We start from the raw sequence: 1,153,433 nt of genomic DNA on the forward strand, positions 1-1,153,433 counted from the left end.
AGAAGAGCGGTGGTGGTCCCGCTTCACAAGAGTGGGAACAGGGAGGAGGCTGGCAACTACAGGCCGGTTAGCCTCACTTCGGTGGTGGGAAAAGTAATGGAGTCTCTGCTGAAAGAGAGAATAGTGAACTATCTACAGTCCGGAGAATTGATGGACCAGAGGCAACATGGATTCACCAGGGGAAGATCCTGTCAGACAAATCTGATTGACTTTTTTGACTGGGTAACCAAGGAATTGGACCAAGGAAGAGCGCTCGATGTCATATACTTGGATTTCAGCAAAGCTTTTGATACGGTTCCGCACAGGAGACTGGTGAATAAAACGAGAAGCTTGGGAGTGAGTGACAAGGTGGTGACCTGGATTGCAAATTGGTTGACGGACAGAAGACAATGTGTGATGGTAAACGGAACCTTCTCTGAAGAGAGAGCGGTTTTAAGTGGTGTACCGCAAGGATCGGTGTTGGGACCGGTCCTGTTCAATATCTTTGTGAGCGACATTGCGGACGGGATAGAAGGTAAGGTTTGTCTTTTTGCGGATGACACTAAGATCTGCAACAGAGTGGACACGCCGGAAGGAGTGGAGAGAATGAGACGGGATCTAAGGAAACTGGAAGAGTGGTCGAAGATATGGCAGCTGAGATTCAATGCCAAGAAGTGCAAAGTCATGCATATGGGGAGCGGAAATCCGAATGAACTGTATTCGATGGGGGGGGAAAGGCTGACGTGCACGGAGCAGGAGAGGGACCTTGGGGTGATAGTGTCTAATGATATGAAGTCTGCGAAACAATGCGACAAGGCGATAGCAAAAGCCAGAAGAATGCTGGGCTGCATAGAGAGAGGAATATCGAGTAAGAAAGGGAAGTGATTATTCCCTTGTACAGGTCCTTGGTGAGGCCTCACCTGGAGTACTGTGTTCAGTTCTGGAGACCGTATCTACAAAAAGACAAAGACAAGATGGAAGCGGTACAGAGAAGGGCGACCAGGAAGGTGGAGGATCTTCATCGCATGACGTACGAGGAGAGATTGAAGAATCTAAATATGTACACCCTGGAGGAAAGGAGGAGCAGAGGTGATATGATACAGACTTTCAGATACTTGAAGGTTTTAATGATCCAAAGGCAACAACAAACCTTTACCATAAGAAAAAAATCAGCAGAACCAGGGGTCACGATTTGAAGCTCCAGGGAGGAAGATTCAGAACCAATGTCAGGAAGTATTTCTTCACGGAGAGGGTGGTGGATGCCTGGAATGCCCTTCCGGAGGAAGTGGTGAAGACCAGAACTGTGAAGGACTTCAAAGGGGCGTGGGATAAACACTGTGGATCCATAAAGTCAAGAGGCCGCCAATGAAGAGTGGGTGACTCGCCAGAATGATGGCTACTGCCTGGAGACAATACCCTTAGTCAATAAACATACACATGGTTACTGTGACTCCAACATCACTCTAAGCTTCAACAGCAAGAGGAAATGTGGAAAAAAGGATTTGCACTCACAAAGACGGGAGTAGCTGGCTTGTTACGGCGGTTACTACCCCAAATCAAATATCCAAATTACTACCTCCACCTTCCTCTATTCCTGATGCCTTTCAACTAGCTTGATCACTCCATTCTTATACTTCACTTTCAATGCATATCCAGCATAGTTCTCTGCTTCAACAGCAGGGGAAAAGAAAAACTGTTACTTCACACATCCAGCAGAGCTCTCTGCTTAAACGGCAGGGGAGAAGAAAAAAGGGTTCGCACTCACAAAGCGGGGAGTAGCTGGCTTGTTACGGCGGTTACTACCCCAAACCAAATGTACCTGATACTTCACTCTCGACGCATATCCAGCATGGCTCTCTACTTCAACGGCATGGAGAAAGACTGATACATCACGAATTTCCAGCATAGCTCTCTGCTTCAACGGCAGGGGAAAAGAAAACTGATACTTCACGCATATCCAGCATAACTTCAACGGCAGGGGAGAAGAAAAAAGGATTCACACTCACAAAGCGGGGAGTAGCTGGCTTGTCACGGCGGTTACTACCCCAAACCAAATGTGCCTGATACTTCACTTTCGATGCATATCCAGCATAGCTCTCTGCTTCAACGGCAGGGGAGAAGAAAAAAACTGATACCTCACGCATATCCAGCATAGCTCCCTGCTTCAACGGCAGGGGAGAAGATAAACAACCAATAAGGGCTGTATAACATAATCTGGGTAAAAACAAATAAGCATGGGTGTAGCTTGCTTATTGCGGCGGTTACTACTCCTACTACCTCTAACTAATCAAGCTAGATATTTCACTTGGATGCAGCTCCTCCACCGCTCTCTACATTAATGGCGGGGGTGGAAGGGAATTAGAACCAAGAGCTAAGAGAAACAGATAAGTATGGGAGAAGAAATGAGGGAAGCTTGCTGGGCAGACTGGATGGGCCATTTGGTCTTCTTCTGCCGTCATTTCTATGTTTCTATAAGTTAGGTTCCAGATTAGGAGTTACCACCCAGGAAAAATATCTGGGCATCATAGTTGATATTACATTGAAATCCCTGGCTCGGTGTGCTGTGGCAGTCAAAAGGCAAACAGAATGTTAGGAATTATTAGGAAGAGAATAGCAAATAAAATGATGGATGTCATAATGCCTATGTATTGCTCCATGGTGAGCCCACACCTTGAATATTGTGTGCAATTCTGGTCGCCACATCTCAAAAAAGATATAATTGCACTGGAGAAAGTACAGAGAAGGGTGACCAAAATGATAAAGGGCATGGAACAGTTCTCCTATGAGGAAAGGCTAAAGAGGTTAGGGCTGTTCAGCTTGGAGAAGAGACAACTGAGGGAGGATATAATAGAGGTCTTTAAAATTATGAAAGAACTTAAACAGATAAATGTGAATTGGTTATTTACTCTTTGATAATATAAGGACTAAGGGGCACACCATGAAGTTAGCAAGTAGCACATTTAAAACAAATCGTAGAAAAATTATTTTTCACTCAATTAAGCTCTGGAATTCATTGTCAAAGGATGTGGTTAAGGCAGTTAATGTAACTGTTACAACTATGGCTGCTATGCAGTCTCCTCACCACCAGAGGTCCCTCACGAGCACACTCTCTTGGCTGGCCCAGTTTGGCCTACCTATCTGCTCCATGACCTGGACTTCCTATATAACCCTGCCTAGCCAATGCCTTAATGCTTTGGCATTGAGTTCCTTTGGGCTCCTTGCTCTAGTCTCCCAGTTCCCTCAGTGTGCCTTCAGGCTTCCTGTCCTGCCTCTTTGCCTTGCTGCCTTTAGGCATTTGTATTTTCTGTTCAGTGTAAGTCTTGTCTTGGTTTTGTCTAGTCCAGTCATTGTCTGTCCTGCTGTCTTGGTTCCCTCAGTCCAGTTCACACATACCTACAGTCAGTCTCACACTTACCTGCACGCTGTCCGGATTCCATCCATACCTGCACCCAGTTCCAGTGTTCAGACTATGCTTACCGGCAATCACATCCACGCGTACTCCCATGCTGCTCCAGTGTTTCCCAAAGCTCACCCTTACCCCCACGCACCTTGTTCCAGAAACTCATTCCAGACAGCATCTGGTACCAGAGACTTCTTCAAGACAGCATCTGACTCCTTCAAACCAGCTCCCAGCACTAGACTCCTTTCCAGCCAGCACCCAGCTCTACAGAATCCACACAGCCAGCACTAGAGATTCCTCTCCAGGCATTATCAAGAGACTTTACTGAGATATGTCTCCCTATCCTGAATCACCCCTGCAGGTGGTGTTCACCACACTGGGCTATCGCCCAACCGTAACAGTAGCTAGGTTTTAAAAAGGTTTGGGTAAGTTCCTGGAGAAGTCCATAAACTGCTATTAATCAATAAGAAATAGCCCCTGCTTGTTGCTGACATTAGTAACATGGAATCTATTTAATGTTTAGGTACTTGTGATTTTAATTGGCCACTATTGGAAATAAGATACTGGGCTTCATGAACCCTTGGTCTGACCTGTATTGCAGTGGAATGGGGTAGTAGGCCACTAATGCTATAGTCCAACCAGCTTTTATCCTTTAGGAAAAAGCTAGGGATCTTGGAGGGAAGGGAGCAGAGGCAAAGATTTTGTTTGCGCACACAACACCTCCAACCAAAAAGGTGTTCTGCTGCCCCGGTGTATTACATTATAAACAGCTACATTTCAGTGAAGTAAAATAAACAACTTCCATACTATTCGGTTCAATTTTTTTTGTAAAATGTGACGTCGGGTGGTTTATCATACTCCTCAAATATCGGGCATTTCGGTGGGACTGCCAGCATTTTAATCCTCTGGGTTCGGGGAGCTGGGGGGGGGGGGGGCGCCTGAAAATCCTTGCTACGTAATCGAGTTTCCAGGAAAAACTCCTGTACAAAATTCCATCATTGCGCTGAAAGCCCTTAGAGGGCAATGCTGCGCCACCTCAGAGCGTTGGGAAAAAAAAAGGAAAGAAAGAGTGAAAAAAAGAAAAAAAAACACCAACAACCATTCTCCTTGGGTCTAACGCGAAACACATCGTTCTCACAGCCCAAAAAGCAGAAAACGAGGACGAGACGGCAGAACGCAAGCAGCTCGCCCCGCCTCCCACGCACTCTGGGGTGGGAGGGGCCAACTTTGCGCAATCGCAGTGTTGTTCCGGCTGCACGCTGTGTGGGTCTGTCCCGGGAAGGCGGAGGGGAGCTGGTGCGGCCCCAGCCTTTGCTTATATAGCGCCGCAGAGGGGGGCAAATATGCATTCCAGCCCTGGGCAACGCATTAGCAGTTTCTTCCTCCGTCGGCAAACTGCATTCCCACACGGGCAGCAACAAGCGCCTGGCACCTTCGGCGCAGGGCAGTAGCTAGGCACGGATTGCTGCTATAGCCCCCGGCTCCAGCTGCCCCCTTCTCAGCGCTGATCTAGCCCAAGTTTATCTCACACACCCCCCTCCCCCCCAGCTTCTCGTGAGCCGGAAGAAGCGCGTGCCATGGGGGCAGAGCGCGGCCGGTAGAGCCACGGGCGTGCAGAGTCAGGGCAGAGAGAGAGAGTGGAAGGGGTGGCAGGAGCGCCGGCCGCACCGACTCGGCGAGGAGGTTAGCAGGGAGCGCGCCTTCTGACTCCTGTGCTCGGCTCTTTGCAGGCGAGGGAAAGGGGGGCGGCTTCGGCGGTGTGCCGGGCGGCGGGCAGCATGAACATAGTGCTGGAGTTCTTCGTGGTCACCTTCCGGGTGCTGTGGGCTTTCGTGTTGGCGGGGGCCCGGTGGCTGGTGCCGCCGCGGGAGAAGAGCGTGGCCGGGCAGGTGTGTCTGGTGACGGGCGCCGGCAGCGGCCTGGGCCGCCTCTTCTCGCTGGAGCTGGCCCGCCGCCGGGCGCGGCTGGTGCTCTGGGACATCAACAGCCGGAGCAACGAGGAGACGGCCGACATGGTGCGGCTCATTTACCGGGAGCTGGAGGCCCCCGATGCCCGCCGAGGTGAGACACCCCCTTGCCCGCCTTCCGGGACTCCACTTTATTGTTCGTATTTGGCTGTCACGTGAGTTTGGGCTTTATAGATGCGCCCCACTTAGAACGAATCTGAAGCTCATTGTTAAAAAAAAAAAGTTGTGCCCCCCCCCCCTTTTTTATTTTTTATGTTAATAGCGTGCGAAAGGTGTGAGGGATAGTTTATTTTTTTATTTACTGATATCTTCATTAATTGTCGACAGTTCTGTTGCATATGTTGATTCTAACCAAAAGTGAAAAAAAAAAAAGGGGGGGATTTATGAAACATTTGCGTGCTCGTTTTAGCGGCAATTAGAATGAATATCCTTAAGCCATGCTCTTTCCCACGAATCTGGAAGAGTTAACTTACAAGGGGAGAGCTTGTGCCAAGGCAGGGAGGTACTCATTCATAACACGCATTTTGTTCTTAAGATTTTCTTTTATTTTTTTCTCTGACGCTTTTCCTGTCAAGAAGATAGTACTTTTAAAACGAAGCTTTTGAAAGCACGGAGTCTCTATGATTTAAATAAGCTGCTTTATTTGCTGGCCCAAAAACTATGGAATGCCATGCCAGTAGAACTTCCAACATTAATGTATGAAAGAAATTCAAGAGTGACTTAAAAATTTAGCTATTCAAAAATGCCTTCTACTTGACTGAAAAATCTAGCTCCCCAATGACTCAGATAACCAAAATAAATAATAAGCAATAACTTCCTCCTTGTAAACCCCTATAATCTAGCTTTGTCTTCATGTTATGTCTACCACTGTTTTACTTCCATTTATAATGAATTTGGCCACTCATTATAATGTATGGAAGTTTTACCTGTAAACAGTTGTGACCAAGTGATTCTCACATTGAATGACAGCATATAAAACATTTAAATAAATATACCTTTTGGCATCTAACCCAGTACAGGGAAAGGGACACCTGTTTGATGCCTTGTACCTTTTCTTCTGATCTGTTTGCTTGTAATCCTGGTACATCTGACTCTCTCCGTTTTTTGTTTTCTTGGATCAGTAGGTGATGGTGTGGAAGAGGATGTGCTGCCTGGCTGCAGTCTGCAGGTTCACACTTATACCTGCGATGTGAGCAAACGGGACAGTGTGTACCTGACAGCTGACAGGGTCCGCAGGGAGGTGGGAGATGTCTTCCTGCTGCTCAACAATGCCGGGGTGGTTTCTGGCCACCACTTGCTGGAGTGTCCCGATGAGCTCATAGAGAGGACAATGATGGTCAACTGCCATGCACACTTCTGGGTAAGTGCGAGCTGCAACACTCCAGCTCAGAATGCCTGTTCTCCCTCTCTACACGCTGCCGCCTGCTTCCTATCTGCAGTTTTACCCTGCCTTTTTTGTTTCTTTTGTTCTAATGTTATCGCTTGCCTTGTGTTGTGGGGTTTTGAGAGGGTTGTAGGGGCAGTTCTTTATTTTGCGTTTTGTGTTTTTTTTCTTGTTCCCATGAAGAATGAATGATGGGAGGGTAATGGCTAAGGGTGACTGGCTACATTATTCCCAGGAAAAAAAAACCCACCTTAAGGGAATGTCTGCTCTTTAGGAGAAGGGTTTAAAAACAGGCTTGCAAAATTATTTTCAGGCCTCTGCTGTTGATCAGAAAATCTCTAGCAATACTGACTTGTACATTCTAATATAGAGAACTCACAAGATGAAATATTGTGCTGAGCTCTTTAACTCATTTCCCAAATATTTTGTTTTGCCTTCTGGCCCAGCAGTTTTTCTGCTGCTTTGGATTTCCAGCTCAAAAAAAAAAAGAGACAGAGAAAAAGATTCCCAAGGTAGTTCTCAGAGAGCCAGGGCCTAAGCGGACAGCAGCTCCAATTGAGGAGCTGCTGTCCGCTTAGGCCCTGGCTCTCTGAGAACTACCTTGGGAATCTTTTTCTCTGTCTCTGTTTTTTTTTTTTTTTTGTTTTTTTTTTGAGGTTGCAAGGGGGTGGTGGCAGCTATATATTAAACCTTCATCCTATCTAGCTTAACTATCAGTGATTGTCTACCAGTCTAACACTAGATGTCACCCTTGGGTGATGACTGGAATTCCCTCCTTCTGGTGCCTATGAACACTGTCTCTCTGAAGGATGGGAGCTGGGCTTCAGGATCCAACCCAGATCTTGTGCGTGAGCCTGCAGCACTGTCCCTGAACTGTTGGGCTGACCCAAGTATGCTTGAGCTTTAAGGGTTTTACCATTTTAATAAAAATTAAAAAAAAAAATTTGAGAAAATCCTTAATTACATATTCAGAATAATCAAAATGGAATCTAAGGTCACGTGATGCAGTAAGGGAATCAGACGTGGGGTTTCCCTTCTCGGCCTTTTCGCCTCCATCCCACCCCTCCAAGACCCCCCAATCACGGAAATACTTGGAAATACTAATCTATCACTACTAGCAGCCCTCATTTGTGCTTGAATCCAGCGGAATGACTTCCCGGGCAGCAAAAAAGGAGAATGAAAAGGCCCGGCCACCTGAGCAGGCCCTGGAAGATGAGGGAGCTGTCTCTGATGTCAGCCCGACTCTAGCATTGTCGGTGATCCGGGATGCGGTCCGTGAAGCCCTTGGACCTGAACTATTGACAATCTCTAATAAGCTGACGGAGCTGACAGCTTCTAAAACTGGCTTTGAAGCGCGTTTTACCAACATCGAGCAACGTGTATCCGATGTGCAGGATGAGCAGGAAAACACAAGGAAGGAGCTGGATTCTATTAAAGCTACTCTGGCAAAAGTCTGACCATCTGGAGGACCTTGAAAATAGATCCAGATGCTCGAATTTGCGCTTCGTTGGACTCCCAGAATCAATGGCTGAGCGAGATCTGGCTACCTTTTTTGGAAGATTGGCTGCTGCGAGTTCTGGAGCTTCCTCTGCTGCATGGCCGTTTGAGGATCGAGAGGGCCCATCATCTAGGCCCTAAAAGGGATGCAGCTACAAAACAGAGGGTAGCGATTGCGAAAATGCTAAATTTCCAGCATAAGACCGCAATACTCCGGGCTACCCGTGCTGGAAATGGGCTAGTATATGAGAGAACTGCAAGATACTAGTTTTTCAAGACGTCTCTGCTGACGCCATTTTGTAGTCGCCTCTATGCCCTGAACCTACGAGCCACCCTCGTCTATCCAGCGCGATTAAGAGTACCCACCTGGAATGGTGTTCGCTGGCTGAATAATCCCGCAGAAGCCCAAGAATTCCTGGCTGACCTGGAATCAGCGGCGGCGGTAGCTGGAGCTTTGGGCCCTTGAACTTCATGAGTGCCTCTGGCCTGCCTGCAGGCTAAAAGGAGCAATGGCGCCGGAACTTTGAGGTCCTCTGAATGAGGAGCATCGTGTAAGTGCTCCTTTCTATAGTTACATTTTTTGTTTTTTTTATATGGCATGGCACATGGAGGCCTTTGGAGTTACTCCACTGTTTGTGAGCGGGGAATTGATCCTGCGGATGCAGGGGAGCCTTGGGGGAACACAGCCGGTAGGGTGTATTTGCATATCCTTCTTGCATAATTGCTGTTGCTGCAGTGAATTCGCTCCCAGTCCCGGACTGTTTTTTTTTTTCTCTTTTGGTCTACCAATGTTTCTTCTTTTTTTTTGTTTTTTTTGTTTAAGCTGGAGAAAATGTCTTCACAGACCGACCATACCTCCTGCTAGGTTTCATGTCTTCAGGACCTATCGAGCACTGTTTACACTCTGCAACAGGGGTATTGTCACTGTATTCGGTGGCCTTGATGTTAATCTCATTTATATGTTTGTCACTTGGGGGTTAAATGTACTGCTGAGTGGTATTATTTTGGCTAGAGGGAGGTGGGCTGGGAAGGTCGCTTGCATTGAAGTGATCTCCCTTAGTTACAGAGATGTTTCTCAGTTTATAGTGGGGATGGGGAGAGGGGGGGAAAGGGTCCTGTGGTTGATGTTTATCAGGGGAGGGTATGCTGTGATGTGGGTTTGGTTGCAAATTGATTACACTGAGTCCTAGACTGCAGAGAGGGGAAGAATGAGGATCCCTGTCTCAAGTTTCACTTCTAAACTATTTCAGTAATTCTTTTGATGGGGAGGTAACTGGCTAGTCCACACTTGCACCTAATCTCATGGAATATCTGTGGTATTAATTCTCCAATTAAGAGAATGAAAATTTCCACCCATCTTAAAAAGAAATCGGCTGATTTGGTATTTCTTCAGGAAACGCATCTCACGTATGCGGAACACCAGAAATTATGCCGTAACTGGGCGGTACACCTTGCCTCAGCCACTAGCAAGTCCGCTGGTGTCGCTATTTTGATTCACAAGCGTTTGCCTATCTCTATTAAGCAGGAAATTAGAGACCCTAAGGGTAGATATATTATACTGATTGTCGAGATTTTTCAAAGCACGATGGTGCTGTGTAATTTATTCACGCCTAACAATCCGAGCATGGCCTTTTTCCAAGCTATTCATGATCACTTAGTGCCTCACCTGAATCTTCATCTTATAGTGGGGGGTGATTTCAATACTATTAGAGATCACCAATTTGACAGGGGAGGGACCCCGAGCCAGAGTAGAGGTTATTGGGGTAAGCCATTCTCACTTTTAGAGCAGGAATTTAAATTTAGTGGATGCATGGTGCATTTTAAACCCCATGGCGAAAGACTTTACACATCATTCCCGGCTTGACTATATACTGTTGAACACAGGTTTGTTCTCTATGCTCACCGAGGTGGGAATAGACGACATTGTTCTTTCAGATCACGCTCCAGTTTGGATGGAGTTGAATTGGCCCGGTGGGAATCCCATGCAGTTGAATTGGAGATATCCTAACTTCCTGGCTGAGGACATGGGTTTCCGTGAACATATCCAGGCTAAATGGACAGAGTATGCATCCCATAATGCACAATACATGGGTGATTCAGTACTTTACTGGTACACCTCCAAGGCAGTTGATTGGGGGGGGGGGGGAAATCATTTCATATGTGGCGCACCGGAGGAAAATGTTGGATAAACGAATTCTCACGCTTAGTTCCCAGCTCCAGAGTGCAAAGCAGAAACTCCTGCAAGATCATTCTCCTACACACAGGGATTTGTACCTTTCAGTGTAAAACGCTCTCAATTCCTTATTACATCAGAGGGCGAAGAAAAGTGTTATATTATCAGCACAAGCTGTTTCAAATGGGGAATAAATTGGGTAGACTAATGGCCAATTTGATTAGAGCATGGTGAACACCTCACTATGTGGCTGCACTTAAATCCCCGACCTGGACACTTGACAGTTACTCCCGAAAAATCTTTAAAATGTTGGGGGTATTATGCTACCCTTTATACTGCTGAATCCCAAGAGATGGAGGGGTGCCATTGCTTTTGCTACACAATAGACATGCCTCAAGTCACACCAGAACAACAAGCCCAGCTAAATCAGCCAATTTCGGAGACAAGGCGAGTCATCTGGCAGGCAAAACGTTATAAAGCACCGGGCCCCAATGGCTTTACGGCTGACTATTACAAAACCCTGACTGATGCAGTGATAGGCCCTCTCACTAATAACTTTAATGCCTTGATTGAACAGGGCTCATATCCAGGACAATGCAATGAGGCGCACATAACACTGATCCCCAAACTGGGGAAAGATTCACAGTCTCCTGCTGCCTACCGTCCTATATCCTTATTAAATGTGGACCAGAAATTTTTGGCTGAGAGATTGGCCCGGATTTTTGCCCTCCCTGATTAGACAAGACCAGGTTGAGTTTGTGCAAAAAAGATACGCACTCACTAATATCAGAAAGGTATTGGTTGCTATGGCATTATGTACGCAGTTTCAAGAGCCGTATATGGCCATAAGCTTGGATGCGGAAAAGACCTTTGATAGTGGCGCTATCTATTTCATATTTTAGATGAGTTGAACATCACTGGCCGGTTCCAGGAGGCGATCCGTCTCCTCTATCAAGGCCCTGTGGCACGCATAGTGGCTAATCACTATCATTCTGAGAAGTTCCCAATCCTTCGGGGGACTAGGCAGGGGTGCCCATTATCTCCCTTGTTCTTACTACAACTTGAACCTCTTCTTTTGGCCATTCAGGGCAGGTTAAGGGGGTTCGTTTCCAAACACAGACTTTTATATATGTGGCTTTCGCCGACGATTTATTAGTCTTCTTAACTAACCCCAAATCCTCTCCGCCGCATCTGTTGTCTTTTATCAATGGGTTCAGCGCTTTTTCAGGTTATCGTTTAAACCTGGAAAAGTCTGAAGTGCTAGCCTACCCAACTACGCTGCGTGATAGATGGGAGGGTCCCTTTCCACTGCTTCGGGCTCAAGGACATATACGGGATCTAGGTGTTTCTTTGTCCACTGAGCTCTCCCAGCTCTATGTACTGAATGTGCCTCCACTCTCGACCGGATGTGCAAATGGCAATCTCTCCCGTTATCTCTGGGAGGTCGCATACATCTATTTAAGATGATTATCTTACCCCAATGGCTGTATACCTTTCAGAACCTGGTGATTCGTCTTAAGGCCACAGATATTCAACAGTTAGAGGGATGAGGTGCTTTTTCTGGAAGGAGAAAAAATCTAGGATAGCGCGCTCTCAGATGCAATGTAAGTGGGGAGATGGAGGTCTGAGTGTCCCTGACTTTGTTGTATAATCTGGCAAGCAGTTTAAGAGTGGTGCGGGACTGGTTGGTTGGAGAAGGGTTCTATATTAATCTGGAGGCTGAGCACACACTGCTTGGCTCCTGGGATCTGCGTTTTGCTTTACAGACCTCAGGGGACAAGTTGAGCCTGACAGAACTTTTGGCTGGTTTAGTAGCCCAGATACACCAGGCCTGGTTGCCGTTTCTGAAACTGTTGCGGTTGCCCCAGGGTTGCGTGTATTTTTTTACCCCTGCAAGGTAATTTGGACTTTTCCCCTGGTTCTTCCCAGGTTTTTAAAGACTGCGCATTACCCAATTGGGTCATGTTTTAGACGACTGGGCAAATTCTCACAACCCAAAGGATGTCTGAGCTTTACGGCCTACAGCATTTATTTGTGTTTTCCTGTTTGCAGCTTTCCCATTATGTCAAATCACTGCCGGAGGCCAGCCTTAGGCCCAGTGGCTTCCAAGTGGTAGCTGATTTTTTTTCTTACTGGAGCAAGTGAAAATACCTCCGCTCTCACATTATTATAAAAAGTTACGGACTGCTACCTATCAGAATCCGTGCTTGGCCTTAGAACATTGGAATGGGGAAGGGGTATTTTGGGTAATGGATACTCAACTGTGTGCCTGTTTTAGGCGCATAACGAGGGTTTCCCTAAATTCTTATTACCGGGAAATGCAATATAAATTTCTTTGGAGGGCGTACGTTTCCACACAGGTGGCCTTTCATTCTACCTTAGTGCCGATGGCCAATTGTGGGAAGTGTAATCAAGCCACTGGTACCCTCTCCCATCTGTTTTGGGGTTGCTCGTTTATTCAGCAGTTCTGGAGGCGTATTATTTCTTACTTGGCTAGCCTCTTTGGCATTTCTGTACCGGTATCTCCTCTTTTGGTACTCTTTGAAATTATTCCCTTTTTACGAATTAGAGAACTAGGGCCGCATATGCTGTTTATGAAAGCTTGCTTTGTAGGGAAGAAATTGATACTTCTTCATTGGAAGGAAGCGACTAGACCATCCTTCTGGCCCTGGTGGAATCACCTACATCGTCTGATGCAAATGGGACAGTTGCCAGCTCGAGCTTCTCCCAGACTTCTTCGTACATTCCTACAGACCCGGGATCCCTATTTGCAGGCTTTGCCACATAGGGCACGCAGTTGGATTTTGAAGGATTTGATCCTGGGACTACTATTCGCGGCGATCTATTTCTCACATCACAGCAGGACCTGATTTGATTGACTGATTTGGCTTGATTGGGGGGGGGGGGGGGAGTGAAGTGTGGGTGACAAGTTGGGGCGTTGGCTACCTGAGTTGTTAACAGATATTGCTTCATGAAGTTGAATGCTGCAGAGTCACTGTATTCAACGCGCTGTATTGTTTTTTGCTGTTATTTTGGAAAAAGCAATAAAAATTGTTATAAACATCTCGGGAATCAAACGTTGCTTGTCTATTAAGTGAAAAAATGCTGGCCAATAAAAGATAGTGATAATACTGTCAGTAGCTCTGAGAGCTTTCCCTCACATCACCTCCCTGGTGCAGGCATAACTTATCCAGGTGGCTTTGGCTGGCAGGAAACTCTAAGCTTGCTTTAGAAGCACAAACATGCACTACCAGCTAGAGACGTGTGCTGCTGTGACTAGCCAGCTAGCCTAGTGGCAATCTAGTGTTTACCAGCCCAGTATAAAAGAACGGTTGTCTTGGGACCATTTCATGTGGAGGTTATAAGTTTTTTTTAAAGATTTTTTTAAAGATTTTTTAAGATTATAAAATTCAGATAGTCTCATGTAAACAAGGAGTGTAGAGCTGCTTATTTCTGTGAGAATGCTAGTTTCAAAGTTAAGAATGTCCCTTAAACCATGAATTATTGCCTTGGGGTTCTTTTTTTTTTTTTTTTTTTAAATATAGCTTTATTTCCCTCCCATAACATAGGTGAAAACTCTTAATGAAAGAGCTCTTTACAGGAAATAACACGATGGGATTCTAAATGTTTAGTCTTTTTTTTTTTTTGGTAGTAGTTTTAAGGTGACATGAGTTGTGTACCCATTTCTTCATAATTCTTAGATATATTTTGTAGGTTAGAGCTGCGTTCCTTGTCCTGATTTTTGTTTGACTTTCTGATGTATTTCTGTTAACATCTGAAATTGGTTATAGCTGTGAGATGGTGACAGATACAGGATTCTTTGGAAGATGCTCATGTAGATAGAGGATCAAATCCACTACGTTGGCCATAGATCAAATTACAGCTTGTGGGGAAAGGAAGAATGTGAGCTTGAAGAAAACAGCCAGAGTGGTTTTTAGAATAATCTGGCATATTTGTAATTGCACTGTAAATCATTCCCCAGAGTACCCTAAAGGATTGCTTTGAGTAAAACTGTTTCATTTGCGTTACCATAAGGAATGGGAAGACGGAGGCTTACATTTGATTGGCATCCATTTCTACATTGGTTTTTGTCTGATTCAAAGGTCAACCAACACTTGGTACTGTTGCTAGATACTATAGTTTAGTCTAGACCCAGGGTGGCCAACTCCAGTCCTCGAGAGCAGCAAACAGGCCTGGTTTTCAGGATATCTACAGTGAATATGCATGAGAGTTTTCCATGCCCTGTCTCCGTTGTATGCAGATCTGTCTTATGCATATCCTGAAAACCTGGCCTGATTGTGGTTCTCGGATAGGAGATGGCCACCCATACTGTAGTGTTTTGGCTTTTTTTTTTTCCTCACATGTATTGGATTATGCACAGGGATATTAAACCAGTACACTTAAACTTTGGTTTTACAATAACGTTCAATTGCAGAATTGGGAAGTATGTTATGCTTTTATATATATATTTTTTTTAACTTATATTTAGCTCATGCCTCTTCACTGATATCTCATAGCTAGTTACATTGCAAGTAGTGAGGGATTTTTACTTGTCCTTAGAGAACTTACACAAAGGGATCTTATTGAAGATGTTTTCCAATTCTCTCCCGCTCTCCTAATGTGCGCCGATCGACCTCTGCGGGGTGCCCGATGCAACATTCAAATGGGCTCCTGCAGTACAAAGGAAGGCACTAAGGGGAAATTGTGCAACCCTAGCACCGCCTCGGCAGCGAGCACCCAGGAGAGGTGGCTGTCAGTGGGTTAGGAAAAGGGACTCTCTCTTTAATTGAGCGTCTCTTCCTAACCCGTTCTGGCTTTTAAATTTAGGTTCTCCAATTCTCTAACACGTAGTTGGTTTCAAATTATAGCATGTGATATTACACAGCCCCTTTTTCAGTTCATATTTATGAAAGATGGGTGAATAGTGCTGCTATTGACCTGCTGTTCAATAAGTTGTTACTATGCAGCATTGTTGCCCAGCAGCTGAACAAAAGGAATGCTTGGAAACCTTTTTTTTAGTTAAGATCTCATTTCAGTAAGGTAAAACGGTGTCAGCTTGTTCTAGGTCCCATACCCAGGAAAGGTACGGGTTTGAATAAGTCACACAAATGTCCCTGCTGCTTGACTATAAAGGTATCTCTTGTAACTGGAAAGGATTTAGTATTTGCAGGGTTGTAGTGCAAATCAGGAAAGTTAAAGATGCTTCTGATGTGCTCTCTTCCTACCAAAAGAGACTGTGATAAGGTGAGGAGAGGACAGGGAAGACCATGTATTTTTGTAGTCTGGAAAATACTGTTTAGTACTGCAGTCTGACTTCAGCATGCTGAACGAGAAGCAGAAAGCTTCTAGTAGTGACTCGTTCCTTCTTTAAAAATTGTTTGACACATCTACTACAATCAGCAGAATAGCTTGGTTTTTAACCCTAACTTTTCATTTTTCCTTCTGTTGTGTTTTTTGTTTCGTTTGTTTGTGTATTTTGATAGTACTGAAAATCTGTACATTGCTTCAAGCTTGTTTTGGGAAGGCAATAAATTAGGATTTAAACAAGATTTGATTTTTCTCAAACTTTTATTTATCAGAACTTAAATAGTTTAAATGTGTGGTGTGTGGGTGGTTTTTTTTGTTTTTTTTTTTTAAAGGACTGAGGCAGGTGGGGAGCAGGGGAAGATTTGTGTGAAAACAAGGTGAATTGCCTTGAGAGAGCAGAGTTTGAATTGATGTTTCCCAGCAGACAATAAGAATGAGAGAGACTTAGTGGTGAAGGCTGAATGAAAGCAAGGAACAGTTAAAGCTCAGGAGCAATGGCCAAGGAATTGTAGAGTATAGAGATGGGGGCAGTGATTTTGATTTATTTTAAAATATTTTTTTAATACTGGTATTTGGAGACCGTCATATCGGTTTACATTAGTTGACAATTATTTAAAATAAAAATACATCAAATAAAACAGACAATATACAACATCACTATTACATTATTAAAATTGGTTACAATTTGCATTATAGTCCCTAAACATAGCGCATATACGGACAATCATGACATTAACTGAAAGGCATGCAATTGTCAAAGTATGATCCATTTCTCATGCTTTCGTTACTTGCCAGAGAGCTGCTGCTGTTCCACATTATACCTGTTATACCGTTTTCGCCTTCATCAAAAGCTTGTTGGTATAGCCATGTTTTGATTTTTTTTCTTAAACTTTACCACATTTGTTTCTAGTCTTAACTCAGTTGGAAGATTATTCCAAATTTTGGGCCCTGCTAGTGATAGCGCTTTCTCTTATGGATGTTAGTGTTGCCGATACCAAAGATGGAATGGATAACAGGCCTTTGTTGGCAGATCTTACTTTTTTTTTTTTTTTTTGCAGCGTATGTAGCTGTATCGCTGCATTTCAGCCATTCTACTTTCTCACCGTGAATTGCCTTATGCAGAATACTTAATGCTTTAAATTGTACTCTCTGCTCAATCAGCAACCAATGTAATTCCATTAAAACTAGGGTGATATGTTCTTTTCTACTTGTGCCAGTTAGTATCCTTGGAGCTGAATTTTGCAATAGAGGACGTACAGTGGAATAAGGTAACCTGAGCAGTAATGCGTTACAATAATCCGTGGAAGAGAATATCAATGCCTGTAGCACAGTTCTGAAGTCTTTTATATCTAATAGTGGCTTTAGTCTCCTAAGTAGTTTGTAGTAACCCTCTTTCGTTTTATTGGCTATATGATTTTTGAAGCTTAGTTCTGGGTCTATGTAGACACCAAGATCTCTAATTGTAGGTCCTAAGTTAATTTGAAAGTTTTCATAATTAAACTGTAAGTTGGTATCATTTGGGGAAATTTTTCTCTCTAACAGGATTATTTCTGGTTTTGCTATAAATACAGAGTTTCATTTGGGTTAAAAGTTGTTTTATATCATTTAAGTATATTGATATCATTTGAAATGATTTCTCTAATGTATCATTGATGGGTATTAAGATTTGAATATCATCAGCATATAGGTAGTATGTTAATCCAAGTCCTGATAACAAATGATAGAGTGGAGTTATATAGATATTGAACAATGTTGCTGATAGCGTGGACCCTTGTGGGACTCCTGTATCTAGATTGATGATCTCAGAAGATACATTATTAATTCTGACTTGATAAGTCCTGTTTTAAAAATGAGGTTAGCCATTGTAACGGCTTGGAATGGTTTATTGTGAGATTGGGGTAGTGACATCAAGAGATCCCAGTAGAAAGAGGAGAAAAGCTGCTGATCTGAGGCAGCTGAAATATCTTGTTGGCAAGTTGAATTAATGTGATGCTGTGGCCAAAGGAACATGGAGTGACAGAAGCCAAACCTTGGGTCTCAGTGTCTTCTGGTGCCTATAGCCAAGGCTTTTTTACCCCAGCAGGTTCAATTCTCTTTTGGAGCAGGTGGCAGAGCATTAATGCACTATATTGTACAGGTTCTCAATTTCAGCTAAAAGACTGTCCTCAGACCCTGTACTTTAATTCCACCAAAAGGATTAACTGCTGGGGGTGCAGAAGTCCAATCCTAGGTGTATTGTGGTATCCGTAGCTGAAAAACTGTGAGTTGAAGCCGTCTCAGGACCTGGTAAAGTCACCGTGTCTACTCCCCCCCCCCCCCCCCCACCCCTTTCAGGAACTTACAGCCACATCTGCCAAAGCCAGAGTTGACTTGAAATATTTTAAGTTGCTTACTCTGTGCATTTGAGAGTAATTTGTTCATCTTGAGCTGTTGAAACTGTACAGAGTAATTTGTGTAGGCACACCACTGACTAGCTCTATGCACATCTGGATAGAACAGAGAAGTTAACACTGCTTTTCAGAAAAGCAGGAAATATTTGTGGTTTTATCCTCTTCCAGTTCCCACTTCTTTGACCTACAAAGCAGTAAAACTTGCAGGGGTACAGATTCTCCTGCTAGAATAGCCGCAAAGATGGCTTGAGAGTGTTCTAGTTGCATGTCTTAATATATTGTGGTTATACTTCCAAAAAGGAAAACCTCAGTTTTTTCGGTCTCTCTCAAACACTCACAGTAACTTCCATGATGAACACTGTAATAGTTATTTATCAATATTTTATGACGCATAATCATGCCTGACAACGTACCTAACAGATATCCAAAAGGAGGCCGTCCGGTCTTTTAATCATTTGCGGTCAAAATCTTTGGACATTCACATATTATAATGCACGTATTGTAATGGTGTTTCAAATTTGTTTGTTTGATTTTTATATACAGACATTCGTCGGAACATCATACCGGTTTACATTGTAACAAGAGAGTGAGATACAATAAACAGGGAAGGGGGCGCAGCAATGAAAGAGGAGAGGACAGCAGTAGGAAGGATAGAGAGAGATTTTATAGGAACATTCGAAATATAAATTAACAATAGACAATATGTACAGTGACATATGTCACTGTACATATATATGGTACCAGACCATTGATGTCAGTAGAAGGGGCGGGGGGGAGAGACAGGGAAGAATAAACTAAGGGTGGAGGAGGGGAACTAATAACACAGTATTTAGGGGTCTTTGCTAGGGGGGGGGGAAGAAAAGGGGAGAAAGAGGAGAGGCAGATAGGAGGAGGAGGGGAAGGTGAGAGGGCTGAGGGGTTAGAGTGCAAGCTAAGTTTGGTCAACATCTGGATACGCTAATGTGAAGAGCCAGGTTTTGAGCCCTTTTTTAAATTTAGAAAGGTTAGGTTTAGGCGGAGGGCCGTGGGCAGGGTGTTCCAGAGGGAAGGGCCGGCAATGGAGAAAGCTATTTCAAGTACAAACTCAATCACGGTGATGTCGGTAATATGTTTAAATACATTTCAATTATTTCAACCCAAGTGTTTCTTCAATAACTATTAAAATCAGCTTCATCAGGAGCTACTGATATTAATCCATTCCCTCCATTTTTAAATGGATCACCGCTTCATTCACATTCAATTTTCTCAGTGGAAGGGAGTGGGCAGTGGAGTGCCTCGGGGATCTGTATTGGGACCTTTAATTTTCAATATATTTATAAATGATCTGGAAAGAAATATGAGGAGTGAAAATCAAATTTGCAGATACAAAATTGTTCAGAGTAGTTAAATCACAAGCAGATTGTGATAAATTGCAGGAAGACCTTGTGAGACTGGAAAATTGGGCATCAAAATGGCAAATGAAATTTTAATGTGGATAAGTGCAAGGTGCATAAAGGGAAAAATAACCCATGCTATAGTTATACAATGTTAGGTTCCATATTAGGTGTTACCACCCAAGAAAGAGATCTAGGTGTCATAGTGGATAACACATTGAAATTGTCGGTGCAGTGTGCTGCGGCAGTCAAAAAAGCAAACAGAATGTTAGGAATTATTGGGAAGGGAATGGTGAATAAAACGGAAAATGTCATAATGCCTCTGTATCGCTCCATGGTGAGACCACACTTTGAATACTGTATACAATTCTGGTCGCCGAATCTCAAAAAAGATATAATTGCGATGGAGAAGGTACAGAGAAGGGCTACCAAAATGATAAGGGGAATGGAACAGCTCCCCTATGAGGAAAGACTAAAGAGGTTAGGACTTTTCAGCTTGGAGAAGAGACGGCTGAGGGGGGACATGATAGAGGTGTTTAAAATCATCAGAGGTCTAGAACGGGTAGTTGTGAATCTGTTATTTAGTCTTTCAGATAATAGACTAGAGGGCACTCCATGATGTTAGCGTGTGGCACATTTAAAACTAATCAGAGAAAGTTCATCTTCACTCAACGCACAATTAAACTCTGGAATTTGTTGTCAGAGGATGTGGTTAGTGCAGTTAGTATAGCTGTGTTTAAAAAAGGATTGGATAAGTTCTTGGAGGAGAAGTCCATTACCTGCTATTAATTGAGTTGACTTAGAAAATAGCCACTGCTATTACTAGCAATGGTAACATGGAATAGACTTTTTTTTGGGTACTTGCCAGGTTCTTATGGCCTGGATTGGCCACTGTTGGAAACAGGATTTTGGGCTTGATGGACCCTTGGTCTGACCCAGTATGGCATGTTCTTAATTCAAGTTCCTTTATCTGTTCAAAATCCTGTACAAATGAAAAGTTGTTTTTTTTTTGTAAGAGTATGTGTCATACAGCAAATTTTGCTACATTGGTGGGGAGGAGATACAAATAATAAACTGCAAGCTGAACAGAAGTGGATACGTTTATTGGATACTTTGCATCCTAAAGGTCTAAATGCAGAACTTGAATTAAATGTTTTCTTGCAAAAACCAGTTCAGGACGCTGTAGACAGGCTTGACATCATGCCGTCGATGTAACCTCTGATGTTCAACTTTTAAGTTGAGATGATGGTCGTCCTGATAGGTTGGAGTGCTCTCTGAGTAACATCTTACAAAAAAACTTTTCATTTGTACAGGATTTTGAACAGATAAAAGGAACTCAAATTGAATGTGAATGAAGCTGTGATCCATTTAAAAATGGCGGGAATGGATTAATGTCAGCAGCTCCTGACGAAGCTGTTTTGCGAAACATCGGCCGGGTGTTGAGCTAATGCAAAACTACATGAGTTTAATACATTGTTTTTAATAAGAGTTATTGAAAAAACACTTGGGTTGAAATGTATTTAAACAACATATATTACCGACATCACCGTGATTGAGTTTATACTTTTGAAATACTATCATTTGAAACATCATTATAATATGTGAACGTCCAAAGATTTTGACCGCAAATGATTAAAAGACCGGATGGCCTCCTTTTTGAATATCGGGTAGGTACGTTGTCAGGCTTGATGCGGCATATAAAATATTGATAAATAACTATTACAGTGTTCATCATAGAAGTTACTGTGAGTGTTTGTGAGAGACCGAAAAAACTCTTTGAGGTTTTCCTTTTTGTAAGTATAGTTGTCGAGTGGAAAACATACTAAGCTCTTTCTTGTTTCTGTGTTTAATATATTGTGGGCCATAGCTAGAAAGGGGTACAGATGGTGCCGCGCTACTGGGTGCATCGTTAATTTGGGACAGGTGGAAGAAGTGTTGACTATCGGGGATGGTATTTGGTAACAGGATTTATCAGCACAATGATTATTAGAGTGAGATTGGGATATGGAAAATTTGTGGATATCCTGAAAACCAGTCTGGGTGGGTCCTTGGGGCTAGGTTGAGACCCACTGATCTTAAAATGAAAGATGCACAGGTGGGGTTAACAGATCTTGAAAAGCAAACTAGTATTGGAGAATTTTGTTACATGAAGTGTCTAGTAGAAAGTTGATGGTTTCTAAAATAGTACTTCAAAGGAAATTTTCTTCTGATTTAGATGCGTGTCTTTTTTGAAGGATGCTATGAATGTGTTAAACAAATTGTGGCCAGACATTACATCTGTTTCATTCATCACATATCTGTGACTGACCTATATGTATTAGCTTAGGATTTGTGGAACATATTTGTACACTCAGGAAGCCATGTGGTGGTAAGTAAGCTAAATGTGAGCAGAACATTTTTTTTAATTCTGACCAATTGCACAAGGTAGTCTTCCATGAATAGAACCTGAACACCAAAAAGGGTTGATTTGAACTGCATTCGCAAAAGTCCTACATCTTGAGTACTGTGTACAGTTCTGGTCGCTGCATCTCAAAAGATATAGTTGCACTGGAAAAGGTACAGAGGGCGACCCAAATGATGACTGGGGGACAGCTCCCCTATGAGGAAAGGCTAAAGAGGTTAGGGCTGTTCAGCTCTGAGAAGACGGCTGAGGGGGTCATGATAAAGGTCTTGTACGATCATGAGAGGACTAGAATGTGTAAATGTGAATCGGTTATTTACTCTTTCAGATAATAGGATTAAGGGGCACGACATAAAGTTAGCGAATAACACATTTAAAACAAGTCTGAAAAAAATTATTTTTCAGTTAATGCATCATTAAGCTCTAGAGTTTGTTACCAGAGGATATGGTTAGCTGAGTTTAAAAAAGGTTTGGATTAGTTCCTGGAGGAGAAGTCCATTAACTGCTATTAAGTTGACTTGAGGGATAGCCACTGCTATTACTGGCCTTGATAGTATTTAATGTGTGGGTTCTTGCCAGGTATTTGTAACCTGGATTGGCCGCTGATGGAAACAGGATGCTGAGCTTGATGGACCCAGTATGGTGACAACTTATGATAGCTGCTTTGGATGCAAAGGAGGGGATGGAGAGAGGACTCCCACAGCTCCCCTCAGGCACATTTTAGTAGCCGCTGTTTGTTGCAACAGGACTAGGTATAGCATTTGGCACCACCACCTCTGTGGCAAAGATTCTTTTGGTGGCTTGGTCCTAAAGAGGAACTAATTCTGCCCCCATGCAGATTGAGGACCAGATTCCTGTCTGAATATCTGTTCCCATCCTTCTGGTTTTTCTCTGTAATCTGTTCTCAGACTTGTTTTAGGTTGGATGGCAAGAGCATGGAATTCCTGAAACCTCCACCTCCCAAAACTAATTGTGGTGCACGTATTTCATGAGTATGAACTGGTCCCTTTTCATGCTGTGCACGCACAGTTTGATTTCCTAGGTTTCAGCTTGTCATGGCTGTGGATTCAGGAAGATCTATTTGCAAAAGATGATCCATGTGTGCAGAAGGGAAATCTCTGAAAGAACAGCCAAAGATTCTAGCCCTTCTCTTCAGAGTTCTTTCTATCAGCCTGTACGTAACCTATGTCACAGTTTTCAGTCTTTGCAGTTTTATGGGGGTGAGAATTTTATAAAGGTTAAGGTCCTGCCTGACTACATGGATGAAAAATGTTTTGTGGAAGCCAGCACCTGCTCTATATATGAGACTACCTTTCCAGAGATAGGGATGTTAACCAGCACTCCGGCTGATTAAAATCCTGTTTTATTGGATATCCCAGCGCCTGCTCGGTGGCTGCTTCCAAGGGTGTGAATTTCTGAGCACAAAGGCTAAATTGTCCACTTCGTGCTTCCTCATTGAAAAATACCATCAACAGTCCAGTTAACAGGCAAAGAAACACCCTTCATGCTTTTTCCCCATACTTTCTCTAGATGAGACAATTTCCTGATATATCCACAAACCAATATAATCTGTTCATCTATCCAGGATTTGCAAGGAGTGCACAAGATGGGCGAGCGCCTTTGGCACCAAGCCTTGGAAGGCTCCTGTTACCCATTCGAGTCTTGAGGACATGAGTTTGAAAGAGATGGGTGGGTGTTGAAAGCAACCCTTGCGAGAGGCACTTTTTCTTTTGAACAGCGACTGCTCTGTTTATAATCCATTCCGAAAAGCCTAACCACCTATAGAGAAAGTGCTTTGCAGCAGCCAAGTGCTCGTCTGACTTATGGCCTGGACGTGTTCCTCTGTGCAGGGTCAGAGCGCGTGTGTGGTACGGTCTTTATGGTTTTACTTTGATATATTATGTAGTAAATTGTTTCCTTATCTATTAGAATTGGAAGATAACTTGTGCTCAGACCATGAATTCCTTATTTTTGTTTCTTTAGCTCAGGGCGATGTCAGAATTTAAGAATGCCTCGTGCGCTTCTTCCTTTGGCCATCTCTTTAGCCTTTTTTCTTTGGAAAAGTGTATTGAATGTTGTGTCCCTATTATGGCTTTGCTAGATGTTAAATTGATTTTGCAGGCTCAGGAGTATCAGCTGTGAGTATTTTTAAGGAATGGACACCTCATCGTCTGTTAATGGAGACTGCTTTGTGTATAGACGTTAAAAGCACGTGTCTTGTCAGGTTGGTGATCAAAACGGAGTGCTTATAACAATTATTAAATTAGCAAAGCAACACACATTGAACGGGAGTGTGCCTGAGCTAAACACACACACATTATTTACATAAGACATTAAGAGGGGTATCCAGCAGCAGATACGCTTTTGACCCTGGAATGCATCATCCGGCACCTCTTGGTTTGTCTGTGGTCCTAGAGATTCAAACACTTCATTGATGCGAGTTGGGCTGGCTGTCTTTCAGCTTGATTGCCATGTGGTGCTTATCAATCTTATCCATCCTCTTTTGGTTCAGAGCTACCTGTCGCTTGTTCCCACTTCTTACAAGTGTGTATTTCACCCTGCTCTAGTGTTTAAAAACCCCATTGCCTGTCACCCCCTAGAGTAATCCTGAAGCCGTATTTATTGTTGGGATGTGCTAGGACCTCCCGCAGCACAGCGCTTTAATTCATGGTCTGTGAGTGTGATAAATCTACAGAGGATTTTACTCTGTTTAAGATTTACAACATCTGTTCAGCAGAGCTGCAGTGCTCCTGTCAACATTTAAAATTTGCTGCCACAGTTGCGCAGCTCTGCCAGACGGTGCAGTACATCCCAGGCGCAGAGCTTTATTGAATGAGTTCTGTCCTGTTGGGTTTTTATTTTTTTGTAACTTGTGCTGCAGAATCTGAGCTGCACCTCAGAGGGAGGGGAGTAGAAATGGGGTAAAGCAAAAGTTATGACATGCTGTCATTAGGGTTTTGTCTCTCTTAAATGTTTTCACATTAATGATGTGCAGAGTTACTAAGAAGTGATGTCGCCATGGAAGCAAACTGTTTAGTCTGCTGTGATGCCCAGATTAGGGTTTTTTGGGTTATATTTTTATTTTATTCTTTTTTTAGCCTAGAAAGATGGATTTCCTTAACTGACTCCTACTGCTGCTGAGAGCAGCCATTTTGTGATGGCAGATTCAGAGCTAGTCTGCGGCTTGTCCTTTTCGCTTCCCACCATGGGTGAGCCGAGCTGACATGACTCTGCTTCTCCCAGCAGCAGCAGTGTTTTGCATTCAGTGTAGGCTTGTTTTAATACTTATTGTCCAGCCAGATGGGAAATAGTCCCCATCTACACAGAAACATTTCCTTTTGATAGCTCTTTAATGCAGTTCACCTGGGACAGCCTTCCAGCAGAGGTGGAGAACCCAAACAGTGGTAGATTTCATGGGATAAATCCAAAGGGAAGGAGAGTGCCCCAGATCGATGAGCAGGCTCCATTGACCGGGGGAACTACAAGGGTCTTGTTTTCAAGAAATCCCAAATATGCAAGAGAGAAATTTGCATCGGGTGTATGGAAATCTCATACAGATTCATTAGGGGTATTCTGAAAACCAGACTAGTTTGCAGCTCTCTCTTTATTTCAGTTCAACATCCCTGGACTAAAACTTGTAGGAGGCACAAATGGGCAGACTGGCTGGACTGAGTAATCCCTTTTTTTGTGCTGACATCTGTTTCAATATTTTTTTTTTGTCTAGTTCTTAGTCTTGTATTCTTTAATATAAACTTATTTGCAAAGTCTTCACCTTGCTTTACTGCTTCTATTGATCAGATGATGTACTTCAGTGGTTCCCAACCCTGTCTTGAAAGTACACCCTTTAGCCTGGTTTTAAAAGGTATACAATGAATATGTATGAAGCTTCAAATGTATGCAAACTGCTCTGGAATATTTTTTTTAATGGATATCCTGTGGGAGGAGCAGTGGGCTACGACCCAGGGAATCCAGGGTTCAGATCCCCCCCCCCCCCCCTCCCCCGTCGCTCCTCGTGCCTTGGGCAAGTCACTCTTACTCTCCATTGCCTCAGGTACAAAATTAGATCGTAAGTCCTGTGGGGACAGCGAAATACCTATGGTACCTGATTTGATGTGCCGATAAGCAGAATAGATTAAAAAAAAAAAAAAAATATCAGACTGGTGTGCATCCAGGGCAGTGGTTCTCAATCTGATCCCAAGTGTACCTTTCAGGGTAGCCTCAATGAATATGCACAAAGCTAAATGTGCATGGCCTGCCTCACATTATGTGCCAGTATTTCAACTGCTGTAAGACAAAGGGTGGTTTCAAGCTAATGCAAACTTTTTTTTTTTTGTCCACACTCTTGTTTTTATGGCTTTAATGCAAATATCCACACTTGGGAACTATCCTGAAAACTAGACTACAGGGTTCTCCCGGACCAGGTTGAGAGCCACGGCTTTTAGTACAGTCTGTTTTGGAAATAACTTCCACCCCCAATGTATGCTCCCTTGGTATGTATCAAATTGTAAAAATTGGAGTTCCGTTGAAGCAATAAAATGTGAGGAGGTGTTTATAGCAATCATTTTTCTTTATTAGTGTAGATTATTCAAACCAGTGCATTTTATTTAAAAATGCCAAAGAAAGTTACACAGGCACTGCAGAAATAAACCAGATACTTGCAGAAATGCCATTCTCATTACACAAAGCATGCCCAATAACACCTCAAATGTCAAGATGTGGGTTGTAGATCAGAGTTGGCTTTGCAGTTGCTGATTGCTTATGCACAAGTTCAAAAGGATTATTTTTTTTTTGTCTCAAGGCTTCATAGGTTACAGCAGTAATGGTGCTGACTTTTTCTGATTTAAATGCAGCAACATTGCGAAAGCAATGATACATAGGTTTATGAACTGCAGTTCCACTGGCAGGACCAGTCACCATTTCTTTTGCATTGGATAAGGGATAAAGAAATTCAACTTTCTCTTATTCCTGGTGTTCCCTTCTTCCCTCCTGGTTGCCTTAGATTGTAACAGTGAATCGTAAAGTAGTATATATGTTTGTGTCCTTTACTGTTTAGAACATTTTGTAATGGTCTTAACTTGATTCTTAAAGTTACTGCTTCAGAGAATTTAATTTGTTTAGTTTTGGATGAGAAATGGCATCTAAACCAGAGTAGCTGTTTAACATCAAACACTTTCTTTCTTAGACAGGGAAAAGGGAAGATTGGGTTAGTTTTGCCAGAATAAAATGTTAAGAGAAATCAAAGTAGAAGGGTAAAGATGTATATATATATATTTTAAATATGCTAATAACTGGTATAAGGTGGGAACTCGCAGAAGTGCCAGGACTCTTCTTTGAGCAGATTGACTTATTAGTAACTCTGAAACTTGTCGAACACTGGCTAAACCTGAGCTTTACCTATTCTCAGCCATCTTTTTTCTTTTGTAATAGGTTTGTCCCAAGAACATTGCTAGGTACTTAAATTTGTGGCTAGAGCCTACAGTTAGCCCCCCCACCCTAATCTCTGTCTTTAATAATTTTATCACTTGGCAGATGCAGAAATTTATTTTTTTTCCCTTTTTTTGGGGGGGAGTTGTAAGGATTGTCCCCATCCCTCCCTCACACACTGCAGGGCTCTAGTTGAGGCACAGTTTTTGGTAATGTGGTCCCTCTGTGGGGTGCAGGGCTCCATGCATTCTTGAGCTTCTGGCACAGAGGTGTAGGAGCAGAGGATATCTGATACCCGGCTGTTCTCCTTTAGGACTAGTGGTGAATAAGTACTTGATCTGCAGGGGCTGGTGTCTGGACTGCCCCCATGGAAAAACTCCCTCTCAGAATAAACTTTTTTTTTTTTTTAAAGCACACTAAGGCTGGCAGATATGTCCTGCATAGAAGAAAATTCATTATGCACTGGAAAACAAGTTGGCCCATACAAAATCCCGTCGTTCCAACATTTAAATTGTTTGATATGTTCAAGTGTGTCTTTGAACCTAGGTCCCAGGATTTCTACACTAAACTGTTTAATCTCAGGTGGGCTATAAAATTTGCCCTTCTCTCGCTCTCTGCCACCCAACTGGGAAGAGGAGCAACAATTTAATATTTAGCTTCCTCTGCCATACAGAGCTAGTCTTGCTGTACAAACTGAGAGATCAATGGGATTTTCAAGATCAAGAAGGAAGGAATAGGATAGATTGTACCAGGGAGGGAGTGAAATCTTGCACTTCAGGCCCAGCTGGAATTGAGAGAGAGATTGCTGCAGCCTGAATTTGGGGCACTATCAGGTGCTGGTGGGGTATGGTCCTTGGGTGCCAGTACCTAGCAATACCCTTGTTGGAAGTGTCTGCATGCAAGTTATTAATTGAACTGTAAGATGGGTAATCTGACCTTATATTTTTCAAAGAAATTGCAGAATAAGTTATTAGAATCATTTTTTTTTTAAACTGACTAAATACACTTCTGACCAGCTTTCAATGGCTCCTTTCATCTGATTATTACTATTTTTTTTTTTTGACCCAGCCATTGCAATGAAAGTCAAGGTCCATACACAGCTCCTCCCTCCTATATATAACAGGGCTTCCCAAATCTGCCCATGGACCTCATAGCCAGTCAGATTTTAGGCTATCCACGATGACATGCAAATCTACTTCATGCATGGGTATCCTGAAAACCTGGGTGGCTGTGGGATCCCCAGGACAGTTTTGGGAAGCCCTGCTCTGTGATCTTGTGCATGAGCACGTGGACTCTGGCTAGTAAATGTCGTGCAATGGATGGCAGTCCCTTCCCCTGCATCCCCCCCCCCCCCCCCCCCAGCCCCAGTCAGCTTGAGGACTGGAGGCATCGAGACCAGAGAATTGTGAATTAAACCAGTTCTCATGTCTCTGGTTTCCACTTCTGCTGCTCTCTAGAGTAACACTAGCAGTAATGTGACATTGAGCACCTACCTCTGCAGATAGAGGCTGAAAATTGCAAAATGAACTTCAGAGGAAAGCTGTCTTTGGTTGAAAGGAAAGGGGTGCAGGTCATGTTTCTCCTTCTTGGCTTGACCTCCTTGCTGGAAAGGTTCAGTGGGGGGGGGGGGAGCTGGCTGGCTCGTCAAGAGCTCCCCCCCCCGTTTCATTGCTTTAGATGTCTCCTTTCTCCTAACCTTTTTTTTTTTTTTTCCCCCAACATGTCCATATCGCCCAAGGTGGAATCTTTTTATTATTTAAAGCAGGGCTTCCCAGCTAGCACGCCATGAGACCTGATCGGACGTGCCACGGAAAAGTCCCCGCTGTCTGCTTGGGTCCAATTCAACAGCAGTGCTCTGCTTTCAGCACCTTGCAGCAACCGGTGGCTCTTGTACACTCAAAGGGGCACTCCTGCACGTTTATCTTTTTCTTAGTTACGGCTTGAGCCCCAGAATGAATTAATGGGCAGCATGCAGGGGACGGAGAAGTTAGGCGCAGAGGGATTTCTACCTTACCCAGCTTATAGAGGGAGTCTGTTCGCGAGCCCTGGCTTCCCTGGTTCGTAGCCCTCTGCTTTAACCACCAGGCTACTCCCCACTCATGTGGCGGGAGCTGGGGCAGGTGAGTGATATGACCATTTTTAAAAGACGACAACTGAGAATAGAGTGAAGTGTGGTGGGAGGAGGGATGGGGTTGGGGCCTTAAGACAAGACTCCTCCGTGGACAACAAAAGGGGTCAAACTGGCTGAAGTCCAGGGAGGGGGGGGGGGGGGGTGTCACTGAAAAAATGTGCTGAAAGCATGAATGACCCACAAATGCAGCATAAACTTCATCCTCCAGTACCAGAGGAGCCATGGAGATGGGAGAAATTCATAACTGAGGAGCAAAACCAGCAGCAGTTATCTGCTTGTCTGACTGTATATGTAATTATAGTTACATAGTTAATTACATCTGCTTAAAGCTGGTGACTGGGGAGGAGCCACCAGAGCCTCCTGCTGTGACACAGGCATATCCAGTTAATTTCAGAAGTTTCTGCAAAGCTGGGTCCATGTATGTCCCCATTTTTTGTTTCAAAATTTGGAAGAGACCAATGAGGTTTTCAGTGCTTCCTGAGCTGCTTTTTTTGGCCTTATGAGAACTGTTCCTGTCCATACTGCCTGCTCTGCAGGGGCCGGCGTGCCTCGACTTGGGTTTGAAAAGGTTGGGGAAACCCTGATTTAGCATCACAGCCAGTGTGTGGCCATGAACCATAAGCATGATGTCCAGGACCAGTTTTGGTCCTGAAACCGATCTTATCTTCAACCCTTTTTGAGAATGCAAATGCTCTTTTCTGTCTGGTTCTCTGTGAGCCACAAGTGTGTGTTTAAAAATGAGTACTATGAGCAAAAAGAACAAGTGAGCGCGTACAAAAGACCAGTAGGGTTCTCTGGGCCCCAATCCAAAAACACTTGTCGTGGGGGGAGGGGAGAAGGGCTTTGCATCTATGCTTTCTCCTGATCCCCCCCGCCCCCGCCCTGGTAGGACTTCTAACTAATGGCCCTAATAATTTATTTCAGCTCTGTCTGGTATGGCACCCTGCCTCCCGGATTATTCCCGTCCAAGTAATGAAGAGAGAAAATATTTAGCTTAGCAAACATTTCCTCACTACTGCTGGTGGCATCATTATAGACACCCATTTATTTAAGTCTGTTTTGCTCTTTCATGAGTTTCCTGGTCGCGAGGCAACTGTAATAGTGTTACTGTGCATGTGTTGTACTGGCTGCTGGTGTATTACAGTACTTCTTCTTCTCTAATAAATCTCCTGGCCTCAAAGCAGATTTGTGTAATGGTAAAACTATCTTAAGGAAAAAAAAAACCTGCTCCTTAGCAGTGCTTGGGTTATTTTGATTTTTATATAGAAAGTATTATACATTTTGGGTTACTTACAGACATTACAGGAAAAGGCTGCATTCTAGCATTTGGTAAAATGGGTTCATTAAATTTTTAGACATGTCATTTGTCACCATTGCGCCTTTCATTTTAAGATTATAAATGTCACCAAGAACCAGCCTCTAGTGTGATACTAGTCCTTGGCTGTGTAATGTGTGCAGACACATTTTGTGAAAGTAGAAATCTAAGATATCTGGATCCATAAATGCCCATGTTTTTCTGGTTTTAAAAATGCTTGCCCCAGTATTGCAGGGAAGGGAGGAGGTCTATACATTGAATAAAATGGTGTTGGCGCTGCATGGCTAAAATTATTGAAAGATTTTTGAAGCACATTCTGTTATTTAAATTGTATAACAATGCAGCATGTTACTTCTGTTATATATTGATGCCCAAGAGTGTCTGATATCAAAAGTCCCTTTTTTTTTCTTTTGAGTGATATCTTAGATGTGATGCCCTCAATAGTTGCTGTATTTGGATTTTTTAAAACACAAACTGGTCTAGAAATAGCTTACATATTAAGGAAAAGAATACATAAGAAATGTTTCAATTTTGGTTTCTTTAAGATTATACTCCAGAAAGACTGCCATCTTGAAGGGAGACCCAAGCAGGTTCTGAGAACTTCCCCCTGTTCAAAAAAAAAAAAAATCAAAACTCAGGATTACAGCAGCATTGCTAAATTAGAACAGACCAAATATACCTGGATTCCAAAAACCGAACTGATTTTTCTATCAACCATCCCAGACTCAATACACCACTCTCCAAATAACTTTACCTTTGAAGAATGCTCAATTCCCATAACAAATTGCACCAAGAATCTAGGAATATTTATAGATTCTAAACTATCCATGTCTGAAAATATGACTGCAATAGGAAAAAAAAAATAGTAAAAAAAAAATCCTTTTTTAAAACTGCAAATAGTAAAGAAGCTTACACCTCTTTTTATTTACATCAGAATTTCGGTCGATGGTTCAAGCACTGATTTTATCCAGCCTAGACTACTGTAACTCGCTCTATTTAGGTTTACCAACGTCAATTCGTCCATTTCAGCTCACTGAAAACTCTACTGCACGCCTATTATATAACCTATCCCGCAAGGATCACATCACCCCAACACTCCAGCATCTCCATTGGTTGCCAGTTCCATATCGTATCAAATACAAAATTCTTACCATAATCCACAACTTAATTTACAATCCCTCATCAATTTGGCTCTGCACAATGTTAAGGCTTTATAAACCAAAACATCAACTACGCTCAATTGACAAATGTGTTCTTGAGATCCCAACAATAAAAACAGCAAGGCTTGACCTAACTCGCAAACAAGCTTTTTCAGTTGCCGGCCCGACTCTCTGGAACTCTTTGCCTGAAGACATTCGCCTAATATCTAACACCAAAGAACTCAATAGGCCTTAAACTCACCTCAGAACAATTGCCTATAACACCAGATAACTAATTCCCAAATGCCTACCCTCTCTTCTAATCCTTATTTTAATGAATTTTAATTTTAATCATGGCTTTATTTAGCTGTCTATTTTATATGGCCCTGCTTTATTTACTTTTTAATTTACATTTTTAAACCTGTCCTGATGTCTTTTATATAAAAGAACATAAATTGCCATGCTGGGTCAGACTAAGGGTCCATCAAGCCCAGCATCCTGTTTCCAACAGAGGCCAAAACCAGGCCACAAGAACCTGGAAATTACCCAAATACTAAGAAGTAGGGATGTGAATCGGGCTTCGGACGATTGAAAACATCGTCGATATTTTCAAAATCGTCAGAAATCGGGGGCTCCCCTGAAACGATAGGAAAACCCCACGATATTGATCGTGGGGGTTCTCTTATCGTTTCGGGGGAGGGCGGGAAAAATGGCACACAAAAATAACCCCTAAACCCAACCCCCCCTTTTTATCAACACGCATCTTCGTTTCTAGATGTATCTGTAAGAAGTTACGATGATTCTGGGAGCACCTGTGAGAGGTCTAATCCACCAAGGAGCTAGGTTATACATGGTTAGGTTTAAGGGGTGGTCAATTATTATGTATGTGACACTGTAAACCGCCTAGATGGATTATTTTAATCTTATTAGCGGTATATAAAAACTTTTAAAAATAAAATACCCGACACCATCTAATTGCAATAACACTACACCAAGCTGTGTAACCTGATGCAGTGTAAAACATTTTTCTAAAAGTTTGAGTGCTCTTAAACATCTAGCATAAACTAAAGCAGCCCTATTGCAAAAAATTTTATAACAAAATCCTTCTCCTAAGAGCATTCCCCTTTGCTTGATCTCTTAAGGAGCTGGTACTTTCTAAAATATCATCAGGTTTAAAGTATTAGCTACAGGAGATCTTCCATCTTGCAGACTTCTTGTATCAGTTGATCTTGTATCCAGTAGGAAAAAAACCTTACTCATAGGTGGAATAACCTCAACTGAAATGCCCAAAGGTAAGTAAGAGATTCTTAAAGTCTCAATAGGATCAACCAAGAGAACTTTCAGAAAATTAATCACATGAATATTCAAACGCTGTGAATAGTTTTCCAATTTCTCAACCTTGCGCAAAATCAAGTTAGATAAAATTTGATTGCATTTCAGAGGCTTGATTATCACATTGTTCAAGATGTTCCAATTTAGCCAGCTACATATTAAGGGAAGACCCATTGGACTGGATTTTGTCATGCTGGTCCACTATAAGATGCCAAAGAAGAAATTACTTTTTCCAAAGATGTTGGGGCAATCCATAAAGAGTCCATATTGATGACATTGGGCTTACCAAGAAAAGCTATTGCTGGAAGACTGGCCAAAGCAGATGAGGACAGCAGGGCTTTCACGTTGCTGCTGTTCTCCACAGCCTGTATCAGTCCCTCTGATGGAGAACTACCTCACATCTGGGCCACATCTCTCCCAGTGCTTGCTCCGCAGCCGTCAGTGACTCCCCCAGGCTTAACTGCTGTAGTTTGCTTCCAACGACATCTGAGGCAGCAGAGCTCTTCCAGCATACTCTGTGAAGCAGGGAGGGCTTGGGAGTGTCGTTGGGTCGGGACTAAGATCTCATGATCTGACTGCAGGCTTCCTCGTGTCCCCAAACCAAGGAAGGACCTGCTGATTGTGCCAGGTAACTGTTCATGGTAATCTGAGACAAAGAAGGAATTCCTCAAAGTTTGCCATTGTCTTTGACCTCTCCTATATTTGAATTTCAGATGCAACATGGAAACTTGCCTGGTTGATCAAACTACAGTTTGTGGGGTTCCAAGCAGTTTAAAATGTGGTCTCATGAGTTTCTCTAGTTTTGTACAACCTTCCCCCCCCCCCCCCACCCCTTATTTGATCAATTTCTAGAATGTTTATGGCTGGAAGAACTTATCAGATATAGGTAAGGATCAGATTTTTGTCATGATGGCCATGAGCTTTGAGATTGAGAATTTGTTTAAAACATTCTTTGAAGATTCTGCCTTCACCTAAATGGAAAGGTGATGAACTTTCTAAATTTGGCTTTACATACCAGAGGAAACAAAAATCAAAACACCTACATAATGTTAACAAGGTAACATGCATTTTTAGAACTTAAGGCCTGTTATAACTTGCCTTACTGTAGAAGCAGCAAGGTATCGGAAAACTTCATAATTTGGGGGAGAAATTTAATTTATAGTCTCTTCATCCTCTTCACTGAAAGCACTTATGTGGTTAAAATTCTCCAGTGTGTAGAACTAAAATATAGCTCTGTACACCCCTCAAAAGGAAAAGCATTAATAAGCAATAGTAGCTTGTGATCCATCTAATGTTTGGGTACTTGTGACTTGGATTGGCCACTGTTGGAGACAGGATACTGGGCTTGATGGACCCTTGGTCTGACCTAGTATGGCATATCTTATGTTCTTATGGTTGGGGGATGGAATAGAAATTGTTCCCTTCTCCATTGTGTCTTAGGTTCTGCAGTTGTAGGCTGCCCCATGTTCCTTCAGTAGGTCCACAATAGGATCCATAGAAGGAAGGAAGGAACTTTAGGATATATAGGAACAATAGGATCCATAGAAGGCAGAAAGGAACTTTGAAAAGTTGGCTATTTTTTTCCCTCCAAATGCTTACTTGTCCCTGTTGTAAAGAGGGCCAAAAAATGCCTTGCATGGTCGGATTTAAACTTTTCTTTGCAATAGTCTTGGTCCAGCTGGTGGTCTAGTCATAAGTTGTGGAGAACCCTGGGACATACAAGACCAGTTGACTCTTTAGTATTTAGAGGTCGTAGCATGAGCAAACAGAATTGCCTCTGGACTAAGGTGTCCACCTACCTGTGTAGAGAAACAAAAGAAATAAATATTTCTTTTGTTTTTCCTCACGGCTTTTTTTAGATTGCCTACCTGTGTATCCAGCAGTCTGTGAACAGAATGCCAGTTGGATGCAACGTTTTAAAAGATGCAGTGCCATACACCCAATGGCTGCATTTTTGCCTCCATTGCTTTTGCTGATGAGGTTGAAATGTGTCCTGTCTTCTTTTCTCATGGATGTATAAAATACTTACTCCTTTTTCTGCGTATAAGGTTTAAAAAGTGTAGAGTTATGTTAAACAATTTTATTTTGGGTAGGTGAATTATTGGCTAGTGGGATAGATTAATTTCTTCTTTCTTTCTCTCTTTCCCAAAACTACGAAGGTTCCTTTTCCATTCTTTCCTTCAGCTGTAGAGCCTTGCTTCAGGATAAATATAGACAAAACTGAAATGTCGGATCTTTCTGTGCTTAACCATGATAACGTGGAAAAAGCCAGCACTTTAGGGCTTTTTTTTGCTTCTAATTTTCAAAAAAGCTGCTTTAGCATGCAATGAGAGCTTCGGTGAATTTAGGGCATTTTCTAGATTAACTGCCAAGTACTTGTTAGAGTACTTGAAACTTTACCTACATTATTAATGTAAGGGAGATTTAAGCTTCAGGAAATATGGTTTAATGAAACTTTATTCAGAGCCCCTGATCAGGGATGGTCACTTTTTTTTTTTTTTTTTTATGCCTACAACAAAAAATAAAGCCCTTTCTGTGTAGGGGCCCTCATTGTGCACAGCTGTACAAACCAAACTTTATTTTTATAATTTTGTACTTTGCGCACCTGCCCGAAGTGTCCTTGAGCTTGGATTTATGGACAGCTAAAGCATTCTGACAGTTTCATGGAAGCTTGTTAACGTGGCTGTAAAAAGCTCATTCTACCAAAATTAATTACAAAATCAGACTTTTCTTGAGTGCTGTTTTTCTTGTTTTCCCCTTTGATGTGCTGTAGACTAATTTGTCCTGACACTGCAGCTGCAGCACTCTTTTTGTGCTGCAAAAAAAAACACCTTTTAGAGTTGAGTTTCATTAAGAGCCTGAAGAATTTATGGACAGGGTGGGGAGGGGGGGAAGTGGCAGACTGGAAGCTAATTTTGTTGTAAACAAACCCCCAACCCACAGCTATGGGATAACACGAAAAACCCCTTGTTGAATGACAAAGATGTGTGAAATTAAGGTGTACATAGAAGTGGTTGCAATTCAAAAAGTGTAAAATGTTAATGGGTGCTCAAAAAGATGGACTACGAAGGTTTGCACTGTTCTACTTATCTGCAGCATCCAAAATCCTGGGAGGGAAGTATCTTTGGTTGCCTTCAGGCCACTCTAAATCCCACTTTTTAAATAGGGCTATGAAGAGAGCTGCAGTTCATGTTTCTTGGCCAAGGATCTCCACTAGGGGGAAGAAACAAAATCCTGGTAGTTGTGCACGGGGGCGGATTGGCCTATCGGGGGATCAGGCATCCCCTGGTGGGCCGGTCGCTCTAGTCACGTGGTCTGCCGAGCGAGGCTGTGACAGAGCCGTGCTCAGCAGACCACGTGGTATCTATGGAATCCCCGGGCCGGTCATCAGCAGGAATCCGCCCCGGTTGTGAATTCTGGCTCGACTAGCAGAATGACTATGGTTTCAAAGCTCAGTAACTGACTGACGGACAGTAATGAGAGCTGCTGGAGCAGAGCAAAGTACAGAATTCTTTCATTTGGACTTTTCAGAAGTGTAAAGGTCGGTAACTCCCCCCATAGATAAGCAGACTGAATTAGCCATGACGTGGGTGACGTCAGGCAGCACGGAGTGGACTCCTCTCCTATCTAGTAGAATTTTTGGATCCACCAAGCATGCATTGGTGTTGCATCTTGAGCCTCCTCATTTGATATCTGAGCTTAATTCTAGCTAGGTAGTTTACTTTTCAGGAGGGTGGGCAGGTTCCTAGCATGGCTAATTCATCCTGCTGTCTATGGACAACACTATTTTACAATAAGCAAACTTTGCTTTTCCATTAGTAAGCGGGCTGAATTAGCCATAACCCTTAGGGAGTCCTAAGCTGAGGGCTGCAGTGGAGCATTTACTGAGAAAGCAACCTGCTCCACTGTGAGAACAGGCTACACAAAATCACTTGTCTGAATTTATTGTAGACCTTGAAAGGTTGTCCAGACAGTAACGGGATGTAAAGGTGTGAACTGATGACCAGGTTGCAGCTTCATAGGTATCTTCATGAGGCACATCTCATAGATGAGCCCCGGAAGAGGCCATAGCTCTCACTGGATAATTTGACAGTCTGATTTGTAAGCTTGCTAACATGTAGAAGGGACAAATGCATTCTGCAATCCAGTTAGACAATTCACACTTATAGTAAGCAAACTTTCACCCTGGACTAAACAGGTGCTACTCTCATTCTCTGGAAGAATGGGGGTTGAATGGTGGATGCATAAAGGGATGGTGTCAGACTGAGCACTGGAAATATTTTGGTGCGACGGTGGATGCTTTGTTCCATGGTTATTCTGGTTGGTGACAAGGGTGAAGGTAATATTAGCTCTACCTGCTAAACTATTAAAATGCAGTGACAGGAATTCTGGATGGTGCTTTTATTTGTGGAGCAGGAAGAGTTAAGATAGATGAAGCCTGTAGCCAATGAAACCACTTTCCAATGGTACATGTTATATAGGCTCTTCAAATCAAATGAGGCAGGGTGAGTAATGCAGAGTTCAACATCCACTGTAAGGATTGGGCCTCTGCATAAAACTGAGAGAGGGTCTAGCCTTATGTGATAAGCTATGGGACCAGAAACTAATTGCTGACCTAATTTATGGTGGTCAATTTGTGCATAATGAAGCCTTCCCTGCAAGACAGGAGGGGCTGTGATTCAGCAACACACAAAAAAGGGGCTGCATTAGCACAAGTTTGAAAGCTGTGATCTGTAATGCCAATTGTCAAGACTTCAACACTGGCTACTGCAGTGCTGCTCATAAGTTTCAACTTGTGTTAATGCAACTCCTTTTTGTGTCTGTTACGCAGGGCTTAATTTCCAGTAGAAAGGACCTAGGGAAGTAGAGTAGAGCCTATGGCGCGTAAATCTGTTCTTTTTGGATGAAGGATGGCAAGGTATGAACACTAGGGGCTGGGGATGGAAGAACCCAGGGGTAAGGAGGAAGAAAAAGTGTGAAATGTGTGTGTGGTGCAGCAGAGACAGATCACACCTGGTCCTGTCCCGGCTTCCTCACACAGGTTACGCCTAGTCTTGGCCCTGCTCTCAGCCACCCCTTCTTCCTGCTGCTTCACACTTCCATTTCCTGGTAATGATTCATTCTTCTGAGCAAGGTTGCTAATTCTAATATGAACTACTAACTTGTTTCACCTCTCCTGTTGGGATAGCCATGTTTTTACAGCTTCTCAATGTCCTTGAGGGACATGGTTGTCTTGAAACTTAAACTTTTAGGTTCCTTGTTTACTAAGCTCGAAATGGGAATGTCCACATGACTATTGAAGGCTTTTGTGTGTGACGTTTTACATTACATGCCTGTTAGAGCAGAGCTAGAACTTTCTAATGACACATTGGAGGAGTGGTTTAGAGCACAGGGGGTTCAAATCTTGCCCCTTGTAAGTCAGTGAAAGGATCAATCCCCTTTCAGGACTTCCTTCCTTCTGAAAGGAGATTGGACCTTTCACTGACATGTGACAGTGAATGGACCAATTGGCAGTAAGTGAAGCAGTGAATATATGTGCTCAATTTATGAGTGTCCATTTTATTCCGCAGCAGCTAATTTATTGGCACAATATACATTGCCCTGAATGTGTATATTGTGCATCCTGAAATTTTTTTTTTGTTTGTTTTTAAGTTGAGCCCTTGATACATGGGAAGACTTTACACCAGCTCCAGGCAGTTGTAAAATTTGACGAGTAAAATGCGTGCCTTGGGCACATGGGGATTTTTTTGCAGCACATGGTAATAGCTAATAGCCTCAGCTACATGGAATTTGCATGTTAATGAACACCAGTTACGCAGGAGTTTGGACACGCTTATTGCATTGGGGGTTGTGGATGCAGGTCCAAGCGCTCTTGGACCCATGTGCTAGGCTCAGCGCACGATATTGCATAGGCCTGTTAAATTTGTACGCCCTCTAAGGAGAGGAAAATACTTTAGTGCCTGAATATGTAATGTGCCTTAAGCTAAATTCAAAAAAATATAAATAGTGACTCCCTGAGCGCTACCTTGCTGCTGAAATCGCACTGTGAATGACAAAGGTTGAGTATTGCATTTCTGTATAAAAGTTTCATTTATTGGTGTTTCTTGTCTAGTGAACCTTTGTAGATCCTAAATTCTGAAAAGCCAGAAGATTAGTAGACTCTTTAGACTAATACAATGCTAGCCATTGAAACGTTGCTTAAACCCCAGTAATCCCCCTAGGCCTGATACAAGAGTGAACAGCGCTGTATGTGCCCTATCTTTATCCTAGTACACACCACATGCTTCACTTAGAGTTTTGAAAGATTAGCTCAGTAAGGCAGAAGTGCCTCTGTTTTTTGTTTAATTGTAGGTTGTCTTTTCCCGGTTGGGGCAAAGAAAGGGAGTTTGCAGGGTTTGGAGAGCTGCACTTGCAGGGCTGGTGCAAGAGTATTTGGCACACTAGGCAAATCTTCATTAATGCACCCCCCTTTCCTATTTACTTATTGGTAGCAGTTCTAGCAGAGCACTTTTTTTTTTTTTTTTTGGCAATATTGGCTCTGGAATGCTGATAGGATTTTGCTGCCCCCCAAATTTTGATGCTCTAGGCCAGTGGTTCTCAACCTTTTTTCTGTCGGGACACACCTGACAGATGGTTCTCACATGCGTGACACACTGACCCATGATCGTCACAGGGCTAGATGTAAATGTACAGTTTGCATCCACGGGATCCCCCCTGATCCACAATAATGGATGTAAAGCAGAATTATGACATTCCCCGATCAACTCACTCTACAAAAAAGATATTCTGGTTCTGGTGTCATCTCAGTAACAGCAACTCAAACTCCTTCTACTTTCAGGCTCAATAGCCCTACTTATGAAAAGACAGCAGTTTACCACCAATGCATGTCCTCTTGAGAAAACGCAACAAATAAGACTGATAAAACACTTACATGCTAGTAAAATATCTCTGTAACAGACACAGAACCGACCTAACACACTCCCAGGATCTGTAGTAATGCACATAAACTAATCCACACACAGTTACACCTGTATTATGGAATACACTCAAACAGGAGCAACCCTATCTATGAAAAGGCAACACTACAAATATTAAATCAGGCCCTAAAAACCAATACACCTCTTATTAGGAAAACAGAACTAGCAAGCAGCTATAGATCCCCACACAGAAATAATTGTAAAACTATACTAATAAGCAGAATAAATGTTTCACAACAACTATAAACAGAATAACATCCAACAATTAAAAACTCATAAAAACTATTAAAAATTCTCCAAACACCAATAAAATATTTCAAAAAAAGCAGACACATCACATAATATTAAATAATTAAAATAGCAGTCAATCAAGAAAAATAAACTTAAAAAGCCACCTTTACTTACCCCCTCCAGCAGCTTTCCTACTCCTCTTCCATGCAGGCTGTAGCACACACCAGAAGCAGCAGTAGTGGCTAAGCTCTATACTCATGGTCCTCTTCCTTAGGGCCCATGTCTCTCACACACACACACACCATACCAGTCATGCGCCCATGACCAGTTTCTGTCTCTCACACACCAATCATCTCCCAGTCTTTGACAAACACACCAGTCACCTTCCTGAACAGTTTCTCTCATGCCATACACACACACAGGCTTCCCACTCCCGTGTTCCACTTACATATATGGGCTTCTCACTCTCATAATCACTTTCTCTTTCTCACATACACTCACCAGTCTCTCACTCCCATGCTTGTTCTCTCCACATGCACAGGCTTCTCATTCCCATAATCACTTTCTTTCTCTCCCACATACACACACACCAGTCACCTGATCTCTCTCATGCATATACACACACACATAGGCTTCCCACTCTCATGTTCTCTTTCAGATATACAGGCTTCTCACTCCCATGCTGTGTCTCACACACACACACAGGTTTCTCACTCCCATGCCCACTCTTCACCTGCACAGGCTTCTCATTCCCATAATCACTTTCTCTCTCTCTCACACACACCCGTCACCTGATCTCTCTCATGCATACACACACACACAGGCTTCCCACTTCCATGTTCTGTCTTACATACACAGGCTTCTCCCTCCCATGCTGTGTCTCACACACACCCAGGTTCTCACTCCCATGCTCACTCTCTTCACATGCACAGGCTTCTCATTCCCATAATCACTTTCTCTGTTACACACACACACACACCCAGTCTCTCTCTCATTTCCATGCTCGCTCTCCACGTGCACAGGCTTCTCATTCCCTGAATCACATTCTCTCTCTCACATTCACATACACACCATTCACACCGTCACCTTACCAACCAGTCTCTCTCATATACATGCACACACAGGCTTCCCACTCCCATGCTCTTTCTCACTCCCATGCTTTCTTTCACATACACCCCCACAACACCAGGCTTCTTACTCCCATGCTTTCTCACATACCCAGATTTCTCACTTCCATGCTTTTTCTCTCTCTCTCTCTCTCACACACACACATCCCTGACTGTCTCACACTCTGACACACACATCAGTCATCTCCTTGAGCAGTCACTTTCATTGTCTCTCACATATACACATACATCAGCTCTCTGACCAGTTTCTCTCAATCACACACATACTCTCGATCACACACATTCTCTCACTTACACACAGGCTAGCTGGCTGGCTGCTTCTCTCTCTTTCTGTCACTCACTTCCTCTCCCCCCCCCCCCCCCCCAGCACAAACGGTAGCTGCTCCTCCAGCCCCCGCAGGCCAAGAAGGAAGAATTCCATCGATCGCGGGAGGCTCATGCTGCTCTCTCCTTTCCCTTCCGCTTTCTCCCCCAGAGCAGGAAGATCAGCTGCCTCTCCTGCTGCCACCGGACTCCTGCTATCTTCGGGCGTCCGAACTTCCTGTCGGGGGGGGTGGGGGGGGTAGCGGAAGCGCAGCGCACAACGTCCGCTTCCTCCCCCCCCCCCCCCCCCCAAGCAGGAAGATCGGCGGACCTTACGGCCCGATGCCCGAAGATAGCAAGAGGCCGGTGGCAGCAGGAGAGGCAGCTGATCTTCCTGCTTTGGGGGAGAAAGCGGAAGCTGTGCGCGACGCTTCCGCTCCCCCACCCCAAGCAGGAAGATCGATGGACCATACGGCCCGACACCCGAAGATAGCAGGAGAACGGGTGGCAGCAGGAGAGGCAGCTGATCTTCCTGCATTGGGGGGAGGAAGCGGAAGCTGCACGCGGCGCTTCCGCTCCCCCCCCCCCCCCGAACTGGAAGACCGGTTGGCCATACGGCCGCAGCAGCGCTTCCCCATGTGTGCCGTGATGGCGCGGGTTCTCTTGCGGCACGGCCTTTCTTCTTCCCGCGCACCACTTCCTGTTCCGGGTCCGGGGGGGGGGGGAATGCAGGCGCGGGAAGAAGAAAAGGCCAGCCGCGGATGCCACAGCTTTTTTTTTTTTTTTTGCACCGCTGCCGTTCCCGCTGGGCTTGAACATGCTGATAGCCCGGCGGCAACAGCAGCAGGGAAGAACGAGCAGCGGGAGGGACCGGGAGCCACGCGACACACCTGCCGGTGCTTGGCGACACACTAGTGTGTCGCGACGCACCGGTTGAGAACCGCTGCTCTAGGCAACCACCTAGTTTTCCTAATGGAAGCATTAGCCCTGCGCTTACAAGCAAACCATGAGAATTGTGTTGTTTTTTTGGGGGGTGGAGGGAGAGTGTGCATAAACTTCCTAGCAAATCCCACCCGTGCCTTGAGATGCACAGATGTCTGTGTGAAGCGAATGCAGTTGGACTGGCTTTAGACTGCATTTGAGGACGGTAGTGTGGCATGGATTTTGTTATGTAAAAATAAAATAAAATGAAGTGGCAGCTTGAGGTTCTGGATTAATCCTCTGCCAGCTGTCCATTGAAAGGGGAGGGGGTCTTGTCTAGATTAGAAATTTAACACCTACAAGCAAGTGAAGCACATGAACAGGTGAAAATTTAGAACAAAGCCAGGATGGCCTCTGACTGGAATAGGAAACATGGCGCACCCGGCAGCCCCTCATAGGCCTCCTAATGAACACATTTATTTATTTATTTATTTATTGTTTTTGTTATACCGAGTTTCATGATAGGCATCACATCAACCCGGTTTACAAATAACAAGGAGTGTAAAGCATAACGTAACGTAAAAAACAATATTTTCAATAAGAACCTTGAACTTTAAATACAGTGAATCAGAAAAAGGGAGAGGGAAAGTTACAAAAAACAAGGAAAATAAACTTGGGATGGAAGGGGAGAAATTGAACAGCACAATATTTACATTTCAGCCTATTGATACATTAGAATAGCAAGTGAAAAATGAAACAGTACATAGGTAATCAAATGAATAAATATGACAGTTGTGAATGGTAATAGTATGATAAATATTCAGCAGGAATTAGTGAGAGAGGGTTTGAGGTTGGTTGATTCGTGTTTACATTCCATTATTGCATACGAGTTAGTGCTAGTGAGAGGAGGTTTTATTCAAGGCTTGGAAATGCTTTTTTGAAAAGCCAAGTTTTTAGTCTTTTCCTAAATGTTAAAGAGCATGGCTCTTGTCTCAAATCAGGTGGGATCGAGTTCCAGAGAGCTGGACCTGCTGATGAGAAGGCTCTGAGACTCAAGGATTTATGTTGGTAGGTTTTGGCCTTTGGAATTTGGAGTGACTCTTTGTAGTGTTCCCTGATAGGCCTGGCGGAGGTGAATTTTTTAAGTGGTATTTCTAGGTCAAGTTGCGTGTGTTGGTTGATAGTTTTGTATATGATGTTAATGGTTTTGTACATGATTCTATAGTGGATCGGAAGCCAATGGAGGTTTTTGAGAATAGGTGAAATGTGGTCAATTTTCCTGGAATTTGTAAGGACTCTGGCTGCAGAGTTCTGAACCATTTGTAAAGGTTTGGTGTAAGAAGCTGGGAGGCCTAATAGTAATGAGTTGCAATAATCTAGTTTGGAAAAGATTATTGCTTGCAAGATTGTTCTGAAGTCCTGAGTGTGAAACAGCGGTTTTATTCTTTTCAGGATATGTAATTTGTAGAAGCAATCTTTGGTGGTTTGGTTAATGAATGTTTTGAGGTTGAGACGATTGTCTAGGATGGCTCCTAAGTCTCTTACGTGGGTTGTTTGAAGGAGTGTGGGTGGTTTAGGAAGTGTGTTATTGTTTTCCGGTGATATGAGCAGGAATTCTGTTTTCGAAGCATTGAGTACAAGGTTTAGACTGTTGAGGAGAAGTTTAATTTCTAATAGGCAACTGTCCCAGTATTCCATTGTTTTTGAGATTGATTCTTTTATAGGGATCTGACCATGTTTGGAGTTAGAGCCCACAGCATTGGGTTAGATTTGAATGAGAGGGCTTGTAATACAGTTGAACTTCACAGTTCTTTAATGAGTAGCACAATATAACAGCAGTGATGGGTATGTAAGGATGTCCCAAGCAATTTGTGAATGGTCCGCTCTTAGTCCGGCTGTCTCCAGTGAGACCTAGCTAACTGAAGGCCGCTCTCCCCATCGCTATCCGCCGGTTTTTTTATTATGCAAGGCCAAGCAATGTGGGCCATAACAAGCCCAAAGATGCTGGCAAACGTTTTTTTTAAATTTTGTTTTATACAAGAAAATTCTTGCCATGCTAAAAATGCTGAATTTCAACAACGGAGCGCCCTCTTCCCAAGCCTACTAGAGCTGATACCCCTGAAGGGAGGGATGATTTGCCTTGTGCAGCAGGCAGACAAGTCCTGGTGTTCAGCCTTCTTCCGTTTTTTATCCTTCCTTACAGTCCGCTTTATTCCTTCCCTGTGATGGTGTCTGGTTTTGTGGCTCCTCTGCCTCAAACCTGGTTTGGGGACCCTCTCTGATACGACCTTTCCAGTGATACTAGCAGCTCTTCTCTTGCAGTCTGGAAGAGGGGCGGGACCCTGCAGTCACGAGATGGCAGCATCCTTGCTAAGGCGGTGGGAATCCATCCCTCCTGAGGGGGAGTCGTTGGCGGGACCCTGTTAGGATTTTATTGTACAGGAAACTCCTGATGTATTCGGGTGGGCAAGAACATATTATGAAAGCACGTTTTTGTGTGTGGTATTGTTTCTTGTGCTTTTGTTCCTGAAACTGGTGTCCAGTGCCCAAATCATGCCTGTGCCGAAAAGTAAAAGCTGCCCATGGAACTTGATTTTCTCTAAAAGAGCAGGAAAGCTCTCTGCAGCATGAGGAGGGCTAACGGGGGTAGCTGTGCCCCTAAGAAATTGGTATGGGAGTTGAAAAAGCTGCGGATTTAGTTTCATAGGTAGCTCTAGATAATCTGGTTAATCCTTTCAAAAAGAAAAGCAGTGTGTGGGGGTTGTGGTTTTGGAAACTGTTTAACTTGGCTCACCTAAAGGGGTTTGGTTTTTTTTGTTTTTCCCTCTCCACCTTCCATTTTGTATTCACCATATATTGGGAGTGGGGGTGAATGCTGAGTTGGAAGTGCCTGCGCTTGTGAAACTCTGTTTCAAAGACTAGAGCTGTTTCTTCAAGAGGCCAAGACTTCTGTCTGCCCTAAAGCGATAGGTAACCTGGCTTTTTTTTTTTTTTTTTAATGAAAGGTAATATAAACGCGATATGCAAGAAACACTCTGCGTTTTTCACATAATGCCTGAGAAAAGGCTACAAACCATAACTAATGATTTGTAAAGCGAGCAATTTAACATGGCCGTTCACCATGAATGCAGTAGCAAAATGTTTACAATTGGGTTAATATAGTGGTTAAAATAAGACTCACAACGTTAAAATATAGGTTCTCATGTGTCATGAATATGGTTTCTGGTGACCGGCTGTTTTTCCTTTTTAATAATTTCTTCCAAACACATAATTGGTATTTTCTTAACCTGCTCCAGGCAAAGTAAGAAGCTGCCGCGGTCTTCCCTTAGACTGGGGGGTCTTGCTTTTGTAAAGGCTTTGTTGCTTACAGTAATACTTTCAGTATGTGCAGCATGTGCAGTGCACACGTGCCTTTGCTTGCTGAGACTACTTCCTTCTGGTGGGTCCTTTAGGAGGTTATTTTGAAAACATCTAATCCTCTCTTTGGTTTTGTAGACCACCAAAGCATTTCTTCCCAAGATGCTGGAAATGAATCATGGTCATATTGTCACAGTCGCCAGCTCCCTAGGATTGTTCAGTACTGCTGGAGTGGAGGTTTGTGGTTTTTATTTATTTTATTTTTTTTGCTGGTTTTTTTTTTTTTTACACTTGTGAGATGCAATTATAACCTTTTTGCTTTGTCAAAATACTTTTTTCACAGCATTATTGTGGAGATGGTGAATGTTCATTGTAACTGATTCTTTTGCTTTCTTTTTTTTTTATATCAGTAGTACAGTACTTGCAGCAGTTTAAACATAACACAATAGGCAATACAACTGAAAACTGCATCATGGGTTTGCATATGGTATTAACTATATAGTAGCAGTGCAACCCCATGTGTGGTTTACAACTTTACAGCTGCCAAACTAAATTTCCTTTTGCTTCATTTAAAATAAATAGTGCAGTAGGGTTTTAAGGAACACCAATTTGAAAGTGAGTGTAAGGACACTCATCGCTCGGCAGATTGCAATCTCGTTCCCAGTACTTAATGCTGGCAAGAATAGACTGGAGAAGCTGAGTCTTCTGTGCACAGAGGCTGCTGTTTTGTACTGATCAGAAACATAACACTGACCAATCACTTAACTGAGCAAAGATGGCCTGGATTGGTTTGTGGATATTATATGCATGCCTCATCACCCTTATTGCTTTTAAAGCAGCAGTGATGCACAAAAGATTTCTGGAAGCTGGAATATTGCACTCAAGACCATTTTGTAAAAGTTTGGTTACTATAGACTTCATAATGTTCCTGTATATAGCATATGTGCAATACAGTGATTCCCAAGGCACATTAACAGCCCAACTCTCGGTCCGGTCCCAGTATATACGTACGTATTTAACCTCTAGTTTTTGCTGTCCTTCTACTTCCTGGCTACTCTAGCCCCCAAGTTTTATCCCCTTGTTATATGTAACTGTGCTTTGGCCGCCTTGTTATATGGTTATTTAGTTAGTCCCTAAGTTCCATGTAAACCGGTTTGATATGAATCTATTCATGAAGGCCGGCATAGAAAAATGTTAAATGTGTGGCATATCCGTGTCCATAGAGCATATTGTGCAGATACAGAGAGGACTTGCATGACCAAAAATAGCTGGGGGAACTCTGAATGCCTCATCTTTTCCAAATCTTAAAACAAAGGGAAGAGGGGACAGACACACATGAACCCAACCCAATGGACCGGTTTCTTCTATATTTATTTAAGCAGGAGAAGGGATAAATCAATATGGTACAGGCAGCAGGCTGTTGCCTTGTCTGCTATAGAGAGCTACCAGAACACCTTCACTGCTGTTGCTCCCAACACTTGGGAGCGCATCACATCTGATGCTCGGTGAATGCTATCCATGTTTCACTTAGCGTGGGGACAAGACAGAAACTGGAAGGAGTCTGAGGTGGCTTCAGGAACGGGAAGACAAGGTGCTCTGTATAGTGTGTATGCTGGACCAAGTGGAGCCCAACTATCTATGACCTGCATGCGGCCCACTAATTATCACACCCTTGGGCTTATGCTGTAACTAGGAAGAGGAGGCATGCGTGACTGCACATGGTCTCAGAAAGGAGCTCCTACACAGTGAAGAGCCAGTGCTGAGAGCAGAGCTCAAGATGCTGTCCTGGCTCTGCATCAGGCAGTGAAGACTTTTAGTTTGAGGGTACACTGGTCTAGTACATAGTTCCTTTGTAGCACTATATATTCTTTGGTGGGGAGTGCTAAGTTACTGGCTCTGAAGTACTGTGTAATCACTGCTCCTGAGAGATCAGGTGAGAAGAGAAAACAAAGATCACAATGTGGTGAGGTAGTAGCCAGAGGAATGCCATGGTGAAATGGGAGAGGCATAACCATCAGAAGAAAAGATGTTAGTGCCTGTGTTATAAATCCCTGATTAGATCTCACATAAAATGTTGTTCAATTATGGAGGCTGTGCCAGTAAGAGGATACTGACTTGGAAGTATTCAGGAGCTACTAAAACAGTTCACTGTGTGCACATCAAAAGTCATGAGATGAGAAGTTATTTAAATACCTCCAAAGGTATAAATGCAACACGAAAAGCAACCTCTTTTCACAGGAAAGGATCCTCTAGAACAGGGTGACTAACTCTGGTCCTCAAGAGCCACAAACTGGCCTGGTTTTTCAGGATATCCACAGTGAGTGCATGCAAATCTCTCTCATGCATATTCATGATGGATATCCTGAAAAGCAGGCCCTTTGTGGCTCTCGAGGACAAGAGTTGGCTATCCCAGCTCTAGGAAAAACAAGTCGTGGCAGGTAGTGAAGGCGCAACATCAGAAAATTTCATCACAGAAAAGTTGGTGGATGTATGGAATGGGCTTCCCCTGGAGATAGTAAAGACAAAACAACGCCCCCCCACAAGTAATGAAATAAGAATGCATGGTTAAAGCACAGAGTGAAGGGGGAGGCAGGGGGGTCTGTGGAATTCCTCCAGAAGTGAGGTGTATAAGGTGTGTGGGGTTGTGTTTCTATTACAAAATTTAAAAAAAAATGTATTGGATGGGTGCTAGTGGTTCTTGTGAGTTGTCCTGTTTTATGACAGAGATAGGAGCAGGGTTGGGAGTTACAGAATTGCAGACAACCCACCCTTCACTCACTCGTAGGGTGGAGAGGTGAAAAAGGACAAAATAAAGGGTGAATAATGGAAGCACAGCCTAATTCTGCAAACCATGAGTTGGTTGGTACCAGCAGGCTACAATTCCCTGGAAACCACCTATGGTGGTGGGAAAGTATTTCCAGAAAACAATCAGGACCTCAGAGGCTGGACGTTAAGACAACAGCTTTGCTAATTTTGGCAGCTGTTTAGATTCACAACTGTTGGTGGTAAGAGATTGGGTAGCTGGGTGTTAGATGAGCCTACAAGATCACATAATACATCTAGAATGTAGAGCACCAATAGGGAAGAAAGCAAAGATTGACTTGGGTAAGGCATAAGGTCCTACAGGTACTTAAAGGGTTTTTTTGTTTGTTTTAAAACCACTTGCAGACTAGATGGTTCAATTGGTCTCTCTCATCTGCTATATTAGTATAAACATTTTCTGGCTTCTCAATGGCTGGAATTCAAGTTCTGGTGGGTTTTGAAGATTTCCTTGTCTGGCTAGTACTGGTGTTTGGAATAACTTAAAAAAACCAAAACTCAAACCAGGATTTTCTTTAATGAAATCTCAATTAGAAGTCCAAATTTGTGGTTCCCCTGCCCTCCCCCCGGGGCGAAAACAAATAATTCTCAGTAAAACCAGCTGATTTGGAAAGTCTATTGCAAAGCACTGTTTTCTCAGGTAGTGTGGTGGAAGTCATTGCCTATTAGATACGTTTCAACCCTTGCTGAAAAGGTTTTAGGTGGATATTGGATGAGTAGGAGATGGGTTATATAAGTAATAGAGTACTTGATGTGGCTAGATGTATTCAGTATGCATCTGTGCTTAGTTGCTGCTTTGAAGATATTGTTCTGTGCTGGACTACATCAAATACACCTTCTCTTCTAACCCTGTATTGTTTCCTTTTTTTTACTTGGATGCTCAGTCACCTGTAACCTTGTATTAGATGTGTTTTTTTGCAAAAGGCACAAAACGAAGCATTCTGTTCTTCCTCTTATTTTGCATGGTTTTTTTCCCTGAGTGTATCATGTTCTTGTATTTCTTCTTGCGGCAGGATTACTGTGCCAGTAAATTTGGTGCCGTGGGCTTCCATGAGTCCCTAAGCCATGAACTGAAAGCTGCTGAAAAGGATGGTGTGAAAGCCACACTGGTGTGCCCTTACCTTGTGGACACAGGCATGTTCCGTGGCTGCAGAATCAGGTCAGTGAGCAACCCTGGGAAGGAAGGGGGATTGAGACTCTCGTGGCCTCACTGATTCAGAAGAGAATGGGGATACTTTTTACACCCAGGAGAATGTTATGCAAATTATGAAAAAGTTTTTTTTATTTTACACAGATTAAATGGAACAGTATACTGCTATATTAGAACATTCTTACAAAGAGATACAGGTACCTTGGCACATTAAAACAATTATAAGAGGCATAATGGGCACCTCAGCTCTTCACCTCTTATGTGCACATGTGCAAATAAAAACCTGTCATTCAGCTGCAGTGCAAGTTCCAAAGTAAAAACAGTTAAATTCCCCACATAGAAACTAACAAAGTGTAACTACAGAAAACCCATTTATCACAAACATAAGACAGAAAATCAGCAAAACCCTCATTCCCCCAATTTGGTGATCATATGCCCAGTTTTTATTTTTGGGTTTTTTAAAAAATCTAAATGCATGACTGCCAGTAATCCACAGAATCAATATCTCCCACCACAGCTGGGAAATGTCATTTTAACATTATACATACATCAAAACAATTTTACTGCTAGCCAGAACTTAGACCCCAAAAATACATATCCCCTTTTCTCCAGCAGGTCTCCTTTTCCTCCTTGAATGGGGGAGTGGAGGGTGCTCAGAAGTGGGATTGATTAAGGTCTGAGAGGGAGGGCCTCATGGTACTTTCCTCTCCTATTGGACACCCACCTGTTCCCCATTGGCCCCTCTACTCCTCACCAGTGAGGCCTGCAACCACCAGGGTCCACCATAGAAATGTTCCTGAGTGGCAGCGGAGATGACTACTTGATGGTTCACTGGCTGGCAGCTGCTTTCCCCCTTGCCTGAGGTATCCTCCATACCTGGTCATCATGGTCCTTTTCTTCCTCTGAGTTTCAAATATGCAGCAGCCAGGTATGTGAAGGATGACACAGTCTTTGCGCAGTTAGGTGGGAGGAATCATCAGTCTGTGGCCACTGATGGCCTGCATTCTCAGGCAGGAGCACAAGGCACAGTCTCTTGCTTGGGCTGATAACTGGAGGGCGTGATCTATGGATCAGGCTGCTGAGCCAATTAAAACTTGGCTGGGCCTGCAGGGGACAGAGAGCCCAGAAGTGGCATTAGGGTGTACAACACAGTCCTGCTGCAATGAGGAAGGCTCACCAGGACCAGTGCCTGTAACCCGTAATTGAAGACAAGGCAAAAGGTATGATTACAGGAAAGAAGTTTCGTGGCTTTGCAGGTGCTGCTTAATTAGGTGCAAAATTGTGCACATACGTAATCGCGCAATTCCCCAGGGTGTACCTTCTGCAGATGGTGATCTTTGATTTTGGGTTAGCCAAAGATGAGGGTATACAAGAAGCTTTTCTTATGGTAGGATAATTCACTCCAGATACACACTAGGTTATAGTAAGGTAAAAGCGTTAATACTTTTGACTGTGCCTCAAGGTTTCTAATCCTTTCTGTATTATATAAAAAACATCTTTGAACTGGGATCCTTAACTTTTTTATTAATCCAATCTGATTTTCTTCCAAATATTTGAAATTTTTTTGTTTGCATTTTTGTACATAAGCATTGTATATAAAACATCATTACACAGCAGGAAATCAGTATATAACAATACAATACAAAATATATAATAGGTAACCGCAATCAGTAGTTACACCCCCCCCCCCCCCCCTTCTGAAATCATGGGTAATGTTAAAACATCTCTGTATAGCACCTATAGTAGGCTAAGAAGTACACCAGAAAAAGAAAGACCTGAGCAAGTTTTAATTGAAAATGAAATCGATATATTTGCACATCCTCCATCGCCTCTCCCAACTCCCTTTATCGCTGGGATAACCAATTGTCTAAAAGTCACCATTTCTTCAGATGTTGAATACTGTATCTGTGGGAAATAGCTGTCCCCTTTTGATATGACCAAATCTTGAATAACCTTGATCGAAGACTCTCCTCTGAGGGGAGTTTCACTGATCTTCAGAGCAGAGCAAGTTCGCATCTAGCTGTCATAAGATGAGCAATTTTCCACTGCTCAGGTGCTCCATCAAAAGTTAAATTTAGGAGAATGTTCTCCAGGGACAACAAGATCCGCTCACCCAGCACATCCTGTACAGTTTGACTAATGGACTCCCAATACTTTATTTTAGGACAGTTCCACAACATATGGTAAAATGTTCCAGTTAAGTCACATCCCTTCCAACATCTTATGTAGGCACTCCGGAGAACAGTAACTTGTAGCAATTCTTTGCTAAAGGGGTATAAGGAGAACCTTTCTTTGTGGCCAGGAATATAAAATCGCATGTTTCTTCAGATAATGTTGTGCCCAAGTCAACCTCCCATGCCTTATTGAAGGCTGGTTTATTCGAAGGATCCTTATTGATGTAATTGTAGATCTGGGATATCGCTCTCGTGTATCGTCTTGATCACACTAATTCTTCATTTGAGTCTTGCCCTTTTCAAGTCCTCTACTAATATGTTCAGTCTGAAAAAAGTGTCTAATCTGGATATAAGGGAATATATCCCCTGGAGATAACTGGTAGAGTTCCTGTAGAGTGGGGAAGGGTATAATTGCCCTCTGCGCCCAAAGATGCCCTAAGTATTTTATGCCTTTCTCATTCCAAGATTGGACATTCCGCGTCTGCCCCATTGTAAGAAGGGCCATATTAGTAAAAATACCCAAATTGAAAAAGTATTTTCTGTCTCCTACCAATGATCTCTTCCATTCATCCCAGATTGAGAGAGTAGTTCTGACCAGCAACGGTATAAATTTTAGTGGGATCTATGAACACTTTGGTTGTCGAGAGAGCTTGAATAGGCATACTGCCCGCCATTGTCTGTTCAGTATCCCCCACTGTTTGTGCTCCCCCCCCCTTCTGATGTCAATCAAAAACTGCCCTTATTTGTGCTGCCATAAAATACCAACATAAACTTGGGACTCCCAGCCCCCCTCTCAACTTGGGTCGAAACATAACATTTTGTGATACGCTCTGAGGTCTCCGTCTCCAGATGTAGGAGAATATTCTCTGTTGCCAACTCCTTAGAATTGCAGCAGGAATATGTATGGGCAATGATTGGAATAAATACCCCAACCGTGGTAGTAAATTCATTTTTACAGAGGAGATCTGTCCAAACCAGTAGACCACCTGTCAAGATCCCTAAAGATCTTATGTATCAATGGAGGATAATTCAATTTTATATAGCTCATTGGGATCCTTACTGATATACACCCCCAAATATTTAATTTTCTTGGGGGCCCATTTAAATTGAAAAGAGGTCTGTAAATCAACTGGCTCTCTAGTTGGGACAGAGATATTCAGAAGTTCAGACTTTTCTATGTTGAGCATGAAACCCGAGACTCTACTAAACTGCAATGCAGGCACCGTTTCTTGCAGAGTAGATGATGGGCTCGTTAATGTGAATAAAATGTCGTCAGTGAACATTGACATTTTATAATCTCTATCCCCAATTGTGATGTCCCTAATTCTTTTACTCGACATAATTGGCCAATGGCTCTAGGAATAATGCAAACAATGGGATAGAGGACAGCCCTGTCTTGTCCCTTGTTTTATCGGGAAAGGCTCAGAGTATATCCCATTTACTTTTACATGGGCTGAAGGTTCAGTATATAATTGTTTCAAACAGTTTAGAAACTGTGGGCCAAAATTCATCTTTCAGTGTGCAAAATAAAAATGGCCAGTGCACCGTATCTAATGCTTTTTCTGCATTCACTGAAAGTAAGACCATGGGAATCTTCTGGTCTCGCACCCAACATATTAGATCTACTATCTTACATATATTATCAGCGGCCATTCTTCCCGGGATGAAATACATTTGATTTGCATGCACTAGTCTTAGCAATGATTTTATTAAGGCAGGTTGCCATAATTTTTGCCAGTAATTTAAGGTCTGTATTAATGAGGTAAATTGGCCAATATGACCCACAATGCATGGTATCACGCCCGGGTTTACCTAAAATAGTAATACTGGCCACATTTGCCCCTTTGTTTAATGAATTCCCTTCCCACAAGTGGTTATAAAACCTAAGTAGGGGGTCCACTATCACAGATGAAAATTGTTTATAAAATTGTGGAGTATATCCATCCAGTCCCAGTGCTTTGTTGACCTTGAGACTCTTAATTGCCTCAATTATCCCAGGGGTAATCTGCCGTTCCATGTACTGTCACTCATCTGTAAGACGGGGGAGATCTATCTCGCTTAAATAATCTTGAATATGGTCTGGCTGTATAGAAGAATTTGCATCATAGAGGGCCCCATAAAATAGTTGGAATCTTTGTCTGATATCAGGGGGAGAAGTGATTAGGCATCCGTCCAAACCTCTAATCCCTATAATCTGGTTTTGAATTTGTTTTTGTTTTCAGATACCTGGCCAGCATTTTCCCGGATCTATTCCCCCATTCATATTTTTCCTGTTATTAGAGACAGTTTAACTTTAATTTCTATATCTGCCATTGCCTGCAATTCATCTCCAGCTTTTTGCAGTTGCTTGGGGATTTCTCTGGCGCCAGATATCCAATAAGTTCCATTTGGCAATGAAGGACCACAGTCTCTTTCTATGGGGACCTGACCCCGGGCTGCTTCCCCCCCCCCGAGTTATCCATTTGAAGGCAAATAGATTGTAATCCCCAATAATAATTAGGATGCCCTCTCTCTCTTTGTTTAATAATTTGTCAATTTGGTCATAAAAATGCTTCTGGTCTGAGTTGGGGGCATAGACACTTATTAGAGTATAAACCTCTCCCTGATATTCAAACTTAACCAACAAATATCTCCCATTAGGATCTTCCACGTGCTTTTGTGAATTTTATAATCGTAGCCCTGCTTGAAGCATATACAAACTCCCATATATTTATTCTGCTTTCTCGCAGCTTAGAAGTAAAGATAGGCAAACAACGGCCAGGCTAACAGGTGTTCATACCGTCGTTTCAGGTGGGTTTCTTGTAAACAAATTATCCAAAATCAAGGGGCAGGGATGTCTTGTTTCAATAAATGTCACTTCCGGGGTGTATTAAGACCATTAACATTAAGGGAAACAATCTTAAGTGACATTATCAAAAATATGTGAAAAAAAGAATGTTAAAGCAACTATTATCAACCCCACTTTTGAATCTCCCTCAATGATCCTCCCCCCACCACTTTGTCTGCTGCAGTCATGTACATAAGAATAACTTCCTTGCCCATTATCAAAATACCCGTTGCTATAGCCCCCCACTCTTCCCGTTCCCCTCCCTCAATTGAAATCGCCATGCAAGCATGGCCTTTCTGCTGATGCAGATGGAGTCAGCTAACATGCTTGGCACGAGTGTACAGCCCTCCTCCCCCCGTTTTCAATCATATTCCATACAACCATAAACATAATAATAACCTCCTACAAAGAGAAACTGACACATTCGCTGTGATATAAATCCTTTTACTAGGTTGGGAAATTATCCCCAGTAATAAGACAGCTAACTGAAGTCCTCGGGTGTGCTCTCAACCTGCATCTTCTTGAGTCAACTGATCAAGGGGCCCGGTATTCCTCCTCAGCCGTCTTCCCCTCCCCCCCACCCCCCCCCCCCCCCCCCCCCCCCCTTTTTCGATTCTCTGCCATCTCGGGGACTCCAGCCCTGTTCTGGGCTCCACGGACGTTATTTTGGTTTGAATGCCTGCCTTCGACAAAATGGCCGCCACTTCTTCAGGAGTTGTCGCCTGGGACGTGCTTCCCTGGATGGTTACCAATATTCCCACAGGAAACAGCCATTGGTACCTGATATTTTCTTTTCATAGAATCGTGGTGATCAGATGGTATGCTTGTCGTCTCTTGAGGGTCCCGGGTGATAGGTCCGCGAACACTGACACTGACTGCTCTTTCCACAACCAGGATTGCTGTTTTCTGGCTTTAGTCAAAATCTGCTCTTTCATCGGATATCTGAGAAAACAGGCTATGATATCCCTGGGTTGATTGCCTTGCCGCTGGCCCAGAGTACGATGAGCCCTCTCCAATTCAATCTGCTGTTGGGTAATTTCACTATCCGTGTCTGTTCCCTGCGCTATTAAAGCACAGAACGAGTGAACCACCTCATGGCAGTCCCTGAAGGCCTCCGGCTCGGGTATACCACGAAATCGCAGGTTGCTCCTGCGATTCCTATTTTCTAAGTCCTCGACTTTAAATAGGAGCTCTTCTTCTACTTTAGCCCTCTCTTCACATTGATATTTAAGTTTTTCCAGTTTTGCCTCGTGAGCATCTAGGCGAATGTCACACTCTATGCCCTATCTCTGCCATATCGTCTCTCAGCTCCGCAATTTTTTCCAGCAGTTCCTTCTTATTTGCTTTCATATCTTTGTGGAGGGTACCAAACCATTGGCGAAATTTGCTTCGGGTAGGGATCTCTGAGATCTGCGCTCCCTCCTCTCCGATGTGAGAGTCAGCATCCTCCTCTCACTGGTCCTCCATCTCTGGATCGTCTCCCGCGCTCAGGCCTTCTAGTACCTCTCTACTCTTTAAATAAGAGTATTTGCTAAGATCCGTCCCTTTTCTTTTCTGAGACATGACATATGGTTATATGGATTATATTAAGTGTTTAATCTCAGCGATGGGGGCTGGATGGATGGCGATTTTTCTATATTATTTGCTCGGGAGCTCTCAAATCAAGCTGCCATCTCGTGCTGTGACGTCACCGCCCCCCTTTTTGAAATCTTTCTACTTATTTAAACTATATTGGAACCCACTGATCCGAAAGTACTGATTACCCGAGAAGAACAAAAGTACATTGATAGCACATAAAATGCATAACATTATGTTGCTTGTGCCCTTTCTTATTGCCAACCCAAGAAAAACGAACTCTAATACCAGCCTTACCTGCTTTCTACAAAATTCAAGTTTGTATTGAGTTGATTAGTGTTTGAATGCAGATAACATTCCCATGTTCAGAAAACTCTGGCATTATTCAGGCAACGTCTTGGGTGTGTATCTTGATGTTGGCTGTTCAGACATATCCCCTGCGTACATACCAAGAATATTGGGGCAGAATCAGTCCTGAGAAGGGCTTCTAAAATGATCTGCACCATAAGTATGGTGCCCTAGAAGAGGGGGGAAGGAAATGTGATCGGGGACCTGTCTGTGTGGGGGAGGCAGAGGTGCTGTTAAATGGACCCCTGCCAGTAATTGTCATTGGTATTGTATATTTTTCATCTGATTTACAGAACTGTTGTGGTGGTTTTCTTTTACCATATTCTGCAGAGAGGAGGGGGGTGGGTGGTGTCCTTTAAAGCTAATCACTTAGAAGCATGAGAGATGGGTGTGTCGGTGCAGCCTTATTCAAGGTAGATTACAGTATGCTGGAGATGGACTTTGATGTTTCTTGCATGTTCTTTTTGAAGTATAATTCTGAAAGAGAACTCTCTCTCTCTTCTAGGAAAGAAATCGAGCCTTTCCTGCCGCCTTTAAAACCTGATTATTGTGTAAAGCAGGCCATTAGAGCCATCCTTACAGACCAGCCCATGATTTGCACTCCCCGTCTGATGTATATGGTGACCTGCATGAAAAGGTAATACTTTGTCAGACTCTGCCTTCCATGCCTGGTTGACCCAGCAAATGTATGCATGCATTATGCATTGTAAAATAAGCTAGCTCTATATTAACCCTTTCATTCCTTCTCTCTCCTTTCTCCAGTATTCTGCCTTTTGAGGCAGTCGTGTGCATGTATCGATTCTTGGGTGCCGACAAGTGCATGTACCCCTTCATTGCCCAGAGGAAGCAAGCTATGAACAACAATGAAGCAAAGAATGGCATTTAACATCTGGCTTTTATAGACTGGCCTCCATGAGCTGACAGGATCAAAAACCTCTGTGACTAAAGTGCAATATGCACTTTTTGCAACAGCTCAGTCGAATCATCTGTTCCCTGTGGCAATGTCTTGGATCCTAAAACCTGTGTATGGGACTTTTTTGTTTTTTTATTTTACAAACTGTAAATTTGACTAGAGTACTTTAAAAATGTGATAAGGTAAATGAAGTTAAAATGTAGCTGCCTCCATTTCCTCTTAGTTATTGTATATACAATAAGCTTAGCCCTACAGTTTATTGTAGAGATGCACTGTTATGTTTTTCTGCAGACTGCCATTGCTGATAAAGTTCTCTACATGTAGTAGAGGAAATCTCTCCCCTTGCTTCCTCCCTCCAACAAGTTGTCATGCAGTTGACAGTAAATTTTGTGTAGATGACATTTGAGTGAATTCAAGGACTAGTTTAATTATGAATGCTGTTTGTTCTACTTGCTCACCCCAAATTGCAAAGGACACTCAGTAGAGCTGCTGTAACTGATGGCTACATACTTTTAATTAGGATGTTTACTGGGGTGGGGGGAATCACTGGTTATGAATTTGAAAGCCCCACTCGTATTGAATCAAAGGTAAAGTAGATATTTTGGAATCTGCTGAAAGCCAGGCCTTCTTTGGATTGTCTGGATTTTCAGATCGCTAGGGTTGAGAAGTGTATGAAAATCATGTTTGCCTTAAACGACACAGCGTTCCACCTAATCTTGTAAGGAGAGTGGCGTAACTGCCTCTTTCCCAGAGGAAGCAGATATATTGAATTTCCGTAGTTGGTCTCTTGTCTCTTTGCTGCCCTACTTTTGGTTTTGACAAAAGGCACAATTTGCACATCTTATGCCCAATTCCAACCTAAAAGGAATTTATATTCCAGAAATGGCCAAATTCGCCTCTTCCAGAACATAAAAACTCTCCACACATGAGAGTAACTGGGCAGAAATGTTTGAATATATGGCCCATACTGCTTCTAAATGTTTGCACCCACCCTGCTTAGTGAAGAGACCACATCTGAATACTCATCTCCTTTTCATAAATGGAATGGTAAGTGTAAAAGTGTTGCAGTTTTTTTTTCCAAGTATTTGGAAGAACAGTAAACATGGCATTTTTTACAGTATTTTTGTAAAGCAAAACATTGTGCCTTGAAGCTGGTAAAACTGTGTATTTTAGTAAACATTGTTAAAGTGAATTTCTACCTCCTGTATCTAAATATATAGCATCCACTTTGTAAATTTCTATAAAACTATGCGATTCCTTTATTTGACGTGTTAAATAGTAACCGGTTTTGGTTATTAAAGTGAGCCACCTTAAAGTGAGACGTGCTTTATTTTGTGTAAACATTTCTTGCTTTTTAACTTGTAATATTTATGAACATTTGATATTCTGCTTTTTGCCAAAGCGGGCTATAGAAATTAATCTAAAACTGGTACAACATGTTTAAATGACATAAGGACAAAATGTGGGGGAAAAACTTCAATATTTCTAATAAGCTGGCTGTGTAAAGGCCTGGTTGAATAGCCTTGCCTTGGCTTTTTTCCTGAAAGCAGGGTATTTTGGTGCCTGTTGGATGGGGTAATAGAACCTCATTCCAGATCTTGGGAGCATAGCAGCTGAAGGTTTAGTCAATTTGGCAGAAATCTGGAGGGGTGGGGGGGAGGGAAGAGGCCTCTAGTGAAGCTTGGAGCTCTCCAGCCAAGGTGTAGAAGTCAGACGGGTGAGATACTCCAGGGCCTTGTTCACACATTTGAAGCTCGGGAGGTATGTTTTTTTTTATTTTTTGGGTTGAGGGAGGCAGGGACGAGACCATCATCTTTATATGGCAATGCTGCCTGCAATTTAGTAGATTAGGATATCAATTTGGAAAGGAACATTTTTTTTCCTGCCTTAATTCTGCTACAATAGTGAAGAGTGCTAGTAGAAGAGGTTTACATGTTGACAAATGTTCTCTGATCTCTATGAACAAACTTTTTTTTGTTTTTGCTAAAACCAAGCATAATATAGTTCCTAGAATCCAATGCTTACAGGATCCAAGCCAGTATGGCTTTACCAGAGGTCAGTCTTGTCGGGCAAATCTAATCAATTTCTTTGACTAGGTGACCAGAGTTATGTAAGGGATTTCTGCAAGGCCTTTAACATGTTTCTGCATACATAAAATCCTAGAGAGACTGTGTTAGAAACTGAATGGGGAGGTGAGAGAGGATAATGTTAAATGGAATTCAGAGGAAAGAAGTGTTGCCAGTGGTGTGCTGCAGGGATCGGTCCTTTGACAAGTAATGCTCAACACGTTTGTGGGAGAGTTATCAGGAATGGTTTGCCTGTTTGCAGATTATGCCAAAATATGCAACAGAAGAGACACCTGGAAGGTGTGGAAAATGAAGTATCTAGTATAGCTTCAGGCATGGTCTAGAGCAGGGGTCGGGAACCTTTTTGGCTGAGAGCCACGAACGCCACATTTTAAAATGTAATTCTGTGAGAGCCATACTAACTACTCTTCATTTTGTTCTCTCTGATTTTGTTCTTGTAAGTCTACCTTCTCAATTTTGAGTGATATAATATACCCTAGATATTGTTGGAATTGATACATCCGTATATTTCAAAATATTTTTAAGGTAGCTTTTACATAATTCTTTAGGTGAGAGTAAATGAGTCCTTGGGAAATTTAAAATTCTCAAATTTACTCTCCGGATCTGATTCTCAAGTTGCTCTAATTTGTTTGAATTTTTTCAGATTTAATCAAATTCAGTTGCACTTTTTCTACTCACCAGTTTTAATTCCCAGATTATCTACTACTACATCTAATTTTTCTATTTTTACCTGTAACATTTTATTATTGCTCAAACCCTCTTGAACTAAGGTAGTCAAATCATTAATTGATTTCTGCATGGTAAAAATCATACTACCTATTCCCTCCAATGTAAACTTAGTAGGGGTTATTACAGGTATATTAATCATCATTCCCCCCCTGATTCCCTTCCATCCCTTTCTCCTTAGCAATCGTTTCGGTACTAAGTTCCTTCACTTGGTCTTTTACTACCAGAAATCCTGGTTTTGACGGGGGGAGTGTATACTTCTTACCCCCCCCCCCCCTTTGATCACATGAAAAAGAGTCCAAGTTCAGGTTGGGTTCCTCAAACAAATTCTCCTCCTCCTCCTTTTCCCGTTGGTGGTTCCGGTGTTAGTGGAGCACCAGGGCTCAGATGTTTCATATGCCAGGGAGTTTATTCCCTGCGCCTGGGCTAAAACTCCAGCGGCATCACTTCCTGGTGTTAATTCTATGGCTCTCACAAAAAGATCCTAAATACGTGGTTGGTTTTCATTCACAACAGGAGTAGAAGTCGCTGTTTTCCCCTTCCTCTTGGTATGTGGCATTACCAAGAGGAAATAAGACCAACATATAAAAGAAAGAAACAAAGTACCTGTATAATAATATGATCCTTTTGAGATACAATCCCACTTTAGCCAAGTTCCGTTGGTCGCTGAAGACTGGTGAATGGAAAGTCCTGCAAAGCCGCGTGCCTCTTAGGTGCGCGTGCTGTTCAGACGCCGCTGTTATTGGCGTCTGAAAAGGCTCCGCCCTCCAACGTCAGAGCCCGGAAGGGAAGCAAGATTTTGGCTGGGCAGCGTCCTTCCACTGAAAGAAATAACAGCAAGTAATCCAAAAGGTAAGCCGCCTCCGAAGCAGCGGACAGCTGCTACCCTGGCCGGCAATTGAAATTATCAGCGGCCATGCAGGCTTTTTATGTACTTCTGTACCTTGTTGCCTGAGCCTTAAATCTGGTCCTAGAGAGAGACAACTAAGAGGATGGGAAAATATTTCCAAAACTAAGTATTTAAGAGAGCTGTACTTCTGTTACCATTGGCATGAGCCCTTAGTTTAACTAATGAACAAAAGAACATGCCATACTGGGTCAGACCAAGGGTCCATTAAGCCCAGCATCCTGTTTCCAACAGGGGCCAATCCAGGCCATAAGAACCTGGCAAGTACCCAAAAACTAAGTCTATTCCATGTTACCATTGCTAGTAATAGCAGTGGCTATTTTCTAAGTCAACTTAATAGCAGGTAAAGAACTTATCCAATCCTTTTTTAAACACAGCTACACTAACTGCACTAACCACATCCTCTGGCAACAAATTCCAGAGTTTAATTGTGCGTTGAGTAAAAAAGAACTTTCTCCGATTAGTTTTAAATGTGCCCCATGTAACTTCATGGAGTGCCCCCTAGTCTTTCTAATATCGGAAAGAGTAAATAACTGATTTCATATCTACCCGTTCTAGACCTCTTATGATTCTAAACACCTCTATCATATCCCCCCTCAGTCGTCTCTTCTCCAAGCTGAAAAGTCCTAACCTCTTTAGTCTTTCCTCATAGGGGAGCTGTTCCATTCCCCTTATCATTTTGGTAGTGAATCAGGGAGGTTACCATTCAAATGACACCCCTCCCTTTTGAGGGGTCTGCAATGGTCATCCCCTTAAGTTTGTTTTTTTGTTTTGTTTTTTTTAGCAGCTCGCTCCAAGAGGTTCTGGAGGCAGAGTCTGTTATCATTTGCGTAGAGTTAGGAAAACACGCCCCTCTACCTTCTGAGTTAAATTTTCAGGCCTAGTCTGAGAAGCAAGATAAAACCCTTGTGTGTGTTGGGGGTCCTTATCCAGGGCATTTCTAGGCTGGTTAGGATTTTTCCTCTGTGTATATTTTTGTGATTTTTGCATTTTATGTGGAAAGGAGCCTTGCAAGAGCCTGTGCACCGCCTGAGCTCAGGGTAGGGGGAACCCTGTGTCTGGGGCTGTTCAGGTTAGGGAAGATCTGGCCTTCCAAACCCTCACTGAGTGAGGACGGGGGGGGAGGTGGTGACCTGCTGCCAGGAGCACGTGGGGTGGTAAGATTTGTTAAAAGGGAAAGGACTTTGAGTTCAAGCTCCAGGAGGTTGTTTTGCTTGACCCTTCCTGAATTGGAGTAGGGTGAGCAACCTGTTCCCAAGGCAATCCCTCCCATCAGGGACCCAGAAAAAAAAGACTGTATTTAGAAGAAATGCCAACCATGAGTGAAATCAATGTTGAGACCATTTAGGACACCCCTGTGGCATCTTCACTGCTGGTGGGGGGAGAGAACATCGCTTCTCTGTGCCAAGGACAGTTTTAACACTTTTACTAGTGCTGGAGGGGGTTTCCTGCCCACTTCTTAAGGATATCCCTGGCCACCTGGCTCCTTCACTTTTCAATGTCCTGGTACAATTTACTTGTGCACAGAATGAAAAAGACTGTATTGAAAAGGAATTCTGTGGTGCTGAAGATTTTGTTTGCTGTATCCCATCCGTGTTTAGTATCTTAAAAATGACACCATGTTTGGGTTACACCTAACCTTCTCCCTGGAGTCACAGAGACTGAAAAGTGAAACCCCTCTCTTGGCAGTCCAGGGCCCTGAAAGTTAACTCTTTCCACACTCTGGGGGAAAGAGATTGCATGACAAGCGAGCTGGGGTTCCAGTCCTGAAGAGACAAATAAGGTTACGGCCCTATTGGGAGTGTAGCCTGGCTCACAGGATGGGGTTATACATACTTATAGGAAGGATTCTTCAATAAAGATGGAACTGGTAGACCTAGCACACTGGCTTACAGTTGGGCAAGTATAAATTAACTTTCAAATTAAGAGCAAAATTTTACCATTGGATCCAGTACAGGTGTCTTCCATACAGTTATTTCAATACATTCAATTATTCTTAGCTTAAAAATTCCTAACGTAAGCACTTTTTTTTTTTTTTTTGGACAACCAATAAAATAAAAACCTGGACTAGGTTTATTTCTTATGCACCCAGGCAACTGCCTAGATTACATCAGAAATCTCCTCATCCCCCCCTCCCCCAAATTCCATGTATGGTAACAACTGGAGAGGAAGGAAAACAAAACAAAACAAAATCCATCAAAGCTGGGGCTTCACTGAGTCCCTTGAAGAACCTGGGCCGTATGCCACTGCTGTGGTTTTACAATTATTCCTTCACTTCAATATTAAATTATAATTTTTGACTAACTTGTTCTGCTATAATTTTCTGTAATTTAAAAACACTCAGTTTTTCTGCCTCTTCAGTCCTAAAGAAGTCTTCAATCTGGGAAGAAAATGTCTTAATATGGTCTTTCTTAGAACCTGTATCTGAACATAAGAATTTGCCATACTAGGTCAGACCAAGATTGTCCAATCCAGGCTACAAGTACAAGGCAAGTACCCAAATATTAAGTAGATCCCATGCTACTGATGCCATTAATAGCAATGGCTATTCCCCAAGTTAAATTAATACCAATTAATGGACTTCTCCCCTAAGAACTTATCCAAACCTTTTTTAAACCCAGCTACACTGACTGCACTAGCCACATCCTCTGGCAGCAAATTCCAGAAATTAATTGTATGTTGAGTGAAAAAGAATTTTCTCTGATTAGTTTTAAATGTGCTACTTGCTACCTTCATGGAATGCCCCCTAGTCCTTCTATTATATGACAGTAAATAACTGCTTCACATTTTATTCATTCTAGACCTCTCATAATGTTTTAAACACCTCTATCATATCCCCCCTCAGCCGTCTCTTCTCCAAGCTGAACAGCCCTAACCTCTTTAGCCTTTCCCCATAGAAGAGCTGTTCCATCCCCTTTATCATTTTGGTCACCCATCTGTGTACCTTTTCCACTGTAATTATATCTTTTTTGAGATGTGACCAGAAGTGTTCACAGTACTCAAGGTGCAGTCTCACCATGGAGCGATACAGAGGCATTATGACATTTTTCTGTTTATTTGCCATTCCCTTCCTAATAATTCCTAACATTCTGTTTGCTTTTTTGACTTCTGCAGCACACTGAGCTGACTATTTCAATGTGTTATCCACTATGATGCCTAAATCTTTTTCCTCCTAATATGGAACCTAACATCGTGTAACTATGGCATGGGTTATTTTTCCCTTTATGCATCATCTTGCACTTGTCCACATTAAATTTCATCTGCCATTTGGATGCCCAATCTTCCAGTCTCGAAAGGTCTTTCTGTAATTTATCACAATCTGCTTGTGATTTAACTACTCTGAATAATTTTGTATCTGCAAATGTTATTACCTCACTCATCTTATTTGTTTCCAAATCATTTATATATATATATATATATATATATATAAGCCGTTAAGCCCGTTAAAACGGGCTACATCCCTCTGTCTCTCACCTCCCCCTCTTTCTCTCTCCCCTCACTCTTCACCACCCCCTCCCTCACCCACTCCTCCCCACCCTCCCTCTCCTATCACTCAGTCCCTCCCTCCCTCCCACTCAGTCTCACTCACTCCCTCCCCCCTCTCTCCCTCCCTCTCACTCAGTCCCACTCACTCTCACTCAGTCCCCACTCCCTCCGTCCTCTCCCTCAGTCCCACTCCCTCCCTCCCTCTCTCTCCCTCAGTCCCACTCCCTCCCTCAGTCCCTCCCCCTCACTCAATCCCTCCCTCCCACTCAGTCATTCCCTCCCCCCTCCCTCTCACTCACTCAGTCCCACTCACTCTCCCTCAGTCCCACTCCCTCCCTCTCTCTCCCAGTCCCACTCCCTCCCTCAGTCCCCCCTCTCCCTCTCACTCAGTCCCAGTCCCTCCCCCTCACTCAATCCCTCCCTCCCACTCAGTCCCTCCCTCTCACTCAGTCACTCCCTCCCACTCTCTCTCTCCGTCCCTCCCTCCCACTCAGTCCGTCCCTCCCTCTCTCTCTCCCTCCCCTACCGGCTACCGCCGGCCCGCTGCCAGTACCGCCGCCGCTCGCTACCGCCGTCGCCGCCCGCTGCCGGTACCGCCGCCGCCACTGGACGCCGCCATTTTTTTTTCTTTCTGAAGCTGCCTCAGAGCGACGTGCTCGCCCGCACATGCGCGGTAGAGCTGGTCTCTACTGCGCATTTGCGGGCCATCGGTCACAGGCCATTTATAAGGTAGATATATATATTGAAAAGCACCGGTCCAAGTACAGATCCCTGAGGCACTCCACTGTTTACCCTTTTCCACTGAGAAAATTGACCATTTAATCCTACTCTCTGTTTCCTGGCTTTCAACCAGTTTGTAATCCACGAAAGGATATCTCCTCCTAGCCCATGACTTTTTAGTTTTCATTGAAGCCTCTCAGGAGGGACTTTGACAAATGCCTTCTGACAATCTAAATACACTACATCTACCAGTTCACTTTTATCCACATGTTTATTAACCCTTTCAAAAAAGTGAAGCAGATTTGTGAGGCAAGACTTCCCTTGGGTAAATCCATGCTGGCTGTTTTCCATTAAACCATGTCTATTGAAGTTATAATTAATAATAGAAACAAAATGTCAGTTAAATCAGAATGAATCTGCAGATCCCTGAAAGATAATGCTGTCAGCAATTGCCCTACTTGATTTAAGCCCCCTGCAATCCCAAATAGAAGAGATTTCATGTTGCATCCTGGGAGCAGAATCTAAATTTCCTAGTATAGGGAGGAAAGGGGTTAATGCAAACTTGTACCCAAAGTTTTTCTTTAAAAACTTCCAAGCCCACCAAAGGGAGCAAACAAAATAATAGCTGGTATATCATATTGTAACTTACTGCTCTGTACAACATATCTTGGGTGGGCCAGCTGAGAGAGGCTGTTTCAAGTGCTATATCTACATAAGAAAAGTTATGCAACAATCTTTCAAGATCTGAAATAAGCTTGCCTGGCTAAAATGCTCCAAATCTGGTAAACCATAACCCCCCCTTGTTGCCAATCTGTCTTTAACCAAGAGAGTGAGATCCTTGGTTTAGACCCCCTTCCGTAAGAGACAGAAAAGAAGACGATCCAGGCACTGTGCATTTTTCTTTAATAAACCTACCGTAAGATGTTTCAATACCTCTAGTCACTTTGAAAATGAGCATCTTAAAAAGATTTACCCTTACAGCCATAAAGAGTAGAAGAGTCTGCCATTGCTGCACTCATTACTTCATTTGCCTCAATAAAAAAGAAATGTAAATCTCTCTAGGATCCTCCCAAGGGGGTACATATTCAAAATCCATTTACATGGGTAACAGGAATGTTATCCTTCTAAATATCTTAGCCGCATTTTTAAAATGCTTACCCAGATAAATTCGAGCTGGTTTATGCGGCTAGAATTTAGCCAGATAAGTTGGGGCATTCCAGGGAGGAGCTGAGTTAGTTGGGCAGGCCTAAACTTAGTGGGATACCACATATCTGGCTAACTGTAACTTATCTGCTGAATATCCTGGTAAAGTTAGCTGGATATCGGTATCCGGCTAACTTAACTAGCTGCTTAGCAGCTAAATATTTACCCCCAAGCAAATAATGGCTCCTTCCTTCCATTTTAAGGGAAACTCTCCTCCCCGATAATCCTTAGCATCACGTGAAAGAGGCATGGCCTCCAATTTCTCATAATTCAATTGAAAGCCAGACAGTGAACCATAATCTCTTAAAAAAAAAAAAAAAATTTTTCAAGCAAATGAGAGAGAATTTGTGGGATTAGTACGAAAAAATAAGCTATCATCCTTAAAAGCTGCTGTTTTGAATTGCTGACCTCCCTTCCGCACCTCTTCTCTCTCCTGCTCAGCCAATACCTTGTGCAACAAAGGCCCCATATCTAGCAAAAATAATAGAGGTAAGGGGCACCGCTGACGAGTGCCCCTTTTCAGACCAAATTTCTCAGAAAGCTCTCTGTTAAGTAGCACCATAGCCTTTAGATCAGAATAAAGTAACATAACTACATCCAGAAAAGTCTCTCCAATCCCAAGCCTACCTCAACAGAAAGGCCCATGCCATCCCATCAAATACCTTGTCTGCATTGAAACTTAACAAAGAAGGCATCCATGACACCTGGGAATATTCCATGGCCATAAATCAGCTTCCCCAGATTAGTGATAGGATAGCAATTCCTGAGAAACCCCCACCAGGCACATCAAAACCAAGTCAGGCAATACCACTCCCAGCCTTTCAGCCATTATCTTATGGGCCAATACAGTAAAAACGCGGGAGAGCAGGTGCGTGATTCTCCTGTGCACGCAATTCTGTATTTAAATGAGGCCTGGTGGTAAAAACAGGCCAAAGGAGGCGCTAGGGACACTAGCGCGTCCCTAGCACCTCCTTTTGGACTGGAGCGGCGGCTGTCAGCGGGTTTGACAGCCAACGCTCAATTTTGCTAACGTCGGTTCTCGAGCCCGCTGACAGCCACGGGCTCAGAAACCGGACGCCGGGATAATTGAGCGTCCGGTTTTCGACCCAACAGCTGCGGGCCTACTTCAAAATTTTTTTATTTTTTTTTACTTTTTTTACCCTTCGGGACCTCCAACTTAATATCGCCATGATATTAAGTCGGAGGGTGCACGGTAAAGCAGTTTTTACTGCTTTTCTGTGCACTTTCCCGGTGCCCGAAGAAATTAGCGCCTACTTTTGGGTAGGCGCTAATTTCTGAAAGCAAAATGTGCGGCTTGGCTGCACATTTTGTTTTCTGAATCGCGTGGGAATACCTAATAGGGCCATCAACATGCATTTGCATGTTGTGGGCGCTGTTAGGTTCGGGGATTGGTCGCGTGTTTTCGGCCTCTTACTGAATAAGGGGTAACGCTAGCGCATCGAAAACGCGCATCCAATTGCAGGTTAACAGTGCGCTCCATCGGAGCGCACTGTACTGTATCGGCCCATTAGAGAGCAACTTTATATCGAATTTCAACAAGGAAATAGGGCAGTAGGAACCAGAGCAAATAGGGTCCTTACCTTTTATGGGCAGTATTGTAATCATTGTTTTATTCATTTGATACGGAAATGAACCTCTCTGTATCAAAGTCTCATACAGCGATTATAAAGGAGTGCGCAGTCCCTTAACTAATATTTTATAATTCTCCATGCTAAAACACATCTGATCGGGAGACTTGTAAAGGCTGCCTGTGTGCCAGAAATAGTCTCTTGCCTGGTCAGAGGGTTATTCAATCTCTGCAATTGTTCGCAAGATAATTGAAGGAAACGTAAACCCTCCAAAAATCTGTCCAATTGCGTAACAGGTTTATCTGAAGTATAAAGTTTTTTATAATAAATAAAAAAAATCTCTACTATTCACCAAACCCCCATGCTAGAGCACTCGGTGGCAACATAGTTAGACCTCACCCATTTTTTAGCCAAAAAAGCCATCATTTTCCTTGTTTTATTGTCAAACCAAATGTATGTTTCTAATACAACTTATTCTTTTGTGTTCACTAATGAATTAAGCTATTCAAAGCAAGTTGGGTAGCCAGATACCTTTATTTACAAGCAGAGATATCTGACCATGCCCTTCTATAATGGTGAAGTTGTTTTTCCAAACAAAGTAACCTATCAATATCTTCTTGCCATCTGATGGCATAGGTGATAATTCTCCTCCCCCCCCCCCCCCTCTCATTACAGTTTAAGTATATTCCCCATTATGGTACACAAACTCTTGCCATTTGCCCCACAAAAAATTATGAAATTTAAGATCCTTGGCCAAATAAGTCGGGAAGCACTAAGGTCTATTTGAGGCTAAGCTACTTCTCTGCACCAGTTTCAACCATCGTGGGACATGGGCAGCAAACTTAATAGCTCATGCCCATGTCTGCAATCCAATAAAAGAAGGCCTTTCCCGCTAACAGGCAGTCTATATAGGATAAGGATGAGTGGGACAGGGACACATGCATGTAATCTCTCTCAAGAGGATTTAAGGTTCTCCATGTAATGATAGTAAACCCTTGTGCTGTGGCGTGGTTGGTGCAGCCTTGTAGGCGAACCTACTAGGCCCATGCCAACATCTGACATTTGCGCCCTAGGCTGGGACAAGACTGGACCTTCCTTTATACCAGCCCCGTTTCCCCGTGGGTTGAGCCTTTGGGTTCCAGGGTTTGGCAGGACTTAGATGAGAGTTCCACAGGGCAGACAGGAAGAAAGAGTCCAGGGACAGGCCAAGGAGTGGTCAGGCAGTTACTAGAGACCAGCTAAGGGTCAAGGCAGGCCGTGAGCAGAGTGTAGTTGAGGTCCGTGCAGAGGTCAGTGGCTGGCCACCCGTTATTATGCCGAAGGTGGTGTCTGGCTCAGTGGTATGCTCAGACACCAGGGACTTAAGGAATACGATAATGGCAAAAAACCACTACACATCTACTACTGCCTGTGCAGCTAGATAGTGCTAGTGCTCGACTGCCAGCTGGAAAAGCTCTTCCTGAGGCCATGGGATTGAGCATGAGTCATCGATGTAGCAAAACCCATGCACAAATTCTGCAGCACAGAGGAGGAAGAAATGGTATTTCTGTGAAGAGTTGAAGGCATTGAATGGTAGTACAGGAAGAAGTGTGGTAAGTGCAGATTACAGCTGTTTTACCAGCATAATTATGCCCTGGTCACCTTCATTGCCAATGGAGCTGTGGGCAAGTTTGCTCATGGGTTTGGGAAAACCAATATCTATACCCAGAAGCCAGACCCCCCCAAGAAGGTAATGATAAATAAGTGAACCAAGGATATGGGCAAGTTCAGCTCTGTCACCGTGTCTACCACCAATGAAGAGGAGGAAGAGACTGAAGCAAGGGAGGTGGCAGACTCGTATGCTCAGAATGCAAAAGTCATCGAGAAGTAGCTGGAGTGTGAAGGAATGAGCAAACGGAGACTGCAGAAGCGGACTGCGCTAGAAACCAAGCAGGCCAAGATAAAAGGCACCGTGATTGAAAACCAGTTTAAGTAAGCAGCTGGCCTGGAGGAAACAACAGGAGCAGCAGCTGTGTGTATAAACATTGTTGTGACTGCTGCACGACTGAGACCATTGGAACGGTGTGGAAATGCAGCTTGGACTGATGGCAATCTATAGTATACCCCCTCCTCATACTCTGGAAGACTTTACAATTGTATTTTTTTTTTCATTTCCTATACAAATCATGGGCTTGGAAGTCTTCATAAACATATTGAACCAATGGCCCTGAATTTAATATATATCCGAAGCAGAATGCCTGTGAGGGAGTCAGTTGGACCGTTAGATGATTGAGGGGTTAAAGGGGCACTTAGAGAAGATAAAGCCATTGCGGAAAGATTAAATGATTTCTTTGCTTTGGTGTTTACTGAAGAGGATGTTGGGGAGGTACCCATAATGGAGAAGGTTTTCATGGGTAATGATTTAGATGGACTGAATCAAATCACGGTGAACCTAGAAGATGTGGTAGGCCTGATTGACAAACTGAAGAGTAGTAAATCACCTGGACCGGATGGTATACACCCCAGAGTTTTGAAGGAACTAAAAAATGAAATTTCAGACCTATTAGTAAAAATTTGTAACTTAACCTTAAAATCATCCATTGTACCTGAAGACTGGAGGATAGCAAATGTAACCCCAATATTTAAAAAGGGCTCCAGGGGCGATGCGGGAAACTACAGACTGGTTAGCCTGACTTCAGTGCCAGGAAAAATAGTGGAAACAAAGTGTTCTAAACATCAAAATCACAGAACATATAGAAAGACATGGTTTAATGGAACAAAGTCAGCATGGCTTTACCCAGGGCAAGTCTTGCCTCACAAATCTGCTTCACTTTTTTGAAGGAGTTAATAAACATGTGGATAAAGGTGAACCAGTAGATATAGTGTACTTGGATTTTCAGAAGGCGTTTGACAAAGTTTCTCATGAGAGGCTTCTAGGAAAAGTAAAAAGTCATGGGATAGGTGGCGATGTCCTTTCGTGGATTGCAAACTGGCTAAAAGACAGGAAACAGAGAGTAGGATTAAATGGACAATTTTCTCAGTGGAAGGGAGTGGAGTACCTCAGGGATCTGTATTGGGACCCTTACTTTTCAATATATTTATAAATGATCTGGAAAGAAATACGACGAGTGAGATAATCAAATTTGCAGATGACACAAAATTGTTCAGAGTAGTTAAATCACAAGCAGATTGTGATAAATTGCAGGAAGACCTTGTGAGACTGGAAAATTGGGCATCCAAATGGCAGATGAAATTTAATGTGGATAAGTGCAAGGTGATGCATATAGGGAAAATTAACCCATGCTATAATTACACAATGTTGGGTTCCATATTAGGTGCTACAACCCAAGAAAGAGATCTAGGTGTCATAGTGGATAACACATTGAAATCGTCGGTTCAGTGTGCTGCGGCAATCAAAAAAGCAAACAGAATGTTGGGAATTATTAGAAAGGGAATGGTGAATAAAACGGAAATTGTCATAATGCCTCTGTATCGCTCCATGGTGAGACCGCACCTTGAATATTGTGTACAATTCTGGTTGCCGCATCTCAAAAAAGATATAATTGTGATGGAGAAGGTATAGAGAAGAGCTACCAAAATGATAAGGGGAATGGAACAACTCCCCTATGAGGAAAGACGAAAGAGGCTAGGACTTTTCAGCTTGGAGAAGAGACGACTGAGGGGGGATATGATAGAGATGTTTAAAATCATGAGAGGTCTAGAACGGGTAGATGTGAATCGGTTATTTACTCTTTCGGATAGTAGAAAGACTAGGGGGCAATCCATGAAGTTAGCATGGGGCACATTTAAAACTAATCAGAGAAAGTTCTTTTTTACTCAACGCACAATTAAACTCTGGAATTTGTTGCCAGAGGATATGGTTAGTGCAGTTAGTATAGCTGTGTTTAAAAAAGGATTGGATAAGTTCTTGGAGGAGAAGTCCATTAGCTCCTATTAAGTTCACTTAGAGAATAGCCACTGCCATTAGCAATGGTAACAGGGAATAGACTTAGTTTTTGGGTACTTGCCAGGTTCTTATGGCCTGGATTGGCCACTGTTGGAAACAGGATGCTGGGCTTAATGGACCCTTGGTCTGACCCAGTATGGCATTTTCTTATGTTCTTATCATCTCTGTCTTAAGTTCGAGTGTCCCTTCAGTGACAAAATGCTAAAGACATTAGCTGAGAGCTGGGGTTAGCTGTATATGACTCAGGGGCGGATTGTGGGAAAATAGTGGCCCATGGGGTTTTTCTCCATACTGGCCCATGGGTACCCAATTACATATACAATATATTTTACATATATATGTACACACCCCTATATTTTGGCATGGTCCTCCCATATCAACACAGTACTATTTGCCAAAACTCAAAGAATAACAACCCCACCTATGAAAAAGAATACCACAAATATTACACCAGAATCTAAAATATCAATACACCTCCTATCAGGAAAACAGAACAGGCCAAGCTACTACAGAGCCCTACAGAGAAACCACATGCTAAAAGAATGCTTCATCTCAGTCTTTGCATGCAGAACACAAACTCTCACCAAATATAGAATAAAGCCACATAAAGTATAAATAGAAATGTGCAGACAAAAACTAAACTATAAAACGTATCACGCCAGACTCTATACAGTGCAACAATGGAAAAACAAAAATGTCACCATTCCTCATGAAACAATCAATAAAATCAAGATATATAAATCATGAATCATAATTATAAAATCATACTAATAAAATAATTTCAAAACAGCTGATGAATAGAATATCCAATAATTAAAGACTCAAGCAAATTTTGAAACCTTTACTAAACACCAATAAAATATTTCAAACAGCAGACACATCACATACTACCCAATAATTAAAATGGTAGTCAATCAAGAAAAATGAACTTAAAAAGCCACCCTCTCCAGTTCTCCTACTCCTTTTCTCTTGCAGGCCACACCAGAAGCAGCAGTAGCTGCTGAAGCTGTCCTCACTGTCCTCTTCCTTAGGGACCACAACCAGTCTCTTCTCTCTCTCTCTCACACACACACACCAGTCATACCCTCAAGATCAGTTTCTGTCTCTCACATACCAGTCATCTCCCCAACCAGTCTCTCTCTCTCTCTCTCTCACACACACACACACACCAGTCATCTCCTTGATCAGTCTCACACATACACACGTCACCTCTCTGGCCAGTCTCTCTCAATCACACAATGCTCTCGCTCCCTTTTACACACAGGATTTCAATCACACACATGCTCTCTCTATTTCACTTACATACAAGCTCTCAATCACATACATGTTCTATCTCACTTACAAACAGGCTCAATCACACACATGCCCTCTCTCACAGCCACAAGCCAGCCAAAAACATGCTCCATCTCTCTTGCACACATACATTGATACACACAAGCACCCTCCCTGTCTCACATACATATTACACTCTCACAGAAGCACCTTGCTTTCAGACTTGCAGCATTTTTCACTTTTACTAAAAGTGAACGTGATGATCCCAACCATTAAATAAGAAAACCACATTCCTATCAGAAGGCGAAATGACACCCTTCCTTCAGGTTCTGTCCTCCCAAGGGACAGCCACCCACACCGTACAGCTTCTCTTGTTTTATGCTTTTAGTCAATAAAGCAAGTGTCTTTCTTCAAACTATCAGTCATATGATTATTCATATGGGAGATATGGAACCGAAAGACATCCTTAGTCAACTTCCTTTTTAAATGGGAAGATTCCAGTCTTTTAAAAATATAAATTTTCTAAAGGCTTAAAAAAAAATAGCAAAACTGTTTCAGATTGGAACTATTCTAGTCTTCATGCTTAAAATTATGCTTAAAAAAAAACCAAACCCAAACCCCACCTGGCATCAGTATCTTAAATTTGTGATTTTGCTGAGATGAACATTTTAAATATTTTAATTTTTTTTTTTTGCTTTAGTATTTGTTTCTACCCACTTTGCTAAATTTTATTTTCCAGAAGAGGGATGCTTAAAATTGAGTAGTTTCACCTTTCATCCAACTTTTCAAAAGTTGCGCTACCAGCACAAAAGTTGAGGTATATGTATTATCACATTTCTTTTTTTTTTTTTAACTGGCAGATTCCAATCCTTTCTCACATACATATCGCATACACACACACAGAAGCACCCTTCCTTTCTCATACATCACATATACACACACAAGCACCGTTCCTTTCCTTTCTCACGCACACACACACACAAGCACCGTTCCTTTCCTTTCTCACACACACACACACACAAGCACCGTTCCTTTCCTTTCTCACACACACACAAGCACCCCCGTTCCATTCCTTTCTCACACACACACACAAGCACCGTTCCATTCCTTTCTCACACACACACACAAGCACCGTTCCATTCCTTTCTCTCTCACACACACACACACACAAGCACCGTTCCATTCCTTTCTCACACACACACACAAGCACCGTTCCATTCCTTTCTCTCTCACACACACACACACACACAAGCACCGTTCCATTCCTTTCTCACACACACACACAAGCACCATTCCATTCCTTTCTCTCTCTCACACACACACACACACAAGCACCGTTCCTTTCTCACATACACACAGAAGCACCCTTTTGATCTAAGGCCGCCAGCTGAACAGCTGGTCTCTGGCGGCGGTTAGCAGCACTGCACTGGGGTTCACGTCTTTGGCCCCCGCCGGCCTCGATTTTAATTTCTTTGGCCCCCCCCCCCCCCGGCTTGGTCTCCGGCGGGGGCCGAAGAAATTAAAATCAAGGCTGGCGGGGGCCGAAGAAAAGAAGATGGGCTCTGCCCAGCCAGCCCCCGCTTGAAGCTAGCTGGGAGGCGCCCATCTTTTCTTTGGCCTCCGGCGGGGGCTGGCTGGGAGGCTCCCATCTTCATTTCTTCGGCCCCCGCCGGCCTCTATTTTTATTTCTCCGGCTGGGGCTGGCTGGGAGGCGCTGAGGCTGGGCTGAGGAAGAGCCACGCGGTTGAGACCACGTGACCAGCTAGACTGGCCCACCGGGGGAAGCCCGATCCCCCGATAGGCCAATCCGCCCCTGATATGACTGCTGTGTAATTTACAACCCATATTGGTTTGCTTTACTGATTCAAATGTCAAATTTCCCTTTTTTTTATTTAACAAACTCTATTACTGCTCAGGACCAGTATAAACCAAAGTTTTGCATGTGGCTACTGACACCATTTACCAAAAGCTGTGCTAGTCTCTGAATGAAGTAGACCTTTCCCTCACCTCTTTTATGGTTAGTTGCAGATCTGCAGGATGTGGTCATGTCTGACTTTCGGAGACAGGACTTTGGTGTGTTTTAAAGAGGGAGCACTGGAACAGTGGGCAAACTGGCAGTTGGCAGCAGGGATAGGAAAGTTAGGTGTGTTAGTAACCTTAGTGCAAACTAAAACTGTCCTGTATGTGATTCCTAGCAATAGGAGGGAGGAAGACACCTCACTCACGTAAGAAATAGTTGGGTTCAGGTCTTGTATTCCTCCAGGCTGGGTCAGGCCTGCACTTAGGAAGAGTAGTGCGGGTCTGAGGCAGAGGTCAGTCCCAGGCAGACAAACGAAGGACTGGGCTGAGGCGCAACTGGAAGCCGCATGGGGCAGGTTGGAACAGAAACAAGGCTAGATTATGAATTCTGGACAAGGCATCCCGCACGGCTGAAAAGCAAGAGAACCTGTTGCTAAGGTGCCAGCTGGAAGCACGGTTGGCATTTAAATACCCAGACATCATCTCCCAGGGCCTGGGCGCTTTCCCGCCACGGGGGCCTTTATCTGTTGGTGTGTGGCCCGTGCACGCACCCAGGGAAGCCAACAGGGGAGGTGCAATGTGAGCATCCTAGCCACGAAACGGGGATTGGCATTGTCTGTGGCAGTCGGTGGTGAATTGGACTGGTCACGGGGCCATCCCGCGACTGGCTAATCATTGCACTCCAAACATCTAAAAGTCCCAAATGCTCATACAAATGGGAGATACCTTTTCCCCTCATATTCCTGTCTCCCAGGTTGCCACCATGTGACCTATTCAATGCTGGATCAAGGACCAAATTAAAATCTCCACAAAGCAATAATGACTGTGCAGAATAATTCAGTAACCTTGACACCAAAGTAGCAAAAAGGTTCTGATTATAATTGTTTGGGATGTAGATATTGCACTGCAAGATGAAATGCCCATACAGTGGTGCTTCCATTATTAGAAGCCTCTCCCCTGGATCTTTAAACTCATGATGCATTTCAATGGAAAGAGACTTATGAAATAAAATAACTACTCCTGCTTCCTTTGTGTTACTGGAAGCAAAATGGACTTCACCCACTCACTAATTCTTCAGTTTCTGATGTTCCACATCTGTTAAGTTTGTTTCCCCATAACATCACAACTTTGGATTTTTGCCAGTTTAAAGCATTCAATATCTTTTGCCTTTAAAACACTCAATATCTTTTGCTGTTTGGCAACTGAATTAATGCCTCTATATTCCATTTTACCATCTTAAGCCATAGAAGCTCATTCAACCAGGAGATATTAAACATGATAAATCAACAAACAATATAACTCAATCTCTAGAAAGGGCAGGCCTAGGCCTTCCCCTCATGTCATCCATTCCTTTCTTAGCACGTTAATCAGTTATCCACAAAGTATACCCTGAATCCCCTAACCCCTCCTCCTTGAAGCCCCCCTCTTTCCTCCCCTTTCTCTATCACTTCCCACCAACCTTATGCCACAGACCTGAAAATCCCAAACTCCACTCATTGTGTTAAGATTACTTTTAGTGCCTAGGGTGCCAAGCCCTCCCTCCCTGCAACCCACCACCTGACGTTCTTAATGCTTTAACAGTAAGCAATATCTAACAAATAACAGAGCAATGAACGAAGCTTCCCTATGATGGCATTAATAAAAATTAGCAGGCAGTAAATACCAGGAACTGCACTTTTAGCATCTAATGCAGAAACATTGCTAATGAAATAAAAAAGAAATCTCTCGGAGCAAAATGTCATTGAAAGATAATGCATTGAAATATACACTGGCTACAAGATCCAGTGCCAATTGTGACAACTCCATTGCATCAAACCGAGACTACAGAGGGCAGAACCAATGTTGGACTCTACATGGCCCATTCTGTGACCATCACAAATGAAATCAATTTATTAACCAAAATAATACAATCCAAATAACAAATACTGTACGAATGCCACACTCTATATATGCCACACCACATTCATACCTTAAAAAATCCATCACCACACAAAATAAAACTTTAGTCTTATACGTTATACCATCAATGATTGGAAACAGGTGGAACATAGAACATAAAGGTCTCATACTATCACAAAACACTACAGCTTTGCAAAGGTTAGTGCACAATTTACAGTGTTACAACTTTTACATCAATGATGGAGAACTAACCACATTTTTTCATATCTATTATAATATGGCCCAGGAAAAATGTCTATACACTATATAAGGTATATAGATGAATATACCACTTTTTTTCTGATCAAAACCATCACATAGAATTATCCAACTCTTCATATTATCTCCTACATCACATATAATGTGTAGATTCATGCCATATCACCTTATGTCAATGGTAATAGATAATAGATATGAAAAAATGTGGTTAGTGGGATAGCACCAAGAGCAGCAGTATTACATGATCTCCTAGCAGAGAATAACTTTAATGAGGATATCACTGTAAAACATCTGCAATGAGTGCCCAAGCCACTCACTCTGAAAACCATGGCCTCATTTCTGCAAAATTCACAGGTTATGCAAATGGACAAATATATGGAGATATTTGGAAGCCTCTGTGTCTATGTGAAAAATCCGTAGAGGCTGATATTCAAAGTGTGTTGCTGTTGTTCAGTGGCCGCTAGATGGATAAATCATTTATCCAGCTATCTAAATAGCTAGATAACTTGTGGTGGGCAGTGGGCGGTTAACTTAACTGGATAAGAAGCGATATTCATTCTTATCTGATTAAGTTAGACCTGCCATACAGCAGGTCTAACTTAGTCGGATATAACTAAGTAGCGATTTCTACATAGCCATGCTGCTGAATATCCTTCGTAACTTAGCTGGATAAGTTATATCCAGCTAAGTTACTTACCGGGATAACTTTAAATATTGACCCCTTAGTATATAGGGTCCTTGGTCTGTTACATTATTTCTCATGCCACAAAAACTATATTTGGGCTGGCAAAGGGGATATTCAGCTCTATGATGCGAACATGTACCCTTGTACAGTATATCTTTTTTTTTTTTTTCAGCCCCTCCAAAATTTACAGGAATAGAGGTTTTTGTAATCATGTTATTTCAGCTCTGATGGTAGTGGGGAAGCTCCACGGGACCTGAGGAAATAGAAGAGGACAAAACAAATTGGGCAGATCCATGACAGGGAATGGTAGTGGATCAGTGGTGTCCTGTAAGTAGCATAAGAACATGCCATACTGGGTCAGACCAAGGGTCCATCAAGCCCAGCATCCTGTTTCCAACAGTGGCCAATCCAGGCCATAAGAACCTGGCAAGTACCCAAAAACTAAGTCTATTCCATGTTACCGTTGCTGGTAATAGCAATAGGTCAATTTTATTTTGTTTTGTTACATTACATTTAATAACTTGTTTCTTAAAGTTTGAGGGAGAAGCATAGAGGTGGAAACCACTTAAAAACACGAAGGACTGCAAATGCAGGTGAAGAAAAGGGTGAAGCATGTTCGCTTCAATACTGACCTTTCACTTAGCGGTGCAGTTCTGTACAGTTCCATATGTGGATGTTCATGCTTGCACAAGTGTTTAAAATTGTGACTTTCTAATTCCAAGCTGCTATACATTCAACTTCATCCACCATCTCCTCCCCCCCAATATCTCAGATCATTTAGTCAAACGACCGCTTATTTCGCTAATGAAACGCAACACAATCAAATCTGAATGAAGGCTCTGAAGACACAAGCTGTCAAATGAAATAGGGTGAAAATAATAACCTCCCTCCCAGGCAGGCCGGCCCGACAAGCCCACCTAAAGATTTGCACGTGTACAGAAAGCACTTCTAGAGCTGCTGTTCTCTGTTTTAGGAGGTTGGTTTTCTAAAGCTTCCGGCTTCCTCATTGTCTATATTCTTGCTCAAACTATAAGTGTTTTCAGCTATTCTATATGTTACAACGCTGCAAGGCCAGGGAACAGCAGTTCAGTGGATGTTGCCGCAGCTCCATCTTTTAAAGTAATTACTAGGAAGTTGGTTTACATGGACTGTCTGGAAACATTTTGAAGGAATTTTAAGAAACTAAGTATTTCTTTTTGTGTTAAAGGAAACAGAAATGGATAGTCTGTTTCTTTCTGCTGATTTTCTCAGCTTCCTCTGAGTGTGCTGTCCTCAGTCCTAAGAACCTCTGCTTAGGTTTTCTACGAACTGGGCAGAGGCAGGTTTTTTTTTTGTTTTTTTTTTACTTTTTTCTGGGCCATAGTATTCCTATGAAACAGCATGCATACATTAACCATTACGTGCATACTAATGCTGAGTCTCAAAGTTCACTGTTTGCTTTTCTTATTTATTCCTACACGTCAGTGTTTCTGTTGATCTACGCAGCAAGATGTGAACAAATTTCCGAATTATTCATTTAATGCCAATCATCCAGATTTCAACCTTGGCCACGGAGTAACAACAACAACCAAACTTACTTGCATGAAAGATGGTGAAACCACTCTTCATTTCCTAAGCAAGTAGATGATTACATGAAAATAAGGCAGAAAACCTTTTACAGTAGTAGCAGTTTTACAGTAATCACTGCCACTTTCATTTCAGGAGAAAAATAAAGCAGAGTGCTGCGAGGCAGTGATTAGTGCCAGAAGAGAAAGGACTGCCGCTGCAGATCCCTTGTATATACAGATGGGTTTCTGGGGCACACGTGCTAGGTTTCTAAGGGCGCCATGGCCTTTATCGTCCCACTGCAGATAATCCCTGTCGTGGCTGGGATTACTGGAGAAGAATGGGAACTCATCAAGAGAAGCCTCCTGCTGCCAGCCATGAAAGAAGGCTTGAGGCACTTCAAACTTTGGATCCTCTCTCTCCCTGTCACAAATGGCAGTAAGCAAGGTTATGTTAAGTTCTGAGTGGGTCGGAAGGGTTTAAAGGCAGTGAGCCAAGACCCAAAAAAGGAAGAAATAAAATAAAAGTATAACTAAAAGTGCTTAAAAAGTGAGAAAAGCTGCCAAAAAACCCCAGAGAAACGGGTTCTTAGAAAATAGAAGCATCCTAATGGTTAGAGCAGCAAGCTGAAAACCAAAGAAGCCTGGGCTCAAACCCCACTGATGCTACTTTATGAGCTTGGGCAAGTTACTTCACCCACAGGTACCAACTGAGGCCTAGAGTCATCATTTTCCTAATCATTTCACTATAATAGTTAAGGAGAGAGACAGACTCTTTATAAGTAAACTATACCACTGTAAGAGGGGCAATTAGTAACTTGGGGTGAGGTTATGGTGGTAGCCTAGGTTTTGGGGGGCAGTTTTTCATGCACAGTCAGAGGTACGAACAGCACAGTAGACATCAGTGAAGATTTTATGTGATTTGGAGAGATGAAAGGCACACAAAGATGAGATTTCTACAATGTACTCTCGACCTAGCTGGATGCACTAGTTGATAGCAGCTAGGTAGAGAGTGCATCCAGCTAGGGCAAGAGTACATTGTACAAATCTCATCTGTGTGTACCTTTCATCTCTCCAAATCACATAAAATCTTCACTGATATCTACTGTGCTGTTCGTACCTCTGACTGTGCATGTAAAACTGCCCCCCCAAACCTAGGCCACCACCAAAACCTCACCCTGAGTTCAGAACAGCCCCTCTTACAGTGGTATAAAACATTGCCTAATATACGTGTCTTCCTAGAGTCTCTCTCTCTTTCTTTCTTTCTCCCGCCCCTTGAAATGGGATTTGTGATTTTTAGCGCAAATCCTATTTCAGGCATAATGCACAGCATAACACCAGGAAAAAAGGTGTAGTTATTTCCGGCATTAAATTGTGCGATAGCGTGCATTACGCTGTCGCACACAAAATTAAATAGCTCTCATTTTCATAAACTCTGCCCAAAGTCCTCCCTTTTGACTACAATTTTAGAATTTGCATACACATCTCAAGATGCATTATTTATTGCATGCGTTATGGCATTCACGTGGGTGTTGGGGCCCTAACGCCTGTAATAAGGCCCTAATGCAGTTCGATGAATGACCCCTTCGATTGTAAACTTTTTAAGGCAGGGACCTACCAACTGTGCCAGAAGTTTGTACCTCACTTTCAGTTTAGATTTGAAAAAACCAAAATCTAAATAGTGTCTTACTATTCATTAAAGTTTGCAGTAACAAATAACTAAGATGAAAAAAAACATTTATCTGCAGTACCTTGTTGCTTCAAACAAGGTCATAAAAGTTAAAAGGGGTCGATGCAAAACACTGTGCTCAGCTGAGTGCACTGTTTAACCCACAGTTGGACGTGCGTTGTGTAGGCGCGTCCACAGCCCCTTATGCTATAAGGGGATTAGCACCTCCACAACACTCATCTAACGCACAGCAAAACTAATAGCGCTCATCACATGCAAATGCATGTCAATGAGGCTATTAGTTATTCACCCCACATGCAAAAAAAAAAAAAATGTGCATCCAATCTGCACATTTTTATGCACCCCAAAAAGTAGTACAGAAAAGTAGAAAATACTGCTGTTCTGTACATCCTCTGACTTAATATTATGGCAAAATTAAGTCAGAGGACCAAAAAGTTTAAAAGATTAATAAAAAAAAAAAAGAGAGAGTGCCGGTGGTCAGGTTAGGGAAACGAACTCTCAGTTATCCAGCGTCCATTTTCTGAACCTGTGGCTGTGCACCGGTTAGGAAAACGTACGCCGATAAATTCAGCGTCTGTTTTCTTAACCCGCAGACAGCTGACCTCTCCTGGGCACAATAACGTGGTTCTAGCTACTTTTTACCCAATCTGGTGACTTTTCACAGTGGGTCCAGTGTCTTTCTTCAAGTAGGAGTTAGCAGCACTGCTTCCAGTTAGAACAGAAATCTGTGCAGAGGGCAAAGGTCTCTGAGAACCTGTGCTAAATCACAGGCCCCATGCTGACCACTGCTGCTATCACTACTTCCCCCCTTTGAGTGAGTAGAGGGGAGTAAATAAATAAGGGAATGGAGGGTGGCAATCTGCTAGGGGAGGGTTGAGGAGATCTGTTCTATTTTGGTCAGTGTCTGGGGTGGTGTGAATTTTCAGGTGTTAAAATGGAGTCATAGTGGATAAACGTCTGAGAAGTGCTGCCTTTTATAGTTTTTCCTGCTTTCATTTTTACCCATCATTGTGGGTACAATGAAATAACATTATTAAGGGGAGAGGCCAGCACTGTTCTGCTATCACAAAGAATGCATTTGATACTTGCGTAATCCAAAACGGAGTACACCTTTCCAAACTTGTTCAGTACAGAAAACTTCAAAGTAATGCATGTCTAAAATATTTAATTCAGGAGCTGTTAGAAAATATGGCAAAAGAGAAAAAACACATATGACTATATTTGCAAGTCCCCGATACACTGCTTTTACATTGAATTTACACAGAGAAACCTTGCTTAGGTCCTGAATCTACAATTTCCAGTTTCTTCCCATCTTCTCTCTTTCTCCACCCCCTTCCCTCCCCCATGCTGTCAGTTGAAGAGCTGTTCGCAGTGCTGCTGGGATCTGTCTTGGGAAGCTGCATATTCACTGCTCAGTGTATCAAACAGTTTTGAATTGCACCCAAAATGACGTTTTTTCCCATGGGACCTGCAGTATAACCCTGTACCCAGGAAAATTCTTAAGAGGTAAGCAGTTTGCAGGATCTTCAGAGCTGGAAAGTAGAGGAACCGGTACAGCTGTCAGTGTCTGAAGGATTCCCTGTTACAACTTAATGCCTCCTACAGTATTCATTAACCTGGGCTAAAACAGGGAGTCCACTTCTCAGTTTCTTACATAGATATGGGGCAGATATTGTATGCCTATTTACTCTAATAAAATCAGAGTCCTCCTGTAAATATTTACAGACCCCAGTTAATATCCTTAATTTAGTCTTACCTATAACCACCTGCTTTCATTCTTCTCTGTCATGGCCTTGCTCTTTTAGCTCATATTTGGTTTTTGTTGTGTGTCTTCTCTGTTGGTTTTGACTAGATTGCAAGCTCCCAGGAGTAGGGCCTATCCATTACAATATGTGTGTGCCTGTGCAGTGCTTGCATACATTTAGTATGTCCTATGCAAATTCTGATAATAATAATAATAATAATAAAAAGACACAAGGAAGTAGCTCCAGCGGGATTGTTATTAATAGCACATCCCCTGCAGCTCTTGTAACTGCCTCACTGGTTATTTCCTGAGAAACGTTCCCCTTCCTTTTATTCCCAGAGGGCTAACAGAGCAGGTGAAAGAAGATAACTGTTTCCCCACCACCAAATCTATTAATCAGAGATGCAGGGACCTTTATTTCAAGTGCATTATTTAAAACTGAATTCCATGTTAGAAGGCAGTAAACATTAACAGAAAGCAACAATTACAATGAGTATTGCCAAAGCAATTAACATGCATACTAATTATTTTCAGCACCTATACAATTTATCAGAATTTTTACCATGTGGGTAGAGGGAAGAAACCCAAGAATATTTATGGCAAATATGTAGTAACCAAATAAAGACAGGTGTGCTTCCAGTTTCTAGACTACAAATTATACCACAAAGCTTTTATTTCAAAATACATTGTGGCATGGTATAAAGGAAAGGAATGAATTACCAGGAATAGGAGGTGCCCTGTTTTATCTGTCTGTAAGTTTATGATTGACGCAGTGTACAAATTGTCAGCTTTGGGACAATGGTGGTTTTGCATTCCCTCTTGCGGGCCTAGCCACAAGCGTTCCTGCAAGCGGGCCTAGCCGCAAAATCAATCAACTCAAAAAAGCAGAAAATGTGACTAGCCGCAAGCAGGCGCCTAGCCGCAAGCAGGCGCTTACCTTTGCGACTGGAGCCGCCGACGTCACCGCCGTTCCATGGCACAGAGGCCGCAGTCTCCGGATTTTCCTGCGGCATGGAAGCCGCCATCTTTGCCGCCTCTTCACCGCGGCAGGGATCCACGGATTTTGAAGCTCCTCTTCAGCGGCAGGACGCCGCCACTCCAACATCGGGGTCTGCCTGCGGCCCAGCTTCCTCCTGTGCGGCAGCATGGCCGCTCTCCAAGGTCCTGCCCCCTTCTCCTAAGGGGCGAGGCCACGCCTCTCTCCCCTTCTTAAAGGGACAGCATAGGTGTGGCCCTCCTTGGATTCCTCCCTGGGTGTTCCTGGTCCAGCCCTACGAAAGGGCTCCTCGCCTTGGCAAGGAGCTAGTCCTCCTGGGAGCTTCTCCTCCATTGGACTTCATGGCTTCTTGCTTCTGCCTGGCATCTTCATTCCTGTGAGTCCTGATGTCCATGTCCTGATGTCCACGTCCTGATGTTCCAGGTCCTGAGTACCCGTACCTCCAGAGGTTCCTTGTTTTTAAGTGATCTGAGTTTCCGGTTTCCATGTTCCGTGTTTTAAAGACTGTATCCTGTTCTGACTCCAGATGATCCAAGGGGTAACTTGTTCCTGACTTGTGTCTGTGTGCAGAGCTTGCCTGCTCATCTTGTGGTCCGCGACCAGCCACCCGGCTGTGTAGGGCACGTAGAGGACAGTGTGGTCCGCGACCAGCCTATGGGTTGTGTAGGGTGCCTGAGGGACCTTGCTCGCCACGTCTTGTCTTCAGAGTTCCAAACTCCATTCCCAGTCAAGGCTTCGTCTCACCGCAAAGGCGCACATCACTTGCCCCGCTATGGGGAGCACCCCCTAGCGCTCCCTTCCATCGCAGCACAATAGGTGGACCTTACTGATAAAATGTTACATCCTAGCATTTCATGTGTAATACATGCAGTTGCCCAATGCAGTAAATGTAACCATATAGGGGTCAATTTACCCAAACAAACTGGAAAGGAAGACATACTGAACAATTATTTGGGATTCAAAAACCCAAGAGCAATTGGATAACAGTGGCTCTGGCAAAATCAGGCTTGTGATGAAGAGACACCCACTCTCCCCTCTGTTACCCCTACATAATGCCTTTTCTGCATTGGAGAATGAAGAAACCTCAGCAATAGATTTTGAAGTGATTTCTAAAAGTGAATTCACCCAATGCACCCAGAAGCCCTTCAACAAAGGAAATGTCATAAAAGAATGCTGCTTCTGCTGGGAGACTCAGTCCTCAGGAGAACCAATTTAGGAGAACATTTTGATGGTGACACAACAGTTAAATGCCTTCCAGGATCCTCAGCTGGTAGAAATACAAACCAGATTCAGATAGTCCAAGTCATGGAATAAGGAAATAAGAACTCTGATATCAGTGTTCTCATCCATCTGGGGACCAATGATCTGAATAGAAATGGCTTCCATGAAGTACAAAAAAATTTCCAAAATCTAGGAAAGATGATAAGATACACTGCAAAGACTATTGCCTTTTCGGAAATATTACCTGTTTATGGAAAGGGAAATGAGGAGCTATGTTGTATAGATAATTTCAATTCCTGGCTCAAAACCTGGTTTACAGCAAGTGGTTTTGGATACATTGGAGGCTGGGGCCATTTACAGACCAGTAAAAGTCTTTTTGGAAAGGATGGCCTACATTTATCTGTAGCAGGGAGGAGAATGCTAACTGAGAAATTCAGATCATATATTTTCAGACACTGAAACTAAAGAATGGGGATGGCAGGAAATGGCCAATGAAATTGACATGTCATCTCCAAGCAATACAGGAAGTGGGAGGAGAAAATAACAAAATCAATCAACTCAAAAAAGCAGAAAGTGTGACTAGGAACTGCAACAAATCAAGAGAGAAAAATTGGAAAGTGATGACTACAAATGCTCGCAGTTTGTGCAATAAAATCCCAGACCTGCAGGCTCTAATGGTGGAGGTGGACTTGGACATTGTTGTGGTCAAGGAGACATGGTTCACGGATTCTCATGATTGGGATATGGACCCCTGAGTCGAGACAAAGTTGGCACCACCTATAGGGGGAGCCCCCTATAGGCCCTCATCGTCGGGAGGTGGATGCAGGTGGAGACCCAACTGGACCTTCACCTATAGCAGCCCACGTTCCCTGAAGGTTGAGCCCTTGTGTACCAGGGCCGGCAGGACCTAGGCGTGGGTCTCCAGACGAAGACAATCCAACGAAGACAGAAGGCAGAAGCGAAGTCAGACGTACCAGTGGTCGGGGCCGGCAGCAGGCAAGGGAATCCACAAACAGGGCAGGTAGCTAAGGTGAAGAGATGGTAGGCAGGCAGGAGATCAGGACGGGCAGCAGACGAAGCAAAATCCAGGGACAAGCCAAGTTAGGAACCATAAAACCAAGTTGAGGGGACGAGGAGTGGGAACGGAAGCAGGGGCAGAAGCAGAATATGGAAAGGAGCAGGAACTGGACAAGGAACACAGGACAAGCAACTGGAAAGGACTGGAGCAGGAACGCAACACAACTCACACTCACAAGGGAGCAGGACCTGTTGCTGAAGCAAGGGAGAGATGGCAAGGCAGGATATTGTGCTTGACGTCATTGCTCTGGGCCGCGGGGAATTTCCCTGCTGCTGGCCCTTTAAACAGAAGTGTTACGTCTGTCGGTCGCAGACAGCTGCAACCATTTCTGCTCACCTCTCTCTTCTCTTCTGTGACTCAATTGGGGAAAGTGGCAGCCTCCGCCAGCTACCGCCACCCACCTGGCATTCCCGGGACGGCATGGGTGCTGCCGACCGCCATTTTGACTCTGGGATCACATAGGCGCACGCACACAGGTCAGGTTAAGCACTGCTTGGCGGGAACCTCAGGGGTGTCCCCCGCTGATGACGTCTCCACTCCCGGATACTTAAGCCAACCGAACCTGACCACTGATGACTTGGCAACGAGTTCCCTCATTGCTGATTCCGCACCTCATGCTACAGACTTCTGTTCCAGCTCCAACTCTGGTGAGACACCCTCTGGGTACCCGCTCCTAGGGGGCCCTTCCTTGTCTCTGGCTATCCGCTCCTCAAAGGGCCTTCTGCCTTGGGCTATCGCTCTACCCTGCATCCCAGGACTACTGCTGGAACGCACCTTGCTGTGAGTACTCTGAATCCTTGGGTTACTTCCTATCTCTGGTGTACCCCGCACTGCGGGCCACTACCATTCCTGACCTACTTGAGGAACCCCGCTGGTGAACCCTGCGCTGCAGGCTACTACCAAGCCATCTCTACGAGAGGACCTTATTGGTGTACCCCGCTCTGTGGACCATTACCGGATTACTACTAGGAGGTATTCCCTCTGGGTCTACCCCATCTCACAAACATTGTGCTTGTCTCTGCACTGCCCGCTTCTCGAGCAGTCCCTCTCTCTCTCTCTCTAATAAAGACTCTATTCCACAGCTGTGTCTGAATCCTGCCGAGACCTCGCCTCCCGACCGGTGAGACTTACAGGTCTCCTCCCTGTGGGTGGTACCATCACTCCCGTCGGCCCAGGGGCCCACAAACATACAAAACCCTAACAAGAAGAGAATGGCGTGCGCCGTGCGCCCGGAGGGACCTCAGACAGCAGCAATTACAAAGGCGACAAATCTATATGTTAGATGAATAAACAAAAGTAAAAGAAATAAGAAACTGATCTGGTTCTTAAAGGAGGTGGCTGATAAAATAAAAGCAAAAAGGACAGCGTTCAAGAAATATAAAGGATCCCAAAATGAGGAACAAAGGAAAGAATATCTGGTGAAACTGGGGGAGACAAAGAAGGAAATCAAGAAAGCTAAAAGTCAGGCAGAAGAAAGGCTTGCCAAAGAGGTAAAGAGAGGTGACAAAACATTTTTCAGATATATCAGAGAAAATTGAAATATCTGAATTGGTATAATGAAATTGAAAGGTGACAATGATCAATATGTGGAGAGAGATGAAGAACTGGCAGAAATATTAAACAAATACTTCAGTTTGGTGTTCACTAAAGAAGACCCTGGAGAAGGACCTTTGCTATTTGACAAGACCGTAGGTGGTGATGGGGTAGATGAAACTCTGTTTATAGAAGAGAATGTGTGGGAAGAGGTAGGAAAACTGAAAGTGGACAAGGCCATGGGGCCAGATGAAGCTCATCCCAGGATACTGAGGGAGCTCAGAGATGTGCTGGTGAGTCCGCTGCATGACCTGTTCAATACATCCCTGGAAATGGGAGTGGTGCCAAGTGATTGGAGAAGAGCAGTGGTGGTCCCGCTCCATTAGAGTGGGAGCAGAGAGGAGGCTGAAAACTACAGGCCGGTTAGCCTCACCTCGGTGGTGGGAAAATTAATGGAGAGCCTGCTGAAGGAAAGGATAGTGAACTATCTACAGTCAGGAGGATTGCTGGACCTGAGGCAACATGGATTCACTAGGGGAAGGTCCTGTCAGACAAATCTGATTTTTTTTTTTTGATTGGGTGACCTGAAGAATTGGATCGAGGAAGAGCGCTCAATAAGATCTACTTGGATTTCAGCAAAACCTTTGATATGGTCCCACATTTTTTCAACTCCCAATGTAGTAAGTTAATCAGGCCTGGATTTGCCAATAGGCACACTAGACTTATGCTTAGGGAGGCAAAAATCTTGGTGACAGCAGGCCAGATGAAGATGTGCAGACTCCCAGCTCTGCTGAATCTCACTCAGCAGATAACAGCTGAGGCTGGAAAGGACAGAGCAAAGAAAAACTGCTCTACTCCCTATTCCACCCCATCCACAAAGTAAAAAAAAAAAAAAAAAAAGTCCACTCTGCTCTTTAATCCAACTCCTCCCTCCCTGTCATTCAGAGTCATAAGGGGAGGAGGTGAGCATGGAACAGGGAGAGAAGAGCAAAGAAGACTGTGCCTTAGACCTTCTGCTCTGTTCCTTGTCCGGAGGAAGGGAGGGGACACCACCACTTGTGCCTAAGGGCAGCAAAATCCTAAATCTGTCACTAAAGCTAATGCTATGCTAATGCATCAGGAGTTTAAACAAGTGTGTTGAGTGTAAAATGTGCATTTGACACAGGCTGAATGCACACTTTAACTTGGGAAGGGAGGTGGGGTTGTCCCAAACAGGCTGCCACGTTTTTTTTTTACTTTTTAAAACGTTTTGGAGGGTTTTAAGTGCAGCACAGTAGCACTGGAAACTTAACTCCATCTCTGTCCAGCAGTTAAGTTTCCAGCGTTAGGGAAACCTGGCCAGTGCACCTCTCAGCATCGGGGAGTACAGCTTAATGCCTCTGTCACAGATTACAGTCTGGACTCCAGTTTTCTCTTGCATACTTTTATTATGTGCAATCACAATGGTACAAAGAAGCAGCTTACCTCAGCAGTACTTCCTACCAAACAGATTAATCAAGAAGTATTCAACAGAGCTGCCATCTCTTCATCTTCCCCAGGGCCTCCCTTGCTCTTCTCTAAGCCTACACTTTATTCTTGCTCAGAGGAGACACCCTGGACCCAGAATGCCCTGTTTTAAGATGGACCGGGCCCAGACTGCTGGGGCTGATCTAGTAAGGTGTTCTGAAAGTATCTATAGGGCACTCTGCCGCAGCCTCATTTGCATGGCATTTCCATGTGGTGCACTAAGCAGTGTTCCCATTTTGCAACTCAGATTTTCTGCACGCAAAACTCCTTGCTGCATTGGCAGTAAGTCTTGCACACAGAAAATGTGTGTTAAAGTGCAAGCAGAAAGATGTATTCGACTGAACACATCTTTCTGCATCGGCCCGTCTGAAGGCAGCTTGCTTAATTGTGAGTGTGGAGTAGGGATTCTTAGTTCTAGGTTAATAAGCATGGAGTGTATCAGGGTTTGGTTATAGTGGTGATTTGGAAACCAAAACAATTGCTTTTGGTTCTCTTAGCTTTGACGTAGGATTCTGAAGAGCTGAGGGCAGCACCAGACCTTTATAGGGGGCGTGAAGTCAGCTTTGAGTTTTTTTTCTCGTCTTCATCTGCTGATAGGGTTGACTCCCTTTCCTTGGCACCTGGTAAATCTAAATACTTCAGGGGGGAGAGGGAGGTTACATATGCAAACAGCAAAATATGGGAGATTCACCCTTCTCCTCTGCTCCCTTGGAAAAGTTATGTGCACAACAGTGGTGCTAGGCTGGGCAGAGAGTGGGGAAAATGCAACAGAGCCATTGTTGGTATAGGAGGCAGTGCTGTGATAGAGCCGCTGCTGGTAGGTAAGTTGGGGCAAAGGGAGGGCAAGGCTGAAGAGTCTCCTCGGGTATCTAATACCCTGGCCACTGGCCATGTCTTTGACTCCCCTATGTTATGTTGTTTGGTTGCTTTCCTCATAAGGTCTAGATCTGCTCCCTGAATATAGGAGCCATTGCCACCCAGGATAACCTGGAATGAAGTGTATTTCCCAGCTGCTGGTATGGTCTCATGCTCTGTGCCATTTGTAAGAAATATACACAGTGTTCATTGGTGCATGGCCGGGGAGCCTTGTATCAGCCAATGCTATTTTGAATGACTGCATTGGTGGAGCAGGAACAATTGGGGATTGCTTATGCCCTGGGGGGGACCCACAAGCCTGAAAATAGAGTAAGAAGGATCGGGGGGGGGGGGGGGGGAGTTCACAGGGGGGAAAGACATTGTTACTATATTGGAGAGGGTGAGGGTTTCAGTAAGGGGGATAACCTTTGCAAGGGGACTCTTGAGTGCAAGGTATGCAGGGGCGGTCCGGAGAGCATTAGCAGGAGTGTTAGCCTACAATGATCTCAGGGGGAGGACAAGGGGGAGGTAATTGCACCTTTTGAGGCGTAGTTAACTTTCTAAGGATAGACATGGATCGCAAGGGTTGTCATGATCCATGTTAATTTGTTTTAATATTAATGAGCTGCTCTGCATTCATGCGCCCTGCAATAGAGCTCATTAACATTTTCCTCACATTAAGCCTACTTCATTTTGCAATATTATTGTGCAATAATGTCAGATGTCTTAGAACTGCATTTGACTATGTAGCTGAATGGAGAAATACATAATTTTTTTTTTATATTATGTTCTTTTATTGACATTTCAATTATTTAAAAAATACCATCATCCTGTAATTAGTGTACTTCATAAAGAAATGCATATCTTTGGTGTTTTGTTTATTGTTTTCATGACGGGTAGTGTAGTCTCTTGAGATCAGCAATCAGTGGCACTTGTAAACTGGAAGGGGATGATGATGCGAGTAAGATGTTCCTGAGGCCTGCCTGTTCCCTGTTGCATGCAGGGTCAGCTCTGCTCTAATCATTGGTGCTAGTGACTGAGGGGCCTCTTACATTTTAATGCTTAGTTAGGCTTTATAAATGCTAATCTAACAGGGCTGTGGCTGGCATTTTGAAAAATCTACTTTAGATCAAAAGAGAGCAAGTGATAAACTGAAAAGAAACATTTGCATTTGTCATGGTGCAAAATCTGTGCCATTTGCACTGAAGGCAGAAACCACTGTCACTATTAGCGGAGCATGAATCCAAACAGCCAGCTCTTCCCATAGAATTCAATTAATTTATTCCATGTTAATGACAAAAATGACAAATGTTATTTATTTAAACTCGGACTCCCTCTGTTATTTGTGATTGAGCTTTGCACAACAGCCTAACCAAACACTATGCTGAGAGCCTTGATTTATCATAGGCTGCCTCCCATGAGTTCAACTAAATTAGCCCATTAAATTAACCTCATGTGGTAAAACTATAAGGATTGGGGGAGGGGGGAGACAGAGTAGAAGGATTTAAAAGCTTTGCAATTTATGTTTGTATTAATTGAACAAAGTTTAAATGAAATATATCCATTGAGGGGAAACGAATGGCAATTAGCAACGCTAGCAAAGGGTGCTTGAAACTGATCTAAACATTTCAAACACTGACCACCTTTTTTTTTTTAAAACAAAAAAAATCTGGACTCATGTTCACCGAGGCCCATTTGAAAACAGATGGGGGGTGGGATATGAAGAAACTGAGCCTGCAATAAAATAGACTTCCCTCCTTTGTGGTGGCCTCAGTACCAGTGGTACTGGATTAAGAAATTTCTGACTTTGCACGCTAGGTCAGTTTTCCTTGTGTGATTAGCTTAATTTTGTACTTCTTTACATTCCAGGCTAGGAGTCATATTGTTATTATCCTTGAACATAAGAATATGTATGTTTGTATTGGTTGCTAACGATTATTAGTATTTCCTTAATTTCATTTGTATAATACATGTCTTATTTTTCCTGGCGAAGTATGTTAATAATGCTTTGTGAAAAAAGCAATAAAATATGAATTTAAAAAAGAAATTTCTGAGCTGCTACTTCAACCCTTGCTAGCTCATCCTTAAATCTGGCAATTTCCAGACGGTTTTTAAAATTTTTTAAAATTTTCTCTTCTAAAACAAGTTAACCTTGTTAAAAGAAACATAGGTTGTCGGTTAAAACAACGCCTCCAAGCTCTACTGTAACACGCCTTAAGCTCTTTTGCTGCAAAGCTTGAGATGAATAAATGATGATGATGATGAGCACAACTCAAAAGTCAATATAGATATAATGAAAAAATGAATAACGTTACCATAATATAGCAACCCTTACTAGCCTCCCAAAAAATGTTTATTTAATAAACCTACACATGGTTAATGCGACTCCAACATTGCTCTATGCTTCAATGGCAAGAGGAAATGTGGGACAAAGGATTTGCATTCGCAAACAAGCGTGGGAGTAGCTTGCTTGTTGCGGCGGTTACTGCCCAAACCAATTAAGCCTGATACTTCACTTTGAATACATATACAGCGCAGCTCACTGCTTCAACTGCAGGGGGGAATGAAGATAAGAAGATTTACATTCAGACAACTACCAACAAGGACTGAATTGCATAGTCTGGGTAAACAAATAAGCGTGGAAGTAGCTTGCTTGTTCCGGCGGTTACTACTCCGAACCAATTAGGCTTGATATTTCACTTTTATGCAGCTCCACCACTGCTCTCTACATCAATAGCAGGGGTGGAAGGAAATTAGAACCAAAAAGCTACCAATAAGGGCCCTGACCTCAGCGGCCAGAGTAACAGATAAGTATGAGAAAAATAACTGTGAAAGCTTGTTGGGCAGACTGGATGGGCCGCTTGGTCTTCTTCTGCTGTCATTTCTATGTTTCTATGTAAAAGAGGGCGGAGCAACAAGGATTAGCAGAAAATCTGGGTATCAACCAAGCTCTATGAGACTGCTCCACGGTTAGAACCCGGGATCCTTTATGCATCAAAACAAAAAACATCCAAGCTGATCTGGAGCAAAGAAAACATAATTAATATGACGATATTTTACAATATATTGGCAGGGGGAGGGGGCACCTTAGAAGAAAATATGGCCCCCAAGAACCTGTGTCTCCTGATGCACAGCAAGAAAAACGCTTTCTCCATTCTTGCATTGCTCTAGCCAAACTGGGAAAAATGCAGATTCTTTGCCCCATAAACAAAGTCTGTGAATTGTGAAAGAGGAGAATGCAAAACCATATCTGGGTTCTGTTCAAATACAAATGAGGCCAACAGTGTTGCTCGTGTTCTTCTTGCACTGACCTTTCTAGCTTCAGTGTTATGTCTAAATTGTCCAAAGTTATTTGGTATACTCCTTGCTCTAAGATGTTTTTTTTCACCTTTATTTATTTAAAATGTTTGTATACCACTGTTTAAATACCTCATTTTACAAAATGTGTTCAAAGCAAATTAAGTAAAAATAGAAACATCAATAAATACACTTAACAGAACAACAGAAACAAACACATAAAACAAAGACACCACAAAATATTACAGGGCAAATTAGACTAATACATAGCGCAGAACAGATAACCATGGTTATTGACCCGTACTTCACAATAATCCTAACAAGAAGGAGGATCAGCTAGAGGAAATAAGTACATTTTTAATTTCACCCTAAATTGCAGGACCTCAGTCTTCACTTTAAGTGCAAGCGGTAGGTAGTTCTAAAGACTAGGAGCAATCATAGAAAACTCTCTCTTCCTAACTGATTGTAACCAGGCAGCTCTAAATGTGAGTAATTCTGGTAGGTGTTTTTCAGCTGATCACAATGTACAAGTAGAAACACATACCTTTATTAGACTTTAATAAAGGATGGGATCCACATCTCTAAGAGGTTTAAACAACAACAATAACAGATTGTATTTGCATATGCACCGGCTGCCAGTGTAAGTCAGTCAGCTGAGGAGTGACATGATCAATTCTAGAAAGATCTGCAATTAATCATGCAGTGGAATTTTGAATGAGTTACAGAACGTGCATCTAAAACGTTGCTAGCCCTGAATAAAGTGAGCTACAGTAGTCTAGTGGAGCAAAAACCAGAGACAGCCTCACGGAGTTGTAAAAAATGCAGGAGGCAAAAGATATTTTAAATATTTTACTAACCTTAACTTGAAAAATGCAAATTTTAAAATGGCACAAATTGGAGCCTTAAAACTCAACAAAAAAATCAAGATTTATTCCCAAGTCACATATCTCTGACTTAAAAGGAAAAAAGCGGTTACCAAATTGTAATCCTTGCACCTCAGGGAGAGTTGGATCATAATTCATCCATAAGACTCCCATCTTATCTAAGTTCAGTGTCAGCTTATTTTGGTGCATCCAAGCCTGGATCCTCATGTAGACAATCTGTTAATGTTTTCAGAGTAGTTTGAAGACACTGAACAGCAGGCAGAAACAACTGAATATAATCATCATACATTTTATATTGTGCCCCAAATTAGGAAGTCATCTTTTCGAGGGCGCCCAAGCATATGTTAAATAAAGCAGTGGAGAGTGCAGACCCTTGTGGAACACCAACATCAATAGAACAAGGTTTAGATAAGCTAAACCATTAGTACATACCTGCTGTGAGTGGCTGGTCAAAAATGATTTAAACATAGGGTATTTCCGTAAGGGGAAGGGATTGGGGAGGAGGAGAGGACACATTGTGATAATGGGAACAGATTGTATTGAGATAGTTCTACACTGCGTTGGCTGTGAGGAGTAGAAGAGTTAACACTTCCTACCGCCGAAATATTATATTTTGTTTCTAGTTGAACATTCTAACAGATTTTCATTGGATAGTGGTGAATTGATTATGAGATTGGTCCACTGATAAGAATCAGGATGTAACTGAGCAGTAAAGTGGGTGAGTGAGTGAGTGAAGGAGGTTTTTGGAATTCTTGTTCTATGACTTTTATAATTATTTGGGGAGGGGAGGGTGTTAAAATTGAAATGTATATACTATGTACTGTTGCTTGGTATGCATGAGAACCGAATGTACACTCGCTATTTGTGACTTTATTCAATAAAAAGGTTTAAACATAAAAATGATTTAAACTTTGATAAAATGGCTTCACCAATCTCCATTAATTTGAGCCTTTTCAGTAACATCAAAGGAGGAATAGTGTCAAAAGCAGAAGATACCTCTATCAATATCATAAGATGTCCCTTATCAAGTTCTTTCAATAAAAGATTTTATTCATCAACAGGGTATTCTGAACTGGAATATGCAAAACCTCCCTCAGATATTTATTAAATGTGTCTTATGGTGACGGACCCATACCTAAGATGTAGGTTCAAATACCTTGTAGAGTTTTCTATCTGCTCAGTCTTATGGAAAAACTATACTTTACCTTGTATCAAAGCTGTGGGCCCCCATCACAGCTGCATTAACAGATTTCAGTTTCTTTACATCACCTTCCATCACCTTTAATCTTCCATCATGCTCCTTAGAGCAGTATTCTTGGTTATGAGCAAATGCCTTCACATTCTGTGCAAAAGAATTAATGTCTGAGGAACAAATGGACAAAGATGTATATAATCTCACCAAAATTAGTCCATATAGCATCCAGAGTTACCACTGCAGGCTTAATCAAGGGACATTTGTCAATACTAGCTAACAGTGAAGATGTTATACTCAGTGGCCCTAGCCTCCCACAATTGTGCAGCCGTGGGAGAAAATGTTTAATTAGCTTGTTGCTAATCTGCCACAGCATCAACATTGTTGAAAGCTTTCACACCTCTTATTTCAATCTTTTGAAGAAAGCTGCAGAGTGCCTGCCTGCCTTTAGTCTAAGCTCTCTCTGCTCCTGCTCCAACCTCTCACCTCACAAACAGCCTGAAGGGAACCTTCTTCTGTTGTTCCCCCTACCCTCTTCCTCCTGTCCTGAAGTGAAAGGGGGAGATGAAATGAAGTTGGAGTGGACAGAGGAAGCAGTCACAATGTTTGATCCCTCAAAGATCACTTAAATCCTTATAAAACCAAAGATGATTTTTATTTAATTCGTGAATGGAGTGGTGTCCCTTTAGAAGAATTTCATCTTTATACAAAAGTTCTTGCACCTACATGAGGCCAGTCAAACACCATGTACTAAAGATCTGAATGTGTTTAGGAAGTCTGTAATTGCTTGTGTCCCATAGCTGGCAGAGAAGGACATTAATTGCAATTCATAGAAGCCTTGATGACTGACACTATTGCTGACAAGTTTCAACTTGTGCTAGTTCAGTCCCTTTTTGTATCTGTTACCATGGGTCCAATATATGTGCACACATCTTTCTGTGTAATTAACAGCATGACAGACTGCTGATGGTGAGGGCATTTGTAGCATACTGAGGCTTATATACTTATATACTTGGTTCACATACTTTGAAAAGATAAGTACTTTCTTAAGAAAATATAAGAAGGATGGTCACCCTATTTCAATTCAAAACAAAAGTGACATTTCACAGTTAAAAGTTTGCAACATATTTCTTAACTTAATAAATAGTTGATTTTTCTACTTGGTACATTTATTGAGGTCCATATTCATAAGCCATTTAGATGGATAGCATAATAGTTATCTAATCACACAACCGGCGAAATCCGCTCTGAGGAAACGTGCACTATCCACAGCGGGCCCTTCACTTTGGAACTCTCTCCCTCCAGACCTGCGTCTAGAACCATGCCACACTACATTTAAAAAGAAACTTAAGACTTGGTTGTTCAAACAAGCTTTCCCCTTGAGCCAATGATCAGTAAGAAAAGTATTTTCACTCCCACATGCCATGTTATTTATTGATTTATTTATTTTCACTCCCACATGCCATGTTATTTATTGATTTATTTAACTGCATGTTTATTAACGGTCTAATATTATACACTATTTGCTTACTTTGATTAGTTTTTGTTATATGTTAAAACTTGTTCACTTCGTTTGTTCAATGGAAAAACTTGCTTACTTCATTTGTTCAATTGTAAAAACGTTTTTCCTAATTCTGTTCTATGTAAACCGCTAAATGTAGCGATAGTTACTGTTCCTTGTAAACCGGGGTGATATGTATATTATACAGGAACCTCCGGTATATAAATTATATAAATAAATAAATAAATCTAAATGGCTTACCCGGCTATATTCAGTCCTTATCCGGTTAAATTCTAGTCAATTTAGCCCAATAAGACAAGGCAGGAAGGAGGGGTCCTGGGAGGAGCAGAATTAGCTGCATAAATGAACCGACTATCTCTGATATTTGGAATTAGTTGGTTACCTCCTGCAGCTAACTCTAGTCGGACCATAGGAATGTCCTTAAGTTAGCTGGCTATAGATAACCAGCTAACCTTAAGATAACCGGGTATATTCAGCAGCACGACTGCACACTGAATATACCCTGCTGGTTATGCATAACTAGACACAGCTGCACAGCAGCCGGATATAGACCTCACTATTTATATATAGATTACATATTATTTAAAAGCAAACAAATTGAATGGTTTTCAATTAAAAAAATCGACCTTTTTTTGCATAGTCAGAGTTGTGAATCTTTATGCAAAATTATGCAAATTTGCCATATAATTATCACAGAATCTTGAAAAATCTGCCGTAGGAACCAGGGGCTATGTTATACTCACTAGTGTCTCACGCAATCTCCCCCCAGAATCTGGCTCCCTGGCACCTTCTCCTCTAAACTGACAGTCTTGAGACCCAGTTCTCTCAACAGACAATCATCTCCATTAAGAAAAATAGCAGCAAAGTCCTGGACCCCTCACTGGGGGAGGGGGAAGGGGGGGGGGAGGCCTCCAGAGTCTGCATTGTCATCCAGCACCAGACTCCCTATTAAGATTTTGTCACATTTTCTCCGCAGCGGTGAGGGTTGATTAGAAGAGGTTAGAGGAATATCCTTTCTCAGCTGGTTCCGTGCTCTTCTGCATGCTCCAGCAATGAGGCTATCACCCTCCGCAGATCTGGTAACACGAGTGAGGAAGCCATCGATTTCCAGCTGTGTCATGGAGGATTGCGAAAACTCAGAGGGAAATGCTCACTTCCTACCCCTTTTTTTTTTTTTTGGCTGGCATGGCCTACACAGGAATCAGTGGTAAACGCTTTCCAGGACAGACAGAAAGAGCCCACACAGCTGCTCATGCCACCATCTTGGCTCCTCCCTCTAAACCAAACAGTTGAACACAGATGGGGCAGCATCAAAGCTTTCACAATGGTGCGTTCAGTACTTCAGTGGACTCTTCTGGCTCCCTCATCCTTCCATTTACTCTGTCATTTACCCAAGGGTACCAGAAGTGATTGCGGGGACTGTTTGGTACCCCAGAAGCTCCCACCTCCAATTAGAGATCAACCTTTACGTAACAATAGGAAATAGATTGGATGGATGGAGGAAAGCTCTGTCAGGCCTCAGGTTGCTGACTCTGAAGCTATCTCTGGAAGTTTCCTCACATGACAGCATGATTTACTGAGATTAATGTAACTCATTTATTATGGTGAGAGTAGTTAGTCCCAGCATAGGCACCAATGGGGCCGGTGCAATATAAAGCGCGGAAAGTGGGCGCCCGCTTTCCTAATGTGTGCATGGCGCCCGCAAGGGGGTCGGTCTTCATAACTAGGCGGTCTGCCGAGTTATTTTTTTTTTCTTTTTTACTTAAAAAAAGAAGTACAGAAAAGCAGTTTTTTTTCTGCTTTTCTGTACTTCTTTTACCTGCGGCTCAGCTATTAACGCCTGCTCCAGGCAGGCAGGCGTTAATAGCTGAGAGATAAATGTGCGTCTGAGACGCATCACTATCTTTTTGCATGCGGAGTGATTGAGTAAGAGGCTCATTCACATGTATTTGCATGTGATGAGCGCTATTACATTCACTCCGCGTCCGATGTGGGTTAAATAGGCGCTAATCCCCTTATTGCATTAGGGGGTAGATTAGCGCCTATTTAACCCGCGTTGGAGTACAGGTTATACAGTGCCCATTGGTCCCAATGTGTGTGTGTGTCAGGGTTTTCTTGTGCATGTGAAGTTCATGTATGTTACATAAACAAAACAATATTGAAAAAAGAAATCACCAATACTGTACATTTTTTTTTACAGGATGATGGGGGTTTACTTTAGTTTTTAATGTATATTTAAATGGTGTATGTGTGTCAGTGTTAATTCCATTCAGCTCTTTAAAACAAATCTAAAAGAAAACAGTAAACTATCACAAAATGACTAATGCATCTAATATGCAGTCATCAGATTAAAAATAAATAAATAAATGTTATGTTTGCCTTCCCAAAGATGATTTTCCTGTAATTGAACATTAAAAATTATGCCCCTGTTTTCTTTCTCCTTGAACCTTGACTTTGCAAACACTGGTTGGACTTTAGTCTCCAGTATCTGAATTCAAGAAAACATGGGATAAATACAGGGGATCTCTAAGGATGTGACGAGAATTATAATGCTAAATTAATTGGTCAGATGGGCAGACTGGATGGGCCATATGGTCTTTTTCTGCTGTCATATTTCTATGAAATTAATGAGAAGCTGGTAGGAAGATAGATCTGATTCGCTATTTCTTTTTAGAATTCCCTGCTTGGCTCAGGACTGGAGTACTCCAGAGGTTAACTTTAATTCCAGAAGACTCCCAGATAACCCCTAACCACATCCCCAGTTCAGCTGCTCCCTCCAAAATGTCTACAACCCTATCCCCTTCTATTCCACTTTGAAACAATTCATTTTTAAAGCCAGGAAATTGGAGTTTACTTACTAAAAGCAACTGAGCAAAAGTACATGCTCAGTTGTAAACAAGTAGAAATTCTTTTTAAAAATCCCCAAAACAGCGAGAATCTGGACTTCAAGTTCCCCAACAGACAGCAGGAATCTAGGGCACACATCTCCTCGGAATCGGGAGCACTCCCTAGCGCTCCCTCCAGCAGGTTGCGAAGACCATGTGTCCGGTAAGCGAGTTCCAGTGTTAGGCCCACGCCTTGTTCCAGAGTTCCTGATTCAAGTATTTTTTCTGAACTTTCATGTCCTGAACTTTATGAATCCTTAGTCCTGCTGGAGGTGTCAGTTTTCTTGAAAGTTTATTTTAACCATCTGTAGGAGGCACTAGCATCTGTTTATCACTAGAACATTTTCTTAAGAATTTTTGGCTCCTATTTTCCAAAAAAAAAATAAAATTTTGTGCTTTGGTTACCAGCTTGTTTTGTTCCCAGTTTCCTGGACATTCGATATCTTACTGCTAATCAACATTTTTTCTCATTCCTCTGTTTTTTCCTCAGCTGACTGGATTCCATGACCCGCAGGAGGCGCCTGCGTCCAGACCTTCTCCATCTGGATCTCACGATCTACAGGAAGTCCCTGCATTCTGATCTTCAAGTTTAGTTCAGTCCTGGAACCTTTCTCGACCTGCAGGAGGCGCCTGCTACCATTCCAGGGACCATTTCCATTCTTTCCACTGTGATGTTGGCTCTCTGTCCTGGGTTCCAAACGACCTGCAGGAGGCGCCTGCGCCCAGGTTTCCACATCCAGTGCTACTTCCGGATTCATCGTCAAGCATCTTCAAGCTTCTGGGAGTATATCATCAATCCGGGTGTACTCCACAGCAACTCCAGGTATTTTGGTTCGTATGACCTGCAGGAGGCACCTGCACCCTAAACCTGCCTCTGTCTCAACATTTCCAACTCATTTCCTGCTTGCCCTGTTCCGGCTCCTGACTGGGACCATCTTCAGTCAAGACCTTGTTGTCACCTGTGCAAGTGGTGATTCCAGCTCTGGATTCCATCACAGGTCTTCTGAGACATCATCTAGCTGTCCTTCCTGTTCCATGACTTCAACATCGCGAGTCACCTCGTAATCTACAGCTACATTCCAGATCTTGCTGTGCATACAGAATTTCAACTTTACCCTCATTCCAAGTTCCTAAGATGTCGTCTTGTTGATCTTTCACCTTAACGAGTTATCCTACATCCTGAACTCGCAATGTCCGTCACTCAACGTTCCGAACTGCCAAGCTAAGGACTGTAGTTATCACCCTCCATCTAAGTTGGTGAGCTTGTATAGCCTTGCAGTTTATCCACCTGGAAGGACCTTGTCTTCCTTGAAGGCCACCAGCGAGATTCCACTTTGCTGTCCTTCAGTTCCTGAGAGCACCTACAATCATTTTCTTATGAGTTTTTTCCATCCTTTGCACTGCTGGAACTATCTCCTGTCCATCATCCCAACGAGATAATCAAAAGTAATTGCTAGCTTCTCTGTGTCTTCCACCAATGAGTAGCCTTTATTAGGAGGTACGCCTTGGTTATAATCTTAACCATCCATCTCCATGGAGAAGTTCTCTTGATTATCCTCCAGAATCCTCTGCTATCCTTGAGCCTTGTCTCCAGAGCTTAAACAGCTCATTTGATTCTAACCTGAGGAATCCTCATCCTTGCTGTCATCTGGGAGATATCTTACAACTAATCAATACCTCGAATAAAGTATCACCGTAACATCTTTTGATTACCAAGTTCCTCTTGAGAGCAGCCTTGCCACCATTGGAAGTCTATGCGAAAATACAGATTCTTTTGACAGATAATCTAGACCGAGTTTAAGGCCTTGCCTTGCCAACACCTGGAATCAGTAACCTTGAAGTTCCTTCCACTTGTGTATCTCCGCTATTTACCACCAGATGAAAGGAATATCCATGCCTCCACGATTAGCTCTCCATTCTTGGTAATATTCATGGGATTCCTTGTTCCACTGGATACTTCTTGCACCCATGCCTACCCAAGGGCATGTGGGAACTTGCTAGTTTATCTTTCCATTCTCCAGTGGTATCACTTTCGTATTCAAGATTCCAGTTTGACGTTCGATTGGTCTTCTTCATTATTATCACCAAAGAATGATGCGTGTGTGCTTTCTACTTCCGTCTTGATCAACTAAGAAACAAGTGCCAAACTACATTCCAAGACACAAGTTCATCTGTGTTTCTTATTTAACCTGGACTCCTTGTTTCCAAATTTTTTCACCCTGAACTGCTAGAATCTGAGATGTTGCCTTGCGGTCCTGCAATTCCCGTATCCTGCTAGATGTGTGCCTTAAGTGTTTGTCTACGTCCTCTCGAATCATGATCTTCCATGTCTTCATGAGTTCCAAGACACCTCATGTCCTTGTCTCGTCTGAGTTCCAGTACCATTGCCTGTCCTCAACCTCTGTCCATCCTGCCACATCCGTCGCTCCCCAGTGGCAGGTCCGAAAGGGCTATCGAGTGGCCGGAGGGCTACCCCAGAGACCAGCATTGCGTTGTTGGGTCTCTACTGGTGCATGCAGGTTTGGCAGATGTTTGGGCTCGGTGGCCAGCCTGCTCCTCCCATGCTTGGACACGTCTTGCCTGCCGCGGCACTTTCACGGAGCTCCTCTCTGCAGTTGCTTCGTGATCCAAGGGCAAACATCTCCCCAGAATCGGGAACACTCCCTAGCGCTCCCTCCAACATGTATCGCTCTATGGTGAGACTGCACCTTGAATACTGTGTATAATTCTGGTTGCCACATCTCAAAAAAGATATAGTTGCAATGGAGAAGGTACAGAGAAGGGCAACCAAAATGATAAAGGGGATGGAACAGCTCCCCTATGAGGATAGGCTGAAGAGGTTAGGGCTGTTCAGCCTGGAGACGAGACAGCTGAGGAGGGATATGAAAGAGGTCTTTAAGATCATGAGAGGTCTTGAATGAGTAGATATGAAGCGGTTATTTACACTTTCGGATAATAGAAGGTTTAGGGGACATTCCATGAAGTTAGCAAGTAGCACATTTAAGACTAATCTGAGAAAATTCTTTTTCACTCAACGCACAATTAAGCTCTGGAATTTGTTGCCAGAGGATGTGGTTAGTGCAGTTAGTGTAGCTGGGTTCAAAAAAGGTTTGGATAAGTTCTTGGAGGAGAAGTCTATTAACTGCTATTAATCAAGTTGACTTAAGGAATGGCCTCTGCTATTACTGGCATCAGTAGCATGGGATCTTCTTGGTATTTGGGTACTTGTCAGGTTCTTGTGGCCTGGTTTGGCCTCTGTTGGAAACAGGATGTTGAGCTTGATGGATCCTTGGTCTGACCCAGCATGGCAATTTCTTCTGTCATTTATTCCATCCAGGAACTTTATCTCTCTAGCATGTCCTGATCTTACATTTACCTCGCCTATTGAGGTAATTGCAATCTACCATTATTACTGCACTACCAATTTGGTTAGCTTACCTAATTTTTCTTAGCTTTTTACTGTCTTTCTCATCATTTTGGCTAGGTGGCGGTAGTATACTCCTATCACTATACTCTTCCCCAACACAAAAGGGATTTCTACCCATAAAGGTTCAATTGTGCATTTAGTCTCTTGCAGGATCTTTATCCTATTGGACTCTATGCCATCTCAGACATAAAGAACCACCCCGCCACCAGGTTGCTCCTCTCTATCATTGCAATATAATTTGTACCCAGATATAGCACCTTCTCATTGGTTATCCGCTTTCACCATGTTTCTGAGATGCCAGTTAAGTCTAAGTCATCATTCACTGTTCTACACTCTAACTCTCCCATTTTACGTCTTAGGCTTTGGCATTAGCATACAAACATTTCAAAGTGTGTTTTTTGTTTGTATTAACATTCTGCTTTTCAGTCGTCATTTATAATTTGGAATATTTTACCTCAGGTGATTCTTTACTTATAGGCACATGGACAATTGGAACCTCTCTGTTGGGATGCCCTAACTCTAATGCTTTATTAGTATCCTTCAAAGATAACTTCGTCCGAATCATGCATTGCTGAGCGATTGTCGGCTTTCCCCTTTGTTTTAGTTTAAAAGCTGCTCTATCTCCTTTTTAAAGGTTAGCACTAGCAGCTTGGTTCCACCCTGGTTAAGGTGGAGACCATCCCTTCAGAAAAGACTCCCCCTTCCCCAAAAGGTTCTCCAATTCCTTACAAAACTGAATCCCTCTTCTTTGCACCATCATCTCATTCACGCATTGAGACTCTGGAGCTCTGCCTGCCTCTGGGGACCAGCGTGTGGAACAGGGAGCATTTCAGAAAATGCTATCCTGAAGGTTCTGGATTTAAGCTTTCTATCTAAGAGCCTAAATTTGTCTTCCAGAACATCCCTCCCACATTTTTCTATGTCATTGGTGCCCACATGTACCACGACAGCTGGCTCCTCCCCAGCACTGTCTAAAATCCTATCTAGGTGACGTGTGAGGTCCACCACTTTCACACCAGGTAGGTATGTTACCGGGTGATCCTCCTGCCCACCAGCCACCAGTTATCTACATTCCTAATAATTGAATCACCAGCTATGACGCCCAATCTATTCCTTCTGTCCTGGGCAGTAGCTCTGGGAGACACATCCTCAGTGCAAGGGGACAATGTTTTTATGGTTCTACCCGCGGTGGGCCGCGGGCAGTCCCTCCACTCACCTGCTTCAGTTTTGTGGCAGTCCGCCGCTGCTGCCGTCCCCTGTGGCCTGGAGGCTGCAGCAGTTCCTGCCCTGCTTGGCAGGGCCGGTCCCGCTGCTGAGCCTCTGCTTCCAACTCCATCTTCGTGGCTGAAGCTGCCGCTGCTGACTCCGCCCTTGCGGCATGGAAGCCCCGCCAGGATGTCCTTCTGTGCGGCCTAGTGCCGCTTCTGCCGCCGCCGCCGATGCCTCCTCCATGCGGTCTGGAGGCCGGGCAGCCGCGGCCCAGACCACTGCACCCAGAACCACCTCTCACAGCAGGGTGCCATCAGTTAGTCCTTCCTAGAGCGGCAGGGGAAAGCCACTACCGTCCTGACGTCATTCCACGGCCTCAAAGCCGCCCCGAAGCCTGCCTGCTCCTCGTCTGTCCTGCGTGGCTGGGTGCCGCAGTCCATGGTCTTGCTTCCTTCAGGGCCCTCTAGGCGCCGGCACGTGACTCTTCAATGCATTTAAAGGGCCAGTAGCAGGACGTGCTCCTGGCCCCACCGGAATCCGGCTGGTCTTCATTTCCTGGTTCAGTCCTATATAAGGGCCTCTCTTCAGTCACTCCGAGCCTTCGGATCGAGTGTCACAGTCGTCTGTGCTTCATGACTGGTCCAGGTCCTCCATGGTCTTCTCCTGCTTTGACGGCTTTGTCTTCTTGCTCCTAATGTCCTTCATTCGTGCCTCCTGTTGTCTTTATGTTCCTGATGCCCTTCATTGTGCTTTCAGATGTCTTCAGGTTCCTGATGTCCTTCGTCCGTGCTTCCAGATGTCTTTGTGTTCCTGATGTCCTTCGTTTGTACCTCCTGATGTCCGATGTCCTTCCTGACGTCTTTGCCTTCGTCTCTGCCTCCATGCCTTGGTTCCTTGATGTCCACTTTCCCGGCATGCCATTGTCGTGGTCCGCAACCAGCCCACGGGTGGGCTGTGTAGGGCGCCTCACGGTACAAGGCCATCTTCTCCTGTGCAGTGCAAGCCTCCGGAAGACTTCTGCTTGAATCCTAAGTCTTGAATCCTGAGTTGTCTTTGAATCCTTGAGAATCTTGAATCCTGTGCTTGAATCTTGCCCCGGTCTTTGGAGTTCCTTGCATTTGCGTCCGTCCATGCCAAAGACTCTGTTCAAACCTGCTCCGCATCAGCGTGGTCCTCGACCAATCCCGTGGGTGGACTGTGTAGGGTGCACTGCATCACAGTCTCGACTCAGTCTCTTGATCCTATGCCTTGAGCCTACATCTACAGTGTCCTCGCCTGAGTCTTCGTCTACAGTGTCTTCACCTGAGTCTTCGTCTACAGTGTCTTCACCTGAGTCTTCGCTACAGTCTCCTCGCCTGAGTCTTCGTCCAAAGTCTTCTATGTTCCAAGGACTCCATCTGCCCTCTTCCTCTGTCCGGGCTGCCACCTATTGCCGTTACCCAGCAGCAGGTCCGAAAGAGCTTGGAACGGTCGGAGGACTGTTCATTGATCATCATTGCATTGATGGTCATCCTGGGGCGTACAGGTCCGATAGAGGGTCAGACCTTCCATCTCCTTGTCTTCGCTCCAGCCTTGTCCTGCTCCTTGTTACCCATGCTTGCACCAGCTCACCTCCCGCGGTGTGTGTTGGGGCTCCTCCCTGAGTCATGCCATGGCCCAAGGGCTCACATCACCAGTTCCGGAAATAACCGCGTCACCGTGCTCGTAGCAAATGTATTACCTGGAGAGCAGGTTCTTGCTACCGGATCATTTCTTGCTGCACCAGGTTGAAGCTCTTTGACTAGGAGACCTTCCTTTTCCAAGGCAGCACCAGGGCTACAACACTACTGGGACTTGGCTACTATGTCCCTGAAGGTCTCATCTATATACCTCTCTGTCTGCCTCAGCTCCTCCAGGTCTGCCACTCTAGCCTCCAGAGATTGAACTCGTTCTCTGAAAGACAGGAGCTCTTTACACTGGGTGCACAGATACAACCTCTCACCAGCTAGGTAAAAAATCATACATGTGACACTCGTTGCCATGCTGGGTCAGACCAAGGGTCCATCAAGCCCAGCATCCTGTTTCCAACAGAGGCTAAACCAGGCCACAAGAACCTGGTAATTACCCAAACAAGAAGATCCCATGCACACAGTGAGGCCCTCCCTAGAGGTACTCTCTCTCTCTCCCTCCCCAGAAATGGCCAAAATGCAATTGCAAATTGTGTTATGGCCATATTGCACAACTTAAAGCTACAGAAAAAGGTGTAGTTATTTCCAGCATTAAAACTGTGCAATATGGCCCCTAATTCCCGCCCAACCCAAAAATTTGCATGCGATAATGCATTATCACATGCAAAACACCATAATGCATGACCCCCTTAGATTTAAGCTCTTTTTTTAAATTTTGAATTAGCTCACACCTTTTCATTTATTCAGGTGCAGTAGGTATTTCTTTGTCCCTAAAGGGCTTACAATCTAAAAGGCCTATCTACTAAAGTTTTTCTCCTATTCGGTGTCTATGGGAAAAATGCTTACTAAATAGGGCTCTAAGTATGTACCTGAGGCAAAAAAGGGCAAACTGACTTGTACAAAAAGTCACAGGGATCATCAATGGGAGAAACAAGATTTGAACCCTGGCTTCCCTGGTTCTCAGCTTGTTCTTCTAACATGTGAATTACTTAGTTCAGTATTGTGTGCACAGAAAGTGTACATAGTATTAAACAATTATTAACTGGAGACGGAATCGTACTATGTTTAGACGAAAGCAAACCAGACTTCTTTGGTAAGAACATAAGAACATAAACATAAGATATGCCATACTGGGTCAGTCCAAGGGTACATCAAGCCCAGCATCCTGTTACCAATGGCCAATCCAAGTCACAAGTACCTGGCAAGTACCCAAACATTAAATAGATCCCATGCTACTATTCCTTAATGATTAATAGCAGTTTATGGACTTCTCTTCTAGGAACTTATCCAAACCTTTTTTAAACCCAGATGCACTAACTGCCGTAACCACATCCTCTGGCAATGAATTCCAGAGCTTAACTATGCGTTGAGTGAAAAATAATTTTCTCCAATTTGTTTTAAATGAGCTACTTGCTAACTTCATGGAGTGCTCCCTACTCCTTAAGAACATAAGAACATAAGAAATTGCCATGCTGGGTCAGACCAAGGGTCCATCAAGCCCAGCATCCTGTTTCCAACAGAGGCCAAACCAGGCCACAAGAACCTGGCAATTACCCAAATACTAAAAAGATCCCATTCTACTGATGCAATTAATAGCAGTGGCTATTCCCTAAGTAAACTTGATTAATAGCCGTTAATGGACTTCTCCTCCAAGAACTTATCCAAACCTTTTTTGAACCCAGCTACACTAACTGCACTAACCACATCCTCTGGCAACAAATTCCAGAGCTTTATTGTGCGTTGAGTGAAAAAGAATTTTCTCCGATTAGTCTTAAATGTGCCACTTGCTAACTTCATGGAATGCCTCCTAGTCCTTCTATTATTCGAAAGTGTAAATAACCTAGTCACATCTACTCGTTCAAGACCTCTCATGATCTTAAAGACCTCTATCATATCCCCTCTCAGCCATCTCTTCTCCAAGCTGAACAGCCCTAACCTCTTCAGCCTTTCCTCATAGGGGAGCTGTTCCATCTCCTTTATCATTTTGGTTGCCCTTCTCTGTACCTTCTCCATTGCAACTATATCTTTTTTGAGATGCGGCGACCAGAATTGTACACAGTATTCAAGGTGCGGTCTCACCATGGAGTGATATTGAGGCATTATGACATTTTCCGTTTTATTAACCATTCCCTTCCTAATAATTCCTAACATTCTGTTTGCTTTTTTGACTACTGCAACACACTGAGCCGACGACTTTAAAGTATTATCCACTATGATGCCTAGATCTTTTTCCTGGGTGGTAGCTCCTAATATGGAACCTAACATTGTGTAACTATAGCATGGGTTATTTTTCCCTATATGCATCACCTTGCACTTGTCCACATTAAATTTCACCTGCCATTTCGATGCCCAATCTTCTAGTCTTGCAAGGTCCTCCTGAAATGTATCACAGTCTGCTTGTGATTTAACTACTCTGAATAATTTTGTATCATCCGCAAATTTGATAACCTCATTCCTTTCCAGATCATTCATATATACACCAAAAAGCACCGGTCCAAGAACAGATCCCTGAGGCACTCCACCGTCCACCACCCTCCAGTGAGAAAATTGACCACTCACTCCCACTCTCTGTTTCTTGTCTTTTAACCAGTTTGTAATCCACGAAAGGACATCACCTCCTATCCTCCTTCTATTATCTGAGAGAGTAAATAACCGATTTACATTAAACTGTTCAAGTCCATTTATGATTTTGAGGACCTCTGTCATATCCCCTTTCAGCCGTCTCTTTTCCAAGCTGAACAGCCCTAACATGTTTAGCCTTTCCTCATAGGGGAGCCTTTTCTTGCCCCTTATCATTTTGGTCGCACATTTGTTGCACAGACTAAAATGGAAAGGCTTGGAAATCAAGTCATTTATCTGTGGCTGGCAGATATTTCTGATAAGAAGGGGATTTTTGGAGCAGGAAATAAAAACCCAAGTCAATCGGATTGACCAAGTGAGTTTCTTTCTAGCGTGCAAATCACCCAAGCTGTAAAAGGTGGAATCAGGGGCCCTTGTTGGCACGAGTTGTCCTGTGTGAGCAAAGAAAAAAAAAAAATCCCTGGATTTAGGCTGCCTGTGATAAGATTTGTTCACTGCTTGAAACCGAAGACATCTAATTACGGCACAGCATACCTGAAATAGTGATAGAATAACTCATGTCAAATTAGCTGCTTTTTAAATTAAGTTTCTAAATAACTACTCCCTCCTATGACATGCAAAGACGTTTTTACACTTCAGCAGACATGACGCAGTGAAACTATCCCTAAGCCCAGTGTGTGACTGGATAAAGCATTTCTTCACAGTATGTGCTTAAGCCAAGTGATCAGCTGAGAATTCAAAGCCCTGTTTGTGCAAGAGGATACGATCTAACATTCTTTTGGTACACGTTAAGATGATTTCCTGACAAATATGTAGTTAGCACCGAAACTACAATTTCTGTAATTTATCCAGCGAGGGGGAAAACCCAGCAGGGCCCCTTAGGATTACTGTAAAGTGAAGATAACCTTTCACATGAATCTTGGAAGTCAGTTGATTAGGGCAGATGGTTTTTGGCATGAAAAAATAAAAGTTCAGGCAGACCTTGAGCTGTGAGTAAGCAGTTCCTCTTCTATTTGCACTGTTGGTGCTTTGCAGGGAGGGAAGAAAAATCATCAGCTATGTATGAGAGGAGTAGGCGGGGGGAGAGAAGAAGTGCTTTCACTTTATGGAAAATGATGTCAAGCTCTGAATGTGCTAAATGGAATGGAACAAAATGACAATCTTGGGAGATTTCCTGGTAGGCCTAAGAGCATGGTGAGAGCTAACAGGGTCTGTGATTCCTATTTTCCTTGGCTTAGGTGACCCTGTTTTTATGTGTCATGTCTGTAAGGCTTGCTTTCCTGCTAGCTCCTGGGGTCGTCCTCCCTCGCTCTATGCATATGTCAGAATGATGAGCATTAGGAGAGAAGAGGGGAACGGTAGCTAAGAAGGGGAAACAGGACGTGAATTTCAATTGCTCCTGCCTCGCTTCCCCCAAACAGTACTAAGGGAATCATTCACCTAGAAAGGTAGCAGGAGAATGGAACGGTGTCTAAGAGGTGCAGGAAATGTGTTTGGGGAAAAAGGTTTCACAGTAGCATAAATGACTGAGCAAAGTTCAGATGTATGAAAAAAAAAAGGGCAGAATGGCCCGAAGTGCCGCTATCTGCAAAAGAGGTTTGCCACAGGGTGCAGAAATCATTTTGAAAATAGGGCCCAGAGTCCCTCGGATGAAAGCAGCACGGTGTGAGCAGCATGCGCTGCTCCTCCTGATCTCTTCCTTTGGTCATTCTTAAACTTTTTGTTTCCAGTGTAAAAAAAGAAATGGAAAGACAAAATGAGCACAAACCCCTCACCTGGCTCAGGCAGAGGGCTCTCCAGCATATCCTGTAAAGATAAGAGAAAATTGCCCCACCATCAGCTTGCTCCATTTTTTTCTATTACATTCTTTTTGTCTTGTAGAGAAGACGACTGGTGTGGACCTGCATCATGATACAATGTGACTTCAGCCAAGATATTTTAATTTGAAAACAAACCAAACTTTAGAACACAGTTATAAATCTTGTGTTTGATATTATACTGATTGTCATAGTGAACCAGTGCTCTCAGATCAATATGTATGAATTCTGATTTAAAAAAACAAAGAACATAAGAACATTAGGCTTGCCATACTGGACTAAGGGTCCATCAAGCCCAGTATCCTTTTTCCAAGCCAGGTCACAAGTACCTGGCAGGATCCCAAGGAATAGATTGATTCCAAGCTGCTTACCCAAGAATAAGCAGTGGATTTCTGCAACTCTACCTTAATAATTGTTAATGGTCTTTTCCTCCAGGAACTTGTCTAAACCTTTTTTAAAAACAGCTATACTAATAGCTTTCCCCACATCCTCTGGCATTGAATTCCACAGCTTAATTATGCATTGAGTAAAAAAATATTTATCATATTATTTTTAAATGTATTACCTAGTAACTTCATTATGTGGCTCTTGGTCTTTGTATTTTTTGAAAGAGTAAACTACTTTTATTTAGATTTTCATATTCTGCTTTTTGCACTTTAAAGCAGATTCTGTAGGTATTTCTCTATCCCCCCGATGGCTTACAATCTAAGGGGGTCATTTATCAGTGCTATATGGCATTTTCACATGCGAAAAGCACCTTTAATGCATGCGAAAACACCATAACGCACGGTGCAATGCAAATTAGGAAAAGAGGAGGAGTTCTGGCTTTGCAATGCCATATCACACAGCTTTAACACCACCTTTTTCATTTGCGTTAATGCCGTGCAATATGGCTTTATCGCACTCTGCAAACAGTGTTTTCAGTATTTTAAGCTGCTGGAGAGAGAGAGAGAGAGACTAGCTATAAGGCCCTCATAATAGGTAGGCATTTATACCTCTATAGGAGGCCCACCTAGATTTGTGCTTTTCTCTCAACCCAGCTTGATATTACCCAGGTAGAGAGTCCATCAAGCTAGGTTGAGAGAACATTGCACAAATCTCATCTTTGGGTGAGTTTCCTCACTCCGAAGGTCATCAAATCTTCACAAGAATGTATTGTTCTGTTCGTACGACACACTCTGCATGTGAAAGTGGCGCCTAACCCCTACACTAATACCTAAACCTCACCTCAAGTAGCTAGGTGGGCCTCCTATAGAGGAATAAATACCTACCTAGTATGAGGGCCTTATAGCTTCTCTCTCTCTCTCTCTCACTCACTCACTCACTCACTCACTCACTCACTCACTCACTCTCACTCTCTCTCACCATACTGGACTAAGGGTCCATCAAGCCCAGTATCTCTCTCCAAGCCTTAATTTGTACCTGAGGCAATGGAGGGTAAAGTGATTTGCCCAAGGTCACAAGGAGCAACAGTGGGACTTGAAGGCTGGTTTCCTGGTTCAGTCCACTGCTCTAACCATTAGGCTACTCCTCCACTCCAACTAAGTAATGTTTACTTGTTCCATTCAACTCATTATTTTATAGACCTCTATCATATCTCCCCTCAGCCGACTCTTATCCAAGCTGAAGAGTCCTAACCTCTTTAGCTTTTCTTCACAGGGGAATTGTTCCATTCCCTTTATCAACTTGGTAGCCCTTCTCGCTACCTTTTCTAATTCTGCTATATCTTTCTTGAGATGTGGTGAACAGAACTGAACATAATATTCAAGATGAGGTCACACCAGGGAGCGATACAGAGGCATTATGATATTCTCTGTTTTATTCTCCATTCCTTTCCTGATAAGCCCTAGCATTCTGTTTGCTTTCTTGGTTGCCGCTGCATACTGAGCAGGAGATTTCAATGTATTTTCAACAATGACATCTAAATCCTTTTTCTGAGTGGTGACTCCTAATGAGGAACCTTGCATCCTGTAGCTATAATTTGGGTTACTCTTCCCTAAGGGCATCACTTTGCACTTGTCTACATTAAGGCTTATTATTACCTGTATTAAATGATGAATACAGCATTAGCTAAGAAGAGTAATCATAAGGGAGAAAATATATAAAAATAGAAAAAGTTTAGCTGACCCCTGCTTCCACTGTCCTTACTGAAATGGTGTTTTTGGGGGAGGGGTCTTTCCGAAAAGGGGAAGATACACTTCAGGGCCCTATTGGATTTGGATTTTAAATTTAATCGCGTGCCTTGCCAAATTGAAGCTCAAAATGAGTTACATTCAGGTACAGTAGGTATTTCCTTGTCCCGGAGGACTTATGGACTAAGGACTTGATTTACTAAGGCTTTTCTTCCATTCTGGGTCAATGAGAAAAATGCTTAGTAATTAAGGCCCTAAATTTGTACCTGAAGCAATGGAGGGTGAAGGGACTTGTTCAAGGTCACAAAGAGCAACAGGGGGAGCAGGAGGATTTAAATTCTGGTTTCTAGTGTTTTTAGCCCGCTGCTCTGACCACTGGGCTACTCCACTAGTCCTACTGGTGTCTGCTATCAGGAAGCAAATGCTCAGGCATGAATAGGATACGATGTATTGTACCCGATACATTTTCTTTCTTCAGAACAACCAAATTATAAATACGTTTCTATTATGATCATTTCACATACGGTATGTTTGGCCGCTGATGAGTTGGTACACTCCATTAATTAGATTCAAAAATAGCCATTGTGGCTCCACAACTTAACTTCTCCTAATAACAGCTTCTCTAACTGATTATTTTACTTTCAATGTCCTGTGGAAATTGCTATGACTAGCAGTGCCTCCTGCTATTTTCTACACTGCTTTTTCTGTGTGAATATGTCTCTTAATGATTAATCTCTTAACCAGGGGTGGTTTTATAATGAGATGGAGTGAGGCAGCTGCCTCAGGCAGCAACATTTTGGACTGGCAAAAAGTTTCCCACAAAATGCTCCTCTGGTGTCTGCCTCACTTTGCCACCAGACACTTGTTTAAGGACATGCCTGCGGGGTTCCCACCCTACCCCCACTGGCCAGAAGAGGAGCCTCGTGGTGGCACAGAAAAATGATCTACCTACAAGGCTGAAGGAGAGGAGAGGGCCAGTAGCCACTGGGGGAATCCATGTTGCCGGTGGCAGAGAAAGAGAAGAGTCCCCATCAGTGCCAGAAGAACAGGAAGGAGCCCAGCCTGCCGGTACCCAAGGAAGAAGGGAGAGATGCTGTCTACTGCTGGCGGCACCCAATTCTCTGGCGCTTGAACAACAGAGAAGGCCCACGAGCTGAGAAAGAGAGTAGACAGAGTGGCCGCCAGCGGAGCCCAACCTGCCGGCATGTGAGGATGACTGGAGGCCTTGTGTGCCACTGGCAGAACTCAACCCGCTGGTGGCTGAGAACAACAGGACGCCCAGCGGCTGCCGGCAGCAGAAGAAAATGAGGCCCCAGGCTGCCTGCTGACCTCATCTGCCCACAGCCAAACAAAATCCACAGAGACAGCCCAATTGACAGCATGTCTAAGTTAGAGGGAAAGTGTGTGTGTGTGTGTGTGTGTGTGTGTGAGAGCATATGTATATGTGTGTATGTATGAGAGTGCATGTGCATGGGTGTGTATAAGAGAACACAATCCAACAGGTGTATAGCAAAATCAATTGCAATGATCCATGTAAAACAAACCAGAAAAAACAATTTAAACAGGAAAAGTTCAATAATTCCAAAATGCAAAATCTTTATTGAACAAAAAACAATTTAGTTTACCCCACTCATATGAAAAAATTTATGAAGTAGGATGAGGAAGGTTTCATACGTTTTCTGTAACATGCCTCCATGGCCTTGTACACAGAATCTTACAATTTGTAATCATAAACCCCCCTCCATCCTACCTTAGAATATTTTTGAAAATTTTTATGTGAAAAAATCGTGAAAAACAAATCGTGTATATGTGCTTAAAATCGGCTAAAAAAGCTCAATCTTGTTCAAGGTTTTATCTTATTCAAATTTGTGTAATGAGTGCTAACATCTTCAACGCTTACCATGTCTGAATAACAATTAATCACAGTTTTTTTACATGCCACTGCTTACATCAGTGGCTATTTTCTAAGTCAACTTAATTAATAGCAGATAATGGACTTCTCCTCCAAGAACTTATCCAATCCTTTTTAAAACACAGCTATACTAACTGCACTAACCAAATCCTCTGGCAACAAATTCCAGAGTTTAATTGTGCATTGAGTAAAAAAGAACTTTCTCCGATTAGTTTTAAATGTGCCACATGCTAACTTCATGGAGTGCCCCCTAGTCTTTCTATTATCCGAAAGAGTAAATAACCGATTCACATCTACCCATTCTAGACTTCTCATGATTTTAAACACCTCTATCATATCCCCCCTTGGCCGTCTCTTCTCCAAGTTGAAAAGTCCTAACCTCTTTAGTCTTTCCACATAGGGGAATTGTTCCATTCCCCTTATCATTTTGGTTGCCCTTCTCTGTACCTTCTCCATCGCAATTATATCTTTTTTGAGATGCGGTGACCAGAATTGTACACAGTATTCAAGGTGCGGTCTCTCCATGGAGCAATACAGAGGCATTATGACATTTTCCGTTTTATTCACCATTCTCTTTCTAATAATTCCCAACATTCTGTTTGCTTTTTTGACTGCCGCAGCACACTGAACCGACGATTTCAATGTGTTATCCACTATAACGCCTAGATCTCTTTTTTGGGTTGTAGCACCTAATATGGAACTTAACATTGTGTAACTATAGCATGGGTTATTTTTCTCTATATGCATCACCTTGCACTTATCCACATTACATTTCATCTGCCATTTCAATGCCCAATTTTCCAGTCTCACAAGGTCTTCCTGCAATTTTTCACAATCTGCTTGTGATTTAACTACTCTGAACAATTTTGTATCATCTGCAAATCTGATTATCTTACTCATATTTCTTTCCAGATCATTTATACATATATTGAAAAGTAAGGGTCCCAATACAGATCCCTGAGGCACTCCACTGCCCACTCCCTTCCACTGAGAAAATTGTCCATTTAATCCTACTCTCTGTTTCCTGTCTTTTAGCCAGTTTGCAATCCACAAAAGGACATCGCCACCTATCCCATGACTTTTTACTTTTCTTAGAAGCCTCTCATGAGGAACTTTGTCAAACGCCTTCTGAAAATCCAAGTATACTACATATACCAGTTCACCTTTATCCTCATGTTTATTAACTCCTTCAAAAAAGTGAAGCAGATTTGTGAGGCAAGACTTGTCTTGGGTAAAGCCATGCTGACTTTGTTCCATTAAACCATGTCTTTCTATATGTTCTGTGATTTTGATGTTTAGAACACTTTCCACTATTTTTCCTGGCACTGAAGTCAGGCTAACCGGTCTGTAGTTTCCCGGATTGCCTTTGGAGCCCTTTTTAAATATTGGGGTTACATTAGCTATCCTCCAGTCTTCAGGTACAATGGATGATTTTAATGATAGGTTACAAATTTTTACTAATAGGTCTGAAATTTCATTTTTTAGTTCCTTTAGAACTCTGGGGTGTATACCATCCGGTCCAGGTGATTTACTACTCTTCAGTTTGTCAATCAGGTCTACCACATCTTCTAGGTTCACAGTGATTTGATTCAGTCCATCTGAATCATTACCCATGAAAACCTTCTCCAGTACGGGTACCTCCCCAACATCCTCTTCAGTAAACACCGAAGCAAAGAAATCATTTAATCTTTCCACGATGGCCTTATCTTCTCTAAGTGCCCCTTTAACCCCTCAATCATCTAACAGTCCAACTGACTCCCTCACAGGCTTTCTGCTTTGGATATATTTTTTAAAGTTTTTACTGTGAGTTTTTGCCTCTACAGCCAACTTCTTTTCAAATTCTCTCTTAGCCTGTCTTATCAATGTCTTGCCAACGTTTATCCTATTTTCTTCTGTTGGATTCTTCTTACAATTTTTGAATGAAGATCTTTTGGCTAAAATAGCTTCTTTTACCTCCCCCTTTAACCATGCTGGTAATCGTTTTGCCTTCTTTCCACCTTTCTTAATGTGTGGAATACATAAGAACATAAGAAATTGCCATGCTGGGTCAGACCAAGGGTCCATCAAGCCCAGCATCCTGTTTCCAACAGAGGCCAAAACCAGCCCACAAGAACCTGGCAATTACCCAAACACTAAGAAGATCCCATGCTACTGATGCAATTAATAGCAGTGGCTATTCCCTAAGTAAAATTGATTAATAGCCGTTAATGGACTTCTCCTCCAAGAACTTATCCAAACCTTTTTTGAACCCAGCTATACTAACTGCATTAACCACATCCTCTGGCAACAAATTTCAGAGCTTTATTGTGTGTTGAGTGAAAAAAGAATTTTCTCCGATTAGTCTTAAATGTGCTACTTGCTAACTTCATGGAATGCCCCCTAGTCCTTCTATTATTCGAAAGTGTAAATCTACTCGTTCAAGACCTCTCATGATCTTAAAGACCTCTATCATATCCCCCCTCAGCCATCTCTTCTCCAAGCTGAACAGCCCTAACCTCTTCAGCCTTTCCTCATAGGGGAGCTGTTCCATCCCCTTTATCATTTTGTTTGCCCTTCTCTGTACCTTCTCCATCGCAACTATATCTTTTTTGAGATGCGGCAACCAGAATTGTACACAGTATTCAAGGTGCGGTCTCACCATGGAGTGATACAGAGGCATTATGACATTTTCCGTTCTATTAACCATTCCCTTCCTAATAATTCTTAACATTCTATTTGTTTTTTTGACTGCTGCAGCACACTGAGCTGACGATTTTAAAGTATTATCCACTATGATGCCTAGATCTTTTTCCTGGGTGGTAGCTCCTAATATGGAACCTAACATCGTGTAACTACAGCAAGGGTTATTTTTCCCTATATGTAACACCTTTCACTTGTCCACATTAAATTTCATCTGCCATTTGGATGCCCAATCTTCCAGTCTTGCAAGGTCCTCCTGTAATGTATCTGGACTGTGCTTCTAGAATGGTATTTTTTTAACAATGACCACGCCTCTTGCACATTTTTTACTTTTGTAGCTGCTCCTTTCAGTTTTTTTCTAACAATTTTTTTCATTTATCAAAGTTTCCCTTTTGAAAGTTTAGCACGAGAGCAGTGGATTTGCATACTGTTCCTCTTCCAGTCATTAATTCAAATTTGATCATATTATGATCACTATTGCCAAGCGGCCCCACCACCGTTACCTCTCTCACCAAGTCCTGTTCTCCACTGAGAATTAGATCTAAAATTGGTCCCTCTCTCGTCGGTTCCTGAACCAATTGCTCCATAAAGCTATCATTTATTCCATCCAGGAACGTTATCTCTCTAGCGTGTCCCAATGATACATTTACCCAGTCAATATTGGGGTAATTAAAGTCTCATCAGCAACAAAAGTGGAACAAAATTATATTTAGAGATAATGGCTAAAGAAGGCGTCAGCAAGCCTGACGTTGTGAGTATTCTTACAGAGACACCAACCGGTCTTTTCAATCATTCGCCTTCTTTTAAATTTATTTACTTTCAAAATAATTTTTGTTCAAGAATTTTTCTTTTTTCTTAAAATGTCCTCCGTCCCCTTCCTCCTTCCATTTTCCCGGTTTGAGACGTGATGTCCGGATGAATTGGATGCAGACTCTTGTCTATATGTTGTTCATACGCCCCTGAGGAAGCTTTCGGGTGAAACACGGGCCGTGTAGGGCCGTATTGAAGTTAAGCATTTATGTTTTAAGAGTCTATGACTGACGGAGGACATTTTAAGAAAAAAGAAAAATTCTTGAACAAAAATTATTTTGAAAGTAAATAAATTTAAAAGAAGGCGAATGATTGAAAAGACCGGTTGGTGTCTCTGTAAGAATACACACAACGTCAGGCTTGCTGACGCCTTCTTTAGCCATTATCTCTAAATATAATTTTGTTCCACTTTTGTTGCTGATAATATGGATCACAGTGGATAATTATTGACTCTTTATGTTATCGGTAATTAAAGTCTCCCATTATTACCGCACTACCAATTTGGTTAGCTTCCCTAATTTCTCTTAGCATTTCACTGTCTGTCTCACCATCTTGACCAGGTGGACGGTAGTATACTCCTATCACTATAGTCTTCCAAGACACATAAGGGATTTCTACCCATAAATATTCAATTTTGCATTTAGTCTCATGCAGGATGTTTATCCTGTTGGACTCTATGCCATCCCGGACATTAAGCGCCACACCACCTCCCGTGTGCTCCTCTCTGTCATTGCGATATAATTTGTACCCCGGTATAGCATTGCCCCATTGGTTATCCTCCTTCCACCATGTCTCTGAGATGCCAATTAAGTCTATGTCATCATTCACTGCTATACATTCTAATTCTCCCATCTTACTTCTTAGACTTCTGGCATTAGCATACAAACATTTCAAAGTTTGTTTTTTGTTTGTGTTTCCATTCTGCTTTTTAATTGATAGGGATAAGTTAGAATTTTTTAGCTCAGGTGAGTTTTTAGTTACAGGCACTTGGACTACTTTTCTTATTATTGGAACCTCACTGTCGGGATGCCCTAATTCTAATGCATCATTAGTATCCTTTGAAGATACCTCTCTCCGAACCATGTGCTGCTGAGCGACTGTAGGCTTTCCCCTTTGTTCTAGTTTAAAAGCTGCTCTATCTCCTTTTTAAAGGTTAGCGCCAGCAACCTGGTTCCACCCTGGTTAAGGTGGAGCCCATCCCTTTGGAAGAGACTCCCCCTTCCCCAAAAGGTTCCCCAGTTCCTAACAAAACTGAATCCCTCTTTCTTGCACCATCATCTCATCCACTCATTGAGACTCCGGAGCTCTGCCTGCCTCTGGTGACCTGCGCGTGGAACAGGGAGCATTTTAGAGAATACTATCCTGGAGTTTCTGGATTTAAGCTTTCTACCTAAGAGCCTAAATTTGGCTTCCAGAACCTCCCTCCCACATTTTCCTATGTCGTTGGTGCCCACATATACCATGACAGCTGGCTCCTCCCCAGCACTGTCTAAAATCCTATTTAGGTGATGCGTGAGATCACGGGCCCACTTATGCATCCATTTGGCAACTTAAGTAGACTTGAAAATTGGGCTCAATACCTATAAAAATATAACAAATATAAAACAACCTCAGGAAAAAATGGAAAGCAGATATTGATATAAACCCATGGAAGGAGGGAGAACATAGAAAGTGAGGATTTGTTGCTTTCTTCCTTGGGTCATTAATTAACTTGTAATTTCATTTTATTGAAGGAAGCTTGGACCTTCTGATGGGAATTGATTAGAAGGTGTGAAAAGTACATCAATATAGAATCTCCCCTTTCCTCCACTAACTCGTTCAGCCTTGGAAGCTTCCTGTAAATGAGTGTAACACAATATGTGTTCCAGACCAAAGTTACTGACAGCACAGTCAGACAAAGAAAAGAACTCATTATTCCACAGAACAATGATTCAGGCTTGAAAAGGAGAAATAGAATTACAGTTTTATTAAAAGGCAATGTTGAAATTGAGGGCCATGCAATAGAACAGACAATTAAAAAAAAATAAAAAACCTAGCTGTATATGCTATGTATAACACAAATAGACCAAGAAACTTAAAGCAATATGAGAATTTCAATTAAAAATAGAACTTGAGCATGACTCTTGTCTCTCCCTCTCTCTTTAAGAAATGGCTTTCTGTACAATCACCAGCATTACAAGAGACTACTTCTGCTATAACGCGTTATAAAGAAGGCAAGAAAACATAAGGAAGAATTATAATAGAAATAGATTAAGTTTTCTGGCAAAAGACTTTTCTAAATAGTGACTACTACTCAGCAAAACCCACTGTTTATAAATGCTCTGGAAAAGCAAAGAGATATGTGGACTTTAAGAGATTTCAGCTCAACTTAATATGATGAACTTGATTCTACCAAATTCAAGAAGTGACTATCAGAAATTATTTGGGGCCTGTAGTTTGTTTTTTTGTCACACAGAGAAAAAATATGGAGGAGCAATGGTGTAATGGACCAGGCTCAGAAGGTGATCTTTACTGGCCAGGGAAACCTTTCCCCTCTGTGCATGTACAGGCTCCCCTCCCCCACCCTATGTAAATGGTGTCTTCGACATATCAGTGACAGTCCATAGGCACTTCCATCTCAAGTCAACCCAAACTCTGGCAAAAAGAGCTCAGTCCACATTGTGAATTGGTAGATCCAATAATGACAAATTTCAGCCGAATTTTTTAAATCGGCCACGCGCTCAAATATCGTCATTTAAACGCATAATTTCCAGGCCCTGAAAAGGGGGCAGGCTGGAGGGGCATGGTCTGGGCAGGGAGGGGTGAGGCAGAATGGAGCAGTAAGCAATAAAACAAAAAAAAGAAAGGTAGGCGAAAGGGTTTAGAGGTGGGGAGGAGAGGGGAAGAGGAAGGGAGTATGGGTGGGGGGTAGGGAACTTGGGGAGGCCCGATTGTGTCGATGCGCATAATCTTACAAAATTGGGCCCCCTGTGCGTGCTGCCCACAAATGGGTGCACGGATTATAAAATCCAGCGCGCATGTGTGTGCGGCCATGGGATTTTATAACATGCGTGCGCTGGCATGCACATGTTATAAAATTGGCGCACCTATGTGTATGCACCGGGAAGTGCACGCACCTTTTAAAATCTACCTCTTTATTTAAGAACAACAGTGGCTTCCACAATAAAAATACATACAGTGGCAATAATAAGTTTTAGCAGCCCAACAAATTCCTTAATACAAAGAGATAGATTTGAGCAAAATTTAACATAGTTCAACAACAGCCAGTCACTTGCTTAATTCAGAGGCTGAGATAAGTGATGATAGTTCCATAGTCAGGCTGTTCTCTCTGCTTTAAATGCCATGATTTTTCTTCCAAAAAATCATGCAAACATTAAAATAATTACATAAAAACAGTTTAAAACAAAACAAAATAATTACATTAATTATATGTTACCAAATATAATCAACACAGTGTTTTGCATCATAACATTTACTACTGACATCATCAAGGCTTAAAGATACAAACCCAATAAATTGACTTTACTGTTGAAACAAAATGCAGTCCATTATATTCTGCGAATAGAGGTTAAGCATTACCTATGTTATCTGCTTTGAAGTGGCTGAAAGGTGGAATATAAATAAATAATAGGTAGAAGTTAAGCATGGACTATTGGGACCAACATTACATATAATAGGGGTTTTATGCCAGTGCTGCTAGTAGATTCCATCCCATAAGCCACTGAAAATAGAGGAGGAGTCCTAGTGTGACTGGTGGATGCAGGAAGAGCATCACTGTGGCTAGTGTGATTAATACTACCAAAGACTGGGCTACTGCTGCATGAATGTGGGTACAGCAATGTAATGCTTGCTATTACAGTGGGGAGAGGGGAAGGGAAATGAATGGGAACTGAAACATCTCAGATGTAATAGGGCAAATTGACAAACTAAAGAATAGCAGATCACCTGGGCCAGATGGTATACATCTCAGAGTGCTGAAAAAAGTGAAAAATGAAATTGCAGACCTGCTATTAGTAATTTGAAAACTATCATTAAAATCATCTATGCTACCTAAAGACTGGAGAGTTGCCAATGTAATACCAATTTTTAAAAAGGATTCAAAGGATGATTCAGGAAACTCCAGACTAGTGTGTCTGACATCTGTGCCATGGAAAATGGTCGAGACTATCATAAAGGATAAAATTGCTGAACATATATATAAGCATAGTTTAATGGGACAAGCCAACATGGATTTTGTTTGAAATATGTTTATTAGATTTACAAGAAAAGGATTAGGTATTCCATCATATATCCATCAACAAAAGGTACAGAGAAGGGCAACCAAAATGATAAAGGGGATGGAACAGCTCCCTTTTGAGGAAAGGCTGAAGATGTTAGGACTGTTCAGCTTGGAGAAGAGATTACTGAGGGGGGATATGAAAGAAATCTTTAAAATCATGAGAAGTCTTGAATGAGTAGATGTGAATTGATTATTTACATTTTCGGATAATAGAAGGACTAGGGGGCACTCCATGAAGTTAGCAAGTAGCACATTTAAGACTAATCAAAGAGAATTCTTTTTCACTCAATGTACAATTAAGCTCTGGAATTTGTTGCCAGAGGATGTGGTTAGTGCAGTTAGTGTAGCTGGGTTTAAAAAAAGGTTTGGATAATTTCTTGGAGAAGTCCATTAACTGCTATTAATCAAGTTGACTCAGGGAATGACCTCTACTGTTACTGGCATCAGTAGCATGGGATCTTCTTAGTGTTTGGGTACTTGCCAGGTTCTTGTGGCCTGGTTTGGCCTCTGTTGGAGACAGGATGCTGGGCTTGATGGACCCTTGGTTTGACCCAGCATGGCAGTTTCTTATGTTCTTAAAAGCCTGAAACGTTAACTACCACATACATGGTGTTGTACAGTTCATGAGTAACCTATCCCTCCCTCCCTACCCCGTGTCCCTCCCCGCCCCCTCCCCGATCTCTGTTTCCATCCAAGCACAAAGAAATCACATACAGATTGCTACTAGTGAATTGCATTAAAGATCTGTGAGCTTGAATTAAGCTACCACAATGGGTGAGATGACAAAATAAAGGAACAGAAGCAAAGTATATATAACACAGTTACCACTCACAATCTAGAAAGTCACATAGTCGTACACTCCTTATGGAGAGATAGATAATTAGTGAATGGATGCCCAAAATTGATGTACAACAGTACACTCCCATAAACAGTGAAAAAGAGATGCTGACAAGCATCCACATTTCAAACAACTGGATTGAGATATGTGTGCTGCATAAACCTTGCTAGGCCAAAAAAGCATCTTATGCAATATTTTGGAAGTGAATTTCCCAAAGAGCCACATCTTTCATGGCTTGGCAAATTAAAATATCACTGTCCACCAGATCCTCCACCGTTAGAGGAATGTCTAAATCTTTCGCCCACTTTGCTACTAATGAACTATAGATAGTGTACATGCTAGTATTGTGCAGAAATTTATAGAGCTTTGAGACAGATACCAGAGGCTTAGATAATAAACAAAAAAACCCCCACTGAAATGGACCATTTATAATATGTGCTAAAGCCCTTCAAAATCCTCCCTACATAGTTGTGAATTAGCAAGTATGTTAGGAAATCTTTCTGTGTGAAATGCAGGTGTTCTATACAATAAGCAAAAGATTGAAAAGATCTCGACCTCAAATCAATGAAAGGAGAAATCATGGTCACCCTATGGTTATATAGAGAAAGAAATAATTGACTTCCTGAACCTGGTGAAAAGTTCAGGTTCCCATCCAAAGGCAGATAAAGCTGCCAGTTTAAAACTAGCTGTGTTCTGAGTTTCTTCCATGCCCATCTCATAGCTTGTATCAGCACCGGTTGTATCATATAAGTTGGAAGTTCTTCCGACCTCACATGAAGAACATATTTCAAACTAAAAGGATAGACAAATACGCTAAGTCTGCAGTTGATCCAGGCATTAGAGTACTCAACCAGTTGCCAAGTACTAGCAGCAGACAAGCAAGATTATATTTGTGTATGTCTGCAAAACTTAACCCACTATCACTCTTAGGGGTAATTAATATTGAAAATTTCATGCATGCTCGACGGCTCTGCCAAAAAAAATGGGTGAAAATTCGCTGCAGTAAATTAATATTTTTATTTGCAAGTATGAAGAGAACTATTTGCAAGTTATATAAAAGTTTTGGTAGTAACACCATTTTTACAAGAGCCAAACGGCCCACTAATAACAAAGGAAATTGCAACCAACTAGTCAATTTTTGTTTAAAGTCCTGAATTAGTGGGTGAAAGTCAGCGGAATATCATTGCTTAAGGAACTATGAACCTTATTATCCAGATATTCAATAGTGTGAGTGTCAGAAGCCCAATGGAAAATTTGGCCAGTTTAATGCTAAATTCCCTCAAATGTCCAGAGCTTCAGATTTCTGAAGATTTAACTTTAAGCCAGAAAAACTACCGAAAATCCTTATACAGTCTAGTACTTTGGAAAGTGCGGACTTTGCGTTCATTAATACTATTAGCATATCATCTGCAAAAAGCATCAGTTTCAATTCGGTGGACCCAACCTCCATGCCAGTAATAGTACTATCGTTTTTCAGTGTATGAATTAAGGGCTCTAATGGTAAAATTTAAAGCAGAGGAGAAAGAGGGCATCCTTGCCTTGTGCCTCTTTGCAGCGAAAACAGAGAAGATGAGGAGTTGTTAACACAAATGAATGCTTTTAGATGTTTATATAAGAGTTGAATAGCCTGCAAAATAGATCCTGCAAAATCAAACATTTCCAACACTGTCAAGAGATAGTACCACTCCACCCCATCGAAAGCTTTCTCTGATTCAAAGCTAATTAATAGTGGGTCAATTGGATGGTTTTAATGACAAGACTCCAGAGCCAAAAGCAATAATCTAATATTTGTATTGGGCTTGTGGTCCATTACAAACCCAGTTTTTTCAGGAGATATAAGAAAGGGTAACAACCTCTTAAGTTTATTAGAAATAACTTTAGCATAAATTTTTATATCTTGATTTAGGAGTGAGATAGGTCTGTAAGACCCCAGATCGGTTGTATCTCTCCCTGGCTTAGGTAATACAATAATAGCTACTTAAGACATGGAGTTAGGAATATGTTCCTCAGCCACCATGTAATTAAATAAAGCCACAAGTGATGGTGTAATATGTGGTTGTAGAGTTTTATAAAACAAAGAATTAAGGCCATCAGGACCTGGTGATTTATTTAACTTTGGCCTAGATTTTCTAACCTACCGTGGCGGCATGAATCGTGCGGTGCAGGGGGTGAAGCGGGGGGCGGGCCTGCGATAGCCGGCAGCAATCGCATCTCTGTGGTGTGATCGCTGCCAGCTTTCACACCCAATAGCGCCTTTATAAAAGTTGGTGCTACTGGGCGCGAAATAGGCAGTGAAAAGGCTCCTTACCTTTTCGCCGTCCACGCTGCCTTCGCAGCGTCCGCACCGGTGCCACCCCGACTCCTCCTGTTCCGGTCTTGACGCCGCCCTTTTTTTATGTGCGATCGCTTTGAAAACTGACCCCCTTTAACTCCTTAATGTCACAGGCAATTTCCAGTTCGGGAAAAGGTCTATTCAAACCATTCAATGGAGCCATAATTGAAAATTCTGAAGACAAAAATTGCTGATTATGCACATTAGCATTTTCAGAAGTATATAAAGTTTGATAATATTCTTTAAAAACTTCCCCTATATGTAAAGTCAATGTGGCTAAAGTTCCATCACTTCTGCGTATGTTACCTATAAATTTGGAAGATCATTGAGTCTTGGTAAAATTTGCTAATAGGCGACCCAGTTTGTTCCCATAAAGATAAAGCTTCTGCCTAAACATAAAAATGGCATCCTTAGCTTTCTGATGCAGTAAATCATTCAGAAAATGCTGGGTGGCCAAAAATGTATCCCTCCAGAGAGTCGATTTGAATTTATTCCATTGATCCTTATAATAAGTCAATTGTTGTCCAAGTGCCAATATTTTTTTATTCTTGGATTTCCTTTTGAAGGTTACAAAGCTGATAATTTCCCCTCAAAGAACAGATTTGGCTGCTTCCCAGAAAAGGCTAGGATCTGCTTCGTGTAAACTACTATTATCCCTTTCATAAAGCTGCCATTTCTCAATCAAAAAATCCTAGACGTCACGGTCCAAGCTCAGCCATTCTGGCATGCGCCATTCAAATAAACCAGGAGGCCCACCCAAGATTGCCTTTTGGCAGAATACCCGGCAATGGTCTGAAATAAGCAAGTTCCCTATCTCAGCTGAGATGACATTATTAAAGAGGGATTCAGAGAGGATAAAATCTATTCTGGATTTGGTCGGGTGCGCTTTAGCATAATGAGTAAAATCTCGCTCCTCAGGATGTTAAGCCCTCCAAACATCTACTAGAGAGAGACTATCACATAGAAATTGAACTCCTTTATTTTTCCCTATCTTATCAATTTTAGTGGAAGAAGACCTATCCAAATCTGGTTCTAGGACACAATTAAGATCACCTCCCAACATGGGATATCCCTTCACAATATTTGTAAAAAAGGAGTGATCATATTGATTGGGTGCATATGCAGAAATCAAAAACACCTCCCTTCCAAATAGCGTACCCTTTACCATAATAATTCTCCCCTCTGTATCACTCCAAGAATCTAGGAATAAAAAAAGAGTCCTGAGTGTGTATTAAGATCGCCACCCACTTTTTCTTGGTAGTTCCAGAGGAATAAAAAACTTGGGAATTTACCATGTTCCCTGTCTGACATGTGAGTTTCCTGAAGGAAAATAATCTCTCCTTTGGACCTCCGTACATGGCAAAGAAGCTTTTCACGTTTAATTGGGGACCCTAAACCAGTTATGTTCCAACTCATATAGCGGATTTGCTTAGCCATGAGTTCTCAAAAATGCTAAATTGCAAATAGAGGCACTCACATAATAAAGGGGAGAACTTTACCATGGAAGCCCCAGCCAGTAATAATGAAACAGTAGAAAAATTGTGAAGGCGATCATCATTTAGCATACCACACAGAAACAAATGATGTTGGAAACTAAACATGAATGAGAACGTCCCCAGCCCTCCCTCATACACCCTCCCTACTTCCTGACCCTTCCTTCCCCACCATCTCCCAATTATCATACAGCTAGTGCTGCCACTCCTCAGTAGAAGAGCCAGGGTGACTAACATGTGACTAGGTGTCCTGCCCCAGAAGGAAGGTTGAACTCAATAACTGTCCCAGTGGTTAAACACAGTCTTCCACCATTGTAAAATGAAAGGGTCACACACTCAGGAGTCTGTGTCAGCCATGTCAAAATCTACCTTGCTGCATTAAAACTGCAAAAAAAAAAATAAAATGCAAGCAGTTTGTTCCGGTGTCTGCCGCTCGGGAATTAAAAAATGGCGGCCTGAGCATGGCCACACTGAGTGTGCACCACTCCACTCAGGGCGATGTGGGGACAAAAAGAAAGAGACCAAGGGGACAGCCACCCCAAAAAATAAAATACAACTAGTCCATGCAGTCAAACTGAAATATCAAATTGTAATCCACGTGCTTTGTCTTGTTTTCTTGCTGTTAAGTGGCAAACGGATAGCTCATCAGAAAAAAGAAAGTCTCATGCATCAGCTCCAACCATGCAAAAGTGATTCTCAGGAAGACACCAGTTGTTCCACAAACTGCTTCGCTTTGATGGGGGAGTCAAACACGTGTTTTGCTAGTATGCCAGACCCAGAGTTTGGCTGGGTATTGTAGTGCAAATCGCACTTGTTTGGCCACCAGCTGGGAGTACGCAGGAGTGAATTCTTTTCTTTTGGAAGCCACTTTGTCAGAAAAATCTTGAAAGATTTTAATAGAAGAATTATGATATTGCAGGTGAGATAGCCGCCGAAAAGCAGACCAAATTCTCAGTTTATGATAGTAGTTTAAGAATCGAGCAATTACAATTCTCGGGCAAGAATCGCCATTTTTTCTAGCTCCCATCCTCTGTGCATGCTCCACCACTAAAGCAGGAAGGAGTGACGGTAGGTTCAGTGCCTCTGGAGGCCATGATGTTAAAAACAAACCTATCTGCTATCTTCCACATCCTCAGGAAACCCCACAAAGCTTAAGTTATTGCGGTGCAATTTGTTTTCCAGATCGTCGATTTTCTTGTGTTATTACTAATTTCTTTAAATTTTCTAGCTGCCTCGCATTTGCCAGGGTATTGCCCTCCACTGAGGACACACGGCCTTCTAGCAGCTCCATCCTAGGACCTAGTTCCGATAGGGAATTGTTCAGTTCAGATAATTGTACCGGGATAGTGTCCAGCTTTACATTAAGCGTTGCAGTAATTGTTTATGTGATCACACTCACTACTGATTCATCGAGGGCACCCTGCTGGGCCTTGACCGCCGTGGCAGCCATTTTGGAGTCCCCAGGGTTTGCCTTTTCTTTGTCCCATTTTGTGGGTTTCACTGGCATACCCATCGGAGATTTTGACATATACGTGTCGATGCTCATGTGTTCTACAAGATAATATGTTTGCCAAAACTTAAAAATAGAGGTAGGCTAAGATGCTGTAGATTGATCTAGGGACACCTGGAGCCTGCTAGGAACATGTCCTCACTGGAGCATCACATCATGTGACCCCCTACATGGATTCATCCATGGGAAGTCTTGCCTCACCAATCTTTTACATTTTTTTGAGGGCATAAATAAACATGTGGATAAAGGTGAGCCAGTTGGATTTCCAGAAAGCATTTGACAAAGTCCCTTATAAGTGACTTCTTAGGAAATCAAAAAGTCATGTGATGGGGCAGTATCCTATTGTGGATTGAGAACTGGTTAAAAGAAATAAAACAGAGTAGGTCTAATTGGTAAATTTTTCCAATGGAAAAAGGTGAATAGTGAAGTGCCCCAGGGATCCATTCTGGGACCACTGATTTTTAATATATTTGTAAATGACCTGAAATGGGCACAAGGGGTAGATTTTTAAAGATACGCGCGCATCCATGTACGTGCAGGACCCGGCGCGCAAACATGGATATGAGTATTTTATAACATGCGTGTGTGGCTGCATACACGTTATAAAATATGTGGGCCGCATGCAGATATGCAATGGATTTTATAAGCCGTGCACATATGTGTGGGCGGTGCGTGCAAGGGGGGTAGATAATTGTAATTTCTGTGCATCGACACATCAAGGTCTTTCCCAGTTCCCTCCCAGTTTGCTCCAATTAAGGAGGAGGGGGAAGGGAGGTTAGGGTAGGTTAATTGGACTGGGAGGGAACTTCCTTACCCCTTACCCTAACCTCCCTTCCCCTCTCCTCCCCAACCCCTAAATCTAAATATTTTTTTTTTATCATTGTTGCTCAACTTACTTCAGCTCCTGAGCTGAAGTAAGTTGTAGGGATGTGCAGACAAAAAGTTTATGTTCATAAGTCCATAAGTCGAAAGGGGGGGGGTCAATTTCGGTCAATATGGACATATGGAGAATTCCATAAGTTGAGTCTATGTCCATATGTGCACCGAGTCCCTAAATAAAAATTTAAACCCCTCACCCTCCTTAATCCCCCCCCAAGACTTACCAAAACTCCCTGATGGTCCAGCGGGGAGTCAGGACGCCATTTCTATATTCCTTTGCGAGGAGCACGTGACGTCGGCGTCACGTCGGAGTGACGCGAACGTCACGTGATTCCACGCGCGTTCGCTCCGGGACCCTCATTGGACACAACCGGAACTTTTGGCCAGCTTGGGGGGGGGTCAGGAGGCCCCCCCAAGCTGGCCAAAAGTTCCGGTTGTGTCCGGTTGTGTCCCGGAGCGAACGCGCGTGGAATCACGTGACGTTTGCGTCACTCCGACGTGACGCCGACGTCACGTGCTCCTCGCAAAGGAATATAGAAATGGCGTCCTGACTCCCCGCTGGACCATCAGGGAGTTTTGGTAAGTCTTGGGGGGGGATTAAGGAGGGTGAGGGGTTTAAATTTTTATTTAGGATCAACAATCGCGATTTCCAACGTATTCAACATAGCTATGTTGAATACGTTGGAAATCCGATCGTTTTCGCCTCATCACTTTTTTAAGTTAAAAAAAAAAATTACGTTGCGTTTTACCTATAAGTTCAAAACGAATGCCCACCCCTAGTAAGTTGTGCACGCCGGGATAATGAACAATGGCGCTGTCCTGCTCCCTGCCCTGCCCCTTTCCGCCCTTCGGCCCGCCCCTTCCAAGAGGCCCAGCACTTGAGCGCATACCGGCCTTTACGCGCGTGGCTGGGCCTCTAGGAAGATTCCCCTGGCGCGCATAAGGCCCAGCCACGCGCGTAAAGGCTGGAATTTACGTGCGCTGGGCATTTAAAATCTGCCCGCAAGTGAGGCGATCAAATTTGTCGATGACACAAAATTATTCAAAGTTGTTAAATCACAAGAGGATTGTGAGAAACTGCAAGTGGACCTTGCAAAACTGGGAGACTGGGCATATAAATTGAAAATGAAATTTAATGTTGACAAGTGATGCATTTAGGGAAGAGTAATCCAAATTATAGCTACATAATGTAAGGTTCCACATTAGGAGTCACCATTCAGGAAAAGGATGTAGGCATCATCGTTGATAATATGTTGAAATCTTCTGCTCAGTGCGGAGCAGAAGCCCTGAAAGCACATAGAATGCTAGGAAGTATTAGGAAAGGAATGGAGAATAAAACAGAGAATATCATAATGCCTCTGTATTGCTCCTTGGTGTGACCTTATCTTAAGTATTGTGTTTAGTACTGGTCACCACATCTCAAAAAAGATATAGCAGAATTAGAAAAGGTCAGAGAAGGCCAACCAAAATGTTAAAGGGGATGGAATGATTCCCCTATGAGGAAACACTAAAGAGGTTAGGGCTCTTCAATCTGGAGAAGAGATGGCTAAAGGGACATATGATCGAGGTCCATAAAATAATGAGTGGAGTGGAATGAGTAAACATTAATCAGTTGTTTACTCTTTCAGAGAGGTTATTAGGTGATACATTTAAAACTAATGAGAAAATATTTTTTTACTGAACACATAAATAACCTCTGAAATTCATTGACAGATGATGTGGTGAAATCTATTAGTTTAGTTGCTTTTAAAAAAGGTTTGGACAAGTTCCTGGAGGAAAAGTCCATAAACTATTATTAAGGTAGAGTTGCAGAAATCCCCTTATCCCTGGTATAAACAGATTTGCCAAGAAAGTAAGATGGGAAATATATTCAAAAGAAAGCAAACCTAAAATTGCATAGTAGCTTAAAAAGCTCAGGGGGAGCTTAGGGAACACCACCCTCGGACTGGTGCAGGATAGCATGACATAGCTGAATCAAGGCTTGGACAGGCTGGTAAGTCAGGAGCAAGGCTTGGACAGGAACAGCATGCAGGTAAGAATGGAACTGAGGCACAGATTGGAACAGCATGCAGGTAAGACTGGAACTGAGGCTTGGGCAGAAACAGCATGTAGGTAAGAATGGAATTGAGGCTTAGACAGGAACAGCATGCAGGTAAGGCTGGAACCGAGGCCTAGACAGGAACAGCATGCAGGTAAGGCTGGAACTGAGGCTTAGACAGGACAGGACAGGATGAGACAAGGACAAGACAGAACATAAAAGCCCAAAGGCAGTGTTAGACTGGAAGGCCCTGAGGGGTAAGACAAAGAGAGGCCTAGATATGCCATAGAGCAATGTAAGGCTTGGACTGGCCAGAGGTCAGGGGAAGGCCTAGCTAGGCCACAAGGCAAGGGAAGCAGATGGTCTGAGAGGCCACAAAACAAGGCTAGAACAGAAATCCTGAAAAGGCCACAAGGTAAGACAAAGAGTAAGAAGGCCGGATGGCTACAAGGCAAGACAAGGAGTGAGAAGGCCTGGAGGTCACAAGGCAAAATAAGGATAGGTATGAGTAGGCCGTAAGGCAACAATGGCTAGGGCAAGGAGCCAAGGGAGACTCAATGCAGAAGCATCTTGGGCTTGGTAAGACAGGGTTATGTAGGACTGGAGTCTGGGTGTGGTGCAGGCAGGAGGGAGGAGCTTGGCAAAGTAGATGGCCAAGCTTACTGAAGGCTCCTGGAGGCTAGGAGGCTGTATCACAGACTGAGCTTGATGAGTTATGAGGAGTTGACAGGGATAGCATGGGATTGAGCTTCAAGGAGACCTCTGCTGGTGGGGAGGCATCACTGTCAGGGTACGAATGAGGCTGAGTAGTAAGTGAAATCGTATAGCACATTTTATGTCTGTCATAACAAGAAGAAACTGCATGCCAGGGCAAAATGATTCTAGACTTATTTTTTTTCTTTTGTAGTCTTTATTGTTGAACCTAATTTTTTTTTAACCTTTGTTCTCCATCTTTACTCTTCTCCCACCCCTGGTCTCTTGCAGCCTCTCTACTCTGCCCACCCCCAGTCAATCCTCCTCTCATTGCCTAGGCCTTCCTCACCCCACAACTGATTCCCCTTTCATCCCCCTCCCTCAACCAAGTCCTCTCTTATCCCTTCCTTATTCACCCTTCCCATTTGCCTCTCATCCCTCAGCTCCTTCTCACTCCCCTAGCTCCTTCCCCCTCTGCTGCTGCTGCTGATTGCCTGGAAGAAGATGGAGGAGAGTAGGGATGCATTGGGTCACATACTCCTTTGCTGCTTGGAGCCCATCTCGTACCTTGAACCCTATAAGATTCTGTATAGCCATGCAATTTAAGTGACCAGTTGGGTCTAGGGAGGCACAGGAGGAAGAAATAATGGCCCCAGTGCCCCACCATTCTTCTTCTGCTGACCTGATTAGCGATGGTGAGAGTTATTGAAAGGTTACTTCATTTGAAGTCTTTAATCTAGAAGGATGGGCTTTGCCTGGCTACTCTAGGGATGGTCTTTGCAACAGTGGGAAGGGCTCCACCAGACTGTTTTGGTGGTGGTCTTTCACACCACCACTCTTGGTTTTGCTTTGTGCAATTGCACTGCTAATCTCCATCTCTGACCTCAGATGTCACAGATGGAAAAAACGAAAACATAAGCAGATTTTCATGTTCATTTATTTATTTATTTTAAAAGATTTATAACCTACTTGCTCCAAGCTTCATGGCAGGGTACAATATAAAGTGTGCTAACATTTTTCAATCTATTCATTGAAGTATATTATTTTCAAAGTTATTACATGGTATCATTCAGTGCATGTGTAATAAATGACAAATGGCACTTTGTTCTGTTTCCTGCACTTAGTATTTACTACTAAAACACATGAAAGGCTATTTTCAGCATAATTATTTGCGAGTGTGAGGGCCTTACATGCTGTAAAATTTTGCATCCTGCCCTGTCTTTCTGAAGAGGAGGGGAAGGGGAAGAGAAAATGAGGTGAAGCACAAAGATGGAAAGATCAGGCAATGGAGGGGGAGACCATGAAGGAAGAGAAAGAAGGAGAAATGAAGAGGTAAGAATGCTTTTTAATATATTTACAAATGACCTGGAAATTGGAACAAGTGAAGTGATCAAATTTTTCGATGATACAAAATGATTCAAAGTTGTCAAATCACAAGAGGATTATGAGAACTTGCAAGAGGACATTGCAAAACTGGGAGATTAGGCTTGCAAATGGCAAGTGAAATTTAATGTAGACAAGTGTAAAGTTATGCCCCTAGGGAAGAGCAACCCAAATTATACCTACAAAATGCAAGGTCCCACATTAGGAGTCACCACTCAGGAAAATGATCTAGGTGTCATTGTTGAAAATTTGTTGAAATCATCTGCTCAGTGTGCAGCAGTAGCCAAGAAAGCAAATAGAATATCATAATGCCTCTGTATCGCCACATGGTGCGACCTCATCTCGAGTATTGTGTTCAGTTTTGGGCACCACATCTCAAGAAAGATATAGCAGAAAAGGTATAGAGAGGGGCTACCAAGATGATAAAGGGGATGGAAGAATTCGGCTATGAAGAAAAGCTAAAGAGGTTAGGACTCTTCAGCTTGGATAAGAGTCGGCTGAGGGGAGATATGATAGAGGCCTACAAAATAATAAGTGGAATGGAAGGAGTAAAGTTTAATCAGTTGTATATTCTTTCGAAAAGTACAAAGACCAGGGGACACACAAAGAAGTTACTGGGTAATATATTTAAAACTAATAAGAGAAAATATATTTTACTCAACACATAACACTGGGGATCAATTTTTAACATAATTCCTGTTGAGTTTCGATTTTTCAGCTATTTTAGACTTAAATAGGCATGCTGATTTCAAAACTGCAGTTAATTTTCTTCTATCACGTCAAGGTTTTTTCTCTACAGCCTATCTAAGATTGGATTTATCAAAATGCACTAAATATCGCATGCGATAAGAAAAGGGGAATGTTTTATGGTAATAGGCTGTTTATCACAAAATGCGTTATCTTAGCGCTTCGCATAGGTATTACCGCAAATTGCGATAACTTTTTCACACTTTGCAGTAAGTGCCAGAATTGTTGTATGCTTGGTTGTCATTCAAAAACCTTGTCAAGGACTTTATTGGAAATACACAAGCACAGAATTACACCGAAATTGTCCAGAAACTCTTGGAGAGCTTCAAAATTCTTTGTTGCAACATGAGCATCAAGGTGCATTTTCTGCATAGCCATCTTGCTGACTTCCTGAAAAACGGTGCAGTCAGTGATGAGCAAGGTGAACAATTCCACCAAGATTTGAAGGTCATGGAGGCACGGTATCAGGGTAGATGGGATGTACATATGATGGCTGACTATTGTTGGAGCATCAGGAAAGATTGTCCACAGATTGAACACTGCCGGAAAAGCTATAAGCGTAAATTTTTACCTTAATATGTATGTTTGGTAGCAGAACTTTACTACTTGTACACAATTTGACTTACAGTAACAATATATAGCCTTTGTATGAATAAAATAACTTTAAATAAACAGTATATTCAGGTAATTTTTTCTTTTATTTCCTTTGTATGTACATCTGTATGATTTTTGGGACAAAGGGAGGGTATCCTGTACGTTAAAAAGTTGACATGATAGAGAAAAATTGGGGTCATTTTTGGATTCAGATGTCAAAAGTTAGTCAAAAACAAGTGTCAGATCTAACACATCGAAAATTGTGTTCCCCAGTGATTAAGCTTTGAAATTCATTGCCAGAGGATATGGTGAAAGCTATTAGAATAGCTGCATTTAAAAAAATTTTGGACAAGTTCCTGGAGGAAAAGTCCATTAACAATTATTAAGGGAGAGCTGTGGAAATCCACTGCTTATTCTTGGGATAAGCAGCTTGGAATCTGTGTACTCCTTGGGATCCTGCAAGGTACTTGTGACCTGGCTTGGCCACTATTGGAAACAGGATACTGGGCTTGATGGACCCTTGATCTGACCCAGTATGGCAAGCCTTATGTTCTCAAGAAAGGGAAAGAAGAAGACAGACAAAGGGATAGGGACATAGCTACAGTACCTGAAAGTAATCCACTTTCAAGTGCCTGAAAGATGGAATTTAAGGAGGGTGAGAGAGAGGAGAGCAGGGACTGAAAGCGATGCCGTTTTGAGCACTTTACCACCTTTGCTGGGCTTGATTGAGCTTTCTCAAGCCAGCTGATTGCTCCGAGACGTCGCCTGTGGAGGGGGCGGACCCGACAGACCCGGAAGCGGCTATAAAATCCGACGTGCTGCGGCGCGTAGCAGAGCCGGCGCGTCGCTTGAGCCGCGCGTGCTCGAGGGGCGCGTTTTAACTACGGACTTTGCCGGACTTCGCCGGAATCGCCCAAAAAGTAAGATCATTTATTCTCTCCTCTCTCTCGGGATCAACTATTCCCAAAGTAAATTAAATTGCATTAGTGAAGCTGGGTGGTATCTTGTGCAGATTGTTGTACTTTCTTCAAAATGCCTCCTAAACGAAAAGGCAGCGTGAGAGTTTTTCCCTCTCTCCCAATGCCATCTTTGCTGCAACAAGAAATTACCAGCTTCATGGCTTCTCCTATTTCAATAGAAGGAGAGAGTGTGCCAGGGGGTCAGGGAGGGCCCCCTGTGCCTACAGAAGAGGCCTCTCTTAGCCCTAACATCGGGCTACCGCCAGTGCAAAGGGAAAAGGAAATAGTGTCTGGAATGACTGCGGAGAACCTAGAACATCTTGGTCTAAGTGTGGGGAATGATTGCTCCCACATTAATAGTCCTAATGGGAAAAAAAGACAACTTATTTTCCCCCTTAAAGGTAGTAGGGGGAAACGGAAGTTTGTCTTTGGCAACCCCAGAGAGGGTGGGGAAAACCAACGTGCCAAACGACCAGTCTCCAGCCACATTATCCCGCCCTGCACTAGTGACACTAGAAATGCTGTGGGACTTGATGGCAGGCATGTCAAGCAATATCAAGGATCTGGAAAGAAAAATGGATTTGTTAAATGGAAAAAATGAACAAGAACATTTTGAGACTCAAAAGCAAATAAAGGATACAAGTGAAAGAGTTTAGCTGCTGGAAGATCAGGGGAAAAAGATATTGGATTTTAATGCTGCTGTGGTGAAAGATAGGGCTGCTATTGACAGAAGATTAGAAATGTTGGAAAACAATACAAAAAGATTTAATTTAAGATTCTTAAACTTCCCCAGAATTGTAGGGGAAGATCCAATAATTATCTCTAAAGAAATTCTTTATTGACCAATTAGGATTTGCCTCTGACAGATCTCCTACTGTTAATAGCTGTTACTTTCTCCCTATAAGAAATGGTTTGCCTAGAGATGAGAATTTTCAGGGAGACCTAACCAACTTTTTGGAAGACTCCACAGCCAATGTAATAAATAGGGGAACTTTGTTAGTTACTTTTTATGCCACCACAGATATAAATACTATAATGAAAAAATACTTTAGTAAGTTTCCAATTATCTATTATGAAAAATCAATAAAAATTTTCCTGGATCTAGCTCCATCTACCCAACTGAGGCGCAAAGCCTTTTGGGGCTCCGGCAGGAAGTAATTTCGTTAGGATACTCTTACATATTACGTTATCCATGTAAATGCATAATACAGAAACAAGATAATACATATATATTCTTTGCTCCAGATCAATTAAAGACATTTCTGGAACAAGTTAGACTGCCGACATCTACCCCAATTTCTAGTTAACAAAGGCAATAAAGAAAGGAAAAAGACATAGGGAATGCAATAGTTTGAATGTTTTGTTTTTCTTGATATGCTCCCACCTCTCAGGAATAATGACCCTCCAATATGATTGATAATTAAATGTAGTGGGTTAATATTTTTATTTCCTTTTTGTTAAATATTTGTTTTTCTTTTTCCCTATTGTAGGGAATAAGTACAAATGTAATTTACTAACCACTCATTGTTATTACTACAACTATGTAATGTATTAATATATGAATTATATAGTGAAAATTGATAAATAAAGAATTAAAAAAAAAGATGGAATTTAAATATATATATATGTGAGCTGATGTAGTAAGAAACTAAGAGATGAAGGCTGAGACAAAAGATGACAAGGTCAGAAAGTGAAGGTAAAGGAGTAGCAGGAAAGATGGTGAATTGAAAATGGTTCAGTGGAGGCAGAAAATGAATGATGTAGCATGGGGTGAAGGGGGGGTGACGTGAAAGAGAGACCGATAAAAGGAGAGGGAAGGGTGTGAGAGAAAGTAACAGTCCATGAGGAAATGGTGGAGGCGACAAAAGAAATTCAAAGAAACAAATGAAGGTTGCAAATGTAAGTTTGTCACCAAAGTCTTCCTCTACTATGAGGCAGATGTAATAAACCTTGCTGAGCATACTGTGGGTTTTAACTCATGTTATAGCATATGTTTTTCAGTGTCAACTTTACCCAGGTATGCAATGGGTATTAGCACCCAAAAAAACCCCTTAGTATGATTTTCATGGGTGCATGCAAATCCCATGTAAACAAAGGTATTAGCTATTACAAGGCAATGCAGGGAACCACATTAGCAGGGAGACATTTTAGTGCATGCTCTCTAATATGGGAAATTTAACTCCAGGGTCAGGGCAGGAGTAAACGTCAAATCACATTTCTAGTGGCCATTTTAGTCTATTGTCTGCCCCTGTGGTGGTGGGTATAGGTGCTTCTCTGTGGCAATATGTATTTCATACATATTTTTTTTTTTTATGGTTTGATATGGTTGCGGGTAAGCTGAAGAATTAGAGTGGCAGATGCTGACGAACAGAGAGGGAAGAGAGAGAAAGAAGATGCTTCAGTGCTGTAGAAGAAAGGAGGGTCCGAGAGGAGCAGGCTGTCTTAGCTCAAGTAGTTCGCGGAAGGGCACACAGGCAATGAATATTTTACCTGAGGACTATACTCCCTGCCTCCCAAGAACCCTTGTTCTACCTGATTGTTCCAATGCTTGAATCTCTTCTGTACCTCCTCTTCTCTTCCTGGATGCTGTTGGACTCCTGGATCTCTGGAAATAGAACACTGGAGGGGTGGCTCACTTCTCGCCTTCTGCCACATCTCCGGTCTCCTCTGGACAGGCATCTGATGTTCACTTCTTGCTGGTCCTGTGAAGATCTTTGTTCATCTTGAACTCAAACCACTGTCTTCTTCCCCCCCCATAGGAAAATAGGCTAGGGTGAGAGGCTATTCCCGCCACTTCACTTGTGAAAACAACAGGAACAGTTACTTTTGCAAAGATATCAGAAGCACCCCCACAGGGAACTGCATGGCATTCTTTTCCTACCAAAAACTACTGAGCAAATTTCCCAAACTCCACACTATTTCACAGAAGTGAGATACTGAACTATCTTCCTCTGCTCCTACCCTTCTCAGAAACAAAGGCTTGCTTCCTCTCAGCATCCTGACTCCATTCCCTTCTAAATCAAAAATCCTCGGGCTACTGTAACCCAGCCCAGGACTGCACCACTGTGGCCACTCCTAGAGGTGTGTGCCATAGCACATGGTGTAGTCCAAAATACATAGACTTTGTCAAAACACCATTGGCTCCTTAACCATCACATACTAGGCCTACAGATCTTTTCAAAGTTGTGAATGATCTGCTTGTTCAGCTCACAATTATGGTAGTGTTTATGCACTCTCAGTTGAAAACTGAGAAATTGGCTCAGTTTTTCTCAAAGAAAATTGTCATTATCTGGGAAGATCTAGGAAGATCCCATCATCATGAACTTATTTTGAAATAGACAGTTGGTGCAGGGATTTGTTGGCAGGCCTGGCACAACCGGATGTGCAGGCTGTACAATTACATGAGGTAGCAATTACAGGGTGGCAGTGATAGCGATGCAAGAAAAATCCCCACAGCCCACTAACAAAGAAGATAGGCTTTCCCTCTAGTTAGGGTCAGTGTTTCTTTCAAGTAGATCGCTGCACATGCCACACATCAAATCCCACATGACCCAACCCTGGAAGAGAAAAAGAAGAGGAAACCCAGGCCATTCTGCAACTCTTCCTTCCTCTTGTGTAGGGCCCTACAATATTCAAAATTGGCAGTGCTTTGGAGTCACGTGACATGATGAAGGTGTAGGACGTGCATCTATTTAGCTCCGGATCTCCACCTCCCATTTTTGTTTTAAAAGTGGGTTAAACAAAGTGCTGCACACTAAATATTTGGTCATCCCGATTAGTCAAACTTCCCACAATGGTTCTGACAGCGTTTCCATGGCATACCAGCAGGTTTATGGCCTCATAATTGCAATGCTGGGAGAAAGAGTAAAACAAAACGGTGAGTCAGAAAATGGCGGCTCCATCCCAGGAAGTGGTAGAGTCCAGAGGTACAGAGTAGCGGCAGTGGTAGTGGCTGGCTTAGAGACTAAATTTGACAAAGTTTATGCTAAGTTTGACAAGGTATTTTCACTCCTTGCTGAGTTGAACAAACAAATGCAAGAAATGAAGATGCACGTGTCAGATCTAGACGATTGTGTGCACACCTTGGAAACAGTTGCACTAAAAGCAATTAAACTTGAGGACTTGAAAAATAGATCGTGTAAGAGGAATCTGCATTTCATGGGGTTTCCTGAACACATGATCATGAGCTAGCCGAGGTCTTGAAAGAGTGGCTGCCATGTGCGCTACAATTTGATAAAAAAAAACACGGCAAACTCAGAATTGAAAAGGCCCACCATTTAGGGTTGAAATTCACACAGAGAGCTGAGCCACATCCAGTTATAGCTACATTACCGAATTCAGCACATAAACTGGACATATTGCAAGCATACTATAAAAACCGGAAGCTTGATTTTTCAGGATTATTCAGCGCTCATTACCACTAATCACAAGGCTTTTGTGCCAATCTGTGTTCAGCTAGTTGAGAGGAAAATACAGTTTATGCTACAGTTCCCAGCAAAACTTCGGATCATTTATGGAACAAATTGACTGAGTAAGAACAAGAATGAAAAGAAGAATTGTTAGCCAGATATCCAGCAGAAATCAAGCTTGAAACAATGTCATGATAACAGTGCTATTCAATCAAATTTTGGGCATTTTTTATTTCTCTGCATGTTAGACCCATTTGAAATTTGCTGAAGAATTATCGATTCTTTGCACTAGTTATGAGGTTATCACATAGTTCTCGTTCAACCAATTGGATTGGTCAAGAATGTGGTCTCAGCTATAACTAATTGGAATAAGTCTAATTGGATAAAGAGTGATTGCAATCTGGTCTTCCTTTGTAGACTAGACACACGCAATCTGGACCACTGACAGCTTTCTTCCAGATGTATCAGTGGACAGTTTCAAATTTTTTCTTAAATCTTAAATTGATTTACAATAATTACTATGGGAGGTGGGGATCTGCATGTTAATAAAGGGCCTCTACCCCTTTTGTGTTGGAAGATTGGGTTAAGGGGGGACAAGGGATATGGAAATGGGACTGTGGGAGGAGGGGGTAGAGAGCTTAAGGGGGGATGGGGGTTTGAAGGTGGGTGGGGCTAGAAACTACAGAGTTGGGGTGGATGATAGGAAAGTGTAGATAACCAACTTGGAGATGTCTACACTTGGAGGTGGGGAGAATCACTGGTCCGAGTCTAGGCTAGGAGGCTCAGATCTGGGTTTGGAGAGATTCATTGAAGATGGGGATCACAAGGAATTTGATTAGTTAGTGGAATGCCTCACTCACTACTTAGATATGCTATTTGGAATGTATCTGCGATAGGATGTGTTTATAAACATTAAAAAATATTGCAATCCTTGCGACATCAAAAGGTGCAAATAGCCCTGTTGCAAGAAACATGTTTAGACGAAAAAGAACATAAGCAGCTTCAACAGGGATTGGTTGGGAAAGTATGTTCTTCCCAATCTCCAAGCAAAAAAGGAGGAGTAGCTGTCTTGATAGGAAAACAAATCTCTTTTCAAGCTACTATCACTGACCTGGGAGGTAGGTTTCTATTAATCACAGGAATCCTATTTGGTCAGATTGTAACAATCTGTAATGTTTACGGCCCTAATACATAGGACATTCCTTTTCAATGAAGCTGGTGAAATTGTTAGCAAATGACACTTATGGTCTCCTCCTGGTGGAAGGAGATTTTAATTGTGTTCATGACCCAACGTTAGACTGAAAATAATATGATGGGTGATCATCCATTGAAAGGAGTTTCTTATGTTTGTGATAGCTTAGATCTGGTGGATGCCTGGTGAATGTTATACCTTTTGGATAAAGAATAAACACACATTTCTAGAGTGCATAGATCTCGTTCACACATAGACTATTTGCTTGAGGGAGGTCAAACCTTTTCTTGAGTAACACAAATTGAGATAGAGCCTTTGGAGATATCTGATCATTCTCTGATGTGGTTAGACCTAGAGGGGTTTCATCCCACAGAATCGAGAACACTATGGCAGTTCCCAAGATACTTAGATAAAGATTTAAGATTTAGGGAATATGTGACCAAGGAATGGGATGATTACATATCTTTTAATGCAGCCCATAGAGACACACTATCACTCTTTTGGGAAACAGTGAAGACAGTTCTGAGAGGAGAGATCATCTCTTATGTAGCAGCTCAGAAAAAGGCAATGTCTACAGCTTGAAAACAACTAAAAGCTGCAAAAAAAGCTTATGAATCTAATGTAAGGATGGGTAATAGGAATAGTTTTTTGGAAACCCAAACATCTCTTAATTCCTAATTACATAAAAGAGCCCAGAAGTCTCTTCTCTATTAGAAAATGAGATTCTACCAATATGGTAATAAATCAGGGAGAATGTTGGCAAATTTGACAAAGAACTGGGGGGAATGCGATATATAAAGGCCTTGAGAGATAGTTCTGGGAGGATTGAAAATTCTACTAAAGACATCTGCAAAAATTTTTGTTCATTTTATGAGGACCTGTATAGTGCCATCCCACTTGATATAAATAAAATTGCTGAATATCTGATGAAAGCTCACTTACCGCAATTAAAGGTCTCCCAAAGGGAGGCATTGAAAGGCTATTCAACAAGCGCAACTTCTTAAAGCACCAGGACCTCTGGGGAATTTTTTAAATTAATGGGAGACAGAATATTGCCACTCCTAGGAGCAATGTATGAGTTCATTGAAAAAGGTCATTTTCCTTGGTCACCTAACATGGCCTACATATTAGTGTTGAACACATAGGGACAGGATCCTGTATTGTCAGGGTCATATAGACCTATCTCACTTTTAAATTTTGAAGTAAAATTATTAATGAAGATAATGGTGGATAGGTTGGCAAGATATTTACCATCTTTGATTAGAGAGGAACAAGTAGATTTTGTAAAGGGGAGGAGTCCGGTTTATAATGTCTGAAAAGTAGTGGCTTCAATGGAGATTAGAATTGGATAAAAATTATCATCTGTTATCCTAAAAGTTTAATATCTCTCTGACCTTTCATATTTTCAATTACAACATTATTTGCAGTCTTTAGATCTTGTGGTCCTGCAAGGAGAGCAATGAGAGATGATGTTAGAATTATTTGATATGGAAGATCCTGACCACCACTCTATTTCTTTTTGGTATAAAAGATTACGAAATTTACAAAGGGAACCTGAATATGAGAAAATCACAAGGAGATGGAATAAGGAATTAGGCATAGAAATTTCAGGGCAGTTTCTCTCCAGATGTCTCTCGAGGATTCATGCACACCAAATGCATCATTGAGGGAAGCTCAATTTAAGTTTCTCATTTGAGCATTTTACTCCCAAAATCAAGCACATAGATGTATTTTAGTTGCATCTAGCCTTTGCATGAAATGTGAACAGTAGTTAGGTCATAGTTTTTGGAGCTGTTCCACTATACAATGTTTTTGGAAGAAAGTACAAAGGTACATATTGGAAGTAACAGATGTGTCGCTTGTTTTAGATGCAAAAACTTTATTATTTGTTTTATTATTTGCTGATTTGAGAAGTTATACATCTCAGTCAGGCTACACAAGGTTGTGGTGAAGGAAAGTATTACTGTTGGCAAAAAATATATATTTTACAAAAATGGACGACGTTGGAGGTGCCTAACTTAGAGCAACTTAAAAATATGGTTTTTCAAATGTATAATCTGGAAAAATATGTTGAACTGATGGACATGATTAGGAAGCATCAAATTTTCTTAAAGGTTTGGGACTTATATTTACATTTACCACCTCATGCCAGAAGTTTGATTCTAAATTATATTATTCTGTAAAAGTATGGGGTAGTCTTTCTAGTGTCTGTTGAGAATCTTAATAAGTTGAACAATCTCCAAATTACACCTGGAGGGGGAAAAGGGGAGTGGGGCTGAGGCTAAAGATTGAACATCTGTAACATAAGAACATAAGAAAATGCCATACTGGGTCAGACCAAGGGTCCATCAAGCCCAGCATCCTGTTTCCATGAAGTTAGCAAGTAGCGCATTTAAGACTAATCAGAGAAAATTCTTTTTCACTCAATGCACAATTCAGCTCTGGAATTTGTTGCCAGAGGACATGGTTAGTGCAGTTATTGTAGCTGGGTTCAAAAAAAGGTTTGTGTAGGTTTTTGGAGGAGAAGTCCATTAACTGCTATTAATAAAGTTGACTTAGGGAATGGCTTCTGCTATTACTGGCATCAATAGCATGGGATCTTCTTGGTGTTTGGGTACTTGCCAGGTTCTTGTTGCCTGGTTTGGCCTCTGTTGGAAACAGGATGCTGGGCTTGATCTGACCCAGCATGGCAATTTCTTATGTTCTTAGGCCTATTGTAAGGTGCGTTGCATCTGCATTTGGCCTTTAGAAAGCCTTTAGTAAACTGAAATACAATGATATAGTAAATCTCCCTTAACAAGCAGTACTAACTACCAGCACTCAAACAGTAAAAGCCCTACCTATAAAACCAACTCTACAAATATTACACTAGATCCTAAAATACCAATACAACTCTTATTAAGAACATAAGAACATGCCATACTGGGTCAGACCAAGGGTCCATCAAGCCCAGCATCCTGTTTCCAACAGTGGGCAATGTAGGCCATAAGATCCTGGCAAGTACCCAAAAACTAAGACTATTCCATGTTACCGTTGCTAGTAATAGCGGTGGTTATCATCTAAGTCAACTTAATTAATAGCAGGTAATGGACTTCTCCTCCAAGAACTTATCCTATCCTTTTTTAAACACAGCTATACTAACTGCACTAACCATATCTTCTGGCAACAAATTCCAGAGTTTAATTGTGCGTTGAGTGAAAAAGAACTTTCTCCGATTAGTTTGAAATGTGCCACATGCTAACTTCATGGATTGCCCCCTAGTCTTTCTATTATCCGAAAGAGTACAAAACCGATTCACATCTACCCATTCTAGACCTCTCATGATTTTAAACACCTCTATCATATCCCCCCCTCAGCCATTTTTTCTCCAAGCTGAAAAGTCCTAACCTCTTTAGTCTTTCCTCATAGGGGAGCTGTTCCATTCCCTTTATCATTTTGGTCACCCTTCTCTGTACCTTCTCCATCGCAATTATATCTTTTTTGAGATGCGGCGACCAGAATTGTACACAGTATTCAAGGTGCGGTCTCACCATGGAGCGATACAGAGGCATTATGATATTTTCCATTTTATTCACCATTCCCTTTCTAATAATTCCCAACATTCTGTTTGCTTTTTTGACTGCCGCAGCACACTGAACTGATGATTTCAATGTGTTATCCACTATGACGCCTAGATCTCTTTTTTGGGTAGTAGCACCTAATATGGAACCTAACATTGTGTAACTATAGCATGGGTTATTTTTCCCTATATGCATCACCTTGCACTTGTCCACATTTAATTTCATCTGCCATTTTGATGCCCAATTTTCCAGCCTCACAAGGTCTTCTTGCAATTTATCACAATCTGCTTGTGATTTAACTACTCTGAACAATTTTGTATCATCTGCAAATTTGATTACCTCACTTGTCGTATTTCTTTCCAGATCATTTATAAATATATTGAAAAGTAAGGGTCCCAATACAGATCCCTGAGGCACTCCACTGCCCACACCCTTCCACTGAGAAAATTGTCCATTTAATCCTACTCTCTTTTTCCTGTCTTTTAGCCAGTTTGTAATCCACGAAAGGACATCGCCACCTATCCCATGACTTTTTATTTTTCCTTGAAGCTTCTCATGAGGAACTTTGTCAAATACCTTCTGAAAATCCAAGTACACTACATCTACAGGCTCACCTTTATCCACATGTTTATTAACTCCTTCAAAAAAGTGAAGCAGATTTGTTAGGCAAGACTTGCCTTGGGTAAAGCCATGCTGACTTTGTTCCACTAAACCATGTCTTTCTATATGTTCTGTGAGATTTTGATGTTTAGAATACTTTCCACTATTTTTCCTGGCACTGAAGTCAAGCTAACCGGTATGTAGTTTCCCGGATCGCCCCTGGAGCCCTTTTTAAATATGGGGGTTACATTAGCTATCCTCCAGTCTTCAGGTACAATGGATGATTTTAATGACAGGTCACAAATTTTTACTAACAGGTCTGAAATTTCATTTTTTAGTTCCTTCAGAACTCTGGGGTGTATACCATCTGGGCCAGGTGATTTACTACTCTGAAGTTTGTCAATCAGGTCTACCACATCTTCTACGTTCACCGTGATTTGGTTCAGTCCATCTGAATCATTACCCATGAAAACCTTCTCCAGTACGGGTACCTCCCCAACATCCTCTTCAGTAAACACCGAAGAAAAGAAATCATTTAATCTTTCCGCGATGGCCTTATCTTCTCTAAGTGCCCCTTTAACCCGTCGATCATCTAACGGTCCAACTGACTCCCTCACAGGCTTTCTGCTTCGTATATATTTAAAAAAGTTTTTACTGTGAGTTTTTGCCTCTACAGTCAACTTCTTTTCAAATTCTCTCTTAGCCTGTCTTATCAATGTCTTACATTTAACTTGTCAACGTTTATGCATTATCCTATTTTCTTCTATTGGATCCTTCTTCCAATTTTTGAATGAAGATTTTTTGGTTAAAATAGCTTCTTTCACCTCCCCTTTTAACCATGCCGGTAATCGTTTTGCCTTCTTTCTACCTTTCTTAATGTGTGGAATACATCTGGATTGTGCTTCTAGGATGGTATTTTTTAACAATGACCACACCTCTTGCACACTTTCTACTTTTATAGCTGCTCCTTTCAGTTTTTTTCTATTTTTCTCATTTTATCAAAGTTTCCCTTTTGAAAGTTTAGCACGAGAGCTGTGGATTTGCTTACTGTCCACCTTCCAGTCATTAAATCGAATTTGATCATATTCTGATCATTATTGCCAAGCGGCCCCACCACCGTTACCACTCTCACCAAATCCTGTTCTCCACTGAGAATTAGATTTAAAATTGCTCCTCTCTTGTCTATTCCTGAACCAATTGCTCCATAAAGCTATCATTTATTCCATCCAGGAACCTATCTCTCTAGCGTGTCCCAATGATACAGTTACCCAGTCAATATTGGGGTAATTGAAGTCTCCCATTATTACCGCACTACCAATTTGGTTAGCTTCCCTAATTTCTCTTAGCATTTCACTGTAAGTCTTACCATCTTGACCAGGTGGACAGTAGTATACTCCTATCACTATAGTCTTCCCCGACACACAAGGGATTTCTAACCATAAAGATTCAATTGTGCATTTAGTCTCATGCAGGGTGTTTATCCTGTTGGACTCTATGCCATCCCGGACATAAAACACCACACCGCCTCCCGGGTGCTCCTCTCTGTCATTGTGATATAATTTGTACCCCAGTATAGCACTGTCCCATTGGTTGTCCTCCTTCCACATGTCTCTGAGATGCCAATTAAGTCTATGTCATCATTCACTGCTATACATTCTAATTCTCCCATCTTACTTCTTAGACTTCTGGCATTAGCATACAAACATTTCAAAGTTTGATTTTTGTTTGTATTTTCATTCTGCTTTTTAATTGATAGGGATAAGTTGGAATTTTTTAGCTCAGGTGAGTTTTTAGTTACAGGTACTTGGACTACTTTTCTTATTATTGGAACCTCACTGTCGGGATGCCCTAATTCTAATGCAACATTAATATCCTTTGAAGATACCTCTCTCCGAACCATGCACTACTGAGTGACTATCGGCTTTCCCCTTTGTTCTAGTTTAAACAAACAGTCTAACTTCAGTTAGTCAGCCAGAGTGACTCACTGCTCTCTTGATTAACAAATGTTGGTACCTATTCAAACCAAATCACACTACCTCAACACCTTTCCAAGGTGAGTAACTGAACTGAACTTTTCAACCTTTTTACTTAGGTATACACTGCTCCTAGCTTATTTCTAGCTTCTGGCTACTTTTTTTTTTTTTGGGGGGGGGGGGGTTTTGTGTTTTTGTTTTGTTTTTTTTTTTTAAATACAATCACTCAGTTCTGCTTACTAGCTTCCTTACAGACTTTTAAAAATAAACATTCTACCTACTGCTTACTAGCTGCCTTATTGACTGACTATTTAAAAATACAGTCTGTTTATTCACTGCCTTACTATTAAATGCACAAACACACAAACACACTAAATAATATTCCCAAATAGTTAACTTTGCCCCAATACTTAAAAAAAAAAGACAATGTCCCAAGTAAAACTTACTGATTCCTTTCAGTCACCAGCAAGGTGATCCTCTCCGCTCAGTGCCCCCACAGAACAAGAGGGGCTGATATAGATCTCTACACAGAAACTACATGCTAGCAGAATACTTCACCTCAGTCATACATGCAGAACTCAGACACACCATCACCAAATACAGAATATAGAGACCATAAAATTTAAATAGAAATGCACAGACAAAAACTGAACTGGAAACCTCAACAAGTCAGATTCTGCAAATAGTGCAACAATGGAAAAAACAGAAAAATAACCATTCCTCATAAAACATTAAATACTAAAATCATGAAATTTAAAACATCATACTAGTAAAACCATACTAATACAAATATTTCCAAACAGGTGATGAATATAATATTCAATAATTAAGAATGTATAAAAATGTAACACTTTTTCAAACAATATTAAAATATTTCAAAATAGTAAAATCAAATACCTAATAATTAAAATTAATAAGGATGGGAAAATTCCCCATGCTCCATACCTGTGAACTTTTGATTTCCAGTCACCCTGAACTTGTTGTAGATTGGTTGGTAGGGCAACTGTGCAAATTTTCTCTATTCCTTCTCATATACACACACACACACACACACACATGCAGGCAAGCAGGCTCACTCTCTCACACACACACACAGGTAGGCAGGTTCAGGCTCCCTCTCTCTCACACACACATGTGGGCAGGCTCCCTCTCTCTCACACAAATGCAAGCTTCCTTTCTCTCACACACACACACATGTAGGCAGGTAGACTTACTTTCTCACACACATGCAGGCTCTCTCTCTCACACAAATACATAGGCAGGCATTTTCTCTCATACATATACATGCACAGGCAAGCTTCCTTTCTCACACATACACTAGCAGACTCACTTTCTCGCACATACACAGGCAGACTCCCTCTCTTTCAGACACACACAGGCCGGCTCCATTTCTCTCTCTCACACATAAGCAAGTAAGCTCCATCTCTAACAGGTGCCAGCAGGCATCTCACCCACACACACACATACACACATTCACACACACATACACACACACACACACACACACACACACACTCACACACTGTTTTTCTCTCACACACACATGCTTTCTGACACAGCTGGGGCCTCTTAGTCTCATTCTTACCTTTCTCTGACTTTTCTCTGGTTTTCAATGGTAGAAGCCCGTTCTGCTGCTCCTCCCCGTGTTCTGACGCTGTATCATGTTCGAAACTGGTGGGACTTGCACTTCATAAATGCTGATCTTGTGCATCGCAAGATCAGCATAGAGGAAGTGAAAGCCCCACCAGTTTTGTTTAATTCTTTTGAATTAAACATTTACAAAACAATACAACTAAAGAGTACTCTTCCCTAACCCAGACTTGCAAAAAGATTCTTGTACAGAGAAGGGCTACCAAAATGATAAGGGGAACGGAACAGCTCCCCTATGAGGAAAGACTAAAGAGGTTAGGACTTTTCAGCTTGGAGAAGAGACGGCTGAGGGGGGATATGTTAGAGGTGTTTGAAATCATGAGAGGTCTAAAATGGGTAGATGTGAATTGGTTATTTACTCTTTCGGATAATAGAAAGACTAGGGGGCACTCCATGAAGTTAGCATGGGGCACATTTAAAACTAATCGGAGAAAGTTCTTTTTTACTCAACGCACAATTAAACTCTGGAATTTGTTGCCAGAGAATGTGGTTAGTGCAGTTAGTATAGCTGTGTTTAAAAAAGGATTGGATAAGTTCTTGGAGGAGAAGTCCATTACCTGCTATTAAGTTCATTTAGAGAATAGCCACTGCCACTAGCAATGGTAACATGGAATAGACTTAGTTTTTGGGTACTTGCCAGGTTCTTATGGCCTGGATTGGCCACTGTTGGAAACAGGATGCTGGGCTTGATGGACCCTTGGTCTGACCCAGTACGGCAATTTCTTATGTTCTTAACCTTTATTGGTTACTTTGATTTCTTAATGGATAGAAACGTTTTGAGGCTTTTTTCCCAGAATAGACAGTCTATTTTATGAACAAAAGCTTTGGCTTTACCTGGATGTTACAAAATCAACCTAGATTCGGAAAAATAATTTTCTGGCCACGCGTATGGAAGCGATTCAATTGGGATCAAGATTTTTACTGCATTACCCATGCAAGTGTTCTATTAAATTTCAAAATGTGAATTATGCTTTCTTTGAACCCAGAACATTCCTGGATACACACACCCGAGGATTACCCCCAACTAGCTCAGCTTAATATGATGGCCAATTCATCTTCTTACCGTCCAAGTTTCTTTTCAGTAAATTTACGTGGTAAAAGATTTATACGCTCTTTTTCATAGAATCTTTTCCTCTATTTCTTTTATTTAGGTACATAAATGTTAGATTTTTTCTTCTAATTTTCTTCTTCTTTAAAATTGAGGAATGTCCTGTATTTCTTGAATGATGTACTGAAATTACTACCAAGGTAATTCTTGTGAAATATTTGAAATTTATGAAAATAAAAAATTATTAAAAAAAAAATGGTGCTGACTACAGGGTAAGCCAGCATTATTTTTATTCCAATAGCTAAGGCAAGTGTTTTAGACCCATGGCTTATTTATTTCCAAGCTACTTTTATACGCATCAAAAACTGATCACAGTGGTTCACAACATCATAAACACAGCCATAAAATCATAAAAACAATATAAAAAAGCACAGTACATTAAAATAAAAACAAAAACAACCTAAAAAGACTGCCAGCCGTATTAGGTTCTTGGATAGAGCCATGCCTTTACTTTCTTTCTGAATGAAAAATAGTTGGACTCCAACCTAATGTCTAATAGTGCTGAATTCCACAATGTATTAGTGGAAGAGAACAGGTAAATGTAAACTATAAGCCCATAATGTAGGCCCAAACACTGAGAATATCCTGTTTTGGAAGGCTACCCTTTTAATTTCTTTCACCCTCGGGACAAAAAACAAGGCATCATTTGCAGATCATAGATTATGAATTGGAAAATGCTTACTTTCTAGCCTCCATAAATAATTAGCTCCCTCATTTTGAGCCAACTTGTACATCAGGGTTATAATCTTAAATTTTATTTATTTATTTATTTAACGAGTTTTATATACCATCATTCAGAAACATCAAAATAACGCCATCATAACGGTTTACAAAATAAGGTTATTTATTTATTTATTTATTTTTAATTTTTATATACCGATGTTCCTGTAAAGAATACATATCGCACCGGTTTACAAGGAACTGAAAATAGGTTATAGGGATAAAGGGGTTGACAAGGGTGTAAAAACATAACATGTTATTAGGCTTAGTAGTAAACAAATTCATGCTTAAGATAAAAAAATGTTACCCTTTCTCCAATGGGAAGCCAATGTAATTTGTTTAGTAGTGGTCTAGCACTTTGTCTCTTTGGGCACTCAAAGACTAATTTGGTTGCCAAATTCTGCATTACTTGGAGCCGTTGAATATCACTTTCATCAACACCCCATTCCAGTAGTCAAATACCAGCATCACCAATGTCTGTAATATTATCCAAAACACTTGAGAGTTCACCAAACCCCTGATTTTCTTCAATCGATGCAACTTCAAGAATTCCCTTCACACCACCAGTGAGATCTGTGGTTCAAAAAACAACTTATCATCATACTGTACCCCCAAATTTCTAATTACTGGCGCACCCAAGCAAGAGATCTTACCCACTTCTAACTTTAAAGGTCTAGATATGTCTATAGTTGTAAAAAAACATCCATTCTCTCTTTCCCGCATTTAAAGCTAATTTATTTACTGCCATCCATTCCATCAGTGTTTTTAAACCCTCTTGTACATTGCCTAAGGTCACTAAATCTCGCCCCAGTGGAAATACCAATTGCATATCATCTGCATAGATATATCCTAAGGGTGTGCGTGTTAGTTTTTAAAATTTGGATCATCAGAGGACTTTTTTTGGCAGGGGAAAAGGGGCTTGGGAAGTTGGGACAGACCGTAACTGACAGTTTATACTATGTGTTGGTTATTGGGAAGAACAACACAATTTAAGTGTTAAAAAAATAGAACCAAGGGGATGGCAACACAAGTTTTCACACAGGGCAGCAAAAATGCTAGCACTGGCCCCATTTGTTGGGGAGCATTTGAGGCTTTAGCTGAAGAATTAGGGGGTTTTTTTTGGCACGGATTAAGCTAAGCTTTTGTCTAACAGACCCTTCCCCTTCATGGCTTTTGAAATCAGTCTGAAATGGCTTAATTGTGCACCTTACAATCTTGGTTAATGCATTTTTGTGTGAAGACTGTTTTCCAAGAATTTTGAAAGAACCCACTGTTAAATCTTTAGTAAATATACCTGCCTTGAAGCCTATAGTATTGGCTAATTTTCTTCTAGTACCTAATTTACAGGCCGATGGAGCACACTGTTAGCCGGCATTTGGACACGCGTTTTCGACGCGCTAGCTTTACCCCTTATTCAGTAAGGGGTATTAGCGCGTCCAAAACGCACGTCCAACCCCCGCCGAACCTAATAGTGTTCGCAACATGCAAATGCATGTTGATGGCCCTATTAGGTATTCCCGCATGATTCAGTAAGCAAAATGTGCAGCCAAGCCGCACATTTTACTTTCAGAAATTAGCGCTTTCCCAAAGGTAGGCGCTAATTTTTCCGGGCACCGGGAAAGTGCACAGAAAAGCAGTAAAAAATGCTTTTCTGTGCACCCTTCGACTTAATATCATGGCGATATTGAGTTAGAGGTCCCGAAAGTTTATAAAAGTTAAAAAAAAAAAAACTTGAAATAGGCCCGCGGCTCACGGGTTGAAAACCGGATGCTCAATTTTGCTGGCGTCCAGTTTCCAAACCCGTGGCTGTCAGCGGGCTCGAGACCCGACGCCGGCAGATTGAGCGTCGGCTGTCAAACCCACTGACAGCCTCCGCTCCTGTCCGAAAAGAGGCACCAGGGACGCGCTAGTGTCCGTAGCGCCTCTTTTTACCGCCGGGACTAATTTAAATAAATTTTTTTACTGGATCGCTCACAGGAGAGAGTCCTGTGTGCGTGCTGGGAGAGCGGGTGCTCGCTCTCCCGCGTTTTTTACTGTATCAGCCCGTTAGTATTTTAGTATAAAATCATAGAAAAGTAATTGCTGGCCAACATAATAATTTTTTGGATGATAATTCGATTCTAGACAAATGTCAGTTTGTAATCAGAAAAAAACACAGAGCCAAGGAGCACTTTAGTAATTTTGCTCGATACACTCCAGATCAAAGTTCTTAATTTAGTTTTTAGAAAAATCCATGAGGTAAATCTTTAAAAAGTACGCCAGATTTTATAAGATACGTGCATAGCTGCACGTATCTTATAAAATCCGGAGTCGGCGCATGCAAGGCTGCACAAAATCAGCAGCCTGCGCACGCTAAGCCGCTCCGTTTCCTCTGAGGCCGCTCCAAAATCAGAGCTGCCTCAGAGGGAACTTTCCTTCCGTGTCCCCCCACCTTCCCCTCCCTTCCCCTATCTAACCCACCCCCCCCCAGCCCTACCTAAATCCCCTCCTATCTTTGCTGTACAAGTTACGCCTGCTTGAGGTAGGTGTAACTTGTGCGCGCCGCCTCGGCATCCCCCGGCACAGGCCGCAGTGCCAGGGGACTCGGGACTGCCCTCCCGGCCCACCCCCGAACCGTCACCACGCCCCCGAACCCACCTCAGACCGCCCCCTGACCCCGGACCCACCCCTGGACATACCCCCATCTGGCCAACACGCCCCCTTCCGCCCCTTTTATGAAGCTCTGGGACTTACGCGCATCCCGGGGCTTTGCGCGCACCGGCGGCCTATGCAAAATAGGTGCGCCCTGCGCACTTAAATCCAGGGCTTTTAAAATCTACCACCATATGATCTCTTCCTGGGTTCCAGTTAGATCTTTTATTTGAAGCCCTCCTTCAATTAACATCCGGGAAGGACATTCGCTTAGAGGAGACCAGGACGAGAATTCTTTCCTGTGTGGGCCTAGAGTTTTGGAATAATTTCCCTGTTAGTCTGCAGAGATAAGACAATTATCTAGCCTTCAGGAGAATGATTAGGCTCTCTGTTTTAAATTAGCTTTTACAGTTGGGCTGTTATTTGACTGGAACTATGAGAGAGAGAGAGAGAGAGAGAGAGAGAGAGAGAGAGAGAGAGAGAGAGAGAGAGATAGAGAGAGAGCGAGAGAGAGAGAGAGAGAGAGAGAGATAGAGAGAGAGAGAGAGAGATCACCTTACTATAGTGCCTATGCCCTAGACAGGTATTTGTATCCCTATGGGAGGGCCACCTAGTAACTCGAGGTGGGGATTAGGTATGAGCGTAGGGGGTTGTGGGCCACTTTCACATTCAACATGAGACCTACGGAAAGAACAGTGGTCTCTAGTGAAGATTTGCTGGCCGTCGGAGTGAGGAAACTCGTTCCAAGAAGAGATTTGGGCAACATTCTCTCAACCTAGCTTGTTGTTGCCTCTCTCTCTCTCTCTCTCTCTGATACTGAAACGGGCTGTCTGGGAATATCGTGAACCGCAATACTCCTTTACCGGCCTGTAGCGCACAACGTATCGCGAATGAAAGGGTTGTAGCTATTGGCCGCGTTGGGAGCCGCGCTACCACTGTGGCCGTTTCGCCGCACACGATAATTTTACATAAACTCCGCCCCAACTCCACCCCCTGAATACTAAATTAAGAATTTGCATTCGCAAATTGCGTTAACGGCTGTTAGCGCGATTTGCGAATTTATCTCCTGCGGTAACTCCTTGGAAAATGAGGCCCTAAGTCTGGTCTATGGCATTTTAACAGGAAGGAATTTGGGCAGACTAGATGGCTCTTGCAGCCTTCATCTATTGTCATATTTCTGTTTCCATGCAAGTCAACACTGCATATGACTTCCTTGTCAACAAGACTTCTTTCCCAGGTTTCAAGAAAATGAACAAGAAAAGCCAGGCCTTTAATCTAAACAGGGATAGGCTTGCTCGATGAACTTTTAAAATATTATGTGCAGAATACATAGAGTGCTCCCTTACTCTTTTTGAAAACAGAGTGTCTGCAGATCAGAGCTATTTCTTGTATGTTGCTTCATGTCCTCATCAACGTTTGCTTTCTACTCACTTTTTTTTTTTAAGAGAAAATTGTTTTGTCAATCATTGGAACGTTTTTCTGTTCTGGCCAAGGTTCCTCTTGTAAAGTGCCTTTGTTTTGTAAGTATTAATTGGCATGAAGTCATGCTTTTCTGTGATGCCCGTTTACACTAAACAATGTGTAATGCAATTAGTAATACAACTGCGAAAACATTTTAATCTTTTGGCAAATACCGCCACCAGAACCACGAAGCAGATTCATCCTGCAGTGATTCATTCAGTTCTTTGTAACTGGAGCGTGAATTGTTTTTTGTTGAATGCTTCCAAGTGCAGGCATGAAAGGAATGTTTCTTATTTGAGTTTGCAATCATTTGTTTCCCCCTCAAGAGTCACAATTATTCTTGTTGTTGTGCTATTTGTGTACTAGGGATTTTCCACAATAAAATGAACAGAAACTGGTTTGGGAGAAGAAAAGGAAAGGAAATGCCATAGCAGCGGCAGAATACCAGGGTGCTTCACGGCAATGAGTGACAATCTCGTACAGAGCCGCATTATTACCACATGTAACAGGAAACCGTCTCGGCAACAGTAAAATGTAGTCTCGGATTCCTACAGGTGCTGCACGGTCTTGTGAGATAAACCTCATATTTTATTACATTTTATGGTTTAATAGATTGGATGCTTGCACTGAAAAGACATTCTGTACCTTTCAAACATCCATATGACTGGAAGCAATAAGCACCCTGTACTATTTAAAAAATGTTTCTTTTTTTTTTGAACAGTTGCCTTGTTATTCTGCTAAACCTTTAGCAGTGGCCATCTTTATTTATTTAGCGTTATTTATATGCTGTGTTCTGCGAACAGTCAAGGCAGCTTACAATATTATATATTAATGATAAACATCAGCACAATCAGTCTTCACAGCGATGTCACAGATTATGTCATACGCTGGATCTAAATGGCCTATATTGGCTATGATAAAACAGATATCACGTGAGCTATTCAATGTAAGTTAGGTTGTGATATTTTTTTGAACATCGCTGTTTCCAGGAGCTCAAAGTGAATTGCAGGGGAACGCTTTGCAGAATTTACAAGATAATAATGCAATAAAATTGCCAACTGTAAAATGAATACCAATGCTATAGAAGCATTTGCTGATTGAATGAAACAGAAGGAAATGAAAGAATATACAGTATTTCTAGGTAGTTGGATCACAAAAGATAGAAAATATTTAGAAAAAGTTAAACAAAATATTGAGAATATAAAAAATGATAGCACCGTGAGGCATTTCTTAAGAGAAACTTAGATTTAAAGCTAAAGAAAAGGCTACTGAGAGTATACATATTCTCATAGGTAGGACATAGAAGTGGAACATGGACTTATAGTAAAAAGATCATAAAGAAAATGGTACAATCATTTGAAATGTGAAGTTATAGACAGAATACTAGTTAGAAGGACATGATCTCAAATGAGCAATCATGAAATGATGTGAAGCAAAAGAACCCTGGTAGACTTGGCCAAAAATGTTTTTCTTTTACTGGTCATATTCTTAGAGGGTGTGATAGAAAATCAGCCAATGTAGTACTGGAGGTAATTTTACAGGGCAAAAGAGATAAAATGACATAAAAAATGTTCAAGATGGGTGAAAGAAAAAGGAAAACTGGGCACAGAGAGAACTGGTGCACAATGGTTGCTAACCTTTATATCAAAGCAGTATTTGATGATGACAGACTGGGTGTTGTAACTAATATTTCCAAAATTTACTCAATTATATAATTATATAAGTACATAAGATTTGCCATATTGGATCAGAGCAAAGGTCCATCAAGCCAGTATCCTATTTCCAACAATGGCCAATCCAGGTCACAAGTACCTGGCAGGATCCCAAGGAGTAGATAGATTCCATGCTGCTAATCCCAGGGATAAGCAATGGATTTCGGCAACTCCACCTTAATTATGGTTTATGGGCTTTTCCTCCAGGAACTTATCCAAACATTTTTAAATGCAGCTACACTTATAGCTTTCATCATATCCTCTAGCAATGAATTCCAAAGCTTAATTATGCATTGAGTAAAAAATGTTTTCTTTTATTAGTTTTAAATGTATCACCTAATAAATTCATTGTATGTTCCCTTGCCTTTGTACTTTTTGAAAGAGTGAACAACTGATTCACGTTTACCCATTCCACTTCACTCACTAATTTATAGACCTCTGTCATATCTTCCTACAGCCATTTCTTCTCCAAGCTGAAGAGTCTTAACCTCTTTAGCCTTTCCTTATAGAGGAATCATTCCATCCCCTTTATTATTTTATTTATTTCAAATCATTTATATTCCACTAATGTAGGGTAGTTTCCTTAGCATGGTACAATAAAAACACATAAAAATAATAATTACGACAACATGAAAAACAATCTATAACATAACCACACAGTCAAAATCTTAGTTACAGAAGTAACACAATGCAAAATCACTTAACTAAAAATGACTATCTTAATCTTAAACTACTGATTACAATGAAAGGCCATTAACTGTAAAGAACAGTTGAACAAAGACCCTGACTTTAATGGTCTGGGAAACTGATAAGCACAGGGGAAACCTATACAATGCAGCAGATATCACCATAAGCTTGCTGGGCAGACTGGATGGATCATTTGGTCCTTCTCAGCCAACATTTCTATACTTCTATGTTTCAAATGCTTATGTAAAAAAAAGGATTTTAAACTTCTATCTGAAAGGCAGAGCACCCTTCTCTTATAATTCTAAGGGCAGGGCATTACTCCTGGATTACCACCCAGGAGTATTAACAGAGCAGGCTAAAGTACTAACATCTCCAATCATTTAAGAACATAATGCTGTTAGAAATTCAAAAGGCGGGAAAGATGCTCCCTGGGGCAAATATCTATCAAATAGATTTATACAAAAAATTTCTGCCAGAGTTGGATTTCTTCCTGGTTGAACTTTCAGCTTTTCCTCTGGTAGCTTAGTGAAGGCTACTGTTTTGCCTTACCAAAAAAATAAATAAATAAAAGAAAGTGTCGCCGGGACAGTGGTGCTACCCACTCCTAACCACCCCATCTCAAATCTATGTTTATAAATTATTGCACAGTTAGAAGACAAGGAGAAAATGTACATAATAGGCATCAACTAATTCTTTGGATAAATAAGTGCAAAACAAACCCTCACTCAGACTTGATATATAAACTACTGCCCATTTAAGGGATTGGGAAAAGTAATATTGTAAAGTAGGAGTTAATTAGTAGTCTCACACAAATAAGTGCAAAAAAAGCTCTAACTGAAATAGATAGAAGGTTTATTATACATGATTGATTTTTGTTTTTAAAAAGAGCTTCTACAGTTTTGCCTAACACTGACATTAGGCTCACCGGTCTATATTTTCCCAGATCACCCCAAGCCCTTTTTAAAAATTGGCATCACACAGGCCACCCTCCAGTCTTCAGGTATTATGACTATTTTAAATGATAGGTTACAGATTACTAATAACAGGTTTGTAATTTTATGTTTGTATTCTTTTAGGATTCCGGGGTGCATACCATCTGATCCTAGTGATTTGTTACTCTTTAATTTGTCAGTCTGATTTATTACATCCTCCATTATCACAGACATTTGTTTTAGTTGCTCAAAATTATCACAATTAAGAACATAAGAACATAAGAAATTGCCATGCTGGGTCAGATCAAGCCCAGTATCCTGTTTCCAACAGAGGTCAAACCAGGTTACAAGAACCAAACACTAAGAAGATCCCATGCTACTGATGCCAGTAATAGCAGAGGCCATTCTCTAAGGGGTAGATTTTCAAAAACCGCGAATAGGCGTACTTTTGTTGGTGCTCCAGGCGCAAACAAAAGTAAGCTGGATTTCAGTAGATACGCGCGTAGCCGCTGAAATCCGGGATCGGCGCGCGCAAGGCTATCGATTTCGTATAGCCGGCGCGCGCCGAGCCGCGCAGCCTACCCCCGTTCCCTCCGAGGCAGCTCCGAAATTGGAGCGGCCTCGGAGGGAACTTTCTTTTGCCCTCCCCTCACCTTCCCCTCCCTTCCCCTACCTAACCCACCCGCCCGGCCCTGTCTAAACCCCCCCCTTACATTTGTTGGGGGATTTACGCCTCCCGGAGGGAGACGTAAATCCCCGCACGCCAGCGGGCTGCTAGCGCGCCGGGACGTGATCTGGGGGCGGGTCCGGAGGGCGCGGCCACGCCCCCGGGCCACCCTGGGCCATAGCCACGCCTCCGGGCCCGCCCCCGGAACGCTCCCGACACGCCCCAAAAACGCCGCACGGTTCGGGCCCGCCCCCGACACGCCCCCTCCGAAAACCCCGGGACTTACGCGAGTCCCGGGGCTCTGCGCGCGCCGGTAGGCCTATGTAAAATAGGCTTACCGGCGCGCAGGGCCCTGCTCGCCTAAATCCGCTCGGATTTGGGCGGATTTAGGCGAGCAGGGCTCTTAAAATCCGCCCCTAAGTCAACTTGATTAGTAACAGTTAATGGACTTCTCCTCCAAGAACCTATCCAAACCTTTTTTAAACCCAGCTACACTAACTGCACTAACCACATCCTCTGGCATCAAATTCCAGAGCATAATTGTGCGTTGAGTGAAACGGAACTTTCTCTGATTAATCTTAAATGTGCTACTTGCTAACTTCATAGAGTGCCCCCTAGTCCTTCTATTATCTGAAAGTATGAATAACCGATTCACATCTATTCATTCAAGAACTCTCATGATTTTAAAGACCTCTATCATATCCCCCCTCAGCCATCTCTTCTCCAAGCTGAACAGCCCTAACCTCTTTAGCCTTTCCTCATAGGGGAGATGGCTTTATGGAGCAATTGGTTCAGGAACCGACGAGAGAGGGAGCAATTTTAGATCTAATTCTCAGTGGAGCACAGGACTTGGTGAGAGAGGTAACGGTGGTGGGGCCGCTTGGCAATAGTGATCATAATATGATCAAATTTGATTTAATGACTGGAAAAGGAACAGTGTGCAAATCCAAGGCTCTCGTGCTAAACTTTCAAAAGGGAAACTTTGATAAAATGAGAAAAATTGTTAGAAAAAAACTGAAAGGAGCAGCTACAAAAGTAAAAAATGTCCAAAAGGCGTGGTCATTGTTAAAAAATACCATTCTAGAAGCACAGTCCAGATGTATTCCACACATTAAAAAAGGTGGAAAGAAGGCAAAACGATTACCGGCATGGTTAAAAGGGGAGGTGAAAGAAGCTATTTTAGCCAAAAGATCTTCATTCAAAAATTGGAAGAAGGATCCAACAGAAGAAAATAGGATAACGCATAAACATTGGCAAGTTAAATGTAAGACATTGATAAGACAGGCTAAGAGAGAATTTGAAAAGAAGTAGGCTGTAGAGGCAAAAACTCACAGTAAAAACATTTTTAAATATATCCAAAGCAGAAAGCCTGTGAGGGAGTCAGTTGGGCCGTTAGATGATCGAGGGGTTAATGGGGCACTTAGAGAAGATAAGGCCATTGCGGAAAGATTAAATGATTTCTTTGCTTCGGTGTTTACTGAAGAGGATATTGGGGAGGTACCCGTAATGGAGAAGGTTTTCATGGGTAATGATTCAGATGGACTGAATCAAATCACGGTGAACGTAGAAGATGTGGTAGGCCTGATTGACAAACTGAAGAGTAGTAAATCACCTGGACCAGATGGTATACACCCCAGAGTTCTGAAGGAACTAAAAAATGAAATTTCAGACCTATTAGTAAAAATTTGTAACTTATCATTAAAATCATCCATTGTACCTGAAGACTGGAGGATAGCAAATGTAACCCCAATATTTAAAACGGGCTCCAGGGGCGATCCGGGAAACTACAGACCGGTTAGCCTGACTTCAGTGCCAGGAAAAATAGTGGAAAGTGTTCTAAACATCAAAATCACAGAACATATAGAAAGACATGGTTTAATGGAACAAAGTCAGCATGGCTTTACCCAGGGCAAGTCTTGCCTCACAAATCTGCTTCACTTTTTTGAAGGAGTTAATAAACATGTGGATAAAGGTGAACCGGTAGATGTAGTATACTTGGATTTTCAGAAGGCGTTTGACAAAGTTCCTCATGAGAGGCTTCTAGGAAAAGTAAAAAGTCATGGGATAGGTGGCGATGTCCTTTCGAGGATTGCAAACTGGCTAAAAGACAGGAAACAAAGAGTAGGATTAAATGGGCAATTTTCTCAGTGGAAGGGAGTGGACAGTGGAGTGCCTCAGGGATCTGTATTGGGACCCTTAATGTTCAATATATTTATAAATGATCTGGAAAGATATACGACGAGTGAGATAATCAAATTTGCAGATGACACAAAATTGTTCAGAGTAGTTAAATCACAAGCAGATTGTGATAAATTGCAGGAAGACCTTGTGAGACTGGAAAATTGGGCATCCAAATGGCAGATGAAATTTAATGTGGATAAGTGCAAGGTGATGCATATAGGGAAAAATAACCCATGCTATAATTACACAATGTTGGGTTCCATATTAGGTGCTACAACCCAAGAAAGAGATCTAGGTGTCATAGTGGATAACACATTGAAATCGTCGGTGCAGTGTGCTGTGGCAGTCAAAAAAGCATACAGAATGTTGGGAATTATTAGAAAAGGAATGATGAATAAAACGGAAATTGTCATAATGCCTCTGTATCGCTCCATGGTGAGACCGCACCTTGAATACTGTGTACAATTCTGGTCGCCGCATCTCAAAAAAGATATAATTGCGATGGAGAAGGTACAGAGAAGGGCTACCAAAATGATAAGGGGAATGGAACAACTCCCCTATGAGGAAAGACTAAAGAGGTTAGGACTTTTCAGCTTGGAGAAGAGACGGCTGAGGGGGGATATGATAGAGGTGTTTAAAATCATGAGAGGTCTAGAACGGGTAGATGTGAATCGGTTATTTACTCTTTCGGATAGTAGAAAGACTAGGAGGCACTCCATGAAGTTAGCATGGGGCACATTTAAAACTAATGGGAGAAAGTTCTTTTTTACTCAACGCACAATTAAACTCTGGAATTTGTTGCCAGAGAATGTGGTTCGTGCAGTTAGTATAGCTGTGTTTAAAAAAGGATTGGATAAGTTCTTGGAGGAGAAGTCCATTACCTGCTATTAAGTTCACTTAGAGAATAGCCACTGCTATTAGCAATGGTTACATGGAATAGACTTAGTTTTTGGGTACTTGCCAGGTTCTTATGGCCTGGATTGGCCACTGTTGGAAACAGGATGCTGGGCTTGATGGACCCTTGGTCTGACCCAGTATGGCATTTTCTTATGTTCTTATGTTCAAATGTAGATATGTTTCCAACATCTTCCTCAATAAAGGAGCAATGGATGGCGCCGGCCATCCATTGCTCCTACCATGTGACAGGGGCTGACCAATGGCACCCGTAGCCCCTGTGACATAGAAGGTCAAAGGCTATCGGCGCCATTTTGAATACCGGCAGCCGAGGGTGTGAGTGCAGGAGATGGCTCCCGAACCCCCTGCTGGACCACCAGAGAGTTTTGGTAAGGCTTGGGGGGGGGGGGGGGGGAGGGTAGGGAGTTGTACTTAATTCAATTTTAGCCAGGAAACGAATACGAATTAACACATGTACGTATCGGGGACCCCCTTGCCGAATGCAACGTATCTGCCCCCCGACGAATACGAATCCTGAATGCAATGTATGGTGTCCCTCTGCACATCCCTACTGGATGGATCATTTTATTTTTTATTTGCCATCATTAACTATGTAACTATGCATTTAAAATACCACATGTTATTGCTGTGTTAAGGCATTTACTGCATGGTAAATGTCTTAATGCAGTTTACTAAATGTCCCCTTTAGATTGTAAATCCTCTGGGATTGGTATTTCCATCAGGTACTGTTGGAAATACCAACAGTACCTGAATGTAATCTGTTTTGAAGTGTCAGGGAAGATGGAATATACTGTAAATTAAAATTGAAATAAAATAAAATTAATAAAATTATGTTTACAGGCAGACAAAGATGTTGATTCCCTTATTATTCTGTTGGAGATATCTGATCACCATCTTTGCAAGATCTACTGGGTGGTCTGGAGTGGTGGGGAACTGGATTTCTTCCTTTCTTGCAAATTGTTGATACAGGATCCATTGGCATGCACATCGTTCAATAGTTAAATTGATGAACTGTGGAGTCCCATAAGGTTCTGTATTGCCGCTACTTTTAAAAATAACTTTTTATTTATTACACAAATCAAATAGAAGACATCTTTGAAAAAAAATAGGAAACATACAAAATCATAATCATAATAAGGAAATAAATTATAACAGAAATACATATAATTTGTAGACCCCAAATCTCTAAGAGGGAACAGAAAAAGCCACAGAAAAGGCCAACCTAAGTAGGAAAAAAAAGGGAAAAGGAATATGTCTGAGCAGAACCCTACCCACAATACCTAAATTCACAGACATACACACACACACAAGGCCAAATCAAGTAGCAGCGCTATGTCTAGCATCTATAAACTCTCTTAACTGCAAGGGAACATAAAAAGAAATCTAATAGCATCAAGAATTATAGCATATTTACAGGACTGTCAAATAACACAAGAAGCCCCCAAGGCCAGCACCTCTGGTCTCATAGCCAGGAACTTCCTCCTACGTTCCTGCTAGCTTTAGCAAGATCAGGAAACATCCACATTTCTTGTCCTTTAAACAGAACATCCTTGCTCTGTTTAAAGGATGAAAAATATTGTTACAACTTTACAAAAAAATCAAACATCACACATAATGTAGCTCTAGCCAAATTTTCTTCTCCAGAATTCTCCAAGAAATTTGATAAATCAATGGAAACATCCAACAAGTCACCTCCAATGACTTTCTGGGAAATAGGCAAAATACATTTTTCCAAAAGAAGGTAATGCAGCTTCTGGAATTTGCAGTACCTCCTTTGAGTTAGACTTAAAAGGTTTAGAGGGAAAAATAAGAGGCACATAAGGCAAATTAAGTACATGCAGATTCAAAGACATGAGAGAGTTTTCCATGTTTTCAATCCTCCTTGAAGACAAAGATACAGTAGATCCTTATGTTACTCTGAACTTCTTTGAGCAACAGAAATTTTCCACATCAGAAAGCCTCTTTCACAACTGAGATAGGCTGTTCTTGAGAGTGAAATTTAGAATGTGAATCAACAGTCAATAACACAAGAGAGGAGACTGATTTCTCAATGGCCACCATTGAGAAATAACAGTATCAAGGCTTAATGCAACTCCATCATTGCTCTCTGCTTCAGCGGCAGTGGGAAAAGGAGAATTGGATTCAGACAGCAAGCAACGAGGGCCCCGAATTTTACAGTGGCAAACAAATAAGCATGGGGGTACCTTGCTGATCCGGCTTTTACTATACTTAGGAGTAGATTTTAAAAGGCCCACGCATGCATCCATATGCACACAATTGTATAACATGTGCGCGTCAGTATGTTATAAAATGCGATTCCCGTGCGCACATGGCACCAGATTTTAATGTCCACATGTGTGGGCGGGTGGCCTCCTCCATGCATGGGGGGGGGGGGAGGGGGGGATTTTAAAAGAATCGTGCGACGATGCGATTGGACCTTTGCTCAGTTCCCTAACCCTAACCCTAGTCTTGCTCCCTCTTCCCCTCTCCTCCACAACCCCTAAACCTACCCTAGCTATCCCCAATTTTTTTGTTTATATACTTACTGCTCCTCCGGAGCAGAAGTAAACTCCGTGTGCCAGCCGGCTGTTGATGCGCGCCTCCCCGGGGCAGCATCTAATGGCGCTGTCCTGGCCTGCCCCCTGCCCCTCCCAAACCCCGCCTCCCCCAGCCTGCCCCTTTCTTCAGGCCTGGCACTTGTGCATGTATCAGGAGTTACGCACGGACCCTTTCTAAAATGTGCTCGGCATGCGCAGGGCCTGGCCACGCGCATATCCCCTGCTATTTGTGTACACGGGCCTTTTAAAATCAACTTGTTAATCATTAAGCCTGATACTTTTGATGCGGCTCCATCATTGCTTTCTGCTTCCACAGCAGGGGCTAGGAAAAATTGGATTTGGACAGCATCCGAGGGCCCTGACCTTTACGGTCTGGGAAAGTGGTAAACACTGGGGCAACCTGCACAGTGCAGCAGATACTGGCCTAAGCTTGCTGGGCAGACTGGGTGGATCATTTGGTCCTTTTCTGCAGACATTTATATGTTTCTATGTTTCTATATTACAGTCCACAAACTTTCAAGAATAATTTGAGCAGGCTTCTCAAAAGATAATTCTAGCTTTAAGACTAGAGATAGCATCAATAATATCCTGTGAATATGTCCCAGAACTTAATTCGGGACTTCGGATGAAGTTAACTGCACCCAAACTGCCTCAGTACTCTCCTGCAGCTCCGTGGAGCGATTCCCCTCTCCCAGCTCACTCAGCCACATATTCCTCGCCAGCTGAAGAAGGATGATGCTGCCAGGATGATGTTGCAGAAGCATCAGACTTCTCTGTATTGTCCGGCATATCCTCCACAAGAAAGAGAGCGCACTACCAGGAGGCCGCAGTATAGATCGACAGTTGGGGCTGTTGAGCGACACTTCAGCCGCTGAAGGGCTGACTACACTAATTTCAGCCAAATTGGACACTGCTGTCAATGTGGAGGTAAGCACAAGTCCCAGCATAGTGGTCTGAAAAAGGATAGTATATGACACAGTAGGCATCCTCTTCCTAACAACCCTTTTCCTCTTCCCCATATCAGCAAGGACACATTTAGAAAGTCGGGAGGAAAATGAGAAAATCAGGGGAGCTCAGACTCATACATTTGATCAGGCGACACCATCTTGGATCCCCTATTATCGCTACCTTTTTATTTCTATCTGTTCCCTTTACTTTTTGGTAGAAGGTTAGATAGATTGCTGCCCATTCATTAATGTTATTCAGTTGTTAGCACAATCAAACTGGAGGTTTCTAAGCTTAATATCTGTCATGATACCATTGCATATTGGCTTGTGTCTGCTAGACAAGTTGAACCCCAACTTACGTACATTTTGTAGTCTCCTGTTTCAAAAAGAACTGTTGGTGGCATGCAACAAAGTTAAACATAAATTATTCATTGCAAGACAGTAAAACACAAAAAAGAAACTAATGTAAAATAACAATCAAAAACCTGTTTATTTCAAAACACAAATATTTCTAAAAAAAATATCAAGAGAGAATCACCCCAGTTCTATTACATTAGACATTATATTAATGTAAAAAAAATACATAGCTCTAAAATTACTGCCTAAGAATCATTTTCATAGCATTACAAAATGATAATAGTCCTTAGTAAGATTAGCCAGAAAAAGCAGCTGCACATTTATCTGTTTGGATTGTGGATTAGTCGGAGAGGGAGACCATTTACAGTATTTCTTAAACTAAGTGGGATTCTGCTAACTGCTAATGATAGTGCCCCTAGTTTGGGGATAAAATTAGATACAAACTTGAAAATGAAGTGGCAAAGTTCTACTGTGGTCAAGAATTTTTTCTGTTATCTTCATCAGTTTTGTCAGCTTCATCTGTTTCTTGAAAAGAAGGATCTGGCCATGCTTATTCATTTGCTGGTAATGAGTCGAGTGTATTACTGTAACTCCCTTTACCAGGGAATTGTAGGAATTTCTTTAATATGACCAGCTTGTTCAAACCCCCTCAGCAAGATTGTTAACAGGGACTAAGAACATGTAAAACTAATACTAAAAGAATTACGCTGTCTCCCACTAGTGTTTAGACTGACATCTAAATGTCTTTCAATACTATTTAAATGTCTTCATGGAACAGATACTAAGTACTTGATTGATGCTTTTACTTGGTACAAGATGTTTGTTTGCAGTCATTGCTTGCAACCCCTTCGTTTGCTATGGCTTGACTGTCAGTCGCCCATTGAGCAGCCTCTAGCTGCAGTGCTCCTATTTTATGGGACAGCCTTCCCGTGGAACTTGGCCTTTGATGCAGATCTGCATGAGTGCCCTTGGGATGAGCCCTTAAATGAATGACTAAATTAGAAACTGGTTGAATGGAGGGCAAGAAATGAAAGTGGTAAATGTAGTTCACGCTGTAGAAAAAGGTATTATCAGCCATGTGCCTCAGGGATTGGCCCTTGAACCAATTCTTTTCAACATTTTCATAAGCAATAATGAGGAAAGATTGTCAGAAAAATGTTTTTCTTTTTGTGAGTGGTATTTTATTTAACTAATTAATTAATTTATTTAAAGCTTTTATATACCGAAGTTCGTATGACATTACAATGGTTTACAATGAACTGATAGAGAGGAAGAAGGAGGAAGAGGAGAAGTAGAAGTTACATTGAACGAAATAGCTGGTTGTATATTATGGTAACAATTCGATGGTTATAATAATAGTATTTATAAAAGAGAGTGGAAGAAGAAAGGCAGGAAGGGGGGAAACAGTAGTAACAATAGAACAAGATCAATAAGAAAATAAATATGTAAGGAAATATATACAGATGATTCTGATTGAATGTTAGCAGTAAGGGGATGGAGAGGAGTTAATTGAAGGCTTGCTTGAAGAGCCAAGTCTTTAATTTTTTTTTTAATTTCTGGGTGGAGGGCTCAAGTTGTAGGTCAGGAGGCATTGAGTTCCAGTGAGAGGGGCCAGCAATGGAAAATGCTCTATCTCTGGTGGAGATAAAGTGTGTGAGTTTAGGCGGGGGGACATGTAGAGTGCCAGTGTATGCTGATCTGGTGTGTCTGGTGGGGGTATGGAAGAATAGAGAGTTGTTTAGCCAATGCATATTTAGATTGTGAAGAGTTTTGTGAATTATTGTGAGGGTCTTGTAAAGGATTCTGAAGGAGATGGGGAGCCAGTGGAGGTTTTTAAGGATCGGGAAGATGTGGTCGATTTTGCGTGTGTTAGTGAGGAGTCTGGTCGTAGCATTTTGAAGCATTTGGAGGGGTTTGAGGGAGGAGGCAGGGAGGCCTAATAGGAGGGAGTTGCAGTAATTGATTTTGGAAAAAATTACTGCTTGGAGGACGGTGCGGTAGTTGTAAAGGTGGAGGAGGGGGTTGGAAATTTTTGAGAACGTGCAGTGGCATTAATGAATTTTTTGAGGTTCAGATTGCAGTCAAGGATGATGCCGAGGTCTCTTATCTGTTGTAATATGAGGGGAGGTGGGGGAATAGGAGTGGGATCAGTGGGAGGTTTAGTTGTTTGGTTATGAGAAATGAGAAGGAGTTCTGTTTTAGAGGTATTGAGGGCAAGGTTTAGATCTGAGAGGAGATGATTAATTGAGGATAGACAGTTTTTCCAGATTTGGAGGGATTTGGAGATAGATTCAGTGATGGGAATAAGAATTTGGACGTCATCCGTGTATACAAAGTAGGTGAGGCCAAGATCAGACAGGAGTCGGCAGAGAGGCAACATGTATATATTGAAGAGGGTGGAGGATAGGGAAGATCCTTGTGGTACGCCATGGGTTAATTTGATGGGAATGGATTCGTTGTTTCCTATTTTGACTTTGTAGAATCTGTTGTCCAGGTAAGACTTGAACCAGTTGAGGGCGGAGCCAGATAAGTCAATTTCTATCAGGCTGTTGAAGAGAAATTTGTGACTAATGGTGTCGAAGGCTGAGGATATGTCGAGTATGGCTAGGATGTAGGATTGGCTGTTGTCAAGACCTTTGAGGATAATGTCAGAAAGGGAGAGGAGCAGGGTTTCGGTGCTAAAGCATTTGTGGAACCCAAACTGTGAGGGGGAGAGAATGTTATGTTTCTCCAGGTATTCAGAGAGTTGGGTGTTGACGACCTTCTCTAGGAGTTTAGCTAGGAAGAGGAGATTAGAAATGGGTCTGTAGTTGGCAGGTTTGGATGGATTTAGGTTGGATTTTTAAAAAATAGGTTTGACTATAGCATATTTCAACGTGTCAGGGACAATCCCGTATGCGAGGGATGAGTTAATGATGTCAGCTAAGGGTTTGGCTAGAATGTTGGAGATCAATTTAAGGGCGTTGAGAGGAATAGGATTGGCAGGGTGGGCTGCAGGTTTTATTTTTTTTATGAGGGATTCAGTTTCAGAAGCAGAGATGGAGTCGAAGGAGTTGATGATTGTATTGGGATTTAAGGGGGTGGTGTTTGTGTTGGGGGGAGATTCATTATGAGGTTGGTGATTTTGTCGTCAAAGTATTTGGCGATAGTGTTGCATTTAATTTTAGAGTCAGAGTCAGAAGTGGGGGGAGGGGAAGATTTAGTGAGATGGGAAACATATGAGAAGAGGACTTTGGCATTATATTGGAAGTTGTGTATTTTAAGGGAGTAGAAATCACGTTTGGTTTTCTGTATAGTATTTCTATAGTTATGAAGGGTGGATTTGTAAGTAGCGAATAAGGAAGGTGAGGGATCTTTCTGCCATTTCTTTTTGATGTTCCTTAGGGCGTGTTTGAGTTTTTTGAGTTCTGGGGAGTACCAGGGTTTTTTGTTTTGGTGGTCAGGATTTATTTGTCTGGATATGAGGGAGCAGATTTTGTTGGCTATGTTAGTGTTGATGTTGGACCATGTGGAGAAGGCATTGTCAGGGTTAGAGCTGTCTAGTTCAGTTAGGGCAGTAGTGAAAGAGGTGATAAGTTCGTCTTTGTTGCATGGTTTTCTGTATTGGATGATATTGTTGTGATTGGGGGGGAGGGGGGGGGGTTTGTTTATGGAAAGAGTTGATTTTATTAAGTAATGGTCAGTCCAGGGGACCATGGTGCAGGATGGGGGTTGAGGTTGGTGGATTAGGGAGTTTACGAAGATTAAGTCACGTGTGTGGCCAGCTTTGTGGGTCAGACTGTCGATAATTTGTTTAAAGCCCATGGCATCCAGAGAAGTTAGAAGGGCTTCGCAATTGGGGGAAGGAGGAACAGTATCAACGAGTAGATTAAAATCGCCAAGTATGATGGCGGGGGTGTCAAAGTCAATGTTATTGGCGATGAGCTCAATGAGAGGGGAGGGGTTGTTTTTGAGAAGACCTGGGGTTGTGTGGACGAGACATACTTGGAGGAGTGGGGATTTGAAAAGGCCAATTTCGAATCTGGGGTTGCTTTTTATGGGTTGTGATAGGAGCTTGAAGGTTTTTTTTGCTGCAAGAGGAGGCCTCCCCCTCTTTTTTGAGTCTAGGTATAGAGATGATATCATAGAGGTGGGAGGGGAGTTGGTTGATGAGGACTAGATCAGTTGGCTTAAACCAGGTTTCTGTGATAGCGCAGATGTCTGGATTGAGGTCAAGGAAAATGTCATTTAAGATGGGGTGGGGGGTTTGACAAGGGATTGTGAGTTGAATAGTATGATGGAGAGGGCTATGAGGCCGAGGAATTGTGCTAGAGGAGAAATCATTATGGGTATGAGGGATCTAGGGTAGATAATAGGGTGAATATTATTATATATTTTGTATTTGAGAGATTGGTGTGAGATTTTGGGAATGGGCAGTGTTTCCATGGTGGAGAAGGGGGCAATAGGGGTAATTCATAAGCTAGCAGGAGGTGGAGAAGTAGGGGGAGAAGTGGAGGTTGTTAAGTTGTGATGGTGTAAAAGGGGAAAGGGAGATGGGTTCAGCTCAAAGGGGGCAGCACAAAGGGGCACACTAAGGGGTAGGCCCCTTTGTTGCGCTCCTTTGGCATGTGATGCCGGCTCGTGGTGCCTATGGCTCACCAGCGCGGCCCTTATGGATCTGTTCCTCGGCGCTTCTTCGACGTAGTAGGTGAGCTGGGTGGAGTCTCGGGCCGGCTCGAAGCAGTGGGGGTCTGGTGGTGGGGTCTGGTCAGCGGGCTCAAACAGCACCTCGAGGTTGCGTGGAGGAGCAGGGCCGATCGAGGGGCTCTGGGGCGCTCAGATGTGCATCAGGCGAGAGGAGCACGAAAAGGAAGAGGCGGCTCACCAGCGCGGCGTTTATAGATCTGTCCCATGGTGCTTCTTCGACGTAGTAGGTGAGCTGGGCGGAGTCTCGGGCCAGCTCGGAGCAGTGGGGGTACCAAAATATGCAACAGAGTAGACATCCAGGAAGATGTGGAAAACATGAGGAGGGATCTAGTGAAGCTTGAGGATTATTCTAGAGTCTGGCAATTAAAATCTGATGCTATAAAATGCAAAGTCATGAAAATCCAAGGGTGTAGTACTGTATAGGGGGTAAAATTTTCCTAAGCATGAAAGAAGAGCGGGAGCTGGGGATGATTGTATCTGATGATCTTAAGGTGGCCAAATAAGTGGATAAGTTGATAACAAAAGCCAGAAAGATGCTTGGCTGCATAGGCAGAGGAATGGTCAGGAGAAAAAGAGACGTGATATTGCTCCTGTATAAATTCAAGATGATATTTCATTTAGAATACTGTCACAGTTCTGGAGACCTCACCTTCAAAATGCTATATACTGATTGGAGTTGGTTCAGAGGATAGCTACTAAAATGATCAGTGGCCATTATTCTAAAGCAAACTGGGGACAGACTTAAAAATCTAAACATGTATATCCTAGAGGAAAGGTGGGATGTGGTGATAAGATAGAGAGACGTTTAAATACCTCCAAAGTTTCCACACAGAGGAGGCAGGCTTCTTTCAATGGAAAGGAGACTCTAGAATGAGAAGTCATGTGATGAAGGTAAAAGGGCATAGGAGTAATCTAAGGAAACATTTCTTTACAGAGAGGGTTGTAGATGCATGTAACAGCCTCCCCATGGAGGTGGTAGAGATATGGACAGTATCTGAATTAAAAAAAAAGCATGGGGTAAACACAGAGGATCTCTAAAGGAGTGGTAGGGTTTATAGAGATGAATAGTTGCTGTGGATGGGCAGACTAGACAGGCTTTATGGTCTTTTTTCTGCCTTCATGTTTTTGTGTTTCTAAGAAAGGAGATGAATTATGTGACATTATGAAAGGATATTGAAACTTGGCTATTTATGCAGGTTTATGAACAGAAGTTAGCATATTTAAGAGCATAAGAACATAAGAAGTTGCCAAGCTGGGTCAGACCGAGGGTCCATCAAGCCCAGCATCCTGTTTCCAACAGAGGCCAAACCACGCCACAAGAACCTGGCAAGTATCCAAACACCAAGAAGATCCCATGCTACTGATGCCAGTAATAGCAGAGGCCATTCCCTAAGTCAACTTGATTAATAGCAGTTAATGGACTTCTCCTCCAAGAAATTATCCAAACCTTTTTTAAACTCAGTTACACTAACTGCACTAACCACATCCTCTGGCAACAAATTCCAGAGCTTAATTGTGCATTGAGTGAAAAAGAATTTTCTCTGATTAGTCTTAAATGTGCTACTTGCTAACTTCATGGAGTGCCCCCTAGTCCTTCTATTATTCAGTCATATTCAGTAGGATATTTTATGAGCTTTTATTGGAACCAGATGAGAGTTTTAAGATAAGTTAGCAGAGTGATTGGGGAGGGGGTGTTGTATACATGCGATCTATTGTATACACATTTTATTTAATATATATCTATATTTAATATTTTATCGTTACCCACATTGAGGTGTTATGAAACTGCAGGCAGTTACTACCCAAGCAACTATGTTACAATGTTACTATATCTGGGACATATTGTACATGCCACATAGGGAAGGTTTACCATTCCTGTATTAGTATAGGTATGATAACCAAGAAAGCTTGCAGTTTACAGTGAGTTCAATAAAAAAAAAATTAAAGGTAACTTGAAAATATAACATTTTCTGCACAGTAGAAAACATTTATTAGAGCTTGTTTTATACAAGCTTTCTTCCCATTATGTGTCTATGGGGAAGAAAGCATAGTAAATCAGGCCCAGAAGTATATTAATTTTCTGAAAATGGCTCCCTTTTATTATTTGACTCTTAAATATTTTTAATCTTTCATTATTTTATCCTTTATTTTCTTCTAATTTAGCCCTCGCACTTCCAATCTCACTCTTTATCTCCTCTCCCTCTTCTGTTCTCCAGTCTATACAATCCCTAATTCCCTGTTCAGCTTTCACTTCTCTCTCCCAACCTATTTCCCTGCCTTTCTTCTCAGTCTATCTTAATTCTTTCTCTCCTGAATGCCTCTCCTTCCCTCTGCAGCCTCTCTTCTCTTAGTACAAAACTATACTGCATTCTGCTTCTTAATCTACATCAAGAAGAATTGTTAAATATCAATTTCTAAAAAAACCTTTGTAAAGGAGGAAAAGACTTCAAATGCCAGACTATCAAATTTTCAGTCAGTCTGGTAAAGGGCAAAAACCTAATTCTGTTGTTTTATACAAATTCTGTTATCTTTAATTCTCAAAACACTTTAATACTTTTTCTGGTTTGTTTTTTTTTTTTTAAAAAGGGAACCACTGATATATCCACTTATCTCAATGTGTTCTTTTCCAATATTTATAAATTCACAGAGTCCAACTAAATCCAGCTAAATCTCTCCGTATGTATGCTTCTCATTACTTTGTATGCTTGTGGTATTGACTTCCCTTTGTAAACTACACACAAATTTATAATGCTTTTTCTTGATCTTTTAATAAATAGAATTGAATTGGCCGTTGTGCCTCTGAAGATATTTTCATTTAGATAAACTTCATCAATGTTCACATTATAATAAACTCCACTACACACAGATTAGTGCATGGTTCTTATCTTGATTTTTGAATGAGCAGAATCGAATAAGCACTTGCATTTTTGAAGATATTTTCATTTAAACAGACTTCATCAATATCCACATTTTGAAACACTCCGACAAGCTGGCCAATGTTTTGTCTCAACGGCTGTGTCACGAAGACTTGTTTAAACATTCAGGGTTCCTAATTCAAGAATAAACATCAATTTTATAATATATTCTTTAAAAATCTTGATGCCCACTGCCCTCTGTGGACTCATCTCATTCAACAATGTGTGCTCTTTCAAAAACAACATATGTAACTTAATGATGACCGACGTTTACCTCCATTTAAAGAAATTTGAAAGGCAGAAACTCAAACAACCTCCTCCTTATTGGTTCAACAAGATTGGTTCAAAAATAGAAACCTATCACATTCAATTCTTCTTTCTATTCTGATTGGTCACAGAAGCTGTCAATCACATGAATTTGACAAATTGCACCCTCAAATTGTTCACCAATGAAAATCGTTCATACCCATTGTTGTAATCAATCTGATTGGTGGCAGACCACCAGTCTTGTAGAAAATGAATCGATTCAATACTCGCATTCATTCCCAATGGGTAGATGCTTTCCAACTCAGAGATCCACCTCTGCTCTTGCTGTAGCAACCATTTATCTCTATTGCCCCCCTGTGGATGTTGTAAAGTCATCTCTGTTATAAAAAATTACAGTTCATCAAATTCATGTTTATTTTCATTACAATGTAAGTCCATTGGTGCCTCCATTCTCTTGTTTTTGAAACAGCTACGATGTTCTAAAATCCATATGCTGAAACTTCTACTTGTTTTCCCAACATATATTTTGCCACATGGGCATAAAGCCACATACACAATATATTTGGATGCACATGTACTCAGATGTTTCAACTTGTAATTCCTTTTCGCATCAAGATGCATGAATTCTCATAATTCTAAAGTCACTGTATAGGCTTGACAATGTCTACATTTACATTGCCCAACTTAGTTATTTAAATTCTTTTGTTTATCTTGCAAAAAGGATGGACACAACATTTCCTTAAAGTTTTTATTCCTTCTGTAAGCAAAACATATATCAACTTCCTTAAACTGTTCATATAAACATTATATTTGAGCATTTTTCTGAAACTTTTTTTTTCACTGTTTATACACAGTTAATCCCGCTTTATGGTTGTATACTATAATACCTATTTGTAGACTAGTGCCTATGCTCTGACTATAATAAGTTGTTAAAACTGCAATAAGTTGCTTAAACTGTAATGAGTTGTTCGTTCTCGTTCACATTATATTTACCTGTAACAAGCTGTTAAAACTGTAAACCGGAGTGAAGGCAACTTGCTATACTTCGGATTATAAAAGAATCCAAATAAATATCTCTCTAACGGCAACCATACCTCATTACATAGGTGAGAACTACATCTTCCTTTTTATACTTATCTTTATTAGTCCCAACCAGTAAATTCTCTCTTGGTGAAAATAAAGCACGTTTATAAAGTTTCCTAACTACACTAACTGGATATCCTCACACTAAAAAGTCATTAGAGATTTCTTTTGACTTTTTCTTAAATTCCGGAAGAGATGTTCAAATTCTTTTCACCCACAAAAACTGTGAAAAAGGTAAATTGTCTCTAAGAGAATGTGGATGAAAACTTTCATAGTGCAGATATGTATTGTGAGCAGTAGTTTTTATTATATAAAGTTGTCACGAATTCACCACTTTCTTCCTTCTCCACTTTAATGTCCAAAAATGTAATTTGTTTAAATTTATAATTCAGGTAAATTGTATATTTTCATTGCACGAGTTGATCCATCGATTAAATTCTTCTAATTCTTCTATCGTGCCTTACCAAAGCATAAAAACATCATCAATATATTTCACCCATATTTTGATTTTTTTCTATAAATGGTGACTTAACAATCCAGTTCAACTCAAAATCAGACATATTCAAATTGGCCAGCAATGGAGCCATGGTACAACCCTTCGCTGTCCCCTTTATCTGGAGATATAACTGTTTCTGGAACACAAAAAATGTTTCACATAAATCTATTTTTGCCAATCACAATATAAAAGATGTATGCACAGTGGGCCGGATTTTAAAAGCCCTGCACGCGTAAATCCAGCCGGATTTACACGCGCCGGCGCGCCTATTTTGCATAGATTGCCGGCGTGCGCAGAGCCCCGGGATGAGCGTAAGTCCCGGGGCTTCGTAAAAGGGGCGGGACCGGAGGCGTGGTGCCAGCCCAGGGGCATGGTCGCGGCCTCTGGACCAGCCCCCGGGTCGGGTGATGGCATGCCAGCAGCCTGCTGGCGCGCACAGATTTACACCTGCTTTCGGCAGGCGTAAATCTGCCAACAAAGGTAGGGGGGATTTAGATAGGGCCGGGGGGTGTGGGTTAGGTAGGGGAAGGGAGGAGAAGGTGCGGGGGGGGGGGGGGGGGGGAAAGAAAGTTCCCTCCAAGGCCGCTCCGATTTCGGAGCGGCCTTGGAGGGAACAGGCAGCGCGCGCCAGTATCGGCACGCGCAAGTTGCACAAATGTGCACCCCCTTGTGCGCGCCGACCCTGGATTTTATAAGATACGCGCGGCTATGCGCGTATCTTATAAAATCCAGCGTACTTTTGTTCGCGCCTGGTGCGTGAACAAAAGTACGCGCTCGCGCAAATTTATAAAATCTACCCTAGTATGTGGACGAATCCTTCTTAAAGTATTGGAAATTACATTCAATGCTTCTTCTTGCGGAATGCTAGTATAAAGCGAGTTAACATCTAGAGTCACTAATACGCCATTGTCTTGAAGCTCAAAAGAATCTATGAGATTTAAAAATTGAGTTGTATCCCTTATATAAGTTGTCATTTGTGCAACAAATGGTTTCAATATTCAAGAATCGAAACTCTTTTTTTGTTAAATAACCTACCTCCAAAGCAGTGCTAGTGACCCTTTTAATAACTGATTGTAATCTTCTTGTTGGATCTAAAGACACAATTTATAACAATGTTCATCTGATAATTGATGCAAAACCTCCAAAATATAGTCCTCTTTATTCATGATAACGATTCTCCCTCCTTTATCGACTGATTTTATAATAATTGTTGAATCTCTCTGTAATTTATCTAAAGCATCTTTTTCTGATTTTGATAAATTATGAGCTGTAAAAGATTTTCTTTGCTCCAATTGCTTAATATCCTACATTACAGATTCCTTGAAAGTGTGCATTATAGGATCCAAAGAACCTGGCTGTGTCCATATTGATTTTGGAGTCACTTACTTGTACTTCATTTTTACCAAAATATGCCTTCAATTGTAAACGTCTAATAAATCTCTCTAAATCAGTTCTCATTTGAAAAGGGTAATATGGTCTACTAGAAACAAAAGACAATCCTTTTTGTAGAACAGATATCTCAGAGGAAGATAACACCCTATGAGATAAATTAAACATTCATTGTTATCAATTTTTAAAGTTTTTAAACCAGTGGTCTTCCCGGAGGCTTGGTCTATTGCTTTTGATCTTGGAATCTCTATGACTGTGTGAATGGTCTTGACCAATTGCTTCTCTTCGTTTGGCTTTGAAAATAGTTAAGTCTCGTTGATGTTATTGATTGCATTGCTTGTTATTGACTTGTGAGAGGGTGGGTGCTGGGAGAAATGTCAGTCCTGGCTACCCATATTATTGCTATGCGGTCTGAGGTTTTGTCCTTAGGAGCACAGTTTATATTGAGATATCCATGTAAATGCTTTGAAAAGTATCTTAACGTTAATTATGTTTACTTTGAACCTTCTCAACTGAGATTATTCTTGGATTTGCATGCCTAATTTAGATGTTTAGTAGTAGGTGTTAGATAAGATGGTGTTTGATCTGTTTTTCCTTTTTTTTCTTTATTACAATGTTAATTCACTCTTTTTTCTTTCTTGGTCTTCCATTTTTTCCAATATGATTTGTGAAAAAGGTGTGAATATTCCTTTTTTTTTCTCGATATAATATTATATCACTGTACAATATGACTTTTTTTCACATATTTCTGGCACAAGAGATTATTGTATTTACATTGTAAAATTCAATTAAAAATAAAATAAAAAAAAAAGAAATAGAATGGAAAAAATAGGGATTTGAGTGACGAATAGCACACACACACACACTCGCATATACACTCATATGCATGTGACAGGTCTCCCATCAGGGAGCCTCCTCTGTCATTAAAGAGACCCTGAAACCATTCTGTGTAGGGAAGACTGCCCAGGATCTATAGAGAATAACAAATCCGCAGAAAAAGCAAACATTGCATTTCCTGCCAACTGAAATTTAAATATGGGGTATGGTAAATGACCACTAGATGGCATGCATTCTGGTAAATTTACACAATTTGACTGTGTAAATTAGGACGTGGTTGCTGTTCTAGATGGGAGTTTTTCCTTTAAGAAGGTTGGGGAACAAAGTCCTATAGAGGGAGTTTGTCCTTCAGTATACAAAGGATAGCTTAGGATTTTGGTGGAGAGTCAGTGGAGAGAACCCATCTGAGGACTGGGTTCAGCCTAAGGCTGCCTCTCATGTGAGAGGCTCCTGCAGGAGTTTTCCCCCCTCAAGGGGAAAGGCCCGAGGCAGTAGGCAGTTCTCCTCACAAGGAAACAGTCAAGGAGAGGTATGTTTCCTCAAAGAGAGACAACCTGAGTCCCAAAGATAGTGGTAGAGGACTGGTAAGAAGTCCTTGGTGTTAGAAGAATTTTGAATTAGGAAACCTCAGAAGGGGAAGTTTCTGACGAATGCCTAGATGAGAGCTGGAAGAAAGAGATTCAGAAGTGAATCTGATCCTTGGAGAAGAGATGCTGTGTAATGAGTAGTAAGTACTTGAATGTTTTGTGATGTATACTTGGATTTTGGGAGCATGATATCCATGGTATCTCAGAGAGACGGGAGAATAGTGGATGGTGAGAAGTGATGGGAATTGTGAAAATTGTATCTTACTGATAGTACTTTGAGCTGTCGAATAGAAGAGTGGGAAGAAAAAGTTTGTAAATTTTTCTCCTAACTAAAGAGACAAGTATATATAGTTGTGTAAGCACAATTTTGTTTTTCATTGTATCTTTTGCAACTACTTCAGCCTAATTCTGTAAACTTATATACCCTGATCTAATCAGCGATTCTTTATTACTCTATTTCATACTTAGACTGCTGGTAATACCAGAAAATAAAAGTTTAGTTTGTTTGGAAAATTAAGTTCCATTTTTCTGGTAATTGTGGGTATAAGGCAAGAAGAGTATCACTGTCAGAGGGTGTCATAGAGGGGTTTCTCAGTGGATGAGAGCCCTATCTAGCTAAAGACACCAGTGCACTCTCCTAGCCTCTGGGCTCAGGTCCACCATCTGCTTGATCCACAATCCCTCTGCATCTTTCCCAAGAGGCTGGCACTTGGCTCACTCAGGTGCCAGACTCTCTCACATTTTATGTGCCCTGTCTGGATGGGAGTTACATGTAAGAAAAGAAAAACTTAGAAATAAATCTATGAATGCAAATATGATTTCAAGATCAATCCATCCTACTGTCAGGTACTAATCAGGCTAGAGACGACTGACAAGTCATGGCCCTTAGTAGATAAGGCATTCCTAAGATCACCGAAGCAGAACTTCAGCAAGTAGTGGAGTCAGGGTCAGGCAGAGGTCAGGATCTGGTGGTCAGGCAGGAGTAGAATCGCATGACATGCAAGAGAGGAGTCATGTCAAGCCTGAAGTCATGAATCAAAAGATCAGTCCAAGGAGTAGTGAGGCAGGAACAAACACAGGACAAGGTGAGGATCCAGGCAGGCAGGAACAAGGCCAGAACAAAATTTCAGGAAACAAGTCCACCAAGTTCATTACACCAACAGTAAGATGGCCCTGCAGAAGGATTTTAATTAAGATTGCCAACTTTCAACTGAGAATTTTCCAAACACTTGGAAGTGCTGAGTAAAGTTTTGCTGGCAAGGCCCTTCCACATTCACAAATGACTATTATTGCCACCCCACTATTAGTAACATAGGCAGATAAAGCTCAAATATTTGAGAGCATCATTCAGGCAATTCTCATATAAGAGTGAGTTATTTAATTAACTTCAAACTATACAGAATGGAAAAGAAATGCCATAGAAATCCTGCACCTCCAGTCCTGCAAACAAATTTTGTGTCTATAGAAACAATAAATAATAAAGGTGCAGAGCAGAGCTAGGATGTCTCCCCTTACTATTCACCATGTAAAAAAATTATTCAGATTTTGGCATCATCTCAATAATAGTGACACAAACTCTCATTCTGTAAAGCACCACAAAACCCTGCAAAAAGCACACTCAGCAAATTTCCCATCCTCAAACAGTACTAACACCCAGAACTCAAACAGCAATAAGCTTACCTAAGAAAAGGTGGCACAGCAAATATTGCAATGGGCCCTTGAACACCAATATGCCTCATGGGGAAACAGAAGAAAGCATATTGCTATCAACTCCTACACAAAAACTATATACTAGAAGAATATTTCACCTCAGTCACACATGCAGAACACAGACCCTCACCAATACAGAATAAGTGACCAGAAATTACTTATGTGCAGACAAAAACTGTATACATTTCAAGAAGCCAAATTCCATATACAGTGCAGCACTGGAGAATTCAAGCAGAAATGCAGAGTAGAATGAAAGCATAAGAGATGCATATTTCCAGAACAGACATATTCCAATTAATAAACTAAAATTAAAATGATTTCTTCTACTTTTGTTGTCTGGACATCTTATTTTGTTTAATTTTGTTGATCCAGTCTCTCTTTTCTGTTTCTCCTATGACCTTATCCAAGGTCTCCTTTCCATTTTTCATTTCCTCTGTCTTCTCCTGTCTTCACATCCTCCAAGATTGAAATTTCACTTTCATCTCTTTTCTTCATTATTTTTTTCTTCCTCTAGCTACTCATAGCTAGATTTCACCCCTCCTTCCTCAAATCTATCCTTCTCCAATTCTCACCACCTTCCCAGTCCATCTCTTGGTCTTTTCTCTCCTTTTTCAGTCTCCTGTTCCCTCCCTCCCCTCCCCCAGACTCCTATTTCCACCCTTTATCCTCACCTCCTCTTCAGTTCTTAACTTCTTTCCTCTGTATCTAATCCTCTCATCAGCACTCTCTTTTCCTCTGTTTTCATTGCCTTTCTCTGCATCTAGTCCCTTTCTTCAGTCCTTTCCTCCTGCATCATTTTCCATTGCTTCTCAATGCATTCACAAACTCCTCGCAATCCATCTCCACCTTTCAGCCCCTTTCTCTGACCCCATCTCACAACCTCACTTTCCCCCACCCATTTACCTTTCCCCATTCATATCCATCTACCTGTCAAGTTCCCATTGTCCTCACTCTCTGTTAGAGCTCTGAGTCCCTACTCTCTCTCTCCCAATACACAAGCCCTCTGGTACTCTGGTATGTCCACCCCTGAAGCCCTAGGTCCCATTCTCACTCTGCTCTTCTCTCTCCAGATCTCAGAGCCCCTCTTCTCCCAGAAGTTTGGTACAAAGGCCATCCCTTCCCCTCCTCCCTCTACTCCATTTCCCCTTCTCTCACTTCCACCCCACCGCACCCCCTCCACTCCAGTTCTCCATCCCATCTCACCTCCCCATCCCCTCCCCATGCCCTTTCCTGCTCATACATTTGGCCAGCAGGGCTTGAGCTCCCAGTCAGATCTGTATTCCAGGGATGCATCTTTTTCAGTCAGCAGGGCTTGGGCTCCCTGCCAGTCTGTTACTACTGAGGCGCATCTTATTCGGCTGGCAGGGCTCGGGCTTCCTGCTGGCCCGCTGCTTTTGGGGTGCTTCTGCTTCACCAGGTGTCTCTGTCTGGGCCTCTGTTCCTCCTGCCCAGCACTGATGCCTTCAATTAAATGAACACTGTGGTTACTGCCAAGGCTGGCACTTCTCCTGTCGATCCTGCAGTGTGCAGTTCAAATGTCAGCTATGTGAACCATGTGGTATATGAAGTCCTCTGTAGTTCAAACAGATGGTGCTTGAACTGCATGCCACAGCAGCAACAGAAGAGGCAATGGTCTTGGCGGTAGGGATAGTCTTCATTTAGTTGAATGCACCGGCACTGGGCGGGAAGACGTTTTTAGGCTGAGTGGACAGCAGCTGGATTGGAGTGCTAAACTCCAGAGATTTTCTGGATAATTGGCTTCCATGTTAAAGCACCTTAAGCTTTAACCCGATACTCAGTTGTATCTCTTTATTAGTATTCAACTGCCTTTATCTTTCTTCCAGCTTGTTTTAAGCCTCCAAGTTTTCCATTCCTTGTTGATTGTAACTTTGACTTATTCCTTTCTTTTGTTATCTTTTGTTTATCAGAATCTGTTACCCCAGTTTTTCCTTTGTTAAATGTAAACCGATCCGATATGGTTATTTACTATGAAGGTCGGTATAAAAAACTGTTAAATAAATAAATAAATAAATAAATAAATAAATAATTTATGCCCTCCTTCTAGCTTTTGGGCATTTCCAAAAATATCCATACTGTCCAGAGAAAATCCGGTCAGTTGGCAACCAAAGTTTAAATAGGATGGCCAAACAGGGCTGGCCCCTGCTGGACCAGTCAGCCAGTGTCTAGGTGGAGGTTCAGCAGGCAGTAGAGAAGATTAATTTATTAGGAGGCTCTGTAGTATGTAGCAGGAGTTTGTGGATTACTTGCAAATCTCCCTGCTATTTGCTTCAGATTCTACTAGCTCAAGACCAGCTGGGCCTGATACCTACTCATTTATCTACTTTCTACAGTATTATGGACTCTACAAAATTCATTAAAAGCCCACATTAAAAAAAAAAATAAGGTGTTTTATAAAATATTAATCAGACAACCCAGATTAAGACAAATGTTCTTATTGCTTTGTTTTTTTTTGGAATTTGCGTGTTATGCTTATGAGTTTTATCAGCCATTTAAAAGTTAGAGCCTTTGTAGCTTGCAAAACTTTCACTGTATCTATGAAATAGTAATCCAGAGATATTATTTGTGCCTGAACATTTCAAACCATATAGATCTCTTCTTCAGATGACCTCTGTGATCTCAAGAGCTCATATACCACAGAAACCTTTGGAAAGTTTTTCACATTGGTCCAATGACAGGTATAACAACCTGCAAGTATTCTAGCTTTTATCCAGGACCAATACAGCTACTCCAACTCCAAATTACTTAAAAGTTAGTAAGATGCCAGAAAATCAAATACCAGGAAGACAGCAGGGAGCATGGGGGACCTCATGGCCCCAGTCTGAGTTTTTAATAGTGTAATTTGTTTTCCTATAATACCATACCAGGGTCAAAATCTGAGAATGACCCTCTGTGCTGCAGACATTAGGAATCATGCGGTTTTACAGTAACACTGATGCTATGATTCAGAGAGCAAGACAGCAGGCCCCTGAAGCAACTGCAAGTACAGTAGGCTGCTTCCTTTTCATGTTAACATGGTTTGAATCAGAACCATGTCAACAACTCACCATCTGTAGGAGGACACACAGTGCCAGATTTAGGAACTCGCTACCTAACTTACATCTGAGGACTTCAGAATTCTCTAAATACAAAAATATTATTAGATGTCACATTTTACTTTTTTTTTTTTTTAGGTAATGCCATAGCTTAGGGCCTCAGTATGTCTAAATCCAGCCCTGAGGACACAGCACAGGCACTGACAGCTCAGTGTGGATTAATTAATGCAATAGGATATTAGGAATGCAGATGTCTGTGTAGCCCTTGGCTTTCTCTTCGCAAGAATATTTAGGGCACTTCAGGAGTTTGAGAGGCCATCATGCACCACATATTAGCCTCTGGGTTCTTCAGCCGGGGAAGGGATTTAGCCTTCAAGACCAAAGATGTTCAAATGGAACCAGTCCAAGGAGACACTGAACAATAAGTTGTGTTTTCCAAAAGTAGTCTTCATTGTAAAACGTTCTTATGGGTGTAAGCAATTTCCAATTGGTAACAGGCTGTGTTTGGCAGATGCAACAGTTAAAATGCTGGTAGCAGATGCAGAAACAGGGTCACAAAAACCAAAATCCTTTCGGGACACACTTCCCAAAAGGCTCCTCTTTTCCCTTCTGGAATTTTAGGATCTCTGGGATTTGGTGCTGGGCTCCCTGACTCCCACAAGGCCCCTTAATGTACTTTTACTACCAATGATTTAATCTCTTCTCTCAAAGACCTTTCTCTTTCCTCCTGTGGAAACTGGTAGTAACGCTGGATGATGTACTGCTCTTGGCACTCAGTGTCTAGCTTGAGCCCCTAGTCAGTCAGTTAAACCTTTTTTTCCCCAGCTTCAGATATCACTAGGGTCCTTCATTTTCAGTTTAAACTGATTTTCACCCATAAATTCCAAGATTTTTCAAAGGTGGCAGTTGGTTTAAACCGATATTCATCTTAATTTAAGGCTGATAAAAAAGTTGCTCCAGAGCTGCAGATGCAGCATTCCAAGGCTTCCAGCAGTGTGAGCCAAAGTGCATGTTGTGTTCCAGGTCTCTTCCACCAGTAAAAGCACTCACCCCCCCTCACGTTTTAATTCCCACCTTCTCACCACTCAAGCCGCCAAAGTGCTTGCTGTTTGGTGCTGGGAATGTGTTTGAAGGAGGCCCTGTCCACCAGAAGCATTTCCCAGCAGCTTCCCTGGCCTTGCACAAAAGCAGAAGGGCGGTGCTGCAGCACGTGGGAGCCTCAAGCATACTGTTAAAGGAAAGAGGAAAAACCTAGAGCCCTTAGTCCCAGTTTCCACTGATCCTGCAGCACCAGTCATCCTGACTCTTTCCATACTTCTCACCCAAAAACTGGTACAAATCCAGCACCACCTGGGAACTTCAACACCTAAGATCTTTACAAGAGGCAATGAAGACAAGTACAAAGTGTCGCTAAAACTTTCTGGAGCCACTGGAAATGTGAATACCTCACAACTCTGCAAAGCCGAACAAATGGCAATCCAGCAAACCAGACATCCAGCAAGGTAGAAACAAGATGTCAAAAAAAGACTTATAGCCCATCCAGTCTATCCATCCATCCAATTAATTTAGCATTATAATTTTCATAACTTCCTTAGAGACCTCCAGTATTTATCCCATGCTTTTTTGAATTCAAGAAAGCATGGGATAAATCCCAAATTTATAGCGATGGAAAGGTCTGCAAGATCGAAATTAAAACAGTGAAACAAGGAACAGTGAAGACATTCATGAGATCTGTCACTGAGACAATGCTCCTTATGTCTCATGATAATACTTGAACATTATGGACCATTACATGTCTTTGACATTTCTTTAATATTATATAATGTATAATAATAATGGTATCTGTGATACCAAGTGGGGAATATTCTGTCTCCACAATGTATATTTTTCTTTATTATGCTTCCACCCAGGATCGTCTTGTGATATTATTGCACACCTTAGATTTTCTGCAGGGTATGATGTTCTTTTTTTTTTTTATTGGTTAGTGTTAGTTGTTATTTCTGTTCCTGTTTGCTCTTTGTCTATATCTGTGTCTCTCTCCTCTTTCTATTGGTCCCCTGACCTAAAGCAACCTAAATCCCTGACTTCCTTAGGGCTTTTCAGTTGAAGAAGGTTCTTGGCAAGCTAAAGTAACTGCTTGTTTTCATCCTTTTACAAGCTCTGAGAAGCATCATCTTTTCACCTCATTCTCTCAACCCACAACTACAGTCAGCTTTCAGAGGAAGCTTGTTACAGCTCTCTTCAATCTGATGCAAAACAAATAAGAAAACCTTTGATAGATTATTGTATTTGTAAATCCTCTAACCATCGATTCCATAGGCGGGAAGGATCCCATCTATCCTCTATCCGAGTTAAAGCTTTATAAAGAAAGGATAAAATGAGCCTTCTAGGATCTTCAATATCAAACAATTCTTGCTTAGTTTCCCACTTGTCCTTGGATAATTCAAATGAATCCAGGGACCCTACATAATGACAAGATTGGATATAACTAAAATAATCTTTCCCAGTAAGAGCAAAAGACTCCTTTAATTCAGCAAATTGCAGTATTTCCCCACTATTTCCCAACATTTGTTTCACTAGTATCAGTCCCCGATATGTCCAGCCAGAAATGATCTTTGATTGCATATCTGCAAAAATTGCCATTACTTTCCAGGGACCAAAATGGCAAGATTTACGAGTCAGCCAACGCCATGTTTTTTGCAAAGGGACAAGCAAACAATTATTTTTTAAATGTGCAGGTAATTGTCCGTTAGTAATATGAAGAACATATGGTAAAGAAAAGGAGCTACCAGTCCCACTTCAAAATTAAGTAATTATATAAAAATATGTCCCCTGGAGCCAGCATATTATGAGATGTAAATTGGCTGTCATGTTGTATGATTTGAAATTTAGCAAACTCAAATTTATTTTGCCCCAAGGTTTCATAAGCTAAGAAAATGGGATGCAAGGTTTTTTTCTCTCTCCAGATATATTTCCTCATCTCTTTTGAAAAAAGTGCCAAGGAGAGTCTGTCCAGAAAAACTGATAATATCCAAAAAATGTAAAGACATCTGGGTAATACAACCATTTTAAGTAAATATACACGACCAAGTAATGAAAGGTTTAATGGTGTCCATGCTCGCAGAGTTATTTTAGTAGTGTCTAGTAATCACTGCACATTTAGTGCTTGTAATAAGTTTACTTCCCTCTATATTAATATTCCCAAGTATTTTATCACAAAACCTAAAAAAGTAAATAAAAATGTTCAATCTACTTTATCAAAAGCCTTTTCGGTTTCAAAGCTGATAAGCAGGGAATGCAGATTCTGTCTTGAAACTTGGTTCATGGTCGCTAATATTTTCTGAACATTCATCACTAACACTCTCCCCTTGACAAATCTCACTTGCTCTGTCAATTTTAAAGAATCAAGAAAAAGTGCTAACTGGTCTTCCAGTATTTTAGCAAATAATTTTACATCATAATTTAACAATGAAATAGGACAGTATGATCTAGGAATTGTGGGATCCCATCCTGATTTCAGGAGGACTATGATGGTTTGCTTTGTTCGACCCAAAAGGCATTTCATCAACTTTTAAAAGAGCCTCAAAGGCTTTATCCAGAGGGGCACTTATTTTTATCAATTAATAATTTTATAAACTGGCAAGCCATCTGGACCTAGGTTTTGAAAAGTTGTGTCTGTTTGATAGTCCCCCAAATTTCTTGGATACCTATAGGAGCATTTAATGCCACCAACTGATTGGGCAGCAATTTTGGTAATGAGGAGGATTCCAAATATGTTCATACCGCTATTTCATCACCCGTCTCAGCTGTATATAAATCCTTATAGTACTGATTGAATATATCACCAATCTCTTTAGATGTATTTACCACTACTCCCGATTTATTATTTAAAGCTGTGATTATATGTGGTACCTGTCTTATGTCTCACTAACAGGGTCATTCATCAAAATGTGTTATGGCATTAACGCACGCGATAACTGTTGCGCCTGGAGGTGGACCCTTGTCCTGAAGCAGTGTGGAACAGCTCCCTGGTCGGGTCCAGGATGCACCTGCCACCAGGAGGCGGAGCACAGGAGGAGACAGAGGCTAGCTGGAGCTTCACCACTGGAAGCCAGAAGTCCCCCCGGGTGGAGCCCTTGGGGACCCGGGCCACTTGGACTTAGGTGGGCCTCGCAGGGTCTCCTGGAAAGGAAGTATAGAGGTGTGCCCACCAGGATCAAGGGTGTGCGATCGATGTCAAAGACTGGAGGCTTGGGGAATCAAGGAAGGCCAGAACAGTGTCTGCGATGACAAGGCTAGGAGCAGGGCCAGGCTCAAGGAGGCATGGTCAATGATAGCAGGGGTCAAGTTCCAAAGGTCAGTCTGAGAGTAGTCAGCCGAAGCAGGGGTCAAGTTCCAAAGGACAATCCGAGAGTAGTCAGCCAAAGCAGGGGTCAAGTTCAAAGGATCAATCCAAGAGTAGTCAGCCAAAGCAGGGGTCAAATTCCAAAGGTCAATCCGAGAGTAGTCAGCAAAAGCAGGGGTCAAGTTCCAAGGATCAATTCAAGAGAAAGCCAAAGCAGGGGTCAAGTTCCAAGGATCAATCCGAGAGTAGTCAGCCAAAGCAGGGGTCAAGTTCCAAGGATCAATCCGAGAGTAGTCAGCCAAAGCAGGGGTCAAATTCCAAGGATCAATCCGAGAGTAGTCAGCCAAAGAAGGGTCAGGTTCCAGAGATCAGACGTGGTCAAGGAGGCAGGCAAAGGTCAGAATCCGGGCAGCGATCAACGTAGTCAGGAGCAGGCAGAGGTCAGTACCAGAGAATCAGTCCGAGGTACTACCTGGGGGAATGCAGGAACAGACAGACACTGGAACAGAAGGACGCTGGAACAGAAGGACGCTGGAACAAGTCTGGAACAGGACTGGAACAAGCGATGAGACACTGAGGCAAACTAGTACACACACGGTGTCGACCCGATTGCCAAGGCAAGGAAGTGCTCAATCAGGGCACACCGCGGAGCTTGGACCCGCCCCTGGCCCTTTATGGGGCTGGGCGGTCCGTGCGCCTAGGGGCGGGTCTGATGCCACAGAGGACACCGAGTCCCGCCTTGAGGCCTGGTGCACTGAGGAAGGCCCAGCGACTGCCGCCGCGGGACGCCGAGGCCTCGAGGAGCTAGCCGCAGCCATGGGAGAGGCCGACCCGGGACCTGTAGTGGAGTTGAGAAGGTGAGCAGGCCCGTGCGTGGGCTGAGCGCGGATGGGGCACACAACAATAACGTGTTAACGCCATAACGCATGTGATAATAATGCTAGCGCACGGTGCAAATGCAAATTTTGGGAAGGGGCAGGATTAGGGAAGAACTTGGATGAGATTTATGAAAATGAGGGGCACTATCGCACGGTTTTAACTACACCTTTTTTTCCTGGTGTCAAGCTGTGTGACATGCCCGAAACGGTACTAATGCAATTTGTGATACATTTTTTGAATTGCATTTTGGCCATTTCTGGGCTAGGGAAGAGGGAGAGACAGAGAGCGCCTCTGGGGAGCCCCTCACAGTGTGCAACTATTTATATGCCTATAGGAGGGGCATCTAATAGCTCGAGGTGAGGTGCTGATGGTGGTTTAGGGACCAGTTTCGCATGTAGAGTGAGATGCACGAACAGCACAGTACACCTCGGTGAAGATTTGACATCATTTGGAGTGAGGAAAGTCTCTCTCTCATGCAAAATAGGAATTATCTGCATTCCCTCAGGCTCCCCTCTCTCCCACTTCATCCCCTATTCTTTCCCCATTCCCATAATCCCTAACCCATCCCTCCTTCCTTCCAACCAACCTATCTTCCCTTCTCCCCATCAAACCACTTTAGTGATAAGGCACTCTCTATATAGAGAGCCAGGATCACTATTGTTTTAAACATAACATAATTTAAACTGCAGTGTACAATATTATAACTACCAACAGCGATCTAGAAGGAAAGACCTTCAACAATAACCACTTTGGAGAAGCACTTTGTAATCCACAGATTGTTAGAGACTGGAACCGCAAGGATTTAAGCCAGCAACAAGAGTCATGCTGCCATTGCCTTCCACCATAACAAACGGCATCTGTTGTTATGGATCTTTCAGCTAATATATAAATATATTGTCCTCTGCAAACAGGCATAAGAGGCCTAGCATTCACAAATATTTCATGGTGCCTCTCCTCTTCAAAGAGATAACTCATGCCAAGCATCTTGCCTCAAGATACACCCACATGTCCAGCAGAAGACAGTTCTCTGACTCACAAGTCAATAAACAGCAGAACATTGAAAACTGTAGCCTCAAGAATGTAAGCCAGCAACATAACAGGGCTTCATTGCCGTCCATCATAATTATCAGCAGCTGTTTTCAAGTGCATTACGATAATTATGCTCTATTTGCTGCTTACGAGCAGGAAACGATTAACTTTTGCAAGCTATTCCTGGACAGTATCCACAGCCTCTCAACGTCTTTACAATAACTTTCTCCATGCAGTGCATCTCAGGCCTCAAATTTTGTGCTTAACAATCTCTCGCCCTGCCAGCAAGAAATCAATTCCCAGGAATGGTAACTTTTAAACAGGCGCGCGGGCGCAGGGTGCATGCATTCATCAGCTTGTGCCCAGGGACACGGCCATTTTATAACATATGCACGTATATGCACGCATGTTATAAAATAGCCTGACTGCATGCACATGTGCACACAATTTTAAGTGGGCACGCACCTATGCACACAAATGCCACTTCTATTGCATAAGGGGGGGATTTTAGTAGACACGCGCACCAACGCCATTTCCAGTTTCCCCAGTTTGCCCAGATAAGGGAAAGGACTTCCAAACCCCCCCAGTTTAATAGTTTCCCATTTTCCCTGTTAGCCCCTACCTTTAAAACCCCCCTCATGTCCTCCATAGCAGAAGTAAAGTTATGCAAATTTGAAGTTGAAATCCAGAAATGCCCATGCTCCACCCAGACCACACCCATGCCTCGCCCCTTTTTTGGAACTTTTCGTTTGTTCATATAGTGGGAGATACGCACATATGCAGGCACCTTTTAAAGTCTGCTCGATGTGCACTGACCCAACATATTCATGTATCTCCTTGTTTTCATGTGTGCTGGGCTTTTAAAATTCACTTTTAAGGATGCATCATATTTCTTAGCTGTCTCAAATTTATCAGACTTGCATTTTGCTCTCATGCCATATGCGTAGTCTTGCAAGGAATTGCAGGGCAAATCAAATTTGTTTTGCAGCTAGTATTCTGCACAGTAGTGTAAATTCCTTTCTCTTTGTAGATACCGTTAGCAAGTAATCTTGAAAGACCATTATTGAGTGATTCTGATATTGCAATATTGATTTCTTCTGGTACGCCTACAGGACAATTTGTTTATGTGTAAACTTTAACAGTTTTGCGATCACCATTCTCGACCATTGATCTACATCTTTTCTTGTCCCCAATCTATGGGCTCTTTCAATAAGAAGGTGGACTGTAAGATCCAGGATATCAAGCGCTTGTTGCAGCCAAGTGACGAAAGTGTCCACTAATTTATGTTCCTCTCTCGCCTCCACAAACCCCACGAAACAAGTTATTCCAGCGGGATTTGTTTTCTAAGTTGTTGATGTTATCTTCATGAGCTTCTTAAGAACATGAGAAATTGCCATACTGGGTCAGACCAAGGGTCCATCAAGCCCAGCATCCTGTTTCCAACAGTGGCCAATCCAGGCTACAAGTACCTGGCAAGTAACAAAACACTAAGAAGATCCCATGCTACTGATGCCAGTAATAGCAGAGGCTATTACCTAAGTCAACTTGATTAATAGCAGTTAATGGACTTCTCCTCCAAGATCTTCTCCAAACCTTTTTTAAACCCAGCTACACTAACTGCACTAACCACATCCTCTGGCAACAAATTCCACAGCTTAATTGTGCGTTGAGTGAAAAAGAATTTTCTCCGATTAGTCTTAAATGTGCTACTTGCTAACTTCATGGAAAGCTCCCTAGTCTATTATCTGAAAGAGTAAATAACTGATTCACATCTACCCATTCTAGACCTCTCAAGATTAAAGACCTCTATCATATCCCCCCTCAGCCGTCTCTTCTCCAAGCTGAACAGCCCTAACCTCTTTAGCCTTTCCTCATAAAGGAACTGTTCCATCCCCTTTATCATTTTGGTCACCCTTCTCTGTACTTTCTCCAGTGGTACTATATCCTTTTTGAGATGTGGTGACAGAACTACACAGTACTCAAGGTTTCTAATTTTTGCAATTTTCCCACTGCCACCAGTGTGTCATCCTCCACTACAGATATAGAACTTTCAACCACATCTAGCCTCGGCTCAAAGTCTTACTCAGAAATCGCATCTAATTTACCTGTAATTGCTACTATGGCCACTGCCATACTTGCCAGAATCTTCTGCGTGCTGCTATCCTTTCTGGTGGCCATTTTATCCTTGGCGGTTTTGTTTTTCTTTCTCCTTTTTGCTTATCCTTTCAGGCATACCTCATGGTGACTGTTGCATGTAGTGATCGATTGACATAAGGTCTATCCTACAAGTTGTTTTTAGGCATCCAAAGTCACTCAAATTGTGGATGTTTTCCGATATTCGAGGGATGGCACTCAGAGCTCTGTCAGACATGTCTGCATGAACTCACCACATCACATGGTCCCCTCTTGTAACAATTATTATAAACAAAATGATATTTTTATACAAAATCATTTCTAGGGGGACATTATAATGGAGGATGATTATTAATGAGCATGGTTTTAAATTTGAATGGAATGTTTCTGAATGATGAATATTTTGTTTATGTTTGTGTATTTTTATAATTTCTATGAATGTTTACTCACCCCACCTAGAATGTAAGATAGCAATGGTAACAAATTATTTTAAATTAATAAACATAAGAACTTGCCATACTGGGTCAGACCGAAGGTCCATCAAGCCCAGTATCTTGTTTCCAACAGTGGCCAATCCAAGTCACAAGTACTTGGCTAGATCCCAAACAGTAAATAGATCCAGGCTGCAATCAAGCAATAAGTAGTGACTATTTCTTAAACCTACTTGGTTAATAACAGTTTATTGACTTCTCCTCCAGAAATTTGTCCAAACCTTTTTAAACCCTGCTACGCTAACTGTCTTAACCATGTCTTCTGGTAATGAATTACAAAGCTTAATTGGGCACTGAGTGAAAAAAACTTTTCTCGGATTTGTTTTGAATGTGCTACTTACTAACATCATGGAGTATCTCCTAGTCTTTGTATTTTTTGAAATAATAAATAACCAATTTACATTTACCCATTCTATAAAATTATGAATGGACTAGAACTACAAAGGTAAATCCCAAACAATTTAGAATGCAGAAAATCTTAAAATAACTTCTGTATACTATAGGTAGTTTACCTATATCAAGTTTATATTTTCATAGGCACCCAAGAATTTGGTTTCTGTTATATACCCTGAATTATGGCCATGATGGGTTCTTAAATTGGAACTTTATGATTATCGGTTTTATTATAAAATTTTCTGCATTCTAACTTGTTTGGGACTTATCTTTGTAGCCTCACATTTAAGTTATTTTATTTAACAATAAATTATTTTCTCATTGATATATGGTCTTGGGTGCTATCTATACCTATTATTTATTTATAATTATTGTATTATCAATTTTATAATTAATTTTTTATATCAGATTTTTATTAATGATATTTTTATATGTATATTTATTTTTTTATGTAATATTTTGAATGCACTTTTCCTTTATCTAATATCCATCTTTTATTGCGGTAGTTTCTGCCATCCTTTACATACCATTGTGTTTTAAGGCTCATTTACAGGCTGATACAGTAAAGTTTGCAGGAGAGCGCACAGGCCAGAGTCCTGTGCACGCGACTCAGTAAACTAAAATATTTAAATTAGGGCCGGCGGTAAAAAAAGAGGTGCTAGGGACACTAGCACATCCCTAGCGCCTCTTTTTGGACAGGAACGGCGGCTATCAGCGAGTTTGACAGCTGGCGCTCAATTTTGCCGGTGTCGGTTTTCGAGCCTGCTGACAGCTAAGGGTTCGGAAACTGGACGCCGGCAAAATTGAGCGTTCGGTTTTGAACCCGCGAGCCGCCGGCTGATTTCAAAACTTTTTTTTTTTAACTTTTTTTTAACTTTCAGGACCTCCGACTTTTTGCCATGATATTAAGTTGGAGGGTGCACAGAAAAGCAGTTTTTACTGCTTTTCTGTGCACTTTCCCGGTGCCGGCAGAAATTAGCGCCTACCTTTGGGTAGGCGCTAATTTCTGAAAGTAAAATGTGTGGCTTGGCTGCACATTTTACTTTCTGTATCACACGGGAATGACTAATAGGGCCATCAACATGCATTTGCATGTTGCGGGCGCTATTAGTCTTGGGGGGTTGGTGTGAAGGCTCACCGCCCGTGCTGCCTTGGGTGCCGCTCCGCTGCCTCCAGCTCAGGCCCCTCGCGAGTCCTGGATATCCCTGGAGTCCCTCAGTCGCACAGGACTCCCTTGGTTCAGGTCTCCGCAGGCCCTGGTTTTGCGGGGCTTCTGGGTTCTCTTTGAATGGAGTGGGGTTGAAGCAGTCCCCCAACCCCCAAAGATAACACAGAGAGAGAGAGAGGTTCCTCAAAGCATTTTTATAAATGAGAGTAGCTGAATCTGTTACATTGGCTCCGTCCCCTCAGGAGCTGAACAAATGACCCTGCCCCCGCTCTCCAGCAGTCTAACCCCTTGACACAGGTGCTGGAGCAAAGGCACTGTTTGAGCCCCCCGGCTCTCCAGTTCACCAGCAAACCCCCTTAACACATGTGCTGGATTAAAGGTACTGTTTGAGCCCCCCTGGCTCTCCAGTCCACCCGCAAACACTCCTGCCCTAACTTCCCTTAGGGTACAGGTTCTCTGTTTCCCTTTTCTGGCTAGGCTGTGCCCCTGAGACAGCTGGAGGATTCCTCTCCCCTGGAACCTACCTCCATTTCCTTCTCCCCCTTTGCTTCCTGGCACTCGCTTTTTCTGGCCACTGCTGCTACCTAGGCACGCCCTCTTCCTCTAGCTCCCCAGGCTCACCTGTGTGACTCATTAGTGTCTAAGTCTGACACCTGCTCACCTCCAGGCTCTCCCTACAGGTCAGGTGGTGGTTCTAGGAACCTGGGATTTGTAGTTCTCGCCTTCACCTGCTCCTCCTGCTGGCTGGCTCTAGTATTAATAGCCGCCATATGGTATCTTATCCATTCCTGCCTCCGGCAGCGCTGCACTACATCACAGTTGGACATGCGTTTTTGACACGCTATTACCCCTTACTGAATAAGGGGTAAAGCTAGCGTGTCCAAAATGCCTGAATGTAATAAGAAACCTAGGTCATGTAGGGAAATAACAGAAGTTTTACCACTGTATACAACTGAATATGAATACTGACTCCATTAGACAGATGCCGACTTCACATGATGGATACTGACATGTATATTTCAGCAAAAATACACAGATGAGGAACTTTGACCATGCTGGGTCAGACCAAGGGTCCATGCTGGGTCAGACCAAGGGTCCATCAAGCCCAGCATCCTGTTTCCAACAGAGGCCAAAACCAGGCCACAAGAACCTGGCAATTACCCAAACACTAAGAACCCCCCATGCTACTGATGTAATTAATAGCAGTGGCTATTCCCTAAGTATAATTGATTAATAGCAATTAATGGACTCCTCCAAGAACTTATTGAAACCTTTTTTGAACCCAGCTACACTAACTGCACTAACCACATCCCCTGGCAACAAATTCCAGAGCTTTATTGTGCGTTGAGTGAAAAAGAATTTTCTCCGATTAGTCTTAAATGTGCTATTTGCTAACTTCATGGAATGCCCCCTACTCCTTCTATTATCTGAAAGTGTAAATAACCGAGTCACATCTACTCGTTCAAGACCTCTCATGATCTTAAAGACCTCTATCATATCCCCCCCCCTCAGTTATGTGATCTTCCTGTCTAATTTAAGAGATATAGCTTCTCTCCATAAACAGTGTCTGAAAAACAGCCCAGGTATGTGTCAGGGACAAGTTCCAGACTGAAAAACAACTCAAATCTGCCTGAAGATGAAAACAGCCTACCCAAAGGACAAGTTTATCAGACAGGTCGGCTCATAAGTGAGCACTGATACAACAGGGCAGCTCACTGGTGAAGAGTTTACAGGACCAAGATTGCGCATCCTGGTTAGAGTTGCCATGCGGCAGAAGCAGTGACCCTCCCCCTTCCAATGTGAAAGGGGGGCCAGCAGTCTGAAATGGAGGGACCTAATTTTTTAGACTCCTGTTTGACTATGCATGAGCTCTTATATATGTTAAAAGCAGCAGGGAAGAGGACTAAAGAAGGCGGTGGCCTGTGAAAGAAGAATCATTTAACACCTGAAGGCAATGCCCAGCCATCACTCCCACCCCTCCCTGTGACGAAGCAGATGAGCTCCGGTTTCCTGGAAGGCTGCAGGTAAAGAAAGTCCTGCTGCTACCTGTTGGTTAGATTTTCAAAGGGGTACGCGCGTAACCCCCGAAAACCTACCCCAAACCCGCCCTGCACACGCCGAGCCTATTTTGCCTAGGCTTGGCGGTGCGCACAAGCCCCGGGATGCACGTAAGTCCCGGGGCTTTCCTGGGGGGGGGGGGGTGTCGGGGGCGTGTCGGGAGGGCGTGTCGGGAGGGCGTGTCGCGTCTTCGCGTCACCCAGGGGCGTTCCAAGGGCATGGCTGCGGGCGTGGTTCCCGTCCAGGGGCGTTCCCAGGGCATGGCCGCGGCCTCCGGATCAGCCCCCGGACCGGAACCTGGCGCGCCGGCAGCCAGCCCGAGCAGGCGTAACTTTGGGAATAAAGGTAGGGGAGTATAGATAGGGCTGGGGGGGGGGGGGGGGGGGGGGGTTAGGTAGGGGAAGGGAACTGGCAGCGCGCACAGGGCTTGGCGTGTGCAAAGTGCACAAATGTGCACCCCCTTGCGCGACCCGACCCTGGATTTTATAAGATACGTGCAACTACGTGTATCTTATAAAATCCGGCGTACTTTTGTTTGCACCTGGTGCGCGAACAAAAGTACGCACTTTTTTATAAAATGTACCCCTGTATGTTTGTGTTGAAAATGTCTTTTCTTCTTCAGGGCTTCTGCAAGTCTCCTTAGCCCAGCAAGCAGCAGGGACCAAGAGCGCATGCTCCTTCTGGCAGAGACCATCTCCTAGACCACCAGCCACAGAGACTGCTCCAGATTGAAACTAATGGTAATCTCCTAAAATTATGGGAGTAGTTAGCTAGCTGCGTTTATTATCATACCCTAAACAAGTCAAAGTATCTGATATGTTGCCCTGGATTCACTAATGATGCAAAGTATTAATAATCAGTACAAGGCTGTTCATTATTAAGGACTGTAGAAGCAGAAGATGTCTGTCTTATTTTAACTGGTAAGCCTGAAATGTCTGATCAATTAAAGTCTGATTCTGAGGAGAATGCTGTCCGTTTCTGAGCCCCTGGGATTGCATACATAAGAGGTGACAAGTGGTAATTGTCTGTAGCACAGCTTGGCGCCCCCCCCCCCCCCCCCCCCCCCCATAGGGATGGATTTAGGTTTTTGTCACCCCTAGGCACTGTTGGTGATGTCACCCCCGCCCCTCTCCCCCCCCCCCCAGGTAGGCCATTACCACTGAAATTACCACTGACCAACTCAAAACAGAAATAAAGTAATGGTGCTTCTCAACCTTTTTTATTTCATGTCACACTTTCAAGTTTGCTCAATACTTGTGGTACACCAAAGCAAATTTTGCATGGTTCTCACCCTCCCTCCCTCCCCTTTCACAGGCAGGAGGGGAGCAAACATTTCATCTGTGTGTGCCTCATTCTGCCAGCTTCCATCTGACACCTGAACATGCGGACCCAGCTGACTGCACAGCCCGACACATTCAAACACCAGATCGAATCTGGCAGAGGCTGCGCACACAGGTAAGAAGGGGGGGGGGGGGGGGGAGGGTAAGATTACTATAGTTTGAGTAGATTAATCTGGGATACTTGTTCCCTCCAGTGCTTGTAGTGAATTAGCAGTTCATTTTGATGGGGGGCGGGGGACGTCCAGTGGACTGTCCCCATGGAAAATTATACTAATCTACTCTCAAGCACATTCTTCAGGTTCTGTCACCACAAAACCCTCTATGGTTGTGGGTATGTCCTACATACAAGAGAATTAATTATGTACTGGAAAAAAGTCAACAAACTCCAACTATTCTTGTGTGAGAGACATGTCCAAGTCAGGGACTTTGACCTGCGTCCCAGGGTATTTCCTACCTGCTGCAAGGCCTGCGCGATCGGCGCCGGCGTCCCATCGGGGTAAGGCCTTTCTTTAACCACCTCTTACCCGGACGGGGCCACCGCCGACAGCGCGACCACACCAGGCACTGCTACAGGCCCGCTACCCTCGCGACCGAAGCCCGCCCCCCCACCGAGAACCGGCCAATCAGCCGACCGCTGCAAGGCAACCAATCACAAGCCATTTAGCGGTTCCTTTAAACTCTCACTCTCTCTAGGCGCCACGCGCCGTGCGTCACGCGCCGAAGGAGCGCGTCAAAGGGGCCTGCCCCTTTGTCTCGCCCCTTCGTTGCAGCCCCGAGGAGCCCCGATCCTCTCCCGAGGAATACCCACAAATAAACAAAGTCTCCATACAGACGACACCACCCACCTGGGGAAAACCACAATTACCGGAAACCCAACTAACCTACTGCCGCCTCACCTAAGCCTAGCCCCAAGGAGGACCTATAGACGGTACAAATAGCAACGAGACTAACAGTGAGTCAATTGCAACCATTCACCTCTCTCGATTGTCTCCCTGGAACCACTTGACACATGTATATGTTCCACTAGAATTGCTACCCTTCTATCTATACTACTAGACTGTTTAAGAATAAGTATATCGACCACAATACCTTTGAATCATAATTTCAACTTGCCTCCTACTTCTCTTTCCTCCTACCCCAAAACATCACTCTATTACTTTCCCTATGCTAATGTCTCCATGCTGATATCTCAATTTTAAAATTGAATCATCTATGTTTATGTTTCACTAACATCCCACCCCCTTGCAGTGAACAATCTTACGACTCACACCTATCATCCAGCTACCATACTGTAACCCTTCCTTTACTCAGCATCATGGGTTATCAACACATCCAACACATTCCTACCATCACACACTTCTACACTTCATACAAAGGACTCCGAGACACCGACCAAACCATACAACACAGATCAATCATACCCATAATGACCTCTCCCCTTACACAAATGATAGGCTTAATGACCTTCTCTATTCTTCTTCTAAATGCTCAATCTATTGTAAAGAAAACCACTCTCCTATTTGATATACTTACTGACGAATCCCCTGACATATGTGCCATCACAGAATCCTGGTTAAAGGATACCGACACTGCTCTAATCAACCAACTCCCCACAGACACATATAGCATCTTCTCCATTCCTAGACCTAAAAAGAAAGGGGGTGGTCTACTCCTTGCCGCCAAAAAGAGACTCAACTTCTCACTCCAATCTACCCTCCCTCCACCCAAATTGGAGATCAGCATCTTTAGATCCAACTCTCTCCAACTCTGCTTAATCTATGCCCCCCCTGGCATCCTAGAAAAGAACCCCTCCCCCCTCATAGAATACATCTCAAAAAACATAAATATTGCCAACCCAGCCATCATTCTTGGAGATCTCAATCTCCATGTCGATTGCAACCCCCTCTCCACTTCATGCGAAACTATATTGTTAGCTATGAATGCCCTGGGATTCAAACAGATCGTGACTAACCCCACGCACAAAGCGGGTCATACCCTTGACCTGATATTTACTAACACCTTAATCCAAGCTGATCACCCCTTTTGTACGCCCATTCCCTGGTCAGATCACTATCGTATTGACACATGCTGCACTATACAAGATTCCCCCCAATCCTCCCAACCTACAAAAACAATTAGTTTTCGCAAACAGGCTAAAACCGAAGATATCATAGAGGCCCTTTCAGAGGAACTACTTAACCTAGACCTTACAGATGCTAACTCCGCTACCTCCTCATGGTTCCAAATCACCACCAACATAGCAGATAGACTCTGCCCCTCTCAAACCAAAAAAATCAACTTAGAAAAGAATAACAAAAAACCATGGTATGTAAATGAGCTTAAAACCATGAAACTGAAACTTCGTAAATTAGAAAAAACCTGGCGAAAGAACCGCCTCCCAACCACCTTATTTCAGTTTCGCACCCATCTACACACCTACAGGAAGGCCACAGAAAAAGCAAAGAAAGATTTCTATGCCACAAGAATCCATCAATTCCAGTTCAACCCACAAGCCCTCTTCCAATACGTAAACAGCCTCATTACATCTCCAGACAGATGCAACCCCTGACAATGATGATGAAACCAAATGCGAGAATCTAGCATCTTACTACCTTTCTAAAGTGGAAACCATTATGGCACGCTTCACAGCTCATTCTGGCTCCCCGAACACATCAGCAACCAAAAACACCCCAATAGACTACACCAATCAAAGCATACAATCACACCCACACACAAAGAACCCAAACCCTTCACTACTGAAATTCGAAAACACATCTGCACTAGAAATTGAAAATACCCTCAAAAAAATCAAACCAGCCTATCACCCCTCAGACAACCTGCCCACCAACATACTACTCACGAGCCCAGCTACCACAGCCAAACACATCGCAAACATCCTGAACAAATCCATTACCCTAGGCCAAGTCCCGAAGCAACTCAAGCATGCCATTATCAAACCTACCCTTAAAAAAACTAATTTGGATCCTAATGAACTAGCTAACTATCGCCCAGTATCAAACCTCCCATTCCTCTCCAAAATACTGGAAAAGATTATCAACAAACAACTCACCGAATACATTGATGAACACAACATACTCTCCACATCCCAATATGGTTTTCGCAAACACCATAGCACTGAAACGCTACTCATCACACTCTCAGAATCCATACTTAAAGCCATGGACAACGGACAATCCTACATCCTTGCACTGTTAGACATATCTGCAGCATTCGACACAGTCAATCACCTCACACTCATCAAACGACTCATGGAAATTGGCATTGCTGGCACAGCCTTACTATGGTTCCAATCATACCTTAGCGACAGAAGCTACAGTGTAAAAATTGGTTGTAACAAATCCAACCCTGTCAAACTATCTCAAGGAGTACCACAGGGATCATCCCTCTCTTCAACACTTTTTAATATATACCTCCTCCCCCTCTGCCATCTCCTCTCTAAACTGGGTATCCAGCACTTTATATATGCTGACGACGTGCAGATACTCATTCCCATTAGTGACTCCATTACAAATGCAATGAAGATCTGGAACGCTGCACTATCTGAGATAAATAAACTACTTTCCGAAAATTTCCTTGCTCTCAACACCAACAAAACAGAACTACTCATTCTTTCTCCTCCTAACAACCCCTCACGCAATCTCTCCCCCACCCCCCCCACCCCCCAGCTGCCCTCCTACCTTACAAGTCCGTAACCTTGGAATTATGATAGATAACCAATTTAACCTCAAAAAATTCATTTCGGCCACCATAAAAAGCGGATTCTTCAAACTCCACACCTTGAAGAGAATCAAACCTCTTCTTCATTCCTCTGACTTCCGCACAGTACTGCAAGCTATGATCCTATCCAAAATTGATTATTGCAACGCTATTCTCCTAGGCTTACCAAAAAGTACTCTACAACCACTACAGTTATTACAAAATGCTGCTGCACGCATCCTTACCAATACTCACCGTCATGAACACATCACTCCCGTCCTCCAATCACTACACTGGCTTCCTGTAACCTCCAGGATAGTATATAAAGTACTCACGCTCATACACAAAGCCATTCATAACCATGACATGCAATGGTTCCCAGAACATCTCCTGCTTCACACTCCGACCAGACCCACAAGAACGCATCACCAGGCCAAACTTCAGACTCCCTCTCCTAAGCTCATGAAACACACCACCTTCAGAGAGCGATCATTCATCATTACAGGCACTACCCACTGGAATAAAATGCCTTCTCAACTACGCCAGGAACCTTGCCACAAAAAATTCAAGCACAATCTTAAAACATGGCTGTTCAAACTAGCATACCCGGACTAAAGAATTGACTCCTTCCAAAGATGCGACATGACCTCCCGACTGACGCCTGCCCTCCCTACTTACTCTCCCCTCCTCCCACCCTCTGTGAATATTCTCCCCCTCCCCTCCCTTATCTCTTCCCCCTGCTAATTACCCTGATTACATTGATGAACGCCCTTGTAAAAACTAACATGTATATATGTATATAATTCTCATATCATCTACTCCTGTCCATGTTTACCCCCTCCCTGTTAAAAAACGTTATTATTGTAAAGCCTGTTGCTCAGTTATGTTACATTGTGAACCGAGGTGATGTTTTGCAAACGTGCCTCGGTATATAAAAAACCCGTAAATAAATAAATAAATAAATAAATAATATTCTCTATAAAGCAACCTTTAGTGTCTCTGACTTGATTTTCTTGCTCACTGTGCCTTTTTTTTCATTCACTGGTCTTCCATATTTTCTTTTTTTTTGCCTTTCCTTCTCTCTCTGGTGACTTCTTTCCTTTTTTTCTGTTTCTTTCCTTCAGAGTGGATATTTTAATACTTTTCAGTCTTTCTGCTCTTTCCTCAATGCTCTCCTTTCCTCATTCCTCTTCTTCTTTCTACTCCTATCTCTCCTCCATTATCTCCCAGGATACCCCCACCCATAATTCCAAGGTCTCCTCTCTCACTCTCTCTTTTTCCAGTCCTCTTTCTCTTCTCTCCATCATTGTTCCTTTCTCCTTCTCTGTCTATCCAATACCTGGTCCTCTCTCCCTATCCCTTCATCCTGGGTCCCCTCTCCCTTTTCCTATCCAGTGTTATTTCTCCTTCTCCCTGCCTCCCCATCCTCAAATCTCTCCCCCTATTCTAGGTCCCCTTTCTCTCCTACCCTTCCCATTCCCTGGTCCTCTCTCTCATTCTCTTTCCCGTGTCCATTCCCTCTCCCTGCCTCTTATCCAGGGTCCTAACATAGTAACAATGACAGAAAAAGACCATCCAAATGGTCTGCCCAGCTAATAAACCCTGCACCTTCAGTTCTGCCACACTTGACATCCACAGAAATGTTGCCTACAATGGACTTTGGATGTTTCCCTTTACAATTCCAAAAAACAAACAATAGGTCTCTCAATAGAAAAAATGTTTTCAATATCTTCCACCGCTACTGTTGTGCTGCGATGGACGAGAGCACCAGGGGGCGCTCTCCAGCAAGGGATGAAATGTGTGCCCTTGCGGTGAAGCGTCCTTACCCTGAGCCTCGACCGGACCTGCACGCTTCCTTGAGACCACCAATGGTGGTCTCTGAATGGTCCTCCGACCATTCCAAGCCCTTTTGGACTGCCACTAGGGAGCAGCGGGAAGCAGCAGGCCGGACAGAGGACAAGGCAGTTGAAGACAAGACACTAGTTGAGGATTCAGATGATGATTCAAGACAGACGAAGACATCAGGATGTTGCAGGACAATGAAGACTTGGAAATTCGAAGCCTCTAAGGACAGTACCGAAGGGCGCCCTCCACAGCCAACCAAGGCCAGGCGTGGACCACACCTTGGACTGACAAGACAGAGGTCATTGGAGGGCAAAGGCAGACTCAGCTTGGAGATAGCCGAAGGCTCACACGTTGAGGGTGCCGAATGCTCACCCGTTGAGGACGCCGAAAGCTCACCCGTTGAGGACGATGAAGCTCACAAGCTGAGGACGCTAATCCAAGACAGGGAATGGGTACACCCTTGGCTCCAAAGATGGAGGAATCCCACCAGCGCCCTACACACCCCAACCGGGGTGGTCGTGGACCACTGGGCCACTATGCGCCCTACCAGCCCAGCAGTACTGGTCGTGGACCACGAGTGATGGGAAGACGGAACTTCAGGACAGGAACAGAACATCAGGATAACATCTGGAACAACTTGAAGACAGGAACATCAGGATACATCTGGAACAATGACGAAGACAAGAGTCCAAGGAACAAAGAACATCAGGAAGTCAGGAACAAGGAATGGGATCCCAGGACAAAGATGCCAGGCAGGAACTGGAAGTGGAGATCCTCAGGAGACCAGCTCCAGGAAGGACGATGCTCCTTGCGAAGGCGAGGAAGGAATGAACTGAGGAGTCTTTTGTAGGCTGAAGCAGGAAACACCCTCGGAGGAGACACAAAGGAACCACACCTGCAGTGGCCCTTTAAGAAAGACAGAGAGGCGTGGCTTCGCCCCTTAGGAGGAAGCAGGAGTAGCAGCAGGACCCTGGACAGCAGCCCTGCTACGACGCTGAAGGCTGAGAAGAGGAACTAGGCCTCAGGACAGGCCCCGACGTTGGAGGTGGCTTCCTGCCGCAGAAGGTGGAGCAGGAACAGCTGCCAGGTGAGTCCGGGGATGCAGGCCTTCTCCCCACGGAGGGTCCAAGGTAGGTTGGTGGCCTCCGGGCCACATGGGAATGATGTAGGCGGCTCCATGCCACAAGAGAAACACAAGGGCGGCCTCCGGGCCACAAGGGAGGTGCAGGAATGGCGTCGGCGGTCACTGGATCGCTTGAGCAGTAGCGCGGCACCATGCCGTGAGGGAGATCCCCGGTGCGTCTCCTGCTGCTGCAGGAAACCTCAGCGCGGCATCAGCCACGGGGGAAGGGAGGTGGAGAGGCAGCCTGTGGCTCCTGCACAGGCTGAATCGTAACAGCTACACCAACTTTTTTTTTTTTATATATGTTGTTTTTATTTTTAACTTTTTTCTTTTTTGTAGGACCTTCAAGTAGTCAGAATGTTCAAATTACATCCTGTTTTAACTCTTGAGTCCGATTTTATTGATAATTTCTTATTTTTATATCTTTTTAAATATGCTAAAAACACCCAACTTTGGAGACAAACACTTCTTGCAAAGAAACTCTCATCTTTGTCTTGAAAGTCCTTCACTTTCCAATCTTTTTCAACAAAACAGTCTATTGATGCAATCGCAAATTTGTATAAAGAATCAGAGAATGTCACTTATCTTAATGTGCACCTTAATGCCCCTAATCGGACTCAAAACAGGATGTAATTTGAACATTCTGACTACTTGAAGGTCCTCCAAAATAGAAAAAAAGCTAAAAATAAAAACATATAAAAAAAAGTTGATGTAGTGGTGGAAGATATTGAAAACATTTTTCTACTGAGAGACCTATTGTTTGTTTTGTGATTATTTAGTCCTCAGAATACAATGGTGTTTGGGCTTTGGATTTGTTGATTTGTCCCTTTACAATTCACCATACAAAATGAAATTTTCAAATTATGGTGTCACCTCAGAAACCGCAACACAAACACTTTCCACTGCAAGATACTTTGTGAAGTAACACAAAACCCAGCAAAAAAAAAAAAAGACACTCATAACCTGTGTGGCAACCCTGCCATACTATAACAGCACTAATTCCCATAATCCAAACAGCAACAACCCTACCTAGGAAAAGACAGCACTGCAATATTACACTAGGGTCTGGAAAGACAATACATCCCAGTAAAAACTTGCTAAGAGATGTGTAATGTCAGAAGAAGACAGAAGAGTTGTTTCAGAGGCAGCACCAGCAGCAAGCCTCCAGAGAAGATAAAGGGGAAACTAACAAATTGACGGGGAAGGGGGAGTAGATAAGGGGTAGGGAAAGGAAGATGGAGACTAATATATGGAAGAGGTGGGTGGGTGCTGAGATTAGCTGGGATGGGCTTGGGGGTAGAGTATGTATGGGGAAGAGTGTGTGTCTGTGTAAGGAGAGCTGCTGTCATCGAGAGATTTAGGGTTGGGGGAGATGGGCTGAGGGAGAAAGAGAGGTAGACAGATTGCTTTAGATACATAAGTTGCTCTGAATATGGCTTTAGCTGCTGGATTAGCATGATTGCCACTGGATCCTCCTGCCCAGGGTGCCAACCACTTTGTCCACTGATAGTTCTGGCTCTCACAGTGTAGGTTTTTGCCAAAATGGTCCCCACTTGAAAAGTAGTAAAGAACACTGCTTTATGGTATTAGGCTCTCAGAATGCTGTGAGTAAACTGAATTACAATATAGCAAACCTCCTATAGCAAAACAGCACTAATTGCCAACACTACACAGCAACAACCTTATCTATGAAAATGCATCACCATAAATATTACACCAGGCCCTAAAATACCTCCAGGCCCTAAAACACCTCCTATTAGGGAATTAAAACAAGCCAAGCTGCTATAGAACCCTATAAAGAAACTACATGCGATGGCCCCTACGGTCACCAGTAAGACCTAGATAACCTTTTAGTTCAGTCAGTAAGAGTGAAGGTTAGTGTGAAGGGGAAGTTACTATTCAAATGCAGCCCCCCTCTCTTTGAGAGGACAGGAATGGCCATCCCCCTGAGGGTCTATATAGCAGTCCCTTTAGGTTAGCAAAGAGTTCAGAGGTGTAGAGGAGTTTTTAACTTTGCTATTTTTTTCAAGAAGCAGGCTAACCCAGCCTGGGGTTACTGATCAGGGGTTAGAGGGTTTTCCTTCCAGCCTACTCACTAGCTGGTTGGGATATCACTCTGGGTTGTTTTTGGGCATTTGAGATTTTTCATGGTAGGAGCCTCACTGTACACCTGGGCCTCTCTTGGGCACAGGGATTGGGGAACCCTGTGTATAGGATGCCCAGGGACAGGAAAGACCTGACCCTGAAGTGGTGGTGACCTGCTGTTTGGAAGAATCCTGGTGTTAATATCTTTTTGGACATGTTCTCGGTATTCCTACCCATTGTTCAGTGTTTCTGCACGTTTCATTTTATCACATGTTTCATTGTATCCGCCCCATGGCGACCATTCAGTTGTGATGTAAACCGGTGCGATATGTATACTTTACAGGAACATCGGTATAGAAAAGTTAAAAATAAATAAGAAAGCATTCTGTTAGAAGATCCAGGAGGAAGTTTTGGCTGCCCTTCCTTCCTGTCTGAAGCAAGAGAGCCTTCCCAACAGGAATCCAGAGAGAAGATGTAAAGAGACCGTGCAAGAACTAAAGAGATCCTGAAGATCTGCTAACCATGAGTAAGGGAAGTCAGACATCACTGGGGACACCCATCTGGTGTTTCACCATCCTGGGGAGAGAAAGAGAAGATTTACTCTCTGTGTCATAGACTTTTACCAGTTTTATCAGTTTGGAATGGGTTTTTGTCCAGTCTAAAGAAACCCTGCCTACCTAGGAGCTCCAACTTACTTAATCCAAGAGACTGGATGTTTTTTTTCTGGCCCTTAAATGCGAGTCCTGCACAGATAGAGGGAAGAGACTTAAGGAAGGAAACAAGAGAATTCTGTGGTGCTACAATTTGAGTTATTGTGCCACTCATCATCAGTGTTCAATTTTGGACACTAAAACAGTGACTCCAGAGTATTTCTTTTACACTCACTACACCCACCTTTAAGGACAAGTATCCAACCCAAAGGATCAAAAGAAATGTATAGAAAGGACATCCCTGTCACATTAGGCCCTGGAATTATATATTTTCCCTACCATCTACAAAGGATCCAGCCCTGGGAGTAAGAGAGAATGTGAAAGAGATAGCCGGTGAGAGGTTCCATCCCCAAAGAGAAACAAATTCTTTTATGGCCCCACTCGTGCACACTAACAGCATACCTCACAGTAGTCACATGTAGAACACAGACAGACCCTCACCAAATACAGAATAAAGACAGCATAAGGTATAAATAGGAATATGCAGACAAAAATTGAACTGTAAACTACAAGAAGCCAGACTCTGTATGCAGTGCGACAATGAAAAAAAACAAACATTACCATTCCTTACACAATAATAAAATCAAGAAATATAAAACATCATAATAGTAAAACTATACTAATAAAAATATTTCAAAACAGCTGACAAATTGAACCAATAATTAAACACTCAAACATTTCACAAACACAATATGTTTCAAAACAGCAAACATATCAAGTAACACCCAATAATTAAAATGAATAGATTAACAAAATCCCCCATTTTAGATTCCAATCATGCTGAGATTATCGTGGATTAATCAGGGGTGGAGAGGGTGCACAGGCTTTATCCTCTGTCTCTCTCATATATACTCATATATACACACACTCTAACATACACATGTTCATTCTCACTCATATGCTCACTGGCTTTCTCATACATACGCTCACTTAGGGCAAGCCAGGCAAATGCTCAAGGTGCCTGACTACCTGTAGGGGCACTCAAACCTCACCATTTCCTGTAGCCTGCATGGGTCACCACCTTTCACCCCCCCCCGCCCACAACTTGTGTGTGTGACAGCTGAATGCCCAAATTCCCACAAGAGTATGGTTCACAGACTTGCACACACACACATTCTCACTGACTCACACAAACACATGCTGATACATACAAGCTTACTCTCACACAAACATATGCTGATTCACTCACGCAGACAATGTGTACATTCACACCTAGATTCACACAGGCAGGCTCACTGATACACACACGCATATGCATGCTTATGTTGAGCTTCATATTCCTTCACTACTACCCTTAAAAAATGTCTAGACAGACTAGATGGACCATTTGGATCTTTTTCTACCAATATTTACTATGCTCCTATGTCACACACAAGCTTATACCTACTGACTCACACACTGTCATGCACTCCTATGCTGACAAAAATGCCCAATCACGCTAACTCTCACACATGCTCACAGACACACACATAATCATACTCATTGAGTCACATATACACACTTTATACATGGTGACATATGCAGACTCACTAACTCACATAACTGAAATTTGTTTTAGCTTACATTGGTAGTTACGGAGGGATCCAGGCAGGGGCCCTGGCCCCAAGAGAACAGGGTCTGGGTGGGAGGCCTGTTGATGCTCAGGAAGAGTTGGCGATTTTCCTTGGCCTGGGGAAGGGGCGGGCTTCAAGGCCCCAATGCTGTTTTTTTAAACTAGTTTTTGTCGCAGTTCATCGATGAAGGGGCCCGACAACAAAGCAGCAGCGGCAGGAAAAGCAGCAGAGCCGATGATTGGAGGTGGGCCATGTGTTTTCTGCTGCCGCTGAAGGCAGGGGCGGGGTCTGAACGCGATCTGCTGCTTGTGCCATATGAGAGGGCTGCTGCAAGAGGAGTGGCTGCTGCTGAAATGGGCTGATTTGAGAGAAGATGTCGCCACCACCCATGCCACAGGAAACAAGCTGCAAGCAAGAGGCCTGACATATCAGAAGGGTGGCAGAATTCTTTTTTCTCTCTGCCTTCCATCCCCCCATATAACTGCCGGGCTTAGTGTGCCTAGTGAAAAATCCAGGCCTGACCCTACAGGTGAGAGAGTAAGAAATCAGGTAGTATCAAATAGGTTACATAACACCCTTACATAGAAACATAGAAATGACGGCAGAAGACGACCAAACGGTCCATCCAGTCTGCCCAGCAAGCTTTCTTTTTTTTTTTCCCCCCCCATACTTATCTGTTTCTCTTGTCCCTTGTAATTGACTTTTTGTTCTATTTCCCTTCCACCCCGCCATCCCTTCCACCCTCGCCATCGATGTAGTTAGCAGTGCTGGAGCTGCATCTAAGTGAAGTATCTAGCTAATTGTTTAGGGGTAGTAACTGCCGTCATAGCAAGCTACTCCTCCGCATGTTTATCCAGCTTGTGCAACTCAGTCCTTGTTGGTTGTTGTCCGAATATAAATAATCTTTACATCATTCCCCCTGCCGTTGAAGCAGAGAACTATGCTGGATAACATTGAAGGTGAAGTATCAGGCTAATTTGGTTTGGGGTAGTAATCGCCGTATCAAGCAAGCTACTCCCCTGCTTTTTTGTGGATGCAAATCCTTTATTTTTTTCCATTTCCTCTTGGCGTGAAAGCATAGAACAATGTTTGAGTTGCATTAACCGGGTGTATGTTTATTTAATTAGGATATTAATCTCCAGGTAGTAGCCATCATTCCCACAAGCCGCCCCCATGCCTCTTCACTTCATTCACATCCTCTATACTTTATGGATCCACAGTGTTTATCCCATGCCTCTTTGAAATCCTTCACAGTTTTGGTCTTCACCACTTCCTCTGGAAGGGTGTTCCAGGCATCCACCACCCTCTGTTGCATCCATCGCTGCTCGACGCCTTCACTCCGCCCTCTTTACCTCTGTGGCGACTCCCTCCGGGTCTGATGGACAGCTGGCTGCCGAGGCGTCTCCATGCTGTCTCCCTCCGGCATCCCCGGACTGGCTCGACGTTACAGATTCGCCATGTTTTCCTGATGACCTAGGGCGTGCACGCGCTCTGACTGAAGTACCAGCAAGGGCACGAACCTCAGGGGCGTCCCCCTGAGATGACGTCATCTGCTTCCAATATTTAAAGGTTTCGATTTTCACTATCAGATTGAGTTAGCAAGGAAGGGACGGAAGGATGAATACGGATACGTTTCCTCCAAGCTACTTTGCCTCCTCGGACTTACCAGAGGTACCCGCTCCTCGGGGGCCTCGCTCTCTCTTTACCTTTCAGATTACAGATAGAAACCGGTACTCGCTCCACGAGGGCCCATGTTCCTGGATACTCTGAAGATTCTCTACTGCCTGGAAGATATCGCTACTACAAACAATTGTGAGTTACCATCGCTCTCTCAGAGCTTTCCCTGGAACCAGGTACTTGCTCCTCGAGGGCCTATACCGTTCCAGCTCCTGAGCTTCCTTGAGACCTTATGTGAGTTTTGTCATCTAGTTCTGTTCATGAACCTTGTCTATTCTGCCTACTCACTTCTACAGTTTCTCAACAGCTCAGCCATCCTGGATCGCTGTTCCAGTAGCTGAGGGACTACAACCCTGCTGGACATATCAGCTCACTACTGCCACCTCTGGTGGCTTCGTCACCTGTTTAATAAAAGAACTAATGTATGTCTGTCTCCATACTCAAGCCTAGCTGGTGGTCCCTCTCGGGATATCCTCCCGAGGGCGTGGTCATCTGCCACGGCCCAGGGATTCACCCACAACTATATCAAGGACTACAGATTGCTACTCCACAGTCTACCAGTACAGATTTCCTTCTGCTTGCTCCTCCCATCAGCATACAGATTCAGAACATTACTACTCCTCCTTCTTTGGAGTCAATCATACAGATTAATTACAGATTGCTATCTCCCAGTTCTAACACAGAGCTTTCCTAACAGATTGCTAACTCCTATCTGATTGCTCCGCCCATCCGGCATCAGATCCTAACAGATTGCTAACTCCGCATGGAGATTCCGAACACTCTCTCCATGAATAAATACTTCCTGTCATTGGTTCTGAGTCTTCCTCCCTGGAGTTTTAAATTGTGACCCCTGGTTCTGCTTATTTGTTTGCAACGGAAAATGTTTGTCGTTGTCTTTGGATCATTAAAACCTTTCAAGCATCTGAAAGTCTGTATCATATCACCTCTGCTCCTCCTTTCCTCCAGGGTGTACATATTTAGATTCTTCAATCTCCCCTCATAAGTCATTTGATGAAGACCCTCCACCTTTTTGGTCGCCCTTCTCTGTACTGCCTCCATCCTGTCTCTGTCCCTTCGGAGATACGGTCTCCAGAACTGAACACACTACTCCAGGTGAGGCCTCACCAAGGACCTGTACAAGGGTATAATCATATGCCTTTTCTTACTCTATATTCCTCTCTCTATGCAGCCCAGCATTCTTCTGGCTTTAGCTATCGCCTTGTCACATTGTTTCGCCGACTTCAGATCATTAGACACTATCACCCCCAGATCTCTCTCCTGTTCTGTGCACATCAGCCCTTCTCCCCCCATCGAATACAGATCTTTCAGATTTCCACACCCCATATGCATGACTCTGCACTTCTTGGCGTTGAATTTCAGCTGCCATAACTTCGACCACTCTTCCAGTTTTCTTAGATCCCGTCTCATTCTCTCCACTCCTTCCCGCGTGTCCACTCTGTTGCAGATCTTAGTGTCATCTACAAAAAGACAAGCCTTACCTTCTATCCCATCTGCAATGTCGCTCACAAAGATATTGAACAGGACTGGTCCCAACACAGATCCCTGCGGCACTCTGCTCAACACAGCTCTCTCTTCAGAGTAAGTTCCATTCACCACTACACATTGTCTTCTGTCCGTCAACCAGTTTGAAATCCAGGCTACCACCTTGGCACTCACTCCTACGTTTTTCATTTTATTCACCAGTCTCCTGTGCGGGACCGTGTCAAAAGCTTTGCTGAAGTCAAGTAGATGACATCAAGCGCTCTTCCTCGATCCAATTCCTTGGTTACCCAGTCGAAAAAGTCAATCAGATTTGTCTGACAGGATCTTCCCCTGGTGAATCCATGCTGTCTTTGGTCCAGCAATTCTCCTGACTGTAGATAGTTCACTATTCTTTCTTTCAACAGCAACTCCATTACTTTTCCCCCCACCGAGGTGAGGCTAACCGATCTGTAGTTACCAGCCTCTTCTCTGTTCCCACTCTTGTGAAGTGGGACCACCACCGCTCTTCACCAATCACTCGGCACCACTCCCATTTCTAGGGATTTATTGAACAGGTCACACAGCGGACCTGCCAGCACATCTCTGAGCTCCCTCAGTATCCTGGGATGAACCTCATCAGGCCCCATGGCTTTGCCCACTTTCAGTTTCCCCAGCTTTTCCCATACATTCTCTACTGTAAATGGAGTTTCATCTACTTCATTTCCCTCCAATTTCTTGTTAACTAGCAACGGTCCTTCTCCAGGGTCCTCTTTAGTGAACACAGATCTAAAGTATTCGTTTAATATTTCTGCCATTTCTTCGTCTCTCTCCACACATTGATCCTTTTCACCTTTCAGTTTCACTGTACCACTGTGAACTTTTCTCCTTTCACTGATGTATCTGAAAAATGTTTTGTCACCTCTCTTTACCTCTGACAATTCTTTCTTCCGCTTGACTTTTTGCCGTCTTGATTATTTTCTTTGTCTCCTTCTGTTCCACCAGATATTCTTCTTTGTGTTCCTCCCTTTGGGATCCTTTATATTTCTTGAACGCTGTTCTTATAGCTTTTATTTTGCAGCCACCTCCTTTGAGAACCAGATAGGTTTCATTCTTTTTTTGCTTTTCTTTACGTTTCTAACATATAGATTAGTTGCCATGGTAAGTGTTCCTTTAAGTTTGGTCCACTGTTGCTCCACTTCTCTCTTGTTCTCCAAGCCTACTAGTTCTTCCTCCAGGTATTTCCCCATTTCATCAAAGTCTGTGTTTTTGAACTGCAAAACTTGGATCCATGTGCTTCTTCTCCATATCCTTTTTGTGATATTAAACCATACTGTTTGATGATCACTGGTGCTGAGGTGGGCGCCCACCTAGACATCAGAGACATTATCTCCATTAGTGAGCACTAAATCGAGTATAGCTCCCTCTCTCGTGGGTTCCATTACCATTTGTTGAACAAAGCACCTTGTAGGGCATCCATTATTTCTCTACTATTATTAGATTCTGCAGATGGGATTCTACAGTCTACATCCGGCAAATTAAAGTCTCCAACGATCACCACTTCTCCCTTCTTCCCCATCTTTTGGATGTCTTCAACCAGATCTCTGTCAAGCTCTTCCTTTTGGTTTGGAGGCCTGTAAACCACTCCAATAAAAATGGATGCGCCATCTTTTTTTAGGTTACATTGCTTACAGTCTCTGTTGAGACCTTTTTTTCAGTTCTAAAGTGTCTGATCATTTTGAATTCAAAAGTATTGCGTTCCTGGAGTGATGCAGATTCTGAAAAGTATTCCCCCATGGAGGCATTGGCCTAGACTTCCCTGTTGTGGTCTAACATGGCAGCCAAACTACTTTTCTTGAAGATTGTCAGGTAGTGTATTTCATATAGTAGGGCCTGCTGCCACAAAAACCACATGCTCTCCCTAATGAGAGCATGTGGTTATTGCCTATTAGATAAAGAACCTGATTCTTGCTTTTCACTTCTGAGTTAGAGAAACACAGGGGTGGATTGACTGATCTGGGCCCCTAGGCAATAGGGGCCATTGGCCCCTCATTAGTCCCTAACCACCCATCTGAAGCTAGGGGAGAGTACTGAAGGCCCTTGGGCACTGCCCTATTGCACGAATGGTCAGCCTGCCCCTGGGAAAACATTTTTCCTTATCTAAGATGAGCAGAAATAAGGGGCAACCGTTATGTATTCTCTATGTATTTCTAAAAAAAAAATTAGATTATACATTTAATGTTTACAGAGTTGATGGAGAAAGTATGCATATGCTGTTTTTTGCTATGAAATATAATTTTGGCAAATAAATATAGCAAAACTGAAATGGAGTAATCGATCAATCCATTCCGTTTCTCCCTTTTAGCAGGGTACCTTTTCTGCACATCTAAAAGATGGTAATTCACAGCACTAGTGGGAAAAATGAAACTAAAAATAGAAATCAAATACATCTCCCGCTACTAAAACAGGATAGTAGTGTCCAATGACTGTTCTCCTAGTCAGTATTCTAGTATTTACATATGTATGGATGAGCATAGAAATGAGTCTGCAAAGCAAGCATGACAAGTGTAATCCGCTTAGCATGATGCTGTTATCATAGGCGGAATATAAAGTATTCCATTTGTATTTTCTTTATTACGTGGGGGGAGGGGATAATGACACCCCATTACCAACCACATTGGGCAATTTATTGGAAAATGGTGGAATACAAAAATGCAAAAATAAATGTTACTATACATGTAATCAAAAAGAAAACATTAAAGCAAAAGACTGTTAACAATTAATGGTAGTGCCATTGGAATGGTAAAACCACTTAAAACATTATCTGAAAAAAAACAAAAAACCCAAACAATATTGAGTCACTTTCTGTGCACTGTAGCTTGGTGCCTTTCTCAAGGCTCAGGAGACCTCACAAGCATATGCTGCTAGTAAATCTTGGCTGGATTATTCCATGCTGGAATGCGCACTGGCTATACGTGTTGTGTAAGCGGAGAGGAAGAACAATGCTGTTACACATGCTGTGAAACATCAGATCAAAAGATAGAAAAGCAGGTAAGCCTTTTTATATTTATAGTCAACAGGATTTCAAGGGAAGCTGGCAAAAGTAGGTCATGGCTTGTCTCATCATAATTTCACTGACGGTGCTGGAATCAAAGGCATAGATTCAAGCATAGGAGCTCACAGTTTTTTCCCTCTGGTGACATTTTCAAAATGATTAGGGGCACTAAAAGCAACTCAAAGTACTCCTCCCAGGACACAGTGCAGGAGTTTTCTAAATACTGGGGGTGCTTAAGCACCCAGAACTCCAACAGAGCTACCACTTATGGATTCAGATGAGTTTCTCTCAGAAAACTTGGCCATCTGGAAATGTACTTCCTTTAAAAATGGGTTGTGATTTTATATAGTGTAGTGGTCTGGTTAAAACAGGAGATGCATAATTTTTGCACACTTAAACTAGGGATCCCTAAATTACAACCCACAGACAGAACTCTGCCTATGGAGCTCCTTTTTCTAGCCACTCAGGTGGCCATATTCGGCCCAAGTTCTTTTTTTCTAGTTTTTTCCATTCATTCTCTTCTGTAAATGGAGTTTTGTGTACCTCACTCCCAGCAACGGCCAAAGCAGAAAAGCATGTGGGATTTCTCAGAACCCACCAGCAGGAGAAGACAAAATAGGACCAAACCTACCAAGTTACCCATTTCCAGGAAGAAGATTTTAGGCCAGTCCTGATGCATTAATGGGACCCGCAGCACTGACTTCAATGGGTAGAACGAGGGACTACAAATACCCCCATACTTTGTGTTATGATATAGAGGTGTTTGGTGGATTCTTAGGGGCAACAGTGATAGTGACTCCCACGGGGAGGAGCCCCGTAGGGAACTGTAGCACCAGGCTAGACTCAGATGCTCAAATACAGAGAATATATCTTTATTATGCAGCTTGTATGGTTCACCAGAGATGGCAGTAGAGAGTGGATTAGATAGCAACAGTCTGTGATCCTCGGCGGAGGAGACCCATCTCACAGTGGTGGTATAAGGCCCTGATGCAGATTAGGGATGTGAATCGTGTCCTCGATCGTCTTAACGATCGATTTCGGCTGGGAGGGGGAGGGAATCGTATTGTTGCCGTTTGGGGGGGTAAAATATCGTGAAAAATCGTTAAAAATCGTTAAAAATCGAAAAATCGAAAAACCGGCACATTAAAACCCCCTAAAACCCACCCCCGACCCTTTAAATTAAATCCCCCACCCTCCCGAACCCCCCCCCAAATAACTTAAATAACCTGCGGGTCCAGCGGCGGTCCGGAACGGCAGCGGTCCGGAACGGGCTCCTGCTCTGAATCTTGTCGTCTTCAGCCGGCGCCATTTTCCAAAATGGCGCCGAAAAATGGCGGCGGCCATAGACGAAAAAGATTGGACGGCAGGAGGTCCTTCCGGACCCCCGCTGGACTTTTGGCAAGTCTCGTGGGGGTCAGGAGGCCCCCCACAAGCTGGCCAAAAGTTCCTGGAGGTCCAGCGGGGGTCAGGGAGCGATTTCCCGCCGCGAATCGTTTTCGTATGGAAAATGGCGCCGGCAGGAGATCGACTGCAGGAGGTCGTTCAGCGAGGCGCCGGAACCCTCGCTGAACGACCTCCTGCAGTCGATCTCCTGCCGGCGCCATTTTCCATACGGAAAATGGCGCCGGCCATACGCGTATGGCCGGCGCCATTTTCCGTACGAAAACGATTCGCGGCGGGAAATCGCTCCCTGACCCCCGCTGGACCTCCAGGAACTTTTGGCCAGCTTGTGGGGGGCCTCCTGACCCCCACGAGACTTGCCAAAAGTCCAGCGGGGGTCCGGAAGGACCTCCTGCCGTCCAATCTTTTTCGTCTATGGCCGCCGCCATTTTTCGGCGCCATTTTGGAAAATGGCGCCGGCTGAAGACGACAAGATTCAGAGCAGGAGCCCGTTCCGGACCGCTGCCGTTCCGGACCGCCGCTGGACCCGCAGGTTATTTAAGTTATTTGGGGGGGGTTCGGGAGGGTGGGGGATTTAATTTAAAGGGTCGGGGGTGGGTTTTAGGGGGTTTTAGTGTGCCGGCTCACGATTCTAATGATTTATAACGATAAATCGTTAGAATCTGTATTGTATTGTGTTCCATAACGGTTTAAGACGATATTAAAATTATCGGACGATAATTTTAATCGTCCTAAAACGATTCACATTCCTAATGCAGATATCCAGTGAGGCGCTGTAGGAGAGACAGACTGGCAGATGTTAGTACACACTCCCTTGTAGCTGAGTAGATAGAATTCCCAGTAAGCAGTAGAGAGAGGATAGGTAGCAACAGTCTGTGATCCTCGGCAGAGGAGTCCCGTTCCACAATGGTGATGTAGGGTCCGATGCAGATAGACAACGAGGAGCTGTAGATGAATAGACTGTACTCTGTAGCTGATAGGTAGTGTTCTAGCAGGTAGAAGAATTGGTAGCAGGCACCAGGATAGACACACAGGCCCTCAAGGAGCGAATACCTGGATTCAGGATAGGCACTTGGAAATAAGCAAAGAGCCCCGAGGAGCAGGTACCCAAGTTAGAAGAACCCCGGAGGGTGAAGATAGCTTCCAACAGCAGCAGAAGCAGCAGAGCAGCTTCAGGCCGGAACGAATCCAATCCGTTGCTCACTCAGCGAGAGTCAGCAAATGGGCAACCTTTTGTAGTCGGAAGCAGTGACGTCACTCGAGGGGGACGCCCCCGAGGTTCGTGCCAACACTGCTATAAGAAATGAGGTGTGCGCGCGCGCGCACCCTAGGAGTCCTCAGATCAACATGGTGGGACGCCGCGCCAAAGCCACTCTGGGGACGCCGGAGGGTGAGGCAAGGAGACGCTACGGACGCCATTCTCCCGAGGCTGGTGGAAAAGACTGAAATAGAGGTGAGGCATGTCGGGCGAAGCCGTCTGAGACCGTTGGATGCAACACTTTGGGATAGAAGCACAGAACGTGATATCAAGATGTTTTTTCCTAAAGGCATATGCATAATATAATGAATGGATGATTTTGTTTTAGTTAATGTTTTAACTGATTGCAATGTTATATATTTTATGTATGTTTCTTTTGCTATGTTGTAATCCGCATTGAACGTCCAATTATGGAAGCTGTGGAATATAAGTTTGGGAAATAAAACCAGAACTGGGAAACTTGGCAGCTCTGTAGGACAGGCGGCAAAAGAGGGAACTGCTGGGGGAGAGGTCAGGCCCTCCTAGTGAGAAACTGAAAGTGGACAAGGCCATGGGGCCGGATAAGTACATCCCAGGATACTGAGGAGCTTAGAGACCTGCTCAATAGATCCATGGAAACAGGAGTGCTATCCCGCTTCACAAGAGTGGTAGCAGAGAGGAGGCTGGAAACTACAGGCCGGTTAGCCTCACCTCGGTGGTGGGAAAACTAATGGAGACTCTGCTGAAGGAAAGGATAGTGAACTATCTATAGTCAGGAGGATTGCTGGACCTGAGGCAACATGGATTCACTAGGGAAGGTCTTTAAAACCTTTCAGGTATTCAGGGGTGGCTCAAGGCAATCTGCTGCCTGAGGCAAAGGATGAAATGGCGCCCATTTATATTTTAAAATTTATGAACTTTCCTAACCTAAAAAGGCAGATTGCATATGGAAAATAGACATTCAAAGTACAAACTTCTGAAGTAAAAATATCACTTACAACAACATATATATTATATAGGTATACACTACAAAAAAACCCCACACTTTCAATAACAATAGTTCAATAGACTATGGGGCCGATTTTAAATTTTAAGCGCGTGGGGTACATTTGTGCGCACTACCCAGATAGCACAAATGTATACCTGATTTAATAACATGTGCGTGCTCCCGCGCGAAGGTTATAAAATCCAGGGTCGGCGCGAGCAAGGGGGTGCACACTTGTGGACACCGAGCCCAAGGGGAGCCCCATGGCTTTCCCTGTTCCCTCCGAGGCCGCTCCGATTTCGGAGCCGCCTCGGAGGGAACTTTCTCTTTGCTTCCCCCCACCTTTCCCTCCCTTCTCCTATCTAACCCACCCCAGCCCTACCTAAATCCCCCCCACCTTATCTCGCTGAGTTACGCCTGCCTCTGACAGGTGTAACTTGCACGCACCGGCTCGCCATCCCCAGCACAGGAGGATTCAGCTCCACCCCCAGACCACCCCCATGCCCCCTGCCCCCGGCCCGCCCATTTTTGAAAGCCCCGGGACATACGCGTGTCTTGGGGCTTGCGCTCGCAAGGGTAGGTTTTCGGGGGTTACGCACATATCTTACGCGTGTAACCCTTTGAAAATCTACCCCTTAATAAACTACCTTTCTCATAGTAATCAAGGTGGTTTACTGGATCCCATATGGTACCTCCGTAACCCTTCATTATTTGTTGATTTTAGCTATGAATGTTACTTTTGTAAACCGTTGTGATCTTTACATGGAACGACAGTATATAAAATGTCTAAATATATATATACACATATTAGGCTATGGTAAAGTACACTGGGTGTGGACTTGGCCCACAGAAAGCCAGGAATAAACTGAACTACAATTCCAATATAGTAAGCCTTCCATATCATAACTGTCAGCACTCAACCTATGAAAAAGCCATACTGCAAATATTACATCAGGCCCTAAACACCAATACACCTCCTATGAGGAAAACAGATTGAAGCCAGGTTGTTGTAAATCCCTACACAGAAACTACATGCTAGCAGAATACCTAAAGCCTAGTCACACAAGCAGAACACAGATAGGCTCTCATCAAATACAGAAAAAAGAGATCATAAAATATAAATTGAAACATGCAGACAAAAACTGAACTGGAAATCACAAGAAGCCAAACTCTGTAAGCAATGCAAACACAATCAAAAAATATATAAAACATTAAACATACCAATAAAAAGAATGTCAAATCTACTGATAAATTCAGCCAATTAAAAACACATAAAAATGTTTAAAATATTACCAAACACTAATATAATATTTCAAAACAGCAGATACTTCACATTCAATAATTAAAACTAACAAGGATAAAAAAAAAATCTCCCACTCTCCATATCTGGGAACTTTAGATTTTCAGTCCTGAAATTGTCATAGATTGGAGGAGGGTGCACAAACTTTAACCTCTCTCACACATATATTGTAATGAGACACAACCCGGTCTGAGGCAGGAAAACCTGAGTTGGAATAAGAAACCGGCGATATCCTTCCTCACGGATGCGACCTCAGACCTAGTGCGCACCTCAGCCAATGGCAGCCAGAAGACAACTATAGCTCCAAAATTGGTCAGCTGACGCGACCTCCAAAGCGAACCTCACAAGAATGCCATTTAAAGGATCCCTCTTGTTCGGAAGCGAATTGGAGAAGTTAGCCAACAAATGGGGCAAATCTCCAATACCTCATCTACCGGAGGACAGGAACAAAAGAAACCAGCGCTCCTCCCCCCGAAGAACCAAGGGCAGAGGAGCCCAGCGCTTTAGACCATGCAAGAATACTTACTACCAAGCACCTCGCCCCACAGGCAGGGCCCAGTCCTTTCGAAACAGACACAACAAGAGGGGAGCAGGCTCAGGTACAGGCTCCGGCTGCACCCCATAATGAGAATCAACAGACCCATCCACAGGAAGAAGCCATAGGGGGCAGACTTACCCTCTTCTACCAAAGATGGGTCGAGATAACGTTGGACAAGTAGGTCCTAACCATCATTTGAGAAGGATACTATCTGGACTTCCACAGCATCCCTCCAGACAAATTTGTGAGATCGCTGTGCCACTCCCTCTCCAAGAGGATGGCAGTAGAAACCACACTGACAAAGCTACTCAGCCTAAAAGCGATAGCCCCGGTGCCCACGCACCAACAAAATACTGGTCACTATTCCATCTATTTTATCATTCCCAAGAAGGAAGGAATGTTCCGGCCCATCCTGGACCTCAAGACAGTAAATCGTTGCCTGAGGGTACCATATTTCCACATGGAAACCCTACGCTCAATCATAAGGGCAGTACAGCTGGAAGAAATCAGGACCAAACTGATTAGAAAACATAAAAGGATCATACCAAAAAAGTAAAAAAATAATTATTTTGAGTTTTTATTAATTGGAATATGTCAGTTTTGGGAAAGTTTATTTCTTATTTCTTTGTATTTTGCTCAATCAATACAAGAGAACATGCATTTCTATTTCTCTTTCTTTAGTGTTGCACTGCTCACAGAGTTTTGCTTCTTGCACTTTTCAAGTTTTTTGGGTTTTTTTGCATGTCTTTTTCTAATTTGTGGTCTCTTATTCTGCATAAGTTCAGGATCAGTCTGTGTTCTGTTTGTATGACTTGAGATGCAGTGTTTCTGCTAGCATATAGTTTCTGAGTAGGGATCTGTAAGGATCTGTCACAGTCCAACTATGAGAAGGATGGTGAGGGGGTGGTACAAATGCAAGTATTGGGCCCTGGGTGCTGGAGACTCATGACACACCTCTGCCCTGAGGCACTCCACTCTTTACCTGTCTTTCTTCAACATGAACTCCATTCACCACCACCATGCTCTGCTATCTAAAAAGTACTGGCTGACCAATTTCTCTTTTAAAATGTATCATGTAGGAAATTGTATTTCATGATATCGTACATGTAGAGGGCAGTAATCAAGTGTTTACCATCAAAACATAGTCTGAATATTGCCCCTCCCCCCTTTAGTGCAGATGTGAATTTTCCAAGGAAAACTCCTTGGGGAGTTTCCCTTAAAAAATTCACTTGCAGGCCCAAGGGTATAAAATATCTGCAAGATATGTGCAGGGTTTCATTATTGCCATCACAGAATTTATCCTTGAAATAGATTTATTCCTTCGTCAACTGTATGCCGGCTTAGCTGTGGTATATGCATTGTAATATTTTAACTTCAGCTATTTGTATAAAGCAGTGTCTCTAGACAAAGGATGCTATTTAAGGCATTCAAAGGGAATGACATATGCATGCATCAATGTCTCCTTTCCTTCTTCTGGGCAATGAACGCATGATACAACAGAAGAAAACGAATATAAAAAATAAATTATTAAAATGTATGCGTGAACACATAGCCCACCTTTGTACCCTAGCTAAATGACTGACCTTGCTTCTCTTGCCCCAACTTAAATGGTGTCTGTAGTAGCTGAGCACTCCACCAGATATAGTTCAATATTTTCCTTTACCTTCATTTTTTTTTTTAGCAGAGTTTTAAATGTCATGTTCTCTGATCCAGCTTCCTATTTTTTTTTTTCAGCACAAACAAATGACATCTGGCCATGGTGGACAAGAATAAACTTGGAAAGATCAGACACATCCTGTTGGCTCTCTGTGTATCCTTCTATTAAACCTTTGAATTCCTTGAAGACTTGCTAGAAAAAATAAATGGACAATTTTAAAAAGAATACTGATTTTTCATGTGACTTCCATGACATTTCATTTGCATGGGATTGTGGTAGGGCGGGTTTCCCATCAGAATGGTATCTCGGCTTAGAAGAACCTTCCGCACAAGTTTGGAGTGCTGCACTTGATAAAAGAAGATGATGTTTGGTTCATGTTCAGAAGGCCCTTCCTTCATCTTAATGCTGGATTTCATCCAACAACATATTGCCCCTTTGCCCTTTCGTGCTAGAGGCAGACACTTTCCAAAACTCATGAGAAGAGAATTAGAAATGATGGGGTTCAGGCCAGCCCTTTCATTTCCTCCCATCAACTCCTTTCTTTTGAATTCAAAGATGTAACTCTGAGAAAATAATGAGCTAAGAAAATCTACTAACTGAACAATAATTATACCGTGCTTCCACGGTCAGCTTGGTTTGTCATGTACTACATGTATAAGAACATAAGAAATTGCCAAGCTGGGTCAGACCAAGGGTCCATCAAGCCCGGCATCCTGTTTCCAACAGAGGCCAAACCAGACCACAAGAACCTGGCAATTACCCAAACTTCTGTCTTTTAACTGCCTTGCACTGTCGCTGTACTGGTCCCTAGTTCAGTAGTATGGAGTGCAAGCATGAAGACTCACTGTGTAACAATTAGAAACGCTGCTTGAAAACCCTTGCACTTCCCCTCAATCTCTGGCAGTAGTTATGTTAGATGCAAATTAGTTCACAACGAATGGGTTCCAACTGGTGCATGTCATATGTGATTTTTACATCATAAAATATATGGACCAATCAGATCCATCTAGTGTAAGTAGATTTGGCCATCAAGGAATTAAATGAACTATTGGGATTTTATCAGTGGCTCTATTATCTGTAACTGCTTGAAGAGGAATGTGATCTGGCAGAGTATAATAACAAAGACATGTGAAGTAATTTGTGGCTCTCTTGATAACATGTCAGCTCCTAGAGGTTCAAAGAAATACAGAAAAGCTGTTTAAAAATTGTAAAAATAGTGATGGCTCTGAGGTACTCGTATAGGCTTTTGTTTTAAGGCTACAATTATAATGTCCTGTGATGACCTGACCAAAATAGCTTTCTGGGACAAGGCACCAGATCAGGCATGTACTCTTGCGCTGCCGCGCTGGACTCCAAAAGCACAGCTTTACATTTGTTTTTTTATCATGTTACTACATAGTGCTGTGTGCCCAGTGCTTTATTTCAGCCTTGCAGTGTAGAAACAGTGGATGTACACTCAGAAGGTAATTTTCAAAAGACTTTGTATGCATAAAATGCAGTTTGGGGTGAATAAAATGGGCCTTTTGAAAATAACCCAGGGGGTGTGTGTGTAAAAGAACATGTGGAAAGAATTTTGTGTATATTTGAAAGAGGTACTCGGGGGGCAGAGTTGGAGAGGGAAATCCATTTCCACGCACAACACTTTTACGCGTTTAAATCTGCTTTCAAAATTAGGGCTGAAGCTCACGTGTATTTTCTACACATATTCAACCCTATGAGGGCTATTCTACAATTACCCTCCCTGAGTACAAAAAAACAAAAGCAATACACCACAGAACAGGATGCTAGAGTACAATACTGTGAACAAGAAAGAAAGGTTTTTATAATCCTTTGGCTAAATAGCTTACAATGTTGTCATATGTAAACAATAAACAAGCAGAGACAGGACTACAGGGTTACAATGGAAAACAGGATTAACAAGTCTGTAATGCCTACAGAACCATAAACAAACAATCTATTCAATATCTCTTTTATTGAAACCTGAACGAATGGGATGCAACGTTATTTAACTGTCTGATGCAGATTCAACAGAGGAAGGGCAGGGATGGGGGGAGGGTCGGTTTGAGGTGTCCATGGCAAAAGGTGCAAAACTAGCACACAGCACCCACAGCTTAGGTGGTTCTAGTCAGAAATAAAGCAACAAACATTTGAAATGAAAATGAATTGTGAAGAATTTTAAAACAGTGATAAGTAGCCATCAACATGAAATAGATGCACTCAAAAGACATTATGTGAATTATTGGATAAATCTGAGGCATTCAATTATCCAGAACAACTTCTACAGAGCAAGTTCTTAGCTCCTTCTATATCACAAGTTTGCTTTACATGAACCCTTTGCAGCTGACAATTATACGCATAATAATTTTTACTAGAGATGTGAATCGTGTCCTCGATCGTCTTAACGATCGATTTCGGCTGGGAGGGGGAGGGAATCGTATTGTTGCCGTTTGGGTGTTTAAAGTATCGTGAAAATCGTGAAAATCGTGAGCCAGCACACTAAAACCCACCCCGACCCTTTAAATTAAATCCCCCACCCTCCCGAACCCCCCAAATGCCTTAAATTACCTGGGGGTCCAGCGGCGGTCCGGAACGGCCTCCTGCAATTGAATCGTGTTGTCTTCAGCCGGCGCCATTTTTCAAAATGGCGGCGCAAAATGGCGGCGGCCATAGACCAACACGATTCGACTGCAGGAGGTCGTTCCGGACCCCTGCTGGACTTTTGACAAGTCTTGTGGGGGTCAGGAGGCCCCCCCAAGCTGGCCAAAAGTCCCTGGGGGTCCAGCGGGGGTCCGGAAAACGATCTCCTGCAGTCGAATCGTGTTGGTCTATGGCCACCGCCATTTTGTGCCGCCATTTTGAAAAATGGCGCCGGCTTAAGACAACACGATTCAATTGCAGGAGGCCGTTCCGGACCGCTGCTGTTCCGGACCGCCGCTGGACCCCCAGGTAATTTAAGGCATTTGGGGGGGTTCGGGAGGGTGGGGGATTTAATTTAAAGGGTCGGGGGTGGGTTTTAGGGGGTTTTAGTGTGCCAGTTTTCCTGCCCTCCCCCTTCCCCCGATTTACGATTTTTTGACGATAAATCGGGGGAATTGGTATTGTATCGTGGCCCTAACGATTTTTGATGATTTAAAATATATCAGACGATATTTTAAATCGTCAAAAAACGATTCACATCCCTAATTTTTACTTTTGATGATGTATCATTAAAAAGCCCAGGTTCATAAATATGTTTGCATCGCTTTGCTGTGTGTTGGATTTACTTCTCAACCAACGCCAGAAGCAAATAATTAAATAAGTCCTCCTCTTTACTTCACCTTCTTGTTACTCTGCTCGTTAAATAAACTTTGGCAGTTGGTTATAGATTCATAAAAATCCCAAAGCTTTAAACTCAAAGTGGGCTGGAGCCCTGAGGAGTAATGACGGCTTACCTTGCCTGGTCAAGGAATTGTAAGAAACTATGCTCAACACACCCAAGAGTTCATGTAAAGCAAACTTGTGAGGTAGCCTCCTAATCTCCCAGATACTTTCACTGGGTTCTTAGTGACTGGCACCATCAGCTGGCCATGAATAATTTTTAATTGCAACAAAAGAAGATTGTCTTGTTAAAATGAACAAAAAAAAAAATCCTATATAGAACGAATTATTATAACATAAATGACGACCAATCAAAACAGGAATTACTCTGTGCTGGTCGCTTTGGATATATAAATGTCTCTGTTCAATACAATAATTCATTTTTGTTGTCCTTAAATGCATTTATTTCATGCTGACGGTTACTCACCACAGTTTTAGAACACTTCACGGTTAATTTTCATTTATCATTAATAGTTGGCGTAATTGGTTTAATACAGGGGTCAGGAACCTTTTTGGCCGAGAGAGCCATTAACGCCACATATTTTAAAATGTAATTCCATGAGAGCCATACAATATGTTTAAAACTAAATACAAGTAAATGTGTGCATTTTATGTAAGATCAACACTTTTAAAGTACAATAAGTCTCTGAAAATATTACACCAGGCCTTAAGACACCAATACATCTCCTATTAGGAAAACGGACCAAGTCAGGCTGCTATAGAGTCCTACACAGAAACTACAGCCAGCAGAAAACCTCACCTGAATTACGTGCTGACCCTCACCTAACATAGAATAAAGAGACCAAAACGCATAACTAGAAGCATGCAGAAAAAACTGAATTGGAAACTGCAACAAGCCAGAGTCTCTGTATGCAGTGTAACAAAGGAAAAAAGAAACATCACCCATCCTTATAAAACAAATCAAGAAATATAAAATCATCAGCAGTAAAACTGTACTAACAAAAAGAACATATTTCGAAACAGCTGATGAGTGGAATATCCAATAATTAAAAACTCATATAAAAAATTTCCAGATACCAACAAAATATTTCAAAATAGCAGACACAAAGACCCAGTAATGAAAAATAATGATACAAAAAATGTTTTGCTCTGCATACCTGGGAACGTTTGATATCCAGGTGTCCTGAGATTGTTCTGAATTAGCAGGAGGAGGGGTGGTTTGCTTGGAACTTTCTCCTCTCTCAGTCACATACCAGCGCTCTCTCTCACACTGGCTCTCAATTACACACCTATACACACAATGCTCTCAGTACTCACATATACACATGCTTTTTCTCTCACTTATATAGGCTCTTAATTACACATTTACACACATGCTGTCTATCTTTTCACGCTTACACACACACACACAGGCTTTCAATCACATAAATACATGCTGTCTTTTTCTCTCACACACAGACTCTCATTCACATGCTTACAAACATGTCCTCTCTTTCTCTCATTTACACACAGGCTCTCAATCACATACTCACATGCTCCATCACCTAAACCAGCTCTCAATCACACACAGACACACATGCTCTCTCTTACTTATACACACAGGCTCTTAACCATACATACACATGATCTCTCTCACACACAAAGGATCTCAATCATACACACATACTCTTTCACACAAACAGGTTTTCAATCACAAACTTACACATACAGGTTCCCAATCGTAAACTTACATTCATGCTCTCTCATAGGCAGGCTCTCAATCACTCTCTTTCACAGATACAGGCTCTCAGTCATTCACATAAATGCTATCTCACTCACACACACAGGATCTCAAACACACATGCTTGCTCGCTCATTCACTCTCTCTCTCCCCCACCCCCTCCCCGGGAACTCGCGGCAGCAGCAGCCTCCTCCCAACGCTAACCTCCTTCATTTTCAGCCCTCGCGGAAGAGGAGTCCCATCGGCCGCGGTTGAAGCTCTTCTTTATTTTCCTCCAAGCCACGCTGCACAGTCTTCTTTTCGTCGGACCGACGCTGACCACACTAGCGTGGTCTCTTCTTCCCGCGCACGCACCCGATGCTCATCACTTCCTCTTCCGGGCCACGGGGTGGTGGGGGGGGGGTGGGAAGAAGAGAGCACGCCGGTGCCGCCGACTCCAGCTATTCTGCCGCGTTCCGCCAGGGCTGACAGCATTTTAAGCCCGGGCGGAGGAGGACCGGGGAGCAGCTGGGTCAGCGGGGGACTGGAAAGTGTGGCGACACACTGATTTAGTAGATTTGTCTGTGAGCCAGATGCAGCCATCAAAAGAGCCATATCTGGCTCGCGAGCCTTTGGTTCCCGTCCCCTGGTTTAATATAATGAGTACAACGAACACTTTAATTCATTCATCAGGAAGGAAAGATATGTGCTGGTCACTTTGGATAGCAGCAGAAAACATTTTTCAAAATGATGATTGCTAGGCTCTCATTTCCTGTTTGTACAAGTTTAGAAAGTAAATTTGAAGAAAGGCTAATGCACACTATTTTCTTTTTAAAACAAAAATTTCTAACTTTTCCTTTTTTGCTTCCACATGTGGACATAGTTACGAAGATCCCCTGCTTCAGAGACTTAGATTATGACTCTCTTTTATAGAGGGTCACCTTCAAAAGCATTTCTGCCAGTAAAACGGTGTTTCACCGATGGAACTGTCTTGTTAGATAATTGCCCGCCTGATATATGGGTACATTTCTGCCAGTAAATCGGTGTTTTACCCATGGGACTGCTTGTTAGATAATTGCCCGCCTGATATATGGGTACATTTCTGCCAGTAAAATGGTGTTTTACTCATGGAACTGACTTGTTAGATAATTGCCCGCCTGATAGATGGGTACATTTCTTCATGTATATCCTATATGCAGGCAAGTTTACCCAGACTGAAAGAAGTTGTACCCAGGGTGGAGTTGGGGAGGGGTTGCACTTGCATGCATACTTTTGGATTTTCAAAAATATGCACATTAATTTTCCCCAAAATGTTATGCATACAAATTAGCAGGTATAATTGTGTGCAGTAATTTTGCTTTGAAAATTGGTGTGACTTATGTGAGTATTTGCCAGGTTTCTTATTTGGGTTGTTACAGACTAATCCCCCTTCAACATCAGATATTTTTAGTAATTATGGTGAAGAGAGAATAAAGCAAGGGTCATCTGAGATAGTGTAACTGGTTCAGTATCAACTTTAGAAGAGAACCAGAGTCTTATGAAGACAGCTGGAGACAGAGATGGGAGTCTTTCTTTGGAGTGGACCTCTGAGTCTCTTGGGTTGCAGAAGTGACAGAAAGTGTCAGTAATGATGATATCTAATTTCAAGAAAAAACTGAGAAGCTAGCAACAGTAGAAAGCCTTAGGCCATCAAGATCAATGCTAATAGCAAGCATAGCCCTAGGGCCTAGACTAGAGTTTATACAAAAGAGGTGTGACATTCTTAGAATCTGGACTGATGGCAGAAAAGAGAGAGAGGCAGTATTAATAGCGATATCAATGGTAGTCAAGGAGAAGAGGATCAGCACCATCAGGGGCAATATTATTAGAAAGGGAATGGTGAACAAAACGGAAAATGTCATAATGCCTCTGTATCGCTCCATGGTGAGACCACACCTTGAATACTGTGTACAATTCTGGTCGCCGCATCTCAAAAAAGATATAATTGCGATGGAGAAGGTACAGAGAAGGGCTGCCAAAATGATAAGGGGAGTGGAACAGCTCCCCTATGAGGAAAGACTAAAGAGGTTAGGACTTTTCAGCTTGGAGAAGAGACGGCTGAGGGGGGATATGATAGAGATGTTTAAAATTATGAGAGGTCTAGAACGGGTAGATGTGAATCAGTTATTTTCTCTTTCAGATAATAGAAAGACTAGGGGGCACTCCATGAAGTTAGCATGGGGCACATTTAAAACTAATCGGAGAAAGTTCTTTTTTACTCAACGCACAATTAAACTCTGGAATTTGTTGCCAGAGGATGTGGTCAGTGCAGTTAGTATAGCTGTGTTTAAAAAAGGATTGGATAAGTTCTTGGAGGAGAAGTCCATTACCTGCTATTAAGTTCACTTAGAGAATAGCCACTGCCATTAGCAACGGTAACAGGGAATAGACTTAGTTTTTGGGTACTTGCTAGGTTCTTATGGCCTGGATTGGCCACTGTTGGAAACAGGATGCTGGGCTTGATGGACCCTTGGTCTGACCCAGTATGGCATGTTCTTATGTTCTTATGTTCTTAATAATCCTGAGGACCGGAGCAGTGCTGATAGAAAAGAAGAGGTGTTTTTCTTGCAGTACAAGCAGGGGTGGATTGCCCTATCGGGGGATCGAGCATCCCCCGGTGGGCTGGTCGCGCTAGTCACGTGGTCTGCCGAGCGTGGCTGTGACAGAGCCGTGCTCGGCAGACCATGTGATATCTCCTGGGCCGGCCTGGGCGGCGAATCCCCGGGCCGGTCGTCAGCGGGAATCCGCCCCTGAGTACAAGGTAACAACACCAAGGGAGAGCAGAGATATCAGCAGATATGAGAGAAGTTGGGTTATCGAATAGGAGAATATTACTATCATCAGTGACTGTGATCCTATGGCCTGGAGAAGGTTTAGTGTCAAAGAGTGGAAGTATGGTAGATTGTGAATTAGATTTGGATTTCATTACTCATCTTTCGATACCCAAGCAAATTTAGGTACAGTAGGTAGGTCCCTGCCCTAGATAGGCTCAAAATCTTAGTGGTTACCTGGTGCAATTAAGGACTTGCCCAAGGTCACAAGGAGCATCAGTGGGATTTGAACCCTGGCTTCCTTGGTTGTCAGCCCACTGCTTTAACCATTAGGTATGTACAGTACTAACAATACTGAAAATAGTGTGAACACAGTGAGCTTTCTGTGGCTGGTGGGGAGAAGACTGTGAACCAGCAATAAAGATTTTTTTTTTTTTAAATATTATGAGAGCTATTCTGTGCAGGATAGATTTTCAACAGATTTCTGTTAGCAAGTTGAAAACTCAGATACCTGAGGAAGATAAAACTTTAAAGAATTTAGGACAGATGGGACTTCAGAGGATGAGGGTATTGATCTGCAGGTGATTTCTGGTTTGTTAGAGATAATGTTTCTTTGTGACATAGGAAGGATAACTGTAAATATTGTATACACATAAAAAATTGAAGAATTCCTAAATTTCCCAAGATAGCAAATCTTTCTGGTATTTATTTGTTCATTTCATTTTCAGGTCATGTCTTAAATTCGATATTCTGCTCCATCAACATTAATAGCTCAAAGCAGATTATATACAAATAAAATCAAACCAACTACAAATAAATCATAAAATCAGAGGCCCCCCCCCCCCCCACACACACACACACACAACATTGCAAGAACAGCACAAACAAAAATTCAACCTCCCATCACCCCCTTAATCGAAATATATTTAATGGAAAATTTGAAATTCCAAAAGAGTCTCTGTCTGCCTTTACAAAGGCTTATTGTTTGTCAGACAGCATTGCTAAATCTACTTCTGTCGTTGAAATGTGAGATATCTCCATCAATTTTTTGGGAAAATGCACAACACTGCAAAAAGGTTAGAAGGATTCAGTGATTTTCTGTAATTGTGAAGTACTGGGCTGGTCTCTTTCATTCCTGAAACGATCAGGCTATGGGCATTAAAAGTGTTCTTTCATCAGAGGGAGAAGAGACTTTTAGATCAGAAAATAAGATTTATCCAGAATTCTCTTGGGTCACCCAAGCATAGAAAAGGCATTTTCTCAATAGTCATGAAGTGATTGATTTGGGAGCCAACTATTTTTGGAAATATTCATACACATGTAAGAGTTTTTCCAACAGAAATAGTATATTTTTTTTAAAAACCCTGACAATGTATTTGCTTTTCTGAATCTCCTTAGCCTAAGGTTACTAGCTGGCATGAGATGAATCAACAAAAACTAGGATGTATGAGGAAAATTTAAGAATGAATCATTTTTCAAAGAAACTTGGCGTATTTATTTCCTCTCTTGCTGGGTTGGGCCTCCTTTTGTCCGTTTTTCTTTCTTGCCTGAAAAGGGCTGCAAGATGACTCTTCAACTCTCCTCTTGTTGACAGGGATAGACGAGATCAACTTGGCTCTAAGCTATGAGCAGAGAAAAGGCACCCAAACTTCACCCAAATTAAAATAAACTTTGTTTCAGGATTTGTGGCTGTGATTTATCCTCTGTGATTTTTGGTCTTCTGTGACTTCTATCACCATTTTCTCTTTCCTTTTTCTTCAAGAACATAAGGAATTGAGACTGGGAGAGACCATCAAGCCCAGCATCCTGTCTTGGACAGTGGCCAAACCAGGTCACAAGTACCTGGCAGATCAAATCCTTCTTACACATAACCAGGGATGGCAGTGGCTTTCACAATTCTACATAGTTAATAACAGTTTATGGACTTTTTCTCCAGAAACTTGTCTAAAGCCTTTTTAAGCCCTCCTATGTTAACTGCTTTATCACCGAAGAGAAAATAAGGATTTGAGAGGAGCAGGCTGTTCAAATTCAAGCCATTTGCAGGCAGCGTATATTTTGCCAGAGGACAACACTGATGGGGTTACCAGAAACAGATATGGTGCAGATGTATACACTGATCTCCACAGCAATTCTTTCTCTCTATGAAGAAATCAGAGATTATATTGGTCCTCTACCCGCTTGTGGACATGCCATTTCGCGCTTGGTCAAGCTTCTTGGTACCTTGCAATTTCTTGTCACTGGTATATTCCTGAATACAGTGGCTATGGTGGCTGGTATCTGTTGCGATCCTGCTTGTGGGATAGGCCCACAAGCAGTCCCTTACCTCTCTGCTGCCTTCCGACGCCATTTCTCATGGCCCGGAGGCCGCTAACATTTCCCCGCTGCCGCTGCCATCTGCAGCGGACAACGTCCGTCTTCGCGGCCTGGAGGCCACCGCTGCTCTCCGCCTCTCGTGGCCTGGAAGCTGCCGCCGAAGTCTCCACCTTACACGGCTTGGAGCTGCCGCTGACTTCAAGGCCTCTTTGTGGCTAGGCCGCCACCGACTCACTTCTCTCATGTGGCCTGGAGGCCGCCGCCAACTCCACTGGTTCTTCACGGCCTGGGGCCACTTTTGATGTCCTTCTTACCGCAGCCTGGAGGCCACCGTCAATGCCATCCTTCTGTGGCCAGGAGGCCGCTCCGGAGCTCCTCTTCATGCGGCCTGGAAGCTGCCATCATCTTCTTACTTTGCGGCAGGGAGTCGCCATCATCAGGGCCTGCTTCTTCCTGTGTGGTAGGACGCTGCTGTCCAAGGTCCTGCCTTCTTCCTTAGGCACGGTGCCGTGTCTCTCACAGGATTGAAAGGGCCAGTCCTTTTGGCTCCTCCTTGTGATGTCATCCTGGGCGATCCTCTTCAGCCCTACAAAAGGGCTCAGCCTTCAGTTCCTCTTCACCTTCGCAAAGAGTTGGTCATGGAGTTGGACCTCTCCTGGATCTTCAGTTCCAACTCTTCATTCCAGGAGTCCTCCATGATCCCTCTTCACTTCTTCAAGGCACTCTGTTCCTCGTTGGTGTTCTTTGTCTTCATCTATTGGTCCTGAACCTTCGTCTTGATCTTCGTTCCATGTCCTGGTCACTCGACGGATCCCATCCTCTTGTCTCCAGATATCCTGATGTCTCCATGTCGCCAGATGTTCTGATGTCTCTGTGTTTCCTGATGTTCAGCTCTCCTTGTCTCCAGATGTCCAGACATCTCCTTGTTTCCAGATGTCCAGACGTCCCCTTGTCTTTGGATGTTCAGACATCTTCGACCTTTGATGTCTTCATTCGTCATGTTCCAGATGTCCCTATAGTCCTCTTCTCTCGAGGTCCCTGATGTCCTTTCGTATCTGATGTCTTAAGTTCCAGTCCTGATGTTCCAAGTCTCCGAGTTCCAAGTCCTGACCTTGATGTCCTGGGTTCCAAGTCCTGATTTTGATGTTCCAAGTTCCACATCTCGATCCTGATGTCCTTCGTCTAATCTTGATCCTGAAGTACCATCAGTCCCTAGCTCTGGGTTCAGCTTTGCTTGCCCCGGACCTCGTCTCCAGCTGACCTTCCCTGGGAGTAAATCCGTATCAATCTGGTGTCCATTTCCGGTGTTGGAGTCCTCTTCCGGAAGGACCTGTCTTCGAGCACTGCCCGGATTCCTCCTTTGTCCTGAGCCTCGGTCTTGTGCTTGTTCTGCTCTCTGTATGGTCCGCAACCAGCCTCTTCAGGTTGTGTAGGGCATGCCATGGGACAGGGTGGTCTGTGACCAGCCCACGTTGGCTGTGTAGGGTACCCTGAGGGGCAGTGCCTGTCTAAGTCTCCGAGTATCCTGAAGTCCTTGTTCTCCTCCCTTCCAAGTTCCAAGTGGTCTCGTCCAAGTTCCAAGAATCCTTGTCTCATCCCATCCGAGTTCCAAGTTCCAAGAATCCTTGTCTTGTTCCATCCGAGTTCCAAGTTCCAAGTCCTTGTCTGAAATCCTTCCAAGTTCCAAGTTTTCGTGTGAGCCTTTCCAAGTTCCAAATCCTGGCCCGGGTTCTTCCAAGACTCCTCGTCTGAGTAACTGGAATCTTCTCCTCAGTCTATGTCTGATTTCCTTCCACATCTGAGTATCTTGTGTCTGAGTTCCAAGTTCCAAGCATCCTTGTCTGAGTTCCAAGTTCCCAGCATTCTCGTCTTGTCTGAGTTCCAAGTTCCAAGTGTCCTCGTCTTGTCTGAGTTCCAATTCTATTTCCCAGTGTCCTCATCTCATCTGAATTCCAAGTTTCAAGTATCCTCACCTTGTTCGTGTCTTCAAGCTTAGTGCAAGTCCAAGGTCCCGTCTTGTTCCTAGTTCCAGTACCATCGCCTGTCCTCGACCTCTGTCCATCCTGCTGCATCTGCCGCTCCCTAGTGGCAGGTCTGAAAGGGCTATCGAGTGGCCAGAGGGCTACCCCAGAGACCAGCATTGCAACACTGGGTCTCTACTGGTCAGTGCAGGCTCGGCAGAGGTTAGGGTGGTGGTCAGTCTGCTCCTCCCATGCTTGGACACGCCTTGCCTGCCGCGGCGCTTCCACAGAGCTCCTCTCTGCGGTCGCATCGTGGTCCCAGAATCGGGAGCGCTCCCTCCCACAGGTCCCAACAGTATCAGGGCCAGTGCTAGCTTTTTTGCTGCCCTGTGTGAAAATTTACTGTGCTGCCCCTCTCCCCTCAAATTCATTCAGTGCCGGTCCTGGGCTCATCAAATAAAGCCAAGTTCCGTCCTGCAATCTATATTTTTAAAAACTGCCATGCCCCCCCACCCCAGAGCCCATGGATAGATAGGGAAGGGTATTAGGTACCCAGGGCAAACCTCACAGCCTTCCACACATGCCACCTATCCCCCCCCCCCCCCCCCCACACACACACACACACACATACCCTTTACAGACACACAAATTATGCATTTAAAACAAATTTTACATGTAAAAGATCCTTCCAAAGTACAATCTTCTGAGGTAATAACACTTACAGCATACATATTATATTTATATGCACTCCTGTGGTGCCAGCCAGAGAACTCTGCAAAAAACACACTTGGAACTCCTATGGAATTAGACTTTTTGTATTGCTTTAGAGCTTGACCCTCAGAAAGCTATGAACAATCAGAATTACCATTACAATATAGTAAACCTCCCATACCAAAACAACCCTAACAAACTTATCTATGAAAAGGCAACACTGCACATATTAAACCAGGCCCTAGAACACCAATAAAATTCTTATTAGGAAACCAGGCTGCTATACATTCCTACACAGAAATTACATGCCAGCAAAATACCTCATCTCGGTCACATATGCAGAACCCAGACAGACCCTCACCAAATACAGAATAAAGAGATCAGAAATAATAAGCAGAAACATGCTAAGAAGAACTGAACTGGAACCTACAACAAGCCAACCTCTATATGCAGAGCAACAATGGAAAAACAGAAACATTATCATTCTTTATAAAAACATTAAATAAAATTAAGAAATATACATCAATCATAATAGTAAAATCAGATTCATAAAAAGAAAAAATATTTCAAACCAGTAAATGAATAGAATATCCAGAATTTTCCAAATACCAATAAAATATTTCAAAACATCTGATAAATAAAAAATCCAATAATTGAAAAATGCTCTATTCCCCCCCCCCCCCCCCAAAAAAAATTAAATATTTCAAAAGGGCAAAATTATCAAATTACACCCAATAATTAAAACTAATAAGGTTTCAAAAATCTCTTGCTCTCCATACCTGTGATCTTCTGATTTCCAGTCACCCTGAGATTGTCGTTGATTGGGGGAGGTAGGGACGCCCAAATTTAATCTTCTCTCTCATACACGCACAATAACACATTCTTTCTCTCACACACTCCCTCTCTCTAACATACACAGGCTTCCTCTCTCTCACAGATACATTATCTGTGTGTGTATGTGTGTGTGCCTGTGAGAGCCTATATGTGACACATGGGCTCTCACAGGCACACAAACATACACACAGGCTGTCACACAAACACATTCACAGGCCCACAGGCTCTCACACAGACACACACACATGCACAAACACACAGGCTCAAAGTCACTCACACACATGGCCTCATGTTGTCTTTGGGCCATGGAAGGATGAGCTCCACCTGATGGGCCTCCTGATGTCGTCAGGCTATGGTGGGATGAGTTCCACCATGGCCCACTAGCCTTCCTGATTGGTGGGGGGAGAGTGGAAGCTGTGCACGGGCGCGGGTGCACGCAATTGCGCAAATGGAATATGGGCCTCTTCAAGGTCGCCGGTGGGTTGAGCACTGGCGTCCTGCAGTCTATCTCCTTCTTCAGCAGCCAGTAGCCCCGTGGCACCTCCTGCTGCCATCGGCTCGCTGCCTTCCCTGGGTATGCCACCTTGTGCATTTGCATGGTATGCACACCTGGTTGCACCAGGCCTGGTTGGTATGCACCAGTTATCATTCTCAAGGCATTTCAGCCAGGTACTAAAGGCTTTGATGAATCGAATCAGGGAGTACATCAAGCACCCACAGTAACTAATATAATAGGAGATGAAGCATGCTTTTTCTTCGATATAGCTGGTATACAAATGTATTGGAGGCACACGATGCTGATTATGGCTGCAAAGCAAGGCTGCTCACCTCTGTCTATGCCACATAGAACAGCAGAAATCCAGAATAACAAGACACACACAAGAACCAGAACAGTCATAGATTGTCCATTTGGCATTTTGAAAAGCCAGTTTCTCTGCCTTGACCACTCTGGAGGAGTGCTAGAGTATTCGCTGAAGAAAGTGGCAGATATCATCATGGTGTGCTTTATGCTTCACAATATCACTCTCTGGCGTTCCATTCCTCACGACATGGATCCAGACCTGGGACCAGAGCCGATGTACCCACCTGCTGCAGATGGAGGCAGAATGTCAAGAGGGAATGAGCTCCATTGCAGGGTCATGACGGACTATTTTGGAGGTATGTTTCAACACATGGGGGGAGGGTTGTGTGGAAGAGATAGTATTCTAACTCCATTTGTTTCTTCTCAGATCAGTGCAAACTCCAAGGTATAGGAATTGCAGGAGAAATACGCACTGTGGCCATCTGCTTGTTTTTTAATTAATATTTTAACATTTTAAATATGGTTTTAATTTGCACTGCCATGTTCCTGGTTTTTAAAATGCTTTTAATATGTTAATTTATTTTAATTTATGTAAAATCTTATATTCCACAACTTTCAGACAGAAAGCGTTCAGTGCAATTTTAAATGTGATTTTAATAAAGTGACATCTTTATTGACAGACTGGTCTCATTCTTCATTGGAGTGACTTCATCTTATCACATCTCTGTGATCCTTGGGCCACCTGTGAGAGATTTCCACACCGGTCTTGATCAACCCAACTTAGCTATCATAATTCATTCATTAATCATCAATTGGACTGGATTAGAACATAAGAACATAAGAAAATGCCATACTGGGTCAGACCAAGGGTCCATCAAGCCCAGCATCCTGTTTCCAACAGTGGCCAATCCAGGCCATAAGAACCTGGCAAGTACCCAAAAACTAAGTCTATTCCATGTTACCATTGCTAATGGCAGTGGCTATTCTCTAAGTGAACTTAATAGCAGGTAATGGACTTCTCCTCCAAGAACTTATCCAATCCTTTTTTAAACACAGCTATACTAACTGCACTAACCACATCCTCTGGCAACAAATTCCAGAGTTTAATTGTGCGTTGAGTAAAAAAGAACTTTCTCCGATTATTTTTTATTTATTTATTTAACAACTTTTCTATACCGACATTAAAATACACATCATATCGGTTTACATTGTAACAAAAGGTAGAAAATACAAATAACAGGGGGTGGGGTGGGGGAGAACTAAGAACGAGGGTCGGAAGGGGAGACCCCAAACTAAGATAGGAAAGGGGAGAAGGCGAGAGGAACAGTAACAAGGTTAATTAAATGCAAAAGAGCACATAATATACTATAAATAATATACATAATATACAAATGGAGCCAGGAATCGGTAGGGTGGAGGCAATTATATGATTAAATGATTATACCGTTATACACATATGCAATTATACAGAGGGGGGGGATGGTTACTGGGGGTCTGTAGGGGTGTGGGGGTCTGAGTGTTAATCTGGGAAGGCTTGATGAAAGAGCCAAGTTTTTAACTGTTTTCTAAATTTGAAGGGGCAGGGTTCCATACGAACGTTGGGCGGTAGGTCATTCCAGAGCTTAGGGCCGGCAATGGAGAAGGTGCGATTCCTGGTGGTCGAGAAGTGGGCTTTTTTGAGAGAGGGAACAAGGAGAGTACATTTATGAATTGTTCTGGTCTGGCGTGAGGGTTGTGTGGGTTGGAGGGGTTCATTAAGGAGTGCCCCCTAGTCTTTCTACTATCCGAAAGAGTAAATAACCGATTCACATTAACCCGTTCTAAACCTCTCATGTTTTTAAACACCTCTATCATATCCCCCCTCAGTCGTCTCTTCTCCAAGCTGAAAAGTCCTAACCTCTTTAGTCTTTCCTCATAGGGGAGTTGTTCCATTCCCCTTATCATTTTGGTAGCCCTTCTCTGTACCTTCTCCATCGCAATTATATCTTTTTTGAAATGCGGCGACCAGAATTGTACACAGTATTCAAGGTGTGGTCTCACCATGGAGCGATACAGAGGCATTATGACATTTTCCGTTTTATTCACCATTCCCTTTCTAATAATTCCCAAATTCTGTTTGCTTTTTTGACTGCTGCAGCACACTGAGCCGACGATTTCAATGTGTTATCCACTATGACACCTGGATCTCTTTCTTGGGTTGTAGCACCTAATATGGAACCCAACATTGTGTAATTATAGCATGGGTTATTTTTCCCTATATGCATCACCTTGCACTTATCCACATTAAATTTCATCTGCCATTTGGATGCCCAATTTTCCAGTCTCACAAGGTCTTCCTACAATTTATCACAATCTGCTTGTGATTTAACTACTCTGAACAATTTTGTGTCATCTGCAAATTTGATTATCTCACTCGTCGTATTTCATTAATCATCAATTGGATTATTGTAATTCCCTTCTGAACGGCATTTCCCAGTACAGTATGAAACTCCTAAAACTCATGCAAAATACTACAATCAGAATCTTGGTAGGGATCAAAGCAACAGACACTGTAATGCCTCTCTTTTATAAACTACACTGGCTACCGGTAGAAATCAGGATTAAATTCAAAACCCTTTGCTTCATCTTTAACTGTGTAAATAAGCAAGATCCAGAATACCTTTCCTTCCTTCTTGCTCCACTACGCCCCCACCATGTAAGAGATTGTGTGTTCTCCATGGTGGGTCCAAAACTTTGGAATTCCCTACCTGAGATGTTACGTTTGATACCAGATAGAAAGAGATTTAAAAGTGAACTAAAAACATGAACTAAAAACACAGCCTGTTGCTGTTAAATGTTTTACTGTTTTTTAAACTGTTACATGTAAAGCCTGTTGCTAATTTATTGTTTCACTGTAAACCGAGGTGATGTATGTCTATACGTACCGCGGTATAAAAGAATCTATAAATAAATAAATAAATAAATGGCTTTTCAAGAATGCATGCAACCTAACTAAAAACATCAGAATGCAGAGATCCCCAACAACAAGAAGGACAAGAGATACTAACTGATGCATGAGGAACAAACTTAACGAGAGATTGTAAAAAGCTCCATGTGCTGACTAAAAAGTGACATTTTATTTTAATTTCTATACTTCAGATCTTTTGTTCTAGATCTTTAGTTAATATGTAGTGGAACGTTCATCTGATAGATGTTATTGCCTGTTTATGAATACCACCTCTGTAACCCATCATTATCTGCTGATTATAGCTTGAATGTTACTTTGTAAACCATTGTGATCTTTACATGGAATGACTCTGTATAAAATGTCTACATAGTAGGGAAGGAGGAATAGCCTAGTGGTTAGAGCAGTGGACTAGGAACCTTGTGACCTTGGGCAAGTCACTTTACCCTCCATTGCCTCAGGTACAAAAACTTAGATTGTAAGCCCTCTGGGGATAGAGAAATACCTACAGTACCTGAATGTAAACCAGTGTGATATCTCAATTGAGATCAAGTGTCAGTATATAAATAAATAGAACTCCAGTCCTCCCAAGAGGCCCTGATTTCCTCAAAACTGGCCTGTACAAGACTTTGGGCTTTCAGCACCTAAAATCTGGAGCAAGATGCTTTTTTTTCCTTCACCTTGAACTATCCTATCTCGCTTTCCAGAAACAGGCAAAGGCATGTTTGTTCAACCAAGCTTTCCTTCAGACTGTTCAGTAAAGAGGTAAAATTAGCTGTGTCTGCAACTGTCTCCATGAAAGCCACACACTACCCTTGAACTTAGCCTATGCTCTCACTTGTGTATCTGTTATCTATATTGATGGTTTGCACCATTTAATCTAATCTTTGATTGTAATCCAAATGTTGGAAGTAAATAAATAAAAAGGAAACAGAACCAGACAGCTCCCTTTTCTGCAGACTTTCCCCCCCAAAGCTGACAGGCCTTTTCCTACCTTAGAATTTTTCTTTTCCTTACTTTTTAGCTGCAGATTGTCAAACTGCTCCTAGCTCCTTTTCTTACTTAGCAGCAAAAAAAATATTGTCGCAACAATTTGGCTAATAGACAAGATGCATGTTAATCCATTTGAACTGCATAGAGTCGTACCAGACCAACCAAATATTCTAATTACACATTAACAGGGTGCTCATAATATTGCCAGGGCTGGTTTAACCATTAGGCAGGCTAGGCAACGGCCTAGATCACCAGGCTTCTGGAGGGCAGCAAAGATCAGCAGCAGGATCGTTCTGGGAAAGGTGGTGATGGGGGTTATCAGGACTGTTAAATTTAATGATCAAAATTTGGAGGAAGGGCGGGGCGGGAGTTTGTTCTATGGGCCTGAAAGTTAATTGGTTGGGAAGAGGGGGCGCAAGGATGAAGTTCACCTAGAGCAGTGTTTCCCAGCCTTTAGAAGCCCAAAGCACATCTACATTAACAAAAATGTTGTGTGGCCCACCAACCTCTACTGAGCAGACAGTGCGGAAATGGAGAGGACTCACAAGTCCCACTGGTCTCTTTTGCAAATTTTAAAACAAACGGAGAGATAGGACAGAGACAGACATGAACCCTTCACAATGGACAGGTTCCCTCTACATACAAGTACAGGAGAAGGGAAATCGATGTGATGCGGGTATTCGGTTCAGTTAGTTACCTTGGCTGCCGCATGTGTTTGCCTGAGCTCTCTCCACTGCTGCGCCTTCCAGCACTCAGAATGAGTCACATCCAGTGCTCAGTGCGGGCTCTCCCTTGTCTCTCTCAGCCTGGGGATGAGAGGTTCGAAGGATTCAAAGAAAGAAGCTCAAAAGTGGGAAGATGAGGAGGCATTGTGTGTGCCAAACACAAAGGAAAGCCTGGCAGCCCATGCCCTGCAGACCGCCCATTAATTACTCTGGGGCTCATGCTGGAGCTGGGAGAGGCTGCCTGCACATTCTCAGAAAGGAGCTGCTATCTGTTTAAGAACCACCACTTGGGTTTCACGTCGATATGAGGTGCTTCGAGCAGGGCCCAGGTGCTGGTCTTAATCTGAGCATCAGATAGCAGTGCCTTTTCTGTGGCACACCTGATCAGGTCTGAAGCCACACTGGTTGGAATGCACTGACCTAGAGTGCCTAAAACTCTTGCACCGGTGCTGCTAAATATTGCTCAAATCTTGCACCTTGAAAGGTTGGGCTGCAGTTTCTCGGTTCCCTAATCACAAATCCAATCCCAAAACTTTATAATCCAGAAAGTTTATTATTTTTTTAAATATGTGTAAAGAAACCCAGTACAATGCTTAATCAAAAAGCTAATTTTCTAAGAAGGAGTTCTAATGAGGAACCACTTAAATCAGTGAGCATACTGGAGTAGGTTTTCCATTTACCTACTGGCATGTTCAAAGATCCTATGGTGTCAGCTGCAGTAGACAAATAGGATCCAAAGGCCTTAAACCTAGCAAGCACACCCTTAGAAGTCCCCATTTCTCCTGGTGAGGAGACTCAAATAGTGCTTGGACTTTTAAATCTTCAACCCCCATCTGAAAAAGAAAATCACTAATGCAAGTAGTATTTGAGCAGTTCCCAATTCAAGGCCGGAGGTTCCAACAGCCCACCTCACTCTGACACCATTTTACCCCAATGCTTATAATTATCGAGGCTGTAGAGTGATTGAGGGCTGGTGGAGTTTGTTCAAACAATAGTCAATGGGTTTCTGCTTGACTATGAAATTAGGTCTAAAGGGTAGAGCATTGTATCTGCTTGACTGGCTCAATCTTCCTGCCTGCTGTTAAGAAGTCTAAATATTTTTGTGGTGTCATCTGGTCTGATACAATCATAACACAATACGTCTCGGCAGATCTGGACCTGCAAGCTCCAGGCAATTTAAAGGAATATTATTTATTCACAGGGAAGACCCCACAATACAAGATAAGAAGAGATCACATACAGCAAGAGAACATCTAAGAAAAATAAACTCTGTGGCCAAAAAGAAAAGTAGGTAGAGACTATAACATGAATGAAACATAAATAAGTAGGTAACAGCAGGTGAATCTAGCCCCTGACTCCTGGTACATAGTGCTGCAGATGAATGATGGTCATTTGACATTTTCTGCAGAACAGCAACTTGGTTTCATGTTTTGCTTGAATTCTTTACCTATTAGTAAAATACAGTAGCAAATGCTCTTAACAAAAAATGCAATGCAAATCATGTTGGGGGTCTGTGTTTCAGTATTTTGTACACCTGTTACCCATCTGGCTTCACGGTTTTCCCCAGGTGGTGAATACAGCTATATAACAGGTACATGGAGTGCTCATGAATAGTTCCTTTGTAATGAGAGAAACTACTGCATGTGGGAAACAGAACCAGCTATATTACACTTTATTCTAAAATCTTATAAACTACATAGTCACATATCCAGATGGCCTTAAAATCTTATTAATAAAAATAACAGTGCACTTACCCCTAAATAATAATTGCAAAAGGTTAACTATTCTTTTTCAGTCTGCTGTAGATAAGAGACTCTATAGGAAAAAAATCTGATGCACATATTGTGTGGTTTCTGTAAGATTAGTTCATCTGAAGTCCCCATTGCAGACGGAAACTCAAGCAAAAATTAAAAGAAGAATGAATACAGCAGTTGGATAAATTTTCATTTTTCAAAAGGCATTCCAAAACTAATGCTGTGTCTCTCCTGAGCAGTGCTGTCTTATCCCTTCCTAAAATATAAACGTACAATTTGCAGTAGAAACTCTAGAAGAGTAGAAGATCCAATAGCTCTCTTCATCAATAAATAAGACCCTTTACCTACAGTGATGTAGAAAAATACTGTAGTAGGGCAAAATAAAAACTTCAGTTGTTTTCCCACTAATAACATAGTCATTTGTTTATATCTTTAGTTTCAATCTGAAAAATGTAAACTATTATCTAGTACATTCAGTGTTCATGACAGGTGCTGGGATTAATGCCGTTAGAAACAAAAATACTCCATTTACAATATGAGAAATAGTGGTACAAGCTTCGCCATATTGCTCTGCCAGTGACCCTTGGATACTCAATCTTCAAAGGATGACTTCTAAAGACGAGAGAGAGTAATCCAATTTCCAGGCTCCTTCACTCCCTGGCCTCTCTGCTGAGATTGGCAACAAGTGTAGCAATAAATGTCAATTATGATGGTAGGACTGTGGGTAGGAGTGTGTGGATGGTGCAGTGGCGAAGGTGCATCTTTGAGAGCGGCATAAATTGAGCTGTTAGAGATGGTATGTGATGGCAGATCTGTTAATGCCACGCACTTGGTGGGGGTAGGGAGACACTTCCTGCTGTTTTGGCAAAGGGTGCTAAATTTCTGGCTCCTGCAATGTATGATGATGATTAGAGTGATATGGACGCCTCTCCACCAAACTAGACTGAGATAAGCCAACCATGTCATATGGCCCGCACAAGGCTTTCAACCATTATGAACCAGAAACAGATTTAAGCAGGCAACCCCGAAGTGAAAGGCTCTCTATCCTAGCATCCCGTTCCCCTATAAATTGCTAATTAAATGACAAGCCTGCCCAAATCCAGTTTTATTACAAAAAAAAAAAAATGCTCACCAGGTATGGGAGTTTTGTTATGTGGTTCCCAAAATAAAATAAAATATTTGTGACGTGGAATAGTGGTCATTCTTTAAGGATCAGCTGTCAGCCTAAATTCTGCTCCCTAGAGTTTTCACGGCACTATAATAATCAGGCTTCTAAACACAAGGGAAGAGAGATGCAGCAAAACAGATGGGTAAGGGAGAAGATAACTCTGCAGACATATCTATCTATTGTTATATTCAGCTATCACTCACCTATTGTGCACCTAGAATTTATCTATCACGTTTAACAATCTTCTTCTTGCTTTGGAAACAGGGCTAACCTCTGCAGGCTTCACAGCTTTATCCCACACACTCCTTGTGCAATGAAGCTTATAGTGTGCAGTGTTATATTGACCACTTACTTTGCAATATTTTACTGGTCGTCCTCTTTTATGCTGCATTCCCCTTTGCAAAGAGAAATTAATCTGACCAAAAAGCACTTTAACTTTTCACACTTTTGGGCAACCCCCCTCACCAAATTGTGTGTAATTTATCTTGACCCATTAATATACTCATGTCCAAAGAATTTGCTAATATTAATGACGATTCAGAAATAAAATTAAATATTGATTTAAACTTTGAACCTTTTAGTAATGCACTCTGTACTAAGAACATTCTTGACAACCTTTGGAGGAATACTGCTAATTGCATTTTACGAGGTCGTTCATCTCAATCAGATGGTGGAGGAACAAAGTGCAACTTAATGTATTTGTAGACGTCTTCAAATTTGAAATTCTATTTTAGTCCCTCCACTTTCCTCCTGTTTCTTTGGATTTCCAGATCAATCAAAACTGCTAAGTTATAAAGGAAACATTCTGTCCTACACAGAACAATGAACAGTAATGATAGTAAAGAAATTCAACACAACCTAGGAAAACTGGGGCAGGGATCCAATGTTATGAGTCTTCATTCTCAGCCACCTGGGAATATTTTCCCAATTCTTGTCTGTTGCCAGTGTCTGATCACTGATGATTTTTTTTTTTTTTTTAGTGTACAGCTGCAATGCTCATCTTCGTAATCCCTCTATAGTGGTACCCTGTGTCGCCATGTGGCTTTCTCTCCTGGAGCACCGATGCGGCACCCCTTCAAACTAGCATGCATGCCCCTATCATTTCATAGAAATGACGGCAGAAGAAGACCAAATGGCCCATCCAGTCTGCCCAGCAAGCTTCCCTCATTTCTTCTCTCATACTTATCTGTTTCTCTTAGCTCTTGGTTCTAATTCCCTTCCACCCCCGCCATTAATGTAGAGAGCGGTGATGGAGCTGCATCCAAGTGAAATATCTAGTTTGATTAGTTAGAGGTAGTAGGGGTAGTAACCGCCGCAATAAGCAAGCTACACCCATGCTTATTTGTTTTTACCCAGATTATGTTATACAGCCCTTATTGGTTGTTTATCTTCTCCCCTGCCGTTGAAGCAGGGCGCTATGCTGGATATGCGTGCGGTATCAGTTTTTTCTTCTCCCCTGCCGTTGAAGCAGAGAGCTATGCTGGATATGCATCGAAAGTGAAGTATCAGGCACATTTGGTTTGGGGTAGTAACCGCCGTAACAAGCCAGCTACTCCCCGCTTTGTGAGTGTGAATCCTTTTTTCTTCTCCCCTGCCGTTGAAGTTATGCTGGATATGCGTGAAGTATCAGTTTTTCTTTTCCCCTGCCGTTGAAGCAGAGAGCTATGCTGGAAATTCGTGATGTATCAGTCTTTCTCCCATGCCGTTGAAGCAGAGAGCCATGCTGGATATGCGTCGAGAGTGAAGTATCAGGTACATTTGGTTTGGGGTAGTAACCGCCGTAACAAGCCAGCTACTCCCCGCTTTGTGAGTGCGAACCCTTTTTTCTTCTCCCCTGCCGTTTTTTTTTTATTTTTTTATTTACTGTTTATTACATTTCAAATTATTAACAAATTCAAGGTGCTTAAGTTACAATTCACATTACATAATTTAAGAAATCTCATTACAACCTTGGATTATCTCAAAATCATTCATAGTGCAAAGTAAAATAAGAGACATACATATTTTGTATGAGCAGAATTTAAGGAAATAATATACAGTAAATCCAAACTATCTTACTCTTCATGCTTAAATTCATTTTCCCCCCTCTATAAGGGTCACTAGGGATGGGCATCCAGATATCCCCTCAACTGCTCTGGTTGGTTAAAGATATACCTAGAATCTTGGTGTATAACTATACAGCAGCAAGGATATCTCAACATAAACTTTGCCCCTTTCCCCAAAACTTCAGATCTTAAATCAATAAATTTCTTTCGACGAATCTGTGTCGAACGAGCGATATCTGGAAACACTCTAATGCTCTGGCCATAAAACATCTGATTTTGATTTCTGAAATATAATTTCAGCACAGAATCTCTTTCGGTCATATATACAAATTGAACCAACAAAGTGGCTCTAGATGATATATGTGTTTCGAAAGATTTCTCCAGAAAATCAGTCAAGTTTAGATCTATACTTTCAGGCACTTCTTTCGAATTTGAACCCAGTTCTCCTTTATTAATCTGAGGAAGATAATATATCCTAGATATTGTTGGAATAGAAGCTTCCGAGTATTTCAAAATATTTTTTAGGTAACTACAGAAAAGGTCATTTGGAGACATTAAATTAGTCTTAGGAAAATTAAGCAACCTCAGATTCTGATTCCTTGTCTGATTTTCTAGGTATTCTATTTTATCCAAGAACATTTTTTCAGATCTTATTAAATTAGATTGTACCTCCTCATTATATTCCACCTTCTTCTCTACAATCTTATAATCTGTTTCCAGTTTTTCCACTCTTTGCTCTATTACTTGATTAACCTGTAGAGCATCTTGAACCTTAGTTGACAAAGCATTTATTGATCTCTGCATCTGAATAATCATTCCTCCAATTTCTTCTAGTGAAAATTTCTTTGAGGTTATAATCTGGATTGTATCCTCTCCCTCCCTTATAGTGGCTTCTGCATTTTGAACTACATCACCCTGACTTATTGAATCCAAGGAACTCCTGACCACCGAATTTTTCGGTATTCCAGGCATATCCCCTGGATTACTCTGAGGATTAGTAGTGTCTACTTTTAAGGGTTGTTCTAATGCCCTTCCGATATCTCTACCGGATGGTGGCTCGGGTCTCTCGGGGGCCCCGGGGCTTAGTGATGTTTCTAAGGGCCAGAGGCTCTGTTCCTGCTCTAAACTAGAGCCTTCAGCGGCCATACCCGGGGTTCCTAATGAAGATTTTCTGAAACTGTCCTCTATTCGCGGTTGATGAAAACCTGCAGTCGGTGTAGAGGAAGTCTCCTTCACTCGGGCCTTCCTCTTAGTATGTGGCATTATAAGTAAACAAACCGTTGTCAAGAGGAGAGGATCAGAAACTGATAGTCAGTTCTTTTCTCTTGTATGTCTCTTATGACCGCTCAGATTAATTTTCAGGATATGTAAGGAAATTCAACACTCACAGTCAGTGTGCCTTAGTTCTCTTCCGTTCTCTTCCGGACGAAGCCGGACAAAGCCGTGCGCGCCCCTTCGGCGCGCGCGGCTTAGGCGACGCGCCGGCGGCAGCTACACGCCGCCAAGCGCGGGTCTTTCAACGCAGTCCAGCTCCTCCCTCTCTCCAACGGGGCCAATAGGTAAGAGGCAATGTGAAGCTCACCAGCTGGAGCAGGAAACTCTGAGCGGCAGCGTCGCGCCGCCAAGCGCGGGTCTTTCAACGCAGTCCAGCTCCTCCCTCTCTCCAACGGGGCCAATAGGTAAGAGGCAATGTGAAGCTCACCAGCTGGAGCAGGAAACTCTGAGCGGCAGCGTCGCGCCGCCAAGCGCGGGTCTTTCAACGCAGTCCAGCTCCTCCCTCTCTCCAACGGGGCCAATAGGTAAGAGGCAATGTGAAGCTCACCAGCTGGAGCAGGAAACTCTGAGCGGCAGCGTCGCGCCGCCAAGCGCGGGTCTTTCAACGCAGTCCAGCTCCTCCCTCTCTCCAACGGGGCCAATAGGTAAGAGGCAATGTGAAGCTCACCAGCTGGAGCAGGAAACTCTGAGCGGCAGCGTTGCGCCGCCAAGCGCGGGTCTTTCAACGCAGTCCAGCTCCTCCCTCTCTCCAACGGGGCCAATAGGTAAGAGGCAATGTGAAGCTCACCAGCTGGAGCAGGAAACTCTGAGCGGCAGCGTCGCGCCGCCAAGCGCGGGTCTTTCAACGCAGTCCAGCTCCTCCCTCTCTCCAACGGGGCCAATAGGTAAGAGGCAATGTGAAGCTCACCAGCTGGAGCAGGAAACTCTGAGCGGCAGCGTCGCGCCGCCAAGCGCGGGTCTTTCAACGCAGTCCAGCTCCTCCCTCTCTCCAACGGGGCCAATAGGTAAGAGGCAATGTGAAGCTCACCAGCTGGAGCAGGAAACTCTGAGCGGCAGCGTCGCGCCGCCAAGCGCGGGTCTTTCAACGCAGTCCAGCTCCTCCCTCTCTCCAACGGGGCCAATAGGTAAGAGGCAATGTGAAGCTCACCAGCTGGAGCAGGAAACTCTGAGCGGCAGCGTCGCGCCGCCAAGCGCGGGTCTTTCAACGCAGTCCAGCTCCTCCCTCCCCCCCTTGGGGCCAATAGGTAAGAGGCAATGTGAAGCTCACCAGCTGGAGCAGGAAACTCTGAGCGGCAGCGTCGCGCCGCCAAGCGCGGGTCTTTCAACGCAGTCCAGCTCCTCCCTCTCTCCAACGGGGCCAATAGATAAGAGGCAATGTGAAGCTCACCAGCTGGAGCAGGAATAGGTAAGAGGCAATGTGAAGCTCACCAGCTGGAGCAGGAAACTCTGAGCGGCAGCGTCGCGCCGCCAAGCGCGGGTCTTTCAACGCAGTCCAGCTCCTCCCTCTCTCCAACGGGGCCAATAGGTAAGAGGCAATGTGAAGCTCACCAGCTGGAGCAGGAATAGGTAAGAGGCAATGTGAAGCTCACCAGCTGGAGCAGGAAACTCTGAGCGGCAGCGTCGCGCCGCCAAGCGCGGGTCTTTCAACGCAGTCCAGCTCCTCCCTCTCTCCAACGGGGCCAATAGGTAAGAGGCAATGTGAAGCTCACCAGCTGGAGCAGGAAACTCTGAGCGGCAGCGTCGCGCCGCCAAGCGCGGGTCTTTCAACGCAGTCCAGCTCCTCCCTCTCTCCAACGGGGCCAATAGGTAAGAGGCAATGTGAAGCTCACCAGCTGGAGCAGGAAACTCTGAGCGGCCTCCCCTGCCGTTTAAGCAGAGAGCTCTGCTGGATGTGTGAAGTAACAGTTTTTCTTCTCCCCTGCTGTTGAAGCAGAGAACTATGCTGGATATGCATTGAAAGTGAAGTATAAGAATGGAGTGATCAAGCTAGTTGAAAGGCATCAGGAATAGAGGAAGGTGGAGGTAGTAATTTGGATATTTGGTTTGGGGTAGTAACCGCCGTAACAAGCCAGCTACTCCCGTCTTTGTGAGTGCAAATCCTTTTTTCCACATTTCCTCTTGCTGTTGAAGCTTAGAGTGATGTTGGAGTCACAGTAACCATGTGTATGTTTATTGAATAAGGGTATTCTCTCCAGGCAGTAGCCATCATTCTGGGGAGTCACCTACTCTTCATTGGCAGCCTCTTGACTTTATGGATCCACAGTGTTTATCCCACGCCCCTTTGAAGTCCTTTCAGGTAGATGTACTCCCAAATATCCCATTTATTTCTGTGATTTTACAGTCCAGTATTGAGAACGCCGCAGCTCAACCCCTAGGAAATGACTGTAATATCGCAGTGAAGTAGGAACATAAAGACAGACTGTTAAGTTATAAAGGACACATTCTGTCCTACACAGAACAATGAACAGTAATGACAGTAAAGAAATTCAACACAACCTAGGAAATGACTTTTTTTTTTATGAACAAAGTTCAACTCCCGGTGTCAGGAAACTTGCTATGGTCTCACCTCTGCCAAATGCTTGAACAAGATACAGTATAGTCTTGTGCATACTGTTATATACAGCTCTGAAGTTTGTAGGATAAAGGCGGATTCATGTCTAAAACAAGAGAAAACTATGGATATATGGCCAAATAGCCCGCTTCTTATATCTCTAATTTTATGGTACCTCCATCAGTGTGGGCCAGCAATGGGGAGTAGTTAGCTCACCCAAACAATGCTGTAAACAAGCATAAAGGACACAATCTAGAGGCCCTTGGGATGTCGATGGGTGGTGAGGGAAGGCTGGTTTGTGTTCAGTGGGAATCTGCAGGAGGATGAGATTGAGTCAGCTCCTGTTTTTGCTGTGCTCCTACGTCATGGACAGTTTGCAACTGTTTTCCAGCTCCTAGCTTCTGGTGTACATATACAACCTTATGATTTTTGATCCTTTGGAGAGATTCACCAATCACTCTACTTAGAGGACTGGATGAGTAAAATACTCTGCTGTCTGTGATGTGTTTGGTGATGAAGAAGGAACTATATACTACTAAATTCCAGGTTATTTTGGTGAAAATAGATCCCTGGTGCTGGAAACTAATCCCCATTTATAATATTGTTCTTTTGGGACCATCAGTTTCAAGTTACAGTGTTTCGACTTAAGACATGGTTTCTGGAATCAATGGTGTATCTTAGGTCTGAGGACTTCCTAAGTCTGGCTCTTAAGAAGTTGGGTAAAGCTTGCTGGAATAATCAGGTCTTGAGAGCTTTTCTTAAAGAGAGAAGATCTTTTGAAAAATGGACAACCCTTGGAGGCTGGTTCCATAATGAAGGGCCAATAAAGGAGAAATCCCTGTTCTTAGTGCTTGTTAGCCTTCTGTCTGATAGAACAGAAACTTTCAAAAGAAAATCCTCTGCTGATCATAGGCGATATTTAGCCTAGAGTGATTTAGTTTATTTTTCAAATAAGACAGAGTTGCTCTATTTACATTTTTAAAAACTAAGGATAAAACCTTAATCAGGCAGCAATATTTTAATGGCAGCCAATGCAAAGATTTAAGAACTGGTGTAATTTTTTAGGACAATCTACATTAATATCTGCATTTTTTTGGAGGGAAGCTAAATTATATACCCATTCTTATTTATACTTTAAAAAAACTGCTGACGCTTGCATTCCAATCTGGAAGGGCAATTATCAGAAGCCAATAACATGGCCAGGGGTCAATACAATGTGCAAATAATCCGAAAGGGCATGTTTAGGTCAGGGAAGGAAATAACATGCTTAGAATGCATTTTCAAATTATGTGTGTTATTTATAAGGGGGAAAAAAAGCACCACAATGAAAATCTATGTGGGTCTTTTTTACAAAGGCAGTTGTCAAAGGGAAAGAATGCTCATACTTTCTTTTTGACAGCTGATGCAACGTGTGGGGATAAAAATACCTGCGGACTTTGAATCTATGCTGGCGTTTTTGAAAATTTCCACAAATATCATCTAAGGAAACAAAACCGGGATAACCGGGAAGGCATTTGACAAAGTTCCTCATGAGAAGCTTCTAGGAAAAGTAAAAAGTCATGGTATAGGTGGCGATGTTCTTTCATGGATTACAAACTGGCTAAAAGACAGGAAACAGAGAGTAGGATTAAATGGACAATTTTCTCAGTGGAAGGGAGTGGACAGTGGAGTGCCTCAGGGATCTGTATTGGGACCCTTACTTTTCAATATATTTATAAATGATCTGGAAAGAAATACGACGAGTGAGATAATCAAATTTGCAGATGACACAAAATAGTCCAGAGTAGTTAAATCACAAGCAGATTGTGATAAATTGCAGGAAGACCTTGTAAAACTGGAAAATTGGGCATCCAAATAGCAGATGAAATTTAATGTGGATAAGTGCAAGGTGATGCATATAGGGAAAAATATCCCATGCTATAGTTACACAATGTTGGGTTCCATATTAGGTGCTACAACCCAAGAAAGAGATCTAGGCGTCATAGTGGATAACACGTTGAAATCGTCGGTTCAGTGTGCTGCGGCAGTCAAAAAAGCAAACAGAATGTTGGGAATTATTAGAAAGGGAATGGTGAATAAAACGGAAAATATCATAATGCCTCTGTATCGCTCCATGGTGAGACCACACCTTGAATACTGTGTACAATTCTGGTCGCCGCATCTCCAAAAAGATATAATTGCGATGGAGAAGGTACAGAGAAGGGCTACCAAAATGATAAGGGGAATGGAACAGCTCCCTTATGAGGAAAGACTAAAGAGGTTAGGACTTTTCAGCTTGGAGAAGAGACGGCTGAGGGGGGATATGATAGAGATGTTTAAAATTATGAGAGGTCTAGAACGGGTAGATGTGAATCGGTTATTTACTCTTTCGGTTAATAGAAAGACTAGGGGGCACTCCATGAAGTTAGCATGGGGCACATTTAAAAGTAATCGGAGAAAGTTCTTTTTTACTCAATGCACAATTAAACTCTGGAATTTGTTGCCAGAGGATGTGGTTAGTGCAGTTAGTATAGCTGTGTTTAAAAAAGGATAGGATAAGTTCTTGGAGGAAAAGTCCATTACCTGCTATTAAGTTCACTTAGAGAATAGCCACTGCCATTAGCAATGGTAACATGGAATAGACTTAGTTTTTGGGTACTTGCCAGGTTCTTATGGCCTGGATTGGCCACTGTTGGAAACAGGATGCTGGGCTTGATGGACCCTTGGTCTGATCCAGTATGGCATTTTCTTATGTTCTTATGTTCTTAAGCCAAGTAAATGAGTGCAAGCCAAGCATGAATGAATTCCCTAAACACATTTGTTTGGATATCCAGAGGTGGCTTTTATTAGCAAAACAGTATCAGAAAACAATAGTTGGTAAAAAGAGGATACTTATCAGACCTTAAAGTTAACTGGAGAAAGTCGATGCTGTTTTCCATGGGTCTTCATTCTTAGCTACCTGGGGTTTTACACCCCCTTTATTTTTTTTTAATCTTTTCCTCCCTCTCTTGTCTAGTCCACACATTGCAGTGACAGCACTCTGGCTGAGAAGCCTGGACAGTGACTCCTTCTGGACACATTGGAGTCAGCCAGTAGGTGTCTTTGTTGTGTGATGATTGGCTTTTCCTTTCTTCCAGGAGACATGAGTGCTGTGCCCAAAGTATCTCAAGTTCCTTCCAGGCCTGAGCAGTAGGAATGTGCTTTCTTTACCCTTCAATGCTTTAACAAATTGCACTTTGGATTCTTAAGTCTCATTTCCTTTGTAGGCTAGCTTCTCTGTTGGGACTGTTTGACCATGAGCATACTGGTAAGCCTCAAGGCGAAATGACTACCCTGGTAGTCCCTGCCAGCCAACAAGTGGTGCTGAGCACGTGGCTTGCAGGAAACAGCCCCTCTAGCCCCTCAGTCCGCAAGGATCCACCACCCCTCCTGAGCATGCCATCTTGAGAGGGGGAAAGTGAAGATGGCAGGATAAAAGGGACGAAAAACAAAGAGAGGGACTTTCTTATAAACCGATCAGAATTATTTTGCATCTTTTCATTTCTCACCTTGTGAGCAGACACAGTGAGTATTCTCTGCTGAACTGAACAAGCCAGGTAGGAAATTTGCCCTGATATGAATTATGAGCTATTAGAATTGCAGTTCATTGTTAATTTAACTTTTTATGTTATTGCTTTTCAGTGGTTTAATGAATAATTCTTTGGGTGTTCAGGTATTTATAAATGATTTTAGTAGTAAGAGAAGAAACATTTGTACTAGGTGTCGTAAATTAAAATGCTGGGTGATTATGGAAGGAATCTCAGCCAATATCAGGTTGAGTTCAGTATAGTCTGTACAATTATTACAGACTTGAAATATAAAATATTTTCTTATAGTAATAATAATATAGGAAAAAACCATTAGAATACTATGACTTCTTGTAAATTGTTGCATTTATGCCTCTTCTCGCCCTCGCTCCACCCTCTCTACCTTGGGAGCGACTCCCTTCAGCTCTGACAGACAGATGCAGCCACGGCTTCTCCCTGCCTCTTGGTCCCGGTGTCCCCGGGCTGGCTTGATGCTACGGATCCATGTTCCCGATGACGTAAGGGTGCGCGCACACGCGCACTCCAGACTTTGTACCAGCAAGGGCGCGAACCTCGGGGGCGTCCCCCCGTAGTGACGTCATCCATTTTCACTTTAAAAGGTCTTTGTTTGCTAACCTCTAACGAGTTAGCAAGGAACTCCAACAGGACTTGCTTCGGCAGTCCACGATACTTGCAACAGCGATCCGAGTCAGCGAGGGGAATCCTTCTCCACTGCTCGGCCTTTTCAAACTTACCAGGAGTACCTGCTCCACGGGGGCTCCGCTCTCTCTTCTTGATTTCAGATTGCCAAGATGGGATCCGGTACTCGCTCCTTGAGGGCCTACATCCCTGAATACTCATTGCCTGGAAGCGATCGCAGACGTGAACACAGTGATTTCTATTGTAGATAGGAATCTGTACTCACTCCACGAGGGCCTACATTCCTATAGCTCTGAAGACTCCCTTCCGTCCAAGACGTTATCGCAGGTATGGAGATCGTGAGTTATATTGGCAAGATTGCAGATAGGAACCGGTACTCGCTCCACGAGAGCCCATGTTCCTAGAATCCTGTACAGACTCTCTTCTACTCTAGAAGCCATTTCATATACAGCTATTGTGAGTTCTTATTACAGACTGTTTATAGGAACCAGTGCTTGCCTACGGCTCCTGTTCCTGAATATACTGAAGACTCTCTGTGGCATAGAGACCATTGCAGACATCTACTATTGTGAGTGTACCATCTTGTATCCTGTTTACCCTGTCTACTCACTACTTCTAGTCTCTCTCTCTACAGCTCAGCAACCCAGAGATTATATTCCAGTATCAGAAGGACACATCGACTCACTACTGCCACCACTGGTGGTTCAGCTTCCAGCCTAATAAAGAACTATTTGTGTTTATTTCATATTCTAGCCTAGCCAGTGGTTCCTCTCAGGATCTCCTCCTGGGGGTGCTGTCATTTGCCATCAGCCTAGGGATTCACCATTTCCTCCAAGAGATCATTCCTTACACTACTGTCACTCTGTGGGAGCCAACCATTACCGACCACTAACACGGAAGTATTATATAGATAGCTAACTTCTCTTTCTATGGGACTTGCCAGCAGCCTATATATAACAGATTGCTACTCCGTAGCAGAGGCATGATAGATTGCTATCTCAGTAGCGAAGTACAATATACCTATTGTTAGCTCCTCTCCTCAGAAGAGTATCATTGAACAGACTGCCAACTCCTCTTCCCTGGGGAGTTGATCCATAACAGATTGCTACCTCCTTCCCTTACAGGAGCATCTAACAGCAGTTCACTAGCAGATTACTAACTCCGCCCTCTTGACGGGGTAAGCACTACAGATAGCTAACTCCTCCCCTCTGAGGAGCAGATCATGTCAGATTGCTAATTCCTCCCCCTTTCAGGAAGAAAGCAGAACAGATTGCTAACTCCACCCTCCTGGCGGAGTGAGCGATAACAGATTGCTAACTCCTCCCCTCTGGAGGAGGAGAGCGTAACATAAATTAAATAGTAATAGTGCTAATAAACCTGCTGAATTGCAGAACAGTCATATAAACAGTTTAAATGAATGAAAAGAAATGTATAGGTAATTTAGCTAATAACATCTGCAGTTGACTCAACATACGATAATTGCTTTTCTTTGTTACTATTTAACTAAAGATTCAAAAGGTACTTTACACAATGAAATGTGTTTTAGGCAACCTAATACTGTGAGATATAGGGAATCTCAAGCATTACCAACTTGTTTTTGAGATAGACTTGGTACTGGCCTTAATTGTCAGAGTCTGATGGTCCATGGGTGATAACTGGAAATAGTTCATTAATCATACAAAGAAACAAAGGCTGAATGGACTTTCAAGGGCCTTTAGGCTGCTACTGGTATAAGTCAAGAGTTTTCTTTCAGTCCAAATGAGATAGAACAGACTCTCATGTGCCCAGGTGAAACATTTTAGAGGAATGGCTGATAGGTTAAAATGGAATCTCAAGGGAAGAAGGGGTCAAGATGGTGGCATAACGAGGTTGAGCAGTGGAGCTGTCTGATTTTCTTGGCTGAAATTTCCTAAAATATGCCTCCAAAACGAAAGGGGAAGATCCGGGTTTACCCCTCGGTAACTCTCCCCTCTCCTATTCAACAACTGGAGATTACCCGCTTTATGTCCTCACCAGCATTTTCTCCAGGGGCTGAGGAGCCTGATGTGCATGGCAGCGTGGGAGCATTGCCCATGCCGGCAGAGAAGACATCCTTGAGTCCAGACCTTAGACAACCACCGGCGCAGAGAATAGTCATTGAGAACCCCTCTGGGGCTCCGGGGGATGATGTCACTTCTGGGTCTGAAACAGAGGGAGTGGCTCTCCGATTCTTGCCGCTGGAACCGGGCACTTTGTCGGCGTTTTCCCAAGCGGGTTAAAATAGGGCACACTTTGACGGCCAGCCCCTGGAAGTTGGGGAGATTGGTCTGGATGGTGCAGTAGGGGGTATTTTTACCCAAGTTAACAACGGTGTTGGTGACAGCGGTGAGTTATTTAAAATCCCTTCACGGCCCACAGTTGTAACATTGGAGGCCCTGTGGGATTTTGTGGTTGATGTTGGGACTAACCTTAACACTCTGAATATTAAAACGGATCATTACACTACTAAATTTCAGAAAAACTTTCAAGATATAGAAAACCAGGTTAATTTGATGTCTTCTAGAGATGTGATTCGGCCGAACCTTTCGGTTCAGCCTTCGTTATCAGCCCGCCACGGGAAATTTCGTTTCATGCGGTTTGGGCCAATTATTTTTCGGCTGTCCCGATCCAAAACCCCCCCAACCCTTAAAATGTAATTAATTACAATCCCCTACCCTCCCGACCCCCCCAAAACTTGACTAAAGTCCCTGGTGGTCCAGCAGGGGTCCCGGGAGCGATCTCCCCCTCTCGGGCCATCGGCTGCCACTAATCAAAATGGCACCGATGGCCCTTTGCCCTTACCATATGACAGGGGCTATCGGTGCCATTGGCCGGCCTCTGTCACATGGTAGGAGCAATGGATGGCAGGAGCCAAATGGTGCAGGCCATCCATTGCTCCTACCATGTGACATTGACTGACTTTGAAGGTTGAAGTGATAACAACCATTCCTCTGATTCTAAATCAGAGGGACTTGCTATGTTCTGTGGATCTCAAGATGGTATGCACCCGCATATAACAGCTGCATGATGCACCTCAGATTTAGTACCAGTATCGTGCCTTTTGAGTTGGTGTCAGCACTGTGTCTTTATCAGATGCTCAGCGCTGTTTGTAGTGTATCTATGCATACTGAGAGTCTGTAAGCTTCCCTATGTAGACAGCTGCCTATTCAAGGACATCTTTCAGATAAGGGGAGGACAAAAATCAGATAACTATTCAGGTGCTGTTGCCAAGTCCCATCTCCGTCCACTACCCTACCTGGTAGCTGTGGTTTTTTTTTTTTAATTTTTTATTTATGAATTTAGATATATTACATCATATATCAAAAGAAAAACAGAGAGCCAAACATTAGTTTCCAAAGGTAAACAATATATAGTCATTTTCCAAAAGGTCTCTTATTCCAGGTAATACGGGACCAAGATGAGGAATTTATAGAGCTCAATCAAATAAGAATAACAACATTAGGTAAAACAAAATTACCGAACAACATAGGACTAACCCTTACATTTATAGTACAGCAATATCAAACCTTCCCATCCAAATAATCCCTTAATTGTTGTGGATCTAAAAAAATATATTTTGCCTCCTGATATTTCAGGAGGCATTTGCAAGGATATTTTAATACCATGCTAGCTCCTCTATTAACCACTTCATCTCTCATAAGTAAAAACTTCTTTCTTCGTTCTTGGGTATTACGGACCACGTCCGGATATATCCATATATTTTGTCCATAAAAATGAACAGATCTGTTTCGAAAGAAAAATTTTAGCACCAAATTTCTATCTTGCTCAAAAGCAAAAGATATCAATAAGGTTCCTCTTGATTTAACTTCAGTATTTATAGACAATTCTAACAATTCAGACAAATTCATAGAGGGCTGTTCAGGTGTTTCCACAGGTTCTGATTGCAGTGGTTTTTTTGAAACAAAAAATGCTCTAGTGATTACAGGGGTAATTTCCTTTGGTATTTTTAAACATTCCCCCATATACTCTTTAAACATTTCCACAGGTAACAATTTCTTAACAACAGGAAAATTAACTATCCGTAAATTTAAATAACGTAATGAATTTTCAATGTTCTCAAATCTCCTTTCGGATGTATTTTCCATCTTTATCAAGTTACCCTGGACTTTTTCAATTGTAACTATTTTTTCCTCCAGTTTTTCTATTTTTCCCTGGTTCTCACTTGCAGTTTTTTCCACCTTTAACCCTCTTTTATTATGGTAGCTGTGGTTAACGTATGCAGATGGGCTGAAGAAAGCCTGCAGAGCTGTAAATGCAAAAAGGACTTCTAGGATAAAGAAAATAAATTTTAATGAACAAAACAAACCACTTTTTCCAGCAGTTCGCTCCTCATCCTCTTGGGCTTCCGGTTCAAGTGGAACCAGGGCTGGGATCTTGGTATAATGATCCTTCATTCGCAACTACTCTGGGACTTTCCCCCCTTCCCCCCATTTTATATTCTCTCCTCTTCCCCCACCACCACTCCTACAATGTGCCTCGCCTACATTACAAACTAAGGCCTAGATTCATCATTCCACTATAAATATAGCAGAATGATAAGTCGCGGCCGGAAAAGGGGCGGGGGGTGGATAGTGTGCACCCGGCTGCATTGCGGCAGTGCATTTTCACCCACCATGGTTGTGGCCACGGCGCTCACTATCACCCCTGTACCGCCAATGGGAAAGATGGCGTGATTTCCGGAGCTACTGCCGGCGATAATGTCTAAAACATTATCGCCCCGCAAGCGGTACCGGAATCAAAATGTTTTTAACTCCGCCCAAACCCCTCCCCTTTCCCCTCACTTAAATCCTAAAGTTGCGATGCGGTAGTTATCACGTGCGTTGGGGGCATAACGCGCGCAATAACGGCCCATGGCAGCTTGATGACGGTGAGCTTGCCCTGTTGCAGTGCTGTCCACGGCCATTCAGAAGTTTTCTGGTTTGATCCCTTAGTTGGGTCTTTTGCACCTGGCTTGGCTGGGGCTGGGGATGCTGTGACGGGATTTCATGGCCCTTATTTAAGGCAACACCTGCTGGCCAGGCCTAGAGTCCATGATACAGGGTTCCAGAAAGGGCTCTGGCACGTGGCTCCCAGCCTCAGGCCGGCTGCTGCCATGATCGGGCCAGGAACAGTGGGAGGGGGAAGATCTAGGACAACAGGGGAAAGCAATTCCAGGTGGTTGTGAATGAAGGCTTGTGGCAACAGTATCCCCTGTACTGGTTCTGACTGAGCTGGAAAGAGAATGGAGAAAGGAGGAGCTATGGGCCAACTCTCCCTCCCTCCAAGAAAAGAAAAAATAAACCTAAGAAAGGCAACAGGGAACGGCAAAATCACTAAAAAAACGAGTTGGCTTTTGCTAAAATGCTACATTTTTTGCAGTCTTTTGCCAAGTATGGTGGTTTCTTCGGCAGTTCCTCAGCATAGCTAAAGACAGTAACAGCTGCAATGGAAATTGTAAGGAAGTAAGTGGCCGCTGTACTGAGCCCTTGCTGAAATGCCATCCGACAAGAAGTCAGTTCTCATTTTTAGTCCTAAGACAGCAGATTTAAACCCAATGACGAATGCGCGCTACAAGGGCTTGGGAAATAAAGGAAGACATTGTTGGGCTCTGACACTGTCAAATAACATGTTGAATTTTCTTCAGCATTCTTGAGCCTCTGAGATTACATCTTTAACACATCAATAACTTAGCCTCTGGTTAGCAAAGCTGACCGAAGCATGACTAATCAGCGGATGAAAGTATCTTTGTGGGGATTAGTTTTAATGAAAAGAAAAGGGATAGTTATTTTGGGAGTTTGAAATCTTTTATAAATCAAAGCAAACACTGACAAAGCAGGTTCATACAGCGAGAATGCAGCTATTGTGAGTAAAATTAAGAGAACAGTTACTTTTATATAAATCACAAGCCAGGCACAGCATTTCCAGAAAAGCCCATGGGAACAAGATTTTTTTTTTTTTTGCTTGTTCAGGTGTGAATAAGTGATATTTTGGGCAAATGTAAGGCATTGTACAGAAAACAGATGGGATATCTTTTTATTAGTCTCTTGTCAAACATTTTGAAAAAAAAACCTCCTTGCTTTAATTAAAGTTATTTGTTTGGGATGTGATCTCAGATCCGGTTTGTATCTGCTATTGTCTACACATTACCTACTTTCTGGGTATAATTAGCAAATAGTGAGAATACAGATCTACTGAAGGATGAGGGAGAAAGGAGAATGGCATATATAATTGCTATTTGTTCTGCAAAATGCAGTCAAAATAAGGAGTTTCTTCACTCCTTATTCAGTTCACACTGAAGAGTGTTCTCCACTCTTCAGTGTGAACAAACCAAACATTTTTTGTAATGTCACACATGAAGGCTAATTCCCCCTTTTGTAGTTGCAGACGTAGTTGCCTCTTATTAATTCGTTATGTTTTGGTTCATATAACTAAAAAATATAAGAATTAAACGATGGAAAATAAAGGACAAGGATGAAAGATGAGGCTACTCCAGATTCATACAGCACATTATATATGGGCTCAATTTAGCCAAATTCTTTCTGACATTTGAACAGTGAATAGTGGAATAAAAAATGAATTAGAACTTGTAAAAGTAGATGTTCATGAGATAGTTGACCATAAAAGAAAATATTTATCATGGTCTTAAAAAAAAGATATTTGGAAACTGGATAAGAAGCCACCATAGCACTACAATACCATACTCCACTATACCCACATACATGATTTTATTCACCTTCACACCTGAATATATTTTATTTATCTATGAGGCAGGAGTAGCTCTGAATTGGACCAGTGTTGAGGCTGCACAACTAATATTATTTCCTATAGCAACCATTATGATATTGTCAAAGCCTTTTTATCTTCAAACTCCAAACCCTGAAAAAACTTAAACCCCTTCTCCAAGCGCACGACTTCCGAACAGTCCTTCAATCAATTATCCTCTCAAAACTCGACTTCTGCAACTCCCTTCTCATCGGCCTACCAGAAATCCACATCAGACCCCTCCAAGTTCTACAAAATGCCGCCGCCAGAATCATCACCAACAACAAAAAATCCTCCCACATCACACCTACCCTCAAAGAACTCCACTGGCTACCCATCACACAAAGAATCCATTACAAAACACTCACCCTCATGCACAAAAAAATACACAACAACAAAATGAACTGGCTAAACAACGCAATACATCCACACCCCACACAAAGAACCCTCAGATCCACCAACACTGGCCTCCTAGCCATCCCCAATCTCAAATCTGCACACCTCAACGCAACCCGCAAACGAGCCATAACAATAGCGGGACCCACCCTATGGAACACCCTCCCCACCTGTCTCAGAAATGAACCATCACTGCAAACCTTCAAAAAACACCTAAAAACATGGCTGTTTTTAAAAGCCTTCCCACCCGACCCTTAACCTGCCCGAACGCAACCCACCTCATCCCATACTCAAGTCTTCTCACCCCCCTGAATCCCTCACTCCGCTACTTCCTCCCACCCCACCTTCCCCCTTCCCTTCCCTCATCCCCCCCACCTCTATTCCTAAATTACCTACCCAACAAGTCCCTTATCCCAATTTTATTTTATCAACAACACATTCATGTACATATGTTATTTTCTATAACCTTTTGTTATATCCTATAACCTTTTGTTCCATGTACCACTGTTATAATATGTTATAATTGTTTTTTGTAAAATAGGGCGGACTACGCCCTATTCCCTTGGTTATCTGGAAACCGATGTGATATCTCGATTGAATGTCGGTATATAAAAGAAATAAATAATAATAATAATAATATTTGTTGGGAAGAAATAGGAAAGCTACTTTAAATAAGTCCTTTTCTTTGACTCTGCCAGATATCATCCAGTGAGAAGACTCAGTCATAGGTGAGATTCTCCTCCAAGTTCCTCCTGGCCCTCATGGGCTACATGCCCCAGATGTGTTCTCCATTGACTTCTTTAAGACTCAAGGGCTCCTCTCAGCCAGTCAGTTTCTCTGGCTTCTGAGGCTATTATAGCCTGTTGAGGCCTGAGGTCTAGGTTCTCATCAGGGTGGGTCCTCAGTTCCCCAAGGGAGCCTGCCAGTGTCAGGACCAATGGGGCTTGATTTGGCGACTGGCCGGTGAGCAGCAGAGGAGTTTTAGAAGACACAGCAGTAGAGAGAAGCCAGAGGATACGTGGCCCTTTGGTTGTCAGGAAGGTAGGTGCACACTGTTGGTCCAGCAAAACGTTTCCCCTGATTGGTCACACTATATAGGTGTATGGTATTTTATGTTTCATATTTTATTTTCTATATTGTTTTATTCAGTGAACTGTTTTGGTTTGGTGTAGAACTGAATAAACTAAACTATATAAGAAGAACAATAGAGACCAATCCTTGCTGATACAACAGACTCTGCTCATCTGGCCCTAATCCTCCTCCAATGTTCCCCACTCATGCCTGTCTCTTGATCCAGAACATGTTCCAGTGTTCATGTTCCATGCTTGGCCACTCGGATCCGGACCCTGCTCCAGCATTCCTGCTCCACACGTGCCTGCCCTATGCACTGACTATCCCTCACAGGTATGCTTCCTTGTGAGAGACTATTGGTCTTCAGCCTGACACCCCTGACATCTTGTACCAGCTCAACTGGTACAAACTTAAAGCCTCATTTCCTAAGGCTTTTCTCCCATTGTGAGTTGATGGTAGAAATGCTTACAGGTGAATGTGTCAGTGTATCATACTGTCATAGCAATTTTCAAAAGCCATTTACAAGCATAAAGTGCACGCATGTGGGTAACTCCTATGGACAATTCAATGGCATATATTGTAGCAATTTTCAAAAGCCCACTTACATGGGTAAAGTGCATTTACCCATGGAAAACCCAGTATTAAGCATGTAAATGCTTTTTAAAATCAGAACTAGAGGACTTAGAATCTAAGGGCCTAATTTACTAAGGGCCTGATTTTCAGCATTTATATGCTTAAAACTACATATTCATGTAGAGCATACTGTTGCTCTATCCAGTGTTTGTTATCAGTGTCTTAAGATCATTTATCAGGTCTGAAGTATTACTGCGTCACACAGCGCTCTCATTTCTGGGGTCGCCGCTGTTTCTCTGTATTGTCTGTGTGTGCACGATCAAATGATAAAATAAGGACGTAAGATAATTAGCTTCTATTTTCTTCGAGATAAAAGATTTTTCTTTAAAGCTTTTAAATTAGTACAAATAGAGGTGCACAAAGCCAGGCCAAGGAGACTCTCAGGTAGATTTCATTTTAAGGGATTTTCCACAATTTTGGTGCATTGGCCTAAGGTGGTGGAGGATAGAGTTCTCCCCCTGAACCTCTCTGGCTTTGTGGCAATTCAATGGCATATATTGTAGCAATTTTCAAAAGCCCACTTTATGGGTAAAGTGCATTTACACATGTAAAACCCATTAAAATTCATTAATTCCCAAGAATCTTATATGTAATTAATACCTATGCATTAGCTTATGGTTTCTTAAGAAATTATCATTACTTTTTGGAGTAAACAACTTTACCTGCCTCCATATATGGTTAGGCTTTTGCTGCTAAAGATTATATTAATAATGCTGTAGCTATGTCATTTTCACTACTTCTGCCTTCAGATAAATGTCTAAAAAGCACAGTCTCAATCCTTATGATAAGATCAAGCCTGAAATCCAGATACTCACCAAAACGTGCATAAATGACTTTTTAAAATTGCTATAATAGTAGGCTACATTTACATGTATAACTCCTTTTAAAATTACCTCCTCTGGGAATAAGGAAATACCTACAGTACCTGAATGCAATATGCTTTGATGTCCCACAAAAGGCAGATTGTAAATCAAAATTAAATTATTATTATTATTATGACAACAGAAGAGGCTAGGCTAAGATGAAACCAGTAGCAAGCATGGTGAAACTCATGAAAGAGTTTGTAAACACCATACAAATGATGTAAACTCAATTTCACAATCTCTACCACTGGGTTGATATCATATAGAGTCCTTTCCTCAATCCACCTGTGGTACCAGCTGCACCCCAGTTGTGGGCTGAATATAGAATACAGATATCAGATAAATTTGATAGGACCAGAAAGGAGTTTCAAATGCTGGCTCCTGTTTTGGATTCAGCAATACACATATAATTGAAAATACCCTTAAAATGGGGTTGATGAACAGTTTAGTTTCAAAGCGAACCCTAGCCTGGCCCATCCCCACTGCTGGAACAAGACAGCTCCCATCCTGGACCACCTGGATCAGTTCAAAGTTGGAATGCAGCAAGCCTTAGGGAATAACACTAGGTTCAATCGATAGAGAAGAATTTGATGCAACTCCACCAAGGCCAGTACATGTGGAATATGAAGCAGAGTTCTGCTGCTGGGTCTCTGACCAAAACTGAAACAAATCCACACTCAAGGAATGCTTTTGAGGGGGTTTTTATGAGTCACATAAAGGATGAGTTTAAGTAACTCAGTCTTCCTAGAAGGTGTTGATGCCTTGATCATCCTCTGCATCCACATCGATAAATGCTTCATGGAACAAAAACAGAAGAGGAAGCAAGAACCCCTTCAGAGAGAGGAAAACAGACCTCCATCAGGCAGCAAGCACAAGATGAATCCATGGGGATTAATGGCACGAGATGGCAGTTGCCAGTTAAGGAAAATGAGAGGCACAGTTGCAAGGGCCTCTGTCTCTACTATGGACTCACAAAGCATTATCAGAACAACCAAAGAGGAACAGAAAATCCCAACCTAAGTAGGGGAAGAGGGAGTAGAATAAATGACAGCAAGTCCTCTCAAATCTAGAATGTTACTAGGAACCAGAGCTCCCCATAAGACCCTGCCAGTTTGGCTTACTTAGAAGAAACAAGAACTACAGGTTCTCACCATATTCATGAAACACACTGAGGAGCCTCAGTGTGTTTCATGAATATTGTGTTGCCTATGCAACTCAAGATTCCTGTCTGAAAGAAGGCAGAAACCATCGATAGCTCTTCCACATCAGTGATCCAGTGGGAGGTACTCCAGGGCTCCAGGGGCAATCTGGGAAACTACAGACCGGTTAGCCTGACTTCAGTGCCAGGAAAAATAGTGGAAAGTGTTCTAAATATTAATATCACAGAACATATAGAAAGTCAAGGTTTAATGGAACAAAGTCAGCATGGCTTTACCCAAGGCAAGTCTTGCTCACAAATCTGCTTCACTTTTTTGAAGGAGTTAATAAACATGTGGATAAAGGTGAACCAGTATATGTAGTGTTCTTGGATTTTCAGAAGGCGTTTGACAAAGTTCCTCACGAGAGGCTTCTAGGAAAAGTAAAAAGTCATGGGATAGGTGGCGATGTCCTTTCATGGATTACAAACTGGCTAAAAGACAGGAAACAGAGAGTAGGATTAAATGGACAATTTTCTCAGTGGAAGGGAGTGGGCAGTGGAGTGCCTCAGGGATCTGTATTGGGACCCTTACTTTTCAATATATTTATAAATGATCTGGAAAGAAATATGATGAGTGAGGTAATCAAATTTGCAGATGATACAAAATTGTTCAGAGTAGTTAAATCACAAGCAGATTGTGATAAATTGCAGGAAGACCTTGAGAGACTGGAAAATTGGGCATCGAAATGGCAGATGAAATGTAATGTGGATAAGTGCAAGGTGATGCATATAGGGAAAAATAACCCATGATATAAGAACATAAGAACATAAGAAATTGCCATGCTGGGACAGACCAAGGGTCCATCAAGCCCAGCATCCTGTTTCCAACAGAGGCCAAAAACCAGGCAACAAGAACCTGGCAATTACCCAAACACTAGGAAGAACCCATGCTACTGATGCAATTAATAGCAGTGGCTATTCCCTGAGTATAATTGATTAATAGCCATTAATGGACTTCTCCTCCAAGAACTTATCCAAACCTTTTTTGAACCCAGCTACACTAACTGCACTAACTACCTTCTCTGGCAACAAATTCCAGAGCTTTATTGTGCGTTGAGTGAAAAAGTTACACAATGTTAGGTTCCATATTAGGTGCTACCAGAGATTTAGGCGTCATAGTGGATAACACATTGAAGTCATCGGTTCAGTGTGCTGCGGCAGTCAAAAAAGCAAACAGAATGTTGGGAATGTTAGAAAGGGAATGGTGAATAAAACGGAAAATGTCATAATGCCTCTGTATCGCTCCATGGTGAGACCGCAACTTGAATACTGTGTACAATTCTGGTCGCCACATTTCAAAAAAGATATAGTTGAGATGGAGAAGGTACAGAGAAGGGCGAGCAAAATGATAAGAGGAATGGAACAGCTCCCCTATGAGGAAATACTAAAGAGGTTAGGACTTTTCAGCTTGGAGAAGAGACGGCTGAGGGGGGATATGATAGAGGTGTTTAAAATCAAGGTCTAGAACAGGTAGATGTGAATCGGTTATTTACTCTTTCAGATAATAGAAAGACTAGGGGGCACTCCATGAAGTTAGCATGTGGCACATTTAAAACTAATCGGAGAAAGTTCTTTTTCACTCAACGCACAATTAAACTCTGGAATTTGTTGCCAGAGGATGTGATTAGTGCAGTTAGTGTAGCTGTGTTTAAAAAAGGATTGGATAAGTTCTTGGAGGAGAAGTCCATTACCTGCCATTAATTAAGTTGACTTAGAAATAGCCACTGCCATTAGCAATGGTAACATGGAATAGACTTAGTTTTCGGGTACTTGCCAGGTTCTTATGGCCTGGATTGGCCACTGTTGAAAACAGGATGCTGGGCTTGATGGACCCTTGGTCTGACCCAGTATGGCATGCTCTTATGTTCTTATGAATGGAGCCGCTGATAATGACCTCAACCCCAGAATCACCAGGAGGTAATCCACTTTGTCCTCATCCATGCCCCTCACTTCTTAATGCAGAGACCCCGTGGTACCCCACTAAGTTTTATGTCCTTAAAAGCCACACCTTTGTTTTGGTCTGGAAGTGTTCCTTTCTTTCTCTACTACAATATATTAAAAATTCAGCTGTATGTTTTATTTTATTTATTTATTTATTTATTTATTTATTTAAGTTTTTTATATACCAACATTCAAGACAATAGTCCCATCATGCTGGTTCACATGAAACAGGAGTGCAAAATAAACTTAAACTTGAACAATAGTGCGGAAAAGCAGTTACATGTAACAAGGAAAAATAGAACTTGGAGTGAGAAGGAAAAAGGAAAGGAAAACCAGCTAATTACATATAATTACATTGTAAGAGGTAGCTAATAGTGATATTGATGGTGATGTGTGTTGATTGTTAGGAGTTAAATAATATTGGAGTTAGGAAAAGCCTGCATGAACAGCCAGGTCTTGAGTCTTTTCTTGAAGGTTGAGAGGATGGGTTCCATTCTAAGATCTGGGGGGATGGAGTTCCATAAGGTAGGACCGGCTGTGGAGAAGGCCCGATTTCTTAGCGTAATGTGTCTGGTAGTTTTGGCTGGGGGTACTTGAAGAGATCCTTTGTAAGCATCTCTTGTCGGTCTTGTTGAAGTGTGTAATCGGAGGGGGAAATGAAGGTCAATTGGGGCTAGTTGATGGATATTTTTGTATATGGTGAGAATGGCCTTGTAGATTATTCTGAAGTGGATGGGTAGCCAGTGGAGGCCCAATAGGATAGGGGTTATATGGTCTCTTCTCCTGGTGTTAGTGAGTATACGGGCAGAGGCATTTTGAACCATTTGCAGTGGTTTGGTGTGTAGTGAGGGGAGACCAAGCAAGATGGTGTTACAATAGTCCAGCTTTGCGAAGATGATTGATTGTAGGATTGTTCTAAAGTCATGAGTGTGGAACAGAGGTCTTATTCTTTTCAGTACTTGGAGTTTATAAAAGCAGTCTTTGGTGGTTTTGTTGATGGTGGCTTTCAGGTTCAGGTGATTGTCAATTAGAACTCCTAGGTCTCTCACTTGTGTAGTTTTTGGTATGGCTGGATGAGTAGGGGTGCAGGGACTGTTCTCTGGTGTGATGAGTAGTAGTTCCGTTTTGGATGAATTTAGTACCAGGTTGAGGCTTGTGAGAAGCTGTTTGATATTTTGGAGGCATGTTTCCCAATGAGATAGTGTTTTCGCGAGTGACTCCTTGATGGGGATCAGGATCTGGATATCATCCGCGTAGAGGAAATGTTTGAGCTTGAGGTCAGTGAGAAGTTGGCATAAGGGTAACAGGTATATGTTAAATAAGGTAGGAGATAGGGATGAGCCCTGAGGGACTCCTACTGACGCGGGGTAGAGTGAGGATTCTTTGTTATGAATCTTAACCTTGTATCCTCTATTGCTGAGGAAGGTTCTGAACCATGAGAGGGCAGTGCCTGAGATACCTATGGCTATTAGTTGGTTGATGAGAAGGGAGTGATTGACGGTGTCAAATGCTGACGAAAGGTCCAGTAGGATCAGAAGGAAGGCTTGTCCTTTGTCAAGGCCTAGGATGATGTGATCTGTCATGGAGATGAGGAGGGCTTCCGTACTTAAGGTTTTGCGGAATCCGTATTGTGATGGGAATAGGAGGTTGTTGTCTTCAATGTAGTTTGAGAGTCGTGAGTTTACCAATTTTTCCATAATCTTGGCTATGAAGGGGAGGTTAGCGATCGGTCGATAGTTGTTGGGATCGTTGGGGTCGAGATTTGGTTTTTTGAGTAGGGGTTTGAGTGAGGCCAGTTTGAGGTTTTCTGGGTAGAGTCCTTGTGTGATGGAGCAATTTATGATGTCTGCCAGGATTTTGGAGATAGAGTCTGGAATTGATAAAAGAAGTTTAGTTGGGATGTGATCCTAAGGGTGAGAGGAAGGTTTCATTTTCCTTAGAATTCCTTGGATCTCAATGGATCAAGTTGGATCAAGTTCTTCTAATCGAGTATTGTTGATTGCGGATTGAGGAGTGGTTGGTGGTGCAGTGGCGTTAGTGGGGAGCTGAGATAGAAGATTGCTGATTTTGTTGCTGAAGAATAGTGCTAATTCTTCAGCTTTCGATTGAGCTTGGTCATGTGCAATCTCTGTCTGGTTTAATTGCGTGAGGTTGGCTACATAGCTGAAGAGTGCTTTGGCATCGAATACAAGGTCGTGTATCTTAGAAGCGTAGAAGTCCCTCTTGGATCTTAAGGTGCTTGCTTTGTATTGATGAAGAATTGATTTGTAGATTGAAAGGGTATTGGTTCCTGGGTTTTGCGCCATTTAGCCTCTTGTTGTCTTAGTTGGAGTTTGAGTTTTCTTAATTCTGAGGAGAACCAGGGCTGTCTTTTGGAGGAATTGGGGTGTGGTTTTTTTGTTATAGGAGGGCATAGCTTGTTAGCTATAGTTTCCATAATTGTATTCCATGTTCGAAGCGCTGAGTTCGGGTCAGTGAGGTCCAGGTGGTGGAGGTGTGGTGATAATTGATTATTGAGATCTTCTGGTGAGCAAGTTTTCCTGTATGTGAAGGAGGGCGAAGGAATGCAAGCCGGGCTAGTATCTTTTATTGAGAAAGAAGTTGTTATGAGGCAGTGATCTGACCGCGGGACCTTTGTGCAGTTGGGGAGAGACGTGGGCTTGATTGCAGAGTTAACGAAGATAAGGTCTAACGTGTGGCCGGCTTTGTGGGTGGGTTTGTTAACTAATTGAGTGAAGCCCAGCGCGGAGAAAGCTGTGAGTAATGCTTCACAGTTGGGTGATAGTGTAGGGTTATCAACGTGCAGGTTAAAATCACCTAGAATGATAGCTGGAGAGTCTAAGTTGATAAGGGAAGTGGTTAATTCGACCAGAGGTGAGGCATCTGATTCCAGGAAACCTGGGGGAGCATATACGAGTAGGATTTGGAGTTTGTCTGAAGTGAAGAAGCCGATTTCAAGTTTTAAATTAGAATTCGTCTGGTGCAGAGAGAATCTGAGGTCCTTTTTGGATGCTAAAAGAATTCCTCCTCCCTTTTTTTTATGACGAGGAAGCGAGAAGAAGTCGTAAGCCTCTGTAGGTAACTGGTTGATTATTGCGGTGTCTGATGGTTTTAACCACGTTTCAGTGTTTGCACATATATCAGGCTTCACATCAATGAGGTAGTCGTTTAGAATTACGGACTTTTTTGTTAGGGATTGAGCATTAAATAGGCTTAAAGAAAATAGGGTGAGGCCTAGAAGTTGAGTGGCGGGAGTGATCATGATAGAAGAGAGGGGTTTGAGGTTGTGGTGTTGAGCATGTCGGGATGATTCTCTTTTGGGTGGTAGATTATGTTGGAGAATTGGAATTGGGAAGGATGGGGCCATTGGTTGGAACAACGTTGCGAGATTAGAGATACTGTAATAAAAGTTGGAGAGGCTGTGTTAATGCTGGAAGCTTGCAGGTGAGGCTGGATGAGTGCTGGAAGCTTGCTGGATGGCTGGATTGCTGAATGGATGGCTGGATTTCTGGATGGCTGGATGAGTGCTGGAAGCTTGCTGGATGGCTGGATGAGTGCTGGAAGCTTGCAGGTGAAGCTGGATGAATGCTGGAAGCTTGCTGGATGGCTGGATGAGTGCTGGAAGCTTGCTGGATGGCTGGATGAGTGCTGGAAGCTTGCAGGTGAAGCTGGATGAATGCTGGAAGCTTGCTGGATGGCTTATCTTCCGCTCATGTTGACACACCTATATAACCCCTCTTTTCAAGATACTTCATTGGCTATCTGTTTCCTTATCAGTTGAAACTTCTCTTATTCACCTACAAGTGCATTAATTCTGCAGTTTCTCATTACCTCTCCTATCTTTCTCTCCCTACACCTCAACTCATGAACTCCATTTATCAGGCAAGTCACATTTTTCTATGCCATTCTGCTCCTTTGCCATCTCCAGACTCAATGCTTTCCGCCTTGCTGCATTAGACTTCATGTGTCAATTTTCCTCTCTGGCCTTATTCAAATCCAGCCTAAAAGCACATTTTTTAGGCTGCTTTTAAATCTTAATTCCTGGTTCTCCTATCATACCCTTGTTAGCTTTAACTGTTACATAATAAGCAGAAATCTTTAATTATCTTATCTGTCCTGTTTATCTTGAATAGTTTGTGAGTTCTATTGAGCAGAACTATCTCTTATGTGTATTTGACAGCACTGCAAATGACCAGTAGTGCTAGAGAAATGATAAATGGTAATAAAGATATATAGAGATCCCTAGAAAGTCTCTAGAGAGTTCCAGCCAGAGTTCATTAGAGATCTTCTAGAGGAAAGCTGCAAATTCAGAGGCAGAAGGAAAGCTGCAAATTCAGAGGCAGGAGCTGCTGCAGAGAAGGTAGAGCAGCAGCTTTTTCCCCCTGAGTTAAGATTTCCTTAGTTAGAAAGAATGAACAAGAATAGGATACTCTTATTAAGGTAGATGGATCCTGAGTTCTATACATTTTCTGAAATCGTTTGTAGCAGTCTGCTATGTACCAAATGGAGTAGGAGAATAGAACGTATGACTACCCTATTTCATGCTTTTCTATAGAACTCATCTGGCACCAAAAGTGAACAGAACAGAGGTAAGCTGCCTGCAGTCTGTAGCGTGAGAATTACACTGGAACCAGGATCACTAGGCAGGTATTTGGACCTGACAGATGGAGAGTGGCAGATTTCTTTATTAAGAAATTGATGCATGCAGAGAACAGTTTAGAGAAATGAAGGGTCACTGAGAGTCCTTGCAATAAGCATCTATAACTGGGTTTAAAGCAATGTAACAGACAGATCATCTGCAGAAGAGTCCAATCCTAATAGGAATCTCTGTAAGAAGTAAAGTGTGGAAGAGTGTGGAACATGATGAATCTCAGAAATGAAATATAGTAATTCATCTCCTACTAATGTTTTGTATGTACCACTGTCACTATTGAAATGTACTTGGAAATGATCAGTAATCCTAGGATTGGAATGTCATGACCCATTGATCCAGTCGGGAGAGGGCTGAATAATCTAAACCTCCACTTTCTGCTAACAGAATTGTCTCCATAATAGAGAACAGAGAGGTAATGAACCAAAAGAACTTACCCAGGTTACAGTGTAGATGGCAGCAGTGAATTCAGAGGTGGGACAACTACCCAAAAAATAAGCAGAGTTCACAAGATGGCTCTGGATATATGGCATCCTTCCATAGCCTACAACTGTTTGATGCACATGCAATTAGGAATGGAGGATCTATTTGGGAGAATTTACTCCCAGTTCAAACCAGAACTGAAGGCCCCACATGAATATTTACAGTATAAGAGGATCAGAAGAAGGGGTTTACCAGATCCTTGGCTTCCACAGAAGTAACCTAAATATTCTTTGTGCCCAGGAAAGACAATTCTCTCTGACCCTGTGTTGATTATTGGGTGCTGAATGCAGTCAGGTTGTGTACCCCTCCCCTTCATTAATGACCTCCTGAAATGGCTCCAGTTTGTCCTGATTTTCACCAAAGTGGATCTCAGAGAAGCCCATAATCTAGTTTGTCTTCAGGACAGTAATGACTGGAAGATAATCTTCCGCACCAGGTATAGGCTCTTCAAGTATTTAGTAATGCCATTTAGTTTAAGAAATTTATTAGCCATTTTCCAAAACTCTATGAATGAACATTTCTGGGAAGTGCTGGATTGATGTGTAATATATGACATTTTAATCTTCTTAGAGAATCTGGCAGACCATGGACTATCTACTGAGCCAGAAGCTATTTGCCAAGTTAGAAAAGTGTGAATTTGACAAGTGATATATAGAATTTCTGGATTGCAGAATATGGACCTGCACAAAATTTCAGCAGTAACAGAGTAGTCAACCCCAAGGAACATAAGAGAGAACACAGAGTTTCTTGGAGTTCATGAAATATTATCAGCAATTCATTCACGTGATTATCATGAGTAGTAAGCCCAATGTCAGAGTTACAGAAAAAAAGGAACTCCATTCAGATTTACCCCAAGCAAAAATGAGCATTTGAACACCTAATAGCAACTTACATCTGCCTTTTTTTTTTTTTTTTTTTGCCAATTCCTTTTATGTTGTCATTTTTTCTGTTTCTTCTCTCCATCTTCTTCCCTCAAACACACAGTCAGGTTCTCATTCTCACATGCGAAGGGGACTTGTTTTTATGGGGGGAAAACTCTCGCTTATGACCCAGACAATGAAAGAAGGTTGCCAGTGCGTGTGCTGTACCACAAGTGCTTTTCATGGGTGAGAGGCTGTAGCAATAATTAGACAGGACCAGGTCTGGGTGTTAAAATAAAGTTTACTGATTATTAAATTAAAGTCCAGTGTCCAAAGTGATGAGTGTACATCTGACGGTAGTTACAGGGTTTCTTTCTGTGTAGGTAGGTGTCCTTATTACAGACCTTTAGGTAGAGCCCATGATGATGTTAAATGCGCCTACACTCCCAGTGGCTGTGCTGTGGGAATCCTAGTGAGGGGTCCTCTTTGCTTTGCAAAACTCCTGCCTTTAGACATCTTCTTTCCCGTGGGCACCCAGCCTGTTCTGATTCCGTAGGTGGAAATCCGGATGGGATCTCCTTCACTTGCTCTTCCTTCCTTTGATTCAGTTGTTCAGTTTCCTTAGCTGGTACTTTAGATGATTTCTCTGGTGGAAAAAATCTGGGGACCAGGCTATTCTCAGCACTGCAATCCCAGTGGGGAAGGGGGACCCAAAAACCTTCCCACTACTCTTAAGTTAACAAAAATTACTTCAAGTCTTAATCTGGAGAGCTTCCCTGCCCTCACCATCTCTCACAGCAGGATCCATCACTGGAGCTTGACCACCTAGGGTTTAGAGTAAGCTCATGGGTCTTTGGTCCCCTGACGAGAGCCCCTTGCCCCCAAAGGGGTATCAGGCTTTACAAGTCTATCTCTCTGTAAATTATAAGAAGGGGCCTCTGGCAGGTGAGGTCTCTCTTCTGAAAGAAAACTCCTTTGGGCAAGGCTGGGAGTCCCTACCAGAGTGTGGAAAAAACACACGTTGTGTCTACAGCTGCTCTCTCTAACTGAACCCCTGAGTCTTAAAATGGCTGGGCTACATAGCACTGAACCGTCCAATCAGAATCTCCAGGTGGGAGGGATCCCGTTCTAAGTGTGTGATAAAGGCAGGGATAGTGGCATCTAGTGGCCAGACCCGGTAGGGGTACCACAAAGGGATTAGACTCGAAATCCCAGAGGAGAAAAAGTGAGGGACCTTGCATTCACTCATGGGAATTAGGACTTCAGCCTGAAACTTCCCTTACAACTGCTGTGAACCTGTTCTCAGCAATTTTCATGTCTTCTCTAGAGACATGGGAGTGAATTTTCATAGTAGTTACCCTTGTAAAAGTAGCACCTTATCGTAGCAATTTTCAAAAGCCCATTATACATGCGTAAAGCTTTTTGAAAATTCAGCCCCTTGGAGTGAATTTTCAATGGCATTACATATATAAAAGAAGCAATTTTCAAAAGTCCACTCATGTCCACAAATCCTTTTCAAAATTACCTCCTCAATGTTGAAGGAGTTTTTTCTGCTGCTGTTTTCAAGCACAAATGGACTTACTAAATTAATTGTGATACACCTGTGGATGTGGACTTTGTAAATCTCTCTTCTGTAAATAAATCTGAACCTGTTGGAACCACCATTAGTGAGTTACTTGTCTGGGAGTGGCTCCATTGGTGAAGAGAAGATAGTGATCTCACTTAAATGTCTGTGTCTGTGTAAGAAAAAGGAGCTGTGACATACAGAAAGAGGTTTGGTGAGCCTTCTCTAATGAAGCATTCATCCTGCTGGTCCATTACATCATCTATTCGACCCTGACTATAAATAGAAACACAGAAATGTGACAACAGAAAAAGGCTGTAAGGCCTAGCCAGTCTGCCCATCTGCTTTACAATTCCCATCACTCCCTCAGAGATCCCCATGTGTTTATCCCATGCTTTCTTGAATTCAGATACTGTTGCTGTCTCAGTCACAACAACTAGGAGGCTGTTCCATGCATCCACCACCCTTTCTGTAAAGAAATATTTCTTAAGATTACTCCTGAGTCTAGCACCTTTCACTTTCATCTCAGTGGAAATAAAAAATAAAGGCCCAGTATTATTTTTATTGTTAAGAATGACGCAAGGGAAAAATACGTATTCTGTCTGAACAGAAATAGCACAATAGTAAACATCCCACACCAAAACAGCACCAATTTCTAGTACTCAAACAGTAAACACCTTACTTAAGAAAATGCAACACTGAAAATGTTACACCAGGCCTTAAGACATCAATATACCTCCTATTAGGAAAACGGACCAAGTCAGGCTGCTATAGAGCCCTACACAGAAACTACACGCCAGCAGAAAACCTCACCTGAATCACATGTGCTGACCCTCACCTAACAAAGAATAAAGAGACCAAAACACATAACTAGAAGCATGCAGACAAAAACTGAATTGGAAACTGCAACAAGCCAGAGTCTCTGTATGCAGTGCAACAAAGAAAAAAGAGAAACATCACCAGTCCTTATAAAACAAATCAAGAAATATAAAATCAATAGCAGCAAAACCATACTAACAAAAAGAACAGATTATTTCGAAACATTCCAATAATTAAAAACTCATCAAAAATTTCTAGATACCAATAAAATATTTCAAAATAGCAGGCACAAAGGCCCAATAATGAAAAATAATAAGGATATAAAAAATGTTTTGCTCTGCATACCTGGGAAGAAGAGAGCATGCCGGTGCCGCTGACTCCAGCTGTCCTGCCGCATTCTGCCCGGGCTATCAGCGTTTTAAGCCCAGGTGGAGGACCTATTTTGCTCGAGTAGGAGGAGCAGCTGGGTCAGCGGGGGACCGGAAAGTGTGGCGACACACTGGTTGAGAACCATTGGTTTACAGTTAAGAAATTATCTTGGTTTTCCTATTAGGCGACATGTGAAACTGAAGGACCAAGATAAATCAGGTTTCTTGATCCTCCTTGTCACTTCTGCTGCATTCAACACAATTGACCACAAAACCATACTGACCAGACTAATTATCGGGAAATAAAATAAAACTGGTTTAAATCCTTTCTCACCAGCTGAACTCAAATAATAACTTGGAACACAAATCCTTCAAAATCTTGGTTCTCCACTGTCATCCATCCTATCCAATATATACTTCATGCCCCTTTTGGCTATAATAAGACTACACAGACTCAAAGATTATATACATCCAATATTATATACCCTGGGAAAAAACAGAAGCTCTGAAGAAATGCCTTGAGGAAATATCTATCTGATGACCAACTGTCAACTTCTCAAAATCAGGGACAAAACAGAAACCACATGGGTCAGCAATTCACCAAGACATGACAATGCCCCCATTTCTCCCCACTCATTCTGGGAGATATCACCTACATTCACAACACAAAGTAAAGAGCCTAGAAATCAAATTAGATTCTGCACTGAAAATGGAAAGCCAGACAGAACAGTAACCAAGAGAGTATTCTGGTGATTCCTGTGGAAAATCCCCAGGAAAAAAACATGTCTGGGATTTCCCGGAGGCCTCTACAACTGGCTTTGTATATTTCTGTTAAGCTCAACTTAAAAGCCAAAAGTAAATATTTGTAATAACTGTACTCAACAAAAGTGGTCAAAGATTTCCTCTTTTATTGTTATCAGATATATACATGCAAACTGATAGCAAAGATCTCTGTCTAAAATCAAAGCCAAAGATCTCTGATGTCACATATGAGATTTACACATTATCGGTCGGATTTTAAAAGGGTTACGCGCAAAAGTTATGCGCGTAACCCTTTTAAAACACCCCTGCGCGCGCCGAGCCTATTTTGCATAGGCTCGGCAGCGCACGCAAGCCCCGGGACGCATGTAAGTCCCGGGGCTTTGCAAGGGGGACGTGTCGGGGGCGTGCCGGGTGGGCGGCGCGATTTTCGGGGCATTCTAGGGGGCGTGTCGGGGGCGTGGCGCTGGCCCGGGGGCGTGGTCGAGGCCACCGGCCGGCGTAACTTTGCCAACAAAGGTAGAGGGAAGGGTTAGATAGGGCTGGGGGGGGGGGGGGGGGTGGGTTAGGTAGGGGAAGGGAGGGGAAGGTGCAGGGGGGGGGGGGGGTAGAAGGAAAGTTCCCTCCGAGGCCGCTCCGATTTCGGAGCGGCCTCGGAGGGATCGGGCAGCGCACGCAGGGCTCGGTGCGCGCAAGTTGCACAAATGAGCACCCCCTTGCGCACGCCGACCCCGGATTTTATAAGATATACGCGGCTACGCGCGTATCTTATAAAATCCGGCGTACTTTTGTTCGCGCCTGGTGCGCGAACAAAAGTACGCGCGCGTGTAGATTTAGAAAATCTACCCCTATGACAATAACTTTCAGAGCAGTGCATGGGTGCACTTCGGCGCGTGTGCATCCGGGAACGCTGCGATTTTATAACTTGCATGCAAATATGTGCACGTTATAAAATATATTCAGCATGCACACATGTGCCATTGCCAGATTCACCAGTTCGTCCATCAGTTTACCTAGTTAATAGCTGGGCCCTCCAAACCACTCTGGTTTGATATTCTGCACTCCTGCCAGTTATACTATATCCTTTAAACCAGAGCTTTCCAAACTGTGTGTCGCGACACATTAGTGTGTCGCCTGCAGTGTGCAGGTATGTCGCGCAAGCCTGGTCAACTCTGACCAAAGTTTAGGCTTTTTTTTTCTAGCGATTCTCTTTTTTTTTTTTTTTTTCCATCTAGTTCGTAAGTTGCTTATTATTGGGCGACTTTTGCTGTCAGTCATGTTTTTTTTGGGCTTAGTGGGTGGGACTTGAGCCCAGTTGTCCTTGTCATTGGCTGCTGCTGCCGACGAGGCCTGGCCACAAGGAGTACTGACTGCAAGCAACAGTGTCTGATGATCATGGAAGGTGTTATGCACCACGGCAGGCTTGAACCCTGAAGAGAGTGAAGCACTTAACTCGCAACAAACAAAAAGAAGTACATGAGTGTGGGGCCAGACATGTGCTTGAGGGGGGAGATATGAGTGTGTGGGGGACAGATGTGCTTGGGCTTGCTTTTTTGGGAAATAACACTTGCTTTTTCATGAAACCCTGGCAACAATCAAAAAGAGGTGGTACATGAGTTTGGGGGCCAGACATGTGCTGGTTGCGGGGGTGGGGGGAGATATGAGTGTTTGGGGGGCAGATATGAGTGTGTGGGGGACAGACAATGGGTTTTATTATTGTTACTCAAATTATAACAATAACATTAATCTTGGAATATTATATATTTTTAATATAAATGAAAGGTTTTCATGAGATAGGTTGTGTCGTGAAACATTTTATTTATGTATATATTTAAGGAAACATACATAAATTGTCGAAATACATTTTGTTCATTTAACCTTTAACCTCTGGTTTGCTAGAAGACTGAATTACTGTGTCGTGAAAATATTTTTGTCTAAAAAGTGTGTCACCAACATGAAAAGTTTGGAAAGCTCTGCCTTATGCTAATAAGCATTTGTATCACAAATTGCGATAACAGCTATGCAACACGCTCTTAACCCAATTTGGGCTACATTGCAAGTATATATCACGGTTCATGATGTTTCCGGACAGCCTGTTTCAGTATCCTGCAGGCTAGGGGGGGGGAGAGAGAGAGAGAGACTTGCTATAGTGTCTCTTCCCTAGACAGGTATTTGTATCCCTATGAGAGGCCCACCTAGTAACTCAAGGTGGGGATTAGGTGATTAGGTATTAGTGTAGGGGGTTGGGGGCCACTTTCACATTCAACATGAGACGTACGAACAGAACAGTGGTCTCTTGTGAAGATTTGATCACCTTCGGAGTGAGGAAACTCACTCCAAGATGAGATTTGGACAATGTTCTCTCCACCTAGCTTGTTGTTGCCCAGATAGAGTGTCCATCAAGCTAGGTGGAGAGAACATTGTCCAAATCTCATCTTGGAGTGAGTTTCCTCACTCCGAAGGCCATCAAATCTTCACAAGAGACCACTGTTCTGTTCGTACGTCTCATGTTGAATGTGAAAGTGGCCCCCAACCCCCTACACTAATACCTAATCCCCACCTCGAGTTACTAGGTGGGCCTCTCATAGGGATACAAATACCTGTCTAGGGAAGAGACACTATAGCAAGTTTCTCTCTCTCTCTCCCCCCCCCCCCCCTCTCCCTACAGTCTGTTCATAAACCGCAATAACCCTTTACTGGCCTCTAACGCACAAATACAAAATTAAGCATTTGCAAATCACGTTAACATCTCCTGTGGTAACTCCTTGGAAAATGACCCCCTTAATTTGTTATACACAATAATCCCTAGCTCCCTTTCCTGTTGTGACATGCATGTCAGTTTTATATTATCTATTCCTCTTTAAGTTCTATTATTTGCTACTTTCTGTTCTGCATAAGTGTATTATGAGTTGTCATCCAATGTCATTTGTAACAGTGAACTATTCGAAATAATGATTCTTTGAAAAACTGCAGGTGTTTGCGATATTTAGCTCTAACTTTAAAAAAGGAGAGAACATTTTCAAAACCTGCAATTTTATTATGGGACAAAGAGGATATATTGGATTATTTTATCTTACATAACTATGTGCTATAGGCCCAAAAATTATGAACCTGGAAAATTATATTGCTTCAATTTGCATATTGATGTACATTTAGCAATTTGCTGCACCAAGGATATGTCCCAGGGCCATGCACCGACATGCGCAACGGCCCGTTGGTGACATCGAGGCGGGCCAGGTTGGGAAAACCTGATCCCCCTCCGACTTCTTAGTGGAGGGTGCGCCTGAGGGGGAGGCCTGGTGATGTCATCAGTTAGGGATGGGCGCCCGGCGATGACGTCGCCAGCACAATTTAAAGGGACAGCGCATGCTTGCTGGCTCCTTTTCCTCTCCCCGGTTGGCGCAATCCTTCAACAATGTGGTAAAGGAGCCCTAATGGCTAAGTCAGACATCGAGTCCGCAATCTTGTCAATCCTAACAGTTTCTTTTTATTGGGATTCATCTTCAAAAATCAGTACTACTTCGACAAGTGATTGCCCATGTGGTACTCCGTATCTTGCGCATACTTCGAGTTGTTCAGCTCATTCCTGCATTGGGTCACCTTCAAGAAAGTAGGGATCCCGAACATAGTACATTACTTAGACGATGTCTTGTTCGTGGGACCATCGGATTCATCTACATGTGCATGCCTGTTATCGGAGTTCAGCAATCTAGCTTTTGAATTCGGTGTACCTTTAGCCCTGGACAAAACAGAAAGGCCCTTCCACAGTGGTTCTTAACAGTTTAACAAGATTCTAGGCGTAGAGTTAGACTCCAACGCAATGATATCTTGACTGCCACCAGATAAGCTGAAAAACACTCAGAACATGCTCAATCACGTACTGGGAGCCAAAAAAATGACATTAGTCAAGGTACAGTCGCTCATAGGAACTCTAAACTTCGTATGCTGGGTCATATCAATGGGGCAGGCCTTCCTGAGGAGGTTGACTGCTAGCACAGCTAGAGTGAGTTGTCCAAATCACTACATCAGGATTACAAGGCTTATAAAAGAGGACTTATCTTTATGGATATCCTTCCTGAACAGCTTCAACGGGATATCCGTATGGCCAGATTCCCCCATCTCCAGTCGCGATCTGGGCATTTATTTGGACTTATCAGGAGGTGTTGGTTTTGACAGATATTTACCTTCAGCTGTCAATGTTTTCCAGCTCCCAAAATTGATGACTCTAGTTGTCTCAGCAAAAGCCAATCATTTGATATGGACCTGTTTATCATCTGGCCCAGGAACCAATGGCAGCACCAGGCTTTCGGCAGACCAATGCTTTCATCGGGGTCAAGGTGTAAAATTATCTTCATGAGACTCATCTCTTTCAGAGCCCCATAAAATATGAATTCATACACTGACTGTAGGGCATGTTTACATGTTGCATGACAGCTTTGTCAGTTTTGTACAAATTGTTGCCAATTCACACAGATTAGTTGTATGTCTGCCCATACAGTGTGCGCACAAAGGCCATGGTTTCCCAGCATTAGCAAGCTGAAGGCACACCTACATTAAAAAAAAATTGTGTGGCACACCAACCTCCACAGAGTAGTCAGTGCGGACATGCAGAAGAATCATATGGCCAAAACAAGAGCTAGCGAGGCACTGAAAGTCCCACCAGTCTCTCTTCCACATTTAAAAAAAAAGAACATAGGTGGTGGAGACACACATGTACCTCTCAAGATGGACAAGCCTTTTCTATACCAAGAATAGTCCAAATAAAACCTCTTTATTTGAGTGGAGACAAGTATTCTTACACGTGCCCGACTCTGGCCGAGTGACCTGCTTTGTATTATCAGGTGTACATAATTAATTGATAATTATCAGTATAGCAATTTTCAATTCATTTTATATAATCAAGGTTTTGTTAGCATCTTAAGTTTAAATATGGCACTTGCACGCAACAATATAGACCAATATCTTCAGTAGATATGGCAGTGCCTGATTTTAGCTTGGAGTGCCATATTTTTATGATTACATAATTTGTATTGTGATTGCATATTGTATATTGACGAGCGGATTTTAAAAGCCCTGCTTGCGTAAATCCGCCCGGATTTATGCGAGCAGGGCCTTGCGCGCCGGCGCACCTATTTTCCATAACCGCTGGTGCGCGCAGAGCCCTGGGACGCGCGTAGGTCCCGGGGTTTTTGGAAGGGGGCGTGTCGGGGGCGGGACCCGATGACGCGGCGTTTCGGGGGCGGGGCGCGGCGTTTCGGGGGCGGGACCGGGGGCGTGGCGCCGGCCCGGGGGCGTGGTCCAGGCATTCGGACCAGCCCCCGGGTCGGAGGATGGCGCGCCAGCGGACTGCTGGCGCGCGAAGATTTAGGTCTGCTTCTGGCAGGCGTAAATCTACGGACAAAGGTAAGGGGGGGTTTAGATAGGGCTGGGGGGGTGGGTTAGGTAGAGGAAGGGAGGGGAAGGTGAGGGGAGGGAACGGAGGCAGGCTGCGTGGCTCGGCGCGCGCCGGCTGCCCAAAATCGGCAGCCTTGCGCGTGCCGATCCAGGATTTTAGAGGATACGCGCGGCTATGCGCATATCTTATAAAATCCAGCGTACTTTTGTTTGCGCCTGCTGCGCAAACAAAAGTACGCGATCGCGCTGTTTTTAAAAATCTACCCGAGTATTTAAGAATGTGTTTAGATACTAGCTAGTGCCTGTTCTTATATGATTATTTTTAAAGAATTTTTTTCAACATTTGATCTGTATCTAATGAATTATAATATGATAGTCTGAATTCATATTAACTGTACTCACAAGTTATTGTCAATTAAGGTAATTAGGTTCTTTATGTATTAAATAATAACTATATTCAGAATTACCATTTATGTATTTTCAGACCGTTAGATAATTGAAGTTTTACCATAAGCGAATTGTTGTAATAGAAAAGAGAACCTCTTCACACAGGTATATTTATTGTTATTAGTTCTTAGTTCTTAGTGGTATTTATTAAGTAATTTTTTAATAATTGATTTATATGAAGTGTGATTTGTATTTTATTCATCGGTACCTTTTAATGTTGGTTTTAATTTGTTTTATGTTGTTATGTATACTAATTTATTTATTTATGTGATATATTTATTGTTTTAGCCCCTGAGGCAGCCCCAAGTGGGGCGAAACTCGGCCAGAGTCGGGCACATGTAAGAATACTTGTCTCCACTCAAATGAGGTTTTATTTGGACTATTCTTGGCGTCTAATCTGTATTGTTGCCCAAACGGCGTTTTTAGACAACCTACCCTCCTGTTTCATCAGTCCAAGCCTTTTCTATATGCAGCGTTGGTTTGGTACAGGCAGCCGGCTAAGGGCCTTATTTACTAGGCACTTTTCCCATAGATACAGAATCAGGCTGATACAAAAAAACGTGCGGGAGAGTGGGCGAGCGCCCACTCTCCCGGTGCATGCACAGGCCACTCTCCTGGGTGCGTGATTCAGGAGGGTGGCCTATGCAAATTAGGGCCCACAGTAAAAGGAGGCGCTAGGGACACTAGCGCATCCCTAGCGCCTCCTTTTTGACAGGAGCAGCGGCTGTCAGCGGGTTTGACAGCTGATGCTCAATTTTTCTGGCGTCGGTTCTCAAACCTGCTGACAGCCACGGGTTCGGAAAACGGTCGCCGGCAAAATTGAGCGTCCGTCTTCCGACCCGCGGGCCAATTTCTACTTTTTTTTTTTTTTAACTTTTGGGGCCTCCGACTTAATATCGCTATGATATTGAGTCGGAGGGTGTACAGAAAAGCAGTTTTTTCTGCTTTTCTGTAAACTTCCCCGGCGCCAGCAGAAATTAACCCCAGCCTTTGGGCAGGCGTTAATTTCTGAAAGTAAAATGTGCGGCTTGGCTGCACATTTTACTTTCTGTATTGCGTGGGAATAACTAATAGGGCCATCAACATGCATGTTGTGGGCACTATTAGTTTCGGGGGGGTTGGATACGTGTTTTCGGCGCGCTATTACCCCTTACTGTATAAGGGGTAAAGCTAGCGCGTCAAAAATGTGTGTCCAAACTTGGGCTAACAGTGCACTCCACCGGAGCGCACTGTACTATATCAGCCTGAATGAGAGAAAAGCCTTAGTAAATCAGTCCCTAAGAGGTTAACTTTAAAATATGTAAACACGTGCCCATATGCATTGTGCATTCATGCTCATGTATTTTATATTGTCCATGCAAATGGGCATGCACGATGTAAAATATTTGTAAATCTACAGCATTTAAGTGCATTTAAGAGATATGCGAAATGTATTTTCAACATAGCCAGATAAGTTTTGACTTATCGGCCAAGTGGCAGACTATGTCACGCTTTTTAAGACTTATCCAGCTAAGTCTGAAGGTAACAGACTTACCTGCATTGCTTTGGCAGGTTCTAAAATAGCAACTTATACATGTAAATGTTGGCCCTGCCCGGGAACGCCCCTTTTTTTTTTACACGTGCAATTGTGCTCGGGTGTATTTTTTGGCATGTATGTCTGGGTTTATAAAATGGGATTTATGCGACCATGCACTATTTTACATGCTGAAGTGCTAATTTCACACACATAATCTTTTGAAAATTCGCCTTGAAGTTAGTTACCTTGACTGCCACTTAGGGCTGCCAGAGCTTCTTCACTACTGCTATGCCCAACACTCAGAACGAGTTACATCCACAGTGCCCAGTGCATGCTCTTCCCATCTCATTCAGCCTATTCGGCACATTCATTGTAAATATTCTGAACAGCTGAACCCCTGATAACAGGTTTGACCAAAGTGGATTTTAAAGTATAAGTATTGCAAGCCCTAGCAAGAAACGTAGCACTGATTCTTTTTTATCTAAAAATCCAGGAAGTCTGGAAAAAAAAAAAAAAGGCTGGGGTTTACTTTAGATAGCTGACCTATCTATTATTATTAATTTAATACATTCATAAGATGCCTACTGACACAGCTCTAGGCATCCCAGTGAATAAAAAGGTTTCAAAAATTGATTTTATTGGAGGTGTAGCTGTGGCAGCTGGACTTACATCTGCCTGAAATCTGAATTCTGTTAGAGGTGAATAAAAAGGCACATGAAGTATTTAGGTGAATGGATATTTGCAGGCAGGTCGGTAAGCAGAATGGAGGGTGGCTCTTCATCCTGCTTGATCCAAATATTTCTCTGTGACACTCTTTCAAATATCTGCTTTTAAGTCAGTTGCTATTTAGTGAAACCAAAATATTTTTTGCCATTCGCCTTACAGAGGCCAAAAAGAATGTGGGTGAATTGAACTCCTGATACTGTTTTTATTTGCTTTTTGTTTGTTTGATTGGACTCAAGTTTTAATGATTATAGTCAATAGATAACAACAAAGTACACGGAATTTCACTATAATTTCAGCAAAAGTGGCTTCAAATCATTGGAATGTTGGGCATGTGGGTTCTTATATTAGAATCAGGGAGGTTTTTTTATTTTTTGTTTTAAAGAGACAGCCTCAAAGTGAAAGAACAAAGCAGTCCTTTGCCAGAGTTGTTAGATAAGCAGCATGTTTTGTGAATTACTTTAGATGAATCTTTTTTTGGCTCAATACTTTTAAGAATAAAGACAATAAAAGAAAACAGCAGCAACAGTTTACACATGAACTGATGTGGTTTTACTGCATTTAGTCAGATACTTAATTCAAACATGCTGATACACACATTACAGTTGCGTCACAGGGTTTTCTGTACAGGAAAGCTTTACATCATTTCCCCCCCCCCCTCTCCTGTACAACACCTTTTCTATTCCAGCTGTTGTTCCAAGTCAAGATGCAGTTATTAAAAACACTCAGTTGATGCAAAAAGGCAAGTCAATACAACACAGAAATGGGTGTAAATGTGCTTCACACAACAGGGAAAAAATGTTTCTTGGAAGCAAGACGCCTCATTTAATTGAGAATGGTAATGGAAATCAAATGCAATCACTACTTTCCCTGGAGTATATTGCAATTGATCATTACTAACATCAGTTCATGTTTTAAGCAAAAATTTTTCATGATTTAAACCAGTTTTCTTTTTTTGCATACAATTCAGAGTACTGTATCATAAAGTCATATATATTTATATAGGATGAAGAATGCATGTCTGCATCAAAAGATAAGCTGTATGACTGTACATGAAGACAACAACTACAACTTTCACAGCACTGTCATTGGTTAATTTGTAAATATTCACGCATTTATTAAAGAAAGAGTAAAACTGATCTTAAACTACACTATGAAAAACTGTAATAGTTGAACCAATGCTGCTTGTTCTTTAGTATTAATTTTATTTAAAAACGTATCTTTTGCTTTAACACTTTTCTACAAATAAATTGTTAACCTGAAGCTCCAGCAGCATGATTAGATTTCTGCTGCCGTGCGGCAACTGAATTATGATCTGATCTCAAGTTTCAAGGGAAATATTGAATGTTTTACTTTTCCCTGGTGAATAAAACAGTACCATGTATTATCTCTTTGTGTTAGAATAGTGTTGTCTTCACATAAGACTCAAATAATGGTATTAAGTCATTCATTTCCTTGTACATATACACCCTATTGCGTGTTGACAGGTTTATAAGGATGCAGTGGCAGCTGGGGGTGCCGATGAGGTCCTACACGACAGCCTTTGAATCCTTGCAGTCCTGAGCACTGGTGCCTGAGTTAGTCTGTTTATTGTCTGCCTTCTCTCCCAGATGCTTGGCTTGTCTGAAAGATTAATACATTAACAAGAGATTTAAGGTCCAGGGTTGCACATCTCAAGACATGTTTATTAGCAGATGGCAAAAGAGATTTAAAGGTCACCAGAAAAGGTGACATTTTAAAGTGAAAAAATATTTATGTTCAGATAGCATGCTGATGAGATCATGTGGAAATGGGCTTGATGAAATGACTGTTTATAAATAGTTACCATACTTATTGATAAATCTCAAATGCCCTCCTAAATTGTTATGCAACAAGTAACTGATTTTCTTGTGATGTTGCATGCACATTTCACTTTTTGAAATATAACGATCAATAAGGATGTTTTTTTCTCTCTACTCCATTATTCAAGTTTAAAAACAAATTTGACATTTGGAAATTTAAAAAAAAAAAATACCCCCAAACCCCAATCCACAAGAACAACTTGAGGCATCCTGATGACATTAACAGTTGTTTTAAGGTGTGACTATTGATATAGACAATGATATCATCAGCTGGGTGACATCTTTTTACACTTTCAGATTAAGACTTTAGAACAAACTGCACTTAATAACAGCAGTGAAAATGTAAGGCTCAGAGGATAACATTATGCCCATGAGAACACAGAGGACTATGTTACTATGTTCTCAGTAAGCAGGGCCATTCACAGTGAATGGTGGATAGCTACATAACTACAGAGCAATACAGTGAGCCAAAATGTATTTAACTTAAAATCAAGTTACAAGCAGAATTCCTTTCAAATGAAACAAGCATTTCAGCTTGTCAATAGTTGACCCTCAGTCCATAATACAATACCTGTCTTGTAAAAAGATATGTTACTAAATCTTCTATATAGTAACATTTTATTTTTTTTCCTCCAGATCAAAAAGTATTCAATGAGAACCATGTTTATAGTTAGGAACAATTTTTTCAATCACTAACGACACATTTTCGGACAAAGAATTAGTTAGTCTGTTGAGGAAGTGTATATCAACTTATCTTTAACAACTTCCCTTTTATCCCCAAACTTTAATACATCAATTTCCCCTAGGGACTGTCTCCAGACTTCTAATGGGGTGACAGAAAATGACACATTTGCAAAAAACTTAAAACTCATTAAAAAGTGATCAGACCACAAAATCTCTTCAAACTGTAAATCAGACACCAAGTTCTGTGAAACTAAATCCACTGGTTCTAATAATAAATCAAGGATACGACCCGTCAAATGTGTAAGAACATAAGAACATGCCATACTGGGTCAGACCAAGGGTCCATCAAGCCCAGCATCCTATTTCCAACAGTGGTCAATCCAGGCCATAAGAACCTGACAAGTACCCAAAAACTAAGTCTATTTCATGTTACCATTTCTAGTAATAGCAGTGGCTATTTTCTAAGTCAACTTAATTAACATTCGCAGTCTGCACTTCTGTGTCCGTCCCCCCGCCCCCCCTTTCACCTACCCCGTGTTCCCTCTCCCAAGCTGCCCTACATATCACACAGAAACTCAATGCTTGGTGAAACAAGGCCGCAGCATTTATTAATATTAATTAGAATGAATTAACATAATTACATTACCGGTACCCGAGCCGTCGGTACGTTCAACCCTAATGCATTCCGGGCGTCAAAGCCGGCGTCCGCCGTTTAAGCCAGTCCGCCACCGTCTTACCGGCCCCCCGCCGTGCCAAAGCCACAGGGCCATTCTTCCAGGCTGCCCAAGCCTGAATACACGCACTTTCTTTTACCGAGGACTTCCGGTCCGTCCTGACCGTGTCCTCGAGGTCCCCATCTACCTACCGACTTGGGTACCCCCGCCACCAGACTGGGACAGTGCCCCACTTGTCCCAGGCCCCCCCCTATTACTGCGGCCCCACCTTGCTAAACACTCGCTCCAGCGATTCTTGTATGGAGTTATTAAATAAATCGTAACCGATGTCAGACAAATGTATTCAATCCGGTCTATACAGGCCTGAACATGGCTCGTCTGCCCATTCATGTCTGATTTGGTGAATGCCCCTCTGTTGTGCCCATAAACCAACCTGCCTATTAATCTTCTTCCTGCCCCTGCCCTATAACTTGCTGCCCTGCCATTTAATCCTAGGTATGATATCCAACCAAATGATGGCTGTTCCCGGTGTCAACTCCCTAATCGCGGCCAAGTCTCTCTTTACCATCTCTATCAACTGTTTGGCCAAATGTGCCCCCAGGTCATTGCCCCCGAGGTGAATAACTATGGCATCTGGTTGTTGAGACGTGCATAGTTTGTGCCGCAGCTCTGCCAGCAGGTGTTCCCATTTCATTCCCGACCTTCCCATCCATTTCAGGCTGACTCCTCTCGGAGCCAGTCCCAAGTGCACGCCATACGGTCTTTCCTGTGCCCTCTTGGCCGCCCATCTCACGAAGGAATGTCCTATTAACCATGCTATCTTCCTTTGGCTCCATGCATCTGCGGGTGAAATTAAACGAGTTAGTTACCCATCTGCACAAACTCAGGCCTCACATACAGCTTGGCCACCGCGGATTGCCAACGACCAATCTTACGGATGGTGTCCATCGGCAAACCCGCTTGCGCTGTGCTAGTCGCTACCCCGATCTGGAACGAATGTGTTCCATAATCTCTTGGGTCCAATCCTATGCTTTCTAAGACTTCGCGTAACACCGCTGCAAACTGATACCTAGTCAGAGGAACGCCATCCCTATGCACCAGCAAGTGATCCCCACCCTTCGGCCTTATCCGCAAATAGTTCTTTATGTTCCTCACCGGGCAAGTTACCTGTGTCCCCGCCGTTGTCAATAGAATTGCCGCCCCTTTTGCCTTCTGGTCTGTCTTCGATTTGTGGACCCGGAGTCTAATGAGCCGGTCCTGGACTTGTACGTTGCCGTACAATAACCCGTTATAACCCTTATCGTTTTTGGATGGGGCCACCAACTCGCTAACCCTTAACGCAGCAAAAAATGCTGTGCAGAAAGCTGCCCTGAACAACACCGCTTCAAATGGTTCAGTGCATACGTACTGTACCGCGTACCACAATCTGACCAATATCTCGTGCGTAATGGGCCGTCTTTTATCGCTTTCCCATGCTACCTCCCTCGCCCACCCTGCTAGCAACTTCTTGACTATGAAGAAGCTGAACGGATCCCCTAGACCTTGCGCCTTGGTAAAGAAAGCAAAACCGGCCAAATGGTTGATCGTGGCTCCTCTGGACAGGCCTGCCTCCTTTGACCATGATATGAACCGAACTATCAGGTTTGCCTATACCATCCCTGTTGCACTACCCTGCCCTCGCAGAAACTCCTCAACCTTAGCATAACCCCGGCAGTATGATTTCCAAGTCGCCGGGGCAACAGACGCCCTCAACAATCCCTGCTCGATCTTGTTCCAATTTGCCATAGACGGTCCGGTATTGGGACTCCCTTCGCCTCTGCCTCTTGCACCTGTTGGCGAAAAAGATCCCACTTAGCCCTTGAGAGCGCATCTGCCACCTGATTCCGGGTACCCGGCACGTGTTTTGCCCCTAAGGTCATGTTCAACCGCAAGCTCTGCAGGACCACTTCCCTCAACAGCCCAGCCACCCGCGGACAGTGGGCAGCCTGCTTGTTCAACACCGTCACTACTGCCATGTTGTCGCACCAAAAGACTATTCGTTTGTTGTGCAACTTGTGGGCCCACACTGTAATCGCTACCAATATGGGAAAGAGTTCCAGGAACATTATATTCTTTACCAAGCCGCCATCCCTCCATGCCTGCGGCCATGGCGCCGCACACCAGGCACCCTGACAATACGCCCCGAATCCCCAACCTCCTGACGCGTCCGTGTAAATATCCAAGTCTCTGTTGGACATTGCCTCCTCCTGCCACATTGCTATGCCGTTGAAATTATCCAAGAATTGCAACCACATTACAATTTCGGCCCTTATTGGTCTCGCTACTCTAATGTGGTGGTGCGGGCGCTTCACCCCTTTCGTCGCATCTGCCAATCGTCTCAAGAAAGCCCTCCCCATGGGTATTACCCGGGTCGCGAAATTCAGACTTCCTATTAAGGATTGCATCGCGGTTAAGGTGACCTTCCTTGATGTCAATGTCTGCCTAAGCAAGTCCCAGAGCTTGCACACTTTCTCTAACGGCAATCTCGATGTCATTGTCTGCGTGTCTATCTCTATGCCTAAAAAGGACAAGGTGGTAGCTGGACCTTCCGTCTTTTCCTGTGCCAAAGGACCCCGAAATCTTGGGCCATTTCCTGAAATCCTGCTAGTAGATGTGCACAGGTGTTCCTATTGGCCGGTCCCACAAACAAGAAGTCATCCAGGTAATGCACCACGTTGCCATTCCCAGCCCTTTTTTGGAGTGCCCAGTGTAGGAATATGCTAAACATCTCGAAACAAGCACAAGATATAGAACACCCCATTGGCATACATTTGTCGAAGTAGTATCTACCGTTGAAGCGGAAACCTAGGAGCGGGAAGCTGTCGGGATGAACGGGCAGCAATCTGAATGCGGACTTTATGTCCACCTTGGCCATTAAAGCCCCTTGCCCGCATTGCCTTACCAAAGCGATAGCCGCATCAATGGATGCGTATTGGACCCTGCAGGCATCCTCCGGCAATCTCTTTTAAATTGGTAGGTTTATTACATTGTTGTTTCTTTTACCTCATTGTTAATTTTCTCTATCGCTTCTTTACATTCCAAGTTGCATTATGTCCCTGTTTTATTGTAACTGCTATTTCCTCTTCTATCACGTTAATGTTCTAAGTATTTCTTCTTTTGTCACACCCTGTTAATTGTAAACCGGCATGATGCGACTCCCATCGCGAATGCCGGTATATAAGAAATGCAAATAAAATAAAATAAATAAATAAATAAGTGATCGTTAACGGAATCACCCGGGGGATATGACAGGTTCTGAATAAGTCTGAACTCCCCTTGCTCTTTCTTAGGCACTACTGCCAAGGGTGAGACCATCATATCCTGGAAAGGCGGGTCCGCGAATGGGCCCGCCATCCTGCCCAATTCAATTTCCTTAAGGACCTTCTGCTGTACTATGCCCACGTGTCTCACTACAGAGACAGCATTTCCAAAGCTTGCGCTCCTAAATTTTCCGTGAAATGGTATTCTAAAACCGTATCTAAAACCCTCCCTAAGCCTGGCAGCGTCCTCTCTTCTAGGGTATTCTGCCAGCCATTCCGACATGGTTGCCAATTGTATTGGCGAAGGTGCCTTGCTGAAAACACTATTGCTTTCCTCCACCGCCGAGATTTCCTGCCGGCCCTTGCCCTTTTTTAATACATTTACTTGCCGGGTCCGGCGCACATGGAACATATATGTTTAAATTTACATTTGTGGAAGGTGCAGCCTGCCTTGTTGAATCTCCAACACACCTTGTTATTCCCGCTCTCCCCCCAGGAACTACTCCCCGGTGTTGGTGGCCCGTTGCCCGCCTTTCCGGGCCCATGTGCTCCGCCTATATCAAGGACCTTGCTAGTCATCTGACGCAGCCATAAACCCACGTCCTGTGTTCCCCATGACATGTTCTTGTTGTCTTCCATTTTATCCCTAAACTGCTCGTCATAATTTAACCAGCACCAGCCTTGATACTCCTTGTAACCCTCGAGTATTGCGTCTGCATAGCTAAGCATGGGTGTATATTGTGATGGGTCCTCCCTTCCCGTGACACTAATCATCCTCAAAAAGGCTCTGGCCCAATTAACTATGTTCTTTGCCACTTTCACTCCCCCCCCCTTCTTCTCCTCCTTTCCCCTCTTCTTTCTCTCCGATGCACCCTTCCTACCCTCCAATATGGAGAATATATCTATATACTCCCTTTTCCTTATTTTGCTTCGCAACGCCCTCGGAACACTTTCCCACAACTCTGCTAAGGGTGGCAGGGCCGTTGCAGCTCTCATGCCCGCTACTATGCGCCCAACCGCCGCAGAGGGCCCTCTGTCCCCTTCACTCCCATCGGAGTCCTCCTCTGACGAGTCAGTGGAAGATTCGCTGTCCTTCCTCCTTCTCTTATTACCCTTTCTTTTTGTCACTCCATCCTTGTCTCGTTCTCCACCGCTTTGCCCGCTGGGTGCCTCCAACCCGACCACCGAGTCCGCTGCTCCTTCTGGTGCTCGTGTCTCGCTGTCTGCCTCCGAGCTCGCCTCGCTTTCTCTGCTCTCCATCCCTTGTGGCTTTGCCTCTGCCAGCGTCGTTCACCGCGGTCCGTTTCCTGGGTTGCTGGCCCGACTTGGTTTTCCTCTCTCGCCCTTGGGTGGACTCCAATGCCTTTCGGGCTCCAGTGACCCTGTCCTGTGGAGCCATCGTTCCCCCGGTCGCCAGGTTGTACCATGGCGGTGGTACCTGCCACCATGGGGGGGGGTACATGTGTTGCTGGTAAGGATTAGCCATTGCAGCCAGCCATGTCTGGGCGCTGTGCTAAGTTCCTCCCAGCCCACCTTGTGTCGGTGACTCTGGTGGTGGGCCGGACGCTCCCGAGGGTGGCATGGCTCCTGCGCCCATCGCTGGCCAGATGGGCCATCCCCACTGCGGTGGGCCACCTTGCCCAGACTCAAACTGCATGCCTGGAGACCCATGGTGGCTGCCTTGTTCCGCCGGGGTTGGCCTTGCCTGCTGCCGCCCGCCTCCATTCTTCTTTGCTTGCACCTTCTTAGCCTTTTCCGCCAGTCCTGCCTCGTTCTGGTTCCTGTCCTGCAGTCTTCGCCTCCTCCCGGCTTCTCGTCTTCCCTCCCCCTTGCTTGGGGCAGGATCCGCCGGTGTATCCCGTGGCTCTGCGCCCCTCCGCTGCCTTGCTCCTCCCCGGGCTTTCGCTGCTCCTCTACCTGGCATGCTCGCGATCAGTACAAAGGACTCTTTTCTTTCTTTCTTTAATTGTTTTATTTATTTATTTATTTTTTACTCACGGTTTGTAGCTTCCAAAAAGGGAGGGGGGGGGGGGGAGAAGCGCTGGCAACTTCCTTGTCCAACTCCTGTATTCGGCTCCAGCTCTCCTGGGCTCCCGCGGCTCAGCTGTCCTGGAATCTTGCCTGCTTCTTTAAATTCCTTTCTGCCTGCTTCTTTAAATTCCCTTCTCCGCACTGCTCAGGCCTTCCTCCGCGCTGCTCAGGCTGCCCACGTGGCCACCAGCCGGGTTGCCGGGGTTGCTGCTTATCCCGGCGCCGGGATGCAGCAAAAAAGGAGCAGTTCACCTTTAAATTTTTTTACGGGTCCTCGGGTCCTCCTAGGCGTCCGCTGCGGTGCCTGCCCCCTCTGTCCGTTCTCCCGGACGTCCGACCGCTCGATCGATCGCGTGTTCGGCCTCCTATGCTGCCCCAGATGCTCCAGGCGAACCGGAACTGGCGAGCGCTGGCCAGGAAAAGGGCCGAGGCCCGCGCTTGCCGGCGTCTTAGAGGCCCCGGGTCTCGCGAGAGACCCGCGGGCCGACATCATCACGCTGGTGACACGCTAGCGCCGCCACGCGCGTCACCCTGTCCCTCCCCGTACCGGGGGAGGATCGTGCGCCGCTGCACGGGTTGCCCGGACAGCAGGTAAGGGGGGGGCCCTCCCCTTCGGCAGACGCCATGTTAAGGGGGGGGCCCTCCCCGCACGAGGCGAGTCGGCCCCGTTTAATAGCAGGTAATGGACTTCTCCTCCAAGAATGTATCCAATCCTTTTTTAAACACAGCTATTCTAACTGAACTAACCAATTCCTCTGGCAACAAATTTCAGAGCTTAATTGTGCGTTGAGTGAAGAAGAACTTTCTCCGATTAGTTTTAAATGTGCCACATGCTCATTTCATGGAGTGCCCCCTAGTCTTTCTATTATCTGAAAGACTAAATAACCGATTCACATCTACCCGTTCTAGAACTCTCATGATTGTAAACACCTCTATCATATCCCCTCTCAGCCGTCTCTTCTCCAAGCTGAAAAGTCCTAACCTCTTTAGTTTTTCCTCATAAGGGAGCTGTTCCATTCCCTTTATCAGTTTGGTCGCCCTTCTCTGTACCTTCTCCATTGCAATTATATCTTTTTTGAGATGCGGCGACCAGAATTGTACACAGTATTCAAGGTGGGGTTTCACCATGGAGCGATACAGAGGCATTATGACATTTTCCGTTTTATTCACCATTCCCATCCTAATAATTCCTAACATTCTGTTTGCTTTTTTGACTGCCGAGGCACACTGAACCGACAATTTCAATGTGTTATCCACTATTTATTTCTTATTTATTTATAACGTTTTTATACCGACATTCATAAACATATCCCATCGGTTTACAGATAAATGGGGATAAACCAAAGGATGAGAAATTGATTTATAAAAGTTACAATTAACAAGGGGTCAAATGGAACAAGTACGAACTATGACGCCTAGATCTCTTTCTTGGGTGGTAGCACCTAATATGGAACCTAACATTGTATAACTATAACATGGGTTATTTTTCCCTATATGCATCACCTTGCACTTATCCACATTACATTTCATCTGCCATTTCGATGCCCAATTTTCCAGCCTCACAAGGTCTTCTTGCAATTTATCACAATCTGCTTGTGATTTAACTACTCTGAACAATTTTGTATCATCTGCAAATTTGATTACCTCACTTGTCGTATTTCTTTCCAGATCATTTATAAATATATTGAAAAGTAAGGGTCCCAATACAGATCCCTGAGACACTCCACTGCCCACTCCCTTCCACTGAGAAAATTGTCCATTTAATCCTACTCTCTGTTTCCTATCTTTTAGCCAGTTTGTAATCCACGAAAGGACATCGCCACCTATCCCATGACTTTTTACTTTTTCTAGAAGCCTCTCATGAGGAACTTTACCAAATGCCTTCTGAAAATCAAAGTATACTGCATCTACCGGTTCACCTTTATCCACATGTTTATTAACTCCTTCAAAAATGTAAAGCAGATTTGTGAGGCAAGACTTGCCTTGGGAAAAGCCATGCTGACTTTGTTCCATTAAACCATGTTTTTCTATATGTTCTGTGATTTTGATGTTTAGAACACTTTCCACTATTTTTCCTGGCACTGAAGTCAGGCTAACCAGTCTGTAGTTTCCCAGATTGCCCCTGGAGCCCTTTTTAAATATTGGGTTTACATTAGCTATCCTCCAGTCTTCAGGTACAATGGATGATTTTAATGATAGGTTACAAATTTTTACTAATAGGTCTAAAATTTCATTTTTGAGTTCCTTTAGATCCCTGGGGTGTATACCATCCGGTCCAGGTGATTTACTACTCTTCAGTTTATCAACCAGGCCTACCACATTTTCTAGGTTCACTGTGATTAGGATGATCCACTAATATGTTTAAAATACTTCTGCCTCTGGACCCTCCCTCCATTCACAATGGCAATGCCCCAGTCCCCCTGGATACCCCTAATCCCCCAGATAATAAAAAACAAAACCTGCCAGGAATGAGTTTGTTCTTTAAAATAGTTTGTATGATTCTTCCCACAGTCTACAGTTTCCTGGATCAACCCTGGAGCCCTTATTAATGATTAGTGTTACATTGGCCAGTCACTAATCTTCAGGTACAATAGACAATTTTAATGATAGGTTATAAATTACTAGTAATAGATCTGCAATTTCATTTTTTAATTCTTTCAGAACTCTGGGGAGTTAACCATCTAGTCCAGGCAATTCTCTATTCTTTAGTTTATCAAACTGCCCTATTATGTTTTCCTGGTAAACTGTGGATTTGTTTCTGTTTTTTCAAATCATCACCATTAAATACCATTTCTGGCATGGATATCTCCCCAATATTCTCGTCAGTGAACATTGAAGCAAAGAATTCATTTAGTCTTTCTGCCATGGCCTTGTCTTCCCTAACTACCATTTTAACTCCTCGGTCATCTAATGGTCTAACCCAACAATTCTGAACTGATGTGTCGCGACACACCAGTGTGCTGCTAAGCACCAGCAGGGGTGTCGCAGCTGCTGGTGTCCCACTGCCCCAGTTGTGTTTCCCTTCTCCCCAGGGTTGGATTGGCTTATCAGGGGATTGATCATTCCCCGGTGGGCTGATGCAGTTGGTAGCGGAGTGATGCTGCATTTTGCCACTGGAGATCAGGCCGGCAACAACTGAAGAGCTCGTGCAAGGGAAGTGTGAGGTGCTCCCGCCCTTAGTTAGTCACGAGCCTTGGGGTCCCACTTGGGCAGATGGGAGCAACCCCACAGCCCCCCTGCCTGGGGTATTGCCCTCATCCCCTCCTCCCAGGCCCTGAAGTCAGCCGCCCCCTCTTCAAAGCGGTCCCAGGAGTGAGATTCCTGAGCAGAGGTAACTTCCTTCCCCCCCTCCCCTCTCCCTATGCTCAGAACTCGAGAGCTAGGAAACCTTTAGACAGCCAGTCATAGTACCATCTGTGACTTGTTTTCAGTCTTTTTATGCATCTTCTGCGGGATGCAGGAGCCGCAATAGAAATTTTTCTCATGTTTTTGTCAAGAGAGGGGCTATCAGCCTCCCTCCTGAAACTCGTTTGCGATGGTCTGAAATATCACCCTCTGCTGTCTGAAGGCTGCAGTTTGATCTCTCTCTCTGAGATGGCTCACTGGGTGCAGGAAGAGGTTGTAGGAGACCCCACGGATAACCCGCTGGCGGCTTCTGATGAGTGCAAGTGGGACATGATTCCACATATGCCTGAGCATCTTTCTTCATGGTTGGCCACCAATAGAATCTCTGGAGAGTGGAAAGAGTTCTAGCTTGTCAGAGGTGGCCTGCCAGCAAGGAATCATGCGCCCAGCGGAGGATCTTCTTTCAAAGTGGTCAGGGAACCACCATCTTCCCAGGTGGTACCGTGAGTGTGGTGGCGAGAAGGACTTTAGTTAGATCAATGATGTGCCGTGGAACATCCGGAATGTCATATGTAGTGAATGAACGAGAGAGTGCATCGGCTCCAGCATTCTTATTGGTAGTCTGGTATTGTAGTAGAAAATTAAACCGAGTAAAAAAAAGAGACCAGCGGGCCTGCCTGTGATTAAGGCATTGAGCATGGTGCAGGTACTCAAGGTTCTTGTGATCAGTATATACCGTGATCTGGTGCTGTGCTCCCTCGAGCCAGGGATGCCACTCCTCGAAGGCCAGTTTAATCCCCAGAAATTCCTTGTCCCCGATTCCATAATTTTGCTCAGTCGAGAAAAAAGAGCACAGGTGAAGGTGTGATTGACTGAATGCTGGCTGAGTAACGTACCAACACAGACGTCTGAAAAGTCTACTTCTATGATGAAGGGTCGTCGGGGATCGGGATGGTGCAAGCATGGTTCTTGTAGGAACGCCTCTTTAAACTCCTGGAAGGCAGCAACGGCCTTGGGTGACCATTGAGAGGGATTTGCTCCCTTACGAGTCATGGCTGTGAGTGGAGCAGTCAGTGTTGAATAGTGATGGATGAACGACCTGTAGTAGTTCATAAAACCAAGAAATCTTCGGAGTGCCTTAAGGTCAATCGCGAATACTCTTGGTCTTCTGTTAATCCATCTGGAAATCCTGACTCGAGACCACATAGCCTAGAAATGGGCAGACTCCTAGAAAGAACATTTCTCCAGCTTGGCATATAACTAGTTGCCCCTTAGGCGTTGCAGGACGTTGGCGACATCCTGGTGATGGTTCTGTGGGTCTTGGGAGAATACCAGGATGTTGTCCAGGTAGACCACGACGCAACTGTAGAGCATGTCTCTGAAGATCTCGTTCATCACATTCTGAAATACCGCTGGAGCGTTGCAGAGGCCAAACAGCATAACTAGGTATTCAAAATGGCCGTCGCGGGTGTTAAATGCGGTTTTCCATTCGTTGCCCTGGTGTATCCTGACCAAATTGTAAGCTCCCCTGACGTCCAATTTGGTAAATATCTTGGCCCCCTGGAGCCTGTCAAAAAGTTCAGAGATTAATGGTAAGGGGTAACGGTCTTTCTGGGTAATCTCATTTAAGCCACGGTAATCTATGCATGGCCGGAGGGAGCCGTCCTTTTTCCCCACAAAAAAGAACCCTGCTCCAGTGGGAGATTTGGAAGGCCAGATGAAATCTTTTGCCAAATTTTCTTGTATATATTCAGACATGGTTTTAGTCTCTATTAGTGAAAATGGGTAAACCCTTCCTTGGGGAGGCTCACTGTTAGGAAATAAGTTTATAGCACAATAGCACAATCAAATGAGCGGTGAGGAGGTAGAGTGTCCGCAGCCTTCTTTGAAAAGACATCCGCAAAAGAGGAGTACTGCGGCGGGAGACCTGGAAGAGACTTTGTAGTAGCTAGGCAAGGTATCGGGGACACGACCTCCAGGCATTTCTTATGGCAGGAGTTGCCCCATTGGGACAATTGTAGAGTGCTCCAATCGAATTGCGGAGTGTGTATTTTTAACCACGGCAGCCCAAGGACCACAGGGTGTATAGCCTTGTCCAGTATCAGAAAGGAAATGTTCTCCATGTGCAGAGATCCGGTGCGGAGTCGGATAGGGACTGTGGAGAAAGTACCTTTGCCTGGTAACAGTTCGCCATGAATAGAGGAGAGCAATAATGGCACTGGCGTGAAGACAGTGGGAATCCGGAGGTGTTCCACGAGTTGTCTTAAAATAAAATTTCCACCGGCCCCGGAGTCCACCAATGCCAGGGTGTCAAACTCCTGAGCGTCCGAACTAATTGAGACAGGCAGAGTTAACGGAGGAAGTGAGGTCAGGCCTAGGAGAAGTCCACTGGCAGAACCTAGGCCTGGGATTTTCACAGACAGAGTGGACAGGAGGGTACCGCATGACCCGGATGACCACAATACATACAAAGGCCAGATCTTTGACGACAATGCCTTTCTTTTGAGGATAGATGACTACATCCCATTTGCATCGGTTCCTCTTCCTCGGTACTTGGGGTGGTAGCGGTCTGAGAGGATGCCATTGGGCGAATGTGTGGAGCACCTGAAGCCATCTTTTTGGACCCTCTGGCCTCGTTTGAACGCTCACAAAGACGGCGGTCAATGCGACTGGCAAGGCCTATGAGAGAATCCAATGCCTCAGGGAGTTCTCGTGCTGCCAATTCTTCCTTGATACACGGGCTCAGACTTTTGAGGAATATAGCCCGCAGGCAGCCCATGTCCCAGTGCAATTCAGATGAAAGAGTCCTAAACTCGATGACATAATTGGTCAGCAATCTGGATCCTTGTTGCAGATGCAGGAGCGTATACCCGGAGATGGCCTTTTGACCTGGGTCGTCGAATACAGAGCAAAATAGGGCAAGAAAGCCCGGCAGATCGTGGAGGATCGGATCCGTTCTCTCCCACAGGGGTGTCGCCCAGGCCAACACCTTTCCATCCAGGAGGGACAGAATATATATTGTCTTGGAAACTACATCAGGGAAATATGCAGGTTGTAAGGAAAAGTGCATGTTGCACTGGTTCAAAAAGCCCCTACACAACAAGGGGGTCACCTGCGAAATGAGGAAGTTCTGGCAAGGGCACTGTAGGCCGGAATGGTGATGCCTGTGCAGCTGGGCTTGGCTTGGCAGGCGTCGAGGCTGCATCTAGCCGATTATTCAATTGATTTATGGCGCTAGCCAAAGTCTCCAGAATCTTTTGCTGCTCTGTAATTCGTTGGGCCAGGCCAGGCATGACCTGGAGCGCCGAGACTTGTGCCGGGTCCATGGACTTGGCAATATGTTAGGATTTGTGGGTATGTGGGCCCTGGGCCGAGCTGAGAGATGGTACCACCCATGGGGAGGAGCCCCGTGAAACTCACCTTTGGTTGGCGAGGTCTCAGCTGCAGGGTGCGTGGAACAGCAGGTACTGGAGAGAGAGCGACAAGGTCTGTGAAATGGGGTATGCCCAAGGAGGAGTCTTCTGTAGAGACAATATGGCAATGGTCTGCAGAGCAGGGTACACCGATGAGGGTTCCTCAGTAGTGATATGGCAATGGTCCGCAGAGCAGGGTATACCGATGAGGGTTCCTCAGTAGTGATGATAAGGCAATGGTCCCCAGAGCGGGGTACACCGAAGAGGGTTCCTCAGTAGAGATGTAAGGTCCGCGAAGTGGAGTACTCACAGTAGTAGTAGCAGCACAGTTCCAGAGGGAGCCCCGGGGAGCGGGGCAAGACGGTCCTAGGCGCAGGGCCCTCCGAGGAGCGGATAGCCAAATACAAGGAAAGGGCCCCTGAGGAGCGGGTACCCGGAATGTCTCACACTGAGGAGGCAGGAGCGGGAACGTGAAGTCTGTAGTGAGTGAAGCGGATTCAGCAATGAGGGAACTCGTTGCCAAGTCATAGGCAGACAGGGCCAGCCGACGTAAGAGTCCACAACGAGTGATGTCATCCGAGGGGGATGCCCCCGAGGTTCCCACCATGACGTGCATAAGACTGGCCCGAGAGTGTGCACGCCTAAGGAACTCCAAGGGCAAGAAGGTGGTCGGCAGCGTCCACGCCATCCAGGGAGGCCCGGGAACAGGGGCAGGCAGGCAGGCGATAGCTGGCGGAGGCTGCCAGACTACCCAATGGAGTCAATAGATAGACATGAAGTGAGCAACAGCGGTCGCAGCCGTCTGCGAGCAACGGGCGTAATGGGAGGTGGTGGAGTTTGAGAGGATCAAGTGGAGTGCTGTGAGGGTAAGCGTGGACTGATTGTTGGAGTGGACCACACCCCTGATAATTTGTTTTGGTCATTTTCTGGGGTCATGTGAATTTTCAAGTGCTAAAATGGGGGTCATATTGGCTAAACATTTGGGAAACGTTGCACTGGAATAATCATGAGATGTCAAAATACTAATGAGGATCCAGAGTATTCTAAGATACTAATACATAGAGGCATCCTCAGGGCATAATCTATATGCTTACGATGTAGTGTTTTATTATTGCATTGTTTTCTACTGTAGCTCTTCTGCTTCCTGTTCTTTTAGTCTTGGCTTCTCAGGATCATGATGCTAAACAACTTATGGAACACCACGTGGTGGCTAAGGTGGTTTATCTTTGTGGTATATCTATGTATCTGTTTGTCTATCTTTATGTGTGTGTGTGTGTGTGTGTGTAAAACAGCATTTCTGTTTCCTGTGATCAAAATTTTCTCCCAAATCATTCCCAATAGTCAAGTATTAGTTACTCTGTTGTGTTTAGAATATATTAATTTGTATGCTGATCTAGCCAATTTCCAGCACTTTTGAAGTAGATAAGATCCGGGTAGAGAAAAATAATATGTTAATTACTTCATTTAATAGAAGTGTCTCTTACTGCTATTAATATTCTTTCATCATCAGGATCTCTTCTTTCTTCCTCCATTTCCATATCTCCATTCTGCATATGTCTATCTTGCACAGTCTTCAAAGATGGTGATTACATAGCCTATGTAGCTGGTTAGCTTACATGCAGGCTGATCAGAAAGAAATGCGGGAGAGCGGGCGAGCGCCCGCTCTCCCGGCGCATGCACAGGCCAGTGTCCTGTGCTCGCGATATAGTAAATAAAAATATGTTAATTAGGGCTCGCGGTAAAAGGAGGCGCTAGGGACGTTCAATTTTGCCGGCGTTGGTTCTCAGACCCGCTGACAGCCACGGGTTCGGAAACCAGACGCTGTCAAAATTGAACGTCCGGTTTTCAACCCGCGAGCCGCTGGTTGATCTTAAATTTTTTTTATTTTTACTGCTTTTCTGTACACTTTCCCGGTGCCGAGAGAAATTAATGCCTACCTTTGGGTAGGCACTAATTTCTGAAATTAAAATGTGCAGCTTGGCTGCACATTTTACTTTCTGAATCATGCGGGAATAACTAATAGGGCCATCAACATGCATTTGCATGTTGCAGGCTCTATTAGTTTCGGGGGGGGGGGGGGGGGGGGGGGTTGGACGCGCGTTTTCGATGCGCTATTACCCCTTACTGAATAAGGGGTAAAGCTAGCGCATCGAAAACGCGCGTCTAACCACGGGTTAACAGTGCGCTCCACCGGAGCGCACTCTACCCTATCCGCCTGATGGCTGTTAATCAAACTTTCCACAATAACAGCAGCCTTCCATTTTACCTTGATCACTGCTTGTGTTTTATACAATTTTGATACAAAATGATTGCTGTCTTATGAGGTAAACTTGCAGCTATAGCAACTGTGTTTATGAAACATACATGAACACACATTTTAAAGTTTCAGGGACTAAGACAAAAATGTCATGATGATCACAGACATCTTAGAGCCAAGGCAAATCAACCTATATTCTTTTGGTCTTGCTGTCAGGTTGGAAACTTCTACAGTAACAAGAAAGCAGTTAGCAGTAGGATCTCAGTATAGGTTTATTAATACATATGCTGTGACACAGGCAGGACCTAATTTATTAACTGCAGGCTCTATAGAAATACAACTTAAACTCTCACAGTGCTACCTACAGTTTTGGGGCGAGGCTTAATCCATTCCAAAGTTCAGGTACACAGTAATTCTTAACTTTTGATGACAGACATATGCTAACACAATACTTAGTAAACACATCAAGTGACAATGCAATAGGAAACTGGCTTCAGAACACACAGATCTTACCAAGTCCATACAATTTGGGCTTCTGAGCCATCGAAACACTTGGAAGACTGATGTTCCCAGCTCCTTTTGAACCTTGAGGGCTAATATGGATTCTCAAGGGCAAGAACATAGGACTGGGCTTGCAAAATCAAGCAAGCCTTTGTTTGCTCTGTTTCCCTTCTATATAGCCAACAGATGGCTCAATATAGCCACCACAATGCACTTGCCTCTCACCCTGGCAGACTGTAGGTTCAAGGCCAGCTTAAGCTGAAAGTCTTACTCTGGCTTGTTCCATTTCTGAATGTCAATTATTTTTTAGTTATAATTCCAGCTAACCCTCTCAGTATGCACTAGGGATGTGCATTCGTTTCATCCGTTTCCTATACAAGCATGTAATATGAAACGTATGAAACATATGAAACGAATGCACATCTAATTGACATGTAATGGGAAATGTATGAAACAAATTAAACGAATGAAACAAATGCACATCCCCAGTATGCACAAGGATTATTATATAATGTACTGGAGCAGCTATGAAGGACCACTGAAGCACTGAAGCAATGATTCAAAATGCCAAAGCATTCTTAAGGCTTTAAAGTGCTCCGTCACCTTTGAGGCATGAGAGAACTTCTCAGGTGCCAAAAAACATATCAGCTAGAGCAGTGGTTCTCAACCTTTTTCCCATCATGACACACCTGACAGACCACGTTCACATGTGTGATACACTGCTCATTACAATTTATGGCAGAAATAAAAAATAAAGGTCCAGTATTATTTTTATTGTTAAGAATGACACAAGGAAAAGATACATATTCTATCTGAACACAAATTGCATAAACATTAAACAACCCACACCAAAACAGCACCAATTTCCAGCACTTAACAGTAATCACCTTACCTAAGAAAAGGCAACACTGAAAATATTACACCAGGCCTTAAGTCACCAATACATCTATTAGGAAAATGGACCAAGTGAGGCTGCTATAGAGCCCTACACAGAAACTACATGGCAGCAGAGAACCTCACTTGAATCACATGTGCTGACCCTCACCTAACAAAGAATAAAGAGACTAAAACGCATAACTAGAAGCATGCAGACAAAAACTGAATTGGAAACCGCAACAAGCCAGAGCCTCTGTATGCAGTGCAACAAAGGAAAAAAAGAAACATCACCCATCCTTATAAAACAAATCAAGAAATATAAAATCAGTAGCAGTAAAACCATACTAACAAAAAGAACAGATTATTTCAAAACAGCGGATGAATGGAATATCCAATAATAAAAACTCATCTAAAAAATTTCTAGATACCAATAAAATATTTTAAAATAGCAGACACAAAGACTTAGTAATGAAAAATAATAATAAAAATGTTTTGCTCTGCATACCTGGGAACGTTTGATATCCAGATGCCCTGAGATTGTTTTGAATTAGCAGGAGGAGGGGTGGTTTGTTTGGAACTTTCTCCTCTCTCTCACACTGGCTCACAATCGCTCACAAATACACATACTTTTTCTCACTATATAGGCTCTTAATTACACATTTACACACATGCTGTCTATCTTTTCAGGCTTACACACACAGGCTTTCAATCACACACATACATGCTGTCCTTTTCTCTCACACACAGACTCTCATTCACATGCTTACAAACATGCTCTCTCTTTCTCTCATTTACACACAGGCTCTCAATCAAATACTCACATGCTCTCTCACCTAAACCAGCTCTCAATCACACACAGACACAGTCTTTCTCTCACTTTCACACATGCTGTCAGTCATATGCTCCCTCACCTAAACCAGCTCTCAATCACACACATACTCTCTTTCACATGTACAGGCTCTCAATCATTCACATACATGCTATCTCACTCACACACACTCAAAGTATCTCAAACACACATGCTTGCTCATTCACTCACTCTCACCCTCCCACGAACTAGCGGCAGCAGCAGCAGCCTCTTCTACTTCTAACCCTAAAGGCAGCAGCAATCTACTTCATTTTCAGCCCTCGCGGAGCAAGGAGTCCCATTGACCGCGGGGGTTGATGATGTTTTTAGTTTTTCTCCGAGTCGCACAGCTCATTCCTCAGGTTGCGCCTCTCTTTTCTTCGGGCCAATGCTGTCTGCACTAGCATGGTCTCCTCTTCCCGCGCACACACCCGCTGTTCACCATTTCCTCTTCAGAGCAGTGGGGGGGGGGGGGGGGGGAGGGGGCGGGAAGAAGAGAGCATGCCGGTGCCGCTGACTCCTGCTCTCCTGCCGCGTTCCGCCTGGGCTTTCAGAGTTTTAAGCCCGGGTAGAGGACCTATCTTGCTTGGGTAGGGGGAGCAGTTGGGTCAACAGGGGACCAGGAAGTGTGGCGATACACCTGTGTGTGCTTGGCGACACACTGAGCTAGTGTGAACAGTTGACAATTAGTGCTGTGTCATGAGCATTACAGAGTGCTACCTTCTAAAACTTTAAGTCTGAAAATTTTCAGAGCAACACATGAGTCATATGACCCACTCTTGATTACAATGAAAACTGTCATGATCACAATAAAAATAGCTAACACTTACATCTCAATTGATCCATTTTCAGCTTTCATAGTCCCTTCTACTGGATCCAGTCCTCGTTCTGAAAATTGTTTCAAGGCACTTAAAGCAGCCTAGAGAACAAAAACAGTTGTCAAAGAATATCCCCCAATACACTAAACAGGAACTTCAGCAGCTCAGAAATTTAATTGTGGTGTTTGAATGTTGAAGAAAACATAACTGAACATAAAATGACTGTGGAATACAGTTCTATGTGAAGAGCTGGGATTAGATTCAGTTTGCCCCATTAAGGATTCACCTTCTATGAAAGTTTGTATGTATGGATTAGGAGCACATATTGTGAATCGTTTTTCTAAAATAATACTTTGTTCTGTAACGTGCTGTTGAGATATGGCCTATAAGAGGTGAAATGATGGACAGTTGTAATTTAACTCCTCTGGTATTTCACCTTTAATTTTCTCATATTAAATCCATTCCCTCCCATACCCACATGAAAATGGTTAGAATCAAGCATGTCCCATACAACCTGTGGCTAGAAATTAATCAGTTCTAGTGACAGTGACAAACCTTGTGTTAGTAGCAGTAAAAGGGTAGGGGTAAATTAGCTTGTCTGAAATTATTCTCTTTAGCGAAGGCTAAAAGTACCCACAGACTTCCATGGGGAACATAATTTTAATTGGATTAAAAAGAGGTGTTCAGGTTAGGAGAGTAACACAGTATGCACACATATTTTTAATTGTACACATGCTAATTTGTCTAAAATAAGTGAGTGCTTTTAGCTGCTAGTTTTCAAAGGGAAATAACCCAAACCTTCCAAACTATGTGGGCTATTCAAAACGTCCCCCTCAGTGCTTAATATCCTTTCAGGAAGTAGGTCTGCTATTATAAGTATTTGAATTTTCTGTAATCAGAAACACAGTGATATCTCTATTTAGACACAGACTGGATAGCAAAGTTAGCCGGTTAAACTTATCTGGCTAACTTTGGAGGCATATTCAACAGTGCAGCCACACTACTGAATATAACTGGTTAACTTTAGGACAGCTCTTTCACTCAATCAGATTTAGCCAGCTAAGTCATCTGGGTAACTCTGATTATCGGATTTAGCTGCTTAACTTAGCTGGCTAACTCAACTCCTCCCAGTTATGCCTCTGGGCTGCCCCTAACTTAGCCAGCTAAATTCTAGCCACCTAACTTATTAGCTGGCTACCATTTAGCCACATAAGGGCAGAATAGAGCCAGGTAAGCCATTTAGATGGATAACTATGTTTTTTTTTTTTACATGATAGTTTCCTTCTGCTCATTTTGGGCTGACAGTATGTTTTTTATTTTTTACATGTTAGTTTCCTTCTGCTCATTTTGGGCTGACAGCTCAATGGGAACCAGGGCTGAGATATGACGACAGCTGCCTTCATTTTATAGGCCCCTCAACTAGTCTAGTAATTGAAGCAACTGTGCTCAGGTGGGGGTGCATTGGGGCATGTACCAGAGTCCCTTTCAGAACTTTGTAACGATAACGTCCTTTGCTCAGGGACTGTAAACGCTGCCTTCACAGCATCCCCATCCCTGGTTGATGAGGGGAGTGGAAGATCTGAGCTGCAAATTGAACCAAGGTCTCCCTGCATGGTAATGCACGGCCACCAAGCATCTGGCCAAGCCCCTTGCCTAAGTATTTAAAAATAATTATAATACAAACAATAATATTTAAATAAAGCTCAGTTCCCACTGAGGGCATGTCTAAGAAGTCTTAAACAGTTAAGATAAAGTATAATACAATATTAATCTTTTTATACTTCCCAGGAAAGGTAGATTAAGAACACAGAACATAAGAAATTCCATACTGGATCAGACCAAGGGTCCATCAAGCCCAGCATCCTGTTTCCAACAGTGGCCAATCCAAGTCACAAGTACCTGGCAAGTACCCAAACATTAGACAGATCACAAGCCACTACTGCTTATTAATTACCATAATAGCAGTATATGGATTTATCCTCTAGGAATTTATCCAAACCTTTTTTCAGGCACAGTTACACTAACATTTGAGGAGTCACTTTTTTCAGAGTAAAATTATTCATACAACCTCAACCTTATTATCAGTCTAGTAGCAAGTCAGCTTAATGTACGGGCACTGCCCAATGGTTTTTTGTTCACTGTGAACCAATACGATGTGCGAACGGTTATCGGTATGAAAGAAATGCTAAATAAATAAATAAATAAATAAATAATGTATCATGCTTGTGCATATGATGTGCAACTGGAAGTCATGATTATCTAAATTCTACATTCTCATTCAGGCACACCTATTTTCCATGTGATCAGTCAGATCTCTGGGCCAGTCAGCCCAGAAATTCAGCCACCATGCAGAGAACTGTAGATGGGGAGCTGTCAGGATAACAAATGGAAGACTGTTTCAAATAATTGAAAACTTGTATCCTTTGGATTCCTGAAATCATAACTTGATCGTATAGATATATATTTTCTACAGAAAACAAATTAGTTAAACAAAAAAAAAAAGCAAGTTTACTTTCCATAAACAGGAGTCTCCGTAGCAAAGGACGAAACAGCCATGACATTTGACTGACAACATCTGTTGGTAGTGAATAGGCCTATCTTTCTGAGCTCATTACAGTTTTTACTCTGAGAATGTGTGGGAGCTCCCACACACATGCTGCTTCATGAATCCTTCAGTCAATTGTAGAGCTTACCTTTAGTTAGGAAGTTAAATTTCCAGGGAGATGAGTGGGTATAAGCATTGCTAATTCATCCTGCTGTCTATGGAGAACCCTGCTTATGGTAAGCAAACTTGCTTTCTTTGTCAACAAGGAGGGCTGAATTAGCTATGCCACAAGGGGAGTCTCAAGCTGAGGGTTGTGGGGTGGAGCTATCCATCTACCCCCTCCTCCAAGTGGAGAGTGGACTACTGGGTGAACAAAACTGCTTCCCCATAGTTATTGCTACTGTTTGATAGAATGTCCAGACAGTAATAGGACATGAAGATGAACTGATGACTAAGTTGCAGCTTTGCAGATGTCTTCGATGGAGACAGATGAGTAACTGAAGTAGCCATGGATCTTACTTGATGAGTATTGACAGAGTCTGGTATCTGGAGGCCAGCCCAGCCTAGCAATGTGCAATACAGTCTGCTAGCCAATTGGACAACATGCATTGGCAACGGCTATTCCCAGTCTGTTAGGATTATAGGAGATGAAAAGTTGAGAAGTCTGGCAATGAGGATGAGTTTCCTTTGGATAATATACCAAGGTTTCTTTAGTCCAGTGAATGGAGGGCCTTCTCCCCTTTATGTGCATGAGGACTTGGAAAGAATGTGTGCAAAACAATGGGTGAATTCAGATGAAAAGTTGAGACTACTGTTGGTAGTAACTTGAGGTGCATGCAGAGCACCATTCTGTTATGGTAAAACAACCAATGCTAGTAATTCGCTGACTCTTCTAGCCGAAGAAATGGCAACTAGAAATACCACTTTCCAGGTAAGGAATTTTAATGAAATGAATGTCAATGGTTTGTAGGGCGGCTTCATCAGTTGTGCCAAGCTGACATTGAGATCCCATGGTAACAGTGACTTGGCAATCCGAGATCTTGATGCCACAAGCTTTTCATGAACTTCAAAACTAGAGGATGTATGGAGAGTGGCTTACTATCCACTGGAGTGTAGTAAGTGCCAATGGCACAGAGATGTATCTTGACCGACAACGTACTTAAGCACAATGGGGAGAGGGAGAATATCTTTTGGAGTGTAGGCAAATGGATTCAGGGACCTGTCTGACCCCAGACTGAAAAATGCTTCCATTTAAATCTGTATGCTCTTCTGGTAGACAGCTTCCTAGCTGAAATCACATTGTCCTCAACTTCCCTTTATAATGACTATATTAAGACAATTGAGCACTCAACATTCATGCTGTCAAGTTGAGAGAGGAGAGGTTCGGATGACCTAGATGACCCTCCTTTTGAGTAGGCAGAGCCATATTGGATCCCAGAGGAATCAGTGGAGAGATTGATGAAACAATGAGGAGAAGGTGTGCTCATTCTTGGCGTACACCTTCTGCACCATTTTTGCTACCAACTGAAGTAGAGGAAAGGCAAACAGCAGAGCTGCATCCCATAAGAGAAGAAAAATATCCAGAATGGATCGGAATTTGAACTGAAGAATAGAGCAAATTTTTTCAAATTTCCTGTTATCCTCTGACATGAAAAAGTTGATTGACGAGTGACACCTTAGGTCGAACAGCCTGTCTGCCATCCTCTGCTCTAGAGATCACTCATGGGAGCAAAATTATCTGCTGAGGTGATCTGCAAGCCCATTCCAAAATTCTTAGAGACTCTTGACAGATGATCCACAACCCTGTATTCCCTTGTTTGTTCATGTAGAACATTGCTACTTCTTGTCAGTTTGGGTCAGAATTTTCTTTCCCCAAAGGAGATGCGAGAAAACTCTCACTGCATGTCTGATGGCTAGTAGATCTAGGAGGTTGATCTGAAACAATCATTCCCTGGCTGACCAGATCCCTTGATTTTGGAAGGAGACCTTGTGTGCACCCTACCTCCTGGTGGATGTGTCCATTGCTAGTATTACCTTTTGAGGTTGAACAGCAGCACTTATCACTAGGACCTTTGAATCTAGCCACCAAAGGTAACTATCACAGGGTGTGACATTGGCTGAAGCAATTGATCCCACTTGGCGCAGACTCTCCAGTGGAGAATTCTCATTTGAGGTAGATCATGGGGACCACATACACTGCTAACACCATATGATCCAGGACATGCAAGACTTTTCAAGCCGGGGACTGATCCTACTTTGGTAAGTTCTAGATCAAGGTTCAAAGGCAGACAACCCGATTCGATGGGAACAATGCTTTCTCCATCAGAGAATCTATCCATGCCCCAATGAACCTGATTCTTTGGGTAGAAACATGGTTCAACTTGGCAAAGTTGATTATGAACACTAGTGACTGAAGGAGTTCAACTGTCTTCTTCATGGAGTTCAACACACCTGCTTAGGACAGTCTGTTACTAGCCAATCATTCAGGTAGGGAAAGACACAAATCCCCTGGAGACGAAGATGTGCCACTGCTACTGCAAAGCATTTTGTAAAGACCCCGATAGCCCAAAGGGAAGAATTTTGTATTGGTAGTGAAAGGAATCCATCATGAATCTGAGGTATTTCCAATGAAATTGATGGATGGGTATGTGAGCATACACATCTTTCAGATCTAGGATGCATCTTCAGTCTCTCACTTTAATGAAAGACATTATAGTCTTTATTATTTATTTTATTTTTTTTATATACCGACATTCGATCTGAGATATCACATCGGTTTACATTCAGGTACCGTAGGTGTAGTGTGGAGGGAGTTCATTTTGAACTTCTCCCATAACAGTCTCATGTTCAGACTTCATAAATCCAAGATAGGTCTAAATCCTCCTGACTTTTAGGAACAAGGAAATAGTGGTAATAGAACTCTGGTGGCCATGAAGACCTGTTCTAAATTTAGTCGGACAAACTTATCTGGATGCATTTAGGATAGCTGGATAAACTGGATATATAGGCTAAGGAGGTAATTTTCAAAGGAGTTATGCATACAAATGTAACATTCTATAGTAGCAATTTTCAAAAGCCATTTACGTGCTTTAAGTGTACTTAAGGCAGGTAAATCCTAATGATAGCTCAATGGCATATATTGATGTGATTTTCAAAAACCCACTTATACACATAAAAATGCATTTACACATGCAAAACACAGTTTTAAGTATGTAAATATTTTGAAAATCAGGTCCTAAGTTAGCCAGATAAGTTATAACTTGCCAAACTGCACAGTGATTTAATATGGACCTCTGTATTTAAAGATGTGCTTGAGTTATACTTATTTTGAACGCTGTTATAAAGTTTTGCAAATAAACTCAGCCAAGCTGGAACACAGTACAGTGTGAACTTGATTTTGTGCTGAATCCGTATCTAAAGGCAACAGTAATCTTTTTCAATAATAACTGTTTAATTTATTGGACTGTTATACCAATTCAACTTTACCCTCACAGTTGCTCTTACCACCACTGGAGAAAAAGGCTGCACATTCTACCATGGACCCTTGCCATTACACAAGCATATTTTACTATTCCAAAATCTTAATTTTAAGCCCCTTTATTCAAGCAAAAAATAAATCTAAAAGCATTCTCCTTGAGATTATTTCTTCCATCAATTGATGCCTGTGACACTGAAAAGCTAAGATATATATCCATTCATTAGTGCAGGGGTGGCTAACTCCAGTCCTCGAGAGTCATAAACAGGTCAGGTTTTCAGGATATCCACAATGAATATGCATGAGATAGATTTACATATAATGGAGGCAGGTCTTGCAAATCTTTCTCATGCATATTAATGCATTTATAATTTTAATTAACTCTCCTCTCCCTCAACTCTACCTGAGATGCAATATCTGCATTTAAAATGTTGGTTCTACTGCATATCTTTACTTAGACAATCCCATAATGTCTGTCAGCAACCATTTTTAACTGTTAATTTTAGCAAGCCAATAAGGCTTCTATATACTGATCTAAAAACACAAGACATTCTTCAGTTTTGAAAAGATCCTCTGAAAGGTATCTCATATTATCTACCTTAAGGATTTTACATCACTGGTAAACTTCATGGGGTGAATTTTCAAAGCAATTTATAATCTTAAGACAGGATACTTTTGCATGTAAATAGCCTGGGGTTCGGTGTGCATTACCTGATAGGCATTCTAGGGGGGGGCAGAGTTGGGACTTATGCGCACATAGGCTAAATTTAAATGAGCAGACATGCACCCATAAATGCACGTATCAGCGTGCGAGTACAGATATGCTTGAATTTTAAATCATGGGCACACTTGTGTGTGTATGATTTAAAATATACCTATTACATGTAAGTATGCTCCTAATTTTAAGAGGTTTCTCGAGCAAACCTACTTTGCATATTTCCCATAGGACTTTGCCAGCTTTAACGCCTGTATGAAAGTGGATTTTAAAACATGCTTGTGCGAGGGACATTCCCAGTTTTTCAAATTCATCTAACAGTTTGCCCAGCAGTCTGGAGGTCATCCAGACCTCCCTGATTCTTAATCCTGCATGCCTCCAGGTTGACCCAGATCCCTCACCCTGTCGTGTAAGGCCAAAAATGTGAGATCTGCAGACTTGCTCCTCATCAGGTGCAGCACTAAAGTTACATGGCAAACAAGCCAACGTGCTGTGGCTTCCAGTTTTAAAATATGAAGTTATGCATGTAACAGTTGGCACCGTCCCAGAATGCCCATGCCACACCCCAAGCCCACCCCTTCTTTGTTATTTGCGCATGCGTATATATGTGCATAACTTCTGGCTTTTAAAATATGTGTTGCTCGCGTGCAGCCCACATACTTGCATATATGAGCTATTTAGCACGAGCAAGGCTTTTAAAATTCAGTCCAAAGTATGTGCTTATGTTAACCCACACACGTTATGCCCTGAAGTTAAAGTGGCACGATTAAACCTAACCAGAAAACGTGTTTTTTTCAGTCGCTGACCCCCTTTTGTGGAACTCTCTTCCAGACTCCTTACGCCAAATTTCAAACATTAAAGACTTCAAAAAAAAACTTTAAAAACACACCTATGCGCCTCAGTTTTCAAAAGAGTCCCCATAAGACAATAACTTCATTTTTCATTCTACTTTCAAACTCTAACAGATTATAAATTATAATATTATAATTATCTCGGCCCATTCCTCTTTCTTGCTATCTCCAACCCCTCTCCCTCCAGCATCCCACCTCTCTCCCCTATCCCCTCTTCTCTTTCAGCCCCTCCTCTCTACCCCTTTCTCCTCCCCTGCTTGTTCTTGTCCCCCTCCTCATCCACTCCCCTCCCCTCAGCAACATTTAAATATTTAAGTCATCTGTGATTATAAAGGGTAATTTTATAACTGTGCAGATAGGGGTAAAGTCTGCGTGTAAATGTTACATTTATGTGCATAAATTTGCTTCTAAAATGATCATGTAATCATCCTTCCTTGCACACGAGGAGAGAGGTAGGATGCTGGAGGGAGAGGGGCTGGGGAAAGGAAGGAAGAAAGAGGAGTGGGCCGAGAAAAGAGGCCTGGTCATCATTTTTTGGGAGGGGGAGCAGGCCTCTCTCTCCCCTGCTCCCAGCCCTCTCCCTATCGCCCTTCCATTACTCTACCCCATCCACCTCGTCTCCCTTCAGCCCCTGTATCTCTCCACTCTTGCTCCCTTTGGCCTGCCCATTACTCCTCTGCCTTCGACCTCCCTTCTTCACCTCCTCCTTTTGCCTTTCCCCTGCTTCCACTCCTCCTCTTGCTCTTTTTCTCCCTCCTGCCACTATCCCTATCCCTACCCCCACAAGAAAAAGAACAAAAGCTTGGTAGGCCCAACAGAGTAACACATTATGTTGGGGCCACAGAGCCTTCGTTGTTTTTCTTGGGGACAGACATCTCTTTCTGTCCCCTAGACCTCTCCTCTTTCTCTCTCATCTCCTCTTCATCCCCCTCCCCTATCTCTTCAGCACTCCACCTACATTTATTTATTTAAAATTATTTTTATACCGCCTATAAAAAAGTGAGGTCTAAGTGGTTTACAAAATTTAAAATAAAAGCATAAATAAAAATATAGAAGAAGCAAAATAAAAAATGACAACATTAAATATTAAAATAGAGTGCAAAATAAGACATATACATTAATAATAATATTAAAAAGACAAAAGGAGAGTAGGCAAGTTGAAGTAATTTATAATCTTAAGTAGAATGAAAAATGAAGTTATTGTCTTATGAGGACTCTTGAAAACTGAGGAGCATAGATGTGTTTTAAAAGATTTTTTGAAGTCTTTAATGTTTGAAATTTAGCGTAAGGAGTCTGGAAGAGAGTTCCACAAAAGGGGGCCAGCGACTGAAAAAGCGCGTTTTCTGGTTAGGTCTAATCGTGCCACTTTAACTTTAGGAACATCTAATAAACATCTGTCTTGTGAACGAAGTTGCCGCGCTGGTTGGCAAAGTCTAAGAGCAGAGCAGAGCCAGATAGTTGAGGGGTCATAGATGAGATTATGTACAACTGATAATACTTTAAACTGTATGCATTATTTGATGGGGAGCCAGTGTAGTGATTGGAGAATTGGGGATAAGACGGGTAGCAGTGTTCTGAATCAGTTGTAGTGGTTGAAGAGCAGTATCAGGAAGACCAATGTACAAAGAGTTACAATAATCCAAACTGGTTAAAATTAAGGCTTGGAGTGCAGTCCGAAAGTCACCATCCCCCTTCTCTCCCTATCCTTGCTCTTTATTGCTGTCTCCCCATCTCCCTCTTGAGCACCCTACATCACTCCCCTATCCCTCTTCAGCACCTAACATCCTTTCCCCATCGCCACTACCTCTTGCTCTTACCCGTCTCATCCCCTCTCCTCTCCCTTTGGCCTCCCTCTTCTCTTCTACCTGTTCCCATCCCCCCACCTCTTGCTCTCTTCTTCCTGATCTCACTCCTCCTCCTGTGGTTCTCTCTCCCTCCTGCCCCACCTCTACCCACTTCCCACAAGAAAAATGAAAAAAAAACCTCAGTGGTCCCAACATAACATCATATTATGTGGGCACCGCTGAGACTTATTTTTCTTGTGGGGGGTGTTATATAACATAAAAGCACTCACTCCTCACAAGAACAATGACCGGGGCCTGGCTTAGTCTAGGAGGAAATACTTGTCTGTTTCTAGTGCTCCAGTGTATAGTCTGGCTTCTTGAGGTTACCATCCTAACTTTTGTTGCATATTTCTGTTTTTAATTCATGATTTCTTCTCTTGTATTTGTTGCGGGTCGTATCAGATGTGTGACTAGGGTGAGGTATTCTGCTAGCATGCAGTTTCTGTGTGGTGATCTGTAACAGTCTTGATCTTTGCGTTTTCCCAAAAGGAGTTGTATTGGTGTTCTAGGACCTGATGTAATACTTGCAGTGCTGCCTAATCATAGGTAGTTAGTGCTTTTGGAGACTTGTGCATTAGTGCTACTGTAGTATGGCAGGTTTGCTACTTATGTGCTGAATGTTGTTTTTCTTCCAGAATTTTGTATTATTTCATAATGTGCCTGGTAGAAGAGGAAATGTATGTTTGTGTTTCTTAGATGTCACCAGAATTTTTTTGTAATGTGAGGTGTAAGGGAAAATATCCTGCATTGTTAGGGGCTGTGTGTATGTTGCGGGGAGGAGGGTCTGCGATCACAAAGTATATATTTACAGAATTTGAGGTACAGGAGTTATATTTGGTTTGACTTGCACATACAATGACAAGAATGAACCTCTCTTAACCCTGGGTATGGTAGGATAAATCTGATCTCAATCTCTGAAATTTACTGTCAGTGCTCTTCTGAATATATGCATTGTGCCTAACAGCTTCTTTCTGATGCTTGTTAAGGTAATTGAGATGAGCTGGAAAGTTCTTTTTAATCAGGTGAGTTGGAGCCCAAACAAATAGGACTGCTTCTGTATCATTAGGCCATATTTCCTTGGTCTTTGATTGCATCTCTTGGTATCTGATGATCTTCTCTCTCTCCACACATAGTCAGAATAGTCACTTAATAATGACATTTCTATTAGTAATGCAGATTTTGTCGTTTTCTCTTTACCATTATGTCTGGTTTTCTAGCATCAAGCATTTAATTCGTCTTGGAATAAATAATTATACTCTATGTTTTATACGAAGAATGAATGTAAGGTAGAATGACTAACTGTACATGTAAAGTAATAAACTGGCAGTGGGAATGTGGGCAGAGCTTGAAGCAGAGCTGGGGATGGAGCTGGGGTGGAGCTTGGTTGGCTCTCTCAACCAAGAAGGCGTTCTGCTGCCTCTGGGATAAAAGAAAGAAAGAAACCAGATGACTTTTTTTTGGCCAACATAAAAATAAAATGAAAAGATATTGCAGCACGTGAGTTTTTGAGACCATAAATATCACTTCTTCAGATATGAGATACATATGAAAAATAGACCTGTGTGACCCTGAGGGTACATATACAACAATATCTTTCATTATTTTTATGTTGGCCCCCCAAAAAAGATGAGCACAACCTACAGAAAATCCAATTTTCTCTGGGACTAATACATCTACTACAGCTCTGCACGGATACAATGAAATATTTATTTCTATGAAAGTTTTCACAACTGCATTGTAAGGAAATCCCCATAGGGCTATGGAACAGATGGTTCCACAAACTGTATGCATCACTTGTTTTCTAAGCAGTTATAGCAATGCCAGAAACCTGATACCAATAAGATGCACTACACTGCTAGTTGTTTGTTTTGGCTCATGTCCCTTTACAAATATGTGTGTGCATCAGTATGAGGTAAATTTTTCCAACCATTTTTGAAATTTCTGTCTTTCCTGATGTCAATTAGCAATTAGTAAATAATATTGAAATCTGAATACTCTTCCTGTTTCTATCTACTGGGATTTAACATTTTGTAAAGACAATTTAGTAACATTAGATCATTCTTTAGCAGGAAAAATATAATGTAGATTGGGCTGGCAATGTAATGAGCAGAACCTATAATAAAAAGAATAAACAAACATAAATAACCACCATTTACTTTTCTTCTTTAATTACAATTTATTCAGGAGATGGATGGACAAACAGGATGGGCTGCGTGGTCTTTATCTGTGGTCATGTTCTTTGTTTAAGAATTGTTTCCACAATATATGCTACTTGATATAAATTGCTTACATATGTTATAAAAACATTAACAAGAGCAATCATATCTACAAAAGTGTCTGTGAACATTTAGAAGACATGCAAGGCCTTAAAGCACTTGTTCTACTGAAGGAGTTCATTCTAGTTCTCTGATTTAGCCCAGTGGAAAAACTATTCTCAGACAACAGCAGTACACTGATCTGCTTTGACTGCCAGCTTACCCTGGATATCTAACAGGCAGATAAAGGTGCATTCAAGCTAACGCACAGCTTTGCCTGCATTTGAATGATCACTTTATGAGCATAAATCTTAAAAAGGTGCGCTGGCTAAATGTGATGTTTCATAGTGCTGATTACTTAACTCCAGGGTCAGAGATGGAGTTAAGTTTGTAGTGTTACTTAAAACCCTCTAAAATGGATAAAAAGTTAAAAAAGAAGTCTGGACATCAGGCTAAGTGGCAGCGCCACTACTCATTCACCTATGTGGTTACGGCTGCCACTTAGCTGGATAAATTAATATTTATCCAGCTAAGTGGCAGCGGTAAGGCTATTAGTCCAGACTTCTTTTTTTAACTTTTTGTCCATTTTAGAGGGTTTTAAGGAGCACTGCAAAGTTAACTCCATCTCTGACACTGGAGTTAAGTAATCAGCACCAAGAAAGACCATATTTAGCCAGTGCATTGAGGAGTACTGCTTAATACCCTCATTTGCATGGGGTTTCCATATGAGGGCACTAAGTAGTACTCCCATAAGGCACATTTTCAGGTCGATTTTAAAAGCAGTGCTCGTGCAAAAATGGCTACTTGTGCGCGTATGCAGGCCTCGCGCGAGCAACACATGTTTTAAGAAGCCAATTAAGTATATGCATACATCCCATGCACACGTCAAGAAGGGGCAGAAGAGGGACTTCCAGGGATGACGTCACCAGGGAGGACGGAAGGGATGTGAGCTCCGGGGTCCCCCGTTAACTCCCTGATAAAGCGGCGATTCGGGCGGCACTCGACCCAGGGGAACGTCGGTTCTTGATGGGACCCAGGGGCTGCTGATTCCGAGTTGGCAGGGGGCGGATGGTGGCAGATTCAGCCGGAGAACGCGGCGCGTCCAAGATGGCGGCTGGCCCGTTGCAGGGCCCTCTCTACCCGCCGCTGTAAGTGGGCGCTCCAGCGGTGTTTTTGCCTTAGAGACCCCCGACTGCCTTTCTGCTGGCTCTGGGCTCCTGGCCTGCGCTTGAATGTGCAGGCAACGAAAATATATGCGAGGACGGCTGGCAGCTCCCACGAGGTACCGTACCTGATGCTACTTGGGGATTGGAGGCAGGGCCCCTGCGAGTGGCAGCCTGGATCTACCCTGGGAGACCCTGAAGCGTGTGTCCTCTCCCTTGCGGCTGATGCGGTAGAGGATGGGGCTGCGCTCTTTACGTGCTCCGCACTAGTCCCCTGCCTAGCCCTGGCCTGAGGTCTGGTTCATCAAGGGCGCTAACACAGGAGGCAGCAGCAGACTCCGCTTGGGACTTTCCTCCTTACTCTCAACCCGCCAGTTTGGACTTCTCATCTCGGATTTCTCATTGACGCCTGCTTGTCTGGGGGGCCTTTTCATCTGCAGGTGGGGGCGATGCAACAGAGAACTGCATGGAAGAGTGTCGTCTGCCGCTCTCGCCCCCCTGCTGTCAAGATGGCGGAGGCACCGGCGGGCAATAAGGTTTTGGACTCTCTGTCTGCAGATGCTTTACTTCAAATCTCTCAAAGTGTTACCGCAGTGCTAGATCTTCGCCTTACTAAGATACAGGCTACTATGGATGACATTAAATTGGCCCTGGAAGGTCAAACTAAAAGACTGGATGAGGCAGAGCATGTCCTGTCGGATCATGGAGATCGGCTGGGCGAGTCGGAGCGCCATGTGGCGGTGCTACAAACTACCCAGCGAGACCTGTTAACAAAAATCGAAGATTTAGAGGACCGAAGCCGGAGGAATAACATCCGTATTATTGGGGTTCCCGAGTCTGTTAAGGACAGTTAGTTGTCTGAGTTTGTGGTGACCTGGCTGCTTGGGCAGTTGGGCCTAGAGTTTTCTATGGCCCCGATGGTTTGTGAGAGAGTCCATCGAGTTGAAGTGTTGCGGGAAGGAGCTGCGAGGCCTAGACCGGTGCTGGCAAGAATCCTGAATTGGGCTTACAAAACTCAGATCATGCGGGCTTCCAAGCATCGGGCTGCCCTAGAATACCAGGGCCACAAGATCCTTCTCTGCAATGACTTTTCAGTGACTACGACAGTGCAACGGAAGAATATGTCTCCAGCCTGCACGGAATTGCACAAGTGAGGCATCAAATTTGGATTGTTCTACCTGGCCAAGTTGCATGTTTTCCACAACAATAAAGTTCTCTTTTTCACCTCCATAGATGATGCGGAAAAGTTCATAACCACTTTGCCTACTGCGGAGGAGAATGAGGGCCTGTGTTGGATAGGCTGTTCTCACTGTTGCCTTCCATGCCGGATGTTCCTGGCAGGCCCAAGTTTATGCTGCCCGGATTGTTCTCCCACGCTTGCTGACTGTGGGCATTTATCTCTAGTGTGTGCTAACAAGTAATGCTATGATTCCACCTGTGTTTGCTGCTCGAGGACCTGGCAGAGGGCCGGGGCGTCGGGGCCTCTGTATTGGGGGCCTCTGTTTTGGGGGCCTTAAAGTCCCCATGGACTTTAAGGTTACAAGGTTTTTGCCTGATTGTCCCGTTAGGTTTTGTTATTGTTTTGGGGGGATGTGGGGGACCCAGAGGGGAGCTTCTCTCCTTACCAAGGAGTTGGGGGGAGGAGAGTGGCTCTTAGCCTTTTGGGGCAGGTGATTGTGGGGTGGGTTGTGTGTGTATGTGCATGGAGGTGGCTGGGGTGCGCGTGGTGTGATTGGTGTGCCTGGGATATATGGACGCATGTGTCGAGAATGGGGTTGGGGTCACTGGGTACCTTGGGAGACAACCCTTTTGCGATGAATGTGAGGTGGCTTCTATTGGACAATGACGTGTGTATCTTGATGTTGATTCCATACGATCCTGGAGGCTCAGGCTGGGGAGCCGAGGGATTTTCATGCTCGTCCCCACTATGTTTTTTATTTCTCTTTTCTGTGGATGACCCCTAAGTAACTCATGGCAAGGCTACGGTAAAGTTCACATCTCTTAATGTGGATGGCATACACTCTCCTATTAAGCGGAAGAAGTTGCTTATGGCCTTTAAGCATATGGGGTCCCAGGTGGTGTTTCTTCAGGAGACTCACTTGTCCGCGGGTGAACACGACAAATTACAAAGAGAATGGGTGGGACAGTGTTTTTTCTCCTCCTACTCATCTCGAAAGAGAGGGGTGGCTATACTGGTGCATAAACAATTGCCCTTCCAGTCAGATAGAGTATGGCATGACCCGGAAGGTCGCTACGTCATTGTCCAGGGAGTATGTAATCAGCAAAGAGTGGTCCTATGTAACATCTATGCTCCTAATATTTATCGACATGAGTTTTTTACACATCTCCTGGGTATTCTGGGGGAACTTTCTGACTGTGCTATGCTAGTAGGAGGGGATTTCAATATGGTAGCCAACAAGCTCGAAGACTGCAAACCCCCTAAACCCATAGAGCCTCATGACAGCCACAAAGGCCCCGATTTTCTATGTCAGCAACTGTGCCTGCTAGACTTGTGGAGGGCTTTGCATCCTGGAGAACAGGACTACACTTTTTTCTCTCATTCTCACGGGTCTTATTCCCGACTGGATTTTTTGATTTCGGATTTCCTGTTACCCAGGGCGACCGCCGCTGCCATAGGCACGATAGCCCTTTCTGACCATGCACCGGTATCTGTCACTGTCTCGCTTGGACGAACACCTAAACCCCCATTTTCTTGGCATATGCCCCCGGGTTTGTTATTAGACAAGGGGTTCTCCCCCTTTCTCACAAAATGCTGGGAGGAATATATGCTTTTCAATTCCACTCCTGATATATCACCTTGGGTTGTGTGGGAGGCAGGAAAAGCAGTTATGAGGGGACACATCATAGCTTATGTTGCTACTCAAAATAGGAAGCGTAACGCTGTGATTCTTAAATTAACAGATGAACTAAAACAAGCCCAACTCCGACATATTAAGACAATGTCAGAGGCTAGTAAACGCGAAGTGGCAGGAATACGGGAGACCTTGCAAACACTCCTATTCCAACGAGCTTCCAAATCTCTGAGATATTACAGATACCAGCTCTACCGTTATGGTATCTGGCCCAGTAAATTGTTAGCCAGTCTGGTTAGGCCCGTGAGCCTAAATCTCTCATTACTAGTATCAAAGATAAAACAGGGACCTGCCAGGCAACTCCTACAGCTATTGCTGACCGCTTTCTTGAATATTATAGTGGGCTTTATGGGGAAAAATCCAGCCACATACCATCAAGAGAGGCTTTTTTCTCAAATTTTTTGTGGCCTAAGCTAACTGAGGCACAGCTCCTTTCATTAAATACGCCCATCACAGATACCAAAATTCACGCTATTATACATGGCTTAAAAATGGGAAAAGCAGCTGGCCTGGATGGACTCGAACCTGAATTTTACAAGGTCTTGAAATTCCCACTTCTGCCTGTGCTGCGGTCCTACTACAATGGCCTAGTTCAGGGGGCCTCTGTTACCCCTATGGAAAACCAATCCACTATAGTCTTGCTCCTTAAACCTGGGAAAGACCCACAGGAAGTGGGCTCGTACAGGCCCATCTCCCTAATCAATGGGGATTTAAAAATCTTAGCGGCAGTGTTGGCGGCCAGATTGAATCTTCTCTTGCCTTTAGTGATTCATGCGGATCAAACAGGTTTTATTAAAGGGCGACAGGGGGTCAGAAACGTGAGGCGTTTGATTGGCCTTCTCAGCTTTCACCCAAAGACTGAGGCTCTGGTCTTGAGCCTGGATCCAGAGAAGGCCTTTGACTCCCTCTCGTGGGACTATTTGTTTTGGGCGTTACAATCATATGGCCTAACGGGCTCTTACCTATCCTGGCTGCAGGCGCTGTATGCTAACCCCAGTGCTAGGTTATTAATTAATGGAGCTCTATCGGAGTCTTTTCTCATTTTGTGTGGGGTCCACCAGGGATGTACTCTGTCGCCTCTCTTATTCGTGATGACGCTGGAGCCCCTGGCTATTAAACTGCGTTTGGACGATGGGTTCCAGAGCCTCCGTATCGGACGTCATCAGATGAAACTAGCGCTATTCGCTGATGACATCCTGTTGTTTGTGGGGCGACCCTGGACTAGCATTCCTGACATCACCCGCCATTTTAGAGCATTTCAATCTATAGTGGGCTTGACCATTAATTTTTCTAAGTCAGAGGCGCTGTCCCTGGACTCTAGCGTACAGCAAAATTGGCCAGGAGGATTTCTCTTCACATGGGCTCAGAATAAAATAAAATACTTGGGGGTCTGGATCCCGCGTGATCCTATAGATCTTTACGATCTAAACATAACCAGTACATTGGCAGAGCTGGGCGTCCAACTTAAAGCGTGGCACTCCTTACCTCTCTCCCTTTTCGGCAGAAGTGCTCTCCTTAAGATGGTGCTTATGCCAAAGCTCCTTTATAAGTTACACATGTTATCTTGCTGACTCACTGGTAGGGACATACAGCGGCTGCAATCTACCTTTCAGAAATTCCTGTGGGCCGGGAAAAAAGCAAGATTACGCTACCAAGTGCTGATATACCGGTGTGGGGAGGGGGGCCTGGGACTGCCGGACATCTGGCTATATATAATGTAGCCTGCCAACTTCGGTTTGTGGGGAAATGGCTCCTTGATGCTTATGCATATTGTGAGGATGGACTGGTTATTAGCATGGTCGCCCCCTGGTCCCCTCTGTATATTGTGCAGGCCGGTACCAGGGCATATCAAGCCTTGAATATCCCTTGTTGCTTGGTGCAGCCTTGTCGCCAGGCCTGGCGCTGGATTCGAGCGTGGGGGGGGGGGGGGTGGTGGTGGTGGTGGATGGCCTTACCTCCCTCATCATGCCCCTGTTGGGTAATCTGGATTTTCCCCCAGGTCGTGATAGCTTTTTCATTTTTGACGCCTGGTTACAGCGAGGGCTGCCGTTTATTTTTCATTTTTATGACAAGGACTCGCCGGTAATGAGAGACTTTGCATCCTTGGCCAGAGACTATGGCCTACCGACTAAACATTTCTATGTCTATTTGCAGACACGCCACTATCTCCAATCTCTCCGCTGGACTGAGGAGTCTTATCGACGGTAATCCACTTTCACTCAGTGGTTTTTTGAGGGGGCCTTACAGAGTAATACCATCAAAGGCTGGTGTGAGTTTGGCAGAGCATATCGCTCCCTACCCCATATGGACTCTTTGGCCCGATATTGGTCTGAGGCGTGGGTGACGGATATCTCTACTACTTACCTGCTTTCTTGTTTTCAGTTTATGCCTACAAACCTGCCAGAGCTATCTCTTCAAGAACTACAATTTAAGAATTTACATCACATTTTCTGTGATGATATCCGTCGATGCCTTATGGGGAAACTGCCCTCACCCAAATGCATTAAATGCCACCAAGAGATGGGCACCTTGGCACACAGGCTGTTTAACTGGCCTGTCCTGTTACCATTTTGGACTAAAGTGCTCGAATTGATTGCTCAGTGTACAGGCTCTACTGTTGGCTGGACGGGCAAATTACTTCTTTCTGGTCTACGGGGTGGTATCTCTCCTTACAAGATATCTTTGGACACATTTGGCCACACTGCAGTGCTACTGGCGTGCCGCATGATCTTGGCTGATTGGATAGCGCTGAACACACCTCCAAACCTGAGGGCCTGGTTTAGTCGGCTTGCATCCTCAATGCAAATGGAGTGGTTAGTTGCATTGAACACCGTGAAAGAGCAGGACTCGCTTTACCAGTCTTGCTGGTCCACCTGCTAAACTCTACTCCTGCCGGAAATGCAATCCACTTTACTTGCCACTGGTTACCATCCATCCTGGCCTTGAACTGGTTCCCGGTGCATGTTGAACTGGTACCACTCTTGGGTTCGGTCTGCAGGCAAGAGGAAGTTATTAGAGGCACTGACTTTCAATGTAGTTCGCTCTTTACCTCTCTGCTTACCTGCTGACGGTTGAAATCATGGGGCTGTCTCCTAGGGGTGGGGGGAGGGAGGTGTGCGTGGTGTGGGAGAATGTCTGTGGGTGTAAGTGGTATGAATGGGTAGTGCGGTGTTGGTTGGGTTCGATTTGTTAAACTTGGTCCGGTGGACCTCGAAAAGAGCTCGCAGGGTGCTGTCCTATTTGGGTTTACAACTCAAGGGTAGCTATTTTGCATTGTGCAACTGGCTTATGCTGTACCGTTACTTTCCTCTTGACACAGTTGGTTGTATTTGCGTTGCTCTTTAATAAAAATGATTTTGACAAAAAAGAAGGGGCAGAAAAGGGGCAGAGCACGGATGTTCTGGCATGGGACTAAGACTTACGTGTGCAAGTCCGCTTTTTAAAAAAGCCGACCATGGCACGAGTCAGCTTGTTATCTGTGTAACTTTACTTCTGCTCCTGATGAGGAGCAAGTCTGGAGATCTCGGGTTTTAGGGCACTTAGCACAGCGTGAGCATTTGGGGTCAAGTGGGGGGCTTGCAGGATGAAGAACCAGAGGGTCTTGAAGACTTCAATATGAACTGGGCAAACTGGTGGACTATTTGGGAAAAATGTTTTTTCCCTCATGCGAGCATGTTTTAAAATCCGCCTGCATACACGCGTAAAAGCCACTAAAGCCTAACTGAAATATGTGCGGGAGGGGTACTTTAAATGATATGCGCGTACTTGCGAGCATGATTTAAAATAGTAATATCTCTCCATTCATGCGCTAATCCACATATTTTTGGGCGCACACAAATTCCTTTTAAAATTACCCTATTTGTGAGTATAAACTTATCCAGATAAGTGGCAGCGGTGGCAGCTACTAACAGGACTGTCAGGCACGCCCTGCGTCACCCTGTCAGTGAGGCCGTTTCCTCTCCCCAGAACACACATTTTACACTCAACAAGCTTATTAATCTCCTGATGCATTTGCAAAGCATTAGCTTACTGCATCGGGAGTTAAAAAAAAAATGTAATCTGGGTATTAACAAATGTGCACTGAAACCTGGTGCACCATTTCTTAATGCCCAGATTACTGCATCGGCCTGTGAGTTAACTTGTTAGCGAAGACTGACACTTTCTATGTTTGCATTACATGGAAACTGTAATTTCTACTGTCAAAGCAAATCTCAGGATAGTGGATTATTTATCTCATCAAATCTAGATTACTGTAAAGTACTCCATACTGAGATTCACTGTAGGACTATTCATAGAATATAGCTTCAACTGAATGCAGCAAATAGTTTTATTGCTGAAACTAATCCTAAGACACATAGTGCTATACCCATTATAACAAAAGAACTATTAAAACGGTCTACCTTGGCCACAGATCTATCCAGACCAGCATTCAGTTTCCAACATTAGCATGCACAGGGTGCGTAAAGAAAGTGTCTGAGAAATACAGCATCTGCGGAGTTGTCCATCTACTGTCAAACCCTTACAGTTTGTAATGATGCACTGAGCTTGGGAGTGACAGTCTTGATCATGATGTTACATGGCCTGTTACTGACTGTTGTGTCCGTCTCAGTCGGCTTCGACCCTTGTGCCTCACCTTTTTCTCTGCTCTCCCCGCTAGCCTTGGGAAGATGGCTACCGCCGCGTCTCGGCGTCCCCGGAACGGCTATGGCAAAGCCTCAAGCCATGTTTCTCCTAAGGGCCTCCTAGGGTGCGCGTACGCATGCCACCCATGTTTTTATCCATGTCATGGCGGGAACCTTGGGGGCGTCCCCCTCGAGTGATGTCGCCATCCGGGTATTTAGCCTACGCTTGTTTGCTAGCTCGTTGAGTTAGCAAGGATTTCTCTCGTCTGGTCTAAGCTACTCTGCCGCTTCCTTGCTGCCGCTGGAAGCTCTCTCTGCCCTTTGGGGTATTCATCTAACCTGGGTACCCGCTCCTCGGGGGCCCTTTGCTTTCTTTCAGGGGCCTTACTGGGATCAGGTACTTGCTCCTCGAGGGCCTGCTCTCCCTGCATCGATGCCTGTTACCATCTACTTCTGCCTGGTGGAATTGTCAACATTTCAGCTACCATCTAGTGAGTAATCTAACTCTCAGTCTGTCTCATCTACAGCTCTGCCGTGCTGGGAAACCTTCACTTGGATATCCCTATACCATCTTGGTGAGATGGGTTCCCTCTGCCAAGGGTCCCTAGACTGCTCCTCTGAATCACCTCACTACTGCCACCTCTGGTGGTACACATCAGCTGTACGTCCTGAGTCTAGCCCAGTATTGTGGCTCCCCACGGGGCTCCTCCCCGTGGGCATGGTCATCTTCCACAGTACCCAGGAATCCACTCAAATACCTCGAAACCATAACACTGACCTATCGTACACAAATTTCAACCCAGTTATGCTATTTGCCTCCTAAATATCCTGTTACAATGAATTCCATGTTACCTGTGTTGCATGATATAGTGCTTCACCTACCAACTGATGGTTTCTCTAGTTCTTGTATTTTTTAACTTTTTTATTGCAAGTTTATTCCCAATGTTTTGACCCGAAGAGCGTGCAACTCCAGAAAGCTAGTCAAGAAATGTATTAAGATAGTCCAATGAAAAAGTATCAGCTTAATTCTGCACTAATACAATAAATCCATAAATTATTGAAATTTTGTTAACTTTCAAGTACTCAATTCAATAAGGGCCTTATTTTCAAAAACATTTACATGCTTAAAACTGGGTTTTCCATGTATAAATGCCCTTTATCCGTGTAAGTTGGCTTTTGAATACCTCGTACCAGCAGCCGTTTGAGTCCGGGGGTGAGTTTGCAGCCTACTCCGACGGAGAACTCCGGCTGCCGGGGAGAGTGACGTCAGAGGGCGGACCCGAGACGGAACCCGGAAGCGGCCTATAACATCTGCAAGGCTGCAGTGCAGCAGACGCCGGCGTGCCGCTCAAGCTGCGTGCGCGTAAGGGGCGCGCAGTTTGAAGGGCTTTGCCGGGAATCGCCGCAGGCCACCTGGACTCTTAAGTAAGACATTTTTTCTTAAAAATAATTCTCTCTCCGTATATAGTTCATTATTACCTTGACATTGATTCTTCTCTCTGGTAACAACATCTGCCTTAGTGACAATCAGTAGCATAGAAAGGTCTAAAGTGAGAATCTCTTGTGAATAGGTATTAAGATTTAATCGATAATATGCCTCCAAAAAGGAAGGGGAAGGTGAGAATCTTCCCACCCCTTTCTTTGCCTTCACCTATTCAACAATAAATTACCCACTTTATGGTCTCTCCAGTATTTAAAGATAGAGGTTCCAATGACTCTGATGTGCCAGCTAGTCAGGGAGAACAGCCTGGCCTAGCAGAAGAGGCTTTTTTAAGTCCAAATCTAGGACTTCCACCTGCACAGAGGGTTAGTGAGGAGCGTTTGGAGGGGTTATCTTCTGAAGTCATCAGTCCTGACCCTGATGCGGGATATTTTTTAACCCACAAAATAGGATCAGGTGAAGAAAACTCTCCCAATTCAAATGGGTTGCCTTTAGAGGGAATAGGAGAAAAGTTGGGAGTAACTTGTTCTAAAGAGGAGGAAAATCTTTCAGCCACAAAAATAACATCGAAACCACTAACCCGTCCAACGGTGGTAACATTAGACACATTATGGGAGATGATGGCTGGTATGCTATCAAATATAAAAGGTCTAGAAGAGAAAGTGGATACTCTAAGTGCTGGAAATCAGTGAGAGTTTTTGCAAACACAAAAACAGATTAAGGAATCGGCTGATAGAATTAAACGTTTGGAAGAAAATCAGAAAAAGATTCAAGAATTCAATATGTCTGTGGTTAAGGATAGAGAGATATTAATAAGGCGAATGGAATCACTTGAAAATAATTCCAAGCGCTTTAAGATTATTAAACTTCCCTAGGATGGTGGGGGAAGTTTCATTAATTACTGTAAAAAAATTTCTTGTGGAAGCACTTGGTTATACTCTTAAGAATTCACCTGTAGTACAAAATTGCTATTTCTTACCTAAACCCAGACATATGGAAAATAGACCTGAAATGTTTCAAGGGAATCTTACAAATTTTCTTGAAGATTCATCTGCACAAATTATAGATTGGTGGAATTTGTTGGTTACATTTTCTTCAACTGAAGAGATAAAATATCTTTTCATGATTAAATGTAACAAATACCCCATTAAGTTTCTAGAAAACACGGTGAAGATTTATCCAGACTTAGCTGTATCAACACAGGTCAGGTGTAAAGCCTTTTTGACTTATCGCCAGGAGGTTATTTCTAGGGGATTTTCATTTACTCTTCGCTTTCCATGCAAATGTATGATTAAAAAACAAGAAGATCTATATATTTTTTTTGTACCTGAACAGTTAAAAAATGTTCTTGAGCAGAGTCAATTACCAGCCTCATCCCCAGTGCCTAATCAATAACAAATAACAAATTGGAAATGGATGCTGTTTCTATGCAGTTTAGTATATAATAGTTTCTTGATTAAACTCCCTGTTGATTACTGTGCTTAGGCAGAGTACTCACCATTTTGATTGATAAGTTGAATGGAATGGTCAATATTGAATTTCTATGATAAACATTATGATATGTAATTGTAATTCTTACCAATTCATGATATTTCTGTATGCAAACATTTAATAGAGTTTGTATGTTTGAAAAATTATAAATAAAGAATTAAAAAAAAGTCAGCTTTTGAAAATTACTACAATATATTCCATTGAATTGTCAATAAATTTTACCCGTGTTAAGTGCATTCAATAGTATGTTACATTTACATGTGTAACTCCTTTGCAAATTCACTTTTTTGTGAAATAAACTACTACAATTGTTGACTGGCAGTGGCTGAAGTTATATAAAAGAGGTCAATTTTCAAAAGGTTTATGAGTCTAACAGAGTTAAAGGCTTCATATTCAGCTGTTGCGCAACTTGGCTAGTTAGCTGGAATAAACTATCTGGCTAACTTGGGTCTAGATTTATCAAAATGCTATAAATAAAGCAGAAATAGCACCCACAATAAAAAAAGGGGCATGGTTAGGTCCCAGCTTAGGCAACTTCCGCAAGGCATGGTAAATTTTGAGAGAGAGAGAGGCTCTGTATAGCGTCAGTCAGACACTCTATATATGTACCACTGTTGAGGGGCACTTTCAATCAGGGTGTGTTTCAGAAGGTGGGGTGGGATTTGGGGGGGGGGGGGTGGTATTACAGAAACATTGAGGTATTCATAGTAAAATTGACATCATTAAAGATTTGTAGTCATTATAATGGATGAAAAGTATAATTAAAGGATTTGATTTGTACAACACAAATGTCTGAGTTAACCGGCTAAATGCTTTTGAATATGGACATCTAAGAGTCTAAACTGCAAAAACTAACTGGGGATGAGTCCTTAAATTTAGGTTCCCAGTTTCAATATGATCCTAAGTTTGGAAACCTAAAATGTGGGTGGCTACAGGTACAGATTTAGGAAAAGAAAATTAAGTTAGGAGCTCAGCAGTGATTTTCATCACTAGGCACCTAATATAGGCTATTTAGTCTGCACAGATGAATTGTAGCCCTAAATTTAGGGTCCCAACTTTTAGAGACCTAAATTTTGTGAATTTTCAGCTGAAAATGTAGGCCTCTATGTTTTGATAAACTTAAGGAGGTAAATTTAGGAACCAGCTTTTTTGAATATTGGTCTCTTATCACATACATCAAAGTAATCAGGCAAAGCTCTGGCAATCTTTTTTTTTTTTTTTTTTTAGAGATCAAGTTCTCAGCTTATCTGTATATCCTTTAGAGTAGGGCATGTTTCCTTTACCAGTCATTTCTCTAAAGGTTTTCCACACCTTCTGTACATTGTACAATGGTCTTTCACCTGATATGTGATCATTTCCATCATGTAAATGTACCAAGCTTGGTATAGTCAGGATTCTATCAACGGTTTGTTTTGGAATTGCCAATGAAAGACCATGCTATGTCTAGCTACAACTAGCAGGTGTACAACCAATTGAATTCATCCTTTCTTCCTAGAGGGTATCCTCTAGAAGGCCAGGCAAAAAAATCCTGCCACTGATTCTTGTGGTAACTGAGCATGTATTTTTATTTGTTATAGATTCATGACAATTTCAGATCATCAGATCTGAATGTTGGGATATATATATGTGGAAAAACAAACCTTTTTCTCTACAATTTCACCAACAAGCATTTAAAAAGGGATAAACCCCACCTTTTATAGCCTATCATGGACACCCGCGCGGGCCTTTTAAAATCTATCTCAAATTGAAAAATGAAAAAAGGTTAGAGATGTGATTCGTCCGAACCTTTTGGTTCGGCCCTTGTTATCGGCTCGCCGTGGGAAATTTCGTTTTCCCGCGGTTTGGGTCCGGCGCCATCTTAAAAAATGGCGCGGACCATCCATTGCTTCTACCATGTGACAGAGGCCGGCCAATGGCACCGGTAGCCCCTGTCACATGGTAAGGGTAAAGGGCCACCGGCGCCATTTTGAATGCTGACAGCCGACGACCCGAGAGGGGGAGATCACTTCCAGGACCCCCGCTGGACCACCAGGGACTTTCAGCAAGTCTTGGGGGGGGGGGGGTCGGGAGGGTGAGGGGGGTTGTAGTTAATTAAATTTGAAGGGTTGGGGTGGGTTTGGGGTTTTTTGTTTTTTTTTAAATGTACCCTTTCTCCCCCCCCCAAAAAAAACAATAGGAAAACCAAACAAACTTTCATGGGTTTTCCTTTCGTTTTGTCAGCCCCCCGAAATAGGAAATATTGTCTTTATTTCCTATTTCGTTGCAAACAAATGCACATCCCTAAAAATGGATTGGCTTGGGGTGTTCTGGAGTGGGGTTTGGAATTATATGTACAAGTTGCTATTTTGAAAGTGGTATATGTGCAAAGATTATCAAATTTGTTTATATTAATTTACCCGATAACTCCCACAATGAAAACAGCACTTGCTTTTGGCTATGGGTTTTGGGTGGGAGGTCAAGTAAATGTGCAAGTATTTTCAGAAGCAGAGTGCACCTATACTTTATAAAATACTTGCCTCCATGTTTAATTCTAGGTTCTGTGTGCATTATTATAATTATTATGAGGTCCATATTCAGTTACTGTGTGGCTTGGCTACTTAGTCGGCTAAACTTATCCGGCTAACAGCCTTTATATTCAGCGGCGCAGTCGCACTGCTGAATATATCTGGCTTTCTTAAAGTAAGCTGAATATGTTCATCCGGCTAACTTTAGGAAAGGTCTACGGGTCATCCAGAGTTAGCCGGATAAGTTATCTGGGTTACTGTTAATAACAAAGTTAATGAATAACTTATCCGGCTAACTCAACTCCGCTCATTTACGCCCCCAAAATGCCCCTAACTTGACTGGATAACTGAGCAAATATTCATTTAGTCATACAACTTCTAAGTTATCGGGCTAAATGCTTCTGAATATGGATCTCCATGTGTGTAAAATATATTACAACTTTCAAAGGGGCACATGGACGCACAGTGATGCATGAACGTCAGCGCGTGCCCAATGATACGGCTATTTTATAACATATGCGCACATACACTCATAAGTTATAAACTAGCCTTGACGAGCATATGTATGTGCCTAATTATGCAAGTAAGTGCACCCAACTGCGCATATTGGGTTTCAGCTTCGTATATCAGGGAATTTTATAACTGGTGCAAATACCTGCTAAGACCAGTTTCACCAGTTCATCCACCAGTTCACCCAGTGTATAGTTAGATCCTCCAAACCCCCTTGATTTAATAGCCTGCATGTCCCCCAGTTATCCCAGACCCTTTAAACCCCTCAGAAATGGCTTTTGGTTTTTACTCTTACACCTCCTCCATAGCAGAAGTAAAGTTCCATGGCACTAGACCTGGGAACGCACCCAGGCATGTAAGTATTTGCACATACATCTCTTGGCCCTGCCCTGTAACAACCATGGCCCGCCCGTTCCATACCCTTTTTGATTCTGAGAATTGCGCACAGCGGGAGATACTCGCACATGTAGGTGGCTTTTAAAATATGGCAGGTGCATATAAATTCTACATGCGAGTGCATCTCCCGATTTTGGTGCATGCCAGGCTTTTAAAATTAATCTTTAAGTGCATAATTTAATAAAATATGTAGAGAAAATATACGTATTCCTGAATTTATCCAGACAAGGTTTGACTAATCTGGCTAAGTAGTAGTTAAGCCACTACTTAGCCCAATAAGTCTTAAAAGCACTACATATCCAGTTTAGTCAGATAGTCTGATAAGTCTAAAAAGCACTACTTTTCCAGCTATCTGATTTAGCAGGACTAATCTATGTAGCAGCTTTGCCACTACTTAGCTGGATAAATCGTAAGTTATCTGGATAAGTGCTACTATTTAAGCAGATTTTAAAAACCCTACAGACGGCCAAGCTGGGAAATAAGTGCGTAACTCGGAAGCATGCGGGTCACGCAAATTTTAAAAGGCCCACGGCCATGCACGTATCTTCTGGTACGCGCATTACAAAGGTTTTGAGGAAAAGGGGCAGGATGGGGTTGGTGTCTGGGCGGGGCATGGGTAGGCCGGGACAGCACCATGAAGTCAGTGTCTTGCACATATGCACGTCAGGATCCCACAACCGTGTAAGTTGCTGCTGCTGCGGACTGCTTGTAAGTACTGGAATCAAAAAAATTAGGGTAGTCAGCAGGGTTTTAGGGGTCGGGGCTAGTAGGGTAAAAGGGAGGCAAATTAGGTAGGGGGTTTAAGAAATCTGCTCCTTTACTAGGGCGAACTGAGAAGGAACAGGGAAATAGGCCTAATGTGTCGCTGCATGCACTGGCTAAAATTCCTCCCGCTTAGCGTGCGAGATGGCATTCGAGCACACATGTGCGTGTCGATATAACTTCGTGCGAGCATGTATGAGTGGATAGCCGATTTCGTAACATGCGTGCATATATGCGCACGTTATAAAATCACGCGCCCAGTGGCGCGCGCCAGCATTTGTGCACAAGTGTGTGCACCCCCACGGGTATTAAAATTCACTTCAATTTGTATTCGCATGTTTGTTTGTTTTTTACAAATGCATGCATGTTACTTATGTAAAAAATGCATATGTATATGTGCGCATATTTTATAGCCTGTGTATACGATATACACAGATGTTATAAAATACGGTAGATTTTCGTGCACCCATATACATGGTAAATGGGGGCGCGCGCAGTAGTTTGAAAGTTATCCTCTTCGTCTGTATGCTCATTTTGCTTCTTCCACTTATCTTTTCTATAATGCTACTAGATGAACACAATGCAGTGCCGAATTACAGATGCTGGTGTTATCAGGAGAGTAACTCTGGATTTTGGGAAATGGATAATGAGATTCATGCATGTTATAATGAAGTTAATGTGTTACACAATTTTGAGCAGGGGAGGGTTTATATGACATTCTGGAGAAAGACCCTGCATGTATTGCCACTGCAGTGTGTTTGACTCTGGACAGGAGGCTTATGCCAAACAAGCAGCCTTGCTGCTTTTTAAAACATAAGATTTCAATATCTTTATTTGTCAGTCAGTAAATTTCTTTAGGCCATATATTTTTCTAAGTCCACATTACATTTCATAATATAGTTTAATGGGAGTGTGTATTTGCATCTATATTTGTACTCCATCTTGATTACAAGTAATCACTTTATTCTACATAATTACAATGATGCTCCATGGTATTGTATATTACCACCTCTATTAGTGCATGCTAAGTATAACACCTAATATGTTCTCAATTATAGTTTTACAGTCTAGAGTACTTACAATATCCTATGCAAGGGGACAAATTATTAATTTATTCTACTTCACTAAAAATACATAGTTTTTTCATTATGTAAAAGCTTTAACCAAAGCATTTAATTGGCAAAAGTTTATTTCAGAATGGTAATTTACTATCTGTTACATTTTGATGAATCATCTTTCTTCTTCTCATTTCAACCGATAACTATCAGTTCCTTTAATGAAACTATCTAAAAAGATCTTCCCTAAAATATGCTTTTTTAGAGCACTTAACGTCTATCCAATTAAATCCAGATGTGAAAGGCTGAAGAAAGAGTTCTCAGGGCTGAAAAAGATGACATAAATCTTGCAGCTGACAGAGATCCCACTGAGCTCAGTTGGGGAAACTCACAGAGGACTTGTTTCAGGCCAGAAAAGCTGCTGGGTATAAAGACAGATGTGCACACTCCTATTCAAAACATGATTAAAATATTAGATAATAAGGCATCTACAAATATGATCAAAACCATACTGAATATTTAAATTGGTCAAGTGATTTTATTTTTTCCACTCATGATCCGTCCTAACCCTAAGGGGGTAATTTTCAAAAGGATTTACATGCTTAAAACTGGGTTTTACATTTATAAAGGCACTTTATCCGTATAAGTGGGCTTTTGAAAATAGCTAGATGATATGCCATTGAATTAATAGGTTTTACACATGTAAGTGCACTTTTGGGGAAATTTTAAATCCCTGGTGTGCGCAAATCTGGAAAATATGCACATGGCCAGGTTGCGTGCATTTTCTAAGCGGTCCGGTCATGCGCAGTATCTGCTGGTACATGCGGAAAACTGGCTGCAGCCAAAAGGGGCAGGCTGGTCATGGGGGGGCTGGCCGGGATAGCGCCATTAGGTGCTGTTCATTTGAAGTGCATACCGGCAGCCAGCTGGCGTGTGGAAGCTACTACTGCTCCAGAGAGCAAGTAGCAAAAAAGTTAAAAAAAGATAGGGGGGGTTTTAGAGGTCGGGGAGGAGAGGGCTCCTTATTGGAGCCGACTGGGAGGGAACTGGGGAAGACCCAATCGTACCGTCATGTGCTTTTAAATAAAATTTTCCCCCCTTGCACGCGGGAGTAGGCACTCGTGCGCACATGCATGTGCCAATACAAAATTGGGCGCACATGTGCGCGTGGGTATCAGATTTTATAACATGCGCGTGGTGACGCGCACATATTATAAAATTGGTGCATCGTAAACAGCAGTATTTATGTCTATTCTTTGGTGGGAACTGAACCAAGATTTGTAGCAGCCAGTGGATCAGTAAGAAAGCAAAATACAGTGGCACAGTGTGCATCAACAGAGGTCTGTGAAAGAGATGGAGAGAAGAGGATTCTGTTTTCATTTACTTATTCCATTTAACTCAACTGTTTTAATTCCAAAGCCTAGGGAATGTCTTTAAACTTAAATTATATGGATCTGTACTCCTGAGAAAATATGAGGAATCTCTGTATAAAGTAGTAGTACCATTCATAAAACATAATTACAAGAGAAGTACCATTAACTACGGTGTACAAAAGTTAAAATCTTTACCTTCTTTATTAGATATTTTGATGACTTTTGGATGCCTATTTTGACAGCAATAAAAAATTAACATTTAAAAAACAATGAAATGGTGACAGGGTAGCTATCTCACAGGGTCATTCATCAAAACACGTTAGGGTGTTATCACGGCCATTAGGGCCCTAACGCCCAAGATAACGCCATAACGCATGTGTTATTTATCTCATCGGGAGATGCGTATGCAAATTTTTAGATTTTAGTCAAAGGGGAGGTGTTTGGGCGGGGTTTATGAAAATGAGGGCCGTTTAACATTGCATGCGATAGCACCTAGGTAGAGAGTTCATCAAGCTAGGGCGAGAGTACATTGTAGAAATCTCTTCTTTGTGTACCTTTCCTCATTCCAAATCATATCAAATGTTCACTGATGTGTACTATGCTGTTTGTACGTCTCACTGTGAATATAAAACTGGCCCTAAAGAGGCTCTCTCTCTCTCTCTCTCAATGCGCGTTGCAATAAAATACCAATGTGAAGCATTAAAATAGCACGCATTGCGGTAACTCAAAAATTACCCTAACCATGCTTTTTTTTTTTTTTAAATTGTGGGTGCCATTCATGCAAAAATTATAGCAAAATGATGAATCTATGCCTCAGTTTGAGGGCATCCCAAACTCCCATGATGTACTGTAGGTGATGTCACTCAGAGCTCGAGAATGCATATACGAATGTCAGGCACTGAGAGAGAGAGCGAGCACTTATTATGCTTGTTATTAGATGAAAAGGTCTAAGTAAAAGGATAATAGAAACAGTCTACTAAGAAAAGAAATAATCAGAAAAGAAATAATCAGAAAAACTGTATAAGAATCATACAGTGCTTCCCATGAAGCTTTATGTCATTATACGATGCTGACCTTGTGTTGTTGTTGTTGTTGTAAGGGGCTTTGAGAAGATTTTCTGCAAAGTCAGTTTGGTGATGGTGAATAAATAAACATAATTACAGAACAATGAGAGATTGCACTTACACTTACAGGAATGGCCAATGTTGCTGAAATGCTAAAAATTATTGTAAATGTTAAAAAGTATATTAAAGGTTAAAACATATGTTAAAAATCAGTATTAGCTTTCATTTGTTGTATAATTCCTTGTTCATTGTATAATTCCTTGTTCATTGTAACTGTATTTTCTGCACCAGTTAGTTGTTCCAGTTCTATGTTTTAATGCACAAACTGTTCAATGTAAACCGGTTTGATGTGACCCCTGGTCATGAAAGCCGGTATAGAAAATAACTAAATAAAATAAATAAATAAATTTCTGCCTTCTAAGCTCAATTTACAAAAATTCATGAGGTCTATATTCAGACACAGCCCAGGCTAGCAAAATTAGCCAGATAAACTTATCTGGCTAACTTTGGAGGGTTATTCAATAGTGAAATTGCACTACTGAATTATAGCTGGCTATCTTAAAGCTAGCTGACTAACTATAGCTGCCTAAATTTAGGACAGCTCTTGGACCCGACCAGACTTAGCTGGCTAAGTCATTAGGCTGAATATCGAAGTTAGCCAGCTGACTCAAATCCTCCCAGTTACGCCCTTGGAACGCCCCTAACTTACAGGATCATTCTACAAATCGCAAAATAGCCCTATTGTGCAATAAAAGGGGTCTAACACGCGATAAACACACGATCTTTATTGATTTGCAAGTTAGTATGCAAATATGCTGAGTATGCAAAAGCCAGAAAATTATGCAAATGAGGAACTCCTACTGCTTTTAGTGATAAAATAACACACAATAACGCGGGATTAAATGTGGCAAATAAAAACACCTTTTTGTGGGTGGTAGAGGGAAGAAAAGGTTTTTATCGTGCGACAGTGGCAGTTATCGCGGTTCGCGGCTATTATCATGGGTGATAAAATGAGCCTCTCTCTCAGACACACCTGCACAGCTCTGCTGGGCCAATAAAAACACCATTTGTTACCTGCCCTTTCTTCCTAAAGCTACTATGTTAGAGGGAAGTTTACTAGTAATGGGATACTGACTGATTTGGGCTGCTCAACAAGAACTACAACCAGCAAGGGAGGTTCAAACGCCTCCTAGGGAAGAACCCGTACCAGAGCCAGAGTTGCTTGCCCTGCCGGTGGAGCGCCCTGACTCATGACCCCCTTGCCAAGCAGGAGGGCACGTCGGCGGTACAGGGAGTGCATCTTTCATTCACGAACCACATTGCTGGGTATGCCAAATGAACATGTGGTTACTCAGAGGGGATCTGGATCCGGTCACAGAAAGGTCCCGCGCTATACAAAGACTTACCAAACTATTGTGCGCCCTGCATTTTATGGCATCTGGCTCCTTCAAAACAACAGTTGGGGTCATCAGGGGAATGTCAAAAACCTCTTTTTCCCGCTGTCTGGGATCATAACAGCTATACTTGCCCACCTTAATCGGTAGATACAATTCCCTTGTGAAAGGCAGAACTTGCTAGACTTGAAAAGAGATTTTTATGCCATTGCCAATTTTCCTAATATTTTGGGAGCACTCACATAACCATCATTCCACCCTATCGCAGGGAGGAGATCTACTGCAACAGAAAGCTCTTCCACTCTATCAACGTGCAAGTGGTCTGTGATGCTCAAATACACATCCTCGATGTGGTTGCCAGGTATCTGACAAATCCTTTATACTTAAGCAATCTTGCCTGTTTGAAATTTGGAAGATGGCCTCTATGGTGATGGTTGGCTCCTAGTCCCTCTCCGGCTATGTGTTTACAGCAAGTGGCACTGAAAAGAGGGGCTCTCTCGAATGTGATTGCATCAGTTACATGACAAGTGACCTGTACAGTTAGGTCTACAGGCCATAGTGCCAAGACCTGGCTTTCTCACTCCATGCCGGAAAGGCCTGCTAATGTTGCATGCCCAAACAATGTACTTGCAGCCAAGTTCTGTGGTGTGAGCAGACACTGCAGACTTTCTAACTGTGAATAAAACGGAAAATGTCATAATGCCTCTGTATCGCTCCATGGTGAGACCGCACCTTGAATACTGTGTACAATTCTGGTCACCGCATCTCAAAAAAGATATAGTTGCGATGGAGAAGGTACAGAGAAGGGCGACCAAAATGATAAAGGGGATGGAACAGCTCCCCTATGAGGAAAGACTAAACAGGTTAGGGCCGTTCAGCTTGGAGAAGAGACGGCTGAGGTGATATGATAGAGGTGTTTAAAATCATGAGAGGTCTAGAACAGGTAAATGTGAATCAGTTATTTACTCTTTCAGATAATAGAAGGACCAGGGGGCACTCCATGAAGTTAGCATGTAGCACATTTAAAACTAATTGGAGAAAATTCTTTTTCACTCAACGCGCAATTAAACTCTGGAATTTGTTGCCAGGATATGTGGTTAGTGCAGTTAGTGTAGCTGGGTTTAAAAAAGGTTTGGATAAGTTCTTGGAGGAGAAGTCCATTACTTGTTATTAATCACATTGACTTAGAAAACAGCCACTGCTATTACTAGCATCAGTAGCATGGGATATAGTTTGTTTTTTGGTACTTGCCAGGTATTTGTAGCCTAGATTGTCCACTGTTGGAAACAGGATGCTGGGCTTGATGGACCTTTGGTCTGAGCTAATATGGCAATTTCTTATGTTCTTTTGTCAGTCTGCCAATCTTCTGTGAGGACTTTTGACTCTGACAACCTTATTAGCAGGTAGGGACAAGCCTGGCACAGACATCATTAATGGTTGATGACGAACAGGCCAAGAACAGCAAAATAGAGCTGGAGGTATTCTGTAAGCCCCACTGTCCTAACAGATTAGTGAGTCTGTGTGTGTCTGGGTGAGTGACGTTTTCCATTAGCCTCTGACTAAATCTGTTTCTGGGGGTAATGTCAGGCTTATACTTATCTTCCTTACCACACCAATGCATACTCAAGAGCACGCACTGTGAGTGCAGCAAATGGTACATACTGGCATTTGACACTAGCAATCCTGTTTCTTCTACTCTTTATGATGTATGCTACAGATATGCTAATGTGTAGGTGGGGTGGAAATGGTCTCAAGCATTGTAAGAAAACATTCCACTTTGGTCTGACACTGTTTATTCTTTCAGTTGAGAGGGGTCTGTGACAATTGGCAGAATTACAGTTCTGATATGCAGTGCCACTTTGCCAGATGAATAGATATCTGCCTGTAGTGTACCCCTCCCCCTCCCAACACCTGAGGCTCTCCCACCCAGTACCTGAGGTGGGCCTATATGGTGTGTGCCTGATAAGCAGTGTGTGCTCCTGGGGAGGCTGTGTGGTTTTTTGGGGGGGATTAAGATGAAGTCAACTTATTTTGGGGTTGTAGGGATGGAGGGAAAATGGAGGGCAAATGACACCATCATTCCAGGTACTTTAATGACCTACAGATATATGTGTTTGGGGAAGGTTCAGGGATGGTGTGTTGATGATATCTGGGGGCAGGGTAGTGGGAGGGAGGCCTGGCAAGACCCCAATTTGAAGTTCATTTTTTCAAGACAGTGGCCTACTTATCTGTAGAAAATATATAATAGTAATTAGACAGTGAGCCTGCTACACAAGGCCGTATCACTTGAGGCTTACTCTGGCAGGTTAGGCCTACAAATAATCTGCCTTACTAGCTGCATAAATTTTGGATGCCTAGCTTAGGTCGCACTTTTACCCTGCTGCTTAGAGGAGACAGGTTTTGCTACTAACTGGAGCCACATCACTTGTCTACTTGTCCATACCTCTTAATTAAGGATGATCTCACAGATCATCCATAGCTAAGAGGTATGTACAGATCAACCATCCAGGGCAGTGGAGGGGTGGGAGCCAGACTAGTTGAAGTTTACCTGGTCCCAAATAACAGCAAGCCTCATCACTGTCTGTTTTTTCCCAGTGGAAAATCTCTATCCTTCACACCTAGCAGTGTCTGAACAAAAAAAGGCATTTTTTGAATGCATTTTAAGTGGAGTAAGGGTACAAGTAAGGAGCCCTAAGTAAATTCTTGTGGGGTGATTAGTGTCAATTCACCTAACACCGCAGACGTTTTACATGTACACTATGTACTCTCTGGGTCTGAACCCTACAGCTGCACATTTCTGCTCCCCAGAGAGTGCTTTATGAACTTTGCAAGTGGGCTTCTGACTAAAGACTTATGTGATGTCAGCGTTCAATGCTCAGCCCAGAGAGAAGGCCCATTGTTGGGTCAAAGGTGATAGATCTTCACCATGGAAGAGGCAAATAGTTTATTGAGACTGTACTATGACATTAGCATAGCTAGACAAGCAACAAAGTGAAGGCATAGTTATAGCACCTTTAGCCAAGCATTTCTATTTCTGTTCCAGCGGATAGTGTATGGAGGTGAGCACGAGCTAGATAGTGCCTATCTCACATATGATGTACCTCAGAGTTAGCTAAGAGTATGCTCTCTGGAGAAGGCAGCATGAGACACTTGTGAAGCTCCATAGTAAGGAGCTTCCTTTTTGGCTCTTGCTGTCTTCTTTGGGAGCATACTATGCGCTTTCTGTAGTTTGGCCTAAGCCATATGGTCTTGCATGTGAGAAATGTGCATTGTCAGAATGGCCAGTGGCACTCTAGCATGCAAGGTCATGTTGGTCCCAAACCTTTTACCTAGTGAACCCTTAAGAAAAAAAACACAATGAAAAAACTCAACCATAAAGTGAAGTTTCAAAGTATATGATCACTTTATCAGACAATTTGTGTAGTCACCAGATTCAAAGCAAGTCAACATTTTGGTAATCACATTGCAACTGAAATGATCAGCACATTTAGTGGAGACATGTACATACATAGTTACAAATGGTAACATGACATATACAGTTTTAGGATCTTATCCTATAGAAAAATCATGACTATGCCAAAGATCATAGAAAGCGGAAGTGGCAACCCAATAGCTCCAGTACAGCTCTAATGTTAGAGCTGATACTAGCATAACTATGTGATGGCAAGAGAAGGTCCAGACAATAAATGTTACAAGAGTGCACGCAAGGGTTGCTATCTCATTCCGCAGGGCTGGGTATGGCTGATCTGAGCCTCCCTCAAGCGCACCAGCTCTGTCCATATGTGGTGGAGCCCATACCTCCTTTCTATGCGGTCCAGCATCTCATGCATTGTGTGCTCTGGCGGTACAGTTGCTGTTGGTGCTGTGATTGGTGGTGTTTGAGCCGCTGTCTGGCTTCCAAAGTCAGCATGTCCAGGCTGGTGTGCAGATCTTGCTGGGTGGCTGCTGCATTCGGCTGGTGATGTGGCAAGCTGGAGGGAAATGGGGATGGCTGAGCTTGCTCCCATAGCAGGGATGACTCCTCCATGAAGCCGGAGAGATTTAGGTTCATGCGGAGTGGTGAATCAAGGGGTGTCAGTATCTGGAGGTACTGTGGTGGCTGCTGCTGCTCTTCATCCTCTTCTTCACTCCACAGGGTTTGTGCATCCAGTTGTAAGTAGCTGGCATCGGTGGGGCTATGCTGCTGGTCCCTGGGGCTTCACGGCTGGAACTAGCGGTTTCCTGGGTGAGAGCTGTGGAAACAAAGAAGACAAGTATGAATGCTAAGAAGTATATATGTACTGTCTGGCATAAGATGCGCACATTGCAGCAATCAATGTGAGAATCTTATTTTAAATTATGTGGACATCTGTAGCAGACTTGACATTTACAGGTGAGATGAATTTACCGGCCTTGGCTTGGGTGGTGTCCAGACCCTTGTCCATCCTCTCAAATATGTCTGGTCCCAGCTGCTGAATGAGTGGATCCTCCACGGGGGTCATCACAATGAGGCAAGGGACTCCTCCTCTGGTCTGATGCAGATATTTATTCCAGTTCACCACCTTGTTCCTGATCTGGGCCTTTATGTTGTGGTAGCAGTGGGCCACCTGTTCTCTAGTCCTTTTTATTCCACTACTCCGGGATATGGCGTGTGAGATAGTGCACCATATCTGGCCCTTGGCTATCCTGGATGTCTTGGCCGCATGGTTCCTGAACAGCATGCTATAGTTTTCAAGGAGCCCAGCAAGGATCATGTCGTTGTCCTCGACCCTGAACTTTAACGCCTGAAGTCGAGTCTGCCCTGCTGCTGGTTGCCAGATGAACAGGGTGCCACCTCCGCTTCTGGAAAGGTGTCACCTTCCTTGCTCTCACTTCCCGCTCCTATCCCTTCCTTCCCCCCTCCTGCAGGTGCTCTGCCAAGTCCCTCCCACCTGCCCTCTCTGTCTATCTCTACCTTGCCGTCCTCCTCCCGTCACACTCATCTGCTTATCCCCTTCCCCCTCCTTCTATCCTTTTCCTCCTATCTCTAATCTTGTCCCTCCTCTAGCTCCTCCTCTTACCATTCCTGCCCTCCTTCTCCCTCTTCCTCCTCCTCCCCTCACTCTCCATCCTGTCCAGATCTTCACTCCGCACCACCACGACTCCTCCACAACCATACAAAGACAGACAAGCTGGACAAACTTGCAAAAACTTCCACAGACAGATAGACAAGAGATGAAGGTAAAGGTAAAGAGATGATAACAGAAAACAAGAGGACAATGCACTCAGAAATCACTAGCTAAATTTCTACTCCAACCACTATTCAACAACTCACCTCCTCTCCGCTCTCTACCACACCTGACACACCCTCAAAGAAGCAACTGCAGGAAGCTGTTATAAAAACCAAAAATAATGCACCACATGTAAACTGACATTAGCCGTGTAAAATGATATATGACATGCTAGTGCGTTGTGCAACGCAATAAAGTATCACAAATTGTGCAACTTACCTACGCGATGCAATATATCAGAAATTAGCCTAACCACGCCCCTTTTAAACACAGATGCTAACACACCATATTTCTGCTATACCTATAGCATTTTGATGAATCTAGGCTTTAGCCAGCTAAATTCTAGCCGGTTATCTGATTAGCCGACTAGAATTTAGCTGGATGAGTGCCCAAATATTCATTTAGCTGGCTAACTTCTGAGTTAACTGGGTAAATGCTTTTGAATATGGACCTCCATATGATTTACAAGAATCCAGTCTTATTGGCATACACTAGATAAAATTATAATTCCAACCAGCTGGAAAATGTTGTGCAAACAAACTAACCCATTGGTATGTAAGTTTAGAGGTGGTGACGTATTTAACTGAGTGGAACAGCTCAGAAAAGCTGAGCTGACGCTTACTCGCATTGTACAGTAAGCTCCACTGCTCCTATATAAATCAACAGAGGTGAACCATACAATTAATATGAGAGAAACAAAGGGAAAACTCTTTTAAATGAAACAGAATTACCCCATACTCTCTAAAGGCAGTACAGAGAAAAAAAGTGGCATATAATTAGGGAAATCTACAGCTGGGGCACTAATAAAAAAAATTGCAGAGTTGAGAGCTGATCAAGGGCAAAGAAATAAAATGTCACAGTACTAAGAGCAGATGTTAACAGTTTTTAAAACAAGGTCGTAATTTACAGAAAACAGAACAAAAATCATCAACATACTATAACAATATAGATTCACAGATCTAACAGAATAGATAGCAAGAAAAACTAAGGACTGGAATCTGGAGTGGTATCACTTTTTGTCTGTTTTTTAAAAGTGTGTCACAATTTTCACTAAAGGAAAATTAACAAGTATACTTAGGGACAATTCTGTTTATAAGATTAACATACCAAATTAAAACCAAATTCTAATAATTCTGTGCAATAAAATTAACACAACAAGCAGGTATATTCTATATATGCACACACTCACACACATACAATTGCAATAATCTGTGTCACTTGAATAAACAAACAATTATTATGCATATTAAGTTAACACAAGTTTATTCACATACATGCATTACTTTAATTAACTAGCAAGAGTATAATGAAAAAGTTAGATTCTCAAATTAACTTTATGCCAAAATATGATTGCCTACCAGAGATGGCTGCATATCTCAAATTTTTCAAAATATTTAGATATCTTCATACAAGTATACTGAAACAATATATTACTGTTTTTCTTCTCATGAGAATTATTGTAAGCATATGGTTTACCAGATTTTTAGTTGTCTGTTCTATTTTAAAGGCCGTTTTAAATAAAATCTGATATTTGTTTCTATGACCAGGTAAAATATTAATTGGCCCTTTAAAAGAGTCTCTCTCTCTCTCTCTCCAGTGTCAAAATCTCCAGATTCACACCGCATCAAGATCAACAGTAAAGTTACCTGTGTAACTTGGCACGCATTGTCATGGTCAGCCTTGGAAAATTCAGGGTTATGCGCTTACGTCTTGGCCCCACCCCGGAATATCCATTCCCTGTCACTTTTCTGCCTCCTTATTCTTGATGTGTGCACAGCTATGTACGTGCATCCTTCCCGGCTTCTTAAAATTCGCATTGCTTGTACATGGCCCACATATGCATGTATAGAGCCATTTTTGCATGAGCAACACTTTAAAAATCTACCTGCAATGTTTTTCCCATTCATTTTTTAAATGTTTCTATTTTTCAGTATCTAAAATTTTGTGTGCTTTAATACAACTATTTTGTATTTTCACAAGATTAGGTTCTTCAATGCAATTATTTTTAATAAAATTAAAAAATTAAAAAATATAAATTAAAAACTGCGCACCAGTGGTATATAAATATATTTTTTAAAAATTTAAATATTTTTATCATATCTCCCCTTTCTTTCCTTTCCTCTAGGGCATATAGATTTTTAGGTCTGTCCCTTTATATTTTATTATGCAGACCATGACCATTTTAGTTGAGGCCCTCTGGACTGTTTGGTTTGTATAGCTTTTGAAGGTGCATTCTCCAGAACTATACACAGTATTCCAAATCAGGTCTCACCAGAAACTTACACAGAGGCATTATCATCTCTTTTTACCTGCTGCTTATTCTTCTCCCAATGTACCCATGTGTCCTTCTATATTTATTTTTTCCTAAATTTGTTAATCGCTTCTCCCATTAGGCTATAAAGCAGTATACAACATAAAGATAACTACAATATAAACAAAAATCACTGAGTACATAAGTCAAGCAACCCAAATTATAACAATCACGTAATATCTAGTTTTTAACACTAGCCGACATACAACATACTCCTCCCAGTTACGCTCCCTTGTTATCGTGCAATTTCAGTCCTGCTGTTCATTTGTGAACCGGTATGATGTCCCTACTAATACCGGTGTATAAAAGCTGTTAAATAAATAAAAAAATAAATACAACATAAACACACATTAATCAACATAAAATAATAGACTCCATACACACTTTGGAGCAGAAGTAATCATTCAAAGCTTTTAACAAGAAGCCAAGCCTGGCACATCTTTTTAAAAGTTAAAATTCTATCAATGAATCTAAGAGATAAAGGAAGTGTGGTCCAAAGTAAAGGGCCAATGCAGGGGAAAGCTTTATATTTGGTTTCTATCAATTTGAAGAAAGGGAGATGTAACAACCTTTGCCACGAGGAGCTCAAGGCTCCTTTTGGTTGATAGCGATGGAAAGAATTTAATAGATACTGTGGAGCACGCTTAAACAGTGGCAGGCAAAAGTATTTGACCTCCTAAAAAGTCAGCAGATTTGTGTGGATTACAAATGACACTTACACAGATTATTCCAGACATGATTTTTATTGCAAACCGGTATGCTCTTAAAGTAAACTTTCAAAGTCACAATTTATGAATTTTCTGCATTTTTTTGTAAAATAAAATTAAAACTGAAAATGCTGCTTGTATAAGTATTCAGTTCCTTCAGACTAGTACTGGGCAGAACCACCTTCTGCTGCAATAACAGCTTTACGTCTGTTGGACTGTTTCTACCAGCTTTGTACACTGTTTGGAAGTAATTTTTGTCCATTTGTCCTGGCAGATTTTCTCACTTTAAACCAATTTTCACCCATAAATTCCTGGATTTGCTCAAACGTGATAACTGGCTTAAGTCGATTTCCCCCCTAATTTCTGAATGATTAAAGAGCAGGTCCAGAGCTGCAGATGCAACATTTCAAGGCCTCTAGCAACTGCTGGAATTTGGTGTGGGCCAAAGCACCTGCAGCATTTCAAGTTCCTCCCCTCACCAGAGAAAGCGCTCACTCTCCAGTGTCGCTGATGCAGCACTGGGGAGTAAGCACCTGCCTCCCCCTTCCCCCAAGCAACCAAAGGGCCTACTGCTTGGTGCCACCAATGCAGCATTTGAAGAGGGCCATGCCTGCCAGAAGCGCTTCCCAGCAGGCTCCCTGGCCCTGCACAAAAACAGAAGTGCAGTGCTGCAGAACACAGAAGCCTCAGCAAGCATGCTGCGGAAGGAGAAAAAGTCTGGAGCCACCAGTAAGGAGGAATGCTGTTCCAATTGGGGGGGGGGGGGGGGGAGTTCTCACGAGTGAGGGAGAGAAAAGGACATGCTAGGGGATAGGAGTAGATAGGGATGCTGCTGAGTGGGTGACTGGGAAAATCTGCTGAATTTAATTCCCTATTTGCCTAGATCTAGGCACCTTTACAGTGCTGGTAGGTCATGTAGCACTATAGAAATGTTAAATAGTACTTGGAGTGAACTCCGTTTACCGCAGTTCCTTGCTGCCTCCCACTCAACTGGCTTCTATCCCAGTCAGTCACTTTAGGACCCATACATACGGTGCTCAGTTTATTTATAAGACACCTGTGCGAAACTGTGTCAAAGGCATTGCTGAAACCAAGTACACTATTTATTTGCTTATTTATTAAGAACATTTGATATTCCTCTTTTTCCAAGCTAGTCTTAAGGATGATTACAGTCTAGCGCTCTCCCGTGATCTAACTCTCTGATCACCAAGTCAAAGAACGTGATTAGATTCATCTGACAAGACTTACTGTACCTCTGATAAAACCATGCTGCCTCAGATCCTGAAGGTCATTGGATTCCAGAAACGGCACGATCCTCTATTTTAACAGCGATTTCATTAATTTACTTACCACAGAGGTCAGAATAACTGGACTGGAGTTCTCAGACTCCTCCATACTTACAGTTTTGTTAAGAGGAATCACATCTGCTTGTTTCTAATCTTTTGGAACTACTCTTGACTCTAAAGAAGCATTAAAAAGATTGGGTAGCAAAGCTGCCAGAGCTTTCTTAAATTCCCTTAATACTGTCGGACGTATCCTCGCTTTATCTACTTTCAATTTTGCTAGCTCTTCATGACCACAGTCTTCTGAAAATTGACTGGAGTCTGTCTACCTGTGGCAGTTATCTGTGATCCTATTATAAGCCCTTCTTCAGTGAACACTGAACAGCAATATTTGTTAAACTATTCTGCTTTCTCCTAATCAGCCCTTCATTTTTTAGTCTTACAATCCCATTTTTATACTTCCACCTAATTATTAACATAGCTTAAAAAAAGTTGTTGCCCTCTTTTACCATATTAGCTATATATTTTTTTAGAAAAGCAAAGGTGCAATTGATGACTACTTTCTCAGCTGATTGACCCTATGATCTCTCCCCCAACCTCATACTCTCCATCTCCTCCCCACTCCCTTCCCACAATACCCCCCAGATTCTTTCAGCCACCTCCTATCCCTCAACTCCCACCTGCTCTCTCTTCCCATCCCACTCCATTCCATTTCTCTCTAAGCTCTCCCACTTGCTCATTCCCCACCTGATCTCCTTCCCCAACTCACTCTTCTCCCTCATGCTTTCTCTCCCCCAACCACTCACCACGCTATGCTCTATCCACTTCGTCTTGCTTCACAATCACTCTCTACCCATTCCTATGCTTTGTCCTTCTCCTACCCTCTTTGCTGACTGTTCTACAGACAGTGCAGTTTGCAGCCGGAGAGAGGCTTCAGGGCAGAAAGCAGCAGCAATTAAGGGCTGCAGAGCATGGAAAGCCATGGCTCCTCTGGGTCTTTGCCAATGGAGCCTGGGGATCCCTGCTGGCACTTTTCTTTCTCTTTCAGGGCTCCTCTTCTTTGGCCAGTGACGCCTAGGCTCCCTGTCAGGATGCCTCTTCTGCAGGAATCTCTGCTGGCTCTTCATTTTCTCTGGCAGCTCAGACCAGTCCAACAGGCAATAACGGTGGTACCCAGAGTGCCATGGTGCCCTGGGCAAACACCCAGCTCACCCTATGTAAAGACAGGCATTGATTCCAGGCATTCAGTACAGCGAGGAAGAAAGTTACAGAGCTGAGATTTTATGATAGAGGAGAAGGATACAGATTAAAGCATCTTGCTTGTTGAATAACATCTGGAAAAAGAAGTGTAAAGAGAGATGACAGGACAGGTAAATGAGAAGCTACAGAGAGAATGAACTTGGTGATCACAAGAAGTTTGAACTTTATCCAGAAGTGAATGGGAAGCCAACGTAATGATTTGAATAGAGGAGTTAAATGGGTAGAACTATGTTGGAAGTAGACACTGTAGGTTGCACAAGTGAATTTTTAATAGACTGCAATGGAGAGCGATAGTTAAGCAGTAGACCTGTGAGTAGTTTTAAGTAGTCTAAGCGTGAGGTTATGAGAATGGATAAGTTTTAGTCATATGCTCATAAAGGAAGGGACAAATCGTTACAATATTTTATAGAAAATGAAGACACATTTTAGCACTGTTTTGGATGTGTGCAGAGAAGGAGCATGAAGAGTTGAAGGGTACCCTAAGGTTGTGGGCTGGGTGCCTGGGAGGACAGTAGTGTTATTCATAGTGATAGAAAAAGAAAGGGGTAGAGAAGTGGCTTTCGAGGGGAACAATAAATTCTGTTTTGATCCTGTTAAGTTTAAGGTGATGGTTAGACATACAAGCTGAAATTTGAGATAGGGATGTTTTGGTATAGAGAGGTAGATCTGGAGTTATCAGCATAAAAGTGGTACTAAAAGCTATGGGAGGAGGCCGGATTACAAATGGAAAAAGAACAGAGGAGCAGAAAAGAGGAACAAGGACAGAGCCCCAAGGTCTACTAACTGGTAACCAGATAGCAGTTAAGAGAGGTAAGAAGAAAACTAAGACAGGTTTGAATCCTGAAGATCAAGTGAGAACAGGGTGCCAAGGTCGTCAACAATATCAAAAGTAACAGTTGAAGGATGATAAGGTCTGAGTAAAGTCCCTAGGCTTTGTATATGAGAGGTTGCTGGAAACTATGCTAAGGGTTATGTCAGTGGAATGCAGGGGATGAAATGTAGATTGGAGTGATCAAGAATATTTTGACATGCAAAATGTTTGAGGCAGCAGAAGTAAAGAGCCCATTCAAGTAATATGGATATGAAGGTTAGAAGAGAGATGGGATGATACTGTAATTAGCAGAGTTGGTAGGCTCCTGTGAAGGGTTTTTGAGGAGTGGCATGATCATGGTACATTTGAAGGCTGTGAGGAAGTTTGCAGTAGAAAGTGTCAGATTGAGGGAATGATGTCAAGGGAAACAAAATTAAGAAATGACTAGTCTAGAACATTGATGGATTTAGATTTTGGCTACCCCAAGGCATTGTTAGTGCCATCACTGCCACTTGCTAAATCCCAAGGAAAGTTAGACATCACTAATGAAGTCTGGGGTCTATAGAAGTTGGGGCAGAACCCCAATATAAATCCTGTACCTCCAGTTCTGTAAATATAGTTTGCATCCATATCCAATCACATTGGGCAAACTGATTCAGGCCAGGATCGTGGTATAGAAAATTGGCTCCATAAATAAACTCCCCCAATAATGGGTGCAAATTACAATTAGGAAGTTTCTATTCACAATTCACTATACAAAAAAACATTAGAATTCTGGTATTACTTCAGTAACAATGACACAAACTCTCTTCACTAACATGCACTTTGTGAAGTAAAACAAAAACCATGCAAAAAGTCATTCAGAAACTATAGAGCAAACCTACCAAATCAAAACAGCACTAATTCATAGGAGTCAAACAGCAACAACCTTACCTATAAAATAAAAAAACACTCTAAATATTACAACAAGCCATAGAGCACTAATGCACCTCCTTTGGGGAAACAGAACAGGATGGATTCCTATAGATCTCTACACAGAAACTAAATGCTAGCAGAATATCTCACCTTGGTCACACATGCAGAACACAGAAAAACCTCACCAAATAAAGAATAAATGATCACAAATTTAAAATGTGCAGACAAAAACTGAAATGGAAACCCAAAGAAGCTCAACTCTGAATGCAGGAGTAAGCAGAATTGCTTACCTATAACAGGTGTTTTCAGAGGACAGCAGGATGACAGTCCTCACACATGGGTGACATCATCGGACAGAGCCCGGCATGGAACTTTGATCTCAAAGAATCTAGAACTTTCAAACATGCCCAACTGAGCCTGTGCAGCTGTAGACATCACTCTGGCCCCTAGGCAGCGTCTCTCAGTCCATAATACAGCTAATACATGGAGAAACCAACTCCCAGGGGAGGCGGGTGGGTTTTTTGAGGACTAACATCCTGCTGTTCTCAAAGAATACCTGTTACAGGTAAGCAACTCTGCTTTCTCCGAGGACAAGCACGATGGTAGTCCTCACGTATGGGTCAATCCCAAGCTATAGTCTGTCCGAGCAAGACAAAGCAGGAAACCGCACCACTTCTCTCCCTTTTGCCTGTGAGGCAGCTGACCCACAAAGGGATCTAGGCAGAAAAGTTCAACATAGAGAAAACTATAGAAAAGACTGAGATGCAAAACCCCAATGTGGTGACAATAAGAATGAGAGGCACTTAGGAAGAGTGGTGAAGGCTGAATGAAAGCAAGAAACAGTTAAAGCTCAGGAGCAATGACAAGGCAGAAAAGAATGGCCAGGGAATTGGAGAGTGTAGAGACGGGGGCAGTGGTTTTGATGTTTGGAATGGTTTATAGTGAGATTGGGGTAGTGGCATCAAGAGATTCTATTAGAGACACAGGAAGCAAAGAGAAGAAAAGCTGCTGATCTGAGGCAGCTGAAATATCTTGTTGGCAAGTTGAATTAATGTGATTCTGTGGCCAAAGGAACATGGAGTGACAGAAGGCAAACCTTGGGTCACAGTGTCTTCTGGTGCCCATAACAAAGGCTTTTTTACCCCAGGAGGTTCAATTCTCTTTTGGAGCAGGTGGCAGAGCATTAACGCACTATATTGTATAGGTTCTCAATTTCAGCCAAAAGGCTAAAAGACTGTCCTCAGACCTGTATTTTAATTCCCCCCCAAAGGATTAACTGCTGGAGTGTGGGGGTGCAGAAGTCCAGTCGTAGGTGTATTGTGGTGTCTGGAGCTGAGAAAATTGTGAGTGAGTTGCAGCCTTCTCAGGACCTGGTAAAGTCACCGTGTCCACTCCCCTCCACACACACCCCCCACCCCTTTCAGGAGCTACAGCCACATCTGCCAAAGCCAGAGCTGACGTGAAATATTTTAAGTTGCTTACCCTGTGCTTATGAAAGTAATTTGTTCATCTTGAGCTGTATACATCTGAGGAAAGCGGTATCAGAAAGACTCTATATGGTGTAAAGGATGTAATCCACTTTCTCCGGCCCGGAGTGGGCCTCAGACAGTATCCAAACTATACACCGTGAATTCAAATCATCTACTGCAAACCTCATTCTTTGTATGTATTCATAAAATTTTTCAAAACACTTTATTCCAAAAAATAAAGATAAACGATGTAATCGACAAACTAAGGCACCAATAGAGTTTCTAAACAAAACTAGCCATCATATACATAGCTTGCGTGCTCAATCTTCAAACAAAGACCAGACATGGTCCATGTTTCAGCATAGCCTTCTTCAGGGGTTTAACATTATCATCTTCAGGAAAACGAATGCAAGTCATCAAAAATACCAACATAGACCATGCATAAAAAGATTGAGGTTTACAGTTGATGATGTGAATTGACGGTGTATAGTTCTGACACTGTCTGAGGCCCATTGCGGGCGAGAGACAGTGGATTACATCCTTTACACCATATAGAGTCTATCTGATACTGCTTTTCTCAGAGGAATACAAGATATTTTAAGATTTTTAGATAATATTTTGCATGTTTTTTATTTTTTGATTGTATGTATATATTGTTTTTCCTCTCTTTTTGTGGTTTATAACAGTTTTGGAGAGGTGTGGCTCTGTGGTTGATTTTTTGGGTCATGTACTTGGCCAGATCTGACCTGTCTGCCACTTCAGTTTTCTGGTGATGAAGTGCTTGCAGAATGCTATTGTGTGACATGTTGCTGGTTTTCTTCCCCACTGTGTCAGTACTAGGCACTGAGATGGAGCAAGATTGATTGTGTGCATTTGGTCCTGTGGAGAACATGTGGCATATGATCTTACTAATGACACACTCTTGGCCATGTCTCGAACCCAATTCATATAGGCTGCTGAGGTGTGGGTTTAAAGTAAAGTGCCTCTTTGCACATGTGTATTTGGATCGTGAGCCAGTTGTAGGTGTATGAGCATGTGGATCACTGTGGTGACAATTAATATCCATAGTGGAGTGTGCATTGAGTTGAACTCTGTAAGGTACAGAGTCTATTTCATGGACAGGCTGCAACACCTCAGCATCTAATATCCCTTCTAGCTGTGGATGTGAGAGTGTGCCACTTTGCTTAGAGTGTAGTGATGGGGATCTCAGCTACTGAGAACTGTATGCTTGAATCTGATGGTGAAAGCACCAGAATTCATCTATGGTGCATTAACTGTTCAGGATTTGGATGTCTTGAAGTAAACTACCTCTTGCTGGCAAAATATTGTAATGTTGTGTGTTTGTGTGAAAATAAACAAGTTGGTCGGTCTCAAAAGAAGAGTCCCTGCATTATTTCAATTACACAAACATGTGAAGTACAGTGCAACTGGTGAGAGGGCGAACATCTGGGTCCTATCCCTTCAGAGATACTGTAAGCTCTATGGAAGAAAGGATGATGCATGTTAATATTTCATAAGAGACATGTCTGCAATATGTGCAGGAAAGAGGACAACAGGAGGACATGAAAACCACAAACAAGTCCTGGAAATGACACATGTAGCACAAGTTCTGCACTGACTTTTACGTGGGCAAATTAATATGGCCAAGCATATAACTCCAACAAATCTCAAGGGCTGTTGTTCAATAATCCTTTATGTGGGCAGGGCTTAATTTGTGAGGGAATGGCCTGGAATGCAGTTCTGCCACTTCTTTTCAGACTTGAGGCAAAACAGCAGGGGTGGCCTGCTCTAGCCCCTTCTCTCCATGCAGCCTACAGGGAGGAAGAGGAGAAGGATGAGCCAGGAGCTGTCAAAGCAAAGAATAGCCATTCTACTACCTTTGTCCCGTACCTCCCCCTTCCTACCCTATAACCTGACATCCCATTTTTTAGCACTTAAAAAAAATTGTCAAATAGACAAATACAAAACGTTATCTAATAACCAAATAATCTACTATAGCGTTTAAATTATCTGCTACAACAGACCATTGTCATTCAAGATGTAAAGTAGAAAATGTTATTAATATGAAACATTATAGTGCTCTTATATTTATCTGTTACCAATGTTCCAAACTATCTGTTATAGTTTACCGTATTACGTTGTTTCCAATGTTTAAGATGCCTATTATAGTTTTCTGTATCACATTGTTTCCAATACTCAATATGCCTGTTATAGTTTACTGTATTATGTTGTTATAACTGTACACCGGAGTGAAGGACCGCTCCAAACTTCATTATATAAAAGCACACAAAGAAATAAATAAATAGATAAAATAATTCTGCCCTTTCCCTCCTCTTTTGCAGGGCAGAGGATGGAAAGCGGTGTTTTCCTGAAGCAGACAGAGAAGAGACGAGCCACTCTTCTCCCAAATCCAGCCTTGACCTCCTAGTCAGTAGGAAAGAGGGGGGTATGTGATCCTGAAGCAGACACTGCAGAGCAATGAACAGACACAAAAAGAAGCTGAATTAGCACACGCATGAAACTTGTGAGCAACAGTGCCAATAATAAGGCTTCAGCCCTGGCCTTGAGGACTGGAACTACGGCTCACAAATTTCAAACTTATGTTAATTGAACCCTTTCTTCTGTCTATTACCTGGAAATTAATTTTTGGCAGAATGAGAACAGGTGTCCTGCCACCTTTTTCCTGGACCTGATGAAGTGGAGCAGAGCTAGTGCTGTAAGTAAGTTGTGACTCCCCTGCAGAAATGTAACGTGAAAAGTCCCACTTTGATCTCATCAAACCAAAAACCTTCTCCCGCGTGAGCACAGTGTTACCTATGTACTTCTCTGCAAATATTATATGGCATATCATATAGCTTTCCTTCAGCAGTGGCTTGCTTCTTGCCACCCTTCCATATAGGCCATGTTTGTGGAGTCTACATTTTCCGCTGTCTCAGTGAGAGACCTGGGTTCACTTTTATGTATGTGTGTGTGTGTTTGTGGGTGGGAAAGAGAGAGAGAGAGAGAGCGTTCACACCCAGCCCTGGCCCCGCCTCCTCGCACAGTTTACACCCGGCCCTGGCCTCGCTCCCTCACCCCACTCCACAGTTCCACTTCCTTTTTGTCTACAAATTAAGCCCTGCATGTGGGATACAAACAGAAGAGAGATTCTGTACAGGAGTCTTATCTTCGCTTATGCTTTGACAAGATTGAGCTAACTGATGAAGTTAACATAATAGACAGGTAACTATTCTCTTAATTGTAATCAGGTAATTGAAAGAAGTAGATCAACCCACCATGCTGCAATCAGTATGTACTTGAATTCTGACAGGCCCTCACAGCAAACATATGTTTCCCTTTAAGGATGACAGCATCCCTTGGTGATGTCAGTTGGTTTCAAGTCTCCAAACCCACATGTGGCTGTAACTGTTCTCTTCGAATCTACTATGCTCAGCCCTTAAAAAGTCATTAGTGTGTGGCATTTTAAATATCACAGTATAATTGGTATATATGCATTAAATTTCTATTGGAGTTTCATAAATGTGCTGGAAGAGTACAAGAAAACAATAAATCATTAAAAAACAGAAGTATGTTAAAAATCAGACATACTAGTTTGAAAATGCTTCTCTTCCTATTGAAGCTAACACTTTCAGTGCCTTGTAAGACTCTTCACACCCTTGTACAGTTTTAACATTCTGCAGTATAGAAAATATAAATCAAAATGCATTACAGTAGGAGGCTGACTGATCTACACAATAATTTCTATACTTTCATTACAAAAGAACAATTATAGAAATATTCCAAAGTAATTAAGAATAAAAAACCAAAACGTCTTGATTGCACATTTCACACCCCTTGACTTAATACTTGGTGGAAGCCCCTTTAGCTGCAATAACAGTCATGAATTGTTTAGGATAAGCAAATACCAACTTTACACAGCAGGATGGTGCAGTTTTTGCTCATTCCTCTTGGCAGAAAAGCTCAGGCTCTTTCATGGTATCTAGGAATCATCTGTGGACTGCAATTTTCAAATCTGCCAGAGACTTTCTATTGAATTCAGGTCTGGGCTCTGACTCGGCCACTCGAGGACATTCACTTTCTTCTTGCTGAGCCACTCTATTGCTGCCTTTGCTTAGGATCACTGTCCTGCTGAAACATGAATGTTCTCCCCCGCCCCAGGTCTATGGCAGACTGCAAAGCATCCCCACAACATAATATTGCCATCACCATGCTTTACTAGAGGGATGGTATTAGCAGGCTGATGTACTGTATTTGTTTTATGCAAAACATCACTTAACATTGAGACCAAAAAGTCCCACTTTGATCTCATCAAACCAAAAACCTTCTCCTGTGTGAGCACAGTGTTACCTATGTACTTCTCTGCAAATATTATATGGCATATCATATAGCTTTCCTTCAGCAGTGGCTTGTTTCTTGCCACCCTTCCATATAGGCCATGTTTGTGGAGTCTACATTTTCCGCTGTCTCAGAGAGAGACCTGTGCAGTTCTTTTAAAGTATATCTTAGGCTTCAAAGTGACCTTCCACAGCAGTTTCCTTAACCCACAACTACTGACTTCGAAGGGACCGACTAATCTCAGCAGTGTCTTAGTGATGCCAAACTGTTTCCATTTTACAATGATCGACCTGACAGTGCCTCAAGGGATTTTCAAAAACATTGACGTTTTCTTATAGCTTCCCCCAATACATACCTTTGAATAATGTTATCCTGGAAGTCTTTAGGAAGCTCCTTGTTCATTATATATTGGCCTTTGCTTCAAATTCACTTACTATAACAAAAACAGCTTTAGTCTTGATCCAGGAATATTTGAATTAGCTCAACTACTGTGAGTGGACACAGGTGGGCTCTACTTAACTTATAATGAGCCTTGTTAAAGCACTTTTTTGGACCGGAGCTAATTTGGGTTTTCTAGGAGAAAGGGTGTAAATATTTATCCAAGCCAGGCATTTTGGGGTCCATTTTCAGCAGCTGTGCGGCTCGGCTAGTTAGCCAGATAAACCTAGCTGGCTAACTAACGGGGTATATTCAGCAGTGCAGTTATCTTATAGTTATCTTAGTTAACAGGCTCAACCAGAGACGGCCGCAAAGGTTAAGCGGCTAAGTCATATTGGACTTATGCCGCTAACTCTGCTCCTCCCAGAAACACCTCCTGACTTATGCGGCTAGAATTTAGCCATTTACGGCTTTCAATATCTCCAGGCAGCCATTTAGACAGATAACTTTTCAGTTATCCATTTAAATTGCTTCTGAATATCAACCTCTGTTTTTAATACTTAATTACTTTTGGAATATTTCTATTCAGTAATTGTTCTTTCATGATGAAAGTGTAGAGAATGTTGTGAGATGAGTGAAACAAACTTCTACCTTCATGCATTTTGGTTTGTACTATTTAGACACAATGTTTAAAATGTAGAAGTGTGAAGATTTTAACAAGGTACTGAAGGTTACACCACCTAACCTGATACTTGTTACTGTTTTTATATAACTTTGTTATATGTTTTCATCAGAAAACGGCATGCTAATGCTGGTCAATCAGGAGTCAGCTTCAACAGGTATTAACCGACAATAAAAAAAACAAAAAACAAACCAATAGAATATTGTTGCTATTGCCCGATATGCAGGGCTACTTAGCTGGATAAACAATGACTTATCGAGCTAAGTGGCGGATGCTGAATATCCGGCTTTTTTCGGTGGTCGTCACTTAACCAGATAAGCCACTTAGCCAGCTACCTAGTGGGTGGATTGGGGCAGCTCTATTTATCTGGCTAGCTTAGACCTAGATGCATTGAGTTGCTATATTTTTCGCAGGAGGGTTCCCACTATTGTGGGGGGGATGGCACTGCGATAGTGAGAAACCTCCCCTGAAAAAATATCACAGCTGTATGGTACATTGTTTTGTCTCATGGCAATACACAGCGGGACAAAACAACGTGCCTCAAGGGGCCGCCATCGCCTTAAAGGGCCACTGCCAAAAAAATAAATAAAGTGCCATACCAAAATGAGCAAGTGAAGCAGGAGTCAAGGCTGACCCCTGGCTTAATCCAGGGTCGCCACTTCAGGAGGCCCCAATACTCAAAAGAAAGTAAATATTGCGGTGACAGTGCCCTCACCCTAGCTTGAATAAAATACTGTCTCCTCCACCCTTCATTTTCATTGAAATTAGGGCATCCAATATTCCCCCCTACTCTAATGTAGCAACCAACTCGTTGAGGGTTGCCCCTCCTTTCCTCCCCCTCCTCTCCATCTCCCAAATGTATTAAAAAAAAGTATTGGGTTGTGGGAGGCCCCCCTCCCACACCCCAAAATTTCAAAAATTAGTAGATACTCTCATGATGAGGTCTGGAATGCCCCCTAGTCTTGGTCAGTGCCATTTTTCAAAATGGCTCCAACCTGACCTTGCCCCATCACATGACCCACTTATCCAGATAAGTAGCACTAAATATAGGGATATTCAACTGCATAGCCATGCTGCGGTATATCATCATAAGAATTTTCATACTGGGTCAGACCAAAGGTCCATCAAGCCTAGTATCCTGTTTTCAACAATGGCCAATCCAGGTTAAAAGTACCTGGCAGGATCCCAAGGGGTACATAGATCCCATGCTACTTATCCCAGGATTAAGAAGTGGATTTCTGCAATTCCACCTTAATAATGGCTTATGGATTTTTCCTCCAGGAACTTGTCTAAACCTTTTGAAAATGTAACTACACTAAGAGATTTCACCACATCCTCTGGCAATGAATTCTAGAGCTTAATTATGCATGGAGTAAAAATATTTTCTCTTATTAGTTTCAAATGTATCACCTAGTAATTTCATTGTGTCACCCTAGTAAACAACCGATTAACATTTAGAACATAAGAACATGCCATACTGGGTCAGACCATCAAGCCCAGCAATCTGTTTCCAACAGTGGCCAATCCAGGCCAATTGATGACATGGATGAAAGTGGGTCCACAGAACTATCTGACCTTACCAGAGCATGTCTTAAATTGGTAGCCCGTGAAATACGTCGCTCAATTTTAAGAAATTGGCATGTGCTACAGCTGCATGATATTTTTCAAACACCTCCTCGTATCACTTTTTCACGGGCTACCAATTTAAGACATGCTCTAGTAAGGTCAGATAGTTCTGTGGACCCACTTTCATCCATGTCATCAATTGGCTCACACCAACCGTGGCAAAATTGTTCTGTTTGTGGTTCCTCTATGAACATTCAAGGCAGTTTTACTATCAAATCAGGTTATAAGATCTTCTTGAAACATATTACTACTTGCAATTCTGTGATGGTGGTTTACCTAATACAATGTCCATGTCATCTTCTTTATATCGGAAAGACCAAAAGGGCTTTAAAAACTAGGATGATAGAACATCGATCAAATATTAAAAATAAAAGAGAAGATGAACCTCTTGTGACACATTGTATGGAATTAAATCATACTTTTTCTGATTTGCTTTTCTGTGGAATCGACCATATCCCACCGCATTGGCGCGGTGGAGATCGAGAACGTCTGCTTTTACAGTCAGAACAACGTTGGATCTTTCGTTTGAATACTGTTGCTCCTATGGGACTCAATGCTGAATTGGATCTGTATTCTTTTCTTGGATAAACATGGGAACTTGATTATTCTCACTACCTACCCTGATGGATGTCGTCAGATGATACGTCATGAATATCTGGTGTAATTAATGACATCACTAAATCTCGTACGTTTAAAGAGACGTGTGGTTTGGCTTCTCCCTTCCTCCCTCCATTTTCCCGGTTGTTGAGACGTGATGTCCGGATGAACTGGTAGCTGGCTTAACTTAAAGATGAGTATAAGTTTTTTCAACCTTCTTTAGGATAAAGAATCTAATTTTTGACTTATTGCCATTATAGGATACAGACTCTTGTCTATATGTTGTTCATACGCCCCTGAAGAAGCTTATGGGTGAAACACGGGCCATGTTGGGCCGCAATAGAGTCAAGCATTTATGTTTAAGAGTCTATGACTGACGGAGGACATTTTAAGAAAAAAGAAAAAAATTCTTGAACAAAAATTATTTTGAAAGTAAATAAATTTAAAAGAAGGCGAATGATTGAAAAGACCGGTTGGTGTCTTTGTAAGAATTCACACAACGTCAGGCTTGCTGACGCCTTCTTTAGCCATTTTCTTTAAATTATATTTGGTTCCACTTTTGTTGTTGGTAATTGAAATCTCCCATTATTATTGCACTGCCAAATTGGTTTGCTTCCCTGATTTCTCTTAGCATTTCATCATCTGTCTGACCATTTTGTCCAGGTGGACGGTAGTATACTCCTATCACTATACTCTTACCCAACACACATGGGGTTTCTACCCATATAGATTCTACTGAGCATTTAGTCTCTTGTATGATCTTTATCCTGTTGGACTCTATACCCTCCCGGACATAAAGTGCCACACCCCCACCAAGTTGATCATCTAAAGGTCCAACTGACTCCCTCACAGGCTTTCTGCTTTGGATATATTTTAAAAAGTTTTTGCTGTGAGTTTTTGCCTCTACGGCCAATGTTTTTTCAAATTCTCTCTTAGCCTGTCTTATCAATGTCTTACATTTAACTTGCCAACGCTTATGCATTATCCTATTTTCTTCTGTTGGATCCTTCTTCACTCATTATTTTATAGATCTCTATCATATCTCCTCTCAGCCATCTCTTTTCCAGGCTGAAGAGTCCTCACCTCTTTAGCCTTTCCTCATAGGGGAATTGTTCCATCCCTTTTATTATTTTGATTTCCCTTCTCAGTACCTTTTCTAATTTCGCTATATCTTTTTTGAGATGTCATGACCAGAAATGCACACAATACTCAAGATGAGGTTGCACCATTGTATAGCTATAATTTGGGTTATGAAATTTAATATGGACAAATGCATCATTTGCCATTTGCATGCCTAGTCTCCCAGTTTTGCAAGGTCTTCTTGTAATTTCTCACAATCCTCTTGTGATTTAACAACTTTGAAAAATTTTGTGTCATTGGCAAATTTGATCACCTTCCTCATTTCCATTTCCAGGTTGTTTATAAACAACCATGACAGATTTTTATACCTTTTTGTTAGGTATGATTTAGGACTTATCGTTGTCTGATTACATTTGTATTATGTGTTCACATAATATTGTTGAGATTGTGGTGTCTATGAAACTTGATGATTTATGTTTTTGATACGTTTGTCATGTTGTTGTTTTAATGATATTGTGTATGTATGTTGTAAATCGCCTAGACCTTTTTGTGTTAGGCGTTTAATAAGTTTTAATAAATGGAAATGGAAATATATTAAAAAGCAATGGTCCCACAACAGATTCTTGGGGCACTTAACTTTTCACCTTTCTCCATTGGGAAAATTTACCATTTAGACCTACTCTCTATTTTCTATCTTTTAACCAGTTCCCAATCTACAATAGGATACTTCCTTCTTGTTATGGTTATTGGTGTTTTGGGTGGATCCTTGGACACTGTGGCAGCTGACTACGCCCATGGGGGCCAATCCTGTGAGGGACCACGGTGTCAGGCTAGACTTTGGACACACAAATACAGATTGAATCTTTATTTAAACAGTTTTGGAAACCACCAGAGATGGCAGTAGTGAGTAGTAGATGTTGAGCCCAGCTGGGCAAGTATCCCACAGGACGCTGGAACAGCAGATCCTCTGTTTGGCTGTGCTGTAGTGGAAAGAGACTGAGAGTTATGAGTACATAGTGAGAAATATACAAAGTCCCAGGTAGAATTGGTGAAGTTCTGAGACAGGGAGAGCAGGCCCTTGAGGAACGAGTACCTGATCCCTTAGAGCAGGGAGACTCAGTGGTACTGTACTCAAACAGCGGTTCCACTAGATGAGAGGTCTGGCACTGGAACAGAGGGCAGGCCCTCGAGGAGTGAGTACCTGGTTCCAGGTAAGCAGTACTGTGGAATAGATGGTAGTTGTACTCACAGATGGATATTGTTAGTGAAGTCTTCCAAGAAGAGAAGATTATAGATGCAGGCAGCGACTCAGGGAACATGGGCCCTCGAGGAGCGAGTACCGGTTTCCTGATAGCACCTGAAAGAAGCAGAAGAGGCCCCCGAGGAGCAGGTACCCCGTTAGCAGTAAGAGTTCCAGAGAACGCTGGAGTGGCAGAATAGCTTCAGTACGGAGAGCGAATCCTATCCGTAGTAATCCGAGTTGTTGCTAACTCGATTAGCTAGCAAAAGAGGTAGGCTTAAATATCCGGGCAGCGTGACGTCATCTCAGGGGGATGCCCCTGTGGTTCGCGCCAATGAGAAAATAAAGATGAGGGCAGCATGCGCGCGCGCCTTTTGGTACCTTGGAGGAGCATGGCAGTCCGGGGACGCCGGAGAGGTCAGCAGACAGATGCCGCAGCAGCCATTAGTCTGAGGTGAGCGGGAGGAGCCGCAAGAAGAGTATGGTAGGTGAGGCAAAGCCATCACAGACCGATGGTCGCAATACTTCTATCCCATGACTTTTTAATTTCCTAAGAAGTTGCTCAGGAGGTATTTTGTCAAATGCTTTCTGGAAATACAAATACACTATATCAACTGGCTCACCTTTATCCACATGTTTATTTATGCCTTCAAAAAAATGTAGCAGATTGGTGAGGCAAAACTTCCCCGTGGCTAAATCCATGTTGGCTTTGTTCCATTAAGCTATGCTTATCTATATGTTCATCAATTTTGTTCTTTATGATAGCCTATACCATTTTACAAGGCACAGATGTCAGACTCACTGGTCTGTAGTTTCCTGGATCGCCCTTATGAAGGAGTGGCTTTACTACCTCTCCTTAGCCTATGCAGGACCAGGCTAGATGTCTGGTTCACCTCAAATCCTATAGAGAGAGGGAAAGTTCTGTGGGCGCATGTAAGCAGTCTACCTGTTGTGTTTACAAGTGTTGAATAAAGTGAAAGTGCATGAAGAAAGGCTGGAGTCCTGAGAGTCTGTGTCTCCAGCCTGAGAAAGTTGCTCGGCTATCCCACACATCCCTTGATCCCTTTTTAAAAATTGGTATTACATTGGCAACTCTCCAGTCTTCAGGTACCATAGATGATTTTAATGACAATTTAAAAATTACAATTAGCAGGTCTGCAATTTCATTTTAATGTTTTCAGAACGCTGAGATGTGGGGCCTCTGAAAAGCTAGGGCTGTGGAGCCTGAAATCTGGTTCACTCACAGTGATCTCTGGAGTTCCCTCTCAAGGCTGCTGAGTAATGTATACAGATGAGCCTCTGGTCCTTTTCTGCTGCAAGGGGCGCAGGGCCTCTGGAAACTGGGGTTGTGGAGCCTGAAGTCTGGATTACTCATGGTGACCTCTCAAGTCCTCCCCCAAGGCTGCTGGGTAATGTATGCAGATGAGCCTTGCGATCATAAGCCTTGTAAGTTAGCTGGATAGGTCATATTTGACAAACTTACATAGACATTCTATTTTGAATATATACCTCTAAATAGTAAAAACTAAGGTGAAGCATGCAGTACGGATGCCGATCTTACAACAGTCCCCTCCGCCGCAGTCGCATCAGCCACATCTTCACTGTATGCCATGGAATCGCTGCAAGCGGCGCCTCTCTGAGCCAGAGGAAATCTCTGGTTGGGGCTCAGGGACACCTCATTCAAATGCAAATGCGGCTCTCCCTTGCTGTGAAGCACACGGGCTTTCGGTTCCATGAAAGTATGCTAGCGGGATTATGTAAGATGTTAGAACCTGCTGGCCTGATGGGAGGGGAGACTGGAGGAAAGACCCTCACCTTTCCCTTCCTCCTTGAAAGCATAAATGAGGCAAAGAAGAGAAAGTAACACAGATAGGACAGCAGGTAAATGTGACCTCTGCTATGCCGCCATCTTGCTCCTCCCTAATTTATTGTTCTGTAAATAAAGCTTTCTGTGTGTGAAACAGCTAGAGTCGGCCTGCTTCCATCCTCCTGGCTGCTTCCCAAGCCAAGGCCGCTCCTAGCTATCACAGAGCCATTTAGAAATACAATCTTCATCAAATCAGCCAGTAAACATAAGTTGGAAAAGCAAAAGGCACTCACTGGGAATAACAGCAGAAGCCACATATGGGCTGAACTGTATCTTTAATACTGATTTATAGAACCGCAAACCAGCTAGTAGAATGTATTTTGTAAAATCTGAAGTAAAAGTTTGTAAAATCTGAAGTAATTAGGAGTGGAGGAGTAGCCTAGTGGTTAGAGCAGTGGGCTATAAACCAGGAGACCAGGGTTTGAGTCCTGCTGTCGCTCCTTGTGACCTTGGGCAAGTCACTTTACCCTCCATTGCCTCAGGTACAAACCTAGATTGCAAGCCCTCTGGGGATAGGGAAATACCTACAGTACCTGAATATAATCCACTTTGAAGCGCTGTGAAAAGTGGAATATAAATCTAAATAAAAAAATAATACTAAAATCTGATGAAATTCAAATGATCTGACAAGTTGAAAGCAGCAACTGTAATACTTTTTCCTCTTTTCTCAAATCTGCATTTACAAGCATTGTTACTTATTTCTACACTTTATATCAAGGAGGAAAAGAGCTTAAAGTCAGGGGATCCATGATGGCACAACTAGAGTGAGAAGTCCTTTTTCTCTCTCTGTCTGCTTACATTTTGTGCCTTGAGAATGTTTTCTGAAATGGTGAAGAAGAAAGGGAAATTGCGGGGGGTTAATCCTGCTATCCCTCCTTCTACAGAGAGAACAATTCTGCAGTTATTGGGCAGTTTGGAGCTTAATTCAAGTGAGCTGCTCGAGTATCGTTTAGCTGCTTTGGCTCCAGATCCGGGTAACATCGGTGCACTGATTGGTGCTGTGGGGGACATTATGAAGATCTCTGCCTCTAATGATGTGAAGGAGTTGAGTGGTGTGGAAGGAAACCTTGCGGTAATAATGGGAGACTTCAATTACCATCAAAGTAGAGAACGTGGTTCTATATATTTTAAACTCACTGTTGCGGTCCCAGTCGCGGCAGTTGTGACTAGGCCCTTACTTCCTTGATCCCGGCCCATCTCCGAGGGTCTGCGGCCTGTTTTGCGGCATCCCCGCGGGGGGGGGGGGACGCCGCCGTGAAGCCCTGCCTGGATGCCTTCTCCCTAGGCGCGCAAGCCGCGCTTATGAAGGCCGTTTCCCGCCACTGAAGGCTCTGCCCTATCCGTTACGTCAGACGCCGTGGCCTATGTAAGGCCGCCGCAGAGCCCAGGACTTTGCCTTCGGCCGCCGAAATCAGGCATGAATTGGATGTCAGGTCGATTCTTGAGCACTTAGTTTAAAATCAGATCCGGTCCGAGCTGTTTCACCGCTAAAATGCCAAGCGGAGAAGTGTCGGGTCCGGTAAGTTCTCTGTAAGCAATGCCATCCCAACTGCGAAAAAATGCATCGTTAAAATATTTTTAGGAAAATGTTTATAAAATGCTGACGAAAGTTAAGATTGTTACAAAGATGATTTAACATAAAGTCTTTGATTTTTTAGAAATTATAGTGGACCCTCAATTTCAACTAAGTCGCCTTCAGCAACATTTGGCGATTTTAAAAGAAGCACCGGTGTGAAAGATTTGCCTGTAATCCCGTCTGTAAGACGCACGGGGAGTGCTGGATCAGGAGAGTCAGTAAAATTTACGTCTCTGAAGCAGCGGTATTGCGAAACGCGCGCGTCGGACTACTGACCCCGACAGTCATTTAAGGGACGTTATACCTCCTGTACTTTTTTAGTATATAAGTTTTTGAAAGAAGTTAAAAATTGACTATTTAAACACTGGATTTTTGGACCGATGATTAAAAGTGACCCAACAAAATGCATAAAATCCAAGTTTTAACTTGCAAGCACAGTAGGTGGTATGATGCTCCCTAATTTCACATAATTGTGATCTCTTTAAATCTATTGGAAATAACATACAGCATTGAGAGTTTAAAATATATAGAACCACGTTCTCTACTTTGATGTTATATTAATCGTGGGTTTATAGATTAAGAGATATTCTTTACATTTAGACTTCAATTACCCCAATATTGTCTGGGTAAATGTATCATCGGGACACGCTAGAGAGATACTGCTCCTGGATGGAATAAATGATAGCTTTATGGAGCAATTGGTTCAGGAACAGACGAGAGAGGAAGCAATTTTAGATCTAATTCTTAGTGGAGCACAGGATTTGGTGAGAGAGGTAACAGTGGTGGGGCCGCTTGGCCATAGTTATCATAATATGATCAAATTTGAATTAAAGACTGAAAGGGGATAGTAAGCAAATCCATGGCTCTCGTGTTAAACTTTCAAAAGAGAAACTTTGATAAAATGAGAAAAATAGTTAGAAAAAAACTGAAAGGAGCAGCTACAAAATTAAAAAGTGTGCAAGAGGCATGGTCACTGTTAAAAAATACCATCCTAGAAGCACAGTCCAGATGTATTCCACACATTAAGAAAGGTGGAAAGAAGGCAAAACGATTACCGGCATGGTTAAAAGGGGAGGTGAAAGAAGCTATTTTAGCCAAAAGATCTTCATTCAAAAATTGGAAGAAGGATCCAACAGAAGAAAATAGGATAATGCATAAACGTTGGCAAGTTAAATGTAAGACACTGATAAGACAGGCTAAGAGAGAATTTGAAAAGAAGTTGGCCGTAGAGGCAAAAACTCACAGTAAAAACTTTTTAAAAGTTTTTACTGTGAGTTTTTACGGTCCAACTGACTCCCTCACAGGCAGAAAGCCTGTGAGGGAGTCAGTTGGACCGTAAGATGATCGAGGGGTTAAAGGGGCACTTAGAGAAGATAAGGCCATCGCGGAAAGATTAAATTATTTCTTTGCTTTGGTGTTTACTAATGATGTTGGGGAGGTACCCGTACTGGAGAAGGTTTTCATGGGTAATGATTCAGATGGACTGAACCAAATCACGGTGAACCTAGAAGATGTGGTAGGCCTGATTGATAAACTGAAGAGTAGTAAATCACCTGGACCGGATGGTATACACCACAGAGTTCTGAAGGAAATAAAAAATGAAATTTCAGACCTATTAATAAAAATTTGTAACCTATCATTAAAATCATCCACTATTTAAAAGTTATTTAATTAATGTCTTGAAATATACTGAAACTGCCATTCCTGTTATATCTAGGATTTATTATACCTCTCAAACTCAAAAATCTGGAAATATCGTAGATCAAGGGCAAGAATTACCTAAAGAGATTACCCTTAACCTTTCTGATTTTTTGGAAAATTCTTCTGAACTTGATATAAAAACACAGGCTGTATTGATAGTTCAGTTTGCATTTATTTCGGAGAGAGATTCTGTTTTGAGATTCTATTTTAAATATCAGAAATCGAAGTTTCACGGACAATGTGTTAGTATATTTCCTGACATAGCTAGGGATACCCAGATGAGGAGAAGGGAATTCCTAACTATGAGGGAGAAAGTTATACAACAGGGGGCGAAATTTACTCTTAGGTTCCCATGTCGTTGCATTATACCTTTTCAGGATTCAAGGTATATATTTAATCAACCTAATCAACTTAAGTCTTATCTGGAATCCTATCCCTAGATTTTCATAATAATAGCTGAGGGAGAAGTAGTTTGGGGGTAAACATGGCACATTTGATATTGTTTATTTCAATTGTAATATTCTGCTCTAGAAATTACTATTATCCTAATTCCTTTTTTCTCTTGTATTTGTAATCTATAGAAGTTACACAAAGTGATGTTATATTGGATATATTTTTCTGTGTCAAAATTGAATGACTTACATGATGTGTAATATCTTCTGAATATTTGAAATTTCAATAAAAATAAAAAAAATCATCCATTGTACCTGAAGTCTGGAGGATAGCTAATGTAACACCAATATTTAAAAAGGGCTCCAGGGGCGAACCAGGAAACAACAGACCGGTTAGCCTGACTTCAGTGCCAGGAAAAATAGTGGAAAGTGTTCTAAACATCAAAATCACAGAACAAATAGAAAGACATGGTGTAATGGAACAAAGTCAGCATGGCTTTACCCAAGGCAAGTCTTGCCTCACAAATCTGCTTCACTTTTTTGAAAGAGTTAATAAACATGTGGATAAAGGCGAACCAGTAGATGTAGTGGATTTTCAGAAGGCGTTTGACAAAGTTCCTCATGAGAGGCTTCTAGGAAAAGTAAAAAGTCATGGGCTAGGTGGTGATGTCCTTTCGTGGATTACAAACTGGCTAAAAGACAGGAAACAGAGAGTAGGATTAAATGGACAATTTTCTCAGTGGAAGGGAGTGGGCAGTGGAGTGCCTCAGGGATCTGTATTGGGACCCTTACTTTTCAATATATATATATATAAATGATCTGGAAAGAAATACGAGTGAGGTAATCAAATTTGCAGATGATACAAAATAGTTCAGAGTAGTTAAATCACAAGCAGATTGTGATAAATTGCAGGAAGACCTTGTGAGACTGGAAAATTGGGCATCAAAATGGCAGATGAAATTTAATGTGGATAAGTGCAAGGTGATGCATATAGGGAAAAATAACCCATGCCATAGTTACACAATGTTAGGTTCCATATTAGGTGCTACTACCCAAGAAAGAGATCTAGGCGTCATAGTGGATAACACATTGAAATCATCGGTTCAGTTTGCTGCGGCAGTCAAAAAAGCAAACAGAATGTTGGGAATTATTAGAAAGGGAATGGTGAATAAAACGGAAAATGTCATAATGCCTCTGTATCGCTCTGTGGTGAGACCGCACCTTGAATACTGTGTACAATTCTGGTCGCCGCATCTCAAAAAAGATATAATTGCGATGGAGAAGGTACAGAGAAGGGCTACCAAAATGATAAGGGGAATGGAACAGCTCCCCTATGAGGAAAGACTAAAGAGGTTAGGACTTTTCAGCTTAGAGAAGAGACGTCTGAGGGGGGATATGATAGAGGTGTTTAAAATCATGAGAGGTCTAGAACGGGTAGATGTGAATCGGTTATTTACGCTTTCGGATAATAGAAAGACTAGGGGGCACTTCATGAAGTTAGCATGTGGCACATTTAAAACTAATCAGAGAAAGTTCTTTTTCACTCAACGCACAATTAAACTCTGGAATTTGTTGCCAGAGGATGTGGTTAGTGCAGTTATTATAGCTGTGTCAAGCAATTGTCAAACCCATAAAAAATTACTGTTAGCAATATTTTTACTGACTGAGCCTTCTTGAAAATTTAGATAATGCTGCTTGCCGTGCCTTGCTTTTAGACTTGGCCATAGAAACAGTCCTGTGCTATTTCTCTTATGTCTCTGCATCAGTAGACAGATAGATAAAAACATACAGGCCGATACAGTACAGTGCGCTCCAGTGTATCGCACTGTTAACCCGTGGTTGGATGTGCATTTTCGATGCGCTAGCTTTATCCCTTATTCAGTAAGGGGTAATAGCACGTCGGGGGGGGGGGGGGGGGGGATTGCACGCGCTAGCTTTACCTCTTATTCAGTAAGGGGTAACAGCCCATCGAAAACGCGCGTACAACCCCCCCCCCCCCCGAAACTAATAGCGCCCGCAACATGCAAATGCATGTTGATGGCCCTATTAGTTATTCCTGTGCGATTCAGAAAGTAAAATGTGCAGCCAAGCCACACATTTTACTTTCAGAAATTAGCGCCTACCCAAAGGTAGGCGTTAATTTCTCTCAGCTCTGGGAAAGTGTACAGAAAAGCAGTAAAAACTGCTTTTCTGTACACCCTCCGACTTAATATCATGGCGATATTAAGTCGGAGGTCCCAAAAGTAAAAAATAATTACAAATAAAAAAATAAAAAAATTTAAAATCAGCCCGCGGCTCACGGGTTGAAAACCAGATGCTCAATTTGCCGGCGTCCGGTTTCCGAACCCATTGTTGTCAGCGGGCTCGAGAACAGACGCCGGCAAAATTGAGCGTTGGCTGTCAAACCCGCTGACCGTCGCTGCTCCTGTCAAAAAGGAGGCGCTAGGGACGCGCTAATGTCCCTAGTGCCTCCTTTTACCTTGGGCCCTAATTAGCATAATTTTATTTACTGTATCGCGCGCACAGGACACTGGTCTGTGCGCTCTCCCGCGTTTCTTTCTGTATTGGCCTGTAAGCAGGGTAATTTTCAAATCCATCTGCATGCATTAAATCCAGTTTTCTGCATAAAAATGGCTGTTTTAAAATTGATCCAAACTGAGTGCCTAAAAATACACCTATATGCTGGTTTCATGCACGGAGGTTTGCAATGGGGGGATATGTTAGTACTCCACCCTGTTCATCTGCTTCATGTTAATCCTTATGGCAAGCCACTGTTATTTGTAATTATTAACTGTTATTAATTTGTATTTTTTATCAATTTGTTATTATTCAGACTCACTGTTTAAATAGTTATTTGTATAGTTTACGGAGAACCACTGTTTACTGTTCCATGTAAAAAGCCTTGGTCGGGTATGTAAGACCCGGGCAATTAGCCGTTCTATGTAAACCGGATTGATTTGTATCTCATACAGGAATTTCAGTATATAATAATTAAAAATAAATAAATAAAATAAATATTTATGCAAATACTATTTTAAAAAGTGTGAAGTGAATTTTAAAAGCTGAGTGTGCGCCAAAATCGTGAGATGTTCGCGTATGTAGGACATGTGCATGTCCACCCAATCTTAAAAGCTGCCTACAAGTGCACACATCTCTTGATACGCGAATATCTCACTTTGAACAAAAAAGGGGTGTGGTGTGGGTGTTCTGGGGTGGGGCCAAGAGATGTGTGCAGAAGTACCTATACACCCAGATCCAGTGCAGCATATGTTTATGTCTACTATGGAAGAGATGTAAGCTAAAAAAAACACCCTACAGGCATCTCTCTGGGGTTTAAGGGATCTGGAGTAACTGGGGGTGCAGACTAAAGAACCAAGGAGATTTGAAAGACTGGGCAAACTGGTGGATAAACTGGTCATGGCATGGACGAATGCATGTTATGAAGTTCCCCCACTTGCGCAGCTCAAACCCGACTTTACTCAGCTGTGCGTACCCACGTGCAAAATTGGGCACACATATATGCACACCTAGGCTATTTTATAACATATAGATCTCTGGGTGTGCGCCAACGCACACGTGTACATGAGCACCCACACAACCATTTGAAAGTTACTGTCCTTGCATTTAAGTGTACATGTGTAAGTTACGCCCTTCCAAGAGGAGGTATGACTTTTCATGAGTGAATGTGTGCACATTCTTAGCCAATTATCTAAGTATTTTCAAGACTTACATACGTTAGACTTTACTGCTATGTGAGCTGTTTGAAATTATCCTCATAATATTTTCTTATTTGTTAAGCTGTTATGATTTTCCTTCTGCTCCTTTATAATTTCCAGCTTAATTGGAAGTAGGTGTTGGAACTGGCACATGATCCTTCATGCACAATGAAACAGACTTTGTTTTGTAAGGTAGGGAAGGTATAGTGGTTGCAGTTTTCTCCTGTTCTTTTATTGGGCTTTCAGCTCAACTGGAACCAGGGCTAAGTTCTGGTACCACAAGCTTTAATTTTAACTACTGGGGATTTTTCCCCTGTTTCATATCCTCTGCTAACTTAGGCCTAGATTTATCAAAAAACAGTAAATATCACATGCAATATAAAAAAAGGGGGGCGGGGGTAATGGGTGGGGGGTGGCTTGAGGGATCAAATGTTTTTGGATACATTGTGGTTTGACTGGGGAGGGTGAAGTGTCCAACCCTCCCTGGATGTTTCTACTGTGTTTATGGAAATGCCAATAAAAATTGTTTACACATAAAAAAGGGCGTGTTTAATGGTAATAGCCCATTTATCGCAATGTGCGTTATCTTAGCGCTTTGATTAGGTAGTACTGCAAATTGCGTTAACTTTTCGCACTTTGCGGTAATATCACAATAATGCTACAAAGTGCTCATTTCACCACTGGGGGGAGAGAGAGAGAAGGAGAGACTATCTACAAGGCCCTTGTAGTAGTTAGCTGTTTATGCTACTATAGGAGGCCCACCTAGTAACTCGAGGTGAAGTTTAGGTAGCAGTGTAGGAATCTCACACAAAGAAGAGATTTGTGCAATGTTCTCTCAACCTAGCTTGATGGACTCTCTACCTGGGTAACATCAAGCTAGGTTGAGAGAACATTGTACAAATCTCATCTTTGTGTGAGTTTCCTCATTACGAATAACATCAAATCTTCACCAGAGTGTACTGTTCTGTTCGTACATCTCACTCTGCATGTAAAAGTGGCTCCGAACCCCTACACTACTTCCTAAACGTCACCTCAAGTGACTAGGTGGGCCTCCTATAGTAGCATAACTAGCTAACTACAAGGGCCTTGTAGATAGTCTCTCTTTCTCTCTCCACCGCCCCATTTCAGGCCTTTCCAAGACCAAAACATGCCAAAAATGGAATTTGCAAAAAAAAATCACAATTTGCGTTATGGGCATATCGCACAGCTTAACGCTAATGAAAAAGGTGTAATTAGTTTTGGCGTTAAAACTGTGCAATATCATGCATTATGTCTTCGTAAAGTGCAAACCCAGCCCACTTTCACAAAATTCCCACCCCCGACTCCACGCCAATCCCTCCCCTTTTAGAAATTAGCATTGCATCATGCGTTATGGTACTTTTCACATGCGTTAAGGCATTTTCATAGGCGAAATTGCATAACGCGAGTTGATAAATGACCCTATTATTTAGCTAATTCATAACAGTGACAGTTGTTGGATAGAGGTCAGGCACCAAGGCTTTTTAGGAAACCCTGCAATCATAGATCTTAAATCCAGCTACTAGTGTTGCCATTGTGTGATGACTGAGAATCTCTCCCCATAGGGACTGTGACAATATCCCCAGCTGCCTCAGAGAGTGAAAGACCTCTGCCATTAGGTCAGCTCCTACCTAGGGGTTTCCCCACATTTTTACAGCCCCCCTCCTGACTCAGTCTAGCCATCACAGTGACAATCCTCAGCTAGGGGCCATAAACTGCAGGTTCCTCTGGAACTCTGCAAACACGGACCCCAAGTCTGGCCACTAAGGACTTGCTGCTAAGTGATAGCTAATACCCCTCCCCCAATAGAGGCTGTGAATGTTGCTTCCTTGGCATCCCCAGACTGAGTGTCCCTGGAAAAGAGAAAGCCTAATCAGGGAAACCCAAGTCCTCTGCATAACAACATTCAGCACTGACCAAAAAGCCAATGGGCCCCCTCCCTCCACATATGATAACCAATTTTAAGAAGTTATTGTACACAATTCTTAAATCATGGTTATGTATACATATAGATGGGATATTCTATCTTCTCTTTTCAGTCAATTTAAAAAAGAAATACAGCATTACAAAATCCTCACAGGTAGGCAAATGAAGGGTACTGCTGTTTAAAAAGATCAATAGAGTGAATGCTGATTAAGTTCAGTGATTCATTAACAGACTACAGCCATTTTCTTACAGCTCTGGTTCCACACTGCATTAAAGGCTGAAGAGCTCTCTTTGTTGTTGCCTTCAACCATTTTGAGACAGACATTCCTTTTCTATTAATACATGAAGATAAATTACATATGACTACTAACTCCAAAAGCAAATCTCATAACTTATGTAAGCTCATTTAAAAACAAATTCAATTTTAGAATGGATAATTGTTCATGCCTTATTGAAACTTTGGCAAGACAAATTCAACTTAATTATTGCTTATGAAGTTTTCAGTTTTCTTGGTATTTCTCCCAGTTAAATGTGAAAGTGTCTATATCTAAACATATCCATGTCGTATAAATAAAGGTAATGCAACTTGATACGGAGGTTGTGCCTATAATCCTTTTGTTTACTGGTAATAATGGCTAGTACCACCAAGATCAGTTATACAGATCTCCCATGGATTAAAATCACATTTTCTTTTATATAAATGGACAAAGTGCACTTTCCCTAGACACCAAGGGGCTTTTATACAAACCCACTCATATACAATTGCTGATTAAAAAAAAAATGTAGTTACCTCTTACACCATGGACATTTTTAAAAGAACAAACAACTTGAAAAAGAGGGAAAGAAAGCAGAATCCCATCAAGCCACAGACACTTTCAACACCCACTATCCTCATTAGCTAAGTCATGACACTTGCACATCAGACAAACACTTACCAGACAGCTCTGAGCTGAATTACTAGCACACCATTCAAGCTCTCTGAGAAGCTGCACCTGAACTGTACCCTTCACCATCCTCAGCTTCCTCTACCGTATCTCTCAGCTACCTCCCTCAGCCATGGAAAATAGTGCTCGGCACAAATATAGAACACAAATGACCAACATATAACAAAGACCTTGCTGCTTTTGGCAGGAACAAAAGGAAAGAAGCTTTTAGTTTGGTTTAGTATGCAAAATAGTCTTTTCAGCACCTAAAAGGTGCACTCTATAATGGCCTGAGGAAAGTCTCCTGTAGGGCATTCAGGATTTTTCCACTCCTAAATGATGTTGCAGCAGGTAGGCTCTGATCCACATCTGGTAGATAAAGGTATCTACAAGAAAGATCTCTCCTTTGCATGCTCTCCTAGGGATGCCTCTGTTCAAATCCATCTTCTTTTCCAGTGATGGAGGTCTGTATAATACCTCAATGTTGCACAAAACTTTTTAAAATAGACTTATGAGGTATTATGATTAAAATATAGATGCCTCACAGTTTTTATAATTCAGTATTAACGGACTTATGAATACTCCTCCATCTCAGGAGCAATTGCCTCCTCTCGCCTATCTATAATTAACCCCACCCTTGTCCCATGCTGTCATATTTGTAAGAAACAACTGACAGTACATTATTTGAAAGATCTTTATTGGATGGATATGATCGCAGCATAGGACATTGCATACAATTAATTTACAAAACAATTACTAACATTCATCCAATTTATAAAACATCAATTACTATTCATTCAATTTATAAAACATCAATTACTAAAATATTCTCCCAGTTAAATGTGGTATCACCATTTACAATGTGCTTCTGCTGACTCTTCTCTCATCTCCCTTCTCCCCTTTGATTTCCTTATATATTTACAGTGCCTTACATGTATTACCTTCACAATGTACGTTTGTTAACTTCTCCTTCATCTGCTCCCAATTTTAGGAACCTTCGTTCCTTGTAAATAGTTACCCAGTTTCTGTTTGCTGATGTTCTTCTATTGTATGCAAAGTTTACTGTTCTATGTAATGGCAGTGCCAAAAGTTCTGTTTAATGACACTGTCAAAAAGTTTTAGTTTTGGGGGAGCGTTGGGAGGTGAGAGAGACGTCCCCAGACTGCCCGTGACACCTGTGGTACCTGTGCCTTGCCTGGAGCCTCGGAGGAACGCCGACGAACCCGAGAGAGAGAGAGGCGGGACTGTGACATCATCACCCGGCGCCTGCTGCATAAAATCGAGCGGCAGGCGTGGGATAATTTGGGGAGCGTTGGGAGGTGAGAGAGACGTCCCCAGACTGCCCGTGACATCTGTGGTACCTGTGCCTTGCCTGGAGCCTCGGAGGAACGCCGACGAACCCGAGAGAGAGAGAGGCGGGACTGTGACATCATCACCCGGCGCCTGCTGCATAAAATCGAGCGGCAGGCGTGGGATAATTTGGGGAGCATTGGGAGGTGAGAGAGACGTCCCCAGACTGCCCGTGACACCTGTGGTACCTGTGCCTTGCCTGGAGCCTCGGAGGAACGCCGACGAACCCGAGAGAGAGAGAGGCGGGACTGTGACATCATCACCCGGCGCCTGCTGCATAAAATCAAACGGCAAGCGGCGCACCACCACCGCCGGCGCACTACCTAAGCCGCGCGCTCCGTAAGGGGCGCGCGGCTTTGTCCGGCTTAGTCCGGAGAAGGACGGGAAGGCAGGACCACAAGTCATTCGAGGTAAGAAATTTGTGAAGCTGTACTATCTATTCATCCCCAGGCTATATGGGGAGGAAAAGAAAAGTAAAGAGCTTCCCAATTTCCCCTATACCATCGAGGGGACCAATGGACAATCACGTTTTCAGACGGATTGAGTCACCAAATGAGGACAATATAGGAGACCATTTTTCGGCCTCCTTTAGTCCTGGTGAAGGACCAGCGCATCCTCCACAACCGCAGACATTATTATCACGGGACTTTTTGACTCTAGAACCAGAAACCTCTCCAAAAGAGGAAGTAGGTGCTGTTTCAGGAGAAACTAAGATAGCTAATGTTTCATTAGATTCGAGTTCAGGGCAAGGTATGGAGGAATCCAATAGGCCACAACAATGGCCTGGTGATCCTCCTGATAACATTTCCCTGAAGGATATTTGGAATTTGATGTCTGCTCTTAATAATAATGTATCTCAAATGAAAGAGTCCTTGACTGCCATAGTGAATGCAAATAAAGTAAAAATAGAGGAACATACAAAGGAGGTGACCAGCTTAAAGGAAGATGTGGGGAAAATAACAAATAAGATCAGATTATTAGAAAACACCGAATCTGCCCATATTAAGGATAGTATATCTATCCATAGAGAGATAGAAAATATGGAGAATATAATTAGATATAAAAACTTACGACTAATTAATTTCCCATTAACGAGGCTTTTGTCACCCCGGGAAATGTTTAAGAAATATTTGAAGGAGGTTTTACTCTATGAAGATAAAGAAATCCCGGAGGTGTCAAAAATTTTCTATTTTTCAAGCAAAATTGGGGAAAAAGTAGAAGAAATTGTAGAAACTTCAAGTATTGGAGTTTCGACCTTTCTTGAAGAATCAATAGACATAATCCATAAGAGGGCTACCTTATTTGTCTCTATGCAGGTAGAGGCAGACAAGGACAAGGTGTTTAAGGACTTCCTAAAACACAAAGATCTTAATTTCTGTGGTCAGAAAATCTTAATGTTCCCTGATGTCTCGCGGGTTACGCAGGCAAAGAGGAAACATTTTCTATCCCTAAAGGTGAAAGTACTTGCTATAGGAGCAAGTTTCTTTTTAAAATATCCTAGCATATGTTTAGTAACCTATCAGGGAAAGAAATACAGCTTTTCTGACCCCTTACATTTGGAGACATTTATATTGGATAAAGATGTAGTAGGGAGAAGTAGCGAAGTTCCATAAAGCCAATTAGTCTCTCTCTCCTTTAATAGACTGTGAAGTCAATTATGTTAACATAATTTTGAAATAGTCTCCCCCATGTTATAGTTTTAGTAATGAAGATGGAAATTAATATAGTAACATTTGGATATATTGTGAAGTGATGTACATCTGTCTTACTTCTTTAATTTTGTTTAAGATTTAAATGAAAATTGAATAAAGTATAAATAAAAAAAAAAAAGTTTTAGTTTTCTGGAAACCGATACGATGTGCAAACGGCTATCGGTATATAAAATCATTTAAATAAATAAATAAATAAATAAATAAATAAATTCTCAATCCCCAAGGGGTGACCATGCTCTCACCTGCTGAATTTCAAGTCACTAAATTGCTCATTAGTATCATGCTACAGCAATGTAGCCCCGTTGGGGGACAAAGGGCTGTTGAAGCCTTGCCCTTCAGGTTATCCTGCATTTGATCCTGATTACAGACGAAGTTTCTCAGCAGTGCGTTGACGTCCTGCTCTGTAAAAGAGCAGATTTTACTCATTAAGCATGCCAACACAATTCTGGGTGATACGCAGGCCAATCCCGGCCATCGAAGCCAAAGACTTGACAGTCAGTACATCTCACTGTCACCCACTGATGCAATGTAGGAACAGGAATGCCATGCTACTTTGTATTCACCCAGCCAGCTTTCAAGAATTACACATGCCATGCCCTCTGGGTCGTGGTCAATCCCCCTGCCCCTTTGCCATATTAGAACCATATAAGCCATCCCCTTGTGGGTGGGCTGGGTGGGAAAACTGCGAAAGAAGAGGATGGGGGTGGGGTGGGCCAGCTCACCTTTAAATTCTGTTTGCTGGCTCAAACCCCCACTATCCACGGTAGCTAATATCCTAATGACAAGCAAATGGCACTCTATGCCTGCTTCATAGCTTAACTGCTTCTTCTCTACAGTGCTCCTGGCTGAATAGTGCTTTTGCCCCCCAGTGCAGAAATGTGATTGAGGTTCTGCTTTTTCCCAATGAGCACATGCGCCGAAACAAAAAGGCCTTCCAACTACATGGGAGTGCCCAAGCCTGACTGCTGTGCACATCCGTCAAATCTTTTCATTTGCATCACGGGGTGGGATGGTAGCGGTGTTCACCTGTGTGGGGAGTGTGGGGGCAAGCTGATATTGTAATGAGCCGAGAACGTGCTGTCAAAGAACCACATTAAAATCATACACTTTAATTATTCAGAGTAGTTAAATCACAAACAGATTGTAAGAAACTGCCAGAGCCTCCTCTGATACTGGAAGACCGTGTATCCAAATAGCAGACAATAATTCAACCTGCACAAGTGCAAAGTGAAGCACACAAGGAAAACAACCCATGCTGTAGTCACCCGACATCAGGCTCCACCCTAAGGGCCACCTCAGGAAAAGATTCAGAAGTCACAGTGGAGAAAACATCCAAATCATTGGCTCATTTTGCTACGTCAGTCAGAAGCAGGTGGAATGCCAGAAACCACCAGGAAGGGCATGGCGAACAAAACAGAGAATGTGACAATGCGTCTGCATCGCTCCATGGTGAGACAGCACCCTGAGTAAAGAGGCTAGTGCTGTTCAGCATGGATACGCTGGAGGGATATGATAGAAGTCCACAAGATCATGAAAGTACTAGAAAGGATAAAATGTGAATTTCCAATAATGCAGGACTAGGGTGCATTTTTTTTTTTATGGCAGTAACTGCCAAGCCCCATGATGAGGGCAGCAGCACTATCAAACAGCTATCCCTTTATGCAAAATGTTTCAGAGATCTAATACAGGGGAAATTAGCACTAGGGAATAAAACGAGGGGAATATTGCTTCCCTTCTTTTTGAGACCATTCCAATTCCCATGCCTAGCAACTGTCAGAAAAGGGGAAAAGGGGGACTGGATTCAGACAGCAACCAATGAGGGTCCCGACTTCTGTGGTCTGGGGAGACAAATAAGCTTGGGGATAACTTGCTGATGCGGTGGTTACTATCCTTAACAAATAAGCCTGATACTTTTGATGCAACTCAACATCGCTCTCTGCTTCAATGGCAAGGGGTGACGGGGAATTGGATTCAAACAACAACCAACAAGGGCCCGACTCATATGGTCTGGGAATCTGTTAAGCATGAAGTTACCATGGGCTTGCTGGGCAGACTGGATGGACCTTTGGTCCTTTTCTGCCGTCATTTCTTTGTTTCAATTTATTTATTTATTTATTTATTTAACAGCTTTTTTTATACCGACATTAAAATACACATCATATCGGTTTACATCATAACGAAAGGTTGAAATTACATTGAACGGGGAAGGGGGAAACATGAGAACAATAAACAACAGAATAGGGGCTATGAGGAGGAGCCAGAAATCAAGCGAGGAAAAAAAGGGGGGGGGGGGGGAGGAGAGGGATATGAACATATTTACAAAAATTGAAAATGATAATACATAACATATTTACAAAAATTCAGGGTGGGTATGAGAATGAACATATTTACATCGAAGAAGGGGGGAGGGGTCGGGGTGAATAGTGATTGCCTAATATGCCAGGGCATATTAGGCAATCACTGCCATATCAGGCAATCACTGCCATGTTCCAAGCCTCTTTGCTTAGAAGAAAATAAATAACATTTTTTTTGTTTTGTTTTTTTAACTCGCCTTCCAGGTCATCGAATGTCCCACTGCAGTAGTAGCAGGAAATAAAATGAAAAATAAAATTGCCACCAGGAAAACTGAAGCAGAAAGGCATTGAGCTGTAGCCACGGCGAGCAGCCGCCATGAGGACTCCCCACGCTGCCGCAGAAAGGCCATCGAAATCCCTCCCCAACCCGTGGCATGATCTTGCCTCCCCCCTTCCAAGTTCGGGCCCCCTACCCGCTAAGTCTCCAGCCCAGCTACACAGTCCACTTTGAGTGTGCTGAATGCTGACTAGGATTATCTCCACACCTCTGGCCAGAGGCTGTTGCCAGAAATAATGACCGCGCTAGGGCCACACACGCTGATGGTCCAAGTATTGCTGAGCGTGAGCCTTATACACTGCCACTCCTGTTTTGTTTTGTTTTTTTTTTACTATATATCTGCGGCTGTTTGACCACAGACACAGCATGGCTCGGAGCCATGTAGAGGGGTGGAGGACCTGACAACATAAGGCCTCAGACCCTCCCCTTGCTTCTTTCAGCAGAGCCTGTCACTAAACGTTCGCTGATCCTGCACTTGCGCTGCTGCAAGCAGAAGGGAAGCAACACGGCATAGGCCACCCGCTTCTCATTTGCAACCCTTTCTTATAAGCTCCTCAGTGATTGCCATTAAAACGTGCGGCTCTGCGTGGTGTTTTTTTTTTTTTATGTAACCTGGACAGGAGCCACGAGGCGGCCTGAAGGCAATAGGCCCCCTGCTTGTCGCCAAAGGGAACCACACCGGCCTCCCCAGGGCAGTGGCAATGCTTGGAACACAGTCGCCAGGGAGAGGAAGGAGGAAAAAACAACATGGCGATGAGAGGAAGAGTGCAGCTACTACTGTGCTTGGTAATGGAAGTGCAAAGGACTGCTGAGCACAATAAAACAACTGCCCGCCAGCCAGAGCTGCACCTCCTTCATCTGGCCAGAACTACCCCTTGAGCCGACTCCGTGCATAAGGTCGCGGCATGCATGTAAACTCCCACTGCTGATCTCCCTACACAAGAAAGCCGTCCAGCTTGAGACTCTCTAGCCTGCATGCATCCAGCTGTGTTGGATGCATGCTATCCAACACAGCTGGAAAAAGAAGGCAGGCAGGCTGAACGCCTGTCCCACATGAGTACCCAAGGCCACATGCACTCTGAACCAGCCCCTGATCCTTTTTGGCCCAGAGGCCGTGGCCGATGTGCTAAAGTGGCAGCAGCCTCCCGGAGCACTGAACGCAACAGAATGGAGCTGACACACCAGAGTGCCGAAGAGACCATAGACAGGTAAGCTTTAAAAGCCAGCTAGAGACTCGAGAAGTTCCCAAAAGGTTGGGGGCTGGAAAGGGAGCCAAGAGCTGAAGACTTTACCCTAAAAAAAAAAAAACCGCCGAAAGAAGAGGCTGGGGGGTGGGTCAGCTCAACTTTAAAATCTGTTTGCTGGCCCAATCCTTCAGCCTCTGCTCCCTCCCTTGCCCCAGAGGTGGAGCACCTCGCCGGTTGTGGGCTCCTCGCCTTAGTTGGGGGCGAGTCGGCTCCTTTATTTAATAAGGGTCCAGTAGAAGTTCATAGTAAACTTTACCTAATTTTTATGTTCTTTGAATGATTTTCCCGTCAGATTTGCATTTTTGCTAGATGATTTTGGACTGCAAATACTCCTACATACATTTTCTTCGTTGTTTTCAGAGCAACCCACAGTAATTTAGCTTCACCAATCCTCTACCCTTCCTTTATTTCAGTGGCTATTATTGAGTTCCTAATATAAAGAGTAACTCCTCCGCTTTCTCTACTCTGTTTCTTCTAAAGATATTATCACCTAGGGTGTCCACATCCCAATCCTGGTTCCCATTGTATCAAGGCACAGCGATTGCAACTATATTCAAAACTACCTCTGCCATGATGGGCCTCATTTTCCAAGTGGCTCATAATTGATAAGGGACGTTTCGCATGCGAAAAGTCCCTTATCGCATGCGATACCAGGATGGGGGCGGAGTCAGCCCCGGAAGAGGAGGAGTCGAGGCATCACTGGGGCCAACTCCGCGAAGACGCCGCGGACGACGAAAAGGTAAGGCCCTTTTCGCGTCCTATTTCGTGCCCAATAGCTATACCTTCTATGGTGGCGCTATTGGGTGCGAAGCCGGCAGTGATCGCACCGCGGCGGTGCGATCGCTGCCGGCTAGCGCAGGCCCGCCCCCCATTTCAGCCCCCCGGCCCCTCATTACCTAAAGTATCGCAGGCCTGCGATACTTTAGAAAATGATTCCCTATGTTTGTGATTTTGTTAATAAGATTTCAAACATTTGCATACTTGACTCTCAAAGAAACGCTCAACAAAAACCCTGCTCATCTCTTTAACTGCCCCTGTGCTACAAGGCTTTGACAACAACAAATCATATAAACTAGCTCTAATTGACTTAAAAGCGGCATTTGACACAGTTGATCACACCCTGCTATGCCACCAGGTGAAAGAAATTGGAATAAGCTGAAATGTCCACAAATGATTCTCTCCCTTCTTAAAAGATAGGACATTCCAGGTCAAACTAGGTAACCAAATCTCAGACACCTTTCCATCTGATACAGGCATCCTACAAGGCTCAGCAATTTCAGCTACTCTGTTCAACATCTGTCTCCTGCCTGTGTGTGCTCTATTAGCAAAATTGGGAATCAAATTCTTCCTATATGCAGACGATATACAATCCTACATCCCTTTCGACAAAACATTCGAAAATATGACTACTCTGAGAAAATACATGAAACTAACTGAAACTAATTCTAAACACCATAAAAACGGAAATTATATGGCTAAGGAGAGACAACACGACACTCAAACCACCAACCCCAAACTTAGGAATTACCAATATTACACCATCAGATGAGGTACGAAATCTGGGAATTCAGATCAACGAGAACTTCACTATGAAAAAACATAAAAGCAAACTAATCAAATCAGGTCACGCCAAGTTGAGAATTCTGCATTGACGAAAACCTCTGTTAACAATTAAAAACTTCTGCACTGTCTTGCAGACACTGATATTTTCAAACTTAGACTATTGCAACTCCCTCTTACTAAGCCTCCCCACAAGTCTACTAAAACTTCTACAGTCACTTCAAAATGCACCAGCAAGACTCCTTCTAGGGACAAGGAAATTTGAACACATCATCCCCTCTCTGATAGCTCTGCACTGGCTTCCTGTACAATCCAGAACTCATTAGTGCTATCCTTAATTTTTTAACATCATCAACAATATCTATCCTTGCCCATTAGGAATAACATTACAACACTATATACCTCAAAGAGACCTAAGATCACAAAACAAAGGTCTCTTAATGGTATCCTCCACTTGGAACACTCATCTAACGCAAATAAGAGACCAAGGGGTAGATTTTATAAATTTGCGCGAGCGTGTACTTTTGTTCGCGCACCAGGCGCAAACAAAAGTACGCTGGATTTTATAAGATACGCGCGTAGCCACGCGTATCTTATAAAATCCAGGGTCGGCACGCGCAAGGGGGTGCACATTTGTGCAACTTGCGCGTGCCGAGCCCGGCAAGTGCTGCCTGTTCCCACCGAGGCCGCTCCGATTTCGGAGCGGCCTCGGAGGGAACTTTCTTTCCACCCCCCCGCACCTTCCCCTACCTAACCCACCCCCCCCGGCCCTATCTAACCGCCCCCCCCCACCTTTGTTGGCAGATTTACGCCTGCTGAAAGCAGGCGTAAATCTGCGTGCGCGAGCCATCACCCGACCCGGGGGCTGATACGGAGGCCTCGACCACGCCCCTGGGCCGCCGCCACGCCCGAACCGCCCCCTGACCCCCGGACACGCCCCTTCCCCGCCCCTTTTAGAAGCCCTGGGACTTGCGAGCACTGGCTGCCTATGCAAAATAGACGCGCGAGTGCCCTGTGTGCGTAAATCCGGCCGGATTTTCGCACGCAGGGCTTTTAAAATCCGGCCCCAAATGTTCACAATAGCAGGCCCCAAGCTGTGGAACTCTCTTCCAGAACCACTACGTCAAATAACAGATAGAAAGAACAAGTGTCAACTAAAAACATGGCTCTTTAGAAAGGTATATGAATGTAACGTATACTGCTATAAACTGGATAATAGCATTGACTGCTCCCAAGATATCTCTGTCTAAACTTTCATTATATAATGAATGACAAAGAAGTTTTACCAGTAGGATTAGAATCTGTTGTCACTGTTATGCAAACCTAGAGGGCCAGATTTTAAAAGCCCTGCGCGCGTAAATCCGGCCGGATTTACGTGCGCCGGCGCACCTAAATCCGGCCGGATTTACGCGCGCCGGCGCACCTATTTTGCATTGGCCGCCGGCGCGTGCACAGCCCCGGGACGCGCATAAGTCCCGGGGCTTCGTAAAAGGGGCGGGGAGGGGGCGTGTCCGGGGACCGGGGGCGTGGCGCCGGCCCGGGGGCATTGTCGAGGCCTCCAGACCAGCCCCCGGGTTGGGTGATGGCGCGCCAGCAGCCCGCTGGCGGGCGTAAATCTGCCAACAAAGGTAGGGGGGGGTTTAGATAGGGCCGGGGGGGGTGGGTTAGGTAGGGGAAGGGAGGGGAAGATGAGGGGAGGCGGAGGGAACAGGCAGCGTGCGCAGGTTGCACAAATGTGCACCCCCTTGCGCGCCCCGACCCCGGATTTTATAAGATACGTGCGGCTACGCATGTATCTTATAAAATCCAGCGTACTTTTGTTCGCGCCTGGTGCACGAACAAAAGTACGCGCGCGTGTAAATTTATAAAATCTACCCCAGAATGAATTAGCAGGAACTAATTTATAGAGGCAATTCTATGGTATCTTGAATACTCTTAACGGTGAACTAACATTCGTATATGCTATGATGTTGTTTTCACTGTTATGTAGACCTCGAATGAATTAATAAGTTAGACTGGAACTATACTATCCTAGTAAATGCTTAACTATGTTCTAAAATCTGTAAACAATGTGATGTTGAATTAGAAATGTAAACGCTAACACAAAGCACGATTGTTGACAATGAATATGAATGATAATTCTATTAACTGTTGTAATCTTCTTCTGCAACGTGGGTATGTAAAATGTCAAAATAAATAAATAAATAAGGGGTTTAGCACGTCCATGATGTGTGTCCAACCCCCCCCCCCTAAAATTAATAACGCTCATCACATGCAAATGCATGTTGATGAGGCTATTAGCTATTCTCCCAGGATACAGAAAAAAAAATGTGCCCTGATCTGCACATTTTACGCTCAGAAATTAGCGCCTGCCCAAGGGTAGGCTTTAATTTCTGAACAGCCTGGAAAAGTGTACAGAAAAGCAGAAAACACTGCTTTTCTGTACATCCCCTGTCTTAATATCGTGGCGATATTAAGTCAGAGGAACCAAAATGTTAAAAATATTTTGAAAAATGTTCCAGCGGGTCAATTTTATGTCAATTTTCCTAACTCGTGGCTGTGGTTAGGAAAACGGATGCTTGTAAAATTGAGTGTCTGTTTTCCAAACCCACTAACAGCCACCTCTCCTAGGCTTCCACTGCTAAGGAGACATTACGGGCACGCTATTTCCCCTAGTGTCTCCTTTTCAGCATGACTCCTAATTTAAATATGGTATCGTGCGCCCAGGAGAGGTGGCTGGGCGCGCATTAGGAAAGTGGGTGCTCAACGCTAAATGCACGTTTTCCCGCACACTTTACAGAATCAGGCCTGTATGAATGTAGATTTGTAAGCTGCTTTTATTGTCACGACTGTTTATGTAGTATATACATTTTATAAAGAAATAAATAACTTAAAAGCATATTCTGGATGCCTCCAAAAGGTGTTTCTGTACTACAAGAAGGGCATTAAAACATGGCTTTTAGCAGAGTTTATCATGATTATAAATAGTAGCTGAGGGAGCTCAGGGCTGGATTTTAAAAGGTATGCGCGAGCGTACATTTGTACGCGCAACCTGGGGCACACAAATGTACACCCAATTTTATAACATGCGCGCATGTTATAAAATATGGGGTGACGCGCACAAGGGGATGCACACTAGTGTACTTTGTGCGCGCCGAGCCCTAGGGGAGCCCAGATGGCTTTCCCCGTTCCCTCCGCCCCCACCTTCCCCTCCCTAACCCGCCCCTCAGCCCTACCTAAACCCCCCCCCCCCCCTCACCTTTGTTTAAAAGTTGCGCCTGACCTACGAAGGCCTCTGGCCATGTCCCGGTCCCACCCCGTTTTTCAAGCCCCGGGACATATGCGTGTCCCGGGCCTATGCAAAATAGGCTTGGCACGCATAACCCCCCGGCTCGTGTAAAACCAGCTGGATTTACGCATGTAGGGCTTTTAAAATCTGCCCCTCAATGTTTAGCCAACAAAACCAGGGGAATATAAGTTCTGTGGATAAGAATAGGGAAGTAGTGGAATTATTGTATTCAGTAATAGTTTGGTAAGTAGATGTACATATGGCATTGTACAGGATTTTCTTTTTTAATCTGAGAGCATATTATTTGATTAAGGAATGTTTTTATTTTGCCTTGCATACATTGTATGTTATGTATATGATTTTAAATGTTGCACATTGCTTTGAGCCAGATGTAGAAGAGGTGATCCATAAGTGTAATAAAGTTTGTGCAGACCATGGCAGGTGTCTTCGATCCACAGACAGAATTCTTCCTGAGTTTACAGTAAAATGAACTCTTTTCTTGTTTGGAAAGAATTTTTCAGAACTATGACCGTAATCAGTGAAAATATTAAAACTTTATATTCAGAAAGGCTAAATAAGACTTAGACTTTTAATTTTCTATATTGTAATGTGGGCAAAATCTTCTCTCTTTCTTTTTAACTCACTCTCTGTCTCTCTCTAAATATACATACACACACACACGTACATATTCACTTTAACCTTTCTTTTGTAAAAACCTGAAAATAAAACTAAATAAAAGCATGCGGGTGAATTTTCAAAGATGTTACATGTGTAAATGTAAAATACTATCGTAGCAATTTTCAAACGTCATTTAAATGCGAAAAATGCACTTATGTGGTTAAATCCTATGGACAATTCAATGGCATATATTGTAGCAATTTTCAAAAGCCCACTTATATGGGTAAAATGTATTTACATGTTTAAAACTCAATTTTGAGCGTGTAAATGCTTTTGAAAATCAGGCCCATAGGGTTTTTTTTATCCTTTGATGAGGTTGTAGTAAAAGTAATGGACGGTAGCAGTGTCCATCAAGGGAGAGTAAAAGATAATTTTAAGCATATAAAGAGTAATTTTCAAATAGCCCACACAGTAATAAAGTCTGTGTGTACATTGTACACGCAGACTTTACCAACAAGTTTCAAAGCAAACTTACACACATAGGTTTGCTTTGAAAATCCTGAGGTAACTGACAGAATATGCACATACATTGTCTCACATAAAGTTACAGCTGAACTTTAGAGGATGCAGCTTATGTGGAGTAACTTATATGCATGCTTTTCAAAACCAAAAGGCATGTGCGTAAGTTCCAACTCCACCGCCAGAACGCCTTGCTGCAGGTTGCATAAAAATATGTGCTAGTAACATTATCTGGAAAATTTTCAGTTAAACTCATCAAACAGATAATATGAAACATTACATTGGACATCTTGACTTTAGCAGCACAGACCAGTTTATTCCAGAGAATAAATGTTGCTAAGGGTTTTAGAATGTCATAACTCTTCTTTTACAACATGTGCTGAATAGTATTTGGAGACAGTATTTAACGGATGCCAGATCCTATCAGTAAACTTCACTTGCATCTAACATACAAGAAATAAACTCTACTTGCTCAGCCACCCCACAGTAAAGCAGTAGACATACATTTGCAAATTTAATTCTTGTAAGTGCTACAGGTTTTGGCTAATTTTCTGCTCTGTTAACTTGAAAGTCATTTCCTTAAGAAAACAGGTGACAGACAAGTTGAGTGACTGATTATATTGTGTCCTGACTTTGTTTTTCTATGAGGCCTTGCTTGAAGAGGATGGATGTTAGTGTAAATGATAGAAAGGAAAGCTTCACATAGGATTTCACTTCTGTTCAAAGACAAGCTAATGCAACTTCATTGAGGTGCAATCAATTTGACAAATGGATGCTGTGCAACCCTGTGCCTCCCACTGAAACTCGAGAGCCTGATTTACACAATATTCTCCCTGTAAACCAAAGGAAGCCTAAATTCCAGACAGACTTAATGCTGCTGTGCTGGGTAATGGGCTGATCAGATAATTCTTCCCATATAATGAAATCTGATAATACTGGGAAAAAAATACCAGACTAGAACAGGATAAGTTAATGAACTTGTAAAAATACACTTAAGTCCTTAAGAAAGAAATGAAACTTGGCTCAAATTGTCAACTCACATGTAACTCGTTCTCATATTTAACAATGCTACTAACAGAGGATATAGATATTTATACAGACTGTTGATATAGCCTTTGCTATATCACCCCCAAAAGTTATTTTAACATAAAAATATGCTTTAGCAGAAATGTCTAAATGCATTAAAAATAGAAACCTTGTGTTTGCCCATCAAAATGGGTTTTTTGCGTGATTGATCTCAAATGGGCAAAACTCACTGATCACATGAATGCCTGGTTCCAGCTCTACAAATTAATCTTGATTCTAATTTCTTTTCTTCTTGTTTTATACTACCATACTTTTAATAGTTGTGAAATTAACAGTTAAAGATTATTTTGTACAGCTGGAACTAATGTGGAAACAGCACTGTATGCTGCCAAGCATGGGTTTTTTTTTTATCTGGCAAAGGTTTTGAGCTTCCAGCCAACACATCATGGAGGAGATGTACTTGGGTTCTGGAGGCGCAGTGGAGGAGTGAAGGAGAATAATTCCTGCTGTACAAGTTACCCTGAAATTAAGATAATTCTTACTACTAACTAGTTTTCTATCTCTCACTGTAAACTTAGAAAGCTATGGAATAAACTGCCAGTTCCTGTAAAAATCTACCGATAATAAAGTGCAAGTTTTCTATTTGTACCTGTATCATAATAATTTTAAATGGATATCAGTATATAAATATATTCCCCAGGATTGACTTGCAAATTGGTATAGCAATTCACACAAACAGACATTTTGTTTCAAGGGTCTTTCAGATATATTTTAAAATGTTGTTCAAAAGCTATGATCAAATGATTATAAACTTGCTTTATGTTTCTATAAGGCTATAAGGTATGATCACAAACTCCTGAAGAACAACTACAATTAACATCCATTCAGTTTCAACAAATATATATGTAGATGCAGGAAAAAAGTCTAATATTTACTTTGCTATTGTCACAAACAACTGAAAAAGGTTCTACAAAAACATTTCATGTTTGAGTGAATGAATTTCAACAGCTGCTGATTTGGCGACATTATGAACACCAGCGGGGATGTCCTGCTGAATTAACGTCTTGAAACCTTTAAGAAGAAACTTCAAACAGGCCTTGTTTAGCAGGCGGTCGAAGTTTTCTCTGTGGGGACCATGTGAAGACCAGCAGAGCAGTCACTCAGTCATGAATCAGACTAGTCAGTAATTGCCTATTTTCTCAACAGGTGTCTCAATCATCCATTTAATCCATTTTCTCTACCACACCGCTGTTTCCATATACTCTCAGCTAATAAGCATCACATTCCTGTTTCATAGCAGAGCATCATAAAATAATGTTAGGATTTTATGTGTTTTATTCTAGAAGTATTCAAAGCATAAACATTGACATTAATGAATAAATTCAAACTGACTACTTCTTGGGACTTGTATGCTTGCTTCAATGTTAAATTAGGTATTCCGGTATAGTAGTTAGACAAATATATTCTTGCCATTGCAAAACTTTATGAGAATTATTTATTATTTATACGAATTAAATAACATTTCCAAAAAAGTTAAGTGAATCACAGATATTAACTGCAGAACATCCAATTATTTATTTTTATTTATTTATTTAGCATATTTTATATACCGAAGTATAGCAGAGATGCCTTCACTGATAAAATTTTTTTTTTTTATCAAAACATAAACCTCATCACGGTAGTTCATTATAAAAAGCAACAATACGCTGTACCATGCATGTGTATATAAATATAGGCATCCCATACAAGTAAGCACAGGTAATATACACAGATAAAAGATTGTGAAATACCAAAAATCACCTGCTTCAAACATATTCACTTTTACATTCAGAGGTACACATTTACACGTAAAATAATACACTATATGAATGTATGGATGTTGAAACACCCATATAAGGAAAGAAATGTTTCTACTGTATACTGTTTTATGTTAATTTCCTACTTATCGCAATGTATTCACAACATTAGCGTTTCACATAGGTATTACTGCAAAGTGTGTTAACGTTTCGCACATTGTGATACTACCTACATAATTGCATTTTCCTAGCTGCAAAGTGCTCATTTTACAGAGAGAGAGAGAGACTGAGACTATCTACATGTTGTGTCCGTCGGGTCTTCAGTCCTCTCTCCGCCCTCCTTACCTCTTTGGCGCCTCCCTCTTCACCCGCAGGAAGATTGGCTGCTGCGGCGTCCTTCTGCCGAAGTCCTTCGGCGTCCCTGGACCGGCTTACCGCTGCAACCCGCCATGTTTCCTGGACGCCTAGGGACGTGCGCGGTGTGGCCCCGACTGAAGTACAGGAGAAGGCACGAACCTCAGGGGCGTTCCCCTGAGATGATGTCACCCGCGACGGATATATAAGGTCTTAAAATTTGCTAATACATCGAGTTAGCAAAGGTTACTCTACCTAAGCTACTCTGCCTCCTCGGACATCAAATAACACCCAACAATTAAAATAAGGATTTAAAAAAAATACCCCATTATCCATACCTTGGAACTTTTGATTTCCAGATGCCCTGAAATTTTCATGGATTAGCAGGTAGAGAGTATTGTGTCCGTCGGTACCCAACGCCCTCTCTCCGCCCTCCTTACCTCTTTGGCGCCTCCCTCTTCGTCCGCAGGAAGATTGGCTGCCGTGGCAGTGTTCTGCCGAAGTCCTCCGGCGTCCCCGGACCGGCTAGACGCTGCAAACCACCATGTTCCTGGAGGCCTAGGGGCGCGCGCACGGCGCAGCCCGACTGAAGTACCGGCGATGGCGCGAACCTCGGGGGCGTTCCCCGAAGATGACGTCACCCGCAACGGATATATAAGGTCTTAGAATTTGCTAACACATCGAGTTAGCAAGGGTTACTCTACCTAATCTACTCTGCCTCCTTGGACTTACTAGGGGTACCTGCTCCTTGGGGGTCTCGCTCTCTCTCCTTTGTTTTTCAGTGACAGTCTGGAACCAGTACTCGCTCCTCGAGGGCCCTCGTTCCCAGACTTACTCGGTACTCTCTTCTGCCTGGAAGTCATCACTGCCAACTACATCAGTGAGTTACCATCGCTCTCTCAGAGCTTCCCCTGGAACCAGGTACTCGCTCCTTGAAGGCCTATACGTTCCAGCTCCTGGGCTTCTATGAGACATTGTGTGAGTGTTACCATCAGGTTCGGTACATGAACTCTGCTTACCCTGCCTACTCACTATATTTCAGTTTCTCTACAGCTCAGCCTCCAGGGATCTCTGTTCCAGTATCTGAGGGACTACAGCCCAGCCGGGCTTTCCAGCTCACTACTGCCACCTCTGGTGGTTCAGTATACTGTAAACAACTAATGTGTGTCTGTCTCCTAACTCTGAGCCTGACCAGTGGTCCCTCTCGGGATCTTCCCCCAGGGGCATGGTCATTCTGCCACTGGTCCAAGGATCCACCCACAACTCTCCTAAATAACTCCTATCAGATTGCTAACTCCTATCAGATTACTAACTCCATGGATCCGGCACAACTTAATGCCTTGCAGGCCATACCGGGCCTGGCCCAGCGCATTGTGGAGCAGCAAGATGCCTTGGAGAAACTTACTGCAGCATTTCATCAGCTACACACACAGAAGGCTCAAGGCACAGCCTCCTAGCTTTGAAGACTGCTGTACCACTGGCGGCTCCAATCCGCTTTTCCAGAGAAATCCAGAAGACCCGGGGCTTTTTGAACCAGTGCTGCATGCACTTTGCCCTACAGCCGTCTCTATTTCTTACAGCTCTCTCCAAGACTACCAAATCCTTTCATGCCTGGATGGTAGGGCCTTGTCTTGGGCATCTACCTTGTGGGAACGCAAGGACTCCATTTTGCAGGACATAGAAGGATTTATGGACTTATTTAAATCCGTTTTCGATGACCCTGCTCAAACTGCTGTAGCCAGTTCTGCTTTGGTGGAATTGAAGCAAGGCAGCAGATCATTGGCTGAATTTGCCATCGAGTTCAAAACTCTTGCGGCAGAACTTCGCAGGGACCCCAAATGGCTCAAGACACTCTTTTGCAGAGACCTGGATACCCGTTTAAAGGACGAGCTGGCTGCTCGCGAAACACTTGACTCGCTGGACGAATTAATAGCCTTGGCCACTTGGATTGATCACCGGCTCCGGGACAAGGTGAAGGAACTCCGGCCTAAGATGTTACCTGGGTTGAAACAGGCTAGTGCTGTCTCTACACCTCGGATGGTTCTAGTAATCCCAGCTGCGGATACAGATGAACCTGTGCAACTTGGTCATGGACGCTTGACTTCTAAGGAGAGAAGATTTCAGAAGAAGCGCGGCCTTTGCATGTACTGTGGTCAACCCGGCCATGATGTATCTACATGCTCCATTCGTCCGGGAAACGGACAGGCCTAAGTCCTGCAGGAGGACTGTTCTTAGGCCATACCGCAACATCTCTTCTACTCTCTCTCCTAATCTCTTTGACCTACGGACCGATCACAGTTCAGGTGGACTCAGGGGCAGGAGGCAACTTCATTCTCAGACGTCTAGAGGAAGACCTGAAGATTCCCCTCATCAAGTTGAAAGATCCACTACTGTGCTACAACTTGAAGTGGGCTTTGACATTCCCCAACTTCGCCACTTCCACTGAAGATCTCAGTGACGTCCCCAGCAGCTCATCCATCGCTGCTGATATCTATAACAACATACTTAGCGAATTTTCTTCTAAGACTCAAGATCTACCTGTCATTAATGCAGAAGACGACTTAGAATACAAAGTCGAAGAAGTCCTGGACGTTTGTAAATGAGGCAAGACTTTTGAATACCTTGTAAAATGGGAAGGTTTCGGCCCCGAAGGAAACTCTTGGGAGCCTCAGACCAATATCCTGGACAAAGAGATGCTTCGTCAGTTCCACCTCACACATCCTTCAAAAACTAAGCATGGTACCCGAAGAGGAAATCACCCTTTGAAGGGGGGTACTGTTGTATCCATCGGTTCTTCAGTCCTCTCTCCACCCGCCTTATCTCTTTGGCGCCTCCCTCTTCGCCTGCGGGAAGATTGGCTGCCACGGCGTCCTTCTGCTGAAGTCCTGCGGCGTCCCCGGACCGGCTAGACGCTGCAACTCGCCATGTTTCCTGGAGGCCTAGGGGCGCGTGTGCGGCACGGCCCCGATTGAAGTACTGGCGAAGGCGCGAACCTCAGGGGCGTTCCCCTGAGATGTCGTCACCCGCTACGGATATATAAGAATTTGCTAACACATCGAGTTAGCAAGGGTTACTCTACCTAAGATATTTGCTTCCTCGGACTAACCAGGGGTACCCGCTCCTCGGGGGCCTCGCTCTCTCCTTTGTTTTTCAGGTGACAGTCTGGAACCGGTACTCGTTCCTCAAGGGCCCTTGTTCCCAGACTTGCTCCGTATTCTCTTCTGCCTGGAAGTCATCACTGCCAACTACATCAGTGAGTTACCATCGCTCTCTCAGAGCTTTCCCTGGAACCAGGTACTTGCTCCTCGAAGGCCTATACATTCCAGCTCCTGGGCTTCTATGAGACACTGTGTGAGTGTTACCGTCAGGTTTGGTACATGAACTCTGCATACCCTGCCTATTCACTATATTTCAGTTTCTCTACAGCTCAGCCTCCAGGGATCTCTGTTCCAGTATCTGAGGGACTACAGCCCAACCGGGCTTTCCAGCTCACTACTGCCACCTCTGGTGGTTCAGTATACTATCTAATAAAAGAATTAGTGTGTGTCCTTCTCCTAACTCTGAGCCTGACCAGTGGTCCCTCTCAGGATCTTCCCCCGGGGGCGTAGTCATCTGCCACTGGTCAGAGGATCCACCCACAACTCTCCTAAATAACAACACTACAAGGGCCTTGTAGTAGTTATTTATTTCTCTATAGCCCACCTAGTAACTCGAGGTGAGGTTTAGGTAGTAAAGTAAGGGTTATGGGCCACTTTTACATGCAGACTGGGACGTATGAACAGTACACTCTTGTGAAGATTTGATGTCATTCGGAGTGAGAAAACTCACACAAAGATGAGATTTGTACAATGTTCTCTCGCCCTACCTTGATGGACACTCTACCTGGGTAACATCAAGCTAGGTTGAGAGAAAACTGTACAAATCTCATCTTTGTGTGAGTTTCCTCCCTCTGAATGACATCAAATCTTCACAAGAGTGTACTGTTCTGTTCGTACGTCTCAGTCTACATGTAAAAGTGGCCCGTAACCCCTACTTTACTACCTAAACCTCACCTCAAGTTACTAGGTGGGCCTCCTATAGTAGCATAAATAGCTGATTACTATGATGGTCCTTTGAAATATCACATTCAATCCTCCTTTGTTGCCATGAAACAATGTTGTTATAAAATATATCAGCTTGGTATGATGCTGGAGTAAGCGTATACAGTACTTACATCCGGTAAAACAGGAAACTCTCTTATGTCCTCTACTGCCCCAGTTCATGTGTCACAAACTGTACTAAACGCCGGGGTGAAAACGTCTCATTTTTCACGCCAAAAAAACAGAAATAATCCTTTGAACCTATTATTTCTGGGGGCAGTAGAGGACATAGGAGTTTCCTGTTTTACCGGGTGTAAATACCATATACGCATACTCCAGCATCATACCAAGCCGATATATTGTATAAGAACATTGTTTCATGGCAACAAAGGAGGATTGAATGTGATATTTCAAAGGACCATTGAGAATATTTTGCAGCCCCTGAGGCAGCTCGTTCAAATGAGCGAAACTCGGCCAGAGTCGGGCTATCACCTTCACTAGACCAAATAATAAACAAATCCTGTTTTTACTAATCGCTTCTGCTTGTAGCCTATGAACCTTCTGCCTTGCTCTTGCATTGCCTTGTGGCCTATGGGCCTTCTGCCTTGTCTTGTGGCCTACAGGCTTTCTGCCTTGCCTCGAAGCCCTCGGGGCCTATCCTGGCTTGTTCTCTGTCTTGAGGCCTCTGGCCTATTCTCTGTTGTATCCTGCCTTGGGGCCTATTCTGCCTGTTCTAAGCCTTTCTGCCGTAGGGCTACTATGTTTTTTTTCTCATGCTTCCCTTTTCTGCCTTGTCTAAGTCCTGCCCTAGTCTGCCTTGCTGGTCTTTTCCTGTCTTTTCCAATATCCTGTCCAGTCCTGCATGTACCAGAGTCTTGTCCTTGCCTTGTTTCATCCTTTTCTTGTCTAGTTCCAGGTCCCGCTTAGTATCCAGCCTTGCCTTGTCCTGCCATACAAGCCTGCCTGCCTTGTCCAGCCTGCTAAGCCTGCCCAGCCTTGCCTGGCTTGTCCAAGTCTTGTCTCCAGCCTTGCTTGTGTGGACTCACCACTATGATGTACTGCCGCCGTAGAAACCTATTGATCCCCAGAACTCAAGGGCTGGCTAGATGGAAGACCAGGGGAGGGGGCTGGCTAGGTGAAAGACCAGCCCTTGTCTTGCTCCGAGTCCTGCTTTGCTGTCCCAAGCCACTCCCCTTGGGGCTTTCCCAGACTCCGGGGGCCATAATATATGAATCATAATAATAGATAAAATGTTACTGTCAGAATCAGCAGCCAGGGCTGGTCTCTGGGGTTAGCTCTCCGGCCACTCTGAAGGCCTTTTCGGACCACAGATACGCCCGAACTGCACAACCATGGGGTTGGCTGTGGTCCATGCCGCAGGCTAACACTGAAGACGTAGACTCCAAGCAAGACAAGACACCAGGCGAAGTCTGAAGACAAGGGCCAAACAGACCAAGGTAGGACCAAGGCTCCAGAAGAGAAGACACCAGAACTCAGAACTCAGGACCTATACTCAGGAACTATGAACAGAACTAGGAACTCAGGAGCAGGAGTCTGAAGACTTGGAACCGGACTGTTCTGAAGGCTGAAAACATCAGAACGCTGAGACAGACTGAAGACACAGGTCGCTGGCTAAACGCTGGCAAGCTGACGACACCAGAATACTGGACCAGGCTGAAAACACAAGGTGCTGGAACAAGTGAAGATCACTGGAACTAGACGCAGACCAGGACGCTGAAGCAGCATAAAGGCACTGGAACAAGACGAAGACCACAGGAGATTTTGTCGGAACAGAAACCTGGAAACAGGAGTGAAGACCTGGCATCAGGAACAAGATCAAAGGGCCAGGTCAAGAATTTGGAGACCTAGTGAAGGCCAGGAGCAAAGTCTGAAGAGCCCTTTTATAGGGCAGCCAGGGATGATGTCAATGGAGGGCGCTGTGGCCTTTCCCACCACCGGCTCTTTAAATCTTGAACAAAGGTGCGTGCGTGCGGTTAGGAGACGCTGGAAAGTGCTGGAGTCGATGACATTCAGGTGGCATTGGGGACAGTGGCGCTTTGGCTGCACAGGTCGGTGTTGGCGGCATCTCCAGCCTTGAAGAATGGCAGCACACAGGCAGGGTCAGGAGCAGAGCTGGCATTCGGCTAGTGGTGGTAAGTAAAGCCGCTCGCGGGACCCTTCAGTGAGCAGTAAATCCAACAGTTATTCCTAACATCAACATCCATTGAAGAATAGTTCTGGAAGATTCCCTGTCACCACTCTTATTTTATTTGCTATTGAATCTGCTCTTAACAAGTCTTTGAGCTATGGATTTAACCTTAATCCTAGAGACACCAATGACTCAGAGATAATATTCGACCTACAATTTGTAGATGATTTTAAGCTTTATTGTTCCTGTGATCATCATTTAGTGAACAACTCCAAGTACTGAAAAGCTTCTCAGATGATATTCAGCCTAGATAAATATGCTACAGTGATCTTCCTTAAGGAAAAACTGGACAAAACTGAAAACATCTTTTTCACTGAACATTGTAACACATATCTAACAGCATCAACAGATCCAAATACTCAAAAAGGCTGAAGTAAGAATGTAAACAACCAAAACTGGTGTTTAAGCTCAGACAGTTATTTCGATGGGTAGAAGGAATGAGGGAAAATTTACCAGCACACTTAGAGAAAGAGGCAACAGAATTTGCAAAGCAAGAAAAAAAAACTCTTTACAGAGCTAGACAGCAAACAAGGAAAAACAATTGGTTATAGCACAAATACAGCAGGAAATGTTAAATTATTCCTGTAACTACAAGTAGATCAAGACCTGACACAGGAATGGTTAAGAAGAGGTGAACTTGTACATATCAATGAGAAATTGATAACTGCTGCACAGGACAATGGACTACAGAGAAGATGATTCATAGCCTGCATAGAAATGAAATGGTAAAGCAGATAAATGCAGATTCTATAAAAGAGAACTCAAAAAGGTTAAACATGTCTCGTCACTGGGTGTGACATGCTGATACTAGAAGGCCTGCATATAGAAAGGCATAATAAGGTGGCATGGGTCATCCACTGGAAACTATGTAAACACTATAACATCATTGATAATATATCCTGAAAGAACTGTAGAGAATGACCCTGAAAGAACTGTAGAGAATGAAGAAGTTGTTATCACTTGAGGCATTTCTATTGCAACCCATAAAAATTTGATAATATAAAACCTGATATTATGGTAAAAGGGAAAGTTTCAGTACCAAGTGACTATTCTGTATAAAGAGAGAAGATCCTCAAGTATCAAAAGATGGAATCAGAGACCAGGAAAATGTGGCAGAAAGATATCGAAATAGTCATCATTTTATTGGGTGCCATCGGCTTCATGTTGCTTAGTTAAAGTAAGGTACATTTTTAGAATATTTACACATGTAAACATGGAAGCTATACACAAAGCTAGCATTTTGAAAAAAACAAAGAATGTGCATACTTGTAGCGTTGTGTGTAACTGTGAAAGGAAAAAGGGTAAGTTTAGGGGTGTTCCCAGACAGGGTTTGAAAGTTGCGCAAAAGTTAGTATTTGTAAGTAGTATACACACATTCATTACCAAACTTATCTGTTCACTTCTATAACTGCTAAATAAGTCGCAGAATTGAAACTGCACTTGTCTTTTGGATGCAGTTTGGGGTGGGAGATTTGAGCTAAGTGATACAGGGTCAGGGTGAACTGCTAGAAAGGTTGGCGAACTGCTGATTGCAAGTATATGCACAAGTAAATATTTTCATAAGTGGCTTATGTCTATTCTTTCTACTCAGTTGACATGTATAGCCCCTGAGGCAGCTCTTAAAAAAAGAGCGAAACCCGGCCAGAGTCGGGCTCAAATCTTGTCAGAATAAAGTTTTACATATACCGACCTTGTTTCTTCTGTTAGTTTTACAGCCATCTTGGATCAGCTTCCGATTTGTTTTTTGGGTCTATTCTTTGTAAAATACATGCCTCTGCGTAGAATTTAGGATTAGTACATGCACAAACTACAATTATTCTGTGTGTAAAATAATATTTGGACTTTTATAAAATGGGTACAAAAAGTATGCATTTTCCTGCGTTACAAATATACGTGTACTGAAATATACATGTGTACTTTTGGGGTAGAAATATGCGGTAATTTATAAACTGTACAGTTCCCACCACACAGTTTGTAAAATACTGCTGTAACTTCATATGCACTGAGTTACGTTCATATGTACTAACTTATGCAGACTATTGAAAACTATCATTATATCTTATGAATAACAGCAGGAAGCTCCTTTTCGCAAAATGCAAGTACTGAGTCAAGCAGTAGCAATAAATTTGCGAGATTGAGATTGTATTCAAGATAGCCTGGTTTATGACTGAGGTTCATTTTTGTCATACTATGAGCAAAATAAACCTATTTGAAGTCATCCTGCCCATGTCTTACCTCCAAACCTCCTAATAATCTAAACATCTACCAAAACTAATGAGGCTGTACCCAAACATATGGCTGCCTATGTCCCTTTGGCCTTGCTGGACAATACTCAGCCATTACTAACCTGATAGCATCAACTTGATTGGACTATAGGGAGTTGTGGCCTTTTGGTTTCTACCTGAAAAAATGTTGTAGATCACCTTGAGTTAAAATTGGAAAGGTTGTCTAGAAATGCAAACTACTACTAGTCAGCTACTGCACCCCTCCCCCCCCCAACCAGCCTACCAGTGTCATTAGCTCAATATGCTTTCTTTATTCACACCTTTCTTCTTGCCTCTACTCTCAAGGAAACAAAGGCTGGGTTGTTTGCAATACTGAAACCTCACAACCTTGCACTTACCACTGCCCTCGATATCTGTCCCAAGCATGCTTGAAATCTGCCACACTACTGGTTTCTATTACCTCTGTTGAGAGTTAATACCAAGTATCTACCACCCTCTCTGTAAAGAAGAATTTCCTCATGTTTCCTCTGAATCTTCCTCCCTCAACTTCAGATCATGACCCCTTCTTCTTGAACTTCCTATTCTATGAAAAATGTCCTTTAATATACTTCTTAAATTTTAACTATGTTCTAACCTGCAAACAAAAAGTAACTCCAAAACATACCAAGCACAAATAATTTGCTTTTTAGTTTGCCCTCCCCTGCAAACACTACTCTATTCAAACTGTTCACAAATGTCAAGTATACAGTAATATCAAACTATTCAAGTTGGTTCTGAGGATTTCCGCACAATCTAGAGCACTCTATTGGATATTTTGCAGTGATCTCTAGAAGGCGGCAAAATATATAAGCAACGTTTTGGGCAGGCTGGATGGACCATTTGGTCCTTTTTTGCTGACATTTATCATATTACTATGTAAAACTAAGACATTCAGTCAAATAAAAATACTTCCCAAATTGAAAAAGTATCTCTCACTACAAGATGCCAACTGGAATAAATCCTTAAATCAGGCACCCATTTTATTATCTTCTTACTAGGAGCCTGATTTACTAAGGCTTTTTCCCATTCTTTGTCCCTGGGGAAAAAAGCTTAGTAAATTGGACCCTATATGTGAATTACCAGCAATACCATTAAACTTTACAAAGTACCCAGGGACCCATTTCAAATGATTAGATTGCTTGAATTTTTGAACAGTTGGTGTTACACATTGACACATCTTAAATGGTAGTTCACACCTGTAAATAGTGTGAATAGTTCAGGTTTCATGATGGATGACTTAGCTTGTGGTCGTACCCTCTTTTCACTTCATTGTGTGGTCTAAATGCACTGATCTAACCATGATTCAGAAAGAACCTAAGCCCTGACAAATGCTGTGAGATTTTTTTTTTCTCATATCCATACCATCTTTGTCAACATCATTTAATCACTTTAAAAGACATTTCTGCAGGTAAAAACAGTACTTCGCCTGTGGAAATGACTTTTAAAAATGTGGCCACTCATTATGAAGGTAAAACTCCGCACATGCAGAGAGGCGTTCCTAGGAGTGGAGTCGAGAAGTTCTGCTTTATGCATATATGTTTTTATTTCAAATAGTGTGCATGCAAATTTAAAGTTTTCCTGAGGTAATTTTCAAAGCAAAAGTATATACACACTTTCACTTTATATAGTCCGTGGGTTAAAACTATCCACTGCTTTTACATTCTTTGAAAATTACCCTCACAGTCCGAAGGCTGCATTGACGTAATTTTGGATATTCATCATAATTTTTTCATTCAAAAATGATTCTTATTATTTAGGACTTTTTTAGTGTTATATTGCTTGTACGAAAACAACAAATCCCTTGATTTACCCAGCCTAATCAATTGAAAGTGTATATTATCCAATATCTTGACAAAAAATAATAAAATGAGGAAAATAGGAAAAAACGAAAAGGAGCAGTTGTGAGAGCTAAAAGTTTAAATGAGATATGGACATATTTAAAAATACCATACTGAAAGCCAGGATAAAATGTATTCCACACATTAAAAAAGTTCAGGAAGGAAGGCCAAATGACTGCCAGCTTTGTTAAATGGTGAGATGAAAGAGACAGTTAAAGCTAAAAGAACATCATTCAAAAAATGGAAAGCTTTTCTAACTGAATAAATAGGAAAGAGCATAAACAATAAGTTAAATATAAAACACTGATAAAACAGGCCAAGAGAGAATTTAAAAGAAGTTAGCCATAGAGGGAAAATCTAATAATAAAAACTTTTTCAAGTACATTTGAAGCAAGAAGCTTGTGAGGGAGTTAGATTGCTAGATGACCAAAGAGTGAAAGAAGCACTCAGGGATGACAAAGGCCATTGCGGAAAAACTAAATTAATTCTTTGCTTCAGTCTTTAATGAGGAGGATGTTGGGTAGATACCACATTCGATGCATTCTTTCATGGTGAAGATTTAGATGAACTGAAGCAAATCACTGTGAAAATGGAAAAAAATAATAGAGCAAATAGACAAACTAAAGAGTAACAAATCAAAGAACTGGATGGCATTCACCTCAGAGTTCTGAAAAATCTCAAATATGAAATTGTAGACCTGCTACTAGTAATCTGTAATCTATCATTAAAAACAGCAACAGTACCTAAACACTGAAGGGTGACCAATGTAATGCAGATTTTTAAAAAGTGTTTTAGAGGTAATCCAGGAAACTATAGATCAAGGAGTCTGATGTTGATGTCGAGCAAAATGGTAGAAGCCATTCTTAAAAATATAATGGCCTTATGGATAGATATGATATAAAGGTAGATTTTTAGACCCATGTGTGGGCGTCCATGTGCGCACGGTTGTCGGCACATGCACTGATTTTATAACATTCACACACCAACGCGTGCATGTTATAAAATCTACTACTCGCATGCACGATGCGTGCGAGTGCCAAATCACACACGTGGGAGGGATTTTACAACCTGTTCCCTGTTCCCTCCCAGTCCACGCCAGTAAAGAAGCAGACTGGGAGGGAACTTCCTAAACCCCCTCTCTAACCTGCCTCCCTTTTACCCTATCTGCCCTGACCCTTAAAAATCCTAATAACTTCCCTATTTTTTTGTTTTGTTTTTGTTCTTACTCCCTCTCCGGAACAGCAGCAATTTGCAAGGCTGGTCGGCTCCCGGTATGCGCTTCAGCGGGACAGTGACTAATGGCACTGTCTTTATTGTCTTTTGATTTTGTTTCTCAATTTTTCCCTCGAAAGTCCTCCAGTCCTAATTCGAATCTCCCATTCCAACCCCACACACTGCCGAGTTCCTATACTATCGCCTGGATTTTAAAAGGCCTGCACATGTAAATCCCGGGGTTTACGCGCGTGACCGGGCCTTGCGCACGCCGAGCAAATTTTCAAAGGGGCCTGGCCACGCGCATAAACCCCGGTATGTGCAAAAGTGCCGAATCTCTTCAAAGGGGCGGGCCGGGGGGGGGGCATGTTCTGGGTGGGGAAGGGTGGGGAGGGAGTCGCTATCCTGGGGAAGTACGTGCCGAGGAGCAGCAAGTAATAAAATAAAAAAATTGAGCCAAGGTAGTTTAGTTTTAAGGGGTGGGGAGGAGAGGGGAAGGGGAAGGAAGATTAGGCAGGGGGTTAAGGAAGTTCCCTCCCAGTCCACTGCTTAATTGAAGCGGACTGGGGAAGACCAGATTGTGACGCTGCGCGGAGTTTGCTAAATTCACCCCCCCTTGCGTGCGCTACCCGCACATGTGTGCGCCAATTACAAAATCCGGCACACATGTTGCACGGCCACCCGATTTTATATGTGCGCATGCATGTTATAAAATCTACCCCTATATACCTATTTATTACTGACTGGCATTGGGTAAACCAAGCAGGTTCCATCTGGGTTGCACTACTTTCCAAAGCTGGTTACTTCTGAGATACAAGGGGATCAAAACTTTACATTTAGGCCTTCTTTAACAGTCCTTTTCTTCTTTTAAGTCTTGTTTTCTTGTACTAACTGCCTGAGACCTTTGTCCCAAAACCTTGCATTGTTACAGATTTATAAGCCTTTTAAAGATATCTCTATTGAACAATGTTTTTGGCTTTCTTTTAAATAATTACATTCTAGGCAAATTACAATGGGCATCTTTCTCCTTTCTAAGATTAGTTAGCCTTTATGGCAAATTCTTGAGATATCTTTTGAATAGAGATAGATTTCTTTGTCAAGTACGGGAAAATGGAAGACTTTTCTCAAGTCATTAAGTTTAAATTGTGCTAGTTTGCAGTTTTATTTAAACAAAATAATACAAAATAAAGGTCAGTGACTTAAAAGACCAGCATTAGTAGAGACATGCTAGTCTTAACCTCAGGACTATTCACAAAGCTTTCCTTATTAACACAGTCCTGGCCTTGTCCTCGTGCAGACTCCATGTTCACAGTCTTTAGATGCAGTATCAGTGACAAGAGCTCTGCAGAACTCTGGTTCTCACTATTCCATGAATTTTCCAACAGAGGCAAATCCAAGTTAAGTGTACCGAAATCCAAAGAGCAAGAACATAAGTGCTATTTATTTATTTATTTGATGAGTTTTATATACCGTTATTCGGTAAAGCCATCATAATGGTTTATGTCGTGTGAGACCAAAGATTCATCAAGCCCAGCATCCTGTCTTCGACATTTGCTTGCTCCATAACTGTTTATAGACTTTTCCTTCTGGAAGTCTTCTAAATCTTTTTAAACCAAGCTATGTTAGTTGCTGTAACCACATCCTCCAGCAACAAATTCCACATCTTGATTGTGCATTGGGTGAAAAAAATACTCTCTCCAATTTGTTCTAAATCTACTACCTCTTAATTTCAAGAAATATCCCCTGTTCCTAGTATTCTTTGAAAGGGTAAATAACTGTTCCCTATTTACCTGTTCCACCCCTCTTATATTTTTAAAAACCTCTTATCATATCCCCGCTCAATCATTTCTTCTCCAAGCTAAAAAGCTCTAACCTGTTTAGCCTTTCTTCATAAGGGAACCATTGCAAACCCTTTACCATTTTTGTTGCCCTTCTCTGAACTTTTTCTAGTTCCGCTATGTCTTTTTTGATATGCGGCAACCAGAACTGCACATAACTCAAGGTGCAGTCGCACCATGCAGCAATAGAGGCAATATGATCTTTTTCGTTTTATTCTCTATGTGGAAAATTTCTGGAAATCCAGCTTAGATTTCCTTTGTAGGTGAGAATAACAGTTGTCATAAGGTTTGACACTGCGCTGTAACTTGAGGCAAGATTGCAGTAACAGCTAAATGTTTATAATGACCCGATAAACAGCTAATAAATGACCATTTTAATTTGCAAAATCTTCTGACAATTACCATGCCTGTATTACTGAATCATGAAATACTTGTTTTCAATAGAACTACTATACATGAAAACATAAATAACACCATTCTAACAGCAACATTAGTAGAAAATTCTCCTATTTGTTGGATAAGATGTTTTTTTCTGTGCCCATCTCCTCCATCACCAACTACTGACTCTGCGCTTTCCATGTTCCTGCCCTGTATTTGCCCAGAATGGCCTTTCTGAGCTGACGCGTCATGTCCCTCTCTGATCATGTTCAAGCCCCACCTAAAAATTCACCTTTTAGAGAATGCTTTTAAATCTTAAGCCTTGGTGCTCCCTGATCACAACCTTGTTGACGTTAGCCAAGTTTTCTATAATAAATACACTTCTTGCTTTCTCTTATTCATCTTGTTTGTGGGTCTTGACCACACAGTCTCTGCTCCAGAAGCTTATAATCTCTTACATGCAACTATATTGCTCTGTGTACATCTAGTAGCATTACAGAAATGAGAACTTAGTAGTATAGTAAGATTGATTTTAACACTTTATGCGAATCACTTAGAATGACTGGTTTGGCTTAGGCAGAATATAAGTATTTAAAATAAATACATAAATATTAAATATGTATTACCAAAAGAAGAAAATCAAGCATCGAGCCCAACCACACACCCTCTATACAATTCTAGCTGGAAATCTAAAATAGCTTACTCATTTGTGTGTATATATATATATATATATATGATGTATCATGCAGCCTAGTATTATACTTCTGTCTGTTATGATAAATAATATAACTCTTTCTGCTATATTCTATTTATATATTCTACTCCCAAATATCTCCTCTACTTATTTCCTGATTATTTTTTATATATGTTCTAATGTGTACTGTATTATATTATTGCTATAGTTTATTTTTGCTTATTGCTGTAAACCACCTTAGGTGAATCTCTTCAAAAAGGAGGTGAAAAACTCATAATAAGTAAATACTGCATGCTGCAGATCTTTATTTTGTGCTCTAAAGCAAATCTAGTTCAGTTTAATCAAGCTAGACCCCTGTCAAAATTCTTCCACCCTGATAAATAACCTGAAAGTGAAGCAGTAATGCCTGTCTCCTTCAATTAGAATCATGTGACATATGAGTTCTGAGAAAGTCTGGATTATATATTATCTCTATCATCAGAAAACTAAGTATGTAACTTGAACTTTAACCTGAATTACAAAGAACGGTCTCTAATTATTTTGCAGAAATGTTATTTATTTATTTAACATATTTATTTAATGTTAACATATTTATTTAATTTATTTATTTAATGTTAACATATTTATTTAATGTTAATTATGTTATTACCCCCTTATATCTTAATCCAAGTTAATTCGACCTGTTCATTGTAAGACATTTACTTGTCATTGTTGTTATTGTTTAAAATGTAAACCGAATTGATCAATAATTTTGTTATTGGAAAGTCGGTATAGAAAAATGCTAAATAAATAAATAAATTTCTATACTGCCTCCCTGGGCACTAAAATCAATCTAGGTGGTGCACTAATGTTTTCCACTAATACAAGGTCATAGCAAGCGTAAAATGTTCTCTTAACATAAGGAGGGTCATTTTCTACAGAGTGCATATTCAAAACATACACATAAGAGTACATGTATACAACAGGGTGAATTTTCTTGGGTTAAGAAGCCCACATTTATTTGTTTATCGCTTACAAAAACGTAAGCAAATTACAATAGGAACATGCATAATAAAATCACAAAGATTAAAATACAATACAAAGCATGAGCAATGTGTAGTCTAAAAGCTGTAAATTACACGCGTATATATGTGGGCGAGAGTAAAAAAATAAATAAGGGGCAGAATTAGGGCATATCGGGGGCATTCTGAGGAGAGCTCAATAGTTTTACACGTAAATCCATGTTTAAATCTAGCAGCCACAGCGTGTGGTGGGCTGTTAGCTGCACAGTTTTAATTCTGCTCTTGATGAGGTGTAAGTCTGCATAAATCTCTGTTAAGGCCTAAAACGATTGGGTGAGAGGTGTGGGTCAACTGGGGAGAGTGAAGACTGAAGAAACAGAGGAGTAAGGATGACTGAGTCAGGTGGAGCAAACTGATGGACTAACTGGTAAAACTGGGAATGTCCTATGTGCGAGCATGTTTTAAAATCCACTTCCTGCACGCGTTAAAGCTGACAAAGTTTCCTAAAGAAGATACATTTGCTTGACTAACGACTTAAAATTAGGAGCACACATATGTGTGGTAGGCATATTTTAAATCATATACACACAACTGCGTGCTGGATTTAAAATTTCAGCATCCGTCTGCTCGCCCGCCCATACGTATATGTATGGGTGACTGCACGCACTTGTTTTAAAGTTATCATCACAGTTATGCTTGCATTTTTTTTTTTACCTACACAGCGGGAGCTGCACAGTTTATATGTGCATATCTGTGCCCGAAAGCTATATGCTTACATCTCAGTATGTGCACTTTTAAAAAATTTTTTTTTGATGCAGGGAGCCCCCATATGCAGATACCCTCCATCCACCCGGTACCTATATCTGGACATCTTTGGTCAATGCTAGGATTGCTCTGCTGTGTGATTCTGGCACTTCCAGCGTTACTTAAGTAATAACACTAGAAGCGCACCGTATAGTTTAAATGTATTCTTCCAGCATTACCTAAGTAACGTTGAAAGAACAGTGATCCTGAAATGAGTAAAGGGGACCTGATGCAGGTATCAGGTGGGTAAGAGGGCTTCTGGGGGAGGGCGTCTGTTTGAAGAAGGGCTGTTTATGGGGGGGGGGGGGGAGAAAGAGAGTGAAATTTATTACATTCCTAGAGGGGAAGAAGGGGGGAGGGAGGTCTGGGCCTGGTGGGGATACTCTTTTTACTTGTAAAATACATTTCTTGCGATTGGCGGGGAGAGGGGTTTCTTGGCCAGCGGGGGTTGTGACTTGTGGTGGGGGTTTGGCATTGGGCCAGGAAGCCCATGACATTTTTTTTAAAGGTGCACTACTTACCCAGATATTGTAGTCCTTATAAGGGATGAAAAGGCTAACATCATTTATAAGGACTACAATTCTTTACTAATGCCAATTTTACTATGAATAGTTCTGAATGTGTCTAAAACAATACACCCTCTAACCCCAACCCAACTCCTGAAAACCCACCCCGATTCAAAGTGCCCCTATAGTGCTACCTATATATAGAGTATCAGACTGACCCTGTACAGAGGTGCTCTCCCTCTCTCTGCAAAATATGCACGTAAAGGCTGTAGAGAAGTACATATGGCAACAGTATTTTAATTGCTACACGCGTACTTTATAAAATAAGGCACATTTTTTCTTGCAAATTTATGGGCGCATGCACGTTCCTTTTAAAATTTACCAATATATGCACAGAGACGGGTAATTTATAAACTATGTTCAGGGAAAACCTACAGGACCTGAACGTAATTCACTTTGAAGTGATTGCCCAATCATGAAAGGTGGAATATAAATAATAATAATAATGATTTTCTTGTGCATGTATTTTTAATCACCAGTTCTCTGATTCCTTCTCCAGTTCACTTAAATCTTTCACTATTTCATCCTGTCCCCCATCACTTAACCCATACTTTCCATCCAAGAACTGCAGTCAAAAGACAAGTATGATTTCATTTCCATGACTCAATTAGCAGATGTAAAAGCATATAATATCAATTTGGTGATGCATGTGCATGTACCACTTACAAAATACTAACTTGTGCGTGAGCTACTGAACGTTTCTATACCACCTTTATTTTTTTATTTAAATGTGACATATATACACATCAGGCTTCTACAAAATGCTGCCTGTGTGCTTACATGCTATTTATATGTATAACTTCCAATTTATGGGCTGAAACCTTTGAAGGTAATTTTCAAAGCAATTTCCTTGGCTAAAACAGTGCTTTATCCATAGACACGACCTTTTACAAAACTGCCTGCTTGATATATGGATAAAATTACACACATATGCCATGCTCACATCTACGTTTACCCAGACTGAGCACAGGCAGAATTGGGAGGGGTTTGGATTTTCATTAGTATGAGCATAAATTGTCCCAAACATTTTCTGCACATGTAATATCAAGTATAAAGTATACAAATACATTTGGTGGGATAATTTTCAAAGCGCATAAATCCACTGTGAATATTGGTATAACTTATAGGAATGTGCATTGGTTTGAAATGAATGGGTAAAATGTGACTGAAGAGGTCGTTTTTGTTTCATTTGTGATACCCTGAAATGGAGGACACCAATGAAAATAACACAGAATTTAGTCCTCATTCATTCTCATTTACCATTATGTTCTAGGGGGAAATTAAAATTGCAGGTGCCAGGCAGTATATATTTTTTTTTTCAGTTAGCATAGCAACCAACTACTGATGTCCCAGTTCCCAGTCTTCCCAGAAGATGCAGGGAAAAAGACAGGAGGAAGGAGGACCAATCAAGGTCAAGCATTTTTTTTTTAACCAGCCTATAGCTGGCACCTTTATCAAGTGACACTGACTTTCTGTCACTGAAAGGTTTGAGTATGTGAAAACACCATTTTAAGATCACTCTGGTGCAGGGTTGCCAACTGTCCAGTTTTAGACCAGAAAGCCAGGTTCAGGCATTCTGTACAGTGTCCAATCAGAAGTACCGACCGGACACTAAATGTCCGGTTTTGCAGGTGGATCCTCCTTTTTCCCCACAGCCTCTTAGAGGAAGAGGAAGGCAGGTCGGATCCTATCTGAGGAGAGCTGTGCTGTATCACTGTCTCCTTTCCCATGCTGTGATTGGACAGCATAAGGAGAGGAGGTGGTGCACAGTAGGGGTGTGCATTTGTTTGCAACGTATTGGCAATCCGCAACGTATATGCCATATTCGTTGTATTCGTGGGGGTCACGAAACGTATGGCGAACCCCCACGAATACAACGTATCACTAACGAATAAACCCCCACCCTCCTGACCCCCCCCCAAAGACTTGCCAAAAGTCCTTGGTGGTCCAGCGGGGATCCTGGAGCGATCTCCTGCACTTGGGCTGTCGGTACTCAAAATGACGCCGATAGCCCCTGTGACATAGTAAGGACAAAGGCTATCGGCACCATTTTGAATACTGGCAGCCGACGGCCCGATTGCAGGAGATCGCTCCAGGACCTCCGCTGGACCACCAGGGACTTTTGGCAAGTCTTGGGGGGACTCCTGACCTCCTCAAGACTTGCCAAAAGTCCCTGGTGGTCCAACAGGGGTCCTGGAGCGATCTCCTTCACTCCTGATGGTGCCAGCCATCCATTGCTCCTACCATGTGACAGGGGCCAACCAATGGCACCGGTAGCCCCTGTGACATAGTAAGGGCAAAGGCTATCGACGCCATTTTAAATACCGGCAGCTGACGGCCCGAGTGCAGATCGCTCCAGAACCCCCGCTAGACCACCAGGGACTTTTGGCAAGTCGGGGTGGGGGGGGGGGGGGCAGGAGGGTGGGGGGTTGTAGTAAATTAAATTTAAAGGGATGGGATAGGGGTTTTCTTGGGAAACAAATACATATGTAACTAATGAACGGATCGGGGTCCCCCGAGAACGGATGCAACGGATTTGGGTCCTGACGAATCCGTCCCTGCTGTACATCCTTAGTGCAAGGCACAGCCCTGAGCTTCCAGTGGTTCTGCAGACACATAGATACATTGTTTAGGCAGTATCTAAAATTTATGCAAATGAGGGGGTACCATTCCCCCACCCCATAGAAAAGTTGGCAACCCTACTCCTGGGTTGGATTTCACAGGGAAAGATTATCTTTTCTGAAGGGGAGGGAGGGAGAGAGAGAAAGAGAGAGACTAGCCATAATGCCCTCACACTAAATAGGTATTTATATCTCTATGGGAGGCCCACCTAGTAACTCGAGGTGAGGTTTATTTATTATTATTATTAGATGTCAAGCTAGGTTGAGAGAACATTGCACAAATCTCAGCTTTGGGTGAGTGTCCTCACTCCGAGGGTCATCAAATCTTCACTAGAGCACTGTTCTCTTGGTAAATCTCACTTTGAATTCTACTCTGCAGCATCTTAGCCTCCAGTGAGGAGGAGACAGATGATCCGGATGGGGTTGAAAGCAGCCCCCAGGAAGAACAGGCAGTGCAGTTAGAGAGTGTGAGTGTTGCTCCTAATCTTTTACCTTCTGGTCCACTCTCAATCCCAGTGTCAGCAACAGCAACCCCCAAGGATACAGAGAGGAAGAGGAGATCCTGGAAGACATCTGTGGTATAGAGGCACTTTAGAGTGAGGAAGGACCTGTGTTTTGCACAGTGCATTCACTGTAGTAAGGTCATCAGTCAAGGAAAGATATTGGGGCATTTGACAAATGCTGGTATGCAGAATCACTTACAAAAACCATCTGTTAGCACTGGCATCAGGGGAGGGCACCAGTATTAGTCTGGGGACCTCTTCTACCACTCAAAGCAGAAACAGGAGCAGCAGTAAATCATTGAAATGGAGACTTTTCCCGACCTGACCCCCATGGCCCTTTCTACCAATTAGGTGACAGTCTAGCAGCTCCCAGCCATTCTACAGCAGTGGCAAGCCACCAAAGAGCAGATAGATGGTTTTTCTGTAGCACTGTCCTAGGGCAAGAGGCAGACAATCTCAAAAGTAGTGACAACTTCTGACAAGAAGTTGTCACTTCTTGTCAGAAGTGACAACTTCTTGTCACGTCTGACAAGAAGTGACAAGATCCTAGCTTCTTTTCTCTGTTCCAAGTTGTGTAACTCCCTTGTTTTATTGTAACTGCAACCTTTTTGTCAGCACTTGTTAATGTTTATTATTATTATTTATTATTATTTTTTTTCTTTTTGTTCCTTCGCCACTTGTTAATTGTAAACCAGCATGATGCGATTTTCATCGCGAATGCCGGTATAGAAATATTTAAAATAAATAAATAAATAAGATGCATCAGGGCAATTATTGCCCTGGATGACCAGACCCTGAACATTAAGGAGAACTTGGGCTTTAAGTGTCTGCCTCAACATTTAATCACCAATTACAAAATGCCCTCCAAGGCAACATTCAGTAGGCAAATTATCCCTACCATGTACAGTCAGATGCCAGCACAGCTAGCCATGTCTCAGAAGAGTAGCTTGCGCTTCACCAGTGAAATATTATGCATGCTTCCCCCTCCATTAAGGCAAACTGCTGGGAGTCAGCCGAAGTGAGGCATACAGCAGCTCGAATGGGGAGTGACTAGCAGGTGGGCTGTGCTGCACACCTCATGCAATAGAGAATAGAGAATAGCCACTGCCATTAGCATTGGTAACATGGAATAGACTTAGTTTTTGGGTACTTGCCAGGTTCTTGTGGCCTGGATTGGCCACTGTTGGAAGCAGGATGCTGGGCTTGATGGACCCTTGGTCTGACCCAGTATGGCATTTTCTTCTTCTTCTTCTTAATATCCTAACAGCAATAAGAAAGAGCTGGAGAGCTGGCAGCTAGACCAAAGGGTCAGGCGTGTTCTTGCAGGGTTTTTTTGAGACAGGCAATGAGGACATTATGACAAGGGAGGTGTATGATGGGGGCTTATCAGGGGATCCATTGCTTTGCACACTTGCACCTAGTAGTAACGGATGCCCTGGGACTGGGGGCCAAGGAATATAACACACCAGCGCTGAGGGACATGATAGAGAAGTGCACGAAAATAGCAGGGCATTTTCACTCTAGCATGAAGGATGGGCAGCTTCTCTATAAGAAGCAGGAAGACTATGAGATGCCTCATAAGCGGCTCACTCAAGATGTGGCATCCACTGAAATTCCACCTATCTGTTGCTGCAGCAGCAGACACCCCTTCATGACCTGTCTCTGGAAGCAGAGATAGGAGTGGATTGCCCCCTGGGGCATCAAGATTGGGTAGTGATGAGGCAAATGATACAAGTCCTGAAAAATTTCAAGGATGCCACAGAGGATCTGAGTTCCAGATGTGCCACCTTGGGCAAGGTCATTCTCATAGTAAATAAATATTCTGGAGGAGAAGTTAGAGTGTTTTTATGAGCAAAAGGGATTGAAAACAGAGGTATAGCAATTAGTAGATTACGTGCAGCAGAAGGTGCAAGGGAGACTGTAAACCCTGGCAGAAAACAATACTTGCATACCTACCACAGGTTGTTACCCAGGGATGAAACAGATACTCACCCTCTGGTCCCAGTATCTCACTTGCATGAAGGAGTTACTAATGGCTAGGGTGCATGAACAGGAGCACCAGAGGCAGAGGTACAATGGGGATGCAGCAAAGAAAAGAGTGGCCATCCCAGAGAGTTGTGTAAGCACAAGCAGCATTCTGACAGTTGCCACTTCCTCCCCCAACTCAATATTCCACAACCACGTTGCCCCCACAGAATTCTCTCTCCTGATTTGGGCCATAGTCAGAGCAGCATGCAGCTGAAACCCTTGTCCCACCACTGAAAGAGATTCCAGCACAAATTTCTGTGACACACTGACAGAGCCCATCAAGGACATGGCCAGAGATCTTTGGCATATTGGAGACACATGTCCGCGGTGTGGTCAGATCTGACCAAGATGGCTTAGCATTATCTTTACTACCCACTGTTGCTTCTGTCGGTCTCAGATGGCTTTGTCATCTGTGCCTCACCTTTTTTCCTTCTCTCTCCAGCCTTGGGAGGCTGGCTGCCTCCGCGTCTTCATGCCACGCTCCCCGGCGTACCCGGATCGGCAACAGTGTTTGCCATGTTTCTCCTAAGGGCCTCCTAGGGTGCACACGCGCACGCCACCCACGTCTTTATTCACGTCATGGCGGGAACCTCGGGGGCGTCCCCTCCAATTGATGTCAGCACATCCTGGTATTTAGCTTGCCCTTCGTTTGCTAACAAACTGAGTTAGCAAGGATTGGAATGCTCTGGTCTAAGCTGCTCTGCCGCTTCCCAGCAGCTGCTGGAAGCTCTCTCTCTGCCCTTCAGGGTAATTCATCGCTAACTTGGGTACCCGCTCCTTGGGGGCCCTTCTTCTCTCTTTCAGGTGCCTATCTGGGAAACCGGGTACTTGCTTCTCGAGGGCCTGCATTCCCTACGCTGGTGCCTGCATCCATTCTGCTTATGCCTGCCAGGATCTTCATCAATACAGCCAACTGCTCAGTGAGTACTAACACTCTCAGTCTGTTTCACCTTCCGCTTCAGCGCTTGGAGTCTACATCCGGGTCCTGCCTCTGCTACCCTGCGCTGCTCTTCTTCAACCCAAGTGTGGGACTGGTCTCCTCTGCCGAGGACACCTGGACTGCTTCTACTGAGTTACCTTCACTGCTGTCCAACCCGGGCAGTACCATCAAGCTGTATAATAAATACAAATTTTCTGTGTCTGCTGTATAGAGTCTAGCCTAGTACTGCAGTTCCTCATGGGGCTCCTCCTCGTGGGAGTGGCCATCACCGCAGTACCCAAGAATCCACTTCAACACCTCAAAACGATAACAGATTGTTAACTCCATGGATTCGGCTCAGCTCACTGCCTTACAGGCCATTCCGGGCCTGGCCCAGCGAATCTCTGAACAACAGAATTCATTGGACAACTTGACTGTTGCCTTTAATCAACTACAAGCACAGATGAATACACCGACTACCGCAGGTAAATAAGCTTCACCGCCAGAAGTGACGGTCAAGTCTACAGTGCCTCTATCTGCTCCGACACGCTTCGCCCTCCCACCCCATCTTATTTTTTGCTTCTTTTACTGCCCAGCCTACTTTTTGCTCTCCCATGGTGCCTAAGAAACTTCTTTACTGTTGGATTCATTTTGGCATTTGCCACTGTTCATTTTGCCATTCGCCTGATGCTACAATTTGGGGGTCTTGCTGCCACTCTATTTTAGTGCCATACTCTAGACCCTACACTTGGGTTCTTGCTGCCATATCCCAGATTCTACATCCTGGGAATCTGGCTACCACACTGACTTGCTGCCATACCCCTGGTGCTACACCCTAGGAGTCTGCTGCCTTGTTGCTATACCCCAGACCTTACACCTTGGGGGTTTGATGCCTTCATGCTGATTGACATATCACAAACTCTGTGCCTTAGTGGTTTTGATCCCTCAGTGCTGTTTGCGACACCCACACTCTATGCCTTGAGGAATTTTATGCATTTGTGTTGTTTGCAACACCCCATACTCTACACTTTGGGGGTTTTGATGCCTTTGTTCTGTTTGCCATACCACAGACCCTAAACTTTGGGGATTTTAATGTTTATGTGCTGTATAGGACACACTGCATTCTACGCGTTGGAGGCTTTGATGACTTTACACCATCTATGATACCTCACACACTACCTTGCTGCCACACCCTGGATGCTACATCTTGTGAGCTTTGCTGCCACTCTGTCTCAGTCTTTACACCGCAGTCTATTTTTCTAATCTGCATTTACTATTAACTCAAGAAACAGATTGCAGTGAATTCCAGCCTGAACCTTGTATGTTTCTTCTCTGACTCAGAATTTGTGTGTGTGCAAAAGGAATCAACACATATATACAGTAAGGTTGATATTCAGTGCAACTTAATCAAATAAGTTTGGACATCCGACTAAATGGAACTGGTTCAATATTTGGCTGCATTCAGTGACTGCCCTTTATCTGGATAACTTTTTAACCAACTAAAGAGTTTTTCGGATAAATGACAGGCAGGATGGGGCATTCTAAAGCAGAGCTACTTATCTTGCTAACATACACCTAGTTTTATCAAAATGCTATATAGCAGAAACAGCACCCCCGATAAAAATGGAGGCGTGGTTAGGGTAATTTCCTTGCTCCTGCATTGCATACGTAATTTATGCAAGATGTGATACATTTATTGCACCTGTGCTATTTTTTGCTTCATGTGCTGAGTTACGTGCATTACTGTTGGCCCCATCCCAGAACATTATGCCACGCCCCAACTCATCCCTCTTTCTTCCCTTGCAGATGCGTATATATCCGCATAATTTCCAGCTTTTAAAATACGCTTCACTCACGCGCACACAGATATTCGCGTATGTGGGCTTTTTAGTGCTAGCAACACTTTCAAAATGTGGTCCTTAGTGCTGCTTTCCCCTCTTGTGCTGTCTTGGGGTGTTCATGCCACTGTTGCTGGTGCTCTTTGCCCCTTTTTTGTAGCCTTTGGGTATTCTTGCCACTCTTGCTGCTGCTTTGCTCCTCTTACGGTGCTTTCAAGAACTACAGCCAATGCTGGAAATATTTTGCCCCTTTATGGTGCCTTGGGCCATTTGTGCCACTTTTGGTGTCACTTTAACACAGTCTTGCTACCTTGGAGTACTCTTTTCCCTTCTGATGATGTCTACCTACAACTTTCATTACAACTGATTAGAAAACCTGATTTTGGAGCCAAAATAGGCTGCATTGCTTCCCCCATTGACTTAATGGAAAACAAATGAACAAATAAAACAATTTATTTTTTGTTTGAAATGAATCAAATGAAGTTTTGTGAGCTATGGGATGAATTAATGAACTAAAACAAACATTTTGCCGCTGCACAACTCTCATAACTTATGTACTATTTTTACTGCCTAATTTAAGAAAACTGTTTGAAAATTATCCCCTGAATATTCAACATCTTGATTTGTTTTATTGGAACACTTATATGCAACTGGAGCAAATGGTGAGAATTAATGAATAAAAGTTTTATTGAAATGAATGACATCTTGCTCAATGATCCTTTTTAAGAATGTCGAACTGTTTTCTCTGGTAAGTTGAATTGCTTGGGCACTCTGACTATTTGAGGCAAAGGAGACAATAAGCATATTTTAGACAAATTTAAGTTTTGTGTTACAAGCAGTATGACTAATTTCAGTAGAATGTATATGTAAAAAAAAGATTAACTTATTATATGCTGCATCAACATATAACAATACTTTACACCAAAAGTATTTTTTTTATATACTTTTCATAGACTTGGATAAGTTCAGCAGTGATGCAGAAAATGAGCAAAAGTCACAATCTTACACACTTGAGAAAGCTTTACTGGAATATAAATCTTTTAAAATAAGAACAAAAGATCCTTCCATGTTAAGATTTATCATATAAACAACTCATTTAATGCATCACTAATGATATACAAAAGATACCATTTTACACACTGAATCTGATGTAATCTGTAAGAAATTTCTAGGTAATTAAGTTAGGAATAATAAAAGAATGTGTGCTATTTAAACTCCTCTGGCCTTTTAAAAATAATTAGAAGCCTTAACAGATGGTTATTTATTAAAGAGTTTCAGCCGTAGTTTAAACTGGTTCCTAAAGAACTGAAAACAAAACAGCACACAATTTAAAAGAGATGTACATGCATAAAATGGTAGATGTACGCGCAAATAGCAATTATTTGCGCTGGGGTTATTTTATAAACCTTGTTCATTTGCACGCAAGATGTGAATATCTTTGATGGAGCAAAAAAGGGGCGGATTTGGGGTGGCTCAGGGGCGTTCTGGTGCAGGGCAAACATATACATGTGAAAGTTGCAATTTTATATCCTGTGAACGCAGCATGCATACGGCTCATACCTGAACATATTTACTTCTGCTGTTTATCAGGTGTAAGTCTGAATAAAACTATAGCCAGCTACAGACTGCGTGAGGGATCTGGGTAAACTAGAGGGAGTGCAGGCTAAAGAACCAGAGGGGACTTGATGACCTAGCGATAGACTGAGCAAACTGGTGGACTAACTGGTAAAACTGGTCATTTCCTTCACATGCGCATGTTATAAAATAAGCTCCCTTGTACATGTAAAAGCCAAGTCCTAAGGAAAATGCAGGAATAGCAGTTGCTTGTGTAAATGCTTTAAAAAAGGAGGACACACATGCACATGTAGAAAGCAAAATTGCTTACCTTGTAATAGGTGTTATCCCAGGACAGCAGGATGTAGTCCTCACATATGGGTGACGTCACCGAACGGAGCCCAGGCGGGAAAGCTTTCTGTCAAAGTTTCTAGAAACTTTTGACTGGCCCTGTGAGGCCACTGAGCATGCTCAGCATGCTATGATATTCTCTGCCACAGGTGTCTCTCTTCAGTCTGTTATATAGCATGAAGCGATAGCAAAAAATAAAATAATAAAAGGTATGAGACCCAACTCCGCGGGGTGGCGGGTGGGTTCTGTGAGGACTACATCCTGCTGTCCTGGGATAACACCTATTACAAGGTAAGCAATTTTGCTTTATCCCAGGACAAGCAGGATGCTAGTCCTCACATATGGGTGAATAGCAAGCTAGAGGCTGAGTCATGTGGTTACAGTGAGTATTGTTGTTGAATGAGTCAGCCGAGGATCCCAGAACATTGGATGTAGGAGGAGTTGGGATTAAACAGGAAACAAGTTCTTTAAGACAGATTGTCCGTAGGCTGAATCTTGTCTTCCTTCTTTGTCTAAGCAGTAGTGAGCTGCAAAGGTGTGAAGAGAACTCCATGTTGCTGCTTTGCATATGTCTAAGATTGGCACTGAACGAAAGTGTGCTACTGAAGTTGACATTGCCCTTACTGAATGTGCCTTTACTCGCCCTTGAAGAGGAAGGCCCACTTGTTCATAGCAGAACTCTATGCAATTTGCTATCCAATTGGATAAGGTATGTTTACCCACTGCTTTACCTGGCTTGTTTGGGTCATAGGAAACAAAAAGTTGAGTGGATTTCCTATGGACTGCAGTACGGCTTAGATAGAAAGCAAGTGTACACTTACAGTCCAGGGTGTGCAATGCTGTTTCCCCTGGATGGGAATGAGGCCTTGGAAAGAATGTGGGTAAATTTATGGATTGGTTCAAGTGAAATTCCGTAACTACTTTGGGAAGGAATTTTGGATGTGTACGAAGAACCACCCTGTCATGTAAGAACTCTGTATAAGGTTCATATGTGACAAGTGCTTGTAACTCACTAACCCTTCTAGCTGAAGTAATGGCTATGAGGAAGATAGTTTTCCATGTGAGGAATTTAAGATTACAAGAGTCGATGGGTTCAAAAGGGGAGCGCATGAGTCTCGTTAGTACCAAATTCAGGTCCCAGCTTGGGACGGGTTTTCGAATTGGTGGTTTGAGGTGAGTTAGACCTCTCATAAATCTACTTATGAGAGGTTGTGTAGATATAGGTGCAACTGCTATCTTGTTATGGTAAGCAGAGATTGCACTTAAATGTACTCTTACAGATGAAGTCTGGAGACCAGATTCTGAAAGATGGTATAAGTAGTCTAGTAGAGAAGTTGCGGGGCAAGCAAAAGGATTTATATCCTTTGTTGAGCACCACAAAGAGAATCTCTTCCATTTAGAAGCATAGTTTTTTCGCGTGGAAGGTTTACGTGAAGCTATAAGCACTTGAGATATATGAGAGGAAAGATTGAGTGGTTGTAAAATCAAGCTTTCAACATCCATGCTGTCAGAGACAGGGACTGGAGGTTGGGATGTCTCAACCGACCCTGATCTTGAGTTATGAGAGTGGGAGCTACTCCTAGACGAATTGGATCTCTGACTGAGAGGTCTAGAAGTGTGGGAAACCATACTTGTCGAGGCCAATGCGGGGCTATGAGAATCATGGCCCCCCTGTCCTGTTGTAGCTTCACCAGAGTTTTGGTTATGAGCGGTATTGGAGGATACGCGTATAGCAGGCCTGAGTTCCAAGGGTGAGCAAAGGCGTCCTTGGCTGGTTGGTTCTTCTGTATGTGTAAAGAACAGAAGTTGTCCACTTTGTGATTCAGAGGTGATGCAAAGAGGTCTATGGTTGGTTGACCCCAGCGTTGAAATATCCTGGTTGCTATTGCAGGATCCAGGGACCATTCGTGTGGTTGGAAGTGACGGCTGAGTCGGTCCGCCACTACATTGTGAATGCCTGCCAGATAAGTGGCTCGTAGGGACATTGAGTGATGCAAGGCCCAGCCCCAAATCTGTGCTGCTTCTTGACAAAGGAGATAGGAGCCCGTACCTCCTTGTTTGTTGATGTACCACATGGCTACTGTGTTGTCTGTCTGAATGAGAACAGTCTTGTGTGAAAAGCAATCCTGCAACGCATGCAGTGCGTAACGTATCGCTCGAAGTTCCAGAAAATTGATTTGATATGTTGCTTCGAGTTTTGTCCAAGTCCCTTGTGTGTGGAGATTGTCTACATGAGCTCCCCATCCCAAGGTGGAGGCATCCGTAGTTAAAGTAGTCTGTGGGACTGGTTGTTGGAAAGGTAGGCCTTTGCACAGGTTGTCCATGTTGGTCCACCAAAGTAGAGATGATCTTAGTTGGTGGGTCACTTGAATTGGATAGTGTAATGGTTGAATTGCTTGGATCCATTGTGACCTTAGAGTCCATTGAGTTACTCTCATAGCTAGCCTTGCCATAGGAGTAACATGAACTGTTGATGCCATGTGTCCTAACAGAATCAGAAACTGATGAGCTGTGGTTTGTGTCCGTAAGGAGATGGACCTTGCTAGCTGAATAAGGGTTTCTGCCCGTTCTATGGGTAGAATGGCCTTTGCTTGGATTGTGTTCAAATCTGCTCCTATGAATTGAAGCAGATGAGTTGGATTGAGATGGGATTTTTGATAATTGATGAGAAATCCCAGGGAGTGAAGGAGAGCAATTGTTCGGTTGAGAGAAGTTATTGCTCCTTGTTGAGATGGACTCTTTATGAGCCAGTCGTCTAGGTATGGGAAGACATGGACACCTTCTTTGTGTAAGTGTCCTGCTATTACTGCTAGACATTTGGTGAAGACTCTGGGAGCAGATGCCAGTCCAAATGGGAGAACTCTGTATTGGAAATGTTGAAGACCCACTGTGAAGCGCAGGTATTTGCGATGAGGAGGGTATATTGGAATGTGAGCATAAGCATCTTGAAGATCCAGAGAACAAAGCCAATCCTTTGCTTGAAGAAGTGGAATCATGGTGCCTAGAGAAACCATCCTGAACTTTTCTTTCTTTAGAAATTTGTTGAGATTTCTGAGGTCTAGGATGGGACGTAGGCCTCCTGTTTTCTTTGGAATGAGGAAATATTTGGAGTAGAATCCCTTGCCCTTCTGCTTCCGAGGCACTGGTTGAATGGCCTTGGATGTCAGAAGGGTGGATAATTCTGTTTGTAATTGATGAAGTTGAGATTTTTGTTGTTGGCATGATGTTGGTGGAAATTCTGGAGGAATTGAAGTGAAATTTAGTTTGTAACCTCGGGCAACTATTGAAAGAACCCATTGATCTGAGGTTATGTTTTGCCAATTTTCGTGAAAAAGGGATATTCTGCCTCCAACTGGTAGGTTTGGTTTGGGATTGCAAGGTTGAATCTGTCCTCTGGTGTAATCCTCAAAAGCCTGTTGCAGGCCCTGTTTGCGCAGGTGGTTGTGGGCGGGCGGGCCTGGATTGTCTGGCTTGAGAACGCTGAGTTGGCCTAGTGGATCTACCTCTATTTGTTGGTTGGTAGTATTTGCGTGGCCTATAGTAAGAGCGTCTTACATCTCTCCGTGGAGGACGACGAGAAGGCTGACTAACAGGTTCTTGTGGAGTCTGAGACAGTTGTTTTAGTGTCTCCGTGTGTTCCTTGAGCTGTTGAACCGCTTCTTGAATTTTATCTCCAAAGAGATTGTCACCAAGACAGGGAAGGTCAACAAGCTTATCTTGAACCTCAAGCCTGAGGTCAGATGCCTTGAGCCAGGCCCACCGGCGAGCAGTGATTCCTGCTGCTGCTGTTCTTGAAGCAGTTTCGAAATTGTCATAAACTGCTCTCACTTCATGTTTTCCTGCTTCAAGACCTTTTGATATAATTTCTTGAGCAGGCTCTTGGAATTGAGTTGGCAAGGAAGTGATGAATTGTTCCATCTCTTTCCAGAGATTTCTTTGATGTTGAGTTATATAGAGTTGATATGCAGAGATTTTAGTACTCAGCATGGAACTCTGGTAAATCTTCTTATCCAATGTGTCCAGGAACCTGTGCTCCCTGCCTGGTGGGATGGAGGAGTGTGGACGCACACGTTTAGATTTCTTCTGTGCTGATTCCACAACGACAGATTGATGGGGCAATTGTTGTTTATGGTACCCAGGAGCTGGTTGAACAATGTAAGTAGTTTTTACCCTTTTGTTCACTGCAGGTATGGAAGCTGGGTGTTCCCAGATTCTTTTTTGAAGTTCCAGTAACACCTCATGTACAGGTATTGCTAGTACCTGTTTGGGTGGATCCACAAACTGTAGTACTTCGAGAGTTTGTGTTCTGGTATCGTCCTCAGCAGCCAATTTAAATGGAATGGAATCAGACATAGTTTGTATGAAGGATGATAAGGAAAGATCTTCCGGAGGTGATTTCTTTCTTCGGTCAGGAGAAGAAGCATCGGACATGAACTCCTCTGAGGAAAATTGAGAGGGTTCATCATCCCAGGAGTCTTCTGATTCCTCCCTATAAGTTGCTGGAACTGGAGGGGCTTGCAGCCCGGAAGGTCCAGGTTGTGGATCATCGAGGAAAAAATCAGCAGATACCTTCCTTTTTGTAATAGGTGGTAATTTGTCGATGACCTTTTGGTATCTTTGTAGGAGGCGATGATAAAAAGCTTCATCGTGGATCTCCTCCGATGGAATAGGCTGCTGCAGGGATGCAGTCGTTTGATTCGTCGATGGAATTTGAAAAATCATCGAAGTAGATTGAGTCAGTAGCCTCGGTGTAGTGGTTATAGTATCCGCCGAGGATCTTGAGGGAAAAGATGCTGTTGTCATCGGTGTTATCACCGGCATCGATGGTGTAGGCAGAAGCATCGGCATCGATACTGACGGTGAAGGTATCGGCATCGATGGCATAGCCATCGGCATCGATGTTGAAGACATCGGCATCGATGCTGGAGGCATCGGCATCGACACTGAGGGTATCGGCATCGATATCGAGGGTATCGGCATCGACTCGGAGGTCGGCATCGACAGGCCTGTCGGAAGTTGTTGCTCTTGAAGAGCCTGGAAATCAGCTTGTTTAATCATTGCAGACAATTCAAGCTGTGGTGTGAACGAGGGAGCCGATGGTGTATGCGATGGAAGCGCAATGACCATCGATGACGGTTTCGGTGTCGGTGACTGCGAAGGCCCAATCACCGGCGTGTCTTGATTCTTTGACCGCTTTGGCATCGACTCGTCCTGGGACGGTGTTTCGGAGGATGATCGATGGCGATGTTTAGCTTTGGATCGTTCTGTTGACGTCGCAGAGAGTACAGAAGATGGCGAGGATGAACGGTCCCCCGATCCATTCGGACGCGGTTTTTTAAGGAGAACTTTCTTTGTTGCTCCAGCCGGAGACGACCTCGGTGCTTTTGAGGGAGAAGGAATTAGTTGAAGAGAAAAAAGGTGTTCCATCTTCTCTTGCCTGGCCTTTCTTCCCTTGACTGTCATTTCTGCACATTTCTCGCAGGAATTGACATCATGTTGTTCCCCGAGGCACATTACACACTCCGAATGGGGATCGGTAATAGACATAGTTCTGTTGCAGACCGGGCATTTTTTAAACCCGGTCGCCATTTTTGATCGACGGCCGTCGATAACGAACGTGTGTGTGTGTGTGAAAAATTTTCAGCCGAAAATTTTTTAAACAGAGAGTACTCACCAGCCGGCGAGGCAGAGATCTTCCCGTGACAGAGAATATTTAGAGAAAATGACTTTTCAGTCAAAAACGAGATTCCCAACGGTAGGGCTATCGGTCCGCGGTGCGAACGGCAGCGTGGAAAAACGAAGACTGAAGAGAGACACCTGTGGCAGAGAATATCATAGCATGCTGAGCATGCTCAGTGGCCTCACAGGGCCAGTCAAAAGTTTCTAGAAACTTTGACAGAAAGCTTTCCCGCCTGGGCTCCGTTCGGTGACGTCACCCATATGTGAGGACTAGCATCCTGCTTGTCCTGGGATAAAATATAAGATTCATGTACATATGGGCGGGTGTGCGCTCGTTTAAAATTTACAGATTTAATTTCTCCAACAATAAGCTACATTTGAAAACTTCATAAATGAAGCAGTTACTTTAATATGCCAGAACCATACTATTCATAATATGGCATAATTCCAGGTTGCTAAACATTAAAAAAATGTTCATTTATACTATTTTGGTTTAATTTTCATATGTTTCTATTGTTATTAAACATTTTTTATTAGTTTGAAAATGTATAAGGAGTGAGCAGAGGGGCAAACTATAAAATGGCAATTATGTGATTCAATCATGCATTCTGCAATTAAGAACTGAGTGCAAAGATTTTTAATTTATTTAAAACATTTCTTAATTGCCTTCCCAGCTCCAAAGTACTGTCTGAAGTGGTGTACAATATATAAAAATAAGAAACATAAAATTAACAAAAACATGACACAAATTTAAGACAATTTAAAAACCATAATGAAAGCAAAAGATAAAAATTATAAAAGTTGTAAAAACTGAGGACCATGATATGAAGTTCCAAGGGGAAATATTTATTCAAAGAAAGGGTGGTGAATGCCTGGAATTCCATCACTAAGGAGATGGTGGAGACAAAAATGGTAATGGATTTTAAAAAGCATAGGATAAATATAGTTTAGCCGGTATATTTGCATGCAGGTAATTTTGGTGTGTTCATTTTCTTAGTGAACATATGCATTTAAGTTCATTTTGAAAACTGATGTAACGTTTGCATGTATTTTCTGACTTTCTTATGTAGGCTGTTACAAAATTATGGTGAATTTTAAAAGAATTACCTGTGTTAAAAAGCCTATTATATACGTGAGTATCTGGTCAAGCATGAGCAGCTCGTATTTTAAAATGGCCCAATAATGCGTATACATGTGCATGCAACACAATGCGCAGAAAGTGGAGCAGAGTTAGGACATGTCACGAGCATTCCAGGGTAGCTCCATCATTTATGCACCTAAATATGGAATTTAAATCCCACTCTTGAAGCACATATTGGGCTGTTATCTGCGCTTATTTACTTCTGCTCTTGATGAGGTGTAAGTCTGAAGAAAACTCATTTTAGGTCAAAAAAGCCTGGGTGAGGAGTCTGGGTAAACTGAGGGGGAGTCTAGACTGAAGATCAGGAAGGGTCTGGATGACCTAGAGATAGGCTGGGCAAACTGGTGGACTAAGTGATCAAACTGGCTGGTCCTTCATGCATGCATGTTTTAAAATTCCTAAGGAAGATATGCGAATAACGTTTGCTCATGTTATATGTTTAAAATTAGGGAGCTCACATACATGCACTAGGTGTATTTTAAATAATATTTATTTATTTATTTAAAATAATTTATATACCGGAGGTTCCTGTATAATATACATATCACCCCGGTTCACAAAGAACAGTAACTATCGCTACAAATAGCGGTTTACATAGAACAGAATAAAAGAAGTTTTACATTGAACAAAAACTAAGTAACAAGTTTTTACATTGAAGTCAGCATGTGTAAATTTCTGATTAACAAAGGAAGAAAAAAATAGATCTGAATAACTCGTTGTGGGCTTGAAAAGACTTTTCTTCGTGTTCTTGGCTCTAGGGGAAAGCTTGTTTGAAAAGCCAAGTCTTAAGTTTCCCTTTAAATGTAGAGTGGCATGGTTCCAAACGAAGGTCTGGAGGGAGCGAGTTCCAAAGTGAAGGGCCCGCTGTGGATAATGCACGTTTCCTCAGAACGGATTTCGCAGGTTGTGTGATTAGTCTGTTCTGATAGGCGCTTCTGGTTGGTTTCACAGATGTGTGTAATTGAATTTGGAATGTTAGGTTGAGAGGTGCGATGTTGTGTAAGGCCTTATGTATCATCATTAGAGACTTGAACTGGATCCTGTAGTTAATTGGAAGCCAGTGGAGATGGTGGAGAATTGGGGTGATATGATCTCTCTTTTTGGCATTTGATAGAATTCTTGCAGAGGCGTTTAGGACCATCTGAAGTGGTTTGATGGTGCATGCTGGAAGGCCTAGGAGGAGAGAGTTACAGTAATCCAGCTTTGGGAGTATGATGGCTTGTAAAACCATGCGGAAGTCTCTGTATAGGAGGAGAGGTTTGAGTTTCTTTAATGTTTGAAGTATAAAGAAACATTCTTTTGTTGTGTTGTTGATGAATTTGTTGAGACTGAGTCTGTTGTCTATGATGACTCCCAGGTCTCTAACTTGTTGCGTGGTGGAGAGCCCTGCGGTGACCGGATGTTGATTAGTGTTAGAATGTGAGGAAGGGGTATAGTTTTCAGGAGTTATAATGAGGATTTCAGTTTTGTTTTTGTTTAGAACCAAGTTGAGGCTGGTGAGTAGATTGTTGATAGCTTACAGACATTTATTCCAGAATGATATGGCTTTGTGTATGGAATCTTCTATATGCGTGCACTTGCATGGATGATTAATTTCTGCATATATTTGTGAATGCGCGCTTGTTTTAAAGTAACTGTCTAAGAGCTTAGAACATGCCTCTAACCAAAGACTGACCACAATCTCAAAGTCAATGGACAAAATGCTCCTACCAAAGCCTCAGCAAATGATGTCAGACACAGAAAAAGAACAAGAGATCTAATTTGTACATACGGAAAAATACAGCTGGCCCAATGTTTGGTAGAAGAGATATTGTAATTTCTGTTTCAGTATAAGATGGATTTGTGCTTGAGCCAGAGTGTGAAACATTAAGAATTACTCAGAAAAAATACAATTAATTACTAGAGCTATAGTTGAGTTGGTAAGGTAGAAAATCAACCCCATACATTTTTTTGTTTCTAGTTTCTATTTCATTCTTGAATAAAATAGAGAACTGATGTTTTAAATTCTCCTACTGTTAGAACAGTTAAATCAAATTTAGGTTTGAAATACCATGCGTTATCTCCCCCCAGCAAACCCGGTGCAATGCCTTCTTGTCAATGGAGAAAGCAAGTTTGCTTACCTGTATACAGGGTTCTCAATAGACAGCAGGATGAATTAGTCATCTTTAAACCCACTTGCCTCTCTGGAGAGTAGACAACCTCACTGAAGCTTAAACTCTTCAGTTTTTACTGAGTTCTGACAGCTGGGTTTATGTCAATGCTGTCAGGTGCTATCCACACTGTTTACTTGCTTTCTCTAAAATTCCTGCGCTGTAAATAGTTGAATATCTGAAGATATTTGGCCATGTAGTTTTTTTCACATAAAAAAAATATTCATGCAGCCCTAGAAGTGGAGAAAACATCCCATGAGGAGGAGTAATCTAAGCTCATATGCCCCAAAGCTGCAGTATCTGAACAACTGCATCTAGGAAGCAATTGGTGACTCTCTTCTGAGGGGCACAGAAAAATCCATCTACTTATCAGACATGACGTCCCAGGAGGAGTGCTGTCTGCTAGATGCCAAAGAGAATCATTAAGCCTACTGGCTATTATCCAATGTTGCTCATCCATGCTGGCACATATAATAAATACTGCTAGACACTACACACATCATATAAAAAAATGACTTCATGTTTCTTGGAGAGAGAGTAAAACAGATAGGTATACTGAAGGGTGTGGTTCAGCATTAGAGCACAGGCAGTGATCCTAGACTTCAGGAAAACTAACTTTGTTAAAATGGGGAAAAGCCTCTTTATCTGTTGGTGAGGCCTTACATAGAGTACTGTGTTCAGTTCTGGAGGCCATATCTCAGGAGGGACATTGAAAAAGTCCAGAAAAGGGCAAGCAAAATGATGTGGGGGTTTGTACCAGAAATCCTAAAAGATGAAGCTGAAGGAACTTAAAATGCATACCCTAGAAGAGAAGCGAGACGAGGGGGGGGGGGGGTATGACAGAGACATTTAAATACCTGAAAAATGACTCAGATAATATATACAACATCTAAGAACTGCAACAATCTGTTGCTACCCTTTGTACTCTTCCTTCAAAAATGCCAGTAGAGAAATAGACTGAGATAGGTGGAACACGGACATAACTTTTGGCAAAAAGGATAAACAGGCCAAATGACACAGAGTCAGAAGAAAAGATCAAGAACGGGTTCTGGCAAGATAAAGTCTGCAACTTTGAAACACAATGGGCTTAGCAAATTGGCACTAGAAAGACTGCCTTCAAGGAAAAATCTTTAAGCAAGGCCAATCTTAGAGGCTCAAATTGCTACACCAAAACCTTAAGAACCAGGTTAAGGTCCCACTGAGGGACCAAAGGTCTAAAGAGAGGGCACCATAATCTGTTCATCCCCAGAAAAAAATGAGATACATCTGGATGGGCTGCTACCAAAATACTGTGGATTCGGCCCCTTTAACTGGAAATAGCTGTGATTTGCACTGTCAGATAATTTAAGGTTAATCCTTTTTCTAGAACTCTCTGGAGAAGGGCCAGAATACATGGAACATCAGAACGCCAAGGAGAAACTGCACATTCCTTGCAAAATGCTTACAAAATATGCCAAATTTGAAAATAGGCCAAGGATGTATTTATTTATTTATTTATTCTTTATTTTTATATACCGATGTTCCTGTAAAGAATACATATCGCACCGGTTTACAAGGAACTGAACAGTCGCCTCCAGGGCGGAAATACATTAAAACAGTCGCCTCAAGGCAGAATACATTAACACAAGTATACAGGAAAACTATTAAAGAGAACTTTCATAAACTCAATTAAATGTAACTGGGAACCATAAATCAGGAACATATGTACAGAGGTAGGATTATCGTCTGTCGCTTCACCAGATTTTAGCTCTCAGGGAAAGCTTGTAGAAAGGATGTAGAAGCTTTATGAGCATTCAACAGAGTAGCAATCATCAAGGAAGAGTAGTCTTTGTTTTGCAAGTGGGACCTTTCAAAAACTAAGTTGTAAGATAAAATGGAGATGGATCTTCCACATTAATTGGGCCCTGAACCAACAGGCCCCAAGCACTCAGGAGACGCAGAGGAACGTCGACTTGTAGCATCACTACACCGCCTCTGTGGCCAATCTGGGGCTACCAAGATGACTTGATTGGATTCCAGCTCGATTCTGCAGATAAGTCTCCCGATCAGCAGCCAAGGAGGAAATCCATAAAGAAGCTCCCCCTTTGGACAAGACCTAACACATCTATGCCCATGGCATCAAACTCCCTGTGCTGGCTGAAAAACCAGCCTATCTTGCCATTCTTGCAAGTTGGCATTAAATCCACGTAAGCAAACACCACTTTCGCACTATGAGCTAAAAAGCTTCCTGACTCAACTCTCACTTGCCTGGGTTCAATCGGTTCCTGCTCAGGAAATGGGTCTGCATGTTCTCCTGCTCCACGATGTAAACTGCCAATGCAGCTCTGCCCAAGAGAAGAAAAGATGAATCTCTTTTGAGATCCCTAAGTCTGTTCATGGCACCGCTGTCACATTGTTGGCAAGCACTCTCAACTGCTTTCCCCTACAGGAAGGGAAGAAAATGAACCAGAGCCAAGCTGAATGCTCTTCTCTCCAGCCTGTTGATCGACCGAGCCGCTTCCTCCTCAGATCAAACTCCCTGAACCATTTGATCATGTCAATGTGATCCCCATCCTGATAGGTTTGCATCATTGTAACCAGGATCCAGGAAGGAGCCGACAGACTGACTCTCCAAAAGAGGTTTCCAGGAACTATTCACCACAAAAGACCGTGTTTCTCAGAAACTGGAACTGGTAAATGAAACTTTTAACTTTGGTCTCAGAACCATGGCCTTTGATGAAGTCAAAGCGGTAGGGGTTGTATCAGTTAGCCTCTTCTAAAAAATCAGTTCATTTGGACACCAACATTTTTTCAGTTTTCCAGGAAAATGGAAGCTTTGCTGCCAGACAGTAATTACTGAAATTTTCTGTGTCCAAGTAGGATTTTTTTTTTTACTTCTTTATCATTTTTCAATACAACAAAAAAAGAATATGTTAGGTGCAATTACTAGCTTCTGAATATCAGGCAAATAAATTCATAATAGGAATCATTTTCTTTACATGTAACAGATTAAATATCCAGTTTCTTCTCTAAAAACATAAAACTTAGAAGATAATTTTAACGTAATTACTACCTTTTAACAATTTTAGTACATATTATATGAAATCCCCAAACACTCTGAGGAGGCAAAGAAAACCAAAGTGAGAGAAATTTAGGAATTAAATTTTACATCATAGCATTAACATAGGGCTAACTGGAACCATATCTTTACATTGTCCTTACTAGTCAGCCGGGGAAGATGTAATTGGTCTACGGGCATCTATGAACTGACGAAGCTGATCTACTTGAAAGAAAATGAAACATTCATCTCCTTTTTTCAAAGTACACCTACAAGGATAACGAAGCATAAAAGTATAGCCTAGGGATACAACATCCTGCCTTAAGGATAGAAATTCTCTTCTTCTGATTTGTGTTATCTGCGCTAGATCTGGATATGTTCTTATTGCTTGACCATAAAATAATAAAGGAAATTTTCTAAACTAATTTCGCATAACTCCGTTTAGGTCTTGCACAGTGTTAAACGCCACAAGTACTTCTTTCTATTATATCCATTTCGGAATTTTCTAAGAAGCTGGTCAAGTTCATCGGAATAGTTGAAACAGGAGCAGTCCCTGTAGTGGAAGGTCTATTATTCAAAAACTTACAAAAGTTTATTGACGGCATATTTTCATCAGTGTATCCCAGACCTTCCCTAAAGAGTCTCTTTAATGTCAAAAAAGGAATTTCTCCAGCTACTTTGGGAAAGTTCAGAAAACGTAAATTAAGGTGCCTTATGTTGTTCTCTAAGACTTCTAAGCGTCGGGAACAGGCCATCTGCTCTCTCACTACTGTGGCATTTACAGCCTGAAGGGACTGAATTTTACTTTCAGCCTCTGAAACTTTTTTAGTAGTCTCAGTGGCCTGTACCTGAATATCAAGTATTCTTTGTTGAAAATTGTAATTCAAAGAATCCATTTTATTCTATCTTTTCATAGCTTGTCCTTGACCTGCCATCAAGTCCCACAGTGATTCGAGCGTTACTGCCTCCGGTCTAAGAGCTGGATTTGGGGACTCACCATTGACCCCAGGTGGTGTTTTCATTAGGGTTCCATCTGGTAAAGCCTCCTCCTCTCCCCTTCCAAGGCAGGCTGCCAGCTCTGGTTTCCTCCGGTCTCCCGCGCCGACCTCACTGCTCCCTTCTCGGGCGGGCTCCCCCACACACAGCACCTGTTCCGAGTCCACTTCCACCCCCCCCAGTTGCGCCGGCCGTGTCATCGACCTGCGACTGGGGAGTAGCTTGGTCGGGGTCACGCTGCGCCAGAGGCGGTCTGACATCAGGACTGAGAGACACCTCATCCACAGGAGCCCCTCGCTCTCTCCCACAGGGACTCACATCGGGTTCCTCGGCTCCCTCCTCCGAATCCAGTTGGCACATAAACCGCAAGATGTCAAGCTGCCCTGGGGAAGGTAAGGATTCTGGTGGGAAAATCCTTACTTTACCTTTTATTTTCGAAGGCATGTCTTTAATAAGAAAGGTGAAACAGAGGAAAAAAATTCGGGCAGCTAGCGATCAGCGTCCTGCCTATGCCGCCATCTTGCCTCCGCGCCTATCCAAGTAGGATTTTTTAAGCAGAAGTAGATGGAGACAGATTTTAAGGTGTTAGAAAAAAAAACAAACCCCTGCTCCAGGGGCAGATTAGTGTAAGCTGCCTAGGGTATCTATTGAAAACTGGGCAAAAAATACACTGAAATAAATAAATAAACCAACAAAAAGAAAGAAAGAACTGCTCAACCCTTGTCTAACTTCACCAGTGAAGATGGACAAGGGTCTTATGGACTGTTAGTAGTTTGCATAAGTGTTAAAATATCTTCCAACTCCTTACTGCTAACCTGGTGGCATCCCAGGTAACAGCATCATTAGTCAGTGCAGAACAGCTATCCATTGCCTCATGACTAAGACTGCTGGATAATCTGAGCTCTAGTGGATTTTCAACACTCTTTAACCGGTGTAACAAAGGGTGAACCTATATAAATGCAAAATGTTTATTAAATGTATTGTTTCAAAGAATAAAAGCCCTCAAAACTCAAAATTATGGATATACTGACACTTGTTTTATCTCAGTTCATAAATGATATAGGATTACCCACCAATTTGAGGGCAATCTCATAATGGGCCATAAAACTCATTTATCAAGTGTTATTACCACCACAAACCTGTCACAAAGACAAAACTGGAAAAAAACCCCCCAAGGTTAGATTTATTGTCCTGCACAATGGCTTTGCAAGCAGATTGGCTGGAGAAAAGAGTGTGCACTTTTTTCTCGGTCATGAACACAAGAGTACTAAGCTATTAAATTGACACCTACTACACCTTAATAAAAGATTAACAAGTAAAAGAATGTATATTAGTACAAAACAATCTATAATTATTTATAACATTTAAAGGCACTACATTGTCCTAGTTAAATAATTACACAGTCCTGTTAACTGCATGCAGATCAGTAGAAATAAAGTTGCCGGTGATATCCTTTTATTGAACTGATTCATTTTGAGACTCTTACTTCCTTCATTCCCAAGTGGAAACACAGTTAGAGAGGACTTTTTAGTCCATTCATAGTCCAGTTGCCCTCCACTGTCCCCAGAGCCTCTCCCAGCTGAACTAAGAGCGATGGAGTCAACAGGAGGCAGGAATGTTTCTCACTTGTTCCTGCCCTGCTGTTGCTGTAATACAAAATGGCACTAAGCTAACCTGTGAGCCAAAAGGGGGGTTGGGGGTAGTGTGGATACTTTTAAATTGCCCCCATGCACCACCAGAGATTTTATTGAGGGGAGTGATGGGGGGTAAGCTAAGAGGCCTTGCGTCTCCTTTAAGCCGGCAGCCCTGAGATGGAGGAAGGGCCTCCATCACATTTTGCCACAGCCAGGAATGCATAAATTCCCCAGCCGTGGTAATATGAGGAAATTTCCCCTGGTATTTATTAGAAGTATTGCAGTTTGGTAAATCCCGCACAAAATGACTTGCAGTAAAATAGCACGAGAACACGCTATTTTACTGCAGGTTAGTAAATAGACCCCTAAATGATTTATTTCTCACGTTTATAAAATCGCCTTCCAGTAATGGATCTAGATGAATACAAAAACAGACATCAAAAATAGCATCATGAACCTTTTCACTCCCAAGAAACACCTACATTAACAAAAACACTGTGTGGCATAACATCTTACACAGAGCAGGAGGTGCAGACATGGAGAGGACTCATATGGCCATAATATAAGCTAGGAAAACATTGATAGCTCCATCAGTCTATCTTCCAAACTTTAAAACAAAGTGAGAGAGGAGGGAACAAGACACATGAACCAGTCACAATGATCAGCTCCCTTTATATATAAGTGCAGGAGAAGACTGAATTGGGCAACCAATTCAGTTAGTTACCTTCACTGCTGTGGCCCCCAACATTCAAAGTGTTCAGTACATGTTCTTTCTATCTCCCTCAGCCTGGGGATAAGATAGGTTGGAAGGACTAATTGACAGGGAAGATGAGTTACTGTGTGCAGTGTGTGTGATGCCCAGAATGAGGCCCAGCTATCCATGCCCTGCATGCTGCCCATTAAGCACCACAATCCAGGACTCATATTGTAGCTAGGAAGAAAAGGCATGCATGATTACACATATTCTCAGAAAGGAGCTCCTTTCTGCTGGTGTCTCTTGACGCTGCAAGATGCTAATAGTAGCATCCAGGTGCTGGTCCGGATCTGGTCATCAGGCAGTGGTGACTTTTCCATGGCCTACCTGAACAGGTTTGAAGGCAGACCAATATGACTGGAAAACACCGAGTTAAATCATTTATGTCAGGTCAGCACTAGGATGTTTGGAAAAAGTGGGCAAATATTGACCGATGTAGCACAGAAGTTCATACAATTGACAAACTATTTATTTATTTAGATTTATATTCCACTTTTCAGCCACTTCAGATTGGATACATTGAGAAACTATAGAAAATGGAGGGTGAAGTGACTTGCCCAAAGTCACGAGGAACAGCAGTAGGATTTGAACCCTGGCTTCCCTGGCTCATAGCCCATGCTCTAACCATTAGGTTATTCCTCTACTCATGGAAAAATGCAGTTTATCAGTCTGGCAATAAATAGTGATAATCAACAATGATTTCATTCATAAAAAGCCTCTGATGAAGGCTTAAAATCTAAGTGAATTATGTTGCCTCTAATTAAGGAAACATTGCAATGTTCACCATTTACTTAAATATGACTTAAATGAAACCTGATTCACATGAGTTTCAACATTTACAAGATCTGTGTCAAGAGAAAAGCAGCTTAGTTTGTATTCACTGTATGAAATTAATTTTCTTCCTTTGCAGGTAAAGTATCTCATCCCAGCATCAAAATATTCTGAAGCTCTTAGTTTCAGTGCAAACTAGAAAACAAAGCACATGTGAATCCACATTTGAACCTCCCACAGACAACTAAATTAATAAGCAGCACATTTTTACCAGAAAATGCTATTTAGATGTTAGGTTCATCAGAGTTACTATTTATTGGCAGACTGATGAACTATGGGCTGTTCTAGGAACATAGGTTTAACTCTATGAACACAGCTGGGCTGCATCAGTCAATTCCCAGGTTTGCACTTTTTCAAGCGCTCTTGTGCTGATGTGACAAATGATTAGGAGATATAAACTATCAAAACTGAAGAAAGAATGAGGTAAATACAGATGATCCTTAACTAGGGGGAAGCAAGGGTAAAGCTGGAGCTCAAGCAGTGACTGTGGTATTGCAACAAGATGGGAAAAAAAGGCAGATTATGTAGGTGGTGACTTGCAGTCTTTGTACCTGATTCACTAAGGCTTTGTCCCATAGACACAAAATGGGAGAATAGCCTTAATGAATCTAGCCCTTTAATATCAATTATAGTTTATATTTTTAGGATTGCTCTGGGCTAACATATTACACAGAGTCGCTGAATGTAAGTTTTCAAGACCAAACAGGTCCCTCCCTTCTTTTGAAGAAGGGCCATGAAAGTTCATATCATCATCATTCTTATATAATTCTTATGTCTGTCCAATAAAAGGTATCACAACCTGTATCTTTGTTCAACAATTCCTTCCTTTGATGGATTAACATCATTTAGATAACATTTGATAAGGCCATTTGCACCATACATTTAAACTTGTATTCCATGCTATAAATGGTGAAATATATTTAATACAGTGTGTAAACAACAAAATACTGTAGCAAAACTTATTTCTGGCATTGCACAAAATTAGATTTTCAGCAATGGGCAAGCTATTTCTCTCCAATTAATTTTTACTATTTATTCCTTTTCAATAGAAACGACTATGTAGAAAATAGCACTCCTCCTAATAATTCTTCATGATAGAGGCTATGGGTAACATCAAGTAGAAAGTGTAATATTCTAGACAGCCTCAGTTCAAACTCCCACTCCCCATGCATTTTTTTTCAAAAGGTGCCAATTTTTCCTCCCTCCAACTTTAAAAAGTGGAAAAGCCGGATGTCCTTCCAAGGACCTACCTCCACTGAATGTTTGGTGCAGAGTTGTTCCAAAATGATAAGAAGAGGGGGACACACACATTAAAACACCATCTGATGAGCCTTTGTTCTCTTGAACTGAGGTTAAAAATCTGCAGACGGGATGCCACAATCTCACTTTGGATAATCTTTGAATTTCCACTTGTGGAGGAGATGTACAGAGCATGCAGCGGAGGCTCTAAAGCAATTTATGGGGCATCAAATCTATCGTGGGGGATTGAAACTGTATAGAACTTTTAAAGGATCCTTAATGGGTTCTCATTAGTAATATCAGTAGAGTTCCACAATGCCCAACAATGTTTAGTGATGGGACCTCTTGCGATTAGTTTTGTACCTGTCTAATTTGGATTACAGGACCTGAGATAGTATCAAGGACTGAGCAGATTTTGATGTAGCAGAAGATCTGGATTCTCTTAAATTGAGTTGTTTTAATATTCTGCTGTCTTGGCAGAGATTGGGAGGCATGATGTCACACCGGATAGGTAACTACTCTCTCTGTCAGGGTGCATTTCAATGTGCTTCTTATTGCCCAAACAACACAATTAGTCTGGATATCTAATTTTTGAGCATGGTTGCTTGCTGACCAAACTGGTGCACAGTAATTGGCACCAGAGTACACCAGAGCAAGTAGAGTTGTTTGAGGGTCAATCAAAGACAGAAATTGATCAGATTTATTTGACACGATTGCTCTCTGTTAAAACCATGCTGCTTTGGATTCTGCAATTCACTAGATTTAAGGTATTTTACTATCTTATCCTTTCCTTTAACAGAGTCTCCATTAATTTACTCACTATAGAGTCAGATTAACCAGCCTGTAGTTTTAAATCTCCTCCTTATCACTACTTTTATGAAGTAGTGCTGTTCGTACATTTCACTCTACATGCAAAACTGGCTCCTAAACCACCAACACCAGCTCACCTCGACCTATTAGATGGCCCTCCTATAGAGATATAAATAGGTGCACACAGTGAGGCCCTCCCCAGAGCTCTCTCTCTCCCCCCCCCCCCCCCCCACTATCCCTTTCCCCTTCACAAGCCCAGAAATGGCCAAAATGCAATTCCAAAAATGTATCACAAACTGCATTATGGCCATTCTCTCAGTTTTCCAAGGTATTCTTCCCTGTCCTCCTTTTCTCACAGTTCCATGTACCTTTTGAATGCTAACCTTTTTGCCTTTACTTTTTTAATTACTTTGAAAAACATACTGGTCTCTTTTCCTCTTACTTTTATTTATTTTTGTAACATAAACATTTGTTGCCCTTACTATAACTCCTTTTAGTTCTGCTCACTGTTGCTGGTTTTTTTCACCCTGCCTCCTTACGATACTTTCCATCTTAAATTTAGGGCACTTGAAGTCATGGAGGTCACAGATAAAAAAGAAATCCACCACCACTAAGGAAACCCTGTCCTTCCTGAGAAATAGCTGTCATCCATCTCAGAAACTATCATTCAATCTGATTTAAAGAAATATAAAATTGTAGTAGGATGCCTTACGGTTCAGGCAATGTGATCACAAAGAAGAATTAGGTTCAGACTTTTCTAGTGGGCAATGAACCACTGTTAGTTGAAGCCCACCCCCATTTTCCCTGTAAGAGACCTGCTACAAGTTTTATTTGCTGAAACTATACAAAATAATTATTTCATGAATAGATGAACATGAAATTGGTTACCAGTAATTGGCATTCTCTAACAGCAGCTCAATGATTCACATAGATGGGATGATGTCATCCAATGGTGATCAAAGCAATTTCACAATCTGATAGTTTAGGGAAATTCTGACGTGAGAGGTGGGTGGGTTACATGAATTATTGAGCTGCTGTTTTTAGAGAATGCCAATTACAGGTAGGTGATTTTCTCTAACAAGCGGCCCCAGTGAATTCACACAGAGTCCCAAAGCACCTAGACATCCGCAGTTAGAAGAGGGAAGGAGTCATGCACTCAATAAAAAGATTAGAAGGTATCAAAAAAGAGCAGCCAGTCATATGTAGATAAGTTTTGATGCAGTAACTGAAATATATACACATCATTTATCTATTAATCTATCTATATGTTTATATATTTATATCCCAAAAGAGAAGACAAAGCTGAATGCACAAGTACTCAACAGGCTGAGCATCAATAAGACATTATTCATTCCTGTTTATCCAGTCATACCTGTACAGAAAGCTGGGTTATGCACACAGGCCAGCAAATGGAGCCAGAGATCCACAGGCTCGCTGATGTCACTCATGTGCATCTATGCTGACACCAGCCTACCAAGTATTCTCTATCTCCAGCAGATGGTAGGCGAGCATCCTGTGCTGTTGACTGTGGCCTGGTAGGCTGAAAAGGCATTACTTTAGAGGCTCCTGAGGTAAAGGACAAGCTCTCCCTCCCTCAACTAAGCGGAGTCCTAGGCTTTAAAATCTATTAAAATAAAAAAAAAAAAAAAAGGAAAGAGGTGGCTGAGGAGAAAGCATTGGTTCCTGTCCCAAGGGCATTTGATCAGGACCAGGGGCTTCCAGGGAAATTGGGGTATGTTTTCCCCTCGCTCCCTCGTTTCCTTCCTTCCCAATTCTTCTACCTCTCTATACGCCTGGTTTTCTCCCACCCTCCCTTCTGCTGGGTACCTATATCTTTAAGATTTGGCTATTTTCTTGCTGTGCTGGCAATAAAGTATCCAAAAAAAAGAAAAAAGAGAAGCTCATTGGAGGCAATACACACTGAGTGGCCGGATTTGGAAGGGAGAAGCTCCGGTGACCCAACAGGTGAGCCGTGAACATTTTTTTGGGTGGATTGAAATAGTGTTTGCTGCTTAAGAAGATATCATCCTCTGAGTGTGGGAAGAAGCCTATGCTGTGTGTAGCCTGCAGTTTAAGGAAGGTGCAGGTAGAGGGAAGATTTCAGTACTGCCAGGAGTGCTCCAAAGCTAAGGGGCAGCTTCGGGGGAAGGAGTTTACCAGGGCTGGAGGGATCCACAGCTAATCAACTGACTAGCTTTCTCTTACCACTGGTTTCCAGTACTTAAAGGAGGCTCCAGAGACCATCTTTTCAGCATGGGACAGTGAGGGGGGACTGTGGCCCTCCCCCTGTCCATTGCATCCTTGAAGCAGAGCTGTAGTGACTTTGGGGCCAGTTGAGCAGGTTTCCTCTGCAGTAAATTAGGGAAGGGCACTTGATGTGATTTACTTGGATTTTAGTAAAGCTTTTGATACAGTCCCACATAGAAGACTCATGAATAAAATGAGAAGCTTGGGAGTAAGTGTCAAGGTGGTGGCGTGGATTACAGACGGATAGAAGACAGCGTGTGATGGTAAATGGAATCTACTCTGGACAGAACGGTGTTAAGTGAAGTGCCACAGGGATTGGTGTTGGGACTGGTTCTGTTCAATATCTTTGCGAGCGACATTGCGGAAGGGATAGAAGGTAAAGTTTGTCTATTTGCAGATGATACGAAGATCTAAGATCTACAAAAGAGTTGACAAGCAGGAAGGAGTAGAGAGAATAAGATGTGAATTAAGGAAGCTTGAATGGTGGTTGAAGATATGGCAGCTGGGATTCATGCATCTGGGGTGTGGTAATCCAAAAGAGCTGTATGTGATGGGGATTGAAGGGCTGTTGTGCATGGAACAAGAGAGAGACCTTGGGATGATAGTGTCTAGCGATCTGAAGACGGCAAAACAATGTGACAAGGCGATAGCTAAAGCCAGAAGAATGCTGGGCTGCATAGAGAGAGGAATAACCAGTAAGAAAAAAGAGGTTATAATCCCCTTGTACAGGTCCTTGGTGATGCCTCACCTGATCTCAAAAGGGACAGAGACAGGAGGGAGGTGGTTCAGAGAAGGGTGACCAAAATGGTGGGTGGTCTCCATCAAATGACTTATGAGGAGAGGTTGAAGGACCTAAATATGTATAGCCTGAAGGAGAAGATGTGCAGGGGAGCTATGATACAGACCTTCAGATACCTGAAAGGTTTTAATGATGTACAATCAACAACAAACCTTTTCCATTGGAAAGAAACCAGGTAGATGCATCTTATAGCAGGAAAGAGGCAGCCTTAAAACTAGAACAAGCTAGAGTGGAGGAGGAGTGAAACACTGATGCTGCTGCTGCATGCCAGAAAGCTGAACTGGAAAAGCAGGAGCAGAATGCTGCCAACGCTGTTGCGTGCAAGAAAACCTATTTAGAATCTAACCTAGAGGGGGAGTGGCCAAGATGGCGTCTGACTAAGACGTGTGTGGAAAGCTCTCCTGTGTGTTTCTGGAGTTTCTTGATCAAAGGGTTTTTTAATCTTCAATATTCATGCCTCACACAAAGAGAAAAGCCAGGCTTCGTGAAAGCCAGGCTTCTGTTGAAACTCCGGATGTTCAACAACCCACCATTGAGAAGTTTTTCACATCGACGCCGACTGAGCCGGGAGCGAGGGCCGCAGAGTCAGGAGGAGCAGAGCGACTTCCTCCGACAATGGCCGAGGAGATCTCGCTTAGTCCCGGCGCGCCAGTCACACCGTCCCCACCCCAACGGAAATGGAGTACAGGGGAAGAACATTTGCTGGGGTCTCCGGATAGTCCCTCTGGGGAAGCCACACAGAGGGGTAACTATCCGGAAGAAAACCGAGGCGGAGAAGAGAGAGGCGAGAAGGGGGAGAGCCGGCCGGCCCCCCCGCAGGGAGCCTACCTTCCCAGGCTTCGAGAGTCAACTAGCCCAGCTGACTCCTCGTTGGGAGAGAACCGGGACAATGCAGCTGAAGTCGCACAAGGAGGTGAACAAATCCAAGTAAGACCGTTTTTGGTTAAACCGGCTAGAATAACGATGGAGACTTTGTGGGAGGCGTTAGCCTCGATTGAAAACGCAATAGTGGGTTTATCTAAATCAGCTTTTGAAATAAATAGAAATACAAGATATAATGAAGAAAGAATTGTTAAGCAAGAGAAACAACTACTGGATTTTGAGGAGAAAGTAAAAAAGCTAGAGAAAAATCAACAGTGTTTAATGCAAACAGAAAATGTGCAAAATAAAAAGCTGGAAAATTTAGAAAACTCCTTGCGAAGCACTAATATTAGAATTGTTAATTTTCCTATTATACCACAAATATCACCGGTGGAATTATTTAAAAGCTATTTGACTGAAAATTGAAAATTCCAAGAGAGGCACTCCCACTAGTCACAAGAGCTTATTATCTGCCACAGAAGAAAGCCCCAAGAGACCAAGGAAGTGAAGAAATAACAGCGAATGTAATGAATGTGACTGATTTACTGGAATTATCCCAAGAAGATGTAATCACAAAAAGAGGAGTGCTATTGGTGACTTTTGCCTTTTTGACTGAAAAAAATAATGTTTTCCGAATGTACTTTAGGAATAGTGCAGAGCTTTACTACGGACAAAAAGTATGGGTATATCCCGACATTACTAAGATTACACAAGACAGACGGAGGAAATTTATAAGTATGAGAGTTGAGGCGCTTGCTATCTGTACAAAATATACTGTGAGATATCCATGTAAATGTCACATAAAATACCAGGGAAATTATTATATTTTCTTTGAACCATCGCAGTTAAAGTTTTTTTTGGATGCTCACCCGAAGGCGACTGGATCAGAGCATTAGGCATAGAAGGCGGTTAACTTAGTCTTTTCTTTTTCAGTATTTCCTATATATCGCTCCTTGTAAATGTGGGCCTAACTCCCCCATGCATTCCTGTTTTATAGATGGTGTATAGATGATTAACATATATAATCCTAATTAGGATTATGGTGAAAGCATTTCCTGTATTTTGATTTATGTACACCACCTTATTACTTCACATTGTTATACTATGTGTAAAATTTTGAAATGCATAATAAAAAATAAATTAAAAAAAAAAGAATCTAACCTAGAAGTACTACAAGAAAAGGAACCAGCTGCAGCTAAGGACCAGGCTGAGATCCTTAAAACAACTGTAGAACAGGATGGTGGGAAGAACTGGATTAGTCAATTTGTCTCAGAAGATCCAGCTCAGCATACCAGAGGCTATGTGATAAGCCATTCTGCTAGGTATTCGAGCCCATTCTCCTAATTCGATGAGGAGGCGTCAGATGTTGAGGCAATACAGTCTTCTCATGAAGTAAATATCACTCCAGATAGAGATTAGTTCAATGCACACCCTACCATAGAGATCATTGGCTCCAGATCCTGGTATGCTTGCATAGAGATATATACTACTTCATGCCCGCACTAAACTACCCCATATGAACTGGGGTCATGATATGGCTGAAACCTTGCCTCCACCAAGGTTACCTAATACATACCCCTTCACATGGCCAGAGTACACCTGATCAAACTCACCTAAGAACATAAGAAATTTCCATGCTGGGTCAGACCAAGGGTCCATCAAGCCTAGCATCCTGTTTCCAACAGAGGCCAAAGAACCTGGCAAGTACTCAAACCCCAAGAAGATCCCATGCTACTGATGCCAGTTATAGCAGAGGCCATTCCTGAAGTCAACTTGATTAATAGCAGTTAATGGACTTCTTCTCCAAGAACATATCCAAACCTTTTTTAAACCCAGCTACACTAACTGCAGTAACCACATCCTCTGGCAACAAATTCCAGACTTAATTAAGCATTGAATGAAAAATAATTTTTTCCAATTAGTCTTAAATGTGCTACTTGCTAACTTCTTGAAGTGCCCCCTAGTCCTTCTATTATCCGAAAGTGTAAATAACTAATTCACATCTACTCGTTCAAGACCTCTCATGATTTTAAAGACCTCTATCATATCCCCCCTCAGCCGTCTCTTCTCCAAGCTGAACAGCCCTAACCTTTTCAGCCTTTCTTCATAGGGGAGCTGTTCCATCCCCTTTATCATTTTGGTTGCCCTTCTATGTACCTTCTCCATCGCAGCTATATCTTTTTTGAGATGCGGCGACCAGAACTGTACACGGTATTCAAGGTGCGGTCTCACCATGGAGCGATACAGAGGCATTATGACATTTTCCGTTTTATTAACCATTCCCTTCCTAATAATTCCTAACATTCTGTTTGCTTTTTTGACTGCTGCTGCACACTGAGTCGATGATTTTAAAGTATTATCCACTATGATGCCTAGATCTTTTTCTTGGATAGTAGCACCTAATATGGAACCTAACATCATGTAACTACAGCAAGGGTTATTTTTACCTAAATGCCACACCTTGCACTTGTCCACATTAAATTTCATCTGCCATATGAATGCCCAATCTTTCAGTCTCGCAAAGTCCTCCTGAAATGTATCACAATCTGCTTGTGATTTAACTACTCTGAAAGTTTTGTATCATCCGCAAATTTGATAACCTCATTCGTCATATTCCTTTCCAGATCATTTATAAATATATTGAAAAGTACCGGTCCAAGTATAGATCCCTGAGGCACTCCACTGTTTACCCTTTTCCACTGTGAAAATTGACCATTTAATCCTACTCTCTGTTTCCTGCCTTTTAACCAGTTTGTAATCCATGAAAGGACATCGCCTACTATCCCATTACGTTTTAGTTTCCTTAAAAGCCTCTCATGAGGGACTTTTGTCAAACGCCTTGTGAAAATCCAAATACACTACATCTACCGGTTCACCCCTCCTCAACATTCAAAACTGATATGCCAGGTGGTGAACAAAGCCATATAACTTCCAAAAGCATCCCACAAATAATTCATCATACACAGACTGAGTTCACAGGCATGTCAGATCTTGCTAACATTCATGATTCATGATGAGCTTGTCAATATAGGGCTCACCAAGTTCGATGACTACCTGGAAAATGACAGAGCACAGAAATCTATATTCAAAGGCGTCATTTCAGAACTGAACATTACCCCAAGCAAGGAGATTAACCCTGTTGGTGAAATGGTTGGAGAATGAATCTTCAAAAAGCATAAAGGGGCTTAGGTCAGTGCACACAAATAATTCCTCAGTAGGCCTGTCAGTAATATGGCAGAGACTTGAACAAGCTATGGTAGTGTAGAAGCAATTAGGAGTGTTCTATTCAAGGGGATCATAAACTTTCTAAAAATCTCAAAGACTACGGGAGCTTGAAGATCTACTACTGGAACTCAAGGCAGCCAAAGCTGACCAATATCTTCTTGGCCTCTACTATCTAGATGCTGCCTACCAAATAAGGCCAAACTCAAAGAAACTACCATACAGTCTGTAAGAAAAATGGGTTTCCCAAGGTTCAAGATATAAAATAGACAATAATGTTGCTGTTCCATCTTTCACAATTTTCTCCACATTCATCTGGGACATAGCAATGATGAGAAATGATCTAAATTTTATGCCTGATGCATCAGATGTGACCAGCTCAAGCCACGCCTGGGATGAATGGCAAGAATGGGTAACTAAAAGGTATTATGTTCGTGCACTGAGAGGACTCTCTTTGCTAATTAACAGCACATACCTTTTTTCAGTTTAACAAAGAAACCAAAGCTCTCAGGCTGTCATGCTACAAGAAAAACATTTGACTAAAACAGAGCACCTGAAGCTGAAGAGAGATTTAGTGGGGCAGGTGTGTTTTGTTTCCCACAATTTCAGAAGTCATGGGATCTGCATATTGTTTACAAGGCTTTACCAATGACAGTAAATAAATCCTATTCTGACTCCAAGGGCAGCTATGTTATCCTAGAAAGTATATTTTCACAACTTCACCCTGGTTGATATTTATGGGCAAATGTTAGCTAGCAGACCTTTTTTAGTGAAAGGTCTGATATGCTATCCAACTAGGACTGATGGGAGGACTGGTATTTGAGTTTGTAGCCTGTTCATGATAGGTCTTCTTCCAGTGTCACTCCAGCATCCCTGCCTGATAGTTTTAAGAGTTTGCTGGAGTATTTTCAAGTTAATTGATATTTGGAGTCCAAAGTACCCTAGTAGCAGGGATTATATGCTTTAATCTCCAAGGCATAATACATATAGCAGAACTGATTATTTGTGGGCATTCTTGATATTATGCCTCATACAGATTTGTGTGATATTTTGGAATGCACCGTGTCAGACCATCTTTCGGTATGGGTTAAATTGTACTTGGGTGCTTCTAGAGCTGATCACAGATTCTGGAAACTTAGTTTTATCTTTGTATTTATTCAGATGTTAAGTAAAACAAAAACAGTACTGCCAAATGTACACTCACTTTCATAAAGAAGGAACAACAATTTAACTACAGCATAACAGACTGATAATACAAACTAGGAGGAAAAACAAAATAAGGTTTCTTACATTTTAGCATATGTAAACAGCTACTGTGCTCAGTGGCTGCCTTTTTATATCTGGAATATACACAAACCAGATTCCATCACATATTCATATCCAATGTGGTCTTATCTTTAAAATAATTCAAAACAGGGCTGGGTGTCCATGTGTGTGCGATTTCCGGCGCGTGCACATGGATGCACCGATTTTATAACATGCATGCATGTTACAAAATCTGCTACCCGTGCACACAATTTTATATTGGCACGGGCTTGTACGCGCGTAAGTGGAGGGGAATTTAGTAGATGGGCGCGGAGATGGAATAGGTCTTTTCCCCAGTTTCCTCCCAGTCTGCTCCAGTAAAGGTCTGATATGCTATCCAACTAGGACTGATGGGAGGACTGGTAAAGGAGCAGACTGGGAGGGAACTTCCTAAACCCCCTACCTAACCTGCCTCCCTTTTACCCAACTAGTTCCAACACCTACAACCCGGCTGACCACCCTAGATTTTTTGGATTTCTTACTTACTTGCTCTCCGGAGCAGCAAGCAGGTTGCGTGGGCCGGTCGGATCCCGGTGTGCGCTTCAGCAGGACAGTGCCTGATGGGGCTGTTCTGGCCTGTCCAGACCTGCCCCCTTTTTGTTTAGCCCTTCCAATGCGCATACCGGGAGATATGTGCGTGGCTGCGGGCCTCCGAAAATCTGCACGGCCCGTGCGTGGCCCAGCCACATGCGTATCTCCCCGATTCTGTGTGCACAGGGCTTTCAAAATTCAGCCTTAAGAAGGTAACTTTCAAACTACTCTACATGGCCCCACACATTAGTATATATGGCTGTGCGGAGAGCCTCAGTATGTTATATAAACTGCGCATATCAGATACGAGCAGATTATAAAATATGTGGATGTTTTTGTATGCGCAAATATCTGCAATGTATTGAAAGTGCATACTTTTCCTACCTATTTTAAAAACCCAACACACACACACATATATTTTATGTGCAAACAATAATTGGGACTTGCTTGCATAAAACCCTGTTTTATGCATGGAAGTTGCTATGTTTTAAAACATGTACATATAATGGAAATCACCAGTTTGCCAAAACCCCCACCAGTTCATCCAGTCCTTCTCCAGGCCCTCGAGACCCTCCTTGCTCTTTATTCTGAACTTCCCCCCCAGTTCACCCAAACCTTCCACTCAACCAATGGTAGACAACAGATGAATCTGATATCAAATGCATAATATAAATAGCAAGTGTAAAATTATGCAAGTTGACAAATGTGCATGTATAAGTCTCTTATAAAATAGCAACTTTTGTGTGTATCTCGTGGCCCCGTCCCGGAATACCTTTAGACCGCCCCTTTCTAGCATGCGTAAATATGCGTGAGAGAACAAAAATGCGTGCATGCTTTTGATCTTTATAAAACAGAGTGTACTTGAGTATAAACTACTTATGCACATATATGCTTATTTTATGCATGAAAATATTCTGAAAATTCACCAACTGTATTGCAATTAAAAGGAAAAAAAAATCAACCAAATTTCTTTTAAAAACTGCCAAAGGTATAGTCAAAGCTAATGATTTCCATGTACTAATTTTAAAAAATAAAACTGGTTGAACATCAAATACTGCACATATCGTTTCCCATACCTTATCCCAAAAGAATCATTTATTAGGACATCAATAAAATATGTGACAGCAAGTGCCTATTTTTCTACAACAAACCAGCACTCATTCTGTTTTTTCATGACTTTTGCAACTTTTACATACAGCACTGTTTGCTGCAAAGACTAACAGAAGCAGACACAGAGATACGTAAGGATTAGCTCCAAAACTTTCACCAATCAGCAGGATCTAATTACATATCAAAATCTATTTCCCAAGGCTTTTCTGTACTCACGCAATTAGAGTTTACAGTAGACTTTAATAAACCATAGAAACCTGAAACTTGCTTTGAAAATGAAGTTATCCTCTTAGCCTCTGATGTGTCAAGGATGTTATTCATATCAAGTACGCTAGCCAACATGCTATGCTGCAACTGGAGACATGGAAAATATTGTAAATTCAGTAGCCCATTAAAGCGTTTAAACTTATTACCATTAAATAACTGTTCAATCAAACAAATACCTTTCCCATAACAAGATTTCCAAGCAATAGTCTCTTTAAACTTTGAGTTGTTCCAAATGAGCATTTATATTTTAACAGTCATACTTTATTCCTTTCTTTATTCATTTGTTCCATGATTATGCTATGTATGTTCTGATGTAAGGCCTAGGCGGGTTCTAAATAAATCAAACCATAAACCACTCAATTAGGGGACAAAAATGTGTTTTAGTCACTGTGATAAGGTTGTAAACTTCATTGACAGATATCTCCTCAAAGGAATTCCACAGAATTGGTTGGCCTGGCCATGTATCATCCACCTGTCTTAATCCAGACAGAAAAGAAGCAGATAACTTCTTAATTCTGTTATCTAAAAACCTGCCCCATTGCCTCAGCATTTAACTCAGCCTCATATGTAGTCTTACCATTGGAGGAAGAGGTCAAAGATTCCACAATGTGAAACAATTCTTTATGGCGATTAGCTGCTGCCTGAATTTGATTGGACAGAAATTTGCATTTCATTCTATCAGCCTTAGTTCTAAAAGTCATCCAAATCCCTTAAATACGCTTCACAATCAATGTCATGGTTGGAATTAAGCCAATGGCATTTAACTTTTCTTAATTGTTGTTTTGATGAGATTACTTCAGGGTCAAACCCTGGGGCTTTGTGATGTCTTTTAATTTCCTTACATATCACTGGGGCAATTTTATCTAAAAAGGTCTGTACTAATTGTTTCCAGAAATCAACAGCCTCATCTGCACAAGTTATATTAGCCTTCTTAACCTCGGGAAGCCATGCATTACCAGAAGCATCGAGCTCATATTGACTACATCTCTCTACTGTAACTTTCTGCAGGTCACCACTGGTAGGAGTGCTGCCTATCCAAGCCTGTGCCTTTATCAGAAAATGATCTGATCAAGGGACTTTAGTACAGGAGGTTAGTCTTCCCTCACCTCTAAACCTTAAAAATAAGTGAACGTGATTTCATAAAAATGAGATCCAACTAGTGGCCACATCTATGGGTCGGCTGTTGTATAATCTGTGACCAGCTCAAAGCTTTCATAGTATCTAATGCTACTGCCAATTACCTGATAATGGAAAAACATCAATATGAAGATTAAGTTCCCTTAATACTATAAAATCCTTCATATTTGAATTGAAAGTTAGGAGCATATCAATTAGTGTGGAAAGATATGTGTTCAAAAAAGTAGGTGTGGCATAAATAAAACATACTTCTCAGTTACCATTCAAAATGGCAAGTGCTTCCAAAAGCATCATGGCTATTGGTTAAGGGTAGAAATCCCATTGCCACCGTGCAGGTTACCTCCATGCACCCTCTTCTTCATTTCCGTCCTCTAGCCTTTAGGGATCCACAGTATTTATCACATGCACCTTTGAATTTGTTGACTGTTTTCTTCTTCACCACCTCCTCTAGAAGGGTATTTCGAGCATCCACCACCCTCTTTGTGAAGAAATATTTCTTGATGCTGGTTCTGAGTCATCCCCCCTGGAGTATCATTTTGTGATCTGTACTTCTATTGTTTCCTTTCTGACAGAAAAGGTTCGAAGTTTGCGCAACATTAAAACCTTTCAGGTATCAGAAGGCCTATACCATATCTCCCCTGTACCTCCTCTCTTCCAGGGTATACATATTTGGATCCTTCAGCTTCTTCTCATAAGTCTTCTAATACAGACCCCAAACCATTTTGGTAGTCCTTCTCTGGACCACCTCCATTCTGTCTCTATTCTTTTTCAGATGGTGTCCAGAACTGAATACACTAATCCGGGTGAGGCCTCACCAATGTTCAGTATTGGCCTGAACTTGGGCCAGAATTGGCTGCCTCGGCCTCGCTGGTTGTACTTGCATTGGCCATGCTAGCCAGGCGCTTTTGCATCAGCTGTGCCAGGATGACTGCCGGTGCTGGAAATACCTCAGCCATGTTGGACTTTAATTTTCATATCTCCATCGAGGCCTGGATTCTATGACAGCTCTGGAGCTGTAGGCTAGGTCTAAAGGTTGTTTTCTTCTTTTCTCTGTAGTAACCGTAGAGGCCCAGCAGCATTTTAGTGGAAAAGGAGGAGCAGCCAGAGAAAGGAGAAACACATTCCTAACAGGAGGCAGCAGATCTTGTTTGTTTGATAGACTTTATTTATATATACTATATTTATTTATATATAGTACATATTTTTAAAGCACTAGAGTCCTGTAAAAAAGTTGTCAAGGCAAGGAAGACAAAAAAAAGGAACGGTCGTGAGACAAGTTCGGCCTTCACCAAGTACAGAAAGACCACAAATTACAAATATGGAGACAGAAACTGGAATGGAAACCCAAAAAAGCCACTCTGCATGCAGTACAAAACTAGAGAAATGAAAACAGAAATATAGCACCTAACATAGTACCAGGATCTGCAATAATGTACACAAACTAATCCGCATAAAGTTACACCGGCAATATGGCATGAACTCAAATGGAACAACCTTACCTATAAAAAGGCAACACTACAAATAGTAAACCAGGCCTTAAACACCAATACACCTTCAATTAGGAAACATAAAAAGCCAAGCTGTTATAGAAATAATTGTAAAACTATATGAATAAATGTTTCAAAACAGCTGATGAACAGAACAACGTCTAACAATTAAAAACTATTAAAAATTCTTCAAACACCAATAAAATATTTCAAAACAGCAGACACAACACATAATACCCAATACTACCCAATGGCAGACAATCAGGAAAAATGAAATCAAAAGCCACCTTTACTTACCCTCTCTAACAGTTTTCCTACTCCTTTCCCTTGGAGGCCACAAAAGAAGCAGCAGTATATGCTGAAGCTGTCCTCATAGTCCTCTTCCTTAGGGACCACAACCAGTCTCTCTTCTCTCTCTCTCTCTCACATACACACATTCACATACGTGTCACACCAGAGGGCCAGTTTCTGTCTTTCACACACCAATCATTTCCTCGACCAGTATCTCTCTCCCTCTCTCTCTCTCACACACACACACACACACACACACATACCAGTCATCTTCCTGATCAGTCTTTCTCACACATACACACGTCACCTCTCTGACCAGTCTCTCAATTACACAATGCTTTCTCTCTCTTACTTACACACAGGCTTTTAATCACACACACGCTCTCTCTATTTTACTTTCACACAAGCTCTCAATCATACACATGCCCCCTCTCTTTCTCACAGCTACAGCCAGCAACATGTTCCATCTCTCTCGCACACACATACAGAAGCACCCTTCCTCACTCACATTGACATACACAAGCATCCTCCCTGTCTCACATATACACCACACACACACAGAAGCACCCTCCCTGTCTCACACACACAACATGCACACAGAAGTACCCTCCCTGTCTCACACACACCACATGCACACAGAAGCACCCTCCGTCTCACATACACACCACACATACACATACACAAAGGACCCCCCTGTCTCACATACACCACACATACACACACACACCGGCCCCCAGCTGAACAGCTTTATCTTCGGCCCCGCTGGCATGGTCTTTCCACAAGCCCACCTCCCCTCTTCTTCCTTTCTCTGTTTCTGTGTATAACACAGTCATCCTCCCAGTCCCCTCAGCCTGTAACCTAGGAGTCATCTTCAAGTCCTCTCTCTCCTTCTCTACCCATATCCAAAACTCAGTTAAAATGTGCCATTTTTTTCTCTATAACATCACCATAATCCGCTCCTTCTTTTCAGAACACACTACCAGAATCCTTACCTACTCTCTTATCTCCTCCTGCTTAGACTATTGCAATTTGCTCCTCACAGGACTCCCAGCGAGCCAGCTCTCTCCACTACAATCTATCCTAAATTCAGCTGTGTGACTTGTCTTTTGCCAAAGTTGCTACACTCATATAACCCTTCTTCTGAAGAAAATGCATTGGTCCCTATTCATTCCTGCATACAGTTCAAGCTCCTTTTACTCACCTACAAGTACCTTCAACTCTGCAGCTCCTCACTACCTCTCTTCTCTTCTCTCTCTCCACACCCCTCCTCAAACAGTTCGCTCATCAGACAAGTCACTCCTTTTTATGTCCTTCTCCTCTACTGCAAATTCCCCACTATGTGCTTTCCAGCTGGTTGTACTATCTGCTTGGAATAGACTTCCTGAGCTGGCGAGTCATGCTTCCACTCTTGCCTTGTTTAAATCCCATCTAGAAACCCACCTTTTTGAGGCTGCTTTTAAACCTTAAACCTGATTGTTCACCTTCAGCTTCTTTAACTCATTTTCATTGTCTTACTATATGAAAATCCCCCAGTGTTTTGACTTGTATGTTTGGCTTGATTAGATTGTAAGTTCTCATGAGCAGGGGCTGTCTCTTATGTGCTGTTTGTACAATGTCGAGTAGTACTATAGAAATGTTAAGAAATGGTAGTAGTAGTAGTAAAAAAAAAAAAAGGTCACTTTTAGAAATCCAAACATATCAATGAATCAGCCAGTAAACAAAAGCTAGGAAATGAAAGTTTCTCAGCAGTGGTGGTTAAAAAGTATGTAGGATATTAGGAATGATCCAAACAGGATTGGAGAATAAAATGGAAAATATCATATTGCCTCTATATTGAGCCATGGTGCGATCACACCTTGAGTACTGTGTGCAGTTCTGGTCGCCCAATTTCAAGAAAGACATAGTGCAACTAAAAAAGATGCAGATAAGTGCAACAAAAATGATAAAGGATGGAACATCGTTCCTATGAGGTCAGAGAGGCTAAGGCTTTTCAGTTTGGAAATGAAACAGATGAGAGGGGACATGATAGATGTTTATAAAATTATGAGTGGGGTGGAATTGGTAAACAAAGGATGGTTATTTACCTTTTCAAATAATACTAAAGAAAAGGAACAGTCCATGAAACTAACAACCAGCAGATTCAAGACAAACCGTAGAAAGTAAATTTTCACTCAGAGCTGTGAAATCTGTTGCCAGAGAAGGTGATCAAGGCGACTAGCATAATAGAGTTTAAAAGAGGTTTGGACAAGTTCCTAGAGGAAAAGTCCATAACAGGTAGACTAAAGAAAACTAATGCTATCCTTGGGAGTGAGGAACAGGTATTTAGATATATTTTGTGGGATCTATCAAGTTCTTGAGACATGGATTGGCCACTATTAGAGACAGGATATTGGGCTCGGAGGACCTTGGTCTGACTCAGCATGGCAATTCTTATGTTCTTAGCAGTAGCTACACACGAGTCTGTACTATATCTTTAATGCTGATTTATAACACAGTAAAACAGCTAATAGAAAGCATTCTGCCAATATAAACCTAAAGTGATGCTAAAATCAGATGAAGTTCAAATGATCTGACAGGTTAAAAATAGTTATGGCTATGCTATTTGAATACTTTTATATAGCTTTCAAATAGCATCTGTACCATTAGTCATTTCTTAGATCCATAATAAAAGGTAATACAACCTACAAACATTCCTACCAGATCATAAGAAGTAATTAAATGGTATTCTCCTGTCAGTGGTTAAACTGAATTGTACTGTGAATAGATTGTTAAACAACACCTACAAAAACAACAAAGCCAGAATGAAGTCAAATTAGTAGTCATGGTAGTAATTTAAGCTACAATGAAGGTAGGGAATAGAATATTACAGACAGAGTAAAGGATAGGACAAAAGACACAAGGGAAAGTAAACTGATAAAGGCCAGCCTTTAGTGGCAGCCCTAAGGTTACTCTTTTCTCTGGCAAAGATCTAAAAGATTTGTATTACACTATAATGTAATACAGAACAGATAAGTTCATTTTTTCCTAACAAGTGTCGTCAAATCAAAGCACCCTAGCAAATTGGTATCCTATTAAAAAAACAAACCAATCTAACCCCCTCCCTATAAAAAGACAACCCTTATGTTAAAAGTCCATTCCACAGAACTCCATTGGAAAAGATCTCAAAGAGCTCAAAGCCTGCCTGATATGGTGCAATGCCTCTTACCCTATATCAACCACCAAAAACTGAGGTCGGCTATTGCATACAAAGAAGCAGTTAGGGTGGATAAAATGAATATTTAATCTAAAACCTCAACAAATATTTCTATCTTTAATCTGAAACATGCATGCGTGTATATATATTGGAGACATGATAACAGATTAGCACAAACCTGGAACTACTGGCGCTTCTGCTGATATGTTTCAAACTTGTGTTAATTCAACCCCTTTTTATTTCTTTAATCTGTAAGCCCTTCCAACTCACTGATTATATTATACATATAAATGAAACTCCTACTCAATCCCTCCAAAATGAGTATAAACTGAAAATCTTCAGGTAGATTTTAAATGGGCCCCGTGTGCGTCCAGAAATGTGCCATGCTATTTTCTAAAGTATACGCGTAGATTTTAAAATACTCTTTACACACATGAAATGGAGAGGGAGAAAGAGAGAGAGAGAGACTCCATACGGCTCAGCCAGACACTCAATACATGCACCACTGTAAGGGGGCATTTTGAGTAGGAGTGAGTTTTCAGGAGGTGGGTTGGAGTATGGGAGGTGGTGTTACAGAAACATTCAGAGGTATTCCTTGTAAAATTGACATCATTAAATAATTTTAGTCCTTATAAGCGATGAAAAGGAGCTGATTTGTACAATGCAGTGAGCAGAGACTGCAGTGTACAAATCAACTCCTCTTGTCAGAATTTTCATCACTTATGAGGTCTAAAAGTCTTTAACGATGTCAATTTTACAATGAATATCTCTAAATGTGTCTATAACACTCCCACCCCCGAAACGCTAACCCAACTCCCGAAAACTCACCCTGAAACAGTGCCCCCTTACAATGGTGCATATATTGAGTGTCAGGCTGAGCCCTATAAAGAAGTGCGCTCTCTCTCTCTCTCTCTCAACGACTACTGAGGAGCTGTAGCAAAGTTACACCAGTACTATACAGGCGCTAGCATCTGTATAGTACATCTGCATCTGTGCTGGTCCCCCCTCTGGAATGCCCATTCCCTGCCTCTTTTCCACCTACTTTTTTCTGGATGTGCGCCCTTCCCGGCGATTTAAAATTCGCGTAGCTCCTGCGTGGCTCACTTTTAAAATCTACCTCTATGCATGGGAGGAGAACATCATAATGAGATGCTGATCAATATTTGTGTTGTCAATACTTCATGAAAGGTTTTTGCATCCCTATATTTAATCATAGGTCTCAGTCCATTCCAGCCTCGATCTCGAAACATTTTTTCAAGTCTATTTTGTATGCACTAAAAATGAAAAACAAAATTCCAATAGACTTATCTTTAAATGATCTCCACCAAATAAGTCCCAATATGACCACCTTATTTCGAATCTCGTCTTCAGCTTCAAGGGCAAGTCTTCCAAACATCAATAGCAATCCATCCTGGCTTCAGTATAAGGGATTCAAAACCTGGTGGCCATGTCGGGACCTATTTGGTGAAAGTCATATAAAACTAAGTCTACTGGAATTTTGTACATTATTGTTTTTAAATTTTTATTGCATACAAAATGGACTTGAAAAAAATGTTCGAGTTTGAGGCTAGAGTGAACAGAGACGTACGATTAAATACAGGGATTGAAAAACTTCAAGAAGTGTTGAAAAAACAAATATTGGCCGGCATTTCATTATGATGGCCTCTTTTACATACTTTTCAGTTTATGGTAATATCTGAATGAGTGACTGGGAGTTACATTTATATATTGAGCTTTCATGTCTATGTTGCTGAGCTTATGAGTGTTAGTTTTTATATTAATAATACAACCTAGCACAATACAAAAACCCCCCCCAACAATTTGCACCCTTCACCCCACTAAATGTATAATGAACTGAACTATTAATTACTCATAATCAGTACAAGAAAACAGATGCAAAATTTCTGCTAAGAGACTGATCACTGCACTTGTTCATAAAGTCAATGACAGAACACGCAGAAGTACTTGAAAAAGGGATTATCTGTTAAATTAATCCCTTCTCCTTGTAGCAGCTTTCTCAACAATCTCAAAAAGAAATCACATATGGAATCAGCATGAAAAGTGCAAAGTATAATCAAAATAGCAATAAGATATGTGAAACATTTGACAAGCTTTATACTCAGAACTAGTGAATATATATATATTAATAAAATCCTTACAAAGGGGATGAGAAGTTAAGATGGGGAAAGGAAAAAGATACCTGGTCATGGCTGGCTTCGATGGAATTCCCGATGCCATGAAAAGTCATCTGCACGGGTGACAGTGTCAAACAAGTCATGCAGTCTTTGCCATTTTGTCTGTCACTGTAGAGTACCTGTAATAGAACAAAACAAGAAATACATTAAGTACCAGTTGCACAAAGATGTCAACCGAATAATACATTCCTTCTTTGCAGCTCTGTAAGATAGTCCAGTATTGTTTCAAACCATTGCCTAAAATGTGATATCTTAGGTGGTTCTCAACATTATTTATTTTATTTACCGACATTTGATCTGAGATATCACATCGGTTTATATTCAGGTACTGTATCCCCAGAGGGCTTACAATCTAAGTTTGTACCTGAGGCAATGGAGGGTAAAGTGACTTGCCCAAGGTCACAAGGAGCGACAGAGGGACTCAAACCCTGGTCTCCTGGTTCGTAGACCACTGCTCTAACAACTAGGCTATTCCTCCTCCCTACATTAACAAAATGATATATAATGTATAAGAAATAATATCCCAAGAAGCGGGCATCATCCATTATAATGTTGTGCGCCCCGCTCGCGGCTGTCCCGCGCACGGTCTTGCTCACCTTCATGGTTCCACAGCGGGTCCCGGGATGACCTCCCTCTCGATAGTTGCCAGTCCAGCTAGGCCCCGGCGTCTTGTGGCAGCGGTCACCGGGCCTTCCATTGCGCGTCGGGCCTCATGCCGAGGTTCGGCGTCCTCGGCCATGTTGGCCTCGCCCATGCGTGTGCGCGGACTACCCGGACTCATGTCGGGCCAAGGGCGGGTCCTAGATCCGCGGCGCGCCCTGATTGATTCCCTGATATAAGGAAGTTCCTGTCTCTGCTTCCTTGCCTTGGCAATCGGGTCGGTTTATTCTAAGATTGCCTCTGCACTTGTATCTGTTCCTGCTTGTTCCTAGTCTCGTTCCAGGATCCTTCTGTTCCAGTTCTGTTCCTGACTCATTCCTGCATCCTAGTTCCTGTAGCCTGCTTGTTCCTGTGTTCATCTGTCTGTCTACCCAGGAAGTATCCTTGGACTGACTTTCTGGTTCTGACCTCAGCCTGTTCCTGACCTGCCTGCCGCCGGCCTCAAAAACACAGCCTGTTCCTGACTTGCCTGCCTGCCTGCCGCCTGCCTCAAGATCTCAGCCTGCCTTTGATCTCGTCTGACCTCCGGTACCTGACCCTTGCTTTGCTGACCTACTCGGACTGACCTCTGGACATTGACCTTGCCTGTCTGACCTCGTCTCCAGATTCTGGCTCTGTTCCTCGCCTTGTCATCACCAACACTGTTCTGGTTCTCCTTGATCCAACCAGCAGCCACCTTTGAACCCGATCGCACTCCCCCTGTCTCCGTGAGCATGCCGGACTTTCACTCTCCTAGGAGACCCTGCGAGGCCCACCTAAGTCCAAGTGGCCCGGGTCCCTATGGGTTCCTCCCGGGGGGGACCTCGAGCTTCCAGCGGTGAAGCTCTTCCTAGCCTGTGTCTCCTCCAGTGCTCCGCCCCCTGGGGGCAGCTACCTCCTGTTCCCTTTCAGGAGGCGTTCCACCTCTGCCCCAGGACAAGGGTCCACCCCCGAGCGCAACATATAATTACATATCAAGTTCTGAGGTCACAACTAGCTAGCCTCCATTTTATCTGCCTTATACAACACTATTTGAGAAAGGCAGAATAGAAATATTTTAAGAACCTAAGAATTGCCATAGTGGGTCAGACCAAGGCTCCATCAAGCCTAGTATCCTGTTTCCAACAGTGGCCAATCCAGTTCAGAAACCTTTTAAAAGCCCAGTTATGCTAACTGACTTAACCACATTCTCCGGGAATGAATTTCAAAGCTTAATTGTCTGCTGACTGAAAAATAATTTTCTCCAATTTGTTTTGAATGTGCTACTTATTAACTTCATGCAGTATCCCCTAGTCTTTGCATTTTTTGAAAGAGTAAATAACCTACTTACATTTACTCATTCTATTCCATTCATGGTTTTATAGACCTCCATCATATCCCACCCCCCCCCCCCCCCCCAGCAGTCTCTTCTACAAGCTGAACAGCCCTAACCTCTTTAGCTTTTCCTCACAGGGGAGCCATTCCATCCCTTTATCATTTTGCTTGTCCTTCTCTCTACCTTTTCCAAGGCAACTATACCTTTTTTGAGATGTGGTGACCAGAACTTTATACGGCATTCCAGCTGCTTATTTTGAAGTAAATGAATCCCATGGTCATCAACTATGATTTTTGACAGTAATAATAATTGTGTAAAATCAAACTAAACAAAATAATGCTTTTTTTTTTTTTTTAAAGCTGAAAGAAATACTTCTGAAGGAGGTGCTTTTATTTCCTGCATGGCTTGTTGTACAAGCTTTCTCAGTGATTACAGCTGAAGCAATCAGAAAGCAGTGATACTTTCCTTCTTCGGCCAGCAAAGAGGAAGGGAGGAGGAATTCTGCTGCTGGGAGACCTTTTTTTTTTTTTTTTTAAAGAAAAGACTGCCAAGGTCAAGCAACTGCTGGGGCATTTAACATGTGGAGAGGAAAGGGAGGGTCAGGCGGCTGTGGGTAAATTATTTTATATTTCAAGATTCGGGGTGGATGGAAAACTTTAGGGCTGCTATTATAGCACCTACATTTGACTGGATAGTACCGCGAATCAGCGCTAGCCGTCTAACTTTCTTCCCCTGACCTAAGCATGTCACTGGGCCCACCCAGAATTTGGCCAGCTAAATTTAACTGCTTAGTGAAATTTAAGAAGCCAGATTTGGCCGGTTAATCTTGCCAATTTTCAAGGGCTTTGAACTAGCAGGCTTAAGGCCCTTTGAAAATTGACCTATTCAATAATAAAATAGGATGTGAAGTAAACAAGGAATGCCTCCATCAAAGAATGCCAGCACCATTAGATGTTCACAAGGCACGGCTGCAGGCGAAATGACAGTATGTCAGCGCACCACAAGGGATTCCTGACATTAGGGGACAGTTTTAGCAGGTGACAGAGATGGTGACGTTTTTTTTGAATTTGAAGGGCAAGGAGGGAAGGCAGAATATGTCACGCCAAGAACTTCAGGAAGAATAAAAATCTTTTCAACAGTGATTCATGGCCTATAAAAAATAACAGGAATGCACATGTATAGTCACTCCCCAATCTCCTGCTCCCAGGAACGTTCCTTTTTTTCAGTAGCAAACGTGTGTGTGTGTGTGTGTGTGTTGTTACACAGCACATATACTACTATCTGCTCAGAGGCCGGACTATGCTCAGAATACCGTTTTACAGGCTTAAAGACATCCGGTATGAATCAGGTAGAAAACTGCCATTCTTATGTGTTCTGTGAGAAAATCATTTTAATTGTATTTCATGTTCAGGTAAGATTGTTAAGGTAGTGTGCATATAGAGAGTTGATAATCAAAGGTTTTATCTGGTTAACTTTCGGAAGTAGCCAGACAAAACCCAAGACTTGAATATTTTCCCCTTCTCCCTGGCTTTATTTTATCTGGTGTAACTTGTTACCCTAGACAAAATACAGCCAGATAAAAGAAGTGGCACTGGGGACAATCCCAGATATTCAGTGCTGCTCTGACAAAGTTAGCCAGGTAAGTCTGGTGATTAAAATACTCATCCTAAAGTTCTCCAGATCAGTGTTCTCAATTTTTTTTCGGTCGGGACACATCTGACAGATGGTTCTCACATGCGTGACACACTGAACATGTGACCGTCACGGGGCTATATGTAAACATACACTCTGCAACCACGGGAACCCCCTCGACCCCCCCCCCCCAAACAGTGGGTGCAGAGCAGAACTAGGTCATTTCCCGTACAACTCACCATACAAAAAAGATGTTCTGGTTCTTATGACATCTCAGTAAAAGCAAAACGAACTCCCTCTACTACCAGGCACAATAGCCTTCCTTATGAAAAGACAGTAATTTACCACTAACGCATATCCTATTGAGAAAGCACAACAAATAAGATTGAAACATATGCCTACATGCTAGTAAAATACCTCACCTCAGTCACACACCCAGAACTGACCTAACATAATAATGCACACAAACTAACCCGCACAAAGTTACACCTGTATTATTGAACACACTCAAACAGTAACAACCCTGTCTATGAAAGGCAACATTATAAATATTAAACCAGGCCCTAAACAGAATAAGCCAAGCTGCTATAGAGCCCCTCACAGAAATAATTGTAAAGCTATACTAATAAATATTACAAACAGCTGATGAATAGAATAATATCCAACAATTAAAAACTCATAAAAATTATTAAAAATTCTTCAAACATCAATAAGATACTTCAAACAGCAGACACATCACATAATACCCAATAATTAAAATGGTAGTCAATCAAGAAAAAATAAACTTAAAAAGCCACCGTTACTTACCCTCTCCAGCAACTCTCCTACTTCTTCCTCTTGCAGGCCAATAGCACTCACCAGAAGCAGCAGTGGCTGCTGAAGCTCTGTCCTCATGGGGCTCATCCTTAGGGCCCATGACCAGTCTCTCTTGCACACACACACACACACCAATTACACTCCATGACCAGTCTCTGTCTCTCACACACTAGTGACCTCTCTGACCAGACACATCCCTGATCAGTCTCTTTCTCTCTCATACACACACCAGTCATCTCTGAACAATCTCTGTCTCCCTCACACACATACCAGTCACCTTCTTGACCAGCCTTTGCCTTCCTCAAACAAATCAGTCACCTCCCTGATCAGTGTCTGTCTCCCTCACACATACATACACCAGTTATCTCCCCCCCCCACTCCCCCCACGGCCTGAGAATGAAAAATCCCATCAACTACGGGGGCTGATTCTGCTCTTTTTCCTGTCGCTGATCGCCAGCTGTGCTTTGGGCCGGGTCCAGGCTTCTGCCACTACTTTATGCAGCATGGTCTTCTCTTCTTCCCACATGCCCCACTATACATCACTTCTTATTCCTGCTATGGGAGCGGGAAGAAGAAAGGGCCATGCCGCTGATGTTGATAGCTACCACTAGTGGTGTACCTAAACTATTTGGCACCTGGGGCAGATACTTCCTTTGGCACCTCCAACCCATATATAAATTTTCAGATTTCCTAAACATCGATAAAATATTTCAAAATAGCAGACACATCAAATAACACTCAATAAATTTAACTAATAAGGATTTTAAAAACACCCTCTCCAAATCTGTCACCCTGAGATTATCGTAGACTGGGGGCACGCTTACACACAGTTCCTCTATCTCTCGCTCTCTCACACACAGACAAAAACTGAACCAGAAGCCGCAACAAGCCAGATTCTGTATGCAGTGCAACAACAGAAAAGCAGAATATCACTATTCCTCAAAACAAGACAATCAGGAAATATAAATCAATCAGAATAGTAAAACCATACTAAAAAATAGACATATCAAAACAATTGATGAATAGATCATCATCCAATAATGAGAACTCTTATACAAATGTTTAAAAATTTCCTAAATATCAATAACATATTTCAAAACAGCAGAATTATCAAATAATACCCTACAATTAAAACTAATAAGGATAACATTTTTCCCTCATACCATACCTGGGAACTTTAGATTTCCAGTAACACTGAGATTGTCATGGATTAGTGGAGGGCATACACAAATTTTCCCTGCTCTCTTATCATTGAACTCTTCTACACTCTTCTTCTCCTTCACTCACCTCTCAGTCACTCATCCCCCTTCCCCCCACTCATCTTCCATCCCTCACCCCATCACTCAAACCCCCTTCCCTCACTCTCACTCCCCTTCTTCCTCCCACTGCCTCCCTCCCCCACTTTTTTCTGTCACCCACCCCCTCCCTTCCCCCACTTCCTTGTCACTCACCCCTCCTCTTCCTTCTCAGTCAGTCACCCCCTCATTTTCACTCCCACTCCTTCCCTCTCAGTCACTCCCCTCTCCCCTTCCCTTACCATCCCTCACTCTCACCTCCTCTTCTCTGTCACAACATCATGTGACTCACCTCTGCCCCAAGGTGGTCCTTCTTTCTGCCGAGGGGGTGCAAGAAGCCTGCTGGCAGGACACCACAATGCTACCGTGCTGGGGGCCTCTAATTCCTGGCTGAGGGGGGGGGGACCTGTGCCTGTGTGTCACAAATTGGTGCCACACGGGGGCTTCTAATTGCTGGCTATGGGGTGGGAACCCCCGCCTGCGTGTCACAAATCTGGGCCGTGCTGGGCGTCTAATCGTTTGCCACAGCAAGGGAGGCACCAAGAGAGGGACAGGACGGGAGCCAGCGAGCACAGCAGAGCTGATATGAGAAACACACGCTCAGGGCAGGCAAAGCATGTTTTCTTTTCTCTTCTGCAGCTGCGCTGCCAGATTATACTTAAAATCAGCTGATTGGTACCACAAAACACTCCCGATGGCACCCCTCCCCCTGTTGTCCACCCCCCACCTTTAGTACGCCACTGGTTTCCACTAACACTGCTGCTGTTCCTGCCTGGACGGCACAGCAGCAGTATTAGTGGAAGAATATATGCGACTCACTGCAATGAAGGAGAGGGAAGGAAGCGTAACCGGGGCACTGGGACACCGGGAAGCCGCAACACACCGGTTGAGAATCGTTGCTCCAGCTAACTTTATCTGGATATATTCAGTGAAACATTATCCGGGTAAGTTCTGTTGAACATCCAGTTAAAGGAATCCAAGTAACTTTCCCTGGATAAATGTCATGCTGACTGGCTTACTCGATATGGGCCACAGTGTGATTTCATAGCCAATTATATATTAAGAGGACTATTTTCAGCACTCCATTCTCTGTAGTTTGAAGGCCCACAGGTAATTTGAAAATCCACCATCAGCGCACACCCGAACCTTTGCCGTGTAAATTTACTTCTGCTATGGAGGAGATGTAAGTTATAAAATAAAAAGAAAGAGCCATTTCTCATGGGTTTAAAGGGTCAGGGGTAACTGAGGGAAGTACAGAATATCAAACCAGGGGGGTTTGGAGAACATAGCTGTTAACTGGACGAACTGGTGAAACTGGTAATGGCATGAACATGCGCCCCTTTTAAAATACCCCGACTTACACGGTAGAAGCGGGATTTACACGCATAGGTGTACGCCCACTTAAAATTGATAGACTTGGTTTTGGGTACTTGCCAGGTTCTTGTGGCCTGGTTTTGGCCTCTGTTGGAAACAGGATGCTGGGCTTGATGGACCCTTGGTCTGACCCAGCATGGCATGTTCTTGTGGGCACCTGTGCGCGTGGTCAGGCTATTTTACATCATGCGCGCAAGTTATAAAATGGCCACTTATCTGGGCGCGCACCGACACACGTGTGCCAAAGTTTGCCTGCGTGCTGGTTTGAAAGTTACCATCCCTGTGAACAGTTCAGATTACACATTCACAAGTAATTAATATAGGTGAGTGGGTGGCAAACGGAAACTGGTTGAATCAGGTTGACACTGCCAACAAACAAATGAGACATGTGAAGAAACACACAAAAGTGTATATCTCATTAAGCTATCTGTAAACAATAGGGAGGATAAGGAAGGCAGCTATGCTGATATACTAGGAAAAACAGAGAAGGAGAAATAATTTGAAGGCTATGTGCACAAATGTTCATAGTCTGTGTAATAAAAATCCACACTTGCAAGTCTTAACAGATGAGTGAGATTGAGATATTGAGCTATCAGAGATGAGATTTAATGAACCCCTTGACTGGAATGTAGCCATACTGGGCTACAATCTGTTCAGGATGAAAAGGGAAGCTAGAGTAAAACCTTGGGGTTATTTTGTAACAGCCCACATAAGAAAGTCAGCAAATACACATATAAGTTACATCAAGTTTCAAAGCAAACTTACTTTGAAAATGACCCTACCAAAACTACCTGCACACAATTACACTTGCTAATTTGTAAGCAGAAATATTTTGATTTTAAGGTACATTTTTGAGAAGTCCATAAGGTAGGCACAAGTCCAACCTCTTCCCAACTCTGCCCTGGGGAATGCCTTTGCTTAGTCTGGGTAATATCCGTGCATACAGGACATATGTACATAAGTTTACCCACATATCGGGCAGGCAATTTTGTAACAAGCCATTTCTGCAGGTAAAACCTGTTTTACCCATGGAAATGCCTTTGAAATTTGTCTTACCCTTGATAAAATAACATTAAGCACATACATTTAGTATGGGGGTCAGTTATATACATGTTTTGGTTGCACACAGGGCATCATTAAAAAATCCTGTGCTCTTTTTTTAAATTTTTTTTTATCAGCCATTGAGGCAAAATGGAGCCTTCTAAATTAAAAGTGTATCTCACACAAATGTGTGTATATCCTACTCTTAATCTCCAATGACAGATATTCCAACACTCTTCTGTTAAGGATGTGGACCCTTCAGCCGAGACGAGGTTGATGCTACCACCAGGAGAGGGCCCCTGTTGGTTCTCATCGTCGGGAGACAGTGCAGGCAGAGAAGACTCAACTGGAGCTTCACCTTTACCAGCCCTCATTCCCCGCAGGTTGAGCCCATGGGTGCCGGGGCCGGCAGGACTTAAGCAGGGGTCTCTCAAAGTGTGGAACCAGAGGAGGAGGCTGAAGTGGAGAAGGGCAGGCAAAAGTCGAGGCAGGCGGCAGATGGAACCAGAAACAGGCCAGAGGTCAGGACAGGCAGTGAACAGGCGAAGACGGAGAAACAGGCTGGAGGTCAGGGCAGGTGGAGGTCAAGCAGAGTTGGGTTACCAGGCGGAATTCAGGCAGAATTGGGTTACCAGGCGGATTCAAAACCAGGAGGTCAGTCCGGAGTGGCGAGGAGCAGGAGGGCACAGAACAGGAGCAAGGATGGAACGCAGGATCAGGAGACAACGCAGAACTTGCACTCTGAAGCAGAGCAGGAGCCGTTGCTGAGGCAAAGTGCTGGAGGCAGGGATGGGTATATATACCCATCTTACCTGACGTCATCATCAACATTTTTCCACATCTCTATCCTACAGTATCCTTCTTATTAGTGGAAGTGGCGGCTGTCAGCGGGTCTGACAACCGACGCTTAATTTTACCGGTGTCGGTTTTCGAACCCGCTGACAGCTATGGGTTTTAAAAACGGATGCCAGCAAAATTGAGCGTCTGTTTTTTAACCCACCGCTCAGCGGGCAGATTTTTTTTTTTTTGTATTTTTTTTTTTGGTGCCTCCGACTTAATATTGCTAAGATTATAAGTCGAAGGGTATACAGAAAAGCAGTTTTTACTGCTTTTCTGTATACTTTTCCCAGTGCTTTCAAGTTAACATCTGCCCTACAGTATAAGGGATAATAATAGCACATCTAAAACGCACGGCCAAATGGGGGCTAATCAGTGTGCTCGGCCGAGTGAACCGTTCTGTATCGGCCTATCACTTGTTTGGGAAGGCTGAAGCATCCCCTTATTCAAATCTAACCTACCTATCAAATTATTTTCCATCTCCCACTCTCAATCCTTTCCTAGCCCATCTCTCCATTCTCTTTCTCCTTCCCAAGCCTCCCATTTCCCCATCGTTCTCACTCTCTCCTCCACCTTCTTTTCCCCTCTCTTTCATCCAACCCCTAGTTTCCCATTCCCACCCTCTGTACTTCAGCAACCCTTATCTATTTTCCTCTGCCTCTCACTCCCTGTGTCAGCACCATTTCCATCTCCTCTCACCCCTTCACAGACTCAGTTTTCTTCTATGCATTTCACTTCCTCTCCAGACATAGAAATACTGGTCCCCATCAGTCTCTCTTTTTCTCTCTCTCAACCTCCCAGATCCCACCTTGTCCTCAAAGTTTCGATTTCAAACTTCCTACCCTAATCTCATGGTCTCTCGCTCTCAACCTCCCATCCTGTCCCCACCAGTCTCTCTTTCTCTCAACCTCCCACTCTGTCCTGAACAGTGTCTCTTTTTCTCTCTCTCAACCTTCCCCAATCAGTCCCTATCTTAATCCCACAGCCTGTTCTCACCCATCTCTTTCTGAACCCCATCCCATCCAACTAGTTTCTCTTTTTCAACTCCCCCACCCTGAGGAGTTTCACTTGATGCACCCCATCTAGTCCTCACCAGTCTCACTCTCTCAACCCCTCCCCCAACACTCCCTGTGCTCACCAGTCTCCCTCTCTTTCAACCCCTTTCCTACCAGTTTCTCTCGGTCTCAAATCCCAACCTTTATCAGTCTTTCTCTTACATAGAATTTACTCAGTTAGCTGGCAGTCAGGTAGGCAGTGGCTCTCCTTCTCCTGGGGGTTGAATGGGCCAACGATGATATCTCCTGCAGGCTTCCCCTGCCTCCTTTGGCCTAAGTGGACTGATGACACTAGCACCTTCTTCTGTCTTCCTCCAGCCTGTACAGGCCAGTGATGCCACTAGACCTTTCCACTGGATTTTGGGAAGGAAAGGCTTAGCCTCCCCAAGCCTCTTATACCAGTCACTTATGCTCACAATACTCAATAACTATACAACAGCCTTTCGGCCCTATTTTTTTTTTTTTTTTTTTTAATCAATGAATACAAATTTGTGTATTTTTGCTCCCTCCACTTCCACAAATATAGCAGAATTAAGCTTTAAGTGATTTAATTTTAAGATAGTAAGTGAGAAAACAGGGGAATAAAAACAATACTAGGTTTCATAGTGCAATACTTGCTTCAGCCATTAAACTAGCCAACATTATTCAAATGTATTATAGCAGGCACATTCTACACATTATATTTCATGTGCTTATTATCCTAAGTCAGATCTAGTTAAACAAGATTTGGAACAGAAATGTTCTTTACTTTAAAATTCTTTTCTATTAGCTCAGTCAGTACAAGTCAGAATACAGACTAGCCCACTGCCACAGGGCTTGCCTCGGAACTTTGCTTTCAAGCCCAACTTTGTCTGAGTAATTTCACTACTTCCAGTATGAGCTCATCATAATTTATAGCAAGACAGCATTTCTGCATTGGAGAGATGGCTAATTTCCCCACTTTGTGTAGTTTACTCAGTACTGATAGGATAGATTTCACTTTTCTTTCAATCTAACCAATGATAAATCTAACTGTAAAGCTCTTAAAATGTAATACGTTTCATAACATAAAGCCCAAAAGTATATAGAAAGGGAACAGGAAAGGACGGTCTGACTTGTCCATATTAGTAGAAATTCTATCCTGTCATACTCTTGATCAACAGTATCGATGGCGCATACTTCAGTAACACTTCACAGGGCAGGTAAGAAATTTGCCACTCACAAAACTGCTGCCAGGAACAAGGTAAAGAAGACACTCGCTCCTGGCGCCTTCCATCAGATCTTCTGACGGAAATTGCGGTGGAAGCCGCAGGGGCAAGTATTGACTGTAGAGTGGGCATGGAAGCGTCAGGAGTGCGTATCTACACCATGGCTAACTTATGCATCCAGCACAACTTCCTTCAGAAACTACGCTGGAAGCGTTGGGATGAGTATCTACTGTACTTCGCTCTTGGCAGCAGTTTTATGAATGGCGGGATGGGGAGGGGGTAGAGGTGGCAGGGGTCCGGGCAGGGAGTTCACCAGCCTATTATTATTCTGCTAAACAGGTGGGTGAGGGCAGAGTTTGGGTGGGAAAATTTTTCTTTTTAAAAAAGAGAATGGGTGACTGGTGGTGGTGGGGGGATGGGGGGGGAAGAGAGGCCCCCAATCTGCAGAAACCTGAAGCAATTTTACGATTTAGGAGGGAATGTGGACTGGGGGATGCACAATGAAATGTGGTGAGGGAAGGAGGGAATCCAGCCACAGGCCCCTTTATTTCGTTTTTTTTTTTTTTTCTTTCAAAGTGCTACTTACCTGGATATCCAGTAAGAAGAAAGTTATCTGGCCACACAAGGCTGGATAAAAAAAATGCTATAACATTGAATGCGGTAAGAGAAAGGAACATGTTTAGGGTAATTTTTAGAATTACCGCACTGCCTGGTGCTTCGCATAGGTAGTATTACAGGGTGCGGTAAAGGTTTTGCACCCCGCGATACTTATATTTCACAGCTCATGAAGTGCTGAGAAAGAGAGAGAATAAAAATATTTATAAGACCCTCAGAGTAGTCAACTATTTATATCTCTATAGGAGGGCCAACTAATAGTTCGAGGTGAGGTGTTTGTGGTGGTTTAGGGGCCAGTTTTACATGCAGAGTGAGACGTACGAACAGCACAGTACACCTCGGTGAAGATTTGACATCATTTGGAGTGAGGAAAGTCTCACAAAGATGATATTTCTACAGTGATCTCTTGCCCTAGCTTGATGGACTCTATAACAGGGTACCATCAAGCTAGGTTGAGATATCAAGGTAGAAATCTCATCTTTGTGAGACTTTACTCACTCCAAATGATGTCAAATCTTCACCGAGGTGTACTGTGCTGTTCGTACGTCTCACTCTGCATGTAAAACTGGCCCCTAAACCACCACCAACACCTCACCTCGCGTTATTAGCTGGCCCTCCTATAATCATATAAATACTTGTGTTGTACTTTGGACATTGAAGTGTGGGCCCCTGGTTGCTGTAAGAGATGACACCTCCCACAGGGCAGAGTCCTGTGGGAGGTGCCTAGAGCAGCGATAGGCTAGCTCTAGGCAGAGATGGACACAGAGATATATCTTTATTGTTCTGCAACATAGATGGTAACCCAAGGATCGGGTGAAGGTTCCAGCTAGGAGAGGAGAACCAGATGATAATGTTCCGTCTGTATGTTGCAAAGTGGAATGGCAGATCCACAGTCTCACCAGGCCCGAGCAAGGCCCCGAGGAGCGGGTACCGTAGGCATCCTTGTAATAGGTAGGCAACCCCGGAGGGTAAACAGAAGCAAGGCAAGGCCCTGAGGAGCGGGTACCTTAGGTTTCCTTGTTGGTAGCAGATACCTCGGAGGGTAAAGAGGAGCGAGGCAAGGCCCCCATGGAGCGTGTACCTAAGTCGTCCTGGAGTGAAAGTACACAGAGCGGGAGCATCTGGTAACATGGAGAGATCAGCATGGAAGATTCCTTGCTATCTCGTCGCTGGAAATGTGAAATGGGTTTAAATATCCTGAGCCTATGACGTCATGCGGTGGGGATGCCCCCGAGGTTCCCGCCAAGACGCACGTAAAGGACAGGGCTGCGCACACATGTGCCCTAGGTGATCCCAGGAGAAAGATGGCGAACGCAATCGCCCATGCCGGTCTGGGGACGCTGGAGGGGTCAGCGTAGAGAAGCTGAGGCAGCCATATTCCCAAGATGAATGGAGTCAGGCAAAATAAAAGTAAGCAACAGAGGGCACAGCCATCTGCGACCAATGGGCACAACAACTTGAATACTGTGAAGGCCTTCCCAGAGACGCTTTCTCTCTCTCTCTGCCCCCTCCTCTCCCCCTCCTTTCAGCCCAGAAATGGCTGAAATGCAATTCTCAAAATTTATCGCAAATTGCATTACGGCCATTTTGGGCATATTGCACAGCTTAACGCCAGGAAAAAAGATGTAATTATTTCTGTCGTTAAAACCATGCGATAGCATGCGTTATCCTTCACATGGTGCAATATTGCCCCTCATTTTCATAAATCCCGCCCAAATCCCTCCCTAATCCCACCCCTTCCAAAAATTTGCATATGTGCCGTGTGATAATTATCTCATGCGTTATGTCATTAACGCGTGTGTTAATGCCATAACTCATTTTGATGAATGACCTTGTTAGTTGGATATAAATGAGATTCGGCTAAGTTAGCTGGATAACTAAACCCCTCTGAGAAATGCCCCTAGAATACCTCTTATTTTCTGGCTAAAATATAGTCAGATAACTTACTTGGCTATAATTTAGCTGGATAAATGGCTGAATATGGAAAAACTAGTCATTTAGACATATAATTTGTGAGTTACCCATCTAAATGGCTTTTGAATATTGATGTCCCTGTGTAGTAGATGGATTAATAATTGGCAAAAGAGTGAAAGGCAATTTTTGGAGTGAGTGAGCAGTGGCACCATTTAAATTTTCTAGGATTCCTTTTTACTGGCCAAGTCAATCCCTTATACACATGGAGGGTAATTTTATAATTTTTCAAAGTGAACTTATGCGCATAAGTCCCTTTTGAAAATTATCTGAAATAATGTGCACATAGTAGTTCACGCAAAGAAATGTCTACTCTTTTACAGAGCATGCATGTTCATTTATGTACATGCTTTTTAAAATCAAAAGAATGTATGTAAATCCAAACCACCCCAACTTCATCCCCTGGAACACTCATCTTCTGTGTGTGAAAACGTATGCCCACAACTGTGTTAGGCACATATTTATGCCCACAAACACTGGGCAATTTTAATAAAAGCCATTTATGTGCATAAACTCATGTTTTATCTGCATAAATAGCTTTGAAGATTACCCCAAGTGGCATATGCTAATAAACAGCACATTGTGTGCTTGGTACAGAATTTGCAAAATGAATTGCGTAAGAACAAAATTTCACCCTAACATCTTTTGTAAGCCAAAACTGCATTTAGCTCAATGCCCTGAGGAAAGGCTTAGATGGATGGATGTCATAACATACCTTAAGCATCTGCTTCAGAGCAATTTGTTATGTCTTTTCAGAAATTCTTTTTTTGTATAAAATGTCAAGTAGTCACTGGTTTGCACACAGGCATTTAGTTTAATGTCTTAGAAAAAGAAATAATTTAAAAGTGTTCAATCTCACCACTTACAGCACTGGAACAAGTGGTTTTAAAATGTGATGAATATCCTAAAATCCATGGGTTCTATAAAATACTTACACTACAGAACAAAAGGCACAACTGTAATGCTGTGATACTTGATCTGAAGACTTGAGTGTGACTATTTCTCCTGTTGTCTTCAATAATATTTGAATAAACATGGATAAGGTCTTTTATTGTATGAGGCAATAAAGGTTGAATCAATGGAGGCATGTAACCCCATATCAGTTGCATAAGGTGAAATAAATTTAAACTCCTCTATGTTGGAGCGGGTGTAGAGAGGTAGGAACTTCACATCATATGCTCTGGACATGTTTCCTGATAAAAAGATTTTTGGATGCAGGTGTTAAAGATTAGTGAATGCATAGGGCAATTCTATGGTTTCTCCACTGCTTGAACTGTTTGGTATGGAGTTTGCAGCCTAACAAGTACTAAAACTAAAAAGATGTGGCTGCACAGGCTTGAGTCAATATTTAAAGAAGCTTCCAAAGGCTAACTTAGCCAGACGAGTTAACCTGGATATTCAGCGGGATAAACGTTCCTTTGAATATCCCCAAATAATGTTATTCAGGAAAGCCTAAACAGCTAGATTTGAATATTGCTGGTTAAGGTGCAAAGTTATCTGGCTAGGTTTACCCAGATAATTGTAACTTACTGACAATATTCAAAGAATATCACTGGTTAAAGAAGGCTTAAAACGAACAAAAATTTTATGCGAGGGCTTCACGGTCCAAGCCAGTGATTCTTCCCCCCCCCACCCCAAAAATCCCCAAGCCCTTCCAAAAATTAAAGTTGTGGGCCTCTAAGCCCCAAAAGCCTTCCACCACCCTCTCCCCAATGAAAAAAAATGATCATGTTTGTGTGGCTGCTTTTTAAACATGCCCTCTCCTCTCCCACTCCCAGTAAAATCTGTATTTCCATTTCCCCACCAAGCCTTTAAAGCTATCCAGGAGTTTGGATCTTGCATCTGGCTCATCCCGCACTGCCATGCTGGTTGTGCAAACTACTGGCAAAGTAGTCAAAGCAATATACTCTGATAACTAAGCCTGGAGCTTACACAACCAATGTGGACATCAGAGCAATACGGAATGTACCAGGAGCAAGATCCCAGCTCTCAGCCAGTTTTCAATGTTTTAGGTGGAGGAGTCCAGAAAAGAGGGGGGTGGAGGGACGTGGAGAATGGAAATATAGCTTTTTGGAAGGATGGGAGAGGAAGGGGGAGTGTTTAAAAAGCAGCAGCATCGGGTTGCAGCGGCGACAGCGCTGTGTTGGCGTTCGGACATCCCATTTCTTGTGGTGAGTCTGGACGCCGAAAAAGCTTTTGATCGGGTAGAGTGGAGCTTTATGTTCCAGCTGCTTGACTCAGTGGGGTTTAATGGGGTTTTTTTTCAAGCTATTCAGCTACTCTATCATGACCCAGTTGCCTCGCTTTCAGTAAATGGGATGTTATCCTCCCCCTTTCAAGTACTACGAGGTACTCGTCAAGGTTGTCCATTATCCCCTCTGTTATTTTTGATTACCATAGAACCTCTGCTCTTGGCGATTCAGGCTTCCCAAAATATTCGGGGTGTGCAGTTTTACTCCCGGACGAAGACGGAGATCTTAAAATATTCTGCTTTTGCAGATGATGTTTTAGTTTTTTTCACCTCCCCACAATGTTCTCTGACAGCCCTCCTGGAATTGTTTCAAGCTTTTGGTACATTCTCCAGTCTGAGAATAAATTGGGACAAATCGGAGGCCTTGGCCTACCCGCCTGCTCTTAGGGAGCGTTGGAGTGGGCAGTTTCCTCTACAATGGGCAGCAGATTCCATTAAATACCTGGGGGTTCATCTTTCTCTTGATTTGAAGGCCATTTATTCTCTAAATATTTCCAGCTTACTCAACCTGACGAGGGACAAATTATCTCAATGGCAATAACTCCCTATATCTATCTGGGGGGGGGCGCATTAATTAATTTAAATTAATCATTTTGCCTAAGTGGCTCTATGTGCTGCAGAACGTCCCGCTTTCTCTTACCCACAGTGACCTGGGGTAAGTGACCAAGGGGACCCTTGATAAACTGATGTGCAGTTTTCTGTGGAAGGGCAAGAAGGCTCAAATCCCATTACAATGGCTCAAATTGAAATGGAGCTTTGGTGGGATGAGTGCGCTGGACTGGCTACGTTATAATATCGCAGCTAATCTGTGTGTGGTCCGGGACTGGGTTTCCGGGGACTCCACTTTTGTGGTTCTCTTGGCGGAACATACTTTGGTAACCCCGCTGGACTTACACTTCGTGCTCATGTGTCCCCTACAGGCTCTCTCTGGCGCAGTGCTCCAAGACCCGTTGATAGCGCCAATTAGACATGCGTGGCGATTCCTGACTAAGCAGCTTGGAATTCCCACATTTTGCACGTTCTTGCCACCCATACTGGGTAATCCTGATTTCTCACCAGGCTCTCAATTCCTAGTATTCCAAGACTGGCAAGTGAAAGGACTTACCCTATTAGGTCATGTGTTAGGTGCCACAGGTAAGATGCTCTCTTTTGAGGAGCATCGGGGTATCTATGGGTTACCAGGTGGTCACTTATTTGGTTATCTACAAATTCATCATTATTTCACCTCTATCCCCTCTTCTGCTAAGCTACCTTCCAACTTTCAGGCCCTTGAAGGTTTCTTTATGCTTGGAAGTTCACGTGTGCCATCCTTGTCTAGCTATTATCGGGGGCTGCTTAAGGGTTTAGTGACTGACTCTTACCAAATTTCAGTGGAGCGCTGGGATCGAGATGGAATGTTTTGGGTGCCTATAGCGGATTTTGCTGTCTGCATGAAAAATTTGACTAAAGTTACTAGCAGCATGTATTATAGGGAAATGCAATTTAAATTCCTCCGGAGAGCATATGTCACACCGCAAATTGCCTTTCATGCTAAATTGGTGACCACCGCGACTTGTTCGTGAAGTCATTTATCCACAGGGACCCTTTTCCATGCCTTTTGGGCTTGTCCGGGCATTCAAATGTTCTGGGGGAAGATTGTGGGATATTTGCGGCGACTACTGGAGGTCAATCTTCCAATCTCCCCATATATGATCTTATTTGATTGCATTCCCCGGCCGCTTGTTCGGGGTCAAGGCCCCTGCTGGTTTTTAAAAAAGGCCTTTGCAGTAGGGAAAAAGGTTATCCTACTTACCTGGAGGGACTCTGACTCCCCTCCTTTTTCGATGTGGCGTATTCACCCACATCGCATGATGCAAATAGACAACTTGGCTTCAAAGACTTGTCCACAGCAGTGCCGTCAATTTATTCAAATCTGGAATGGCTATCTTCAGGCATTACCACACCGTGCATGTAGCCTGATACTCAATGACTGATTAGTGCTTGGTGCCTCATAAACTTTCTACTCATGGACTATTTACTGGACTTTATGTATTACTGTTGCTAGAGGATACGATTGGGGAGGTGGAGGGGGGAGGGAGGTACTTTCTGGATGGGAGAGGTGGTCTGGGACACAGGATTCGATTCTGGCGATCGGGGATGTATAAGAAACAATATGTCTCTGATTTTGTTTATCCAAATGTTTCAGTTCAATAAAAACGTTTTATACTAAAAAGCAGCAGCATGAACATGATTTATTTTTTGAAATGGTGGCGGAGAAGGACAGCAACTTTAGCTTTTTGGGGGCTCTGTTCATTCTCTCTCACACACACATGTTCAATCTCAAGCACAGTCCCTCACACACACATACTCATTCACTGACTCTCTCCCCCTCATACACAGGCACAAGTTCTCACACACTCAGTGGCTCTCTCTCCCACTCACAAACACACAGGCACTTGCTCATACTCAGCAGCTCTTTTTCCAACATACACAGGCACTTTCTTATGCTCAGTGGCTCTCTCTCCTTCACACACACATAAAGAAAGGACTCTCTCACACTCAGTGGCTCTCTTCCCCTCATACACACAAGCATTATCTCCTGCTCAGTGTTTCTCTTTCACACTGACTCTCTCCCTCACACACAGGCACTCTCACACTCAGTGCCTCCATCTTCCTCACATTCAGTGGCTCTCTCCCTCGCATGCCCACACACAGACATACACACACACATACTCTCTCTCATGCTCAGTGGCTCTCTCACATACACACAGAAACTCTGTCACACTTAGTGGCTCTCTCCCCCCATACACATATACACACACAGATACTCTCTCAAACTCAGTGGCTATCTCTCCCACACACACAAACATATATACAGGCACTCTCTCATGCTGAATGGCTCTCTCCCAATCAGTAGCTCTGTCTCCCTCACACATACAGCTCTCTCTCCCACATACACAAATACTCACAGACATCCTCTCATGCTCAGTGGCTCTCTCTCCCTCATACATACAGGCATTCTCTCACATTCAGTGGCCCTCTCTTTCTCTCACAAACAAAGGCTCTCTCTTTCTCTCTCACACATACACGCTCTATCTTCCTCTCTCATACACACATACATTCATGTCTCCCACTCTCTTATGAACCTTTTTTGCAGCTGCCCAATTGAGTTTCTTCTTTTGTCGCTAGAGTAGCCTCACTAAAAATGCACCGCCACGGATGGTTCCATGTCAGTTAAGATGTGCCGTAGGGGAAGAGGAGCCGTGTCAGTAAAATGTGCCACTGGGGATATGCCACATTACTATAGATGTGCCCCCAGGGAAGAGCCATGTTACTAAAGATGCGCCGGGGGCAGGGTTGTGTCACTAAAGATACGCCGGGAAGAAGACTGCATCACTAAAGATGTGCCGCAGAGGGTGGCATCATTGAAACTGTAGTGCCGCAGATTGAAAACGATGTTTCCGGACAGCCTGTTTCAGTATGCTGCAGGCTAAGAGAGAGAGAGAGAGAGCGAGAGAGAGAGCCTTGCTATAGTGTCTCCTCCCTAGACAGGTATTTGTATCCCTATGGGAGGCCCACCTAGTAACTCGAGGTGGGGATTAGGTATGAGTGTAGGGGGTTGGGGGCCACTTTCACATTCAACATGAGACGTACGAACAGAACAGTGGTCTCTTGTGAAGATTTGATGGCCTTCGGAGTGAGGAAACTCACTCCAAGATGAGATTTGGGCAATGTTCTCTCCACCTAGCTTGGGGCTCAGGAAGATTTGGTTCCTGCCTTGATGACATCCAACCCGCCTGATTTGTCCTCTCAGATGGTGGAAGTTCTTTACTACGTGTCCAGTGCTACCATAGCTCCCAGGCCAATGTCAGTGGACGCTGACTTGAGTATTGGCGCAGAGGGAAGTCAGCCAGCAGACAAGATTCCATAGCTGTTGAGTAAGCCAGCAGCCATAACACTTGATTCAATATGGGGATTAATATCAAACTTTGGCCAAGTTTTTGTTGCTTCTTCACTCAAGCTTGACTATCATTTCAAAGTTTGAGTCACAAGTTTCCAAGCATGATTCTCTTCTGCTTGAGCTGGTAAACAAAATTACTCTCTTAAACAAGAAGTTGACACAATTCATGGTGTGCAGTCTATGATGATTCAGGAGCAAGGTGCTTTGTCTCGCAGAATTGAAACTTTGGAAAATGCCTCAAGACATCGGGTGATGAACTTTCCAATAGTTATGAGGGAATTACTTCTAATAACTTTTAAAAGATATTTACTGGACTATTTGCATCTTTTGCAAGAGACTATTCCTCCTGTTAATAAGTTGTATTTTTCACCTTCGACTGTTACTACTAATGAATGCTAGAGATGTTGCTATTTCTTCTCCTATGCTTATAATTTAACTCAATTGTTGGAAGCTACTGAGGTTGAAATTATTGAGCATTCTGTCTTGATTATATCCTTTTTTACAGAGTCAAACTTGAGTAAAGTAATGTCAGCTTATTTTAGAAAATGAATGCCTTATTTCATGGTCAAACATTGAGAATTTATCTGATTTGTGTAGAACAACACAGGAGCAGAGAAGGGCATTTCTGTGTTTTGTTAAACAGTGTTTCTTAAACATGGCAATAATTCTTACGTTTTCCCTCTGAATCAGCTTTAAACCTTTACAGATGCTATGAGTTATTACCTCATCTCCTGATATGTATATTTAGAGCCTAATATTCGTGGATTTCAGGATAATTTGATTTTTTTTCTTTTCTTGTTTCTCCCCCCTTTCCTTTTACTTATTAATAGAGCAGAACTTCAATTAGTATGATGTTGTATTATTTGTGGATTTGTTTCCTTTGCCAATTCAATGGTATTTCATTATAAAGTTTGAGCATTTGTTTAATATGAGGTATTATATAAAAATAAAGTATAAAAAATTATTTTAAAAAAATTAATTTTGGTGTTACAGGAGAACTGAAATCTGGAAAATCTCATTAAAAATGAGGAATTTGAGGGTAATAAACTTTTGTATACCATGTGTCAAGTCTTACAGCTTTACAAGAGTTATCTCTACAAGATTTTACAGACTCATATTGCTTGCCTTTATCTAAATCTAAGGACAATTTGTTTCAGTCTTCAGAAGCTAAGTGAAATGGGAACTGTGACTGACAAAAAGAAAAAAGACAAACTGACAAACACACATGAGATCACAGAAAGCACAAGAATTGCAGAGACAAATCATAACAAATGGGTACAATTATTCAAACAAAACCAACTGCAAACGCTCACAAATAATTCCCACCAATGTCCATTCTCCAGCACTAACACTATTCCAAGCAGCAGATTCCAAAAGACAAGCGTCTTATAATGATGCGCATTAACTAAGGATTTAGGAAACTATAAGAGGAAGATATAGGATCACTCACTAGGAATAACTAGGAAGGGTCAAACTCACTCTAGGACCTTGATCTCTTGCTAAGGAGATAATGGGAAAACATACGGCTTTGTAGCAAGAACTAGGTCCCTAGATACTTGGCATTGATAGGAGGAAAGATAACCTTTAATTTGTGGGACCAAAGGCCAATATTGGTCTGGGATCCCTAGCACGAATATGGCCAGAAGAGAAAACAAATTCATGGTTGCTTGGTATTAACTCCAAATCCTTGCATCATGCTGTATAAGTGTGGATTTATTATACAAGAGTAATGGTGCAGCTGGGTTTTGTGAGGGAGCAGATAGTGTAGTGGCCAACAATTATCCAGTAGTAACAGCTTACAATTCTATGAGGGTTATGTGACGTTAGAGCTGCTTAGGAACACTATGTAGTTGTAAACATGTCACATTCTTAATGACCTGTGCAGATAAATTGCCTCAATTGGAATTCAGTGAGGCAGCCTATTCAAGAAGACTTTTGTTTGTTTCCTTGTGTCTTGCTGTGCTTGCTTTACAGTATTTGAGGCAGATCAGCTGTTAACAGAGGGGTGTGGATAGGCCATACTACCTAACGCTTTATACATGGCTCCCTGGGACAAATGTAATATGTAACTAAAGACTGATTTGGGAAGGAAGATCCACCAAACCCCTTTCCTTTCCTGACACTTCATAGTTAAAGAGTAGACCCTGGTTTCTCTGTGAAAGTCCGTTGTATATGTGTGTACGTGTGGTAGTAGTCCCTAACATCAGGTTAAGTGAGGGGTTACATGATACCATGTAGTCAAAGAAAAGCTAACATAGCCAAATGGTTCAAAAATAGAAAGCTTTTATTTAACAATGAAGACAAATCCTAAAATAACTTGTAAAACTGGGGAGGGAGTAGAAAGAACTAAAGAGTAAAAATAGTATAAAACAATGGGCCCCTAGAACCCAACAAGAAGAGGTATTTATGGCCTTAGGGAGCAGGGTGATGCACTGTGTGATGCAGGGCCATTAGCTTAAGAGTGGCTGCTAACAACTCCTGGCTGTTAGCCAGGCAGTCAACCTTAGCAACTAGCCCCCTAAAGTCAGCCCAGATGCTTGCCACATTTTGGCAGAGCCACTGCATGCTGCTCTCACAAGCCCATGCAAGCTGAGTTCTGCAAGAGGAGCAGCTACTCCTCCAACACAATCCCCCCTCAGAACCTGGGGATGGCTCTGCAGTATGTGAAAATACATCACATATTTGTGTGTGTACATATTTGTCAAATTTTTATTTTAACAACTTTTGTAACAAATCACTTCTAAAATTGTTTATATTATCATAATACAATCCAAATTAAAATATCAACCATCAACATTCACTCTCCACACACATAGTGCAATACATTGAATAATTTTCACAATATTAAACCACTTTTAATACAATTATCAAAAAAAATAAATATTTAAACATTCCCATAAGTATTTTTCAATATTTATTAAGTCTCCTACAGATGACTCTTTATATAAGCTTATTTATCACATAATATAATCCATATATTATTCATTCTATATGATGTAATCCATATACTTCAAATTTCTCCTCCGTGTAGTTCTTCATGAAAAATGTTTGTCTTCCCGCAAGAGACTCCTGTTTCACCCAAGGTTTCATCAGGGGATTCATATACAATTTAATAACCAAATTGCCATTAATTTCAACTGGGAGACAAACTGTTGAAGTATCATCTGTTTGACTCTTTTATGAAAAATCAAAAAATATAATTATTACCAACCATTAATATATTCGCAAAACAACTTTTGCTATCAACAACATTCTTCACCATAAACCAAAAACTTTCTCTAACCACTCAACACATTAATTACCTGATCACACCAATAACATACAAACAGCACATACAAAAATAACCATATTAAACAAGTTTACCTATGATGTCACTTCAAACCATTACAAATAAGCTGCATCCACCATTACTATCCACATCGCAGTTACTAAAAAAAAAAAGTAAAACAAAAAATATAAAGAGAATAAAAAAACTATATCATTACTTAATTTCCCACTCATTAACTCTATTACACAATATTGATGTTACAAAACCCTATCTATAACTTAAGAACATATGAACATAGACTTTCATCTACTATTCGGATCCCTTCCAATCTTACAAACTCCAAGCAGTCATACACATATTACCTGTGCTGCTATCAAAAAGCAAAAGAAAAAAAACAACCAACACAAGGAATTAGCCACATCTGGCTTCAGCCAGATTAACCTCAAATTTACCAATCTTTTATTACTCAAAGGCATTCAGCATCCCGACACCCAAACTCCAAGCGGTATTACACATATTGGGGTAGATTTTTAAAAAGCACGCCCGCGCGTACTTTTGTTCGCACACCAGGCGCAAACAAGAGTACGCCGGATTTTAATAGATACGCGCATAGCCGCGCGTATCCTTTAAAATCCGCTAATTAAACAACCTGTTAAAGTGAGAATTGGTGAACACCTCAGTTGCATTCGTAGGGGGAAGGAAAATGCACCCCTGGTACAACATTGGAGAAAATTGAGACATGGATTATAGGAATTGCGGTTTTGTGTCCTGAATTGGGTACAGCTTGCACACGGTGAGAATGTCTCTTTAAAGTTGTTACAGAAGGAACAATGTTATATTTTCAACTGGGGGACTATAGAACCATGAGGTCTAAATTTGGACATTGAATAGAGTGCCTATATTTGACTATTTAGTGATGGAGGAAATTCAGCTTATAATATTCTATTTGACGGATGTGGTGTAAATGTGTTATATTTTAAAAGATTTTTTCAATGTTGGTTATGAAGATTTATAGTCAATGGATTGGTAGATATAATTGTGTCTCTTTGACAGATGTGTTGGTGATCACGTTGATGTGGTGGTTTAAGTTTGAGTGGGTTTATTCTGCTGTGTGTAGGCAGGTCCCTTTGTGGTAATTGGTTGATGTGATTGACATTTTTCGGATATCCAACGCTGGTCAGACATGGGTATTTAACAGGTAGGGCTGATGTGAGTGCACAGCTGCGGCGTTTTGGTGAATGGTGCCAGGATGTTGAATATCTCTGAGTAATAAAAGTTCGGTAAGTTTGAAGTTAATTCGGCTAAAGCTAGATGTGGCTTGGGATATAGTATAAGGATAATTCATTGTGTTGGTTGGTTTTGTCTTGTTTTTTGACAGCGGCACAAGTAATATGTGCAATACCGCTTGGAGTTTGGGTGTCGGGACGCTGAATGCCTTTGAGTAATAAAAGATTGGTAAGTTTGAAGTTAATCTGGCTGAAGCCAGATGTGGCTTGGGTTATAGTATGAGGTTAATTCATTGTGTTGGTTGTTTTTTGTTTTGTTTTTTTGATAGCAGCACAAGTAATATGTGTATGACTGTTTGGAGTTTGTGAGATTGGAAGGGATCTGAATAGTAGATGAAAGTCTATTTGGTAAGTTATAGATAGGGGTTTGTAACATCAATATTGTGTAATAGAGTTAATGAGTGGGAAATTAAGTAATGATATAGTTTTTTTATTCTCTTTATATTTTTTGTTTTACATTTATTTTTTAGTAACCGCGATGTGGATAGTAATGGTGGATGCGGCTTATTTGTAATGGTTTGAAGTGACATCGTAGGTAAATTTGTTTAATATGGTTATTTTTGTATGTGCTGTTTGTATGTTATTGGTGTGATCAGGTAATTAATGTGTTGAGTGGTTAGAGAGAGTTTTTGGTTTATGGTGAAGAATGTTGTTGATAGCAAAAAACTTTTGCAAATATATTAATGGTTGGTAATAATTATACTTTTTAATTTTTTTTATAAAAGAGTCGAACAGATGATACTTCAACAGTTTGCCTCCCAGTTGAAATTAGTGGCAATTTGGTTATTAAATTGTATATGAATCCCCTGATGAAACCTTGGGTTAAACAGGAGTCTCTTGTCGGGAAGACAAACATTTTTCATGAAGAACTACACAGAGGAGAAATTTGAAGTATATGGATTATATCATACAGAATGAATAATATATGGATTATATTATGTGACAAATAAGCTTATATAAAGAGTCATCTGTAGGAGACATAATAAATACTGAAAAACAATTTGATACTTATGGGAATGTTTAAATATGTATTGTTTTTTTGATAATTGTATTAAAAGTGGTTTAATATTGTGAAAATTATTCAATGTATTGCACTATGTCGGGCGGATTTTAAATGCCCTGCTCGCGTAAATCCACCCGGATTTACGCGAGCAGGGCCCTCGCGCGCTGGCGCACCTATTTTGCATAGGCCGCCGGCGCTCGCAGAGCCCCGGGACGCGCGTAAGTCCCGGGTTTTTTTTAAGGGGGCGTGTTGGGGGGCGGGAGCCAAAATCGGCAGCCTTGCACGCACCGATCCAGGATTTTATAAGATACGCGCGGCTATGCGCGTATCTTATAAAATCCAGCATACTTTTGTTTGCGCCTGCTGCGCAAACAAAAGTACGCGATCGCGCTCTTTTTTAAAATCTACCCCTGTGTGTAGAGAGTGAATGTTGGTGGTTGATATTTTATATAGTATTGTATTGTGATGATATAAACAATTTTAGAAGTGATTTGTTACAAAAATTGTTAAAATAAAATAAAAATGTAACAAATATGTGCACACACAGGTATGCGATGTATTTACTTATGATTGTTACCTGTGGTTGAAAACCTTGAGGTATATTGTATATCTGCAGTATGTATGTCAGTATGTGGCATAGCATTTGGTCTTCCTCCTCCTCTTCCAACTGGAGGTGACCATCAGGAATTTTGTACTCTTGTCCCATGGGAAAAATGGAGGGTAGCCCTGAGGTGGGAGAGGCAACACAGAAGTCAAGAAGAGGCAAAGGCTGCTGAGGGCCAAGTGGTACTGGCAGTGAAAGGGCAGCAGCCACCAGGCTGTTTCCTGGGGGCATGATGGGCCTGGTGCAGCTGATCCTGGGGCTGACTTCTTCTCTGCCTCATCTTCTAAGAAGCTGGTAGTCTCTGTGAAGAGATAAAGAGGGGCAGCAAACAAAGCAGAGGAATGACCTCCAGGCCTGCACATGAGTAGTTCATATGCATAAGGCTGGAAAAAAGTACGGATTGGCTGCATGGTACCAGCATAGGGATAGACCAATGGTGAATGGGCATGTGGAAGGGACACTTTATGAAATTAGGCCTGAATTCTTAGTGGCTGTGGCCATTATTAGTGCACTTGGTAATCAGATCTTGTAGGAGTGGAAAACAAGTGTTTGAAAGCAGAGGATGTTGAGAATACAATAGCAATAGCTTGCACAGTGCCCAGGTGGAGGCATGGATTTTTGGCCACTATAACCATTCACATGGTTTACATCTATGCCTTTATTGTCCTTTATGGTGGCCTGAAGAGTCAGTAATACATCTGTGCCTGCAGTGGGTCCATGAGACATAGAATTCCACAGACATGGGAAGTCTAGATGGACAGAAGTGGCTATATCATCACAGTTGTACATACACAAAAATTGATCACCTGCTCAGAGGAGAGATTGGTTGACTTACCAGTCATGTCAGCTCTCAGCTGCTCCATTCACTCTGCCTCCTTGAGCTGCAGGCAGTGAGCCTTTTTCTTGAGGTCCTCAATTTGAAAACATAAAAAGATAGAAACATATGAAATAAGAACAAATATGGACCATGATGCCCATTCAGTATGTTCAATTTAATTCCTAGAGCATTGCAATAGACCACAGTTGGTATAGTCTTGCTTTGCCTTTTTGGCATGGACATATTCTGAGTGCTTCTACCATGCTTTCTGGAACCAGGTTCCCATTTCTGACAGAAGCACTCCCTGGGAAGAGCATGCCATGTACCCTCTGCCCTTTACGTTACCAGAGCATCATAGTAGTACAATAGATGCTGGCAAAATCAAACCATTTTGGCCCTGCACCTGTCCCAGTTATCCTGGCCCCACTGAGTGTTTTCACCTGGCAGAAATATCCTACTGCAGGACAGTCTTTACTGCCCTCCCCCTTTGTAATGCAGAATCTGGGGCAGATGAGCATACGAGTTAGCCTCTTAGTTCCTAACCTCACCCGCCTTTCCCATGCCTACCTACAGTAGCTCCTTGAAGGCTCTTACCTTTTGGGAGAAGGAGGCCTGTGGTTGAACTGCTACCAGAGGCCCTGGCAGACCTGAGACATCCTCCGGTGGTTTCTCCAGATCCCACGGATGGAGAGCAGCTCTCAATTTCCCCCGATATGGTGGGCCAGCTGCCTTATGTTCCCACTGTGAAATTAGGTTTGCAGGCTCTGGGTGTCATTTTGCAGATGTCCCCATACATTACCAAAAACGGAACTGATACCTGCATAACCAACAAGCGTACTTTCTGTGTGTGTAAAAACGCATGCGTGTACTTTCCACATAGGCATGTATTTTTGGAGGTGGAGATACGTGTATTTTATAAATACACCTGGGCCTGGCACTGTCTAGCTTATAAAATACACATATAACTTTATGCACACTCATGTTATGTGTGTATCTGATGACTTAGAAACACTACTGAAAATTACTCTCCAAAAGATTTAGTACCAGATTGTCATTGTTTCTCGTTGCCGAGTATCTTTACTGTTTATGTACTGGTTACAATGGAAACTTTTACCCACTGCTGTGAAACAGACAGAGCGATTAATAAACCTGAGGTATACCAATCAAGCATATGTTTTCTTGACACAATGATTGCATTATATATCACATATGAATGTGTAGGCCTTTTTCTTTCCTTAATGACCTGGTGAGCAGTCTCTCTTAAATGTGGGTGTTTTTCATGTACTCCTTAGATTTGTTCCACTGGAGGTGACTATTAAAAACATCTGACAGGCAAGCAGTTAGCTGGCTGCCTGTTGAGATTAGTAAAATACTGTGTTTAGTTGTCTCAGTATGTCAAAGAACTCCAACATTGCAGGAAACAGTTTGATTTGACACTTTTCTGATTTGCTTTTGTATTTTATGTTCTTATATTTCACTTTCAAGGCAAAAAAATGTCTAGCTTACACTCTATACAGAATAGGGTCTTTTCCAGCAGCATACATTTTTCTTGTCATAAGGATTTGGGAAACTGCATGGACTATCCTTAAGAGAAACCTGGGGGTGACCTGCATGGCATGGTAGATATTACTGGGGAAGCTTGCTGGGCAGACTGGCTGGACCATTTGGTCCTTTTCTGCCGTCAATACTATGTTACTATGTAAAGTGAGTTCCCAAATTGGTTCCTCTGATGACAGAGTCTCCCAGCAGAAGAAGCTTTCTTTTATGTTATTTGATCATGTTGAAGGGATCAGGGTGCAATAGGTGACTACTTCCTTTTCAGTCATCGCTTCATAATGTATTCTATTGCTGGGGTTTCTTCATTGCCTAATGCATACAATGTGTTATGTAAGGATAACAGCTGGGAGAATGGGTGTCTCTTCATCGCAGGCCTTATTCTGCCAAGGCCCACTGTTATCCAACTATTCCTGGGTTTCTGAATCCTGGATGTCTGATTTCTCTGTGGTAGTGGAGGCAGATACACAGGATGCTTCAAAGTTGGGAAAATTGAGTGACTCAGAGTCACAGGTCTTATTCCACTAGAGTCCACGGTAAACCATTTATGCCTGTGTTTCTGAATCCTCTGTGAGAGTTGGGGGAGGAATTCTGGCTGCTGCAAGGAAGTGGAGGTTAATTGAAACTTGGACAATTTCTCTTTCAGGTGAATTAGCTTATTCATGGCAGACAGCTGAAGGCAACTTGGACAATCCTTAATTCTCCAAATGATAGGCCTTGGGACATAAGCACCACAGTTGTTGCACTGAATAAAAGACATTTTGCTAATAGTGAATAATAAACAAGTTGTGAGATTGGTACTTCGGTTTTATATTATTCACTTAACTTAAGTCCTTGTAAGAACTATTTAAGAAGGAAACACTCTAGCAGGCCAATCCAATATCATTGCATAAAAAATGTGCGTCCAAACTAGGCGATTGTTTTTGGAATGTGCACATATCCATCTCTCCTGGGTGCTCGATGCAATAGCAAATAAGCTGCCGCACTAAAAGGGACATGCAATGGGTAATATGTGCGTTCCTAAGTGTTCTGCATCGAGCGCCCAAGAGACGTGATTGTGTGCCCACAATAGCCTGGCCAGAGCTCCCTCCCCACCTCAGGCAGGGCTGTTCCCAATTGGTCCTTTTCACTGACACTTGTCAGTGAAAGGACCAATCCCCTTTCAGGAAAGCCTTCTGAAAGGGGATTCTGCTTTCTGTAATTCCTCCTAGTTAGTATTGTGACAATACTAATAGGAGGGATCACAGAAAGCAGGATTTTTTGGGTTTTTTGTTTTTTTTTGTGAGCCCTTGAGTGCAGCAGTGGCACAGCAGTGAATCTGAGAGACTGAGGTAAAACCCAAAGTACTGCATCCTGGCTTAAGAGTAAGGTTCATTCTTATCGTATGTGCAAGGCAAATTCACTATCAATCCTGGACCTCCAGTTCTGTAAATTAAATATTCTGTATAAAAAAAACAACCCCACACCTTCAGCAAGGGGGCAGAGCAGGATATTTTCCTGTACACCTCACCATACAAACAATATCCAAATTTTGATGTCTAAGTAACAGTAATGCAGACTCCGTCCACTACCAGGCACATTGTTAAATACAAAATCCTGCAAAAAAAGAAAAAAAAAAACAAATGCAACAATGGAAGCAAATAAGTATGAGGTGTTACCCACATCGAGGTTCAAAGCTAAGGGGAATGGAACAGCTCCCCTATGAGGAAAGACTAAAGAGGTTAGGACTTTTCAGCTTGGAGAAGAGACGGCTGAGGGGGGGATATGATAGAGGTGTTTAAAATCATTAGAGGTGTAGAACGGGTAGATGTGAATTGGTTATTTACTCTTTTAGGTAATAGAAAGACTACGGGGCACTCCATGAAGTTAGCATGTGGTACATTTAAAACTAATCAGAGAAAGTTATTTTTCACTCAACGCACAATTAAACTCTGGAATTTGTTGCCAGAGGATGTGGTTAGTGCAGTTAGTGTAGCTGTGTTTAAAAAAGGATTGGATAAGTTCTTGGAGGAGAAGTCCATTACCTGCTATTAATTAAGTTGACTTAGAAAATAGCCACTGCTATTACTAGCAAAAGTAACAAGGAATACACTTAGTTTTTGGGTACTTGCCAGGTTCTTATGGCCTGGATTTGCCACTGTTGGAAACAGGATGCTGGGCTTGATGGACCCTTGGTCTGACCCAGTATGGCATTTTCTTCTTCTTCTTCTTAATATCCTAACAGCAATAAGAAAGAGCTGGAGAGCTGGCAGTTCCCGGGCAGACTTTAAATTTGCAGCATTAAAATGGGCACCTTGGCCATGCAGCAATTTTTGGCATCATGGTAATAGCTAATATCCTCATCTACATGGAATTTGTAAGTAATGAGTATTATTAGCTATTCGCTCGAATCAACGTGCGTTTTGGATGCTCTAATCCCTGTATTGCATAGGAGGCTATTTAACGTGTCCAAAACGTGCATCCAATAGAGTCTTACCTGGTGCACTAACCTGAGCACACTATATTGCATTGGCCTGTAGGGTGGGAATTATAGCCTCTTTTTTGATTTCTGTCTCTAACTAGATTTAGTAGTGCTATGGATATCCCTTGCGGTACAACTGTTACACACCACACCCAGAAAGTCTGGTAGGTAGAGCCCTGTATTTCTTTCTTAAAGACACACAGGGCATTTAAAATAACAACTAGCAAAAACAATACCACCTAGAAAATAAGATGTGTAAGACTCTAGCAACCCACAAGACAGAATAAAAAAAGAGATAAAAGCACTATCTGTTGGAGAGGAACTCTCCCTGGGGTAGCCAGCCAGCCTATCTCTTAGTACCTGTTGACCCATGTTGAACTGCTGTTCACATGGCACCCTGCTCCACATCGCCACGCTTTGAAGGCTCGTGCTCCACTCTAGGGGCCAACCCATTCCAGGGAGCCCTTTCCTGCTCAAAGGAAAGGGAACTCTCCCCGGGGTAGCTGGCCAGCCTGTCTCTTAGTATCTGTTGACCCATGTTGAACCGCTGTTCACATGGCACCCTCCTGCGCCTCGGCCTTGAAAATTCTTGTTTGTATATCTGCTAACTCCACCAGATTTTAAAAGACCAGCGAGAGCTCACTAGACGCCAATGGAAACACCCCACTCTAGGGGCGAACCCATTCTAGGGAGCCGTTTCCTGCGCAAAGGAAAGGGAACTCTCCCCGGGGCCAGCCTGTCTTACCCCTATCAAAACCACAGGGACCAGACTATCTCCGCTCTGCCAGCCTGTCTTGCCTCTATCAGCTTTCTGCCACTCTGCCTTGCTGCCATAAACCAGATGACTCACTCAGATCCTTGTGGTGTTCTTGCCACTATCATGGTTCCTCAGTGTGTTGGTGCTAGTCTTTCTGCTTGCTATGTTCCCCCTTCATTGTGCTGTAGGATGTTGATGCCACTTGTCTTGCCACTTTGCCTGTCGTGCTGCCTTCGAGGGTTCTTGCATCTGTTATCGGTGCTCTCATTTGAAGCTGTGGTGTGTTTCTGAAACTCTCACTGCTGCTTTGCACCTCTGTTAAAGCACTCTTGCCACTCCTAGTACCCCTTTGCCCCTTTAAAGTGCCTTAGGCTATTTATGCCACTTTGGTGCCACTTTGCCACAGACTAAGTACCTTGGAGCTCTTTTCTCGTTCTGATGATTGCTGCCCAGAAGTTTCATCAGAATTGATAAGAAAACTCCAATTCTGCAGCCAAAAATAGACTGCAAATACTTCCCCCATTGACTTTAATGGGAAATCGGAAAATGAATAAAACTAATCAACTAATTGGTTTTTTCCCTAATGAAACGAATACAATGGATTTGGGTCCCAGCGAAACGAATATCGAATCGAAACTAATTTTTTCCTTCTGCACATCCCTACTAACGATTAATTGCTGTACATAGGGAATCTATCAGAATGATTCTATAATATTTTGGTTTTTGTTATGAACCGTGGTTCAAACCTGATTTTCAGGTATTGGGGGTCATTTGTTTTCAGACCCTTGAGGGAATTTTTTCTTGTTCGCCTTTGTTTCGGGAATTAGATAGTGATTTGTCAATTATACTTTGCTTGGGTATCAATAAATACTGATGAGCTGCAAGTGGCACCCTTGGGATACCAGTGCCTCGAAGATGTGTTCGTCTGCTGGTGGAAGTGCATAACCCACTGCTCTGGACTGATCTGGGTATGTACAGGAATGACTGCTTCATGCAGCAGTTGGTTATGGAACAAATGAGAGGGGGAACTATATTAAATCTAGTTTTCTCTGGAATGCAGTGATCATAATATAATAAAATTTGATATAATCACTGGAGGGTGAATTCTAAGTAAAACTACTGCAGTAGTATTTAACTGTAAAGATGGAGACTTTGATAAAATGAAGAAGTTTGTTAGGAAAAAAAATGAAAAGAGGAATCGATAAAGTGAAAAATTTGCAGGGACATATGGATACTGTTTAAAATTACCATCCTTGAGGCCCAGACAAATTATAGTACATTATTAAAAAAGGTCAAAAGAAAACCAAATGACTGCCAGCATGGTTTAATAGTGAGGTGAAACAGGCAATTAAAGCCAAAGGGGCATCATTCAAAAAATGGAAAGCAGACCCAAATGAAGAAAATAGGGAAGAACATAAGTACTGGCAAGCTAGATGTACAAAAGTAATTAAGTAGGATAAAAGAGAATTTGAAAAACAGCTTGTCATAGAGGTATAAACAAGTAATACAAACTGTTTCAAGTACATTTGAAAGAAAAAGCCTCTGATGGAGTCAGTTGGGCTGCTAGAACAGGGGTGAGCAAAAACTGTGGGGAGTGGGCCCCCCAAGGTGGCTTGAACAATCCTGAAGGGGGCCCACTGGTAACCCAATCAAGGAAGCAAAAAAAATGGCTACACTGTGAAGCCTCAGTCCCATGGAGGCACTGCAAGCTCACGAGGGAGGAAACTGCCAGAACAGAGTACCATTATAAGCATGCCATGGCTTAGACATGTCTCTTTTGGTGGGCTAGGCAGAGGAGCTGCTTCTGCTGTGGTGGGCTCAGGGGGGAGCTGCTTACTCTGTGGCAGAACCAGACCTGGGAGCAGTCACTGTGGTGTTCCACAACCTAGGAATAGCTGCCATCCTCAGGCTCATCTCAGGAGAAGTCCCTGCTGCTGCCAGGTCCCTGCCCAGAGAGGAAGATCACAGCTGTTGCTCGCTGGGGAAGAAGAGGTGGTGTTGTAAGGGAGGGGAATGGGTAAAGAGGCCAGAGAGAATAAGGAATTGGAAGGGGAGGGGAGAGATGGAGGAGGGTGGGGGTAAGGAAAAATAAAGGCAAAAAGTATAAAAAAAAAAAAAAGAAAGAAAGTTAAATAAGCAAATTTAAACATGAGAAAATAAAAAAAGATGAGTAAACGAAGAAAAATGGAAAAATAAAAAGGAAAAACAAGTGAAAACAGTTAAAAAGCAAAGCAAAAAGTAGGGCAGGTTGAGATGGACTTCTCAGCTCCTAAAATGTTTTGGTCGGCACCTACATTTTTGGAAAAATATTCTAGCTCTTAGCATTGTGATGTGCAGCATGGAGTGTGTGTGTCTGGTGTGCTTTGATCTGTGTGCATCGTCTGTCTGTGGTGTGTTTCTGGGTGTGTTGTGTCTGTATTTCTGTCTGGGTGTGGTATATATGTGCCTGCCTGTCTTGCTGTTGGGTTTCTGTCTCTGTGTGGTGTCTTTGTTTCTCTGTGTCTATCTGGGTATGGGGTTTCTGTAGCTATCTATGTTTATCTTGGTGTTTATTTCACTCTCTGTCTGCCAGGGTTTGAGGTTTCTGCCTCTTTGTGCGCCCATGTGCCTTTGTGTCCTGTTTCAGTAACTTGAAAAGATACAAAATGAGGGCTTTCAGACACTGGTTGGCAGAGTGGCTGCCTGGTGAATACTCTTCATGAATATACAGTATGTATTTGTGGATGTGATTATATAGCATATAGTAATCCAGCTTCGGGGGCTCCAATCAACCATATGAATGGAAGGGGACCATAGCTCAAAAGGTTTGCTCACCCCTGTGCTAGATGACCGAGGGGTAAAAGGAATGGTCAAAGAGGATAAGGAAATAGCAGAAAATCTAAATAAACTCTTTGCCTCAGTCTTTCCTGAGGAGCATCTTCGGGTCATACCTACATTAGAAATGTTTCTTGATGGTGATAACTCGGAGGGACTAGATGGAATCACCGTGAAACTGGGCAGCGTAATATCTCAGATTGACAGAACTAATATCAAATCACTGGGACTGTAGACTTGTTTCTGGTGACTTGCAACCGATCATTAAAATTGCCATGGTACCAGAAAACTGGAGGGTGGCTTTGTGATGTCAGTTTTTAAAAAAGGGCTCCAGGGGTGATCCAGTAAACTATAGACTAGTGAGCCTGACATCTGTGCTGGGAAAAATGGTCAAAGCTATTCTTAAAAACAAAATTAATAACCACATAAACAGACATGGTTTAATGAGGGAGAATCAACAAGGTTTTTGCAAAGGGAAGTCTTGCCTTACCAATTTACTAGATTTTTTTTGAGGGTGTAAATAAACGTGTGGACAAAGTTGAACTGGTTGATATAGTGGATTTAGATTTTCAGAAGGCATTTGACAAAGGCCCTCACGAGAGACTCCTCAGGAAATTGAGAGGTCACGGGATCGGAGGCAGTGTCCTATTGCAGAATGGTAACTGCATGAAAGACAGGAAACAGAAGGTAGGATTGAATGGTAAGTTTTCCCAATGGAGAAAGGTAATTAGTGGAGTGTCCTAGGGTGTCTGTATTGGGACTTGTGCTATTTAGCATGTTCATAAATGATCTGGAGAAAGGAACAAAGAGTGAAGTGATCAAGGCCTGGATTTTCTAAGGTCGCAGACCTTAGAGAATCCGGGGGTAACGGGGGGGCGAAGCGGGGGGCGGGCCTGCAAAAGCTGGCAGCGATCGCACCTCCGCGGTGCGATCGCTGCCAGCTTTCATACTCAATAGCGCCACCATGAAAGGTGGTGCTATTGGGTGCGATACTGGCAGCAATAAGGAGTTTTACTTTTTGCCATCAGCGAAGTCGTCACGGAGTCTGCCCTGAGGCTGCTCCAACTCCTCCCCTTCCTGTGCGGACTCTGTCCCGACTCAGATATCGCACACGAAAAGGGACCTGCTAATTATCTGGCATAAATGTATTTATTTTATTTATTTAAAAATGTTTATATACCGCTTTTACAATATAAAAATTAATAAAAATGGTTTACATACAAAACATACATAATAAAATATAAAATCTCAAACAATATAGTATAAAAACTAAAACTACAAAAACATATGAAAAAATAAAATTACTAAAACTCTCCTGCCTCCCGATCCACCTGAGGCTTCCATTAATCACTGTTGCTCTCCCCTCTCTTGTTTGTACTTTTTTTTCTCTCTCACAGGTCTCACTGCGCTCCTGACGCCCCCTTGGTGTTCGGGCCGTGCTACGCCCCCTCGGCGACGCGACTGACATCGCCGAGGGGGCGTAGCATGCCCCTTTATACGCCCCTTTGTTCAGCCCCTCATGCACCCCGAGACAATAGTAATGGACAAAGAACACTACTCGCCAAACGCCAGAACCATGCCAACGAACAAAAATTCAACATTCCCCATCCAAGTAAGCACAGGAAAGGGTAAGTATGGAAATAACACAATGAGAAAACAATGCAAAAAACATTATATTAAAAAAGAAATTAGCGATCCAAATCCAAATAACCTAATTCCAATAAAGCAAACCAACAGTACCAAATTAAACAGCCTACTAATGATCACCTTCCTGCTAGTTAACGCACAATCAGTGACAAAAAAAGTTCTCATCATCACAGACCTCCTATACGACATAAAACCTAACTTTATAGCAATAACAGAATCATGGCTAAAGAAATCAGATGTAGTCTTAAAAAATCAGCTACCTAACAAATATTACTAGGAATTCAGCATTGAACCAGCTGAATTCATATACCACCCACCCTTTAACACAGACACTCTAAAAGACAAATTACAAGATGAACTAACACACATTAACTTCTCAAATAGCCACACCACAATATCCGATTGGATAAACAGAACCACGACTTTGGCAAATGAAATAAACCCACAAAAAAAGGTCCACATTAAAGAACCAAAACAGAAAAATCCATGGTATAACGAGCAAATCAAAGAAGTAAAACGGATCCTTAGAAAAAAAGAAAAAGAATGGAAAAAACCCAAAACAACTGAGAATTTAACAAAATACAGAAAACAACTGGCCTACTACAAAAAAGTAACTCTTGAAACTAAAAAGAAATATTTCAGCTCAAAAACAGAAAAGTTTGCAAATAATGCTAGAACCCTGTTTAACATAGTTAACAACCTCACCAGTGACAATACAAACAATCAACAGGCCCTACAAGAGAATCAATGCAATGAAGTAGCTCAATTCTTTAAAGATAAAATTGAAAACTTAAGAAAAATCCCTAACACAACCAAACATGAGATTAAAATGCCCAAAAGAGACGTCAACATATGGTCAGAATTTGAAGAGATATCACACAACGAAGTCGAGAACATGATAAAAAAAACTGAACCCAGCTCCTCACTCAATTGACATCATACCCATAAATGGAATTAAAAAAACTAGCCAACATAGTAGCTCCAACTTTAACTAAAATCATCAACCTTTCCCTTGATGAAGGATCAATGCCAGATACCCTGAAAGGAGCCATAATCAAACCAATCATTAAGAAAAATAATCTAGACTCCTACATCTGAATAACTATAGACCAGTTTCCAACCTACCACTAATAGCCAACTAATTGAAAAAACAGTCCAAAAGCAATTATCAAACTACTTAGAAAGTAATAACATATTATATCCTGCACAACATAAATTCCGCAAACATTACAGTACTGAGACACTACTACTAGCCCTATCAGACAATATCTTAAGAGGCTTTGATACAGGAACACATTACGCTCTAGTACTATTGGATCTCTCTGCAGCTTTTGACACTGTAAACCACAAAATACTAATCAACTGACTAAAAGAAATAGGATTCAATAACAAAATAAAAAACTGGTTCGAGTCACATTTAAGTAATAGATGTTTCCAAGTACAAATCAAAAACACACTTTCAGACAAAATCAAAATACAAACTGGAGTCCCACAGGGTTCAGCCCTGTCTGCAACACTATTCAACATTTACCTCCTCCCAGTATGTCACCTACTCACAGGACTTGGAATAATACATTACATATATGCAGACGATATACAACTACTGTTACCCATTGTAAACAATATTGAGGAAACAATGAAGCTAGTCAATATGTATCTTGAAATAATCAAACTCCTCCTAAATCAAATGGAACTCGCAATAAACATTGATAAAACTGAATTTTTACACCTAGAACGAAAAAATATACACCCTATACAACCTATAATTGCAATAAAATATAATCTAACCATAGAGTTGGCAACAAAAGTACACAATCTAGGGGTAATAATTGACCCTGAGCTAAACATGAAACAACACATTTCACAGAAATTAAAAGAAGGTTACGCCAAACTAATGGTACTCAGAAGACTAAGACCCCTGCTAACGCAACAATTTTCGCACAGTGCTACAGGCAATGATATTCACGAGCACAGACTATTTTAACTCTCTGCTATTAGGGCTACCTCAAGTTACCATTAGACCACTCCATATACTACAAAATTCTGCAGCTAGAATTTTGACAGGCAAAAAGAAAAGAGACCACATCACAGGAACACTTGCTGAACTACACTGGCTTCCAATCGAACAAAGAATACAATACAAGGCACTGTGTATAATTCATAAAATAATCCATGATGAAAAGGCCGACTGGCTTAACACAGCTCTGCGCGTACATGTTCCACACAGAAACCTGAGATCTGCTAATAAGGCCCTACTAACTGTTCCTTCTGTTAAATCAGCACGCCTCACTCAAGTAAGGGAGAGAGCACTATCACTGGCTGGATCTGTACTATGGAACTCCATGCCACTCGAAATAAGGCTGCAGACAAATCTGAAACTATTTAAAACTAAGCTGAAAACATGGCTTTTTAAAAAAGCTTTCTTGAAAGACAAAGAGGAGGAAAACAGTCGATAAAGGAGGACGCACCAAGCAATCAGCTTTTTTTCTTTTATATCTCCAAATACACATTAACATAGATTTGAACTGCTTTACAGTCTCCTAACCGCCATTTAACCTTCATTCAACACATAGGGCCTCATTTTCCATCCAAATCGCACGCGATACCAAAATGGGGGCGGAGTCGGCCCCAAAAGAGGAGGAGTTGGGGCGTCACCGGGGCCGACTCCGCGAAGACGCCGTGGACGATGAAAAGGTAAGGCCCTTTTCGCGTCCGAGTTCGCGCCCAATAGCTACACCTTCTATGGTGGCGCTATTGGGTGCGAAACCGGCAGCGATCACACCGCAACAGTGCGATCGCTGCCAGCTAGTGCAGGTCCGCCCCCCATTTCGGCCCCGCACCCCTCATTCCCTAAAGCATTGCAGGCCTGCGATACTTTAGAAAATGAGGCCCATAGTCTCTATTGTTAAAATATGTTACCGTTCTATGTTGGCACATGTTTAATTTGTAATCTATACCAATTATATTATTTTTTATTGTGCCTTTCTGTAAACAGTTGTGATGGTGAATTAACTTAACAATGGTAGAAGAGCTTTTAAATAAATAAATAAAATAAATAAAAATAATATCTAATCTAGTATTTAAGCACCAAATCGCATAAGTGTATACAAATGATATTAAATTGGTATATTGTGTATTATTGGCTGGGTAGGAGGTCTGGGGGAACTGGGAAAAGTTCAGGTTGAAGAACCAGGAAGGTCTCGATGACCTGGAGAAGGACTAGATTTATTTTATTTATTTATTTAACATTTTTATATACCGATATTCATGTAAAAAATTACACATCACTTCGGTTTACATTAGAACGCGAACCAGCATGTAAGAATGTATTACATAAAACAAGGGATACAAGAACTGGTGGACTAACTGGTAAACTACTTAATTTAAATTTACACACGCATGTTTTAAAATTGGCCAACTTACGCAAGTTCTACTTTACTTTCGTGAGTAAAATAAACATATGTATATTTTTAAAATACGTAGGAAAATTATGCGCCTTCAATGCATTGCATGTATCCGCATGTAAGTGAAGATAAGTGTATTTTATAAAATGCATGTATATCGTATGTGTGTATTATAAAATACTTGGTTGGATCTGGTCGCAGACATATACAGTTATGATCAAAAGTTTACATACCCCTGGAAGAATTTGTAAGATGTATAGCATTTTAAGAAAACATGAGTGATGAGACAAAACACGCTTGTTATTTTTAATGTGTTTCAATTAAACTATTATGCATCACAGAATAGCACAATCATTAAACAAACCATAGCAATAAAGGAAATAATAAAATGGTCTTGTTCAAAAGTTTGCATACCCTTGAATGTTCGGGCTGATAATATACACTCAAATTGATACACACAGATTGAGAAGGGAATGAAGGGTAGGTATCCACACCTGTGCCTTGTTTGATTGTAATTAGTGTCTGTGTATAAATAGTCAATGAGTTTATTAGCCTTTGAGAAACCCTTGTGCATTTCATGCAGCACTACACTGACCTTGGTGGTTACTGAAGCATGGGGAAAGCAAAAGCACTGTCAAAGGATCTGTGAGCAAAAGTAGTTCAACTGTATAAATCAAGAAAAGAATACAAAAAAAATCCAAAGATTTGAAAATGCCAATCAGAAGTGTTAAAAATCATCAAGAAGTGGAAAAAGCAGAGTTGCTTACCGGTAACAGGTGCTCTCCTAGGACAGCAGGATTTTAGTCCTCACATGTGAGTGACATCATCAGAAGGAGTCCAGCATGGAAAACTTCTGTCAAAGTTTCTAGAACTTTGACCAAGCACGCTAAGCAGGCCCAGCATGCTACTACCCACACATCCACGCGAGGTCCTCTTCAGTCTTGCAACATATAATTATGACAAAAATAAAATAAACCCAGGAGAAACCCAACTCCGCAGGGTGGCGGATGGATTTCATGAGGACTAACATCCTGATGTCCTAGGAGAACACCTGTCGCAGCAGGTAAGCAACTCTGCTTTTTCCTAGGACAAGCAGGATGGTAGTCCTCACATGTGGATGAATACCTAGCTTCAGGCTGTTCCCACACAAACATCTTACAAACAGCACTTAACTAGATGCCATCGGGCACAACAACTAGTGCTGTTGGAAAAAGGGGAGTCAGCCTGAACCCGAAAAAAGGGCCTGAGGTAGGAAGAGTTGGGTCTAGTTACTGAAAAGATTCTGCAAGACCGACTGACTGAAATGGCTGTCACATTGGCTCTCCCTGTCTAAGCAGTAATGTGAAACAAAGGTGTGGAGGGAACCATATCACAGCTTTGCAAATCTCGTCTACGGGGACCACTCACAGGTGGGCCACTGAGGCCGCATTGGCCCGAATGCAGCCCATTTTGTTCAAGTATCTCCTTATTATGCTGAAACACCCACACCACTTTGTTTCAGAGAAGCCTGTATTTCACTGGAAATTGCTTATGGGTTTTCCTTTGTATCCTGACAATTTTCGTGGCAATTGTGTCTGAAATCTTTCTTGGTCTACCTGACCGTGGCTTGTTATTAACAGAACCCTTAATTCTCCTAGGACAAGCAGGATGGTAGTCCTCACATGTGGGTGACATCATCAGATGGAACTGGCACGGAAAACTTCTGTCAAAGTTTCTAGAACTTTGACCAAGCGCACTGAGCATGCCCAGCATGTATCCAAGTGTCCATGCGGGGTCCCTCTTCAGTCTCTCTTTTTCCACGGAACATTCGTCTCGTGGAGGTGAAGCTCATGCTTTTCTACTTTTGAAACTTCCAAATCAAGTCTCACTCATTTTTTTCTCTCTCACTGGGTCCCTTGATCATTCCCCAGCCCTTAGTTACAAGGTGTCACAGTTAAGTTTCTGTTCTTTGCCATCAACTACAGATGGTGTCATTCCCTGGTGGCCGCTGACCAACAACTATTCGTCAGTCTCTTTTATTTTGATAGTGTCATCTGGGTTCCGCTGCTGCCCTCAGTGCCCCTGGACTATGTCCATCACAGACCCCCATAAGGTCTGTATTCTGTGCTTGGGGGCATCGCACGATGTGTGTGGCTGTTCTTTTTGCACCTAGATAACCTCCAAGGGTTGACGTACATGCCTTGATAAGATGGAGAAGTTGTTTGGGCCCAAGAAGTCTGAGCCCTCGATCTCAGCATCGGGGGCATCGGCTCCTAGGGGCAAGGAGGACCCGGTAGGTACCAGTCTTGTCATCTCTTCTGGTTTCCCAAATTAAGTTAGGGGCTGGGGATTGGCCAATGTCTATTTCTTCCCATTCTAAGTCTGGTTCATCACCATAGCTCTCGGCACCGTGAGGAAGCACCATCATCGGTTGTCTTCCTCCCATGACTCCAAGCTCGGGAAGACATTGTCAGAGATGCCCCTGAAGTGGCCCCGCACCAACGAGGCACTGACCTCTGTTGAAACTAAGGGCCCAAGGTGGTCCACACTGGTCTCCCTTGGGGCTTGAGGGAGACCAGGCTCCGCCTCCTCAATCTGTCCTGTCATCAGTAGCATTCGAGGAGGAATTAAAGTGCAGGGTGCGGTTGGCGATCGGACAAGCCTTGCAAGGTATCGAGTCGCCGCCCCCCTCAGAGCGTCTGGATTTGCTCCTTGGTGCACTACTGATGCAACTTGCACTGACGCCCAGAGAGCCTCGGGAGACACCGGTGCGTCTGCGATCAGAAAACATTCCCATTGCTGATTCCTCGGATGAGGGAAGGCCAATGTTTATTTCTCCGCAGGCCCCTCCATGCCTGCTGGGCATTGATTGGCTGGGTCCATTGACATCATCGATGCCCCTGGTTCTGGCGAAGCCCCCAGTGCTCTTGGTGCCGTCTACGCTCTCCAGTCCCTCAATGCCCTCGGTGCCTTAGGGGCATTTTTCAGGAAAGGAATGATGAAAACAGAGGGTATGCTGGAAAGTCATATGATGCGAATGAGTGAACTGTTTCCTATCAAATACATTTTCTCTTTAATTAAACACATCCACATCATTAGCACTACATCCAACTCAATATTCACCAATATTACACGATAAACAAATTAAAGAAATGCTATCAAGGTCCTTTTTTTGGAGGACTAGATAGGTTGTAGACTAGACTAAACAGGCCATAATAGTCTTTTTCTGCCGTTATATTTCTATGTTTTTTTTAATCTACCCTTGAAATTCAAATAATTGTACGACCAACTCTAACTGCACATTTATTCTATATAGCACTCAAAATGCAGAAATGATTTTACCACATAGCTCTGGCAGATCATGTTGATGACCAATAATTTTGTAATGATATGCAACAAGAACTCTAATATACGTAACGCCCTATCAATCACATACAGTACATAAGAACATAAGAAATTGCCATGCTGGGTCAGACCAAGGGTCCATCAAGCCCAGCATCCTGTTTCCAACAGAGGCCAAAACCAGGCCACAAGAACCTGGCAATTACCCAAACACTAAGAAGATCCCATGCTACTGATGCAATTAATAGCAGTGGCTATTCCCTAAGTAAAATTGATTAATAGCCATTAATGGACTTCTCCTCCAAGAACTTATCCAAACCTGTTACGATCCCCCCTGTTGCTGCGCTACAGGTGGTCTCTCACCTTCCTCCGGAGGCCGCTCCGAAGCCAGGGCCTCGCCTGTGTTCCATCCGGGACTTGCTCCAGGGCCTGAGAGGCCTAGCTGTGCCTGTGGCTTGCATGCCAGCGTTTGGACTTCCTGTTTGGCGACGCCCTTCTCCTAGGGGCCGGCCCGCAGCTCTCCACCTTATTTATAGGACCAGTGAGGGGCGGTCCTGGCAAGCTCCTCCTAGGGAGTTGCCTTCTACCTCCAGTATATAAGGACTTCCTTGTCATTTGCAACTGGCCTGCAGATTGTGCATTACAGTTGCCTGTAACCTTGCCGATCCAGGTCCTCCATGTGTTGATGGCTCCTTGTCCTGTCTCTGTCCGGATGTTTGCTTCCTGATGTTCCTGATGTCTGCCTTGATGTGTTCCTGATGTCCTGATCCAGTTCTGCTCGCTTCTGCCCTACGTCCTGTCTGGTTCCTGAGCCTTCTGTCCTGTTGGGCCCTGGTGTGGCCAACAGGAGGGATTCGTCCCACGGGCTCTTGAGCTTCCCTGCCTGCCAGCCGAAAGGGCTTCGGATGTCAGTATCCCAGCATCGGAGTTCCTGTTCGCCTGGATCTTCCGCTTTGTCTTCCCTGCACCCTCCTTTCCTCAGCGTGGTCCGCGACCAGCCTTCCTGGGCTGTGTAGGGCGCGTCTGGGACGGGGTGGTCCGCGACTCAGTCCCACGGGTGGGCTGAGTAGGGCGCCCTGTTGGACAGTGCCATGTTTCCTTCCAGCCCTCCTCTTCAACGTCTTGCTTCAGCCTGTCTTGGATGTCTGCTTCAGCCCCGTCTGACGTCTTCTGTGTAAAGGACTCTGTCTGCTCTCGCCTCTGTCCGGCCTGCTGCCCATTGCCGTTCCCAGCGGCAGGTCCGAAAGGGCCGGGAACAGTCGGAGGACCGTTCATCAGTCAACTTCCCAGTGTTGGCTACCATGGGCGTGCAGGTCCGGCTGAGGGTCGGACTCCCTGCTTTTGTACCCGCCTGGCTCACCATGCCTGCCCAGCTCACCTCCCACGGTGTGGCTGGGGCTCCTCCCTAGCTTTCGCCGTGGCCCAAGGGCTCACCACCAGCTCGAGACGACCGCGCCCGCGCGCGCTCGTAACAAAACCTTTTTTGAACCCAGCTAAACTAACTGCACTAACCACATCCTCTGGCAACAAATTCCAGAGCTTTATTGTGCGTTGAGTGAAAAAGAATTTTCTCCAATTAGCCTTAAATGTGTTACTTGCTAACTTCATGGAATGCCCCCTAGTCCTTCTATTATTCGAAAGTGTAAATAACGGAGTCACATCTACTCATTTAAGACCTCTCATGATCTTAAAGACCTCTATCATATCCCCCCTCAGCCGCCTCTTCTCCAAGCTGAACAGCCCTAACCTCTTCAGCCTTTCCTCATAGGGGAGCTGTTCCATCCCCTTTATCAGTAGCCTAGAAAAAAAGCATAAGAATCCTCTGCTTTACCCTTTTCTATCTAAAGAGTATCACCACAGTAGAAAAGATAATGCTGATTTCTTACAACCACTGAATTCTGAATTTCTTGAGACATGCTTTAGAAAATTAAACCTTATATTAGACTGCATAATGAAAAAAAAAAAAAATAAAAAGCAAGGTCCAAGACTGCTTTTCAGATTTTTGTACAGGCTTCTTGTGTGGAGATCTTGGCTTCATTACAATAGGTAATTTGAACTCTGTTTACCTCTGCATGCGTCAAAGAACAGAACCTTTGTTTATGTGAAAGAGCTTTTGTTTTATTAAGGATTTTATTTGCAAATTCCAGTCTGAAATTATTTCTCATAAAAAGTTAAAAGAATATAATATTAACACTTAATTTACAAAACTATTTCAGCATATGCACACTGGGTTCAAAAAGACCATTAAAAAATGAGTTACCTGTAGGCTTAGCCAATGCAACTACCAGTTACTTTAAATTGTTGATAAAAACAAAGGCAAAAAGTGCATTCTAGAGCAAATCATGTATTGTCTCCATCACCTAAAATTCAATTCAAATGGTAAAAATCAATTCAAGGCGGTCAAAACTTGAGAAATGCCATGTATCAGTAAATTGTTTATATTTTTAAATGTTTACTACTATGTTTAAGAAAGTTGCACTGTAAAGACATGGGCTGTCACAATGTGCCTTCTGCCGTTAAATTGCAAAGTGCCTTGTGATACAGTATCTACCTTATAGGCCACTATGCTATTTCTCACAGAGATTCTGTTTACTGCTCCAGCTTAATTCAGTGATTCTGTTATGGCACAGTGCTTAGCAGTAAAGCCAAAGTTATTCAGAGAAGGTCCTCAGACCCTACCACTCTCCTACACATGCATGCATGCATGCACACATTTTCAACTTATCAATTTACGTACGGGGAGATCACACTGGAAAACCTGCAGACATATTCCAAATTGGTCAACTCTTCCAGCAAGAGTTAAACTATATTATTCAATAGTAGCTAATCAAGTAGTGATGTGCTCTAAAGATTAATCAGGTTATATTCTGACTAAAGATAAATTGCCTAAAGATTTTTGAATTTCATTGGCTATAGCAAACAAGATTGTGCAAGAAGCATTAATGGGAAAAGACTATGTAGTTGGTTTTTTTTGTTTTGTTTTTTTACAGAATTTATATAAGCAGGAAGCAGATCTTAGTTTGGGAAACACAGCATAACAAGAATATAAACTGAGCTTTGGCTTTCTGCACATAAAATGTTACCGTAAAGTACATATATCTGAATGGATCTGAAAGGAAATGTGAAACCTTTGGAGCTTCAATTACTATTTATTAGGATTTTCTCTCCTGTTTTGCAGATAAATGAAATGTAATACCCACTTAACCATTCATTAACTGCTAAATTTTCTACAGCATGATAGTTTTCAGATTTTAGTTATTTTTACAGTGCCAAAATGAGTACAAGAAAACCAACAAGCCGAACAAGACATTTTAAATCAAATAGCTCTCTAGCAGATGAGGTGATAATGGAGTGTAAAACATCAACAGGACTTCAGTTTAGGTAGTTCTACCAAAAAGTCACTAAAATATAAGTGTAATATAGCAGTTGGAACAAAATGAGACAATGAAATGTAATTTGACAGAGTGCACCAATGATGAAGCAGCAAGCTAATATTCTCCCTAATCCCAACTCAATTAAACACAATCTTAGCTATCTGTTTCAACTGCCCCTCCCCATTTTCCCTCAGAAAGGGTACTCAAAATGAATTATTTTTACAACAATGCCATTGAACAGTACATATGAGGGAAAAACAGTAATAAATATAAGTCCAAAATACAAATGCAAACATTTAAAGTCTCCATTGTAAAAGTTCATTGTTACTATGCAATTCTAGATTAAGAATTCTCAAAGGAAAACACCTTCAATACATAAAACTGAAAGATTAAAAGAGAATGAAATCTTAAAAGAAACTGCATCTATTATTATTAGACTATAATATATGTATATATATATATATTTTTTTTTAACCATACCTGAAAGCCTTGAATCCGTGCCAAATACTCCAGTTGTTTCGAAGGTTGCACTGTAGAACAGGGAGAGGGAAGACTTTTTCCTTTCAGTCCTATGGCTTCTGCTGTTGGAGATGTTCCGTTCATGAGGAGCTCTCTGGCAATTGTAGCCGTGCTGTTAAAGTTGGCAGAAGGGCTAAAGAATGAGCTCGAACCCTCAGTTATTTCTTTGGACGACAAATAGCTTAAGGTAGGCCCAGGGGTGGTTTTGTTGCGGCTTGCTTCCATCTCTTGATAAATATCAGGAGAGAGATGAAGAATTCCCTTTGGTGCTGAAAATAAAAGCAAAGACCATTCCCATTATGTCTACCATGATTTTTATATGGACTTTGACAAATAAACCAAGGAGTTTCTCACCTGATATTAATCTACACAGTTAGAAGGCGCTGGAGGAAAAGGACCACTTGGTCGACTCATTTGTGTCTGCCTCATTTGATCTGTGGTCTTCTCTCTTCCTCTGCCATTTAATTCCCTTTGCATTTCTCTCACATATGCTTGAATTATGCTACAGTGTTGCTCCTATAATTTCTACTGAGATTCTACTCCAGGTGTCCATTACCCTTTCAGTGAAATTTTCTCACATTCTTTCTGCGCTTCCCTCCTTTCAGCGTCCTTTGATAATCCCTTGTCCTTGAACTTTACATTCCAAAACAAACAGAAGACTGAGTAAATCAATGAACATCAGTTTTTGGATATAACGAGTTTTATTCTGACTTACACCTCAAAAAGAACAGAAGTAAATATGTGCAGGTAATATCCTGATGTGCGGTGCGTTCACCGGTTTTACAATTGGGATTTACGTGCATAAATGTTGTCCCTGCCCTGGAATGCCCCGATCTGCCCCTTTTTTTGCGTGTTCTGTTGCTCATGCATGCACCTATATGTGCATAATTTTCCAGTTTTAAAATATAAGTTACTCATGCTTGGCTCATATTCTCACATATATGGGCTTTTTAATGCAAGCAACTCTTAAAATTCACCCCAAAATGAGGGAATTGTATCAATCTTCAGTGCAAAATGCAATCATCAGTCTTTTGCTCATAATGGGCTTTAAACTGTGGTCATAAAGCACATTGGATTTTTAATCCTTTATAATCATCTCTTTATATTCTTATTTCTACTTGTATATTAATTTTATGTACCATAATTAATACCAAATAAAACCCTTAATGACTTATCTTCAAAACTACTATATAAAGCCTGAAACCATGCTGAACTACTGCTCTCATGAAGACCCTGACATCGCCAATGTTTCGGCACATTCGTGCCTGCCTCAAGGGATCATTATACACTTTCTCCCAGGCATCAAGCCTCCTATCAAAAACAAGCAACCGGTGTATTGTTAGATGTGCACTGGTAAACATTTTGTGTATGTTTTTTAACTGTTTCATTGCTTCACCTCGATCTTTTTTGTTTTGGGAATATATATCTGAGAGTTGGTGTGCCTTATTGTGATATTCAATCCAAGACAGCATGGTTTCACCAGGGGAAGGTCCTGTCAGATGAATCAGAGTGATATTTTTGATTGGGTGTCTAGGGAATTGGATCAGGGAAGAGAACTTGATGGGATTTACTTGGATTTTAGTAAAGCTTTTGATACAGTACCACATAAAAGACTCGTCAATAAAACGAGAAGCTTGGGAGTGAGTGCCAAAGTGGTGGTATGGATTACAAACTGATTGATGGATAGAAGAAGTATGTGATGATAAATGGAACCTGCTCTGAAGAGGAAACAGTGTTAAGTGGAGTGCCACATGGATTGGTGTTGGGACCAGTTCTGTTCAATATCTTTGAGAGCAACATTGCAGAAGGGATAGAAGGTAAAGTTTGCCTATTTGTGGATGATACTAAGATCTGCAATAGGTTGGACACGCCAGAAGGAGCAGAGAGAATGAGACGTGATTTAAGGAAGCTTGGAACGGTGGGCAAAGATATGGCAGCTGGGATTCAATGCCAAGAATTAAAAAAAAAAAACTCAAAACTTGGCTCTTCTTACAAGCCTTCCCTGATCCTTCAAACTTTCACTAGACAACTACAACTACTCAGCATTGAATTTGGAACTTCGCCCCTTCAATATTCTCATCAGTTACTAGTCTCCTAGTATTTTAATTTAATACATTCTTAAGGTTTCTCTTTTTCCAGCTGAATTCAGCTTCCTAGTTCATGGTCCTTGTTATTATGTAACTTTCTTACTTTTCTGCTTTACCTCCACTAATTATAAAAAGTTGTTCCTTTGTTATGTTATGTTACACTGATCTACCCCTGTTCGATGTAAACCGACCTGATATGGTATTTAACCTTGAAGGTCGGTATAGAAAAATGTTAAATAAAATAAATAAAATAAGAAGTGCAGAGTCATGCATCTGGGGTGTGGTAATCCAAAAGAGCTGTATGTGATGGAGGATGAAGGGCTGTTATGCACAGAACAAGAGAGAGACCTTGGGGTGATAGTGTCTAGTGATCTGAAGACAGTGAAGTAATGTGACAAGGTGACAGCAAAAGCCAGAAGAATGCTGGCTGCATTGAGAGAGGAATAACAAGTAAGAAAAAGTAGGTGATAATCCCCTTATACAGGTCCTTGTTGAGACCTCACCTGGAGACCTGTGTTTAGTTCTGGAGACCATATCTCAAAAGGGACAGAGATAAGATGGAGGCAGTCCAGAGAATGGTGACTAAAATGGTGGTGGGTCTCATTCGAATGACTTATGAGGAGAGGCTGAAGTCCTCTCCTCCAGTGGGAGCACTGAGAGGAGAGGATCACCTTGCTGGTGGCTGAAAGGAGTCAGTAAGGTTTTGCTTGGGACATTATCTTTTTTAAAAGTATTGGGGCAAAGTTAACTATTTGGTAATATTATTTAGTGTGTTTGTGTTTTTAATAGTCAGTAAGACAGCAAATAAATAGAAGTTAGACTGTTTGTATTTTTAAATAGTTAGTCAGTAAGGCAGCTAGTAAGCAGAAGTTAGAGTGTTTGTATACTAAAAAAAGAAAAAAAAAAGTAGCCAGAAGCTGGAAATAAGCTAGGAGCAGTGTATACCTAAGTAAAAAGGTTGAAAAGTTCAGTTCAGTTACTCACCTTGGAAAAGTGTTGAGGTAATGTGATTTGTTTTGATTAGGTACCAACATTTGTTAATAAAGAGAGCAGTGAGTCACTCTGGCTGACTAACTGAAGTTAGACTGTTTGTATTTCCAAACCCTCGCCCACCCACCCCTAGCTCATCCTTTAATTTACAGGCAGGTGCCACTTTAAAAAAACCCACACACCTTATTGAGAGTTTGCTCATTCCCATGTAGGCCACTACCAGACATATAGTGAATTCATAATACATTTAAAGGACATTAACTAGACACATTTCTACTCCCACAGCAACCTAAAACTTAAGTAGGAACTGAACATATTTGAGATGAAGGCAGCAGTCCAGCAGCAAGAGGGGGGCTTCCCAGTCTTTTGCATCGAGTGTCACATGTATTATTTTTTACCTGCCAGTGAGAAATTGTACATGTGCATGCGATGCAAAGAGCTCCTGGCTCTCAGAGTATGAATACGATCTCTGAAGGCTAGAGTGGCAGACCTGGAGGAGCTGAGGCAGACAGAGAAGTATATAGATGAGACCTTCAGGGACATAGTAGCCAACTCCCAACTTCAGACTGGCAGCCCTGGTGCTGCCTTGGAGGAAGAAGGTCTCATGATTGGAGAGCATCAACCTGATGCAGCAGGAAAGGATCCTGTAGCAAGGACCTGCTCTCCAGGTGATGCATTGTCCTTTCGCACCGAGGATATCTCCCCAAGGTCTACTGCCCAGGAGGGAAGGGTTAGGTCGGCCATCATAGTTGGTGATTCGATTATTAGGAATGTAGACAGCTAGGTGGCTAGTGGGCGTGAGGATCACCTGGCAACATGCCTACCTGCTGCGAAGGTGGCAGACCTCATGCATCACCTAGATAGGATTTTAGCAGTGCTGGGGAGGCTGTCGTGGTACATGTGGGCACTAACAACATAAGAAAATGTGGGAGGGAGGTTCTGGAAGCCAAATTTAGACTTAGGTAGAAAGCTTAAATCCAGAACCTCCAGGGTAGCATTCTCTGAAATGCTCCCTGTTCCACGTGCAGGTCACCAGAGGCAGGCAGAGCTCCGGAGTCTCAATGCATGGATGAGACGATGGTGCAAAGAAGAGGGATTCAGTTTTGTTAGGAACTGGGAACCTTTTGTGGAAGGGGGAGTTTCTTCCAAAGGGATGGGCTCCACCTTAACCAGGGTGGAACCAGATTTCTGGCACTAACTTTTAAAAATGAAATAGAGCAGCTTTTAAACTAGAACAAAGGGGAAAGCCGACAGTTGCTCAGCAGCGCATGATCCGGAGAGAGGTATCTTCAAAGGATACTAATGATGCATTAGAATTAGGGCATCCCGATAGTGAGGTTCCAATTATAAGAAAAGTAGTCCAAGTGCCTGTAACTGAAAACTCACCTGAGCTAAAAAATTCTAATTTATCCCTATCAATTAAAAAGCAGAATGAAAATACAAACAAAAAACAAACTTTGAAATGTTTGTATGTTAATGCCAGAAGTCTAAGAAGTAAAATGGGAGAATTAGAATGTACAGCAGTGAATATGACAAATTTAATTAGCATCTCAGAGACATTGTAGAAGGAGGACAACCAATGGGACAGTGCTATACCGGGGTACAAATTATATCACAATGACAGAGAGGAGCACCCGGGAGGTGGTGTGGCGCTTTATGTCCGGGACGTCATAGAGTCCAACAGGATAAACATCCTGCATGAGACAAAATGCACAATTGAATCTTTATGGGTAGAAATCCCTTGTGTGTTGGGGAAGACTATAGTGATAGGAGTATACTACCGTCCACCTGGTCAAGATGGTGAGACTGATAGTGAAATGCTAAGAGAAATTAGGGAAGCTAACCAAATTGGTAGTGTGGTAATAATGGGAGACTTCAATTACCAAATTTCAATTAGTTTATGTATAGGACCATCATAACACCCACGGTTGACAAGCAAGTTAGCCTGTGTTTCTAACCACTATGGGTCATGTTTAATAATCGGTCCCAATTTATCAAAGGTCTTTTTTATTGAAGAATTATTTTTTATATTTTTATAATTTTTCTAAAATAACGTGGAACGGTACTTCCCTTGTTTACTGGTGGCTCTACCGCGCTTCAGAGATATGGTTACTTGAAAGCTGTCCAGTCCTTGTTTACTAGTGGCGCTACTGCGCTTCGGAGATACAGATACGTTTGCTACATCTGGCACCAGGTAACATCATATCATTACCCCGTGCCACTTGCAAAACTTCACATGTGGTCTACGCAATATTTTGTCCATGCCCCCTCACGTACGTGGGCATGACCAAACGCCCTATAAGCACCAGATTAACAGAACACAAATGTTGCTTAAACACAGGCAGGAAGATCCTCTTGTAGCACATTTCAAAGAACGTAATCATAAGTATTCCAAAATTCAATGGACAATTTTAGAAATTGTTTCAGCACTTTGGAGACGAGGAGACAGGATTAAACGTCTCTATCAATGTGAACAAAGGTGGATTCATCAACTACAAACAGTGATTCCATATGGACAATGAGGAAATAGAGTGGATTCACTTTATGTGAATACTATCTCATTAGGTATGCCTGACATCCAGGTGTAGTATGACAATTCACATATAATCAGTACTGATCTCGCGGTTTCTCCATACAGATGCCGACAAGAGGAAAAGGCGGCAGGGTTTGGTGAGTTGCGTTTTCAAATATACCCTTGGGATGTGCGGCATTTTTTGCTAAAGAATATGTGCGATGAAATGTTTGAATTCCTTTTAGAGTAAAACTTACAAAGACAAATACAATGTGGATACGATAAATTAGATTTCTAAGTGGATACTTTAGGAGAAAACACGTCCATACAGTCCCTGAAGCAGCAGCCCTGCGAAACGTATGTCGGACTGGACAGCTTTCAAGTAACTATCTCTGAAGTGCGGTAGCGCCACCAGTAAACAAGGGAAGTACCGTTCCACATTATTTTAGAAAAATTATAAAAATATAAAAAATAATTCTTCAATAAAAAAGACTTTTGATAGATTGGGACCAATGATTAAACATGACCCATAGAGGTTAGGCTAACTTGCTTGCCAACTGTGGGTGTTATGATGATCCTATACACAAACTAATTGAAATTTGGCACATAGAAGGCTAAAATAATTTTTGCTCACAACGTGTTTGTTCTGAGATACAGTGTGGCTCGTTGTACACTGACATTAACAGTAATTGTTTTGTAGTTTGGGGTACTTCAGTTTGTAGTTTGGGGTACTTCAATTACCCCAATATTGACTGGGTAAATGTATCATCGGTACATGCTAGAGATATAAAGTTCCTAGATGGAATAAATGACATTTTTATGGAGCAATTGGTCCAGAAACCAACAAGAGAGGGTGCAATTTTAGATCTAATTCTCAGTGGAGGACAGGATTTGGTGAGAGAGGTAACGGTGGTGGGGCCGCTTGGCAATAGTGATCATAATATGATCAAATTTGAATTAATGACTGGAAGGGGGACTGTAAGCAAATCCAAGGCTCTCTTGCTAAACTTTCCAAAGGGAAACTTTGATAAAATGAGAAAAATTGTAAGAAAAAAACTGAAAGGAGCAGCTACAAAAGGTAAAAAGTGTGCAAGAGGCATGGTCATTGTTAAAAAATACCATCCTAGAAGCACAATCCAGATGTATTCCACGCATTAAAAAAGGTGGAAAGAAGGGAAAACGATTACCGGCATGGTTAAAAGGGGAGGTGAAAGAAGCTATTTTAGCCAAAAGATCTTCATTCAAAAATTGGAAGAAGGATCTTTGCTTCGGTGTTTAGTAAAGAGTATGTTGGGGAGATACCCTTTCCGGAGAAGGTTTTCATGGGTAATGATTCAGATGGACTGAACCAAATCATGATGAACCTAGAAGATGTGGTAGGCTTGATTGATAAACTGAAGAGTAGTAAATCACTTGGACCGGATGGTTTACACCCCAGGGTTCTAAAGGAAGTAAAAAAACGAAATTTCAGACCTATTAGTAAAAATTTGTAACCTATCATTAAAATCATCCATTGTACCTGAAGACTGGAGGATAGCTAATGTAATCCCAATATTTAAAAAGGGCTCCAGGGGCGATCCGAGAAACTACAGACCGGTTAGCCTGACTTCAGTGCCAGGAAAAATAGTGGAAAGTGTTCTAAGCATCAAAATCACAGAACATATAGAAAGACATAGTTTAATGGAACAAAGTCAGCATGGCTTTACATAAGAACATAAGAAAATGCCATACTGGGTCAGACCAAGGGTCCATCAAGCCCAGCATCCTGTTTCCAACAGTGGCCAATCCAGGGCATAAGAACCCGGCAAGTATCCAAAAGCTAAGTCTATTCCATGTTACCATTGCTAATGGCAGTGGCTATTCTCTAACGGGCGGATTTTAAATGCCCTGCCCGCGTAAATCCGGCCGGATTTACGCGACCAGGGCCCTCGCGCGCCAGTACGCCTATTTTGCATAGGCCGCCGGCGCGCGCAGAGCCCCAGGATGCGCGTAAGCCCCGGGGCTTTTTAAAAGGGGCGTGTCGGGGGCATCGCCAAATGACGCAGCGTTTCGGGGGCGTGATGCAGCGTTTGGGGGGCGGGCCCGGGGATGTGGGGCGGGCCCGGGGGCGTTCCAGGGGCATGGCCACGCCCTCCGGAACAGCCCCCGGGTTGGGTCTTGGCGCACCAGCAGCCCGCTGGCGTGCACAGATTTACGTCTGCCTCCGGTAGACATAAATCCATGGATAAAGGTAGGGGGGGGTTTAGATAGGGCCTGGGGGGTGGGTTAGGTAGGGGAAGGGAGGGAAAGGTGAGGGGAGGGCGAAAGAAAGTTCCCTCCGAAATCGGAGCGGCCTCGGAGGGAACAGAGGCAGGCTGCGCGGCTCGGCGCGCGCAGGCTGCCCAAAATTGGCAGCCTTGCGCGTGCCGATCCCGGATTTTATAAGATACGCGCGTATCTTATAAAATCCAGCGTACTTTTGTTTGTGCCTGGTGCGCGAACAAAAGTACACGATCGCGCTATTTTTTTAAAATCTACCCCTAAGTGAACTTAATAGCAGGTAATGGACTTCTCCTCCAAGAAATTGTCCAATCTTTTAAACACAGCTATACTAACTGCACTAACTACATCCTCTGGCAACAAATTACCCAAGGCAAGTCTTGCCTCACAAATCTACTTCACTTTTTTGAAGGAGTTAATAAACATGTGGATAAAGGTGAACCGGTAGATGTAGTGTACTTGGATTTTCAGAAGGCGTTTGATAAAGTTCCTCATGAGAGGCTTCTAGGAAAAGTAAAAAGTCATGGTATAGGTGGTGATGTCCTTTCGTGGATTACAAACTGGCTAAAAGACAGGAAACAGAGAGTAGGATTAAATGGACAATTTTCTCAGTGGAAGGGAGTGGACAGTGGAGTGCCTCAGGGATCTGTATTGGGACCCTTACTTTTCAATATATTTATAAATGATCTGGAAAGAAATACGATGAGTGAGGTAATCAAATTTGCAGATGATATAAAATTGTTCAGAGTAGTTAAATCACAAGCAGATTGTGATAAATTGCAGGAAGACCTTGTGAGACTGGGCATCGAAATGTCAGATGAAATTTAATGTGGATAAGTGCAAGGTGATGCATATAGGGAAAAATAACCCATGCTATAGTTACACAATGTTAGGTTCCATATTAGGTGCTACCACCCAAGAAAGAGATCTATGCATCATAGTGGATAACAGATTGAAATCGTCAGTTCAGTGTTATGTGGCAGTCAAAAAAGCAAACAGAATGTTAGGAATTATTAGGAAGGGAATGGTGAATAAAACGGAAAATGTCATAATGCCTCTGTATCGCTCCATGGTGAGACCCCACCTTGAATACTGTGTACAACTCTGGTCGCCGCATCTCAAAAAAGATATAATTGCGATGGAGAAGGTACAGAGAAGGGCTACCAAAATGGGGGAATGGAACAGCTCCCCTATGAGGAAAGACTAAAGAGGTTAGGACTTTTCAGCTTGGAGAAGAGACGGCTGAGGGGGGATATGATAGAGAGAATCCTGGTGCGCTGATAGAGAATCCTGGTACACTTATGCTGGAAACTGGAACCAGGATTCAAAACAGGAGCTGGCGTTTGAAGCTTGAAGGTGAAGCTGGAACTAGGATTCGGAGCTAGAAATGGAACATGGAGCTGGAATCTGAAACTTGAATGTGAAGCTAAAGCTGGGACTTGGAACTGGAGCTGGAACTGGAACTCAGAGCTGGAATTGGAAGCTTGAATGTGAGAATGGAACTGAGACTCGAAGCCACAAGCAAGGACTGGGAGCGTAGAGTGGTGACTGGAATGGAAGCTCCCAGCAGAGTTTGGAACTGGAGGCTTGAAGCAATGAATGAATCTGAAGCTATAAGCAGAGAGTGGAATTGGAGGCCTGGAATGGGCCTTGGCCACTTGATTCTGGGAACAACAACTGGACTCACTAGTACAGGAAACCAGATCTGGCACTTGGCATGGGAACTAGAGCTGGAACTGCAGCTTGTCACTTGGCAGACTGGAACAAGTTAGGAGCTGGAACTTTAAGCAAGTAGCAGAGCTTCATTGTGGAAGACTGGAGTTCACATTACTAGAAAGCTTGGATAGCCTTCTGGTTACTGTGAACAAATTTCTGTTCCCAGTAATCCCCTTTTAGCTTGGCTTTGACTAATCTTGTTCCCTGGAAGGAGTAGCCTTGTTTTCCCTTCTTGGTCTCTCATGGCTTCTGGCTTTACTTACTTCTATTCCCTGGTTGGCTCTGTTGTTAAGGATCTGGCCCTTCATCTCTTGACTGGTGCTGGTTTGACCACCACCGGTGCCTTCTCCTGACAAGTATGGAGGCCCACCAAACTTCATCACCAATTTTTTTCTGAGCCATGACAACAAGCAAGTAGTGAATCTTGATGCATCATACACCCCTTTAAAATTAATAAGGATGTCAAGAAAGGCTGCATTATTCCCTAACACTCTTTTGGATATTCCTTACTGTGATGCTTCAACTGATCACTGACAAGCTTCTTGTTACAGAGAGGCTACAATATTAAATGGATGAATTTGTTTAACCTCAGCAGACTCCAGTCTAGAGCCATGATCAGTCCAATTTCAGTCATTGAGCTTCAATACAATGACAATGCTATACTGTTTGTTCATTCAGAAATGGATCTTCAGAATCCCGTTGATGTCTTTACAGAGACATATAAAAAATGATACTGATGTCTAACATTCTGAAGGTGAAGGTCTACCATCAATAAGCTTTTTATGAGCTATCCCCAGCCATTCAGATTCAAGGTATGAGCATGTTTTTTTTTTTTTTTACCTCAGAGGCCATTTCTCATAGAAGGTTGACATCATCAAAGAAATCCAAAACTGTCTCAAATCTGCATGTGTAGCCTAAATGTGCCCAATAAAAAGATCTGTTATCAATGATTGTGACAACAGATTTAAAACCAAGCTCATGGATTATTTTGCAGTTGAGATCCCCACCCAACTATGAGGAGGAGCTGAGACATGGAAACACCTCAGGAGAATGTTGCCTGAAAAGATTCTCTAGATTCAGTCAAAACACAATATACCAACATTCGAAGGAGTTACATGCGTAAAAAGAGCATATATCATAGCAATTTTCAAAAGCCTATTTACTCATGTAAAATTCACTTATGTGCGTAAAGCTTTGAGAATTCAGCATTTTCAAAGGAGTGACAGGCATAAAAGCAGCAATTTTCAATCATTCTATGCACATAAAACCTTTTGAAAATTACCTCCTTGGTGTCCTCTGGCAAGCATATGTTTATTTATTTATTTATTCATTTTTATATACCGTCATTCGGTTCAGCCATCATAACGGTTTACAAAGTCAAACAAAAACAGATAAATTATACATAGTTACAAAAAAGTAACAATGGGGGGGGGGGGGGGGGGAATGGAAGGAAGGAGAAGATGGTGGGGTGAAAAAGGGAGGAAAAGGAAAAAAAGGGAAGTAACAGTAATAGTATTAATTTATCATAAAGGAGGGATTCTATCATTACTTCTTATAAGTTCCGAATTGTAATGAATATGGTTGATGCTAGTTGTAGATACTTTTTCTTTCGTGCCTGGGTTTGGTTGGTTGAGTTGATTGTAGATGGATTGTTGATATAGATGATCATTAATGTAGACTGTATGAAAAAGGAAAGTTTTTAGATCTTTCTTGAACTTTTTGATATTGGTTTGAGTTCTCAAATAAAGTGGTAGAGAGTTCCATTTTTTTGGACAAACAATGGAGAAAGCTCTATTTCTAGTGGATGATAGTCGAGCATCTTTGATGGGAGGAATATTTAGACAAGAAGTGTTATTAGATCGAAGATTTTTTTTTGGTAATTTGTGGAGTGACTTTTAAACCAGTATGTTTATGGTGATCAGCATTCACTAATTTGTGAATGATGGTCAGGATCTTATAATCAATTCGAGATTTAATAGGAAGCCAGTGAAGCGACACTAGTATTGGGGTGATGTGATCATATTTTTTTATTCCAGCTAAAATTCTAGCTGCTACATTCTGAAGAATCTGCAGAGGTTTGATGCTAATGAATGGAAGACCAATTAGAAGGGAATTACAATAGTCTATTGTTGAGAAAATTAAGAGTTGTAAGACAGTTCTGAAATCCAATGAATTTAGGAAATGTTTTAAATGTCTGAGAACTAGGAGCTTGTGATATCCTTCTTTGATTTTAGTAGTTATGTGCATATTGTAGGAAATGTTTTTATCCATGATAACTCCAAGGTTTCTGGTGTGATTGATAGGGGATATAAAATTGATTTGATTGTTAGCAATGAATTGAGGTGGTGGAATTAAGTTGGATTTTTTGTTCATGATAATTATTTCTGTTTTATCAATATTGATTATTAGTTTTAAATTTGATAGGAGTTGTTTTATTGAGTCAAGTATCATGGAGGTATCTTTGTATGTTTCATCAATGGAGTTTTTTTATGGGAATAAGAAGTTGTATATCATCTGCATAGAGGTAGTATGTTATTTGTAGATCATCTAGTATTTGGCAGATTGGTAAAAGATAAATATTAAATAGAGTGGCAGACAATGCAGATCCTTGTGGAACTCCAGTTTTGAGGTCAATTTTCTTAGATACGTTATATGTTAAGAGTATTGACATAATAATCATTTGATATGAACTTCACTGGACTGGCTGCATTGTCCAGATGTCTGACTCCAAACTCCTAAATCAAGTTTTATTCCCTCAGTTCAAAGGGTACTGTCAAGAGGAGGACAGAGAAACTACTTACAGGACATCCTCAAGACCAACAGGAAGAAATTCAACATCAACACTAACTAAGGGGTGCCTACTGCCGATGACTACCACAGATGGATCTCTGCACTTTGAAACCCTACAATGTTAATAGGAGGTGGAAGAGCAGAAACAGTGTGCTGTGGCACAAATCAACAACCCAGGGACAACCATCATGCTCAGAAACACTTGCTTAATTTGCCACATAGTCTGGTGATCCCAGAACAATCTCATCACCCATCTTCAGACATACAGATAAGACAATCATCTTCAACTGAGAATATTACCAAAGAGCAAGATACAACAGTAATTTGTATTCAATAACATCAGTGGGCAACATATTACATAAAGAATATTTAGAAAATATTGTAAGGGGACGTCTGATTTGGGCCCGTCTGAACCCAGAACACACACTACAAAACTAACTGCTTTTCCTTAAAACATGTATTTGCAGCAGAGTAAAAAACAACCAATTTTAAGGAATTAGGGAAGGACATATGTGTCTGAAGAGGCCGAGCTCAGTGTGAAAGCATTCCGTGTTACTCTTTGTGCTGTGACTCTTGGAAGCGGGGGAGGGGATGGGGGGGAGAGGAGATGGTGCTCCCCACCACTTAGTCATCACATAATAATATTGAAAAGGCAGACTGTGTCAAGTGATCATGACAGAGAGAGAGAGGTCTTACAATTCTTCATAGAATGAGCTGTACTTCTGCTAATCATAAGGAAAGTATTACACTGCATTATTATTATTATTGCTATTGCTGCATTTGTGTATTATTTTTCCCTGTCTTCTTCCTTAAGCAAAACTGAGCATATATAATAAAATACTTATTCTGGAATCTACAGTTATACTGACTCAGGGTGTGTGTGGCATTGTGTGTCTTGGGGTAACGGATCTACCCAAGGAGAGCTATATGGCAAATTCTGGCATTATGTCTACCACACACAATGGACCTGTTAAAAAAAAAAATCAGTGCTGTGAGCAGGATTTCAGGCTTAAGAGTTTATCTGAGCTTGATTATCACTGGGTGATTTTAGCATGTTATATCTGTTGTTCATTGTTACTATTTACATATGTTGTCAGTGAGTAGTATGTGACACACAAGGAAAGGATTAGGGGAGCAGAATCCCAAGGTCCCAGGGTGGATTACAGCCATAGATGTGGGTGCTTGAGTATCCCTAGTATTGAGCAAGCTGCTTCACTGTATCCAAGGAAGAGTAATTTGTGGGAACTTTTGAGTTCTGCTTACCCTGAGATTTGCGTGCATTGGCGGGGGGAGGGCCTGCACAGGGATGTTAATTGACTGGTGCCTGGACTCAAACAACAACCCAACCTATGAAAAATATTACTACAAATGCTAAAACATCACTTCACTACATCTCTTACTGGAAAACAGAACAAGCTAAATTGCTATGGAAACTACACATGACCCAAGAGAAACCACACATTTGCAGAATCCCTCAATTGGTTAATACATGCAGTGCATGGACCCTCACCAAATACAAAATAAGTAACCACAAATTAGAAAATATACAGACTCAATCCCCAAATTCCTCCTTTCCAAATTTTCCAACGAATCTCAGCGTTCTGCAACTCAATCTCCCAGTCCCTGCTTGCGTCCCCTCCACTCACTCCAAAATGCCACACACTCTCTTCCATTCAAAATCCCAGGCCCTGCATCTCTCCTTTTGAAGTTTCCATTCAATTCCCCATTCGTCCTCATGCCAACCAATCTAATCCCAGAGTCCCCTGCACTCTCTCTTTCCAACCATCTTTTTCTCCCCCCACAAATCCGAGTATCTGCTCTGCTACTCAATCACAGCCCAGTCCCTGCTCACCCCATCCCCCACCCCTGAATCCAACACTCCCTTTCCCAGGCCTCTCCATCTCCCCTTGTCCCAGCTCTCCACTCTCCACCTTAGGCCACTCACTTGTCTCTTTCCCTCCCTCCCTTTTATACAGTGTGTCACATTGTCACATGTCAGTGAACTGATGATGATTTCACATCATTAATCACAATTACTGCACTGAGGTGCGGAGAGCAGGCAAAACCTGCCAAGAAAGCAAATACTAATACTGTACTTGCGTCCTCCATCATCTCAGCGAATCTGTGCAGCATCTGGAGACTTGAGCGTCCTGCCCAAAGACCCAGATATTTGTGTAAATATCCAGAGTCTCCGGGCTAAATCCAGAGAGTTCCCAGGTATTCCAATCAATATGAACAGTTGGCTCCTATGACTAGAGCTCCCTGGGATTAGTGGCATAAGCTCAGGCAGAGACAGGGAAGAGAGACAGGCAGAGAGAGAATCCTGAACCTTCAGCCTCCCTCCTAATAATTGTAAGAAAAGTATTTGTACTACATCATTGAAACTATTGTCTTTGCTATTACTTTTGCGGCAGTGCTATCTGTAATCTAGCATTAGTAAGAAAACACTGCTTATCCTTGCATCTACAGTTGTGCTGCACTCAGGGTGTGAGCGTGTAAGTGTGGCTTGAAGTGCTTTATTTCAGAGCAGCGGATATGTGTTTCACCGCACCCAAAGAGTGAACCTGCAACATACAGTATATGCATTTGGAATATTCTGTGCACACAGCTATAGCAAATTAAAAATCTTTTAAAAGTTGGATCCCTTCCTTGCAAACTTACAAATCTTAAGTGAATGAGTCCCGTAGGGCCCTATTTATTAAACATTTTTCTTATAGACACAAAATAGGAAAAATCCTTTAGTAAATTGGCCCCTTCGAGAGTAAGCTCTCTTGGGATAGGGAAACACTTACAGTACCCAAATGCAATCTGCTTTGAAATGTCACGCAAGGTGAAATATACATTAAAAAACAATAAAATAATTTGTTCCGGAAAACTATGCAGTTGCCATTTCACCACAAGTGCATGCTATAGTCTGTAGAGCTATGTTGTAAAGGTGTTATATTGGCATAATCTTCTCCACCTAAGTAGTCTATTAATTGTTGGATCACATAACCTTAGAGAGAGCATTTTGAATGACAAACATAAAATTATCCAAATTCTATCTGCACTTTTCTTCCTATAAAAATCTTCTATTTCTAAGAAAACATGTTATAAAATCCTTTGCATCTGGTGTATTGATGTAAATGATTCTTAAAGAATCTATTTAAAGAAAATAAGCACTCTGAATAAAGTTTAAAACCAGATCTTTCAAGTAGCAGATGTCTGTTCCGTTGATGTAATAATCTTTAAAACAAACATTTCAAAGGCTTACTCAGCCCTTTTACTGTTTTTACTTGATCCACCCAAATATCAAACTGCTGTCTGGAACAACACTTTGGATTTTTTCCAATTTCTAAGTCTTACAAAAATTGATTACACTGCATGCTTAGAATAGGGAGATTTTTTGTATGACAATGATTCTCAGAAAAGGTACATTTATGTTTATACAAAAATGCAAATTGGCAGATCTATTAAAATTATCTAAATATTTATTTAGAATTGTAAATGGTAATTTGAATGAAAAATGTATAGATCTGTGAAGGGATATACAAGAGAAAAACCCAGAATACCTTAAGGGACTGGATTCAGTCCTTCTTAAGCCCCAGACAACTGGGAATCCTGGTCCAGGAGCATGTCCCTGGGAAGGTATATTTCTAGCCAGGCCCAGGAGGAACTATAGGAAAGGCCCAGACTCAGAGACTGTAAGTTGCTATATTGCTTTCTTTGTTTATATACTGCAAAGATATGCAGTGTTTTTTCTGTTGCGACTTAATAAAGTTCCTGAATATTCAGTAGAGCCTGCATCTATTCTCTAGTCATTTTGACTGCACATGGTGCCACATATGGTGTCAGTTCATGGATTTCTGAGCTACGCTTGCACAGCCAGAAACCCATGACAAACACAAGAAAATCTTTTTCTTTTTCCTGTTTCCTGGAGCCCAGAGACAATGGCTGCCCATGAGAGGAATTTAATCAGGCTAAGGAGAATATCTCCATCTGCAGAGATGGAGCTAAGAGTGAGTCAGTGCCAAACAGACAGGGTATAGTTTTCAAGAAAAAAAGAAAAGAAAGATGAATATTTCTTGCATAGATGCTCGGGAGAAGTGCAGGGTCTTTCAGGGCTTCACTGGGTAACCTGGACCCATAAACTAACATGGAGAAGCTAATACAAGTTCTGGAGGAAAGCCAGCAGAAGTTCCAGAAATTCATTCAAAATTTACAGGAACAGTTCAACCAACAGTTCTCCCAGCAACAGGGGGTACTGGCACAGGCTGGTTAAGCCATGCATACTGCCACAACCTGGGCGAATCTGCCATTGCCTGTCCTATTTAAGATTAAGGTGGGGAGAACCTGGATATTTTCTTGAGAAATTTTGAAAGGGTCACCCACATGACGTGTTGGCCAGAAGCTAACTGGAATACATACCTAGCAAATTTGCTGACAGACAAAAGCCAAGCTGCCTTTCAATCAGCCAATCCAGAGGGAAGGGACACCTATGCAGAAGTCAAGACCACCATCCTAGAAAAGATAGACTATACTTCAGAAACCTTCCAACAAAAGTTCCCAAAACTTATTTCACTGATTGAAACACACCGGATGGAAATGGCTATGGCTTGAGGCAAAGACTAGTTTTCAGGTAGCCAAACAAATGCTTCTGTAACAGTTCTTAAACAGGCTCAATTGGCCCTAGCAGAATTGAGTTTGTCAGCATCCCAGACTCACTTTGGGAAAAGCATTAGAAGTGGCAGATGCCTTCTACCAGATCCAGTTAATGTCTGACATGGTGTGGACGAATAAGCACTAGAAGTGGCAGATGCCTTCTACCAGATCCAGTTAATGCCTGACATGGTGCACACTCTAGACAGGCAACCCACACAGGCATCATGGCACAGTAATGAGAGCAGAGGACATAGCAATGGCCCTCTGAAGTGGACAGTTCGAGGACTGGAGCCAGAACCCAGACCACACCCTCTCCTACCTGCTTCAACTGTGAAAGGAGCAGTCACTTGGCCAGAGACTGCCAGTATGATCAACGTGAAGTGACAGATATCAACATGGTAACACAGCCAACATTAGAGAATAATGTCCATGTAGACAAAGGATAGTCTCCTAAGCATGGTTGGCACTCAAGGCGAAAGAACAAGGGGGACTCAGAGGGACTGATATAACCCAGTAAGAAGGCTGTGCCCTATGTGTGGGGACTGGAGATGAGGAAGAATGCTGCCCATATGAAAAAGAAGAAAATGAAGAGCCCTTTGGAGGAATGGGGAAAGTTAAACAGGAACTCACCCCTCGCAGGTGGAGTTCAGTCAAGAGTGAGAGCAGGCCATGGTCTGGGGCAGGCAGAGGTCAAGCAGCTTCAAGGTCCAAGCAGAGGACAAAGCCAGAAGGTAAATCCGAGATGAAGCCAGGAGCCAGTCTGAGGTCAAAAGACAGACATTCAATCTAAAAGATGAGGACGAAGAAGAGCAGAGAAGACGAGAGACCACAGGAGTAAGACAAACACTGAAATCAGATGGAGGAGGAACTGACCAGGGTGACAGGAACTCAGAAACAATCAGACTGCAAGGAATCAGGAACCAGACATATGGACTCAGGAATACACTCAGCATGATCAGGAACTAAGAACAAGAAACAAGTTGAGACAACCTATTGCTGAGGCATTGGAGGAATGTCCAGGGAAGCCTTAAATACCCTGCTGGCTATGATCTCATTTGGAGGCACTCCAGCAGGATTCCCACTGCTGGCCCTTTAATTAGCAGATCGGAGTGAACGCCCTAAGGGGGGCAGGGTCCCGCGGTATTGGCATCCTGCCACACAAGAGGAGCATAGCACGGCTTCTTGCTGTGTCTTGGAGAGACAGGCCAATGTCAGGTAATCCCCGTGGGAGTCCGGACGACGGCTGCATCTTGCTAGGGAGGCCGGCCCTAGTGTTGGGAGGTGGCAACGACGGGTCCAGGCTGGAGGAAAGCGTGGCGGACCGTGGGATGGACCCGCTGTCCACCGATTGCAACATTTAGGAGGACTTTGAGAGATTGGAAGAGTGGGCATCCAAATGGCAGATGAAATTTAATGTGGACAAATATAAAGGGATGCTCAAGGGGGAAAAATAACCCATGCTGTAGTTACACATTGTTAAGTTTCATTTTAGGAGTTACCACCCAAGAAAAAGATCTAGGTATCATAGTAGACAATATATTGAAATTGTCGACTTAGTGTACTGCTGTGATCAAAAAAGTAAACAGAATGTTAGAAATTATTAGGAAGGGAATAGTGAATAAAACTGAGAATGTCTAATGCCTCTGTCTTGCTTCATGGTGAGATCACACCTTGAGTACTGTGTTCAATTCTGGTCGCCACATCTCAAAAAAGATATAGATGTACTGAAGAAGGTACAGAGAAGGGCGAAGAAAATGATAAAAGTAATTGAATGGTTCCTCTATAAGAAAAGGCTAAAAAAATCAAGGCTGTTCAGCTTGGAGAAGAGATGGTTGAGTGGGGATATGATGGATGTCTACAAAATCATGAGAGGACTAGAACAAATAAATGTGAATCGTTTGTTTACTCTTTTAGATAATCGAAGAACTACAAGGCACTTTATGAAGTTAGCTAGTAGCACATTTCAACAACACCTATCCTGCCTGACGGCAATGATACAATGTTTATATTGCTTCAGTTATATGTTTCATGTTTGGGTTACTAAGCTGATCCTAGTTGTTTCATAATAGATTGTATTTTTATTATAGATTATCCATTCATTATATTCGATATGTTCCTTGTAAATCGCCTCCCCGGCGATAGTTATTTCTGTTAAATGTGAACCGGAGTGATATGTATTGTATACAGGAACTTCCGGTATATAAAAACCATAAATAAATAAATAAACAAATACATTTAAAATAAATTGTTGAAAATTCTCTCTTACAACTCACAATTAAGCTCTGGAATTCATAGACAAAGGATGTGGTTAAGGCACTTAGTTTAGCTGGGTTAAAAAAAAAAGTTTGAATGAGTTCCTGGAAGAGAAGTCTATAAACTGCTATTAGTCAAGTTGACTTAGGGAATAGCCACTGCTTATTAACATCATTAGTAGCATAGGATCTATTTAATGTCTCCAGATACTTGTATTCTGAATTAGCCACTGTTGGAAACAAGATGCTGGGCTTGATGGTCCCTCGGTCTGACCCAATATAGCAACTTCTTATGTTCTTATGAGTTGATGCATCATGCTTCTTCTCTGGCCTTATTCAATCTAGCCTAAAAACTGACCTTTTTGAGGCTACTTTTAACCTTAGCCCCTTGCTCTTCTGATCATAGCCACTGGTTTTTAAAATTTTCTTAAAATTCACAAATTATCTTTTGTTCTGAATGTTTGTCTTGACTAGACTGTAAGCTTAACTTAGCAGGAACTATCATTTATGTGTCTTCATAGAGCCCCACATATATCTAATAGCTGCTAGCATTATAGAAATGATTAGTAGTAGTATCTAGGGTTTTGCTATCACACTCCTCCTCCATTTACAATTATGACCTACTAAATTATTTTCTATAAACCAGAAGTACTTTAAAACACTGAATCAAAAAGATTAAAAGAGCAAATTACTTTGCTCTTATCATCTAGGCCATGAAGTCGAGGAATTGGAGGATGGCGTGAACTAACATTTCTTGATTCTTGAAATGGACATTTTTCCAATTCTGAAAAATGTCCAACATTTCTGAAAGACAATCCCAGAGGATCGGAAACCAAATATATCTTAACCAAGAGGAAATTATTAGAATCACATTTCACTGGTCTCTTCTGCACTTTAGCAATATTTTTTGCCACTATCGGTATCGGTGGTTATGTGTACAGAAGTTTCTTTCCCCAAAGCAGGGAGAGAGCATCTGATGCTAGTCTGCTTTCTGTTCTCCTTTTGGAAGAAAAAGCTGGTATCTTCCTATTCTAAGTCAGTACATGCAGACTTATCATTGGAATTCCCCGCCAAAAGAAGCTTATCCAAAAGAACCTCTCCTTGAACAGGTGATATGGGGAGGCAAGAAGTCCACTTGGACTGATAAGTATCTGCCACCTCATCTTAAGTTAAACAGCAGCAAACAGACAAGCAGGAATAGCATTTGAAAGTAGTCTCTGAGAAATGTTCCCTTTTAGGAAAGAAAAGTGGCCTAGTAGTTATAGCATTGGGTTTAGAACCATGGAAATCAGTTTTCAAATCCCACTTCCCCTACTGATACTCCTTGTGACCTTGGGCAAGTCACTTTCTCCCAATGCCACAGGTACCTACTTCATTTGTAAGCTCTTTGGAGAAGGGAGTTATTGTATCTGAATTCTAAAAATGCTGTTCAGTTGCCTTGAACACTATTGAAAAGGCAAGCTAAAAATCCCAAATTAAAAAATATGCTGTCTGCTACATTCTGATTCCAGGATTTATCATGAAGAATTAATTGGTGAAGCAGCCTTTCTGCAAAATGGCCCTGATCCACAATCTTATCACTCCCTGACTCAGGAGAAGTGATCCCATTCCCTGCTGCTTCTTCAAGTAGAACACTGTCACCTCTCTGCCTATATCAGACCAATTTAATTGATGACCTAATTTCTGAAAACTGCTGCGATGTCTTTTAAAAGTTGTAAAGTTTCTGGCAGCTTAGTGGAACTGCGGAGGGGGGTAGATTCATATGATAGTGTGTGTGTGTTGGGGGGGGGGGTGTTGGGGGGCATTGGGCTGGGAGGCTCATGACTTTTTTTTCCCCAAAGATGCGCTACTTACCCGGATATCTCTGAAGATATCACCTCATCGTGATGAGGTGACTGCAATCCGGCCTTGTGTAGCTGGATAACTTGCTACTTAGCAAGTTATCCAGCTACACAAGGCCAGATACCTTTAGACCTAATCAGCCATATTCAATCAATGGCTGGTTAGGGTTAAAGTTATCTGGCTAAATGTAGCTGGATATCTTTAAATGTATATTCAGCGGGACATTTACCCCACTGAATATACTGGACAAGCTATCTGGCTAACTGTAGCCAGATAACTTGTCCTCTAAATGGCCTATTGAATATTGGCATCTTAAAAGACTAAACCAAAATCAAACTCTTCTCTGCTTCAATAAATGCCACCCTATCCTAGTTAAGGACTATTACCTTATTTTGCAGTACAACAGATGATCATTTGATCTGGTTCACTTAAAATGTTTACTGATACAACATTTGGAGGACTTTTCCAAACTATGCTGCTAGTCTTTAGCTAACACTATGAAAGTAAAGTCATGAAAGCTACTAATATATTATAGATCTCTTCAACATTTATTTTATTTTAATTTTTATTTGTTATATTTTTATTCTGCATTTCAGCCATTTCAGAGTGGATTACATTCAGGATGCTAGGCATCAGAATAAACTTTTTATATTGGTCACCTTATTTTCACTTGTATTTCTTAATTTGTTAAAGGTTACTTAGAAAAAGCAGAGTTGCTTACCTGAAATAGATGTTCTCCTAGGACAGCAGGATTTTAATCCTCACACATGGGTGACAACATCAGATGAAGCCCAGCACGGAAAACACTGAGCATGCCCAGCATGCCACTATCCATGCATCCAGTCTAATGATATAGAGTTTGCGAAAAATAAAATAAAATAACAAACTCAAAAAAGAAACCTACTCCGCGGGGAGGCAGGAGAGTTTTGTGAGGACTAAAATCCTGCTGTCCTAGGGGAACACCTGTTACAGGTAAACAACTCTGTTTTCTCCTGGCTCTTGCCAGGTTCTTTGGGTACTTGCCAGGTTCTTATGGCCTGGATTGGCCACTGTTGGAAACAGGATGCTGGGTTTGATGGACCCTTGGTCTGACCTAGTATGGCATGTTCTTAAGCAGGAAGGCAGTCCTCACATATGGGTGAATACCTAGCTACAGGCTGCTACTGAACAACATCAAGACCGACTGGGATCCAACCAGGTGCCATCGGGCACAACAACCTTGGTGCTGTTGGCTACAGAGGGAGACAGTCTGAACCTGAATAAAGGACCCGAGGCAGGAAGAGTTAGCTTTCACGACTGAAAAAGGTTATGGAGGACCGACAGACCGAAAACTGCTGTTGCGCCGGCCATCTTTGACCAGGTAGTAATGAGAGGCGAAGGTGTGGAGGGAACTCCAAGTCACAGCCTTGCAGATCTCATCCATGGGCACCTCACGCAAGCGGGCCACCAAAGCTGCCAGGGCTTGCACAGAATGAGCTGTGGTGTGACCCTCAAGCTGCAGTCCGGCCTGCGGGTAGCAGAAAGATATACAATCTGCTAGCCAGTTGGACAAGGGTTGCTTGGACACTGTAACACCCAACCTGTTTCTATCAAAGGATAGAAAGAGCTGTGTAGATTGCCTGTGGGCCTCTGTACGGTCTAGGTAGAAGGCCAGGGCCCTTTTACAATCAAGCATGTGCAGGATCCGCTCACCCTTATGAGAATGAGGCTTTGGAAAGAAGGTGGGCAGGATGATAGACTGAGATGGAATTCCATCACCACTTTCGGAAGGAACTTAGAATGCGTACTCAGCACCATCTTGTTATGAAAGAATTTTGTATATGATGGGTATGACACCAAAGCCTGAAGCTCGCTGAGCCTGCGTGATGAGGTGACTGCAATCAGAAAAAGGACCATCCAGGACAGGTATTTCAGGTCAAAAGATTGCAGGGGCTCAAACGGGGTCTCTATAAGGTAGGCAAAAACCACACAGAGGTCCCATAAAACAGCCGGAGGACAGATCGGTGGCTTGAGCTGGAGCAGTCCTAGCATGAAGTGGCCCATGAGAGGCAGCATGGAGATGGGCAAGTCATCCATTTGCTGGTGATAAGCCCCAATAGCACTGATGTGGAACCTCACAGAGGTTGTCTTCAAGCCAGCCTCGGAGAGGTGTACCAGGTAGTCCAGAAGTTTCGAGGTGGGGCAGGAGAACGGATCCAAACCGTGTTCCTCACACCAGAACCTGAGACACATCTTCCGAGAGGCCCAGGTTCTGCAGAGTCATCTGGTCAACATCCAAGCCTTGACAGCCAAGAACCAGAGGTTAGGATGGCGCAGCCTGCCTTGATCCTGTGTGATCAGGTCCGAAGAGGTCTCCAGAGATATCGGGGCCGAGGAGGACATATCCTGCAGAAGTGGGAACCAGATTTGCCGTGGCCAATACGGTGCGATCAGGATCACGGTCCCTTGGTCCTGCTGGAGCTTTAGATACTAATGGAAGCGGTGGGTACGCATATAGGAGGCCGGTGCCCCAGAGGCAAGCGAAGGCATATGAGGCCGGTCTGCCATCCGTCCTGAAAAAGGAGCAGAATTGGTGCACTTTATTGTTGCATGGGGAAGCGAACAGGTCTATGTCCAGGGTTCCCCAAAGGCTGAAGATCAGATCCGCAACCTTCTGTTTTAGGGACCATTCGTGAGGGAACTGCTCAGAGCATCTGCTATCACATTCTCAGTCCCTGGCATGTATATGGCTCGAAGGAGGATGCCCTGCGAAAGCACCCAGGACCAGAACTTCATCGCCTCCAGGAAGAGGAGGAACGTGCCCATGCCTCCCTGTTTGTTCAGATACACTGCCACTTGGTTGTCGGTTTGAACCAGGACTACCTTGTTGACCAGGTGCTCCCAGAACGCCCCCAGAGCAAAGCGAATTGCCCGGAGTGCCAGGAAATTGATCTGGAAATGCTGCTCCAGTGTGGACCATCGACCCAAACATGGGATCTCCAAGCCAGGTGGGAAGCATCCGTAGTGACAGTGACCTGAATGGGAGAAACCTGGAAAGGAATGCCCACTTCTAGATTAGATAGTGTCTCCCACCATGATAGGGACTCTCAAAGTGGTGTGATAACTAGCACACATGCCTGAAGGTCCTGGGTGGCCTGACACCATGAGGAGTGCAAAGTCCACTGTGTTCTGCACATTTGGAGTTGAGCAAATGATGTAACTTGATCCGTTGCCACCATTTGCTCCAAGAGACACAGGAACTTGTGCGCAGAGGCTCGGTGGGTCCGAGAGATCGACGGTGCCAGGGACTCCAGGGCTAGCGCTTGGTCCCGGGGCAAAAAAACCTTGCCCTGGGCCATGTCGAACCTGGCCCTAGTGAAGTCCAGGCGTCGGGATGGATCCAGCTGGGACTTTGGGTAGTTTATCAGAAACCCCAAGGTCTCCAGGATCCGGTTGGTAGATTGGAGAGACTGTAAAGCCCCCTGCCTGGTGTTGCTCTTGATGAGCCAATCATTCAGGTAGGGGCAAACCTGCACTTGTCGCATCCTGAGATACACTCCCACTACTGCCAGGCACTTTGTGAAGACATGTGGTGCGGATGCAAGGCTGAAAGGTAGCACCCAATATTGAAAGTACTCCTCTCCCACAGAAATGGAGATACTTTCGATGATTGCTGAGATCGCAATATGAGCGTAGGTCAAGGGAGAAAGCCAGTCCTTGCTCCTCAGGAGAGAGATTAGTGTGTCCAACGAAACCATTTTGAACCTTTCTCTTATAAGAAACCTGCTCAAAGCCTTCAAATCCAAGATAGGACGAAGGCCCTCTGTTTTCTTTTGAATCAGGAAATACCTCGAGTAAACCCGCTGTTTTGCTGATCTGGCGGGACAGTTTCGACCACTCAGGCCATTAAGAGAGCATAGAGCTCTACTGAAAGTACCTACTGGTTCGTTGAAAATTTCCAAGAGGGGCACGGAGGGGATTCCTGGGGGGGGAGGGCCCGTTGGAAGTTTAATCTGTACCCCGATGAACAATGGATAGGAACCATTGGTATGAGGTGACTGAGAGCCAACATTCTGCAAAGCTTTGCAGACAGCCTCCCACAGGGGGGGGGTCGTTCATTGTGGATATGGATTGTTGGCTCAAGCTCCCTCACAGCTAGTCAAAACCCCATAGCGGGGCTCTGCTGCAGGGCTGGTGGTGGCCGAGGGGTGTGCAGCTGCCTAATTCGTGGTCTAGCTGGCACACGTTGAGGCCTCATCCTACTAGCTGGAAAATAATACTTCCTCAGGCAGTAAAAGGGGTTCCTTGAGCTTTGCCGTGATGGCCTTTTGTCTGAGGAGGTGGCAGACAGATGTTGAAGGGTTTCATGGTAATATAGAAACATAGAATTGCCAGCAGAAAAAGAACAGATGGTCTGCCAATCTTGTTTTGAATTCAAATCACAGACCTTTAGTCTGGGCCCTTTCATTGTCACTAGGGTTTAATTGAAACTGTTATCTTTAGCTACTTAGGGATTTCACAGAGTCTAACCCATTCCTTAATTGATGTCCAATCCTGTTTTCTTCTTTACAATTTCCCATTTACTTCCTCCCTATTGTTACTGCTCATCCCCCTGACTCACGGATTTATTTCCCTGATGATCCACAAAGTCTATCCCATGCCTTTTTAAAGTCCTTTATTGTCTTCTTTCTCAACATTGCCTCTGGAAGGGCATTCCAAGCGTCCACCACCCTCTCCGTGAAGAAATATTTCCTGACACTCAATTTGAGTTTCCCTTCCTGGAGTTTCATATCATGACCCCTTGTTCTCTTTAAATCTTTCAAGCAGAAGAGTTTTGTTTTTAGTTGTGAATCGTTTATATCTTTCATGTATCTGAAGGTCTGTTATCATATCTCCTTTGCGTCTCCTCTCTTCCAGGGTGTACATATTTAGGGCCTTCAACCATTCCTCATAGGTCCTTCCTAGGTCCTCATAGGTCCTTCCTAGGTCCTCATAGGTGAGATGGAGGCCTCTCACCATTTTGGTCGCCATTCTCTGAATCGCCTCCATTCTATCTCTGTCCCCCTTGAGATATGGACTCCAGAATTGAACCCAGTACTCCAGGTTGGTCCTCACCAAGGATCTGTATAAGGGAATTATCACTTCTTTTTTCTTACTAGATATTCCTCTTTCTATGCAGCCCAACATTATCCTTAAGCTATGCTACTGTCTCCTTGATCTTGTCTCCGAAGAGATTTTCCCCTATCCAGGGAAGGTCCACAATACACTCTTGCACTTCTGGTCAGAGGTTGGAAGGCCGAAGTCAGGCAACATGTCAAGCTGCTATGCCTGCCACCGCCACCCTCACCGCTGTTTCAAAGACATCATAAGCTGACCTGACCTCATGCTTCTCACATTCCAATTCTTGTCGAATCACTTTCAGGAAGTCCTCCTGGAATCGTTGAGGGAGGCTCTCCACCAGATCCTGAACTTGTTTCCAGTGGATCCTGGAGTATTGGCTCATATAGAGCTGGTAACACACACTCCGGGCTGCCAGCATGGACCCTTGGAAGACCTACCTTCCTAAAGCATCCAGGACCCTGTGATCATGACCCGGAGGAGCCAAAGCATGGGTCCGCAACCTTTTTGCTTTCCTTAAGGCAAATTTCACTGGTGCAGAAGCAGTCGTTGTTCAAATCTCATGGTGGGTTGCACCAAGTAGACTGCATCTGTTTTTTGGTTTTCTGGAGGGATGGAAATGGGATGCTCCCACAACCAGACAAACAGATCTTTGAAGATGTCTTGTACCGGTACTGCGACAACCTCCTTTGGGGCGTCCACAAATTGGAGGACTTTAGCATCTTATGCCTGGAATCTTGCTCAGTCAAGAGCTGAAAAGGCACCAATTCTGCCATGGCCCTCACGAACCCGGCAAAGGTTAAGTCTTCCGGTGGAGACTTACGCCTCTCCTCCGGAGGGGAGGATTTGGAGGGCAAATCCTCAAAGTCCATAGAGGACGGGGACACCTCATCCTCCCAAGGATCGTAGGGAGCGTCCTCCTCACTCTGTGTGCCCGGGGACACCAAGGGTGAAGCCCCCAATGAACTCTTGTGCCGAGTCCCTGAAGGCCTTGGGAGGCTTGAGGGAAGAGGCATGGGCACCACTGGCACCGTTGGAACCGAAGGGTACTCTGGCCAATAATGGTGCCACGGGTACTGGGATCAACAGGGGAACCAGCACTGAGTCCGACGGACCCGAGAGGGGTACTGACGATCAGGGTGTCAGTCATGAGGGCGGTGCCACCGATCCTGATGGCCCCCCTCATCAGAGGAATCAATCACAGGATAGTCTCAGATGAAGGCTGCCCCAAAGCTCCTTGTGGCAGCGAAGGTGCCTGGGGCATCGGGAGAGGCTGCATTGGCAAAACACTGAGCAGGAAATCCAGCTGCTTCAGTAAAGGTGAAAGCACTGGATGTAGCGGGCTCCAATGGTGGTGGTGGTACCAGCGGGACCAGGGGCTCAATGCCATGCAGGGCCCGGCCAGCCACCAGCCACACAAGGCGCTCCTTCTCAAATGCTCATGAGGATAAGACAGCTTGAGGAGGAGGCGGCCATAAAACCAGATCTCCCCTGGAGCCCGGAGGGGGATTGGGGTATACCACTGGAAACAGTGGGGATCACCTCAGTCCCTCGGGTTCGATGGAAGGAGATGCATCCTCAGCCCAGGGCCGTTTTGGGGGCAGCTTGGTCAGTGTCGATGCCATCCCAATTTTGGAGCCATGCTACGATGGTGATTGATGGCAATGTTTTCTTGATTGCTCCCGATGTTTGGTCCGGTCTTTCCCCAGCACAGAGGTGGATGATGAGGAGCCTGATCTGGAACAAGAAGAAACCGACATCGGACAATCCCCCGCGCCCAGATCTACCCGGGAACCCAACAGCAGGGGAGGGGATGTCAAAGGAGCTGGGGTCGCTAAGACCTCCCGCCCCCTTGGGCGTCGATGCCTCTGATGCCGAAGTCGAGGGCTCAGACGTTTTGGCACCAAACAATTTTTCCATTTGTCCAGGCGTGCATGACGGCCCTAAGGAGTCATTTGGGCACAAAAATCACAACTCCAGACATCATGCGAAGCCCCCAGGCACAAAATGCAGACCACATGGGAGTCCATGATGGACATAGTCCAGGGGCACTGGGGGCAATGACAGAAACCAAACAACACCATGGGAAAAAGAGTGCAACGCGCGGTCGATATCTGGCGGCTACCAGCGAATGGCACCTTAGGTAATTAACAGCAAACAACGAAGCACTTACTGCGATGCCCAAAAAGTATCCCAAAAATGCAGAGGAACCCAACAGGACTCGGGACAGAAACAAAGATTTTCCACAAAAGAAGCGTAAGCTCCACAATCACGAGGCACTAGCTTTGCGGAAAAGACAGACTGAAGAGGGACCCTGCATGGATGCGTGGACAGTGGCATGTTGGGCACGGCACAGAAAAACATAAGTTTTCCGTGCCAGGCTCCATCTGATGATGTCACCCATGTGTGAGGGCTACCATCTTGCTTGTCCTTGGAGAATGAAGATATTTTGAAAACATTATTAGAATGGGTATAATAGTGGATTTGAAATAGCAAAATATTCAATTGCACCTTAGGGTATTCAAACATGTTTATTTTTTTTTGACAGAGTGCACAGTGCTTCCATGGAGACTGATATATATATTAAAAATTGAGGGAAATTTGGAAAACAATCATCAATAAAAACAGAATACTCACTATTATTTGTCTGATCAGGGAATCCTAGTTTTTGACCATTCCAGCCTTGGTTTTCACCTGGCTAACAAAAGGAAAAAAGACTGTATAAGTTCAAATAACTATATCATTTTTCTCTCTCTCTCTCTCTCTCTCTATATATATATATATATATATCTCTTTAAGATAGATATAACTAGAGCTATAGTGCTATGAGCCCTCATTTGCAGATACTCGTAGCTTTCCCCCCATTTTTATTCTCTTGTGCTCCTTCCTCTCAAATCTAACCATTGTAGCCTCAAGAAGAGGGGCACAGACGACAGAACTCAATAAAGTACACTTTGAATCCCACCCTTGTGCCCCCATTGTGTAACTATTGGGGTCCCCTCCCCCAAGGAGCAGTGAATGTAAAGAAGGAACAATAAACAGTAAAATTGCGACAGGCAGCATCTGTGCAATTTATTCCACTAAATTCACCTACACAAACCAAATGTAGAGGGCACATTTTCAAAGGGATTTCCACAGTTAAAAAAAATTCTTACCCATCTAAACTGGCTGTCTGAAAACTGCCTACTCAGTATGGGCCTGATTTTCAAAACGTTATGCGCACCGGTGAAGCGCGTAAAGCCCCGGGACGCGTCTAAGTCCCGGGGCTTTCAAAAAGGGCGGGGAGGGTGCGGGGTGGGGACAAAGGCTCCCAGCACAGCGGCCATTTGCTCGCCGCGCGCAAGGAGCACAATTGTGCACGCCATTACGCGCGTCGACCACCGGTTTTACAGCATGCGCATGCCTGTTATAAAATCATGTGTGCGCCGGGTAGCACACGCACAAGGACGCGTGTGTGCAGGTCTTAAAATCTACCCCTATGTGAGCAGTTCCACAACTCACATACTTTTATTCGCAGAGTAATGGAGGTGTTCCTGGAGCAGGGTTAGGAAACAACACACATGGTTTGGTTTTCTAAAATTCTGCATGTAGTTTTGATCAGAAAAAAATATGTGCTGAAAAAGTAGGTGCAAACCTCTGCAGGTAAATCTCAAAGTGCATTGTGTACATTTCCCTTGAAAACTGGTGCCAGGACTGAGGATTAAAAAGTACCTGTGTACTTTGCAGCAATGTGGACAGTTTGAAAAATTGCCTCCAAAAACTTGAAAGATGTGTGACCACCTACACATTCTTAAGTGCTGCAGAATACTGTAGTTATAAACTCTGCTGATGATCATTATTTTAAAAAGCTGCTGAGGAACTTGTGGAAGGGCTTGTGGGGTTCAGGCAGCAATCAATTACAGTCATGGCCAATCCTAATCTAACACAAACACCCAATGGTGATTTTCTACCAGGTCACCAACTTGGAACCTTTTTGAACTTGCTTCCTTTTTTCCATTGGAAAACATTAAAAGTGGAAACTGCCACTGGACCTGAACCATTACCTTTTTTATTTAGAATATTATTACTGCATACACGCAAGAAACAACCTTTTTATGATGACCACGAGAAGAAAGTAAACAAAAGGATATTAGGCAACTGATGTGGAATGAAAATGAAGATTTCCCGGTACGTTAAAGAAAAAAATGTTAAAAAAATTCTAAGAGGCTAGGAAATAACATTAAGGTAAAATTGCTTTACTTTACTGGCCTGAAGCAAAAGTTTCTTACATCATAAGCACATTCATCATACAGACCACTGATATTCAACCTATGGCATTTAATAAACCACAGAAATAATGAAGCAGGTTTCAAAGAGACACATTCAAATTGTTCAAACCCCTACAAATTGTTCAAAACGCCATGGCTCGTATCCTTACTAACACACGTAAAAGAGAGCATATCACACCCATCTTAGTAGACCTACATTGGCTGCCCATCCAGTTCCGCTCCCAATACAAAACCCTTACTATTCTTCACAACACCCTCTACAATAACAACTCCCCCTGGCTTAAAGAAATGCCCCACTTCCACCTCTCCACCCGCCAGACTAGATCCACCTCCACAGGCACCCTCCACACTCCCCCCCCTCAAAACTGCCCGCCTATCCACCACCAGAGAAAGAGCCTTTACCATCGCAGGCCCCGCCCTCTGGAATTCCCTCCCCACATACCTCCGTCTTGAACCCTCCCTAACCATCTTCAAAAAAGGCATTAAGACCTGGCTCTTCCGACAGGCTTACCACTGCTCCAGCCCCTCGTAGTCCACCCCCCTAAATCTGCCCCGGCCCCCTATAGTCTACCCCCCTGAAACCCCCCCAATCGCTCCCCCCTGTCTCTCCCCTGCCTCACCACCCTGAATCCACCCGAGCCTCACCCGTCAACCCACCCATATCCCCACCCTCCCTCCCCTTACCCTCCCTCCCCTTACCCCGCCACCCTCCCACCGTGCTCCACTGTAACCCAGTTAAAACTTACAACCTATATGTCGAAATCAAGACTCCGTTATTACCTGCTGTAACTGCTGTAAATAAGCTAATACTTTATATATATGTGTTTAATTGTTTAATAAGTTATCTATATAATCCACCATAACTGCTGTAATTAAGCTTTAATATTTATCATTATATAATCTATTTATTCCTCATTAACCGCTGTAAAAAATCAACCTTGTTCTAACCTCATTAAGCAACCTATCCTGTAAATACTGATATGTTCCTTGTACCTTTCTCAGCTGCTGTCTTTCCTCCTTTACCTCTCTCCCCCCTCTTCCCCCCCCCCTCTTTTCGCTCCTGCTCCACTCCCCCACTCCCTGTTTTTTGTAATTTCCTCCTTTCTCAAGTTTATTGTAAACCGGCGTGATGTGCTTGCACGAACACCGGTATATTAAAAGTTGTTAAATAAAAAAAAAAAAATAAAAAAAAAATAAAAATAAATATATTTTTCTATTTACCTTTTTATCCCATCCTTTAAATCTCTAAGGACTGTCTAGAGCAGCTTACAGAAGAAAGAAAATGCAGTGCATAAAGTAAAGTTGCTTACCTGCATCGGAGGCTCTCCGTAGACATCAGGGCAAATCAACCACACAAATGGCATGATGTCATCCATCGGTGCCAGCTCAGACGTGTTTTCTCAGAGCTCCAAAAGAAAAACCTTTCTGAGCATGCAAGGGAGTTCCTACACTAGTCTCCTCACTTCTTTCTCTAGGCACACTTCAACTATATGGGGAGGAGAGTGGGATCATGTGGCTGATTTCTCCTGGTATCTGTGGAGAACCGCTGTGACAGGTAAGCAACTTCACTTTCTCCATGGACAAGCAGGACAAAATGCAGCTACACAAGTGAGATTCCCAAGCTGAGGGCCGCTTTGAAGTTTATGATGGATAATGATGTAGAAAAATGTAAGTAACCCAGAGGATGATGAATGGTGGGAGAGTTGAAGTATTTAGTTGAAAAAATTCCCAAGAATTGCTTAGCCAAAAGCACTAGCTGTTCATGATTCTCCACTGAAACAATTATTTTTGAGAAAAGTGTTAATTGATGACCAAGTTGCAGCTTTACAGATGTCCTGTACTGAGACTGATTGTAAAAACATCACAGAAGCTGATGGAAGCTCGAATCTGATGAGCTCCAATCCTCTTCAGAAGCTCTATTTACTGATCTAAGGTAGAATGATATACAGTTTGATAACCAAAAGTGTGCTTTCCTACTGGTTGATCTTGTTTATTTGGATCATATGAGATGAATAAATGAGAAGTTTACCTGAGCGGTTTGATTCTTTCTAGATAAAACAACAAAGCTCTTCTGCAGTCTAAAATATGAAATAATTGCTCTGTTGTGCCTGAATGAGGCTTTGGAAAGAAAGTAGGTACTGGAGAACCATGGAATGATTTAAGTGGGATTGTGAAACAACTTTTGGCAGAAATTGAGTTCTTATTATTTTGTCCTTGAAAATTTGCAAGAAAGGAGAGTTGGCTAATAATGCTTGCAAGTCGCTAACTCTTCAAGCTGAGTTTATTGTTATGAGAAAAAGTACTTTCAATGAAAGATATCTGAATTCATTAGTCACCGTTGGTTCGTAGGGGGCTTTCAACAAAGCTGTCCAGATCTCATTGCTCCTTTATAGGTGGGCACAAATTGTTGAGGCCTTTTTATTATAGGAAGTCTTGACCCTGGGCCGTCTTCTGCCAGTTGATGATACGCTGCACTAGTATTTAAATGATTTATTACCAAATTAAACTTTAATCCTAAGTCAGAAAAATAAAGAAGGTATGAGGTGGAGGAGAGTGGAAGTGCCTACCTGTGGGAAACGCCGTTGAAATATTTAATTTCCTCATCATTTCTTCGAGGACTGAAGGATTCCCTGCTCTAATAAGGACTTCCGCGATTGGCTGACGTCATCAAACCTCGACCGCTGAGACGTATAAGAGCTGAGCCCCCTAGGCGCGTCGTCGAAGCCGCGCGCGCCAAAGGGGTGAGCGGCTTTGTTTGAATCTGCGAGCAGGAAAAACTTTGAGACTGGATAATTTCCTAAGAAACTCGGCATTTGGAAGTAAGTACCTTAATTGAAATTTACTTGATTTCCCTTCCGAAGCCTCCAACTCACCCATGAAGGTAGAATTGAACTGATTGGGAAAGGGTTTAAGAAGCACCCGGAGGCACTTTTTGATTACCTGTTGATATTATGCCTCACACCAAGCGGAAGGCAAAAGTAAGGGAGATGAATATATCTTCTCCCATACCTGAACCTTCCCAGCCCCGGATTTCTGCTTTTTATACCCCTGCAACAGGGTCTAAACCGGAGGACTTGGCCGCTTTAAGTACTGGTGGAGAGCAAACACCAGGATTAATGGCCGAAATATCTTTGAGCCCCAGGGCTCCGAGCACTCCTCCTCCACCTCTAAATATTTCTTCTGATATTTTGAATGTAACTCCTTTAGTCCAAGAGGAAGGAGAAGGAGTACCAGCTACTTGTGGGAAAATTGAATCAGATGCGCTGGGGAGCTTATATTCTGTCTTGAACAAGCCTGAAGTTATAACATTGGACATACTTTGGGGAGCAATAAAATCTCTGGAAACTGCAGTTGTTAATTTAACAAAAATTACTATGGATTCAAATCAGCGTTTTAAAAATATTGAATCATCTATATCGAACTCCGATGTTAAAGTGATACAAATACAGAAGAGGTTAGATAAGATGGAAAAATATCAGCAAAAATATGTGAAAGCAGAAATTGTTTATGAAAAAAGGTTTGAAACAATAGAAAATACCTTGAAGTATTTAAATTTAAGGGTATTACATTTCCCTAAACACGATATGATTTCTCCATATGATATGTTTAGAGAATATCTGGTGGAAGTTCTGAAGTTGCCCTCTCAGGCTATTCCAACTATTTCAAAAATATATTATGTGTCATCTAGAGGAAATTCTTCCGCCAGAAATGAGGTGGAAGAACCACCCTTAAACTTAACAGGGGTAATTGAATCTGATTCAGATACCATCATAAAGAATAGATCTGTTTTGCATGTCTCCTTCTCTTTTGCAGTAGATAGAGAAGCAGTGTTTAAAGCCTATGGGGCGGATTTTAAGAGCCCTGCTCGCCTAAATCCGCCTAAATCAGGGGGGATTTAGGCGAGCAGGGCCCTGCGCGCCGGTGTGCCTATTTTACATAGGCCTACCGGCGCGCGCAGAGCCCTGGGACTCGCGTAAGTCCCGGGGTTTTCAGAGGGGGGCGTGTCGGGGGCGGGCCCGATCCGCGCGGCGTTTTCGGGGCGGGCCCGGGGGCGTGGCCACGCCCTCCGGACCCGCCCCCAGGTCGTGGCCCGCTGGCGCGCGGGGATTTACGCCTCCCTCTGGGAGGCGTAAATCCCCCGACAAAGGTAAGGGTGGGGTTTAGACAGGGCCGGGCGGGTGGGTTAGGTAGGGGAAGGGAGGGGAAGGTGAGGGGAGGGCAAAAGAAAGTTCCCTCCGAGGCCGCTCCGATTTCGGAGCGGCCTCGGAGGGAAAGGAGGTAGGCTGCGCGGCTCGGCGCGCGCCAGCTATACGGAATCGATAGCCTTGCGCGCGCCGATCCCGGATTTTAGCGGCTATGCGCGTATCTACTAAAATCCAGCATACTTTTGTTTGCGCCTGATGCGCCAACAAAAGTACGCCAAATCGCGCTATTTGAAAATCTACCCCTAAATGCGTAATCGAATGGCTAGTTTCCATGGAGATAGAATTTGGATATATCCTGACTTCTCAAAGTTAACACAAGATAGAAGGAAAACATTTTTAGGTTTGAGAGCAGAAACTGAAGCAAAAGGAGGTAAGATGCTGTTGCGATTTCCTTGCAAATGTGAGGTTCTTTACCAACAGCAGAAATATATCTTCTTTGAAACATCGCAGCTTCGCATGTTTCTTGATTCAATTACCCAAGAGAATGTGGCTGGGGAATCCGTAGCAGTAGTAAATGATACCAGTTGAACTCAAATTTCAGTTGTTGTTCTTTAGGGGAAAAATTTTTATTTTCACCTTATTGATTTACCTCTAAGTATTTGCTCTTTTTTTTTCCTCTGCCTTCATGAGCTATTATATTATCTATAATTATTTCTTTTTTTGAACATTAGATGTATCAGATGGTCGTTAAAATTGTAATTAAATATGCCTGTTACATCTATATTCAATAATAATATGTTGTTATATTGAAAATGCAAAATTAAAAAAAAAAAAAAAAAAAAGAAGGTATTGGAGTAATGTAGGCCTGTCACAAATAAATGGGTCTTGATTTTCAGATTAAACCAGATTGAAAACCATTTCCCTATGATGGATTTTGGACATTGCTATCCCTAGGTACCTTTGATGCTGTTGCCCTCTGCCCCCTGCCAAGGTTGGACAACAGGGATCAGAAGGTCTAATGCCCAGTCTCATAGTTTTTTCCTGGAAGCTCAGTGGTAGATTCTGTGGCAAATTAGAAACATAGAAATGGCAGAAAAAGACTTTGTGATCTATCCAATTTGCCCATCCATCCAATTAATTTAGCATTATAATTCTCATCACTTCCTTACAGATCCCCTGCATTTATCCCATACTTTCTTGAATTCAGATACTGTTTTTGTCCCCACCACTTCCACTGGGAGGCTGTTCCACATATCTACCACCCTCTGTCATGGTTTTTCTGATCAGGGTACACCACCCCAGGAGTGGTACAGGACTACAAGGTAAGTAAGACAAGAGCTGGTCTTCCACATAGCCAGCCCCCTCCCCCCGCAGGTTGAACCCTTGGGTTCTGACGGCCAGTAGTCTCTGCGCCAGCATAGTGAGTCCTGGTTAAACTTGATCAAGGTAAAATTTGGTACAGGTTGAACAAGGCAAGGCTTGGTACAGGAGCTGGACAAGGCAAAGTTGGATATGGGCTGGATGAGGGAAGATTTTGTAAAGGAGCTGAATGAGGCAAAGCTTGTACAGGAACTAGACGAAGCAAAGCTTGGTACAGGCTAGATGAGGCAAAGCTGGAGCAGGATTGGACAGGATACTGGAGCTGGACATGGAAATGAGGATTGGGGCTGCGAAAGACAGAGACAAGGCAAAGTGGTGAGCACAGCCAGGGAGATACAAGCAAGGCAGGATACTGGACAGGACACAAAGCAGGAACTAGGAAGAGGATTCAGAAACCCATGAATATAAGGTTTACAGCAGGCTCTGGTAGAACAAGACATGTGACTATACGACCCCCAATTTCCCTAACTGTGTAGCATCTTGAATATCTATCCCCACTCCCACAGAGAAGATGGACATCCAGGATTCAGAAACTCAGGAATAAATGGATTATAGTGGACTCTGGCAGAATAAGGCCTGTGATGTAAAGACACCCACGCTCCCCACCGTTCCTCTTACATAATACTTTTTCTGCATTGGGTAACGAAGAATACCAGGAATAGAAAAGGAGGTGATATCTGAAAGGGATGTAGTCACCCTGTGTACCCTTAAGCATTATCAAAGGTCAGGAAAAGAAGCTGCTTCTTCTGGGAGACAGTCATCAGAGGAACCAATTTGGGTAATAATTTTGATGGGGACACAACAATTAAATGCCTTCCAGGACCCTCAGCTAGTAGAAATGACAACCATATACTCAATACAATTATAGAAGAAAGTAGATACTCCAGTATCAATGTTATCATCCATCTGGGGACTAATGACCTTGCAAGACATGGTATCTTTGCAGTACAGAAAGATTTCCAAAATCTGGGACAAAGATTAGACACATGGCAAAGACCATTGCCTCTTCAGAAGTATTACATGTTCATGGAAAGGGGAAGGAAAGGCTCTGCCATATAGATAAATTCAATGTCTGGCTCAAAGAATGGTGTAAATCAAGTGGTTTTGTTACATTGGTATCTGGGGCTGTGTATGGAACAGTAAAAGGTTATACTGTAAGGATGGTCTACATTTGTCCTTGGCCGGAAAGAGGATGCTAAGTGAGAATTCAGAGCATACATTATCAGGCATTTAAACTAGAAGGCGGGGGGTGGCAGGAAGTGGCCAATGAAACTGCCATGTCATCCCCAAGCAATATAGGAATTGGGAGAAGAAAACAACAAAGTCAATCAGCTCAAAATAGCAGAAAAGATGACTACGAAGAACAACAATCCTAGGGAGATGAGTTGGAAAGCTATGACCACAAATGCTCATAGTCTGGGCAATAAAATTCCAGACCTGCAGGCCTTAATGGTGGAAGTGGACTTGGATATAGTTGCTGTTACAGAGACCTGATTCACTGAGTCTCATGATTGGGATATGGCCATAGCAGGCTACAACAGGTTAAGGAAGGACAAAGAGGACAGAAAAGGGGGAGGAGTAGTTCTTTATGTCAAAAACAATATCCAAGCAACTTAACTGCAAGGAATGTGGGGTAGAGAAGAAGCATTATGGGCCGTCCTAAAAAATGATGATGGCGCATCCATTTTAGTGGAGTGGTTTACAGGTCTCCAACTCAAATGGAAGAACTAGACAGAGATCTGGTCAAAGACATCCAAAAGTTGGGAAAGAAGGGAGAAGTGTTGATTGTTAGAGATTTTAATCTGCTGGACGTAGACTGGAGAATCCTGTCTGTGGAATCTACCAGAAATAGAGAGATAGTGGATGCGCTTCAAGGGGTTCTGTTCAAACAAATGGTAATGGAACCAACAAGGGAGGGAGTTATACTTGACCTAGTGCTCACTAACAGGGATAATGTCTTTAATGTCAAGGGGGGTGCCCACCTGATTACCAGTGATCTTCAAACGATATGGTTTGATGTCAGAAATAGGAAAGAGAGAGGTCACATGCAGACCTGAATTTTGAATTTCAAAAATACGGACTTTGTCGAAATGGGGATGTACCTGGAGTTAGAACTAGAAGACTGGGAGAAAATTAGAGCAGTGGTGCAACAGCAGGCCAAACTAAAAGGAGCAATTACAAAGGCAACAAATTTATATGTTAGAAAAGTAAATAAAAGTAAGAGAAATAAGAAATCAATCTGGTTCTCAAAGAACATGGCTGATAAAATAAAGGCCAAAAAAAAACAAAAACAGCCTTCAAGAAACATAAAGGATCCCAAAAAGAGGAACACAGGGAAGAATATCTGGTGAAACTGAGGGAGATGATCAAAGAAATCAAGAAGGCAAAAAGTCAGGCAGAAGAAAGGATTGCTAAAGAGGTAAAACGAGGCGACAAAACATTTTTCAGATATATCAGAGTAAAGAGAAAGGTCCAAAGTGGTATAGTGAAATTGAAAGGCGACAAAGATCAATGGGGCAGATTTTAAAACATACGCGTGGGCGTACATTTGTGTGCGCAACCCAGCACGCACAAATGTACGCCCGATTTTATAACATGCGCGCGCAGCCACGAGCATGTTATAAAATCAGGGTTTGGTGCGAGCAAGGGGGTGCACAATTGTGCACCTTGCGCGCACTGAGCCGCACAGCCTTCCCGGTTCCCTACCCCCCACCCCACCTTCCCTTCCCCTACCTCCCCTGCCTTTTCTTCTCTCTTTCATTTCACAATTTACTTCAACACAAAAGAGCACTGCTCTGTTCATACGTCTCACTTTGAATGTCAAAGTGGCCCCTAACCCCTGCACTAATACCTAAACCTCACCTTGAGTTACTAGGTGGGCCTCCCATAGAGATATAAATACCTATCTATTGTGAGGGAATTATGGCTAGTCTCTCTTTCTCTCTCAGCCCTGTTAGTTAGGCTGGCTCTCCAAGAGCTTAAAAATGCACGGCTTTATGCAAATGAAAAAGGTGTAGTTAAAATACGCGGCAAAGCCTTGTGATACGGCTTTGCAAAATTGTGAACCCAGCCACTCGGTCATAAATCACATCCCAAACTCTTCCTTTTTTTCTGATTTGCATTGCACCATGCATTATGGTGCTTTCGCAGGCATTTTCGCATGCGTTAAAGGGGCTTAACGCATGCGAAAATGCCTTATAGAATTTGATAAATGACCCTGTAAGTTACTTAAATGGCCACCTTTCAATTTTGGGTCCTCAATGTTTGAAGAGGTGAGACACAGAAGTAGCAGGTCAGAGACTGTTGTTGAAATTAGACCAATGTGAGACTGCTGAAGCATTCTCACCAATGTGAGACGTAGCTTACAGGAGAGTATGTGATCTGGATTCAGCTACTGCCCAGATTAATATAGTTTTGTTTTGAGAAACCCTGCACACAACTCAGAGTCAGAAGATTATGTGAACTCTGCAGAATTTCAATTGGCGTTAAAAACCAGGAGGAAGAGGCCCTCTAGGAAAAGATCTCAGAGGTCTTACCAAGAAGAGCATTCATCGCATATGGCGATAGCAGTTGGATGACCAAATCTGGAATTTTGATTTTACGAGCAATTCTCTGGCCCAAGTCTCAGGAAGAATAATCTACTCCCAATTAGTTTCAATACCTTGCAGGATAAAAAAAAAGTTCAGAAGGGTCTTACTTCTCATTCCTCTACTAAAGGGTGGGTGAGTTGTACTTTGATTTGCTCTTTCTGTTGTGTGTCCCGGCCGCGTGGGTACCGCGACCGGACCTGCTCACCTGGCATTACCGTCCACTAGAGCAGGCTTACCCGTTGCCGCTAACCCCCGGCATCCCTGTCGCTCACTGCGGCCTCCCTTGGAGTCTCCATCACTACAGACCTCACAGCATAGCTCCCGTCGGGGCTCCTCGTCCTTGGCCGGCTCGGCCCCGCCCCTAGGTGCGTGCGCTGCCGACCTCACCAGTCTTAAAGGGCCAAGCACGGGAAACTCTTGAGAGGTGCGCCCCAATGACATCATCAGCCTTCCATATTTAAGGCAGGGCTCAAACCCCTGATCCCTGCTTTGGCAATCGGGTCGACACAGTATTGTGTACTGAGTTTGCCTTCATGTTCCAAGTGTTTCCTGTTCCTGCGTCTCCTGTTCCAGCGTCTTCCGTTCCAGTGTCTCCTGCTTCAGTGTCGTCCTCAGGTAGTGCCTTTCTGGACCGTCTTCTTGGTACTGACCTCTGCCTGCCTGACCATTCTACTGCTTGCTGCCTGGAACTGACCTCTGCCTGCCTGACCATTCTTCTGCCTGCCGCCTGGAACTGACCACTGCCTGCCTGACCATTCTTCTGCCTGCCACCTGGAACTGACCACTGCCTGCCTGACCATTCTTCTGTCTGCCACCTGGAACCAACCCTCGCTTGCCACGACAACGCACGGACTGACTCTGGTATTGACCCCCACTTTGGCTGACCTCTCTTGGACTGATATTCTGTCATTGACCCCTGCGCTTCACTCGGACACTCTCTTATGGCCCCCTGGTGACCTTCGGGCCTACGCACTTGGATAACCACCGCAGCTTCCACATGGCTGAACCTGCAGGCGCTGCCTGCCTCTTCCAGAGGACCTCTCTGAACTGTTGCCTTCCTGAGGTTTCCGGAGCTTCCAGTTCTGGTCTAGTCCACTCGCTCTGCATCAGTCTCGCACCCTTGCTCATGGTGGGCACACCTCTCCGATACCTCTCCGGGAGACTACCGGAGGCCCACCTAAGTCCAGGCGGTCCGGGTACCCAAGGGCTCAACCTGCGGAAACCCCGGACTGTTATTGGTGAAGCTCCAGCTAGCCTCTGTCTCCTAGTGTACTCTACCTCCTGGTGGCAGGCACCCTCTGGGTCCAAACAGAGGGCCGTACCAATCCTGCACCAGGCCAAGGGTCCACCTCCAGCACAACACTTTCTCTTTTTGTTTCCAGAGCTTATCATCAGGGATGGATCCAGAGAAATTCCCAGCCCAGGTGTCTGAGAGAAACAGAACCAACAACATCAGCAGATTTTGTACCAGATGGGGCAGCATCATCAGCAGCAACTATAACAACAGTTAGATTCCCAAACTCAAGTGATCCATCAACTTTTGAAGCAACCTTCTACCTCCCTAGAGGTTAGTTACTCTGATGACGTACAAACTTCACACATGCAGGAGAGGTATAGAGCTGTGAGATAAAGAAGGAGCTATAAAGACATACCCAGAGGCAATGCCACTTAAAGAAGTAGGATTCTGGGAATTGTAGTCTCAGGAAATGTTAGATTAAAGTGAATTGTGAGAAACGTACTGATCCAGAGAAGCATGATATTACAGGAGAATACAGGTGGAGTTAATTAAGGAGGGTTTTGTTTTTTTTTAGCGAGAACAGTTTCTCTTTTGAAAAATAAATTCCCAGGCAGGCAGAGCTTCCTGACATCAGAAGGCTTCCAGAAGGGGTGATGGTCTGAATAGACAAGGCCCAGATAAGCTGAGGTCTACCACCTATGTCGGGATATCCTTGTAAGCAAGCTGTGTGAATCTGCTGGTGGACAGCAGCCTGAACAGGGTACAGAACTGTGGTCCCCCTATGGGCTTGGCCACTAGATGTCCCTAGCAGCTCACAAACCATCTAGCATGAATACCACATTTCAGCTCCTCCTCCAGAGGTTGCATAAATGGGTGGATCTTGCTATAAGAAGGGACTGAGAAAAGAGTAGGTTCGGTGTTTTAGTTTGTCTCTTGAAGAGGAAAGTGCTGCGTTAGTTTCTGATGCCAAACAGGTCGATCCAGTAAAGTGTGCTCCGTCGGAGCGCACTGTCACCCTGCTCTGGACGCGTGTTTTCCCTTACCCCTTATTCAGTAAGGGGAGGAAAACACGCGGCCCACCCGCGGCACCTAATAGCGCCCTCAACATGCAAATGCATGTTGATGGCCCTATTAGGTATGCCCGAGCGATCCAGTAAGTAAAATGTGCAGCCAAGCCGCACATTTTACTCTAAGAAATTAGCGCCGCCCAAAGGTCGGCGCTAATTTCTTCCGGCGCCAGGGAAGTGCACAGAAAAGCAGTAAAAACTGCTTTTCTGTGCACCCTCCGACTTAATATCATAGCGATATTAAGTCGGAGGTCCCCAAAAGTAAAAAAAAGTAAAAAAAAAAAAAAAAAATTTTTTGAATTCGGCCCGCGGCTGTCGGGCCGAAAACCGGACGCTCAATTTTGCCAGCGTCCGGTTTCCGAGCCCGTGGCTGTCAGCGGGCTCGAGAACCGACGCCGGCAAAATTGAGCGTCGGCTGTCAAACCCGCTGACAGCCGCCGCTCCAGGCCAAAAGGAGGCGCTAGGGACGCGCTAGTGTCCCTAGCACCTCCTTTTCCTCGTTTGCACCGCGTCGCCTAATTTAAATACTGGATCGCGCGCACCGGTGAGGGGCCGGTGCGCGCGCCGGGAGAGCGGGCGTTAGTCCGCTCTCCCACGGACTTTACTGGATCGGGCTGTAAGTGAGGCCTATATCCCTCTTTAGGTGAACTTTTGTGTAAGGCAAATCCCTGCCAGGCACTGCATGCAAGTGCAGGGCTACCCTTAGGTTAAGAGAGACATTGTATGAGAGTTTTGACTAAATTGAGGATTTTCTTTTGACTGCTTCCTTCTCTGCTGCCCGAGGTCCAACTCTCATTGTGAACCGCATTTTTCTCATGGTTCAAGGCACAAATTGGACCCTGGGCAGCAGAGGAGGAAGAAGTAGCCCAAAACACTGCTGCTTTCCTCCTGATGGCCCAGGCTGGTGCTGAGTGAGGTGGAGGGGGGAGGGGGGAGGTAGAGGAGAGCATCAGTGCCTTTTCCTCCTCTGCTGCATGGGGCTCAACTTGTGTTTTGAAAAATGAGGAACATTATAATCCCATGTGGTTCAGAATGCAAGTTATGCAAGACTGGTACTGGGGAAAAAGTAGGGGTAGGGGAAGAGGGTGAGGACTAGCAGGCTGAGCAGGGAGGGTGGCAAGAGAGATTCAGTGGGACGAAAGTGAAAGAGGGCCTAAGGATGTGTAAGGGTGTGAGGGGATTAGTCTGGGGTGAAATGTGTTTATGAATAAAGTTATAAGGGTGTTTTTGTGATAGAAAGAAGATAGGATGTGTATGAGAGAGAAAGGATCAATATCGATAGGGGACAAGAGAATGGACCAGCACTGAAAGTATATGTGTGTGTGTGTGTATGACAGGGCATCAGTGACAGGTACTTGAGTATGAGTGAGAAAGAGTGAGACAGACGGACAGACAGACAGAAGGGATCTGTCACAGAAAAAAAAACCTTATGCCGGCCTTGAACCAGTGGACTGGTGGAGTGAGGGGTTGTAACCTTCCCTGTGAGCCCCAAGCAACTCGAGATTGTTGAAACAAAGCAACCCTGAAATGGTTACACACCCTTCACGTAAGTGCTTTGATGCCAAGCCAGCCCCATCACTGAGTCAAAAGAATTGGTCAAAGACCAGGATAAGGCAGATCTCTAGGAATATTCCAGTGTACTCTGAAATTTGAGAGCCACTGCAAGGATCCTTAGGAGACCCATGAAGTCTCAAACCAGCAACCCTGTCTGTGTTAATCTGTGAAAACCTGAACCTAAATGTTAGAAACTCAACCTGTTTTTGCATTGAAGCCTGCAATAAGTAAGCCAGGTCCTGTTTTGTGATTACTTAAATTAAGATCTGATATGGAATCTTGGATCCAGGTATGGTTATAGTTGGAAGGGTCCTCTAACTGGACAATTTTGCAGCGAACCCTCATACCCCATCCACCAGTTCTCAGAACTGGTTAGGGTTACAACTGAGAAGGGCTCTGAATGCAAGAAGTGTAGAAACAAAAATATCACTTAAGTATTTTTGTTGTTTTGTTTAGGGGCTAAATTGCTTATCCTTGCCTCAGATAGAGGGAAGTTTATGTCAAGTATAACTAGTGCTCAGTTAGAGCTAGGTTTCTCGCAATTCACTGCTGTTTTAACTTTGAATAATTTTGTCATCTGTAACTTTGATCACTAGTTCTTCCCTTTTCCAGATCATTTATGAATATGTTAAACTGCACAGGTCCTAGTACAGATCCCTGGAGCATCCATTAAATGATCTTTCACCATCTGGAAAACTGACCATTTAGTTCTAATCTTTGTTTGTCTTTTTTTTTGTATCCTTTATTTATAGCATTTTAACGTTACAACCACTATCATAAACATAAAACAGACTATCACGCAGTCACAATCCCTCACTGTCCCTCCCTAAACCCAACCCTAACCTCCCCCCCCCGGTCCGCTATGTCCCAGGTAAGACACGTATGCAGGTACAGACAGCAGTTAAACTTTGAACAATACAGAGAAACATTTCTATGAAATATGGGTGATCCTAATTTCAATATCGATCTCATAAAACACCAGATACTAAAAAAGGGGAAAAAGAAAGTAAAAGAAAACAAAAGAAAACAAAAGAAACAACAGAAAACCACCGAAAGCAAAGCAGAGTCTGTGTGAGTAAACCAGATGTTGATGTAGCCGTGCGACATGGTCCAGGTCAAGATGAAAAATCTAAGATCCTACTTCGGGCTCGCTGATGCAATGTAAGGAGATACGGGTTCCAGACTTCCAGAAACTGGTCTTGCTTGTGAAGCGACAGGGTAGCTTTCGCCGTTAGCTGTTCATAGACTACCATCTGATGAAGTTTTAGACGCCAGTGAGTAAAGGTTGGCGGGTCTTTATCCAACCAGTGAGACAGAATGACCTGTTTGGCCAAGAGAAAGCCCTTACGTAAGAAACGTCCCAGTGCACTGGTGTGTGTCCCCAACCTTGGATCTGGTGAGAGATGGAGTAAACACAGCTGTGGATCCCCTGGAATAACACACTCCCACAGCCGTCCCATATAGGCCAAAATCTTCTGCCAGAAGAGATTGATAAAGCTACAGTCCCAAAAGTTATGCCATAGATTGGCCCCTTCTGACCCGCATTTAAAACAAGCGGAAGAGGTGGTCATCTTCCATTGGCAGGCTTTAGCCGGGGTTACATAAATTCTATGTAGCAACTTAAATTGTACTTCCTTCAATTGTACATTGTCAGTGTAGTAACCAATAGTGCGGAAACAAACTTCCAGCTGCCTGGGGGAAAGTTGACTGTGTAGATCCGCGTTCCAGCTGTCCGTTAGATGTGTCAACCCCGTTGTGGGATTCAAGGACGTAAGTTTCTGAAACATAGTGGCACAAGAAGTCCGATGGGGAGTAACAGGGAAAAACATCTCTAGCCGCTCTCCTAAGACTCCCGTTATCGTGGGCGCTTTCCACGTGATAATAAAATGTCGAATTTGTAGGTAAGCATAAAAGTGTGTCTTGGGTATGCCATAGAGCGCCTGTAAATCTGCAAAGGGCAGTAATCCAGGACCAGTGGGGTTCATTAGCTGCTCGATGTGAGTAAGACCAAACTCAGTCCACTGACGAAAAATAGAGGGGTCCCAGCTGGGAGAAAATTGTGGAAGACCCCATATAGTAGCAAAATATAACGACCTCCAAGAAATAGAGAGCTGAGAGCACAGTCTTTTCCAGGCCATCCTACAGGCCCCAATATATGGAAAGTCCCCCACATGCTTAGGCAAGGCTGATCTAGGGGCAATAAGTAAATTACCAATGTCAAGCGGGTGACACCAATCTCGAAGAAGGTCACGTGGAATAAAAAGACTCGTGCCCCGTATCCAGTCTTGTAGATGACATAATAACAGGGCCACATTATACAGATGGATGTTGGGACACGCCAGACCTCCCTCTTGTTGGGTACGCATAAGCATAGACATACCAATCCTGGCTTTCTTCTTTTGCCAAATAAATGTCCGAAGAGCGGCATTCAACTCATGTATGTGACACTGCCGGACCCACATGGGCAGCATTTGCATGATATACAGCCACTTGGGCAACTCAATCATTTTAAACAATTGTATCCGTCCCGAGATGGACAGTGGCAGGTTCATCCAGTCCGAAAGTTTCTTTTTCGTGTTTTTCAATAATGGCAAAATATTCACATCATATAAATGATTAACATTCACCGGTATTCTAATACCCAGATACTTCATCTCAGAGGTTACCCATCGCAATGGGAAAACTCCAGGCCAAAGTCCTTTCACGGAACCAAGAATGTCAATAGCTTCCGATTTATCTCTATTAATTTTTAAGCCAGAAAATACCCCAAATTGTGCTTGAAGTGAAAGGACTCTGGGAAGAGAAGTTACCGGGTTTATCACAAAGATCAGCACATCGTCTGCAAAAGCGGCAATCTTAAATTGAGACCCCCTCAACTGCAGGCCTTCCACCCCAGGATCTCCCTGAATCGTTCTTAATAAGGGGTCAAGAGACAGAATGTAGAGCAATGGGGAGAGAGGGCAACCTTGCCGAACTCCGCGGCATAGCTCAAACGGAGTAGACAGTAGGCCGTTAGCTACTATCATAGACAAAGGATGGTGATAGAGGGCTGAAATGCTATTAATGACATTGCCTTGAAAACCATATTTTTGCAAAACAGAAAATAGATAGTCCCACGCCACATGGTCAAATGCCTTTTCGGCGTCAAACCCCACTGCTAAGGCTGGAATGCGGTGCATCGAGCAATGTGTCATTGCCATCCACAAACTCAAAAGGTGTCTACTGGCCTTCCTCCCTTTCACAAATCCCACCTGATTGATGGAAATCAATTCTGGTAACACTTTACTAAGTCTATTGGCCAAAATTCGGGCAAATAATTTGACATCATAATTCAACAGAGAGATTGGCCGGTAAGAAGCCGGATGAAGTGGATCTTTGCCACCCTTGGGGAGTACAGTAATATATGCCATTGTCGCTTCTTTAGAAAACCCAGCCTTGGGTATACTAAGGAAATATCGTTGTAACGGATCCCCCACTTCCATTTTTAATAATTTGTAAAAGTCCGCATTTAGCCCATCCGGACCTGGAGCTTTGTGCGCCTTACTGTCTCCTATGTTCTCCCATATTTCCTGTTTAGTGATGGGGGCGTTCACCGCCTCCAATTGGGCAGTACTAATTTTAGGTAGTGTTAAATTGCGAAAGAAACTTGCTTCAGCTACAGGTGCTTGTGCAGAGGTGTCATTTGTATACAATCCTTCATAAAAAGCCCGAAAGATGGCACAAATCTTAGCACCCTTGGTATGTCTGTTACCGGCGGTGTCCATTAGCATAGGAATAAATGTCATTCCCCGCTGAGCCCTAACTTGGTTCGCTAATAGTTTCCCCATTTTGTTCCCAAACCTATACAGCTTGTGCGCCTGATGCAATAAATCCCTCTGTGTCCGTTGGTGGATATAACAGTTTAACGTGTAAAGAAGGTCCCTATAATCCCGTTTGGCTTGTGGAGTGGGATGTGTGGTAAGGTACCCCCTAGCCTTAGTGACTGCGTTTCCCAAATCTATGAGTTGTTGATTGGCAATCCTTCTCTGTCGTATGACATAGGCTATGATCTCACCTCTGATTGTGGCTTTCCCCGCCTCCCAAAATAGCGCCGGGGTGTCTAAATGCTGCGTATTATGAAGGGTGTACTCTCGCCACTTTTCCTGAAGGAAAGAGCGGAATCCCACATCCTCCGACAGATAGGCCGGGAAACGCCACCTGGTCCTGTCTGGCTTAGGGCCCCCTAGTTGCACTTCTACCCAAATCATGGTGTGATCTGAGCATTCCTCCGGACCAATCTCAGCCAGCCTAAGCGCATTAAAGCACTGTGGAGACACCAGAATGTAATCAAGTCTAGACATCATGGGATGGGCCCTTGCGATATGGGTATAATTGCGCAATTCCGGGTGTAGAAGTCTCCAGGGATCCACCAAGTGCACCTGGTGGCAAAAATAAGGCAACCCTCTATCTTGCCGCTGCCGCGGACCTGAGCCTCTGGTGGATCTATCTAACTCGCCATCCATCACCTGATTAAAATCTCCTGCTACAAAGAGCAACCCTTGTTGATGGGTGGAAATGAAGTGTATCAGGTCCTGAAAAAAATCATGGCTATAAACATTTGGGCCATATACGCTGCATAGTGTCACAACCGTACCAAACAATTTCCCAGTGACCAAAACATATCTTCCTTCCTTATCAGAAAAACTCTGTGCTTCTTCAAACACCACATTCTTCCCCATAAGAATAGCCACACCTCCCTTCCGGCCCACTGCAGGAGAAAAGAATACCTGCGCCACCCAGTCTCTGGTTAATTTTCTACTTTCACCTTCTGTAAGGTGTGTTTCCTGCAGTAGTGCAATGTTCGCCTTATGACGTCTCAAAGTTTGAAGCACTTTAGCTCTTTTTATAGGAGAACCCAGACCCGCTACGTTCCAAGAAATACAGCGCAAGGTTTCAGCCATACTCTAGAGAGTAGAGGGTATCACCCCACAAAAGTACAGAAGCTTCTCTACTTCCACAGGTCCCTCCCCCCCAGCCTAGGGAGGACCCCTGAACAGACCCCCAAATCTCATATACTTCCTCCAACATGTGCGCAAGACCTGCATTTCCATGTCTCAATGTGTGATACAATATCAGAAGCCCAATGGACCATAGCGAACATCCCTCCCCCCACCCCTTCCCCCCAATTCCCTTCCCCCTCATATAAACCAAATTCGTGTCCTCCATTAATTGGAGAAGAGAGACCACCTGATCCACCTCCCTCCGGCTCCCCCACCAACAATAGCCAGTGCTATAACATCATATAACTGAGCAGTGAGCAGAAAACAAAAACCAAACATTGTGTTGCTTATGGGAGGCAAGAACCTTCCCCCAACCAGAGCCAAGGCCCTGAGCAGAGCCCATCATTCTGCATGAATCCATCATAGCCAATTAGCGGCTCTCAAAGGAGCGGTTCAACTGGAGTCGATTCTGTCAGTCAAAAATTGCTTCACCTCCGCCACTGAGTCAAAACTGTGCCAGACTCCATTATGCTCCATGCGAAGTTTTGCTGGATATTGTAAATTAAATCTCAATTTCCTTTTGAATAAATCAGCACATACGGGTGAGAACTCCCGGCGCTTAGCTGACAAAGCTGCGGAATAGTCCTGAAAAATCAGTATTCTATGAGTCTCATAGAGCAGGGAGTCACATTTGCGAAAGGCTTGCAGAAGATCTGATTTCTGACTGAAATTCAGGAGACGTGCAATTACCACTCTGGGTTTGGGGGCGTCTGCTTTTTTCATCCCCAATCTATGCGCTCTTTCAACAACAATTTTGCCTAAGTTAGGCAGGTTGAGAGCTGCAGGCAGCCATGATTCCAACAAATGTGCCAGTTCCCTATCTGCCACGGACTCTGGAAACCCCACGAATCTCAGATTATTCCTCCTTGATCTGTTTTCCAGATCCTCCACTTTGTTTTCTAATTCAGAGATTTTCTTGAGCATGGTGCCCTGGTTTTGTACTAAATTTTGCGCCTCTGCTTCCACATCAGCCACACGTTGCTGAGTATCTGCTACTTGTTGTTTTATTTCCAGAAGGGTTTCATTACCCAAATTAATTTTCTGCACCAAGTCACTGAACCTCGGTTCTAGCGCCTTAACAACCGCCCCGGTCACTTCACTCACAATATCTGCCGTTCCTGTCGCGGGTCCAGGGCTCGGGGGGCCGGCGGCCATCTTGGCCTCACTCTGCCGGGTAGGAAGCTTATCTTTCCTTTGCGGTTTCGCGGACATAGCAGCCTCTTCGGTGCAAAAAAAATCTGTAATCGGCTTCTGTGTTCCTTGCTCTGTTGGGGACGCCACTTTGCTCAGAAATTCGCTGCCTGTAATTGCTGCGATGTGGTGGGGGAGCCAGGAGCACGGTCTGCACGCAGCTTACCGGCTCATCAGGTCACGTGGTCTCCCCTTTGTTTGTCTTTTAACCAGTTAGCAATCCACAATAAGACACTGCTTCCTATATCATGACTTTTTAATTTGCTGAGGAGTCTTTCTTGTGGGACTTTGTCAATTGCTTTCTGAAAATTCAAAAACACTATATCAGTGGTCCCTAAACTTGCCTGTGCCACCCCAAGCCAGCTGAGATTTTAGAATATCCACAACCAAAAATTCCTACAGTTTCAAATGGAAGAGGTTTTTTGTGACTTGAGAGACTTGCACTCTTCTTCCTCTTGTCCTTGGAACTCAGCCCCTCTTCGGTTAAAGTTCATCTCAGCGCCATTGTTGCATATTATCAGTAGGTGGATAGTGCTCTAACCTCTCTCTGCCCTTCATATCTAAGTTCATAAAAGGTCTGTGGCATTCCAAGTCTCCAATCAGTAAACCTCCAGTGCCTTGGAGCTTTCATATGGTCTTGGCTCAACTCATGAAACCTCCATTCGAACCTCTCAAGGCAGTGGATTTGACGTTTATCACCTGCAAAGTGTTGTTCCTTGTAGCTGTTACTTCAGCTTGAAGAGTAAGCAAATTACAAACTCTAATTTCATATTTATCAAACTTGCAGTTTTTTCCCCAACCAGGTTGTTCTGTGAACTCACCCTAAATTTCTACCAAAAGTAGAGTGCACATTCCACATGAACCAACAATCCAAGACCACATGCACACCAAGAAGAACAAGCTCTTCACTTCTTGGAATGCAAGAAAGCCCTAGTATACTATTTGAAGAAAACTCGACCTCACTGTCAAGTTTCTCAGCTGTGTATATCCTTAGATCGCAACAGACTGAGACAGATGGTTGCCAAATGAACTCTGTCTAATTGGCTAGCGAACTGTATAATGCACTGTTATATGCTAGCTGGTTTGCAGATTACAGACTCTGTCAAGACTCAAGAAAGAGCCATGGCAACTTCAGTTGCTCATCTAAGAGCCACTTCCATTGAAGACACATGCAAAGCTATTATCTGGTCATTTGTTCACACTTTACATCCTATTACTGTCTGGATGGTATGTTTCAGAGAAGTAACTTTAGGCAAGCTGTTCTACACAGTCTGTTCACCTAGCAAGACACTCTCCACCTGTTGGTGCTGGGCTGTCTTTCAATAGTTGCTCCACAATGCAACCCTCAGCTTGGTATTCCCACATGTTATAGCTGATTTATGCCTGCCTGTCAATCAAGAAAGCAAGTTTGCTTATCTGTCAACAAGGTTCTCCATAGACAGCCTGCCTTACTGGAAAGTTAGCCTCCTCGTTATCGTTTAAGCTCTGAAAGAGACTGAGGGGCTCACAAGGCAGTAACCATCTTAAAGAATTCCTGCACAGGCTCAGAATTACTTTGTTTAAGCTCTGAGAGCTGGGTCCATGTCGACACCGTTGGATGACATCATCCACACATTATGACTGATTCATGCCTGTGGAGAAGTTCTATATGTAAGTCCATATGTGTAGATGTACAATCCAGGAATTTTCAAAGTGGACTTATGTGTGCAAAGAAAATTCTGCTTTGAAAATTCTGGCTGTGAAGGGCTGAAGACTGCTGAAAATGACCCTCACAATCTCAACTTGCAATTGAAAATAATTTTCTGCTTTTCTTTCTTGCACTATTCTTTCATCCTCTCTCTCTCCCTGATTCCTTTTCCCTATTTTTCTTTTCTTCTGTATCTTCCACTCTCCACCTTTCTCTCCTCTCATCTAATATTTGTTCTCTTTCGTGGCACTTTTCTCCATCTTTCCTTTTTCAGCTTCTCTCCTCTCCCAAAACTATCTCTTACCAATTCCCTGGCCTCTTGATTTCTCCACATCTTTTGCACCTCGCATCTCCAATTTCCCATATTTGGTCTTATTCCTCCTTCTCCCACTTTCTCTCTAATCTCATTTTCTTCCCAATCCTCATTCACCCCTTTTTTTACGTTTTCAATCTCTCAGCCCCTATGTCCTTCCTTCCACTTTCACCCTTTTTTTTCACCCTCATGTCCATACTCCAAATACCCCTCTCCTAACTCTCTCCTCCTCCGAGTTCTCAATGTACATTATCAATACTTGTACATTATCTATATTTGTATTAACTATAATTTGTATTAACTATATATTTGTATTAACTATAATTATCTTGTACGCTAATTATAATTGTATTTAACTAAGTTGTATGTTAACCTATATGTACAGCATAACCTTCGTTCCCCACACCCTCTAATCCCACCCCCCCCCCCTCTTCTCCCCTCCCCAGTTTATTTTATCAGGTTCTTTGTAAAGCCCTGTTGGCTACTTATTGTTCTATGGAAACCGATGTGATGTTTTCTTAACGAATGTCAGTATACAAAACCTTCAAATAAATAAATAAATAAATAAATAAATAAATTCCCTCACCTCAACTACTTACACCGTCTTCTCTGGTCGCATTCTTCCCTGTCTCTCCACACTTAAGTAGAGGCAGCAGGGAACCAGTTTACTTTAAAACCATAGCAAGAGCAGATTCTGCAGCAGTTGATCCAACTCCAGAATTATAGTAAACTAGGGGCTTTGATTACACCACCTATAAGAAATTCTGTAATGTCTGTCTGGGAGCAAATCCTTTTGAACTATTTTTTGCTTAAAATTTAGTAGTTTTTCTTGTATCAAATAATTCTTTACCTTACCTGCTTAGTGACTTTTTTGTTGCTGAATTTAATCGGCTAAATCTTCAATTAAAACACTCTCTCCTACACATGTTAATATATATGTGGATAAAGGTGAACCGGTAGATGTAGTGTACTTGGATTTTCAGAAGGCATTTGACAAAGTTCCTCATGAGAGGCTTCTAGGAAAAGTAAAAAGTCATGGGATAGGTGGCGATGTCCTTTCGTGGATTACAAACTGGCTAAAAGACAGGAAACAGAGAGTAGGATTAAATGGACAATTTTCTCAGTGGAAAGGAGTGGACAGTGGAGTGCCTCAGGGATCTGTATTGGGACCCTTACTTTTAATATATTTATAAATGATCTGGAAAGAAATACGACGAGTGAGATAATCAAATTTGCAGATGACACAAAATTGTTCAGAGTAGTTAAATCACAAGCAGATTGTGATAAATTGCAGGAAGACCTTGTGAGACTGGAAAATTGGGCATCCAAATGGCAGATGAAATTTAATATGGATAAGTGCAAGGTGATGCATATAGGGAAAAATAACCCATGCTATAATTACACAATGTTGGGTTCCATATTAGGTGCTACAACCCAAGAAAGAGATCTAGGTGTCATAGTGGATAACACATTGAAATCGTCGGTACAGTGTGCTGCGGCAGTCAAAAAAGCAAACAGAATGTTGGGAATTATTAGAAAGGGAATGGTGAATAAAACGGAAAATGTCATAATGCCTCTGTATCGCTCCATGGTGAGATCGCACCTTGAATACTGTGTACAATTCTGGTCGCCGCATCTCAAAAAAGATATAATTCCGATGGAGAAGGTACAGAGAAGGGCTACCAAAATGATAAGGGGAATGGAACAACTCCCCTATGAGGAAAGATTAAAGAGGTTAGGACTTTTCAGCTTGGAGAAGAGACGACTGAGGGGGGATATGATAGAGGTGTTTAAAATCATGAGAGGTCTAGAACGGGTAGATGTGAATCGGTTATTTACTCTTTCGGATAGTAGAAAGACTAGGGGGCACTCCATGAAGTTAGCATGTGGCACATTTAAAACTAATTGGAGAAAGTTCTTTTTTACTCAACGCACAATTAAACTCTGGAATTTGTTGCCAGAGGATGTGGTTAGTGCAGTTAGTATAGCTGTGTTTAAAAAAGAATTGGATAAGTTCTTGGAGGAGAAGTCCATTACCTGCTATTAAGTTCACTTAGAGAATAGCCACTGCCATTAGCAATGGTAACATGGAATAGACTTTTTTTGGGTACTTGCCAGGTTCTTAAGGCCTGGATTGGCCACTGTTGGAAACAGGATGCTGGGCTTGATGGACCCTTGGTCTGACCCAGTATGGCATTTTCTTATGTTCTTAATAAATGGACACCTTATATAGTGATGATACGTCTGATGAATCTACTTTTACAGTGACTACGAGCCTTTTATAGCAATATATTCCAAGGAGTAGCATATGCTTTGTGTGAGAAATATTTATCTGTATAAATTGGTTAGTTTTAAGTAGGAAACACCCAACCCATGAATTCTGATGCAGAAGTTAAAAACTTTCAAAATTTTAATAGCACATAAGATCTGTTACAACATGTATCATAGCTCAGCACAGTACATTAGCAAATACCGACTAGATGAAATGACATTCTAATTGAATAAGGTGAAGTTAGCGAAGAGTGACAAAGCTGATGAAAATGTGAGCCAATATTAATTCAGAGACGAGAATAGCTTTTAAAAGAAAGTGATACCCTCTAGTAACGTGCAGTATTCCAAAATATGAATGTCAGGATATTCAGCCAAGCAAATCATTCAACTGAAAACATGTCTGTTACACCTCTTTCTGATACAGTGTCACGGCATGTACATGGCCCATTCTGGTGTGTTTGTGGGGAGATTAATAATAATAAAACACCTACAAATGTGAAGTAAATTATATACAGGTATCTTTTATTTTGAAGAGTGCCATTGATGCACATTAATACCTAATACCTTTAATTTTTTTTTACTATATTTTTCATTGTTATTATTTTGTAATTTTTTAAAAATGTTTTTGATATGTTGAACCAATTTTACTTGTGCCAAAAATTTTTTAAATCAATAACAATTTTTTGGACGAGATTGTAGATTCCATATATTATCAATTACCTCCTGGTAATGCACTTGATATGTATTTAATCATTAACCTCCAACCTCCTTCCAATTGAGCTATTGTCAGCGTGTTGGAAAAAACAAATTTTACTTATTTATTTGAATTTTGTTTAAAGCACTTAAAAAATGTGCACATATCATTCAATGATTTAAAATTGTATCCATCTGCTTACTATATAAATGTTAATGACTTGAGAAGTCCATATATTCTGAAGCTCACTAACCCTGTGCACCGAAGTGACTGCAACCAGGAACATCACCTTCCAAGTCAGGTACTTCAGGACACAGGTGTGCAGTGGTTTGAAATGATCCTTCATAAGCTGAGTGAACACCACATTAAGGTCCCAGGACATAGCAGGAGGATGCAGAGGAGGCTTCAATTGAAGCAGATCCCACATAAAGCATCCCATTATGGGCTGCACAAAGATAGGCAAACCATCCACCCCTGATGGTAGGCACAGATGGCAGTCAGGTGTACCCTGACAGAGTTGGTTTTTAAATTAGCATCCGACAGGTGCAGCAGTCAAGCAGTTTCGGTGTAGAGCAGGAGAACAGATCTAACCTGTGTCTCTCACATCACACAGCAAACCTCCTCCACTTCAAGCCATAAGACTTCCTGGTGGAAGGCTTTCTGGAGGCTACCAAGACTCGAGAAACATCCTCCAACAGGTCAAGGGGCTGCAAGATCAGCCTCTCAACATCCAGGCCGTTAGGGACAATGCCCTGAGGTTGGGATGGTGCAGCCTGTCCTGATCCTGTGTGACAAGGTCCAGAGAAGTCCCCAGATTGATTGGATCCCTGATAGAGAGATCCCATAGGAGCAGGAAACAAATCTGCCTCGGGCAATGAGGGGCTATCACCAGAGGAAGCGGAGGATACATGTACAGGAGGCTCTGCCCCAATGGTAGGAAAAGGCGTCCGAGGCTGGTTTGCTGTCCCCACTGTACAGAAAGCAGAATTGTTTCACCTTGCTGTTGCAGGGGGAGGTGAAGAGATCCTCAGAGGTGGAAAATCCGGTCCGCCACCGCTGGATTCAGGGACCACTTGTGAGGTTGGAAGGCCCGACAGATGGTCCCTGCAAGGTACATGGCTCGAAGCAGCATGCCCTGAGATGGAGGCCGTGACCAAATCTGAACTGCTTCCTGACACAGGAGTAACAATCCCATACCTCCCTGTTTGTTGATGTACCACATTGCCACCTGTTGTCTGTCTGGAACAAGACCACCTTGTTGAACAAGCGATCCCAGAATGCCCAAAGTGCATAACGAATCACTCGAAGCTCCAGGAAGTTGATCGGACAATGAGCTTCCTGAGCAGACCACAAGCCCTGAGTGCAGAAGCCCTCCATGTGGGCACCCCTTCCCAGAGTCGATGCATCCATGGAGAGTACAATCTGGGAAGGGGGAGATTGGAAACGAACCCCCTGTTCTAAATTGGGCAGGCTCTCCCACCAGGACAAAGAGGCCTGGAGTGGCAGAGTAACACGGATGCACACCTGGAGGTCCTGAGAGAATTGCCGCCACTGGGACCGCAGGGTCCACTGAGCCCTGCGCATATGCAGGCGAGCCAAAGGTGAACATGAACAGTGGCCGCCATTTAACCCAGAAGGCGGAGCATGAGACGGGCGAAGACCTGCCAGCTCTGGTGAACCAGACCGCGAGGGATGCCAGTGCAGGCACCTGATCACAGGGCAGATAAGCTTTGGCCTGAGTCATGTCCAGCTGGACGCTGATGAAGCTCAACTGCAACGATGGGGTCAGATGGGACTTTGGGTATTTGATGACAAACCCGAGGAACTCCAACACCCGATTGATCAAGTGCAGAGACCGAAGCGTCCCTCCTGGGAGTCGCTCTGGACCAGCCAGTCATCCAAGAAGGGGAACACCTGCACCCCTAGACAGCGGAGGTGCGCTCCCACCACTGCCAAGCACTTGGTGAAGACACAGGGGCTGAGGATAGGCTGAACGTCAACACCCTGCATTGGAAATGCCTGTTGCCCACGACAAACTGAAGATACTTCCTGTGGCTGGGGAACATTTTGATGTGGGCATATGCGTCCTTGAGATCGAGGAAGCAAAGCAAGTCCCCCACTTGAAGGAGGGGAATCAGAGTGCCCAGAGAGACCATTTTGAACTTTTCTCTTTTTAGAAACCGTTCAAAGTTCTCAGGTCCAGAATAGGGCAGAGTTCCCCTGTTCTCTTTGGAATCAGGAAATAGCGAAAATAGAACCCCCCTCCCTTGCTTCCGCAGCAGGATGGGTTCAACTGCTCTGGCAGTTATGAAGGTGGAGAGCTCTGTCAAGAGTATTTCCTGATGTGAGGACCGACCCCAAGAGGGTCATGGGGGCTTCCAACCGGAGATCTGAGGCTCGGGACCAGACCATTCTGCGTGCACCAATGCCTGCCACTGCAACCCTAGCAGATGTTTTGAATACGTTGTAGGTGGAACGCAACTCATGCTTGCCACATTCCAAGCTTTGTTGGATGATAGCCATAAAGGTATCCTGTTGCTGCTGGGGCAGACGATCAGATAACTCCTGGACTTGCTTCCAGAGATTCTGAGAATACTATGTCATATATAACTGGTAGGAAGCAATACAGTCAATCAGCATGGCGCCCTGGAATACCTTCCCTGCCCAGTGCATCCAGTGCTTTGTGCTCTCGGCCTGGAGAGGCAGAGGCATGGGTACGGGAATACTTGGCCTTCTTGAGTGCAGTCTCTACCACAACAGACTGATGTGGGAGTTGATGCCTCTCAAACCCCAAAGCCTGCTGCAACAGATAGACCGCATCCGCCTTCCTGTTCACCAGAAGCATGGAGATGGGGGTGTTCCCAAATTCTAAGGAGTAGCTCCTTGAAGATGTCAGGTATGGGAACAGCTACAACTTCCTTAGTGGCATTAACAAAATTGAGAACCTCCAGCATCTTATGCCTGGCATCCTCTTCCGTCAGAAGCTGGAATGGAATGGTTTTTGCCACGGCCTGGACAAAACCTGCAAAGGTTAATTCCTCAGGCCGAGACTGGCGCTGCACCTCTGGAGGAGATGGATCTGAGGGAAGGTCCCCAGAGTCATTGGACGAGGACTCTGAGGTATCATACCCCCACGGGTCATATAGGGCATCTTATTCACTGAGATCACCTGGAGACCCCAGTGGAGAGAGGGTGCCCAGTTTGGGCACTGAGGACACTGCAGGCACAGAGGACATTGAAGGACCCAGAACCAGAATGGGGAATGCTGGTTGTGGAACCAAGGGCCTTGGCATTGCCACAGATTGCACCAGATCCTCTTCCTTGGAGGAACCCACAATGGGAATTGTCCCGGATGGAGGAGGCAATGGTAGCTGCAGGGGCATCGATGAACTCCAGGGCACCAGCAGTGGCTGCGTGGGGAGGACGCCAAGAAGAACATTGAGGTGTTTGAGCAACCGTGCCAGCATCTAGGCTGCAGGCTCCGGCGCCAGTGGAAGCACTAGTGGGGCCGGCGGCTTGATGCCCTGAAGAGCTCGGAACACCGCCAATTGCACCCTATGATCCAACTCCTCTTGGAAGTCCTCTGAGGACAGAACAGATGGAGGAGAGGGAGACATCACCAGATCTCCCTCAGAACCCCGAGGGAGATCGGAGCCCAGCACTGACATCGGTAGGGAACACCTGGGACTCCTGAGTTTGATGGAAATCGATGCCTCCTCTCCGCGAGGTCGCTAAAGGGGCATCACAGCTAGTTCCGGTGCCATGCAAACATGGCGACCAGTGATGATGCTTCCGTGACTTTCCCCCAGTGCTTGGCCCAGTCTTTCCCCGGTGCCGAGGAGGATGGAGACATTCCCAATGTCCTGGCGCGTGAAGACACCGATTATGGCTGATCTCCAGCCCCTTTCTCCAGAGGGGGCCCCAGAGGGGGAGTGGACAGTGAGGGCTCGGTGTCCATCAGTTCCCCTTGGCCTCTTCAAGCAGACGCCCCCAACGCCAGAGTCGAAAGTTCTGATTTTTTTGAACCAAAGAGTTTTTCCCCATCTGCTCAACAGGTTGCAACAGCCTTTGGGGATCATCTGGTCGCAAAACCGACACCCCCAAATGTCATGTGATGCCCCCAGGCAGAGGATACAAACCTCATGTGGGTCCGTGATGGACAAGGTCCACGGACACTGGGGACACTGGCGAAAACCCGGCGACACCATTGCAAAAGGTACCCATCGAGTGATCGGTGCCCAGCAAACACAGAGAGCGAGACACACCGGGAATTGACCACAAAGAAAAGAAATAAAGCTTACCCCGCCACCTACTAACTACCAGGCAGGGAGAAGGGGAACCTTGGCGCAGGCAAAGTTGGAACCGACAGATATTGAAGAAAAAAACTGCAAAGAAAGCAGGAGCTGCACAACCGCATGACGATGGCTCTGCAGAAAAGAAGACTGAAGGGGGACCCCATGTGATCGCATTGATAGTGGCATGCTGGGCATGCTCAGTATGTCAGTCAAAGTTCTAGAAGCTTTGACTTAACGTTTCTGTGCCGGGGTCCATCTGATGTTGTCACTGATGTGTGAGGGCTACCATCCTGCTTGTCCTAGGAGAAGCAGCTTAGAGATCCTTATTCAAAAGAATTTGTTTGGCTATGTCTCAAACTAACTGGGTGATGCATCAAGTCACGGCAGTGCTCTAACGCATCTTAAACAGCATATATCTCGCGATAGAGCCCTATCGTGGCAATATCCAGCAATACACAAGATATTCATAGCTCCACTTAGGCAGCCTCCCCTATTACAATGACCTTCTTTGCATGTGATTTGCATACATGGATAATGCAGAAACATGCAAAGACGGTCATTAATAGGCAATTTGATGCAAATATTTTATTACAGCTGACAGAGAAAGTGGTCAGCAGTGATAAAATAATATCTTTTCAAAAAGCAATAAATGTAATGCGGGAGTCGCAAAATTCTAACACAAGTCCTGAGGTTCCCACATTACATTTAAAGGGCCTGGACGCCATTTTTCAAAATGGGTTCAACCGAGTGGCATGCTAGAAGGTGCCCCAGCCCCAACAAGGGATCTTCAACGATTTTCAAAGGTTTGAGGGGTGTGGGAGGGGGGTTCGGTGGGTGCCTGGGGATGCAGTGGGGGCTCTGAACCACTAATGATTTCACTATCTGGGTAAAACTTAGCTGGATAAAAAGAGGTGTTCCAGGGCACCCCAAAGTTACAGGCTAACCTAATACCCAGCAGTATCTGGCTAAGTTAGCTGAATAAGTCTATCTCAAAACAGACCTAAAGTTATTTGGCTGTTTGTAGTCAGATAACTTGCTACGATATAAAATATAACCAGTTATCTGCTGGGAGCGCAGTCATCTCCAACCTGCTCCCGATCGCTTCCAGCATTGTTCTGCTAGCAATACTGAAAGCATACTATGCTGCTATTATAGTATGCTTCCAGCATTGCTGTTATATTCAAACAAACCGGTTACATCTGAACATTATACAGCTAAAGGCAGCCGGATAACTTTTGGTGTGTATATTCAACAGGACATTTATCCCACTAAATATCCGGACCTCTAAAAATTCGAAAATAACTTGGAAAAATGTTTTACTGATACTGAGCACTACAGTGTGTTTGTTGTGTGTACTTTTAAACATTTGTTTGTACTTTTAAATAATGTGTTTGTACTTTGTAATATTCTATTTTTAAAGCTTCTGTAAAAAAAAATGCCAAGCTAAATGGATGTGAAATGTTATGGTTAGCAAGAAGCATTCTAAATTCCATTTTTCATGTATGACATATCAATAGTTCATTTTAAAAACTATATTTTTCATGTTGCCAGTAAATTTTTAACCTAAAAGTTGAGAATGGAAGACGGAGCTGTAGCCAGGCAATTTGGTGCTTATGGCCAAGTGAAAAACTGTGCCCTCACCCACCCATTACACAACACATACCACCATGAGTTGGGAGACTCTGTTCAATGTTTGCACAGCAATGTCCATGGCCAATGGCAAGGGTATTAGGTGCCTTAGGAAAAATTTACAGCCTTGTACCCCCCAACCCATGACACCCTCCTCACAGACAATTAAAAATTATGCATTTATAATGATAGATTTTACATGAAAAAGAACATTCAAAGCACAGGCTTCTGAGGTAAAATATCACTTACAATATGTATATTATATTTACATGCACTAGCTGAGATGCCAAACAGAAAACCTTGCGAAAAAGCAAGAGAAACTTGGAACCTATATTGTATTAGGTCTACTGTAATACATCTCGGGCATGGGCATGACCCCAGAGACTCAAACAGCAACAACCCTACCTATGAAAGTTAATACTATAAATATTACACCAGGCCTAAAGTAGTAATAAACCCCTATTAGGAAAACAGAACAATCCAAGCTGCTATAGATCCCTGCATAGAAACTACACACTAACAGAATAACTCACTTCAGTCACACATGCAAAACCGGATAGATTCTCAAATACAAAATAAAGAGACCATACAGTATAAATAGAAATGTACAGACACAAACTGAATTGGAAACCACAATACGCCAATTCTGTATGCACTGCAACAATGTAAGAAACATTATCATTCCTCATAAAACAAAATTAGTAAAACCATACAAATAAAAAGAATAATTCAAAACAATTAATGAAAATAATAACATTCAATAATTAAAAACTCATATAAAAATCTTCCAAACCAGATGCCCTGAAATTGTCATGGATTACCAGGCAGAGAGTAACTGGGGTATTTGAGCACACACATGCTTCCTCTCATACACACACATGCTTTCCCTCACTCTCCCACATACATACACACATGCTATCTCTCACTCTCCTACACACATGCTCTCTCTCTCTCCCACACACAAGCACACATACTCTCTCTCACTCACTTCCCTTGACTTAGCAGGCAGCAGCAGTCTCATTCTTCAGCCCCCGTGGCCAAGGGAACTTCTGGCCACGGGGCATTGGATTACTTCTGGCAGGGCGCACACCTTCTTCTCTGAAGCAGAATGGTCCCGTTGAAATCGATGGCGTCACAAGCACTGCCTTGTTAAGTGGAAAAGTAGCATGGCCCTGTCGGAATCAGCAGTGTTGCCAGCAGGCCCCTGCCGATTTTCCACTTACTAAGGCTGCGCTGACCATGCTGTCGATTTCGACGGGACCATGCTGCATTTTCTTCTGCTGAGGACCCGCCGGCTGCACAGCTCTCCTTGGCGCCTTTTGGTAGCGGCGCCTATGGCCGTGGCTATATTGGCCATAGGCATGCTACAGCTCTGCTGGAAGATAGGTCATAGAAAACTTGCAAGAAGGTCCCAAGGTGAAGTCCCCTTAGAAAATCATGTATGAAATGCACCAAAAAAAACTCCAACCTGCAGTTTGTTGTGGTTTTAAAATATATTATATTGCCATCTTTAATCTGTAAATTATTTGGAACCAAGAGTCCTACAACATTTCTTAAGATTTATCCTCAAACTTTAATATAGTTAATATTATTTTGGATATATTTGAATTGTGATGTGTTCTTGGATTCTGTCAGAGCTTTTCAGGACACCTGGAGTAGAAAATGGTAGGAGCATCTGATTCAGACTGTTTATAATGTCAGTCCTGAAACTGGTTCTGTTACTTATGCTGGCACAAACTGGAATAAACTGGATATTACCTGAAGTCTAACATGGCTCTTTGTAAAAACTACATATGACATCATCAAGATAAATATCTAATTTGAGGTGTGTCTTACATGGCCAAACAATTTACTGACCTATACAAATTTGCTCTTGCACATGCTGAAAACAAAACTTGCAAATGCACACATTCAGTAAGCTCCTGCATGAACTCTCACCTTTTCTGGCTGATCCTGAACAGGAGTGGAAGCTTTATAACCAAGCTGTAGCAACATGGCTTCTGCAGCATTTCTTTTAGCAATCTTCTTGTTGGGGCCTGTTCCAGTTGCAATTTCATTGCCTACTTTGACCTTCCAAAAAGAAAAAAAATGAGTTGCTTAAACATTATATTCAAAGTTTACAAATAACTCTTTTGTTACAGTTAAGCATGGCAATGTTTTGCTCGACCTCTGCTACAGTCCAGTAATCCATTCAGTTTATCATGACGACTTAAAAAGGCAACACAGATTTTCTTGTAAACTCTGAGCCTCCATAAAACGTTTTGTGCATGTGGCTCTCCCAAGGTGTATGGGGGCTTGGCCACAAGACCTCTTGTCTACTTACTTTTTAGTTCCACCATCAAATTACTCCTTTGACTTATGTTGATGGTTTTAGTTTCGTCTTCTCCTTCCTATAACGTAATAGATGAAGTCAGAAAAAGACCAATTGGCCCAACCACTCTGCCCAGTTTTATCATACTACAAGGATATATCCTAACTTACAGTCCTAGAAGATTGACCACTTGGAGGATATCACTTCCTATTCAAATCTGTTTTTGTTTTCTTCCTGACTGACCCTATTATCCTAGATAGATAAGCAGCAAGATCCCATACTTCAACACCCAGTAACCTCCCCCCTCCCCCCCCCATGTTTCATCACTAAATTTTGTAATAATCTAAACAGCTATCAAAGCTAGTGAGGCTGTTGCCTGAACATCCAGCTTCCTAAGTCCCCTTGGCTTTGATGGACAAAACCCGGCCCCCACCAACCTACCAGTACTGATCTGATTGGTTTCTGGGGAGTTGTTGCCTGCTGATATCAGCTTGGCTACCCCATGGTCTGCAGTATCATTAGATTTTCCTTCCTTTACCCACCCTTTCTTTTGTCCCATTATCTCCCCCCCCCCTCCGTCTCTGCCCGAGGGAGTGAAGGGTGGACTGTTTGTAATATTGTGAAAATCCAACCCTGTTCCTAGCATATAACATCAGACAAGGCCTTTTATGCCCATCCAACTATCCTACCTCATTCCCAGATGATTGCCACAGACCCTAGTCGCTCCCAGATCTCCCCTCTACTAGGGATCCTTTATGCTTATCCCATGCTTTCTTGAATCCATTACCATGCTAGTTTCCACCATCTGAATACCAGTTGCAATTCACTTTGGAGTCATTATAATGTCAATTTTCTTCCAAGACTATCATGGGTCTCTGTGTACCACACCCTCTTCTCAGCATCACTGCCATAGTAGTCTAACCTTCAGACTTGTTGTTCAAGAAACCTGTTGTGTCTTTAATTTCTTTTTGAACTAGCAGTTTCTTACTGCTCAACTGGAACCAGTCAGTCTCTACTAAGATAATGACACCTTGAGTCTTCATTCACAAGCCTATAAACTCTCCTGTCTTCCCCAGTATTGCAAAAATCATCTTTAGCAAGGGACAACAGGCTGCAACCTCCTCTGGAACTCAATGTGCATGCATGCTCATGCTATGTATGGCCACTAAATGTCACCACTCTTCAATGTCTGCTCTCCCTTCCTAACTTTCTTTCCTGGGGAATTTCCATGCTTCCTTTGAAACATCCCCAGTCCTTGTTGGCCCAAGACGACAAAGCTAACCTTTAGAACTTAATTCAGATCTCCCAAGAAACTTATCTATATAGAAGCTCACAATATTATCTTCTGAGCAATCAGATTGTTTTAAAAAGGATATATCTTTTAACAAAATTGTCTTTAAAAGGATGTATCTTTTAATAAAATTGTCATAAAAAATCAAGTAATATGATTGATCATTTTAAAATCAATAGATACTGAAATTATTTAATAACTGCTAATGCCAAATAAAGGAAAAACCAATGGCAGGGCACCTTTACTAATTCTTAATAATATGGATCAATATTCAATGCCAATCAGAACTAAACCATATTGAACTTCAGACAGCCGAAACAAGGCTTTAAAGAGTACAAGAGAGCTCTGAGAAGCAACAAAAGGAAGCAGAGAAGGCAATAAATATCTTTGTAAAACAAGTCAGCACAGAAAAAAGAAAAAAAAGACAGCAATATGGCTCTCAGAAGAGACAGCTGGAACAATAAAAAGCAAATAGATGAGTATGCTTAAACTGCAGAACAGCACAAGAGGAGGAAGACAGGGCCAAGAAGTAGAAATGGCAATCAGAGTAGCAAGAGAGCCAACAAATCAGAAAACTGCCAGTCAGTAAAAGGACATGATAAAAACTTAATTCCAATTCATAAGAGACAAATAAATCCAATGGAGAATAGTAAAGATAATTAGTGAGGAAGGGGATAAGCAGGAGGCAGAAAGCTTATAGTATTTTGCTCAGGACACACATATACAGTTCAGAGGAGAGCTACCAAAATGGTGCAGGGCTTGAGAACCGGCTCATACACAGATAAGTTTAAGACACTCAAAATATACTCTCAAAGGTAGAGCGGAAAATGATATATTAAACTTTAAAATATCTAGTACATTTGAATAAAGTACAAGAGCATAGCAATTTCAGTATAAAACGAAGTTCAAGAACAAATGATCATGATGAAACTAGAAGAAGATAGATTTAGAGGAAATATAAGCAAATGCATTTTTACTAAGAAGTAATAGAAGACTGAAATAGGACAAAGTGAACAAAGAATTGAAACATGCATGGGATAGATACAACAGGCAATGGTGCGGGCAAAGGAGAAAGATGATCAAAATTCAAGTAAGGCAGAGACAACTGGGCAGAACAAGAAGGCCTTACCTGCTGTTAATTACTATGTTACACATTTACTTGGATGAAACAGCAAAAGGCACCACTCTCAGGTAAATATCTATATGGAGGCTCCGAAAAAAATATAATAATAGATATTAAAAAATATTATGAAAGTAAGATGCCGCATCAGCAAGCTTGTTAACGTATCCAGCTATACAAGTTTGGATCGTCAGGTCTACTCTTCATTCGCGGCTCTTACTGGCCGAAAAAGCCTCTTAATAGTAACATGTAACATGAAACAAAAGCTTATAGCCCAGGTCTTTCACATATCGTCAATAGAGACTTTTTTTTGGAGCCTCCATATAGATATTTACCTGAGAGTGGCGCCTTTTGCTGTTTTGTTTTGATAGATAGGACCCATTAAGTGCTCTTTTGTGTTTTTTTGTCACACATTTACTTGGTACATGCTCACATTCTTCATTCAATAAAATGCAAAACTGTGTTAAAAGAAGCCACTTAAACATAGAAACATAGAAATGACAGCATAAAAGGACCAAATGATCCACCCAGTCTGCCCAGCAAGCTTATGTCAGTACCTGCTGCACTGTGCAGGTTACCCCCGTGCTTATCAGTTTACCAGACCGTAAAAGTCAGGGCCCTCAGATGCTGTTTGAATCCAAATTCCCTTAACCGGTGCTGTGAAAGCAGACAGCAATGTTTGAGTTGCATAAAAAAATGTCAGGCTTATTGATTAATGGTATTAAGTGCTGCATCAGCTAGTTATGCCCATGTTTATTTGTTGCCCAAACTGTAAAAGTCGGGGCTCTCATTGGTTACTGTCTGAATCCAGTTCCCCTTTTCTCATTATCATTTAAGCCTGTGATGAAGAGACACCCACTCTCCCCACTGTCACCCTATATAATGCTTTGTCTGCATTGGAGAATGAAGAAACCTAAGCAATAGATTCTGAGGAGATTTCTAATAGTGAAGTCACCGAATGCACCCAGAAGCCCTTCAACAGAATCAAAAATCATAAAGGAGAGCTGCTTCTACTGGGAGACTCAGTCATCAGAGGAACCAATTTGGGAGCTCATTTTGATGGTTTCATAACAGTTAAATGCCTTCCAGGATCCTCAGCTAGTAGAAATGCAAACCAGATAGTCCAAGTCATTGAAAAAGAAAGTAGGAACTCTGATATCAGTGTTATCATCCATCTGGGGACCAAGGACCTCAACAGAAATGGTATCCATGAAGAACAAAAAGATTTCCAAAATCTAAGAAAGATGATAAGACACACTGCAAAGACTATTGCCTTTTCAGAAGTATTACCTGTTCATGGAAAGGGAAATGAGAAGCTATGCTGTATAGATAATTTCAATTCCTGGCTCAAAACCTGATGCACAGAAAGTGGTTTTGAATACATTGGAAGCTGGGGTCGTGTATGGAGCAAACCAAAATTACCTGCCCACTTTCAGCACGTTAAGAGCAGGCTTGCAATAACACAAAAATGTACTAATCAAGCCAGCCACATTTCCTGTATCACTGCTCGGTCTGGGACAGAGTACGCACCTGTGGAAAATGATGGGTAATGAGCAACTAAGATATGATCCAAATATCTGGGATGGTGACCCAGTTTGAGTGTACAACATGGAACGTGGCTGGTTTTATGCACCCCTGTAAAAACTAGATTAAGCTGCAATATGGCTTTCCTGCAGGAAACTCAAATGCTGGACAAAGAACATAAGTTAAGAAAAAAGAAGGGCTAATCAGGTATTCACAGCGCAAGGGACAACATAAAGCTGTGGAGTAGCTATCTTCATTCACAGAAATAACTTTCTTCAACTGGAAAAGTCCATTGTTGATCCTAACAGAAGGTATAGTTTGGTGCTGAGTAAACTGCATCTGTGTATGCACCAAATAAACACAAGTATTTTCCCACATTGTAGGTCTGGGGCTGGCTCCAATATTAGTGGCTAGAGATATGAATTGTGTTCAAGATCCCACGCTGGACCAGAGCTCGACTAAAGGAGCAAATAAATTGGGGGCAAATAAGGGAATCAATGGATATTTGGAGAATGCTAAATCCTATGGAGAAAGACTTCACTCACTATTCTAGGCCACATGATAGAAAGTCACTGGTAGATTATTTACCCCTGTTGGAAACCCTCTTCCCTCACATCCATTGTTCAATGATGGAACCACTGGTAATCTCCAAACACTGTCCAATGTCCTGTATTTTGGGACAGAGGACTGGGGCTAGTAATGGGAGGAGATTCATCTTTTAAGCTGGCATTTTGTTTGGCAAAATCTCTCCCAATAAAGTCACACTTTACCTATTTATATAGTCTTGAATATGTCAGCCCACCATAGTAGCATGAGTTAAATCCAAAAAGTGACTGCACATATTCTGTGGTCATGTCAAAAATCTAAGACATATTTGCCTGTAATAGAATAATATACAACTTCAGAAGAGAAGGAGGAATGAAATATATATTATATATTTTTTGTATTTCTAAATCACCTTTCCAATTTTAGCACAAAGTGCTTTACAGCTTTTTTCAGATATGTTAAGTCCCTTTCCTAAAGAGCTTACAATCTAAGGGCCTGATTTTCAAAAGCATATGTGCTTTAAAATGGGTTTTACACAGGTAAATGCACTTTACCTGTGTAAGTGGGCTTTTGAAAATTGCTACCTTATTTGCCATTGAACTGTTCATAGGATTTACTCGCATTAAGTGCACTTTACGCACATAAATGGCTTTTGAAAATTGCTACAATAGTATGTTACATTTACACGAGTAACTTCTATGAAAATTCACTTGATAATGGGTACCTGAGGCAACAGGAGTTAAATGATTTGCCCAAGGTTACAAGGAATGTCAGTGAGAGAAACAAGATTTTAACATTGATTTCCATTGTTCATAGCCTATTGCTCTAGCTATTAGAACAATCATCCCCTAAGAATTAAATTGTTGTATGTATCAAGATGTTGTCTTATTTTATGATCAAAGATGTTCACTATTGTTTAAGCAGGCCACAAAGATACTCCTGGACCTCAGACTGAAAAACAGAAATTCAATGTTTCTGCAAGCATTCAACATTGACGGGATGTACCTCTAACTTCTTATGCCTAATATATTTGTTTATTGCTGTTAGCTTATTGTTATTTAATATGCTGTACACCACTTTGGGCGAGTTCCTCTCAAAAGACAGTTAACAAAATTATAATAATAATAATAATTACTTGTCACAAGCAAAGATTGCCGAAACCTGACAATTCCCATACATCATCCCCCTCTAAATCTCTCTCAGAGTGAACTGATATATGGCCATGAAGTTCCAATAATCAGAAACACAGATATTTAGCACTGCAAACTAGTGAAACCACAGACCAATTTTTCCCTCTCTCTCAGACTCCGGGTCAAATGGAGTCAATATACACAGTATACAGAAGCAAACTTTGTGCAGAACAGATTTGTGGAAGAGTTGAGGTGTTTTCAAATCAAAGATATGGTATTTTCTGATGGACTTCCTGCTAACAGCATTACAGTATTTATTTATTTATAAAAATTTGTAACCCGCACTCTCCAAAAGATCGAGGTAGTGCACAATAAAATATCCATAAAAACATAAAATAAACATTCAACAATCAAAATAATAAGAATGAACATTATTGAGGCTATCCTTAAATTTGTTTCAATAAGCCAGCATGGATAGAGTGGCTGGGAACTGCAAAAAAGTTAAAAGAACATAAGATATGCCACACTGGGTCAGACCAAGGGTCCATCAAGCCCAGAATCCTGTCTCCAGTGGCCAATCCAAGCCTCAGGAAATGGCAAGTACATGAACATTAAATAAATCTCAAGCTACTATTGCTTATTAATTAATAGCAATTTATGCATTTTTTCTCTAGGATCTTATTCAAACCTTTTTTAAACCCAGTTACACTAACTACCATAACCACATCCTCTCGCAATGAATTCCAGAGCTTAACTATGCACTGAAGGGTAGATTTTAAAATGTGCGTACACGCTTCCATGTGCGCGCACTACCCAGCACGCACACATGGACACACCGATTTTATAACATGTATACACTGGTGCACGCATGTTATAAAATATGTGGGCCATGCGCACATATGCACCGGATTTTATAATCCGTACGCAAGGGGGGGTAAAATTGTGCAAAATTCACGTGGCGACAAGATCGGGACTCCCTCAGTTCCCTCCCAGTCGTCTCTAATTTAGGAGCAGACTGGAAAGGAACATTCCTACCTCCTACCCTGACCTCCCTTCCCCTTTTCCCCTCTCCTCCCCACCCTATAAATCCCCCCCCCTTTTTTTTTAATATTGTATATTTATTGGTAATAACACATCTGAACATTAACATTCGACTGAAAATACAACACCAATCAATTCTGATTAGCCCCCCCGGTACCACCCACCCTCCCCCCCTTCCCCCCGTCCAACCAGGATATAGTCAGGTATATAACGTCAGACATATGTCTGGGATATTCAAGAGCTGTTTATCTTGGGCTAACACACAACATCATGGATGCGTGGCAGTATAACCCTGACCAGAAGCTCGCCACTTCAGGTATGGATCCCATGTCCGATGAAAAGATTGTAGCCTTTGTCTTTTTATTGCCGTAAGTTTGTACATTGTACACACAGTGTCCAGTCTACGTAGTACATCAGATAATGTTGGGCTGTGCTGTAATTTCCACGCACTGGCAATTTCCATTCGCATAGCCATACACACTTGTAGGCCAAACTGATGTGATGCCTTCTTATCTTTGTCCTCTGTATTATGCAATAAAGTGAAATCCATAGATAGTTCAAACTTGTCCTCCATTATTGTTGAGATCCAATTCTGCACATGCTGCCACAATGTAACAATACATTCTCCAATCCACCACATATGTATAAATGTCCCTGCCACCCCACAACCCCGCCAACACTTATCAGACTTTAGAACTGTCATTTTAAACAGTCGCTCCGGAGTATAGTACCACCGGTATAACATCTTATAACTATTCTCGACTAATGTTGAGGATATCGAGGCTTTGCTAATGTTATGAAAGATAGTGGACCAAGTCTCCGGCTCTGTTGCAAAGGGTAAGTCATGCATCCACTGTGTTATAAAAGAGGCTCGGGTAGGTGGTGGCGCATTGAGTATTTTATATATTTTAGAGATCAGCTGTTTAGTCACATGCGGCGTAGAGCATAACCCCTCGAACAGGGATTTTCCGGGGTTCAGCATAGGGGAAACGTGTAAGCTCCTGTGAAAGTTGGTCACTTGGTTATAAGCCAGAAGCTCACGATTAGTGAAACCGTATCCCCTACATAGGGATGTGAAGGGGATGAATTTGTTGTCTACCCAAATGTGTCCCAGACAGGTCAGTCCACTATCCTTCCACAATGAGAATGAACGCAACGAAATACCAGGTGTAAAGGTCTTATTATGAAAGAGACGAGCGAGATGAAAATATTCCTTATTACCTGCAATTCTCATCTTCCATCTAGCCCAAGTCTGCATTGTGATTCTGGTAGTGGGCATCATGTTGGGGGCAGTCCCTCCATGTTGCCTTTGGTTGCCATGGTAGTGCTGCCAAGGGCATGCCTCCCATATAATGTTGTTCCATCTGGGCCCAGTGTTTAGGCTCTATCGAGTCATGCCACACTACAAGAGGCCGCAGTTGAGAGGCTGCATAGTACCATTGGAGATTAGGTACCCCAAGCCCCCCATCTAATTTAGACATATATAATACTTGACACTTAACCCAAGGTGGCCTTCGCTTCCAAATGAAACTGAATAGTTTCCATTGAGGAGTATGTTGTTGGAGATCATTATAGGGAGAGATTGGAACAAGTAAAGCAATTTTGGCAGAACATTAATTTTGAGGGTGGCTATGCGCCCCAGCCAGGAGAGAGGCATTCCAGCCAATATATCCAGATCCCTGTATAGCTTGTGTATCAAAGGTAAGTAATTCAATTTAAATAGGTCTCTAGGGTGGTTGGAGAACTGAACTCCCAGATATTTGTTTTTTTGAGTAGCCCACCTAAAAGAATGTGCCCCCGCAAAGTATCCATTGTATCCCGGTTCAGGTAATATTGAGAATCTTGGACTTCTCCCAGTTCACTTTAAAGCCTGAGGCTTCACTAAACTTCTTAAGTTCCCTCTCAATTTTGATCAGCAAGGCGTGGGGGGATTTTACAGTAAACATGATATCATCAGCAAAGAGACAAAGTTTATACACGTTGTCTCCTATTTCGAAGCCCTGTATCCCCGTATTCCTGCGGATGTTAACAGCCAATGGCTCTAAAAAAAAGAGCAAATAGGGCTGGAGACAACGGGCATCCCTGACGGGTCCCCCGCCCAACAACAAACGGGTTAGAGTACCCCCCGTTTATTTTTAAACAAGCTCTAGGTTTATCATATAGCTTAGTCAGCCAACTGCAAAATCCCTGTCCAAATCCCATTCTTTGTAAAACTCCAAATAAGAACGGCCAGTGCACCATATCGAATGCCTTTTCGGCATCTATGGATAGGAAGAGGGCTTCCTTTTTGCTGGCGTGAGCCTCCCACATCAAATTTAAGAGTTTACGTATGTTGTCCCCTGCAAGCCGACCTGGTATAAACCCAGCCTGATCCTGATGAATAAGTTGGGTAATATGCTTGTTTATACGCCCTGCCAGTATTTTCGCCAGGATTTTTAGGTCAATGTTTATCAGCGAGATTGGTCTGTACGAGCCGCAAATAGTGGGGTCTCGCCCAGGTTTTGGTAACACTGTGATACCTGCTAAATTAGCATCGCCGGCCAGGCTCCCTTCCTCTCTCAGAGAGTTAAAGACCTTCTGCAGATGGGCAACCACATAAGGGCCAAATTGTTTATAGAATTTAGCAGTGAGGCCATCGGGTCCCTGGGATTTACCTGATTTGAGGGATTTAATGGTAAACAGGATTTCTGGGGTTGTATTGTCCGCTTCAATCTCCGCCCTTGCCTCGGTACTCAGGGTTGGAACAGTAAGGGAGTCCAGATATTCCTTTACATTATGTTGTTGAATAGCATCATTAGAGCTGTACAAGGAAGCATAGAACTCTAGAAATCTATTCCTGATGTCAGTATTATTAGTTAAGATTCTATCCCCAGCCCCTTTAATTTTGGAGATGGTATTTTGGTATTGAATTTTCTTTAATTTCTTAGCTAAAAGCTTCCCAGCTTTATTACCCCTCTCGAAGTAGGTCTGCTTTGTCAATTGCATCCAGTGCGCCATTTTTGTGGTTTCCAGTCGCATGAGATCTTCCCTTGCCCGTGATAGTTGGGACAGTATTTTGGTGCTACCCGTGGCTTGATGTTTGTGCCCCAGCGTAGTGATAGCAGCTCGTAAATTTTGGGCTTCCTGATTGGTCTGCTTTTTAACATAAGAACCCCTGGATATTAGAAGCCCTCTAAGGTAGGCTTTAAATGCTTCCCATACCACAGATGGGGAGGTTTCTCCAGTATCATTTCTATGGAAAAAAACTGTAATGTTGGAGATTAGGGTCTGATTGAATTCTTTATCTTTAACAGGGACTCATTAAGCCGCCAGTATCGTATACCTTTGTCATAGCTGTCAAAGGTAACGTCCATGGTAATAAGAGCATGATCCGTCCAAGCTATAGGGATGATGTCAGCTTTGTTAACCTGATTGAAAAGTCCCTTATCTACCAGGAAATAGTCTATTTGTGAATGGGAGTTATGTGCAGCAGAATAAAAGGTGTAGGATCTTGTGTGTGGATAGCGCAACCTCCAAGCATCCAGCAGGTTCCAGGAATCAATGAGCCTCTGGAGCCTTATTCGATGTGCCTGGGGTGCTGAGACATATCCTTTAGAGGCATCCACCGCTGGCACCTTAACTAGATTAAAATCTCCCCCAACCAGTAGCAAACCATTGCCATGTGTCAGGAGTAAATTAGATATCTGGTCATAAAATGCACCCTGATCTACATTAGGAGCATATAGGTTGAGTATTGTGTACTCTTTACCATCCACCAGAATTCCCATTAGCAAATATCTACCTGCAGGATCCTTGATACATCTTTTGCATTCGAACACAAACGAAGAGGCAAATAATACCCCCACACCTGAGTATTTAGCTCCCTTTGTGCACGGAGCAAAGAATTGGTTGGGAAAAGCCCGTGACACCATAAAGGCTTCATGTTGCGCCTTCAGATGGGTTTCTTGTATGAGAATGATATCTAATTTGAGACAAGATTTGAGACCTGATTTGAGACAAGAGCCATGCTCTTTAACATTTAGGAAAAGACTAAAAACTTGGCTTTTCAAAAAAGCATTTCCAAGCCTTGAATAAAACCTCCTCTCACTAGCACTAACTCGTATGCAATAATGGAATGTAAACACGAATCAACCAACCTCAAACCCTCTCTCACTAATTCCTGCTGAATATTTATCATACTATTACCATTCACAACTGTGTCATATTTATTCATTTGATTACCTATGTACCGTTTCATAGTCTTATTTTTTCACTTGCTATTCTAATGTATCAATAGGCTGAAATGTAAATATTGTGCTGTTCAATTTCTCCCCTTCCATCCCAAGTTTATTTTCCTTGTTTTTTGTAACTTTCCCTCTCCCTTTTTCTGATTCACTGTATTTAAAGTTCAAGGTTCCTATTGAAAATATTGTTTTTTACGTTACATTATGCTTTACACTCCTTGTTATTTGTAAACCAGGTTGATGTGATGCCTATCATGAAACTCGGTATAACAAAAACAATAAATAAAATAAATAAATAAATAATTTATGATGCACTAACTCTTTATAAAGCAACCACCTTTTAAAGGGAGTGTTGAGCCCTTTTACATTAAGAGAGCCTATGCGAATAGATGCCATAGGAAACTAATAAGTCCTGTCCTATCAAGCTCCATGAAATAGAAAAGATATCACTGAGAAATCCAATTATTCCCAGACATATGCCATGCAAAAATAACCCCCCATCCTGATTGGAACCAATACCCCCCCAAACTACGGATCCCCTTCCCCCCTTCCCCCCTACCCCATAGCAATCTGCTAGTACCTCCCTGCAGATCCAATCTCCTAACATTCTGGAGGAAGATTATAGCTATCAGTACACTCCCCCTGACCCATTCGAAACTGCTTTATGTAACGCCCACCTTCACAAGCATTATACATTGTGCACCAGAAAGTTAACTTTGAGCAGATAAGCATTTGAGCAAACATGTGAACTATTGTGAGTAATAATAGCACACCACAAGAGACAACAAGCCTTTACCACATAGTAGTAAACCGCTGTTATTTATATCTTATTGCTGGTGAAAGTCATGATTCCGCCTCAGCTCTTGCTTTGGAGTCTGAGCTCCTCTTGAGTCTACTGTTGCGCAAGCCAACTCTCTGCCACCTAGGATGTTGATCTTTAATATTAAGTTTGCCAGTGCCTTGTCCTGAACTGTTTGAGGGTTTGAACCCTCCTGGCTGGAACCACTCCTGGCTAGCTAGTATATTGTCTCTTACCTGTAGAGTCTGGATCCTTTGTTGGTGGGGGAAAGTATGTTTTTTTAGGGCCCAGAGTGCTAAGGGTGAATCTCTTCTTTTTTCTGGTCCTGGGGAGAGGGGTAATTTCATCACTGTGTGTGCTGTATGTGCCAAAGAAATACACTGGAACCACTGGTTTAGTGTACAAAATTAAATTCTTTACTGATGGGTAATCAGATGAATTATGACACAATTAAACTCAGTCCTCAGCACCACGGATTTCCTCTTTGATTACAGTCTTTATCAGTGCATGGGTCTCAGTTACCAGGGCCAAAGAAACATCCACCCTCTAGGGCTTGGCTAATTGGAATTTCCAGGTGGGTAGGTACCCTCAAAATATTGTCTCTGCACAGAAAGTCAAAATCCTCTCTCTCCCCAGGGGTGAAGATTCCAGATGGGTGTCCTCAATAGTCTCAAAAAGTTCATTACTCACAGTTAGTTGTCTGTTCTTCATCTTTCTCTTACTTTATCGAATCCCAGAAGGGAGGGATCCTCTCAGGAACAAGCAGCTCTAGAAGTTCTTTCCATGGGCGGGAAGAGGGGCAGCCAAATTTCCTCCCGGATCTTCTCAACACAAATTCTTCTTCTGCAAACTGAGGTAAAACACCAGACAGTCCTGGTATCGGGTCACTGCCTGTCCTTTGTCCTCATAGAGGGTGCAGAAGGGCAGATCTTCCCTAACCCAAGACTCCCAAAGAGAGGGTTACCCATGCCTTCTCCCCAATTAGTACCCAGGGGTCCCCCCAGGCTTCTTACAAACTAAAGTCTATGAAAATCCAAAAAACAACTGTGGATACACATCCTACTTTTGTGTCCGTCGGTCTTCGATGGCTTCGCCCCGCCTACCTCTCTCTACTTGCGGCTCCTTCCTCTCACCTTGGACGGTCGCCGCGGGGTCTGTTTGCCGACCTCTCCGGTGTCCCCGGACCTGCTTTGTTGCTGCCTCCCACCATGTTCCTTCAAGGTACCTCTAGGGCGCGTGCGTTCACGCCACCCTCATCTTTATTTCCAGGTTGGCGCGAACCTCAGGGCGTCCCCCTGGTCTGACGTCACGATTCCAGGATATATCTGCCTACTTCATTTGCTAGCTCGTTGAGTTAGCAACCGGAACTTTACGGATGGGATTCGCTCTCCGTTCCTAAGCTACTCTGCCACTCCAGCTCTACTGGAACTCTTACTACCCTTTGGGGCCACTAACAAGGTACCTGCTTCTCGGCGGCCTCTCTGCTTCTTTCAGGTGCTATCAGGAATCCGATACTCGCTCCTCGAGGGCCCATGTTCCCTGTGACGCTGCCTGCAACTTCTACCTTCTACTTGGAAGAACTAACTACAGTCATCATCTGTGAGTACAAGAAACATCTCTCTCTACAGTACCGCTTCGCCGGAATCAGGTACTCACTCCTCGAGGGCCTGCCCTCTGCTCCGGTGCCAGACCTCTCATCTAGTGGAATCTTGGCTACTGCTAGTGAGTACAATGCTAATGAGTCTCTCTGCTCTAGGGATCAGGTACTCGCTCCTCGAGGGCCTGCTCTCCCTGTCTTGGAGCTCTCCTATTCTACTTGGGACTCTGAATGCTAATTCTATTGTGTGCTCATAACTCTCAGTCTCTTTCCACTACAGCACTGCTTACAGAGGAACCGTTCCAGCGTTCTGTGAGAGACGCGCCCAGCCGGGCTCTACAACTATTACTCACTACTGCCACCTCTGGTGGTTCCATATACTGTTTAATAAAAGATTCAAATCTGTGTTTGTCTGTCCGGAGTTTAGCCTGTCACTGTGGTCCCTCACGGGACTGCCCCCATGGGCGTGGTCAGCTGCCACAGTGTCCAAGGATCCACCCAAACACCAATAACCATAACGCCTACCCACCAGGGAGTGGATAAGCAGGGTATATGCCCCATCTATTTTACAGGCTCCAAGAAGGGCTTGCTTGAGTCCTACGAGAAGGCCCAAAAATCCAATACAGAGAATTCCAACATCTCCTATAACGCCACATCAAACTACACTGCCCCCAGAGCTCTCAGGACAGAGCTGCTTATAATACCTCTTGAAGGGGATAGCCATTCCAGCACCCTCAAAAGGAAGGGCTGTACAGAATGGTGCCTTCCTCTATTCACTGACCTATACTGCACTAGCTAAAAACAAGGAGTATCCAGAGCCATACTGGTAATAAGCCCAGAGGGACCATTACATAAAAAAGTAGGAGCTCATGGAGCTGTGTGGTTCCTGGTGCAGAGTCACAAGTTCTGAGATTGAATCTGTGAAGATGTTATATTTGTACTCAAGTAATCTGAAGTCATAGTTATTGTTGTATTGTAGAAGTCTTGTCTAGAAATACTGTATGGGGCGGATTTTCAGAGCCCTGCTCGCGTAAATCCGCCCAAAACCGGGCGGATTTACGCGAGCAGGGCCCTGCGCGCCGGGAAGCCTATTTTACATAGGCCTCCCGGCGCGCGCAGAGCCCCGGGACTCGCGTAAGTCCCGGGGTTCTCGGAGGGGGGCGTGTCGGGGGGCGGGCCCGGTCGTCGCGGCGTTCCGGGGGCGTGTCGGCAGCGTTTTGGGGGCGGGTACGGGGGCGTGGCTACGGCCCGGGGGCGTGGCCGCGCCCTCCGTACCCGCCCCCAGGTCGCGGCCCGGCGCGCAGGAGTCCCGCTCGCGCGCGGGGATTTACGCCTCCCTCCGGGAGGCGTAAATCCCCCGACAAAGGTAGGATGGGGGTTTAGACAGGGCCGGGCGGGTGGGTTAGGTAGGGGAAGGGAGGGGAAGGTGAGGGGAGGGCAAAGGAAAGTTCCCTTCTAGGCCGCTCCAATTTCGGAGCGGCCTAGAAGGGAACGGGGGTAGGCTGCGCGGCTCGGCGCGCGCAGGCTATACGAAATCGATAGCCTTGCGCGCGCCGATCCAGGATTTTAGTGGATACGCGCGGCTCCGCGCGTATCTACTAAAATCCAGCGTACTTTTGCTTGAGTCTGATGCGCAAGCAAAAGTAGGCTGATCGCGCTTCTTTTAAAATCTACCCCTATCTGTTTAGTCAAGAGGAAGATTTACTGATAACTGCCACCCTGGACTGGATCAATAAACTAGATTGTGCCAAGCCCCAAACAGTAAGCATTTGCGTTCTAAACTACACTATATTCTTTTATGCCTGCAGTAGTCGTAAGCTGTTATACTTAGGTTCTGCCTGCATGTGAGTAAACTAGCAATTAAATATTACTCCTGAATGGCTGATTACTGCAGGAGTTTCAAATTTGACACACCAGTTCGTCTTGTTCTTTGAGCTTCTTTGCTTTTACCATTTCACCTTGTATCTATAGTACCTGAATGCAACTGGCTTTGAACTGTCAAAAAAAGTGGAAAATAAATAACACATTTTATCTGCCCCATACATCTGAACTGTGCTACAATGTTGGTTATTAACATCTTTGCTAGTGGACTATTCCAGGTATCCACCACCCTCTCAGTATAAAACTATTTTCTCACATTTCCTTCCAACTTAAGCACTGAAAATATGACTTCAGAAGTAGATGTTTCACATATTGAGTAACTTTTAATGTAGGCTATCTATGAGATAGCCTGGGAAGTGTCAGAATGTATTTAACAGAGAAATGTATACAGAGAGAAAAATGTTAATGCAGTGTAAGATCCTGTAATGTTTTGGACAAAATGCTTAGAGGTAGGAGGGTTAAGAAATCAGTTAACTAGAAACTGCACAAAGAGTTCAACAAATTAATAAAGGGCTAGCTTAACATATGAGGAGAGTTTCAATTGAGACCACTTTTCTTAAAAGGGGACTGAAGCGTAATCTAATCATTCAAGCCTAGTGAAGGAGTTGGCAAGAGACTCTTTTCTCATTTGGAACTGAATAGAAAAGGGGTCATTCATTGAAATCAGAGGAAGACGTTTATTATTAATTTTAGATTTATTTAGCACCTTTCGGCCTAGTGCACTTTACAAGTGAACACTTCAGAAATATGCATATATTACTTCTCAGGTGGAGAGTCTGGGTGCCAATTCTGCTGTGTGATCTCCATGACAGTTTCAAATGAAAATAGAAGCAGAATTTTAACCCATGCATCTCAGAGCTCCTCTTACTGTTAAGTCTATACTTCTGTCTTGAATTCATGGAAAGGATGGGAATCTTCAGTGTGTGGGTGACTATTCTAAACAGCATGGATTCCAAAATTCTCATTCTGTTGCTATCACAAAACTGTTTTGAAAATAGGGTCCAATGCTATGGACACACACCTTAAAAATCTTTTAAAACTTAAGCTAGATGAGTTGTAAAAAATAAATGATAGTACTGGCTATTCAGGTTTAGTGAGATTTTAAACATTAATGGATAGATTTTAAAAGGGCCATGCGTGCATCCATAAATGCGCGAATCTCGCAGCGCACAAAGATATGTGCTATTTTATAAACTATACGTCTTCACATATATATGTCTGCAGCTCTGCGTAATTATTTTACGCATGCTGGGGAGGAGAAAGAGAGAGCGAGAGAGACTGACTCTTTATAAGTCTCAGTCTGATACTCTATATATGGACTATTGTAAGGAGGCATTTTGATTCGGGGTGAGTTTTCGGGAGGTGGGTTGGGGTTGGGGGGGGAGTAGTTATAGACACATTCAGAGGTATTCATTGTAAAACTGACATCATTAAAGAATTTTAGACCTTATAAGTGATGAAAAGGAGTTGATTTGTACAATGCACCTAGCAGAGACCGCAGTGTACAAATCAACTCCTCTTGTTAGAATTTTCATCACTTATAAAAGACTAAAATTCTTTAATGTCGTCAGTTTTACAATGAATACCTCTGAATGTGTCTGTAACACCACCCCCCAACCCCAACCCACCTCCCGAAAACTCACCCCGAATCAAAGTGCCCCCTTACAATGGTGCATATATAGAGTATCAGACTGAGCCTTATAAAGAGTCTCTCTCTCACCTACCATGGACCTGTAAGCAAAGTGGTGCACGTAACATAAGTGTGCCAGCTGAGGAAAATTAGGAGTTACGAGCATCAGTGCTGGCCCCGCCTCTGGAACACCCATGCCCTGCTCCTTTTCTGGGTGCGTGTACATCGATGTACGCACACCCTTCCCGGCTGTTTCAAATTTGCATAGCTACCGTGTGGCCCCTTTTGCGTGCGCAAGGCTTTTAAAATCTACCTCTTAGTGCTTATCCATATTTTTGTGCTAATGTCTTCTTACGGTGGAGAATATAAGCGACAAGCTCTACAGCATTTTAAACTTTCCTCTGCCTCAGCATAACAAATGATGACTCCATCATGATCAGCTGAAAAAATAGCTGAAGGCTAAACTCTGATGTCCTCTGTCAACCAAACTATACAACTACATACAGCTTTTATTTTCTTCACCAAGTCTTTATTTTCAAAATATAAAAAATAAACTCCAATAAATGCATGAAAAATGTGGTTAACTATTTTACTGAACTTATTCTAGATTTTGGCTATGTATTTCATTTCATATACTCCATACTGAGAGACTCCAATTTTCAAACCCATTCACATGAATAAATAGTAATATATGCATGTAAACTAGTTGTCTGAAGACTGCTCTCTCAATGATGTTAAATGCATGTGTGCAGTTCTACTATGCATATGCTTTTAGATGAATTAGGAGGAGGTATTCTCAGGGCATGTTTAGGTCAGGGTAGGAAAACTATGTACGTAGACTGCATTTTCAACTCTATGGCATTATATTCCAAGAAAAAAGTACCGGCATAAGAAGAAGATGCAAATATCTACACACACTTTGCATCCACAGCTAGTTTCAAAGTGAAAGGATGTGCATTTTTTCACTTTGAATATTGGTGCAAGGTCCACAGGTAAAAATATACGGTCTCTCTCATTGTGGACAACTGAAAATTGCCCCTTGCATCTTATTATTGCCTCACATGCTTGCTCTCTGAAACACTGATTCACAACAGTTCCATAAGAATCAGTGGGAAAATCCTCATAGCATACATAAGGAAAATAAACAATTACAGTGAGAAAAACTATCTCTAAGCAAGCTGCAGTACAGGAGGAACTTGTGGCAAGCAAGCCAATGAAGTGTGCAAATATTACATAAAGTTATTTGTTCATATCTGCACAATTTTTATTCTCTATCATTCACTCACAGTTGTCTTCTCATTAAGAAATGGCACTCTCAAGATATTAGTCACACTCTTTCCCCTTACACATACCATGCAATCCTCCACCTGTACATTTCAGCCACAATCTTGAAATCCCTTTCCAAGCAGGCCAGCAAAGCTAGAGGAATACCACTGGAGTCTCATCTGTCAAACACAAGGGTTCCATTATCGCAACCTTTACACTGCATCCCCAGAAGTAATGTATAATAGAAAGGTTTCTGCCGTCATACATTCCTCTCCTACAAGTACCCTTATAGCTTCGACAACACAGCTGTCATACATACTTGCAGATATAATGTCTTCTATATTAAGATGCTCTGGAAACCACCCACTGTAACTGCTCTAAACAAGGAAGCATGCCAGTACTCATGGAGGAACATGTACAAAACAAATGGACAGTTCTGAGGGCCCAGGCAGCACAGACAGATGCTCTTGAAAAGCTAATAATATGCTGTTCCCAGTGATGATGCCAGATACAATATTTATTATCTGTATATATTTGACATTCTGCCTTTTCTTAATGATAAAGCACAAAGCAAATTACATAAAAAGGATATATATACTGAGCACAAAAATGATACACATATACAGATGCAAGGCAGATTCAGGGTAAGGCACATTGATCACATGAAAGCATATACAAAGATAAGAAGATAGTTAAGTATAAGAAAGATACAATAAAAACATGCATTACATGCTTATAGTAACATAGTACATTACAGCAAAGACTAAAATGGTCTATCCAATCTGACCAATTGAGATTCCTATATGCAATCTAACACCAACTCTCTCTTCCCCATATATTTCACCTGATTACATAACTCTTTCCTACCACTGCCCTTCATATCTGTCCCAAGCATGCCAGAAATCTGCCTCAGGGATCGACTCAACTATTTCTCCTAAAAGCCCATTTCAGAACCTTGCCATCTTTAATTTTGCTTCTTACAAAACTCTTAAGTCAACACTCTGGCTCCCTTATGTCTTATTACTGTTTTCTAATAAACCACACAGCCACCAAGATTAGTGGTATATTTGGTTATTTAAAAATATTTCTTTCCTGCCTGTTTGATATTCTAGTGAGTCACAAAACCATACATAATCACACATAAAAATAGAAGATATATCACATAATCAATAAAATCAAAAAAGAATAACTATACTACAGGTTCATATCTTCCAAATAACTGTATTCAACTGACTAGATATTAATCTCTGAAAGCTTGTCATTAGTTACGGGTATTAACCACCGCAATAAGCAAGCTACACCCATGCTTATCTGTTTATCCAGACTATGTAATTCAGTCCTTGTTGGTTATTGCCTGAATATAGATCCACCTTTCTTCATTCCCCCTGCCACTGAAGCAGAGAGCCATGCTGGCTATGCATTGAAAGTGAAGTATCAGTCTTGAGGGTGACAAGGCAGACCTTTATGGAACACTGGTTTTTAAAGGGAACCAAGATGAATGGTTTCCAACTATTGGTCAATGAGAAAGATTTGTTCTCCCCATGCCCCTTGAAATTTCAGTTTTAACCATGCAAGTTACCCCAGCCTTGGAAGCACATGTCCATACCAGCTGGCAATTCTTGACTGGCTACAAGCTATGGTCAAGTTCAATTTTAATATCTGGGTTAGTCCGCCTTCTTGTCATCTGGACAAACTTGGCTACCCGAAACAGTCAACAATGATCCATCCCAGGAAGGGCAGAATATCCCCGATCTCTATAGCCAGAATGACCCAGTTGGCAGCATCCCAAACATATCCATTCCAGCCTGCATTTCTTGACCTGCAGCAATGCAAGTCTCATGCTAGTCTCATGCTAGTTTTAGTCCTGTGGCTGCCCCATAGCCTATCCAAAGCCTTTCCCACAGTGGCAATGCTCATAGGGTCCTCAGGATGCACAATTAAGCTCTGAAATTCATTGCCAGAGGATGTGATTAAGGAAGTTAGTGTAGCTGGGTTTAGGTTTGAATAAGTTCTTGGAGAATTCCATAAACTGTTATTAATCAATAGGAATAGTCATTGCTTGTTGCCAGAATTAGTAGCATAGGATCTATTTAATGCTTGGGTACTTTCCAGGTACTTGTGACTTCGATTGGCCACTGTTGGAAACAGGATACTGGGCTTGACCCAGTATGGCAACTTCTTATGTTCTTACATGTTCTTATGACCTGGGCTATGAGGTTTCTTTCTTAGCATTTCACCCTTCAGCCAGACTCAGGGAAGGAAAGGGAGGCTCCCTCCCATACACGAGGACACAATTGTAACACTGCAGTTTATAGTTGATACTGTCGCTCTATGCATTTATCCCAATGCAAGTCTCATGCTAGTCTCATGCTAGTTTTAGTCCTGTGGCTGCCCCATAGCCTATCCAAAGCCTTTCCCACAGTGGCAATGCTCATAGGGTCCTCAGGATGCACAATTAAGCTCTGAAATTCATTGCCAGAGGATGTGATTAAGGAAGTTAGTGTAGCTGGGTTTAGGTTTGAATAAGTTCTTGGAGAATTCCATAAACTGTTATTAATCAATAGGAATAGTCATTGCTTGTTGCCAGAATTAGTAGCATAGGATCTATTTAATGCTTGGGTACTTTCCAGGTACTTGTGACTTCGATTGGCCACTGTTGGAAACAGGATACTGGGCTTGACCCAGTATGGCAACTTCTTATGTTCTTACATGTTCTTATGACCTGGGCTATGAGGTTTCTTTCTTAGCATTTCACCCTTCAGCCAGACTCAGGGAAGGAAAGGGAGGCTCCCTCCCATACACGAGGACACAATTGTAACACTGCAGTTTATAGTTGATACTGTCGCTCTATGCCTTTTATCCCAATGCTTTCTTGGTGGCCTGATGTGATCAACCACTGCTGTTTAGGGTTGTAACCACAACTCCATGAAGGTTAACTCAGTACCTTCTTGGAAGCACAAAGCAGTCATACTATTGTTGTTTTGTTGTTGTTTTTACTTTTAATTTATGCATTTAATATATTTTAAACAACCATAACTTGTCAAAGAAAAAGTACACATAGAAATAAATAGAGAGAAGAAAAAAGAAAAAAAAGAAATAAGCATTGATGTGCTTACTAGAGTCCAAACAAATGAGAGAGCCAAGTAAAAGGCTGGGAGCAGTTTAAAAGAAAAAAAGAAAATCTATTCCAAAAGAGGATTCACCCTGCTAACATATAATAGATCTAGTTATTCCAAATCTATTCTTCTCCTCAGACAGCAGGAGTCCCAACACTCCTAGATTTCTTGGAATCAATGAAAAATCTCAATTGAAAGGACTCAAAAAAATCCAAACTGCTGTTTTGAGCTGAACTGTCGCTTTATCCAGGTTATCAAAGTGCTTTTTTACCAACCTCTTGTTTCCAAGGATCCTGTTTATCCCACACTTTCTTTTTTTTTTAATTATGTTATTTTTGTCTCTACTATCTCCTCTGAGAAGACATTCCCGGCACTTCCTTTCTGTGAAAAAATATTTCCCGGTGTTCTTCCTGAATCTACCCCCTTTTAGCTTCATATCAAGACCTAATTCTATAACTTCTTTTCCATTGAAAAAAGTTTGCTTTTTGAGCATTATTAATACCTTTCAAGTATCATCTATCATATTTTGCAACCCCACCCCCAATCTTTCTTCTCCTCTAAGGTATACATATTTAGTTTCTTCAGTTTCATCTCATATGTCTTTTGGTGCACATCTTGCACCATTTTGGTTGACTTTCTCTGGCCTCTTTCTAACCTTTTGAGAAATGGCCTCCAGAACTGAACACAGGTGATGTCTCATCAATGACCTGTACGTAGGCATTATCACCTCATTTTTTCTATTGTTTATACCTCTCTCTATGTACCCCCGCATCCCTGTGGTTCTGGCCCCTGTTGTATCACACTGTTTGCTACCATGAGATCAACAGACACTACCACCTCCAGGTCTCTCTCCTGGTCAGTGTATATCAGCTGGTTTTGTAGATTTCCTCACTCCAAATGCATGACTCTGCATTTTTTACAATGAATCTTAACTGTAAAACATTCTACCATACCTCAAGCTTTCTTAGATCACTTCTCTCTGTGTCTATTCCTTCAAGGATATTTACTCTGATGTAAATCTTTGAGTTATCCACAAAAAAGGCAAACTTTTCCTTCTAATCCATCTTCAATATCGCTCACGAAAATATTGAACAGAACCAGCCCCAAGACCAATCCCTGAGACACTCTGTTAATCACCCTTCCCTATTCAAAGTAAGTGAGAATGCTTATTGCCCAACTGAGAAAGGTAGATAGAAACCATCACTTCTGCCATGACCTGCAGTGGCTATCTGCAGTCCTGCTGCTGATTCTCTAAGATCAATACTGGGACGAGGATGACTACCTCTATCTCTATCGTATCTTTCATAATTAATACTTGCCATTATCTTCCTTCCAGCTTGTTTTAAGCTTCCAAGTTCTTGACTCCCGTTGATTGTAACTGTGACTTATTCCTATCTATGGTTATTTATTGTTTACCTGAATTGTTCCTTCAGTTATACCCTATGTTAAATGTAAACCGATCCGATATGGTTATTTACTATGAAGGTCGGTATAAAAAACTGTTAAATAAATAAATAAATACCTCTGGTGATATCTAATTCCAACTAAAAAAAAGTCTAACATGTCTTGTCTCCCACATTTCTATGTAAAAAGGATAGGTTCTGCACATATTATTAAAGATATAGTTGTGATGGAGAAGGTACAGAGAAGGGCAACCAAAATGATAAAGGGGATGGAACAGCTCCCCTATGAGGAAAGGCTGAAGAGGTTAGGGCTGTTCAGCTTGGAGAAGAGACGGCTGAGGTGGGATATGATAGAGGTCTTTAAGATCATGAGAGGTCTTGAACAAGTAGATGTGACTCGGTTATTTACACTTTCGAATAATAGAAGGACTAGGGGGCATTCCATGAAGTTAGCAAGAAGCACATTTAAGACTAATCGGAGAAAATTCTTTTTCACTCAACGCACAATAAAGCTCTGGAATTTGTTGCCAGAGGAGGTGGTTAGTGCAGTTAGTGTAGCTGGGTTCAAAAAAGGTTTGGATAAGTTCTTGGAGGAGAAGTCCATTAATAGCTATTAATCAATTTTACTTAGGGAATAGCCACTTCTATTAATTGCATCAGTAGCATGGGTTCTTCTTAGTGTTTGGGTAATTGCCAGGTTCTTGTGGCCTGGTTTTGGCCTCTATTGGAAACAGGATGCTGGGCTTGATGGACCCTTGGTCTGACCCAGCATGGCAATTTCTTATGTTCTTATGCTCCCAATGTATGCTGGCAAAGTAAGCATGAGCTTTTTTCTAAACGGTTAGCTTTCTACTTTTTGGATTAAGTCCTCTAAAAAGTGTCCTTTTTAAAAATTATTTTTAGACGACACCAGTCCTTGCCTGGCACTTGCTCCTGGTCCAAGGGTCAGAGTTGGGTACCAGAAGATAGTAGGAGAGAGGGCATAGATGCTCCATTGTTTGCAGAAGGCCATCAAGGATATAAGAGCCCAGAAGACCAGGTGTGTCTGGTGGTGGAAATCCACCTGTATATATATCTGTCATTGCTTATCGTAGAGTTTATATGTTTCTGCAAATGTCTTTACAAGAAGTCTCTGTCTAACATGTTGGTGTAGCATTTGCAATGTTCTCCTGTCTTGATTGTGTGTGTGAATTGATCCATCTCTTTCAGAATGAAAACCCCCTCCCTTCAGCCCTTCTCTGTGTATCAGCACATACTGCAACACTGTTTTCTGTTCTGTGCTTTGGCCATGCTCCTGCTGCATATAATCAAATGGCAGGTGCTTTTTCTACCAAGGCTGGTTTTAATCATTAGGCGAACTATGTGCTCGCTTAGAGTGCCAAAACGTGGGGAGAGTAAGATGACTAGCACACATGCTTCCACTTAAAGCGCCTCATTAGATTTCGATTCATCCCTTTCTTCCAATGCACTGCAGCTTCCTCCCCAACACCTACCTGCAGCTCCAGGGGCCAATTAAGTGAGAGTACTGCCATGCCCCCTTCCTCCCTTCACAGCCCGAACAAAACAAATGTGGGTCTGGCACTTTTACCATGCTCCTGCTGCCACCAGTGCCTCTCTTCTCTCCTCCATGGTTCAAACAGTTGATCTGAACCATGCAAGAGTAAGAGGAGAAGCGCTAGTAGCAGTGATAGAAGCAAGTGCAATGTGATGCATATACTGTAGGGAAAAAAAATCCAAACTATATTTATACAATGTTGGGTTCTATATTAGGTGTCACCATCCAGGAAAAGAATCTCGGGAATCACTGTGGACAATAAGTTGGACTCCTCAGCTCAGTATGCAGCAGTGATCAAAAAGGCAAACAGAATTAGATATTATAAGGAAATTATGCTTCTGTATCAATCCATGGTGGGATTGCACCTTGACTATTGTATGTAGTTCTGGTCTCATCTCAAAAAAGGTATAGCAAAACTAGAAAAAGTACAAAGAAGGGTGACCAAAATGATAAAGGGGATGGCTAAACAGGTTAGGGCTCTTCAGCCTGGAGAAGAGACAGCTGAGAGAAGATATGCTAGAGGTTATAAAATCATGAGTGGGATAAACAGGTAAATAGGGGTACTAGAACTAGAAGACATTATAAATTTAATAGGTAGCATTTTTAAAACGTATCAGAGAAAGTATTATTTTGCTCAGTGCACAATTAAACTCTGCAATTTGTTGACAGAAGATGAGGTTAGTGTAGCTGAGTTTAAAAAGGGTCTAGACAAGTTCCTGGAGGAAAGTCCATAAACTATTAGCCATGTAGACTTGGGAAAGTCACTGTTTTTGTTGCGTTCGGTCGCAACCACTCTGCCTCACCTGTATGCTATCCTTTTCCTCCTCCCTTGGAAGGATGGCTGCCTCCACTGCTGTTTGCCGAAACCCTCGGCGTCTCCGAGCCAGCATGGGCATTCCTGTCTGCCATGCTTCTTCCAGAAGCCTCCTAGGGCATGCGTGCGCACGCTGCCTACGTTTTTGAATACGTCATGGCGGGAACCTCGGGGGCGGCCCCACTGCATGACGTCAGTACCTCCGGGTATTTAAACCTCCGCTCCGCTACTATTCAACGAGTTAGCAAGAACTTTGGTTTTGCTACTCTGACCGCTTCTAAGATGTTCGCTTGGATTCTACACTACCCTCCGGGGTATCTCGCTCCTACAGAAGCTCTGGGTATCCGCTCCTCAGGGGCCTCTCGCTTCTACTCACCCTCCAGGGTTTATCTGCCTAAAGGACACCTGCTCCTCGGAGGTCCTGTCTGCTTTCTTTCAGGAACCCTCAGCGCTCCTAGGTACTCGCTCCTCGAGGGCCTATCCTGCTCAGGGTATCCTGCACGTCAGAGACCATGGGTCCCTCTCTTCATTCAACTACCGAAGGAAGTTATCAGCACTGTTACTCTGTGAGTATCTCTATGCTCCAGTTCTCCTCATTCCACCCTTCAGGTTCACGGCCTATCCCGCGCCACGGAACACTACCGGATCTTTGCTACATCTGGGTGAGACCATCATCTACAGAGACTTTCGGGGCTGTACCGTGATATCGCTGAACTACAGCACTGTTCATTCCTTGGGCAAGATTCAAACTCATCAACAGCAGTATAATAAAGCTTTCTTTCCTCAGTGTCTGCTTACTAAGAGTCTAGCCAATCGTTGTGGTTCCCCACGGGGCCCCTCCCCATAGGAGGAGTCATCGCCACTTCGACCAAGAGTCCACAATATGCCACAAACCCAACAGTTTTTCCCTCGTTTATGAACAAGAAGGCTAAGACCTATTCTTTAGGATCCTACTTATTGCTTGTGACCTGTATTGGCCACTGTTGGAGACAAGATGCTGAGCTTCATGGACCTTTGATTTGACTGAGAATGCTATTTCTTATTTTCAATAGACACCAACTCCACTCTTTTACCAGGTTGCAGGAAGGGGAGGGAGAGAAGGGCCTAGAAACTGGCAAGAGGAACAAGGCTGATAGCTGGATTTCTGAATATGCTCATGTTGTTCACCTCTCAGGACCCCCTTTTTCATGAAGCATAGAGCTCACTGCATCAGCAGGCTTATTACTCATCACTTTACTTCTTGCATCTGCTGCCGACTTCTGCAGGAGCTGCATCACTCTCCAGCATCTTTCCTCCCCCACTTTTGTCCCCATTGCCAGAGCAACTGATCATGGCACTGCAGCCCAGCAAGCAGTTCCAGATTTGCAGCTGCTGAGAGGCTGCACTTAAAAAATAATCTTCATGGCCAGCAGGCCCTTGCTGTCCTGTGGCTGCTGGGTGTTATAGGGCACCACCCACAATGAAAAAGGTAAAAAATATATTTAATTTTAGCTCCTGCTACAGTATCTGTGGAGATGTTAGGCCTTAGGAATTAGGCTGGATATAGGAGAGATTGAGAATGCAGGGATTGAATTGGGAGGAAGTGGAGAGGGGACTCAGGGATTAGGAAAAATGGAAACAGGGTGTTACACCTGTCGGTCGCAGATGGCTGCGACCCCTCATGCTCACCACTTTTTTCCCCGCTCCATCAAGTCTGGGAAGAATGGTGGCCTCTGCCAATCCCCGCCAACTTCTCCGGCATTCTCAGGACAGCGTGGGCGCTGCCGACCGCCATCTTGGACCCAAAATCACCTAGGCCTGTGTGCAAGGGCCTCCTTTGAAGACATCATGGCGGGAACCTTAGGGGCGTCCCCTCCCGATGACGTCAACCCGCTTACGTATTTAATCCAACCAGCCCTTGCCTTCCTTGAGTTAGCAAGGAGTTCGGTCTTGCTGAATTCTCCTCTTCAAGGACTTCCTGTTCCTGACTTGATCTTGGCATCTGGATGCTTTCAGTACCCGCTCCTCGGGGGCTCCCCTGCATTCCCGGCTATCTGCTCCTCGGAGGGCCTACCTGCCTGATTGCTACTGACCTGCTTCTTGGGTCTCTATCTCTCTCTCCAGAACCTTCTTTGAGTACCTCTACTGACTTCTACTATACAGACTGTGCTAAGGATTCTATGCGGTACACCCCGTACCCCGGGCCACTACCGCCTTCCTTCAGTAGAAGTCATTCAGCTTTCCTGCACTACAGAATATCTACACACCAACTATGGGAGCCACTTCCAGGTTCTGGCATCTCTACCAGTTCTTCAACATCTGCTATACAGACAGCCTCGTCGTACCCCGCTCCGCGGGCCTCTACCGAATCTGTATTGCTGGGTTGCCTCCACTCGTCAGCGAGGATCCCCAGCGCTCCGCGGGCCACTACCAGATCTTCTCATTTGTGGTCTCACACTGGGCATTCCCCATTGCTCAGCACTGTACTACTACATCTGCTATTCTGTGGACATTATTGTTTTCTCCATTTATAATAAAGTCTCTACTTCTAGCTGTGTCCCACGCCACTGGGACTGCACCTGCTGATGGTGAGGCTCACAGGGCTCCTCCCTGTGGGCGAAGACACCTCTCATCTCAGCCCAGGGTTCACATTCTTCCATAAACATAAGATTGCTAACTCCATGGACCCAGCTCAGCTCTCAGCCCTTCAGACTATCCCTGGACTGGCCCAGCATCTGGCTGAACAGCAAAGAAAATTGGAGACACTGGCTAACGCCTTCAATCAAATAAGTTCTCGACTGAACGCTGCATCTCTGCCTGACAAGGCTACCGCCTCTTCACCTGCTGGACCTGTAAGACTTTCTGTGCCCTTACCTGCACCCACTCGTTTTACAGGTGATCCCATATTATGCAGAGGCTTCCTGAACCAGTGCTGTATGCACTTCTCCTTACAGCCTACCTACTTCCCAGACGTAGTGTCCAAAACTACGTACATCCTGTCTCTTTTAGACGGGAAAGCCCTGGTCTGGGCTTCACCTCTCTAGGAGTGCAATGATCCTGTCCTCAGTGAATTGACAGGTTTTCTTACCCTATTCTGCTCAGTGTTTGACGACCCTGCTCGCAAGATCGTCGCTGGAACTGCACTACTCCACCTTCAACAAGGTACCAAACCTCTGACTATGTTATTGAGTTTAAAACTTTGTCATCTGAGTTACTTTGGGACCTGGGCTGTCTGCAGACTATTTTTCTGGAAGGTCTTAACTATCGCATCAAAGATGAATTAGCAGCCCATGAGCTCCCTGATACCTTGTACTCCCTCATTGATCTTGTGGGATGAATTGATTGTCATCTGCGTGAACGCTCGCAAGAGATAAAGGGACCTAAGATGATGACACCAGGAGTTCCACGCCCTCGTCCAGCTTCAGTTACACAGGCCACTTCCATACTCAATATCGAGGAGGAAGAAACCATGCAATTGGGCCGCAGCCACCTAACATCCAAGGCAAGGCGTTATCGTAAAAGATTAGGCCTCTGCATGTATTGTGGGCAACCTGGCCTTGCAGTTCCCTCCTGTCCTATCTGTCCGGGAAACTTGAAGACCTAGGATCCGCCGGAGGACTCCTCTTAGGTCTAATCTCTCCATCTCCTCCACTGACTCTTCCAGTCTCCATCATTTCACAAACACTCAAGTTCCACACTTTAGCCCTAGTAGACTCCGGAGCCAGGGGAAACTTCATACTCAGACAACTCATACAGCACCTACGAATTCCTACCATCCGGACACCTATGCCACTGCTGCTATCATCTATACACCACGAGCCACTTCCTGGTGAGGTTACTTATACTACTCAACCTATTCGTCTCCGCACGGGGTTGCTCCATTCGGAGACCATCTCCTCCCTGGTTTTGGATAAAGCTATACACCCAGTAGTACTTGGAATACCTTGGTTACAGTCACACTCACCCCAGTTTGATTGGAACCCCTTGGAACTATCCCAATAGGGAAGAGACTGCCATGGGAAATGTCTATGTGGTCACTCCCATGCCATGCCTGACCACTGCCACCTCCCTTCTGGGCCTACATCAGCAATATTCATCCTACCAGAACGTATTTTCTAAGAAGGCGGCAGATACTCTGCCCCCTCACTGATCCTTTGACTGCGCCATCAATTTAGTCCCTAATTCCGAACCTCCCAGGGGAAGGGTATACCCACTTTCTCTGTCAGAGACTCAGGTTATATCAGCCTATATTCAAGAGAACTTGGCAAAAGGCTTCATTAGGCCTTCTAAGTCTCCAGCCAGGGCCGGATTCTTTTTTGTGGGTAAGAAGGATGGATCCCTTCACCCATGTATAGATTACCGCGGACTAAATGAGATCACCATGAAGGACCGCTACCCATTGCCACTGATCTCTGAACTCTTTGATCAGCTCCAAGGGGCCAAAATATTCACAAAGTTGAATCTCAGGGGGGCCTACAACTTGGTCCGCATACGCCAGGGTGATGAATGGAAAACAGCATTTAAAAACCCGTGATGGCCATTTTGAATATTTAGTCGTGCCCTTCGGCCTTTGCAACGCCCCAGCTGTATTTTAAAACATGATGAATGAAATCTTCAGGCATATGTTATACAGTTGTGTAGTAGTATATCTCGACGACATACTGGTCTTCTCTCAAAACCTACAGAGCCAACATGTAGACGTTGCCAACGTCCTTCAAAGACTCTGGGATAACCACATATACGCCAAATTAGAGAAATGTTCTTTTCATCAGGAATCCGTTCCATTTCTTGGCTATGTGGTATCCAGCCAGGGATTGCAAACGGACTCGCAAAAGACCAAAAGCATCCGGGACTGTCCCCAACCTACTGGACTTAAGGCTTTGCGAAGATTTCTCGGATTCACGAACTACTACAGGTCCTTCATTCATCACTATTCCACCTTGACCGCGCCTCTTACAGTCATGATGCGAAAGGGAGCCAATCCCTCTCATTGGTCTACAGAAGCTGTTGACGCCTTTCAGAAACTGAAAGAAGCATTTATTCAGGAACCATGCCTATGCCATCCAAATGCCCGTCGACCATTAATTGTCAAGGTAGATGCTTCAGACGTTGGAGTTGGTACTGTCCTTAGTTAACACAGTGACACCCACACATTACATTCCTGCTCCTTCTTCTCTCGGCGTTTCTCTCCTGCCGAGCGGAATTATGGGATAGGAGACAAGGAGCTACTTGCCATCAAATTGGCATTCGAAGAATGGCGTCCATGGCTCGAAGGTACACAACACCAGATAACGGTTTATACTGACCATAAAAATCTTGAATACTTTCGTCATGCACAACGCTTGAACCATAGACAAGCGTGCTGGTCCCTATTTTTTTTAATCAATTTGATTTCTTATTGAAGTACCGTTCAGCGAATAAGAATACCCGGGCAGAAGCACTCTCCCATTCCTTCGTTCCAGAAGACATCCTGGACACACCACGACATATCATTGACCCTACCAATGTTCAATGTATGGGTCAATGTATTTATTGACTTTTTAAGTTAATGTTCTGATTCATTCTCTTTACACTGTTATGAATTTAAATGTAACTGGTTTGGTTATAATGTAAACCGGAGTGAAGGCTATGTCAGCTGTACCTCGGTATATAAACAAATGCTAAATAAATAAATAAAATAAATAAATACCAGGGTACTTCTCTCAGCCACACACACGGTTCCAGCTGGGAAGACAGTGGTACCTCATTCCCTGAGGAAGAATATCCTCAGATGGGCCCCTGATTCCCTGCTCACAGGTCACCCTGGACAGTCCAGAACATTCACCACCTTACAGAGATATTATTGGTGGCCCTACGTAGAGTCATGTCCTACCTGCGCAAGACAGAAACCTCCAGTCGGCCGTCCCTAGGGACTCCTCAAACCACTGTCCGCTCCTAGTGAACCAGGGACACACATTGCCATGGACTTGATCGTTGATTTGCCTTTGTCCAATGGTAATAATACCATTTGGATCACCATTGACCGTTTTTCCAAAATGGCACATTTTGTGGCACTACCCGGCTTACCGTTTGCCCCAGAATTAGCAAGGTTGTTCATCCATCACATCTTCCGTCTACACATTCCACAAGCATATCCTCTCGGACAGAGGGGTTCAGTTTACGGCTATGTTTTGGAGATCCCTGTGCAAGAAATTTGACATCTCATTGGATCTTACTTCAGCTTACCACCCGCAAGCTAACGGATAGACGGAGAGAATGAACCGCACACTAAAACAATTCCTCAGGGCTTATGTTAATTCCAGATGAAGCAATTGGTCTGAATTGCTCCCCTGGGCTGAATTCGCACTGAATTTGAATCAGTTCGCTTCAACTAGGTCATCACCTTTTCAACTTGTTTACAGACGTCAGGCGTTACCTCCACTAGCACTGCCATTATCCGTAGCTTCTCCTGCAGCCCAGGCATCAGCGCAAGAATTACATCAGTTGTGGGAGCACACAAGAGAACTTCTCCACAAGGCTGGACAACAGGCCAAGATGTTCTATGATGCCCATTACAGAGCCGCTCCACAATTACAACCCGGCAAGGTATGGCTTAGTACCCGCTTCATCCACCTTAAACTGCCATCAGTTCGATTTGCGCCAAGGTACATAGGACCCTTTTCAGTTCTCCACCACCCGGGTCCAATCACATACATTTTGAAGTTACTACCGGCACTCAGAATACATAATGCATTCCATATCTCCCTTCTGAAGCCACTCATCCTGTCAAAATTCTGCAGGAAAACACCGGATCACCAGCCTCTCTCTGCCGAAGAAGATATCACGTATCAAGTGGATGACATCCTTGATGTAAGAAGACACGGCAGATGATGGGAGCATCTTATTTCCTAGGAGGGATTTGGTCCTGAGGAAAATAGTTGGGAGCCTGCTTGTAACATCCTTGACAAGGAGTTAATCCAGCAGTTCCACAGGTCACATCCAGGAAGCCGAAACCCCCTGGGAGGAGCCCTAAGAAGGCGGGTACTGTTACACCTGTCGGTCGCAGATGGCTGAGACTTCTCATGCTCACCTCTTTTTTCCACGATCCATCCAGTCTGGGAAGAATGGTGGCCTCTGCCAATCCCCACCATCTCCGACGTTCCTGAGACAGCATGGGCACTGCTGACCAACATTTTGGACCCGGAATCACCTAGGCACGCGTGCAAGGGCCTCCTTTGAAGATGTCGTGGCAGGAACCTCAAGGGCGTCCCCTCCCGATGATGTCAACCCGCTTATGTATTTAATCCAACCAGCCCTTGCCTTCCTTGAGTTAGCAAGGAGTTCCGTCTTGCTGAATTCTCCTCTTTAAGGACTTCCTGTTCCTGACTTGGTCTTGGCATCTGGACGCTCTGAGTACCCGCTCCTTGGAGGCTCTCTTGCGTTCCCGGCTATCCACTCCTCGGAGGGCCTACCTGTCTGACTGCCCACACTACCCCGGCCAACCGGACACTGGGTCCGGTCGACCTTTCAGTATGGTTATAATGGTTTATATTTAGAGTTGATTTAAAATGCAAAAAACAGTTATTACTCTTTATGAAAAGACCTCCCCATAAATTGTATACATCAGGTGAAATGACACAATCATCATAAATTCATATAATCTTGAAGTAGTCCAAATGCCTGTAACAAAAAAACTCACCTGAGCTAAAAAATTCCAACTTATCCCTATCAATTAAAAAGCAGAATGAAAATACAAACAAAACACAAACTTTGAAATGTTTGCTTGCTAATGCCAGAAGTCCAAGAAAGTAAGATGGGAGAATTAGAATGTATAGCAGTGAATGATGAGATAAGACTTAATTGGCATCTCAGAGACATGGTGGAAGAAGGATAACCAATGGGACAGTGCTATACCGGGGTACAAATTATATCGCAATGACAGAGATGAGCATCCAGGAGGCGGTGTGGCACTTTATGTCTGGGATGGCACAGAGTCCAACAGGATAAACATCCTGCTTGAGACTAAATGCACAATCGAATCTTTATGGGTAGAAATCCCTTGTGTGTTAGGGAAGACTATAGTGATAGGAGTATACTACCGTCCACCTGGTCAAGATGGTGAGACAGACAAAGAAATGCTAAGAGAAATTAGGGAAGCTAACCAAATTGGTAGTGCGGTAATAATGGGTGATTTCAATTACCCCAATACTGAGTGGGTAAATGTATCATCGGGACATGCTAGAGAGATAAAGTTCCTGGATGGAATAAATGACAGCTTTATGGAGCAATTGGTTCAGGAACCGACGAGAGAGGGAGCCATTTTAGATCTAATTCTCAGTGGAGCACAGGATTTGGTGAGAGAGGTAACGGTGGTGGGGCCGCTTGGCAACAGTGATCATAATATAATTAAATTTGAATTAATGACTGGAAGGGGGACAGTAAGCAAATCCACGGTTCTCGTGATAAACTTTTAAAAGGGAAACTTTGATAAAATGAGAAAAATAGAGAAAAACTGAAAGGAGCAGCTACAAAGATAAAAAGTGTGCAAGAGGCATGGTCATTATTAAAATATACTATCCTAGAAGCACAGTCCACATGCATTCCACATTTTGCCTTCTTTCCACCTTTCAATGGTAGGGGGAAGTGAGGAAAACAGGATTTACATTCAGACATCATCCAACAAGACATCGATCTGTGCAATCTGGGTAAATAAGCATCGGGGAACTTGCTTGATGTGGCAGTTACAACCCTTAACCATAAGCCTTATGCTCACCTTTGATGCAACTCCAATATTTCTGCATCAATGACAGAGGATGGCAGGAAATTTGAATCAAACAGTTACAACAAGAGCCCTGAAGTTGGTGGTTGGTGAAACAGATTATGGGTAATGTGGAAAAGAGGATTAGCATTCAGACAACAACCAACAAGGACTAAACTTCATAATCTGGGTAAACAAATAAGCATGGGGGTAGAGAGGTGACTCAGAGATTGGGAATGGGAGTGGAGACCAATAATGGAAGGTAAAGGCAGACTCTGTCCCCTGTACACTCTGAATAATGTCCTGATATCCCCTTTAACAACAGAAGATATTTAGAGAAATTTGATATTTAGGGATGGCACAAACCTCCAGGGTTGTATTAACAAAACGGAACTTGTAGTTAAGACCCATCAGGATAAACCAGCTGAAGAATTATTGCATAGTACATGCATGAACTGAAAAGGATTTCTATTAATATATACATGACAAGGTTTACATATGCCTTTGTATACAAACAAGATGACCAGCATGTCTATGTGACACCTTGAATACTGAGTGTGTAAATGGTGGGTGAGGGCCTAATCTTTCCGGTCGCGGCGGACAACTGGCATGGTGGGTGAGGGGCCTTCCCCCCGGCCGCAGTTGGTCGTGGCTTCCTCCGGTCTTGTGCGTCGGAGAGGGGGGGAGACGGGCTTCGATGGGTGGACCTCGATGGGTCTCGGCAGCTTGGGTGGTGAGGGGCCTTTCCCCCCGGCCGCGGCTTGTCGCGGCTTTCTCTGGTCTTGTGTGTCGGAGAGGGGGGGGGAATTCGGGCCTCGGTCGCTGGACCCCGATGGGTCTTGGCGGAGGGACAGGACGGCGAGCCTGCGGCGATCCTTCCGTGCAAAATCTTTCCACGATGGCCTTATCTTCTCTAGTTGCCCCTTTAAGCACTAGATCATCTAACAGTCCAATTGACTCCCTCATAGGCTTTCTGCTTCTGATATATTTTAAAAAGTTTTTACTGTGAGATTTTGCCTCTACAGCCAACTTCTTTTCAAATTCTCTCTTCGCCTGTCTTATCAATGTCTTACATTTAACTTGCCAACGCTTATGCATTATCCTATTTTCTTCTGTTGGATCCTTCTTCCAATTTTTGAATGAAGATCTTTTGGCTAAAATAGCTTCTTTCACCTCCCCTTTCAACCATGCCGTAGAAGCAAAGAGCAACACTGTGTATGCATTCAAAGTGATGTATCAGGCTTAATTAGTTTAGGGTAGTAACCGCCGTAATAAGCAAGCTATCCCACGTTTATTTATTTACCCAGATTGTGAAGTTCAGTCCTTTTCGATTGTTATCTGAATGCAAATCCTCTTTTCCACATTTCCCTTTGCATTGAAGAAGAGCAATGTTGGGGTTGCATTAACCGTGCAAGGGATTTTTTTGGAGTAAGGGTAGTAATCACCAGGTAGTAGTTAACATTCCAGCAAGCCACCCCCATGGTGTGTCACTGGCTCGGTATCCAACAGTGCACTCCAAAGTTATTCAGTGCCGATGTGCTGATGCTGATGATTCAGACTTCCTCGACTTCAAGAGCTTCTCCATCTTGTTGAGTAGAGTGTGACACCCCTTTGGGGTCATCTGGTCACACAAGCAACACCTCTGGACGTCATTCGATGCCCCCAAGCAGAGGATACACACCTCGTGTAGATCTGTGTTGGACATGGTCCTCGGGCACTGGGGGCATCAAAGGAAACTGGTTGAGGCCATGCCAATATAAACACAGAAGGAAAAACGACAGGCGATGACGGCAGGTGACCAACGCCAGAGGGCACTGAGGCACCGCCACCATGTGGGGAATGGAAGCAAAAATAAGCTTACCGAACTGCGGAAAATCCTGACTGAGAGGCTAAGGGAACCGAAGAGGGCCCTGCATTGAAGAAAATGTGAAAAACTGAAAATTATCGGTGGCAATGTTTTCCAAGGCAATTTCCAAAAGAAAAGCCACAAGCTCACTTCACCACAAGGCACAGCTCTGTGGAAAAAAAGAGACTGAAGAGGGACCCTGCGTGGATGCTTGGTACAGGGTATGCTCAGTGTGCCTAGCCAAAGTTCTATAAACTTTGACATAAGTTTTCTGTGGCAGGCTCCATCCAACGATGTCACCCATGTGTGAGGACTTCCATCCTGCTTTTCCTAGGAGAAAACTACATTGTATATCTGTACTGAGTTAAGAAAAACTGAAATAATGTACCAGGTCTCCAAATGATAGGCTTTGTTTTGGGTGGGGGAAGGTTACAATATCACATAGTTCTCAATGGTCAGCATCAATTCCTTCATCCATTTCTCTCATATCCAGAGCACCTAATATTCCTGCATCAGTAGAATTAACAATTCAGCACAAATTACATCCCTCATTCTACACTATTATCCTCAAATATAGTATGGAGGGAGATCATGAACAGGAGCTGTCCTCCACAACAATGAATTCTCATTGGCCAGCTTGGTTGATGATTATTTCAATATTTATGGAATGCTTAAAATTTTCCACAGCCCTTGTCAACAATATGTTGTATGAAGTTCCAGAAAATCCAACAGAAATGTGCATTTAATTTGGCCTTGGAATTGACAAATATATGAGCAATGTGCATCTGAAACACTCTTTTTTTTTTTTGTTAAAACAGAAGATAATTCACCAAAAATTGCAGCTAATAATACCTGTATTACAAATTCTCGACGACGAGGCATTCCTCTTTCTGATAGCAGAAGATATTCTGGTTCCTTTTCTTTTTTAGCTTGTTGGATCTGAGCCAGGCGACTTATGGGGTTCATCCCTTGACCATATTCTGGTCCAGCCTACAAAACATGAATAAAAAAGCACTGTCAGAGTGAGAAGATAATATAGAGAACTAAATATAAGTACACCGAAGACTGTTCATTTCTCCTGTTGCACCAAATTGGTTAAATTGGTCAAACTGGCCAAATTGGTCTTACATAAATCATCATAGCCTTTAAAACAGTAAAGATCACACAAAATTCAAATTTATCAATGGAGAGAGAAACATTTTGAAATGGAACTGAAAAGAGAATAGCAGCAAGTAACACGGGAAAAAACTGTGATAGGAAGAAATAAATGTTCTGCTCCCAATAGTGATAAGAAGGGGATAGAAGTAAATTAGGAAGAGGGTGACAGAAGATGAGACTATAGAATGCCTTCAAAGATCAACTCAGGAGTATTTTCTTGTGCCGGAGGTGAACCCTTGGCCCAAGGTGGGGTTGACGCTACCTGTAGGGCAAGCCCCACAGGTCCCCACCATCGGGAGGCGGAGCAGACTAGGAGATGGAGGCCAACTGGAGCTTCGCCAATACCAGCCCACGTTCCCCGCAGGTTGAGCCCTTGGATGCCGGGGCTGGCTGGTCTTAGGCGGGCCTCCACCAGACGACTCCCAGTGGATGTTGTAGCAGGTAGACAGGGACCAGCAGAGGTATCGGAGGGACTGAAGCAGGTTCGGACGAGGCAGGGATCCAGAGACCCGGGCACCATGGAAGGGCCAGGAACAAGAATGGGTGACACTCGGATAGTAGAAGGCCGGAGCCTGAGAAGGTCAAGTCCAGGGAGATACCAAAGATGTAGTCGAGAACTGGCTGGAGTCGGGGCAGGTGGCCGATCTAGTCAAGGTGCAGTGTTCCAACAAAACAAGGGTCCTGAGCGTAGCTCCAACGAAGCAAAGGTCAAAGCCAGAAGTCAGTCCTGAGCGTGATCCAAACGTAGCAAGGGTCAAAGCCAGAGGTCAATCCTGAATGTGGTCCAAACGTAGCAAGGGTCAAAGCCAGAGATCAATCCAAGCAGGGCTAGGTAGGAACCAGGAACGGAGTCAGGAACTGGGACCAGGAACGAAGTCAGGAACTGGAACAAGCACACGACAAGCATGGAGACCTGTTGCCAAGGCAAGAAACAAGTGGCGGGCCCTGCCTTAAGTAGCAGGGCCCGATGAAGTAATTATCTGGGGCCACGGGTTAGTTTTCCGCTGCGGCCCGTTTAAATGCTGGCAAGGCACACGCGCTCGGACCTAGGAGAGGCAGAACAGTGGACAGTGGCATCTCCCTGCAGAACATGTGGGGAGACCCGCCGGGAGCCGGGGAGGTCCGGAGAAAAGCCAGGAATGGCCGAGGTGTGGGGTGTGGGAGCGCAAACGGCTGCCTACTGCTACCAGTGAGGACAGGCCAGGTCCAGGAGCCAGGTGCCGGAGGAAAGTGGGCCCGGTGCGGGCCTCCCGCAGGCGGGACATGCAAAAGATTTTTAAAACCTTTATGACAATTTTATTACCCTATCAAAAGGAAAAGCATAAATGCTTCTGAAGATTAGGAAATATGACTGTTTCCTGTCTTTTATTCAGTAAAACAATTCACGATAGGACACTGCCTTCTATTCCATGACATTTCAATTTCTTGAGGAGTCTTTTAATGGGGGAATTTTTCAAATGCCTTCTGAAAATCCAAATGCACTATATCAATTAGGTCATCCACATGTTTATTTACATCAGGGGTAGGCAGCTCCAGTCCAGGAATGGCACAACCAGGTCTGGTTTTCAGGATATTCACAATAAATATGCATGAGATGTATTTGCATGCAAGGAGGCAGTGCATGCAAATATACCTCATGCATATTCATTGTGGATATTCTAAAAATTAGACCTGATTGTGGCACTCTAGGTCTAATATTGCCTATCCCTGATTTACACTTTCAAAAAATTCAATAGATTTTTAAGTAATGACTTTCCTTTGCTAAAACTATGTTGACTCTTCACCATTAAGCCAAGTCTATCTATAATGTTCAGTAATTTTATTTTTAAATATAGCTTCTACCATTTTGCCCAGCAGCACAATCAGGTTCACCAGTCTATATTTTTCTAGATAACTCCTAGAGCCCTGTTAAAGATTGGCATTATATTGGCAACCTCTCCAGTCTTCAGGTATTGTGGTTGTTTCAAATGATAATTTACAGATTACTAGTAACAAGTTTGCAATTTCAGGTCTTGGTGAGTTGTTACTCTTTAGTTTATCAATCTGATCTTTTACATCCGCCATCATCACAGAGATTTGTTTTAGTTGCTCAGAATCACCATATTCAAAGAATGTTTCCAGTGTCAGTATGTTCCAACATCTTCCTCTTTAAAGACTGAGGCAAAGAATTAATTCAGATTTTCTGCTATTTCCTTATTCTCCCTAAGCACCATTTACCTCTCAGTCATCTAGCAGCCCAAGTGACTTCCTCACAGAATGTTTGCTTCAAATATACTTGAAAGAATACAGCATAGTTGTTTACCTGTAACAGGTGTTCTCCAGGGACAGCAGGATGTCAGCCCTCACATATGAATGATATCATCTGATGAAGCCCAGCACAGAAAACTTATGCCAAAGTTTCTAGAACTTTGGTTGAGCCTCACTGAGCATGTCCACAGCATACGTTATATCATGTGTCCACATGTGGTCCCCTTAGACTAAGCTACAGAAAATCCATGAAGTGGAGACCCAACTCCATGGAAAGGTAGATGGGCAGGTCTAATGAGGGCTGACATTCTGCTGTCCTCGAGGATCACCTATTACAGGTAAGCAACTCAGCTTTCACTGATGACAAGCAGGATGGCAATCCTTATACATGGGGGAATCCCTAGCTATGTGTAGCCTCCAACAAAAAAGGGGGACAACAAAAACAGTGTCAAAGGGCACAACCACAACAATTTTTTGTTGGCAACAGCCCTTTTTTTATATGTATAGACCCTAATGAGGGGCAGCCTGAAACAATCCAGTGGGAGCACTGAGAGAAGAGGATCACCTTGCTGGTGGCTGAAAGGCATCAGTAAGATTTTGCTTGGGACATTGTCTTTTTTTAAAGTATTGTCGCAAAGTTAACTATTTGGGAATATTATTTAGTGTGTTTGGTGTTTGTGGTTTTAATAGTCAGTAAGGCAGCAAATAAACAGAAGTTAGACATTGTATTTTTAAATAGTCAGTCAGTAAGGCAGCTAGTAAGCAGTAGCTGGTGTGTTTATTTTTAAAAAGTCTGTAAGGCAGCTAGTAAGCAGAAGTTAGTGTTTGTATATTTAAAAAAAAAAAAAAAAAGTAGCCAGAAGCTAGAAATAAGCTAGGAGCAGTGTATATCTAAGTAAAAAGGTTGAAAAGTTCAGTTCTGTTACTCACCTTGAAAAGGTGCTGAGGTAGTGTGATTTGGTTTGATTAGGTACCAACATTTGTTAATCAAGAGAGCAGAGAGTCATCTCTGGCTGACTAACTGAAGTGTTAAGGTTGTGTGTTTAATTTGATTAGGTACCACTGTTTGTTAATCAGAACAGCAGTGAGTTACTCAGGATAACTAACTGTAGTATAAATCTCCAAAGGGATTGTTTTGCACTAATTTACCTTAGAAGTACATTATAAATTGCAAGGGAAGAGCTCAGTAACCCACAATCCAGTGGGAGCACGGAGAGGAGAGGATCACCTTGCTGGTGGCTGAAAGGAATCCGTAAGTTTTTGCTTGGAACATTGTCTTTTTTAAAAGTATTGGGGAAAAAGTTAACTATTTGGGAATATTATTTAGTGTGTTTGTGCTTTTAATAGTCAGTAAGGCAGTGAATAAACAGAAGTTAGACTGTTTGCATTTTTAAATAGCCAGTCAGTAAGGCAACTAGTAAGCAGTAGTTAGTGTGTTTGTATATATATAAAAAAAAAAAAAAGTAGCCAGAAGCTAGAAATAAGCTAGGAGCAGTGTAAAAAGGTTGAAAAGTTCAGTTCAGTTACTCACCTTGGAAAGGTGTTGAGGTAGTGTGATTTGGTTTGATTAGGTACCAACATTTGTTAATCAAGAGAACAGTGAGTCACTCTGGCTGCAATACACTGAGCTGACGATTTCAAAGTATTATCCACTATGATGCCTAGATCTTTTTCCTGGATGGTAGCTCCCAATATGGAACCTAACATCGTGTATCTACAGCAAGGGTTATTTTTCCCTATATGCAACACCTTGCATTTGTCCACATTAAATTACATCTGCCATTTAGATGCCCAATCTTCCAGTCTCGCAATTCCTCCTGTAATGCATCACAATCTGCTTGTGATTTAACTACTCTGAATAATTTTGTATCATCCGCAAATTTGATAACCTCACTCATCATATTCCTTTCCAGATCATTTATAAATAAACTGAAAAGCACCGGTCCAAGTACAGATCCCTGAGGCACTACACTGTTTACCCTTTTCCACTGAGAAAATTGACATTTAATCCTACTCTCTGTTTCCTGTCTTTTAACCAGTTTGTAATCCATGAAAGGACATCACCTCCTATACCATGACTTTTTAGTTTTCTTAGAAGCCTCTCATGAGGGACTTTGTCAAATGCCTTCTGAACATCCAAATACACTACACTACATCTACCAGTTCACCTTTATCCACATGTTTATTGACCCCTTCAAAAAAATTAAGCAGACTTGTTAGGCAAGTCTTCCCTTAAGTAAATACATGTTGACTGTGTTCCATTAAACCATGTCTTTCTATAAGCTCTATGATTTTGATCTTTAGAATAGTTTCCACTATTTTTCCCAGCACTGAAGTCAGGCTATAGTTTCCTGGATCGCCCCTGGAGCCCTTTTTAAACATTGGGGTTACATTGGTCACCCTCCAGTCTTCAGATCCCAAAGTGGAACTGGAACCAGAAAATGAGAAAGAATGTGCTAAACCAGTGGTCCCCAAGCCTGTCCTGAAGGGCCACCAGCCAGTCGGGTTTTTGGGATATCCTCATTGAATATGCATGAGAGAAAATTTGCATGCACTGCCTCCATAACATGCAAATTTTCTCTCATGCATATTCCTTGTGGATATCCCAAAAACCCGACTGGCTGGTGGCCCTCCAGGACAGGTTTGGGGACCACTGTGCTAAACAGTTCTCAAGAAGTATGATACATCCGGACGAGAAGACAGAGACCTATCCTGAACACAGCTCCTATAGCGAGAGATAGCCCTCATCTATACCTTCCTGTAATATTTACAAAATCAATGGAACTGCAGCAGAATTTGGTATGCACTGACATCCTGAGCACCAGTCCTCAAAAACTCTCCAAATAAGCACATAAGCCAAGAAGGTGGAAACTTTGCTTGTATTCAGGAGAGTAGCTACTACTGCTGGAGAGTAACCTTTCTTAATGAAATGTGCCTTCTCAAAGGTTAAACCGTAAAACAAAATCAATCTAGGTCCTCGTGAAATACAGGACCCTTGCAAAGCAACTTCCTGTTAGGTAACATCAGCATACCACGGCTGCTGGGGCCAATCTTGAGCCACGGCTGCCGGGGCCAATCCTTAACTAGAGTGCTTATCCCGGATGAATGAGGATGCCTCCTGTGCCTGAAAAACCTGTGCCCCTTCACTTTCTGACTGGACAACTAGGTATATTTTTTGTGGCTCCTCACAACTAGACAACTTCCCACAGAATAGAATGGTGCAGGTCCTGAGCCCTTCTGGATGAGCCCTTAAAAATGAAGACTCTTAATTTTCTCTGATTTTCTCTCTTTTTTCTTATTTGTATCTCTCTCCCAAGTAATAGCAACCTGTTTTCAATTTATTTTAATTATTTCCTTGCAACACTTGGCTTGATTGCTATGTTTTCTTTAATCAAGTATTCTTGACTGTATGACATTCTAAAATATTAATAAAAAGAAAAAAGTACATGTCCTATTTCCATATCGAGCTGAGCACCCAGATACTCTGGCATCTGAGACAGATGAAGGTTGCTCTTGTGAAAATTGATAACACTGGTCTACATCAATTTTGCTGACTACAAGATAGCATGTGATCTTTATGTATTTTAGTGTGCTGAATCAAAAAATCACATCCGTTTCCTTCAGTCACGTCTGGTTTTTCCGCAAAACGCTGTCTACTCATAACTTTTATAGCAATAACATAACATTATTATTTAGATATGCTGCATACGCAAAAAGAAATGCTGAATATTCAATCGGTATAACCAATAGGAAGGCTGCTTATTAAACAGTTTAAAACTGCTGATGTCAAAGACAGAGAATTCCTCAATACCATGAAAACCATAGAAAAGGATGCTTGGTCTGCTTTTTCTGCCCGCCTACTTCAGTTCCAGCTTCCGTGATCTCCTAAGTCCCAGCAGCCGGGCTCCTACGGGCTCCTCCCGGGGAGCTCCGGCTTCCAGGGTGAATCCTCTAAGTCCCAAGCGGCTGGGCTCCTACAGACTCCTCCCGGGGGAGTACCAGCTTCCTGGGTGAAGCTCACCGTCCATCGCCTGCCTGGTATCGGCCTCCTGGCCTGCCCTCAAGTAGAGACTATAGTCCATCTCTCCCCAGTCTCCCGCAGGCCGGCCCAAGGGTCCACTAAAGCAGCTAATCCACAACAGATGGGGAGATATCTGCTCCACAAACAGTTTTCAAGGGTGATGATTCAGATGAACTGAACCAAATCATGGTGAACCTAGAAGATGTAGTAGGCCAGATTGACAAACTGAAGAGTAGCAAATCGCTAGGGTTCTGAAAGAACTCAAAAATGAAATTTCAGATCTATTACTACTAATTTGTAATCTATCATTAAAATGTCCATTGTACCTGAAGACTGGAAGGTGTCCAATGTAATCCCAATATTTAAAAAGGGCTGCAAGGGAGATCTAGGAATCTATAGACTGGTGAGCCTGACTTCAATGCCAGGAAAAATCTTGGAAACTCTTCAAAAGAACAAAATCACAGAATTTATAGATATAAATGGTTTGATGGGACTTAGCCAGCATGGATTTACTCAAGGGAAGTCTTTCCTCACAAATCTGTTACATTGATTTTGAAGGGAATAAGTAAGAATGAGGAAAAAGGTGAGCCAGTAGATGTAGTGTATTTCAATTTTAAGAAGGCGTTTGACAAATTTTCCCATGAGAGGCTTTAAGAAAAATAAAGTCATAGGATAGGAGGCAATGTAATTTTATGGACTGCAAAATGATTAAAAGACAGAAAATAGAGATTATGATTAAATCGTCAGTTTTCTCAGTGGAGAGAGGTAAACAGTGGAATGCCTTAGGCATCTATGCTTGGACCGATTCTTTTTAATATACTAATAATAGATCTGGAAAGGGAAACGACAAGTGAAGTGATCAAATATGCAGATGACGCAAAATTATTCAATCATTAAATCACAAGCAGATAGTGATAAACTACTGAAGGTCCTTGTGAGACTGGAAAAATGGGCATCCAAATGGCAGTTGAAATTTAACCTGGATAAGTTAAAGGTGATGTATATAGGGAAAATAACCCATGCTATAGTTACATGACGTTAGGTTTCATGCTAGGAGTTACCGGCCAGGAAAAAGATCTAGCATCATAGTGGACAATACATTGAAATTGTCTGCTCAGTATGCTGCAATGGTCAAAAAAGCAAATAGAATGTTAGAAATTATGAGGAAGGGAATCATGAATAAACGGAGAATATCTTGATGCCTCTGTATCGCTCCATGGTGAGGCCGCACCTTGAGTACTATGTTCAATTCTGGTCACCGCATCACAAAAAAGATATAAACACACTGGAGTATAGGCAGGATGGGGAGGTTCAGGGATCTGTCTGCTACAAAACACTGCCAGCTGCCCTCCCACCTTACTTGCGATCCTAATTCAGGGAATAGACAAGGTGTATGCTCCTCGGAAATAGACCTTTATTTATTAGATTTGGCAGGACATAGCATTTAGAAAATAACAATTCCTATCTTGAACATCCTGGCTACTAAGCTCCAGTTTTCCATAAAGAAAGTTCTGTATCATGGGTGGTAACAAAACATCCAATAGGAAGTGGAGATGATGAGCGGTATACGTTAGTGGTGAATAACCATAAACGGAAATGGTATAGCACTAGGAATTCATGGATCCTTGTGTTGAATTGATCCAAAAAGTGAAGACTTAAAGCAAGCATTTCCACCTTTTAATCATAAATGTTTAGAGAAAGGTTTTGGTCCCCAGACACGGACTATGTGTTGCGTCCATCTGTCTCAGACGGCTTCGACCCTTGTGCCTCACCTTTTTCTCTGCTCTCCCCTCTAGGCTTGGGAAGATGGCTGCTGCCACGTTTGCAAGTCGCGTTCTCCGGCGTCCCCAGAATGGCTATGGCAAAGCCATAAGAACATAAGAAAATGCCATACTGGGTCAGACCAAAGGTTCATCAAGACCAGCATCCTGTTTCCAACAGTGGCCAATCCAGGCCAAAAGAACCTGACAAGTACCCAAAAACTAAGTCTATTCCATGTTTCCATTGCTAATGGCAGTGGCTATTCTCTAGGTGAACTTAATAGCAGGTAATGGACTTCTCCTCCAAGAACTTATCCAATCCTTTTTTAAACACAGCTATACTAACTGCACTGACCACATCCTCTGGCAACAAATTCCAGAGTTTAATTGTGCATTGAGTAAAAAAGAACTTTCTCCGATTAGTTTTAAATGTGCCACATGCTAACTTCATGGAGTGCTCCCTAGTCTTTCTATTATCCGAAAGAGTAAATAACCGATACACATCTACCTGTTCTAGACCTCTCATGATTTTAAACATCTCTATCATATCCCCCCTCAGTCGTCTCTTCTCCAAGCTGAAAAGTCCTAACCTCTTTAGTCTTTCCTCATAGGGAAGTTGTTCCATTCCCCTTATCATTTTGGTAGCCCTTCTCTGTACCTTCTCCATCGCAATTATATCTTTTTTGAGATGCGGCAACCAGAATTGTACACAGTATTCAAGGTGCGGTCTCACCATGGAGCGATACAGAGGCATTATGACATTTTCCGTTTTGCTCACCATTCCCTTTCTAATAATTCCCAACATTCTGTTTGCTTTTTTGACTGCCGCAGCACACTGAACTGACGATTTCAATGTGTTATCCACTATGACACCTAGATCTCTTTCTTGGGTTGTAGCATCTAATATGGAACCCAACATTGTGTAATTATAGCATGGGTTATTTTTCCCTATATACATCACCTTGCACTTATCCACATTAAATTTCATCTGCCATTTGGATGCCCAATTTTCCAGTCTCACAAGGTCTTCCTGCAATTTATCACAATCTGCTTGTGATTTAACTACTCTGAACAATTTTGTGTCATCTGCAAATTTGATTATCTCACTCGTCGTATTTCTTTCCAGATCATTTATAAATATACTAGCCGTTAAGCCCGTAACAACGGGCTACATTTAAAAAAAAATTTTTGGTCCATTTCCTTCCCACTTCCTCCCCCCTCTAGTCTCCCTCCCCCCTCCCCCCACCTCACTCTCACCTCTCCCCTCTATTCTCCCTCCCCCCACTCCCCTCTATTCTCCCTCTCCTCCCTCCCCCCTCTCCTCCCCTCACCTCACTCTCTCCTCCCTCCCTCCCACCTCCCCCCTCTATTCTCCCTCTCCTCCCTCCCCTCTATTCTCCCTCTCCTCCCTCCTCCCCTCACCTCACTCTCTCCTCCCTCCCCCCTCACCTCACTCTCTCCTCCCTCCCTCCCCTCAGCTCACTCTCTCCTCCCTCCCCCCCACTCTCTCCTCCCTCCCTCCCCTCAGCTCACTCTCTCCTCCCTCCCCTCCCCTTTCAGCTCATCCACAACCGGCAGACAGGGGGGTGTCCCATGCGCGCGCATCGCCGCCGCTACTGCTCCTCCCTCGCGCGCGCCACTGCCGCTACTGCTCCTCCCTCCCTCGCGCGCGCCGCCGCCGCCGCCACGGCTACTGCTCCTCCCGCTCCTGCTTGTCGTCGCCGCCGCTGCTCCTGCTCCTAAGGAGCAGGCGCCATTTTTTTGGGGGGGGCACGCTCTGCTCTGGCCGACGTGCTTGCATGCGCGGTAGAGCTGCTCTCTACTGCGCATTTGCGGCACGTCTGTCAGGGCTCCCTTATCTAGTAGATTGAAAAGTAAGGGTCCCAATACAGATCCCTGAGGCACTCCACTGTCCACTCCCTTCCACTGAGAAAATTGTCCATTTAATCCTACTCTCTGTTTCCTGCCTTTTAGTCAGTTTGCAATCCACGAAAGGACATCGCCACCTATCCCATGACTTTTTACTTTTCCTAGAAGCCTCTCATGAGGAACTTTGTCAAACGCCTTCTGAAAATCCAAGAATACTATATCTACCGGTTCACCTTTATCCACATGTTTATTAACTCCTTCAAAAAAGTGAAGCAGATTTGTGAGGCAAGACTTGCCCTGGGTAAAGCCATGCTGACTTTGTTCCATTAAACCATGTCTTTGTTCCATTAAACCATGTCGCGCCATGTTTTTCCTAAGGGCCTCCTAGGGTACACGTGCGCACGTCACCCACATCTTTATCCACGTCATGGCGGTAACCTTGGGGGCGTCACCCTCTATTGACGTCATACCATCCAGGTATTTAGCCTAAGCTTGTTTGCTAGCTCGTTGAGTTAGCAAGGATTGGATTGGACTCGTCCTGTCTAAGCTACTCTGTTGCTTCCTTGCTGCCGTTGGAAGCCCTCTCTGCCCTTCGGGGTATACTCTAACCTGGGTACCCACTCCTCAGGGGCCCTCTGCTTTCTTTCAGGTGCCTTAGTGGGACCAGGTACTTGCTCCTTGAGGGCCTGCTCTCCCTGCATCGGTGCCTGTAACCATCTACATCTACCTGGTGGAATCATCAACTTTAAAGCTACCATCTAGTGAGTAATCTAATTCTCAGTCTGTCTCATCTACAGCTCTGCCGTGCTGAGAAACCTACACCTGGATATCCCAATATCATCTTGGTGAGACGGGTTCCCTCTGCCAAGGGTCCCTGGACTACTACCTCCGGATCAACTCACTACTGCCACCTCTGGTGATATACATCAGCTGTACAATAAAAGACAAAACTCTGTTTGTGCGTCCTGAGTTTAGCCCAGTACTGTGGCTCCCCACGGGGCCCCTCCCCGTGGGCGTGGTCATCTCCCACAGTACCCAAGAATCCACTCAAACACCTCGAAACCATAACAGATTGCTAACTCCATGGATTCGGCTCAGCTCACCGCATTGCAGGCCATTCCAGGCCTGGCCCAGCGAATCTCTGAACAGCAGAACGTGCTGGAAAATTTGACTGCTGCATTTAACAAGCTGCACCCGCAGATGAATTCACCAACCACTGCAGATAAAGAAGTCACACCGCCAGAAGTGACGATCAAGACCATTGTACCTCTATCTGCTCCAACTCGCTTCTCAGGGGAAGTTGGAAATGTAGAGGATTTATCAACCAATGTTGCATGCACTTTTCCCTGGCAACCTAATCATTTTCCTACAGCCTATGCCAAGACCACCTACATTTTGTCTTATCTGGACGGAAGAGCATTGGCTTGGGTCTCTTTGCTGTGGGAGCGCAATGATCCTATTCTATATGATCTTGCTGGGTTCCTTGAGCTGTTCAGATCAGTTTTTGATGACCCTACCCGGCATACTACTGCAGGATCTTCGTAGGTTCACCTGAAGCAAGGTAGTAAAGCTTTATCAGACTTCGCCATAGAATTCAAGACACTGGCGTCTGAATTACATTGGGACCCTAAATGCCTGAGGACTCTCTTCTTTGAGGGATTGAGCTCTCATTTGAAAGGCGAGCTGGCAGCTCGCGAGATGCCTGAGACCTTGGCTGAACTGGTGAAGTTGGCAACAAGGATTGATCGCCGACTTCGTGACAAGGTTCAAGAGACCAAGACTACCAGAAGACCCCTTCAGGGTGAAACTCGAGTTAAGACTATACCCAGGCCTGTTTCCTCGGGTCCAGTTGGGTGGCGAAGAAGAACCTGCGCAGTTGGCCGCAGTCACTTGACGTCAAAAGAGAGAAGAACGTGGAAAAGGTTGGGCCTATGTATGTATTGTGAACAAGCTGGCCATGTTGTACAAACATGCCCTATATGTCTGGGAAACTGGCAGACCTAAGTCCTGCAGGAGGACTCTTCTTAGGTCTAACTGCACCCTCTCCTCCACTCTCTCTTCTTGTATCCTTGATCTGCGGACCATACCAGACTCTTGCCCTAGTGGACTCAGGGGCAGGAGGCAATTTTATTTTAAACGATTAGTGGAGCACTTGCGGATCCCCACCAACGCCATTGTGACTCCACTATTCCTGTCTTCAATTCACGGGGATCTCTTACCGGGCGAAGTAACCCAGCTCACCGAACCCATGAGTTTACGGACCAGTGTTCTCCATTCAGAGACGATCTCCTTCTTTGTCCTAGAGAAGGCCATGCACCCTATAGTATTGGGGTTATCGTGGCTGCAGCAGCATATGCCTCAATTCAATTGAGCCACTCTGGAACTTTCACGTTGGGATCCAGATTGCCATGGTAAATGTCTGATGGAGGTCTCTCCTATACCCTGGCATGCCCTGCCTGGGTTGCCGCCTCAGTATGCATCTTCCCCCACTGGTGCATTTCCTTTGTCAGTGGCAGAGGAGGCACAAGCAGGAAATAATGCTGCTTTAATGCATCCTGACAGAGAGAGGGAGGATAGGATGCAAAGGATTGTGCCATTACTGAGCTTTGTGCTCGTTTCAGAGGGTGAGGCTGCCTCAGGGGTCTGATGCTTTCCAAAGCATGGAGGCATGATAATTCACTCAGATTCCCCCCCATCATCACCACCACAATACAAAAACGATGGCCCTGCATCTGAGTACTGGTACCTTTCTTTCTAGAAAACAACATTGCTGAAAATCCTTAAAACCAACTGGGCTGCAAGCCCTCAAGGACCGAATTTGGGGATCCCAGCATCACATAAATGTAAATGTAAGAAATCAACTGTGCACAAAAACCTAATGGTTAGTAACAGTGAACTAAAGACTCTAATGGTGGATATATATTTTGTGAGTAATCCAATCTGAAATTATTCCAGAGGAAGTTTTTAGTTAATCATCCAGCCACTAATTTGTTCCTGCTCAAGTAGTCATTGCTACAGGCCCTTGCTTAGAAATATAATATAAAAAGAGTCCCTTGCCTTTTATCTTAATTAAAGATCTTTACATAGTTTCATCTTGTTTTGTACTTCAGTAGATACCAAAATACAAAGCCAGACATAATCCAAAAGAAACATGTTTCTCTGTTACAATATATTGCTCATTGTTATTGTTTGGCAGAATGATCACTTTAAGGTCATGAACAAGTCGCTGGATAAAAGAGATACAATCCCCCCCCAAAAAAAAATATCTGCAGCTACCTTCTCATTAGCCTAGTGTTAAATAAGATTTGAAAAGCAGCCTCACAGAGCTCATTACTTATTTTCTGAAACACTAATAAGCAATTAGAACAGTTTAGTATTAAAGTCTAAATGATTGCCATCTACGATTTTCTTTTTAAAATTCCATCCTTAATGCACAGAGCCAGCATTCTAACAGATGTGAATTTATCACTGTTCCAACCTTATTGCACCCACTGTGTTCTTTATTTTCTGACTAAATGGAAGAACACCAAGTTTCTCCTATTAGGATAGGATATTAACTGATTAGCAGCAGGTGCTTAGGGTCAATCTATCCTACTACCTCTGTACAGAAGAGGAAAGAGTAACTTCCTTAGATCATGTCTTTAGCTGTAATTGCTGGGTCTTGTGAATATCATTATAATGTAAAATGACATGCTAGCAAACTTGAGATTTCCTATCATCATCATCAGTTAAGAGGTCCCCCAGCCAGTCAGGTTTTCAGGATATCCACGATGAATAAATATGAGATAAAATATGCATGCTATGGAGGCAGTGCATTCAAATTTATCTCATATTATTCATCATGGATCATTATTATTGATAATGTCACTGTTTGAAACTATACAATTCAGCATTCAACTCACTGCTTTTCCTTCTCAGTGAAAAAACTATACACAAACAGAAGTCTGAGTTGTGGAAGAGTAGCACCAACTTTTCATATTCTGACAAAAAAAAAAAAGACAAATGAAGAAGGGACCTATGTAGTCTCAAAATTTCTGGTACACCTTTTGATAATTTTTATGTTGGTCTAACAACAGGTGTTACAACCTTCTGAATTTTTCCAAAACTGTTGTGATCCTTCCTGTTATTCAGCCTCCCAACCACCAGAGGTCCCAGTGGAGCTGCTCCTACTCTCACTTCAGTCAAAGTCTCTCTGATCCCATGACTCATTAGAGCTCTATTTAACCCTGCTTCTGGCTATGCTTACTGCCTTGTCATTGAGTTACCTCGGCTCTCTGCTTGGCCCTGTCTGCCTTGGACTATTCTCTCACCTCTGGGCCTTCCAGCCTTATTTTACTTTGTCCTGTGGCCTTCTCATGTCTTCTGCCTTGATCTGTGGCCTTCTCAGGCCTTTTACCCTTGCCTTGTTCCGTGGCCTTTCAGGCCTTCTTCTATAGTCCTGTCTGGTGGCCTTTTCAGGCCTGCTTTCTAGTTTGTTGCCTTTAGGCTTTTGTGTTCCTAGTTCTGTTTTGTCCTGTCCTTGTCTTGTCCTGGTCTGTTTGTTTTCTCTGTTCCACTCTATTCCATGCTTACTTGCACTCATTTCCAGACTCCAGTTCCATGCCTGCCTGATTCCAGCCTTGCCTTGTCTCAAGTCTCCAGTCTTGCACTGCCTGCATCTCTACATCAGCCTCAGTCTACATCCTGTTGGCTGCCAGAACCCAAGGGCTCAACCTGCAGAGGAGGAGGCTGGTATAGCCCGTTTCTAAGTCTTATCTGCATCTGTCCTGAAGTCCTGGCCTGCACCTGAGGGGGGATCACCAGCCCTAGCCAGACCCACAGCCATAACATGAACTTAATATTTTAAATTATTAGCGGAGTAAAAATAGTTCAATAAAAATATTTTTCTTTGATAAAGAATAATGGGGTAGATTTTAAAAGAAGCGCGATCAGCCTACTTTTGCTTGCGCATCAGACTCAAGCAAAAGTACGCTGGATTTTAGTAGATACGCGCGGAGCCGCGCGTATCCACTAAAATCCTGGATCGGCGCGCGCAAGGCTATCGATTTTGTATAGCCTGCGCGCGCCGAGCCGCGCTGCCTCCCCCCGTTCCCTCCAAGGCCGCTCCGAAATCGGAGCGGCCTCGGAGGGAACTTTCCTTTGCCCTCCCCTCACCTTACCCTCCCTTCCCCTACCTAACCCACCCACCCGGCCCTGTCTACACCCCCCCCTTACCTTTGTCGGGGGATTTACGCCTCCCGGAGGGAGACGTAAATCCCCGCGCGCCAGCGGGCCTGCTGCGCGCCGGGCCGCGACCTGGGGGCGGGTACGGAGGGCGCGGCCACGCCCCCGGGCCGTAGCCACGCCCCGTACCCGCCCCCAAAACGCTGCCGACACGCCCCCGCAACGCCGCGCGCTCCGGCCCCGCCCCCCCGACACGCCCCCCTCCGAGAACCCCGGGACGTACGCGAGTCCCGGGGCTCTGCGCGCGCCGGGAGGCCTATGTAAAATAGGCTTCCCGGCGCGCAGGGCCCTGCTCGCGTAAATCCGCCCGGTTTTGGGCGGATTTACGCGAGCAGGGCTCTGAAAATCCGCCCCTATGTTTTGTACCAATTATTGTTGACTGCATGGATAAATATTTTTCCAAACTGGCCTGGAACTTTATTACAAGTGGTTTTGTTGCAAATCATGTTAGAAGGCCAAGATCTACCAAAAAAGCAAGGAAATTTCTGGTTTTCAATTGGGACAGGTAATACCTGATTTACACAACTTTTGCTTTCAATGTACACTCAGGAATCGGAATTCTCTTTCCGCCAATGTCTTTTCTTTTTTTTTTTTTTCATTAAATTTTTATTATGTTCATGAGCATCATACAACAATAAGATGTACTTCACAAGTAAGAAAAGATATCACAGTCATTGTTTTACAAAGCTTTTAAATAGAATCCCTGCTTGCCCCCTCCCCAAATATCCATTGAAACATCAACAACAAGAATAGATCAGCATCATACATGAAAAGTCCAGAGGGTAGCCCCTGAGAATAACATCAATATTAGCATGAACGTTAAACTCCATATAGACATTAGAAAATAGTTATGTAATAACCTTGTTGTTGTGGGACCAAAGAGCAAAAGGTTTACAAATCTTTTCAGATTTACTTAGAGATTTCCATCGAATTGTGGTCAACTTATTTAGGCAATACATTTTATGTAGTCTTTGTATGACTTCCAATTGAGAGCAATTTCACAATGAGCCACAAGGCAAAATTGTTGAATTAATTGTTACAAATCTGAAGGAATCTGTAAATCAGGGATACTCAGCAATACCAGTTTAGGTATACAGTTTACAGTAGTACCATTTACTATGCAAATCCAACCAAATATGGTACCCTAGAATTGTATGATATATGAGCATACCCACCAAATAAGATAAAATGAATCCTTGTTTCCACTTCCCCTCCAGCACAAATTTGACACTTGAGAACATTTCATGCAACTTAACTGGAATCGAGTACCAACGCATTAGGATTTTATATGTTTTTCAAAAGGATTGCAGATATTGAACTTTAGCTAACAGGTTGAAAACATAGGTCCCACTTCAATTCTAATACTTCTGCATGCAAATCTGACTCCCAGGCCCTAATATGGGGTAGGTTTCTCTTTAAGGTCCTGATTAAGAAGAGAGTAGATTTTAAATATAGAACCCTTAACTCCTGTCAACCTGCTCACATAGTATTTCCAAGAACATTTTACCCTTTTGTACATCAAGACCTATTCTCTTCTGAATTAAAACGTGACATAATTGTAAATAGGAAAAACAATCCATGGGAGTGAGGCCAAATTTCTCTACTAGTTGGTCAACATAAAAGATATCTCCATCACCCCAAACATGTTCCACTTGTGAGATTCTTCTCATACCCTATAGAGATAGCATATGTCCTGATAAACCAGGTGGGAAGTCCAGGTTATGATAAAAGGCAGATATAAAATTTACCAACTAATTTGGCTTTCCAATGTTTCCTTATTCTCAGGGTATTGATGTTATAAGGGGGATATTTTTTGCATTGGTCTCCACTAACTCTTTGGTTGCCAGATTAATGCCTCAAGGGCATAATACTCTAAAAGCTTTACACTACAATTACCCATTGCTTCTTTTCTCCCAACCTATGCCCCTGTACAGTAGCTCTTAGTTGAGAAACATCAAAATACCAATGCAAATTGGGAACACCCAAACCACCATTGGACTTTGGTACATGACTGCCCTCGCTATTCTCGGGGGTCTATGTCTCCAAACAAAATAAAAAATATCCTTTTGCCATAAGGTAAACATCTTACTTTATATGAATATGGGCGTAATTTGAAAAAGATAACATATACGTGGAAAAATATTAATTTTGATTGCTGAAACCCTGCCAATCCAGGACAGGTCCTATGTATTCAAATCTTTAGCAATCCACTCAAAAACAGAGTCATAGTTAAGCTGAAAAGGATGCTCATTAGCTTTACCAATATTAATACCTAAGGGGGTAATTTTCAAAAGGATTTACACATGTAAATGTAACTACTATTTTAGCAATTTTCAAAAGCCATTTATTCGAGTAGAGTACACTTATGTGAGTAAATCCTATAGACAATTCAATAGCATATATTGTAGCAAATTTCAAAAGTCCACTTACTTGAGTAAAGTGCATTTACATGAGTAAAATCCAATTTTAAGTATGTAAATGCTTTTTCAAGTCAGGCCCTAAATATCTAATTTTTGCCTTGGCCCATTTAAAAAGGAATTTGTCTCTAATGCCTTGAGCTGAAGACATGGAGAGAGATATGTCCAACATTTCAGACTTAGTAGCTTTAATCTTGAACTCTAATACTTTACTCGGTCTTTCTATTTCGTCTGTCAGCCCCTGCAAAGATGTGAAAGGATTCGTTAAAGAAAAAATAAAATCATCTGCAAATAATGCAACTTATAATCGCAATTGCCTATTTTTACTCCTCTTATAGTGGAATTTTATCTAATTTTTATTGTAAAGGGTTCCAGAAAAAAAGCAAATAGCAATGGTGACAACGGGCATCCCTGACATGTGGCTCTGTTTACTGGGAATTTCCCAGAAAAGTTTCCATTAATCTGAAGCAAGCTTCTGGATCTTCATATAGTTTCCAAAGCCAATTAACATATCTCTTTCCAAACTGTATCTGACCTAATACCGGAAATAAAAATGACCAGTGAACTCAGTCAAATACCTTTTCTGCATCTGTTGTTAATAACAAAGATGGAATTTTCTCTTTTTTCACCCACCAAATTAGATTGTATATTTTTCTGACATTATCAGCTGCCCTATGTCCAGGAATGAATCCTGCCTGGTCACTATGGATTAAGGAGTTTGCTATCTTATACAGATGGTCAGCAAGACCCTTTACTAAGATTTTTAAACCTATGTTAAGGAATGAAATAGGGCTATATAATCCACCTTATGCTGGGTCTTTACCTTCTTTAGTAATAACTGATCACCACTAAATTAGAACCTACCCATAAGGTACCATCATCCCGTAAAAAAACTTAAACTTATTTGTTAGCAGAACGACCAATTATGGTCAAATTGTAAAAATGCACCGTGTAACCATCTAATCCTGGTGCCTTTCCAGAATGTAAGCTTTTTATCCATGCAAGACTTCTGCAGTAGATATCTCTTTATCTAACCATTCTTTGTGGGCCTGTAACAAAGCTGGTAGAGAGATATTTGCAAGACAGTCAATGATCTCCCGTTCATCAATATCTTTATTTAAGCATTAAAGGTCACTAAAGAATTGTAAAACATATTTATGAATATCAGCATTGGAAGTGATCATCTCACCTTTTTGTTCTTATTTTCACAATTTGATTTTGAATTTGGATTTTTAAGGCATCTGGCTAGCAACTTACTAGCTTTATTGTCAAATTAATTTATTAATTTATTGTCTGACTACCTTGAGGAACATAAAATACTATACCCTTCACAGTACGGTTTCCGGAAATCCTCCAGTACAGAAACCCTTCTCTTCGCCCTATCAGACCACATCCTCATGGGTCTTCCTAGATATCTCAGACCACATCCTCATGGGTCCTCCTAGATATCTCAGCGGCTTTCGATACGGTAAACCATGCCATCCTGCTAAACCGTCTATCAGACATTGGAATCGCTGGACTAGCCCTCAGATGGTTCAACTCTTTCCTCAACAATAGATGCTACAAGGTTAGAGTCAACAACAAAGAATCACCAAGTTATAAATCAACGCTAGGCGTCCCACAAGGCTCTTCTTTATCTCCGACCCTCTTCAATATCTACTTACTGCCCCTCTGCCATCAGCTCACAAATCTAAAATTAACACACTACCTCTATGCAGATGATGTTCAGATCTTAATCCCCATAAAAGAATCCCTGCCAAAAACGCTTGACTACTGGGAAAATTGCCTGAAGTCCATAAAAAGCCTCCTCTCCAGCCTGAACCTGGTTCTCAACGCATCCAAGACGGAAATCCTTCTTATCTCCCCTGAACACTCGACCAACACCGATCTTACAGCTCTTGACCCTCAGATTTCTCAAACTAGAGATTTAGGAGTTATACTAGACAATCATCTGAATTTAAAGAAATCAATCAACAATATCACCAAGGAATGTTTCTATAAGCTTCAAGTTCTAAAACCGTCCTTCAATCTACGTTATTCTCGAAAACTGACTACTGTAATGCTTTACTCCTGGGGCTCCCCATCTCAGCTACAAAACCTCTACAAATGCTCCAGATCGCAGCAGCCAGAATCTTAACCAACACCAACCGACGTGCTCACATCACCCCCATCCTCCGAAACCTACACTGGCTGCCAATAAAATACAGAATTCTACATAAAGCACTCACTATAATCCACAAAACCATCCACAAACAGCTCACACTAGACCTTCAGACCCCTTTCAAACTCCACTCTTCGGAAAGACCCATCAGAGAAGCATATAAAGGAACCCTACAAGTTCCACCTACTAAATCCACCCGTCTAACATCCACCAAAGAACGTTCCTTCTCCACAGCAGGCCCAGTCCTTTGGAACAAACTGCCGACTGACCTAAGACTGGAACCCTGCCTTCTTACCTTTCGAAGAAAACTTAAGACATGGCTTTTCCTCCAAGCCTTCCCCTAACTCAAAAATGTCACTTCTGACTCAGCCCAAGGAATGGGACGTTTACTAATCCCATAACCCATCATATATTATTTACATGTAATTAAATTTCCTTTCTGTCTACTTCCTGGCTACTATAGCCCCCAAGTTCTATCCCCCTGTTATATGTAACTTTGCTTCGACTTTCTTGTTTGGTTACACTTGTTAATCCCCAAGTTCCATGTAAACCGGCCTGATATGAATCCCTTTCATGAAGCCCGGTATAGAAATATGTTAAATAAAATAAAATAAATAAATAAATAAATTCAAAAACCGTTTGGTGAGCTATATCTGGTGAGCTATCATGTTTGAGTCCAAGCTTAAAAGCTCAAAACGCGTCAAAAGTAGTTTTTTGTAAGTAGCATTAAATAGTGTTCTTTTATGTGTATTTTTGAGCTGTTGTATCTCTTCAATTAACTTACGTCTTTTCTTATTCTTTTCCCTTTTAACAGAACTACCTTGAGACCCTCCCAAATAATTGCCGGAGACAAATCGCCTGTATCACTGAGTTTATATATTTCCCAATTTCTTCAACCAATTGTTTATAATATAACTCATCATTGAATAAATTATCATTAAGTCTCCAAGGGATGCATAATCTGACCAAGTAATGCAACCCACCTCAGCTCTGGAAATCATGGATATAACATCTCTGTCTACTAGATAATAATCAATATGAGAATAAGAAGAATGGGAAATAAATAGATATAATTTCTTGCTGACACATTCAGTAATCTCCACACATCTGTTAAATTCCATTTAGCTATAAAAACACGGAATCTGTCTAGCTCCCCATGAGACATCATATCCAAACTTGAGGAATTATGTAAATTCAGATTCTTGCTACAGTTGAAATTACTAACAATAATTAAATTACCCTCTACCCTTGTTGACAATACCTCAGATAGATTGTCCAAAAATGAACTCTGTCCCTTATTTGGAGTAGACAAATTAACTAGTATGAAATAATTACCTCACAGCTTAATTTACACCAGAATGTATCTACCCTCAGGGACCCCATGAACCAGGAGAACTTTATATTGAAAAGTTTTAGCAAGCAATATAGCCATACATTTACATTGTGTAGAGCAGTCATCCAGGAGTACATGGGAAAAATGAGGTGATGGAAATAAACACTCAAAGTTTTTATGAATGTGTCTGTTGAAGAAAAACATTAGAAGCCTGAAGGCGCAAGACCTCAATGAAAAGTTATTTTCTTTTCTGGGGTGAATTTAAACCCTTGACTTACATCGAGATTATTTTAACTCCCACTCCATATTAACACATGGATCCAATTCATTCCATAAGTTCTCTACCCAATCCAATTCATTCCATAAGTTCTCTACCCCACATAGCATATCACCTCTCCAGTATAGCGGTAAAGAAATCGAAGATCGGTGTATGAAAAGCCCTTTATTAGAATTGACCTGACTCTGGCCGAGTTTCGCTCTTTGGTCAAGAGCTGCCTCAGGGGCAACTAAAAACAAATTATACATAAAATTAAAAAAATTGAACACACATACAAAAAACAAGTGAAAATTAAATGGACAACATTTAACATACATAACTCCTAAAGCTGAACAGGATGCCAAAGTTGGATGCGCAGCACCAAAGTGCACACTGTTCAGCTGAAGGTGACCACCCCAGAGAGCTTTTGATTTGATTTTACTTGCCATAATGGCACTGCATGTGAGATTGGTGCCAAGCATCCCAACTTGTGGACACATTCTCTCAGTCAAGGCCATTTTGACAAGGCATGGCAAGTAAAATAAAAGCATAAGCTCTCTGGGGAACGCACCTACAGCTAGATAAACAAAACATAGGCTGTCTGGGTGGGCACCAACAGCAGAACAATACGCATTTTAGCACTACATGTGGTGTGCTGGCTAGCTGCTCAGGAAAACAAAGAAACCTGTGAATGGTGCCTGTCTCAGAGAGCTTACATTGGAAATTTAACTCCTGGATCTGAAGTGGAGTAAACTCATATTTCTGGTGGCAAAAGTTGTTGTGCTCAATGTGATACTCCACGTCAGACCCAGAAGGATTTACATTTCCAATGTATGCTCTCTTGGATGTGCACCTACAGTTGAACAGTAATTCAAAGTTGGGATGCACAACACCAAGGGGTAGATTTTTTTTAAAAAGCGCGTTCGCGTACTTTTGTTTGCGTACCAGGCGCAAACAAAAGTACGCTGGATTTTATAAGATACGCAAAATCCTGGATTGGCGCGCACAAGGCTGCCGATTTTGGGCAGCCGGCGCGCGCCAAGCCGCGCAGCCTGTCACCGTTCCCTCCGAGGCCGCTCCGAAATCAGAGCGGCCTCGGTGGGAACTTTCTTTCGCCCTCCCCTCACCTTCCCCTCCCTTCCCCTACCTAACCCACCCCCCCGGCCCTATCTAAACCCCTCCCCTACCTTTAACCATGGATTTACGCCTCCCGGAGGGAGACGTAAATCCAAGCGCGCCAGCGGGCTGCTGGCGCGCAGAGACTCGACCTGGGGCGATTCCAGAGGGCGCGGCCACGCCCCCGAAATGCCCGGGCCGAAACCACGCCCCCGAAACGCCGCGTCATCGGGTCCCGCCCCCTCGACACGCCCCTGACACGCCCCCTTCCAAAAACCCCGGGACCTACGCGCGTCCCGGGGCTCTGCGCGCGCCAGCGGCCTATGGAAAATAGGCGCGCCGGTGCACAAGGCCCTGCTCGCGTAAATCCAGGCGGATTTACGCGAGCAGGGCTTTTAAAATCCGCCCGCAAGTGAATGCCAATTAGCTGAAGGTGCCTTCCTAAGAAAGCTTATGTTTTGTTCAGCTGTGGGTGTCTGCTCTAGTGAGCTTATCCTTTGAATTTACAGGGCCTGCCTTACCCAAATGATCTACGAGATTGTGCCCAAGTCAGGATGCCAGTGCCAATCTTGCATGCAAGGTCATTTTAGTCATACTTTTTCCAATTTCAAGCACTTACCTCGTTAATTCTGTTTTAAAGCAATTTTTAAAACTTTTCTGCATTAATGCAGATTTTTCAGTTTAGCTCGAATTTTAATGTGCCTTTTTTATTTAGAGCAATATTTATTTATTTATTTATTTATTTTTAGTTTTTGATATACCGATGTTCTTGTATAATATACAAATCACACCGGTTTACAATGAAATCAAACTGACGCCTCCGTGGGCGTTTACATTGAAACAAGATAACAAGATAAGATAACAGATGTTATGGGGGGGCAGAGGAACTTGGCGAAAGTTACTGCAATTGAGCATGAATAGCTAAATGGAGACTCCTGTTTGATCTGCATCCCATTTTCTTACTGTATCTTACAGGGACCTCTGTTTTTAATGTGCATTTTAAGTAAAATCCATGCTAAAATGTAACTCAGCCCCATAGTTTGTTAAGAAAGACTGAGAGCACAGTCATTCATTGACTATAAGCCCTTTCCTGGAACTTGCTCCTGGAGATTTAATTCACATAAAATGGAAAAAGCACCTGCTTCAGAAGCCTGACACTGCACTCTGTAGATGAGCAGCAGCAACCCTATGAAGATTTGTATTTCATCACTCAAGGACTCATTAAGGCTTCACAGCCTTGAGTAAGGACTATCAGACTGTGGAATAACAATTCTGTTTTCATAGTAAAAACTGCAGTCTTAAGCCATATTTCATTTGTGCTGAAAATTAGTTTCTTTAGTTTCCCACAAAAGCACCATAGTTTTAGCATGCCTTTTTTTGTTGTTGATTTTTTTTTAGAGCATTTATAACTTGAAAAGATTTTAACTTAAAAGACATAACTGACCATGCAGTACCTTTAATATAGTTTTGGGGCGTTTGCTGAAATAAAGTTTTGGTTTTTCAATCATAGGAAGAGGAGGCAGTTTTTTCAGTTCCTGTAGGACAGCTGTTGCAGCACGTTTCTTGGACAGTTTTTTGCTGTTCCCTTCTCCTTCTGCAGTAAACTCTCCTACTGTGACTCGTGTAATGAAACTCTTCATGTGTGGCGGTCCACTTTCTTTAATCACCTATTGAAAAAGGAAAATCTCCATTACAAGTGGACTACGTCCATGTAAATCAAATTTAGGTGCATATTTCAGAATTACCTTTTCAAATATTAGTTTGCAGTTTAAATGATTAAGACACAGAAAGCAAGTTACAAGTAAAACATTTTAACTTAAAATATTTAGGATTCAATTAAGTGCAGAACCCTATGCATGACTATAGCCAGTATTTTATTTTACAAAATGCACATACATATAATGAAGTAATAATTTTTAAATATACAGGAAGTACCGGAAGTAGAATCCCCATACTCTTTGCCCTAGTGGAACAGGCTCGGCCACTCTAGCCATTAAGAGAGCAGAGAGCTCCCGAAGTAGTACCTCCTGTTGCATTATTGGCTCCCAAAAAGGGCACAGGGGGCAATTTGGTGGGACCCCAAATAGGTTTAATTGGTACCTTTGACGGACAATGGACAAGACCCACTAGTTATACTGGGCCACCGATCCGCAAAGAACCATAGCCTGCCTGCGACAGGGGAGGACCAGTGTCTCTGGTACAGGTGGCTGGCTTATACTCCCTATGATCCAGTCAAAACCCCATCCCAGGATTTGGCTGGGGAGCTGGCTGGGGCTTGGGAGCTCTCTGTTGCCTGAGACAGCCCTATGAGCTCACTCTCTGCAAACGGGAACAAGGGGGTGGAGGATAGTATTTCCTTAGGTGGTAGAAAGACTTCCTTTGACCCTGCCTCGCGGACCTCCTGGCTGAGAAGGGCGGGTCTGAAGTGCTGGCAGAGAGTTGTTGGAAGGTCGCTTGGTGATCCCGCATATGGGCCACCGTGTCCCTCACCTTATCTTCAAAGAGATTCTCTTCTGTGTACAACAGGTCAGTGAATCTTTCCTGTACCTCCGGTCGGAAATCTGAGGACCTCAGCCATGTCATTCTGCGGGCGCAGACTTCTGCCGCAGAGACTCTTGCTGCCATCTCAAAAACATCATAGGTTGAACGAACCTCATGTTTTCCACACTCGAGGCCCTAACGCACCAGTGATAAGAGGGGGTCTTGCTGCTGTTAAGGCAGCCACTTGGCCACCTCCTGCACCTGCTTCCATGTAGAAGCAATGCGGACAATAAGCATGGTCCCTTGGAATACTTTCCTCCCAATAGCGTCCATCGCTCTATGATCCTTACCCAGGGGCATGGGTCCAAGAACGCTTGGCCTTCTTGAAAGTGGATTTGACCACTACTGATTCATGTGACAGTTGACGCTTCTCAAATCCAGTAGCCTGTTGGACGAAGTAAACCCCATCCGCCTCCCTGTTAACAGGAGGTACTATGAGGGGGTGTTCCCTGATCTTGTGCATCAGGACCACCACGATCTCTTTAGGGGCCTCCATGAACTAGAGGATCTCCAGCATCTTATGCCTGGAATCCTCCTCCATCATTAACTGAAAAGTTAATGATGGCCTGCGCCATTGCTTGTACATAACTTATGATGGTCAGGTCCTCTGGAGGAGACCTCCTTCACTCATCTGGAGGAGACAGTTGCGAAGGGAGACCCTCCGAGTCCTCGGAGGAGGATTCTGTACTGTCATCCCCCCAGGGGTCATACAGGGCCTCATCCTCACTGTAGTCCATAGGAGATGGGGGGCCCTGGGTGCTCAGCCTTCATCCAAAGGCATAGGCATCAGTAGCACTGGTGCCGGCCCCAGCAAAGCTGGATGGGGAGCTGCAGGCCTTGGTGTCTCTACAAGCATCAATTGAGCTTCCTCCTCCTCGGAACTGGCAACGAGCAGTGTATCAGTCGGGGAAAGTATCGATGCCCTGCTGGGCATCGATGATCTTCTGGGAACAAACGCCAACAGGGTCGCTAACACACCGATAAGCACGTTGAGCCATTCCAGCAGTGGTTCCAGCAGGGCAAGTGCCAGCACCGGCACCATCGGTGCCACCAGTTCAATGCACTGCAACCCCCGCTGGACTGCCAGCTGGACCCTGAGCTCCAGCTCTTTCACAAAAGTTGCCGATGCCAAAACTGACTGGGAAGCAGGAGGGGTGGCCAAATCTTCCTTGGAGCCCCGAGGTGTAACGGTAAATGGCACCAGGACCGGCGGAGCCATTGTGAACCCCCGGCATCAATAGAGGATGGGCACTCCTCGCTGCAGGGTCTCTTCTGGGGCATCACGGCAGGAGCCAGCGCCTTCCCAAGCCTGGAACTGTGCATCAAAGATGACCGGTGCCAATGCATCCTTGGCTTCCCTCGGTGTTCAGTCCAGTCTTTCCCCAGTGCGAGGTCAATGATGAACCAGACGTCCTCGACTTGGAAGAGACCAACAGAGGACGGTCGCCGGTGTCCCTAATCTGCCGACAGAGCTGATGATCCCCCCTGATACCGATAGCTCAGTGTCCATCTGTGCAGCTCCTGGTCCATCGATGCCAATGCTGCCGATGCCAATGTCGATGCCTCAGACTTCTTTGACCCAAAGATCTTCTCTTTCTTATCAAGCAGAGCGCGACATCCTTTGTTGGTCATCTTGTTGCACATGCGGCAGCCCCGGACATTGTGTGATGTCCCCAGGCAGAGGACACACACCTCATTGTGGCCCATGATGGACATGGTCCTCGGACACTGGGGCACCAACGGAAACCAAATGAGGCCATGACAAATGAAAGAAAAGGGAAAACAAAGAATGGTGATGGCGGGCAGTTGACGCCGGTGGGCACTGAGGCACCGCTGCCATGGTGGGGGGAATGAAAGCAAAAAGAGACTTACCGACTACCAAAAAACCTGACTGGGAAAACCAGAGGGAAACGAGAGAGCTTCGTGATCGGTGAAATTACACAAAAACCCCCCGAACAGGATGGTGAACATTTTTCAAGGCAATTTCAAAAGAAAAGCCACAAGCTCACTCTTCCATAAGGCGAAAGCTCCGCAGAAAAAAAAAGAGACCCCCACATGGATGCGTGGATTAGGGCATGCTGGGCATGCTCAGTTTGCTCAAAGTTCCAGAAATGTTGACATAAATTTTCCATGCTGGGCTCCATCCGATGATGTCACCCATGTGTGAGGGGCTCCATCCTGCTTGTGCTAGGAGAAATAGTCTTAATGCAACGTTTCCCAACCAATGTAACATGGCTGAAGGTCAGGTCTGGCACGGATACAATCTTCACATTCTCTTTCCATCCTGGCCTGCAGGACGTTCTCCAGCCAGCAGGATGAGGTTGGAGAGCAGGCTTATGTGCAGATACTCGTACTTTCCCCTCTGCTGGTTCTCTTCTTCAGTAGAAAATGCACAGGGCCCTACATTCTTGTCAGATCTGCTATCCCCATGCTGTTCTGATTCTAGAAGGAAGCTGACAGAGGAGGAAGACGCAGCACTAGATAAGTCTGCTCACAGACCTCTGCTGTTCCAGGACATTGGGGGGAAGGGACAGCTGAATGTGTCATGGGGTACGTGGGGAGAGGGAAAGAAAGGAAAGATGATGATACCAGGAAGACTGGGAACAGGGAAGGTGATGATGCCATGGGGTTGGGGAAAGTTATGGAAGGAGAGGGAAATGTGATGATGTTAATGCAATGGGATGAGGGAAAAGGAAGATGATAATGATACCAGAGAATGAGTGAGAGTGAAGCTGATACCAGAGGATGGAGGGAAAGGGAAGAGAGGGTGATTATGCCAGAGGGTGGAAGGAGAGGGAAAGGAAGAAAAGATGATGATGCTAGGAGGTGGGGGGAAATGGAGGGAGGGAGGGAGATGGAGGGAAAGGGAAGATGTTGATGATGCAGGGAGTGAGGGAGAAGAAAGGTGATGCCAAGGGGTAGAGGGAAAAGGAAAAGAAGTTGATTATGCAAGGGGGTGGGAAGGTGATGATGCCAGGGGGGGTGGAAAGAGAGGGAAGGTGATGACGATGCCAGGGGGTGAGGGAGAGGTGTGGAAGGTGAGCGATGGTGATGACGATGCCAGAAGTGAGGAGGAGGGAAGGTGATACAAGGAGATAGAGGGAAAGGGAAAAGAAGGTGCTTGCCAGGGAGGGTGGAAGAAAAGGGAAAGAAAGAGAAGATGATGATACCAAGGGGCAGAGGAAAGGTGATGATAATGCCAGGGGTTGGGGAGGAGAGTTGGAGGGAGAGGAAGAGGGAAGATGATAATGATGATGATGCCAGGTGGTGGGGAGGCGAGGTAGAGGGAGTGAGAAGGTGATGATGATGCCAGGGGGTGAGGGAGAGGGAAGTTGATGGTGATGACAGGGGGTGAGGGAGAGGGATGGAAGGAGAAGGGGTAGGTCAGAGGGAAGATGATGATGATGATGCTTGGGAGTGAAGAAGAGGGAAGTTGATGATGATGATGCTAGGAAGTGAGGGAGAGGGAAGGTGATTACCAGGGGGATGGAGGGAGAGGGAAAATGATAATGATGCCAGGGGGTGAGGGAGGGAGTGGTGTGCCACAATGAAGTGAATCCTGTGCCAGGTATGCCACTGATCTAACAAATATAGAACTGAGCTACGAATCCAAGTATCATATGTACAGGCCATCCAACCCAGGGGTGGCTGCATGAAAGTTTCTGAAACGGTATACTGTGAAGTGCACATGTATACTTTGAATGAAAAGGATGATGTAAGTCTAAAATATTACTGCTATTATGCAAGCTTCATGGAATTAAATGGTGCAGTGATACCAGAGAAAGAAAAATGTTTATATAGTATAATTAAATAACCAAAATATTTAATAATTTAAGTACATTTGAGGTTGAAGACATTTTCTTTTTTTTTTAACAAACTGTAACTGAATGCTCAGTGTTTGGGTCTATTCTCAGCTGCTGCTAACTCCCATTACTGAAACATAAAGGAGTGTTACATTTCCACAAATTCCCTTTTCTAAAGTACACATCATAAAGCTATGCTTCTCTCTGGGGAGGAAAGCACACATTTGATCTTTAGAGTTGAATAAACTAATGTGTGTACTCATCTGTGACATCACCCACTGCCTCAAGGCCCAACAGTACAATGATTTTCTGAAAGTTACATCAGCGTGTGTGGGTGGATGGTTTCTGTCCTTTCAACTTTCCTTTTCAAATGAAAAATCAAACGGAGTGAGTTTTGTCAAACTTTCTTCCCTCTAAATTCTATCAGAAGACCAAGAAAAGTTAACAGCATAAATAATAAGGCTAGTCTCTTGGACCAAGAGAGACAGGTGCACAAACCTTGAGCGCCTTTCAACCACCAGGTTTGATCAGACAATGGAGGGAAACAAACACAATCACTGTTATTGCCCTTGATGGGAAAGAAAGAGCACCGCACTTTCCAACTCTGCTAACTCCAGGACTCAGTGCTACGCTTTCACGGGGGGAGGGGATAACATCTTAGTAAAAAGCCATTTTCTCCATAATTTGGGGTGCAGAATGTACTCCCTGCTTGTGCCTTTCTGGTAGCATCAGGCGGCTTGGACCAACATGAATTTGCATGAACTTCGCGCAGGAGAACCCTTAAAAATAATGGGGAAAAGACTCTCTCCTAAGCGTACTGTTCTATTGTGTACATTGATATATTTTCGCACTATACAGCTGGCAGAGAATTTCACTAACTAGGCACCTTTGAGAGAGTAAGGGTGAAGTGGACTGACTCAAAAAAAAAAAAAAAAAAGATAAAATAGAAAAAATGGCAGTGGCTGATGTATACAGTGGTTAGGAAATCTCTAGGATCTTGCACATGCCATAGGAATACTACATGCTGTAGTTTATGGAAAATGCAAGCAAAACAAAATATTGATCTATTAACAGTTAACACCGACGTCAGCTTAGGCCACTACTTCATCAACATATTACCTACAGATGAGCTACATATTGTAGAGCTCTCACCCAAACCAAACAAAAATCCAAGTTTTGTTATTTTTCGCACATTGTAGTGCTCAGGCCTGCACTGTAAACCACAATTCATAAGCACAGTTTCAGGAGGACCATCTCTGGATCCTTACACCAGTTCACAGAACCATGACAGCCATTACTCTCTTAAAACATCTCAATGGGCCAGCAGAGCTGCGCTTTGCCATGCAGATGACCCGAGTTCAGTTCCCGAGCCAGGACTCTGCTCCCCTAGCTGGGGATGCTGCAGAGGCAGCATTCACAGCTCCTGGAGGGCGGATGGTGGGAGAGGGAGCCTCAGTCATCACACTATGGCAACAATTAGCGACCCAATTTAGGGGCTCATGATTGCATGGCCCCTGATCGAGGGCTGATGAGAGGGGAAAATAAAATAGGTCGGGAGGAGAGGGGGGAATCCCTGGGGGAGGGTTAGCAGTAAATAGAGGTGCAGCAACAGTTCGAATAAAGCTAGAATCCTAAATGTGCAGAAGGAAACTACTGGGCCAAAACATTAATTAAAGACATCTTAGTTGGCTAGTTCACAGAGCCTCTAAACTTTCTGTTGCAACCAACACAGCTTTCCTGACGAGCAGATAAAATTATACCGTGAACTGGGACACATTGTGTATTTTTTGGGATGTTCGCAGGGTAATGCAGTTTCTTGCTATAAGTCAGGAAGTTATTTCTTCGGAAGCAGATGACTTTAGCTTCCCTATACATCATCACCATTTGTACAACACAGGCCAGATGTATGTGGCGTTGTACAGAGACACATAATGGGCACATATGTATACTTATGCTGCAGGGAAAAGAATAGGTATTCCTTCAGTCTGATCATTTGGTAAATATTTTCAATGCTAAAAATAGGTTGTCCTCTCTCTTAGCTCCTGAAGTTAAATCTTGATTTTTTATTTAATGAGAGTTGCATATAGAGCGCTATGCTATATTACACTGTGGGGTAGATTTTCAAAGGGTTACGCGCGTAACCCTTTAAAACCTATCCCTGCGCGCGCAAGCCCTGCGACACGTGTATGTCCCGGGGCTTTGAAAAAGAGGTGGTCCGGAGGCGGGGACGGGGGCAGGGCGGCAGCTCGGAGGCGGTCCCGAGTCCTCCGGCACAGCGGCTGTGTCGGGGGTTGGCGCACGGGCAGTTGGCCGGCGCACGCAAGTTACGCCTGCCAGAGGCGTAACTCCTGCAATAAAGATAGGGGGGGATTTTGATAGGGCAGGGGGGTGGGTTAGATAGGGGAAGGGAGGGGAAGGTGGGGGGGGGAGCAAAAGGAAAGTTCCCTCCGAGGCCGCTCCGATTTCGGAGAGGCCTCGGAGGGAACGGGGAAAGCCATCGGGCCTCCCCTAGGGCTCGGCGTGCGCAAGGTGCACAAATGTGCACCCCCTTGTGCGTGCCGACCCCGGATTTTATAACATGCGCGCGGCAGCGCACGCATGTTATAAAATCGGGTGTACATTTGTGCTTGCCGGGTAGCGCGCACAAATGTACCCCGCGCGCATAAGATTAAAAATCTGCCCCTATATTTTTAGTTAATCCCTTTTTGTATTTTTACTTTAAATTTCCTTAGATAGTGCAAGTGTCATCACTCCCAACCCTCACTGTGAACTTAAGTTGGAGGTTATATTATGTAGGTTTACCTTATATTTCTCTGTCTTCTTCTTTTGTTTAAATTATTTTCCAATTGTACCAGCCTTTTTCTTCTCTGAGTAAGAGGATTTCTTGCATATTTTAATGGATATGGATAAATAAAAAGTTAAAATAAATTATACAATGAACTCACTGGCTTTTGGGAACTAAAAGCAGCTAATCTCAAGATAATATGGAGTACTGAAAATCATTACTGTATATTGAAAATTTCATAAACTGTTTACTCTCCTATACAAGATTACTGCTTTAATAGTAACATTTTTAGCTGAAGAAAAACTAACTAGATTATAGTAATCATATGATTGCAGATAATGAAAGCTCACAGAAAAATACATACAGTTCTGAAAACAGTCTTATTAGATGCCAAATACTAAATGCCAGGGAAAAGATTAAGTACTCAGTTATTTCACTAAAATGTAAGCCAACGTCTTCTTAAAACAATACAGGCAACTTAGATAAAATTTAAAAAAAATACATACTACACAGATATAATTCTAATAAATGAGCTCAGGAAAAAAATGGTTTTCTTTAATAATCTAGACTTTCCATCTCTTATTTGGGAAGTTTAGCCATGTTTCTTCTTGTGAATCAGCCCTCTGTTAAAGGTCAGGCAAAACTGCCAGTGAAAACTGGTTAAAACAAAACCAGAAATAAAGCAGTTATTTGCCATATAAAAATGGTAAAATCTGCCACAAACACCCATAATGTCTCCCTCACAATTCTACCAAATCAATTATGCCTGTGTTCTCATGGTCTTCCCCAAACCTCACTCCCTATGAAACTCTCCTCACCCCCTCTCCCTATTCCCCCTGCCCAGGGGCAGATTGCAGAAAAGATCAGCCAGGGGATTTTTTCAAAACCAACCCATGGGGTATCTGACACCCTCATGTCCCTACAGCACATCTATCAACAGCTTCCAAAAGCATGCCAGAAGTGAGCCCAAATATCTCTAAAACAAACTTCATCTTTCCTAAATAACTAAGCAGTTGAGTATATTCTAGACCGGGGTGAGATCTGCAGCCCCCGGTTGGGCTCCTTACACACCTGCTTATATCTCTCATAGAGATATATCCTGGATTCCTAGTCTGGCTCTTGAGTCAGTTGCAAGTAAAGACACTGCCAGCCAGTGTCAGATTTTTAAATTGCAGAAATTTTATTGGCACAAAAACATCCATTAAAACAAAATAACCAACAATCCAGATTGGTCGCCTCTGCTCCATTTGAGAAGAAGTATGAGATGTGAAGTCCGAGATGAGGGGTATATTTGCCAGCGGACAGATAAGTACTTTCTGGATTGTTGGTTATTTTGTTTTAATGGATGTTTTTGTATCCACTATTTTTAGAGTACTTGCTTGACATGGAAGAATGATTATAAATGACTATGCCGCTCCTGAGGAAGCGAAACATCGGTCGTTATACAGCCACGGTCATTTTTGTTGCAAAGTTACGATTTTCAACGCGAATACAAAAAAACCCACAGAAAAATAGTAATTGATACCGTAAATGACTGAGTTGAGCGGTCGGCCTTTTGAGATAAAGAAGGCACGTTGTCAGGCTTGCTGATGCGGTTTATTCTTATTCATAAGGATTTAAGAAGGATGGATTGTTTGGCATATTAATTTGAGTCTCGTGGATGGTTCCCGTTTTTATATACTAGCGATTGAGTGTGGGAATTTTTTCAGCTGTTTTCCAAGACTGGGGAGAGCCACTAACCTAAAGTAGCACAGCTCCAGGTGGAATCCTGCTTTCTTTTGTGGAGCCAGTGCAGTCAGAGCTGGTGCAAGGGCATTAGGTATCATAGGTGAAACTTACAGCCTTGCACACACTCCTAGACTTACCCTTCCCACAAATAAATTATGTCTTTATAGTAACAGATTTTACACGAAAAAGAACATTCAGTGTTCTAAGATAAAAATATCACTTATACATGGATATTATTTACATGTACTACTATGGTACCAATTAGAAAACTTTGCAAAAAAAATGCACCTGTAGCCATATTTATTTTATTTATTATCTTATTTAAAGTCTTTTCTATACCGTCGCTAAGTTATATACCATCGCAACGGTTTACATGTAGGCACATAAGTAAGTTTGGAGTAAGTGTACTATAGTACATTCTAACAGGTGCCATTAAGTTTCGGTTACATTAAATCATAAAAATACTTACAAATGTTTAGTGATGTAGGTTCTGGCCAGGTGTACCCAGAAGGTACTTTTATAGGTAAAAAAAATCACATTGACTGTGTTATATTATTACATTCATTGTGTACTCAATTTGTTAAATATTGTAATGCACATTTATGAGAATAGTGCTGTGTGCCGGTGCTCTTCTGTTTATTCCAGTGTATTTTCTATTCTCCGGTCTCTTTATAAAAGGCTTGCTTAAAAAGCCATGTCTTTAGACTTCTCTTGAATGTTTTGGGGTCTCTCTGTAATCTGGTCTCCAAAGGCATTGTGTTCCAGAGTGTGGGTCCTGCTAAAGACAATGCCCTCTCTCTTACCTGGGTTAGTCTCGCTGTCTTGACTGAGGGAATGGTTAAGAGAGCTTTGTTTGCTGAACGAAGGTTCCTGTGTGGTAGTGCAGTGTTTAGCCAGTCTGCTTTTTCATCATGTATTAGTTTATGTATTGTGCATAGTGTTTTGTATTTTATTCTTTGTTCTATGGGTAGCCAGTGAAGTTTGGCCAGAGTTTCAGTTATATGGTCTCTTCTTCTTTTTCCAGTTAGTATTCTCGCTATTGTGTTTTGTAGAATTTGAAGTGGTCTTATTGTTGTATTTGGGAGTCCTAGAAAAAGTGCATTACAGTAATTGAGCACTGTTCTGAAATCTGCAGGAGTTAGTAATGGTTTAAGTTTTCTGAGGATCATGAGTTTAGCATAGCCTTCTTTTATTTTTAGCGATATGTGTTGTTTTAGATGAATTTCGGGGTCCATTATTATTCCAAGGTTCCTTACTTTTTCCGCTAGTTCTATTTTATGGTTGTTTTTTAGTATAATTGGGGTTTGAATGATTTCAATATTTTTTCTAAGTGTAGAAATTCTGTTTTTTCAATATTGATCACTACTTCCATTCAGTTTAATAGTTGTTTTATGATGTCTAGATACATGTTAGCTAGGTTTAATGTTGTTTCTATTGTGTCATCGATTGATAGAATTAATTGAATATCATCTGCATAAATGTAATGTATGATTCCTAATCCTGCTAGTAGATGGCATAATGGGAGCATGTATATGTTAAAAAGGGTTGCGGATAAGGCTGATCTCTGCGGTACACCTGTTCCAAGATTGAATTTGTCTGATAGTGTGTTGTTGATCTGAACTTGAAAGAACCTATTTTTTAGATATAAGCTGAACTAGTTTATTGTTTCATTGTGTAGTCCAATAGTCCAATACTATATGGTATTAGGACTATTGTAAAGCATGTTGACTTTCAGAAAGCTTTGAGTAAACTGAATTACAATATTATAAACCTCCCAGAGAAAACTGCACAAACTGCCAGCATTCAAACAGTAACAACTTTACCTATGAAAAAGCAAAATTGAAAATATTACAATAGGCCCTAAAACACCAATACACTTGATACTAGGAAAACAGAACAAGCCAAGCTGTTATAGATCCCTACACAGAAACTATACATTAGCAGAATACCTCATCTCAGTCACACATGCAGAACACGCAGACCCTCACCAAATACAGAATAAAGAGACAATAAAGTTTAACTAGAAAAATGCAAACAAAAACTGAATTGGAAACCATAACAAGACAGACTCCATATGCAGTGCAACAATGGAAAAACAGAAACATCACCATTCCTCATTAAACATCAAACAATAAAATCAAGATATATAAACCATCAATTATAATATTAAAACCATGCTCATAAAAAGAATAAATATTTCAAAGCGCTGACGAATAGAACATCCAATGATTAAAAATATATACCATTGGGGTTTTTTTTTTAATTATCCAATAAATAAAATATTTCAAAACAGAAGATGCATCAAATAACACTCCACTAATTAAAACTTAAGGATAAAAAATATCCATTGCTCTACATACTTGGTAACTTTAGATTCCAATCACCCTGAGATTGTCACGGATTAGTCAGGGATAGGAGGTATGCACAAACTTGCTCCTCTCTCTCTTATGCGTCACATACTTTCTAACATATATGTAACCCCAACCTAGTGTGCAGGTCTAGCACGGGTGAGGCCATAAAGTTATTTATCGACTCTTTGGGGCAGGGACCCTGGCTAACTCTTCTACTTCCCTTAATTCACAAGGTGTAGGTCCTTCCGACTGGGGGAAGAAATGGGTTCTCTCAGGTCCCTGTGCAGGGTGGCTGACATCTTTCCTTGAATTTCCCTGGGTGATGTACATTTGGTATATTCTGTATGCTATGTGCCCAAAGGAGATGCAGGGCCACTGGGTGAGTGTCCAAAATAATAATTTTACTGAAGACAATGATGAATTTATGGCACAATAAATATGAATTTCCAGCACCACAGTTCACTCTCTTTATCTATCTTTAATTACTCTTCTGGGTCCTCTATCTGTGCAAGATTCCAGCCAGCCTCCTGGCTTAGGCTGAGCAGTGGTCCCCTTTTGTTAGGGCCCCTTTAGTCAGTGGGAAATCCTTCCCAGATGGCAAAAAATCTCTCTCTGCACAGAGTGTGAAATTCTTTCTTTCCAAGGAGTTGTGAAGACTCTGACTGGGTGTCCTTCTTTTATAAAGGAGAAATACCTACTTGCCTGATAAAATATATGCACATTCTTTTAAAAAATGGATAGGAAAAATATAAATCTTCCTGCACTACAAATACATGGGTAATGAAAAATATATGCAAACTTTTGGGGCAGAAATAAGTAATATTTTATAGTGCAGCTCCCACCACACACTTTATAAAATGCAAGCATAAATCTCCACGAGCCCACTTACACATGGATTTGGTGACTCACACAGACTACTGAATATTGATCTCAATATGTTCTACGTACAGTAGGGATATGCACCAGAAGTATATAATCGCCCTCTCATCCCAAGGGTATACAAAGTATTTATTTTATTTTATTTATCTTTAGTTTTTATATACCGAAGTTCTTGTACAATATACAAATCAATCCGGTTTACATGTAACAGAGAAAACGCCAGAGGCATTAGTGGACGCCCAAGGGCTTTACAAGGAACAGTTAAACAGTTAAAACAATTAAAAACGAATTAAAATAATTAAAAACAATTAAAACAGTTTAAAACAAATAAAACAATTAAAACAAAGGAAACAAAAGAACTCCAAAAACAATTAAGTAGTAAATCTTTCATAGTTATACATAAAACTCTCAGGGTTATACACAAATCTCTCCTGGTTGTTTTTCTGTTGAGTTACACCAGGTAACTGACCTAAAACCTTTTTGAACTGGCTTCCTTTTATCTACTGCAGCTGAAGAGAAAGATGGAAGACACCGTTGGCTCCAATCTGGTATCTTTTTATTTTATTTTATTTTTAGAGAAAATTATCACAGAGTGCCCATCATTTAAAATGTATCAAAACCCAGCTGGACCCAATAAAATACACTCATCCTTAGAGCAATGGGCTATGATCTAGGGAAGACAGGATTCAAATCCCACTGCTACTCCTTGTGACCTTTGGACAAGTCACTTTACCCACCATTGCCTCAGGTACAAACGTAGATTGTGAGCCTTCTGAGGACAGGGAATACCTACAGTGCCTGAATGTAATCAGCTCTGAAGTGGCTGAAAGCTGGAATATAAATCAAATCAAATAATTAAGTAAATAAGTAAGTCATAAGGCCAGCCCAAAATCTGCTTCTATTTTATTTTCTGCTCACTTATTTTATTTTTATCTTTTGCTTAATTTTACCGGCATTGGTTTTTGAACCCGTTGACAGCCACAGGTTTGGAAAACAGACGCCGGCAAAACTGAGTGTCCGTTTTCGAACCTACCGACCGGCGGCAGATTTTATTTTTTTTATTTTGGTGCCTCCGACTTAATATCGCTATGATATTAAGTCGGAGGTGTACAGAAAAAGCAGTTTTTTCTGCTTTCCTGTACACTTTCCGGTGCTTTCTATGGTTAACGCCTGCCCTTGCTTGGCCGCACATTTTACTTTCAGTATCCGGGGTAATAACTAATAGGCTCATCAACATGCATTTGCATGTGATGTGCACTATTAGTTTCGGGGTGGTTGGCCATGCGTTTTCCACGTGCTATTATTACCCCTTACAATACAAGGGGTAATAATAGTGCACGTCTAAAACGCACGGCCAAACAGGGGCTAAACGGTGCGCTTGGCGCCTGAAAGTTGTATGCAGGAAGTTATCCAATTCGACCAATGTTTGTTTTGCTACAGCCATTCCCAATTATTGGGATCACAAGAACATAAGACTTGCCATACTGGGACAGACCAAGCTCCATCAAGCCCAATATCCTTTTTCAACAGCGGCCAATCCAAGTCACAAGTACCTAGCAGGATCCCAAGGGTAGATAAATTCCAAGCTGTTTATCCCAGGGATAAGCTGTGGATTTCTGCAATTCTACCTTAATAACAGTTTATGGACTTTTCCTCCAGGAACTTGTCCAAACCTTTTTTTATTTTTAAACACAGCTTCAGTAATAGCTTTCACCACGTTATCTGGCAACAATTATGCATTGAGTAAAAACAAATTTATCTTATTAGTTTTAAATGTGTCACCTAGTAACTTCAATTGGTTCTCCTAGTCTTCATACTTTTAAAAGAATAAACAACCAATTAAGTTTATTCGTTCCATTCCACTCATTTTATAAACCTCTATCATATCTCCTGTCAGCTGTCTCTTTTCCAAGTTAAAGGCTTTTAGCCATTCCTCATAGGGGAATCGTTCCATCCCCTTTATCATTTCGGTTGTCCTTCTCTGTACCTTTTCTAGTTCTGCTATATCTTTTTTGAACTGTGGTGACCAGGACTATACACAGTACTCAAGTAAGGACGCAAAGCGGAGTGATACTGAGGTTTTATGATATTCTCAGTTTTCTTTTTGTGTCTCCTAGTCTTCATACTTTTAAAAGAACAACCAACCAATTAAGTTTATTCGTTCCATTCCACTCATTTTATAAACCTCTATCATATCTCCTGTCAGCCATCTCTTCTCCAAGTTAAAGTCTTTTTAGTCTTTCCTCATAGGGGAATCGTTCCATCCCCTTTATCATTTCGGTTTGTCCTTCTCTGTACCTTTTCTAGTTCTGCTATATCTTTTTTGAACTGGTGGTGACCAGACTAGACACAGTACTCAAGTAAGGATGCAAAGTGGAGTGATATGCAGGCTTTATGATATTCTCTGTTTTCTTCTCCATTCCTATCCTGAAAATTCCTAACATTCTACATGCTTTCTTGGCTGCTGCTGCACACTGAGCAGAAGATTTCAACATATTATTAACGATGATGCCTAGATCCTTTTCCTGGTGACTCCTAATGTGGATTTGCATTGTGTACCCATAATTTGGATTACTCTTCCCTAAGTGCACCACTACACTTGAAAGAGATTCTGAAGGACAGATTGGCCAAAGCTACTGTCATGTTGGCAGTCCTTGTCCAAACAGTAGTGGGCAGTGAACAGGTGTACTCTGAATGAGTTGATTTTCAAACCAGCCTCCGAAAGATGCCGCATGTAGTCTAGCAACTTCGGAGTGGAGCAGGTGAACAGATCCAAGCCGTGATCCACATACCAGACCGGAAAAACTCCTCCACTTCAGGCTGTACAAACTTCTTGTGGAAGGCTTTCCTGGAAGCTATCAGGACCTGAGAAACGTTGACCTAGAGGTCAAGGGGACAACACCTTGAGGTTGGGATGGCGCAGCCTGCCCTGATCCTGCGTGATCAGGTCGGGGGAGGTCCCCTGATGGAGAGATCCTTCAGGAGCGGGAACCAGACTTGCCTCAGCCAATGGGGAGCAATGAGAATCATGATCCCCTTGGCTTGCTGGAGCTTCAGAAGCATCTTCATCACCAGCGGAAGCGAAGGATATGCATACAGAAAGCCCTCACCCCAATAGTGGGCAAAGGAGTCCGAGGCTGACTTTCTGTCTCCACTGAACAGGGAGCAGAATTGACTCACTTTGCAGTTGCAAGGGGAGGCAAAGAGATCCACTTCCAGATGCAATCTGCCACCCCTGGATTCAGGGACCACTCCTGGGGCCAAAACGCTCAACTCAGGCGGTCCACCATCACATTCTCCATCCAAGCGAGGTACATGTCTCATAGAAGGATGCCCTGGGATGGAGCCCAGGATCAGATCTGCACCACCTCCTGACACAGGATGACCCAGTGCCTCCCTGTTTGTTGATGTACCACATCGCGACCTGATTGTCTGAATCGGTTTTGCTGGACAAGCGATCCTGAAACGCCCCAAAGGCATAGTGGATCATGCACAGCTCTAGGAAGTTGATCTAGCACTAAGCTTCCTGAGTTGTACACAGCCCTTGTGTATGCAGATTGTCCATATGTACCCTCTAACCTAGGGTGGACGCATCCCTAGTAAGTACAAACTGTGTCAGGGGAGTCTAGAAGGGAATACCCTGCTCCAGATTGGCAAGACTTTCTTACCAGAACAGGGAGACCTAGAGAGGTGGCATGATGCAAATGCTCACATAGAGGTCCTGGGTGGCTTGATGCCACTGCGACTGTAGTGTCCACTGCATCATGCGCATTTACAAGTGAGTCCATGGGGTCACATATACAAACGCAGCCATATAACCCAACAGATGAAGCAAGAGGCAGGCCAACACCTGCCTGCTTCGATGGATGAGGCACGCAAGAGACGACAGGGTAAGTGCCCGATCGCGGGGCAGAAATGCTCTGGCTTGTGCTGTGTCCAGACGGGCACCTATAAAACTCAATTGAGGCGATGGGCTGAGATAAGACTTCGGGAAGTTGATGACAAACCCGAGAGACTGCAGCATCTGAATGGTTAAGTTCAGACAGCAAAGTGCCCTCTCCTGGGTGGCATTCATGACCAGCCAGTCATCCAAGTAAGGAAACATATGTACCCTCAATGGTGGAGGTGCGCCCGTACTACTGCCAGGTACTTAGTGAAGACCCCTTTGGGCCGAGGCAAGGCTGAATGGCAACACTCTGTATTGGAAATGCCTGCCGCCCGCAATGAATTGTAGAAACGACCTGCGAGCATGGAAGATCTCGATGTGAGCATAGGCATCTTTCAGATCGAGAGAGCAAAGCCAATCTCCTCTTTGCAGGCGTGAGATCAGGGTGCCCAAAAAGACCATCTTGAACTTTTCTCTTTGAAGAAATTTGTTAAAAGCTCTCAGGTCCAGAATAGAGCGGAACCCCCCTGTTCTCTTTGGTATCAGGAAATAACAAGAGTAGAACCCGCTGTCTACTGGTACCAGTCATTAAGAGGGCAGAGAGCTCTGACAAGAGTATTTCCTGATGTGAGGACATGCCCCAAGAAAGGCAAGGGGAGACTCCATGGGGACATCCTTGAAATTCAGCCTGTACCCTTGGCGAATGACTGAAAGAACCCACTGGTCCGAGGTAACGTGTCCATAAAGAGAAGCAGCCTGCCCCCAACCAGAGAGCAGAGCGTCGAGGGTAAGGCAGTTCAGCTTATTGCTCCCCCGCCACAATCAAAACCCGCCATCTCAAACACATCGAAGGTGGATCTCACCTCGTATTACCAGCCAACAAGGCCCTGCTTAATGACTGCTAAAAAAGCGTCCTGCTGCTTTTGGTGCAGGTGCTCTGACAGTTCCGGAACCTGTTTCCACAGGTTTTTAGTTATATTGGGGAATGTACAGCTGGTTAGGAGGCTATACAGTGATTAACATAAAGCCCTGATACACTTCCTCTATAGGGCATCCAACGCTCTATGCTTCCAACCCGGAGGAGTCACACGCTCGAATGCGTGGGAATGCTTGACTTTCCTAAGAGCAGACTCCACCACAACGGATTTGTGTGGGAGCCGATGCCTCTCAAATCCCAAAGCTTGCGTACCAGATAGAAGGCATCTGTTTTTTCGAACTGACCAGCAGATTGGCGATGGGGTGCTCCCAGATCCTAAGGAGTAACTCCTTAAAAATATCATGGACAGGAACAGCCACCACCTCCTTAGAGGCATCCACAAACTGGAGGACTTCCAACATCTTATTCTTGGCACTCCTCTGTCAGTTTTGAAGGAGTTAATAAACATGTGGATAAAGGTGAAACCGGTAGGTGTAGTATACTTAGATTTTCAGAAGGCGTTTGACAAAGTTCCTCATGAGAGGCTTCTAGGAAAAGTAAAAAGTCATGGGATAGGTGGCGATGTCCTTTCGTGGATTGCAAACTGGCTAAAACACAGGAAACAGAGAGTAGGATTAAATGGACAATTTTCTCAGTGGAAGGGAGTGGGCAGTGGAGTGCCTCAGGGATCTGTATTGGGACCCTTACTTTTCAATATATTTATAAATGATCTGGAAAGAAATATGACGAGTGAAATAATCAAATTTGCAGATGATACAAAATTGTTCAGAGTAGTTAAATCACAAGCAGATTGTGACAAATTGCAGGAATACCTTGTGAGACTGGAAAATTGGGCATCAAAATGGCAGATGAAATTTAATGTGGATAAGTGCAAGGTGATGCATATAGGGAAAAATAACCCATGCTATAGTTACACAATGTTACACAGGTTAACATGCTATAGTTACACAAATGATTTTCGAGTCTCCGACCATTTGTTTGTGTTGTGGTCGGGACCGAGGAAGGGTTCCCCGGCCTCGAAGACCACGATTGCCAGGTGGCTCAAGGAAGCTATAGTCTCAGCGTACATAGGTGCGGGTCGGGAGCCTCCTCGGGGGATTAAGGCACATTCCCTTCGCTCTCAGGCTGCTTCCTAGGCCGGTACAGTCCGTCTCCTCACAAGAGATATGTAGAGCGGCGACCTGGAAGTCGCTCCATACCTTTGCGCACCATTACCGATTGCATTTACCCTCATCGTCCATGGGGTATTTCGGCACCAAGGTCATTCGAGCAGGGCTTTCAAGGTCCCACCCAGTGTAGGGAAGCTTTGATACATCCCACCGTCTGGACTGATCCTGGTACGTACAGGGAAAAGAAAATTACTCCTTACCTGCTAATTTTCGTTCCTGTAGTACCAAGGATCAGTCCACACGCCCGCCTCTCGTTACCATACCTGCTCGATATCTCCACTGCACTTCGTTTTCTTATACCTGTTGGGCGTTTGTGCCCGATTTCTCTCTAGTTCCTGTTGACTTGCGAGTCTGTTCTCTAGTTCGTTCTGCAAGTTCTCAATTCTGGCGCCAGTTGCCTCATGTGGGCTATTGTTTTTTATGATTGTTACACTTGATCCAGCCTTGGTAGCTTCTTTTGGCTTTGATATGCTCGATACTGAGCTCCTGCAGAGGGTGCACATGTACTTATGCCAGCACCCTTCGAAACCTTATCTGACTCCATCTGCTTAGTTCCATATTAGGTGCTACAACCCAAGAAAGAGATCTAGGCGTCATAGTGGATAACACATTGAAATCGTCGGTTCAGTGTGCTGCGGCAGTCAAAAAAGCAAACAGAACGTTGGGAATTATTAGAAAGGGAATGGTGAATAAAACGCAAAGTGTCATAATGCCTCAGTAGCGCTCCATGGTGAGACCGCACCTTGAATACTGTGTACAATTCTGGTCGCCGCATCTCAAAAAAGATATAATTATGATGGAGAAGGTACAGAGAAGGGCTACCAAAATGATAAAGGGAATGGGACAGCTCCCCTATGAGGAAAAACTATAGAGGTTAGGACTTTTCAGCTTGGAGAAGAGATGGCTGAGGGGGGATATGATAGAGGTGTTTAAAATCATGAGAGGTCTAAACGGGTAGATGTGAATCGGTTATTTACTCTTTCGGATAATAGAAAGACTAGGGGGCACTCCATGAAGTTAGCATATGGCACATTTAAAACTAATCGGAGAAAGTTCTTTTTTACTCAATGCACAATTAAACTCTGGAATTTGTTGCCAGAGGATGTGGTTAGTGCAGTTAGTATAGCTGTGTTTAAAAAAGGATTGGATAAGGTCTTGGAGGAGAAGTCCATTACCTGCTATTAATTAAGTTGACTTAGAAAATAGCCACTGCTAATACTAGCAACGGTAACATGGAATAGACTTAGTTTTTGGGTACTTGCCAGGCTCTTATGGCCTGATTTGGCCACTGTTGGAAACAGGATGCTGGGCTTGATGGACCCTTGGTCTGACCCAGTATGGCATGTTCTTATGTTCCTAGGAGTTGGAATGGGCATAGCCTCCGCCATTGCCCGGATAAATTCTGCAGATAAATTCTGTAAAGGTGAGGTCCTCCAGCGGGAACCTTCGTCTCTTGTTGGGAGGAGAAGGGTCCAATGGAAGGTCTCCTGAGTAATCTGCAGAAGACTCAGAGATATCGTCCCCCCCAGGTCATATGGAGCATCCTTCTCACTAAAGTCCTCTGGGGCCATCATGGAGGGTCCCTGACCAGGCATTTCGGCCTGGGCATCAAAGGCACTGCAGGCATCGAGGGTACCGACAGCACCGGAGGCATCAAGGCCCCATATGGCCTGGGAACCGGACCGGAAAATTCTGGTCGTGGGACCAAGGGACCGGACGGCACAGTCAGCCGGATCAACTCTTCCTCCTTGGAGGAACCCATGATGGAAATTGCTCTGGAAGAAGGAGGCATTGGTGGCTGCTGGGAAACTAACGAATCCCGGGCACTGGCTGCGTTGGCAGTGAACCCAGAATGATTTCCAGGTGCTCTAGCAGGGGGTGCCAACACGGAAGCCGCTGGCTCTGACACCAGCACAGAGGCCAGGGAAGCTGGCAGCTCAACATACTGCAGGGCTCAGAGCACCACCAGCTGTAGCCTGCAATTCAGCTCCTCCTAAAAAATCCACCAAAGATAGGATGGATTGAGAAGGTTGAAAAGGTGTCGAGAGCTTGGTGCCCAGCACCGGCATTGGTGGGGAACACCTGGGACTCCTGGGTCCAGTGGAGGTCAAGGCCTCCTCCCCATGGGGTCGCTTGGTGGAATCACGGCAGCCATCAATGCCAAACCAAGCCCAGTGCCGTGCATCGGCAACAACCAGTGTCGATGCTTCTGGGATTGACCTTGATGTTCGGCCCAGTCTTTCCCTGGCGCTGAAGTGAATGGAGATGATCCCAATGTTGTGGAGTGCAATAATACCAGAGACAGCCTATCCCCAGACTCGCTCTCTTGAGAGAGAGGGCCCCGACAGAGGGGCAGACATTGACGGCATGTCCAAAGTTTCCCTGCAGCCTCTGGCTGTTGACGCTCTTGATGCCAGAGTCGATGGATCAGATTTTTTGGACCCAAAAACCTTCTCCATCTTATCCAGATGGGTGTGATGGCCTTTGGGGATCATTTAATCGCAAATACGGCATCTCCAGACATTGTGCAACGCCCCCAGGCAAAAGATGCAAACCTCATGCAGATCTGTGAGGGACAATGTCCATGGGCACTGGGGGCATCGGCGAAAACCAGACGACACCATGAAAACCTGCCAACAAGTGATTGAGGACCAGCGTCCACCGAGGAGTGACTCACCGGGAATCGATCGTGAATAAATTAAAACTTATCGCTCCACCTCACTGGGACACCGACCAGGAGAAGAGGGACCCGTGCAGAAAAGGATAGTAACCGACCAAGAAAAATACTTTAAAAAGAGCAGAGCGCCACAACTGCATGACAAACACTTCACAGAAAGAAAAAGAGATTGAATAGGGACCCAGCGTGGACACGTGGATAGTAGCACACTGGGCATGCTCATTGTGCCAGTCAAATTTCTAGAAACTTTGACAAAAGTTTTCTGTGTTAGGCTCCATCTGATGATATGTGAGGACTACCATCCTGCTTGTCCTAGGAGAATTTAATTTTACATCATAAAAGGAGATTCTTTGAAAAAACATCAAAACAGACCAGCAGGACACTATGTCTTACAGATTTAAAAAACAGCTCACTATAAATTCTGTTATTGTCCACACTGTTCAACATATGCCTATATAAGGGCCACTACATAGCTGAGGGGGAGAAACCCTTGTTTATTTATTTAAATTTGCCAACTGCCTTTCCTAGAAAGTTTGAGGAAGGATTAGATAAACATACAACATACAACAAAGCAATGCAAATAAACAAGTAAATGATTATTTTTCAACCCTTGCTTATCATATATCTAATCATTAAAGTACAAATCAAATGACTGACAAAATTCTAACAATCTTATAATATCCCTAGTCACTTAAACACAACCTATCTAGAACTAGTATGTTAATCATGCAGCAAACAAATTACATGAGATACTGTAAATTTATGGATACCTCAAATCAGATCAACAGTAGAACCTATCATAATTAGAATCCAGCACTATCCTCACAAAGCTATGCACAGTATAATAAATAAATGTGTAAAACCTAGACTGGAATAAAATATGTGACTGTTCGCTTATATAAGACTCACAAAGTAGAACCAAAATAACAAGCACTAGAGGGAATGGATTTGGATTCTACTCGTCAAAAAGAATTCTCAGGATAGACTGGTCAAATCTACCATCACATTGGGAATTCCTGTCAAAGCAATGCATATTGCAGTCTTGAAGATCTCCTCCATGGAGGCCAATCTTGATTGGACTACCAACGCTGCCATGTCTCCAACACTAAAGCTACGACATGATCCACCAAAATCAGGATTATCTGGGCATAATAGAAGGAAATACAATCTTCTAGTCAGATAGAAAGAATGTGATTGGCCATGGCAATTCCAAGTTTGTTGATTTCAAAAGAAATTAAAAAATGGGTGAACTTTCTAAGAGCTTCAGTCCACACCAGATAGAAGGCCAAGGCTCTCTTGCAGTATAAACTATATAGTGTTTGTTCATAAATGTCAATAAATAAATAAAGTTTTGAAAGAACGATTGACTGGGTAACATGGAACAGAACTACTCTATTGAGAACAAACTTGGTATAAGGTGATTAAGTCATTAGGGTCTGGAGCTCAATGGCTCTGTAGGCTAAAGTGAATGCCACCACAAATATGACCTTCCAGATTAGGTGCTTCAGCTCAAAAGAGCCTACAAGCTCAAAGGGAACTTTAATCAATTAGGTCAATACCATGTTGAGGTCCCAAGACACTTTGGGAGGTTTAATGGTAGGCTTCAAATGAAGCAGGCCCTACATGAACGAGATAACAAAAAGCTGTATAGAGATGGGTTTTACCTTATACAGCAGATGGTGGTGGTAAGCACTAATTGCACTAAGGTGAATCCTGACTTGGTATTAAATCCTAACTCTGAAAGATGCAGAAGGTAATCAAGCAGTTTTTGTAAGGTGCATGAAAAAGGATCTAGGACCTTTCCCTTAGATCAAACAGGAAATCTCCTCCACTCAACTTATAGGACTCTCTCATGGAGTCTTTCCTAGAAGCCAGAAAAAAACAAAACGCGTACACAGGATTATCATTGGAGCAGTGGTATCTGATATCAACTCCCCTCTGAAAAATCGGCATCAGCACCATTCTGCTGGGTGCCAGCAGGGATTTTAGTAGCAACTGGACATTCGTCTGCAGGGACACCAATGCCATTGATGCCAGTGCACTGATGGCTCTGTATCTTACAATCAGAGCTTCCTGGATTTTCCTATTCAGCTTCTCCTCAAAAGTTGCCAATATCAACACGACTTGGGAGGCAGGAGAAGAGGCCACATTTTCCTGGAATACCAGAGTTACATTGGAGGCTGACATCTTGACCCTTAAGAGACTGACATGATGCCAGGGATTGCATGGAACTTTCTTAATCATAGGAGCGCTTCAGGGGATATAAGGCTTCCCAAGCATCACTCATTAATGGAGACTAATGCTAATGTTTCTTGGCCTTTACTGATGCATATGATCAGAGCTCACCAATGCTTGAACTGAAGAGTCTAAATGTTTCATTCTCTTTGGGTAGGAGGATACAGAAGATGATATGTTCATTTGGTCCTGCCTGGCATGCAATGTTGAGAGGGATCAATGCCCTCTCAATGTTGATGCACTACCACATATCGAAGCATCTCTTTTGGTGAGCTGGGGAGAGAAGATGCTTCTGCTATGGCAGACCTGGGCAGGGAGCCGCGTAATTTGTACTAGAATGGGAGCACAATCAAGAACAGCTGTCACCCTCAGCCTCACAGGGAGAAAGATCATAGCTGGTACTCATCCCATGGGAAAGAATTGGTGAAGTAGGGGAGGGGAATGGGCAAAGAGGCCAGAGAAAACGAGGAGGCGGGGAATGGATAATAAAGGCAAAATGTGTAAGAAAATGGTTAAACAAGTCAAAACATGAGAAAATAGAAAAGATGAGCAAACTAAGAAAAATATAAAAATGCAGAGAAAACTAGGAAAAATTAGTGAAAACAGTAAAAAAAGCAACAAAAAAAGTTTCTCAGCTCCTAGAAAGTTTTGGCTGGCATCAATGTTTTTTCATAAATTTTCCAGTGCTCACCATTCTGGTGTGTGGTCTGTGCCTCACCATTCTGGACAGTGGTCTGTCTGCCTTTGTCTCTCTCTAAGTCTAGGTGTGATGTGCTGCCTCTCTTTGTCCTTCTCATGTGCTCTGTCTGTGCACTATCTGTGTACTATCTGGGTATGGTGTGTCTGTGTTTTTCTGTCTAGGGCCAGGGCCAGTGCAAGGGTATTTGTTGCCCTAGGCAAACCTTTGGTCATGCACCCCTTTCCCAGCTCACCTATTGACAGCAGTTCCAGCACAGCTCCCTTCTTCAGCAGTCATGGCTCCAGCAGTGTGCATTTCCTTAGTGATATTGGTTCTGGCATAGCACCCTTCTGGACCTCATACTGGAGAAATTTTGACAAGCCCAAAATTTTCACACTCTAGGCAACTGCCTAGTTTGCCTAATGAAAGCACCAGCCCTATCTAGGTGTGGTATCTCTACGACTCTGTACCTATCTGGGTGCTGGGTTTGTCTCTCTCTGTGGGGTGTTTGTGTCTAAGTGTGGTCTGTCTTTGTCTTTCTGTGTCTGTGTGTGTATGGGGTAACTTTCTGTTTCACTTTCTGCCAGTGTCTGTGTCTCTGAATATCTGGGTATGAGGTGTCTATTTCTTTTTGTGTCTGACTGGGTGTTGGGTCTGCCTCTCTGTGCTTATTTCTTCCAGGCACTTAACAAGGAAACAAAATGAGGGCTTTGAGCCAATGTTTCGAAGTGAGGCTGCCTGATGAATATCCTTCATGTATGCATGTGTGTACACACACACACACACATTATAATAACCTAACCAACCGAATGCAAGAATTGAAAGGCCATGGCTCAAAATGTTTGCTTACCCCAGCATACTGCATATGCCCAGTAGGGCTTATTCAAAGTTTCTGGAAACTCAGAAATCAAATTTCTGTGCTGAGTTCCATTTGATAATGTCAGCCGTGTAAGAGGGCCTCCATCCTGCTTGTCCTCAGAGAATTACACATATAATTTTCCAGTGGTAAAAGGGAGTGTTACCGGTAGGGATGGGGAAAGATAAAGAGAGGTTTGGGAGAGTTTTGCAAATATGTACTTACTTATGAATTTAAAAAAAATACCAGCATATTTTTAGGCAGAAAAAGTATTAGCAGAAAAAGGAGGTACACATTTGTGTGGGTAATTTTTCTTAGACAATTTTCAAAGAGAAAGCTTTCCCTTCGAAAACTGATACAAAATCCATGGGTAAAAATCCATGCTCCTCTGTTATCTGTTTGAAAAGTTTCCTCGGTATACCTGACTAGAGTCCTACTGGGTCTCTACTAAAAAGATTGTGCCATCTGTGCAGGTAGACATATCCCTAATTGTGTAACAGCTCCCCCATGTGGCAGCTGAACTGGTAATGTCCTGGCTTTATAAAAGCCGGAGACACTATTTCAGAGTTTGAAATTTTTAGTTGACCTTTGAGGAGACAGGATGGAGTTGTTCCTACTCCTGTTTTATTTCCTTTTGTTTTGGAGAGGAATACCCTTGCGCCTTAACAATTAAAGTCTGGGCTAGGAATAAAGTCAAAATAAACATTTTTTTTTTTTTGAAAACCTAATTTTTCTTTCCATTGGACTTTTATGTTGTAGGAAGTTTCATCTACCCTTCCTTCACCTTTTCTGTTTACTGAAGCCTAGGTTTTACTTTTGTCAACCAGCTAAATTCCCCAGTGCCAAGGGAATTTAGGAACCATCATTTGGAAAGGAGTTTTTTGGCATCTCTCACTCGGAGAGATCCATGGACCCTTCAAAGGTCAATGAAAGGAATGGAGTCACAATCATTCCTGAGAGGAAGAGAGAAATGCGAGGACAGGTGAACCATGTCACCCATCTGGTGTTAAATACTGAAATATCATCAGGATATTCTGGAGTAGGTTGGATAAAAAGTAAGAAATATAGTCATGACATCTGCATCAAGGTATGACAAATGGGACTTTATTTTATGCATCTAAAGTTAGCTTAATTGTCCTATTCCACCAATTCTTGGAGAGAGCACCAAAACTACCCCTGAAATTGGGAAGGGATGTAGAAATAGAAGATTAGACCAAATCATCAGTACATAGTCACAGATTTAGTGGAACTGGAGTATGTAATGGATTGTAGTGAACAAGGACTTGTACATTATCATTTAGTTCCATATAACATCAGTTATAAGTAAAGATATGTTGGATCCACATCCATTGTGAGCATGATTATAATTGTACACCTTACAGAATATTTAAACAACACTGGCAATTATTCTCCCACCCCCCTTCCCCCTGACAGGGAATCCTGGAAAAAAGAGGGGTTTAAAGAAAGAATGGGAAATTATAACAGCGTAAGCATTTGGAATTTAAAGATGCCACTTAGAGTTCTATGGGAGGACATTAGCCCAAGGATTATTACCTGAAATAGGAATCAAGGAAATAATTAAATTATTTATCTGTCAAAAAATAACTTTATCATAGATAAAAAAAAGAGAGTCTTTATTATACTGATATGCTAAATGAATTAGTTCTGCGAGAAAAAAAGAAATTAGCATCATAACAGAAAATATTTATTACGTACCTCAAAATTAACAGGAATGTTACGCTTCAAAGCAATTTCAAACACCAGACTGATTTCAGATTTGTTTGCATCCTTGTCTTCAGTGTCTTGTCCTACCTCTCCATTCTGAATCATACAAAGTAATAAAAAATGTATTACATAATAAAATACTTATTTTAAGAACTATTTATTATTATGCATAGTCAGGTAAAGTCTGTGGTTACCTTTTACATACAGACTTTTCCTCAAAGTTTCTAACCAAACTTATGCGACAAGTTCACTTTGAAAATTTGCAGGTAATTGGCCCAGTACATGCACAGAATAAGTTTCCCAAAGTTACAAGCTCCTCTTCAGAGGGCATAACTTGTGTGGGTATAACAGCCATTTAAGTGCATAAGGGGAGGAGGCGTGCAGGAACGAGGAGAGTCCGCTCCAACTGAGATACTGTGCCGGTAAAACAACAGCTGAGACACCAGGCTGCAGTCGCTGACTAGTGACGTCAGTCGGACGTCCCCCACCCCCCCGACTATAAAATCTGCGGAGGGGCTGCACAGAAGCGGGAGGAGGCGTGCAGGAACGAGGAGAGTCCGCTCCAACTGAGATACTGTGCCGGTAAAACAACAGCTGAGACGCCAGGCTGCAGTCGCTGACTAGTGACGTCAGTCGGATGTCCCCCACCCCCCCGACTATAAAATCTGAGGAGGGGCGGCGCCACGCAGCCGCCGGCGCCTCGCCTAAGCCGCGCGTGCCGAAGGGGCGCGCGGCTTTGGCCGGCTTAGGCCGGAGAAGGCTGGGAGCCGGCAATACATATTTTCTTGGAATATAATTGTTTAATGGGGAGAAAGAGGAAGGCCCGGATTGTAACCTCGTCACCCGGTCAACAACGCACCACAGGACCCATGAACCACCTCGTGGTAAGGTTGGTGGATACACCGAAAGAGGACAGTGAAGGAGCAGATTCGTTTGCTTCTCTGAGTCCCGGTGAAGGCCCAAAGTCTCCCCTACAACCCGCTGGAGTGGTGACATCGGACCCAGCGAGAACTCCGGTAGGACAAGTCCAAGTGGACATTAGCCTAAGAAATCAGGCTGAAGCTCCCGGGACTGAAAAAACAATTACTTCCATAGTAGAAGGGATTGTTCCTGCTGTTAGTCAGGGTAGCTTATCCCCTGGAGGAATACAGGGGAATTTTACCCTTGAAGATCTAGGGAGAATGATTATGAAGTTAGATGGTAATATTATTAAAATGAATGAATCATTATTATCAGTAATTAAGGAAAATAAGATGTCTATTGAATTGCATGAAAAGAAAATAGAGAAATGTGAAAAGGATATGTTAACTGTCACAAGTAAATTACAATTGGTACAAGAGTCAGGAAATGCTTTTATTAAGGACAGTCTTATCATTCACAAAGAAATGGAATATATGGAAAATTTAATGAGGGTAAAAAATTTACGTTTAATTAATTTTCCTATAACGAGACTTCTCTCACCCTGGGAACTATTTAAGAAGTATTTAAAGGAAATTCTGCTATATGAGGATGAAGAAATCCCCAAGCTTTCAAAAATTTATTATTTACCTAGGAAAACCTCTAATATTAGAGGTTTTGACCAAGGGGAAGAACCATCCTCACCAGGCCTATCGACCTTTTTAGAAGACTCGGTAGACCTGATAAATAGCAGAGCTACTTTGACAATCTCTTGTTTAGTTGAACAGGATAAAGAAAAGCTATTTAAAAAATATTTCTCAGTAAAAGATATATTATTTGGGGACATCGAGTCCAAATCTACCCTGATGTAGCACGTGCTACTCAGGCTAGGAGGAGGACTTTTTTGACCTTAAAATCAAAAGTTGTGGCACTTGGTGCAACATTTTTTCTAAAATTTTCGTGTTTATGTCTGTTAAATTATAAAGGAAAGAAATATGGATTTTTAGATCCGATCCAATTGGAAGTTTTTCTATCAGACAAGGCTCTAACTTCTGTATCAGAGACAGAGGCCAAGTAAAAAAGAAAATAACTTCTCCTACCTGTATTTAATATACTACTGGTTACTTTTGTTTTCTATTATATAAAATTATTGCCTCCCCCCAATTATAGGTTAATGGGAGTGTAATATTGAAGGTTTCCATGTAAATTAATGCTTTTTCAATATGTATGTATAAGATACATATGATTATTGTTACATTTTTCCATGATTTCCTGATTTCATAAGTGTAAAACTGTTGAAAACGTAATAAAATATAAATTACAAGTGCATAAAACCAACACTAACTGAGTAATTTTCAAATAGCCCACATAAGAAAGTTGGCAAAAATGCACGTAAGCCCCACCAGTATTTAAAATGTACTTGCATGCATAAATCCACTTTAAGGATTATCTCTGCACAAATTAAAGCTGCTGTTTGGAATGCACAAAATGCTCCTGTGCATATCCCTGACGTTTACAAAATGTGCACATAAATCTAAATCCCACCACCTGAAATGCCTCCTCTCAGTCCGGCTAAACTTATTTGTGAACATGATACACATACATAAGTTAACTTGCATTTTGGAAGAACAATTTTGTAATAGACAATTTCTTTTTGTAAAACAGTGTTTTATGTGCAGAATTCACTTTGAATATTAGCACTAAATGTAATTTCCTCCTAAGAAATTATGTTTCTTGTGTTTTTGTAACATTTTGTCATGTAAATGACAATGTGGAGTTCAACTTTACAATATGTGACATTCGTCTTTATAAAATTTAGGATTCTAAACTCCATGGATAGAAGAATAATCCGGAACATTGAGAAAATAATGTGTCAAGTCTTCTGGCATGCAAGATGTTAAGTGGTAACAGATCACAAAACAAAACCAGTACAACTTACAATGGAGAAATTACTTACCTGATAATTTCGTTTTCCTTAGTGTAGACAGATGGACTCAGGACCAATGGGTATAGTGTACTCCTGATAGCAGTTGGAGACAGATCAGATTTCAATCTGACGTCAGCCCTAGTACATATACCCCTGCAGGAAGTGCAGCTCTTCAGTATTCTACTCGAAAAGCAATTGTGGATACATGTATGACTGAACAATTTGAATAACTTGATTAACTTTATAACTTGGATAACTTGATTAACTTTATTACTTGGTTAACTTAATTAATTTGGACCGGTTGACTTGGTTATAGCTGGAGACCGCCAGTGCCCTCAACCGAGAAACGTCGACACCCGGTAGGATGGGTGTCCTAGCTGAAGGAAAGCATGGCTTACCCGTGAACCCCTCGCTCTCAGGGATGTCACCCGAGAATTCCAAGAGTAACGGCAGCCATGGGTGGGATGCTGAGTCCATCTGTCTACACTAAGGAAAATGAAATTATCAGGTAAGTAATTTCTCCATTTCCTAGCATGTAGCAGATGGACTCAGGACCAATGGGATGTATAAAAGCTACTCCCGAACCGGGTGGGAGGCTGCCCATGACCCACTTAGTACTGCCCTTGCAAATGCTGTGTCCTCTCGAGCCTGAACATCCAAGCGGTAAAACCTGGAGAAGGTGTGGATGGAGGGCCATGTCGCCGCTCGATAGATCTCGGCGGGCGACAGCGTCTTGGTTTCCGCCCAGGACACTGCCTGGGCACTAGTGGAATGGGCCTTGACTTGTAAAGGCGGTGGCTTGCCTGCTTCTACGTAGGCCGCCTTGACTTCTTTGATCCAGCGGGCTATGATTGCTCGCGAGGCCACTTCCCCTTTTTCTTCCTGCTGTGAAGAACAAATAAATGGTCCGTCTTTCGTTCGGATTCCGACCTTTCCAGGTATCGGACTAGGAGTCTGCCGACGTTGAGATGGCATAGACTGCAAGACTCTTCCGAATTCTTATGCTCATCTGGCGATGGTAGCGAGATGGTTTGGTTGAGATGGAAGTGGGACACTGGAATACCCTACCCCTCCATTTCCGCCTTGAGCCATGCCCCCTAAAATTCCGAAAAATGCTAAAAACTTGGCTTTTTCACCAAGCCTTCCCAGACTAATTGCTCTCCTACTCCTGCCCTCCTGCTTCACACAGTTGTAACCCTCATTACTCCAACGAAATGTGTTGAATACTGTAATTTTGTACATATGCTACCCCGCTCCTTTTGTAATTACTTTTTGTTCCATTATTTATATCTCTAATGGTTTTGCACTGTTAATCCTGTTTTCTTCCCTACCTTCTCTATTTCTCTTCTTGGTTTGCCCTGTTTTCCCCATCCCCTGTTCATTGTAATTTCCATTTCCATTACTTTTTGTTTTAATGTAAACAGATATGATGTGTATTTTAATGTCGGTATAGAAAAACTGTTAAATAAATAAATAAATAAATAAATAAATAGATAGATAGATAGATAGATAAATACATATAATGTAGGCCACTGTTGTGGCGTTGTCCGACATTACTCTGACTGATTTGTCTCGGAGTCTGTGACCAAACCATAGGCAGGCTAGTCTGACTGCCCGGGCTTCCAGGCGATTGAAGTTCCACCCCAACTCTTCTTTGTTCCATTGCCCTTGGGCGGTTAGCTCCTGGCAGTGTGCTCCCCATCCTCGTAGGCTGGCGTCCGTGGTGAGCAGGATCCAGGTTGGTGAGTATAGTCTCACTCCTTGGCTCAGATGGCCTTCTTGTAGCCACCATCAAAGTTGGGTCCGAACTTTGTCCGAGAGCTGAAGGCGTATGGTGTAGTTCTGGGACAGTGGATTCCATCGTGAGTGTAGTGAGCGCTGTAGGGGTCTCATGTGAGCTCTTGCCCATGGCACTACTTCCAGTTGGATGCCATGAGGTCGAGGACTTGTAGGTAGTCCCATGCCGTGGGGCGAAGCTCGCTCAGAGTTCGCAACTGGGTCATCAGTTTTGATCTCCTTGCTGGCGTCAGGATGACCTTGACTTGTTTTGAGTCGAACCGGACTCCCAAGTATTCTAGAGATTGGGAGAGCTGCAGACAGCTCTTGTTCATGTTGACCACCCACCCAAGGCTCTCCAGTAGAGTTTTGACTCTGTTGGTCGCCTGGTGGCTTTCCTCTGGGGATTTCGCCCTGATCAGCCAATCGTCTAGATAAGGGTGTATGCGGATTCCTTCCTTCCTCAGTGTTGCTGCCACCACCACTATGATGTTGGTGAATGTCCGGGGTGCTGTGGCTAACCGAATGGCAGTGCCCGGAACTTGTAGTGACGGTCCAGGATCATGAAGCGTAGAAAACACTGATGCTCTTGATGGATCAGAATGTGTAGGTAGGCTTCCGACAGATCCAGGGATGTAAGGAACTCTCCCGGTTGTATCGCCCTTATTACCAAGCGTAGGGTTTCCATGCGGAAGAGAGGAATCTTCAGGTGACGGTTGACCGACTTGAGGTCCAGGATGGGCCAGAACGTTCCCTCTTTCTTGGGAACGATAAAATAGATGGAATAATATCCAGTATTTATTTGTTGTGGAGGCACCGGTGTTATAGCCTTTAAGGCTAACAATCTGGTCAGTGTAGCTTCCATTGCCATCCTCTTGGAAGAGTCGTGGCAGGGGGATTCCACAAATTTGTCCGGAGAGAGGTGGTAGAAATCCAGATAATATCCCTCTCAAATGATGGCTAGGACCCACTTGTCCGAAGTTATCTCGACCCATCTTTGGTAGAATAGGGCAAGTCTGCCCCCTATGACTTCTTCCTTTGGACGGGTCAGCTGATTTTCATTGTGGGGTGCGACTGGGGCCTGGGCCCTAGCTGGCTCCCCTTTTGTTGTGCTTGTTCCGAAAAGACTGGCTCCTGCCTGCGGGGTGAGCCGCTTGATATGTGCTTCACCAAGGACAAGCTTCCAGACCTGGTCACACACAGTTTGAAAGAGCTTACTATCCTGGGCACAAGTGCCTCGGGGGAACCTAAGGTGAATCCCCTGCTAGAGGGACTCCGTTGAAGCACTGTGATCCTCTGCCCCTGGAAGTTCGGGGGAAGGGTCGCTGGTTTCTCTTATTCCTGTCTTCCGGTAGCCGCGGCAGTGGGGATTCACCCCATTTGTTGGCTAGTTTCTCTAGTTCACTTCCGAACAGGAGGGTTCCCTTGAAGGGCATCCTCGTGAGTCTCGTTTTGGAAGATGCATCAGCCAACCAGCTTCGGAGCCAGAGTTGTCTTCTGGCTGCCATGGCTGATGACACTCCTCTAACTGTGGTGCGCACCAGATCAGAAGCGGCATCCATGAGGAATGATACTGCTGGTTTCAGGGCTTCCCCAGGAGTGTTGTTCCTGGTCTGTGATAAGCAGGCGCGTGTCACCACGGCACTGCAGGCTGCGATCTGTAAAGACATAGCGGAGACGTCAAAGGACTGTTTGAGGATGGATTCCAGACATCTGTCTTGAGTATCTTTGAGTGCTGCTCCTCCCTCCACTGGGATAGTAGGGCGCTTTGAAACCGCGCAGACCATGGCATCCACTTTCGGACATGCCAGGAGGTCTTTGGCAGCTGGGTCCAGAGGGTACATGGCTGCCAGAGCACCCCCCCCCCCTTTGAACGTAGTCTCCGAGGCATCCCATTCCAGGTCAATTAACTGCTGGACGGCTTGTAACAGTGGGAAATGACGGGAGGTCTGACGGAGTCCCTCTAGCAGGGGATTCACCTTAGGTTCCCCCGAGGCACTTGTGCCCAGGATAGTAAGCTCTTTCAAACTGTGTGTGACCAGGTCTGGAAGCTTGTCCTTGGTGAAGAAGCGTCTCTTGGTTTGGTGGGGCTCTGTCCCCGGAGGGAGTTCCCCTTCCTCCAGGGGTTCTGATTCCTCATCTGAGTTGTCCGTGACCCAGAAGGTGGGGCTTCTGGGTGGTGGAATCACTTCCCTGGGCAACGAGGGTCCTGGGATGTTGAGGTCCTCTGGTGGAGGTTGTGGCCATATTATCGGAGACTCCAGCTGCATGTGGACGAAGGCTTCAAAGGCCTGCATGTGCATGCAGGCCTTTGAAGAATTCCACCCAGGAGATAGATGCTGGTTCTAAATTAAGAGGTGCTGTGTCCCTGGGGAGCCTCGTTTGAGGGAGGGTCCCACTGGGAGATGCTAGGTCCAGCGAATTGTTTGAGAAGCTGGAACCCGGCACCGGCTTTGGGGGGGGGGCCATGGGCTGGATCCCCCAGGGCCTCCTCGCACTGTATAAGCAGGGCGGTGGCCTCCTCATGCTGTGCAGCTCTAATGTGGCATCCTGGGCAGAGGCCCTGAGCCTTGAGCTTCTTTTCCAGTGGTGCCATGGCTTTGTGCGCGTAAAATACAGTTATGCGCTCCGGTGCGTCAAAGTTGTGTGCGTAGATTTGGTGCACACTCAGGAGATGTGCGAATGTTGTGCGCACAGATCGAAGTTATGCACCCGGCACAGTAAGCGCGTAGCTATGCGCGTCGCTTGTGCGCACGGTACTTGGGCGTGCAACGTTGTGCGCACGAGGTATTTGTGCACACGGCTCGCCTCTGTGCGCATGGATCAGGACGGCGGACAAGGCAGCGAACAGATCAAAATGGTGACGGCGACCTCATGGACAATATGGCGACCACCTCGGAGGGTCTCCACGTGGGAGGACCTTCAGATTTAACCGGGGTCTAGCCCTGCTAGGGCAGATCAATCCAGTGGCACTGGTCTCTGCTGGTGACCTGTGAGACTCCTCGAGCTTCGGAGACCGGAGACTTTTAAATAGATTTCTACCTTACCTTGTCTCGGCGCTTCCCGGTCTCATTCTGGGAGGTCTCCGGCTGCGGGAGGAGAGGGAAAAATACCTTCACCGCCGCACTCGAAGTTGCACCCGCTGCCTCTCAGCCTCACCCGATGTTGGGGGCTAGGTCCCCGCCGGGCCGAGGCTTACCTCCGAGGGATCGCGGAAATCACCTTGGAATTCTCAACTGGAGGAGGGACCCAATGGGTGTCACCGCAGGAGAGCAGGGCTCGTCTGTAGAGGTAAGATTTCTTCTTATTTTGGTTTTCTTTGGTAAAATTACTCTAACGCTGTGCGAGCGTGCATAGAGTCCCTAACTGCTATGGAGACGGAAAATAGTGAAGAGCTGCACTTCCTGCAGGGGTATATGTACTAAGGATGACGTCAGATTGAAATCTGATCCATCTCCAACTGCTATCAGGAGTACACTATACCCATTGGTCCTGAGTCCATCTGCTACACGCTAGGAAAACATAGAAACATAGAAATGACGGCAGAAGACGACAAAACGGCCCATCCAGTCGGCCCAGCAAGCCACGCACCTTATCCATTTTTTTTTTTATTTCCCTTTTTCTCTCTCCCACCTGCCAGTATTGGCTTCCAGTACCCTCCATCCCCAATTCCCCTCCACCCCACTACCAATGCAGAGAGCAGCGCCGTATCTGCATCCAAGTGAACATCCAGCTCAATTAGGGGTAGCAACTGCTACAACAAGCAGGCCACACCCCTGCCCCATACTCATACCCACCCCTGGTTTTTTTTTTTGTTTGTTTGTTTTTGTTTTGTTTTTTTGGAGATGGCAGCCCTCCATCCTTCCGCTCCGTGAAGGTGGAACACCAACCACTGGCATCCCGCTCCGTGAATGCCTCTGTGGCTACTGCTGCTCCGTGCAGTGTTTTGCTGCTTCCTCTTTATTCACGCCCTCTAGACTTGATGGATCCACAGTGTTTATCTCACGCCCCTTTGAAGTCCTTCACAGTTTTAGACTTCACCACTTCCTCCGAAAGGGCATTCCAGGCATCCACCACCCTTTCCGTGAAGAAATACTTCCTGACATTGGTTCTTAGTCTTCCTCCCTGGAGCCTCAGCTCGTGACCTCTGGTTCTGCTGACTTTTTTCTGACGGAAAAGGTTTGTCATTGTCTTTGGATCATTAAAGTTTTTCAAGTATCTGAAAGTCTGAATCATATCACCCCTGCTCAGAACTATAGCAGTCTAATAACATTTATTTATTTATTTATTTATTTAAAAATCATTTGTTAATCGCTTCATTGATAAGAATCTTCCCAAACGATGTGCAACGCAAGTAAAACAATAGATCACATTTAAGGGTCAAGGGTATAGTACAATAGATCATATATAACAAAACCAAAATGGAACCTTTAACTGAAAAATTACACAAACAGCTAAAAATGTCCAATAGTTTTCTTTATCCTAAGGTAATATTATGGTTTTTAAAAACTTTCCATGAAAGGAGACATTCTCTTCCCTAACCTCCTTATCTGCTAACAAGAATGAACCCTTCATAATCAGTCTTAATTAAGCACAAAAAGGTCAATATTCAGCGCCACTTAGCTGAATAAATCCCTACTTATCTGACTAAGTGGCAACCTCTGAGTATCTGGCCACATTCATTAGCCATCACTTAGTCGGATAACTACTTATTCTACTGATAAGAAGGTGGTGGCCAGAGCCAGAGGGATGCTGGGATGCATAGGGTGAGGCAAAAGCAATAGAAAAAAAAGAGGCGATAAAGCCTCTTTACAGGTTGTTGGTGAGGCCGCACCTAAAGTACCATTGCTCAATTCTGGTGGCTGCATCTCAGAAAGGATACAGAGAAGCTAGAGATGGTCCATAAAAAGATTACCAAAAGTGTGCAGGATTTGTACCAATAGCCTTATGAAATGAGACTTGAGGACCTTAATATGCATCATGGATGTGCATACGATTCATTCATTTTGAAGTTACGCGTGTAACTCCTGGAATTTATAGTACATGTGTAAAAAAATTGACATGTTTACAAACTCAAACTATTAAAAGTATATGCATACTATTCATTATGCATGTATTATAAAGTCCGGGATTTACGCACTTAACTCTGAAACAAATGAAATTAAAGCACATCCCTAATATGCATACCCTAGACCATAGATTCTCAACCGGTGTGTTGCGACAGGCCAGTGGGTCGCCAACCAAATGCAGATGTATCGCTACTCTTCACAGTCCCCCGCTGCTGCCCCTGCCCCAGCAAAATAGGTCTTCTGTCCAGGCTTAAAATGCTGATAGCCAGGGCGGAACGCAAGAGGAGAGTTGGAGTCAGTGGCATCAGCATGGTTTCTTCTTCCCGCCCCCCCCTCCCCCCCCCACGCAGCCCGGAAGAGGAAGTGGTATGCAACGTCTGTCCGTGCACGAAGAAGAGACCATGGTAGTGTGTGCAGAATTGGCCTGAAGAAGAGCAGCACAGCTTGGAACAAAAAAGGAGTACCATCAGCACCCGCAGCTGATGAGACTCCTTTCTCGAGGCCGCGAGGGCTGAAAGTATAGGAAGCTGCTACTGCCATTAGTTCAGTGGGGGGGAGAGAGAATAAGTGAGTGAGCAAGCATATGTGCTGAGATCCTGTGTTGTGCGGGTGTGAGAGACAGCATGTATGTAAGTAAGTGAATGAGAGCCTGTATGTGTAAGTGTATGATTGAGAACCTGTACGTATAAGTGTGTAATTGAAAACCAGTTTATGTGAAAGAGAGTATGTGTATGTGATTGAGATCCTTTGTGCGTGAGAGAGATCATGTGTATGTATGATTAAGAACCTGTGTACGTAAATAAAAGAGAGAGAGCAAGTGTGTCTGTGTGTGATTGAGAGCTGGTGTAGGTGACAGCGCATTTAAGTATGTGACCGAGAGCCCGTGTGTGAGAGAAAGAGAGAGCGCAAGTGTGTAAGTGCGTGAATGAGAGGCTATGCGTGTAAGAGAAAGAGACAGCATATATGTAAGTGTGTGATTGAAAGCCTGTGTGTGTGTAAGTGTGAAAAGACAGACAGCATGTTTGTAAATGGGTGATTAAGAGCCTATATATATATATATATATATATATATATATATATATATATATATATATATATATATATGTGTGTGTGTGTGTGTGTGTGTGTGTGAGAGAGCATGTGTATACGTGTGTGATTGAGAGCCACTGTGAGAGAGAGAGCTTGTGTGTTACTGAGAGTGAGGAGAAAGTTGCAAGCAAACCATACCTCCTTCTGCTAATTCAAAACAATCTCAGAGGACCTGGATATAAAATGTTCCCAGGTATGCAGAGAAAAGCATTTTTTTTATCCTTATTATTTTTCATTATTGGGTCTTTGTGTCTGCTATTTTGAAATATTTTATTGGTATCTAGAAATTTTTTATATGAATTTTTAATTATTGGATATTCCATTCATCAGCTTTTTGAAAGAATCTATTCTTTTTGTTTGTATGGTTTTATTGCTATTAATTTTATATTTCTTGATTTGTTTTGAGGACTGATGAACTTTCTCTTTTTCCTTTGTTACACTGCATACAGTCTCTCTGGCTTGTTGCAGTTTCCAGTTCAGTTTTTGTCTACATGTTTCTAGTTATGCTTTCTGGTCTCTTTATTCTTTGCTAGTTGAGGGTCTGAACATGTGACTGAGGTGAGGTTTTCTGCTGGCATGTAGTTTCTGTGTAGAGCTCTATAGCAGCCTGGCTTGGTCCTAATAGGAGGAGTATTGGTGTTTTAAGGCCTGGTGTAATATTTTAAGTGTTGCCTTTTCTTAGATAAAGTGGCTACCGTTTGACTGCTGGAAATTTGTGATGTTTTGGTATGGGATTTATTTATTTATGCAATTTCTGTTCAGAAAGAGTACTTATCTTTCCCTTGTGTCATTCTTAACAATAAAAATAATACTGGGCCTTTAGTTTTTATTTCCACCGTGAATTGTAATGAGCAGTGTGTCACACATGTGAGCGTGGTCTGTCAGGTGTGTCACGATGGGAAAAAGGTTGGGAACCACTGCCCTAGAAGAGATGTGAGACAGAGGGGATGGTACAAACATTTAAAATACCTGAAAGTTATTAATGCACAAGAAGCAAAGCTTTATCAATGGAAAGGAAGTTGTAGAACTAGATATGAAGATCCAAGGGAGTAGATTCAGGAACATCAGAAAATATTTTTTTCATATAGTGGGTAGTGGATGCCTGGAATGCTTTCCCAGAGGAAGTAGTAGTAAGAAAAACAGTAATGGAATTAAAAAATGCATGGGATAGACACAGATGATTCCTAGTGGCATGAACAGCAATGTTAAGCAGGTGTGGTCTAACCTGCCACAAGTGGGGCCTCTTCAATCTATACTATAGCTAAAATGAGAATCTGGAGAATCAACTGCAAGGAGAGGTGGCTAGGTTTTGGGAGGAATTACATCCTGCTGTCTTTGGAGAATACCTATTATAGGTAAGCATCTTTGTTTTCTCCAAGGACCAAGTAGGATGCTAAGTCCTCACACATAGAGAATCCCGCGTTACAAACTGCTCCAAAGGAAAAAGGGGGGAAATAACCTCAGAAAATTATGCAGAACCCCCCTGGCCGTCCCATAGTTTCGGGGATAGGCTCAGTATTAGAACCTCTCTTACAATTTGTAGATTTATTCATACAACCCTTTGTAGCTCTAAGTCACTCATATGTGAAGGACTCCAGTCACTTCATTACGCTTCTTCAAGAATCTTCACTACCCCCTGATTCTTGTTTCTTAGTCACACTGGATATTATCTCACTTTTCTCAAATATCCCACAAGATGAAGCTTTGACTTTGATTGAAGAAATCCTTAATCTTCATCCTAACCCTATTCGCACTTCCACTACGTTTTTATTAACACTCACATGTCTGGCTTTGATTAAAAATTATTTCAATTTCAATCTGTAATTTACCAACAAATTAAAGGGATAGCTATGGGGGCCACCATGGCCCCCAGTCTGGCTTGTCTCTACGTCAGTAAGTTTGAAGAATTGTTTATTTATCCATCAGCCCGGGCTCCTTTTATTCACACATGGAGACGATATTGACGTGTTTATGATTTAGACTGGTACCGATATACAATTTTATATGTTCATTGATTGGTTAAGCTCATGTAATAGACACTTACAATTCAATTTTTGCATTAGTTCCCAGCAAATCGCATTTTTGGACATCACAATCACATTTGAATCCAGGTCTTTTTTGAAAACCTACTGATCGAAACACCTTGTTAAAGCATGATAGTCATCATCCCTCTCATTTAAGGAAGAACATACCTGTGGGACAATTATTAAGGCTTCGCCAGCTCTGTTCATCCAAAGTTGATTTTTTGTATCAAGCTAAACAGATGGTGTCCCGTTTCAGAGAGAGAGAGGGTACCCTCGTCGGGTGCTTCAGAAGGCCTTTAAACGTGCATTTTTTGTAAACCGTGATCTTTTGTTCTCCCCTCAAACCCGATCCTCTGAAGGATGTATTAACTGCATCTTGCCCTTTTCCACTCACACCCTTGATCTTACGACCATTATAAGTCGCCATTGGCCCATTTTGGCATTACATAAATGTTTTGATTTTCCTTTAAGATTCACATTCCAATGTGGCCTTAATCTTACAGACTTATTAGTTCATTCCCAGGTAAGTGAAACTACAATTTCAAACCCTCTTCCTTTTTCTGTTTTTTTACCCTATGGTCATTATGGTCATTGAAGATAACAGTAGAAACGAGATAATTTTGGTACCGATACAGAGTTCAAAATTTGGCTCAGCCCTGCTCCAGCACCTGCGGAGCAGTTGCTGATCTCATGCCTGCCAAAGCATTGAGTAAGTAGATACTTCTTCACCTTGTTCCTGCCTACTTCATTTGCAAACATTCTGTAAGCGTTCTGGGTTTGCTGCCCTGAGATTGTGATGCAACCTGCCTGCATGGAGGTTGGGCTGGCGAGCTACCCTCTAATTGAGACAGGATCCCAAACTCTTCAGAGAAAGTGACCTGATGGCAGAGGGTGAAAAAATTACTTGATTTCTGCTTCAGCTGAAAGTAGTTAATTGACATTGTATTTGCTAAGTGTAAAATGGCTCTGGGTCAAATGCAGGAATTCTTATTGTATTTTTAACTACGGTAATTTGCTCTGTTAAACCAGAAACTTAAAACAAAATGATATCTACTGAATGAAAAAACTTTATGCTGCTAGTAAAATTAATTATCTACCCCATCAAAGGTGTTTCTGCTCCCTTAAATCAATGAATTCATATCACAGGTTATCACTATAGCCATTTTCCTATAATATCACCAAGCAGTATGACTAGGTAATCACCTTGTCTTCAGAGAATAGTCCATTTAAATTTTTGATTTACTGCACTTCACATCACCGGTGTCCTCTTCGGAGCAGCTGCAATGCTACTAGAGGTGAGAATGGCCAGCCAGGCCGCAGCGACCGCAGCAACCAGCACCGGGGGGCAGCGCAGAGAGAGGTAGATTTTAAAAGGTGCGTGCGGGAGTAGATTTGTTCGCTCAACTCAGTGCGAACAAATCTACTCCCGATTTTATAACATGTGTGCGCTGCCACGCGCATGTTATAAAATACAGGGTCAGCACGCGCAAGGATGCGCAAAATCTGCAGCCTGCGAGCACCGAGCCGCGCAGCCATCCTCTGTTCCCTCCGAGGCCACTCCGAAAACGGAGCGGCCTCGGAGGGAACTTTCCTTCTGGTCCCCCACCTTCCCCTCCCTTCCCCAATCTAACCCACCCCCCAGCCCTAACTAATTCCCCCCCTACCTTTATTTTACAAGTTACGCCTGCCCGAGGCAGGCGTAACTTGCGCGTGCCAGCCGGCGCGCCATGTTCCGGTCCGGGGGCTGGTCTGGAGGCCACGGCCCCGTCCCCAGAACGCCCCCGATGACGTGCCAGCCACAACTCGCACCCTCGACACGCCCCCCAGGAAAGCCCCGGGACTTACGCGCATCCCGGGGCTTGGCGCGCGCAGGGGGTGGAAGGGGCAGCTTTTTGGGGGTTATGCGCTTATCTTACCCACGTAACCCTTTGAAAATCTGCCACAGAGTGTTCTAAGGCATCCCTCCCCCTCCCCGATGGAACGAGGAAGGGGCATAGGTGGATGCCGGCTCCAGGAAGATGGTCCCTCCCCCGGCCTGCCCACCACCCGACGCCAGCCCACCATCACTGGCGTCCTCTTCAGAGCAGCTGCAACACTGCTAGAGATGACAGCAGCTTTCCAGGCCATGGCAACCGCAGCAACCGGCACTGGGGGCAGCACAGAGAGCGTGTTGAAGGCGTCCCTCCCCCTCGACGGAACAAGGAAGGGGCACAGGTGGACGCCAATGCCAGGAAGATGGTCCCTCTCCCAGCCTGCCCACTGCCCGACACCCACCCACCACCACCATCACCGGCATCCTCTTTGGAGCAGCTGCAATGCTGGAGGTGCTTGCGCTGGAAGGCACGCACCCTTGGCGCATGCACAAAGGAGTGCAACAAAGGGGCTTTCCTCTTTGTGCGCCCCTTCATGCACGCCTGAACTGATGCCTAAAATAAATAAATTTGGAATACAGCCCTTTCCAAACAGATCATAGAATGGAGCCAGCCCATCTCATTAAAACCATCTCAGGATGAGAAAGCCATGGAAATCTTCAGAACTCAAAGCTTCAAAATTCAAAGAAAGAGCGAAAATCTGATCTATCCCAAGATAAGTAACAACTCTCCTGTAATCTCCTCCTGCCTAATGTTCTCTCTCCTTTTACTAAATGTTCAATTGCTGTCAAAGAAAATCCCACTGATAAATGGGAACTAAATCCTACTATCTTCTGTATTTCCGAAACATGGTTGAAAGACAATGATGATGTTCTCTTAATCAAACTGATCATTCCAACTATGATATCTTTCACTTCCCCAGACACGAACGTAAAGAAGGGGGTCTATTAATAATCTGTAAAAAAAGAACTGAAACTCAAACCCTATAAAGTTGAAATTAACCTTCCCTACGAAGTGGCAATACTAAAATCAACACAACTAAATATTGGGTTGGTCTATTGTCCAATTGGAACACTCCAAAATGAATGCTCATCACTAATCGAAATTTTCACTAAAGCATTTCCTGCTCCTGATTCAACCCAAATCATTGGGGACTTTAACCTACATGTAGACAGCATACCTAAAACTACAACATATGAAATCTTTGATACAATTGAAGCAATGGGCTGGTCACAATTTGCAAAACACCCCACTCAGAAAGCAGGACACATCCTTGACCTACGTTTTGCCAATCAGAATAACTGCGTAATCAACTCCTCAAACATACTGCCCTGGTCTGATCACTAACTAATAAATGCAGAAATAACCCTCCTCAACACTCAGCAAACAATCTCACATATTAATCAACCTTTCACCTACAGAAAAAAGATAGAACTGAAATTACTTGAAGAAACAATTAAAAATAAAATAACTGATTTTGATCATGATAATGCCTCCTCATCGTTTAACGTCTGGGATAAAATCATCAATGAAATAGCTGATACCCTAAATCCAATCAAAAAACGTTACTGAATGAAAGCAATACAGCTAAACAAAAGAAACCTTGGTATAGTGAAGAACTAAGACACACAAAACAGACCCTGAGAAAATCTGAAAAGCTATGGCAGAAACGCCAATCTATGGAATCCCTAGAAAAATACAAAACCCTATTAACAAAATACCATAAGCAAATAAATAAAGCAAAAAAAGACTACTACGTAAAACAGATTCATGGTGTCATATTTAATTCCAAATTACTCTTTGAAGCAGTGAAAAACTTAATTAAGGACCCATCATCCTCAAATCAAATAACTAACAAATTTTCAAAGAATTCTTGCAATGAATGTGCCACTTCTCTGTTAAATAAAATCAATGCATTAAAAACACAATTCTCCACCTGCCTGCAAACAAAAGAGTCTGAAGAAAAACCTGGGCACGCAAAATGGATAACATTCGACCTCCATATCTAAACTTGAAATAAACTAAATCATTTAGAAAACTCAAGCCTGCAATCCACCCAATCCCTTCCAAGGGCCCAGGGCACTTGCAGGGACCCAATCCCTGCAAGTGTCCTGAAATCAATACACAGCGTAATCACTCCAGCAATCACAACCAAAATAAACCACTCATGATAGATTTGATCGATAAATGCCAGCCTATGTATACCACCTCAGTAAACAATCCATATTTGTCTGTTCAATGCGTTACAATTATGAACGTCACTTTGCAAACTATTGTGATGTACTAACTGGAACGACAGTATATAAAATGTCTAAATAAATAAAGATGGGTCCCCACCAAGGCTAAACAAGTTGTGATTAAATCAATCCTAAGAAATAAAACAGGCAGAATTGATGATTGGGTCAATTATCAACCAATATCCAACCTGCCTTTTATTGCTAAAATCCTAGAAAAAGCACTGTTAACCCAATTAGAGAGCCACCTAGAAGACAATAATATTCTATACCCAAACCACTTCAGATTCAGAAAAAAATCGCTCTCAACAGAAACCCTCCTCATTTCCTTAACCAACTCTGTACTACAAGAGTTTGGCAACAATGAATCTTATATCTTGGTACTAATTGATTTAACAGCAGCCTTCGACACAGTTGACCATTCCCTGAGAAAATGATGTTAACAAATGGTTCTGTTCCTTCCTAGAAAATAGGACCTTCCAAGTCAAGCTGGACAATCACATTTTTGATACCTTCCCAATTAATACAGGTGTCCCACAGGGCTCAGTACTCTCAGCTACATTATTCAACATTTATCTGCTTCCTCTTTGTACTCTACTAGCAAATCTAGGAATCAAGTTCTTCCTATATGCAGACGACATTCAATTCTACATCCCCTTTGACAAAACACTTGAAAAAACTGCGTCAAATCTGGCAACATACATGAAACCATTACAACAAAAACTTTCTCAATTGAAACTAACACTAAACCCCAAAAAAACTGAAATTGTGTGGTTACGGAGAAATACGACGATAATCAAACCACCATCCCTAGACCTGGGAATCTTTAACATTACTCCCTCAGATCTTAGAAATACAGCTCGATGAGAACTTCACAATGAAAAAGCATATAAACAAATTAAAACAAGATACTCCAAGCTAAGAATACTACATCGGCTGAAACCATTACTAACAACTCAAGATTTTCGCACTGTTTTACAAACACTAATGTTCTCAAACTTTGATTACTGCAGCTCACTATTACTAGGTCTACCCTCAGGACTATTAAAACACTACAGTTTTTCTAAAATGCCTCCGCCAGACTCTTACTATTTTATTTATTTATTTTATTTTGGCGTTTTATACACCGTCAATGTTCACATACTGTGTGTCAACGTTCACATTCTATGTTAACACTATAACAAATACATATTCTAGTTCATATTCATACATATTCTAAGACATCCCAATAGCAAATATATCATCTAGATCATATTCATGTATCTTATTAGGGACAGGGAAATTTGACCATATCACCCCCTCGCTGATAGCACTGCACTGGCTTCCTGTACAATACAGAATTCATTATAAAGTATTAACTCGAATTTTTAATATTATCAACATTAAAATCACTGGAAACAGTGATATTGACATTAACTAAGGTTACTTTAGCTTCCAATCAGGGTTTTGAAAAGGTTGAAAATAAAATATCTTCAGTAAATATTAAAGTGACGCAGTTGGAAACACATGTGGATACTGTGGAGTCTCTCCAGCATAATTTTCTCCATTCGGAAGCCCTGAACTTTAAAAACTTGAAAAATCTTGAAAGCACAGTGAAGTTTCTAAACTTGCAAATTCTTAATTTCCCTTACCTGAAATTAATCTCTGCTTATGAGATGTTCAGAAATTACCTAATTCAAGTTCTGAAAATCTCCAGCAATGCCTACAGTAACCAGGATATATATATGCTATTAAAGGAAGAAAATATAAAGATCAACCTGAAAATTCAGTAAATCTGACAGAACTGTTGGAATCATCAATGAATGCTACAATCACAACCAGAGCAACGCTCTTGGTGTCTTTTGCATTACCATCTGATCGGGACATGGTGCTGTGCTTATTTATGCGCAATCATATGGCACATTATCATGGAGGGAAAATTTGGATATTTCCAAATTTATCAAAAATCTCTCAAGAGAGAAGAAAAATTCTTAACTATGTGTTCGGAAGTGTTGGCAAGGGGAGCCACTTTCCTTCTGAAATATCCCTGTAAATATGTCTTGAATTATTTAAATTCCAAGTATGTTTTTCTAGATCCACAGCAATTATGTTTGTTCTTGGATACACATTCTCACGTTGATCCTGTTTAGAAGCTCAGTACAGAGAAGTAATAGATTCTGATGGCTCAAACTTAGGGGGTCATTTATCAAAGCGCTATATGGCGTTTTCGCATGCGTTAGGGCGTTTTCACATGCGTTAAACACCTTTAACGCATGCGAAAACGTCTTAACGCATGCGAAAGCACCATAACGCATGGTGCGATGCAAATGAGAAAAATAGAAGGAGTTTGGGGCAGGATATGTGGCCAAATGGGCTGGGCTCACAATTTTGCGAAGCCATATTGCTCGGCTTTAACGCGAATTTTAACTACACCTTTTTCATTTGTGTAAAGCCGTGCAATAGGGCTTTATCGTGCATTGCGATGTTTTCGCATATGCCGTTTGTAGTAGTTTTAAGCTCCTGGAGAGCTCAGGGCCCTTCTCCCGGGGGAGGGGGGGTGGGCGAGGGAGAGGGAGAGAGTCCCCCCAGTGGTTGTATGTAGGAAATACAACAATTCTGGCACTTATTGCAAAGTGCGAAAAAGTTATCGCAATTTGCGCTATCTTAGCGCTTCACATAGATATTAGCGCAAATTGCAATAAACTGCCTATTACCGTAAAACACTCCCCTTTTCCTATCACATGTGATATTTAGTGCATTTTGATAAATCCAAGCCTTAGTTTGTGAATTGTTTATATTGCCTTAGTATCTACTCAATTGTAGTTGCTCTCTCCATTTCCTTTAAAAAAAATGAGTAGATAAGTAAGATTCATGCTTAAAAACTTTTTTTTTGTTAATAATGATTTCATTGTTATCTCTAAGTACTGCAACAGAAATTGGTATGTTGTAATCATTTAAAAATTCTAAAATTAAAAAGTTCTGTCAAGTGAGACAGATCTGGATTGAGAATAGAATAGTGAGAAAGGAACAGTAGCCAGGAGAAACACAAGCAGTATCCAGAATACAATTTTGAGAACACAGAGCTCCTTGGTTATTTGGTGCATCGCATCCATGAAGACTTAGATTCTGCTCCCCATCAGAACAGAGGATTACTGACTATTCGGGAAAATCAAAAACTGGGCTCAGGTTTAGCCTGTGCTTGTTGTGTCATCTTAAGCTGACGACGCTCTTGTTGCAATGTCTAGCCTAAGTGGTTGCTACTACTGGGCTGGGAGAGGTGGTAGGTGGTACTGCTGAAAAGGATAAAATGGTTGATTCTGACAATATGATCTTTTGGACATATAGAAGGAGCACCTCAAAGAGTAACGCTGTTTGGGACCTGTCGAGAGGGACTGGACCACCATATTCTGCTCTTTTATCTGAGCAATCGTTTCTAAATTTTTTTTCGAAAAGGTTGTCCCCTTGACAAGGGATGTCCACCAACCTCTTATGAACATCATCTCATATGCTACTGGCTCAAAGCCAAGCCATATGTCGAGCACTAACTGAGACTAAAGAGGTACATGAAACAAAATCAAATGATTCATACACAGAACGGAGAAGATAATGTATGCAGTCTTCAACATCCAAAAGAAGTTGGGAGTAGTAATTTCCTCCTTCCACAGGATGTAGAAAAGGCTTCAGTTTTTTAATGCAGTCACGCAGATATTGCACCATATTAAATTGATGAGTGGAGATTTGAGCGGTAAGCAGGGCGCTCTGAATTACTTTCTTTCCAAAAACTGAATAGCAACCTATGGTGTTTTCCTGGAGGTGAATTCAAATGAATATTGTACTTTTTTTTTCCCTTTTTCAGGGTGGATTCAATGAATACAAATTGTTAAGGCAACTGGATGACTCCACACCCCAGTGATTTTTAACTCCATATTTTAGATCTAGCTTCTTAGCTATAGGAAAGCCAGAAATAGGGGTTTTCCACATTTTCATCTGTAACAGGTTTAGAATGTTCTGGACTACAAGAGCCACTAGCTTTCATAGAGTTTCAAGTATTTGAAAGAGATAGAAGATTTCTGATCTGGGGTATTTATCTTTGCGCACACTGACACTGAGCACCACTCCCATTTTTTCCATAAACTTCAAATAAGTAAGGTCTTCCGGCAGTGATGTATGGTCAGACGGATCTAGAAGTGGGTCAGGAGGTATGCCTGTACAATCTTCTTCTGAACCCAATGGCATGGGGTCACTAATCCAAGACCCCAGTGATGAAAAAGGAGAACTGGGGAGTCCTTCCAGTTACCCTAGAGGGAAAATGCCCTAGTCTACCACCTCTGACCGACTTGGCTGCCGTAATTGAGTGAGTCAATGAAGAGCCTCGTAGTAATTGAGTGAGACGATGAAGAACCTCGTAACAAATATTCTGATGATCTGTTTACCCTCATAATGAAAACTGGGACTCTGATCTGTGAAATCATCATAGCCATGCTGGAGAGAAGAGGATGGATAGTTTCTTCTGTCTCTTTAGTCAAAGAGGTAAAGAAATTTCTCTCCATATCCTGCTGTGTAGTTGAGTGTCTGATGTGTCCTCTGATGTGTAAGAGCTGGAACCTCTTCGGAGTCAAGAATGGGCTCTTGTTCTTCAACAGGAGATCTACTGGAGGCAAGTGGTACTCTGGAACACATTGGGTCCAGCATCTCCAATCGGAAACCCTCTGCCAGCAGTCTTGACGAGGTGAGGGCTCTTGTAATTGGAAGGAGAAGAGGCAAAGCAGCTCCCTCTGCACCTATTCTAGGGCAATTGACATAGAACTGTGTAGACCAGTGGTTCTCAACCTTTTTTCTGTCGGGACACACCTGACAGATGGTTCTCACATGCGTGACACACTGACCCATGATCGTCACGGGGCTAGATGTAAAAGTACAGTTTGCATCCACGCACACCCCCCTGACCCACAATAATGGATGTAAAGCAGAATTATGACATTCCCCATACAACTCACCCTACAAAAAAGATATTCTGGTTCTGGTGTCATCTCAGTAACAGCAACTCAAACTCCTTCTACTTCCAGGCTCAATAGCCCTACTTATGAAAAGACAGCAGTTTACCACCAATGCATGTCCTCTTGAGAAAACACAACAAATAAGACTGATACAAACGCTTACATGCTAGTAAAATATCTCATCTCAGTAACAGACACAGAACCGACCTAACATACTCCCACATAATGCACATAAACTAATCCGTACACAGTTACACCTGTATTATGGAATACACTCAAACAGGAGCAACCCTATCTATGAAAAGGCAACACTATAAATATTAAATCAGGCCCTAAAAACCAATACACCTCTTATTAGGAAAACAGAACTAGCAAGCAGCTATAGATCCCCACACAGAAATAATTGTAAAACTATACTAATAAGCAGAATAAATGTTTCTAAACAGCTATGAACAGAATAACATCCAACAATTAAAAACTCATAAAAACTATTAAAAATTCTCCAAACACCAATAAAATATTTCAAAAAAAGCAGACACATCACATAATATTAAATAATTAAAATGGCAGTCAATCAAGAAAAATAAACTTAAAAAGCCACCTTTACTTACCCCCTCCAGCAGCTCTCCTACTCCTCTTCCATGCAGGCCGTAGCACACAGCAGAAGCAGCAGTAGAGGCTAAGCTCTATACTCATGGTCCTCTTCCTTAATGCCCATGTCTCTCACACACACACACCATACCAGTCATGCCCCCATGGCCAGTTTCTGTCTCTCACACACCAATCATCTCCCAAACAGTCTTTGACACACACACCAGTCACCTTCCTGAACAGTTTCTCTCATGCCATACACACACACAGGCTTCCCACTCCCGTGTTCTACTTACATATATGGGCTTCTCACTCTCATAATCACTTTCTCTGTCTCATACACACTCACCTGTCTCTCACTCCCATGCTTGTTCTCTCCACATGCACAGGCTTCTCATTCCCATAATCACTTTCTTTCTCTCTCTCACACACACACAAACACACACCAGTCACCTGATCTCTCTCATGCATACACCCACACAAGCTTCCCACTCCCATGTTCTTTCAGATATACAGGCTTCTCACTCCCATGCTGTGTCTCACACACACCCAGGTTTCTCACTCCCATGCTCACTCTTCACATGCACAGGCTTCTCATTCCCATAATCACTTTCTCTCTGTTACACACACATACATACACACACACACACCAGTCTCTCTCTCATTTCCATGCTCGCTCTCCACTGCACAGGCTTCTCATTCCCTGAATCACATTCTTTCTCTCATATTCATACACACCAGTCTCTTTCTCTCATACACACCATCACCTTACCAACCAGTCTCTCGCTCTCATGCATGCACATACACAGGCTTCCCACTCCCATGCTCTCTCTCACATAATCAGGCTTCTCACTCCCATGCTTTCTTTCACACACATCCACCCCTCCACCCCCAACAGCAGGCTTCTTACGCCCATGCTTTCTCAGATACCCAGATTTCTCACTTCAATGCTTTTTCTCTCTCTCGCACACACACATCAGTCACCTCCCTGACTGTCTCATACTCTCACATACACATCAGTCATCTCCTTGAGCAGTCACTTTCATTGTTTCTCACATATACACATACATCAGCTCTCTGACCAGTTTCTCTCACTCACACAACATGCTCTCAATCACACACAGGCTGGCTGCTTCTTTCTCTCACTCACTTCCTCTTCCCCGCCCCTCCCCGAGCACAAATGGGAGCTGCAGCAGCCCCCGCAAGCCAAGAAAGTAGAATCCCATCGGCCGCGGGAGGCTCATGCTGCTGTCTCCTTTCTCGATTACCGGCTGCTTCAATTGCTCGGGGGACGATGCTGCAGCAGCCGCCGCTGCTACTTTATCACGCGGCACTGCTCTTTCTCCTTCCCGCGCACCGCGTATCACTTCCTGTTCCGGGTCACGGGGGGGGGGGAGAGGGGGCAGGCGCGGGAAGCAGAAAAGGCCAGCCACAAGTGCCACAGCTTCTTTTAGCACTGCTGTCGTTCCCACTGGGCTTGAACGTGTTGATAGCCCGGCGGCAACGGCAGCAGGGAAGAAAGAGCAGCGGGAGAGACCGGGAGCACGCGACACACCAGCCGGTGTTTGGCGACACACTAGTGTGTCACGACACACCGGTTGAGAAGCGCTGGTGTAGACAATGCCACTTTCTGACTCCAGTCTGGGGTTCATTGTGTCAACTACGATGCTACAGGAGACTTGCACTTCAACAGCATCAAATGCTTCAAAGATATCAAAGACAACTACTTTGAGTGTGCTAAGGGTCCTTCTTTGAAGTGTGTCGAGGAAGTTGGCGCAGAACAGGAATGCTTCAACAGTGCAAGCATCAGCTGCATTGGCGCAGTTTGCCTGAAAGGGGTACCGACACCGTTTGTCCTTGCACCATGCATCAATGTGTCATGCATCAGTGAATCTCGTGCAAAGAGGACTAATGTGTCAAGATGCATCAAATGAGTGTGGGCCCCATGTTCCAAGGTCTTCGATGTGACATATGTTAAGGGCATTAATGCTTTGTGTGTCAAATGAACAATGCACCATGCGTCAAGTGCATCAAGTGCACCGATGCACTATGCATTCATAATGCTGAGACACAATGCATCAATGGTGCCAATGCACCACACTTTGAAGACTTGTGCATCTTTGATGCAGGCTCCAATGTTCCCAGAGAATGATGCTGCTTCTTCCTCAGCACAGGGTACTTTGTGCTGCTCGACCCTGAGGCTTCAGTCTGGGATGACGTGGGAGTCTGAGAGCTCCTACTCAACTCTTTTCTCAATGAGCTATATGATGCTGCACTGCGGGAGGAGGATATACAGTGACTCTGCAGAGATTTACACAGCTCTTCAATTCTACATGCCCTGAACACTGAAAGCTCAAGGACATTCATCCATAGGAACAGCAATTTGCCTAGTTATGGTCCAGACTGAGGCAATGATAGTACCACTTGTGCCCATCTGTGAGGGACATTATCTGCCACAAATGCAGTTCTTGAATCCACTCATGGTAGGTTTCATTTTGCCAGACATATTGAGGAGGCAAAGATGCTTGCTTCTTTTTTTTTTTTTTTTTTTTTTTTTTAATCACTGGAAAGTGCTCTTGTAATTACTGAGGTCAGCAACTGAAGAAAAGAATATAATTTTATGAGTTTTAAAGCTTTTGAGAAAAAATATATGGAGAGACAGAGTATATGTCCATGCTTGTTCTCAGACAAAAAATGACTGAGGAGGCTCATGAGGCAACTCCTGCACATGCTCTTTAAAGCTAAAAGCTCTACTAGTTAGGAGAGACAAGTCCATTTGGTGCCTCCAGATGATGTCACCCACATGTTACGGCTAATTCAGCCTGCTTATCGACAAATAATGTATGTAGGTTCAGAAACAAAAACTTACTGTAAAATGAATTGTTTTGATGTATAGCATATGATATTTTGCAGACTTCATGAATGAACTTACCATGGGTGATTTTTCCGGGATAGGTTCATTCTGAAGGGCCTGAAGGGCTTTCATTGCAGCATTATGTCTAGCAGCTTGACGGGTTTTTCCTTCCCCAAAAAACTCACTGTTGCCCACAGTCAGCTGAACATAAAAGATCTTAGGCACTGGACAATGGTACCTAGCAAGAAATAAAGACATAATTAAAATTATATTTAAAAATATAAATATATAAGAGTTGTGAAAATGTTAAAGTTTATTTCAATCTGAGCTGACAACAAGCACTGGGATTTTTTTTTATCAGCCTGAAGTAAACTCTACCAGCATCACCTACAACCATGTACATATGCTTCTAATCTGTTTGCTTCTGATGCAGTAAAATAAAAACATTCATGATTTAATGCATTAAAAGCATTAAAATATTTATTTTACGCAGAAAATATGACTTGAAAATGCAGCTAGTAATTAGTTTGCTCTGCAATTGCTATCACAGTAAGCAGAGTTGCTTACCTGTAACAGGTGTTTTCCGAGGCCAGGAGGATGTCAGACCTCACATGTGGGTGACATCATCCAATGGAGTCCAGCCTGAAACTTATGTCAAAATTTCTAGAACTTTGTTTGTGCCTCACTGAGCGTGCCTGGCTCGCAGTTATACCACATCTCCACACAGGGGCCCCATCAGTCTTGTTTCTTAGCATTATAAGGAAAAGCCAACTCCAAGGGGTAATGCACAGGTTTTGTGAGGACTGACATCCTGCTATCCTCTGAGAACACCTCTTACAAATAAGCAACTCTGCCTTCTCTGAGGACAAGCAAGATGGCAATCCTTACATGTGGGGAATCCCTAGCTACAGATTGCTCTGAACCAAAAAAATGGGAAAACAAGAACAAAATGCCAATGAGCACAACAAGCTATTTTGTTGGCATCAAGCCTTTTTTCCATGTTATGCTTTATCTATGAGGAGCAGCCTAGAACAAAAACAACAAGCCTTAGAAGGGAATGGAATTGGGTTCAACATTTCAAACAAATTCTGCAGGACAGACTGGCCAAACCTACTGTTGTGTCAGGAGTCCCTGTCCAAACATTAATGCCATGCAAATGCGTGGTGAGAACTCCACATCACAGAATTTCATATCTTCTCCATGGATACTTATTTTAGGTGAGCCACCGACGCTGTCCACTAGATTCAGCCCACCTGGACATATCAGAAGATACAATTTGCCAGCCAATTCGATAAAAGTTTGGCAATGGCAATACCCAGTTTGTTGGTGTCAAAAGAAGAAAAAGCAGGGTGGATTTTCTGTGAGCTTCAGTCTGAAACAGATGTCAGCCAAGGCTCTTTTACAGTCCAAACTGTGCAGTGCTTCTTCACCTTGATGGACACATGGCCTGAGAAAAAATACTGGAAGGGCAATTGACTGACTAAGAAGGAATTCCACCACCACCAAAGGAAGGAACTTAAGATGAGTGTGCCAAACTATCCTACCTTGATGAAACTTGATATAAAGTGGATATGTTACTAGAATATGGAGATTACTATTTCTGTGTGCTAAAGTGACTGCCACCAAAAATACATCCTTCCAGATCAGGTACTTGCGGTCACAGGAGAGCAGTAGCTCAAAGAGAGCTTTCATCAGTTGGGACAGAACCATACTGAGGTCCCAAGACACAGCTGGAGGCCTGGTGGGAGGCTTCAAATGAAGCAGACCCTGCAGAAACTGGACAACCAAAGGTTGTACAGAGATGGGTCTACCTTCTACATGCTGATGATAGGTGCCAATTGCACTCAGGTGAATTCTGAGTTGGTTTTAGGAACATAGTAACTGATGGCAGAAAAAGACCCAAGTGGTCCATCCAGTCCTCCAAACAAGCTTTTTTTTTAAAATAAATTGTATTTCTTTTTTATTCTGTTAAGGGTAGTAACCACTGCTTTGTGCAGGTTACCCCCATGCTTTCTGTTAAGGGTAGTAACTGTCACTCCATGCAGGTTATCCCCAATGCAGGTTACTCCTTACCTTCATTTCCATCCTTTAGCCACTAAGGATGTTCTGTGTTTATCCCAAGTTCTTTTGAATTCCATTACAATTCTTGTCTTCACTACCTCTTCCGGGAGGGCATGCCATGTATCCACCACCCTTTCTGTTAAGAAATATTTTCTGATATTGTTCCTTATCCCTAGTTCTACATTGGAAAAGGTTTGATTCCTGTCCATCATTCATACCCTTCAAGTATTTAAAAGTCTGTATCATATTCCCTTCTCTCTTCCAGGATATACATATTTAGGCCCTTCAGTCTCATCTCTTATGGCTTTGGTTGAAGACCCCACACCATTTTGCTTGCCTTTCTTTGGACCTCTTCAATCCTGTCTCTATCCCTTTTGAGATACGGTCTGCAGAACAAAACACAGTACACAGATGAGGCCTCACCAATGATCTGTATAACAGGAGCATTGTCACCTCTTCTTTCCTGATAGTTATGTCTCTCTCAAAGCAGCCCAGCATCCTTCGTCTTAGCCACCACCTTGTCACATTGCTTTGCTGCTTTCAGATCATCAGATACTATCATCCTGATCTCTTTCCTTGTCTGTGCACATCAGTCTCTGGCCCCCCACCCCCCACACATAGAACTCCTTTGGATTTCTGCACCCCAGATGCATGACCCTGCATTTCTTGACATTGAATCTCAGGTGCCAAACCTCTGACCACTCCTCAAGCTTTCTTAGATCACTTTTCATTCTCTCTATTCCTTCAGGCATGTCCACTCTGTTACAGATCTTAGTGTCACCCACAAAAAGACAAATTTTTCCTTCTAACCCTTCTACTATGTCGCTTCCAAAGATATTGAACAGAACCGGCCCCAGAACTGATCCTTGAGGCACTCCACTTATCACTCTTCTCTCCTCCAAATAGGTTCCATTTATCACCACTAGCTGTCATCTATCAGTCAACCAATTTGTAATCCATTCTACCACCATGAGTTTTCTATGTGGGATAGTATCAAAAGCTTTTCTGAAATCCAGATAAATCACATCAAGCGCTCTTCCTTGATCTAATTTTCTAGTTGCCCAATAAAAAAAATTGCTCCATGACTTCATATTAAATGCAGAAGAAAACATTAGTTGTAAGATCAAGTCAAATTAGACTGGGCCAAATTTTGCTCATGTTTTTTAAAAAAAAAAATTTAAAAAGAATAAATATTTGAAAAACAATAAAAAGAAGAAAATATATGCAAAATAACAGAGGTTTTTTAGACCAATGAATGTACTTACTGGTTAGAGATTCAGCCTTTGGCGTTTTCCTCCAGTGCTGAGATCTTTTCCTCTCAATTAACAATTCTCTTTCTTATATCTATTTTGATAAGACAAGAGATATAAAGCTGTTTGAACAGCTGTGACATAATAACACTGGCTATCTTTTGTTTAAAAATCTAATTTAAACAGCCAGGTCTTTAAATCTTTTTTAAAGATTTTTAAATCTTTAGCCATCTGTAAATGGTCAGGCATGGTATTCCACAGTCTAGGGCCAGCTATTGAAATTGCTCTGTCACAGACTTCACTGAGGTATGCAGACCATAGTGAAGCTACACTTAAAATCCTTAATTTGATGATCTAAGGGATCTTGAAGGTGTGTGTAGATGTAATGCAGCACAGATCCAATTTGTATCTATGCAATTTGTAATTCTGTAGATCAAAGAAAGTATCATGTATTGGATGCAATATTGAATTGGTAATCAATGAAGTGATATTAATATAGATATAATCTATAGGTGTAATATGATCATAATATCTACTACCCATAAGTACATGAGCTGCTGTATTCTGAAATAACTGAAGTGATCATGTCCCATTCATGAGCTCATTGAATCACATCTCAGTGATAACAATAATATCCAAGTCTGCTTCCACTATTAGGGTCGGCAATTCTAGAACTTTGTTGCTCAGTTTATGAGCATTTGTGCACATAGCTTTCCAGCTTTTCTCCCCCAACTTGCTGTTCTTCCTGGGTACTGTTTCTTCTTTTCTGCTTAAGAGTGTACTAATTTCTTTCTTTTCTCCACCCACTTTCTCTATGTGTTGGTTATATTGGGGACGACATTTCCATTTCATTGACTTCCTTCTGCCACCCCCATTTTCTAGTTTAAATGCCTGATGGCATATATTCTGAGTTTCTCACTTAGGATCCTTTTCCTTGCCACAGACAAATGTAGGCTATCTTTACTGTATAGACTTTTATTATTTCATACATGGCCCCAGCCCCCAATATATCGAAATCCTTCCTCTTTGCATGAAGTTTTGAGCCATGTGTTGAAGTTAAGCCTTTCCCTTCCCTTTCCAAGAACAGTTAACACTTCTGAAAAGGCAACTGTCTTTGTTATATTCCAAAGGCTGGAAATCTCTGTGGGGTCGATGCAAAAAGAGTGTGCTGAAAGCAGGTGCTGAGTGTTCAATGCCTGTTTTCCTAACGTGCCCCCAGGCACCTCTCCTGGGGGCGCGATGCAATATTTAAATTAGGGCTTGCACTGACAAGAAGGCTCTAGGGGCGACTGCATGCCCCTAGCGCCTCCTTCACAGTGTGCGCCCGAGACAGGTCCACTGTCGGCGGCTGTCTACCAGTTAAGAAACCGAACGCTGAATTTATCAGTGTCCATTTTCCTAATCCTCGCTCATCCGGGGGTTAGGAAAAAGTATAAACTCTTTCTCCCTTTCTAATACAAAGAAAATAAACATTCTAGTTCTCTTATTTATAACATCGATGGATTCCTCTAAAAAAGTGGATATACCTGGTGTACTCTCCTCCTCCCTCCCAGTTATATTACTCATTTGAATAGGAAAGTAGTAAACTTTTTAAATAGATGGTATCTCTTCACATACAAGAATTTTCCTCAAATATTTCACGAACATCTCATATGGTGAAAGCAATCTGATATAAGGAAAATTTACAAAGCATAAATTTTTTGCTCTGATAAGATTTTCTAAATTTTCCATATCTGTATGTAATATCATATTATCAGATGTGTGTGCATTTTCCAACATTTTTATATTATTTAACTTCTAAGGACAAGCTCTTAACAGATGATTCTATATCATTTAATCTTTTCCCCTGTTCTTTTATAACTACTTTGTTTCCATTAACTAAAGCACCAAAGGAAGAGTTCATTGGGGAAACATTGGAATCCAGCTTGATCAGCATCCTCCACAGGTCCCCAAGGGTTATATTGGATGCGTCAACGGTAGTAATCCATGCGCTACCAATGGTAATCATTGGTGTTCCATCTCCTGCTTCTTGCTGATCTAGCTCCAAGCAGGGGGATGTAGCAATTCTCGGTGACTGCGAAAAAATTTCTAAGTCACTTACATTTGCTCCATCACCGACAATAGCACTTACTCCAGATGTTCCAGCGGGTGTGAAGGTGTTGGGCCTATGCCGGGACATAGTGAGACATCTGATATGTCCCTACCACCGTCCCCTTGTGGCGAAATCCTATTGAAGTGTGCATCCATGGGGCCGATTCTCTATGCAGCAGGAGATGAAGCGACAAACTTTGCTTTTCTTTTACGCCCCAAAAAAATCCTATTCGCAATCAAAACCAATCAAAGGCGATCAAAGCTGATCTAAGCCACGCGCAGGCGGCTGTGGTGCGCCGCAATCCCACGGGCTTTTAACCTCGCGGTCTCTGGCAGATGACGTCAGCAGAAAGTAAGTCCCACAGCTGTTGCTGGTAGTTAAAGGGTATTCACCAAATGCTGAGCCAGGCAGGTCTGTGTCTGCCCCTCTCTCCACACATAACGGGCCCATACTCACCGCAATCCTGCGGGCTTTTAACCTCGCGGTCTCTGGCAGATGACGTCAGCAAAAAGTAAGTCCCACAGCTGTTGCTGGTCGTTAAAGGGTATTCACCAAACGCTGAGCCAGGCAGGTCTGTGTCCGCCCCTCTCTCCACACACAACGGGCCCCAAGAGCAAAAAATATAGTTTCTATCCAAACCTTTACCTAATTTTTCTCTGTTTATTTATTTTAAACCAACCCCAGCAAAAAACATACAAGCTCAAAAATTCAGACCAACGTTATACTACCCCCCAGAAATTAAGAAAAAGCATAGACTGGTCAAGCAGTCAGGGTGTACTTATTATCAGGAGGCTGAAAACAAATGAATTCTTGAGAGCTGGGAATCACTGGTCTTGAAACCTGACTCATACGAATGTAGAAGGTAATCAAGAAGTTTTTGGGTGGAGCAGAAGAAAGGATCTAGGACCTTTTGCTCAAACCACAAGGCAAAACTCCTCCATTTAAGTCTCTAGCACTTTCGAGTGGAATATTTTCTTGAAGCTAAAAGAACTAGACACATTTTCTGACAGGTCAAGTGTTTGCAAAGTCAACTTCTCAACATTCAGGCAGTGAAAGGCAGGGACCTGGTATTAGGATGGTGCAACATGCCTTGATCCTGAGTAATAAGATCCCCAGACTGATTGGTTCTGTGATGGATTTCTCACTTAACAGCAAGAATCAAATTTTTCTCTGTCAAAATGGGGCCAGGGGTATCATGGTCACTCTGTCTTTCAGTTTCAATAGAGTCTTGTGACTAGCAGCATCAGAGGATATGTATACCATAGAATCCAGCTGCAACTGAGGGGGAAGGCATCTGAGGTTACTTTGCCCATGTCCATTTCCTGAAATAAAAGAATGGTGGTCATAGATCATGTGGCAATTGTTCACTTTGTGCGAAAACCATGCCAAGAGATATATGGACTCATCATATTTCAGGGGATTTACCATCTCATATTTCCAGGGATACACCGACAATAATGTCATATATGGTTTACATTATTGTATGTTCTTGCCCCTTAATATATGTGGGCCAAACCAAATGGCCAGTTTGAGTCAAGCTCATTGAACATTGGCACTGCCTTACTGACAAGAAGCTGTAGGCATTCATGGTTCAACTCTGTTTGGATTGTGGTCACAAATTTTAAGATCTTCATTGGATCATTATCAAATGTGTACAGCCAAAGGCAAGGGGTGATGATCTCAAGTGTCAGCTGAATTATTGTGAATGTTACAATCTATATACTCTTATGGTATGAACAGTAGGGTAGAATAGCATACCTTAGATCTGTAACATATTTGGGCCTGCTGTGGCCTCAAGGATAGTCCAGGAACACAATGAGACTTGACTAGTCAAGTTCTGGTGTAAGTATTTATTTGCAGTGGTTCACCCTTACAGAAACAAAATAGAAGCTTATCTTGCATCAGGTACAATTGTCAGGTAAAGATACTCCATACAAAATATACCAGGAGGTGCTACCAGCTCCCTGGGCCTCCTCAAGCTTTCTAGGCCTGGGTTCTTATGGTAGGGTGAAGGGAACCTACCTTCACCCAGAATCCCTTGCGGCATTCTGCTATAAGTAGGACTAGGTTAGAAACCTGAACCAGACTCCTTAAGGTAGAATGAGGGAGTTGTCAGTACACTCCGTTACAAATCCTTTAACCCATTAATGCAAGAAAATAGGTACATTCAAGCACCAATGAGAATAAGATTAGAAGGCCTAATCTTATTGGTTCTTTGCCAATGACATTGATAACAAAGTTCTGTGCTTGGCTTGCAGTTGAATTAACGTAGTTAAGAAATGGAAAAAAGAAGCTTTATTTGCAACATCAAATGTGGTAAAAGTGATGCATGGCCCTGATGCAGAGATTTATCAAAATATGGACCTGTGTTGGGATATTTAGCAATGAGAACTGCCATATTGGGTCAGACAGCGACGGTAACTTTAATATGGAAGCGCAGGTGCACATGTATGCACATATGCCAGCTCTCCAGAGACACAGCCATTTTATAATATACTTGTGCATATATGCGCATGGTTTAAAATACGCTGAACGCGCATACATGTGCACACAATTTTATATGGATGTGCGCATGTGCGTGCAAATGTCGCATCTACCGCATAAGTGAAGGGATTTTAATAGAAATGTGCGCCGACACAATTACCAGTTAAACCACTTTGTTCCCAGTTCGCCCAGGTAAGGGACAGGACTTTCTAATCTCCCTATTTAAATAGCCTTCCTTTTCCCCTCTTAACCCCAACCTTAAAACCCTGCTGACATGCCTATATTTTTTTGTTTTAGGACTTACATGCCATCTATAAGCAATAATAAAGTTACGCGGTAGGTTTTTACACACTGTTTTATTCATAAATCCAGCAATGCCCACTCCCCTGTCCCATCCCTTTTTTTTATTTTTTCATTTGTGCACGAATCTGGCGATATGGGCATACTCGGTCGGCTTTCAAAATCTGCTCGGCACGCACCAGCCCAATATACTCGCATCAGGCTTTAAAACTCTCCTATAAGGGTCCATCAAGCCAGTATTCTATTTATGACAGTGGCCAATCCAAGGCACAAGTATTTGGCAGGATTCCAAATAGTAAACAGATTCCAAGTTGCTTACACCCGGTGATAAGTAGCTGCTTTCTTGAAGTTTAACTGGTTAATAACGATGTATGGACTTTTTCTCTAGTAATTTGTCCAAACCTTTTTTTTTTTTTAATTCTTTATTTATATTTTGCACAACAACTATTTTCATGCAATTAATACATATATTCAAAATAACATTTGAATATCCTTAGGAGCAGGATAACTTTAAATCTAATTGCCAATACATATTCCAACATAACATATATTCACCTGAACTCCTGTTACAAAACAAATGGGGAGCTTAAGTTGAGCAATTAAGTTATTGTCATAATTTTAAATAATATACAGAACACGGAGTATATTTCTATTACTTATCCAATTTACCTGGTGTTCGAGATAAACAAGAATTAAGTGCTACTACTCTCCTTCTGCTTCTTGCACTCATCCAAGAAACTTTCTAAATGTTCTGGATCGTAATAAACAAATCTTTTCCCTTCTCTATGCATAACACATTTGCACGGAAATCTAATTATTATATTTATACCAAATGTCCTTGCCAAATTGGCTAACATTATGAACTTTTTGGCCCTAACCGAAGTAATGAAACACCTGGTGTGAGTGCCTCTCCCCCTATGGAGTCTGCCTCAAACCAGAAACAGGAAAATTCTCAAGCCCTATTATTTACACCAATGCCTGATAAAAAATTTGTGACATTAGAAATGTTATGGCAAGCAATGTCTGTACTTCAGAATAATATAATGAAACTTAATGTAAACATTAAAGACATGCAAGAAGTCCTGCTGAACATAAACCCTATTGTTACAAACTATGGGACAACCTTGAAAAAAGTTGAGGATGAGATAACTACTATTAAAGAAGTTCAATCTACTATTATCCAAGGTGAAAGCCTAGTTCAAAAAAAATGGAAAATTTGGAAAATTCTATTAGATATTTGAATTTGAGAATGGTAAACTTCCCAAAATGTAAAATAATATCTTTGCAAGAACAATTAAAAAATTATTTTATTGAAATCTTACAAATACCCCTGGATAAGTTACCGGTGATGTAAATGTCTATTTCATAAATAAAGATCAGGGTATAAGTCCTCCCTTAGTAGTACAAGAAACATCTCTCAACGTAACTGAATTAATTGAGACCTCATTTAGTTCCCAGGTGGAGAGAAGAGGCACTCTTTTAGTGAAATTTGCTCTATCAACAGATAGAGACAAAGTGTTAAAAAATTTTATGTTAAATAGAGCCACTCTCTACCTGGGACAAAAAATATGGGTTTATCCCGATGTTTCTAAGGAAACACAGCAGAGACGGAAAAAGTCCAAACCTTTTTTAAACTCGGGTATGTTAACAGTCTTTACCAGCAATGAATTCCAGAGCTTAATTGTGCATTGAGTGAAAAAGTACTTTCTCTGATTTGTTTTAAATGTGCTACTTAGTAACTTCATGAAGTGTCCCCTGGTCTTTTTATGTTTTGAAAGCATAAACAAGTGATTCACATTTGTCTGTTTTACTCCACTCATGATTTGATAGAAATTGAAAAAGTGGTGTTGCTTCAGTTAGTTAACTTTTTAATAGAAGAATAATGCTTTTCAACCCAGACAAGCTAGATTTAAACAAAGACTCCGTAGGGAATATTGAGAGGAGAAGAAGATTTTGCTGGTGGCTGAACAGGATCAATAAGTATTACTTGCTGGGCAATGCTGGAACTTAAAAGTTTGGAGAAAGGTTAAACTATGGGGTAAATTAATGTTTCTTTTTGTTTGTATGCTGGACAATCCAGAACAGGGAATAAGAAACTCTTTGCCAATTTATGAAACTTTTGTAAATTCAACTCTGCTCTTATAAAAACGTAATTTCTTCCAGAGTTCTGGCACCATTATGGTAAAGGTTCTTTTTACAATCTGCTGACTTTTGTCCACATTCACAATTTCTAACTGATAACCCTAAGCGGACCTCAATTCTCATTCTGGCATATACCATTTTAACTTCTTACATACATATTTTGGACCCTTACCCCGTAAACATTTAAACACTGTTACCAGTAGTTTAAATTTTACACATTCAACCATCGGTAATTATATCACAATGATACGGTTTATCGATTTGGTGGGGGGTTTGGCGCATTAAGTTAGGGATGACAGAATCCAAAAGGATAAATAACCTGCAAGAGACAAAATATACAGTAGAATCTTTATGGTGAAAATTCCATATGTAATGAGAAAGAGCATAGCGGTGGGGGAATACTACAATCTACCTGGCCAATTAGACAAATGGACAATGAATTGTTAATCAAGATTATGGAAGCTAACAAATTTGGCAGCACAATTCGATTACAATTACCCCAATACTGACTGGGTAAATATAACATCAGGACATGTTAGGGAAGTAAAGTTTCTAGATGAAATAACTGACTGCCTCATGGAGCAGTTGGTCCAGGAACCAACGAGAAGGGGAGCCATTTTAGACCTAATTCTTAGCAGAACACAGGATTTGGTATGGGAGGAAATAGTGGTGGGACTACTCATCAACAGGGATCATAGTGCGAACAAATTTGACTTAATGACTGAAAGGAGGACATTAAGTAAATCTACAGCTCTAGTATTAAAATTTCAAAATGGAGACTTTGATAAAATGAGAAAAATAAAAAAAAACTGAAAGATGCGGCTAAAAAGATTAAGAGTTTACTTGAGGCATGGTCACTGCTTAAAATTCACGCAAAAAAAAGTCCCAATCCAATTCAAATGTATCCAACAGCAATTTAAAAAAAACCAGCAGTAGACTATAAGTATGATTAATGGGAAGTAATGTTTCCCTTGCATTTTTAAAAGCAACAAAAAATCATTTAAAAATATATATGTCACTAACATCGGACAGTTAAGACAGCCTCAACACCAGGCGTCGCATGTGGGAAGCCAGATAACATCAAGGGGCACCCTGCAGCGCTTCTCACCCCACGGTCATGGGAGGGGAAGTGAAGGAAACAGCTTGATCTTCACCTGGAACTGGAAAGAAGCAGCAATGTAAGTGCTGCGATCATTAGACCCGCCCCCCCATGACGTCACTAACATCGGACAGTTAAGACCGCCTCAACACCAGGCGTTGCGCGCCGAAGGGGCGCGACAAAGGGGCGTGACAAAGGGGCTCTCCCCTTTGTGCACCCCTTCGTGCAAACCTTTGTGTATATGTAAAAATTTATTTTTATGTTTCCTTTGTTAACTAAGCTGTTTCATTGTATTCAACTAAAGAATTTTTTCCTGCTTTTTCTGTTTCACTGTAAACCGGCATGATTAGCATTTAATGCAAGAATGTCGGTATATAAAAGTTAAAAATAAATAAATAAATAAATAAATAAATATATAATTTCGGGACTGATGATTACATGTGACCAGATGTGGTGGAAATGTTAAAATAATACAGAATCTGCTGAATGTTATGGAGCTCCCACAAAAAGAAATAGATATGTCAAGTGATTGAAAAAATTTATTAGTTTATAATCAGACACTGTTTAAAAATACCATCTTGGAAGTCAGGTCCAGAGATATTCCACGTGTTTAAAAAAAAGTGGTAGGAAGGTCAAACGACTGCCAGCATGGTTAAAAAGTAAGAGAGGCTATTTTAGTCAAAAGAAACTTTTTCAAAAATTGGTAAAAGAATCTAATTTAGGAAAATAGGAAGAAGCATAAGTTAAATGTAAACATTGATAAAGCAAGCTAAAAGACATTTGAAAAGAAGCTGGTCATAAAAGCAATAACTCAAAATAAAACATTTTAATTTCTGAAGCAAGAAGCCTGTGAGTCAACTGGACCATTAGATGATCAAGAGATTAAAGAGGCACTTAGGGAAAATAAAAGACAAAAACATGCCGACATTGGCCAATGTTGCAATTGTGGATGTTTTAGAGCTGAAAAAAATCTATTTAAAAGTCAGCAAGCTTAGACATGGAGCAGCAAAATTAGTACTTGTATGATCACAAAAAGCTAAGCGGCGTATGCAAATTTGAAATTTTTATTCAAGTGGGAGGAGTCTGCGCAGAGCAAATGAAAATGAGGGCTGGTTAGTGTTGTGTGCGATAACATAATGCACACTATCACAGGATTTAACACCGGAAATAACTACACATTTTTTCTTGGTGTTTTGCCTGTGATAGCTGTGCATTACGGCCAAAACGGTATATATTGCAAATCCTGTTTCGGGAGGGGGGAGAGGGAGAGTGAGAGAGAGAGCCTTTGTGGAGGTCTACCTTTTTTTGAAATTTATACCACTGTAAGAGGACACACTAATAACTTGGGGTGAGGTTTGTGGGGTGGGTAGATTCTAGGGGGCAATTTTACATGCACAGTCATACGTACCAATAGCACAGTTACCATCAGTAAAGATATAGGGGCGAATTTTAAAAGGGTTACGCACGTAACCCTTTAAAACCCCTCCTTCGCACGCCGAGCCTATTTTGCATAGGCTCGGCAACGCGCGCAAGCTCCAGGACACGCATATGGACCGAAGCCTCCGGCACGGCGGCTTTGCCAGGGGATCGCGCGCCGGCAGCTGGCCGGCGCGCGCAAGTTACGCCTGCCTCAGGCGTAACTTGCCTGAGGCAGGCGTAACTGCCTCAGACGTAACTTTACGCCTGCCTCAGGCAGGCGTAAAGAAGAGAAAAAAGGGTGGGGGGGAGCGAAAGGAAAGTTCCCTCCAAGGAAACGGGGAAAGTCATTGGGGCTCCCCTAGGGCTCGGCGCGCGCAAGGTGCACAAGTGTGCACCCCCTTGCGCGCACCGACCCTGGATTTTATAACATGTGCATGCAGCCGCGCACATGTTATAAAATCGGGCATAGATTTGTGTGTGCCGGGTTGCGTGCACAAATCTATGCCCGCGCATGCCTATTAAAATCTGACTCATACTGGGGCAGATTTTCAAAGGGTTACGTGCATAACTCCGAAAACCTGCACCAGCGCGCACCGAGCCTATTTTGCATAGGCTCGGCGGCGTGCGCAAGCCCCTAAATAACTGAAACAAGGTGGGGGGGATTTAGGTAAGGCTGGGGGGTGGGTTAGATAGGGGAAGGGAGGGGAAGGTGGGGGGGGGGGGAGTGGAAGAAAAATTCCCTCAGAGGCCGCTCCGATTTCGGTGCGGCCTCGGAGAGAATGGGGAAAGCCATCGGGGCTCCCCTAGGGCTCGGCGTGCGCAAGGTGCACAAGTGTGCACCCCCTTGCGAGCGCCGACCCCAGATTTTATAACATGCTCACGGCAGTTTGCGCATGTTATAAAATCGGGTGTACATTTGTGTGCGCTGGGTAGCAGGCACAAATGTATCCCGCGCGCACAGATTTTAAAATCTGCCCCACTGTGATTTAGAGTGATGAAAGTTGAAAGGAGAGTAAACTTGTAACAAGTTATCTCTACCTAGCTTGATTGCAGCTCAGAAGATAATGCATCAATCTAGGTATAGAGAACATGGTAGAAATCTACTCTTCTTTCACCTTTCTAATTGATTTGTCACTTTCAACCTTATCGTGCTAAAAAACATCTGGAAATGTTGACTTATCCTCTGATTATGAGCTGCTTGGACTATTGCAATGTATATCATGACTGTTCAAATATCCTTATGAGGCATTTGCATTAAGTTCAAAATACAGTCGCCAATTTGCTTTATACAGCAAAGAAGAGAGACCATATAACACCATTACTTTTGGGATTACATTCCTGCCAATAGACATTAATTTATTTAAGAATTTGACCTTGATTTTTAAAGCTTTTCTTGGTGGGTTTCCTCAGTACTTAGCTATACTCGATTCCTTATCAGCTGCAAAGAACTCTACCATCTCTTCATCAAGAGTTATTAGTAATTCCTGCACCAACTGTGATTAGATTGGAGCTTATATGATCAACTTCATTCAGTTATTTTGCTCCTGTCTTGTGGCACTCACACTCTCTGAACTTATTACAAAAAAGGGATTACATCAAATTTCAAAAATGTTTAAAGACCTGTTTATTAAGGTGTTTTATAATTACTGTTACAGTTTTTCTGAGTTGCTTAGTATTGTTTTTTAGGACAGTAGAGTATGGAAGATTGTATTTTTAAAAATAAATGTATTATTGTGAATTTGGTTGTTTTACTGATTTTTATTGTAAACCACTTTGATATGAATGTGAGATTGCGGTATATAAAGAATTTTAATAAACTAAACTTTAGTTTGTCATTTTGCCCTATTAGATCAGCCAAGTTCACCGTAATTTGTTTCAGTTCCTCTGAAACATAACCATTAAATACCTTTTCCAGCACAGGTATCTTCCCAACATCCCCCTCTATAAACAATGAAGCATAGAATTCATGTACTCTTTTCACTGTGGCCTTGTCTTCCCCAAGTGAATCTTTTACCCCTTGATTCTAACTGTCCAACTGACTCTCTCATTGGCTTCTTGCTTCGGATGTATTGAAAAAGATTTTATGATGAGTTTTTGCCTCTATGGCAAGCTTCTTTTCAAATTCTTTTTGCCTGCCTTTTCAATATTTTACATCTAACATGTCAGTGCTTATGCTTTTTCGAATTTTCCTCATTTGGATCCTTTTTTCATTTTTTGTAAAGACTTTTTTTTTGGCTATAATAGCCTCTTTCACCTCACCTTTTAACCATACTTCTTCCTAAAGTTGGAATGATGATTATAAACTGAGATATTACTGAGACAGTGTTATGCTATTAATGTCATGGTCCCTTGTAGGATGGTCTTACACATTTTTCCTTTTGCTGTTATGTGAAAAAAAGACTGGATATGAACTTCAGTTTTGTTTTACAGATACCATAACAGTAATGAACATCATTCATAAGCCAGGGCATGTTGATAAGATCTCAAGCTCTCATATTTACTGATAGAGTTCTTTTTAATACTTCTATTGCACCAAAGAAAGCTTCCTTCCAGAGATATGGTATAAAATTGATATTAATATATTTTCCTTCCCTGTTCTTGGCAATATGGGATAAACCTGACCTGTGTTTTACTAGATCCACTTTCTCTCTGTGGAGTGACCTGAAGATAGAGAAAAAGGTTTTTATCCTTCTGGAGGATGTTGAGGCAAAATATAATGCTACTAATATTCCTGTTTTCTAATTTATTCAGATAAAGTATTTATCTATTCCATAGTCCTACAAGTCTGGATGCCCAGGGACTAACTTCTTTTGAAAGACTAAATAAGGTATTAGATAAGAAGAGTTTTGTCTCAAAAGTAAATCACATATTGACAGAATCAACAGTTAAGGCTCTGGAGAAATATAAATCCATCTTGGAAAGGGATTCGGAGTCTCATTAATCAGAGGAAGAATAGCATGGTTTGTTTATTGGGTAGCAGAAAGGTGACTCTCTGAGTGCTAACATTCAGATGAATCACTATAAGATTTCCTACTATTGGCACCACACTCTAGATAGATTTTATATAATGGGTTAGAAAACAACTGTTGGCAAAATTGAGAGGAACAGAGTAATGTTTTCATATTTGTTGGTGTTATCCAGTAATCAGAGATCATCTCCTGGATTTATAATATTATTAATATATCCCTGCCTGTTGAACTGGCCACTCTATTATTAAAGTGACAGACCAAAATTATCAATGCCACTTACACAGTGTTATATCATCAAAAGATAATCGAAAGGGGAACCAAATGGTTCATTCACTGTGGAAATTTCATCTTATTGTAATGTTGAATTATTGTAACTTGTAAAATATTTATATTATTATTTATTTTTTTTTTTTTTATTTCTCAATTTTCATGTCATGATACATTACGACAGATATACAGTAAATTTTTTCAGTCCTTATTTCAACATTTGACAATACTGTTTAGATTTCCAAAGAAAAAATTTTTAACTGAAAAATATACACCATAATCGTACAGCAAATGTTGCAAAACCACTCTTTTGTATAACTTCTTTTAGTGATAATTTAAAGGAATTTAAACCTGGGATCAATGGAAATCATTATTTAGGAGATTAAATAGGATAAACTAATTTCTATTACATATGGTACAGTTATTGCAGTTTCATTACAAAATGCCTGATACTTCAGGGTATTATTGGGGAAGAGGCAGTTGGCTCTCTTGCCCCTACAAATTGGGTTAGATGTTCTAATTGGGAGAAGATAAAAGTTTCATTTCCCCGCTTAATTATACATCGACAAGGGTATCTGAGCATATAGGAAAACCCTAGTGCAGTTACCCTTGATCTTAATGCCAGAAATTCTTTTCTTTTAATACGTGTAGAGGGAGCCAGGTCTGGGAAAATTTTTACATCTTGACCACAATAATTAACAGGAAATTTCTGAAAGTAAACTTTCATTAAATTACTCACATCAGCTGTAGTAATTAAAGAAACAATCAATGTACTTCGTTCTATTACCTGTAAGGTAGAGTTTTCTAAAAAACTTGTTAAATTACTAGGTATTGATACAACAGGATCTGAGGTTCTTTTCTTTACAAAAAAGCAAGAATTAATTGATGGAATACTATTTTCTGTAAATCCCAGAACCTCAGTGAAAAATCTTTTCAGGGACGTAAATGGGATTTCTCCCGCTATTTTAGGAAAATTTACAATCCTTACATTTAATTGTCTCATATTATTTTCAAGGATTTCCAAACGCTTTAAACATGCAATCTGGTCCTTTACAACTAAATTATTAACAGACTGCACAGTTCTTATATTATTTTCAACTTCATCTACTCTTGTTGACATTTCAGTAACTTGTCTTTGTGTACCATATAATTGTTGTTGTAAATTAGAGGATACCGAATCTATTTTCCCCCTCCAAACCTATTTACAGTGGCATTCAAACCACTTACCAGGTCCCAAATAGCCCCTAATGTGACCGTCTCTGGCCTAGTTGTTAAAGAAAGTCTATCCACAGGGTTCTCAGTTTGAGGGACGTTCAGATGTAAACCTGTAGACAATATAGCTGTTTCTTCTCCTCCAATGGAGGCAGGCTCAGTGGGATTCATCACTGAGCTTTGTCCCGGAACAACTTCCTCAGATGTTACATTTTGCACCACTTTATCAGTGGGCAAAATTACTGCACCTCCTTCTGGATCGCTTTGAGGTGGAGGCGGTCTGTCATCAGGACTGAGGGAAATCTCATCCTGGGGAGTCTCCTGTTCTCCTTTCGAGGAGCTCCCAAAGGACTCACCGGAACCCTCTTTTCCTAACTGCTGCATAAAACGGTCTATCTCAAGTTGAAGTAATGAAGGTAAAGGTTCTGAGGGGAAAACCCTCACTTTGCCTTTTCGTTTAGCTGGCATAATAATACTTAAAGAAAGTTTATACCAGAATTCTAACTGAGAAAATACACGTTTTCTGTACCTTTATTTTCCTTGATCCCAGTCATTGGAGTCCGTCTGCAGGGCTTCCTCTGTTAGTCCGTCCAATCCGGACTAAGCCGGACCAAGCCGTGCGCACCCCTTAGGTGCGCACGGCTTTGGTGGCGCCGGCGGCTGCGGGGCGCCGCACTCGCGCCGATTTTAAGGCGCGTCTGGCTCCTCCCCCTCGGGTCGGTCCTCACAGCTGGTAGGTGTTTCCTGGCCTGACAGAGGCTCTGCACGGCACGGCAAGCTCCCGGCAACCAGCCTCTCTCGCGCCGGTTTTAAGGCGCGTCTGGCTCCTCCCCCTCGGGTCGGTCCTCACAGCTGGTAGGTGTTTCCTGGCCTGACAGAGGCTCTGCACGGCACGGCAAGCTCCCGGCAACCAGCCTCTCTCGCGCCGGTTTTAAGGCGCGTCTGGCTCCTCCCCCTCGGGTCGGTCCTCACAGCTGGTAGGTGTTTCCTGGCCTGACAGAGGCTCTGCACGGCACGGCAAGCTCCCCTATTTATATTATTTAATACAATTTAATAATATTTTTTTTCAAAAAATAAAGAAAGTAGCACTTGGCATGTAGGCTTATTAAATTCTATTAAAGGACAAGAATTTCTGCTAACATATTTTGGTCTTGCCCACATATCAACTAAAAGCTTCAATAAAATTTGAGCATTGTTGGGAAAAACTAAGGGGCGGATTTTCAGAGCCCTGCTCGCGTAAATCCGCCCAAAACCGGGCGGATTTACGCGAGCAGGGCCCTGCGTGCCGGGAAGCCTATTTTACATAGGCCTACCGGCGCGCGCAGAGCCCCGGGACTCGCGTAAGTCCCGGGGTTTTCGGAGGGGGCGTGTCGGGGGCGTGTCGGGGGGCGGGCCCGAACCGCGCGGCGTTTTCGGGGCGTGTCGGGAGCGTTCCGGGGGCGGGCCCGGGGGCGTGGCTACGGCCCGGGGCGGCCCGGGGGCGTGGCCACGCCCTCCGGACCTGCCCCCAGGTCGCGTCCCGGCGCGCAGGAGGCCCGCTGACATGCGGGGATTTACGCCTCCCTCTGGGAGGCGTAAATCCCCCGACAAAGGTAGGGGGGGGGTTTAGACAGGGCCGGACGGGTGGGTTAGGTAGGGGAAGGGAGGGGAAGGTGAGGGGAGGGCAAAGGAAAGTTCCCTCCGAGGCCGCTCCGATTTCGGAGCGGCCTCGGAGGGAACGGGGGTAGGCTGCGCGGCTCAGCGCGCGCCGGCTATACAAAATCCATAGCCTTGCGCGCGCCGATCCAGGTTTTTAGCAGATACGTGCGGCTCCGCGCGTATCTACTAAAATCCAGCGTACTTTTGTTTGCGCCTGGAGCGCAAACAAAAGTAGGCTATTCGCGCTCGTTTTAAAATCCGCCCCTAAGTATATAATTTGCAGAAAACATTTTGAAAATGTATTTGAATCATTATCTTGTGTATTTGGACCTATGGATTTCTTTTTATGCAACTTGAAAATGTAAATGTTTGATATGTGCTTATATATTTTAAGCTTTATTCTTCAAAGATATTTGAAAAAAAAAGTAGATCAGATTGCAGTGAGATGCAAAAATCTAAATGTCAGACATAAGAAAAAACTGACAGGAGCAGAAAAAGGAGGGTTAATTTGATATTGTTAGGGTGGCATACATAAATTACAACAGCACAATCTAGAAAATGAACTAGGTCAAATATGATGAACTTATCAATAGATGATCAAAAAACAAGGGTGGAATGTCAGTTGCAATGCAATTTCTTTTATTTTATAGTTATGTAAACTGTATGGTGATTACCCACATATTTCATACTGTTTTTGGTGAGTTCATTTGGACTCCTTTTGCCAGTTCATTAAACCATAAAACATTTGTGCTATTATTAGTGACTTATAATAGGGATTTTTTTCAAAATCAAACAGAAGGTAAAGATTAATGACCATACTAAAAATTAAGTATTAAGTAATACATGAGGTACTACATGTATGATTTTGTCACGAATTATATAGTCATAAGTACAGGCAGTTTTCAGATTTAGAAAAAAAAATGCAATGCTCAATTTACAAAACTCTGCACGATAAACTGAGATTTTTAATGTGTTTCCAGAAGTCATAAATTTAGGCAGTGTATAACAGCAAAGTTTCTTTCAGCTTTATGGGCCTCAGACAGCAGACAGCAGTATAGGCCTGAGAGTCATTCATGTAAAATAAAAGTCATAGACAGACAAAGGACAGTTCAATTTAAAACAAAAATCCATACAATAAGGGATGTTTAGAAATTACATATTTTAGAGGGGAATAGTTAGAAGGTAAAAGTTATTATGTGTGTGATAACAGATTGCAGAAATCTTTTTTGCTGTGGAAAGATGTGAGAGAGGTTTCCTGGAGAAATAATCAGCAGAGCTTTATTCTCTCACACCTCTTCACCATCTCCCAACCACCCAAGTCACATAATTTTATATACAGACTGTTATCTATATTAGAAGGTTAGGAGGGAATTTTTACACAATAAGGGTCAATTAGGGATTTACATCAAGTGAGTAATTAAACCTGACCTTAGCAACTGATAAATTGTAGTTTTTTGCAGGTCACTGACAGATTAACATAAAGTCTCTTAATTTATTAGGGCATTTTAAATTCGATTAAGAATCCCCACGCCTTATACTTTAAATAACTTTAAAAAATCAACAACATTAAGATGCAGACAGCAGTGGGATTGGGGCTATCCAGCCTTTTATACCAAGTGCCATATGAATGATTATCTACCTGTTGGTGAGAGGTTGCATGTGTGCATCCAATGTAAAGAGCTCCTGGGTTCTCAGAGAACAAGTCTAATCTCTGGGGTCTAGAGTAGTAAGCCTGGACAAATTGAAGCAGACCTTCATGGACATCATAGAGCGGTCCTACCTCCAGTCTGGCAGCTCTTGTGCTGCTTTGGAAAAACAAAGTCGCCTGGAAAGAAATCATCACCTTGGTGTGGCTATAGCTAGCACCTGCCCTCCAAGTGATGCATTATTCTCTCACAACAAAGTTATCTCCAGGGGCATGTACCCAGGAGGGAAGGATTAAGGCTGCCATTGTAGTTGGCAATTCAATCATTAAGAATGCAGACAGCTGAATTGCTGATAGGCATGAGGATCACTTGATAACTTGCCTGACTGGTGCGAATGTAGCAGAATTCACACACTAGCTAGAAAGATATTGAGAGCTGGTTGAGGAGAAGCCAGCTGTCATGGTACATGTAGGAACTGTGATGAAGAAAACTCCTTGTTCCAGTATTAAGTTACTGCCAAGGCACAGAAACAGAAGGGTCCCAGCAAAAGGCAGATACAGAATAGCTTAGAAAAAACCCCAAACCCCACAAGCCTAAAGACTCCAATTCCCAGTAGGGAGTTGAATTGGAATGACCGATGGATCCTGGGATGGAACCTCTTAGTGAAGGATGGGTGGCAGCTCCCATCTCATCTCCAATCTACATCAGCTAAAAAGGCGGCAGCGGGTCCATAACCGCTCTGGAAGTCACTCCAGAATCATCAACTTCCTGAGAGAGAAGTAGACAAGATTGCGCCACTAGGGCGCAACAAGAAGCTATTTGTAAAGTTATCACCACTGCTTCAAAGGCTTGCTTAAGGATAGCCTCAATCCACCTATCATGCACATCCTTCAGGGCTACTCCTCCCTCCAAGGGGATAGTCGTTCGCTTAGAGACAGCCCAGACCAGTGTATCCACCTTGGGAAAACATAAACGCTCCCTCATCGCTGAATCCAGGGGATACAGGCCTTCCAATGTCTGACTCCTTTTGAAACTTGCCTCTGGGACTCCCCATTCAAGATCAATCTATTCCTGAATGGCATCCATAAGAGGGAAAAAACAAGAGGCTTTATGCAAGGAAACCAAAATGGGATTCTTCTTTGGTTCAGTCATGGAATCTGCACCAGGAACACCCAGCATCTTCAAGGTCTGGGAAACCAGGGCCAGACGTTCATCTCTATGAAAGAACCACAATACAGTCCGATACGGTATCAATCTCGGAGGAATTTCCCCCATCTTCCAGGGGATCAGGATCTGCCTCATCATCAATGCCATCCACTTCCTGTCAGGATTACCCACAGTGAACCAAGACATGCTCCTGCAAAATGCCGCTGCCAAGCTTCTAACCAGCTATAAAAAATATGACCACATCAATCCAGTTTTGAAAGATCTCCACTGGCTTCCAATTCATTATAGAATCCAGTTTAAATGTTTCTCTTTAATACACAAAAACATATATGGAGAAAACATCGAATGGCTGAATGCGGCTCTGCGCATTCACATGCCACAACGAAATCTTAGGTCCGCAGGCAAAGCACTATTATCTATTCCATCACCGAAAACAGCACATCTCAATACGGTCCGAGAGAGGGCATTATCACTGGCAGGCCCAAAGCATGGAATTCACTTCCGTTAGACATCAGATTAGAAGCCAACTCTTATTCATTCAAAAAAAAAATTGAAGACATGGCTTTATGAACAAGAATTCACTCAACTGGGATGATCCCCTAAACAGTCTCTTTATTTTATGTATTTTATTTTTATTTTATTTATTTTATCTTATTTTTATTTTATCTTATGCTTATTTGATTTTAGTTGTGATTTGTTTGAGCTACTGTTTCTTATATAATGTACTTTGGGGTAGATTTTAAAGAAATATGCCCGCGCAAACAAAAGTACGCCGGATTTTAATAGATACGTGCGTAGCCGTGCGTATCTTTTTAAATCCGGGTCGGCACACGCATGGCTGCCCAAAAACGGCAGCCTGCGCACGCTGAGCCGCGCAGCCTGCCTCCGTTCCCTCAGAGACCGCTCTGAAATCGGAGCGGCCTCTGAAGGAACTTCCTTCCACCCCCCCCCCCCCCACACTTTCCCCTCCCTTCTCCTATCTAACCCACCCCCCAGCCCTATCTAAACCCCCCCCCCTACCTTTGTTCGAAAAGTTATGCCTGCCTGAGGCAGGCGTGGCCGGCGCACGATTCCCCGGCCCGGGAACGGTTTCGTAGGCATCGGCCACGCCCCCGGGCCAGAACCATGCTCGTGGCCCCGCCCCCGGATGACACGCCGGCGCGACATGCCCCCGACACGCCCCCCCAGGAAAGCCCTGGAACTGATGTCTATGGGGCGCAGTTGGGAACTGATGTCTATTAATGGATGGCTTGTAGTCTAGATGAGACGGGCGAGGTGAAGTTATCAGTAATTTTGAAGATGGTATGCTGGTAATAAAAAGGATCCGGTTGAAAAGTTATCGAACGAACGTGCAGAAGGCACGCTGTTAGTAAGAAGATGCGTTTTGAATGCATTTGGAGTTAATGCTGAAAAAAATAACGATGTTGGTCTGGTGAGCTAGTGGTACAGATATTCATTTAGTGGTTCCAGTCCCCCTGAGGAAGCAAACGAGTGAGAAACAAGGGCCACTTGTCGGGGTTGACCACATTGATACAAGCCTCTTCAGATTTGGGAATCATTATGAAGGGAGACTACACAGAATATACCAGCTTTTTTGAATAAATGTATAAATATATGTAATTTTGGAAAGATTGTAAGTGGAGGTTTCCACAGGGAATCATGTTTACAGGGCTATAGTAGATATTGTGAATAAGGGTATAGGCTGGTTTTCTTTGTGTATTCTCAATTCGAACATTTTAATGAGTGAATGAGTGTGTATGTGTGTGTTTTTTAATGTATGGACACATTCTTTATAACGAATTTTTGTGAAAATAAATGATTAAATGTGTAAGCTTTCCTCTTTTTGGATTATGTGACATTGTTTTAAAATACCATATTGAAAGCCCAGATAAAAATGTATTTCCATGCAGTAGAAAAAGGTCAAAGGAAAACCAAATGACTGCCAGCATGGTTAAATGGTGAAGTGAAAGAGGCAGGTAAAGCCAAAAGGATATCTTTCAGAAAATGGAAAGCAGATTCAAATGAGGAAAAAAGAAAAAGGATAATCACTGGCAAGTTAGATGTAAAACCTTAGTAAGGCATGACAAAAGAGAATTTTAAATTAAGCTGGTCTCAGAGGTAAAAACTAAGAAAAAATAATTTAAGTACATTTGAAACAAGAAGGCTATGCGAGAATGAGACCACTAGGAGTGTAATTTTATAACAGGTCATATAGGTTGAAAGTCTGCAGATACTCTGTAGGTTTATGCACATTAAGTCTGCTCTTTAGGCTTATATACATAAATCCATTTTGAAAATTCACAGGTTGTTTCAGTATGCATATATATATGTAGAGAAAGTACATCTGTTCCTGAATGGGTGTTAACTTTCTGCATGTACATTTACAAAAAAACAAAAATTGAAAGAATGAACATAAATGCTTTCCCTTCCTGACTCCAGGATACACCCACACCAAAAATGTTCTTTGAGGACTTGTAGCAAATCACTGTGAAACTGCAATATTTAGTAAAGCAAACTGACAAACTAAAGAGTAACAAATCACTTGGACTGCATGGTATTCACTCCAGAATTCTGAAATTACTCAAATATGAAATTGCAAACCTGATACTAGCAATCTGTAACCTATCATAACAAATAGCCACATTACCTGAAGACTGGAGGGTGGCCAATGTAAAGCCAATTTTTAAAAAGGCTCCGGGGTGCTCCTGATGTCGGTAATAGGCAAAATGATAAAAGCTATTCTTAAAAACAAAACTAATGACCATATGGATAGGCACAGCTCAATGGAAAACAGCCAATATTGGTTTAGCAAAGGGAAGGTGTTCATAAATATGTAGATAAGAGTGAGCCAGTCGACATAGTGTATCTGGATTTTTAGAAGGTATTTGACAAAGTCTATCATGAGAGTCTCCTCAGGAAATTAAAAAGTCATGAGATAGGAGATGATATCCTATTATGGATTGGTAAATGGTTAAAAGACATGAAACGGAGCTTAGGACTAAAGGGTTCGTTTTCCCAAAGGAGAAAGGTCAATAGCAGAGTGTCCCAGGGATTGTATTGGGACTGCTACCGGTTAACATACTTAGAAATGTTCTGGAAAAGGGAGCAATGAGTGATAATCATATATTTGAATGTTGTTAAAACCGGAGTGGATTCTAAGGAACTGCAGAAGTGTTGCGGTCCGCTCCGCGACCCTCACGTCCCGGCCCTTACCTCAAAGTTCCAGCTGGGCCACTCGATGCCTGAACCAGCTACGTGAGCGTCTCCGCGGGGGAGACGCCATTACCCTGGGCTCCTTAGGCGCGCGCGCTGTCACGGTGCTGATATAGCCCGTTTCCCGCCAGAGCGCACTCCGCCCCCACTCCTGATGTCAGACGCCCAGTCCTACTTAAACTCCCCGCGGACCCACTACGACGCCTTGCAACTGGGTCCCCTGCGGAGCCCAGTTGCCCAGAGCCCCGGTGTGTGACTCCCTCGCTTACCGTTCCTGCCTGCCTGCCTGCTTGGTCTATTACGTGACTTGCTCGCACTTCTAACCTCTTAGTTCTTGCCTGGTTTCTCTCTGCCTACCTTCAGCTCGCTGCAGTTCCTGCCTGGTTTCACACTGCCTGACTTCGGCCCACCGCAGTTCCTGCCAGGCCTCCTTCATCCGCTTCAGCTCCAGCCTACTCAAGATCCGGATCAGAGATCACCTAAGTCCCAGCGGCTGGGTTCCTACGGGCTCCTCCCGGGGGGACACCGGCTTCCAGGGTGAACCTCCTGAGTTCCAAGCAGCTGGGCTCCCAAGGGCTCCTCCCGGGGGAGTACCAGATTCCTGGTGAAGCCCACTGTATACATCAGCCTGGTCTGCCTACCGGCCTGTTGCCCCAAGACCATAGTCCAGGTCTCCCGCAGGCCGGCCTAAGGGTCCACTGTCTAGCTGGGGCGTCTGCCATGGACTCGGCAGACGCCCCAGCGCCTCAGGACCGTCCTGGGCTGCGCCAACAGCTGCAACAACAGCAACAGTACTTGGACGTACTGGCCGGCTCCCTTGGACAACTGGTCGCCAGACTGGACGCCTTGGATGCCCGACCCCCACCTGGCGCAGAATTCGAACCTTTACTGTCGGCTGCTTCAGTAACTCAATTGCCGGCACCCTCGCGTTATGCAGGGGATACCAGGACTTGCCGAGGATTTTTAAATCAGTGTTTTATCCGCTTCTCGCTGCTGCCCCGCCAGTTTCCCACCGATACAGTCAAGGTCGCTTACGTGCTATCGCTACTCGATGGAAAGGCCTTGGTTTGGGCCTCTCCCTTGTGGGAGAACAACGATCCTGCCTTGAATGACCTGCAACGCTTCATCTTAATTTTCAAGCAGGCCTTCGATGAACCATCCCGTCGGGCCACTGCCACCTCCGACCTCCTGCAGCTACGCCAGGGAACCCGTCCACTAGCAGATTACGCATTGGACTTTAGGACCCTCGCTCAGGAGGTGGGCTGGCAGGATGGAAGTCTCAAGGCCATCTTCCTTGAGGGCCTCTCCGGGCGAATCAAGGATGAGATCGCCACCCGGGAGCTCCCAGAGGACCTCAACGCTGTGGTGGAGATGGCCGCATGAATAGATCGCCATTTGCAGCAAAGGGCGCATGAGGCCCGCCATAGCCGATCCAGCCCGCCTCGGACTTCGCCTCGCCTGCCTCCGCCCCAGAAGGTCGTCCGGCCTGAGCCTCCTGCTTCCGAGCCCATGCAACTGGGCCGAGCACCTCTCTCTAAGGAGGAGAGACAACGTTGACACTCGTTAGGCTTATGTCTCTATTGTGACCAGAAGGGGCACTTCCTGGCCAGCTGTCAAGAGCGGGCGGAAAACGCCAGCACCTAGGGGGCTGAGAGCAGCACCTCCTAGGTTGTGCCACTGCTCCTCATAGTACCTTGCTTGTTACTCCAGAGTACCCGGGGGGTTCTTTAGAGATCTCTGCCTTCATGGACTCCGGCGCTGAAGGCAACTTCATGCAAGAACAACTGGTCCTTCAGCTGGGGATACCCACGATAAGACGGGAGGTCCCCTTGAGGATAACTTCCATCCAAGGGACACGTCTGCCAGCTCGTATTCTGACCTCTACCGTTCCGATGACGGTTCGCACAGGGGCGATCCATGTGGAGGAGGTAGCCTTCTTGGTCTTAGAGAGAGCTATCCACCCCCTGGTGCTTGGTCTTCCGTGGCTCCAAAAACACTCACCCACCATTCAGTGGTCGACTATGCAGATTGTCAAGTGGAGTCCCTATTGTACCGAACACTGCATGAAGCTGCCTAGACCATCGCACATCTGCTGTCGCACGCTGCCCTGGGGCCTTCCGCCCCTTACGAAGATTTCACTGACGTCTTCTCTAAAACCAAAGCGGAGATCCTACCTCAGCATCGCCCATACGACCACGCCATCGAACTGCTGCCTGATACAACCCCTCCTAGGGGCCGAGTATATCCCTTGTCCTTGCCGGAAACCAGAGCTATGTCGGAATACATAGCAGAAAACCTCGCCAAAGGGTTCATCCAACCCTCGAAGTCTCCTGCAGGTGCCGGTTTCTTTTTTGTTACCAAGAAAGATGGATCGCTCAGGCCCTGCATTGATTACCGCGGCTTAAATGCCATTACCAGACGTGACCGCTACCCGCTTCCGCTCATCCCGGAGCTACTAGACCAGTTACAGGGTACACGAATATTCACCAAGCTCGACCTCCGGAGTGCCTATAATTTGGTGAGAATCCGCGCCGGAGACGAATGGAAGACCGCGTTCAACACCAGGGATGAGCATTACGAGTATCTCGTGATGCCCTTCGGCCTTTGTAATGCCCCTGCGGTCTTCCTGAATTTGATGAATGACATCCTCCGAGAACTTTTGAATACTTGTGTGATTGTCTATTTGGACGATGTCCTAATATTCTCCCGGGACTTGCCCACTCATAGAGAGCAGGTCCATCAAGTATTACGGATTCTTCGCCAACACAGCCTGTACGCAAAGCTGGAGAAATGCATTTTCGAACAGCCGTCCTTGCCGTTCCTGGGCTACATTATCTCAGCCGAGGGGTTCCAGATGGACCCAGATAAAGTAGCTGCTATCCGCAATTGGCCTCGCCCGAAAGGATTAAAAGCCCTACAGCGCTTTCTCGGCTTTGCCAATTTTTACAGGCATTTCATCCCGAACTACTCTCGATTAGTAGCTCCATTGAGTGTCTTGACCTGGAAAGGGGCTAATACTACAGATTGGCCTGCCTCGGCCTGCCAGGCTTTCGAAGACTTGAAGAGGGCCTTCCTTACAGACGTCTGCCTTTGGCATCCGGACCCTGAACGTCCCTTCATTGTAGAGGTGGATGCCTCGAATACTGCAGCAGGGGCTGTTCTAAGCCAGTTCTCCGATTCAGGTCAACTCTACCCATGCTCCTACTTTTCGCGAAAGTTCACGCCCGCAGAATGTAATTATAGCATCAGTGACAGGGAACTGCTAGCGATTAAGCTTGCACTGGAGGAGTGGAGACAATGGCTGGAGGGAGCCAACCATCCGATCACCATCTACATGGACCAAAAAAATCTTACCTCCCTCAGCCAAGCTCAACGCTTGAACCCTCGGCAGGCTCGGTGGTGCCTGTTTTTTGACCGATTCGATTTCACCATCCGCTACCGCCCTGGCGCTAAGAACACCTATGGTGATGCTCTTTCTCGAGCTTCTGAACCTGAAGAATCACCCAAGACCTCCCAGCCTGTCCTGGATCCGCGGAAGGTCTGCCTAGCCTCCTCTACGGCACTTCCTGAGGAGAAGATGGTGGTCCCTCGCCGTTCCCGCTGGGCCGTCCTGTCTTGGGCCCACGAATCCCTCACTGGAGGCCACGCTGGCCAAGCCACCACCTTGGACCTTATCAGCCGCTTTTACTGGTGGCCCACAGTGACGCGGGATGTCTGCCTCTTCGTGGATTCGTGCCCGGCTTGTGCTCTGCAGAAACCTTTGACAGGGAAAACCCAAGGCCTACTCCAGCCGTTACCAATCCCTGCAGAACAGTGGACCCACATTTCCACGGATTTCATCATGGACCTTCCGTTGTCAGAAGGAAATTCGGTCATCTGGGTCACAATAGACCATTTTTCTAAAATGGCACATTTTGTGCCTCTACCAGCTCTGCCTTTGGCCCCGGAACTTGCCAAGTTGTTCGCCCTGCACATATTCCGATTACATGGGCTCCCGCATGATATAGTTTCTGACCGCGGCCCTCAGTTTACAGCCCACTACTGGAAGGCACTCTGTAAACGTTTCCACGTCCAGTTGAGCCAGTCTTCGGCCTTTCATCTGCAGTCCAATGAACAAACAGAAGGCACTAATCGAACCCTCAAGACATATCTATGGTCTTTCGTTAACGAAAGGCAGGATGATTGGGCTCCTCTCCTTCCATGGGCAGAGTTTTGTTACAACAACCACACCCACTCTGCCACAGGGAATTCACCGTTTCTGACGGTTTATGAGAAGCAGTTACGCCCCCCCTTTGCCGTCGCCTGATCCCAGTACCTTGCCAGCAGTACAACTTTCCACTCGCCAGTTACATTTGCTGTGGTCGTCCACCCAAAAGAAGCTTCAGAAGGCCGCCCAAGCTACCAAAGATTGGGTAGACAAGCATTGCCAGCCAGCTCCGGTCTTCCTCCTGGGGGACCGCGTCTGGTTGAGTACCAGAAACTTGCAACTACGAATCCCGTCCCGCAGATTGGCCCCACGCTTCTGCGGACCTTTTTGAGTGGCTGAACGCATTGGAGCTGTCTCCTATCGTTTACGCCTGCCCTCCTCAATGCGCATCCACAATGTTTTTCATGTTTCCCTCTTTAAACCACTTGTCCTCTCCAGGTACCATCCTAAGGTCCCAGATGCACCGGATCCTTCCGTTCCCGGAGATACTACATACCAGGTGCGGGAGATCCTGGACGTTAGATACCATCAGCATCGTTGGAAATACCTGATCTCCTGGGAGAATTGTGGTCCTGAGGAAAACACGTGGGAGCCTGCGCGGAACATCTTGGATAAAGACCTGTTGAGGCAGTTCCATCTTCAGCACCCAGGTAAACCAGAGCCTGCTAAGAGGGGGCGTAAGAGGGGGGTACTGTTGCAGTCCGCTCCGCGACCCTCGCGTCCCGGCCCTTACCTCAAAGTTCTAGCTGGGCCACTCGATGCCTGAACCAGCTCCGTGAGCATCTCTGCGGGGGAGACGCCATTACCCTGGGCTCCTTAGGCGCTGATATAGCCCGTTTCCCGCCAGAGCGCGCTCCGCCCCCGCTCCTGACGTCAGACACCCAGTCCTACTTAAACTCCCTGCGGACCCCACTACAACGTCTTGCAACCGGGTTCCCTGCAGTGCCCAGTTGCCCTGAGCCCCGGTGTGTGACTCCCTCGCATACCGTTCCTGCCTGCCTGCCTGCTTGGTCTACTACGTGACTTGCTCGCATTTCTAACCTCTTAGTTCTTGCCTGCTTCAGCACCTGTCCAGGTTCCTGCCAGATTTCTTCTCTGCCTGCCTTCAGCTCGCTGCAGTTCCTGCCTGGTTTCACGCTGCCTGACTTTGGCCCGCCGCAGTTCCTGCCAGGCCTCCTTCATCCGCTTCAGCTCCAGCCTACTCAAGATCCGGACCAGAGATCACCTAAGTCCCAGCAACCAGGTTCCTATGGGCTCCTCCCGGGGGGACACCGGCTTCCAGGGTGAACCTCCTGAGTCCCAAGCGGCTGGGCTCCCAAGGGCTCCTCCCGGGGGAGTACCAGCTTCTGGGTGAAGCCTACTGTATACATCAGCCTGGTCTGCCTACCGGCCTGTTGCCCTGAGACCATAGTCCAACTACCCCAGGTCTCCCGCAGGCCGGCCTAAGGGTCCACTGTCTAGCTAGTCCACAACAAGAAGGACCTTGTAAAATTGGCAGACCGGGCTTCTAAATGAAAATTTAATGTGAATAAGTCCAAAGTGATGCACATAGGGGATAAAAAATCCCAACTACAGGTACATAATACTGGGTTCCATATTAGGAGTCACTATCCTGGGAAAGGATCTTGGGAATCATTGCTGACAATATGTTGAGGTCCTCAGCTGAGTGTAGAGTAGCCATCTAAAAGCAAACAGAATATTAGGAATTATTCAAAAAGGAAAGGACAATAAAACAGAGAAATGCCTCTGTTTTGATCCATGGTGCAACCCTACCTTGAGAATAGTGGGCCATTCTAGCTGCCCTATCTCACAAAAGATAGAGGGCAATTAAATGATAAGGGGCAATTAAAAAGATCAAGCAGTAGAACAGCTCCCTTTATGAAGTAAAGTTAAACAGGTTAAGGCTCTTCAGCTTGCAAGAGAGGCACTCTGAGGTCTATAAAATCATGAGTGGACTGGAATAGTTATCTACCCTTTCAGTTTCATAGAGTGTCCCCTATTCTTAATATTAAGTAGCAGATTTAAAACAAATCAGAGAAAGTATTTTTTGTTCAACCCACAATCAAGCTATGGAATTTGTTGCCAGATGTTAAGGCATAGCTGTGTTTAAAAGGGTTTGGCAAGCTCATGGAAGAAAAGTTTATAAATTATTACTAGCCAGGTAGATTTGGGAAAGTCATCACTTATCCTTGGGAGTGAGCAGCAAGAACTGGATTTACTCTTTGGAATCTGCCAGGGAATTTGTGACCCAGATTGACTGTTGGAGATAAGATGCCAATTTTGACAGATCTTTGGTTTGACTCAGCAAGGCATATCTTGTATTCTCAAGTATAAAACTAGTATGGGTCAAGTTTCTTAAAAATGGACATATATTAGCAGGTAATTACAAAGCTCATTTTAGTTTGTCAGTTTCAGACCAAATTTCTGTTCATTATAATTTTACAGGAATGATGTCATAACCTATAACCATACTGAAACAATCTGTTGTTCTTCTATTTAAAGTATTAATTGTATGCACAAGCTTCCCTTAGGGTCTTTTCCTTGTAACCATTAAATTTAAATCTTCAGTCACAGATTAAAACATCATATTGTTTACATTATATCTCTGTGTAACTGGGATACCTTAAAGACAAATACTTCAATTACTGTATAGTACCCTAATGTTAATCTTTACATGCATTTATGAACATTTTCTTTTACTTAATCCCTTTTAATTATCTTTCCACTGACGTGTTGGAAACATCTGAAGATCTAGTAACACATTTTTTACTTTGGAAAATAAATCGAAAAAGCAGAAAAATACCACACGTCACAAAAAGGTCAAATAGAAAACAAAAAATGTGTTTACATTTGAGGGAAGATTCAAACTCCCATGATCAGCAACTGTCTCCAAATAAAATTATTTTTGTATGTGCAGCATAAGGAGGTAACTGTGATGTTCTACAGCTTGTTGGTGAGATCTCATATGGAGTATTTTATTCAGTTCTTGAGACTACACCTCTACAAATATAAATATATAGAGAGAGTGGAGGTGGTAGAGAAGGGTTACCAAATGTGTAGGATCTGCACTAGAAGCCTATGAGATGAATCTTAAGGACTTTAGAAGATAGAAGAAATGTGGGAATATGATAGAGAAACCCCAAAGGTATAAATAGTGCACATGAAGCAAATATTTTTCAATGGAAAGGAAGTTATAGAAAAAAGTGATGATATGAGGTTGCAAGGGAGTAGATTCAGAAGGAATCTCAAGACAAGATTTTTCACAGAAAGAGTGGTGAATGCATAGAATGTTTTCCTAGACTGGATGGTGAAAGCTAAAATGATAATAGACTTGGCATGAGATAGGCACATAGGATCATTAGTTGCAAAACAGTGAAGAGATAGCCAACTAAATTGCACAGGCTGGGTAAACAAATAGGCGTGGGGGTAGCTTGCTTATTGCGGCGGTTACTACCCCTAACCATTTAGGCTTGATACTTCACTTTGATGCAGCTCCAGCACTGCTCTCTACATCAATGGCGGGGGTGGAAGGAAATTAGAACCAAAACGTTACCAATAAGGGCCCTGACCTCAGCGGTCAGAGTAACAGATAAGTATGAGAAAAATAACTGTAAAAGCTTGCTGGGCAGACTGGATGGGCCGTTTGGTCTTCTTCTGCCATCATTTCTATGCTTCTGTGTTTCTATGATTTTGTTAGCAGATGGGTCTGACCAGTAAATTGCAAGTATAGTAATAGCTAAAACTAGCAGACCTAGAGGAAATGCAGGCGGTCACATAGCTAGATCTGTCTGGCAGGCCACATGCTCATCATGTTGACCAGATTGATGTGACAGTACCAAAAAAAAAACCCAACGTGTAATTTCTCTTTTTATCGCACGTGATAATCGCTGCAATAATACATGCAATCCATGATATCGGCCATGGGAGTGCGATAGTTTTTTCACCCTACCACAAAAAAACAAAAGGTGTAGTAATTTCCGGCGTTAAATCCCACGATAAGGTGCATTACTCTATCGCAGTCCACACTAGCAGATCCTCATTTCCATTTACTCCACCCAAACTCCTCCCACTCGAATACTCAATTTTTAATTTTCATATGCATTTTGCGCTGTGCTAGTTATCATGCGTATTACTGCATTATTACATGCAATATGGCCCTAACGCAAAATGATAAATGACCCAGAAAGAGAGAAAAAAATGCTTTTGTAATAAAATACTTGCCATATGCTGTAGAATATTTAAAACTTTATGCATAGAGGGTGAATCTTATAACTGGTGTTTAGTGGAGAAATTACTTACCTGATAATTTCGTTTTCCTTAGTGTAGACAGATGGACTCAGGTTATGTGTTCCCCTGCTAGCAGATGGGAGATGGAGTCAGGTTTCAAAGCTGACATCACCCTAGATATACCCCCTGCAGTGACCTCAGCTATTCAGTATTCTCTTCGAAAAGCCATTGTGGAAATATATATCAAAGAACTTGATTAGAATTTAGATACAACTTGATTAAACCCTTGGTTAACAAAACTTGATTAAAAACTGGAGACTGCCATTGTACTCAACCAACATAAGTGTCGAAACCAGCCATAGTGTGGATGCCCTGAGCAAGGGGTAGGGCAACGGCTTACCTGTATTCATATGGAATCGAGGTTCGCCTCATGGGCGATTCCTTGGCGCCTCTCCTCGGCAGCCATGGGCGGGATGCAGAGTACATCTGTCTACACTAAGGAAAATGAAAATATCTGGTAAGTAATTTCTCCATTTCCTAGCGTGTAGCCAGATGGCCTCAGGACCTGTGAGGTGTACAAAAGCTACTCCTGAATGGGGCGGGAGGCTGGCTGTGGTCCAGTTAGCACCACCTTTGCAAAGGCTGCGTCCTCTCGAGCCTGGACGTCCAGGCAGTAGAACCTGGAGAAGGTCCATAGGGAAAACCATGTCGCTGCTCGACAGATGTAGCTTAGCTTCTGCCCAGCATACTGCCTGGGCCCTAGTAGAATCAGCTTTGACCTGAAGGGGTAAAGGCTTCCCTGCCTGTAAATAAGCTGTCTTGATTACTTCCTTGATCCAGCGAGCTATAGTAGCTTGTGAAGCTGCTTCGCCCTGTTTCTTCCCGCTGTAAAGAACAAGCAAGCAATCTGTCTTGCGCACCGGTTCAAAGTGTTCGAGGTACCGCACTAAGGGGCGGATTTTAAGAGCCCTGCTCGCGTAAATCTGCCCGGATTTATGCGAGCAGGGCCTTGCGCGCCGGTGCGCCTATGTTCCATAGGCCTACCGGCGCGCGCAGAGCCCCAGGACTCGCATAAGTCCCGGGGTTTTTCCAGGGGGGCGTGTCGGGGGGGTGTCGGATCGGCGAAGGTGAGGGGAGGGCGAAAGCGAGTTCCCTCCGAGGCCGCTCCGATTTCGGAGCGGCCTTGGAGGGAACGGCGGCAGGCTGCGCGGCTCGGGGCGCGCTGGCTACACGAAATCGGCAGCCTTGCGCGCGCCGATCCAGGATTTTAGCGGCTACGCGCGTATCTACTAAAATCCAGCGTACTTTTGTTTGCGCCTGATGCGCCAACAAAAGTACGCGAAGGCGCGCTTTTTGAAAATCTACCCCTAAGAGTCTACCAATGTTTAGATGGCAAAGAAGGCGGGAGTCTTCTGTGTCCTTGTGTCCCTCCAGAGACAGTAAGGAGATGGATTGATTCAAGTGAAACTCCGAGACTACCTTTGGTAAGAAGGAGGGGACAGTGCAAAGCTGTACTGTTCCTGGAGTAAATAGAAGGAATGGTTCCCAACAGCAAAGTGCCTCTAGTTCCGAGATACGATGGGCCGAGCATATTGCTACCAAGAATACAGTCTTTAGTGTAAATAGGCGCAGCGACAGACTGCCATCGGTCTGAAAGAAGGCCCTGCTAGGAAGTCCAATACTAGATTGTGGTTCCACTTTAAGGGTGGTTGGAGTTGTTTAACCTCTTTTAGGAAATGGGCCAAGTCCGGATGTGCTGACAGATTATTTCCATTCACCTCGGCCCTGAAGCAGGAGAGGGCTGCTACCTGGACCTTGAGGGAGTTGAGGGATAAACCTTTCTTCAGGCTGTCCTGTAAAAATTCCAGAATCATGGGGTTCTTGGCCTTTCGCGAGGGCACTCTGCAGCCCTTACACCAGGCCTCAAATATTCTCCAGATCTGTATATATGCCAGGGACATTGAGAACTTCTGCATGTGAAGCAAGGAAACGATCACGGCCGCCGAGTAACCGCACTTCTTCAGGCGAGTCCTCTCAAGGGCCAGACTGTAAAAGAGAATCGTGACGGATCTTCGTGAAGAATCGGGCCCTGTGTAAGGGGAGGCACAGAGGACTCTCCACGAGGAGCCTCCGCATGTCTGTATACCACTGGCATCTGGGCAAATCCAGGGCCACTAGGAGGACTAAACCTTTGTGGTGTTCTATCTTGCGGATGATCTCGCCCAGTAGAGGCCATGGGGGGAAGGCGTACAAGTAAGTCCTCCTCTGACCAGGTCTGGATGAGAGCATCAATCCCTTGGGAGTGCTGATCTCATCTGCAACTGAAGAACCAGGGGACTTTCATTGTGAGATGTGGCCAGTAGGTCGATGGCCTGGAGGCCCCAGCAATTTACCAGGAGCTGGAAGCCTTTGGTCAACAGCGTTCATTCCCCTGGGTCCAGGCTTTCCCTGATGAGAATGTCCACTGTGACGTTGTCTTTTCCCACGATGTGGGAAGCTGAGATCCCCTGTAGGTTTAACTCCGCCCATTCCATAAGGGGGTCTATTTCCAGAGACACCTGATGGCTCTTGGTTCCTCCCTGGTGGTTGATGTAGGCAAACATTGTTGCGTTGTCCGACATCACCTGATCCACTCACCAGGAGAAGCCAGCAAGCCAAACACCAGGTCCAAAAATGTAATTTAAGTTTGAAACTGGCATATTAAACAGCAGGTATAAAAGTGTTCATGTATTCTTGATGTCGTTCACATGTACATTTTTTATAAAATAACAAACTACGCAAGATTATCCAAACTACACCCTGACATTCTCCAAACACACCCACTTCGTTCATGCATATTTTCCTATTTATTTATTTAGATTTTTTTATATTCCACTTTTCACACTTTTTTCAGCATTTCAAAGTGGATTACATTCAGGTACTATAGGTATTTCCCTATCCCCAGAGGACTTACAATCTAAGGGGGTCATTTATCAAAATGCGCTAAGGCATTTTCGCATGCATTAAGGGCTTATCGTATGCAAAAAGCCCCGTTAACACATGCGATAGGCCCTTACCGCATGCGAAAACATGTTTAACGCATGCGATAGCACCATATCGTATGGTGCGATGCAAATTTGGAAAATAGGAGGAGTTAGGGGCGGGGAGTGGACTGGGTTTGCCCTTTCACGATGTCTCCCACAAGGCCTATTTTAAGTGAATTGAAGCTCCTGGAGCAGCAGCCGAGCCCTCTGGACACGAGAGAGTGAGACAGAGAGAGAGACTGGCCATAATGTCATCTCCCTAGATATGGTGTGATGCAAATTTGGTAAATAGGAGGTGTTAGGGGTGGGGAGTGGGCTGGGTTTGCCTGTCTGCGAAGAGCTATCGCACAGACTTAACGCCGATTTTAACTACAACTTTTTGAATTGCATTAGGCTGTGCGATAGCTGCGGTGACCGGGCGGTAAGGATTTATTGCCTTTGGCAATGTCTCCCACAAGGCCTATTTTAGGTGAATTGAAGCTCCCGGAGCAGCAGCCGAGCCATCTGGACGAGAGAGAGAGAGAGAGAGAGAGCGCGAGAGAGAAAGAGCAAGAGGGAGACTAGCCATAATGTCATCTCCCTAGATAGGTATTTGTATCCCTATGGTAGGCCCACCTAGTAACTCGAGGTGAGGGTTAGGTATTAGAGTAGGGGGTTAGGGGCCACTTTGACATTCAAAGTGAGACGTACGAACAGAACAGTGGTCTCTTGTGAAGATTTGATGACCTTCAGAGTGAGGAGACTCACTCCAAGATGAGATTTGGGCAATGTTCTCTCCACCTAGCTTGATGTTACCCAGGTAGAGGGTCCATCAAGCTAGGTTGAGAGAACATTGCCCAAATCTCATCTTGGAGTGAGTTTCCTCACTCTGAAGGTCATCAGATCTTCACAAGAGACCACTGTTCTGTTCGTACGTCTCATTTTGAATGTCAAAGTGGCCCCTAACCCCCTACTCTAATACCTAACCCTCACCTCGAGTTACTAGGTGGGCCCTACCATAGGGATACAAATACCTATCTAGGGAGATGACATTATGGCCAGTCTCTCACTCTCTCCCTCCCCCCCAGTGGTTGTATGCAGGAAATACAACAGGTCTGGCACCTATCACAAAGTCTGATAATGTTATCGTAATTTGCACTAACTTAGCTCTTCACATAGGTAATTAGCACAAATTGCGATAAACCAAATATTTGCATAAACCACACCCCTTTTGCTATCGCATGCAGTACTTACCACAGTTTGATAAATCTAGGCCTAAGTTTGGGCAATGGAGGGTAAAGTGACTTGGTAAGGTCACAAGGAGCAACAGTGGGACTTGTAACCTGTGTGAACATCTGGGTTTGTGCGTATGCCACATGTTTGAAAATCATTTCTATATATGTATGTCTAACGAACACGTGTACAAGATATTTTTATGCATGAAATGCCCTTGAAAATGTACTCAACAGTTTGCTATGTGTGAAATTTTATTGAAAGTCATGATGAATGAGTTGCTGCTATGAAATATCATGCAAAGCAGCTTTTTAATCAAGAATTTCAGAAAAATGTCTTCATAAGCCAGCTTTCATAAAAAAATATCACCATATCCATAGCAGAATTTTGCATGAAAGTTATCTTCCCAGCTCATTTGCATGGGCTGGCAAATTTTCATGCGAAAATGGTCAAAAAGCCATCAGCAAGTACATTGGTCGATATGTTATAGTTAGAAGTAATTCCAATTTACAATTTAACTAGTTACACTCACTCCTGCCCATCCCATCTTCCAATGGCTTTCTACTACAAATGCTGTATAAATTAAAGTTACATGGATTAAAATACAGTTAGTCATAACAAGGTTTCCCTCTAAAGCAGTAGTGCTAAACTAACAAGTTATTTTGAATAGTTTATTGCTTTTATTATATTTTTACATTTGTTTGGAATAAAAGGTAAGGTAGTGTTAAAAAATGTCCTTCCAATTCCATGCCAGTTGCTTGTACATTTATGCATCACATCTGTCAGTACAAGGCCTGCAAGGAGTTCTAAAAGAATTAGCACAGCAAAATCCTGATCCATTCATAATTGTGGAAATGATTAGGAAGGACAATCTTTTTCTAACTTTAAATACCAGTACTCCTTTAAAATTGAAATAAAAATTAGAAAAACTGATTTAATCGTTTTGTTTATTTCAACTTTCAGCAGACTTATCTAAACAATTACAACAGTACTATCCAGAAAGGAATTAACTAGCAACTATTCAGAATGGACACTCATTAAAACCCATCCACATCACAAAAGAGCACAAACAACGTCAGAACAAACTGAAGTATTGCTTGCTTCCTACACAAGCTGAAGAAATAATCTGATTCTCTACATTGCTCATATCTACATCACCAAGCTAGTGGGAAGAAAAAGCAAAACGGCAAACCAAAGTGAAAATAGAAAACAAGTAGCAACAAGACCAAGTGGGAATGAAAAAGCACAGCAATTCAGATGTTCAACTAGAATGGTGAAATCTCAAGCTTACCTTCATAAAATGAAATGAGTCACCTAAAGATTTTAAGCATTCAAAAGATTACTATGTATATCTGCCACTATGAAGAAATATATTTGATTGCATTATCATTTTCTTCCTACATTCACAAAATAATGTACATGGAGAAAAAAAATCATCAGGCCTGCAAGCATCGTGCCCAAACATAACCACCTACTGCCTCAGATTTAATTTAATGCTATGTTATATGGTAGTATCTCCAACTGATGCTGCTCCAAAAGGCAGTCTATGTTTTGAAAATGTCTGTGAAAGAATCATCTGAGATGATTACTCCTAGATCTCTTGCTTGTTTTGAGTTTCCAGTTCTTGCTCTTCTAAGAGATATGTGGCTAATGGATTTTTACATTCCAAACCAGGATTTTTTTTTTTTTTTTTTTTTAGCAAAGAAGTTTATTTTCCAACCCTTGACCATGCTTCCAGTTTTTTCCAGTCCTCTTTTGGTTTTTTTCACCCTTTTTTTAAAATTATTTTTCTTGATATAACACAATTCCATTTCTACCATCAAAGTGGTTCAGAAAATACAAGTTTCCAATGTAAGCAATAAAATAATTGAAAGTGACATAAATATCACAATTATGCTAATAAGCAAATTATAGAAGTCACAATACAAGTTACACGTACTAAAGATAAAAACTGTTAAAAACTTAATAACTATGTAAAATCACAAAATTAACAATAATAAAATACAATAAGTATTCAAAGGCCTAATCATTGCTAAACACCTGGACAAATTACCAGCTTTTCAGATTCTTATGAAATTTAAAATTATTATTTGCTTTTTGATACTTAAAGGAAGGGTGTTCCACGGAGGAAACAGTATAATTGAATACTGTTCTTTGAGAATATGCTATTGTTATTGCTGTCGGTGAGGGTAACAACAAGACTTGTTGAGAAGAATGTAGCTACTGGGATGATCCATCCATCTGCCTTTTCCATTATAACTAGACTACTTTTTCAGTCAAGTTTTCCGAACTCTAAACAAGACTCTACCTCGCAGACAGGTCTTGCTTCTCACTATCACCTCAGCCCATTAGCTCCTAGTTACTTAGTAAAAGATGTCATGAAGGAAACAGATCCTATCTAAGTTAGTTTTTGTCCCCCTGTTATTTATCAGGAAGAACATAGTATTTACTTGTAAATTTGATCCCAGTTCCCGTAACCCTTGTTTGATGTAATGCATTCGTTTATGCTTCTCTCGTTTCGCTGTAAACCAATATGATATGTACTTTTGCACATGAATGTCGGTATATAAAAGTTCCAAATAAATAAATAAAATAAATGATTATGGCAACAAAATGTACCTTTTTAAAATCTGCCCCTTAGGGAATAGCCACTAATCACTGCACGGCAGCAGCATAGATCTATTTACTGTTTGGGATCTTATCATGTATTTGGGACCTGGACTGGTCACTGTTGAGAACAGGATACTGGGATTGGTGGACCTTTGGTCTGACCCAGTATGGCAATTCTTATCTTATGTTCTAATGAAATAGGAAAATTTACTCCCCAAAAAAGCAGGGCTCTTATGCTGCAATTCCTTAGCCTCTAGATTAAACTCTTTATGAGGGAGAAGAAGTGCAAACTCCTCTTGAATTTGTGCTAGTTTATTTTTAAAATAGTCTGCAAACTATTCTGTAGTGAGTTTTCCAATCTTAGTGTAAGGCTGGTTATTATTACTCTCTGATAGCTCTGATATTCTTTTCAAAATTTAGCGAGGGTGACTGCCATCTATCTCAGTCTTTTTACAAACAATTTTCTAGAGTATCTACTTTGTTATTGGTATCTGCATCTTCTGCAAACAAGCATATTTTTTCTCAAGTTTCTCAGTTAACATTGCTAATCAAGTAACAAGTACTCATTGATTACTTTGTTTTGTAGACTCCATTTATACCATTCTCTGAGTCCTGCTGCTCAACCAGTTCCTTACTCAATTTACTAATTTTCTACTTCCATACCAGCTTGCTTATCAGTCTTCTGCATGGAAGTGTCAAAAATGTTATTGACGTCCAGATAGCCAACATCTACTATACCTCCCTGATCCAACACTTCTTTCAATTCATTAAAGAACTCAATCAAGTTTTCCAGATAGGCTTGTCCCTTTGCATAACCATGTTGTCTGGTGTCTTGTAGTCTACTTGTTTCAAAGTACTGTCTTTTTCTTTAGTGTTGTTTCTATAGATTTACACACTACTGAAATTAGACTAACAGGTCTGTAGTTGCTCATTTCTTCCTTGTCCCCAGTGTTGTGCAGTGGGACTACATCTACTCTGTACAAGTCTCTCAGAACCTTCCCCATTTTCGACAAGTTGAACAAAGATATGAGGGATATGGTTAACAATTTCTTGAGCTTGTTTAGTATCCTGGAGTTCACATCATCATGTCCCTATTCACTCTCATTTCCACTTCAAGTTCCTCTGTAATTTGGTTTATAATCATTTCATATTTATCAGTGCCATTTTCCACCTTAGATCCATCACCTTCTTTCTTTTATCAATTGACCAATTTTCTCTTCCATTTGGGCTTTTGTTCATCTAAGCATTCTCAATGCCTCCATTTGTTTTTTTCAGATAACCTTGTCTGTCTTCCTCATCCTTCATTTCATTAAAATGTTTCATGCTAACCTCTTTGCTCTTACCATTTTTTATCCTCCCTAGAGAAATCTATTCTTATTCATTTACTTTTTCTATCTTGCCTCAGTCATAGATTTGTTACCTTTTCAATGCTCCCTTTTATTGCTGACCAAAGTATCTTCATACCTTTCATAAGTTCTTGAATTCCCAAAAGGACCTCCTCACTCCTAATACTCATCTTGAAGTCAAACCTCCTGAAATCCACAACTTTAGTTCAGATCAAAATTCAGTATTAAACTACACAGTATAGTGATAATTAGACCCTAAATATTCCCTTAGCATGAGATCCTTGACACTGTCTGAATTTGTCAGTACCAGATCCAACATAGCCTCTCTTTGTGTGGGTTCTTCTGCTAGTTGCCGGATGAACATCTCTTGTGCAGAGGTAATTAAAAAAAAATGTAAAAAATACCAGATCAGGGCCAGATTCCTTGCCAAAAGCCGATAACTTTTTTCAATTCCCCTTCACAAGTAATATGAGGAAAGTAATGTAATCAGGAAAAGATTACCGTAAACAGTGTTTTCCATAGATAGTAGGATGAATTAGCCTTAATCCTTGGGTTACATCATTAGGGGGCACTGAACAAATCTGTCTCTGCAAATCAGTAGAGCTTTGACCTCTACTGCATATGTATGAAGAAGGATCCAGGGAGTGCGAGCGGCGGCGGCGGCGGGGCGGTCCCGGGGGGGGACGGGGGACTTGGAAAGCCGGGACAGGTGTCCAGCCGAATGCAGAGCGGGGCGCCGGCTCCCCGATGGCAGAAGGTGTCCCAAGCAGCAGCAGCCGCTGATGTCAGTGTTTGAACGGGGACAATGGTCATTCTTCGACAGGGGGATTATGTCTGGCTGGATCTCAAAACCGGTCGGGAGTTTGATGTTCCTGTCGGGGCAGTGGTTAAGCTCTGTGACTCCGGACAGATCCAAGTGGTGGATGACGAAGGCAATGAACACTGGATTTCCCCTCAGAATGCCACTCACATCAAACCCATGCACCCAACTTCCATCCATGGCGTGGAGGACATGATCCGCCTGGGAGACCTGAACGAGGCTGGAATTCTACGCAACCTGCTCATTCGCTACCGTGAACACCTTATCTATACATACACAGGTTCCATCTTGGTAGCGGTGAACCCCTACCAGCTGTTACCCATCTACACGTCAGACCAGATCCGGCTCTACACCAACAAGAAGATAGGGGAGATGCCGCCGCACATCTTTGCCATTGCCGACAACTGCTACTTCAACATGCAACGCAATAACAAGGACCAGTGCTGCATCATTAGCGGGGAGTCCGGGGCTGGGAAGACAGAAAGCACTAAACTGATCCTGCAGTTCCTGGCCGCCATCAGCGGGCAGCACTCCTGGATTGAGCAGCAGGTGCTGGAGGCCAACCCCATCTTAGAAGCTTTTGGGAACGCAAAGACGATTCGCAACGACAACTCCAGCCGATTTGGAAAATACATCGATATCCATTTCAACAAAAGAGGAGCCATCGAGGGGGCAAAGATCGAGCAGTATCTGCTGGAGAAATCCAGAGTCTGCAGGCAGGCTCAGGACGAGAGGAATTACCATGTGTTTTACTGTATGCTGAAAGGAATGACGCCAGAGCAGAAAAAGAAGCTGGGCCTGGGGAAAGCTACTGACTATAACTACCTCACTATGGGCAAGTGCACGACGTGCGACGGCAGAGACGACAGCAAGGAATACGCCAACATCCGCTCAGCGATGAAGGTCCTGATATTCACGGACACTGAGAACTGGGAGATCTCAAGGCTCCTGGCCGCTATACTGCATATGGGGAATCTGCAATATGAAGCTCGCATGTACGATAACCTGGATGCCTGTGAGGTCGTATACTCCACATCTCTAACCATTGCCGCTTCACTGTTTGAGGTCGACCCTCAGGAGCTGATGAACTGCCTCACCAGTCGCACGATCATCACAAGAGGGGAGACGGTCTCCACCCCTCTCAGCATGGAACAAGCCCTGGATGTTCGAGATGCTTTTGTGAAGGGAATATACGGGAGGCTCTTTGTCTGGATTGTGGATAAGATCAATGCTGCCATCTATAGACCTGTCTCTCAAGGCCCCAAACTTGCCCGGAGATCCATTGGCCTGTTGGATATCTTTGGGTTTGAGAACTTCACGGTGAACAGTTTTGAGCAGCTGTGCATAAATTTTGCGAACGAGAACCTGCAGCAGTTCTTCGTGCGCCACGTGTTTAAACTGGAGCAGGAGGAGTACAACCTGGAGAACATTAACTGGCAGCACATCGAGTTCACCGACAACCAGGATGCCTTGGACATGATCGCCATCAAACCCATGAACATCATCTCTCTCATTGACGAGGAAAGCAAGTTTCCAAAGGGTACAGATACTACGATGCTGAATAAGCTCAACTCACAGCACAAGGTAAACACCAACTATATTCCTCCGAAGAACAACCATGAAACTCAGTTCGGAATATACCACTTTACTGGAGTGGTCTACTATGAAACAAAAGGGTTCTTGGAGAAAAACAGGGACACGCTTCACGGAGACATCATCCAGCTCGTCCACTCCTCCAAAAACAAGTTCATTAAGCAGATCTTCCAGGCTGACGTCGCTATGGTAACCCACAACACGCCTGCGCGCGCGCACACACACGGGCACGCACGTGTGCTCACACCCTGGGAGTCGCATTGGTTGTTGAACTTCTCTAAGCATGAGGGGGGGAGAATTCGTGACTGCCTGACACAGGGCAGACCACTGTATTGACCGTTGTAGAAACAAAACCTTTACAAACTGAAGCATCCCATTTCATAGTCTACGTATTTAAAATTCACAGAAACAATGGATAGAAATGGACATGGGTTTCCTGGGACTTGTTATAGCTGGTTTGCCCCCTTTTCTCTGTGTGCACTGTTAACTAGAAGTTGAAAGGAAAACTCCATTCGAGAAATCCTATACTGCTCTTTTCTCCTTCTCCCAGTTCTATCACCTTGTTTCATTGTAACTGCAACTCTGATGCACCAGTTATAGTTTTATTGTTATATGCACCCCTTGTTCTAATGTAAACCGGCATGATGTGATCTGCTCATGAATGCCGGTATATAAAAAACCTAAATAAATAATAAATAAATAAATAAATGTGTGTGGGAATTCCAATGTAGTGTTGCCTCAGAGACTTCTCTACAATTTTTTCATCTCCTCACAATTTTTCTTGCTTACGTGACCCACAACAGCACTTTTCAGCGCTACCTAACTAAAAGGGAATTGCTGATAAAGAAAACAAAAGTCAGCTGTTTTTTCCCATGGCTTCTAAAGAAAAACAGTGGCTTCAAATACTGCTCCTGTGTACAAATTATGTCCATAATGGACAGTCATGACCACTGCTACATCTATCTGGGGCCAAACCACGACCAACCAAATTGCTCAAAGTGTGATAAGATGTTGCCGAGAGCTCAACAGTCAAGAGCAGCTAAGCTGGCAAGCCTTATAACCAAAAGAGAAGGCAGGTCCGCTTCCAGCAGTCTCCATTCTTCCTCCTCCTCTCAAAGCGGTGGAAGCAGATCCTCCAGAGCAAGTCAAAGGTCAGAAGAGCTGGTCTAGGGGCCTACTAAGACCAAGCATCGAAAATCATCAATGCACTAGCTTGGAGAAACAGGTCCATTCAGTGCTGCTTGATGACGCCAACCACAGATCATGGCTAATTCAGTTCTGTTTATTGACAGAAAAACTTTTCATTTCCTCTTCACATGTAATATGAGGAAAGTAATGTCATCAGGAAAAGCAGATATCTCATAGTTCATTGACAGCATATGTAGAAGATCTACAGAGGTAGTCAGTGATTATCAAAAATGTTTTTTGGAAACCTGTGAAAGGTTATTTTCTCAAAACCCAGTAGAAAAAAAAACCTTTTACCCCAGGGCTCAAATAATACCTTCTTAAGAACATAAAAAATTGCCATGCTGGGTCAGACCAAGAGTCCATCAAGCCCAGCATCCTGTTTCCAACAGAGGCCAAACCAGCCCACAAGAACCTGACAATTACCCAAACACTAAGAAAATCCCATGCTACTGATGCAATTAATAGCAGTGGCTATTCCCCCTAAGTAAATGTAAATACTAACCACAAAGAGACATTACTGCACAATGTAAATAATCTACCTCTGTAAAGTTTATATTTATTCCTATCTATTCTTATTCTCCTTCATTCCCCAGTTTCAATGACCTTGTTATATTGTAACTTTTTGCTTCTTCTGCACTGGTTAAATGAACAAAGTTTTCACTCCCCTGTTATCTGTAAACCGGCATGATATGATTGTATCATGAATGCCGGTATAGAAAAGCCTTAAATAAATAAAATAAATAAATAAATAAGTAAACTTGAGTAATAGCTGTTAATGGACTTCTCCTCCAAGAACTTATCCAAACCTTTTTTGAACCCACCTACACTAACTGCACTAACCACATCCTCTTGCAACAAATTCCAGAGCTTTACTGTGCGTTGAGTGAAAAAGAATTTTCTCCGATTAGTCTTAAATGTGCTACTTGATAACTTCATGGAATGCCCCCTAGTCCTTCTATTATTCGAAAGTGTAAATAACCAATTCACATCTACTTGTTCAAGACCTCTCATGATCTTAAAAGACCTCTATCATATCCCTCCCTCAGCCGTCTCTTCTCCAAGCTGAACAGCCCTAACCTCTTCAGCCTTTCTTATTTAAGTTTTTGTAAAATAAAGATAATAATTGCTAGTTATGACAACTTCATATCAAATAATAACTAGAATAAGATATTGATGTTAGTAGTAAAACCATTTTAAACATAGAATAGAATAAAAATGTTTAAAAAAAAAAAAAGATCAGGTTGTTTTGCTTACATCTAATTGAAAAAGAAGGGCCTGTTTGTTCATGATCTCTTTCCAGTCTGGATGAAAAGATAAAAGTGTTGCCCTCATGTCAGATCTGTTCTTGCATCACTTTTTCCTCTCTTTCTTTCTCTTGTTTACAGTGCTATCTTACCTCCACCTTTTCTTGCTGAAACCCTGTTGCTCACTCTCTCTTTCCCCTCCACCACTCTTTGCTCATAATCTCTCTCCCCATTCAATTTAGCACACACCCCCACAATCCACCCTTTGCTCACGCACTCCTCCAGTTCACTTTTTAGTCTCTCTGATGGACCTCTTGCTCTTCTCTCCCACATGGCTGACTTAGAGCCATGTGCTATCCATACTTCTCATAGGACACCACAAAAATAGAGCAGAAAAATGCTTCCCACAATGTAAAAACTTATAGGCTCAATCATCAAATCATGTTACAACATACACAGGCGCTAAATGGGGACTAGTGCACATAAATAGTGTGATATTTATTGTGTCGCATGATGGAATGCAAATTTGATGAGTATGCAAAAGCTAGAAAATTATGCAAATTAGAGGTTCCTCTCGCATTTAGCAGTTAAATAACATGCAATAATGCGGGTTTTAATCTGGGAAATAACACTTTTTTGTGGAAGAGGGCAAAAAAAGATTTTATCGTGACACAGTGGCTATTATCATGGATTGCATCTATTATCGCAGCAATTATCGCAGGTGATAAAATGAGGCCTTCTATCAGACACATCTACCCAGCCCACCTAGGCCAATAAAAATACCTTTTCTTACCTGACCTGTCTTCCTAAAGCTACAATGTTAGGGGGAAATCTACTTGTAGCGGGATACTGGCTACTTCGGGCTGCTCAACAGTGATGACAGCAATAAGAACAACAAGAATCACATCAAGCAAGGGAAGCTCAAATCCTCCTAGGAAAGTGCCAGGTTCGGAGCCAGAGCCATGGGCCCAACGGTCAAGTGTCCTAGCCCTCAACACCGCTGGGCACGCAGAATGGCATGACGGCAATATAAGGAGCACATCTTTCATTCATAAATCACATTGCTGGGCATGCAGGAGGAACACGTGGTTAGCAGGTATCGCTTCAACGCTCAGGCTATAATGGAAATATATGAAGAACTCGGAGTGGATCTGGATGCAATCATGGAAAGGTCCCAAGCTATACCAGGCTTCTCCAAACTTTTTTGCACCCCACATTTCATGGCATCTAGCTCCTTCCAAATGACAGTCGGGGTTGTCGGAGGAATGTCCCAAATCTTTTTCCCTCTGTCTGCGCCAGGTCATAGCAGTTGTATGTGCTTGCAATAATCGGTACATAGCATTCCCTCATGAAAGGCAGGACTTGATGGAATTGAAGAGAAGGTTTTATGCCATTGCCAACTTTCCAAATCACATAGCCATCATCCCATCCCAAGGCAGGGAAGAGATCTAGCACAACAGAAAGCTCTTCCTCTCCCCCTCCCTCCTGAGGCAGATAATACAAAATTCAGGTCCTTGCCATTGGAATGATTCCTGTACAGACATAATCAATTCAGTATTTGATATGGAATCACAGCTTGAAGCATATTGCAATCTCTATTCAGTGAAGAATAGTCAGAAACAGATTTCTAGTTGTTTGTGGTTATTATGGAATTCTGCTAGTAAATTATTTAAAGAAAATGCAACATTAAAGGAGCAGGTGACAGCTTTAGCACATGAGACAACAGATTTAAAAGATAAGCAGGAACACTGGAAATTACTTGCTCATTCTTCTCAAGCAAACGTAGAACATTTAAAAAGAGCATACAGAGATGCACAAGCTCAGATTTTAAATTTAGAGCAAAAGACAGGGGGGATCAGGAAAAACTCCAGAATGAAAATTCCGTATTGCAGGGACTTGTAAAGAAGTTATCTTTAGAACAGGGATGTAATCCTGTAGATCATGAGCACTGTGAGTCTCGTCTTAAGAAATTGACTCAAGCAGTGAATATGCATAGAGCCCAAATAGCTGCTATCTCTTGTGAGGATGGCAAATGTGATGGTGATTTTTCAGACAAATGGAATGGTGATATCTGGAGCTGGGATCTAGATGGTGCATGCCACCCTGTTGCAGTGGTCACCCGCACTTCCATTGCCACTACTCCAGGTGGGGATAATGATCCCCTATCACCACCACTACAACAAGCACTCAGAGTTTGTCACCTGTAGATATGCAAGCCCTAGGGAAAGAACTAGGACCCCTTACAATTTGCACATGGTCAGATTGGTTAATCAAATTTATGGGAACTGTTTTTAGGGAGAATTTGGATAGTAAGGAAGTTCAACGTTTGATGTTAGCATGTGCAGATAATTCTATAAGGGGCATAGTAGAGAGAATTGCTGCAGTCCTTGGGCAACCATTGTTACAATTAATGACACAATTGGGATGTTCAATGGGTCAGAAAGATCTTAAAGTTAAAGCAGATACTCTAGTCAGGGTTCAGAGGAAGACCCAGATAATTTTATCACCAAGTGGGGTCTTTTACAAGTTATGGCATGGAATTGTCGTCCAGTCAGGAATGGTGGAGGAGATGTTCCTGCAGAGAATTTAGACGAAGTAGCTTATGGCTTTTCTGCCTTAAGAGAGTGTGTAGCTAGTTTGCATCCCCACTACAGTAATAGATTTTTCTGTTTGGAAGGATAATCATCCAGCTAAAATGACAGAAGTGAGAGAAAAGGTACATCAGATTCAGATATACTATGGCTTACCAAAAGGGTGTAAGAAACAAGGTGTAGCCTCAGTAGGGACTACAGATATTACATATAGTAATGAGGGTGGATGGAGATCACAGTCAAGAGGCAGAAGTCGAGTTAGAAATAGAGGTGTGGTAGGAAGAGACAGAGGAGGTTTATATCCTTCTCTCAGTCAGTGGCAGGATAACAAAGTGTATGAAAATGCTACACAGGAAAATGATGATAGAGTACAGGCTTGGAAAATTCTGATGCAGCATGGGGAGAATCGTGATTATTGGAATAGGAAACCCACTTCCAGTATCATTGCTCGAGCTCTCCAACTTAATTGTAAACAAGTTCCAAATGCTGCACTGGATTTTTCTAATTCTGTGGAGTATGGAAAAATTTTGAAAGAAGATTGAAATGAGGCACCTGAGGGTCATGATAGCACAAGATGTTGTAAGTGGATTCAGTTGTGTCAGTTACAGTGGGATCCTGGAGGCAGACAAAGAGTGACTCTCAGGCATGGAACTAAAGAAATAAATGCTTTACTAGACAATGGTGCAGCTATTAGGTACATTAATTCGTAGTAAGCCAGAGGAAGGAATTAGAGTTAGATCAGTACATTTACAGAGTTTTCAGGGCCACGATTCAAAGGGTATTTTATGGGGAAAAGTACCAGTGAATATTGCAGGAAAACAATTAGTTGGTCCTATGGTTCAAAACCCTGATATGCAGGATGATATGATACTAGGGATAGATTGGCTTAAGAAACATCAATGCATAGTAGATATTCCCAATCGTGTTCTCTGGCAGGTTATTCAGAGAGATGCATGGTTTCCAATTAAAGATGTAGATGAAGGGATTGATATTACTGAAATATGTGGAATTATGTGTAAGGAAGAGAGGGAATATTAGCAAAATAAATTTCCTAATCTATGGACAACAAAACCCACAGATTGTGGTAAAATTGAAGCTTGTGGTAAAATTGTGGGAGATTTTGTGCCACCACAAAAACAATATAGGTATCCCTTGGAAGCTCATAAAGGTCTAAAAGAAATTGTTGATGACTTATTAGCACAAGGGGTAATTCGGAGAACAAATTCACCATTTAATTCACCTATTTGGCCTGTTAGAAAAGCTGATGGAATTAACTGGAGAATGACAGTTGATTACAGGAGAGTAAATAAAGGTACTCCTCAAATGGCGCCAGTAGTAGCTAATATTACAGAATGGGTACAAAAGATTCAAGATCGATGTAAATGGTTTTCAGTGATAGATTTGGCAAAGTGTATTGAAGATAAACAATACACTTTTTGTAGAGTCCCTCAGGGATTTCACAATGCACCTGCTATAGCTCATGCACATGTAACCCAAATGCTGTCTAACTTAGAAGAGTCAGACAAAGATCATATATATTACATGTTACATGTAAACCGGCATGATATCTCTGATGAAGGTCGGTCAAGAAAAACCACTAATAAATAAATAAATATATTCATATGTGGATGATATTATTATTATGGGTGTTAATAAACAGGAAGAACAAGAGAGGACAGAAAGGGTACTAGAGCTTATTCAAAAAACAGATTTTAAGGTTAACCTGGAGAAGGCTCAGCTAGTTCAAGAACAAGTGCAGTACTTGGGTACTCTTATAGGTAGAGAAGGAAGAAAAGCTGATCAGAGAAAGGTCACAGCATTAGTAGAAGCTCCTGCTCCAACTGATGCTCATTCTCTTAGAGTTCTATTAGGTGGATTTAATTTTTTGAGATTGTACATTTCTCAATATGCACAAATAGCAGCCCCATTGTATAAACTGTTAAAGAAGAAATCTCAGTGGGAATGGGGTCCAGAACATGATCAAGCTTTATCTCAGTTAAAACAAGCTGCGCTAAGTGCTCCAGCCCTTAAATTCCCAGATAGTTCTAAGCCATTTGTTATTAGACTTGCAACATCCGATGTAGCTCTTGCTGCTGTGCTTTTACAAAGAAACGAAGAAGCTAAATTGGTACCAGTTGCATATGATTCACGGAAATTGCAGGGCACAGAATTAAATTTTGATCCTTGTGAAAGGGAATGCTTGGCTGCAGTGTGGGCAGTTCAGACTTTTGAACCACTGACAGGTACAGCTCCTATAACAATTCAGTGTCTGCATACTCCTTTGAAGTATATTTTGTCAGGTCAGTTGATAGGAGGTAGAGTTTCAGGAACTAGATTAGCACAATGGACTCTTATTTTGCTTAACAGAGGAGTTACTAGTGAAACAATAAGCAAACCTGATTTGAAGGCATATGCACTTATTGAAAAAGGGAATAATCATAATTGTGGAGAATTAGAAGATACCCACATGTCACAGTGTAAAGTAGCTCCATTATTATCAGAGATTGATACTGCAGATTTACATCCACATATTTGGTTTACTGATGGTAGTTCATTATGGGAAATAGGGGTAAGACATACTCAGTATGCAGCCATAAATGTGGCTAGAGCTGAGAAAAAAGGAACAATATACACACACATGTATCTGCTCAAAATGCAGAAGTTGAAGCAGGTAAACAGGTTCTATCCTAATCCACCTCCAGCAGTGTATGTATATACAGACAGTGATTATGTGGCTAAGGGCCTACAATATTGGATGTTAGATTGGGCAAAACATGGATGGCATACCATAGATGGGAAAGAATTAGCTCAGTGAAAACAATGGGAATATTTGTATACTTGGACAAGTAAACATCCAGGGATTTTACATATTAGACATATCAAGGCACATCAGAAGAATCAAGATAAGGAATCATATTGGAATAACAAGGTGGATAAACTAGCTAAGGAATTTATAGCAGCAGTTACCACAAGAAGGCAGGCACATCTACTATCGAAAGACAGGCGTTAATTTGTTTTGCACATTCTTATCTTCATGAGGGAATAGAGGCTACTTGGTATCGAGTTAAACACATTGCACAGTGGCCTCAGATGAAAGATCAGATCAAATAATTGGTAGCTAATTGTATATCCTGTGCTCAAGAAAAAGCTAGACAAGCTGTAACTTATGATAAATATCTTTATCATCAGAGACGTGTTGGTCCTTGGCATCGTTTACAAATTGATTTTATTGATGCACTTCCTACTTCTAAAGAGAGATACAAATATCTTTTACTAATTATTGATGTTTTGTCAGGATGGACTGAGGCATTTCCTACCAGAACTCACACAGCAGAAACCACTGCTAAGAAATTGTTTGAGGAGGTAATTTGTAGGTTTGGTATTCCATATATTATTGATTCAGACAGAGGTCCTGCATTTGTAGGTCAGATATTCACATCATTATTAAAAGCTTTAGGTATTACCCAAAAGCTACATATACCGTACCATCCCCAGGCAGCAGGTCAAGTGGAAAGAATGAATTGTACTATTAAAAAGGCTCTTCATAAAGTTGTTTGTGGTACTGGCAAAGATTGGCCTCAAAAGTTACCATTGATTTTGGCCTCTATTCGAAGTACTAATCGATTGCACACAGGTTATCAACCTTACCAAATTATTTTTGGTCATGCTATGCCACTGATACTTACTCAAGACTGGATGTGTGAAGGAGATGAACAAGCCATGGATTATCAGGTAATTCAGCATATTAAAACTCTTTTGCAAGATAAAATAACTATGCAGTTTCAAATGGATCAGGCCTTGCAATCCATTATAAAGGCACGAAACAAGAATAGCCCTGATCAAGACAAATCAGATGGATGGGATGTTGGTGAGCAGGTTATGTACCTTAATTTGAGTAAAAAGAAGCATGTCAAAGCAAAGAGTGATGTTGGAGTTGTGTCAAAAGCATCAAGGTTTATTGGTTAAGGGTAGTAAACTCTTGCCTTCTGTTACAGGTTGTAACTGCTGCTCAGTGCAGGTTACCCCCATGCTTATCAGTTCCTCAGACCATAAAAGTTTGGGCCCTCATTGGTTGTTGTCTGAATCCAACTCCCCTTTTCCCCCTGCCGTTAAAACAGAAACCAATGTTGCAGCTCCACTTCATGCAGCCAAGAAGTAGCCAAATGCCACCACCTCCGAGAGTGAGTGGAAGAAGAGAAAGCTGCTACAGTTAAGGAGAAGCCACCACTGCACAGGAGAAGCCTGGACTGCAGAAGGGAAGAAGGAAGCTTGAGAGACAGAAGGAGGAGTGCTGAGATCTGGCTGGGGAGAGTGCCAGTCTCAGTTTTTAATTTATACAATACAGCCAGGGAAAATAATAATTTTAAAAACCACTGCTAACATTCTGCATTGCAAAGCTTAGTGTTCTTTGATTATGTAGCCTGGCAGAATAAATTGTGCTTTCCCAGGCATGTAAGTATAAGTTATGGTTTTCTGAAGGAGTGAAGAGAATGTCTTTTCTATCCCACCCCCTCCTTTTGCTCTTTGACTGGAGGTCTGAGAAGGACCCCTGGCGCTGGTGAGGTCTATAAATGTGGCCATGCATAAAAAAAAAGTTTGCCCACCCTGTACTAAGATACCCATCACTAGATATATTCTGATCAAATTAGAATGCCAATATTAAGCTTCAAAAGTATGAGCTTTTAAGCAAACTGGTTAAAGTACCAGGTTTATAATTGCATTCCAGGTGCTCTCATTTTACAGACCACTCTAAATGAACGATTGGGCTACCCCATTTGCACTCCAGCTGATTAAGGAATAAAGTCTTCATTTGCCAGGAAATGTCATGTTAAACACAAAAAAAAGTGACATTTTTTTGTCAGCCTAATTCACATGCTCTCTGAAACTCTTAAACTAGTTCCCATGGTCCGGTGCTACCTACTGGCCCTGGCAGATCTCCTCACCTGCAGGATATTTTGAGGCTGAACTGCAGGGAATATTATATGATGACCAACAGATGTTTCATAGGATTTTTTTTTCCTTTTGGGAGGGGTGTTATTTTTTCCACAAACAGGAAACAGATTGACTTTCTATTTCATTCCCTGAAACAAATGTTTGTACAACTGTAATCAACAAGTTTATTCTTAACACACTGTTGTGGTAGCAGGATGTCTGCATCAGAGCTTGAGACATGCTCAAGGAAAGAGAATGTGACACGATCAATTTAAACTGAAAAGGATAAAAACTTAGCAAATTAACCTTTTAACTGATACAATTATCAATCACATCTTTAATTGTATTAAAATTAGGTTGTGCTGAAGTCCCACAAATTAATCTCTACAACTTAAAAATGTACGGATATGTATTAAAAAGCATTCCCTGGTGCTGCAGAGAGTGAATGTCATAATGCTCAACTTCAGTACACTAATGTTTGGTTATTGCTGCATTAGTAAACTTTCAGTTCTATTAAAAAAAAAAAAAAAGCTTTGAGAATTCTATGGTTTTAATTGTCAAAGGCACTTCTCAGATATTTTCAAATGCACACACAGATCCTATTACATCCATGTATGTCTTTCTCTACACATTTGTAATGAATTGGTGCCCAGTAGTACTTTAGATTAGCAACAGTGCCAGAATCTTCCAATATATTATATTTCCAAATGGAAAATATTCTAACCTTAAGCATAATTGTGGGATGATGACTCAGAACAGACTAGTGATGTAATGATCATGCAGAAGGGAAATAAGTTATGGATGCTGGAGTGCCTAAAACTGAATTTTCCAACATTTATTTATGTTAAAATACATTGTTCCTCTACCAGAATGTTTTTGTTCCAAAGTTCCAAATATCAGTTATGTTTAGTGTGCATATTAATCAATATCCACTATCGGCATGACCCTCCGTACTAAGAATTCCATTTGACAACCAACTCATCAGGCGCTATGTCTGTGATTTGACATCTTCATTTGCATGTCTGGGCCAAGGAAACCAGGTGTGTTTCAGAAGCCTCCAGATTCAGGAAGAGAAGGGGAAAAAAAGCATACAGACCGACAGAATCTGGGCAACCACAGCATGGAAAAATTCAAATTTGGCCTCAAAGAAACATTTTGTTCCAGCTCTCCATCAGTTGTAAAGCAGAGTTACTTACCTGTGACAGATGTTCTCCGAAGACAGCAGGATGTTAGTCCTCTCACAAGAGTGATGGAGCCTGATGCAGAAAACTTTTATATCAGAGTTTCTGGAAACTTTGACTAGGCACACTGAGCATGCCCTATACCATGTGTTCTCGCAGGGTCCCTCTTCAGTCTCGTAACATAGAATTATAATAAAATAAAAAACAGGAGGGGAGGAAGTGACGTCAAGCAGGCAGATGGCAGTCTGAACAAGAAGCTCCGGCCCCGATCACCCAAAAAATAGCTCTCTGCAGCGCTATACACGGAATCAAAGCAAACAAATCGTTGCCGCTGATACCACCAGGCCTGAAGATGTCAGTGAGAAAAAAAATGCCAGACTTAAAACAATTTTCCTATGAGCTTACAGCGCCGAAAGACCCTGGAGAACTGGAGGAGGGGACAGAGAGAGAAAATGGCACCGTTGCAGAAACAAAGATAGCAGGAGAAGCAGCCCCACGCTCGAGTAAATTAAGAGTGGAGGACTCTCTCCGAAGGGAGGACTTTCAAAAATGGTTCGGGGACCTGCGTGCAGATATGGGCCAATTAAAGCAGGAACTTAAAAATATAGTCTCAGAACCGAGAGCTGAATATACCGAGCTGGGCAACCGCGTGGAGGCCCTTGAACAATGGCAGACGGTTTCCTTTTACTGGCAGGGGACTTCAATATCACAAATTACCCATATTTGGATAACAGTGGGAGTACGGGAGGGCCCACTAAGACAAGCAGGAGGGCTTTGAAGGTTATTATGGCCTATTGTGACCTGATTGATGCCTGGCAGCTGTTCCGCCCCACAGAGAGAAACTACACCTTTTTCTCAAAAGCACATAACCTTTTATTCCCGACTCAACTTTTTCTTATTAGATAGGTCCTTGGTTAACAAAGTGTCCTCCTCTGGGATAAATGAGATCACTTAGTCCGACAATGCAGCAGTATGGTTATCCTTGGCCGGCTTGGGGGGATCCCTGGGGCAGAGAACCTGGCGATTGAATGAAAGCATTCTAGACGATGACACCTATTGCTCAAATCTGGTCAGCGAAATGGAAGAATATTTGAAGGAGAATGATAATGGGGAAGTATCAAAAGGTGTACTTTGGGATTGTTTCAAAGCAGTCACCAGAGGCAAACTAAGAGCTCGGGCCTCGTACTTGAAAAAAGTTAAGGAAGAACGTAGGGCAAAAATCCTGATGAGTATGGCATGGTTAGAGCTTAGACATAAAAGGAAAGTCGACACCCAAGTGGGGATTCAATTGGATAAACTTAGGGATGAATTAAAGGAGCTGGATATGGAAAATATTGTGCTCCAATTAGATAGAGTAAAACAAGAATTCTTTGAGGGAGGAAATAAGGCCAGTAAAATTCTTGCTAGAAATTTTTAAAAAAGGAGCACTCAAAATCAGATATTTAAAATTAAGGGCAGACAGGGGGAATCCTTATCAGATAGCAAGGAAATTTGGACCAGGTTTTCCCAATTTTACAAGGAATTATACGCCACCAGACAAGATATAAGCAAAACTGACATAGAACACTATCTGATGGATTTAAATATACCCTAGGTACATCAAACTCAACAAGATGCCCTTAATAGGGAGATATCAGAGATAGAAGTTCTCCATGTAATTAAAGAGTTGAAAGTGGGCAAAGCACCCGGACTGGATGGCTTTTCAGCTGTTTTTTTTACAAAAAAATTCTAATCACTGGTAGCAAGGCCCCTCTCTCAGGCCTTTAATGATTTATTAGTCTCAGGTAATATTGCCGCTGACGCTAACTGTGTGGGAATTACAGTATTACCAAAGCCAGGGCGTGATGCAACTTTATGTGGGTCATACAGACCAATTTCCCTTATTAATCTGGACCTCAAGTTATTAGCCAAAATTTTAGCCAATAGATTAAGGGGGGCAGTAAGTGCATTAATACATCCCGATCAAACAGAGTTCATGCTGGGACACTTGGCAGCAGATAATGTCAGAAGGGTAATCAATCTTATATGGAAGACGCAGAATCCCAAAACCTCATTGGCTTTACTCACTGTAGATGCAGAGAAAGCCTTCGATATGGTTCACTGGGACTATTTATTCCTACTATTGGAAAAAATGGGGCTGGGTGGAAACTTTTCCACATGGATAGGTAAACTTTATAGTAATCCTAGGGCTCGCATAAGAGTAAATGGTGGCTATTCAGAAGCTTTCCAAATTGGTTGGAGAATGAGGCAAGGATGTCCACTTTTACCTTTACTTTTTGCTCTACACCTGGAACCCCTGGCCATTAGAATCTGGGAGAATGTAGGAATTCAGGGCATAACACTGGGGGACCAGGAGTATAAATTATCTATGTTTGTGACTATGTACTATTCACAGTGGTTGACCCACTATCCTCACTCCCACATTTAATGGACGAAATACCACAGTTCAGTAGAATATCAGGTTATCAGTTAAATGCAGGGAAATCAGAATTTTTAAATATATCTATGTCTGAAGAAGAGGTATGTGAAGTGAAGGAGAAATTCCCATTTAAAATTGAAAGCTCTGAAGTGAAGTACTTGGGAGTGAAAATAGGCCCCGATTTAAACAAGCTGTTTGGAATGAATTACAACGCTCTGTGGCGTAAAATCACGGAAGATATGACAAAATGGGAAAGATCAGACCTGTCATGATTAGGCAGAATAGCAGCAATAAAGATGAATACTTTGCCGAAGCTTAATTATCTTTTTCAGACCTTACCAATTGAAGTTCCAGATGTATGTTTAGACAAGTGGCAAAGGCAACTTTTCTCCTTTATCTGGAAAAGGCGCCAACCTAGGGTGAACCGCCGACTGTTATTTTTACCTAAAGAAAGAGGAGGACTGGGAGTTCCATGCCTACATTGGTATTACATGGCAGCGCAACTTAAATTCATTCTAGACTGGCATGGAAGAAGCCCAACCAATCGCTGGATTGGGTTCAAATAGTTCAATATTTGCATCCAGATAATCTGATCTGGCTTCCACACAGGTTAAGAATTCTGCCCGGTATAGTTTCCCCCACAGTAGCTTTAAAGTTAAAAATTTGGGACAGGTGGAAACTGGAACTGGTGGGAGATAGATCCTATTTTCACCGATCACCTATAGTTTTGAATAAGGCTTTTCCTCCAGGGTGCTCTAACATCGAAGCAAAAAAATGGGAAGAGAAGGGCTGGAGCAGAATGGAGCATTTTTGGAGGACGTTGGGGTTAAGATTTTCTAGGATATGAAGGAACTTTACTCTCTGAACCCTTCCGATCACTACTTCTATTTGCAGGTAGCTCATTTTCTGACACGAAAGGAAGTGGTGGCAAATCTGCGGCTTGGGAAATCATTGTTTGAAGGATATTGTGGGGGTAACCTGGTTAAGAGAGGTCTGTCAAGAATATATAGGCTTTTGAATAAGGATCTTCAACCAAAACCCTTGCATATTAACCATTTGGAAGAGAATCTGGGATCTAAATTGGATGATGATCAATGGAACTTATACTTTCTGGGGGTTAGAAAATGCTCTATTTCAGCAGCAATCGTAGAACATGGATACAAAATATTATTTAGGTGGTATCTTACACCAGCCCATCTGCACCGTATGTTTGCAAAGGCAGATAAATCTTGCTGGCGACAATGCAGAGAGGTGGGGATGTTTTTTCATATATGGTGGGAATGTCCATTGATTGTAAAATTTTGGGATGAGATTATACGATTGATTGAGGAAATGACTGGGGTGAAAATTGTCAAAAAGCCTAGATATTTTCTCCTAAACATACCCTTGAGCAGTCAGCTATCTGAGATACAGTCGCTCCCACACCAAATCATTCTAGCAACGAGAGGTGAAATAGCTTATGCGTGGAAACAAGCACAAGCTCCACCGATGTCACGAGTAGTTCAGAGATTAACCAGAATTCATTTCTTGAGCAAACTTACAGCGCTTAAGAGGAAACAACTACCTGAGTATGTAAAGATATGGAATAGTTTTGTTAAGTGGCAACAGAAAGATTTGACGGCTTACACAAAGGAGTAGTAGAGGTACAAGTATAGATATGGCTGGGATGGTATGGCTATGAAGATAATGATAAAGGGGGATGCACAGGGAGGGGGGTGGGAAGTAACACAAAAACGAACAACCATAAATGAGCATACAAGTCAAAATTGGTGACTGAAGTTTATTGTTACTATACATTGCACTTTGTAAAACAATGTTATTATGATACCATGGTCATGAACAATGTACAATGTTATCAGTTGTATGTTATCTTGATGCTCAATAAACTTTAAATTACAAAAAAAAACAAAACAGGAGGAGAATGCCAACTCCGCAGGGTGATGGGCAAGTTTCGTGAGGACTAACATCCAGCTGTCCTCGGAGAACACCTGTTACAGGTAAGCAACTCTGCTTTCTCCAAGGACATGCAGGATGGTAGTCCTCACACATGGGTGAATCCCTAGCTACAGGCTGCTCCCCAGCATAAAATGGGGACCGACAGACACCTAACAAGATGCCAATGGACACAACAACAGTGCTGTTGGTAACAGCGGTGAAGAAGCCTGAACCTAGGGTTCTACACCTCAAATAGGTTCCGGAGGACAGATTGGCTGAACCTACTGTCGCATCGGCCATCCCTATCCAGACAGTAATGTGATGTGAATGTGTGGAGAGAACTCCGTCGCAGCCTTTCAGATCTCCTCCATGGGAACTGATTGCAAGTGGCTCACTGATGCTGCCATGGTTCTGACAGAATGAGCCTTGATATGACCCCCAAGATGCAGTCCCGCCTGGGTATAACAGAAAGAGATGCAATCTGCTAGCCAGTTCGATATTGTCTGTTTGGCAACAGCAACACCTAACCTATTCTTATCAAAAGAAACAAAAAGCTGGGTGGACTGTCTATGGGCTTCTGTCCGCTCCAGACAAAAGGCTAAGGCTCGCTTGCAGTGCAAACTGTGCAGTGTTCATGCACCTTGGTGAGAATGGGGCCTGTGAAAGAAAATTGGCAGCACGATTGACTGATTAAGATGGAAATCTGTCACCACCTTAGGCAGGATCTTAGGGTGTGTACGCAAGACCACCCAATCATGATAAAACTTAGTATAAGTTGCATAAGTCAGTAAGACCTGGAGCTCACTGACCCTATGCGCTGAAGTGACCACCACCAAAAATATGACCTTCCAGGCCAGGAACTTCAAGTCACAGGTGTGCAGCGGCTCAAAAGGAGGTTTCATCAACTAAGCTAACACCACCATTGAGGTCCGAAGACACAGTGGGAGGCCTTAGGGGAGGCTTCAGTTGAAGCAGGATCTGCATGAAACGTACAACTATAGGTTGTACAGAGATTGGTGTACCACCGTGGTGGAATGCACCAATTACACTAAGATTAACTCTGATGGAGTTGGTTTTAAGCCAGTCTCTCGAAAGGTGTAGAAGGTAATTAAGCAGTTTTTGTGGGGGGCAGGAGAATGGATCTAGGGCCTTCTGCTCACACCACACGGAGAACCTCCTCCACTTCAGTCCGAAGAACTTTCTAGTGGAAGGCTTTCTAGAAGTCACCAGGACCCGAGACACATCCTCAAGATCATCAAGCAGTTGCAGGATTAACCTTTCAACTTCCAGGCTGTGAGCGACAGGGTCTGGAGATTGGGATGCCTTGATTCTGCATGACAAGATCTGAGAAAATCCCCAGACTGATCGGTTTCTGGATGGACAACTCCCGCAGGAGTGGAAACCAGACCTATCTCGGCCAATGAGGGACTATGAGGATCATAGTCCCTGTGTCCTCATGAAGCTTCAAGAGCGTCTTTGCCACTAAGAGAATAAGAGAATATGTGTACAGAAGACCCTTGCCCCAATGATGGGCCAGGGCATCTAAGGTTGATTTGCTGTCTGATCTGGACAGAGAGCAGAACTGAAGCACCTTCCTGTTGCAGGGGCATGCAAACAGATCTACATCTGGGCTCTCCCAGAGGTGGAATATCCAATTTGCTACATCCTGGTCCAGGGACCACTCATGGGGTCTGAAGGCTCAATAAAGCCTGTTTGCCACCACATTCTTCATCCCGGCCAGGTACATGGTCCTGAGCACTATCCCATGAGACAGGGACTATGACCAGATCTGGACTGCTTCCTGACACAGGAGATACGAACCCGTGTCTCTCTACTTACTGACACATCACATGGCTACTTGGTTGTTGGACTGGATCAGGACAAGTTTGTTGGACAGCCAAGAGGGACCCGTGTGGACACGTGGTATAGGGCATGCTGGGCAAGCTCAGTGTGCCTAGACAAAGTTCTAGAAAATTTGACTTAAGTTTTCCACTTTGGGCTCCATCTAATGATGTCACCCATGTCTGAGGCCTACCATCCTGCTTTTCCTTAGAGAAACAGTTACTTCTCATACCAATATACCAATCACTCATGCATCATGGTACCTTAAGCCTTCAACCTCTATTCAGCCTTCGTATCAGACAGCCTTCTTATCAGATATTGCTGAATCCATTATAGATTTCATTCTCTCTATGATGGGTACTGAGATAGCATATTGAGTTACCCCACCCGTAGTGGCGCTTACCTAAGACACAAGGTTTGGACTCATAATGGGACTTGTGCAGGACAGGGGATCCTGCTGAGTTCACAGGATACATATTATTGAAGATATTTAGAGGCATCATAAGCCTGACACAAGTGCTGTTATGACAGTGATACAGGTACTACACCATTTACTTTCACATCCACCCATACACACACTCATAAAAATAAAAAAAGTTAAAAATGTAGGAAATGTCAGTACTGTACATATCCACAATGTTATTCAGTAAGGCTCTTGGGCCTACATGTATTGTATGATACACAATACACATATAACAAACGATCTAATCAGGCCTGAACAGGCACTGAGCCAATCCTAAGGAACTACCAATATGAATATTCAGGCCGATACAGTAAAGCGCGGCCGTGGTTACCCTGCTTCTAACCCACTTCTAACTCACAATTTGGCTGCGTAAGTCCAACCCACAATTCACTATCCCTTTTAACTCATCCTTACCGCTTCTTTAAATCAACCGGTAACCCTTTCTGCCCGCAGCATGTATATGAGATGTAAACGATCGGATTAGCTATTCCCTCCCATACAGTAATGTGCGCCCCAACTATCGCCTTTTTAACCTGCAGTTTTGCCGCGTGTTTAACCTGCTAACTTACCGCCTACCCTTACCCCTGCGTTAGTGTGGAGCGGCAGGTCAGAGAGACGAAATTTCATGGGCAAACGATCCCCACCCCCCCCGGGACCCTTACCCTGGCGTTAGTGTGGTGTGACAGCAATAGGCAGGCTCCGGTCAAAATCCCCCCCTCCAGAAGCAAGGCGCAGGGTGAAAATCGGCTCGACATGTCATTAAAACAAAAGAAAATAAAGTGTAATAAAAGTAAACTTACTGCATGTGAATTTTCTTTGAACAGTCCTCTCTCCCCTCCTCCCGAGGCACGCACTGCGGCTCCCCTGCCTCCCGGGGGCAGCCGGCGGCGAAAGCGGCTTCCAGCAGCCCCCGCCGGCGAAGGTGGATGAACGGACGCCCGTACGCCTGGATGAATGCACGCCCGCTGGCGAAGATGAGTGAATGAATGCACGCCCGTATGCGCCGGCGGGCGTGCATTCATCCAGGCGGAGGGTGCCGGTGGCGAAAGCAGCTTCCAGCAGCCCCCGCCGGCGGTGAATAAATGCACGCCTGTGTACGCCTGTGCGTGCAATTTGGGCGCTCAAGGCGTGACGTCACGACGTTTGACGTCACGCCGTGTGACGTCGGCGTTCGCTAATGCACTGCCTTGAGCGCCCAAATTGCACGCACAGGCGTGCATTCATTCACCTTCGCCGGCGGGGGCAGGGGAGCCAAAGAGGCTTCCAGCAGCCCCCCCCGGCGAAGGTGAATGAATGCAATTTGGGCGCTCAAGGCAGTGCATTAGCGAACACCGATGTCACACGCCGTGACGCCAAACGTCGTGACGTCACGCCTTGAGCACCCAAATTGCACGCACAGGCGCACATTCATTCACCTTCGCCGGCGGGGGCCACTGGAAGCCGCTTTCGCCGCCAGCTGCCCCCAGGAGGCAGGGGAGCCGCGGTGCGTGCCTCGGGAGGAGGAGAGAGAGAGAGGACTGTTCAAAGAAAATTCACATGCAGTAAGCTTACTTTTATTACACTTTATTCACTTTTGTTTTAATTTTCGCCCTGCGCCTTGCTTCGGGAGGGGAGGAGAGAGGACTCGCAATACCCCCCGTACCTGTCATTTCAAACGTCATTTGAAATGACGTTTGAAATGACAGGTACCAGCGCACCCAGGATACTGTATAGGCGCTGTATAGCGCTCTATACAGTAAAATGGATTGCGCGGGCCTAACGCTTCACGGACGCTTCTTGGACGCGGCTTGCATTTGCATGCTATTTAAATACAGTATCGAGCAGTAGGTGATCCGAACTGTGCGTGCGGCAAACGCGGGTACGCCCGGCACTAACGCACCTCTTCCTACCGCTCCTTACTGTATCGGCCTGATTGGCAGCAAAGACACAAAATTATCTAATTACCGTCTTTGTCTAACAAAGTTTAAAACTATCAAGAACAATCACTTGACAAGAAGGCAGATATTAACTTGAAGGAAACATGCTTTTAACTTTTAGGTAAAGAAATTACCTTTATCATCTCATTCCTTTGTCTTTTGATTACATCACTGAACCTTCCCAGACTGTTAAAAGGGACATTCATATTCACACAGATCCCTCTCTCTCTCTTCCTCACCTCTCACATCCCCTTTCTTCTTACTCTGTCTCCTTGAGTATAGTAGTTGTACACTTTTAAGTAAAATAACTTTGTCATGAACTCATATATCTTATATAAAATATTCTTGTTATATGAATACCTGCCTTTGTGTCTAAATTCTACTATACTCGCTGCCTAGGAAAAGCTGAACCCAGGCCTTGATGCATGCATGCATCATCATTACAAAGACTAATAAGATTACATATGCGAGCTAAGTTTAGTTTAGTTTAACTTGATTAATTGCTATTTCTTACTGTGGTAAATCAAAGCAATTTACAATAAAGATAAAAATATAGCAATAATAAAATAAAATAACATACAAACAAAGCACATTACAAAGTAAAATAAATCTAAAGCAAACATTTAAAATAACAAAATTATTATGATTAACAAGAAATTGTGAAATGAAAATAAAAACAGCTTACTATTTACATGACATTAACTAATAAGATTATTATTTATTTATTTATTTATTTATTTAAAAACAATGCAATAAAAAAGTGATTTTGAATTATAAAGGAACATTATAGGAATATTAAAAATATTAAAATATGTGAGCAGCAAATACAATTATAATGTTAAAAGAAAAATTAGATGTGATCTTGATACAACTGGGTAAAAAGATTTCCCTAAATTTGATATAATCTTTTTTCCAAATGCACACTAAAGGGCAGAGAGTTCCAGATGCTGGGTGCAAGAAAAGCAAAACAGCTATCTCTAGTGGTTTCGAGCCTAATCTCTTTATGCAAAGGGATGGTAAGTAGTTCTTGATGGACTGAACATAAAGTATGATTTGGACAGTAGTGCATGAAAAAGTTGGTAAGATAAATTGGAGAACTAGATCTGAAAGCTTTGTATGTTAAAGAAGCTAATTTGAAAGTTATATGAGCAGGCATCAACAATCAGTGAAGCTTAACAAAATGTGGAATTACATGATCAACTTTATTCCTGCCAAAAATAAGTTTGGCTGTGGGTGAACTACCTGCACTCTTCAAATTGTGGTAACAGATATACCATGAAAAAGAGAATTGAATAGTCTAGTCTACTGAGCATTAGTGCATAAACAAGGATTTTGAGGTCATGCTGTAATAAGAAAGGTTGTGGTTTTCGAATAAATCTAAAGAAGAATTACGAGGTTTGAATTAGTGAGAAACATGAGCTGAGAGTTTCAGATCTTTGTCAAGTTTGACACCTAAGGTAGTAACCACATCTTTGATTGGAATTTGAACATTATCCATAACTGAAATTGGAAGAAGATCAATGGAGGATTTATTAGTGAACCAAAGATGTGCTGATTTACTAGGGTTCACTTTAAGCTTTGAAGTTTTAAGCCAATGTGCTACCATCTGAATACCACTGGCATGAACGTAAAAACAAAAACCAAAGCTCTGAATTAATGTAGCTAGAGGGGCCAAATATAAACTGAAGAGTACAGACAATAGTATTGAGCCTTAAGGGACTCCACATTTGAGATTTAGTACTAGAAGTAACATTATTTCAAATGACCTACGTTCTGTCTTCAAGAAATAATTTGAACCAGCTAATGGCTTGATTCCTGACACCTATATCGGAAAGTTGAGTGAGAAGAAGCTGATGGTCGTGGAAAGCAGAAATCATGTCCAAGAAAATGAGAACAGCCTTCCCTCTATCAAGATTAAGATAAATGTCAGATTGTAAGACCATCAGAGCAATTTTGGTGCTAAACCCCTTGCGATATCCAGACTGTTTAGGGTATAACATTCTGAAAACATTTCTTCCCATAAAAGTCCAATATTTGAGACTTACACCATAGCGGCAGTGAAGAAGGAGCCTTGGACTTTTTAGCCCTTTTCAGGGCAGATTCAACAATCACAGATTGGTGTGGTAATTGGACTTTTTTGCATCTTGGATCCTCCTAGATATGGTATTGGATATTCACCTTTCCTCCAACGTGAAGCGTGGAGAGAGAGGTATCATATTATCTTCTGTACATTTTGAAAGAGATAAACAGGTTACCAACTTCTTAGGATATCCAGGTACCTGGGGAGGCCAAGAAAAGGTAGCATGGGCTCATCTGCCATCTGCAAATTAAAGGGCGTGATCTCAGCCATTCTCTGGACTAAAACTAGGAAGAATAAGTTTTCAGAGGGCTATCTTCTCTAGCCCTTGGAAGGGCTAGGGGAGGTAGCCAATAGATGACCTGGCAAATAATCTTCTTAGAAACAAAAATCCCCAGACCTATAGATAGGACCCCAGTATTCCTCAGACTCCAAAATGAAAAAACAGTAGCTCAGGTCTGGAAAGGCACTAATTCTGGAGCCATAGGTATACAAGATATCTCCTGAGACTTCACCAGTGTTTCCCAATCGCTTCAACCCAAGGCACACCTACATTAACAAAAATGTTGTGTGACATACCATCCATGAACAGGCAGTGCGGACATGGAGAGGATTTGTATAGCCTGACCTGAAAATTCCATTCAGAACCCATGAGATCCCATTAAGATCACAAGTAAAAAGCTTCAGAAAATTACTGGAATTAGAACGGATCATGCTCTCGCAAATCTAGGCAATAGTAAATAGCTGCCACTTTCAACTATGAAATCTGCAAAAACTATACCTGTTCATCAAGAAGACAAACCTACTCCCAGTTGTTCATGTCAAGGTAGCCACACAGCTGGATTACTGCAATACATATACAAGGGTCTAACAGGTAAAGCCCTATGCAAGCTCCAAATAATACAAAAATCAGTTGCACGACTGATAGAAGGATGCAAGAAGCATGACCACATGACACCTACTTTACACAAGCTACACTTGTTGTCTTTATCATATAGAACAAAATTCAACACATTGACACTGATGTTCAAAGCTCTAAGAGGAGAAGGGCCTACCTACTTGAGCAAAAGACTATCTATCTGTACGCATGCTCTAAAGACCACTAAGATCTCGTCACTCATATTCTCACTGGCAATTCTGTCATCAAAAGAAATCAAAAGGACACCCACAACAGATCCTTCTTTGGGAACTGCACCTGCCCTCAGGAACTCCCTCCCAAAAGAGATGACAAATTCTCAACTACTCCCATTTCAGGAAACAAATAAAAGCCTGGCTCAACCTAGAACACAAGATGTTAAATGATTACGGGAACTGCCTGGAATCACTTCAGATGCCTTAAACTTACTGCTTGAACATGCTGCTACAAACGATTTTACTACAGTATTATGTACAGTATATATATATATTTTTTCTACTTGCCATTTGTAGAGCTTTGTCAGTGTTTGCTGATCTAAAGTTTATTCCTTTACACCTTTTTTACTAAATGTAATTGTGAATTCTGATGCTATTCTAATGTGTTATATTCCTTGCTATTTGTAAAGCTACAAATGACCTTGCTCAAATGCTGCTACTTCTAATTTACTTCAACAGCACTGGGTGAGTTTTCATATTCTAAAAGGTGAGTAATAAAGCCAAATAAATAATAAAAGAACTGGTAGGGAAGCACGGAAAGCACCTCCAGTTTCTCTTCCAAATTTTAAAACAAGGGAAGCAAGGGGGCGGATATACACATGAACCCATTTCGATGGACCATCTCTCTCTATATACAAGTGCAGGAGAAGAGAGAAGTCAGTGTGGTAAAGGCAGCAGGCTCGCTTAGTTACTTTGATTGCTGCATGAGACTGTCTGATCTCCTACTCCACTATGCCGCTCTCAACACTCAGAGTGAGTCAAATCCAATGATCAGTGCACACGCTCTTTGTCTCACTCTGCCTTTGGATAAAACATAGGCTGGAAAGACTCAAAGGAGGAGACTCAATGTGAAATGTGTGTGCTGTACAAAGCAAGGCCCAGCTATTCATGTCCTGCTTTCTGCCCATTAATTACCACGCTTCAGAGCTCATGCAATAGCTAGGAAGAAGAGCCATGCATGATTACACATTCTCAGAAAGGAGTTCCCACACATTGAAAGCCACTACTGGCGTCTTTTGTTGCAGTGAGATGCTGAGAACAATGCCCAGGAGCTGGTTTTAAACAGAGCATCAAGGACTGGTGATTTTTCCATGGCACATCTGATCAATGGTTGGAAAACACTGGGCTTCAGGACCAATTGTGCCATGCAGAAAGAGAGGATTCCCTCTCCAGTGCTATATGGCTCAAGCTTGGCATTGATGGCACCAGTCGTAAAGCTTAACACTGAGATAAAGTCAGTGTTGAACCATTTGGTGCCAAAGCGAAAGCCATGAGCATCAGTTTGTTTGGACTTGACCTGGCTAAGGTATTGATAGAGGATCTCAAGAATCTTTGTATCCAATTCCTTCTCTAAAATTATTCACAACAAAACTGGAGAGGCTTCAAAATGAGAGTACATGCACCTCTAGGTAACAAAGAGGAAAGAACAGATCACTCTTGGAGATAATTACTGAGATTCTGTTGCATGGGAGCCTGAGAGCTCATATTCAGACAAAGATGCTTGGGAAGACAAAGAATCAAATCAGAATATTCCTGCTCTCAGATTCATACACAGGAGATTAATACTGATGTTTGGTTGTCAAGTCTCCTCTTGCCTAAACTACACTCTAAGGAATCTTCTTGTAATGCCCCTCACCTCTTCCCTGACCGCAGGCTTCTCAGACATACCTCCCCAGCACCATGCTGCATCCAGTGGCTCTGACTAGAAAGTAGACTACAGCTCCTGACCCTGCATTCAGAACTTCCTGTGGATTCCAGCTAATGACATCACCACTCTTCCTGGATATAAGGAAGTTCAGTACAGTACAGTGAGCTAGTGCCTCAGCCACAGTTCCTTCTGGATACCTTTGCCCAGGTATTGTTTTTGCTCCTGATTCTGATTCCAGTCCCTGCTGGTCTTGCCTGTCTTCCTATTCCTGCCTCCGCTCCAATGCTGCCTTTAACTGCCCTGCTCTGCTCCTGCCTGCTCTACTTGTCCTTGCATTTGGATTTTCCTCTCATTGTTGAACTACCCTGACCTTATATATTGTGCTCTGCCAGCCCTGACCATAGCTGACTTCGCTTCTGCATGAACTCTGCTAGCCCTAATCAGAGCTTGATTTTCTCTCTGCCTGAACTCTGCCATACTAACCATAGCCTGCCTTCCTCTCTGCCTGAACTCTGCCAGCTTGACCACAGACTGCTTCATCTCTGCCAGCCCCAACCTTGGCCTGCTACTCATCTCTGCCTAGTTTCTGACCATCCCAACCATAGCCTGCAATACCTCAGCTACTGCCTGTGAGAGCCTGGACTGTGCCTGCATGAACCAGGCTGCACCAATCTGACAGTGGCCCAAAGGCTCACCATCCTGGAGCATCATTTATTTATTTATTTACTTATTTATTTATAGCTTTTTATATACCGCGGCACGTAATGCACATCACCTCAGTTTACAGCAAACAGTAATGTCGAGTAGGTACAATAGGAAGGCTCCCTATGTCTGGATTTCTTTTTGGATCCCAACTCAGAGGAAGATGCTCAGCTGCTTGGTGCTGAGAAATCATCAGTGGTTGGTTCAGCTCTTTTTTCTCTATTAAAAAGCATTAAGCAATAACAGTAAAAAAAATTCATAAAATATGTAATTAACATAAAAACATTAATAAAACAAATCAGAAACATGAATTTGCAAAAATTGCAGAATAAAACCCAAAGAAGCTGAAAAAAACATCTAAAGTAGGCCTGTCTGAACAGAAGTGCTTTCAACAGGGTTTTAAAAGTATTTAGGTAGTCTGCCAGCCTAAAAGCCTCAGGTAAGGAATTCCAGAAAGCTGGAGCTGCAATACAGAAAGCACAGTCTCTCATGGTGGTTCCTTCAATGCCAATGAGGGGGCATTGGACTTTGAAATCTTACTGAAGATGTCAAAGGGATGTAATCTTTGGAGCTTGATGGCTCTAGGCAACATCTCTGAGTAGATTCCATAGCCAGAGGCATCTTGCTCTAGCCCAAACCATGTATGCAATTCACATTATGGACATTTATAGACACTTTGGGGTTGATATTCAGCCGCAGAGCGGCTAGCTAAGTTAGCCAGATATAGGTACCCGACTAACTTAACAGGGGTAATCAGCGGCGTGGCCATGCCACTGAATATACCCGGCTATCTTAGTTAGCCAGATAAGTATATCCAGCTAACTTTAGGACAGCCCTTATGGCACAACCAGAAATAGCCACATTGGTTAAGCAGCAAACTACGAATATCGGAGTTAGCCGCATAACTTATGCAACTAACTCTAGCCTCCCGCTACCTCCAGACCACTCCCAAATTATGCAGCTATATTGTAGCTGCAAAACTCATTATGCAGCTAGAATTTAGCCAAATACTGTTTCAAATATCGCCGCTTTGTTATTTAGATAGATAACTTTTCAGGTGGCCGCCTACATGCGCACATACCATCAGTTTTGTGTGCCTACCTTACATTCGTGAGCTACATGCGCACCGCTGAAACGAATGGACCATTGAATGCAAATCCCTAATGTCCACAGGCAAAAAAGAATTGATGGGGCTCTCGTGTCAGAGCAACTAGCAGAGGTCCTAAGTATGCCTGTAAAAGCCTTATAGGCTTTTCCACTGTTTTCTAAGAAATGCTATACGTCAGCACAGAGGACATCACCTACATATGTGGCTGATTATTCTGCTTGTACTTGGAGAAAAATGAAAGAATGGAACAGTTTAAAGCATTTATATCTTTAGCTAGAAAAAGAACCTAATTCATTATGGTGATGAACTTATGGAATTGTGTGCTTGGATTTTATTTTTGTTATTATTTAACAGATATTAAAAAATTGTAGGCTTTGTACGCAACATTCACTAGTCACAGCTTTCTTTCTGAATGCTCATACATTTAGAGGCAAATTTTCTTTCTGAACATGATTTAAAGATTTAGACAGCTGTTGTGGGTCCTGTGCTGGGGGAACATGGTGGATACCACCTCCAGTGTGGCGCAGGATGGCATGATGAGGCTAGGGCTAGACTTGGGCAGTCTGGAGAGGCTGGAGCAAGGCAGGCCATGCTGGAACTAAGGAACAATGTACAGGCAAGGCTGGATCTCAGAAACAATATGCAGGCAAGGCTGGAACTCAGGAACAGAGTGCTGGTAAGGCTGGAACTCAGGAACAGAGTATAGGGAAGAGTAAACTGGAACTCAGGAAAAGACTGAAGCTGTGTGCGGGTAACAGTGAACTGAAACTCAGGAAAAGACTGGAACTGGGACTGACTGAGACAGGACAAGTCAGGCAAGACAAGGGCAATACAGAACAAGGAACAATAAAGCCCAAAGGCAGCAGAAACAAGGAAGACCCTAAGGGGCAAGACAGGAGAGGCCTAGAGACAAGGTGAGGCCAAGAGAGGCCACAAGGCTAGGCCAGAAGACAGGGATGGCCTAGATAGGCCACAGAGCAAGGAAAGGGCCTGGAGCCCTAAGGCTACAAAGCAAAGCTAGACTGGACGAGAGGCCACAAGGTAAAACAAGGCAAGGCTATCGTCAGAAGGCCCAAAGGTCACAAAGCAAAACAAAGAAAGGCCTGAGAAGGCTGCAAGGCAGAAGTGGCTAGAGCAAGGAGTCAAATGGAACTTGATGCCAAAGTATTGAGGCAAGGGACAGACTGGGTTAAGTAGTGCTGGAGACTGGGTGTGGTGCAAGTAGAAAAGAGGAGCTTAGCTAGATGTGGGAGTGAGCTCGCAGAGGTCCCCTGGTGGAACGGAGGCTGTAGAAATGTCTGAGGCATGAAACCAGAGGGTACAGTTCAGAGAGGAGCTTGCTGGGGCTCACTGGTAGAGGGAAGGCTGCGTAGCAGCCTGAACTGTAATAGCTAAAACTTAAGGGCTAGGCAAATCCCAGGTGCGGACAAAAGGAAGTGTCCAAGAGGGAGGCTGCTGGAGAGCTATGGAGACACCATAGCATGAGGCGGCATCCTGCCACTGGACCATGTAAAAGTACAGAGCGGCTGGAGGTAGAAGGAGCTACTGGATGGAGGGGAGAAGCTGAAGAGAGGGAAAAAAGCTAAAGGAAGAGGAGCACTGGGAGCAAAAAGAGGCTAAAGGGAAAAAAGCTAGGGGAGAGAAAATAATTAGAAGGAAGAGATAGTGGTTGGAGTTAATTAAAGGAAAAAGCAGCCAGAAGAAGGGGAAAGGGTAGAACAAAATGTCGCACAAGAACTGAAAAACAGAAAAAAGCAAAAAATAAAAGTTAAGGAAACAAACATTTTCCTGCTCCTACAAAGTTTTGGCTAGCACTCAAGTTTTTCTATTCCTGTTTATCATAGCTAATTTTTATTATATTTATAATAGCAAGAATTAATTTTTATAATATTTATAATGGATCATTTAAAAAGCAAACTTAAGGTCTGTTCAAACAATACTGTTAAATAGCGTCAACAGATATCTTTTCACTTACAATGGAAGATGAGTTTCTGCTGCCCTCTAATGGTTCAAGATACAAGGCTATACACACAAAGCCATCTCAATTGTTATTTCCCTATTAAAAAATAAAAATGAAATCCAAGATCGACAAGTTGTAGCACACATTCTGAATCTATCTGCCAAACTGGCTAATAACTCTGTTGAACCTGATATTTATTTATTTATTTTTATATACAGATATTCACCTGTGGGTATCATGTCGGTTTACAAGATAACTTTTTTGATAATGTGACAGCGGTCATTATCTTTACATTGTAACAAACATGGTAACATTGTAAAAAGCTGGTAACACTGATATGAAGCTGGAGAAAGCAGAGATGCTTACCTGTAACAGGTGTTCTCCAAGGACAGCAGGATGTCAGTCCTCACTCATGGGTGACATCATCCGATGGTATCCAACACAGAAAACATCCCGTTTTGAGCTAAGTATTTCAATCAACTGAGTGAGATTTTACCGATGGATTAGAGCTTTCTGTGGCTTTTTGAATTTATAGTTTGCAGAGAATTCATTTTCCCGTGGCAATATTTTTTGAAACATTATAAGTCATATAATTAATAAAGTAATGCGACCTTTCCCACGTTGGGTCTGATTGATATACAGACTCGGTTGGCAGTGGTCCTACATAATTTTACTTAATAGAAATTTATATGCATGTGGCGTGCTAAAATTGAAAAAATTGACCTAGAAACCATATTATCTTGTACCTGTATATATATTATACAGTAAAATATAGCCTTTCATTATTTTACAAAAGACATAGTCAGTGCTGTTATTTTTAGTCTGTCTTGAATGATCCAGTCCACAGTACAAATACCCCACCCCGAAGGTACCTACAGCACACACTCAATCATCCATTTAACAAATATATCGCTATGCATATACCCAAGATCAGTTTCAGCAAAAGATCTGTTTCCCCCAGAGATAGATGTTCTTTCTTGTACCGCTATATTTAAAAATTCCACAATTTTCAATCTAAAATACATGACACAATTTAGTCATAATAAAAACATAACATTGCCCACATACATAATTCAAGATAAATAGTTATCTCATCCTGTCACATTACATAACTACCCTATAGATTTTGGTGCTTTATGAATTTTCCAGTGTTGCTACCTATAACTCAATTGCTAAAAGGTAGGGTTGGATTGTTTACTGAGCCAGATTCCCTGTTGGGTCCATGAAGCTAAACTGCTATTCAGTTTTATTGTTTTGTTATATGTTTGTTTTTACATAAATGTATGAGTGCTTACTTGCCCAGCATGGTAGATTGGCAGGTAACTTACTTGCCCAGAATGGTAGATTGGCAGGTAACAAATATATAAAATACAGAAAATAAATAAAAATTACTCTAGCATACAATACTAATCACACAAATAGCTCAATCGACATCTCATTTCTTAGCTAAATGCTTCCCTAAACAATCAGTTTAACACCTTTGTGAAAGTTACTACAATGTTTTTTCACCAAAGCACCTGTGGCAACAAGTTCCATAGAACTGGAAAAGTTGAGAAACTACACACATTCTCATAAGCTAGAGTCAGGCATCCTTCACAGTTGAAGATACAAAAATTATTTTTGCGAACAGCATAAGCTCCTAGTTGGTATATACACTTGCAGAATAACAGATACTCAGGACATCAGTCCTGAAATGTTTTGAATGTCTACACCAGCATTTTGAATTTACATCGGTTTAAACACAGAAGTGACATAGTCTCTAAAATTATCTCCACCAGTAACTTATGCTGACATACTGTAAACTAGCTGCACTCTTCTAATAGCTAACTGTGGAAGATCAATGTAAAAGGCATTACAATAAATCAAGCTTCAATAAGATCAATATCTGGATCACTGTAGCTAAGTTCTTTTTGATCAGGAATGCTTTCATCTGATGGATCAGATGTAAATAATAAAAGGAAGTCTTCACTACTGCTTAAATCTGGGTGCCAAACGACAAATCCATATCAATCCATATACCCATATCACGAACAGACTAACAAGAATTACTGCATCCCCTCACTTTCAACTGAAAATTACTAGACTAACTTCCTCGGCCTTTCCAAAATGCTTCCAATTTCCCAGCATTCAAACTTGATCATATAACAACTTGGCTTAACATTTTGATCCTTATGAGTTCTTATCTAATTCATCCATAGAATTTTCTTATTCAGTCAAAAGACTTAAATGTTATCTGCAAATATATAATGTACCATGTATACTTGTGTATAAGTCAAGAAATTTATGTCAAAAATCGGCAAAAATTAGCTGGCTCGAACTGTACACACGTACTTATATGCGTGTTGTGCACAAGCCCCCACCATCCCAACCCCTCAAAACTCCAGGGGCCGGGGAGTAATCTCCCACTCCTGGGCCATCGGCTGCCAGTAAATCCCTCCCCCCCATGGCTAATGAGAAGTATGCCTGAACAGAAAACCAACATGGAGAAGGAAATCCCCAGAAGCCTCTGCTTTTCTTTAGCCTGCCTAGGCTGAATGGACTCTGAGTGACTTTCTGAGCATGACTTACAGAATGTCCCTGGATATCTATAGAGGCAGGCAAGCTGGCACCAGACATGTGATGCCTATTTTTAGGGTCACAAAGAAGAAACCACAGGGGAGCTTCAGGCACTATTCTCAGGAGTTTGTAATCAACATAGCTACAGACGTGTTGATTGTCTTGACCAGAAAGAGTTTAACAGAACAAAGAAAGCCATGGTAAATGGACTACAAGTCCTGGGGGAAACTAATCAGGGGTAGTCAGGGATGATCTAATCATGCAGTTGACATCACAACTTATGTAAATGATTCTTTGGGCAGTCACGCAAGTCTAGAAGCTTTCACAATATTGTATCTTATCTATAAAAGAAGGATCACTTCCTGTATACGATGACATGCTGGTCAGTTTGTAAGACTAAGGGCACCCAGTACCCAGCATCTCCCGAGAACACTTATATTGTCTAATAAAAATACATTAAACATTTTACTGAGTCTAAGTGTTCTTGTGTCTCTGGCCATAAGCATAGAGTGAACTTTACACTGCCCTCCCTGTTCAATCACTCCCTCCCTCCGCCCATGGCTGCCCTCCCTGTTCAATCCCCCCCTCCCTCCCAAACTCCCCCAGACTCACCAAAGTCCCTGGTGGTCCAACAGGGGTCCCAGGCACGATCTCCTGTTCCCAGGCCATTGGCTGCCAGTAATCAAAAAGGCCCTGTCACATGGCAGGAGCAATGGACAGCCCCTACCATGTGCATGGGCCGGCCAATGGCACCAGTAGTCCCTGTCACATAGTAAGGGCAAAGGGTCACGGCACCATTTTGAATACTGGCAGCCGCCGGCACAGGAGCAAGAGATCACATCCAGGCCCCCCGCTGGACCACCAGGGATTTCAGTGAATACACGGGAGTTCGGGAGGGAGGGGGGATTGAACAAGAAGGGCAGCCATGGGGGGAGGGAGGGTGGGGGGCTTTGATGGGTTAGGGATGGGTTTTTTTGACATGGGGGGAGGGAAGGAGGGAGGGTGGAGGGCTTTGATGGGTTGGAGCTGGTTTTGTTTTTTGACATGGGGGAGGGAGGGAAGGAGGGAGGTGGGGGGGCTTTGATTTAAAAATAATTTTGACACTTAAAAATAATAATATTGGTTCTGTGCCTAGGAAGAATATTTAAGGAAAGCAGTCTCTCAGGTAGATGGGAGGGATTTTAATTGGCAAGATTTTTAGTCCCAGACTAAATTGGTTGAGCACCATCCCAAAACTCTATTTCAAAGTTAGAACAGGGAAAGCAGCCAGATATTTCCAAATCTATAAATTATTTAGCAGAAGATTAGTACAAGGAACTAATACAGTTTGACATTTGTTCCTTAGAGCTATTTCACCATTTCATAAGCTCCCTAGGTTTTACCCTCAATTTATCCAAGGGTGACAGATAAATCTTGATTTTGAGGCCCAAAAAATACCCTCAACTTATACATGAGATCAACTTATACACAAGTATATACTGTATTTGTAATTACAATCAACTCTTTAACTTGTTACAGTTTTATGTGTTTATGCAAAATAAAATATTTTTTGAAAAACTAACTAATCATGACTTTAGACATGATTTGGTGGGTAAAGAAATGGAAAATCCCTGCATTGGCTCTCTCGGTTGATGCCGAGAAAGCCTTTGATATGGTGCATTGGCCCTATCTTTCTGCACTGTTGAGGAAATTGAAATTTGGTGATCATTTTTTGCAGTGGCTACATCAGCTATGTAGTGAGCCCTTAGCCTGTATTAAAATCAATGGCGGTTATTCCCCTACCTTTCCAGTAAAACATGGTACCAAGCAGAAATGCTCGTTTTTGCCATTTTTTTAGAACCCTTCACCATCAATGTGCGAGCTGACCCAGTTATCCGGGGGGGGGGGGGGGGGGGGGTAGAGATAGGACAGTTTTCATCGAAGTTGTCATTATTCGCAGATGACATTATGATAGTCATTACAGAGCCAAAAACATCATTGCCTAAACTGACTCACGCTCTGGAAGATTTTAGTCAGGTATCAGGTTTCTGGATTAACTGGGATAAGTCTGAAATTCTTAACATTAGCACTGACCCTCAGGAGGAGTCCTTTCTTAAGTCCCAGTTTCGATTTAAATGGGCATCCCAGAAAGTTAAATATTTAGGGGTTTACTTGAGCGCTACTCAGGATCCACTCCCATTAAATTATGTACCTTTGTGGATCAAAATATCCCAAGATCTTGAGGAATGGAATAGGTATAGCATTTCAAGGCTGGGCTGGATAGCTGCAGTCAAAATGACTGTGCTACCCAAACTGCTTTATCTCTTCCAAACTTTGCCCATCCCAATACCTCAACAATGGCTGGCTAAATGGCAGAAGAGAATCATGTCTTATATATGGGGGGGTAAAAGACCCCGAATGGCTAGACGAATAATGTACCAATCCAGTCATCAGGGAGGTCTAAGTGTCCCCAGCCTGGAAAGGTATCTCAGACTGCTCAATTTAAAACCTTCATCGATTGGCACAGGCAATCTAACTCTAAATTGTGGGTACATTTCAGTCAACAACTGATGGGAGACATACCACTTACTAGTCTACTATGGCAACCTAAGAAAACGTGGTGTATTCAAACTAAAGATATTCTGCCTCCCTCTATAGTTTATTTACTAGACATTTGGCATACCAAGGGTTCCTCTATTGTGGGAACACGAGAATACCACCTTAATACTTACTTGTATGCGAATTATGGCTTTACCCCAGGCTATGAAAATAAGGCCTTTCAGGCATGGAAATTAAAATGCATACCAACTTGGGCACATGTTTGGGGATGACAGGACTTGGTTCCTTTTCAGGAGTTGAAATTGAAGTATGGTTTATCTGACCTTGATATATATCCATACCTTCAACTAAGGCATTATGCAAAAGCAGCTATTATTGCGGGTCACTTACAGCAAGGGTGGTCTGATTTTGAAACCTTATGCCTTAAAGCCGACCAAGCTACTAAATTATTATCGCTGGTGTATTCCATGTTGGGGCAGAAACTGCCCACAAAGCCTAATCATATGTTAGCATGGGAACGGGATCTAGGTACCACCTTCTCACAACACGATTGGGAGGCAATTTTTCAAGCAATTGGCAAGGGACTAATTGCAGCCTCTATGATAGAAAATTTGCTAAAATTATTATATCGCTGGCATTATTGCCCAGCTAGGCTCCATCGGATGAACTCCGCTATATCCGATCAATGTTGGAGAGGCTGTCAGATGACCGGGACCTATTTCCATATGTGGTGGACCTGCCCTAAGATTCGTCAGCTTTGGGTGGATATTGAAACATGGCTTGGTCAATTATATTCGAGTGTCAGGCCATACAACCACAACATGTTCTATTAGGGGTTCCCATGTTTCCACACGAAACCTGTAACAATACGTTGGTTAATTATATTTTTACAGCCACTAGAATTGCCATAGTAGGGAACTGGAAGTTATTCTGCACTCCCACTATAGCGGAAATTCAGCATAAAGTGGGGAAAATTTACTTACTCGCGGAAATTACCACACATAATCGGTAAGACTCTTTGGGAAGTTCCATAGCATATGGAAGAATTATTGTTTATGGAAAGACACACACAGTGAGGGCGGGTATAACCAGCCATAGCGGAAGAACTCCAACAACTACACCCACCTTGTCCATGGGACTTTATAACAACTATCCACCTTCTTAGATACAATTTGTGCAAGGGATTACGACAGGGGGAGGGGGAGGATCGGGAGGGGTGGGGTGGAAGGGGATAAAGGGGAATAAACTCAAGACACGACAACAAACTCAGGACACTACATCTGATGTAATACACTGTCTTTATTATAGATAGATGATGTTCGTAGATGTCTGACTTATAATTATGTTCATACTAGATGTTCCTGTTAAATGATTGTTTGATATTGTTATATGATCTATGTGTTCAACCGTGTTTTACAATAAAACAGTGAATAAAAACAAAGGAAAGGAGTAAAATGTAATTAAAAATAATTTATCATTTATTGAAAGGGCTATTTCAAGGTCCTCTTTCCTATATGCACTTGATCTTTTAAACAAACAAAATGAAGTTACAGAGGGCTTTCTAAATGGAAACTCAAGACCAATCTATCGTACTATAGGCACTAGGGATGAGTCTCCCCTCTAAATTACTACGCTGTTAATGAAAATATATATCTGTTTTCAGAAAGACCATTTAAGAAATGCAGTGCTTTTCTATTATAAATCCCATTGTTGAAGATTTGATCATGAAGAAATGTTCAGCTGCTGGAACTGGTATATAAATGAAAGAGGGAGGAACTGTTTTAAAAAGACCACCGGAGATGAGCCTGATGGCACAGTGGCAACATTGCATGAGGCCATGAATCAGACCCAGATTCAATTCCCAGACCCATCTCTTGAAGTGGCAGCATTCATAGCTCCTGGGGGAGTCGGAGGGAGTTCCCAGTTATTGTACAACAGTGACATCTACTGGTTGCTCAATAGCCTGGCTCTGAAGAGAATCACAGACCATACTTCTCAGTCAGTAGACTGTTGTTGTGCCAAATAGGAGAGGGGAAAATGAGGAAAATCCTAAGTATCTTTGCAGGAAGGCTCATGGAGTTTTAGCTCATGTGCAGCAGATTCCAAATGAGCTGAAAACCCAAAAGAGAAGGAAGCTGCCAAGTCAAAAAATTGAAAAAAAACCATCCCATTTTCTGGTTACCACAAGAGAACTCCTGCCAGCAACAATAGGAATAACACATTGCAGAAACAGACCACAGAGGAAGTTTTTTAAATGAATTCAGTAATAAACTGATATATTACATTAAATAGTATTAATTCTCTTTTTACACGCAGAGATGAGTCCCCGATTCCAGAGGAACACAAGAAACCATAAAATGATTACCTCCAGAAGCACAGATGGTGGTTATACACAGAAAATTCAACACACTTCATTTTTTTAAAAACAGAAATTTGATGAAGCACAAAAGGTGCAAATATTGAGAGTTCAGTTTTAACACTGTCTCTAACGTAATAAAATACATTAACTTTTAAACACACCAGCTCTACAAAGCCAAGCTCCCATATACTTCAAAAGACTGTTGTCATCGACTATCCTTCCATAAAGCAAATTTAAAGATATTTACTATAATTAATGTGAAACAGTAGACCATTAAATATGCCATGTGTGTATGGTAAGAGAAACAGAAAAGAAAAAGTGCAAACCTTTGATTGTACATGCCCCGGAAATTATAATTTGCTCGTTGGTTCAGCAGTGGTTTGGGATCTAATGGCCTATAGATGGCAGGCTCTCCCCTTTTCATGGCAAGACCATTCAGCTCTACTGTTGGGGTTATGCTGCCTGTAGGGGAAAAAAGTGTACATGTAAACCATTTTACAGAAACTCTTTTACAACATTTATAGTGGCAGCTCTGTAACAATAAAAAATCTTTCAGAAAATGCTCGCTTGCTTTTTATATGTTTACACCAAAGCCCTGCCCTGCCAACTCCCCTCCTCCCAACCCTGTCTAGCCCTATCCTGCTATCCTCTTCTTGCCACATTTGCCTGCCTGTCCCCTTCCTCCTCCTATCCTGTCCCTCCTCCCTATCTCTACTCCTGATCCTGTCCCTACTCCTACTCCTGCTCCTCCTCGTACCACACCTGTCCTCATCCTCCCTCTATTCTCCTCTCCTGCCTCCTTTCCTCTCACCATGCCTTCCACTTTCCATCCTCTCCGGCTCCTCACTCCGCCTCACCACCACCACTCCTCACCACATACACATTATCATATCTGTAGCAACCATTGTATAGAGCTGACACACAGGATAGCTTGTGTCAAAATCCAGTGTGTGCTAAATGGGTATACACACAGTGCATGCTCTGGTGTATGCATTGGTGTGGTAAGGAAGATAACTACAAACCCTACATCACCCCCAGACACAGATATACACAGAGGTTAACACATTCAGCACATCACTCACCCAAACACACACAGGCATGCATTATCTGTTAGGACATTGTTGTTTACAGACTATCTCCAGCACTTTGATAACCTAATGAGGCCCAATTTTGCTGTTCCTGGCCTGTTTGTTATCAACCATCAATGATGTCTATGCCAAGCTTGTCCCTACCTGCTAATGAGGTAGTCAGAGTCCTAACTGCACACAGAAGATTATTTACACCTGGCTTTCTGACAGACATCTGTCGGAAGCATATATGCTCAAGGATTTGTCCTTGTTACAGACATTAGCCCCTACAGGCCTAAGAACATAAGAAAATGCCATACTGGGTCAGACCAAGGGTCCATCAAGCCCAGCATCCTGTTTCCAATAGCGGCCAATCCAGGCCATAAGAACCTGGCAAGTACCCAAAAACTAAGTCTATTCCATGTTACCATTGCTAATGGCAGTGGCTATGCTCTAAGTGAACTTAATAGCAGGTAATGGACTTCTCCTCCAAGAACTTATCCAATCTTTTTTTAAACACAGCTATACTAACTGCACTAACCACATCCTCTGGCAACAAATTCCAGAGTTTAATTGTGCGTTGAGTAAAAAAGAACTCTCTCAGATTAGTTTTAAATGTGCCCCATTCTAACTTCATGGAGTGCCCCCTAGTCTTTCTACTGTCTGAAAGAGTAAATAACCGATTCACATCTACCCGTTCTAGACCTCTCATGATTTTAAACATCTCTATCATATCCCCCCTCAGCCGTCTCTTCTCCAAGCTGAAAAGTCCTAACCTCTTTAGACTTTCCTCATAGGGGAGCTGTTCCATTCCCCTTATCATTTTGGTAGCCCTTCTCTGTACCTTCTCCATCGCAATATCCCCAAATGCTTGTCTTTCTATACAAAAACACTGAAAGTACAGAAGATATATACTTCTGTACTTTCATTGTTTTATATATATATACTGTACTATTGTATATAATTAACCTCCTTTTTCTCTTTCTATTTTCCCCCTCCCAGTTATCAGCCCCTGTTAATTGTAACTGATTCTCTTCTTCACGTTTATTTATGTTCTTGGTTGTTTCTTCACACCCCTGTTTCATGTAAACCGGCATGATGTGAATGCTTTCATGAATGCCGGTATAGAAAAACCTTAAATAAATAAATAAATAAATAAATAAATAAATAAATAAAGACATCATGCCTACTATATGATACTTCTGGGAACAGTTGGCCTATACATTGTGCACAGCCCAGGCTTCAGAAAAAGGTTTGATGTTGGCTCATGAGGTCTTCAGCTGACAACACCTTCTCTAGCCTTTCTGCCATGCACATAGCTGATGAGTCAGAGTCTATCTGCATACCTGCCTTGGTATTGGTATCCACTAAGTCTAAAATGAATAAACACCATAAGACATCATCCTATAGGACAGCAACTCTGCAATATTGGCCAAAAGTCATGGCAGGTATGCAGACAAACAAGGGCCTGAAACCTGAAGAGACCTGAAAGGCTTGCGACTTTACTAGAAAACGACTATTCTGCTAGCTTGTCTCCCCTGGAATCCTTGGCCTATGTGCTTTAAAGGTAACCACAGATAGGATAAGGACTATAACTGCTACTAGCGATTGGAACAAACAACTCAGCAGATTATCTATGTTCCTACATAAAGCTGGCCAACATGACTAGCCCTGAGCTGAACAGGCAAAGAGCCTTGCTACGCCCTGACATCTCAATATTTCCAATGGCTACTTGTGACATATCAGGCTAGATTATTAGCTTCTAACACAGATTTGCCTTGGGTTCAATGAGGTGAACCTTTTTTTGTTAGGTGTCATATGAGTGCTGTTATAATCACCCAACAAACTCTAACCTATTCATTTCAGAGGTAACTCATCATCCTATTCCCAATCCAGCCTTCAGATAGTCAGACCAGCATCCTTGTATAGCCTCCCCGAACAACTAACATAACCAACATGACAGCCCAGGGACCAAGGTCATCACCATCTATACATGAGAGTTGACTGCTTATCTAGATGTAGTAGGGCCTGGCTATACATAGCCATGTATAACTGCTATGAGATATGCTAGCTTGCAATGACCTGTGAGTAGTTTGGGATTGCCACGATCTTTGACATGTGCTTTCCAAAAGACTGTAAGTGAAGACCTGCTAGGTGAGCACTCCAATGTCAGCACTGCTTCAGAAACAGCTGACACAGTGCTGACACCTGTGTCTTTGCAGACCCATGTGACACTATACAACCGATGTACATGTGGATATCTTCAGATGGACACGGATGACAGCTTGGGAATCTAGCTGTCACATATTGAGTCTGTGATGGAAGATTGTAACTGTCAACTTGTAGCTGTGCCTTTAAGCAGTTGAGCAACTTGTGATTTCCATGACTTCTATAGCTCTTGGGCTCCATGACCTAGGCCCCGCTGGAGTTCCATCACACTTAGTCCACTATCTCGCCCACATGTGAAGACTAGGACAGGGTCCAAGGCATAGCCGAGGCAAGCAAGAAGAAGCAAGCTATGGCACACTGTGTACACTGTATTGGCAGTCCTACACAAAGGCTATAGAGAGATGCGACTCTTTTGGACTAACAATCACTCTGAATATATTAGGCCAGTCATGTCTCTTTGGTGTTAGGTTTATTTAGTGTTTACTTTATCTACTATTGTCTATTGCACCTATTACTCCATGATCACAGTGTGGCTTAACTAGGCCTAAGTGGTTTCTGTTGCACACTGACCCAGACAGAGGACCTGTGAGTAAAAAAAGACAGAGATGAGACCAGCTAGAACCACTCTGCTGGGCTCTCTTCGATGGAAGGGGAAAGACTAGATGAGGACTAACAGGCAAAATAGCATGGTACAACACTTTGCCAAAGCTGGCTGCCAATCCGTGTGGTCTCCCCGGCTTCTGCAGTGGGACATGGGGAATCCTCGGGTAGATCTAGAACTATGTCTACTGGGATTCCACACCATACAGCCAGATTATGGAATACACAGCAGAACAGCACTCTCTCAGCAACTGTGGGTGGGGCATATATTAAAGCTCCCCCCCCCCCCCCCCCCGTTTTATTCAAACAGTAAAATCTACTTTTGAAAACTCCAAAAGGTACATTCTATGATACAGCAGGTAGAACATAAGGCCTCTTGTACTTCGTCTCTGCCAGCATGTTAGGAATAGTGACGGGCGTGAGAAGTTAGGTCCTGCAACCATATTCCAAATCTCCTGCAGCAAAGACAGAAAGCAGAGTTGCTTATCTGTAACAAGTGTTCTCACAGGACAGCAGGATGTTAGTCCTCACATATGGGTGACATAATCAGGATGGAGCCTAATCACGGAACACTTTTGTCAAAGTTTCTAGAACTTTGACTGGCACCTACTGGGCATGCCCAGCAATGCACTGACCCTGCAGCCAGCAGGGGTCCCCCTTCAGTCTAGTCTTATAGTAAAAAGTACGTGCGAAAAATAAAATAAGAAAACGTAAACAAACCCAACTCCGCGGGGTGGCGAGTGGGTTTCGTGAGGACTAACATCCTGCTGTCCTGTGAGAACACCTGTTACAGGGTAAGCAACTCTGCTTTCTCACAAGCAGGATGGTAGACCTCACATATGGGTGAGTACCGAGCTGAGGATGCCCGAGCAAAGCACCAAATGCACCCAAAGACATGCAACAGGCACAACAACAGGGGTGGAAATTTGGTTAGGAGTTGCGTAGAACAGACTGGCCAAAGATGGAATCTTGCCTGCCAGCCTTATCTAAGCAATAATGTGCTGCGAATGTATGGGGAGAACTCCAGGTAGCAGCCTTACAAATATCAGCGACTGGCACTGAACGGAGCTGCGCTACTGATGTTGCCATGGCCCTGAACGAATGTGCTTTTACACGGTCTTATTAGAAAGGAAATGGTGAATAAAACGGAAAATGTCATAATGCCTTTGTATCGCTCCATGGTGAGACCGCACCTTGAATACTGTGTACAATTCTGGTCGCCGCATCTCAAAAAAGATATAATTGCGATGGAGAAGGTACAGAGAAGGGCTACCAAAATGATAAGGGGAATGGAACAACTCCCCTATGAGGAATGACAAAAGAGGTTAGGACTTTTCAGCTTGGAGACGAGACGACTGAGCGAGGATATGATAGAGGTGTTTAAAATCATGAGAGGTCTAGAACGGGTAGATGTGAATCGGTTATTTACTCTTTCGGATAGTAGAAAGACTAGGGGGCACTCCATGAAGTTAGCATGGGGCACATTTAAAACTAATCTGAGAAAGTTCTTTTTTACTCAACGCACAATTAAACTCTGGAATTTGTTGCCAGAGGATGTGGTTAGTGCAGTTAGTACAGCTGTGTTTAAAAAAGGATTGGATAAGTTCTTGGAGGAGAAGTCCATTACCTGCTATTAAGTTCACTTAGAGAATAGCCGCTGCCATTAGCAATGGTAACATGGAATAGACTTAGTTTTTGGGTACTTGCCAGGTTCTTATGGCCTGGATTGGCCACTGTTGGAAACAGGATGCTGGGCTTGATGGATACTTGGTCTGACCCGGTATGGCATGTTCTTATGTTCTTATGCATGTCCAGCAGGTACCAGAGTTGATTTTCTGCCAAATCACCAGGTTGCCAAACCAGAACCTTTTTTAACTGAAGCATTTTGCTTCTTTTTCCCCATTGCAGCTGGAGTGGAAGGTGAAGGTCACTGCTGGCCCTGACCTGCAGTTATGAGAGCAAGTTTGAAAAGACTTTGGAAATTGTTCTCCCTATTTATTCAGTTTAGATAAATAAGCAATTTTATACATTATGAATAATTCTGGAGTGCACAGCATTATTTCTTTTGTTATGGCATATAAACATAACTACATGAATAGCTACATACAAAAAATGTATTTATTTTATTTAGTTGTTTTATATACCGTCATTCCAAAAGAAGATCACAACAGTTTTCAAACTCAGCATTCATATTCTTATTTTATGAAGAAGTGAGTGGGGGTCCTTTGTGCTCCCACAAAAGTTGAGAACCCCTCTTCTACATTACATTCAACCATACAAAGCCATTAAGCAGGTCAGATAAAAAGGGTTTGGGCTCCTAGCATCCAACTTCCCTCCAACATTAAACAATGCATCCTCTAAAAAGAATAATGAAATCAGTAAACTGTCCAAAAAGGTTGGGAACTACTCTACGGAAACATCCAAATTCATCTTGCTGCTATTCTGTCCCGTGCTGCACAGTGCACACTGAAGATCTGCAACATCAAGCAATAGTAAGGTTCATTTGGGGCTGAGATTAAGAGCAGTCTTCAATGAAACAAAAAGACACCAGGACCTACTATGCCAATGCCATGTTATTCTTTTAAGGCAGAAATACTCAAGACAGAAGATATGAAATGCAAACCAGAAAAAAAAAAAAAAAACTTTGGGAAGGCCACAAGAATGCCAAGTTCATAACTCAAACTACTTCAGGAGTGCTACCTGGTTCTGATATTGCATACTGTGCATATCTCTATCGGCTAAAAAGAAAAAGTCCAGAATTCCAGGAAGCAAGCACATTAAAATCACAGGTGTACAATGTATGAAGGTTCTGAGTTTGTTCTGTTCCTCCTTGATATTATCACAAATATACACTGCTGAAAACAAAGGGGCCAATGCAATACAGTGCGCATAGCCCAGCGTACTATATAACCCGCAGTTGGACACGGGTTGTATAAGCGCTATCTAATCCCCTTATGCAATAAGTAGATTAGCGCCTCTACAACACACGTCCAACACGAAGTGAAACTAATAGCGCTCATCACATGCAAATGCATGTGAATGAGGCTATTAGCTATTCACTCTCTATGCAAAAAAAAAAAAAAAGCGCATCTAGGTCACACATTTTAACGATCAGAAATTAACGCCTGCCTGAAGCAGGCATTAATTGCTGAGCACTACTAAACCTAGCACAGAAAAGCAGAAAAAACTGCTTATCTGTACTGCCTCCTACTTAATATCGTTGGGATATTAAGTAGGAGGAACAACTCTTTAAAGAAAAATAATAAAAAAAAAAAAGTTTAAAAAAAGCGCTGGCAGGGGTTAGGAAAATGGACGCTGATAAATTCAAAAACACCAGGTCAGCCTTCTGAAAGGTGATTGGTCCTTTCACTGACATGTGACAGTAAAGGGACCAATCGGCAATAAGTGAAGGAGTGAATAAATTAATATTAAGTGCCCGACACATTAATATTGATTTATTAACTCCTTCTGGTGCCCAGAGTCAGGTTTGGAGAATGGAACCTGAATTTATCAGCATCCATTTTCCTAACCCATGCATGTGCGCTGGTTAGGAAAACAGGATGCTGATAAATTCAGCGTCCGTTTTCTTAACCGGTGGACAACCACTGACAGCGGACCTCTCTCCGGCTCGCACTGTCAAAGAGGCGCTAGGGGCATGCAATCGCCCCTAGCGCCTCCTCGACAGCGCAAGCCCTAATTTAAATATTGCATCACGCCCCCAGGAGAGATGCCTGGGGGCGCATTATGAAAGCGGGCGCTAAATACACAGGGCCCGCTTTCAGTTCAACATTTTTGCATTGGCCCCAAAGTGCTTCCTCCAGGAAATGGAAGATTACATGGACTCTATGCATTTACGTAATTTCTTTAACTGCATAAGGTAAAAAGTAAGGGACCGATTTTAAATTTTAAGCGCACGGGGTACATTTGTGCGCGCTACCCGGCGCGCACAAATGTACACCCGATTTTATAACTTGCGCGCATGTTATAAAATCCGGGATCGGCGCACACAAGAGGCTGCACACTTGTGCACCTTGCACGTGCCGAGCCCAAAGGCATCTCTCCTGGGGGCGCGATGCAATATTTAAATTAGGGCTTGCGCTGTCGAGGAGGCGCTAGGGGCGATTGCATGCCCCTAGCGCCTCCGAAATCAAAGCAGCCTAGGAGGGAACTTATTTTTTTGCTCCCCCCACCTTTCCCTCCCTTCCCCTATCTAACCCACCCCCCAGCCCTACCTAAATCCCCCTCCTACCTTCTCATTGAGTTATGTAACTTGCGAGCGCCGGCTCGCCATCCCCCGGCACAGGCCGCTATGTCGGAGGATTCAGCCCCGCCCCCGGACCACCCCCGAACCGCCGCCACGCCCCCGGACTGCCCATTTTTTAAAGCCCCGGGACATATGCACGTCCTGGGGCGCGCGCAGGGGTAGGTTTTCGGGGATTACGCGCGTAACCCTTTGAAAATCTACCCCTAATTGCTTTCTTTTAAGATGGCAGATTTCAAAGGGATTTCTGTGGGAAATCTACGCACATTGAGGGCAAGACACGCACTTTTCCCTTTTGGGAAAAGGGCAGCCCCAGTGGCAAGGTTAAGGCAGGGCTGTTGAATGAGATGCAGGGATTTCACTTTGAAATCCTTGTGTGTGCCAACCATAGGATTTTCAAAGGGTAACATCACAAGGAGTCATATTTTCTGAACATTTTAATGGAAACCAGATTTCAATTCCCTTGCTGTTAAGGGAGCAGACATATTTTTTCTTCTCTGATCAAATATGCAAAACTGTCAGATCAGGCATAACCAAGAAGCCAGAAAAGTCCATAAAAGTGTCAAAAACGCAGGAGGGCAATTATTTCTACTATGTGTTACAGAGGTGAGCACAGCATGTATTGTATACATGGTACTGCGGAAGAATGCCTGTAGGAGCCCAAGTTTGATATCTCTGAGCCCGAACACCAAACAAACATCAAGGCTTCAAACCCCATTGCCATCCATTCACTCCGCTAATCAGTCCTTACATCCAGCTCACAAACAAGCATTAAGGCAGAGAGAGCTACTAGGTGAAATGAGGACTGTTTTAAAGGTGAGGCTGTTTGTTCTAAAATGGAGAGTTAATTCAATACTGCATCCTTGGTCAAGGAAAAATGAGCACAGAGGGTTTTTTGTAGCTACAAGCCCTGGTTCTCTACTCCTGCCAATATTATATTTACAAACCCCTGCACCATCTTCCCACCTGTGGCATTTCAAGGTTATTTTATAACTCTACAGAAATCCTTAGAAGGAATGAGAAGCCAGTACCAGGGAGCATAGAACAGCCCCCATCTGTGCTCCACGAGTTCATCAGCACGATGTTTTTTGTAAAGGCAAAGTGGAGCCCACATAAAGAAAGGAGCGCTTTAAAGCAAAGTATTTTTTCCTTCAACACATATAGAATTTTAAAATATTATTTTAATTTTGAAAAAATAAGCCTGCATTACTAAACTATAGATTTCCAAAAAGTGTTACAGTGATGGAATCCTTCTTTTCAGTCTAGGCTGATTTTCAGATTTTTTTTAATGCCCCAAATTCAGGCATAAAAACTGCTGCCAGAAAATTGTAGATATTAATACATCGCCTTTAAAAATCTAGAACATGCAAATATTAACAGGCATATTCATGAAGGTGCATGAAGCATCAACACACCAAAATACTCAATGAAAATAACATGGCCTGCAGTAAATGATGCACGTTTTGGCATGTTAACGTTTAATACACCTTCGTGAATATGCCTGCAAGTGTCAAATTTTGTGCTGAGAGGCTGGACGAGTCATACTTCTGATGGGAAGAATAAAAAACAATTTTACAGAGTATATTTCTGTCAGGTTAAGGATATTTTAGGACTTTCAGATCTGTCCTACAGAAACCATAATCAGACATTTTTAGTATTTTAAATGACATTGTATTACCCAAATGAAATGGCATCTCTGTGCCCAACAGTAATTTATCTCTAGAAGAATGAAACATTTTATATTAACCAGGATAACCATGTTGGATGTTTGCTGCAAATTTACAAATGAATAAAAGCAATTTACATACTTAAAATAGTAAAAATGAATTGAGACATATAATTCTACACATTATATCTATTACAAAATCCCAGACAGAAAATCATTTGCATTTGATTGCATAATGTTACTAATGTTTTCATAATAAGATTATATATAAAGCAGAAAGGTTAAGTTTCCTGTCTAACCAAAATGCTAACCCCCTCCCCCCCCCAAAAAAAAAAAAAAAAAACAATCTGAGGAGTGGAGCAGAAGAAAATACATTGTTAATAAGGTTAGAGGAAGAAAGGGCAAATTCTAGTCCTGGGGGAATTCTGCGCTACTGCAGAGCGCAGAATTCCCCTCCTGTGCAGAATTGCTAAATTCTGCGCAAAAAATGGCAGAGGAGACCCCGGCATGCCACAAACGGAGCACATGCCATTCCCGGCGAAGAGGAAGGTCCTGCCGCACCGTGAACAGAGCACGCATCATTCGCAGCGAAGAGGAAGGCCGTCACGGGATGCGCTCCGCTCGTGGCGAAGAGGAAGGCCCTGGCATGCCACGCTCTGCTCGCAGTGAAGAGGAAGGCCCCGGTGAGAGTGAATGTGTGTAGAGAGGTGTGTGTGTGTGAAGGGAGGGGGTGAGAGAGAGCAGGGAGAATGAAAGAGCAGGGGGATGAGTAGGAGCCTGTGAGAGAGGTGAGGGGGAGAGGAGAGCAGGGGTATGGGGGGATGAGAGAGACCAGGGAGAGTAAGCAGGGGTGTGTGAGAGAGAGCGGGGGTGGGGGGGGTACTTGAGTGTGGGTGCCAGAGAGAGGGAGCCTATATGAGGAGATTGTGAAGGAGTGAATATGTGTGTGAGAGATTGGGAGCTTGTGTGTATGAAAAAGGGATCATGTGTATGATAGGGTGCTAGCCTGTGTGAACAGATTGTGTATGTGTGAGAGAGAGCCTGTGTGAAGGGGTGCGTGAGAGAGAGACATAGGTAGCCTATGTGAGGGTGTATGCGTGGGAGAGAAAGGGAGCTTGTGTGGGTGTGTATGCAAGAGAGAGGGCCCCTGTGTGTGCGAGAGCGTGAGGGAGCCTGTATGAGGGTGTGTGTATGTGTATTAGAGAGAGAGAGAGAGTATGTATGTGAGAGAGGGAGGGACAGAAGGAGCCTGTGTGAGGGGCAGTACTGAGAACGGGGTCAAACTCTGGGAGTGGCAATAGAGTGGAAGGAGTTGAGCCTAGAGGTTGAGAGTAGAGATACTGACAGGTGGAGGAGTTGGAGTTTGAGAGGACAAAGTTGCCAGGGAAGTAGGGAGAGTGAGTGGAAGGGACACTCTTTACAGTGAATTTCTAGGGAAATTCTTCTCAAAACATTTAAAATGCTGCATCTTTAAGTAATAATTGGCCTCGGAGGGAACTTTCCTTCGCCCTCTCCCCACCTTCCCCTCCCTTCCCCTACCTAACCCACCCCCCCCCCCCCCGGCCCTATCTAAACCCCCCCTTACCTTTGTCGGCAAAGTTACGCCTGCTTTTAGCAGGCGTAACTTTGCGCGCACCGGCCGGCAGCCCGCTCCGTCCTCCGGTCCCGGGGGCTGGTCCGGAGGCCTCGACCACACCCCCGGGCCGGCGCCATGCCCCCGGGCCCGCCCCGAAATGCCGCGTCGTTTCGGGAACGCCCCGGACACGCCCCCTCCCGCCCCTTTTCGAAAGCCCCGGGACTTACGTGCGTCCCGGGGCTTTACACGCGCCAGCGGCCTATGCAAAATAGGCGCGCCGGCGCGCGGGCCTTTTAAAATCCGCCCCATACTGTTTTGTCTCCACTACCTCCACTGGGAATCTGTTCTATGTATCCACGACCCTCTTTGAAAGAAATATTTCCTAAGATTACTCCTAATTTAACCCCTTTCACCCTCATCTCATGACCCCTCGTTATAGAACCTCCTTTCTATTCAAAAAGGCTCACCTCCGGTGTATGGCTTTGAGATATTTGAATGTCTCTATCATATCTCCTCTATCTCGCCTTTCCTTTAGGGTATACATGTTTAGATCTTTAATTCTGTCCCCATATGCTTTAGAACGAAGACCACTGACCATTTTAGTAGCCACCTTCTGGATCGACTCCATCCTGTTTATATCCTTTTGAAGCTGTGGTCTCCAGAATTGTACACATTATTCCAAGTGAGGTCCCACCAGGGACCTATACAGGGGCAATATCTTCCTATGCGGCCAAGCATCTTTCTGGCTTTTACTGTTGCTTTATCCACCTGTTTGGAAACCTTAAAATCATCAGATACAATTACCCCCAGATCCCACTCTTCTTTTGTGCTTAGTAGAATTTCACCTCTAATATTGTATCTTTCCCTTAAGTTTATGCAACCTAAATGCATTACTCTGCATTTTTTTAGCATTAAATCTTAGCTGCCAGACCTTAGACCATTCTTCAATCTTTGCTAGATCATCTTGTTTTCCCACTCCTCCCTGGCTGTCCACCCTGTTACACTTTTGGTATCTTCAGCAAAAAGACAAATCTTTCTCGACAACCCTCCCATTATATCACTCACAAACATGTTGAAAAGAACTGGTCCAAGGACCGATCCTTGAGGGACACCACTAGCAACAACCCCCACCTCATAGACAACTCCATTTACCACTACTCTTTGTCGCTTCCCACTCAGCCAGCTTCTAACTTAGGCCTGGATTTATCAAAATGCACTAAATATCGCATGCGATAGGAAAAGGGGCATGTTTTATGATAATAGGCAGTTTATCACAATTTGCGCTAATACCTATGCGAAGCGCTAAGATAGCAGAGAGAGAGAGAGAGAGAGAGAGAGAGAGAGAGAGAGAGAGCGCGCCTAGCCATAATGCCCTCATCCTAAGTAGGTATTTATATCTGTATAGGAGGCCCACCTAGTAACTCGAGGTGAGGTTTAGGTATTAGTGTAGGGGTTAGGGGCCACTTTGACATTCAAAGTGAGATGTACGAACAGAACAGTGCTCTCTTGTGAAGATTTGATGACCTTCGGAGTGAAGAAACTCACCCAAAGATGAGATTTGTGCAATGTTCTCTCAACCTAGCTTGATGTTACCCAGGTAGAGAGTCCATCAAACTAGGTTGAGAGAACATTGCACAAATCTCATCTTTGGGTGAGTTTCCTCACTCTGAAGTTCATCAAATCTTCACAAGAGAGCACTGTTCTGTTCGTACATCTCACTTTGAATGTCAAAGTGGCCCCTAACCCCCTACACTAATACCTAAACCTCACCTCACTTGAACAGTTCCTGCACACAAATTAGCAAGTATAATTGTGAATTTGGTGGGATAATTTTCAAAGTGAGCATATGCGCGCAAGTTCCCTTTGAAAACTAGTATAACTTCTGCAAGTATTTGTAGACCTTCTTATATGGACAGCTACAAGATTAATTTCATCATATACGGTGAAATATAAAAGCAATAAATAGATTGCCAAACCCAAACTCTTTTCCGTCTTTCAAGAGTCTATGATAGACTGTAATAGCCACTTTGAAACAGAATGCCATTTAATTTACCAGTAATGACATACTAAGGCTTAAATTCAGACAAAACTGTCCAGAGTTCTTCAAAGATAAAGATTTTATCAAACGCAAGAACCATGAGCAAGCATGTTCAAACTTTGCAGGTCAGCCGTGCTGATCACATTGCCTCCAGCATTATACAGCCAGGAGTGAAATCCTCATCCCTCTCGACTGTATGGTGTAAACCTTCTCACCACCTCCCTGAGGTATGATTTTGTGGGAGCTGGGGTTCCTGGAAATAAGTTGTGAGAATTTAAACCCTGTGACTTGTATTATCTTTTCTTCCATGGAAGTACATTATGTAAAAAGTGATTTTAGAGTTAATTGTTGTATGACTCCCATACATATTCATATTTCAAAGGATGCGACATGAGCAGGAAAGAAGGGTAAACCCATTGATTAGCAAAGTTTTCCTTTCAAGTGACACTGCACATCACGGATGATTTAATCCACACCACAGAAGGCGGCGCATCTCTTTTAAAGAAAGGGACTAGGCACTTTGGGGTTGATTTTAAAAAGATCATGCGCGCACAGATGGATGCGCTGATTTTATAACATCTGATGGCTGCGCGCGCATGTACGGGTGGCTCGTGACTTATGCGCACAGGGGGGGTGAGATTTTATAGTTATGCACGGCGATGCAATCGGGCCTCCCTCAGTTACCTCCCAATCCACTCCAAATAAGAAGCAGACTGGGAGGGAACTTTCCTATCCCTAACTCTACCATTCCTCCATGCCCCCTAAACCTAAATTAACTAGCTCCAATTTTATTTTACTACTTACTGCTCCTTTGGAGCAGAAGTCATTTCCGCACGCCGGCCAGCTGCAGGCGCGCAGTTTCCCAGGACAGCTGCTAATGGCCGCTGTTCCCAGTCGGCCTCCGGCCCACCTCTTTTTCAGGGCCTGGCACTTGTGTGTGTATTGGTGGTTACATGCGTGGCCGAGCCCGGCCACGCGCGTAACCACTGGTATTTGCGAGTGCAGGCCTAAACAAGTGAAGGCCAATTAGAAGCAAGTGATGACAACTACTTTTTATTAGTACAAATGTGGCCAGGCAATCCATATAATAGCTAAATCTAAATTTATTTAATCATGCTACAAAACTAACATTTCAATTTCTATCCAGGAATTCTGGATAGGAATCAATATGTTTGTTTTCATTTTTTAGATTTAATAAATTTAGACTTAGTTAGCATATGAAGTGCCTGGCTATATTTGTACTGTTGTGATGGACTTTGGCACATGACCACTAAGCTGGCCACACCCTGATTACTTCCCAGTGCTTCTTACTCTTTTTATTTCAGGGCACACTTTCAAACTTGTTTGATCCCCGTGACATACTGAACCAGATTTTGCAATTTTTCATTACCAGCTAACTGCTTGGCTGTGAGAATGGCAGGAAATGTACCTTTAACTAAACTGAATTGTCTAAAAGTCTAAAAAAGAATTAAATTTAAAAATGTATATAGTAAGAGTATGAGATTTTATTTAGTTTATTTAAAATTACTTGTTAACCACTTTCCCACTCTACTGAGCATGCACAAAGTTCTCATGCATGCTGCCTTTGTCAACTGAAGAGCTTAGCTCTAGCTAGGTAGTTAATACCCACCCTCCTTCCTGGAGAATCAAATGGCTAATTCATCCTGCTGTCTACAGAGAATCACGTTTACGGTAAGCAAACTTGATTTCTTTGTTGACAAGCAGGGCTGAATTAGCCATGAACATAGGGAATCCCAAGCTAAGGGTTGCGTGGCGGAGAATTTATTGAAAAAGCAATCTGGACCTCCCATGGAGAGTGGATTACTGGGTGAACAGGCTGTGCAAAACTGCTTACCCAAAGTTACTGTTTTTTCTGGAGAGACTATCTAGACAATAATGGAATGTGAAGGAGTGACCTGACAACCAACTAACAGCTTTGCAAATGTCTTCAATGGACACATGTCTAAGGTGAGCTACCTAGGAAGCCATGGCTTTTACTTGGTGAACCTTGATAGAGTCTGGTATCTAGAGGCTAGCCAGAGCATAGCAAAGTGCGATAAGGTCTGCTAGCCAGTTGGACAACATGCGCTTGGCAATAGCTAATCTCAGTCTGTTAGGATCACAAGAGACAAAAAGTTGAGAAGCCTGACAATATGGTTGAGTTTTCTTTGGATAATATGCCAAGGCCCTTTTGAAGCCCAATGAAAGAAGGGCCTTTTCCCCTTTATGTGCCTAAGGTCTTGAAAAGAACATGAGCAAACAACCGCTTGATTCAGAAGAAAAGACTAACCTAATTTTGAAAGAAGCTTGAGGAAAGTGTGAACCAATACTTGCAGTTCATGCCCTCTTCTACCCAACTAGGTCATGACTAGAAAGACCACTTTCCACATAAGGAACTTTAAAGAACCTGATTCTAACAGTTCATATGGCGGCTCCATCAGTTGTGCCAAGATGACAGTGAGAGCCCACGGCACCAGTGGCTTAGCAAGTGGAAGTCTCATATGCCATAAGGTTCTCATGAACTTCGACACCAGAGGATGTATGGAGATCAGTTTACCATCCACTTGAACATGGTAAGTGGCAATGGCATAAAAACTAAGATATGCCTTACTGGGTCAGACCAATGGTCCAACAAGCCCAGTATCCTGTTTACAACAGTGGCCAATCCAGGTCACAAGTACATGGCAAGTACCCAAACATTAAATAGATCCCATGCTACTAATGCCGGTAACAAGTAGTAGCTATTCACGAGTGAATGATAGCAGTTAATGGACTTCTCCTTCAGGAACTTATCCACAACCTTTTTAAACCCAGCTATACTAATTGTCTTAACCATATCCTCTGGCAATGAATTCCAGAGCTTAATTGTGCATTGAATGAAAAATAATTTTTGCAGATTTCTTTTAAATGTGTTACTTGCTAACTTCATGGCATGCCCCCTAGTCCTTTTATTATCCAAAAGAGTAAATAACAGATTCACATTTACTTGTTCAAGTCCTTTGGCTTGGAGAAGAAAAGGCTGATATGATAGAAGTCTACAAAATCATCAAACAGCCCTAACCTCTTCAGCCTTTCTTCATAGGGGAGTTGTTCAATCCCCTTTATCATTTTGGTCACCCTTCTCTGTACCTTCTCCATCACAACTATATCTTTTTTGAGATGTGGCGACCAAAATTACACAGAATATTCAAGGTGCGGTCTCATCATGGAGCGATGCAGAGGCATTATGACGTTTTCCGTTTTGTTAACCATTTCCTTCCTAATAATGCCTAACATTGTTTGCTTTTTTGACTGCTGCAGCACACTGAGCCAACGATTTCAAAGTATTATTCACTATGAAGCATAGATCTTTTTCCTAGGTGGTAGCTCCTTATATGGAACCTAACATTGTGTAATTAAAGCAAGGGTTATTTTTCCCTATATGAACATCTTGCACTTGTCCACATTAAATTTCATCTGCTATTTGGATGCCTAATCTTCCAGCCTTGCAAGGTCCTCCTGCAATGTATCACAATCTGCTTGTGATTTAACTACTCTGAATAATTTTGTATAATCTGCAAATTTGATAACCTCACTTGTCGTATTCCTTTCCAGATCATTTATAAATATATTGAAAAGCACTGGTCCAAGTACAGATCCCTGAGGCACTCCACTGTTTACGCTTTTCCACTGAGAAAATTGACCATTTAATCCTACTCTCTGTTTCCTGTCTACTAACCAGTTTGTAATCCATGAAAGGACATCACCTTCTATCCCATGACTTTTTAGTTTTCTTAGAAACCTCTCATGAGGGACTTTCTCAAATGCCTTCTGAAAATCCAAATATACTACATCTACCGGTTCACCTTTATCCACATGTTTATTAACCCTTTCAAAAAAATGAAGCAGATTTGTGAGGCAAGACTTCCCTTGGGAAAATCCATGTTGACTGTGTTTCATTAAACCATGTCTTTCTATATGATCTGTGATTTTAATCTTTAGAATAGTTTCTACTATTTTTCCGGGCACTGAAGTCAGGCTCACTGGTCATAAGAACATGCCATACTGGGTCAGACCAAGAGTCCATCAAACCCAGCACTTGGCAAGTACCCAAAAACTAAGTCTATTCCATGTTACTGTTGCTAGTAATAGCAATGGCTATTTTCTAAGTCAACTTAATTAATAGCAGGTAATGAACTTCTCCTCCAAGAACTTATCCAATCCTTTTTTAAACACAGCTATACTAACTGCACTAACCACATCTTCTGGCAACAAATTCCAGAGGTTAATTATGTGTTGAGTGAAAAAGAACTTTCTCCGATTAGTTTTAAATGTGCCACATGCTAACTTCATGGAGTGCCCCCTAGTCTTTCTATTATCTGAAAGACTAAGTAACCGATTCACATCTACCCGTTCTAGACCTCTCATGATTTTAAAGAACTCTATCATATCCCCCCTCAGCCGTCTCTTTTCTCCAAGCTGAAAAGTCCTAACCTCTTTCGTCTTTCCTCATAGGGGAGCTGTTCTATTCCCTTTATCATTTTGGTCGCTCTTTTCTGTATCTTCTCCATCTCAATTATATTTTTTTTGAGATGCGGCGACCAGAATTGTACACAGTATTCAAGGTGCGGTCTCACCATGGAGCGATACAGAGGCATTATGACATTTTCCGTTTTATTCACTATTCCCTTTCTAATAATTCCCAACATTCTGTTTGCTTTTTTGACTGCTTTACACTGGTGCAATACTAAACATTTTTTTAAAATGTATTATTTATACATTTCAACAATATGTAAAACAATGGTGAAAGAGAAACAGAGAAAGAGAAAATTGGGTATTGTTATGGTTAAGCAGTGTTTGGGTGGAGTCTCGGGTACTGTGGCAGATGACCACAGCCACGGGGAGGAACCCCGTGGGGAGCCATAGTACTGGGCTAGACTCAGGACGCACAAACACAGAATCAGAGCTTTTATTGTACAGCTTGTAGGATACCACCAGAGGTGGCAGTAGTGAGGTAGTCTGGATGTAGCAGTCTTGGGACCCTCAGCAGAGGGGACCCTTCTCACCCAGTTGGTATAGGGGAATTCCAGAGTAGGTTTCCTAGCAAGGCAGTACTGTGGATGAGAGAGATTGAGAGTTAGATTACTCACTAGATGGTAGCTGTAGGTATGCGATTCCATCAGGTAGAAGTAGATGGTACTGGCACCGAGGCAGGGAGAACAGGCCCTCGAGGAGCAAGTACCTGATTCCTGTAAGGCACCTGAAATAAAGCAGAGGGCCCCTGAGGAGCGAGTACCCAGGTTAATCAGTACCCTGAAGGGCATAGAGAAACCTTCCAGCAGCAGCACGGAAGCGGCACAGTAGCATTGACCGGCCGAGACAATCGTTGCTAACTCAACGAGCTAGCAAGTAAGGGCAGGCTAAATACCCCAGATGGCGTGACATCACTTGAGGGGGACACCCCCTAGGTTCGCGCCATAGCTGGAATAAAGATGAGGGTAGTGCGTGCGCGCACCCTAGAAGGACCTTGGGAGGAGCATGGCGGGAGGCAGTACCATAACCGTTCCGGGGACGCCGGAGAGGGTGGCTTGTAGACGCGGCGGTAGTCATTTTCCCAAGGTAATTGGGAGGAGCCGTGAACAAGGTGAGGCAAACGGGGCGAAGCCATCTAGGACCGACGGACGCAACAGGTATAAAACAACAAAAATAACAAACTATCTCTTCACCGTATTAATTAGACCTCAAATGGAGGGCACCTCTTTTTATTCTGCTAAATTTTAGCTGGTTAATGACTTATTGGGTAAACTTTTGATAGTGAGAAGGGCATGAAATTCAAATCAAAGTTAGCCAGACAAATCCTTTTGAATATTGACCTCTAGGTTTTTCCTTGGTTTTAACATTGTCATTTCTTTTTTCATACCTCTATCAGCAGGCCCAATTTTCTGTGATACTTCTGAAAAGTATTCTGGTTGCAGCCCCTCTTTTCATCTTTCTTCCAAAATTTCTTTGCTGCTTGTTTTCGCATAACTTTTCTGATGACAGTGAAGAAGGCCAGTGACTTAAGGTTTTACCTGGGCTGCAGGGAGAAGATAGATCATCACAAGACTTGCTGCAAATGTCCAGGTGAGAATCATGATTTGGCCATTGCAGTATAAGAACATAAGAAATTGCCATGCTGGGTTAGAGTATCTGCTCTAGGATGCTGCTAAAGAGGCCATAAGGATCTGCAAGATGAGACTATTCTTTTATTTGGATCCATTGATTTTGTGCTGAAAGGACTAAGGCTCAAGTACCATGGAGCCATTTTGACTGCTAGAGGCAAGGAGTTGCTGAAGGGAGCATCAACCCCTTTGGTACTGAAGCCTAAAGATAGGCCTATTGATCAAGAGAGATCTTGATCTCTCAGCTCACGCTACATATCGAGCTCTTAAAGTACTTGTGCACAGAGAAAAGGAGAAACCGTGCCAAGGATTTATTGAAAGAGAAGGCCTGTTAACACAGATTGTCTTCCATACATAGCTCTGAGAGCAGGAGGACTCTGTAGTGTGCTGTCAAATGTTTGAATTGGAAGCATGTGGAAGAAATACCTACTTCCCGTTTGACATTCTTCCGAAGCCAGTTGATGCATTCCTGTGCTGATCTCTAGAAATCCTATGTAAAGCTTTTAGCTCCCCTTGAGATATCCTAAAGAAGATCAGTCCTCTGCTGAGATCCATCAACTCTTCCACAAAGAAATCTTTGAGGAAGAATTCAGGAGTTGAATAGCAGTAGCAGTCACTGAGCACATGAAAAGTGTTGGGCAAACAGTGTCAACTGGTTCAATTCCATGCAGATCATCTAGTGATCTGCCTACTGCTGCCACTTCTGTTATACTGAGCATCTCAGCATCAAAGTAGATCTTCAGATATCAAGTGTCAAGCTTGGTGTTGAACACATTGAGTAAAAGCCAGATGGCTTCGAAGAGGGAGGCCTCTCCAGTCCATTGGCAATGCTAGGCTTTGAGGCCTCACAGGTCAGCCTTCAGTGCTGAAAGATGTCGACTTACGGTGCACCCTCAGAAGTCATCTCCAGTATACATTGAGACTGTGACTCTGAACATTCATGGGGATCTCATTGTGGATCAGATGAAATACGTTCTGAAAAGGAATTAATCTGATCTTTCCTTTGACCCTTCTCCACAGTTAAGGAGCAGTCTCCACATGTACAAGAAATGGTCAAGTCAATTCCAGTTGATTTGCTTGTTGATGAAGATTGCTGGATACCCTTTTTTGACCTCCTCAAATTGCTGGATGTCCAGAATGAGTTGGTGATGGTGCTTGTCCACCTTCTCTGCTAGGACATATGGAAATAATATGGGATCCCCCCCATACTCTGTATTCTCAGTGAACAAGAAGGCAGACAGCAAATACCCTGTCCAGGCAACTGAAGGATTTAATTGATCTTAACTGCTGTATCAGTCTGTCAAAACCTTTCTGAAACATTCCAAGAAGCCAGGGACATGTACCTTGATTCCCCCCAAGCCACATGCCTTGGTCCAGACTTTAGATTGTTTTTAGATAAAGCCCTTTAAGAATGCTGTGCCACAGTCCTGCATAGCATCTCATCAGACCTACATGGTCCAGCACTTGTATTATGATCTTGGAAAAGACACAGGAATTCACGGACTGCCTCCTATATTAAGAAGAATTTTGTTTGCTGATGACTCAAGTCAGGGAGTATAAGGAGAATGCTATACACATGACATATGCTTTTGAAATGGCATCTAAGTCCTCTGCAATGGCTACAAGTGAACACAGACTCTCATGGTTATGTGTTTCCATGAAGACATAAAGGAAAGTCTCACTGTAAAATCAAAAAAGTTGTGAATCTCCTAAAGTATCATTGCACAGTGCTTCTAATCCTTTTCACTACTGCCATCAAGCAAACTTCTTTTTTCAGGAAGTACCAGAGTAAATAATCCAGGAAACACTTTTTTTTTAATCAAAGAAGGTTTTTTCAAGGTTCAGCTCTCCAGAAACATCAGTGCTGTAAATCTTTCAAATCTAAAGGTAAAACTCTTTAAGACCCAAACAGTAAACCAATCAAAACTAGGTATGGGTTGTTGACTAAATACAAAAGTAATAACCAGCATTTCAGCCTTTATTTTGATAGCTGGTGTTTTATACAAACCATTGGCCCATTATAAATATTAATAGCTGATCCTTTTGATAATTTCAGAAAGTATATAGATAAACATAATGGGGTTCAACCACAGGTATATTCACAAGTGAATAACATAGAAAAATCTACCCGTGTATTTCAACATTTATAAGATATATTTATCACAAAACCTCTTTATCCAAACATTTTTTTAAAAACGTACATTCATCACAATACAATAAATATTAAACAATCCACTCATTCATTTCATTCATACTATATACCAACATATTAAACAATTATCACAGTTTTTTCTCAAATATATTTTATATAAATTAACAAACAATATCTGTAAACTCTCTTACATGTACCATATTGTTTTTTTACTTCTCAATGTATCTTTAGTATAGGCAATATATGTACACAATATATATAACCTGACACAAGTACCACACTATTTTCTATTTTTCATTTTTTACAACCCATTCCAACACATCCTAGTGGTTATCTTTATATTTCTTCACTTCTCTTCTTAGTGTTTCCTCCAAAAATTCTTCTTTTCCTGACAAAAGACTCCTGTTTCACCCATGGTTTCATCAGGGGATTTGGAAAACTTTTCTAAATGGACACCAATCTTTTAACTGGGAGTTACTCTATTGAGATGTTTCACCATCCTAACAAATCTTCTATAGGAGTAAACAAAGTACTAGTTACTAACTGCTCATGTCATATTACATTTAAAACACAAATTACCTGGCCACATAAAACAAACAATACAAACACATACTCAAAAAATCCCAACACTTACCAAAAAATATATTCCCTGCAATTACTCACCTAAGACTGCAGGTATGACCCTTCACATCACCATAAGTCACAATATACAACCCAAGACCAATTTATATTATCCACATTTTCATTTTCGTTACTACAAACAAAACAAAATACACCAAAACATTAATACCATATCAAAATTCAAATAGTTCTAAGCACTTGTTCAGTCAGTCTCATCCCAATAGATTTAATCACTAACTTACCCGACATATCTTTTGTCCCTTGCTGCCGGATTTCCATATCATTGTTCAGAGTAGTTAAATCACAAGCAGATTGTGATAAATAATAATAAACATTGAAAAAACAGAATTTATACATCTTGAACGAAAAAACATCAAAAGAATTCAAAATCCCATTCGACTTAAAAATAACAGCGGCTGAGCGAGAGGTGAGGACTTGCCTGGTAGCTGGAGAAACTATCTGTTCCTGAATCGGTACATCGGTGCTTGACCCTCGGAGCCATTGCTCGCGACCAGAGAAGGGATCAGAACCCCGCCCCCCGACGCTCTTGACGTCAGCGGAAGGAACCCAGGCGCCCATAAAATCGGCGCAGGAGAGACTCTGTTGCGGCTGAGCAAGAGGTGAGGACTTGCCTGGTAGCTGGAGAAACTATCTGTTCCTGAATCGGTACATCGGTGCTTGATCCTCGGAGCCATTGCTCGCGACCAGAGAAGGGATCAGAACCCCGCCCCCCGACGCTCTTGACGTCAGCGGAAGGAACCCAGGCGCCCATAAAATCGGCGCAGGAGAGACTCTGTTGCGGCTGAGCGAGAGGTGAGGACTTGCCTGGTAGCTGGAGAAACTATCTGTTCCTGAATCGGTACATCGGTGCTTGACCCTCGGAGCCATTGCCCGCGACCAGAGAAGGGATCAGAACCCCGCCCCCCGACGCTCTTGACGTCAGTGCAAGGAACCCAGGCGCCCATAAAATCGGCGAAGGAGCGGCGCACCGCCAAGCCGCGCGCCCTAAGGGGCGCGCCGGCTTCCGGCTTGTTCCAGCTTAGTCCGGAGAAGGATGGGAGGACGGGGTTCCCTCATAGATCGTATCAGTCCGCCATAAAGGGAGAGAGAGATTTAAAAAATGGTGCTTTGCGAGGGTGTTTCGTCGTAAGTTTCCGGCTCCAGTTTCTACTAGTTTCTATTTGAAGTGTCCTCATTACAAATGCCTCACAAAAGGAAAGGCAAAGTCCGGGTCTACCCACCAGACCCGAACTCTGCTGCCGGACAACGACTGATTTCAGATTTCGCCCGCCAACCACAACAATTAAGGGCGTCAGTCCCCGTTGGTGAACAGGCGAGAGGAGAGCCTTATTCACCTGGGGAACTTTCACTGAGCCCCCCCGACTGTAGAACACCACTGAGAACTTTGCCTCTAATAACCGACCGAGGAGACGAGTTGCTCTCCGAGGATAATATCAGACAGAGCTCGTTAGGTGGCCCAGACATCGGTCAAACGAGTGTATTGGAGGGAGTCATTCCGGATCCCCAAGAATTGGAAACATCGGAAGTGGGAGGAAGAATGAGAGTAGTAGTACCCCCTGGAACATCGAGCGAAGCTGATGAAAGCCTCGGTCCTGGGGTAAGGAACCCTCCCCGGCAATTGAACAAAACAGCAGTGATAACCCTAGAGAATATCTGGGAACTTGTAGCAGGAATGTCTCTAAAACTAGATATTCAGACCCAAAAGCTGGATGAGATTGGGGCTAAGGTCAGGGTCCTTGAAACAGACACAAAAACCAAATTTATTGAGCAAGATAACTCTATTAAGAAAATACATGAGGATATAGAAAGTCTACAGAATGCAAATGCTGTAATAGCCTCAGAAAAAGTATCATCTTTGAGAAGGCTTGAATCTATTGAAAATTATATGAGGCACTTGAATCTTAGATTGTTAAATTTTCCCGTTATAGTTGGGGAAATACCTCTTTTGTCATTTAAGAAATATGCAACTGAGGCATTAAAAATTCCAAATGAAATGATACCACCTATAAAAAAAACTTTTCTTTTTACCTAAGAGAACCAGCACACCGTTAATATTACCCCCACAATCAGATTTTCAGAATTTGACAGATTATTTGGAAAATTCTAACGTTGAAATAATGGATAGGGCGGTTCTTTTTGTTACCTTTTTTGACGAAATGGCGGTATCATTGATAATGAAGAGTTATTTTAAGAATATAAACGTTTCCTACTTAGGTGGTCTGGTTCGAGTGTACCCTGATCTAGCAAAACCTACGCAGCAGCGTAGGAAAGAGTTCCTATCTTTAAGAGCTGAGACCTTAGCACTAGGGGGTAGTTTTAAGTTACGGTACCCCTGTAAGTGCATAATCCAACTGGCCAGGAATACTTATGTTTTCTTTGTACCAGAACAGTTGAGGGTCTTTATTTCTGGGAGGAGGACTCCTGATGCAACATAAAGGGTATAGATAGATTATTATTTGTGGTTAAAGTACCTAATTTGAAAATGCTTATATTATATGCTCCTTGTGAATTACTTTCTGCTCTCTCCCTGATTTCCTATGTAATAAGAGACTATGATATTGTTGTTTAAATTGTAGGCTTTTCTTTTAGCCTTAGATTATTTGTTTGAGTATCTCTGTATTTCCTATACAAATGTTCTATTTGTATATTATGCAAAATGATAAATAAATTAAAAAAATGACAAATCAGTAGACTTAACTGATAAAGCTAGAAACCTAGGTGTAATTATAGATACGGAACTGAGCCTTAAGCAACACATATCAATAAAAACAAGAGAAGGCTATGCCAAACTAATGGTCCTTAGAAGTCTAAAACCCTTATTAAATCAGGAACACTTTCGTACAGTACTACAAGCGTTAATATTTGCCAGCACGGACTACTGCAACACACTTTTCCTAGGATTACCATACACCACTATCAGGCCACTGCAAATACTACAGGAACTCGGCTGCCAGAATACTTACTGGTAAAGGCAGAAGAGATCATATCACCCAAACACTTGCAGATTTACACTGGCTCCCAATAGAGCAGAGAATTCAGTTTAAAGCACTATGCACAGTTCATAAGCTAATAAACTACGAAAACTCGGACTGGCTAAACACCGCATTACGACTACATGTCCCCCAAAGAAATCTCAGATCAGCCAATAAAGCTCTACTAACCATACCCTCAATCAAAACAGCAAAGTTGACACAAGTTAGAGATAGAGCACTATCTTTGGCAGGACCTTTATTATAGAACACATTACCACTAGAATTAAGACTAATGAAAGAAATAAAACTCTTCAAAAAAGGCTTAAAAACATGGCTCTTCAAAAAAGCATTTCACAGTGAGGCAACGGAATAACACATACACAAAGCAGGAAATCACCAAGAAAAAGCAGTATTGCTTACTTTTATTTTTATTATTTTCTCACAATTTAAGTATTAAATTATAAAGACAGTTAATAATAAATGGTAACCACACCCTTTCCCATTTAGAGTATATTATCGAACTATGTAACCGTATAATAATGGCACCCTTTGGATAAATTAGAAACCACATATTTGTGCCTAACTGTAAACCGTTGTGATGGTGCTCTACTATACGACGGTATAGAAAAGTTTTTAAATAAATAAATAAATACATACATACATACATTGCAGGAAGACCTTGTGAGACGGGAAAATTGGGCATCCAAATGGCAGATGAAATTTAATGTGGATAAGTGCAAGGTGATGCATATAGGGAAAAATAACCCATGCTATAGTTACACAATGTTTGGTTCCATATTAGGAGCTACCACCGAAGAAAGAGATCTAGGCGTCATAAGAAATTATTTATTTATTTATTTATTATTTTTATATACCGACATTCGATCTCAATCAAGATATCACACCGGTTTACATTCAGGTACTGTAGGTATTTCTCTATCTCCAGAGGGTTTACAATCTAAGTTTTTGTACCTGAGGCAGCAGTTCAGTACACACATTTCTTTTCACAAGCATTATAAACTGACAGAACTTACTGGCTACTGCTCAATTACCAACAGTGGTTCAGTACCCACATTTTCCCTTTATAAGCATTACAAACCAACAGAACTCATTTGGTTACTGCTTAATTACAAACAACGGTTCAGCTCCTCATGGTTTTCCTGTAACATTCACCACTTCTAGTTATTAATTAGACAGTAGCAAGGGTTCTAACTTCCTAGCCCCTAGAAATTATAATCTGACTCAACACAGTTTAAACCTACACCTGTTATTCTATTCTTTACCCTAATCCCAACCAGGTCTATATTAACTCCATTTCTCTACCTTGCTCTCAGTGTGCAAGAGCCCTGACTCAGCATTAAAGTCTGTTAATGGCAAACAAAAGGAACTTAGCTTAGTTGCTACTAACATCTAAATCAGACGGCTCTGGATCTTCCTCATCAGCAGAGAGTTCCTCCATAGTATGGCGGAAGCTGTTTCTGTTCTGGTGCTTCAGTCTCAGCACCCTCCATGGCTAGTTGTTTCAAACCTGATCCTCCCCCTCTACTCCACCCCCACTCAGCTGCTCCACAAGCCTCTTATAGCCCCTCCCCCAAGTCTGAGAGGTGTTAACCAACTCAATTAGTCCTGAGCCAGGTGTGATGGCCTCTAGCACAAGAAACTAGGCAGGGGCACTATGGGAAATGTAGTTCCCTGCATCCCTACTTTTGCCTTCTTTTCTCTTTTTCTTAAACTAAACTTGCACTGCTCCTAGAGGTTTAACCAGGGATTAAGCCACAAACTTGTGCATCACCACACTCCCACACTAGATGTTCTCATCGCCCTGGTCATTTGAGTGGACATCCAGTTCCAAGAGCGGACCAGAGAGAGGGAGGCTTCTCGTCGACACTTCAGGCTTGCACCTAAGTTCCAAAGGCCTCTGGTCCCTACCACAGATGCCCCGCTTGCTCCTTCCTCCAAAGAACCCATGCAACTCAGCAGGGCCCAACTCATCGAAGAAGAAAAACAGAGGCTCTAGCAGCTCAATCTTTGTCTCTATTGCACTGCTCAGGGACACTTTTCTGGCCATTGTCCCAAAAAGGCAAAAAACTTTCAAGCCTGGGATTGGTTGGAGAAGCAATCCTAGGCCGGCCCTCATCCTCTCCTTAGTTGCTCGTACCAGTTAGTCTCGAGGCCTTGCAAAGATTTCTTACCTTAACCAATTATTACCAGCAACTCATGCATGGGATATTCCTCACTGCCCACTCCTCTCATTGCTTTTACAAAAAAGGGCACAGATACCAGAAATTGGTCCGAAGACATCATCCAAGCCTTCTGTCGCCTCAAGCATTCCTCACAGACCCAGTTTCCAAAACATGGATCCATCTAGGCCCTTTATCATGGAGGTAGATTCCTCTGCTACTGGGGTAGGAGCTGTTCTTGCACAGCACAACAATAAAGGAACTCCTATGCCTTGATTCGTCTTTTCTAAAAAAGTCACACCCATGGAACGGAATTATATCAGAGAGAGAGAGAACGCCTAGTAGTGAAACTGGCTCTGGAGAAGTGGCACCATCTACTGGAGGGAGCTAGACATTCAGCTACGATCTTCACCAATCAAAAATTTGAAATACCTCCAGCAAGCTCAATGGTTAAACCCACACTAGGCTCGATGGTCTCTATTCTTTAATTGTTTCGACTCTGAGCTCCAGTATCGATTGGCAAAGAAGAGCCAGTGGGATGATGCCCTTTTGTGGTCCTTTGAAACAGAGGACTTGACAGGATCACTTCGACACATCGTCAATCTTGCGAGGATCGTGTTAGCAGCAGCAGATCCTGTAACATCAGGGAAGACAGTGGTCCCCAAATGTCTCCTGGAGAAGGTACTTAAGTGGGCTCACGATTCCCGCCTGGCAGCCATCCCATGGTAGCTAAAACCATGGAATTGCTCCTCCACCATTATTGGTGGGATGATGTGCAACACTACATGGAATCCTGACTAAACCGTGCAGTTAACAAGAACTTCCATGCTCACCCTTGGGGACTCTTACAACCATTGCCAATCCCCAAGAAACCATGGACTCATATGGCCATGGACTTCATCATTGACCTATCTCTTTCCAATAGCTATACTTCTATTTGGGTTGTGCTGAATCGGTTCTCAAAAATGGTTTATTTTATACCACTCCCTGAACTTCCTTCAGCCCCAGAGCTGGCTCATTTCTTTTTCCAACATTATCTTCTACCTCCTTGGCTTGCCTAAACACATTCTTTCAGATCAAGGAGTACAATTCACGGCATGGTTCTGGAGAAGTCTGTGCACTTCTCCTCTGCATACCATCCTCAAAGTAATGAGTAGACACAGAAAGAACCAATCAAATCCTTAAAGGATTCCTGAGGGCCTATGTAAACAAATGACAGGATGATTAGGCATCTCTCCTTCCCTGGGCAGAATTCTTCCATAACAATTATGTTGGAGACTCTACAGAGTCTCCTTGCATGAAATACTGCCAAGACGCTAAGATTTAAAGCTTTGAATACCGCTAAAAAATTACTGTTCCCCCCAACGCAGCCGCGTTTGGCGAAACACGGGTCCGTGTCGGGGGACGCAATGTTGATAAACTTTTGTGTCTTCTAAGCAATGGAGTTGCCAATATAATGAATTAAAGAATTGTTCGCACAAATCTTGAAGTTTGGGACTGACTTTATGTTTCTGCATTTCCCTGGTGATTTGGATATTATAATTGGAGTGCAGCATTTGCTCCTCTACTGTGTTTGTGAAGACTCTACAGGGCCATTTCCATTCCAGATCTTGTATGGCAGACATCCACGGATGCCACTTCCTATTCCAGTATCAGTCTCATACCCTGCAGCCAACATCATTAGCCAGGATCTCAAGGAGTTGTGGCAAAAGACCCACCAACTCCTTACCTCGGCTGCTGAAAAATACAAGAAGCAAGCACTCAGTGCTGACTGGCACAACATCTCAAACCTGAGGATTTGGTATGGCTTTGCACCCTCAATCTACAGCTAAAACACCCATCTACCAAGTTCTCACCTCATTTTGTTGGGCCCTTGCCAATCTTTCAGCAAATTGGACAAATAGCATAGTAGTTAAAACTGTCACCTAGCCTCAAGGACCATAATGTTTCCACATCTTACTTCTCAAAACCCTATTCATTTCGTGGCCCTCACGATCTCCTCCCAAACCAATAGAGGTAACTTCAGAGGAGGACACAGAATATGAAGTCCAAGAGATTCTCGACTGCAAGCGAATCCGGAATAATGGAAAGGGTTTGGCCCAGAGGAAGCTCCTCGTCTTACCCAAGAATTCCATTGTCTCTTTCCCCTCAAGCCTAAACCCAGAGGCTTTGGGTGGAAGCTTAGGAGGGGGGTACTGTAACATCTGGCCAACTGAGGGACAGTCCCGCAACTGGCCACACTTACCCCCGATGTCGATACAGCATGGATGTCACCATCTTGCCTCCTTGGGTCCCCCCTAGGTACGCGCAGTGCACGCTAAACAGTAATGACCCCGCAGCAGATGATGTCAGCACGGGCTGGGGATTTAAATCCCAGCCATGCTTCCAGCCAGTACCTCAGCAACAGGTCCTCCTGCTTCATTGTCTCGGTACCTTCTCCTTACCTTGCGCCTCATCCTGCCTTTGTTGTTGCCCTGTCTTGCCTTGCTTGTCTTGGTCCCTATTCCCATGTTTTTGTCTTGGCCATCCATCACTGCCTGATTCCTGATTCTGATCTCTGCTATGGATATTGACTACCTTCTGGACTGCTGTCTGCCCTGACCCCAGCTTGGACCTTGACACCACTTTCTTGCTGCCTGCTCCAACCTTGGCCTGAACCTTGACACTGCTTGCTCACTGCCTGCCTTTACACTGCTTGCTGCCAGCCCTGACCTCTGCCAACTGTTTGACTTCATTTGACTGCTCCATACAGGATTCTCGCCTAAGCCATGCCAGCTCCTGGAGCCCAAGGGCTCATCCTGAGGGGAATGGGGCTGGTATAAGTGAAGCCCTCCAACCATTCCTAGTAGAGTGAATCCACCTGCTGTCAGAGTGGGCCCAGTAGATTTCTATGCTAGGCTGCGTCAACCACGCCACAGCCCAAGAGCTCACATTAGTGACACCGATGGTCAGCGTTAACTAAATAAACTTAGCCAGATAAGTCTGATTGGAAAAGCTGCTGTCCTAAAACTATCAAATATATTCTGTGTTAGACTTATCCAGCTAAATGCTGCTGAATATCCGGTAAAGTTACTACAGTAACTTTCCCATTCACTGGCCCACTATATATCAGCCTCCTAATGAACAGAGTAAAGGAAAGGAAAGGAAAAGTTACTAAGGCACATTCAGAAAGTAAAGGGCCAGAAACACCCAAGTCTGGTAATCCAAAGCAATGAAAAGTGCAGCAAATGACAACCGTCAGCAAAATCACATCCATTGGTCTTAGTGAAAAATGAGGAACTGATGCACACTGCATGGAGAAACTGCCATAAATAGGGCTCTTCGGATTTTTCCAGAAAACACTAAAACTCTGTTATATAGTCAACACTATCAGATTACGGCACTTATATGTATTTGAAACTACAGAGAACTGCTGGTCTTCAGAGAAAGCTGGAGCTAAGTGTAAGTGCCTGTATATTAGGAGACTGTGAGGAAGAGGAATGAATGGGAGGGAAGAGGAAGAAACATGTGCAGATGTAACACAGGACATGATGGCAGATAAAGATCCAAATGGTCCATCTAGTCTGCCCAGCAAGTTGTTTAGGGTTGTAACTGCCACTATGTGCAGATTATCCCCATGCAGGAATGTTACACCAAACGTTACCCACAGGTTGCCCCGTTTATTCATTTCCATCCTCCAGCCACTAGTGATCTCTGTGTTTATCTTATACCCTTTTGAATTCCATTACTGTACCTTTCTTCCTCACCTCTTCAGAGAAGGCATTCTATGCATCTTCCACCCTTTCCATAAAGAAATATTTCCTGACATTATTCCTGAGTCTGATCCTTGGAGTTTCATATCATGATTTCTGGTTCCACTGGAAAAGATGTGCATCATTAATACCTTTCAGGTATTTAAAAAAAGTCAGTACCATACCTCTCCTCTTCTCCAGAGTACATATTTAGATCCTTCAGTCTCATCCAATATGGCTTTTTGTACAGTCTCGATACCATTTTGGATGACTTTCTCTGGATCGCTTCCATCCTATTTCTATCCTTTTTGAGGTATGGTTTCCAGAACTGAACACAGTACTCTAGAGAGGCCTCACCAATGACTTGTACAGGGACATTTTCACCTCCTTTTTCCTGCTGGTTATGCCTCTCTCTTTATAGACCAGCATCCCTCTGACCTCAGTCATCACCTTGTCACATTGATTCGCAGTCTTCAGATCATAAGACACGATCACCAAAAGGTCTCTCTCCTGGTCCATGCACATCAATCTTTCGCTCCCATAACATACAGTTCCTTTGAATTTCCAAACTCCAAATGCATGACTCTGCACTTCTTGGCACTGAATCCTAGCTGCCAAACCTTTGACCGCTCCTTGAGCTTTCTTAGATCACTTCTCATTCTCTCTATTCCTTCAGGTGTGTCCACATTTTTACAGATCTTAGAATCATCTGCAAAAAGACAAACTTTACCTTCCAACCCCACCACAATATCACTTACAAAGATACTGAACAGAATCAGCCCCAGAACCAATATAGTGTGTGGAGATGCTTATGCAGGAGGTAGGGACTATCAACACCACTTTTCCAGAGGCAAGTGCTAAAGTGTGTTGTGCTGCAGTGATCACAGAATTGTCTCTTTAAAAGTGGAGCGAAAAGGCACTGAAAGATGACTTTATAAAACTTTTTTCCCCAAGCCTTTTTTGGCTTCCATTTAGGTAGATTTAGTAAAAGAAACTAGCGTTGGAGGCCAGTTGCCATGTTTTTCCATGAAAGGGAAAACAAACCCTTAATTTTTCCTCCAGTCAGATAGGGTGGGAAAAGTGAAATCTGCTCTGAACAAGTGAATTGATTTAGAGTAGTGGCCTTGGGGAGGCAAATAAAAGTGCCCATCATGGAGAGAAGAGAAGCAAAGGTAGATTGCTTGTTATGGAAGGGGCCAAGCAGAGCCCAAAAACTGTGATTACAAACAGGATCTCTCTCATATGTGCTGCAAAATGTTTTTTTAGTCCCTTGTAAACCTCCTTGGGGAACTTTAAAAGATACCAAATAGTAGCCGAATACCCCCTTTTACAACAGCTGATACTCATCAAAAGGTTACTATTTGTCAGTGAATTAATCTATGTGTGATTCTCATAGAGAATAAGATATAAAGATTAACAAATAAAAACAAAAATAAATAAATATATATATATATATATATATATATATATATATATATATATATATATATAAGGTGAAATATTATATTGAACTAACAATACATTTAACATTTGAGAGCTAATACGCTCTTCTTCAACTCAGAATTCAAATGAGCAAATAAAGACATTACCAAAACAATAATGTAATAAATGTTTTTTCTTTGTTTCTGAATATGAGCAGCATATCAGTATCCATGTCAAATTATAATGTACATCACACATAAAACTGCAGAAAGGGAATCTTTAAGAACCTAAAAAGGATTTTAACGAACAGACACCAATATAATTTGCATGGTGTATATGTTGTACTTAAAGTTTGAAGGAAAATGAATGGGCAGGAAATTGTCTATTAAAGCTGCTGACTGATGAGCCAGTTGCAGTTTATTTACAAAATTAGCAGAAATTATTGTGCAGCTTCATATCTCTACATATGAAGCAAGGGGCAGTAAGCAGCTTGCTATACATACACCTAGTCTGTGACCACACACCATAAACTGACTTTTATCTTTACCTTCAAAGGTGCGTCTTGAAGTAAATGTATTCACATGCAGCTCACCAGCTTCAGCTACGGCAGATAAAAAGAATTACCATGCATACTCGCGTTAATATCGCTTCATTAAAAATCCTGCCTTTAAAGTCTGCTGCTCCCTTTCATCTGACTGCTTAAGCCTACTATTATAGCTCAATTGTTACAACAGATCTAGTCCAGCTAATGTGAAAATGCAGTAAACTACAGAAATTGTAGGCATCTTACCAGGATTATTATTCATGATGGGCTTTGATGGTCTAGGAGATGGTTTGGGAAGGATGCTTTCAATCAAGGCTTTGCTAGCAGTGGCATGTTGAGCTTTTTTAATACTGGTCCCTTCAGCTTCCCAGATCTGTTCTCCAAGGGTCAGCTGCACCAAAAACATCTTCAAAAATACAAAGGGAAATAAATATTTAGGGAGGGGGAAAATTTCATGCTAACACCCTATAGCCACAAAGATCGCAGGTTCTTTTTACCTGCGGTCTTTGCACCTTGAAAACTGCCTAAGGAAAAAAATACCCGCAGAGACCTGCATCTACTTTTTCTGTGGGTGCTTATTCCAATTAAAATAATGTACATTCTGTAGTTTTGAAAATCCAAAACTATGAACGTTGTTTTCTGCCCGACCTAACCCTCCCCCAGAACACTTCCACTACAATGCAGGTAAAAGTACGCCTGTTAAAGAACTACACCCATACTTTTACCGGGGTACAGGCTGAACAGTTTTCAAGCAGCCATTTCCACCGCTGACACTGTTTCATCCCAGAAAATGGCTTCGAAAATTGCCCTTTTAAAGACCAGAAAAGGTAATTTTACAAAAAGAAAGGATGCATTGTATCAGGGTTGCTCAAATAAAGCTTCAATATGTGGCTCTGCTGTTTTTGCAATCTGACTCCAGACCACATATTAATAAAAAGTGCAAAGTACAGGTTAATGATAAGAAAGCAGTAGGAATGTGCTTCTGAGATTCAGTTTACTAAAGTAGCTCTCTAAATGACAAGGGTTAAACAGCACTGCATCGCAGCTCACATCAGGCATGGTTCTTATCTTTAAGCTACTGCAGACAAACCTGCCCTCTACTGGATTCATCCAAAATTCAGGACTTTAAACTTTTTCCAAACAAGTGCTGCTTACAATGTATTGGGGATAAAGGGGGTCATTTTCCAAGGAGTTACCGCGGGAGATAATTCCGCAAATCGCGCTAACAGCCGTTAACGCGATTTGCGAATGCAAATTTTTAATTTTGTATTCAGGGGCGGAGTTGGGGTGGAGCATATGTAAAGTAGGAAAGAGTTATCGTGTGCCGCGAAACAGCCGCAGTGTTAGTGCGGCTCCTAATGCAGCCAATAGCTACACCTCTCATTTGCGGTACGTTGTGCGCTAGAGATTGGTAAAGGTTTATCGCAATGTTCTCTCAACCTAGCTTGATGGACACTCTACCTGGGCAACAACAAGCTAGGTGGAGAGAACACTGTCCAAATCTCATCTTGGAGTGAGTTTCCTCACTCCGAAGGCCATCAAATCTTCACAAGAGACCACTGTTCTGTTCGTACGTCTCATGTTGAATGTGAAAGTGGTCCCCAACCCCCTACACTCATTCCTAATCCCCACCTCGAGTTACCAGGCGGGCCTCCCATAGGGATACAAATACCTGTCTAGGGAGGAGGCACTATAGCAAGTCTCTCTCTCTCTCTCTCTCTCTCTCTGCTCATACTGGGTTAATAGCGCGATTTGCGCTAAGAGCATGTTGCATAGCTCTTAGCGCATAAGGTAACACCCCTTTTTGGTATCCCATCCCAAGTTGACTAAAACCCCTTTAGGTGAGTCTTCAGTCCAGCATCATGTGATCCCAGAAGCTTGACAGTTCAAAAAAGCCAGAAATGTAAAGTTTTCAAAGACTGCAGATTTCAAAACATTGTTCTTACTAGGCAAGGAGGATAACTTTCAAAACTGCTCGCAACTCCTATTTACTAGAGATGTGCAAAGCCCAAACCTATCGGTTCGGGCTTCATTTTCGGTCCACTGTGGGAAATTTTGTATTTCCCACGGTTCGGGCCTTTGTAATTTGGGGGTACTTGAATTTCAGATTAGTGCGCACTAACGGGAGTCGAAATTCCCTAATTCGTCCTAAACAATTGCATACCCCTACTATTTACACATGTATATGGGCACATGTAAAGTTGCTACTGTATTTGATAACTTACACAGAAAGAATGTGTGCAGGCTAAGTAGCAGCACTTAGCCCGATAAGTTCAAAAAGCGCTACTTAGACGAAAAGCTATTTAGCTGGATAAATCAAAATAAGGGCTGCTACTTATCCAGATGTTCAAATTTGTTCATTTATATAGCAGCAAAGGCACTACTTAGCTGTATAAGTTGAAATTTAGCTGTATATGTGTGTGCAAATGATATACCCTATCATTTTTTCACTTTTAAGATGTTTACAATCACTTATACCAGATATTAAGCAGAAATAAATACACTAAGTAAAAGACTTCCACATGTCACTTTGTAAAATAGCAACTTACTCGTGTAAATGTTGGTCCCTCCCCTTTATAACATATGCAAATTTGCTCAAAGACCCTATTCTCCTTACCCAACTGCCTCCCACAGCACAGGCAAAAGTATAGCCAGTGACCTGAAAGAGGGCAACGCCATCAGCTGATGCCACAGATCAAGGAATGGTGGTGGTGCAGCATGGCCTCTCCTTCTTCCTGCCTGCGTGGCCCAGAAAAGGAAGCAATGTGAGGTGGGCCTGTGCAAGAAGGAGAGGTCATACTGCTGACAGAAGTAAAAGGAAAAGGAACCACATGGGCTCCAGATCTGTGTGGGGTCCAATTGAGTGGCAGCATGGCTGAAGAAGCATGAGACAAAGCCGATGGTCAGGAGCAGGAGGTAGAGCAGCGTCAGCCCCTGCGGCCCCAAGAAAGAGGAACAGACCTGTCAGCTTCAGGGACTGGAGGAGGAAGAGGCTGCTGCCACTTGTGTTTCTAGCGGGAGAGGGTAAGAGAGAGAGAGAGAGAGAGAGAGAAAGAAAGAGTGTGTGTGTGTGTATGTGATTGAGCATGTGAAAGTTAAAGTGTATGAGCATATAACATAGTACATGATGGCAGATAAAGACCAAATGGTCCATCCAGTCTGCCCAGCAAGTTGCTTTTGGTAGTAACCGCCGCTCTGTGTAGGTTACCCTCATGCCTTCTGTCAAGGGTAGTAAATGCTGCTCTGTGCAGCTTACTTCCAAGCTGTAAGATAAAATGGAGCAGAATGCTCCATAATGATTGGGCCTTGATCCAGGAGCCCCTGGGCCTCCGACAGACTCAGAGGAAGGTCAACCCACAGTCTCTGAGGCCAATCTGAAGCTATCAGAGCCACTCAGATCAAGGATTTTTGCCTTGATCCTTAATAAGACCCAGTCGATCAGTGGCCAAGCAGGAAAGACATAAAGAAGCTCCTCTTGTGGCCAAGGCCTGCAATAAATGAAAAACCAAGGAACGCTTGCATTTTTGTGAGTAGACATCAAGTCCATGCAGAGCAATAACCACCTCAGGACTACTTGTTGAAAGGCGTCCTGGCTCAGCTCTCTCTCACCCAGAGCCAAAAGATTCCTACTTAGAAAATATACTTGAAAATTCTCCTGGCCCGCAATATGAGCTGCCGACAAGAGCTCCAGATTCTGATCTACCCACGTGAATAGAAACTTTGTTTCCTCCGAAATTTCCCTACGTTTGCCCCCACCTCCCCCTTTGTCCATTCACATATTCCACCACAGTCACATCATCGGACAACATTCTGACCACTTTTCCCTTGAATAAAAGGAGAAAATGACAGAGAACCAACTGTATGGCCTTGATCTCCAGCCTATTGATGGACCAAGACACCTCCTGAGGAGACCAAAGCCCTGAACCATCTGGTCCAAACAATGAGCCCCCCCCCCCCCCCCCCCCCCCCAATGTCAACCACAAAGGCTTGCATCCGTCATGACCAGTATCCAAGAAGGGGTTCAATAAACTGACTCCTTGTATCAGATTCTGAGGAATCATCACTACCACAGAGTGTGCATCACAGACTCCAGCAGAGGAAGACAGTTCTTAATCCTGGGAGTAGGATGACCAATGAGATACGAGAGCAACCTGCAAAGGCCTCATATGAGCCTGGTCCAAGGAATGAGATCTATAGCAGTTGCCATGGATCCCAGCTATTGCAGTTAATCCCAGGTCCTCGGACTCTGCAACAATAAATCTCTGAATTTGCCCATTCTCTTTCAGGTCAGAAGTGCATGGCCTAACGATGTTGAAGAGTGCCTCCAAAAACCAGAGACTATAGACAAACCAGCCCAGTTTTTCTAAAACTTGAATTACTCTTCTGAACCCGCTCTTGAAGAGACTTTGCCCTGATCAATCATCTAGATATGGATGAACCAATATGCACTCTCACTTCAAAGAGGCTGTCACCATCACCAATACCTTCGTGAAGGTTTGTGGAGCCGCTTCCAGACTAAAGGGAAGTGCCCTGAACTGAAAATGTTTCTGAAGAATATAAAACTGGAGATACCTCTGACTGGCTTGCCTGATCCGGATAAAATAAACTTCTGTCAGATCCAAAGAAGAAAGGAATTTGTCCTGTCTCACTGCCATCAGCACAGACTACAAGGTTTCCATTCAGAAATGACAGATCTTGAGATTGCTGTTGACTCTCTTGAAATCGAGAATGAGCCTATAAGACCCATCTTTCTTGGAACCACAAAATAAATGGAGTACCTTCCTAAACCCAAGGGAACTGGATCAACTGTCTCTAATAGCCGAAGAAGGGTCTCGTGCACCGCCCTTTAATTGATGGCTGAGGTTCAGAAGGAAATCATAAAGGCTCTGGGAATGTGTGCATGCAATTCTAAAGCTAAGAATTCTCTCTAACCCCCATTGATCTGAGGTTATTTTGGCCCACTCCTGGTAAAAAGGCTACAAGCAATCCCCTACTTGTTGCGACCATCGGTCTTCGACAGCTTTGCCCCACCTACCTCTCACTACTTGCAGCTCCTCCCGCTCACCTCGGACTACTGGCTGCCACAGCGTCTGTTTGCCATCCTCTCCAGCATCCCTGGACCGGCTTTGGTGCTGCCTCCCGCCATGCTCCTCCAAGGTACCTTGCGGCACGCCGCCCTCATCTTTTATTTCCACGTTGGCGCGAACCTCAGGGGCGTCCCCCTGATATGACATCACGCTGACCAGATATTTAAGCCTACAGTATTTGCTAGCTCATCGAGTTAGCAACGGAACTCTACGGATGGGATTCGCTCTCTGTACCGAAGCTGCTCTGCCACTCCAGCACTATCTGGAACTCTTATACCCTTCGGGGTTGCTAACGGGGTACCTGCTCCTCGGGGGCCTCTTCTGCTTCTTTCAGGTGCTATCAGGAAATCGGTACTCGCTCCTCGAGAGCCCATGTTCCCTGAGTCGCTGCCTGCATCTTCAAACCTTTCTACTTGGAGGACTTCACTAACAGTTTCCATCTGTGAGAACAACTACCATCTATTCCACAGTACTGCTTCACTGGAACCAGGTACTCGCTCCTTGAGGGCCTGCCCTCTGTTCCAGTGCCAGACCTCTCATCTAGTGGAATCTCTGTTACTGCTACATGAGTACAATACCACTGAGTCTCTCTGCTCTAAGGGATCAAGTACTCGCTCCTCGAGGGCCTGCTCTCCCTGTCTTGGAGCTTCTCCTAATTGTACCTGGGACTTTGAATGCTTCTTATTGTGTACTCATAACTCTCAGTCTCTTTCCACTACAGCACAGCCTAGCAGAGGATTCACTGTTCCAGCATTCTGTGGGAGACCTGCCCAGTCGGGCTCAACATCTACTACTCACTACTGTCACCTCTGGTGGTTTCCAAAACTGTTTAATAAAAGATTCAAATCTGTGTTTGTGTGTCCAGAGTCTAGCCTAACACTATGGACCCTCACGGGACTGCCCCCCATGGGCATGGTCAGCTGTCACAGTGTCCAAGGATCCACCCAAACATCAATAACCATAACACTACTGGAGTGACAAGAGAGTGAACCTGCCGTGCCTTAATGGAAAGAACGATGGCTCCTCAGGCAGGGGTGAAATCGGACCTAGGTTTCAAGAAGTTATGAAAGAACTGATTTTTTTTTCCATTAGAGACCTGTGAGCCCTGAAAGGAATAGGAAGAGGACTGCCTTCCTGGCCTACAGCACCTTGAATCCTGAAACTGTACACAACTCCTGTTAGACCAAAAGGACTGTGGCTTATCTTCGGGAAGCCTCTAAGGCTTAGGATCCCCCAGATTCTTAATAAGCTGTTCCAGTTGCTCCCCGAAAAGAAGCTTACCTTTAAAGGGAAGTTTCCCCAGTCGAGATTTTGACCAGGAAATCGCCAACCAGTTGCAAAACCAAAGCAATCTCCTGGCTGCAACAAAGAAAGCTACAGTTCTGATGAGATGCGGAGGAGATCACAGAGGGTGTCAAGCTGCCACAGACTCCCATTCTGGCCACCTCTACACTCTTAGGGAGCCAATGAATCCAGCGTAAAAGTGCACAGACCACCATGCCACTGCAGATGGAAACTTGAACAGCTAGAAACAAAGCAGAAAAGAGTTGCTTTAAAAGGAGCGCTATCCTTCCATCCAGGGGATCCTTGAGTGTAGTGCTGTTCTAAACGAGGATTGTAGATTGTCTGACAAATGAAACAGCCATTGTACCATGTCCTGAGAAAGAGGATACAATTTAAGAACGTTCTTGACCCCCCTGAGACCACTCTCAGAGACTTCCCACTCCACCAAACCAACTCTTCAATCTCAGAATGGAGGAAAAAGGCCCTGGAGGACTTTTGGACCCCTTTAATAATAGGGTCCCAAGCCTGAGGTGCTTCAACCTTACGATCTGCAAGTCAAAGACATGAGACTGCCTGGTCAATCATGGATGCCTTTCCTCCCTGTTGAAAAGATGAATCACTGCACCCTCCTCCACTGAATCTCCACTACCGGAGCCTGCAAGATCATCAGGGTGCTCTATAGGGGTATCTGACCCAGGGGAAGTTGGATCTGCTGCATCCCTGGACCTCTTGTGGGTAACCTGACCAGAAGAACCCCTCATCCAGATGACTTATGCTTTGCATCAGGCACTTTTATAGCGCAGAAAATCTGATGCAAAATATCTCTGGAGAAAAATCTTCCCGAGCAGAAGGCTGACCTAAATTAGGCTCACTGAGAGGCTTAACTGCCAAAGCATGGGAGGGGCCCCAAACTTGCCCTCAATCAAAATGCAGCTGCTGCAGGGCTGGTAAAACTACAGAAAGCTGCATTAAAATGGCTGCCATTCCTGTCAAAACTGATGTGCTGGCAATTTCCATTGCCACTAGATCAGACTGTGAATCACTAGCAGAGGCCTTTCCTGCCTGAGAAGGTGGTGTGCTAGCAGCGATGGAGGCCTGGGAGCACTCCGCTGGGATCTCCCTGGCACGCACACAGGACATACACAGCAGCCCTGAAGAAAAAGCCAAACGCCTACTCCCACACATGCCATAATGGTGATTCCTGTCCTTTTCCATGCCCGGCCTCCTCCCAGCTCATGCACCAAAATTGTCTCAAAGGCCCCTGGAGGACACAAGCTTACCCCACTGAGAGAGGCAAAGCATCTCAGTATTCCATTAAGGCACCTTACCACTGCCCAAAAATGGCTCCACTGCCGCAGCTCTTGCTTTTACTTTTAACTTCTTAATGAGGCAGGCAGAGTTTGAAGCAGGCGGGAGAAGATAAGTCAGAGAGGGGAGGGACAGGCTGGAGAAGCCTTTCCACAGCACCCAGCAATCCAAAAAAACTCTTAATTTTTTTTTTTTTTTTTTTTTTTTTAAATCAAGGAGAAGCCTCCTCCCCCAAGATCTACCTAGTCCAGGGGTCGGGAACCTTTTTGGCTGAGAGAGCCATGAACGCCACATATTTTAAAATGTAATTCCTTGAGAGCCATACTAACTACAACCCCCTACTCTCCCTGATGCCCCCCAAGACCTGCCAAATTAATTTACTACAACCCCCCACCCTCCTGACCCCCCCAAGACCTGCCAAAAGTCCCTGGTGGTCCAGCGGGGGTCCAGGGCTCGCAGACAAATCTTTAATAAAAAAGTAAAAATCTAACAAAACCCCCCCACCCTCCTGACACCCCCCCAAGAACTCCAAAATTAATTTACTACAACCCCCACCCTCCTGACGCCCCCCAAGAACTCCAAAATTAATTTACTACAACCCCCCCATCCTCCTGACCCCCCCAAGACCTGCCAAAGGTCCCTGGTGGTCCAGCGGGGGTCCGGGAGCGATCTCCTGGACTTAGGCTGTCGGCTGCCAGTAGTCAAAATGGCGCCGACGGCCCTTTGCCCTCACTATGTCACTGGGGTCGACCAATGGCGGTGGTAGCCCGTGACATAGTAAGGGCAAAGGGCCGTCGACGCCATTTTGATTACTGGCAGCTGACGGCCCTTTGCCCTTACTATGTCACAGGGGCTACCGCCGCCATTGGTCGACCCCAGTGACATAGTGAGGGCAAAGGGCCGTCGGCGCCATTTTGACTTCTGGCAGCCGACAGCCCAAGTCCAGGAGATCGCTCCCGGACCGCTCCTGGACCCCCGCTGGACCACCAGGGACTTTTGGCAGGTCTTGGGGGGTCAGGAGGGTGGGGGTTTGTAGTAAATTAATTTTGGAGGTCTTGGGGGGCGTCAGGAGGGTGGGGGTTTTTGTTAGATTTTTACTTTTTTATTAAAGATTTGTCTGCGAGCCAGATGCAGCCATCAAAAGAGCCATATCTGGCTCGCGAGCCATAGGCTCCTGACCCCTGACCTAGTCCATTCTGGGACTGGGATCTTCCAAAACAGACTTGCTCTATATCCTCTAAGCCAGAGATTTCCTGGAAACTCACCAGTAAGTCCTACCATCTGCTGGAGTTTCTCTGTGCTGCACCACCTGTATAGAATGGCAATGATGTCACAGAGAAAGTGTGTGTGATCTGCCTCCATCTGCTGGTAGGGGGACATAACCCCACCTGTTTGGACTAGACTTGACTGGTGTAGCAGGATGAAATGGAAGTGTTTTTATTTTCATCTTGTCTTTATTACTATTGATTTTATATTGCTTAACTTTATTGTTTGATGTTTTATGAGTACTGGTAATGTTTCTATTTTTGCATTGTTGCACTGCATACGGATTCTGGCTTGTTGAGGTTTCCAGTTCAGCTTTTGTCTACATGTTTCTATTTACACTTTATAGTCTCTTTATTCGGTATTTGGTGACAGTCTGTGTTCTACATGTGACTGAGGTGAGGTATTCTGCTAGCATGTAGGATTCGTATATGGATCTGTACCAGATTGGCTTTTTCTGTTTTCCTAATACAATGTGTATTGGTGTTTTAGGGCTTGGTATAATATTTGCAATGTGGCCTTTTCATAGTTAGGGATGTTGCTGTTTGAGATTTGGCAGTTAGTGCTGTTTTGGTATAAGAGGTTTACTATATTGAAATTGTAATTCGTTTACTCATTGCTTTCTGAGGACCAAGGCAACATTCAATATGTGTTACAATAGGCCTAATACCATATGGGTTCCAAGAGTCTTTTGTTTCTTTTTTGATGGTTTTCTCCACAGCAGCATATGTAAATAGGCATACTGTGATATTTTTACCTCATAAGACTGTATTTTAAATATCTTTTTTCATGGGGACTTCGGCTGATGCAATAAGCTGAGAGGCCACGGCTTGTTGGGGCACCTGCTCAGATCCGCTTATCAAACTAAGCCTTTCGGTTTTTGCTGCCTTCCTTCTGGATATGTCACACTCTAAAGGAGACAGTACCATCGAAGTAGGCCAGCTGTTCAATGCTGCTCCCCCAAGGGGAGAAGCTAGCGATTTGTAATACTCCGTAGGCGGAGTTAATGATCTGTTGTGAGTTGGCTCCCACAGAGTGGCAGTCTGTATGATACTGCTCTAGCAGTGTAAGGAATAAACACTTATGTAAATTGGTGAATCCTTGGGCTGATGGCAGATAACAGCCCCCCCCAGGAGGATATCCTGAGAGGGACCACCGGCTAGGCTGGTGTATGGAGACAAACACAGATAGTTCTTTATTAGACCGGAAGTAGAACCACCAGAGGTGGCAGTAGTGAGCTGATGTGCCCGGCAGGGCTGAAGTCCCTCAGATACTGGAATTACAATCTCTGGGTTGCTGAGCTGTAGAAAGAGACTATAGGTAGTGAGTAGACAGGGTATGCTGGATACATAACCAGTAGTGGACGGTGCACTCACAATTTGTAGATATCTGTAATGGCTTCTATGCAGCTGAGAGTCTTCAGTATATTCAGGAACAGGAGCCGTAGCAGAGTACTGGTTCCTATATGCAGTCTGAAATAAGAACTCACAATCTCCGTACCTGTGATAACGTCTTAGACAGAAGAGAGTCTTCAGAGATTAGGAACATAGGCCCTCGTGGAGCAAGTACCGATTCCTATCTGTAATAACTCACAGTGTTCACGTCTGTGATCACTTCCAGGCAGTAAGGAGTCTTCTGAGCAATCAGGGACGTAGGCCCTCGAGGAGCGAGTACCGGATCCCGTCTTAGCAATCTGAAATCAATAATAGAGAGCAGAGCCCCTGAGGAGCAGGTACTCCTGGTAAGTACAAGAAGGAAGAGTAGCTTGGGCGAATCATAACCAGAAGAGTATGATTCGCGTCCTTGCTAACTTGATTCGTAGTTGCAAGCAAAGACCTTTTAAGTTGGAAGTGGATGACGTCTCTACAGGGGGACGCCCCCGAGGTTTGCGCCCTTGCCGATACAAACTCTGGAGCGTGCGCATGCCCTTACATCATCAGGAACATGGCGGATCCGCAGCGTCAGGCCAGCCCGGGGATTCCAGGGAGAAGAAGCCGCGGCAGCATCTGTCCATCAGACCCAAAGGGAGTCGCCACAAAGGTAGAGAGGGTGGAGCGAGGGCAAGAACAGGCACGAACGCAACACCAGCAGAGAGGTGAAAAATAAAAAAATTACTTGAACGCATCCGTGAGGAAAAAATAGTATGCTTTGAGGAGTCAGCCTCAGAAGAAGCAGCCTAAGTGGAAATCAAGGTGGGTGAACCGCCAGAAAACAAGGATTATATGCACTCACTATTTGAAAAATTTGCAGAAAAAATTTTACAAAGGCAAGTTAAGCATATGGGAGTCATAGTGGAAAATGTAGTAGCATTAGTTCAATCTGTACAGGAAAACACTACCAGAATCAAAGAGGCTGAAACGAGAATAGTGGATCTGGAGATATCTGCCATGTCTTCTGGCGCCAAATTAGAGTGCAACGTTACCTTTATTCAGGAGAAATTAGATGATCTGGAAAAAAGAATGCAGCAATGTAACATCCAAATCTTGGGGATCCCTGAAAGAGCAGAGGGCAATGATGCATGTTCCTTTTTCTCAAAATGGCTCCCAAATCTGTTCTAGATTAATGATTGTAAAGGCTCTTTCAAAATTGATAGGGCACACTGGGCACTGGCACCTGTACCTTCCCAGGGGGAATGGCCGAGATCTGTGATAATTAAAATGCACTATTTTCAGCACAAGCAGAAAATTTTAAATGAGGCACAAGAGCTGAAAGATGTCATGAACCAAGGGAATCAAATAATGTTCTTTTCTGATTTGTTTTGTCAGAGCTGCAAAAAAAAAAAGAGCAGGCATTCGCAATCATGAAAAAAGAACTGCAAAAATGCAATCTTAAAAATGCTCTACAGTATCCTGCAAAACTGTGGGTATTAAATCAGGGAAAATCTACCGTCTTCAATACTGTAAAAGGAGCTGAAGAGTGGCTGCAGCAATGGCGGTCAAATAACAGTGCTTCTGACGGCGCGGCAATGCCATAACTTTCTGTATGCAAAAATCGTCTGCATAAAGCTGGAACTTCAACATGGTGGTCACGAGCTGGTGATTTACTGTGGAAGTTCAGAGTGTATGTTGGCAGAGTGGTTTTATTTTTGTTGTTGTTTTTGTTATATGAATTTTGAATATAAATTTCACTCCAATGGCGGGATTGCTACTGTTTGGAGGTCATTGTTACTGTTGGAGGATACGCAGGACAGATTCTCTAATCTTTTGAGAGCTTGGCATTTTTTGGGGGGAACCTTCTTCCCTCCGAGGTTGATTCGAAGCCCAGTTGTTGGTTTATTTCAAAACTAAGGTGTACTGTCTGCCAGCAGTTTGGTGCGCAATAACTGGAGCGTTTAGTAAAAGGCCATGGCTAGTCTGTCCTAAGCTACTCTATGCTAAAGAAGTCCACAAAGGTATTTGGGGGATGGCAAGTTATTTTTGATAAACTGTGCACCGTCTCTCTGGAGGAGAAACTTCAGGTCCAGAAGTCTGTGAGAGGGGCCTTGTTTTTTTTATTCTGGAACACACGAAAGAGTTGCTGAAATTTGGAAAGTTGAATCTGAACTTACTGGCTATCTCAATTATTTATTTTTGTGCTCTGCCTGCTTATATGGGATGTGTTGTAATCATTCAAAGGGGAATTTCTTAACACGTTTGCTATGAAGACTGAAAATAAATAATGTGCTTGAGAGGGTTTGGAGGGAGGGACACAAAGTGATTTGGGTTGGGTGTGGAGAGTGTGTGGGAAATAGGGAATTTCTTTACGGTTCTTGAAGTGTGAGGGGTTTGAGTGTATGGGGTGCAGGAGGTATTTGGTAAATGGGTTCATTCTTTAGATCCCAAAGGTGTTCCCATCTGAGGGGCAAGGGACCTTTATTGGCTCAGGGGAGGTTTTGTAGACTGTGGGCTGGATGTTTTGAGAACCTACAGTTTTGGATTTGTTGGCAGTTGTGGGTTGAAGGGGGCAGGGTTGGTAGGGACGGAGTTGGGTGGTGGGAAAAATAAGGCAAGCTACTTGGTTTTGTATGTGGATCTAGTTATATCTAGGGTTTAGCCCTTTCTTGAAAGTTTTATCTTTTCCGGACTACTGGTCTGTTGCTTTGTTTCTGCAAATTTCTCATGATGTTATTTTCGATAGCTATTCTGTTTCTGTATTTATTAATAATAATGTCATGAGTAATGTTATAAACTATTTCTTTAAATGTGAGGGGCATTTCATTACCTATCAAAAGAAAATGCATAACTGAAATTTGCTATAATATCTAAAGCCCAGATATTGATGCTTCAAGAAACGTTTCTTAATAAAAAGGAAAATTGAAAGTGGGATGGATACTCATCATACAACTCCAGAACTAGAGGAGAATGCATTTTAATTGCTAAATCTTCTCCTTTGCAGGTACACAAGTCATACTGAGATCCTAAAGGGAGATTCATACTTCTTGATTGTTCCCTGCACAACATGGCACTGACACTGATTAATGTATATGGTCCAAACTCTGAGCAAATGGAGCTCTATCGTAAACTAATGGATCAAATAGTGTTATTTGGATTTCTAAATTTATGAGTAGGGGAGGACTGGAACACGAGTCCAGACCCTGGAATGGATAAGACCTTGCACGTAAAATCATGGAGAGGAGTTCTAAATGTAATGGCAGACACGTGGGAGGCACTGCATATCTTGTAGATATATAGACACATCAGGGAGAGAAAGATGGCACGTTTTATTCGCCAAAACATGCTAAGTATAGCAGAATAGATTATTTCATGTGTACTCCCAATTTTTTACCTAAAATGAAGGACAGAGTAATCATGGCATGTGCTATTTGAGATCATCATCCAGTCCAGAGTTTAATTGCTGTAGAGCCTCACAAAACTTGCTCCTTTTCCTGGAAGCTAAACATCTATTTGTTGGGGGATAAGTGGTTTCCAGACTTGCTGAAGAATGCTATCTCCGACTTTAATGAGTTCAATCCAGAGGCTGATTATGCACCTGCTCTCTGGTGGGAGGCTTTTAAGGCCTTCCTAAGGGGTAAAATTATCAGCTTTGCAAGTCACCTTCAAAAAGAGCGAAGGGTTGTGGCAGATCTACTGTTGGGTAGTATTAGAGATCTAGAGCTGCAGCATAAGAAGGATTGCTCCAAACGTACATATAAGTTGTTGGAAGCAGTTCAAAAATAACTTAGATCTTTGGAGGTTGGTAAAGTAAGCCGTGAGTTGAAATACACTAAGCTTAACTTTTATAAACATGGCGATACATCTAGTACTTTGTTGGCCAGATTAGTAAAACGTAGGGTGAGTAGATCCCATATTATGGAATTAAAAAGATCTTCAGGTTGGAAAACTACAGATTCTAAGCATACTGAAAATATATTTATGCAATCTTTTCTAATTTATATTCTAGCGGATTTGCGTTTACCACAGAAGAAGGCCAAGTAGCGGTGCTTGCTGCTCCTATATCAGCGCTAGAGATTCAGGATGCTATTAAGTAATTCCATAATGGGAAATGTCCAGGCCCCAATGGGTTTCAAATGGAGTTCTATAAAACATTCTATCCTGATGTTGCACCTTTTCTCCTCCCTCTTTTTTTTGGGAGGTAGGAGAGAGGGGTTCAGGGCTGGCACATAGATTTTGTAATTACATTAATACACAAACAGGGTAAAGCTGCACAAGTGTGTGGTTCTTACCGATCCAGATCACTGCTTAATTCAGATACCAAAATAATTGCCAAAATTTTATAGTTGCGATTAGAACCTATTCTGCCAGGTCTTGTGCATAATGATAAAACTGGGTTTGTGAAAGGTAGGGTGTCAACAGCTAACAAAAGAAGACTTTTTAATATATTGCATCTAGCTAAGAAGGGAGGTAAACCAGGCCTGGAAATCCTTAGATGCTGAGAAAGCCTTTGATAGGCTGAGTTGAGTTTTCCTCTTTAAAATGCTGGGTTTTGTTGGAAAGCTGGGAGACTTCTGAGATGGATTAAGGCTGTGTATGAGCGACCTTTAGCCCAGGTACTGATTAATGATTTGCTATCTCCTTTTGTTAATATTGCTCAGGGTACGTGACAGGGCTGCCCTCCTTCTCCCCTGTTATTTGACCTCGCTATAGAATTTCTTGTTAAGGCAGTCTGACAACATGTTGGTATCAGTGGGCTCCGGCTCAGGGGGAGGGAACAAAAAATATTGTTATATGCTGATGATGTTTTAATTTACCTGTTCGCACCCATGGTATCAGGGCCATATCTTTTGGCTCTGCTTGAAAAATACAGTGCACTCTAAGATATAAAGTTAATGTTGATAAATCTGATATATATCCACTTGACTCGAGTGCCTCCCTGATTGATTCTCAGCCTATAAAAAGTGAGTGAAGGATTCACTTTCCTGGGTATTTATTTCCCTAGAGATTCTAGTTGTTTATACGCTAGAAACTGGAGAATTTTGGGGGAAGATTAAGCAAAATTTGTTGAAATGGAGAGAGTTTCCAATTACTTGAGCAGGCAGAATTAGTTTGCTAAAAATGAATATTTTACCCAAGTTAATGTACCTTTTCCAGCATGTTTCTTGTATAGTTCCAGCACAGGTTTTCTTAGACTTGCATACAGGCTCCGGTGGAGCGCACTGTTAGCCCGAGTTTGGACGCGCGTTTCCGACGCGCTAGCTTGACCCCTTATACAGTAAGGGGTAAAAGTGCGTCGAAAACGCGCGGCCAACCCCCCCAAAACTAATAGCACCCGCAACATGCAATTGCATGTTGATGGCCCTATTAGTTATTCCCGCGCGATACAGAAAGTAAAATGTGCAGCCAAGCCGTACCATTTTACTTTCAGAAATTATTGCCTGCCCAAAGGCTGGTGTTAATTTCGGCCGGCACCAGGGAAGTGTACAGAAAAGCAGAAAAAACTGCTTTTCTGTACACCCTCTGACTTAATATCATAGCGATATTAAGTCTGAGGCCCCAAAAGTAAAAAAAAAAAAGTAAAAATTTAAAAAAAAATTTAAAATTAAAATTAAAAATTGGCCCACGGCCCGTAAGACAGACGCTCAATTATGCCAGCGTCCATTTTCCGAACCCGTGGCTGTCAGCGGGTTTGAGAACCAACGCCAGAAAAATTGAGTGTCGGCTGTCAAACCCGCTTACAGCCACTGCTCCTGTCAAAAAGGAGGCACTAGGAACGCGCTAGTGTCCCTAGCTCCTCCTTTTACCGCGGGCCCTAATTTGCACAGGTCACCCTCCTGAATCGCGCGCCCAGGAGAGTGGCCTGTGCGCTCGCTGGCTCTCCCGCGCGTTTTTCTGTATCGGCCTGACAGATAGGCACATTTATTTGAACTGTAGGCTGGCCTGCATTAAACTTACCCTTAGATTTATCAAAATGCTATATTTATAGCAGAAATAGCACCCACGATAAAAAAGGGGCGTTAGACTAATTTCTCTGCCCTCACATCGCATAGAATGAATGTCCTTTCAGGAATTAATTGAAGATTTTGATATGTCTCCAGAAAGTCATGCCCAATACTTGCAGGTAAAGAGGGCATTGGAGGGAAAATTTTCCTTGACACGCCCACTGCATCCTTTAAATGGTTTTGAAGAATTTGTTTGTGATCCTGATGCTCGTAGGCAAGGCAAAGCGAAAATGTATAAAGGTCTCCTTAAAGGTAAATTTGAGTGAACTTATAGAGGCCTGGAATGTTGATTTAGGTACTGAACTGGACGCCAAAGATTGGAAGTATAAATGGCAATCTATGCACCATTTTTCAATGTGTGATAAGAGGGTTGCACTGATAATCTCTCTTTTACATAGAACCTATCATACCCTTGGTATCTTACACTAAAATATTTCCGAGTACAACTAATATCTATTGGAGGGGGAGTGGAAAAGTGGGAACCTTTCTGCACAAGCGGTGGCAGTGCCAAAGCGTTTGTCATTTCTGGACGGGGATTGCTCAGAAGATTGCCAATTTCTTGGGATATCCTATGTTTCTTGGTCCAGAGGTGGGTAGATTGGCAGGCTCTGGGATTCCAGTGAAACATCGGAAATTGGTGGAGCATTTATTATTGGCAACAAGATTTACAATTGCCCCCTTTGGACTATTGGCACTATCAAGTGTGAAATTGCTGATATAGAGCAGTTGCATTATGATCTGCAGAATACTAGTTTTAAGTATGCAGTAGTCTGGGATCCATATATTACATACTGTTTGCAGAATTTGGGATAACTTCTCTGAAATTGTGTGTTGTTCTTAATTGTCCATATGGTGAACTGGATTGAATATATTGTTTCTTATCTTTTATTTTTCAGAATGTTTTTCTGAATGTTTATATGCCATAAAATTTGTTTAAAAGAGTTATATACATAAACATCCTTTTTCATGTAAAGTCTAATACTTGGGATTTTTTTTTTTTAGTTCAGCTGTGGATTATAGCGAGTACATGTTGGCACTATCAGCCAGGTGTGTCACAACAGGAAAAAGGTTGAGAATCACTGATTAACACAACACATCTAAAAATAAAAATTAAATTTCAATAATTTTTTGATAAATGTCACAAAATAACTTAAAATCTACCAAACATTAAGCAATCACACTGGTCAAATCTCTCTCAGCACACTTCTGTTGAAATCTTGTTATTTGAAAACTGCAGCACTTCACCCTGCTTCAATAAAGTAACTATTTGTGCAATCGTATATCAAACATACACACACAAAACAGAAATACACAATTACTATTTTCAACATAACTTTGGCTTGTAAAGTTCAAAAATTGTCTAAACTGAAATGCCCCTTATAACTTTCTGTGGGTGCATAAGACTGAAATGCAGCAGCACAGACACCAAAAAGGAAAAAATAATCACTTTATTAAGTTTGGCATTTTTTTTTTCCAGATAAACCAAATTCAAGCTTTCGCCTAAACCCAACCGAAATGATCCATGGTCAACAACAAACCTTTTACGCTGGAAAAAAAAATCAGAAGAACTAGGGGCCATGATTTGAAGCTCCAAGGAGGAAGACTCAGAACCAATGTCAGGAAGTATTTCTTCACGGAAAGGGTGGTGGAATGCCCTTCCAGAGGAAGTGGTGAAGACTAAAACTATGAAGGATTTCAAAGGGGCATGGGATAAACACTGTGGATTCATAAAGGCTAGAGGATGAGAATGAAGAGTAGAGCCATGGGGTGGCTTGCTGGAATGGTGGCTACTACCTGGTGATTACTACCCTTACTCAATAAGCCTTCGCACGGTTAATGCAACCCCAACATTGCTCTCCGCTTCAATGGCAAGGGGAAATGTGGAAAAGAGGATTTGCATTCAGATAACAACCAACAAGGACTGAACTTCACAATTTGGGTAAACAAATAAGCGTGGGGGTAGCTTGCTTGTTACGGTGGTTACTACCCTAAACCAATTAAGCCTGATACATCACTTTGAATGCATTTACAGCGTTGCTCTCTGCTTCAATGACAGGGGGAAATGTGGAAAACAGGATTTACATTCAGACAACATCCAACAAGGCATGGATCTGTGCAGTCTGGGTAAACAAGCATTGGAGTAACTTGCTTGATGCAGCGGTTACTACCCTTAACCATTAAGCCTTATGCTTACCTTTGATGCAACTGCAACATTACTCTCTGATCAATGACAGGAAATTTGAATCAAACAGTTACCAACAAGGGCCCTGAACTTGGTGGTTGATGAAACAGATAAGTATGGGAAAATAAGTGTGGAAGCTTGGGCCGATTGTCTGGGAAGTATGGGAAAATAAGTGTGGAAGATGGGCTGATTGGTCTTTTTCTGCCGTCATTTCTATGTTTCTATGAAAGTGCATTACGAGCACATAGCTTCCCCAAAATTTGAGCAGGTTGTTGAAGCAGCCCTTGAGAGGGGCAGAGTTCCCTTGGCACATAAAACACAAGAACTACAGATGATCAAACTCTTCATTCAAAATTTCTCTTTTTAGGGGTGCATGATATACTTCCTTAATGCCCTCATTTATAAAGTATTAAAAAGCAGACATTCAAAAAAAGCAAGTTTGCTTACCGTAAACGGTGTTTTCTATAGATAGCAGAGTGAATGGGTGCGACATCCTCTGGCAGCACAGGTCGGAATTTTCTCCAATAGCAGAGCTTTGCTCTGCCAACGCACGTGTTCCTCATTCGTCATTAACGGTTTTAGTCAGTTGATATGCAAAGAATGGATTATGGATGATACTTACTCAAGTCTACAAAGTCTGCCAGGGAAGTGGGCGGGTTCGCATGACTCATTTACTCTATCTACGGAAAACACCATTTACAGTAAACAAACTTGCTTTTTTCCGTCAATAAGCAAGTGAATGAGCCATGCTGAATGAGGAGCCCCAAGCTGAGAGTTGATACTTAGAGAAGCACGATGATGCTTAAGCTATAAATCGCAACCAGATCACCTAGGTGGCAGGATCTGCGCACTTGAAATTCCAGCTAAGAAAGCTCTCCCCACTGAAGAGTCGGACTCAGAAAGTCTATTCAGACAGTAATGTGCTGATGACCATGTTGCAGTTCTGCAGATGTCTGCAATGGGAACGTACCTCAAGTGTGCCAATAAGGTTGCCATGGCCCTTATTTGGTGTGCCTTCACTCTTCCAGTAAGAGGAGTAGCAGATGTGGCATGGCAGTAAAGGATGCAGTCTGTCAACCAGTTGGCTAAGGTTCTTTTGAAAACAGCCACTCCTAGATTGTTAGGATTGTAGGAGATGAATAGTTGCTGAGATCTCCGGTGAGCCTGCATTCTCGCTATGTAATAGGCCAGAGCTCGTTTACAATCCAATGTATGCAGAGTCTTTTCCCTTTGTGAAGCATGGGGCTTTGAAAAGAACTTCAAGACAGCAATAGATTAATTTAAATGGAAGGCCGACACCACTTTTGGCATGAACTTAGGTTGAGGCCATAATAGCACTTTCTCACGGTAAGGTGGAAAATATACCAATGCTTGCAGTTCACTGATTCATCGGGCGGATGTAATTGCCACTAGGAATAGTGCCTTCCAATTAAGGAACTTCAGATCAGCCGTAGCCAAGGGCTCGAACGGATTGGACAGAAGGGCAGTTAACACTACGTTCACATCCCATGGGATCAAAGGTTTTTGAATCGGTAGGTGAATGTGTAAAAGTCCTTTCATGAAGCGAGACACTATTGGATGCATAGCAATGGATTTCCCTTGTACCAGATGATTGTATGCTTAGATAGCACTCAGAAGGACTCTAATCGAGGAAGTTTGGAGATCTATCTGAGATAAGTGATATAGGTAGTGGAATATGAGTTTAGGATAACAATTAAATGGGTTAAGAGATTGTTCCTGGCACCAAAGTACATAATGGGACCATTTGAAGGAATAATTTTGACTAGTGGAGGCTTTCCAAGACGAAAGAAGAACATCCTGAACCATTGTTGAGAGGTCCAAGAGTTCTAAGGCTTGGCGCTCAATCTCTAAGCAGTGAGGTGGAGAGATGAGAGAAGGGGGTGTAGAAGGGTTTCCCTTTCTTGTGTCAGAAGTGTCGGTTGACAACCTAGAGGTCTGGGTGGTCATGCTGATAATTGTATTTGATATGCATACCATGGTTGTCTTGGCCAAGCTGGTGCCACGAGAATCAAGTCCACCCTGTCGAGGATGCACTTCTGAACTGTGCAGGCTATGAGTGGGATTGGCTGGAAAGCATAGAGAAGACCCTCGGACCATGAGAGGAGAAAAGCATTCTAGCTTTTCCTGTTCAGAGAGGGAAGGACAGAGCAGAAGGCTTACACTTTCATGTTGTACTGGGTGGTGAACAGGTCTATGGAAGGCCCACTCGTCGAAGGGCTTGGCTGCCACATTTTGATCTAGGGACCATTCGTGTGGATGGAACAGTCTGCTGAGCTTGTCTGCCTGTGTATTCACTAATCCTGGGAGATACATTGCCTGAAGGAATATGGCTCACTTGGTCACTCATTCCCAAGTCAGAGTCGCTTCCTTGCACAGTATCAGCAAACCTGATCCGCCCTACTTGTTTATGTAAAACATTGCGACTTGATTGTCCGTATGATCATCACAGTTTTTCCCGCTAGGAACTCTTCGAACACCGTTTGCGCTTTGCGAATAGCTCTCAGTTCTAGAAGGTTGATCTGATAGGAGGATTCTTCATGGGACCATAGTCCCTATGTCTGATAGTGAAGCAGATGCACACCCCAACCCATGATGGAAGCATCTGTAGTAAGAATTACTTGATGGGTCAGGGACTGCAGACGGGCTTCCTGTGTTAGCGATTTGGGATGTAGCCACCAGCAAATGTCTTTTTTTATGGAAGATGTGATCGTTAACTTTGGCGGACAGGGATTTCGATCCCCGAGTCCATTGATTTTTTAGTCCCCACTGCAACTGTCTCATACATAGCCAGGTGAGAGGCACTCCATGAATTGCAGCCATCATGTGGCCTAGGAGCTTCAGTAGTAAACGAACAGTGGATCTGGATTTGCTCTGTAAGTGTATTGCCAGGAGACTGAGGCGTTCTACTCTGCCTTGGGTAAGAAGGCCCTCACTTGATGAGGTTTATGTTTACTCCTATAAATTGCAGTATCTGGGATAGTTGAGGAATGGATTTCTTGTAGTTCACGAAGAAACCCAACTCTTTGAGGCAGCTTATTGCAGTCTGTTTGAAGATCTTGAGGATTGAGAGACACTACTAGCCAATTGTCCAGGACAGTGGCGTAGCCAGAATTGATTTTTTGGGTGGGCACAAGGTTAACATGGGTGGACTGTAGGCATGCAGGTCTACAAGTTGTTTTTTTACTGATAAATAATGCCATATACTGCACCCTAGAATGGCTTTCTAAGTAATTTGCAACAGCCATTATGCATCATGTATGAAACTTTAAAATAATTTTTCAATTATTTCTAGCACTTACCAGCATTAAAAATTCCTTATTAATCAGAATTTATTTTATATTTATTGCAGTTTATAAATGCACAAGTATAGAAAACAATCAAATCCAATCATGTAATAAAACAAAAATTAATGTATTCTTTCATGAACCATCTTTGCAGAAAACCAGAAATCTTCATAAATACAATAAAATATAATTAATCATCAGAACAGGTGCAGCACAGAGCTAGGGCAATTCACATTACAACTAACATGAAAAAAAAATTCAAATTCTAGTGTCACCTCAGCAAAAAATAACTCTCCACTGCTATTTTGTGAAGTAACACAAACTCTTGCAAAGAAAGAGGCATCTAGAACCTTGCCATACAATAACAGCACTGACTCTCAGGATCAAATAACAGCAGCCATATGAAAAAGCAGCAATGCAAATACTACACCAGGCCCAAGAACATTAATACATCACCTATGGGAATAACAGAACAAGCTGGACTACTACTACAGAGAAACTACACACTAGCAGAAATACTGCATTTCTGTCACACACAGGCAAAACTGAGACCGACCCTTACCTAATATAGAAATAAGAGACTATAAATTAGAAACAGAAACATGCAGATAAAACCAAAATAGAAAGCCTGAGAAACTAAAATTTCTGAACAGTGGAATACTTAAGAAAGAGCAAAATATAAAAATATAAGAAATACACATTCCCAAAGATGACATATTTAAATTGCTCGATAATAATAAGGCTAAAGTACAACAGATTGGGGTAGATTTTAAAACCCCTGTGTGCGTAAATCCTCCTGGATTTACGCGCGCAGGGCACTTGTGCACCGGCGCGCCTATTTTGCATAGGCCACCGGCGCGCGCAAAGCCCCAGGATGCGCGAAAGTCCCGGGGCTTCGTAAAAGGGGCAGGAGGGGGCGTGCCCGAGGGGCGTGTCTGGGGGCAGGGGGCGGGCCGGGTCCAGGGGCGTGGCGATGGTTCGGGGGCAGGCCGGGAGAGCGGTCTCGAGTCCCCCGGCACTGCGGCCTGTGCCAGGGATGCCGGGGCGGCACGCGCAAGTTACGCCTGCTTCAAGCAGGCGTAACTTGCCCAACAAAGGTGGTGGGGGGGTAGATAGGGGAAGGGAGGGGAAGGTGGAGGGACGCAGGAGGGAAGGGAGGCAGGCTGCGCGGCTCAGCGCACGCAGGCCGCCGATTTTGCGCAGCCTTGTGCGCGCCGACCCCGGATTTTATAAGATGCGCGTATCTTATAAAATCTGGTGTACTTTTTGAAAATCTACCTCATTATCAACAAAACAAATCACAATGAATTACTTTTTTTGTATTATTAAGAAGACCTCATACATAGGCATAGATGTGAATGCTATTCAGCATAACGTTTTACACCAGTAATATAATAATGGGTCAGAAATGAATTTTATATGCTTAGTGAGTCCAAAGTGAAAAGAATTCAAAGTTGATGTAGCATGACATTTCTCCTGTCAAAAAGGAGGCGCTAGGGACGCACTAGTGTCCCTAGCACCTCCTTTTACCCGGATCTACTGCCGGACCTAATTTAAATACTGAATCTCGCACACCGGCGAGTGGCCGGTACGTGTGCCGGGAGAGCGGGCATTCACCCGCTCTCCCGCAGACATTACTATATCGGCCCGATAGTTGGTTGTGATGACTTCCAGGCAGAAGAGTATATGAAGCAAGTCTGGAAACAAGGGCCCTCGAGGAGCGAGTACCAGTTCCAGACTGTCACCTGAAAAACAAAGGAGTGAGCGAGGCCCCCGAGGAGCGGGTACCTCTGGTAAGTCCAATGAGGCAGAGTTGCTTAGAAAGACAAAGCGAGTCCGTTGTCAATCCTTGCTAACTCGATGTGTTAGCAAATACTGAGACCTTAAATATCTGTCGCGGGTGATGTCATCTTCGGGGGACGCCCCCGAGATTCGCGCCAATGCTGGTACTTCAGTCGGGGCCACGCCACGCACACGCCCCTAGGCCTCCAGGAACATGGTGGATAGCAGCATCGAGCCGGGCTGGGAACGCCCAAAGACTTGCGGCAGAAGGACGCCGCGGCAGCCAATCTTCCCATGGACGGAGAGGGAGGTGCCAGAGAGGTAAGGAGGGCGGAGAGAGGGCGTCGGGCACCGACGGACACAACACATCCTCCCTAATGGAACTCGCTCGAAGCCAAGATGTTCTGCGAGCCGCTATTGCTGATGTGGAGACTCTGGAGGTAGTTTCGAAAGCTTTATATACTGAGCAGAGGAGATGACTGATTCCTTCCTCTATTTCAGTTAAAGGTTGAGGAGTGATTGTTCCCCACTGTCCAAGTGCAAGAAAGGCTTCGGTAGCTGCAAGCATTCATATATGTACTGGACCATATAGAATTGGTGTTGAATGAGAGGCAAGCATTGTGCTTTGAAAGATCTTTTTTGCAAAGTCATCCAGTATTTGTTATCTTTTCCTGGGAGGGAGATGGCATGGAGTTTAGACTTCCTTGCTTTCCTCATAGCTGACTCAACCACTACTGAAGTATGTGGGAGGTGAACCGGGCCATAACATTGAGACTTTTTAAGGCGGTACTTCAAGTCTAACTTTCTGACCACCGGTAAGTTGGAGTGAGGAGATTCCCAGGATTTAAGGAGGACTGATTCTAGGACTGAATGAGGCGGTAGAGCCGTCTGTTCCGAGGGGACATCTAGTATGTTTAAGAGCCCAAAAACTTCTTTCCGGGGTCTGGGATCTTTCGAATTTCTACATAAAGCAAGGCCCCCATTTTTTCCACAAACTTTGGATATGTGAGATCCTCAAACAGGGAGGTGTGTTCCGGAAGGTCCTCTGGTTTACCTGAGGGAAGCCAGTAGAAGAAGTAGGGGATAAAGAAGTAGACTGATGTGGAGGAGGAGACTCTGGCCTCTCCAGCTCTTCCTCTGGATCTGGGGATGTGTCATACAGCTCCCGATTCCTTGGACTTTGTGTTACGAGAGTGTGAACTGATTAGAGGAGAGACCACTCCATGATGAGGCTTGGAACACTTTGAGTCTGAGATGTGAAACCTCGGAGAACTGACCTCTGGATAGTGGGAGGCAAAAAATCTGGATAGAATGGTTGAAATTTGGTGCATGATCTCTGTAGAGCTATGTCCTGGAGATCTTGGAAGTGGATGCTGTGAGGTGGTACATGGGGATACCAAATGCGACCCATACATGGCTGCATAGCCTCTCTGTAAATATATGAGGTTGGAGAGTGAAGGGATCTGACAGTTAGATGCTCCCTGACCATTTTTATAGGTTTGGGATATAGTAGTTCCTGGAGATGAGAAGTTCCCTGTCTTCTTCAGCAGTTCCGTGATAGACCTGAATATACCTGCTGACTGTGGCGTGAAGATCCTGATGAGATAATGGAGGGGGATCTGGCTCATGGGGACAAGACCTGGGTTGGAAGGTCTTCAGAATGGGTTCCATGTCCACTGCCACTTCTAGGTCACGGGATTTTTGTTCTTTAGAGACGTTACACGTATCTCTAGATGTAGGTCTCTCTTGGTATTGAAATCTTGGGTTTAGATCTTCTAGAAGGTCAAGATCTTCCTGTAGAGGTTTTAAGAATCTGGACTGCATCATTGGATGCAATTCTGTATCGTGGAATGAGCTTGCGAGGCACAGTTGGCTTTTCTGCGTCATGTTGGTGTTTCATCTGACACTTTGCGCCGTGGACTGGTGCCGATGTATGGTTATCCAACACAGGTTTAACTTAGGATGACGCTGGCTTGTCACGAGATGACGCAGATGTTTCGTGCTTCGATGGCTTGATTCGATGCAAATGCTCGGGGCGCATCATGCACCCTGAGCATAGGACAATGCAGAGACATGAGTCGATGGTGTCATATCAATGTGCTTGGGCTTGCCACGACCTGCAGCGTATGGTCTTGCCAGCATTAAACGAGCTTCCAAAACACTGGCTCTTTTCATTTTTGGCCTAGTTTCAGGTGATTTGTAGTGCTTCTTTTTCTTTTGCTGAGTTGTCGTGTCCTCCGAAGAAGCTCTCTTTCGGGACTATGTAAGAGTGTAAGGCTTCGGGCCCGGTGACAATTGAATCACGTGGCAAAGGGAGGGCGCTAACTACCGGAGTGGGAAGAGGTTGCTTCTACCCGAAGCCTTGCGATTTTGTCAGCTCTCTACCTCCGGGCTCGAGGGGACATATGACCATAGTCCCAATAGGAAGCCTGGTCATGGTCCGGACCGAGGCAGAGATAACAATAATTGTGTCCGCCCACGGTGGACATGTGTCCACAGGAGCAGTATTTGAAGCCCAGGGCCTTCTCTGTTGTAGATATCAATGATAAAAGAGTGTGACTGAGGAGGAGAAAAAATTCACGTCCACGTGCAATGCGGAAAAAAATGCAACTGACTAAAACCATTAATGACAACTGAGGGACGTGCATGGGAACTCCCACGCATGAGCAGAGCAAAGCTCTGCTACTGGAGAAAATTCTGACCTGCACAGCCAGAGGATGTTGCACCCATTCAGCATGGCTCGCTTATCGATGGAAAACTAAAGTACTTGTACGAGTAATATTAACAGCCTCCTTCACTTTCACATGTAATCAGAAGAAAATGGTCCTTCATGCCTCATTATCCAGCGTGCAGTAATTATCCTATACAGTAAAACTTTCCAGATTGAGAACTACTGCTCAATTAAAAAGGGAGCTCAAAAGATAATAAGGAATTCTTACTTACAAAGACACTAAATGCCACTACATTTCTTTCCTAGAGGAGAAATTCCACCTGTAAGACTGTCTTCTGAACAAAGACAATTTTTTGGATCCAAGCATTTTTTGTACATGGAATCCAAAGTACCTTTTGGTAAGTAAATTTGACAATAGAAAAGAACAATCCTTTCTTACCATGAGGCAGCTTTATTTGTCTTTTTAATAGTCTGTTGCCTGGTATCTTACCTCCCACATCCCTCCCCAAGTCTGGCTGTCACAATGATAGCTTCTGACCAAGAGGCACAGTCTAAGGCTCCTTTAGAGTCCTATGCAAGTGCGCTCTGAATCAGCCAGCAAGTGTAACTGTGGTGCCAAAGCCAAATGCCCTCCTTCTTGGGAGGCTGTTGATGCTGACTCCCAACATTGCTAGGGCAGCTCATTGTGGACTGTACACTTACCTTGGCATGAGCAGGCCCTTTTTCATTCAGAAGCTTATACTGGGGTTGAATTCGATTAAAACGGGCTAACTCATTTACCAGACACATTGGAGTTTTCTCTTTGGGGTTTGCCATGTTATCTTGGAGAAGAGCTGTAAACGAACAAACAAAACCTGTAAATGTTTGTAAGAAGTCAGCTCCACAATTTACATGATTAAAAGAAGGTTTGCTTTCACTAGGTCCATATGTGTGGCCAGGCCTACGAAAAGCTCAAACTTCTTATATAAAAGGAGTTCAGAATTATCAATTTTAAAGATCAATTTAGAAAAAAATAAGTTTACTTTCCTGTAAACAGTGTTCTCTGTAGACAGCAGGATGAATTAGCTATTACACGTGGGTGACATCATCTGATGGCAACAACACAAACCTAGTTTTCAGAGTTCAGTATGCTGCCTCATGGTCCCTCAGTCCCTTCCAGAGCTTAAGCTTTAGCGAGCAGTCAACTCTCCAGAATTTGAACAGGTATTAAGAATGGCTAATTCATCTTATCTATAGAAAATCCTGTTTCAGATAAGCAAACTTGCCATCTCCATCAACAAGCAGACATGAATTAGCCATTATGTGTGGGGGAATCCCAACCTGAGGGATGTATAGCAGAAGCACTTACTTAAGACAACTCAGCTCCATCAGGTGGAAAGTGGACTGCTGGGTGAACAGGAGATGCGGAATTGCTTGGCCAACGTTACTATCTCCTTGGGTCATGCTGACCAGACAATAATGAGATGTGAAGGTGTGAACAGACAACTAAGCAGCAGCTCTGCAAATGTCCTCAACAGAATGGCACTGAGATGAACCACTCAAGTCACCATGGCTCTCACCTGATGAGCCTTGACAGAGTTTGTAATCTGTAAGCCTGCCAGCACATAACAGTACACTATACAGTCAGCTGGCCAATTGGATATAGTTTGTTTGGCAACTGCCCTTCCTCATCTATTGGGATCAAAGGATATGAACATTTGAGAAGCTTGATGAAGTGGTTGAGTCCTCTTTAGGTCATACCCTAAGGCTCTCTTACATTCCAAGGAGTGAAGAGTCCACGCTCCTTTTTTGAGCTGTGAAAAAACAGCTTGATTAATGTGGAACACAGACTCCACTTTCAGAAGAAACTTAGAGTAAGTTTGTAGAACCAGCCTATTGTGAAAAACTGAAAGTATGGTGAAAATGAAACTAGAACCTGTAGTTCCACTTACTCTTCATGCTGAAGTGACATCCACAAGAAACAATACTTTCCAGATGGGAAACGTCCACCAACTTGAGAGGTCGCAAGGAAGTTTTAGGAGTTGAGCTAGGACTCCATTGAGATCCCAAGGTACTTACTGACCAGAATTTTAGAACACCATGGTCCTTTCATGAATGTTGATACCAAAGAAGGGAGAAAAACTGGAGTCCCTTGAACCTACTGGGGAAATACTGGAATTAACTTTGACTGAAGAGGTGCTAAGGCCTGAGGACGAGAGGCAGAACAGATACAGAAGCAAGTCCCTTGGTCCGTAGAAGAAAAGATCCAGTTGGCTAAACCTACACCAGTTCAAGAACCTATTCCATTTGAAACCATAGAAACTTCTGATTGAAGGTTTTCTGGCAGAAATCAGAACATCCTCCACCTATTTGGGTAGGAGTACAGAGGAAACTAGTGCATACTCAACATTCACATTATGAAAGCCAGCAAAGGCAGAGCCTGCCTTTCTCCAGTGAGATGAGATTCAAAAACATTCCCAATAGAACCGGAGACTGAATTGATAAACTAGATACAGATACCACACTTGTCACGATTGGTGTTACAAATATTACCCAAACTTGCCCTGAAGAACCTTCTGGATGGTCTTGGCCATCTGATGAATCAGTGAATATGCATAAGGTAGACAGATGCTCCAGTCTAGCACAAAAACGTTGGGAAATGATCTATAGCTGCTCAGATGCATGCAGCAGAACTTCTCAATCTTTCTGTTGTCTTCTGAAATGAAGACATTTATTACTAGCTTTCCCCAAAAGTCTGCAAACCATTGATCCAGGAACCATTCATGCAGTTGTTACACTCTGTTGAGACAATGTGGTAATGTGCTCTGAAGGTAGATTGCCTGGAAATGGGTTTTGAGATGTCCTACCCATAAGCAGATTCAAATAACCTCCAGGCAGTGGGCATAAAAACCTGTACCTCACTGTTTGTTTATCTAGAACATTGCTACACTAACTGCACTAACCACATCCTCTGGCAACAAATTGTGTGTTAAGTGAAAAAGAACTTTCTCCGTTTTAAATGTGCCACATGCTAACTTCATGGAGTGCCCCCTAGTCTTTCTATTATCTGAAAGAGTAAATAACCGATTCACATCTACCCGTTCTAGACCTCTCATGATTTTAAACACCTCTATCATATCCCCCCCCCTCAGCCGTCTCTTCTCCAAGCTGAAAAGTCCTAACCTCTCTAGTCTTTCCTCATAGGGATCTACTTAAGTGTTTGGGTACTTGCCAGATTCTTGTAGCCTGGATTGGCCACTGTTGGAAACAGGATGCTGGGCTTGATGGACCCTTGGTCTAACCCAGTATGGCAACTTCTTATGTAACTCTATTACAATTAACAGTTCATTGGCATGCCACACCAAGTGGGACAATTGTGTCTTTGCATGCAAGCTCTGTGAAGAGGACATGATAGCACTCTGGTCAGCACTGGGTCAAACAAATTAAAATTAGCGCCATGGGAACATAAGAAATGCCAACTTACCTGCTAAGAAAGATGAGGGGGCCTACGACAAGGCTAACTCCCACCTTGGTATCAAGAAAGAGCCCGCTCCAAAGGAGCCCTGACTGACAGTCCCGACTTTTTCTTCGGCTCTGAAGTGGCCAGCCCCAAAGAGTGTACCCTCACATCACTTGGGTATTTTTCTCTGTGCCTCATCTGGCACAGCAAGCTTCAGTTCCATGGACTGAGGCAAATCCAGGAATTGGCACCACTGTAGGGAAAACCTTCCCGTATATGCGGGATTGAGATGGAGAGAATTCCCACCTCGACTTCCTGTATAGGGCCCAATATTATCTTCCTCTACTGTTCAGCCTTGGATTTACATCTTTCAGGCACAGCAGACGTCCAACCATAACTATAGTGGTTGGAGGAGTCATAGTCCAAGCCAGGCAGTAACAGTAGTCAATATGCATATCCATAATGGACATCTGGCACCCACAAATACAGGCCTTGAAGCCAGTGAGCATGGACTTCTTTGCTTTGAAGTTTTCCATGCTCATCTTAATTTCTTCTTTTTTTTCAGAACTGAAAAATTCTATTTGAGGGGCTGCCGAGGCAGCAGCAAAAAATAGAAACAAGGTAGCTCAGATGAAGAAAGATGGGGATACTCATGAGGTAGTGTGCGTGCGGGAGCTCCCGCATATCCTCAACAAAGACTTTACTAATCTCTTGAGAGATGGGTCCATGTTATAGCACTATAGCGTTAATAACTAACTGGTGTTATTGTGTATTAATGTTGTTATATTTTTGTTGGAGAGGAAAAGACCTCAGCACTGGTACAGACTAAATATTTTGTCAAGTCTTAGGCCAGTCATTGCAATCATGGGTCTAAAAAAAAACTCTCTCTTTTTTATTCAAATTTTAATTCTGTTTATTAAATTTTTAATATATTAAAATTCTCTGTTTGTTTATGTTTTTCATTTATATGTAGCTGTATGTATCTTCTTGTATTCCCAACAGCTATAGAGATAAATCAAGCTTAATAGATATTGAAATCTTTGCATGTAATTCTCTTCCAAGAATTCCGTTGGGAAGAGAAGTTTATAAGATATACAATGATTGCATCGCCCTGACGCAGTTGTCAACGTCGGTGTCTTCAAGGCAGCCGCTTCAGCGCCATTTGAATAATTTTGACAGTCGTCGACATTTTGTACTCAAAAGATTCTTATGAAAGTCTTCATGAAAGATAAGTACAAAATTTGTGTTTCCTATCGGGAGAACATGTTGCTATGAAAAAAGATGGACTTTTGAATTACATGCAAAGATTTCAATATCTATTAAACTTGGTTTATCTCTATAGCTGTTATGAATATATGAAGAATATAATGTTGTCTGGATTTATCATTAAATGTTAAATGTTCAAATCTTTATTATTGCATCAACAAACTCAATTGTTTAAACTTTTATAAATTTTTGATTTTGAGTTTTTTGTAAATGAGAGAAAAGACCTCAGAACTGGCAAAGTGTCTGTTCAAACCAGATGCTTGTGGGCCAGTAAATTCAGTCACTGGTCTCATTCATCTCTCTTTTTTCATTTTTTTAAAACACTGTTATTTTTCTTCATGTTGAAAAAGGTATTGTACTCTTGTCTTTATGACATAGTTTAGTCCAATTTTCAACAATATTTGTAAACGGCTTGATAGTGATTTAAACAACTTATATTCAGCAACAAGCCCGACTTTTTCTTGAAATAAAGTATATTGCATGTGTTCAAGTTTCAGAACTGAATTATCACATCAAGACATAAGGTCGAGAGAGCAGTACTTCGCCCTGATGCAGCGTTTTTTCGCGAAACGTTAACACTGGCGGCGATTGACAGAGACCGATAGAGTCCATGTCGGCACACGCTTGTTTTGCAAAGGACAAACTTGAAACAAGTAGTCAGATAAGTGCCATTTTCCCTTCCTTTGAGATGTCGGGAATGTTTCAGAATTTTTTCAAATAGATGTGATAATTCAGTTCTGAAACTTGAACACATGCAATATACTTTATTTAAAGAATAAGTCGGACTTGTTGCTGAATATAAGTTGTTTGAATCACTATCAAGCCATTTACAAATATTGTTGAAAATTGGACTAAACTATGTCATAAAGACAAGAGTACAATACCTTTTTCCAACACGAAGAAAAATAACAGTGTTTTAAAAAAATGAAAAAAAAAGAGAGACGAATGAGACCAGTGACTGAATTTACTGGCCCACAAGCATCTGGTTTGAACAGACACTTTGCCAGTTCTGAGGTCTTTTCTCTCATTTACAAAAAGCTCAAAATCAAAAATTTATAAAAGTTTAAACAATTGAGTTTGTTGATGCAATAATAAAGATTTGAACTTTTAACATTTAAATGATAAATCCAGACAACATTATATTCTAGATTTACAGCTAGTTAATTGTCAATGTTATAACTGAAACTAGCTGTCCCTCACTTGCAGGCGAATATATGAAGATACATACAGCGACATATAAATGAAAAACATAAACCATCAGAGAATTTTAATATATTAAAAATTTAATAAATAGAATTAAAATTTGAATAAAAAAGTGAGAGGTTTTTTCAGACCCATGATTACAATGACTGGCCTAAGACTTGACGAAATATTCAGTTGGTACCAGTGCTGAGGTCTTTTCCTCTCCAACAAAAATATAACAGCAACATTAATACACAATAACACCAGCTAGTTATTATGGTTATTAATTGATACCGGTGTTTCCCTGATTTTTGTGTCATAGCACTATAGCGTAACATCACCCATGCATAAGGGCTAAATCATGTCTGCTTGTCAATGGAGAATTACAGATTTCAGAAAAATATTTTCTAAACTAAAATGCAAAGTATGTAAGGCCACAAACATTTGGAACCTTACTTACTGCAATGCTGAAACTGGTTTCCAAGTTAAGCAAATGGTAATCATTGCGAATTTTTCTGGCAATAAAAACAACACCCATAAAAAAAATAAATACCCTATGTTTCATGGACAAAACACAATGCCTCAGAAATGAGTTGATCCTCCAGTCAGGTTTTGACTTTTACTCTTCACTTCTGCCCTCAATATTTTCCAAATTTACTAAAATAACTAGTTCACAATTGTTTTTCCCCTGCTTCATGTCCAACAGGAATGTCCACCCTGCATTTTATATTTTTTCAGCCTTATAGCCCATGTAATCTACTTGATTTTTTTTTCCTTGATCCTTGTCATCTTACCCATTCCCATCACTAACTGTTGGCAAGGCATGAAATAATTTTGAAATATGATCAGCAAGCTCTAATAATCCTTTTGAAAGCTTACTTGACTTTGTTATTGATCCCTTATAGTAGCTTTCTATTCCTTGAGGATATGAACAGCACCATTTCTTGACTACAAGTAGAACACTACTTGCCAAGTGATGCACTCATAACCTTCCCTAATTCTCTAATAATCAAATATTGATTATGGAGCCCCATCTGCCTGCCATGAAGCTGGAGCTGGAAGCCATGTCTGGAAGGTTAAAAGCTCCATGTCACGGATCAGAGCAGGAGCAGGGAGTCGAGAAAAATCCAGGCATGTGAGGTAGGAGAGTAGGGGAGAGCTCAGTGCAATTTTTGGAGTATAGACAATAGGAGCAGAAGTCAGTCATGTATCAGTGTTCCTTTCTTGTAGTTAAAGTCCAATAAGACAAGCTGAAAGAATCAGGAAGAGACCTCCAAGGTTACAAGCAGGGCAGGTTTGTAGATGGCACCTTCATGTAAATAAGTGTAACTACAACTTACGATTTTTAGTAGAATCATGTGTAGGGGAGAAAAAAATCACCTGAGCCAGGGCAACTAAAATTTGGAAGATGGCAGCCACCTACTACTGAGCCACATAGAAAAGGCAGGGGGTGGAAGGAGAAGAAAGGGAAAGGCTGAAGGGAGGTGGGGAAGAGAAGGGGCTGGAGGAAGGAGAGCGCAAAAAAAAAAAAAAATGGCATAAAAGCAACCGATAAATTACAAAAGAAAACAAACTTATTTTCCTGACTCCTAGAAATTGTATAATGCCAAGTTTTTTAAAATATTTTTCTACCTCTATTCATATATACCCTCCCTCCACCCCTGTTAATCTTAGGGTGAGCAAAACTCGAAATTTGTAAGATTTGGAGATGCTGCTACTGCCATCATCCGTGAGTGACTGATGGGCCAGGATAAAACAAGAAGGCCAGGAAATGAGTTAGATTTCAAAGGGCCCCTTGGCAGAAAAAGTTTTGATATTGCTGCTTCAGAAGAATGACAACTCCTCCCTACCTGGTGAGTGATGAGCAGCAGACTCCACCAGACCAGCTGTAGGACTGGCACAGCTAGCAGCAGGTTCTGGAATGGATCCATTCATAGACGTATGCAGACCCAGAGGACTGGCACTTGTTACTGATGGGGATAGCACCGAAGGAGATAGGGGAGATCCAGAGAGGTTAGCTGAGGTCTGCATTTTAACTTGTGCCATTCTATGTCACTGCAATAAACAAAGATTTAAAGAGAGATAACTGAATAGCTGTTTGCCAACCCTTTGAGGTAAAGTAAAATCACAACTCTTATTTCTCTATTGAGGCAGTTAGATGGGTGATAAGAAGGTGAAACCTTTAGTATATGCCAGGGCTTCCCAAACCTGTCCTGGGGATCCCACAGTCAGTTGGGTTTTCAGGATATCCACAATGAATATGCATGAGATACATTTGCATACCACGGAGACAGTATATGCAAATTTATTCATGCATATTCATTGTGGATATCCTGAAAACCCGACTGGCTGTGGGGTCCCCAGGACAGGCTTGGGAAGCCCTGACATATGCAGAGAACCAGTCCTCAATAATTAGGATTGCAGATGTTATAGATATTAGTGTTCATGATGAGGAAAAAAGGCAGCCAGAATAAGAGGCTATAAGAAACCACTGCAAACCTGTTTTTAACTAAAAGCTGCAACTATCATACACTAGGAACAGTACTTCAAGAGTTCAATTGGTGAACAGTAGTACCAATCTTATATGAATCCAAAATTACATTCTTTTAGGGCTGGTCCTATTACATGCTACACATGAAGGAACTGGATTCAATTCCCAGCTCAAGTATTCAGCTCCCTGGACCAGCCAGAGCAGTTCACAGCACCTGGGAGGGGAAGGCACTAGTCCCAGTCATCATGCAATAGTGATACCTAGTAGCCAGATTTAGGGCCCATGATTCCAGGGTTCCAGAAGGAGCCCTGGTACATGGCCCTTAGCTGTGATGACTGCAAGAACTGAAGGGGATATAAAATGAGGACGAAAAATCCCCAGCTAGTTGCAAATGAAGGCTCATGGTGCCAGATTCCAGCCCCAATTCCAACTGAGCTGAGAGCCCAAAAGAGCAGGAGAAACTGTGAAGCCGCCCCCCAAAAAAAAGAAAAAAGAATTTACATTCTTTTAAATTCTTCAATTACAAGCTTCCTAGGAAAACCTCCCCAAATCAAGCTTTTAGTATATGTCACAAAGTTTGGATCTCTACAAACTGAAATCCATTTAACCAGTGCAGTGCATATTATATGACCCCTGATATTGTTAACAATTGATTTGTTCAATTCAGTGAGATGTCATTAACAGCAATATCTCCTGATTTCACCAAGGAATGAAGGGCAGTTGTATGAATCATTTGAATAAAAAAAAATACTACTAGGAGACGCTCCATGAAGTTGATAGGTAACACATTTTAACAAACTGGAAAAAGAATATTTTTACTCAGCTTACAATTAAACTGTAGAATTTGCTGCCATAGGATGTGGTGTGAGCAGTTAGCATGGCTGCATTTAAAAAGGATTTAGACAAGTTCCTGGAGGAAAAATCCATAAACCACTATTAGCCATGTAGACTTGGGAAAGCCACTGCTTATCCCTGGTTCAGGTACTTGTGACCTGAATTAACTGTTGGAGACAGAATGCTGTGCTTGAAAGACCTTTGGTCTAACCCAATATGGCATTTCTTATGCTCTTATCTGCAAGAGGACTTTTACTATGCCTAATATAAACAGAGTATTAAACAGTACTATTTTTTTTGTAAGAAAACCACACCCAACATGTACTGTAATATTCTTTACGTTTATTATAAATCACAAAACATTTTACTTGGCAAGAATTACTGCCATTTTTCAAGCACTTCCCCCTGAATCCATGGGAAGAATCATGTCTGGTAGTGTCACAAAGGAGGAATATTTTATACAGTGCTAGAGTGGGTGTGACATCATGGCCAACATGAACCAATGAGACTGTGTTCCAAATATAGCTGTAGAGTCCAAGCTCTGTGTTCAGGACCTTTGAGCATGTCTGGTTTTCAGAATAACCAACACCTGTAGGTTAACATGGTACAGAAACCAAATGTATGAAAATAGAGCTCATGAATCATCTATGAATATTCTGTAAACTAAACTGGAACACGGGTACCAAGAACTGTGTGGGAGAAAGTATGACGTAGTCTTAAAGCACAAAATATAATCTAAGAGTAAGATTTCATGGATGTGGATGAACTTCCATTCATGTTACTGCATAGCTCATGATGGGTAGGGTACAGTTTCCCGTTAATCTTACAACACCAAACTCATATTTCAAAGCAAAACTCCTCTGATCAAGCAGCTAACCACATGGAAAGCCGGAGTGATGCGAATTCAAACAGAAGCAACTGTGCATCATGGAAGACAGTACAAGAAGGGTTTCTGACAAAAACAGTGGATCTAGATCCTCATGGATACAGGAAGGACCCAGAGATGTAAACAAGAGAGATTCTAGGACGAAAACAGCAGTTTCCTTCGGAGTGAAAAAAACAACCGAAAAATAAACTGTGGTCCAAGAGTCCACCAGGAGAGACTGACAACCACTGACAGCCAAACGTCTGGAGAAGAGTGCCCAGGTATGGCTGGTAGGCCAAATGGGCAAAAGAAACCCATTCCACACCTGAAAGAACAAGCAGCAAACCACGGAAGGGCCTGGGACAGACAGAGCGTACCGAATCAGACGTAGTTGACTGCGCAGGACAGTGTCAAGGGTTTCAGGGGATGTACAAACTGACCTGTAGCCCAAAAAGGCCTGAAGCTCACTCATTAGCACTTGTCAGAATAGGTTCATCTATCCTGTCACAGGATCGTGAGGGGAGCAGAAAGGCCCTTTGGGCAACATAGAGAATGAGAAAAAACTAAGGCAGTATTGGCCACAGAATGGCAAAATAAGTGGAAAAATGTGGTGTATCCTTCCCTGCAGGTATACAGAGATAAGAACATAAGATATGCTATACTGGGTCATATCTTATGTTCTTATGTTATTATCTCTGTATACCTGGGTCAGATCAAGGGTCCATCAAGCCCAGTATCCTGTTTCCAACAGTGGTCAATCTAAGTCACAAGTACCTGGCAAGTACTGAAACATTAGATAGATAACAAGCTACTATTGATTATTAATTACCATCAGAACAGTTTATGGATTTATTCTCTAGGAACTTATTCAAACCTTTTTTAAACCCAGTTACACTAACTGCTGTAACCACATCCTCTGGCAATGAATTCCAGAGCTTAACTATGTGCTGAGTGAAAAATAATTTTCTTCGATTTGTTTTAAATGAGCTACTTGCTACTGGTCCTTCTATTATCTGAGAGAGTAAATAATCTGAGAGAGTAATCTGAGAGAGTAAATAATCTGAGAGAGTAAATAATCGATTTACATTAACTTGTTCAAGACCTTTCATGATTTTGTAGACTTCTATCACATTTCCCCCTCAGTCGTCTCTTCTCCAAACAGAACAGCCCTAACTTCTTTAGCCTTTAGTCATAGGGCAGCCGCTCCAAGCCCCTTTATCATTTTGGTCACCCTTCTCTGCACTTTCTCCAGTGCAACTCTATCCTTTTTGAGATTCAGTGGCCAGAACTGCACACAGTATTCAAGGTGCAGTCTCACCATGGAGCAGATACAGAGGCATTTTGACATCCTCTGTTTTCCATTCCCTTCTTAATAATTCCTAACATCCTGTTTGCTTTTTTGATCACCATAGCACACTGGGCCGACGATTTCAATGTATTATCCACTTGATGCCTAGATCTCTTTCTTGGGTGGTAACTCCTAAGATAGAACCTAACATTGTGTGACTACAGCAAAGGTTATTTTTCCCTATATGCAACACAATGGGGTACATTTTAAAACACAGCGCGCGTGTACATTTTAAAACACAGCGTAGCCGCGCATATCTTATAAAATCCAGGGTTGGCGTGTGCAAGGGGGTGCACATTTGTGCAACTTGCGTGCGCCGAGCCCTGTGCGCGCTGCCCGTTCCCTCCCACCCCCCAACCCCCCCGCACCTTCCCCTCCCTTCCCCTACCTAATCCACCCCCCTCCCCCGGCCCTATCTAGAACCCCCCCTACCTTTATCTGAAAAGTTACTGCCTCTGGGCAGTAGTAACTTACGCGCGCCGGCGCAGCAGGCCCCAACACAGGCCGCTGTGTCGGGGCACTCGGCCATGCCCCCGGACCGCCCACACGCCCCGAACACACCCCCGATCCAAAACCACACCCCCTGGCCATGCCCCCGACCGCCCCTTTTTGCAAGCCCCGGGACTTACGCGCGTCCTGGGGCTTGCGCGCACCGCCGAGCCTATGCAAAATAGGCTCGGCGCGCGCAGGGGGGTTTTAAAAGGGTTATGCGCGTACCTTATGCGCGTAACCTTTTTAAAATCCGGCCCTGTGATCTTGTCCACATTAAATTTCATCTGCCATCTGGAAGCCCAATCTTCCAGTCTTGCAAGATCTTCCTGCAATTCATCACAATCCTCTTGAGATTTAACTACTCTACATAATTTTGTGTCATCTGCAAATTTGATCATCTCATTCGTTTTACCCCTTTCCAGATCATTTATAAATATATTAAAAATCACCGGTCCAAGTACAGATCCCTGAGGCACTCCACTGTTAAAACTGACCATTTAATACTGCTTTCTGTTTTCCTATCTTTTAACCAACTTGCAATCCACAAAAGGACATCATCTCTTATCCCATGACTTTAGTTTTCTTAGAAACCTCTCATGCATGACTTTGTTGAACGCCTTCTGAAAATCCAAATACACCACATCTACTGGTTCACCTTTGTCCACATGTTTATTCACCCCTTCAAAAAAAATGTAGATCTGTAAAGCAAGACTTCCTTTGGGTAAATCCATGCTGGCTGTGTCTCATCAAACCATGCCTACCTAAATATTTTGTGATTTTATTCTTTATAACAGTTTCCACGATTTTTCCCGGCACTGAAGTCAGGCTCACCCCTGGAGCCCTTTTTAAATATTGGGGTTATATTAGCCACCCTCCCATCTTCAGGTACAATGGATAATTTTATTGATAGGTTACAAATTTTTACTAATAGGTCTGAAATTTCATTTTTTAGTTCTTTCAGAACTCTGGGGTGTATACCATCTGGTTCAGGTGATTTACTACTCTTCAGTTTGTCAGTCAGGCCTACCACATCTTCCAGGTTCACTGTGATTTGGTTTAGTTGATCTGAATCATCAACCCATGAAAACCTTCTCCAGAACGGGTATCTCTCCAATATCCTCTTCAGTAAACACTGAAGCATCATTTAATCTTTCCGCAATGGCCTTATCTTCTCTAAGTGCCTCTTTAACCCCTTGATCGTCAATAGTCAACTGAGTCCCTTGCAGGCTTTCTGCTTCGGACATATTTTTTTATTGTGAGTTTTCGCCTCTACGGCCAACTTCTTTTCAAATTTTCTCTTAGCCTGTCCTATCAGTGTCTTTAAGCTATTTTCTTCTGATGGATCCTTCTTCCAATTTTTGAATGAAGATCTTTTGGCTAAAATAGCCTCTTTTACCTCACCTTTTAACCATGCTGATAATTGCTTTGCCTTCCTTCCACCTTTCTTAATGCATGGAATACATCTGGTCTGTGCTTCTAGGATGGTATTTTTTTATCAATGTCCACACCTGTTGCACACATTTTACCTTTGTAGCTGCAACTTTCTAATTATTTTTCTCATTTTGTCAAAGTTTCCCTTTTGAAAGTTTAGCGCTAGAGCCATGGATTTACATACTGTCCCCCTTCCAGTCATTAATTCAAATTTGATCATATTATGATCACTATTGCCAAGCGGCCCAACCACCCTTACCTCTTTCACCAAACCCTGCACTCCACTGAAAATTAGATCTAAAATTGCTCGCTCTCTTGACAGCTCATCAACCAATTGCTCCATAAACCATCTTTTATTCCATCCAGGAACGTTCTCTCTCTAGCATGCCCTGATGTTTCACTTACCCAGTCAATATTGGGGTAATTGAACTCTCACTAGAAAGACGTCATGCAACTGTAATTTTTCTTAGTCAATGTGCTATTATTTATAGGACCATCATAACACCTGCGGGCATACCAGCATATTTTAGCTTAAGGTCTTGCCACTTCAGGTCGTGTTTAATCATTGGCCCAAGTCCTTTATTCTTTTTTGCATATTTTTAGTATTTTTAGTATTTTTGTAAAAATCTGTATCGGGGTGATACCTTCCTTGGCTCAAACTTTCAAAGAAACGTGGTTATTTAAAGTCCAGTCCGACGGGCGTTTCGCATCGCTGCTTCAGGGACTGTAACAAAACACTTCGCTTCTGTATTTAATGACTGACAGGAATATTACTGCCCCAAAACTTATTTACTTGCTTGCCGTTTACTTGCTTTCTGCAAAGGACAAATACCTTCGTTATTCAGCAAAACTTGCAGCACATATAATTAAAATGTTTGTCACATACCTGGGCAACGCTGAATGAAAACAACAGTGAACTCACCCGACCTTGCCGCCGTTTCCTCTTACCGGCGTCTGAGCAAGGTTGCCGCGAGAATACCGCTGATTATATGTGATTTGTCATGTTACAGCTGTGTGAAATCAGCGCATTTCAGCTGTGTGTGAGTGATGTTCACATGAAATGGACCCATTCTATTTCTTTGTTAAGTCCATAAGGATTCACTGTTTTTAATGCAAAGATCCAGCGTTGTTCGCTTTGACGAAGACGCTGAATTCTGTCACCTCATCTCCAGGTTGCAGATATTATTTCCAAAACAGTCCATTTTATTTCAGAGAAAGTGTGATTGTGTTCAGTGAAATGTGTGACCAATGGCTCCTCAATTCTTCCTGTCTTTAAGCAGCATTTATGTTCTGTTAGGCGGGTACGAATAGGACGCTTTGTCATGCCCACATAGGTTAGTGGGCATGGGCAGAATATAGCGTAGATTACAAACGAGGTTTTACATGTGGACTGAGGTAACGACAGTGTACGTCCCAATGCAGTACATACAGTGGTCTGTGATGATTTCAAAAGTACAAAATGTGCAATTGACACAATTGTTAACTGTGGTATGAGGAATTGATGCCTCACGTAAGCTTGAATGCACAACTTGGTCCTTGATGTTTCTTCCTCTTGAATAGGCTATTCGTATGGGCTCCTTCAACATAGGATGAAGATCCTGTAAGATTGACCAATGTGTTCTAATAGCTCTACTAATAGAGGGGGATGCCAGCGAATGCCTCTTGACCAATGTCTGCGGGTTCAAATCCGCCAATTTCTTTGGGAGAAATAAATAATCTCGATTAGAATATAGTGCTCGGCGATATGCCTTTTTTACACAAGATGTTGAATACCCTCGTTGTAAAAAACGTTTTGCCAATTGTTCTGCCTGTATTTTAAATTAATCATCTTCAGTGCACAAGCGTCGGATACGCATAAATTGCCCCACTGGAAGATTGAACTTGAAAATTTTTGGATGGAAGCTGTCAAATCTTAGTAGATTGTTACGCTCATTTTGCTTCCGGAAAAGTGTAGTGACAATTGTGTCTTCTCTTCTGGTTATGAAGATGTCTAAGTATGCCACTTGATACTGGTCATAATTCATTGTGAATTTCAAGCATGAATTTAGATTGTTCAGCCAAGAATGAAACTCCAGCAGGGACGTGGAGGACCCTTGCCATACTATTAGTTAGCATGGGGCACATTTAAAACTAATCGGAGAAAGTTCTTTTTTACTCAACGCACAATTAAACTCTGGAATTTGTTGCCAGAGAATGTGGTTCGTGCAGTTAGTATAGCTGTGTTTAAAAAAGGATTGGATAAGTTCTTGGAGGAGAAGTCCATTACCTGCTATTAAGTTCACTTAGAGAATAGCCACTGCCATTAGCAATGGTTACATGGAATAGACTTAGTTTTTGGGTACTTGCCAGGTTCTTATGGCCTGGATTGGCCACTGTTGGAAACAGGATGCTGGGCTTGATCGACCCTTGGTCTGACCCAGTATGGCATTTTCTTATGATCTTATGTTCTTATGAAGACGTCATCTATGTAACGTTTCCAGTGTTTTAATTGAGTGGACCACTGATTTTGATGAATATATTGTGATTCAAATGCTGTGACAAATAAATTAGCCACATCTGGAGCCAAGGCTGCTCCCATGGCGGTGCCACAAATTTGCAAATAAAATTTGTTCTGAAACATGAAATAGTTCTTACTCAGTGCAAGATGTAGAAGTTCTATAAAAAATGATGTAGGAATGCGTTGAGGAGGCACTCGATTCTTTAGTACTGAGGATATTACTGTGAGAAGTTCTGCTTGGGGAATGACTGTATAGAGAGATTCGATGTCCATAGTGACAAGTAAACTATCACTGGATAACGTAACTGTGGATAAAAATTGCAACATTTCGGAGGTGTCCTTAATGTATGAGTCTGCTTGTGAGACATAAGGCTGTAACATTTTGTCCAGGAAGATGGAGACTGGTTCTAGGACAGACTGTTTGGCAGAGACGATCGGTCTACCGGGGGGGTTTTCAAGATTCTTATGGATTTTGGGAACAATGTACATCACTGGGATGGTTGGATGTTTATTGATTAGAAATTCTCTTTCGCTGTTGGTCAAGAACCCCAATTCATGTCCCCTGTCTACTAGTTGTGTGACTTCGGCTAATATTTCATCAGTCGGGTCTGTCTGTAATTCTTGATAAAATGATTTATTTGAAAGTTGTCTCTGGATTTCCTCAATGTATGATGTGAAACTCATAACGAACACCGCGCCCCCTTTATCCGCGGGTTTAATGACAATGTCTTGTCTGTCACGTAGATGCTGAAGTGCCTGATGTTCTTCTTTGGTTAAATTGAAATAACTATGAGATTTTGTTTTTTCAATTTGTTCCACTTCACGCATAACTAGTTGTTGAAACGTGATGATGGCTGCATCCCCCGGAGGTGGCGGACTCCACTTTGATTTATTCTTCACTATGGAGGTGATTGATAATGGAGAAGTTTCAAACGGACTATGTGACAGGTAGACTTTACGTTGTAGTTGCCTGATGAATTTATAGAAGTCACAACGAAATTGAAACGGATCATGAGGTTGGGTGGGAACAAAATGTAATCCTTTGTTCAGGACACTTTCTTCAATTGCTGTGATTTGGCATCCTGATATGTTGATAACAGCTGATTTTACATCCATCCTTTCTTTGCAGCTGAAGGAGGGGGATTGTTTGGCTGATACTGTGACCTTGTTCATGGACGATTCCAGTCCGTGTTGTAATAATTTCGAGACCCCCGTCTCCTTCCTCTGCCTGTTTTTCCGCGCTGTGGTGCTTGTTTTAAACCGTCCCCCGACGGTGTTTCTTCATCGCTGCCTGAAGAATGATCAGATGAGTTGAAAGTAACTTGTTTAGGTTTAGCAGTGCGGTTAAGCCACGGATAGATGGGGCCTTCTTTATAGTCTCCCTCATCTCTTTTGAATTTGTTAATCTTGGCTAATTTTGCATCAGTTTTAAATTTGTCCATGTTGCGTTTAAATTCCTGATGGGCATTGTCGAATGCTTCTAGGGCTACGTCCTGCTTCAATGATTCCAACATAGCCATTGATTGTTCCTGCAATTCCTGTGTGATCTTATGCGTCTAACTATCAACAACATCAGGTCCATGGAACATTTGTTTAAAATGAAGGACCATTGTTCCAGGAACTCGGGGTATTCTGTATAAATTTTAGGTTCCTTGACCATCCTGAGGCCCCTCGGGATGCGATGGTGTTTTAAATATTCTACCATTGTGGCTCTGTGAAGTTCCGTGCGGATTAATCTTTTGTGCAACATGGTGATTTCAGACCAACTGGAGACGGATGGAATAGGTTGGTCGCTTGAAAACAGAGATTCACTCTGTAATGCGTCACTTAGTTGATCCTGAGAAAAACTCAGGATGTTTGCCCAAGGTGTGTGTGCCATATTGTAATACTGTAAATTCGTGAAACCCACACACAATATCAACAGTTATGTTCAAAACACAACGAACACAATTCTCACTAGAAAGACATCATGCAACTGTAATTTTTCTTAGTCAATGTGCTATTATTTATAGGACCATCATAACACCTGCGGGCATACCAGCATATTTTAGCTTAAGGTCTTGCCACTTCAGGTTGTGTTTAATCATTGACCCAAGTCCTTTATTCTTTTTTGCATATTTTTACTATTTTTAGTATTTTTGTAAAAATCTGTATCGGGGTGATACCTTCCTTGGCTCAAACTTTCAAAGAAACGTGGTTATTTAAAGTCCAGTCCGACGCGCGTTTCGCATCGCTGCTTCAGGGACTGTAACAAAACACTTCGCTTCTGTATTTAATGACTGACAGGAATATTACTGCCCAGTTACTTATTTACTTGCTTGCCGTTTACTTGCTTGGTCACACATTTCACTGAACACAATCACACTTTCTCTGAAATAAAATGGACTGTTTTGGAAATAATATCTGCACACTGGAGACGAGGTGACAGAATTCAGCGTCTTCGTCAAAGCGAACAACGCTGGATCTTTGCATTAGAAACAGTGAATCCTTATGGACTTAACAAAGAAATAGAATGGGTCCATTTCATGTGAACATCACTCACACACAGCTGAAACACGCTGATTTCACACAGCTGTAACATGACAAATCACATATAATCAGCTGTATTCTCGCGGCAACCTTGCTCAGATGCCGGTAAGAGGAAACGGCGGCAAGGTCGGGTGAGTTCTCTGTTGTTTTCATTCAGCGTTGCCCAGGTATGTGCCAAACATTTTAATTATATGTGCTGCAAGTTTTGCTGAATAACGAAGGTATTTGTCCTTTGCAGAAAGCAAGTAAACGGCAAGCAAGTAAATAAGTAACGGGGCAGTAATATTCCTGTCAGTCATTAAATACAGAAGCGAAGTGTTTTGTTACAGTCCCTGAAGCAGCGATGCGAAACGCGCGTTGGACTGGACTTTAAATAACCACGTTTCTTTGTGTTCGTTGTGTTTTGAACATAACTATTTTGTGGGTGGGTAATTGAACTCTCCCATTATTACTGCACTATCTGTTTGGTTAGCTTCCCTAATTTCTCTTAGCATTTCACTGTCAGTCTCACCATTTTGGCCAGGTGGACAGTAGTATACTCCTATCACTATTCTCTTCCCCAACATACAAGGGATTTCTACCCAAAAAGATTCAATCGTACATTTAGTCTCATACAGGTGGCTTAGATTTACCTCCCCTCGACAATCCAATCAGAAGTTGGAAAGAGAGAAGAACATAAAGAGGAAGACCAGAGGACTTCTGGGGCAAGCACAAGTCGCCTGCTTGTCTATCAGCCCCAAGCGAACATCTCACTGCCAAAACTAGCAGGGAGCAACCCACTGAGAAGGAGCATTCAGTCTTCTTGAAACAGCGGGAATTGAGAATGATCACCCCAGGAGAGAAACTTACCTTCCTAAGGGAGCACATGGCCCAGCAATGGACAACATTGAATAACCCAGGACTCCCCTGTCCACAGACGAGGTGTTCCTGAAAAAGGGGAAAAACAACTTGCGCGCTACTGCGAGCAAAAGGCAGTGCCTCTGTGGTGGGGTAATCGGCCCCAAATTCCCACAGCCATGGACAAGGCAAAAGGGTGAAAGGCACAAACACCCAGCTGATGGACTGAAATTCTCCTCACAGAGGAGGATTCCACAAGCAAGAATGACAGACAACATCCAACAAGGCATTGATCTTGCAGTCTGGGTAAACAAGCATCAGGTAACTTGCTTGATGCAGCGGTTACTACCCTTAACCATTAATCCTTATGCTCAACTTTGATGCAACTCCAACATTACTCTCTGCATCAATAGCAGGGGATGGCAGGAAATTTTAATCAAACAGTTACCAACAAGGGCCTGAACTTGGTGGTTGGTTAAATAAGTGTGGGAGCTTGCTGGGCAGACTGGATGGGCCGATTGATCTTTTTCTGCCGTCATTTCTAAGTTTCTATGACTGACTATAGCGATCCTTAAGGAAGATGCTCACCAAGTCCAGCTGATTCCAAAGTGACTCCCAAACAGGGTAAAACCTGGAGGGTCACCCGGGAGCAAAACTGGACAGGCTCCCTCATGGATAGACATGCGGCGTCTTTAAGAGTGCCCAAGGTAGAGTGGTATTCTCGACTATTTTCAGGGATGGTGCCAGTCAGACCAGAGCCATCCCTTGTCCGGGAATGGAAAATGAGGGACACCCATCAAAGGGGTGCATAATCAGGCATCGAGAGGGGAACCCGAAAGGGTTGCCCTGGAACCCAGTCGATCTTCCCCTTTAAAAGGAGAGAAGGAAGCAGCGGGATCGAGGCCAGCAACCCCCTAAAGGAAAGTGGAATCACAATAACCGATCGCTGAGGCATTAATGCGACCAACTCATCACAGGCAGCCAGCCTCAGACAGGGGAAGTCACCACTGCAATCTCCAGAGGGGCCCCAGCTGAAGATGGTCCAACGACTGCCGATGCCGCTCCCCATCTGTTATAATTCGCTCCTCTAGAGGGCAGGAGTTAGCAATCTGTTATACACCCCAGAGCTCTGAAGGAACTAAAAAATGAAATTTCAGACCTATTAGTAAAAATGTGTAACTTACATTAAAATCATCCATTGTACCTGAAGACTGGAGGATAGCAAATGTAACCCCAATATTTAAAAAGGGCTCCAGGGGCGATCCGGGAAACTACTGACCGGTTAGCCTGAATTCAGTGCCAGGAAAAATAGTGGAAAGTGTTCTAAACATCAAAATCACAGAACATATAGAAAGACATGGTTTAATGGAACAAAGTCAGCATGGCTTTAACCAGGGCAAGTCTTGCCTCACAAATCTGCTTCACTTTTTTGAAGGAGTTAATAAACATGTGGATAAAGGTGAACCGGTAGATATAATATACTTGGATTTTCAGAAGGCGTTTGACAAAGTTCCTCATGAGAGGCTTCTAGGAAAAGTAAAAAGTCATGGGATAGGTGGCGATGTCCTTTCGTGGATTGCAAACTGGCTAAAAGACAGAAAACAGAGAGTAGGATTAAATGGACAATTTTCTCAGTGGAAGGGAGGGGACAGTGGAGTGCCTCAGGTATCTGTATTGGGACCCTTACTTTTCAATATATTTATAAATGATCTGGAAAGAAATACGACAAGTGAGATAATCAAATTTGCAGATGAGACAAAATTGTTCAGAGTAGTTAAATCACAAGCAGATTGTGATAAATTGCAGGAAGACCTTGTGAGACTGGAAAATTGGGCATCCAAATGGCAGATGAAATTTAATGTGGATAAGTGCAAGGTGAGGCATATATAGGGAAAAATAACCCATGCTATAATTACACAATGTTGGGTTCCATATTAGGTGCTACAACCCAAGAAAGAGATCTAGGTGTCATAGTGGATAACACATTGAAATCGTCGGTTCAGTGTGCTGCGGCAGTCAAAAAAGCAAACAGAATGTTGGGAATTATTAGGAAGGGAATGGTGAATAAAATGGAAAATGTCATAATGCCTCTGTATCGCTCCATGGTGAGACCGCACCTTGAATACTGTGTACAATTCTGGTCACCGCATCTCAAAAAATAAATAGTTCCGATGGAGAAGGTACAGAGGAGGGTGACCAAAATGTTAAAAGGGATGGAACAGCTCCTCTATGAGGAAAGGCTGAAGAGGTTAGGACTGTTCAGCTTGGAGAAGATACGGCTGAGGGGGAATATGATAGAGGTGTTTAAAATCATGAGAGGTCTAGAACAGGTAAATGTGAATCAGTTATTTACTCTTTCGGATAACAGAAGGACTAGGGGGCACGCCATGAAGTTAGCATGTGGCACATTTAAAACTAATCGGAGAAAGTTATTTTTCACTCAAAGCACAATTAAACTCTGGAATTTGTTGCCAGGGGATGTGGTTAGTGCAGCTGGGTTTAAAAAAGTATTGGATAAGTTCTTGGAGGAGAAGTCCAATACCTGCTATTAATTAAGTTGACTTAGAAAATAGCCACTGCTATTACTAGCAACAGTTACAGTTGGTTTTTGGGTACTTGACAGGTTCTTACAGCCTGGATTGGCCACTGTTGGAGACAGGATGGTGGGCTTGATGGACACTTGGTCTGACCCAGTATGGCATGTTCTTAAATAATTGTTCCCCATTTACCTGTTCCATCCCACTCATGATTTTATTAATCTCTTTCATATCCCTTTTTAATCATCTCTTCTCCAAGCCTTTCCTAAGGAAGCTGTTCCATTCCCTTTGCCCTTCTCAGTACCTTTTCTAGTTCTGCCATATCTTTTTTGAGATGGAGAGACCAGAACTGCAGTTGCACCTCAGAAGTTTACAGCAGCATTAAGATGCTCTCCATTTTATTCTCCATTCCTTTCCAAATAATTCCTAGCATTCTGTTTGTTTTATCAATCACTGCCACACACTGAGCTGATGATTTCAATGTACTTTTCATAATGACTCCAAGATCCTTTACCTAGGTGGTTACTTCTAATGTGGAATCCAGCACTATGAATCTACAATTAGGATTATTCTTCCTTATGTGCTTCATTTTGCACTTGTCTACATTAAACTTCATCTGCCATTTAGATGCCCAGCTGTTGATCAGCTCATAAAAAACATAAGAAGTTGCCATACTGGGTCAGCCCAAGGGTCCATCAAGTCCAGCATCCTATTTCTAATAGTGGCCAATCCAGGTTACAAGTACCTGGCAAGTACCCAAACATTAAGTAGATTCCATGCTACTGATGCCAGTAATAGCAGTGGCTATTCCCTAAGTCAACTTCATTAATAGCAGTTAAAGGACTTCTCCTCCAGGAACTTATCCTTTTTTAAACCCAGCTACACTAACTGTCCTAACCACATCCTCTGGCACAAATTGTATAGCTGAATTGTGCACTGAGTGAAATTGTTTTTTTCTCTGATTTGTTTTAAATGTGCTAGTTGCTAACTTCATGGACTGCCCCCTAGTTCTTCTATTATCCAAAAAGTAATTAACCAATTCACATTTACCCATTCTAGTCCTCTCATGATTTTATAGACCTCTATCATATCCCTCCTTAGCCATCTTTTCTCCAAGCTGAACAGCTCATTAGCCTTTCCTCATGGGAGAGCAGTTCCATCCCGTTTATAATTTTGGCTGCCCTTCTCTGTACCTTCCCCAGTGCATCTATATATTTTTTTGAGATGCAGCAACAAGAACTGCACACAATATTCAAGGTGCGGTCTCACCATGAAGCAATATAGAGGCATTATGAAATTTTCCATTTTATTCACCATTCCCCTCCTAATAATTGCTAACGTTGTTTGCTTTTTTGAAAGCCACAGCACAAAAAGCCAATTATTTCAATGTCGCACATATCTTTTTCCTGCGTGATAGCTTCTTATATGGAACCTAACATCGTGTAACTACAGCATAGGTTATTTTTCCCTATATGCATCACCTTCCACTTGTCCACATTAAATTTCATCTGCCATTTGGATGCCCAATCTTCCAGTCTAGCAAAGTCCTCCTGCAATGTATCAAAATCCACAAGTGGTTTCACTACTCTGCATAATTTTGTGTCATCCACAAATTTGATCACCTCACTCGTTGTACCCCTTTCCAGATCATTTATAAATATACATATTAAAAAGCACCGGTTCAAGTATAGGTCCCTGAGGCACTCCACGGTTTACTTTTTTCCACTGAGAAAACTATTTAATCCTACTCTCTGTTTCCTGTCTTTTAACCAGTTTGTAATCCACAAAAGGACATCGCCTCCTATCCCATGACTTTTTAGTTTTCTTAGAAGCCTCTCATGAGGGACTTTGTCAAACGTCTTTTGAAAATCCAAATACCCCACATCTATCGGTTCACCTTTATCCACTTGTTTATTATCCCCTTTAGAAAAATGTAGCATATTTGTGAGGCAAGACTTTCCTCTGGTAAATCCATGCTGGCTGTGTGCCATTAAACCATGTCTACCTATCTGTTCCATGATTTTGATATTTTTATCTTTACCCACATGCTTATTCACACCTTTAAAGAATTCTAATAAGTTAGTAAGGCACGCCGTCACTTTGCTAAATCCATGCTGTGCTTCCCCATTAAACTATGTTAATCCATATGACCAGTAATTCTGTTCTTAAATATAGCTTCCACCATTTTAGTATTTACATGAGTAACTGAATGTGCTAGGAAATTGTATTACATGTTATATGTTTATTATGTTTTGTATTGTCTTATTGTGGTTGACTTTATCAGTATCTGTTAAATACTCAGTTTGTTTTAACCTGTATCTGCTTAGAACAATCGTTATTGAATGAGGCAGAATATATAGGATTTTAAATAAATAAATCGATCAGATTTCAAGGAGTGGAAAAATGGAAAACATAAGTGCTGGCCAAACTTTGTAGAAGTCAGAGGAAAGATGGTTTTGTAACATTTTATTTTTGTTTTCATGTGTTTATCTGTTTTTCCTCTTGTTTTCTTCCCCTCTCCAAGCAGGGGCAATTGAGGCCTCCCTGCACCACCTTTGTGGGCCAGCACAGCTGCTAGCAACTTAAGACAATCAGACTTTTTTTCTGCCCCTACAATTTTCCAATATCAAGCCCGCTAAAAATGTTTTTCAAACCTGTTGCTCCTGAACCCATGCCGAATCTTGCTGGCCATTCCCATCCCCTCCGTGGGTGCAGCCATCCTAGTAACCTGGCTCTGCACTAGGACAGTGACATCCCCCTCCCCTCCCGGAAAATACTGCAGTCCCTACTAAATTCCGAGCCTGCATTACTAAACATGAAAAGGAACACAGTACCCCAACATTATATTTATATATATATATATAGATATAGATATATATAAAGCAGCATGTCAACCTAGTGACTCAAAAGCAGAAAACTCCAGTCAGCAAGTAAGAATAGCTCTTCTTCGCGTGCACAGAGCTACGCACAAATAACAGAAGTTACTTCCTAACTTGGCTCTTGCAATGTGCTGGGGAAACTGCAAGCTCCAGCCTCCAATGATCCTATTTCACAACCTCATATTGGAACATAACTACCGGCCGAAAGTGTTTGGATGATGAACATGGTAAGCCAAATACCTTAATTAAAAATCTATGGAGAACAATGGACAATCCTTATATCAAGTATACTGTTTAGCAATTTTAAAGCTTACAGAAAACTTTGGATTGGACCAACTGAAATGATGTTCTGATACACGAGCTTTTGAGAACTTGCCAGTACTTTCTGTAAGCTGTGGGAACTCTGAAGAGTCCAGTTTTTCTTGCATCACTACAGCTACTGGAAACTCTGCACTACAGGCTTGGAGTCGAAATCCTCGGGATCTATAACATCTTGGGAGTCTGGTAATCACCCTAAGGTTACACTGCACTCAAACCCATTTGACCAAGTACACAAGTCTAGTGACGAAGGTTACACAGTAATAATAAACGTAGTCTACTGTCTTAGCACAGCTGAAAATCTTTGCACTGCACTGAGTGCAGTCAGTCTTCAATCTTTCTTCCCTTCATTTCACTCCACATACTAAACCCCTGGTGAATGTCAGTGTAAGAGCATGGTTCATTTTATTGGCCAGAATGCAAATGTTTAGCTAAGATCACATGCTAAGCAGGGCAAGTAACTAGCCTCAGACTAGATCCAAGATTTTAAACATTCAGAATTATGCAAACCTAAATTCATCTCACTTCCAACAATGGAAAATAAAATATACATATTTTTATAGCCACATAGTGCATGCTTTAACTAACTTCAAACATTTGCACACATTACAGGATAACCACTAAACAAACAGCCCTCACTTTCATAAGCTATGAGGATTCACCTCTGTGCTCTTAACCTCAACTTCCAACTTCCCACCCTACTTACAAAATACAAATATTTATTTTTATTATTTACACTTGACTGTCCGCTTTCTACAGCAGAACCCCAAAAATGATTAAACATTTAAAATAGAAAAATAAAATCAATAACTCAGTGCATTATATACCCTCACCCCCTCCCTGCATCCAAAACTTTAAAGTTTCACTTCTATCTGGTCTGAAAAAAATATTCACTTCTGTCACTAATACTAAAAAATGAATTACTTTTGTTGTAAGCATCTTTGTTACTACTGCCGATTACCTCCTCTCAACAAAGAGTGCCTCAGAGAGCAGGAGGAGTTCATTCCCCAAATTCAAATGGAGCTAAAAGGCAGGTATCACCAGTAAAATAAAAACAAATAAAACAGTTAATGTTTTGATGGCCTATGAGAAAAGGATTGGCAGCTTCAGGCCAATTCCCACATCACAAAACTCAGCATCACAGTTTGGCACTAACTGGCATCACTGCTAGTTTTAACACAAAGATCAAATACTGCACATGCATGGGAGACTGAATTAACCTTTCATAAGAACATAAGATTTGCTATACTGAATCAGACCAAAAGTCCTTCAAATCCAGTATCCTGTTTTCCACAGTGGCCAATCTAGGTCACAAGTACCTAGCAGGATTCCAAAAGGTCCAATAGATTCCTTGTTGCTTATCCCAGGGATAAGAAGTGTCTTTCCCCAAGTCCACCTTAATAATGGTTTATGGACTTTTCGTCCAGGAACTTGTCCAAACATTTTTTAAACCCAGCTACAGTAACAGCTTTTATCACATCCTCTGGCAACAAATTCCAGAGCTGTGCATTAAGTAAAAAAATATTTTCACCTATTTGTCTTTACTTGAATGACTGTATATAAAATGCTTAAATAAATAAATCACCTAGTAACTTCAGTGAATGTTCCCTAGTCTTTGTACTTTTTGAAAGAGTAAACAACAGATTTGCGTTTACCAGATAACTCCACTCATTATTTTATAGACCTCTCATATCTCCCCTCAGCTATCTCCTCTCCATACTGAAGAGCCCTAGTCTCTTTAGCCTTTTTTCATAGAGGATTCTTTTCATCCCCTTTATCATTTTGGTCACTCTTGTAATTCTGCTACATCTTTCTCAGATGCGGTGACAAGAAATGCGCACACTATTCAAGGTGCAGCAGCACCATAGGGATACAGAAGCATCATGATATTCTCTGTTTTATTCTCCATTCCTTTCCTAATGCTTCCTAGCATTCTATTTGCTTTCTTGGCCACCATTGCACTCTGAGCAGAAGATTTCAACATATCCATGATGCTGCCAAGATCCTTTTCCTGGGTGGCAACTCCCAATGTAGAACCTTGCATCGTGTAGCCATAATGTAGGGTGCTCTTCCCTATCTGCATCACTTTGTATTTGTTCACATTACATATCATCTGCCATTTGGATGCCCAGTCTCCCAAGATCCTCTTTCCATTTCTCACAATCACAACTTTGAATAATTTTGTATTAGCAGCAAATTTGATCACCTAATTTGTTCTTCCCATCTCTAGGTCATTTATAAATATGTTAAAAAACAGTGGTCTCATTATAGATCCCTGGGGCTCTCCACTATTCACCTTTCTCCATTGAGAAAATTGACCATTTAGCCCTGCTCTCTGTTTTCTATCTTTGAACCAGGTCTCAATTCACAACAGAAGACTGTCTCCTATCACCGTAACAGGTGGCCCCTTTCAAAGCAGAGCTGATAAACATTGTCAGGGCAGTGTAGGGGAAACTTGCAACTGCTCTGTGGATTTCTAGTGCTGTCAATCTGGCACTTTTCACAAACACTCATTTTGATGGAAAAATTAACTTTAAAACAGAAAAAAAAGCCAAAAACTATAAAACATAGCCCAAACTTTTGAGTATAATAATATCAAATGTTTAACACAGAATGCTTTAGGTCTCTTTGTGAATGGGATGGGAAACAAACTGATAATGGACAGAGATAAAAGCAGAAATTCTAATTGACTTCTTTGCTTTCATATTTATGGTGAAAAGGTTCCTTAAGACAGATAACCTGAAGCAGAAGGTAGTAAAGCTGAACACTGGGCACAACTCAGAAAAAGGGAAAGAAATTAGTGGACTGTGAAAACGATTAATAAACTGCAAGAAATTTATTCATCCAAGAGCACAACAGGAAATGAGTGAACTAGCTCCACAACTGCTGTAGATTATAACATAAAGACCCATCCAGTCTGCCTAGTTGCCTTCCCATACTAAAACCAACACTAGTTCCCCAATGTCTTTTATATAACCATTCAACCCTACTCCTACCGATGTCCTATACATCTGTCTCAACCATGCCTAAATTCTGTTACAGTGTGAGCCTACTCCACTTTCACTGGTAGGCCATTCCAGCCTTGTCCTTAACTCTCTTGTTGTTCTAGAACCCATACTTAATCCACTGCCAAGGCCCTCTTTCCCCTTCCATACTAAGTTCTGTGACAAACCACTGAAAGCAGCGAGGCTGTTGTCTGAAATATCGGTCCAATACATAATTCTCCTGGGATCAATTAAAAAGATAACCTCAAACTTAATCACACACTGTAATATCAGTAAGTTTGAATTCCCTCACTTTCCTGTGGGTTACTACTGTATTCACAAGAGGTGAAAATTTTTTGACTTCCCTGTTGCAGAGCAGTTTTATATCTAGACTAGCAAAGGTGCTTGTGGTCCCTATGTTCAAAAATAAATCAAAATCAGAACCAGGAGACCTCAGAGCAGGTATTATCAATTTTGTGAAAAATATTGGAAGTTAGTACAAAATGTTTTGCACTCATGGAAGACAGCAAGGAATACCACTGCAATGACTGAACTAAAGTAAGCTGGAAGGTGATATAAAAATGGAGAGGGGGGAACCCTGGGAGTTCTGAATGAAAGCTCATGATGCCAGGTTCCAGTCCTGATTCTGAAGGAAGCCCAAAAGAGGAGGAGGAAACTGCAAAGTACTACTGCAGGTGTTTTCTCATATTTATCTTGGCGAAAAAGGGAAGTATGGATTTTCTAACAGCTTCCAACTTTGACTATTGAACATGACCTCACCCTTATCAAACTGTTATTTTCAATAGGGTAGACCTATGCTCCAACTTTCCTTCACAATTTTCCATGTGCCCAGACAGATGAATGAATGAATGAATGAATGAATGAATGAATGAATGAAACACTGCTTTAACACTTTCAGCACCGGTTGAAATACACTAAGTATATACTGCCTCTCCAAACTAGCCTCAATCCTCTGCTTACAAATAGAGAGTTTAAAATAGCAGAAGGGGATAATTTAGTAAAGTACATTAATACAGAAAACTTGCATTCCCCCAAAACACTTTGCAACTTGCAGCTATCTTTGCTTTACGGCTTACTCACAACATCTATTTACTGTCCTCCTATGTGCAAACTCTCTAGAATAAAAGGGGTGCACTTCTCACCCCCACCCCTCACCGCCACCTATGCTCAAGGCCCTGAGCTCCACAACGACGCCAGCAGGGGGCGGGGCCAAAGGGGAGGAGCTGGCAAATGATTTCTCGCTCCAGCATTTAGCTGCGGCTGCAGAGCCCTCTTCCAAGGTGTCTGCATGCTGGCCTTACTTTTATTTATTTTATATTCTTTTTAGTTCATGTGTCCTTCCCCTGCACTATCGCCTATTACCTGCACATGATGCTTTCTCCCCCCAACTGCGCCCAAACTCCTGTTGCCCACTTTCGCTCCCACGCACTCCTTTAACTTCTCGGGCAGCTGCTGCCCTGCCCGCAGGTGGCGCAAGAATAACAGCCGCGGCTGCTTTGGGGTGGTAGCTCATCATGGCTGACAGCAGCTTTCCTCCAGCGACCCTCCCCCAGCGGCAGCAGCCCTCATTCCCCCTGTCCAGTAACCATCCGCCCGCACTCCTTCTTCCCCTATCCCCAATAACCCGGACGCGGTGACGGGGCGAGGGCCGCCGCCGTTACCTTTCGGCGGGGGGTGGGGGGGTCGGCGCGCGCTATACCTCCGACATCGGCAAACACTAAAGAGAAGTGAGCGGGGCCGGCTCCCAGCGCTCGACTTGTCAACCAGAGCAGCTACCGGCGGCGGACGGGGGGGGATTTGGATCTCGGTTGCCAAAGAACAGGATCTGCGAGGCGGACAGGAAAGCAAGCAAGAAAACCACTGGGCCCTGTGGTCATGTAAAATCACGACGGAGCTTTTGACATGCCTTAGAGGGAAAGTCAACGACCTTGCTCTCACAGCTACCTTTCCTCATCCCCCCGTCTCCCAGCGCCTGCAATGGCCGATTCCGCGGTGTCGGTGGCCTGGCAGGAAGAGCCGGGTTGGAAGGTGCCTCTTGCGCCCTCTGCTGGACGGCCCGTGAGCTGGCGGGGAAGGACTAGCGAGACACAGGCTGAGCGCTCTGCTCCTGCCGTCCCGGAGCCCCTTATCTTGCAGGCAGTTCCGCAGTCGGGCTTGGACACTCGAGTACATTTGCTTCGCAGGAGCTGAAATGGTTGGTGATGTCTAACAAAACAAAGCGCTGGTCGAGCCTCAAACTCTTACTCAGGCTTCCAACAATGCACTGGAGATATGGCAACGCCGGCTTATCTCCTCTTTTTTTCATTCCGTTCTAAGTTGTCCTTTAGTCTGATTCCCTCGCCCTCTGTGCCGTAAGATAAGGAGAGATGGCATAACGCAGGGCGCTACAAAACCACGACTCAACCCAAAGCGCGTATTTATTATTTATTTAACATAGCTTGGACTCTGCTTAACCTTTTAGGTACCAATGTTCCACAAGTGGAACATTTTTTCATATACTTTTAATTTCTTGCAAATTTTTTTATACCATATTTATACCATATTTGGGTCTAGTTAACTAAAATATGTAAAAAGGGGCATCAGGAAATAATTCCTTCAATGAACAGGATCTAAAAGGTTAAAGTAGTGTGACGATAGTAAACAGGACAGGAACATAAAAATAAAGCCCATCAGAAATAATAGTTTAAAAAAATTGGTAGGCTAAACTAACACAACAGAAGACCCACTGAAACACGGGTGCCTTCAAATTTTCTAGAAAACTTTCAGGTCAACGTACTCACACTGCGCTAAAACTGTGCGTCCAAGCTGCCTCCCCCACCCCCACCACTCTCTTTATCAGGTCTATCCTGAAAAGTGCGGCCGCGTTTACCCTGCTCCTAAGCCGCGTTTTACTCACTTTCCGGCCGCGTTATCCCTTCCTGCGATCCCGAATCCACTTTAACCTACTCCTACTGTGTCCTAAAATCCCCGGCCAACCCCTTCCGCACACGGCATGGATATTGCATGCAAACGAGCGAATTAGCTATTCCCTAGCATCCCGTAACCCGCGCCCCGACTATCGCTATCTTTCCCTGCCGTTTTGTCGCGCGTTTAACCTGCTAACTTACCGCCTACCCTGACCCCTGCGGTAGAGGCAGGGGTAAGGGTAGGTGGCAAGCTTTCCCCCAGCCCCCGCTCACCTGCCCCGGCCGCGATCATGGATGCCGGTCTCCGGGCCAGCCCCAGTCCTCTCCCTCCTCCCGAAGCAAAAAAAAGCGAAAAAACCAAAAGCAAAAAGTAAGTCGTTTCACCGCTGTCACTTCTCCCCTCTTCCCGGAGCAGGGCACGAAAAGCAGCCTTGCTCCGGGAGGAGGGGAGAACTGACAGCGGCGAAGCACAAAAAAAAAAGCGAAAAAAACCAAAAGCAAAAAGTAAGTCGCTTCACGGCGAAGCAACTTACTTTTGCATCCCCGATCAGACTTCTCCTGCCTAAACTTACTTTTTTTGCAGCCGTCCGGTCCATCTGAAGAAGGTATCTTCCCCTCCTCAGGGAAGATGGATGCCAGCACGGGGGAAAGCGGCCCCTGTGCATTCAATTGGCTGCTGAAGACGTGACGTCACGACGTTTGGCGTCATGGCATGTGACGTCCCGTCTTGAGCAGCCAATTGAATGCACAGGGGCCGCTTTCCCCCGTGCTGGCATCCATCTTCCCCCGGGAGGCAGGGGAGCCACGAAACCTTCTTCAGATGGCCAGACGGCTGCAAAAAAAGTAAGTCCGATCGGGGATGCAAAAGTAAGTTGCTTCGCCGCTTCTCCCCTCCTCCCGGAGCAGGGCGCGAAAAGCAGCCTTGCTCCGGGAGGAGGGAAGAAGCGAAGCGACTTGGTTTTGGTTTTTCGCTTTTTTTTTTTTTTTTTTTTGCTTCGCCGCTGTCAGGTTCTCCCCTCCTCCCGGAGCAAGGCTGCTTTTCGCGCCCTGCTTCGGGAGGAGGGGAGGGGGGATTGGCAGTCCCGACTTCCTGGTATCTGTCATTTCAAATGACATTTGAAATGACAGATACCAGTGTGGTGTGAAGCGTTAGGCCCGCGCACCCAGGATACTGTATAGGCGCTCTATCCAGTAAAATGGGTTGCGCGGGCCTAAGGCTTCACGGGCCCTTCTTAGCCGTGGTTTACATTTACATAAAATTAGTGTTCAGGATCGAGCGGTAGGTGAGCTGCACACTGCGTGCGGCAACCGCGGGTGCCGCAGGCACTAACGCAGCTCTTCCTACCGCTCGGTACTGGATAGACCTGTATGTTTTTTTAACAGGCGCACAATCACTTCGCCTGGGCACTCAATGCAGTAGGTAAAGGACCGAAAAAGGACGAGCTCAGGATAAATTATGCATCCCTAGCCGGGTTGAAAGGTGCCATAGCATTGGGCACCCACGAGAAGTGGCTGTGTACGGGTTGATCGCGTCAGTTTTCCTAAGCTAGGAACATGGATGCTTGTAAATTGAGTATCCCTAACCTGACCTCCACCAAGACTTTTTTTTTTTTGTCAAGGTGCTTTCTGTGGGTCCGCTGACTTAATATCACCGTATTGTTAGAGGAACCACCGAAAAGCAGTAGTTTCTGCTTTTCTGTAAAGGTTTGGGGCTCCTCAAGACTTAACCCCAGCAGGGTGGCTGATATTTTTAAGGGTAAAAAGGTGGGTGCAAGCACACTTATTTTTTACATAAGGGGGGTAACTAGCTACTAGCCTCTTCAACAGGGCATTTACATGTAATTAGTGCTATTAGCCATGTGCTGCTTTGGACACATTAATCCCCTTATTCTATAAGAAGTTATGGATGCAAGTCAACCTGTGCACTAGCCTGAGGCTGAAGTGCATCGGCCTTTTTGTAATCAGCTATTTCTCTCAGTACTTAAGGCAAACCATTCCATGGACCCACCCCAACTGCAAAGGAGGCTTAGCTTCCAGCAGACCAAGAGGTTGATTTTTAAAAGGGGCACATGCACGTCCATCTGCACATGGGTCCCAGCACATGCACAGGGCCACGCCAATATTTCTTTAACACGCGCGCACGGGAACCACCCCTTAAGGAGCGGACTGGGAGGGAACTTTCCTCTACCTAACTATCCTTCCTCCCCACCCCTAAAACCTACCCTAACTCCCTAATTTATTTTAATACTTACTGTTTTTAGTGCAGAGTTAATCTCCCTACCCCGCCCAGACCACATTCCCCAGCCCACCCCTTTGCCCTCAAGCGCCACTGCTGTGTGTACCAGGGTGAGATACATCTTTAAGCCCAGATTTGAAAAGGGCTATGTGCCTCAATTTCAGAGTTTACACGCGTGGCCTGGACCGTTGTAAAATGTACGTGCAAGGCCAGGCCACTCACATAAACTCCGAAATTGAGGCACATAGCCCTTTTCAAGTCTGGGCTTAAAGATGTATCTCACCCTGGTACACACAGCAGTGTGCACAGGCATATGCTCTTAAAAACGTCTTTTTCCATAGAACAAAATGATTTGCAGAGGGTGTCAAGCAAATTTGCAAGATAGAAGGGATTCAGCTGAGGAGTACTAAGGGGGAGGGGGCAGGGGCAGTCTACCCTGAGTGGCAAGGAAGGTCCTTTGGCAGCGTGAAACAGCAATATGGCAGGGGAAACCCTGCCAGCAAAAGCAAGGACCTGCAGTGTCGGAGGCCAGCGGCGCTGGCTGTATTTCCTGGAGCCAGCATAGCGGCAAAGAAGAGGGCCAGCGATACCAGTGCCAGCCGAAGAAGGGAGAGAGAAATAGTGTGTGAGAGATACAGAGGAAGCATGTATGTATGTGAGAGACAGGGAGCATATTTTGTGGGTGTACCCCTAGTTCCTGAACATACCAGATCAGTCCAGACAAGCGGGTTTTATTCATCCCTACCAGCAGATGGAGGTAGAGAACAAAACTTTGGACACTGCCACATACAAGAGTGCCACCTGCAGTCCCTCAGTATTTCTCTACCTCCAGCAGATGATAGAGGTGCTAACCCTGCAGTACTGACTGACTGGATATTTTAAGGAAAATTGCTCCCCGAGATGACAGGATCCTGCAGAAGGGTCATCCCTCAGGTTGAGCTGGGCGAACAGGGGATTGGATGCCCCTGGCCAGCTTCAGCCCACGAGCCTGGGACCCCTGACAGCCAGTGGTCTGGTTCCCTCGGTGGGCCCAAAGCCCCTCCGCCTGCCTAGGACAGGGAAGTACCCTTACTTTTATTTTTGTGCTTTCCTGTGTCTGGGCCTTTAAATCGTTGTTGTAATAAAAAAAAAAAAAGTCACCGGCAGCTGTCTGCTTTTGCAACAGCAGAAGCATGTGACAGGCTGTGCGACCTAGCAGGCTGAAATTCTCAGCGAGATCCTTGGGTGCAGGCCGGGTGATAAGTGGGCAGATTAGGGGATCATTCGGAGGAGGGTGGTCCCAGTCGGGGCAGATTCACTCCAGTGGGGGCTGGCTGTACTCCCGAATGAGGCGCAGCCTGTTCACCGTGCCAGCGGAAAATTCTTGGGGTAGTGCGCCCTCTTCAGTGTTTGACAGCTGCCGTGTGGTGCGTCCCTCCCCCTCGCACTCCGGGCCGCAGGAAAGCGCAGCAAGCATAGGATTGCCTGTTTGGATTTTTATTTTGCCTTGCTTTATTTCTTGGTGCTTGTTATGACAGACAAGCAGCTCAGTGAGAGCTACAGGGCCTGTGGTAACCTGTCGGTCGGCCTGAATGACCTCCTCCTCTGCACAGAGTGTGCTGGAGGGGGGGTCTGAAAGGCAAGCAAAGCCACGGAGGCATTCGCGGACCGCGGCGGTGGCACTGGGATCACAGGAAGGAATGGCTATGGCCGCAGAAGCGGAGCTGGATAGGGGGGCTTCTCCCTGGGGGTCCCCGTCGCTCCTGTGTCCCATGGTTTGACCTGGGGAAAAAGGTTCAGATGTCTCGGGCCCTGGCAGCCCCAAGCACCCAGGTGGGGAGGGGGGGGCTTTTGCTCAAATTCGTACTTTTATTGCACAAGGCCTTCCTGACTAGGCAGGCAGGTAAGTGCGGTGTCACAGAAGGCCCGACAGGTTCGGCAAAGCAGGGGAATGTCCCCCATAAAGGTTCAGCGGGCCCGCAAACTCTGCCTCCCGCGGGACGGCTAGCGCAATTGGACTGAGACTCTGAAGATTCGGACGAGTCTAAGCAGGAGGATGATGTCTCCTCTGAGCCCGATCAGAATGGGGACCCGATTGGGGGTCCTCCTCTGGACCCAGGGGACTCTCAAACTGAACAGGGGACCTTGGAGGGTCCGGAGGCTGAAGCAAATGATCCGCGGGTGATCCGGCTTTTCAAGAGAGGAGCTTAGTTCGCTTATACCTCAGGTGTTGGAGGAGCTGGGGATTAAGCTCATGCTGGAGGATTCAGATGCTGAAGGGGTTAATCTGGTTCTGGATGGCCTACGGCGACCCCCCCCAGCACTTTCCCAATTCCGAAGAAAATCCAGAAATTGATCAACAGAGAGTGGGATTCCCCCGACTCGGGTCTGTGAGTTGGCAGAGCGATGGCCACGCTTTATCCGCTTCTGCAGGACCATCTGGACGTTTTCAAGGTCCCAAAGATGGATGCAGCAGTTTCAGCAGTCACTAAGAAGACCACTATTCCGGTGGCTGGAGCTTCCGCTCTGAAGGATGTTCAGGATTGGAAGTTGGAAGTGCATCTCAAGCAAGCTTTTGAGGTCTTGGGGCTCAGCCTGCAGGCAGCGGTATGTGCAAGTCTGATGCAGCAGGCCTATTTATGTCGCTCCTGGAATCTCTAGGCTGGGATATCAATGTGCAGAAGATCCATCTGGTCCACTCCCGTTCCCTCGAATACTTGGGAGCCCGTTTGACACCCAGCAGAGCAGAGTGTTTCTTACAGACGACAGGGTAAACAAAATTCAGGGGCAGATATCGCATCTGCTTTGTCTACAGGTGCCAAAGGTCTAGGATTACTTACAGGTCCTGGGCTCGATGGCGTCCTCATTGGAACTGGTGCCTTGGGCATTTGCCCATTTGAGGCCTCTGCAGAGAGCCTTGTTGTCCCGTTGGAATCCTCTGTCGCAACAATATTTCCTGCCCCTGGCTCTGATGGAGTCGGCCAGGGCCAGTCTGGCTTGGTGGATGACACAGAACAGTCTGGAGAAGGGGATGCCTCTCAAGGTCCTGGAGTGGGTGGTGGGCACCACAGATGCAAGTCTTCAGGGCTGGGGGACAGTTTGTCTGAGCAGGTCTGCTCGGGGCCTTTGGTCGATGTCGGAACAGACATGGTCCATCAATCGCCTGGCAACAAGAGCGGTGCACTGAGCTCTGGAGCAGTTTCTACCCTTGGTCCATGATCGGATGGTGCAAGTTTTCTTGGACAATTCAACCATAGTGGCTTACGTCGACCGCCAGGGGGGAACCAAGAGTCCCACGGTAGCGCAGGAGGCTCAGCTGCTGTTCGAATGGGCAGAGCTTCATCTTGAAGGAATTGACAACATTCAGGCAGATTACCTCAGCCGGCAGCAGTTGGATCCGGGGGAGTGGGAATTCTCAGAGGGCCTGGGAGCTTCTCTGTGAATGGTGGGGAACCCCGCAGTTCGATCTCATGGCAACAAGTCTCAATACCAAGACGCAAAGATACTTCAGCCGCCAGAGGGAGTCCGGGGCAGTGGGGCTCGATGCTCTCGTATGTCCATGGCTGACCGGAGTCCCTCTGTACATCTTTCCTCCGAGGCCGCTGATAGCAAAGGTACTCAGGTGTGTAGAGGGCCACATGGGGTCAATGATTCTGGTGGCTCCGGAATGGCATTTCCGTACGTGGTTCGCGGATCTGGTGCGGCTGGCAGTGGATGGACCGCTACGCCTGACCCATTTATCGGATAGCCTGCATCAGGGTCCTATACTTTCCGATCAGGAGGATCGCTTTTGTCTCGTGGCTTGGCTTTTGAGAGGAGGCGATTGCGCGAGAGGGGGTATTCGGAAACAGTAATTACCATGCTGCGCCAAACGAGATGCCCTGCTACCTCTTTAGCCTATTCCAGGGTACGGAAGGTGTTTGAAACCTGGTGTGGACAACAGGGATTGGACCCTCTTCAGGTGTCGGTGTCCCATATTTTGTCTTTTTTGCAGGTGGGTTTATCCAAAGGATTAGCCCATAGTGCCCTTCGGGACCAGGTTTCCGTTTTGGGTTGTCTCAGAGGGAGAGTCCAGGGGAAGGCCTTGGCATCCCATCTGGATGTGGTGTGTTTTCTACGAGGAGTCAAACATCTCTGTCCACATTTGCGTCGCATTTGTCCGGAATGGAATCTTAATCTCGTGCTACGGGTCACTTGCGAGGGGCCATTCGAGCCTCTGAATCGGGTATCTTTGAAGATCCTGACTCTGAAGACAGTCTTTTTGGTAGCTATCTATTCGGCTAGAAGGGTTTCGGAATTGCAGGCGCTTTCGTGCCGTGATCCATTTCTCCGGATATCGTCTGATACGCTGTCCTTGCGTATGGTACCTTCATTTCTTCCTAAGGTGGTGTCGGTTTTTCATGTAAACCAAGCAGTGGAGTTGCCCAGGTTTCCGGATTGGGCTCAGGATCCCTCGATGGGAATGAGAACTTCACCTTTTGTATGTGAGATGGATGGTATTATGCTACTTGAAAGTCACTAACGCTTTTCGTCGTTCAGATCATTTGTTCATCCTGTTCGGGAGAGCAAAAAAGGGGGAAAAGGCATCTAAGGCTTCTTTGTCTCATTGGTTGAAAGACTATCTCTGCAGCTTATGTATCAAAAGGAAGAGCAGTTCCAGTGGGTTTAGAGTACATTCGACTAGCTCAGGCACCGTCCTGGGCTGAGTGTCAGCTGGTGTCTCCCCAAGAGATCTGTAGAGCCGTGGTGTGGTCTTCATTGCACACTTTTACCAAGCATTACCGTTTGGATGTGAGGGCCCCAGAGGAGGCCCCCTTTTGGAGAGAGTGTTCTTCGAGCCGGTCTTTCAGGTTCCCGCCCAGTATAAGAGGGCTTTGGTACATCCCGCTTGTCTGGACTGATCTGGGTATGTTCTGGAAAGGAAAATTGGTTCTTACCTGCTAATTGTCGTTCCTGTAATACCACAGATCAGTCCAGAGGCCCACCCTGAGGACCTCTGCCGAAAGATTGCTTAGTCTACTGCTGTATTTATTTGCAAAGCAGATTTGCCATTTTTTGGCTTCAATTTCTAGGATTTAGCGTTTTCTGCTAAGTTGGTCAGGGGTATCCATATTGGGAGCCTCGTTCGCTCTTTATTTTTCTTCTCTTGGCTTGGGTATCGATAAATACTGAGGGACTGCAGGTGGCACTCTCGTATATGTGGCAGTGCCCAAAGTTTTGTTCTCTACCTCCATTTGCTGGTAGGGATGAATAAAAGCCGCTTGTCTGGACTGATCTGTGGTATTACAGGAACGAAAATTAGCAGGTAAGAACCAATTTTCCTTTCATGAAAATCGCAGGTGACAGGTATTGAAATATTTTATCCGTGTTTAGGAAATTTTTAAAAATTTGTACAGGAGCTTCATCTAATTTAATATTATTCTATTCATCAGCTGTTTTGAAGTGTATATTTTTTAGTATGGTTTTACTATTCTGATTTGTAATTCTTGATTGTATTATTTTGAGGAAAGTGATTTTCTGCTTTTCCCTTGTTGCACTTGTGATAATAAAATTTATTGTAGACATCTGTTTAGTGGAAATTTACCAGGAAGACTCCAGGAGGCAATACTCGATCTTGAAACTGTCTCTGAAACTGTCTCACACTTAGATAACAGAAGACACATGTATCTTTGTATTTTTAGGCAACACAATGAAGAGTTATAAAATCAAGGTTAGAGTTCTCAGGATGTTTAGAAATGTCAGCAAATGTTTTTCACCTTGTGATCTTAAATCAAAAGAGGGTTGTACTAATCTCCTGGGAAAAAAGTGTATTTAAGTACAGTCAGTTGGATATCTAATTAAGTCAGTCTCTCAAACATAGGAGCTGACTTCCTTATGCACATAAGATATAAAGGCTTTTGATCATGAGAAATACACTCTCTTTTGTCCTGTCCTTTGGTAAACTTTTTTCATTACACACTCCATAAAGAATCTAGCTTATGATTTCCAGTTCAGTTTTTTTCTGCATGTGTAAGTGTGAGAGAGAGAGGAAGTGTGTGTGTGTGTGTGTTAGCATGTGAGAGAAACACAGAGGAATGGTGAATAAAACAGAAAATGTCATAATGGCTCTATCGCTCCATGGTGAGACCGCACCTTGAATACTGTGTACAATTCTGGTTGCTGCATCTCAAAAAAGATATAATTGCGATGGAGAAGGTACAGAGAAGGGCGACCAAAATGTTAAAGGGAATGGAACAGCTCCGCTATGAGGAAAAACTAGAGCGGTTAGGATTTTTCAGCTTGGAGAAGAGACGGCTGAGGGGGGATATGATAGAGGTGTTTAAAATCATGAGAGGTCTAGAATGGGTAGATGTGAATCGGTTATTTACTCTTTCGGATAGTAGAAAGACTAGGGGGCACTCCATGAAGTTAGCATGTGGCACATTTAAAACTAATCGGAGAAAGTTCTTCTTCACTCAATGTAAAATTAAACTCTGGAATTTGTTGCCAGAAGATGTGGTTAGTGCAGTTAGTATAGCTGTGTTTAAAAAAGGATTGGATAAGTTCTTGGAGGAGAAGTCCATTACCTGCCATTAATTAAGTTGACTTAGAAATAGCACTGCTATTACTAGCAACAGTAACATGGAATAGACTTAGTTTTGGGGTACTTGCCAGGTTCTTATGGCCTGGATTGGCCACTGTTGGAAACAGGATGCTGGGCTTGATGGACCCTTGGTCTGACCCAGTATGGCATGTTCTTAAGTGTGTGAGAGAGAGAGAGGGAAGCACGTGTGTGTTAGCATGTGAGAGAGGTACAGAGAGAGAGAGTGTGTGCGCGTGTGTGTGTGTCTCACATAAACACATGCTCCCTCTGTCTCTCACCAAGCATGTATGTGTGAGTATGAGAGAGAGGGAGCATATTGTGTGTGTGTGTGTGTGTGTGTGTGTGTGTGTGCCCCCAGTCTACAACAATCTTAGGATGACATATGTAGAGTGGGATATTTTTAAAATCCTTATTAGTTTTAATAGGTGGGTGTTATTTGATGGCTGCAGTTTTGAAATATTTTATCAATGTTCTTTAGTATTATCTTAATTTTAAAGACACTGTGCTGCAGGTAGTCAATGGAATTGTTTCAGAACAGACATAATATTCACTTACAGGTCATGAAATAAAAACATGCAGCACTAGTCCCGGTGTGTAACTAAAGCACAGAAAGATCCCAAATTACCCCTGTCAACTAATGAGCAGGTTGCTAATACAATCAAAAATTCTGTATGCAAATGCTAGAAGTCTAAAAAAAATAAGATGGGAGAATTAGTGCATAGCACTGGATGAAGAGGTAGATATAAACAGCATCTCAGACCCATGGTGGAAGGAGGATAACCAATGAGACACTGTGATATCAGGACACATAGTAGATATGATAGGATGGATCAAATTGATGAAGCAGTGGCATTGTATGTTTGACTCAATGCTCTCTAACAGGATAAAAGTTCTACTGGAAACAGAATGCAATGTTAAATCTTTATGGGGAGGAATGCCAGGTGAAAAAGGGAATAAAATAGTAGTGGGGGTGTAGTACCAGCCACCTGGACAGAATGAAAAAACAAATGTTAAAAGAAATTAGGGAAGCTACAAAATCAGCAGCACAGTAATAATGGGCGATTTCAATTACTCCAGTATTGACTGAGTGAATGTTACATCAGGACACTCTAGCGAAGTAAAGTTCCAAAATGAAATAAATGACTGCTTCATGGGGCAACTGGTCCAAGAACCAAAAAGAGGGGAATCTATTTTAGACCTAGTCAGACAGACAGGTTAATCCCAACCAGTGGGTTATGCACCTCTACCAGCAGATGGAAACTGAGCAAAACTGATATCATGATATACATATATATATATATACACCCATGCGCTTGCCATCAGCCCGCTAGTATTGTCTCCAGCAGATGGTGGACGTGCATTTCCCTACAGAGGATTGCTTGTTTAAAAAAAAAAAAAAAAAAGAGAAGGTGGAGGATATTATTTACACACCACTTCTCCTGAGGTGATAACTTATGGTCCTTCCCTCAGTCGAATTCTCCTGAGGTGATATCTCCATCCCGGTGAGATAGGCCCAGCGGCAACGAAGGTGGAGAGCAGACCTGCCGGCCACACCAGCAGCAGGCAGCCCAAGTGTCAACACCAGGGTGTGGCAGAAGTCATGCTGCAGGCGCTCAACACCCCCTTCCCCCGTGCAGCCAGAAGGAAGAAGCGAGGACACCACCACCAGGTAGGTGAGCCCACCCACCATCTTCCACCCCCTCCCCCCCCAATCCCGGCTAGGTAGTCCCAGTGATAATGCCAAAGGCACTTGCGCCAGGAGCACACCCCTTTTTGTGCACACTGAAGTGCAAACCCAAATTGATTATTGCACTACCTCCTAGCTGGCTTTATAACATGGCTGGCCTGATTAGCTAAGTTCACTAATGAGCTGGCAACACTACCTCGCTGGCCATAATTCCTGGCTAGCCTTTCTACCTGACTGGATTCACTACCTAGCCAGCCTTCCTACCTTGCTGGCTTTACTACCTGGCTAGCTTGTGTCTGAAAAATTTTAATCTGAACCCTGACCATACATATCAAAATGGAGCCAGTCCACTTCATTGAAATCATCACAGGATGTGGAAAACAGGGAAAGTGCCAGAGAACTTCAAAACACAAGCAAAGAGAGAGAGAAACCCTGATCTACCCAAAATTAAAATACTACTCTGCAACCTCTCCCTGCTTAATGTTTACTCCCCTATTACTAAATGCACAATCGTTATCAAAAAAATCCCACTAATAAATGATCTACTTGAACTAAATCCCTCTATCCTCTGCATCACTGAAACATGGCTAAAAGATAGTGATAATGTCCTAAACCAAATCAATCACCCCCAACTATGATATCTTCCGCTTCCCAAGAAAAAAACTAAAAGGTAGGGTTCTATTAATAGTATGTAAAAAGGAGCTCAAACAAACTCTACAAAGTTTAGATAAGCCCTTCCTATGAGGTTGCTATATTATCTATTGCCTACTAGGGATGTGCAGAGGGTACAGATTCGTCCGATTCTGTATTCGTCGGCGGGCAAATATGTTACATTTGTTCAATGATGCCCCCGCTCCGTTGATACGTTGCATTAGTTTTCCGGTTCCCATTAAAGTCAATGGGGGAAGTATTTACAGCCTATTTTTGGTTGCAGAATTGGGGTTTTCTTATCAATTTTGATGAAACTTCTGGGGAGCAATCATCAGAACAAGAAAAGAGCTCCAAGGTACTTAGACTGTGGCAAAGTGGCACCAAAGTGACATGAATAGCCTAAGGTACTTTAAAGGGGCAAAGGGGTGCTTTAATAGAGGTGCAAAGCAGCAGCGAGAGTGTCAAAAACACACCACAGCTGGGAGGTGAGAGACTGTGAACAGCTGGGAGGTGAGAGACTGTGAGCTTTTGCGAGTGGAATCCCTACCTGCATTGCCGGGAGCAAATTAGAGCTTGCTTCAATGGAGCCCCAGACGCCATTCCCTGACCCCGCCTCTGATGTTATCAACGGGGACCAGAGGGGCCTTAAAAGCAGCCCTAGAGCGACGGAAAAAGCCTGGGAGGTGAGAAACTATGAGATTTTGCGAGTGGAATCCCTACCTGCATTGCCGGGAGCAAATTAGAGCTTGCTTCAATGGAGCCCCAGACGCCATTCCCTGACCCCGCCTCTAACGTTACCAACGGGGACCAGAGGGGCCTTAAAAGCGGCCCTAGAGCAGTGCTTGCCGCCACATCGCCAAAGGGGTGCGCGCGGCTTTGAGAAAATTACCAGCAGGAGATTAACATAATTTTATTATTATAGGGAGAATTAAGAACGACATTCAATTCTACCAATAGACGACACAATTGAAAAAACATTAAGTCTAACTAACATGTACCTAGACATAATTAAACTACTAAACCAAATGGAACTGGTTATCATCATTGACAAAACTGAATTCCTTCACCTTGAGAGAAAACATACTGAAATCAGTCAAACACCGATAACCCTAAGAAATAACCAAAAAATTGAGCTAGCCGAAAAAGTAAGGAATCTGGGAGTAATAATGGACCCAGAAATCAACCTGAAGCAACACATATCTATAAAAGTAAGAGAAGGCTACGCAAAACTTATGGTCCTCAGAAGATTGAAACCATTACCCACACCCGCCCACTTCAGAACAGTATTGCAAACACTTATCTTTTCCAGCACTGACTACTGCAATGCACTCTTACTAGGACTCCCAAGCACATCGATAAGACCACGCCAGATACTTCAAAATACTGCAGCCAGAATACTGACGGGAGAAAAGAGGAGGGACCATATAGCCGAAACTCTAGCAGACTTACATTGGTTGCCCATCGAATACAGGATAAAATACAAGGCCTTATGCACCATACACAAACTAATATATTTATTTATTTATTTTATTTAAAATTTTTATATACCGGCATTCATGTTGCAAACACATCATGCCGGTTTACATATAACAGGGGTGTACAGTGAACAATTCAATAACCTATTTGTGTAGAAGGAAGCAGTTACAAATAACAAGGTAATAGAACTGGGAGGAGAGAAGAAAAGGGAGAGAACAACATTAGGTATAGGTATTTACATTAGTAATAACATTTTTACATGTGGAAGTGGTAGAATCTGGCTGAATAGAATTAATCGGTGTCCGGGAAAGCTTTTTTAAACAGCCAGGTCTTAAGTCTCTTCCTGAAGGTTGGGAGGCTGGGCTCCTGTCTAAGGTCCGGTGGGATGGAGTTCCATAGAAGGGGGCCGGCTGTTGAAAAGGCCCGATCTCTCAAGGTAATGTGTTTGGTAGTTTTGGCTGGGGGCACTTGAAGAGATCCTCTGAGTGTGTCTCTTGTTGGTCTGGAGGAGTTATAAATTTGGAATGGGACTTGTAAGTCGAGTGCGGTGTGTTGATGGATGGTTTTGTATATTATGGAAAGAGATTTGTAGAGGATTCTAAAGTGAACAGGCAACCAGTGGAGATCTTTTAGGATTGGAGATATATGGTCCCTCCTCCTGGAGTTTGTCAGTAATCTTGCCGCAGCGTTTTGTAACATCTGGAGGGGTCTAGTATAGGAGGAAGGTAGGCCCAGAAGGATAGAGTTACAGTAATCGATCTTAGAAAAAATGATAGCTTGTAGAATGGTTCTGAAGTCCTGAGTGTGGAAGAGTGGTCTAATTCTTTTCAGAACTTGGAGTTTGTGGAAACAGTCCTTGGTAGTTCTGTTGATGTAAGCTTTAAGGTTCATCCGGTTATCAATTAATACTCCTAGATCTCTCACCTGTGTAGTAGTTGGGATAGTTGGAGGATTAGAGATGGCATTGTTATCTGGGGAGATGAGAAGCAGTTCTGTTTTAGAGGAGTTTAAAACTAGGTTTAGGTTAGCCAGGAGATGTTTAATTTCGAAGAGACAGTTTTCCCAGTGAACCAATGTTTTTGTGTAAGATTCTTTAATGGGTATCACGATCTGGATGTCGTCGGCGTAGAAGAAATGTTTGAGGTTAAGGTTGGAGAGGAGTTGGCAGATAGGTAAAAGATAAATGTTAAAGAGTGTAGGTGACAGTGAGGAGCCCTGAGGGACTCCTATGGATGCGTCCATTCGTGAAGATTCTTTGTTCTGTATCTTAACCTTGAAGCCTCTGTTGGAGAGAAAAGATTTAAACCATGAGAGAGCGGTGCCTGAGATACCTATAGAAGCCAGAATGGAAGTGAGAATGGAATGATTGACCGTATCAAAGGCGGCTGATAGGTCCAGTAGAATTAAGAGGAAGGATTGGCCTTTGTCAAGGCCCATTAATATGAAGTCAGACATGGAGATGAGGAGGGATTCTGTGTTCAGTGATTTGCGAAATCCGTATTGTGATTGGAATAGGATTTTGTTTTCTTCTATGTATTCGGAGAGTTGAGTATTGACAACTTTTTCTAGAATCTTGGCTATGAATGGGAGATTGGCGATAGGACGGAAGTTGTTGGGGTCTTTAGGATCCAAGTTGGGTTTCTTGAGTAGAGGTTTGATGGAGGCCAATTTGAGGTCGTCAGGATATAGTCCTTGGGAGAGTGAGCAGTTTATGATGTCCGACAATGTTTTAGCGATGGAGTCAGGGATGGCCAGGAGCAGTTTGGTGGGGATAGTATCCAAAGGATGGGAGGAAGGTTTCATTCTTCTTATAAGAGTTTGTATCTCTAAGATAGAGATGGGTTCAAGTGTTTCCAGACCATTGTTGTTGAGGGATGATTGTTGAAGAGACTGGTAAAGAGCAGGGTCGGTGGGATTAGAAGGCAGATGAGTTAGAAGGCTGTTGACTTTGTTGTGAAAATGAAGAGCAAGTGCTTCAGCTTTGGGTTGTGCTAGGTCGTTGGGAATCTCCTGTGGGATGATTTGGGTGAGATTGGAGACATAGGCGAAGAGGGCTTTTGCGTCGAAGATTAAGTGGTGAATCTTGGATGCATAGTAGTCCCTTTTGGATTTAGAGGTAGTTGACTTGTATTGATGGAGGGTGGCTTTGTAGATGGATCATGTATTGGTGCTTGGGGATTTGCGCCAGTCGCTCTCTTTCTGTCTTAGATTTTGTTTTAGCTTTCTTAGTTCTTCCGTGAACCATGGTTGTCTTTTGGAGGCGTTTGGGAGTGATTTTTTGGATGCTAGCGGACATAGCTTGTCGGCTATGGAATCTGTGATGGCTTTCCAAGAGCGGAGAGCTGTGTTCGGGTTTGAGAGATCAATGGATGGAAGTTGAGAGGCTAGGTGGGAGCTGAGGTCTTCTGTAGAGCAGGATCTTCTGTATGGGAAAGATGGTGAGGGCCCTTTGGAGGTGGAGGGTTTTTTCAATGAGAATGCGGTTGAGATAAGTGAGTGATCAGACCAAGGGACCTTCTTGCTTTTGAGGCGTGAAGAATGTTTGATGCCTGGGTTAATAAAGATAAGATCCAGTGTGTGGCCTGCTTTGTGTGTGGGTTTGGTAACTAATTGTTTGAAACCCAGGGCTGAGAGGGCTGAGAGAAAGGATTCACAGCTGGATGATGGGGTAGGGTTGTCCACATGCAGATTAAAATCTCCTAGGATAATTGCTGGAGCGTCCATTTTGATGAGGGTTGTGATTTCCTCTACTAAGGGGGAGGGGTCTGTCTCAAGGAGGCCCGGAGGGGCGTAGACGAGTAGGATTTGTAGTTGTTCCGAGGTGAAGAGACCCATTTCTAGTTTAGAGTCTGAGTTGTATGGGTGCTGGATGAACCCGAGGTCTTTTTTTGATGCAAATAGGAGTCCTCCTCCTCTTTTTTTCAGTCGGGGGATGGAGAAGATGTCGTAGTTTGATGTGGGAAGTTGGTTTATAATTGCTGTGTCCGTGGGTTTGAGCCATGTTTCTGTTATAGCACATATATCTGGTTTGGTATCAAGGAGATTGTCCAAGAAATCTCTAATCCTCAACGACTGAGATTGTGCATTGAATAGTGAAAGTGAGAATACAGTGAGGCCTAAGAGTTGGGTGATGGGTGTTATCAAAATTGGGGTGAATGATTTAAGGTTTCGGTGTAGCGCCTGTCGTTTGTGTTGTAGTATGAATGATCTGTTAGGTTTTCCTATTGCTGACAGGCTGTGTTGTAAAATAGGTATTGGGAAGGTGGGGAACATTTTAGCGTGTAGCGCTTGTGTTGTAGTGGTGCTGCGTTTGTGCTGTTGATGGACCGGGGGGAGAAGGCAGTCTTTGTGAGTAGAGGCTAGTTGGAGCCGGAGCTGGGAGTGTAGCCCTCCGGGGCTACACGAAGGGGCACACAAAGGGGCAGGCCCCTTTGTCGCGCTCCTTAGGCGCGCGACGCCCGGCGCGCGACGCCGATCTGGGCGTCTGGGATTTAAAACCCCCGCTTACCACTGACGTGGAGGTAGGTGTGGAGCCAATCGGCTGGTGCGGCGTCTTAGAGGGCGGAGCGGAGGGACTGGCCGCGTGGCCGGCGTTGGAGCCCTCGGCGGCGAGTGCTGTGCGTTTGGAGAGGCCAAATATATGCGAATATATGATAAAGAAGCAGACTGGCTAAACACAGCCTTACGAGTACACTTTCCACAAAAAAACCTCCACTCAGCAAACAAAGCACTACTAACAATCCCTTCAGTAAAGTCAGCAAAATTAACCCACGTGAGAGAATGGGCCCAGCCAATAATAAAGCCCTTACTATGGAACACGATGCCCCCTGAACTCAGATTACAGAATAATCTCAAAACTTTTAAGAAAAATTTAAAAACATGGCTCTTTAAAAAAGCCTTCACTAAAGAGTGTGGACGGTAGAGAATGAAAGTACAGGGTAATGCAGATGAGAATGAATTTACTCAATCCTACATTTAAGAAGTAATATCTCAAAGAGATAGTAACTCAATAATATACCTGGACTTGACCAACATTACTCAAATAATGATTTTATTTATGAAATTGTAACTGAACTTTATTGGCACCTGTTAGAATGTACGATATCCTACATTTACTTACCTTAGTCTATGTGCCTATTTGTAAACCGTTGCGATGGTATATAACTTAGCGACGGTATAGAAAAGTTTTTAAATAAATAAATAAAAGCAAAGCCCTTCTCTCGGTAAGATTAAGAGATTTTAAATTTGCAACATGTTAACAGTGTCTGCTTTGTCCATGTTTCCTTTGAAAATTTTCTGATGTAATAAGAAATGCCCCCTGAAAGAAAAGGGAAAGTTAGAGTATATCCCTCTACTCCTACAATCCCTTCAGGACAGCTTACTATACCGCAGTACACTGTTAGTTATCCTCATATGGAAGGGACAAATCTCCCCGTAGTTGAGGCTGAAGAAGGAGCCTCCGCCTCATCTGGGGATGTCACCTTAAGTCCCCCAGTCCTGAGGAAAATTACATTGACATCCTCACAAATTACCCCAGAAATGGTTTTGGTAACTAACAAACCTACAGGTTCAGTTGAGTTTCCAGAGGGTGAAACCGGGGACCTTGTGAGGGTAACTTCAGCGATGAGTCAGGAGAATGATGTTAATGTGACATTAGTTTTTTCCTCTCAAATTGACCCAGAAAATTTGTTTCCTAAGCCTGCTGTTGTGACATTAGACTCCCTATGGAGGCTTGTGGCACAGCTTGGGTCTGTTGTGAAAAAATGTTCTCAACAAATAGCAATATGAGTTCAGAAGGTGGATAATATTTCCCTAGAATATAGTACAAAATAGGAAGAACAGAGTACTCGAATTCAAGGGTTGGAAGATAGTACAAAAAAGGGGCTAGAAGTACAATCTATGATTATAAAAGAACAACAGCTGTTAAACAGAAGAATATAATACATAGACAATCGCCTAAGACGACTTAATCTTACGCTTCTAAATTTCCCCAAGATTGTTGGAGAACAGCCCAGAGTCACATTAAAAAGGTATTTTTCTGAAATCTTGAAAATTCCATTAGAAAAGATGCCATCATTTAATAGAGTCTATTTCTTGCCATTTCGAAATGTGAGGGGAAGCAATGAAGGTCAACATGAATTGGATTTACAAAATCTAACACAATTTTTAGAGTCCTCTACAGTAGAGATAATAGAAAGAGCTACCCTATTGATTTCTTTTGTATATGAACCAGATCTTAGTTATGTTATGTGTTGCTATTTTCAAAATTTAAAGGTAAGTTTTCATGGTCATTTCATACAGATTTTCCCAGACCTAGCTAAATCCACACAGGAGAGGAGGAAAGGCTTCCTGTCATTACGACAAGAAGCCCAATCATTAGGCTTCAATTAAAGTTTCCTTGCAAATGTATTCTGAAATTAAATAATTAAATTTACATATATTTTCTTCCTGAACATTTAAAAATATTTTTAGATTCTCAAAAATGTTTGCTTCCTACCTCCTCTCCTCAAGTAAGCCCCATATCCCAGGAGTAATTAGATAGTAGGATAACATCATGTAAATGCTATTACCATGTGAAATTATTTTCCTTTTAATGCTCCTTAAATTTGGTCTCTTTAAACACTTACTCCCAGAAAGTTGTGGTCTAGGTGATATGTTATCTTCTGATCTTGTATGTTTCTGAACAAAGTAAATGTTACTTTGTAATTTTGTGAAAATTCTAAACAATAAATAAAAAAAAACCCCCCACTACAGCTTCAAAAGAGAGCACAGATAACAGATGCATGAACCCTTGAAGGCAGCATGACAGGCAAAGCAGCAAGACAAGTGGCATCAACATCCTACAGCACAATGAAGGGGGAACATAGCAAGCAGAAAGACTAGCACCAACACACTGAGCAACTATGATAGTGGCCAGAACCCCATAAGGAGTTGAGTGAGTCATCTGGTGTATGGCAGCAAGGCACAGAGGCAGAGGGTAGATACAGGCTGGCTACATCCGGGGAGAGTTCCCTTTCCTTTGTGCAGGAAAGGGCTCCCCAGAATGGGGTGTTTCCGTTGGCATCTAGTGAGCTCTCACTGGTCTTTTAAAATCTGGTGCAGTTAGCAGATATACAAACGAGAGTTTTCAAGGGCGAGGCGGAGGAGATTTCCATGTAAACAGCGGTTCAACATGGGTCAGAAGGTAGATACAGGCTGGCTACACCCGGGGAGTGTTCCCCTTTCCTTTGAGCAGGAAAGGGCTCCCCAGAATGGGTTGGCCACTAGAGTGAAGCACGAGCCTTCAAAGCGTGGCGACGTGGAGCAGGGTGCCATGTGAACAGCGGGTCAACATGGGTCAACATGTGCTAAGAGATAGGCTGGCAGTGGCTACACCGGGGAGAGTTCCCTTTCCTTTGAGCAGGAAAGGGCTTCCTTGGAATGGGTTGGCCCCTAGAGTGGAGCACGAGCCTTCAAAGCATGGCGACGTGGAGCAGGGTCTCCCTGTGAGCATCGTCTCAATGTGTTTGCCATAGTCTAAGTACCTTGGAGCTCTTTTCTCATTCTGAACATGGGTCAACAGGTACTAAGAGATAGGCTGCTACATCCGGGGAGAGTTCACTTTCCTTTCAGCAGGAAAGGGCTCCCTGGAATGGGTTGGCCCCTAGAGTGTATAATGGTACAAATTGTTAGGATTTAAGCATTTGCAAACATATCATGTCTTCATAAGCAAGACGGAGGAAGTTCTCTTCTCTGCCCTGAAACTAAAGAAAATTGTTTTATTTAAGGATCCATGCTGTGAAGGATTACTAGTTTGAATTGCCAGAGACTGAGGTTTCCCTTTGCATCGAGGGTTCAGCTGTTAAGACTAGACATAAGGCCTGGACGGACAGGCACAGCATTTGAGGACAGAGGTCAAGCCCACATAGGGACATAGGGCCTGGACGGACAGGCACAGCATTAGAGGATTTCCTTTGTGCAGGTATGTTGTGGTTTGACCTGTCACTTCTTCCTGAACTGGTTCACTGCCAGAAGAAAATGGCATATTTTTCATTTCTGAAAGATAATTCAACAGAGGATGTTTTTAGAGCAATAGAGACTGCCATTTGTGAAGCAAGAATGGAGCTGGAGATTATTTTTGAATACCCAGAATCTATTAACTGTACTTATGCACTTCAGCTGATGACAAAGGACATGAAGAGCTCTCAGAAATAAGAAAACCGCTACTCAAGACCAAATCTACAATATCAACCTATGTTGACTTTGTGGTTTACACAGTGCCTCTGTAAACAATGGGAACACGGAGGATGAACTAGAGTGCAACTGCCACCAGTTTTCGATAGTACTAGAAACATTACTGTTGGCAAGGTCATGAAAAATATTGAGCATATGAAATATGCAAGCTCCAAACATCTTAAGTCAGCTTTTTATGTTCTTACATTCCAAATGTGGATGGACAGGCACAGCATTAAAGATCAGGCCCTTGTAGGGACGTACGGCCTGGACAGTGGACAGATAGGCACAGCATTTCAGCATACAGTGCTTATATTATCTGGAGCACAGGAGGCAGTTGGAGCTGCTGCAAGGCTTTCAATTGCTTTTATTCATCTTGCCATTCACAGGGAAAATTTGGAAACCCAAGCAAAGGCAGGTTTACTTTCAAATTTGTAAATTGTTTTCTCTGGTTATGACCTTCTTGTTTTCTCTATCCTTCCTACTGCCTTTTGGTTTACCCCCGCCCAGTTACATTCTCCTTGTTGAAATGTATTTTCCAAGCTTTCAGTTATTATGTGAACCGGTATGATGTCCCCACTAATACCGGTATATAAAAGTTTCTAAATAAATAAATAAACATTTCCATCAACTCTTGTGCCAGCCTCGAGCAGTGAGGGCTCATGATATCCCCTGTCATTGAAAAGACATGTTCAGTGGGCACACTGGTTGGTGGACATAACAGATATCACTGAGCCACTTTGGCTAGGTGTGGCCAGACAGTGGACTTGTGTGCCCAATATGCCAGCAGATGTCTGCATGTTCTCTGTGGACTCAGAGATAGTGTGTCACTGACAGCTGTGCTGGTGCCTCCTTTGCTTGGGTGGGCTGAGAGTCACTCATTCCAGCTGCTTTCTCTCTAGCCCATAGCACAAAAGATGAATCTTTATGGGCAACATGCCTTTGGCATTCTGAAGTGGAGGAGAAGAAGGAGGTACGAGCTGTCGCTGACAGAGTGCTGCTCCTGCTTGGGCTAGCACAACTCTCTGAAGTGCCCACTGTTTTCTCCTCTGCTTCACGCCTAATCTGTCTCTGCCTATGGTGCTCCTGTTCACAGACTTTTGCTAACAGCAGCTCCTTCACCAATAGGAGACAATCGTACTGTAGGGCGAGTTTCCCTTTCAAACGGGGATCACAGACTGTGGCGAGCATGTATGTGTTCTGTTCTGTTCAAGGCCTTAATCTGTCTTCCACCTGCTGCTGCAAAATATCCAGACAATGCAGCACCTCAACTGTCATTCCCTCTTCCTTTATTTATTTATTTGTTGAGTTTTATATACCATCATTTGGTGAAGCCATCATAACTGTTTACAAAATTTAAATTGTAAATCTCTTAACAATTGCGAAAAAAAAGTATAACAAGGTGCATGTTAAACATTTCTAGTCCAGAAAGAATCATTATGAGGTAGGAGGGTTTGATTGGTTTTGGTTGGAGACAAGTTTAAAGGCCTCCAAATTTTCATCCAGGAAATTAACTATAGGGATGATGCCAGCCAAGGTGGCACTTCTGGAACTCAGCTCCTCCATGACATCCTTGAAGGGCTGCAGGATTTTTACCAGCTGACTCATGACTAACCAATCATGATGCCCTAGAGGATTCTGCACACCTATGTCCATTGAACCAGAAAGTTCATGAAGGGGTTCTGTAGCTCCACTAACCTCTGAAGCATCTTAAAGGTGGAATTCCACCCGGTGGCAATGTCTTGAATGAGACGCTTGTGAGACATGTCCAAATCAGTCTGCTTTTGTCGGAGAATCTGCCCTGCCTTCACACTTCTGTGGAAGTGCGCTGCTATGTTCCTGCATTTCTGAATTAAGTGCAGGAACTTCATTCTCTTTGTCATTGGACTCCAACCCCAGAGCTGACTTCACTACCAGGTGCAGAGTGTGTGCAAAACATCGGATGTTCTTAAAGCACCTGTCAGTTATTGCCTTAACCATGTTTGCACCATTGTCTGTGACAAACAACCCTGTATGAGGATTCCTGTCTCGCTGGTGTAGTTGCCAGCCCACCAGTATCTGCCTGATGCATGCTAGAATATTGGCTGCGGTATGGGCCTGATCCGTCAGATGGGTGTGCAGTAAAGCCCACCTCCACCCTGATACTTGTTCAGTATTAGAGCTGCTGCCTGCTCCTGCCTCCGCCAGGTCCCACCAGTGTGCTGACAGGGAGAGGTAAGAATGTGCAGCATTCATGGTGGTCTAGATATCGCAGGTGAAATGCACACGCGCCTGTGCCTTAGCTAGCAGCGCTTGGATGCGACTGCGACACTGCTTGTACAGGCTGGGGATGACCTTTCTGCTAAATGTGGTTCTGGAGGGGACTTTGTAATTTGGAACTACGACCTTCAGAAAATGCTTGAAACCCACATTCTCCACTAACTGCAAGGGCTGGTCATCAAGGGCAATCATTTTCCCAATGCTCCTGGGTTACAACTTTTGAGGCTGTCTGCCTCCTACCCCAGGATAACATTACCGCACTCCACCCCATTTCCTCCATGGTGGGTTGTCGCTTCTGGCACATGTCAGGGGGTTGCTGGCCTGCCACCTGACTGCTAGAAGGGGCTAAGGGCGTGGGCTGACTCTGCTCCTTTTCAACCACTGTACACTGCTCGGAAGGGGTCCCCTGGCTGGTACTGCCACCATCCCCAGATGGCAGTTCTGTTGGTGGGTGTTGCCTCTTCATATAATGCGTCATGCCAAAATTAGATAGATGTCCCAGTTGCTTGCCTCTGCTAATAGCCCTGCCACCATAATTACACTGAGCAAAATGCGGGTCCTCCATCACTTTAAAGTGGCTCCAGATCACAGATGTCTTTTGTGATCCTCCCTTCTGTATAGCCTTGGGGGTGGATGCTGGCACTGGAGCTGAAGTAGTGGGTGCACCCTGAGAAGCAATGCCAGGGGCCTCAGTCACACTCTGAGCCTGCGCTGACTGCTCTTCCTCCTCAGCCTCAGTTTCATCTCTCCCCTGCTGCACTGACGTGGAGGCTAAGGCAGGACTAATTGATCCTCCTAAAACTTCATCACTATTACTTCTTCTGTTTCTAATGAGAATCCCACACAAAATTATTCTTCATTGGAATCAGAAGCAAACAGTGCCTGCGCTACATTGTCAATGCTAAGTCGAGACTGCTGTCCCACTGCTGCTTTTGGGTGTGGACATTTTGTCTTGCATGACTCAGCCTCCCCTTCCCTCACCTCCAAAACCACAGGGTCAGAAACAGGTGGTGGCAATGCATCATGTTTAGATTTCATTTTTTTCTGGATGGAACTGCCAGTGCCTGCCCCTCCAAAGAGTTTAGATTGCAACAGGTCCCTTTTTAACTTTAATGGGGGACTGGCCCTAGTGCCTTTTGAAGTGCCTCCTCTGCCAGTCCCCATCACTTGACCACAGCTAGCTTTCCCTGACATTAAATCCATAATGTCACTGCCTAGTGCCTACTGGCTGCCCACGGGCACAGTGCCTTGATATGCACTAATGTAATGTGTGTGCACACACCGAGCTTGTAACTACAAAAGAGGCCCACTGGGGATTTGGCTGCACAGACTGTCCCAATAATATACTTGAGTCTGCTAAACTACCTAGTGGCCACTGGCACAGTGCCTTGATATGCACTAATGGAATGTGTGTGCACACACCGATTTTGTAACTACTAAAGAGGCACACTGGGGATTTGGCTGCACACACAGACCACTGCTGTCCCAGTATACTTGAGTCTGCTAAACTGCCTGTTCAATTAAACAAATACAGTTAACAAAAAAGCTGGAACTGTTGTCACAGCAGGAAAATAGATGAAATATATTTTCAATGGCAATTCTAGCAAGCTAGCTACTAATTGAATATATCTCTCCCACCCACAACACCCTTATGGTGCTTGCAACCTACCCCAGAGGGTGAATTAAACAAAATACCACTGCTAGCAGCTTCTCTCCCTGACACAGGGAGACCGTCTCAGAACAACTAAAAAAAGTGCTTAAAAAAAAAAAATAGGGCCAGCTGGCACTGCAGCCAAATGAAGCACAAATATCTTTTTCTAAGTAACTAGCCCAGCTAGCAATTAAATACAGATTTGAGAACTCAGACTAGCACTGAGTGCATCCACATTCCGCAGAGACAGACCACCTCCCAGCCTCCCCAGATGACCCCTGCAAAGAAAGTGCATGGCACGCCACGTGCTTAAGTATATATTGTGCTGGGTCATCAGGAAAAGCGTCACCGACCACTGAGTGAGAGAGCGATTGGCTGCATTGCAAAACTTGTTATCACCGATAGGTTGCATTCTGGTCTCCTTGCCAACCTGTCCAACCCACTCTGACAGGGCTGTGAGGTCACTGATGACTCACAGGAAAGGGCTGGTTTTTGGCTATGGATACACCCAAATGGCGGCTAAGAAAAGCGTGCAGCGCCAAATGTATGGAATGGATATGTTATATTCGTGGGGAATCGTGATATGTTTCACGACCCTTCGAATACAACGAATATGGACATATACGTTGCGGATTGGCAATAAGTTGCAAATGAATGCACACCCCTATTGCCTACCTGGAACACGCCAAAAAAGACTGCTCGTCCCTAATCGAAATCTTCACTAAAGCGTTTACAGCGCCTGAATCAACTCTAATTGTAGAAGACTTTAATCTATGTGTAGACGGCATATGAAATCTTTCTAGATACTATGGAAGCCATGGGCTGGACCCAATTTATAACCAAACCCAATCATGAAGCAGGACACATTCTTGACTGAATTTTCACCAGTCACAATAAATGCATAATCAATTCTTTTCACAAGCTATTACCTCTGTGGTATCACATGCTAATAAAAGCAGAAGTAACTCTCCTCACCTCACAACAAATAATCAGTCCTTCATATACAGAAAAAAAGATAGAACCAGAAATACTTGAACAATTAAAAATAACAAATGAATTTGATCTCGACAATGCCTCCTCATCCTGGGATAAAATCATCAATGAAATAGCGAATACCTTGTGCCCAATCCAGAAAACAAAATTTCCAAAATGAAAGCAACGCAACCAAACAAAATAAACCTTGGTACAACAAAGCGCTAAGACATACTAAAGAGTATTAACAATGTGAACTGAAAACATGGCTTTTTAGAAAAGCTTACGATTTAACAAAATGCCAATATACTGAAAACTTCATCGTCAGTACAAGAGACAATGGTATTGAATGATGTAAAGTGTATAGGTAGAAGAATTAGAATCAGTATTTGCCGTAATGCCAACTTAGAATATGAAGTCTATAAATATGCTGTCATGTTGACCAAGAAAATGCACAAATATGAATAAGAACATATATCTGCTGTGATGCTGATCTAGATTATGAATGCTGGCACAGAATGTGATTGTTAACCAAGAATATGAATGCTGATTTTGTAAACCATTGTGATCTTATTCTGGAACGATGGTATATAAAACACCTAAATAAATATCTCATGATCCCTCCCTTAGTCGAGGGCCTTGGTCCAGTAGCTAGTTTTCCAGCGTGGACTTAGCTGCCAGGAGAGAACAGCTGAAAGGCTAGAGGATGCAGGAAGCCAAGTGCAGCAGTGAAGGCATTAGCCCTCTTTCTCTGCGGCAGTAGACAGACTCTGTGTTCAGCCGGGTCAGGCTGAGTTCAGGTGAGGAATTAAAAAGAAAATGAGAGAAAGATGTTAGGAATTCCTCTCACCCTTTCTGCTCTGGTCTCTGAGCCTTGGCTGGCCGATCCGACATTGGCCTCCACCTGCCTGAGGGGATGGGTAGTCACGGCAGTTTTGGCGAGTTGAGCAGCCTTTTCGGTTAGGCTCCACAAGCTGAGTAGTCGTGTGGTAGGTCATGGTGGCATTCGCACACTTTTTTCTGCGATCTGCTGCGAAATAGTGCCTGTCGGTTCGCATCTGGGCAGCATGGGCATTTGTCTGGGCGGCGTGATCGGACATACTAGTTTTGAACATCCATAGTATGCGCTTTTATATGTAAACAAATCATACTTAGGCATCCCATACTTCAACTTTGTAAAAATTTGGAAGTCCTAAATTTGGGCATTCTATACAGATTGGCCTTCTATGGATGAACAATTGTCAGTCGTTTGTTGTAAGCGTGCTGCTAGTGGACGTTTTTATCTGTGGTGCCGGTAGTAAAGAAGCCTAAGCACCTTGCGATTTACACTGCTGCCATATATGTGATTATGCCATTTACTGCTGGCATATAAGCGATTTACCCTGCTGCATAATAGCTTGGGGTTCCTTCTAATCTTGTCAGCCCTGTCCAGAGGCTCAGGGAGGTTTCCCCGTTGGTTTTTGCTAGTCCCTGCCTTTCCCAGTAGGATGCGGAAAAGGGTCCAGAAGGGAATATGTCAGCATTTGCTTGGTTTTGAGGCCCCCTAACTGGATTTCAGTAGGGGAGGGCAACTCAGTGGGCACCAGTTTGCCCCCTCATTTTAGAATGGATTCTTCCACCCTTCCTTGGGTGGAATCGTTCCAAGGGTGGCAGTCCTTTCTACAGGTATGTTAAGCAGAGGTGGCCAACCTAAAAAAAAAAAACAACTTTAGGATTGCAGGCTGTGGGATCCCACAAGTCTGGTGCCATGGGTAAGCGTCTGAGTATGTCTCGGCCTGCTGCAGGTCCCTCTGATGGGAACCCAGGTGACCCAGATAGCGAAAACAATCCTTACAAAGCATTCTGTCAGAGATAAGTTGCCAGCTCTTCTCACCCTGATACAGAAGATGTTGGGAGTGCCACATGTCGATTCCATTTTTGAGCCGAAGAAGTTACTTCCGCTTTATGGATGCTATTCAATGCTTGATGTTGAACACTTGAATAGGATACTGCAGAAGCTAATTTTAAAGGGGAACGAGCCTTGGTAGGGCTGTACTCCCTGGATCCGGCAGCAAGAGACAGTAGTTGCGTTTTCTAAAATGGGAATGCGCTGGTGTGTTCTGTCACTAAGCGTACAATCATTCCTGTGGAAGGGGGAGTGGCATTGCAGGATACAGATAGCTTCTTGCTGCTACATGGTGGCTTGCACTTGTATGATCCGTTCTCAGGAAGTTGATGAGTCTGGTTTGAATATCAGGGCAGTGATGGAACTGGCTGCCGCCTTTTTGGCAGATGCAGACTGGATTTGGTTTGTACATCTGCCAGAGGAATGGCTTCGGGGATAGCAGCCAGGTGGCAGCTATGGCTGAGCTGTTGTTCAGCTGATTAAATTTTGAAATTTAATCTTTACAAAATTGCCCCTTAAAAGATCACTTCTATTCGGGAGTGAGTTTATAAAACAAACACACAACAAAAATAGATGGCAAATAAAGGAGTCCAGGTTCCTCTATTGCTAGAAGGGCGGCTTCTCAGAGGATGGCCCCTGAGTAGGGCTCAGACCTTCAGCCCAGATAGCCTAAATGGGGCACAGGCGCTTCCCGGCTGCGACCCGGGCGGTCTCCGGCTGCAGGGGGAGAGGGTAAGTACCGTCACCGCCGCGCTCGAGGAGGTGCACCCGCTGCCTCTAGGCCGCGCCCGAACTTGTCTCGCTCGGGGGCCAAGTCCATGCCGCGCCCGAGCCCTTCTCACTCGGGGCCTAGGTCCCTGCCGTGAACCGGCCACCGGACCGAGGCTCTTACCTCCGAGGGACCACGGAAATCACCTCGGGAAACTCAACTGGGGGAGGGACCGAATGGTATCACCGCAGGAGTGCGGGGCTCGTCTTCAAGTAGGTTTCTTCTAAGAATGTAGTCGTTAGAATTTGGAAAAACGCTCAGCGAGCATGAGGTAGCTCCAAACTGCTTTGGAGACGGAAATTACTGAATTGCTGCAATTCCTGCAGGGCTATATATACCCGTGCTGATGTCAGATCCGTCTCCAACTGCTAGCACGAGCACACTATACCCACTTGTTTTGAGTCCATCTGCTACACGCTAGGAAATCATCCATTGTACCTGAAGACTGGAGGGTGGCCAATGTAACTCCAATATTTTAAACGGGCTCCAGGGGTGATCCAGGTAACTATAGACCAGTGAGCCTGACTTCAGTGCCGGGAAAAATAGTGGAAACTATTCTAAAGATCAAAATCGTAGAGCATATAGAAAGACATGGTTTAATGGACACAGTCAACATGGATTTACCCAAGGGAAGTCTTGCCTAACAAATCTGCTTCATTTTTTTTGAAGGGGTTAAAAGACATGTGGATAAAGGTGAACCGGTAGATGTAGTATATTTGGATTTTCAGAAGGCATTTGACAAAGTCCCTCATGAGAGGCTTCTAAGAAAACTAAAAAGTCATGGGATAGGAGGCGATATCCTTTCGTGGATTACAAACTGGTTAAAAGACAGGAAACAGGTCAATTTTCTCAGTGGAAAAGGATAAACAGTGGAGTGCCTCAGGGATCTGTGCTTGGACCGGTGCTTTTCAATATATATATAAATGATCTGGAAAGGAATAAGTCGAGTGAGGTTATCAAATTTGCGGACGATACAAAATTATTCACAGTAGTTAAATCACAAGCAGATTGTGATAAATTACAGGACCACCTTGCAAGACTGGAAGATTGGGCATCCAAATGGCAGATGAAATTTAATGTGGACAAGTGCAAGGTGTTGCATATAGGGAAAAATAACCCTTCCTGTAGTTACAAGCAAACAGAATGTTAGGAATTATTAGGAAGGGAATGGTTAATAAAACGTAAAGTGTCATAATGCCTCTGTACCGCTCCATGGTGAGACCGCACCTTGAATACAGTGTACAGTTCTGGTCACCGCATCTCAAAAAAGGTATAGTTGCGATGGAGACGTACAGAGAAGGGCAACCAAAATGATAAAGGGGATGGAACAGCTCCCCTATGAGGAAAGGCTGAAGAGGTTAGGGCTGTTCAGCTTGGAAAAGAGATGGCTAAGGGGGGATATGATAGAGGTCTTTAAGATCATGAGAGGTCTTGAATGAGTAGATGTGAATCGGTTATTTACACTTTTGGATAATAGAAGGACTAGGGAGCATTCCATGAAGTTAGCAAGTAGCACATTTAAGACTAATCTGAGAAAATTCTTTCACTGAATGCACAATAAAGCTCTGGAATTCATTGCCAGAGGATGTGGTTAGTGCAGTTAGTGTAGCTGGGTTCAAAAAAGGTTTGGATAAGTTCTTGGAGGAGAAGTCCATTAACTGCTATTAATCAAATTTACTTAGGGAAAAACCACTGCTATTAATTCCATCAATAGCATGGGATCTTCTTAGTGTTTGGGTAATTGCCAAGTTCTTGTGACCTAGTTTGGCCTCTCTTGGAAACAGGATGCTGGGCTTGACGGACCCTTAGTCTGATCCAGCATGGCAAATTCTTATGCTCTTATGGAACAATGTGGTTCTAGAAGCACTTGCTGCCACTATGTAACCTCTCCTCAAGGTTACTGAGTTTGAGGATGGTGTTTATCATGGCAATTTGTTCTGCACATGGAATTTTGGGCTGCAGGCTGTTCGGTGGGGACTGTTCCTCTGGGTGTCTCCAGGAGCGGTCCAGCTTTGGTCTATTCTGTCATTTTTGCCAAAAGTGGTCTCGGACATTTGCTTGGATCATTCAATTTCCCTGCCAATGCTAGACCGGGAAAAAGAGAGCAATATGAACGAACATCCTCTGTTGCGAACCTTGGATGTCAATAGGTATCTGATGAGGTAGTTGGAGGTTTCTAAACCTCTCAAGAGCACTGACAGCCTGCTTGTTCTCCATGATGACAGTAAACAGCATAAGTCAGCATCGCGGACTCCCATAGCCCGCTGGATTAATGAAGTTATCATAGTTGTGTATGTGAATACTGAGCAGCTGTTACCCTAGAGGGTTTAGGGCTCATTCCACTAGGGCTCGAGCAGTGACATTGGCGGAGCTTCGATTGTCTCAAGTCTAATTTTGCCGAGCTGTGACATGATCTTCCACTATATGCTTTTCCAGGTATTGCTGCCTGGATGTGTAGACCTGGGAGGATAGAAACATAGAAATGACTACAGAAGAAGAACAAACGGCCCATCCAGTCTGCCCAGCAAGCTTTCGCACTTCTTTTTCTCTTGGCCCTTAGTAACCTTTTGGTTGTATTTCCCTTCCACCCCCGCCCATTAATGTAGAGAGCATTGTTGGAACTGCATCTAAGTGAAATAACTTAATTAGTTAGGGGTATTAACCACCTCAATAAGCAAGCTACACCCATGCTTGTTTGTTTACCCAGACTATGTAATTTAGTCCTTGGTTGTTGTCTGTATATAGATCCCCTTTTCTTCATTCCCCCCTGCCGTTGAAGCAGAGAGCTATGCTGGATATGCATTGAAAGTGAAGTATCAGGCTTATTTAGTTTGGGGTAGTAACCGCCGTAACAAGCAAGCTACTCCCTGCTTTTTTGTGAATGCAAATCCTTTTTTCCACATTTCCTCATTGCCGTTGAAGCTTAGAGCAATGTTGGAGTCGCATTAACCGTGTGTATGCTTATTGAATAAGGGTATTATCTCCAGGTAGTAGCCATCATTCCCGCCAGCCACCCACTCTTCATTCACATCCTCTAGACTTTATGGATCCACAGTGTTTACACCACGCCCCTTTGAAGTCCTTCACAGTTCTGGTCTTCACCACTTCCTCTGGAAGGGCATTCCAGGCATCTACCACCCTCTCCGTGAAGAAATACTTCCCCACATTGGTTCTGAGTCTTCCTCCCTGGAGTTTTAAATCATGACCCCTGGTTCTGCTCATTTTTTTCCCCAATGAAAAGGTTTGTCTTTATCTTTGGATCATTAAAACCTTTCAAGTATATGAAAGTCTGTATCATATCACCTCTGCTCCTCCTTTCCTCCAGGGTGTACATATTTAGATTCTTCAATCTCTCCTCATATGTCATTCGATGAAGACCTTCTACCGTTTTGGTCACCCTTCTCTGGACTGCCTCCATCCTGTCTCTGTCCCTTCGGCGATACGGTCTCCAGAACTGAGCACAGTATCTCCAGGTGAGGCCTCACCAAGGACCTGTACAAGGGGATAATCACTTCCCTTCTCTAACTCGATATTCCTTTGAACATTTGGTGTGGGTTGGGCTGAGGGCAGCTTCCTATCCTATTTGGAAGTAGCTGTGGTACCACTGGTGTGGATTAACCTGTCAATGCTAAGAAATGAGAAATTACTGCTTACCTGATCATTTCCTTTTCTTTAGTGAAGACAGGTTAATCCATTTCCTGGCCTTGGCTGCCAGTCTGTGGTCCTATTGTCCTCCTGAGTGGCTGAGTTTCCCGGGATGACTGATGTCAGTTTTCAGTCCCTAGATTAGTGATGTTACACTCTTTGTCAGAGCTCAGTATTCCTTGTTATTTGACTGCTTGCTGTTGATAGTTAAAATCAAACATTATTAGTCTGCCCACAGTTAGCTTTTGCAGATAATACTGGCGGGCTGATGTCAGTGCAGGGGTATAGATACCATGACATCAGCTTTGCTCAGTGTCCTTCTGCTGATAGAGGTGCATAACCCACTGGTGTGGATTAACCTGTCTTCACTAAAGAAAAGGAAATTATCAGGTAAGTAGTAATTTATCATTTGGTGTGAGAGGTAACCGTGATGGGGTCACTTGGCAACAGTGATCACAACATTATCAAATTTGACTTAACTGGAGGGAGCACAAAAAAAAAAATCTACTGACAGCATTTAACTTTCAAAAAGGTGACTATGATAAAATAAGGAAAATGGTTAGAAAACAACTGACTGGAGCAACTGCAAATGTTAAGAGTTTAGCTCGGGCATGGACGTTGTTTAAAAATATCATCTTGGAAGTCCAGACCAAATGTATTCCACACATTAGAAAAAATGGAAGGAAGGCTAAATGACTACCGGCATGGTTAAAAGGTGAGGTGAGAGGCTATAATATCTAAAAGAACAACTTTCAAGAAATGGAAAAGTGTTCAGAATAAACAAAGCAGAAAACAGCATAAGCACTGACATGTCAGATGCAAAGCATTGATAAGGAAGGCTAAGAAAGAATTTGAAAAGAAGCTTGCCATGGAAGCAAAAACTCAAAAACATTTTCATGTAAATTTGAGGTAAAAAGCCTGCAAGGGAGTCAGCTGGACCATTAGATGATCAAGGGGTAAAAGGAGTACTTAGGGATGGCAAAGCCTTAGCATAGAGACTAAATTTTTTGCTTCGGTATTCACCGAGGAAGATGTAAGATAATGTACCAGATATGATATGCAAAGGTGATGATTCAGAGGAACTGAAACAAATCTCAGTGAATCTGAAGATGTACTAGGGCAAATTGACAAACTAAAGAACAAAGTTCAACTTTAAAAAAAAATTCTTTGAATCCCCATTGAATACCCCATAGAATAACTCAAGGAACTCCCCAATAAAAAAATTTTCCAACTCCAACTCCTTGGCAGTTCAAAAGTCCAACATGTAATTCCCTACCTATTGTCAGTCCTAAACTCTTTACACAACCCTACACCGATGTTATCTGCCTCAGCCTATATTAGGCTTTGTATATTGTATTTCTTTGTTATTTAACCCCATATATTTATCTCTAAGTTATTTCTACCTGTTTTTTGTAAGACATTTTCTTGTCACTGTTATTGTTCAAAATGTAAACCGAATTGATCAGTAATTCTGTTATTGGAAAGTCGGTATAGAAAAGTTCTAAATAAATAAATAAAAATAAAGTAGCAAATCACTTGGACCAGATGGTATGCATTCCACAGTGCTGAAATAACTGAGAAATGAAATTGTGGACCTGCTATTGGAAATTTGTAAACTATCAGTAACATCTATGGTACCTGAAGACTGGAGGGTTGCCAATGTAACACCAACTTTTAAAAAGGGATCAAGGGGTGATCCAGGAAACTACAGACAGTGAGTCTGACATCTGTGCCAGCAAAATGGTAGAAACTAGCATAAAGAACAAAATTGCTGAACATAGATAAGCATAGTTTAAAGGGACAAAGTCAACATGGATTTAGCCAAGGGAAGTCTTGCCTCACAAATTTGCTACATCTTTTTGAGGGTGTAAATAAACATGTGGATAAAGATGAGCCAGTTGATATAGTGTATTGGATTTCCAGAAAGTATTTGACAAAGTTCCTCATGAGATTTCTTCAGAAATTAAAAAAAGTCATGGGATAGGAAGCAGTGTCCTATTGTAGACTGCCAACTCATTAAATTTTTCCAATTGAAAAAGGTGAATAGTTGAGTGCCCCAGGGATCTCTTCTGGGACCACTGCTTTTTATATATATTTATAAATAACCTGGAAATGGAAACAAGTGAGGTGATCAAATTTGCAGATGACACAAAATTATTCAAAGTTGTTAAATCACAAGAGGATTGTGGAAATTGAAAGATACATTGCAAATCTGGGAGACTGGGCATACAAATGGGAAATGAAATTTAATGTGGAAAAGTCAAAGTGATGCACTTAGGGAAGAGTGACTCAAATTATGGCTACACAATGCAATGTTCCACATTAGGAACCATTCAGGAAAATAATCTAGGTGCCATTGAAAATATGTTAATCTTCTGCTCAGTGTGCATCAGCAGCAGCCAAGAAAGAAAATAGAATGCTAGGGCTTATCAGGAAAGGAATGGAGAATAATACAGAGAATATCATGGGAGCACTGAGAGGAGAGGATCACTTTGCTGGTGGCTGAAAGGAATCAGTAAGTTTTGCTTGGGAAATTCTTTTTTAAAAGTATTGGGGCGAAGTTAACTATTGGGGAATATTATTTTGTGTGTTTGTGCTTTTAATAGTCAGTAAGGCAGCGAACAAACAATTAAAAAGCAAAATGAAAATACAAACAAAAAACAAACTTTGAAATATATGTATCCTAATGCCAGAAGTCTAAAAAGGAAGATGGGAGAATTATAATGTATAGTAGTGAATGATGACAGACTTAATTTGCATCTCAGACATAGTGGGAGGAGGATAACCAATGGGACAGTGCTATACCGGGGTATAAATTATATTGCAGAGACAGCGTAGTGCTTTATGTCCGGGATGGCAGAGTCCAACAGGATACACATCCTGCTTGAGACTAAATGCACAATCGAATCTTTATGGGTAGAAATCCTTTATGTGTTGGGGAAGACTATAGTGATAGGAGTATACTACCGTCCAGCTGGCCAAGATGGTGAGACGGACAGTGAAATGCTAAGAGAAATTAGGGAAGCTAACCAAATTGGTAGTGTGGTAATTGAAATCTCCTATTACCCCAATATTGACTGGGTAAATGTATCATTGGACATTCTAGAGAGATAAAGTTCCTGGATGGAATAAATGACAGTTTTATGGAAGCAATTGGTTCAGGAACCAATGAGAGAGGGAGCAATTTTAGATCTAATTCTCAGTGGAGCACAGGATTTGGTGAGAGAGGTAATGGTGGCAGGGCCGGTTAGCAATAGTGATCATAATATGATCAAATTTGAATTAATGACAGTAAGCAAATCCATGGTTCTTGTGCTAAACTTTCAGAAGGGAAACTTTGATAAAATGAGAAAAATAGAAAAAAACGTAAGGAGCAGCTACAAAGGTAAGAAGTATGCAAGAGGCGTGGTCATTGTTAAAAAAATACCATCCTAGAAGCACAGTCCAAATGTATTCCACACATTAAGAAAGGTGGAAGAAAGGTGGAAGGAAGGCAAAACAATTACCAGCATGGTTAAAAGGGGAGGTGAAAGAAGCTATTTTAGCCAAAAGATCTTCATTCAAAAATTGGAAGAAGGATCCAACAGAAAAAAATAGGATAATGCATAAGCATTGGCAAGTTAAATGTAAGACATTGATAAGACAGGCTAAGAGAGAATTTGAAAAGTTGGCTGTAGAGGCAAAACCTCACAGTAAAAAATTTTAAAAATATATCCTAATCAGAAAGCCTGTGAGGGAGTCAGTTGGACCATTAGATGATCGAGGAGTTAAAGGGGCACTTAGAGAAGATAAGGCCATCGCGGAAAGAATAAATGATTTCTTTGCTTCGGTGTTTACTGAAGAGGATGTTGGGGAGATACCCATACCAGAGAAGGTTTTCATGGGTAATGATTCAGATGGACTGAACCAAATCACGGTGAACTTAGAAGATGTGGTAGGCCTTATTGACAAACTGAAGAGTAGTAAATCACCTGGACCGGATGGTATACACTGCAGGGTTCTGAAGGAACTAAAAAATGAAATTTCAGACTTATTAGTAAAAATTTGTAACCTATAATTAAAATCATCCATTGTACCTGAAGGTACACTGGAGGGTGTCTAATTTAACCCCAATATTTAAAAAGGGCTCCAGGGGCGATCCAGGAAACTGCAGAACAGTTAGCCTGACTTCAGTGCCAGGAAAAATAGTGGAAAGTGTTCTAAATATCAAAATCACAGAACATATAGAAAGACATGGTTTAATGGAACAAAGTCAGCATGGCTTTACCCAAGGTAAGTCTTGCCTAACAAATCTGTTTCACTTTTTTGAAGGAATTAACATGTAGATAAAGGTGAACCAGTAGATGTAGTGTACTTGGATTTTCAGAAAGCATTTGACAAAGCTCCTCACGAGAGGCTTCTAGGAAAAGTAAAAAAGTCATGGGATAGGTGAAAATGTCCTTTCGTGGATTACAAACTGGCTAAAAGACAGGAAACAGAGAGTAGGATTAAATGGACAATTTTCTCAGTGGAAGGGAGTGGGCAGTGGAGTGCCTCAGGGATCTGTATTGGGATCCATACTTTTCAATCTCTCTTATAATTGAACGGTGACCGACGTGCCGCAAATGCGCAGTAGAGAGCGGCTCTCACCGACGTGCCGTGCATGTGCGGGTGAGAAAGCACGGTGGTCAGAGCACATCTGTCACATGCGCAGAAAAGCTAGAGAGCTCTGATCGACATGCCATGGAACAAAACTCTCGCCCGTTCCACATTGGTGTGGCAGCACGATTGGAGGATGGACCAGGCCCTTCCAGCAAAACAAATAATGGTGTCCTGGCTGGATTTCCACCCTCTATCGGCAGAGCAAAAGCTTGCAGGAAAAACAGGGAGTGGCGGAGGGCTGAGGGAGAAGGAAGGGGGTGTGGATGAGGTGAGAGGGGAAGGAAAGGGAAGATGAGAGGGGATGGAAGGAAAAGGGACGAGGATATGAGTGAGTAAGTGGGAAGGGTAAGATGTTGTGGAGAAGAGAGTGGCTCTGACCGACGGAATCTCACCTGTTTGAACAGGCCTAACGGCTTGCATATTTATAAATGATCTGGAAAGAAATATGACGAGTGAGGTAATCAAATTTGCAGATGATACAAAATTATTCAGAGTAGTTAAATCACAAGCAGATTGTGATAAATTGCAGGAAGACCTTGTGAGACTGGAAAATTGGGAAAGGCAGATGAAATTTAATGTGGATAAGTGCAAGGTGATGCATAAAGGGAAAAATAACCTATGCTATAGTTACACAATGTTGGGTTCCATATTAGGTGCTACAACCCAAGAAAGATCTAGGCGTCATAGTGGATAACACATTGAAATAGTCAGTTCAGTGTGCTGCAGCAGTCAAAAAAGATAATGTTGGGAATTATTAGAAAGGGAATGGTGAATAAAATGGAAAACGTCATAATGACTATCACTCCATGGTGAGACCGCACCTTTAATACTGTAAAGAATTCTGGTCCCCGCATCTCAAAAAAAGATAAAGTTGCGATGGAGAAGGTACAGAGAAGGGCGATCAAAATGATAAAGGGGATGGAACAGCTCCCCTTTGAGGAAAGACTAGAGAGGTTAGGACTTTTCAGCTTGGAGAAGAGACAGCTGAAGTGGGATATGATAGAGGTGTTTAAAATCATGAGAGGTCTAGAACGGGTAAATGTGAATCAGTTATTTACTCTTTTGGATAATAGAAGGACTAGGGGGCACTCCATGAAGTTAGCATATTGCACATTTAAAACTAATCTGAGAAAGTTATTTTTCATTCAATGCACAATTAAACTCTGGAATTTGTTTCCAAGGGATGTGGTTAGTGCAGTTATAGTGTAGCTGGGTTTAAAGAAAGATTGGATAAGTTCTTGGAGGAGAAGTCCATTACCTGCTATTAAGTTGACTTAGAAAATAGCTACTGCTATTACTAGCAACAGTAACATGGGATAGACAGTTTTTCGAAACTTGCCAGGTTCTTATAGCCTGGATTGGCCACTGGGCTTGATGGACCCTTGGTCTGACCCAGTATGGCATGTTATGTTCTTATGCCTCTGTATTGCTCCATAGTGCGATATCATCTTGACTATTGTGTACAGTTCTGGTCACCACATCTCAAAAAAGATATAGCAGAATTAGAAAAGGTACAGAGAAGGGCAACCAAAATTATAAAGGGAATGGAATAATTCCCCTGTGAAGAGAGGCTAAAGAGGTTAGGACTCTTCAACTTAGAGAGATGATATCTGAGGGGAGATATGTTAGAGGTCCATAAAATGAGTGGATGTAATGAGTAAACGTTAATCAGATGTTTACTCTTTCGAAAAGTACAAAGACCAGAGGACACACAATGAAGTTACTAGGTAATACATTTACAACTAATAAAATATTTTCTCTTTTTACTCAATGCATAATTAAGCTCTGGAATTCGTTGTCAGGTAATTTGGTAAAAGCTGTTAGTGTAGCTGCATTTAAAAAAGGTTTGGACAAGTTCCTGAAGGAAAAGTCCATTAACCATTATTAAGGGAGAGATGCAGAAATCTATTGCTTATTTTTGGGATAAGCAGCTTGGACTCTCTACTGCTTGGCATCCTGCTAGGTACTTGTGACCTGGCTTAGCCACTGTTGGAAATAGGATACTGGGCTTGATAGACCTTTGGTCTGACCCAATATTGGCTAGTCTTATGTTCTTATGATTATAATTACAAAGCCTTCAAAGACTATTTAGGAAAACCTACAGAATGAGCTACAGTGATCCATAGTTGTTAAAATAAAGGCCTGGACAATTGGATGAAAATCATGTTTGGGTAAAAAGGATTACTTCAGTGATATAACCATTCATAGCTTGAAGAATGTTGATTTTATATGAGTATGCAACTGCAGTTTCAAGGATAATTTTGAATCACATAGAAACTCTAAATCCCTTATACTATCTGAAAACAGAAGTAATACACCATCAATTGCCAACAGCTCTTCAGGGATTGGTGCCACTCCAATCCATAAAGCTTCTGCATTAGTATGTATCAGGGACAAATTTTGTTTTAATCAAAAATTAACTGCTTTCAGACAACTTAAGAGAATCAATTATAGAAGATAATATCACACATAGGAAAAAGCAGTTTTATATCATCAGCATATGTTTTGAAGTTTATTTTGTAAGAAGCAAGGATAGCAAATAAATGTTAAACCAGGCTGAAGACAGCATGGAACCTTGTGGAAACCCCTGAAAAAAACTGGTTTCTAGTGGAGTGAGATTGCCCTATTCTAACCTTCTGCTAATAAAACACATAGGCTCTGAATCTCACCTCAGCCATTCCTACTCCAAATGCACATAACCTATTTAAAAGGACAAAGTGACTAATGGGGGTCAAATACTATGGAAATACATTATGAAAATGTTGCCAGATAATAGGAGAAACCCCTTGAGGTAAATCTAATACATCAAATTAGACTCATCCATAATTTTAGAGCTTTGTAAGTTGACTGCATTCTCAATGAAAAAAAATGTGCAAATTTGTTACAATCAAGGTCTAAAACAGGTCTATAATATTTAGGGGTTTGCATGAGCTTTTTAACAAGTACAAATAACTCTAGAGAGCAATTAAGATGTTTTCAATCTTAACATACAGCCTGATGCCTCAACAAAAATTACTTTATGTGCCATGTGAAACCTTATTCACTATATTCTTTGCCGCATAAGCCTTTTCTTAAAACTTAATTCTTGTGCTAACCAAGAAACCCTAATACACATCCAAGAGTATTTTCATGCTTGCAAAGGAGGCACTATCTGAATATTATTAGTATGACTTCATCGGAGAGTCTGTAGAGCAAGTCCAGCACAGCTTGAGGCAGATTCAAAATAGGCCTATAATTGGCCAACACAGAGGGATCTAAAGTGGTTTTCTTCAAAAGAGGACATACCTATAGCAGTCTTCAGCTGCTGGGGGTAGAAGGCCAGATATAAACAAAGAATTTATAAAGAGAGGGAGTTCAGATAAACCTAAATTAACATTCTTCAAAAAACGTTGACATATCTAGAGAAGATGTGATAAGATGAAAGGATTTTAGGACTTCCGGTGATGATGTAGCTGAAACGGGAGCAGAAGGGAAGAGCTCCCGTGGACTCCCCGCCGAAAACCATTCCGTTTTATACCTGCAAAGCTTTGTTTTGGTGGCAAGTAGCTGACCCAGTGTGGGGGAAAGATCCATGCTGTGCTTCAGGGCCGTTTTGAGCTGTCCGAGCCCCAGGATGCGACACACAAGCTCCCGCACCGCACCAGACAGAAGACCAAGCATTCACAAAATGGCGACGGCATCTGATCCCCCGAAGGTGCTGGAAAGCGTGTCGGTGGAGGCCCTGCAGCAAATCTCTTCCAGCGTGACAGCAGCCCTCGATGAACAACTTATTCAGATCCAGACAGCCATGGAAGAGGTAAAAACCTCTATTGAAGGGCAATCTAAATGCCTGGATCAGGCGGAGCTTCATTTATCTGATCATGGGGACAGGCTGGCTGAGGTGAAGCAACAAGTGAGAGAGTTGCAGGCCCAAAAATTAGCTCTGTTGGAAAGGATGGAGGACCAAGAAAACAGGGGACGGCGTAATAACATCAAGATCATAGGCCTCCCTGAAACACTGAAGGAGGAGGAGCTGTATACTTTTATGGAGCACTGGCTCCCAGAAAAATTGCAGATCACCCTGCCCAACCACCACCTCCGATGTGAGCGGATCCACAGGGTAGGCCCGCCGCGCAAGAACATGGCCAGGCCGTGCCCGGTCATGGCGCATATCTTAAACTAGACCCACAAAACTCAGCTTTTGCGGGCTTACAGACAACAGCCAGCCGTGGAATACCAAGGTCATCGTATACTCCTTTTCAATGATTTTTCAGCTCAAACTGTGGCCCAGAGGAGAGAAATGTCCCCTGCATGCACAGAACTCCATAAGAGGGGAATCATGTTTGCTCTCTTATATCCGGCTAAATTACGGGTCTTTTATGATAACGGTGTTATTCTTCACTGCTAAAGATCAGGCAGACCAGTTCCTAGCCTCGCTACCTGCGGAGCCGGCGTCTTGAGTTAAGGTTCTGATATGCTGAGGATTTACGTTGATCTCTGAAACAGGGATACTGTGGTGAACAAGGCCTGGCCTTGTGTAGCTGACCGGGCCAAGCTCCTTTCGATGTAGCTGGCCCTCAAGTTTTAGGTTTGAATTCTTGGTTGGGAAGGGATACATTTTACATTTCACTTTTCAAACTCTCACATGTATTGTTTTGTACTAATACAGGCTTAATCTGCCACTGCCACCTGGGTCAAATATCTGATGACAATAAGGATTACACTGGAATTACATGGAAAGTAACTATAAGCAATATCTTGGATAGGGGGGTCCAGGTGGTGGTGGTGGTGGTGGTGGTGGGGGGGGATGTTCCTGTTTGTACTTAGAAATGGTTGGTTGGCGAGCAGGGAGACCCCAAGCCTCAGGGTGGCGCCGACACCTGGTGCCTGCATGGATGTGGTGTGTGCGCGTGTGTTTGGCAGCGTGTGTGAGGAAGGAGGGAGTATGAAAGGAGGGGGAGAGGGGGAAACCAGGAAAGGGGGGACTGAAGGGAGTGAATGTACAATACATGGGAGCTGGTATACTGTTGTTCTTGGGGCTTAGGCTGGGAGGCCCCGAGACACTTAGTTTTCACAAATTTTGGGGGCCATCCGGGCTCTCCTTTGTTTTTCCTACATGTTATGGGAACATATGGCTAAGATTAAAGTTACTTCTTTAAATGTTGATGGGATTCATTCTCCCATAAAGCGAGGGAAACTTTTAATTATGTTTCAGCACCTGGGATCTTCTGTAGTTTTCCTACAGGAAAACCACCTGTCTGACAGTGAACATGGTCAGTGTGTGTACTCCTCATTTTTGTCCCGCAAATGTGGTGTGGCCATTCTATTCCACAAGCAGTTGCCCTTCCAAATAGAGCGGGTGTGGCAGGACCCGGAGGGACGGTATGTAATTGTTACTAGGATGCTTTATGGACAGAAATTGGGCTTCTGCAATGTCTACGCGTCAAATGTTTATTCTCATTCCTTTTTTCTTACTTTAGTAGCACACCTCACTGATTATTCCTTAGTGGTGGGGGGTGGTGGGGGGTGGTGGGGGGTAATTTTAATACTGTAATGGATGAAGACAGCCTGCAAGCCCCCCAGGGCTCGAGGTCCTAAAGAGCATCCCATGGGGGTAGGATTTGTTGCACAGGAACTCGGGTTAATGTCTGGAGAGTTCTACACCCCGGGGAACAGGATTTCACTTTCTTCTCCAAACCCCACAAGACATACTCTAGGCTAGATTTCTGATTTCTGCCACATTGTTTCAGAAGGCGGATCCATCTCAGATCACACTCCTGTGTCAGTGGGCCTAGAGATTGGCTGTGCCGCCCCCACCCCACCCCCTTCCCCTAGCGCATGCGTCAGGATTTGTTTCTTGACAAACCATTCCATACATACCTACAGAAATGCTGGGAGGAATATATGCAAACCAATACCACTCCAGATATACCTATAGCCCCTTTTTGGGAGACCAGGAAAGCTGTGCTTCGCGGGCACATTATCGCTTATGTGGCCAAACTTAAAGCCCATAATGGGGAAATTTTACATCTTACCCAGGAGCTGAAGTCCCTTCAACTGCAGCATGTTGGCACTATGTCTGACCCGATTCGGCTCCAAGGTGAACATGCTCAGGACGCTCTTAACCTCTTGTTACACCAAAGGGACACCGAATCCTTACGATACTACCAGTACAAATTATATAAATATGGTACTCGGCCCAGCAAATTAATGGCCAATCTCATATGGGGCCGATATCACAAAACTACTGGTATTAAAGATAAGGACAGCATCCATCGGACAACTCATAAGGACATTTCAGCATGTTTCTTAGACTACTATTGCGCTTTATATAGGCAGAGGACCAGAGACCCTGAAGTATGAGCCTGATTCTTTGCTAACTTTCCTTGGCCGAGGCTGCTCCCAAAGCAACTTGTCCAGTTAAATGCACCAATACAGGAAGGGGAAATTTATTCGGGGATACAAGGTCTAACCCTAGGGAAAGCTGCCGGGCAGGATGGACTGGGGGCCGAATTCTATAGGATATTAAAATTTCCTATTCTCCTGATCCTGGCCTCTTTTTACAACGATATGGCCGATTCATACTAGGGGCAGTCCACAATAGTCGTCCTTTCTAAAATGGACAAGGACCTTCTGGAGGTTTCGTCCTACCGCCCCATAATCACTCAAACGTAGACATTAACATTTTTGCTGCAGTGTTGGCTGCCTGGTTGGAGTCACAGAAACTGAAAGTAATACAGGTTTGGCTGAGGCTGGAACTAAAGCAGGCCTAATCAGGGAAGGGTCAGGTAAAAAGGCTTTAAAAAAGCAGGAGCTGCCTTTCCTACTGCTAGAGCAGGCAGGGGTAGCCAACTCTTGTCCTCAAGAGTTATAAACAGTTTGATTTTCAGGATAGCCAGTTTGAATATGCATAAGGCATATTTGCTTATAATGAGGCAATGCATGTAAATCTCTTATGCAAATGCATTGTGGCTATTCTGAAAACCTAGCCTGTTTGTGGCTCTTGAGGGCCAGAGTTGGCCACCCTTGTTTTAGTGCAAAGTCATGAGCACCAATTCTCAAAGGAAGAATATGAGCACACTTTCCATTTCAATTGTGCTTTTACTTTAGTGTGGGCAATTTTCCAAAACCCTTTATACCTGGATAAATTGTTGTCCTCATATCCAATTGTGTGTTTCTACAGGATTGTTCTTGAGGTGCAATGGCAGGGTTTCCCATATCTGTCCTGGGGACCCCACCGCCAGTCAGGCTTCCAGGATATCCCCAAGGAAAATGCATGAGATAAGTTTGCTTATGATGGAGACTCAGTATTCATGATACTTCCATAGGTTCATGCAATTCAAGGACTTATTTACTTCAGATTGATTATTTCATCTATAAAAAGAAGAGGTAGCTAATGTACAGACAGACAGAGAGTAGTACTTCTCCTGAGCATTTTTGCCAGAGAACTGCTGTGACTCTACCTCCCCCAAGGATACCTGTATAGCAAATTTATCTCTTGCATATTCATTATGGATATTCTAAAAATCTGACTGAAGTCCTGTGTAATGGGTTCACCAGAATTGCTGAGTTTAAATTATCAAAATCTCAGGGGAGGGAGTTAGTCTATGAGCCTACAGTTCACGGAGAGCAGATACATTTCACCTAGAGTGCCTAATACACTGGCATTGGCCCTTAATATATCTCATTCCTTGTAATATTGCATGAACTGATAGCTTAAGAACAGCATTTCTACAGCCTCTGACATTATATCTAGTACCACAAAGGCTAAGAAACCAAAGGGCAACTTCAGAGGTGCCAGATCAGTCTGAAAAGTAATTAAAAATAAAATGTAGACATTCATTGGTAGACTGAATATAATATAAGCAAAGTATGTCTTGGGGAAAAATATTGCACTCGCTTTAGCAGCATACAGGGCAAAACTAAGGCCAACAGATGGCCTAAGCACAGCCTAACAATGGTGCCCCTTCGACCTTTCCATTGCTTATCTGACAAGACATTAAGACTCAATAAGTACCAAAGGTGAAATAAGATTAAATTGTTTTCTTCCAGGCTAGACTCCATAATTATCTTAAATAATTTTTTTTACAAAGTTTATATTTAACATTAAATAGCAGTAAACAATATAAGCAAATTATTTACTTCTAACTAGGGAGCAACAGAAAATTATGCAACCGCCACCCCCCCCCCCCCCCCCTCGGCACCCTATGCACATGCTTATTTTGCTGAATGGTTAAATCCAGGGCTAGCAGCATACATTGGACCCACTGACAAATTGTACAGATCCTTCCCTTTTCTCATAGAATGATTGGAAATAAGTCATGCCAGACTTACCAGAGCTGGGAGGAAGACCCTATGGATTAGTCTTCCTCATCTCAGTAGTGGTCCTAAAGAATAGTCACAAATTTCCTAGCGTATAGCAGATGGACTCAGGACCAATGGGTATAGTGTACGCCTGATAGCAGTTGGAGACGGAGACGGATGAGATTTCAATCTGACGTCAGCCCTAGTACATAAACCCCTGCAGGAAGTGCAGCTCTTCAGTATTTTCCGTCTCCATAGCAGTTAGGGACTATCTGCATGCTCTTACAGCATTAAAACAAAATCAATGGAGAAAACCCAAATTCGGAAGAAAACCTACCTCTGAAGACAAGCCCCGCTCTCCTGCAGTGATACCCTCGGGTCCCTCCCCCAGTTGAGACTTCTCAAGGTGATTGCTGGCCCTGACTGCCCTGCTTTCTCAGTCAAGAAATGCACATGACTGCTTGATACCTGTATGTTTACCGTGGGGCCGATGCAATAAAGGCACGTAGAAAGCAGGCGCTGAACAGTCAGCACCTGCTCTCTTAAAGCGCGCATGACGCCCCAAAGGGAGGCGCCATGCAATATTTAAATTAGGGGGTCGCATTAGTAAGGATGCGCTAGGGTTGACCTTAGCGCATCCTTGCTAACGCGAACCCAAATGGTTTTCGTGACTGCCGTATGCCAGTCATGAAAACAGACGCCGATAAACCCGGCAGTTTTCGTAAACACCGTATGGCAGTCACAAAAACAGACACCGATAAACCTGGCGTTGGATTTTGTTAGTTCGCTGAAAACCAACGCTGAGTTTATTGGCGTCGTTTTTTTCTTAGTGGCGGACATCATCCCCATAATTCTTAGCGGTGACAGAAGAGGTTCTTCCCTAGTTGCTGTGTTAACGTGATTGCCATGCCAAAATCCAAGCGAGACAAGAAGGTAAGACCACAAAGGCTTACAAGTGAAATAGAATTTAATAGAAGAGTTGCAGAAATGTGTATCGAAAACATGAGAAACAAAAAGGTCAGGAATGCGTAGTCATGAAAACCAACGCCAGGTTTATTGGCATCTGTTTTCCTTAGCAGCAGACAGCCACGAAAACAGACGCTAATAAACTCAATGTTGGTTGTCGGTAAACTAGTCACAAAAACCAACACAGGGTTTATCGGCGACTGGTTTCGTGGCTGTCCGTCAATAATGAAAACCAACGACTTTGAACTCAGCGTCTGTTTTTGTGATGGGTCCGACTGTCAATTTTTTTTCTTCTTTTTTTGATATGCGCATCTATTAACGTCTGCTCCTGGCAAGCGATGACAGTTAAATGTGTGTCCGAGATGCACATTTTTCTTTTTGCATCGGGAGTGAATGCCTAAGCCTCATTCACGTGCATTTGCATGTGAAGAGCGCTATTACATTCACTCTGCATTGGACGCGTGTCAAATATGCGCTCATCCCCTTATTGCATTAGGGGATTGATTAGCACCTATTCTACCCGTGTCCAACTACTCGTTAACAGTGCACCCAGTTCAGCGCACCATATTGCATCTGCCCCAGTGTCTATCCAGCACCACACTAAAGTGGCGCATCATCATCAATATTTAAAAGGACCATACCAGTTTCTGCTGCTTAGGCACAGCTAAGATGCATCCTATGCTCTTTAAATTCACTAAAACAGGCTTAAGAAATAGGGAAGGAAGAGTGAGTAACAGTTTCTATACAACATAATTCCCTCCATGAGTACCGAAATGCATCCCTGTTCAGAGTAATGACAGCAGGAGCTGTGCCCTGCATCCTAGGCTAGAAAGTGCTGTACCAGCCAATATATATGAGGAATGGATTATATGGTGCTTGCAGAAGTAGGCTATATGAAAGCAGAACTGTATATATTATGACATGACTGCTGGAGATGCAATGATTGAGTTATGTGTGATAGATCCAACTCCAGTGGCCAGTACCTTTAAACTTCCTAGCCTGTATAGAAAAGGGTTGCAAAATTATGAGGGCATAATAGCAATGTAGAGATCACAGATTGCCTGGTGTATAAGGCAGTATGGAGATGATTTGAGAAGAAGGTTCGAAGAGCAAGAAAGGAGAAAGAAGGTCAAGTGAGCCAGATGATAGTAAGGGAATCAACCCAATGAAGAGATAAAGGGCTGAGAGAAGAGTCAGGGAGAACTGAAAGGGGGAGAAGAAAAGGAGGGATGAAATCTAGCCATCTAAAAAAAAAAAAATTGTAGACAAAATAAAGGTGCCACTGGAATCATCAAAAATTACATACTTAAGCAGGTACAACTTTCACAATTACACTGTGTCCCAAAATGAAACACAAAGTGTTGGAACATGACTTGTCTCAAGATGCATATCAGCAGTGTGTCCCAGTTCATTTTTTTGGTAGCTATTTTCAAACTAATATTAAAACAACTTTTTTCTTTTGTTTGACAATGTTTATTATTTCCAAACCCACAGCATACCTATACAACACCATCAATAGCTAATTTATTAATGAAGGAATTTGAGGAAAGATACTTATACATTGCCTTTTTTCAACCAAGTGCTAATGTGGACCTTGTATATAGACTATCTGTTCATTATCCAAAATGGAAATTTTTCCATTAATGGATGAACCAGTGATCCTTATTTAAAATTAATATTGACATATTTTTGAAGTTTTTTTTTAATATGAAAATTTCAAAGCATGACAGAATGTTGATACAGTGTTTTGAAAATAGAAAAAACCTTTTGAAATACCATTAGTTGTCCAAAAGCATATAAATCAGGGTTCCATGTGAGTCAATTTTTCAGATTCGACATATCTGTTCCATCTTATCTGAATTTAAACATCAGGCTTGTTTAACATCTTTTTTTTTTTGATCGGGGATACCCATTTACAGTAGTGCAACAAGCTTTCAAAAGGGCATTATACTCTGATCAAGCTTCTCGTTTGCAAAACAAGGAAGAATAAGTCAAACTATATGTGTTTTACAACACTGAAATATATCTATTATGATAGCTAAAAGCAAAAGACAACATTGGCACATTCTCTCTCTTCACACAGAGTTCTCTGAATCACCTTTGATAGCATATTCTCAGGGACCCAGTATAAGATTGAATCATCAAGGCAATGTTTTCTCTCCAGCCTATATGTGGAATTGATACGTCAGTTGATCATTACCCATGTGATAAGTGTGATACCATGTTATCAGGATCAATGTGAACCCATCTAATTAGAAATCTGAGATTAAATTAAAATCGTACACCAATTGCAATTCATCTAACAGTGTATGCAATTCAGTGTAATTGCCAGCTTTACATCAGCAGGACTAAAAGGCAGGTGGAAGTTTGTGAGAACACTGAAGTTGCTTGAAAACAAAAAAAAGAACAAGCAGCAATGGCAAAGCAATGCTTATCTCATCAACATTTATTTGAGCAACATCGGTGAAGTATTATAAAATCAGCAATGCCTTTGTTGCGAGGAGGGGGACATACAATCAATATTAAATGAGAAAGTACAAGATTGGATCTTTTTTTTTTTTAAACATGATTCAATGCATCCTCATGGGATGAATGAAACTATTCACTGCTTCACATTGATCTAAAGTTTAAATTTAGTTGCAGTATTGCTAGTATATTGTGTATATAAGTTGGCAATGTGTTTAACATTTGAGAGTGGGTGTTCTTTCCCTGGTTCTTTTGGGGGGAAAAAGTTTAAATATGGCATCTTGCTGTGTGTGGATATGCAAGAGAGCATGTTATGTGATGCAGATATGGAAAGCTGTGAACTTTTTTGATTTATATCCTCTTTCATAAGTTTGAGAAGTGTACTTTTGTTGAAGGAATAGTAAATTTACTGTAGTAATGGAGTGCTGAGTGTAAATGCAATTTATATTGTCTTGCAGAAGCTGCTGTATGCTACAAATAGTCCTGAAGAAGGCTACAAAACATTGTCAGGGTTGGGTTTCTCTTTTCAATTTTCTGCTTATGGCATATGAATGTGAACAATGTTCAGCTTTCCCAGCTTTATATAAGAGATAAGTACTGTCTTTTTTTTTTTTTTTTTAATAGAATAATGGTTATTTAAAGGTGATACCAATGATTAAAAAGTGAGGAGCTGTAAAACAAAACAAGTGACAGGAAAGCTTGTGGCTTTGTTTCAGTGTTCCTAACAAGTTCATTGTACGAAGGTCTTATCTTTATCAACATATAAAGATTGTTCTGCACACATTCTTTTGGCGGGTTTTCCTTGATACATTGTTACTATGGAATGTGAGTTTATGTTGGGGTGTGGTATGTATATTATATATATAGTTGTTACATTCCCTCTTTTCAAATTAAACCACAGTGCCACCTTACCTTGCAAGCCCTGCAATGGGGTTGCTTTAAATATGTTTTTTATTCCTTCCTGAATAGATTGTACCTCAGTATAGCAAATGTTGCTTACCTGTAACAGGTGTTCTCACAGGACAGCAGGATGTTAGTCCTCACATATGGGTGACATCATCAGGATGGAGCCCAATCACGGAAAACTTCTGTCAAAGTTTCCAGAACTTTGACTGGCCCCTACTGGGCATGCCCAGCATGGCACTAACCCTACAGCCAGCAGGGGTCCCCCTTCAGTCTTATTTGATAGCTACAGGCAGTGCCGAAAAAATAAAACAAGAAAACGTTACGAACCCAACACCGTGGGGCGGCAGGTGGGTTTCGTGAGGACTAACATCCTGCTGTCCTGTGAGAACACCTGTTACAGGTAAGCAACATTTGCTTTCTCACAGGACAAGCAGGATGGTAGTCCTCACATATGGGTGAGTACCGAGCTGAGGATGTCCGAACATGCACCAAATGTACCCAATGGCGTGCAACAGGCACAACAACTGGGGTGGAATTTGGTAGAGGGCATCCTGAACCCCACCGGGCAGGCGGAATGGTGTTGGTACATCACGTTGGAAATAGGTTACGCAGGACGGATTGGCCGAAGATGGAATCCTGACTTCCGGCTTTGTCCAAGCAATAGTGGGCTGCGAAAGTGTGGAGAGAGCTCCAGGTGGCAGCCCTCTAAATGTTAGGAAGCGGCACCGATCGTAGGTGTGCTATTGAAATCGCGATGGCCCTCACAGAGTGTGCTTTAACACTGTCTTGGAATGCCTGCTTGCTGATAGCAAAAAGATATGCAGTCCGCCAACCAGGAGGAGAGAGTCTGCTTACCCACAGGTTGCCCTAATTTGTTGGGATGGAAAGAGACAAATAACAGAGTGCTCTTCCTGTGGGCAACTGTATGGTCTAGGTAGAACGCTAGAGCCCGTTTACAGTCAAGGGTATGCAGAGCCTGTTCACCTGGGTTGGAGTGGGGCCTGGGAAAGAAGATAAGTAGTATGATGGATTGATTAATGTGAAACTCTGAAACTACCTTAGGCAAAAACTTAGGGTAAGTGCGGAGTACCGCCCGGTCCTGCAGGAGTTTAGTGTAAGGCGGATAGATAACTAGGGCCTGTAACTCACTAACCCTACGAGCTGACGTGATAGCCAAAAGGAAAATCACTTTCCATGTGAGATATTTTAGGTCACAGGAGTGAAGAGGTTTGAACAGTGGTTTCATGAGCCACCCGAGAACCAGATTAAGGTCCCAAGAAGGGGCCGGAGGACGTAAAAGTGGCTTGATATGGAGTAAGCCTTTAAGAAAACGTGTTACGAGGGGTTGTACCTATATAGGGACATCCCCGATACCTTTATGAAAGGCGGCTACAGCACTGACATGCATTCTGATGGAAGAGGTCTTTAGACCTGATTCCGATAAATGCCAGAGATAGTCCAAAAATCTTGGGATTGGACAGGAAAAGGGATCAAGGGATTGCGAAGGACACCATGATGTATACCTTTTCCATTTATAGGAATAAGACTTTCTTGTGGAAGGCTTCCGTGAAGCAATCAGGACACGAGAAACCGAATCTGAAAAGTTAAGTGGTTGAAGGATTAACCTTTCAACATCCATGCCGTCAGGGACAAGGCCTGAAGATTGGGATGGCGTAGACATCTGTTCTGAGTGATCAGAAGCGGGTGCGTTCCCAAGGGAATGTGCCTGCAGATGGAGAGATCCTGGAATATGGGAAACCACACTTGGCGTGGCCAGTGAGGTGCTATCAGGATCATGGTTCCCTTGTCTTGATGGAGCTTCACAAGAGTCTTCGAGAGAAGAGGAAGTGGAGGGAATGCATAAAGCAGACTGGCTGCCCACGAGAGGGAGAATGCATCTCTGGGCTGAGAGTGCTCGCTCCGAATGAGGGAGCAGTAATTGTCCACTTTGTGGTTCTGAGGGGACGCAAAGAGGTCTATGTTGGGATAACCCCATTGCTGGAAGAGAGAGGTCATTACCGAGGGATTGAGAGACCACTCGAGTGGTTGGAAGACACGACTCAGTTTGTCTGCCAAGATATTGTGCACTCCTGGCAAATAGGTGGCCCTGAGGTATATCGAGTGGGAGAGCGCTTCCGCCCAAATCTGCGCAGCTTCCTGACACAGAAGGAAGGAGCTTGTGCCTCCCTGCTTGTTGATGTACCACATGGCCACCTGGTTGTCCATCTGAATCAGGATGACGTGATTTGATAGGCAATCCTGAAAAGCTCTGAGAGCATATCACATTGCTCGAAGCTCCAGGAAATTTATCTGGTGTTTGGCTTCCTCTGGAGACCAAGATCCTTGTGTCTGTAGATCGTTCACATGAGCTCCCCACCCGAGGTTGGAAGCGGTGGTGAGAATGAGTTGAGGATCTGGTAGGTGAAAAGGCAGTCTCTGGAGGAGATTGTTCTGATCTTTCCACCAGGCGAGAGACAGACGGAGTGCGTCTGTGATGTGGACAATGGTTGACAGAGGCTGAGTCGCTTGAATCCATTGTGACCTCAGAGTCCAATGCATGACTCTCATGGCCAGGCAGGCCATTGGTGTGAGATGGACTGAGGACGCCATGTGTCCGAGAAGGACAAGGAATTGCCGAGCTGTTGCTGTATACCGAGACTGCAACTGGTGAGCGAGGGACACGAGGGTTTGCACTCGTTTAGGTAGAAAGGCTTTTGCCTGTAAGGTGTCCAAGTTTGCCCCAATGAACAAGATTTGAGATGGGACTAAATAGGATTTCTCGTAATTGACGAGAAATCCTAGAGAAATTAGAGTGTGTAGGGTCAAATCCAGGGACGATCGAGCGGCTTGCTGGGTTGGGGCCCTGATTAACCAGTCATCTAGATAGGGGTAGACGTGAACACCTTCTTTCCTGAGAAAGGCTGCGACAACTATGAGACATTTGGTAAAGACTCGTGGTGCCGATGCTAGGCCAAATGGAAGCACCCGGTATTGATAGTGCCTTGGGTCTACTAAAAACCGGAGGTACATGTGATGAGCTGGAGCTATCGCAATGTGGGTGTATGCGTCCTGGAGGTCCAGAGAGCAGAGCCAGTCTCCTCTTTGTAGAAGAGGTAGAAGCAAGCCCAAGGTGACCATCTTGAACTTTTCCCACTGGAGGTACTTGTTGAGGGCACGTAGGTCCAGAATTGGATGCCCCCTGGATTTTTTGGGGATCAAAAAGTACCGGGAATAGAATCCTAGGCCTTGTTGCGAAAGAGGAACGGGTTCGATTGCCCTTAACTGGAGAAGAAGGGAAACCTCATGCTCCAGAAGGACAGAGTGGTCTGTTACTCTCCATGCTTGTAGAGGTGGTGATTCTGGTGGAAGAGCAAGAAAGTTCAGGTGGTAACCCTGAGCAATGATTGCTAGCACCCATTGGTCGGTTGTGATTGATTGCCACATGCCTTGAAAGTGACACAATCGACCTCCCACTGGTATGCCTGGCAGAGGAATCAGGCTGCTGCTTTCCAAGGGAAAGTCAAAAACCTGAAGCAGGCCCCGGCTGGGGAGCTGCTTATGGCTTTTGCTTCCGGGGCTGGCGAGGCTGAGATTTTTGATAAGGCCTCGTAACTCGGGACCTTGTTGGAGGAGGATAGTACTTCCTTGGGCAGAAGAATGACTTCTTAGAGTCCTTCTTGAAGGGCTGTCTAGAAGGGAAGTCAGAAGGTATCGATGAGAGCTGTTTGAGGGTCTCATGATGGTCCTTTAATTCAGCCACTATTTGCTGAATCTGTTCACCGAACAGGTTATCTCCTATACAGGGCATGTCAGAGAGCCTGTCTTGTACTTCTGGGCGAAGGTCAGAAGACTTGAGCCAGGCCCAGCGTCTTCCCAAAATGGCAGTTGCAAACACTCTAGTGGAGGTGTCGAAGGTATCATAAGCTGTTCTTATCTCATGCTTTCCTGCCTCAAACCCCTTGTTGACAAGGATTTGAAGATGTTCTTGGAATTGGTCAGGCAGGGTTTCAGAGAAGACCTGTATTTGCTTGAAAATGACCCTGTTGTATTGGGTCATGTACAGCTGGTAAGAAGCAATTCTGGAGATGAGCATGGCCCCTTGGAACACTAGTTGACCAATATTGTCTAGGAACTTGTGATCCTTGACAGGAGGGGTAGAGGAGTGAGGCTTCGTCCTTTTTGCTTTCTTTTGAGCTGATTCTACCACAACTGAGTGGTCGAGCTGAGCTTTTTGAAAGCCAGGGGCTGACTGTACTAGATAGGTAGTGTCAGCCTTTCTGTGTACTGGGGCAATGGATCCAGGGTTTTCCCAGTTCTTTTTGAGGAGGTCAAGAAGAACTTGATGAATGGGAATAGAAGTGATCACTTTAGAGGCATCCAGGAACTGGAGAAGCTCCATCAGCTGGTGCCTATCATCTTGCTCCATCTGAAGCTGAAAAGGGACCGATTCAGACATTTCCTTCACAAAATTAATGAAAGAGAGGTCCTCTGGAGGAGAACACTTTCTACTTTCAGTAGGAGAGGGAGGTGAAGGTAAGTCATCGGTGTCTGTGGAAGTATCACCCCAGGTGTCATAAGGATCAGCAGGCTGACCTGTAGGACGAGAAGGGGGTTGGATACCCAAAGGGCCCGGCTGAGGCTCTGAGAAAATCGAAGGAATCGCTGGGGGCACTGGTGCCATCATCAAAGGCATCAATGGCGCCGATGTGCGTATCGCCCCCGATGAATGAATCTGTGGCGAGGGACGACATGGCATCGATGGTTGAGGCAATACCCCCGAAGGAGGAATGCGGAACGGTGTTTCTCCTCCCGATGAAGCTGTCATCGGGGAGCACACCGGAGCCATCAGAGACCCGGGAATCACCGGTGGAAGGGCAGTCATGAGCACCTCCATCCAGGATAGCAGCGGTGCCAGCGCTGCTGGAATTGGGTCGGTGACCGGTTCCATTCTCAGTGCCGGAGGAACCTGGAGTCATTGCATCGCCTTGTCGATGGCCTCCTGGACAAGCCATTCCAGTTCTTCCCGGAGACCTGGGGCAATCAGCCCCGGCTCCGTGACGGAAGAGGGAGGCTGAGGCACAGTCGGAGGGACCACCTTTACAGGCAGAATCGCGACTCCCAAACCCCGATCAGGTGAGGGTGGCCTCGATGTCCTGGTCGCAGGAGTGGTTGGTGCCATTCCTGGATGGGGCTCCCTCGACGGTCCAAGACTTACGATGCTGATGTTTCTCCCTACGATCCCCTCAATATTGAGAGGGAGAAACGGGCGTCGATGGCCGTGAAGTTGTCAATGGTGGGCGGTCACCGGACGGTTGTCGATGCTGGTGCAACTTCAATGGTGCCGGTTCAGATGATGTCGATGCGATGGACGGCGTTGGGGTGTGAGCACGGAAAAGGAGTCCCATCTTCTCCATTCTGGCTTTGCGACCTTTTGGTGTCATGAGGGCACATTTGGTGCAAGTCAGGATATCATGCTCACGGCCTAAACACATTACACAGACTCCATGAGGGTCTGTGATAGACATGGTGCGAAACCCCCCGACGGCATGGCCATAGAAAAAAATCGAGCCGCAGTACGGTCGACGGCCAGTAGGCTGCGAGGGCCAAACTCAACGGTAATTGACGAAAAATGGTGAAAAACTTACTGGAGTACCACGGCCTGAGAAAAGTTAGAGGAGGGACCCCTGTGGGGCAATCTAATTTTAATTAACTCCGTGAGGAAAATTCCTGTCAGGAATCTCCATAGAGCTCCTAAACCATGAGGCTACTGCTGCGCGGAAAAAAGACGACTGAAGGGGGACCCCTGCTGGCTGCAGGGTTAGTGCCATGCTGGGCAAGCCCACAGTAGGGGCCAGTCAAAGTTCTGGAAACTTTGACAGAAGTTTTCCGTGATTGGGCTCCATCCTGATGATGTCACCCATATGTGAGGACTACCATCCTGCTTGTCCTGTGAGAAAACCTTATCCCATTAATAGTTTTCTGTATACCAAGTCTCCGTGACAGCCACTCAATCTAAATCAGCTTCAATAACTGCCTCTAGCTCCAGAACTTTATTTTATATACTATGAGCATTAGTGTATGTAGCTTTCCAGATGTTTATCTTTTTTCCCAGTATACCAGTATTTGTTTTACTTACTTTAGGGTTTTGTTCACCCATCAACAATTCTACTTTAAAGCCTTCCTCAGTAAGTTTGCCAGTCTTTGTTGGAAGATGCCATGCCCCTTCTTCGACAGATGGGCCACATCTATGCTCAGCAGTCCTTGAATCATCATACCATGGTCCAGGAAGCCAAAACACTCACCATCATTTGTACCAATATGGATGAGCAGCATCAGATAATTGATAGGATTGAGGATTTTCTTCAATGTCTCCATGATGTCTTGGATTTTGGCAGCCTGCAGCCAGCACACTTCATGGAACAACTTGTCTAGGAAGTATGGATGACTCCATGCCCCTTAGAAGGGAGCCACTGACCACCATAACCCTCCTCTTCCTAGGTGCAGTGGTGGTTGAGCCTGCAGCTTTGGGGTCTGCATGACTTTCTCCTCATCCTGGGATCAAATTTGCAGATGACAATTATTTAGAATTATTAAATCACAAGCAAATTATGAAAAATTGCAGGAGGATCTTGCAAGCCTAGAAGATTGGGCTTTCAAATATCAGATGAAGTTTAAATATAGACAAGTGCAAAGTGATGCACATAGGGAAAAGAAACCTTAACTGTAGTTATACAATATTAGATTCCATATTAGGAGATACCATCCAGGAAAAGGATCTGGACATCAACGTGGACAATATTTTGATGACTTGCCATACTGTGTCAGACCAAAGGTCCATCAAGCCCAGTATCCTGTTTCCAGCAGTTGTCAATCCTGGTCACAAGTACCCTGCAGGATCCCAAGAGGTAGATAGATTTCCAGCTGATTATCCCAGTGATAAGTAGTGGATTTCTGCAATTCTACCTTAATAATGGTTTATTAATTTTTCTTCCAGGAAAATGTCTAAACCTTTTTTAAATGCAGCTACACTAAGAGCATTCACCACATCCTCTGGCAATAAATTCCAGAGTTTAACTGTGTGTTTATTAGAAAAAATATATTTTCTTATTAGTTTTAAATGTCATCTAGTAATTTCATTGTGGGTCCCCTAGTCTATTTTTTGAAAGGATAAACAGCCGATTAACATTTAGTTGTTCCACTCCACTCATTTTATAATCCTCTCAGCCATCTCCTGCAAGCTGAAGAGTCTTAATCTCTTTAGCCTTTTCTCATAGGGGAATTGTTCCATCCCCTTTATTTTTTGTTTCCCTTCTCTGTATCTTTTCAAATTCTGCTATATCTTTTTTGAGATGTGGTGACCAGAACTGCACACAATAGTCAAGGTGAGGTTGCATTGTGGAACGATACAGAAGCATTATGATATTCTGCTTTATTCTCCATTCTTTTCCTAATCCCTAGCATTCTGTTTGCTTTTTTGGCTGCTGCTGCTGCACACTGAACAGAAGATTTCAACCTATAGTCAATGACGCCATCTCAATCATTTTCCTGATTGGCAACTGCTAATGTGGAACCTTGCATCGTGTAGCTATAATTTGGGTTACTCTTCCCTATGTGCATCACTTTGCACTTGTCCACTTTGGCAAATTAAATGTAAGTACATGCCCAGTTTTGCAAGGTCCTCTTGTAATTTCTCACAATTCTTTTGTGATTTAACAGCTTTGAATAATTTGGTGTCATCAGCAAAATTTGATCATGTCACTCATTTCTATTTCCAGGTTGTTTATACATATTTTAAAAAGCAGTGATCCCAGAACAGATCTCTGGTTCACTCCACTATTCACTTTTCTTCATTGGTAAAATTTAACCCTACTCCTGTTTTCTTTTAACCAGTTCACAATCCACCACAGGACACTGCCCCCTAGCCCATGAATTTTTAAATTTCCTAAGTCATCTCTGATGAGAACTTTGGTAGATGCTTTCTGGAAATTCAGACACACTATATCAATTGGCTCACCTTTATCCATGTTTATTTACACCCTCAAAAAATGTAGCACAATAATGAGGCAAGATGTCCCTTCGCTAAATCCATGTTGGCTTTCTCCCATTAAACTATGCCTATCAAAATACTTTGGAAAAAAAAAACTATGCCTCTCTATATGTTAAGCAATTTTGTTCTTTATGATAAGTGTTCTCCCTTTTGCCTGGCACAGACAAGCTCACAGGTCTGCAGTTTCCTGGATAACCCCCTTGATCCCTTTTTATTTTGTTTCTAAAATTTTAAAACCAACACAAGATTAAAAAAAAAATTGACAATTCCACAAGAACAACAATTAACGGTAAAAACTCAGTTTACATCATTTTTATCCAGACACCATTAGTCCACATCAAGGAGGGAAAAATTACTACAACTTAAGGAAATTAAAAGTTAATTTAATAAAGTGCCAATGTACTCCACCTCAATATTTCTAATTAATTTCTCCTACCCAGGGTTTACTCACCCAGATTTATCAAGAAACGTTTTCAAGTGTGCAGGGTCAGAAAAAAAAAATCTGTAACCTTGAAAATCTATAATACATTTAATGGCAACCTTAAATAGAAAGTGGCTCCCAAATTTATAACACACTGTTTTAACTGCAAAAAAGCATTTCCTTCTAGCTTCTCTCTCTCTAGGTACATCAGGAAAAATTTGAATCCTGCTACCACAAAAATTTCTTAGCATTCACACAGGTTAATCCATGACTAGTGGATTATGCACCTCTACCAGCAGATGGAGACAGCAAAACTGACATCACTGTGTATATATACCCCTACACAGACATCATTCCACCAGTATTCTCAGTCTCCAGCAGATGGTGGGCGTGCAACTCCCTACTGGGGATTGCTAAAGGAAAAAAACATTTAGGAGGAAAGAAGGAAATTAGTTCGCCTTGCTCTCCTGTGGTGATACCTTATGATCCCTCCCTCAGTCAAGTTTTCCTGAGGCGATATCTGCGGATTCCTCCTTCAGTAGAGTGCCTTGGTCTGGTAGTTGTTTTTCGGGCGTGGACTTACCTGTAGAGAGAGAAACAACTTAAAAAGGGAAGATGAATCCATAAAATTCATTCCCCCTTCTAGTCTCCGAGCCTCGGTGCACCAGACATCCATTCCCATCTGAGGGAGCTTGGGGAGTCATGGCAGCTTGGCGGGTTAAGCAGCCTTTTGGCTAGACCCTGTTCTCAGGCTTTGATTGGACATCACATGGTAGGCCGCGGCAGCGTTCGCACACTTTCTATGCGCAAGTCTGCCATGAAACAGTGTCTGATATCTGTTCGCACTTCCACGCCAACGTGCATGCTCAGGTGGACACCTGCCTGGACAGCATATTAGGCACCTACATTTTGGGCATCCGTAATGTGCATATTGGACAGAGCTTGCTTTTGGGCGCCCTGTCCAGACTCGCTTATGTAGGTGCACAATTGTCAGTCGCCTTTGGGAGAGTGCTGCTAGTGTGTGTGGATCCATAGTGCTAGTAGCAAAAAAGCCTAAGCGCCTTGCCCTTTGTGCTGCTTGCCATATTCGGGTATCACAGCCTGGCGTCCCATCTAACTTGTGTCAGTGCTGCATGGAGGCTCAGGGAGAACTGACTGCGACTGATTTTGCTGAGCTCAGCCCTTTCCAGCATGATGGAGGTGGACCTGACAGAGGTTTTGCATGATTTTGGGACTCCCCTAACTGGCTCATCAGCAGGGAAAGGCAACTCAATGGGCGCAGGACCGACACCACCTGCTTTTGGTATAGATCCTTCTGCCTTTTCTTGGATGGAATGTTTTCAAGAGCTGCAAGTCCTTTCATCAAGCATAGTCAGCAGACCCAGCCAAACCTAAAAGTTCACGACACAGGCTGCGGAATCCTGCAAGTCTTGTGCTGCGGGTAGGTGTCAATTACGTCTAGATCTGCTGTGGGTCACCCTTATGGGGTCCCAGATAGCATGGATGATGAAGGCGATCCTTACTCTCTGGAGGATGGGGATATGCCTCCATGGTTGGAGCCATATAGAACAATGTTGTGTTTCTTTCATAGAGATGAGTTGCCAGCTCTGATCTCAGTCATGGGTGCTAACCCCATGACTGAGCCAGAGAAAAATCCCATTTTAATTTCTTTACATAAAGTATGATGTTTCTTCTCCATTGTGGATGAATTCAAGAATTGATCTAGAATGAAATGCCCCAGAAACTAATTTTAAAAAGGGACGAGCCTTGGAAAGGGGGACCCCTTGGATACAGCGGCAAGAGCAGTTGCACTTTCCAAAAGTGGATGTGCTGGTATGTGCCATCACCAAGCGCACGAATATCCCTATAGAAAAGGAAGCAGCACTGAAGGATGTGCAGGATAGGAGATTTGAGGCTACCCTTATGCAGGTCTTTGAGGCAGTGGCAGTGAACTTGCAGCCTCTTGTAGCTCCCTGGTGGCTCGCACTTCCTTGCTTCTCTTTCAGGAAGTCGATGACGCTGGTTTGAATTCTAGGGCAGTGATGGAACTGGCAGCTTTCTTTTGTTTATGTTTTTGATGTTATTTTTATATACCTTTATCTAATTTTAGATGTTTTTTTTAGTTTGATTTTATTTCTTATTTTATTTGTTTTTTAATATATTGTAAACTGTTTTGGTCAAATTTTTGTTTGTAAAGACGGTATAGAAATCTTTTAAAATAAATAAATAAATTTCTACCAGAGGAGTGGCTTTGGTGATAGCAGCCAGAGATCAGCTATGGCTAAGGAATAGGTCGGCCGATGCATTTTCAAAGCCTAATCTTATGAAATTGCCCTTTAAAGGATCACTCTCGTTTGGGAGTGAGTTGGAAAAAATGGCCAATAAGTAGGATGAGTCCAAGGTTCCTCTGTTAACCAGAGGAAAAAAGCAGATGCTGCGCTTGTTCAGCACGAGAGGCTGCGTTAGGTTTCAAACGTTTTCAACCCTACAGAAGAGCGGCTTATCAGAGGGCAGGTCTCAGTCCTTTCATCCCATACAGGACACAGGCTCAATGAAAGTATGCTTTCATCCCAGACAGACACTGATCCCTCAATGAAAGTATCCTGTTCCCGGGGGTGGGTCAACCCCCGGGAAACAGGAGATTTGGGGAGGGGGGTGGGGGGGGAGGCGCATATGCATCCTCTTCAGCGCACACTGCTTGCACATTGGAGTCCAGTCTCAAGACTATTCGATATGGCTTCACCTATCAGTGGAGATCAGCATCTGACTGCCATGGTAGTTGGAAATGGATCATCCAAGGAAGGGTGTTCCCCTACAAACACCAGACTGGCTTGGCCCTTCATTCCTTGAAGGTACAGGTAGTGGCTCTTACCTGTTTGAGGTCAGGTGAATGGTGAACCCTTGCCTCATTTGGATGTGGCCTGGTTCTTGAAAGGGGTGAAGAATCTTGTGGAGTCTTAGTCTGATTCTGGATTTTCTGGCAGGTCCCACCCGTTCTACCACTGCATAGCCTCGCTTTTCAATTTCTTATGGCAATTTGTTTTATGAGTAGAGTTTAACTGCAGGCTTTGTCTTGCCAGGTACCATTTCTGTGAGTAACTCCAGCAGCAATACAGCTGCGAACTGTTCTGTCCTTTTTGCAAAAGGGGGTCTCGGATTTTCACTTGAATCAATTTCCCTGCCAATATTGGACAGGGAGAGAGATGTGGATGAATATAGTCTGTTACGGGCCTTGGCTGTCAAGCTGCATATCATGAGGTACTTGGAGGTTTCTAAACCTCTCAGGACAACAGACCGTCTGTTTATACTCCATGGTGGGGTTAAACAGGGTGAGCCTGTGTCCTGAGCTATGATAGCCCGCTCAATTAAGGAGGTTATCATTGCCACGTATGTGGAGGCTGAACAGCCATTGCCTAGACAGGTTAGGCTCATTTCACTAGGGCTCAGGCAGTGTCATGAACAGAGGTTAGATTGTCACCCATTGAGATTTGCCAAGCTGCAACTTGGTCCTCTTTACACACATTTTCCAGGCATTACCGTCTGGATGTGCAGGCCCAGGATGATGCAGCCTTCACACAAGTGGTGTTGATTGGACTGCAGGCAGCTTCTCGCCCTGTTCTGGAGTAGTTTTGGTACATCCCACTGATCGTGGATTAACCTATCTGAATGCTAAGAAAGGAGAAATTACTACTTACCTGATAATTTCCTTTTCTTTAATAAAGACAGGTTAATCCACCTTCCCATCCTTGGCTGCCAGATGGTAGTCTGTTATCCTGCTGAGTGGCTGCATTTCTGGGGATTATTGGTAAGGGTCAGATCCAGTCCCTAGATTAATGATATTACACTCCTTGTTTGAGCTCAGTGTTAACTGAGTGCTTGAATAGTTGTCTTTTTTTTAAATTTATACTTTAAGATTTTAAACAATACAGTCATAAAATCAAAGTACGGATTTTGGTATACATAATACATCTTCCATAATCATTTACCATAATAGAAATTCTCTCTCAAAAATCCTTAGTCCACATTATGGGAGGAATAACTACTATGAAAAATCAAAGGAAATCTGCACTATTCAGTTACTACAGGAGACAATTTATTTTCTGCAAACAAAATATATCAATCTTTTTCTCTTTGTCTTCCAAAAAGGTTTCCAGGTGGGTGGAATCATGGAATATGAATTTATTTCTTTTGTGGACAATTACACATTTGCACGGGAATTTCAGGAAAAAAAAGAGAGGCCCCCCAAGGCTATAACCCGGGGCTTCAAAACCAGGAATTGTTTTCTCTTTAATTGAGTGTTCCTGGACATGTCTGGAAATATCTGAACCTTTTGTCCACAAAATAAAAAATCCTTATTCTTAAAGTATTTTTGCATTATTGTACTTTTATCACTTTCTCTAATTAAGGTAACCAATAAAGTAGCCCTTTGTGGTATATCATCTATCGATGATTCCAAAAAGGAAGTTAAATTCAGTGATTGTTGTTGAACTATATCCATTCCTTCCCCCTCCACCTGGATCTTCAGTCTAGAATTACTAATATAATACATTTTTGATATACACTTTTCATCTATAAAGGAAATTGACAATACCTCTAATAAGTACTTTTTTAGTAACTCACTAGCAGACAAAAGTCTAGTAATAGGAAAATTCAGGAATCTCAAGTTCCTGACTCTTAACTCATTTTCCATATTCTCTAATTGTCTATGGGTCACCAAACTTTCCTTGATATGGGAGTTATTAACAGCCTGCAAAGTCAAAACTTGTGCAGTTGTTGTTTTACCCACTCTTCCAAATTTTTTAATCGATCATCATGTCTTCCTATAACATTCTTAATTTCCATAGAGGTTTTATCATTCTGAATCATAGCAGTCGAGACTACCTTTTGTAGTTCAATTAAAGCCTTCCAAACATCACTCAAAGTTATGTTTTGCGGGTCTATGGGTTCTGAAACAGATATCAATACAGAACTCATCATATTCCCGTCCTCTAGAGTTGCACTTGGAGCTGGATTTACAGTGCCTAAGTTCACAATTTGGGATGTTTGGACTGGCATCTCTACCAAAGATTGATTTTGTTGCATTTGGCCAGGGCTATCAGAAGAGCCTGAGGAAAAGGAAATATCAGGTATAGTGTCCCGAACAGTTTGACTCACACGTCTCATCACATGAGCGTCTATAGGACCCCTGGTTACTTGTACTGCCGGTGATGATGTCCAAGGCTTAGTTTTCCTTTTCCTGCCCATAGAAAATTTTTTTTCTTTATTCTCACCCAGGGGCACGCGGCTTTGGCAGCGCGCCGCTCCTGGCTTGAATTTATCCGGCGTCTCGGTTCCCCTGGATGACGTCACAAAGGGGGCGTGGCCTCGGGTGCAGTCGCGATGGTATAGGCTTTCAGATATTACCCCAGCTCTCAGACTTTAATCCCTCGTGGCCTTTTCCTCTCCTTCACTGGAGAGGGGTCTCCGCTCGAACTCCTCCAGCCAGGAGCTTGAATTTATCCGGCGTCCCGGCTCCCCTGGATGACATCACAAAGGGGGCGTGGCCTCGGGTGCAGTCACGATGATATAGGCTTTCAGATATTACCCCAGCTCTCCGACTTTAATCCCTCGTGGCCTTTTCCTCTCCTTCACTGGAGCGGGGTCTCCGCTCGAACTCCTCCCGCTTGAATGGTTGTCTTAATAGTTAAGTTCATGTATTGTTTAGTTGTCCACAGTTGGCTTTCGCAGAGAATACTGGCAGGCTGATGTCAGCGCAGGGGTATATATACCATGACATCAATTTTGCTGCATCTCCATTTGCTTGTATAGGTGCATAACCTACTGGTTGTGGATTAACCTGTCTTCATTAAAGAAAAGAAAGTTATCAGGTAAGTAGTAATTTCTCCTTCTCATTCTTATATTTTAACACCACATCTTTATCTGAAAAGCAGAATGTAATAATACAAACAAAAACACACTGAAATGTTTGTATGCTAATGCCAGAAGTCGAAGTAGTAAGATGGAAGAATTAGAGTGTATAGCAGTGAATGACAGAATTAATTGACATCTCAGAGACATGGTGGAAAGAGGATAACCAATGGGATAATGCTATACCAGGGTACAAATTATATCACAATGACAGGACTATCTTGGTGGTGGGGTGGTACTTTATGTCCGGGATGGCAGAGAGTGCAACAGGATAAATATCCTGCATGAGATTGAATGCACAATCAAATCTTTATGGGTAGAAATTCCTTGTGTGTTGGGGAAAGAGTATAATGATAGGCGTATACTACCATCCACCTGGCCAAAATGGTAAGATGGACAGTGAACTGCTAAGAGAAATTAGGGAAGTGCAGTAATAGGATATTTCAATTAATTAATATTACCTGGGTAAGTGAAACATCAGGGCATGCTAGAGAGAAAGTTCCTGGATGGAATAAATGACAGTTTTTTGGAGCAATTGGTTCAGGAACAGACAAGAGAGGGAGCAATTTTAGATCTAATTCTCAGTGGAGGGCAGGATTTGGTGAGAGGTAACGGTGGTGGGGTTGCTTGGCAATAGTAATCATAATATGATCAAATCTGAATTCATAACTGGAAGGGATACTTTGATAAAATGAGAAAAATAGTTAGTAAAAAAAACTGAAAGGTGCAGCTACAGAGCTAAAAAGTGTACAACAGGCAAGGACATTGTTAAAAAATACCATCCTAGAAGAACAGTCCAGATATACTCGACACATTCTGATAGAAATTATTTTTGTCTCCACTACATGGATAAATTAATTTTACACACTGGTAAACTCAAAGCTGTGCATGTGAGCCAAGTAAACTTTATGGTATCCCAAGTACATGCACTTAAGGCTCATGTTTTAATGGTAATTTAAACTGTGCGCCACATTTTTTAGCACTTAGATTATACAAAGTTGAAATTCTCTTTTAAAATGGGTCTAATTCAAGGTCTTTTTAATGTCATAATGTAGCTAACTTGCAAATGAAGGGATGAAACAGCTGGAGAAATACTGCACTGAAACGGACAAGAGACAAGATAATTAATGGGGGGGGGGGGGGGGGGTTAGAGGCAGAAATTGGGCAGAAAGATTAAACAAAGGAATGACTAGGGAAATAGAGTATGGGATCAGATGAGAAAATTGTTTACAGTACAGGATAATAAGATATAATAAAGTTCATGGGGAGATACAAAACACCAAGCAACAAGATCACTATGAGAAAAGATATGCAGTCAAGCTGGGGAACTACAAGGACTCAAGAAGCCATAAGGAAAAGAAGAAACAAATAGGGAAAGTGAATAAAAACCATGACCAACTGGATAAGTGGAGTTGGGGGTGATGTTGCAAGACTTTAGAGGAGGAGCCAAGTTTTAGCTGACAATTTGAAAAGGAAAGGTACCTAAGAAAAACTGATGAAAGCTGTTAGGTTTATAATAACTAGAATGATCTATGGTACCTTTTAGCAGTGCTGCCACTTTTTTTTTTTTTTTTTTTTTTTATTTCTTGGGCTCTCTATTCCATAGTATTTAAAACACCATTGAACAGAAGTTCAAATAGTATAAATATGAAATCCTTTTCATGCCAGACTTATTAGCACCACTACTGAGCCTAGATCTTCTACTTAAGGTAAAAGTAACAGAAATTTTCAAGTCAGATATTAACAGTCTTTAATCCTGGATAGCATAAAATTGAAAATCTGAAAGAATGAAACAATACAGAAAGTCACTTTTTATAGGTTATAGTAAAGCTTGTCAAAAGTCAAGAAGAAGTCTTAAGATCAAAATTCAGGTCATGTAGGAAAGGGAGAGAAATGAAAATATTGATACAAATTCCAAAAGCAGGAAGTCCGTATATATTTTGTAATATTTAAAAATCAATCAACACACACCAACTGATGAAGACCATAATGTTTGGTCATGCTAAATGTGATTCTATAATTTAGTGCAAGCACACAGTTTGTATTTCAATAGATAATGCAAACTATTTTGGCCATGAAAGCTGTGCACAGTTTTTCTACCCCCTCATTCATTCCATGGGCTTTTCTCAGGTAAACATCTTTTAACCTATACTGGGAGCATCATACCTTATGGAAGTACATATTTTTTATGCAGTCTGAAGGTTGCCTCCTTAGAGCAGTAATCTCAAATGGTGATAAAGGCCTTAGTCAAGCTCCCAAATTACAACTGTTCTGTATTTTTAAATAATCTTGAGTAGACCAATCTGTAATGTTTGTTTGATCTGTCTGTTGCCTATGACCTACAATGGTTAAATCCATTCAACCCAGGTAAAAACTTTCACTTAGCATAATTGCATGATAAACACTAATAAGCCTCAACTTCAAAAGCAGCAACTGTATTTACCTACCAGACCTGACTTTTGACCCTATTGCATTATCCCATTCCTAAAGATAGACTGATAGCAGAGGCTCAATTATATAATTGAAGGCTATTACCAAAAAAACAAGTTTCTAAAATAAATTAAGAAAAAGAAGTGTCAGATTACAAAACATACCAGTATTAGTACATGAGGCATGACAAACTGAAAAGAGGATGAGACTTTAATCTTAATATTGTTGATCATTAGTTATAAGGACACCAACTACTACATGCAATGTAGAATACCATTTTTGCTAAAGATTCTCCCCTTTATGGAATCATTTTTTCATTTCTCATGAGTAAACCATGTGAATAAATGGAGAAAATAACTTAACCATGCAAATTAGACATTCCAGATTTTGGACATTTTTCCCTGAGTTTTACAGATAAAAATATAGGTATTTCTGTACATACTTTAGTATTTGCAGTATAGCAATAAAATATAAACAAGAATCAATACTTTGTTTTAGTTGGAAGAAATATCTTTTCCTGCAGGGGAAACTGCTTTCCTGTGCCTTTAAAAAAAAATCATCACCATGTATGAGACAAAGTACAGCTGCAAGAAGATACTTGAAAGATAAAACATTTTTCCAACTGTCCAAAAGAAAAGTCAGCAAAACCATCTACAAACATGTTTATATCCTCTAACATGTGATGCAAATACACCATCACTAATAGAGGTTTAGGTTTATGCATGCATAAATATTTTGAATGAGAGCAGATATAAGTGCTGATCAGATGATAGCAATATTGAATCCAGTTGAGTCTTTTAAAAAAAAAAAAAAAAAAAAAAAAAAAAAAGAAGGGTCCAGTTCACGAATCCTTATGATAAAAATGTATTTCCACTCAGATACAAAATATCTAATTCCTTACTGTAAAGAAAAGAAAAACTAATCCTTTCAGTGTTGCACATATACAATTTGTTATATCATTCACTGTTATGCCAAAATCCTTGTCCATTACAATTGATAACAGAAGAGATGGAAAAGAAAAAGTTGTCTAAAGATTTAGAATTTACAGTAATATATATATTCCTGTTCTTGGAAGGTCAAGCAATAAAAGGAAATGAAGATCTGAAAAATATACAGTGAACGGTTCCAAAAAATGAAAAGCTGCTTACCTGTAACAGATGTTCTCTGAAGACAGCTGTTCACCAATCACAAGTGAGGCACAAAACAGACATGATTATTCCAGAGTTTTCCCGACAAGACAAAACTTCTAGGCAGTTCACAGCTACCCTCAGTTCTATTAATATACTTTTGACTAGAAAAGGAATCATCCAAAGGAGAGGAGAGTGGGGCTATGTGACTGGTGAACTGAAGTCTTCAAATAACTTGTTACAGGGTAAGCAACTTTGCTTTCTCTGAAGACAAGCAGATTCACTTAGTCACACTCATGAAACTCCCTACCTAAAGGCCATTTATAAAAAAAAAAAAAAAAAGGGGGGGGGGGGGGGGGGAGTACAATGGGCCAGCCTGGTGACTTAGTGGCAGTGCTGTGTGCTACTATACAGAGGGCCTCAAGTTTGATTCTTGAATTGGTAAGGAGATGGCGGATGGACTGTTCAAACTTTCCATCCCACTTGGAGGCCATGTTCAAACTATCATTAGACTATGAAGACACTGTCTTTTCTTGCCTGGTACCTTATTCCACACCATGACAATATCCCAATAAAGGAGAAGTGACCTCGTTCCTCCCTGTTTGTTCAGGTAAACCATGACCATTCAATTGTCTAGCAGAGTCCCTATGAATTCCCACTGAAGTAGTGGGTTCAGTTTGGACTTGAGAAAATTGATGATGAATCCTAGTGACTACAGCATTAGGTTGCTGATCTGCACAGATTCATCTGCCCTCTCGCTAAGATGTATTCTTTATTGGGAACACTTGCAGTGCTGAGCCTGGACCAAAAGAAGGTATATGGCACTGGAAGTGTACTGTCTACTACAAATCTGAAATACTTCCCAAGTAATCCTCCTTTAGGTCAAAAGAATATAGCCAGTCTCCCTTGTTTAGAAGGAATATGTTGCCAAAGAAACCTTTTTTTCAGAAGTTTGTTTAAAACCTTTGGGTCTAGGATGCATCAGAATCCTACAATAGTTTTGGGAATTATGGGTTACCTGTAGTAAAATCCTTATCCTTTCCTCTGCATTTGACCACGTTAAACTGCTCTGGCTTGAAAAGAGGAGACTTCAGCCAGAGCAAATTCTGGTGTTGAGTAAACTAGAATGCTTTAGTTTGACAACAGTTCAGAAAGATTTCCAATATATACATAACCTGTATCCAGCTTCCATAATCCAAAATACTAAGCTGGATAAGGTTACAATTGGCCAGTAGTTAATAAAAACCTCAAGCTTTGTACTGTATATGGAGAATATACAAATTTTGAACAAAACAAACCTTCCTCCTATAGGGAAATCTTCCAAAATAGAGACTGGGATTCTGGTTATTTCCTCTGGGTCCAGTCAAAATTCCAATCCTGGTTTTCTCCAAGAGATATAATGGGGCTTAGATCTGTGGTAGCACTGGCAAAGCCCTGAGATTTGTCATCTAGGGTGAGCAGATTCTGGGATGTGTTTCTTTTGAGGGAAAAAATATTTCTAAGCTGGCCTACTGTGAAATCTTCATGATGTTGAAGGTGGTTCATAGGTAGCAGTAGATAGGTTTTAAAGCATAGAATGGTGGTCTCTTACAAGATCCACCACTTTAATGTTATTGATGGGGAGGGAAGGGGCAGGGTTTGAGACACTGTGGGATTTAGGATTTGACAGTGAAGTGGATAGGATGGTTAGAAGAGGGGAGGAGTGGGGAGATATATGAATTTATTTATATGGATATTTTTTAATGGGTATGTTTGTAATCTACCTTGAGGGATGATAAAAGGCAGAAATCAAATATAATAGTTATTCTTCCAAAGAGATTATCTGCAGCGCATCATACATCTAAATATCCCACACAACTGCCTGAAGCAAAGAGCCATATCAGGTTACAAGAGAATCAAACCATAGAATTCTGCTATTTTCTTCCAAAAAAGTCCAAAGTCTCGGAACCTTCCCAGAGGGCACTAAAGCATGCAACCTCAACTCTTTTTACAGCATATTTGACCACTGCACTATGGATTGGCAACTCCCGCTTGTGGAATCCTTCAACTGCCTGGATTCTGTATTTCATATTTGCCTTCTTGTTATTAGGAAGCATGGCATGTGGTGTCTTTACATACTGGAAAAAGGGTTCATGGGCATTACCACCAACTCTTTAGAGACATCCAGATAAATGAGGAGGCCAAGCAGATGAGCCTTGTAAAAGACAAACTTGACCATACTTTCTACAAAATCTGGAAAAGAAGCCTTCCAGTAGAGATCTATTCCTTACCTGTAGTGAAGCAGGCTCTGAGGGGGATTCTGTGAAGTCATTTCAGAAACAGACTCTTCAGACTGGAAATATGCAGGGCTCAAGGAACCTTTGAACTGACTCTTCAATGAATAATGGTACGAAGGCAATCCAATATTATGCTGAGTCTGGAGCCAAAGGGTGCAAAGATCTTACACTTAGCGAAGTTGTCCTTAGGCCAAATAAGAACAGGTGGCAGAAGAAGTTTCCTGCTCCAAAAACACTCCACTCTCTGGGTATGCAAGTCACCAAAAGAGATTTGGGGAGCTGGACTGCTGTTAGTGCCTACATGCTCAGTGCCAAAGGAGGAAATATTCAAGGATGAATCACTTGATATATTCTAAAGTAGTCAAAATGCTCAACGGTGGGACTTTAGCTCTACTGATATGGCAATTGAGTACAAGGTGATCATTCGTACCACTTCTGCCTGGAAAATGGTCAATGATGGTACCAGTTGGTCATCTAGGGCAGTGTTTCTGAACCCAGTCTTCGGCGCACGCCTAACCAGTCATGTTTTTAGGATATCCACAATGAATAAATGAGAGATTTGCATACAATGGAGGCAGTGCATATTAATATCATGCATATTAATTGTGTATATCCTGTGGCACTCCAGTATCAGAGTTACTTAGCCATGGTCGAGTAGCAAGCTATCTTCAACTCTACAGAAGTGGGAGGGATTTGTTTGGCTGAGTTATCATGGTATTTTGAATACCTGTTTTAGAGAATTCTGCTCATCAGTCACAACAATGGGGATGCCCAAGTTCAGAGTTGCAAATGATTTTAGTTCATGCCACCAATACATTATTGCAACCCATATGTCATGTCAGCAAATAGAGTAGAGATGAAGAATTAAATAAGCTTCTGAGAACTACCAAAGCTGCTACCTTACAGGCCAATACAGTAAAGTCCGTGGGAAAGCGGGCAAACGCCCACACAGGCAACTCCTGTGCGCGCAATTCAGTATGCAAATTAGGCCCAGCGGTAAAAACAGGTAAAAGGAGGTGCTAGGGACATTAGCGCGTCCCTAGTGCCTCCTTTTGGACCTGAGCGGCGGCTGTCAGTGGGTTTGACAGTCGACACTCAATTTTGCCGGTGTTAATTCTCGAGCCCGCTGACAGCCACTGGTTCAGAAACCAGATGCCGGCAAAATTGAGCATCCAGTTTTTGATCTGCAAGCCGATTTCAAATTTTTTTTTTTTTTTTTTACTTTTGATAACTTTCGGGACCTCCGACTTAATATTGCCATGATATTAAGTCAGAGGGTGCACAGAAAAGCAGTTTTTACTGCTTTTCTGTGCACTTTCCCGGTGCCCGAAGAAATTAGCGCCTACCTTTGGGTAGGCGCTAATTTCTGAAAGTAAAATGTGCGGCTTGGCTGCATTTTCCTTTCTGAATCGCGCGGGAATACCTAATAGGGCCATCAACGTGCATTTGCATGTTGCGGGCACTATTAGGTTTGGGGGATTAGATGCACATTTTCGGCCCCTTACTGAATAAGGGGTAACGCTAGTGCTTCGAAAACGTGCGTTCAGAGCGCACTGTACTGTATCGGCCCATTAGTGGTCAATTTTAAAAGCCTTGCTTGTGCAAAAATGTCCATATATATAAGCATGAGGGCTATAGAAGCAACATGATTTTAAAAGCTGTGATTTATGTGCATATATGCATATGCAAAAAATAAGGGGCAGAAAGAGGCAGGACATAGGCATTCCAAGGTGGGGCCAACAGCTACACGTTTACGTATTTTAAAACCGGAGGATGCAGTGCTCAGTGGCTTGTTAGCCACGTTTATTTATTGCTGCTGCTCCTGATGAGAAGCAATTCTGCAGAAATCATATTTTAGGGATTACATGAGAGGGTGAGGGCTCCGGGTCAACTGGGGGATGTGAAGGATGAAGAACCAGAAGAGTCTGGATGACCAAGACAGACTGGGCAAACTGATGGACTAACTAGAAAAACTAAGAATGTCCCTCACATGAGCATGTTTTAAAATCCACTTACAAACATGTTAAAGCCAGCCAAGTCCTATGGAAGATATGCAAAGTAGGTTTGCTTGAGTAACCTCTTAAAATTAGGAGCACACTTACATGCAAGTAAGCATATTTAAATCAAATGTGCACAAGCAGATGCATGATTTAAAATTCCAATGTATCTCTGCTTATGCATGCTAGTTTTAAAATTAGCCTATTTGTCAAGTTTTATATACCGTCGTTCGGTTTTGCCATCACAACGGTTTACAAATTTTGATGGATAACAAAATGTTAAAACATGATGAATATATGTTAAGAAAGTGTTAGTAGAGTCTTTCTCTGCAGGTTCCAGTAATCGAATTAGAAAGTTAACTATGTGCTCTCAGTGGTTAAAAATGGTTACATAGAACAGGAAGGGTATAAGGTGGTTATGTAGGACATGAAAGGTATACAACGGAGATAAAATGGTTACAAGGAGCAGGTTGCATGGTTAAAATGTTTACATAGAACAGGAAGGGTATAGAATGATTACATAGAGCAGGTGGGATAGGACGTTTAGTAGATCGGGAGGAAATGAATATCACGGTCAGGAGTCTCGTTATGATGCGAGGAGGAATGGAAAGTCAATGGGTGTTTTGATAGGCTTTGGTGAACATCCAGGATTTCTTTCTTGGAGGTTTTTAAGTTAATGTGAAGCACTTTCCAGACAATGAGCAGGGAAGGTATGGATGAAAGATTATATGGTAGTTTTGCAGATAACTTCTAAGGAAATAGAATGAAAATGTACAAAGGAAGCTTTCTTGGCCCTCACTTCATTTTACTTTCAAAATGTAGTCCTGCTTGATTGCAGCAATAATTTATGCAATTAGAGCTCCACTAGAAAGAGTTCTTTTTAACAGAAAAACCTAGTTTAAGTGGATTAAAAGAACATAAGATGTGCCATGCTAGGTCAACCTGGCTAATAGCTGTTTATGGACTTTTCCTTCAGGAATTTGTCCAATCCTCTTTTGAACCCTTTGTTAGTTGCCTTGACCATATCATTTGGTAACAGATTGCATAATTTGATTGTGTGCTGAATGAAAAAATACTTCCTATAATGTGTTTTAAATCTTCTGATTGCTAGTTTCATGGAATGTAGGAAGCCTTAATGATATTTGAAAGGGTAAATAACTGTTCCCAATATTTACCTGTTCCAATCCAGTCATGATTTTATAAATCTTAATCAATCGCCTCTCAATCTCTTTTCCAAGCTAAAAAAAAACCCTACTCTGTTTAGCCTCTCTCCATAAGGGAGCTTTTCCATCCCCTTTATCCATTTTTGTCCGCCTTCTCTGAACCTTTGGCAAAAAAAAATAAAAATAAAATTATATATATATTTAGATGGGTGACCATAGCTACACTGTACTCAAAGTACAGTTGCACAGTGACTCTATACAAAGGCATTTTTGTATTCTCAAATTTGTTCTCTATTCCTTTCTAAATAATTATTAACCTATTTGCCTTTTCAACTGCCACTGCACACTGAGCCGAAGATTCCAAAGGTATTATCTACAAGGACAGATGACTCCTAATATGGAACAGAGTATAATGTAGCTGTAGTTGGGGCTATTTCTCTAAATGCATTACTTTGCACTTGTCCACATTAAAGTGCATCTGCCATTTAGATGTCCACTCTCCTAATCTCAAGGTCCTTTCACAGTTCCTCATAATCTGCTGTTTTATTGATAAAACAATTTTGTGAGATTTGAATATTTGGTTACCTCACTCACTGTTACTTTCTTGAAATCATTTGTGAAGTGACTCCTGGGTCACTTCACAAAATCTCCATTTGGAAAACTAACCATTCAGTACTACCCTCCCATTTCCTCCCTTTTATCCAGTTACCAATCCATAATAGGACATTGCCTCTGATCCCTTGATGGACTTTGTCCAATGCCTTCTGAAAATCCAAATACACTATCAACTGGCTCACCTTTATCTACCTATTTACACCTTCAAAAAACATAGTAAACTGATACAGCCAAACCTTCCTTTGAAAAAAACATGTTGACTTTCCCCCATTAAACCATATCTATCTATATGGTCAGTAATTTTGTTTTCCAGATCACCTGTGAAGCCCTTTTTTAAAACAGACATCACACTGGCCATCCTCCAGTCTTCTGGTACCATGGGTGTTTTAAATGATAGGTTGTAAATCACTAGAAACCAGTCTGCAATATCATGTTTTGAGTTCCTTTAGAAATCCTGGATGAATACTATCCAATCCCAGTGATTTGTTATTCTTTAGTCTGTCAACAGTTTTACAATGATTTTGTTTAGTTATGAAAATTTTCTGTGAAACTTTCCAAATAGAAAAACAGGGCTCTTCTGCAGTCAAATGTGTGCACTGCCTGCTCTTGCCCTTATTGGCATGTGATTTTAAAAAGAATGGTGGCAATACAATGGCCTGATTCAGATGAAATTGGAAAAGGCATCCTAACTAAAAGTGGAGTCTCAAACTACTTTGTTGTAAAAACAAACCAGTGCTTGTATTCTTGCATCCTTCTCTTCAAATTAACAGCTATCAAAAAGAAAAAAAAACTTTCCAGAAAAGGGATTTCAGGTGTTGCCTAATGTTCAAATAGTGGCTTCAGCAGCAGAGCAAGGACTACATTTTGAGCCGATGGAACTAAAGAATCTTATTAAAGGTTTGTTTTTTTTTCTTAATTTTGAAAGACTTTTCATGAATTTAGCAATTGTAGGTTGACAAATGGTAACACTTTCTCACTCCTCGTCATACGCTGCTAAAGCACCAAGGTGAACTCCAACAGAGTTAAATTTTAAACCAGAATTAAACAGGCTTAATAAATATTCTAGAAGAAGGGAACAGGAGACTTTTAAAGGGTCTCAACTATGACATGAGCACTAGATTGTACAACTATTAAATGGAAAAGTTGTGCTATTTCCTAGTGGAGAATCTCTCTGAAGCAAGAACACTCCTAACCTCAGCAAGCAAATGCATGGATGAGAAACTGGTTTACAACATACAGGTCATCAGATCAAAAGATAGAAGGTTCAGATGCAAGAGATTCCCATTCTACTGCATAAGATAGAAATATCTGCAATTTTACTTACTGATGAGCTGCTAGATGTTGGAGCCACGAAAACCATAATTGACAGGACCAAAAAGGGCTATAAATATCATATGACCTCAGTCATTACTTAACCTGGTGAATAATTCTTTAGATAAGAGGGACTTGGGGGAAACTGAGTTGCTCTAGACTGCACAGAATTAAACGAGCATCTGCTACTAGTCTGCTCCTTGCTGGTTTCCTGGAACAGAATGTGAGAAAGCTTTGATAGACTTTGCAAAGAGGTCAATCTGTGAAGTGCCCCAGAGATGGAAAAGTCCATATGCTAGCTGATCATGAAGTGACCATTCATGCTCTAAATTTAAGTTGTCAGTTATCGGATTCTGATTTCCTGGCAGACAGAAGAAAAAGCTATTGGGAAATATCTCATTTTCAAATCTTGGATGCTTCCAGGCAAAGTTTGATGGAACCTGTTCTGTCTTGTTTGTCAATACAAACATTACTCTCTGATTGTCTATCTGTACCAAATCCACCTTATTCTGCAACCATGCACCAAATACTTTTACAGCACGGAAGATCACTTTCAACACTAGTTGGCTTATGTGCAGTGACCAAGTTCCCCGAGAACAGAAATCCCTCACATGAGCAACCCCCAATTTTGAGTGAAAGCATCTGCAATCCAAATTTCCTGAAATTGGGGTTAGTGAAAAAAACTATCCATTTACAGTGCCTTATAAATGTCTTCACAACCTTGTACATTTTTTCAGAGTCTAAAAAAAATGTTAATTCAAATTTCATTAAAAGAAGTTTGATTCATTTACACACATACACCACACCTTCATTCAGAATGAACAATTATAGAAATATTCCAAAAGTAATCAATAAAAAAAAGTCTTGATTACATAAGTCTTTACAGCCCTTGGATGCCCCCGACAGCAATAACAGCCATAAGTTGTTTAGGATAAGTGTTTAACTATGAACAATAGAATGATGCAGGTTTTGCCCATTCTTCATGGCAGAAAAGCTCAAGCACTTTCAGGTTGGCTGGGGCTAGTCTGTGGACTACAATCTTATAAGACTCTATCCAGATTTTCTAACAGATTCAGGCCTGGACTTTGGGCTACCCAAGGGCATTCACTTTATTCTTGCTGAGCCATTGCACTGTTGTTTCTGCATTGTGCTTAGGTTCACTGCCCTGCTGAAAGGTCAATCTTTTGGAATGAGAAAGTACTCAAAACTTCTTGTGTTGCAGTGGGACTGGCTGTTTGAGTATGAGCTAATTGGTATCTAAACAGTGTCAGGTTGGGGCCTATTTAGGGGGGCTGAATTGAAATTTAAATGGTATTCTTTTAGAACCCAGTCTTATTAAAAACCGTAAAGGTGAATTTTAAAAGCCTGATGCACACGCAAATATGTTGGGCCGGTTTGTGCCAAGCAGATTTTAAAAACCACCTTGATACACGTGTACTTGCCGCTTCTTGCACAAATGAAAAGTTCAAAAAAGGGACTGGGCGTGGTTGTTCCTGGATTTGAACTTGAAATTAGTATGTAGATACTTACATGCACTGGCACGCGTCAGGGGGCCCCTGCCACATAACTTTACTTCTGCTATGGATGACGTATAACTTAAAAAAATCTAGACAGATCAACAAGGTTTTAAGAGTCACGTCTAACAGTGAAGGAGGGGTATTAAACTAGGGGGTTTGGAAAATCTATCCTTTAACTGGGCGAACTGGGAGCAAAATGGAAAAACTGGCAATGGTATCCACATACGTCTTAAAATCTCATGCAGTATGCACACATGTGTTATAAAATGGCTGTGTCCCTGGGCAGGGGCAGATGAACACGCCTATATGTGCGCCCACGAGCTGCTATGAAAGTTTCCATCATAGTGGTTTGAAATGCTGCAGTATTCCCCATACTGGAAGGCTATCTACCAGTATAAAGGGAGTGGGAGAAATGTTAAAGTTAGTTAAAAATTAGGATTGGCCTCTGCTTACATTTGTTGCAGAGGTTTGGCTTGGCTTCTCTCTCTGGCACTCAACCTACTTTGATTTTGCTGAAGATATTGGATATAAGGGTTTTGATAGGGGTATTTAGGTACAAGAAGTGTCTTCTATTGGAGCACAGCTTAACTTTTCTGGAGGTAGAAGGTTGTTCTATTATAGCTGATAAAGTGAGGCGGTTGTACTGTGCTCCTTAACATCAACAGTCTTACTTCCTCTCCCTGCATGGAGCATCTGCAGGTGTCTTGTACGTCCTCAAAATCCAGAAGCACACAGCCAGGCTAGACATCTGGCCTTGACAGTCTCTGCAGATGTTTTAAAGAGGTGTGTTATGCTGATTTTATTAAAATGTTTACCACTAATTTTCAACCTCCTGAATTACAAAGGTAAAGTGGTTCATCTTATCAACTGGGAATGCTTCAGCCAGAGATTGTAATTTTTGTAAACAAGAATGCATATATTGAATCATATGCAATTTATGATCTATTCTGAAACTTAACATAACCCTTTGAAAAATATAGCTTGCTATGTTATCCAAAACTCTGGCATCTTTATCAAAAGGGGTGCTAGAATGAGTCTTGACATTTTTTTAGGGCCAATTCTACCACTACAGATTGGTGAGGAAGCTGGACTTTTTCATGTCCTGAAGACTCGAACTCCATATTTGAGCTTCAACTTTGACACAGGAAGGGTAGATCAAGGTGTTTGAAGTTTCTGAACTGGAACTACCAATATCTTTTTTGGTATATTAATATATTTCAGTAAACCAAAGATATCTTCTCTGAGTTCCACCTTTTATTGCAACTTGAATGGAATTTTCTTAGCCATCTTCCATTAAAAAGAAAATGGGGAAGGATATGTCCTCAGGAGGAGATATACTCCTAGGCTGCTTAGGGAAGGGTTCACACACAAGACCTGCAGATTGTTTGTCTTTTGATGAGAAAGAGCACAGCATAAGAAAGTTTTCTTGGGAATCAGACTGATAAGCAAGGTACTCTAGAAGTGGCATCTTAAATGAGACAGAATATTGTGATTCTGAACAAATCTGGAATTTATCTTTGCTATTGAAGCATGATAGGGGACTAGCTATCTAATCTAGAAACCACAGTATCCAAGATGGGGGTAAATTCCTCCAATGGGGGAAGAATGGCAATCTTAGCACTAGGAGAAATTAACTTTCAGCTATATTAAAAACTTTTCCCACATCTTTTGTGTAATTGCATAGTATGGGGAAGAACTGTCAGATTCTAGAACTGGTATTGACTAGAGATGCTAGGTACCAATAAAAGTTATGTGCTGATGTGGCACTGGTACCTTTACTAGTTAATAGAACCAATGTCTGTGCTATGAGACTCAGCAGATGGTGTCTTCTCCTACACCAACATCTCTGCACAATGTGTCATACAGCACCTAAATTATAACTTGCCTTGAGCTTGGATGTGGAAAAGGCAAGCCTTTAAATCTAAAGAAAATAAAAATAGATGTCTTAGTCCCTCTTTGCGCAAACAATATTTGGCTTCAGTGAAGTGAGTTACTTTTCTCTTTATTCATGCCAGAAATCCTTGGCACTGAAGAGCATGACAACTCCCTTTTGTGCCAAGACTATCGAATCTTGATACAAAGTATAAGAGCACTCATTCCTTTTTTTTTTCTTGAGGGTCCCTCCGTAGATACTGACTTTTTCTTTTTAATCAAAGAGAAAAAAAGGTGACTGCAGAAATTCCTTGAGCACAGTCCTCGCTCTTATAGCCCTGGGGGACATGCATACAGAAGCAGTGCAATTAGGCACACCGTGGAAGAGCCAAGGCATTTTACACAGCTTTCATAAAAGTCAGTTACTGACATCTTGTGGGAACACAGAGAGCATCTTTGAAACCTGATTTTATTCCTGGCATGGTGAAAATTGTGCAGGCAAAGTCAAACAATCTTGCTAAGACAAAAAATATGCACTAATATAAACATTTTATTTTTGAGACTTGAAAAGAAAAAAAAACTAAGAAAAACTACTATCAGGAGAGAAAAAGTCTCAGGAGCAGAAAAAAAAGACTGAGAAAATTCTCACGGCTACACATGAAGGTCTGTATATGCTCAGAAAGGCCTGGGTCTTTCTAAACTTAGTTTTCTCCATCTCTGTGCCATCACCCACTAGTGTGGTTGATAAAATCCTACTTGTCTTCAGAGGTAAAAAAGTACACCCCTTTCAGTGCAGTACCACTGAAAAACACAGAACTGGCAAGGCAGCCAAGTGAAAAAGCAAAATAATTACCGGTACTTGCTTATCTGCCAAAGATTTTACCCCAGTCGTATTTTTCAGCAAAAAAAAAAAGATACAAGAAAAACAGATTCCGCAACAATAGACAAATATGAACTGAGGAGAGCTGCAGGAACTGTCATACATAAGCAGAGAAAGGAATTTTACTTTCCAGAAACTTCTAAAGTTTCATGCGTCTTCAGCACAGATGCAGTCAAAAGACTCACTTGTGTGACTCATGAATCTGCTTGTCTTAACAATACATTACATATTGAGTCAATTTTGTGTTTTTTCCCCTTCTGCAGAAAAATTTAGCAATTACTTGATGCAGATGGACACATAGCAGAGGTGCTCAAACCCGTCTTTCGGGCCCTCCCAGCCAGCTGGGTTTTCAGGATATTCCTAATGAATATGCATGCAAGTAAATCTCATGCATATTCATTAGAGAGATAGCCCAGGACCAGTTTGAGTACCCCTGAATTACAGACTTAGAAAATGTTTTATTTAGAGTGCATCAGTAAAAATCAGATTATAACAGATATTATAGAAGAAATGTGATAAGTATATAAATATATTTGCACTATCTACAACTAACACTGAAATATTTTAATACATTACATAGTATTGTAGTTAAATATCACTTCAACATTTGATTTTTAGATGGTAGAAAATTTTCATTAAAAGTTTATTATTAAAAAAAGTCTTTAGGGAAGAAAACCTATTATGGGAATATGGTGTACGCAGATTAAGAAAATATATTCTTACATTTTTTTCTCAAGTGTAAAATAAAAGGTCCACACTTTTCTGTCAAAACATTAAGCATCTGTCAAAAATGTAATTTTTTTTGTCTTTATAACACAAGACTAAGACAAGGTGGTACTGACATGTAGAGAAATAATTTACAAGAAAATATTTTCCGACAAAGCTTTTCAATCAAAATATTTTGTATTTAAACATGACAACATAACAATAAAAACAAAAAATGACTGCAAACACAAAACAATAGTATATGGATTGCTTTCAAATATAAATAAATGAAATTTTGTATAGGCAGAAGGGCTCATGCTGATGGCTAGTAGAAGTTACACTGCACATTAGCTATCTGGCAAAAAGCTCTGAAGTACACAAATTTAGAGGCCCATTTCAGGACATCACCACGGTCCTCTCACTTCAACATAAAGCCTTGATTAAACTATGAATATCCCATATTACTCATACTTTTACTTCAGAGGTACAAATAACTATATACAAAAATGTATTTATATTTCGCCATAGGGATAAGATATTGTACCTGCCTCCCAACATTACTTGAAATCCTTCCATATCCCACAAAAAAAAAAAAAAAAAAATTGACAGAATGGAGACAATTCAATAAATATGCAAAGATAGAGTATTACAGTCCTTCAGCCAAACATGTCAAGTCATGCTGCTGATTTCATGATCACAGTGCATAGAATTCTAATAGAACAAGATTGAAGTGACTTTCAAAGTAATGTTGGATCCCTTGTCCATAATCCCAGTATATTTTTGAAGCTCATATGATAGGCCCTATCATGCATTAATAATTGTTATTGCACAATACATGGAGGTCCTGGAACTTTAAAAAAAACAAAAAACCAAAAAACCCAGCTTAAAAGAAAAATGGAATTATGATAAATTTCCTGAAATCTGCATTAATACAGTATGACTAATAAAAGCATGTCAGTTGCATGGACTGAACCAGCGATCAACATGCGCCCAGTATGCACACTAGTAAAAATGCAGTAAAAAGGAAGTAGTCTTCCATGTCTTTAGGTCACTTCCAGTCAAAGGTTAAAGTTCAAAGACTGAATGATCAAAGTGCTCATTTACTCAGTAGGACTATCTTCTGCTAGGAGATCACAAATTGTTGGTATCAACATGTGTCATCTTGAAGGAAAAAGAAGGAAAGAAGATTAGAACATTAAATATCAGGTTTTAATTTCTACATTTAAATTCACAAAAAAAGTTTCATCTATATGACACCTCCTCCATAGAGTGTAATAGGGACTTCATGAAAGGTCTGGCACTCTAATCACTCTTTTGCATGTACAGAACTGTGTAACATGGAAAGCACCCTGAGACAGCAACACTTCTATAGCAAAGAAAGGATTAAGGATCATGCAAATGAAATCTATATGCTTTGACAGCAGATGAGGAATCTTGCAGAAGAAATGCATAAACATTACTGTATTTACAATATTCTTGTATTTTCTTACATGATACAAGTCCAGAATTTGTATGCAGACACTCCTTGTTGACCTTGGGCAAGTCACTTCCCCTTCACTGCCTCAATTATATGATTGTAAGCCCTCTGGGGACAGGGAAATATCTACAGTACCTGAATGCAATCCAATTTGAAGCATCACAAAAAGGTGGAATATAAAATAATAAAAAGGTTTCAATATTGCCTGAGTAACTGATCGTTAATTTTAGATTTCAACCACATTAATGGCAACAGCTTTACTGTCCACACAGTACAAAAGTTCCACTGACATATTCCATGTCCTACATTAAAAGAATAAAAAAAAAAAAATAGATTGTGTTCTGTATTTCATTTACAGCAAATGACAAAACTGCTCCCTATGCAAGGAGCAGTATTGTTAGCACTCACTTTCCCTAAACATCTCTTACACATTTGCTCACTAGGGAAAGTGAAATGTGACTGCCCAATTAATTCTATTCCAACACAGTTTTAAGTAAGGGCATGCACAAGAAAAATTTTTATTTGGGTTATTTTCTCTTTTTTGTCATTTTGTTTTTTTAATTAACATTGTTATTGTGGTCATACAATAAAGACATACAAAAACAGGTATAAAATATTGTTTTAGTCTGTTTCTTTATGTGTAATAAAATTGATATTTCCAATTTTTAGAGCACCAAGCTCTAACATTTTCTTTTCCTGCTCTAACACAAACATACTGGAAATGCAAACCAGGAGTAGAGTATTCTTCACAGGAGTGAAAATCAGCTAAAACAAATTCTATCAAGAACTTATTCACAAATGCTAAAGCTTTATATGAATAAAGCTTTACTTTGCTCCCCCTCAAGCCTTCCCCCTTCTATGTTTCAAGCTTCTTCACCTGGCTTAACTTTCTTCTCTCCAGCTTCTTCCTCCAAATCATTTTGAATGTCTTTCAAGAGAAATGTGTTCAAAGCCCTTAGGTTTTGAATGGGACAGAATTCTCTAGTTTTGGGGGCCACAAAATATTTGTATTAAAATCTCTACCCTCTTATGGTGGAACAGATTCAACAGCATTGGCCTGAAAGAGAACAAGAGAAGGGAGGAGCAGCAGGGAAAGCCATTGTTCAAAATCCACAGACTCTCCTTGTGACCTGAGTAAGCTACTTCACCCTCCCACTGCCTAATTTCCTAAGCATTTCTCTTATATAGACACAGAATGGGAGAAAAGCCTTAGTAAATCAAGCCCTTAGGGCATGATTTACTTCTTTTTCTATGGTTGTCTATGGTTAAAATGCTTAATAAATGAGCCCCTTAGATTGTACCTGAATGTAATCTGCTTTGAAGTGTTACGAAAAGCGTAATATAAATAAAAAAAATCCTCCTGATGAGAAAGGGAATGTAGAGACCCCTTTTTCATGAAATAAATATACTTACCATGATACCACCATTTTGTTTTCTTTGGATTTTTATTACATGTTCTTACATAAAAAGAATTATCTGGAGGCCGCCTCTGAAACACACAAAGCACGAGTCCTTATCAAATAGCGTAAACAAATTATAAATTTACATCAGAATGAACTAGTTGTATATTATATATAATAGGGCATATTATGTATAGTAAAGTATCACAACAGGAGAGGGGAGCGAATAAAGCTTTGCTCCTTTCAAAATTTCAAGCAATCTCCAGTAGAAAGATGTACATTCACCATTTGCTGGAGATGGAGAATACTGGCAGGCTGATGTCAGTGAAGAGGTATATATACCATGTCAGCTTTGCTCCATCTTCTGGTAGAGGCACATAACCCACTTGTTCTGGATCCACCTGTCTATGTTAAGAAAAAGAGCTTTTTCATCACTAAATACAGTGGTGATTTTCTGCCAGGTTGCCAAGCCGAAACCTTTTTGAACTTGCTTCCCTTTCCCAATCAGGAAAAAGTAGAAAAGTGAAGGCTGCTACTGCACCTGGTACTTTAAGGAAATTACCACTGGCTATGTAGTATACAAATCATAGTACATAGGTTAATTACTCCTGGGGGAATTCTACACAACTGAGTAGTGCAGAATTCCCTTCCTGCACATAATTTTCATATTTTGTGCAGAAGTTAGAAAGCTGTCTGGCGGGCCACAAGCAGAGCTCTTCCTGCTCATGGCTGAGGAGCATGACTCCCAGCAGGCCATTACAGGAGCCCATTCTGCTTGTCGCTGAGAAGCATCCACAATTGGTGGGCCACAAGCAGAGCCCATCTCATTCACAGCTGAGGAGCAGCAAAGATGAGAGGCCCAGGAGAGCCACCAGCGGAGCATATCCCGCCTGTAGCTGAAGACAATGGTGAGGCCTAGAATGACAGCATAAGAGGCAGCGTGTGTGAGTGTGTTAGAGAGAGTGTGAGTGAGTGAGAATGTGTGTGTGAGAGAGAGAGAAAGCCCCCATGTGAAGGGATGTGTGTGAGAGAGCCAGCCCGTGTGGAGGGATGTGTGAAAGAAAGAAAGAGAGGGAGCCCATGTACACGGTGTGTGCACACACAAGAGAGAAGTCTGGATGGAGCCTGTGTGAGGGGCCAAACTCTGAAATTGGAGGGCTGGAGTGTGGAGATAGTGAAAGGGGTTGAGCCTGGGGTGGAAGGAGGGGACAGGAGAGAGAGGGTGGAGAAGAGAGTTAAAGATTGAAAGGGAAGCGTGAAAGATGTGGCCAGGGGAGAAGGGAGAAAGAGTGCATTTCTAGGGGGAGTTATGCTCAAAATATTTAAAACTCCACATCTATGTGTAATAAATTTTCTGTATGACATTTTAAATTAGTTGTTCCAAGACTAAAGGAAAATTAGTTCTTACCTGATAATTTTCGTTCCTGTAGTACATCGGATCAGTCCAGACCATGGGTTAAGCCCCCGTTCCAGCAGGTGGAGACAGACCAAAGTTCTAAGGGTTGCCCATATAAGGACAGAACCCACCCAGGAACCCTCAGTATAACCATTATCAAAGCAGAAAGGTATAAGATCAAGCAAGTAACAGGATAACTAGTAATTTAATTTAAAACAAGATAACAGAAACAATTGAATGAACTGTGTAACTAAACGCTCTTGTATATCTACCCCTGATCATCGTAACGATGCTTCCGGTGCCTATCAATAAATTCCAGGAAAATGATGCAGTGAACAAAAAGAAAAAAAAATCCTATAAGAAGGAAAAAGTGACAGGAAGAAATTCGAGCGGACAGAATAAGAACGGGCGGGTTTCTGGACTGATCCGAGGTACTACAGGAACGAAAATTATCAGGTAAGAACTAATTTTCCTTTCCCTGTACGTACCCGGATCAGTCCAGACCATGGGATGTCCCAAAGCTTCCCTATAGAGGGTGGGACCCAGACAGTCCCGCTCGAAGAACCTGCCGACCAAAGGAACCAAAAACTGGAGCCTGAACGTCGAGGCGGTAAGGACAAGCAAATATATGAAGAGATTTCCATGTAGCCGCTCTACAGATTTCTTGCGGCGATACCGATTGAGACTCTGCCCAAGAAGTCGCTTGAGAACGCAAAGAATGAGCTTTTAGACCATCAGGAACCGGACGGCCCTTGCAAATGTAAGCAGAGGAAATCTCGTCCTTTAACCAGCGAGCAATAGTAGCCTTAGAAGCTTGCTTCCCCCTGTTGGGACCACTCCACAGGACAAACAGATGATCAGATACACGAAAATCATTGGTGACCTCAAGATAACGCAATAAGACTTGCTTGAGACCAAGACGACGAAGATCGCTACCACCAGAGGCAGAGATATCCTCTGGCGAAAAAGCGGGAAGTTCAACGGACTGGTTAATATGAAAAGAGGAAATGACCTTAGGTAAGAAAGAAGGTACGGTCTTTAGTGAGACACTCGAATCCGAAAAACGCAAGAAAGGATATCTACAAGATAGAGCTTGAAGCTCAAATATTCTCCTGGCTGAACAGATAGCAACCAGGAAAACAGTCTTGAGAGTCAAGTCCTTGAGAGTGGCATGACGAAGAGGCTCGAACGGAGCCGTACAAAGAGCTCGAAGTACCAAATTCAAATTCCACGAGGGACAAATAGAATGGACAGGCGGCTTTAAATGCTTGGCGCCTCTGCGAAAACGAATAACATCCGGATGAGAGGCAACCGGCCGACCTTCAATGGGGTCAAAAAGGGAACCAAGAGCTGAGATCTGAACACACAGAGAGCTGACCGAAAGACCCTTGGAAAGACCACGCAGGAGAAAAGAAAGTAAAACCGCAACAGAAGGCGAGCGAGACGAAACACCCAACTCCTCGCAGAAATTTTCAAAAACCTTCCAGACCCTGACATAAGGGATGTTGACTGTTTGCAAGCCCTGAGAAGGGTGGCAATGACTTCTACTTTATATCCTCTACGTCTCAAACATCTCCGTTCAAAAGCCATGCCGCTAGACAGAAGTGATCCGCCTGGTCGGAAAATACGGGACCCTGCCGCAGGAGATGGGGCAGATGACCGCGACGAAGAGGTCCGTCCACTGAAAGATTCACCAGATCCACAAACCACAGCCGACGGGGCTATTCGGGGGCCACGAGAATGACCGGACCGCGATGAAGCTCTATTCTCCGAAGAATCTTCCCCACTAACGGCCACCGGGGGGAACACGTAGAGAAGAATGTCGGAGGGCCAGGGAAGAACCAGCGCGTCCATTCCTTCTGAATAATGCTCCCTTCACCGGCTGAAGAACCGGGGAGCCTTGGCATTGGCTAGGTTCGCCATGAGATCTAGGTGAGGGGGACCCCACCTGCACACGATTAGATCCATCCCCACGTCTGATAACTCCCACTCACCGGGATCGAGATGCTGATGACTGAGAAAGTTGGCTTAAACATTCTCTTTTCCCGCTATGTGTAAAGCTGTCAGGCGATCCAAGTGCCTCTCTGCCCAGAGAAAAAGCTTGCTGGCTTCTAACGCCATTATTTATTTATTTATTTATTTGCTTTTATATACCAACATTCGTTGGGGTACATCACATCGGTTCACATTATAACAGGATAATAGCATGACTGGAGTCGTACCATTTTTACATTGTAACATTAAAACATGCGTAGGAACAGTATAACAGTGGAACACAGGTTAACAAATTAACAGTGAAACATTGGAGCGCAAGGGCTGTATTTGTACATAGTAACAATTGGGGAGAACTTTATACAGGGTGGTTTTTTTTTGTCTTACTTATTAATACAGTGAGGCTTTCTTGTGGGTTTGGGGGGACAAGGGAGGGGGAGGGAGGGGAGGAGGGGTTAGACGACTTCGAGTTCCCCCCTGTCGATTTATGTAAGCTACCGTGGTGGAATTGTCTGATAGCACCCGGACCACTTCGTGGCGAATCAAAGGAAGAAAAAACTTGAGGGCCAGACGAACCGCTCGGGCTTCTAGACGATTGATGTGCCAATGGGACTGGGACAGGGACCAGAAACCTTGAGTCATTTGAGATTGACCGACAGATCCCTATCCGGAGAGGCTGGCATCTGTCGTTACAATGATCCAAGAGGGAATCAAAGAGGCATTCCCTTGAGAAGGTGAGCCGGGGAAAACCACTATTGTATGCTGGCGATGGTAGAGTCGGAGAGAGGATCTCCTAATACTGCTTGGACATCGGCTTCCAACGGGACAACAATGCTTTCTGTAAAGGACGCATATGAGCAAAAGCCCAGGGGACGAGATCGATCGTGGACGCCATGGACCCTAGAACCTGAAGGTAATCCCACGCTGTGGGAAGAGGTAGAGATACAAAGGTGTTCAACTGATCTATGAGGTTGATCGTCCGTGAGTCTGAAAGAAAAACTTTCCCGATCCGAGTGAAGAAAAAAGCGCCTAGGAATTCCAGCTCTTGCGAGGGCCGAAGAGTGCTCTTGGGGTAATTGATTATCCAGCTGAGAGATGTGAGAAGGGCTAAAACTGTCTACCGCGAGCATGCAGAGAGAGGCGGACTTGGCCCTTATCAACCAATCATCCGGGTAAGGATGGACTAAAATTCCTTCCCGATGAAGAGCTGCCGCAATGACTACCATGATCTTGGTAAAGTTGCGGGGAGCAGTGGCTAGACCAAACGGGAGAGCCCGAAACTGGAAGTGCTGGCCTAGGATCTGAAAACGAAGGAACTGCTGATGTTCCTGACGAATGGGGATGTGGAAATAAGCTTCCTTCAGATCTAGGGAAGCGAGAAATTCTCCAGGACGAACTGATGCAATTAACCCTCGCAGGGTTTCCATCTTGAAACGGGGAACTTTGAGGGCCCAATTGACCCTTTTGAGATCCAGGATGGGGCGGAAGGAATCGTCTTTTTTGGGAACAACGAAGTAAATTGAATATCGGCCGGCACCCCTTTCGTGAACAGGAACCGGAAGGATTGCCCCCAACTCCTGAAGACTCAACAGGGTGTGACGAACCGCAGGCCGCTTGAAACGGCCGCAAGGGGACACAATATACAGATTCGGCAGGGGTCTGGCAAACTCTAACACGTAGCCGTGTTCTATCACTTTGAGGACCCAGAGATCGGATGTGATTTAGGCCCACACCTCGAGAAACAGAGAAAGATGCCCACCTAAGTTTCGTGCGGAGGAATGGACAGGCCGCACCTCATCAGGGAGCTGACTTAGAGGTAGTGGGCTGCTGATGGCCAACTCGGAAACCTCGACGGCCACGAAAGGAATGGGACCAATACTGGGACCTGGACACGCCCCCCCCCCCTGGGGAAGGAGCCACGGGCCCTGGTGCCGTAACGGCGATTCCCCCTGAAGCGAGTACGAGTCGGGAAAAAAAAGACTTAGACTGTTTGGGACAGTCCTCTGGCAGCTTATGTACCTTGTTTTCACCCAAGGACTTAATAAGCTGTTCCAGGTCCTCACCAAAAATCAACTTGCAGCACAGAGATACAATCGGTACTGAAGACAATGAAACCCTCATCTCACCCATATGATCAAATCCCTTCCAAAATGCTTCTTCTCATCCCTGATACTATTTCAAAAACCTTAGCCGAAATCATAAACTGTTCCCTGTCACATGGTATCTACCCAGACGACCTAAAAACTGCATCAATTAAACCACTCTTAAAAAAACCAAATCTAAATGCAGGCGATCCCAACAACTTCCGCCCTATTTCCAACCTCCCATTCATAGCCAAAATCATGGAAAAACTGGTAAACACTCAACTATCCAACTACAGGACCACAGTATTCTGTCTCCAAACCAATATGGTTTTCGCAAAGCCGCAAGCACCGAAACTCTACTCCTCTCACTCACGGACTTCCTCATCTCCAGAATCGATAAAGGCCAAGCATTTTTACTAATCCTCCTTGACTTCTCGGCGGCCTTTGACACCGTCAACCATATCCTACTTCTAAAACAACTGGCAAACATTGGATTAACAGGTGCTACTCTAACCTGGTTCAAAACATTCCTGGAAAACAGAGGATATAGAGTCAAAATTCACAATACAGAATCCCAATATCACCCTTCCAACCGAGGGGTGCCGCAAGGCTCATCGCTTTCACCTATACTCTTTAATGTCTACCTGCTTCCCCTCTGCCAACTACTCACAAAATTAAGCCTGAAACACTTCCTCTTCGCAGACGACGTACAGATCGTGATCCCCATAAAAGAATCAATCTCAAAAACAATGGAATACTGGGATAGTTGCTTACTAGAAATCAAACATCTACTCACCAGCCTAAACCTAGTCCTCAATGCTTCGAAAACGGAATACCTGCTCATATCTCCGGAAAACAACACCACACATTCAAAGCCACCAGCCCTCCTTCAAACCGCTCACGTAAGAGACCTAGGGGCCATCTTAGACAACCGTCTTAACCTCAAACCATTCATTAACCAAACCACCAAAGATTGCTTCCACAAGTTACATATCCTGAAAAGAATAAAGCCACTTTTCCACACTCAGGACTTTAGAACAATCCTGCAAGCATTAATCTTTTCCAAACTAGATTATTGCAACTCACTACTACTAGGCCTCCCAGCCTCTTATACCAAGCATCTACAAATGGTACAGAACACAGCAGCCAGAATCCTTACAAACTCAAGGAAAATCGATCACATCTCCCCTATCCTCAAAGACCTCCATTGGTTACCGATCCACTACAGAATCATGTACAAATCCATCAATATCATCTACAAGGCTATCCACCAACACACTCAACTTGACCTACAAATCCCATTTAAAACACACACATCTGCCAGACCCATCAGGGAATATTACAAAGAGTCACTCCAGATTCCACATTCAAAAACCTTCCAACATAAATCCTTGAGTCTCAGAGCTTTCTCTTCAGCAGGTCCAACTCTATCCCACCTGACTTGAGGCAAGAACCATGCACCCTAACATTTAGAAAAAGACTAAAAACTTGGCTTTTCAAAAAAGCATTCCCAGGCCTCGATTAAAACCTCTACCCATCAGCACCAACTCGCATTCAAAAACTGGTTCAAAATATAAATCCACTAACCACCTACCCTCACTCAACACCATAATAGCATCCTTCACAACTTTATCATATTTATTTATTTTGCTGTACAACTATATTATTTGATGCTTTCGGCTGAAATGTAAATATTACTTTGTCTTATTTCTCCCCCTTTCCGGATCCTAGTTAATTTTCCCTGTTTTATTGTAACTTTCTCACATCCTTACTATTGTTTTACTGTATTTGAAGTTTGAATTGGGAATATTGTTTACATTGTTACTCTCTGCTTTACACTCATTGTTAATTGTAAACCGGGTTGATGTGATGCAAGTCACGAAACTCGGTATAATAAAAATAATAAATAAATAAATAAATAAAAAGGAAGAGTACCCAACTGAGCTTTAGCGGACCAATTGCGTAGCCAGAGAAGACGTCTAGCAGAAACCGCAGAACCATAGCAAATCATATAGTACGTCCACACCATAGGCTATAGCACCCTCCAAACGTTCAGCTTGCTCAGCCTCTGCAGAGGGGAGGTCCTGGGTGCTGAGTAACTGCTGCATCCACCTAAGGCTTGCCCGCTGCATGAGACTGCTGCAAATTGTCACCCGGTTACCAAGAGCTAAAACTTCAAAAATGCGTTTCAAATAAAATTCAAGCTTACGGTCCTGCACATCCCGTAATGCTGTAGCACCCATCACCGGAATGGTAGTGCGCTTTGTCACAGCAGTGACAGAAGAATCCACTTTGGGAATCTTTAACACGTCCAGGCAGTCCTCAGGGAGTGGTTAGAGTTTATCCATAGCTCTTCCAACGTGAAGACCTGACTCGGGATATTCCCAGTCCCTGAGGAGAAGCAAGCGATGCATAGGATGAAAAGGGAAAGTACACGGTAAGGCCCTAAGTCCCGCCAGGACCGGGTCCTCGTTTGGTGTCATCGCTGCTACCACAGAATCATCTGGGGGGGGGGGGGGGGCATCAATTCCCAATTCCTGAAGAACGAAGGGAATAAGAGGTTCCAGCTCCTCCTGCCGAAATAAGCGCAGGACATGGGGATCATCACCCTCTAGCGGGGGGGAGAGGGGGGCTTGGGCGGCAGAAAAATCATTCCCTGCATCAAAAAGGTCTAAAGAAGGCTGGGGGGGGGGGGGGGGGGAGATCCCGGGACTACACGAACCCTAACGGGGCCCTGAGGGTCCAAAACAATCCCAGGGGAAGGAACAGGAAAATTTGGAGGGTTGGGGGGGGGGGGGGCCACTTCCCTTTGAAACTGGCCAGGTAAGACTCATGCATTAAAAGAACAAATTCTGAGGAAAAAACGGGCCCGAGCCGGATTACTCACAGGAGGGGCGGGTGAGGTGGTGGGGGGGGGTCCGAGCCAGCACCCCGAGAGCGAACCAGGCTCAAATCGGGAGGAAAAAGTTGAGAAATCGTGTCCCCAGCACACGGGGAAGCAGAAAGTGCTTTATCTGAAAAATCCAAAATGGCCGCCACTGATGCGCGTTCCCGGGACGGGCACGGCTTTGGAAATCATCAGGGAGCCCCCTGAAATGCACCTCGAACATACTCCATCGCGGGAGGGTCGGGAGTCAGACTCCCCACAGGCTAAACAGCAAGCTGGCCGCGGGATAGAGCAGGGAAGCAGCCGGTAAGGTAATTAAAAACAGCTGAGGAGTTGGGCGGGAGATTGAACCCCGCTCCCTCCTCACAAAATAGAACTGCTGCCTTTTTTAATTTAAATTTTTTTCTTTAAACAAAGAAGAAATATAGTCTGTGAAAGCTTGGGAAAACGAAAAACAGTTTTATTCACATTAATAATTCATAGCATTCACAGAAGCAGGGGAATGAAAGTCATCCCTGCAGGCTCAACCGAGGTATGTGCATCTCGGGGCATGGCAGCAGTAAACGTGGGGGGAGGGACTGGCACCACCAGTATCACCCACACTAGGTCACCGGGAAGGGAACCTAGGCTAACAAATCAAGGGGCAAAGCCCCCCAGGAACCCCAAGAGCGAGGGAGACAGAACTGTCTGCCGTGACACAGTCAGAGAAAAACTGACAAAAAGAAATATTTTTTTTATTTATTTTTTATAGTATAATAAGTAGTAAACTAAAAATGTACTTGCGTGAGCTTGCACCAGAGAGAAAGAAGGACGACAACAGAGGGCAAGCTAAACAGGGAACCAAAAGGGTGAGTTGTTCCACCTGCTGGAGACAGACAAATACTGAGGGTTCCTGGGTGGGTTCCGTCCTTATATGGGCAACCCTTAGAACTTTGGTCCGGCTCCACCTGCTGGAACGGGGGCTTAACCCATGGTCTGGACTGATCCGGGTACGTACAGGGAATATATATTGTTTGATTTTAAACAATATAAAGTAAGCAGAATTATAAAATTGTGCGCGCAGAATTCCACCCTGCAGTAGTTAATGAAATAATCCAAAGTGGGGGGGTTTTTTGCAATTAGATTTGACTATTCAAAAAAACCAAACAAAACAAAAAAAAAAAAAAAACAACTAATTCACCAAATTATCAACAGAGCAATGTCATTTTAATAGCATGCTTTGTACAGTTCAGGATGGCATCCAGGAAAATTTAAAACCAGCAGTCCTGTGTTACCCTTTAAAAAAAAAAAATACACTGCACAGCGAATGCTATTCACACAGTTCCCAATTTCAAGAACCTAAGACACTTCACGTGCATTAATGTAAGTCCAGCCCAAGAAAGATATGCAGGAGCAATGTAAGTAAAGGTCCTTAGGCTTACCTTTGTAGTGGAACTATAACAAGGAAAAAGACAAAAGACAACAACATCTGAGGTCTCTACAATATACTTATAATTCTATTTTTAGGTGTTTATAAATTGTAATTTAGGTGTTTTTTATATTCCGCCTTTCCACGTAACTAGTACAAAAAAAATTGGTGTTTATACAACAGGAGTCCGTGCAGTTAGTATAGCTGTGTTTAAAAAAGGATTGGATAAGTTCTTGGAGGAGAAGTCCATTACCTGCTATTAAGTTCACTTAGAGAATAGCCACTGCCATTAGCAATGGTTACATGGAATAGACTTAGTTTTTGGGTACTTGCCAGGTTCTTATGGCCTGGATTGGCCACTGTTGGAAACAGGATGCTGGGCTTGATGGACCCTTGGTCTGACCCAGTATGGCATTTTCTTATGTTCTTAGGTAATATTGCTGGGTACCTTTTCCAGTTTCTGAAATTCATGCATTCCTATAACAAATTACCCCCATCAATCTAGCACCCATGTCCTCCACCCCGCAATCCTCTTCCCTCACACAACCCCAAATATACAGCAGAGCCAGCAGGAGAATGGAGACATACCAGCTGCTAAAAACTTGTACAGCTGAGTTGTCAACACAGAACAGGCATAAAGAGACAAAAGGATTGAAGGATTCACAGTATTAAACTATATTGAAACTCTAAGTCCATTGCTTTGAATACTAATTCATTTTAGACTCTGCATTTATGAACCAGAACCTGACTTCCCTGAAGGATAAAATACTTTCCCCATAAATGCATGTGCTCCTTTTTTTTTTTTTAGTTAAAATCTTCATTGATGTTCAACACAGAATACTACCTAATAAGCATAAATTATGTCCATATGCTGCTTACATCAGCACAATGACAGCACTGCAATTTAAAAAATATGTTGGAGATCAATATTTGTGATTACCCTTTCTCCCAATCTACATAAACAGGGTACTGGCTGCATAAACTATATCCTCATATTTCAAATATGTTCAAAAACATATGGCTTTGCTTACTGGAAAGACAGCAATGCCTTTCTACAGAAACTAAATTCCAAGTCCCAAAGCAAGTGGAGTCAACTTTGTAGAAAAAGCAAGTGGCCAACTTTGTAGAAACATCAGGTACTGAAGCACATAATGTAAAAAATGTTGGGTCCCAAGGACTTGTATATCCATAATAGTATGCACAAAAATATGATTCATCTTCTTGTAGAGAGACTTACCTGATGACACTCCCACCACATAGTTGCATACTACCCACCTTTCCAAACATTTTAACAAATATTTCTGGTAAGTACCAGGGAAAACTTTTATCTATCTATATAGAGCAAATACCACCTGAAGTGTATTTGCAGAGATTGAAGTTCAGCTTACATTCTTAATACTACTCTACTGCTCTCCTGTAAATATATTGGCAAGATCTCTCCCCCAAGCTAATACATGTCTTTGTTTAATACTATTATTACCACCGAGGAGATAGAACACTTTTGAAACAAGTCCTTTGGTGACATTCCTCCCCTTACATAAAGACTCAGCGTAACTATTCTCTGTAAGCACACCTTAATTTTCTCTTTGCTGTAAGTGTCAAAGCAGCCAAAAAACAAAGTATGAATCTGGTAGTCGAGAACATTCTTTCAAATCAAAGGACAAAAACTGCAACATCTCAAATAATTTTTCCAACCGATTTAGACCAGCATTCTCCCAGTTTTTAAAACTACCTCCCACTGCAATCCCAGGGGTGAGGAGTCAGATTGTAGTGTGGGAGATGAACAGCTGATTTCCTTAGACCAGTGATGGCTAACCTATGACACGCGTGTCAGAGGTGACACGCCGAGCCGTTTTTGCTGACACGCCTAGCGTTTCGGGACTATCTATTTTTTATTTTTTTTTTTTTTTATTGGCTGTGCCGAGCCTTTTTTTTTTTTTCCGGCTGCGCCAACCCTTTAAAATTAGTTTTTTAGTTTTTTAGTATCCCTCCAGCCCCCTCCCCCCCCAATGCCCCCGGGCGCAGGGAGGCGCAGCGACAGGCAGGGCCGTGGTGAGGCTCACTTCACCACAGCCCAAAGAAAAAGATCGTGTTGAACGCGCTGATGCTCCTCCTCCTTCCTGCCTGTGCGGCCCCGGAAGTAAACGTTGCCGGAGCCGCGTAGGCAGGAAGGAGGAGAAGCATCAGCGCGTGCAGAAGAGGAGCATCGCTTGCACTTACGGGCCGCCGCGAATCTCAAATCGCAGCGGCCCGAGAAGAGGAAGAAGCCCGGTAGCAGAGCCGCAGCAGAGCCTATCCTGCGCGACCCGCGAAGAGGAGGCCCAGAGGTGAGAGAGAGGCTGAGGGTCTGTGTGTGTGCGCGCGTGTATGACATGAGTTGAGAGATTGTGTGAGAGAGTGAGGACCTGAATGTTTGCAGAGACTGCATGTGCTTGAGCAAGACAGCATGTGGGAGTGAGAGAGAGCCTGTGTGTGAGAGTTAGACAGCATGTGCCAGTGAGAGCGTGTGTGTGTGTGTGTGTGTGTGTGTGTGTGTGTGTGTGTGTGTGTGTGTGTGAGAGAGAAATGCATGTGAGAATGAGAACCTGACTGTGTGTTTGAGGGAAGAAGATGGAGAGAAAAGAAACAGAAAAAAAGACAATATAAAAGGAATTGGCAAAAAAAAATAAAAAATAAGAAAGGGAAGGTGGAAAAAAAAAAGCCTGTGACCAATCAATTAGAAAACTAAGATCAGACAGCAAAGGTTAAAAAAAATATATTTTTAGTGATTGGCACATGTAATCTTTGGGAATGTGCAAGAATAGTAACATCCCCAATAGTCATGTGGCAGCAGTGACAGTGGCAGCAGAGGAATGAGAGAGGTTCCGAGGTTGCTGGCAAAAGAGAGGGGGGTCTGCCTTTAGTGTGTGCATGTGAATGAATGGGACTCTGCCTGGGGGTGTATGTGTGTGAATGCATAGGTGCCTGCCTGGGGGTCTGTGTGTGTGAGAATGAATTGGTGCCTGCCTGGGGGTCTGTGTGTGTGACAATGAATTGGTGCCTGCCTGGAGGATGGAGCGGGAGTGGTGTGAAAATGAATGGGAGCCTGCCTGGGTGTGTGCGTTTGTGTGTATGTGAGGGAGCCAGTGAGTGTGAGAGCATGAGTGTGTATGAGAAAATCCAGGGGAGTAAGAGTTTGTGTGGGAGGGGGGGGTGGAGGGGGAGAGAGTGTTGTAATTGAAGATTTAGCTGACGAAATTCAGCAACAAAAAAGTCACTAAGCAGGCAAGGTAAAGAATTATTTGTTTTTGCTTTATTAATAAACACAGTACATATATTAAAATTATAACTTGTTATTAATTAAAGCTACAAATATCACAATTATGGATTTTTCTAGAAGTGACACACCACCCGAGTTATGCTCGGCTTTTTTATGAATTTTGACACACTGAGCTCAAAAGGTTGGCCATCACTGCCTTAGACAATCGCTTACATTTAGCCACAAAGTTACATATTCTCAAAGTATGATTAACAAATGGACTCGCATGCACTTGCTCATCTTCCCGAGTAGCTAGATAAAACCCTCATCACCCCTTTCAAATATTGTCATGGGTGACATTTGTTGCCCTTCTATCAATGTACGCAGTTGAGAAGCCAGATGATAATGTATAATGTATGTTAGGAATGCCTAACACGCTCACCCCCCCCCACCCAGAAAGTGGCTCTGATATGGTACCTTTTCTAGTATCTAGAAAGATACCAAATCTAGATAATGGTACTCCCAAAATAGGAGAAGGGAGTTTATAAATTTAAGACCACAGGTATATGTTGGGTTCCATATTAGGTGCTACAACCCAAGAAAGAGATCTAGGTGTCATAGTGGATAACACATTGAAATCGTCGGTGCAGTATGCTGCGGCAGTCAAAAAAGCAAACAGAATGTTGGGAATTATTAGAAAAGGAATGATGAATAAAACGGAAAATGTCATAATGCCTCTGTATCACTCCATGGTGAGACCGCACCTTGAATACTGTGTACAATTCTGGTCGCCGCATCTCAAAAAAGATATAATTGCGATGGAGAAGGTACAGAGAAGGGATACCAAAATGATAAGGGGAATGGAACAACTCCCCTATGAGGAAAGCATAAAGAGGTTAGGACTTTTCAGCTTGGAGAAGAGACGACTGAGGGGGGATATGATAGAGGTGTTTAAAATCATGAGAGGTCTAGAACGGGTAGACGTGAATCGGTTATTTACTCTTTCGGATAATAGAAAGACTAGGGGGCACTCCATGAAGTTAGCATGGGGCACATTTAAAACTAATCGGAGAAAGTTCTTTTTTACTCAACGCACAATTAAACTCTGGAATTTTTTGCCAGAGAATGTGGTTTGTGCAGTTAGTATAGCTGTGTTTAAAAAAGGATTGGATAAGTTCTTGGAGGAGAAGTCCATTACCTGCTATTAAGTTCACTTAGAGAATAGCCACTGCCATTAGCAATGGTTACATGGAATAAACTTAGTTTTTGGGTACTTGCCAGGTTCTTATGGCCTGGATTGGCCACTGTTGGAAACAGGATGCTGGGCTTGATGGACCCTTGGTCCAACCCAGTATGGCATTTTCTTATGGTAATCCCTCCCTGTAGGTGTCTGATAGGAGGTAAAGATGAAAATTTTGTTTTCACTGTGGTAGAACAGCTGAAGTCCTTTTTGAATGCCTGGGCAAGGTGTTAACCCATGACAATCATGAAATGTACTCCATCATAATCGATATGCCAGTTTTTCTTAAGTTAGACTTTTCTTTCTATTGTTACTCCCTGTATTTTCTGGGCCCTCCTTATTTCTTAAATAATTCCTCGCTGAGAAGCATGTAAGAGTAACTGATCTCTATTGATTTCTTATTGTGAAATTGAATACTTTATATATGTCTTTTCTTTTTCCTGTCAAAGTATGATGTATAAATACTTTGTGAAAAATTAATAAAATATGAAATAAAAAAATTGATATCAGCATAAAGTCAATAGCCAAGATCTAGGTCTGCCAAGTTCCTATGGAGAGAGGAAGGGAGCCCAATAGGGCAGAACCCTGCTGAGCCCCAAAGCATAGGGGATGGGAAGAAGAAATGGTAGAACCCACAACAATCTGCTGAGAGCATTCTTGTAAATAAGACAAACTCAAGCCATTATCTTCTTTACTAAAGCATGGGTTCTTTGTTCAGGATGTTGAGAATGGATCAGATTCAGGTACTAGAACTGAAGCTGACTGACTAATGTTTTGGGCACTGAAGACAGATGCTGAAAGCACTGGTACCAAACATGATAATCAAGGCAGCCAACAATAGCATCAAAACTTCAGAGGCAAACGGCCCTAATGTTTTATGCACGTCGGTGAGAAGAGTAGATTTCATTGGCATCTATTCCTTATACATCAGCTCATCTGAACAGTGGCAAGATCCTTACAATAAATGCTTAAATACCTTTGTGAAATTAGAGGGAGAAGCAGGGTAGATAGAGATTTGATTTCTAGGAGGAGATTTAGACTTTTTATTTTTGGAGGTTCTGGTCTGTCTAGGGATCTGGCCCTTTTTCTGAGAATCATATTTTAAAATCACAATATTTTGTGGCCTTTGGCAACATCTTTCCACAAGCTTCACATCTGCTGGTATCATGAGAGAAGTCCAAACAGCAGACACAAATATCATGTAACTCCACAATGGCCATTTTGTACTTACAGGAAACACAGAGGGTGAAGGGCGTTCAGTTAGGCATATCAAAAAGGAGAAATTATTTACCTGATAATTTCCTTTTCTTTAATAAGGACAGGTAGATCCAGAACAAGTGGGTTATGCACCTCTATGAGCAGATGGACACACAGCAAAGCTGACATCACAGTATGTATGTATATATACATATACACACACACACATATCGCTACATTGACATCAGCCCACCAGTATTCTCTGCTAAAGCCAACTGTGGACAAACAAAACTTGATTATAAACAGATAACCATTCTTGCATTCAGCCAACAAGAAAACACTGAGCTCAGACAAAGAATGTAATAACACTAGTCTAGGGGCTGGAGTAACACTTACTGGTAACCCCTGGAACATGCAGTCCCGCAGGACGACAATAGCGCAACCTGCCGGCAGCCAAGGGCGGGAAGGTGGATCTACCTGCCCTTAAAGAAAAAGAAAATACCAGGTAAGTAGTAGTTTCTCCATTCTTAGCATATGGACAGGTAGATCCAGAACAAGTGGTATGTACCAAAAACTACTCCTGAACAGGGAGGGAGGCTGCCCACAATCTGATCAACAGCACATGCACAAAGGTTGTGTCATCCTGGGTCTGCACATCCAAGCAATTATACCTGTACAAGGTGTGTAAAGAGCACCATGTCACAGCTCAGCAAATGTCGATGGGAGATGACAATCTAACCTCCGCCCACAACACTGCCTGAGCCCTAATGAAATTAGCCCTAACCTGACTAGGCAATGGCTGCTCAGCATCCACATATGCGGCCATGACTACCTCCTTAATCCAGCGGGCTATTGTAGCCTGCAATGCTGGCTTGCCCTGTTTACTTCCACTGTGGAGAACAAACAGGCAATCCATCTTCCTGGGAGTTTTAGAAACCTCCAAATACCTCATGATATGCTTCTTGACATCCAAGGACCGTAACGGTGATAATCTTCCGCATCTCTTTCCCTGTCCAGACTAATTCAAGTGAAAATCTGAGACCAATTTTGGCAAAAAAGAAGAAACAGTACACAGCTGTATCATCATCCCTGGAGTGACTCATAGAAATGGCTCCCAGTAAGACAAGGCCTGCAATTCAGTAATCTATACACAGAATTAACTGCCACAAGAAACACAGTTTTCAAGGTCAGTAACCTCAAAGAAAAGCTACGCATCAGTCGAAAAGTAGGGCCTGTCAAAATATCCAAAACTAGATTAAGACTCCACAAGGGCATCAGTAAAATGCAAGGAAGGATGAAGATGCTTCACTCCTCTCAAGAAATGGGCCATATCTGGATGAGCTGACAAGGGACCACCATTCACCTGAAACAGGCAAGAGCTGCTACCTTTACCTTTAAGGAATTAAGGGCCAACTTTTTGATCAATCCATCCTGCAAAAATTCCAAAATGAGTGGGATAGTCACCGAACAAGGAAGAACTCCTTGATCTTCACACCACTCAAATACTCGCCAAACCAGCACATAGGTTTAGGAAGTGGATAACTTTCGCGCTCGTAGCAAGGTGGCAATCACCGCAGTAGAATAACCACACTTCAGCAACCGAGCCCTCTCAGGGGCCATACCATAAGACAAAAATTGAGTCAGATCTTCATGAAGACCAGGCCTCTACCATAGCAGATGCCTGTGAGCTGGAAACCAGAGGGAAGGCTCCACTAGGAGTCTTTGCAAATTAGCATACCACAATCTCCTGGGCCAATATGGGACCCCCAGAAGCATCATCCCCCTGTGACTCTCGATCTTCCGAATCATTCTGCTCAACATGGCCCACGAAGGAAAAGCATATAGCAGCTTGCCCTCCGGCCACTCCTGCATGCTACCATTGATGCCCAGGGACTTTGGATCTCTTCAACTGAAGAAGCGAGAAATCTTCGCATTGTGAGAAGTTATCAGCAGGTCCAGAAAAGGAAGGCCCTAGTGATCCACTACAAGCTGGAAACCCTCGTTTGATAATTCCCATTTTCCTGGATCCAGACTGTCTGCTGAGAAAGTCTGCTCTTACATTGCCTTTTCCTGCAGTTTGCGAGGCTGAGATCTTCTGAAGATGCACTTCCGCCCATTTTATAAGCTGGGCTATTTCCTGCGACACTTGCTGGCTTTTGGTTCCTTCCTGACAATTGATGTAAGCCACTGTCATCGCATTGTCCGACATTACCTGGACGGCTTGACCCTGTAATCAGTCACCGAATCGAAAGCTTGCCAATCAGACAGCATGGGCTTCCAGCCGATTGATGCTCCAGAGAGTCTCTTCTGTACTCCAGTGCTCCCGTGCTGTCATCGCCTGACAGTGAGCTCTAAAACCCTGGCAGCTTGCATCTATTGTGAGTACTAGCCAGTCCAGTGACCTCAGGGAAGCCCCATTTCTTAGATGATCTGCTTGTGGCCACCACTGCAGGTGTCTACTGATCTCCATCGGTAGGTGAAGCCGAATCGAACACAGTCTTGAAACCATGGGCTCCAACAAGAAAGCAGTGCATGCCAAGGAGATACATATGCGTCCTCGCCCATGGCACCACCTCTAGGGTTGCCGTCATCAATCTGGGTACCTGTAGATAAGATCACACTGTTGTGCGTAAAGTGTTTGTCAATAGACATACCTACACCAACTTATGGATACATACCTCTGGAACAATACCCTGCTTCATGTCGAACCAAACACAGAGATATTCTAGTGACTAATGGCTGAAGATTAATCTTGGCCAGGTTCACTACCCAAACCTTGCTCCTGCAACAAGGAGATCTTGCACGAGGTTCTCCTCCCGACTCTTGGCCTGAATTAGCTAGTCGTCTAAGTACAGGTGCACTAGAAGTCCATTCTCTCTTTCAACTCTGCCGCCACCACCACAACCACCTTGGAAAACGTTCTGGGCATGGTGGCCAAACCAAAAGGCAGTGCTCAAAACTGATGTCACCCCAAAACCATGAAGTGCAGAAATTGTTGATGCTCTAGACTGATGGGAAATTGAAGGTACACCTCTGACAAGTCCAAGGATGTCAGAAACTAACTGTACTGCCATCATCACTGAGCGCAAGTTTTCCATGTGAAAATGAGTCACCTGCAAATGACGGTTGACCCCTTTGAGATCTAGGATGGGGCAAAAGGAGCCCTCCTTCTTGGGCACTACGAAATAAATGGAATATCAGCCTGTATTTTGTTTTTTAAGACATGGGCACTGGAACCTCAGAGCCTTGACAGCGTACACGCTTCTCAGAGGGTCAAAAGTGTTTGAAGCCCCTAGCATGACCTCTCATGCTGAAGGATCATGGTGTCTATTTCTTATCCTCTAAGTAAGAGGAACCTGGGACTCATCCCACTTATTGACCATTTTTTCCAGTTTGCTACCAAACAAGAACAAGCCTTTAAAAGACAATTCCAACAGGTCAGACATAGCTGACGCCTGGCTGCTATTACCGAAGCCACCCCTCTGGCCGAAGTGCGGACCAAATCGCAACCTCCATCTGCAAAAAGGGCAGCTGCTAGTTCTATGAATGTCATGGAATTCACCCCAGATTCATCGACCTAGGGAAGAGTTCAGTAACCCACAATCCAGTGGGAGCACAGAAGAGAGGATCACCTTGCTGGTGACGGGAAAGAATCAATTAGTACTGCTTGGAGAATTTTTTTAAAACTTAAGAGTATTGGGGAGAATTAAACTATTGGCGGGCCAGTGCAAGTGTATTAGGCACCGTAGGTGAACCCTCTGCTTTGTGCCGCAAACCCCCCCCCCCGGGCTGAAACCCACCGCACCTTGGCTTTGGCTGGTTGTTACCAACCTCTCCATCCCCTGTGGGTCTCCGGCGGCACTGCTGAGCACGATGTGTTCCGGTAAAGTGGAAGCGGCTGCTGGTGTGCTCTCTCTGGGAGAGGCCATGGTGGTGGAAGCACAGTCAGAGCTGGTAGGGAAGTGGTTCCTGTGCGCTGTAGGTGGACAGAAGCTGCCGGTTCTCGGAGAGATCGGGCACCAGGGATGGCAAGCCAGGGTGATCCGAACCGTGACTCACCAAGACAACACCCCCCCCCCCCGGCCATATAGCATACCAGTCCCCCGTTCCCTTTCTGTCCTCTCCGCTTTCCGTACTGTTGTCATCATTGCAGCCATTGCCCTGTGCTTTGCTCAAATTTGCCGCAAGTGGGATAGGATCTACTCATGGCCCCACATGAGTGCTCTTCGGTGCCCCCTAATGGTTGGCGCCCAAGACGACCTCCTAGTTCGCCTAATGGGAATCGCAGGCCCTGACTATTGGGGTTTTTTTTTTTTTTTTTTAAGTGTACTTTGTTTTAAATAAGTAGTCAGAAAGGCAAGCAAACAAATTTGTATGTTTGTATTTCCCAATCCTTCCACCCCTAGCTCATCCTTTAACTTATAGGCAGGTGTCACCTCCACACACAAAAAAAAAAAAAAAAAAATCAGCCTTTTACCTTAAACTCAGAAATTCCCCACACCTTATCAAGAGTTTGATCATTCCCATGTAGGTCACTACCAGATATATAGTGAATACACTAACACATTTAAAGGACCCTAACTGTAAGCATTCCTACTCCCATAGCAACCTACAAGTTAACTAGGAATTAAACAAATTTAAGACGAAGACAGCAGTCCAGCACCAAGAGGGGGGGCCTCCCAGTCTTTTGCATCGAGTGTCACATGAATGATTCTTTACCCGCCGGTGAGAAATTGTACGTGCATCCGATGCAAAGAGCTCCTGTCTTATCAGAGAACGAGTGCGATCTCTGGAGGCTAGAGTGGCAGAACTGGATGAGCTGAGGCAGACAGAAGTGTATATAGATGAGACCTTCAGGGTCATAGTAGCCAAGTCCCAACTCCAGACTGGCAGCCCTGATTCTGCCTTGTAGGAGTAAGGTCTCATGATCGAAAAGCATCAACCTGGTGCTACAGGAAATGATCTTGTAGTAAGGACCTACTCTCCAGGTAGTGCATTGTCCTCTCGCACCAAGGATGTGTCTCCCAGAGCTACTGCCTAGAAGAGAAGGATTAGGTCGGCCGTCATAGTTGGTGATTCAGTTACTAGGAATGTAGACAGCTGGGGTGGCTGGTGGGCTTTAGGATCACCTGGTAACATGCTCACCTAGTGTGAAGGCAGATTTCACACGTCACCTAGATAGGATTTTAGACAGACAGTGCTGGCGAGGAGTCGGCTATCATGGTACATGTGGGCACCATCTACATAGGAAAATGTGGGAGGGAGGTTCTGCAAGCCAAATTTAGGCTCTTAGGTAGAAAGCTGAAATCCAGAACCTCCAGGGTAGCATTCTCTGAAATGCTCCCTGTTCCTCACACAGGTCCCCAGAGGCAGGCAGAGCGCCAGGGTCTCAATACATGGGTGAGACAATGGTGCAAGGAAGAAGGATTCAGTTTTGTAAGGAACTGGGGAACCTTTTCCGAAGGGATGGGATCCACCTTAACCAGGATGGAACCAGGCTGCTGGCACTAACCTTTAAAAAGGAGATTGCTCTAGTTTAAAAGCTGTTCTAAGGGGAAAACAGACAGTCGCTCAGCAGCGCATGGTTCGGAGAGAGGTATCTTCAGAGGATACTAATGAAGCATTAGAATTAGGGCATCCCAACAGAAAGGATCCAATAATACGAAAAGTAGTCCAAGTGCCTATAATTAAAAACTCACCTGAGCTAAAAGATTCCAATTTATCCCTGTCAACTGAAAAGCAGAATATAAATACAAACACACACTCTGAAATGTTTGTATGCTAATGCAAGAAGTCTAAGAAGTAAGATGGAAGGAATTACAGTATATAGAACTGAATGATAACAGACTTAACTGGCATCTCAGAGACAAGGTGGAACGAGAATATCCAATGGGATAGTGCTATACCAGGGTACAAATTATATCGCAATGACAGAGAGGAGCATCTTGGTGGAGATTTATGTCTGGGATGGCAGAATCCAAGAAGCTAAGAATTTTGAGACTAAATGCACAATCGAATCTCAATGGGTAGAAATCCTTTGTGTGTTGGGGAAGTGTATAGTGATGGGAATATACTACCGTCCACCTGGCCAAAATGGTAAGACAGACTGAAATGTTAAGAGAAATTAGGGAAGCTGAAAAAACTGGTAGTGCAGTAATAGTGGAAGATTTAAATTACCCCAATATTGACTGGGTAAGTAAAACATCAAGGCATGCTAGAGAAAAAGTTCCTGGATGGAATAAATGACAGTTTTATGGAGCAATTGGTTCAGGAACAAACAAGAGAGGGAACAATTTTAGATCTAACTCTCAGTGGAGCGCAGGATTTGATGAGAGAGGCAACGCTGGAGGGGCTACTTGGCAAAGGTTATAATATGATCAAATTTGAATTAATGACTGGAAAGGAGACAATAAAGTAAATCCATGGCTCTAGTTCTAAACTTGCAAAAGGGAAACTTTGATAAAATGAGAAAAATAGCAAAAAAATGAAAGGTGCAGCTACAAAGGTAAAAAGTGTGCAACAGGCATGGACATTGTTTAAAAAACAAAAACAAAAAAAACTCATCCTAGAGCCACAGTCCAGATATATTCCACGCATTAAAAGTTGGAAGGAAGGCAAAACGATTACCAGCATGGTTAAAAGGTGATGTGAAAGAGGCTATTTTAGACAAAAGATGTTCATTTAAAAATTGGAAGAAGGATCCATCAGAAGAAAACAGGATAAAGCATAAGCATTGGCAAGTTGGTAAGACATTGATAAGACAGGCTAAGAGAATTTGAAAAGAATATGGCCATAGAGGCAAAAACTCACAATAAAAACTTATTTTAAATATATCCGAAGCAGAAAGTCTGTGACTGAATCAGTTGGACTGTTGGATGATCAAAGGGCACTTAGAGAAAATAAGGCCATTGCAGAAAGATTAAAATGATTTCTTTGCTTCGGTGACCACTGAAGAGGATGTTTGAGAGATACCCTTTCTGGAGAAGGTTTTCATGTGTGATGATTCAGATCAACTGAAGCAATTCACAGTGATCCTGGAAGATGTGGTAGGCTCGATTGACTAACTGAAAAGTAGTAAATCACCTGACCCAGATGGTATACCCACCAGGGTTCTGAAAGAACTAAAAAAAAAAAAAAAAGAAAGAAATTTCAGACCTATTTCAATTAATTTGGAGCCTATCATTAAAATCATCTGATGTACCTGAAGATTGGAAGATGGCCCATGTAACCCCTATATTTAAAAAGGAATCCAGGGGTGATCCGGTAAACTATAAAACCGGTGAGTCTGAATTCAGTGCAAGGAAAAAATTGTGGTAACTCTTATAAAGAATAAAATAACAAAACATTTAGATAGACATGGTTTGATGGAACACAGCCAACATGTATTTACCCAAGTGAAGTCTGGCCTCACAGAACTCCTACATTTTTTTTTTAAGTGGTGAAAAACATATGGACAAAGGTGAACCGGTAGATGTGGTGTATTTTGATTTTCAGAAGGTGTGTTCGACAAAGTCCTGCATGAGAGACTAAGAAAACTAAAAAGTCATGGGATAGGAGGTGATGTGCTTTTGTGGATTGCAAACAGGTTAAGACAGGTAACAGAGTAGGATTAAATGGTCAGTTTTCACAGTGGAAAAGGTAAACAGTGGAGTGCCTCAAGGATCTGTACTTGGATCTGTGCTTTTTAATATATATATATCTATATAAATAAAAATGTTAAATAGTTTGTACGTCGTCGCTAATCTCGCCAACCGCTTAACCGAATGCGTTCAAATTTGCACACAACATTCACTTCCCGTACGGGAAGGATCTTATACACTTACATTACATATATGTCACACCTGTGACAGGTAATACAAGTTTAAAAATTGCTTACACAAAACAGCGACATCTGGTGGCCGTCAGCGCAAGCGCAACCTCTTACACCTTTCACACACACTCACACACCCCACCCCACCCCACACAGGGCTATTGTCTTTCATTCACACTCCCTCATAACACACACAGGTCGATACTCTAAGGCCGCGGTAGAAAGTGCGGCATTGCCAGGCGCACCCTCGTTCCCCGCACGCACAGTTCTCTTCACCTAGCACTCTATACTCTTCTAATTGCATGCAAATGCATGCCGCGGCTGCGAAGCCTTAGGCAAGCGTTAGGCCCACGCAACCCATTTTACTGTATAGAGCGCCTATACAGTATCCTGGGTTCGCAGGCCTAACGCTTCACGGCCACGCTGGTATCTGTCATTTCAAATGACATTTGAAATGACAGGTACCAGGAAGTGGACAGTTATGTTCCCCGATGCTCGGCAAACTTTCCCCCAGCCCCCGCTCACCTGCCCTGGCCCCGTCCGGTCTCCGGTGCAGCCCCAGTCTGTCTCCTCCTCCCGAGGCAAAAAAGAAAAAAAACCCGAAAAAGTAGCAAGGCTCGGGCCTGCTACGATAGTCCCTGCTCCCTTCCTCCCGATTTCGGCGCTCAAGGCGGCCGGGTGGGCGTGCATTCATCCAGGCAGAGGGAGCCAGCGGCGAAAGCGGCCTCCGGCTCCCTCTGCCTGGATGAATGCACGGCCCCCGCCGGCAGTGAATGAATGCCCGTGCGATTTTGGCGCTCAAGGTAGTCACATGACGAAATCGCACGGGCATTGTTTCTGTTTATCCCAGTCTAATTGGTTGCCCATTCAGGAGCCAAAGTTATTTTCATTATGACTAGGGTTCAGTGGTCTTTTTCGGATTTAAAAAAAAAAAAAAAAAAAAAAAAAAAAAAAAAAAAAAGGCTGGAGATCAACTTATTTGTTAGAAAGAGGTTTTCCTATAAGGAATTTGATGCATGAATGAATGCCCGTGCAATTTCGGCGCTCAAGGCATGAGCGCCGAAATCGCACGGGCATTCATTCACTGCCGGCAGGGGCCGAGCATTCATCCAGGCAGAGGGAGCCGGCCGCTTTCGCCGCCTTTCGCCGCCTTTCGCGCTGAAATCACACGGGCATTCATTTACTGCCGGCGGGGGCCGTGCATTCATCCAGGCAGAGGGAGCCGGAGGCCGCTTTCGCCGCCGGCTCCCTCTGCCTGGATGAATGCACGCCCACCCGGCCGCCTTGAGCACCGAAATCGGGAGGAAGGGAGAAGGGACTACCATAGCAGGCCCGAGCCTTGCTACTTTTTCGGTTTTTTTTTTTGCTTCGGGAGGAGGGGACAGGACTGGGGCTGCACCGGAGACCGGACGGGGCCTTGAGCGCCGAAATCGCCCCCATTTTTTACACTTTATTCCCGTTTTAATTTTCTAACACCACACTAACACCAAGTAGAGGGTGGCGGTAAACTAACAGGTTAAGGACGCAGCAAAATAGCGGGTTACAAAGGAGATAATCTGAGCGCGCGTCACAGTATCGGAGGGGAATAGCTAATTCCTTCATTATACAGCTAATTCGTTCATTTACATATCATATACATGCTGCGTGCGGAAAGGGTTATGCGTCTGTTTTAAGAAGCGCTAAGGACGCGTGAAACTGGAGACTGTATCGCTGGATCGCCTTACGCGTCCGAATTGTGCGCTCCCAGCTCGTTACAGAAGGGAAATCCTCAACCGCACGTTACAGTATCGACCTGACAGAAATCCACTCATCACACCACACCCCCACCCACACGCCTGCCAATGTCACTTACTTCACCCACCCTCCCAAAACACGAATTCCTGGCTGCTACATTGGGAAGCCACGCATTTCACACACCCTCTGAATTTAAATTAAAGTACCCTCTTACACCCACCCACGCACTGCACTCCGATCCACACTACACCTGAAACAAGTCCGTGCTTCTCCACCAGCACCACAGGAATGGTCCGGGACACATCGCATTCAGTAGGGCCGTCTGATGCCAGCAACCAAAATGGCGCCGGCAGACTTTGCCCTTACTAAGCTATACAGAGACAACAACGACGTCGGTACACCATGTGACATAGTAAGGGCAAGAGCCCGTCTGCACCATATCCTCAGCGGACATTTGCCCTTACTAGGTCAGGAATCCTGACGCACCACTTTCACCGGTGAAGTTTTGCGACATGGCAGCCGGCGGAACAAACCCTAGCACACACCCTCGTCACCGGCTGGCAGTTTACACAGGTAGCCGGGAAGGAGCATGGTCGGGGACCGTTCTTATTTTCCGCCGTGCGTTTTTCACTGGGGGGGGCCCACTCATTCTCCACATCTCCAGAGAGGGGGGGGGCCGTAGCGTGGGATTCTCTATTTCGCCGGGTTGGGGGGGGGGGGGGGGCCCAGGCTCAGCCACAGCAACGCATGGCAGGGTTCAGCCAGTATATAATATAATAGGACTAGATATAATAGGACTAGATATATATATATATATATATATATAATCAAAAATAAAGGCAATATGTTGTTTCCTCCTGTGCTGTAACTATTATATGCAAAAAAAAACCCCCAAAAGTGAAACTTAGGGGAAAAGAAAAAAGCACTCTCATTTGTCAGTAAGTCATTCAAAAAATATTGTTTTTCCTAAAATTATTGCTTTATTGAAAATGCAATAAAAATGTAAATTTATCAGTTTTTACATGAAATCAATATCAATCCTTAATACATTGTTGATTATTTTGTCTACACATAATAACAATTGCCACTAGATATTATTTTAAGCCCAAATAATCATACCCCTCAACACTAGTGGATCAATGTAAAGAGATGTCATCAGGGCCTCTGGCATAAACTACATAAGTATAATCAGATACTGGGTAAGCTTGGTTGGAGCCATGTAAAATCGGAGACCCTTGTCTAAGGCTTTCTTTCTCCAGCCATTTCTGGAAAGGGACCCAAGTGGCCTGGAAGGACTGTAATCTATTTCAATGTATAGCTGTGTGTCTACCTACTTGGTAGTAGGAAAAGAGCCGGTTGTAGTACTGCGGCTAAAGTGGGTGCCTTCAGTTGTTTCCAATGTAACGCTATCTTTGCCCTTGCAGCAATAAAGATTTGCAAAGCCAGCTTTTGTGTGGAAGTGTTATATTCTGTCATGGGAAGACCCAGTAGCGCGTGCCAAGGCTGCACGCTGCAGGGTGATTGAAGCATCTGCGTAAGCCATTGAAACACCGTGTGCCAGAAGTCCCAAACCTCGGGGCATGTCCACCAAATGTGATAGAAGGTGCCCAATTCGCCACAGCCACGGCAGCAAAGGTCTGATGCCTTTGGGAAGAACTTATGAAGCATGACCGGTGTGTAGTGCCAGCGGTAGATCATTTTATAGCAGTTTTCCTGGAGCCCAGTTGATATAGAACATTTGCTAGCCATAACGTAGATAATATCCCAATCGCTATCTGCCAATTGTGTTTGGTTGTGTTTTAAATGTGCTACTTACTAACTTCATGGAGTGCCCCCTAGTCCTATTATCCAAAAGAGTAAATAAGTGATCATATACCCCCTCACCCATATCTTCTCCAAGCTGAACAGCCCTCATAGGGAAGCTGTTCTATCCCGTTATCATTTTGGTCGCCCTTTTCTGCACCTTCTCCAGTGCAATTATATTTTTGAGATACAGCGACCAGAATTGTACACAGTACTCAAGGTGAGGTCTCATCATGGAGTATTAGAGGTATTATGAAATTTTCCATTTTATTCACCATTCCCTTCCTAATAATTCCTAACATTGTTTGCTTTTTTGACTGCTGCAGCACTGAGCCGATTTCAATGTATTATCCACTATGATGCCTAAATCTTTTTCCTGGATGGTAACTCCTAATATGGAACCTAACATCATGTAACTATAGCAAGGGTTATTTTTCCCCTATATGCAACGCCTTGCACTTGTCCACATTAAGTTTCATCTGCTATTTGGATGCCCAATCTTCCAGTCTTGCAAGCTCCTCCTGCAATTTAATTACTCTAAATAATTTTGTATCATCTGCAAATTTGATTATCTCACTCATCATATTCCTTTCCAGATCATTTATATATATTGAAAAGCACCGGTCCAATTACAGATCCCTGAGGAAATCCCTGTTTACCCTTTTTCACTGAAAAAATTGACCATTTAATCCTACTCTGTTTCCTGTCTTTTAACCAGTTTGTAATCCACGAAAGGACATCGCCTCCTATGCCATGACTTTAGTTTTCTTAGAAGCCTCTCATGAAGGACTTTGTCAAACGCCTTCTGAAAATCCAGATATACATCTACTGGTTCATCTTTATCCACATTTATTAACCCCCTACAAAAAAATGAAGCAGATTTATGAGGCAAGACTTCCCTTGGATAAATCCATGCTGACTGTGTTCCAGTAAACCATGTCTTTCTATATGCTCTGATTTTCATCTTTAGAATAGTTTCCACTATTTTTCCCAGCACTGAAGTCAGGCTCACTGCTCTATAGTTTCCCAGATTGCCCCTGGAGCCCTTTTCAAATATTGGGGTTACATTGGCCACCCTCCAGTCTTCAGGTACAATGAATGATTTTAATGATATGTTTCAAATTTTAAATAGATCTGAAATTTCATTTTTTAGTTCCTTCAGAACCCTGGGATGCATACCATCTGGTCCAGGTGATTTGCTACTCTTTAGTTTGTCAATCTGGACTACTACATCTTCCAGGTTCACAGTGACTCATCACCCTTGAAAACCATCTCCGGAACCAGTATCTCCCCAACATCCTCATTAGTAAACACAGAAGCAAAATTAATTTAGTCTTTCTGCAATGGCCTTATCTTCCCCAAGAGCCCCTTTAACCCTTCGATCATCTAAAGGTACAACCAACTACCTCACAGGTTTCTTGCTTCGGATATATTTTTAAAAGGTTTTATTATGAGTTTTTGCCTCTATGGCCCACTTCATTTCAAATTCTCTTAGCCTTCCTTAATGTTTTACACTTAACTTGACAATGCTTATGCTTTTTCCTATTTTCTTCAAATGGATCCTTCCAATTTTTGAAGGATTTTTTTTTGGCTAAAATAGCCGCTTTCACCTCCCCTTTTAACCATGCCGGTAATCATTTTGCCTTCCCTTCCACATTTCTTAATGCATGGAATACATCTGGACTGCGCTTCTAAGATTGTATTTTTAAACAATGTCCATGCCTGTTGTACACCTTTAATCTTTGCAGCTGCACCTTACAGCTTTTTCTAACTATTTTCCTCATTTTATCAAAGTTTCCCTTTTGAAAATTTAGTGTTAGAGCTGTAGATTTACATATTGTCCCCTCTTCCTGTCTTCAAAGTAAAATCAACCATGCAGCTAATGTTTTTCCAAGGAGACTGGAGAAAGAATGGAATGTCTACAACTGGAAATGAGAAGATAGTTAACGATAAGAAGCCTCAAAAGTAGCACAAGCATAGTGAATAAATGGGAATGAACAGTAGTGTAATGATGTGTTTTTGTTGATAAAACAATTCAGACAACTCGTAGTTTGTTTTGTGCACCAGAGTAAAGGTGCTGCTCACGGTTATAAATATTATTTCTATACAAGTGAAAGTATTTAGCTTTGCCAATAGAGATAAAAGTCACAACATAAAACCACACAAGTAGCAAAATAATAGCATAACATGACATGTTTCATCTTTTTCCACTGTTTCTTCCTACTCATTGCCAGTAACACCCCCCTTATCACAGGGGTTGTTGCACTGATGGATCTGGTTGAAAATGTATCATAAATATGTACTCAGCAAGAAACTGCTATGAAGTTTCAGTGAGATCTGTCAAGTGAATGGCACCTGTAATATGCATATGGCCAGACAGATAATCAGATGCACCTTCCACAATGGGTGCTCTCATGGGGAGAAAAAAAAAAAAAAAGGGGGAGATGCTGAATTTGTGCAGTTTTTAAAAAAATTTTCTGAACATCAATCCTACCTTCTCTTTGCAGCTGGAAAGCATGCTGATAATGCTAAGACACACCGATTGCACGGAGAGGGCTGGAGACCAGTCTTCTGTGAGAATGGATAAACAGATATGTCCATTGCTATAAACATGAGGATGAATAGGAATATTTTCACCAGTGAACATGACCTATAAAAAGAAAAAGGTAAAAAGTTAATATGCATTAGCTACTTTACAATGGCAATACATTTAACCGATGTGTATTTTCTAAATCCTTTGTACTGTGTTCTCAAACTCCTAATTTTCTATATTGGGCAATCAGGGGTAATACACAATTCAACATGTCTTGGGTAATGATGGGGAGATTTTACCATACCAAACTTTGAAAGCACAGTATGATTTGAGGAATGGTGATTTTTTTCTCTTATTTCAACTTCATCACTGTCACCTCATTCCAGAAAGAGGATTTGGTGATTTCTAGGCTTGCTGATTAGGCAACATTTTTCAAAACAGGAGTTGGAGAGGATTTTGCTTTCAAAGTTATATAGGCTCCACAACAGGGAGAGAGAATGAACTTTGTTTAAGTTACATTGGACAGATGGATCTGAGAAAGGAACTTCTCGGTGTCACAAGAGGTTATGACAAGATGTTTTAAACACTTGAAAGGACTACCTTCCAACATATACCTGTGGTAAATATATAGACTTCTAAAAAAAAAAAAAAAAAAAAAAAAAAGTATATTGTATCACAAGTTATTGCCTTTACAGCCAAAATTTCAGACAATAACTTATATGAAGTGTCAAGAGGAGAGGGGATTTCTAACTCATGTCTTTTTTTTTTTCATCTTAGCGTTTTGGAAGAGGATGGTAAGCTATGTAGGGGACACTATTGGGACATTCTATTTCCCCTTAAGCCAGAACTGGTGCTTTTTGAGAAAATTTCACCTGCCTTATTGAACAGCAGAAGTGAGGTTCTTTTTGCCAGGAAATCTTTTCTTCTTGGTAAGAAATCTATCTTGCTGATCTGGCAAGGATAAAGCCCACCATCCTTTTGGCAATGGCCTAATTCATTGCACAATCATGTAAAAAAAAATAAGCACCAAGGTTACCCATATAATATACTAAAAAAAAAAGAAAAGGGGGGGAACCCAAACAAATCAATTGAAAAATGAAGGCTACTAATGTGAACAATGAATTAAAGTCCTGTTCTGTTAGAATTCTTTAAATTTTTCAAATCTTATTTTAAATGTTTTCTAAGGTATCAGCAAGCCAGACAGCATGTTCAACTTTCAATGAACCGCCCAATCTATTCAATCATCCACCTTATTTCTTTTTGTAACGTGCCAAGTTGTGTACTGATATGTGCCAAATAAAGTTTAACAAAATTCTTATAACTGTTCCCAATTCCTGATGGTTATTTATCTCAAACAATGTCATTGCACAACATGATGCAAATGGAAAATATGGCTTCTAAATTTAGCTTTGTATACAAGAGAAAATTCCTATTCATTTGTGAGAAATATATACAAAGCCTCTCTGTGCGTTCCAGAAGTCTGATCTTGAATGGTTGATAATCTGACTATTCGTGAATTACCGGAATACTTGCAACAGGCTCAAGTGGGACTTGAAGTAGTTGATGAACCTTAGTAACTCCAACACCTGGATGGTCTTGTGCATGGATTCTGTGGCACCTGCTGTGCTGAACTCTTGCCCAGCCAATTGTCCAAATAGGGATACATGTGCATCCCTGTTTTACGCATGTGTGCTGCCAGCACAGCAAGACATTTGATAAAGGCAATTAAGGGCAACTGATTTGCTGTTATCTTCTTTGATTTATAAATGGCTGACGACGGTCTTGCATTTTCTTTGTTTAAACTATATTTGTTGTGCTATTTTTAGGTAATGATGCATGTTTTATTGTGAACCACCCTAGGCTATGGTATATAAATGTAAGTAAACAATAAGACATTGGGCTGATGCTAGACCAAAAGGCAGCACATGATACTGTAGGAGATAGTTTCCTTCAAGGAAATGAGATTTCCAGTGATGGGGAAAAATCTGTGGCCATAGGCATCCTTGAGCTTGAGAGACCACAGCCAGTCCCCTTTTTGAATAAAGGGAATCAAGGTGGCCAGGGAAACCATCTTGAACTTTTCTTAGAAACTTTTTTGTTTTTTTCCAAAAACAGGATAGAAGATCTAAGATGGTGCACCAGCACTTACAGCGTTGGGTCACTCTCTGAGCTTGTGATTTAATTTCTACATTTGTGTTAAAATGGCTCATACCGGCTGCAAGAAGCGGGCAAAAGAGAAGACTTACTCTGCCTTCTCTCCTGACAACCTCAAGTTGGTCTGATGGACACCCATGTTGTCCACGGGACTTTATCATTAAGCGTAGAGTCTATGGGGGACATACAAAAGGAAGTAGTACTTGTTTCTTCTCCAAACTCGATTTGGAGCACACTTTCGAATCCTGCTGCAGCTAAGGACTTAACTACACAGCTGGAACTGATATGGGCTGATGATGCCGGCATTTCAGACATCCAGGCAGGGAGCACATTGCTGTGAGGCAAGGTTGCTGCCACAGGATCCGATCTTCCCAGGGGATTTTGGCAGTTCTCAGGTCTTGGGAAGGCAGCAAATGACAGCAGAAGGATCTCCCATTTTGCTAATTTTTTCTATGGATGTCTTGCCAAAGAAAACTGCACTGGCGTAGAAAGACCTATCCATATCACTTTGAGTCAATTTGGGATGCCATTGAAGGTCTCAGTTCCTCAATTACGATGCAGTTAAAACTCCAAGTTTTGAAATGTTCAGACAATGAAAACCAGATCAAAGCTTTGGAGTTTCCCAAGATAAATATGGGTCATTGAATGGAGGAAATTAAACAGGGCATTGATTACATTAAACGTGTACAAGATTCTCTCATTAAGGAAAACTTAGGACTGTCAAAATAAGCTTGAAAATTTAGAGAATTTGCTGCAAGGAAGAACCCCTCATTTTGTTAAATTTCCAAAGTACATCACACTTCCCTGAAGGAAATGTTTAAAAGATATTTGGTCAAGGTGTTGAAGGTACCAGATTAGGAAATTCCTCCAGTGTCAAAAGTGTACTATTTACCTCCGTTTAAGAAAGGGAATGGAATACAAATGAATTCTCAAATTATGTTACCAATAGAGTCTACCAATTTGGACATTTCCAATATTTAGATTGTTTTGTTTTCTTTTAGACATTGCACAGACACCTTTTTACAACCTAAGGTCAGAATATTCCCTGACATGGCAAAACAAACCCAGAAGAAATAAATTTCTGTTACTGAGATCTATGGTGTTACAGTTTGGGCTCTGTTTTTGTTGAAGTTCCCTTGAAAATGTTTTACCAAATATAAAGATATTTTCTTTCAGTCCTCTCAGTTCTCATTTTCTAAGTGACAAGTTTCCCCAATAAGATGAATCTGATTCCTGCTGCCATTTAATTCCCTAGATAGGCAGTGAGCAAGAAGGCCTGGAGATTGGGATGACGCAACCTTTCTTGATTCCGAGTGATGAGATCTGAGGAAGGCCACAGTCTGATTGCATTCCAAATGGAAAACTCCAGAAGGAGCAGAAACCAAATCTGTTTCAGCCAATGGGCGGCTATGAGAATCTTAGTCCCCTCATCTTCACTGAGCTTTAATAAAGTCTTTGCGACCAGTGAAACAGTCCAGTTGCTTACCTGTAACAGGTGTTCTCCTAGGACAGCAGGATGTTAGTCCTCACATGTGGGTGACATCATCTGATGGAGTCCAGCACGTAAAGTTTCTCAAAGTTTCTAGAAGCTTTGACCAGCACACTGAGCATGCCCAGCATGCCGCTATCCGCTCCTCCACGCGAGGTCCCCCCCTTCAGTCTCGTAACAGATAAAACAAATACACGCAAAAAAATAAAACAAACCAGAAGAACCACCCAACTCCATGGGGTGGCAGGCAGGATTCCTGAGGACTAACGTCCTGCTGTCCTAAGAGAACACTTTTTACAGGTAAGCAACTGCACTTTCTCCTAGGACAAGCAGGACGGTAGTCCTCACATGTGGGTGAATACCAAGCGCCAGGCTGTTTCCATTAACAGGTGAGACCAACAGGTGCCGAACAAAGTGCCAACGGGAACAACAACTTTAGGAGACGAAGGGCAGAAGGCCGGAAGAGATGAGTTCAGGTCTGGAAAAGATTGCACAGGACAGACTGACCAAAGGCACTGTCCTATCGTCCGTCCTTGTCTAAGCAGTAGTGAGCTGCAAACGTGTGAAGAGAACTCCATGTTGCAGTATGGCAAATTTTGACAGGGACTACTCGCAGGTGAGCCACCAACGTTGTCATGGCCCGCAGAGTGAGCTTTGATTCGGCCAGCCAGCTGAAGGCCCACTTTTGCATAGCAAAAGGTGATGCAATCCGCCAGTCAGTTGAACAAAGTCTGTTTACCCACTGACACGCCCAGCCTATTGGTGTATTTATTTATTTATTTAGCATTTTTATATACCGACGTTCTCGATACAAATATCAAATCAGGTCGGTTTACATAAAACAAAACAATCTCGGTGAGGCGTTACAATAAACGGAGTTTCAGAACATGAGAATAATAAATATTAAATAAACAACAGTGACTCATCAAATGACGAGAATCTATATAGTAAATAACATGTAATAAAATAGATAATGGTGTAAATAACTAACTTGAAATAAAATAAATAATAAATAGAATAGTATAAAATATATATGTAAAGACAACAGTAACTCGTTATGATACGTGAAACATGTAGAGAATAACTAAGAATACATGATGTGTTAATTTGGGATATACAGGTATCAGGGACCAATGTTTATGTGCCTGGTTATGAGTAATGCATGGGCTAAAGAATTAATGCATCCACAAGTGGAACAATCAAACAGGTGGGCTGTCAAATAACGTGGATTCATGTTGAGATAACTAAAAATAAATGATGAGCTGAACAGTGACCAATGTTTATGTGTTTAGATATCAGTAATGCATGAACTAAAGAATTAGTGCATCCACGCGGGAGGCTTTCCCTACAGGTGTGTTGTAAGTGGGTTGTCCAGATGAGGTGGCTTTCACTACAAGTGGGTTGTAAGTGGGTTGTCCAGATGAGGTGTAATCGGGCCTTGAAGAGGTGTGGGCGGTCGTGGAACTTGAGGTGTGGTCATGGAACTTGTAGTGAACTAATTTTACTCTTTTGCTCTTTGGCCCGTGTCAGAGTGTTCCTGCGATTCTGGAAATGCTTGCCGGAAGAGCCACGTTTTTAAATTTTTCTTAAAAGTTATATGACAGGTTTCTTGGCGTAGATCCGGTGGTAATGAGTTCCAGAGGGTGGGCCCAGCTGAGGAAAGTGCTCGTTTAGATCGTGAAGTTTTGATCGGGGGAGCGTATAAGGAACCTTTGTAGTTGAATCTGATAGGTCTTTGTGATGTGTGAGGTCGGAGTTGCGAGTTTAGGTTTAGGTGTGCGGTGCCCGTAATATCCTTGTGGATCATTGATAATGTCTTGAATGTGATTCTGGCTTTTATGGGTAGCCAGTGCAGACTGTAGAGAATAGGTGTTATGTGGGCTCTTTTATTTGTGTTGGTGAGTAACCTCGCGGCAGCGTTCTGCACCATCTGTAAGGGTTTTGTAGCTGTGATCGGTAGACCTAACAGGAGCGAGTTGCAGTAGTCTAATTTGGATAGAATTATAGACTGCACTACTAGACGGAAGTCACTGAAGTGGAGGAGAGGTTTCAGATTTTTGAGTACTTGAAGTTTAAAATAACATTCTTTTGTTGTATTGGAGACGAAGGATTTAAGGTTGAATTGATTGTCGAGACGCACCCCTAAGTCTCTGACGGAAGGGGAGTGGTTAATGGATGATTTTGCGAATTGAGATGCGCTTTGGGAGTTGATGAGAGTATGGTTTTTTTCGTCAGGTGAGATGATGAGGATTTCTGTTTTATTTGAGTTGAGTATGAGGTTCAGGCTGGATAACAGAGTGTTGATGGATTGTAAGCAATTGTTCCAATGTTCCCATGTTTTTTGTAGTGATTCTGTGATGGGGAGGAGTATCTGAATGTCATCAGCGAAAATATGCTTTAGCTTAAGGTTGGAGAGTAGGTGGCAGAGTGGAAGCAGGTAGATATTAAAAAGGGTAGGGGAGAGAGATGATCCTTGTGGTACTCCTCGGATTGATTTAATGGGAGGTGATTCTTCGTTGTTGATCTTGACTTTATAGAATCTATTCTCCAGAAACGATTGAAACCAGCTATGAGCCTCTCCTTGAATTCCTATATCGGATAGCCGCTCGAGAAGGATGGCATGATTGACTGTGTCGAATGCGGCAGATAGGTCGAGAAGAGCGAGAAGGTATGGTTGGTTTTTTTCAAGATTGAGGAGTACGGTGTCAGATAACGATGCCAGTAGGGCTTCTGTGTTTTGCGATTTCCTAAAGCCGAACTGGAAAGGGGAGAGTATATTGTTCTCCTCTAGGTATTCAGACAGTTGCTTGTTGACGAATCTTTCCATCACTCTTGAGATAAGGGGAAGGTTGGCGATGGGGCGGAAGTTTGCGGGGTCAGCCGTGGAAAGGTTAGGTTTTTTTAATAAGGGTTTCAGAATGGCTATTTTGAGTTGATCTGGGACCTTTCCTTGAGTTAAAGAGCAGTTGATGATATCTGCTAGTGCTTTGGATATAGTGTTAGGAGTTGATAGTAGAAGGTTGGAGGGTATGGTATCCAGTGGATGCGATGAGGGTTTAAGCTTGTTGAGGATGGTTTCAATTTCCAGTGATGATGGGGTCTCGAACGATGATAGGCTGTATCCTTTATTATGTTGTGTGGTGCTGAGGGGTGTTGGTGTTGGCTGTTGGGTAGAGATTGGCTTAAGGAGATTGGTGATCTTTTTATCAAAGTAGATTGCTAGTTCCAAAGCTTTGTTGGCTGCTTGTTCGTCTGGGATGATGGGTGGAGAGGGTTTAGTTAAAGATGATACAAATGAGAATAAGGCTTTGGAGTCAAATGCGAAATTGTGGATTTTTTTTGCAAAGAAGTCTTTTTTGGCCTTGAGGATGGCTAGTCTGTATGAGTTGAGGTGGGATTTGTAGTTTAGGGTTGTGATGATGGAAGGGGACTTGCGCCAACTGTTTTCTTTTTTCCGAAGTTCTTGTTTAAGGATTTTGAGTGTTGGAGTGTACCATGGATGTCTGTTGGTTTGGGGTGATTTCAAGGATTTGGAGATGGAGGGGCAGGATAGGTCTGCAACCTCGTTTGTAATCTTGAGCCAGGAATTGATTGCTGAGGATGCGTCTGAGTTCCAGTCTGTCAAGTTCTTTAGAGAGCAGATTATTGAGACTGTCTGTGGAGCAGGGTTTCCTGTATCGTATAGTGGTAGTTGGGTAGATGGGACGAGGCTGATCTTTGATATGAAGTTCGGCAGAGATGAGGTGGTGGTCAGACCATGGGACAGGGACGCATTTAGGGTTATTATTGAAAGATATGCCGTTGTTGAGAAATATTAAGTCTAGGGTGTGTCCCGCTTTGTGCGTGGGGTCTTTGACAATTTGATTGAAGCCAAGGTGATTGAGTGCTGTGATAAGTATGTCGCAGTTATTGGTTGGACGAGCGCTGTTTACATGTATGTTAAAATCTCCCATCAATATAGCTGGTTTGTCCTGCTTGAAATGTTTTGTTGTGAATTCTATTAAAGGTGAGGGGTCTGTGGCTAAGGTTCCTGGTGGTGAGTAGACTAAGGCTATTTGTAGATGGTCCGATTTGAAAAAGGCAATTTCAGTGTTGTTTATAGTAGTAGATAGTTGAAGTGCGAGTCCAAGGCCCTTTTTTGTGGCTAGCAGGATCCCTCCACCCCTTTTTTTGATTCTGGGGATTGAATGAAAGTCGTAGAGGTGATTGGGGAGTTGGTTTAAAAGAACTGTGTCTGTGGGTTTGAGCCATGTTTCCGTAATGGCGCAGATATCCGGGCTGTTGTCTGTCAGGTGGTCGTTGAGGAGGTGGAGTTTTTTGGTGATAGATTGGGCGTTAAATAGAGTGAGCGTGAATAGTGTTAATCCTAGCATTTGAGATATGGGGGAGATCATAATTGGAATCAATCTCTGTTGTCGGAGACCTAGAATCCTGGGTTTGTTAGATGTGAGTTTGGGAGTGTAAGGTATTGTAGGTATAGGGATAGGGTGCATGATGAGGTGCTTGTGTGTTGGGTTGTGTCCTTATTGGGAGTCGGGGTTGTGATCCTTGTTTGAAATCCGGAAGTGTAGCTGCTGGATGAAGGGTGGATGAGTGGCTGCTGGATGAAGGGTGGATGAGTGGCTGCTGGATGAAGATTAGGTGAGTGTTTGCTCAGGACCAGCTTGGCAGCTCCTTCATTCAGGAAATGGTTGGTGGCTATAGTTGCCAGCCTCACAGCTGCACATTTCAATGGGACATAAGCAATTACTTCATCAGTTTGCCCAGTTCTTCTCTAGGTCATGAAGACCCTCTTGTTTGTTCAACCTGAGTTCCCTTCCAGTTCATCAATACCTCCCACTGAGTGGATGCAGGATGGTTGCTTGCTGAATGCTTGCTGAGAGGGTGTTGGATGGGCACTGGATGGTGGATTGATGGATGCGGGCTAGAAGGTCGTTATCTGGATGGATGCTGAATGAGTTCTAGTGCGGTATAGGTGTGGTGTAGCTCAGGGAGGCGAGGGTCAACACGAAGGGGCAAAACAAAGGGGCAGGCCCCTTTGTCGCGCTCCTTCATGCGCGCGACGCCAAGGAGAGTGGTGGTTTAAACAGCCCGCCGGTCGCGCCTCTGACGTCACCGCCGCGACGTTTTTCGTGGGCGGTTCGGGGCGAAGGCTCGCGGCTCGGGGCCTACTGGATGCGAGGGCTCGTGGTCCGGGTCGAGGCCGGGTAGACGCGCCGAATCGTGGCTCCGATCGCGGCCGGCTGGAGTTGGAGAATCGCGGCCTTTCAGGTGGGCGAGTGCTGGAAAGACAGGCCGGCGATCGGCGAGGGAGCCCGATCGGGGAGAGCGGAACAGGAGGCCTTACCCCGACGGGCTTCAGCGCCAATCGCGCAGGCCTAGTTCACCGCTGGAGCCCCGTGGAGGTAAGAGCGGTGTAGAAGGACACAAAAAGCTGAGAGGACTGCCTATGACTGGATGTGCAGTCTAAATAGAAAGCTAAGGCCCTCTTGCCATCCAAAGTGTGAAGAGCCCGCTCCCCAGGATGGGAGTAAGGCCTGGAAAGAAGGTGGCTAAAACAATGGACTGATTGATGTGGAAATCAGTCACTACCTTAGGCAGGAATTTAGGGTGCGTACGCAAGACCACACGATCATGAAAAAAAACCTTGTGTGTGGTGGGTACGTAACCAAGGCCTGAAGCTCACTTACTCTACAAGTCGAAGTAATTGCCACTAGGAATATAACTTTCCAGGTGAGGAACTTCAGGTCGCAGGAATGCAATGGCTCGAAGGGAGGACAAATGAGCCGTGCCAGGACAATGTTGAAGTCACAGGTTGCAACAGGATGTCAAAGAGGGGGCTTCAACTGGAGCAGGCCCCCTCAAAGTGACCTACTCATACGGCTGCACCCGTAACAACCCGATGGTACGCAGTAACAGTGCTAAGATGAACCCTGACTGAGCTGGTTTGAAGCTCAGACTCGGAAAGGTGCCACAAGTAGTCCAACAGCGTGGGAAGAAGACATGTGAATGGATCCAAGTCATGACCCACAACACCAGGCAGAGAACCTCCTCCACTTCCAACTGTAAGACTTCCTGGTGGAAGGCTTTCTAGAAGCCACCCGCACTTAGGAGATACTGTCCGAGAGGATCAGAGGCTAAAGAACTAGGTGCTCAACAGCCATGCCGTCAGGGCCAACGCCCGGAGGTTTGGACGGTGCAAGGTGCCCCTGATCTGAGTTATCAGATCAGGCGCAGTCCCCAGCCAGATGGGATCCATGATAGACAGATCCTGAAGGAGAGGGAACCAAACCTATCTGGGCCAAAAAGGCGCCACGAGGATCATGGTCCCTCCGTCCTGTTGAAGCTTCAGCAGGGTCTTCAAGAGGAGCGGAAGAGGAGGGTATGCGTACAGCAGACCCCTCCCCTCCCCCAGTGAAGGGAGAAGGCATCACAGGCCAGATGTCCGACACCCCCCCTGGTGACAGGGAGCAGAAACTGCTCACCTTGTAATTGGACGGGGAGGCAAAGAGGTCTACATCTGGGGTACGTGGCATTGGAGCATCGAGTGGCTGCACCGGAATGGCACCGATAAGAGTATCCAATTTAGCCAATATGGGCGAAGCAACGATATATCCGGCATCAGTGTAGGCATCGGTTCCGGTGAGGGTGTCTGCATTGGTGATGGAGTTGGAGCTGGCGATGGACTTGGTGACGGCAGTGGAATAGACACCGGTGAAGGGATTGGCGCCGGCGATGGAACTGGCATCGAAGGTGGAATTGGCGCCGGTGCTGGCATCTCTCGGATTGCATCTCGAACTGCCTGGTGGATATAACTGTCCAGTTCCGCCCTTATAGCTGATGAAGTCAGAGCAGCTATAGGGGGAGGCAGTGAAGGCAAAACCGGCTTCTCCACAGGTCCCTGTGGAGGCACGGTTCCCAGCATAGATATTGGTGGGGATTGCCTAGGAGTCACAGGCCTCGAGGGCATTAGTGATGCCTCCCCTCTGAGGTTTCTTAGGAGTTCGTTCGATGGGCATTGAGGTAACTGGGCATCGTGTCTGATCCTGAGGCCTCAGATGTCGATGCCGGTGCTTTTGTTGATGCTCGACACCCTTTGTTTCGATGACAGTAGACTTTATCGACGACCGGGAAGGGGGTCTGTGATGGTTGATCACCTGCTTTGTCCGGACGACGTTGAGTTTTTAGAACTACTTTTTTTTAACCGCTCCAGCCGGAGACGATTGTGTTGAAGTTGACGGCATCAGTTGAAGATGAAAAGATGCTCCATCTTTTCCATATGTGCTCACCTGCCCTTCGGCATCATTTCAGCACATTTCGGGCATGTCGACACATCATGTCTCTCGCTAAGACAGAGTATACATTCGATGTGCGGGTCCATAATGGACATTGTGCGAGAGCAATTCGGGCACTTTTTAAACCCGGTAGCCATATCGAAGGCCGGACAGCTGTCAACGACCTTTTGACTGGATTTTATTGATAACGGAATCGACTGGAAAATTCAAATCACTCAGAGATGAAAAAGAGGGAGACCCCCTATGGTGGGATAACTTTTTCCGAAAATTTTTAAAACTTTTTCTAGTGTGAATTTATCACACAGGGCTCCTTACCCGCGAGGCTAACAGCAGCGCGGAAAAAAAGAAGACTGAAGCCACTGGCATGCTCAGTGGCCTCAGCGTGCCAGTCAAAAGTTTCTAGAAACTTTGACAGAAAGTTTTCCGTGATAGGGCTCAGTCAGTGACGTCACCCATATGTGAGGACTAGCATCCTGCTTGTCCTGGGATAAAATCCCTGCCCTCGTGGAACAGGCTCAACCAATCTGGCCATTAAGAGAGTAGAGAGCTGCAAAAGTAGCACTCCAAGCCCCCAAATCAGGCTCGGTGGACAATTTGGTGTGATAGATGTAAGAGGAAGGTTGAGAGATCAGAGAAAGACTCAAGAGGAGGGTACAGAAGAAACTGTGTGGGATTGTATTTAGGAATTTTATATGAACATCTACCAAAAGAAGACATATCTCAACTGGGCAAGCCATTTTGGTCTCTCTCTACTGTCATTTACTATGTTACACTATTTCCAGCTACAAATGCATACTTCACAACTTGCTTCCAGTTATGATCTTTACCTCCCAGCTATAAACTGTTTGTGGCATAACACAGCAGGACAATTTAAATAGGCAGGTAAAGAATTTTAGGCTAGTCTGACCCTCCACACCGCACAAATCAGCACCCACATTTCAACCTATTTGACAGCTTTCAAGCAGCTGACTACCCCTGACTATCAAACAGAGATCCTATCAATAGTTTCCCTCTGGACTACATCCTTTTTGATATCTTAGTTCACTTTCCTCATCTCTTTCCACTAGCGGTTTGGGCTTTTATTCCAGCTTCCTAACTGGCTTCTCAGCTAAACCTGCCTAATAATAATCATTACCAGGTGGCTTTTTCTCAAATGAAACCTCATCTCCTGTCACTTTGAACACATACAGACCTCTCTCACCTACACATTTTGTATATTTTATATATTTTTGTACTCTGATTTTATATTATTGGAAGGCATCAATAAAAATTACCAAAAGAAAAACCAAACATGGGCCACATCTCCCAGAAGGCTCCTTTTAACTGTAGCCTCACCTCCTGCCTGGTCTTCAGTTTGCTCTCTCAAGCTTCCCCTAGTAACTATTGGATCTAAATCCAATGACAGGTTTTAGAGCTTGTCACATGGATACAAGTATTGTATGTTTTGTGAAAAATATTTGGTACTAAAAGCCCTTTCAGTATGAAGGTTATTATTCTGCTAAACTTATTAGAAAATGACTTAAGTTATAAAGCAAGTTCTATATTAGTATCCCAGAAATGCAATGTACTGTTTTGGAAGAAAGAAGCAGCAACAATTGTTAAAGTTTGGATGGATGAAAATAAGCATATTGCATCACTGGAAAGGCCCTTTTACAAATTCTGAGAGACCGTATTAATTCTGAAAAATGTAGGGACATTTCCTGGAATACTAACATATTAACAAATACTCTTCAATCTAAGATGGTTGTAACTTGGTCTTAGGAAATAGGTTTTAGAATTAAACTGCACACAGAGGTATGAATGAAGCTAATTTATGGAGCTAAATTGTTTCTTTTCCAGTTAAACATTTCAAATATTTATAAGGAGGTGAAGGGGAAATGGCTACGATCTAAGGAAGTTCTTGTGCTAATACTTTTCATGATATACCATTCGTTCTACTGGAATGAGTAAAAATAAAAAAATTTTAAAAAGTTGTATTTTCTGTATAAAAGTTTGAAAGATGCAATCAAAATACACACAAAACAAAAACAAACATTACCTGAGGAGAATCAAAAGGATATCGTCCACTGAACTTAAATAAAAGCTGAAATTTTTCCCCTTCATATAATGTGCCAGTAGCTCCTTCCATATCTACAATCCACCTAGGAAAATTCAACAAGAGGCATCAGAATAATGAAGAAATTATTTCCTAAATGCAAATGTGACTGAACAAACATTTAATAACTGTCTGCTGCTTCACATCAGGAAAATAATATTGAATAGTCATTTCACAAGTTCTCAGTTACTGGCCTAATATCTACGAATTACCTTATACAATTTTGAGATAAAGCCACTATTCATCTGGGCACCAAATTATTAGTCAAAAATTCCTTTTAACTAATAAAATTCTCACTTTTGCTAGAGTTCACAATATGAACTTACTGAAAATAGCAAAACAGTTTAGAGCAGTATATTACCTGCTTTGCTATTTAACAGCATGGCTAAAGAAAATCCACTAAGATGTGCACATCTTAGCAAGATCACAAGAAAAGCATAACAATCAGCAGAACACAGATTGTGAAACTTGTCTATACACTTACACAAATGGTCACTGCCAAGATGTTCAAATGCTTTGATGTAGGTATATAATAAGTCTACATCCTTCATACTATACACTGAGGAGAAGACAATATGATAGTGTCTGCAATAACCCAGCCTCAGGGAAGAGATAAGCAAAAAGCAAGAATGCATCAATCTAGAAACAGAAATTGTCCTAGGGCAAAGTTCATAGAAAAAGGAGAGTCCAAATTCCACACCCGTGTCCTTGAGTGGGGTGCACTAGAAATAAATACCCATAAAAAGGAGGGGGAAGAAGAAGAAAGCGCAATTACTTATCTGTAACAGGTGTTCTCCTAGGATAGCAGGATGTTAGTCCTCACATGTGGGTGACATCATCCAACGAAGCCCAGCACAGAAAACGTTTGTCAATGTTTCTAGAAACTTTGACTGGCAGACTGAGCATGCTCAGGCCTGCTGCTACCTGTGCATCCACACGAGATCCCTCTTCAGTCTCGTAATATAGCAAAAATACGAGTGAGAAAATAAACTGAAGGTGAATCCAACATCGTGGGGAGGCGGGCGGGATTCCCGAGGTCTAACATCCTGCTGTCCTAGGAGAACACTTGTTACAGGTAAGCAACTGCGCTTTCTCCTAGGACAAGCAGGATGGTAGTCCTCACATGTGGGTGATTACAGAACTCCAGACTGCCCCATTCGACCAGAGACACCCACAATAGCTGAACAAGGTGCCAATGGGCACAACACAACTGTGGCGCTCTGGGGAAACAGGGGTGGTCTGGTCCCACAGAGAGCACGATGAAAGATAGTTGGGTTCAAGACTGGAATAGATTGCGCAGGACAGACTGGCCAAAAGCACTGTCCTGGCAACTATCCCTGTCAAGAGAGTAGTGAGCTGTGAAAGTGTGGAGAAAACTCCAGGTCACGGCCCTGCAGATTTCAGCGACAGGGCCCGCATGCTGATGGGCCACTGATGCCACCATAGCCTTCACAGAGTGAGCTTTCACCCTGCCAGCCAGCTGAAGGCCTGCCTGCTCGTAGCAGAAAGCAATGCAATCCGCTAGCCAGTTGGACAAGGTTTGCTTCCCCCAGCCTATTGGGGTGAAAAGACACAAAGCTGGGTGGACTGCCTATGGGTCACTATACGGTCCAAGTAGAAAGCGAGCACCCGCTTGCAGGCCAGGGTGTGAAGAGCACATTCCCCCAGGTGGGAATGAGGCCGTGTGAAGAATGTGGGAAGGATGATTGACTGGTTGAAGTGGAAAGAAGTCACCACCTTTGGCAGAAATTTTGGATGCATGCGTAGCACCACACGATCATGGAAGAATTTTGTGTAGGAAGTGTACGTGACCAGGGCCTGGATCTCACTGAACCTGCGAGCAGAAGTGATCGCCACCAGGTACATAACTTTCCAGGTGAGGAACATCACTCACAGAATTTGAGAGGCTTGAACGGGTGCTACATGAGCCTCCCCAGGGGATTGCTGGCGGGCAAACGGGGGCTTCAGTTGAACCAGGCCCCACATGAAACACCCGACCAACAGCTGGACAGAGATGGGTGCACCGGCAACATCCTGGTGGTAGGCGCTGAGGGCGCAGAGGTGTAACTAACTGAATTGGTTTGGGGGCCAGACACTGACAGGTGCCAAAGGAAATCCAGCAGGTGGGGGGAGCGGACAGGAGAAAGGGCCCAGTCCATGGCCATCACACCAGGTGGAGAAACGCTTCCACTTCGAGCTGTAAGATTTTCACATGGAAGGTTTCCGGGATTCAATCAAGACCCTGGAGTCACCATCTGAGAGCTACAAGGGCTGGAGGATCATGCGCTCAACATCCACACCATGAAGGCTAGGGCCCGATGGTTCAGGTGGCGCATGGTGCCCCGGTTCTGTAATAGGAGGTCAAGAGCAGTCCCCAGCGGAACCGTTGCGCTCGCGGACCGGTCCTGGAGCAAAGGAAACCACACCTGCCTCGGCCAGGAGGGTGTCACCAGCATCATGGTCCTCCCGTCCTCTTGCAGTTTTGTCAGAGTTCGAGAGGAGCAGGATGGAGGAGGGGTATGCGTTCATGACACCGAGTCGCAGGCCAATGGCCCTTCCCTGGAATCAGGGAGCAGAACATGCTCACCTTGTGAGGAGAGGCGAACAGGTCCATGTCCGGCGTGCCCCAGCGATGGAATAAGTCGGCTGCCACTGCTGGGCTCAGGGATCACTCACGTGGCTGGAAGGACTGGCTGAGGCAGTCCACCAGCGTGTTCAGGTGACCCAGCAATATAGGGTAAAGTGACTTACCCAAGGTCACAAGGAGTGGTAGTGGGATTTGAACCCTGGTTTCCCCAGTTCATAGCCCACTGCACTAATCATTAACCACCCACTCCACTGTCTTAGTGGGGGGTCACTTGGGAACCCGTGATCACCAGATGGTGTGGTTCAGAATTAGAACACAGGCAATGTTGGTTCATTCAAAGGGGGAGGGCCCTGGATTTCAGGAAACCAACTCTGTCAAGATGGGGGAGCACCTGAAGGAGTGGCTAAGCTAGGGGAAGTAAATTTTTAGCCTGTGGAAAAATATGCACAGAACACAATTTAGTACATACCTTTCTCTGGACAAGCAACAGGAATTCTGGGGGAAGGGAGGCCCACTGCTCTAGGTGATGAAAATGTATTTGCATACTTGTGATTTTCTCAAGTATGTGTGTAAATGTACACATAGAAAGTTACAACTGCAGTACATGTGATTTTTAAAAGCAGACTTATGCATATAACCACTTTGAAAAAATCTGTGGATATTTTAGCCCCTACAAAGGCTGACAAAAATAAACCTCAAAATGTAAAAATATGCTACTGATTGCTCTGGAAGAACCTCAGACCTCCGTACTGCTGCTTTTAAAGGAGATTGATGAATTTTGTTTTGTATGTGTGCTAAAGGTTTATAGAAAAGTCTACTGTACTGGCAGTAGGCATGAAGGAAAAAGTGGTTCAAAACACAGCTCCCTTTAAAGTTGCATCACATAAGATAAACTATTTGGGAATTTTTATCCATGTGATTCTGTAAGAATTATATGGAGAAATTTAGTCTTATCTTTTAATTCTTTGAACCTGCTAAACCAGTCCAGACACAGGAGTTTATTCTATCCTGCCAGCAGATGGAGATAGAGGATTACACTTTTCCCATCATCACTCTTGAGCTTGGTGCATACTAGGTACTTGGCAATATCCTTTTGTCAAAGCAATGGAACAGAAAACCAAATCCCTACAACTGTAAAAACTAATAAAAACCAGGAGAATCTCTAACAATCCCCTTATAGAAACAGCAGAAAGATTAGAAATAGGTATTACATAGATTAGAAAACAGAGTTACCTCACATCTCTCCCTCAGGAAGGGACTGTAAAATTCTGCATCCCCCCAGGGAAGCTCAGCAAAGGTTGGGAATGCAAACCAACAGCTACTGTCTTCCTGGGAAGCTTATAGAAACATAGAAATGACAGCAGAAAAGGACCAATGATCCAGGGCACCCAGTCTGCCCAGCAAACTTATGCCAATATCTGCTGCACTGTGCAGGTTATCCCCATGTTTAGTTTCCAGATCTTAAAGTCAAGGCCCTTGGATGCTGTTTGAATCCAATTTCCCTCAACCCCTGGCCATGGAAGCAGAGAGCAATGTTGGAGTTGCATCAAAAGTATCAGGCTTAGTGATAAGGCTAATAAAAGCCACATCCGCGAGTTACCCCCATGTTTATTTGTTCCCCAAACCATAAAAGTCAGGGTCCTCATAGTTGCTGTCTGAATCCAATTCCCCTTTTCCCACTGCTGTTGAAGCAGAGAGCAATGATGGAGTTGTATTAACAGTATCAAGGCTTATTTGTTAAGGGTAGCAACTGCCACACTAGCAAGTTACCCCTAGTTACCCCCATACACTCCTTTCTTTATTTCCATCTTCTAACCTTTAGGGATCCACAGTGCTTATCCCATGCCCCTTTGAATTCCTTCACTGTTTTCATCTTCACAATGTCCTCCAGAAGGGTATTCCAAGGCATTTACCACCCTCTCCGTAAAGAAATGTTTCCTGGCATTGGCTCTGAGTCGTCCTCCATGGATTCTTATTTCATGACCCCTAATTCTACTGATTTCTTTCCAATGGAAAAAAGTTTGACAATTGTGCATCATTAAAAATCTTTCAGGTATCTGAAAATCTGTATCATATCTCCCCCTGCACCTCCTCTTTTCTAGGGTGTACGTGTTCAGATACTTCAGCTTTTCCTCATAAGTCTTCCAGTGTTGACCCCTCACCATTTTGGTAGCTGCTCTTTGGGTGTGGCTGATATGCTCAATAGAGCTCAAAGCTCTACTAGCTAGGAGAGAAGTCCGTCCAGTGCCGCCAGACGATGTCACGCACACATAATGGCTAATTCAGCCTGCTTATCAACCTTAGAAATTTTTTTTTTTTTTTTTATAAAAGCTACTCTCGGGAGGTCATGTGATGCGGTGATTCAGGACAGACCTTGATCCTGGATCTGAGAGCCATCCCCCACAGAATCGACTAAATCTGCTGTCATCTGCTAGAAATCTCTTACTACTTTACCAAGGCGAGCTTTATATATGTCAATAAATCGAGAGATCACATGGTGTACCGAGGGTGGAGGATGTGATTCCTTCCCTCTCGGCGGCCGATCCCTAGAAATCGGCCCCCATCTGCATTACCCCGGCAGGCACAGAGCCCCTTTTCCACAGAGGTAGTGATCTCTTTGCAGGGTGATTGATATTTGGGCATGCCGACTCGAGCTGGTAAGGCAGCTAAGGAAAAAGGGAGAGAAGCGCTGCAGACAATCCCAGAGCCCATCATGGCCGCCGTGGCCGGGCTGATGGAGCAGATTTCGGCGCCGGTGCTCGCTGAAATTAAATCGGTAGTCATAGAGGCGCTGGGCCCCGAGCTCAAGTCTATTTCTTCGGCAGTCGCGGATCTTTCAGCCAATTTTAATAAATTTGAAAGCCGTTGTAATGAGCTGGAGAGCCGGGTATCCGAGACGCAGGATGGCCTCCACACTATGCAAACAGAGATGGTAGCGTTGCGAGCTGAGGTGGCTAAACATGCGGCGAAAATTGAGGATCTCGAAAACCGCTCGCGAAGATCAAATTTGCGGTTTGTCGGCTTACCTGAGTCTATTGATGATCGTGCTTTGCCGTCTGTGCTGGAAACCTGGCTCGAGAAGGAGCTTGCTCTGACTACTGCTCAGGGCCCGCTGCGCATTGAGCGGGCACATCGCCTGGGAGTAAAGCGGTCGGCGGCGGAAAAGCCTAGGGTGGTGGTGGCCAATATCTTAAATTTCGCCCATAAACAAGAAATTTTGGCAGCCGCACGGAGGGGACGCACGCTGCAATATGACAACATGAAGGTACTGATCTTTCAGGATTTTTCGGCAAACGTGGCCGCACAGCGCAGGGCGATGGCCCCAGTGTGTACCCAGCTGCTGGCACAGGGATTGCGTGCCTCCTTGATTTTTCCGGCTCGGTTGCGGGTGGTGACCGCGACCGGTGTGCAGTGGTTTACATCACCCCAGGAGGCCCGGTCCCTCCTGCACGTGGCGGGCCCGGGGGCAGAAAATGGCGCTGATGCAGAGCCTCACTGCCACTATGCTGTGTTTGCCGTGTTTAACAAGGCCAGGCCACCCTTCGATTGAAGGTCTAACCTCGCCTCATTTATGTGTGCTTGGATGGACTGGCTGCAGCTTGATTGTTTGAGTTTTTTTACTTCATTGAACGCTGCTCTGCACACGCTCCACCAATTTGGGCGTTCTGGTTCTAGTTCTACAGTTTGAAGGGCTCCGGCCGATCTGAGGCTCAGACGGCGGGGTGCTGGACTTGTGCTCCAAGTTTTTAGGGAGTGCATTACAAAGGGAAACACATAGCAGAAACGGTTCCCCCTGCATCCGGATGAGTTCCCATGCTGGCGCAGGGTTAACGCCCTGGCGGGAAGTTCTGGCTTCATGTTTGCTTCTTACCGTTGGGTGGTACTGCGGGGACTGTTCCCAGCGGGGCCCTTTTTTCCTTGGACAATGGATCATCTTCAACTTGTTTGCCCCGATGGTATACTGACTTGCCACGTTCTCATTTTTGGGGGTTTTTTTCTATTCTCCTTTTCCTTCCTTTTGGTGCACTCAAGGAGTGTCCCTAACTAGAGTGGCTTGGGCGTGAGACATTGCAGGGACTGCGGACCTATTTGGGGTTATAATTGTTTATATCCCAGGTATTTTTTGTTGCTTATGATTGTTCATATGCTGTCTGGAAGTCCGAGGCCGGTACGCGCTGGCCTGTGCCTGTTTTTTGGATGTCCACCCTTTTTCTTTTATGCCTCTTGTTTATCTCTTTTGTTTTTATGTTGGACTCTGTGAAGGTGATTTCCCATTATTGCTGTAACTCTTAACTATTGTATTGTTTTGAATATGCTGTTGATGCCCGGGAAATGCGGATGGGGGTGGGTAAGGGGGGGTGGATAAGCTAACATGGTAGTGATCTCAGGTATGGGACGGGGAGGAATTCTTGCCAGGGGCGGTGTGAGGGGGGGAGAGGGTATTAGGCTCTTGGGGGTCCATTTGTTTATGTTTTTTCAGACTGTTTTCCATTCCATTAGGTCTCACTCAGTTCTGGGACATGGTATTGGTGAGGGTTCCGGCTGGGAGGACCCTTGCCATGGGTATGCTTGGTTTAATCGTTGGAACTATTGTTATGTGATGTTTTCTTAGTAATCATACGTCTCTTATTACATGGAATGTCTGTGGGATAAACTCCCCTATCAAACGAAAGAAAATTCAGACCCTTCTTAAACGTAGGCGGGCTGGGATTGCCTTCCTCCAAGAAACCCATCTAACAGATAGTGAACATGATAAATTAAGTGGAGTCTGGGGCGGGAATGTTTACTACACTTCTGGTACAACGAAGTCTGCGGGGGTAGCCATCTGGATACACCCACAGATCCCTTTGCAGGTTCATTCTACTATAGTGGATCCGCAAGGACGGTATATTATTTTGATTGCTGAGCTGTACCAAGCTAAGTAATCTTCTGCAATCTCTATGCTCCTAATAACTATAGCTCCTGCTTTTATCAGGACATTTACCGACTGCTTCTACCCTATGTGGATGACTGCATAGTAATAGGTGGGGATTTTAATACCATTAAGGATGCCCAGTTGGATCGGTCCGCGTCTTCGGGGGTGCGGGGGACTTTTGGTAAGGGACCCTGTTATTTGGAAGACTCGCTTCAGTTGCTAGAGGTCTGGCGTCTTTTGCATCCGGGGGAAAAAGATTTTACCCATATATCCCGGGCGCATGGCACACTATCCCGTATTGATTTTTTTCTACTTAGTGCTCATTGCTTGTCCCAGGTGGGGGACGTGGCCATTGGGGAGATTGTGATTTCTGATCATGCCCCGGTCAGCATGGAGTTGCAGATTGGACAACGCCCTATTACGACTGCTCCTTGGCGGTTTCCCTACTATTTGGCCCATGATGTTAAATTTCAGGAATTCCTGCGAGCCCGATGGCTTGAGTATGCTACCCTGAATGCGCAACATGTGACTGAGCCTGTATTGTTTTGGTACACCGCCAAAACAGTTTTAAGGGGAGACATCTCTTATATGGCTCATAGGATGAAAACCATCAACCACCGGATTGTGACTGACCGCTAGGCTGCAGAGAGCAAAGCAAGCCTTGTCCCGTAGGAACACAAGGGGCTCGGGTGCAATATTTTTCTATTCAGGGAGAGCTCAATACCTTGCTTCATCAGCGAGCTCGAAAGAGTGTCTTATATTACCAATATAAGCTTTATCAACATAGCAATAAAGCTGGGAAGATGCTTGCAAATTTAGTTCGGGCTGCGAGGGGCTCTAGACATATACCGGCTTTGAGAACACCTGCGGGGAGTCTTCTAACTGCCCCGAACGATATATTACATCAATTTAGGGACTTTTATAAGGGACTATATTCTTCAGACGGTTGGAATCCCGAGGCTTGTGTTCAGTTTTGTGAGCAGTTGCGACTTCCCCAGCTCACTGGTGAGCAGCAGATTTTTCTTAACAGTCCGGTGACGCTGGCAGAGGTGCAAGCGGTAATTGGGGGGGCTAAGGCCTTTAAAGCTCCGGGGCCGGATGGTTATGGGGCAGAATTTTATAGATGCCTCCAGGATCTGGTGGGCCCACTGTTGGTCCAGGTGGTTGGGGCATTGGCGGGGGAGGGCTCCTTTCCAGCTCATAGTAATAGGGCGCATATTGTTCTTATTCCAAAGCCGGGTAAGGACCCCTTGGCCCCTGAATCATATCGTCCCATCTCTCTTCTAAATTTTGACCAAAAATTAATGGCCAAGATCATGGCAGACAGTCTCGCTGCGGTGCTGCCCAGTTTGATCGGACCGGACCAGGTGGGATTTGTCCGCAAGCGCTATGGCTTAACCAACATTCGTAAGGTGTTAGCGGCTATGTCCATGTGCCAATTAACAGAGATCCCCTTCCTTGCCATTAGTTTTGACGCCGAAAAGGCATTCGATAGGGTGGAATGGGAATATCTTTTTTGGATTCTACAGAGGATGGGCTTTGGGGGGTTATTTCTTAGTATCATTCTGTTGTTGTATCATGACCCTGAAGCCGTTATTGTGACTAATGGCTCTTCCTCCGAGACCTTTCCTATATCTAGGGGAACGAGGCAGGGGTGTCCCCTTTCTCCCCTTTTATTTCTCCTTCAATTGGAGCCCTTACTATTGCAGATACAGGGGGCTAAGCGGGTTAAGGGGTTGCGCCTTATCTCTACTACGTTTAAGTATGCCGCCTTTGCGGACGATATTTTGGTATTTCTTACAGACCCCCGGCAGTCACTTCCTCCTCTGCTAAAAATTTTTTGGGATTATGGAGTTTTTTCCGGGTTCCGATTAAATCTGGATAAATCCGAGGCTTTGGCGTATCCGGATACTTTGCTGGACGCTTGGGATGGGGAATTCCCACTCCGACGGGCGGATGGCTCGTTCCGTTATCTTGGTATCTTAATCTCCCGGGATCTTTCTAGGCTTTATAAAATGAATGTACATCCCCTCCTTAAATACACCCAAGACAAACTGAGCAGTTGGGCCCGGCTACCGCTCTCTCTGGGGGGCAGAGTTCATCTCTTTAAGATGGTGTTACTGCCCAAGTGGCTCTATGTGTTTCAGAACCTGCCACTTCAGCTACGAGTGGTGGAGTTGCGCTCGCTGGACAAGGCTCAGCGCCGTTTTTATTGGAGGGGAGGTAGATCCCGTGTACCGTTGGCCTGGTTGAGGGAAAGGTGGGGCTTGGGTGTACCGGATTTGGCCCTGTACAATCTGGCAAGCAACATGCGTTTAATCCAAGACTGGTTATTGTCCACCTCCACGGTCATTTATTTGCCTGCGGATTTGGAGTTGGCCGCTTCCATCTCATTACACTTCCTGTTACAGGCGAAGGCCTCTTCCGTACTCTCTTTCCTAGTGCAGAGTGTTCTAATTAAACCGGTGCGAACCTCCTGGGGGCGCCTTACGAGGCTGCTTCAGATCCCGAGGATATGTGCCCCGCTTCTACCGATTCGGGGAAACCCTGACTTTACTCCTGGTTCCCAAACTGCGGCCTTTCAGAGATGGCATGGGCTGGGGGTGGACCTGCTAGGTCGGGCGTTAACTCCGGAGGGAGCCTTTATGTCCTTATCGGAACTTAGGGCTTGTTATGGTATAGCGGTGGGGGAGGTTTTTCCATATTTACAGTTAAAGCATTATGTCTGTTCCCTTCCTTCCTCCTCTTTGCAACTCTCTCATCTTCAGGCATTGAGAGCGATGTTCTCTCTTGATAAAGACCAGCCGCCCTCCATGTCTCATTATTACAAGCACCTTCGACAGTTGGGGTCGGTGGACACCTACTCTATTTTGGTTGATAGATGGAATAGTGACGGAGTGTTTACAGTGAATGTTCATATTCTTAAAGCCGGATTTCGGCGGGTTTCCCAGCTCTCGATAAATTCTTATTTCCGAGAAATGCAATATAAATTTTTGAGGAGATGCTATGTCTCTGCAGAGGAGGCCGTCCGATTGCGGATCTCCTCTTCGGCGGCATGCCCTCGTTGTGGACATGCCAGGGGTAATCTGTCCCATGCATTTTGGGAATGCCCAGTCATTTCTCAGTTTTGGATGAGAGTGGCCCACTACTTAGAGAACCTGCAGGATGTGGTGCTTCCGTTCTCCCCTTTATGGCTCTTGTTTGGTTGCATTTCTCCACTTCGAATTAGAGGGCTGGGAAATCGCTTACTCATTCATAAGGCCTGTCTGGTAGGGAAGAAAATTATTTTACTGCAATGGCGGGAGATATCCCCTCCTGCGTACTGGACATGGCGTAACAACTTCCATCGTATGATGCTGATGGACGCCGCGACTATGCGACAAACTCCGAATCAGAAGAAACGGTTTCTTGCCATATGGGAGGCATATTTACTGTCACTTCCACAGACGGTGCGTAGCTCGATTATCAACGACTGACTTTCCTGGTCTAATTGGACTGAGTGGAGAGGTTTTCTAATCCATGGACATTTATTGTTTCCTATTGGACGAATGGAACTCAGGACTGTTTACAGTTAGAAGACTCCAAGGGGCCATGGGAATTGTTTCTGATAGTTTGTATTAATTGATACATTTTGGGGGAGAGAGATGAAGTGTCACGTCTCTCTCCCGTGTGTGGGATATGGTTTTTCTGATAAAATAATAAAACTGTTTCAAATATATATGTCAATAAATCGATAAATGAATAAGTCTCCAGGGATTATGCTTGTTAAAGGTCCGAGAAAAGAGAAAGAAAAACCAAAGTCTATGGAAGACAAAATGGCGGCCACACATATGAATGCTCAAGGGCCTACATTAAGTGCAGACCTAGTCATGGAACTGACAGAAGCGGTGGTGTCGGCATTAAAAGGGAAACTCTTGGAGCAAGTCGCAGATCTTAAAAATACAATCTTGGAAATGGGGCAGAGAGTCGAGCATGCGGAAGGAAGGATTTTCTTTGTCAAAGATGGTACAATCGAAGATGATACAAATCGCATTACAACAGCAAGAAGCTGTCCTAGAAAAACAAACAGCTATACAGGCATAAAAAATAGACTACCTGGAAAACAGGTCTCGCAGAGACAATATTCGGATAACCAATATACCTGAAATAATTGAGGATCAGAACTTGGCTTCTTTCTTGGAGAAGTGGTGCCAGAAGCATTGAATATTCCAGAATTACAAGGAACCTTAACAGTGAAGAGGGCCCATACAAGGGAACATGAAGTCCTGGCAGCTGCTAAGAACTACCCTATTAATTTGGATGTCAGATTTAGGAGTCATTTTTGATTGTGAAATGAATCTCAAAAAATGGAACAGTGTGATCAAAGATGGGTATTTTAAATTGAATATCTTAAAGAGACTTAAGCCACTTTTATATCCAGTTGATTTTAGAACAGTTTTACAAGCCCTTGTTTTAACTAAACTGGCCTTTTGTAATACTCTTCTCTTGGGCCTTCCCACCACTACGACAAGACCGCTACAACTTCCGCAGAACTCCGCAGCGTGACTATTAACTAACTCTAAAAGATCTGCTCACATTACACCTATATTGAAAGACCTACATTGTCTCCCTATTAGTTACCGACTTTAGCCCAAGGCACTCTCTCTAATTCATAAAGCACTGTACAATGAGAAGGTCGAGTGGCTTAACGCAGCCTTACATTTTCAAACACCATCTCGAACACCACAATCAGCCAACACCGGTCTTCTACAAATATCTTCTTTAAAAGCAGCTCACCTGAACACAGTACGTGAAAGAGCATTGTCAATTGCAGGACCGAACATTTGGAATACCTTACCCTCACAGCTAAGGATGGAATCTGACAAAGCCTTTAAAAAAGGAATTAAAACCTGGCTTTTTTGTGGGATAGGAGTTCTGCTTTCCAGGCTCGCTGGAAAACCACGTCATGGAAAGGGGAAACTCCATTGCCATCTCTAAACTGGTTTTTCCTTAACACCTACTCTTAGTATAAAGAAAACGTTTTGTGCCGACCGCAGCAAGTTTTAGCAAGTAAACATACTTCCTGCCCCCAGCTAACAGGAAGTCAGCAGGAAACATCGTGCAAGCTTTTCTGCAGCCCCAGAATAGCTCATGACCTATTTGCTTTTCACACCTAGATAGTTTAGAACAAATGACCAGCTAATGACCTCCCCCCTCCCTGCCTGGACTGACCGCTTGCACCTACTGCCCACTTGCACCCACGTAGTAAAAGGTCAGCATAAACACTGATGGTGGAAAACATTGTAGCAGGAAAATATGTGACGTATGTATCATATGAAATGCTATGTGATCATTTTATAATAAAAGAGCAGCCTTCCCAAAAGCCTGGGAGAGCACGCTTCACCCTGAATCCCGTGTGAGGTGTCTTCATTACCGTTGCTACACTTTTTACCCAAGCTTTTCCAGTAGTATGATTATTTCAATATTTTAAGTTAATCCAACATGCAAATAGGAGGAATGCTGCTCTCCAATTATCCACACACAAAGAAAGTGAGCAGAAAGAATCATACAGTCCAAAGATTTGTAGTGTTGCAAAATAGGAAATTGACTTCCTTGCTTTTATTTTTTCATAAGCAGCTACTCCAAAAGCTCAATGCGATATACCATAGTTTTCAACCAGGTCCCCCGACACGGACCGTGTTTCGCTCAGAGCTGCGTCAGGAGGGACTGAACACAGTGTATAATTTCAACCACTAAAAACAAACAGAAAATTATACATCAGTGATAACTGAGGACTGTAACACAGAGCAAAATAACATATTAGTGCCGGGACACATACCTTAAGTCAGTGATGGCCAACTTTTTGAGCTCAGTGTGTCAAAATTCATTAAAAAAACCGAGCATAACTCAGGTGGTGTGACTTCTAGAAAAATCCATAATTTTGTGATATTTGTAGCTAATTAATAACAAAAAGTTATAATTTTAATATATGTACTGTATTTAATAAAGCAAAAACAAATAATTCTTTACCTTACCTGCTTAGTGACTTCTTTGTTGCTGAATGTCATTGGCTAAATCTTCAATTAAAACTAATAAGGATTTTAAGAAGCCCCTGCTGTCCCCTTCTGTGGGAGCTCTTGATTTCCAGTCACCCTGATATTGTCGAGGATTAGGAGGTTATCCTGATGTGGTTAGTGCAGTTAGTGTAGCTGGGTTCAAAAAAGGTTTGGATAAGTCCATTAATGGCTATTAATCAATTTTACTTAGGGAATAGCCACTGCTATTAATTGCATCAGTAGCATGGGATCTTCTTAGTGTTTGGGTAATTGCCAGGTTCTTGTGGCCTGGTTTTGGCCTCTGTTGGAAACAGGATGCTGGGCTTGATGGACCCTTGGTCTGACCCAGCATGGCAATTTCTTATGTTCTCTCTCTCACATACTCACATGTCCATTCTCTCTCACACATACACTGTCACATACATACACATTCATGCTCTTATATCCACCATAACCTCTCGCTCTCACTGACACTGACACACTCTCAGTCTCTAAGACACTCTCTCCCCCTCCACACACACACACAAACTCTTACTCCCTTGGATTTTCTCATACACACTCATGCTCTCACACTCACTGGCTCCCTCACATACACACACACCCAGGCAAGCTCCCAGTCACTCTCACACACACGCTGACCCACAGGCAGGCACCCATGCATTCACACACACATACACCCCCAGGCAGAGTCCCATTCATACACACACTAAAGGCAGACCCCCATCTCTTTTGCTAGCTACCTCTGAACCTCTCTCATTCCTCTGCTGCCACTGTCACTGCTGCCACATGGCTATTGGGGAGGTGCCGATTGCTGCTACTGACACTGAAGCCTATTCTGCCGCCTCCTCTGTGCAGGCCCCGTGGGCTTCCACTTTCTCCATGCTGATCTCGTACATTGTGAGATCCGCATAGAGAAAGTACTATTCTTGCACATTCCCAAAGATTACATGTGCCAATCACTAAAAAGTAATTTATTTATTTTTTTACCTTTGCTGTCTGATATTAGTTTTCTAATTGGTTGGTCACAGGCTTTTTTTCCCCCACCTTCCCTTTATTTTTTTTTGCCAGTTCCTTTTATATTGTCTTTTTTTCTGTTTTTCTCTCTATCTTCTTCCCTCACACACACAGTCAGGTTCTCATTCTCACATGCATTTCTCTCTCTCACACACAGGCTCTCACTGTCACATACTGTCTGATTCACACACACAGACTCTCACTCCCACATGCTGTCTTGCTCAAGCACAGGCTCTCACTGTCACATACTGTCTGATTCACACACACAGACTCTCACTCCCACATGCTGTCTTGCTCAAGCACAGGCTCTCACTGTCACATGCTGTCTCTCACACACACACACACACACACACACGCCGTCTCTGAAAACATTCAGGTCCTCACTCTCACAACAATCTCTCAACGACCCTCAGCCTCTCTCACCTCTGGGCCTTCTCTTCGCGGGTCGCCGCAGGATGGGTTCTGCAGCGGCCCTGATCTTCTCGGGCCGCTGCGACTTGGGATTCATGGTGGCCCGTAAGCGCTGCTCCTCTTCTGCACGCGCTGATGCTCCTCCTCTTTCCTGACCATGCGGCTCCGGCAACGTTTTTACTTCCGGGGCCGCAAAGGCAGGAAGGAGGAAGAGCATCAGCGCATTTAAACGCGATCTCTCTTTTTTTTTTTTTTTGCAAAATCATTTTTATTACAAAGACAAGCATTTCCACTAGCACTACAGTTTACCCCCTAGTTTATTGTAAACTGGTACGATAAGACCTGGTCTTGAGCATCTGTATATTAAAAGAATTTAAATAAATACAACATATTCAAAAAACAATAGCAACAAGAGAACAAACAGTACAGTAGTTGTGCTGGCCTCCTTTTTAGTAACAATATCCACCCCAGTAAGCAAACAGAACCTCCACCACTCCCATCACATTCAAACTGGACAAACCAAGCACACCTCATACACCCCCTTCAGGCAACCACATTCACACTCCCCCCCCCCCCCCCAAGAGCCCCAAAAGCATTTAAGTAAAGAAAACCCTGAGCAAGAGAATTTGGCAGCAAAGTCTACTCAGGAGTTACTCGCCCGGGAGAACTGATGTACCAAGTATCAATATATCCTGCTGTAAGCAATTGAGTCTGTAAATCCAAGGAGAGATGAGAGTAATAGCAAGCCCAGCAATCTGCATATCGCTTATCCCTGGGCTGAGGAGACTTGGGAAAATCCATGCGTTCCAGCAAAATCATGTCCATCATGCGATGGTGCCAGGCCACAAGTGAGGGTGTACTCGCAGGCTCAATCCACTCAGCAAGTATTGTTCGGCAAGCTAGTAGAAAAGCAGTCCTGCCAAAGCGATCCTGTGCCCCCATACATTTCACAAAGAGCGCCTGCGGTCCTGCCAATAGGAGCAGAGCAGACAATCGTAAAGGTGTCTGAATACATTTGATGCACACCAGTATGTTTCCAGAAAGTCTCCAGGGAAGAACAGAGAATCACCCGTTGCAACATGGTACCTTCTGTTGTGGAACATTTGATAAATAGTGGAGAGGAGAGATGACCCATTCGAAAACGGCGCACATTGTCACAAATAGTATGATGGATAATCCGAAATTGCAGGTCTCGCAACCCGCAGTCCTTCAGTCGTTTATGTAGAGAAGTGAAGCAGGAAGTAATGAAGGGAACTGTAACATCCTTTGCACAAAACGGCGTCCAGTAGTGGGCCAAAAGATCAAGATGAGGAGTCAACGGCATATTTGAAATCAGTCTACTCCAGCCTTGTATAGAATTATGTAAGAGCGCACATTCGAACAGTGTTTTAGCAAAAGCAGTTTCGCGTGCAAACTCCTCTGGTTGCCAGCGAAAAGCCTGCAAGTAGTGGCGAGCTTGTAGGTAGGCAAAGAAAAAAAAAAACCAAAACTTACGGGGCAACTTGTAATTCTCAACCATAGTTGTGTGTTGTAACACTTGAGGGACGTCTTCTTCAAAGTAGTGAAAGGCATACATAAGTCCACAGCGAGCCCAGGTCTTGAAGATGCCACTGGTGATAACAACAGGCTGAAAATCACAGTTACCCACCAGCGGGGTAAACAATGAGAACAAGCCCGGCAATCGATACAGACGGCGGAGCCACCGCCAGGCCCTGTGGCATGGATAAAAAAAAAAAACATTTGGGAATATTGAGAAATTGTACCTTGGCCGCAGGAGCTTGGACCACAGAGAGGAGACCAGGGCAAAGTCATACGAGTTAACATCCCTTTCTTCACAGTAAGTATATTCATCAAGAATCCATTCCCCAATAAAACGCATCTGACAAGCAACATTGTAAGCACGGAAATCGGGCAGGCCCAACCCTCCCTGAGCCTTCGGGTGCACCAGTGTTTGATAGGCAATCCGTGCATGCTTTTCCGCCCATATAAATTGGATCAACCTCCTCTGCAATTTATTAAGATCATAAACCTTGAGCCAAAGGGGAAGCATGTGTAGCTTGTATAGCAATTTGGGAACAATCATCATTTTAACTAGAGCACAACACCCTGAAAAATTGAGGGGAAGAGACTGCCAGGCCTGCAACTGCCACCCCAAGGATGCCAGGGTTTCACATATGTTACACTCAGAGCTTATCCAACTCTCTGGGGATCCATATGCCTAAATATTTTAGTTTCCTAGGTGCCCATTTGAAGGGGAAGGAGCCAGGCCACATCTGCGGAAGCCGTGAATGTAGGGGCCAATGCTTCTGACTTGGAAAAATTGATGCGAAGGCCCGCTATATCCCGCAACTGTGTAAAAATAGAGAATATTACGAGTACATTCTGCCGGGGTCGTCCTACAAAGAGCAGAATATCATCCGCAAACAAAGCAAGTTTGCGGGATGTCCACTCAAACTGATTCCCCAAAATCCTTTGTCCTGTCGTAGCTTTTCAGCTAGTGGCTCTATGGCTAATACAAATAGTAGGGGGGAAGTGGACACCCTTGCCTAACTAACCCCACATTGTAGAGAGAAGGAGACCGATAAACCTCCGTTAAGAAGAATTTTAGCACTAGTATTGTGGTATAGAACTTGTAGCCACGTAACAAAGTCCCCAGTTATCCCATATTGCTGAAGCACCCAAAACATATAGTCCCAGGATAAGGAGTCAAAAGCCTTTTCAGCATCTAAACTTAGAATAAGAGCTTCCTCCTGGGGATAGTAATTTAGGGCAGTGATGAGCCTTCTCACATTTTGCACCCCTTGGCGACGAGAAACAAAGCCAGTCTGATCTGAGTGCACCAAGGTGGGCAAGATAGTGCTGAGCCAAGCTGCCAAGACCGCTGCAAGAATTTTGATGTCCACATTAGAGAAGTGGGCCAGTAAGATCCCACCTCTTGTAAATCCCTCCCCTGTTTTGGCAATAAAATGATAGTGGAACAATTTTCATCTGGTGGGAGGTTCTTACTCTGAATGACAGAATTATAATATGAGGTTAGACTAGACAATAATGGGAACTTTAGGGCTTTGTAAAACGCGTTACTTAGCCCATCAGGACCAGCTGCCTTGCCCTTTTTCAGTTTCTGTATGATAGCGAAAATTTCAGAGTCCACAATGGGGGTATTTTATGTATGGAGGGTATCTTCCAGGCAGGTTTGGCCAATTCAGATGTTGAAAAAAAGCTTCCGACTGCGATCGAGGGAAAGGTTTAGATGCATGTAGTGACTTGTAATACTTTACAAAACTTGCTTCAATATTATGTGGATCAGTATGATAGATGCCATCACTACCCTTAACCCCCGCAATAAAAAGACTTGGTTTTACAAGGTCTGGTTAAGTTCACAAGAAGCCTACCCGGAACATTCCCATGTTTAAATAACTGATATTTAAAATATCTTAGGGATTTCGACGCTCTTTGGTGCAAAGCATTGTTTAAGGCATTCTGTACCCGGTCAGCCTCTTGCTTGTTGGCTGTAGTTGAGTCGCAAGCAGATTTGACCTGCGCTCGCTTTAACTCTGTGGTAAGACGCAGAATTTCTGCGTTTCTCTGCTTGTTACGTGAGGCAACGTAAACAATAATTTTCCCCCTCATTACTGCTTTTCCAGCGAGCGCGGGTCAATGTCGGGCGTATTATTGAATTTAATATATTCATCCCATCCCTCTAAGGTACTCCTGAAAGCACGCATCAGAGTCTAAATCTGGAGGCATTCTCCAAGAAAAAGCTGTAGGAAGGGACCTACCCAAATTTAAAGTAACAGATACGGGGGCATGATCAGAAATTGAAATAGGTCCGATAGTGGCGTCTGAGACGTGAGATAAAAAATGCTCGGGCACCAGGATATAATCCAACCTTGAATAAGAGCTATGAGGATGAAAAAAAAACCCAAAAAAAGTGAAATCCTGTTCCCCTGGGTGTAGAGTCCTCCAAAAATCTATTAAATTTAGTTCATTACAGAGAAAATTAACGCCTTGGCTGGGCCCTTGTAGAATGTGCCTTGACCTGTAGAGGTAATGGTTTTCCTGCCTCTATGTATGCTGCATTAATTATTTCGTTGTTCCAACGGGCTATGGTCACCTATGATGCCACTTCCCCTTCTTCCTTCCCACTGTGAAGAATGAACAGGCGATCAGTTTTGCGCACAGGTCCCGATCTTTTCAGGTATCTGACCAGGAGTCTGCCGACATTTAGATGGCGAAGGAGGCGGAGTCTTCAGAGCCCGTATGTTCATCTGAAGATGGTCTCGAGATGGCTTGGTTCACGTGAAACTGGAAAACCACTTTCGGTAAGACAAAGGAGACCGTGCCCAGTTGTATGGTTCTAGGCGTGAGCCTAGGGACGGTTCCCGACAGGATAGTGCCTGGGTTCGGAGAAGCAACGAGCTGAAGCACCAAGGATGCCACCTTCAATGTTAAGAGGCATGGAGGAAGACCACGAGTTGGTCTGCAGGAAGTCCTGTCTAGGTAGAGATTCCATAGAGGTGCCGGCAACTTTAGGGGTGGTCAGAGTTGTTTAACCCCTTTCCGGGAGTGGGACACATCTGGATGGGTTGCTAGTCTGATGCCATCTACTTCGGCAGTGAAGCCGGTCAGTGTGGCAAGTTGGAGTTTGAGGGAGTTGAGTGCCAACCCCTTCTTCATACCATCCTGCAGGAACTCCAGGATCATGGATTATTGGCTGTCCGCGAGAGAATCCCGTGGTTCTTACACCAGGCTTCGAATACTCTCCAGATCCGTATGTAAGACAGGGAAGTAGAGACCTTGCACGCTAGAAGCAGAGTGTCCATCACAGCCTTGTGAAACTGCAATTCTTCAGGCTGGGTTTCTCAAGGGTCAGGCTGTAAGAGAGAATTGAGACAGACCAACATGGAGGATCGGGCCCTGCCAGATGAGATCCCTGTGTGGAAATAGGCACAGAGGGTTCCCTGCAAGTAGTCTTTGCATGTCTGCGTATCATGGTCGTCTTGGTCAATCAGGGGTGACTAACAAACTAGTCCCCTGTGGTGCTCTCTCTTGCAGATGACTCTGCCCAGTGGTGGCCATGGGAAAGCGTGCAATAGATCTTCCTGAGACCAGGTTTGGACGAGAGCGTCTAGCCCCAGGGTTGTCGTTCTCGTCTGTGACTGAGAAACCTGGGAATCCGGGCATTGAACCGGGTTGCCAGTAGATCCAAAGCTGGGAGACCCCAGCTATTTACTATCAGTTGGAGGGCTGTGGTAGACAGCGTCCATTCCGCCGGGTCTAGGATCTCTCTGCTGGAGTAGTCTGCTAAGACATTATCTTTTCCCGTGAATTGGGAGGCCGAGATCCCTCGTAGGTTTATCTCCGGCCTTGCCAAGAGAGGGTCTATCTCCATAGACACCTGCCAGCTCTTGGTTCCTCCCTGGTGGCTGATGTAAGCCACTGTTGTCGCACTGTGACATTATTCTGACTGACTAGCCCTGGAGTCGTTGGTTGAATTGCAGGCATGCTAGCCCGACTGATCGAGCTTCCAGGCGAATTGTGTTACATTCCGCCTCTTTGTTCCCTTGTCCCTGGACCATCAGTTCCTGACAGTGGGTTCCCCACCCTCACAGGCTCGCATGATCTGGTTCAGTGGAGATAGGCTTACTCCTCTGCTTAGGTGGACTTCCTGTAGACACCATTGGGGTTGAGCCTGAACTTCTGCTGGTAGTTGGAGGTGAATTGGGTAGTCCTGAGACAGTGGATTCAATCGTGACAGTAGGGAGCGCTGGAGCGGTCGTGTGTGGGCACTTCCTCACGGAATGACTTCTGGGGTTGATGCCATGAGGCCGCAGGCTTGAAGGTAATCCCATACCTTGAGGCATGCATTGGTCATCAATTGTCATAATTGTTACTTTAGTTTTCTCCTCCTCGGGGGAAGGAAAACTGTTCTGTTTTGTGTTCACGACATATCCGACCTCCTGCAGAAGGCTCTTGACTCTGCTGGTCACCTGTCTGCTCTCCTCCGAAGATTTTGCCCTGATCAGCCCACCGTCCAGGAAAGGATGTACCAGGTTCCCTTCCTTCTTCAGTGCTGCCTCCACGACCACCATGATTTGGTGAAGGTCCTGGGGGCGGTTGTTAAGCCCAAGGGAAGCGCCCGGGACTGGTAATGGTGACCCAGTATCACAAAATGCAGGAAGTACTGGTGATCCTGATGAACTGGGATGTGAAGATAGGCTTCGGAAAGGTCCAGGGAGGTTAGGAACTTTCCCGGTTGTACTGCCATTATAACAGAGCACAGGGTTTCCTTGCAGAAATGTGGCATCCATAGATGACAGTTGACATTCTTGAGATCCAAGATGGGCCGGAATGACCCTTCCCCTTCTTGGAAATGATAAACTAAATGGAATAGCGCCCAGTAATTTGCTGTGGCGTGGGCACCAGAGTTATTGCCTTCAGACTGAGTAGTCTTGTTAATATGGTTTCTACTGCCAGCCTCTTGAATGGGAGTTGCAAGATGATCTTATAACTTTGTCTCTATGGATGCAGCGGAATTCCAGAGAGTACCCCTCTCGAATGATATTTAGGACCCATTTGTCCAACGTTATATCAACCCATCTTTGGTAGAAGAGGGCAAGTCAACCCCCTATGGCTTTTTCCTGTGGATGGGCCGGTCTCTTCTCATGTGAGGTACGGCTGGAGCCTGTTCCCCAGTCCTGCTCCCCTCTTGGTGTCTGCTCCGGGAGGACTGATTCCTTCCAGAAGGGCAAGGTATCTGGGACTGCATTCCTGTAGGGTCTAAAGCGTTGTGAACTTCTGCCCTAGGTCCTTCTGGGGGAGGAACGCTGGGGTCTTTTACTTCTATCTTCTGGTAGTCAGGGCACTTGTGCATGCGACATTGTGAGCACAAGATATTTGTGCGCATGGCTCGCCTCTGTGCGAACGGATCGAGACTGTGGACAGGGCGGCGAACAGGGCCAAAATGGTGACGGCGACCATGTGGACAATATGGCGACCACATCGGAGGGTCTCCACGTGGGAGGGCCCTCTGATCTGACCGGGGTCTAGCCCTGCTAGGGCTGATCAACCTGGTAGCACTGGTTCCGGCTGGCGACCTGTGCGACTCCTCGAGCTTCGGAGACCAGAGACTTTTAAATAGATTTCTACCTTACCTTGTCCCGGCGCTTCCCGGTTTCTTTACGGGCGGTCACCGGCTGCGAGGGGCGAGGGAAAATACCTTTACCGCCGCGCTTGAGGTTGCACCCGCTGCCTCTCAGCCTCACCCGATGTCGGGGGCTAGGTCCCTGCCGAACCGAGGCTCACCTCCAAGGGATCGCGGAAATCACCTCAGGAATCTCGACTGGGGGAGGGACCCAACGGGTGTCACCGTAGGAGAGTGGGGTTCATCCGTAGAGGTAAGATTTCTTTGGTAAAATTTACTAATGCTGTGCTAGCGTGCATAGAGTCCCTAACTGCTATGGAGATGGAAAATACTGGAGAGCTGCACTTCCTGCAGGGGTATATGTACTAGAGCTGACGTCAGATTGAAATCTGATCCGTCTCCAACTGCTATCAGGAGTACACTATACCCATTGGTCCTGAGTCTATCTGCTACATGCTAGGAAATGAGCTATTACAAAGGCATCAAATTTGTTAGAAAAGTAAACAAAGAAAGAGGAAAAAGAAACCAAATCTGATTCTCAAAGGAAGTGGCTGAAAAAAAGAGAAACAAAAGAAAAAGCATTCAAGAAATTCAAAGGATGCCAAAAAAAAGGAACACAGGAAAGAATACTTTCCTGGTGAAGCTGCAAGAAATGAGTAAAGAAAGCAGGAAAGCAAAAAGTCAATCAAAAAAAAAAAAAAAAAAGACTGCCAAAGAGGTAAAGTGAGATATCTGAAAAAATGTTTTTGTCACAGAGAAAGAAAGAAGGCCTAAGCTGGTAAGTAAGTTGAAAGGTGACAAGTAGCAATGTGTAGAGAAAGATGAAGAAACAGCGGAAATATTAAACAAATACTCGAGTTTGGTGTTCATTATAGAAGGTCCTTGTAGAAGGACCCAATTTACAGAAGAGAATGCATGAAAAGAGTTATAGTGACAAGAACATGGGGCCAGATGAGGTACATCCTAGAATACTAAGGGAGATTAGAGATGCACTGGCAGTTCCTCTGACAGCCCTGATCAATACATCCCTGAAAAACACAAGTGGTGCTGCAAGACTGGAGAAGAGCAGCTGTGTCCCACTTTATAAGAGCAGTAGCAGAGGGGTGGCTGGAAACAAGCCGATCTGCCTCACCTCTGTGGTGGGAAAATTAATGGAGACTCTACTGAAGGAAAGGATAGTGAACTATCTACACTCCCGTGAGTTGCTGGACTTAAGGCAGCATAGATTCACCAGGAGAAGATCCTGTCAGACAAATCTGACTGGATTTATTTTTAACTGAATGACTAGAGAACTGATCAAGAGTACTTGATGTGATTTACTTGGATTTCAGCAAAGCTTTTGATACGGTCCTGCTTGTGAATAAAATGAGAAGATTGGGGGAGGGAGCCAAGGTGATGGAGTGGATTACAAACGAGTTGACTGACAGAAGACGGTGTATAATGGTAAATGGAACCTAAACTGAAGAGAACAGTGTTAAGTGGCGTGCCTCAAGAATCAGTTTTGAGATTGGTTCTGTTCATTGTCTTCGACAGCAACATTGCTGACAGGATAGGTAAAAATTTGTCTTTTTGAGGATGATACATAGATCTGCAACAGAGTGGATAGCCAGGAGTAGAGAGAATGAAAAGTAATTTAAAAAGCTTAAAAAGTGGCCGAAGATTTGGCAGCTGGGATTCAATGCCAAGAAGTGCAGAGTCATGCAACTAGGGTGCAGTATGTGATATGGGGAAGGGGGAGGCGAAAGACTAATGTGCAGGGACAAGCACAGGGACCTTGGGGTAATGGTATCTTGAGATCTAAAGGCAGCAAAGCAATGAGACAAGGCGATAGTTAAATCTAGAAGGATGGTGAGCTATATAGAGGTAGGAATAACCAGTAAGAAAAGGGTGATAACCCCCCTGGTGCAGGTACTTGGTGAGGCCTCACCTGGAGTTCTGTGTTCAGTTCTAGAGATTGTACCTGAAAAAAGGACAGAGACCCAGTGGAAGCAGTTCAGATAAAAGGTGACCAAAATGGTGTGGGGGTCTTTATCAAAAGACTTATGAGAAGAAGCTGAAAGATCTAAATATGTATCCCTTGGAGGAGAGGAGATGCAAGAGAGATAGAATACAGACCTTCAAATATCTGAAAGATATTAATGATACATGAACTTCAAACCTTTTCTATTGGAAGGGAAATTATAGAACTGCGGTAACAAAATGAAACTCCAAGGGGGACAATTCAGAACCTACATCAGGAAATATTTCTTCACAGAGAGGGTGGTGGATGACTGGAATGCCCTCCCAGAAGACGTGGCGAGGATAAAAACAGTAAATTAATTAAACAGGGCACAGGATAAACACTGCAGATACCTAAAAGCTAGATTTTGAGAATGAAGAAAGGGGTCATGGAAATAACCAGCATGAAGCAGCAGTTATTACCATGAGCAATTTTCTGGGCAGACTGGATAGACCATTTTGTCTGTATCTACCATCATTACAATATTACATATGGAGCAGACTGGGAACATGAAAAAAAAAAAAAAACCACCCACTCCCTGCGCTCCGCCATAGAAATTGGACCATTATCACCCCTTGCATGTGCTTAAACCACAATCAATAGCCAGCTATTTTCCCCTCACATGCTCAGCCCGAGGCCTGCTGTCAAAGGCACACTCTTGATACATGACTGGAAGTCCCCATTGCCCTTCAGCTTCCAATCCAGCTCCAGCATGGAATTGTATACTGAAGCCAAATGGGAAACAAGATCCAGAGAAGGTTCTAGTCTGAGAAGAGCGCTGGCATGAAGTTGCTGTATGGGAATGAAAAATGAGCAGATAAGATAATGTGGCTTTTGCCATGGTTCTGGAAAGACTTGTCTTCAAACACAAACTGGGCTGGTCCTAACACCCCCACACCCAACAACACTAATTGGTCCATCTTGAAATACTGCCACCCAATAACAGGCTTAAGGCGACAGCACAACCAAGGACACCTCCAAGAGCAATGCTGTGCTCTTCTCTAGAGCAAACCATGCTTATCTCCCTAGTTAACCAGATAGTCAACTTACCTCATGTCCCAGGATGATCAGATAATAAATTAGTTATTAAACAATGTAGGGGCCCTTAAAATCCTTACAAGTGATAAATATCACTGTCAGAAAGCAAGTAGCAAACAGCAAATTTAAAATAATTTAAACAAATTTTGCTGACACGTGTCATAGGATATCATGAGATTAAATACAGCTTAACTATCAAGTTTGACAAATTCTTTGGTTACTGAACACCACATTTCTAAGAGACTGTGGGGTATGTTCTAGCATGATTACAATGTCTTGAATCATTAACAGTCAGAGCTGATCATACATTAAATCAGATAAGCACAGCTCTTTACTCTCTAATCCATTGCCACTTTTCCAGCCCAAGATGCTGATATATCCGAGCAGCCCACACTAAACGGCATTTCGCACATAAGCAAATAACTCTCCCACACTTCTAGGACAGGCTAACATCTGAAGGAGTCAGTCAAAGTTGTAAATCCTGTCATTAACCATCTTAATTTTTGCGATTTGTACTCCTTTTTAAGCTTCACTGGATTGTGAAGTGCACACCTTTTAGCTTCTTTCTGCTGCTTTGTCCCTTTCCCACGTCGCTCTGTAATGGACCTTAATCTTTAATCAGTAACTTAAATTTTTAGGCAACAAGTTTAACTGGTGAAATATTTTTTCCTATTGGGGTGAATATGTATTTTAGAATACATACAATTTGCACCTTATCTACTTCTGAAAGACCGACCCATTAGGACCCGAGTCATGAAGAGGCAGAAGCTCAATACAGTGATGCTTCATTTATAACACTCACTGGTTATAAAAAACTTAAGTTATTGCCCATAAACTAAATCTTTATGGTACTTAACAGCAGTCAAATGTGCTACAAAATACATACTTGAATTTTGTTTAAATTAAAGGAACCATACTATTTAAAAATTAAAATGAAACCCATACTTCGGTTTACTTACTGTGTAATTGAATTTTGAACACTCTTTTCATTCAAAGTCATTCCTGGAGGAGGATCATTCTGGAGCGCCAACAATTCTTTCTGCAGTCTTTTCTGCAAAATTACATGTAAAACATTTGGCATGCTGCAATTACTTCATGAATAAAATCATTGTAAAGAAAACTGTTGACAAACTTCTGTCCAGCTGCTCAAATACAACAAAATATTTTAATATTTTCACAACGTACTGATATTATTCAGTGTTCTCAAAAGCAAAAACAGTGAATGGCAAACAGATATAAATTCACAATATAAGATTAGTTTCAAACAAGAACAGTCTAAAAACAAATCTTTCAGAATATTAAAACAAAAAAAAAAAAAAATTACTTCAGGACACCTATGTTCTACTAAGATTTAATCACCCTTCTTTTCAATAAGTAAATCCAACTGGTGCTCTTCTCCTTGACAGAGTTCAAAGAATGAAAATGAAAAATTCACAGGGTCATTCATCAAAATGTGTTATGGCCATAATGCATGTAATAGCACAACCGCAGGGCGCGGGACTGATGAAAATGAGGGGCAATATCTCAGCGTGCAATAGCAGAACGCATGGAATAGCACGGTTTTAATGCTGGAAATACCTACAATAAAGTTCGGTTACAATTTCATAAATAAAATCATTATTTGAGTAATGTTGGTCAAGTCCAGGTATATTATTGAGTTACTATCTCTGAGATATTACTTCTTAAATGTAATTAGTCACGTCGCCCATCTTTGTCCAAACAAACAATGAGAGCCGAAGGTGTGGAGGGAACTTCAGGTCGCCACCCTGAAGATTTCGTGAATGAGTACCGCACGCATGTAAGCCACCGAAGCTGACATGGCTTGTACAGAATGAGCCTTGATATGGCCCTCAAACTGCACTCCTGCTTGTGTGTAGCAGAATGAAATACAGTTGGATAGGGTCGGTTTGGACACTGCGACTCCCAATCTGTTCTTGTCAAAGGAAACAAAAAGTTCCATGGACTGGCGGTGAGTCACCGTCCAGTCCAGGTAAAAGGTCAGGGCCCTTTTACAATCTAGAGCACAGGTGGCAAACTCCAGTCCAAGGGCCACAAACAGGCCAGTTTTTCAGGATATCGACAATGAATATACATGAGAAAGATATGCATGCAAACTCTCTCATGTATATTCATTGTTATCTGGAAAACCTGGCCTATTTGTGGCACTCGAGGACTGGAATTCACCACCCCAGATCTAGAGTGTACAGGTCACACTCACCATGGCGAGAGCGTGGCTTGGAAAAAGGTGGGAAGGATAATAGATTGATTGAGATGGAACTCCGTGACCACCTTCAGTAGGAACTTCGGATGCATACGCAAAACCACCTTATGAAAACATTTTGTATAAGGTGGGTATGATACCAAAGCCTGAAGTTCGTTGACCCTGCGTGCTGAGGTTACCACTACTAGGAAGACGACCTTCCAGGACAGGTACTTCAGATTGCAAGATCTCAGGGGCTGAAACGGTGCCCTCATGAAATGGGTCAATGCCATGCTGAGGTCCCAGGATACCACTGGGGGCCTAACCTGAAGTAAACCTCACATGAAACACCCCACAAGAGGATGGGTTGAGATGGACAAGCCATCCACCCTTGATGATATGCTCCGATAGCATTAAGTGAACTCACAGAGGTGGTTTTTAAGCCAGCCTTGGACAGGTGAAACAGGTAATCCAGAAGCCTCGGGGTGGAGCAGGAGAACGGTTCCAAGCAGTTTCCCTCACACCAAAATGAGAACCTCTTCCACTTGAGATTGTAAGATTTCCTAATCTAGGACTTCCTGGACTCCACCAGACTTGAAAAACATAGAAATGACGGCAGAACAAGACCAAACGGCCCATCTAGTCTGCCCAGCAAGCTCCCACACTTATTTCCCCTTACTTAACCGTTTCATCGACCACCAAGTTCAGGGCCCTTGTTGGTAACTGTTTGATTCGAATTTCCTGCCACCCCCTGCCATTGATGCAAAGAGTAATATTGGAGTTGCATCAGAGGTGAATCGTAAGGCTTAATGGTTAAGGGTAGTAATTGCCACATCAAGCTAGTTACCCTGATGCTTGTTTACCCAGTCTGCACAGATCAATGCCTTGCTGGATGTTGTCTGAATGTAAATCCTCTTTTCCCCCCTGCTGTTGAAGCAGAGAGCAACACTGTATATGCATTCAAAGTGAAGTATCAGGCTTAATTAGTTTAGGGTAGTAACCACAGCAATAAACAAGCTACCCCCACTCTTATTTGTTTACCCAGACTGTGTAGTTCAGTCCTTGTTGGTTGTTGTATGAATGCAAATAGTCTTTTCCACATTTCTCCTTGCCGTTGAAGCAGAGATCAATGTTGGAGTTGCATTACCATGTGAAGGCTTATTGAGTAAGGGTAGTAATCACCAGGTAGTAGCCACCCCTATGGCTCTTCTCTTCATTCCCATCCTCTAGCCTTTATGGATCCACAGTGTTTATCCCATGCCCTTTTGAAATCCTTCAGAGTTTAGCCTCACCACTTCCTCCAAAAGGGCATTCCAGGCATCCACCACCCTTCTCCATGAAGAAATACTTCCTGACATTGGCTCTGAGTCTTCATCCCTGGAGTTTCAAATCATGAGCCCTAGGTTCTACTGATTGTTTTTCCAACGGAAAAGGTTTGTTGACCATGGATCATTAAAACCTTTCAAGTATCTAAAAGTCTGTATCATATCACCCCTGCTCATCATCTCCTCCAGGGTATACATATTTAGGTTCTTCAATCTCTTCTCATAAGTCATTTTGTGAAGACCATCCACATTCTTGGTCACTCTTCTCTGAACCGCCTCCATCCTGTCTCTGTCCCTTTGGAGATACAGTCTCCAGAACCGAACACAGTACTCCAGGTGAGGCCTCACCTGGAGTACAAGGGGGATAATCACTTCCTTTCTCTTACTAGATATTCCTCTCTCTATGCAGCCCAGAATTCTTCTGGCTTTAGCTATCGCCTTGTCACATTGTTTTACTGACTTCAGATCATTAGACACTATTACCCCAAGGTCTCATCTGCTCCGTGCATATCAGCCCTTCACCCCCCATCAAATACAGTTCTTTCGGATTTCCACACCCCATATGCATGACTCTGCAGTTCTTGGCATTGAATCTCAGCTGCCATATCTTCGACCACTCTTCCAGCTTCCTTAAATCCAGTCTCATTCTCTCCACTCCTTCCAGCATGTCCACTCTGTTGCATATCTTAGTAGCATCCACAAAAAGACAAACCTTACCTTCTATCCCATCCGCAATGTCGCTCACAAAAGATATTGAACAGGACCGGTCCCAACACCGATCCTTGCAGCACTCCGCTTAACACTGCTCTCTCTTCAGAGTAATTTCCATTTACCATCACACATTGTCTTCTGTCCGTCAACCAGTTTGAAATCCAGGCCACCACCTTGGCACCCACTCCTAAGCTTCCCATTTTATTCACAAGCCTCCTGTGCGGGACCGTATCCAAAGCTTTGCTGAAATCCAAGTAGATGACATCGAGCGTTCTTCTTTGTTCCAATTCCTTAGTCACCCAATCAAAAAAAAGTCAGATTTGTCTGACAGGACCTTCCCCTGGTGAATCCATGCTGCCTCTGATCCAGCAATTCTTCTGACTGTAGACAGTTCACTATTCTTTCTTTCAGCAGCAACTCCATTACTTTTCCCACCACAAAGGTGAGGCCTGTAATTTCCAGCTTTATCTCTGCTCCCGCTCTTGTGAAGCGGGACCACCGCTGCTCCTCTCCAATCACTCAGCACCACTCCCGTTTCTAGGGATCTATTGAACAGGTCACGCATCGGACCCGCCAGCACATCTCTGAGCTCCCTCAGTATCCTGGGATGAACCTCATCAGGCCCCATGGCTTTGTCCACTTTCAGTTTTCCTAGCTCTTCTCATACATTCTCTTCTGTAAACGGAGTTTCATCTACTCCACTCCCCTCCAGTTTCTTGTTAACTAGCGACGGTCCTTCTCCAGAGTCCTCTTTAGTGAACACTGAACTGACGTATTCATTTAATATTTCTGCGGTTTCTTAGTCTCTCTCCACACATTGATCCTTTTCACCTTTCAATTTCACTATACCACTTTGCTCCTCTCTGATGAATCTGAAAAATGTTTTGTCACCTCTTTGGCAATCCTTTCTTCCGCTTGACTTTTTGCTTTCTTGATTACTTTATTCGTCTCCCTCAGTTCCACCACATATTCTTCCTTGTGATCCTCCCTTTGGAAACCTTTATATTTCTTAAAAGCTGTTCTTTTAGCTTTTATTTTATCAGCTACCTCCTTTGAGAACTAGATAGAAAAGAAAAGCAAGAGAAAAATGAAACCTAACATATAGATTAGTTGCCTTGGTAATTGCTCCTTTTAGTTTGGCCCACTGTTCCACATCTCTCATTTTCTCCCAGCCTTCTAGTTCTTCCTCCAGGTACTTCCCCATTGCAACAAAGTCCGTGTTTTTGAACTGCAAAACTTGCGTCTTCGTGCGACTTCTCCGTATCCTATTTGTGATATGAAACCATACCATTTGATGATCACTGGTGCCGAGGTGGGCACCCACACTCTCCAAAAGGCCCAGGATCTGCAGGGTCATCGGTCAACATCCACACTATGAGGGACAAGGCCTGGAGGTTGGGGAGGCATAGCCTGCCCTGATCCTGCGTGATCAGGTCCGGAGTGCTCCCCAGCCAGATCGAAGACCATGAGGGCAGATCCTGCAGAAGCGGGAACCAGATCTGTCATGGCCAGTATGGCGCAATCAAGATCATGGTGCCTCAGTCTTGTTGAAGTTTCAGGAAAGTCCTCAAGACTAGTGGGAGCAGAGGATATGCATACAGGAGGCCAGTGCCCCAATGATGCGAGAAGGCATCCGAAACCTGCCCACCACCCGTCCTGACCAGGGAGCAGAAGTGATCCACTTTCCTGTTGTCCAGGGAAGCAAACAGATGTCTGGGGTTCCCCAAAGACGAAAGATCCAATTCGCCACCTCTTCCTTCAGGGACCATTCGTAGGTGTGGAAGGTCTGACTCAACATATCCATCACATTTTCTGCTCATGGTAGCATACGGCTCGGAGGAGAATGCCCTGAGACACAGCCCAGGACCAGATCTGTACTGACTCTTGGTAGAGGAGGAACGAACCCATTCCCCCCTGCTTGTCAGGTACCACATTGCCACTTGATTGTCGGTTTGAACCAAAACTACCTTGTTGGCCAAGTGGTCCCGAAATGTCCATAGGGTATACCGGATTGCCCGGAACTCCATGAAATTGATCTGGAGATGCTGCTCCTGCAAGGACCATTGGCCTTGAGTGCTGAGGTCCACAACATGGGCTCCCCAACCCATGTGAGATGCATCTGTAGTGAGAACCTGAGAGAGAGAGACCTGGAAAGGCATCCCGATCTCTGGTTGGACAGGGTTTCCCACCACACAAGGGATTGTTAAAGTGGTGTGATGATTAAGATGCAAGCTTGAAGGTGCTGAGTGGCCTGGAACCACTGAGAGCACAATGTCCACTGCGCTCTGCACACGTGCAGTCAAGCAAAAGGTGTGACATGCACCATCGCCACAATATGTCCCAAGAGATGCAAGATCTGGTGCACAGAGATGTGACGGCTGCAAGAGATTGATCCTGCCAGGGTCACGAGGTTCAGCGCTCAGTCCTGGGGCAAAAAGGCCTTTGTCTTGCCTGTATGGTACCTGGCCTCCAACTGTAGTGACGGAAGAAGCTGAGATTTTGGGTAGTTAAAAATCCCAGGCCCTTCAGGATCCAAATGGTGGAGTGGAGAGAATGCAACGCTCCCTGCCTGGAGTCTCTCTTGATGAGCCAATCGTCCAGGTAGGGAAAGGCACGTATCTGGCATCTCCTGAGATAAGCCCCCACTACCACCAGGCAGCATCCAATACTGACAGTGTTCATCCCCTACCAGGAAACGGGGGTATTTTTGATGGTGGGAGAGATCGCAATATGAGCATGTGTGTCCTTGAGATTGAGGGAGTAAAGCCAATCCCCAGTCCTGAGGAGAGGGTTTAGAGCCCCCCCAGAGACCATTTTGAATTTTTCTCTTACAAGAAAACAGTTCAACACTCTTAGATCTAGGATGGGGTGAAGGCCTCTGGTTTTCTTGGGAATCAGGAAATACCTGGAATAGAACCCGTCGCCCTGCTGATTTGGCAGAACCAGCTCGACCACTTGAGCTAATAAGAGAACTCTAACTGAAGTATTTGCTGGTCCACTGCAAACCTCTGTAGAGAACACGGGGGAGATTGCAGAGGGGTCCGTTTGAAATTCAATCTTTTCCCCCGCCAAAAGTTCTCTACACTGAGGAGAGAAGAGCTGGAACAAGAAGCAGGTGGTTGTTCGCTGGTAAATGAGATTTAGCACAGCTAGGAGAGAGCAAATCTTCAGCAGGCCTGCTGCACCCAGATTTTTGCCGTCCTAGGCACAGACTTAGTGTTTCCATTGACAAATCCAGGCCTGACCCTAGCTAATGACCATATAGCTTTCATAAGTGTGTGTAAATCAACCACCTTTAAATAAATACTATAATCGACCTAGCTCATGCTTACAAGAAAGAGTTTGTAAAAGGAGTCAAGAGTGCTAGCTCAGTAGTTTCAGAGAACACAGCAGGATCTGTGGCAATGTATGATTCGCTGTGTATTTTAATATCAGCACCAAAGTCAGCTTCCTAGTTGCTGGAAACGTGCATTTTTCCTTCTTAAAATCACAGAGCTACCATTCTTTACACATCTAAACCCTGTTAAGCTTGAGTTGAGTGAATACAGTATTTTTTTTTTTAAAGATAACTTGAATGCTTATGAAAGGTACAAGAATGGACAATGGCTAGCTGACTGGCACAACAGTTCACAGGTTTCAAACTTCTGTCAATTCAGCCCCTTATATATATATATATATATATATATATATTGACATTTGGAAGGAATCATGGTAAAACTGTTTTACTATACAATAGTGCCAAAAAATGTATTTTTACAATATACACTACAATCATTGTAAAAAATAAATAAATTTGAATATAAAACTAAGGTTAGAAAAAGATCAAATGAACTATTGTCAAGATAAGATTCTAATAGTTCAGTTAGAATATAACTCCATTTCCAACCACAGTGTTTTCAAACACATATAAAAGCTTTATACAAGATTAAAGTTTAAAATTCTAAATTGATACATCAAATTAAGTTGAGTTTGTTTTTTTAATCAGCATCATGCTCCCCACTTTAACGCAGCTTCATTTACATGATGGGGATAACCCTTCCCTTTTGGCTGATGATTGTATGAGTACATACATATTTTCACCTAGAAAAGGGGTATTTTTCCTTTAATATGCAATTAAGATGTAAATATCCATAACATAGCTAACTTTCTATAGTAAGTGTATCATTTTCCTGCACTTAGTAATTACAACACATGCCTAGTAAGCAACCTCATAATACACAAGTAGACAATGAAATAAAAATCTTCCTTGGGTCCATTATCGTATCTTACAAATAGTAGTTACTGTACAACGCGTTGGTACATGTGTAAAAGCTCTGCATCATGCAACGTTCTGAGAAGATTTACTGAACAATCAGTATCACTTCTACTATGACATTTGTTTTCACACTCGGTGTTGCCCCTTAGAGGAGTTGTTTAAATGACATCCAAGCTAAATAATCTTTTAAAAAGTACATCAAGAATTCGCTGGTGCGACAATGAGGTAGTTAGCAAGTAGTCTTGCTGTTATAGTTAAGTCTTTGGTTGCACATTCTAAACAGTATTGCAGTCCAAGGAAGGGACCTTAGCCAAGCCAAAAATCAATCTGAAGAAAGTCAAAAGCATGTTAAAAAGCTCAAAAGAGGGGGGGGGGGGCCTCTTCCACCACAGGAAAGATGGCTGCACACTAAAGGAGCCCCTCCCCCCAAGGCACATAGACCCGGCTTCCAAACTCGGCACACCGTATTGCGCCAGCTCCCGGACAAGCGTGGCGATGACAACCAAGAAAAAAGCAGCCAGAAATCGCAACTGACGGCACGGCGGGGCCAGAGCAGGCCGCAGAGCACGGCAACAAGCAGGGGAATCAAAATGACACCGGCGAGTCACCTCTAGGGAACACGGAGATAATCGAAATGCCGGCACAGTTTTGGAGTGAAATCAGAGAGTGGTTCATGTAAATAAGGGCCAACTTAAAAACACATAAACAGGAGCTGTTAATCTCTATAGCAGACTTAAGAGATGATCTGGCAACCCTGGGGCACAGAGTAGATGAAATTGAAACGATTACTGACCAGCATGGGGCAGCATTAAATAAGATGGCAGAACAAACTCAGTCCAGGGGAACAGAACTCTCCTCATTACAGGATAAGATTGAGGACTTAGAAAATAGAACAAGGCGGTGCAATATCTGAATCAGGGGAGTCACAGGCACTAGAGAATAATGATGCTGCTGCAATAGCTGCAAAAATCTGTGCATTCATTTTACAAGAAGAAAAACAAACAGCCGACCCCACAACAGAGATTACTCCAGAGAATATAAAAATAGAGCGGGCCCACAGAGCGTTGAGCCCCAGAATGGCATCACAGCCGAGAGATATCATTTGTATGCACAGTTTTACACAAAAATCTCAAATTATGGACTCTGCCAGGAAAAGCAATAATTGGATGTGGGAGGGGCAACCAATAAATATATACCAAGATCTCGCTCCATCTACTCTACGGAAAAGGCATGAGCTACGGGAGGTCACAGCACATTAGATATCGCTGGACTTTCCCATTCAGATTACAATTTATGGCAAACGGAACATCTCATCGCATCAAGACACCAACAGAAGCAGTAACAGCTCTTGAAAAAGGAAGGCTTGCATCCTAACATCCCCACTGCAAAGATGGCACCAAAAGTCCAGAAGATTGACGATCACTGAGATGGCACAGAGTTGGCAAAGGAGGGAGCCACCTCTGCAGGCATTCTGAAAACTCCAGAGATGCATTGTCTGATCAAGGCTGAGCACCTACGAACTTATACAGAAAGCAATTTATTGACTATATATACATGGCGGAGTAGGCCCTTGACCAGAATGGTCCTTTGAAGTGTAGGTGGATTTAACAAGGACTAGTTTAAAAATGAGCTGGCGTTATCCAAGTTATAATAGTTTGCTCGAACATTACCGTCTAATAGGGTTTGTGTGTTATGAGGGGGGGGAGGGAGGGAGCGTGGTTAATCTTTGGCGGTGGGGGGATTCCCCAGAAGTGGGACTAACTACCCGGGTGGTTGGGTGGTATGTTATGACTTTAGGGGGCTTTGAGGGGAAAATCTCTTCTGCATGGGTGTATGCATCTCTGTCTTTAAGTACTTATACATATATATGACTATCAGTGGACTAAAATGTGCCCTGAGCAATTAGGTTGGGGGATGGGAGGGAGTCTCAGCCAACCAGCTGAAGATTCCCTCTCCAATGATGTGTGCAGCCTCCACTGGGAGTCTTCTTCCAGATATGACCTTGCCTGAGAACAGTAGCATAGGAGTTCACTTCCATCCCAGCAGCATGGTTCACTGACACTCCAAGACGACTCCCACTTTGCTGGCCCCTTGAATGTCCTGGATGGATACATCGCTCAAAGCTAGTAGTGTGGGGGAGCTATGAGCATATCATATCCTGATGCAGGTGCATCAATTAATTTCAAAAGCTACTGGAACACTGCCCCATCCTCTTGATGTTGGAGCTTTGAATGCTTCCCTAGCTCTTCTTTGGCTATATAATTTTACACTATGTCTGCACTGCCTGGAGCACAGATGTTGGTGTGCCACACAACATTTTTATTAATGCGGGTGTGCCTTGAGCTTGAAAAGGTCGGGAAACTGCATTAGAACCACTGAAAAAGTAAATGTTATTAATCACTGTGCAAGTTCTCATTACTAATTATATAACTATTATGGCTCAGTTTTGTTTCATTTCAGCACACACTATTTCAAAATAGCAGATACTGAAAGGAAATTGACAAAATTAAACGAAAAAAGGGAAAATGAAAATGTTTGCCTTGCACATCCCTAGTGCTAACTATTGTTTAAATTCGATGAACTGTTAAAACACTTTCAGCAAGGAGTTCAGTCTATGGATATAGGTGCTTTTAAAAGCATTGTCAAACTGTTTCATTATATATGTACAATTTACTACCAATGACAAATAGAACAGCAAAAGTATTCTCTTTAACCTTTCCGTCCTTATATTGTCATAACCTTGAAATACTAAATATAACTTCACTTTTATTGTTTACAAGGGAAATTTACAAAGCTTGCTCACAGTACAACAAACTATTTTTAACACGAGTCATATGAAAAATGAATACCATTGTTTACAAAGCAGATGGGTCTTATACTTCTCAAAGTCTAGCAGGTTTGTAAAATGCCACTAGGTGAGGAAAATTAGCTTCATATCAAAGCACCCAGTCTCCTTTGGAAAGGATTAACAAATTCTGCAGCAACTGTGCCACATTTACATATACCTAAAAGTCAATTTATTAGAAATGTTTACATTAAACATTTTAAAAAATAAAACTTTCTGATTTTATCTATGTTTGGTTAATTTCTTCCATTATTTCAAAATTACTTTCCTTTCTCTACTTCAATTCTTTGTGGGATGGATAGAAGAGGCTATTTCCATTCCTTTTCCTCAACCTCCTCTCTTATGCCTATTTTCTTCTCTCCCCTACACTCTCCACGCTGCTTATCCTCCTTCTTAGGTACTCTTCCCTCCATCCTCCCCACTGCATGTTAGCAACTGCTGAGCTGTGTGAGCAGTCTGCCAGAAGATCCTTCCAACACAACAGAAGGGAACTAATGAATGGCAACAGCAGCCCTCTAGAGCCACCACATGAAGTGTAGCCCCCATGTCAGCTAAAGGAAATGGCAACTCACAGGCCATCCAAAGAGAAGCCTTCATACAAACTATTAAAGTCAGTGGCCTTGCTGAGACAGTAGTACACATTTCCTACAATTTTACTGTAAGGCCCAGCTTCTGCAGCATTATAGGAAACTGGGGGCCCTCCCTACAATTGTGTAATTACTGTAATGAAACTCCCTACAAGAGAAAAAGAATTCTTATTTTCCTTTTTCTTCTGTGCAGTTTATCTACTTGGCATGTATGGCAATTATCAGACACTGAAGGACATACCACAGTAACCCTGAAAATTAGCACCATTAAACATCTGGTAGCATTAAAGAGGTATTCTCTCTACTCATCTACTTTAATGGTTTTCAAGCTCTCTTTCCTCCCCTTTCCCCCAGTTTTGCTCTCACCCCATATTATTCAATCTTATTGATGGATCTATTGTTCCGAACACCGCAGCTGCTGGGGCTAGTCCACATTTAAATCATATGAGTTTGTTTCAAGGTCCTTAGCAGAGGGCGAGAGGAGAGGAAAAAAAAAACACAAAACAAAAAAAACTAAACACAGATCAAGTAAAACCTGTGAGAGCAGGTACAAATGGGTAGATCAGGTGAACCAAGTGGTTTGTTTTTTTCTGCTAATATCTTCTATGTTTCTATAAACAGAGGGTCCAAGTCAACACACTGTTCAAAGTAACCAATACCATACACAATTCCCAAGTACCACCACCTGAGACACCAATATTTGAGAAGATGGATACACAGAATAATAGCAACACGCACAGAAAACTGGTTTTACAAATTTTAAGACCAGAAGCAAGGCTTTGCCTTAAAAATGAACAGGATGGCATCTAAAAATACAGATACTTCGATCTGTCAGCTTTAAAAAGGTGACGGCTAATGAAAAGGCACACTAGTTAACTTCATGGGAACAAAAACATTGCTTCATCAGTCATTTTGTTCTTTAACTCTTAGGAGCAATAAAGTATCCTGAGACATCCAAGGGATTTACCATGAATTTAATGGATTCTCTTAATATTAGAAACTAAACAATTCCGCACTATAGTAAACTTTCTATCACCATAGTTACCAGAAATCACACAGTGACATTCACAACTGTGTATAAGGCATTCACAAAATAACTTTCTTATTTGTAATCACAGCCTTTCCATCAGTACTTTCATTCTTTCAGCCCAGGAAAATTCCTCTATATAAAAAATGTAAGTTGTTGCATCCAGAAAGACTTGAAATAGACAATTCAGAAGGCAAATAAAAATCACCCAAAAACAGGCAGATTGCTTTAAACAGGTTATATGTATGTCAATGTAAAACCTACATCACTACTTCTCTCCTGCAAAGCTTCCTATAACTTCTGACACTAATCTCTGGATTTGACCAGCTATGAGATTACAAAAAAATGTTGCAAGACACTGGGGCTGTTCTGATGTGGCATGGCTTTGTGCTGTAGGTAGAGAGCCCAAATGTAGTTCCTAAACCTAGTTTCTACTTCTCAAACGAGAAAAATAATTGGGGGGAAGGGAGACATGGAATCCCAGCCTTTTAGCAAGCAACACTGCCTGGCTGGCTAAGAGTGCATCCATGCTGCAGAAGAAACTATGGGCCATGCCTTTCAGCAAGGCAAGAGAGTAAAAACCACAGGTAGCTGAATAGAAAGGTTCATGGTAATAGCCTAGGGAACAGTTCCGAGTGAGGTGGAAGCCTAAATGAGGCAGCTAACAGGCAAAAAGAAAAATCCCATTAAGGATTATTTAAGTAAATAACTCAAGGATTAGCAAGGCTTCCATTAACTTTATTTAGAAGCATCTTTCTTCCAAAACATACAATATATTTAAAAATCTTCCAATAAAGGCAAACAGCAATACTTGACCTACCTTTAGAAATTAACGCTGTCTTTTTATCTATTTCTTCATTTGGGAGAATGACCTAGTGGTTAGAGTAGTGGACTGGGAACCAGGGAAGCCAAGGTTCAAATCCCACTAATTCTCCTTATGACTTTAAGTCACTTTACCCTCCATTGCCTCAGGAAAAACCTTCAGGCCCTATTTACTAAGCATGTTTCCCGTTGACACAAAATAGATGAAAACCTTTAGTAAACAGGCCCTTTAGATTATAAACCCTCTCTGGGACGGAGTCATACCTACTGAACATGAACTGTAACGTACCTTGACCTCCGGTTTCATAAAAATTGAACTAATTCTCAAAAGCTAAAATATAACAAACATCTCTAGGGACTGAAGCTCTGTTTACAGGATGTCAGGTGCTCTTACAATTCAAGCATTAGAGTGAATGCGTTCTATGAGGATCTGTGAAGCGAACAGCGAGTGTGCTAAAGTGGTCTGCAAGGAGTATGAGTATCCCCCCCACCAACGTGAACGACAAGAGAAGGCATCGCTCGTGGGGTTAATAGGGAAAGTGTGGTCCCCCCCCCCCTTTTTTTTTTTGTTTAAACTCATCCATATGGTTGAAAGAAAAGAAATGTTTCTTTGTAGGTATCAGCAGGGGAAGGAGTGCCGGGAGTCATTGTGAGGTCTGTGGTGTGTACTACTTTCCCATCTCGTGGGAAGAAGAAGAAATGAGGAGAAGGAAGAATCCCATGGCGTCTGTAGGTGATTCGCTGCCCGGGCAGGTGAGTGTCTCGCACGCGAAGCCGCCCCTGGCTGCCACCCGGGAACACCGGAGTCCTCGGGCCTCACCGGCGTCACAGAGCGTCCGCCACCCGTCGCCACGGAAACAGCACAGGCCGCGGGCAAGGTTACTCGCCCCCTCCTCTACCACCACATACAATAAAGAACCGCCATTAATAACTCCATGCCCGGCTCTGACACACTATAATTCCCCGTTGCGCTCCTCCTTGTCCTCTGCCTACCACGGAAGGGCAAAGGAAACCACAACCATCACCACTCACCTGCATTGACGCCATGTTAGAACCCCCTCCCCACCCCCCTTGCACCACCGGCCGCAGAGCGGAAAACACGTCACTTGATCACGTGCGGCATCCATGTCACGTGCAGCTGCCTCAACATCTTGCCCCTCCCGTCAAGCCGGATTATGGTGGAAATGCGCATGCGGAAACCTGCGCGGCAGAGCCCAGCTGCGTGGGCGATTGCGCAACTACAAGGTGTGTTTTCTTTTAATGAGGTCCGACAGCTGCTCTATTTTTTTTCCTGCCGAATGTGCTAGCTTTTGCAGGAAAATGTAGGGCTCGTCACATCAGTAATAATTTTCTAAAAAAAAAAAAAAAAAAAAAAGGTTGGAGCCAGTGTAGGTTTCCTTCTTTTATGTTCTAAATTGGCAACAGAAGGTTGCAGGTTGGAAATCTGGCCGAAATATCTCCACTGTAGCCTATATTGTGCATTTTCTTTTTCATTTAGAGAGACTTGTTTACTAAAGTGCTGTATTTTTAGCAGAGGGAAAACTGATTTCCGAAATGGCACATGTTGACCCTTCCACCCCAAGCATTATTTTGCCCTGATTACATGGACTTCAGCTTGGTACATCGGATGATATCAAAGGGCGTTTTCTTGAGCGGGTCCGAGGCTTTGAAATACAATCGCATTAAGAACGTTAATTGATATCAGAGCCTTAAAGACCTGGCTCTTTAAAACATCGTTTGAAGTTAAATAATTGTGCATATACTCAGATGAGTGTGTTATTGTTTAGTGTTTTCTGTATATAAATAACAATGTTTTTAACCTGTAAACCACCCTGACCTTGTCTGGAAGGATAGTATATAAATAACTGTAAATAAAATAAATAAATTGCCATTTTTAAAGATGACAGTAGAAGAAAACGGTTGGGTGGATTGCTTGGCAGGCAGCAGGGTGGAACTTTTCGGAAGGGGCTTAATCAGCTTTTCACTAAATGAAGAGCCTGGGTGGAGAGGACACTAGATCCCCAGGGATGTTGGGGGGGAGCGGTTTAGACAGCCTCAGTAAGCACATTGAAGGCTGGATTGAAATTATGGCTTCTATAGGTAGAGGACTGAGGGTGGGAGGTTTTTCCCCCAGAATCAGAGAGCAGCAGAAACTGGCACAGTTTTGGGGCACCTTCAGAATTTCACACCCTAGGCAAATGCCTATGTTGCCTAGGCCTAAATCCAGCTCTGGGCACATTAGCTTGCCGATGCTCTTGGGTAAAGTCACCTGCACCTTAAGAGGAGTACCATAGCATGCAAAGATTTTTTACTTGCTGTACTACTCATTTGCATGACAAGCTGCTTTGTATTGATTTGCATACCTGCATTGCACTGAGTTTGAGGGCCAGAAAATAATGCATGAAACTTGCAGGTTATACACATTATTTCCATTTTTGTTGCATTAACACATTTTTCTGCGTTGCACACAGTAAAGTGTTTACAAGCACATTAACACAGCTTAGTAAATATGGCCTATAGGCCACTGTATGATGATTTTTTTTAGTTGTTTATCAAAATACACTTTTAAGATTGTCAGGTCAAAACTTTATCTCCAGAAACTGGTTCACTTTGCAGCTTTAGCCTAGTATTTCTTTGGATTTTAGGTATGACTTTGGTGTCCATGTAGAAACTCAAACTTACGTTTGCTGTACCACGGAGCACTGAATAAGCCTGTTTTAAATGTAACTGCTAAAACTCTGAACTCTTAAAAGTTAACTGTGATCTATTCTTGAGAATTGTAGTGGCCTAGGGATCATGTTGTATCAAACTCAGAGCAAGAGAAAACAGTTGCTGTTCATGAAGTGTTGCTCAGGAATCAATTTAGAAAATAATACTCCAGCAACGCTTTATTGAAAACTTGGCCGTAGGCACTACTGCTCATAAGCTTCAGATTCGTGCTAATTTAATCCCTTTTTGAGGTTAATCATGTTAATGTAAAGAAGAAGAGCAAAGAGAGATCTGTATTTCTGAGATGTGCAAAGGTGGAATGGGTGGAGAGCAAGAAATACAAAGTAGATTACCAAAGAAGAGACTAGAGAAGAGCCACTGAGGTGGTAAGGTGCATCTGGTAGAGAGGTAGTGTTGGAGCAAAAGGGGTGCGCTAATAGTTGGGATCACTTCATTTACAAAAAAAAACAAACAGAAAAGTTAACACTGCTTTTCAGAAAAGCAGGAAATATTTGTGGTTTTATCCTCTTCCAGTTCCTGCTTCTTTGACCTACAAAGCAGTGAAACCTGCAGGGGTTGCAAGGATGGCTTGAGAGTGTTTTAGCTGCATATCTTACTATATTGTGGGCCATAGCTAGAAAGGGGTACAGATGGTGCCATTGCCCTGGGTGGATCTTTAATTTGGGAGGGGGTGGAAAAGGAGTGTAGACTCTCAGGGATGGTACATGGTGACAGAATTTTTGTTGTCATCCACTTGGTGAAACAAGGGGGGCACTTCCCACTGTTGAGCACTATGAGGCACATACAGTACGAATGTGCATGAGATAATGTTTTCACTTCCTCTAGTGCATGCAGATATCTCATGCAAATTTATTTGGATATCCTGCAAACCAGACTGGGTAGGTCCTTGGGGCTAGATTGAGACCCACCAATCTTAAAGTGAAAGATGCACAGTGGGATTAAAGGAGATCTTGACAAGGAAACTAATATTGGAGAATGTTGTCACATGAAGTGTGTAGTATAAAGTTGGCAGTTTCTAAAATAGTATTTCAAAGGAAAGTTTTTTCTGATTAAAGAGCGTGTTGTCTTTGAAGGATGCTATGGATGTTTTAAACACAAAAAGCATATTCTGGTCAGACGTTATATCAACTGATTCCTTTTCCACATGTCTGTGGCTGACCTGTACTTATTAGCTTAGAGTTTGTGGTACATATCATTTGTACATTTAGGAAGCCATTTGATATGAAACAAGTTGAATGTGAGCAGAACATATTTTTTAAATTCTGACCATTCACACAAGATAGTCTTCCATGACTAGAACTAAAATGTCCTGTTCTACCTTCTCTACCCCATTCCAAAGAAAGCCATAACTAAGCCAGCTGTAGGGTTGAAGCTGCAGTGCTGTAGCAAGGGGGTGGGTACAGGCAGAGATCTTGAGTTCAGATCCCTCAGTTGAGGGTAATTCAGGCCTGGGCGTACCATGGAGGTAATGCACTTGATCCCAGGGAGCGAGGGATGACTGCAAGGGCTACTCTGGCGGCTCCTGCTGGCTAGAGAGTGGTGCTGAAGATGGGCATAAGAGAGTCCCTTCAGCCACCAAGGCATACCATCTCTGGAGGAGGGATTGTACAGGGCTGAGAGAGAAAAACTCCACCTCAGTTCAGAGCTAAGTATTTGAAAAGTGCCCAGTACAAATAATGACTTGGCAATAACATTTTAGTATTTGTCATTATTTGAAGGTGGTGTGTATAAATGTGTTTCCCCCCCCCCCCACTCCTCTTGCCGCTTAATCCCTTCAACCTACATTCCTCAACCACCTGCTTTCTTGTAAAAAGGTTGATTTCTTCATAACAGTTCCTGAAATTTCACTTTTCTTTTCTATTTCAGTTCATTCATTTTTATTTGTCTTTCAATAATGCTTTAGTTATTTTTCTCTCTTCAGCACTTTGGCTTATCTGTACTCATCTTTTTCCCAGCTTCTCTCTTTGGCATGCATTCTCCTGTATTCCCTCCTGTTTTCTTATGTTCTCTCTACCTGCAATGCAGTGCCGCTTGACGAGGGGGGAACCAAATCAAACTGCCAGAGAGAATCGGCCTCCCACTCCACACCATAGCATAGAACTGACTGCATCTCAAAAGAGAGATAGTTGCACTGGAGAAGGTACAAAAAAAGGTGACCAAACTGATAAAGGGCATGGAACCAGCTCCCCTATAATGAAAGGCTAAAGAGGTTACGGCTGTTCATCTTGGAGAAGAGATGGCTGAGGGGGGATATGATAGAGGTCTATAAAATCATGAGAGGACCAGAATGGATAAATGTAAATTAGTTATTTACTCTTTCAGATAATAGAGGGACTAGGGGGCATTTCCATTAAGTCAGCAAGTAGCGCATTTAAAACAAATTGGAGAAAATTATTTTTCACTCAATGCACAATTAAGCTCTGGAATTTGTTGCTAGAGGATGTGGTTAGGGCAGTTAGTATAGTTGGTTTTAAAAAAGATTTGGATACGTTCCTGGAGGAGAAGTTCATAAACTGCTGTTATTCAAGCTGACTTAGGGAATAGCCACTGCTATTACTGGCTGTACAGTATTTGTCTGGGTACTTGTAACCTGGATTGGCTTCTGTTGGAAACAGGATGCTGGGTTTGACGGACCCTCATTCTGACCCAGTATGTCAAATTCTTATGTTCTTATAAACTAAAAAACTGAACATGCACAAGGCATTGGGACCAGATGAGATACATCCTAAACTATTAAAGGATCTCAGAGATTCTGGCAGCTCCACTGTCAGTTATGTTCACTCACTCTCTGAAGGTAGCAATGGTTCTAGAAGACTAGAGGACAAATGTGGTCCTTTTTCACAAAAATGGAAAAAAGGAAGAACTGTGTTGGGAAAATGAATAGACACACTACTAAAGTAAAAAATAATGGAATATCTTAAATATGGCATTTTATAAGATGCAAGAAAACATGTTTTATTTAGAGGGAGATTGTTTGTTTGTTTTTATATATTGACATTCATTGGGGTATATCACATCGGTTTACATTATAACTCGTGGAATAATATGACTAAGATGTCTTATTATTATTACATTGTAACTGGGAAACTTAGGGAACAGTTTGGAACTTAAGTCTGAGAAAGGAACATACATTGTAGCATAGTAACTTAGTTAAAGATCTACAGGGTGACGGTGGAGCTTTTGTTGAGAAGCTTAGGTCGATGGGATGAGGTGATTAGGTCTTGTAGATCTGCATTGAGACAGTGGAAGTTAATTTATGAGATGGAGTTTTCGGTTGAGATGCAAGGAGCGTTGGAAGGAGAGGTTTGAGTGACTTGACCTAGTTGGGTGGGTGTAGGAGGGGCCCGGGGGAAGAAGAGATTGAAAGGAGGTATGAGGAGGATGAAGAGTTTGAAAATGGACTCGGTAAAAGGAGGTATGAAGGGGGGGGAGGGGGGCGGAACTGACTGGAGCTTAGCATGTGGTGATTTAACATATAGGTTGGTAGGCTTTTTGGAATAATCAAGTTTTCAAGGTCTTTCTGAATGACTGGGTTGAGGGTTCCAGTCTGAGTTGTGTGGGAAGTTTGTTCCATAGTGAGGGGCCTGCTATTGAGATGGCGCAATCTCTGGTTGTGGTGAGGTGGGCTAGTTTTGTGGAGGGGATAGTTAGCAGGCTGGTATTCTTGGACCGAAGATTTCTTTGAGAGTCATGATGGTGGAGGATGTCCTTTAGCCATTCGATCTTTTCATTGTTGATGGTCTTGTGCAAAGGTGTTAGGGTTTTGTATTGTATTCTGTGGGTTACGGGGAGCCAATGGAGGTCTTTAAGAATGGGTGTGATATGAGAAGATCGACCGCTGTTTGCAAGAGCTCTGGCTGCTGCATTTTGCAGTAGTTGAAGGGGTTTGAGGGAGGAGGAGGGAGTTACAGTAGTCCAGCTTGGAGAATAAGAGGGACTGGAGTACTGTCCAAATATCTTTGGATATGGAGATGGTTTATTTGAGTTTTAGTAAAGCTTTTGGATAAAGTAATTGCCTTGTTAGTCCACTGGACTTTGTTGTTGTTGACTTTTATTTCAGAGCATTAAAATTTTTGACATGGTCAAGCATAAAAGGCATAAAATGAGCAACTTGGATGGGCCCCAAGATGGTTAGAAACTGATGGAGTCCATGCCAAGCAGAGAGTGGTTATTAGTGGAGTGTCTCAGGAATCAGTTCTGGAGCTGGCTCTGACCAATATTTTCATAATTGCAGAAGGGTACAGTCTGTCTTTGCAGATGATACTAAGATCTGCAACAGAATGGACACTCCTGATAAAATTGTCATAATGAGGAACAGTCTAAGCTTGAGGGAAATGTTTGTCAACTAAGATCCTGTGGGAATAAAGAATTATGCATTTGGGATACAAAAATTTAAGAAAGCAGTGCACAATGGGGTAGGGAGGGAGAACCAGTCAGAGGGATTATGGGGTGATCATATCTGAGGATCACAAAGTTGCAAAACAGTGTGATAAGGCAATGGCCAGAATCAGAGTGATACTAGGCTGCATATAACCATTAGGGAAAAAAAAGAGAAGAATTAAGGCCTTTCTATAGAGCATTAGTGATATCTCATATGGAGTAATATGTCCAGTTCTGGGAGGCTGTAAATCAAAAAAGAGACGTGTAAAGACCGTCCAGATAGAGGCTACCAGAATGGTTCAGAATATGTACCAAAAATCCTATGAAATGAGACTTGTAGTCCTAAATATGTATACCGTAGAGGAGAGATGGGGGGATATGATTCAGACACTCAAATACCTCAAAGGTATAAATGCTCAAAAAAGCAAGCATTTTATAATTGAAAGGAAATAGTTTGCTTATTGTAAACAGAGTTCTCCATAGACAGCAAGAAGAATCTGTATATGAGCATAAACTTCCTTCAGGTTCAGAGTGCACATCCAGGTCTGTATCTGGATGAAGGGAAGGATAGTGTGGAGAGAATTCATCTTGAACTTCTCTTTCTTCATGTGCTCAACATCTTACAAATTGAGGATGGGTCTTATTCCCCCTGAGTTCTTGGGGATAAAGAAGTATTGAGAGTAAAATCCTTTGTCCTGTTCCAATGGAGGAACCACTACAATTGCCCATTGAATAAGCAACTTGGCTACCCCAGAGTGTAGCTGGGATGAGTGAGATGGTTCCAGATTGACACTAAACAGGTGTAGATCGGTAGGTGGGATAAAAACAAGCAGTACACAGAATCCACAATCCTGATGACCCAATGGTCCTTGGTGATCATTTTCCAATCCTAAACAAATAGATGGGAGAAGGGGAGTGGGGTCTCAATCTTGTCAAAAACTGGGGCCTGCTTCTTCCAGAGGCTGCTGGGACAATTTTGGTTACTGACGTTCCCATGGCCATCTTCTAGGTGGGAGCTGTTGTGGTTGAACCAGGGTGATTTGATAATGAAAGGGATGATACTAAAAGTAGTGCGTTTATTTGTGAAATATTGGTGTGTCTGTGCTGAATGCTGATCAGCGGAAGAAGACAGACTAAAGAACCACATGCTGCTCTTTGATCTATGGAAAAGTCTCCCTGACCTTGTCACCAAAAAGGTTATCACTCATAGTAACATAGTAATGACGGCAAAAAAAGACCAAATGGTCCAACCAATCTGACCAGCAAGTTTCTTATGGTAGTAACTGCCACTCCAATAGTATACCCACATATTTCTATTAAGGGTAGTAACTGTTGCTCTGTGCAGGTAACCCTCAAGCCTTATCTCTCATGGCTCCCCCAATGTGGCGACATGCTGCGCGTCATAATCCTGCCTGGGAGGTATATAAATCGCAGTTCGGAGTAAGACTGTCCTTTTCTATTCAGTTCAAATTGGGTCTGTATTATATACAGACTGGTGTGAACAGCAATAGAAGATCAATATTGGCATCCCTTAAATTTCAACAGATAAGAGACAAAATCAGGGATGTTCCTTTTTCTGGGCAGTCATACTGCTCAAGCGGTTTGGCACAGGCCCGGAACAGGTACTCAGAGTCATGGACATCCAGGAAAGAAGTGGGAACCTCCCTGCTCGGTGGCCACGCTCCTTTCCCTGGTGCTTATGGCTCGGGCGGTCCAGGACAGGCCCGTAACAGACGCTCAGAGACATGGATGTCCAGGAAAGAAGCGGGAACCTCCATGCTCGGTAGCCCTGCTCCTTTCCCTGGTGCTCATGGCTCAGATGGTCTGGCACAGGCCTGTAACAGATGCTCAGAGTCATGGATATCCAGGAAAGAAGCGTGAACTTCCATGTATACTCTGTGGTCCCGCGTGGTCGCCCATTACAAGCCTCTAGTTGGTTGGCAAGTCCTGCTCCTTTAATTAACTGCATTTTTTCTCATATATTCATGCTGTCCATGAGGCCTGCTTCTTTGTTCTGACCATTTACTTGCATGTACCAGTGACTGTTACTACTAGCCACATGGCCAGTATTATTCTCCTTTCATTAATTTCACTTTTTCTCTTATGTTCATGCTGTCCATATGCACTGCTCCATTGTTCTGATCATTTTTCTTACTGTATAGAACGTCCGGCTAGCACATCTAAAACGTGCATCCAAACAGCATAAAATGGCACACTAGCCTGGACGCACTTTAAGCCTGAAAGAGTATACACGATATTCTTATTTTGTGGACTGGCAGCAGTATTCTTTTTCAGGATTTCATGCATTGGCTGAATACTTGCACCATTAATTTACAATTTACTTTAACTATTAGCTCTACTGTTGTATCTTTTTTGGACATTACAATTTCAGTAGTGGATGGCGCTTTTTCTTTTTCCATATTTCAGAAGCCAATGGATAGAAATACTTTGCTGTGATATAATAGCTGTCATTCTCAGTCGCTTCATAGTAGTATCCCTCTTGGCCAGTTTTTGTATTTATGTCACCTTTGTTCTACTGCTAAGTTTAAATTGAGGGCATCTGAAATGCGATAGCGGTTTCTTGATAGACATTATCCAGTACCCTTGATCAATAAGGCTGTGAAACGGGCCCATTGGAACAACAGAGATCGCCTGTTGCACTCTGTGTGCTGGCCTTGTGTATCTCACATTACATGTGTTTTACCTTTTTGACCTTTGCTTTATCAAGTTCAAAATAGCATTAAAAACCACTGTTTGCATTTAAAAGAAGACATAATTTAGAGACCACGTTGTCCATTCAGTGTTTCAACACTCATGCACTTGAATTGGGAGATTTTGCTTGCCCACAGTCTCATTCTAATCAAAACTTTGTTCTTATTAAATTTTGGACCTTTAAACCTCAAGTCCATACAACAGGTGACTTTATACACAATTCACATGCATTCTGCAATGCCTTCATTGCCTCCTCCTCTTCTGGCAAGTCAAATATAAGACTGCTTGCATCATACACACATTACTATAGGGACATTCCATTTCAAGTGGAACAGGGGCCCATGTTCAACTTCTTTCAAATCAAACAAAAGTTTACACGGATGTTCTGAAACAAAACCGTACTAAAATTTTCACCTGAATCTCCATTGGTTGGCGAACTAGAGGCAGTTAAATGGAGATTACCTCTGAGTACCATGCTCCACGCAACCTAAAATGGCCATTTTGTCCAGGTGCTGCAGCCTGACAACACCTCTCAGGGGCCTGAAATTTTGTGGATTAGTACAACCCCTAGTGCCAACTCCCAGTGCAAAGTTTGGAACATAATGTGAGCTTGCCTCCCTTATTATGGGCCAGCAAAGTATGTGAAACATTTTACAAAAGAAATATAAGGCCTACTTTGACTCATTGCTCCTGACCCATACTTTGATTCAGGCCTTGACTGGACCAGTGGTCATGGCCCATGGCAGATAGATATAAGATTTCCACTAAGAGGTTTTACAGGCAACTGAAAGCAAAGATATAATTACATAAAGACACAATGTCACTATTTTATGAAAATGTTTGCCAATGTTCAGGTGCAAATATCTCTACTGTGTAGTTTTTAAATCTTTTCTTTTCTACAAAAGTTGCCCTGTTTCATTTTGGACTCGATCTTGTTTTTGTCAGAATTAAGGCCCCCAACAATATGCATCATTTGCATGCGTGGGCATGGTATGTTAAAAAAAAGGCATTGTTGGCGCCATGCTGTGTAACACGTAAATGAGCTAGAGATGTGAAATTTTACAGTGCAGCAAAGCTTGTTCTGCTTACCATGCTTGTAGCTTATGACACATCTTGCTTCAACATCTACCATATAAATGGGCTTGGACCGACGTGCCGCAAATGCGCAGTAGAGAGCAGCTCTATTGCGCAAGAGCACGTCAGTCAGAGGGCAGCAACATGGTGCTGGGAAGAAATGGAGCAGTGGAGGGCTGCTTGGAAGCGGCGGGGAGGAGCAGCGGCGACGGCGGCAGCACAGAAGATCTCCGGGGGTCTCTCATGCGGGGAGAAGCAGCGGTGGCACAGACACAGAAATGGGAGGTCTCCGGGAGTCTCTTTTGCGCGTGCCTCATCACCGAGCATCAGGCGGGCCAGCAACGAGCCCAGGGGAGAGGCGCGTGTGAGAGACTCCTGGAGACCTCCCATGGAGCAGCGGCAGTGGTATCTAAGCGTCGGGCGGGCCAGCAATGAACCCTGTGGTGAGACGCGTGTTCTGGATAAGAGAAGAAGAGGGAATGGAGGAGGGCTGAGGGAGAGGGATGGGGTTGTGGAGGAGGTGGGAGGGGAAGGAAAGGGAAGATGAGAGGGGATGGAAGGAAGAGGATATGAGTACATGGGAAGGGTAAAGTGGAGTAGAGAAAAAGAGGGAGTGGAGGAAGGCTGAGGGAGAGGGGAGAAGGGGAAGGAAAGGGAAGGTGAGAGAGGAAGGGAAGAGGATATGACTGAACAAGTGGGAAGGGTAAGAAGTTCTGGAGAAGAGAAAAAAGAGTGGAGGAGGGCTGGGAGAGGGAAGGGGTTGTAGATGATGTGAAAGGGGAAGGAAAGGAAAGATGAGAGGGGATGGAAGGAAAAGGGAAGTTGTGGAGAACAGAGCGGCTCTAACCGTGCCGGTCTGACCAATGGAATCTCGCCCGTTTTAACGGGCTTAATGGCTAGTACTTTTATAAATGACCCCCTCAAAATGGACATTTTATTGTGCTGTGCTCTTTTTTGTAAAAAAGCCTGAACATGCAAAAGTATCACCTTCACAAGGGATTATGGTAATGTCATGTTAGCAGTGTATTGTGGCAGAGATTTTGGGAACCTGCCCTAGCCTGTGACACCATTATGCTCTTTGTAGTATAATGACTGCCTTTGCAGACAAGTCCTGGCCCATCCTGATGTTTATGTATCTTGATGAAACAATCGAAAATTATTCTTTTATTGTTCAGAATGCAGTGCAAGGATATCATTGGGAAAATAGTCAGGTAACACTCCACCCTTTTGTTTACTATTGCAAGCCTGATGTCCAATGTCTCTGTATATGCATGATCAGTGACTGCTTGTGCCATGCTACAATAGCTGTGCACAAGTTTTTGAGAACACTCATTGAGCATTTGAAGGGCATTTTACCTGTTTTGAAGCATATTCACTCCTTTTGCGATGGCTCTGCTACTCAATACAAAAACTTTAAAAGTTTCATTTATCTTTGCAATCGTAGTAACAACTTTCATGTTACAGTTGAATGGAGCTTTTTTGGCACTAGCCATGGAAAATCACCCTGTGATGGGCTTGGAGGAACCACAAAACGTTTAGCTGCCCATGCTAGTCTACAACACCCCCTCAATAACCAAATTTTGACACCAAAAGATCTATTTGACTTTTGTGATGAAAGTGTGCCAGGTATCAAATTTTTCTTTGTCCCAAAGGAAGACGTTGAAGCAATCAGACCTGTTCAGGATGAGAGGTTTAGCAAAAGTCATACAGTTACTGTCACAAGGGAAAATCATCAATTCTAGCCCATTGATGCAACTAAAATTTGCATTAGCAAAATTTTGAATGATGTCACCTCATTCATTGCATATGTTCTAGAACATGAACATGAATATTTTCCTGCCCTTCAAGGATCCAGCTTCCAACCTTGTCAGTATTTAGCTTGCATCTATGTTAATTCCTGGTGGATTGGCCATATATGCGAAGTCTCAATTGAGGAATGTGATGTCTTGCTCAGTTTCTTGCACCCCCAAGGTCTGGTTCATTTTATTGGCCATGCTGTAGAGTCACTTGTTGGATACCAGAAGAGCACATTGAGCTACCCTTGATGCACCCGTAACAACTTCATGAGGCAGGCAGTACATTTATTCACAAGCCACTTTGTCACACATTGATGGGACACTCAAAACATGTGCAAGGCAGGAAAAAAGACTAAGTGAATTTTTGTAAAATCTGCATTTTAAGCAAGTCTCATATGTAGTATCTTGCCTTTTTCTTGTTTTATGCTTAAATAAAAGCTTGGAAACCTGTGGCTGGTACCTTGACTGGCTGTCTGGAATGGCCTCTAGGAAATGGAGTTGTCAATTTTGCTGAATGGCTCAGCCACCATTGACCAATGCAAGGTAACTAATCAGCACACAAAGTTTTGCACTGACTTTGATGACTAATTTATGAAAATATGTCTAAACACGTGTGTCAAAAGCTAAAAGTGTGGTAAGAACAGTTAACTGAGCTGCATTGTAAAATTTTCATCTCTAACTCATTTGCATGTTTCACAGTTGGGTGCCAAAGATGGCTCTTTTAACATAGTACATTCACGCATACAAAGGATGCTTGTCTTTAGGACTGTAATTCTGACCAAAGCAAGGCTGAGTCCAAGAAGAAACAGGGTGACTTGTAGCAAAAACAAAGGTGCTCTTTCAAATGACATTATAAAGAAAAAATGAAAAACTACATAATAGAGATAGTTGCACCCCAAAAGTGGCAAAATTTTGCATAAAAAGGAGACATTATGTCTTTATGTAACTATATCTTTGTTTCCACTTGGCTGTAAACCTTCCTAGTGAAAATCCTAGATGTACATCATGAGCCATGGCTACTGATCCAGTTATGGCTTGAATTGAAATATACATCAGGAGCAATGAGGAGTCAAAGTAGGCCTTACATGTCTTTTATATAATTTTTCACATACTTTGCTGGCCCATAAAAAGGGAGGCAAGCTCATGTTAGGTTCCAAACTTTGCACAGGAACTTAGTACCAGAGGTTGTAATAATCCACAAAATTTCAGGGCCCTAATAGAGATTGTTTGGCCGCAGTGTCCGGACAAAATGGCTGTTTTGTGTTGGGTGGAGCACAGTACTCTAAGAATGATCTTCATTCAGCTGCCTCTAGCTATTGAACCAATAGAGATCCAGCAAAAAAAAATGTTGCATAGTTTTGTTTGAGGCCCTAGCGAACATCCACACACATTTTTTTTTTTTTAATTTGAAGGTTGAGCATGGATGATTTTTTTAAATTGGTCCACTTGACATGGAATGTCCCTATACAATTCAGAAACTTTATGGTTAAGTTCTATTCTGCACCTTTACCAGCCATCTGGCAGTTTGACATCTGCTGATAAAGGATTGCTTGAGATTCCTTCGGTGAAACTTGCCCATCTTGTTGAGAAGAGCGATCATGTTTTTTCTGTGGCTGGGCCTATATTATAGAAGTTGCTGCCCGCAGAAATTTAACAGACAAGGCTGTTTAAAAAAAAAACCCAAAAACAATTTAAATCCTTTTTCTTTAAGAAAGTTTTTAATATTATAGAACAGCATGATTGTGAGACAAAGAATGACATGGGAGCCTAATCATGCATTTATGTATATATTTATCCCACTAAGTAGTTTGTTTTATTGTTTGTTTTATTTTTGCTCTTTTGTATTGTTTTGTTGATTTTTATAATTGTTTTTATTGTAACCCATTTTGAACCTTGAAGTGAGATAGAAATCATTTAAATAAATAAATGTGCCTCAACATGCATGATCTAGACTATTTGGTGCCCATGTAATCTTCTGTATATTGGTAAAATGAAGAGAATGTCACGTACACATAATTGAACATCACAGTGCAAGTAATCATCAGTGTTTAGATGCTCTGTTGGTTGATCATTGTATGACTGTTGGGACACTCGTTTGCTCTGTATTAGAACATCCTATGATATGTATGCAGGGTGGTAATCATGCTGTTATTACAACATGAGCAAAAGTAAATTTTTAAGTTACACATAGTGCAGCCTTTTGGACGGACTCTGGAAGTTGATTGGTTGGTATTTATATGACTGGGTCTGCTTACAAGATGCACTAATATTAGGAATTCCCTGGTTGTTCCTGTTAGTTGATTCGGGTTACCAGCATGTACTACATCACAGTTTTGAAGGGTGGACCTTATGGCAGAAAGCCCTGATTAGTCATTTAAGTAGGTTAATGAGCCCTTTAAATTTTGAGAGGCTCACGGCCATCTGTGCAACACATTGCCATTTTTGAAGGATAGCTAAGCAGAGCAAGTGATGGTTAGGTACATGTGGTGTCCCAGGTCTAAGTTAGTTTTATTATTTTTAATTTTCACATTTTTCTAATTATTTCTTTTATTGCCTTTGTTTCAGCATGAATTTTGGATCCCCGATGAAGGTGCTCTAGCGTGAAACATTGCCACTGTTGGGGACTTTCTTGGAGGAAGTATCAGCAATTTCTCTCTACCACATTTTGTTGCGCTTCCTGGCCGTGCTAAGGCCACTGCCGGGCCTGCTCACCTCTCTCTTCCCCCTCTGGGGGTCCCGGTCCCTCCTCACCGGCTGCTGCGGCGAGTCACCTGCACCCCAGATGTCCGGCGCCAGCATCTCCGGCTCCTTCCAGCTCCCAGGCCTCACAGCGTGGCTCGAGTCGGGGCTCTGTGGCCTCGGCGTCCTCAGCCCCGCCCCTAGGTGTGTGTGCGTGCACTAGGCAAATCTTTAAAGTGCCGTGGCTGGAAACCGCTCCGCAGTGCCCGGCCATGACGTCACCTGAGCCTTGCATATAAGGCAGGGCTCAGCCGCTCACTCTTTGCCTTGACAAACGGGTCGTCACCTCGAGTGAAGCTAGTTGCCATACTTGTTCCTGTGCATGTTCCTGCGTTCCTTGTTCCTGTGCCTGTTCCCATGTTCCAGCGTCTGTTCCTCAGTTCCTTCATTCCTGAGTCTTGTTCCACGTTCCGCTACCCAGGTAGTACCTCCTCGGACTGACACCCAGTACTGACCTCGTCCTGCCTCTGACCTCGCTTGGACCAATACCTGGAACTGACCTCTGCTTGCCTCTGACCATGCTTGGACCAATACCTGGAACTGACCTCTGCTTGCCTCTGACCATGCTTGGACTGATTCCTGGAATTGACCCTTGCTTTGGCTGACCACCCTCAGACGGATACCCTGGCTTTGACCCTTGCGCTCCATTCGGACACTCTCTTTGCTCCTCCTGCGACCACCAGGCCCACCTGCCTTGACGCTGTCTGTGGCCTTCCTCAAGCTAGAGGCGCTGCCTACCCTGCCCGGAGGACCTTCAATTCCTGCCTTGTACCTGTGGTCTCCAGTACTCTCCGTTCCAGACTAGCTCGCCTGTTCTCCGAGAGCCGTGCACCTCTTCTCTTGGTGGGCATACTTCTCCATCATCTCTCCTGGAGACCCCCAGAGGCCCACCTAAGCCCAAGCAGTCCTGGAATCCAAAGGCTCCACCCGCGGAGCCCCCTGACCGTTATTGGTGAAGCTCCAGCTAGCCTCTGTCTCCTCGTGTGCTCCGCCTCCTGGCGGCAGGCGCCCTCTGGGATCCCTCAGAGGGCTGTACCAATCCTGTGCCAGGCCAAGGGTCCACCTCCAGTGCAACACATTTGCCTTTTGAGTGAAGATTGTAGTTGGGTGGCTAGTTAAGAATAAAAAAAATTTTCTTTTGAAAATGTTTTTTCATGTTTTTTAAAAAAATATTTTTCTTCTGGAAGTATAGTTTCAAACAATTTTTTTTATTGAATATTATAAACCGATCAGCAGTTTAAATTATGAATAAAATTTATATCAGGATGGTAGGTTGGATTTGGCAGATGACGTGAATTTAGTTCTTTTACAGGACACAATTTGGGGCCCATTGCAGGTGAGAGATTGTGGATTATATTTTGAGTACTGCCTACAGCTGATATCAAGTCCATAAATAGTTATGTATACATATACACAATTGAATAATTATTGACACTTTTGGCATTTTGGTGTTATTTTCATTGGTGAAATTAATTTCAGCATATCCGTTAAAGAAATGTTTCCTTGACAATTACAAAATTTCTCTTGCGGCTACACTTTCTCTGTCCAAGATTTATTATATGCCCTTGGGGTAGATTTTTAAAGACACGCACATGTGCGCTCCGAAATAAAATTGGGTGTGCATATGTGCGAGTGGGTCGCAACTTGCGCATGCAAGGGGGATGGGGGTGGGTGATTAAAAAAAAATGCATGGTGATACGATCGGCCCATTCCCAGTTCCCTCCCAGTCTGCTCCAATTAAAGAGTGGACTGGGAGGGAACTTCCCTATCCCCCTACCTACTCTTCCTCCCCGACCCCTAACCCCCCTATTAGAATTTTTTGTTTCAAAACTTACTTCATCTTCCGAGGTAAAGTAAGTTTCGCGCACCAGCCGGCTGCCAGTGCACACTTCCCCGGGACAGGGCCTAATGGCCGCTGTCCTGGCTGGCCCTGCCCCTTTCACACGGCCTGGCCCTTCCCTGTGTACCAGAAGATACGTGCATGGCTGGGCCGTTTCCAAAATGCACTTGACATGCACATGGCCCAGCCACGTGCATATCTCCCTGTATTTGCACACGCACCAGGTTCTTAAAATTTACTCATTAATGAAGCATCAATCTAATCCATTGGAAGGGGCCACAAAGGATAGTCTAGATGTTTCTGCCTTTTTGGAAAGATTACAGGAAGCAGTGGTGTTTAGCGGAACATTGATTGTATCCTTTGCACTAAGATTTGATAGCGAACTCCTAATACAATTATTATTTTTTAAGACTCAGTTTCCTCATCTTACAAAGAATTTTCACAGGGGCTTCTGCACTTAGAACAGTTTTACACACAGAAATTAGGGGTAGGCAGCCTGAAAATTTTGTATTCGTTTATGGGATTTTTTTCTGTTCATTTCATTGGCTTTATCATTTTCATGTAATATTTGGGGAGGGAGAGTTAGCACACATTAAAAACCAGAAATGAATAAAACAAAACACACATCCCTAACAAAAATGGCCTTTTATAAAATTTCAAACCTGATATTGTAGGTAAGCCTATCCCTATATGTTATGTTCCAACATAAGTTTACCAAGACTGGTGGAAGGCATTTGTGGGGGTGGGGGAGGGGTTGCAGAGGAGTTTGGACTTATCTACATAATTTTGGATTTTAAAAAAGCGTGCATACATTTTCAAGGAAAAATTCAGTGTGCATTTAAGTAGGTATGTGTGCAAGGTAGATTTAGTAGGATAATTTTCAAAACAAACGTATTAAAATCACTTTGAAAATTGGTGTAACTTGTGCATATTTTTGCTGATTTTCTTATGCAGGCTGTTTGATAATTTCTTCCTCAAAGGAGACACAGACTGCTAGAAAAGCAAGTTTACTTACTATAAATAATGTTTTCTGTAGATAGCAGAATTAAACATGATCTGTGGGTGACATCATCCAGTGGCACAGATCTATCTCTCTGAGCTAGTAGAGCTCTGAACTCTACTGAACATGTGCATGGGAGGAAGGCGGGTATCTCATGGCTAATTCATTCCATCTATGGAAAACACCATTTATGGTAAGCAAATTTACTTTTTTTTTTCCCATCGATAAGCAGGGCTGAATTAGTCATGATCTGTGGGGAGCCCTAAGCTGAGGGTTGCAGTGGAGCGTTATAGATATAGCAACCCAGACTCCACTGTAGAGAGCTAATTATTTGGAAACTGTGTGGTGCAAGACCACTCATCCCATTGTGTTATCTGTGGAAGTCAACGTGTCTAAGCAGTAGTGACATACAAAAAATAGAGCACTAACCTCAGTCCCATATATCAACAACACTAAAAACAAAAGGGAAACAGACTATAATAACTTAACTCCTCTCTGCCATCAAAACAAAGGGTTACATTATTTTCACCTGTATATTGAAACATCATACAGATTGTTCATCCACTGGTATCATCTATTTGATACAATGTCCATGCAACCTCTGGTATGTAGGCAAAATCACACGTTCTTTCAAAATACGTCTCCTAGAGCATCGTTTTTGTTTAAACAAAAGTTGGCTCACCGCACCATTGGTAGCTCATTGTGTGGATCAATCTCATTCTTTTGATTCTTTAAAAGCATGCATTCTTGAACAATTTCATCCATCCTGGCGAGGGGGCGATTTCAACATTACATTGCTGCAGTCAGAGTAGCGCTGGATTCACAAACTAGACACGGTACATCCATCTGGACTTAATACAGCTCTACATCTGCATGTTTTCTTCTAATTATACCAACTAACACATGGGCTGATTTAGTAAAGTCCGCAGGAGAGCGGATGAACGCCTGCTGTCCCGGCGCGCGCACATGCCATTCGCCTGTGCGTGTGATTCTGTATTTAAATTAGGTGGTGCGGTAGAAACGGGCAAAAGGAGGCGCTAGGGACACTAGCGTGTCCCTAGCGCCTCCTTTTGACGCGGAGCAGCGGCTGTCAGCGGGTTTGACAGCCGACGCTCAATTTTGCCAGTGTCTGTTCTCAAGCCCGCTGACAGCCATGGGATCGGAAACCGGACGCCGGTAAAATTGAGCGTCCAGTTTTTGGCCCGACAGCCGCTGGCCCATTTAAAATTTTTCTTTCTTTTATTTACTTTTTTTACTCTTCAGGACCTCCGACTTAATATCGCCATGATATTAAGTCGGAGGGTGCACAGAAAAGCAGTTTTTACTGCTTTTCTGTGCACCCTCCGACTTAATGTGCACCCTTTTCTGTCCAGACAACAGACACTGTCGGCCTGACAGTGTCTGTTGTCTGGACGTCATGGCGATCTAGACGTCATGACGTCATTCCGACGCAGGCTATTTAACTTGGATAAATGGTTGGATGCGGTCTCTGTCCCGCTCTCTGAAAATTGTTTCGAGACTTGGCGTCCAATTAAAGAAGGTTGTCTCTCCATCAACACGAAGCTAAGTCACAACAATATTTTTAATAGTTTCACATCTGACAGTTCTTTGCATTTACAGATATCTGATAATTTAATAGCACTTACCCCTGAGGAAGCTACGAGTTATATAGCGAAACACCAGCCGCTTTCGGGCCAAGAGTACAACACTGTTTAATGGGATTTTCACATGATAATTACAATAACTATTTCTATCTTTATTATCAAGCCATTGCTGTTTAAAAACTCTTGCTGAGCCGCAAATGATTAACAGACCGAACGGTTCTTGTTCACCGTAAAAACACATTGTCAGGCTTGCTGATGCAGTACTATCTAAATTTATAAATCTTGAACTCACACTCAGCTAACATGGGAAAATAATGTAACCCTTTGTTTTGATGGCAGAGAGGAGTTTGAAGTTGTTATAGTCGGTTTCCCTTTTGTTTTTAGTGTTGTAAGCAGTAGTGAGACATGATCATATGCACTGATGACCCAAGGAGTTGTTTTACATATGTCCTCTATGGGTACTTCCTTGAGATGCACTATGAAGTATACTGCTGCTCACACTTGGTGAGCTCTGAGTTAGTGAAACAAGCCCAGTTACCATGTAGCAATGTTATATGCAATTAGTTATCCAATTCAGTAATGTTTGTTTACTTACAGGTGTGCCCAATCTGTTGAGAGGTTGCCACTTAAACTTGAAATGTCAGCCAGTTTTTTCATGCTTGTCCTCTCTTATTCTGCTTCCTCTAAGCCATGCCATACAACAGGCTCCTATGGATGCTGTAGATGTATGTGCAGTAGTGTCGAAAGATTCATAGACTGATTATAGGCTGATGGCTTCTTCTAAATCACAGAGAGCCATGGGAGTTATTTGTTCACCTATTTCAGAACAAATGAAAGGTTTCATGTTTTGAACATACTCGATGTATTGCACCATGTAAAATTGATGCCAAGTGATTCTCGCTGTTAGCATGATACGTAGGAAAACGTTTTTGCCAAAGTCAGCTAGGATTCAACAAGCCTTTCCTGGAGATGTGTTAGAACGAAGGCAGCAACGCCTTGGCCTGAATCAAGTCCAGTCTGGCCTCAATAAAGCCCAGATATGGGGATGGGCTGAGATGGGACTTGGGGTGGTTGATGACAAACCCTAGAGACTGCAGCACAGGGACAGTTAGCGTCAGGGAGCAGAGCACTCCCTGCTAGGTGGTGTTTCTGATTAACCAATTGTTCAAATAGGAGAACACATGCACTCCCTGCCAGCGCAAGTGTGCCCCCACAACTGCCAGGCATTTGGTGAAGACCCATGGGGCCGAAGAGCAATACACGTATTGGAAATGCTCCTTTCCCACTAGAAAGTGGAGATATTTCCTGTGGATAGGGAAGATCTAAATGTGAGTGTAGGCATCCTTTAGGTTGAGGGAGTAGAGCCAGTCTCCTTTTTGCAGGAGAGGGATCAGGGTCCCCAAAGAAATCATCTTGAACTTTTCTCTTTATAGAAACTTGTTCAAGGCCCTCAGATCAAGAATAGGGTACAGGCCCCCTGTTTTCTTTGGTATCAGGAAGTACCAAGAGTAGAACCTCTGGCCCCACAGGCAGAGGGGGACGGTTTCGTTTGTCCCTGCCATTAGCAGTGCAGAGAGCTCTGTCATAAGTACTTCTTGATGAGAGGCAGACCCAACAATGGGCACGGGGGAGAGTCCTTGGGGACGTTCCAGAAGTTCATCTGGTACCATCAGTGAATGATGACAAGAACCCACTGGTCCAACATAATGCTGGTCCAGAGGTCCGCAAACAGACATAGCCGGTCCACGACCAGGGGCGGCAGGGACCCAAGGGTACGGCAATCTGGCACATGCTCCCTTGCCCATAGTCAAAACCCTGTAGTGGGGCTTTGCTGGAGGGCTGGCTGAGGCCCGGGAGCTCAATGTTGACGAGAACAACCCTGAGAGCTGGCACATGATGTACATCAAAAATAGGGCACATGACTTACATCTATAGCATCCATAGGAGCCTGGTGCATGGCATGGCTTAGAGGAAGCAGAATAAGAGAGGATATAGGGAAGATAAGGCCATTGCAGAAAGACTAAATGAATTCTTTGCTTCCGTGTTTACTAATGAGGATGTTGGGGTGATACCAGTTCCGGAGATGGTTTTCAGGGGTGATGAGTCAGATGAACTGAACGAAATCACTGTGAACCTGGAAGATGTAGTAGTCCAGATTGACAAACTAAAGAGTAGCAAATCACCTGGACCGGATGGTATGCATCCTAGGGTACTGAAGGAACTCAAAAATGAAATTTCTGATCTATTAGTTAAAATTTGTAACCTATCTTTAAAATCTGGAGGGTGGCCAATGTAATCCCAATATTTAAAAAAGGCTCCAGGGGTGATCCGGGTAACTATAGACCTGTGAGCCTGACTTCAGTGCCAGGAAAAATAGTGGAAATTATTCTCAAGATCCAAATCGTAGAGCATAGAGAAAGACATGGTTTAATGGAACACAGTCAACATGGATTTACCCAAGGGAAGTCTTGCCTAACAAATCTGCTTCATTTTATTGAAGGGGTTAATAAACATGTGGATAAAGGTGAACTGGTAGATGTAGTATATTTGGATTTTCAGAAGGCGTTTAACAAAGTCCCTCATGAGAGGCTTCTACGAAAACTAAAAAGTCATGGGATAGGAGGCAATGTCCTTTCATGGATTACAAACTGGCTAAAAGACAGGAAACAGAGAGTAGGATTAAGTGATCAATTTTCTCAGTGGAAAAGGGTAAACAGTGGAGTGCCTCAGGGATCTGAACTTGGACCAGTGCTTTTCAATATATATATAAATGATCTGGAAAGGAATATGACAAGTGAGGTAATCACATTTTGTAGATGACACAAAATTATTCATAGTTAAATCACAAGCAGATTGTGATAAATTGCAGGAGGACCTTGGGAGACTGGAAGATTGGGCATCCAAATGGCAGATTAAATTTAAGGTGGACAAGTGCAAGGTGATGCATATAGGGAAAAATAATCCATGCTGTAATTACACAATGTTAGGTTCCATATTAGGAGCTACCACTCAGGAAAAAGATTAGGCTTTCCCCCTTGTTCTAGTTTAAAAGATGCGCTCTCTCTTTTTTGAAAGATAGTGCCAGCAGCCTGGTTCCATTCTGGTTAAGGTGGAGCCCATCCTTTCAGAAAAGTCTCCCCCTTCCCCAAAATGGTGTCCAGTTCTTTACAAAACTGAATCCCTCTTCCCTGTACCATCATCTCATCCACGCATTGAGACTCCGGAGCTCTGCCTGCCTCTGGGGACCTGCATGTCGAATAGGGATCATTTCAGGGTTACTGTAGGGCTATATATACTGTGACTTCAGCTTGCTCCATCTCCATCCACTGGCAGGGAAGCAAAAACCCACTGGCCCCGAATCCGTCTGTCTACATGCTAGGAAATAAGACAGATAAAAGAAAAACAAGAAGCAAATAGAGAAACATTGATAGTTGGTATATGCATGTTGTGACCTATCCTCTAACTTAATGTTATGTGAACCATTAGCATATCTTCCCCGCTTAGAAATTACATCAATATGTTTATATGAAGATTCAGACATAATGGAATTTTATGACAAGCTGCAGTAAAGAATGAAATGTACTTTGCTCGATGTCCAGATTCGACCCTAAGGGGCACACAAAGGGGCTTACTCCTTGTGCGCACTCCTTCGGTGCATGGTGCCTCTGGCATGGCCAACATATTTAAGTTCCCGTGCCCCCTGATGACGACAGATGGGGAAAGGCTCAGTGACCCACAGGATCCTCGTGGCATGGCCACTTTTTGCATCAATCTTTAGAGAATCTCTGCAGCAAGGTAAGCCTCAGCTGTTCAAAGAGGCAATTTGTGCGGGAGGCAAGGTGTACAATATCACCTCTGGCGTGGTAAACACGTTTAAGTTCCCGCTCCCCCTGATGACATCAGACAGGGTAGGCTCAATGTCCCGCGGGTTCTTAGTGGCGTGGCCGCTCTTCACAGCAATCTTTTTTTTTTTAAATTGAAGCAATCCCCAGTAGGGAGATGACGCCCATCTGCTAGACTCAGAGAAAACTGGCAGACTGATGTCACTGCAGGGGTATATAATACTGTAACGCTAGTTCTGGATTCATCTGACAGGACACTAAGAAAACCCAACTGGCTGGGAGGGGCCTGAGGACCAATTTGAGCATCCCTGTTATACAGGGGTAATTTCATTTATAACCCACTCCATTACAGAATGATGCAAAACAGCAACATGCTTAGTGTATCTGACAGAAGTTTCACTAAATGTTTCACAAAACTACAAGTTATTTTCTCAGTACTATTATTAGTGGTTCTATTGAGGATTCAGTGTCAAAGCCATCTACAATTTCCTTAATTTTATCATCAAACAAAAAAAATCCTCACAAGTAAGCTCCTATACAGTAAATATTCTAATCATACCTGCAATCTTGGTTAATCTTTTAAAGAACTGAAATAGCACAATGCTGATTTTTCAAAGGTGTCAGTTCTTCATATTCTTTTAGCCTTCCTACATAGAAGTGACGGCAGAAAAAGACCAAATGGCGCATCCAGTCTGCCCAGCAAGCTCCCATACTTATCAGTTTCCCATACTTAGTTTCACAGACCGCCAAGGTCAAAGCCCTTGTTGGTTACTGTTTGAGTCCAATATCCCACCACCCCTGCCGTTGAAGCAGAGAGTAATGTTGGAGTTGTATCAAAAGTGAAGTATTAGGCTTATTGGTTAAGGGTAGTAACCGCCCATCAAGCAAGCTACCCCCATGCTTTTTTACCCAGAATGTACAGTTCAATGCCCTTGTTGGTTGTTGTCTGAATGTAAATCCTCTTTTCCACATTTCCCCTTGCCATTGAAGCAGAGAGCAATGTTGGAGTTGCATTAACCATATGAAGGCTTATTGGATAAGGGTAGTAACCACCATTCCAGCAAGCTACCCCCATGCCTCTTTTCTTCATTCCCATCCTCTAGCCTTTAGGGATCCACAGTGTTTATCCCATGCCCCTTTGAAATCCTTCACCTTTTTAGTCTTCACCACTTCCTCCGGAAGGACATTCCAGGCATCCACCACCCTCTCCATGAAGAAATATTTCCTGACATTGGTTCTGAGTCTTCCTCCCTGGAGTTTCAGATTGTGACCCCTAGTTCTACTGATTTCTTTCCAACGGAAAAGGTTTGTTGTTGACCATGGATTATTAAAACCTTTCGAGTATCCGAAGGTCTGTATCATATCACCCCTGCTCCTCATCTCCTCCAGGGTATACATATTCATTCAGATTCTTTAACCTCTCCTCATAAGTCATTTGATGAAGACCACCCCCCATTTTGGTCGCCCTTCTTTGAACCACCTCCATCTTGTCTCTGTCCCTTTTGAGATACAGTCTCCAGAACTGAACACAGTACTCCAGGTGATGTCTCACCAAAGGACCTGTACAAGGGGATTATCACTTCCCTTTGCTTACTGGTTATTCCAGCATTCTTCAGGCTTTAGCTATTGCTTTGCCATCTAGCAATGGTAACATTGAATAGACTTAGTTTTTGGGTACTTGCCAGGTTCTTATGGCCTGGATTAGCCACTGTTGGAAACAGGATGCTGGGCTTGATGGACCCTTGGTCTGACCCAGTATGGCATGTTCTTATGTTCAGATCATTAGGCACTACCACCCCAAGGTCTCTCTCCTGCTCCATGCACATCAGCCCTTCACCCCCTATCAGATACAGTTCTTTCAGATTGCCACACCCCAGATGCATGACTGCACTTCTTGGCATTGATTCCCAGCTGCATATCTTCGACCACTCTTCCAGCATCCTTAAATCCCGTCTCATTCTCTCTACTCCTTCCGGCTTGTCCACTCTGTTGCAGATCTTAGTATCATCCGCAAATAGACACACTTTACCTCTATCCCTTCCGCAATGTCGCTCACAAAGACGCTGAACAGAACTGGTCCAAACACCGATCCCTGTGGCACTCCACTTAACACTATTTTCTCTTTAAAGTATGTTCCATTTACCATCACACACTGCCTTCTATTCGTCAACCAGTTTGTAATCCATGCCACCACCTTGGCGCTCACTCCCAAGCTTCTCATTTTGTTCATGAGTCTTCTTTAAGGGACCGTAAGTAAATCACATCAAGCGCTCTCCCCTGATCCAATTCTTTAATCACCCAATCAAATAAATCAATCAGTTTCATCTGGCAGGACCTTCCCCTGGTGAATCCATGTTGCTTCTGATCGAGCAACCCACCGGATTGTAGATAGTTCACTATCCTTTCCTTCAGCAGTGTCTCCATTAATTTTCCCATCACCAAGGTGATGCTAACTGGCCTGTAGTTTCCAACCTCTGCTCTGCTCCCACTCTTGTGAAGCAGAACAGCCACCGCTCTTCTCCAGTCACTTGGCATCATACCCTTTTCCAGGGATCTATTGAACAGGTCTCACAGCATACTCACCAGCACATCTCTGAGCTCCCTTAGTATCCTGGGATGAACCTCATCAGGTCTTGAATGAGTAGATGTGAATCGGTAATTTACACTTTCAAATAATAGAAGGACTAGGAGGCATTCCATGAAGTTAGTAAGAAACACATTTAAGACTAATCGGAGAAAATTCTTTTTCACTCAACGCACAATAAAGCTCTGGAATTTGTTGCCAGAGGATGTAGTTAGTGTAGCTGGGTTCAAAAAAGATTTGGATAAGTTCTTGGAGGAGAAGTCCATTAATGGCTATTAATCAAGTTTACTTAGGGAATAGCCACTGCTACTAATTGCATCAGTAGCGTGGGATCTTCTTAGTGTTTGGATAATTGCCAGGTTCTTGTGGCCTGGTTTGGCCTCTGTTGGAAACAGGATGCTAGGCTTGATGGACCCTTGGTCTGACCCAGCATGGCAATTTCTTATGTTCTTATGGCTTTGTCCACTTTCAATTTTCCTAGCTCTTCCCATAAATTCTCTTCCATAAATGGAGTTTCATCTGCTCCACCCCTTGCCACAGTTTTGTTAACTAGAGACAATCCTTCTCCAGGGTCTTCCTTAGTGAACACCGAACTGAAGTATTTATTTAATATTTCTGCCATTTCTTCATCTCTCTCCACACCTTGATCCTTGTCACCTTTTAATTTCACTATACCACTTCAGACCTTTCTCCTTTCTCTGATGTATCTGAAAAATGTTTTGTCACCTCGCTTTACCTCCTTGGCAATCTTTTCCTCTGCCTGACTTTTTGCTTTCTTTTGATTACTTTTTTAGTCTCCCTCAGTTTCACCAGATATTCTTCCCTGTGTTCTAGTTTTTGGGATCCTTTATATTTCTTGAAAGCTGCTTCTTTTGCTTTTATTACGTCAGCTACCTCCTTTTTGAACCAGATCAGTTTCTTATTTCTTTTGTTTACTTTTCTAACATATAGATTTGTTGCATTTGTAGTTGCTCCTTTTAGTTTGGTGCACTGTTTCACCTCTCCCATTTTCTCCCAGTCTTCAAGTTTCAGCTCCAGGTACATCCGCATTTCAGAGAAGTCTGTATTTTTGAACTGCAAAACTTGGGTCTTCGTGTGATATCTCCATGTCCTACTTGTGATGTCAAACCATACCGTTTGATGATCACTGGTGCTGAGGTAGGCATGCACCCAGACATTAGAAACATTATCTCCATTAGTGAGCACTAGGTCGAGTATATCTCCCTCCCTTGTAGGTTCCATTACCATTTGTTTGAACAGAGCCCCTTGAAGGGCATCCACTATCTCTCTACTTCTGGTAGATTCTGCAGAAGGGATTCTCCAGTCTATCGGGCCGATACAGTAAAGTCTGCGGGAGAGCGGGCAAATGGCCACTCGCTGGTGCGCGCGATTCAGTATTTAAATTAGGTCCGGTGGTAGATCCGGGTAAAAGGAGGCGCTAGGGACACTAGTGCATCCCTAGCGCCTCCTTTTTGACAGGAGCGGTGGCTGTCAGCGGGTTTGACAGCCGACGCTCAATTTTGTCGGCGTCGGTTCTCGAGCCCGCTGACAGCCACAGGCTCGGAAACAGGACACCCCGGCAAAATTGAGCGTCCGGTTTTCAGCCAGACAGCCGCGGGCTGAATTCAAATTTTTTTTTTTTTACTCTTTGGGACCTCCGACTTAATATCGCTATGATATTAAGTGGGAAGGTGCACAGAAAAGCAGTTTTTACTGCTTTTCTGTGCACTTTCCCGGTGCCGGAAGAAATTAGCGCCGACTGAAAGTAAAATGTGCGGCTTGGCTGCACATTTTACTTTCTGTATTTCGCACGCATACCTAATAGGGCCATCAACATGCATTTGCATGTTGAGGGCACTATTAGGTGCCGCGGGTTGGACGCGCATTTTCCTCCCCTTACTGAATAAGGGGTAAGGGAAAACGTGCGTCCAATAGCAGGCTATCGGCCTGTATGTCTGGCAGATTAAAGTCACCAACAATCAACACTTCTCCCTTCTTTCCTACCTTTTTAATGTCTTTGATCAGATCTCTGTCTAGTTCTTCCGTTTGATCATTAAGTTGAAATGCTTATGGAAGAATAAACACCATTCCCTACTCACATCTTTTATTTTTCACCATTTCCTTTCTAATAAGCACACTGTTTTCCTCATCTCTAGAAAGTCTAAATGGACCCAACTAGCAAGCTTCCCACAAATCCACAGAGGCATTACCCTCTTCAGAATAGATTCCAATACTGTATTCCATTTGTAAACTAATTGCTCTGGCATTAAGCTAATTTCCACATCCTGCATGCAAGAAACCAAAGCCTCTTATGTCACTCTCTTTATATTTCTAAAGACCATCATATCATGCACTGTTGGACAAGTGGTCCATATATATTGCAATACAAACTTGCTAGTATAACAATCCAATAAAGAAACCAGATGGATAGCAAACTGGCCATCAGCAACAAACTAGATCCAAAATGTTATCTTGCTCATGGGTAGGTTCAAATATTTGCAAATGCCCAATTTATTTATTTTAAATGTGTTCTGCGCCGCGGACGGCCGCGGGCACGCCCCCCTACCTGAGCCATGGCGGCGTTGGGGCAGATTGCCCTGTTGCATGTGCCCGGTGCCCCCGTGCTGGCCACCGGGCCAGGAGCCGTCCCTGCTCCTCCCTTGCGGCAGCTAGTGGCTTTCCTCCACGGCCCGAGATCCAAGATGGCCGTCACCATCTTAGGCGCGAGGCCGTGCCTCCTCACTAGAATTAAAGGGACCTAAGCCCTTTAATTACCTTCAGCTGCTTCCAATGATCCAGAGCAGAGGAAGTATAAAAGGAGGCTTCCTCTGCTCATTCTTTGACTTGGCAACTTCCGTGGTTAGTCAGGTCTGCTTGCTTTGGTGAATCCTTGTGCTTTGGATCCTTGTTCCTGACTTCGGATTGGCCAGCGGTGATTCTCTGGTGTGTGACTTCGGGCTGGCAAGTGGTGATCCCTTGGTGTGTGACCTCGGACTGGTAAGCGACGACCCTCTGGCACTTGACTTCAGACTCCTTCCTGACCATCGTCTCCAAGGGCCCGCCTAAGTCCCAGCGGCCCGGGTCCCTACGGGCTTCTCCTGGGGGGACCGTGGGCTTCCAGGGGTGAAGCTCCAGTCAGCCCTTGCACCGAACCTCTTGACTCTCAAAGGTCCACGAAGTCCCAGCGGTCCGGGTCCCTACGGGCTCCTCCTGGGGGGACCGCGGACTTCCAGTGGCGAAGACACACATCCTTTCTTCGACGTCACGACTTTATCTGCCCCCACAGTCACCTCTGTCTCCAGTGCCGAGGGTCAGCTGGTCACGTCTTCTGTTCCTGCCTTGCCACCCGAAGGGAGAACCTACGGATCCTCTTCCTAAGGTATTCCATCCTCCTGTTGGCCCAAGGGTTCACAAGCCTGAGCATAACATTAAAAGTTTATATACTGTATAAATCAAATATAATTGCACTATGTGGTTTACATAAAAATATATAGCATCTAATAATTCCACAAATATAATCAAACTAAAACTTCAAAAAATAAAACAGGCAATAAAATATTCTATCAATTTTCTACCTCTCAGATGTAAATTAAACCCTTCCAAAAAACTTCAAAATTAAAAAAAAAACAAAAAAACAACTTTATGCTGTTGCCAATATACCTTAATGTCAGAAACTGCACATAAATCCTTAGGCAAGGAGTTCCATAGGATTGGTCCTGTAATACAAAATGCTGAAGAGTGTGTCCTAACTAACCGATGTTCTTTTACAGAAGGAACTACTAACAAAACATCATGTGGAGGGGTGGAAGGGAATTGGTGGAGGGGTGGAAGGAATTGGGGCCGGAGGGTGCTGGAAGCCAATAGTGACGGGGGAGGGGGAGAAAAAAAGGGGGGGGGGGGGGAAAGATAAAAAAAAAAATGGATAAATTGCGTAGCTTGCTGGGCAGACTGGATGGGCCGTTTGGTCTTCTTCTGCCGTCATTTCTATGTTTCTATGTCGTGATCTTTAATTTTTGATTGGAGAATACCTTGACAATAGTTCAGACAAAGAGGAAGGGCTTAGACTAGAAATGGTTTTAAAAACTAAAACCATAATTTTTAATTCAATTTCACTTAGTTAATATAAAAACATTTTTTCAATGCTGCTTCCCCCCAGTCAGGCTGGTCAACACACATTAAAATCACCCAATTCGCTTTGCACACTTAATTCTGTATTAACTCAGTGTATTCTTCTAAGGAGGAACAGCAGGCCTGCAAGGCGGCTATCTATTTTATTGGTCTAAGGGGCATTTACCTGTCAAATTCACAGCTAGACACTTTTCCAACATCTGAGAATGAGAAATGGGGAGGCTGTCTTTCAGGTGCTTCCATGTGATGTAAATTGTCCATTTCTTACCTAGCCTGGCACATCCTATGCAATTCCTTTTCTTTTTAACAAAGGCCACTGCTAGCAATGATGTATCAGTTTGTACTATATAATTTACATTCAATGGAGGCTCTTTGCATCTCTTGTAGGTTAATTCTAATTTGCATTATAGATTTTCAAGAACACCAAAGCTGGACCAAAATCTCACAGCAATGGACATGCTTTGCTGGCACAACTTAAGATTAAGTCTTGGGTAATATCGCAGAATTTCTCAGTTTTTCTTAAAAGCAGCTGCAGTTATCCTCTTCCACGATTTCAACCTTTTCAAAATAAATTACCACAATATATTCACGGTCTCCACTAAAGCGCTCTTCTTGTGGCTATTTAAGCAGGCTTCATCTGGCACCATACTTGCACTTGCAATAGGATCCTAAAGCAGCAACAGCTTCATGTTTCATTACACTTGAAAAGGAGCATATCTTTTTACTTTAACTTTCATTTATTTTTTCCCTAGTATTTATTTAAAATGTAAACATTTTCCACCTGGCAACCCTCTGGCATTTATGCCAACAAATTTAAATCTAAGCAGCTGAAGAGCTCCGTTTAAGTCACCATCAAGTGAATTACTTAGGAGTATTAGCATGCCTGCTTCCTGTTTCCTCCAGTGGCAAGCACTAGAGGAAATAGGAAAATGGTATTAGGTATAAGCCAAATGAATGCACACTTGTGATTAACTGCCGCAGTGGAGGGGGGCCCTTTCAGATGCCATATGACAACCTTTCCACAACTGGAAATTACACTTTTCTTTTAAAATGTAAAGCAGAGGAGGTACAGACGGCACAGGCCTAGATGATCAGGCAATCGCGCGCCTCACAGAAGCTATGATTAAAGGTCTTGAGCTTAAATTTGCGGGCATTACTGAAAATTTTCAGACTTTAAAAGAATCTATTAGAGACATTGGGAAATGCATTGACATAGCAGAGGGGCAGCGCTGGCTCTCACTATGCATGTCTCCACGCTTGAAACCACGATCAAAGCGGCAGAAAATAAATGAGGACTTAGAAAATTGGGCCAGACGAAACAATTTGAAATTCCTCGGGCTCCCCGAAAGTATTGGGGAGGGAGAATTGAAAGCATTGCTTGAGGAATGGATACTGAAGGCTCTCCAACTTACTGCTCTGGAAGGAAAATTAATTGTAGAGAGAGCTCACTGTTTGGGCCCGAGGTGGGATTCAGAGCGCAGGCCGCGGCTAGTGATCGCACGCTTTTTAGACTGGACTCTCAAGTCTCTGATCCTGGCTGCTTTCAGGAAACAAAAAGAGCTCAGGTAGCAGGAGCATAAAATTATTATATTTCAAGACTTCAGCTGCAGTGGCTGCCAAACGGAAACTGTTTTCTTCCACCTGCAACGATCTCTTCAATAAAAATATCCACTTTTCCCTCCAGTTTCCGGCCATCCTAAAAATCTGGATGGATAGGAAGGTACACAATTTTGAAGGGCTGTATAAAGCAGCAGAATGCCTGGCTAAACTAGATGGGCAATGCTGATATGGCTAACCAAGCAGCACCTATTGTTCCAATGTTGGCCTGACTCTGGATAAGGCCATTAATAACTGGACATCTAAAACTCTGGATTACAACTATGGATCCTCTGGTTTGCAATGTTTGCAAGTTAATATTTTTGATATTATTACATATTCTGCATGCCTATGGCTAAGTGATACATTGGCTGTTACTACGGGATGAAGGGGGGCAGTACCTGAGCATCTTTTCACTGACCTCACGCCCCAGTTTAGAGAGGCCATTGTTTCTTATTTCTATTTTAGATAACAGGGGAGAATGGAAAAGTTGGGGAACAGGGAATCGGGGAGGGGTAGGGAAAAATCAGAGACAAATTTCTGGATCTGGACTTACAGCAAAGTAAATCTCACGTGCAGTGTGAGAGTATTTCTAGGGACCCGAGTAGGTGTCCTACGTTTGAACACAGTTCGAAATGCAAAAAGGCTGGGGTCCTTCCAGCAGAAATAATGTAATGATGCTTAGATGGGTGGTATTTTGATCATCAGTGGGATAGGTAGACTGAGGTTTTGTTCATGGAACGTGGGGGAGCTGAGCACACCCATTAAACGACAGAAGGTATTAAAGGTGCTCAATAGCCAAAAAGCGGAAATTAAGAAACACACCTCTCTGACTATGAAAGTAAACGGGGATGGGTAGGCCAATGTTTTTATGCTCCTACAGTGGGCCGTAAAGCTGGCTCGGCTATATTAATACATAAAAACCTTCGTTTTGAGCTCACTCAGCAAGTCACAGATGAGACTGGACGTATACTTAGTGTAATAGAAAAATTACAAGGATGTGAGGTTACCATATGCTCCACCTATGCCACAAATGCATATTCACACCACTTTTTTCAAGGCTTGGTGGGAATGCTGCTTCCAATCTAAAAGGGTCCACTTAAATTATTGGGTGATTTCAAATGTGTTCACGAGCCGAGTCTCTAAGTCCCAATCGAGAATAATCAGCAAAGACTTTCAGGACAAGGGGATTGCATATTTATGTAGAGAACTCCATTTACTGGATATCTGAGGCACCCTGCACCCCACGGAACGGGTCTATACGCATGTTTCGAGGGCTCACGCCACCATGTCTCGAATCGATAATATTCTTATATCAGACCCCCTTTTTCCTAAAGCTAAACAAGCCCAGATTGGAAATATTGCAATATCGGATCATGCTGTTATATGGCTGGACATTAGTGAAGATCGGAATGAGGCTCGAGCTCATCTGTGGTGGTTTCCAATCTAATTCGCAGATGATAAAAACTTTCATGATTTTTTACGGAGTAAATGGCATGAATATGCAATGAATAATAAGGGGCATCTGGGAGATCCTTGCCTTTACTGGGAAACCAGTAAAGTGGTCCTGAGGGGGGAAATCACATCTTATTTGATAGCAGAAGCGAAGGCACTACATAAAAACATTCTACTTCTGGAACAGCGCTTCGGTTTAGCAAAACAGAAATTGGCACTACAAAAGGATAGGAACAATCAGAATGAATATAACGCCATCTTAAGTACTCTCAACTCTTTATTACATATCCAAGCACAAAAAATGTTACAGATAGGAGCTCATAAATATTTTAGATATGGCAATAAAGCGGGTAAGTTGCAGCCAACTTAGTGTGTCTGCAAAGAGGAAAAATGTATATTGATAAACTTAAAGATGACAGGGGTAATCCCATTACCTTTAGCACCGAAGTTTGTGCTAGATTTAAGAAGTTTTACGAGGCTCTGTATAGAGAAGATAGGATAGGGGGAAGCACTGAGGAAAGTGTGTTTTTTCAGGATCTCAAGATCTCGCAGGTTACAGCTGAACAATTGGCTAGTTTAAATGCCCCCATTACATTAGAACTACTAATAGAGGCCATAAAAGGGAGTAAGAGGCACAAGGCTCCGGGTCCGGATGGGATGAGTGCGGAATATTATAAAATTCTATTCAATCAAGCATCAGGTGCACTATTAAACTTTTTCCAAGAGGCATAAAAGAAGCATAAATTCCCAGTGGGGGTTACGAGAGCCTACATCACTGTGCTGGAGAAGCCTGGAAAAGACCTTTCATCCCCGGCCTCATACCGGCCAATATTCTTGCTTAATTTTGAAACCAAACTTTTTGCCAAAATTTTGGTCGATAGATTAAGTGCTGTCTTTCCATCTATTATCATGACACAACAGGCAGGCTTCGTAAAGGGGAGAACCATTAGTGCCAGCCTGACTCAACTTCTCATTGCTATGGAAATGTGCCAACAACAGGGTCAAGGGGCCCCAGTAGTAGGTTTCGATTCAGAAAAGGTCTTTGACTGGGTCTCCTGGCTTTATCTATTCTTGGTCATGGGTCAAAATGGTTTGCACGGGGCCATAGTAGAGAACATAGCTATGCTATACCATAGCCCCTACTCGGCAATTTGCGCCAATGGGCGGGTATCGGAGGACTTTCATTTATATAGGGGCACGAGGCAAGGGTGTCCTCTATCTCTGTTACTATATGTCCCTACTGCATAAGATAGAAGCGGATCTGCTGATTTCTGGGTTTCTGGTGGGTCGGCAAGTCTTCAAGATTTCTGCCTTCGCAGATGATGTTTTAGTATTTTTAACAAGCCTGCAGACATCATTGGCGAAGGTGCTCATTCACCAGATGACCTTCGGCACATTTGCAGGCCTAAAAATTAATACTGATAAATCGGAAGCTATGGCCTTGGGAAATTCGGTTAAATCCAACTGGGAAGGGGTATTCCCATTTAAATGGGTAGAGTATGAGATGAGATATTTGGTAGACCGCCTCCCTAAGGATGTGACAGTATTACATAAAGCTAACATTGTACCATTACTTACAAATATGGAGAAAAAACTCCAGACCTGGACCTCTTTACCTTTATCGTTGACAGGAAAAGTTTTCTTGTTAAAAATGATAGAACTTCCCCGTTGGTTGTACATATTACAGCAACTTCCCTTATGGCTGACAAAATTATCAACATTAACAGACTAGTTCAAGCCTACCTGTGGGGGCATCACAAGGCGAGACTGCCTCTCCAAACATTAATGAAGCCTCGGTCACAAGGTGGCCTTGCATGTCCTAATTGGAGAGAGTATAATTTCTCATGTCTCCTTCAGCACATATATGATTCGCTGAATAATACCAGTGTATGTACTTTGAATCAATAGGCCGGGTAATCTTATCCAGATCCCGGGATCTGACGTCCCAAGACAGTATAAAGCGAGCTTACTTCTCAGGTCCGGGAGGATGGCAAGGAGGTTCCTATGTATGGTTAAATTGGGAATGACCAGTACTATTACGCCCTACTTGACTTTCATGGGCAACCCACAGTTCTCAGGGGGTTTGTCATCACCAATTTTCAGGAATTGGAAAGATTGGGCCTAACAGCATACACCAATTTCTAGACCTACGATCATATTTACTCAAAACATTCCAGGACCTACAAGACCAATATGGTCTTGCCTCTAGAGATTTTTACAGGTATTTGCAAGCAAGACATTACATACTCAGATATGGCCTCCAGGAGCAGATCCTCACAAAATAGAGCTTCTGCAAGATTTCTTTTTGCAGATGGGACATAAAGTCAACTCTACTGCATCCTTTTCAAAACTACTGAATTCTTTGCCAAGCCTTACAATTATGTTAAATATACAGTGTAAATGGGAAACCCAGGCTCACATTGCTATAACGATCGATGAAATTGCTCAAGTTTTGAAAGGTTGTTATATTTAGTCGGAATATATCAGCCAGCAGGAAGTGGGTTATAAAAGGTTTTACATTGCATGTACATGTCTTGATCCTGGATGTATGCTGCCAAATTGTGTGACTCTGATTTGTACCTGAAATGTGGACAGGAGAAGGGTACATTCTTTCATTGCATATGGGAGTGTGATGTGATTGTTAACTTTTGGACTGACATCTTACATAAACTGGAACTTATCCTTCATAGGCCTATCCCTAGGTATCCTAAGGTGTGTTTGTTCTGCCTCTTTAGCAGTGCTATAGTGTCACTTACAGATCCAGAACTACTGTTTTTGGGTAAAGCACTGTTGACTGGAGTACAAACCATCATGGCAAGTTGGATTTCCGTGGACCACCCGCAACCAACAGACTGGAAGAGCCACTTGACGGTCCTGTAATGTTGAGATTACTTACCTGATAATCTCCTTTTCCTTAGTGTAGACAGATGGACTCAGAACGAATGGGTATAGTATGCTCGTGCTAGCAGTTGGAGACGGATCTGACGTCAGCACGGGTATATATACCCCCACAGGAAGCGTAGCAACTCAGTAATCTTCCTTGCAAAAGCTGTTATAGAGTGTGTACTGACGCTCAGTGAGCTAGTGAAACAGGATTCCCCTGACCGATTGATAGTAGCTGGAGACCGCCAGCATTCACAACCGGATGGCGTTGACACCTGGTAGAGTGTACGCTCTTATGGAAACAGATGACATGGCTTACCTTGAATCGGTGAAACCCATGTACACAGGCAGCTGGGTGGGATGCTGAGTCCATCTGTCTACACTAAGGAAAAGGAGATTATCAGGTAAGTAATCTCAACATTTCCTGTCGTGTAGCCAGATGGACTCAGAACGAATGGGATGTACAAAAGCTTTACTCCCAGCCTGGGCGGGAGGCTGCCTGAGGACCATGTAGGACCGCCCTCGCAAATGCTGAGTCCTCCCTGGCCTGGACATCCAGACGGTAGAACCTGGAGAAGGTATGGAGGGAGGACCATGTCGCCGCTTTACATATTTCTGCAGGCGACAGCATCCTGGATTCAGCCCAAGATGCCACTTGTGCTCTGGTAGAATGAGCCTTGACTTGCAGAGGTGGAGACTTCCCGGCCTCCACGTAAGCTGCTCTGATAACTTCTTTAATCCAGCAGGCGATGGTGGGCCGCGAGGCTGCTTCACCTTGTTTCTTCCCGCTGTGCAGGACGAACAGATGGTCCATCCGTATTTCTTGTGTCACTTCCAGATATCTGGGCAGCAATCTGCCGATGTCGAGATGGCGTAATAAACGCCCTTCTTCAGATTTCTTCAAATCCGCCGTGGTAGGCAAGGATATGGTTTGGTTAATATGAAACTGTGAAACCACTTTAGGTAGAAAGGAGGGAACCGTACGAAGATGGATAGCCTCAGGAGTGATTCTGAGAAATGGATCACGGCAGGACAGTGCTTGTAGCTCTGAGATGCGGCGGGCTGAACATACAGCCAGCAAGAACACCATCTTCAAGGTGAGAGAACAGAGAGACAGGCCCCGAAGGGGTCTGAAGGTGGATCCCGCGAGGAAATCCAAAACAATATACGCTTCGTATACCAGGCGCACAATAATATGCGGCAGCAATATACACTTAATACAACAGGCGCACAATAATAAGCGGCAGCAATATACGCTTAGCATAACAGGCGCACAATAATATATTAAGCGTATATTGCTGCCGCATAACAGGCGCACAATAATATGCGGCAGCAATATACGCTTAATATAACAGGCGCACAATAATATGCGGCAGCAATATACCTCAATATGCATATTGCATAATATGCGGCAGCAATATACCTCAATATGCATATTTGCAATTGCATATATGCAATATGCTCTCAGCAATAAGCGGTCAGCAATACACGCTCAATGGTATGCAATATACTCTCAGCAATAAGCGGTTAGCAATACACGCTCAATGGTATGCAATATGCTCTCAGCAATAAGCGGTCAGCAATATACGCACAATGATGTATATAATATGCGCTTAGTCATAGACATGCGCCTATCAAGGGCGCTCAATACCTGAACAAGGCCCACAAAATGGTGCCCTCCACGGCGTGCCACGCCGCCGATCCTCTGTTCCTCGGAGACCAGAAGTAAAAGACGTACGCCTTACCTGATCCTTGGCGCTTCCCGGCTGGAACCCGGGCGGTCTCCGGCTGCGGGGGGAGAGGGCAAGTACCTTCACCGCCGCGTTTGAGGATATGCACCTGCTGCCTCGTCCACGCCGGGACCGAGGCGCCTCGTATGCCTCACCCGAACCTCGCCCGGGGGCTACGTCCCTGCCGCGATTCAGCCACCGGACCGAGGACTTAAACCTCCGGGGGATCATGGAAATCACCCCGGGAAACTCTACTGGGGGAGGGACCTTAGGGTATCACCGCAGGAGTGTGGGGCTCGATGGTGCTGTAGAAGTTTTAGTGAAAAAGAAAGTAGAAAAATAGAAGTAGATTTGGGAAACACGCTCAGCGAGTGTGCAGGCTCTCCAAACTGCTTTGGAGATGGAAATTACTGAGTTGCTACGCTTCCTGTGGGGGTATATATACCCATGCTGACGTCAGATCCGTCTCCAACTGCTAGCACGAGCATGCTATACCCATTCGTTCTGAGTCCATCTGGCTAAATGCCAGGAAATTTGAATTTATGACCACAGCAACTAAATCCTGACAGCCCAAAACCTACGAGAGGGCATTTGGAAGGGATATTGGCAGCAGCTTCCATGTTCCACAAGAGACTTTATTACACAATTTACCAACACCACCTATAATGCTGCGTCTCGAAAGAAGATACCAGAGTCCAACAAATGAGATGTCATATGCTACGTTACGGGGCGGGAGGAAGGGTGGGCAGAGGGGTTGCACAGGAACTGAGTTGGTTATTGAATTCTTTAACACTGTATGTGCACTGTTTTTCCTGTTTGTTGCATATTAAAAATTCAAGAAAGAAATAATTTTAAAAAAATGTAAGGCAGAACCACCATGTAGGAAGTACTCGAATTTTAAATTATAAAAAGGGTACAGATGAGTCACGAGATGCAGTGATCCAGTGAGCATCTTGCTTAGGAGTTCCAGCTTATCTCTTCTATAATCCTTTCATTATCTGCTGCAGTATGTTTTTTTAATCCTATTTCTTTTTGGTACCATGAGTGTGTTAAGGATATTGTGAAGTGTTCTACACCTAAAATGTGGGCTGACAAGGCAAAACAAAAGGCAATGGTACCCGATAAAGAAGGCCCCAAGAATTGTACTCACAGCACAGGGAACAATTTCTCTTTTGACAAAGATCTCCAAGACTCCTCTCAGGTACTCTTTGCTTCTGGGAAAATATTTAAGCACTGTTTTGATACTTTAAAAAAAAATGGTAAAAGTATCCATACTAAGCTATCTATTGTGGTGGAAAAGGTGGCCGCATTAGTGGCATAGGTAAAGGAGCATGAAGAGCGCTTGGAGAACATGGACGTTTGACTGAGTGATTTAGAGAACGCTTATACAGAGTATGGGAGAAAGATCGATAATCTGGAGAGAGATCCCTAGCATCTTGAAAACCATAGCAGACGAAATAATATTTGAATAGTGGGCCTTCCAGAGAAATCAGAGGGGAGTGATGCAGTAACTTTTATCGCAAGATGGCTTCCTGAACACTTCAGCCTAGCGATGAAGCATGAGCGGCTTAAAGTGGACAGAGCCCACAGAACCTTAGCTCCTCAGCCAGGTTCCAAGGGTAAATCTCATGCTACCCAATTTTGCTGACAAAAGATTCTGGAATCAGCATGCAGAAAAAAAAAAAATAATTACTACATCAAGGGAAATGCATTTATATTTTCCCTGATTTTTCAGCAGGGGTACAGAAGTTGCAGCAGAGTTATGGTGAAGTAAAAGTCTCTTACAGGAACACCATTTATAACACCAGGATATTACATGTAATATCCTGCAAAGCTTTGGATCGTGCTAAATGGCAAAAACCGGCTTTTCCAAACCCCATCTGAGGCAGCCGATTATCTTCAGTGTTTTGCATCTTCTAACAATGACTCTCCTGGTTGAAGTTATACCTCTGCTGCCGGTGATTATTGAGACAGGCAGGAAGCCCAACTAATGAGTTTTCTGTTGATAAAGCAATTGGTCTGCAGTCTTTTATTATTCTTTTTTGTTTTTACAGTTTTTCCTTTTTTTTTGACATTTGGCTGAACATAGTTGTATTTTGTACAATATTTGTATTATCCTGCCACAAATTCCTTTTTCGATTTCCTTTGGCGTTGTGCTTTTTTATTTTTGGCATTGAACAGTGGTTTTTCCTGCCAGTGGAATACTATCTTTGCTCTCTACCAGTTATCTCTGTTAGTTGTTGGAAGATTTTGACTACTTACCTTGCTATTGACTTTTTTTTGTTTTTTGCCATATTTTTGGACTAGACATTCAGATTTTTCTTTGTGTTTTTTCCATCTCATTTTCTTCTGGTCTTTGTTTCCTGTTTGAGGGAATTTTATTTTTGTTGCAGTAGTTCTGAGCCTGGCTCTCTTACCCGCTTAGTATTGCAAACAGTTGGGGTGTTCTGTAAGCTTTGTAGGTTTTGGGAGGGGAGATGGGGGAAAATGGGAGTTTTAGTATTCTGAGAATGTTACACTTGCTTGTGAAAAGAAATGACAGCAGGATGGGGAATTTATGCTTTTATCTGTTTGTAGGAGACTTTATTTTCACCATATAGTCCTCAACCAATTACTTTTGTCTATAATGCTGTTATTTGTGCTTTGTAAAATAGACACAGATGTTTTGCTTATATTTTTTTACCATTGTGTGTTTTATGTTCTCTTTATAATGTTTTGTTATGGCATTATTTCATGTATAAGTGTACAACTGTTCTTTTGCTATTGTTTCCATAATAATTTTTGCCTAAGATATGTCTAACTCAGGTTTAAAGATTGTCTCACTAAAGGTCAGAGGTCTTTTTAATCCCATAAAGCATAAATTCAGATTTTTCTGATAGGATTAAAATGGATATTATAAGATTTCAAGCTACACCATCCAGTTGAGGACCATGATCCTTGTTTACAGTGGGGAAACTCTAAAAACTGTTGAGGGGATATCATTCCATTTGCTAGTCATCTTAACAACATGCCCAACAATTTACTTTACTACAGAAAATATCTTGAATTTAAACATTAGATTGTTCCGCCAAAACATACAAAAAACTGAAATTAGTGAGGGATGAATTGGCCCAGTTGCAAATTTTTCAGATAGAAAAGTCTCTGGGATTTCAGAGACAGAAGTATTATGAACAGAGTATCAAGCCTGGTACTTTGATGGCAAGGTTGACTAAATTACATCCTCCCAGCAATGTTATAAACTCCATTAAAAATAAGGCAGGTGTTTTGGTCCATTCGCCCTCTCATCCTTTGGTGACCTTTATGGGGAAACTTTACATGTTCCAGATGAGATTGCACATTTTATAGGCTCTACTTCTCTTTCCAAATTATCAGACGGGAAGAAAGAATCCTTATCAGTTCCTATAAACGGGTCATGAGGTTCTTCAGGCCCTTTCCTTGGCAGCTCAGAAGAGTCCAGGCCCAGATGATTTTCCATTAGAATATTATAAACATTTTAGAGAAGATATGATACCTGTTGACAGAATAGTTTAATTATTTAGGTTATCCCGGAGCCTATGTTGGGTCCTTGTTGGATGCCATTATTACTTTGATTCCTAAGCCAGGAAAGGATCCCTTGCAGTGTCTCTTATCAACCCATCTCCTTGATCAATACTGATGTAAAGATTTTAGCAAAAATTCTACAGTTTCATGTAGAAAATAATTTACCTGCCTTGCTCAAACTAGCTTTATTAAGGGCCAACAATCTACAGGTAATACAAGATGCTTATTTAACATTATTCATCTGGCAAAAAATTTTTAAGTTTCGGGCATTGCTTTATCTTTGCATGCAGATAAAGCATTCATTAGGATTTCCTGGCAATATATGTTTCAGGTTTTGCAACACGTGGAGTTCCCTTCCCAATATATTTCTTGAATTAAGGCACCTCAAGCCAGGGTTTTGGTAAATGATGGGTTATCTAATTCTTTTAAAATTTCTAGAGGTACTAGGCAGGGATGTCCCCTTTCCCCTTCTCTAATGTAGCTTTGGAACCTCTTGCATAACAAATTAGGGAAACAGTGGGTGGCACTGGTTTTCATGTTGGATCTGAGGTGCATAAAATATCTTTTTTTGCCGATTGTTCTGGTTCACATAAAACATCCATGTTTTATTACCCAGGCAGCTAAATTTTCCCCCCAATCAGTCCTCATGACAAAGATTCTGTAAGCTTGAAACTGTTTATTGTACAAGTAAACTTTACTTACAATTGTTGCACTTCAGACACAAGCCCCAGGCAAGAATCTTTGGAAACAAACTATAGCAGGTGAAGGGAGTTTCTTGTGTTGCAGGAGTTAGTTATTGTAGAGGTGGGAAGGATGAGAGGAATATGAGACTGATTTATCCCATAGAAGAAGGCAATAAGAGAGAAGGTGAAACCCAATCCGTTTCAGGGGGTAACACAGAGCAAAGCTACTCAGAGGCAAGCATGGAGCAACTGACTCGTGGCTGCGAGCTGCCAACAGAAACACCTCCTCACAGCTAGAGGCAGAGGACAGGGTCCAATGGCAGCAAGCCTAAGAACCATGTAACACAGGGGGAGCATGAAAGGCAGTCCTTTGAACCTATAAGGCACCCTGGAAAACTTAAGTTAGGTTGAATAGGATTCAAGCTCTCCCGATGGTGAGAGAAAGTAAGGGGGGGGCCCTCTTAAAGACAAAGGCTCACAGATTTTTATCATAGGTTACAAACAGTGCTTCATTATTACGAATCCTCAGAAGTGAGGACTGCACTAAACAGTTGAACTACAGTACAGACAGATACATACATGTACCCACTGCTGGGGATAGAACACAGATATTTTGTTATACTTAACCCAAGTGCGGAAATCCATCCTGGCTCTCTGATTAGGCACTATAATAGTATAATTTAATTTTTTAACCAGAAATATCAAGTCAGTTTTATTTTCCAATTGGTCCTAAGGAACATCTTATACAAGGGGTGGAGGATTTTACTTTAGCCATATCTAATTTACAATATTTGGGGATCCTAGTTTTGCCTACTCTGAGTGCTCGCTCAATTATACTCTGACTTAAAGTGATGGACGTATTTCCCCTTATTGCTGGGCAGGGCTTATTTGGTTAAAAATAACCGTGCTTTCCTGTTTATTGTATTTGTTCCAGCACCACTCCTATCCTGTTCAGATATCTGGATAGATCCAGTTCTTCTGTCTCTGCCAGGGGAAGACTCCACATATTAGGCTGTCTACCCTACAATTGACTAAAGGATGTGGGGGACTTTATATTCCTGATCGTTACTTATATTTCTGCACAATTGCTTGGGACCAGGGGATGGTGTGGACTTTTGGGTAATTCTTGGGTTTTCCTGGAATGCTAGCAGCTGGAGATTTATCTTTGGTTTCACTATTGACTCTGGCTCTGTCCTCTCCTGTATAGCATAAAGTGACTCATAACAGTCCAATTCTGTGCCATACTTTATTCATGTAGCAGGTCATTCATAAAATTGTTGGACTTAACAATGGTGAGCCCTTCTCCTATTTCCTCCTTTATCACCAATAAATAATGTCTGTGGACACTGATTGGAAGATTAAAGGTTTTACATTGTTTAGATCAAATTTGAGTGGGAAGGCAATTCAAAACATTTGCAGATTTATTCCTTAAAGTTAGAGTGTGTCCTCACACACAATATATTTATGAGCAATTGCGCAGACATTTACTTGGTGGAGCTTCTGACTTTTCTTTATTGCGACCATGTACAGTATTGGAACGCTTGTTAACTCCCATTTACCACTCGAAACTGATTTCCCATTTATATATTTGCTTGCAAGATGGAACCAAACATTGGAAACCAGCTCTACCCTTATTAATAAATGCAATGCAGATTAATTTTTGCATTTAGATGAAGATGACGGGGAATATTTGGCATACTATTTTTAAATTATCCCACATGGTGTAACAAAAATTGAGAGCTTCTGTTCCACCTTTTAAATAGAACACATAGATATCCTTTATTTTTTTCCCACATTTAGCTCTAAGTTCCTTATGGTGGAGTTGTGGTTCCATTGCTTCGTACTTGCATATGTGGTAGGAATGTTACTATAGATTTTTGGTTTCAGGTTCAGGTCACTATTCTGCAGATTACACATTTTGCAATTCAGCTAACAGCCTCCCTCTGTTTGCTGGGACAAGGGGAAAATGGGATTGACGACTTATTGACCATCTACTACATGCTGCCAGGATAACCGTGGCCTTTTTCTGGAAGTCAAATCCTCAGTTTGAGCACTGGAAATGCATAGGTGCTGATGTTGCCATTATGGAATGTATGCCCATGTCCTTCATGATACTACCCAAAAAGCCAACTAGAAGGGCATACCAGAACAGATTGGTCACCCAACCAGCAAAATCCTCCCTGAGGAAACGCGCACTATCCACTGCGGGCCCGTCTCTCTGGAACTCTCTACCACCAGACCTCCGCCTTGAGCCGTGCCATACTACTTTCAAAGTGAAACTCAAAACTTGGCTCTTCCTTCAAGCTTTCCCTGAGAGCTAAAAGCAAGAAGAGCAACAACCTTCCTGTTATTACAACAATAATGTAAAGCTCATTTGCTTTATTTATGTGTTCTAAGTTGATCTTGTTTGTATTTTTTACTCTATAATAGATTAATCGTTTGATATGTTCCATGTAAATCGCCATCCCGGCGATAGTTATCTCTGTTACCTGTGAACTGGAGTGATATGTATTGTATACAGGAACTTCCGGTATATAAAAAAAAACCCCAAAAATAAATAAATAAATATGAGCCCATCTGGAAACCTTTTTGGACTTGGAGATGACTTTACTGTGAAGAATAAATATTGTTTGTATAATTAGAAGATTCGCATAGAATTTGCTTGTTTGCATCTCCTTTCTTTATGGATTATTGTATTTTCTATGTCTTTAAATAACGAGTTATATTTAAAAAAAAAAAAAAAAAAAAAAAAAAAAGATTTCCATCAATAAATCAAATCTTACATGCTACATCTGCTCTGCCAAACAAGATATCAACACAAAAAAGTACTATATTTTGCAGTTTTTTTAGATCCTCAGTATCACATTTATAGCCAAACAGGAACAATCCCTCAAAACAAAACACAAAAGGCTCCTGAATTTAAATGGGGACCATCAGCATGGAAAGTTCTTATTGAAAGCTGAACATTGAAGGACTACAGAAAATGTCACTCGAGACTGATAATACGCTGCAGTAGAAAAATCATGCCAGGCGAAGAATGAACATCTTTCATCTTATTCAGTATGATCCACTAGGTATTCCTCACAGAACCCACCCACCTCACCCTTTGTTTTTAACTAAATACAGAAGCCAATTGCAAGAAGGCCTCAATGTAGGACATGTTCTTGTGTCTAGTCTATCTTGATGTTTTCTCTTTTTATTCTATAATCTGCTTTGAACAAAATTTTTTGTATAAAGCAGAATACAACTCAAATTTTGTTTTCCTCGCTCAGGTATAACAGAAGATCTTTCAGATTTTGGCATCTTATAAACAAATGAGAACTGCCCCAAAGCAATAAAACCAAGGAAGTGACTCACTCAGACTTCACCGTACAGAGTGGTAACAGTGATCCAGAAAATAGCTGCAGTAAACATCAGATCTGTGGTAGAGGGACATAAGGTACCACGTTTTTGATACACTACTAATACAAAATGCTGACGGCCTTTAACTTTTACAGATGAACAGAGTGTTGCTGGTCAAATTAAGTCCCCCAGTATTTATGATAGTTTGCCAACAAAGCAATCCAAATCCTGGATCACATCTGTTTTTGTTGGTAACATTTACACCAGCCTGTAAGTTACGAGGAAAAACAACACTAAACACTGCATGTGATCTGAAAGATAAAAGCATAAGCATCTACTAATTGCCACACTGGTTTATTAGTCTCCATTTATGAAAATGTTCTTTATTTTTTAGCCACAAAAAAAAAGTTCAACCTGAACTGAATTGTAAAAAGGAGTGAAAACAATGTTTTTTCTTTTTGCAAAGAACATCCTATACAAAACATGCAATATGAAAAAGCAAAATAAAGACTACTAAACAAGCTACATGTATTAAATAAGCAAAAAAATCCTGTTTAAGATGCTGTGTTTTATAATTTATTTTTTATTTTTATTTTTTTATTTTTAACAGTCTAGGAAATTTGCAGCCATCAGCAGTTCCAGTGCAATTTCAGGGGCAATGGGGAATTCAGGAATTTCCGTGGAACTGTTAGTGTAGCGAACCTTGTATGTAAAATACATGCACACTTTGGACAGCACGTGAGAGGGGATCTCTCGAAAATTTACTTCATTGGTTTCATTTTCTGCAAATTGCCCTGTAACACAAAAAACAGGAAACATCAAATCTTCACAGCACCTATGGCCAAAGTGATTACTAGATACAATATATAAATTTAAGTAGAAAATTAGAAATTGTGCTCATTTTATCCAGCTTGGAGACACCAGAGGCAGCGCCAGTGCCAGTCCTGCTAGACTTAACAGGCAAGAAAAAGTGGCCATGGCTCACAACCCAACTTAATTGCTAACAAGAAAATCAACTGATCAATCAAATCCCTTGGCAGCCAGCAAAATTCTTGCTTAATTTGACTTTTTTTTTTTTTTCGGGGGGGGGGGGGGGGGGGGGATATTACATAAGATTTTGTTTTGTCTCACCCTTTTGACTGCTTCTGCAGCTGCTCAGGTCTCTAAAGATAAGCAGTTCACCTATCAAACTGGATCATGTGAGTATGCAGTGCTAAACAACATATTCCAGAGCTTTCTAGTAATTTAAAAAAAAAAAAGTCTTTACTGAGTATGTATGGGGACTCAGCATCATGTCATCACCACAGCTGCCTTCAATTTTCCTTTTTTCTATCAGCCCAGACAGTTGTACCTGCAGGCTCCATGAATGTCTCAGCTTTTTCTGGGGAGGAGGTGGAGACTAACAGTAGTGGAATCAAGAATACATGGGATAAATACAGAGGATCGCTATTTGCAAAACAGTGAGGGGAAAGCCAAAAATCAACTGGGATTTAAAGTACTACACCAGGTATAAAAATGGGCAGGGCAGGGCAGATGGGCCTTATGGTTTCCATTTGCTGTCACATTCTAGGTTTCTAAACATGCGGCTAAATTCTTTTCTTCAATATGGTTCCTTAGGCAGGGTTTTGCACTTTAGTAAGCTTGTCTTTTTATTCAGTTTTTCTGCTGCTTGACTTCTGTCTATTCTCCCCCTCCCTGCCTTCTTCAGCAGGATCAGAGCATTGTGTGGACCCAATAGCCATATCTTGCAGACATTTTTCACTAAAGAAAAATCCCTTCATTTGATTTTGCAATGTCAATTTCTCACCACAGCAGAAAAATAGGCCAGTGGCTTCCAATTTTATCGCCCTCCAGCATGCACAAAAGATTTAATTCACTATCAAATGTGTACTACATCTATCTTGGGAAAGACCATGCCGATAGCTGTTCTATCAGTGCAAGGATGTCACCCAGAGTGGTTCAAGTCTGGAAGACCAGGCTCTGCATCTGTCTTGCTTGTTAAGTCAAGTCCAAGTCCATGCACCTACCCTTGATAGCTCAACACAAGGCTGGAGAGCTGATCGTGGTCACACTGGTGGTCTGAACTTTAAGAGCTACTTAGCCTCTTCAGCATCTCCCTCAGAGACCAAAGCCAAGTGTTTCTCCCATTCGAGTTTGAGCAAGTGTTCTACAGATTTGCATCAAGAGCAGAAGACAGTAAGCATAGAGTTTTGAGTGAAAGCTTCAATGTGCTGGACCAGCTCAGCACATAATGCCTAGAGAGAGTTTTTGAAATAGGTGTATCTGGAGGCTAGCTCATCCTGCTGTGCAAAGACTGTGCCACACTGGGCTCCCCAGTGACAGTCTGAAGCTGTAGTCAAGGGCTACCTGGAATATAATTTGACTACAGCTCCTACCCTAGCTCTACCAGTTGCACTGCAGAGTGGGGTCGTAGCCTAGTGGTCAGAGAAAAGGGCCCTGAACCAGGGAAGCCAGGGTTCAGTTCCCACTCAGGGATTGCTAAGGTAAATTACCTCTCTCTCTGGCAAAACTAAATGCAGTGAATACACTTTTAGTGGTTCAAATCCTGCTGTTGCTCCTTGTGACTTTGGGCAAGTCACTTTACCCTCCATTGCTTCAGGTACAGGACCTGAATGTAATCTGCTTTGATGTACACTGTGAGGTGTAAAAATCTAAATAAAAAAAAAATCCACTTTTCCCCCCACAATTCATAAATACTGTGGATCACTAAAGGATAGACAATGGGAATGAAAAAAAAACAACCAAACACAGAACATGGGGGTAGTGGGCCTGGGGGTAACCTGCATGGAGCGGCAGTTACTACCATGGGAAGCTTGCTGGGCAGACTGGATGGAAAATTTGGTCTGCCGTTATTACTAGGTTACTATGAGAGAGCTGAGAATTTTGATGATTCTCATTCTACATATTCTTGGTAGTAAGGTTTGGGCACGGAGTTCCTTGACTCCAGTGGATGTCATGTGATACCAGCTGATGTGTCCCTTTTGGTGCCAACTGTGCCAGTGCCAACACTGACTTGGCTCCCTTCACCGTTGTTAAAATTAGCTACTTCAAGGTTTGAGAGTGATAAAAAGGCATGAGAAACCTTTCCTAACCTCAGTTGAGAAGATAGTTCCAAGATCAGACCCACAGGCACAGCATGCAGATCAGCACCACCAATACTCTCTACCTCCTCATTATATGAAGACAGTTCAAGAAAATTTGATATTTTGAGCAATTTTGTGAAGACAGTAGTTTGAAGGGGATTATTCTCCAGATCTCCCTTTAGACTGTTTCAGAACAGGAGGAAGTATATTCCCAGAGGATCATTCCACTCCAGACTTTGTTCAACAGATGGTTAAAGTCACCAACTTTTATTTGAAGGTGGTAGAATTTAGGATACCTTTGCTTTGTCTCCATATATATCTCCAGAGGGATAGCTGTGTTAGTCTATAATGTGCCACCAGCCTCTGTCATTTATTGAGGAATTATCTTTTGAAGACACTTTGTTAGATGCATAAAGTACCTCAACCACCTAAGGAGATGGTGATAGCCCCCTTCCACCCTCTCTTCCTGGATGTAAGCATAAGGATGTGGGAAACACTACATACTACTTCCCTATGGGGAAAAAAATAAGGACAAAATACTATGTCTTGACAGCTCAAGAAGTCAACAAATTTCATCTATCACACCATACTGACTGTCAAATCTGCCCTCAACAGCACCAAAAGTATTAAGACCTATGCCTCAGTACCCATGGGACATGAGTTTAATAAGACTTTGATTCACCAGGAATGGAAGGCTACCAGGAAGAGCTCAGGGTGGCAAGCTGTTATCATTCAGTAAGTGGATTCTGCCTAAAAGTCTTTGCTAGGTACTAGGAGAAAATATAAGCACTCTGTACTAACATTTAGATTACCATACAAAAATGTAAATTTCCTGATGGTCATGAATTCATAGACTAGGCAAGAAAAAGGATCTTAAGGGTGTGGCTCACTGGAATACGAAACTCCAGAATTATCTATTTGTTGCACATTTTTCTGTGAAAATTAATGAAGCAAGTTACAATTTGAAGAAAAAAAAAACCAAATAGGACAAAAACAAATACACTTTAAAAATTAAAAAATAAGATACAAAGATATGACGTGATTTGGAGTGAGGAAAGTCAGACTAAGATGAGATTACTTCAATGTTCTCTCGTCCTAGCTTGATTGGACTCTCTTCCAAGGTACTATCAAGCTAGGTCAAGAATATTGACATAATCTCATCTTAGTCTGACTTTCCTCACTCCAAATCTTCACGGAGGTCTACTGTGTTGTTTGTACGTCTCACTCTGCATGTAGAACTGGCTCCAAAAACCCTAGACCACCTCCAAATCCTCATCTCAAGTTACTAGCTGGCCCTCCTATAGCAGTATAAACAGCTACTGTGTGTGCCACCCTAGAGGCTCTCTCCATGCCACTCTCCCCATGCGCAGCTTAACGCCAAGAAAAAAGGTTATTTCCAGCATTAAACATGCGATAGCTTGCGTTACACTATCGCATGCTGCGATAATGCCCCTCATTTTCATTGATCCTGCCCAAACCCCCCCAATCCCACCCCTTTGAAAAAAAATTTGTAAAATTTACATTCACACCAAATGTTGTGATACTTATTGCGTGCGTTATCGCCATAATGCATTTTGATAAATGACCATGAAAGTTAGATACCTTTTTCCCTACTGGTTTGCCAGTGTCAGGGAGTGGTGAGCTTGAGGGGTCTCCTTCTGCTCCCCCTGATTTAGGTATCTCTCTCAGCCCTAACACTAGACTGTCTCCTTCTTTAGGGGGCGAGAAGAATGCAGCTCTTGTGGGGCCTTCTTGTCCTGGAATGAATCAAGGGTTTTGCGCTCAAGCTGGAATTGGTGCTGTTTGTAATAGCTTGGTTTCCAAAGACTCCTCTTTCGGTGTTGCCCCTGGATCTTTAGGAAATGTATCTCTAACTTCACTAACGAGTAAGCACTCTAAGGACAGTTATTACTGCACTGAAGAAGTCTATCTGGCAGGATTGGTAAGGCTAGGATTTCTTTTGAGACATTAAAATGTTCAATATGATTGTTCCTTTAAAGTTTCTGATCAAGAGAGGATTCAGACTATGGGAGAATAAAATTATCACATTATAGAACTCTTCCCTCGCTTTGATTAGAGATAATGAGATACTGCATGAAATTAGATAATAGGGATAATCTTGCTAGGAGACTATTTGCATTTTATACATTTTCCTTATATTTTTTTTGTCTCTTCTGGGGGATTTGTTTGATATTCTAAAAGGTATCCCCCTCTGAAGTTCTTATTATATCTCTTTCACAGAGGGGGATAGAGGGAAATCCTTCAGCTGAAGTAGTATCTTCAACAGAAGGGGACCATTTATTAGATTCCATCAGGTTTTCTGAGAGAGGGTGTTCCAGTGCTACTCTTCTGGTTTCTTTTACTTTTGGAGGCTGATAAAGATCATGCTCTTAAGCTTTTGTTTAGGTTTCAAGAGAAGTCTTTTTCGGGGGAAGAGACTGGGTATTTTTCCTGGTGTGACTAAATCTACAGAGTCTAGGCAGAAATTATTCCTTCAGAAAAGAAAGAGTTCTGGAATTGGGTGCTGCTTTTCAATGACGCTTTCCTTGCTAACGTCGTATTAAATTGTCTGGTTCTACATTTATTTTCTTTGATCCCGAGTAGTTAGAAATATTTCTGCAGGATAAGGAAGCTATTCCATAAAGTAGGGTTAAGGTCAGTTTATTGATTTTGGTGAAAGTTTCTTAATAATTGTTTTTTATATTTATGCTCACTCAATTGTAATCTATATACAGGTCATACAGTTTTATTTCCTAGATTGCTTATTTTTGTTAAAGATTTGCTGTAATGTTTGTTTGGTTTCTGTTCAAGTATTTCTTGAATTACTATGTCTGGAAACTTAATAAAAATAAGAGAAACAAAATGAATTTCGAGTCCTTACAGAGAGAGTCAAGGAATGTGAGAAACATCTGATTGCTTCAGACAATCTATGTTTTTGAAATGGCATCAAGAGCCTCTGCAATGGCCATTAATACCCACAGACTCATGGCTGACAGCCTCAAGCTTTTGTGAAGACATGCAGGAAAGGCTTGCTAATGTGTGTCACAGCAGACAATTCTTCAGAAATATGGTCAAGGAAGCAGCAAATCTCATAAAAGACTCGCATCCAAGTGTTATACCTTCCATCCCTATATCCATGCAAACTTTAGCATTCTGAAGGTTATCAACATAATCTCCTGAATAAACAGTCTTACGCAGAAGAAATGCTACCAGGGATCTTCTTGCCCTAAACAAAAGTGCTCAAGACTTCACCACCGAGATAAGAGCTTCAAGCCTCATACTACCATCCAGTCAAAACCAAGAAAACAGCCAGTGTTCCAGTATCTGTTTTGGAAGACCTCCTAGTTGAGGGAGCAGGGGGTGGGGATGGAGCCAAAGCTGACATTTTTAGCAAACTGTTGGCCCATTATAACATTAGACAATTGGATCCTCAAGATCCCTCCAAAATGCCTATCCAAAAGAGCTGAACTATTTAAAAAATCAGGACCTATCCCAGGCAGCTGGCCAAAGTAGCAACAACCGTGCCACTGAAGGGGGTGGGGGGGCAGGGATTTTACTCAAAATACTTTCTGATCCCCAAAAAACTAAAAGATTAAGACTCATCCTATACCCCAGGTCCTTCAATAAATTCCTGAAAAGAGACAAGTTCAAGATGATGATTTTCTTGTACACTGCTCTTCCACATTTAAACAGAGAGAACTGGTTATGGTCACTGGACCTCAAGGAAACCCACGTTCATGGATATACACTCAAATTACAGGAGGTCTCAGATTTCTAACAGCAGCACTACACCTCCAGTATCATGTACTGCCTTTTGACCTTGCATTGGCTCTGCAGATTTTCACAAACATTTAGCTATCATTGCAACTTACTAGGAGTTTGTATACATTTCCTTAACTGGATGTGGTCTGAGCCTAATGCCCTCTAACAGTGCATATATCCAAAAGTAATCATAAGACTTACCATACTAGGTCAGACCAAAGGTCCATCAAGCCCAGTATTCTGTTTCCAACAGTGGCCAATCCAGGTCACAAATACCTGGCAGGATCCCAAGGGTAGATAGATTCCAAGCTGCTTATCCCAGGGAAACAACTCCACCTTAATAATGGTTTATGGACTTTCCCTCTAGGAATTTATCCAAACCTTTTTTTTTTTTTTTTTTTAAACACGGCTACACTAACAGCTTTCACCACATCCTCTGGCAACAAATTCCAGAGCTTAATTATGCACCGAGTAAAAAAACAATTTTTTTTTATTAGTTACTGGGTGATACACTTAACTTCATTGTGTGTCCCCTTGTCTTTGTACCTTTTGAAAAGTGTAAACAACCAATTAACTTTAACTCATTCCACGATACTCCTTTATAGACCTCTTTTAGCTTTGAAATGTCACAAAAGTCATAATATAGATTAAAAAAAATTAAAATTTCCATGTAATTGACTATTAAAAAAAAAAAGCATGTCAAGTCCCACAAGGTTAGGGCCTTGATAAAGTCAGTTACCAATCTAACGTATCGCCCTTGATGAGATTTACAAGGTTGTAACATGGAAGTCGGTCCATACATTCACATCACATTGGGAGGACACTTTCCTGCTGGGATACTAGGTCCATTCTCTGTCTTTTTTGAGAGGCAAAGCCTAACTCCCTCTCAGTCCTAGGTCCCACTTTTCCTGATTTGGGGTTTATTTTCTTTTATTTATCACCACTTATTTATCGCTTTAATGATTAAAAATCACCCAAAGAAGGGTGGTCTTCATTCTTAAAAATAAAGAAAACGGGGATCCCCAACAAAAAAATAATTTTTGCCTGTTAACTGTCATACTCTCTCCTTTTTGTTGAAGACAATCCTTAGCTAAGAAGTCCCCCGTTTTGTGAAGGTGAACTGCTTTTCTTCAGAGACAGCAAGGTTGCTTAACAAGTGTTTTCTTAAAACAAAAGTTCACTTGTTGCACAAATCTGCCCTCCACCCCCCATTTTTTGGCATCACTGCAGTGAGTAAAGTCACTGAACACATTGCTACTCCTGTAGCTGCTGTCAAACTATACCACAGTAGACTGCCCAAAGACCCCGGCTGAAGAGTGCTTGACCTGATTCTTGTGCTATAGTCTTGATGCGGAAGAACTAGAGTAATAACAATTAACAGATAGAAAATGGGTTAGCACAGCACTTAAAGGATAAGCAAACCACTAGAAGGGCTTTGTGTGACTGGGAAGAGGGCAACTTCATGGCCTAGAATGACACCATCTTAACCAAATTTCCTAACTGGTCTTTTTAGGCCACATGGAGTGTGGCATTTGGAAAGCAAGTGCTAATTTTAAAGGAGAAATGTGACTAAAAGACTAGGATAAAAAAAAAGGAGCATCAGAAGAGTTTTTTTTTACCTGGGCCACTCAGCATTGCTTTTATTGTTCCTGATGTTAGTGCATGTTCCCGCTTGACAATAAACTCATGGCCATCTGACGAAATCAATTTAACGTACATAGCATCAGGGCCCTCACACCCACCATATGTTCTCTCTTCTCCATCTGAAAAGAAAGGATATTCAGAGCATTAACACTGTACTTTTAAAATGCTATGCTGTCTTTAGATAAGCTGAGCAGGGCACAACATTTCCAGTCATCAGCTCATTATTGATGACTGGAAATTCAAAGTTGGTGTTTTTCAGTACTGTTCCAGCATTTCAGCATGAGTAGCTGCAGTGAGAGGTACGAAGCACTTCCCTCAGGCATTGCTGCTCCTGCCGCCTCTCTCCTCTGGCAGCCTAATGATCATCAGCATTGGTGCACCTAACCAATGAGCTGTGGGAGGAGGTGGAAGCAGCACTGCCTGAGATGAGAGCTTCCTGCTGCCCTCTTATGCTTCTCATGATGAAAAGCAGTACTGTTCTAAAAAAACAGCAGAAAAGGGAAGGAGAGAGAGTGAGAACCTCTTAGGGGAATGGAAACTGAGCAAAGCAGGGGAGGAACAAGAGGAAGAGAGAGCAAAACGGGTTAACAGAGAGGTGACAGAGCAAATGGATGAAGGAAGAGGGAGAGAGAGAGAGAAAAAAAAAGGATCAAGGCTACTGCCAGAACTTTGAGCACAAGAAGATCCACCGTATGTAAGAGAAGCTACAGAGAAGGAGAAGGGAAGAATGTAGATTATGATGGAAAGGGAGAACAGAAATGTGAAGCAAAAAATCCTGGCAAGAAAAGCAGCAGGGTATTACTCTGTGTACTCCGTCAAGAACACCAGATCAGTGCAGTGAAAGCTGTATCTAAAGAAAACGTTAAGATAAGGTCTACACCCTTAAAGACTAATGAAATGACACATGACCTGTATGCCATGAACCAAGATTAAAATCCCCTTCTCTGTACAGCTTCTCTTTTCAAAACAGAAAACTCTTTTGTCAGAAACTAATAGGGAAGTACCCAACAAAAGCTTGTATTATACATACACACACACCGACATATGCAAATATTTAAGCGCCTCTGGTGAAACTGTATGTTTCAATTAATCTCTACATGAAGAGAAGCTGGCACAACCTTTGAATTCCTAACTCAACCAAAGTTCTCCATAAAAGGAGAAACAATGAGTACTTGAAAATACCGACCCCAAGGGAGGGCACTAAATGTAAGAGAATTATGGGGGTAATTTTCAAAAATGACTTCTGCATGTAAAGCAGTATTTTACACACAGAAGTGGCCTTTTACAAAACTGCCCACCTGATATGCAGATAAACTTATGTACATAAGTCTGCTCACGCATAAACTTATCCCGACTGAGCAGAGGCAATCTGGGGGGGCGGAGTTGAGGCAGGGTTAGAACATGCATGCATATTTTGCAAAACTTGACCATGTGTGTAAGTTTGCAAGAAAATTGTCTGCATGCCAAATAGCAGGGATAATTTTTGTGCGAGGGGTAGATTTGCTGAAATAATTTTCAAAGGAGACTTATGAATACGAGTCTGCTTTGACAACCGTGTAACTTATATGCATATTTGCAGCGTAAGTTACGCAGGATATCTGAAAATAACCCTCCTTGTGTCTGAAGAGCAAGACAAATGTTGCCTCCATGAGAGTAGCAGCCACAAAAGGGCAGCTCTATCAAATGTTTGCTATGGTGCAAACAAAAGTGCTGAAGATCAGTGTAAATATCCCAATATGTACAATGGGAAAGCCCCAAGGCAAAGCTAGAGTTTTTTTTTTTTTGCTCCAATACGTTCTACATTTACTTTACAAACTTCCTGAAAAACACAGGCAAAAGTATCTTGATGTCTTCTTCCCTGCTAACCACTGCCTATTTTTCACACAATACTTACTTCTGTTTTCAGTTAAGTGACTTTTGCACAGCAAATGAGAAGTCTAGTAAAAAAAAAAATCAAAGTTTTCATAAACATTTTTGCAGCTTTGGGCAAAATCCTTTTCTAAAGAATCCCTAGGACTCTAAGAAGGCCGAAGTACTAGACAAGGGGCCAGGTCTCCTATCTGGAGTGAGGTAACTGCCTTTGGAGAGCTAGCTCCCAGCTGAGGCACAGGATACTGGAGTTTTCAGTCCTTGACCTGTAAACTGACAGAAATCATCCCACAACAAAGGGTCCTCTGAGGTAGAGGCAAAAGAAACAAAAACAAACAAAAAACAGGCAGTGGTAACACTTACCCATTGTCTAAGAAATGTCTAGTTCTTCTCCACACCAGGTTTCACAGTGCGATTCTGTAAGCAAATTCAACACAAGTGTCAAAAGCAGTTCCCTAAATTTCAGTTTAAAAATGTAGAACTGCAGTTCTGGCTTAAGTATACAATGTATTACTGATAGAATTTGTTTAATAAAAATCAGTCATGTTCCCTAACACGCTGTTTGCATTTCCAAGAATTCCACATCTTAAAACGTCTGTAAACTACAAGCGTGAGCCTTGTTCTTTGCTTCACCCCATGTGTACACGACTTGAGCACCATGATGAGAAGCAAATAGTGGCATCAAAACTGAGTTATGTAACAGACCAGAGAATCTCAATAAAAAGTTTGCTAGGTCAACATGGTGACTGTATATATTGGACGGGGTGTGGGCAGAAGGAGATCTCATTCCAACTTTCTACCAGAGCTTCAGTAAACAGTTTTATTTTAAAATGTTTTCAAAGGATGCACGAAAGCACTGTCACCCTTTAGCATGCTCACTTACATGACATAACATACAGACTACAAGGAGGCTTAAAGGGCCCGACATATCCAACCATACATCCTGCAGCCAGACACGTCAGGTATCACTACTGAAAGTATAAAAATCACATCACACAAATTTTTCCATCCAATAGAAGCACATTGAGTCAGACGAACTGTTTCATAATCAACCTCACAGCAAAAATCATGAACGGAGGAGAGATATCTACACATTTATAAATATTTTTCATTTCAGAGCTTCTTCTTTCAACAAATGAAAGCCATCTTCTGCTCCCAGTGTACATATTGGCAGTGCTTTAGAATCATGAGAGCAGAAAGAGAGCACACCGATTATTCAACTTTACAATTCCTACCAGTCCCTCGGAAATTGTTTATCCCACGCTTTCTTGAATCCAGACAGACACTGTCCTCGTCTCCATCACCTCCTGTTCCATGCATCTACAACCCTCTCCATAAAGAAATACTTCCTTAGATTACTCCTGAGTCTACCCCCTCGCACGCTCATCCCATGACCCCTTGTTTTAGAACTTCCTTTCCACTGAAAGAAGCTCGCCTCCTGTGCTTGAGATATTTAAATGTCTCCATCATACCTTCCTTATCCCACATTTCCTCTTGGGCACACATTTAGATCTTTGTCTTCCCCATATGTTTTAGTTCAAAATGTCACTTTATCAATATTATTCACAGAGTCTAATAATGGCAAGCAATTAAAAAAAAAAAAAAAAACCCACTGAAAAATCATTAAAGACAGACTTCAGACTGCCTCAGATGGAAAGAGTCTATACACAACAGTTTCCAAATGTCGTACGTTGAAAAACCTGTTTCCTTCTATTTTTTTTTTTTTTAATGTGATGCTTATGTCCAAAGTATAATAAAAAAATAAACATTTTAAAAATCTACATATATTCTCATTTTTTCTACATGTAGTATAAGTTTGTAATACCACAGTGAAAGATCTCTCAAAAATCCATGTTTCTCTGTTATAAAACTATTCCAGAGGGGCCCTCGTTTCACTCCGATAGCTGCATCAGGGAACAGAATAGACTTATTGCTCCAAAGTCCATCACTTTTGGTGGCCAGCATCTTAGGAAAAAGGCTTCAGAGTGCCTGCCTTTCAATGATTTTTTCATTGCTCCATTACTAGACTATGAATAATATTGATAACATGAGTTTTTAAATTTGATCCATACATTTTAGAACAAAGACCATTGACTATTTTGATAGCCACCATCTAGACTGACTCCATTCAGTGTATATCCTTTAGGCCATATAGTCTCCAGTACTGTGCACATTATTCCAAATGAGGTGTCACTAGGGACTTATAGAGGGAGCAATAATCACCTGCTATTCTGCTGGCCATTGCTCTCTATGCACCCAAGCATCTTTCTGGCTTTTGCTGTCAACTTGTCCTCCTGTTTGGCCACCTTAAGATAATCAGATATGATCAGCCTCGGATCCAACTCTTCGTTCATGCTTACAAGAAATTCATCCCCTATATGTATTGCTTCTGTGGGATTTTTCAGCCCAAGTACATGATTGCATTTTTTAGCACTAAATCTTAGTTGCCAGATGCTAGACCTCTCTTCGAGTCTTTGCTAGATTCTTCTTCATGTTTACATCATCTTTTGGGTTGTCCATCCTGTTACAAAGTTTGATATCATTTGCAAAAGGGCAAACGTTTCCTGACAATCATTCCACACCATTACTCATGAAAATGTTGAAAAGAACTGGTCCAAGGGCAGATCTCTGCAGCACGGCACTGGTAACACCTCTTCCCTTGGAGTGGACTCCATTTACCACCACCACCACCCTTTGTTGCTTCCCACTCAACCAGTTTCTAACCCAGTCACTTTAATGCCCATACTAAGTTCATAAATTTCCTAAAACGGAACTGTGTCAAAGGCCTTACTAAAATCCAAGTATACTACATCTAGTGCACATCCCTGGCCAACCACAGAAACTGATCAGATTTGTTAGGGTCTGCCTAGACTGCCCAGTAATGCAAATTTAAGTGCAGTAGCTATGCTATACTCTACCATTATAGCTCAATTTTACATAAAACACTCATGATACATGATACAGAAAAAAAAATAATAAAAAAATCACATAATGGAATTTTGCCTTTAACAGAAAAAACCTATTTTTGAACTTGAATTTGATATATGGCAGGGGTCAGGAACCTATGGCTCAGGAGCCAGATATGGCTCTTTTGATGGCTGCATCTGGCTCGCAGACAAATCTTTAATAAAAAAGTAAAAATCTAACAAAATCCCCCACCCTCCTGATGCCCCTCAAGACCTCCAAAATTAATTTACTACAACCCCCACCCTCCTGACCCCCCCCCCCAAGACCTGCCAAAAGTCCCTGGTGGTCCAGCGGGGGTCCGGGAGCGATCTCCTGGACTTGGGCTGTCGGCTGCCAGTAGTCAAAATGGCGCCGACGGCCCTTTGCCCTCACTATGTCACTGGGGTTGACCAATGGCGGCGGTAGCCCCTGTGACATAGTAAGGGCAAAGGGCCGTCGGCTGCCAGTAATCAAAATGGCTTTCCCGATGAGTGGAGGGAGAAGAGATATGATCACATGAAGGTCTCACTGATGTGCATTAACCCGGAGAATCTTGCTCCAATCCATTTCTGCATTCCAAATGCTTGATTTTGCACTGAATCTTCATCATCAACTTCTTCACCACTCAGGTATACCCACTCTGTTGCAGATCATAGGGTCTTCTATAAAAGAGAAACTTTTTGTAACCCCTCTGCAACATTTCTCAGTGGTTTTGAACAGAACTGGCCCCCAAGACTGATCCCCAAAGCACTCCACTCATTACTATTCTTTCCTCAGAGTAAATTCTACTTACCATCTGTTGTCTATTCCTCAACCTGATACTAATCCAGTCCATTAGCTTGGGGACTCACAATACATGCTCCATTTAATTTATGAGCCTTTGATGTAGAGCAGTATCCAACGCTTTGCTGAAATCCAAGTACATCACATCCCACATACACCAAACAGACAAATCTGACCAAACAAAATCTCTGCCTTGGATCTTGCATCCCATGGATTCAAGATACTTCACGATCCCTTCCTTTAGTAGTGCCTCCATTAAAATGTATGCACCACTGAGGTGAGGCGAATGGGTCTGTAATTTATAAGCATCTCCCTATTCCTGTCCCATTCTCCAGTTCCATGGAACCATTCCTGCCTCCAGCATGGAGGAGAAGTACCCATCCAAGGTGAGGCAAACCTGCCAGAGCAAGAACAGAGTTGACAGTTCGGTCTACTGCTATGTTTCTGCACTGTCCTCCCTCTTTGATAAGAGACAGAAATACACACAAAATACAATTTTAATTCAAAACCTGTTTATTCACTCATTATGGAACATGGATCCAATACATTTACATTTTTAAAATTGTTTTCATAATATCATCTAATCAATTCAGCGTTACTCATTTTAACATAAAAATATTATAGAATATCCTATTATCTCCTAAATTCACAATTAGATATTTGTACAGTTGAACTAAAAAAAAAATATATCAACACCCTTGCAGATTAAACAATAAACCTCTTGCTGAAGCAGGTAAGGCAATAAATATAAAGATGCCAAACCTCTAAAATGTATATTTCTTTTCACCAAATTTTTTGCTGCTAAATATTAAAAAAAAAACCGAAAAAAAAAAAACCCAACAATTTGTGCAATATCCAGTTCCACTGCATTACATTTAGTCTAGGGTGCTATCCAACATGACAATATTGTCATTTTTGCTATTGGAAAAGCTTTTTTAAAAAATAAATATTTTATCTTTTGAGAACCAAAGAAGCATATCTTGGGAGATAAAACCAATCAACATCTAGTAATAGTTGCCTAATAAGCAATCACTTCCTTTTCTGAACAAAACAGAAAATTATAAAAAAAAATCTCTACAGACATTTGACAGTTTTTTGTCTGTACTAAATGAGCTCTGTAAGCCCACACTGGAGGCAAATACTTGTCTTAAAAGTTTACATCCTATTTCCTTAAGAAATATTATGGGCCAGATTTTTAAAAAGTCTATGCATGCCGGGCCTATTTTAGGAAGGCCCAGCAACGCACGTTTAAGTCCCGGGGCTTTGGGAAAGGGGCGGAGCGGTCTGGGGCGGGGCCAGAGGCCTCCGGCACAGTGGCCATTTGCCGCTGTGTTGGAGGATCATGTGCCAGCACGCACAACCTGCGCCTGCCCCTAGGCAAGAGCAGCAGGTAAAAATTTTTGGTGGGGGGGGCCTAGATTAGGAATAGGGGGTTGGGAAGGTCCCTTCCAGGCCGATCCTAAATTGGAGCAGCCTAGGCGGGAACAAGGGAAGGCCGTGGGTGTTGGTGTGCGCAAGTTGCACAATTGTGCACCCCCTTGCACGCGTCGACCCCCGATTTTATAACATGCGCACACAAGTTTATAAAATCTACCCCTATATTTTTAAGGTGATTAAAGCAAGCTTGAAATTACACCTAAGAGAAAAGCAAGTTTGCTTACCGTAAACGGTGTTTCCGTAGATAGCAGGATGAATTAGCCATGCTGTCATGGGAACTGCTAATCAGGCTCGGGAGGCGGAGCTTCTAAGTGATGTCAGAGCTTTGCTCTGAGGCTGCGCATGAGTTCCCGCACTGGAATAGACTCTCCTCAGTCTGTGATTAAGAAAGCGTGGTCGTAATGCAGAGTCAACTGTTCAGGGAGGTGGGTGGGTCAGCATGGCTAATTCATCCTGCTATCTACGGAAACACCATTTACGGTAAGCAAACATACTTTTTCCCCATCGATAGCAGGGCTCGGCTTCCTCTTCAGAGATGTCCGTGTCCCCATAAGTGGGGCTTCTGGGTAGTGGAAGCCTGTGCCTAATCAGCCAGAGGTTCAGTTTGCATTTGAACAAAGGCGTGAATCCCCTTGAAGAACTCCAACCATGTCGTCGACACTGGGTCCAAGCTGAGGGGCGCTAGTTCCCTGGGGGTCCCCATCTGTGGGGAGGTCCCACTGGGATCTGCTAGGTCCGGGGTACCCCCTCAGGAGCTAGTACTCGGTCCTGGGTGGGCCTGGCCCTGAACTGGATCTCCCAGGGCCTCCTCACCCTACATGCACAGGGCGGCCTCCTCACTTTGTGTGGCTCTGATGTGGCATGCTGGGCAGAGGCCTTGAACCTTTATCCCTGTTTCTGGCGGTGCCATGGCTGTCTGCGCGTAAACTCTTATGCGCTCCGGTGCGCTTAAGACGAGCGTGTGAGTTGTGCGCGCAGCTGTGCGTCTAGCCGTAGATATGCGCCCGGCTCTATGCGTGCAACTTATGCGCACAAGGTTTTATGTGCGTGTAAGTCTATGCGCACAAGTGCTTTGTGTGCCTAACTTGGTTTTGTGCGCTCGGGCCGAACGGCGGACGGCGCAGTGAATAGGTCCAAGATGGCGACGGCGAGCACGCGGGCAATATGGCGACCCCCTTGGATGGTCTCCACATGGGTAGACCCTTGGAAATAGCCGGGGCCTAGCCCTGCTAGGGCGGATCAACATGGTGGCACTGGTCCTGGTCGGTGACCTGTGCTCCTCCTCGATCCTCGGAGACCGGATTCAAGCAGAAGATTTCTACCTTACCTTGTCTTCGGCGCTTCCCGGTTTCATCCCGGGCGGTCTCCTGCGTGATTGTAATATGTCATGACTATTCATTTGTCTTTTGAGACCATACTATTTCTTATTGTATTCTTGTAGCAGTGTTTAGTAGTATTTGTACTGCCAAGATTTCCACATTCTTTTATTGCCTATTGCTTCTGTATATGTGCTTATATATATATAAAAGAAAAAAAGCAAAGTAAATCAGCTTAAGGCTGCCTTTTTTTTATTTTTTTGAAAGTAAATCACTATTAAGTTACAACCAGTAATACTTCTTAAGCCATGCAGCTTCCTCCACCTCCTGAGCTTCTCATTCAATCAGAAGCTACTTGGATTCCACTGGCTCAGATGTAATAAGGTGTGCCAGGCTGTGCAGTTTTACCCGCGAACGCTCACGCATCTTTTATGCACAGATTCAGGGGGTTTTTTGTACTGGAAATCTATCCATATTTATTGCAACAAGAACAAAACATTTTTACACAGAAAATAGGTCCTTTTTTCCCCCCCCCCCCACTTTCTACCATTTTTGTTCTTGTTATAATAAACACTGAAATTCCCAGCAAAAGTAATAAAAATGGAAAAAAAAAAAAGAAGGGTCCCTGGCCATAAAATCATATTTTATGTGCATGTGTTTGGGTCAGCATGCTTTTTTTTTTAAACTGCTCAAAGCATCATCATTAACTTACTGCATCGGGAGTTAACTCAATTTTTATTGCCCAAGTAAAAAAAACTAGAGGTAAAATTTAACTGCCATTTTATTACATCAGTCACTTTAATTGGGAGACTCTAAAGCTAAGGCAGCATAGAGGCTGCATTTATGGCCAGAAAGATTTTCCTGTAAAATCACTACCATCTCTGTGTGAACTGGTTACTTTGCTAATGAAAAAAATATAGTCAACTAATATCCTTAGTAAGAATGTATTTTCAAATGCTCACACAGCTGTTTAGAGGAGCCCATGGTTAATGAATGACAGAACAATCAGAATCCGAGAGGTTAGAAGGATCAGAGTATATGGTCAACCACGACATTGAGGTCACCTAATCAAAGGCCTAACAAATCAATTGACTTTTTGGGCCTTAATGTTCTTAAGTAGTAATGAATCAACTGGGAAAAAAAAAAAAAAAAAGTGTCCAAACTTCTATACATGCTATATGCACTGTTTTTATTATTTCAATCTGTTAAAATAAGTACCGTAAATAAAAGGGAGTTCCAAGATGGCATCCACCTGAGCAGATGCACTTGAGTGAATTCCTACGATTGACCTGTGCCTTGGCTTTTCCATTCTATTTCTTTTTTTTACTTTAAAGATGGGTAAAAAAATAAAATAAAATGGAAGGCCAAGGCACAGGTCAATCGTATGGCAATGCCATGAGTCGTTTCTAGTAGATTCCTGGTTGTTCATACCTGTGGAGTCTAGAATGGGGGACAATGAGGTCAGGAAGCATTGACATAGCTTTTTTGGAAGAGACCAACATCTCCCTCAGCCCTGATACTCACAGTCCACTAACTTTTCGATGGCTTCATCAGGGGCTAGGTATATATATCTTAGTTGCTTGCGGTTAGTTACTGTGACTTCCTATTCAGGCATTACCCCACTTCTGAATAGGAAATCACAGTAACAAACTACAAGCAACTAAGATATGTATCTAGCCTCTGATGAAGCAATCCAAATGTACACTGTCAGGTTTTGCTTGATATTAAAGAACACTGTGGATGACTGGGTGAATCTTGCACAAGATACGTTCCCTACTTCTACTTGCAATATTTGACTATAAATTGCTCTTTTACTTGCATTTTTAAAAATTAATAAAAAATAAATCATGAGACAGATTAGAGAATTCATATAGCACAAGAGTGGCGGGAGTAACTATTGAGCAAAGTTACAATGCTCTAAAATGCTCCGACTTACCTGTTCAGATGAAGGTCTTTACCTACTTTTGTACTTGGTAGTTCTCAGCTATTGTAGTTATTGAACTATCTTCATCTTTGGATTCATCTATATTATGTTTAATTTTGCACCATGTAGAGGCTGTGTCAGCTTCTTTTCACTTAGAGATTTATTGAAACATACAATTTGACCAGGGGTGCATAACATTTTGCACACAACTGTAGGTGTTTGGTAGTCTTATCTGTAAACTCAGATAATCTCTAATTCTCTCAGAGAATCTCTAACCTGTGAATGTTGAGAAGTTTATTGCCAACAGAATGCTCTTGCTAATACTTTTTTGTATTTTTTATAATTTAAATATTTATAGGTCACGTTATCCACGCTTCTAAGCAGCTTACAACTCAATATCCAGAATTAAAAATGAAAACAAGACTAAAAGAACTCAAACAAAAATCCTGATGACCATTCATTATCTCGAAGCAGCCAGCAAATAGCGTCAATGGTTTCACAGAAAGGCTTGCCTGAAGAAGTAGGTTTTCAACTTCTGCTTAAATGTTTTAAAGCAGTTCTCCTTCCCTAAGTTTTCTGGAAGACTGTTCCACAGGAAGGATCCTCAGACAGCTAACAAAGTCGCTAGATTTTGCCAATCTAACAGATCAGATCTAGGGAACATATAACAGACATTGTCTGGATGACCTCAAAGTTCTTTTGGATCTGTAAATCTGCAGCAGCGAGCTAGCATTTAATGAAGCGTAATTATTTAGTCTCTTATGGATCAAAGATAGTATCTTCAAAGATTTTCCATTTAATCAGTGGCTAATGCGAAGCGGAGGATAGGAGTACTGTGATCAAATCGACAGGTACCTGTAAGAATACAGGCATTTGAATTCTGAAAAACCTGTAAAGCATGAATAGTGGGAACTGGCAATCTTAGATAAACAGAATAATCCAGGTATGTTAAGATTAAGGCCTGCAGTACATTGCGAAAGTCACCAGGCTCCAGAAATGGTTTCAGGTTGCAAAGCATTTGCAACCTGAAAAAAAGGAACTTTGTACCATAGGCCATATATCTTTGGATGATAAGCCTGTGTCAAAAATATCTACATTTACTATAGTAATCCTAAATCAGAAACTAAAGTGGTATTATACTGAGAAGATGAGGGTTACTACCAATTCATTGGGTGCATTTATTTCATTTCAGATTTTTTTTTTAAATGTTTATTTGCATTTTCTGTTTTTATGTGGGTTTGCTTGTGCCTCATGTTTGCAATAAGATTAAAAATAAAAGTTCATGTGATTTGCTGACATGTAGATCGCTTTGAGAGATTTATAAATGATTTAAATAAAATAAATGCTAAGGCCGTCAAACTGCATGCTCACAGTGAGTAATGTGTTGTCTAATTTCCTTATGGGCTGCCTATAGCTATACATTTCTTTATTTTTTTTTATGTTTTAAGCTTTCTGCAGTGCTACATATCAAGCACCTATACAATCCTGTTAGATGAGTACATGTGCTGTGCTGCCAGCTTGGGTAGCAACAGTGGCTAGAGCTTCCTTTCACAAGCTAACTAAACAGCACAAAATCATGGAGTCCAAGCTCTTAGGGTGAAGTGATCATATCAAGAAGGTAGAAATGTTTCTGAGTGGGTGGTCTAGACATTAAATCAATGGGTCGAGATCCAAAATTACAAAAGAAGCAGGGTAAGAAAAGACTAGACACAAATATACCAGAGTTAAGGAAATGGTTACTTCCCTAACATTTCACAAAGCACATGCGTACATAAGAGCTGCACAATTTCTAAAATACCACCTCTCTGCACACACTTTAATGCAGGAAACTGCATGCATTCTATACGTATTTTACAAAAGTACATGCAGTGTGCTATCATGACTAAGAGGCCAGCCCTAAGTGGCAAGATTCTTACCCCGTTTACCTCCTCACAGGCAACAATCTGTACATTTTGTGAAACCTTGTTGGCATGCTGAACAGGCATCCTGGACCGTGACCCATGGGGAACCCCAGGGCTCTATTCCATCACTTCCAACCCCTATTACAGATGATCCAAACTTTTGATATAAAAGCTTATATCTATGTGGAAAAGGTCCAGCTTGTACTACTTATGGACCTGGACCCATCAACAGTCATTAAAAAAGCTTAGTATGTGTGTCTGAGCCATCCAAGAATGGACTAACAACAAGCTTCATCTGAATCCCAATAAAATGGAGACTCTCTGGATACAACACACAAACAGATAGTTTCCCAATTTGAAAATACAATTCAGAACCCATGAGCTCCCTCTAAAAACAGAGGTCAAAAGTCTCAGTCTTGCTGGACTTGGAACTAACGAAGCTCTCACAAAACAAAGGCAACAGTAAAGAGCTGTCACTTTCAATCATGTAACTTATAAAAGTCCATTCATTCAGAAGAGGACCCCTAATCAGTAGTCCACGTCATGGGAACCACATAGTTGTATTATTTTAACTCGCCGTTTACTCAATGCACACTCTACCCGGGATAAGACAGATTGGAAGGGCTCAAGAAGACGAGGTGGCACTGTGTGTGCTGCACAAAGCAGGGTCCAGTTATTCATGCTCTGTATGCTGCCTATTAATTACCATATTCTGGAGCTCATGCTGTAGCTAGAAGAGGCATGCATGATTACAGGTTCTCTGAAACCATCTCCTACACATTTAAGAGCTACTGTTGGGGGTCTCCTTTTGCTGCAATATGCTGCGAGCAGAGCCCAGGTACTGATATGGACCTCTGCAGGCGGCAGTGGTGGCATTTCTGATCAGGTCTGAAGGCATACTGAGTGGGGAACACTATCTTAGGAGGAAACTGGACTAGAGCTGCCACTAAATATCCTTAGTGACGTCATTTGTAAATACTGTCTGAAAGCTGTTCTCATTTCCAACTGGTTCATCAATAGGGACAGATTTCCTTTGGGCTCGAAAGTGTGCTCCCCAAACTCTCTGTGGTAATTGTCTCACTACTGCTGTTCCAAAAAATCTACTTTTGTGAGTATTCTGGGAGATAACAATGACTAAGTAGTAAGCTATTAAAAATGTGACGTTGGATTGAAAAAAAATTGTATGATGCTCTTCTCTATTATAATTAGGAAACCCCGCTCTTTGTATCCTGATCTTTACAATATTTAAAAACTCCATCCTGAAATGATGACTCTTTAAAAACTGTTCAACATATTTCACATTCAATACTGCCCTGAACATCTGGGCTCTAGAAATAGGATTGCATACACCTTTTCCTTGTTCTGTCACTTACTTATAGCCTTGTCTAGTAGATCTGTGATACATTTCCTTGATACTGGTGATGAAAAAATGGTTAAGTATCCAAAAAGCAAATAAACCTATTTGCTTTTTGAAAACCCCTAGAGAACATCCATAACTGTCCAAAACCCATTAACCTGATGTTCAAAGCCTCTAAATACACTATTCTGCCACTATTGTAGAAATGTGGAAGAGGTTCCCCAATACCTTCATGCGCTTGTCTTTATACTGCATCTTGAAAAATAATTGCTCTGAACGCTCAGTTACCCACCCACCACTTAGGTTAGTAAGAGTTAACAGTTAACTGTTTCCTTGGTTGTGTTGGTTACCAGTTTCTTTAATTTCATATCTACTTTAAACAGCAAAGATCCCCTGATTTTATCAATCTGTATCTGAATATTCTCCAACCATTTTCTTAGGTACAAAGGACCTCCTTTGCTGTTCTATCTTGATTAGCTTACAGTGTATTCTGCTGCCTAAGCAAAATCTGATAAATTAGCTCCAAAAATCCCAGTTGTCTGCAGTGCTCCAATTTTATATGTCTCTGAACATGTAATCTGAGGAAGTGGCCACTTTTAAAGGTGTTCTTGTTATTTAAAAAAAGCTTGTATATTATCCACAGAGATGCCTCTACTATATGACAGATACAAGTCCATAAAACAAGTATTATGTTATATGTATCTGGGAGTTTACATTCAGTATTATACCCTAGACTGATGCATTCAAAAAGAAAAAGAATTTTAGATCTTCTAGCATAGTGGTTTTCAAATTCTCTCACAACCCAGTGGAAGCAAAATACTCAATACAAGAAATTAAAACTTGCCATGTATGGTGAGACAGATCTTTGAGTCCAACATCACGTTTCTGATCGTGGCCAATCCAGTCTCAAGTCCCTGGCAGATCCCATAAAGTAGATCTAAATCCTGTTACTCACTTCCAGGGATATCAATAGCTTTCTAGTCTACCTGGCTAATAATGTGTTAAAGACTTTACCTCCAGGAACTTGTCCAAAATCTTTAAAAACTTGCTATACTAGTCGCCTTGATCACTTCCTCTAGGAACAGATTCCACTGAAAGTGTGCAGACTGAAAAAGTACTTTCTACAATTTGTTTTGAATCTGCTGGTGGTTAGTTTCATGGAGTGTCCCCTTGTTTTATTATTTGAAAGGATAAACAATCCTTTTCCTAGCTAGTAGCCAGATAGACTCAGGACCAGTGGGTAATGTGTTCCTCTGCTAGCAGATGGGAGACGGAGTCAGGTTTCAAAGCTGACATCACCTTAGATATTCCCCTGCGGTGACCTCAGCTCTTCAGTATCTCTCCATCTCCTAGCAGATACAGACGCTACCCCCACACTAGCATGGTGTTAGCGGGATTGCAGCACAAAGAAATTTTTACCTTCACTTTAAAAAAATAAGATCGAGTCCTGGTCTCTTGCGGTGATACCTAAGGGTCCCCTCCTCCCTCAGTTGAGAATTCCTGAGGCGATTTCAGAGATCCCTCAGATGTGTGCCTTGGTCCGGTAGCCGGTTCCCGGCGTGGACTTAGCTGCTGAAGCAGCTGAAAGGCAGCGGGTGCAGCAGTGAAAGCCAATGCCCTCTTCCCCTGCAGCCGGAGACATCTGTACTCAGCCGGTAAGCGGTGAGACCAGGTAAGTAAAGAAGAACTCCTCCGATCCAGAGACGTGGAAGGGCTTAAATAAGTCTTTCCTTGCTCGGCATGCCAAACCGACTTTGTCCCCGATCTCCATTCGGGCGAGGGAAGGGGGTTCTGAGCGGGTTGAGCAGCCCCCCCCCCCCCCACACCCGATGGGCTATGCCCCATTTTCAGCTCAGTTGACTCGCCACGTGGCCATCTGCGGCGGCTTGGTATGGTGCCATTTTCCCCCTTCGGCCGTCGGTACGTGCAGTGCGGGCCGGCCTTCGGTGCACCTAATGTGCACGTAGATACGTGCATAGCTGCGCACATAACTTTGCGCACAACCAACCACTTACACATACGTGCGCCGAGGCAAGTCGATGCACACATGATATTCAATAACCGGCTAAACGCACAAACCACACGGGCTATGGCCCCGGCAGCAAAGAAGCTCAGGCGACACTCTCTCTGCGTGGCCTGCCATATTAGAGCCGCACAGTCTGACCTGGAATCCTGCCTGTGTCAGCACTGTGAGGAGGCCCAGGGAGGGCTGGATTCTCAAAAGTTTTCCCAAGACCGGCTCATCCCAGTTGGAGCATGGGTCAGCCTTGACCTTATCCAGTAGCTCCCCGAACCTGAGCAATTCCCCGAACGGCGTCCTCTCCAGGCGAGGGCAGTTCAGAGGTCCCTATCCGTTCCCCCCCGATACAAATATGGATCCGGCAGCCTTCTCTTGGTTGGAATTTTTTCAGGGCCTCCAAGCCTTTGTTCAAGCGCAGGCCCGGTCCTTGCCCGAGCTGAACACCAACAGGGAGGGGGGGCTCGCTTTTCTGGCCCTGCCACAGGTTGGTTCTGAGTTGTCCCCCCCAGAGTTTAAGTTCATGACCCCTAGTTCAAACCATGCATCATTAACCTTTCAGGTATCTGAAAGGTCTGTATCTTACCTCCCCCACACCTTCTCTCTTCTAGGGTATTCACAGTTAGATCCTTAAGCCTCTCCTCACATGTCTTCCGATACTGACCCCACACCATTTTGGACACCCTTCTCTGGACCGCCTCCATCCTGTCTCTGTCCCTTTTGAGATACGGTCTCCAGAAATGAACCAATACTCCAGGTGAGGCTTCACCTAGGAGCTGTACAAGGGGGATTATCACCTCTTTTTTATATACTGGTTATTCCTCTCTCTATGCAGCCCAGCATTCTTCTGGGCTTGATGGACCACAGGGACAGAGGTCTTTTTCCTCGGTAGTGAATCCTAATACAAAAAACTGTAGCTGAGATTATTTTTCTTTAGGTACATTCCTCTGCACTTCTCCACATTAAATTGCATCTGCCATTTAGACACCCAGTCTCCTAGTCTCACAAGGTCCTTCTGCAGTTCTTCACAATCTGCTGCTGTTTTAACAATTCAAAACAATTTTGCATCATCTGCAAATTTGGTCAACTCACTTGTTGTTCCTTTCTCCAGATCATTTATGAATATGCTAAGGTCCCAGTACAGACCTCTGGGTTACTCCACAAACGACCATTTAGTCCTACTCTCTGTTTCCTGTCTTATCCAGTTAGCATTCCACAATCAGATACTGCCTCCAATCCCCATGACCTGCCAATTTCCTGAGGGACTTTGCCAAATGCCTTCTGAAAACCCAAATACACGACAACCAGCTCATCTTTATCCAAATTTTACACTTTCAAAAAATCTAGTTAATTGGTAAGATAAGACTTCCCTTTGCAAAAAAACATGTTGACTCTCACACATTAAACCATGTTTATGTAGTAAGTAATTTTGGTTTTTTTAAGAATAGCTTTTACCATTTTGCCTAGCATAGACATCAGGCTCACCAGTCTACAGTTTCCCAGATCACCACAGGAACCCTTTTTCAAAACTGGAGTCACACTGCCACCTTCAGTCTTTAGGTATTGTATTTCTATGTCCAATGTTTTTACCATGTTTGTTCAGTCTATGTGCCAGACATGTTTTTGTGTTTATAATATTGTTACCTGCCCTGAACTTCAGAGGGCATGGGATACAAGTAATTTTAAATAAGGTACCTTGGCTACTTTCAAATGTTAGGTTACACATCGCCAGAAACAGGTCTGCAATTTCATTTTTAATTCCTTCAGAACTCTGGGGTGAATACCATCTGTTCCCAGTGATTTGTTATTCTTTAGTCTGTCAATATGATTTATTATATACTCCAGTTTCACAGTGATTTTTAGTCACTCAGTCATCACCATCAAAAAATGTTTCCAGTATGGCTACAACTGACATCTTCCTCAAAACAGAGGCAAAGAATTGATTTATTTCAGCTATTTCCTTGTCCTCCCTGACACTCTTTTTACCTCTCAGTTATCTAGCAGCCTGACAGACTTCCTCAAATGCTTTGTACTTCCTGTGTGAAAAGAAAATTACTACTTTTAAAAAAAAATTTACTACTTTAAAAAAAAAAATCTTCTATGGCAAGCTTCTTTTCAAATTTTCTATTAGCCTTCTTTTTTTTTTTACATGTAATTTGCCAGTGCTTATGTTCTTTCCGGTTTTCCTCATTTGGGTCTGCTTTCCTTTTTTTTTTTTTTAAATGCTCTTTTGGCTTTAATTGCCTCTCTCCTCACTATTAAACCACACCAGCAATTATTTGGTTTTCTTTTGAACTTTATAAATACATGGAATATATTTTATCTGGGTCTCAAGGATGGCAATTTTAAACAATGCCTGTACCTCTGCAAGTTTTTACCCTTGTGAATTGCTTTTAGGTTCTTTAATAAACTTTATTAGTTTCCCACATTATAGTTAAATGTTACTGCAGTAGTTTTCCCTAATATGTGGTTTTAAGAGTAAGTCGATAAGAGTGGGATAGATAAAAGACCAGAAATAAGTTTGGGTGAGTGGCCATCCTTATTGTACCAGTAGCTCGTAATTTACGGGTAGTCTTAGATGCCAGATTATCAATGAAATCACAAATACAAATGCTTGCTAAAAGCTGCCTTTGCAGCTGATAGGTTTGGCAGCTGAAGCCTTTATTGTCTGTATCGGATTTTTAGAATGTGGTCAAGTCTTAGGTAGTCAGTAAAACTGACTATTGTAATGCTATGTAGGATTACTTCAGAAACCTTTTAAGGGTGTTGCAATTGGTCTTGAATGGAGCAGCCCAGGTGATTACAGGAACCTTTTATTACACGCATATAACCCCAGTTTTGCTGTATTTACATTGGTTGCCAGTGATAGAGTACATTTTAAAATGCTAGTACTATTGTTTAAAGAATTGCATGTAGAGGATTATCGATTAAAATTAGTACAGATGTTTATGAATTAGTACAGATGTTTATGAGCATAGGCTCAACAGATCAAAAATTGCTGAGAACCAAGTTTCAAGGATTATGTTTAATCAACAAATGCAAAATAGGGGCTTTTCAATAATAGGACCAAAGATATGGAACAAAATAAGTAAAGATTTGAGGAACTTGGAAGAACTGAAATTTTTTTTTAGGAAATCTTTGAAAACTTGCCTTTTTAAAACAAACATGTATTATATAATTTTATGTTAATTTGTTTTAAATTTGCACTTGTGGAAATTATGAATGTTCATTATGTACATCACGCATCAACTGATTTTGGATACTGCAGGTTATAAATGTACCAAATAAATATTCACCCTCTTGCTATTATGTCAAATTTAAATACATTATGATTATTATTAAGTGGATCCACCACCTCTCTCTCTTGCACCAGGTTCTGCATTCCACTGAGAACTGGATTTAATATAGGTCCCCCTCTTGGTGATTCCATGACCAACTGCTGAAAACAAGCGAAAAACAGTCACTGATGGCTTCTAGGAACTTTACCTCCCTTGCATGTCCTGAAGTGACATTTTACCAATTAATACTTGGATAACTGCAGTCTCCCATTATTACTGTGTTACCCATTTTACTAGCCAGTCCCTTTTTTCAAGAAAGGGAATCAAACTGGCCAGGGAAATCATCTTGAACATTTCCCTTTTCAGGAACTTGTTTAAACCCCTCAGATCTAGAATAGGATGAAGATCCCCTGTTTTCTTTGGGATCAGGAAGTCCCTGGAGTAAAATCCCCACTCTCTCTCTTCTGGTGGATTTGGAATGATGTTCTCCTTGCCTCTAAGAGAGAGGAGAGTTTCATCCGTAGCAATTTCTGATGCTGAGACATTGACCAAAGTGGGTTTTGGTGGGTGATATGGAACTATGCCCAATAGGTGTAGTCCGTATCCTTTTTGGATTTTGCTTAGGAGCCAAGTGTCTGAAGTTAATCTGAGCCAACTGTTTATGTAAAATCTTAACCTGCCTCCAACAAGAAGGTTTTCTGACATGGATACTGGAATCTCGGCTATGCTTGCTATGACCCAGTCAAAACTCTGTCCCAGGTTTTAGCTAAGGTGCGGACTTTGGCTTTGAGGCCCTTCTCTTACCGAGGATGAGCACGAGGGCCCTGCTGTTGATAGGTCCAACAGGGCAAAGGAAAATATCTTCTTGACCAATAGAAATGACTCCTTGATGCCCTACTCGGGTACCACTTGGTTGAGAAAGGTCTGGAGTGGCAGTTGAGAGGGTTAGAAGCATTATACAGTAATCTTTAATTTGAATAACTGCTTCCTTAACCTTATCTCTAGAGATCCTCCTCATTGAAAGGTACATCTGTTAGAAGGTCGAGGCCCACAGCCAAGTAAGCCTGAGGCCACCAATACTTACTGCACAGACTCTCAATGCTGTCTCAGCCTTTGATGTTTTCCATTGGACTATGTGCTTTCCATACTTTATGCCCTTGTTCACTAATGGTTCTGAGGAAGCTGCACTGCCACTTCCTTAATACATTTCAGAATGATCCAAATATACTGGCTCATGAAAAGATGTTGGGATGCAGGCATGGAGAATAGACCCTGAAAAACCTCTCCCAAGAAAGTCCAGAGTACAAGAATCCTTCCCTGGGGGCAATGAGAAATGGGTTCTAGACCTCCTGGCTTTCTTAATCTGTTTCGACCACTAATGACTGGTGCGACAGCTGCTGCTTCTTGAATCCTGGAGCCTTCTGGACATGATATATCATATTTCGCTTCCTCATACACTGGAGCCAGAAGAGGGGACTTGCCCACATCTCATCTCATGGCCAGGGACTACCACGATATCCTTAGGTAGCTGAACAAATTGGAAGATGTTAAGCATCCTAATTCTGGTCTCTTCCTTCTTTTACAACATAAATGTAATGGCATCTGCTATTCTCTTAATAAACTTGGGAAAGAGTTCCTTGGGAGAAGAATTTCTCCTTTGCTGCAGAGGAGAGTGGCCCGAGAGAGAGGCCTGTTCACTGTCAGATCCATAGCCATACTCCCAAGAATATTCCAAATCTAATTCCAACTGATAAATCAGAGGTGTGGACCTGGATCTCATTCAACTAGCAAAGCCCCAGAAAGGGAAGCACTTGTCTATTTGGGCCTATACCTTGGTGAACTCCTGTGCCTCGGTGACGTTTCTTCTCCCAATGGACTGAAGATTACCTTCAGTGCAGCGCTACCCAATGTTGATGCCCTTCCCGTTAATAAGAAAAAGAAGTTCTTCAACAATTCTATCAACTGGTTCTCGGGCTGAGATATCCTTTGAGCCAAGGTTGTAGGAGAGATTTTCAGAGAGCAATAGGGTTCCCTCTTCACTCTGTTTCAACAATGCTGAAGTACTAAGTTCCAATGATGGTGCCACTATTGTCTCTGAGGTGCTCTGTGCCAATAGAGCTAGGGTTCTTTTGTGCTGGGGTCTCATTTGAGGTTCTCTGTGCCAGTAGAGGCTGGACTAACACTTTCCTTTAAGGCAGCATGGCCTCAGGGTCCAATGGCACCATAAATGGTACCATTGCAGGTGTTCACACCAAGTGTGTCAATGGTGCTTTGGATCGGGTGCTTTGCGCCATCATCACAGAGGGTGCCCTGCCATAGGCACTTTTCACATAATGAAGGAATATGGCAATTGTGCCAATGTAGTTTTTCTTCCTCAGCACTGAAGATAGGCTCCGACAGACCACATTTAGGCACCTTGCCTTTTCCGGTGCCAAAAGCCTTTTTGCCTTGCTAGATCTTTAACCTAGGAAGGGATCCAGTAACTGGCATCACAGGCAAGGGGAGAAGGGTGAGGAAACAGAGGGCATGGAAGCTCTCCCAACTGAGCAAGGAACTGGGGACAAAGAACCCTGGGTCCAGCTCCACACACCAGGAACCCTAAGACATCTCCACTTTGGGAAAATGGGTCCCTTGCCCAGACATGTACCACCAGCACTTACCCTTAAGCAGCCTCCTGAGATCCTGCATTTTCTATGCCCTAGATTATTGCGCCTGGGAGACACGCAGCCACAACTGTAGTAATTTGCCATATCATAATGCACACTTCTGTGAGTATGCAATGGACATCCAGTGCCCCTAAATACAGACCATAAAGCAGCTAAAAGGTAGGCTTCTTGGCTTTTGACTGCTTCAATATCTTCAAAGTTTAAATGCTTTCCAAAAAGAAAAAGCTTTGATAAGTGCTGCTGAAGCAGCAAGTAGACAAGAAAACTGCAACGAGGCAGTAAAGAGAAAAAAAACAAACCTCAAAAGAGAGAAAGCATATCCATGCGGTTTCTTGGTCAAAAAGAGAGAGGGCTCACAAGGCAGCATACTCTCAGTGATGTTTTTACTGAGCTATGACAGATAGGTCCATTAGGTGCTATCAGATGACATCACTCATATGTCATGGCTAATTCAGACCTGCTTGTCGATGGAGAAAATGGGTTATCAAATCAAAATAAATATTAAAGGAGGGGTGGTAGGGGCAAGGGTTAGGCAGGCCATACGGGTGGGGGGTACCACTTCCCTCCCCCATGCCAAAAGACACAGATTAGGCAAGACCACACTTTTCCTTCCCTTCCACTCAGTCTTCCTCCTTCCCCTCTACCTTAAAGGCAGACCTGCTGCTTCTGGCTCACTGGCCTAACCTTTGCTCACAGCCCTCATCAGAAGCTATGACTCCTGTTCTTCCAAGCTGGCACAAGCTTCATGTGTGTAAAATGTGCATGATCAGCCCAGTTTGTGTGGCATGTGCACTGCATCGCAGCTTGCTTCTCCGGTCCCCGTCCCCCCTTCTGATGTATTCCAGTATGTGTGCTCCAGATGGACACGTGCATTCTGATGTCACCCCATGCCTGCTATATGGAGAACTAGATAGCTTCCAATTTTTATATATATGTAGAAAAGGGGAGATTCAATCTTTACTCTGCAGAAAAAATATTGTGCTCTGCCCTGGTGGTCAGATTATTTTTTCTCTCTCCTCCTCACTCCTTTTCTACGTATTGCCCAGCTCAACATTTCTGTCATTTCACTCTTTTTCTGATCTTTCCTATCTATACATCCACCTTCCCACAATCCATCTAGTTCCTATCCCCCTACTCCATAAATGGCTGCATTTTTCCCCTTCACCACTTCTTACATTTCCCCCAACCATCTCCCTTTGATCTTCACTCCCCTTAACTGCAGAATGGTGGCTTTTTATTGTTTTTGGTCATTTTGTCTCATTCTTTTGTACTAGTGTCAGAGCTCCACACAAGGGCTAGTATAAAAGGCACTGCAGATGCTTATCACAGGAGCACAGCACAAACAGGATGTATACATCTAATGTCTATGGCATGCAGCCATTAAAACATATCAAGTAGTCTAGCAACTTCATGCTACCACAAGTAGCATTTGAAAAATGTAAAAAGAATGAACTTTTCTAAAGTCCTGTTTCTAAAATGAGAGCTTTCTTTATATGTTAATATAATATACAATATTGGAGAAGTGACTGTAGGTTCAATTCTATTTGCAGATGATTCCAAGATCTACAATAGAGTGGACATACCTGAAGGGAGTAGAAAGAATGAAAAGTAATTTAAGAAAGCATGAAGAGTGGTTGAAGACTTGGCAGACAGGATTTAATGCCAAGAAGTTCAGTCATGCATCTGGGGTATGGTAATCCAAAAGAACTGTATATAATGGGGGTGAAAGCCTAACATTCATGGATTGGAAGAGGGACCTTGGGATGATGGTGTCTGGTGATCTGAAGGCAGCAAAGCAACATGACAAGGCTATAGCTAGAGCCAGAAGACGTCTGAGCTAAATAGAGAGGTGATAATGCCCTTGTACACGTCCTTGGTGAGGCCTCACCTGAAGTACTGTGTTCAATTCTGGAGCCAGTATCTGAAAAAGGATAGAAACAGGATGGACATGGTCTAGAAAAAGACAACCAAAATGGTGTGAGGTCTGTACCAGAAGACTTATGAGAAGAGGCTGAAGAATCTAAATATGGTTGTTTGAGCAGGCCTACATCCAGCCAGGTTAATCCATTGTCTTATTGACTCTCCCATTATTATATTTTTTAATGTGTTAAGGAATTTTACTTTTAGGTATTTATTGTGCCTTGGTAATTAAAAAATGTATTTTATTATTTTGTATTCTTATATTTATTTTCAGTCATTTTAATGGGCAATTTCAATATTTTCTGATATTTTAATATTTTCAATACTTTTAAACGTTTACATGTTTTATTAATGCAACTTTGTAGTTTTAGTTCTTTGATATAGTAAAATTTCTTTTTAAATTTATAAATGTTTACAATTCTTAGACAATTTCTATCAATGAAAAGGTCATGTTACATAGAAATCCCATTTCCCTATTAATTTACATTCAAGAAGTAAACATCTCATAGTTAACATCGGAAGTACTTAATTTATCATATTTGAGATAATTAAGATATTAAGAAAACATGTATTAAACATATTTAGAAAGCATATTATATTAAACATGACCGCAAAAGGAAATCTGGTGCTTCAAATATTCTCAGAGCACAATTTCTTTCAGAAACTTTTTGAAGTAATATGCAATCTACTTTATTCTAATCTCCAACTTTTATCTATCTATGTTGGGGCAACAGTTCTAATAGGCATTCTTGCATTAATAAAGGATCTTAACTGGATTGATCAAAAAACACATGTCTATTGTTGTTCCATTTGACTATACATTTACTTGGATATCTAACTATTATCTGCCCCAAGGTCTCTGACTTCTTGACGCATCAATAAGAACTTTTTCCTGCGCAACTGAGTTTCTCTAGTTATGTCTGGATATATCCAGACATTCCCACCCAAGAAACTTTTCGTTCGATTACGAAAAAAATGTCTCAAAATTGAGTCTCGATCTAAGGGAAATATAAATGAGACTAACAAAGTTCCCTTAAAATCAATTTGATCTTCCAGGGACTGTTCAATCAGTTCTGTTATATTACCTATTTCCCCTTGTATCTCCTTAGAATTTCCCTGTAATAGTCTCTCTTCTTTTACCATTGTTCTTCCCCTCATTCAAAAAGAATATTTTTGCTATTGGTGGAATAGCTTCCTGAGGAAACATTAGTACTCTGTTATATACCTTAAAAATATCCAATGGTAATCCAATGGCAATCTAACACAAGGGAAATTTATAATTCTTAAATTTTTATACCTTAACTCATTTTCGATACTTTCTATTTTCCTTGAATTAATAGTTTCACCTTCTAATATAGTATTATGTACTTCCTGTAACTGTGCTACTTGTTTCTCAATTACATTAATTTTATTCGTATTTGACTTTACAACAGGTTCAAACTGGGATATATGATTTTTAGTCTGACATTATATTCACTAAAGTCATTACTGAAGATTCCAGAGAGATTAGGGCTTTCCATACACATTCTAACAATTTCTTGGTTTTTGACCACCTCCAAGCCTAAAGATTTATTTATTTAAACACTTTTTTTTCTGACCTTCATGAAAAATTCACATCAAATCGGTTTACATATAACAAGGGGGATAACATTGATCAACCATTTAACAAGAAGCGAAAGTTACATATAACAAGGAGGTAGAACTTGGTGTGGCTAAGGTAGCCAGAGGTAAAGGACAGTATATCTGAATAACTTAAACAAAGGCATAAATATAACGTTTAAGCTAGGCGGGGCACCTAGTCAGGATGGTGGAGTCTTGTCTGGTCGGGTATTGATGGTTTTGAGAGTTAAGGGAAGGCTTGGAGGAAAAGCCAGGTCTTAAGTTTTTTCCGAAAGGTTAGAGGGCAGGGTTCTAGCCTGAGGTCAGTGGGCATGTTATTCCAAATGGCTGGGCCCGCTGTAGAGAATGCTCGTTCTTTGGTAGTTGATGGTATCCCAAACATAGATTCATGACCATGTTTAACCATGGTCAAGTCCTCTCGAACTAAAGGTATAGAGGTTACCGGGATCATTTTGGATATTCCCCACCAGTTGCTCTCAACTTTCGTTGTCACAGCTGAAGTTGCTCTCCAGATTCCCCGGAGAACTTAGTTTCAGCACTCACAGTTTCATCCATCACCTTGGCAGGAATCAATTCAGTCCCCAACTTTGGATGGCTGAATATACCTGATATTTGAAGTTGTGTGCTGCTTGGGCGAGAAGGAGTTTCTGGAGCACTGGGGCTTAACGATGTTTGAAAGTCCAACACTGCCGTGTGCTCATCATCCTGCAGCGTACCGGACAGCCTATTCAGTGAATTGTTTGCAGAAGAGAAAAAGCCCTTTATTGTGGGTTGTAAGGGAGTTGTCACCTGAGTAGCCGAGGCTTCTACTCTTATTTTCCCTTTACGTTTTGTGTGTGGCACTTGTAACTTGATTGGCTCTGGTTCTCTGGTCACTGATTGGTGGAACAGTTTGGCGCCCTTTTTGACAGCTTTAAAGCCCCACTACTCCATTTTAACTTTGCGCTCCTGACTCTGTTAAAGCAATGCAAGTATATGCTGTTTCAAATATATACAGGTATGTCTTAAATTTATAATATTTGCTTTTAGATAGTTGTCACCGGTATGCTGGCCTTTTGCACTTAGTCCTTGTTTTACATTTGTTAACAGATCATTGTATGAAAGCTACGTCCCTCCCGAAGCAGCCACCGCGAAACGCGGGTCCGTGTCAGGGGACCTAAGACGCTATCATTTGTAAATATGAATGGAGCTGCCGCCTTTTACAAAGACTTATAAGAATCATAATAAAATTTTGGAAAATATATTTTTGGACTAAGTGATATTTCTCTCTGCACTCATTGTTATGAATACTTGTAACAGGCAAAGAGAAAAAAAAAAAAAAGACAAATATACACCCTAGAAAGTTAGTCTCTTGTCCAATTTTACTTACAATTTGAAGCCACCAGCGGAGGCAAAGAGGTGAGCTCCTTATTCCAAAGAAAATAATTTAAACTTTAAACCCAAATCCAGGTAAGACGAAGCCGGATAAGACAAAGCCGTGCACACACCTTTGTCGCACGGCTTCGTCAGCGCACCAGCGATGAGTGCGCGCCGCAGGAAGGCATTGTTTTATACCGTCCCTCGTCTCCAGTAAGTGACGTCAGTCAATCATTCCAGGAAAAAAAAACTCTCCAAAGAATAGCGTTGGGGCCGGTATTCACCTGACCTCGAACCAGGTAACGTTCTCTCCAGTTCGCCTCCAGATATAGTGAATTTAATAAGTTTTATAGGACTAGGATTAATGCTTGGTCCTCATTTACAATGTAAACCAATGTGAAATGAATACAAATGTTCGGTATATAAAAACATTAAATAAATAAATGATTACCCTTGGAAGATATGATACAGACTTTCAGATACCTTGTCCGTTGGAAAGGAAACTGTAGAACTAGGGGTCACAAAATGAAACTACAGGGGGAATGACTCAGAACCAACATCAGGAAATATTTCTTCATGGAGAGGGTAGTGGATGCCTAAAATGCCCTCCTGGAAGAGGTGGCGAGGACAAAACAGAAATTCAAAAGGGCACGGGATAAAAAACTGCAGATCCCTAAAGGCTAGAGATTGGAAATGAAGAAAAGGGTGCATAGGAGTAACCTGCACAGTGTGACAGTTACTAACCTTAACATAAGGTATGGGGTTACTACCCTTAACCAATTAGCTTTGATGCAACATCATTCGCCACTTTGGTAGGGGGAAAAGAGAATTGGATTCAGATGGCAGCCAACACCGGGCTCTGACTTTTATGGTCCAGGGTACTAATATGCAGACACTAGGGGAAAAAGCACAGGACTACTTCTATGGCTAAGTCTAAAAGCAAAGTATGTTCAAGCAGCATTGTCTGAATTATCAAGAAGACTGCTCACCCTATAAAAACATTGTTACCAGTAATTTTATTATGGGTTTGACAGTTGCCTGGTTTTGTTTGCAAATGTTCTACTCTTAACATAAGGCTTTGGGGCATGGAGCAGCATTACTACCAAAAGAAGTTTACTGGGCAGACTGGATGGACCATGTGGTCTTTTTCTGCCATCATTACTATGTTATCACTAATAACTTTACCCCCCAGACTCCTGGCTTTGGAAAAAAAAAGAGCCGAGATTTCTGGAGCAAACAAGGAAAGGAACTATTTTAACATTTCAGGATTTAAAAAATGAATTTAACTCTGTTCACATTATCTTTCGTAGATACATCATATCGGTTTACATAGAACATAACGCAAAATACATGGAACAGGGAAAACAGAAATTTGGAGGAGGGGGAGTCAACGGAAAAGTATAATTACAGCGGATATAAGATGTATTTGTATTCTCACTACCCCAATGGTAAAAGTAATTCAAAACTATTACCTATTGAAGATAGTATTGACTTATTAATAAACTGAATACAGAGGTGCAATCAGACCTGTAATAAGGACAGCAAAACAAAAAAAGCATGAGCTGATGTTAAGGTATTACACTGCACTTACAGACACCCCCTATAGTTTCCAAAATTGGGAAATTCTAAGCCAGTGTTTTGAAAGGGATATCAATTACATGGTTTACCTTTGCATAGCAGCTGGGAATGTATATTTGTACAACAGTTCTGGGACAAATGGTAACATGAAATGGTAAAAGCATGTAATGTCTTCTTGCTAAAGCTAGTTATAGAGACCCTGGACAATATAACATGTAACCAAATCTAAGCAATATGTGACCTGTTATATGGATGTCAATGGACATCCATATAACAGGTCACATTTTTCTTGCTAAAGCTAGCATGTTTTCCCCTTCACTCTATCTGCTCAGATACTGGGGAGCTGATGAGACTCCAAGGAACGCAGGAAGCTTGTGATTCAATTAATACATATAGTTCATTTATTGGAAAAATCTCAGAATGAAGATCTAGAGTAATAATGTTTCCTAGGTGGCAGCCCTGGAATATTTAATACTTGCTAAGAGATGAACACTATAACAAAGTCTGGAATCAGTTTTGGACATGGTAGAAAAGCAAGGTTTGAAAAAAAAAATTCTCTCTACCTATTTGACAACTGTGCTAAATATTTCAGAAGTGCATTATAATCTATTCTTGATAACATGGAATAACAATGTACCCTTGCGGTCTTTGGAAACAAAGTAGTAATTAATTTTATAAAAAGTGTTTTTGGGGTTTTTTTTAAAGTTATCCTTAGGGAAAAAAAAATCTAAGATAATCCTCAAAGATCTAGCTACTGAAAACAAAAAGGAAAAATAAATTACGAATGATGAAGCGGAGGAGCATGTCAGTTTAAGAACGCATATATTAACAAGAAGCGGCAGGATAAGCAGAATGGCCGACTAGAACTGCCGTCTACCAGCTGAGTTCCGTTTCCCCACCCGGGGCCACAGCAGATCAACTGGAAATACCTATATGGCATTTCCACGCAATCACTATCACTACCACCACCTATACCGCCACCTCCTCCTCCTCCTCCACGATCCTGACACTCCTGCACTGACAGAGCCTGCTTCCACCTGCCCATGGGGCGAGACGAGACGCCAGACTCAGCAGGAAAAAACCGTACAGAGCTTCTCACTGGCACCCAGACGCCGTAAAAAGAGGCTCCAACATCTAACTTACAGGGCCCTCGGACCGCTCCGACGCCGGGGTCTTCGGAGCCTGATCCAGCTCCCGCTGCGCCGCACCAGCCGCCGCTCACACACGATCACTTCCGAGGTCAAGGCGGAGACATGGGAAGAAAAGGCTTTGCGAAAGTTTCCTCCTCCCAGGCCCAGTATGACGTCATTAGCCCCCAAACCGGATGTGCGAATTATTAGCGACACCTCCCACCTCATTCTCGGACAAGCCCGTGCCAGTCAGGACAGAGGAAAGAGGCGGGGGATAGTGTAGTCCTAGTGCTGCAGGCTGCTTCGCAGGCGTTGCCGGGGTTACGGGAGGGTTAATAAGGACAGGGTGAGGCGTTCACCGTGAGGTTGTGGGAGCAGACTGAGTCAGGCTTCTAGTTAATGGCTGTTACCAAAGAAAGGAAAATCTGAACGTCCTTAGAAAAAGGAAATTAAAGAGAGGATGGGTTGAGCTCTGAATTCTGAGTCTACACTTGGAGTGGTCGCCCGCTGTCGTGGAAGAAGGCAGAAGTGTGATTAGTATGTCAGGAGTGTTTTGGATATCCTGTAAACCCGGCCTATATGTGGCTACCTTGCCCTATAGGAATTGAAACACGATGTATGCCACATTGAATGAAGATTACTATAGGCGCAGTTAGTTATCTGTGTAGATATATACTTAAAGAATTGTGACCAGTGTTGCAAGCTTTATTGGCAGATAATTGCCCATGCTGAAAATTTGGTATTCTTAATTAAATTATGAATGTTTTATGAAATATGCATGAAGGGACTATAGCTAAGACTGCAAAGTGGATTACACTCAGGCACTGTAGACATTTTCCTATCCTCAGAGGGCTTACACATTTGAACCAGAGACAACTGAGAGTAAAGTGACTCGGCTGAGGTCACAAACATAGACATAGAACATAGAAATGACAGCAGAAAAAGACCAATTGGCCCATTCAGTCTGCCCAGCAAGCTCCCACACTTATTTTCCCATATTGTATCTGTTTCACCGACCACCAAGTTCAGGGTCCTTGTTGGTAACTGTTTGATTCAAGTTTCCTGCCACCCCCTGCCATTGATGCAGAGAGTAATGTTGGAGTTGCATCAAAGGTGAGCATAAGGCTTAATGGTTACAGGTAGTAACCGCCGCATCAAGCAAGTTACCCCGATGCTTGTTTACCCAGACTGTGTAGTTCAGTCCTTGTTGGTTGTTGTCTGAATGCAAATCCTCTTTTCCACATTTCCCCCTGCCGTTGAAGCAGTGAGCAAAGCTGTATATACATTCAAAGTGATGTATCAGGCTTAATTGGTTTAGGGTAGTAACCGCCACAATAAGCAAGTTACCCTCGCCACCTGCAGCAGCCCCGCGGTGCGGCCCTCTCACCTTTCTAAGCAACTTCCAGGCTCCAGCTCCCCATCGCTGTTGGCAGTGGGCCGCTGGCTCCGACCTTGGGCTCCCACCAGCACCTCCAGCATTGCTCCACCTCCCGGGACTTCCAGCCTAGATGCCTCTATCCTTTGGGCCTCTCTGCGGGGTTCGCGGAGAGATGACGCCAGCAGCGCCATGCCCCTCCCTAGGCATGTGCGCGCAGTAGTAAACCTTTTAAAGGGCCTGTGGTGGGAACCTGGCTGCGGACCCGGATCCTGATGTCAGAGTCTTCAGCGTGTATATGCTCAGGCCTCGCTCCATAGCATTGCCTTTGCAACAGGTCTCCTCGGTTCCCTGTTTGGTTCTGAGTACTCGTTGCCTCCATGCTTGTCTGCCCTGTGTTCCCGATTTGTCTCCAAGTTCCTGGTTCCTCATTCGTCGCGTCTGTCTCCTGATTGACTTCCCGGTACCGAATTCTGCTACATTTGACTCTGCCTGCCTTCTCTAAGCCCGACCTCTGCTACGTCCAACTCCGCCTGCCTTCTCCAAGCCTGACCTCTGCTACGTCCAACGCTGCCTGCCTTCTCCAAGCCTGACCTCTGCTCCGTCCGACGCTGCCTGCCTTCTCCAAGCCTGACCTCTGCTCCGTCCGACTCTGCCTGTCTTCTCCAAGCCTGACCTCTGCTCCGTCCGACTCTGCCTGCCTTCTCCAAGCCTGAAATCTGCTATGTCCGACTCTGCCTGTCTTCTCCAAGCCTGACCTCTGCTCCATCCGACTCTGCTTGCCTTCTCCAAGCCTGAAATCTGCTATGTCAGACTCTGCCTGCCTTCTCCAGCTTGACCATTGCCACGTCTGACCACGCCTGCCTTCTTCGTGCCTTGACCACTGCTACGTCTGACCACACCTGCCTTCTTCGTGCCTTGACCATTGCTACGTCTGACCACGCCTGCCTTCTCCGTGCTTTGACCATTGCTACGCCTGACCACGCCTGCCTTCTTCGTGCCCTGACCATTGCTACAGATGACTATGCTATAGACTTTCTCGAGTCCAGAGTTTATGTTGCTTGCTACACCTTCCATTTGCCGCCAGCTTCCATCTAAGCTTGACAGTGATGCCTCTGTCCCTATCTTCTGGACGTGGATATTTAAGGCTCTGGCCTTTCCTTTCTCAGGCACTTTCAGTTATCCCTCGTTCCTTGGTGCTTGAATTCCTGTACTACAACCCGTCCAGGATAGAATTATGCCACCTGCTGGGTGCTGTCTCTGGGCTGTACTATCTGCCTTCAACGTCCAATCTCGAGGCCCGCCTAAGTCCTGCCGGCACTGCCACCTGAAGGCTCAACCCGAGGGGAACATGGGCTGGTGTGAAGTGAAGCTCCAGTGGCCCCTAGCTTCAGCCCACTCCACCTGCTGATGGTGGGGACTCGTAGACCCTCGTCTACAGGTTGTGTCAACCCCACCTCAGCCCAAGAATCCACCTCCAGCACAACACCCCACGTTAATTGGTTTACCCAGACAGTGTAGTTCAGTCCTTGTTGGTTGTTGTCTGAATGCAAATCCTCTTTTCCACATTTCTCCTTGCCGTTGAAGCAGAGAGCAATGTTGGAGTTGCATTAACCGTGAGAAGGCTTTTTGAGTAAGGGTAGTAATTACCAGATAGTAGCCTCCATTCCTGCAAGCCCCCCCCATGGCTCTTCTCTTCATTCCCATTTTCTAGCCTTTATGGATCCACAGCGTTTATCCCATGCCCCTTTGAAATCCTTCACAGTTTAAATCTTCACCACTTCCTCCGGAAGGGCATTCCAGGCATCCACCACCCTCTCCATGAAGAAATACTTCCTGACATTGGTTCTGAGTCTTCCTCCCTGGAGTTTCAAATCGTGACCCCTAGTTCTACTAATTTTTTTCCAATGGAAAAGGTTTGTTGTTGACCATGCATCATTAAAACTTTTCAAGTATCTGAAAATCTGTATCATATCACCCCTGCTCCTACTCTCCTCCAGGGTATACATATTTAGGTTCTTCAATCTCTCCTCATAAGTCATTTTAAGAAGACCATCCACCTTTTTGGTCACCCTTCTCTGGACAGCCTCCATCCTGTCTCTGTCCCTTTGGAGATACTTTCTCCAGAACTGAACACAGTACTCCAGGTGAGGCCTCATCAAGGCCCTGTACAAGGGGATCATCACTTTATTTTATTTATTTTTTATTTTTTGTTTTTTTATACCGATCTTCCTACATTAGATGCAAATCAAACCGGTTTACAAATAACAAAAACTTGCCAGACGGCCTTACATGGAACACTTCCTTTCTCTTACTAGATATTCCTCTCTCTATGTGGCCCAGGATTCTTATGGCTTTAGCTATCGCCTTGTCATATTGTTTCGCCGACTTCAAATCGTTAGACACTATCACCCCAAGGTCTCTTTCCTGCTCCGTGCACATCAGCCCTTCACCCCCCATCAAATACAGTTCCTTCAGATTTCCACACCCCATATGCATGACTCTGCACTTCTTGGCATTGAATCTCAGTTGCCATATCTTCGACCACTCTTCCAGCTTCCTTAAATCCAATCTCATACTCTATGCCTTCCGGCATGTCCACTCTGTTGCAGATCTTAGTATCATCCGCAAAAAGACAAACCTTACCTTCTATCCCGTCCGCAATATCACTCACAAATATATTGAACAGGACCGGTCCCAACACCAATCCTTGCAGCACTCTGCTTAACACTGCTTTCTCTTCAGAGTAAGTTTTGTGGAATAACCGAGACTTGGTTTAAAAACTCTGACTCTGTACTCTTAAATCAATTGCCAAAAAGCAAATATGATATTCACTTTATCCCTAGGCTTAATAATAGAGGTGATGGTATTATGATACTAAATAAAAAGGAATTCAATTTAGTAATTCAACCAGTCAACTCCCCACCTCATTTTGAAATTGCATTTCTGAAATCCTAATCTCTGCAATTATGTCTACTTTATGCACCTCCTAGCTTATTGGAATTAAATGTTTCCCCATTAATTGAATTTTTTGTTAATAATTTAAACATGGACATCCTGACTATTGTATTTGGAGACTTCAACTTGCATGTAGATAGGGACCCATTGTCTCACAATTGTGAAGCTTTCCTTACCTTGATGACAGCCCTAGGCTTCCAACAACTAGTAAATCGACCAACCCATAACGCAGGTCACACATTAGACTTGATATTCATCAACTCTTACATTGATAGTTTCTCAATTCCCACTGTTATTCCTATTCCATGGTCTGATCATAATCTAATATCTGCCAACATTAAGATTCAATATCCTAGCCGTTCAACTCCAACCAATAAAACTATTATAGAATTTAGGAAGCCCTGTCAGTTAGATGTATTAACTGATCACCTTTCAAAAGCATTGGAAGAGTTAGATTTATCAAACAATAATAATGCTACTAATTCATGGTACTCCCTCACCAAAAAAGTAGCTGATAGCTGCTGCCCACTATTCAAGAAAGAAATCACTATCGGCAAAAAACAAAAATCCCCCTGGTATACCCCGAGCTGAAAGCTCTGAAGCAAACTCTGAGGCAGAAAAGAAATGGAGGGCAACCCCTACCACTACTTCCTTAAATAACTATAGAATACCTCTTCACAAATATAATGATTCCATTAATAAATCAAAGAAAGATTTTTCTCAAATAAAATACATAACTTTAAATATAACCCTAGAGCACTTTTTACCTATGTTAAGGATCTTACCAACCCCATCGACATTCCTTTTTCATCTGATTCTCCTAACAGTAAATGCAATGAAATAGGCCAGTATTTTAGAGACAAAACTCTAAATTTACTAAAAAACATCCTTTTATGTGACTCAAGTCACATTGTTCTTCCAGTCAATCCTAAAAGTGCCCTGACAACTTTTGAAACAATCTCCTCATCTGAAATTGAGGACATCATAAAAAACATGGACCCTGCATTACATCCCATCGATCATATTCCTATAAAACTTCTAATTGCTGAGATAATTAACCTTTCTATCACTGAAAGCTCTTTTCCTGATATACTGAAATCTGCAATAGTAAAACCAATTATGAAAAAGCCTCAACCCAATTTTGAGGACCTGTCAAACCTCAGGCCCATTTCTAATTTACCTAGCATATCCAAAATCCTAGAAAACGTAATTAACAATCAACTGCTGAATACCTAGAAATGTATAGTACCCTATTCCCCACTCAATATGGATTTAGAAAGCATTACAGTACTGAGACCTTATTGGTCTCATTACAAGATACCGTCCTACGAGGTGCTGACATAGCTAAACTTACTTTCTGATTATGTTAGATATCTCATCAGCTTTTGATACAGTGAACCACAAAATTCTTTTGAATAGACTACATGAAATAGGCAGAAAAGATTCAGCTCTACAATGGTTTAAATTCTATTTGGATAATAGATCATTTAAAGTGAAATTCTATGATAAAGAATCCAAACAGATTGATCTTCAACACGGTGTACCCCAAGGATCTTCGTTGTCCGCTACTCTTTTTAATATTTATATGCTTCTTTTATGTAAAGTTTTATTTGGTTTTAGTCTTACTTATTTTATTTATGCAGATGATGTTCAGATTTTAATCCCAATTGAAAAATCAATCGACTTAACTCTTAAACTGCCATCAGTAAAGTATTAACCCAAATGAATCTTTCTCTCAATTCAAAAAAAAGAACTAGAAAGTTTGGAAGCTGCCAAAAACTATCCTATCTGCTTTGAGGCCAGAGATCTCGGGGGTTTTCTGGACTGTGAAGTCAATCTAAAAGCATGGGTTAAAAAAATAATCAAGGATGGATACTTCAAATTGAATGTTCTAAACAGACTGAAGCCACTTTTATACCCAAAAGACTTTAGAACTGTCTTGTAAGCGCTTGTTTTATCTAAGTTAGATTACTGCAATTCGATGATTTTAGGCCTACCTGCTAATACTACAAGACGTTTGTAATTACTGCAGAATTCAGCGGCTAGACGTTTAACTGGGACTAGAAGATCCGACTATATCACTCCTATATTGAAGGATCTTCACTGGTTGCCTGTTAAATATCGAGCCCAACACAAAGTTTTATCATTAATTCATAAAACATTGTATAACAAAAAGATTGAATGGCTAACCTCAGCTTTACATTTCCATACTCCCTCAAGAAGCACAAGATCAACTGGTACTGGGATGTTGCCTATACCATCTCCTAAAATTGCACATCTCAATAAAGTACGTGAAAGAGCGATATCTATTGCAGGGCCCCAATTGTGGAACTCCCTGCCCCAAGATTTGCGGATGGAATCAGATATTAAAGTATTTAAAAAGGGTGTAAAAACATGGCTATTCCAACAGGCCTTCCAATAACTTTATTGATTTTATGCCCTTTTAATATTTAATATTTTACTACTTTTTCTTAAACCTTTTGAATCTTTAAACTTTTAATATTAAATGTTTTAATTATTTTTAATATTTTATTACTTTATTTTATTATGAAACTATGTATTTATATCTTTTCTTTTACTTTTGAAATGCAAATGTTTTTAAATGACTATTTGCCTGTAAGTGTAAACCGATGTGACATGTTCTCATGAACATCGGTATATAAAAACAAATAAATGAAGTTCCATTTACCATCACACATTGTGTTCTGTCCGTCAACCAGTTTGCAATCCAGGCCACCACCTCTGTACTCACTCCTAAGCTTCTCATTTTACTCACAAGTGTTGTGGGAATGTTGGTAGCAGTCCCATCTCTGAGATTTCGTGTACCCCTGGGCCACGACGCAGCCGCAGAGGAGCTCTGGCAAGCGCCAAGGCAGGTGAAGAGTGTCTGGATATGGGCTGGTGTTGATGGATCCTGGCCTCTGCCGTACCTGTACGCATCAATGAGAGACCTAACAACACAATGTTGGTCTCTGAAGTAGTCCTCTGACCACTTGATAGCCCTTTTGGACCCGCTGCACGGGAGCAATGAATGCAACAGGACGGACAGTGGCTAAAGGACAAAGACATCAAATGAAGATGAAGACTCAGGACACATGAGGGCTTCACGGAGACTTGGTTACTTGAAGGATGAGATGAAAACTTGAAGAGCTGAGATGAGACTCAGGGTTTGAGACGAAGACTTGAAGGGCTGAGACGAGACTCGGTATTCGAAAGTTGAGACAAAGACTTGAAGGGAAGGAGGTGTTGTGGCCGTCGGTCGCAGACGGCTGCGACCGCTCTGCCTCACCTCTTTCTTACCCCTTTCTCCTGGTTTTGGAAGATTGGCTGTCTCCGCTGCGGCCTGCCGCGTCTCTCAGCGTTCCTGGACCAAACATGGGCGTTCCTATCCGCCATGTTTCCTTGGGGCCTCCTAGGATGTGCGCGTGCGTGCCACCCACGCTTTTACACACGTCATGGGGGAACCTCGGGGGCGGCCCTATCGCATGACTTCAGCACCATCCCGTATTTAAACCTACGCTCAGCTACAGTCCGGCGAGTTAGCAAGGGCTTCGGTTCGCTACTCTGACCTCCTCTAAGCACCCGCTTAGATGCTTCTTCGCCCTTCGGGGTTTTCGCTTGGACTATGGAAGCTCTGGGTACCCGCTCCTCGGGGGCCTCTCGCTTCCAGCTACTCTAACCAGGATACCTGCACCTCAGGGGTCCTTTTGTTTCTATTTTCAGGAACCCTCAGTACTTATGGGCACTCGCTCCTCGAGGGTCCATCCAGCTTTGGGATTCCTACCTCATCGGATCCGGGTCGCTCTTCATCTCTCGAAGAAGCCTGCAGCTCCTCAACGACAACCCTCAGTATTTGTAGGTACTCACTCCTCGGGGCCTATCTAGCTCTGGGTAATCATTTGCCTCGACCCCTGGTCTCTCTTCGCTCATTCCTAAGAGATCCTATCTCCTTTACTTCACTGTATGTACTTCTCTGCTGCCTCCAAGAACCACTGAGATTGCAGCACTTCTGGACTTCTACACCATGAGTACCTAGTAATGCAAAATGTTTTAACATCTCCTTGGACTACACGATGGCATACCATCCCCAAGCAAATGGCTAGTCAGAACAGACCAACTGCACCCCGAAAAGCTTCCTCATAGCTTATACCAATGACCGTCAAGCTGACTGGGCCTACCTCCTCCTGAGGGCAGTTTTCCCATAACTTCCACATCAGCATGGCTACGGGCTCTTCGTCCTTCCAGGTCGTATGTTTATACTTCACCGAGCGGCTGGAAGCTTGTTTGGTCAAGGTATTGTCTGGTCTACATCAATCATCTAGGCAGCACAGAAACCTTTCAACTCATGTTAGCACGTCAGAGTCAGCCGATATTGCGAAGGTACCACGATTCTTCAGTCGGCGGTCTGAGAGTGCAAAATAATGGTGCTTATGTTCAGGTGTGGCCGCGGAATAGGATATTTTCACATAAGGACGTACCCATTCAGCATGGCTAATTCATGTGCTATCGACGGAAAACACAGTTTACGGTAAGCAAACTTACTCTTTTCACGTAGATAAGCAGCTGAATTAGCCATGCTGTATGGGTACGTCCTCCATGACACTAGATGTTGGAGCTCTCAAAGTCTATCAAAGACTTTTAGCTAGGTACTCCCTCCGTCCTGTATATAGACAGGATTACCTCAGGCTCCTCAGTCTGTTTTTTTCTGCGCAACAGTGTGTGCGGAGCTCTCTCTCTTCTCCTCTCTTTCTTCAAAATTATAACAACGTATGGAGATACTTTCCAATAAAAGGAAACAAAGAACATGGAATTAATAAAAAAAAAAAAGGAAAACAGGATTTTCTCAGCAGCCTGCCCTTACGAGATCGTACAAACATCTCGGGGCACCCACTCCCCTTCTTGGACGCTCGCCAATTCAACTGCCTCCTTGGTTAACCCCCGGTTCCCAGGCGAGCACCGAGTAGAGGCCGGGGGAGGGGCATATGTTCATCAATTCTGGGCTGCCTACCACGCGACTGCTAACGACCCAGCCGTCCGACTTCCGAAGCGTCGACTCTGGGGTGTGGACTCAGGGTTTCAGAGCCCAAAAAACCCCACTAGAGCGCCTATTTTTCAAAACGGACGCCGGGTGCATCTAAACGAACAGCGGTGCACCGAAGCGTCTTCGCAGCCGCTGGCACATTGATGCCAGCGCACTGATGCTTTGAAGCGGTGCTGGCGCCGGAGTGCCGCTGAGTCAAAGTGGTGCCGGAGCGTCGACACAAGCGCCGAGGCGTCGACACAAGCACCGGAGCACCGAAGCAGGTGCCAGATCAATAATGCTTCGACGCCAAAGACGGCGCATCGATGCGACTCCTGGCACAACAACTCATCATTAACGTGGCCGCTGGCGAGCCCACGCATCCACGAGGCCGCCGGCGTGCCGACTTGTCCACGGGGCCATCGGAGTTCCGATACAACAATGCGACCGCCGACACGTGATCTTATCGACGTGGCCGCCGCATCCAGGGTACCTTACCGGAAGCATAACCACTCCCATGGGGGCAAAAGCTGACACGCCGACCCATCGGCGCGGCTGATGGCATGCCACCACATCAACGTGACAGCCAGAGCGTCACCGTAAAGACACGGCCACTTTCCCGCTGCCACATCGACGCAGGCTCCAGGGATCGAACCTTCAGTCGAAGCCAAGGCATCGGTGTAAAAAAAAAAAAAAGAAGGATGGCCCAACACAAGACCTGATGGTGGGCACAAGACTCGCCGGGCACGATGGCTATGGATGCGGTCGACGAATGCGCCACAACTTCGGTGCAGAAGCCCAGCGTGACACACGCACTTATGCCCATCAAACGCCTGCTTACACCAAGGTGTTTGTAAAAAAAAATAAATAAAAAATATATATATATATATATAATAAATAAATTGCAAGTACAACTCTCAAACCAAATTTGGCTTGAGCAAGTATACCACCTATGCAATCCATATAGGTCGGGGAATGACTATTGTAGCCACCAGCTGTATCCCATTTTCACGTACGTGGTTACTGGGCATAAAAAAAAACAAACAAACTTTTTTTGAGGTTCTTGCTGATCCAATAACCTGACATAACTCCCAGTGAACGACATTACGGAAAGACCGACTGCCTTGTTGGATCCTCCAACATTCTTTCACTAACATCGATTGGAAGGGCGACTAAAAGATTCCTGCATTTCCATACTGACGTTCATCTTCCCCTCATTCCGGGGTAATTGTGTTGACGATGCACACATCTTGTGCTCCATGAACCATTCCACTACACAGCCAACTCAGTATGGCTTACTGGACGATAATTACTATAAATAACAAGTGAGTTAAAGTCTTTCTTCGGAAGGCTCTCAACCCCATGCTAACCACCTAAATATGCATCGCATATTAACAGACAGGCTCTAAGAACCACAATTTCTACCACAACTTGTTTTGATACCTGAAGCTCCAGAACAGTAGGAGCACTTCCTGAACTCTGTTGGTTTCTCCTTAACTTGGAAGTCTCTTTCATGACTTCAGCAAATACCTTGACAGCCAACCACCTTCCATGGTTCAATTCTAGTGCCATATGAGATTTATTTACGAGTTTTTATATACCGATGCTCATGAAAAATTATATCGCGTCGGTTTACATATAACTGTAGTTGGAAGTACAATAAACAAGGGGACTTTAACCTGGAGAAACAACTCTAGTGAGAGTCACAAACAAGGATAGAGGTGGAGAAAGAATAATAACATTAATAACATTAAGGTAACAGCAACGATAACTGTGTTAAATAATGTGGTGAGGTGTAAAGAGTCTTATGGCGTGCTTCAGTTCTTCAGGGAAACGCTTGGCTGAAGAGCCAAGTCTTAAGCTTTTTCTTGAATGTCTTTTGGCAGGTTTCTAGGCACAGGTCAGGTGGTAGAGAATTCCATTGTATGGGCCCTGCTGTGGAGAGGGCGCGTTTTCTGAGTGCAGTCTTGGTGGGAGGAGCATGGAGTGTGCCTTTGTGTGCTGATCTTATAGGTCTGGCAGATGTGTGTAGTCAAAGCGGGAAGATTAGATCCAGTGGGGTTTGCATGTGGATAGACTTGTGGATCAGCATTAGAGCTTTGTGAATGATTCTGAATTTGACGGGGAGCCAGTGTAAGCTCTTTAGAACCGGAGAAATATGTTCATTTCTTTTGGTATTCGTCAGAATCCTTGCGGTAGAGTTCTGTACTATCTGTAAAGGTTTTGTGGTGGAAGCAGGAAGGCCGAGTAGGAGAGAATTGCAGTAGTCGATTTTAGAGAATATGATAGTTTGAAGGACCAAGCGGAAGTCATGAGTGTGCAGGAGGGGTTTAAGCTTTTTTAGAATTTGCAGTTTATAGAAACCTTCCTTTGTTGTATTGTTGATAAATGTTTTGAGATTCAGCCTGTTGTCGAGCGTGACTCCGAGATCCCTCACATGTGTGATGGAAGTCGAGTTAGCAGCCAGTAGGTTGCTGAGGGCCAAATTATTATCATTCTGCGAGATGAGTAAGAGTTCAGTTTTAGAAGTATTAAGAACTAAGTGTAGGCTGGATAATAGGAGGTTGATGGAATGTAGGCAACTGTTCCAGAAGTCGAGGGTTTTTGTCAGAGATTCGGTGACTGGAATAAGAATCTGGACATCATCTGCGTAGATAAAGTGAGTAACTTTTAGATTTGAGAGAAGCTGGCAGAGGGGGAGGAGATAGATATTGAAAGGTGTAGGGGAAAGCGATGACCCTTGTGGAACTCCAAGTGATGAACTTAATAGGTTGAGATTCCTTGTTGTTTATTCTGACCTTGAATTTCCTGAGATGGTGTATAACGAAAACTGAGCACGTTACATCCCATCCAGACGATTTACTCGGAAATCAATTCACCGATATGGTACAAAGCCTCGAGTCTAAACATAGTAGTCCCTTTCGTACCTTCTCCAACTGTCTATTTTAACATGACATTCGGATTCATCCTCAGTCCTCTACTGAGGATTAAAAAAAAAATTTTTTTATAAAGGGCGAATAACCTTCAGATCTTAATCCGCTCATAAGCGCCGTCTTTCAACCATCGAGGCAACAGGCTGATCAGCAATACGAACAACATCAGCTTACTGGGACACCTCGCCAGTCAAGACATCCTAAGAATCCTCAACCTCCAGATTTTTTTTTCAGTATACATAAGGCTGCCCTCATTACCTCTGGGATTAGGTTGCCCACTTATTCCCAATCGGCATTCACATTGCACTGAATCACATTTTATATTAATACTACTACCTATGGCATGCCTTCTCTAAGGACCATTCTTACGTCCTTCATCCAGGGGTCGCACTGACTTTGAAACAGGTATATCCTTACATATCGAAGCACCCCCAACACCTAGGATTATCTAGGTTTTCTCCAGATGGGCATCCATTCTGCGAAACCAGAAATTTCCTTGCGGCATGCTGCTTCCCACTAGGTTCCACCAACTACGGGACAAGCATATGGCCGCATCATTCTCGTCAAAAGGAGTAAGTTTTTTCCCTGTTTAGACGATACTTTCCTAATGTAATCCATCCCAAGCCTTCCAAATGGCGGCCCTTGCAGATGATTCTTGCCTGATCACTCTAGGACTCTAATCCACTGCAAAAAAAAAAAAAGAAGAAGAACGAAAAGTTCACCTTGCAGTCTATTCAATTGCTATTCCTCTAACCCTACATCACAAACTTCATGACAAGGCTTTCTACCTCACCCGAGAGCATTAACTCTCTCAACCTGTTCTACAACTCTACTTCACAGTACTACAGTGCTAACTTGCCAGACATAGCTGTTCTGGGACACGTTAGGCACCTACCTACATAGTTCCGCATACGTACCTACATATCCACCGCACCAATGGACTCCATATCTACATTTCTTGACCTCACATTGCTTGGTCTGCAAAAAAACCCAAAACAAAAATGGACTCACAACGGTAACTTCTTCCGTTGACATGTTTAACGAGCTCATCCTTGACTTCCCTGTGACATCAGATAACTTCACCTCAACATGTGTACAAATTCCAACTCAAGTTCTTTCAACTTCGTAAATAACACACTCTGCACATATACCTCAAGATTCCCTACAAGGGTATGAGAGTCAGGATTCACACGAATCCGTCTTGCATTGTGTAAAAAAAAAAAAATCAGAGTATCCGGTTCCTGGAACTCTACAAAGCAGCATTCAGAGTCTGGATCATGCTCAATGTATATCTATCTCTCTTCCATAAATTATTTACCCGGCATGGTCGATTCCATTCCCAGACAAATTCAACATCACTTTCACTCCCACAAAGGGGGACCTAACTATAGAGGTAACTCCAAACATGCGCTCACTAAGACTTCTCACTAATACAGGTCTCTTGCAGCACTGTACAACAGGAAAATACAGAGCTTTATTAGATTCTCTGAGTTCACTCAAACTCTAACTGCCTTTTCATCAGTTGGTCACAACACATATTTATGCATTCCCTTTGTCTTTTCTCACTCATCTCTCGATGGCTCCAGAGATGCAAAGCAGACTGGACGATTCTGCCATATCGCAGATGCGTATAAAACCAAACACATCTATTTCTCATCCTGCCAATATAACCAAGATGTCCAGGGTACGATTACCTAGGACGGCTTTCGATCCGCAACCCAATTCTCCTGGATGCAGCTCCTGGTTTCTTCACTAGACTGAGGAAACATCTTCTCCATGCCTCCCTACATCTTAAGGCATGGACATTGACGAGCTGGTTTATCTACATTTTTTCTCCTATCCTCAGGACAACTCTCCATCACATTCAAGTATCAGGCAGATTGTCCCACTGCGCTTCTGAGTGTTCATCAACAGGTATAGTCCTTCACTGACCTACCTATCCGTTTTTGTTCTGCCTCCATTGCGCCAGCAAAGGCAATGCAACTCCTCACTATGAGTTCCTGTAAGCACCATTACAGCTTATTACCTTCATATAAAGGAAGCACCATTTTCATGTTATTCATTGATATACCTCTTCATGTACAGCCTATTACGCCTACATCCACTTTACACAACCACCGGTGCCGTGGCACATGAACATAAATCTTGAACAGCTAATGCTGTTATTCCTTGCACCTCTACACACTTGTCACCTTTGCTCCTCGCATAAAAGGTGTTTTTTTCTATTCGATTTCCCTTCTACAAGAAGACCAAGTGAATTACAACCACGGGTTCACTACCCTCCTTCTCTTCAATTTCACCACGGCAGGGTAACCTTGCACACTTACCCAAAGTTATATACTGACGGTACTGCCCCGTTTCTACATTAACCTACCCACCACCTAATTCACATTCCATACAAACCTCTTACAATTAATAATGAGAGGTTGACACGCCTTGATTGTACTCGTGCACTACCATACTACAATCCCTGCACTCTCGACCTCACAACGGTCTCTTCGTCAATTTAAACGCCCAAGAGCGTCCAATGACGGTGAACATTTCATCCACGGCGATATCCAATTATATCCATTTCAGCGGTAATAAAATTGCAACTGCTTTCTGCAGTCTTAAGGACACATCACTTACATAAGATGACAACCTAGATTGCCTCTCTCTCAATCTAGTACCTCTCATAGACATCTATGAAGCGGCGACACGATCACCGCTACACATTTTCACATACCACCAGTGTTTCCTCAAACAGACGGTGGATGATTCTTTGTGACGGACTATCCTACAGAAGTGTAAAATTCTAAACAGATAAGGCCTTCATAGGAATTTTTGTATTGAGCAAAAAAAATAAAAAAAAATTTTAAATTGACACATACTAGTTGCTCAGTACATCAGCTGGGGACTACCATACGGCAAGGCTAATTCAGCTGCTTATCTACGTGAAAAGAGCAAGTTTGCTTACCGTAAACGGTGTTTTCCGTAGATAGCAGATGAATTAGCCATGTTGCATGGGTACGTCCTCGATGCCATACAGCATGGCTAATTCATCTGCTATCTACGGAAAGCATCGTTTACGGTAAGCAAACTTGCTCTTCTACACCTTCTTGCCAGGAACATAGGCAGCATATATCTCAAGATTGCTAGCCAGACCAAGACCATAATTCTAGTAGCTACAGATTGGCCACAATCCTATACAAAATGAACAGTTTCAATAAACAAATCTATACATTTAAATACTAACTTTAATATAATGTATTCATAATATTACATCATGTATCTCATTTCAAAAATTTGGTTAAAAATATTATAGCAAAATTCAATTGAGAGCAAAAATTCACTAAATTCATTAATTTTTCACACTATCCCAATACATAAAAACATACAAAATCCTTAACATTCACAAGACACATCCACCTCATTCATTCAATAAGTTATACTTCCAATAATTAAACACAACAATAATCTTCCTATATGTTGCTAATGACAGCATGTGGGCAATGGTTACAGGAGATCCTTGGTATTATTATCATTAGAAAGAATTTTGCAGTTATTGAATAGTTCCAAACTAACTGATATTTAACTTATGGAGTACAATAATCATATTTCCAAAACCAGGAAGGCATTCCACTAAACCAGATTGGCCCCAGAGACCGAGTTTGCTGAGCTACACAGGCTGCTAGTGGGCAGTTCTCTCAGCTTGTTGTTCAGGAACAAAAAAAAGTATGGTTGCTTCAGGGACCCTTTCTACTCCAGGATACAGGTCGATTTTGTCTTATAGTATGGCCCTTGAGAGGATTTGGTTGCTGAAGTATGGTATTCCTCGGCAGCGATTTCCACTTTGTTCCGGGCCACAAATTGTTTTATCTCTCAGGCTTCTTTTAGATTTGGAGAATTTCCAGGCCTAGTCTGTTGGGAATAGGGTCTGCGGGGTGCAGCGACCGGTTCCCCTACCTGCCGCGCTGATCCCCGGCATCCCTGGAGCACGTCGGGCCTGGTCAGGGGCCTTCTCGCGGCTCTCCCTGTGCGTGAGAGACGCCGCCGACGCAGAGAACAGGGATCTTCCCCCTTAGATGCGCGCAGGGTAGAAGATTTAAAGGGGCCAGCACGGGAAAGGACGGCTCCGCCCCCAGGATGACATCAGATGCTGCCGGTATTTAAATACTACTTGCCTGTCTTCTCCCTTGCCTTGCAACGAGGTTGGCTGGTTGCTGTCTTCATCCTTGATCCTGCATGTTCCTGGTTCCTGCTCCTGCCCTTCTTTACTTGCTCCTGTTCCTGGTGCCTGACTTCGGATCGTCTTCCTGGCGCCTGACTTCAGATCGTCTTCCTGGCTCCTGATCTCAGCTCGTCTCCTGGTTCTGACTTCGGATCGTCTTCCTGGCTCCTGACTTCAGATCGTCTTCCTGGCTCCTGACCTCGTCTCATCTCCTGCTCTGACTTCGGATCGTCTTCCTGGCTCCTGACCTCGGCTCGTCTTCCTGGCTCTCAACTTCGGCTTGTCCTCCGGTATCCTGCTTGCTGCCTGCCTCGACCCCTGGTCCGTCTTCGGTCTCTGCCGTCTGCCGCCTGCCCTGACTCCTGGTTTGTTCCACATCCTGCTTGTCTGCTGCCTTTCTTGATCCGGACTGCTCCGTGTTCACTCCATCCAGGAGACCTCGCCTAAGTCCAAGCAGCCCGGGTCCTCATGGGCTCCTCCTGGGAAGACCTCGGGCTTCCAGTGGTGAAGTTCCTGTTGGTCTCCTGGTTCCCACCTCTCCTCCGCTTCACTACTTCAGGACAACTCTTCGGATACTCATCTTCAGGAGACCGCACATAAGTCCAAGCGGCTCGGATCCTCAGGGGCTCCTCCTGGGAGGATCTCAGGCTTCCAGTGGTGAAGATTTGGTGGGTCTCCTGACTTGATCCATCTCCTGGCTATGACCTCCGCTGTGGGCCTCCTCACAGCGCGCTTTCATCATCCCTAGCCGGCTCAAGGGTCCACGAACCCAACATAGTCTGAGGAGCAAGGTCCTCAATCTCTCAAGGAGAAATTCCTTATTCGTGGAATTTTTGCCAGAAGATTTGCTTATAGGCTTGGTTCTTACCACCCTGAAGGTTCAGATAACAACTCTGGATTGTTATAGTGGGCGTGCCTTTTGTGGACCATTATCTTCTTATCCAGAAGTGTCCTGGTTCTTGATGGGAGTTAAGTGTTTTCAGCCTCCCTTGCAGCTACCGGTGTCGCTGCAGGATTTTCATCAGGTCTTGACTGTTTTTGGTGAGTTCCACCTTTTGTCCACTGTGTGGGTGTTACTTGCAGCTACTTTCCTTGAAGTATTTTTTTTTCTGTGGCAGTGTGTTCATGTCAGTTTCTGGGCTGCAAGATCGTTTTTGCCATGAGCCATCTTTGTGCCTGCTTCTTGGGGCAGTACAGCTTGAGACTGATTTCCTTCTTGCTGCATATGGTTTCAGAACTTTCAGTTGACTCATTCTATTCCCACTGAAGGGGGTTCATGATGAGAGTGGGTTTTGTTTTTTTGGATGCTTTGGATCTCAAGTGGCAACAGAAGAGATACTTGAAGATTTCTGAATCTTTCAGATAGTTGGATCAGTTGTTTATGCTCCATGGTGGAGGTAAACAAGGGGATCCGGCATTATGGGCAGCTATAGACCGGATGCCAAGGTTTCTTGCTCTAAGTAAGTTAAAGCACATTCCACTAGAGCTCATGTGGTATCATGTGCAGAGAGTTGATTATTCTCTCCAGACAAGATGTCCCAAGCAGCGACGTGATCTTCCTAGCGCAAATTCCCAATCATTACCACTTGGATGTTCAGACTCCGAAGGGTGCAGACTTCGCATGTGCGGTGTTGACTGCACCGCAGGCAGTTTCTTGCCCTGTTCGGGAGTACCTTTGGTGCATCCCACTGGTGTGGATTTGCCTTCCTGAGTGCAGAGGAAGGAGAAATTATTATTTACCCGATAATTTCCTTTCCTCTAAGGAGGGCAGGCTAATCCACAAACCTGCCCTTGGCAGCCTATTTGCTTTTAACTCTGCCCTTCTTGAGGGCGATATAGGCCATTATTCTGTTCATTCATTGAAGAACTGGTCAGTGACATGAGTGTCAGAGACGTATGAAAAATGTGAGTTGTAATGTAGGATTGCTACCTAGGTTCATAACATAAGGAACAGTCAAACAAGTCCTGGTTTTGCCCTATTACATGCATGGACATGTGGTTCTGGTTTTTCTTTTGAATCCCTAAAATAATTAGCGCTACAAATCCATGTGTTATGACCGTCGGTCGCAGATGGCTGCGACCAAGTCAACTCACGTCATGTGTTGCCCTGCTCTCCTCTCCAGGTCAACTCGCGGTTGGGGCTAGCCACTACCGCCGCATACCTCCGGGTTCTCAAGGCTCCTCATGGTGGCTGGGGCGCCGCCACCACCCATGCCGACTCTGGGCCTTCCTAGGTGCGTGTGCGCGCCACCGGGCCTCCCTATAAAGGCCCAATGGCGGGAACCTTAGGGGCGTCCCCGACTGATGATATCACAAGGTTGGGATTCATAAGCACCTCCCTCGCCCTTTGCTAGTTGACTTGACAATGAGTTCCTTCGCCTGATGCTTGCTCCTGTCTCCTCGGACCCGTGGTTCCTGTACCGGATCTATCTGCGACTCTGGACTCTGGCTCAGATATCCGCTCTTTGGGGGCCTGCTCATGCTCCAGTTAGAGACCTTGTCTCCAGGCTTCACCGCTTCTCGGGGTAGCCCTTGCGCCTTCCAGAGTTCCTGCCTGCTGGCTTCCCTGCTCCTCGGGGTTGTCCCTCAAACTACCTTACTACTTGGAGACTCGATTCTGCGCTCCCTCGCTCCTCGGGGTAGTGCCTGCTTTCTACAACAGTGACTTTTATCCTGTGCTTCCCGCTTCTCGGAGCAGTGCCTACATCCTGCATCAGTGACTGTACCTTGCGCTTCCCCGCTTCTCGGGGCAGTGCTTATGTTCTGTAAGAGTGCCTGTACTCAGCACCTCTCTGCTCCTCGGGGCAGTGCCTTCGTTCTCTAACCAGAGATTCCATCATGCACAGCCCCGCTCCTCGGGGCGGCTTACGTCACTACTTTGAAGATTCGACTCGGGCTTCCCGTCTCCTCGGGTCAGCCTACGTCATCACACCAGAGCCTCTCTTGCTGTGCTGCCCCACCCCCACATATATGTTATATGCTGCATTCCTCCAGTAGTTCCTGTCTCACGCTCCCTGCTCCTCGGGGCCTGTCTAGTGCTCCTCTGTTGGAGGTCTCTGCTCTGGCACCTGCATCTCCAACACGTCTGAGTACTGTGGTTTCCTCTGAACTGTGTCTCTTACCCCGCTCTGTGGGACACTTCACAGTACTTCCTCTACAAGCTCCTCTGATCACATGGCTGTGACGCAGGACGTCATACCTCTCTACCACTACCACCATATCTCCTGCTGCAGCTGACCTCGCCTCCCGACGGAGAGGACCTGTGGGGCTCCTCCCCGCAGGTGGTCTCAACCCTCACCTCGGGCCAAGGGTCCACGAAACCCACGAATCCTAACAGATTGCCAAGTCCATGGACCCGGCATAGGTCTTGTTGTGGTTTTGACATTGAGTTGTGGGCCCTTGGTTGCAACAAGAGATGGTACCTCCCACAGGGCTCTGCCCTGTGGGGACTTGTAGTGATAGGCTGGCTCTACTAGTAACGGACACAGAGGGATAAAGTACTTTATTAGACAGCAATGATGAAGGTAACCAGAGGAGCGGGTAGCGATCCTTAGCCAGTGTTATGGTTTTGACTTGCTTATGGGCTCTTGGTTGCTATATTGATGACTCCTCCCACGGGGAGAAGCCCCATGGGGAAATACAGCAATAGGCTAAGCTCTACAGTAAGCAACACAGAGAGAATGGAAGCTTTATTATACAGCAATAGAGCAATGCCCATGGAGCGGGCAGCTCTCTTCAGCCAAGGAGTTGTCTCTGATGACAGAGTTCAATCCAGGCACTGATGTATTAAGTGAGGGGTCCGGTAGTGATCCGCGGTGCGGGGTAGGCCGAGAACCCAGTCACAGATGACGTAGCCAGCGATGGTAGATCCGGTAGTGGTCTGCGGAGCGGAGTATGCTGAGAATTTGTTCTGTGGTGAGACAAGACAGAGAGATTGAAGAGTGAAGGTACTCACAAGGTTGGTAATGCTTCCGGAGAAATGGCTTCCGCAGGGCGAAGGTAGGCCCGGAGCGCCAGTGCCGTGGTGTCCTTGAAGAAGCAGGTTAACCCAGGAAATAGCCAGGAGTGGAGCAAGGCCCTCGGGGAGCGAGTACCTCTAGGCATCCTTAAGAATGCAGGGTAACCTGGAGAGGAGATAGGAGTGAAGCAAGACCCCTGAGGAGTGGGTGCCTTGAGCGTCCTTGCTGGAACAGCAAAACCCCAGAGGGTAGGTAGGAGCGGCAAGACCCCTGAGGAGTGGGTACCTAGAGCGTCCTTGTGGAATCAGCGTAACCCTGGAGGGTAGGAGCGAGTACTCAGAGTGAGCATCTCTGAAAGAGGTCAAAATTAGCTGGACAAGAATCCTTGCTAACTCATAGCTAGATTGGAGATCGGAGGCTAAGTACCCGGAGATAGTAACGTCATGCGGTGGGGACGCCCCCGAGGTTCCCTTTTGAATACCATGACGTATTCAAAAGGGAGGGTGACGCGCACCTGCGTGCCCGCCCTAAGTGACCTCAGTGTAAGAATGGCGAATGCAATCACCCATGCCGGTCCAGGATGGAGGCAGCCATCTTGCCCAGAGGAGAGGAAAGAGAAAGAAAAGAGGTGAGACAGAGAGGGCGCAGCCATCTGCGACCGACGGGCGCAACAGTACCCCCCTTCATAGGGCCTCCTCCAGGCCCCCTTCCAGGGGGTTTGGGTTTCCGAGGATACGTCTGATGGAAACGACGGATCATGTCTTTGTCGATGAAGTTGACAAGTGGTTCCCATGAATTCTCCTCAGGTCCGTATCCCTCCCAGGAGGTAAGATACTCGCAAGTCTTGCCTTTTTTGCGAACATCCAATACAATGTATTCAATGTCCTCCTCAGCATCCAGAATCGCTGGTTCAGGAGCCTTGTTGGACAATTTGGAGAGTACAAGCGGTTTTAGCAGAGCCACATGAAAGGCATTGTGTATTTTCATGGATGGAGGCAGTCTTAGGCTGTACGTCAGATTTCCTAAACGTCGGAGGATGGCAAAGAGTCCGACGTAGCGAGGGGCAAAATGTGCTGAAGGTAGCTTGAGGCGAAGAAATTTAGTAGTCAGTCAGACCTTGTCTCCAGGTTGAAATTGAAGTGCCTTCCTATGATGAGCATTGTAGGTTTTCTTAGTTCTTTGGCCCACCTTGAGTAGCAATTCCTTGGTCTGTTTCCAGAGCTATTGTAACTCCGCTGCAGTGGATTGAGCTGCTGGTGAAACCCAAAGTGTCTTTGTCTGTGATGCCCTTGCATCAACCCAAGTGTCTTCGTCCGTGATGCCGTCGCATCCATCATAGTCCTGTCTATGTGTCAAGGCCTCCGTCTGCCATCAGCCTCAGGTCAGGCCTGCTGCTCCATGCTGTTCCAAGCAGCAGGTCCGAAAGGGATCGGAATGGTCGGAGGACCATTCAACTTCCAACATCATCCTGTTGTTGGCCTTGGGAGCTTGCAGGCCTGGCAGAGGGTCAGACTGTCAGCCATGCTGGAGCCCGCCGTCAACCCTCGGGTCGGTCCTGGACGCGTCTGGGGTCGGTCTGAGGCCCAAGGGCACACTAAAACACCAGAGTGTAACAGGAATATCTTGAGAATACAATTAAACATCTTAATATTTGTGTATTAAATTTTCCAAAAATAAAAGAGAAGTTACTAATTACTTTTAAAAAAATATCTGGTGGAAAATTTAAAAATCTTACCAGAAAATATTCCTGAAACTAAGAAATTAATTCAGTTGCCATTTAAACAAGGCTTCACCAGGAATAATGTCTCAAGTAATTCCATTGATTTCCAAAATTTAACCCGTTATCTAGAGGAATCTCATATAGAGATCTTGGAGCGTATTACACTTTTGGTAATTTTTCAAACTCAACAAGACTTGAATTATGTGATGCGAGCCTATTTTCAAAATATGGGTATGTTATTCCTGGGAGGGAAGGTAAGAATTTATCCTGACCTTGCCCGGATTACCCAAATTCGCCAAAGGGCATTTCTTTTGCTAAAACGTGATGTATTGGCATTAGGTGCTGTTATGGTCATAAAAATATCCATGTAAATGTGTACTGAAACTGCATGGAACAACATTTATTTTCTTTGAAGTTAATCAATTACAAGAGCTCTTGAGTGCAAGAAGACAGGTTTCCATTAATGAAAATGAGAATAGAGGTGACTAGATTAATGGAGGGACCTTTCACAGATAATCTATGAAGTAAGTTTGTTAGTTTTCTTTTTAAATTGATCTTCATTTGCAATTAAACACCTCCTGCATATTGCCTCTTTGATGTGTAGTCTTAGACATGTATAAGTAATAATGATAAAGTTCTTTATTATACTTTTTATGGATTGTAGATATTAACATGTCTAATTCTATGTTATTTCATTTGCAAAGTTTTGTGTCTTTGTAAAAATTATTGAAAAAAGTAATAAAGATTAAATATAAAAAAACATCAAAGAATTTTGCAATCCTTTTGATAAATGTACTTATGCTTTAAAAACATTTTACTACATGTGATTCTGAATTTGTAATTTATGCAATTTTGTATCCATGCTCTCTTTTATATATTGGTAAAACAACTAGGGCACTTAGAACACGCACGTTTGAGCATAAAAGTTGCTTAAAAAAGATGCAGGACAGAGGCACCGATGGTTCTTCACTGCATAGACTTTAATCATGATTTTAGTAGTTTGAAATGTTTTGCCATTGATCATGTAAATAAGGGTGGAGATCGAGAGAAACAACTATTCCAGTTGGAGCAACGATGAATATTTCGTTTGAAAACATTGGAGCCTCATGGCTTAAAAACATTATAGGATGGAATTCTTTTCTTTAATTTGATTTGCAAATAGACTGGTTGCAGCACAACTTAGATAGTGCGCGCTCGATTTTCAGAAATTTAAATATGGGGCGCATGTGTTGACGTTTTTTATATAGATTTTGAAGCTGCAGTGAGAGCATCATGCTCCGGGAATGAAAGTTGCTGATACAAGTGAAACATGTTTTAAAAAATTAGAAAATTAAAAAGTTTATCAATATTTGTAAGATTTTTGTTACGATCCCCCCTGTTGCTGCGCTACAGGAGGTATCTCACCTTCCCTCCGGAGGCCGCTCCGAAGCCAGGGCCTCGCCTGTGCACCATCCAGGACTTGCTCCAGGGCCTGGGAGGCCTAGCTGTTCCTGAGGCCTGCCTGTGGCTTGCTTGGCTGCGTTTGGACTTCCTGTTCGGCCACGCCCTTCTCCCTAGGGGCCGGCCCGCAGCTCTCCATCTCAGTTATAGGGCCAGCAAGGGGCGGTCCAGGCAAACTCCTCCCAGGGAGTTGCCTACATCCTGCAGTATAAAAGGACTCTCATTTCACTTCTTACTTGCCTTCGGATTGGTGTTACACATTGCTGTGTTCTGTCTGCTGATCCAGGTCCTCCGTGGTCTGCCTTGCTTTGATGGTGCCTTGTCCTGTCTCTGCCTTCATGTCTGCTCCTGATGTTTCCTGATCCAGTTCCTGATCCAATTCTGGTTGTTCTGCCCTACGTCTTCGTCTGGCTCCTGAGCCTTCTGTCCTGTTGGGCCCTGTTGGGCCAACAGGACAGAAGGCTCCTGTTGGCCCAACAGGAGCCCTGTTGGCCCAACGAATCCCTCCTGTTGGGCCCTGTTGGGCCAACAGGAGGGATTCGTCCCTGTGCTCTGGAGCTTCCCTTCCTGCCAGCCAATGGGGCTTTGGATGTCATTGGTCCCGGCATCGGAGTTCCTTCTCGCCTGGATCTTTCCTGCGCTCTCCTGTTCTCAGCGTGGTCCGTGACCAGCCTTCCTGGACTGTGTAGGGCGCATATGGGACAGGGTGGTCCGCGACTCAGTCCTGCGGGTGGGCTGAGTAGGGCGCCCTGAGGGACAGTGCCCATGTCTTCCTTCCAGCCCTTGCCTCTGATGTCTCTGCACCAGCCCTTGCTTCTGATGTCTTTGTACCAGCCCTTGCTTCTGATGTCTTTGTACCAGCCCTTGCTTCTGATGTCTTTGTACCAGCCCTTGCTTCTGATGTCTCTGCACCAGCCCTTGCCTCTGATGTCTTTGTACCAGCCCTTGCCTCTGATGTCTTTGTACCAGCCCTTGCCTCTGATGTCTCTGTACCAGCCCTTGCCTCTGATGTCTCTGCACCAGCCCTTGCCTCTGATGTCTCTGCACCAGCCCTTGCCTCTGATGTCTGCGCCAACCCTCGTCTAAGATGTCTTCCGTGTACTAAGGACTCTGTCTGCCCTCGTCCTCTGTCCGGCCTGCCGCCCTTTGCCGTTACCCAGCGGCAGGTCCGAAAGGGCTTGGAACAGTCGGAGGACCGTTCATCAACCAACGTTGCATTGCTGGTTGCCATGGGCGTACAGGTCCGACTGAGGGTCAGACTCCGCTCCTTAACCCCTGTTTCTGTTCCTGCCTGCCTCTCCATGCCTGCATTGGCTCACCTCCCACGGTGTGGCTGGGGCTCCTCCCTAGCTCTCTCCGTGGCCCAAGGGCTCACACCACCTGCTCTAGAGACGGCCGCGCTCCTCGCGCCTACGATAGTACCCGAGGGCCTCTAAACCCTCGGCCCGTCAGCGGCGTGGCGGACGCGCCCGTAACAATTTTAATAAGAATTTTGTATTTTAGAGTTATGCTCTGAGGCAGCCTAGTCGGCGAAACGATTGGCCAACGTCGGCGGCAGATTAATAGAATTGATGACACTATTTTGAATGAAGCGAAGAATAGTGTTGAGATAAGTTATTTTTTATAAATAATTGAAAATTGAAAAATAATTTTTTGGGTAAAATAAAGGAACATTGGAAGGTTGGAGGTTTTTCTAATTGATGATTGAACATAATGCAGCATATCCAAAAGTTTATCAAACACTATATGTTGGTGGTCTGAGGTCTTTTCCTCCATTTTTTCACGTATAATTATAGCTTGAATTCGTGAACAATAATCTGAATCTGTAGGTGAAAGATACTTTTAGTTGAAGTTGCATACTTACTTTCACCAGCCCACCATGTGTTGGAATACTTAAAACAAAGCTTGCCAGACCCCAAATCCCACCTCGGCACTTACTGTCAATTGATCCATTCTCTGTCACATATCAGGGAAAGAACCAATCCCCTTTCAGGGTGTCCATTTTGCCACGTGTCTTATTGTATCGGCCTCAAAGTCTGGTCGCACTATGGAATGATACAGAGGCATTATGATATTCTCCATGTTGGATACATGGTAGTAGACAAGGCCATTGAAATTGGTGGACAAAAACAACTGCCCATGGCGCCATTCTAGAAGGATTGCCAGTTACCCTTTTGAGTTGGTCTAGAGCAGTAGTTCTCAACCAGTGTGTCGCCAAGCACACAGGTGTGTCGCCACACTTCCCGGTCCTCTGCTGACCCAGCTGCTCCCCCTATCCGAGCAAGATAGGTCCTCCACCCGGGCTTAAAATGCTGAAAGCCCAGGCGGAACGTGGCAGGAGAGCTGGAGTCAGCAGCACCAGCATGCTCTCTTCTTCCTGCCCCCCCCGTGGCCCGGAAAAGGAAGTGGTGAGCAGCAGGTGCGTGCATGGGAACTAGAGACCATGCTAGTGCAGGCAGCGTCGGCCCGAAGAAAAGAGGCACAGCCTGAGGAATGAGCACCGTGGCTCAGAGAAAAACGAAGAATGTCGTCAACCCCCGCAGCCAATGGGACTCCTTGCTCCGCGAGGGTTGAAAATGAAGTAGATTGCTGCTGCCTTTAGGATTAGAAGTGGAGGAGGCTGCTGCTGCTGCCGCTAATTTGGGGGAGGGGGAGAGTGAGTGAATGAGCAAGCATGTGTGTTTGAGATCCTGTGTGTGTGTGTGTGTGTATGTGTGAGTGAGATAGCATGTATGTGAATGATTGAGAGTCTGTACATGTGAAAGAGAATATGTGTGTGATTGAGAGCTGGTTTAGGTGAGGGAGCATGTGAATATGTGATTGAGAGCCTGTGTGAAAGTGAGAGAAAGACAGCATGTGTGTCTGTGTGTGAATGAGAGCTGGTTTAGATGAGGGAGCATGTGAGTATGTGATTGAGAGCATGTGTGAAAGTGAGAGAAAGACAGCATGTGTGTCTGTGTGTGAATGAGAGCTGGTTTAGATGAGGGAGCATGTGAGTATGTGATTGAGAGCATGTGTGAAAGTGAGAGAAAGACAGCATGTGTGTCTGTGTGTGATGGTGAGGGAGCATGTGAGTATGTGATTGAGAGCATGTGTGAAAGTGAGAGAAAGACAGCATGTGTGTCTGTGTGATTGAGAACTGGTTTAGGTGAGGGAGCATGTGAGTATGTGATTGAGAGCCTGTGTGTAAATGAGAGAAAGAGAGAGGACATGTTTGTAAGCATGTGAATGAGAGTCTGTGTGTGAGAGAAAAGGACAGCATGTATGTGTGTGATTGAAAGCCTGTGTGTGTAAGCCTGAAAAGATAGACAGCATGTGTGTAAATGTGTAATTAAGAGCCTATATAAGTGAGAGAGAAAAAGCATGTGTATATGTGAGCGATTGTGAGCCAGTGTGAGAGAGGAGAAAGTTCCAAGCAAACCACCCCTCCTCCTGCTAATTCAAAACAATCTCAGGGCACCTGGATATCAAATGTTCCCAGGTATGCAGAGCAAAACATGTTTTGTATTCTTATTATTTTTCATTACTGGGTCTTTGTGTCTGCTATTTTAAAATATTTTATTGCTATCTAAAAATTTTTGATATGAGTTTTTAATTATTGGATATTCCATTCATCTGCTGTTTTGAAATAATCTGTTCTTTTTGTTAGTATGGTTTTACTGCTACTGATTTTATATTTCTTGATTTGTTTTACAAGGATGTGTGATATTTCTTTTTTTCCTTTGTTGCACTGCATACAGAGACTCTGGCTTGTTGTGGTTTCCAATTCAGTTTTTGTCTGTGTGCTTCTAGTTATGCGTTTTGGTCTCTTTGGCCTGGAGTTATCAAAATGCATGCGATAGCAAAAGGGGCATGTGTTATGCTAATAGACAGTTTATTGCAATTTGTGCTAATACCTATGTGAAGAGCTAAGTTAGTGCAAATTGGGAGCTCAGGAGAGAGCGCCTAGCCATAATGTTCTCTCTAGATAGGTATTTATATCCCTATGGGTGTCCCACCTAGTAACTCGAGGTGAGGTTTAGGTATTAGTGTAGGGGGTTAGGGGCCACTTTGACATTCAAAGTGAGACGTACGAACAGAACAGTGGTCTCTTGTGAAGATTTGATGACCTTCGGAGTGAGGAAACTCACTCAAAGATGAGATTTGTGCAAGGTCCTCTCAACCTAGCTTGATGGACTCTATCTGGGTAAAATCGGCGTTAAAGCCGTGCGATAGGACTTCGCAAAATTGTTAACCCAGCCCACTCCCGCCCCCAACTCCTCCTCTTTTTCGGATTTGCATTGCACCATTTGATATGGTGCTATCGCATGCGTTAAAGGCATTTTCACATGCAATAAGCCCTTAAAGCATGCGAAAACGCCTTAGCGCATTTTGATAAATGAGGGGGTTTATTCTTTGTTAGGTGAGGGTCTGCACATGTGACTGAGGTGAGGTATTCTGCTGGCATGTAGTTTCTGTGTAGGGCTCTATAGCAGCCTGATTTGGTCCGTTTTCATAATAGGAGATGTATTGGTGTCTTAAGGCCTGGTGTAATATTTTCAGTGTTGCCTTTTCTTAGGTAAGGTGGTTACTGTTAAGTGCTGGAAATTGGTGCTGTTTGGTGTGGGATGTTTAACGTTTATGCAATTTCTGTTCAGATAGAATATGTATCTTTTCCTTGTGTCATTCTTAACAATAAAAATAATACTGGACCTTTATTTTTTATTTCCGCCGTAAATTGTATTGAGCAGTGTGACACACATGTGAACGTGGTCTGTCAGGTGTGTCACGTTGGGAAAAATGGCTGTGGTTATTGTTATTTTTTAATTCATCCAACTGCCCTGCTGGTCCCAAGATTTTGTTAAAGCTAAGGTGGAAAGCGGGACAATTAGTGCTACTGTTCATAAGTTTCAAACTTTTACTAATTCAACCCTTTGGTGTATTTATTATCAGGGCAATCCCTGGACAAAACAGTGTCCAAGGCAAGGGTTGCTTTAGTTGGCCCCACCCCTTTCATGCTCTAGACCAGTGATTAAGAACATAAGAAATTGCCATGCTGGCATGGCAAAATTGTTAACCCCTGTTGGATGCTGGGCTTGATGGACCCTTGGTCTGACCCATCTTGGCAGAATTGTTAACCCCTGTTGGATTGCCGGTACAATCTTTGTTGGTGTTACATCTGTATGCCTATGGTTAAATACAAAGTTAAAAAAATTCAGTTTAGTGAAGCAAGTGTACAGAGAGGTGACAAATCACAAACGCAGGGCAAAAATTGTCACGTAACTTCGGCAAGGGAACCATGAACGATGATGATGTGTTGCAGCACGGACCAACTTAATGTGGACAGCTATTACTAACAAGAGTGGTTATTTGTTGCTGTTGGGCAGAACTGCCCAATCAGTTTACAGGACAGTTCTGGGATTATGGCAAAATGCTAAGAAAGGTGCATAGGATTACAGTCCCGAGTAGGGAAAGGAGTTGCAGCTGAAATGTTTCTATTGGGGGTGAGAGGATGTAGGTTTCCCAGTTTGGGTTTCGCCTTGCGGAGCAGCAAGATTGACACTGCTGGGACGGCGGCGCTATTGTTGTGTACTCGGCGTTCGGTCTCGCGCCGCAACACCGGCACGATTGTAGGTGGGGCTCGCGGCCTTTCGAGCCCGGAGCTTGGACGTAATGGCGAGGCGCGAGCTCAGCAGCAAGCGTTGTGGCCCCGAAACAAGGTGAATGAAGAAGTCTGAGCTTGGCGTTATTGCATAGACCCGGTAGCAGTTGCAATGCAGCAGTAAATATCTGTTATGGGAATAGAAAAGTATGTGCCGTTTTAGGAGCATTGATACTTATATACGGGGCTCTTCTCCCTTTCTAAAAAAAAAATGATTGCAACTTAGTACTTTCTCAAAGCATGGGTCTAGGACAGTTGTCCCAGTTTGCCCCATTCATAGAGATGGTCCTAGATTCCCGGAATGGAAAATGCCCCTGTTGCCTTTATTATGGCCCCACTCTCTTAAAGAGCTTTTGTTATCTGAATCTGGCTTTCCTTAGTCGTGATATGCTGTGTCAGCATCCTGACTGACTTGTATTTATCGGGGAAGAGTGTCTGAATAGACTTTTCTTAAACTTTAACAATAATAGCATCTCAGAGTTGGCATGAAATTTAGAAAAGAAAAGTAAAATATCACTGGTTTTATCTGCCAAATGAGTAAACAAAGATTTTTTTTTTTGTTAGTTCTGCTACTTGAATAATAATGGGGCCGATGCAATAAAGTGTGCCCAGCCCAGTGCACAGGTTAACGAGCGTTTGGATGCACGTTTTGGACACACCTCCATAACCCCTGATGCAATAAGATCAGCGTGTCCAAAATGTGCATAGCTAATAGTGCGCATCACATGTAAATTCCATATAGATGAGGCTATTAACTGTTACTCCGCGATGCAAAAATCCCCATGCGCCCGAGGCACACTCTTTAACCAGTAAAATTTTACACCTGCCCGCGTATCAATGTCTTAAAAACCAAAGAACTGCTTTGCTGTGGTTCCTTCTACTTAGTATTGTCATGATACTAAGTAGGAAGAACCACAGAAAGCAGCAGCATACACTCCGGGCTGTGTATATTGTGCTGGTAAAGTAGCTGCTGTGGGATAAAACAGGTGCTCGTAAATTGAGCGTTCATTTTCCTAACCCACCTATAGCCATGTTTCCTGGATGTCATGGACATGCTAGGGATGCACAATTTATCCCTAGTGTGTCCTTTTTAGCATGGCAGCTTGTTTGCTTATTGCATCGGGTGCCCAGGAGAAATTTGTGCATGCATTTAAACAAAAGTTGTGCCCGGTTTGGACACATGTTTTTAGTGTGTCTATATTTCATAGGTCAGCAGCAAAGATAAATAGGTTACATGGTTGCACTGTTCTTAACTCTGGTTGCCACCTCACCCCCATATCAACTGAACAGGCTGATTCTGTCCTGGTGTTCCCCCATTGTATGCATTGATATTTAGTCAAGATTTTCTTAGGGAAATGAATGAGAGAATTAGAACTACAAATCCATGTATGCTGGGGGCAAAACTAGGACTGGAATCAGCCTGATAGTTTGATTTGGAGTGAGTGACAATCCTACAAAACACTTGCAAGTGAAGTGATTTGTTAAAGATAACACAATGAGTTATGAGTTGAGGAATAACATCAAGGGTTCCAAGTTTAGTAGTGCTATACTGTATTTGTTAATTTAGGAATGTTATATACTGTAATAACACTGCTGACTTTTGCTATGAGCTGGCTCGCTGAAAACTTTTCTGGCCTTGGGTAAACATCAGTGCTTCTGTTTCATTCCCTTTGAGAGTGCATCACAGGTCACAAAGTTGCTCTCCTCCCTGGACCTGTGTCATATATATTGTATACATTTTCGCTGCTGGTGCTCCGGTATAAATAACTGAAACTGAGGGACTGGAGAAGAGCAGATGTTGTTGGGAACAAGGAGGTGATAGGTAACTATAGAACCTTCAGCCTAATCTAATTTGGGAAGGCAAAGCTATTGGAATTTTACTAAAGAAAAGGATAGTGCAGGACTTTGAAGTAGATTGTAAGACCCTAGACATTATATAAGAACATAAGATTTGCCATACTGGGTCAGATCAAAAGTCCATCAAGCCCAGTATCCTCTTTCCATCAGCGGCCAATCCATGTCACAAGTACCTGACGAGATAAAAAAAAAATTGATAGATTTCATGCTGCTTATCATAGGGATAAGCAGTGGGTTTCCCTTAGTAATGGTTCATGGACTTTTCTTCCAGGAACTTGTCCAAACCATTTTTAAACCCAGCCACACTAACAGATTTTACTATAGTATAATTATGCATTGAGTAAAAAAATATTTCTCCTATTTATCTTAAATGTATCACCTAGTAGCTTCATTGCATGTTCCCAAGTCTTTGTACATTCTGAAAGAGTAAACAACTGATTCACATTTACCCGTTCCACTCCATTCAGTATTATATAGACCTCTCTCATATTTCCCCTCAGTCATTTCTTCGCCAAACTGAAGAGCCCTAACCTCTTTAGTCGTTCCTCATAGGGAAGCTGTTTCATCTACTTTATCATTCTTGTTGCCCTTTTCTGCACCTTTTCTGACTTTGCTATTTTTTTTTTTTTTTTTTAGATAAAGTGATCAGAGTTGCACACAATACTCAAGGTGTGGTCTCACCATGGAGTGATACAGAAGCATTATGATATTCTCTGTTTATTCTATATTCCTTTCCTAATAATTCCTAGCATTCTATTTGCTTTCTTGGCTGCCGCCAAACACTGAGCAGAGAATTTCAACATATTATCCATGATGATGCCTAGATCCTTTTCCTGGGTGATGACTCCCAATGTGGAATCTTGCATTGTGTAGCTACAATTTGGATTGCTCTTTCCTACGTGTATCACTTTGCACTTGTCCACATTAAATATCATCTGCCATTTGGATTCCCAGTCTTGCAAGATCCTCTTGCAATGTCTCGCAATCCTCTTGTAATTTAACAACTTTGAATAATTTTTTATCAGTGAATTTGATCACCTCACTTGTTCCCATCTGTTGATCATTTATAAATATATGAAAAAACAGTGGTCCCTGAACAGATCTCTGGGGCATGTCACTCTTCATGTTTCTCCATTAGAAAATTAACCAATTGGCTTTACTCTCAGTTTTCTGTCTTTTAATCAGTTCTCAGGCCACAATAGAACATTGCCTCATATCCTATGACTTTTTTATTTCCTCAGTAGTCTGTCATGAAGTACCTTGTCAAATGCTTTCTGAAAATCTAGGTATACTATATCAACTGGCTCACTTTTATCCACATGTTTATTCAAGCTTTCAAAAAAATGTAGCAGATTGGTGAGGCAAGACTTTCTTTGGCAAAATCCATGTTGGCTTTGTCCCATTAAACTATGACTATCTATATGTTTAGTAATTTTGTTCTTTTATAATAGTTTCAACCATTTTTCTTGGCACTAAATTCAGGCTTAACAATCTGTAGTTTCCTGGATCGCTCTGGAACCCTTTTTAAAAACTGAGGTTACCATTGACCACCCTCCAATCTTTAGGTACTATAGCTGATTTTTAATGATAATTTACAGATTAATCTTAGGTCTACAATTTCATTTTTCAGTAGTCAGTGATGTGTGCCACCTGGTCCAGGTGATTTGCTACTCTTTAGTTTGTCAGTTTTCAATGTTAATCTTTCAGGTTCACTGAGATTGTTTTAGTTGCTTGAATCATCACCTTGAAATATCACTTGTGCCCGTGGGTATCTGACTTGCATTTTCCTCAGTAGACCGAAGCAAAGAATTGATTTAATCTCTTTGCTATGGCCTTGTCCTCCCTTAGTACCCCTTTTATTTCTTGATCATATAATAGTCCAACTGACTCCCTCTCAGGCTTTTTGCTTTCAGTGTACCTGAAAAGGGTTGTAATGTGAGATTTTCTAGTGTGTAGCCAGATGGACTCAGGACCAATGGGTTATGTGCTCCCCTGCTAGCAGTTGGAGACGGAATCAGGTTTCAAAGCTGATGTCACCTTAGATATACCCCTGCAGTGGCCTCAGCCCTCCAGTATCTCTCCGTCTCCTAGAAGATGTGGACATGCTTTCCCTACACCAGCATTGGTGGTATAGTGGGATTGCACTTCTCGTTAGAAGAGGAAAATTTACCTTTAAATTGGAGAAAGATTGAGCCCCGCTCTTGAGTGGTGATACCTTAAGGTCCCTCCTCCAGTTAAAAATTCCTGAGGCGATTTCCGAGATCCCTCAGAGGTGTGCCTTGATCCAGTAGCCGGTTCCCAGCGTGGAGCGTGGACTTTGCTGCTGAAGCAGCTGAAAGGCAGCGGGTGCTGGAAGCTGAGTGTGGCGGTGATGGCCAAAGCCCTCCCCCCCCCCCCCCCCCCCCCCCCCAATCTGTCTCTGTACTCAGCTGGTAAGTGCTGAGCCCAGGTAAGTAAAGAGAGAAGAGGATTCCTCCTGATTCAGAGACATGGAACAGCTTTGGTATGATTTCTTCCAGTCTCCTTATTCGGTGCACCGTACTGACAAGGTTCCCGATCCCATTGGGGCAAGGGAAGGAGGCTCCTGACCAGGTTGAACGGCCCCCCGATGGGCTACTTCAGGCTCAGTAGACACTCCATGTGGCACGCCTCGGTGTGCGCGGTTTTGTGCGTCGCCATTGCCGTCCATAGTCTGTACATGCAGTGCAGGCCAGCTCTGAGCATGCGCCGAGTGCCTGATGTCGTGCATATCTGTGCGCATACCTGCTCGCATATGTTCATGCACAAGCGCACGCAAACGGGCACTTCTACTTGCACGCTTCGGGACAGATCTGTGCGTACTCTATTTCGGGCGCCAGCCGGCTGATTGCACTGTTACCATTTAGCATGGCTCCGGCAGCAAAGAAATGCAAGCGACACTCTTTTTGCTGCCTGCCATATTAGAGCTACACGGTGCGACCTGGAGGCCTACCTATGCCAGCAATGTGAGGAGGCCCAGGTAGGACTGGACTCCCAGAACTTTTCCAAGCCAGGCTCCTCCCATTCAGAAGTTGGGTCTGCCGGAGCTGGGCCTATCTTCGGAGAGGACAATTCAGCTGCACCTACCCCAGTTCCTCCAGGGTTAGGTATGGACCCAGTAGCCTTTTCTTGGGTGGAATTTTTCCAAGGCCTTCAAGCCTTTGTACAGGCGCAGTCTGTTTCTTCTGCCCCTGTCTGGACCAAATCCCAGCCAGGAAGGCCGCGCTCTCTCAGCCCTATCAGCTTGCCTTGAGACATGCCTCGTCTCACCAAGGGTACCCTGATAGGGACCCAGACACCACAGATAACGAAGGGGATGCAGACTCATTGGAGGATGGGGAAATCGCTCCAGGCTTGGAGCCAAATTGGACCATGTTGTGGTTTTTCCATAGAGGAATTGCCGGCCCTGGTTTCCCAGACCTTGAAGACTTTGGGAGTTCCTGAAACGGACCCTATGATGGAATCAAAGAAGAACCCCATCCTGGTGTCTCTACAGAAAGCCTCTTGCTATTTTCTGATGCTGGAAGCCATCCAGGAATTGATTGACCTGGAATGGGACGCCCCTAAAGCCAGCTTTAAAGGAGGTCGGGCATTGGAAGCTCAGTACCCTCTGGATCCAGTGGCCAGAGAGCGCCTCCATTTCCCCAGAGTGGATGCCCTGGTCTACGCCGTTTCAAAGTGAGCAACTATCCCCATGGAGGGGGGAGGAGCCTTAAAGAATGCACATGATAGATGGCTGGAGTCCATCCTTAACCATTTGACGTGACAGCAATGACACTGCAGATTACTTTCTGTTGTACCCTGGTGGCGCGCTCTTGCCTGCTTCTCGAGAGAGAGGCAGATAACTCTGGAGCGCCTTTGAGAGAGGCTATGGAGCCTGTCGCTGCCTTTTTAGCGGCCGTGGGCTCTGACCTAGTCCGTATCTTGGCTAGAGGAGTGGCCTCAGTGGTGGCAGCTAGAAGACAGCTATGGCTGCGGAATTGGTCAGCGGATGCAACCTCTAAGGCAAACTGTACAAAGATGCCCTTTAAGGTATCCCTCCTATTTGGTAGCAAACTGGAAAAGATGGCCAGTAAATGGGGTGAATCTCCAGTGCCTCGGCTACTGGAAGATAAGAGAAGGAGGTCACAGCACCCCTTGCCTATGAGGGATCGGTCCGGGGGCTCCCAGCACTTTCGACCCTACAGGGACTAATCGTTTCAGACATCTCAGTCCTCAGGGAAAGTCTGTCCTTTCGGAGTCAACTGAAGAGAGGGGCTGGTTCGGGTTCAGGTTCGGCCCGAACTCCCCAATGAAGTTTTGCTGAACTATCCATGGGACGAGGAGATAGGAGGTCAACTATCCCTCTTCTACCAGCGGTGGGTTGAGATCACGTTGGGCAAATGGGTACTGGATATCATACGAGAAGGATATGCGCTGGACTTTCACAGCATCCCTCGGGACACATGATGTTTCCATGCCACTCCCAGCACAAGAAGCTGGCAGTGGAATCTACCTTGACAAGGCTCCTCAATTTGAGGGCTGTAATTCCAGTATCTGCACCCGGGAAAATATGGGCGCTATTCCATCTATTTCATCGTACCCAAGAAGGAGGGTTCCTTTTGCCCCACCCTGGACCTCAACAGTGTCAACAGTCATCTACGAGTAATTCATTTCCGCATGGAAATTCTATGCTCCGTCAATATGGCCGTACAACTGGGGGAGTTCTTAACCTCCCTGGGCCTCTTGGGGGCCTACCTCCACATTCCAATCCGACAAGATCACCAGCATTTCCTACACTTTGTGGTGCTAGACTGCCATTATCAGTTCCAGGTGCTGCCCTTCGGCCTGGCCACCACCCTCAGAACATTTTCCAAAATTACGGTGATCGTGATGGCGGAACTGAGGAAAGAAGGAATCCTGGTGCACCCATACGTGGATGACTGGTTGATCTGGGCGAAGTCATTAGAGGAGAGCCTCCAGGTGGCCCGCAGGGTGATATCCCTGATCAGGAGCGTGGATGGGTTGTGAACATGGACAAGAGCAGTCTCAAGCCCTCACAATCCTTAGAGTTTCTGGGGTCTTGATTGACACCAAACAGGGCAAGAAATTCCTTCCACTCTGGAGGATAAGGAAGATGATTTGTCAAGTGTGCCGATTGACGAACACCATACGCCCTAGGGTGTGGAGCTATCTTCAGGTCCTAGGTCTGATGTCATCAACCCTGGAAGTAGTGCTGTGGGCGAGGGCATACATGCGTCCACTCCAACACTTCCTGCTGTCACGTTGGAATCCACTGTCCCAGGACTATGCAATTTGCCTACACCTGCCGATGGAAGTATGTTCTCTGCTTCAGCGGTGCCAGGAAATTGCCCATGAAGTGAACCTCGATTCCAAGAGCTTACGGGTAAGCCGTTGCCAAATCCCTAGATCAGGGCATCTGTAATCTTGCTGGGGTTCAGCGGTTATGTTTGGTTGAGTACAGTTGTGATTATCCGGTTTTAATCAAGTTTTTCAGTATTATGTCCACAATGGCTTTTGAAGAGAATACTGGAGAACCTAGGTCACTACAGGGGTATATCTAAGTTGACGTCAGCTTTGAAACCTGACTCTGTCTCCATCTGCTAGCAGAGGAGCATATAATCCATTGGTCCTGTGTCAATTTGTCTACACTAAGGAAAATGAAATTATTAGGTAAGCGTTTTCTACATTTTGCTTCCCTAGCAAACTTCTTTTCAACTTCTGCCTTTGCCTTCCTTATCCAATTTTGCTGTGTATCTAAGTTGCCAGTACTTATGCTTTTTCCTGTTTTTCTTCATTTGGATTCCTTTTACATGTTTTGAAAGATGTTCTTTTAGCTTTCGTAGCCTCTCTCATCTCAGTGACCTCTAACCATTCTGTCAATCATTTGGCCTTCCATCCATTTTTTTCAATGTGTGGAATACATCATTGTCTGGGCATCCAAGGTGATATTTTTAAACAATGCAGTCCAATGAAAATACAGGTTACAGTGCTTAAGATGAATAAATATTAAGTCCTCCTAAGTGTGAAAAGACTTGTATAGAATCACAAATTTAAATCATAGATCAATTCAATGAATTTCTCTGGGAAATTCTTTTTTTTTTCTTCTTTTTTTGAATATGCACTTAAAAACTGCTAGACTCAATCAAAAGTTTGCCGAGGCTTAGTTCTTCTTTTTTCAGCTATGCACTAGTTCTACATGGCAGACGCTCAAAATACAAACTTAGAATGACCTTGTGTTAATACATGCATCATTGAATCAGATTGGGAAGCCCTGCTCTAGAGTCCTTAGATTGTGGATCAATAAACTGTTCTTCCTCAGTAAATTCAAGAGAGTTTGATGTGATGTAGCAGTTGGTTTTTTTTTTTTAATGTGAAGTCCCTATTTTTATTTCATTATACACCCCCTCAAACCAAACAGCATGCCTGAGCAACACCTATGCCTTCACCGACTCTTGAGGGCTGGAGGGAAGTCTCCAAAACCAACCCTTGGCGCTTTTCCATTGACTAGCAGGGTGTGCCATGACAGCAAATTCTTCTTTCTGGGATGAAGTGTATTACCCCTGTAGTGATTATGATGCCTTCTGGCCCTCTTTAATAAGAGATTCAACCACAGGTTCCTCTGTATTGGAGGAGAGCAGTGTGGAACAATGTGTGTATGTGTAATATCTCTCTCTATATGTGTGTGTGTGTAATATATATATGTGTGGTGTGTGTATATACACACTACATTTCTTTTGTAGTCTTCTGTAACAACAAAAGTGTGGTGTATAGTAGAGATGTGCATTGTTTAGTTCTTTCGGTTCGGGCTTCATTTTCGGGCCCCCGCGGGAAATTTTGTTTTTCCTGCGGTTCTTTTTTTTTTTTTTTTTTGTGGGTCCTGATTTTCGTGTTAGTGCGTGCTAATGCGAGTTAGCGCACACTAACACGAACTATGAATTTTTCCAAAATTTCATTCGTTTTTTGGTTCCCCCAAACCATGACGAATTAGACACACTGATCTCATTAGACCTTTAGCCAAACAGATGGCATCAATGGTGGTAGCAAGGAGGTTTTTGTGGCTCAGACATTGGGCGATGGATGCACCCTCGAAAGCAAGGTTAAGCATCCTGCCCTTCAAAGGTCATCTCCTCTTTGGGAAAGAATTAGACGCCCTAATGAAGAACCTGGTAGATTCAAAACTGCAGGGACTCCCAGAAGATAGGCCCAAAAGTCTCTTAAGGCTTTAAGATCAAAGAATTTAGAAGGTTTAGGCAAGTAAGAGTACCGGCTGGTCAGGGAAATAGGCCCCAGCTGAGACAGCCCTTTCGAGTGGCACAGGGCTGATTTTAGAGACAAAGCCCCCAGAGCTCCAGAGGGTTTAAAGGGGCTAAGTGATGGGCGGGGAGCCCACCTTCATCCTCCTCCAGTGGGTGGTCACCTAACACTATTTTTCAAGGAGTGGGCCTGAGTCACCAGGAACAGGTGGGTCCTGGAGGTGATCTGCCTAGGGTACTCACTGGAGTTGGCTACCACAGTTCCAGAATTCATTTTGGAGTCCCCCTGCAGATCACAGGAGAAGAGAGAGGCAATCTGTTTGACCCTAGACAAACTGTTGGCACTAGAAGCGATAGTACCAGTTCCGGTCCCAGAGAGGGGCACAGGTTGCTACCCCCTTTCCTTTGTAGTATCCAAAAAAGAAGGGGTATTTCGCCTGGTATTAGACCTGAAAAGGGTGATCAGAGCGCTCAAGGTGAGAACGTTTAGAATGGAAACATTGAGGGGGTCAGGGGGAATTTCTGACTGCACTGGACCTAGTAGAAGCATATTTGCATTTCTCCATCAGAGATTCGCATTGCAGATAATTGAGGTTTGCAGTACTGGGGAAGCAGTATCAGTTCAAAGCACTTCCGTTTGCTCTAGTCAAGAACCTTTACGAAGGTGATGGTAGTAGTGGCAGCAGCACTAAGGAAGGAATGTATTCCAGTGCATCCATATTTGGACGATTGGATGATCAGAGCCAGGTCAGAGGAGGAGAGCAGTAGCTTCACAAGGAGAGTGAGGGTGCTCCTCGAGGAGTTAGGTTTGGTAGTAAACAAGGCCAAAAGCAGTTCACAGCCTTCCCAAAGGTTAGAGTGCCTGGGTGCCCAGTTCGACACCGAGCAGGCAAAGGTGTTTTTAACAAAGAAGAGGGCAGCCAAACTGCATTTCCAGGTGAGGAAGCTTACAGGGTCCAGGAAACCGGCAGCAAGAGGTTACCTGCAGGTGTTGGGATCGATGGCACTGACCATAGTGGTAGTCCCATGGGCAAAGGCTCATATGCACCCACTACAGAGAGCTTTACTCTCGCAAACCTAGCACATGAAGATATGGAGGCTCAGGCTCACCTCCAAAGCGAGAGCCAGCCTATTTTTTAAGTATTTTAAGTATATTCAAGTATTTCGGAAATACAATACCACATGTAATTCTGATTATGTGATCTATGCCATCATTTGTCCATGCCCTCGCATGTATATAGGCAGGACCACCCATAAAATCAGAATAAGATTGAACGAACACAAGTCCAAACTTAACACGTCAATGTTAACAGCACCGATAGTTACACACTGTGTGCAACATGGTCATACTTTCGGTGAATTGCAATGGACTGTGATCGATCATGTGCAATCGTTGATAAGAGGAGGGGATCGGGTTGGTGCGTTAAACAAACAAGAGGCATTTTGGATATTCACTTTAAAGATGCAAGCGCCCCAGGGTTTAAATGAGGCGCTTGATTGGGTATCATTGGTTTGAGATTTAGCGTTGTTACGTTGTTACGTCACAGCAACGGAGGTTTGGATTGGTTGCATGGCCATCCATGCACCAAGGTTAAAAGCAGAGTCTGTTATTGAACAGCGTTGAATGGCGGAGGACCACTGTTTGCGCCCTGAAGAAATCAAATGCTTTTGGCTGGATCACAGAGAGCAATTTTTGCACACAGACGTACAATTTGAAAAGGAAACATCCCCTGAAGAAAGGTCTTGCTTCGGACCTGAAACGCGGCTGCGTTGGGCTATCCTTTTTATATCAGATAAGTCGGGACATTAACTTTATAAGCATGCTTTAAAAAAAAAAATCGTTTGCATAAAAAACAACACAAAAAAAAGGAAAAAGTGTATACACACAGATGATTTACGCTTGGTGCACGTTATAGATAATGAAAATATTGGATGGAGGAAGAGGGTTGATGATTATGCACATAGCGAGCTCACCCATGGGAGTTTATGACTCCAATATGTGAAACCTGTCCTCTTTCTTTTTGTAATGGCACAAATGAAAGCGATTTTAGAGAGCGAGAGCACCGGGAAGCAGCAAAAACTAAGCATTGGTGTGCATAGCTTCTTGATGTTTTTTGCTGTGAGCCCTGGTCCTCTTATCACTATTGTAATGTTTTTGGAGTACTCAAAGCTCCTCGTCACTACAGAAATGTGGCAGAAAATACTGGGCGCCAAGCAGATTCCCAGCACTAGCTTGGTTTGAATGCTGTGCATTTTTAAGTCAAGCAGTCCTAGTGATAAAACCATACAACGTTTGTAACTGTCTGATGCTTGATATTTCTTGCCACACTTCTGTAACAGCAAGGTGCTCTGAACTCTTCATAACATCGCTGGAATGCGACTCTAGTTCTGGGGCTCATAGGGAGCTGTTTCCATGGTGCCAGAGTCATCTTGAGAATGGATCAGATCTCATTCCGTGTTGGCAGTGATGCCTCAAATGACATCGCACGCCCTTTTGAATCATTCGGATTCCTGTCCCATCCAAGAATGGCTGCAACCAGGGATTTTAAGGGCCTTGCAGAAGAGCAGCTTGGCATTTAAAGTTTTTTAATTGCCGTGGTTTGATAATTATGCTACATTTTATTTTAAGACTTTTATTTTAATAGGCATGCTAATTTTATTCTCCAGATAACATTTCCTTATGTGAAATGTGTCAGCTGCTTCAGTACATCTTCTTCATCTGGAAATGCAAGTGATGGAAAACTGGTTTACATCGGGAACTTGGCAAGGGCAGTACTCGGTATGTGACTAGAGTTTTATCTATTTATAGTTTTCAGATGCTTTCTTTAAAGAAACACATATCTTCTATAGACACTGCTGTTTCTTGTAACACATGTCAGTCAAACATTCCCTCTCAGTGAAATATCACTGCACCTGTATGCCAAATCCATAGTCACGGAGCACAGTGCTGAGATTTTCTCAGGCGGCTGGGATTTCAGCTGCCCTAGTTTGAGAACCTGAATTAAATCCTCTTTGATATACCCTTTGAAGTGCCAAAAAGTGGAATATGAAAATCGAAATAAATAAATAAATGAGGGTAGATAGCAGGTCTTCCACTTCCAAAATAAATGGGAAATCTAGTCCTAGGTTGGGAGAGACAGGATGTGAGATATAGTGGAAACTGCAGGTAATAGGAGCAGCACAGGCAAGAAGAGTCAATGGAGTTAATGGCAGGGGATGGAGGAAAAAACTTCCTGCTACCTTCCCCTCATCTCCCCAGTTGACAGTGTAAGCTCAATCCATGTAATCTGTATAGCCTTTGCTTTGTTTTAAACCACTTCTGCATACATCTTGTTAGCAGCATAATACCATATATTACATGGACATATCGGTAAACACATGTAAAATCATATTTCAGCATCTAATAATAGTTTTGATGAAAGATGATATGTAAACCAAACAGGATAAATAACCTATACTTTCATGCTTCAGAAGAGAGGTGGAAAACATTAGATTTGCCATAATTGGGTCAGACCAAAGATCTATCAAGTCCAGTGTCCTGCTTCCAACAGTGGTCAATCCAGGTCACAAATACCTGGCAGGATCCCAAACAGTAGATAGATCACATGCTGCTAACCCCCGGGATAAGTAGTGGCTTTTCCCAAGTCTATCTGGTTAGTAACAGTTTATAGACTTCTCTAGTAACTTGTTCAAACTTTTTAAAATCCAGCTATGCTAGCTGCTTTTAGCATGTCTTTTGGCAACGAATTCCAGAGCTTAATTGTTGTTGAGTGAAAAATAATTTTCTCCGGTTAGCTTTTTTTTTTTTTTTAAATTTACTGTTTATTAGCAGAAAAAAGATCAACAATACAAATTGTCTATAAGTCATTAATACACACCAGTAGAAAAAAAGAATAGTGTACATACATTTCACAACTGTACACACGTGTATTCTGACATCCCAAAACCGAAATTGAGATACAGGATATAATTTACAAACTCAGGAACCCACCTTTCATTATCGACCAGGTTGACTTTTTTTGTCCTTTCCCTTAAGCTATCCTTACCTCCTTCCCAATCCCCCTTCTACCATAACAACTGATAGCATAAGCAATGGCTTTCACAATTCTACCCAGCCCCAAAAGAACCTGACCTCTGGTGTTCCAGCCCAGTGTCTAAAGAATCCTACCATTGGATAAATGATGCCCAGATAGCCTCACATTTCTGAAGATCCTCATGAAGAAGAGTTGTTAATTTGTACATGTTGAAAAGACGTGTTAATCTCAGTTGTAAATGTAGCTTCTGACGCACTTCAATCTTGCGCCTCCAGGCTGCAAGCTCGCAGTGCGTCCCAACTATGATATGAAATATCAAATGCATATAGAGTTTATCAGTATCTTGTAAGCCAGTCATGATCAAAAGTAATTTACAGAATAAAGAGACTTTAACTCCAATGAACTCATGCAAAAGATCTGTAACCATTTCCCAATATGTCCTCCCCGCTTGGACCATGTCCACCACAAGTGGATGAAACTGCCTTCTGCAGCCATAGTTATGCCAGCAGTATGCATCAATTCCCTTATACATCTTAGCTAGCTTAGTGGAGTCATATACTCCCTGTATAATAACTTATAATCATTTTCTAGTATCAAGGTAGGCACAGAGCTTTTCCCAGTCAACTGGAAGCAGTTATCCCATTCAGAATCTTCAAATTGTTCCGAGAAATCCTTCTCCCACACTAAGATATAGTTCGGTTTAGACCCTGCAACACCACGTAACATATCGTAAAGTTTAGAAATCATTTTGTCCAATTTATAAGCTCAGGAACAGCAAACCTGAAACATAGATTTACTTTTGCGAAGATCTACAACAACCCCTTTGGAGACTACAAAGGAAGCTAATTGCAAATAGCTAAATCTATCCTTTTCCTGCAAAGGGAAAAACCTGTTGCAGATTTGCAAAAGAAACAGTAGAACCCCCATGCCAAACCTTTTCTAACCTATAGCCTTCCAAAAATCCACCGCTGACAGTGACTTACCTGGTGGGAATTCTTAGTGTAAAAAAAGGAAGAAAGATACCAGAATTGCTTAGCACGAAATTGATACCAAATTCTCAGGGATTGTAATGTGAAAGGACAACCTCTGCTAAGCCCGCTCTCTAATTTCCCAGATCGCCAAATAAGTATCTCAGTTGGTGGTAACCCTGACATATCCCTCTCCAAATCTATCCAAACCTTGTGCTTGGATCTGTAGTACCGTTCCCATATCGTTCTTAACTAAAAGGCAGCATAATAAAATTCTAATTTTGGGATGCCCAAACCTCCCTGACCTTTCGGTCTGTATAGCATCTCTCTAGTTACCTTAGGAGGTCTCTTTTAAGACTCTCGTCGGTATAACTAAAGGCAGAATTTTAAAAAAGTAGCAGAATCTGGGCAGAATATTCATCTTGGCAACAAAGCTTCTGCCAAACTAAAATAATGGGAGGCGTTCCTACCTCTCTATATCCTGTAATATCCCTTTATATAAAGGGGTAAAATTAAGGTCAAACAGTCTTGACAAATCCAGACTCAATCGAACCCCAAGATAGTTCACACTCCCGGTTGTCCATTTAAAGGGCAGAGAACAGCAGAGGTTATTAGCAACTCCCCATCCAAAGTTATATTCAAAATTTCAGATTTGTCTTCATTGACTTTAAATCCAGATATTGATCCGAAACATCTCATTTCCTCAAATAAAGTAAACAAAGATTTTTCAGGATTTATCAAAGTGAACATCAGATCATCTGCAAATAAAGCCATTTTGTAAAACTTCCCTGAAATCTCTAGCCCTTTAAGGTCATCATTATTCCATATTTTCTTGGCAAAAGGTTCCAATGAAAGGGCAAACAATGGGCACCCTTGCCTTGTGCCTCAACCCACTAAAAAAAAGGTTCAGAGTTAACCCGGGTACAGGCTTTCGGATGATCATAAAGCGCTTTAATCCAGGTCAAGAAAAAAGATCCCAGACCCATTCTATGAAGCACCTGAAATAGATAAGCCCAATGAACCCTATCAAACGCTTTCTTGGCATCCACTGCCAGTAGAACTGCTGGGATATTACGATATTTTACCCACCAAGTAAGATCCAAGACCTTCCGCATGTTATCAGCCACAAGTCTGCTGGCGACAACACCTGACTGATCTCCAAGAATAAGGAGAAGAGCAGTTATCCCCAGGCAAGAAGAAAGAACCTTCGCTAGAATCTTAAGGTCTAGATTAATAAGAGAGATAGGTCTGTAAGACCTGCATAGTGAGGGGTCTTGGCAGTCCTTTGCCAATACCGTTATGCTGGTTACATTCTCCCCCCTTGCTAGAGAGCCACCTTCTCTAAGGAAATTAAACATAGAGGCCTTTGGTTTTATGAATGCTGCTTTACATACTTTATAAAATTTGGCAGAATAGCCATTGAGGCCTGTTGTTTTCCCCAACTTTAAATCCGAGATAAACTCGAGGATCTCATCCTCCCTAATTGGTGCATTTAAGTGTTCTCTGGCTTCCTCCCGCAAGATGGACAAAATGACCCAGTGTATGTAATTTTCAATGTCTATATCCTTGATACCCCTAACTAACGCATAGAGTTCCCCATAAAATCGGGCAAATCTATCCAAAATCTTCTTCCTATCATACAGCATACTACCCCTTTTATCCTTTATCTTAAGAATCTGATTTTGCCTAACCTGATTTTTTAAGATGCCTGGCCAAGATATGGCCTGCCTTATTGCCAAATTCAAAGAACCTCTGTTTAACCTGTGCCATCTGGGATGCAATTTCTGCCATATCCAGAGCCTTCAGTTCCTGAAGGACAGCTTCAAGCGTTAACCTCGTTTGTCCCCACTGACATCTCTTATGCTTTACCTCCAATTTATTTATTTGGGATAGCAACTGTAGGCGTTGCTCTGATTTCTGTTTTTATTTAAGGAATGATGCATGAGATGTTAGTTTACCCCACACCCACAGCTTTCATACCTTTCATCCCCAGTATCATTTAATAAGAAATGTTGTTGTATATCTTTCATTAGCACGCCATTAAACTCCTTATCTGAAAGCCTCCAGAAACTACCACCCTTGAGCCACTTAACCACCTGAAATTCCACCCAAATTAATGTGTGATCAGACCAGGTAATATTCCCTATATCCATAGAGTGAACATTATTCACTAACAGTGTATCTACCGAGGAATTATCTATGTGGGAATAAGAGTCTTGGACATGAGAATAGAAAGTATAATCCCTCAACCTCCATAAATCCAGCAACCCCCATTTACTGAGCAGTTCCTTCAAACTCTGTCTCTGCATGTGAGAAGATACACCAACACCACTAGAATTATCTAAGTAGGGATATCCGGTTAAATTAAAATCCCCCCCCCCCCCCCAATGAGACTTGTCCTTCCGCCCAACCCTCCAATGTGTCTGAGATAGTATGAGGAAAGGCCCTGTGGTGTGCATTAGGAGCATAGAGATTTACCATAGTAAGCTGTTCCCCCATTGATTAACACCTTCAACATCACAAATCTCCCGTAACATCTCCGAGTACAGCTTTCACATCTACAATAAGATTATGGGCGAATAAAATCCCCACCCCACCATATTTATTATCCTTAGTAGCGGGTGCATGATATTGGTGTGGAAAATCTACTGGACTGCAAGAGGCGAAGATCTCTGGCTTTTAAGTGAGTTTCCTGGCAAAAAAATCAAATTTGTCTTTAAAGCAGCGGCCTCTTTCAGCAAGTTTACATTTGTTGGGAGAGTTAAGCCCTTTGGCATTTAAGGATATAATCTTAAGAGTCACCATGAGAGCAAAATTAAATGGAAACCCTTAAAAGACCACTGTAGAACCTGCCAACAGCACAAATGCACTAGTCTTATGGTTACACTCATAGATCTATTCAGTGGATCACTAAACCTGTGGAGCCCAGAACCAAAGCCAACCTTACACACCCCTCCCATCCCCCAAACCCACCTGGCATCTATTCCCTACTAGGTGCTGCACGCCTCCATGCAGGAAAATCACCATCTGATATGGCAACCCAGCCTCCCAGCTCCATCATTGCCTCATGGCATCCAAGCTAGCGGAGGTGCATAATGACTAAACACCCTGCTTTAATAAACTATGTAGAAAAAATGTAACCTTACCCAGCATGCCCAAAAAAGGCATTTTCCCCAAACCCAAACACAGAAATGCCATTCTCTAAGAACCTCAAAAAAGCTCCTGAAAACTGTCTCTCATCCAACACTCGCTGTTCCAGGTGACAAGCGATCATCTGGTTGTCTTCTGAGGCATCAGTTGGATCCTGGGACCCCCTGCCATAATGGTCAATCTCCTTTCTTCCCGAAATTGGCATGATAGGACTCCGGGATTTCCCCATCTGGAACAGTTATCCCCGCTTTACACAGAAAAGTCATATCTTCTTACACTGACTTTACTTTGGCAGAAGCAGCCCCCACGGAGAATTGAAGACCAAAAGGAAAAGTCCTTTGGTACTTGATAGCCTCATGCTTTAGTATAGAGATAACATGGCGGAAGTCCCTGTGCTTGCATATAGGAATCATTGAGAGATCCTGAAATATTTCCACCAGGTGACCATGCCACTGAATCTGGCCTTTTGTCCTGGCCATTAGAGCGATTTTCTCTTTTAAACTAAAGACATGGAAACAAACTATTATGTCACGGGGAAGGTTGCCCCTAGGCTGCCCGAGTGCTCTGTGTGCTCTCTCAAGCTTAATAGTTGGCAGGGACTCAGCTGTGTCTTCCATATCCAAAAGCTGTGTGCAGATACTTGTGACTACTTGGAAACAATCTGCAAAAGCAGGCAACTCTGGGACACCTCTAAAATGCAGGTTAGATCTCCTTGATCTATTTTCTAAGTCTTCCATGCGATCTTCTAATCCCATTAGCAAGCGAGATAGGTAAGTTATTTCTTCCCGACTCGATGCGGCTACAGTATCATGGTTTTCCGTTTGCGTCTCCTGCTCAGCCGCACGGTGCCCCAGTTCAGCGATTTCCCCGTGCACCTTTGAGATCATCGCTTTGAATTCCAGTTTTATTCTCCCCATGTCTTGGCGGAAATCACCGAACCAGTGTTGAAATTCTGCTCTTGTTAGCATCCCTTCCTCCTCCTCTGCAGTACAGTCGATACCACCTCTGCGGCCCTCCTCCAAGGCCTTTCTCCTCAGCAAGATCGAGAACCTTGACACATCCCAATTTGCGAAAGAGAATTTCTTCAGGTCTGTTTTTTTATTGGACTGGGACATCGTTATAAGATTAGAGCTCATGCTGAGGCATAGCGCTCTGATTTAAAGGCACTAAATCCCTCGGATGTGGATAGATTATTATATCGGGCTAGGAGCTCCACATTTAAGCTGCCACCATCACATACTCCCTCTCCGGTTTGCTTTAAATGTGCTATTTACTGACTTCATGGCGTGTCCCCTAGTCTTGTTTTTTTTGTTTTAAACTAATCAATTCACATTTACCTCTTCTAATCCATTCAAGATTTTATAGATTTCTATCATATCACCCTTGGTCATCTCTCCTCCAAGCTGAAGAGCCCTAATCTCTAGCCTTTCCTCATAGGGGAGCTGTTCCATCCCATTTATCATTTTGGTCTTCCTTTTCTATACCTTTTTCAGTTCAACTATATCTTTTTTGAGATGCAGCAACCAGAATTGTACACAGTACTCTAGGTGTGGTCTCGTCACGTAGCGATACAGAGGCATTATGACATTTTCCGTTTTATTCTCCATTCCTTTCCTAATAATTCCTAACATTCTGTTTGCTTTCTTGACCGCCACTGCACACCAAGGTGAGGGTTTCAAAATATTGTCCACAATGATCCTTTTCTCCTAGGACAAGCAGGATGATAGTCTTCATACATGGTGACATCATCTGATGGAGCCCGGCACAGAAAACTTATGTCAAAGTTTCTAGAACTTTGACTAGGCACACAGAGCATTTATTTATGTAGATTTTTATTTTCCGCTTTTCGGCACTATAGGTAATTCCCTATCCCCACAGGCCTTACAATCTAAGGAGCCAATGCAAAATAAATCACGGAAAGCGGGTGCTGAAAAGTAAGCGCCTGCAAGGGGGGCACCATGCAATATCCAAATTAGGGGGTCGTGCTAGCAAGGAGGCGCTAGGGTCGCTTGTGTGACCTTAGCGCCTCCTTGCTAACGCGACCCCGCTGCGGCTGCCGCTTATGGATGGCCATTTTCATTACTGGCAGACGGCCGGTTATGAAACCGACTGACGCCGGTAAATTCAGCATCGGTCTTCATATCTCGGCGATCTGCCAAGTTATTTATTTATTTATTTTAACTTAAAAAAAAAAGTACAGAAAAGCAGTTTTTTCTGCTTTTCTGTACTTATTATAGCTGAGCGATAAATGTGCGTCTGAGACGCACATTTATTTTTTTGCATGCGGAGTGAATGAGTAAGAGGCTCATTCACATGCATTTGCATGTGATGAGCGCTATTACATTCACTCCATGTCCACGGGTTAAATAGGCACTAATCCCCCTATTGCATTAGGGAGTGGATTAGCGCCTATTTAACCCGCGTTGGAGTGCAGGTTATACTGCACTCCAACATAAAAAAAAACTTAAAATTCTGCACACAAAAACTTAAAATTCTGCAAACTTTATATTGGTCAAAATAACACAATTTAGATGGCAGTCTTTAAGGAATTACATTTTAAATTAATACAGAAAAAAGTTATTACTTAGAGATGCAGAATTTTAAATATTTTGAGCAGAATTTCCCTATAAATTCACTGTAAGAGTGTCCCTTCCACTCGCTCTCCCTACTCCCCTGGTCACTTTGCCCTCTTAGGCCCCAACTCCTCCACCTGCCAGTATCTCTCCTCTCCACCTCTAGGCTCAACCCCTTCCACTCTATCGCTGGTCCCAGAGTTTGACCCCGTTCTCAGGACGCCTCTCACACAGGCTCCCTCTGTCCCTCCCTCTCTCACACACATGCTCCCTCTCTCTAGTACACATACACACACCCTCATACAGGCTCCTCACACTCTCACACATACACATACACACACACATCCCCTCATACAGGGCCCTCTCTCTTGCATACACACCCACACAAGCTCCCTTTCTCTCTCACACATACATCCTCACACAGGCTACCTATGTCTCTCTCTCATGCACCCCTTCACACAGGCTGTCTCTCACACATACACAATCCCTTCACACAGGCTAGCACGCTCATATACATACGATCCCTTTTTCATATACATGCGCTCCCAATCTCTCACACACATACACACTCCTTCACAATCTCCTCATGTAGGCTCCCTCTCTCTGGCACCCACACTCAAGCATCCCCCCCCCCCCAACACTCTCTTACCTCCCCTGTTCTTTCACACCCCTCCCCCCTCCCCTCTTCATTGTCACCGCGAGCGGAGCGCATCCCGCAGCACATGGGGGGCCTTCATCTTCGCTGCAAATGGCACACTGGAGCCTTCATCGTCGCCACGAGTGGAGCGCATCCCTCAGCACATGGGGGCCTTCAGCTTCATGTGCTCCATTCGCGGCATGCCGGGGTCTCCTCTGCCATTTTCTGCACAGAATTTGGCAATTCTACGTGGGGGTGGGGAATTCTGCGCAGAATTCTCCCAGGTCTAAATATAGAGTAGCCTTAGGAAGATACTGCTAAGCACAACAGCAGCCCCGGGTTTCTTCTTACAGAAAGGAAGGGTTCATCAGATACAAATAGACTGGATAGTCTGTTAAAATAAAATGTGGTGGGTACAAAGGAATACTTAACAGCAGCTCTGTAATAGCATCAATTACTAATCAGACCCATTATAATTATATCTTAGCCCAATATTAGGTTTGGGGGTTTTTTTTTTTGGTCAATCAGGGCTTGGGATTTGCTAGCCAGTTGACTATCTGTCTGTAATTTGCCAATCAGTTACAATTTACATTTCCCATCCAATCAGGGCTTGTGTTTCCCATCTCTTTTAGTATTATCAGTGGTTTGAGTCCTTAACTTGCTCATTGTTCTTGTAATGTTTACATACTCCACAGAACCCAAAGGCCAGAAAGCCATTGACTGACTTTGTCCTAAAACATTTAGAACAAATGCCATTGTGTTAGTGAACTGTTAGGTGTTTGTGGTCCAGAGTTACTGCAATAGGTAGTTTCAAATTAACTTGATTAACGTAATGATTACATAGAAGTCAGAAAAAAGATACATATATATTGGAGAGTATAGTATCCTAGTGATTTAAGAATGGACTGAGAGCTAAGGAAACTAGGTTTCACATTCACTTCCACTGACATTCATTGTGACCTTGGGCAAGTCACTTTATCTCTCTTTGTCTCAGGTACCCACTTACATTGTTAGCTCTTTGGTGTAGGGTCTCATTGTACTTGCAATAAAAAAAAATGTGGTAAGCTGCCTTGAACATTACTTGAAAGAGTGGGCTAAAAATCCAAAATTGTTTATTTTGTAATTATCTACATACAATACAACATTGTTAATGTTAAAGTGCCATGTGCACTTGAGATATAAGGAAACAAATTAATCCAGTCATTGTTTTGAGGTTTCATCCAGAACTGGAGCTTTTAGTCAGATATTTAGATTTTGTGAACTGTTTTGAGAAATCCTTCACCCTTCAAAAAAGATAGTGGGTAGAAATCTGAGAATATTATTATAGTTATAAATAGTGGAAAGCTCTAATACCTGCCTTGGTCCTGGAGAAAACAGGATTCTTTGTAGGCTGAAATACGCTTTGTTTGACTAAAAGGAAAACAATGCATATGTTTTGTGCATGAACTTTGAAGGCCATGTATGTCCTTCACATATACCCAAGATACAGGACCTGTGTATTGTCCAAAACTCATGTATAACATCAACTTCAGTTAAAAGTATCTCAACCTGAAAATATTCTCTTCTTTCACCTGCCTATGTGCATTTACCACTCATGTGAAGTCTGCTCTCCTTTCCAGTTTTTATTCTACAACCCGTTCAGGCATGGCTTTCTTGCTTGAGTTGCATGCCTTGATATGCTGGTGAATGGTATAGCATCACATCTTTTTTTTTTTTTTTGTCTTCCTCTGAGCCTTTCCCGCCACTTGCATTTCCCATACCTTTCTGCTGATGTAACATCTCTTCTTTTCACTTGTACAAATCACCTTAATCTTTTCTTACCCTCTCTTCTTGTAACCTTAGCCACCTTCAGCCTTTTCCCGGTTCTTCATTCTGGACCTTGTCATTTGCATGCTTTGGGTGATATGAAGAGAAGCCTCTTTTCCCCTGTCACACCCATTGCTTCTTGTTCTTTCTTTCTTTTGCTTCAACATACGGTGCAGAGTCTGTACTGGTTATAACTGCAAATAATCTCTGATTATTTCTCTGAGGACGAGCAGGATGATAGTCCACACACATGGGTGTCATCAGATGGAACCCCGATGCGGAAAACTTATGTCAACGTTTCTAGAACTTTGACTAGGCATACTGAGCATGCCCAGTGTGTCTTATACCATGTGGCCATGCGGGGTCCCTCTCCAGTCTCTCTTTTTATGTGGAGCTGTAAACTTCACTGTGTGAATGAGCTCATTTTTGGCTGTTTTTGTCCTTGTTAAAAACGTTTTCCTTTTTCTTGCATTCTTCGCAGTTTTTCTATGCTGTTCTGTTGCTTCGTCCCTCTCTCTGCCATTCCGGTAGTGCTCCTAGTCGGGGTTTTCAGTGGTTCGGGTAAGTTTCCTTTCATGGTCGATTCCCTGTGACAGCGGTGCATCAGTGCTGGCCATCGCTGCACCGCTGCCATCATTTTTGCTTCGTGCCCCTTTTGTTTCACATCTGGTTTTCAATGATGCCCCTGGTGCCCTAGGATCATGTCCATGACAGATCCACATAAGATATGTGTCCTGTTGCCTGGGAGCATCGCATGATGTTTGGGTTTGCTGCTTATGTGCCAAGATGACCTTGAAGGGACATCTGCTTTAACTTGACAAGATGGATCGGCTCTTCGGATCGAAGAAATCTGAGCCATCGACGGCATTGAAGGACCAAGGAGCCACACTGAGCCATCGACATTGGTGGGTCCGAAGGTTTCGACAATGCCATCGGCAGATAGGGGTGCCAGAGACCGACTACTTTCTATCTCCTCCAGGCCGAGGATGTCAGGTTCCTAGTCATCAGCCTCAGCACCGGGAAAAGACCGGGCCGCACATAGAGGGAAGTCGAAGCAGCATTGGCACCTGTCCCTGTCAGTGCACAATGCCAGGCACAGGGGTGTACTGGTTTATGCTGCAATGCCCCCAAAGCAACTCCTGCAGCAAGGAGTGCCAGTTCTCCATTGGTGCCAGGGGGTCTGCGATGGTCTCCATTGATCCTGATGCCAGTCACTGATCCACCTCGAGGGTCCAAAGAGATCTGGCTACCCCTTTTTCCTCCCATTCGTTGTTGGCAATAGCAACGTTCAAGGAGGAGTTGAAGCGCCAAGTCCAGGTGGCAGTGGACCAGGTGCTGCAGGTCTTCCATTCTGTGGCACTGACGGCACCAAACCTTGAGTCGCCTGTCCTCATACCACTTCTGGAGAAGCTCATTGTGCTCATCGATGCATTACTGACCCAGCTGGCATTGGTTCCTGGGACACTTTGAGGCCTCCCCCTACCGATACAGTGGTAGTCATCTGTTCTTCGCAGGAGGAGGCTCCACTGAGGTTGTTAGAGATGCTGAGGCCTGCTGCCCCCATCCAGTTTTACCAGTGCCTGCACTGGATGAAGGCCGAGCACCTAAGGGACCCGTTCCCTGTCGTTTACAGTGAGGATGAGGAACCTTATGATCCCTGGGTGGATGTTGCTTTGAAGTCGTCCTGCGAGAGTCTCCCATCAGATCCTTCTCCTTCAGAGGAGCAAAGGAAGTCTCCGCCTGAGGACTTGATCTTCGCAGGATTTGTGAGGGTGCTGGCGGAAGCCATCCCATTAATGGAAGATGATGCCAGGCACAAAATACTTGAGATCCTCTAGTATGTGGAGCCTCCTAATGAGATCATGGCAGTCTAGGTGTACGAGATACTTAAGGAGCTGCTGCTGAGGATATGGGAATGCCCCCTCACAGTGCCTCCCATTAATAAGAAGGCGGATGGGTCTACCTCATCCTGAAGACTACCAGATTTGATAAGTGTCAGCTGCCCTACCAGTCGGTGGTGGTCGAATCTGCCCTTAAGAGGGCCAAGCACTCTCGGATTCATTCCTCAGCACCCCCAGAGAAGGACCATAGAACGATGGATGCTCTTGGGAGGAAGGTGTTTTCAAGGTGCCATACTCATTGCTCGCATTACTGTCTACCAGCTCTCATGAGCCAGTATGCGCAGGATATAAGAACATAAGAAATTGCCATGCTGGGTCAGACCAAGGATCCATCAAGCCCAGCATCCTGTTTCTAACAGAGGCCAAAACCAGGCCACAAGAACCTGGCAAGTACCCAAACACCAAGAAGATCCCATGCTACTGATGCAATTAATAGCAGTGGCATCTGGAAGCAGGTGTAGAAAGTGGCCGAACAGCTGCCTCAGCAGCAGCAGGATATCCATTGTTGCTGGTGCATAAGGGCCTGGAGTGCGGAAAACACAAGGTCCGAGTGAGCTATGATGTTTTTGAAATGGCAGCGAGAGTCTCTGCAGCAGGAATCGGCATCCGCAGAATGGCATGGCTGTTGGCCTCTGATCTCCGATCAGAGGTACAGGAATGACTCGCTGACATGCCGTGTACTGGGTAGAATCTCTTTGGATATTGGGTGAGGGATGCCGTGGCCCAATTTCGGGACCACTATGAAACCCTCCAACAATTCTCCATCAGCACTCTGGATCCGTTGTCATCTTCTAGGGAGGCTGGCAAGGCAGGGGCCAAGGAAGTCTTTCTTTCACCAAAGGGAAGTACCATCCTCTGCCCCCTCGCTTCCGTCAACACCATCAGGGCTCCCATGGCCATCCCAGGCAGCAGAGAGCTCCCAAGCACCAGCTGGTCCCTCGGTCAACTCCAGGGATGGGGTTTTGATTGAGTCGTAGGGAGCATAGGCCAGTCAGAGATAGGCTGCGGTTCTTTTCGAACCAATGGTCCAGTATAACCTCGGACCGGTGGGTTCTTTCTATCGTCTGTTAAGGGTACCAAATGAATCTGTTGGGTGTCCTGCAAAATTGCCCTGTATGCCCGTTTTGGAAACTGGTAGCACATCAGGAGGTACTACTAGCGGAGCTCTCCTCTCTCTTAATGGCTATGGCGGTCGAGCCTTCTCACCAGGGCAAAGAGGGCGGGGATTTTTCTCCAGGTACTTCCTGATTCCAAAGAACAGGAGGACTCTGTCCCATCCTAGACCTAAGGGCCTTGAACAAGTTTCTAGAAAAAAAAAGTTCAAGATGGTTTCCCTGGGCACTTTGATCCCCCTTTTACTAAAAGAGGACTGGCTATGTTCCCTTGATCTAAAGGATGCATACACTTGTATCTCTGATTTGTGGTGGGAAAACAGCACTTCCAGTACTGGGTGTTGCCATTCGGGCTAGCATCAGCACCATAAGTGTTCATAAAATCCTGGGAGTGTATGTTTTCCCTTATCTGGATGATTAGCTGGTCAAGAGCACATCTCAGACAGGGGCCGCCAGGTCCATGCGCTTGACCATCTGGGTGTTGGCGTCACTAGGGTTTGTTTTCAACTACCCAAAGTTTCATCTCAGCCCGACACTTCAGTTGGACTTCATAGGAGCCCTGCTAGACATGGCTCAGGTCAAAGCCTTCCTGCCTTGTCAGAGGGCCGACACCTTGATGACCATAGTGGCAGAGATTCAGCAGAGCCAGCAGGTGTCAGCCTGGCACATGTTGAGGCTGTTGGGCCATATGACCGCAGCCGCCCCTGTCACTCCCTTGGCATGTCTACAAACGTGCAGAGCCCAGTAGAACCTGAGGTTGGAGTAGTGCCAGGCCACTTAGAGCCTCCAGGATTGCATCCGAGTCACCCCTTCTCTCCGGGACTCATTGTCCTGGTGGCGGGTACTTTCAAATCTGGAGCAGGGGATCTGTTTTCGAAGTTCCCTTACCCAATTTGTCTTAACCACGGATGCATCCACCCTGGGGTGGGGAGCTTATGTAGATGGGCTCGTTACCCAGGATCTCTAGTCTGCTCAGGAACGCTCTTGTCAAATCAACTTCCTGGAGCTTTGGGTGATCAGGTACGCACAACGGGCTTTCAGAGATCGACTGTCCAACAAAGTTGTCCTGATCCAAACAAATAGCCAGGTAGCCTTGTGTATGTGAACGAGCAGGGAGGCATGGGATTGTACCTACTATGTCAGGGAAGTGGTCCAGATCTGCTTGTGGGCCCTGTCCCATGGGATGGTGCTCAGGGCCATGTACCTGGCCAAGTTGGAGAACGTGGTAGTGGACAGGGGGTAGCGAGTGGTTTTTGGACCAGGGGGTAGCGAATCTGATATTCCACCTCTGGGAAAGCCTAGACGTAGATCTGCTCGCATCCTCTTGCAACAGGAAGGTGCCTCGGTTCTGCTCCCTGTACAGGTCAGATAGCAAATCAGCCTCGGATGCCCTTGCCAGTCATTGGGGCAAGGGTCTTCTATATGCGTATCCTCCAATTCCCTTTGTGGCAAAAACTGTCTTGAAGCTTTGTGAGGACAGGGGGACTATGATTCTCATAGACCCTCACTGTCCGAGACAGGCCAGGTTTCTACTCTTACAGGAGTTGTCCATCCGGAGACCGATCAATCTGGGACCTTCCCAGATCTCATCACACAAGATCAAGACAGGCTATGGCATTCCAACCTTCAGGCCCTTTTGCTCTCAGCCTGGATGTTGAGAGGTTAATCCTGCAGCCTCTTGATCTTCCTGAGGATGTGTCTCGGGTCCTGGTAGCTTCTAGAAAGCCTTCCACTAGAAAGTCCTTTGGACTAAACTGGAGGAGGTTTTCCATGTGGTGTGAGCAGAGGGCCCTAGATCCATTCTCTTGCCTCACACAAAAACTGCTTGATTACCTTCTACACCTATCGGAAGCTAGCTTAAACACTTTATTAGAGTTCATTTCAGTGCAATTGGCATATACCACAAAAGTGTAGATGGTTCGCCCATCTCTGTATAGCCTATAGTTGTACGTTTCATATGGAGCCTGCTTCAATTGAAGCCTCCCCTAAGGCTTCCCGCTGTGTCTTGGGACCTCAACGTGGTGTTAGCTCAGCTGATGAAATCTCCTTTTGAGCTGCTGAGCACCTGTGACCTGACATACCTGACCTGGAAGGTCATATTTTTGGTGGCAGTCACCTCAGCATGCAGGGTCAGTGAGTTCCAGGCCTTAGTGACTTATTTGCCTTACACTAAGTTTTATCATGACAGAGTTGTCTTGCGAACGCATTCTAAGTTCCTGCCTAAGGTGTGATGTACTTCCTTTTTAACCAGTCCATCATCCTGCCAACATTCTTCCTTAGGCCCAGTAGCACCAAGGCGAATAAGCACTGCACAGTTTGGTCTGCAAGTGAGCGTTAGCCTTCTACCTGGAGTAGACAGAAGCCATAGACAATCCACCCAACTTTTTATTTCTTTTGATAGGAATAGGTTCGGTGTTGCCGTTGCCAAACAGACACTATCTAGTTGGCTAGCATATTGCATATTCTTGTTATGGCTAAGTGGGACTGCATCTTTTGGGTCGTGTCAAGGCTCATTCTGTCAGTCATGACAGTGTCGGTGGTCCACTTGCAAGCATTTTCTGTGGAGGAGATCTGCAAAGCTGTGACATGGATTTTTTCCACACATTCATAACCCACTATTGTCTGGTTAGGGATGGCTGATGTGGCAGGTTTGGCCAGTTGTCTTTTGGAACCTGTTTGAGGTGTAGAACCCAACTGTCCCTTCCTAGGGCTCATTGTTTGGGTCCAGGCTGTCTCCCCCTCTGTTTTTAACAGCAGTGGCGTTGTGCCCGTTGGCACCTGTTGGGTGTCTGTTGGTCCCCTTTTTTGTTGGGAAGCGTCCTGTAGCTAGGGATTCACCCATGTGAGGACTACCGTCCTGCTTGTCCTTGGAGAAAGCAAAGTTGCTTACCTCTAACAGGTGTTCTCCGAGCACAGCAGGATGTTAGTCCTCATGAAACCCACCTGCCAGCCCACAGAGTTGGGGTTTCTCCTATTTTTTGTTTTATTTTTAATTCTGTGTTACAAGATTGGAGAGGGACCCCCATGTGGACGTGTGATATAGGGCACGCTTGGCTTGCTCAGTGTGCCTAGTCAAAGTTCTAGACACTTAGAGCTCCGATGAGGAAGCTCTGATGTCACCCACGTGTGAGGACTAACATCCTGCTGTCCTTGGAGAACACCTATTACAGGTAAGCAACTCTGCTTTCCTCCGGTTTATCTGGGGGTGCTACAGAGGCAGCGTTCAGAGGAGGAAGAAGTCATGGATACTGCTTAAGGGTGACACCGGGGGCTGGATTCAGGGCCAATAGTTGCAGGATTCTGGAAGAAACTCTGGTGCATGGCAACTGTCCCATGACCATAACTGTAATGACTGGACTGGGTATATTTTTTTTGGGCTGCGGGGGAAGGGAAGCTGAAATACCTGGGTAGTTGAGAGTGAATGCTCAGGGTACCAGATCTCAATCGTAGTTCTGATAGATCTAAAGTAGAAAGAAGCAAATGGAAACAACTGGTTCAACAAGAAATAATTTATAATCTGATTTTTTTTTTTTTTTTTCCCCACAGGAGTGAAGTTTTTTTCCTATTCCACGAGCATATTTAACCTCTGTGTGATGCCCTACATTGCTTTCAAGTCTGGAGCTGGCATGGAGAGCATGACCCTTCAGATTGCATTTTATAGTATTATCGGTTTCTTTACCTTTGTAACACCGGTTGCCATGCATCTCGTCACAAAGGGCTATGTAGTGCGCTTGTACCATAGGGCCAAGACTGACACATACACCGCTGTCACTTACAGCGTTCTTCTTACAGAAAAGAGAACTGCGTTCCACCAGAAAGATGTGAAGGTTCCAGGAGTCAGCAAAATGTTCACAACGTTTTATGCACAGGACAAGTCCATGTTAGTTAATCCAATGCTGTTTTCAAACCCACATGACTACAGTCATCTTATGGGCTATGACAAGCCCTTTACTTTTGACTTAGAAGAACTGAAAGATGCAAGTGAAAATAAGGTTTCACAACAGTAAATGTAAATTATGTTACACTTCTGTTGCTGTTGAGTGGATTTTCTTTTTTAATATATGCTTTTATATAAAATGAAGCTCACTACATCGCCATAAATATTTTATATAAACAAATCAGATTGAAGCATGAAGGCATGTTTATTTTGTTTTCAATTCCATGCCAGAAAACACATCAGAGCTCTAATCAGTAACTAATGAGGACCTGAGGTCCTTTATGCCCTACATTTCTGCTGTTCTCTTTCATTTATGATTCAAAGTCTCGTACATATGATGATGTGATTCCCCTTGATGTGTTGGGAGGAGGGAGAGAGGGATTGATGGACAGATGTATTTTGCTGAACTAGGTGACTGACTTAGCTAGATGTTCTGGACCAAAAAGGATTATGATTGTAAGAGAGAAAATTGTGGTAGATATTTATTGCCAAAACATGAAGAGGAACATTTGATATGGTTTGCAGTGTACACAGTTTTCTTTGGAATTAGCAGTGTTTCCTGCTGGCTGTGAAATAAAACTTTTGAACGGAGTACGGAGGACAAGTCTGTTTTACCTAACAACAGAGAGCAACAACAGAGACCCTTTCATGCACAGCTGTTCACTTGAAGAGAAAATCATATTTCAGTTTTAATGAGAGAAGATGGACCGGGTGTCCTTCTTAATTTATCTTTTTCTCTTGGCCTCATCAACCCCTTCTCTCTCATCACTAATTGTTTGCAGGTCCCAAAAGCAACTAATTGGTAATGAGGGGTTTTAACAAGATGGAGGACAGGAAAGGAGGGTACAGAGACCTTTGTAATCAGTTTGCAGATTCCCCTTTAAAGCTGAAATAAAACTGTTCTGCGGACAATAATTTATTTAAAATGGTTTTGGCTATTGCTTCTCCATAGGGAACTTAAATATACTTGCAGTATATTTAAGTGACTAAGGATAAAGAGGGTACCATCCAACCTCTCCTTTCCAGAATGTCAACTTCCCTCCCATTAGGAGTCCTGCTGCCTCCAATTCATACTTATACGTTATCAGAACTCTCGTAAGTAAGTACTAGCCTATAGCAGATTGAGCCACTCAAAAGAATGAACACTAGGTATCTCCGAGGAGACTAAGCACCCTGCCTCTGTCGCCATCTTCATTACTGGAGTCCTGGATTAATGTTCCCGTCACCTCTGGGAACTGAAGAGTGTTCAAGAATACCATCTGACCTCCCCTCTCCTCCAGAAATTCTGGAACACTCATCTCCCTCGGAAGATGTTTCCTACTCAAAATTTAGACAAGTTGGGTAAAGTCCTTGCTGTAAATGTGCATAATGACATATGCACATATGTCATTATGCACATTCCAAAATGTGGAGGAGACCAATAACATAAATGTTATTGGTCTCCTCCACATTTTGGAAATGCCAACAGAGCCAGCAGTTCTTTCAGTCCATCAAATCCTGCAAGAATTACAAATGCATTCTAGTGTCAAGGAAACTAGATCTTAAATACAAGGTTAAAAAATCTCCAGAGTTTGGCATTATTCAATTACCCCATCAAATCTGTAGTGGTAGAATTGGCTTAAAGAAAGCGAAGAAAACTAGGATATACTCGAATACTCCACCAGGGAAGGATCCCAGACTTCTAGTAAATTTTGGAAATAAGATGTTTCAGAGCTTCATGTTAACTTTAAGGATTTCTAATCATTAATGATCCAGCACTTATATGACTGTATATAAGAGCTAAAGCCCTTTCTTCTGGCTGAAGTTAGTGGCATCATATTCTCTCAACCACTTTTAGATGCTGAAGAATGTATAAATCATCTGATTCGAACACTTTGTAGATGGAACAACACTACTGCACATTCTTCCTCAGCCTCTATCTGAGCATGCTGCATAGCTTGATTCAGAACCAGTAACCTTCACAACGATGTCAATGAAAAGTTGGATGTGCCCTGCCTCGATGACAGCCTCTTCAGAGAAAAAGGGGAAACAGTGGCGCAAATCAAGAAACAGAATTTTGCATTCCAGTCTCTGTAGGGCAAGAACAGCTTTCTGTAAAGAGTCCTTACTATTCCTATAAAAGGCCATGCTTTCAGAGATGCCCCTTCCAACAGTGCCTTCTGCAGCACCAGCAACTTCTATCTCATCCCAGCCGAAAGCCATGCAACAAGTCCAACCCAAACCTGAATAAAGTTTTTGATCATCTTCAAAACTCAGCAATCAGCCACTCCTGTAAGAGGAAGAATCCAGCTCCACTGGGAAGAGTGGTGCAAGGTTTCGAAAGATTGCTGGGTTCTCAAGATCATGGAGTTTGAATACTGCTTACATTTCTCCCCATACTTCATCATCATTCAGTATTCAATCTGTATCAGTGTCACTCGACACAAATCCACCTGGAGATCCTCAGACAGTGGGCGATAGAATTAATTCCTTCTCATTTATATGGCCAAAGATTCTACTCCCACTACTTCCTCATCCCCAAGAAATCTGGGGGACTAAGATCCATTCTAGATTTAATGAGCCTACGCAAATGTATTCTGGGAGAAATTCAAAATGAATTCCCTCCACACAATCCTTCCCTTAATGCAGCGATGGAAATGTATTTAAAGGATGCATATGTCCTGTCCCCATTTATCCCTCTCCCTGGCATTAACTGTGCTTTTATAGTGGATTCTTCCCACTATGAAAACAAAATGCTCCCCAGGGTCTTTTCGAAGTTCCTAGCTGTAGTAGCACATCTGTGATAATGGGGAATTCAGGTCTTCTCATACCTAGATAACTAGCTGGTAATGGCGAATTCACAGGAAGCCGTACAGATCATGAGTGCAATTTAAAAAATCGTTTTTGGTTGAAGTCAGTTAACACATTTATGTAATACTGAAATGATAAAAAGCACACAAAATTTTTTTAAAAAAAAATTGACGATAAAGCAGTTAAAAATAACATTTTTTGACACACTCTTATTGTGCAGGTTGCATTCTGAAACCATCTAGCAAGCATGTTGGCTTATTACATGGCATCTGAAGTCTTTTTTTTCCTCCATTTAAATTCCTCCATTCTGTGAATTTAAATTGCATTTTTATTCTCACCATTGCGTTTCAGCCTATTGCTGGGTTCTTTCTTTGCTGTCTTGTATATCTACCTGGTGGTCTTTGTTGAAGTTAAAAAAAAAAGTTAAATATTTCCTCAAAGTCAATCAA

The 1,153,433-nt window shown here is 43.0% G+C and overlaps 6 protein-coding genes, 1 long non-coding RNA gene and 1 pseudogene across 18 annotated transcripts; 5 read left to right on the top strand and 3 right to left on the bottom strand.

The window, feature by feature from the left end:
• The first annotated feature begins 4,578 nt into the window (after positions 1 to 4,578).
• Positions 4,579 to 59,254, top strand: RDH10 (retinol dehydrogenase 10). 2 transcript variants are annotated; one of them, XM_029591476.1, is made up of 6 exons: positions 4,579 to 5,440; positions 6,468 to 6,706; positions 46,267 to 46,365; positions 49,962 to 50,107; positions 57,528 to 57,659; positions 57,785 to 59,254. In XM_029591476.1, exons 1-6 carry the CDS (start codon positions 5,158 to 5,160, stop codon positions 57,906 to 57,908), a joined length of 1,023 nt encoding a protein of 340 aa, XP_029447336.1. In that variant the 5' UTR covers positions 4,579 to 5,157; the 3' UTR covers positions 57,909 to 59,254. The 2 variants fall into 2 exon arrangements, with proteins under 2 accessions (XP_029447336.1, XP_029447337.1); XM_029591477.1 differs by having other exon boundaries at positions 5,158 to 5,440; positions 6,471 to 6,706.
• Positions 59,255 to 69,966: 10,712 nt separating this feature from the next.
• Positions 69,967 to 70,628, top strand: LOC115086258 (annotated as a pseudogene).
• A 215,023-nt stretch (positions 70,629 to 285,651) lies between these two features.
• Positions 285,652 to 844,836, bottom strand: STAU2 (staufen double-stranded RNA binding protein 2). 10 transcript variants are annotated; one of them, XM_029591479.1, is made up of 16 exons: positions 844,742 to 844,836; positions 822,623 to 822,827; positions 815,588 to 815,718; positions 788,875 to 789,034; positions 788,632 to 788,685; positions 755,795 to 755,930; positions 675,760 to 675,919; positions 650,365 to 650,469; positions 623,577 to 623,789; positions 599,414 to 599,551; positions 562,691 to 562,822; positions 529,030 to 529,090; positions 500,168 to 500,475; positions 453,415 to 453,528; positions 305,312 to 305,400; positions 285,652 to 286,336 (listed from the first exon to the last, which is right to left on the bottom strand). In XM_029591479.1, the coding sequence occupies exons 2-16, from the start codon at positions 822,816 to 822,818 to the stop codon at positions 286,243 to 286,245; spliced, it is 2,091 nt and encodes a 696-aa protein (XP_029447339.1). In that variant the 5' UTR covers positions 822,819 to 822,827; positions 844,742 to 844,836; the 3' UTR covers positions 285,652 to 286,242. The 10 variants fall into 10 exon arrangements, with proteins under 10 accessions (XP_029447339.1, XP_029447340.1, XP_029447338.1 ...); XM_029591480.1 differs by having other exon boundaries at positions 844,780 to 844,804; XM_029591478.1 differs by lacking the exon at positions 844,742 to 844,836 and adding an exon at positions 844,497 to 844,589.
• Positions 718,062 to 728,667, top strand: LOC115085990 (unconventional myosin-VIIa-like). The gene is made up of 3 exons (XM_029592571.1): positions 718,062 to 719,867; positions 726,362 to 726,944; positions 727,997 to 728,667. Exons 1-3 carry the CDS (start codon positions 718,071 to 718,073, stop codon positions 728,665 to 728,667), a joined length of 3,051 nt encoding a protein of 1,016 aa, XP_029448431.1. The 5' UTR covers positions 718,062 to 718,070.
• Positions 844,837 to 923,221: 78,385 nt separating the features above from the next.
• Positions 923,222 to 1,009,650, bottom strand: UBE2W (ubiquitin conjugating enzyme E2 W). The gene is made up of 6 exons (XM_029591489.1): positions 1,009,456 to 1,009,650; positions 995,611 to 995,702; positions 969,452 to 969,554; positions 956,437 to 956,592; positions 927,167 to 927,242; positions 923,222 to 925,437 (listed from the first exon to the last, which is right to left on the bottom strand). The coding sequence occupies exons 1-6, from the start codon at positions 1,009,468 to 1,009,470 to the stop codon at positions 925,424 to 925,426; spliced, it is 456 nt and encodes a 151-aa protein (XP_029447349.1). The 5' UTR covers positions 1,009,471 to 1,009,650; the 3' UTR covers positions 923,222 to 925,423.
• LOC115085444 lies at positions 1,009,540 to 1,025,288 on the top strand. Its single transcript, XR_003854842.1, has 2 exons — positions 1,009,540 to 1,009,668; positions 1,023,681 to 1,025,288. It is a non-coding gene; the product is annotated as an uncharacterized LOC115085444 (long non-coding RNA).
• Positions 1,025,289 to 1,054,442: 29,154 nt separating this feature from the next.
• ELOC (elongin C) lies at positions 1,054,443 to 1,091,871 on the bottom strand. 2 transcript variants are annotated; one of them, XM_029591490.1, is made up of 4 exons: positions 1,091,703 to 1,091,871; positions 1,064,824 to 1,064,877; positions 1,062,567 to 1,062,710; positions 1,054,443 to 1,054,875 (listed from the first exon to the last, which is right to left on the bottom strand). In XM_029591490.1, exons 2-4 carry the CDS (start codon positions 1,064,825 to 1,064,827, stop codon positions 1,054,685 to 1,054,687), a joined length of 339 nt encoding a protein of 112 aa, XP_029447350.1. In that variant the 5' UTR covers positions 1,064,828 to 1,064,877; positions 1,091,703 to 1,091,871; the 3' UTR covers positions 1,054,443 to 1,054,684. The 2 variants fall into 2 exon arrangements, with proteins under 2 accessions (XP_029447350.1, XP_029447352.1); XM_029591492.1 differs by lacking the exon at positions 1,091,703 to 1,091,871 and adding an exon at positions 1,066,684 to 1,066,766.
• A 28,739-nt stretch (positions 1,091,872 to 1,120,610) lies between these two features.
• TMEM70 (transmembrane protein 70) lies at positions 1,120,611 to 1,150,785 on the top strand. The gene is made up of 3 exons (XM_029591493.1): positions 1,120,611 to 1,121,003; positions 1,132,744 to 1,132,855; positions 1,149,804 to 1,150,785. The coding sequence occupies exons 1-3, from the start codon at positions 1,120,773 to 1,120,775 to the stop codon at positions 1,150,262 to 1,150,264; spliced, it is 804 nt and encodes a 267-aa protein (XP_029447353.1). The 5' UTR covers positions 1,120,611 to 1,120,772; the 3' UTR covers positions 1,150,265 to 1,150,785.
• The last annotated feature ends 2,648 nt before the right edge of the window (positions 1,150,786 to 1,153,433 follow it).

Source organism: Rhinatrema bivittatum, chromosome 2 (assembly GCF_901001135.1).
Source record: "Rhinatrema bivittatum chromosome 2, aRhiBiv1.1, whole genome shotgun sequence".
Lineage (NCBI taxonomy): Eukaryota > Metazoa > Chordata > Amphibia > Gymnophiona > Rhinatrematidae > Rhinatrema > Rhinatrema bivittatum.

Excerpts from the sequence above, each read along its gene's own strand:
- RDH10 (XM_029591476.1), top strand. The coding sequence starts at position 5,158 with ATGAACATAGTGCTGGAGTTCTTCGTGGTCACCTTCCGGGTGCTGTGG. Across the intron at positions 6,707-46,266 it reads ACTGCCATGCACACTTCTGG|ACCACCAAAGCATTTCTTCC; the intron begins GTAAGTGCGAGC and ends TTGGTTTTGTAG. Across the intron at positions 50,108-57,527 it reads TTCCGTGGCTGCAGAATCAG|GAAAGAAATCGAGCCTTTCC; the intron begins GTCAGTGAGCAA and ends TCTCTCTTCTAG.
- ELOC (XM_029591490.1), bottom strand. Across the intron at positions 1,054,876-1,062,566 it reads AGCAATGCTGAGTGGCCCAG|GGCAATTTGCAGAAAATGAA; the intron begins GTAAAAAAAAAC and ends TTTGTGTTACAG.
- STAU2 (XM_029591479.1), bottom strand. The coding sequence starts at position 822,818 with ATGGCACAAGTTAAAATGCAGACCTCAGCTAACCTCTCTGGATCTCCC. Across the intron at positions 789,035-815,587 it reads AAGGGCCTGCTCATGCCAAG|ATGTTTTTGGTGCAGCTGAC; the intron begins GTAAGTGTACAG and ends GTATTTTTGAAG. Across the intron at positions 529,091-562,690 it reads TTCAGGATCAGCCAGAAAAG|CCAGGTGAAAACCAAGGCTG; the intron begins GTGAGAGTTCAT and ends TCCTTTTGTTAG.
- TMEM70 (XM_029591493.1), top strand. The coding sequence starts at position 1,120,773 with ATGTTTCTATTGGGGGTGAGAGGATGTAGGTTTCCCAGTTTGGGTTTC. Across the intron at positions 1,121,004-1,132,743 it reads CGTTGTGGCCCCGAAACAAG|ATAACATTTCCTTATGTGAA; the intron begins GTGAATGAAGAA and ends TTTATTCTCCAG. Across the intron at positions 1,132,856-1,149,803 it reads CTTGGCAAGGGCAGTACTCG|GAGTGAAGTTTTTTTCCTAT; the intron begins GTATGTGACTAG and ends TTTTCCCCACAG.
- UBE2W (XM_029591489.1), bottom strand. Across the intron at positions 956,593-969,451 it reads ATCCTTTTGATTCTCCTCAG|GTCATGTTCACTGGTGAAAA; the intron begins GTAATGTTTGTT and ends TTCTTTTTATAG. Across the intron at positions 927,243-956,436 it reads TTTCCAGCTGCAAAGAGAAG|AGGCGGCCTCCAGATAATTC; the intron begins GTAGGATTGATG and ends TGTGTGTTTCAG.
- LOC115085990 (XM_029592571.1), top strand. The coding sequence starts at position 718,071 with ATGGTCATTCTTCGACAGGGGGATTATGTCTGGCTGGATCTCAAAACC. Across the intron at positions 719,868-726,361 it reads TCCAGGCTGACGTCGCTATG|GAAGAACAAGAGAGGACAGA; the intron begins GTAACCCACAAC and ends GTTAATAAACAG. Across the intron at positions 726,945-727,996 it reads GACTTTTGAACCACTGACAG|GATGGACTGAGGCATTTCCT; the intron begins GTACAGCTCCTA and ends ATGTTTTGTCAG.